This window comes from Hyperolius riggenbachi, chromosome 1 (assembly GCF_040937935.1).
Source record: "Hyperolius riggenbachi isolate aHypRig1 chromosome 1, aHypRig1.pri, whole genome shotgun sequence".
Lineage (NCBI taxonomy): Eukaryota > Metazoa > Chordata > Amphibia > Anura > Hyperoliidae > Hyperolius > Hyperolius riggenbachi.
In genome coordinates, this window is record NC_090646.1 from 166870081 (window position 1) to 167902116 (window position 1032036).

Here is a 1032036-nt window from a genome sequence, read left to right on the forward strand (position 1 = left end):
AATGTCTGTTTGTTGTATTATTTACTAAACAAACCAGATGGACAACACTGATACAAAATAAAAAAAAAAGAAAAAGAAAAAAAGAAAGAAAAAAAAATCTAGTATTGTAAACAGCAATGATGTTGAAAAGTGCACTTATCCGTAGCAACTAATTAAACTGTCTGCTTTTCATATTAGTAAAAAATCCAGTTTAATTGGTCTGGGCTTACAGTTACAACACTGCACATTATTCAAATCTCATATTTACAAAAGTAAAAAAAGGGAGGGGGGGTTGGAGGTGGAGGATAGCAAAGCAAAAACAGGAAATATGTGAAAAGACCAAGAGTTTGATTTGCTAAAGCTGCATCTATACATACAACAGTTTTGTTCTGTTTTAGTTGGGCGCTGCCTCGGCACAAAATCTAGTGTATGTATGTACAGCGATCCTGACCACGTGCCAGCAATTGTTCTGCCACTGTGGATTGACTCAGCCGAGGGCATTGTTCTCCCCATCTCTGTGCCTGTTCCATCATGAGCTGCTTAGTCCGCCCTCCTCCATAGCAACAAAACCTACAGGCAAGTGACTCGTCTGTACAGAACTCAGTACAAACTGTCGCCTGAGGGATTAAGTCCCATTCAATGCCAAGCAAAATGTATTGCATGTTTGTAGTCAGCTTAATATGCCAGTTGCAACCAAACTGGAGCGAATCTTTATCTTCCCATGATGCTTACTGATAAGCAATAGATTTCCCTGTTGCTTGAAAGTATTAAAGATGGCCCAGTTGAGCACCATATAGAGAATTAGTAATCACTATTATTAGAGAAGTGTGCTCTATCAATAACTGATAGTGTTAAAATGAACCCAAGCTGAAGCCCGGTTTCAAAACAAGTTCTCACCTTGCTTAGAGGGACGCCTCAGGATCCTATTGAGGTTTCCTTCTCTTGTCGGCAACCCCCCTAAAGAGCACCCCCCCCCCCCCCCGAACCAGGGCCACACAGCTTCACTTCAGTATTAACCCCCTTGGCGTTCTGATTTCTTCAGGATTTTAGGGTCTAAAAGCGGTGCAATTTTTTTGCATGCCTTTAAAGCCTAAAGCCTGGAAAAAAATCATACCAGCAGAGAGTCTGCAGCAGCCCAGCACTCACTCACCTCCCTGGGATCAGCAGTGCAGTTTTTCCTCCGTTCTCCGGGTGGCACTGGAACCCTATAGTGAGATTGCCGGCTGTCATGACGACAAACAGCGATCTCACCAGGGGGAAGCAGAGCCTCTGATGAGAGGAAGAAGAATGGCGGCCATTGTCGGGATCCCCCAGGAGGTGAGTAAAATGTCTGCATAGACCTCCCAGCGGCTACCACGAGTTCAGCTTGGGATAACTGCTCCTAGCTTGTGTTTTCCACCCCGAGCTAGGCTCGTGATAACCGCTAAGGAGGTTAATGGCCACGCTGTAGCCTCTCGAGCCTGCCTGTTCATGCGCAATAGCACGGAGCCTGCGGGCTCAGTCGGCTATTGCACGGCCATGTACAAGGAAGAGGCACACGCAGCGACCAGGGATGTTAGAATAGAGAAGGACGCCTCAACAGGATCCTTAGGCTTCCCTCTCTTTAGGTAAGTATGTGATTTTGTGTAAGAGAGGAGAGGAGGAGGTTAGGATTGGCGTGAGAGGTTAGTGTTAGGCATTACAAGAGGGGATGTATAGTGTTAGAATAGGAGACATAAAGAGGTTATATGATGAGAAGAAGGGAAGGGGGGGGGGCTGAAAAATAATGAGGGGCAATAAAAAAGTTTACAGATTAAAATGTTGGAAGATAGAAGTATACAGAAAAAATACATTACCACAAAATGTATATATCCAGATGAAGAAGGAAGGTTACAAATAAAAAGATAGAAGTATGCAGATATAAGCAAAAATGTTTTATTACATATTTTCCTGTCTACTTTTATTTCAAAAAGTCCTCTACATTTAACCCTATGTTATAAATAACTAGGTGGCAAAATAAACCCCTTTACCTATTTACCTGAGATGAGGCATACCTCTGGTAGCTATGGGCGGGGCCAGTCCTAGTAACAATGGGGCCCCCAGGCAAGATTAACCTGGGGGGAGCGACCAAAAAGTGGCATTAGTGGCCCTTTGTTGCTGCCAAATTCCCCCCTCCCCCATGGCCCCTCACCTGGCTATGCTCCTCCCCTGATCACAACCCAACTTAACTGTGCTCTTGGGGCCCCTGCAATGTCTTCGGCAGAATAGCATCTTGCCTTTCCAGGCAGGCGTGCACCTCTGTAAGTCCTTCATTGCTCCATTGTAGGGTCCCTGAAGAGCACATGTAAGTTGGGGGAAGACACCTTGGGGGCCCCTACAGGCTCTGGGGCCCTGAGGCAATTGCCCCCTTTGCATCTATGAAAGCACAGGCCCTGGCAATGGGTTTATTTACCCCCTCGTCCCCAGGTTTATTTACCCCCTCCTCCTCAGCAGCATCGAGATGGGAATGAGCCTCTGTCCTTGAAATAGACAAGGGGCTTTGCAAAATGGGAAATATTTCTGCAACTGACTGTTGCATCATAGTTATTGTTTCATAGATTTGATTTTTGTTGTAAATAAGATACTTTTCCCTATTATCATATTTCCAGAAATAGGATGACCCTTACAGACATTTTTGTAGCATCTCTGTATTATATCCATCAACTAAGTAACGATAGATTCCTCATTGTGAAAAAATGCCTTTAGTGATTTATACCATAGTTGTGCGGTGATGCTGTCAGAAGACTTTGGCTTCAGAAACTCCCTGTAAATCTCAGTGTCACTGCCTAAACATAACTCTGACAGCTTAACTGCAAGCTGACAGTTGGTTACCTTACATTAACCTGTCAGGTGGGTTGATAGTTAGAGGAAGTCATACCAAAAATATATTGATATTTATTTAGAGCTGGCCTGACTGTTGCAGATGCTACAGAAAGCAGAACACAAGATTTTTATTTTTTTTTAGAAATGTTAGCATTAGAGATGGCCCGAACCTCCGATTTTCTGTTCGTGAAACCTTCGCCAAACGATTTGCGCAAACTTTCGCAAACCGCAATAGACTCCAATGGGGAGGCGAACTTTAAAAACTAGAAACATTTATACTGGCCACAAAAGTGATGGAAAAGATGTTTTAAGGGGTCTAACATCTGTAGGGGGGCATGGCAGAGTGGGATAGACACCAAAAGTCCTGGGGAAAAATCTGGATTGGACGCAAAGCAGCGTTTTAGGGGCAGAAATCACATTGAATGCTAAATTGCAGGCCTAAAGTGCTTTAAAACATTTTGCATGTGTATATATCAATCAGTGAGTGTAATTAGAGTGCTGCTTCACACTGACACACCAAACTCCTTGTGTAACATACCGCAAAGAGCTGTTTGCGTAGTGACGGCCGTGCTGGACTGGTGCGCACCATGGTGAGATTGCTCTTCCTCACTCAGTGATGTCAGGTAATGTCTAACTCCCTTATCAACTTTGAATGGTTCTTTATCAACCATTGTTAAAGCTTACATCTATTTTTTGAAATACTTGTTCTGCTTGCTGTTCAGTCCCTGCAATGAGAATCTTTTATAGGGTGTAAGTCTACCACTGTGAGTGACCACTGGTAATGGCCAGGGAATCCTGGTTCGATTCCGGTCCGGAGTGGAAGCCTAAGAAATGGCTACCACCACTACACATCCAAGGAAGGCAGCAGGCACGCTGTGGGCAAAGGAGCAGGAACGGCTACCACACATCCAAGGAAGGCAGCAGGCATGGCATGCGAGTCCCGAGGTAGTGACCAAAAGAAGGACTTTCGAGGCCCTGCTGTAGATGACAATGATAGACTGTACTACCTGTAACAAGAATCTGCTATAGAGGGCAAGTCTGCCATCCATTCAAGTGAAAGGTATGCACTGACTGCCAGGTATAATACAATGTGCAGTCAAAGATGCAGTGAAAGCTATGCAGTGACTGCAAACAGCTGTTTGTGTTGTGACGGCCGTGCTGGACTGGTGCGCACCATGACAAGAGTGCAGGTGATGGCGGCTTTCCAGCCAATATGGTCGCCGGGCTGAGGTAGCTGAATGACAGAACATTGACTGTCCAGCTGATCAAATCTGGTCTGTCTACAATGAAGCAACTACCTTTTTATCTTTGGTGTGCCACACCCCCGAGACACTCATATAGCCGGCGGTCATTGCTTCATTGTGATACGCAAGCCCCTTCACCGTGGCAAGGTAATGATCACGAAGGGGAATGGGCATATGTACATGCCTTTTGTTTTGTTGTTGCAGCTGCACAGCAACTAGAAAAATTAGGCAGGCATGTACACGCACCAGAAAAATTATTATAGCGGCCGCTGCTAGCAGCAGACTTAAAAATTCAGGAATCTGCCTGGAGTCCTGGACCCTGTTGGTGGTGGCAGAGAAGGCAGTCAAGCGGCCTGTGGGCAGAGGTGCTGTGTGGGTGAGGTACACTACTGAACAGTTTTGTGACTTAGGCGACTTCTCTTCTCAGTGACAATGCCTCCAGCTGCGCTGAAGGTCCTTTCTGGCAGGACGCTTGAGGCAGGGCAAGACAGAAGTTGGATGGCAAATTGGGACAGCACTGGCCATAGGTCAAGCCTGTGCACCCAGTAGTCCAAGGGTTCATCGCTGCTCACAGTGTCTACATCCACACTTAAGGCCAGGTAGTCGGCTACCTGCTGGTCCAGGTGTTGGTGGAGGATGGATCCGGAAGCACTAAGTCGAGGCGTTGGACTAAAGAATGTCCGCATGCCCGGCATCACCATGACATCGCTGCAGCGTCCTGTCCTTGCCTGCGTGGACATGGGAGAAGGATTACTGGCAGTGGTACCTTTATTGCGTTGCGCTGTGACATCACCCTTAAACGCATTGTAAAGCATAGTTGCTAGCTTGTTCTCATGTGCTGCATCCTTTCTGCCTTCAGGTGAGTTGGTAACATGTCTGCCACTTTGTGCTATACCGAGGGTCTATTAGCGTGACAACCCAGTACAGCTCATTCCCAGGGCCGGATTTAGGCCAAGGCCACCTAGGCCATGGCATAGGGCACCACAGGAGCAGGGGCACAAAAGCAGCAGGCTAAACTGGAGCAGCATTTGCAAGCTTGCAAATGCTGCATTGCAGGGAGATCAGGTGAGCGCCTGACCGCGGTACTCTGCTGCAGGGCGGGACAAGGTTCCCCAGCACTAGAGACAGAGCTTCCAAAGTGCCCCCCCCCCCAGCAGGTCATTTGGGTGCCACTATAGGTGGCCATATCAAAATTCTAAAATTATTGGCCCCAGCCAGTAATTTGGGTGCTGAGTCAGCACAATAGCTCTGTGGCAGGTACCCATAGAAGTAGGAGTAGCTATGATGGTAGTGGCTGGCTAGCAGTGTTTGCTAATTGCTGTGTTATGTGTAGGTTGGAGGTAGGTTAGTATTAGGCACCTGGGGATTTTTCCAGCCCCCTGTAAGACAATCTGCTGTGCTCCTGTGAAGTCCGTGATACAGCTGAGATGTCAGAGACTGCGCACGCGCTGTTCCTGACTCCTTTATCACGGTCCCGTAGCTGGGAGCAGTCTGCACATGTGCAATTACGGTCTTAACGAATTGCGCATGTGCAGAATGCTTCCAGCTATGGGAGCAGAATCGCGGGGTGCAAGCGGTGGGACTGCACAGTTGTCAGCGACTCAGGCGTGTCAAAGACTTTACGGGGCTGACAGCGGCACATCTGGGGGTCCGGGAGGATGGGAAAGGAGCTAATGGAGTAAAGTCAGCTGGAAGAAGCTCCAGGTAAGTATTAATCATTATGCCTTGCTTTTTTTTCTTTTATCTCAGGCATGCTTTAAGTGTATGACCCCCAACCCCCTCAAAACACACAAATCACACCAAGATGATTAGATGTGTTCTTAGTACTGCAGTGTCCACAATCTATCTCAACCCCCACTTCACATAGGATGTATGTGAGGGGAGTTAAGAGCACTGCAGTACTGAGAACACATCTAGTAGTCACACTGACACACTGACAGCTATTTGATGTGATGTGTGTGATTGATGAATGTCTACCCCTTTCAAATCCCCTCCCCCCTTCCATACCTGTTCTGTTTCAGGCTGCAGGCATGGCTGGTTCCAGGCACCCATATAAAAACAACTAGGTCCCTGTCCCGTCATCCATGTACATAATGATGGTTCACTGCTGCCGGAGTGCTAAGTGAGATGAAAAAGGATTCCTCCCTCCCCCGGTCCAGTCCAGCCACTGTTCGCATACAGAATGTGTTCACAGTTCACACTTCACAGGCAACGCTGCAGGAAGCCACTTCCATTGGAGCAGAAGTCGGCTTCCTGCTGTTGCCTAGCAACACAATGCCTTAGCCGTGCCTGTCATCTCTCTGATGACAGCGCGGCTGTTTAATAATGCTGAGGACAAGCTGGTGCTCTGAATAGGACTGAGAGCGAGTGCAAATCCAGTCGGAAAGAGCGCTGAGGGATGCTGCAGAGAACTGGGAAGATCACACACACAGCAATGTGGCAGGCAAGGATAGTGCAGAGGATTGCGCCCTCTGGTGGCTTCGCTCAGAGGCTGTAGCCTGTTCTGCCTCTGCCTCGGCCCAGCCCTGCTCTGCTGCTAGCCACCTGTGCAGCGGCCACCTTGCTCTTTGTGCATGTTTGCATTGTGGCCAGCGGCTATGAACTTGGGCAGCATTAGAGTCGGAAAGGAAGAGGACGTTTCTGCACTGGAGAAAAGTGGAGAAATGAGTTGCGGTGTGAAGGTGAGCTGGCTACCTATACTAAAAGGTGGGTGTGTGGGAAAAGGAGGGATTAAGGGAGTCATCTGGCTACCTATACTGGAGTGAAAGGGGGAGGAATCATCTAGCTACCTATACTAGAGGGAAGGGGGAGGAGTCATCTGGCTACCTAAACTAGAGGGAAGGGGAGGAGTCATCTGGCTACCTATACTGGGGGGGTCATCGGGCTACCTATACTAGAGGGAAGGGGGAGGGGTCATCTCGCTACCTATACTGAAGGAGGGCGGCTGGTGAAAGTGGCCTAGGGCGGTAAAGAGTACAAATCCGGCCATGCTCATTCCCCTTGAGTTTTTTTATACGGGGTCCCTCAACAGGCTGGACAGCATGAAAGACGCCATCTGCACAAAGTTGGATCCAGACATACTATCCATCTCCTCTTGCTCTTCCTCAGTGACGTCAGGTAAGTCCTCCTCCTCCCCCCAGCCACGAACAATACCACGGGAACGTCGAGCAGCACAAGCCCCCTGCGACTCCTGCTGCTGTTGTTCTTCTGCCGCCGCCTGACTCCTCTTCCCCACATGACTCTTGCTCCTCCTCACCCCTCTATGCTGCCGCAGGTGTTGAGGAAACATCTGGTTCTGTTGAAAATTGCTTCCACAACTGTTCCTCCCAGGGCCGGGCCGAGGCATAGGCTGGAGAGGCTCCAGCCTCAGGGCGCAGTGTAGGAGGGGGCGCAGAATTCATTCAGCTGTCATTCCTAATTGTGTTTGAAGCAGAAAGAAATAAGAAAAGGGGATTCATGGCAGTGACTGCAAGCCATATAACTAGATATTAAGGTGTTGGGGAGGTTGTGGGCCCTGTGGCGCCTCTTAGTCTAATAGCAATCAGTGTGTGATGGCTGGGGTGGCAGGGATGGAGGGGCGCACTTTGGTGTCTCAGCCTTGGGTGCTGGAGGACCTTGTCCCGACTCTGGTTCCTCCCATAACTGTTCCTCTTCACGCTCCTCCACAGCTTGATCCACCACTCTACGCACGGCACGCTCCAGGAAGTAAGCACACGGGATCAAGTCGGTGATGGTGCCTTCACTGCGACTCACCGGGTTGGTCACCTCCTCAAACAGCCGCACGAGCCTGCATGCATTTCCCATCAGTGTCCAGTTGTTGGGCCAGCACATCCCCATCTCCCCAGATTGTGTCCTTATACTGTAATTGTACAGGTACTGGGTGACGGCTTTCTCCTGTTCTAGCAGCCGAGAGAACATGACCAGGGTCGAATTCCTGCGAGTCGGGCTATCACATATCAAGTGTTTCACCGGCAAGTTGTTTCTCCGCTGAATGTCCGCAAAGCGTGCGATGGCCGTGTAAGACTGCCTGAAATGCCCACACAACTTCCTGGCCTGCTTCAGGACGTCCTCTAAGCCTGGGTACTTTGACAAAAATCTTTGAATGACTAGATTCAGCACATGTGTCATGCAGGGTACATATGTCGGCTTTCCCAAATTCAAAGCGGAAAGAAGATTACTGCTGTTGTCACAAACCACGTTGCCGATCTCCAGCTGGTGCAGGGTCAGCCACTGATTCACCTGTTTGTTAAAAGCAGCCAGAAGAGCTGGTCCAGTGTGACTCTCCGCTTTAAGGCAAGACATGTCTAAGATGGTGTGACACCGTCGTACCTGGCATGCAGCATAGGCCCTGGGGAGATGGGGCTGTGTACCTGGGGAGGACATCGCAGCACCAGTAGAGTTGAACTGCCATTCAGCCAGGGAGGAGGAGGAGGATGATAGCGAAGAGGATGTAGCAGGAGGAGAAGGAGAGGAGGTGGCAGGAGGCCTGCCTGCAAACCGTGGAGGTGTCACAAGTTGGTCCGCTGCACAGCCACGTACTCCCTGCTTGCCATCGGTAACCAGGTTGACCCAATGGGCTGTGTAAGTAATGTAGCGGCCCTGACCGTGCTTGGCAGACCAGGCATCCGTGGTCAGGTGGACCCTTGACCCAATGCTGTGTGCCAGAGATGACACCACTTGCCTCTCCACTTCGCGGTACAGTTTGGGTATCGCTTTTTTAGAGAAATAATTGCGGCCTGGTATCTTCCACTGTGGTGTCCCAATGGCCACACATTTACGGAAGGCCTCAGAGTCCAACAGCTGGTATGGTAACAGCTGGTGAGCTAACAGTTCCACCACGCCAGCTGTCAGACGCCGGGCAAGGGGGTGACTGGCATAAATTGGCTTCTTCCGCTCAAAGATTTCCTTCATGGACACCTGGCTGCTGTGGGCAGAGGAGCAGGTACCGCCCAAGGGCAGAGGCAGAGTGGAGGAGGGTGGCTGTGAAGGTGCAAGGGAGAAAGCGGCTGAAGATGCTGCACCTGAAGGAGGAAGAGGAGAAGGAGGGTGGCTTTTCTTTTATGTGCTGCTTTTGCTCAGGTGCTCTTCCCATTGCAATTTGTGCCTTTTCTCCATGTGCCTTCGTAAGGTACTTGTCCCTACGTGGGTGTTGGCCTTTCCATGGCTCAATTTTTGGAGGCAGAGAGAGCAGATGGGATTGCTCCGATCTGAGGCAGACACTAAACAATTTCCAAACCGCTGAGCCCCCCTGGGGTGATGGCACTATGGTGGCATCAGCAGCTGACGTTGAAGGGCATGTTGGCTGGCTGTACATAGGTGACGATACATGGCGCCGGACACTGCCAACAGCTGTTTCTGATGACGAGCTCCCCCTGTTTCTTTAAGGAACTCGTCTCCTCTTACTCCTCTTTGACTCCCCCTCTGAAGTGTCCCCCTGTTCATCTCCTCTATTGGGAACATACGTGGGATCCGTATCATCATCATCATCATAATCATCCTGCCCAGCTCCGTTTGCCTCAGACACCTCCAAAACTGCACCAACAGCAGTTACTTCCTCATCCCCTCCGCACACGATACGTCCATAGTGTCTCCTAACTCAGACATATGAGGTGGCTTAACTTGCTTAGCACCTTCATCTGGTTGTAACAATAATGGCTGTGCATCACTGATTTCCCCACCAAATAACTCCTGCGAACTGTCAAATGTAGTGGATGTAATACTTGAAGTAGCGCTGGTGGCTGCGGAAAATGAGGGGCTTGATTCACAAAGCAGTGCTAATTGTTAGCATGCTTGTGAAAAGCCCCTTTTCACGCCTAAACTCAGTATAGGCATGATAAAATGAACTCGCACGCAAAGTCCCGCGAGCAAAACTTTGCGTGCGCAGAGCGAAAACGGCGCTTCCGATGCGCCTATAAGGTCGCATGGGGTGCGCCGTTTTTTAAGGCCGCTGCTAGCAGTGGCCGCTATAATAATTTTTCTGGTGCGTGTGCATGCCTGCCTGATTTTTCTGACTGCAGTGCAGCTGTAACAACAAAACAAAAGCATAGCTCCCAACTGTCCCTTTTTCGGAGGGACAGTCCCTTTTTGGGAGCCCTGTCCCTCTTTCCTCCTCATTTGTCCCTCTTTCAGGACTTTGTCCCTCTTTCTATATAAATATATATATTTCTCTACTAAAAATTGTGTTAAATGTCTCTAAACTTCATTCCCATCATTTAAATTGATACATATCTTATTTTCATATGTTAATATGAAGGGAAATGAACCAGGATTGAAAGGACCAGTGTGGTTTGCATTATAAAACAACATATTTTTCTTATGAAATCTTTATGGTATGCGTGACTAGGGGCATGGTGGGGCGTGGCCAGGGGTGTCATTTACAGAGAGATTTCTCCCACCCAGCATCTGTATGTGTAAAAATACACCACAAAACACATTATACTACTTCTCCTGAGTACGGCGATACCACATGTGTGACACTTTTTTGCAACCTAGGTGCGCTAAGGGGCCTAACGTCCTATTCACAGGTCATTTTAAGGCAATTGGATTCTAGACTACTCCTCACGGTTTAGGGCCCCTAAAATGCCAGGGCAGTATAGGAACCCTACAAGTGACCCCATTTTAGAAAGAAGACACCCCAAGGTATTCTGTTAGGAGTATGGTGAGTTCATAGAAGATTTTTTTTTGTCACAAGTTAGCGGAAAATGACACTTTGTGAAAAAAAAAACAATACAAATCAATTTCCGCTAACTTGTGACAAAAAATAAAATCTTCTATGAACTCATCATACACCTAACAGAATACCTTGGGGTGTCTTCTTTCTAAAATGGGGTCACTTGTGGGGTTCCTATACTGCCCTGGCATTTTAGGGGCCCAAAACCGTGAGGAGTAGTCTGTAAACCAAATGCCGCAAAATGACCCTTGAAATCCTAAAGGTACTCATTGGACTTTGGGCCCCTTAGCGCACTTAGGGTGCAAAAAAATGTCACACATGTGGTATCGCCGTACTCAGGAGAAGTAGTATAATGTGTTTTGTGGTATATTTTTACATATAACCATGCTGGGTGGGAGAAATATCTCTGTAAATGACACATTTTTGATTTTTTTTAAACACAATTGTCCATTTACAGGGAGATTTCTCCCACCCAGCATCTGTATGTGTAAGAATACACTACAAAACACATTATACTACTTCTCCTGAGTACGGCGATACCACATGTGTGACACTTTTTTGCAGCCTAGGTGCGCTAAGGGGCCCAACGTCCTATTCACAGGTCATTTTAAGGCATTTGTTTTCTAGACTACTCCTCACGGTTTAGGGCCCCTAAAATGCCAGGGCAGTATAGGAACCCCACAAGTGACCCCATTTTAGAAAGAAAACACCCCAAGGTATTCCGTTAGGTGTATGGTGAGTTCATAGAAGATTTTATTTTTTGTCACAAGTTAGTGAAAAATGACACTTTGTGAAAAAAACAATAAAAATCAATTTCCGCTAACTGTTGACAAAAAATAAAATCTTCTATGAACTCGTCATACACCTAACATAATACCTTGGGGTGTCTTTTTTCTAAAATGGGGTCACTTGTGGGGTTCCTATACTGCCCTGGCATTTTACGGGCCCAAAACCGTGAGTAGTCTGGAAACCAAATTTCTCAAAATGACTGTTCAGGGGTATAAGCATCTGCAAATTTTGATGACAGGTGGTCTATGAGGGGGCAAATTTTGTGGAACCGGTCATAAGCAGGGTGGCCTCTTAGATGACAGGTTGTATTGGGCCTGATCTGATGGATAGGAGTGCTAGGGGGGTGACAGGAGGTGACTGATGGGTGTCTCAGGGGGTGGTTAGAGGGGAAAATAGATGCAATCAATGCACTGGGGAGGTGATCGGAAGGGGTCTGAGGGGGGTCTGAGGGTTTGGCCGAGTGATCAAGAGCCCACACGGGGCAAATTAGGGCCTGATCTGATGGGTAGGTGTGCTAGGGGGTGACAGGTGGTGACAGGAGGTGATTGATGGGTGTCTCAAGGTGTGATTAGAGGGGGGAAATAGATGCAAGCAATGCACTGGCGAGGTGATCAGGGCTGGGGTCTGAGGGCGTTCTGATGGGTAGCAGTGACGGGGCTGATTGATGGGTGATCAGTGGGTGATTAGATGGCAGAACAGATGTAAACAATGCACTTTGGAGGTGATCTGATGGTAGGTCTGGGGCAATCTGATGGTGTGGGTGGGTGATCAGATTGCCCTCAAGGAGCAGGTTAGGGGCTGATTGATGGGTGGCAGTGACAGGGGGTGATTGATGGGTGGCAGTGACAGGGGGTGATTGATAGGTGATTGACAGGTGATTGACAGGTGATCAGTGGGTTATTACAGGGAAGAACAGATGTAAATATTGCACTAGCGAATTGATAAGGGGGGGTCTGAGGGCAATCTGAGCGTGTGGGGCGGGTGATTGGGTGCCCGCAAGGAGCAGATTAGGGTCTATTCTGATGGGTAACAGTGACAGGTGGTGATAGGGGGTGATTGATGGGTAATTAGTGGGTGTTTAGAGGAGAGAACAGATGTAAACATTGCACTTGGGAGGTGATCTGATGTCGGATCTGCAGGCGATCTATTGGTGTGGGTGAGTGATCAGATTGCCCGCAAGGGGCAGGTTAGGGGCTGATTGATGGGTGGCAGTGACAGGGGCTGATTGATGGGTGGCAGTGACAGGGGGTGATTGATGGGTGGCTGTGACAGGGGTGATTGATGGGTGATTGATAGGTGATTGACAGGTGATCAGTGGGTTATTACAGGGAAGAACAGTTGTAAATAATGCACTGGCGCATTGATAAGGGGGGTCTGAGGGCAATCTGAGCGTGTGGGCGGGTGATTGGGTGCCCACAAGGGGCAGATTAGGGTCTAATCTGATGGATAACAGTGACAGGTGGTGATAGGGGGTGATTGATGGGTAATTAGTGGGTGTTTAGAGTAGAGAACAGATGTAAACACTGCACTTGGGAGGTGATCTGATGTCGGATCTGCGGGCGATCTATTGGTGTGGGTGGGTAATCAGATTGCCCGCAAGGGGCAGGTTAGGGGCTGATTGATGGGTGGCAGTGACAGGGGCTGATTGATAGGTGATTGACAAGTGATTGGCAGGTCATTGGCAGGTGATCAGGGGAGATAGATGCATACAGTACACAGGGAGGGGGGGGGGTCTGGGGAGAATCTGAGGGGTGGGGGTGATTAGGAGGGAGCAGGGGGCAGTTTAGGGTTAAAAAAAATAGCAGTGACAGAAAGTGACAGGGAGTGATTGATGGGTGATTCGGGGGGTGACTAAGTGCAAACAGTGGTCTGGGGGGTGGGCAGTGGGTGTCTGAGGGGTGCTGTGGGCGATCAGGGGGCGGGGGGGGGGGAATCAGTGTGCTTGGGTGCAGACTAGGGTGGCTGCAGCCTGCCCTTGTGGTCCCTCGGACGCTGGGACCACCAGGGCAGGAGGCAGCCAGTATAATAGGCTTTGTATACATTACAAAGCCTATTATACTTCTTCCATTCGGCGATCCGGGTGCTAGTAACCCGCCAGCGCTTCCAAACGGCCGGCGGGTTACAGCGCGAGGGGGCGGAGCCAGTCGCCGGTGGCTGATCGTGTCACGAATTACGCGATCGCCGCATAACCACGCCTGCCGCCGCCTCCGCCGATGGGCGTATTGCGGTCGTTTAGGACCAGTCTTTGCCGCCGCCCATCAGCTGGGGGCGGTCGGCAAGTGGTTAAAGCACTTTAGGCCTGCAATTTAGCATTCAATGTGATTTCGGCCCTTAAAACGCTGCTTTGCGTCTAATTCAGATTCTCCCCCGAGACTTTTGGCGTGTATCCCACTCCGCCATGCCCCCCTCCAGGTGTTAGACCCCTTGAAACATCTTTTCCATCACTTTTGTGGCCAGCCATTTTTTAGTTTTCAGAGTTCGCCTCCCCATTGAAATCTATTGCGGTTTGGGAAAGTTCGTGCGAACCGAACTTTCGCGGAAGTGCGCAAACCCGGTTCGCGAACCGAATATCGGTGGTTCGGGCCATCTCTATTCTTGAACCACAGGATGAACTTGGTCACCGAAAATTCCTAAATAGTCTCGGCTGTTAAAGGGGCACTACAGCGAAAAACTGTAAAATTTAAAATATGTGCAAACATATATAAATAAGAAGTACATTTTTTCCAGAGTAAAATTTGCCATAAAAATTACTTTTCTCCTATGTTGCTGTCACTTACAATAGGCAGTGGAAATCTGACAGAAGTGACAGGTTTTGGACTAGTCCATCTCTTTATAGGGGATTCTCAGCAAGGCTTTTATACTTTATAAAGATATTCCCTAAAAAGGATTTAAACAATGATGCTGGCCAGCTTCCCTGCTCCCTACACAGTTTTTTGGCAGTTGGACAGAGCAACTGCTATTCACTAAGTGCTTTTGAAAATAAATATATCACTGAGAATCCCCTATAAAGAGATGGACTAGTCCAAAACCTGTCACTTCTGTCAGATTTCTACTGCCTACTGTAAGTGACAACAACATAGGAGAAAAGTAATTTATGGCTCATTTTACTCTGGAAAAATTTACTTCTTATTTGTATATGTTGGCACATATTTTAAATTTTAGAGTTTTTTGCTGTAGTGCCCCTTTAATTCTTCCATGAATGGAAATCATTGGCCCGGCGGATTTCCTAGAAAGAGCACCTCAGATCATCACAGAGCTCCCGCCATGTTTTACGGTTGGGAGAAGGCAGTCTGGATGAAATGCTTCTTTCGGCTGTCTCCAAACAACACTTGGCCGGAGGTCGGAAATAAGCTAAATGATGAATCATCAGAGAAAATCACATTTTTCCCCTGCTCGTGCTCGAGGGACCAATTCTGGTGGTTTCTACACCACTCTAAACGCTTTTAAACATTTGTATTTGAGAGCAGAGCTTTTCTAATTGCAGTTCTTCCGTTGAATCCCGCCAAACAGTTTTGTGGAAACTGGGTTCTGTAGGTGTTCATTCAGCTCTGCAGTGATTTTAGGAGCCGTAGTCTTGCGAGCTTTTCTAACAATTCGATTTAGAGTCTGACGGTCTCTCTCAGACAACTTCGACTTTCGGCCACAACGGTGCTTTGCTGAAGACGTTTTTCCTTCTCTTTCAAAGGCAGTCATTACTTTTGAGACAGTACCTCTTGAAATGCCAAGCATTCGGCAGTTTCTGTTACCGTAGCGCCTGCCATACGAGCACCAACAATTTGGCCTCTTTGACAGTCTGAGAGATCTGCTATTTTTATAAATTATAACCAACTTTGGTTTAAATATCTGTAAAAAAACAATTTTCATAAAACATATCAAATAACAAAAATAATAAACAAAACAAAAAATTAACATATGTCAAGTTTTGATTGCTTAAAACATGTTCAGAGATTATGATGTCAAAATGTTTGGCATCATAATCTTTGACAAGCGGATCGACAGATGTCCTCCCCAGGTGAAAAAGGTATAGGGGTATATAGTACCCCCTACCTATTTGCACAAAGAGTTAAATAAGAAATAAAAACACTACAATGAAAAAAGTCCTTTATTATTCTAAATTAACCAGGGATACTTACCTTGCGATAATCCCACGCCAGTATCCTCAGAAGTGGTCCCACGCCAGTATCCTCTTAGGAGGTCCCACGCACCCGCCCAACTCCCAGGGCTGAATGGCTGTAGACAGCCTCTGCAATCTGCATTGCATACGCTGGAAACACGAAAATTGTTTTCTGAAACAAGAATTTTTATCAAACAGTGCCACATACAAAATGGCTGCTGGGGAATCCCCGTTCCCCAGAGGCCACCTCAGAGTGCCAGTGTTATTTCACATAAATAGGTAGATCCAGGGGACCAGGGCACCTCCTGCTCTGGTCACCTGGACCCACCATCTACAGTGGCTTGCAAAAGTATTCGGCCCCCTTGAAGTTTCTCACATTTTGCCATATTACTGCTACAAACATGAATCATATTTATTGGAATTTTACGTGAAAGATCAATACAAAGTGATTGCAAAAGTAGTACAGAGGCGCCAACAGGGTAAAAACAATATTTCTTTAAAATGGATAAAATGAAGTACCGTATATACTTGGATACAAGTCGACCTCGTGTACAAGTCGATCCCAATATTTGAGCCTCTTAAACTGCATTTTTTTAGAGGCTCAAGTATAAGTCTACCCCTCAAAGTTAATGGCTTGCACTTGGGGACTAGGAGGGGTTAATGGCTGCACTGCATAAAGTATTGTGACCATTAATCCCTCCTGGTCCCCAAGTGCAGCCATGCATTGTCTCACCCACCATGCACACTCTATGGCACTTGTGACAGGGGACATTGATCCTCCTTCCCACCCACCATCACCCAAAGGGCAGCCACCTCGCTCTATCCCCCTCTCTCCATGTAATTGCATGTAGAGTAACACTGCCGCATAAGTGAAGTGGTTGCTGGGGACTTTAATCCTCCCTCTCTCCATAGTAGTCGTAAATTTAACAACTTATACCCCAAATAAGAGGGCACCTTTCTCTCTCTCCCTCCCTGCAGTGCGCTAGTGGCCGGGTAATTAGAGCTTCCGTAATCGCCGCAGAAGTGAAGTGGTTGCCGGAGACTTTTATCTCCCTCCATCACCTAAAGTGCAGACGCCTCTCACTAACCTCCCCATGTGTAACTGAATGCAGAGAAACATCGCAGCGGAAGCAAAGTAATTTCCCTTCCAGCGCCGGTTGCCATGCCCGCTCATCTTCCTCACTCGCACTGCGTCATGTGACTTTGGGAGGCGGCGGTACATGCATCGTACTGCCGGCACCCGAAGTCACATGACGCGGTGCGAGTGGGGAAGATAAGCGGGCATGGCAACCGGCGCTGGAAGGGAAATGACTTTGCTTCTGCTGCGATGTTTCTCTGCATTCAGTTGCACACGGGGAGGTTAGTGAGAGGCGGCTGCACTTTGGGTGATGGAGGGAGGGAGATAAAAGTCTCCGGCAACCACTTCACTTCTGCGGCGATTACGGAAGCTCTAATTACCCAGCCACTAGCGCACTGCAGGGAGGGAGAGAGAGAAAGGTGCCCTCTCATTTGGGGTATAAGTTGTTAAATTTAGGACTACTCATGTATAAGTCCACCCCCCCCCCCCCCCACTTTTATACTATGAGTTATGTCCTAAATTTCTCGACTTGTATCCGAGTATATATGGTAGGTAGCAGTGGAATTACCCCTCCAGAACAGACACAAAAATTGCTGTTTTAAGCAAAAATCAGTTTATTTACATACTCCGAACAAGGTGCAACGCGTTTCGCGGGTATATCCCACTTCCTCAGGCAATAAATAGGAGCATATCACCAATACGGTCCAGTACATAGCCTGGCGCCTCTGCGGACCGGACCGCATTGGTGATATGCTCCTATTTATTGCCTGAGGAAGTGGGATATACCCGCGAAACGCGTTGCACCTTGTTCGGAGTATGTAAATAAACTGATTTTTGCTTAAAACAGCAATTATTGAGTCTGTTTTGGAGGGGTAAGTCCACCGCTACCTACTTCATTTTATCCATTTTAAAGAAATATTGTTGTTACCCTGTTGACGCCTCTGTACTACTTTTGCAGTTGTTTCCACCCCTGGTGGAGGGGAATTCTTCCTTTTTCCTGATCTACAGAGAGCGACTTCTTAATCCTGAGTGGGGACAGGTCTAATCTCCTCACCTGCCTTCATAGTGGTTACCTGGACCGTAACCCTTGTTTGTGAGTATAACCTACCTATACTTACCTTCCATACCCAATTTACAGTACATACTACACTATACTGGGCTCTCGGCGTCTTCCCTTTATATTAATACAAAGTGATGTACAAGTGAGAAGTAGAATGAAAATCATACATGATTCCAAACATTTTTTTTTACAAATAAATAACTGCAAAGTGGGGTGTGCATTAGTATTCAGCCCCCTTTGGTCTGAGTGCAGTCAGTTGCCCATAGACATTGCCTGATGAGTGCTAATGACTAAATAGAGTGCACCTGTGTGTAATCTAATGTCAGTACAAATACAGCTGCTCTGTGATGGCCTCAGAGGTTGTCTAAGAGGATATTGGGAGCAACAACACCATGAAGTCCAAAGAACACACAAGACAGGTCAGGGATAAAGTTATTGAGAAATTTAAAGCAGGCTTAGGCTACAAAAAGATTTCCAAAGCCTTGAACATCCCACGGAGCACGGTTCAAGCGACCATTCAGAAATGGAAGGAGTATGGCACAACCTACCAGGACAAGGCCGTCCACCTAAACTCACAGGTCGAACAAGGAGAGCGCTGATCAGAAATACAGTCAAGAGGCCCATGGTGACTCTGGATGAGCTGCAGAGATCTACAGCTCAGGTGGGGGAATCTGTCCATAGGACAACTATTAGTCATGCACTGCACAAAGTTGGCCTTTATGGAAGAGTGGCAAGAAGAAAGCCATTTTTAACAGAAAAGTATAAGAAGTCCCGTTTGCAGTTTGCCAAAAGCCATGTGGGGGACACAGCAAACATGTGGAAGAAGGTGCTCTGGTCAGATGAGACCAAAATGGAACTGTTTAGCCAAAATGCAAAACGCTATGTGTGGCGTAAAACTAACACTGCACATCACTATGAACACACCATCCCCACTGTCAAATATGGTGGTGGTAGCAACATGCTCTGGGGGTGCTTCTTTTCAGCAGGGACAGGGAAGCTGTTCAGAGTTGATGGGAAGATGGATGGAGCCAAATACAGGGAAATCTTGGAAGAAAACCTCTTGGAGTCTTCAAAAGACTTGAGATTGGGGCGGAGGTTCACCTTCCAGCAGGACATCGACCCTTAGCATAAAGCCCGGGCAACAATAGAATGGTTTAAAACAAAACATATCCATGTGTTAGAATGGCCCAAAGTCCAGATCTAAATCCAATCGAGAATCTGTGGCAAGATCTGAAAACTGCTGTTCACAAACGCTGCCCATCTAATCTGACTGAGCTGGAGCTGTTTTGCAAAGAAGAATGGGCAAGGATTTCATTCTCTGGATGTGCAAAGCTGGTAGAGACACTAGATACCCTAAAAGACTGGCAGCTGTAATTGCATCAAAAGGTGGTTCTACAAAGTATTGACTCAGGGGGCTGAATAATTACGCACAACCCACTTTTCAGTTATATATTTGTAAAAAATGTTTGGAATCATGTATGATTTTCGTTCCACTTTTCATGTGTACACCACTTTGTATTGGTCTTTCATGTGGAATTCCAATAAAATTGATTTATGTTTGTGGCAGTAATACTGTATGACAACATGTGGAAAACTTCAAGGGGGCTGAATACTTTTGCAAACCACTGTATGTGAACAATGGCTGATTTCACCACTCTAGTGTGGCCTCCAGCAATCTGGGATTTCCCAGCGCCCATTTTGATTGCATTACTGTTTACCGAAATTTCTTGTTTCAAAGGCAAAATTTTCGTGTTCCCAGCCTCTGCTATACAGCTGTAGAGGCTCACTGTGACCATTCAGTGGCAGAAGTTCATCGGTGTGGGAGGGTGGTAGGATGTCCTAGAGCAGCCTTTCTCAACCTTTTTACCTTGGAGGAACCCTGTAAATAACTTTTGGAACCCAAGGAACCCCTGCAAACAATTTTTTGGTCTCGAGGGACCCCTACATTTATTTTTCAGGAGACATGGTCTTTAAATAGCTTAGGCTGCTAATTTCACTATCTCCTATTACACTGCCATTCATTATACTGTCTCCTGACCCCCCAATTTAGTGCTTCTTGTTACAGTACCACCTATTATAGTGTGCTTTATTATACTTCCCCCACGATGGGGCAAAATGCCAAGGAACCCCTGCAGAGTCCTCAAGGAACCCTGAGGTTGAGAAAGCCTGTCCTAGAGGATACTGGCATGGGACCACTCCTGAGGATACTGGTGTGGGATTATTGCAAGGTAAGTACCCCTGGTTAATCTAGAACAATAAAGGACTTTTTTCGTTGTCGTGTTTTTATTTCTTTTTTTTTAACTCTTTGTGGAAATGGGTAAGGGGTACTGTGTACCCCTATCCTCATTTCTCCTGGGGTAGGGGCGGCCTCCGGGGATCCACTTGTTAAAAGGGACTTCCGGATGCCACCATGAACCCCCCAGGACATCAGCGGCACCCACCTCCTCCTGGGGCACCAGAGGTGGGGAAGAGCCCCTTGTCCATGGATTAGACAAGGGTTCTAGGGGAGAGGGGGAGGCTTGGCCGCTCCTCTCCTCCAGAGCCCCCCCCATAACATGGACCATGCGGGCTGGTATAGCTCAGGGTGCGAAGCCCTACGTGGCCAGGACTCCGTATTCTGGCTATCCCAGCCTGCATGGGAGACAAGGGGTTAAGGAGTCTTGGTAGGGGGGACCCCAGGCTGTCTGTTTTCATGAAATGTATACAATATGTATACAGAACTCGGAATGCAGTAACCTGTACTGCAGCAGTGTCATTTTACACAGTTTAAAAAACATTTTTCCTTTGAAACTTTGAAATTGATTAGCTCTAAAACTATAAGGTCTTTTCACCATTTTTTTTTACCTTGTTCCTACTCATCTGGTTAATATACATGCCAAATTTGGTGATGATAGCATGTAAGGGGGCTTTACAATTAACAGCGGAATTTGGCACTATTGACTTCAATGGAGATCCGAATTCGATACTCGGAACTGCCGAATTTTCGAGTTTCGAATGTGTACTCGGAACTGCCAATTCCGATGCCAAACTCAAAATTCGGAATGCGAGAGCTCAGCCCTAGTTATCACGCAATCTGCCACACGCGGTGCTTTGTGTGTGAAACACGTGCGTGATCGTGCAAAAATTTTCATTTATCACGCAGAGTAATGCTTTGCACGTGCAAAGCGCTGCGCGCGGCAGATCGTGTGATAACTGCTGTGATAGCAGTTATCATGCTTTTGTGAATCAACCCCATAATGTGCTCTACTGCAACGAGGTAACAGCTATTAAAGAGGAACTCCAGTGAAAATAATGTAATAAAAATGTGCTTAATTTTTACAATAATTATGTATAAATGATTTATTCAGTGTTTGACCATTGTAAAGTCTTTCCTCTACCTGATTTACAGTCTGACATTTATCACATGGCGACATGTTTACTGCTGGCAGGTGATGTCAGTGGAAGGAGATGCTGCTTGCTTTTTTGGCAGTTGGAAACAGCTGTAAAGAGCTGTTATTTCCCACAATGCAACAAGGTTCACAGACAGGAAACTTTCAGGACCATGGTCCTGACATCACACTGTGGGAGGGGTTTCACCACAATATCAGCCATACAGAGCCCCCTGATGATCCGTTTTTGAAAAGGAAAAGATTTCTCATGGGAAAGGGAGTATCAGCTACTGATTGGGATTAAGTTCAATTCCTGGTTACGGTTTCTCTTTAAAACTTTGCCAGGTAGTTGAGATTGAATTAAGAGGGGGATTCCTGTCTCTGCAGTAGTTCTGCTGACAATGACCTCTCAAATTGTTTAAAAACTAGCATTTCTCAACATTTTTACACATATCCTGCTATTACGTGAATGACTTGAGGGGTAAAAGATGTCAAAGGTTTTCACTGTAGTAATCCATTAATGGACGTGATATTTAAACATAATAGTGACGTTTTATGCATATAAATTCTACTCCAGAAATCAATACTGACTCATTTCATTTCTCTTCACCTACTAAAGTAAATCATTCCCATTGAAGTGTTCGCTAATCGCTGGAGCATCTACATTGTGTCATCTGATGAATAATGCACTTCCCCACTTCTTGCTCGCCTTCCCTCTAATAAACTGTTCTCTCTATACTGCGAGCAGCCGTGGTGGGCTGTTTTTAGGAAGCGCTTTTTACTGCATCGGGAGCCCATGTCTGCACCACCCAGTGGCTGGCAGGGGCGAGCGAGGAGCTTGCACATCTAAAGGGAGGCCGAGGATGCCGTGTGTGATATAACACCGGTGCACTGGGCACATTGCGCTCTGCTCCAGACAAGCGGCAGCATCAGCAGCAGCTCCTGGTGGCTGGCAGTGCTGAAGAACGCAGCTCAGGCTGTGCATGCCCAGCAAGGTGACTAGACTGGAGGCTGCATGTGAAGGTGAGACAGCAGCCAGGCTCCGCTCTCATCACGCTTTTCCCCCCATTTGTGTCTCCAGCAGATGATGGAAAGGGTAGCCCTGCTATGTATCTTTGCAGCAGCCTGCAGTGGGGCTCTGGCAGCAGCCGCAGCAGCAGCAACGGGCAGGTCAGACAGAGGCAATTTTCTGGATGATAAACAATGGCTAACCACAATATCTCAGTATGACAAGGATGCCGGCCACTGGAATCGATTTCGCGATGTAAGTTCCCATTTCCCTCCCCTTATTCTTTCTGCTCTTGCAAGTTGTGGAAGAGGAGCCTGCTCTAGCCCTCCAAAATGTGGGTGGAGGTGTCTGTACGTGGATGGGGTGATCAGCTACTTACCTTGCCCTTCCCTTTGTAACTTTTATACTACCTTGAGTAGTTCTGATGCTTTTTTCCAATAGCTGATAAGAATCAATACCTTATAATACAATTAAAAACTTCTGTGCCAGGGATGCCACCCTATAACTCATCTGCCCATTATATTCTGTGTGTGTACCAGGTGAGAAAATAGAGCTAATTTGCTGATGGCTTTGATTGATGTATTGATTAGTGCTGTTGAGGGAGAGTGTACTTGCTGAAGGGTAAGAGGTATTAGCAGTGAATGCACTTTAATGATATACTTATTTGGCATCATTCCTCTAGAAAAGTGGTCATTTTTATCTTTGCTCCATAGCCCTGTTCATGATTAATCCTTATGGCTGAGTGGGGATTTCAGCACTATTTCCAGGACTGTTCTGCATGGCTACGTTTACAAGGCTTTTTTTCTTATTAAATACTTCTTGCCTGCCTGCCTCACTGAATCTGTGGCGGAGATGGCGATGCTGGCTGCACAGCAGAGCAAGGCTAAACAAATGGCTGATGCATATAATGGAAATATCCCCAGTAGGATGTTCGAGAGCTGTAGAATGCAGCATATAGGTGTTGTGAGACGATATTGCCGGCATGTGAGCATTCATTTACTTCCTGAGGGCTGCATTCACTTCACAGAGCTCAATGTGACTTCCAAGGAGTCAGGCCAAAGCTGCATGGTACCATTTACAATGTAGAGGCGGCAGAAAGGAATAAAAATGTGTCTTAAGAAACAGAAGCTGCTGGTAGCCCTCGTTTTGCCCAAATTAGGAGCGTGTGTTTACCAGATCATAAGGGATTTTGTGAAATTTCCTCTCCCGCTAATCTTTAGCATCTGTCGTACCTCACAGCAGTACCTTTGAAGGCTGAGGTGCTGGGCTGCTTAACGTAGCACAAAGGTGTGCGGTTGCACATAACAATACATTTACTTTCTATCCGACTGCACACTGCTAACTCTACCATTTACCAAACACACTTGATAAGATTATAGATTTTCCATCTTGGAGATAACAGTTTGCAGCCCATGCATGTTTTTAAACGCCTGAAAAAAATACGGTTTTGTTCCAAGTTTGAAATAAAAAAAAGACAAAATAGGGGAAAAAAAGGTGCAATTATAGTCAATTACGTTGTATTGATTGCACTCAAATACTGTAAATGACTGTGAGGAAATGCTGGATTGAGAGGAGATTGCACTCCAGGATTGCATAATAGATAAAAATGAGCGCCTTACTTTAGCATTTGACGAAAGTGTGGAAAAAAAAAGTTTTTAACTGAATTTTCTTGCTCATGAGCTAGTTTGATGCCAGTGATTAAAACCGTGAATTGCCTCGCTGGGTATTTTATTAGAAAGCAGAGATGGAGTCAGTTGAAAATGAATGCAGAAAAGTTTTCAATTTTAGTTCATGAAAATGGCATACAAATAGGATATGACAGCTAGGCAGTCTCTCTGTGATCGCGTTAGTCTTATGGTGTGGAGTGCAAAGGAAGCTTTGTCATGCGGCAGTTTGTACTTTCTATATTCTTTGCAGATACAGAATAATGCCATATGAGCATGAATTATATAACAGGCCCTTGTTTCAATTTGAATGTTGTTCTGCACTGTTGTTTTATTTATCTATTTAATTATTATTATTTTTTTAACTGAGATTATCAATGAACACAACATGGATCTTTTTATGACTTAATATTTCCTACTCAGAGCTTATTTATGAAATACAGAGCAAATGGTAAACTGTGGATAGCGCCTTCGCCTTGCAGCGCTGGGACCTCGGTTTGAAACCCAGCCAGGACACTACCTGCATGGAGTTTGTATGTTCTCCCAGTGTCTGCGTGGTTTTCCTCTGGTCACTCGGGTTTCCTCCCATATCTCAAAATCATACAGATAAGTTGATTGGCTTCCCCCTAAAATTAGTCCTAGATTATGATGGATGTCTGGCTATGGTAGGGATTAGATTGTGAGCTCCTCCGAGGGACAGTTAGTGACAAGACTATATATACTCTATACAGTGCTACAAAAGATGTCGTCGCTATATAAATACTGATTAATAATATATGTAGGAGCCAATCAGACTCCAACTTTATTTTTACTAGTGTAGGTTAAAAAATGAAAAGAGACCTCTGATTGGATGCTACAGACAACACACCATTTCCTTCCCACTGCCATGATAACAGATCTCAGGTTGCATCCTAATGTTTGAATAGCAAGTGTTGATTTAATGACTTTATTTTTATAAATAAGACTTGACAACAACACTTTTGCATCCTGCTTTTGTCTGCTCATCTGTTACAAGACAACATGCCCAAGTGAAGGAAACAAGAACAACAACAAAATAATAACTGCCTGGGAAAGATGGAGAGCACAAAAAAATGCTGTCATGTACTGGCTGTGAGCGAGTTCTCAGTGAAAATAACAGCAAACAATTAGACTAGACGGCATCGCTTGCTGTGATTGGTTGAATGTAATCAGACAGCCGCAATTCTGCACAGCAGTGGTCAGCCTTGGATCGCCCATATCTCTGCTATTACTGTGTTTTAAAACACCCTTTTTCGGATTATAACATTTTTACCAGTAATCTGGGATTTAATCACATCTGTATCCTGAACCTGCTTCCTCAGGTTAAGCTGCGCAGACCTGCCTAGCACAGCTGTAAAAGAAATTCAAGTACTTCACAGAACAAAATGAAAAATACTTCAAAACTGCTGTGCTTGAAACATAGAGTACATACTGGAGGAAAGGATGTGCTAAACAAGGACTTAAAGGGAAACCACAGAAAGAAACCCACAAAATGTAATCTTTTCTTTATTTTTGTTTCTAAAAAATGCAGTTTTATACACTGCAAGCTAGCATAAAAACATCAGTATGTTGTCATTTGGGTGGGTTTTAGGGGGTCCTGTGAGACCCCTTTAGCTTACCCAACCTCCTGTCCACCCAGTTAGAATAACTGTAATCCTGTGGGCCCAATCTTATCCTTTTCCTACTCTCATACCTAAAACTAATGGGTATCTCTTCTTAGGCGCTACCCTTAAGATTACCTTGAACTTACCTAACATCTAATGCTTACCCTGGCTGATGACTATCCAGAGCTGTAACTCCTCGTCAATGCCTAAACTTCATGTTCACCATAACATTTAACTCTTATATAGTGTTCACCTAAACCTAACCAAATACCGGTATACCAGAGATTAGAAGAAAGAACCACTCAACTTCTCCCACCCTGTCCAACGCTGCAGGAAACAAGGACAAGTTCAAACAGAATCAGCTCACTTTTGTTATGTAAGTTCTGCTGTTGCCTTTGATTGAGGCAACAGCAGAGTAGAAAAAACTGTTAAATTGACCAGCATGTTTTGGACCTCATGTCTTTAGTCATAGCGCTAAGAACATGTGATCCAAAACATGCTAGACATTTTAGCTGTTTTTTTACTCTGCTGTTGCCTCAATGAAAGTTGGATGTTTTGCCTTTCAAAAGTGTGCAGATCCCATTTGAACTTGTTAACCAAATATACCCACCACTGAGATCTCAAGCCCTTTAGATTAAATCCCTAAATCCTAAATTCCTGTGAACTTTCTAGCCCCTTAACACTACAATATATACATATTAGCAGAAAGAGGGATACAATATCTGGTATTGATTACCAAGATTAATTGTCAACTACGATGGACTGCAGTGTTCTCCCCAGAAATGTTTTCTAGCCGAGTGGAATGAAAAGTAGCTGTGTGGGGCACAACGGGAATACAGGGCCAGTGCCACACTGCTTACAGCATAGGAGGAGGCAAGCCAATGGCAGCCGGGTGCTCACCAAAATTAGCCGGGTGGAGCACCTGGCTAAATGAGCCTGGGGAGAACATAGGACTGGAAGTTGAAGGCCATTAGGCCAGCACTATGAGCCAGTCAGGGTACACACACACACACACACACACACACACACACACACACACACACACACACACACACACACACACACGTACACACACACACACACACACACACACACACACAGCCACTTGGGAGACAATCTCATGTCTATTTGTTCAACAAGCTAACTCCAGCGGACCAATATTTGAAGGAATGAACAACTGTGTAGATTAGAATACCTATTCTACTTGTTATTGTTAAATTTATGGTAAGCGCGGGCAGTAGCACTTCCTACTTCCTTCCTGAATTCTGGGAAGCTTATGACATTGCATGATTAGACTGTGAGGAACCCCTGATAACTACCAGTAGATGTCCCTTTGCTGACTTTGGACCAGTGTGCAGTTCACCATTTTACCCATGGGAGGTGTCTGGAGCTTGGATCATTGTGACTATATTGCTTCCATGTGCAGTTTTGTCTCGCTGTTCATGTATCACCTAAAAAGCTCTTTTATACAGACTGCCCTTTCCTCTCAAAAACTGTCAGAATATTCACTGACTACCTGGGAGTCCTGGTCCCTTTCTCTAATCGCTCTCCATTCTTGTGCTGGTCCTGCTGTATTGCATACGTATATTGGCCCAATATTTTCTCTCACCTGCCATCCGATGTCATATTTGTCTTGTTGTATATTTGTAAATATTGTTTAATTTTCTAGTTAGTCAGGATTGTGGTGTTTATTAGACTTGGTTATTGTGGAGTTTGTTGGGTATTTGCTGTTCCACTCATGTTTGTTTGTTTTTTCTGCAAACAGTACTTTTCACAATAAAAACATGTTCTTCATAGTATTTCAGGTCAGATCTTCAGAATGTACTGCAAGCAGTGAAAAGTGTGGTCAGTCGATAGTTGCATTTGCAACTCCTTAGAAAAACAGTTGGACACCCTGTAAAGTATGAACAGGGTGAAAAGAGTGAAATGAGGAGAGGATGACAATGTTTATCCCCTGTCAATGGCTCCTGTCACGCACGCCCTCCTGTACAGCACCACCGGTAAGCTTCTCCCTATCCTGGCTTCCACACCACTCGGACTTCCGTGATATTGGGCTTCTAGCCCTCTACACACCCTTTCTTCTGCACCCAGGCAGCCTGGCTCTGCCACTGCATACACGTCTCTCACTTCTTCCTGGCTCGTGTCCCCATCACTTGTTCACACACGCCGCTTGGCATTGGCACTCTGTGGGCACTCGTCTCACTGTCTTCACCATTGACAGGGGATAAACATTGTCATCCCCTCCTCATTTCACTCTTTTCACCCTGTTCATACTTTACAGGGTGTCCAACTGTTTTTCTTCAGCCTCTCCTCACCTCTTCACTTACAGCCATCCGGTGTGTCCAGTTGTACAGTCACGGATATGTATGTGTGTTATTGATTTACATTATTGTTCATTGAGGGCTGTATATTCTTAAAGTGCTCTTGTTTTGTTTTTATGGTTTTATTTACTGTATGGTACAATAAAGGCTTTTTGTATTTTTCTACAAAGTATATGTGGTGCGGTTCTTGCAGGGTCAGTCCTTTCTCTCTTTAGCGTTGTACAGCAACTATTGACCTTTCTGCACACATTGATCCATTGACATTATCATATATTTATTAGCCTACTTTATCATTTGATGGTGCTTGTCCATTTTCCTTTTTGATCTCTTGACACTACAGATGTATACAAAGCCCGCACAGCCCGGCTGTGATTTATGAGGGATTGTAGAGTGCAGGGGGACCATAGGGGGGTTTGGGATAGCAACAGAGGCTGGGCAATATAAGCAGACCCAGCCTCTGTATGCAGATAACATTCTTTAAACACACCTCGGGTTCTCTTTAACCTTTCAGGCCAATTATTTTAATGTTTGAAGTTACACTTCACATGGCATAGCAGGTGTTATTTTACAATTCACTTAGCCAGTAAACTGTATGTCATGCAGGAGTCCCTTTACTTGCATTAAGCAAGTTTTTCAACAGATGCAAATAAATCGGGCCCCAGACCGAATTGGACCAGATAACAGACTGAGATCCTGATCTCTGATAACTGTGTGCGATGGTGACTGATATGAGTTTCCCTTTTCCAGTTATGAGATGAACTCCCCCAGCCTTCCCCAGAGGATGTGCTTTCTATTATCGGAGGACCAGGTGCAGCTCAGCTCTTCCGCTACTGCTGATCAAACTCATATAGCTGGAAATAGTTGTGTTTTCTCAGAAGAATAGGATGTTTAATCCTATAACTTTTAATAAATGCACTTCAAAGGAGACTGGATGTTTTTATCGAAAATAGCCTGTGACGTTCACTAGCTCTATAGAATATGTTTTATTTAGACTAGATTATGAATCCTTACAAACAGGCAACTGGCATCGGCTCACTTTTGCTGCTAAATCCAGGCTTTTCTGTAATGAAACCTATTTAGAGGCCTTGATTTGTGTATTTCTTTGAAAACAAAGCCATATTAAAGGAGACAAAGCCATGGCAGATTATCTGCATAGTGATTACTGTTCAGCTTTCACAGCTGGAACTAGAGATGGCAGTGGCCCCAGCTGAGCTAAACCCAATAAAAAGAGAGAGGAAAACAAAACAAACTTGGGAGATGCTGGTAGCATCAGAATAGAGGTAGCAAGCAAATCTGTGGATAAAAGCTAACATAAACTCTTTAGTTAACCAATAGAATTACAAACACAGGCCTTAAAATGAGTCATTAAAACATAAAAGCTCTCCAGCTTCCTTTTGAAAGGTGTAATGACCCCTCTTACTGACCCCTCAATATAGCTGAGCACTAAAATGTGCTGTAAAAGTACAATGACTGATTGTGACCAAGCTGGAAGTACCGGTAAATTGTACCTTTTCTTTTAAGTTAGAACTCACTGAGAATAACATCAGTTTAAGAGTGACAGAGTTCACAAAGAAGCTGAAAATAAGGGATGAGTGTCTGTAGTCATTTTCACTTTATCAGTATAAAAATATACCATTTCAACACAGTAGAGTTTTTGTGAAACAGCATATAGCATTTCTGATGGACATTTTAACGGAGTTTTTTGCGCATATAACAATTTTCTTGTTATATCTTTTGAATATAACAATTTTCATGAACATTCTTACTACCTGAATATTTGGCGTGCTTTTGTTAAATTTTCTCCTTTGTTGAAAATGAAATTTTCACAGTGAAAAATATTTTTTGTTCATTTTACCAGCTTTTCCTGCTGACTAGGGTCCTTTACTAAAAGGGAAAAATATACTACGTTTATCCTGTCCTTTGCTTGATCAATGTAATAATATTGAATTAAAGGGACTCCGAGCTCTAACTAAAATCAATATCTGAACTTACCTGGGGCTTTCTCCAGCCCACCGTAGGTCGGGAGGTCCCTCGACATCCATCTGGCTCTTCTCCCAGGGCCTGGTCAGGAATGGCTCCCCGGCGGCTCCCGGGGACCCTGAGTCCGAGTGTCGGGCTGCTTCTTCCTGAAAGCTGATGTCAGTCGTCACCACTCCGGCCGCCTCGCGTCATCACGGCGGCCGACGTGACAGTACGGTGATTAAACCGTGCATGCGCAGTACTGTCACGCCAGCTGCCGTGATGAATCGAGGTGGCCAGCGTGGTGACGACTAACGTCAGCTTTCAGGAAGAAGGAGCCCAACACTCAGGCCCAGTGTCGCCGGGAGCCGCCGGGGAGCCATTTCTGATCAGGCCCTGGGAGAAGAGCCAGATGGACCTCGAGGGACCTCCTGACCTACGGTGGGCTGGAGAAAGCCCCAGGTAAGTTCAGATTTTGATTTTAGTTAGAGCTCGGAGTCCCTTTAAGCCTGCAGTAGGACAGATGGGTATTTATAGGGTACCAGAGCATAAATGAATATTAGAAACAGGGGGAGCAGGCATGCATGGTGAGCTGTCCTGATGCTCATCGCTCCCCCTGTTGTTCTTGCTGCCCTTTAGATAGTCCTAATTGCCCTCTGATCGCCTCTTCCTGGTCGGCCGGGTCGAGATTCAGTGCGCCTGCACTGGCTGGGCTGCTCGCGTCTTACAGCACATGACTGCGGCCCATAGCACTCTGTGCATGACATCATGATTATGTCAAATGCATGCACAGAGCACACAGGGCCGTGGTCGCGCACTGTAGGACGTGAGCAGCCCGGCCAGCGCAAGCGCACTGAATCTCGACCCGCCTGACAAGATTACTTCCTATTGCGTCTCTATAGTACGCTAAATAGGAAGTAATATGTGTATGGGTTCCGTCAGAAGTAAACAAATGATCGTGGCATCTCTTTGATGCCTGCGACCATTCATACGTTCCCATTCATTTGTCTCCTGTCTAACGATCGGCGGTGATAACGAGTTCAGGGGCAAGCGGGAGTGCGCAGTGGGAAGGGACATAGTAGCTACGTCCCTGCAAGGGGAAGAGGGAATAGACGTAGTTAATCATCCCAGGGGAGGGGAAGTGGTTGAAGTTGATTGTGTATAGTGATGATTTAACAAGCCATATGGTCATTGTTCAGGGGTCCTTAAAATAAACCAAAACTTGAACATCATTAGGGTTGGTATATGAATACAATGCATAGATGCAAGGTGGTAGACAGAATGGGGTCAGATGTGCATACCATTGCTCACAGCTGGCTTCCTCTTCTCTCTTGACTCAAACTAGTGGGCAAAGTAGGAAAAATAATGGATGCTGCACCACAGTATATTACCAAGAAAGAATCTGAGCATGGACGTAGAAAACATGTGCCCTCATCACTAGGGCAGACCTCAATCTAGTAAGAAGATGATAGCCAGGCAGTAGAGGTCTGATGCCTGTATTGAGAGATGCACAGCTGCAGGCAAACACAGCTAAACAATGGGCTTTTAACTGGTTCCGAACGGACACAGTACGAATCTACACCCAGCAAGTGGTGCTATGGCTCTGACTGGATGTAGATTCAACGTCGCAATAAATCGCGCGACCCTGCTGATACCACCGATCTTGACGCCCTGCACCCGCTGCAATTCGCTCACTCTGCCATCTATAGGACAGCAGAGCTCTGTAAGCAGGTCAGGCGACACTGAAGGCGGCTCCTGACCAGCTGTCAGCACTCTGCTGTCATAGAGATGGCAGAGAGAGGAGTCTGCAGCAATGTGGCAGCGTTGTGACCGGTGAGAGTGTGCAGTGATTCATCAGAATGAAGCGTTTTACCGTACCAGCAGTCTCTGGTCCTTAAGGGGGAAGTGGTTAAGTTGAAAACTCAGTTCCAGAGGTCGTGCTTATAGCGAACACTACATGATTATCATGAGAATATCCCTCATTCAATTGGCATTTTTTTTTAATTTACAGGTACTTAGGCAATTATCTTGACAATGTAAATATTGGAGGCAGTGACTGTATAATGCTTGTGCCTGGAACTGTCACCCTAGAGATTGGATCCCAATCACTGCGGGATATATTTATTGTGTATATATAAGCACCTTTTGTATGTTAAATCTGTGTAAGGCCTCTTGCACACTACATTCCGATTATTTATACAATCTGATTTTTTATTCCGATTAAAAAAACGACTGCATGCTGCTACGTCTTTTAATCGGGATCAAAAATCGAAGTGTATAAAAAAAATACAAGAGGCCTAATATGCACATATAACAAAAAGGCCATAAGCAAAGAATTATCTAATCATGTGCATAACACTTCCTATGCTCATGAATACTCATATTTGGCTCTGTGCATTGTGCAGAGGTTCTCTATGGTAGTGTTTTGTCTCTGAGACGGTATTGGCATTCAGCATGGCATTTTAACCTCTTAAAGATCGCGCGCCAATGCACATGCATCTCCGCTTAAATGAAGGAGCTCCACTCCGTCATCAGTCTCCCAGCGGCGATCTCGCCATCTATTTACATTGTACAGTGCTGCGATCTACAGCAGCGCTGTGCTGGGGACAGCCGTGTCACTCGGCTGTCCCCTAGGGAGGCACAGAAGCGATCGGCTCTCATAGGCTGATGCGGTGATTGGCTTCAGAGCCCAACAGAAAGCTGTGTTGGTAGGCAGAGAAGGGGAGGGATCACTTGTGTGCTGACTTGTATGGCTCTGCAGCGAGCACTTAAAGCTGCAGAGCTCTAATTAATAAAAAATAGCCTGGTCACTAGTGGGGTGTAAGTCTACAATCCTGAAGGGGTTAAACTTAATTTGACTGCAATAAATAATAGGAAAATTTAAGACTGGAAAGCTCTCACTTGCTTACAAGAAACAACCACTGTGTGAGGCACTGCCACTTTACAGCATTTTAGAAAGAGGCACCATAACAACATAGTAAGATGTACTACTTCATTCAGGATACCCCCGTTTATGTTAATCTTCTAGCATCTTTCAGCATCAGAAACACTTAATATATCTAGATTTTGTTGTTTATTGGTATGTAGCCCTGCCCTACCACTGAGACTTAGCCTAGGCTGTTTATTATTTGGATCCCCCCACCCCACACACTTCCTGAGCATTCTGAGAGACTAGGGGCTTGATTCACAAAACAGTGATAACTGAATTATCACGCCTAAAATCTTTGTGCGGGCAAGCCATTTTGCACGTGTAAAGTTTTAAACTTTTACCGCGCGTACAGTGTTACGCCGTACGTGCGATAAGTCCGTTTTGCACGTGAAAACGACGGCGCTTCGTGTGCTATCCTATTAGAGTTTATGCTTAGCAAGCCCGTGCTAGGCTGGTTTGCACACAATGTAATGCGCGCAAAACTTTACACGCGCAAACTATTGATTTCACGCGAAGTAATTAGTTTGCGCGTGTAAAAGCTGTACGTGCTGTACGTGCATGACATCACGTGCAAAGCAGCTTTGCACGGGCATGCTAAGTGTTAGTACTCTTTTGTGAATCAAGCCCTAGGTATCTTTTGTACTGGCTACAGAGCTCTGCATATCATCCTGTTGGCACACTCTGCCGCAGGGTCATATGAATGATGTTTTGTGCATTGTGATGCGATGGGGCAGAGAATCGCACCGCAAACGCATTGGCAAGGTGTAAAACCGGCCTTGAAGTCAACACCTTTTATAGAATTCTTTTTCCCAGGCTCTAAAATACACATTGCAGAGGAAACAAAATACTCCTGCACTCTCCACCACAGACACATCGTACCCCGGGTAAGACATTACAAGAAATAAACTAATGTCCAGCGCTGCGTAATATGTTGGCGCTTTATAAATAAAATAAATAATAATAATAACTGTAAATGAAAAAAATAAGAATGAAGAAGAAAAGCAAAAGGTCCTCAAAGAGGAGCTTTCAGCCATACTATCTCATAAAAAAACCCACATATATGAGTAGATAAATACTTGCTCTAATTACTTAACATATGTAGTGCACTGTCCATGTTTTGATTTTAGTAATTTTTCTACATTAAAAAAAGAGGAAATCCTACTTAGCATTTCCCATTTTAAGTGTGGCTATTTTTAAGTCAATCCTGATGTAATTTCCTCCCTTACTCTACTCTGCCTGATTGGCCCACCCTTCACTATAGAAAGTGCATTGTCTCAGCATGAGAAATATTGGCCAATCAGAGAGGAAAGAGGTGTGGGAGTGGAAAACAGGAGGGAAAGAGGCTTCAGCCAATCAGGCCGCATTAGTTAAGACTGAGGGCAAATATAGAGAAGCAAAAAAGGACAACCCAGCATGCCCTGTAACTTCCTTTATCTGTACCAAATTTTGTGTGTACCAAATAAGAGTCAGGTAAACTGGGGAATGATCATTTATCAACAATAAAAGTAATAGTGATTTTAACTTTTGGATTGCCTTGTTAGCAACCTTATTACTTGTTTACCAGATAAAAATAAATTGATTTTTGATTTTATGTCCGACAGTTACACTTTTAAAAGCAAGGATAATACCCAAATTCACATGTCTGTAGGCCTTCTCTGCTCTTACTTGCTTCAGAATATTGTTATTGTTTTCACAGGCCCCACTACTTTCACAAGTACACTAATCAACAACAGTCTACCTCTGGAAATATCATGTCAATCAGCTGCCTTAGGGTGGCCACTAATGATCCAATTTCTAGCGAAAAATTGTTTGAGCGATGTGAAATTCTGATCGGAAGTGAAATCGTTCACTACACCATCAACGAACCAATCTTTGCATCCTATCTATCACAAGAAAATTCAGATTTTGGTTCGTCGAAAATCCAATCGGACGACTGATTTTATAATCGTCTGTAATTGATTGTGCCCATCAACGGAGATTATTTACAACCAATCCGATCAGAATTTCTAATCGCTCGAACGAATTTTCGCTAGAAATTGGACCGTTAGTGGTCACCTTTAGGGCTTGATTCACAAAGCGGTGCTAACCTACTTAGCACGTCTAAAGTCTTTAGATGCGCTAACCAGGGTGCTAAGTAGGTTAGCACCGGATTTCTCAATCAGATCGCGCGCTAACTTTGCGCGCGCAAAGTTTTACGCGCACAAAGTTTTATGCTCGCTAAGTCCCATAGGCTTTAATGGGCACTTCGCGCGGAGCGCCCTGTGCTCTGTGCAGTGCGCGCGTAAAGTTTTACGCGCGTAAAGTTTTGCGCGCGTAAAGTTTTATGCGCGAAAAGCTTGTTTAGACGTGCTAAGGGGGTTTTCACAGGCGTGCTAACAGTTAGCACCGCTTTGTGAATCAAGCCCTTAGTCTCTTACAACTGTCACTAGTGATACATGCCTCAGCACACCTGCACAGAGCATCTTCCTACTCCTCAGTCACATACCTCCCAACTTTTTGAGATAAGAAAGAAAGACACTTTAAGACACACCCCGCCACACTTTAACCACGCCCCCACCAAACCCCTCTCCATGCATATCACAAAGAATTCAAAATCAAAAGATGCAAACCACACTGGTCCTTTCTATCGTCATTAGTTTTTCTTCATTTTAACATTTGAAGAAATATATCAATTGATGGGGATAAAGTTTAGAGTCAATTAAAAACATTTTACGTTGGAAAAAAATCATATATTTGTTGTTTGGGATTTAGTTTCCAAATAAGGACTTTCCCTCAAAAAAAGGTTGGGATCTATGCATTCAGTCAGTTGGCCCAAATCAGAATCTTGCTGCAGTTTCATGCTGTGACTTAATTTTTCTATGCCACCCAACCCATCTTGGCTCTGGAGGTCTTAAAGCGGTTTAACACCCAGCATTACAACTTTGCTTTAAAAGATTGCTTACAGCTTACAAACTATTATGCCAGATTTTTTTTTAAGCAGAAATTCACTGAATGGGTTAAACATGACATTTTAGTGTTGGATTTAACTAGGAATCTGCATCCGTTCTTCTCTTTAGTTACAAAATGTATCTTTATTTGGAATACAAATAGACCTTTGAAAAGCCTGCTGGGGAAGCACTCTTTGTTCTCTCAGAGCAGTGTTTGTTTGTTACATTGTAGATAGATACATTCGTAACTAAACAAGCAAGCACAGAGGAGAATTTCTAGCTAAATGCAGCACTAAAATGTCATGTTTAATCCATTCAGTGAATTTCTGCAAAAAAAAAAAATCTGGCATAATAGTTTATAAGCTGTAAGCAATCTTTTAAAGCAAAGTTGAAATTCTGGGTGTTAGACCACTTTAAGGGTGAGATCAACTGTCTGGTACTCACCCCTTGCTGAAGTAGCACAGCTCCCTGCAGGAAAGGGTAGCTGACACACTCCTGCTTCTCCTGCAAGATGCCTCCCACATGGCTATGTCTGGTTGTTCTGTTAAGTGTTGGCAGATGATGGTGATGGACAAAGGAAGAGAGAGGAAAGTGTACTGAATACAATAAACCCACAGATACAGAATCCCAGGGCTGCTGTTCTTGGGAAAGCTGGTGCAAAAACCACAGTCAGGTTGCTCTCACTGACCAACATTTAAATGAATGCGAATAAGTGGCAGCGCACCACTGGCTGTTTACTGTGAAAGCCTGTAATGCAATAGACAGTAGAGGCAGCAGAACAAGATCTGTGCATATCGTGCTACCTAGCTAATTTCCCTTGGTTTTTATGGACTGTCTATGAAATAACAGATGGTCGGCAATCCTGGATGGTGTTCAAATTTATGTTGGGGGGATTTATATCAGAATAATAGACCTTCTGTACAAGTTTTAAACTTCTAAAATTGAATTTTTCACATACCCTTGATCAAATATGCCATTCTAATTATGTGAATATATGCATATGAAGAAGTACATGTTTAATTAGCATATGCATATTTCATTACTGGGACAAGCGCTGATTGGTCAGTTAAGGAAAAGCCCTGATATGTCAATTCAGAAGTTCTACACAGGAAATGATATCAGTTGTGGCTCCAACACAAACTTAAGCACCATCACTAGCTGTGGATAAAGTCCCATACAGACCCCATTCATGTGCCATTCTGCTGAGCTGCTGGAGTTGGATAGCAGATGAGAAGTGGTGGGAAATGTAGAATGTTAACGCAAGGAAACAAGGGGTCATTTATTAAGTTTTTAGGAGTGGGTGGAGTTATTTTTGAAATGCTGCGCAAATCTGCTGTAGGACTTGCAGATGATCTGAGTACAGTGAATTAATGAGAGGTGTAAGGCTTGACAGGTTATGTCCTCACTCAGCCTCTATGCCCCAATCTATTACCACGGCTCTGAGCCCGGCTCACGTCTTTGCCTATAGACAAGCCCCCGTGTGAACAGGACACGTTATTTGTCTCCTGACTACAGTTATCCCCAGGTCTTAACGTGCAAAGCATACAGACTGAAGTAGAGAGGAATAACCTGTTAGAGCCCTAATGAGGCTAGTAACACAGTTCAACTGTTCAGTAGTATCACACAGGGTTATTACCTGGAGTCAAAGGAATGAAGCAATCAGCATTGTTTGCAGATATCCAATATCAAGAGAGGGGTCGAGCAATCCACAGGCAAAGTTCAGGTAATGAGTAAACCAGGTATGATACAGTTCAGACAAGTCTTCATGCAAAGTTATTCAACAAGTAATGTATGGTCAAGGTTATGAGATAGTTCAAGCCGGTCTGCATGCAGTGTTATACAACAGGTAATAGATGATGCAAGTTATGACACAGTTCCTATTAGTCTGCATGCAAAGTTATTCAACAGGTAACAGATGCTCTAGGTAGCATGTGATAGAGTTTATATGTGACTGCATGCAAACTGTTCAGATGACTGACAAGGATAGTAGGATTATACTTATCGTCCAGTTCAGGTAGCAGGCAAGAAGTATCCAGTAACAGGCAAAGGTCAGTCCAGGCAGCAAGCAAGGTGTTATCCAGTAACTAGCAGAGGTCGGTCCAGGCAGCAGGCAAGGGGTTATCCAGTAACTAGCAGAGGTCGGTCCAGGGCGCAGACAAGGGGTATCCAGTAGCTAGCAGAGGTCGGTCCAGGCGACAGGCAAGAGTGTCCAATAACAGGCAAGGTCAGTTCAGGCAGCAGAGAAGGATTTCCAGGGATCAAGCAGAGGTTAATCACAACAGACAAGAATAGTCACATACAAGACAAGGTCAACATCCAGCATATCAGTAACAAGTGAGTGCGCACCCAGCAACTAGCCAAAGCTATGCTTATCACGGGCGATGACTGGGAGCTCTCTGCAGGTTTAAATACAATACATTATCCAATCAGTGGCCGGCCACACTGCGCACATCCAATCACACAGCAAGGCCCTGCCTAGGTGTCAGCTGTTAAGTCAGCTGACACCGCTCTGTCAGCTGACCAGAGTCAGCTGACTATTGTTTACCTTTGCGGAGGCGTACTGGGAAAGCACACTCCACCTATCAGAATGTGCGGCCGGTGAGCCACTGGCAGCATCATCAGCGGGGAACAAGCGCAGAGACCCGGAAGCGGCGGATTCCGCCTGGGTCTTGGCGGAATCAACAACAGCAACAGGTAAATTCTTTATAAAAGGTCAAGACAAGACACAAAACATGTATATCACACTTTTCTCCTGTTGGACTCAAAGTGTTTCAGGGATGCAGCCACTTAGGACGCACTCCACGGGTGACCAGACTAATTAGGAAACCTTGCCCAAGGGCTCCTTACTGTTTTATGTACTGGCTTGAGCTGGGATTCAAAGGCTCAAATCTCAAATCAAAGGCAACAGCCTTACCAGTACGCTATCCAGCTGACCCAATTTTCAGTATGGACCCAAAGGCAGATTTGTGAATGTACCATTTATAAAAAGGAGGATGGGAAAGTATGGAGAGTTAATAGGGGAATATATTTACATTCATTTACCCTTTAGCAGCCAATGCATGTAGAGGATGTAGCACATCTTTATAGCACATTTTTTTATTTCTTATTTGTTACATTTTCTAGCTACCAATTGGTACTGCTGTAATGTGTGTTTATGGCCATTTGTCACTAGGGGGCAGTGTGAGCCAATGACAAATGACTTCTGCTTTCAGATTTTATATCCTCTGCTAGCAGAGAGAAACCAAAGCCTTCCAAAAATGTACAGCATGACAAGTTCTGCGGCTGAGGTCAAAAGCAGTGCACTTATCTCAAACAAGATCATTCCTTTAAAGCTGCAGATGAGTTAAGCAGTTGAGAGTTGAAGAGTAGACTGACTGGGTATTCCAAAATAATGTTTTGCATCTTAATGACACAATACAGCTGCAGGGTAATTATTATTATGCAGTGTGACACTTTTTAAATCCCATTTTAAAATGCATTACCAGAACAGCTTCGCCATCTTCAGGATAATAAAATATATTCATTTTACATTAAAAAGAGGCATGCTCGAGGATCTTGGATTAAGCATAAAGGGCAAGCCTTCCTAAACATTGGACTGCCATCCAGCAAGTTCTTGGTTGCATCAAGTTAGGGAAAGAGATACCATGTAATACAGACTGACAGAGACTGAATATTCTTCTAGATAGAAGTGCAATGAACTGAAAAGTGGCATTTGAAAACTCGTGTTGGGTTACTATCTATTGGTATCAAAAGCATCTGAAATACAACTAAAAGCAAACCTCAACTGAAAATACACTTTACAAAACAATAAACAAAAAATACGATATACCACTAAAACCATGGCATTGTTTTCTCAACCAGATAAAAGTGTTTTATCTTCTATTTACTTTTCTGGACATTGGGCTAAATTTCAGTCTCTGTTTTACTGTTTTACTTGCATAGATAACAGAACTAGTTTTTAACACTTGCTGTACAGAAATATATATATATATATATATATATATATATATATATATATATATATATATATATATATATATACCGTGTTTCCCCGAAAATAAGACACTGTCTTATATTAATTTTTGCTCCAAAGATGTGCTAGGGCTTATTTGGATGTCTTATTTTTTGGGGAAACACTGGTAGTTTTCCGATACAAAATGTATGTACTGCATGCCATGCTGAAACACAAGCAGCATGCACAGAGCTTGTGGTTTGCAGAGTCTATTTTTTGCAGCCAGAGAACTCAGTCAGGCTCCCCAGAGCTATGATAGGATAAGCTGTGTGTCCAGGGAAACGGTGAAGAGGTGAAGTGCTGCTGATGCTTATCACGACAGATCAGGAGGGCTGGCTCCAACAAAAACCACAAACTGCTGCTCTCCTTTGTATTGAGTGCGACTTGTCATGTGGGCTGCTGCTAGGGCTCACATTTGGGGGATGTCTTATATTTCAAGCATGCTAGAAATTCCTGCTAGGGCTTATTCTCAGGGGATGTCTTACTTTAGGGGAAACCTGGTGTGTATATATATACACACACACACACACATATAATACTTTATATATTTTCTTAGTGTGTACCTATGTTTATCTCATCATGTCACATGTCAGTTTAGGTAATAGCATACGTATGAAAAAAAGATAATCCTATTGACCTGGGTCCATTTTGGTAATTTGGGTGAGAGAACCTACTTTTATAAATCCAAGGAAAAAAACAGAAACACAATCATATGTTATTATTATTTTATATTTATATATTGGTATGCTGATGGAAATGTGTGTGTGTGTGTGTGTGTGTGTGTTGCAAAACCCACACAAACACAGGGAGAATAAACTATTTGAAATGCTTCACAGACAGAATTAACTACTGCTTAAAGAGAACCCGAGGTGGGGTTCTGACAATGCTATCTGCACACAGAGGCTGGGTCTGCCTATACAGCCCAGCCTCTGTTGCTATCCAGATCCCCCCTAAGTTCCCCCTGCACTCTGCTATCCCCAATAAATCACAGCCGCGCTGTGTGGGCTGTGTTTACATCTCTACTGTCAGTCTGCTGCTCCCTCTGCCTCCTGCATAGCTCTGGTCCCCGCCCGCGTCCCTTCCCTCCCCGCTGATTGGCGGGGACCGGAGCTATGCAGAAGGTGGAGGGAGCAGCAGACTGACACTATAGAGATAAACAGCCTGCTGCGACACGCTGCGTGTCGACAGCGTGGCCGTGATTTATGGGGGATAGCAGAGCACAGGAGGGGCTTAAGGGGGATCTAGATAGCAACAGAGGCTGGGCTGTATACACAGACCCAGCCTCTGTGTGCAGCTAGCATTGCCAGAACCCCACCTCGGGTTCTCTTTAAAATGTCATACTAAGCAAGTACCATTTAATAAAAGTCTCCCATTATGTATAGTCTTAACCTCAAGTCATTTCTAATTGATTATACTTTTATAACACTAACTCAAACCTTTAAAGTTCAGGCAGCCTGTTCACTATGACAGATGTCCAGCAGTTCTGTGGATCTAGCTCACAGTGCTATTCCGTGGTTAAGATGAGATGTAGTACCATTGATGTGCCAATTGCATCTTTATATAATAGCATTTTTATGTTAAAAAATGATACCTGACATCTTACATCCTTAAAGTTTTTTCCATAACTAGGTCCCCATGTTTCAGGATATGCTCAAACACTAGTGCTGATAACAGGCATATCCACAAACACACGCACCATCAAGAATATAAACATATCAAACACCCATCACATGTCCACCACAGTTTCCAGAAACCTCACTAGTAGAAGCGACTGTCTCCAATAGTGAAGGAAGGAGGGGGACTTCCTGAGTTCTCTTTTCGGCTTCAGCTATTGCTCCCCTTTTCAATCCTGTTAGAGTGCTGCTAATGTCAACAGTAATGGATAAATGCATGTCATCACAGCTAGGTAGATGACCAAAGCCCATGCCTACAAGCCCTATGACAAGTAATGACTCTGCTTTTGGCTTGCAGTTGAGTTGCATATGGAAAACCCTATACAATAGCGTTTACAATATATATATATATATGAATTGATTTAGATTCAAACACTGGTTAAGATAGATCCAAAAAAAGCTAAAAATTATTCTAATGCACGTATTTTAACTTGCTTCACAATTTCCAGGAAGGAAACTTAACTAGCCAATACAAATTCTGTCTTCTAGATAATTAACTGGCTGCAAGATAATTGATTTTCAGCTGCTATCGTTGACTGACTTAGTTTGGCTTTCTTCCCTTCTTGAATCAGTCTGAGTCGCTACACCTGCTATTGCCGAAATTCTGTTTTGTCCACACGTTTATTGTCTGATGAAGCGGGCTGGGCCTGCGAAACGCGTTGCACTGTTTTTGGGGTACCGTATAATAAATGTATTGATTTATATGAAGACAGGATCTCGTGTCTGCTTTTGGGAGGCAAGCCTACCACTTTCTCCAAGCAATTTTTTAAAAATGTATTGACTTTTATCCTGCTGGCGCCTCTGTTCTACATACAAATACTTCTTGAATCAGTGTAAGGGCGGGTGCACACGAATCGCAAATTTTTGTGCGCAATTGCATGTTTTTCGCTCATAAACGAGGCCAAAATTTAAAACTTGAAATTGCTCACAAAAATTTGCGGTTGTGCGAAAACGGCCATGATATGAGTTATCACAGTTTAGTGAATCAAGCCCCAAGAGCCGTTCTGGCCGTTTTTTATACTGCTTGCGGGGGGGAAACCGATTGGCTAATGAAAGTGAATAGGATGGTGCACACCAGAGTAGTTGTTTTTTCTCCAAATGCAAACTCAGGTCCAGCAGCATTTTGCATTTTCTGAGACGTTTCTGCCTCAATGTAAAGTATAGGAAAGTGGAGAATCGCTCTGAAAGCGCTAGATCAGAGCAATTTTCCAAGCGTTTTTCTTACAGAAGCTGTTCAGTAACTGCTTTACTGTACCAATATATGAAATCTGCTACACAAAAACGCGCCAAAAAAACGCCAGGCATATTTAGAAAATCTCTCTAAACATGCCTAGAATCACTTTGAAAAAGCTCTTCAAAAACCGCTAGCTTTTGTGGATCCGCTAGCGGTTTTTGGTGTGCACTGGTCCAAAATCTGTATGTTAGAACAATGTTTTACCTTTCACCAGTACTGAGGTTATAGGTAAACCTTAAATGGGACCTGAACTCTTGCACAGGACAGAAGGAAAACATAGAGAAATGCACCTTGTATGTATTTAGAGAGTTTAGTCTGTCTAATTCCTCCTCATCTGTGACTAAGCACAAGTTGTAATGTGATCTCCTAAGCTGTTTCAGCTGACTGCAAGGGCAGAGAGCTAATTGATAAACACAGGATGTTAACAATATGTCTGCCTCAGTGAAAGCAGGAAGTAGACAGACTGCAGATTTATTGCAACATTCGTATCAGCTGTAATAAAGAACTAATTTTCCTTGAAAGGTTCTTATGCTGTTGCGTATCTTTTTGAGCAGAGAGGAAGTTCTGAGTTCAGATCCACTTTAAAAGTAAAATTCTCTCACATATAATCATTGTACTTTTGTAGACTGTAGGAACGTTCTTCACGTTATCTGTACATATGGTTGTATCGCAGTGTAATGCAGGTGACTTGAGTCCGCTGAAGTACTGAACACAAGCACGTCATTATTATGTGGATGACAGGGTCACCTGAGCACACTAGGATTTACAGACAGCGTACAGCTATGTAGTACGAATGCCAGTAGCGCAGGATTAAGGCAAAACTCACAGCTGTGGCAAAGTTTTTGTTGCTGTCACCAGGGATTATGTAAATGATTGTTAATGAACATTTGTATATTAACTTTCAGCATACTTATCATGCATATCATTACCTTGAATTCAAATAAGCATTTATCTTCATTACATTGTCCAGATGGTATGTACTCAGCTCCAATCCAGCACAATAAGCAAATTGAAGCCATTCTTATTGTTTTATAATTTGAGCGGTGTAGAACGGACAGAATCTTAGGTATTAATGCTTTGCTTGGAATATTTTACAACTGATCTCTGTGATTAACTCTGGGGATAAAATTGAATAGGGGAAAAATCCCTAGCTTATAGAAACAGATGTGTGGAAGCAGTGGGACTTAGGAACAGAACCCTTTACAACATGCAGACATGAATGAATATACTTCATGGTGTTGTTGATTTTCTGCATATTATTTATGTACTGACAGTTGGTGTTATGTGGCTTGATTCACTAAAGCATGCTAAGTGTTAGCACGCCAGTGAAAAGCCGCTTAGCACATGCTAACTGGCTCTTCACGCTCTAATATGCGCGTAAGAGTTTGCGCGCGTAAAGTTTTGCGCACAGCGCTTCACGTGCAAAAACAGCCAATTTGCGTGCTAAGTAACGTAATAAGCAATGACTTCACATGCTAAGGATACATAGCATGCGAAGTGGCTGATTTTGCACACGAACGGAATGTAATGGCGTAGCACCGTTAGTGCGCACCGCGTAACATTGTATGTGCGCTAAAATAGCACGCGAACAGCAAAAGCTTTGCAGTGCAAACTACTGAGCACCCTAGTTTGCACATGCAAAGCCTTAACACGTGATAACTCAGTTATCACTGGTTAGTGAATCGAGCCCATGGTGTTTCACCCTTTTAGCCCAGCATTGTGTTTTCCTCACAGTTACAGAGTTGGCGCAGAATGCTGCCTCGCCATTATACCTTTGAAGCCTAATGCATACCGCCTAACTTTTTGAGATAAGAGGGACACCTTTAAGACACACCTCTTCCACACCTCTAATTAGGCCCTGACCTCGCGTACATTTAATAAAGGTGCCCCTTATAAAGGTTACAGGAAATAGCAGATACGTAATTCAAATAGTTAAATGTTGGTAGTATTTGCCTATATTTTACTATGACCTAAACCTAAATTCACAGAGAGCCCTCTCTCTACTGATGCCTACCCCTAAAACCGCCCTGGTGGTGCCTCACGCTAAAACACCATTGGTGGTGCCCAACCTTAACCCCACAATGCCCAACACTAAAGACGCCTCCACACCTCTGCAGACGCCTGACACCAACCTCCCCCCATCCCCTGATGCCTAACCCTATCCGCAGGCATCCTGTTGAAAAGAGCACCCGCCACAGTTTGCATTGCGGACGGCCTTTTACCAGGTCCAAAAAACTGCGCTGATATATAGCATACAGTAGGTGTATAAAATGGTGGTGTGCGTCTTTAAAAAAAAATTAAAAAAACAGTTTAAAGCATATATGAGATAGAGCTGCAATTCCAAGTACAAGTCCACAAGCAGCACATTTCTACAATGACAATCCTAATTGGATAGTAGCAGTCCTAAATTCCTTTCCAAGCCAGAAGGCATGAGCAACAGGATAGGATTTCGCAATAGATGAAAGCCTCCACCACACTCTCAGGTTAGGACACACAGATGTGGACCCCCAGCCAGATGGGTCACCCAACGCTCTGGGATGTTTACCTAGGCAATCCCCAGTCTGTCACAATCCTCCTGTATGCACTAATGCTGCTTGGTCTTCAAAGAATATTCACCTCAAACAGTACACATGCTTCCATAGCGTAAAACCATTTGAATGTTTTAGGGCCTGAGCCCACTAATGCAGTTGTGTCCACTTTTCAGTTACACATCAATGTCACAGATGCTGAAAAGCACACAGAAGCGGACTCAACTGCGTTAGTGGGCTCGGGCCCTAATGAAACTGTGCTTACATGCTTTTGCAGTATAAAAATCCCTCAGAGTTTTAATGAGCTGTACCTCGTGTGGTGGCCGGCTGGCTGGATGGTCTCCTCTCCTCATAGGCTTCCAGACGCCAGCTCACCCTGCAAGTCCAGGCTGGATTCACTTCCTCATTTGTGACCCCACCCTACAAGTTTCATCACACAATGACTTATCAGTGGCTTCCTTTTCTTTTTATCAGCTGCTCGTTTCAACTCTTTTCAAATGTTCCCACCACACCCCAAGTCATGCATACCACAAAGAATTAGCATATAACCTTAAGCAAAACACATACTTGTATAATTCCTACCATGCTAGCCCTTCCTATAACCATTCATTTTTCCTTTATATTAACATTTGAAAATTAGAAATATATTAGTACACAGCTTGGGAATCAAGAAAAGTCAATGAATCAGTATATATATATATATATATATATATATATATATATATATATATATATATATATATATATATATATATATATATATATATATATACAGTACACAGATCTGTACATCAGCCTGGAAAGATAGACACATAAAAAAGAGGAATATAGGCTGTATGGCTGTCCCTCTGAAAATGGTGCAATTGGGAGCTCAGATGAACCTTATCTGGTTTCATTTACCTTACTGATTCCTGTAGTGGGTTCTCAGATCATTCCGCTACTGAAGAACTGAAGACCTCTGCAGCTTCAGTAGTAGGAAGAACTCACTGCCTTTTCCACCTAGATTCCAATGGAAACAGTTATATGTTTTCAGTCAGTCACCAAACTGTCAAGTGCTGCAAACAGCAGTAGTATGAGATACGGATGTATTCCTGCTGCTGTTAATGATAACTATAGCATGTGTGCATTTCACATATAACCGACTTAAGGGGCTCTCGTGGAATACTTTGCCTTCTAATCATCTTCACAGACCATTTTCATCTTGTTGACTGATTACGCATGAAGCTGGATAGTAAACACCGCTAAGCAGACAGCGTTACAAATCTCAATGTCCATAATCAGAACATAACAGTGTATGAGAATCGTGCCTCATGATTGGGCAGGTCACATAGAAAGTAAGGTCAAATACAATGGAGTAGTACTGAAGGACTTTATTGTCCGCCTTTCTATTTTCCATGTGCCATCCAGTACTTTGCAAACATTCAAAAGCAGCCTTGAAGCTCAACCCTTCAGACAAGAATATACAAACAATTTGACCTAGAAAATGCTCTTCACTTTATTCATCACTGGTCTACCATTGCATATTTCTCTACTGTCTAATTCTGAGAGTGTCACCTTATATATTGTGTTCTCGCTTCCTTTCTGCTTATTTATAGCATTATTGCTGTGGATTGTATGCTTGTATGGGCAGAACACTCTCTCTTTGGGTTTAGTTTAAAGAGCAGCTTTCTTCTCAAGTGGTTTATTGCTGTAGACAACCCATTTAAACTCAGTAATATTTAAAAACACCTCCATTTTAGAGATGTAGCGAACTGTTCGCCGGCGAACTGTTGCAGGCGAACTTTGGGGGTTCGCGTTCGCCTGCACCAGGCGAACTTTTGCGGAAGTTCAATTTGCCCCATAATGCTGTATTGAGCAAAATTTTGACTCTCTACATCACAGTCAGCAGTCACATTATTGCCAAACACACTGCTCTCACTGCTGGAGGCCCTCCTCCTCCTCCTCCAAGCAAGGTCCTTATGCCATTTCACTCACTTGTCTGCATACACTAATTAGTTAAGGGACAGCTGCATCCCTTCTACCCTTCTACCTATTCCCTCCTCCCTCCTACTGGAGGGAGGAGGGTCTCATCTGCCAGGGAATTATACTATTTCAAAAAACAGTTTACATACCATGGCTGGGAATCAAACCCAGATATCACTGTGTGGTGGGCAAGTCACCCTAACCACTGTACCACAACAGTACTAACTGAAGCTGGCCTAGCATTTACTATTTATGCTCAATGCAATAGAAACATTAGGTTGCTTAAAGGGAACCTTAACTGAGAGTGATATGGATGTTTCCTGTAAACAATACCAGTTGCCTGGCAGTCCAGCTAATCTCTGTGACTGCAATAGTGGCTGAATCACACCCTGAAACAAGCATGCAGCTAATCCAGTCTGACTTCAGTCAGAGCTCCTGATCTGCATGCTTGTTCAGGGGCTGTGGCTAAAAGTATTAGAGACACAGGATCAGCAGGCGATTCAGGCAACTGGTATTATTTTAAAAGGAAAAATCCATATCCTTCACCGTTTAGGTTCCCTTTAAGGATTAGTAGCATAAAAGCCAACTCACATTGGCTGGGATTTGAACCCGGGTCGCACTGTGTGGTGGGCAAGCACCCTAACCGCTGTACCACAACAGTACTATCTGAAGCTGGCCTAGCATTTACCATTTATGATCAATACAAGAGAAAAAGTAGACAAGACAAATAACATTTATATCACGCTTTTCTCCTGGCGGACTCAAAGCACCAGAGCTGCAGCCACTAGGGCATGCTCTATAGGCAGTAGTAGTGTTAGGAAGACTTGCCTAAGGTCTCCTACTGAATAGGTGCTGGCTTGCTGAACAGACAGATCCAAGATTCAAACCCTGGTCTCCTGTGTCAGAGGCAGAGCACTTAAGCATTACACCATCCAGACATTACTTGCCAGGCCATTACCAGGCAACTGGTATTGTTTAGTTTACAGGAAACATCCATATCACTCTCAGTTAAGGTTCCCTTTAAGCAACCTAATGTTTCTATTGCATTGAGCATATATAGTAAATTCTAGGCCAGCTTCAGTTAGCACTGTTGTGGTACAGCAGTTAGGGTGCTTGTCCACCACACAGTGCGACCTGGGTTAGATTCCCAGTCAGTGTGAGTTGGATTTTATGCTACAAATCCTTAAAGGGAACCTAAACGGTGAAGGATATGGATTTTTCCTTTTAAAATAATACCAGTTGCCTGAATCGCCTGCTGATCCTGTGTCTCTAATACTTTTAGCCACAGCCCCTGAACAAGCATGCAGATCAGGTGCTCTGACTGAAGTTAGACTGGATTAGGTGCATGCTTGTTTCAGGGTGTGATTCAGCCACTATTGCAGTCACAGAGATCAGCTGGACTGCCAGGCAACTGGTATTGTTTACAGGAAACATCCATATCACTCTCAGTTAAGGTGCCCTTTAAGCAACCTAATGTTTCTATTGCATTGAGCATAAATAGTAAATGCTAGGCCAGCTTCAGTTAGTACTGTTGTGGTACAGCGGTTAGGGTGACTTGCCCACCATACAGTGAGATCTGGGTTCGATTCCCAGCCATGGTATGTAAACTGGTTTTTGAAATAGTATATTTCCCTGGCAGATGAGACCCTCCTCCCTCCAGTAGGAGGGCAGGGTGGAAGGGTGGAGGGAGCTCCAGGAATTAGAGCCCTTGAAACATGTTTTCTATCATTTTTGCAGCCGGTAGAATTTTTACAAATTTTTAAAGTTCACCTACCCATTGAAGTCTATTGCGGTTCGTGAACTTTTTTGCGAACCGAACCTTTCGCGGAGGTTCGCGAACCAAAAATTGGAGGTTCGCGACATCTCTACACCATTTATGCCTTATGCATTTGTGTTGGATACAATGGGCTCTATTCATAAAACCTTACCGCAAGTTTTCCGCTCAAAACAGCGGATTTTCCCGTCCATTTAGCAAAGTGGGCATTCATAAAAGCTGTTCCCGCATGAAAATCTACAATCCCCCAGCAGAGCGAGAAATTTCCGCCTTCTCCAGTGTTTTTCTAGATTTATCTAGAAAAAAGTAACAAAATGGCCATTCATAAAGATTAGAGGAAGCGGTATGTGGACGGGAAATACCGCTTCCTCTGATTTTGCGGATTATATACAAGTGAATGGGACAGACCTCCCAGAGAGAGCAGTGCACGGAGGGACTCTGCCGGCTGAAGTGTTTCCGCATGCCTTCCGACAGCTTACCGCCAGCTTTCAGCGGGAGATCTCCGCTCTTGCATCGCAGCTTTCAAGATTTCTTTGAATGACCACCCAGAAGTGTAAAATACCGCTGCGGTATTTTCTCTCCAGGAGTTTTCTCGCAACAACTTTTTTATGAATAGAGCCCAATGAGTTAGGGATATAAAACCCTCAGAGGTTTTTGTTCCCATCTGGATATTTGTTTGAGGGACTATCTCTCCCTTTCAGTGTAAAGGACACCTGGACGGAGAGAGATATGGAGGCTGCCACTTTATGGCGGTTTGACCCGCCTCCCATACTACATCATTAGGGTCAACTTTGACCCTGTACATCACAGTCAGCAGGCACATTGTAGCCAATCAGGCTACACTCCCTCCTGGAGGCCCTCCCCCCTTATAAAAGGCAGGCAGCGTCTGGCATTGGACTCACTCGTGTGCCTTCAGTAATTAGAGAAAGGAGAGCTGCTGCAGAGAGAGCTATAGGGAAAGCTTAGTTAGGCTCTTGTAGGGTTGTTAGCCTTGCTGATTCTTATTGCTAAGAAAAACACCCCTCAACAGCTGTTTTGAGAGCTAATCTTGTTCTTGTGACCTTTTTTTTTTTTTGTGTGTGTGGCCCACTTGCATTATATACAGCCCTGTCAGTCAGTCACAGCTGGCCTTTGGCCCCTTAATTCCTACGCTTCCACTGCCAGGCCCAGCACATTCAGTGACTACCTGTGTGTGTGACAGGCAGCTGCACATTTGTAATTCCATCCCAATTTCTGCACCTGTTCATTGTTCAGTGCACCTACCCTCCTACGTGAGCGCACACATTGTTAAAACCACCAGTCATTGCACTTGTTCACAGTACATGTGTGTGACAGGCGCACATTTGTAATACCCATCACTGCATATACCTACCTGTTGTTCAGTGCACCCACCTACCTACGTGAGCGCACAGTGTGATATACTACTCCGTGCATACCTGTTAACTGCACGCCGTGTGATTACCTGCCCCATGACTAAGTTGGTCCCCACACAGCATCTCTGCCTGCAGGCCGCTTGACTGCCTTCTCCGCCACCACATACAGGGTCCAGGACACCAGGCAGATTCCTGAATTTTCAAGCGGCCACTATAATAATTTTTCTGGTGGGTGTACAGCCCTGCCTAATTTTTCTGGCTGCACTGCAGCTGCAACAACAAAACAAAAGGCATGTACATGTGTCAATTCCCATTCATGATCATTACCTTGCCGTGGTGAAGGGGCTTGCGTATCGATGAAGCAATGACCGACGGCTATATGAGTGTCTAGGGGGGGGGGGGGGCACACCCAAGATAATAAGGTTGTTGCTTCATTGTGGACAGACCAAATTCAATTAGCTGGACAGTTACTGTTGTTCTATGATTGAGCTACCACAGCCCGGCGACCATATGGGCTTGAAAACCGCCATGGCCTGCACTCTCGCCATGGTGCGCACCACTCCAGCACAGCTGTCACTACACAAACAGCTGTTTGCGGTGCATTACACAGTGAGTTTGGTGTGTCAGTGTGAAGCAGTACTCTAATTACACTCCCTGATTGATGTATACACATGCCAAATGTTTTAAAGCACTTTAGGCCTCTAATTTAGCATGCAATGTGATTTCTGCCCTTAAAATGCTGCTTGCATCAAATCCAGATTTTTTCGAGGGACTTTTGGCATCTATCCCACTCATCCATGCCCCCCTCCAGGTGTTAGACCCCTTGAAACATCTTTTCCATCACTTTTGTTGCCATCATTAATGTTTCTAGTTTTCAAAGTTCGCATCCCCATTGAAGTATATTGCGGTTCGCGAAGGTTCGCGCGAACCGAACTTTTGCGGAAGTTCGTGTTCGAGGTTCGCAAACTGAAAATTGGAGGTTCAAGCCATCTCTAGTTCTATGATCATATAGGGCTTGATTCACAAAGCGGTGCTAACTGTTAGCACGCCTGTGAAAACCCCCTTAGCACGTCTAAACAAGCTTTTCGCGCATAAAAAACTTTACGCGCGTACTGCACAGAGCGCAGCGCATTTAAGCCTATGGGACTTAGCGCGCATAAAACTTTGCGCGCGTAAAACTTTGCGCGCGCAAAGTTAGCGCGCGATCTGATTGAGAAATCCGGTGCTAACCTACTTAGCACCCTGGTTAGCGCGTCTAAAGACTTTAGACGTGCTAAGTAGGTTAGCACCGCTTTGTGAATCAAGCCCATAGTGTTGTGCACCCACAGTGCTGTATTCAACTGTTTAGGAGCTGCTGGCGTTGAGTTTAGCAGCATGGTTGATTTGGTTCTGCTATACAGTTTTTTTAGTGATGAACGTTCAGTGCTTTTCCTTCCAGCTGCCAATTCATGTTTTGCACCTCATAGACCTAGCTAAATGTCCCTAGCAAAAACTGTCCCCTGCAGTTCAAAATGTAGCACAACCCCCCAAGGCAAAACCCTATTTCCTTCCCCAAAACTTCCCCATCAGGGCAGGTGATAGAGGTCTAGCATAACATCCAGTGGTAAATATTATTCCAGTGTTATTCCACTCTACAAGTATTATTCCCTCTTCCAAATCCTAACATAAACTCCTTGTTGCTAAATACTTTTCCTACTTCCTTAAACCTAGCAATACCCCATATCCCATTCCTAAATACTATTCTTTCTTTAATCCTTACATCGTTCCCAAAGTTGAGATAACACAACTATGTGTGAAATCTCAGTGCAGTCCTCTGGATCAGGGTTTCTCAACATTTTATTGGTATGCACCCCTTTTAAGACCCTGTACTCACCAAGTACCCCCTAGCATAGTAAACATTATCACAAGTACCCCTTGACAAATATATATTTAATCGTAATATTGTACTAATACATGATAATTAGTTCTAAACAATTCCCAAGACTTTACTATTGCTTGTAATTAGCTAAAACGCTAGTTTGGTGTTGTTGAAATAAGATTTATAATTTTCTAAAACTCTAAATTTATTATTCTTGGTGAAGTATATCAAGCTCGAGTACCCCCTGGAACCATCAGAAGTACCCCCTGGGGTACGCGTACCGCACGTTGAGAACCTAGGCTCTGGATGACACCTGTGGTCCTGCTGGGATCTCCTCTGTTTCAGTGTGTTTCAGTGGGACACTTCATTTGAATTGACCACTCCAGGTGAAAAATAAGGCCATGTGGAGCTGTGTCCAGTTTAGTGAGCATCATCCTCAAAGGAGGCCTTTTCACTTCTCAAAAGCCTCTTGGAAAACTAAGGATCATTTTGTGTGGATTGCCTTATATTCATTGATATGTTTACTTTATATTTTGTTATGGACTTGTATGCTTCTTAATTTTCAAATGCTTATCCTCAAATGTGATAATTTAATTTCAGCTGAATTCTTGGCTTTCCTGAGGACTCCATTAGTGAGACCTCCTTACCATAATTTATAACTGTTTTTAGCTTTTTAGAATGTTTTGCTGTTCTTTTCTACCCTGTTGTTGAATTCTCACTAATATAAAATCCAAAAGTTGTAGACCTCACAGATTTAAGAATTTCTTTAAAAAGAAAACAAAACTGGAAAGAGTTGTATGAATGAACGCTTAAAAAATGAGTTGCCACCTCTGTCAGCCCCAAATAAAACTACCTGGTATTTGTGAATTTGTCCATTAGATAGATGTTATAGGGGGGCATTGCACATTCAGTTATTGGATGAATCTAAACTGAAGTGAATTTACTGTGGCCCAACTCGCACAAAGACTCACACAAAGAGTTCTTTAATTCAAGTTGCTTTCTTCCAGGTGCAAGCCACTCAATTACTAAGCCACTTAATTACTAGGGCATCAGAACTAAATAACTACAAACATAGGACCAGAAACTTACTTAGAGGCCAATCAGGTTTGTGTGGTCCTGGCCTATGTCACCTCCATAAGTAACAGTAAGGGACACTACCTGGTCAGCTAGAGAATAGCCACAGAAGGCTGCAGCCAGCCACAGTGTGTAGGGCCTTAGTTCAATTAGCAGAGCATATAGTGTATGAGTATGGGTTCTAGTACTATACTGCACAGATCCACTTATCCACTGCTCATTTTCTTTTTTTCTCCCCCCCCCCCCCCCTTCTTTTTTTTCCCTTTTCTTTTTTTCACGGTTCATACTTTGTAAGCGAATAGATAGAGAATTTTAGAATCAGTTGACAGCAAGTTTGAGGAAAGATTTTTTTTTTAAATAGGCCCCATTACATAAAAGTAAGTGAAAATATTTTTGTCCTTTCACGTTTCATCTCTATTAAACAATAATTTTTTTGCAGAATGTAACAATCACTACTTATTTTGTATACTGAATTCAGTACCATTCATCATATTTATGAAGATCAAGAATGATTCCAGATGTTCATAAAGCTGTATGGAAGTGGTCAATGTGTCAATCGACTTCATAATAATTTGAATAATGATGGTAAATGTTCTTTGTAAATCAGAGGAATCCTGGCTTCATGGTACATCTAGAGTATTTGTTAGGTGAATCACACATTCAGCCTTTTACAGATCCTTACGTTTTAAACAGAATTATTCTGAAATGTATTTCCCTTGAAATATAAAAAACCCAATGATGAATTAAAAATAACTTATGCTTGTCAGCTGTGAAAAACAACATCTAAAGGGAAGAAAAAAACATTAAAATTAAACAGTAAGCGCCTATACTTGAATAAATAATTTTCGATTCACCCTGGGGGGTTTCAAATGAAACTATGTGGGAAGTATGGCAGGTACTAATTAAGAACTATAGCTGCTAAGTGGTAGTTGTGCTTCTCAACAAAGTAACTGTTTAAATATTACTTTTTTCGTCTTTGTGATTAGAATGTCCTAATTCTCGGAACAGCCTCGGTGTACAGTTCAGGATAATATAATTGCTTGCCATTGTTTTATTTTTATATGTGGAACAGAATCAGCGCTTTAGATTTTATGCCTCTGGCTTTCTTTTGTACAGCAGATATTTTCTTTTTATAAAGAAGATATGCTTCTACTGCTGTGATCATAGGGTACACCCGTAAGGGGGCAAAATTCTTTTTCTTTTAACAGGGTTTATTTATCTTAATGATTTTACTCATTTGACCTATTTATGACAGGGTTTTTTTTAGCCTGCTTCAACATTTCTGATTTAAAGTTCACACAATTTAACTTCAGTGTCTATTTCAAAGTATGCCCTAGTACAGTTCTCTCTCTCATTAAATAGATATAAAAATAACAATATATGTAAACCCTCCCTTGCTTTGCTGTCTTCTTTATATGTGCAGGTTCAATGGTGTAGGACTTTAGCACTCTGCTACTTTTATGATGTACAGACTAACCAGCAAGCTCATGGTGACCCAGAACTCATTGGAGTGTGTAAGGGACTACAATGGTCCTAAAAGCCCCCTTACTAAGATGTTAAGAAAAACAAAAATTTGCTTTCCTAAAACAGAAAGAATTTGCGATAATTCAGGTTGGAGTGAGCTCGAGATGTCTCCCAGAGCACCACTGCTGAATATATGCAAATTAACCATTGTACCCTTAGAAGCTAAACACACCTCCAGAACCGCTGGAATGCAATGATGTGTCAGCTTGTTAAATTGTACAGAGCCATAATAATCCAACATGCATACATACTTTTATGATGTATGCTAGACACTTTTGGGTAGCACTTCCAAATTTTTATTTATCTACTTTTTTATATATATTTCTTTTGATACCTTACAATAAAAATAGTCATCATTGGTATTTTTGTAGCAACAGGACTGCCATAGTGGCAACTTTTTTTTAATGAAAATATCAATCTATAGGCTTTCCATTCCTTTTAGAGCACAAGCCCCAATTTTTACTGTCCTTTGACAGGTGTAAAATGGAAAATATTAATGCCATTGTTCAGGTTCCTGTATTTTTTTATGTACTCTCTGTAGAATATATCATGATTTTCAATTTGCCTAATTGTGTGTATTCAACACATAACCTCTTTTGCACTATTTTTTGTTGACTGGCTTGCTGGGTTTGCAAGTCTGACTTCCTGTGTGAATGTCAAATGCAGCTTGGTTAGACAATCTATGAGTTGTGCAAGTGTCTTCCTCATCACATTGTTACCCACATGAAGTAGTTAGGAAGAAGCTGACAGAGTGCTAAAGTCTTCCTCTAAAAACCACGTATGTGCTCTCTATTGCCAGATTTGGCAGAGGGATATAAATATTAGTCTAGAGCACTGATATGAACAGTGCACATGCTAGCACATGCCTGTGCGCATCACCTAATGGTACAAATTTAGGCATAAAGATGATATATGTACCTGCTGTCTGAGCTTCCTTCCTCAGAACCCCACCTTCTACAGAGATAAATAGAAACACCTGATCACTGCTGCTTGGCCAGCAAGTGGATTTCCTCAGCTTTTCCACCAGAAACACACAATAAAGGATGCCAGTATCAGTGCAAGCCATGGGAGAGCTTCTAAAGTTGTTGGAACAGGAGAGAGTTGAGAGCATATTTACCGAGCATTGCTTTCTGCTTCCAGTCTCTGCAGGGTAGAGTGGGCCAATAGACTACCAGAGAGAGCTATAAGAAGAAAGTGGGACCACTTGACAATCAGAGAAAGCTAAAAGGGGGTTGCCTCTAGGCTACCAGGGAAATCTATGTAAATGGAAGAAGGGACCACAAGACTACAAAAGGACTACAGTAGTAGAATACATAGGAGGGTAACCAGTAGATCACCAGGGAAAGATATAAGATGAAGGGTGGACAACTAGACTGTAATGGGAAGTTACCATTAGACCCCCAGGGAAAGCTATAAAGCGGAAGAGGACCTCTAGACTACCAGGGAAAATAAGGGGGCACAGCACAGGGCTACCATAAGGGATGCATAGTAAAGAGGCCACAATAAATGAGCACACTATGTGATGTCATACACACACCATGTGCTATACAATGGTGGTGTGTATAGCACAAATGAAGCTGAATTCGGAAGATGGATGGGCACTGGTGGATTTAGCTGTTTCCTGAGAGATTTCGTGCTGAAATCAGCTTGCGGTGTATGGGTAGCCGCCATATCTCTCGCTAATCAGATTCGATCAGAGAGAGATCTGTCTCTTGGTCGAATCTGTCCATCATCACTAGATTTATGAGCATCTTAAAGGGTACCCGAAATGACATGTGACATGATGAGATAGTCATGTGTATGTACAGTGCCTAGCACACAAATAACTATGCTGTGTTCCTTTTTTTCTTTCTCTGTCTGAAAGAGTTAAATATCAGGTATGTAAGTGGCTGACTCAGTCCTGACTCAGACAGGAAGTGACTACAGTGTGACCCTCACTGATAAGAAATTCCAACTATAACACTTTCCTAGCAGATTATGGCTTCTGAGAGCAAGAAAGAGGTAAAAATGGGAATTTCTTATCAGTGAGGGTCACACTGTAGTCACTTCCTGATATTTAACTCTTTCAGGCAGAGAAAGAAAAAAAGGAACAGTGCTTGGCACTGTACATACACATGTCTATCTCATCATGTCACATGTCACTTCGGATATCCCCTTTTCTTGGGACTGGAGTTACACTTTAAGCTTTCTTACTTTCAGCCATTACATACAGAATCACAAGACCAGATAGGGCACCTGACTGCTATCATTTAGAAGACAGTTTCCGCAATGATTTTTAAAACAATTTTTTGCAGAACTTTAAAGTAGAACATTTTATAATCTTTGATAGCCTTGGAAAGGTTTCAACCTGTTGAGTTTTTATTGTTCCTTTTGTGTTGACTGAGCAGACAAAAAGTGTGGTGAATTCCCAAATATGATGTCTGGAATGGTTCTTGGAGATAATCCTCACAATGGGCAAACGTCTTCTGATGACAGTCATCTAATGCAGTTTTCATTTCAGCTTAGAATAATGTATTCTAATATAATGCAGCCAGATGTGACACTAAATCTCCCCAGTGGGACACAGACATCAATAAAGGTGGATCAGATGTTCTCACTATCTCCCACTGTGTCCAGTACTAAAAGAAAATATTTTGTCCTGGAGGTTTGCCGTAGGTCTAACAAAAAGCCGTAGGTATTAAGTACATAATAACAGCGGATTTGATTGCGGAGTGGGAGCAGATCAGAGGCATCACCGGAGGAACAGATTTTATCATATGCTTATCTTTTATGTAACATATTTCTTGCCATCTGCTGTCTTTAAAGTATTGTAGTACAGTATATGGTGTGTGTTTGAATTAAGTTGTTGTCATAATTCACAGTGACGTGCAGACGCCAAAGTCTTCCCCTCTCCGTTTGAGGTGTCCAGGAACTGCAGCAGATTTCATGCCCCATTGGGTGGCAAATCTTTGTAAAAATGTGTTCTTAGCTTGACAAAGAATAGAGAGAGAAAGAATAAACATTGTTAAACATTACAATAAAACATTTCCCAGATTGCCATTTATTTTATACAAAATTATGTTTTATGAGACAATTTATTTCATTTTGAAAGGTCCTTTAATATTATGGAGCTATTTACGCTGTGTGATAATCAGCACAGATGGCTACAGTCAATCCCAATAAGATTTAGGAGGTAAGACAAGATGAATGGTGGATTTCCATATGTGCTAAGTAACCTTTCTGCTAGTAAAACAAAGATTATTGCTCACAGAAAGGAGATCAAGGCAAGATGAAATAGCATTATCTTCTTTACAAAAGATTATGAGGCCAATCTTTTGAGAAGCGTATTACAGTTCACTTTACTTTTCTGCACAGTGAATACAGACTTCAATGAAAGTGTTATCCAAATATAATATTGCATTTCTTCTTAGAACACTGTTTTAAGATAGCATTACTAACGAGCAAAACAAAAGATACACATTATATTTAATGATTGTAAGTGTTGATTTATTATTAAATCATTAGTAGTCTATCTCTTCAATGTACATTTCATTTAAAATACAGAACATATCTATATATATAATAGAGTAAGTGCCTCAACCTTCAAGCAAGAAGAAGAAGTAGCGCCCTGCCCCCAGGGCCGGTCCAAGCAAGAAGAAGGGGCTGGTCCAAGCAAGAAGAAGAAGTAGTGTCATATCAAACCAAGGGCAAAGAGGGATAATTTGCATATTCAGTAGCAGTGCATTGTGGGTAACCACAAATGTTCACTTATAGCTGAATTATTGCAGATTTGCTTCTGTTTTAAGAAGGAAAATTACACCAAGCTTTTCTTTTTTCAGTAGGAGGGCTTTTTGGTCTCTTTTATCCTCCTATACATTCTTAATAGTTTGGGTCACCCTGAGCTGCTTGGTTACTCTGCTGTACTGGTCCAAGCCCTATCTCATACAGCCTTATCAATCTCTGCTATGTACTGATGAGGACCAAACATCTGAAATAGGCTGTCACATGTGGGTTTGATATGACTGTGTGAAACTTAAAGCTATAGGCTTGCTTGACTTACCAAAGGTGAAATGGAATAATTTGCATATTTAGTAGCGGTGCATTGTGGGTAATCACAAATGTTCACTTATAGCTGAATTATTGCAATTTTTTTCTGTTTTAAGAAGGCAAAGAAGACACCAAGCTTTGCTTTGTTTAGCAGAAGGTCTTTTTGGTCCCTTTTATCCACTTATACATTCCGAGTGGTTTGGGTCACCCTGAGCTGCTTGGTTACTCTGTTGTACTGGTCCAAGCACTATCTCATACATCCATATCAATCCTTGCCATGTACAGATGAGAACCAAAAGTCTGAAACAGGCTGTCACATGTGGGTTTGATATGGCTGTGTAAAATGTAAAGCTATAGGCTTGCTATACACCAGTGGTTCTGGATGCTTGCTTGGCTTACTAAGGGTGAAAAGGAATTATTTGCATATTTAGTAGCAGCGCATTGTGGGTAACCACAAATGTTCACTTATAGCTGATTTATTGCATATTTCCTTCTGTTTTAGGAAGGGAAATTACACCAAGCTTTGCTTTTTTTAGTAGGAGGTCTTTTTGGTCCCTTTTATCCCCCTATACATTCCGAGTGGTTTGGGTCACCCTGAGCTGCTTGGTTACTCTGTTGTACTGGTACAAGCCCTATCTCATACAGCATATCAATCCCTGCCATGTGCTGATGAGGACCAAAAGTCTGAAACAGGCTGTCTACATGTGGGTTTGATATGACTGTGTAAAATTTAAAGCTATATGCTTGCTATACACCAGCGGCTCTGGATGCTTGCTTGGCTTACCAAGGGGGAAAAGGGGTAACTTGCATATTTAGTAGCAGTGCATTGTGGGTAACCACAAATGTTCACTTATAGCTGAATTATTGCAGATTTCCTTCTGTTTTAAAAAGGCAAATTACACCAATCCAATACAGTGTGCGGCATTGCAGGAAGTGACGACAGCGGAACGCACGATGGAACACGGAAGAGGTGAGTCATCCCCGCCCGCTGCCTATTACTAATAGTGGCGGATTCTACTGTGCTTAAGCAGGAGGGGGAGCGCACATGGGGGACCCAGGTGAGGGGGTTCCTGCTGAGCTTAAGCTGGAGGGGGAGTGCACATGGGGGACCCAGGTGAGGGGGGGTTCCTGCTGAGCTTAAGCTGGAGGGGTAGTGCACATGGGGGACCCAGGTGAGGGGGGGGTTCCTGCTGAGCTTAAGCTGGAGGTAGAGCACACATGGGGGACCCAGTTGAGGGGGGGTCCAACCCCCCTCCCCGCCGCTGTGCCGAATTCCCCCTCCCTGCCCTCTACCCTCTTATGCGGTGTATGGTACGCCGCGGGACGGCTAGAATATACATATTAGTGATGGCCTACCTTTCGCGGCAGCAGACATTTCGGGGGCGAGCCATATTTTGACTTCTCCGCCATTCCATTGCAGGTGTTTTTGGACAGTGTTGACACCTTTAACCTCATGAGGACCAGAGGTTTATACCCCCCCCCCCCCCCCCCCCCCCAGTGACCAGGCCATTTTTTACAACTTGGCACTTCACAACTTTAACATTTGATTGTTATACAACTTAGCACCCAATTGAATTTTACTTCCTTTTCTTCTAACAAATGGAGCTTTCTTTTGGTAGTATTTGATTGCTTCTGCATATTTTTTTTTATTCATAAAAAAAGACGTACTTAATTTTTTAAAATTTTATTCCCCCCACCCCCCCTTCTAATTGGCCTTAGACTATGTTACGTACACTACAAAATACATAGGGATTAGATTGTAAACCCCTCCAAGGGACAGTTAAAGGACTACTGTAGGGGGTAGGGGGAAAAATAGTTGAACTTACCCAGGGCTTCTAATGGTCCCCCGCAGACGTCCTGTGCCCGCGCAGCCACTCACCGATGCTCCTGCCCCGCCGCCGGTTCACTTCTGGAATTTCTGACTTTATAGCCTGAAAACCACTGCAGCAGTGCCGCCATGTCCTCAATCCCGCTGATGTTACCAGGAGCATACTGCGCAGACCTAGACCGTAATGGGCCTGCGCAATAAACTCCTGGTGACGTCATCGGGAGTGAGGGCACGGCTGTGCAGGCGCAGTGGTTTTCCAACTTTAAAGTCTGAAATTCCAGAATTGAACCGGAGGCGAGGCCGGAGCATCAGTGAATGGCTGCGCAGGCACAGGACGTCTGCAGGGAACAATTAGAAGCCCTGAGTAAGTTCAACTCATTTCACCCGACCCCCCTACAGTATTCCTTTAAGTGACAAGGCAATACGCTGTGCATCGCTGCATTAGATGTCAGCGCTATATAAATACATTTTTGCATATAAGTAGAAAAACCAGTCTGCTAACGCTGATCAGCCGCTGACATGCTGATTGCTGTGCCCCGCTGTTTACAGTGACGGGAGCTCATGCTCATCGTGAGATGATGCCATATGGCAGGGCGGAGGAACAACAGAGCCACTCTGCTGCCACCATATGGTGTTAGGCGGTCGCAGAGTGGTTAAAAAGATATTGTCCTGCAAATATGCCCTGCCTGAAGGTTTTTGAAGTTTGCCTTCCATTAGTCAGTGGGGTCTGCCTTGAACGTCCGGTTTGCGAGCATTCGCAGAAAAATCCTAGATTATAATCTCCCTGTCTCTGCGTCCTCCTGTGTCCCTGCATTTGTGTTGCATGCACAGCAGGCGGGCATGGGAGGCCTTCGGGCAGCTGTCGTGTGGTCAGGTGAATGTGTGGCCATGGATGTGTGCATGTGCGGTCATATCCGTGGCTGGGGATGGTGCAGTTCTCTAGCGCCCATTATATATACAGGCTCACATCTCGTCCGGCACCTATGTATAGGTTTCTCTGTTCTTCCTTGCTTCCATTTCTTCCTCTTGCAATTAGTACCTCGGCCTCCTACAGCAACATATACACCATATGGAGACAACTGTAACGCAATCAATGAAGCAGAGAAAAGGAGCAATTGCTCTATCCCACCTAACCAAGCCTTACCACTAGGGTCTCACTTCCACTTTTCAAATATATTTCTTAAACAACATTTTTTTTATTAAATAGATAAGTAATACTTGAAGCAAACCTGAAATGGTTGCAGACAATGAGGCAACCACTTGGAGCAGCTAACTGCAGTCACTTATGTAAATCAGTGTTTCTTGATGGTGTCAACACTTTTTATGAAACCAAAATATAGAATCTACAAAAACACCACTGTTCCTTCTGCGTATCCAAGGTCAGTGACTTGATATACACTGAAGATTCAAAGTACCTGGGAGCATCTCACCATCATATAAAACTTCAAAACTTTAATTTCAATCTTATTAAAACATGTAGACACATCAGGCAGTAAAATGAGCGAGAAAAATCACAAATACTTATCAGTTCCAAGATAAGTGTAGCAGCTAGGTGGTAGGCATCAGACAGAGGTGCAGAGGAGATGTGGTCGACGATCGTTTCGCCCCCCCATCAGTGACTTGCCAGCCATTGTATGCATGTCTTTATATATGTTACGGCCAGAACCCGAAGTTTGGCCACTTCGCGTTGTGGCTGGCCACTTCGGGTTCTGGCCGGTCAATGTGCGAAGTGGCCGCGGCGCTGCGGCCAATGTCCGACATGAGTCGAATCCTGGCAGCTCAGATCATTTTCCCCGAGCTGGCTACGCCCCCTGCCTCCCTGCTATTGGCTTCTGACATCGGGGGGGACGCATCGGGGGACACATGCGTCCCCCCCAGAGTCGTTTGTGGCTGCAGGAAGGCAGAGGCAGGAAAGCAGGAATTTGTTCGTCCCTGCAGAGCGGGTGCTGACAGAAGCAATGTCTGCAGCGCTCCCCGCTCTGCTTTCCTGCAGCCATGAGCGACTCGGGGGAGGGGGGGACTCGTGTGTCTCTGGCTGACTGAAAGCCGATAGCAGGGAGGCAGGGGGTGGAGCCAGTGCCAGTGAAAATGATCGGAGCCGCCAGGATTCGGCTCATTTCGGACATTGGCCACAGCTCCGCGGCCACTTCACACATTGACCGGCCAGAACCTGAAGTGGCCAGCCACAACGCGAAGTGGCCAAACTTCAGGTTCTGGCCGTAACATATATAAAAACATGCATACAATGGCTGGCAAGCCACTGATGGGGGGGCGAAACGATCATCGACCACATCTCCTCCGCACCTCTGTCTGATGCCTACCACCTAGCTGCTACACTTATCTTGGAACTGACCGGCCAGAACTTGAAGTGGCCAGCCACAACGTGAAGTGGCCAAACTTCGGGTTCTGGATGTAACATATACAAAGAAGCATGCACATAGCTGAGCTGGCAATGCTATGATGTCAGTGGGAGACTTCAGTCAAAGCAGACAAATAGCACACATATTCATTTGGGTGCCACTATTAACCCAATGCAAATTAGAGGTTATGTGCTGCAGGATTATAGCATAGCTTAATGTCAGCTAGAAGCAGCGACATAAGAGCTAAACATAGGTGGCCAAACCAAGTACCCAGGAATAATATGAAAGGTGGGTATCATGGCTAGGTACTAATTTAGAAGAAGTGGGGGATAAGGTTAGGAAGAACTAAACTTGGTCTGGAAGGTTAGGGTTAGGCATTTAGAAAAAGTTATACCGGGAAGGATAGGAGTCAAGAAGAAATTTAATGTGAGGTGAAGGTGCTTGTGTTAAGGAAAGGGTCGGGTTAGGCTTTAGCAAGGGGAAGGCCATTGTCTAGAGATAGCAAATCAAGAGTGCTGAAAACCCAGATGGAAGTCTCCAAACAGCATTTGCAGTGATATCCTGTCAGCCTCACTAGGCACACAAATTAACAGGCATACTAATCAAATGTACAGGATTGCAGGAAGCTAAAAACATTGCATACAATGACCCAATGCAGAAGCCTCAGGTACACATAGTTTAAAGCCCATCTAAACCTGAAATTGAAGTACATTTATACAGCAGTCAGGATTCTACGTGGGTATAAAATCAAATTAATCGACAGACTTTCTTTTTCATGTGCTTGGAATTGCAATACAGCTTGGCTTCTTTCTCCCCTGGCTACAACTGCTGGATGGGTCAGTCAGGTGTGACCATTTGACCTACAAAATAGGAAGAACTATAGATGTCTGACTTCATTACACAGAATCCCAGCATTATTTTAGAAGCCATCTGCTCATATGGACTCCATCCTCAGAACATGAAATAACTGGCTCTAGAGGCCTTAAGACTGTAACAAGATCAAGAGGTGGATAGATGAAGACAGGCACAGGTTCACAAGACATTTTTCAATCAGAAATGTCTATTTCCAAAGGTAATACTTATGATAAATCATCCTGATTGCTTTCAGAATTTGTCTTTGTTCCTTTTTGAACCCATTTGGATTGTAAAACAACAATTTGTATAACACACATTACACATACTGGGCCTGATCCAATTCACTGTTTTTCCTAAGTTTTCCCCTAGGTCATAATTAGTGTTGGGCGAACATCTAGATGTTCGGGTTCGGGCCGAACATGGCCACGATGTTCGGGTGTTCGACCCGAACTCCGAACATAATGGAAGTCAATGGGGACCCGAACTTTTGTGGTTTATAAAGCCTCCTTACATGCTACATACCCCAAATTTACAGGGTATGTGCACCTTGGGAGTGGGTACAAGAGGGAAAAAAAATTAGCAAAAAGAGCTTATAGTTTTTGAGAAAATCGATTTTAAAGTTTCAAAGGGAAAACTGTCTTTTAAATGCGGGAAATGTCTGTTTTCTTTGCACAGGTAACATGTTTTTTTGTCGGCATGCAGTCATAAATGTAATACATATAAGAGGTTCCAGGAAAAGGGACCGGTAACGCTAACCCAGCAGCAGCACACGTGATGAAACAGGAGGAGGCGCAGGAGGAGAAGGCCACGCTTTGTGAGACACAACAACCCAGGCCTTGCATGAGGGCAAGAAGCGTGCGGATAGCATGCTTTGTACCGCCATGCAGTCATAAATGTAATAAAGATAAGTGGTTCAATAAACAGGGACCACGCGGCAACGCTAACCCAGCAGCAGCAGACGTGATGGAACAGGAGCAGGCGCAGGAGGAGAAGGCCACGCTTTGTGAGACACAACAACCCAGGCCTTGCATGAGGGCAAGAAGCGTGCGGATAGCATGCTTTGTACCGCCATGCAGTCATAAATGTAATAAAGATAAGTGGTTCAATAAACAGGGACCACGCGGCAACGCTAACCCAGCAGCAGCAGACGTGATGGAACAGGAGCAGGCGCAGGAGGAGAAGGCCACGGTTTTTGAGACACAACAACCTAGGCCTTGCATGAGGACAAAAAGCGTGCGGATATAGCAGCAATGCTTTTTGCCGCCATGCAGTCATAAATGTAATACAGATGAGAGGTTCAATAAACAGGGACCGGAAATGCTACACCATCCCAGATGTTCATTGGTCATGTTACTTGGTTGGGGTCCTGGAGTGTTGCGTAGTCATTTCCAATCCAGGATTGATTCATTTTAATTTGAGTCAGACGGTCTGCATTTTCTGTGGAGAGGCGGATACGCCGATCTGTGATGATGCCTCCGGCAGCACTGAAACAACGTTCCGACATAACGCTGGCTGCCGGGCAAGCCAGCACCTCTATTGCGTACATTGCCAGTTCGTGCCAGGTGTCTAGCTTCGATACCCAATAGTTGAAGGGTGCAGATGGATTGTTCGACACAGCTACGTCATCTGACATGTAGTCCTTGACCATCTTCTCCAGGCGATCGGTGTTGGAGGTGGATCTGCACGCTTGCTGTTCAGTGGGCTGCTGCTGCATGGGTGTCAGAAAATTTTCCCACTCCAAGGACACTGCCGATACCGTTCCCTTTTGGGCACTAGCTGCGGCTTGCGTTGTTTGCTGCCCTCCTGGTCGTCCTGGGTTTGCGGAAGTCAGTCTGTCTGCGTACAACTGGCTAGAGGAGGGGGAGGATGTCAATCTCCTCTCTAAAGTCTCCACAAGGGCCTGCTGGTATTCTTCCATTTTGACCTGTCTGACTCTTTCTTCAAGCAGTTTTGGAACATTGTGTTTGTACCGTGGATCCAGAAGGGTATAAACCCAGTAATTGGTGTTGTCCAGAATGCGCACAATGCGTGGGTCACGTTCAATGCAGTCTAGCATGAATTGAGCCATGTGTGCCAGAGTCCTACCAGAATCCTCATCATCCTCTTGTGAGCGTTGTGATAGTTGTTGTGATGCATCATAGTCGTCACCTTCCTCCTGGTCTGCTTCTGCTGACCATTCGCGTTGAATTGTGGAAGTCCAACGTGCACCGCTCTGGCCCTCGTCAGTGGTGGCATGAAATTCCTGCTCCAACTCCAGCTGTTCCTCCTCCTCTTCTTCGTCATAGCTGCTGGGGCCAGCGTTCCCTGAGGCGGATGGCCTGATGTTGGTACCATCACGCTGATCGTTTTCTCCTTCAGATTCCCCCAGTTGCATCATGACAGCTGTTTCCTTGATTTTAAACATTGACCTCTTCAGTAAACACAGCAGTGGTATGGTAATGCTGACTGAAGAGTTGTCACTGCTCACAAGCAACGTGGATTGCTCAAAATTTTGGAGGACTTGGCAGAGGTCCAACATGTTGGCCCAATCGGATCCACAGAAGCTTGGCAGCTGTCCGGATGCGCCTCGGTACTGCGCCGTCATGTACTGGACCACTGCACTCTTCTGCTCACAAAAGCGTGCTAGCATGTGCAGCGTAGAATTCCAGCGCGTAGGGACATCACACCGCAAGCGATGGTGGGGGAGATTGAAGCGCTCCTGCATCTTGGCGAGTGCCCCCGAAGCAGTACTGGAATTTCTACAATGTTTGGCCACTCGACGCACCTTCAACAGAAGATCGGCCACGCCTGGGTATGTCCTCAGGAACCGCTGAACTACTAGGTTCATCACGTGCGCCAGGCAAGGGATGTGTGTCAGCTTAGCCAACCTTAAAGCGCGAATGAGATTACTCCCATTATCACACACAACCATGCCCGGTTTCAAGTCCAGCGGTGCCAGCCACAAATCCGTCTGTTCCTTTATTCCCTTCCAAATTTTCTCCCCTGTGTGCTGCTTATCCCCAAGGCAGATCAGCTTCAGCAACGCTTGCTGACGCATGCCAACAGCTGTGCTGCACTGCTTCCACGATCCTACTGCTGCTGGGTTAGCGTTTCCGGATGAGGTACAGCTTTGAGATGCGTTGGAGGAGAAGGAGTCAGAGAGGTAGGTGCTGCTGTTGTTATCCAGTGGGAGGGACGGCGGTGCAGCTGTTTGCGGCGTGGGCAACACCCGCGCCGTAGCAGGTGAGGAATCGCTGCCAGGCTCCACAAGGTTCACCCAGTGCGCGGTAAGGGAGATGTATCGACCCTGGCCGAACGCACTCGTCCAAGTGTCAGTGGTGAGGTGAACCTTGCAGGCAACGGCATTCTTCAAGCTTCGGGTTATTTTGCTGACCACGTGCTCTTGCAACTCAGGCACTGCAGAGCGCGCAAAGTGGTAGCGGCTGGGAACCACGTAACGTGGGATGGCCACTGACATCATGCCCTTGAAGCTGTTTGTCTCCACCACTCGATATGGCAGCATTTCGCAGGCCAGAAGCTTGGCTATGCTGGCTGTTACTGCCACGGCCCGGGGGTCATTTGCTGGCAATTTCCTCTTGCGCTCAAACATCTCCGACACAGACAACTGAACCGTAGCGCTGCACACGGAAGGGCTGTTGGTTGTTGTGTTTGATGAACACTGGGAGACCTCAAGAGCACTACTCCGGAAAGTGACAGTGTCAGCGTCGTCTGATGTTTGTGAATGTTGTGAACCACGCAATGGCTGGGCTACTGCTGCTGCTGAGGCGGGTCTGGTGGTGAGTCTGGTGAACCCAAGGGAGGCAGTGTTGCTGGTACCCTGTCCTGCCGCGTTTGCCCACAGAGTGGGATGTTTGGATAGCATGTGGCGGCTCATGCTGGTGGTGGAGAGGTTGTTAATACTTTTCCCCCTGCTCAGGCGAGTCTTGCACACCTTGCAAATCGCCATGGTAACATCCTCAGTGCAGTCTTCAAAGAAAGCCCAGACTTTGGAGCACCTGCCTCCTTGCTGGCGATTTCTGTTTCCTCCTCTTTTGCCTCTCACTCTAACTTCCACGCTTGTGGTGCCTGAAATTGCGCGCCGCCTACCTTGTGGCACAAGGCGAACTCGTGCAGCAGTGGGTTCTTCAACAGACTCATCTGTGCTGCTGCTACGACGGCGATGTTCTCGTTCACAAATAAAATCTGGGTCTCTGTCCACATTGTCCATACCCTCCTCTTCCATCTCCTCAAACTCGTCATATGTCATTGTGGGGGGCCGCCGCCGTGGAGTAGAGCTCCCCAGAACAACCTCTGCGCAGCTCACTCCAACGTCGTCTTCCAGATCTTGTCGGCCGACCTCCTGCAATTGCAACCCCTCCTGCCCAACTTGCTCTGGGATTTGGGTTTCCGAGTCCTCCTCGGACTCGCCTTGTATTTCAGTGCGCGGTGCATTTCCCACAGTTAATGGTTGTAATGGTGTAATGGTCCGGGCACAACATTTCTGGCTGTTCCTCCATTGACCTTTCATAGGTGGAAGTTTGTTGGGCTGGGAATAGCTCCTGCGAATACCCCATTGTGTCCTGAGGTAATTCATAGGACTGGTTATCTGGCAGTTGTGTGCGTGGTGTCGCTGCCGGTTGTGTCAGCTTTGTGCCCACTGGCTCCTTGTAACTGGCTGAGGACTCGGACCTCGTGCGTGATGTGCTGGTGCTGCTTAACCCACTGCTGGACGCTTGAGAGGTCATCCAAGTAATTATCTGGTCCTGTTCTTTTGGATTTGTGAGGGTTGTTGTCCTGGACAACATGGGCGGTATTGAGTGGGTTTTCTTGGGTGCTCCCCTGTGGCCTGTACGTGAACCGTCAGGGGAAACACCTCTTCCCTTGCCCCTTCCTCTTTCACCGGATTTCTTCCTCATTTCACTTATCCTTACAGTACACGCTGACTGGCAGCAGTACAGTGGCAGTACAGAAATGCTATACAGTACCACTATTCCCAGCAGCGACACAGAGCACAATGCTATACAGTGGCGGGTGAGCGGTGTACTACTGTTCCCAGGCCCAGCAGACACAGAGTGGAAGTAAACACAATGCTATATAGTCTGGCTGAGCGGTGTACACAGAGTGGCAGTACACACAATGCTATATAGTCTGGCTAAGCCGTGTACACAGAGTGTCAGAAAACACAATGCTATATATAGCGTGGCTGAGCGAGGTGCACAGTGGCAGTACACACAATGCTATATTAGTCAGGCTAAGCCGTGTACACAGAGTGTCAGTAAACAATGGTATATAGTCTGGCTGAGCGGTGTACACAGAGTGTCAGTAAACAACGGTATATAGTCTGGCTGAGCGGTGTACACAGAGTGGCAGTAAACACAATGCTATATATAGCGTGGCTGAGCGAGGTGCACAGTGGCAGTACACACAATGCTATGTAGTCAGGCTAAGCCGTGTACACAGAGTGTCAGAAAACACAATGCTATATATAGCGTGGCTGAGCGAGGTGCACAGTGGCAGTACACACAATGCTTTATAGTCAGGCTGAGCCGTGTACACAGAGTGTCAGTAAACAATGGTATATAGTCTGGCTGAGCGGTGTACACAGAGTGTCAGTAAACAACGGTATATAGTCTGGCTGAGCGGTGTACACAGAGTGGCAGTAAACACAATGCTATATATAGCGTGGCTGAGCGAGGTGCACAGTGGCAGTACACACAATGCTATAGAGCCAGGCTAAGCCGTGTACACAGAGTGTCAGAAAACACAATGCTATATATATAGCGTGGCTGAGCGAGGTGCACAGTGGCAGTACACACAATGCTATATATAGCGTGGCTGAGCGAGGTGCACAGTGGCAGTACACACAATGCTATATATAGCGTGGCTGAGCGAGGTGCACAGTGGCAGTACACACAATGCTATATATAGCGTGGCTGAGCGAGGTGCACAGTGGCAGTACACACAATGCTATATTAGTCAGGCTAAGCCGTGTACACAGAGTGTCAGAAAACACAATGCTATATATATAGCGTGGCTGAGCGAGGTGCACAGTGGCAGTACACACAATGCTATATATAGCGTGGCTGAGCGAGGTGCACAGTGGCAGTACACACAATGCTATATATAGCGTGGCTGAGCGAGGTGCACAGTGGCAGTACACACAATGCTATATTAGTCAGGCTAAGCCGTGTACACAGAGTGTCAGAAAACACAATGCTATATATATAGCGTGGCTGAGCGAGGTACACAGTGGCAGTAAACAATGCTATATATAGTGTGGCTGAGTGAGCGGTGTACTACTGTTCCCAGCAGCGACACACAATGACTGGGGGGGACCCTGGCTAGCGTGGCTGGAGAGCGAACTACCCTGCCTGCCTACCCAAAGCTAAACCCACAGACAAATGGCGGAGATATGACGTGGTTCGGGTATTTATTTACCCGAACCACGTGACCGTTCGGCCAATCAGAGCGCGTTCGGGCCCGAACCACGTGACCCGTTCGGCCAATCACAGCGCTAGCCGAACGTTCGGGGAACGTTCGGCCATGCGCTCTTAGTTCGGCCATGTGGCCGAACGGTTTGGCCGAGCACCGTCAGGTGTTCGGCCGAACTCGAACATCACCCGAACAGGGTGATGTTCTGCAGAACCCGAACAGTGGCGAACACTGTTCGCCCAACACTAGTCATAATTCACTTCGTATCAATAAAATGCCCTTTAACCACTTCAGGACCATAGGCTTACACCCACCTAATGACCAGGCTATTTTTACAGTTTTGGGCTCTACAGCATTAAAAGCTTGCTGCAGAGCCATACCACGCAGCACACAAATGAATCCCCACTGTTGGTGGGCTCTGATCGCCTATGACAGCTAATCGCTCCTGAGCCTCCCAGGGGGACAGCCGAGTGACACGGCTGTCCCCAGTACATTGCTGCCGTAGATCTCAGCGCTGTACAGTGTAAATAGACGTCTTCTCTGCCGTCTAACAGTCTCCTAGCAGCGATCGCCGCTGGGAGACTGATGACGGAGCAGAGCTCCATCATTCAAGCGGGGATGCGCGTGCAACAGAGCGTGCAATCTCCTGCAAACCACGCCCCCAGGTCTTAACGCCAATTGGCATTACGAGGTCCTGGGGGAGCCGCCGTGTTCACACCAATTGGCATGAGGCGGTCGTATAGAGGTTAAGCCAGCAGATGGCAAGAAAATGCTCAGAATAATTGTAACAGTACTTTTTCAACCACTTTTTGGTACTTTTTTTAATTGGAGGATGCTAAAAAGTTATTTCAAATAGAGAATGAAAATTATCTCCCCGGAGAAAACCTAGGAGAGAAAGTGAATTGCATTTGGCTCACTGTGCGTATGTTTCTTGTATAATACAGATTACACAAGCAACATACCGATTGTGGGTCATATCCTTTTCTCATCAGTTTTCTCCAAGTACATTAGATTTTTTTCAAAACCTTATCAATAAAATACTTTTTAAGGTCCCCCCAAGCAAGACATTACTTAAAATTAGTTTCATACTACATTTTACCCACTTATTTTTTAGTACTTTTTCCATTTCTATGTACTGCATAATTACTTTTTTGTTACGACGAAAATGTATCTCCTTGGAAAAGTCTCAGGAGAAACATTAATACAACATGGCTCTGTGTGTCTAACAAAAGTTGTGTAAATGATGCAATGCAGGTTATGTAGTCTGCATAACTTTGCTAAAATGTATATCTGCTGCGTAAACACATACATTTTATTGATATTATGTGAATACACCCCATGGACATGCAGTTTGTTAATATACGCTTAGATACATCACCACAGCTTTTCTTATGAAACCGTCTGCAGTGCTTTTTGTCATGCACTCTGCGGTGGGGCCAGGGTTTTGATTGTGAGCTCTATAAACCATTGACAGGCTACATTCGCAGTGTTGCATGACGGGCGCATTGTAATGTGGACCATCGCACTGGGATGCAACATCTATGCAACATTCGCAGTTCGGATTACCGCTATGCAGCATCCCAACACACTGCATGCAGTATGTTACCACAAAACACACACATCAACAGTGACAGTAAAGCATATTTTTCATTGACTGTGTGTGATACAATGCCCAGATAATGTGCAGTATTACTTTTCCATTCCATTGCTTAGTGTTCCCTCATTTACAGGGAACAAAATGCCCACTGTGAACCTAGCCATATTCCTAGGTAGTTGGTCCCACACGTGGAAGTATTTTATTACTTTATAGAACAATATATGTTTTTAATAGGGAATCAGTGATATGTTTGGTTATTTTTTTATTTTTTTTTGTAATCTCACATGACATATGGATGAGACGGTACTTGGCAGAGTTCTTCTTAAAGTGGAATCTCAAAATGCATGTCACTGCAGCAGACTAGGTAATCAGGGCATAGATCTATAATGAGCAGGGCAAGGGCTTTCATAGGCGGCATGTTGTCATCGTTTGAGTTGTTAATCTGTAAATGCTCACAATATGTTGGAAGTGTGTGAGCATACTCAGTCAGGCCAGAAGAGGTTTTCTCTTCTAGATAGAGAATCTTATTTATATTGAGCAGTGAACAAACCCAGGAAGATTTTAGTCTTTAAAAGAGCAACTTGGCACCTGTTCTTGGTGACAGCTTATCAGTGCTGGAGTTGCAATCTGAGGATTTTCCAATAGACATTTCCTCTTCTATCCTAATCTATTGTGCCATTCTTATTTCTGCCAGTCTAATTCCTCCGGGATTGTTAAAGTTTTCATTCTCTATCCGTAACTAAATTTCATTTCGGCGGTGTCCATTATGTTGGCATTTTTCCAAGATCCCGGATGACTCACCTCTTCACCTCAATGAAATATGAAATGTGAAATATACGGGAACCTGTTTTCTGTATATACTTGTACTAATAATTCGTTATCCATGGTGTACCTGTGAAATTGCAAATGCATGAAAATACCCTGAATTTGTGGAGCATACAAAACACTTCTGTCTTCAGACCATTTAACCTTATCACTGCTCTAGTCCAGCTGCCACATTATTTGCTTATACGATTGAGGCAGTTGTTCCATGAAAAACGAATTGCTGACTTGAAATTTAAATATGTTTTCTGAATGCAGACACTTCTAGCGCTGACTAAAAAAAAAATGCAGCCTTCCCGTTTCTTAGGTAAGTATCTGATTTTTTTTTTTTATTTTCGCTTCAGACTCCCTTTAAAACAGTTGTACAAAATGTAAGCAAAAGCTTCTTGAAAAATTACTTTAGTTTTGGATAATTGAAAAAAGGATTTCAAACCTATTGCGTTATTATAGCAGTCAGGGTTAAAGAGGCCTCCCTGAGGAGCATTCCCATTGGTCAGTTAAGGGGCCAATGGGGAGCCCTGATGGCACATTTATAGATGCTTTGGGGCATGCTATATTTTAGGACATGATCATTGCACAGTAAACCAGCTTGCAGCAGTCCTGAATTAGGAATTAGCAACACCAGTCCTACAATGCCACATTTCCTGTCCCATGTGGGCATGTTCCCTCCCAACATCCTCTTTGTAGTCATAGCTAGAGTGTGAATCACTGAAGTGGTCCTCCTCCTCAAGACAACAGCATCTCATAAGGAATTGACCATGTGACATTAGCACTGCAGCTTTCTTACTGTAGGTACACCCATGCAATACCTCAGCCACTAATTTACTAACTGGTCAGCACCTCTTACTGTGGACCACTTATGACAATAAGTAGTCACTGGTTCAGAGGTCAATTTCTAAATCGCTCCAGAACAGTCTCTGCCCTCAAAAACGCTCTTCTATAATGCCGATTGAAGTGAATTGGGAAAACTGTGTTTCAGTTTAACATCAGCACCAGTTTTGCTGTAAAACTGATTTTGTGGGAAATGCGGGCTTACTATTAGCATCTCTGGTCAATAATAATTAGCTAATTTCACTTCATCTGTGTGTTCTACTGCATATTACTGTGTTAATTTTCATACTGCTTCTACTTTTGTAAGTCATCTCCATAGAAGGCTGTGGTTTGACCCTTATCAGAACACATTGACCCTTTTCAGATAGCATACCGCATGTTTGCTGGTTTAAACCCAGCTGGCCTAAAATGGTTTTTGCTTGGCAACAAGTAGATATCTAATGGTTGGCAAGCGAGGCTTTAAAAACACATCTATTGCCATATGTTATGACAGTGTGTGTTGTTGCTTTAGCTTGTACTAAATTGAAGGATGTATTGAATTCCACTTGAACTATTGCAGATGGGCTATACCTACACGACACAGGGAGGACATCAGTAGTTTCCTTTGTCAATTGTGAACTATAAAAGAAAAGAGTCCAAAAAGCCAAAGAAATCAATTTGCCAACTTCACAGTTAGACACACTATAATCAGAGTACATACTAATCACAGGAGCAAGTCCTGCTGGTTTTTGTAGTTTTCACATCCTCAGGAACACTGTTCTAACATAATGTTTACTTTAGAATGGCATAGTAATCAGTAAGCAATCAGATCTTAGTGTGCTGTATGTTGCTGTTGCTAATTGGGAAGTGGTTGGTGTAAGGACAGAGGGTGCAAATAGAACTTTTTTCTGCAGCCTTGTGTAAACAATAGGGGTTCTCCTGTCTTTTTATATCTCCTTCTAGGGCCAAATCACTAATACAGTACATTTGCATTAATGATCTTGGTTGCTCTTATAACAGATTGGGCTTATAAATTTAAAATTGTAAAATTCCTTAAAAATAAGCATTAAAATGGAATTTATGGCAAAAAGTTAAATATTCAGTTGAAGGATCAAATCCCAGCGGGTGACTGAAATTATGCATTTACGTACCTTTGCTGTGCTTTTTACAATTTACATACTTCAAAGCCTAAAACTGTAAATTACCTATAAGTAAACCTAAAGCATAAGTGCGCCTATCAATGTGCTTTCAAGGCTTAATTGCTTTCTAATCAATAATGCACTTATAATGCAGTGCTGATTTTAGCTCTCTGGAAACATATAATAATTCTGAGCTATTGATTACAAACACTTCCTGTTTACCAGTAGTCTGTAGACCAAATACAGCAGTACTAAGCCTCCTGCTTGCTGGTTTGACTGCTTCATCAAGCATGTTCTAGTTTATGGATCCATGCTGTCATGTCCTTCTTTCCTGTACTCATCCCTTCAGAAAATTCCTGATTTTAATCTCATACCTCTCTCTCATAACTATCATTGCCCCAAAGTCTTCTCAAGCCCCTTACCTCCCAAATGCCTAACCTTAACCTAATCTGTCACTAAAACTTAAAGGACAACTGTAGTAAGATGACTATGGAGGCTGCCATATTTATTTCCTTTTAAAGGGACTCCGAGAAGTAAATAAAAGCAAATCAGAACTTACCTGGGGCTTTCTCCAGCCCGCCGTAGGTTGGGAGGTCCCCCGGTATCTTCTTGGCTCCTCTCCTGCTCCCGCCACAGAAATCATGACCAGCGACACCGGGGCCGAGTGTCGGGCTGACTTACCTCCTTAAAGCAGACACAAAACTTTAGTTTTGTGTCTGCTTTAAAAATGTAAGTCCCCCGTTGCCTTCCATGTAATTCTAAATATTTTAGCCTATTTTATTCTTTTGGTGCCTCTGTTTACACTGAAAAATACTTGTATCCACCCCTGTTGGAGGGGTATACCCCCTTTCTCCTATCTACAGAGAGCGACATCTTAATCCTGAGTGGGGACAGGTCTAATCTCCTCACCTGCCTATACAGTGGTTGCCTAGGAGGTAACCCTGGTTTGTGAGTATAATTTGTACTCTTTAATTAACTCATCACCTGTCAGTACATACTACACTATATTGGGCTCTCGGTGTCATCTCTTTTGTAACATAGAGAAGCGCTGGCTGACGACATTGCTCTCCCCACTCACCTTACCCACTATGTGCACTCCGTCATGCACCACTCCATGGGCCCTCATCCCCCCTGAATTGCATTAGAATTCATCACTAGTCTAGATGATAATGATGCGTCCGTACAGTCCTGATCCATCTCTGGTGACAGACCTTGTATGTGTGTGTAAGGCTTTAGCTCCAAATCTGAACTCACACAGTGTGGTGACAGCAGTCTTACCATACTGCAGAGTATTCTTTCACAGAATTGTCATTCTTCTTTCCCAATCCAAGCCTCCATATCAGCATTCTACCCCACCCTTGATAATTGGGAAATGACGGAGCATCACCCCATTTGCTGTATTCAATCTGCTTTCCTCACGTTTTAGAAAACTGCCTATGTTGTAAAGTAATAAAACTTTACACTGCAGTGGAATCTGATTGGCTCGTGTTAGCCCAGCCTTCCCTTTCCCAAGTCCTGCTTTGCACATAGCTGAAATCTAAGATATAGCAGTACAGCTGCTTTAAAACTTTGTGAAAACCCTGTTCCTGGCACGATAAACAATTATTCCTACATGGTTCTCTGCAAACCCACCACAGGTCTCAAACTGGAAAACTTTTAAATGCCGTAGATGTTCCATAACTTGGTTATTTAAAAGTGTTCTTCCACTTCAGCATGTTAGGCTTGGTGTGGTCCCAGGGAAGGGATAGGGAGGAGTGCAGTATGGCTTTGTCAAACTCAAAAGCTTTTTAAATTAGGTGTTTATACTTACACAGTTGTCTCTGAGTGTAAGTGCATGTCATGCTTAATGTCTTATGGGGCTGTGTACTGCGAAAAGGATATGAGTAATTTGCTATATTATGCTCAGGATGACTTTAAGAATTTATTATAATAATTATCACAATTAATATCTAAATTACCATTTTCTGCAGTATTAAAATCTCTACAGAATGAATGCAATGGAAAAATAAACTACGGGATAAGGCAGAATAATTGATAGCTTCATGCAGTGTGTGTAAATCCAGGCTTCAAAGGAAAAACAAACACATGCTGGTGATTGTATGCACTGCACATGGAAAAGTAGTCTGCTTTACCCAAACTTTAGGATTGCCACAAATAATGATTATCTTTACATTAGCATTTTTTCTATTAACATTGATTCTGGTTTACTTAAAGCAAAACTGAAGTGAGGAAATGTACTTCAGGTTTTGATACTTACCTAAGTAGAGGAAAGGCTCAAGATAGCATAGAGCCTTCCCATTGCTCCATCCAGACCATTATTCCAGCTCCATCCCTGGATGTAGCTATTTTACCGAACAGCTCTTTGTGAGTGCTCAGGTAATCTTCAGAACTACTTCCATCCCCGAGAAGTTCCAAGGGGAAGCACATCTGAGCTGCACATGCAGGAGTCTGGATGTATTTCTCCTCTGAACTATTCAAGTGTGTACGCAAGTAATTCAGAAGATTACGTGAGTACTTACAAAGGGCTACTTGACCAAGCAGACAGAATAGCTACTTTGGGGGACGGCACTGGAACCACAGGCTGGATGGAGTAGCATGAAGTCTCTAGCCTATCTAGCCTCTAGTCTATCCAGAGCATTTGTTCTACTTAGGTAAGTATTAAATCTGAATTCAGTTTCCTCACCTCAGGTTTACTTTAAAGGAATTACTAAGAGACAACGGTGTGTGCGCAACAAATTGAATTAAGCAGAATTACATGCACCAAGTCTTACCTCAGGATGAATAGAGTGTAATGCCTTGCTTGCGTAATATTGCATGCGTTATATTGCATTCTGCTCTACTCATCATTTGTCAGGTCTTTACACATGTAATTTTGCTGCATACATTACAGGATGTTTTACCTAATGGATACTAAATTGAATCTGTTATCAAAATTGAAAAGTGGTCGGTTCCCTTTAGGTAGAAATCCACTGAGACATCTGAAGTGGAGAGGGGAAAAGAAACTGAGGGCCTGTGACTTGGTTAGGGATGGGAACTGGTAACCCCACAAGAGCTAGAGATAGAAAGAGAGAGGGGAAGATAGATAAATTGAGCCATATTCAGTTTAAGTTCTTCTTGAAGAGGTGTGGCACAAAAGAGGAACTGAGTAGCAAACTATCCCCATTTGAAGAATTATGCATGGGAAGGGGTCACTTTCAAGAATATATGCATTACTAAACGAGATATAAGACCCTAACGTACTAGTTAGGGCCAAATGGGAGAGAGACCTAGGAAGAACATTCTCAGTAGACCAATGGAAGAATGTAATGAAAATGGCAAGTAGATCATCTACATCCACCAGGGGACAAGAAGCAGGGTATAAGGTCTTCGCCAGATGGTATTACACACCTGACAGGTTGAGTAGGATGTACCCAGGCACTTCAGTGCTGTGCTGGAGGTGTGGGGAGGAAAAGGGAGATATGTTGCACATCTTTTGGGGGTGTAAGGAAATCAAGAAGTTTTGGATGGATGTCAGGGGTTATATAGGTTTAATAACTGGGATAAATCACCCGGAGGACCCTGCCTTCTTTTTGATACATTGCAATGATTTATAAAGAAATACGAGAAATCTTTGATGAGTTTTCTGGTTATTGCAGCTAGAATTCTTATAGCAAAGCATTGGAAATTGACTCAAAGCCCAATGGTCTGGGAATGGTTGAGGGAAGTAGAGTGGGTCTGAAATATAAAAGAATTGACCAACTATCTACATGGAAATGGGGAAAGACATAAAGAGAGGTGGAAGCAATGGCAAGAGTTTAAGACCTCGAGAGAGTATGAGGGGGGAAGTGGGAAGGCAGAATAATCTGGGCCTTTTGACATAATTACTTAGTAAAAGATAAGGGAAAAATAGATAGAGACTAGATTGACCCAAAAGTGAGCGAGGGTATGAGAGATGGGAGAATGGTAAAGGGTGAATGGTTATATGTATGTAAGAGGAGTAGGTTGGTTTAGATGATAATGGGAACTGATAAGTGTGTATAGTAGAGGGATATGTATTGGGAGTGTGGGTGGGTGTGTATATTATAAATGGGAAAGAAGTATGAAGTATGGTACGGAAAGAAGAGATGGAGTGGAATTAGCAGGTATACGTAATAATGCAATCACCCTTTCTTTATCACCCTTTCTTTTCTATTATTATTAATGAAGATTTTCTTCCTGTTCATGGATTAATTGTTTGTATTGCATTTTGTAAAATGCGAAAATAAAGATAATATAAAAGAAAAATTGAAAAGTGGTCGGGGGATCGAATATGCTATAGTCACTTTCCCTCTTGCAGAATTTTTGCTGCCCTGCTGGCAGATCCCTTAGGGCCCGTTTCCACTAGCGCGAATTCGCATGCAGACAACGCATGCGGATTCGCATAGGCAATACAAGTGGATGGGACTGTTTCCACTTGTCAGTTTTCATTTGCGTTTTTATGTGCAGGATTTTTCTGCACGGTAGACCCTGCAGAATTCGCCTGCGTGTGGAATGCAGGCGAATCGCAGGCAATGTATTTAATAGGGAAATCGCATTCGTTTTTTGCATGCGTTTTTTCCCGCGATTTCGCGTGCGATTTCGCATTGAAAGTAATGTAAATTGACACAGGCAGTGACATGGTTAAAATCGCATATACCCTGCCTATGCGAAATCGCATGCGAAATCGCGGCAAAAAACGCATGCGGAATCGCATCCGCATGCGATTTTGTCAGCGGTGATATGCGGCGATTCCGCACCGCACTAGTGGAAACAGGCCCCAAAAACAGATGCTTCTTCTGTATAGAAAGCATGGCTGCACCCTGTACCAAGTACAATGCAGAGTGCATTAGTGACCAGAAACAGCAATGCAATCTGTTCAAAAAAGATCACTGCTGTCTGCAATATGGGGCAGAGCCTCAAGAAATTTGGTAGTGTACTTTTTGTGAATCAAGTAAAAACAGTGCCGGAGTTTTCGGCGCAAATAGGGATTTTGGACGCCATCAAAAGGCACAAATTACTATACAACAGCGTAATTTGGCAACCAGCAATAGCTGGAAGCCGAATGATGTCTTGCCCAATTGTCCATGGCAACCTGGAGGCGGAATAGTAATTAACGCCGCTGGGACTTTTGTAGAAGCAGTGTTAGCCATTTATCAGCCCGGCAACCCTTGTTCCGTAAGTGTTTATTTTCTTCTCACTTTTTTTTAAGGAGACTGGGGGCCCGATCCAATTTACTTTTTCACCTAAGTTTTCTCCTAGGTGATATTTCCACACCTGATCAATAAAAATGCCTTTCAGTCATGTGCCCAATCACTCGTTGTATGTGTAGAATGCAGAGACATCCACCCTTAGCCTCGGGACCCCTCTAGGAGATTGGCCTTGATGCCAGCAGAAGGGCTTAACCCACATGCCTATTGGATATGTGGCACCAACATTCTTGGAGGAAAGGAAAACTCAGGAGAAAAAGTGAATTGTATATGGGCCTGTGTCAAAAAGGCCCCTTCAAACCTAAAGTTTGTTTAAAGAAATGCAAACCTATTATCTGAAAGCTACGGAATGTGTGGCCTCTTTTTCTTCCTATGCACACCCGTTTCTGTCCTTGGAGACAAAATCTCAGTATGGACAAAGGTTGCACTAATAGCTTTCTCAAAACCGGATGAATATGTGAATAATTTGATAATCATTCAACCATTTAAAATCCAAATGAGGTTTTAACATAAAGTACACTAACATAATTGACACTTACCACCACACTGGCCACCACATGATATGCCATTTAAAAATGTTGGGATAGATAGTGCTCTGTACATTGAAGTCAGATGATGCCTTATGTGCACACTATTAGATGGTTAAATTACCCCATAGATTCTATATGACTGCATAATAGTTTGAAATTATGTAATAGTGACATTGTATGACCCAAAAGACAATGTGTGGAGTGGCATTTGGAATTTGTGGATTAATATTTCACTTACTGGCTATAGTGGGTAATTATGTATATTGTATGATTATACTTAAATTCCCCTGGGTACTGAAATTAAACTCTGGCATTCTCCTTTAAATAGCATTTTGGGGCTTTTTCATTGACCTTCATACAATGACCTTCATTTGTGCAATGCAGAACTTAAAATATGACTGTAATCAACGCTCATTACTAAGAGGCTGTCTTCTTGCACAGCAGGTCCCATCTACATTTGTGTTTTACAAACCAGGTTTCCAATTTCACCTATCACAGAAAATCAGACTCCTGCTGTTTGATTACAGTGTATTATTACTATCCTAAAACCACTCGCTAGACGATTCCCAGATGAAAAGGGACGTTGTATTAAAATACATCACTTTGTTTAGATGACAAATAGCATAAAAATGTTGCTGCAGAAATATGCATTTTAATTAAACCCATCATGATCTAGTGCAAATAAACTGTATTTATGTGGCTTCCACTCTATTAACATAAAACTCCTTTTTTGTGCATTTCGTCTTTAACGCTTTCGCAGTTTAATTACTGTGGAAGGACACGCTCGAATGTTTCAGTGGCAGCATTGACCAGGCTGTTCTTTGCTTGAAGAAGCACATCAATGTAACTGGCAAAGCTAGGCAGTCTGAATCTTGCCATCCAACCAAGCATCTCCACTCCAAAGGCAATTAAAAGGTTGCTACAGTGTCTTCTGGAATTTAAAGTTTATGCATACTTTTAAAGTATTATTACCATGCCTTAAAATGCTTTAAACTTAGCCCTGATAAATAATAGAAATAGTTTTACTAATATGACTGTATGATTACTTTTCACAAGCAGTGGCAGAGTTATTGTTTATAAAGGACAAATACATTTGCAGCCATCCCCTCTGTTACCATTTTCTTTTCACTGCTGAAAAAGGTAGGAAAACCCAGAAAAAGAGCTGTTTATGTACTCACATGAACCCTTCTTCCTTCAAGGAAGTCTAAAACCCAACTCTTAAAGAGACTCTTGAAGTCTCATAAAATTCAGGTTTTTATTTTAAAAAAACTCTTTATCATCACTGCTCTAACTAAAACGCTGCATCCCCGCAGCTGAACACTAACTAAATCACCCCAAACTCCCCAGCACAAATCCACGACTTTCTTGGTCGTGTATTTTGCTGCTGGAGGAGGCAGTGGTTTCAGCTGAAGCTCTGCCTCCATGTGCGTCAATCCGCGCTGATCACCCCCTCTCCCCCGCCCCTCTCAGTGAAGGAACACTGAGGGGCAGGCGTAGGCGCCGATGCGCGCCGAAAGCTCTGCCTTTTTACGGAAGCGCTTCCCGAAATGTGCCCCGGGAGTTTGGGGGATTTAGTTAATGTGCAACCGCGGGGATGCTGCGTTTTAGTTAGGGCAATGATGATAAAGAGATTTTTAAAATAAAAATCTGAATTTTATGAGACTTCAGTCTCTTTAAAGTGAACATGAAGTGAAAATAAACTTCTTAGATAATTAATTATATGTGTGTTTCGGGTGATAAATAGAACATTAGTAACATGGACATGATTCTCATATGTTCAGAGACAGAGGATCAGCAGGGATGCCAGGCAACTGGTATTGCTTAAAAGGAAATACATATGGCAGCCTCCATATCCTTCTCTTACAGTTTATGAATATCTCTAAATATCTGTTATTTAAGAAAGCCAGAAGAAAGTTTGGAGGCTTTCGTAGAATCTTTTGGTTAATTATAATCTGCTGCACAAAATCTTATTGTTTCTCTCTAACCTTTTTCGTATGCTGGGAATACACTATGCAATGTAAGTGGCTGCACGTCATACAGCAACCTTTAGTTGGAGACATTGGGCTTGAGTCACAAAAGCATTTAGCACGCAATGTACCGCGAGTGAAGGCTTGCGCATACAGATTTATGTACGCGCTAACGCGGCAAAGTGCGCGCGACAACCTTCCTTACCGCACACACGTTAATCTGTACACGTGCAAACCTTCACGCGCGGTACATTGCAAACTCAACGCATAGCATGGTCGTGCTATGCTTTACCACGCTTTATTACTTACAAGCAATATTTGTCATCAGGAAAAATTATTGTTAATTGATCAGAAAGACAGTTTTGGTGATGATTGGTGTACAGCACCGCTGGCTGTAGCCTAGGCACCGTCTGCTAGAGATGCTTCAAATACCCATGTCAAGCACATTTTACTTTATGGAACCATCGTAGATAGCTGTTGAATTAATGATAGAAGGTAGAGAATGGAACCGTGGTCCAAGTTATGTGCAAAAACTTCACATAAGTTATTGATCCCTTATAAGTAGGAGAATAGCGATTTAATTTACAAGAATTGTTTTGGATATATCATTTTGTAATTGTTTCAACACAGTGGCGTAGTAGTCAGCACTCTAACCAGGCAGCCTTGAGTCCCTGGTTCGAATCCCAGCCAGAGCGCTCTCTGCAAGGAGTTTGTATGTTTTTCCCGTGTCTGTGTGGGTTTAATCCGGGCGCTCCGGTTTCCTCCCACATCCCAAAAATATATAGATAAGTTAATTGGCTTAAAGAGAGCATGAGGTGGGCTTAAAAAATGAAAAAAGTAGGCTACCTGATCGGCGGGGCTGAGCAGAATGGGTTGCTGCAAAAACTGCTGCTCTTGTGGGCCGCAATGGCCCACTTTGACTTTTCATGACCTCTGGGTCACAACGCTGCACTGAGAGACTGTGTGTCTGTCATAGCGTGCAGGAAGGCGGGGAAGTGGCAGGAGGCGTGGCCAGGGGGATAGAGCTGCCCAATGGCAGCTCAGGAAACCCTGCAGGGATGCCCCTGGCCAGCGTTTTGAACTGGGACTTCCTCTCCCCTGTGTTTACCTCAGAGTAAGTGACAAATTTTGTCGCTAAACTCGGGGGGTTATAGCACGGCGATGGGGGGAGAGAGCAGCGGTCGGGGGACACAGAGCCATGTCATGGGGCATAGAACATGCCTCTGTGTCCCATCTGCCCCCAAAGATTCCTAAACCCTAGGAGTGGAGGGGACGCTGACATAGATTGGCATGTGGTGGAACGGCAAGGAAGGGATTGGAGTATACAGCGCTACTTTGCGCACCGAGCGGCCCATGAGTGGGGGAGAGCCCGAAAAAACTCTATGGTCTTAAACTTCTGTATACTTGTAAGTGCGCATTTCTTTTATTGATAAATTTTACATACAGTTCTATGCTATGGAGGGTCTGGTCTATATTCTATTTGGAGGTGATGTGATATATGACATCCAGTTACGTGACGGATACAGAGGGAGGATCCAGTAAGGCAGAGGGCAGCCATATGACCCCACAAGAACTGTAGACCTACCTAACGGAAGGTCATCAAACAAGGGTGAGTTGCCACTGCTTGCGGTGTGGTGGAGGACAACTGCACTGTCAAGATTCTGTGCTGCCACTGCAGGATTCAGTCTCTGACTTATGAATGAATGCACAGAACCTTTTTTTGCAGTACAAATGGGACACTGTTTGGAATTGAGCGCTGACCTATTTGTGATAAGTCTAATTGTGTATTATTTAAAGAAAACCTGAACTGAAAGTTAAAAGTCAAAATAAACATACACAAGTCATACTTATCTCCCGTGTAGTCTACTCATCAATCTCTTTCTCCTCTCCTGCATCCTGTTTGTCTACTGTGATCGACGGAATTCTCCATCCTCCATTTTGAAAATGGCCATTACCTCATAACAGCTTTCTGGTCAGCACACTGTTAAACTGTAACATCGCCCACTTGAGCCATGGGGAAACATAGACATTACCGGGCACTTCAGTTGTCCACTCAGCTATAACTGACAGTAACTGATATATAACTGACAGCAACTGATATATTTCAGTTCTGACAAAATGTTGTCAGAACTGGAAGGGATCATTGTCAGAAGCAAATGGTAAGTTCCTGAGAAGGACTGAGGGCAAGGTAACTATTTAATGTTCATTTGAAGTTACCTCATGTGTTTATTTTAAATAATTTTACTCAGTACAGGTTCCCTTTAAGGAGCGCTCCACCATTTGGAAACACTCCATTTATATATATCTGCACAGTATATGTGTACTAGTTCTTAACCACCCTGGCGTTCTATTTCCCCAGGATTTCCGTGCACAAATTGGTACAATTAATTTTCATAACTTTTTTCCTGTAACTTACCAAGATGAGTCAAGCAAGAGTTTAGTATACAATAGGAGTATAATAAAAGTTCCAAACACAAATTCTTGTCAAAAATAAAATAAAATGTATTAATGACAAACAAATAGCTTGCATTTTTAATCAATGCAGTAATAAATAATAAGTCATACAAATAAATAAATGCAAAATAAAGGCAGAAATAAATGGAGGCAGAAAAACAAATGATATACCTCAAAATACCTCCTTCGTGTGGTATACCTTGAAACAAGGTACTGCACAAAGTGCAACGTCACATTCCGGGCAATAAGTGCGTGTCTCCTTGCGCACTTTTTTGCCATCGGGGCCTTTTTTAGCACAGCAGACCGCACACCTTTTTGTAGGTTGATTCTTTTGTGCGGTCGGGGGCAAGAAATCTGGAAAGTGGCGTCCAGTCAGTCTCTCCGGGTTTACCATGTATGAGGCTCTGCGCCCCACTCTACTGGACTCCGGTGGGGGGTGGTTCAGATACCTTTTTTCGCACAATTGCCAAATAAAGTCGTGGTGCGTAATGGCCCTTTCATTGTTCAGTTTGAACAGCACATAGGCATTCCACATGCACTGTTCCAGGAGGTGCCTGAAAATTGTTTTGTAGTATTTTTTTTGCTGCTTGTGGACAGCCGGATAAAAGGTCATGGCAGCATCAGCCCTGTCCACACCCCCCATTGTGTGGTTGTAATCCACTATAGCCTGAGGTTTGTCCACCTCCTTGCTACCTCTGGTGGTGGTGTGGACGGTAGCAGTGTTGTGCACGGTGCTGAGGAAGCACACGCCCCGCTTGTCCTTCCACTGCAGGGCCATCATTTTCCCCTTCTGCCAGGCAACGATTTCTCCCTTTTTCAAACACCTGGCAGAAAAGACCGGTGGAAGTTGGCGCCGGTTGGGTCTCATCGTGCCATAGCAATCCGTCTTGTGCTGGATCAGGTAGTCACAAAGTTCAGGGGAGGTATAAAAGTTGTCCGTCGTAAGACAGTACCCCTGACCCAGCAACGGCTCAATGAGAGTGAGCACGGATGAGGTAGCCAACCCATACTCACTGAACTGGGGACCAAATTTTGTGCCTTTGCCCGTGTAAACAATGGAATTCCAGATGTATCCGGACTTGGCCTCACAAAGCATATAGGACTTGATCCCAAAGCGGGCCCTTTTTGATGCGATAAACCGCACCCAGCTGAGTCTCCCCTTGTACGCCATGAGACTTTCATCAATGGTGATGACTCGATCTGGTGTGTAGGCATCCTGGAAATTGTCTACCATCATCTGGTAGATGTCCCAGATCTTCTTCAGCTTGGGTGCAGGATGGGTGGCCTCATCGAAGTCCTCGTTGTTGGCGAAGTGCAAGAACTTCATGATGAGGCTGAAGCGGTACTCCGGCATCACACAACCGAAGAACGGAGTGGCAATCATCCGGTTGGTGGACTAGTACCACTTCTGCAGCGGCTTACCGACCGGTCCCTGGAGGAAGATGAGGCCCAGGAACAACCAGATGTCATCCCTGGTGACAGGTTACCACTTCCTGCTCCTGGACAACCTGCTGAGAGGAGCACCCTGCTGCTGTGCTGCGTAGCGGTTGGTCTCCTCTACAATCCGCTGGATGACATCTTCAGTCAGGAAGAGCTCCAGGTAGGCCAGCAGGTTGTGGTTGCAGTCCGCTGGATGACATCTTCGGTCAGAAAGAGCTCCAGGTAGGCCAGCAGGTTGTGGTCGCAGTTGCGCTTCTGCCCCGGTCCTCGTTGTTGGCGAAGTGCAAGAACTTCATGATGAGGCTGAAGTGGTACTCCGGCATCACACAACCGAAGAACGGAGTGGCAATCATCCGGTTGGTGGACTAGTACCACTTCTGCAGCGGCTTACCAACCGGTCCCTGGAGGAAGATGAGGCCCAGGAACAACCAGATGTCATCCCTGGTGACAGGTTCCCACTTCCTGCTCCTGGACAACCTGCTGAGAGGAGCACCCTGCTGCTGTGCTGCATAGCGGTTGGTCTCCTCTACAATCCGCTGGATGACATCTTCGGTCAGGAAGAGCTCCAGGTAGGCCAGCAGGTTGTGGTCGCAGTTGCGCTTCTGCCCAGGTACCCCAGTGAAAGGGAACCTGGGTGGCGGAGCTTGGTCCAGGCTCTCCAGCTCACACCATGTGCGCACAACGACTGGCTCCTCAATGTCGCTGTCACTTGTGGGGTCACTCTCTGATGACAGATCCGCAGGAACGTCACTGTCGGTAGATTCCTCCGCCACAGACTCAACATCACTGCCGCTATCCTCAAAGACGTCCACCAGCCCCTGGTCACATAGATGCCTCCGGGAGGACGAAGCCATGGCTCCAAAAAAAAAGATACGGGGTCAGCAGCAAAAAAAAAAAAAAAAAACTCCAGCAAAAGCAATCACACAGAAATCACAGCGTCTTTAGAAAGACTAGCAAAACTGCAACACTGTATGAAGCAAAGGCAGGAAAATCACTCAAAGCACAGCAATCACCAAAAGTAGCTGACAAGCAGACAAGCAATGGGACACCAGTGACTCTGAAAGAGGAAGAATCAGTAACAGCCCACCCTTTTTATAGTGTGATCAGGTGTATTTACTAAACAACTTTGAAATAATGTATCATGATTGGGCTACATTGTATTTGTGTAATGATTCACCAAATTGATGTCATTCATGCGCCGGCCAGCAGGGGGCGCATGATCCGCATCACAGGGAGGAGGACGGAGGAAGAGGAAGGAGCTGGGGATCGCCATCTTGCCCCATCCATGCGATCAGGACGCATGGAGCCTGGGAGGAAGAAGGAGGCAGCCGGGGAGAGCCGACAGATGCAGCGGGAGCAGCGGACGCGCCGCCGATCGCGCTGGTGAGTCCCTGCTATTACATGACGAGCTCAGCTCATCATTACCGCTTACTGCATCGGCGGTATGGACGAGCTCAGCTCGTCCATACCACCAGGCTGGTTAATGTTACAAACATTGTTTGGATATTGGAGCTCCAGTTTTGAATGCAAATTGTAAATACGCAATATATTGAATATATTATCATTAATAATAGTAAAACCATATTCTCCTTAACGTACTATTTTAACAATAGGTGAAAAGGTAATTTTATGGTACAATAGGTCTGTTGAACCAAGGCTTTTATTTCAAGTTTGTAGCTTAAAAATAAAAATTGTAAAGTCATTTCATGCGCGAATTTTCATTTCATATAAAGATAGCTTTGGCATTGACTCTCATGCTTGAAAAAATGTTTGGGCAATCAGCTTACATCTCTTTAATTCAGCCATTTATATAAATGCACTTAAAGTTTGATTCAAGCAGAATAACCAAGGTTAGACTAACAATCCTCATGAAGTTATAAAACAATACAAGTACATGTACAAGAGTAGAACATATTGTCCTGAGGACATTTCATGCAGCAATAAATGAGTAACTGTAATACTGTAAATACATTCTTTTTTAAAATTGCATAAATAGTGTCATGGTTTCAAGCAGAGCAGTAGGCGTACATGTAAAAAAGGCACCACAGTAATTTGGTCACTGGGAATAACCACTAGTAGAATATAGGTAAATTACTGATATGCTATTGAGAAGTGGCTAATTCTAATAGTGGAATATTGGTAATTTTTACCAATAGTTAAATATCACCTAACCTAACACTCTTCTAACGCTCCCTCTACTGATGTCGAACACTAACACATTGTGGACTGGTATGGTGGCAGTAGCACAAATGCAGCTTTTATATATTTGTATTTTTTTTGTGTGAAAATGTCAATACAGGTAGAAAAGCTGGACCATCTGTAATCCTAGAGGCTCCATCCCAGAGCAATGGGTAAAAGTCATATCAAAACTGTTAGGGAGAACACAACATACTCAGCATTTTTGGAAGGTTCTTGCTGATTGTCTGTCCTTATTATATATACTTTGCATGGATTTTTTTCCTTTGCCACTACTTTACTGTAACATCATCCACCTGACATTCGGTTACATAGTTAGTTGGGTTGAAAAAAGACATGTGCTCATTGTGTTCAACTGGGACTACGGAAGAGTAAACAAGCAAAGAAGAGTATCCTATATACAGTATGTTTATGTTTATATATATATGTTTTTTCTAAAGGTACCCATTAATGGTACACTATTTTTCTTAGATGCGATCATTCAGTCAGATTTTTATGATCAAATTGTACAGAAAACAACACAGTGGGCTGCATTTCAATTCATTCATTCACAAAGCTAATACAGAAACAGCTGATTTTACCTATCATTTAGTGAAATGTCAATTCGTTAATGCATGGCTGTAATGAATAGCGGAGATGCCACCGCATGGGAGAGCGGCATGGCGGCTATCTCCGCGTCCCAGGCGGCGGCTGCTGCTGTGCAGCAGCGTGATGCTGCTTTGCCTGGTCCTTCTAGTGCACACAGATGGAGAACTACGCGCGCGCGCGCCAGGCGACAGGACCTTTATGCTGCTAGAAGAGGAGTCAGCTGATCATGCCGATCAGCTGACTCCAGCTATGCTCCGGATTGGCTGAGTGACTGGGGCGGTGCTGTGGAGCGCTGTTTAGTATATATAGGACCCGCTTGTCACTTGCAAGTTGTCTGCTGTTGCGAACATATACGTGTGAGCGCTCAGACCTGAGTCAGATCCCACAGTGTGTTAGAACCAGCCGGAGCTGGGAATTCACACTGAGTCAGATTCCATTAATAGCTTTAAAGTACTATTGTTTGCTACTGTTTATGTGTTAGACTAGTTCCCAGGTGTTGAGACCAAGGACCTCACACCTAAGACTAGGAGATTGCTATATTGTTACTTTCATCTGTTAGATTAGTTCCCAGGTGTTGAGACCAAGGACCTCACACCTAAGACTAGGATTGATATATATACTGTTACCTGTTATGACCTCTGGCTTTCCTGACTACTCTCCTGTTCTCTGATTCGGTACTTCCGCCCATCTGATTACCTGTTGTTAACATTGCCTGTACCTGGATACCGAATCAGTCTTCCGTTTCTGTACTTTGTCTCTCCGTGTGTTGCCGACCTGGCTTGTCTGACCTTTCTGGCTGTCACCTAGCCCCTGGGTGATCAGCCTTACTGTATACCTGTGACGCCTACTCTTCAGGTGGTTATTAGCTGCTATATCAAAATATCAGGCCTATGGTCACCAGCTCCACTGGAGACCATCGTGCCACACAGTCAGTGGGCCTCTACCTATCCAAGGTCCACTGGCTGCAGTACAGTCTGATTCCCTGCCTCTCAGGGAATCCTTGGCTGCAGTACAGTCTGATTCCCTGCACCTCAGGGAATCCATAGCTGCAGACCAATCATCATCAATACTACTCGAGCCAGTGATTCCTGCTCCTCAGGTATCCACCGGCTGCAGTACAGCCTGGTTCCCTGCCCCTCAGGGAATCCTTGGCTGCAGTAGTGTCTATATCTCCTGCCTCACGGGAGATAACTTCTCTGATTACTGTTGCACCAAACACTATATCACATTGGGTGTCCTGTGTCTAGCTATACTAGCATTATTAGTGATTCTGCAGATCACACATAATCAGGTATAGCATCTGTATTATTGGTGATACTGCAGATCACCAATAATCAGAAAAAATCTGTGTTGCTGACACCAATTGTTACAATGGCGAGCTGAAATTACCGAGCAGTGAGGAAAATTATGGTAAACACCTCAATAAATGCCATCAAATGTCAATTCACTAAGACCTGAGCATGCGGTAAAGCCAAGGGGGATGCTCTCTGATTATCAGAAGCTCTCAGGTGTCGAAAACCAGCCTCCACAATGCTTCAGAGTTGATATCCCTTTATTGTGGGCAGAGAGCCAATAATAACAGCCCCTGGGCTTGATTCACAAAGCGGTGCTAACTGTTAGCACGCCTGTGAAAACCCCCTTAGCACGTCTAAACAAGCTTTTCGCGCATAAAACTTTACGCGCGCAAAACTTTATGCGCGTAAAACTTTACGCGCGTACTGCACAGAGCGCAGGGCGCTCCGCGCGAAGTGCCCACTAAAGCCTATGGGACTTAGCGCGCGTAAAACTTTGCGCGCGCAAAGTTAGCGCGCGATCTGATTGAGAAATCCGGTGCTAACCTACTTAGCACCCTGGTTAGCGCGTCTAAAGACTTTAGACGTGCTAAGTAGGTTAGCACCGCTTTGTGAATCAAGCCCCCTGTCTCCTGCAAGCCCTTGTCTCTTTGCTGATAGGATTCAAAGTCTTCTCTGGAGGAACAATCTTTTTTTACCCCCAGGCAGTGGAGGAGAGAAAGCGGAACAAAAGAGGTTTCCCCTGAAGCCCTCCAAACGTTCAACCCTTTAGATTCCTGTTTGAAGATGCAGAGGAGCAAGTGGGGAAATCACCTAAGCATGGTGTGTTTAATGTTTCCTGAAGTTCATCTAAGCTGTGGCAATAAAACAAAATGTTAACAAAGACTAATGGACAGATTCAGAGGGAGCAGAGGAACTATAACAAAACATGTGCATTCTAAAGGGATGTTGGGGATGCCTTTTACTATTGAATTGCCGTCACTGCATGGAACAACATGTAACAAAACAGAGACAGCTCCACACCTTCTGCTGTCACTGAACATTTTTTTTGTGACTTGAAATCCATATTATCAGTAAATTACTGAACTTCTGCCGCCTCTGTGAAAATCTTTGTGAATTGTGAAACAACTCTAAAATATCAGATGAAGTATTTTCCTGTACTGATTGTTTTATTTTTAATTGATCAGCCCTTTGTGAATGCTGCCCCAGTATTTGGAGTAAAATCATTGCAAAACGATTCTATGGAATACAGGTAAAAATAATAGAGAAATCGAGAGCTCACTATAGTGTAGTATTGTTGTCCAATATGGTTAAAAGAAAACAATATAAGATATACTCACAAAGGTAGGTTGCTAACAAGCAACCAATTTCAAGGCGTTATAGGAACTTGACCTGTCCCCTTAGGGTAAGATGTTCTTCTCTGTAGGCAGGAAGAACGGGGGTAGACTCCCCCACCAAAGATGGACTAGTGATACTTGTATCAGAAAAACAGAGGCACCAAAAGGATAAAACAATGTTCGAATTCAAAAGGGTAAAACAATGTTCCGTGAGGAGGCACCAAGCTCGCTTAGATAATGGATCAGCTGCTCCTTTTCTACTGCCTGAGGAAGTGGGCTGCGTCCCACGAAACGCACCACAATTATTTGAGTACATTATTAAAAAATATTTTTGAAAAGTTTATCTTGTTGAATCTTCTATGGGGAGGTGTGTACCTCTTCACCTATTTTTAATTTTGAACAATGTTTTATCCTTTTGGCGCCTCTGTGTTTCTGATACAACTATGAAATACAGGATTTTGTCATCCGGTATGTTTTATTTTACAATATTTTATCAACAAAAATAGCCTGGGTGACATCAAGCATAGTTTTATGTAAATGTTTGGACTCTCTGTGGCAGATTACATATTTTGCTGATGTTGTAAGCGTAAAGTAGTAAAACATAGTAACTAATGAAGTAGATAATGTAATATTTTGAAAAGTCTGGGCACCTTTCCCTTCTCAAATAATGAAATGTATTTTTGAAGAATCCTGATCCCAATTACCTTGTTAGGGTTTAATAGTCATTAAGAAGTGTCATGTGTTGCCAACTGCAGAGCTTATACTCCATACTTTAGAAAATCTACAGCCATGAGCTACTTTAAGTAAATAAGTGAAAACCTGAATATGAAGCTATTGAATGCCTATAAAGACTACAAAAATAATGCAGAAAGTTTTGCGCTTGCAATTTTGCATATGTTGGCCAGAGGTACAGATGCGAACGCCCATATAACTGCCAAGCATCCACGGAGAGAGTGGTTATGGTGGTGGTGCATCATACCATAGTGCCAAACGTAGCTAGGACACTGGCAGCAACACTATAAAAAACTATTCTCTATTGAAAAAAGATTCAAAGAAGACTATGGCCCATATGCAATTCACTTTTTCTCTAAATCATCTCCTAGGAGATCATTTTTCATCTTCTGCTTAAAACGTCTTTTCAGTGCTCTTCAATGGAAAAAGTACCAAAAAGTAGGTGAAAAGGTAATGTCAAAATTTGTCTTGCATGCTGGTGGTTTAAAAATTATTTTATTGATAAGGTGGGAAATATCACCTAGGAGAAAATGTGAATTGCAAATGGCAATATTTAAATCACTTTTTCTCCTAAGTTTTCTCTTAGGTGATATTTCCATAACTTATCAATAAAATGCCCTTTAAACCATTAACAAGCAAAAAATACTCAACATTTTTTACAGCACTTTTTCACCTACATTTTGGTACTCAATTGCAGAGTGTGGAAAAGGTATTTAAAACAGAAGATGATAAATTATCTCCTAGGACATAACTTGGCTCATGGCCCATATGCAATTAATGATTTCTCCTTAGTTTTCTCCTAGCAGATAATTTTTAAACTTGCTTTTAAATTAACTTTTCAGCACTTTGCAAATTAAAAAGTACAAAAACGTTGATAAGAAAAGTACTATCAACATTATTTTGAGTATTTTCTTATTTGCTGCTGGACTAAAAGGTATCTTATTGACAAGGGCCCTTATGCAATTCACTTTTTCTCCTGAGTTTTCACCTAGATAATATTTTCACATTTTGCAAATAAAATGCCTTTTAAAGAGAATCTGTATTGTTAAAATCGCACAAAAGTAAACATACCAGTGCATTAGTCCTATTCCCCTCTGTCACAATTTTGCCGCTCCCCGCTGCATTAAAAGTAGTCAAAAACAGTTTTAAATAGTTTGTTTATAAACAAACAAAATGGCCACCGAAACCGGAAGTAGGTTGATGTACAGTATGTCCACACATAGAAAATACATCCATACACAAGCAGGCTGTATACAGCCTTCCTTTTGAATCTCAAGAGATCATTTGTGTGTTTACCTTATATCCCCTCTGCAGCTCTCATCCACTGAAGAGTGACAGGCTGATTGTATCTTCCTGCAGACAGCTCTGTGTCTGTAATTCCTCAGTATGTGACAGCCCAGCCAGCTCAGAGGATGATTTATCCAGCTTGTAAAAGGCAGCTCTCTTCTCTCACTGACAAGAGAGCAGTGACACTGCCTAATCTAAATAACACACACGGGAGTGTGCACAGAGGGGGCCTGGAGGGGAAGGGGGGTCAACAACACTGAAGAGTTGGCAGCCTTCTTGACACAGGGCGACAAATGCGACAGGGGAAAGATAAGTTGATTTATTACAGAGACAGCGATAGTAGAAAGTGCTGCAGTAAGCCAGAGCACATTAGAATAGGTTTAGGAACTTGTAGGATAGTAGAAAAAGGGATTACATTTTTGTTACAAAGTCTATTTAAGCCACCAGCAAGCAAGAAAATACTCAATATAATTTGGATAATACTTTTTCACCTACCTTTTGGTACTTTTTCAATTTGAGATTGCTGAAAAGTTTTCTTAAAGAGAAGATGAAAAATTAACTCTTGGGGGAAAACTCAGGTAAAAAAGTAAATTGCATATGGGTCATAAATCCAACAACAGCTCGATAGCGACAACATGCTGTTTCAGGCCAAAGTCCCAATTTCAAGCACCTTGAAAACAGGTGGTTGGCCTGAAACAGCGCACTTTCATCATCAAGTCATTGTTGAACCTGTAGTCCTCTTTTAATCTTTCTTTTAATAAAGAAAACTAGTATTGCCAGCCTCCTTGCTATGTTTGTCACTACTTTCGTCTCAGTGCAGAGATCATAGGCTTATGCACAACATCTCCTTGCTTGAGCATTACTCCATCTCCATAGTCTCCTGATACCATGCAGCCTTACTTGCAAAAATATAATCTTCATGAAAGAACCATGAGAGGTAAGGTTTGTCTGTCACCTCGTTATCACAAAAGTCAGTATGTGAGAAAAGTAAAACAGTATCCAGACAAGCTGAGAACCTTTTGGAAAGAAGTTCTGAGCTATTTGTGAGTGCTGTAACACATTCACCCTAGTTAATACCGTAATGCTGGGAATATTTACCAGTGGAGAAAACCCTATCTATTCGATACTGTAATAAAAATGTGGAATCTGAAAATGATAATGCACACATGTAGTATTTCAGAACTGACAGCTGGCCTTTCAGTTGCTTAATTTTAGATCTTTCTCAGTGAGGCAACTTGCTCATTAGACCAAGAAACCTGCCAAAAGCAGTGAGCCATGCTAAGGGAACAAAAGACATAGCAGTTTACTGTTGTGTGTTTGGCATCTGTCAGTATAATTTCTTAAGCAAAAAAAAAGTCTTATTCTTAGTGTTCTGTGAATTTCATGTTGAAGAAGGCATTTTTCTACCAATGTTAACATTGCATACTTATTTCTAATGGGAATGGAAAGTTTTGCCAAGTAAAAGGGACCAAGGCTACCCTAGTGCAATAGAATAATGTTATCATAGCAAAATGAAATTAAAGTGGACTTTTTTTTGGGGGGGGGGGGGGGGTTACTAAAAATAGGTAGAAGGGAACTGTTGTTACAAATGAAAAATCTGTTTCTTGTTTAGAGCTCCATTTGCTGGTTTGGTTGGTGAGCCTTGTAGTGGATCATTTTGTTGTAGTGTGTGTGTTGTAGTGTGCTTGAAGTGTACCTGAACTGAGAGGGATATGGGTGCTGTCATATTTATTTCTTTTTAAACAATATCATTTTCCTGGCTGTCCTCTTGATCTTTCTAGTGTCAGTAGTGCCTGAATCAAACACCTAAAACAAGCATGCGGCTAATCCAGTCTGAGCACCTGTATGCCTGTTCAGGTGCTATGGTTAAGAGTATTAGAAACAGACACATAGCAGGGCAGCCAAGCAATCTGCATTGTTTAAAAGGAAATAAATAAGTCAGCCTTTATATCCCTCTCAGTTCAGGTGTAATTTAAGGAAAGATAGCTTCATGGAAAAGAATAGGGCCTTGCTTTTATATGCAAGAGACTGCTTTACTCTTACTTTAAAGCAAAACACCCTTGTTCACGAAGCATTACTGCTTCCTGCTGCCATTATATGAATTCCCCTATGACTTTCATATGGAAAATTCCACTATATGATTTTTGTATTGAGACTTTATACTGCCTTTAAAAAATATTGTATTGTTAAAGCAGTAGGATCAGCCATACTATGCCAGGGAAAAAACACATATATAAGTAGATAAATACTTGACCTACATACCTACTTACATACCACATGTATTATACTGTCCACGTTTTGATTTCAGTGAATGTTATATAGTAAATGATGAGAATTCTGTTCCTGGTGGGGGCCATGTGTTTTGCCCACAGTTAAGGCTAACGTGTGATATCATTTCTGCCCTTTTTTGTCTCCTCCAATCGCTGAGTCGCCTCAGCCTTGCTTGTAAACACAAGTGAGTAGGGGATTAGGTTTCAGATAAGAAGCTGGCAGGGAAATAAAGGGAAGAGGAGGAATAGATTATAGATAAAAGGAACCCACAGCATGCAATTCTTTGGCACGACTACTAAAGGGCCAGTGTTCCTTAAGTATGTGATAACTCCAAATCATAACAGCAGAAAAAGTTTTGAAAGTTTTTAATGCAGGATTAGCATCTTTATCACTTAATACACTCAGATCAGTTGTTGTTGAAATTTGATTTTTATGGTGACGATACCGCTTTAAAGAGAAACTACGACCAAAAATTGAACTTTATCCCAATCAGTAGCTGATACCCCCTTTTACATGAGAAATCTATACCTTTTCACAAACAGACCATCAGGGGGTGCTGTATGACTGATATTGTGGTGAAACCCCTCCCACAAGAAACCCCTCCCACAAGAAAAGTACATACTTTTTTGGCAGTTTCCTGTCTGTGAACCTTGGTGCATTGTGGAAAATAGCTGTTGCAGCTGTTTCCAACTGTCAAAAACCATGCAGCAGCTACATCACCTGCCAACACTAAAATGTTCACTGGAGTTCCTCTTTAAGTTAATCTCTACTACTTTCCACTGTTAAAATATGTAAAAAATGCATTGGCCTCAATTCACTAAGCTTAACTCCTGTCTTTAATAACTCTTCTGAGCTGTTTTACAGTTATCACAATTGTATCACCATGGTGATAACTGTAAAACAGCTCAGAAGAGTTATTAAAGACAGAAGTTAAGCTTAGTGAATTGAGGTCACAGTTATGAACAGGGTTAAAGCCTGTGGTCCTCAAGAGGTTAAGTCATATAACTGACTCCCCAAATGTCGCAGGGTATGGTCATGTACTATGTACTGTAAATCATTATTACTAGATGTTATGCTTCATTCAAGTGTCATTAAAAATTATTTGACTAAAAAAAAAATATTGTGCACCCTTATTATATGGTGGGCACTGCAAAAGTGACTAATAACATTGAGCTCTGTGCAGCACGACTACTACTTTTAACCAGTTGCCGTATGCGCCCTTTTTAACTTGCTTTGGTCTGTTTTCATATTTTCATACTTGAATGTAGCATGTATAGGTTCAGGTGTACAGTTGCAAGCACGCACAGCTGAAACACAAATTTTAATTTTTAAAATGTAGAGCCAAAGTAATACTTATAATTTACACTGAACAATGTGTCTGCTTGAGAATTCAACCATTTTGATCTTTGGTTTGGTTAGGTTTTAAAAGTAGCTACAGTCAACAAATTATGTTCTGCAGTTGTTTGTGTGTTTTAGAATTGCACACATCTCACTGGAGGGACTGCATTTCATGTATAAGTTCAGGAATCCCTTAAAAAGGATTTTAAAGTGAACCTCCGGACTAAAAATCTACTCAGCAGAACTGAAAAGGCTTGGTGTTTCTTTAACAGTTTCACAGCATCAGAACTTTGTTTTTCTTACCAAAGCATCATTTTTAGCTGCATTTTTAGCTAAGCTCCTCCCATCAAAGAAAACTGCCCGGGCTTTTTTCCCCTGATGCTGTGCAAAGCATGATGGGATTTCCTATGTTGTTATTCACGCTGCCTAGCAACTGGGAGGGGTGATCAGCACACAAGACAGTTGGAACTGTGTCTCATGCTCCCTGTCACCTCCTTTCAACCAAAAATATGGCTGCCCTCATGAAATCAAACATTTGCCTGTTCTTTTAAAACAGGGTGGGTAAGAGATTATATTACCAATCTATGTTTGATTAACATAACTAATGTAACATAATGACAGTATGTTTGTTTAGGCTGACGTTCCACTTTAACTCTATATAAGTCAATAATATGGCATATTTTTACAATATTGATTTATAAATTATTTAGTCAATAGGGATATCACATGATCTCCCAGAATGCTTTGATGGAGAATGCTTCATGGCAAAATAGCCTAGGCCAAACCTCACTATGAAGATGGGGTTACTTACTAATAAACAGAAATTTATAGCTATAGAAAGCATTTCTAACAATTGAGGTAAAATGGGTATCCTGAATAATTTATAACATTTACTACAGTATATGTCATTATAGTTCCTTTTTCTTCAATTTGTTATGGGACTCAATCACACTTAGTTAAACCACCTCCTGATAGTTGGGAATATAATACTCATTTTTATGGTCACTTTTAACAATGATGATGATGTCTCAGTGTTCTCATAGCATTTCATAAAACCATGATTTTGTAAAAAGAAAAAAAATAGCGTACAAACAGCAGGACGATTGAAACAGCTTACAAAACAAACACTGTGTTTTTCTGGTGAAATGAAAAAAAATCAGCATGAGCAAGTCAGATACATTTGCAAAACCTTTGTTGTCGTGAAATAATGCAGCATGGTGATAAATTACTGAAAATGTTATGATATGAATATCAATCTGTGCAGGAACATAATAATGCAGCAATGACCTTGGGTTTAGGCCACTTGAAAACGTCTGCATTTCACTTGGTCTCTTAATAGTCTGACACAGTGTACACAACACAGAGAATCCATTACTGGCTATTTGTTAATGTGGATATTTCTTAGCCAGGGTAATGTTATTCTGAGCCTTGTGTCCATCGTTTTGCAAGTAAAATGCATTTAAAGTGGACCTGAACTCTTGCACAGGACAGAAGGAAAACATAGAGAAATGCACCCTGTGTGTATTTAGAGAGTTTAGCCTAATCCCCCCCCCCTCATCTGGCACTAATCACAAGTTGTGAATTGATCTCAGCTGTGTCAGCTGGCTGCCACTGCAGAGCAGGTAATTGGTAAACACAGGATGTTAACCATATGTCTGCTTCCATGAAAGAAGGAAGTAGACATACAGCAGATGTATTGAAGGAGTTGTATCTGCTGTAACAAACATGTTTTTTTTTTAAGTTACTATGTTGTTGCTTCTTTTTTAGAGCAGAGAGGAAGTTCTGAGTTCAGGTCGGCTTTAAATATTTTGATCAGAGTTTTAGGATCCTCTACAATTTTATAACGTGTATGAGAAAATATTACAATAGAGAAACATAACTTTTTACGGTCAAATAAAGTAAAGCATCAAATATGTTTTTTTTTATTGTCATTTGACCTCCATAGTGTTGCAATTATTGGTAGCCAACTCTCTAAAAGCCGCATTTAAACAAAAGTACTTTCGAAAGACTGAGTACTGACCCAAGTCTGCCATACTTTTAAAAACTATGCTTTTAACAAATCTGTCAGTATCATAAATTGATGGCCTGGAAAATCAGAGAAGGCGTTTGAAGATTCGGGGGAACAGAATAAGTATGTTGAAGAAAAGCCTATGCCATGAATGGGAGTGACAGCAAGCTGAAAGTAGGAAATTGCAGGCACTGAGGAGATTGCAGCTGGAAATACTGCTTTTAAAAACTATGATTAACTCCTTAAGGTCCATTAGTAGTAGATGCGGCTTTAGTGAAATGGACTTGTAAGTGTAACTATATTGACATGCTGTACAAGCAGACGCCAAATAGCCCACTTTCTCATTAGTGGTTAATGGGTTTTTTCAATAAATTGTTACCAGTTATGATCCCTTTCTCCCCTGCACATACTCCCTCTGAGAGTCTTTCGGCATAACATACCACTAAGCTCAGTGAGTATGTTTTTTTGTATACAAGATAAAGAAGAAAAAGATGTTCAAACACTCTTATCACCTGCTATTCCGTTTTCTGCCGGTCAGCCCTGTTAGTAGTGTTGGGCGAACAGTGTTCACCACTGTTCGGGTTCTGCAGAACATCACCCTGTTCGGGTGATGTTCGAGTTCGAACACCTCATGGTGTTCAGCCTTTTTAGTTCGGGTTCGCCCGAATAGCTCAATGCCCAGCCGAACAGGCCGAACAAGGCCCCTGTTCGGCCGAACAGGGCCCTGTTCGGCCGAATACTGCCCCCCTATGGGGTCGCAGGCATAAGGGGGGAGCATGCCCCGGTCGCGGGGGGGGGGGGGTCGGAAATTCCCCCCACCCCCTCCGCTAGCGCTCCCCCCTCTGCCCGCTTCCCCATAAAAAAGTTTGATGAAAGTACCGGTGGCTGGCCTGGCAGTAGAGTGAGTGAGGAGGAGGAGTCCGGAGAGTGACGCGTTGAGGTCGGGCAGCGGGCGGTTCAGCGGTAGTACCCTTGTGGTACTTCCGCCCTTTCTCTGACCTCACGTCCTCTGCATACGAGGGTACGCGTCACGTGTACCCTCGTATGCGTCATCACGTAGAGGACGTGAGGTCAGAGAAAGGGCAGAAGTACCACAAGGGTACAACCGCTGAACCGCCCGCTGCCCGGCCTCAACGCCTCACTCTCTGGACTCCTCCTCCTCCTCACTCACTCTACTGCCAGGCCAGCCACCGGTACTTTCATCAAACTTTTTTATGGGGAAGCGGGCAGAGGGGGGAGCGCTAGCGGAGGGGGTGGGGGGAATTTCCGACCCCCCCCCCGCGACCGGGGCATGCTCCCCCCTTATGCCTGCGACCCCATAGGGCCCGCAAAAGCTGGATGTTCGGGGAGTTCGGGGTGCGGGCCGAACATGCCGAACATCTGGCCCATGTTCGGCGAACGGACCCGAACCCGAACATCCAGGTGTTCGCCCAACACTACCTGTTAGCCTAAAAAAAAATATATTGATTGTTCTGGAATCTGCAAGCATTGTCTGAGTTATGCTGGGAATACACGGTTCATTTTTGAGCCAGATAGATGGCTGGATAGATAATGTACAATCTCCCACTCGATCGTTTTGCCGCTCGATTTGTTATAGCAGTGAATGGAAAAAGATAAGAAAAACGAGCAGAAGATAGGAAAAGATAGGAGAATCGACTGCAGAATCGAGCGGCGAAACAATCGAACGGGAGATTCGAGCGGCAGAAACGAGCCGCGTATGCCCAGCATAAAGCCTGCCATACCACTGAGCAGATTGTCACCCAACATGCCCAAAAGATAGATCCCTCTATGATCTGATAAGAGAAGGATCTATTACTACCACCCACTGCACTTCGATTTTTCATACACTTTAGCATGAAACACACACACTCAACACTAAACTGATATAAATATCTGTTCTGGCTGTGGAGCAGTCATGTGCTGTATAGCATGGCTTCCTACTGTACTTTCTTTCAGAGGTCTTCTTAAAAAACAAATCTCTTTTTATTCTTCATTTGCCCCTCTTTCAGGACTGAGGCATAGATCTATGTAAATGTAAATATATGCGGTGGTGTAGTTAAAGTGGAACTTCAGCCTAAACAAACATACTGTCATCAAGTTTCATTAGTTATGTTAATTAGAATAGATAGGTAATATAATCTCTTACCCACCCTGTTTTAAAAGAACAGGCAAATGTTTGTGATTTGGGGGGGCTGCCATCTTTGTCATGGGGGCAGCCATCTTTTTGGTTGAAAGGAGGTGACAGGAAGCATAAGAAACAGTTCCAACTGTCCTGTGTCCTGATTACCCCTCCCAGCTGCACACGCTAGGCTTCAAATGTCAAATTGAAAATGTAAAAACAAAAATTGCACCAAAACAGCAGAACGAGAACAACAACATCAGAAATCCCATCATGCTTTGCACAGCATCAGGGGAAAAAAGCCCGGGCAGTTTTCTTCTGTGCAGCTAAAAATGAGGCTTGTATAAGAGAAACAAAGTTCTGATGCTGTGAAACTGTTAAAGAAACACCAAGCCTTTTCAGTGCTGCTGAGTCGATTTTTAGTCCGGAGGTTCACTTTAAGGAGCTTTGGCCCCAGTGCAAGTTTTACATTGGTCCCCCCAAGTATGGTATTGTATGTTCTCTCCGTGTCTGCGTGGGTTTCCTCCGGGCGCTCCGGTTTCCTCCCACATTCCAAAAACATACAGATAAGTTAATTGGCTCCCCCTAAAATTGGCCCTAGACTACAGTACTTACACTACATAATATAGACATATGGCAATGGTAGGGATTAGATTGTGAGCTCCTTTGAGGGACAGTTAGTGACAAGATATATATATATATATATATATATATATATATATATATATATATATATATATATTGTGAGAGAAATGCTGGGTTAGAGGTAGAAGGTGTGTATATTTCTCCCAGATTTCTCTCTTATATATGTTAAAACTCCAGGGCAGCAAGCATTTCAGCAGTGAAAGGGTGTTCTTTCACTGCATTTGGCTTTTTGGAAAAGCCGGTAAAAGGGGCCCTGGAGTGAATGGAAGTGAGCGGGTGGGACTTCCATTCACCAGGCTATCCAGGCTTTTGAAGAAGCCTGGCTAATTAATTGCCTCATTAGGCTTCAGGGGAAACCCTTTAAATATGGTGTCTCCAGTGTTACTCTCTCTCTCTTCCTGGGATCTGCCTGCCTGCAGTAAGGAGAGAGCCAGACACAGTGAGTAACCAAACTTAAGCATACTGTTTGTAGAGCTGGATGCTAGATCCTCTCTATTGCATAGAGAGGGAATCTATGTATGTTAGTTAGAGCCGGACAGGCTAGGGTTTATTTTTATGTTTTGTTTTTTGTTGTACTCCTGTGTGTTGGATATGTAAATAAAGCTGATGCTATCAGCTTAAAACTTGGTCTGCTGACTGAACTGTTGTTTCTAAGACCAAACTGGTCCCTGCAATCTGCCTAAACCCCCTGAGACTACACAAATTGGACTCGTTCCCTTACATGTGGTGGAGGATGCAGGCATTAAAAAAAAAAAAAAAAAAAAAAAAAAAAAAAAAAATTTTTTTTTTTTGGTTTGGTTTTTTTTTTTTTTTTTTAAGGGGCTAGAAACCTAATTGCAATTCATCATTATAAAGTGTTTTGTTGCATGTCAATATGGATGACATTGTCAAGGCTCTGGTACAGGCTACGGCTGCCCAGCAAGAGGCCACCAGAGTCCAGCAACAACAGCTGATTGCAAACAGAGAGGAACAGCGTCAAGATCATGAGCTCCTCAAAGAGGTGGTGCAGCAGCTAGCTGCAAGGAGTGCAGCAGCACCGCCTACAGAAACCGCTAAGTCAAGTGCTATTCGTGCTAGCTACTATCTGCAAAAGTTGACTACAAATGATGATGTTGAAGCTTACCTTTCCACATTTGAGAGGATTGCAGAGCGTGAGGAGTGGCCTAGAGAGCAGTGGGCGGGTCTGGTGGCCCCCTTTCTATCTGGGGAACCCCAAAAAGCCTATTTTGATCTGGATCACGTAGCCGCTAAAGATTATGACAGACTAAAAGCTGAGATTCTGGCCCGACTGGGGGTCACGCTCTCAGTCCGCGCCCAGCGTGTTCATCAGTGGATGTTTATAACAGAAAAGCCTCCCCGCTCCCAGATGCATGATCTAATTCATCTAACTAAAAAATGGCTGCAACCGGAGACTCTAACCGGACCACAGATCGTGGAGAGGGTAGTGATGGACCGGTTCCTTAGGTCTCTACCGACACCTTTGCGCAAATGGGTAAGCCATGCAGAGCCAAAAACTGCTGATCAGCTTGTGGAAATGGTGGAGAGGTACGTTTCTGCTGAGGAGCTACTCAGCCTTCAACAAGTAGAGCGAACCCAGGTTCCCAAGGGAAAGCTTCCTGCTTGGAAAAAAGGATCTACAACTGATAAGAGCATGCTCCAACGTGGAGAATCTACTAGCGCTAGACTCAGAGAGTACCAAAATGTGTCAGGAGGGCCCCCTCCTTGCCGAGGACCTAATAAAGAGTTAGTGCGGTGTTTCAGGTGCAATATGCTGGGACACTTTGCTGCAGACTGCAGCCTAACTGATGAACCTATGCAGTGTGATATGGCCTTAACAAATAGACGTACGTCAATGTATGCTCAGATTGTGTGTACAGCCCTTCCACAGACAGGGAATGATAAGCACCTGTGTAATGTTGTTGTGGAAGGAAAACAAGTAAATGCATTGTTGGATTCTGGTAGTCAGGTTACCCTGATGAAATCTGTGTTGGTTGAAACTCCTCAATATGTGCATGATAAAGTAGGGGTTACATGTATACATGGGGATACTCGCGAGTATTCTATTGCGGAAGTGGAAATCAAAACTGCCTACGGGACATTAATGTACCCCGTAGGGTTGGTTCCCACTTTACCACACGATGTCATTTTGGGTAGAAACTTCCCACATTTTTGGAAATTGTGGGAGACAGACAAGGTTATGAACCAATCTTGCTCAAAGGGAAGCTCCCCTGATTCTGGTACTAATGTGTCTGAGGGTGTACCGGAGGCTGGGGCTACTAGAGATTTTCCGTTCTCTGTTTTAGCAGGGGAAGCTGATGAGGTAGACATGGAACCCCAGGTTGACCAGGTGATACCAGAGGGGGAAGTCCATGTAGACTCGGTTGAGGAAGAAAATGACATGCCTGATTTGGAGATTAGGAGGGATAATTTTGCTTCAGAACAGTTAAAGGATCCCACTTTATCTAGAGCAAGGGCTAATGTAAAAGTTATAGATGGGAAACCCGTAAACCCTGACTCCACGCTCTCTTGTCCCTACTTAGCCCTCCAAAATGACCTGTTATATCAGGTAGTAGAAAAGGGAAATGATCGGGTGGAGCAACTGGTTGTCCCGAAACCATACCGACGTATGGTACTTGACCTTGCACACAAACATGTGATGGGTGGACATTTAGGGGTAGAGAAGACAAAGGAGCGAATTTTGCAACGGTTTTTCTGGCCAGGACTACATTGTGAAGTCGAGGAATACTGTAGTTCCTGTCCAGACTGCCAGTATTCGGCTCCTAGGCCACATTTTCGTAGCCCTTTGGTCCCTCTCCCTGTGATAGAGACACCATTTGAGAGGATAGCAATGGATTTGGTAGGCCCGATAGTAAAATCTGCACGGGGACACCAACATATATTAGTAATAATGGATTATGCTACCCGATACCCCGAGGCCATTCCCCTACGTAATACCTCATCGAAATCCATTGCTAGAGAGTTGGTACAAGTCTTTAGCCGGGTGGGAATCCCAAAAGAAATACTTACTGACCAAGGTACCCCATTTATGTCCCGGGTCATGAAGGAGTTGTGCAGATTGTTCAAAGTGGACCAACTTCGCACTTCTGTATACCACCCCCAGACTGATGGGTTAGTGGAAAGGTTCAATAAAACCCTCAAAAATATGCTTAAGAAAGCGGTTGACAAGGACGGGAAAAATTGGGACTACTTATTACCCTATCTAATGTTTGCTATAAGGGAGGTTCCCCAATCCTCTACAGGATACACCCCTTTTGAATTGTTATATGGTAGACACCCTAGGGGCCTGTTGGACATAGCCAAGGAGACCTGGGAGGGTCAACCCACCCCCTTTAAAAGTGTCATTGAGCATATATGCCAAATGCAGGACAGGATAACTGCAGTGCTGCCCATAGTAAGAGAACACATGGAGCAGGCGCAGGAAGCCCAACGGAGGGTGTATAATAGGAGTGCTAAAATACGTAATTTTTCCCCTGGTGATCGAGTACTAGTTCTAATACCCACAGTAGAAAGCAAATTTTTGGCAAAGTGGCAAGGACCCTTTGAAATTCTTGAGAAGATTGGCGAGGTAAATTATAAGGTTCGCCAGCCAGGTAAAAGGAAACCTGAGCAGGTTTACCACGTCAATCTTATCAAACCTTGGAAAGAAAGGATGTCACTGTTCACCAAGCCTACTTCATTTCTAAGTGCAGAACCCTTAGTGCCAGAGGTTAAGGTGGCAGACTCCTTGTCCGACACTCAGAGGAAAGAAGTACAGGCCCTTGTAATGAAGAATAGGAATGTTTTTTCGGAGAAACCTGGTCGAACCTCTTTGGTAAAACATGACATCATAACTGAACCTGGGGTAAGGGTTAACATAAAACCTTATAGGGTGCCTGAAGCTCGACGAGAAGCCATATCTCAGGAAGTTAAAAAAATGCTGGAGTTGGGGGTCATTGAGGAGTCGCATAGCGATTGGTCCAGTCCAATTGTCTTAATTCCTAAACCGGATGGGAGCTGGCGCTTTTGCAATGACTTTCGAAAATTAAATGCTGTCTCCAAATTTGATGCCTACCCTATGCCTCGTGTGGACGAATTAATTGAGAGACTAGGAACAGCCAGATATCTGACGACCTTAGATTTGACCAAGGGCTATTGGCAGATCCCCCTGACAAACCAAGCCAAAGAGAAAACTGCTTTCAGCACTCCTGAAGGTCTGTTCCAGTATGTTGTGTTGCCATTTGGGTTACATGGGGCCCCTGCCACCTTCCAACGTACCATGGACCAAATCTTAAGGCCCCATAGACAGTATGCAGCAGCGTATCTGGATGACGTGGTTATCCATAGCGCGGATTGGCAATCCCATCTACCTAGGGTACAGGCCGTGCTGGACTCCATACGTATGGCCGGACTGACAGCCAACCCAAAGAAATGTAGCATAGGCCTGGAAGAAGCCAAATATTTGGGGTATAACATTGGCAGAGGGCTAGTTAAGCCTCAGCTTAACAAGGTGCAAGCAATTCAGGACTGGCCTAGACCATTGACAAAGAAACAGGTTCGAGCTTTTTTGGGAATCACTGGTTACTACAGACGGTTCATAGCTAATTTTGCCACTATAGCGGTCCCCCTGACTGACCTTACAAAAGGGACCAAGTCTATAATGATCAAGTGGAACTCTGAGGCAGAACAGGCCTTTCAGACCCTTAAAAAAGCTTTATGTAGCCAACCAGTGCTGATTACCCCAGACTTCACACAAAACTTTATTGTGCAGACGGACGCATCTGATGTGGGAGTGGGAGCAGTACTGTCCCAAATCAGAGAAGGTTCAGAGCATCCTGTGGTTTTCCTGAGTAAAAAGTTGAACATTCATGAAAGAAACTATGCTACAGTAGAGAAGGAATGCTTAGCAGTTAAATGGGCTCTGGAGGAGCTTAGATACTATCTGTTAGGCCGCCAGTTTACATTAATTACTGATCACGCCCCCCTAAAATGGATGTGTGAAAATCGGGAAAAGAATAGAAGGGTGACAAGATGGTTCCTGGCCCTTCAGAACTACAAGTTCACAGTGGAGCATAGACCCGGGTCCCAGCTGGGAAATGCAGATGCCTTGTCCCGGGTACACTGTCTTGAGGCTAGTTATGTTCCGACCCCTACGTCGAAACAGAGGGGGAGGGTGTGTGAGAGAAATGCTGGGTTAGAGGTAGAAGGTGTGTATATTTCTCCCAGATTTCTCTCTTATATATGTTAAAACTCCAGGGCAGCAAGCATTTCAGCAGTGAAAGGGTGTTCTTTCACTGCATTTGGCTTTTTGGAAAAGCCGGTAAAAGGGGCCCTGGAGTGAATGGAAGTGAGCGGGTGGGACTTCCATTCACCAGGCTATCCAGGCTTTTGAAGAAGCCTGGCTAATTAATTGCCTCATTAGGCTTCAGGGGAAACCCTTTAAATATGGTGTCTCCAGTGTTACTCTCTCTCTCTTCCTGGGATCTGCCTGCCTGCAGTAAGGAGAGAGCCAGACACAGTGAGTAACCAAACTTAAGCATACTGTTTGTAGAGCTGGATGCTAGATCCTCTCTATTGCATAGAGAGGGAATCTATGTATGTTAGTTAGAGCCGGACAGGCTAGGGTTTATTTTTATGTTTTGTTTTTTGTTGTACTCCTGTGTGTTGGATATGTAAATAAAGCTGATGCTATCAGCTTAAAACTTGGTCTGCTGACTGAACTGTTGTTTCTAAGACCAAACTGGTCCCTGCAATCTGCCTAAACCCCCTGAGACTACACAAATTGGACTCGTTCCCTTACAATATATATATATATATATATATATATATATATATATATATATATACACTGTACAGCGCTGCGTAATATGTCGGCGCTATATAAATACTAAATAATAATAATAATAAATGACTGGATAGTGTGCTGGTTAAGGGCTCTGCCTCTTACACCAGGGTCAAAATCTCTGTTCTTCTTGTTCATCTATTCAGTGAGGAGACCTTTTGCAAGACTGCTATTGCCTTGCGTGCTCCCTAGTGGCTGTAGCGCTGGCGCTTTGAGTACACCAGGAGTGAATGCGCAATATAAATGTTCTGTGTTTTGTCTTATCTCAAAATGTTGGGACATATGCAATAGCTATGCTCTTGTGCCACTGAGCCACCTGGCAGTCTTCCATGTGATCCAGGACCAGTGCAGTGTGGTCCATGCATCCTCACACAAGGCATTGCAAGAAAGTAAAAGACAGAAATGCCCCAGTTTGGGAGATGATAGTAACAAAAGTGCAGCATTTGTGTGACTGCTGCTGTTCAAAGCAAGCAGAGATACTTCTAGTGATTCTAATCAATTAATTGAATGCTATGGGTGGACTTTTTGGGGGAAACTGGGGATTGGCTTTCTACAAGCTATTTTACACAGATTCTGGAATTCGACCTTAGTGGACATTTTGAGTTGTTGATTGTAAATTTGCATGAAGTACATATTTGCTCTCAGAATTCACTTACATCTCTGTGCACATCATCCATGCCTTTCTTGAGGATTGGTACAATTTACTTGTACAAACAGTGAGTCAGTTTAGTAGCTGGTTGTCTTAAGGTGTTATTACCAATACACTTAATAGTGATCTATTTATGTCTTTAATCAACTGACAAGCTAAAGGTAGATTGCAATGTTGTCGTCCTTTTGCTTAACTTAATAACCACCCATTGACGTGACCTTTTCACATTCCATTTACTCAGCATAGATTGGCATAATTTACATAATGTCAGTGTGTGGACCTGATTATATTTATTCCAGTTCTGATCAAAGAAAACAACCTTTTTTTTATTAGTATTACGGGTATTTTCTTTTTGTTTTTAAGAGTTTGCAGTTCTTTGTCCTTCAGCAAAGCAAAACATGTATAAACTGACTTATCCTTACTGCATTATTGGGTAATAGGAAACGATAAATAACCTTAAATCGCCTTGACTTTGGAAATATAGTTATATAACTATATTTTTGTTGTTGCTCGGAGTCTCGTTGTATAAAGCATTTGTAGCAGATACCTCTGTACAGAGATAAAACATAACTCACAACTGTTCATGCTAAAGCTTTTCTGATTTTCACTTATAAACACAGTATGAAAAAAAAGTAAACCTGTCATAACATAAATCTGGAGGCTGCTATTCCTTACCTTTTAGTAGTTGTGTTTCACAATCTTCAGTGGAATTCAAATGTCACCTAACTATTATAATGTCTGTCTTTTTTGCCACCTTCTATTCTGGACACTGTCTTCTACAAGCAGGCCCAGGCCACCCATGACGCCAAGTAAGGCGTCTTCCTCGGGCGGCTGAAGTGTGGAGGCGGTGCCTGCCTGGCCGTGTGTGTGTGGGCCGGCAAGCTGGAGGGAGTAGCAGCCAGGAAGGGGGAGCAGCAAGTACAGCGGTGTGGAGGCAGGTCAGACCCCCCTCCCTCACCTGGGGCTCCCCGTCTGCGATCCCCCTCCAGCTATTTGTGCAGTATTTGTGTCAGACAGCGAGCAGGGAAGAAATTACTTACCTTCTTCCATTCCAGGCGCTGTGTTCCACCTCTCGCATCACTTCCTGCAATGACGTCCACTGTACTTCCACGGTACAGTGGCCGGCATTGCAGGAAGTGACACGAGCAAAGAGGAAAGGGCAAACATTGACTAAATCATTTATAAATAATTATTGTTAATATTAAGCACTTTTTTCATTACGTTATTTTCACTACAGTTCCTCTTTAATTAATTGGAGTTTAATTGGTATCAGAGAAACACAGTAAGGTCATCCACTCTCTGATGTTTAGAAAGCCAGCTCAAACAATTCCTCTTCAGAGCTGAACTTTAATTTTACGTCTGGAAAGATGATGATAAAAACTTAAGACAAAAAAGGTGAGAGGCACAGCCCACAGCCAGTTTAAATGCATCATCATTTGCTGATAAGTGCATAACTTGTTATCTCTTTCACTTGCCCCTGGAGTCTTGAGTTTGATTTCAAACAAGGATATTATCTTCTTGGAGTTTGGGGCTTTCTCCTTATTGATGGCTTCTCTGTATGTGATCTGGTTTCCTGCCAAGATCATTCTGGTGGGTTGTCCTACCTTGGCGTACATGTCTTTATGAGTACTGCAGCTTTATATGGCTTCAAAAGCAGGACCATTTGTGAAATCTGTCAACACTACATAAATGAGTAAAATAAAGATTTTTTTTTGTTTTACAATAACCTAAAGTTCTCTTTCAGGTTCCCTAACCTAGCCTAGATCTGTTATATTTCTCCATTTTCCCTTAAAGTTCACTGGAATCACTATCCAACTAACTGTTGTTGGCTGTCTTCAGATATATAATAAAAAATTGGCACACATAGCCAGATTCCCATTACTCTTGGCACCAAGGATTAGAGCCTCCTTATGTTACATAGACTACAGAAAGGAAATGTTTAACATTTATTGTAAGGGGAAAGCCATAGCACAAGTAAGATTTTTTTTCTCTATGATTTTGATTGACTGTTAATTGTTGCTAGCCAGAGAAAAATAGCTTGTGAGCTTGTACCTTAGGAGGCAGAGGAAATAAGCATTGCATTTTGTAATATGATCTATGTAACTGCCTGTTGTATCATCTCTGGCACTCTAACATTGTGGTTTTATTTTTGTTTCTTTCTGTGACAGTTTATACTTTTAACAAGAAAAGTAGTGCACCAGAAAATAATCAACCTGATATGGGAAAAAATACTAGATAGGAATTTATTTTGGCTTGGTACTTACAAAATTGTATACATTTCACTTTTCTACCCAAAAATAAAAATAATCCCCCTTTCCCCTTTAAATTTCCCATTTAATGGAATAGCACACCCAGTTAATACCCATGCAGATCCCTGCTGCTGTTTACAAATGTTCAGTGCACACCCTCATTGCTCCAACTCCATATGCTCCAATATACTGTCCATATTCTTATTCCAGCATTAATGCCTCCAAGGTCAGCAATACCTCCACCATAGACACCCACTAGTGATACACTCACCAGATGTCTTGGCCACTGTTAGACTGGCCAACCATGCTCAATTCCAGTGATCCCAGGCTCCTCAGGATCCCGGCACCAATTGCAGCTCTATTCCCTTGATCCTTCTATAAGTTGCAATACCTCAAAGGAAACAAATCCTCACATAGCATAATACTGTCTTCTTAAAATCAAGTTTATTATAAAATACACTCACATGTCCAGAAAGTTATATTGCGCACAGAGTTTTTTCCACGGGCTCTCCCCCGTTGCCAGGCTGGGCACACTTTATGGACTCCACTGTCGTCCGACCCTCGCTGGTTCTATTCCCAAGAGCTCCTCACTTGTCCTGGTATGTCCACCTCCACCCACCAGGACATACCAGGACAAGTGAGGAGCTCTTGGGAATAGAACCAGCGAGGGTCGGACGACAGTGGAGTCCATAAAGTGTGCCCAGCCTGGAAACGGGGGAGAGCCCGTGGAAAAAACTCTGTGCGCAATATAACTTTCTGGACATGTGAGTGTATTTTATAATAAACTTGATTTTAAGAAGACAGTATTATGCTATGTGAGGATTTGTTTCCTTTGAGGTATTGCAACTTATAGAAGGATCAAGGGAATAGAGCTGAAATTGGTGCCGGGATCCTGAGGAGCCTGGGATCACTGGAATTGAGCGTGGTTGGCCAGTCTAACAGTGGCCAAGACATCTGGTGAGTGTATCACTAGTGGGTGTCTATGGTGGAGGTATTGCTGACCTTGGAGGCATTAATGCTGGAATAAGAATATGGACAGTATATTGGAGCATATGGAGTTGGAGCAATGAGGGTGTGCACTGAACATTTGTAAACTGTTTAAAAAGGCTAACCTGAACCTGGTGATAGCGCACCCTATGTGATAAGATCGGCTATAGCGCTTTGACATTTGCGTTCAAGATCCCTGCTGCTGCTGCTGCTGAAGGGGAAGTAGTGTAGACATCATGACACTTTCTGCCCTGCAATCCACTGAAAGAAATCTGTCAAGTCAGAGAGGGTGGAAGTAAATTCACAGTGTGGGATCAATTGCCCTTCACATTTATGGCGGACATCAGAGGTGGTAATGATTACAATAAAAGGAATTTCTGCATAACTCCGGCAAGGCTGTTTTTTTAATTCTTGGTACAAACAATGTTCCAACTTGCTTTAAATGGTATCTAAAAATGTTGCAGGGAGGAAGAAACTTAGACAATATACTGTATACACATTGCAATAAGAGTACAGATATTACTGTGTGTCTTACCACTGTCCGTTATAGAGCTAGACAAGGGAGTCAACTATTGTATGAGAAAACTGAATTGCATAAGCAGATGATCTGAGTGGAGCTATCAGAATACTGTTTGTAAATTACCAGTTCAGTATTATAAAAATAAAAATTGAGTTAGCTCTTTACCTATCTTTTTCACCGATTCACATCTGCTGCTCCACTCTGCATATTTTTTAACTAACTTCAAGCTGCTATGCTTTGCTATTTATTCAGTCTACTGCTCCTATTCCCCTTACTTATCCAATGTTATACATAAATACATTTCTAGCCATCCTCTCTGCTCCTACTGTGAGTACTGATGACTTCTTCATTGGTAACATACACACTGTTCTGATACTTCTCTAGGACTGCCCTCAAATGAGTAATAGTAATAATAATAATAATGGCAACAATAATAATAGTAGCAACAGTTCCCATGATTGCTCTGCTGATAAAATAATTGCTGGGCACAAGCTAAAATGGAATAGATAATTTAACTTTAATTGTTTATTTGTTCTATGCCATCATTTCAGAGTACAATAAGACATTGAACTGCTTGAATTTATTAAATAAAAAAAAATGGTAAATAGAGTTTTTTAAGATAATGGCCAGTATGCATAGAAATTGCCCAGTATTACATAATAATAGTTGAGTTCACTTGGTAACCATTTCATTGGTATATTATGAAAGTTTATAAGGCCATACGTTTGAAAAATCTGCAAGCTGAAAAGGATAGTGGTAATAGAATATTGGTAGTGTTACCGATATTCTACTCATTGATATAGTAAAATATTGGTAATATTTACCGATATTTACCGACCTAACCCAGGCACGGGCAAACTTGGCCCTCCAGCTGTTAAGGAACTACAAGTCCCACAATGCATTGCAGGAGTCTTACAGCCACAGTCATGACTCATAAAGGCAAATGCATTGTGGGACTTGTAGTTCCTTAACAGCTGGAGGGCCAAGTTTGCCCGTGCCTGACCTAACCTCTCCCTACTTTCACACCAAGAGAGTAGTGTCTAAACCTTAACCTCCCTTGTTGGTGCCTAACCCTGAACTTCCCATTGGTGGTGCTTAACCCTTAACCCCCCTGGTGGTGCCTAACCCTTAGCGGCTACAAATTGTTGCTGCTATTATATCGGGAGCCAATTGAATACTGTGTTCACCAAGATTTTTGTACTGCTGCTAAAATCATTAGGGAAGATAGAACACCCTTTTAACCTGTTCTATACCAGCTGTCTCTGGCCCCTTAACCACTTGAGGACCGTGGGCTTTACCCCCCTTAAGGACCAGGCACTTTTTTTCCATTCAGACCACTGCAGCTTTCACGGTTTATTGCTCGCTCATACAACCTACCACCTAAATCGATTTTGGCTCCTTTTCTTGTCACTAATAAAGCTTTCTTTTGGTGCTATTTGATTGCTGCTGCGATTTTTACTTTTTATTATATTTATCAAAAAAGACATGAATTTTGTCAAAAAAAATGTTTTTTTTAACTTTCTGTGCTGACATTTTTCAAATAAAGTAAAATTTCTGTATACATGCAGCACGAAAAATGTGGACAAACATGTTTTTGATTAAAAAAAAACCCATTCAGCCTATATTTATTGGTTTGGGTATAAGTTATAGCGTTTACAAACTATGGTGCAAAAAGTGAATTTTCCCATTTTCCAGCATCTCTGACTTTTCTGACCACCTGACATGTTTCATGAGGGGCTAGAATTCCAGGATAGTATAAATACCCCCCAAATGACCCCATTTTGGAAAGAAGACATCCCAAAGTATTCACTGAGAGGCATAGTGAGTTCATTGAAGATATTTTTTTTTTGTCACAAGTAAGCGGAAAATGACACTTTGTGACAAAAAAAAATAAAATCTGCCACAAACTCACCATGCCCCTCTCTGAATACCTTGAAGTGTCTACTTTCCAAAATGGGGTCATTTGTGGGGTGTGTTTACTGTCCTGACATTTTGGGGGGTGCTAAATTGTAAGCACCCCTGTAAAGCCTAAAGGTGCTCATTGGACTTTGGGCCCCTTAGCGCAGTTAGGCTGCAAAAAAGTGCCACACATGTGGTATTGCTGTACTCAGGAGAAGTAGTATAATGTGTTTTGGGGTGTATTTTTACACATACCCATGCTGGGTGGGAGAAATATCTCTGTAAATGACAATTGTTTGATTTTTTTTTTACAGCCTAGGTGCGCTAAGGGGCCCAACGTCCTATTCACAGGTCATTTTGAGGCATTTGTTTTCTAGACTACTCCTCACGGTTTAGGGCCCCTAAAATTCCAGGGCAGTATAGGAACCCCACAAGTGACCCCATTTTAGAAAGAAGACACCCCAAGGTATTCCGTTAGGTGTATGGCGAGTTCATAGACGATTTGTTTTTTTGTCACAAGTTAGTGAAAAATGACACTTTGTGAAAAAAAAAACAATAAAAATCAATTTCCGCTAACTTTTGACAAAAAATAAAATCTTTCTACGAACTTGTCATACACCTAACAGAATACCTTGGGGTGTTTTTTCTCTAAAATGGGGTCACTTGTGGGGTTCCTATACCTCCCTGGCTTTTTACGGGCCCAAAACCGTGAGTAGTCTGGAAACCAAATGTCTCAAAATGACTGTTCAGGGGTATAAGCATCTGCAAATTTGGATGACAGGTGGTCTATGAGGGGGCAAATTTTGTGGAACCGGTCATAAGCAGGGTGGCCTTTTAGATGACAGGTTGTATTGGGCCTGATCTGATGGATAGGAGTGCTAGGGGGGTGACAGGAGGTGATTGATGGGTGTCTCAGGGGGTGGTTAGAGGGGAAAATAGATGCAATCAATGCACTGGGGAGGTGATCGGAAGGAGGTCTGAGGGTGATCTGAGGGTTTGGCCGAGTGATCAGGAGCCCACACGGGGCAAATTAGGGCCTGATCTGATGGGTAGGTGTGCTAGGGGGTGACAGGAGGTGATTGATGGGTGTCTCAAGGTGTGATTAGAGGAAGGAATAATGCAAGCAATGCACTGGCGAGGTAATCAGGGCTGGGGTCTGAGGGCGTTCTGAGGGTGTGGGCAGGTGATTGAGTGCCCTAGGGGCAGATAGGGGTCTAATCTGATGGGTAGCTGTGACAGGGGTGATTGATGGGTAATTAGTGGGTGTTTAGGGTAGAGAACAGATGTAAAAACTGCACTAGGAAGGTGATCTGATGTCGGATCTGCGGGTGATCTATTGGTGTGGGTGGGTGATCAGATTGCCCGCAAGGGGCAGGTTAGGGGCTGATCGATGGGTGGCAGTGACAGGGGGTGATTGATGGGTGGCAGTGACAGGGGGTGATTGATGGGTGATTGACAGGTGATCAGTGGGTTATTACAGGGAAGAACAGATGTAAATATTGCACTGGCGAATTGATAAGGGGGGGTCTGAGGGCAATCTGAGCGTGTAGGCGAGTGATTGGGTGCCTGCAAGGGGCAGATTAGGGTCTGATCTGATGGGTAACAGTGACAGGTGGTGATAGGGGGTGATTGATGGGTAATTAGTGGGTGTTTAGGGTAGATAACAGATGTAAACACTGCACTTGGGAGGTGATCTGATGTCGGATCTGCGGGCGATCTATTGGTGTGGGTGGGTGATCAGATTGCCCGCAAGGGGCAGGTTAGGGGCTGATTGATGGGTGGCAGTGACAGGGGGTGATTGTTGGGTGATTGACGGGTGATTGACAGGTGATCAGGGGGATAGATGCATACAGGTAACAGAGGGGGGGTCTGGGGGGGGGGTCTGGGGAGAATCTGAGGGGTGGGGGTGATCAGGAGGGAGCAGGGGGCAGTTTAGGGAATTTAAAAAAAAGTGTTGACAGATAGTGACAGGGAGTGATTGATGGGTGATTAGGGGGGTGATTGGGTGCAAACAGTGGTCTGGGGGGTGGGCAGGGGGGGGGGTCTGAGGGGTGCAGTGGGCGATCAGGGGGCAGGGGGGGGAATCAGTGTGTTTGGGTGCAGACTAGGGTGGCTGCAGCCTGCCCTGGTGGTCCCTCGGACCCTGGGACCACCAGGGCAGGAGCCAGCCTGTATAATACACTTTGTATACATTACAAAGTGTATTATACACTTTGTATGTGGTGATCCGGGTGCTAGTAACCTGCCGTCGCATCCGAACGGCCGGCGGTTTACAGCGCGAGGGGGGCGGAGCCAGTCGCGGGCGGCCGATCGCGTCACGAATAACGCGATCACACCGCCCATGCCCGTACAAGGACCGCCGCCATTTGTACATACGGCGGTCCGTGCGGGGTCCACTTCCCGGCCGCCAATTGCATATACGGCGGTCGGGAAGTGGTTAAGGACCAGAGACTGCTGGGTACAGCAAAGCAGCGCAAAACGATGCTTACCGATGAATCTCTGCGCAGTCCCGCCACTCTCGCCAGTCACACTGCTCGCCCATCACTGCAGGATTCTCTCTCTGTCGTCTCTATGACGGCAGAGCGCTATGCGCCGGTCAAGAGCCGCTTTCAATGGGATTGGCTTACAGTGATGACAGGGTCAGGACTCAATGAAAACAGCTCCTGACCGGCTCACGGAGCTCTTCCGTCATAGAGACGGCAGAGCGAGTGTATTGTAGCGAGGAGAGAATGACGTGATCGGTGGGAACAGCGTGACTGCGCGGCGATGATTGTTGAAATCTACGTCCTGTCAGATCTGGGCTGCCACATACAGGACATAGATTTTAACCAACTCGGTCTGGAAACGGTTACTTGCAGTGTTTTCAAATGATCCTTTATAAGGTACTTTCTCAAGGAATTAATTAGCAAGAAATTCATGTAGTTTTATATGACTTTTTGAGATGCTTGCTATTTGGAAAACTCATAACAATATCCTTACAGTAGTTAGTTTGCATTTTGGTTTGGTGGTACATCAAAGAGATGAAACAAGTTTTACCAGGGAAATTTTTTATGCATGTCATTATTCAAAAGCATGAAAGAAAAATGGTTTCAAAATAATTTGTCTAATTTACATTTATATCTAGTTTAGTAATAACAGAAAAAGTGCAGTACAGAATTAAAATGATTTAAGCTATTTAATCATTCTAGTAAAAGCATCTATTCAAGGTTGCATAATTGCAGTACGACACTGGCCATGTAAGAGTTACAAAGATATCACATTCTCAGTGACCAGATGGCATCCTTAGCCACTTAATCTTTAATGACTTTACTTCCTATTCCGAAGTAGCAAGGGATTAAAGAATAAAGAGGTTACAAAAAATGGTATAGAAACTTTAGACATGTAAACCTGACAGTAGAACCATGCCAGCTCAATAATGAATAATTGTTTTGAGTTTGTGTATTTATTTACTTTTGGTAGATTCAAAATTGTATCAGTTTTATGGAACATTTTATTTTCCTAAATAAAATTTCAGTAGAGATCGGCTAAAGTGTCCTGTCAGGAATTTTGCACTCAAGTGCAGTACTTCCATAATTGTTTAGTGCCATGCCATTACATGGGGAATTGTAAAATGCTGATGGATGTAATTTATTACATGTGAAGAAACGCGGAAGAGCCGCCGCTATAAGTCAGCGGGAGGCGGCTCTTTCCGCGCATGGCATGGCAGAACGTGGAAAAACCGCCGCGTCTGACGTGGGCCTGTTGCAAACAGTCTGACCCAGCGCGGGGAGGCCGCCGCCGGTGCGGATGGCGGTGCAACCAACCCCGCCCACAGGTCAGCGAGCACATTGCAAGACAGTACTGGTGTGGCTGGGACTGATAGTCCACCAAGGTTCAGAATGACGCGCGTGCGCGCAGAGAGGCAGAACTTATATGGCAGTCAGAAAAGAGTCAGCTGACCAAGCCGGTCAGCTGACAACCCTGCTTCGTTTCATTGGTCCAGCACTTAGGGAGGGGCTGGAGAGTGTTTTAGAATATATACTGCTGGCTGTTCAGTTGCTGGTTGTCTGGCGTTGCGATCACTATGTGGTAGCACTCAGACCTGAGTCAGATCCTAAAGTGTGCCGGGACCAGCTGGAGCTGTTATCCTACACTTAGCTAGATTCTGTTGATAGTCTAAAGTACTAGTTTGATTGTGATTATCTGTTATGACCTTTTGCTTGCCTGACTATTCTTCTGAACTCTGATCCTGTACCTTGCTATTCTGATACTCTGTTGCCGAACCCCGGCTCGCCCTAAGACTCCGCATCTGCCTCCTGATTCTGTACCTCGATATTTCTGATACCCTGTTGCCGAACCCTGCTTGTTTATTAGACCCCGCATCTGCCTTCTGAATCTGTACTGTATCTGTCTGTGTGGTTACGACCTGGTTTGTCCGACCTCGAGAACCGACCTTACTGTTAGAGGCTTTTCCCAGTCCTGGTAGTGACACTCCCTTCTGAGTGTCTCTCTCGGTTTGTCCTTCCTACTCTCAGCCTGACTCCTCCCCCCGGGAGAGTTCAGGTCTTTGGAAGGAATTTGTGCAGTACTCCTTACTGTTCTGAGGCCTAGTCCTCTAAGTATTACGGTTGCACCTAACACTCCTACTCTACTCAGGTGTCCAGAGGTTAGCTTATATATCTGATTATCGGTGATACTGCAGATCATCAATAATCTGGTATATATCTGTATTCCCAGTGATACTGCAGATCACCGGTAATCAGATCCTCTCTGTGTTACACCGATCGTTACATTACAGTGCTAGAAAGTGTGTTTCTCAAACATACCCCTACTGAGGGGGCGTGTCTGGGAAATATAGAGCCTATGGTAAACATTGAAATTATGCAGCATCCTTTCTTGTGTACACTTTTTATAGTATCCTGTGTTTTTGGCTCAGAATATTGCTGAAGTTACTTTTTTCGGAAATATCTTATTTCCTTGCTGTCTTCTATTTCAACACTAAGCCAAGTGCACCCTACATACATAAGTTAAGTAGCCATGTTCCCCAGATAACAGAATGAATCTGATCTGTGGTCTGAGTGACCAGGAGGCACGGGGACCGGCACGGTGGCGTGGCACAGGGGTAGGCATGAGGGTGCAGCACAGGTGCAGGCATAGCAGCACAGCACAGGAGCAGGTGTGGTGCCCATGGCACAAGCCATGCCTGCACCTCTCTAGATACGCCTCTGCTCCCCACTTTCAGTTGTTTGATTCAGTCAGTTCAGTCATTCATAAAACAGATTATAATCACCACTGGCCAAGAATCTTCAGGACTATTTTTGTTTAATTTATTTAATACAGGGATCAGTATGGTCATAATGTGTGGACATAATTACAAGCCTTATTATTTTTTATTTTAGTTTGAATGTATCGTGTGTTATGGTGAACAGCTCTTCTAGACGGCTTACCCACTTTCTGAATACACATTTCTCCCGCCCTGCCTACCTGTTGCTTTCATTAGCCTGGTACCCATCTACACACCAACATTAGGCAGACAGGCCCCTTATGATTGCAAGCCTATGTGGCAGGGCTCTCCTCCCCATGTGTTCTTCTCCACCACCATATGGACTCAGTGACTTTTCTGCTATGTTTATCCGTACATTGTTACATCACTTTATGCACTGCTGTAATGTCCTTGTGTAACATTGTTTAATGTTGTAATGTCTCCCCTATCCATTGTGCAGAGCTGTATCATATATAAGCACTTTATAAATACAATTTAATACTAATTTATTTTTAGAGAAAAAACACCTGTCTGATGCAGAATGGCATGCATGCAGGTTTCTACATGGTAGGTACCTTTGTGCTAATGAGCACTGTGCTATGATTATACCAGCCTACATGCATGTCACTGTGCCTAACTTACAGCTTTTGGGAAGGAAGTGAACATAATGTTACATTTAATATACCAGTCAAATCTGGTTTAGTTTTTGGATTTGTTATGCATTTAGAATTTATATAACACTTACATCTACTGTAGCACCATTACAGGGTATATAGCCTTGTATATAGCCTTGTCATTAACAGTCCCTTAGAGGGGCTTACTCCCTACCATAATCATTTCTCCATCAAGGTCTTAGACCAATTTTGGGGGCAGAAGCCAATTAAAGTGGAACTGAATATAGAAAAAACAAACAGTTTCACTTACCTGGGGCTTCTGCCAGCCCCTTGCAGCCGTTCTGTACAGCGCCGGTCCTCCACAATCCTCCATTCCCCCTCTGCCAGCTACTTTCAGTATCGCCGACATGGGCAACTGCACCTGTGCTCCCCGGGCCAGGCGTATCTTTCTCCGCAATAGTGGCCTGCGCTGTTAGCGCAGGGCACTATTGCGGGCGGGAATGCATAGAAAGATATGCGTGGCTGCCGTCGACTTGTAAGTCGACAGTAGGATAGTACTGAAAGCAGCTGGTGGCAGAAGAACGTAGAATTGTAGAGGATCGGCGCCGGACAGGACAGCTGCAAGGGGCTGGCAGAAGCCAGAGGTAAGTTAAACAGTTTTTTTTTCTATATTCAGTTCCGGTTTAAGCAAACAGGAGTGGTCAGAGAAAACCTTTGTAAACACAGAAACCATACAAACTCTATGCTGCAAGGTGAAAGTGCTATGGTGCTTTGTATGTGTTTTTTTTTCTATTTCCCATTAAATACATTTATACAGTAAATAAGAATGTAGATTTACAGTATGTCATACAGGGTGGCACACGAATAACTGGCCCATCTGCCTGCTATGAGTGCCAGTATACAGGCAAATGCTGTCTGTTCCGGCCCTGTGTGCCTCTTATTAGTTCCATGCCTTGTGTGTATTTATCGGGTTTATTGAAGCATGTGTCAACTGCATTGCTGTCATTTAAGACTGTAAGGCATCATTTCCATGGGCAGTTGAACTGTGTGCTCAACAAGCAGTGAACAGTTACCAGGCAGCAGCAAGTAGTTGTGAGAGTTTGAGGAGCATTCCACTGCCTATCACCTGCCTTCGAAAAAGAGGCCTTTCCCATACAACAGCAAATGCAGGCAGCACAGGCTTCAATTAACCGGAGAGCACAAACACAGCACGGATCGAGTAAGATGCACACAAGGACATGATATGCTGGCACTTGTGGCAGGCAGACAGGCCAGTTTTTTGTGCACCACCTGTATTTATCTTGTATGTTCGCTGCAAAATGAAATATTATTATCACAATAAATATAAACAATTGTGTCTTTCGTTAGAATAACTCCTGATTTCAACACTCCTTTTCTATTGACGTAATACTGAAATATGTGCATCACTAAAACAAATTTCAGATAATATTATTATAGAGAAAGTCTCCATTTTAAAGTCATTTTTTTCAAGTTTTCATTTAGAATTTTCCAAATTGCTTGAACACTGCGTAAACAATTTTGTGGCTTGCTGGCAAATGTTTTGACCTTTTAAAGTGGATTTAAATGCAAAGATTTGGTTCTGCTGTATGCACAGTGTGCTGGTCACGTTGTACATAATGGAGAGGTTACTGTAGGGAAAGAAAGAGAAAATAAAAATAGGGAAAAAAAAGGCATTTCTCTTTCAGCAACACCTGAATGCAGCACTCAGCGCAGTCTTTATCCATTTTCCTTAAAGATTTAACATTTTGCCACATCTGCTGGCTGCATGTAGATAAAGCTATGTTGGGCATTGAGGTTTACATGCTTCTTTTAAGTCTTTCTTTCACTAAAAGAATCTAAAGGCTCATACACATGCTTGACTAAAGTTGGCTAAGGAGGCCATTAAAGATCTCCTAAGCCAATAGTCAAGCGTGTGTACGGCAGCCTTAAACTTGCAAGCTATTCGCCCGGTGGATCGACCCATCCGACTGCCTTACATGTCCCTCTGCCCCCTTGCATAGCAACAGAATGTGTTGTCAGCTACATTGCTGACACGCTTCTGTACTGTCGATATTTGTATAGCAGTTGCGATCGCTTCTCAATTATCTTTCAATCCTGTATCCAAGATTGCCTTTATGAGAAAACGCCTTTAGAAAGGACAGAAAAAAATGTACATAGTATAGCCTGTTAACCTTATTCTATCACCCTTTAGTGACAGGCATGCAACTATTACACAACCCAGGGTGTGCGTACATAGATGGGTCCGCCACCTGTGGGCTCAGGCACCCCCCCCCCCCCATATGCCCCTGCTCACCAAATCACTGCTTTGCATCAACAGCCAAAGTTTGCCACCTGGGCTTTTTCCACACAGATATTTCTGCAAGTGAACTCAGAAAGAAGCCATATATGTGTAAAACCCTTATTGAATACTTAGATTAAAAACAGTATTGCCCGTACATTTTAAAACACATTAACAGCATTGTAACTAAAAAAAAACAAAGGTGAGATGAGTTTAGAGAATCAACCTCGTCTTTTGGTAACGAGAATGAAGATACACTGTTTACTTAATAGCCTCCTTAGGAATGTAGGGCTGCACTCTTGTATTATGGTGTGCTTCATCATATGCTTTATAATTCTGTAATTACCCTCTTCCCACAATGCTGGCACAGTTAAACATCCTGTTTGGGGCACTTTGCTGCAAACATGATGTATAAATGTGTCAACTTAATCCACTGTCCATGCGCCCACCATGCGCTCCCTCTGAGACTTGCTCTTTGGTGCACTGAAAGGTGAAAATTGCTTTTGGCGGGAAGGGTCTGCGAGGGAAAACACTTGCAGGGCCATTTTTCTCCGGGGGCAATTCGCCAGATCACGTTTTCCGAAAATGTTTTGTCACCTTCATTGCACGATTTTTCATTTGCGGCAGCTTTTACTGTAATTGCAAATGTGCGCGTAATGCAGGAAAAAGCAGAAAGCTGTGGGATTTCTAAATGTGCAGACAATTACGAACGTAAAATGTGAATGGTCAAGATGTACATTTCCCAAGCAAGGGTATTGATGTCAATAGCCTATGCAGTCGTCCATGATTTGACGTCCACGGCAAAACATGCACAATTGCACCAAGTGTGTTCCCTCCCTCAAACTGCCAGTGGAGCGAAGTGGTTAAATTGTTCTATATAAAAAAATACAATAAAAACTGCACGCAAGATAGGCAGTTATTACATAGCATTTTCCTTAAATATTTTAAGACCTAGAGTTGCAATTCCTGTTGATACATCTAGATGCATAGTGTATTTTTCAGTATGCAGTACATGAACTTGTGAACCAATGTAAGACATGTGCAAGAGAGCACGTCGTAATTATTTCTACTCGAGCTATCATTTGAAAGTCAGCCATAGCTGGTGATGTGCCCCTTGACACCACTTAAAGTAGAATCAAATATTAACAAACAAGCAAGAGAAATCCCATGGTACAAACAAGCACACTCACATATGGAGAAGTACAGTTACATTTGTCAGCAGGATAGAAGCTAAGAACATTTACACTGCTGCCTTACATAACCTCTTAGGGCAGATATATTAACAGGTCTATTCCCAGTGTATTCATTTTTATAAATCAATACACACACAGCACATTGTGGAAAATGATGATGGTGAAGTGACATCGTTTTTAGTAGGATCGTTGAATTACCCCATATCTGCCACTGAATAATAGCAATAATCTAAAGAACAAAACACAGTCCATGTAGACACACTACTTACCATGATGTATTTAGAATGCAAAAAAAGACAACCAATCAAAGAAAAGTACTAATATATTTACTGTTAATCATACAGTATATCTTTTAGTTACTTTTATTTTATCCAAACCTGTGTTTTCATTTATTTCATTTAGTAACTGCTAAGAAAGCTGCAGCTTTATAGTCAACATGTAGCACAATCAGGGTGTGTGTGAATGTGACCATATCTTTTTTAGCACTTATGTATGCTATTAGATCCTGGTCACACAATCAGCATTTTGCCACCAAACAATTATGTGGACCATACTGGAAAACAAAATATCTGGCTGCATTTTGAAGCAATGGACATGCATCTCTATTTAGCCACACTGAAAAGGATCCCACCACAAAGCCACTGGCTATTTGTGAGTTGCGAGCCCAGGTTTCTTTACATTGTGCTCAATTGTTCAGAAGCATATATATGCAGTTGGGGCTTCCATATTCGTGCAGTAGGAATGGTCAATGAGATGCAAATTGTTCTGAACTAATGCAAGATTATGCAAATTTGGAACACAAAGTTTGCACATAGGCCAGTCATACCCTGTAGAGGTGAAATTTGATTGGTTAATTTTCAAGCTGCATACATTTAACTACAAAATGTGCTTAATCCTCCATTAAAGTGTACCAGAGATGTCAGCATTAAAATAGTTGATACTTATGTGGGGCTTCTTCCAGCCCCATGAGCACCGATGCATCCCTCACTTTCCTCCCGAGTGCCTCCGTTCAACCTCAATCACTCCCGGAAATCTAGTTCAGGCACGCCAGTCCGCTGCACATGCGCAGAGAAGAGCCAACAGGCGTGACGGAGCTATATTACCGGGGCTGATTGCGGATGAATTGACTCTTGGGTGGGACACACTGGTGCTTATGGGGTCGGCTTAATGTCAACATCTCTGGTTTCCTTTAACTTGAGATTATTTGCATCTTATTGACCATCCATATAGGCCAGTCCTATACATGGATAGAGCTGGACCACTGTGACCTTATATCCAGTCACCCTCCACCTCTAGAATTAGCACTTAATACAACTGGTGTGATGTCTCTCTCACTTATTTTTTTCTTTTTTTCATGTTAATTAAAGCAGAGGTACTTTAACAAGAGTGATAGACGTTGAACGTCTCAAAAGTAAAACAGGCATGAATGCAGTTTTTAAAAAGTCTAGTAAGCATTTCTATGTGAATGAAAGTTATGGAAAGTAATGTTCTCCACAAGGAGCTGTGCAGATGGGATTTTACATTAGTCCAAATGTTACATTCATAATCCTATTTGATAGACTTATACTGGATTTTTTTTACTGAATCATAAGAGATAATCCAGTATCAGCATGGGCAATATGTCAATTCTCTTCGTTTCCAAATGAAGTTGTATTTCCAAGGGTTGCAAGCAGGGGAGGACTGGGACCTTTTGGCCTGGGGGGACAACACAAACTAGAGGCCCATTTCACGGCATCCCCAGCCCAAAGCCATATCTTGTGTACAAATCTTCAAATTGTGATAACAGCCCCAGACACACACACACACTGTACCTGATGCCTAACCCCATTTCTCCGCACAATCTACCTGTCTGATGCTTAACCTTAAAGGAGTTATCAGGTTTTTTTTTTTTATGAAAATAAGTGCTACTTACCCAGGGCTTGTCCATGCCCCAAGCTCCCAGCATGTCCCTCGCCGCAGCTCTGCAGTCAGCTGTTCGCGGCCGCTGCCTCCCAGCCCCCGGCGATGACGTCAGGCCGACTGCGCCTGTGCGAGTGGCATCGCCACATGGACCAGAGCGTACTGTGCAGACGCAGAACTACTGCGCCTGTGCAGTACACTCCGGTCCACGTGGCGGTGATTGACAGTGCTGCTCGCACAGGCGCAGTACAGGCCGACATCCAGGTCGGACTGGTGCCATCGCCGGGGACTGGGAGGCAGAGCTGTGGCGAGGGACATGCTTGGTAGCGTGGGGCTGGAGGAAGCCCCGGGTAAGTAGCACTTATTTCATTAAAAATGCCTGATAACTCCTTTAACCACCCTGGCGTTCTGATTAAATCGCCAGGGTGGTTGCGGGAGGGTTTTTTTTAAATAAAAAAAAAAACTATTTCATGCAGCCAACTGAAAGTTGGCTGCATGAAAGCCCACTAGAGGGCGCTCCGGAGGCGATCTTCCGATCGCCTCCGGCGCCCAGAATAAACAAGGAAGGCCGCAATGAGCGGCCTTCCTTGTTTTGCTTATATCGTCGCCATAGCGACGAGTGGAGTGACGTCATCGACGTCATCCGACGTCCTGACGTCAGCCGCCTCCGATCCAGCCCTTAGTGCTGGCCGGAACTTTTTGTTCCGGCTGCGCAGGGCTCAGGCGGCTAGGGGGGCCCTCTTTCGCCGCTGCTCGCGGCGAATCGCCGCAGAGCGGCGGCGATCAGGCAGCACACGCGGCTGGCAAAGTGCCGGCTGCGTGTGCTGCTTTTTATTTCATTAAAATCGGCCCAGCAGGGCCTGAGCGGCAGCCGCTGGCGGTGTTGGACGAGCTGAGCTCGTCCAGACCGCTCAGCTGGTTAAACAACCCCCCCCCCCCCCACACACACACACACACACACACACAAACCTACCTACCTGGTGATGCCTAACCCCACTCCTGCCCACCCACCATACAAACTACTTGTCTGACACCTACCCCCCCACCTCCAACTACCTGTTTGACAGTGCCTAACTGCCTGCCTCCCCCCTCCCCTGCCGCCAATCACACCACAAGAAGAAAAAACGTTCCCCCTCAAGCCAGGGTCAGAATGGGGATGATTATCACACACAAAAAAACTCAGAGGGCACTGGCCTGGGCAGAGAATTGAATTTGACAGCAGTAGCAGGCAGGCAGCAAAGTGTGAGTAACTCAGTGACAAGAAGGGAGAAGAAGTACAGAAACAAAATTTATAAAAACCACCTTCTCCTCTGGCGACCTGGACCCAACCTCCTCTATCCTCCTGTCTCCTCAGTCCTACACCTCCTCCTCCTCCACAGCAGCAAGCAGCTATAGGTGGCATCTCCGACTCCCAGCCCCTCGAGTGTCCGACTCCTCCAGCCAGGACAGCCAGCAGGCGCGGAGCTAGGGGGGGTCGGGGTAGGTCGAGTGCCCCCGGGCGCCGGGTCCCTAAGGGTGCCCAGCTGAGCTGTTTTTTTTTTTTTTTCTGCGGAGGGGAGCAGCGCAGAGAAGAGAAGAGGGAGAGCTATGCGGACGGTGGAGAAAGGGGCCATCTCCCCCCCTTCTCTCACCTTAGGGCTCTCCCTCCCTCCATCGCTGTCCCCTCCGTTATTGTCCGGGTGCTGGCGCAGCGGGCGGGACTCACCTCCGTCTCGCTCCAGCGCCGGCCGGAAGTTCGGATCCCGCAGCCGCTGCTCTGGTCTGGACTAGACCAGAGTAGCGGCAGATCCATCCGCGCTGCGACGAGACGGAGGTAAGTTCCGCCCGCCGCTGCCAGCACCCGGACATTAATGGAGGGGACAGCGAGGGAGAGAGAGCAGCTCTCTCCCTCTTCTCTGCGCTGCTCCCCTCCTGCTGGGGAGGCAGGAAGGGGGACACCTGGCTACCTACTCTGGGCATATATACCCCTGGCTACATCTACTGGGCATATATACCCCTGGCTACATCTACTGGGCATATATACCCCTGGCTACATCTACTGGGCATATATACCCCTGGCTACATCTACTGGGCATATATACCCCTGGCTACATCTACTGGGCACATATACCCCTGGCTACATCTACTGGGCACATATACCCCTGGCTACATCTACTGGGCATATATACCCCTGGCTACATCTACTGGGCATATATACCCCTGGCTACATCTACTGGGCATATATACCCCTGGCTACATATACTGGGCATATATACCCCCTGGCTACATCTACTGGGCATATATACCCCTGGCTACATCTACTGGGCATATATACCCCTGGCTACATCTACTGGGCATATATACCCCTGGCTACATCTACTGGGCATATATACCCCTGGCTACATCTACTGGGCATATATACCCCTGGCTACATCTACTGGGCATATATACCCCTGGCTACATCTACTGGGCATATATACCCCCTGGCTACATCTACTGGGCATATATACCCCCTGGCTACATCTACTGGGCATATATACCCCCTGGCTACATATACTGGGCATATATACCCCTGGCTACATATACTGGGCATATATACCCCCTGGCTACATATACTGGGCATATATACCCCCTGGCTACATGGACTGGGCATATATACCCCTGGCTACATATACTGGGCACATATACGCCTGACTATATATACTGGGCACATATTATTCTCCTGGCTACATATACTGGGCATATATACCCCTGGCTACATATACTGGGCACATATACCTCTGGCTACATATACTGGGCACACATATCCCTGCCTACATATACTGGGCACATATACCCCTGGCTACCTGTTCTGTGGACATCTCTACCCCTGGCTACCTGTTCTGGGGACATCTATACCGCTGGCCACCTATTCTGGGGACATCTATACCGCTGGCCACCTATTCTGGGGACATCTATACTGCTGGCCACCTATTCTGGGGACAACTATAGACCTGGGGCTACCTATTTTTGGGGAACCACGTCAGATTGAGTGTATTTTGGAGAACTGCTGCCAGGTGAGAGGTGTCTACCATATTAAGGGGGCATTCTACCTATTTATGTGAAATGCTGTCTATTTATGTGACTCATGACTGCTGAATTTGTCTTGTTGGGGGCCTCATGGTTACTGAATTTGTCTTGTTGGGGGCCTCATTTGTTGGGGGCCTCAAGATCGCTGAATTTGTCTTGTTGGGGGCCTCATGATTGCTGAATTTGTCTTGTTGGGGGCCTCATGATTGCTAAATTTGTCTTGTTGGGGGCCTCATGATTGCTGAGTTGGTTATGTTGGGGGTCTCATGATTGCTGAATTTGTCTTGATGGGGGGGGGGCTCATGATTGCTGAATTTGTCTTGGAACATGCTGGAAGGTACATACTGAGGGAGGGTGGGTGAGCGTGAGCCTGCTAACCTCCATATACATTTGGCTCCACCCATAACCGCGCCCACATTTATTATGTGACCACGCCCCTTTTTGGCGCGGCGCGCTACGCGCGCCGCAACCTTGACTTTGGGGGGCGCATTAATAGTCTTTGTCCCCGGGCGCTGAAAACCCTAGCTACGCCTCTGACAGCCAGCCACTCGTAGCCGCAGCTCCAGGCCCCCAGCCCCCCCCAGCACAGAAAGCTGAAGAGTGAGACAGCTCACTCCGATGACACCTCAGGCACAGCAGCACAGGGGAGGACTGTGTCCGACTCCTCCAGCCAGGCCAGCCAGCCACTCGTAGCTACAGCTCCAGGCCCCCAGCCCCCCCAGCACAGAAAGCTGAAGAGTGAGACAGCTCACTCCGATGACACCGCAGGCACAGCAGCACGTTGCGGGCGGCAATGGCTCCAGGCGGGGGGCGGAGTCAAGCAGGGTCAACCCACCAGGCCGGAGAGGACCTAAGCTATTTGTGTCCTTGTGCCGCTCACATCCACCGCAGGCGCAGCCACACACAAGGGCACACCACGGCCGGCCGCCTCAGCCCCTTCTCTGATTGGATACTTCAACTTGCCGGAAAATATCGTGCGAGGTTGCGATCCCCACTGCGAACCTGTCACCTGTGGTATGTCTGCGGCCGCTGCATATAGCAGTGGCTGGCCCTAATTACTTAAGATTTGGGCGGCCCGGGGGACAATTGCCCCCCGTCCCCCTGGGCCAGTCCTCCCCTGGTTGCAAGTGAGCTAAATTTATGTCTGTTTCATTTTCATTATAGGGACAGTCCAGAAATTATTAGGAAAAAAATGAAGCTTTACTAGTGAGATATCTAAACAGATTTGCTAAGACAAGGGATTGAAATGTGTGCTCCATGCCTTAGTGGGGCTGTATTGCTATATTGCTGTAGCAGGGTCAAGTGCATCCTGTTCAGCTGCAATGTGCAGAGAGTGTTTTTACCTGCAGTCTTCAGCACATCACGTGCTATGCACTTACATTTTGAAATGAGTGATGAAAACTGTGCACACATGTGCTTATTTACCCGTTTATTACATTATTTTTTGGGGATGTTAATCAAGTAAATGAGCAGCAGCCATGAAATGCAATATCCAGTCAAGTGTTATTTTATACACTGTGCACATGTACATGAAGTATAGAAGTGGGAACTAGAAAAAAAAGTAACACCCCCCCCTCCCCCCCCCCAAAAAAAAAATAAATAAAAAAAGTACATGCCTGCTAAACCTAATTAACCTTTTTTTTCTACTGAAGAATGGGGATGCTCAAGTAGGATGAGCTGGAAACCCTTAGTAATACTGGGCCAAGTGGGTGGGAGTTTCCTTGTTAAAGGTGGGAAGAAGGCTTTGCCACAAAGTCTTTTGCCCAACCATGTGAGGTACACATAGCAAGGGCATCTGTTCAATGGGATGCCACTTCATACCGAAAGGGAAATATTGGTAATATAATATTACAGATATTTAACTAATGACTTACATGGTCCCTTATTCCAACTCCCCCTCCTAATGCCTTGCCCTAACTATCCAGACTAGCAATATAGCAGCTAATTTGCTACTTAAAGCTGTTCGAACATCGTTAAGGGGCCTACACACTTATCCCTGTGATTGCCACTATTTGTCTGATATGTCTATAGTCTGACAATAGTTCTCGATTTGGTAACCTCCTACGTGGGGTTTGTTATGACACCTCATGGACAGGGAGGTTCACCAATGTGAATCTCAGGCAGATAGCAGAACCATTCCAGACCTCTGTATCTTGATAATCACATCTACTATTCTTAGAGCGACAATACAGATGTAATGTTGGGAGATACATACACCGGTGAAGGTTAAAATAGTGTTTTCCTCCCCAAACCTCTGCAAATAATTACCTTAGATATCTTTCCTATGGTGCCCATACATGGTACAATTTTTTTTTCATCCAATCTTACGATTTCGATGTAGTATAAGGGTAAATTCAAGTGAATATACTGAAAGGATAATTTAGGCAGTTCCCTTATATTACACAGAAATGGTGGATTGGATGAAAAAAAAATGTACCGTGTATGGGCACCACTAGAGTGCCCTGCTCAAGCAACTGCCAACAGAAAAAAGTTACATAATGGAAAAAGGGTGTTACAGAAAAGGTTACAGGATGTCAGTGCTGCATACTAACTGAACAACATACATGCTGTAGAGACATAACACTAGTCAGAATGGCAATGCAATATTAACGACTTCCGTACCAACAGTCTCTGCCCCCTTAAAGAGAACCTGAACTGAAAATAAAAAGTCAAAATAACCATACACATGTCATACTAACCTCCTGTGTAGTTTACTCCTCAATCTCTATCTCCTCTCCTGCATCCCATTCGTCCACTGTGATCAATAGAATTCTCTGTCCTCCATTTTAAAAATAGCCATTATCAATAACAGTTTCCTGGTCAGCACACTGTTAATCTGTATTATCACCCACTTGAGCCATAGGGAAACATGGACTTACTTTGCACATTCAGTTGTAACTGTCAGCTGCTGGTATATTTCAGTTCTGGCCAAATATTGTCAGAACTGGAAGGGATCATTGACAGCAGAAAATGGTGAGCTTCTGAGAGGAATTGATGGTTAGGTTAGTATGTAATATTCATTTGCAGCTACATTATGTGTCTATTTTAAATAATTGTACTCGTTTCAGGTTTTCTTTAAGGACCAGAGACTGCTGGTATGGTAAAACGTTGCTTCTCAATGAATTGCTACACATACCCGCCGCTCTCTCCAGTCATGACACTACCCCATTGCCTCAGGCTCCTCTTTCTGCCGTCTCTATGATGGCATAGTGTTGACAGCCTGTCAGGAGCCGCTTTCATTGGCTCCTGACGCTGCCTATCAATGGGAGCCAATTTGATTGGCTCTCCGTGATCACGAGGTGAGGAGCCAATGAATGCGGCTCCTGACCTGTTTACAGAGCTCTGCAGAGTGGCGAGATCGGCGGTAATGGCAAGGACGCGCAATTCAGTGTGACGTTGAATCTATGTCCAGTCAGGGCTGCAGCACCACCTGCTGGACGCAGATTCGTACTGCGTTGATCCAGAACCAGTTAAACCTCAGCTGAGGCAGAACAGTCTGCAATTTTTAGGTTCCATTTTTCTTTTGTGTGTGTGCATTTTAATGTGATTAATTTACATAACATTGTGTGTAATTCACTTGAAAATCTAATGCTATTTGCTCAAACAAAATGTTATTTTTCTGCATTTACATTGACATGAATTAAATGCAATTCACACATTCCACATTAAAAAAGCCAGCACTGCTGCACAATTTAAAAACGCAGTAAAATAAGATTCAAAAAATTGCACAAGTTCCCAAGTCAAATGTGATACCAATGACATGCATTATATGGGCTTGATTCACTAAACTGTGATAACTATTATCACGGTCGCGCTAGCGTGTTGCGCGCTTTATAACACTCATAAAAATTTTCGCAATTGATGCAATTTTGCGCGCAAATTCGAGTTTGTGTGCGTAAAACGGTATGCGTATTATTACTCGTGCAAAACTGTAGCGCGAACTTGATAATAGTTAACATGGTTTAGTGAATCAAGCCCCATGTGTGGCGATTGCGATTACACAAAATGGCAAACTGTTCACAAATTTGACTATATGTGAATGGCCCCATAGGACTCACCAAATTACTAGCCTATTAATAGCAAATGAGCTAGTATTGCAACCAGTATCAGAAGTACTAGTTGATTGGGTACAAATGGATGCCACAATCACCAAATCTGCACCTTAGCTTCGCAGTTTAGCATTGCACAGGTATTAAAAAGCTGACTGATGCTGAGTTTTCAGGAGTGTTCTCACAGAAGGAACTCATTTTATCCAACTGTGAGCAGCAGTCACTGCAATTCAAAAGATTATGTGACATAGCCTGCTCTTGTGAGAATGGCGCATGCTGTGCATTTAAGTTCCTGAGACTGGGAAGGAGGTTCCTCCACTGGTAGAAAATATTGGGGTTGAGTTTTTCTTGTACGATAACTCTTATATTTTAACCTCTTGACGACCAGCTAACGCCGATTGGCGTAAACTGGTCGTCTGCGGGTTACCATGGAAACGGCCGTCAGTTCACGGAGGGTGTCTCCGTGAACAGCCGGAGAGCCGCCGATAGCGGCTCGCCGGCAAAATGTAAACAGGCGGGGAAGAAATCCCCGCTGTTTACATGATACGGCGCTGCTGCGCAGCAGCGCCGTAAGGCAGATCGGCGATCCCCGGCCTCTGATTGGCCGGGGATCGCCGGCATATGATAGGCTGAAGCCTATCCCACAATGCGCAGGACGGATATCCGTCCTGCGCAGCCCAGGAAGGGAGAGGGAGGTAGGGGGAGGGAGGGAGCGCACAAAACGCTGCGGAGGGGGCTTTGAGGAACCCCCCCCCGCTACCCACTAATGGCCGGCGGCGATCAGACCCCCCCAGCAGGACATCCCCCTAGTGGGGAAAAAAGGGGGGTAGTCTGATCGCCCTGCTGCACTCCTGATCGGTGCTGCGGGCTGTAGAGCCCACGCAGCACCAATCAGTGAAAATTCCCCTGGTCGGCAAGTGGTTAAAACAGTTGTAAGTTATGGATTTAGTTATGAAGCCTGAGGAACCCAGATGAATTATCTGGAATGCAACTTTAAAAGTTTAATAAAGGTAGACAGCAAGGTGGTAAAAAGGTTTGCATTGAAGAATGAAGGTTCTAGACTAGAGTTGGGCCGAACGGTTCGCCTGCGAACGGTTCCATGCGAACTTCAGTGGTTCGCGTTCGCGTCCCGCAGGCGAACCTTTGCGGAAGTTCGGTTCGCCCCATAATGCACATGGAGGGTCAACTTTGACCCTCTACATCACAGTCAGCAGGCCCAGTGTAGCCTAATGCCCCTGGAGCCCCACCCCCCCTTATATAAGGCAGGCAGCGGCGGCCATTACGGTCACTCGTGTGCTGCCTGCGTTAGTGAGAGTAGGGCGAGCTGCTGCAGACTGTCTCTCAGGGAAAGATTAGTTAGGCTTAACTTGTTCCTGTCTGGCTGCATACCTGTTCTGTGAACCCACCACTGCATACCTGTGCTGTGAACCCACCACTGCATACCTGTGCTGTGAACCCACCACTGCATACCTGTGCTGTGAACCCACCACTGCATACCTGTGCTGTGAACCCACCACTGCATACCTGTTCTGTGAACCCACCACTGCATACCTGTTCAGTGAACCTGCCACTGCATACCTGTTCTGTTCAGTGGACCCGCCACTGTATACCTGTTCATTGAACCCACCACTGCATACCTGTTCTGTGAACCCACCACTGCATACCTGTGCTGTGAACCCACCACTGCATACCTGTTCAGTGAACCTGCCACTGCATACCTGTTCTGTTCAGTGGACCCGCCACTGTATACCTGTTCATTGAACCCACCACTGCATACCTGTGCTGTGAACCCACCACTGCATACCTGTTCTGTGAACCCACCACTGCATACCTGTTCAGTGAACCCGCCACTGCATACCTGTTCTGTTCAGTGGACCCGCCACTGCATACCTGTTCTGTTCAGTGGACCCGCCACTGTATACCTGTTCAGTGAACCCGCCACTGCATACCTGTTGTGTTCAGTGAACCTGCCACTGCATACCTGTTCTGTGAACCCGCCACTGTATACCTGTCCTGTTTAGTGAACCCTCCACTGTATACCTGTTCAGTGAACCCGCCACTGCATACCTGTTGTGTTCAGTGAACCTGCCACTGCATACCTGTTCTGTGAACCCGCCACTGTATACCTGTTCTGTTTAGTGAACCCGCCACTGCATACCTGTTCTGTTCAGTGGACCCGCCACTGTATACCTGTTCAGTGAACCCCCCACTGCATACCTGTTGTGTTCAGTGAACCTGCCACTGCATACCTGTTCTGTGAACCCGCCACTGTATACCTGTTCTGTTTAGTGAACCCGCCACTGCATACCTGTTCTGTTCAGTGGACCCGCCACTGTATACCTGTTCTGTTTAGTGAACCCTCCACTGTATACCTGTTCTGTTTAGTGAACCCGCCACTGCATACCTGTTCTGTTCAGTGGACCCGCCACTGTATACCTGTTCAGTGAACCCGCCACTGCATACCTGTTGTGTTCAGTGAACCAGCCACTGCATACCTGTTCTGTTCAGTGGACCCGCCACTGTATACCTGTTCAGTGAACCCGCCACTGCATACCTGTTGTGTTCAGTGAACCTGCCACTGCATACCTGTTCTGTGAACCCGCCACTGTATACCTGTTCTGTTTAGTGAACCCGCCACTGCATACCTGTTCTGTTCAGTGGACCCGCCACTGTATACCTGTTCAGTGAACCCGCCACTGCATACCTGTTGTGTTCAGTGAACCTGCCACTGCATACCTGTTCTGTGAACCCGCCACTGTATACCTGTTCTGTTTAGTGAACCCGCCACTGCATACCTGTTCTGTTCAGTGGACCCGCCACTGTATACCTGTTCAGTGAACCCGCCACTGCATACCTGTTGTGTTCAGTGAACCTGCCACTGCATACCTGTTCTGTGAACCCGCCACTGTATACCTGTTCTGTTTAGTGAACCCTCCACTGTATACCTGTTCAGTGAACCCGCCACTGCATACCTGTTGTGTTCAGTGAACCTGCCACTGCATACCTGTTCTGTGAACCCGCCACTGTATACCTGTTCTGTTTAGTGAACCCGCCACTGCATACCTGTTCTGTTCAGTGGACCCGCCACTGTATACCTGTTCAGTGAACCCCCCACTGCATACCTGTTGTGTTCAGTGAACCTGCCACTGCATACCTGTTCTGTGAACCCTCCACTGTATACCTGTTCTGTTTAGTGAACCCGCCACTGCATACCTGTTCTGTTCAGTGGACCCGCCACTGTATACCTGTTCAGTGAACCCGCCACTGCATACCTGTTGTGTTCAGTGAACCAGCCACTGCATACCTGTTCTGTTCAGTGGACCCGCCACTGTATACCTGTTCAGTGAACCCGCCACTGCATACCTGTTGTGTTCAGTGGACCCGCCACTGTATACCTGTTCAGTGAACCCGCCACTGCATACCTGTTGTGTTCAGTGAACCAGCCACTGCATACCTGTTCTGTTCAGTGGACCCGCCACTGTATACCTGTTCAGTGAACCCGCCACTGCATACCTGTTGTGTTCAGTGAACCTGCCACTGCATACCTGTTCTGTGAACCCGCCACTGTATACCTGTTCTGTTTAGTGAACCCACCGCATCAGTGCGCATACCTGTGCAGTTAAGTGAACCCACCTACCTACGTGAGTGCCCGCAGTGTGATATACCACTCCGTGCATACCCGATATGGACAAAACAGGTAGAGGAAGAGGTAGTGCCAGAGGCAGAGGAAGGCCACCCGGCAGGTCTGCGCGAGGTCGTGTAAATGTAATTTCATGTGGACCTGGCCCACAGTACAGTGCTAGGAAGAAGGCACGTCCCATCACCTCCCAAGATTGTCAGGACGTGGTTGAGTATTTAGCGACACAGAACACCTCATCTTGCTCAGCCACCAGCGCTACTACTAGCACCACTTCCGCTGCATTTGACACTTCGCAAGAATTATTTAGTGTTGAAATCACTGATGCACAGCCATTGTTGTTACAGCCAGATGAATTTTCACCAGCTCATATGTCTGCGTTACGCGGCAACACTATGGATGTAACGTGTCAGGAGGATGAAGGACCTACTGATGGTGCAAGTTTGGATTTGTCTGAGGCAAGCGAAGCTGGGCAGGATGACTACGATGATGACGGTAATAGGGATCCTCTGTATGTTCCCAATAGAGGAGATGAAGAGGGGGACAGTTCAGAGGGGGAGTCAGAGAGTAGTAGGAGGAGAGAAGTTGCTGAAAGAAGCTGGGGCAGCTCTTCGTCAGAAACAGCTGGTGGCAGAGTCCGGCACCATGTATCGCCACCTATGTACAGCCAGCCAACTTGCCCTTCAGCATCAGCTGCTGAGGTCCCCATAGTGCCCACATCCCAGGGTGGCTCAGCGGTGTGGAAATTTTTTAATGTGTGTACCTCAGATCGGACCAAAGCCATCTGTTCGCTCTGCCAACAAAAATTGAGCCGTGGAAAGGCCAACACTCACGTAGGGGCAAGTGCCTTACGAAGGCACCTGGAGAAAAGGCACAAACAGCAATGGGATGGCCACCTGAGCAAAAGCAGCAGCAGCACACAAAAGCAAAGCCACCCTCCTTCTCCTCTTCCTCCTCCATCAGGTGCATTATCTGCTTCTGCCGCTTTCTCCCTTCCACCTTCACAGGCACCCTCCTCCATTCCGCCTCTGCCCTTGAGCGGTTCCTGCTCCTCTGCCCACAGCAGCAGTCAGGTGTCCGTGAAGGAAATGTTTGAGCGGAAGAAGCCAATTTCGGCCAGTCACCCCCTTGCCCGGCGTCTGACAGCTGGCCTGGCGGAACTGTTAGCTCGGCAGCTGTTACCATACCGGCTGGTGGACTCTGAGGCCTTCCGTAAATTTGTGGCCATCGGAACACCGCAGTGGAAGATGCCAGGCCGCACTTATTTTTCGAGAAAGGCCATACCCCAACTGCACCGTGAAGTTGAGAGGCAAGTGGTGTCATCTCTTGCGAAGAGCGTTGGGTCAAGGGTACACCTGACCACGGATGCCTGGTCTGCCAAGCACGGGCAGGGCCGCTACATTACCTACACAGCCCATTGGGTGAACCTGGTGGTGAACGATGGCAAGCAGGGCGCAGCGGACCAAATTGTGACACCTCCACGACTTGCAGGCAGGCCTCCTGCCACCTCCTCTCCTCCTGCTACATGCTCTTCGCTGTCCTCCTCCTCCTTGGCTGAGTGGCAGTTCTCCTCTCCAGCTACACAGCCCCACCTCCGCCTATGCTGCATGCCAGGTAAGACGGTGTCACGCCATCTTAGACATGTCTTGTCTCAAAGCGGAGAGTCACACTGGAGCAGCTCTCCTGGCTGCTCTTAAGAAACAGGTGGATGAGTGGCTGACCCCGCACCACCTGGAGATAGGCAACGTGGTGTGCGACAACGGCAGCAATCTGCTTGCCGCTTTGCATATGGGGAAGCTGACACACATACCCTGCATGGCACATGTCATGAATCTAGTGGTTCAAAGATTTGTGGCAAAGTACCCTGGCTAGCGAATGTCCTGAAGCAGGCCAGGAAGTTCTGTGGGCATTTGAGGCGGTCTTACACAGCCATGGCACGCTTTGCGGAAATTCAGCGCAAAAACAACATGCCGGTGAGACGCCTCATTTGCGATAGCCCGACTCGCTGGAACTCGACCCTGCTCATGTTCTCCCGCCTGCTAGAACAGAAGAAAGCCGTGACCCACTACCTCTACAACTACAGTAGAATGAAACTGTCTGGGAAGATGGGGATGTTCTGGCCCGACAACTGGACACTGATGGAAAATGCATGCAGGCTCATGCGGCCGTTTGAGGAGGTGACCAACCTGGTGAGCCGCAGTGAGGGCACCATCAGCGACTTAATTCCCTACGCTTACTTCTTGGAGCGTGCTGTGCGTAGAGTGGCGGATGAAGCTGTGAATGAGCGTGACCAGGAACCGTTACGGCAGGAACAGGCATGGGACCAATTTTCATCAGACCCAGCTGTTTCCTCAACACCTGCGGCAGCACAGAGGGGGGAGGAGGAGGAAGAAGAGAAGTCGTGTGCAGAAGACGAGTCAGACTCAGAGGATGATGAGCAAGGTGTTTCTTTGGGGGAGGAGGAGGAGGAGGGGACAGCGGCAGGAGAACAACCTCAGCAGGCATCGCAAGGGGCTTGTGCTGCTCAACCTTCCCCTGGTATTGTTCGCGGCTGGGGGGAGGAGGTTGACTTACCTGACGTCACTGAGGAAGAGCAAGAGGAGATGGAGGGTACTGGATCCGACTTTGTGCAGATGTCGTCTTTTATGCTGTCCTGCCTGTTGAGGGACCCCCGTATAAAAAACCTCAAGGGGAATGACCTGTACTGGGTGGCCACACTACTAGACCCTCGGTACAGGCACAAAGTGGCGGACCTGTTACCAACTCACCGGAAGGCGGAAAGGATGCAGCACATGCAGAACCAGCTATCAACTATGCTTTACAATGCCTTTAAGGGTGATGTGACGGCACAACGCCCGCAAGGTACCACTGCCACTAATCCTCCTCCCGTGTCCACGCAGTCAAAGACAGGACGCTCCAGCGATCTCATGGTGATGTCGGACATGCGGACGTTCTTTAGTCCAACGCCTCGCCGTAGCCCTTCCGGATCCACCCTCCACCAACGCCTGGAACGGCAGGTAGCCGACTACCTGGCCTTAAGTGTGGATGTAGACACTGCTGTGAACAGCGATGAGGAACCCTTGAACTACTGGGTGCGCAGGCTTGACCTGTGGCCAGAGCTGTCCCAATTTGCCATCCAACTTCTCTCCTGCCCTGCCGCAAGCGTCCTGTCAGAAAGGACCTTCAGCGCAGCTGGAGGCATTGTCACAGAGAAGAGAAGTCGCCTAAGTCACAAAAGTGTTAAGTACCTCACCTTTATCAAAATGAATGAGGCATGGATCCCGAAGGGCCAGGGGCGTAGCAATAGGGGGTGCAGAGGTAGCGACCGCATCGGGGCCCTTGAGCCAGAGGGGCCCCAAAGGGCCCTTCCTCAACTACAGTATTAGCTTTGTATTGGTCCTGTGCTCATAATAATCACTTCTATAGATACTTTGAATAGTGGTAATCATTAACAAACTGTTCCCCATCCCCTTCTTGCACCTCTGACACTGTAGTTGCCATTGGCAGGTTTTGGTGTGCCATATAAATTGTTATGTATGGAGTGCTTGGGGGGGCCCCATTGTAAAACTTGCATCAGGGCCCACAGCTCCTTAGCTACGCCACTGCGAAGGGCTGCTGCCCGCCCCAAGACTAAGTCAGTCCCCGCACACACAGCATCTCTGCCACCACCAACAGGGTCCGGGACTCCAGGCGGATTGCTGAATTTTTTAGGCCGCTGCTAGCAGCGGCCGCTGTAATAATTTTTCTGGTGCGTGTACATGACTGCCTAATTTTTCTGGCTGCACTGCGGGCAGCTGCAACAACAAAAGAAAAGGCATGTACATGCGCCCATTCCCCTTCGTGATCATTACCTTGCCGTGGTGAAGGGGCTTGCGTATCACAATGAAGCAATGACCGGCGCCTAGATGAGTGTCTCGGGGGGCACACCCACGATAATAAGGTCGTTGTCTCATTGTGGTCAGACCAAATTTGATCAGCTGGACAGTCACTGTTCTGTCATTCAGCTACATCAGCCAGGCGACCATATGGGCTGTAAAGCCACCAAAACCTGCACTCTCGCCATGGTGCGCACCAGTCCAGCACGGCCGCCACTACACAAACAGCTGTTTGCGGTGCGTTACACAGTGAGTTTGGTGTGTCAGTGTGAAGCAGTACCTTAATTACACTACCTGATTGATGTATACACATGCAAGATGTTTGAAAGCACTTTAGGCCTGTCATTTAGCATTCAATGTGATTTCTGCCCTTAAAACGCTGCTTTGCGTCAAATCCAGATTTTTCCCCGGGACTTTTGGCATGTATCCCACTCCGCCATGCCCCCCTCCAGGTGTTAGACCCCTTGAAACATCTTTTCCATCACTTTTGTGGCCAGCATAATTATTTTTTTTTTTCAAAGTTCGCATCCCCATTGAAGTCTATTGCGGTTCGCGAACTTTAACGCGAACCGAACCTTCCGCGGAAGTTCACGAACCCGGTTCGCGAACCTAAAATCGGAGGTTCGGCCCAACTCTATTCTAGACTCCGCTGTCACAAAGCGCATGATTTCGTATGGAGTTTTGTTCTTGTTATGTGGGTGCTGGTCTGTTTTGTTTGTTGAACAAAATAGAATCTCATCAGTATACCTGATTGAGAAGTATTTATGAATGCCATACATTTTCTCCTATGTCAGTAAAATTCTCCCCGTGAGGAGATGGATTGGTCCAAAACAGGGATGGTCGGAATGCCAATTTCCGATTCCGCGGTAAATCCGCATTCCGTCATGTACCGATTACCGATTCCGCTTTCCGCTACCAATTTCCGCATTCCAATGCGGAATTTCCGCCGGAAATCGCGGAAATTCCGCCCGACTTTAACATCGATTTTCTCAAACACTATAAGGTCTTTTTGAAAACTTTTTTTTGCATCTTGTTCAGAAGATTCTGTTTAATAAACCCTGAAAATTTGGCGTTTCTAGGACTTACGGAGGCTTTGCTATTAACCGCTAAAGTCGGCGGATTTTTACTGTACTGTAAATGCAGAAAATAGGCAGATGCAGATTTTCTGCATTTTACATTACAGTAAAAATCCGCCGACTTTAGCGGTTAATAGCAAAGCCCCCTTAAGTCCTAGAAACACCCAATTTTCAGGGTTTATTAAACAGAATCTTCTGAACAAGATGCAAAAAAAAGTTTTCAAAAAGACCTTATAGTTTTTGAGAAAATCGATGTTAAAGTCGGGTGGAATTTCCGCGATTTCCGGCGGAAATTTCCGCGATTTCCGGCGGAAATCCGCCTACGACACTTGCATTACCGATTTCCGCATTCCGATGCGGAAATGCAATTTCCGATCGGAATTTCGGAAATTGCATTTCCGTGGAATCCGAATGAGCATCCCTAGTCCAAAATCTTTCAGATCTATCAGATTTTTACTGCTTGCTCTAAGCTACAGGAACATAGGAGAATAGGAGTTTAAAGTGCATTTTATTCTGGGACAAATGTAATTCTTGAACACATGTATTTTACATTTTGCAATTTTTTTCACGAGAGTGGTCCTTTAAATTTTGGTTTGATAGGTTAGTGGTACAGTTGTATGATATGTTTGGTTCCCAGAGGTTAATTACTAATTAGAAAGAAAAAGAAAATAAGTACAGATTATGCTCTTGGTTTTGTTACACTGGAAAGTATGAACAAGCCAGAATATTAGAACTTGTACTAGGTACATTTTTCTATTATGCTAGACCATCAGCAGGATTACTTGTGCTTTCCATTTGCCATTATCTTAATGCTGTGAGTTAAAGTGAGCCTATAGTCTGGCCAAAAAAATGAGATTAACTCACCTGGGGCTTCCCTCAGCCCCCTGCAGCCGATTGGTGCCCTCGCAGCCCTGCTCCAATGGTCCAGGACCCGCCGGCGAACACTAACGGTTTTGCCATCACCGGCCGACAGGCATGGGAACGCGAGTGATTGGGCATAGGGGGCGATATACAGGCTGGGAACGCGAACAATCACTCGACCGGAAGTGTTCGCCGGCGGGTTCTGGACCATTGGAGCGGGGCTGCGAGGGCACCAATCGGCTGCAGGGGGCTGAGGGAAGCCCCAGGTGAGTTAATCTCATTTTTTTGGCCAGACTTTAGGTTCAATTTAAGTCTTAATTTTCAATTTTTCAATTTAAGGGCTTAATTTTCAACTGGACAAAAGGAAATTAAATTCCCTTTCATTTACCACTTCTTACAATGTTGTTATGATTATTCATTTATACAGCACCAGCATCTTCAGTAACGCTGTACAACAGCATACAGGGTATAACAATGCAAAATAAATAATACAACAGTTAATACAAGACAAGGGTGGATTTCAGCTGATGCAGTGAATTAATCAACTGCATATTTTTACACTGGGGTGGGAGATATGCACATACATCACACAGCATTGTGAGACATAAGGGGAAAAGGGCCCTGGCAAGAAGGCCTTACAGTCTAAAGGTTTAAGGGATAGGACAATAGGTAAAGTGAAGCTGTGTACGAGGTGGTAGAGATGGTGGTCAGAGGGCGAAGTGTCCTAGGTAGGAGAGTATGGTTGCCTGAAGAGATGAGTTTTCAGATTGTGCGAGGAGGGAAGAGGATCAAGAGAAGTCTTGTAAGCGGGAATGAGAAGAGGTGACCAGAGAAGTAGACAGGAGAATATTGTTAGTAGACCAGAGATTGCGTGTAGCATGGTATCTGGAAATAAATGTATTTAGATAGGAAGGAGCTAAGTTGTGGAGAGCTTTGTAGGCGAGAGTAAGGATTTTATATTGTATCCTTTGTGTAACTGGCAGCCAGTGGTGGGACTGACAGAGGGGGATTGGGCTGGAGAAGCGGGAGGAGAGGTGGATGAGTCATGCAGCAGAGTTCATGATGGATTGTTGGTGGGGAGACTGCCGAGCAGAAAGTTGTAATAGTCTAGTCACGAAATAATCAGGGCATGCACCAGAAGTTAGGGAGTGTCTTGTGTGAGAAAAGGGCGGTTGCTTGAGATTTTTTTTAGGTGGAGGCAACAAGAGGAGGATAGTTTGTCAATGTGTGATTTGAATGAGAGACTTGAGTCTAGTATTACACCTAGGCAGTGAGCCTGGGGAACAGGTGCATTGTGGCATAATGAGTTGCGGTATGGTAGCGCACTGCATGCAGTGTGTTAAATGCATATGTTAACAGTGAAAGTCAAGCATACTTTTCCTTGACTGTATGCTTTACTGTACCCAGTGCAAAGCGAGCATAATGTGCAAACACAATGCAATGACCACGGGGAATGTGGCCTGTGGTATTAACTACTATTAATGTGATTGCATCTTGGACACCAAAAACCAAACAATGGTCTATGTACTGTGGTTCCTTATCGGGAAGTCAAGCTATATTTAGAGTTGGTGTTGTCAGGGACCAAATTCTCGCCAGTATTGGATTGTCTTGTGGTTCAAATTGATAATATATAACATGGTGTTATTTCTGATTCTACTGTTGCTTCTGTATTGATGTTCGGAATTTTTATGATATCTGTATATCTTTCCTTTTTGTGTGACCTCAATAAACTGAGTTGTGTTTGATCAAAAGAAAAAAAAAGGAGTTGATGTTGTCAGGACTTACTTTAAAGAGGAACTCCAGTAAAAATAATGTAATAAAAAAAGTGCTTCATTTTTACAATAATTATGTATAAATGATTTAGTCAGTGTTTGCTCATTGTAAAATCTTTCCTCTCCCAGATTCACATTCTGACATGGTGACATTGTTACTGTGGGCAGGTTATGTAGCTGCTTCTAGCTGTTCTGGCCGTTACAGACAGCTGTAAGCAGTTATTTCCTGTCTGTGAACATTGTTACATTGTGGCAGTTTACCCAGAGTACCGCGGTCCCAGAGCTTCTTGTGGGAGGGGTTTCACCACAATATCAGTCATACAGCGCCCCCGATGGTCTGTTTGTGAAATGCAATAGATTTGTCATGTAAAAGGGGGTATCAGCTACTGATTGGGATAAAGTTAAATTCTTGGTCGGAGTTTCTCTTTAAAGAACACCTGTAACAAAAGTTTCTGTAACTGCAGTTTCCTAATTAACCAACCCCTCTGTTGATGAAAAGGTATTTAACCTCGGCTAAACTTTAAATGTAAAAATAAATGGTAAAATGGAAGGTTTTTTTTTTAATAATGAGACATATTGTTTGCATGCATTTTTAATGTGTTATGTAGATGCACTGGGTGCTAAAACTGGTGCTCGGTTCACTTTAAAGTTAAGGATAAGTGGCTGAAACAGATATTCAAAAGATAGAATAATGGCAGAAGAAGAGACCGGTAGGTTCCAAAGCCGAAGGGAAGAGAGCAAATATTAAATAGCAAAAACTGCAGTTCAATTTACGGCTTTAGCAATGCTTGATATGGAACATTACTATATTTTATTCAATGTCTTTTACATCATTTACATTATGTTTTTTTTTCAGAAGTCATGGTTAATGAGTTTCTAATTATCTAAATTACAATATCCATATGAAGCTAAATATTTCCTTTGTTGACGTCCATAATGTATGGTTTCCTTAATGAACTCATTATTGATATTGAAAGCCCCTGTCAGGGCTGTGTTGATAGAGTGCACTCATCCAGTTTATTGTGAACGCTCATAATGAAATCTGTTGCATGAGCTATTAGGCTTAACAATGGGCATATCATATCACATAGCAGAATAGCAGAGTGATATATATATATATATATATATATATATATATATATATATATATATATATTCTCAAGTATGAATATTTATGCATTCAGAGCCTGCAGGTGGAGCTTTTCGTACGCAAAAAAAAGCTGCTTGCTGTCAGATTAGATTACTTGTAGGTAAACTAATAATTTGATGATTGATTCATTGATTAAAGCTTCACAATTCTGACTGTTGAATCTTGTAGTAAGACCACTAGTTTTAAATCCTTGAGTACTGCTCCTTGTTTTTAATTGCTGAGACGAATACCCCTCAGTTTGTTAGCAATTCACATAAATACATCCCAATGTTCAGGTTTATTTGGGAAATGAATTTGTATCCCAATAAAGTCAATTGAGATAAAAGTTTTGGTTTGTGCTTTGGTCACTGGAAAGCTCTTACCGCATCTAAATACAATGGGATGCGAAAGTTTGGGCAACATTGTTAATCTTCACGATTTTCCTGTATAAATCATTGGTTGTGACGATAAAAAATGTCAGTTAAATATATCATATAGGAGACGCACACAGTGATATTTGAGAAGTGAAATGAAGTTTATTGGATTTACAGAAAGTGTGCAATAATTGTTAAAACAAAATTAGGCAGGTGCATAAATGTGGGCACCACAAAAAGAAATGAATTCAATATTTAGTAGATCCTCCTTTTGCAGAAATTACAGCCTCTAAATGCTTCCTGTTGGTTCCAATGAGAGTCTGGATTCTGGTTGAAGGTATTTTGGATCATTCCTCTTTACAAAACATCTCTAGTTCATTTAGGTTTGATGGCTTCCAAGCATGGACAGCTCTCTTTAACTCACACCACACATTTTCAAATATATTCATGTCTGGGGACTGAGATGGCCATTCCAGAACATTGTACTTGTTTCTCTGCATGAATGCCTTAGTGGATTTTGAGCAGTGTTCAGGGTTGTTGTCTTGTTGAAAGATCCAGCCCCGACGCAGCTTCAGCTTTGTCACTGATTGCTTCAGCTTTGTCACTGATTCCTGGACATTGGTCTCCAGAATCTGTTGATACTGAGTGGAATCCATGCATCCCTCAACTTTGACAAGATTCCCAGTCCCTGCACTGGCCACACAGCCCCATAGCATGATGAAACCACCACCATATTTTACTGTAGGTAGCAGGTGTTTTTCTTGAAAAGTGGTGTTGTTTTTCCTCCATGCATAACGCCCCTTGTTATGCCCAAATAACTTTGTAATTTTACTTTACTTTCATCAGTCCACAGCACCTTATTCCACAATGAAGCTGGCTTGTCTAAATGTGCTTTAACATTCAGGCGGCTATGTTTGTGCTGTGGGTGGAGAAAAGGCTTCCTCTGCATCACCCTAGCATACAACATCTCCTTGTGTAGTGTGTAGTGCGCTGAATGGTTGAATGATGCACAGTGACTCCCATCTGCAGCAAGATGATGTTGTAGGTCTTTGCTGTGGTCTGTGGATTGACTCTGGCTGTTCTCACCATTCGTTGCTTCTGTTTATCCAAGATTTTTCTTGATCTGCCACTTTGAGCCTTATCTTGAACTGAGCCTGTGGTTTTCCATTTCCTCAGTATGTTCCTAACTGTGGAAACAGACAGCTGAAATTTCTGAGACAGCTTTCTGTATCCTTCCTCTAAACCATGATGGAGAGCAATCTTTGTCTTCAGGTCATTTGAGAGTGGTTTTGACACCCCCATGTTGCTATTTTTTACCGAAGGGTGCCGCTCAGGCCCTGGTGGGCCGATTTTCATCATTTTTTTTTTAAAACACGCAGCTAGCACTTTGCTAGCTGCATTTCTAACCTGATCGCCACCGCCGATGCGCCGCTACCCGCCGCGTTAGAGGGGCCCCCTGAGACCCCGTGCGCAGCCTGGCCAATCAGTGGCAGGCAACGCTGAGGGATGGATCGGGACTCCCGATGACGTCACGACGTCGATTCTGTTTAACCATATCCATTTTTAAGACCACACCCTCTACATAATAAAATCAATTATCCTTTACCTATTCTTACTAATTTTTAGCATAGTTAAAATGTTGAAACTGCTCTAGTGCACAAGGGGAACACAAGGTCTAAATGTGCATGTGAAGTGGTAAGGGCCCTTGCAAATTGTGCTAACATGGAAGCACTGTATTAAACATGTATTTGTTAAAAAAAGATTTTAGCACATATGGCAAAAAAATATAAAGCACCAGTCTATGAACTTATAAATATTTCAGAAATTGTATTTAAGGTTGTTTTAAAATGGACAAAAGTAGTGAATGTTACTCTAAAAGGAGCATGCAGGCTATTGTGTTTGCTGTTTCGCCCCCTAACACTAAGTGGTAATAAATTGGTAAAAATGTTCAATGTTTTGTTTGGCTTTGCATTCACAATTGTGGGCTAGCTTTGAAATTGGATTATTGATGAGCTTTATTTCAATGCCTTAAAAAGAATGAGGAATGAGGTGTGTCATTCAACTGCTACCCCATTTATTACAACCTGCCCTCTTTCTGCTTTTCAGCAGAGCAAAGAAATCTTAACCCAGCTTGTCCAAAATCAAAAAGTGCTTGAGATTTAACTACAATGGTAATTAAAAACTTCTTTACAAAGACTGCTGCAAAAGTAGCTAAAATAAATCAAGTTTTTGTACACTTCCAAGTAACATGTTCTGTTTTCTTGGTCAGCAGTGAGGCAACATTTCAGAATAAAATTTGAGTGGCACTTGTGTTTAGTCATTTTGTGCTCACTTTAAACTGTAATCTAATGGCTCTACTAATGTACCTGCTATAGCGTAAGCTGTATTTTGGCAGCTCTAAAATCATATGTACTACATTTGTTCCGCGTTTATAAAAGTGGCTTTATTTCGATTTCTGTTTACTTTTCTTTAAAGTACATCTTTCAGCAAAACAAAACTTTTTAAACAATCAGCAAGCTTGTTGTTATTGCTGAAAGTCTAGAGCTTGCTAGCTGTTCGGAACATACAGTCACTTAATGTTTACAGCAGTTTTGCCCTTTTCTCAAATGATGGAATTATTTTTCCATGCTTCACAAATAGTGGACTGATAAGAAAGAACACCTCTGTGACTAACCATTACTTCAGATAAAAAGCAATGATCAGTATGTTAAAGGAAACTTGAGGCAAACCTCAGATAAAAACATACATACTTTCCTGCATTAAGAAGAAAGAATCTTCTGGATCCTGTAGTGGCTTTCTTTCTCCTCCTCGCTGCTGCCACTGCTTACCTGGACTCTCCAGAACATCATGTTCTGGCACGTGTGCAGCCTTGCTACACCAACTCAAGTACGGCTGTGCCTGCGCTGTAGCATGAAGCCATTTGTGCACGAGCAGCACCTGGCTTACTGGGGCATGCATGGCCGTATTTGTGCAGGCACAGTACGGCCACACTCATGCCCGTAGAGGAGCGTAGTCTTGATCTTCTGTGTACATTTGATAAAGGCACCCGTTTAAAAGGGCGCAGGAAGAGTGGTAATAGAACATCAGTAAATTTACAGATATTCTACTACTTCATTCACCGATATTTTACCATGATCTTACCTCTTCCTACTCTCACACAGTACCCTCCCCTGGTGTTACCTAACCTTAAACCCCCCCCCCCCCCTGGTGGGCACCTTAAAGTGAACCTCCGGACTAAAAATCGACTCAGCAGCACTGAAAAGGCCTGGTGTTTCTTTAACAGTATCACAGCATCAGAACTTTGTTTCTCTTATCCAAGCCTCATTTTTAGCTGCACAGAAGAAAACTGCCCGGGCTTTTTTCCCCTGATGCTGTGCAAAGCATGATGGGATTTCTGATGTTATTGCTCTCGTTCTGCTGTTTTGGTGCAAATTTGTTTTTTTTACATTTTGAATTTGACATTTGAAGCCTAGCGTGTGCAGCTGGGAGGGGTTATCAGGACACAGGACAGTTGGAACTGTGTCTCCTGCTCCCTGTCACCTCCTTTCAACCAAAAAGATGGCTGCCCCCATGACAAAGATGGCAGCCCCCATGAATCACAAACATTTGCCTGTTCTTTTAAAACAGGGTGGGTAAAAAATTATATTACCTATCTATTCTAATTAACATAACTAATGTAACTTAATGACAGTATGTTTGTTTAGGCTGAAGTTCCCCTTTAACTCCCCTGATGGGCAACCAACCTTAACTCCCTCAAACCTAACCTTAACATCCACCCCTGCCTGAATTGTGACTACAAATAGTGGGCTTATTTGTAGCCGCAATTTGCATAGCGGGTGGCCATGGCGCCCCCTATTATAGTGGGAGTCCTTTTAAACAGGATGTGATTTGTGCCCTTTTTAATTGCTCCTGATCAGCATGTCTTTATAGGATCCAGAGGCTTCCCTCTTCTTAGGTAAATATGTGTTTTTCAACATGAGGTACACCCTAGGTACAGTTTAACAGAAAGAAAAAAAGTATTAGATCTTGCCAAGCTGTTGTACATAGTGCTGATATCACACACAAGATGGCAGCTCCTTCATAGGTAAAAAATAGACATGGTTTTGGATGCACACTGCAGCTTGGATGTACAAAGTCAAATGATCCTTTGACATTACCACTAACACAATAGAGTTCTTACAGACAAATGTTGTCTAGTTCCAGCATAATAAAAGCTAACATTTTTATTTCCAGACTTTTAAAAACATTTCCTAAAAATTAGTCGATCCATATTCAAAGTATTCACACCACTTGGTATCAATGTTGACAGTTACAGCATACACAGACTTTATATGATTTTTTTTTTTTTTTAGCAAACTATGAACTTCTTTACTAATATAGCTCTGTGAAATATAGATTCTCAATATCCATCACCAGTCAAACCTCACAGCCCTATCTATAAATACATGGCAAAGAGCAGAATGTTTCAGGATAATTCAAATAACGTTGCTACCCCAAACACTGGAGTCATGAATTTTGCTGCTAGGTGCTGGGAATGCATTAAATATAAATGAAATATTTTTGCTTTTTTTCACATTTTGAAATTAAAGATTTGAACGTTGATCAGGATGGTTTGAATCAAGATTTTTCTCTAAGGGCAAAAGTCTGGAAGCACACATTGTCAATGGGGAAGAAGTCTTAGCAGAAATATACTATGCTAAGTCTGTCTCTCTCACTTGAAAGATACAGACAATGCAACTTTTTTTATTCATATGTCAAGTGTAGATTTGTTTTAGTATAGCAATGTAAAAAAGTATGTGGACTTCTCGGTAAATGCCAGGGTTGTGTTTCTAGGAATGTACATGTAATTCAATGAATAAATACCCACTAAAAACAATGTAAGATGTTATGTTTGTTTTTAGCATATATAATTTTTGACCCAATAAAAGAGAATTATGGAATCTGCTAAAACAGTTTTGGCTGTGTCTACCAACATTGCAGATCTAAACTGCAGGTCTGATGTTTCAGGATTACAATCTCACAGAATCTCTGTATGGTACCAAACTGTAATGAATGACTTCAGGGTACCAAACCTGTCATAGAATCTGTATAGATCTGCACATTTCTAAGTAAAGCATAGTGCTAATCTTGCATGGGAGACAATATTTTCTGAGCGTTTGCGTTATGTCTCCCCTCATTCCAGGATTTACAATAAACTTACAAAACATGCTATTCTAAATAACTATTCAAATGCTAAATAAAATAGGCGATCTGTCAGATATATGAGAAATCATCGTATATTATTTTAATACTGATAAAAAATTATAATTGTCTGGGGGGAAAAAAGAACCATGGATAGAAAAAAATTAAATGAACCCCCCCCCCAATGAAGGTTCATAAATGGTGTGGGCTATTGGGATGGGGGCAGAAAGTTACTTTGTATGGTGTGTACCCAGCATTAGGCTATACTGCATTAAAAATAGGCCAGCCAGCTTAGCAACACAAGTCAGCACAGAACAAATGTTATCATCATTTTTGTTGCTGAGAAATAGCATGCTTGCAAGCTTATTGAGGTGCAAAAAGATTATAACTTGTTGGATTGTTTGCCAATGTCCACAATTAATAAAGTAATTTTACTTGTGCCTCCCTTATCTTTTATTTTTCAAGAACCTATACCTGGCAGCTTGGCCAGTCAATTCATAAAGGCCAGAGCAGGCAGTCAGTCTAGCAAGACCAAATCAGACAACTTATCCAGCAAGGTCTGCCAGACAGTCCAGTAATATCTACTTAGCTACCTCGTCACATCCAAACAGCTCCCCAATGATGTAAAAGCTCTTAAGGAGCCCATACACTGGTTGATTTCAGCCATCAAGCGATCAATTCTATGGAATCAATCAATCGACCTGAAATTGATTCTATCAAATCAGCCAATGGATCGGTTTGCGGCTTATTTTGAGCGAATTGATCTATCTGACTGGATGGAAAATCTAAGTCGATCTGCTGCTGGCAGCAGATCGATGGCCCATAGAGTTGCATTGGATCTAATGGCCCATTAATACATTTAGATCGATTTCTAATAGATTTCATTCTGAAATCTATTGGAAATCTGTTCCTAGTGTGTGGCACACATCAGATAGATTCCTGTCAGAATCGACTTGACAAGCATCTGACAGAAATCTATCTGATGGTCAAATCTGCTGCAAATCTATAAGTGTATGGCCACCTTTATTTTTTTAAAGTTTATATAATGTTATGATATTCATTTATGATGCATGATTATGTTTATCACAAACACTTTCATTTTCACTGGGGTGTATCTTAGTGTAGAAATGATAGGAAACCACTACCATAACTGATTCAAAAATTAAAAAGGTTTTTTATGTATCTTCTCTGTTATATGCAAAATTTCTGTGGGCAACCATCTATCTCTTTAAAAAAGCAATGCAATGCAACTTGCAGGTTCTCTGCATTACAAGAAGTAGACTAGCCAAAGGTGGAGGAAGGTAGTCCGGGGGATTCTTTGCCAGCATCATGACAGAGCAGAGGGAGAGTGTGGCATCCTCCTCTGAACCTGACCCCTGGCCTGCTGTGCCATGAGGTTTGCTACATGGTCCAAGAAACAAAAAAGCAGACCAAAGCTACAGACAGATGGCTTGATATGTTTGATGAACAATATATTTTTTTGATATTCATTGAACAATATCAGTAAAGTGAATTACTGCAAACTGTAATTTTCACAGAGTTAGCTAGTTAAGTCATTTCCAGGCACTTGTCTTTATAGTGGGATTATTCTCTAGAAACTAAAATCTCAGTAACTACTCTCAGTTACAGTACATACATGAACATTTGAAAGCGTTCCTAATTATTTCCTGTGTGTATTTTTTTATTTTCACTGCAGAAAGCAGTAAAGGCTTGCTTATCTCTTGTCATTGGCAAAGAAAATACTCTCCCTGTGCTTGTGTCTTTACTCTTCCCCCTCCTTCTGCTGAATAGACACATTGCCCTGGCAGAAAAGAGGGGGCAGAGTGAAGACACAAACACAATGAGATTCTTAACTTTGTTGATGACAAGGGATAAGAAAGCTTTGACTGCTTGGGAATGCTTTCAAATGTTCTTTTATGCATCTTAGAGTAGTTGTTGACATTTTAGTTTTAGTAATATAATCCCACTTTAAACATATCAGTAAATATATCCAAATGGCATAATGCTAATTTTGTTCATAAATACTATTTAAACCCTTCATAAATATGGCCCTCCGTTTTATAAGTTTCAAAAGCTTTAAGTAATGCTGCACTCTAATCTCTTCCTTCTTACAAAACATTATCGTTGATAATGCACTTATTCATCTTCAAAGCCAATCAAGACCAGTCAATGCATTTCAGTTTCAGCAAAGCAATTCAAGTCTATAAAAGCTTGTTAAAGGTTCATAGTAATAAAATGATGCACTGAATATATTATTTAGATTTTGTCACTAATTTATTTGAACGTGCAATAAATCATCAAGTGGAAATGTCACTTCCAAATGTCAACGGTGAATATTACAATGGGACTCCAGCAAAGCTGCCTTTTGGAAGATTTACTACATTTGACACATCAATCACATATTATCTGCTTGCTGCATGCAAGTAATCTCTCGCTTCCACATGTAGAACTAAGACATCTGAGAAGATATTACCGCAGCAGAAGAATCTGCTTTGGGAAAACTTAACAAGAAAATAATTCTGCTCAAATATTGCCAGAGGTTTTCTGCTACTAAATGCAAATTATATTTTTATTCAGTGCACACAATGGCTTTGAAATACAGAATTAATATAATTCCGGATTTTTACAACACTCTTTCTGCTCATAAAAATATAAATATGTTGATTACGGTTGAGGGGGAAAAAATGCAGATGCACTTGTGATCCTACGGGAATATAGAAAGTGTAATTGGAGGCTGAAGCATCTGCATGATGACTATCACTTAACACATAAATATCTTTTTTTAAATGAAGCAATTAAAAATGTATATCTAGATGCGCATTTAATAACTAGACACACAAGGTTATATGCTACGGTACCTTTTATTTAAAGCGTACTTGTGAGAAACTAGACAGCAATTTACTAAAGAAGATGTGCAGTGAAGACCAATGAACTTTCCTTTGAACCTTTTATTTAAAGCGTACGTGTGAGAAACTACAGGGTAATTTACTAAAGAACATTTGCAGTGAAGACAAACAAACTTTCCTTGAAATGTCCATTCATGCCAAAAAGTTATTATTTTTAGTGTTTTTTTGTTATTTTATAAGGAATTTATTTCAACTATTAACTCAAAATGGATATTTATATGCATCCAGTTTGAGTCTCACTAATACTATCAGGACGCAACTGGTACATCCTGTCAATCATTGATGTGTGCCCGCGCACCTGCCAGTGCCACTTGTTCACAACGGGATTTACACTTTGGAGTGCTGAGAGGAACATGTGTTCCCTGAGTCAATAAAAGTCCCTGTATATGAATGAACATGACTCCAATCAGGAGCTATGTTCATTGATAATAGTGAAAGTAAAAAGTAAAGTAAAAGAAAAGATTTTGAACACTTCCTGGATACCCACACTAGTGTTTGTATCGCCATCTTGTAGTCAAAATGTACAATTACAATTAAAGTACAAAAAATACAGTTTTTTTTATAATACTAAATATTGTGAAAATAACATAATTACAGATATCCTTTAATGTTTTATTCTTATAAAATAGATCTTCTTACTCTCAATATGCTTTGATGTAATAGATTGGTGCAAATCTAATTTCAAGGCATTTGGTTGATTTATCTGTGATAATGGGCAAGTCAACTAAACATCATGCATAATTATTTTGCTTTTGACTTACATGTGGTACCAAAGTTAAAATTGTTTAGTCTCTGAGATTCCAGGTCATGGTATACTTATTCTTGTGGCTGGGAAATTAAGTGAAGTCTTAAAAGGTGTGAGCAAAGGCAATAATGCCCGTAACAATGGGTTATATTCAGTACACATAGGCAACATTTCTATACACAGGCAATGGCAGGCTGAGTCCACTGGTTCACCAATCCAATCATCCCACCTGTTTGAAGCCATTCCAACATTTTCCATGCCCCCCCCATCCCCATCATGCATCAAGAGATGTTGCAGCAGTCGGGCTTAGACTGTCGTCCAAGGAATTGATTCCTGATCCCTGCGAGCAACAGTATTACATGTGTACACCTACAACAGGGGTCAGGAACCTTTTTGTCTGAGAGAGCCATAAATGCCACATATTTTAAAATGTATTTCCGTGAGAGCCATACAATATGTTTCAAACTGGGCATCAACATCAGCAATTTCCCTAAAAGCCAGACAGGAGAAATACCGACTAACAGCTTGTACAATTAGCTAGCTGACTTAGGGGTTGATTCACTTTGTAGGACGAGATCCCCAAACGTTGGCCCAATAGACTGCCTGGCAAGTGACAGGCAGCCTATTGGGCCAATCAAAGTGCAGGGATCTCATCCTAAAAAGTTACTAGACCTGACAGGATCCAGGGTGGGACAATGGGAGCAGCCGTTAGTTTTGGGGGGAGCGCGAGTAAGTAGTGCATGCTACAGAAGGAGCGTGCCTACTTTAAAAATTTTACTTGCGCTGTCACACTAAGCGGCGCAGCTTGAGCAGTGTAGCTTAGTGAATCAACTTCTAACTGTGAGCCAGATGTAGCCATCAAAAGAGCCACATCTGGCTCCTGAGCCATCGGTTCCCTACCCCTGACCTACAACTAATCTAATACTCTGTGCTAAGCATAAACATAAACATGCATGTTTTGCTATTTCATTTGATGCAACTACCTTTATATATGACACAGTGTTTTATATCATCCTAAACTAAACACTCATACATAGATATACTGTGCCACAGTTTTTTACAGAGGTGGATTCTGCAAGCAGCGAAGCTGAATCACAGGTGCCGCTGATGCGATTAAAAGATTTACTATGTTTGTAGTTTTTAAGGGTATGTCAAAAAATATGTTCTTTTTGAAATAAGTCTTTTAGGACTGTGATGTGTAGGTGTGAGCAGATTTTTCGTAACCTCATTGAAGAATGTAAGCTGCATGCCAGCTTTTTAGCTTTTGAAGTGCTTTAGAAGTAATGAAGTAAAGTTATATCAAAGCAACATTTCTTTATTTTATCTCAATAACTTGTAAAACTGTGTTATATTGCATATATATATATATATATATATATATATATAGAGAGAGAGAGAGAGAGAGAGAGAGAGAGAGAGAGAGAGAGAGAGAGAGAGAGAGAGAGAGAGAGAGAGAGAGAGAGAGAGAGAGAGAGAGAGAGAGAGAGAGAGAGAGAGGCACAAGGCCTCGGATTGGATGCGACCCCCACGCCCCTGCACTAATGCACGTGCTGGTTCGCCCTCCTGTGGCTGTCCTCCTCTGCTCTCTGAAGTCGGTACTTGTGCCGCGCATGCGTGCCAGGCACAACGCATGGACACAGTGACAAAGGAGGATGCAGGACAGGGGCTTTATTATATAGGGTGTGTGTGCGTGTGTGCGTGTGTGTGTGTGTGTGTGTGTGTGTGTGTGTGTGTGTTTCTTGTGTCAGCAATAGAACTAGTGATGAAAGCATTGAATTTCAGGATATTATGTAATAATTAAGTAATAGGACACAGAGGCCCATATGCAATATGCAATTGTCTTCTAGGTGATAATTTTTCATCTTGTATTTAAAATAACTTTGCAGTATTTTGCAATTAGAAAAGTACCAAAAAGTAACTGAAAAACTAATATCAAAATTATTTTTAGCATTTTCTTGCTTTCTGGTGATTTAAAATGCATTTTATTTGCAAGTATTAAAATTACACCTAGGAGAAAATCAGGTGAAACATTTAATTGTTTATGGGCCAAAGGCAATGCACTATTTCTTCTGAGTTTACTCCTAAGAGAGAATTTTTCTGCACTTTGCAATTGTAAAAGTACCAAAAAGTAGGCGAAAAGTACTAACAATTATTTTAGGCATTTTCTTGCTTGCCTGTGGCTTAAAACACACTTTACCGACAAATTGTGAAAATATCACTTCGTAGAAAACTCAGGAGAAAAAGTAAATTGCATATGGGCCAGAGAGTTTACTTCAGTTATGAAACGGTAGAAGTAGATGGCTAAACATTCCAGGCAATTAATAAAAATAATGTTATAAAACTGACCAAAAAAGGATAGAAACACCATATAAATTAGTGAAAAGGGGGCTACTTGTTGCACAGCAAAAATTGCTCAATGGAGGATTCATTATTTTGGAGTTTCCCAAGTTTAAAAACCAGTGTAATGAATGCCCAAAGCGACCCTTCCCTAGCAAATATGCCTGAAATATCTTTGGGGAGGTGTTGCTGTCTTAGTGCGTTCCAGTGGATTTATTGTACTAGTAAGCACTGGCACTGTTGAAATGTCAGTGAGGCTGCATAGGTTGCTATCTTACCATTAGTCTTTGACACTGTTTCATTTAGGCCCCTTTCACATTTGGATGCTGCGTCGCCCCGTGTTACTCTTCCATGTCGCATTCCCGCTGCAAGGGCAATGCAAGTCTATGGAGACTTGCACACTTCCCGTGAGGAAACGCAGTGTGCAGGAAGTATTCCCAGAATTCTCCTGGCTTCTATGCGTATCACGCCACGCATGCGGCCTATTGGAAACTCACTAGTGTGGCTCACTCAAGCTAGGAAGTGCACGCTAGTGAGTCTTGCAACGCATCCCATTTCACTTCTCAAATATCACTGTGTGTGTCTTCTATATGATATATTTAACTGCCATTTTTTATTGTAACAACCAATGATTTATACAGGAAAATCATGTCAATTAACAAGGTTGCCCAAACTTTCGCATCCCACCGTATATAATTAAATGTTGAACATCAAATACATTGTCTGACTGTCCCTGTGAATAAAGCTATGCTAAAGATTAAGTATTTATACCACATTGCTAGCAAGAACACCAACTAATGGAATCATTTTCCTGAAAATTATCCCAATCATTTACCTAACCGTATGAAACTTTCCAACAAAGAATTCTAGGTGGAAGCAAATGAACAAAATTACTCCATCAAATTAGGTTGTATAGGTATAAAATCTGTAATGAAACTACACTGGTCGCTGTAGCAAATACATTTCAGCTGCAATGCACATTACATTCATAAATATCACAGGGTGACACTTATGGGCAATCTTTAAACACTATAGAAATGTAAATAATGTTAGTTTAAACTCATTGTTCAACTTACGTGTCTAAAATGTGGTTTGAGGATTTTCTAGCATCAACCAGGCACAGCTCGAGTCACACTGCAGGGAACTCAAATCAAAGCACACAGCATCTCAAAAGCACTCTTGCTACTTTCACCTCACCAGGTGGGGACAGTTCCTTGCTGCATACTTGAGAGATCTTGGTTTTGAGAGGATTAGTAATGTTTATATAATAGAATTTGTTTTCCTTACCACATGAATGTCATAATAGTAATAAACATATTCAGTAAAGCCAGCACTTCCTGCTCAGTAAGCCAGCATCTATTCAGTGAAGAGACCTTGGACAAGGCTCCCCAACACTGCTTCTGCCTATAGAGCGCACCCTAGTGGCTGCGGCTCCAGCACTTTGAGTCCGCCAGGAGAAAAGTGCAAACCAAATGCTCTGTGCCTTGTAGGACATGAGTAATTTTACTTTCTGTATCATAGCATGGTGGATGAAAAGACCTGAGCCACCTCGAAAGCTTGAAATTGTAATTTACTTTGTTAACCAATAAAAGTCATCAGTTAATTCTGTGTTTTCTTACTACTGTTTTTTCTCAGTACACTAGACTGTAAAGATATCCAGCACACAAGAAACCAAGCTAACCTGGATTTATAGAATATTGGGTGGATTAAAGCACACCTGAACTTAGAGCAATATGGAGGCTGACGTATTTATTTATTTTTAGACAATGCAGATTGCCTGGCTGTTCTGCTGAGCCTTTGCTACTAATACTGTTAACCATAACCTTAAAGAGAACCTGAACTGAAAATAAAAAGTCAAAATAACCATACACAGATCATACTTACCTCCTGTGTAGTCTACTACTCATTCTCTTTCTCATCTCCTGTGTCCCTTTTGTCCACTGCGATCAATGGATTTCTCCATCTTCCATTTTAAAAATGGCCATAACCCCCAACAGCTTCCTGGTCAGCACACTGCATGTGCTCACTTAGGTAGGTGGGTGCACTGAACAATAGGTAGGTATATGCAGTGGATGGGTATTACAAATGTGCACCTGTCACACCCACGTACCATGAACAAGTGTAATGACTGGTGGTATTAACAATGCGTGCGCTCACGTAGGTAGGTAGGTAGGTGCACTGAACAGAGAACAGGTGCAGTGATTGGGATGGGATTACAAATGTGCAGCTGCCTATCACACACACAGGTAGTGCTGTTGAGGGGTGCTTTTTTAGCAATAAGAATCAGCAAGGAGCAAGCTAACAAGCCTACAAGAGCCTAACTAAGCTTTCCCTATAGCTCTCTCTGCAGCAGCTTTCCCTTCTCTAATTACTGCAGGCACAAGACACACGAGTGAGTCCAATGCCTGATGCTGCTTGCCTTTTATAAGGGGGGAGGGCCTCCAGGAGGGAGTGTAGCCCGATTGGCTACAAAGTACCTGCTGACTGTGATGTAGAGGGTCAAAGTTGACCCTAATGATGTAGTATAAGAGGTGGGTCGAATCACCATAAAGTTTGCATTTGTTCGCGAACGCGAACCACCGAAGTTTGCGCAAATAAGTTCGTGGTTGAACCGTTCGGGCCATCTCTAATTATTATTATTATTTTGCGTTTATATAGTGTTGACATCTTCTGCAGCACTTTACAAAGTACATAGTTATAATGAGAGATAGCCAAATAGGTGAAAATAACATGGAGGGAAAGACAGCTATATGAAAGGGAGTGACAGCTTCTGAACGGATTGGGTGCCGACACTTACATGAACCTGGAGAATAATCTGGCCCTGACTGGTGCAGCTGCATGGGCCCCAGAGGACATGTGCCCACTGTGCGGATGAACAGCCTGCATGAGCCTATGTCTTCCTTTGCTAGGAGCAATATTTTTGAGAAATTTTGGTCACTGCACTTTGTGATAATGTCTTTGCAGATGCTTTCATATGTCCACATCGCCATTTATACAGTATACACTGACAGAGAGAGGTTTTGTGTGCAGGATATACTGTATGTATCTGCACACTTTAGCACATTGCTAGAGATATTTTACATTTTTTTTTTATAATTCTGTGACTGATCATGCAGTTTTAAAAGACAGACGCTCCTTATCACTATTTCCTCTGAGTTATTCAGTACAATGATTTGTTTTATTGCATCGAGAAACAGGTCAAATCTGCAATAAAACTTGCTAAATCTCCTGAAATTTATAAAGTTGACTTTTTAGTACTTTTATTCTCAGCATAGCTAAAGTTAAACTTTAAAGTTAACTGGAATCAAAATGTTGGTGGTGATTGACTGCTCTGGAATGTGAACTAAATCTAAGCTCTGCGACAAACTTTTATTGAAGTCTAAAAGTGCTGGTAATAAAGAAAAAAATTGAATTTCCATCTGTTGTTCTCACATATTCCAGGAAGCTGATATGTAAGGAAACACTTTATTTTCCCCAAAGATGCACAAATGGCAAGGATGAACTGTTAAAAAAGGTATAAGCCACTAGGGGTGATCAATGAGAAACAAATATTTCCGAGTGTATGCAAATTTATGTAAATTGTTATGCAAATATATGCAGCTTGAAAATGGACCAATCAATTTAAACCTGGGTGGGCCTCGATTAGTCCATTTTCAAGCTGCATATATTTGCATAAAAAATGTACACAATCCTGCATAAACTTGGAAATCATCCCTATAAACCACTAAAAGTCTTTATAGTCTTGTTTTTTTTTTTCCAGTGCATCCATTTAGCGAAGTTATTTTTATTTAGTTTTTTTTGTTTTTTCTCCCTTTTTTTAATGGGCTTGTCCATATTTGTGTGTTTGTGTATGTTCAGCTTTTTCCAGTGCAGATAAAAAGTGTGCTTGGATGAGAAATTTATTAATTTTCAATAAGATCACACATACTAACTTACTCTATTGAGGTACTTTAGACCAAGGCCCTTGACATGCCATTTTTTACATACTTAAACATGCATTTTAAATTTCACTTCATTCTTTAAGACTAGGGATGAACCATAACAACTATTAAGGGGTATCAGGATCAAGAGAGAAAGTACACACCGGCAAACATAGCTGAACATAACAGAAGAGGTGTTAGGCATAATTTCCATCTGCACGTTGCTGATCGCATTTTCAGCAATGCATAGTGTAAGCGATTTGCAGGACATACATTATATGTATGAATGCTATATGCAGAAATATACAAGGCTTTTTAACTACCTGAAGACCAGCCCATGCCAAGGCGCATGGCTGCAGCGGCAGCCCCGGGACCGCCTATCGCCAAATGGCGTCAAGTCCTGGGGCCGACTAGTGCAGGAGATCGCGTGCAGGCTGCGTACGCATCTCCTGCTTGAGGGGCAAAGCTCCGCCCCGCCTTCAGCCTTCAGTCTCCGATCGGCAATTCGCCGTCTATTTACTGGGTACAATGCTGCAATCTGTAGCAGCACTGTACTAGGGACAGCCTGGGGACATGGCTGTCCCCTCCATAGGCTGGGGAGTGATTGGCTGTCATAGGCTGAAGCCTATGACAGCTGATCACGCTGATTGGCTGGCGGAAGGAGGGAGGGAGGGAGGGAGGGAGCCAAGGGAAAAATATACACATATTTTTTTCAAAAATAAACCAATAAATATTTATTAAAAAAAATAAAGAGAGCTCTGTTGGTAGGCTGAAAAGGGGGGGGGGGAGTCACTAGTGGGCTGTGTTATGCGGCCCTGCAGCTTGGCCTTAAAGGATACCCAAACTGAAATTTGACATAATGAGATAGACATGTGTATGTACACTGCCTAGCACACAAATAACTAGGCTGTGTTCCTTTTACTCTTTCTCTTCCTGAAAGAGTTAAATATAAGGTATGCAAGTGGCTGACTCAGCCCTGACTCAGACAGGAAGTGACTACAGTGTGACCCTCACTGATAAGAAATTCCAACTATAAAACACTTTCCTGGCAGAAAATGGCTTCTGAGAGCAAGAAAGAGGTAAAAAAAGGGGAATTTCTTATCAGTGAGGGTCACACTGTAGTCACTTCCTGTCTGAGTCAGGACTGAGTCAGCCACTTACATACCTGATATTTAACTCTTTCAGGCAGAGAAAGAAAAAAGGAACACAGCATAGTTATTTGTATGCTAGGCACTGTACATACACATGTCTATCTCATTATGTCACATTTCAGTTCGGGTATCCTTTAAAGCTGCAGTGGCCTATTTTAAAAGAAATAGCCTGGTCTTTAGGGGGGTTTAGCACTGTGGTCCTGAAGTGGTTAAAATATAAACAACCTTACAGTGTATGTCAGTGTTTGATTTTGGACCTCCCTCATTGACCAGCCTATGCTGAAATATGCAATGCGCTAAAAATAAGAATAAGAAAAGTTTAACAGACAATGATGTAAACAGTGCAATGATAACAGCTGGCATGCTTTGAATATTGCTTAGCAATTACAGTTTTATGCATTTAAGGACACATAAAGATGGAAAATTACCAATTTACTTTAAAATGTTCTTATGATTTTTTTAAGTGCGATTTGAGCTGTTACAGTAAAAATCTTATTCCTAATTCTGTAATTTTAGTGCTATTCTCTGTTTTTTTTGTTGGCAAGGATTCTATTATATCCGGTAAATGTGTGTTATATACATCTATGCAGAACATTAGACCATAATTTGTAATAGCACGAGGAGGGCTGCGGAAACTATTTCATTAAACGTAGTGTGCTCATTTTAAGCAAAAGTTCAGTGTTTTGCTATTATAAATTAGTTTAAGCCGTACGTGCCAAATCTTACTAGATTCTAGAACTGTGCATATGATTCATTAATTCTTAATATTATGTTGTTGCATACTTGTCAGTATACAATTTTGCTGCAAAGCTGCAGTATAAATATGAAGGAAAATTAACATATTTTAAATATTTAATTGCATTACTTACAATTTTACTGTTATTTGTCATAGCACATGAATACATTTAAAGAAATACTGCTCTCAATTAAATTATTTGGCACTGGATGCTTTGTCCACATAAGGCCCCGTTCACACTTGCGGTTTTGCAAAAACCGCACCGGATGTCCGGACCGCACCGGAGCCGGATCGGACCTGAACCGTACGGTTCCTTTCCGGATCCGGTCCGGATCCGGTCCGTTTGCATACGGTTTCCGTGCGGTATGAACACGGTTGCGGTCCGGATCCGGATTCTTAAAGAGATAACAACCTGTATAAATACCTGGGGTTCTGGGAGGTCAGCAGAAGCTCTGGGGTCATTGTTGGAGACAGCTGGACGTGTGGAGACCATCCTTGGATACAGAGACAGCAGTTGGGACCATGGATCCAGTCATTTTTTACGCTTATTACCTGGGAATTCTCTCCTTCCTGTTGTTTACCTACTACTATGTGGGGAGAAGGCGTGCTCCTCGCAGGAGATGGTGGGTGCACCCTCTACTAGCCAGGAGGCAGAGGAAGGGAGAGTTCCAGGCCCTCTACCGGGACCTCAGACGACACCCACAGAAGTTCTACAGCTACACTCGGATGTCTATTCCCCTGTAAGTATATAGGCCTAAATACACCAACCCCCACCATTCCTAAACACCCCACCCTCACCCCCACAACACCTCATCCCTGTATACCTAGCTAAACACACCACCCTGACCCCCACACCCCTGTATACCTAGCTATACACTACACCCCCACCCTCCACAACACTCCCAAACCTCTGTAAACACACCTCCCCCATCCTCCACCCAACACCTTGTCCCACAACATACTTTACAGCTTCTTCCTTTACATCTCCTGACAGGTTTGATACCCTTTTGGAGATGGTGAAGGATGACCTTAGGAAGAAGGATACCACGTTCAGGAGAGCAGTCACACCACAAGAACAACTACTCATCACACTGAGGTATGTAAAAACAATTTTTTTTATTGCAAAAACAACCACTTTCCAACATGGAAACATTCTTCCAACATGGAAGACAAAAAAATAACATATCTATGGTATAGCCCGGTCAGTTTTAAGGAACACCAACCACCAACTTTGTGCTGGAAGAGTTGTAGGGCATAGCTGCCCAAGTGTCTTTCGGGGACACCAGGCCCTAAAATTGAAGTGCTTCAAAAACCTAACCACTGGCACATGACCCTCTGAGCCATGGATGAAGGACACAGGGCAGTGAAAAGGCTAGGCCTCTCACCGACCAGTCAAGGTGTCCTTCATCCATGGCTCCAAGGGTCTTGTGCAAGTGGTTAGGAACAAGAACAAAGTGAGGAGCAAGAGGAACCGATGGCAGAGGTGCATGACTACAGGTGCAGTGCAACAGGCACAAGGTTGTGACCCAGGTAGTGTCTTTCGGGGACACCAGGCCCTAAAATTGAAGTGCTTCAAAAACCTAACCACTGGCACATGACCCTCTGAACCATGGATGAAGGACACAGGGCAGTGAAAAGGCTAGGCCTCTCACCGACCAGTCAAGGTGTCCTTCATCCATGGCTCCAAGGGTCTTGTGCAAGTGGTTAGGAACAAGAACAAAGTGAGGAGCAAGAGGAACCGATGGCAGAGGTGCATGACTACAGGTGCAGTGCAACAGGCACAAGGTTGTGACCCAGGTAGTGTCTTTCGGGGACACCAGGCCCTAAAATTGAAGTGCTTCAAAAACCTAACCACTGGCACATGACCCTCTGAGCCATGGATGAAGGACACAGGGCAGTGAAAAGGCTAGGCCTCTCACCGACCAGTCAAGGTGTCCTTCATCCATGGCTCCAAGGGTCTTGTGCAAGTGGTTAGGAACAAGAACAAAGTGAGGAGCAAGAGGAACCGATGGCAGAGGTGCATGACTACAGGTGCAGTGCAACAGGCACAAGGTTGTGACCCAGGTAGTGTCTTTCGGGGACACCAGGCCCTAAAATTGAAGTGCTTCAAAAACCTAACCACTGGCACATGACCCTCTGAGCCATGGATGAAGGACACAGGTCAGTGAAAAGGCTAGGCCTCTCACCGACCAGTCAAGGTGTCCTTCATCCATGGCTCCAAGGGTCTTGTGCAAGTGGTTAGGAACAAGAACAAAGTGAGGAGCAAGAGGAACCGATGGCAGAGGTGCATGACTACAGGTGCAGTGCAACAGGCACAAGGTTGTGACCCAGGTAGTGTCTTTCGGGGACACCAGGCCCTAAAATTGAAGTGCTTCAAAAACCTAACCACTGGCACATGACCCTCTGAGCCATGGATGAAGGACACAGGGCAGTGAAAAGGCTAGGCCTCTCACCGACCAGTCAAGGTGTCCTTCATCCATGGCTCCAAGGGTCTTGTGCAAGTGGTTAGGAACAAGAACAAAGTGAGGAGCAAGAGGAACCGATGGCAGAGGTGCATGACTACAGGTGCAGTGCAACAGGCACAAGGTTGTGACCCAGGTAGTGTCTTTCGGGGACACCAGGCCCTAAAATTGAAGTGCTTCAAAAACCTAACCACTGGCACATGACCCTCTGAGCCATGGATGAAGGACACAGGGCAGTGAAAAGGCTAGGCCTCTCACCGACCAGTCAAGGTGTCCTTCATCCATGGCTCCAAGGGTCTTGTGCAAGTGGTTAGGAACAAGAACAAAGTGAGGAGCAAGAGGAACCGATGGCAGAGGTGCATGACTACAGGTGCAGTGCAACAGGCACAAGGTTGTGACCCAGGTAGTGTCTTTCGGGGACACCAGGCCCTAAAGTTGAAGTGCTTCAAAAACCTAACCACTGGCACATGACCCTCTGAGCCATGGATGAAGGACACAGGGCAGTGAAAAGGCTAGGCCTCTCACCGACCAGTCAAGGTGTCCTTCATCCATGGCTCCAAGGGTCTTGTGCAAGTGGTTAGGATCAACAAAGTAAGGAACAAGAGGAATCAAAGGCACAGGTGCAGGACTACAGGTGCTGTGCAACAGGCACAAGGTTGTGACCCAGGTAGTGTCTTTCGGGGACACCAGGCCCTAAAATTGAAGTGCTTCAAAAACCTAACCACTGGCACATGACCCTCTGAGCCATGGATGAAGGACACAGGGCAGTGAAAAGGCTAGGCCTCTCACCGACCAGTCAAGGTGTCCTTCACCCATGGCTCCAAGGGTCTTGTGCAAGTGATTAGGATCAACAAAGTAAGGAACAAGAGGAATCAAAGGCACAGGTGCAGGACTACAGGTGCAGTGCAACAGGCACAAGGTTGTGACCCAGGTAGTGTCTTTCGGGGACACCAGGCCCTAAAGTTCAAGTCCAGCAAAACCAAAAGTTAAAAAGCCCTGTGATGGTATCCTTCCTCCGAGGATCGGAGGTATTCAGAGGAGCATGTCCAGGAACAATTTTACTTTTTTTTTCAAATTGTATCGGCACCACTACTAGAAAAGGTGGGAGTTGCTGCCTGGAAATCTGGACTCTCTTGGGTGCTGGTCGTGGATGAGCTGGACCCTGACAGCGGTGGCCCATATTGACTGCCTCTGTAGCCGGTGTACATCTGTGATGATTGCCAGGTGGGCACCGCTGTTGGTTGTGGGGGTCTAAAAATTGGTGGTTGCAATAATGGCGTGTCCATGTGCTGTTTAATCACCTCCAGCAAATTGGAATGGCACGCCATCAGGTTTTGTGAAGGCACCTTTTCTAGATATGGTATTAGAGACATCACAGTGTGAAAACACGGGTGTGCCTGCAATTTCAGTAGTTCCTTGCTTTGTTGATGCATTTGCTGCATCATGTTCTGCAGCTGGCCCACCGACTGATGATGCTGCGCACGCAGTTGGTCGATTTCTCCTCTGTGCATCTCATGCATCATTTTAAGCTCGTCCCTGTAGTGCCCATGTACAGCGTCGAGCTCACATTGCAGTGTAGTGATGTGGGACTTGTACTGCTCCATGATATGGCCCCTGTCCTCATCTTGCAACTGCCGGGTTATGAGAGTTTGGTGGCTCTGAAGAATCCCGAGAAGTCCGGAGACAGCCCCGGACATCTCGGACTCTGTCTCTCTCCTTGTTGGGGGGAGGGTACCTCGACGCCTCACTGGTGTGGTGGTCCTCACTGGTGGTGTGGCAGCATCTTCCCGTCCTCTGGCCTGTGTCGGGGTTGCCCTGCGCGCTGGTTGTGCTGCAGTCTCTCGGTGCTCCTCACTTTGTTCTTGTTCCCCTGGAGCTTCCATAGCGGTCGATTGTGGAGGTTCAGCTTCTTCCACACTCGGTCCTGCAACCTCAACATCCAAGCTCTCTTCTGCCAAGTCATCATCAAAGGACGGAGTTGTGATTAAGGACTCCCTCCTCCTACTCCTCGCCTCGGGGCAATAGGTTACATCGGCGACGTCATCATCCACCAAGCTCTCCTCACTGCTGAACCGTGCCTCCTGGGTCGGTTCCTCTTGCTCCAAATTGTCTTCAGTCCTGTAGATAAAAAAAATATTTATTGGTGTGCCAAACAGCATGTGGCGTCAATTCACAGAGCTAGCAAACACTAGCAATCACTTTATCACCCGTTTCTACCCAACATTTGATAAAGCTTGTGAGAAAAGTTCGCTAGCCATGGGAATTGAGGCCATAGCAATACATGGCCGAAGTCATGTGAGCTCTCAGTTCCTGCCCACAGTAGTGGTACTTACAGTCTAGGTTCCAGGCTTGCATTGATGAAAGACAATTGCTTGGCAAATTGGTAGTCTTTTTGTCGCCTTCCCCCGCCACTGCCACTTCGTTCGGCAAGTTTTTTCTTCCGTAGCCATTTCACATATGCATCCCGTATATTGCGCCACCTTGTCTTGTACCTTTCTCCTGTAACGACATGAAAAATTGATTTCGATTATTTCTCTTGTAGGTACATCGCAACTGGACAAACATATACATCGCTACATGTCACATTTCGTATTGGGAAGAGCACGGTGGCAGGCATCGTCGTGAGGACTTCGAGGATCCTTTGGACGCGACTGAGGGCCAGATACATGCCTGTGCCGGACACCACGAAATGGGAGGAGATCGCCCAGGGCTTCTGGACCGAGTGCAAGTTTCCTAATTGTGTTGGCGCACTGGATGGGAAACACATCCGGATTCAGAAACCCGTGGGGAGTGGCAGCCATTATTTCAACTATAAAAAATACTTCAGCATTGTTCTAATGGCAGTGGCAGATGCGGACTACAAGTTTGTGTACGTGGATGTGGGGTCGTACGGTAGTTCCAATGACTCTGGAATTTTCCAGCGTACGACCCTTTGCCGGCTGATGGAGGAAGGCAGACTGCGTCTCCCCCGTGACAGACCCTGGCCTGGGACAAGGGCACCGGCCTACCCCTATGTGTTTGTGGGGGACGAGGCCTTCGCCTTGTCCGACCATGTAATGCGTCCGTACCCAGACAGGGGACTTGATGCCAGCCAGCTACACTTCAATGCTCGGTTGAGCCGTGCAAGGAGAATGGTGGAGTGCACATTTGGGATCCTGGTGTCAAAGTGGAGGGTGTTCCACACGCCCATGCTGCTGAAACCGGGCAACGCAGTTGTCGTGGTGAAGGCAGCATGCATCCTCCACAACTTTGTGCGGCAGGAGGAAAGAGAGACTCCTGAACCCCCGAATGTGCTTCCACTAATGCCCCTGCGGAGGTATGCAACCAGGCCAAGGGTAGTGTCACTGCGGAACAGGGACCAACTGAGACTTTATTTTACCACACCACCTGGACGAGGGTGAATGTTTGGTTTTTAATATGTTTTGTTGAAATGTGTTTATTTTGGAGTTTCAAGTTTGAGTGATTTTAAATGTATTAATTTTTTACAATAAATTGATGTATAATAATTGGTCATTGTGTATGTTTTATGTGCACAGGTGGGGTACATCGCAGGTGGGTGGGATACATCACAGGTGGGATACATCACAGGTGGGGTAGAGGTGGGTGGGATACATCACAGGTGGGGTAGAGGTGGGTGGGATACATCACAGGTGGGGTAGAGGTGGGTGGGATACATCACAGGTGGGGTAGAGGTGGGTGGGATACATCACAGGTGGGGTAGAGGTGGGTGGGATACATCACAGGTGGGATACATCACAGGTGGGATACATCACAGGTGGGGTACAGGTGGGTGTGATACATCACAGGTGGGTGGGATACAGCACAGGTGGGGTACAGGTGGGTGGGATACATCACAGGTGGGATACATCACAGGTGGGGTACAGGTGGGTGGGATACATCACAGGTGGGGTAGAGGTGGGTGGGATACATCACAGGTGGGGTAGAGGTGGGTGGGATACATCACAGGTGGGATACATCACAGGTGGGATACATCACAGGTGGGGTACAGGTGGGTGTGATACATCACAGGTGGGTGGGATACAGCACAGGTGGGGTACAGGTGGGTGGGATACATCACAGGTGGGATACATCACAGGTGGGGTACAGGTGGGTGGGATACATCACAGGTGGGGTAGAGGTGGGTGGGATACATCACAGGTGGGGTAGAGGTGGGTGGGATACATCACAGGTGGGATACATCACAGGTGGGGTACATCACAGGTGGGGTACAGGTGGGTGTGATACATCACAGGTGGGTGGGATACAGCACAGGTGGGATACACCACAGGTGGGATACATCACAGGTGGGATACATCACAGGTGGGGTACAGGTGGGTGTGATACATCACAGGTGGGTGGGATACAGCACAGGTGGGGTACAGGTGGGTGGGATACATCACAGGTGGGATACATCACAGGTGGGGTACAGGTGGGTGGGATACATCACAGGTGGGGTAGAGGTGGGTGGGATACATCACAGGTGGGGTACTGGTGGGTGGGATAGATCACAGGTGGGATACATCACAGGTGGGGTACAGGTGGGTGGGATACATCACAGGTGGGTGGGAAACAGCACAGGTGGGGTACAGGTGGGTGGGATACATCACAGGTGGGATACATCACAGGTGGGGTACAGGTGGGTGGGATACATCACAGGTGGGATACATCACAGGTGGGGTACAGGTGGGTGGGATACATCACAGGTGGGGTACAGGTGGGTGGGGAACAGGTGGGTGGGCCACGGGTGGGTGGGCAACACGTGGGTGACACAAATCCATAGCTAAAGTTGAATACATCACAAGCTTAAACCACAAGCCCCCCCCAAAAAAACTTCTAGTCAACATACCCTCTGTGCCTTGCTGTCTCTTGCTCAAGTTCTCAAAGTCCTCCACATACAGCTTGGCAATTTTTTTCCACAGGCCTCTGCATTTTTTGATGTTGCTGTGGTCCGCATCCCCCTTGTCCCACAGGGCTGGTACCTGCTGCACCTGTAGGATGAGGTCTTCTGATGTGTAGGGCCTCACCCCCTCGCTATCAGACAGATCCTGCTCCATATTGCTGCCAAAGAGCTCCAGCATGAAGTCACTGCTGCTCCACTCTGTGAACGCTGGTGCCATGTGGTCCCCATCCAAAATGGCCACCATACCATAGAGTCTGCATAGGAAGTGTGGTACAACATCCGGTTTTTATAGCCAGTGTGTTGTGCGCTCTCCGGTTCTCATTGGTTTCCATTGGCCGGATGCAACATTCCGGCTCCGGTCCGGATACGTCAGCCGGACCAGCCGGACCAAAAAATAGCGCATGTTGGAACGGACGCCGGAGTCCGGATCCGGTCCGGCTCCGGTCCGGACGAAACGGACGCATGTGAACGGTCGCATAGACTTTCATTGCTATGCCGTGCGTCCGTTTCGTCCGGTCCGCATGCGGTCCGGCTCCGGCACGGCTCCGGCACGGCGATTCCGGATAGCAACCGCTAATGTGAACCGGGCCGTTAGGCCCCGTTCACACTTGCGGTTTTGCAAAAACCGCACCGGATGTCCGGACCGCACCGGAGCCGGATCGGACCTGAACCGTACGGTTCCTTTCCGGATCCGGTCCGGATCCGGTCCGTTTGCATACGGTTTCCGTGCGGTATGAACACGGTTGCGGTCCGGATCCGGATTCTTAAAGAGATAACAACCTGTATAAATACCTGGGGTTCTGGGAGGTCAGCAGAAGCTCTGGGGTCATTGTTGGAGACAGCTGGACGTGTGGAGACCATCCTTGGATACAGAGACAGCAGTTGGGACCATGGATCCAGTCATTTTTTACGCTTATTACCTGGGAATTCTCTCCTTCCTGTTGTTTACCTACTACTATGTGGGGAGAAGGCGTGCTCCTCGCAGGAGATGGTGGGTGCACCCTCTACTAGCCAGGAGGCAGAGGAAGGGAGAGTTCCAGGCCCTCTACCGGGACCTCAGACGACACCCACAGAAGTTCTACAGCTACACTCGGATGTCTATTCCCCTGTAAGTATATAGGCCTAAATACACCAACCCCCACCATTCCTAAACACCCCACCCTCACCCCCACAACACCTCATCCCTGTATACCTAGCTAAACACACCACCCTGACCCCCACACCCCTGTATACCTAGCTATACACTACACCCCCACCCTCCACAACACTCCCAAACCTCTGTAAACACACCTCCCCCATCCTCCACCCAACACCTTGTCCCACAACATACTTTACAGCTTCTTCCTTTACATCTCCTGACAGGTTTGATACCCTTTTGGAGATGGTGAAGGATGACCTTAGGAAGAAGGATACCACGTTCAGGAGAGCAGTCACACCACAAGAACAACTACTCATCACACTTGAGGTATGTAAAAACAAATTTTTTTATTGCAAAAACAACCACTTTCCAACATGGAAACATTCTTCCAACATGGAAGACAAAAAAATAACATATCTATGGTATAGCCCGGTCAGTTTTAAGGAACACCAACCACCAACTTTGTGCTGGAAGAGTTGTAGGGCATAGCTGCCCAAGTGTCTTTCGGGGACACCAGGCCCTAAAATTGAAGTGCTTCAAAAACCTAACCACTGGCACATGACCCTCTGAGCCATGGATGAAGGACACAGGGCAGTGAAAAGGCTAGGCCTCTCACCGACCAGTCAAGGTGTCCTTCATCCATGGCTCCAAGGGTCTTGTGCAAGTGGTTAGGAACAAGAACAAAGTGAGGAGCAAGAGGAACCGATGGCAGAGGTGCATGACTACAGGTGCAGTGCAACAGGCACAAGGTTGTGACCCAGGTAGTGTCTTTCGGGGACACCAGGCCCTAAAATTGAAGTGCTTCAAAAACCTAACCACTGGCACATGACCCTCTGAGCCATGGATGAAGGACACAGGGCAGTGAAAAGGCTAGGCCTCTCACCGACCAGTCAAGGTGTCCTTCATCCATGGCTCCAAGGGTCTTGTGCAAGTGGTTAGGAACAAGAACAAAGTGAGGAGCAAGAGGAACCGATGGCAGAGGTGCATGACTACAGGTGCAGTGCAACAGGCACAAGGTTGTGACCCAGGTAGTGTCTTTCGGGGACACCAGGCCCTAAAATTGAAGTGCTTCAAAAACCTAACCACTGGCACATGACCCTCTGAGCCATGGATGAAGGACACAGGGCAGTGAAAAGGCTAGGCCTCTCACCGACCAGTCAAGGTGTCCTTCATCCATGGCTCCAAGGGTCTTGTGCAAGTGGTTAGGAACAAGAACAAAGTGAGGAGCAAGAGGAACCGATGGCAGAGGTGCATGACTACAGGTGCAGTGCAACAGGCACAAGGTTGTGACCCAGGTAGTGTCTTTCGGGGACACCAGGCCCTAAAATTGAAGTGCTTCAAAAACCTAACCACTGGCACATGACCCTCTGAGCCATGGATGAAGGACACAGGGCAGTGAAAAGGCTAGGCCTCTCACCGACCAGTCAAGGTGTCCTTCATCCATGGCTCCAAGGGTCTTGTGCAAGTGGTTAGGAACAAGAACAAAGTGAGGAGCAAGAGGAACCGATGGCAGAGGTGCATGACTACAGGTGCAGTGCAACAGGCACAAGGTTGTGACCCAGGTAGTGTCTTTCGGGGACACCAGGCCCTAAAATTGAAGTGCTTCAAAAACCTAACCACTGGCACATGACCCTCTGAGCCATGGATGAAGGACACAGGTCAGTGAAAAGGCTAGGCCTCTCACCGACCAGTCAAGGTGTCCTTCATCCATGGCTCCAAGGGTCTTGTGCAAGTGGTTAGGAACAAGAACAAAGTGAGGAGCAAGAGGAACCGATGGCAGAGGTGCATGACTACAGGTGCAGTGCAACAGGCACAAGGTTGTGACCCAGGTAGTGTCTTTCGGGGACACCAGGCCCTAAAATTGAAGTGCTTCAAAAACCTAACCACTGGCACATGACCCTCTGAGCCATGGATGAAGGACACAGGGCAGTGAAAAGGCTAGGCCTCTCACCGACCAGTCAAGGTGTCCTTCATCCATGGCTCCAAGGGTCTTGTGCAAGTGGTTAGGAACAAGAACAAAGTGAGGAGCAAGAGGAACCGATGGCAGAGGTGCATGACTACAGGTGCAGTGCAACAGGCACAAGGTTGTGACCCAGGTAGTGTCTTTCGGGGACACCAGGCCCTAAAATTGAAGTGCTTCAAAAACCTAACCACTGGCACATGACCCTCTGAGCCATGGATGAAGGACACAGGGCAGTGAAAAGGCTAGGCCTCTCACCGACCAGTCAAGGTGTCCTTCATCCATGGCTCCAAGGGTCTTGTGCAAGTGGTTAGGAACAAGAACAAAGTGAGGAGCAAGAGGAACCGATGGCAGAGGTGCATGACTACAGGTGCAGTGCAACAGGCACAAGGTTGTGACCCAGGTAGTGTCTTTCGGGGACACCAAGCCCTAAAGTTGAAGTGCTTCAAAAACCTAACCACTGGCACATGACCCTCTGAGCCATGGATGAAGGACACAGGGCAGTGAAAAGGCTAGGCCTCTCACCGACCAGTCAAGGTGTCCTTCATCCATGGCTCCAAGGGTCTTGTGCAAGTGGTTAGGATCAACAAAGTAAGGAACAAGAGGAATCAAAGGCACAGGTGCAGGACTACAGGTGCTGTGCAACAGGCACAAGGTTGTGACCCAGGTAGTGTCTTTCGGGGACACCAGGCCCTAAAATTGAAGTGCTTCAAAAACCTAACCACTGGCACATGACCCTCTGAGCCATGGATGAAGGACACAGGGCAGTGAAAAGGCTAGGCCTCTCACCGACCAGTCAAGGTGTCCTTCACCCATGGCTCCAAGGGTCTTGTGCAAGTGATTAGGATCAACAAAGTAAGGAACAAGAGGAATCAAAGGCACAGGTGCAGGACTACAGGTGCAGTGCAACAGGCACAAGGTTGTGACCCAGGTAGTGTCTTTCGGGGACACCAGGCCCTAAAGTTCAAGTCCAGCAAAACCAAAAGTTAAAAAGCCCTGTGATGGTATCCTTCCTCCGAGGATCGGAGGTATTCAGAGGAGCATGTCCAGGAACAATTTTACTTTTTTTTTCAAATTGTATCGGCACCACTACTAGAAAAGGTGGGAGTTGCTGCCTGGAAATCTGGACTCTCTTGGGTGCTGGTCGTGGATGAGCTGGACCCTCACAGCGGTGGCCCATATTGACTGCCTCTGTAGCCGGTGTACATCTGTGATGATTGCCAGGTGGGCACCGCTGTTGGTTGTGGGGGTCTAAAAATTGGTGGTTGCAATAATGGCGTGTCCATGTGCTGTTTAATCACCTCCAGCAAATTGGAATGGCACGCCATCAGGTTTTGTGAAGGCACCTTTTCTAGATATGGTATTAGAGACATCACAGTGTGAAAACACGGGTGTGCCTGCAATTTCAGTAGTTCCTTGCTTTGTTGATGCATTTGCTGCATCATGTTCTGCAGCTGGCCCACCGACTGATGATGCTGCGCACGCAGTTGGTCGATTTCTCCTCTGTGCATCTCATGCATCATTTTAAGCTCGTCCCTGTAGTGCCCATGTACAGCGTCGAGCTCACATTGCAGTGTAGTGATGTGGGACTTGTACTGCTCCATGATATGGCCCCTGTCCTCATCTTGCAACTGCCGGGTTATGAGAGTTTGGTGGCTCTGAAGAATCCCGAGAAGTCCGGAGACAGCCCCGGACATCTCGGACTCTGTCTCTCTCCTTGTTGGGGGGAGGGTACCTCGACGCCTCACTGGTGTGGTGGTCCTCACTGGTGGTGTGGCAGCATCTTCCCGTCCTCTGGCCTGTGTCGGGGTTGCCCTGCGCGCTGGTTGTGCTGCAGTCTCTCGGTGCTCCTCACTTTGTTCTTGTTCCCCTGGAGCTTCCATAGCGGTCGATTGTGGAGGTTCAGCTTCTTCCACACTCGGTCCTGCAACCTCAACATCCAAGCTCTCTTCTGCCAAGTCATCATCAAAGGACGGAGTTGTGATTAAGGACTCCCTCCTCCTACTCCTCGCCTCGGGGCAATAGGTTACATCGGCGACGTCATCATCCACCAAGCTCTCCTCACTGCTGAACCGTGCCTCCTGGGTCGGTTCCTCTTGCTCCAAATTGTCTTCAGTCCTGTAGATAAAAAAAATATTTATTGGTGTGCCAAACAGCATGTGGCGTCAATTCACAGAGCTAGCAAACACTAGCAATCACTTTATCACCCGTTTCTACCCAACATTTGATAAAGCTTGTGAGAAAAGTTCGCTAGCCATGGGAATTGAGGCCATAGCAATACATGGCCGAAGTCATGTGAGCTCTCAGTTCCTGCCCACAGTAGTGGTACTTACAGTCTAGGTTCCAGGCTTGCATTGATGAAAGACAATTGCTTGGCAAATTGGTAGTCTTTTTGTCGCCTTCCCCCGCCACTGCCACTTCGTTCGGCAAGTTTTTTCTTCCGTAGCCATTTCACATATGCATCCCGTATATTGCGCCACCTTGTCTTGTACCTTTCTCCTGTAACGACATGAAAAATTGATTTCGATTATTTCTCTTGTAGGTACATCGCAACTGGACAAACATATACATCGCTACATGTCACATTTCGTATTGGGAAGAGCACGGTGGCAGGCATCGTCGTGAGGACTTCGAGGATCCTTTGGACGCGACTGAGGGCCAGATACATGCCTGTGCCGGACACCACGAAATGGGAGGAGATCGCCCAGGGCTTCTGGACCGAGTGCAAGTTTCCTAATTGTGTTGGCGCACTGGATGGGAAACACATCCGGATTCAGAAACCCGTGGGGAGTGGCAGCCATTATTTCAACTATAAAAAATACTTCAGCATTGTTCTAATGGCAGTGGCAGATGCGGACTACAAGTTTGTGTACGTGGATGTGGGGTCGTACGGTAGTTCCAATGACTCTGGAATTTTCCAGCGTACGACCCTTTGCCGGCTGATGGAGGAAGGCAGACTGCGTCTCCCCCGTGACAGACCCTGGCCTGGGACAAGGGCACCGGCCTACCCCTATGTGTTTGTGGGGGACGAGGCCTTCGCCTTGTCCGACCATGTAATGCGTCCGTACCCAGACAGGGGACTTGATGCCAGCCAGCTACACTTCAATGCTCGGTTGAGCCGTGCAAGGAGAATGGTGGAGTGCACATTTGGGATCCTGGTGTCAAAGTGGAGGGTGTTCCACACGCCCATGCTGCTGAAACCGGGCAACGCAGTTGTCGTGGTGAAGGCAGCATGCATCCTCCACAACTTTGTGCGGCAGGAGGAAAGAGAGACTCCTGAACCCCCGAATGTGCTTCCACTAATGCCCCTGCGGAGGTATGCAACCAGGCCAAGGGTAGTGTCACTGCGGAACAGGGACCAACTGAGACTTTATTTTACCACACCACCTGGACGAGGGTGAATGTTTGGTTTTTAATATGTTTTGTTGAAATGTGTTTATTTTGGAGTTTCAAGTTTGAGTGATTTTAAATGTATTAATTTTTTACAATAAATTGATGTATAATAATTGGTCATTGTGTATGTTTTATGTGCACAGGTGGGGTACATCGCAGGTGGGTGGGATACATCACAGGTGGGATACATCACAGGTGGGGTAGAGGTGGGTGGGATACATCACAGGTGGGGTAGAGGTGGGTGGGATACATCACAGGTGGGGTAGAGGTGGGTGGGATACATCACAGGTGGGGTAGAGGTGGGTGGGATACATCACAGGTGGGGTAGAGGTGGGTGGGATACATCACAGGTGGGATACATCACAGGTGGGATACATCACAGGTGGGGTACAGGTGGGTGTGATACATCACAGGTGGGTGGGATACAGCACAGGTGGGGTACAGGTGGGTGGGATACATCACAGGTGGGATACATCACAGGTGGGGTACAGGTGGGTGGGATACATCACAGGTGGGGTAGAGGTGGGTGGGATACATCACAGGTGGGGTAGAGGTGGGTGGGATACATCACAGGTGGGATACATCACAGGTGGGATACATCACAGGTGGGGTACAGGTGGGTGTGATACATCACAGGTGGGTGGGATACAGCACAGGTGGGGTACAGGTGGGTGGGATACATCACAGGTGGGATACATCACAGGTGGGGTACAGGTGGGTGGGATACATCACAGGTGGGGTAGAGGTGGGTGGGATACATCACAGGTGGGGTAGAGGTGGGTGGGATACATCACAGGTGGGATACATCACAGGTGGGGTACATCACAGGTGGGGTACAGGTGGGTGTGATACATCACAGGTGGGTGGGATACAGCACAGGTGGGATACACCACAGGTGGGATACATCACAGGTGGGATACATCACAGGTGGGGTACAGGTGGGTGTGATACATCACAGGTGGGTGGGATACAGCACAGGTGGGGTACAGGTGGGTGGGATACATCACAGGTGGGATACATCACAGGTGGGGTACAGGTGGGTGGGATACATCACAGGTGGGGTAGAGGTGGGTGGGATACATCACAGGTGGGGTACTGGTGGGTGGGATAGATCACAGGTGGGATACATCACAGGTGGGGTACAGGTGGGTGGGATACATCACAGGTGGGTGGGAAACAGCACAGGTGGGGTACAGGTGGGTGGGATACATCACAGGTGGGATACATCACAGGTGGGGTACAGGTGGGTGGGTTACATCACAGGTGGGATACATCACAGGTGGGGTACAGGTGGGTGGGATACATCACAGGTGGGGTACAGGTGGGTGGGGAACAGGTGGGTGGGCCACGGGTGGGTGGGCAACACGTGGGTGACACAAATCCATAGCAAAAGTTGAATACATCACAAGCTTAAACCACAAGCCCCCCCCCCAAAAAACTTCTAGTCAACATACCCTCTGTGCCTTGCTGTCTCTTGCTCAAGTTCTCAAAGTCCTCCACATACAGCTTGGCAATTTTTTTCCACAGGCCTCTGCATTTTTTTGATGTTGCTGTGGTCCGCATCCCCCTTGTCCCACAGGGCTGGTACCTGCTGCACCTGTAGGATGAGGTCTTCTGATGTGTAGGGCCTCACCCCCTCGCTATCAGACAGATCCTGCTCCATATTGCTGCCAAAGAGCTCCAGCATGAAGTCACTGCTGCTCCACTCTGTGAACGCTGGTGCCATGTGGTCCCCATCCAAAATGGCCACCATACCATAGAGTCTGCATAGGAAGTGTGGTACAACATCCGGTTTTTATAGCCAGTGTGTTGTGCGCTCTCCGGTTCTCATTGGTTTCCATTGGCCGGATGCAACATTCCGGCTCCGGTCCGGATACGTCAGCCGGACCAGCCGGACCAAAAAATAGCGCATGTTGGAACGGACGCCGGAGTCCGGATCCGGTCCGGCTCCGGTCCGGACGAAACGGACGCATGTGAACGGTCGCATAGACTTTCATTGCTATGCCGTGCGTCCGTTTCGTCCGGTCCGCATGCGGTCCGGCTCCGGCACGGCTCCGGCACGGCGATTCCGGATAGCAACCGCTAATGTGAACCGGGCCTAACCGCTGTAAAAATACCTGCTTTTGTATTTAGTGGTGTATCAGGACGCGTACACATGTCCAACAAGTGCACAGCAAGTGAACGACCAACCGCACGACCTGACAAATTGCATGACCTGACCAACTGCATGTCCACACGTATAAACAACTAAGCGACCGACTCATTTACGTACTGTGCGCACAAGCGGAATTATGGACTGCATGATATGGCCACATTCAAAACAAGAACAAGTCATTCAAACGGCTTGTACACACACAACCAGCTTCAGATATCAGCCCAATAGTTGTGTAAGTAGATCCGATGGTTGGATCGGGCTGCCTGTTATCAGTCTTTCGTCTAGTGGTTTGTTTGCGTACACATGCCTGATTATCATCCAACATACTATAGTCAAACAATCAGGCAGCAGGTTGGCCCCGTATGTACGATGCTTTAGTAACATGCTCATTAAAGTGGACCCAAACTAAAAATACAAGATTTCAGAAATAAAATCTATTTTCTAAATTATAATGATAAATAGCAGCCTTTTTTCAGCTGCATGATGACAAATATAAATTATTTTACATTTATTGGAGGAACCCCTCCCTTCCTTTCATATTGCCGAGATTTTTCCGGCAAACTGGTGGAGGAGATAAAAACCAAAAATAAAACACAGGCTGCTACTGATGATGTCACAGGGGAGGTGATCTCAGCTTGTGTGAGATTTCACATAGACGATGCCCCTGTGAGGGAGGGTAGCTGATGACAAACACACCCATGATCTAGAACCTCCTACTAAGCTCAGAAGTAATGGCTGCCACCTGTATAACCCTAGTTATGTAAAGAGAAGGGTGAAAAGCAGGCACTGAAATGCTCATAGGCTTAAAGGAGTGTTTATTTATCTATGTATGTGTCAGAGTGGTGCAACTAAATATTTTCAGTTAAAAAAATGTTTGGTTTGGGTCCACTTTAAAGGACAGCATACAAAGGCCACAGTGGGATTGATGCACAAAGCAACGGTAATATTGCTTTGTGCAGATAGCGCACAGCAATATTATCATTACTACTGCCCTCAGTGTACAATGAGTTATGCTATTACCGTGACCTGGGTTACTCGACTGCAGTGGGTCACACTTGTAGCGAATCTCGTGGAACACTGCTCTCGGTAGTCATGGTAATATTGCCATCACTGTCTGTACACAGCAATATTACTGCTGCTTCATGCATCAAACCCAATATACTTTATATAGACAGTTTTGGGGAACGTGATTTTCATTTTGCTTGTTTCAGATATCTGGAAGGCAGTGAAATCTGTAAATGTAATATGTTATTGTTAATCATCAAAGCAGTTTCTAGGCATAGACAACCTAGGGATCCCACTGTTAGTAAGTGTACAACACAACAATGTCAGTAATAAATTGCAACTGTACCATGCTCAAATTAATTCAGGAGGATCCAGTAGAACTTATAGTGACTTGAACACCTACACAACAATTCTTTATTCACATTTAATTCAAGCATAGCCATTAGAGATGGGCCGAACGGTTCCAGGCGAACATCGGGTGGTTCGCCTTCGCCGGCGAAGGCGAACTTTCCCGGAAGTTTGATTCGCCCCATAATGCTCTATGAGGGTCAACTTTGACCCTCTGCATCACAGTCAGCAGGCGCATTGTAGCCAATCCGGCTATACTAAGCCCTGGAGCCCCTACCCCCCCCCCCCTTATATAAGGCAGGCTCCGGCGTCCAGTATATTAAGACAGAGTATTTAACACAGAAGACCTCATCTCCTGCAGCCAGTGCTAACAGCGCTAGTACAAGCACCACATCCGCTGCATTTGACACTTCGCAGGAGTTATTTGGTGGTGGTGGTGGTGAAATCACTGATTCACAGCCACTACTGCAACAACAAGAAGAAGGCGCAGGTACACCACCTCATACGTCTGAGTTAGGTGGCGATAGTATGGACGTAATGTGTGAGGAGGGGCATGATGAACCACCTGAAGTTGGTGCAGTTGTGGAGTTGTCTGAGGAAAGCGAAGCTGGGCAGAAGGATTATGATGACGATTATACGGATGTCACGTATGTTCCCAATAGAGGGGATGACCAGGGGGACAGTTCAGAGAGGGAGCCAGAGAGGAGTAGGAGGAGACGACTCCATGATAGAAGCAGAGGGAGCTCATCCTCAGAAACAGCTGGGGGCAGTGTCCGGCGCCATGTATCGCCACCTATGGCCAGCCGCGGTGAAGGGGCTGGCGTATCACAATGAAGCAATGACCGCCGGCTATATGAGTGTCTCGGGTGGGGGTGGCACACCAAAGATAATAAGGTCGTTGTTTCATTGTGGTCAGACCAAATTTGATCAGCTGGACAGTCACTGTTCTGTCATTCAGCTACATCAGCCGGGCGACCATATGGGCTGAAAAGCCACCATCACCTGCACTCTCGTCATGGTGCGCACCAGTCCAGCACGCCCGTCACTACACAAACGGCTGTTTGCAGTCTCTGCATACCATTCACTGCATCTGTGACTGCACATTATACCTGGCAATCAGTGCATAACTTGCACTTGAATGGGTACAGTTTTAAACAATTGAAAAATACAACCATCTACATTTTCAAACAATTTAAAAATACAACCATCTACATTTTAAAACCATTTAAAAATACAACCATCTACATTTTAAAACAATTTAAAAATACAACCATCTACATTTTCAAACAATTTAAAAATACAACCATCTTCAGTTTCAAACAATTGAAAAAAAAGGCAAAAAACTTGCCCTCTGTAAAACATTCTTGGCAAATGCTTTCGACTTGGCTTGTCTTCCGCTGGGTCAAGGGTCCATCTGATCACAGATGCCTGGTCTGCAAAGCATGGTCAGGGCAGCTACAGCATGGGTCTCAGCAGGCTCCCACTTCGGGCTGGAATCCAACCTTCATTCCCCGCCCATTACCCATGGTGACAATGTCAGACTTGCCCGCCTCCATATGATTCTTGTGAAAGGAATGTGGTGTCATCTTTGCCCACCATAACTGGTTCTCGTTAAAGGATTTAAAGTATGCCCTCCTTGCCTGGATGTGTGGTGGGAGCCGTTTGTTAGGCTACAACTCTGGACCGGAATCACACCAGGAAGGGTTCCCCCGCCATTAGCCATGGTCAGTGGTCACGATGGCAGACTTGACCTCCATAACAGATTCTCGCCGGAGACCAATCTGGTGAATCACAGTGAAGGCGCCATCAGACTTGCCCTCCATAACGGATTCCCGTTAAAGGATTTAAAGTTGATTCATTACAATTAGGGCCTCAAAAGGTCCTCCTGAGTCCTTTATTGTTATTTTTGGTCACTACCTCGGGGCGGGCGTGCATGCCTGCCTGCCGCCCTCCTTGCCTGGATGTGTGGTGGTAGCCGTTTCTCAGGCTCCAACTCTGAAATGCAATACAACCATCTACATTTTCAAACAATTGAAAAATACAACCATCTACATTTTCAAACAATTGAAAAATACAACCATCTACATTTTCAAACAATTTAAAAATACAACCATATACATTTTCAAACAATTTAAAAATACAACCATCTACATTTTTAAACAATTTAAAAATACAACCATCTACAGTTTCAAACAATTGGAAAAAAAGGCAAAAAAGTTGCCCTCCGTAAAACATTCTTGGCAAATGCTTTCGACTTGGTTTGTCTTCCGCTGGGTCAAGGGTCCATCTGATCACAGATGCCTGGTCTGCAAAGCATGGTCAGGGCAGCTACAGCATGGGTCTCAGCAGGCTCCCACTTCGGGCCGGAATCCAACCTTCATTCCCCGCCCATTACCCTTGGTGACAATGTCAGACTTGCCCGCCTCCATATGATTCTCGTGAAAGGAATGTGGTGTCATCTTTGCCCACCATAACTGGTTCTCGTTAAAGGATTTAAAGTACATTCATTTCAAATACAGCAAGCCCTCGATAGTCCTCCTGTATTGTTATTTTTGGTCACTACCTCGGGGCGGGCATACCTGCCTGCTGCCCTCCTTGCCTGGATGTGTGGTGGGAGCCGTTTGTTAGGCTACAACTCTGGACCGGAATCACACCAGGTAGCGTTCCCCCGCCATTAGCCATGGTCAGTGGTCACAATGGCAGACTTGACCTCCATAACAGATTCTCGCCGGAGACCAACCTGGTGAATCGCAGTGAAGGCACCATCAGACTTGCCCTCCATAACGGATTCCCGTTAAAGGATTTAAAGTTGATTCATTACAATTAGGGCCTCAAAAGGTCCTCCTGAGTCCTGTATTGTTATTTTTGGTCACTACCTCGGGGCGGGCGTGCATGCCTGCCTGCTGCCCTCCTTGCCTGGATGTGTGGTGGTAGCCGTTTCTCAGGCTCCAACTCTGAAATGCAATACAACCATCTACATTTTCAAACAATTGAAAAATACAACCATCTACATTTTCAAACAATTGAAAAATACAACCATCTACATTTTCAAACAATTTAAAAATACAACCATCTACATTTTAAAACAATTTAAAAATACAACCATCTACAGTTTCAAACAATTGAAAAAAAAGGCAAAAAAGTTGCCCTCCGTAAAACATTCTTGGCAAATGCTTTCGACTTGGTTTGTCTTCCGCTGGGTCAAGGGTCCATCTGATCACAGATGCCTGGTCTGCAAAGCACGGTCAGGGCAGCTACAGCATGGGTCTCAGCAGGCTCCCACACGGGCTGGAATCCAACCTTCATTCCCCGCCCATTACCCTTGGTGACAATGTCAGACTTGCCCACCTCCATATGATTCTCGTGAAAGGAATGTGGTGTCATCTTTACCCGCCATAACTGGTTCTCGTTAAAGGATTTAAAGTACATTCATTTCAAATACAGCAAGCCCTCGATAGTCCTCCTGTATTGTTATTATTGGTCACTACCTCGGGGCGGGCATGCCTGCCTGCTGCCCTCCTTGGATGTGTAGTGGTAGCCGTTGCTCAGGCTCCACACCAGATTCCATCCCTCATTCCCCGGCCATTACCCGGGGTCACAATGCCAGACTTGCCCGCCTCCATAGGATTATTATTGTAGCGGTACTGAACAAGTACCGCTACAAGTAGAAAATGTAATTTAAAAACAAAACGTAAGCTTTTTAACAATGCCATGGAAAGTTGAGAAGGCAGTCACACATTACCTGACATCACTGAGTGAGGAAGAGCAATCTCGCCATGTTGCGCAGTAGTCCAGCATGGCCGTCACTACACAAACAGCTGGTAACTTGCGGTGCGTTACACAGTGAGTTTGGTGTGTCAGTGTGAAGCAGTACTCTAATTACACTACCTGATTGATGTATACACATGCAAGATGTTTGAAAGCACGTTAGGCCTGCAATTTAGCATTCAATGTGATTTCTGCTCTTAAAACGCTGTTTTGCCTTACATCCAGATTTTTCCCCGGGACTTTTGGCATGTATCCCACTCCGCCATGCCCCCCTCCAGGTGTTAGACCCCTTGAAACATCTTTTCCATCACTTTTGTGGCCAGCATAATTTTTTTTATTTTTCAAAGTTCGCCTCCCCATTGAAGTCTATTGTGGTTCGCAAACTTTTCTGCGAACCGAACCTTCCGTAGAGGTTCACGAACCTAAAATCGGTGGTTCGGCCCATCGCTAATAGCCATTGCTGAGTCCCACCTTTGACTCCCATCCAGGATTTGAGCATTATTATTATTTAGTATTTATATAGCGTTGACATTTTCCGCAGTGCTGTAAAGAGTATATATAGTCTTGCCACTAATTGTCCCTCAGAGGGTCTCACAGTCTAACCCTAATATAGTCATGTGTTCATCATAGACTAGGACCATTTTTAGGGGATGGTCAGTTAACTTATATTTAAGTTTTTTGGGTGTGGGAGGAAACTGAAGTGCCCGAAGGATGCCCACACAGACATGGGGAGAACATACAAACCAAACTCTGGGCAGATAGCACCCTAGCTGGGATCTAAACCAGGGATTCAGCACTACAAGGTGAGAGTGCTATCCACTATACCTCCATCCCTGCCCCCCTTGCCACCCCTTAGCATCCCCTATATTTGCTATGTTAAACGTACCAACATTTCCCCTCACTTGGGGGGGGGGGGGGGCTGCGTCTTATGGAGTGAAAAATATGGTAGTTTGTTCATCCACTTTAAATTTTTTGGGTTTAAAAAATAAGAGGACTACTGGAAATGTCGCTTGTTCTTTTATGATGCAGCAGTGCATGAATGTGAATCTACTGGCAAGTACTTTGTTGAAGAGGGTAATACTGCCTTTTTTGCCCAGAGAGTCACAGGAAATAGTCTTGCTAGTTAGTAATCCATTGCAATAGACAGAAAGTTATCTTTTAAAACAAAATTACACTTTTGTTGATAAAGATCCCCTAAGTTCAGATCTACGAGGTGCTTAAGTCTGTTCACTAGATTTGCACTGCACTTTTTTGAGTACTGTTAACCCAAGGAAGTGGGTGACGCCCATAAAACATGTTATGTTGTATGACCCTATTTCTGTACAAAAACCTTTTTGAACTTACTTAGAGGTAAGCCAGCCTCTCCTTTTTAAACACTTTTTGAATTTTTGTATTATTTTTGGGTGCACTCCCCCCCCCATCTCTGTTGGGAGGTTTGCTTTTTAGCCAAGTCCCCCTTTTGGGGACCCACCTAATCATCAGGTGCACGACCAGTGAGGACCCTCATAAACCCAAGCGATGGTGGGAAACCCTCTGCAGGCCTTATTGGGGGTCGCATCTTTATTGAAACCTGAAAAATGTGGGTAATCCTCTTTACCAAAAAATCTTTTGGTGTTTTGACATATTGTACTATTGGCCCCAGGAATTAGTTCCCTTTGGGTTTTTTCAGTCCTTGGACTCTCTGGGTCCGTCCTCCTCCAAGACAGGTGTGTGCACCTTTCTAGCTTAGGCCTACACTCCAGGACAGTTTTGCTTTTTGTGATACTGTTCTCGCCCATCCATAATCAGTATTTGTTTTTGTATTGAGCTTTCTGTTTTTATTCCTTCTGTGGAAATGACCTCTGTGTTTAGCCTGTTTTAGTTCCTGGACGTAGGAACTACGTACAGGAACCATGCGCGCTCCCGCGGCCGATCGCGCGCGTGCACTCCCGGCCTGCGGTTCGTTAGCCAGGCAGGCAATCAGTGAATTGGGCTATGGTGCCCGATCACTGATTCCTCTCCCCCGCTGAAAAAGCAACAGCTTCTCTCGGAAGCTGCGCCTTTTCTGGCTGTTACCTCCCCCATGCGTCTCTCTAAGCGTGTGTTACGCTTAGAGTGACGTCATGTAAACAAACTCATGGCCGCCATCTTGTGGCCAAAAAGTAATACTACAACTAAAAGTAAAAAAAAATAAAAATCAACACAGATTTACATTATAAACCAATTGTTTACATCCCACCCTCCCAAAACTACCCAAATAAAATGTTTAATATAAAAAAAAAACCATTACAATAAAAAAAACATGTAAATATTTACCTAAGGGTCTAAACTTTTTAAATATCAATGTAAAGATGAAATATTTCTATATATATAAATATTTCTATATTTTTTTATTTTAAACGGAAAAAATGCACCTTTATTTCCAAATAAAATATTGTCGCCATACATTGTGATAGGGACATCATTTTAACGGTGTAATAACCGGGACATATGGGCAAATACAATACGTGAGTTTTAATTATGGAGGCATGTATTATTTTAAAACTATAATAGCTGAAAACTGAGAAATAATGATTTTTTTCCGTTTTTTTTCTTATTCTTCCTGTTAAAATGCATTTACAGTAAAGTGGCTCTTAGCAAAATGTACCCCCCAAAGAAAGCCTAATTGGTGGCGGAAAAAACAAGATATAGATCAGTTCATTGTGATAAGTAGTGATAAAGTTGTAGGCTAATGAATGGGAGGTGAACATTTCTCAAGTGAAAACGACGGAATAGCGAATGGGTTAAAGAGAAAAGGTCATTTTTTTTTATCTTGCTCCACATTGGAGACGGAATGGTGAATTGCGGTGTCATAATTACTTTTCATCTTTGCCTAGGATTCCTTTTAAAAGAAACGCAATTAAACATTTACATTACTTACAAGTGGCTACTTCAAAACATTTCTGCAAAGAACAGTGTAAAAGTACAGAACTGCTCTGTTTCTAAACACGACAGCTTCTTATAATTGGTGATGGAAACTCCTACGCAGCTCTTTACTTCTACTGTTTTTGAAATTAGAAAACAGCTAGCCTGGAGGTGACTGTTGGGTTAACAGTACCTCAGCAAGATGTTACCCTTACAAAGTCACGGGGGAATAACTAAAGGATTAGTGCATTTTCATTTAAGAATGAAACCCATTTGTGAAATACAAGTTTTAAGTGAAATGTCATCCTGACAAGTTCTTTGTGCCAGTAGGTATGTTAAGTAAAGTGATGTATTTTTCACTTCAGCACGTGCTCTAAGCTTCAGGAATAGGCAGCTAAAAACAGTCCAAGTGGAATGCAGTGTGACCAAGCACCCTGTTGGTCACGAAACGGCCGTCGCCGACCCTCTTGCAGTCCAGAGAACCCACTTCCACCCCGCACCAGCCACCGCAACATGATCAGGTGATGTTTGTTTGACGATGCCCACATCTCGCATGTTTGTCACTTTGCAAAATAAATGAAGTTGAATGACGGAAGGTGCCCGTAGCTGCTTCTTCATAACAAAGATTCACTTGATGTTCTTCCTTCCCGTCCAATTTGTACGGAGCACACATCAGTGACTTATGTGATCGTATGTGTGAAGGTGAACGTCTTGTGGGGGTGTTTGACCCGACGGAGTATTTCCCACATATCCTCCATCTGTTACATTGGAGTGCCACAATTATCTGTTCTTTTGACATAATAAAAACAGTCCAAGTCCCAGAATTTCCTACAAGACAAAACAAATGCCGCTAATAAGATTGTAGGTTATCCTTGTAACAGCCGGCAGGGATACCACCGTGGCGGAGCGTGGCATGGACGCCGTCTCTCTGTGCCAGCCGGCGGCGGCCCCCGCCTCGCTGTTTCACACAGGTCCTTCGGCCGCAAACAGGGCACACATTACGCGTGCGTGCGCCCGGTGGCAGGACCTTTATGCAGCTAGACGGGGAGTCAGCTGACTTGCCGGTCAGCTGACTCCAGCTAGCTGTCGGATTGGCTGGGCGGCTGGGTGGCGCTGCAGATGCGCTCCCAGCATATGAGGAGCTAGATGTCAGTTGCTCCTCGTCTGCTGTCGTGAATACTTAGATGTAAACGCTCAGACCTTAGCTCAGTTCCTAGGTGTTGATACCAAGGACGTCACACCTCAGTTTAGGATTGTATTGTATATTTATTTACCTGTGTCTTGACTCTGGCTATCCCTGACTACTCTCTTCTCTTATCGATCTTGTACCTCTGCCTATCTGATTCAAAGTTGCCGACCCTGCCTGTTTACCGACTCTGAATCAGCCTTCCGTTCCTGTACTGTTGCCGTCTCTCTGTTGCCGAACCTCTGCTTGTCTGACCTTTCTCCCTCCAGTGGAATGTCTCCCACTGGTGGGCTATCTCTGAGGCATTCCTCTTTGAGACGCTTGCCCTAGCAGATTGTTACTGCTAGAGGCTGAGACTCCTCTTCCTGCCTTTTAGAGGATCTCACAAACGGGGTTCCCATTCAGAGGTAACCACACCTCTGAGGAATCGCTGTGTGGTGGATATTTCCACGATCTGGTGTTTTGACATTGTCATTATTGTTATCACTTTTGTAGGTGTCCAGAGGTTAGTCATACTTGTATTGTCGGTGATTCTGCAGATCATCAATAATCAGGTATATATCTGTATTCTTGGTGATACTGCAGATCACCAATAATCAGATTCTCTCTGTGTGTTGACACCGACCGTTACAATCCTGAATAAAGATAATATTGTTTCAGTAAATATAGACTGTCGTGTCTACTTCTGGGAGGTAAGTCCACCACTACCTACCCTTTTTAAGCATTTTTTAAACTTTTTATCCTATCCTCCTAATCCTAATCCCCAGTATTCTCCCCAGGGCTAATTAGGTGGGCTGGCCGCCTGGGTGTGTTGAAACCCTGCCCTGCTGCCAAAAGTTGGTGCTGTAACCTCATACTGCAGGCAGGAGCATTCCATTGCCTGCTGTCAATCAGCGGTCAGCTCTCGCACAAAAGCAAAAGCCGTCGCTGAACCCTGCAGGTGCGCTCCTCTGCCTGCAGTGATTAGCTGGCTGCGCACGGTATTATTGGGTGTCATTATCGGCGGGGGGCAGGGTGTCTCACAGTGAGGGGTAGGGGAAGCAAGAATGTCCGATCCGTGTAAAGAAGCTTCTATCCTGCACGTCGGGTGGTAGAAACAGCATCACTGTCTCTTGGCTCTCTCAGACACTAGAGCGCCAGCCAGCCGCCTGACGCTGTCTCCTCTGTCTGCAATGCCGCACATACTACCTCCTGTTTTAGTGTGCGCGACATTGCACAGAGGAGACAGCGTGGACCAGGCGGCTGGCGCTCTAGTGTCTGAGAGAGCCAGTGACGCTATATCTACCATGCGGGGGGCCACCAGGTAAGCTGCAAACCCTCCCCTCTAGCCCACCAATGGGCAGACTCCAGTTTGAGCCACCCTCCTCACTAGCCACCAGCTTCTGGACTGACCCACCACACTAGCCACCCACCCCACTAGCCACCAGCCTGACCACCTACCCACCCACCCCACTAGCCACCAGCCTGACCACCTACCCACCCACTTACCCCACTAGCTACCAGCCTAACCTACCTCACTAGCCACCAGCCTGACCACCTACTCATCCATCCCACCAGCCACCAGCCTGCCAACCTACCCACCCACCCCACTAGCCACCAGCCTGACCTACCCACCCACTTACCCCACTAGCCACCAACCTAACCTACCTCACTAGCCACCAACCTGACCTACTTACCCTCCCAGGCTCCCACCCCACTTCGGTGTAACCCTCCCTTTCCACCCAGCATGACCTTAAGGCCCTTTTCCACTAGCTGTCATCCGCTTCAGAAAGCGGATTGCAGCGGTTTTGCTGATCACAATGAGCGACGTGATAACATGTTAATTGCGGTGCTCATTGCCCACTAGCATGCGTCATTTTTTTCCAGATCACAGTAGTCGGGCTCCGTTCCCGGCAGCTATTTGGCGCAGTGGAAATTTTAGGTTGCGCGATCATAGCGTGATTGTCATTGCGATTCTTAGTGGAAAAGGGCCCCTACTTGCCCACCAGGCTCCTTTTTTCTGCCACCCAGCTGATAATGTTTTAGAGGGAGAACACCGATTCCTATTGGTCAATACGTGAAATAATCCTAATGGCAAAATAATAGAGACACAGTATAGGGCAATCCAATAGAGGGAAAGCTGGGGTAATGCAACATTAGGGTGATCAATATACTTATTTCTCCTGGAGTTATGTTATATGCAGGGTATGCTTTGTTAAGCCAACTGGTTTTGCTGGTTAAACTGACATTGTCAGGGCAAGCTGTGCATAAAATAATATTTACACCAAATGGATTAATTAAATAAACTGCAATAGTGAATTCTGGAAATCATTTCTCTATGAAAATGTAGCTATGCACTGTTTTAATAAATGCTATAATTATTAAAGTACATTAGGGCTGGAGATGGTTGAGTACACTCACCAAATCTGAGCTGTATTTATTAGGAAATTATCTGTAGTTATGTGATAAAGTGTTTTTCTTCATTTGGATGGTAGTAGACTATGACAAGGCATAAGGTTTACGGTTAGTGTTTGCACAGTTTCAGTTTGTAGTGCATGCATGAAACATCATTCACAAGTTCTCACAAGTTAACGGAAAATGATACTTTGTGAAAAAAAACAATTAAAATCAATTTCCGCTTACTTGTGACAAAAAATAAAATCTTCTATGAACTCACCATACTCCTAACGGTATACCTTGGGGTGTCTTCTTTCTAAAATGGGGTCATTTGTGGGGTTCCTATACTGCCCTGGCATTTTAGGGGCCCTAAACCGTGAGGAGTAGTCTTGAAACCAAATGTCGCAAAATGACCTGTGAAATCCTAAAGGTACTCATTGGACTTTGGGCCCCTTAGCGCAGTTAGGATGCAAAAAAGTGCCACACATGTGGTATCGCCGTACTCAGGAGAAGTAGTATAATGTGTTTTGGGGTGTATTTTTACACATACCCATGCTGAGTGGGAGAAAGATCTCTGTAAATGGACAATTGTGTGTAAAAAAAAAATCAAAAAATTCTCATTTATAGAGATAATTCTCCCACCCAGCATGGGTATGTGTAACAATACACCCCAAAACACATTATACTACTTCTCCTGAGTACGGCAATACCACATGTGTGGCACTTTTTTGCAGCCTAACTGTGCTAAGGGTCCCAAAGTCCAATGAGCACCTTTAGGCTTTACAGGGGTGCTTACAATTTAGCACCCCCAAAATGCCAGGACAGTAAACATACCCCACAAATGACCCCATTTTGGAAAGTAGACCCTTCAAGGTATTCAGAGAGGAGCATAGTGAGTCCATGGCAGATTTCATTTTTTTTTTTGTCGCAAGTTAGAAGAAATGGAAACTTTTTTTTTTTGTCTCAAAGTGTCATTTTCCGCTAACTTGTGACAAAAAATAAAATCTTCTATGAACTCACCATGCCTCTCAGTGAATACTTTGAGATGTCTTCTTTCCAAAATGGGGTCATGTGGGTAGTATTTATACTATCCTGGAATTTTAGCACCTCATGAAACATGACAGGTGGTCAGAAAAGTCAGAGATACTTAAAAATGGGAAAATTCACTTTTGGCACCATAGTTTGTAAACGCTATAACTTTTACCCAATCTAATAAATATACACTGAATTTTTTATTTTTTTTATCAAAGACATGTAGCGGAATAACTTTCGCGCTCAAATGTATAGGAAATTTTACTTTATTTGAAAAATGTCAGCACAGAAAGTTAAAAAAGTCATTTTTTTGACAAAATTCATGTCTTTTTTGATGAATATAATAAAAACTAAAACTCACAGTAGCAATCAAATAGCACCAAAAGAAAGCTGTATTAGTGATAAGAAAAGGAGGTAAAATTCATTTAGGTGGTGGGTTGTATGACCGAGCAATAAACCGTGAAAGCTGCAGTGGTCTGAATTGAGAAAAAGGCTCTGGTCCTTAAGGGGTAGAAAGACTGTGGTCCTCAAGTGGTTAAATCGCTAGGGTCGTTACTTTATCATAGAAATCACGAGAAGTATTTTCCACTACAGTGATTCGATTTGGAATTGCAATCGCTTTCTGGAGCAATTTTTACAATGATAATGCAATGCAAATGAAAATCGCAATCGCATAACAGAAATAACAATAAAAGAACAATCACTTTTGGAGTACATATACTACCCAACAATACCAGTTTCTTGTCTGTGTTGTAGGGGGGCTGGGCAATGCCGTCATCTTGAAAAGAGAAATTTGCTGTTATTTTTAAAATGAAAACAGCCCAAATCACAATTTTTGCAGCACAAAGGGGGACAAACATAACATTTATCAAACATGATGGAATTCTTACATGTGTTGATTGCAGGGGTCCAGCTAACACAGGACAGCGATGAAAAGAAATCACTGTTAGAATTGCTGCAGTATTTGAAGGTGCAACATGTGCTGATTTCAACAACATATTTATTTAAACAGAGCACATCCTGTAATTTAATCCAAAAAGTAATAATAACAGGCATTGACCCCCAAAAATATATACCATAAAACCTGAACACTGCAGGAATACATGGGGCTTGAATCACTAAAGCGTGCAAAGTGTTAGCACGCCAATGAAAAGCCACTTTGCAAGTGCCAACATGCTTTGCACGTGTTAACGTGGTAGTGGCTGGATAGTGTATTGGTTAAGGGCTCTGCCTCTGACACAGGAGACCTGGGTTCGAATCTCGGCTCTGCCTGTTCAGTAAGCCAGCACCTATTTAGTAGGAGACCTTTGGCAAGTCTCCCTAACACTGCTACTGCCTATAGAGCACGTCCTAGTGGCTGCTGCTCTGGCGCTTTGAGTCCGCCAGGAGAAAAGCGCAATATAAATGTTCTGTGTTTGTTTTGTTTGTTAACTAGGGTGCTAAGTAGTTTTCACATGCAAAGTTTGCATGTGCTAACTACAGTGCTAAGTAGTTTGCACGTGCAAACTACTTAGCACCCTAGTTTGCACATGCAAAGCTTTTAACTGAGTTACCACGCTTTTGGGAATCAAAAACAATTGAGGGTAGCAATTGGGTAACAATTTTGTTACCCAAAAACAATTGAGATGATGTGACAGGAGCCAAGCAAAATCTGCACGCAGATCACATATTGTGTAGATGCATTTTTAAAATAAATATTACCGCATTTGAGTGATTATGCCTCTTTGATATTTTGGTAAAGTATATGTCTTCCCATGTACTTTGCATTTTTAATGTGATTTTTTTTTTCAACATGGATCATAGTTTTTTTTTTTTTTTTTTTTTTTTTTAATACTTAGTGAAAGACCCCTTGTACCTTGACAAATGTTGACTTTTTCTTGAAGTTCTTAATCTTAAAGTCAAGGGTCAGGCCAATTATATAACCTGTGACTTTGAGTGGCCAATAAGAGGCACTTAACAATACGAATAGTGGCTTTTTTTCAGTTTCTGTATCTGCAGAGGTAAACAGTTGTTATGCGGTCTCTAGTCAGATGCGCTATTTTTAATAAACATTTGTGTGGCTAATGTTCCCTGGACCACATAAGGATGGATTGTAAGCAGTTTGTTTTTAAACCATATGCACAAAAGAACAATAAGAACCTATTACACATTCATGGTTTTATGTCTAAAAAAAGTTCCCTAAAGAAGAAAGGGATGAGCACTTTCAGATACAGTGGAATTGTGGCATGCTTTGGTTACTAGTGATAACTTAATTCCAGTATGCTGCTCATTCTTGGACACGTAATCACCAGTAGCCTGATCTTGGAGTACAAAAATTAGCTTTTTTTGCAGTATGCAGTGATCACTTGTGAGTACAAATATGCTTTGTTGTATCTTTTAACAAAAGATTGGGATGTTTTGAAGTTATTTTCTACTAAAAGTAGATTATACAAAAATAGTTTTTTTTGTTTTTTAAACAGTGACATGAAGGATAAAAAAATAGGATCGAGTTGGTTTTATGAGATTAGCTGACATCGAGGGTGCAGCAGAATCAGGAGGTGGCAGAATATTGGAGCTTATGATGGAAGAATAGTGAATGGATAAGGAGATTACGTAAGGATTAGAGCTTTGGCTAATATTTTATGAAATTACACAGTAAGTCACTGATGAGAAAAGATGTCAATACCCATTAGCACCACAGTGATATATATATATAAATCTTCTCACAGTGGATGTGAATATATACCTTGAGGTGGTCATAAAGCGGATCCGAGATGAAAAAACAACTATAACAAGCAACTTCAATCAGGTTCAAACGCGCTTAGGGCATAAATTACAGTCTCAATTAGCGGAGCGCAATGAAAAAAGTCACTCAAACTTCGAAAACTCAGTATAAAAAAGACAATCGCACTACAATCTCACAGTCCTCTTTAGATGAAAACGGCCACCAGGGATAGCCCAGATCTGTTTATCCAAATCCACTGCGTTATCACTTTAAGAGACAAAAAAGAGTTCCATAGTGTAATACTGTAAGGCTCAAAGGATCTCCTTCAACAACAATATACACCAGTTGGATTCCTCTCCCCGTTTACAATCACCAAGTGAGTACAAGGCTTCCTTCCAAACAGCCCGCACTCACCCAGTAAACCTCTTCACTAAGAGGTATATATAAATGCTTAGAGGGGGTCACAACATCTCCTTCAACAATCAGCTTTGCATACAGGAAGGGGGGTCTGTTACAGACCTCAATATCCAACCACTAGGACTCAAATAAATTAAAATAGTGAAGTACAGTTTAATAAGTATAAAGGCCAGTGGTATTGCACTTACAGAACGTCAGAAGTAATAAGCATGTAACAAGTAGTGTTCCCGGGACACCGCTCTCAATGACTCCACCTTCGCCCGTTCATAGCAATCCAAGCCGCGCTGCCACAGATGGATCCCTCTCCTCGCTCTTTTCAGGCTCCGCCCTACGCATTTAGACCCGGAAATCTCATCACTGGCTACTGATTGGCTGCGAGGTAGACCTTTTTAAACTCCCTTGCCCAACTTTATTAATTAAAATTTGTAAACAAACACTTGCAGTACCAGGAAAGACCTGTCTGCGCCTCCTTCCCATTCACCTACATAAAAGACTGCAATACTAAAATCGTCCATCTGCGCCTCCCCTATGGAGTCGGATGCAGTACCAGTTTTCACCCGTCTGCGCCTCCCTCAGGTTTATAGGGCTGCAGTACTAAATACTTCAGTCTGCACCCCCTCACCTTATCAAGCTGCAGTCTAAAGTTTAGGTAGTTTACACAGTAAATCTGGCTGCATACAGCTTCAACAGTTAATGATGATTTATTCCTGTGATACAATGAGAGCGGCCATGTTCTGTCATCATTACACAGGTAATCTGCAACTGCATCTCCACTCTGTGAAAAATTCACTCCCCCCTCCCCTCTGCCTCTGAAATCTCTGGCTAGTAACCTCCTTCTCCTGCCCAGACTGAGCTTCCATAAGCCCTTGCTACATGGGTCTGAGTGCCTTGGCGTTTTAGAGAAGCTATGGGCGAGGCTTGTTTAGTTTATAGGGAATTAGAGTATTAAAACAAAAACAAAAAAGTATTTGGCTTGAGGAATGCCCTATAAACTGTATGTAAGGAACACAATTATTCAATGAGTAAAAGTTCATCTCGGATCCACTTTAAACCAGGCAATAAAGGAAAGCAGAGTTCAGTCCAAGACCTTGGAGATATGCCTGTTGTGCATGAGATCTGTGTGTTATTTTATATTCTGCATCTTTCCTTCTCTAGCAAGGCTTACCTGAGAAGGCAGCTATGATGAACTACATTGTCCAGAAACATTCAGAACTTAAAGACGCCTGAACTGAGTGGATATGGAAGCTGCCATATTTGTTTCCTTTTAAAGCATAGCAATTGCCTGATGGTCCTGCTGATCTCTTTGGCTGCATTATTATCTGATTACACACCTGAAACAAGCATGCAGCTTGAAATTGAAGTCTGGCTAGATTAAGTCAGACTTCAGTCAGAATCCTCTAATCTGCATGCTTGTTCAGGATCTATGGCTAAAAATATTGGAGAGAGAGGATAAGCAGGACAGCCAGGCATCTGGTATTGTTTAAAATGAAATAAATATGGGAGCCTCCATATACCTCTCAGTCCAGATGTCCTTTAAGGATATTCTGTATTATACCCCTCAGCATGCTAATACTGCTAATAATTATGATAATACAACATTTGGTGCTATAAGTACCAAGGAGAGTTAAGCATCCTCAAGGGAAATTTTGAAAGTGTAGTTGCATTGTAACTTAAAAATAGGTTATATTAATAAAATAGGTCCTCTTGAATAAATTATAATTTATACCTCAAGAGACTTCCATTGTTGTCTTGTTTAAAATCACCTACTTCATACTTAAAAACCATGCATATTTTTTTTTCTTTGCCAATGTATCTATTGGCTTATCACGGCAACAGCTGTGATCTGACAGAAGGATAATGTGTGGGCAGTGACTCAATCTCTGGCAATACAAAGAGAGTAAAAGTGACTATTATTTATCTTCTCTACATAAAACCCACGCATGCCTGGCTCTTGTATTGTAAATATGTTAAAGACCCTTCTATCATGAATAGAAACCTACAATATAGATAGCTTTACTGCTGCAGATTGTTTTTTCTTGCCTTTAATAAAAGTCATGCTGGTAAGAGAAAATTGACTTTATACGCTACACAAATCAAATACATGCATAAATATGGGTAGTTATATGGGTTGGTTGACACTTGTATTAGCCTAGGCTTATTGAGCAAAAGACACATACATGTTACGGGTCACCTGACCCTTCCTCAAGTGACACTTGAGGAAGGGTCAGGTGACCCGTAACATGTATGTGTCTTTTGCTCAATAAACAAATGCAAGTTTGAAGCCTGTGGAGTGCCTTTCTCAAATTATTGGAGTTTACAGTTTGCAGGAGTGGTGGACCTGCTGGGAAAGAGCACCGGCTCTAGCTACCTAATCAGGTGAGCACTAACTGAACCCCAAGGATACGATTGTATTGTATTAGCCTAGGCTTAACCTGGATATCTTTTTTTTTTCGTCACTGTATGAAATCTAGATTACCTATTAAGAAGTAGTGATGTGATTAATTTCTTATGCAGTTTTTGAAATGTTATCCCCATTTGTTCTTTACATTTTTATAAAAGGCTTATTAACCTAAAGTGGTGATCCGAAGTTTCATAAACTTGATTGGAGTGATTCCCAGCTGCGACCATTCATTTTCAACAGAAAAGTGGTGATCTATGTCCCATTGATTTGATACTTATAGTGGCAGTTTACAGCAAACTGCCAAATGGAGGATGATCAAAGACAAGTGTTTTCCATTGTTCCCCAGGGTGCTCACCACAATGAATATGGTGAATTCCATTTAGTGATCAATAAAGTAGTGATCAAGCTGGTTGCCACTTTATAATTAGGGCAATCATTGAAATTTGTAGCTGAATTTCCATGAAAGTTGGGGACATGTAGAAACTGACAAACTTAACATTTTAAATAATTCCTGCTGATTACTACTTTTTTTTTCTGTTGAGCAAGATGTTTACCCGTTTATAATTAGGCCACTACAAATTTTGCAGATACTTTCAATGCTTCAATGCAGAATTAAAGCTATTGCATTTCCCCACCTCCCCAGAGATGAACATTTTTACGAAATACAATTTTTTTCTGCGAAGAAATGTTCACATGACCCCTGTGTCACGGACGGTTGTGGGGCCGCAGACGCGTCCTAGAACCACCCGTGAAGAAAATGCGATTGCACTCGATTCTCTGCATCGATTGCGATTCAGATTGATAGAGTCTGGATCTGAATTGGTTGTGTAGGGGCTACCTGTAGCAACCTGGAGTTTCCCTTTCTCCCAGCTGTCACGGAACAGCCGGGAGGAACGTAGGCGAATCTGAAAGATTCGCCGTCGGTTTCTCCGATTACTTGGTCAGATCTGCTAGTCATTGCAGCGAGCAGAACTGACATACCTGGTTTTTCTTTTTTTTAATAAAGACAGTCCTTTCCCTCCTTTCACCAAAAGGCACGAGCCTGCTGCAGAGTGTCCCTGGCTTCAAGCTGTGCTGATGGCCCATCCGTCAGATATAGTTGATAAGCAGGATGGCAGAAACAATTTAGTTGGGAAGAAGTCAGACATTCTGGCCCCCCTCCCAGCAGGGGAGCTGACACGTAGCTTCCTGCCCCAAACTTCAAAAGAGCCTTTGCCTGGGAATGACCTGCTGTAAATCCCAGATGTATCTCATATTCCATAAACTGCTATATGTGTCATATTTTCTGTGTTGCCAGGCTGGCAGACTCTCCAAACTAACAGAGCGTGCTTGGCCCTCTCTGGCGCTGGTTCTGAGGAAGTTTCAGAACATTTTGAGGTTGAGACTGCCAGTTAGGCAGTTTGAAAGTACCCTGACGATACCACAGGGGTCCCACCCCTCATATTTGGTATCAGGCTGCTGGGTAAATTGAGACAGACCTGAAAATGTTAGTAAATCTGCCCTGACCGGTACCGTTCTGTGAGATAGAGCCCATATATGGTTAGATATGATTTCTGGTCCCCAGGACAAGGGGAGGACTCATCTCATATTCTAAGGGGGTGTGTGGCTCCCACCCTCACTCCCTCCTACTGGATCAGGGGCGTAAGAATGGCAGAGGAGCCAAACTCAGTGTCCTCCACCCTGAAACATCATCTTGATCTCATCTGTGCCAGCTTGAGGATATGCTTGCATCCACATGTACTGAACTCTGAACTTTGATCTGAAACAAAGGATTTTACCAAGGACTTTATGATTCTTCCCACAAAAGGACATCTTTCCATGAAACTAAGTATTTTTTCTCCCTTTCTTTTATTTTTCATACTGGCTATTACTGTTTCAATAATTGTTTATTTTAATAATTGTCTGTATATATTAATTATTTATTTTGCCCGTGAATAAAATACTTTATCAAAATCATTCACTGTTCCGCTACCCTGCTTCTCAGCCGCACAACTGAACCAGACTTCTGAAGAGACGCTACTGTTGTTACTAGCCGGACAGAATAGAGTGTGTTTAACCGTTTTTATTTGCAGGTCGAGAAATAACCAGTTAGTGAGTTCATCTGTCTCAGAAAACAGAGGTGGTGGCAGTTATACCCTGAAATAGTGTGTGAAGTTGTAATTACCGTACATCACAGGCTCCCTTCTGGTCGAGCTGCTGCCCAAGTTCTGTCAATTTCTGTGCACCGAGTGCGACCACAGCTTGCATGATTGGTGTGCTGAAACCGATTGGAAGGCAATTTGCGATCTGACCAATAGGGCTCCTGTGACACCCTGTATCCAATCAAACTTTTTCCAATCTCTTCTCTCCTTCTTAGGAATGAGAAGCAGCATTGCTTCACAGCTTAGGCATGCAGCTTTGCAATACAATTAATAGCAGCACACCACACAATATTGGATATAACGGACACAACGGTCATATGACTGGGACTTTGTTGGGGGGGCTCTTTGAATGAGGATAATTGGAGTGATTATTATTTCTGCTTAAAACACACTGTCTGTTTTCACACAGTAAAGTATATTGTGTTATTCATAAATGAGACTTTAGCTTAGTGTGGCTGCACTCTTTTTTTAAATAAAAATGCCATTCTGTATATGTAGACACTTGCTGGTGAACTATGTTGGGGGTAATGCACAGAATGCTGAAAGCCTTGTTCCATCAGTAGATGGCTCTCAGCCGAGGTGGCCAGTCATGGCCATCTATGTTGAAAATGTAGCATGTGTAAGGTGGCCCCTGACAACTCCCTATGCATTGGTGAAAGATCAGAACTACCAGATGGTTTTGACTGAGCACTGGCCAAGGCCTTTGTTCTCCAGCTCACCTCGCTCACTCCATCTTGTGCTGTTGTGCACCTTCCTCATTCAAGGAGCCAAAAAAAAAACAAAACCCGAGTCATATGACCGCTGTGTTCATTATATCCAATACTGTGTGGTGTGTGGTGTACTGCTATTAACCACCCTGGCATTCTATCTATTTCGCCAGGGTGGCTGCGCAGCGGGGTTTTTTAATTTTTTAAAAAAAAATCATGTAGCTAGCCTAGCGCTAGCTACATGATTCCCCCCTTCCTGCTCCTTCCCTCCCACCCTTCCGATCGCCGCCGGCGATCAAGCCCATCCAGAAATCCCGTTCTGAACGGGATTTCCTGTAGGGCTTCCCCTGTCGCCATGGTGATGATCGTGATGACGTCATCGACCCACCCCTCAGCGCTGGCTGGCACTGATTGGTCAGGCTGCGAACGGGGTCTGCGGGGGGGCCTTCTTTTGTGTCGGGTAGCAGTGCATCGGCGGCGAGCGGCGGCGATCGTTAGAAACACGCAGCAAGCAAAGTGCTTGCTGCGTGTTTTAAAAGAAAAATTATCAAAATCGGCCCAGCGGGGCCTGAGCGGCGCCCTCCGGCGGTCATTGACAGCTGAGCTCGTCAATACCGCCAAGGAGGTTAAGGAAAATTCCACATTTGTATTATTATTTATATTGCACTGACATCCTCTGCAGTGCGGCACAAAGTATATTATCTTGTCACTTAACTGTCCCTCAGACGGGCTCACAATCTAATCTCTACCATAGTTATGTGTCTATGTATGTATCATGTACTGTATGAATCATAGTCTAGGGCCAATTTAGGGGTAAATCAATTAATGTATCTATATGTTTTTGGAATGTGTGAGGAAACCGGAGTGCCCAGATGAAACCCAGCCTGACACGGGGAGAACATACAAAATCTGTGCAGAAAGTGCCCTGGCTGGGATTCAAACTGGGGACCATGGCTACAAGGCGAGTATGCTAACCACCACAACACCGTGCTGCCCGTTTTCTAGCAAAAATATGGATTTCTAGCAGAAGAATGTTTTTTGCTGCAAGAACAACTTAACAAATTTCTTATGCTCATACCAAATACTAATTAATTTCAACTGTCAGCTCACTCCGTATCTAACCATATCATTGAGAGCACATCACCTTCAGAAACTGATGACAGTTATGTACATTAGTCGGGGAGAAAGTTGGATGATGCCATTGCTAAAGATCAAGGTTCCCGCAAACGAAAACACTTCTGTATTAAAATGTCATTGCTGTTAATAACAGTGCAGAAAGGAAAATATATAATTTGTTTCTCATTAGCTGTCAGTGTTTCTTAGTCCCTGCATCAAATGATGAAACAAGCCTGTCTTTTTTTATTTGAAATCGCTATTTATTGTTATCTTGGGATATAAAAGGAAAGCCATTAATGCACAACGGCACTGCGTGTATGATTGCGATGACTCTGTTTTCCTCCCAGTAACATGTCGCGATGTGTTTATTATCACTTTCCATTAAAAAAACATAATTTACAGTAAAGAGATAATTTCATTTCCTTGCGAGAATACCAAGAAAGTTGAAATTACTAATGCTCTGTTGTCCTTGTGTCACATGAAACAGATATCAGCAGGAGACAGATTTTACACTTGTGTTGAAATGTAATTATAATGCTTGAGACTGCAAAAAATGCTGTTTTCAAAGTTAAATAAATCATTCAGCCGTCTTAAAGGTACCATAACGCAAAGGAAATTGCTTCGAGTTTTAAGAGATCTCAGCCTAGTAATTAAAATATGGAAAACATTCATTTAAGCTTTCCATCCCTGTCGTCAGCCCTGAGCAATGTTTTTTCATGCTTTCCCATCCAGTCTGTAGCCCCCGATAACAGCACCTGCGTAGACTAGAGCAATATATCCTAACCTGGCGTGTAACTCTTTATTGAAGCCAAGGCTTCCCAAGTCCCCCAGGGGTACCACTCTGTTCTGTCATGATAGCTGAACCACCCAGTGATGTGTATATTTAAGCACAGCTACAAATACACATGTCTTTTTCCCATAACAGTTATTGTTCTATAAAACACTGATAGTGAATTTTGCTTTAACAAGCAGACATGTTTACTGTACTTACCTAAACCACCCCTTAGGGACAAGTGTCGGTACTAGTGGTTGAGAACTTATTACAGGTGTGTAGAAACTGAGGTCATTGTGTTCATTTTTCCAGCTATACTCCAGCAATTGCAGTAGCTGATAGAGATCAAAACTTTTTGATAACTGATAGCTTCCAGTTTAATGTTCACAAATAGGCATGCATGCACAAAGGGTGCTTGTAAATGTGGGCGCTTGAAATTAAAAAAATTACGGATATTCTACTATTATGAAGTGCAAATTATGATAGTAAAATATCTGTAAATGATACTAATATTTTGCTAGATCTAAACCTAACCCTCTTCTCACACAGAACCCACTCTCTACCTATGCAGAAACCTAACCACCCCTGCCTGTACCTAACCCTAACCACCCCCCCTGCCAATGCCTAACCCTAATAATCCCCCGATCTCTAACCCTAATCACCCTCTGATGCCTAACCTTAAAACACCCCCCCTCCCACGCCTTACCTTAACTCCTCCCCCACATGCCTAATTTTAAACACTTCCCAATCTCAGTTTTTTTCCTCTTAAAAACCAGAGCAATTTTCACATCATGCTCCTCCAATTAATTTGCCAATAACTTTATTGCTTCTTATCACACTGAAAAGATCTATATTTATTTATTTGCTACAAATTAGGCTTTCTTTGGGTGGTACTTTTTCTAAGAATTATTGTATTTTGTATGTATTTTAAAGAGAAAAATAATAAGAAAAAATGATTTCTTAGTTTTTTAGCCATTATAGTTTTTTTTTTAAATGTGCTATTGTAGATAAAACCCACACATTTTACTTGTCCTGGTTATTACAACATAAATTATGTCCCTAGTACAATGCATTGCGATAATATTTTTTTTGAAAATAAGAAAGGTATATTTTTTTCAATTTAGTGTTTGTTAGTGTTTTTATACTATATCAATAATTACAAAGCCCTATTTGCAAAAATAACAGTAATATACCCTTATCACATACATATTAAAAACAAATTCCCTCAGGTAACTATTTATGATTTTTTAGGAGTAAAAGGGATTAATAACCAATAAAATGATGTGTGTGTTTGTGTGTGTGTATGATTGTAATTTTACTTTTTGGCCAGAAGATGTCACCACACTTTATTCTTGTGTACTGTGAACAATACACAGGAAGTGTTATGTATGCTTTTTTTACTTTCACTTTGTAAATGAACCCCTGCATTTTGCTGATGCCTGCTTTCATTCAGTACAGGCACTTTGATCGGCTTTGGGAACACATGTTCCCATCCACCGATCACTGACCGACTGGATGGCAACGGAGGCAAATGGGTGCAGGCGCACGATCGTGAGCAGATGGGTAAATAAAGAAATACGCATAACTATGCACCTGGTGCACAAGTGAAGTTTTAAGGGGCTTAGTTATGCTTAGCAGCGGTGGGAAAGCAGTTACCCCCCCCCCCCCCCCATCATATATGAACAATATTTGTATGGTCAACTATATCGGCAACTTCCGTGGCTCTCAAATAGTGATCTGTGTCAAAGAGTGTATAGGATGAGAAACTGAGAAACTCGTTCTTAAAACAGTGCTTAAAACATGTCACCCTAGATATACGTGCGATTTCCAGCCTTCACGCATTATCTGCATGAAGAACAGCTGTGTTTGAAGCCTATAAAGCCACTGCTCTATTCTGAAAAGTACAGGAATGCCTGGAGGGGCTCCTCCAACCATCTACTGGTTACATTAGTCATACAAGGATGTCCCCTGGTCTGTGACTGATGTAGTATTCCCAGCTTCCCAGCTGTTAGGACATAATGAATTGCGATGCGAGGTTCCCCTCTAGTCAGTACTGACAGTCTGACAGTGACAAGTTGGCTAGCACTACAGTAAGCACAGAGAATACACCCTAGCTAAAAATTACTTGAACGCTTAAGCCAGTTAAACAACAAAAAATTGACTTCCTGGTTTTGTTACACCGCTTCCAACTTAATTCAATGGTAACAAAATTGTCTGCCATCTATACGTGGAGATATCTTCAGTCACCTCACTTTTAGTCCACTTTTAGTCCAAGTAGCTCTACCAGAATCTTGACAACCTCCCGTTGCTGGCTATCAAGAAAGTATCAAAGATGTGAAGTATCACCAGACTAAGATTTCTTTTGTAATAAATACCACAACTGTCTCTGTAAACCATGGTTGTACATCAATAAACATATTTGTTATCCTGATGCTGTATGCGATAGATTCTTTGCTTTTGAATATAATATTTGCATGGCAGTTTTGGGACAAAATTTAGCTATTCGCTACACCACTGTGTAAATTATTTTGATAATTGTTTTGTCATTTGAATTTTTTGCTTCTTTTGCAGAAATGTACACATTTTTATTTGCTAAGCTTCTCCTTTTTTGTTTTTACTTCACACATGATTTTTGTGGATTTTTGGTTATTTTCAATGATTTTCTGTATACGGTATTTTTCGCACCAGTCTGGCCATGTTCACACCATAAGAAAGGGAAAAAATTACCAGACTGTTCCCTCCTTATCTCCGTCTGATGAGTCTGCTATGTCCCAGGGTTCTCCCTACCCACCTTCCATGCACTGTTCAGTGCTGGAAGTATCTGTTTCAGCGTCCAGTGTTGGGGCCGGACTGTATTGGTAAGTTACTACTACAGTCCGGCCCACTTATGCATGCTTAGGAACCAGCCATTGGACTCTGCTTCCAGTATCCCCAAAGTGATGCCTCTCCGCTCTGCTACAAACATCCAATCATTTTCAGTGGGGATTTCTCCCTCTGACCAATCACGGCGTCCACACCACATAATGTCATTCAGAACAGGCATTCGCAGCATGCATATTTACAGATCATTATTGCTGCTGCTGGCATGTGCACATGCACAAAGTTTCCCTAGTGTATGTACCAGTATGTATAATGATGAAACGCTGTATATTTGGATGTTACGCTGCAAAGACTTTTTTTGTGTCTTGGCATATGGAGGCAACACTGTTGGAAAATATAGTGGAGTTTTACATGTACATGTATTTGATTGTGGCTGCACAGATATAACATTTTTCTGACCTTGGCTGCATGTCTGTTTTGGGCAGTTTCTGCATATAACCTGTACATTGCAATTTACTTGCAATGCTCACTTGCCTTTGAATTTGAAGGTTATTTGAGGAGTTTTCCGCATGAACATTGTATTTCTGGATGGTCCTCCCTTCTATTTATGTCATGGGTCTGCTTTGGTGCTTTGGTAAAGGATTACTTCAGCGTCTGATTGTATTTGGTTTAAGATCTCAGTTGAAACTCAGATTCATATTGTGGCATCATTAGAAGGCCAGAGACTGACAATAACTCAGGGTGTCACCATCAGATGTATGAATTCTTAGTCTAATGATGATGTGAAAAGTGTTCAACCCTATTTAATTGTAACACAATATAGCTTAACACGTCCCAGGGAGTCAAACCAGCATGGCCCAGATTCCTGGTGGACCAAGTATGAAGCACAATCAAATAAAGAACCGGGACTCCACCTAGATAACTTGCAGACTTAGCGTTTAATTCATATCACAGTGACAACAAGCATGATGTTTGGGTCATCCAGTCTTTCATGGAGTACGCTTGATGAAGGTCTAAATGACCAAAACATTGTGCTCGCTGTCACTGTCTGTGATATGAAACCAAAGTCTGCTTGTTAGTCATCCAGGTGGGTCCCTGGTTCTTTCTTTGACTGTCAGAATCAGAATCAGTTCATATTCTAATGAGCCATGGACAAATTATGTTAGAATCTCATGACTGTTACATTATTATCCTTTCAGCAACCCAAATATGTTTCAAAATGATCCAAGAGAGGGATGGAAACTTTTCTAATAGTAGCATTAGAAAAAATATATTACAGGTTTGCTGAATCTCTTGTGGTATCCCCACTGGTGGTGCGTGAAGATGCCTGCATGGCTGTGCTCATTGTGCATTTTGAAATGGGAAAAACTATCAAGCATACACAGGAACAGACTGTATTGGAGAAATCAATAGTTATTGCTAAGACAAACCAATCTAGCCAATTTCTTTTTAATCCGGTTCATTTTGGATGAGAACTCATCAGCATGGCTGTACTGACCATTAGGCTTGGTTCCCACTGTCCTGGATGAAAGACTGATCCTGTTAATGCTGATGCATTTTCCTTTAAAACAAATCAGTTTGAGGCATTGGGCATCAGTTTTTCATCCCGTTCCATTCCTTTGCACCCACTCAGTTCCTGCCGCTTTCCATCTGTCTGCCACCACCGTTCGGGTCCGCTGGACACTGGAATCTCTATTATACTGATCCCAGTGCTCTAGCAAAAGCATCAGGCTCCCATTTGCAAAAGACCAGTGGGAATCCTCCCTGATCATCAGGCAGGTTTTTCATTGGTTCATCACTCAGTGAACCAATGAGAATCCTCCTGGGTAGGGGCGATTCCCACTGGTCTATTGTAAACCAATGGCAGCTTGATGCTTCTGATAGGCCCTGGGATCGGTATACCTCCGTAACTTCAGTGCGAGGACTCAAATAGTCAGTGGGAGCAGCAGTGGAGTACCAGAATAGACCACCGTCCATTCTCATAGGCTAGAATTGATTCCATCAGCCTCTGTAGCTATCTGGTTCATCTGCTTGATGCGAAGAAATTGCTTAACACACAACCTTGTGTTCTGCTCCTTGGAACAGACTGGATGGACTGATTTGAATGGATCCTATTGCTTTGCACCCATTCAGATCTGTTCTATTCAGTTCGAATAATGGAACGTTTTTACTTGCGCTGTGAACCCAGCCTTAATATTGGACTTCACCACAGTCAAATCGGGTGATTTACATTTAGGGCAAGTTCACACTAGGTCCGGTAATGTATCCGTGGCTCCGTTTGTAAAACCTGATGAAAATCGGAACCACAGATAGCAATGTTAAAAATAGGAGCTGTCTTCACCCAAACAAAAACGGATCCATATGCATTTGCGAGGACCAGTTTTCAAAACCTGAATGGAAGGTCTGGATCTGCTGCATTTTCCCGCAACACATATGGTCACCCCCTCCCTCACTCGTCTCCCCCATCCCCGCTCCCCCTTCAGCTAGTTTCAATAATTCAAAGTGAATCTAATCAAATGTAGCAAGCGGTGAGTGGGGAACTTACTTCCTTGTCTCCCACCGCTGTTACGTCACTTCCTGTAATGCCATCCAATGAACAACCGAGGGTGGCATTACAGGAAGTGACGCGGCAGCGGTGGGGCACAAGGAAGTAAGTTTCCCACTCGCCGCCACTTGCTACATTTGATTAGATTTATTTTTAGCCAGAAATGTGTTGAGATTAGATAGGAGGTGGGTATGACCCGCTCGAGCACAAATAGGATAACAACTGTTTTTAATCAAAAGATAATTTATTCAATAATTAATCATATATCAAAAAAGGTACATTAAAAATATGTGTCACCCCGACCCCCCTACCACCACCCCAAGAGCACTCCCCGCAAACCCCCCAAACGGCCCCCACAATCCCACCAACCCAACCCGCCTAACAGCCGGCAAAAAAATGGCTATAGCACAAAAAATGTGTGATGGCAATGAAGCATGTATTGGAGCTTCGCTCAAAGAAGAATTTTGGTATATAGTCACAGTTCCATAAGCAAAGGTGGAGCATAAATGTAAATATGAAACAACAAAGCAAGATAGTTCCTTTGAGCAGCCAGAAAGCAGAAGCGGTGATGACTAACATCCACACATTAGCAGCACCAGCAACAGTGATTAATTTTTACTTCATGCAGCAGCCATGTAGCATAAACATAAGTGGTCATCCAATTTGGGTATGGATCTGCGAAGCAAACAATTCCTCTGAGCAGCCATAAAGCATAGCAGTGGTTAGTATGTGTCCACACATTGACAGCATCAGCATAAATGGTTAGCAATCACTCCAAGCAGGCAGCCATATAGCAACAGCATTAATGTTCATCAGCTCACCGGTAAACAACATCAGCATGAGGTATTAGCATAGGTAAGGCACATATCTTCCTTAGCCTTAAAGGGGAACTGAAGAGAGAGGTATATGGAGGCTGTCATGTTTATTTCCTTTTAATCAATACCAGTTGCCTGGCAGCCCTGCTGGTCTATTTCTCTGCAGTAGTATCTGATTAAAACCAGAAACAAGCATGCAGCTAGTCTTGTCAGATCAGACTTATAAGTCTGAACCACTGAAACACCTGATCTGCTGCATGCTTGTTCAGGGGCTATGGCTAATAGTATTAGAGGCAGAGGATCAGCAGGGCTGCCAGGCAACTGGTATTGTCTAAAAGGAAATAAACATGACAGCCTCCATATACCTCTCTCTTCAGTTCCCCTTTAAGCCACTGGAAGACCCATGTCCATAGCAGAAAACAGGCAAAGTCTTATTGTTATAGCTGCTAAGAATCTTGCCCTCATGAACAGGCTTACATGAGCTGTATCCGGCTGGATGAATCTGTGCAGGCTGGAGACACGTGGTGTAATGCCGTCCTGGCAGGCAAGCACGAGCGGTAGGGTCGCAGTGGCTCAGCCGGAGGTCAGGAGAGAGTCATGCAGCGTGGGAGGCAGGGTCGGGACGCAGCACATGCGTCCTCGACCGGTTTTGCCAGACTTCCGGCTTCCTCTGGAGGCAACTATCACTTCCTGTGTCCTCCGTAATTTATTCCCCTCTGGGCGGATGCACCCAGTGAACTAGCCACGCCCGCCCCCACCAGCGGCCAGGTGGGCGGGAGGGCGGAGCGGGGAGACGCAACGGGGCGAGGCAATAGCCATCACCCCGGCACGTCCCCCAAGCCCCGCCCACACGTCCAACCGCCGCCAGGAGAGGCGGGCGATGGCAGTCCCCACGGCAACCAACCACACCAGAGGAGAAGCAGCACGGCGGTAACTAAAACACCCAGACCATCACCTAAATGATAAAAAGATTGCCAGGCAAAAACCTCAAAATAACTCATTATTTAAGCACATAATGTGGTTAACACTAGTGGAATTATACAGTCATGATAATTAAAGAATGCATGGGAAACCGGTAATCGTCAGTCCCTTCACAAAAGTGGGTGGACGGAACCGGTATTAAGTGCAACCTTATGTCAAACCTAAGGTATATATGTATCATATCTATGCCCGGCGAAGAGCAGGAGGGACCCCCATAATGAAACAGGCAGAGCCAACATACCCAACAGAAAAACTAGAGAGAGAGGAACCATTACTTATCAATGTCAAATTGGCAGAAACGAAGCATAGCTTGTATGCTCGTTCAGCCCGGGATATTTGGTTGCTTGTAAATCAAAAAGCGCGACTCACGTTGTAATAGTAACCGGTCCATATCTCCGCCCCTGACGGAGGCATGGATCCGGTCAAGGCCCACAAAGCGCATATTGGTTGGATTACCAGCATGCGCCGTCTTGAAATATCTCGCCACCGGCGTGGGATTGGAAATATTCTTACCCCTAATGCTTGTAACATGATCAGAAATACGTGAACGAAATTCACGTTTAGTTTTTCCTATGTAAAAAGCCCCGCAGGGGCATAACAGAAGGTATACAACACATTATGGGCCAATTTCCAATCCCTACCATCTGGTAGCATCACAGATCTCCCTACACGTATGTAGCGGCACATAGTGCAACCCTCACACGTGTAGGTTCCTAAGGTTCTGCAGTGCTTGTGTGAAGTTGTGGGATCAGTAAAATGACTTTTAATCAATTTGTCGCGCAAAGATGGAGCTCGACGAAAAGAAAAACGAGGACTACGAGGACCATTTGTCATTATTCTCCATAAGTTCGCACGTTTCGCGTTCCTCCCCATGAAGATTGTCCACCGATGATCTGCGGCCTTTCAGTTTCAATAGATCCTTTTCAACTAAACTCATGAAGGTCTTTAAATTAGAATTTAGGCTAAAGGGAGAGAATTTTTTAGATTTATTCCGTAACCCAACGTCCTCAAGTCGAGGTAAAAAGAAGGAGGGGCCTCTACCGAAGTCAACCTTATCGACATCGTACGCCGGTGCATTTTCGGATGCCAGATCATGTAATGATTCTAGTGCAATCAGGTCCTGATCCGACCATAACTGGTCATCCCAGTTTGGTATCTGTTTACCTGTGAAATCCCCATATAAGGCCCGCAACAAAACCTTGCGGCCAAACATGTGTATATCCACAATGGTATCAAATATATCAACATTATAGGTGGGGCAAAAGCCCAAACCCTTAGCCAATAAGGATAGATACGAACTTGGGATGGGATCTCCTGTTAAATTAATGATCTGCAATGCATCCGAGCCTGCCATATCCTTTAATGCCCGGGGCCCATTTCCCCCCTTCCCCGCTTGTGTTGTTCCTAAAAAAACTGATTCAGATGATGAGGATGCCAAGACACTGGCACAGGAGCTTCCTGTATGGCTGGGGGCCTGAGGGCCCGCAGCCCACCCCTCCCCGTGTATGTCTAAATCCTCCATACATGATGACTCCTGTCTTTTGGGATTTTTAATTATTATTGAATTATTGAAATTATTGAAACTAGCTGGAGGGGAAGCGGGGATGGGGGACCCAGGTGAGGGGGGAGAACTACCCCCCTCCCCGCTGCCACCACCATCCTGCCTGATACCCCTCCATCTGTTTTTTGCCCCCCCCCCCCCAAAAAAAAAAAATACGCAAATGGATGAAAAACATATGCTGCAAAAGGGCAGCATGGATCCGTTTGCATACAGCTTTGCCAGGATCACGGACCACCAGGATCACGGACTGCAGGGTCCGTCTTGCAACCGTGCCTAGTGTGGATGCAGCCTAAATGTTCACACCCAGTTTAATTCCACTGGCCATGTGTTATGGCTATGATCACAAATTAACTATCAGAGTATCTATCAGCTGTTATGTTTTCAGATGTATTAGCGATTCATTAGAAACTTGGTAATCAGAATGCTCATATAGCTGTATTGACAGTATTAAACATGTGGTATAATTATATTCCAGTTGAAAATATACTAAAAAGAAAAACACAGTAAGCAAAGGATAAGCTACACCTTGCAGCAAATATTATCTCTGAAAAACAGTCTTTTAACATAAGCTGTGTTTCTATCAGTTTGCAACCATAATGAAACATGTCAGATTTATGTCAAAATAATGGCATTTAAGTAAATGATTTAGCGCTCACTAAAATGGCACTTTCAATTTATGGAAAAGTTAGCAAGATTTGAGAAATGTCTGTGATACAGCTTTATTAGAAGTGACAGCGATACGGAGGCAGCTCTGTTTGTGTTTTCATGCAGGCATAATTGCCAATCTACTATCTAAATATATTGCATGAAAAATGGAGCATATGCATGCTCAGTGATCTTGCATATGTTTGCTTCATCCTAGCATCTTTAGATCAGTTACACACAAGTGAGCTGAAGCCATTTATCATCTGCTGGGAAAATGCCAAAGCAGTGATCTGTGTAACGTTATAGATCAACACATCAAAGAAGAACTTAAACAACTACTATTTCCATCCTAAAGGACACCTGAAGTGAGAGGGCTTTGGAAACTGACATATTTATTTCCTCTTAAACAATGTAAATTGCCTGGCTGTCCTGCTGTGAAACAGTAAAAAAAAGGGTGCATGCGGCTAGTGGACTAATTGGGCTCCACCATAGGCACCAATACAAAATATCCAGATTTGAGCACCAGAGCGAAAATATATTGGGCACCGTAGGCACCCAAATGCTGATATTTTGCGGCAGATTTACATTCTTTTTTTCCTTGCGGATGTGATGTGATCATCGCATCACAGCTAGTGGGGGGTGGAGGGTCAGCAATAGGTAGTTAGTGTAGTTGTAGTTGTTTATTCACCACAAATGTGAACAGAACATCACCATGACATCCAGAAACTTCCAGAATGTAACTATAGCTCAGTTGTAGTAATATCTCCTTGCTGCATACAGATGGATGAAAGTCCCCTCAGACATAGGTTACGCATTCATTGCAGCCCAATCTGCCCACACAACGGACAGTCGCCATTTCGAACTGATCAACCGTTCTTTGTCAAGTTTAGGCATTAGATAGGTAGTGTGTGCTAGGGGGGGGGGGGGGGGGGAGTTTAGGCTTAGGCATCAGATAGGTAGTGTTTGCGGGGGGAGTTTAGGTTTAGGCATTAGATAGGTAGTGTGTGCGGGGGGAGTTTAGGCTTAGGCATTAGGTAGGTAGTGTGTGCGGGGGAGGAGAGGTTTATGCATTAGGTAGTTAGTGTATGTGCAGGCGGGGGGGGGGGGCAGTTTTTTTTAAGCAATAGGTAGGTATTGTGCGCAGGAGGGAGTTTAGGTTTTGGTATTAGGTAGTTAGTGTATGCGGGGGGAGGTGGAGTTTAGGTTTATGCATTAGGGAGGTAGTGTGTGCAGGGGATTCACGCATTAGGGAGGTAGATTTTGTGCTGGGGGTTAGGTATTAGACAGTAAGCTCAAGAGAAATATTAGTTGAGTAAGGGCCTCTAATGTTTCACTCTCACCCCCCCCCCCCCCCCCACCACCCTTTTATAGACAAACTCTGATATAGGGATCTTACAAAGGCAGAGATCACCCTTTATTTACTGGAGTAGCTTTCAGACTCTACCCAGAAAAATCAGCTCTGCAATATAGCATTTCCAGTTTTTAACCACTTGCCGACCGCACGCTTATACCGTGCGTCGGCAAAGTGGCAGCTGCAGGACCAGCGACGCAGTACTGCGTCGCCAGCTGCAGGCTAATTAATCAGGAAGCAGCCGCTCGCGCGAGCGGCTGCTTCCTGTCAATTCACGGCGGGGGGCTCCGTGAATAGCCTGCGGGCCGCCGATGGCGGCTCGCAGGCTAAATGTAAACACAAGCGGAAATAATCCGCTTTGTTTACATTGGTACGGCGCTGCTGCGCAGCAGCGCCGTAAGGCAGATCGGCGATCCCCGGCCAATCAGCGGCCGGGGATCGCCTCCATGTGACAGGGGACGTCCTGTCACTGGCTGCACAGGACGGATAGCGTCCTGTGCAGCCTCGATCGCCGGGGGGGCAGCAGGTAGGAGAGGGAGGGGGGAATTTCGCCGTGGAGGGGGGCTTTGAGGTGCCCCCCCCCCCGCAACACCCAGCCGGCAGAAGAGATCAGACCCCCCCAGCACATCATCCCCATAGGGGGGAAAAAAGGGGGGCAATCTGATCTCTCTGCCTGCTACCTGATCTGTGCTGGGGGCTGCAGAGCCCACCCAGCACAGATCAGTAAAAACAGCGCTGGTCCTTAAGGGGGGGTAAAGGGTGGGTCATCAAGTGGTTAAAGCATAAGATGGCAGACCGCATGAAACAGAGACAGAAGACTGTGTTGCTCTGCCAAGCACTTGTAAAGTCATGTTATTTAACTATTATTATTATTATTTATTTATGTATATCACGCCAACATATTCCGCAGCGCTTTACAAAACACAGTAAGACAACACAGGGAACATAGGTACAACCAAAAATATACAGCAGAGTCTCAAGCAGCACAAATATTGCAACAAAAACAGTAAACATGAGGAGGATGACCCTGCCCTTGTGAGCTTACAATCTAAAGGGTAGTGGGAGACACACTAGGTAAGGAGACGTGGGGGGGGGGATGGATGAGGCAGTGTGAGAGATAGCGGAGCCGCCGCCAGAACACACGTGGTGGCGGACTCCGCATCTCGGACAGGGGCCTCCACACTCCGGGTGGAGTAGGGCAGGTGGCGGAGTCCGTGAGCTCGGCGGACTCCGCCGCACAGTTGCTGTCTGGGGGGTCGCCGCTCTCTCGCCGGCTCGGAGTTTGCACATTACGCGCGCACGCGCGAGGAGACAGGAACTTTATTGTTCCAGAAGAAGAGTCAGCTGACCAGGCCGGTCAGCTGACTCCAGCAGAACTCTGGATTGGCTGGGGCTCTGGGGCGGCGCTGAGTAGCTCTCTGGCTACAAATAGGACTTGCTGGTCAGTAGCAAGTTGTCTGCTGTCGTGAATACTTGTGTGTAAACGCTCAGACCTTAGCTCAGCTCCTAGGTGTTGATACCAAGGACGTCACACCTCAGTTAGGATTATATTGTATATTTATCTGTGTTTTGACTCTGGCTATCCCTGACTACTCTCTTCTCTTGCCGATCCTGTACCTCTGCCTATCTGATTCAAAGTTGCCGACCCTGCCTGTTTACCGACTCTGAATCAGCCTTCCATTCCTGTACTGTTGCCACCTCTCTGTTGCCGAACCTCTGCTTGTCTGACCTTTCTCCCTCCAGTGGAACGTCTCCCACTGGTGGGCTATCTCTGAGGCTTGCCTCTCAGAGACGCCGTCCCTAACAGACGATTACTTCCAGGGGTTGAGAATCCTCTCTCTGCCAGCCTGAGGATCTCACACACGGGGTTCCCATTCAGAGGTAACCACACCTCCGAGGAATTACCGTGTGGTGGATATTTCCACATACGTGTGAATTATTATTATTGTTGTCTCATTGTCAATTGTTGTTTTGGGCGTCCAGAGGTTAGCTGCGCTTGTATTATTGGTGATTCTGCAGATCATCAATAATTGGGTGACATCTGTATTGTTGGTGATACTGCAGATCGCCAACAATCGGATTCTCTCTGGTTGCTTACACCGATCCTTACAGGCAGTGAGCCTTTGCCACTGATTACACTGTGAACAGGTAAGTAAACAGGGGCTAAAAAATGTTATAGGCTTGTCGGAAAAGGTGTGTTTTAAGAGTGCATTTGAAAATGTCCAGGTTTGGAGCATGACGTACAGGGAGGAGCGAAGGTTGCGGGAGGGACAATATCTAGAGATTAGTGAGGAGATGTATGGAGGGGACAACTCGTGAAGGGCTTTGTATGTTAGAGTCAGGAGTTTGAACTGAATCCTCTGGGTAATGGGTAGCCAGTGGGGCTGCATCAGAGGAGCGTGTGGAAAGGTGACTGAGGCGGGCAGCTGAATTTAGAAGGGATTGGAGAGGTGCTAGCCTGTTCTTTGGTAGACCACAGAGCAGGGTGTTGCAGTAGTCTAGACGGGACTGTGGAATATGGCAGAGATTGGATAAAATAGAGATAAGTCTTGTTAGGTTTGCTGTAAATCAAGTTAGGCATAGGCAAGACATTTATCAGGTACCTACATTTAGGAAATCAGCTTATCAAACAACAAGCACTTCAAGTTGCACTGTTACACAAGAAATAAAGGGTGGGGGACCAACACAATGGAGGTTTGCTAAGCTGTTCCAGATACCCCTAGCCTCAACATCTGCCAATCAGAAACAAATGTACTATGCTCTTGACCTCTAAGAGCACAGTCTTTTCGGTTATCTTCCACCCCATAAGGAAACAAACTCACCCAATAAAAGACTACCAAATGACAGCTGGTCAGAAATCACACTTGGTACACCCCCCCCTACCCCTAAGAGATAACCTGTTTGATCACAAATAGAGAGGCCTTTCTCAATTAAAGGGAACCTAAACTGAGCAGGATATGGATTTTTCCTTTTAAAATAATACCAGTTGCCTGACTCTTCAGTTGCTGATCCTGTGTGTCTAATACTTTTAGCCACAGCCCTTCAACACTCATGAATATCAAGTGCTCTGACTGAAGTCAGACTGGATTAGCTGCATGCTGGGTTCAGGTGTGTGATTCAGCCACTACTGCAGATAAAGAGATCAGCAGGACTGCCAAACAACTGTATTGTTTAAAAGGAAACATCAATAACTCTCTCAGTTAAGGTTCCCTTTAAGAAATAATCATATACAGGTAGTCCCCGCTTAATGAATGAGATAGGGACTGTAGGTTTATTTTTAACCTGAATCTGTTCTTAAGTTGGAACACTGTGCCATCTCTGTCCCCTGTACCTCCTCTGTGTCCCCCTGGGCCTCCAGTGTCCCCCTCTGTGTCACCTCTGTCCTCTGTACCTGCTTATACAAGTTTAAAAGCCATTTTTGAATTTTTTTTAATCGATTTTCTCAAAAACTCAAAGTCCAATTTAAAATAAAAAATTTTTGGACTTATTCCCATGGAAAAACAGAATCCATGCCGTTCATATCAGCGGGTCATTCGTAAATCGGGGATTACCTGTATAGATTAAGTGGGCCTTAGTTTTTAGTTGACTTATTTTATAAAATCTAACGTCTAATCCATTAAAAGTTTAGTACATTGCTATGTTAACTTTTTTTTTACATTTTAAGAGTACACAAGGAAATGTATCAATTATTATTTTTGATTAAATATTTGTCTTCTCTCTTCCAAAAGAACTTTGTTGTTGTAACGATCGGTGAAGCACAGAGAGGATCTGATTACCGGTGATCTGCAGTATCACTGGAAATACAGATGTATACCAGATTATAAGTGATCTGCAGTATCACCGATAATCCGATATACCAACTAACCCCTGTTCACCTGAGTAGAGTGTAGTGTTTTGGTGCAACAGTAACAATTTGAGGACAAGGCCTCAGTGCAGTCAGGAGTACTGCACGGATTCCTTCCGCAGACCTGAACTCTCCGAGACGGGAGGAGTCAGGCTGACAGTAGGAAGGAAGGTCTGAAAGTAACCCTTAGGAGGAAGTGTCACTAACAGAACGGGGAACCGCCTCTAACAGGAAGGTCGGTTCTCGAGGTCGGACAAGCCAGGTCGTACACACACGGACAGATAAAGTACAAGATCAGGAGGCAAAGGCGGAGTCTAAGTACAGGCAGGGTTCGGCAACAGACTATCAGATATATCGAGGTACAAGATCACGAGGCAGAGGCGGAGTCTAAGTACAGGCAGGGTTCGGCAACAGAGTATCAGATATATCGAGGTACAAGATCAGAGTTCTGGAGGATAGTCAGGCAGGCAAAGAGTCATAACAGATAAACACAATCAAACTAGTACTTTAAGCTATCAACAGAATCTAGCTAAGTGTAGGATTACAGCTCCAGCACTTGCGGATCTCACTACGGATCTGGGTGCTTCCACATATGTGATCACAACGCCAGACACCAGAGAAATGACCAGCCAGCAGTATATATACCCAGGCACCTCTCCAGCAACACCCTAAGTGCTGGACCAATGAGAAGTGGAGCCAGAGTCAGCTGACCAGCCTGGTCAGCTGACTCACTTCTGCCTGCCATATATTTCCTGCCTGAGTGCGCGCGCGTGTCACTCTAAGACTAGAGGGACTACGAGTCCCAGCCACAGCAGCCCCGCTCTGCGGAGTCTCCACAGCGGGGACATGCGCGCTAACCGCCGTGTCCAATGCGGCAGTTTCTCCGCGCTCCGCTGCACCCTGCACGGAGACAGCCGCCTTACACTGAGAGGAAGCGGCTGCCTCTCCGTGTGCAGCCACACTATATACGCTGACTCATGGCGGCGGCTCTTCCGCGCTTCTTCACAGTACCCCCCCCCCCGAGGAGTGGACTCCGGACAACTCCCACCAGGTTTCTCGGGATGTAAGGTGTGAAAATCCTTCCTTAACTCATCAGCATGCATGCGAGTCCCTGGTACCCATTGTCTCTCCTCAATGCCGTACCCTTTCCAATGCACTAAATATTGCACCGAGTTCTGTACAACCCGTGAGTCCAGTATCTTCTCTACCTCATACTCAGGTTGGTCCTCCACCATCACAGGAGGAGGAGGAGTAGGACCCACATGAACCGCAGATTTAAGTAGGGACACGTGAAACGACCTTACGCCCCGCATGCTGGCAGGAAGATCAATGGCGTAAGTGACGTTATTGATCCTTTTAGTCACGGAAAATGGACCCACAAACCTGGGGCCCAGTTTGGCAGATGGCTGCTTCAAGGTCAAGTGACGTGTGGACACCCAGACTAAATCCCCTGGCTGGAACTTCCATTCCACGGACCGTCTCTTGTCCGCTTGACCCTTCTGACACTGGAACGCCTTCTGCAGGTTCCCCTTAACAATTCCCCAATTGTACCTGAGTGACCTCTGCCAATCCTCCAGTGCTGGAAATGGAGAAGAGACAACTGGAAAAGGGGAGAATTTGGGTGACCTCCCTGTCACAATCTGGAATGGAGAGAAACCAGACGAAGAATTCTTCAAATTATTTTGTGCGAATTCCGCGAAGGGCAAAAATTTTACCCAGTCACTCTGTGCCTCCGCAACGTAACATCTTAGGAATTGCTCCAAAGACTGGTTAATTTGTTCAGTCTGCTCATTTGTCTGTGGGAGGTAGCCTGACGAGAAAGACAATTTCATGCCCATTTGGTGGCAAAATGCCCTCCAGAATCCAGACACAAATTGGACTCCCCTATCTGACACAATGTCTTCCGGAATGCCATGCAGCCGGAAGACGTGAATGATGAACAATTCGGCCAGTTCTTGAGCTGAGGGGAGTCCTTTCAGGGGCACAAAATGGGCCATTTTGCTAAAACGGTCGACTACCACCCAAATGACCGACATGCCTTCAGACCTGGGCAATTCCCCCACAAAATCCATGGACAAGTGGGTCCATGGCTCACTCGGGGTGGGCAAAGGCTGCAACCTTCCTACAGATGCCAACCGGGAGGGTTTACTCTTGGCACATACCGCACACTCCCTGACATACTCCTTGCAATCTGTTGCCAAAGAAGGCCACCAAGCACACCTGGCAATCAGATCCTGCGTTCTGGCAGCTCCAGGATGACCAGCATTCTTATGGGCGTGAAAGAGTTGCAGGACTTGTAAACGAAATGGCAGTGGGATAAACATGACCCCTGCAGGTTTTCCCTCAGGAACATCCTGCTGAAAGGGACCCAAAACCTCTGTCCAATCCTCTCAAGTCTCCGTGGTGGCTAACACTAGTCTCTGCGGGATGATGGACTCAGGAGCGGGGGGCTGTGCTGTCTCTGGTTCAAAACACCTGGAGAGGGCATCTGCCTTGATGTTTTTGCTGCCTGGAGTGTACGTGATTATAAACCTGAACCTCGTAAAAAATAAAGACCACCGGGCCTGACGGGGACTTAGTCTCTTAGCCCCCTCGATGTATTCCAAGTTCTTGTGGTCGGTGTAAACTGTGATCGTGTGTTCTGCCCCCTCTAACCAATGGCGTCATTCCTCAAACGCCAATTTAATGGCCAGAAGTTCCCGGTTGCCTATATCGTAATTTTTTTCTGCAGGTGAAAACCTACGGGAAAAGTAAGCGCACGGGTGTAATCTGCCCTGCAACCCAGATCGTTGAGACAGCACCGCCCCCACCCCAACCTCCGAGGCATCAACCTCCACGATAAAGGGAAAGGACGTGTCCACATGCCTCAAAATTGGTGCTGAGCAAAATAATTTCTTCAAATGAGAAAATGCTGCCACGGCCTCAGGGGACCAGTGGTTGGTATCTGCCCCCTTTTTCGTGAGACTGGTAAGGGGGGCAACTATCGTGGAGTACACCTTAATGAACCTCCTGTAATAGTTCGCAAAACCTAAAAATCTCTGTAGGGCCTTCAACCCCACTGGCTGTGGCCACTCCAACACAGCTGTGACCTTGGCAGGATCCATTGACAGGCCCGAGGTGGAAATTACGTACCCTAGGAACGTGACAGTGGTTACCTCGAAAATACACTTTTCCACCTTAGCATAGAGCATATTTTGTCTTAATTTGTTCAAGACAAACTTCACATGGACCCTGTGCTCGGAGAGGTTATTGGAATAGATTAGTATATCATCAAGGTATACCAACACGAATCTTCCCAATACCTCCTGGAATACCTCATTGATTAATTCTTGGAAGACGGCTGGCGCATTGCACAACCCGAAGGGCATCACTAAGTACTCGTAATGCCCGTCGGGTGTGTTGAAGGCCGTCTTCCATTCATCGCCCTTTCTAATGCGGATTAGGTTGTATGCCCCCCTCAGATCCAACTTAGAGAAGATCTTTGCGGTTGTGACCTGTGTGAATAAATCGTCTATCAATGGTAATGGATAGCGATTTTTCACCGTGGTTTTATTGAGACCCCGGTAATCGATACAAGGTCGAAGACCTCCGTCCTTCTTCTTAACAAAAAAGAAACCGGCCCCAGCAGGCGACCGGGAGGGCCGGATGAACTCCTTGGCCAAGTTGTCACGAATGTACTCCTGCATAGCCATCTTCTCTGGACCGGACAAGTTATACAGGTGACCCCTAGGGGGCATACAACCAGCACGGAGATAAATGGGGCAATCGAACGGGCGATGAGGAGGTAATTGATCAGCAGCCTTGGGACAAAATACATCTGAAAACTCAGAATATTCCTCGGGAACACCCTCCACGCAAATCTTGGTCTGACCTAATGTCACTTTCCCTAGACACTGCTGGGAACAAAAGTCCGACCAACTAGTTAATTGTCCTGTAGCCCAATTAATCTGTGGTGAATGGAGCTGCAGCCAGGGCATACCTAGGATAATGGTGGAGGTAGACACATGTGCAACACAAAAAAACTTAAATCCTCCTTGTGCAGGACCCCAATAATGACCTCCACCTCTGGTGTCTGAGACAGTGGACAGTCCCCTTGTAGTGGGGAGTCGTCCACAGCAGTAACTTGAATGGGTGGTTTTACTGGGGTAAGTGAAATGCCCAACTTCTCTGCAAACTCTAAACTCATAAAGTTAGCCGCGGAGCCTGAGTCAACAAAGGCTTCCGTGGCTTCAAATTTGTCCCCCCACGTAATCATACAAGGAAGGAGAAAACGTTTTTCTTTTAGGGGTGTGAGTTGGGCGCCCAGGGTGTCACCCCTTACAACTCCTAGGCGGTAGCGTTTCCCGGCTTATTCTTATCCGGCTTAATGGGACAGTCTCGTACCCTATGCCCCCCTTCACCACAGTACAAGCATAACTGTTCCGTCATTCTCCGTCTTCTCTCCACTTGGGTCAGTTTAGACCGACCGATCTGCATCGGTTCAGGTGGAGGCATGATTGGAGGTGATGAGCCTGAGGGAGACGGAGATACCAGGGGTGCTGCATAAGATGTCACCCTGACCCGATGACTGCCCCTAGTCTGTTTCTGATGCCGTAGCCTGCGGTCGATACGAATGGCCGATGAGATGGCCTCATTGACTGTTTTGGGCTCGGGTTGACTTAACATTAGGTCAGACACTTCATCCGACAGCCCAGACTGAAAATAATCCAGCAAAGCATATGTATCAAACCTGGCAGTAACTGACCACCGACGGAATTCTGCCGCATAATCTTCGACCGAGCCTCTGCCTTGCCGCAAAAGTTTGAGCTTCCGCTCAGAGGTCGCAGCAAGGTCAGGGTCGTCGTATATTACTGCCATGGCTTTAAAAAATTCCTCTACCGAGGTCAGAGCTGTATCTGTGGGACCTGGGGCCCCTGGGCTGTCATGTGGACCAGTGTTTGTGATTTTAAATTTATTTTTTGCAGCTTCTAGGATGCGGCTGACAGGTGAGTGGTTAGGGAGGGGACCGTGTGGGAGATGTGCCTACACGGGGCGTCCCTGTTAAACGACGCAATTCACGATTGCGTCCAACCGAAGCCTCCCACCTGAATGCTAATCTATGTAATTCCTGCTAGGTATGGTACAGCAGGCAAAGGGTGTATGACAGTGCACCTGATTGGCTGACTAGAGTCTGCTGGCCAGATAGAGGCAGGATATTGCTCTGACTGGAAGTTAGCAATTGTGTTTGTTGCTGTATCTGTGGGGGGCAGGTTGTACGCCCAGGACTGGGAGTCACCAGTTAACAAAGTTTTAATAAAAATGACCCGTTGGGTCTCTGTCCCCGAGGATCGGGGTCTCAACTCGAAATATGATAACACTCTACTCTTAAAATTCCGGAAGTCAGACTTGTGGCCGGAAAATTAATCAGGTACGGGCATACGTATGTCATCACTAGGAGGGGATCGCACTGAATCAACTGACGTCTGGAGGGTTCGCACAGAGCCTGATAGGGCATCAATTAAGGCTTTGTGCTGGCCCAGTGCTTGATGGATGCTATCCACCGAAGTGGCAAGCACAGTCAGAGGGTCAGCGCGTGTTTCCATCTGTTTTTTGGTCTGGCGTTCTGTAACGATCGGTGAAGCACAGAGAGGATCTGATTACCGGTGAACTGCAGTATCACTGGAAATACAGATGTATACCAGATTATAAGTGATCTGCAGTATCACCGATAATCTGATATACCAACTAACCTCTGTTCACCTGAGTAGAGTGTAGTGTTTTGGTGCAACAGTAACAATTTGAGGACAAGGCCTCAGTGCAGTCAGGAGTACTGCACGGATTCCTTCCGCAGACCTGAACTCTCCAAGATGGGAGGAGTCAGGCTGACAGTAGGAAGGAAGGTCTGAAAGTAACCCTTAGGAGGAAGTGTCACTAACAGAACAGGGAACCACCTCTAACAGGAAGGTCGGTTCTCAAGGTCGGACAAGCCAGGTCGTACACACACGGACAGATAAAGTACAAGATCAGGAGGCAAAGGCGGAGTCTAAGTACAGGCAGGGTTCGGCAACAGAGTATCAGATATATCGAGGTACAAGATCACGAGGCAGAGGCGGAGTCTAAGTACAGGCAGGGTTCGGCAACAGAGTATCAGATATATCGAGGTACAAGATCAGAGTTCTGGAGGATAGTCAGGCAGGCAAAGAGTCATAATAGATAAACACAATCAAACTAGTACTTTAAGCTATCAACAGAATCTAGCTAAATGTACGATTACAGCTCCAGCTGGTCCCGGCACACTTGCGGATCTGACTACGGATCTGGGTGCTTCCACATATGTGATCGCAACGCCAGACACCAGAGAAATGACCAGCCAGCAGTATATATTCCCAGGCACCTCTCCAGCAACACCCTAAGTGCTGGACCAATGAGGAGTGGAGCCAGAGTCAGCTGACCAGCCTGGTCAGCTGACTCACTTCTGCCTGCCATATATTTCCTGCCTGAGTGCGCGCGCGTCACTCTAAGACTAGAGGGACTACGAGTCCCAGCCACAGCAGCCCCGCTCTGCGGAGTCTCCGCAGCGGGGACATGCGCGCTAACCTCCGCGTCCAACGCGGCGGTTTCTCCGCGCTCCGCTGAACTCTGCACGGAGACAGCCGCCTTACACTGAGAGGAGGCGGCTGCCTCTCCGTGTGCAGCCACACTATGTGCGGAAAGAGCCGCCTGCCGCTGACTCATGGCGGCGGCTCTTCCGCGCTTCTTCACAGTTGTGACTTTTTTATTATAAATAGGCAGAGGTTTAATAAAAAAAACACACCCTTTACCTGTTTACCTGGGAGGATGTGAACATCTGTGGTCCAGATCCCACCATTACCAACCCCCCCTCCTGCCCCAATATGTCTAACTCAGGTAGGGATAAGCCCCTTGCCATTACTTGAAAAGTGTCGTTTGCAAAAAAAAAAAAGGCTTTTATCACATCCTTTTGCAGTTTGCCATCCAATGTTATGAGCCATGTGGGTTGCTATTGCTCAGGGCACTGCAGGGCCGGCGCTACCATTAAGGCAAAGGAGGCAGCTGCCCCAGGGCCCCAGAGCTTGTAGGGGCCCCCAGTGGCTACAAGAGGAAAAAAAAAATTCAAATCGGCCTTATAGTTTTTGAGAAAATTGATTTTAAAGTTTCAAAGGAAAAAAAAACACATTTAAAAACCTGCCGAATTTAATGGTTAATAGCAAATCCACCTTAAATGCTAGAAACCCTAAATTTGCAGGATATGTTAAGGAGATCATTAGGAATAAGAGGAAAAACTATTTTTCAAAAAGACCTTATAGTTTTTGAGAAAATCGATTTTAAAGTTTAGAAGGAAAAAAGTATAGTTTTAAATGCGGTAAATGTAATTTTTTTGTAGCAAACCTAACGGTAGTGTAATTTTACATGCATCAAACAAAAGCGCAATAAATTTCCTGACGGGGTTTCCAGGGGGTCCATACGCAGCCACAGCGCTTTGGCCAGGGATCGCTATACAGCCGCAATATGGCTGTATGAAGATCCCTGGCATTTTTTCCAATTTACCAATTTTTTTTTATGTTTAGAGTGTGGGAATTTTTTTTAAAAAAAATTATGTGGGGTTCCCCCCTCCTGAAACTTTTTAACCCCTTGTCACCCATGCAGGCTGGGATAGCCAGAATGTGGAGCTCTGACCAATTGGGACTTCACACCCTGACTATACCAGCTGCAAAAAAGGTCCCCTAATGCCGATTTTTGTTCCGGGGTATATGTTGGGGGGGCCCCCAGGTTTTTTTTGCCCTGGGGCCCCATTGTTGCTTAAACCGGCCCTGGGGCACTGAGTCCCACATGGGTGGGTTCCATAGGTTTTGGGATTATCCGACCATGATGTGGAACAAGGGGCTGACTGGGAAGGACATGTTTGTCTTTTTTCTATTGTAGCAAAAAGTCATACAGTCATCATCATGAAGCTCATCCATTATGGCATGCACAAATCTTTATGGCACATTTGGTATTCAACACTCCTCACACTCCATACAAGCAAGGGAAAAACAATATTATATGATTCATTGCAGCAACAGCAATAACCAGAGGGATGTATTTATCTAACATATCCTGGAGTTTTACTTGTATTTGCATCACTTTTGCTCTTTAAAGGAAATAGAGAAAAGCATAAGCAAAACAAAAGAGAAATATTTGAAAAACTTTGACTCTAAGAAAGTGACTTTGGATGGCTAAGACAAAACACTTTGACCATTACCTTTTCCAGATGGTTTATAGAGGCCCACAATTAATTACTATTCATCTCATCTCACTGTCCTTTCTATCTGTTTGTGTCTGACACAGACAAAGGTCTAGAGTTTCTTCTATGTCTCAAGCATCTATTCTACAGTCAGCAAGACATCTGTCACTATTAATAGCTGAGCTTATCAAGCAGAGAGCGCTCAGCAGTCTCTGTTCCCTTCCTTTTTTATGTTTCTAAAAAGCCTTCTGTGTTCAGCTTTTGCAGCTTATGTAGAGTGAAACTTATATTTAGGGGCAACACCCTTTGAAGCCCATTTGTTATCAAATCCATTCATCCCACATAAACTCTTCTACTGGTCAGATCCTGATGGGCATGATTATTTGACACAACATGCACCCTTTACTTTTACTTCTTGTTGATCAGGCGGACTTGATATATGTATCCAAATATAGATGTTAGAAGTCACATTCTTCATGCATTTAAAATGGAGAGCTTGTGCCGACAGTCTCACCGCGAAAGATGTCATTTCCTGAGGGCCATACAAAGTGGGTTCCTATTTGAGTGTGCTAATTTCCTAAGCATAAAGACATGAAAAGAGATAGGGCTTGATTCACAAAGCAGTGATATCTTTTATCACGCTGTGAAAAGTGCTTTGCGCAAAATTTAGCGTGAAGACGCGGAAAAATTCGTGTTGTCCTGCGACCGCAAATTTTTGCCACTTTTTCACAGCCGTGATAACAGTTATCACGGCTGTGTGAATCAAGCCCATAGAGTCAGAAGAAACAACAGAACTGTTTCTTCATCTAACCAGTAACTGAAGTTACTAAAATATCAATTTTAGTGCCAAATAGAAAAACAAAGCAGATGTTATTATTATTTTTACTATTAATATTTTGTAATATTTTGCAGCAGTCCTAATCACAGGAACAGACACGTTAAATGTGGAAATTATGCAAGTACCAAATATGTTTACTCACTAGGTGCACAAATCCTGAGAAACTCCTTAGGTCTGAGGAACTATTGTCTCTTCAGGCCTTAAAGGAAACCAGAGCTGTAAAAAAAAGAAGATTTGATACTAACTTGCAACTTCCTCCAGCTGCATATACACGTGTGAGTCCCACGCTGTCCTCCCACGGTCTGCGGATCAGCCGCAATCAGCTCTGGAAACTGTCTCAGTCGCATTAGTCTGGGTCTATTGCACAAGCGCGGGAGGTCCGCGCATACGCAGAAGACACAGACTGGACCGGCAGACCGCGGGAGGACGGCGTGAGACTTACACGTGTTTATGCAGCTGGATGAAGCCATGGGAGAGTATCATATCTTCTTTTTTTACAGCTCTGGTACATTTTAAAGTGGGGACTGGTGTGCCCAAGCCCAAAAGACCCTAGTACTCCAGGGTCCACGATCCAGAAAAAAGATGAAGGCTGGCACCACCAATAAGTATTTATGCTCTTTTTATTGCATTAGCAAGATGTCAAAAAGCTTTGCTGGGCTAATGGCGACCGGCTGAGCTGTTTCTGGCTCACGCCTGTTCTCAAGCCCGGTAGCCAGCCACAGCAGTCTGTCGCCATTAGCCCAGCAAAGATTTTTGACATCTTGCTAATGCCTTCATCTTTTTTTCTGACTCTTAAAAATGACTTTTTTAGATATCCCATGGTTTTATTTAATATTATTTAATATTTATTTGTGAGGGAGAGTAGCTGATGATAAACACACCCATGATCTAATACCTCCTACTAAGCTTAGAAGAAATGGCTGCCACCTGTATAACCCTAGTTATGAAAAGAGAAGGGTGAAAAGCATGCACTGAAATGCTCATAGGCTTAAAAGAGTGTTTATTTATCTTTGTATGTGTCCTAGTGGTGCAGCTAAATATTTTGAATAAAAAAAAAAATGTTTAGTTTGGGTCCGCTTTAAGCAATACTAGTTGCCTGGCATCCTGTTGATCTTTCATGCATCAGTAGTGTCTGAATCACACACCTGAAACAAGCAGGCAGCAAAAGCAGTCAAACTTAAAGGGAACCTGAAGCAAGAGGTATATGGAGGCTGCCACATTTATTTCCTTTTAAACAATGCCAGTTGCCTGGCAGCCCTGCTGATCTATTGGGCTGCTGTATTCTCTCAATCACACCAGTGGCAAGCTTGCAGCTAATATTGTCAGATTTGACAAAAATGTTACAAACACCTGATCTTGTTCAGTATCTATGGCTAAAAGTATTAAAGTAAGAGGATCAGCAGGATAGTCAGGCAAATTGCATTGTTTTAAAGTAAACAAATATGGCAACCTCCACATCCCTCTCATGTCGGTTGTCCTCTACAGCCTAGGCCAGGCATGGGAAAACTTGGCCCACCAGCTGTTAAGGAACTACAAGTCCCACAATGCATTGCAGGAGTCTTACAGCCACAGTCATGACTCATAAAGGCAAATGCATTGTGGGACTTGTAGTTCCTTAACAGGCCAAGTTTGCCCATGCCTGGCCTAGGTATATTCTTGGCTTACTGCAAGTGTTAATAATTTCCTCTTTCAGGTGATACATTAAATCCTTGGCAGTAATGTGCAGCTTGTCGCCTTGATAAGTGTGTACGAAGAAGTATTTAAACAGCAGTCTTTTGGATATTTTTGTCCTCAAAAGATTCCTTGTGAGTGACAGCACTGTAAGGAAAGCAGAAGCTGTAGGGAGTTAATGTGTGACAGATCTGTGAGTCACTGTGATGCATCTCTTTGCTGTCACAATAAGCCAACAGTGCCTCCACTGGATATCTTGAAGGCTGTACTAGAAATATATTGATTATGACAGGAGGATGAATTTATTGTCTGCGTTCCCGCAGTTTTATTCGTGTGACTTTTGATTTAGTAATATCAATGTGGGGATGTTTAAAATAAAGGTTTTTAGGTGCGGCTTTCTTTTGTGATTTTCTGCATTAGTGCCGAGCTTCGCGCGAGGAGGCTCAGTCAATACCTTATAAAAAGTGGAATGAAACTAATAAAAACAAAATGATGTTCAGTTTCTACTCCAGTAAAATTGGCAGTAAAGTCAGCTGAAACTGGATTGTGAGGCTAGTTATGCAGAGGCAGTTGCATGCCTGGCAGGCCCGGCTGGGAATGCGTATTGTTTCTCAGGAGATGGATTGCAGCAGGTCACATGTTGGGAGGTTGCACTCTGTGGTCCTGTCACATCAGATGAATGCGAATGTTACCTGTCCATGCTACAGGCTCACAGAGCTTGCCACTGACATTCACAGCTTTAGATGAACTAATCTGTAAGGCTGAATTTCACGCACACAGCTAAATACAGAACTGAAACATGGTTTATGTGCAGGTCTTATCTCCTAGCTATTTTTTTTTAATTCTGTCCAGCCAGCACTGTGATTTGGTTTGTTTTTATTAAAGCACAGAATTAGCAATTAAAGTGAATCATTTAAAAGCTGCTCAGATGGACAGTGCAAAGCTTTTTGTGCTGACATGGTTTACAGCTCTCTGGTGGTGGATTACACAGGTGATGGATTGCACCCAACAGTCCCTCACCCTAATGTTGCTCTTAAGTGACATCATTCAGGCAATAGTGCGACATTCACACTTTTGGAGCTGCCGCATATCTCCAATGAACTGACTATGAAATCTGTGTATGCACATGTACATTTTCCTACACATCAACAGCTACTGCATTAGGGGAGGTGTGTTTGCTTATTTATGACAAAAATGTGCAAAGGCCTAGCAGTGTGGGCTTGTGGGCATGAGCAATATGTCAGTGGTGGGACTTGAAAATATATTTTGTTTCATAACAAATGTAAAAAAAAAAAAACAGTGGTCCCTTCCCCTATGCCCATCGAATATATCTGCCCCTTGAGCAATACCAGCTCACATGGCCAATCAAATTTGGGGTAATTTGTGAACGGCAGCTCGGTTTAATAATTAGGAGACCTCCAGATGTCTGCATCCTCCTAGGTAAACAGGTAAAGGAGAATATTTTTGTTTAACCATTGCTTATAATTAAAGCAAACCTGTGAGCTTTGCAATGCAGTATTTTTGATATTTACCTCTGGAGTGGGAAGCCCCGGGATCCTAAAGAAGCTTACCACGTCCTCCTCAGCCAGGCTGATCCAGCGACAAGACCACCAAAGAGCAGCCTGCGCACTAGCACAGCCCCGCTCGGGCTCAGACAGAAAGGCCGAGCCTGATCAGGCCCATGCTACTGTGCAGGTGCAGGCGGCTAAAGCTTGCACAGTAGCATGGACCCGATTGGGCTTCACTTTTTTTAGCTGAAGTTCAAGCGGATCCTTGCTAGTGAGCATGTGCCAGCGTTCGGCAATCTCATTTTGGGGGGTCTCAGTGCTGGAACTGGCTTTTGGATGCAGAAGCTTCCCCCTCCCATAGTGAGTACCCCCTAGGGGCACTTTACCTTCAGGTACACTTTAACCTCCTTGCCGGTTATCCCGAGCTCAGCTCGGGGTAACCTGCGCAGGAGGATTTCTCAGGCCCCGCTGGGCCGATTTCTATCAAATAAAAAGGAGCACAAGCAGCCGGCACTTTACCAGCCGCGTGTGCTACCTGATCGCCGCCGCAGTGTGGCGATCTGCCGCGTGCAGCGGCGAAAGAGGGTCCCCCCAGCCGCCCGAGCCCAGCGCAGCCGGAACAAACAGTTCCGGCCAGCGCTAACATCGGCTGACGTCCATGACATCACTCCGCTTGTCGCCATGGCGACGAGGAAAGCGAAACAATCACAGTCCCTCTACATCACAGTCAGCAGACACATTATTGCCAAACACACTGCTCTCAATGCTGGAGGCCTGCCCCCTCTCCCTCCCTCCCTCCCTCCTCCTCCTCCATTTATTGATGAATAAAAAGGCTCCTTTCAGTATTTCTGCAATCTCATTGCGGCCTTCCTTGTTACTTCTGATCTCCTCCGGCGATCAGAAGTGCGCATACGGAGCGCCCTCTAGTGGGCTTTCATGCAGCCAACTTTCAGTTGGCTGCATGAAATAGTTTTTTTTTTATTTAGAAAAAACCCTCCCGCAGCCGCCCTGGCGATCTTAATAGAATGCCAGGGAGGTTAAATTGGTGTATGTAGAATTAAAAACATGAAAAAAGGCAATGGGTTTCAGGCATGCAATCACTGTAATCCGGAGAGGAAAGGATACAAGTGAGCAGTCCTTCTTTTCTGTACCATACTGACCAGATGCTTTTCCGCTTTTGGTGGGTATCCAATGGGGAGGGTGTGGGAAAGGGGGCAACAGTGTCCTAATGTTATGGCAAAAAAGCCAAGAAAACCATCCAGTGATGTAAATCTAGCATCCATCACAATGACTCATCTGCACCCTCTATTTAAACTTCGGTAGACAGTGCTCAATCTGTAATCCCAAAATATGTCTCTGGCCTGACCATTGCCACATCAATTAATTAAACCCTAACCTTGAAGAAAAAACCCTAGGTTAAGATTTAGTTAAATGGGATGAGTTGGGGGGCTCCATCCTGATCCACTTAGACCCACATTCTTATTAAACACTGCCACATCGCATTTGGCTTAGTGCAAACCCTAGGCCTAGCCACAAGTATAAGATTAGTTAAGGAGGTGGAAGTAATGCCAGCAATGTATTTCTATGAACACTGAGGCCAATATGCTAATACTTTTTTCTCCTGAGTTTTCTCCCAAGAGATAATTTTTCAACTTCTTTTTAAAATAACTTATCACCACTTTTCAATTGAATAAGTACTAAAAAGTAGAGTATAATTGTGAAAATATCACCTAGGATAAAACTCAGGAGAAAAAGTGAATTGCATATGGCCCTGAATCTCATGTTTAACCACTCGCACTCATACCGCGCGTCGGCAAAGTGGCAGCTGCAGGACCAGCGACGCAGTTCTGCATCGCCGGCTGCAGCCTAATTAATCAGGAAGCAGCCGCTCGCGCGAGCAGCTGCTTCCTGTCAATTCACGGCGGGGGGCTCCGTGAATAGCCTGCGGGCCGACGATCGCGGCTCGCAGGCTAAATGTAAACACAAGCGGAAATAATCCGCTTTGTTTACATTCGTACAACGCTGCTAACAGTAGCAGCGTTGTACCAGATCAGCGATCCCCGGCCAATCAGCGGCCGGGGATCGCTGTCACATGACAGGCAGGAGCCTGTTAGAGGCTGCACAGGACAGATCCGTTCCTGTGCAGCCTCGGATCTCCGGGGAAGGGAGGGAGTAGAGGGAGGGGGGGAATTTCGCCGCAGAGGGGGGCTTTGAGGTGCCCCCCCGCAACACACAGGCAGGCAGGAGCGATCAGACCCCCCCAGCACATCATCCCCCTAGTTGGGAAAAAAGGGGGGCGATCTGGTCACTCTGCCTGCACCCTGATCTGTGCTGTGGGCTGTACAGCCCACCCAGCACAGATCAGCTAAAACAGCGCTGGTCCTTAAGGGGGGGTAAAGGGTGGGTCCTCAAGTGGTTAAATTGTAGATCATATCATTCATTTAGGCTTCTTTCCCACTAAGATGTTGCGTTAGATGCTACGTTAAGGTTGCATAACGTGCGCCTAACGCAGCGCATAGTGGGGTAGAGGCTGGACATCAGATCGAGCCGAGTTAAGCGGCTCTTCACACGTCCTGTGATGCCGTGATGCGTACTCTTGGACGCATGCGGCATCACGTGGTCCCGACAGCCAATCGCCGCATAGAGCGGCGCTCCAGGAAGTAAACACTGCACGTCACACCGTGCAGTGAATATTAATTAGCCATGTGCCTGGCCGCGGAGGAGGAGGGGAGACCTCCTCCTCCAACACTACTGAGCATGTGCAAACAGTCTAACGCGGCTTAGCCGCTTATAACGCACAGCACGCAGCACTTTGTTTTTGCCTGCTGCGTTACAGTGTAACTCAATGTGGGCACTGTGAACAGCCCATTGATTTTTCATTGCTGTGCGGTGGGCTGCGTTACAGGCTGCACTAACGGGCGCCTGTAACATCTCACTGTGAAAGCAGCCTAATGGCTACCTGAACCCCTCTTGTGATATTTATTTAATACAGTTATGTGTATTTTAACTTGGAGTGTAATAAATAAACACATAAATAAGTCCCCTCAACAACCCCACAAACACCTCAAACATTGATTACAGGTTTGCAAGAACATTATTATGGAGCACAGGAAGAGTCTTTATTGATGAATAAAAAGGCTCCTTTCAGTATTGCTGCAATCAGAAAGGCCATATGTGATCCCTTCATCAAATTGCTATTTTGGCAAGGATCACAATGGAGTCATTTGAATTATTTTATATGCTTATAGCCTAAAGCAAGGGTCCACAAACATTTTGGGTCGAGGGCCGGGTCAACATACTTCAGACTGCTGGGGGGCCGGAGTATACATAGAAGTTTTTGCGGGCCAGACAGTGATGCATACTAAGGTGACAACCTTCAATCCAATTGGACAACAGTGTCACCTGATGTGGAATTTGATTGGAAACTAGTGAATTACTGCTTTCTGGCTTCATTGTATATGCGGACCACCAATATTTAAAGATGTAGCTGACCACATCTATAATACATTTTGGGGGGGGGGCGGTAAAAAAGCCTCAGGGGGGCACATTCGGCCCACGGGCCTTAGTTTGAGGACCACTGGCCTAAAGAGTACCTTTAGAGGTAAATTAAGCCTCTAATTGGCCATCTCATTTACAGATCCTGGCCAGTCAGTGGTTGAGCTGTGAATGAGGCAACTAGTTTATTTACCTTTGAAGGCCTACACCTATGGTTAAAAGACCGGAAAAAAATACACTGAATAGAGCTAATATGGCCACCCCTAAAAGCATGTAAGGATAGAGGTAGATTACTGGAGATATTTCTGATTGACAGAAGATAGTATAGAAGCCCCCTGGGTTGTAGCAGGTTTTTTGGCATGTTCAGCCAAGCTGCTGGTGAAATCAATATTCAAGTAACACAACATTTTAGTAGAATATGTTTTTTTCCTAAACCAGTTGCATTTCTCCTTTACATCATTTCTGGTTGTTTTTTCTTTATACATTGTCTTTGTGATTATTAACATCTGTTTGGTATAATTATTTAATAATGCACTGGACCATATGCCAGCTAAATCCATAGCAATCAGTGGGTGTACTTGGGAGAATAGATGTTTAATATAAAGGGCTGTCATGCTCGACATTGATATGAATTCGTTTTTTTCATGCACAAAAAAGGTGGTTAATGGGTAAATAAAAGCTATTCATTAAATCAAAACTAAAAAGTGAGTGCTCTTACTTTAGACTAACCTTCAAAATATCGGTGGGCTGTAAGATATAAGCAGTAGACCAGAAAAACACCAAATTGGATGAAAGCGCACCTGAACTCAGACTGTCTTCTCTGTTTTAAAAGATACACAACAGCATAATAACTTTTAAACTAAAAAAAACATGTATTTGTTACAGCTGATACAAATCCTAAAATAAATCTGCACTGTTTCTTCTTCCTGATTCATGGAAGCAGACATATTGTTAACAGCCTGTGCTTTCAAATGGGCTTATCTACCATAGGCAGTCATGTGACACAGGGGAAATATTAGATTACAATTTGTGATTAGACACAAATGAGAGGGTATTAAACAGGCTAAACTCTCTGACTACATACAGTGTGCATTTCTCTTTGTTTTCCTTCTGTCCTGTGCAAGAGTTCAGGTCCCCTTTAAGGCCATAGTAGGAAGTCTGCATATGTTAAAACAATAGAATCCAAAAATCTACTCACTTGTTGTTTGCTCCAGGTGTTTAGGTAATTACTTTGGAGGCAGAAGGTGATTTTTGTTTGAATGGGACAGACACCTCTCAGATCCTTATATCATTACTAGCTGTGAAAACACCCACATGCAGTGGCAACCAGTTAACATTGATGGAGGAGTGATAATACCGTATATACTCGGATACAAGTCGACCCCGTGTATAAGTCGACCCCAATATTTGACCCTCATTAGCTGGAATTTTTCAATTACTCAGGTATAAGTCTATCCAGCAAAGTTAATGGCTGCACTCGAGGACCAGGATGGGTAAATGGATGAATTTCATACAACATTGTAGTCATTATACCCTCCTGGCCCACAAGTACAGCCAATAACTCTTCAAGCACACATTCAGTCATTAACCTTCTGCCTGTAACTCCATATCCCACATGCATGCTGCCTGCAACTCCCCCATACCCATGCTGCCTGTAATTACCCCCTCTCTCCCACCCACCATCACCCATAGGGAGCACCTGTCTCCATTTCACCCCTCACCTCCCACCATCACCCAAACACTTGCTGCCCTTAATTCCCCCCTCCCTCCCACCATCACCACAACACTTGCTGCCTGTAATTTCCCCCTCCCTCCCACCCACCCACCATCACCCAAAGGGAGCAGTCTGTATCAAGTTCCTACTTGCGCTGTGTAATCCCTCCTCCCTCCCACCCACTATCATCCAAAATGAGCCGTTTGTATCCATTTCCTACTTGCGCTGTTTAATGCCGTGCAAAGTGATTCCCGCAGCAGAAGCCATCACCCCCATCACGTGTGCTGCTTTATCTCTTCTCCCTTCACTCGCGCTGACCTCCGTGCTTTAGCATAGCTTCCGTCTTCTGACATCGGGAGGCGGGGCTACGCTACAGCACGGAGGTCAGCGCGAGTGAAGGGAGAAGAGAGGACACAGCGCACGCTGATGGGGGTGACGGCTTCTGACACGGAAATCGCTTTGCACAGGTGCAAGTAGGAAATTGATACAGACGGCTCCCTCTGGATGATGGTGGGTGGGAGGGAGGGGGGAGTTAAAAAGACACTGGTATATTGGCTATAAGTTGGGAAATTTAGGACTACTCGTATATAAGTCCCCCCCCCCCACTTTTATACTTTGAGTCAGTCCTAAATTTCTCGACTTATAGCCGAGTATATACGGTAAGTAAAACAAGTAAGAGACACCCAGGGGTTTTAAGAAGTGAAAAGGTAAAACACCTTGTGAATGGGCAAAATTACTACCTTGGTTATAATCTACACAATAATAAGCATGCAAAATAAACACAGTATTCTGACAATGCATTTTGCCAAATTAAAATAGCTTCATCGAGTGCACAAGAGGTCTATAGGGAAAATCATTTTATGAAGCACTCAATATAAGAATCAAAATTGCAGTAAAATGAAATGAAAATGATGTAAAACATTAATTAATGGGAAATAAAATCACATTATCATAGATTGAACATGCGCATAAATCCCTATGGATTTCTGCATTTGACCTGTGGCTTGTTGTGTGTTCACGAGTTTGGCTTATTAAAATTAAATTCATCTTTTGGTAGGAATATATTTTGTTTAATTGAAGAATACAACAAAATTGAATAACAGTGGCTCTGTGGGTTTTATTAACTCAAATGTTTGTCATGAATATAAAAATAACATAACACCCAGGTGTTAATACTAATGATAGCAGTTTAATTCACATTATATTATACACGGTTACATACATAGCTTATGAGATTTCAATAATCTCCAGCAGCCGCTAGGTACATTGATGTTGTTTATAATTACGTGGCATCCATGCTGGTGCTGCAACAAGATGTATACATCTATTGCAGTATTTTTTATTTATAAAATAGAAGTACTGTATCAACTACCAACTTACTGCCATTTAAAGCTGGCCACTAACGATACAATCTTTTTCATCCAATCTTACCATTTCTATGTAATATAAGGTAACTGCCTAAATTGTCCTTTCAATATGTTCACTCAGTTTACCCTTATACTACATAGATTTGGTAAAATTGGATGAAAAAGATCGTATCATTAGTGGTCATCTTAAGGGCTTGGTTACTGCCCCGGATTTGTTGCTTGTGGGCATTTACATAAAGTATGTGTTTTTGTGCATGGCTAGCCTAATGGTTACAGTGACAGTGTGGAATGCACACATACCCAAAAGAACATTTTTTTCTGTCTTCCTCTTTCCTACAAATGCTAATCCATTTTATTTTCCTACTGCTATAAGAATTAAAACTCCTGCAATACACCACCAAGATGAATGAATCCACTCCCATGCAGGACATACACTCCTTCTATCAGCGGGCACTCAGGAGAACACACCATATCCTTGGGTACTTTACTGTACTATTATGTAGTTTATTATTAAGATAAATATCCCTTTCCCCAAGCTTTCATATATCTTAATATGTTTACATTCTTAAAACCAATTGCAATACTATAGCCGGGAACCCACTAGGGATAAAAGTGCCCTCCTAACCTTCTTACCTGCACCTGAACTCCGGGGTCCAAATTACATATTCGGCACTGCCATAGCTGCATGTTGCATTGTGGCCTATGGCAGCACCCAATTTACCAGGCAGGCCTGGCACCCATTTTTCCTGTCTCTGCTACATACACATGCTTTTGGCATCCAGTCTTAAGCTACGTACACACATACGACAACAACAACATACGACAACGATCGTTCGTTGTAAACGACAAACAAACTTTTAATTGACGAAAGAACGACCTAAATAAAGTTAGCTTTTAAAGGTGTGTAACAACCTGATCGTTAGAACGAACGTTACATCACGTAAAGCAACTATTGCGCTTGCGCATAAAAATGAAAAGTTCCATGGAGAAATAGCGAATGCGCATGTCAAGCCTTGTACGAACGACTGTTTTCCAATGATGTACTACTTTTGCAAACGATTGTCGTTGGAAAAAATCCGCCAAGCTAGATCGTTTGTTTTTAACGATCTAGCTCGTCCTTCGTTAGACTTAATGGTCATTGGCTGCTTTTTTTAAATGATCATCGTTTGAAATCATCGGGGAACGATCGTTTCAAATGAATATAGTCACATGTGTGTACACACCTTTAGACCTCGATTCAATGAGTTTCTCTGATTGGATGCTGCAGAAGCTCTAAGACTCGGGCTGTTATGCAACTTGGTTACAAATGCATATTAAAATCAAAACAAATTATCAGCGCAGCCAAACAATCATAAATTTGTGGAACAGTATATGTGTCGCAGCCAAAGTCCAACACTTCAGTACAGCGTTTGAGTCAGTATAGAATAAAACACTTCAGCGCGGGCTCACTTATGTCCACCACCGAGAACACCATAAAAACAGATGCGCTTACCAGATCCTTACAGACCTTAACTACAGGGTCTGTAATATGGCTTTATGAGGTCAGCAGCAGGTGTCTTCACAGCCGGCCTCCTCTCCAGTTTGGACAGAATAACTCAAATCCTCATATGCAGTGTTTCACCAAAATAGAAGCATGCAAAAAACAATGCACATCTAAGCGTATCTGTAGCAATTTTAATGTAGCGCAATAAAAACAGCATAAAAAGTTTTAAAAAGGGGTCACTCACATCAGGGTCCTTGTTACAGGGACCCACAGAGAAGACAACACATAGATCATAGGACGCCGTCCAGCCACACGTCCGCCTCACTCGACCGGTTTCACTATCAAAGTTTCATCAGGAGCTAAAGGACATGGTGGCTGGATGTACCTATATATAGTTTTTTACCTTAATTAGGCAAAGTTGTGCAGAGATAGCCGCACGGGAGAACGCCGTCAGTGCTTCCGGGAAGATGGTGGTGCGAAATTCGTAGTATATTTACTCATATGTCCATGTGGTCTTAAGTATGTGGGGAGGACAAAAAGGAAACTGAAAGAACATTTGGGGGAACATGTTAACAATATAAAGAACAGTTTCGAGGGACATTCAGTGTCTGACCATTTTAGAATAAAACATAACAAAGATCCCTCGGGACTGTTTTTTTGCGGTCGAGTGAGGCGGACGTGTGGCTGGACGGCGTCCTATGATCTATGTGCTGTCTTCTCTGTGGGTCCCTGTAACAAGGACCCTGATGTGAGTGACCCCTTTTAAAAACTTTTTATGCTGTTTTTATTGCGCTACATTAAAATTGCTACAGATACGCTTAGATGTGCATTGTTTTTTGCATACAAATGTATATACCAGCAGGGACAGTGGTAGGAATAGCAGAGAAGCTGTAGGACACAGACTTACATTCTTGCAGCACAAGGTACCTGATGCAGGAAAGTAGATTTAGGTTGCAGTGGTGTGAATGGGTTAAAAAGGAATTAAAGTGAAAAGAAAAAAAAATTAAGAAAACATATTGTAGACTTTTATGCAACTGATGAAACATGGTTTATGAGCATTACCTTGTCTGTGCTTTGTTCAGTAATGATACCCTGAAACCGTTCTGACAAATGCGCACAAAATGAAGCTTACTGCCAGAATCACAGGGAAAATATGCCGTACAATATATCAAAAACATCAAAAATAAATAAATCTGGCAAGTTACTCAGGCACACCTGTGCCGCGGTTTAATTAGTATAATAGTGCATATGTTCAAGGATACTGAATAGAAATGTAATTTTATTACTGGGATCATAATATCCCATCGCAATGGACTCAGTGACTGAACTTTGGAACGTAATCACTTTAATTTGTATGAATAATAAGAGGATTTGGAAGAACCTTGTGTATCTTGATTAGCATTATACATCATACGGAACTGAATCATAACAATCCCTCTGAACATAGATATGCTGCGTGTTACTGCTAGAGCGCTAATATTTATTCTTAGCCTGCTAAAGCTTAAGGCTATCCACACTACGTATAAAGGCAATTTCCCTACTTGTGACAGAAATGGACTGCCTTTTAGCAACATCTGAGCGACGTCAACTGTTAAACATCAAGGGAAATCCATAAGCAGTTTTCCAACTTGCAGGTCCAAAATATCACTTGTTAATTAATATATCTGTGCCAAGGTACCTACACAGTATGGGTCTGCATGTGCGAAGGGAAATCATTCAAGACCTTGTGAAAATTATCAGTCATATCGTATGCCACAGCTTCCAGGTTTCATTCCTTTTCGAGGGTGGTCCTAGAATTTAAAACCATTTCCCAAGATATTTTTTCCTATATCTTCTTTTTTTCAGTATTAACAACTTTATAATGAGATTTTTTTTTCTGTTTGAATTCATTATTTATTTTATACCTTTTAATTTTTCTTTGGACTTAAATAAGTCAAAATAGAAATAGAAAATGTCAATCTGCTGAACATGTTTAATATCCTGCCTTTGCCATTTGTAGGAGTGGCACACAAATTGGGATAATTTGAAAAAAATCCCAAATAAAAACTATGAGAATGACCCAATTTGCTGATCCCCAACCCTAACAACCCCCGTACCACTGCCTAATTCTAACTCCGCCCCCCCTCCCCCTGACTACCATGCCTATCCTTAACTTTAAAAAATAAACACTGATGCTTAACTGTAAGTGACTGCTGCTGATATACACACCACCGCCAAAAAATAAAAAATATTAGGTGCCACGGAAGTTTGGTTGCTGCTGTAGGTGCCCACACAGATTCTAGATATTAAGTGAAGATCGGGCTTTTATTAGGTGCCTCGCATGCCCATATTTCCTCGTACAGCTGTAACATGTAGGGGCGCTTTTGGCAGTGCCTAGATTTCCACACCTCCTCCACCACCCAAATTTCCTGCTTCCGGTAAATGTACCCAAATTTCCTGCTTCCGGTAAATGTACCATCAAATGTATCCATTTTAGCATGTGTCTTACTTGCATACTTGCACTAGTTTAGAGAAGTAACTGAAAAAGCATACTTAAAAACTGTAAAACCCTTTCTGTGGTGTCACATTTATCTGCAGACAGATGCAATTATTGTCTGAGACTAGAATAAGAATTTTTTTTTCAGACCTGAAGGGAGGGGCTCAGCATTCCACTTTAGTTTGTATTTGGTTATTTCATGTAAATCTTCATCTTGCTAAATAATGAATATTGTGAGGTGACATTACCTCTTGAAATATCAATTTAGTCCCATTGTAAAGGAAAAAAAAAACATTATGGCTACAGAGTACGGTAAGTGTAATTCTGTGTGGAATTTTGCTGTGCCTTGCTTTACCTGCTGGTGGCAGTGTGTTCCTGGACGGTAAATAACTTTCATTGCTAATCTGTAGGTAGCACTTTTTACGAAGGGCCTGTAATTTACTAACTGACCTGCAGGTGGTACCAGGAGCACAACTTTCTGAAAATTGTGTCCTGCCTCTTCCTTAATCTAGTTGCCAGAATATTGCAGTAACTTTCTGTTGTTACTGAACTTCTGGTCTTTCTCTTTACTTGCTCCCTGCCTTTGTGCATTGCTCTATTTTATAGATGGTTTGACTTGATTTCCGTACTTGACTTCCCCTTTGCCTTCTGATTACTTGTACCTTGCTCAATTGTATACATTATGTATTTGTATTAGTTGCCATCTAGATAGTTAGGGTTTTTGACATTGGTTATTTGTTGTCTGTGTTTTACTTGTTTATTGTTACCCATTCACATTGAATATCACTTTCTTTGTTATATTTTTTTTCCAGTATCAGTTTTTCTACAAAACTGGTCATCTGTGCGATCTGATAACAAATACACATGACACAAATATGTATTTTTATTTAGGGTCCAGTTTTGTAGAGATTGCGCCCCCTCTTCCATCAATGTATATACTGACCAGATAGTGCTTCTACATTGTGTCATTCCTTGCTATAGTCACAGTGATATGCCTATGCCTAATACTATTATGTTTGCACTGCATAAATGAATGCTACAATAATGTAAGAGCTTTCATCTCTTTGTCAGGTGTGGTCTTGCTTTTATCATAAAAATGGATAGACGTTAACAGCAACTACATGTTTCTTTTTATAGTGCACAATGCGTTAGATCTAGAAATACAGAGATAGACAGCAGGCTACCTTTATATCCTCATTTCCTATGTATCACCGAGCAGATTAACAGTCAGGGGTAAGACTCAGCCTTCACAGTAGCAATACAGGATTAAGAGATTACCAGAAGCCTACATTATGTCTGTGATTATCCCATTTATTGCACTTTGGCAAATACCACAGACTCACATTGGAGCGTGCTGTTTCAGGTCAACTGCCCCTTCTCAAATGCCCATTGCTCTGGTCGAACGAGAGTCTGCTTAGGCACGGAACACCAACAAGGTGGAGCAGAGAGGCCATCTACACTTAGGCATAAAATGTCACAACCAAAGGCTGTAGAGTGACTGGGCAGAAGCAGATATTGTGTCACAGCAGCATTTGATGGCACTGTGGTCGGTGAAGCTGAAGCATTACATTTATGTTTAGTTTTATTTCAGATAACTTTTTAAGAAAGTGAGTTATGAACCATTATTCCCTTCTTTGAGAAATATAGAAAGTGAATTGATTTATATGACCAGTTTTGTCAGAAGATGGCAGAAATTTGAAACGTTAATATGAAGTGAAACAATGGCAAACTCAAGGTTCCTCATAGTAGCTCACTGTACCGTTTCTCTCTCTATACACATCTAGCCCTGACCTGCTTTATACATTTCCTTTTTTTTTCAACACTGCTTTGTGTCTTTGTGTTCTCACTGCTTACAGCATCTCTTTATTAACTCTCTCCATAAACTTTTACCATTTCTAAGCAATAAAAAAGTATTTTTAAATTGCTTCTATTTTTCTTTGCTGTAGTTTAAAGTGATATTTATTAGTAGCTTGCATAGAGACCTCTATTTATTTGTGCCTCTGTCTGACCCATGCACTTGTTCTACCGCATATTCCATTATGTTTTGGAAATAAAAAATAAATGAAAAGTACTGCATTCACTCTTTATGCAAGGAAGCAACAGGAATGAGCTCATCATGGCTATTTCAATGACTGCAGAATTCATCATCTTTTTGTTCTCTGTTGTCATCCTCTTCCAGCTTAAAGGAGAATGTCAGGCAATTTATGAAAGAATAACCTGTAGGGAAAAAGATTGTACTCACCCTACACCCCCCCCTTCCCCTTAGGGCTTCTGCTGGTCCCCAAATCTTCCAGAAAAACACACTCCAATGCTGTAATGAGGACCATGAACCCTTCATCTTCTGGAAATGGGAGGAACTATTGTAGCCCCATCGGAGAGAAATTCTTTCACTTCCGGCCCATGTAAAACGTGTTACTATAACCAAATGAACAAAGATCGCATGGGTGCGATGTTTAGGTCGCATCCAATGCACCGTTTTGGCCGCATAGGTTGAGCCATTTTCCTCGCACCCGGTGCAACGTTCCGCGCGCACTGGGCAGCGCTAAACTTAGCGCGTGAACACGGAACTTAGCACGCAAGCGCTAATTAGCATGCGCAAAGTATGTTTAGGCGTGCTAAGGGGCTTTTCACAAGCGTGCTAACAGTTAGCACCGCTTTTGTGAATCAAGCCCTATGGGTTCATCATGTAATGTATTAAAGCCAAGAAGGTCCATACAGGTCCCGAGGACAAACAGGAAGGTAAAATCTCCCATAAGGTGCCAAACACAACAGAAAACCCAAAACCAGGGACATAACTGTAGGGGAAACCACCAATGATACTCCCTCCCTTCAGTCAGTGGTGTAATTATAATTCATGTCCCCTCAGCAAAACTTTGATATGCCCCCCCCCTCCCATGTACACACTCCTTCTCTTACCTTAGTGCCCTTTGTGGCCTGGGGGCCCATCTTGCAAGGGTCATAAAAATGTCTGGTCATTATGATCTTCACAGTCACAACAAGTGGAGCCACAAAAACGCCTCATCTGGAGGATGGTCCTCTGTATTAGATGAAGGGAAAGGTTAGTAGTTGGGGGCCCCATGTGGTTGCAGAGGCTGCACCCCTAACTTTAATCCCATGCCTCCAATACAGAGGTCAATTTTCCAGTTCAAGTGTTGTTGTGGCCCCACTTGTTATAGGATGGAGCATATTACTCCTGGGAAATGGGCCACCAGACTGTGGGAGACATCAAGGTAAGGAAGGGGGGGGGGGGGAGTGTAGGATTTGAACATTAAAGGCCCTGCAAGGTTTTGCTGGGGAGCCCCATGTTTTTTAGTTTAAGAGAAACTTTGACCAAGAATTGAACGTCATCCCAATCAGTAGCTGATACCTCCTTTTACATGAGAAATGTATTCCAGTTCACAAACGGATTGTAGTGAAACCCCTCCCACAAGAAACTATGAGGACCATGGTCCTGGAGGTTTCCTGTCCGTGAACCTTGTTGCATTGTGGGAAATAGCTGTGTACTGTACAGCTGTTTCCAACTGCCAAAAAAGCAAGCAGCAGCTACTTCCAGTGACATCCCCTGCCAGCAGTAAAAATGTCACCATGTGATAAATGTCAGAATGTAAATCAGGGTGAGGAATGCTTTTACAATGGGCAAACACTGACTAAATCATTTACACATAATTATTGTAAAAATGAAGCACTTTTTTATTACATTATTTTCATTGGAGATGCTCTTAAGCCCCTGCCCAAAAGACTTTTATAATTTTTTTCTGCACTGTCTAAATCTAAAAATGTTTTAGACTGCAGTTAACAATGTTCTGTATTGTGGCTGTTCTTCTGTAGCCATGAAATATTCCCAGATCTGTCATGTTTCTGAAAAGTTTACTTGCCCCCACGTAAATTATATGTGTGATGTAATGTACGAAGAGAGCTTGTGGCTACCAAACTGACCTGACTGAACTGCAAAGATGGAATACTGGATGGAAAATGATACAACATAATTAACAAATATTCAGTTGACCCTGGGGGCATATTTTATGAGCAATGAGGTTTAAGTTATGTTTATAGTGAGGCAATAATGTATACTTGGCAATGAGTCTACAGCGTAAACTGATAAGTAGCTGTACTTATTACTTGGCAGATTTGTAATTTAGGTCATTCTTCACATTAACAGATACTGTGTGATAGTGTAAATCTAGAGATAAATGTATCGTAAGGCTTGCAGTGGAGTACTGTATATAGGTCAAGACTAATTTTGCTTAGTCAGGACATACAGACGTAGGTGCTCTGGCTTTGATTTGTTCACTATTTTTAATTAAATACTCATGCAAATGTTCACAGCACTCTCAATAGTGTTCCTAGGGGATTGAAAAGAAATAAATGCTGCCTCTGCTCTCATGTCTGTCTACTCTAATTACTAAAATATATCTGTAATCTGTCTTTTTTAACAGTTTTATTGATTCCATGTATTGTGCTTATTAGACCACGATTACAAATACATTTGTTTGTATGAAGAGTCTCAATATTTTAAAGTAGATCCACCCAAACAGCGCAGTTTCACACAAGTCATGCTCCAAAGTACACTTGTAACAATCCTCTACCACACTGTCCATGAATCCTTGGTGTTCTAATATTGTTTATATGACTAAGTGCACTGATGATGTTTAACATAGGATCCATCAACATGTCTTTTAGTCCTGTATAGGCAATAAATTGTAAGGAATCAAGTTTCATTGAGGTCCTATTTACACTTACATGTTGGGTTGCCCACTCCTACCGCATCTTGCTGCAATGGCCAGTAAAAAGTCAATGGAACCTGCCAAGTTCCTGTGATGCGATGCCCTGGAAGTGGTCTGGCTAACGCAGAGGCTCTACTGCATTGTCGTGCACCACATGTGATACCAGAAGCAATGCTAGTCAATTGTAATGGTAAGATGAACATTTAGCATTTTCCTCGTGGTTTCGGTGTGGTGTGTATGCACAGTTACGTATTTTCAGGTGGCATATTGTCAGTTCGGCAGTATGCACGTGACTGAGGGGGTAAAGCTTTTTGGGTGGAGTTTCCTCCGGTTTCCCTGTAGCCCTAATCTGCCGCAGGTAACAAAGGGAGTGTAACATTGTAGTGCTTTGCGTTGTGGTAGCCATTTTGCTGAGTGCAAATACCACTAAAAGAACCCTGAATGTAATGCCAGACTCTTATTCCACTTAAATATGGATTAGTTAATAATAAATAAACTTATCCTTTAAATTGTATCCTCCCCTACTCCAAATACAATATTACGCAATATACCCTGTTCACAATAGTTTGGTAGTGTTGTTGTGTGTTCCCTGGGAGTATTCGGCTATTGTACCATCACTTATGCTGACAAAGTAACATGTGTTGCGCAATTAGTGCGACTCAACGTTTTATGCAAATACAGAGACTGGTTATCTGGTCACAAGGAAGGATAGTGTGGGTTTGGAGCACAGTTTATTTGAGATGAGTGGCCTCGATGCATTAAAAGTTGATACAGATTTTTTAATGTTTTGTTTATTTTTTCTCATAATTTTATTTGCTTTCTTACTGATATGTCATACTTTATGTTTTGCGCCCCTTTTTGACAACACTCCCTAACACTGTTACTGCCTACTGAGCATGCCCTAGTGGCTGCAGCTCTCAAGCACTTTAAGTCCGAAAGGAGAGAAGCGCTATACAAATGTTGGAATTATTATCTATTAGGTCAACCTGTGTACTCATGGATGGGGTTGGTGAGCAGTGGATTAGCAGTTTTACAGTGCACAGCTGCTTTGTAAGTACCGTATTTTTCGCAGTATAAGACGCACTTTTTCTCTCCAAAAAATGGGGAGAAAAAGTCTCTGCGTCTTATACGGCAAAGGCAGGGAATCCCCGACTTCCTAACACCCGCCGATAGAAACCGCCGACCAGCCGCTACCTCGGCGATTCCCTGCCTGTGTGCCTGCTCTGTCCCCCGCTACTAGCATCTGTCCCTGTGTGATGGTAAATGTGTAAAGTGTAGCTGATGCATCCCGCTATGTCCGCCGTGTCCCCGCTATGTCCGCCGTGTTCCCGCTATGTCCGCCGTGTCTCTGCTATGTTAGCCGTGTCCCCGCTATGTCTGCCGTGTCCCCGCTATGTCTGCCGTGTCCCCGCTATGTCCGCCATGTCCCCGCCATGCAAGCCGTGTCCCTGCTATGTCCGCTGTGTGGCTGTGTCCGCCATGTCCCCGATATGTCCGCCGTGCAAGCAGTCTCCCCTGACTTCTCGCTCTAGTGACCGCGGCTTGTACTGACGTCAGTACAAGCCGCGGTCACTAGAGCGAGAAGTCAGGCGGAGAAGAGGTCGGCAATCCCCGCGGGCGCTGCTGGAGAGGTAAGAGCCTGCAGCAGCACTACACTTTACACCTTTGCCATTATACAGGGACAAATTCTAGTAGCGGGGGACACGGCAGACATAGCGGGGAGACTGCTTGCATGGCAGGCATAGCGGGGACACGGCGGACATAGCAGGGACACGGCTTGCATGGCGGGGACATGGCGGACATAGCGGGGACACGGCTTGCATGCCAGTGACACGGCTAACATAGCAGAGACACGGCGGACATAGCAGGGACACGGCGGACATAGCAGAGACACGGCTTGCATGGCGGGGACATGGCGGACATAGCGGGGACACGGCAGACATAGCGGGGACACGGCAGACATAGCGGGGACACGGCTAACATAGCAGAGACACGGCGGATATAGCGGGGACACAGCGAACATAGCAGGGACACGGCTTGCATGGCGGGGACATGGCGGACAAAGCGGGGACACAGCTGACATAGCGGGGGACGCGGCTGACAACGGGAGGGGGGGACAGCAGGGATGCAGCAACGCTACACTATATAAACTTACCATCATGCAGGGACAAATGCTAGTAGTGGGGGACATAGCAGGGACATGGTGGAGATACAGCAGCACTACACTGTATTTATTCAAACATCGAGCAGGGACACGTGCAAGTAGCGGGGACATGGGGAGAAAAGCAGGGACATGGCCGAGACCGTAGGGACACGGGGAAGAAACAGACACATGGGACATAGCAGAAACACCTGGGGACATCTGGGAGGACAGAAGGACATAGGAGGATACCAACTGGGGGAGAACATCTTCAAGACGCTCCTGGAACATGGACGCACCAGGTTTAGTATATTTTTTTTCCCAGGTTTTTGCCCTCTAAACCTAGGTGCGTCTTATATTTCAGAGCGTCTTATACGGCGAAAAATACGGTAGATGTTCAAAGCCAATGATCCACACATAACTTTTCTCTCTCAGACTTTACATTGATATTAGGTTCAGATGCTATAGACTTAAATAACAGAGCTGTTCTCAAAAGGAAGGAAGAGTAGAGGAACGTAGTACTGTAGGAGAAACTGTTAAGCTCACCGTAATGACCTTTCTGATTCTAGCATTTACTTCAGCTGAATAAAGTTGTCATTTGTCAGCCTTGTTCTCTTACCTTAATACTAGCATTAGAAGGTGAAGACATGGTTGTGGTGTTACTGATAATATAAATAAATATACAGAGGGTTCAGCACCTGTAACTATATGTATGATTTCGTATATCAGTAGACAAAATATTTTGAAGTATGGAATAACAGCTACATAAAGGTGACATTTTCTCTTTTTTCCTGGTTAATGTCCTCTACCAACCCTGTCCTCAAGGCCCACCAACAGTGCATGTTTTTGCAGGAAACCTCACACAACCACAGGTGAGGTCATTAGTATATCAGTAGAGCTTATTAACTACCTGTGTGGATTGCCACAAAACATGCACTGTGGGCCTCGAAGACAAGGTTGGGGAACACTGCTCCGACAGACTACTTTGAAATAGTATTTTTTAATTTAGCCTAGTACTGTCTGGAAATACATACACAGTATATATATATATATATATATATATATATATATATATATATATATATATACTCAAAATCAAATCAAATATTGTATATACAGTGCAATTAAGGATATATTTGACTTATCAATGGGGCAACCTATTTTCTTAAATATTATTAAGCATAGAGCAGTTGACTTTATTAAGCCCATATAGATTAATGCAGGTAAGCATATTAGTGATGGTTATACCTACCTGTTATGTTGCAGGCTGTGCTCCCACTCCTATCTGCCTTGCTTTCCAGCAAGTTTTTCTCCAATCCACATCCAGCTCCCGTTGTCACTCAAGTGATGTCATGTAAACAGCAAAAGGAGTTGGACATATATAGGGAGCAATTGATGAGTGAGACGAGTGAGACACGTATATATACATTTCGGGTAACATGGCAATGTTTGGAGGGAGCAGGGCAATGCTGAATGTGTATGATCACTTTAGTCTGGAAGAGATGGCAATTTTCAATAGGTATACTTGGCTATACATAGGGGAGAGGGGGCATAGCTGTAGTTAGTTGTTAAGGGGCATAGAAATAAATACTTGGGGAACTTGGCAGAAGTTATGGGCAGAAGTTTAGAAACACAGTTGTATTTTTTATTGTTATGCTTTATTAAGACTTATACTTGAATCTGCAAATTTTCCTAGAACTTAGATTTCAATGTATCTTAATATCAAAACGATTATGACTATATATAGTAGGTGCAGTGAAATATACAAAACCAAAGCTGTAGCAAAAGCACCGGGCTGTGGGAGAAAAAAAAATCCACTGATAGATATAAAGCTTAATTTAAATTGTTTTAGCAATGTGCCCACGTTTTCTCATTAGCAAGCTTTACTGTGAAGGTTTTTTAGAAATAAGTTCCCAATTAAAGAAAAAAAAATCTGTGACAGAGAATAATCTGAACTAATATGACTTATGACTTGTCCTATTTAGGTTAGCGAGAATGGCCAGTTCAGTAGAATATAGAAACCCAAGGCATTTGCAGAAATCTTTATTCTAGCATCTCTTTCAGCAATATAAGCAGTCATTTTTTATACTCCACGGGTGTGAGAGCCTCTGTGGCTAAAATCATTAAAGTTGCACCAGTGAAATTACATACCTTGCTCATTTAATCACAGCCTCCTGCAGCTTGTTGGCTATACTGTTGCATGTGTTCTTGTACAGTTCCTTTGTTGCAAATTTTTCCTCTATGAAGCAAAGCATAATCAATGATATCTTATTTAAGTATGTTATTATGTGTTATTTTCTTTCTGTCCCCAACATATCAAAATAGAGATGAGAGCAGATTGAAATTCAATGTGGCTAATAGCACATTAACCACAGGAAAAAACAGAAATACTTTGTGATAAAGGTTATTTTCTATTTCATTGTTCTCACTGCCATTTACTTTCTTATTTATTTTGCTTGCTTGCCACTCAGGAAGTCGAGGTTTGTACCATCTTGATTTATATTTGTGTTGGTTGATGTAGTGCATGTTTTAAATCCTTTCTGTTATACTCCTTTTTATGTAAGTGTTTACTGCATACAAGTGTCTGACAAAGGGCATGTTCTATCTTCTTTAGTGTATACCGTTTGCTTTAAAAAGCTTGATAAAGGGAATGTGTGGGAAGTACAACAGCAACAGTGCTGCATGACAGCATATGTGGCCCTGACTTCCCTCGGTGCCTTCATTGTGCTTCTGTAGCTGTATGCTTTATTCTGGTGCCTCTAGTTTGTTCAGTTACTGTCTTTACAGTGCAGTTACAATACTAATATGTTGGCTTTGCCACAGTTGTAACTTTTGTTAGTTTTTCTAAGCTTCTCCCTTATCAGTCAGTTATCCGTAATGAATTCCCTTCTTCTTACTTATACTTAACCCTAATCTCCATTTCTAACATAAAACCTTTCCTGACTCCTAACTTTAACCACCCCCAAGTTCAAGTCAGTCATGTTGCTAAACCCTCAACTTCCCACATAAGGTACAGTTCTTCCTGATGCTTAGCTCTAAACTACCAACTCAATGTGCAATTTGATAAGCCCACAATGGGCTTATCAAATTGGCACATTGGTTTAGAGATGCATTTGGTTCCATCGTAAGAACTCGAGCTGAACTGTGTATCTTATGCCCACATTACGAATGAATGGTGACAAGGTACTGTGCATTGTGACGCGCTGCGCGCACATTATCAGAAGCTGCTGATTTTGAAATCTGTTGCCACCTGCTCATCACAACGAATTTAATGTGAACTTAAATATTGTCAGAAATCGGAGGCGCCCCAATGAAGTTTTACCATACTTTAGAAGGGAGTTATCACTGACCCTCTGCTGCCAACAGGTAGACGTATTCCTCAGACAATTTTATCAGATATGTATATGTAGCTGTGGCGCTGTGTATGCACTGTGAGTGATAGACCTTTCAGATCCTTTCCACTAGCAGAATGGATACCATATAGGGAGAGCTCACTTTAAGTGTTGCATCAACCTGTAGATTGCACTCAGATGTACAAGGATAGAAACAATAAGGAGGATTCTCCGATCAGTAGTATCTGGTGTCCAATGTAGGCTTTAATTTTAAAATGTACAAAGGGTACATTAAGATTCACTCACATAAAGAGGATCCCAGTACACTTAGAATAATCCCTGGCTAAATGCACTTCCCACTCCTGTGGTAGTAGTCTTTGAGTGTCCAACAAGTGTGTATACGGCCCCTCTTTTCCCAACTAGATTTGGCTCCCACTGTTATCAGAGGTAACATGAGCAGGTGGGAAAGTGACATTTAAATAGCTTTCCATAAGGTGTACCTGCTATCTCTCTTCCAGTAAGTGCTGATGTATTTCCGGTACTACAGATGTGGATCTGTGGGTACCACCATACGTTCCATGGTGCATACCGCACATCTAGAACTGCCTCCTGTGGTTGACCTCCTACCCATCAGAGCAAGCAATGCTCTGTTGGAGTGGGTGAATGAGCCCGGCCTCGTACATTTTCAATATTCCATATTGCTTGCATTTAAAGCAGTATACATTGAGCGGAATGGACTGAACACTTTGCATGTTAAAAGTATAAAGCATAAATTAAGTGCATAAAAGAAACATCTTAATGACATCAACTATTAAAATTACAAAAATAAACAGGCAAGATAAACTAAATTTAGTTCAAGCATTGCTAGCGCTGAAGGGTAGGAGGTCAGCCACAGTAGGCGCTTCTGGGTGTGTGCTACGCACCATGGAAAGCATGATGGTACGCACAGAAGTGCCTCAATAGTACATTTATTGCAGTACATCTGCACTCACCGGAAGTGAGCTGGCGATTCTTGGGACAGGCAGAATGGATGGAATACCGCCAAGATAGCAGGTAATCCTTAAGGAAAGCTATTTAAATGTCACTTGCCTGCCAGTTCTCATGACAGTGAGAGCCAAAACTAGTTGGGACCAGAGCGGGCAGTGATCGGTATACACACTTATTGGACACTTAACCACTTGCCGACCAAGTGATTTCCCATTGATCTGTGCTGGGTGGGCTCTTCAGCCCCCAGCACAGATCGTGTTGCAGGCAGGGCGATCAGACTTCCCCTCTTTTTTCCCCACTAGGGGGATGTCCTGCTGGGGGGGTCTGATCGCCGCCGCTCTGCTGTGCCTTGCGGGGGGGGGGGCTCCTCAAAGGCCCCCTCCGCAGCGCTATTCCCCCCTCTCTCTCCTTCCCTCCCTCTCCCTGGGGGCGGTACAGGATGACGATATGTCCTGTACTGCCTCTGATAGGCTTCAGCCTATCAGACGGCGGCGATCCCCGGCCTATCAGAGGCCGGGGATTGCCGATCTCCTTTACGGCGCAGCTGCAGCTGCAGCGCCGTACAGAGTAAACACCGGGGATTTCTTCCCCACGTGTTTACATTTCGCCTGCGAGCCGCGATCGGAGGCTCGCAGGCAGTTCACGGAAACACCCTCCGTGAACTGACATGGAATGGCCTTTTCCATGGAAACCCGCAGACAACCAGTTTACGCCAATCGGCGTTAGCTGGTCGTCAAGAGGTTAAAGACTAGTACCGCGGTAGTGGGAAGCGTATTTAGCCTGGGATGTTCCTAAGTGGATTGGGACCCTCTGTATGTGAGTGAATCTTAATCTATGTGTATCCATTGTTCATTTCAATATTAAAGCCTACATTGGGCACCAGATACTACTGAAAGGAGAATCCTCTTTTTTGTGAATGTACCCTTACACCTAAATGTTACCTCTAATCCTGACTGATACTGACCTTCCATTATCTTTTTTGTCAGTTGTATTAATTGGCCTGGTCATCTTTAATATACTACTTTCTAGTCGAATGCCAGTGACCAGTTAATGAGCTGTAGCCAAAAGCTGGTGCATAGCCATACAATAGCCATTAGCCAAGCATCAGCATTTAAATCTGCATCTAGCATCACTGAGCTGCTAGCTTACTTTGGCTCTATGTGAGCACTAAAATAACTGACACCCAGATCAACCGCTTTACCCCAAGCTGTCTAAGAAATGACTTTCTAGAAGTCTGTATGCAATAAAAACCCAACTTGCCTGCCAGATGAGAATGCATTGATCTGTTTATTGGCTATGTTGCCATTATGCCTTGCAAATAGAAGGTTTTACTTTATCATCAGCAAGTTTTAGTGCAAGAGAACATTAAAGTATGTTATGACACCTTTTGGCTTCTGCTGAATAAGCAGCACTGTGTAGTAAGAAGTCTGCTATATTTTAACTTTGTGTTTATTTTTGTATTGAATTATGGACTTTGTTGTTTGTATCTTAGGATGACTATTTCCGTTCTTGGAATCCAGGAAGGCCATTTGATCAAGGTAAGCTAATTTAACAATTTACTTCATTTTCATTTATTTCCAGTTCATGTGACTGTAAGTCACTGGTGGTGACTTGTGAAAAAATACATGTATTCCTAAGCTCCATTGTGTCTACTTTAACCACTTTAGGATCCTTGGTACGCATATCCACGCCCCTTTAAACTTCACGTGCGGATCAGGGTTGTAGATATGCGTACTGCTGCCTTACCGTCACGTTCACGATTCCCGCGCTGTTTTCCGCCGAGCCGATCCACCGTCGCAGCCATCTCCATCTGTGATCAGGATGTGAGAATCTTTTGATTCTCAATCCCGATCACCGTCCCCATGTCTTCGGAGAGCTTGTAAACGTCATACAAGCTCTGAGACTGGACACGGCTGTGTTCTATTAATAGAAACATGGTCTCAATAGCACCATCTTGTGGCCAAAAAGTAAAATACACCTATTTATGCCACTATACTGTTTTCCATAGAAAATGTATTATTATTTTTTTTTTATTACTTTTAACCCCTTCCATCCCTGCCGCACAGTTACAGAAATAAAACACTTGTTAAAAAAAATTACATCATTTAATTTTTTTTACATAAATAGTTACCTTAGTGACTTTTGTAATACGGATGTCATGAGAGTATATTTTTTCAAAAAAAGATCTTGTAATAAGTGAAAAAGTATTAAAAATCCCTAAATGGAAAAATGCTCCTTCATTTCCAGTTAAAATATTATTACCATACATCGTACTAGGGACAAAATTTAAACGTTGTAATAAACCGGACAAATAAGATGTGTGGGTTTTATGTACCAAAGCACATTTTATTTTAAAACTATAATGGCTGAAAACTGAGAAATAATCATTTTTTTTCCTTATTATTCCCTTTACAATGCATATAAAATAAAATAATTCAGAGCAAAAACTACCACCCAAAGAAAGCCTAATTTGTGGCGAAAAAAACAATATATAGATAATTTCAGTGTGATAAGTAACAATAAAGTTATCGCTGAATGAATGGGAGGAGCGCTGAAATGTGAAAGTTGTTTTGGTTTTTAAGGGGAAAAACCTGTGATCCTGAAGTGGTTAAACATGAAGTCAGAGGAGTCTGTCTTTCGAACTTAATGTGCACCTGGACATGTAATTTAAAGCCTCTTCACTGTGTATTGTTGTTGTGCTCTAGTAAAAAAAAATACTTTTTTTTAAATATTTGTACTCCTTCTCTAAATGGCAAACATGTTTTCTTTTACTTTTTACTGTGATATCTAGGGAGATTGTCTCCTTCCTCTCCATTAGTGAATGAATCATTGTCATCTTCACTGTGGCCGGTCATCATCATTTTTGGCTATCCTGCGTGATATGTAGTTATCTGCACACCGATCTTCCTTAGGGTTAGGGCAAGGTTAAACAAGCAGTTACAGACAGTTTCTGGGTTGACAATCACAGCATCTACAAGTCCTGCTGGCCTGGTAAACCTGTCATTAGCGCAGAATGAGTTTTTGAATGAATCACTCTTCTTACGTCACACCTGCATTGTAGTGAGGTTAAGCTCTTCAGAAACCACCACATGTGTAAATAAACCTGGACTCTTCAAGAACAAAGTTATTATGCTGTTCTGCAGACCTAGTTTTATAAAGACAAAACCATTTTATCATCCTCACATAGAAAGATGATTCATTAAGTTAATAACACACATGGAAAATCATGGAAAAGCTACATGCACTAAATTAATTTACCCTTGAAAAATGGAGATTAATGGGCTTGGGCCCTCTTGTATGAATATTATAATGGTCCTTTTCATAAAAAATAGCAAACTATCTTTATTTTAAGATCTTGAACACACTATTTAAGGATGGAGGAAAAAAGGTTTTAATCTGCAGCTGGGGAATGGTTTCTTTCCTGTAAGGGCTCTAAAAATGTAGAATGAATATTCCATCAGAACTGTTCTAGTGGATTCAGTAGATAACTTAAAAAGAATTGCATATTTTCTTGAAATATAAAGATCTGCTCATGGAGTGTTGATTTACAGTTTTTTTTTTTGATTCATGTTAAGAACTCTCTTAGATAAACGGCTAAGCAGCACAATAATTGTGCCATTTACCTGCTCCATTGCCTTTGCTATGCACCTTCTGGTTGCAAAATAATGTGATCGAATGAGAGCATTAGTAACCACAAGTGTGTCAGTGGTTGGCACGCAGTGCACTAGCTGTCCGGTAAAAACAATTGCAGCATTTAGCATGCAGGGCTGACTGCTGCTTGCTCAGATGCTCATGCAAAGATGACTCTTGCTGCAAGCGCCCAGCACATAAACAGGTAAATAAAGCCGTAAAAAAAAGTGGTCTGGGCGCTCCTCAATGTCACAGAACCTCTCCGGATTGAACGTCTAAGGCTGTTGGGAGGATCACTATACAATGGGGATAGCCCTTCCCCTATAAGATGTTGAAGAAAAAGTCTGTACAGCGCTCACTCCTCACAGTCATACATAAGTTTCATAAACCACAGAAATCCCACTGTCTGCAACTGCCTCCATTCTCTAGTAGAAATGAATACTCTCACCGGCGTTCAGAGGCTGATTTGCCACGTATTCAGCTGATCTGTGGCAAATCAGCCTCTGAACGCCGGTGAGAGTATTCATTTCTACTAGAGACTGGAGGCAGTTGCAGACAATGGGATTTCTGTGGTTTATGAAACTTATGTATGACTGTGAAGAGTGAGCGCTGTACAGACTTTTTCTTCAAGGTAAATAAAGCCTTTCCACTTTATAGGATCAAGTATGTGAACAGAAATTGCCCCACCAAATTTAACAACATTTAGGATGAGATTTGGGATTAAACACCTTGTGACTATACATCTATTCCCCATAGAGATGACAGACAGGTCCCCATCCCCCCCCCCCCTTTCTTCTTCTTCTTCACTCCCCTCCCTCTCTTTTTCCCTTTTTTTCCACTTCTTGGTCTCTTCCCCTCTCTCTCTCCTTTCTACTCTCTTCTCCTTCTCTTTTTTTCTCTCTCTTCCTTTTCCTCATATCTCTCTCTGCTTATGGATGCTTATCCTTATCACTCTTCTGTTTTTCATGCCTGAGCCATTAGGTTGGCTCTCGGTCACCATATGCTGGTTTGTATAATATACAGGTATGACGACCCATGTTGGGCCAGTTTTCTCCTGTAGAGGTCTTCCCGCTAATTAACCTCAGACACTATTGCTTATTTCTTAGTGTGTTATACTGACATGGGTTAATTACTTACTTTTTATACCTCCTTTACTTGTTGATATATATTGTATCTCAGGCATTGCTCAGACAGCGGACCAATGGGGAGCCTCGGCTGCAGATTCAAAGATGCTTTGCCCGGGCTCCTATGCGCACAGTAATTACAGTAGATAGCTACACTGTAATTACATGACAGAATTTGGGGCGAGAGGCAGTGGATAATTAGCGGCGGTATGTAGAATGACAGTGGTGCCCAGCGCAGCTACCTGGGGGACTTTAAAGATGTGCGGCAACCCGACGGGGAGCTCTGGGGGTCTCCTTATTAAAGACCCCCAGATGCTGCGGCGGATTGTCGGCGGGTTAGTGCGCATGTGTGGGAAGTGAGGCCGTGGTGCTGAAGGACAGCACCACAGCGTAAACCTCACTCCCCGTCTGCAAGCTACTTATCACCTTGAATGGGATATGGCCCTTAGAGTCATAAACATTACAGTTATTGTTACAAAAAGCCCCTGAATTGGAGTAAGAAACTGAAATACTACCGGCAAGTACAGTTTTTCTCTGTACCATTGTAGCTGTAAGTTCTGCACTACAGTACACGGCATGTTACATGTTACAGTACACGGCATGGGTTTTATTAAACAAAGCAAAATAGAAAAAAAAGTATTTTCTTTTAAAACAGTTAACCCCTCTGCTTGTAATCCAACATTTTATTCTGCTGGTCTTTCCTTTTTTAATGTCATGTGGCATTCAGCACAAGTCTGCATTGAACCTGTCATGCAAGAACAGATTTGGCGTAATTTAAAGATCTTTATCAATGTTACCGTGTGCCAGACATTTTCTTCATGAACAGCTTTCAAGCTATTACCTTTTGCCTATCTTCCCGTTAGTGCAAACATGAAGAGAGAAACAAGCATACCAATGCTGGTAGCCATATTATACTTACCATCTAATTCCTACTTGCATACCTTCTCTTAGCTACATCATTTTTTGTAAAAGATAAATGCTTCACTTACTTTTAGTAATTCTCACTTGTATTAGTGACAAAGGTCTTCTACAGCACAGAAAGATGTAGGTATCAGGCTCAAACTGCTTTATTTTTTTGCTTTGACTATAAATTCAGGCAATCACGTTGTGCTTGGGGTGCTATGTAGTCAATCTTATGATAAGATTTACGTAAAGAGATGAAACACACACTCTTAAAGGAACTTTTCAGCTTAGTATGGCCCCCGATCACTGCGCATGATACAATCACACCACTAAATAGGGATGATCGGAGATGTTGATTTTCGATTCCGCAGAAATTCTGATTTCCACCATTGGCGATTACTGATTTTTACGGATTTCTGAACGGTTTCCGATTTCCGAGTTCGGATTTCCGAGTAATTTTTTGGGGGTCATTTTTTGCATTCTCTGATTGGCCAAATACTTCCAAGTTGACTTTGCATTCTCTGATTGGTCCAATGTTTCCAAGTTCTGTGATTGGGCTAAAATTACCGAGTTGTGGTAATGCAGTAATCTACCGAATTCGGATTTCCAAGTAGTGTCTTTTCGTCATTTTGTGCATTCTCTGATTGGCCAAATACTTCCGAGTTGTTTCTGCATACTCTGATTGGTCCATTGGTTTTGAGTTCTGTAATTGTGCTAAAATTACCGAATTGCAGTAATGCAGTATTTCTGAAGAAATCCGATTTCTGACTTCCATTTTCTGAGTTCCGATCGGAACTCGGAAATTTCAATTCCGCAAAATCTGAATGAGCATCCCTACCACTAAACACTGATCGCAACCACAGTTTCCTGTAAATCAGGGGCTGTGATTGGTGTTTGGAGATGCATGCATGCAGGGGCACATTTCCTCATGGCCTTATTTCTAATGCAGGCACCATATTGCATTATGGGCATACAGTCTTATATTATTTTCATTTAATGTGCTGCAGCCACACAGTTTAATGGATGCCTGATGAGCAAATCAAATGTCCATGAATGCATATGCACCATGTCGAAATGTGGGACTTACAGAAAAAACAAACAAAACGTAGTCCCTAGAGGTGATATCTGTGACCTCTCTCCCACCAAACTGCTAAGCCAACTATTCCTATGGATGTCAACATTTAAGGGAAGTTACGTTGGGGATGCATAAAATGTTTCCCTTCTAGCAAACCAACCTCATCCCAATATTGAGAGACTAGAGTATTCTCACCATAGCCATATAACACCAACAGGAAATGGGTCCAAAGACTGGGGCTTGTATTGTTATTGGGTCTTTTCAGACTCCTTACATATTCACATAAATGTTCATCAGAAAAAAAAAACCCACACTGATTAAAATATGTTAATAAAATAAAATACACACATCTACTTTTAAAACATTTTATTGATATCCTCCCTAAATACATGCCAAAGTAGAGTATGTTAGCCATCAGTAAAATCAAGAAGTGTTGAATCAGGATGACACCATTTATTGGTTAATTTAGAAGAAACTTGACTTGATTTCTGTATATTGACTAGCTGTTAGACCAGGCAGCGTATATACACAGGACTTTAAAAGGAGATACATTGTTTTGAAAACTAAATGCCATTAGATGCCTTAATTACAACACCAGGATGGTGTCACAGGGATGCTAGCTAATTTATGACAAATAGATAAGACCATTTGTTTGCTTAAACATCACATACCACAGACTCAGGGGGATGAGGAGATATTGTAAAAAAAAAAAGCGGAGTTTAAAAGTTAACCTAGTCAGAGTACATACAATATTTGTTATATGCTAAAAAGAATTGTGGCATTTAAAACCCATCTTACCAGCACAAGAAGTAAGAAGAATTGCGGCATTTAAGAACTATCGTATCAGCACAAGAAAAACCTTGTTTAAACCTTCATCTACAGTTTTGAACTAATATATACATTTTGTCTCTTTTATTAGTCTTTCTTAAAGGGGCAATACAGCGAAAAACTGTAAAATTTAAAATATGTGCAAACATATACAAATAAGAAGTACATTTTTTTCCAGAGTAAAATGAGCCGTAAATAACTTTTCTCCTATGTTGCAGTCACTTACAGTAGGTAGTAGAAATCTAACAGAAGTGACAGGTTTTAGACTAGTACATCTCTTCATAGGGGATTTTCAGCAAGGCGTTTATTCTTTATAAAGATATTCCCTACAAAGGATTTAAACAACAATGCTTCCCTGCTCCCTACACAGTTTTTTGGCAGTTGGACAGAGCAATCACCATTCACTAAGTGCTTTTGAAGGTAAATACATCCCTGAGAATCCCCTATAAAGAGATGGACTAGTCCAAAACCTGTCACTTCTGTCAGATTTCTACTACCTACTGTAAGTGACAGCAACATAGGAGAAAAGTAATTTGTGGCTCATTTTACTCTGGAAAAAAATTACTTCTTATTTGTATATGTTTGCACATATTTAAAATTTTACAGTTTTTCGTTGTAGTGCCCCTTTAATGCAATTTAAATCCACCCATTATTATAGTGATGAGAAGAACATTTAAACGGTGTCCACATAAGTAGAAATGTGTTGGTACTGGGAGATCAGTATATTTATTTATTTATTTGTTTATTTATTTTTGCTGTTAATAGCAAGCCTTTGCTGGTTCATATGCTCACGTAGAGTTCCTCCCACATAAATTCCTTTAAGGAATCTTGCACTCATGATCAGATGTACCAGATTTGATGAACCATAGGAAAAGTGTCTTGTACTTTGTATTCCTGTTATGTACCTGGTATTGGTATCCTGTCAGTGGAATGTACCGTATTTTTCGGACTATAAGACGCACTTTTTCTCCCCCAAAAGTGGGGAGAAAAAGTTACTGCGTCTTATAGTCCGAATGTGGCAAGTCCTTACCTATCCAGGTGCTGATAATCACCCTAATGAGGTCCGTGGCGAGGTGCCGGCAGCAGCTGTGCGATCCGGAATTCCTCTGTGGCATCCAACATGTCCCTGGCAAAGGCAGCGGCAACAGCGCGATCGTAATTCCCATGCTGCATTTAGCTTGTCCCCGATAAAGGCAGCAGCGTGGTTTGAATTCCCAGTATTAGAAGCTGCAGCAGCGAGATCCGGAATTACCGTAGGGTATCTATCTTGTCCCCGCAGTGAGATTCAAAGACAGCAGCGCGATCCAAAATTTGCAAAACTCTGATCCCCGAGCGCATAGCAGCGTCGCTGTAAGTGTTGTATTGCTGGTCTCTTCTCATGGGCTCTCTGTGCCTGCATCAGCCGCGTGATCCGGGCAGAGCAGGACATCTTCAGCCACCATGTCCGCAGTGTCCACCTGAGGCCTCCGTACTGGCTTGTGGACTGGCGCCCTCTCATGACCTGCGGCGCACGTGCGCCGGGGTCATGGGGTCAACCAATGAACAAGCCAGTACGCTGAAGTGGTGGCTGAAGATGTCCTGCTCTGCCCGGATCACGCGGTCACGCGGCTGATGCAGGCACAGAGAGCCCATGAGAAGAGACCAGCAATACAACACTTACAGCGACGCTGCTATGCGCTCGGGGATCGGAGTTTTGCAAACTTTGGATCGCGCTGCTGTCTTTGAATCTCACTGCGGGGACAAGATAGATACCCTTCCGGATATCCGGATCTCGCTGCTACAGCTTCTAATACTGGGAATTCCAACCACGCTGCTGCCTTTACCGGGGACAAGCTAAATGCAGCATGGGAATTACGATCGCACTGCTGCCGCTGCCTTTGCCAGGGACATGTTGGATGCCACAGAGGAATTCCGGATCGCACAGCTGCTGCCTCAACGTAGGGACAAGCTAGATCTCACACTGGAACTCCGGAGAAGCTACCACCCAGGTTGGATAGGTGAGATCTTAATGTAATTGTAGTGGTTAGTTAGTGTAGCAAGGTTGGGGGGAACAGGGGTTTGTGTAGTGTAGTGCAGTGTAGCTGGGTTGAGAAAGGGGCACAAGGGGTTTGTTAAGTGTAGTTGGTGGAGGCAGAAGAGGTTAGCTGGGCAGTGTAACTTAGGTAGAGATATCTTGGGGTTGGTTAAAGGTCCATAGGACACTCCTGGACCATGGACGCACCTAGGTTTATTTTTTATTTTTTTCCTGGTTTTTGCCCTCTAAACCTAGGTGCGTCTTATAGTCCGGAGCGTCTTATAGTCCGAAAAATACGGTATGTGTTTACAGGTCACACACGTTTTCTTTTGGCAGGAGAATGTTCCATTCTGTTTTGGCCTATTCAAAGAACTGCTTACAGTCATCTGGTTAAGATCGGGTGGCTGTTGATATTCCAGGTTCCTGTTGACCTTGATTTAAAAAAAATTGCTTCCTACTCTTTTCTGTGTCACTAACTCAAAAAGAACTTGCAATCGAGTTGTTCTGACTTCACACTAGTGAACTGAGCCTACATTAGCTGCATCTTTGTTACAGGAATGTGACTCAAGCTTCTGAAGTTATGAGATAAGTAGAGTTGGGCCGAACCTCCGATTTTAGGTTCGCGAACCGGGTTCGCGAACTTTCGCGGAAGGTTCGGTTCGCGTTAAAGTTCGCGAACCGCAATAGACTTCAATGGGGATGCGAACTTTGAAAAAAAAAAAAATTATGCTGCCCACAAAAGTGATGGAAAAGATGTTTCAAGGGGTCTAACACCTGGAGGGGGGCATGGCGGAGTGGGATAGATGCCAAAAGTCCCCGGGAAAAATCTGGATTTGACGCAAAGCAGCGTTTTAAGGGCAGAAATCACATTGAATGCTAAATGACAGGCCTAAAGTGCTTTAAAACATCTTGCATGTGTATACATCAATCAGGTAGTGTAATTAAGGTACTGCTTCACACTGACACACCAAACTGTTCACTGAACAGAACAGGTATGCAGTGGCGGGTTCACTGAACAGGTATGCAGTGGCAGGATCAATGAACAGGTATGCAGTGGCAGGATCACTGAACAGGTACGCAGTGGCAGGATCACTGAACAGGTATGCAGTGGCAGGATCAATGAACAGGTATGCACTGGCAGGATCACTGAACAGGTATGCAGTGGCAGGATCAATGAACAGGTATGCAGTGGCAGGATCAATGAACAGGTATGCAGTGGCAGGATCAATGAACAGGTATGCACTGGCAGGATCACTGAACAGGTATGCAGTGGCAGGATCAATGAACAGGTATGCACTGGCAGGATCACTGAACAGGTATGCAGTGGCAGGATCAATGAACAGGTATGCACTGGCAGGATCACTGAACAGGTATGCAGTGGCAGGATCACTGAACAGGTATGCAGTGGCAGGATCACAGTACAGGTATGCAGTGGGCTGAGGGCTCACTGAACAGAACAGGTATGCAGCCAGGAAGAAGTTAAGCCTAACTAATCTTTCCCTATGAGAGACTGCAGCAGCTCGCCCTACTCTCACTAATGCAGGCACACGAGTGGCCATAACGGCCGCCGCTGCCTGCCTTATATAAGGGGGGGTGGGGCTCCAGGGGCTAGTGTAGCCTAATTGGCTACACTGGGCCTGCTGACTGTGATGTAGAGGGTCAAAGTTGACCCTCAGGTGCATTATGGGGCGAACCGATTTTTTGCGAACTTTTGCCGCAAAACGTTCGCGTGCGACACCCGCACGCGAACCACCTAAGTTCGCGCGAACCACGTTCGCCGGCGAACCGTTCGGCCCAACTCTAGAGATAAGTATATTTAGAGAGTTATTATATTTTACATTTTGGTCAGAAATTGCACCTTTCTAATCTGATAGTAAAGGTTCAGTTGAAAACCCCTTATTTAGTAAGTCCTAAACTCTGTTGCTTTATACAAAACCAGACCTTTGCCTCAGAGTACTTTTCCATCATTACAACAGCCTATTCTGTGTTCCTGGAACTTTGAGTATGCTGTGTGTATTTATTTTACTAGATTATTATTGATAGTAATAACTTTCTGAAAGTTTTATGCGTTGCTGAGAAGTAAACTGGCATCTAGAAGTTTATGTAAGACTTTTTAATCATGGGCTTCGAGTTGTGGTAGCAGTAATTAGTAAAGGAGCGAACAGAAGTGAGCAGGAGTGATACATAGACATAATCACATGGTTCTCAGATCTGTATCGCATAATTACTTCATCTGCATATAATACTGATCATGGACATCCTCTTCCAGAGCATATTATTGAGTGAATGATGCCCATCACAGCTGCTTGAACGATGAATACACAACCTACTTGATGGATTCAGATATTATGCATAGTCATGATCACAGATCAGAATACTGAACTTAATTTCTTGCTCCAAAACTAAACAGACATTTGAAGGCTGTTTTCAGCATTAATCACCTTGATGTTGTTGTTGGTTTTGTAAGCTTACTTGTTCATAGTCTACAGCTAATGTCTGATGATGCTAAGGGCCTGAATTACTAAGTGTCACAGGAGCCCTAGTGGCTGACCGCACTTAGCCCTCTAAACGGTGCCAGCGCACAGATCGTGCGAACTCTGGTCGCAGTCAATGCGCAGGAACCGTTAAGAATTAGCCGCAGACAACTCAGAAGGGAGCCTGTGAGACACGGGTGATTACAACTTCACCCACTGGTTCAGAGTAAACTGCCACCACCGCGGTTACCATGGGACCGTGGAGCCCACTAACTGACTGACTAGTCCTGCGAAAAAAACGGTTAAACACACGGTATTCTGTCTAGCCAACAACAAACAAACAGTAGCGTATCTTCAGAGACCCGGGATCAGTTCTGCGTGTGCTGATAAGCAGGGTAGCGGACAGTGAATGACTTGGAGAAAGTCGTTTATTCACGCAATATAAATAATTAATATATACAGACAATTATTAAAATCACAATTATTAAGACAGTAATAGCCAGTATAAAAAATAAAAGAAGGGAGAAAAATACTTAGTTCCTGGAAAGATGTCCTTTTTGTGGGAAAAACAGAGTTCTGGGTTTCAATCAGAGTTCAGAGTTCAGACCAGGTGGATGCCAGCATATCCTCAAGCTGGCACCTGATGAGTTCAAGATGTTTCAGTGTGGAGGACACTGAGTTTGGCTCCTCTGCCATTCTTATGCCCCTGATTCAGTAGGAGGGAGTGAGGGCAGGCCCACACCCCCCCTTAGAACATGAGATGAGTCCTCCCCTTGTCCTGGGGGCCAGAAATCATGCCGTAACCATATATGGGCTCTATCTCACAGAACCGTACAGTTCAGGGCAGATTTATTAATATTTTCAGGTCTGCCTCGATGTACCCAGCAGCCTGATACCAAACATGAGGGGTGAGACCCTTGTGGTATCAGCAGGGCAATTTCAAACTGCCTAACTGGCAGTCCTTACCTCAGAATGTTCTGAAACTTCCTCAGAACCAGCACCGGGGCTCATGCTACACTTCCCCCACGTTTGGCGAAGCTGCCATCTCAGGAACCCCAGAAATATGACAGATCTGGGAAGTTATGGATATGCTATGAGACTCAGGTTATTCCCAGGCAAAGGCTCTTTGAAGTTTGGAGCAGCCAGCTAGGTGTCACCTCCCCTGCTGGGAGGGAGCCAGTGGGTCTGGCTTCCCCCCAACTAGATTGCTTCTGCCATGGTGCTTGTCACCTTATACCTGATGGATGGGCCATCAGCACAGCTTGAAGCCAGGGACTCTCCGGGGCAGATTAGGCTCAGGCTCATTAGCATATCAAAAGAGCCATCCAGCCTTTAGGATGGTGCTCTCTCTCTGCTAAGAAAAGGACTTCAGCTGCCCCTACACACTCAACCCAGATTGTATCGATTTGAAGCGTAATCGATGCAGGGAATCGAGTGCGATCGCTTTTTCTTCACGGGCGGTTACAGGACGCGCCTGCGGCCCCGCAACCGTCCGTGACACTAAGGCATGTCCAGAGAGCTCTAAGCATCTCCAGTCAGGACATCTTACGGACAGTAGACCACCAGCTTGCAGGTCTGGGTGAGACTTATTTATCATTTATGTGTGTGGCGAATTGATGCATAATTATGAAAGGTGCACTGTGATGATTTGCTCAGCTGCCTGTGCAGGCAGGCAGCTTTTTGACCATTGTGTAGGTTTGCATGCTGCAGGACTCTGGAAAGAAGAGCTTCTGTCAGTTTTGCAGCTTGTGCTTGCTGAGGAATTTGCATACGTTGTCATGCAAATTGCCTGGCCACATTCATTGGAGGCGTGTACTATAAGTACTATGTGTGTCCCACAATGCTTGGCTGTTCATAAGGATTTCGTCCTATGTAACACTCCTGGTGGGGTGTCAGCCTTACTCTCTGTTTGAAGATCAGCTTAGAGTAATTCCTGAATCTGCGCTAGTCAGGTTTTTCCTAGTGCAGTTAGGATTGTTTATCTGTTGTTTGTTCTGTTGCCATTGTCTTGTCCCAACGGTGGTCAACAGGAAATGGTTCTGATCTCTGTTCTTGGAGTATAGCTGGTGCAGCGGTTGCTACCAGCTATCTCTGCTGATCTGTCTCCTGGGATCGCGCTAGCCACTTTTCGCTAGCGCTGTGGATCCTTCTGTTCTGTCTCCTGGGATCGCGCTAGCCACTTTTCGCTAGCGCTGTGGATCCTTCTGTTCTGTCTCCTGGGATCGCGCTAGCCAAATCGCTAGCGCTGTGGATCCTTCTGTTCTGTCTCCTGGGATCGCGCTAGCCACTTTTCGCTAGCGCTGTGGATCCTTCTGTTCTGTCTCCTGGGATCGCGCTAGCCACTTTTAGCTAGTGCTGTGGATCCTTCTGTTCTGCTACTCTGTACCTGGATCGCACTCGCTTCGCGCTAGTGCTGTAAATCCTTCTTTTCTGTCTTCCTGGATCACGCTAGCCACTTTCGCTAGTGCTGTGGATCCTATCTCTCGCTTGTCCCTGTTTTCGTGTGTCTGTCTTGTCTGCTACGACCGCTTGCTGGAGGCTCGGTGAGGTAACCGTTAAGCAAGCGTTCGCGTCCTCTGTTTCATGTTTGTCTGTCGATGGTTAGTTAGGCTTGCTTGTCTCTATTGTGCTTATCACGTGGAGACCGCGCATAACCGCGTGCACTGTTGCGAATGAGTGCGGTGTTCGCGGTTAGCTAGCGTTTGTTATTTTCCGCATCTCCTCATTGTATGATTTGCTGTGCCTTTGCTATCCTCGTATTCTGTCCTGATCTGCCTTGTGTCACGTCTGGCGATCGCGTTCCTGTTTCATATCTGCTGTTGTGTGTGCACTGTTGCGGGGTGGCGACTAGGTTGACGCACACACATACAACCTGTCCCTTTGCTCGTTCTCATTCGCAATCGCCTCTCTTGCGATTGCGTTCTGCGCTTCGTACAATTCCTGTCTGGCATTTGTGGAGGTACAGAGGATTGGTTCCTCTGCACTCCCCAGCGCCATCTGCCGACAGGAATTTTCCCTCTACGGGTGCGTAGCACCTTTTGCTGGGTGCCTGCAAATATATGTTTGTGAAGGATTTCCGCCGTGTCAGCGCACGCGTTGTGCGCTGATCACGGAGAAAGTTCCACAATCGTTACAGTGTGAACAGCCAAACCCAAAACCCCAGTGTAGACGGAATTTCGATTTGTACGATTTTGTCGAATATGGCTCTTGTACCTTTAAGAGATTTAAAAAACTTGAACCTGAATCAGCAGACGAATTTTTGTCTGAGTGTACGAAACTGTTAGCGAACCCTGAATTCCAATGCACCCCAGTGTCTACCTGGGCCCCCCAAATAGTCTACATTCTGTTGGGGGGCGAAATGTCAATGTGGGCTTATGATGTGTTATATCATACCACCCTGAGTCAAAGACCCCTGGAATTCTTGGCCTTTTTAATTCACAATTGGCTGAGATTACCTCAATTACCATACCCCCTTAATGAGTTGTTGTCAGCAGCTCAATCAGCTGTTCCATCTACTCTTTCATCCATAAAGCAGACATCCAAAGCCTCTAAGTCTAAACGTAAAAGATCTAGGAAGGCTTCCCAGCGGAAAGATCCGTTGCCCTTAGCAACCACAAATAAAGAGGTTATTTCTGTCAAGTCTGAAATGGGCAAAACCATGCAATATGATAATGATGTTTATAATGCATCTGCTGATCAGTTTCCAGGATTTTTGCCCCAATCCAAAGCTTATGTGGATCCTGCTATAGGTAGGATCGCACACTACATTAAAGCAGTTAAAAAATCTGTTCTTGTTCCTGAACTCCACCCCTATGGAGATTATCTGGATACTGGCCTGTTTGAACCCCCATTTGCTTCCTGGGATGTTGGGGCCTTGCTGGAGGAATTCGATTTTGATTGGAAAGCCTTTTGCGATTTTTACATCGTAAAAAGCGAAGATGTCTTGAATGCTTGTCTCGATTCTATGTACCTTCTGATTGATTCTGATGAATGTGACAAGGAGGATGTGGATCTGGTGATCTATGTATGGCAAACGATTTTGGATGAGTTGCACACACACCAACCAATTGATTCCAATGGAGAGACATCGTTGTCGGATGATTGTTCCTGTCTTTCTGGGGTAAAGCATGAGAGTCTTGACTTTGTGCAATCTGAAATGAATGAGTACGCTGCTGTGGTTGATTCCTGTGCGAATCCTGAAGGATTCTCTCCTGACAGTGTGCAGTTTGAATCTGTGCGATCTGATGCCTGTTTCTCGGATGTTCCTGCAGATTGTGATCGGCATGAGTCTGCCGGTTTCCTCAAGGATGTGTGGGATCCTTTGTCATTTAGAAACAGATCTTTGAGATCTTCCATCTGTGACCCTGCTATGGGGAAAGTTTCTCGACTGTGCAGCGTCAAAAGTAAAATTAATGTGCCTAATAAAGTTTATCCTGTTGATGTCGCTATTTCTTCTGCAAATGAGTCTCTGTCTCACCCTGTTCTCACCTGTAAGGGCCCGTTGCCTGGGGACAGTTGCTCCAGCGTTTCGGTCCTAGATGCCTTGCAGTCTGCTCCGCAGATCGCGGAGGTTTGCGCTATGGAAGCGTCAGTTTCACAACCTAAAGTGATTTTTGATTCGCAGGTTTTGCGTCCTGGCTCCTCAGATTTGACATTGTTGGCCGAATCTAAGAGTGAGACAGCGCTTCGGTTTTGCGAATCTGACTCTGAAACATTGTTGCTGGGTCCAGAGAGAGTTTCTCTGAGCCTGCCCTGTACCATGAATAACAATATGATGTCCAATCACACTGACATTTGTGAGTCCCTTTCTTGCTCTGAGGGAAGTGCTGATTCTGCACCCTGTACTCTGGATGAGTCAATGTGGCCTTGCTTAGAATCCCATGCAGTGTCCCTAGAGGCTCGTCTGGGTATTGCCACTATACTCACCTGTTTTTCTGCAGTTTTGGAGTTGCAAGCTAGTTTGACTGCTACGCAGAATTCTGGGTGCAGCGAGATTAAAGTTAGGGAGTCAGTGTGTGGTTCAGTGAATATTCCTGTACATTCCGCTCATGATGATGAAATTCAGTCTCAGTTTATGGTGGAACCTTCCCTTGGACATCTGCCCTGTTCACAAAATAAAGTTCCAGTTCTGCCCTGTAACATGGATAGTACAGAATCCTTCTTGGAAAACTTGAAAAATTATGTTCCTGAGGTCTTGTTTGATGTTCTGGAGGTCTCTGAGTTCCTCCCAAAGGGTGCAGAACTTGTAGGAGATGTCTCCTGCCCCCCAAGTCCTTCTGAGGTGTTGCCCTCTTCCGTAGGCATTGCTGCCTTGCTGGCTACCTTTTCAGCTCTGGTGGAGCTTCAGTCATGTGTAGTCAATGATGATATTGCAGTCACAGAAATTTCCGAATTTGAATCCGAGTCTTCTTTTGAAAGTCCAGTGCTTGAGACCATTGCTCGTGATGATTTTCTGCCCGGTCCTGGTTTTGGTTTCCTCATGTCGGATTCTAAGGTTGGCAGTTCCCCAACATGTCCTGAGGTTTCTCCTGTGCTGGTGTACCCCAATGTGCTCTGTGACCCAGAAAGCCCAAGTGTGCCTCGGTTACCAGCATACTCAGATGCTTCCTCGGTGGAGACATGTTCTGATTTAGCCTGCCTGCTTGCATGCCCAGAAGTGGTCCCTGAAAGTCTTGATCTTGATGGGTGCCCTCGTAATTCTGAGTCTGGAATTGTCATTGGTTCCATAGGGGTTCTTGATAGTTCTCCATGTGAGCCTGGTGATTGTTCTGCCCTCTTGGGATCTCTGTGGAGCTTCAAAAGGTTCTGGGAGATTCCGGGAGAAATTTTGCTTGGTACCTTGGATAAGATCAACGGTGGCTTTTGTGTTGTAAGGGACACTTCGAACAGGTTTTGTGGCAGATTTGGTATTTTTGGACGCTCCTTGGAAGGTGGTGGGTATTGTCTGGAGGGTTTCGGTGGCTTCTTCTCTGGTATCCACAGTGATGATGGGTGTTACGCTGAGACCTGTAGTGCTGATGGGCATGTTTCGGTGGCTTCTGTTTCCGATGAGGTCGGTTTCGGGTGGACTGACTCTGGAATTGGACGTTGTCGGGCTGTCCCGACCTTCATGAGTCTTCAGTTTGAGTCTGTTGCTAATAGCACTTTTGAGGGTCGTCTGGAATTCGACCCTGGAGGGGGGGGTACTGTGATGATTTGCTCAGCTGCCTGTGCAGGCAGGCAGCTTTTTGACCATTGTGTAGGTTTGCATGCTGCAGGACTCTGGAAAGAAGAGCTTCTGTCAGTTTTGCAGCTTGTGCTTGCTGAGGAATTTGCATACGTTGTCATGCAAATTGCCTGGCCACATTCATTGGAGGCGTGTACTATAAGTACTATGTGTGTCCCACAATGCTTGGCTGTTCATAAGGATTTCGTCCTATGTAACACTCCTGGTGGGGTGTCAGCCTTACTCTCTGTTTGAAGATCAGCTTAGAGTAATTCCTGAATCTGCGCTAGGCAGGTTTTCCCTAGTGCAGTTAGGATTGTTTATCTGTTGTTTGTTCTGTTGCCATTGTCCTGTCCCAACGGTGGTCGACAGGAAATGGTTCTGATCTCTGTTCTTGGAGTATAGCTGGTGCAGCGGTTGCTACCAGCTATCTCTTCTGATCTGTCTCCTGGGATCGCGCTAGCCACTTTTCGCTAGCGCTGTGGATCCTTCTGTTCTGTCTCCTGGGATCGCGCTAGCCACTTTTCGCTAGCGCTGTGGATCCTTCTGTTCTGTCTCCTGGGATCGCGCTAGCCACTTTTCGCTAGCGCTGTGGATCCTTCTGTTCTGTCTCCTGGGATCGCGCTAGCCACTTTTCGCTAGCGCTGTGGATCCTTCTGTTCTGTCTCCTGGGATCGCGCTAGCCACTTTTAGCTAGTGCTGTGGATCCTTCTGTTCTGCTACTCTGTACCTGGATCGCACTCGCTTCGCGCTAGTGCTGTGGATCCTTCTGTTCTGTCTTCCTGGATCACGCTAGCCACTTTCGCTAGTGCTGTGGATCCTATCTCTTGCTTGTCCCTGTTTTAGTGTGTCTATCTTGTCTGCTACGACCACTTGCTGGAGGCTCGTGAGGTAACCGTTAAGCAAGCGTTCGCGTCCTCTGTTTCATGTTTGTCTGTCGATGGTTAGTTAGGCTTGCTTGTCTCTATTGTGCTTATCACGTGGAGACCGCGCATAACCGCGTGCACTGTTGCAAATGAGTGCGGTGTTCGCGGTTAGCTAGCGTTTGTTATTTTCCGCATCTCCTCATTGTATGATTTGCTGTGCCTTTGCTATCCTCGTATTCTGTCCTGATCTGCCTTGTGTCACGTCTGGCGATCGCACCTCTCGCGATCGCGTTCCTGTTTCATATCTGCTGTTGTGTGTGCACTGTTGCGGGGTGGCGACTAGGTTGGCGCACACACATACAACCTGTCCCTTTGCTCGTTCTCATTCGCAATCGCCTCTCTTGCGATTGCGTTCTGCGCTTCATACAATTCCTGTCTGGCATTTGTGGAGGTACAGAGGATTGGTTCCTCTGCACTCCCCAGCGCCATCTGCCAACAGGAATTTTCCCTCTACGGGTGCGTAGCACCTTTTGCTGGGTGCCTGCAAATATACGCTTGTGGAGGATTTCCGCCGTGTCAGCGCACGTGTTGTGCGCTGATCACGGAGAAAGTTCCACAATCGTTATATGCACTATATGAGACATATGACATATGCAATGGTATTTTACCCACACTTACAGTGTAAACCTGTATTAGGATCAAATTTGTGGTTACTACTTGTCAGCCTGTGTGCTATGTTGTTTTAATTGATTTTAATTTTTAAAGGGATAAGTCCTTAACTTTGATACCAATTTTTCATTATATCATGGTGTTGGCGATTTGATTTATATTATTGATTGCCTAGATGGACACTTTTTCTTGTATTGAGGACATCTTATGTGATCAAGAAGATCTGGCCTAGAATTCCAATGCTTTCTTTTAAGTCGTAAAAGGTTTCAGCACTTTCCTGGGTCAAGGCAGAAAGATTTGTTAATTAGCACTTTATGTCCTCTCATGCATACATTTACCGTATATACTCACATATAAGCTGACCCGCGTATAAGCCGAGGTACCAACTTTTACCCCCAAAACCAGGCAAAACTGAATGACTCCCATATAAGCCCCCCCACCACCATTTTATGAGGCATCCCGATACCCAGTATAAATATCCAGAAGGGCCCCCAGTGTGAGGCAACACCCCTCCCCATAGCCAGATGTGCACCTGCTAATTGTCAGTGCTCCTCAAAACATTGCTTCAATGTTCAACAATCTAACCGACTTTTCTGCAGACACCAAGCAGAGCAAAATCACTTAAGCAAGCTTAACCACTTGAGGACCTAGGGCTTTCTACCCCTTAAGGACCGGCCACTTTTTTTCCATTCAGACCACTGCAGCTTTCACGGTTTATTGCTCGCTCATACAACCTACCACGTAAATGAATTTTGGCTCCTTTTCTTGTCACTAATAAAGCTTTCTTTTGATGCTATTTGATTGCTTCTGCGATTTTTACTTTTTATTATATTCATCAAAAAAGACATGAATTTTGGCAAAAAAATGATTTTTTTAACTTTCTGTGCTGACATTTTTCAAATAAAGTAAAATTTCTGTATACATGCAGCGCGAAAAATGTGGACAAACATGTTTTTGATAAAAAAAAACCCATTCAGTGTATATTTATTGGTTTGGGTAAAAGTTATAGCGTTTACAAACTATGGTGCAAAAAGTGAATTTTCCCATTTTCAAGCATCTCTGACTTTTCTGACCCCCTGTCATGTTTCATGAGGGGCTAGAATTCCAGGATAGTATAAATACCCCCCAAATGACCCCATTTTGGAAAGAAGACATCCCAAAGTATTCACTGAGAGGCATAGTGAGTTCATAGAAGATATTATTTTTTGTCACAAGTAAGCGGAAAATGACACTTTGTGAGAAAAAAAAAAAAAAAAAAAGTTTCCATTTCTTCTAACTTGCGACAAAAAAAAATGAAATCTGCCACGGACTCACCATGCCCCTCTCTGAATACCTTGAAGGGTCTACTTTCCAAAATGGGTCATTTGTGGGGTGTGTTTACTGTCCTGACATTTTGGGGGGTGCTAAATTGTAAGCACCCCTGTAAAGCCTAAAGGTGCTCATTGGACTTTGGACCCCTTAGCGCAGTTAGGCTGCAAAAAAGTGCCACACATGGGGTATTGCCGTCAGGAGAAGTAGTATAATGTGTTTTGGGGTGTATTTTTACACATACCCATGCTGGGTGGGAGAAATATCTCTGTAAATGACAATTTGTTAATTTTTTTTACACACAATTGTCCATTTACAGAGATCTTTCTCCCACTCAGCATGGGTATGTGTAAAAATACACCACAAAACACATTATACTACTTCTCCTGAGTACGGCGATACCACATGTGTGGCACTTTTTTGCACCCTAACTGCGCTAAAGGGTCCAAAGTCCAATGAGTACCTTTAGGATTTCACAGGTCATTTTGAGAAATTTCGTTTCAAGACTACTCCTCACGGTTTAGGGCCCCTAAAATGCCAGGGCAGTATAGGAACCCCACAAATGACCCTATTTTAGAAAGAAGACACCCCAAGGTATTCCGTTAGGAGTATGGTGAGTTCATAGAAGATTTTATTTTTTGTCAAAAGTTAGCGGAAAATGACACTTTGTGAAAAAACACAATTAAAATCAATTTCCGCTAACTTGTGACAAAAAATAAAATCTTCTATGAACTCGCCATACTACTAACGGAATACCTTGGGGTGTCTTCTTTCTAAAATGGGGTCATTTGTGGGGTTCCTATACTGCCCTGGCATTTTAGGGGCCCTAAACCGTGAGGAGTAGTCTTGAAACGAAATTTCTCAAAATGACCTGTAAAATCCTAAAGGTACTCATTGGACTTTGGGCCCTTTAGCGCAGTTAGGGTGCAAAAAAGTGCCACACATGTGGTATCGCCATACTCGGGAGAAGTAGTACAATGTGTTTTGGGGTGTATTTTTACACATACCCATGCTGGGTGGGAGAAATACCTCTGTAAATGGACAATTGTGTGTAAAAAAATCAAAAGATTGTCATTTACAGAGGTATTTCTCCCACTCAGCATGGGTATGTGTAAAAATACACCCCAAAACACATTATACTACTTCTCCCGAGTACGGCGATACCACATGTGTGGCACTTTTTTGCACCCTAACTGCACTAAGGGGCCCAAAGTCCAATGAGTACCTTTAGGATTTCACAGGTCATTTTTGTTTCAAGACTACTCCTCGCGGTTTAGGGCCCCTAAAATGCCAGGGCAGTATAGGAACCCCACTAATGACCCCATTTTAGAAAGAAGACACCCCAAGGTATTCCGTTAGGAGTATGGTGAGTTCATAGAAGTTTTTATTTTTTTGTCACAAGTTAGCGGAAATTGATTTTAATAGTTTTTTTTCACAAAGTGTCTTTTTCCGCTAACTTGTGACAAAAAATAAAATCTTCTATGAACTCACCATACTCCGTACGGAATACCTTGGGGTGTCTTCTTTCTAGAATGGTGTCATTTGTGGGGTTCCTATACTGCCCTGGCATTTTAGGGGCCCTAAACCGTGAGGAGTAGTCTTGAAACCAAATGTCGCAAAATGACCTGTGAAATCCTAAAGGTACTCATTGGACTTTGGGCCCCTTAGCGTACTTAGGGTGTAAAAAAGTGCCACACATGTGGTACCGCCGTACTCAGGAGAAGTAGTATAATGCGTTTTGGGGTGTATTTTTACACATACCCATGCTAAGTGGGAGAAATATCTCTGTAAATGACAATTGTTTGATTTTTTTACACACAATTGTCCATTTACATAGAAATTTCTCCCACCCAGCATGGGTATGTGTAAAAATACACCCCAAAACGCATTATACTACTTTTCCTGAGTACGGCGGTACCACATGTGTGACACTTTTTTGCAGCCTAGGTGCGCTAAGGGGCCCAACGTCCTATTCACAGGTCATTTTGAGGCATTTGTTTTCTAGACTACTCCTCGCGGTTTAGGGCCCCTAAAATGCCAGGGCAGTATAGGAACCCCACAAGTGACCCCATTTTAGAAAGAAGACACCCCAAGGTATTCTGTTAGGAGTATGGTGAGTTCATAGAAGATTTTATTTTTTGTCAAAAGTTAGCGGAAAGTGACACTTTGTGGAAAAAAACCAATAAAAATCAATTTCCGCTAACTTTTGACAAAAAATAAAATCTTTTATGAACTCGTCATACACCTAACAGAATACCTTGGGGTGTCTTTTTTTCTAAAATGGGGTCACTTGTGGGGTTCCTATACCGCCCTGGCATTTTACGGGCCCAAAACCGTGAGTAGTCTGGAAACCAAATGTCTCAAAATGACTGTTCAGGGGTATAAGCATCTGCAAATTTTGATGACAGGTGGTCTATGAGGGGGCGAATTTTGTGGAACCGGTCATAAGCAGGGTGGCCTTTTAGATGACAGATTGTATTGGGCCTGATCTGATGGATAGGAGTGCTAGGGGGGTGACAGGAGGTGATTGATGGGTGTCTCAGGGGGTGGTTAGAGGGGAAAATAGATGCAATCAATGCACTGGGGAGGTGATCGGAAGGGGGTCTGAGGGGGATCTGAGGGTTTGGCCGAGTGATCAGGAGCCCACACGGGGCAAATTAGGGCCTGATCTGATGGGTAGGTGTGCTAGGGGGTGACAGGAGGTGATTGATGGGTGTCTCAAGGTGTGATTAGAGGGGGGAATAGATGCAAGCAATGCACTGGCGAGGTGATCAGGGCTGGGGTCTGAGGGCATTCTGAGGGTGTGGGCGGGTGATTGAGTGCCCTAGGGGCAGATAGGGGTCTAATCTGATAGGTAGCAGTGACAGGGGGTGATTGATGGGTAATTAGTGGGTGTTTAGGGTAGAGAACAGATGTAAACACTGCACTTGGGAGGTGATCGGACGTCGGATCTGCGAGCGATCTATTGGTGTGGGTGGGTGATCAGATTGCCCGCAAGGGGCAGGTTAGGGGCTGATTGATGGGTGGCAGTGACAGCGGGTGATTGATGGGTGGCAGTGACAGGGGGTGATTGATGGGTGGCAGTGACAGGGGGTGATTGATGGGTGATTGATAGGTGATTGACAGGTAATCAGTGGGTTATTACAGGGGAGAACAGATGTAAATATTGCAATGGCGAATTGATAAGGGGGGGTCTGAGGGTAATCTGAGCGAGTAGGCGGGTGATTGGGTGCCTGCAAGGGGCAGATTAGGGTCTGATCTGATGGGTAACAGTGACAGGTGGTGATAGGGGGTGATTTATGGGTGATTGATGGGTAATTAGTGGGTGTTTAGAGGAGAGTAAACGCTGCGCTTGGGTGGTGATCTGATGTCGCATCTGCGGGCGATCTATTGGTGTGGGTGGGTAATCAGATTGCCCGCAAGGGGCAGGTTAGGGGCTGATTGTTGGGTGGCAGTGACAGGGGGTGACAGGGGGTGATTGATGGGTGATAGGTGATTGGCAGGTGATTGACAGGTGATCAGTGGGTTATTACAGGGAAGGATAGATGTAAATAATGCCCTGGCGAATTGATAAGGGGGGGTCTGAGGGTAATCTGAGCGTGTAGGCGGGTGATTGGGTGCCCGCAAGGGGCAGATTAGGGTCTGATCTGATAGGTAACAGTGATAGGGGGTGATTGATGGGTAATTAGTGGGTGTTTAGAGAAGATAACAGATGTAAACAATACATTTGGGAGGTAATCTGACGGCGGGTTTGCGGGCGATCTAATGGTGTGGGTGGGTGATCAGATTGCCCGCAAGGGGCAGGTTAGGGGCTGATTGATGGGTGGCAGTGACAGGGGGTGACAGGGGGTGATTGATGGGTGATAGGTGATTGGCAGGTGATTGACAGGTGATCAGTGGGTTATTACAGGGAAGAACAGATGTAATGAATGCACTGGTGAATTGATAAGGGGGGTCTGAGGGCAATCTGAGCGTGTGGGCGGGTGATTGGGTGCCCGCAAGGGGCAGATTAGGGTCTGATCTGATAGGTAAAAGTGACAGGTGGTGATAGGGGGTGATTGATGGGTGATTGATGGGTAATTAGTGTGTGTTTAGAGGAGAGAATAGATGTAAACAATGGATTTGGGAGGTGATCTGATGTCGGATCTGCGGGCGATCTATTGGTGTGGGGGGGGTGATCAGATTGCCCGCAAGGGGCAGGTTAGGGGCTGATTGATGGGTGGCAGTGACAGGGGGTGATTGATGGGTGATTGACGGGTGATTGACGGGTGATTGACAGGTGATTGACAGGTGATTGACAGGTGATCAGGGGGGATAGATGCATACAGTACATTGGGGGGGGGTGGTCTGGGGGGGGTCTGGGGAGAATCTGGGGGGTTGGGGGGTGATCAGGAGGGAGCAGGGGGCAGGGGGGGGGGTATTAAAAAAAATAGCATTGACAGATAGTGACAGGGAGTGATTGATGGGTGATTAGGGGGGTGATTGGGTGCAAACAGGGGTCTGGGGGGTGGGCAGGGGGGGGTCTGATGGGTGCTGTGGGCGATCTGGGGCGGGGGGGGGAGAAAATCAGTGTGCTTGGTGCAGACTAGGGTGGCTGCAGCCTGCCCTGGTGGTCCCTCGGACACTGGGACCACCAGGGCAGGAGGCAGCCTGTATAATACACTTTGTAAACATTACAAAGTGTATTATACACTTTGTATGCGGCGATCGTCGGGTTAACATCCCGCCGGCGCTTCCGTATGGCCGGCGGGATGTTGCGGCGAGTGAGCGGCGACAGGCGGAGGCGGAGGATCGCGTCACGGATGACGCGATCGCTCCGCCCATGCCCAAACAAGGACCGCCGCATTTTGTCAATACGGCGGTCCTTGCGGCGTCTGCTTCCCGGCCGCCATTTGTCTATACGGCGGTCGGGAAGTAGTTAAAAGTATATTTACCCATTTCTGTATCTGAGAAGGGTAGAATGATATACTTCATCACACCTATAATACTATACAACCAAGCCAAGTATACTCTCTACTTCCTAAAACAGAAGGTATATGCAAGACTTCAACTTTACACAAGCAAGAAGTAACCATCTTAAATCATCATTTTGGAGTAAAGAAACCATCTCCCATGTCCTATAAACAACAGTCATCAGTCATAAATTCACAAATGCTGCTTGATAACACACTTATGGACAGTTAACTTCACAGAGCAACATAACAAGAGAAAAACAATTAACTAAGCAGAAATTCTCAAAGATAATTCACTGCAAAGCATTTGCTTGATTTAATCAGGTGACTGAGTGATATCAGTGTGAGTCTCCTGAACATCTGTAATTAGACATCCAAATAAAGGATTTATCAGTGGACTCACCAGGGCACTATGTGCTTCCCCCGGGAACTGCAAAGTTGCAGGCAAGGAATGTGCCTGCTCACATAAATCACTTCCATGGGAGCCTTCTCTTCTGCACTTCATGTCTGTCTGCACGTGCTGCCCTCCTGTCATCTTGTGTCCTACTGCACATGTGGGGAAGACAGCAAAGCATGCATGGAGATGTAGTCTAGAAGACAGCTATGCCATCTGCTTGTAGTTTTAACTCTCTCTACCCCTTTCCCTCCCCCCGCGGCTGTTTAATGTCCACTTGTTTCTTCTTTGCTGCATCTCCCACAGAAAACTTGTGCTTTTATGTGCCTGGACATGAGTTGTGTGACAGGCAGCTATACACCGTTATTATGCTCAGAGCTGCATACGTCCGTGCCTGCAGCTCACTACCATGTCGGAAGCACTGGTCTGTGAGCTGCAGGCACGGATGTATGCAGCTCTGAGCATAATCAGTGTTCAGCCTCTTGTTTGTCACACAACTCATGTCCAGGAACATAACAGTACAGCCTTGTACGGGGATGTAGCAAAGAAGAAACGAGTGAACATTTAACAGCCGCGGGTAGGTCAAATGATTATGGAAGAGGCTGTATCTCTTTTCTGCACAGATCGGGGGCACATGGCTGCACGTGAGGGCATAAGGGCACAGTAACAGTGGGGGGCGCAATCAGATGACTCGCATATAAGCCGAGGGGGGGACTTTTCAGCACATTTTTTGTGCTGAAAAATTTGGCTTATATGCCAGTATATACGGCACTATAGATGCTAATGAGTTTGGCAAGATAAGTTGATAGTATTAATATTGGTAATTTTATATTACTAATATTATACTATTAAATGCTCACCCTAATCCCTTCTCTAACGCTATCCCTCCTACTCCTGCTAAACCTTACAGTAATCCTCCTGCTACACCTAATTCTCACCCTCCTACTACCGTTACTCACTGCCACTACACATACACTGCTACTAACACTAACCTTCCTTCCCTCATACACCCCTTCCTGCTCTTACATCCTTAAGGCTCGTACACATTACCAACTGATGTCGCCTCTTGGGGGACATTGCTTGCCTGGGCTGCACACATGCGTGTCGTGACGAATAACTGTGTTGTTTTAATGCGGCGGGTGGGGATCGTCGCGAACAATGAGATCGGTGGGGGATCAGCGTCAATGGGGTTGAGTAGATCCGTCCGGTAGATTGTTTGCAGGTTGGACGTTGGGTGTCATCGGGTGCTGTACACATGCCTGATTGTTGGCTGAGGTGGTCATTATCGGACAGCTCAGCCTACTTAAGTCAGGCGTGTGTACGAGGCTTTACTTACAGATGAAAGATGTACACTTGCCAATTATCTTACCACCACTTGCTGAGTTGCAATTATCCTATGGCTAAGTGCACTAAATATAAGCTCCCTGGCTTTCCATAGCTGCAATTAACGCTGAGCAGAGCGCTCGCTTTTGGCGCAGGTGGTAGGAGCCGTCCATGTCTTCGGCCGCTCATTTTGGTTCCTTCAGTGAAGGCTAGTGCACACCAAGAGCGGTTCTGAGCATTTTTTAAAACACTTTCTGGGGGAAAATCACTTGGCTAATGTTAGTCAATGGGCTGGTGCGCATGAGAGCGGCTCGTTTTCCCCCAATCGCAAACTCGGGTCCTGCAGCACTTTTGAGATTTCTGAGGTGTTTCTGCCTCAATGTAAAGTATAGGAAAGTAGAAAACCGCTCTGAAAAACGCTAGATCAGAGCGTTTTTCCAAGCGTTTTTGTTACAGTAGCTGTTCAGATACAGCTGTAATGTAACAAAATATAAAAAAACACTACACAAAAACTCTCCAAAAAATTCTAGGGATGTTTAGAAAATCTCTCTAAGCATGCCTAGAATCGCTCTGAAAAAACTCTTCAAAAACCGCTAGCGTTTGCGGATCCGCTAGCAGTTTTTGGTGTGCACTGGCCCTGAGAATGTTTTTAAATAAATTCCAGTTTTCCTGCATTAATCAGAGTGATAATCCTCTTGCTCTAGATGCTGCATGCAACTGTGATCACACAACAACTAATGGAATTAAATCTTTAATTTGATCTGATATAGCCCAGAAGGTCCACTGGTCTATCACATTCATTTTCACGAGCATTCAAAAACACAGTTTCGTTTACAGAATGTTCATGCTATACGAGCTTTAACATCTTGTGTGCTTACAGATGTTTATGACTCACATAGATATTATTGGATTTGGCACTTTTAATTTGCTGCAGTTTTAATAAATAATAAATGAACATCTCTTATTGGTGCTGCATTTGATTGCATTATTTTTTTTCTAATGGGAGCAGAACATTATGCAGCGCTGCATGATATGTTGGCGCTTTATAAATACAATAAATCAAATAAATAAATCCTACCACCCTTAATGGTCTTCATTAATATTTTGGACTGTGGTTAGGTAAATCTTTCTTTATTTTCTTAACTTTTTCAAAAAGAATAACCAATGCTTGGATTGCCTTTGTGACACCCCTGCCCATTGTAAAACGACATTTTTGAAGTAGCAATTGCGAAGTACTTTGCACTTAAAAGCTCAAGTTAAAGTTATTTTTAGAAGACTAATGTTCTTTAATATATTTATCATGATGAAAAAGTGTTAGGAAAGCAGGCTGGAACCCCTGGAGCAAGGAACATCTTAGTCATTGCAAAGCTTTGCTCCTCTATCACTCTTTAGAAGCGTGCATGAAGGATTCATCAGGCTTCCAGGCAGCAAACTATGATCCTAAACTTCACATATACAGCAAGCTTTGATGAGTGATGAAAATTGTCTGTAGGAAATCACCAGAAAGAGCCGAAGCAGCATTAGCAGTGAGTCAGAACACATGTAGATGAGAGCATTGACTTCTGCAGCTCTCAGAACGACCCCATGAGTGACTAAAACAACTTCTTCCAATTGTTTATTCAGACTTGTGTTTAAATTCCACATTTGTTGATAAAAAAGGAATGAATTCAGTTCATGACTATATACTGTACTAAAAAGATTTTGATACACAGGAACATTGGGAGACCAGTATAGATTAGTAAGCAATTACTAGGTGGGAGACATATGAATATGGTAGAATGAGTACTCACAAACAAAGGCTGATAACCAACAACCACCTTCAGCACGTGAGGCGAATGCCGGTCCCCACTTCGATATGTGGGTATCTCCCTGGTAACAACCCTCACGGGAGGACAAAATAATTAAAGACAGTGTCACAGGTAAGAGATTGCTTACCTATAAAGATAACAAAACCTGGACAGAGCAGCTCAGAGTTATTGATTGCTACCAAGGCTCTTTATTTGACCTGATGAAGTGGGAAGCGTTCATGATATGTGTCACTATTGTGCAATAAATAGTTTTTTGGACAATTGAGCAATTTTGTTCTTTTTTTAGGTTAACAATCTGCTACCTGTTTTTTACACTTTCTATTAAATTTCATCAAAGTTTTCCGCTGTCTTAACTGTTTCCTTACTAAACCCGCAGACTTCAAACACCAATATTTAAAGTGTCTCTGAAGGGAATGTAAAAGTAAACATTATTATTATTATTATTATTATTTTTATTATTTTTTATTTATATAGCGCCAACATCTTCCGTAGCGCTGTACATACAAAAGAAAACATTGAACATTTTCTTAGGGGGGGAGCCCCTGGTTAGTCCAGAGGCTTCTCATACCCCACCGTTCCAAGTTTAGTTAAACAGCTGTTATACATTTTATATTGTTAAATGTATAATATTACGTTTTGGTTCTGATAGTCTACCAAGCCTTGGATAATATTGAGTGGAAATGAGCAGGTCAAGCTGCTCTTGTATAGATTACTATTTGCGTATTTGTTGATTGAACTTGAAAAGGAGATCCTTTATAGCAGCCTTTCTCAACCTTTCTACCCTGGAGGAACCCTGCAAATAACTTTTGGATCTCAAGGAACCCCTGCAAACAATGTTTTGATCTCGAGGAACCCCTGCATTTATTTTGCATGAGGCATGGTCTTTAAAAGTATGTGTGGCTGTTTATTTCACTACCCCCATTACACTGCCACTCATTATAGTGTCTCCTGAGCCCCCAATTTAGTGCTTCTTGTTACAGTACCACCTATTATAGTGTGCTCTATTATACTTCCCCCACAGTGGGGAAAAATGCCAAGGAACCCCTGCAGAGTACTCAAGGAACCCTGGTTGAGAAAGCCTGCTTTATAGCAATAGTAATTTTTTTTCAGGATAATAAAGATGTAAATAAACAAAACATTGCATTCTGCCTGGGACTACTAGTTACTTTTCTCCCCATTGGTAGAGAGAGAGGCTTTTCCATTGTAAATCAAAATAAATAAAATGCATAAAAATAGAAATCTAAGCTGTCCTTTTCAATTGACCTCATATTCCTAACTTAAAACAATTTTATATTTTTCTTATTGAGTTATGTCCATACAAGCAGAAGGTGGTGGTCTTTATCGAAGATTTATGTGATCTACAGAAAATATCAAAGCCTTTATTTAGAATGGCCTTGTGCTTCTGCAGAAGGATTGATAAATGGCAATATGTAGAAGCAGGAAACCTTGCATGGAAGTAGTAGTGAGAAAAGGCATTAAGCTGAGGTCTACTAGGTGCAGAAATTACATTCTAAATGAATGGTGAAATATTTTCATACACAAAAAATGACATTTAGATTGAAAGTTAAGTTATTTTAAGTACTTTGTGAAGGTTATACACGGCCTATATATTTACAATTACTGCAGACATGCTTTGTTCACGGTAGCTTTTACAAATAAAAATAATCTAGTTCCACCTAAATGTTTCCTTTTCTTAGTATTTTTTAAAATATGTCCCACTACTAATTTTTCCTCATGGTTATTGCTTTATTCATATGCCCAATCATTATTTTGAGGAAGGTTTTCTATAAAAAATGATCAGAATTTTTGCACCTGATGCCACAAACACAAGGATTTATATTTTCTCCAGCCCCCTGTAGTGCATGGCCTCCCTCGATCTGTTCCCATCCATTTTCCCGCAGTCAGCCCCAGTAGTCCCTGACTACTGTACATGCATAGCCTTTGCCGTATTGCTCCTTGGTCACACTCCCATGCCCAGAAGGCCGGCACAGTTAGTTAAGGCCTGTGTGCAGGCGCTGATGCTCTCAGCCAATGGGAGTGCGACCAAGGAGGCACAAAGCTCATAGCAGGAGTATGGATCAGACTGGACACACATTGAGGGAGGCCACGGACTACAAGGGGCTGGAGGAAGCCCCAGGTAAGTATACATACTTGTGCTTGTAAAGTCTTAGACACATAAAGTGTTTCTGAGTTGAAGCTTGGGCACAAAATCACACACTTACCTAAGGAGACGGAATCCTAATGATGCTTCCCTCTCTTTCCTCTGGACCCCCATCACCAGGCGTGGACCCTCTAAAGATTACCTACAAGGACTCTTCAAGCACAAACCGCATCTGTGCACTATGGCTGCACCTGCAGTAAGCCAGAGCCACTTGTTCACAACTCACGAGTGGCTTTGTTCTACTGCACAGGCGTGGCTGTGCTTGCGCAGCTGCAGCACAGCCATTGACATGTCAGAAAAGGAGCGTGGACCCCATCAACTGGGAGGTCCTGGGCAGCGGCAGAGGATCCGAGGACAGCAAGGAAGCCTCGTTACAATCCAGGAACTTCCCTCTCCTTAGATAAGTATGTGTTGTCCAAACTGAGCTTTGACTCGGATTCTCTTTATAAAAAATAAGTAGTGCATACCTTCAAAATAAGAGACTTCTATATATTGTTCCTTTAGTTCCACCTCATGGAGAGCTACAGACTTATTTTGCTCATGTTGAAATTCTTTGGTGAGCCAGGAGATCCAAAGAATCCTTGAGTTTACTCATTTTGGCAACTGGATTATTAAACATTATCAGATGAAATCTCAGGTAAAGCTTTGGGACATATCTTCAGTTTGCTCCTTTCAGAGGCTGTGCAATTAAAATCTCAGGGAGCAGGCTATGTGTACGGCGGGGTTTATAGAACAATTGTAGGATTGTGATTCATACATTTTTGGCACTGAGCACAGTGCATTTTGGCATGGAAATTTGGACACCGTAGTTATTGGTGCACAATAAAATAAGAGCTTTGTACTTTTGAAACAACGCACTTGGGTAATATACCCAACTGGGTACAAACTTTTTCAAAGTAAAAACTGAAAACCTCTTGGTAAATAATATCAAGCGTGTTAATATTAACAGGTTATATAAATCTTAGTATATGTGACTATATTTGCGGTCTATTTAGAAAGGCACCAATCAGCACTATAGAAAAATAGTGGTATTTCAGTATAAATAACTACATTTTTTACTTATAAGTTTGCCGATTTTACTATTATTTCAATTATCATCAGTTTTGGACCTAATCCCATGTTTGTAAAGAGAACAGCGCAGTTTGCCAGGAACAATTGTGATAAAATCAGAGCAATTATTTCTCAACTTTAAAAACTGAAAAGAGCATAGGAAACTAGTAAATGTTTTTCAGTTTTGTTTTTGCGCTTCAAGGAACAGACTACATTGCCCATAATCACTGGCTTTATTGCTGAAATAAAAAACACATTACATGTGACATCTAGTCCCTCATTATTATAATTCTGTCCAATTTTCATTCTTCCTCCTTAAATTACCCCTACAATGTAATTTCCTATAAAATAGAGCCCCTATAAAAGTAGATTCCTAATTAGAAGTGTATTTACTGGATCACATGCAGTCTAGTTTTGAACAAAGGAACTACCAAGCAAATATAAATTATTTCAAAGTTCTACTGCATAATCCCAATAGGTACATTGAGTCGAAGCAGGTGGTTTCGGCACACGGCCCTCAGCCACCATAGCACTAATGCTATAGTGTGCGGGCACGTAAGGGAAATTCAGGGTTTGTGGGATCTTGAATTACATCTCCCTCCGAGTTGCTACAACTTGGAGGAGGAATAGTATTTAACCTGAGGACCGCAGTGCTAAACCCCCCTAGTGACCAGGCCATGTGAAGTAAAATAGGCCACTGCAGCTTTAAGACCAAGGTGCAGGGCCTCACAACTCAACACACAAGTGATTCCCCCCTCCTTTTCTCCCCACCAACAGAGCTCTCTGTTGGTGGGGTCTGATCGGCCCCCTTGTGTTTATTTTTTTTTTAATAAATATTTATGTTCGTGTTTTTGTACTTTTTTTTACTGTTTCTGTGTTTTTTTTCTTTTTACAAATCCCGTCCCTCCCCCCTTCCGGACAATCACGCGATCGGCTGTCATAGGCTTCTGCCTATGAGAGCCGATCGCTCTCTTGTCCCCCAGGGGGACAACCGTGTCACACGGCTGTCCCCAGTACAGCGCTGCTGCCGATCGCAGTGCTGTACTATGTAAATAGACGGCGATCACTCCGTCTAACAGTCTCCCGAGTTGCAATGGAGACTGAAGGTGGGGCGGAGCTCCACCCCCCAAGCAGGAGATGCGCACGCACCCTGTGCACGATCTCCTGCATTAGCTGGCCCCAGGACTTTACGCTGATCGGCGTTACGCGGTCCTGGGGCTGCCGCCGCGGCCATGCCCATTGGCGTGACGCGGTCGGCAGGAGGTTAATGCTGCTGCAGATTTGAGTGGCAGCAAGGAAAGCCACCATTCAGCTCACCCTGCGCCCAACTCACCAGCGGCACAACAACACATACTCTGCTGAGCGCCCACTGCTGTATAACATCACTAAAACCCTTTTCACTACACCAGCAGTCATAAGAGCAAGTCTTACAGGGTACATGCAAGCTCTATGTAGAAGCTTATTAGAAGAAGTGTTATTTCATATTTCTTTCTAGTTGTCTAGGGACAGAAGAAGGTCTGCTTATCCCTTTAGTTGGGTTGACATTTTAAAGTATGGTTAAGGTATTACTAAAAAAATGTGTAACAGAGACTTTGCTGGTACCTGCATCCAAATAAAAATGACTCCTCAGCAGGCCAATCACCCTCAGGATTAGCACTAAAAATTGACCCAAAAGGTCAAAGTTGATCCAAAAACTATAAATCAGCAGAAAACGGATATGCAACTGTGCCTTAACATTGTTAAAATATAGCTTTTCAATCTATGATGGTTTTTGCATTCCTCCTGTTTGGGCTCCTGTCCTCTTTAACATTTCATTGGCTTCTATTTTCCCCTGGTCATCTTCCATGGAGCTCATTATCATGGTTTTCTTTCGCTTTTGTAATGTGTTCCCCTGTTTCCTCTCTTTGCGATGAGTCTTTAGACACAACTGTCTTTATCAGTGTTTTTAAAAGGAGTTTAGATGTCAGCAAGTATCTCTATTGATCAGATAAAATAAATGCCTTACAGAACTTTAACTTTGCTCCTGGTCACTGTCCTACTCTCACTTGCTCCTGTGTGAACCGCTGTCTGTCATCCTACCTCTCTGATCATGTAGATTGAAGAAGTCCTGAGCCACGCTGCAGGACTTTTTTCATTAGAATCAGAATGAGGTTTAATAACCAGGTACAGAGGGTTTGTACATGGAATTATTCTTGGCACAGTCAAAGTCAATAGACAGATATATAGTAGTAATACAAAGGACAGTGAGAGTAAAAGATGTCAAGGTATACAGTGGTGTGGCCCTGGATCAAGGGGGGTGGGAGGGTTAGGGGAAATAGGTTAAGGAGTTGAAGGAGTTTCTGTGTCTAGTGGTCCTTGTGGGTAAGGACCTGTAGTGGTGACATGAGGGAAGAAGATCTAAAATAATGATTTCTGGGGTGAGAGGGGTCTTTTGCTGTTCTGATGGGCCCTGGAACTTAGTCTGGAGGAGTAGAGAAGATCAAGTGGTGGTAGGAGGGTGCTGTTGTGCAGTGCCTTCCTGAATAATGATTATAGTGGAGAGTATTGGGTACCTCATTACTTGGGGTGCAGTTGCTCAGTGCCTTCCTAAATAATGATTATAGGGGAGAGCCTTGGGTACCTCATTACTTGGGCTATAGATAGGCGTTGTTTCCTCGGCATCAACCTTATGTGCATGTGTCTTTTAGGGAATCAGTTCTTTTGTCATTGTACTCATTTGCACTGATATCCATTTTCCATGCACCTTTTTTTTCCCCTAAGATAAGATCAAAGGTATTCCTAAATATCATTAACCTTTTTTGCTTCTCTGTTTAATTAAAAGTTTAAAGAAAATCATAAGAGGCAAAAACAAATTACAGAGATGCCAACAACACCTTGTACTGAAAGCAGTGCAGCAAATATTGCAGTATTGCCTAGGGCTAAGGCAGAAGGACTGTGTCATAGCTCTTATGGTCATGCACTTACAGGCCCATACAGTCATAGCATGCAGTGTAAGGAGTGTGTACTGCAGGTATCCATGCAAGATCACAACTCTGTTTTAATTAACAACTTCCAATTGTCATTACATAAAAACATATATTGGATGGTTACCCTGCCCATCACACCATCTTATCTCTTAAGTTAATATGCCACTAGACTAAATTAAAAATCCTTCAACTCACAGAAGACTAGTTCTGCAGATAATATAATGGCAAATATTGGTCCTCTATTTAACCAGGAGTTCAAACACTAATTGTGCAGATAAATACATAAATAGTGCCAGATGGTATAATGATTGAGGTTTTTCATGGACAGAAAAGGTAGAAGGAGCATAAACCAGCCACCACTTAGGCTAGTACATAGCAAGGAAATGAACAGCGCTACTTAAAAACAGGCAAGTGCCTACCTGCAAAAGAGTGTAAGCCCCACTTGTGGGATATAATAGACACCGAGCATACACATGACCTGTCTACCACTGGAGGATGTTGGTTTCCGTAACAGCTTGCATGCAACCTATTAAGTACTCGTCCCTCCCACTGCGAAGAAGTCATATAAAACATATATTGGATGGTTTTCCTGCCCATCACACCATCTTATTCCTTAAGTTAATATGCCACTAGACTAAATTAAAAGTCCTCCAACTCACAGAAGACTAGTTCTGCAGATAATATAATGGCAAATATTGGTCCTCTATTTAACCAGGAGTTCAAACACTAATTGTGCAGATAAATACATAAATAAATACATAAATAGTGCCAGATGGTATAATGATTGAGGTTTTTTATGGACAGAAAAGGTAGAAGGAGCGTAAACCAGCCACCACTTAGGCTAGTCCAACTCAAACTGCTTCAAGACTTTAACAGCCCAATCTCTGTATGTAGAATAACTTAATATTAGAGGATAACCACGGTTAAAAATATCATCCAATATAGCTGTATCTCTGATGACAATGATAAACAGTGGATCTCGCTGTTCTTACACAAGTGACTTTAATTCAAAAGTTTTCCTGTTTGAGATTAATTGCACCTGAACAGTGTTCATAGTCTGCCTCCGTAGTAATAGGTATGCAGAGTGAATCAACAAAGTCACAATATCAAACGGCAAACAAACACTGGATCAGTCATTGAGCTGAGCAACAAACATTAAGTGGTATCACCCAACATGTTTCACTTTGTTCTCCTGGTTACCTCAGGAGGTGTGGCTTGGATAAAAGATAATTGTGTTGGTAACTATGTTCTCACAATAGCAAATCAAGGGATTGCTTCTGCCCGCCAACCTAAGCCCAACAACTAGCACAGAAGTACAGGTAGTAGTGGCATGAATTGTGCTCATCCTCTTTATTTCCAGTCATATAATTTGAATATTAGATAATAAAACATGCCCTGCGTAAAAACTCAGGGGAAAAGTTTATTGAATTAAGGCCATATATTAGTATCTTCTACAATAAGCACAGGTGTCTCTTGCTTTTTTTGCTTGCAGTTGCAATTAGCTTAAAATAAAATAAATTTAATGCAGTGCTTGGGGTAATTGAAGTCAATGGGCTACGCACCATGAGTAAATGACGAAGTGCAGTGCATTGTGGACTGACGGGAATCCCAGTGACGTACTTCCTGCCCAGCACAGAGTATGTCACTGAGCAGTGGGTGGCGCTATGCATATGACCCTCTTGGCACACTCTGCCACAGGGTCATATGGTTGTCATTTTTTATGTTGCAGTGGGATGCAGCAAGACCATCTCCTCCCCACCACAATGCAAAAAAATAGAAGTAAAACCGCCCTAAAAGGAAAGAAATATAACAGCCTCCATATCCCTCTCAGTTCAGGTTTTCTTAAATTCCTGTGTTCCAGGTTACCTCTTCATTTTAGATTCATTTTAAACCTGTCAGGGCAGAATCCTGTACCTTTTTTTTTAATTATTGTTCATCTTGTCATGTGTCATGTTATACAGCATTGTGTAATATGTTGCCACTTTATAATTGAACAGTAGTAATTATTTTTAATTGTATTTATATTGTGACAAACCTCTTCTTTCTTTAGTGGTGTACATAGTGCAAAACAAAAAGTGGGAAGCATAAATACTTGAGATGTTCAAAACTCTGTACAATCAGGGTATCCAGCAATACAAATACAAATGCATAGATAGATGATCGATGATAGATGATAATAATAATGTATACAATAATATGCAGATGCTCACGTCTTCTTATTACGATTTATGGGTCAGGAAAGCACTTATAAATGAGGTCACTTTTTAAAGTAATAATGAACGGCAAACATCCAGGTCAGATTCTGATCTATATGACTCTATGTTAATTCTTCCTGTTAGCATTTAATAATACTATTGGTAATTAGATACAAAATTGAATTGAAATGCAACACCAAAAACAAGCAATTGGCTTTCATCTGTCTGTTGCAATTTATGCCAATTAAACAAATGTCTCCTTGTTGAGGAAAAAAGGAAAACAAACAAGTATTGGCACAGATGGAAACCTAAATGCAATGTTCACACAAATGCAGATTAATAGCACTGGCTAGCTGAGCACCTCCTAGGGAAAGATATTATTAATAATCAGATTCCAGCCTTCTGCATTGCTTGGGGATCTTATAATGCTGGCAAGTGATGTAGAGAAAATTGTAAAATCTCTGATGCATGGGAATCATTGATGGCTGAATAGAATCATATATGGACTGCTGCGGGGTTTGGATCTCTGCATCATCTGGGAATCAGGTACACTACATGAGTGTAATGTTATTTCATGGCCTTTTGAAAAAGAAATGAAAGCATATAAGAGACATGTGCAGAGAATAAGTTATCTACAGTATATAGGCTAAGCTGCTAGAGAGTGCAGAGGACAATTCATGTAAAGTAAATGTATGCAGAGCTGACACATACAAATACACACACACCACACACACACACACATACACACACACACACACACACACACACAGCCCCCCTGTAGTGTGCCAGGTTCCTCGGAATCCTCTGTGTCCACGCCATTTCATTTCTGCCAGCCCCAAAATATTTGTGTCTGGAACTCCAGTCTTGGCTTCTGTGTGACCTATGGCTCATTCTTTAAAGGGAATCTAAACTGAGCAGGATATGGATTTTTCCTATTAAAATAATACCAGTTGCCTGACTCTCCTGCTGATCCTGTGTTTCTAATACTTTTAGCCACAGCCCCTCAACAAGCATGCAGATCAGGTGATCTGACTGAAGTCATACTGGATGAGCTGCATGTTTGTTTTAGGTGCGTGATTCAGCCAGTACTGCAGCCAAAGAAATCAGCAGGGCCGACCCATTTTCAGCCCTGAACACCCACCTCCACCCTGCACAGGTACCCTCACCTTGTTAAGGTGATGTCTGCTTGATGTCCTGTTGATGCACAAGTGTCTATCTGCACAATAAACAAGCTTAATGATGGATGGTGCCCATATCTGCTTCTTGTGACAAGAGAAAGAGATCAGTAGGGCTGACAGGCAACTGGTATTGTTTAAAAGGAAACATCCACATCCCTCTCAGTTAAGGTTCCCTTTAAAAACCACGTATGCACAGATCAAGGAGGTGCGCGGACAGGACCCTGCATGCGCAGTAGGTGCAGCTGGAGTTCCAGTCACAGATATTTAAGAGCTGGCAGCAGCACAATGGAGGAAACCCAGAAGGCGCAGGGCATGGACGGCTCAGGTGGTTAAGTGTCATCAAAGAGAAGGTAAACAAAACTCCATCTTTATAGGGTGCCTCTAATTGTCTAGCCAAACCACTTGCTACTGCCTCCTCAGGGGGCCATATGCTATTTGAGGTGAAAATGGGTCCCTGCATGCAATCACTTGGAAGTTATCAGCAAATTCAATTGCCGGTATCACCTGGGCAATGAGTGAGTGAGAAGAACCTCTTTTAGGCGAATAAAAATGAAAAAACCGAGAGCCCAATATAGTGTAGTATGTTAATAACAAGTGGAACATATGAATAGTGAGCTGTAGATACTCACAAACATGGGTTACCACATAGGCAACCACTGTATATGCAGGTGAGGAGATTAGACCTGTCCTCACTCAGGATTAAGATGTCGCTCTCTGTAGATCAGAAAGAAAGGGGTAGGTCACCCCTCCACTAGGGGTGGACGTAGTATCGTAATAGGAGAACAGAGGCACCAGCAGGATAAAAAAATGATAAAACTGTAAAAAATTGCTGGGAGGAAGCGGTGGACTTACCTCCGGAAAGCAGACATGAAAGACTGTCTGAATTTATACAAACACATTTATTATAGGTACCCCAAAGGATGCAACGCGTTTCGCAGGCACAGCCCGCTTCATCAGGCAATAAAGTGGGGACAAACTGTGGACAAGAGACAATAAACATTGCTATAACGATATCTGAAATACATTTCTTGCGGAATACATACAATATTTTAACTAAGACTGAAAACAAATTGATGTGTTATATAGTAGTGCTGTCAAAGGTAATGTGATAAAGTGTCGAACGCAATAGGTATGATTGTAACAGAAGTATATATTACTAAAATTACAGGTAAAAATAAAGTGCTGAGTGCGATAATAGATAACATCATCTCATTTCATTTAGGGGTGGAAGTCCCGCTAGTATAAAAATAGCGCCCTGCTATTTTACTATATGCACTTACACTTTGTTTTCCCTATATATTGCCATGTTATTTTTATACTATATACCTGCTATACACATCAATTTGCTTTCAGTCTTAATTAAAATATTGTATGTATTCCGCATACTCCCGAAGCATTTACCAAAACCAGTAGGTGATGGTACTCAAGAAAATACTCCTGAAGCATACTCCCGAAGCATGGTTATTTTATTTCCCCTCTATCCCCTATTTTCAGGTATCTGGGGTAGAGATGGCCCAAACCTCCGATTTTCGCTTCGCAAACCGGGTTCGCAAAAGTTCGGTTTGCGCGATAGACTTCAATGGGGTGGCGAACTTCTAAAACTAGAAAAATGTATGCTGGCCACAAAAGTGATGGAAAAGATGTTTCAAGGGGTCTAACACCTGGAGGGGGCATGGCGGAGTGGGATAGACGCCAAAAGTCTCGGGGGAAAATCTGGATTGGACGCAAAGCATCGTTTTAAGGGCAGAAATCACATTGAATGCTAAATTGCAGGCCTAAAGTGCTTTAAAACATCTTGCATGTGTATACATCAATCAGGGAGTGTAATTAGAGTACTGCTTCACACTGACACACCAAACTCACTGTGTAATGCACCGCAAACAGCTGTTTGCGTAGTGACGGCCATGCTGGACCGGTGCGCACCATGGCGAGAGTGCAGACCGTGGCGGTTTTCAAGCCCATATGGTCGCCGGGCTGTGGTAGCTGAATGACAGAACAGTGACTGTCCAGCTGATCAAATTTGGTCTGTCCACAGTAAAGCAACTTCTAATCCAAAAGATAGCTAGCGCTCAGTCCATGCATCCAGAGGTCCACACGTCTCTGTAGTCTTTCCCCTTGAGCATTGGGTACACCTCAAATATAAATACAAAGCAAAATGATAGTGCAGACTGTTTATTACAAACAGACACCCCTCTGGTGTGAACACGTCCACAGGCTTACTTTACTAGTGGAGGTTAGGGGGGCTGGGGATACCACCACCAACAAACTCATACTCTCCCCTCCAATGCCTATATCTTCCCTGCTCACCATCAGCCAAACTGGTTCAGGGCTGGCAGGGTCACCTCCAATCTACCTTCTTTTACTTCGAATCAATACTCCACGAGTTTAAGCCCACTCAATAGCATAGCCGTTTAACCTCAGGGCAAGCACAGACACTTTCAATGTGTAAAACCGTACATTTAATAAAACATTTAAAAGTATTATGCGTACATCAAAGATTCTTTAAAACACGTCACAGAATAAATACCGATCCCCAGTCTAGGGTCACGGCGGGACTCGTCTCTCGTCGTCTAGTCCGGCGTCTCCCGTATCCTCCTCGTTGCTCCAAGCCACGCCCTACCAGTTTCGTCACACCTTGTGTGCGCGCGGAGGATCATCTTATACCATCTCCCTTGTCCGGGCGGAAGTTTGCATGGGACACTGCCCCTGTTTCACTTCCGCCCACTTCCTTGCTGTAACTTCCTGGTTTGCGTCTGTCACGAGACCAACAGGTCATGGCGCAAACCAGTTTTCAAACTATATGTCCCCCTCTCTAGTTGCCTCCCCCCAATTATCATATCGTAACGTCCCACATCCCCATGGATACGCTGCGGACGCCTTCCCCTAAACGCCTCACAGCGCATAGTCCAACTATTGTATTATCCGCATCAGCCGCATCCTGTAACTAAACAGGCGATCGGTTTACATTCTCCGCGTGCATGCTCAACTAGCCCTTGATGAGTCACAAGGCGTGATGAAACCGGTAGGGCGTGACTTGGAGCAACGAGGAGGATACGGGAGACGCCGGACTAGACGACGAGAGACGAGTCCCGCCGTGACCCTAGACTGGGGATCGGTATTTATTCTGTGACATGTGTTTTAAAGAATCTATGATGTACGCGTAATACTTTTAAATGTTTTATTAAATGTACGGTTTTACACATTGAAAGTGTCTGTGCTTGCCCTGAGGTTAAACGGCTATGCTATTGAGTGGGCTTAAACTTGTAGAGTATTGAGTATTGATTTGAAGTAAAAGAAGGTAGATTGGAGGTGACCCTGCCAGCCCTGAACCAGTTTGGTTGACGGTGAGCAGGGAAGATATAGGCATTGGAGGGGAGAGTATGAGTTTGTTGGTGGTGGTATCCCCAGCCCCCCTAACCTCCACTAATAAAGTAAGCCTGTGGACGTGTTCACACCAGAGGGGTGTCTGTTTGTAATAAACAGTCTATCATTTTGCTTTGTGTTTATATTTGAGGTGTACCCATGCTCAAGGGGAAAGACTACAGAGACGTGTGGACCTCTGGATGCATGGACTGAGCGCTAGCTATCTTTTGGATTATAAGTTTACATGACGGATTGGTAACTGTATATAGTGCGCATCACATAAAGACATTATTTGATCCTTAGCGCTGTAATACTGTGTGTATCACAGTGAAGCAACGACCTTATTATCTTGGGTGTGCCCCCCCCCCCCGAGACACTCATATAGCCGGCGGTCATTGCTTCATTATGATACGCAAGCCCCTTCACCGCGGCAAGGTAATGATCATGAAGGGGAATTGTCACATGTACATGCCTTTTGTTTTGTTATTGCAGCTGCAGTGCAGCGGCCTTAAAAATTAAGGAATCCCCCTGGAGTCCAGGCATTGGTGGAGGGTGGATCCGGAAGCGCTAATTTGGACTAAAGAATGTCCGCATGTCCGACATCACCATGAGATTGCTGGAGCGTCCTGTCCCTTCCTGTGTGGACATGGGATAAGGATTACTGGTAGTGGTACCTGTATTGCGTTGTGCTGTGACATCACCCTTAAATGCATTGTAAAGCATAGTCGCCAGCTTGTTCTGCAAGTGCTGCATCCTTTCTGCCTTCAGGTGAGTTGGTAACATGTCCGCCACTTTGTGCTTATACCGAGGGTCTAGTAGCGTGGCCACCCAGTACAGCTCATTCCCCTTGAGTTTTTTTTATATGGGGTTCCCTCAACTGGCTGGACAGCATGAAAGACACCATCTGCACAAAGTTGTATGCAGACGTACTATCCATCTCCTCTTGCTCTTCCTCTGTGACGTCAGGTAAATCCTCCTCCTCCCCCAAGCCATGAACAATACCACGGGAACATTGAGCAGCACAAGCCCCCTGCGACGCCTGCTGCAGTTGTTCTTCTGCCGCTGCCTCCTCCTCCTCCAAAGTAACACCTTCCTCATCATCCGAGTCTGACTCCTCTTCCCCACACAACTCTTCCTCCTCCCCCCTCTGTGCTGCCGCAGGTGTTGAGGAAACATCTGGTTCTGATGAAAATTGCTCCCACAACTGTTCCTCCCATAACTGTTCCTGTTCACGCTCCTCTACAGCTTGATCCACCACTCTACGCACGGCACGCTCCAGGATGTAAGCGTACGGGATCAAGTCGCTGATGGTGCCTTCACTGCGAGTCACCAGGTTGGTCACCTCCTCAAACGGCTGCATGAGCCTGCATGCATTTCGCATGAGTGTCCAGTTGTTGGGCCAGAACATCCCCGTCTCCCCTGATTGTGTCCTTCTACAAAAAGTGTAGAGGTACTGGGTGACTGATTTCTCCTGTTCTAGCAGGTCGAGAGAACATAAGGAGCATTGAATTCCAGCAAGTTGGGCTATCGCAAATGAGGCGTCTCACCGGCAACTTGTTTCTCTGCTGAATCTTGGCAAAGTGTGCCATGGCCGTGTAAGACCGCCTGAAATGCTTACACAACTTCCTGGCCTGCTTCAGGGCATCCTCTAAGCCTGGGTACTTTGACACAAATCTTTAAATGACTAGATTCAGCACATGTGCCATTCAGGTTACATGTGTCAGCATTTCCAATTTCAACGCAGAAATGAGATTGCTGCCATTGTCACACACCACGTTGCCAATCTCCAGCTGGTTGCGGGGTCAGCCACTGATCCACCTGTTTGTTAAAAGCAGGCAGGAGAGCTGCTCCAGTGTTACTCTCCGCTTTGAGGCAAGACATGTCTAAGATGGCATGACACCGTCGTACCTGGCATGCAGCATAGGCCCTGGGGAGCTGGAGCTGTGTAGCTGGAGAGGAGATCACAGCACCAGTAGAGTTGAACTGCCACTCAGCCAAGGAGGAGGAGGATGACAACAGCGAAGAGGATGTAGCAGGAGGAGAGGAGGTGGCAGGAGGCATGCCTGCAAGCCGTGGAGGTGTCACAAGTTGGTCCGTTGCACAGCCACGTACTCCCTGCTTGCCATCGGTCACCAGGTTGACCCAATGGGCATGGCCGGATTTCCGCACAGGCCGAATAGGCCCGTTCCTAGGGCGGAAGAAAAGTAGCAAGAGAGCTGGGGCGGCTGTCACATACCGGCAGCAGATCAGCCGATGTTCGGCAATCAGCTGCCTGCTCCAGCTGCGCTGTAGTCTCTCCTGTGCATACACGCAGCACGAGAGCGCCCCCCTTCCTCTCCACTCTGATGACACTGATGGGAGGAGGGGCTAAGCACTCTGCTTCCCAGATAGCCGAGCCGGGAGATTCAAGAGAGGAAGAAAACTGGCACTGTAAGCAGCATGGAGAGGGCTGCGGGGAGGGGAAACAACGTGCATAGTAAGTGTGAAGTGTGTCTCTCAGAGTATAAATGTATTGCTGCTAACTCATGCAGTCACTCAGCCCTTACGGACTATGGAGTGAGTGTCCAGCTGGGAGCTCTCTGTCTCTCTCCCCCTCCTTCCAAGCCAGTGACTTGTAGAAAGTGAGGCTGCTGCGTGTTTGTGTGTGGGGCGAGCCCAGCAATCACTGCAGCCTCATCTATCATCAATGACGAGATAAGGAAACAGTCAGAGCTGCCTGGCTTTATGTGTGAAGAGGAGAGCACACAGGAAGTAATGAGAGCAAAGTCAGGCTGTGGTAATCCTTCAATGACTGAAACCTGTGTGACTGACAGTAGAAATGATTTTACATCTCTCTGCTCATTGACAGAATCCTGCTAGCCTGGCCATAATCTGCAGTGCTTCCTTCCTTTACTCCCAGCATGCTGTATTTCATGCCACCTCAACACTCATTATGCTGTCCTCTCCCATCTCCTGTCACTCTCACTGCTTCTCCCCTTTACCCCCCCCCCCCCCCCCCCCCTCTCCTTCCAGTCCTTAAACTTCATACTCTCATCCTATCTGTCTTTCCCTCTTTACATCTCCAAAAGCATCCCACCACTGTGGCATGTAATGCTTTTAACCCCTGCTATGGGACCACAGAAGTGCAGGGCAGATGATGGGAAAAATCTGGTTCCAAACGTGGGGTTTGTATAAACAATGGCACCGCCGCTGCCCATGTGAACCAGCTCTAAGTTTAATATAGTGCTCATGTCCTCCATACCACATTACAGAGTAAATTGTCATGTCAATGATTATCCTCAGAGGAGCTCACAATCCTACCATAGTCACAGTATAATGACCTACTTATTTATTTACATACTAAATTATTGTGTATTTATATAGCATTCGCATCTTCTGCAGCACTTAGTCATGTCACTGACTGTCCTAAGAGGAGATCACAATCCAATCTTACCATAGTCATAGTATGTCCTGCTATATTATTATTATGTATTTATATAGTAGTGACATCTTCTGCAGCGCTGCCTGGACAGAGTACATAGTAATGTCACTGACTGTCCCCAGAGGAGCTCACACTCTAATCCTACCATAGTCATAGTTTAATGTCCTACCATATTATTATTATTATGTATTTATATAGCACTGACATCTCCTGCAGCACATTACAGAGTACATAGTTATGTCACTCACTGCCCTCAGAGGAGCTCACAATCTAATCCTACCACGGTCATAGTCTAACGTCCTACCATACTATTATTATTATTATTATGTATTTATATAGCACTGGCATATTCAGCAGCACATTACAGAGTACATATTCATGTCACTGACTGTCCTCAGAGGAGCTCACAATCTAATCCTACCATAGTCATAGTATAATGTCCTACCATATTATTATTATGTATTTATATAGCACTGACATCTCCTGCAGCACATTACAGAGTACATAGTCATGTCACTGACTGTCCTCAGAGGAGCTCACAATCTAATCCTACCATAGTCATAGTCTAATGTCCTACCATATTATTATTATGTATTTATATAGCACTGACATCTCCTGCAGCACATTACAGAGTACATATTCATGTCACTGACTGTCCTCAGAGGAGCTCACAATCTAATCCTACCATAGTCATAGTCTAATGTCCTACCATATTACTATGTATTTATATAGCACTGACATCTTCTGCAGCACATTACAGAGTACATAGTCATGTCACTGACTGTCCTCAGAGGCGATCACAATCTAATCCTATCATAGTCATAGTCTAATGTCCTACCATATTATTATTATGTATTTATATAGCACTGACATCTTCTGCAGCACGTTACAGAGTACATAGTCATGTTACTGACTGTCCTCAGAGGAGCTCACACTCTAATCCTGCCATAGCCATAGTGTAATGTCCTACCATATTATTATTATGTATTTATATAGCACTGACATCTTCTGCAGCACATTACAGAGTACATAGTCATGTCACTGACTTCCTCAGAGGAGCTCACACTCTAATCCTACCATGGTCTAATGTCCTACCATATTATTATTATTATGTATTCGTATAGCACTGACATCTGCAGCAGCACTATATGCCTAGCCTCACCCTAAATTGACAAATTGCCTAACCACCTTTTTTTTTTTTTTTGTAAATTCCCAACCCTGACCTGATATCCTGATCTATCAGTATCCCTAACCCCCCTCCATCCAATAACACTATCCTAACCCTGCCAATGTCATGGGGCAGCTGGTGATAGTGGGCCTAGGGCGATAAAAAGTACAAATCCGGCCCTGCCAATGGGCTGTGTAAATAATGTACCTGCCCTGACCGTGCTTGGCAGACCAGGCATCCGTGGTCAGGTGGACCCTTGACCCAATGCTGTGTGCCAGAGATGACACCACTTGCCTCTCAACTTCACAGTACAGTTTGGGTATCCCCTTTTTAGAGAAATAATTGCGGCCTGGCAACTTCCACTGCAGTGTCCCAATGGCCACAAATTTACGGAAGGCCTCAGAGTCCACCAGCTGGTATGGTAATGGCTGGCGAGCTAACAGTTCCACCAAGCCAGCTGTCAGACGCCGGGCAAGGGGTGACTGGCAGAAATTGGCTTCTTCCGGTCAAAGATTTCCTTTACAGACACCTGGCTGCTGTGGGCATAGGAGCAGGAACCGCTCAAGGTCAGAGGCAGAGTGGAGGGTGGCTGTGAAGGTGCAAGGGAGAAAGCGGCTGAAGATGATGCACCTGAAGGGGGAAGATTAGAAGGAGGGTGGCTTTTCTTTTGTGTGCTGCTTTTGCTCAGGTGCTCTTCCCATTGCAGTTTGTGCCTTTTCGTCATGTGCCTTCGTAAGGCACTTGTCCCTATGTGGGTGTTGGCCTTTCCACTGCTCATTTTTGGAGGCACAGAGAACAGATGAAATTGCTCCGATCTGAGGCAGGTGATGGCACTATGGTGGCATGAGCAGCTGGCGTTGAAGGGCATGTTGGCTGGCTGTACATAGGTGGCGATACATGGCGCCGGACACTGCCACCAGCTGTTTCTGATGACGAGCTCCCCCTGCTTCTTTCAGGAACTCATCTCCTCCTACTCCTCTCTGACTCCCCCTCTGAACTGTTCCCTGTTCATCTCCTTTATTGGGAACATACGTGGGATCAGTATGATCGTCATCATCCTAATCATCCTGCCCAGCTTCACTTGCTTCAGAGACCTCCAAAACTGCACCAACAGCAGGTACTTCATCATCCCCCTCTGCACACGTTACGTCCATGGTGTCGCCTAACTCAGACATATGAGGTGGTGTAACTTGCTTAGTGCCTTCGTCTGGTTGTAACAATAATGGCTGTGCATCAGTGATTTCCCCACCAAATAACTCCTGCGAACTGTCATATGTAGTGGATGTGGTACTTGGAGTAGCGCTGGTGGCTGCGGAAGATGAGGTGTTCTGTGTTAAATAGTTAACCACGTCCTGACAATCTTGGGAGTTGATGGGACGTGCCTTCTTCTGAGCACTGTACTTTGGTCCAGGGCCGCACGAAATCACATCAGCACAACCTCACACAGACCTGTCAGGTGGCCTTTCTCTAGGTCTGCCTCTACCTCTGCCTCTATCTGTTTTTTTCCGTTTTGTCCATATCGGGGGGGGGGGGGGGGGGATGAAGTGAAAGGTATGCACTGACAAGAGTAATACAATGTGCAGTCACACAGGTGCAGTTAATAGGTATGCACGGAGTGGTATATCACACTGCGTGCACTCACGTAGGTAGGTGGGTGCACAGTGAACAACAGGTAGGTATATGCAGTGGGTATTACAATGTGCACCTGTCACACACTAACAGGTACAGGACAGGCACAGTGACACTGCGTGCGCTCACGTAGGTGGTTGGGTCCACTGAAGTGAACAACAGGTAGTAGTAGGTATATGCAGTGATGGGTATTACAATGTGCACCTGTCACACACAGACAGGTACCGGACAGGCACAGTGTCACTGCGTGCGCTCACGTAGGTGGGTGGGTGCACAGTGAACAACAGGTAGGTATAAGCAGTGGGTATTACAATGTGCACCTGTCACACACAACCAGGTACAGGACAGGCACAGTGACACTGCTTGCGCTTACGTAGGTAGGTGGGTGCACAGTGAACAACAGGTAGGTATATGCAGTGGGTATTACAATGTGCACCTGTCACACACACAGGTAGTAGTCACTGAATGTGCTGGGCCTGGCAGTGGCACACACAGTAGGAATTACCAAGACTGTCTATGCAACACAAGTGTCAGTGGGACACACACAAAAAAAAAACATCACAAGAACAAGATTAGCTCTCAAAAGAGCTGTTGTGGGGTGCTTTTTTAGCAATAAGAATCAGTGAGGAGCAAGCTAACAAGCCTACAATAGCCTAACTAAGCTTTCCCTATGAGAGTCTGCAGCAGCTATCCCTTCACCAATTACTGCAGGCACACGAGTGAGTGAAAAGCCTGAAGCTGCCTGCCTTTTATAAGGGGGGTGGGGCTCCAGGAGGGAGTGTAGCCTAATTGGCTGCAATGTGCCTGCTGTCTGTGATGTAGAGGGTCAAAGTTGACCCTCATGATGCACTATGGGTGCGAACCGAACTTCCGGAAAAGTTCATGGTTCTCCGCGATCGCAAACCGTTCTGGCCATCTGTAATCTGGTGCGAAACAGCAGGTCTGGCTCTCTGCATCTGTAGTTCTCTTCATGTGATTGTCAGGGGCTCTGGTATAGTGTAGCAGTGGATAAAATTTTCAAACTTTTTTTTTTATCCTGTATTTATTCGTATTGCTATATTTAAAATGCTTGTTTATTATACATCAATTAAGACCAAATACAGATTTGTACATTACTGTACTAGCAATAAATATAAATGTGTATTATAATTAAGTGCGGATCTAAGTGCTGATCTAATACTTCACATGAGTTGTAAAATGGGATAAAACATATTGTAATACTAAATTTCTAAAGCTATTAATAAAACAGAAAGCATTCTGTCATCTTACTCACATATTGTAAGATTTGAATTAACTCCTAGGAAAGTGCATTATACTTTGAATTGGTTGTGTTGTGTTAATTCATGATGACTATTAACTGCATTTGTTTTGGCTTCCTGTAAAACGAAAATACATTTACCATGATAGTGTTTTTAAAATGAGCAGTGACTGATTTGACCCATCACAGTTAAATATCCAAGGGAAAATGTGATGATGCTACTGTGCTGCCATTGGCTATGGTTAAAAAATAATAGATTAATCTGAAGAAAATTGGAAAAATATTAAAATAATATGTAAATAATAATTTATTTCTGAACTAAATATTACAGTAATCATGTTTTTAAAACTTTATTTACAGACTGCCTTAAGGCATCATTCAAACGTACCCATGCAAATTCCACATGCTTTTTTCCTATTGGATAGGAAAATTAATTGGGTTTATGGTACCAAATGGGTTGCACTAGTCAATCCCTATGCTGAGGCCCACAACCCCCCTGGCCCAATAAGGAAACCCTGCATTGGAGGTGAAAAAATGGAGGAGTTATTTTAGATTGCCTGAGTCTCAAGATAAATCACTGGCATAAGGATTGTTATTGTGTAAGGAGTTGTGGGGTCATGTCTTTAAAAAGGGGACTTGTTGTATGGGCATAAACCCTGGAAGTATATTTCTGATCTGTATTTCAGGGTGTCAGGGAGGCCACACTGCACGTATGGGAGACACACTTCCAGGGTTTATGCCCATGAGAAATATCTCAACAACGCCTTATGCAACAAAACTCCTTATGCCAGCAATTTCCCTTAGGAATCATGCAACCTAAAATAAATACTTCTTTTCCCCTTCAATGCATGTGCAGGGCTACCTTATTGCTCAAGGTGGATTGTGGACTTCATCATAGGGATTGCCTAGTGCAACCCAACTGGTACCATTTCCCTAGTTCTATTTTGTTATCCAGCAACATGTGCAGTGTAAATCCATTGCCGTATTGCCCTTGGGGCTAGATTCTTCTCCTGTAGCAGTGATTACTGTTCATGAAAAGCGTCAAGCTAAGTGCTCGGCCCTGTCTATCTATTGCCTCAACTCAGGGGCGCCTCTGGCCATTTTGTCACTCCAGGCAAGGAAACCTGTGGCGCCCCCTCCCCCTGAAAGTATTTGCAATGTGGCAGCCATTATACCACTGTGTCCAATTGTAAAAATGCACTGCTTGATTGTATTTTTGGTACATTTTTGCGATGGATTGATGATTGATCGATGTGGTGTTTGATAATCGCCATATTTGATCATTTTGAAAGAATCTGTCTGTAAAAATGAATGCATGTATTGACAGCTATAGGCTAGGGTTACTATTAACAAGATTGGGTGATTCAATTGTGAAGGTAAGATTGGGGGGGGGGGGTTGCAAAGTAGAGAGTAACAAGGAATATTTACAATTACATTTCTCCTGGCGGAATCAGTGCTGACTCGCTCAGTATACAGTAGCAGTGTTAGGGAGTCTTGCCCAAGGTCTCCTACTGAATAGGTGCTGGCTTACTGAGTAGAAAGAAGCAGATTTGAACCCAGGTTGCCTGTGCCAGAGGCAGAGCCCTTAACAATTACACTATCCAGAGAGAGGAAGAAAAGACAGCCAGCACTAGGGGAAGGGGGGAAACAAAGGTGAATGAGGGAGAGAGGAGGAGTGGAGAGAGACTGAGAATAGCCTGACATGGAGCAGAGAACTGATCTGTATTGCAGCCACATAACACAGAGGCGACTTGCCTGTAATGTGACTCCTGCCCTGCCTGTCTCTCATACAAGGCTGCAGCAGCCACATGGAGTCTAGGGACTGTCGAACACTTTTCAACCTGTGTAATACCTTATCTAGCTGACCACATGCAGTCTTTACAATGATGAGAAAGCAGACAGTTTTTTTCTAAGGACACTGTAGGAGGCAAGCCTCTCTTCTGCATCATGCTGTGTACATTTACCAGCTTGCCATCAAATTGTACATTTATTTCCCTCAACTAGCCTAGTGCTTCACATTGCCTTATACACTGTACCAGCAGCCTGGGGGAAAATCTCCCTCCTTCCTCCTGGCTACTCCGTTCTGGAATGCACACAAAGACACCATCCTCCCAGTGGCGTTGCTAAGGTTTGTGACACCTGGTGCAGTAACTCATGGTGTCACCCCCCCCCCCATTTCCTAAATAAGACTGCATCACATGGTACCTGTGTGCTGGCATACAAATGGTTTATGCTTCCTAAAAATGACCTTGGACTACATAAGAGATATTAAAGTATAGTCAATGAGTGACGTGATTATGTACTCTGTAATGTGCTGCAAAAGATGTCAGTGCTATATAAATACATAATAATAATAATATGGTAGAGTATTAGACTATGACTATGGCAGGATTATATTGTGAGCTCCTCTGAGGACAGTCAGTGACATGGCTATGTACTATCTAAAGTGCTGCAGAAGATGTCAGTGCTATATAAATTCATAATAATAATATGGTAAGACATTAGACTATGGCTATGGTAGGATTAGATTGTGAGCTCCTCTGATGACAGTCAGTGAGATGACTATGTACTCTGTAAAGTGCTGCAGGTCATGAAGGAGGAAGGAGACCATATTTCCACTCCGAATATGGGCCCGATACAACAATAACAGTAACATCTCTATAGCCTTTCTCTCCCATAGGACTCAAAGCGCAATACAAGAGGGGCGGGAAACGCTGCCCAGCTCACCTATGGTTTTGCAGTTCAGATTGCACCTGGATGGCATGCTGCAGCTTTATGCAGCACGCAGCCGAATCCCTATAGCCTTTTTTAGCGATTCAGGCTGCGGCTGCACAGCAGAACAGAAGCCGCAACCGAATCAGAAACGGCCATGGCTCCTAGTGGAAACTGTCCCTTAGCAAGAGATGAAGGAGGCTGGGAACACAAAGAGGAAAGAAAGAAAGAAAGAAAGAAAGAAAGAAAGAAAGAAAGAAAGAAAGAAAGAAAGAAAGAAAGAAAGAAAGAAAGAAAGAAAGAAAGAAAGAAAGAAAGAAAGAAAGAAAGCGAATGAGAAATAGAAAAGGAGGGAGAATGTAAGCAAGGAAGAGAGGGATGGAGAAAGGCCGGTACACATCATGCAATGCATGAATAGTTGATAGCAGATCAATTGGAAGGGGGAAAGCTGTACATAGATTGCCTGACATTGAACTAGGGAGCAGGAAGAGTGACAGAGGACACACAAGAGAGGAGGAGGGGGCAGGGGACAAGTAGAAAGTGAGACAAGATACAGGAAAGCATGCATTTTTGTTGTAAATGCTGTGCAGAGAATAGTCACTCCATACAAGAGCACTTCCTCCAGCCTGTAAAAGCTTTCAGCCAGCCTGATATGGGAGAGGGGGTAGGCTGGCATATGTGCAGTGTGTGTGTGTGCTGAGAGAGAGGCTGTGACAGCATGGCAGGGGGACTGGATGCTTACAGAGGCTTCATATCCAATCCATATATCCTGCTCTCTCCCTTCTCCATCCCCTCCAGTGGTGCATGGCTCACTCAGATCTCAGCTCCAGCTTCCCCCTCGCTCCATCAATCAGGGTTTTGACAGGAGCAGAGATAACGCAAGCACAGGCTAGGTTCAGTTCATAGCAATGCAGACGCTCCATAGCCTCAGTCACATGCTCTGGCAGCACAGCCTAATACAGCTCAGTCTACAGGGGGGTGTGTAAACAAAGATCGGCTCCATGAGCCAGCAGCTGCAGATCCAGCTAAAGAGGGGAGGCTGTTCCTCTCCCAGCCTCAGTGAATGAATGTTTAAAGCTAAAATAGCACGTTTTGGGGTGTTAAAATTCAGCTCTGTTGAAGTGGCATCTGCTGTCACCCCCTCTAATGGCAACATGGGAACACCCTGGTGGGGGTCGCACTCCACTCACCCGGTTACAATGCTAGTGCATCCTCCTCTTCTTTTCAAGTCATAAGGAGGGGCGGGCAGGACAGGAGTCACACAGTCACACTCTAGTTTCTGAGATAACACTAACATTAGGGAATGCCATACAAAGTGTTGTAGACAAAAGGTTTTCAGATTCCTTATTTGAGGGTGAGCAGTAGAGGCTTTCATTAGAACTTTTTATCTCCGTTCCCTAAGTATTCAGTCTCTAAGGACAGGAAAAATAAACTTTTTTTTCCCTCAAAGCCGTCCTGCAATAAATCTGGCGCTCTAGGCAATTAGCTGGTCCGCTGCTCTCTAGAAGCGCCTCTGCCTCAACTGTACATGATGTTTACACCACTTTAACTGTAACATAGGGGGATAGACAGTCTAATCTCCCCTATATAATAGAGGTTGGAGACTTACTATACTGTCCAAATAGCATGTGGGTATAATATCCAACGGCATGCTGCACTAAATGCATTACATCCAAACTGCTTAGCCAGATTCAAATGCATCTCGCATCACAGCTGTTCTGGCATCACATCTTGTGAGATGCATGCCGTGCAAAGTGGAAACAGGTCACTACCGGATTTAAAACTTTTATAGATAAAGTTTGCAGCAACCTTAAAATAGTTTTACTATACTGATGACATCATTATTCTAGCCCTGTTGCACTATCCCAGCAGAGGTATCCACTAAGGATCCAATTTTACCTTCCAATCGATCTTCCGATTTATTAGATTGGAGGCTGTTGATGATGCCAATCTGCAACAAATAAACGGATCATCGATCAAATTATCAAATTTATCTGAAATGAATAGTTTAGTTATAATTTTTTCCCCATTTATGTGCCTTATCGATGCTTTATTGCTTTCCAATAGTTTCCTTCCGATTGCTATTGTATTTGAAGGTCGATCCTTCCATAAAATTAGATCATTAGTGGACATCTATACTGCACCCAACTGCTAGCAAGACACAGGATCATACTTTCATTGAACCCCATCAGTGCTGTCCACCTTTTAACACAGTGCTGACAATGCTAAATCTGCTTGGCTGGTGCCAGTTTAAAGACCAAATTAAAAACATCAGCATAATTATAAAGGGCAATAACAAAATTACAAAGTATTCATTATAAATACTGGGATGAAAAAACGATGAAGGTAAAGTTGCGGCTCCTCTGAGGAAGTTGGCCACTGACCTCAAAATGAATTAACTTTCTGAAGATGGCATTACAGTGGAACCTTGGTTTGTGAGCATAATTTGTTCTGGAAACATGTTTGTAATCCAAAGCACTCTTATATCAAAGCGAATTTCACAATAACAATTAATGGAAAGTGGAAATCCAGTTGATTTGTTCCACAATCCAAAAGCAATTATAGTAAAATAATATATAATAAAAATGTAAACTAGACTTTCACTACGAATAACAGAATCATTGCCATCTGTTTGCTCGACCCAACCTTTTCTGTGTGTGTGGATTTAACAAGGAACTTATCCAATGACAGTTACTTTTTCATGGAAATGTAACTTTGCAGTCTCAACACTCAGATTAAGTACAAGTAAGTACAATCCTGCAGGGCCAAAGGGTGATGCACTATCAGCTCAGTTGTCATGATGTGATGCCTGCATACTTTTTTTTGCTTGTATATCAAGTCAAAATTTCACAAAAAAGTTTGCTTGTATTGCAAAACACTCTTAAACCAAGTTAATCTCAAGCCAAGGCTTTATTGTATTATGATATTATAGACCTACCCAGTACTTTCCGACAGACTGGATGACTCGTATCACAAAGATCTACTTACCTTTTTTGACCTTGTTTCTTGTCAGTTTTCATAACTTTTCGTTGGTCATTTTATTAGTTTCCTTTATGATTATCAGTCTTATGATATAGTAACCTGTACTGTTTTATGTTCAGTGTCTGTATTTTAAGATATAGGGCTTGATTCACAAAAGAGTGCTAACTGTTAGCGCGGTCGTTTTTGCGCGAATTTTCGCATTGCGCGCGATAGTGAATTTTTGTGCGAAACGATAACGGTTTTTGCGCACAAATGCGAATTTTCACGCAAAAACGATATCGTTTGCGTGCAAAAACCGTTATCATTTCGCACGAAAATTCACGATAGCGCGCAATGCGAAAATTCGGGCGAAAACGGCCGTGCTAACAGTTAGCACTCTTTTGTGAATCAAGCCCTAATTGTTTATAGGTGTTGAAGTGATTACTGTGTGATCCTTTTTTAATTATTAAGAATACAAAATTTGATTGTAACTGTTTTGAGCTGTATACTTTTTCTTTGACACAGACAAGACAAATAACATTTATATTCACTTTTCTCCTGGCGGACTCAAAGTGCTTGAGCTGCAGCTACTAGGGAACACTTAGTAGGCATTATCAGCGTTACCGGGTCTGGCCCAATCACTCCTTACTAAATAGGTGCTGGCTTACTGAACAGGAAGAGCCAAGACTCAAACCCAGCTCTCCCGTGTCAGAGGCAGAGCTCTTAACCAGTACATTATCCAGCCACACCACTTCTTCTGGAATATTAGATACTTGTATAATGCATACAGTACTTATTTTTATTTAGACTGAGGGATCTACCTTCTCAACGTAGTCTTCTTTTATTTCTTTGTGCCATGTAGGGTCTACATGAAAAGGGCGCCGGTAAAAAAGGGCGCCTGGTGGAGCCCATATATACTAACTTCGGCTCCAAAAAAAGGCGCCTGGTGTAGCCCATATAAACTTCGGCTACAAAAAAGGCACCTGGTGTAGCCCATATAAAAACTTCGGCTACAAAAAAGGCGCCTGGTGTAGCCCATATAAACTTCGGCTACAAAAAAGGCACCTGGTGTAGCCCATATAAACTTCGGCTACAAAAAAGGCACCTGGTGTAGCCCATATAAAAACTTCGGCTACAAAAAAGGTGCCTGGTGTAGCCCATATAAAAACTTCGGCTACAAAAAAACTCCGGGATGTGTTAATTACTATTCCCCCTCCAGGCCGCCATGGATAGTGGGGGAATGAAATAATTCGGCTTCCAGCACTTGTAGCCCATATAAAAACATAGGCTACAAAAAAACTCTGGGATGTGTAAATTACTATTCCCCCTCCAGGGCGCCATGGATAGTGGGGGAATGAAATAATTCGGCTTACAGTGCTTGTAGCCCATATAAAAACATAGGCTACAAAAAAATGCAATAATATGGGCTACAAAGGGGCGCCCTACTGTAGCCGAAAAAAATACGGGCTACAAAGGGGAGCCCGCTTGTAGCCGAAAACCTTGTAGCCGAAAAAATATGGGCTACAAAGGGGAGCCCGCTTGTAGCCTATATCAAAACTCGGGCGCCCTTTTCTACACCTTGTAGCCCATATTTCCAGAAATAACATTGATGTCTATGGCGGCGCCCTTTTCATACAGGCAGCTCGGGCGCCCTTTTCAACCGATCCCGCCATGTATTAGTTTGGAGAGTTATACTCACATTTCGTCTAGCCCAATTATTGCATATTTATGGGCATAACATCAGTCAGATCTGTTTTTCCTTTGAAGCTACATACCGCTTGTACATTTTATTTTGTGAGCCCAAACATACTGATTTGGGATTATTGTTTATATTCATTTATTTAAACAAAAGTAGAATTTATTCAAAACATGAATTTATCCATGGAGCAGAATTCATTTCCTTCAAGTTGAAGGCTTGCAGTAGGAGGCAGAGCAACGTAGCTACTAATTTGCGGAATCAGAACTGAGTTTGCCAGCCATCTCTCTGTAGATATCACGGCGATTAATGTAACATGATAATTCAGGGACACTTGAGAGGCATAAGGTCACCATGAATAGAGGAGGTCAGGAATGGAATGACATGTGAGATTATAAATCATGGCAGGATGTATGGGCCAGATATTCTTTATCTGCAGTTCAATCTGAAATTTTGATGTATACAGGAGCCACGATTTCCAGTTCAGTGACTCGTTCAATGCAGGAGGTGGAGAGTGTAACAAGAGAAGATGCAGGTTTATGTTAATCTAATTGTTAAGTCAGTCCCTATTCCTAACTACAATTTCAGGAATGAAATGAAGATTACAAAAGAATAGTAGCTGAGAACAATTATACTGTTTCTGCTGTAATGTGAAAGGGGCCTGTTGCAAATGGAATCTGACAAGCTTTTGGGAACAAGCTATAGCTATAATCACTAGAAAGGCTTTTGCTTATTGCCTCGTATTTCCCATTGTGCCTTTCTGATATAAATATTAATGCTTAAATGTACATGATGCATCCCAGTTTTAGAAGTTCATTTGATTTATATAACGGGGTGACAGTTAGGGCTGGAGGGCAGTGAAATGAAATACTAGCTGGTTTAACTGCAGACCTTACCACAGGAGACAATGTTCAGGTATAACGGTGGCAGCCAGAGAAGTATGAACTGTGGGTAAGGAGTCTTTAAAGACACAAGGGAACATTTATCAATGCCACACAGTATGGAGTTTGGAAACAGGAACGCTGTGTGATAGTGTTACTATAGCAGCACGGTGCAGCGCACCACAAGTATATCTGGATTTTGTCTCATATCTGTTACAAACGCTATCTAAGGTGTTTGTACTTTTTTTTTTTTTTGCAAAAGATGAAACTTTTTTAGTAGCAGAGAGAATTCACCTTAAATGTAATCATATACAATCAAAAACTTGACTTGTACTAGTAAAGTGGTTGATTCTGTAATCTCTGCTTGATGAATGTCTCCCCTAATCTTTCTTGTTGACAAGAATGCTTGTCAGTAATGCCTAGTTTATTGGAGTACGTATTGATGTACCCCCTGGTGAGTTGGGCTCTGGGTGATGCTGATAGTGAAAATATCGGTAAAGTAATATTACTGATATTTTATTATTGACTTACTTAACACCCTTTTCTCACACTAACACTTTCTCCTAAAGCCTAACACTAACCCCTCTCCTAATACCTAACCAGGGATGTAACAATAGACCCTGCAAGGGATGCATCTGCAGGGGGGACCAGAAGCCACAGGGTGCTCCATGGGAGGAGAAGTTTCTTTTCCCTGTCCTGAGAGACTGACAACTAAGACCATGGAGAGAGAAAAAACGCTATGCTCAATTGTTCTGAATCATGCAGAGTTTTGCAGACAAATATTTGTAGACAATTCCTACTCAATGTTCGGCAGGGTCTTGTGTACAACACCCTGCCCCCAGCCTCTCTTCCCCTCCCCAAGTGCTGTGTGCTGTAGTGATGCTGGAGGAATTTCCAGAGCCAGTTCTGCTCCATCAGAGAAGAAGAGAGTGAGTCTTCTGCATACCACGTGTGTCTGTATAGGTGAAAACATTTTATCACAAAAGCTAATGTAATTGATAAAGAAAATGCATGCAGTGCTTCACTCAGTTTTTATCTGCATGGGGGAAAACACATTCAAGTGTGCACTAGCCAATTGAATAACATTGGTTCTCAGTTTACCTGTGCAGAAAGCTGGGGGGCGCGCCATCCAAAGTTTTGTAGGGGACCAGTGATTTCTACTTACGCCCCTGTACCTAACACTGACCTCCCTGCCTGATGCCTAACACTAGCCTCCCCTCCTACTGCTTAACACTAACCCCCTTCCTAATGCCTAACACTGACCTCTCTGTCTGATGCTTTATACTAACCTCCCCTCCTAATGCTTAACACTAGCCCCACTTATAATGCCTAACTCTGACCTCCCTGCCTAATGCCTAACACTAACCTCCCCTCCTAATGCCTAACACTACCCCCTCCCACTTGTGCCTAACACTTAACCCTTTTCTAATGCCTAACACTAACCTCCCCTCATATCAAACGCTAATCCAGAAGTACTCGTCATTTGGACAGCCCTCTAGTGACACTCTGCATTCATTTACCAAAGAGAAAAATCTAACAGTTCCCAAACACAAATATGTTACATGTAATACAAGAGATGGAGTTCAACCTTCTCTGGATCCAATTCAAGGGCAGAGAGTATATATTAAAAGGGGTGTCTGCTTGTTTAGTATCAACTGTGCATTTTACTGGCGAAGCAACTAAAGGGAGTGCTTTGAAGTGCAAAAGAGTGGTTGGCCTCTAGCTCTTGTATTGCATGTAGCTTAAAGGGAACCAGAGAGGAATAAAATGTAAAAATAGAAAAAGGCTTTTATACATACCTGGGGCTTCTTCCAGCCCCATAAGCCTGGATCGCTCCCACACCGCTATCCTCCGCTTCCTCTATCGCCGCTACCGGGTCCCGTCACTTCCGACGGACGCGGCCAATTGTCCGCATCACAGGGGCTCCCTCCATACCCTTACGCATGCGGCTGTGCAGTAGGCAGCCGCAAGCGTAAGTGTATGGAGGGAGCCCCTGTGATGCGGAGAATTGGCCACGTCCGCCGGCCGACTGGCCGACTGGCAGTAATGACGGGACCGGTGGATCCAGGCAGCGGTGGATGGCGGCGTGGGAGTGATCCGTGCGTATGGGGCTAGAGGAAGCCCCAGGTATGTATAAAAGCTTTTTTTTAATCCTCTCTGGTTCTCTTTAACTGAATCTTGTATGACATAAAGCACCTAGCTGGATTGAAGATAAGTTGTTTGCAGTTGGTTGCTTTGTTTAAGAGGTGGTCACTATACTATTCCTGTTATTATTTGATATTGTCAATATTTATGTGAAAGTGCTGCAATGGGAGTTTCTAAGCCGCATAACTATATATATATATATATATATATATATATATATATATATATATATATATATATATATATATATATATATTTATATATTTTTATATATATATATATATATATATGGCCGGATTTACCATAAGGCACTGTAGGCACGTGCCTTCAGGTGCCTCATGATGGAAAGGCGGCTTTCTCCCCTCTGAGTGCCTCTGTACAGAGTCCTGATGAGAGTATACATGAGAGGTACTCACCCTGCTCTCCACTGACAAGATCTCTCTTTAGTCAAGGGAACTTCTAGCTACTTAATATTGAGGTTCCTTTAGCTAAGGGGCACCTGTAGGTTCGTATGAGGGGCAAGGAAAGTAAGGGCTGGGCTAGCCAGCACACTTGCGGTGCGGTTCGGGGGGGGGGGGAAGTTTGTAGGTTCATGGAGGGCGAAGTCTAGGGTGCCAGGACATCTGTGCCTATAGGCTCCTGAGAAGTAAATCCAGGCCTGTGTATATATATATATATATATATAGATAGATAGATAGATAGATAGATAGATAGATAGATAGATAGATAGATAGATAGATAGATATAGAGAGAGAGAGAGATGTATATATATATATATATAGATAGATAGATAGATAGATAGATAGATAGATAGATAGATAGATAGATAGATAGATAGATAGATAGATCGGTAGATAGATAGATAGATAGATAGATAGATAGATAGATAGATAGATAGATAGATAGATAGATAGATAGATAGATAGATAGATAGATAGATAGATAGATAGATACATTTTGCAGACAGTGGGAATTTTGTAGGCAGTTTGTGTGGCACATACAAGAGTAAGGCGACACTGCATATACAGTATATGGACTCAGTCTGCTCAGTTTGAGTTTTTCATTGCCTGAAATTCTAGGTGGGAGATCTGTCTATTAGTGAGCTGATTTACTATCACTGGGCATGAACAGATCGTTTATGAAACATGAGATACAATTAAGTTTTCTAGAGCATTTTATGATAAAAATTGTTAGCCTCTTTGCAAATGACCATAATCTTTCCACAAATGATACAGGAACTTATAATAAGGAGATTACATAAAATGAGATGAAAGCTATTGTCCGTTAGAGGCATTTAAATGATTCAAAGTTGAATAGCCGACTCTCTTACCCACTGAGTTAAGCTCCTCTCAGTCGTTTTTCGAGATGTACTTTAGCTACAAATTGAGATTTACTATTTATCTGTTACCGACATGTCATAGTTTTCACTGTACCTCTAGCTTATAAAATGTACAATGCATAACATTGCATAAAGGTGTCAGAATGCTTAAAACTCTTACAGCGCATGAAACAATCTAGCACTAAATTGTGATATTTTAAAGAAAGACAATGTTGTAATTGAAAGAACAGCGGTATAGAGTTTTAAAAATCAAGAAAAAGCAGAACACGATTAACAAGATGCAATTTAAGACAATTTAAGGAAGAACATTTACTTAGAAATGTTATCACATGCCAGCCTGATTCACACCAGGTCATGATGTGGTGTGCTAGCAATTATTTCAATTGACATCAATTTACAACATAATTGTAAGCTGCCTCTGAGGATAGATCTGTGCCTAACAGTGCAACTTATGCACTCATTGTTGGATGTGAATCGTCACTGTTTTGGATTCTTAACTCCAGCTTCTGTTTTGCCTGATGCTGCTATGGTTTTTAGCAGATATTGAGCAGATATTGACAACACGTTTGTTCCAAAGAAAACAACTTGGCAATGTAACGATATGTGTCAGCAAAAGCAGAGTTCTGATTATTAGGTGATCTGCAGTATCACCTATAATACAGATATATACCTGATTATTCGGTGATCTGCAGAATCACCTATAATACAGGTATACCAGACAGCTGATGTGACAGCAAATAGCAAGTATAGTGATTGGTGCAACAGTAGTACTGATAGGTTTAGCTATGCCTCACCAGAGGAGCTGGTGGGTACTAACAGTACAGCGCCCCTCACCAAAATTAAGGGCCCTCTGGTGAGAGTAAAGTGGTCAGACTAATCGGGTTGGCAACAGACAGACAGATGCAGTACAAAATCGGAAGGCAGAGACAGGAAGGTTATAACAGGCAGAGTCGGCAGCAAGATCAGATGGGCAGAGGTACAGAATCACTGAGCGAAAGAGTAGTCAGAACGAGCCAGAGTCATACACAGATAAAAACACAGTAATGAAGTATCTTTATAGCTATCAAACAATTTCTATCTTGTGTGAAATCCCCGGTTTCCTCCCGGATCAAAGCACACCGGAACTATCTAAGGTCTGAGCTCTAACACAAAGTATTCGCAACAGCAGACAAGTTGCGAGTGATTCAGCTAGGCTTATAAAGCAGAGGAGACCCCTCCAGCACGCCCCCTCCTATCAGCCAATGAGGAGCGGCGAGCGTCTCCTCTGACGTCAGCCGACCGGCCGGTCAGCTGACGCGCCTCCTCCCCGCATAAAGGTCCTGTCTGTGCCTGCGCGCACGTGACAATGCGACCTTATGTGCTGCTGACAGACCCGTCCTCGGCGTGCTAGACGCCTGAGGCATGGATAGATTGCTAGGCAGGGAGCTGGAGGCAGCTGCGGTGGTAGCGCTGTTCACCGCAGCTGCCTCTCCAACGTTTGTTACAGGCAAATGTTTTAAACATAAATGAAAAAAAAAAAAAAAAACAAAACCAAAAGCTTCACAATTTCTTTAAAATTTTGGTTCTGTTTTGCATTACTGAAGTTGGCTTGTTCAATCACATCTTAACAGTATAAGCATAGCCCTAACTATCCATAACATTAATTCTGATCTCCAACTAAAACCACAATAATATTGTTGTAATATACTGTACTGACACATACACTCCTGTTGTAACCTTCCCATTGGAAGTCGTTGCAATACTATTAAATTCTTTAAACTAAGAGCTGTGGAGATCACTTCTGGGTCAGGTAGCTGCAGGCCATGGAGATGAGCAAGCATGACAGTTAATGCTTGCTAATCTCCTCCTATTTTGGAACACAGCTCCAGCCATCCAGGTTCTGATAGTCAGTGGGGGAGTAGAGCAGCAGCGAGGTGGGCAGCAGTGATAACAGCAGTCATTGTAGGTGAGGGAGATAGCATCTGCAGCAATTCATAGGGGAGATCTGAGTTTGGGTTGGGCAAAATTGTCACTGGCATGTGCTCAAGATTTTCATTGAACTTCTGATGGTTCAGTGACATTGTAGCATATCCATTTTGTTAACTTGCACTGAAATAAATGACGCCAAGCTGCCGACTTTTGAGGGCAATTGCAAAGCCCTCGTATAAGCTGGCATCACCAATTTTGCTATGTCAGGGAAAATAGTGGGAATAGGCCAAAATCTTTCTTTCAAAAAAGACTTTGTAGTTTTTGAGAAAAAAGGGATTTTACAGTTAAGATAGGAAAAATGTTATTTAACCTCTTGAGGACCACAGGCTTACATTCTCCTAGTGACCAGATCATTTTTTACAATTCAGCACTGCGCAGCTTTAACGGTTTATTGTGTGGCCATACAACTTAGCACTCGAATATTGCCTCCTCTTCTTCCCACCAACAGAGCACTCTGTTGGTAGGATCAGATTGCTGCTGTGAGCTCGCTTTATTTTTCATAATAAATTTTATATTTATTAAGAAAAATATCTATTATTTTATATTTTCCTCCCTCCCCCCTTCCGTCCCTCCCCCCGAGATCCAGCAGTAGAAACACCTCTCATAGGCATCACCCTACAAGAGGGATACGATTGTGAGCCTCTCCTGGGGACAGCTCAGTGACAGAGCTGTCCCCTGTACATAGCTGCGCTAGATCGCAGTGCTGTACAACTAATAATAGCCGTTAGTTTTTTGTAAGAGCCTTCCAGCTCTGATCGCGGCTGGCAGGCGGTTTACGGATCCCCGCACTGTTTTGTTTATGGGCGCTCATGCGAGCGAGAGCTCCCATCAAATCTTTAGCAACGCAAGATAACGCACACGCGCATTGCAAGATGATGCACCCGCGCATCCAGGAAGGCACTCTGCCATAAACCTTAATACAATATGAAATTTTTTCTTATACTGGCAGAGCAGCTGATGCTGTTATGTAATGATTTTATTTGCCTTTAACATCTGATTTCTAAGCTTTTGATTTGCTGGTCAGTTATCTCTAGTAATGTTGAATCCATGATGATCTACTTTGCTAGGCCCCTACATGGACACCTTTGAGGTAATCATGATATTGTTTCCTTGCAAATTAGAAGAACAATTTCATTTTATAGGTTCTTGAATTGTTTCAATATATACATTTTTTGAATAGCACCGATTTATTTTCTTGCCATAGAATATGTGCTGTAGATGCCCATGTAATAATTATAGCTAGCGCTGGATCAAGCTCTGATTTATTACCTAATGCTAGAACTGCTGACATCACCAGATTACCTGTATGTAATCCATCTGAATGCCACAATTATGTATGGGGTAAGGGGAATGCATTTTATTTACATGCGGCTTGCACTTTGTTTCAGCACGCAATAATATATGCCTTCAGGTTCAACTTAGAGGGAAAAAATGACATTTTTATTCTTGTAATATAGTATCACCGGTCAGCACTTCTGGGTATTTTAAAATTTTATATCTCCAGGAATTACTAGAGAGTTACTTAACATAAAATTAATTATTTACATATGCAGAATACAGTTGATGTTTGCTTTTAATAATTCAAGCGCATTAACAGAATGTCTCCAAAGAAATTCAATGTATTTCTTATATGGAGTCGGTACTAGTACACACAAATAAAATAATCTCATTTCCCTGAGGAGACACCCCACTATCATTACATAACAGCATCAGCTGCTCTGCCAGTATAAGAAAAAATGTCATATTGTATTAAGGTTTATGGCTTTTCAGTAGCATATTTTCTGCCAGAGAATGAAATGGAATTCTGATGAGCAGTGGCAAAGGAACAAACCTTGTCTGAATAAGGAGTCAGCCCTTTGCTCTGCTACTAAATTTGGCCTCACGTGGCTTCTTCCCCTATTATGCACTTTGCAGAATGCAAGATTGTTCTTTCCTCCTTTTCTTTGCAGTGGATGAGAAGATAAGTCGTGATAAGTCACAATGCATGGCAGGATACTGAGTAGCTGTGAGAGACAGCTAATAGAGAACGTTAGACATGTTCTTGTCTATGTTTTCCATAGAAGGACTTGACAGAACATCAATTAATATTATGGGTAAGTGAACCGAAAGGATCCAAAAGGCCTTCAAGTTTCTGAAAAGTATAGGCTGGTTTTTATATAGAGCCATTTTTTACAGCTATTTTTTACTATTGCTTTTATGTAAGTTGTAAGCTCCACTGACCATGAGCAACGATTAGGAAAAATATATAAAAATCACTCTATTAGAAATACTGTTAAATATCTCATGGTGTAGATGTTTATCTATCATAGTCGTCTCACCAAGAAAGAAAATATACCTAAAAGGTGTTATAATTATGAAAGATTTTCATTCCTGGCAGAAACCAAGCTGTGCCCAAATCAAGCAAAGATGGGCACTGCCATCAATTTATTACCAAATATGACCAAGGGCTTGATTCACAAAGCCGTGCTAACTGTTTAGCACGGGTGTGTTAAACAGTTACCACGTGAAGTGGCGTTTGCGGACTTTTGCGCGTGCAAAGTGTCGCGATTCGCGGCAATTTGCGCATGCAAAAGTCCGCGATCGTGTGAATCACGGCACTTTGCGCGCTCAAAATTTCGTGAACAGCACTTCGCGTGCTAACTGTTTAGCACGCCCGTGCTAAACAGTTAGCACGGCTTTGTGAATCAAGCCCCAAATGTGCAAAGTACAAGTTACAAACTGTTCAGCTATGCAATCAGCAGCATCCAGGTGTACAGGACAGTGCAACAGGGTATGTGGAGAAGGTGAGTGTGGGGGCACAATCCAGAACCATCAAACCCAATGTCTGGCCATGTGTGGTTCAGATGTACGGGAGGTGCTGGAGCATCTAGTTGTGTGCATAACTTTGCTCATGCACCCCACTCCCATTTTCAAGGGAACCCTAATTGTGGTCCACATCAGGAAATGTGCACTAATGTGCCAAAAAAGGCATTGGAAGCAAGTGAAAGTGAAAGAAACAAAGCTGGCTTTGTCTTCTTTAGGTGATGGAGTCAGATAAGGACATATCAAAATTATTTAGGTAACATTACAGTGTTTCCTATTATAGTAGCATGTGTTATTGTTTCTTGTTATAGACCCCCATTATAGTGCTTCCCTATAATAGTACTCTTTATTAATTGTCCCTTATGATGGTGCCGCTCATTATAAGTCATCCCTATTCTACTGCTTTTTATTAACATGCTTCCTGAGGCATAGCAATAGCCATAGCAGCCATAGCAACTGCCGGTGGGCCCTGGAGCAGAGAGGGCCCAAGTGGTAATTGATGTGCTAACTATTTATTTTCATGTGCTTCTCCACCCTCTGACTTTATCTCAGTGCCCATAGACTGTTTGCATTGTACATTGCATAGGAATGTACATTGCCCAGTCAATTGACATACCATAGGCGGGGGCAGGTGGCATTGCTCAGAAGTACTAAGACCTGATGGCCCCATAAAAATTCTTCTATGCGACCCCATAGTCTCTAGCTATGCCTCTGCATGCTCCTTATTATTCTTAACTCTTATTTAGTACTTTCTTATACAGTACCCCTTATTATAGTGTGCTCTATTATACACCAGCCCCACCCCTACCTTATTTGGGGTGAGCATACGAGTGAAGAGGCCACAGAGGAGTCAAAGAGGTACTTTTAAAACTTTCTAAGCCCATCATTCTTATGGGGAGAAAAATGCCAGAAAACCCCTGCAAAGACCTAAAGGAACCCCAGGGTTCCAGGGAAACCTGGTTGAAAAATCCTGCTATAGCATATTGGGTGTGCGGAGCAACTTCTTGGGTTCCATTAACATCTTTAGTTTTGGTAACTTTTTTAGTTTTAATTTTAGTTTAGTTATCTCAGAAATCTATGTACACAGTATAGAGCTGACAACACAATAGAGATAGCTGCCCTTTAAAAGGAAATAAATATGTCAACCACCATGTACATCTCACATCTGGTTCCCTTTAAAGGACCACTACTACGAATCATTTAATTTTCAGCCATCGGACAGTAGATATAGCAAGTATGTAGAAGCCTTGCTGTCTCTTTTTTTATTTTTTTGTGATGGCTCTTTAATTTCCCATATATCACTGTAATCTGTGTCCGTCAGTCCCAGACATAACTCTGACGGACTTTTGTAACTAGCACTAACTGCGGGGGGATCCTTTCCAGGTTTTGGAAAAAAAAAACAGATGGTTTAGCCCTGCTTTCCCAACTGCCGAAATCTGTACTGCACGAGCTCACCTGCTGCCCGTCTTCCCCATCATCACCCGTTACAGCCAAAGGACCCCCCCACACACACACACACTCTGGCATTCCACAGGCTTTGAGGGAGGCAGCTGTCAGCGCAGACTCTGCTATGCAATGAGCTGCTCTCTCTCTCCATCCATTTACCGCGTGTCTGCCTGTCAGAAGAAACCAGTGATGGGCTGTGTAATGAGTAGCTCTGGCTTCAGTTGCCTTGGCTCTGCCTCTCATGATGTACTTGACTAATTATATAATATATATATATATATATATATATATATATATATATATATATATATATATATATATATATATATATGGATGGAGAGCAGCTCATTGCGTAGCAGAGTCTGCGCTGTCAGCTGCCTCCCTCAAAGCCTGTGGAATGCCAGAGTGCGGGGGGTGCTTTGGCTGTAACGGGTGATGATGGAAAAGACGGGCAGCAGATGAGCTCATGCAGTACAGTTTTCGGCAATTGGGAAAGCAGGGCTAAACTATCTGTTTTTTTTTTCCAAAACCTGGAAAGGCTCCCCCTGCTGTTACTGCTAGTTACAAACGTTTGTCAGCATTATGTCAGGGACTGACGGACACAGATTACAGTGATATATGGGAAATTAAAGAGTCATCACAAAAAATAAGAAAAGACACAGCAAGGCTTCTACATACTTGCTATATCTACTGTGGGATGGCTGAAAATTAAATGATTCGCAGTAGTGGTCCTTTAAGTAAAGTGAGCTTTTATGCTAAAAATACATAGGACCAGATCTAACTTTCTCCTAAGTTTTCTTCTTGGTGATGTTTCACATCTTATCAATAAAATGCCTTTTAAAGGATACATGAGGGGACCTAAAAGAGAAAAGTTGTACTCACCTGGATCTTCTATCTGCCCCAGGCTGCCTTTGTCCCCTTCATAAGATCGTGACCTGCAGCCGGGTTGTGGTCTTCTGTGCATGCATGGGCATGCCGTGCGACTCTGGTAATTGCACTTCAGTAGCCTGGAGTGTTCTGCTCTTGCATAGTTCAAGCCTCTGTGAACTGCACAAAGGCAGAGCACTCCTGGCCACGGGACCCCAATCACAAGAGGCACGCAGTGCACCCGCACATGTGCAGAAGAGCACAACCCACTGGAGGGTCGTGATCTTATGGAGGCGACAGCTGAACTTTGATGCAGGACCTGATAAACTTCTAGGGGCTGGAAGAAGTCCCAGGTGAGTAAAACGTTTCTTTTTGTTAGGTTTCCTCATGTATCCTTCAAGCCATCAGCAAGCAAGAAAATTCACAGTATAATTTATTTAACAATACAAAGTAAATTGGATCAGGCCCTTAATGGTATATTACTGTAAAGTTTTATATTGCTATTCCTAAGGAAAAACATGTCCCTGCATCCACTGAGCCTTTAGCAAAGGTTAAAGTCAAATGCTCAACATATTGTAAGAGAGGCCCTATTAGTAGGAATAGCTTAACTAAGGACAGTGGAGTTTGCTCCAGAATGCAGTACAGATCCAAAGCTAAAGAAAATGAAAGCAAAATAATGTCAAAATCTTACTCAGACAATGTTCTACAACACAGAAGTTGTGATTCTTCGTAAGATGCACAATTGTGTAATATAGTCTGTATTTTTTCTCCTTCATATTTTGACCAAGTATATAAATACCAGAGTGATGCAATTGATTTATTATGCAATACTCTGTCTTTTCAGCACTTGTATATTATGTATTTTATGACCTCACACTGTCTTTCTTGGTTTAGTCAGCAGTTCTTAAGACATAAAACCTTGTTGGTTAAAGATAAATAAATGTATGATTTAATTAATGTTAAAACCTGCAGTTAATGATTCTGCGTAATTCTTCTTAATTAATTGATCTTTTCCAAAGATGCACGCTTACAGAACTGAAACTTTAAACCTTAGAGCATACTGCTAGACAAAAATATTGGTTCTAACTGTTATAAATATTTTATCTATTTAAATTTATTGTTGAGTTTTGAAAGTTTTTTGCACAGCTGCAGAGCTAGGGTGTATATATTACCATCAGTTACATTAGTCTGACTTTTTATTACAGAATAGTTTTTCACTCAAAAGGATGTCAAAATCCAGTGTGTACACTAGCCCTATGTATCTTGTTGGAATACAGAACCTTTCCAAGAAATAAATATGAATTTTATCAAAATTCAGTTACAAAAATAATCAGTGTTGAGTAGATTATGTGACATTTTCTCTTTTATGGTATATAATGCTTATATCTTGCAAGCTGCTCATTGGCTGATATGGCAGCAAGATGAATTCTACTCTTCTGTGAAATGGTACATGTTCTCAGGAAAATACCATTTTTGATATTGCCAAGTCTGCTTTTCTTTCCAGCTTGTCACAATAAAAAAAATGTATTTCATGAAGGAAAGAAAAATGTATTGGCCATAAATTCCACCTGTTTCAGGGGTTTAATGGACACCTTACCATTTCAAAAAACTACTTCTGTAAACAGAATTAATAGTTACATGGAAAGCAAACCTCTTCCATTTCTAGACCACCTGAAGTGGTATGTTGGTTTATGATGTTATGCCTGTACTGTATTGACATTGTAAAAAAGGCCTGTAGACTTAGCTTTGGTTAATTGTGACTCATTCCATTTTTTTAAAGTGACTAGCATTTTATTTTTCCAAGCTGGGTGGTTTCTTGCACTTCTCCACTCTGTCTGCTGTCTCCTTAGGAAATAGTTAGCATGCTTCACAAGATCTTTGGTGCACCTTTGGTAGAAGTGTTGTACAAAGACAAATAACATTTATATTGTGTTTTTCTCCTGGTGGACTCGAAGTGCCAGAGCTGCAGCCACTAGGAGTGTTAGGGAGTATTGCCCAAGGTCACCTTCTGAATAAGTGCTGGCTTACTGAACAGGAAGTGCTGGCTTACTGAACAGGAAGAGCCAAGATCCAAATCCAGGACTCCTGTGTCAGAGGCAGTGCACCTAACCAGTGCACTATCCAGCCTCCGATGGGCCCACTTTTTCTCCCAAGTTTTCTCCTAGGTGATATTTTCATTTTTTTTTTCAATAAAATGCCTCTAAGCCACCAGCAAGCAAGAAAATACTCAGAATAATTTTTTGGTACTTTTTCAATTACAGTGCACTGAAAAGTTATGTTAAACAGAGGATGAATAATCATCTTCTGGGAGAAAACTTCGGAGAAAAAGTAAATTGGATCATGCTTGGTGTTTTCCCCTAGTATACTGTGTAATGTCATGTGCCAGACTTTACTCAGAGTATAACATCATAGTCCTTATCACTGGGAAAATAATGACTTTCCTTTAAGGAAACAGAAGATGAACTAACTGTGATAAAAAAAAAGCTGCAAAATCCAAATTAATCAGTGGAGATAATTCATGAACAACCTTTCCATGAATGTTTCCAACAAGTCCTATCTTTCATCCTGTGATAAATTTTCTTTGATTGAAAACTGATTGACAATAGCCTGTTTTGGTTAATGTCTCAGAATTACCCTGTGTTTAGTTCTTGACATTGAGGTCTGACGCCTGCAATTATGGCACAGCAATTTTCTTGAATGTCTCATTCTTTAAATTGGAGACTTTTGGCCTGGATGTAATGGATTCTGCTAAGCTGTGACATGTGTATATTTTAACATTCCAAAGATCACCTGTCTGTACTTTTATTTTACTTTTTTTATGTGTATGTTTTAATCCAAGATGCTGAATAAATACAGGGGAATGCCTTCACAGTAAGCGTGTTAAAATAATACATTACACAAGGATAATAAATGTTTAACTAACAAGATGTCTCATTGTTTATATGTTCATGTCACATGCATAGTCTATGGAAAATCTATAAATGGTGTAAATTGAGGCAATTGCTAATAAGCCATGCTAAAACTGTTTTTTTTTCTCTTCTTTTATGCTGGCTTAGAGCAAGCTTGATTTGGTCTCAAATTATTTCTAACATAATGTTAGTACTTACTTCACTTCAAACTTGTCTTATAAATTCAAAAATAAGTATAACATATTACCTGAATATAGAAATATGACAATGGATGAAGTGTTTACATTAAACCAATAAATGTATAAAACCTTATACATTCCATATATTTTGCTTCCTCCTTATCTAGGGTGTGTGTTATTTCCTTCTTAGGTTCACTGATTGTAGTACATTGGATTATACATTAAATGGCAGCACACAGTTACATGGTAGATTTGTGAAACAGCTCTGGCATTCAGTTACATGTCAAATAATTGACGTTCAGGTTCCATTGACAACGTGATGAAGGTAATATGCAACAAAGATTACTAGTGACCATAACCAAACCATGGGAGTTTCTTCAAACAATTATTTGAACTTCAGTGATAATTCAAGGCTACCATTATCCAGTTTATATCAGGGCCCAGCTATGTTGCTGCAGAGTGCCACTTTAATAATTGTGCAGCATATAGGCACCGTTCAGCTAGATACACACACACAGAGGATCTCGCCTATATAAAGACCATCCCCTTGTGCAGGAAAGGTGTGTCCAGGAGCTTATGTGGGTGCCTAGTAGTCACAGTTTTCACTAGACCAGGGGTCTGCAACCTTTAAGAATGAAAGAGCCACTTGGACCCGTTTCCGAAAAGAGAAAAAAAACTGGGAGCCGCAAAACCATTATAAAACAGATATGTCCCCAATATGCACAAATCGTTAGCAGATATGTCCCCAATATGCACAAATCGTTAGCAGATATGTCCCCAATATGCACAAATCGTTAGCAGATATGACCCCAATATGCACAAATCGTTAGCAGATATGTCCCCAATATGCACAAATCGTTAGCAGATATGTCCCCAATATGCACAAATCGTTAGCAGATATGACCCCAATATGCACAAATCGTTAGCAGATATGTCCCCAATATGCAGATATAACCCCAATAAGCACAAATCGTTAGCAGATATGTCCCCAATATGCACAAATTGTTATCAGATATGTCCCCAATATGCACAAATCGTTAGCAGATATGTCCCCAATATGCAGATATAACCCCAATAAGCACAAATCGTTAGCAGATATGTCCCCAATATGCACAAATCGTTATCAGATATGTCCCCAATATGCACAAATCGTTAGCAGATATGTCCCCAATATGCAGATATAACCCCAATAAGCACAAATCGTTAGCAGATATGTCCCCAATATGCACAAATCGTTATCAGATATGTCCCCAATATGCACAAATCGTTAGCAGATATGTCCCCAATATGCAGAAATGACCCCCAATATGCACAAATCGTTATCAGATATGTCCCCAATATGCACAAATCGTTATCAGATATGACCCCAATATGCACAAATCCTTCAGCAGAAATGACCCCAATATGCACAAATCCTTCAGCAGAAATGACCCCAATATGCACAAATCCTTCAGCAGAAATGACCCCAATATGCACAAATCCTTCAGCAGATCTGAAAAGAAAACCCCATTTACTCACCTAGTAAGAAGACCTCCTGTCACGATCTCCTCCTGTCCCGACCTCCGGTCCCGACCTCCTTGTGGCGCGCAACTCCGTCGGCTCCTCTTCCTTCCCGACGTCACGTCCTGCCTGCACTACACTGCAGGGCTACGGGAAAATGGCCGCCCGAAGCCCTGCACTGGTCTGGCGGCCTCTCTGATAGGCTGCCGGCCAGCGGCAGCACACGTGACGTCACACGCGCAAACGTCACACGCGCGCCGCAACCACTGACACCCACTACCGGTGTAGTGTCAGAATGGGCAGCCCTGCAGCACCGGAGCCGGGACTGAGCCGCGGCAAAGGGGATAAAGAGCCGCTTGCGGCTCCGGAGCCGCGGGTTGCCGACCCCTGCACTAGACCATCTGTCTGGCATCAGTGCATTAAGCTGCCAGCCTTCTCATGTGGTAAGTGCTCTTGTGCAGGTTTTCCCTTTTGAATAGGGCTGTTAAACCGATCAAACCATAACCATCACCATATTTTACCAGACTCCTCTTTTCTCAAGGTGATTGCATAAAATAATAAGGGAAGAGACGTGCATAGTTCACTCTCACTTAAAGAGGAACTCCAGTGAAAATAATGTAATAAAAAAGTGCTTCATTTTTACAATAATTATGTATAAATGATTTAGTCAGTGTTTGCCCATTGTAAAATCTTTTAAATCCCTGATTTATATTCTGACATTTATCACATGGTGACATTTTTACTGCTGGTAAGTGATGTAACTGCTGCATGCTGTTTTGGCAGTTGGAAACAGCTGTAAACAGCTATTTCCCACAAGGCAACAAGGTTCACAGAGAGGAAACTGCCAGAAGTACCTCGGTACTCAGAGCTTCTTGTGGGAGGGGTTTCAACACAATATCAGTCATACAGCGCCCCCTGATGGTCTGTTTGTGAAAAGGAATAGATTTCTCATGTAAAAGGGGGTATCAGCTACGAATTGGGATTAAGTTCAAGTCTTGGTCGGAGTTTCTCTTTAAAACTACATAGCTACTCACCTCATTAGATCATTATGAGCATTTAGTTTCTCCAGCTAATTTGGTGCCACCTAGAGTATAAAGAGGATATTTTTCAAGTTTTTATTGAGCCACTTCAAACTAATGGAGGCTATGAGTAGATCAACATTTTCATTGCTAGAACAAAGCATATCAGATATCTCTACACGAGAAGTTTGTTCTCTTTATTCATTCTTTCAATATTCACCCATCACACACCTTCTAGGCCTATAGCTAGAGCTCCATGCCGTTGCTCACCTCCTGCAGGTACTCCACTCCTGCAAAACTGCAGCACAATAGCACAAATGGAGACGGCACACAAATAGCTTCAGCAAAGAACTGTATTGGATAGCATGCAGAGGCACACATACAACATGTTTCGGGCAGAGCTATCCAATACAGTTCTTTATTGAAGTCATTTGTGTGCTGTCTCCATTTGTGCTCTTTATTCATACATGCGTACATTTAAAAGTGGCACATTTTAATTTGGGTGCAATATATTGCTAATAGTGGAATATTAGTAATGTTACCTATATTCTACTATCAGCTGTTATTAATAGTAGAATATCAGTAATGTTAACAATATACTACTATCGGCCTTATCGTATCCTCACACCAACCTCCCTCCATCTATGCCTAACACTGACATACCCTCTACCTACACCTAACACTTATCTACCCCTAGCTGCATATATCATTGTTGCGATATCTATAACCTCTGTGTTTCATTTATATAATATTAAACTTCTGTGGCAATGGATGTTGTTGTTATGGTATAGATAACTGTTATGATATACAACCATTAAATTATATTGTTGCACCCATTTATGTAGACTGCACTTATAATAATATTAAACCAGTAAAATGGTAGCAGGAAAAAAGGGCACCGACTGAGGGTGGACAAAATAGATTCTAATGCAATTATCATTAATATGGCAAAAAAAGCTGAAAAAAGGGCACCTGTGAGGATCTGTGCCTGTGTCATCCTGCTGGTGGCAGCACTGAGGTGGACTTCCGCTGTCTACCAGCAGATGGCTCTCATATTGCTGGGAGCGGGGCAATTTCTCGGCTCACCAGCAGATGGAACTGTGGGAGATTCTGGCCAGTCACCTGAGCAATGTGCTGCTTATTTAAGGCCGGACTTCCTAGCAGCACATGGCTAGGTCATTCCGTTTGTCTGCTTGCTGCAGTTGTGACTCTGGCCATCCAGTCCTGTGCTCCTGAACTCTGCTCTGATATTCTGTACTCCTGGTATTTGATCCTTGCTAGTCTGACTATTCTTTGTCTTCTGCCTTTGTACCTTGTATTCTCTGGTTATTGATCTTGGCTTGTACAACTATTCTTCCGTGTGCTGATTCTGCTGAGACGTGTCTGTATATATTGTATTATTGTATATATTCTCATATTGTGTGTGTCACTGTATATTTTGTGTGATCCAGATTCCTGTGTGCTGATATTTGGTATATGTATATATTGTGTGACCTGTGCCCTTGCATATTCACTGTAAATATTAGTTAGTTAGTTAGTTAGTTAGTCAGGGTGATATTGGGTCACAGTGGTCACCTTGTACAATTGCATGCATATTGGTTGTATGTGTATGTGCATTCTTGTAAATAAACACATTTATTATTCTACTCTGTTGTGCAGACGTCAGTATTTCAATTGTGATCTTCCAGTTTGTTTAAACCAAAACGATTGCCATGTAGAGATCGTGGATCTGCCAGTCTAGTTCCAGTCACGACCACGATCTGCATGGCCAATCGTTACAGCACCACTATAAATATTGTTAACAACATTAGAACATTAAAGTTTTTGAAGTATGTTATCGTTTTAGAAGCTTGCAACGTTATAATTTTTATCATATTATTTTGTTTATATTTTGTTTGTATGTACAGATTTTACGTTATCAAAGATATTATCGTTTCTATGTGTAAAAGGGTGTTTATGCAGAGGGAGTAGTTAGGGTTAGGCACCACCAGGGGGAGTGGTTAGGGTTAGGCACCACCCAGGCGGCGGTTAGTTTTAGGAAACTCCAGGGGGGTGGTTAGGGTTAGGCACCACCAGAGGGATGGCTGAGGGTTAGGCACCACCCGGGAGGTTAGGGTTAGGCACCACCAGGGGAGGGTTTTGTGTGAGAGTAGGAGTGGGTTAAGCTGTATTGTTGACTTACGTAACAATTTGTAATGTTTGTATCTTTTTGTTATTATTTCTCATCTGTTTTTACAATGGTATTTATTGTTAACCAAGTTTGACAACAATGTTTATCGTTATCAGATTTCATTATCCACCAGCACCATTTCGTTATCCAGCTGGGCCATTTTTTCATGACGCTCTTTTTTCATGCATGCAGTAAAACAACATTGAAAGGATAGCCTTATGATATTATTAACTGATTCTGGGGATGGGCAGGGGGCCCATAAATACTCCATGTGAAGTCCACCACCAGGGAGCTAGTAAGTGAAGTTTTATGTGTAATTGTAACTATACAATTTGGTTTTACACTATGTGCAATCCATATACTCTGTTGAGGTCTCTGGCTTAACTGCTGGAGTAGGAAGAAGGGGAACTGAGGCTTCAATCCTAGTGGTGGGGGGATGCCCTCATAAATGTCCCAAAACTGCTACTTCACTGTGACAGAAGAATACAGTCAGGTCCATAAATATTGGGACATCGACACAATTCTAAAATGTTTGGCTCCATACACAACCACAATGGATTTGAAGTGAAACAAACACAATGGGCTTGATTCATCAAGCTGTGCTAATGCATAATACGGCCGTGCTATGCATGTAACGCTCAACGTTTTACATGCGCACAGGTTTACACGCCCGTGCTAACAAAGCTCTTCAGATTATAAAGTGGCACAATGCGTGCTTGGTGACGCGTTAACACGCGAAGAGCTTTGTTAGCGCGCATGTGTAAAACATTGTGCGTATATAACTTTGCGCAAGTAACATTACACGCTACACGCATGGCTGTGCTATGCATTATTGATAAATCAAGCCCCATGTGCTTTAAGGGCTCAAATAGAGATGAGCGTAATGACCTAATTACGATTTCGCGAAATTTCGCGTAATTAGTGTAATTACGATTATGGCCGTAAGTACATAATCGTAATGAAGAAGGATTTTGCGAAATTTCGCGTAAGCGTAATTTTCGCGTAATTTTCGCATTACAATGGTTATTTGTTCATGCCGTAATTTCGCATTAAACGCTACCGTAATTTCGCGTTAAACCGTAACGCTCCGTATAATATAAAAAAGCCGCCGACTTTAAGGGTTAATAGCAAAGCCCCCTTAAATGCTAAGAGCCTCAAATTTGGAGAATATATTAAGGAGATCAGGAGAAATAAGAGGAAATTTTTTTTTTCAAAATTGTTACCTGTGCAAAAAAAAAACTGACATTTTCCGCATTTAAAAGACATTTTTGCCCTTGAAACTTAAAAATCGATTTTCTCAAAAACTATAAGGTCTTTTTGAAAAAAAAAATTTTCCTCTTATTCCCACTGATCCCCTTAATATACCCTAGGAATTTGGTGTTCCTAAACTTTAAGCAGGCTTTGCTATTAACCGTTAAAGTCGGCGGGTTTTTAAATGTATACATTTTTACTTTTAAACTTTAACATCGATTTTCTCAAAAACTATAAGGTCTTTTTGAAAAAAAAAAATTTCCTCTTATTCCTCCTGATCTCGTTAATATATTCTCCAAATTTGAGGCTCTTAGCATTTAAGGGGGCTTTGCTATTAACCCTTAAAGTCGGCGGCTTTTTTATATTATACGGAGCGTTACGGTTTAACGCGAAATTACGGTAGCGTTTAATGCGAAATTACGGCATGAACGAAACGCGAAATTTCGCGTTGAAAATTACGCTTACGGTATTTTCAATTACGATTTTAATGGCAATTTCGCTACGCTAATTTCGCATCGTAATCGCAAATTTCGCATGCGTAATTATAGTAATGCGAAATTACGAAAATTTCAGCTCAACTCTAGGCTCAAACCCACTAGCAGCTTTTTCTAAGTGCTAGTGATTTGAAAAGCCTCTTGCTAATGCAATGCTATGGGGGATTTTTTATAAAATCACATTGTTCAAGTGGGATCACACCAATGGCATTACATTAGCAAGAGCTTTTCAAATCACAAAGTGCTCAGAAAAGTGTTCCTAGTGGGTTCCAGGACTAACTGCAGACTGTCAACTTTAATTTGAGGGTATTTACTTCCAATCAGGTGAACGGTGCAAGAATTACAACAGCTTGCATATGTGCCTCCCACTTGTTAAGAGAACAAAGGTAATGGGACAGAATAATAATCATAAATTAAACTTTCACTTTTTAATACTTGATTTTGAATCTTTTGCAGTCAACTACAGCCTGAAGTCTGGAATGCATAGACATCACCAGACCCTGGTGATGCTCTGCCAGGCCTCTACTGCAACTGTCTTCAGTTCCTGCTTGGCCATTACATACCATTCCACTTCTTTTCCTTCAAAAACTCTTTGGTTGCTTTTGCAGTATGCTTTGACTCATTGTCCATCTGCACTGTGAAAGTCCAATGACTTCTGAAACACTTTTGAATTCATCCTGCTGCTTTTGTCAGCAGTCACATCATCAATAAATACAAGAGAACCAGTTCCATTGGCAGTCATACATGCCCACGCCATGACACTACCACCACCATGCATTACTCATTAGGTGGTATGCTCAGAATCATGAGCAGTTCCTATCCTTCTCCATGCTCTTCTCTTCCCAACACTCTGGTACGAGTTGATCTTGGTCTCATCTGTCCATAGGATGTTGTTCCAGAATAGTGAAGGCTTTCTAGATATTTTTTGGCAAACTCTAATCTGGCCTTCCTGTTTTTGAGGCTCACCAGTGGTTTACATTTTGTGGTGAACCCTCTGTATTCACTCTGGTGAAGTCTTCTCTTGATAGTTGACTTTGACTGCAAAAGCAGCCAAAGAGTTTTTGAAGGGACCGAAGTGGAATGGTATGTAATGGCCAAACAGTCAATCATAAAGTCAATCACCTGACCTGAATCCAATTAAGCATGCATTTAACTTGCTGAAGACAAAACTGAAGGGAAAATGCCCCAAGAACAAGCAGGAACTGAAGACAGTTGCAGTAGAAGCCTGGCAGAGCATCACCAGGGATGAAACCTAGCGCCTGGTGATGTCTATGCGTTCCAGACTTCAGGCTGAAATTGACTGTAAAGGACTTGCAACCAAGTATTAAAAAGTGAAAGTTTTATTTATGATTATTATTATGTCCCATTACTTTTGGTCCCTTAACAAGTGGGAGGCACATATGCAAACTGTTGTAATTCCTACACTGTTGACCTGATTTGAAAGTACTGTAAATACCTTCAAATTACAGTTGACAGTCTGCAGTTAAATCACATTGTGAATGTTTCATTTTAAATCCATTGTGGTTGCGCGCAAAGCCAAAAATGGTATAATTGTGTTGATGTCCCAATATTCATGGATCTGACTGTATCTTCTGTATGTCCAAACTTTTGCATTTTTAATCGAAGAACTACATTATTTTAAAACTAATATTAGATTAAGCTAAAATGACTTTAAGGGTCATTCCTTCTTTTATGCATGACTAAGCCTAGTGAATGTTTAATTGCATTCTGAAAGATAACCTTTTTCTTTGCGTTTGCCAAAATTAAAAGATTAATATTTAATCACATACTTATTTATATCTAAAACAAAAGTTTGCTTTCCTAAAACAGAAAGAATTTGCGATAATTCAGGTTGGAGTGAGCTTGAGATGTCTCCCAGAGCAACACTGCTGAATATATGCAAATTAACCATTGTATCTGAGTCAGTTTGCATGGGCAAATGTTATCTTGTATTCTTGTTGTCAAACCTGCACGTTTTTCACTTACAAATATATATGTTCACATAAGTGATTTTCCTGGAAAAAAAAATTACACTGATGCACAATTTAAAGGGAACCCGAGGTAAGAGGGATATGTAGGCTGCCATATTTATTTCCTTATAAACAATGCCAGTTGCCTGGCAGTCCCATTGATCTTTTGGCATACATGGTGTCTGAGTCAAAAACCTGAACAAGCATACGGCTAATCTAGTAAAACCTGATTCAGCTGAGTACCTGATCTGCTGCATGGTTGTCCAGGGTCTATGGCTAAAAGTATTAGAGACACAGGGTCAGGAGGACTGCCAGGCAACTGGTATTGTTTAAAAGGAAATATATATGGCAGACTCCATGTCATTCTTACCACAGGTTCTCTTTAAAGGGAACTTGAATGAGAGGTATATGCAGACTGCCATATTTATGCCCTTCTTAACATACTGTTACCTGGTACTCAAGATGATCTTTTGCTTCATTAATGTCTGAGTTATCCACTCGGAAAAAGTATGCAACTGCACAAGTATAGTCTGATTTATCCACTCAAAACAAGTATACAACTGCTCAAGTATATCTGTAATGCAAATACTTGAATACACAAAGTTAGTTTGGTAATAAATATTTTTATTTTAGGGTAAGTGATGATGCGCTTTAAAGGAGCAGCATTTTTAGAGGTGCAATATCTGATAAACCACCAGTGTTAAACAGACAATACTGTAAGGAAGAAACAAACAAAAGCACCACCAACTCTCCCATCTTACAGGCCCATGGTAGCTAATATTATAAATATGGCTAACCAAAGCCTAGTTTTCTCCTTTGTCTGCATCACTTATATTAAAGCAGTTTATATCACTATTCGGTGCTCAGCACTCTGTAGATAATCATATACCTTGCCATGTATTTCAGTTGTTTCAAGATACCACTGGTCTGCTTTGTTGTCCTAAAGCACTTATACTACTAAGTGAGAGTTCGGGTTAAAAATATAAATGCATTGGCACCAGAAATCAGTCTTCCATAGAGTCTCTCTTAAAACTGGTATTATATTACTCCCTGATAAAGCCTTTATACTAGACAGGTTAAATATGATGGGGTTTGCGTGATGTGTATCTTTTGACAATGGGGTGTATGCCAGTTACGTATGAACACTGCAACGTGACAGTGTAGGCTCTTTTTGATCTTAATACTGTGTATATTATATATATCCTAATATGCCCAGGTGGTCTAGTGTACAGTTTTTGATTGTAATGTTTTTGGTGTTATTATACCAATTCAGAGAGGGATTTATGGACTGGTTTCTGGTCCTAGTGCCTGCCTTGGTGACCAAGTTTTTGGAGCTATTTTTGTGTAAGTGTCTCGGATATACAGGAGTTGGACAAAATAATGGAAACACCTAACATTTTGGTATCATCATTTTTGAACATGTTTTAAGCAATCAAACTTGACATATAAGTTAATTTTTGTTTGTTTATCATTTTTGTTATTTGATATGTTTAATTCAAATAATTGTTTTTACAAATATTTAAAGGAAAGTTGGCTATATTTTATAAAAATGGCAGATCTCTCAGACTTTCAAAGAGGCCAATTTGTTGGTGCTCGTATGGCAGGCACTACTGTAACAGAAACTGCCCGAATGCTTGGCATTTCAAGAGATACTGTCTCAAAAGTAATGACTGCCTTTGAAAGAGAAGGAAAAATGTCCTCAGCAAAGCACAGTTGTGGCCGAAAGTTGTCTGAGAGAGACCATAGGACTCTAAATCGAATTGTTAGAAAAGCTTGCAAGACCACGGCTCCTAAAATCACTGCAGAGCTGAATGAGCAGCTACAGAACCCAGTTTCCACAAAAACTGTTTGTCAGGAACTGCACAAATCTGGATTCCACAGAAGAACTGCAATTAGAAAACCTCTGCTCTCAAAGACAAATGTTTCAAAGTGTTTAGATTGGTGTAGAAACCACCAGAATTGGTCCCTCGAGCAGTGGAAACATGTGATTTTCTCTGACGAATCATCGTTTACCTTATTTCCAACCTCCGGCAGAGTGTATGTTTGGAGACAGACGAAAAAAGCATTTCATCCAGACTGCTTTCTCCCAACCGTAAAACATGGCGGGGGTTCTGTGATGATCTGGGGTGCTATTTCTTGGAAATCCACCGGGCCAATGATTTCCCTTCATGGAAGAGTTAACAGCCAAGACTATTTAGGAATTTTGGGCGACCAAGTTCATCCTATGGTTCAAGAACTGTTTCCGGAGGGGAATGCCATCTTTGAAGTTGATAATGCCCCAACCCATACAGCTAGAATTGTTAAAGAACATGAACACGAACAAGAAAGGCACGAGGAACATTCTAATGAAGTTGAGCATCTCATCTGGCCACCACAATCCCCAGACCTCAACATTATTGAGCATTTATGGTCTTTATTAGAGATTCAAGTGAGAAGTCAATTTCCGCCGCCATCGTCTCTAAAAGAACTGGAGGGTGTTTTAACTGAAGAATGGGCTAAAATTCCTTTGGAAACAATTCACAATTTGTATGAATCAATACCTCAGAGAATTGAGGCTGTAATTGCCGCAAAAGGTGGACCTACACCATGTTAAAATATAGTTGGTTTATTTTCAAGGTGTTTCCATTATTTTGTCCAACCCCTGTACTTCATAACTGTAAACTAACTTTCAATCAGGAAATCTAGTGTAATCATGGATTATGAGAATATTTTTGTATTGCTGATAAACAGTTTCTGTGATTCCTTTGCTTTATGCTTCAACAGTGACCACATGCATATTTAATCTGCTATATGACATAATTGTTCCATAACACCTGTCAGAAAGTGTAAATTAAGCACATCTGAAACAAGTAAACACCTGGGACAGAAGAGAGTGCTAGACTGACCTAAAAGTGGATGTGTGCAGGACAGGGTAATGATGTGGTATGATGTTGCCAAGGTTACCAATGCATAGCTTTAATTAACAGTTGAACTGCACTGGCTGTATTGGATTATTTTAATTTTAACCGTACGCTCTGAGTATGTTTTTTAATTGAATAATAAATAATGATTGCAAAAGTCAACTAAAGTTACTTATAAATATATTCATCAGGAGAATAAATAAATACATAACTCAAACCCATCACAAACCAGTAATGTAGCTTTCCATTACATTCTACTCCAAAGTTACTGAAAGGGGATAGGGACACATTATTTCCATAGATGATAAACTGGACTGCTCTGTGTCCAAGTTATGAAATTCCCAGTAAGCTTAACACAAAGTTTACCTTTGAGCTTATCACTTTACAAAGAAAGAGGGGAAATGGCATGGTGTAATGATCTGCTCTGCTGTCTGCACAGGCAGACAGCTTTTTGACCATTTGTTAGGTCTAAGTGCTGCAGGTCCCTGGAAAAGAGACCTGTCTCTACTCTGCAAGCTGCAGAGTGGCTATTCTGGTGAGGAATTTGCATCTATTTGTCATGCAAATTGCTTAGCTGCTTCCTCTGATGGCTTGCAGTATAAATACCATTTCCTCCCAGAATTCCTTGCTGGTCATGATGGTTTGTTCCTGCTAACTTACCTGGAGTCTCAGCCCTTTGCTTACTGTTTGCTAATATTGCTATCTTAGAGTAGTTCCTTGGGAGTGCCCTAGCATTCCTGTTAGCATAGTCAGGTTGTTTGTTACCTGTATTGCTTTGTACTGTCTATCTGTTGCGATTGTCTTGTCGCCAGCGGCGGTCGACAAGAGATCGTTCTGTCTGTTTGGATCGCATTCGCCCTAGTGGCAGAGGTTCCTTCTGTATTCTGCCTTAGGAGTGTAGCCAGAGCAGCGGTTGCTACTGGCTGCTCCATCTGTTTGTCTGTCTGGAACGAACGCTTGCTGTTGTCTTGGTGAGGTAACCGTTTAGCAAGTGTTCGTGTTCTCTTCTCTTTTCGTGTTTCTTTGGTTATTCAGGGTTGGTACGCTTTGTCGCTATTGCGCTTACGTGTGGTGACCGCGTGTAGTTAGTCCTGTCTGCTCCTGTGTGTTGGATTACTGTTTGTTATCAGTTCTGTCTATATTCTGTTCCTTTGCTCTGTATTACTCAGTCTGGTGTCGCTATTGGCAATCGCCATTCTTGCGATTGCCTTCCCACTTGGTTTTCGCTGTTGTGTGTTTGCCGCCGCCGGGTGGCGACTAGATTGGTGGACACGCATACATTCTGTCGCTGTGCTCTCTCTCTCTCTCTCCAGGGGCTATCTTGCCCTATATTGCTTCACCTCGTACAATTCCCAACTGGCATCTGTGGCAGTGCAGAGGGCTTATTCTTCTGCACTCCACAGCTCCATCTGCCAGTGGGAATTTTCTTCTACAGGTGCATAGCTGGGTTCTGCTATTTTATACGCTTGTGGAGGATTTCCGCAGTGTCGGCGCGCATCTTGTGCGCTGACCATGGAAATAATTCCTCAATCATTACAGTATGACCAGCCAAACTAAAATTCCCAGTGTAGAAGGAATTTCCGATTTGTACGATTTTTCTCATGTTTCATTACCCCAAGCAAAAGCATATGTGGATCCTATGATAGGCAGAATTATACACTATATTAAAGCAGTAAGAAAATCTATGCATGTTCCTGATCCCAACCCATATGAGTGTTTCCTTGGTAGAGGGTTGTTTGAGCCTCCATTCGCTCCGTGGGAGATTGGGGCTTTGATTGAGGAGTTCGAGTTTGATTGGAAGGCGTTTTGCGATTTTTACATCGCAGAAAGTGAAGATATTCTTAATGCTTGTATCGATTCTGTGTACACTCTAATTGAATCTGATGAGTGTGACGAGTGTGTTGTGGATCTGGTGATTTATGTGTGGCAGATGATTTTGGATGAATTGCACACACATCAACGAATTGACTCCAATAAAGAGACACCGTTATCGTATGATTGTTCCTGCCTTTCTGGGGTAAAGCAAGTGAGTTTAGACACTGTGCGATCTGAAATGTATGAAACTATGATGTCCACTCGCACTGACATTTGTGAGTCCCTTTCTTGCTCTGAAGAAAGTACTGACTCCCCACCCTATACTCCGGATGAATCAATTTTGCCTTGCATAAAATCTCCTGCAGTAAACCTAGAGACTCGTTTGGGTATTGCAACTACTCTGACCTGTCCTTCTGCCAGTTTGGAATTGCAGTCTAGTTTAACTGCTCTGCATGATTTTGCGTGCAGTGAGATTAGAGTCAGGGAGTCAGTGTTTGTTCCTGTAGATATTCCTGTGCATCCTGTTCTTGATGATGAAATTCAGTCTCAGCATGTTATAGAACCAACCCTGGGACATTTTCCCAGTCCGCAAGATGTATTTGATGTTTTGCCCTGTATTATGGATAGTTCAGAATCCTCGATGACTTTGTCAGAGAACTTGGGAAATGATGCTCCTGAGGTTTTGTTTGATGTTCTGGAGGTCTCCAAGTTCCTCCCAAAGGGTGGAGAACTTCTGGGAGATGCCTCCTGCCCCCCGGGTTCTTCTGAGGTATTGCCCACTTCGGTGGGCATTGCTGTTGTGCTGACTACCTTTGCAGCTCTTGTGGAGCTTCAGTCATGCGTAGTAAATGATGAGTTTTTGGTATATACAATTACAGTCACAGAGACTTCTGAGTCTGAGTCCAAGTCTTCTTTTGAAAGACCAGTACTTGTGACCACTACTTGTGATGATCTTCTGCCCGGTCCTGCTTTTGGTCTTGTCGTGACGGACTCTGACGTTTGCAGTTCCTCGACATGTCTTGAGGTTTCTCTTGTGCTAGTGTACCCCAATGCGCTCTGTGAGCCAGAATACCCAAGTGTGTCTCGGTTACCAGCATGCTCATATGCTTCCTTGGTGGAGACATGTTCTGATATTGCCTGCCTGCCTGCATGCCCAGAAGTGGTCCCTGAAAGCCATGATCTTGATGCTTGTCCTGGTAATCCTGAATCCGGAATTGTCATGGGTTCCATAGGGGTTCTTGATAGTTCTCCATATGAGCCTAATGAGCATTCTGGCCTCTTGGGATCTCTGCGGAGCTTGAAAGTGTTCTGGGAGATTCTGGGAGAAATTTTTTTGGTACCTTGGATGGTATCAACAGTGGCTTCTGTCTTGATAGGGACACTTCGAATAGGTATTGTGGGAGGTTTGGTATTTTTGGACGGTCCCTGGAAGGTGGTGGGTAATGCTCGGAGAGTTTCGATGGGTTCTTCTCTGGCACTTGCAGTTCTGATGGGTGTTACGCTGAGGCTTGTAGTACTGATGGGCATGTTGCGGTGGCTTCTGCTTGCGATGAGTTCGGTTTCGGGAGGATTGACTCTGGAATTGGGCCTTGTCGGGCTGACCCGACCTTCATGAGTGTTCTGTCAGTCTGTTTTGTTGAAAATATCAGTTTTGAGGGACGTCTGGAAGCCATCCCTAGAGGGGGGGGGGGTATTGTAATGATCTGCTCTGCTGTCTGCACAGGCAGACAGCTTTTTGACCATTTGTTAGGTCTGAGTGCTGCAGGTCCCTGGAAAAGAGACCTGTCTCCACTTTGCAAGCTGCAGAGTGGCTATTCTGGTAAGGAATTTTCATCTACTTGTCATGCAAATTGCTTAGCTGCTTCCTCTGATGGCTTGCAGTATAAATACCATTTCCTCCCAGAATTCCTTGCTGGTCATGATGGTTTGTTCCTGCTAACTTACCTGGAGTCTCAGCCCTTTGCTTACTGTTTGCTAATATTGCTATCTTAGAGTAGTTCCTTGGGAGTGCCCTAGCATTCCTGTTAGCATAGTCAGGTTGTTTGTTACCTGTATTGCTTTGTACTGTCTATCTGTTGCGATTGTCTTGTTGCCAGCGGCGGTCGACAAGAGATCGTTCCGTCTGTTTGGATCGCATTCGCCCTAGCGGTAGAGGCGGTGGTTCCTTCTGTATTCTGCCTTAGGAGTGTAGCCAGAGCAGCAGTTGCTACTGGCTGCTCCATCTGTCTGTCTGTCTGGAACGAACGCTTGCTGTTGTCTCGGTGAGTTAACCGTTTAGCAAGCGTTCGCGTTCTCTTTTGTTTTCGTGCTTATTTGGTTAGTCAGGGTTGGTACACTTTGTCACTATTGCGCTTCTCGTGTGGCGACCGTGCAGCGCACGCGCCTTGTCGCTATTTCGCTTAAAGTGTGCTGACCGCGTGTAGTTAGTCCTATCTGCTTCTGTGTGTTGTATTACTGTTTGTTATCAGTTCTGTCTTTATTCTGCTGCTTTGCTCTGTATTACTCAGTCTGGTGTCGCTATTGGCAATCGCCATTCTTGCGATTGCCTTCCCACTTGGTTTTCATTGTTGTGTGTTTGCAGTCGCCGGGTGGCGACTAGATTGGTGGATACGCATACATTCTGTCTCTGTGCTCTCTCTCTCTCTCTCTCTCTCTCCATGGGCTATCTTGCCCTATATTGCTTCACCTCGTACAATTCCCAACTGGCATCTGTGGTAGTGCAGAGGGCTTATTCCTCTGCACTCCACAGCTCCATCTGCCAGTGGGAATTTTCCTCTACAGGTGCATAGCACCATAGCTGAGTTCTGTTATTTTATACACTTGTGGAGGATTTCCGCAGTGTCAGCGCGCATCTTGTGCGCTGACCACGAAAATAGTTCCTCAATCGTTACACATGGCCATTTACAAACAAGTATCCTACCTGAACACTGAGTCTATACCACCTAATAGCATTCTTTGGATTTTTTTTCTATCCTCAGTAATAGGTGCAGTACTAAAAAACTATTCTACTCTGAGAGCATTTAGTATAAAGCTGACACTGCCTCCTATTGCTCTCACCTTCAGTCACATGCCCTGCTATTATACACAGACTTCTGGAATTAGAGCTATGTTTAAAAAGATTTTTTTAAAAACACACAAACACACAACTTGTGCTTATTTTTTCAATACAGTCAATGGGATGTTTTCATTGATTTTGTTTCAGCAATGAACAATTAATACCTATGGAAAGTTTTTACACATAGTATCTATGATAAGAGTTAGAATTTTTTTGGACATCACTACATAGAAAGATGAAGCAAGCAATTTACAGATGAAAAATCTACTGCAAACCAATGAGGCTGCTGCATTGTACAACCCTGAGACTCAGTGTCTCGGTTTTGACAAAGCAGGGTGTTGCCCAGGGAAATGGTGGACTTGTTACTGATTCCCTCCTTGCTCCTGATCCACTCCTGGTCCCTATTACCTGAGAGAAGTATATACACTTTTATTGCAAATTTAAAGTATGCTACCCGCCAGCATCATATTTATAGAAATAGCACTTTTCCATTTTCACTTTATATTGCAGTTTGCTACCTTGCTGTAATGCTGTGGCATTGACAGACCTAGAGCCCGCTGCACCAGGTCTACTTATACAATTTGATTGATAAATTGCTATTTATTGGTTTATGTTTGGATCAGTGAATGAGGTTGTTTTTAACTGTGTAGTACTGTATTCATATGGAACGATATTTGGATATAATAAAATGTGTTAATTATTCTTGAATCCAGAGTGGTGCTATTTTCTGGGTAATGCCCCTTTTTTGCTTTTTTGATTAAACAGTTTCCTCTGCATACCTATAGCACACTCAACTGTTAGAATCAGTGTACTTTTAGTTTAGCGCAGATCCAGTGATTCCAAATCAAAACTCTGTGGTGGTTTTAGATCATACTGGTGTTCAGAATTACTGTAGCTTTATAGTGACATTTAGTGGAATGCCTTTATTATTTAATGAAATGATTATTTACACCTTCCTTATAGTCTATATGATTGTTTTTGTTGTATATTTGTTTTATCTACTACATTACAGTATAATTAAACATGATAGGGCAAGAGGATAGTTAAATAAAACTCATAACAGTTTTGTTCAAACGATTTATTAGATATCAATAAAAGTCATATTTAAATTATTAAGGATTTTATGGGCTTTCCTTTAAAGGGTACCTGAACTGTTATGTGACATAATGAAAGCATGTGTAAGTGCGGTAATATTCCTGCATATTACCAGTCTGCATTGATTTTTTGGTCACTGAAATGGTTAAACATTCAGGTATGTAAATTAATCTTTCTCTCTAGTTGGAACTTGGTCGGACCTCAGCATAACCCCCATTCATAACTAATTACAGCCTTTTGCCTGGTAAAGAACAGCTTCTGAGTGTAAGGATTCAATAGATATTAAAAAAATGTCTCATAGACTGAAGCTCTCAGACCCTAAAAAACAGTGTCATTCAACTGAAACAATAAAATATTAAACCTTCTTTTAACTTTTAAACAGAAAATAAAACTGTTATTTTCAGTTCAGGTTTGCTAAGTTGTGTAAGGCTATATCTAGGTTAGAAACCAGGCATTTCACATACACTGGTTGGCTGAGGGAGTGCAAATGTATGCTGGAAGGTATACCTATATTCAGCTTGTTTTAAGTAAAAGCTGTTGCAGTTTTAGTGGAGATGATTTTCTTCTATTAATATGTTATCAACAAATCTTGTTTTGCTACATCTGAACTATAAAAGTATAGTGCATAAGAATGAAAAAGAAGTTGTACTGTGCTGATCACCACACTATCCATCCACAATCATTAATAGACAGGAAAAGGAACTCCTCTGGGTGTATTTAGACTTTAAGCATAATTTGGTAGCAATAAGTCCAGGTGCAACAGACAAACTTAATTAAGTATTTAATCAAGACACCTCGGACTGCCATGCTCACCACTCATGTTCCAAACAGGAACATATGTGTTGTAATTATAGTGACTGGTGTGCCTATCACACTAGTTACAAATAGCAAAGTATGTATTGTAATTATAGCATGATAACAACAGTTTTTGTCAGATCTAACAACCCTTTATCGATCATTTTATGAGAAAAAGGGTACTGGTAGAGTGGTGAGACAGTGATGTAATGGTTGAGGAGCAACGGCTGAAAGATTATTTTTTTATGCTCGATAAACAGGCAATCAGTGCTGCTTGGATACCCCTTTTCAAAATCCGGATCCGGATACCCAGATATCCAATCCGGGTCGGATATCAGATTTCAAACATTTCTAATCCGAACCGGATATCTGACCCTGGTATCCGGGATATCCGGGCAAATTGGGATATCTGGATAGAAAAACCGGAAGTGGACTTTAAATTGCTTTAAAAACGTTTTTTAGGGTATATGAGGCATGTAGCATCATTATTTTGTGAAGAGGAACACTAATTGATGATGTGGGGACTTAAAATCCCCCCCCCCCCAAAAAAAAAATGGCTGTCAATTAACATTAGGCCTAGGTTCCAGACAGCGGTCGTGCAGCCCACATTGTGTCTAAAGTCCAACCGCACAACTGGGACATGACAGGAGCCAGGTGCCTTACACCTGCTCATACTGTCACTATTGGATTAATCAAGTGCAAGGACGGTGGCGGTTTCTCCCCACTGGATGTGTCCCTCCCTCCACTAATCACCAGAAGTGATTGGGGATTAGGTGATTCAGTTTTCATACAGAATACTTAGTTACAGAAGACACATTTCACACAAAAAGTGACATTTTAGCACTCTGATCACTAAGCTATTAAGTTGTTTATTTAGATGTTTGCCAGGAAATGAGCTTTCAGCATTCATCATTTTAATTTCAGTTGAATGAATATCCAGTACTTGAATATAAGCCAACGTTTTGGGGCCAAAAAAGTGTCCGAAAGTGTCCCAGGTGCAACAGCCAAGCTCAGTCAAGTATTCAAGACACCTTGGACTGAAATGCTCATCATTAAGGTTCCAAACAGGAACATATGTGTTGTAATTGTAGTGACTGGTGTGCCTAATGCACTTGTTCCAAATAGCAAATTTTGTATTCTACGTATATATATTTTCACAGTCTTCTCATTCTTTGCAACCATCTTCCCTGGACTCGCTACAAGTAGTTCAGGCTTCACTGTCATTGGTGACCTATAGCGACAAGGCATGGGAGGCAGGAACATGACTGTCCAGAAAGAAAATACAGTGTAGTCTGGACCACTAGCGGTGAGTACAGAGCTGCAAGGGGGATGGGAAGATGGTTGCTAGAAATGAGGAGAGGTAACTATAGATACCAGCACACTTCCAATGTGTACTCTTGCATACATGGGGGGAAGCTAGGGGAAGACATTTTGGGTCACTCATTACTAGGTTTTTGAAGGGTTGAAGGTTGAAAGTTGGCTTATACTTGGAACGGATTATACTTAATTATGTACGGTAATTCTAGTTGCTAGGAGTTATTAATGTTGTTTCACATGTTTGCATTATTGGCTGGTCAAACAATTCAGCATTCAGAGTTTCACAGAGAACTCTTGAATATACATATCTGAAAGCAGTCAAGATAATTTGTATTTCAGGTTTATTATCGTTTTAAAATAGTAAATATAGTAGTAAAAGATAATAAAATAGTAGTAAAAGACTGTTAGAGATACAAATTACAAAGACTGAAAACCTACAGGAAAGATATTATCTCTCATACTTACTAATGACATCATCCTTGCACTTGAAATAAACATTTAGTGCCATCTGTATCAAACAACACATTCCTAAAGGGTAATGAAGCTAAACTGCATGTGAAAGAAAGTGTGGCATTTGCTGTGTTAAAAAGCTGTTAGATGTTATGTGATATTATGTTTTGCATTGTACACAATATGTAAATTGCATTTCTAAATACTGCATTGATGATATTATAATTGGAAAAAACGTGTTATTTCCTTAGCTATAATTTAACAAGATATGTAATGATCGCATTCAGTCTTGCCCTCTTGTTGAATCGAGTTTCTTGGTATTTTAGCAATGTTTAATTTATGTATCAAACACATTTTTCATTCATGTGTGTGAAGTTTTTCCTTCCAAAATGTTGTTTTATTTTGTTTTAATAATTTGTATTTTTAAAAACTACAGTATTACAAAGGCATACTGTATAAAATATTTTCTAATCAAACACTCGGCCTTACAGAAAAAGAAAGCATTGTACTTTCTTCTGTTTTTCTTCTAAAAGCTATTCATCTGCATTTGTCCTTGGTCCTGGAATTATTCTAGTTTTATGCTTTATCATGAGTTGATATAGTTCTTGTGATGTGCTAAAGTATTGCAGGGTTAGTGAACAATGGCAATCATGAGCAGCTTTGCAAATCCTGCTGTTTAATAAAAAAAAGAAACTTTGTGCTGCAGGTGTATGTATGTATGTGAAATCATGCATCAGCCATATAACAACCCTTGTTGTCCCAATATAGGATACAAGTAAGGGGTTTTACATCAGTGATGTTTGAATTCATTTTATTGATCATAAAAACTCCTAGGGCTTGATTCACAAAGCAGTGCTAACTGTTAGCCCGCCTGTGAAAACCCCCTTAGCACGTCTAAACGAGTTTTGAACGCATAAAGCTTTACGCACGCAAAACTTTATGCGCGTAAAACTTTACGTGCGCACTGCACAGAGCGCAGGGCTCTCTGCGCGAAGTGCCCATTAAAGCCTATGGGACTTAGCGCGCATAAGACTTTGCGTGCGTAAAACTTTGCGCGCGCAAAGTTAGCGCGCGATCTGATTGAGAAATCCGGTGCTAACCTACTTAGCACCCTGGTTAGCATGTCTAAAGACTTTAGACGTACTAAGTAGGTTAGCACCTCTTTGTGAATCAAGCCCCTAATCTTCACGCCTCGTGCAGTCACACCCTCCACAGACATCTATGCCACTGTCAACGGCACAATCATCCTCCAAACTACACAAACCCGTTGCTTGGGTGTCACCCTGGTCTTGGCACTCTCCTTCACCCCCCCTCCAAACCATTGCTAGGGCCTGCAATTTCCATTAATGCAACATCTCCAAGACCCGTCCCTTCTCTGGACACTGCCAAACTCCTTTTCCATGCCCTCATCATCTTCAGTCTAGACAAATGCAACACCCTCCTGTCAGGCCTTCCTCAGAACCACATCGCCCCCCTACAATCCATCATGAACGCATCAACCAGACTAATTTACTCCTCCCACCATTCTGTCTCCACGACTCCCCTATCCAAATCCATTCAGTGGCTTCCAGTTCGCTTCAGAATCAGCTTCAAGATTCAGTCTGAGCCCATGTCTGACCTACAAATCTATACACAAGTCCTGCCCGACCTACATCTCTGACCTGGTCAGCAGATACACATCTAGTCGCCCACTTTGCTCCTCCAACAACCTTCTCCTAACCAGCCCACGCATCTCACACTCCCATGCACATGACTTTACTAGAGCTGCCCCTATCCTGTGGAACTCTCTCCCACTGCCCATCAGGCTTGCCCCTCCTTTAACACCTTCAAAAAAGCCATCAAAACTCACCTCTCCAAGGGGGCCTACCCCACCTCAATGCTGCCCTAACTCTTTCTGCCGAGAACCTCTTAATGCATCCCCCCACCTTTCATGTCACCACCCCCTCCTTCTAGATTGTAAGCCTTTGGCACGGTCCTCTTTCTTGTGTATCCTACTTCATTGTACACTCTACCCAGAATATGTGGCACTACCACTCCAGTGTATGATCTGGCATTGTATTGCTACCTGTATTGTGTTGTGTATCTTATTGCTTATTACCTGTATTGTGCTGTCGGTCACCCCTGGCAGGGCCGGCCTTAGGTTTCACAGTACCCCGAGCGAAACCTGATTTTTGTGCCCCCCCCCACCTTCATCCTCTTTGCGCATGCGCGCACACACACACACACACACACAGGCCCATTTGCAATTCACCTTTTCTCCTGAGATATCTCCTAGGACAGTGGTTCCCAACCCTTCTGATGTCATGACACATCATGGCAAATGTTAAGATCTCAGTGACATGTCACATATGTATAATAGAAAAAATACTATTAATAACCATGAATGGATGGATAGAGTGCATTATCCTGAATATACTTAAAAATAAAGGCTAGAATCTTACAGGAATATTATAAAAACAATCAGTGGGACAGTTAGCGCCCCCCCTCCCCCCCCATTTAAAATGATAGCACAGCACCGACAATTTTCACCACGCGTTATAGCTGCAGTGTGCCCCCCAAAACACGCCCTCAGACTCAGTATAGGTAGGTAGCCAGGTATAGGTGCCTCCAGTATAGGATCTCATGTGTAGGTGCCCTCAATATAGGTTGCCAAGCATTGGTGCCACAGTATAGGAAGTCAGTTGAAGATCTCCACCCCCCCCCATAGGTAGCCAGATATAGGGGCCTTTAGTATAGGTAGCCAGGTGTTGGTGCCCTTAGTAAAGATATCCAGCTATATGTGCCCCCAGTATAGGAAATCAGGTGTAAATGCTCTCAGTATAGGTAACCAGCTATAGGCGCCCCCTTGGAAGCTGGCGCCCTGAGCGACCGCTCCAGTCGCTCAGGTCAAAGGCCGGCTATGACCCCTGGTATCATTGCAAGTAATCCTATGTATTGTACAGCGCTGCGTAATATGTTGGAGCAATTTAATCCAATAAAAAATAATCATAATAAATAATAATTCTAATAAAACATAACTATGCTACTAAATGACTGCATTGTAAAAGAAGCTAAATCTCATGTCAACTTTTGAAATTTTGGAGTATACTATTAAAAATGTTTTGTCTATGTTGAATTGCACAGCTTCCTGTGTCTGCTTGAGGGAGGTAAGTCCACCACTGCCTCCTAAGCAATTTTTAACGTTTTAAACATTGTTTTTATCCTTTTGGCGCCTCTGTTCAGTCTATAACACATTATATATCCACCTTTGGGGGAGGGGGATACCCCTTCTTTTCACGTCTACAGAGAGCGACTTCTTAATCCTGAGTGGGGACAGGTCAATTTCCTCACCTGCTTATACAGTGGTTGCCTGGAGGTAACCCGTGTTTGTGAGTATACAATTTACTCCTTTCTCAAATATACCAATTGCATTGACATACTACACCATATTGGGCTCTCGGTTCTCCTTTCTTTATATATTCTTATTTACATTAAACAGCAAAAACATTTGTGCAGCACTGATACATGTTTATAGGAATTTTTTTCCAAGAATGGAATTACCAGTATTTATTTTGTGGTTGGCACAGTCTTACTGGCTGGCACCCTCATTTTGCGGTGTTAAGGTTCTGCAAGATAGCATTGCTATCTTTGTAAAAGCATCAGTTCCCATCCTGAAATCTAACACATTACTAGTAAATACACTAGTATTATTTCATACCAAAAGCACTTTTCAGGGATTTTCCAATCGCTAACATTTTGAAAAGTCAAATAAAAATAAAACAAAAATAAAACAAAAAAACAAACAAACAAAAAAAACCTAGTGACAAAAACTTGAAAATTCTGCATGCAGCATTTTTGCAGCAATTGTGGTTCTGTAGAAAGTAGAGAAAAGCAAAAGCGTTGTAAAAATCATTTCAACATTGCGTTAAAATCTCTTCTCAAAAATCACTAATTGCAAAGAGCTTTTTGGTGGGAAACAGCCCTTACCCTACTTGCAAGATCACTTTTGGCACCGCTGCATCTTGCAAATGGGATGGAAAGTTCATCACCTACATCCGATTATAAAATGTATGTCATGAACACAGCTACTAACATACCAAGAAATCATCGCTTGAAAAGAAAATGTGACTTAGCAGATCAAAGGGGACATGTGACAACTGGAGTACAACAGCGCGTTTTCCCGTAGGTATTAAGGTCATAATCTCTGTATCACGGAAAGGCTTGATAATGTCTTCCCAAAAGGTTAAATGATAACAGAGGACAAAAAGTAAAGATAATGCATGATCTCTCTGACTCTTATATTCAAAGCTTTCCTTTACATGTGTAGTACACCATAGGAATTCCCTTATTTTGAGAGACATCTTGTTAAAATATAGATACATTCAGCCACTTGATCATTCCATGTCCTTGCTTTGGAGATATGCTTAGCTTTTTATGTTAACTTTGTATGAACAGCATGTTTTACTGGCATTTTGCTGAAACACATGTATCAAGAAGACATAAGCCATGCCCAGATCACTTTAAGACCTTCAATCCAGTCACCAGGGAGTAAAAAATGGACCGTTATGGGGGAATGTTGAATCGGAAACAACCCTTTTCATTGGCTAAAGCTCTATGTAATTGGAGGTCACGTTGGGGGCCAGGCCCGTTTCTAGGGGCCGTGCAGCCATGCGGCAGCCCTGTACTTCCAAGTAGAAAAACTGCAGTGGTGGATTTATTTCCACTGCAGAGAAAGGGTTTGTATTTTCCAGAAAATATATACAAGTTCACATAGCTTTACATTTAACTTATGCCCTTTTTTTTCAAGATTTTCAAAGACTCACGTTTTCACTTTTTTTTTCAGCTCTGGATCCAGCAAAAGATCCCTGTTTAAAAATAAAATGTAATCGGCATAAGGTCTGCGTTGCCCAGGATCAGGAAACAGCAGTGTGTGTCAGTCACAGAAGACTTACCCACAGGTAGGACAAAATATGCTGTATTTTTCAAGTTATATAAAAGTTAAAAACTAAGAAAACCTTCCATCACTGTGTGTATTGTATCTAAATAACTTTAACAAAGAACAATGGAGGGGGCTCATGGTTACCGGATCAGTTCATTTCAGTGCAAGGGATATTTGGAGCTTCATTGTAACGATTGGTGTCAGCTAAACAGATTTTCTGATTATTGGTGATCTGCAGTATCACCAATAATACAGACGCTATACCTGATTATGTGGTGATCTGCAGAATCACCAATAATGCGAGTATAGCCAGACACAGGACAACCAATGTGAGATAGTGTTTGGTGCAACAGTAATGAGGAATAGGAAGTCTCCCGAGGAGCGGGTGATTCAGACAATGCTGCAGCCTATGACCACCTGAGGAGCAGGCGAGTCAGGCTGTACTGTAGTCGTGGCCACCTGTGGAGCAGGTATCACCAACTGAGCTACAGAGAATGATCACCTGAGGAGCGGGTGATTAAGACTATGCTGCAGCCAGTGGACACCTGAGGAGCAGGTGTTACAGACAGTGCTGCAAAGGATATTCACCTGAGGAGCAGGTGTTTAAGACTACACTGCAGCCAAGGGACACCTGAGGAGCAGGTGTTACAGACTGTGCTGCAGTTGGGCTTCACCTGAGGAGCAGGTGAAATGCCACAGATCCCTTGCCAGTGGCTAGGCCCACTGGTGAGGTAAGAAAGGTCAGACAAGCAGAGTAGGCAACGTACGGACAGATAAGGTACCAAGACAGAAGACTGATTCAGTGTTATTTTCAGGCAGTGTCGGCAACATGAATCAGATGAGCAGAGGTACAGAGTCAGTAAGCAGGAGAATAGTCAACGGAAGCAGAAGGTCATAACAGATAATACAATGAACTAGTACTTTAAGCTATCAACAGAATCTGGCTAAGTGTGAATTCCCAGCTCCGGCTGGTTCTAACACACTTTGGGATCTGACTAGGTCTGAGCGCTCACACATTAGCATTCGCAACAGCAGACATGGAGCAACTGACAGACTACCACTATATATACATAGCAGCTCCGCAGCGCCGCCCCAGTCACTCAGCCAATCCGAGATAACGTTTGGAGTCAGCTGACCTGGCAGATCAGCTGACTCCCCTTCTATTCGCATAAAGGTCCTGTCACCTGGCGCGCGCGTAGCCCTCAATCTATGTGCAATAGAAGGACCAGGCAGAGCACCAGCATGTAATTGCGCGGCCGAAGCCGCCGGCTGATACGCGGAGATAGCCGCCATGCCGCTTGTCTCCGCGGCGGCATCTCCACTATCCATTACATTCATGCAAAAAAATAGTCCATCTCCCGATATCGGGGGTAAGGTGGATAATTTTGGCACTGGCGTTTTGCTATTATATTGATGGAACACAATGCTCAATTACTGGGAAATGGTAATTAATGTTGCTGCTAGTCTTCAGCTGTTGTTTTGGTGAAAGATTTACCTGTGGTGGTGTGCTCCAACGGATAAGACTGGCACCATCAGGTAAGTATCAGCTCTTTTATTCAATTGACAGCCATAATAGCAACGTTTCAGGGCAACCGCCCCTTTGTCAAGCTAAGCTGTCTTGCAATAGAACATTGGTTCTATTGCAAGACAGCTTAGCTTGACAAAGGGGCGGTTGCCCTGAAACGTTGCTATTATGGCTGTCAATTGAATAAAAGAGCTGATACTTACCTGATGGTGCCAGTCTTATCCGTTGGAATTCCTATAGAGCTGGAGTGTGGCCGGCCTGACTGTGGCACATCATATTGGATTTATTAGAGGAGTGCTCCACTAAAACTACTAGGCCTGTGGTGGTGTGCTTAATTTTGGTGCCAGAGTTTGGCTTTTTTTGATAGCCAAAACATCCTTTATCGAAGATGACAAAAGGTGAGTATTGGTTAGTAAGGTCTCAAGATGGGGTTACCGTGGAGGAGAGGTAAGCCATATGTTGAAAAAAGAAGCAGTAATTTTGGCACCGGGTGAAGCCACTAGTAGAATATCTGTAAAATGATCAATATTCTACAATTGGGCACGAGCTAATACCAATAGTAGAATACTGGTAATTTTTACTGATATTCTATCACTATACCTATCCTTCTTATCACACTAACTCACCCTCTACCTACTCCTAACACTAAACTACCCCCCTCCCCTGCCAAATCCCTCTGCTGATATGTGCATCACCTTCCACCACTATTACTCACTGATCATGCAAAACCGAAGTCCGGCGCTGGGACTAAAATTATACACTAGGTGCCGATATTGCCAATTTTCCCAGACAGCTGCTGATGACCTAATTACCTGCTTTGGAGTTGAGGGTTAGGTGTCAGTAATGGCATTTTGTATTAGTAATATTAGTTGGAGTTAGACAAACTATGGAGAAGATACACCAAAATACTGACAAAAATCATAAAAAGACAGCAGACCATTATAGCGAAATGTTGGTAACTATATTTTACAGTTTTTTTGTTTTTGTTTTTTTTTTTATTTTACTCAGACTGTTAAGTTTTCCTTGTGATGAATCTGGATGGTGCCAGAAATACATGTATTGCCTGTGCAGGTTGTTTTCAAAACTAAAGTTACCTACATTAAATGTATACATTACTTAACATTGACTTACTATGTAACACACTTGGGTGCATGAAATGTATGTTAAAGCAAAGCATTATTGCTATTTATTGTAAATAATTTTCAGCTGTGATTTTTGGTATCTGAAATTAAAAGTGAGTTGAGTAATTTGAATTTTTACTATGGACAACAAGGATAAATCATATCTTCAAAATGTCAGTAGATGAAGTCTTTAGTTCATCAGTCCATTAAGCTATTTGAAAATGTAGGTGCACTGTTAAAGCAAAATTGCAGTCTAGCATCATTTACAATAAAAGCAGTGTTCTTACCCTATATTTGATCATATTGTTATCCTACCTGTTATGTAGCAAAGTAATGTAATCTGTATAACACTCACAAGGCCCTTCCAGATTACAGTGCAACAGTACTAGGGGCTGCAACAATTGCACAGGTATATTATATACACTTCTAAAAACCAATGACGCTTGCACAAAAACACCTGATCTAAAGTATGGTTCCCTGTATCAGAGGTAGGGAAGGTTAGTAGTTGGGTTCCCAAAACAGCAGGGGCTGCTCCACTCTAGTTACGCCCCTGTACACGAAGCCTGAAAGTGCTACTATGGCCTAAACATGTGATTGCAATTTTATTGGACTAACACCTGTGTTTTTAATGACAATTAGAGATGGAGGTTGTTGTAGCCAGCTGGGGGAGATCTGGAATGTTTGTTTGTGTTTGCAACATTACATTAACCAAGCATCATTACAGTTTCTGATTAAGGTCTGCTTTTCTTAGCTTTACTACACTAAAGTACACAAGACAGAGAACATTTATATTGTGCTTTTCTCCTAGCAGACTCAAAGTGATTCAGGGCTGCAACCACTTAGGCAGCCTAAATGGCTGCAGCTCCACAGGCGACCAAGCTGACCAAAATCATTAGGGAGCCTTGCCCAAAGACTCCTTACTGTTTTATGTACTGGCTTGAGCCAGAATTCAAGCCCTCATCAGAGGCTCAAATCCCACATCAAAGGCAGCAGCCTTACCAGTACCCTATCCAACAAGTATCTGTTGTAGTAACACACTTTGACAGTCACACAAGCAGAGGAAGCTTTGAAAAAATTAGCATATTAACCAAAGTAGTTTGGACATTTGCAGCATCTAGATACAAGGGGGGGGGGGGGGGGGGAGCTGTCACCCTAAATGAAAAAAACAGAGACAGACGTAGCCTAAATGGTGCAGTGCGTCACACTCAATAGATGAAATAAGAAATAGTATACAAAGGGAGGTTGCAATGGGGCAACCAACTACTGCAGGAAGGTGGAGATCAATAAACCCGACTCCACTCAGGGGTCCCAGTCAGCTGTAAATGGTTGCACCTTTAACTACTTAGCAAATTCTGCCACACTTTTCTACGTGCTTGTTTATAAACACCTGCAAACACATGTAAACACTTGGTTCTGTTTTCTGTTTTTAGAAAACGGAGTTAGTCTAGCACCATCTTGTAGCCAAAAAGTAAAACTACTTCCAAATCCACCATTATACACTGACCATAGAAAAAGTAAATACATTTTTATTATTTTTTCAACTCCTTCACCCCTAACCCAAAGTAAAATATTATCGCCATACATTGCACTAGAGACACAATTTAAACATTGTAATAACCAGGGCAAATTGGCAATTAAAATGTGTGTTTTATCTACAATGGCACATTTTATTTTTAAACTACAATGGCTGAAAGCTGAGATTTGGTGATTTTTTTTCATTTTTTTCTTCTTCCCTGTCAAATGCATATAAAATAATATAATTCTTAGCATAAAGTACTGCCCAAAGAAAGCCTTGTTTGTCCCGCAAAAAATAATGTATAGATAATTTCACTGTGATAATTAGCGATAAAGTTATTATCGAATGAATGGGAATTGCTTTTGAAGGGGAAAAAACCTGTGGTAGAGAAGTGGTTAAAGGCTCCTAGGGACCCGCCTCTAAGGCACTCTATTTCTGGCTCTGAACATAACGTGGCACTTGATTTGTCCTGAGGAAGTGGGCAGAGACCCACGAAACGCTTTTACAGTGTGTTTAAAGATTATTTATATTCATTTATATATGAATTTGTCTTCATTGAGGTAAGCCACCACAAACCTTATTTATTTTATAGATTTTAATAATTGTATTATCCTTTGGGCACCTTTTTATCGTGTATCTGCAGCATCTGCAAATGCACAAAAACCCCTAGCAGTTTCACTTAATGTTCTGTGTGCATTGAGGCTCTCCAGAAAAATGTGATCCCTTGTATGGCAACCTGTCACGTCTACTACTTATAGTGAAGTATTCTATTTGGATGCATAATGCTTTATATTTTATCCTTTTGATGATTTCTTCTATTTGTGAAGTAACTCACTTAAGAGAGTTCAAGATATAACAAATGTCATAAAGATGTGTCCTGTCAAACTACCTACCAAGTTTTATTGTAGTGAATAACAATGCAGCGGCAATATTAGAGGTCATACTGCTATAATGTGAAACTTGGGAAAGATGTGTCATTGATAGCTGCCAAGCTCACTGTATTCCCTAATTGGATAGCTGGCTGAGCAGTATTTGGTCTTGGTAGCTGGCCTTATTCTGTAACGGCACAACGCTGACTGGATTTATGGAATAAGAATGGTTTAAGGCTTAAAGAGGAACTACAGCCAAAACAAACATACTGTCATTAAGTTACATTAGTTATGTTATTTAAAATAAATAGGTAATATAATCTCTTACCCACCCTGTTTTAAAAGAACAGGCAAATGTTTGTGATTTCATGAGGGCAGCCATCTTTTTGGTTGAAAGGAGGTGACAGGGAGCATGAGACATGGGGAGATTTATCAACGCATTACCAACAGTGTTTTCTTCTTAATCTGTTCTAATTAGCAGGGAGTACAGTTTTGCGTGATAATAAGAACCTTCTTAAATCCTAGGTAATAGTGGCAATTTAGCATGAATTTCTATAGCTACACTACAGTTAAGAAAAGTGCAAATCCATCCCTAAACTGGCGCAGATTAAGAAGTGCTTGATAGCAGTTCTACAGATGTAGAACTGCAGGCAAGACATGATTGCAGAGTGCAGGCTAGACATGATTTGTGATTTGCTCCTCCCCCCTGCTCCTCTTCAGAGCCTGCTGCTATCAATACAGCTGTTGGTTACCTCAGCAACAGCAATTCCCCTCACATACTGCACTGTCTGAGAGACCTTCCTAACTCCTCATGTTCCTAACAGTTTAAGAAGGAATCTGCACTATCTAGTGATTTCTTAGGATGTCTGAGACAATTCTGCATGGATTTCTAAAAAGCTACTAATAATTTGTCTCAGACACTCTTGATAAATGTCCCCCACAGTTCCAACTGTCCTGTGCCCTGCTCACCCCTCCCAGTTGCTAGGCAACGAGAACAACAACATCAGAAATCCCATCATGCTTTGCACAGCATCAGGGTAAACATGCCTGGGCAGTTTTCTTTGATGGGGCGGAGCTTAGCTAAAAATGCAGCTAAAATGATGCTTTAGTAAGAAAAACAAAGTTCTGATGCTGTAAAACTGTTAAGGAAACACTAAGCCTTTTCAGTTCTTCTGAGTAGGTTTTTTAGTCTGGAGGTTCACTTTAACATAGTGGGGGTGGAGAATTTATCAGTTATATTGCACAGCTAAAAGTGCAGTGTGAGCAGTGAGTGACAGATTTACTACAACTCAGCATAAGCAGTGAGTGACAGATTCACTACAACTCAGCGTGAGCGGTGAGTGACAGATTCATTACAACTCAGTATGAGCAGTGAGTGACAGATTTACTACAACTCATCATGAGCAGTGACTGACAGATTCACTACAACTCAGCATGAGCAATGAGTGACCGATTCATTACAACTCTGCATGAGCAGTGGGTGACAGATTTACTACAACTCAGCATGAGCAGTGACTGACAGATTTACTGACACTCAGCAAGAGCAGTGACTGACAGATTTACTGCACCTCAGCATGAGCAATGAGTGACAGATTTACTGCAACTCAGCATGAGCAGTGAGTGACAGATTCACTACAACTCAGCATGAGCAGTGACTGATAGATTTACTACAACTCAGCTTGAGCAGTGACTGACAGATTTACTACAACTCAGCATGAGCAGTGAGTGACAGATTTACTACAACTCAGCATGAGCAGTGACTGACAGATTTACTACAACTTAGCATGAGCAATGAGTGACAGATTTACTACAACTCAGCATGAGCAATGAGTGATAGATTTACTACAACTCAACATGAGGAGTGACTGACAGATTTACTACAACTCAGCGTGAGCAGTGACTGACAGATTCACTACAACTCAGCATGAGCAGCGAGTGACAGATTTACTACAACTCAGCATGAGCAGTGAGTGACAGATTTATTACAACTAAGCATGAGCAGTAAGTGCACATTTATCTTTAAAACGGCCACAAATGGTTTGGTTCTTTTGCTCTGTCCAATTATTTATTTAGCCAATATTTCTTCAAATGAAATCAAGATTCATTGATCAACAATGTGTATTGTTTTACTGAATAAACCTACAAATCAAATGATTTGGTTGTACAGTGTGTGGCCACCTTTAGAGCTTGAATGCTAAATCTCTCTTTTCTGCTACTCTGAAAAATCAGTACAAAAAAATAAAACTCGTCGCAGACCACCTCTTACGGCCATGATGCTTTCTGCCTCAAAGTCTACCAGAAATCTGTCTCAGATGTACGCCGAATATTCCTGGTATACTGTAGCAGCTGGCAGATAAAGGGGTCCACAATAAATTACTTTTCCCATCACAAATGTGACCTATAACCTGTACAATTCAATTAGAAAAACAAACAGATATGTTCAAGGGATTCTTAAGCCTACAAAAAAAAATAAGTTTTACTTACCTGGGGCTTCTACCAGCCCCCTGCAGACCTCCCGTACCCTCGCAGTCACTTGTGGATCCTCCTGTCCCACACCGCCAGCTACATTTGTTTTCGGCCGACAGGCTTACTGCGTTTACGCAGGCCTAGCTTCCTGTGCAGGATGCGATTGCGGACGTGAAAGTGAAGAAGACTACTCATGGTCGGGCCTATCGGCAAAAGGAAAGTTGCTGGCGGCAGGGGACAGAAGAATCTGTGAGTGACTGCGAGGGCACGGGGCAGCTGCAGGGGGCTGGTAGAAGCCCTAAGTGAGCAAAACTGTTTTTCCAGGCTTAACTGCCTCTTTAAGGGATATACTATACAATATATATATATATATATATATATATATATATATATTATTTAGTATTTATATATAGCGCCGACGTATTACGCAGCGCTGTACAGTATATATATATATATATATATATATATATATATATATATATATATATATATATATATATATATATATATATATATACACACACACGCACACAGTTAGATAGATAGATAGATAGATAGATAGTGTGAAGTTTAGAGGGGTCGCAGCCAGCACGCAGTACACAGATGTGTAAACAAAGTCCGTTTATTGTGCAGCAGAACATAAACAGCTTAGCTTCAGCAGTAAAAAGGTGGAAAATAAACAGTAAGCTTACTTCAGCTTTGTAGTAAAGAAAAGTCCAGCTTATTCAAAATAAGTCCAGTATCATCCGGCCAAAACCACACTTCACAGCAGTCCACCGTGTGGTTTGGCTTCCAGCAATTTATCTCCAATACTTTTTGCCAGGAAATCCAGTAGCAGGCATGCTACTCCTCCAACAACTAGAGATGTAGCGAACTGTTCGCCGGCGAACGGTTCCAGGCGAACTTTGGGGGTTCGCGTTCGCCTGCACCAGGCGAACTTTTGCGGAAGTTCGATTCGCCCCATAATGCTCTATTGAGCAAAACTTTGACCCTCTACATCACAGTCAGCAGTCACATTATTGCCAAACACACTGCTCTCATTGCTGGAGGCCCGCCCCCCCTCCCTCCTCCAAGCAAGGTCCTTATGCCATTTCACTCACTTGTCTGCCTACACTAATTAGTTAAGGGACAGCTGCTTCCCTCCTCCCTTCTCTTACCTACAACCTAACCGCTGCATTTTTGCATTTTGTTGGACCATCATTTATTTCAACAGGACAATGACCCCAAACACACCTACAGGCTGTGTAAGGGCTATTTGACCAGGAAGGTGAGTGATGGGGTGCTGTGCCAGATGACCTTGCCTTCACACTCACCAGACCTGAACCCAATCGAGATGGTTTGGGGTGAGCTGGACCGCAGAGTGAAGGCAAAAGGGCCAACAAGTGCTAAGTATCTCTGATCTCTGGTAAATCCTTCAAGACTGTTGGAAGACCATTTCAGGTGACTACCCCTTGAAGCTCATCAAGAGAATGCCAAGAGTGTGCAGAGCAGTAATCAAAGCAAAAGGTGGCTACTTTGAAGAACCTAGAATATGACAGATTTTTTAGTTGTTTCACACTTTTTGGTTATGTACTATACTTCCACATGTGTTAATTCATAGTTGGGATGCCTTCAGTGTGAATCTATAGGTATATATATAAATATATAGGTATATATATATATATATATATATATATATATATATATATATATATATATATATTATTTATACTTATTTATTTTTAGTACAAACATATAAAATTTTCAGAGTGAGTAGAAAGCTGCCTTTTGTTGCATCAGGATTTTAGCATAAAAAGCCAAAATGTTACATTGAACTGATATTTATTTTACAGGCAAGTGGGATCAAAATTTTCACCGAAATAAAATCTTAGCAAAAGTAATGCAAAAAGAACATGCATGTAGAATCAGCAGTTCTCTAACATATCTTCAGACCATGATGCCATGTAGCATTAAAGGAAACTTGAAGTGAAAGGAATGTAAGGAATATAATGTTAGATGTCCTTGTTTAGCTCCATTTCATCTTACTGTACTTCAGATGTTATTCATACTCTTTGCAAATACATTGCTAATACAATATGGTTGGTACATGTTCAGGACATGTTTAGTCTTTGCCAGCCACCCACTGAATATAAACTAATCAGGAACTGACTCAAAATGCAGCAGACTTGGATAGGTTGTGTTTAGAAAAAAAACACCACAAGCCAAACAGAACTCAGAGTAGACTTCAACCACAGGTTAACATTATTCCATCAAATCTCATTCAAAATTAAAAAAAAACTCTTATTTAAGATAGATTTAAAGTGCTTTAGAAATGCTGCTCAAATGCAATAAAAAGTTGATGTACGGCAGCTCTTAAAATGCCACTTGACTGTTTTGCTGATACTCGTCTAATGCATTCTCAGCTTTCAACTCAGACTTAGTATGACGATTAGGTATTCTGATATCACTTCAACTCTACTCTCATAGCTGCAGAGTCATCAGTGCAATGATATTTCTTATACAGAGGAACCAGAAGTACAAAGAAGAAGAAATAAGAATATACATGAGCATAGCAGAGTATAGGTGAAAGAAGGCAAAAGATCTATTTTTATTTATTTTTTTATAAAAAAAAAATTCTTTGGATTTTTCAAATACAGATTTATGTTTAACCCTTCATCATATAAAAAATAAAGGGTCAAAATGACCTCCTTTATCTATTTATTGGGGAGGTGGTAATATCTGGTGGTCCCCTTATTAAGATGGCTCCCAGATTCCACCATAAGTCACCCACAAAGCCTGTCTCCATGTATGAGAGTAGTAACCCCACCTCTCCAAGCAGCTCCAAGCAACAATTGTATTCATTAAGATAATGCAAATCGGCCTCTAATTGTGCAACTGTTAAAATCAGAAATGTCACTCAATGTTGATGATCGGTTTTGTTTTTGTATGAATACCCACACAGACAGATTCAGTAGATTCATCACATATCTTCTGGTCAGGACTTTTGTTACATTATTTTTGATGATAAGATTTTTTCTCATGCTCTAGTGTGTATTGTTAAAGCTTAAAAAGTTACAGGGAGACCTTGGCATTAGAATCGTACAATAGTACAAAACACAAAATGGCTTCTTTGCCCAGAACAACCAATTGGAGTCCCTGTTATAGTTATACAAAGAAAACTGATTGATTGCTTTGGAAACTGTACCACTTTGCTCCTGTTTTTTTCTTCTTCTTGTTTTTACCTGCCTTGCTAAGTCAGCCCCACTGGCCTTTGTGGACCAACTCCACTATTTCCGGATATACCGCATGCAAGCCAGAAGGACGCCACATTCAATTTGTAAATGAACATGACACCCATTTTAAAAAAGCCCAAAGTGTATCGGCTTTCAATTCAAAAGAGAATATTGACTGATGCCTCTAGGGATTTAAAGAGGGAAGAGCCAAGTACAGAAGATGAATGTGAGGAGGGAAATTATAGCTATTCAGCAAGAGTCCGATTCATTTTACATATATAATTTTCATGTTTTGATAGAATGATACATTTATCCTTGCTGCACTCTGTGTTGTACTAGACAAGGTGTAAACAAAGCAAGTAAACTGTAGTGCTTCCAATGAAATAGTTCCACAAATTACAATGTTATGGAATATTCCAAGCAACATGTGATACCAAAAATATATTTTATTCATACAACCAGGAGCAATATGCTGCAAATGCATCCACTGCTCTACTCATTACCAGTTGGATGGGCTTTATAGTACAAATGATAGGCTCTATTCATCTGAATAAATGAATGAGTGTTTCATCTAGTAATATTGAGTAGGGCTGGATTTATACACCTGGGGCCTGATTCACAAAGCGGTGCTAACAGTTAGCACGCTGGTAAAAAACCCTTTATCATGCCTAAACTCAGTTTAGGCATGATAAGTTTAGGTGTGATAAGTTTAGGTGTGATAACTTTAGGCATGATAAGTTTAGGTGTGATAAGTTTAGGCATGATAAGTTTAAGCGCCAACTGGGTTAGCACCGCAGTGCACAGCTGATCAAAAGTTTTACGCTAGCAAAGTCTGGTGCACTTCGTATAAAGTTTAATGGCGCTGCTTTGCGTGCGGGACTTTGCAAGCGATCTAAACTTATCTAAACTTATCATGCCTGAACTTATCACACCTAAACTTATCATGCCTAAACTTATCACACCTAAACTGGCTTTTCACCAGAGTGGTGCAATGGTTATCATGCCTAAAGTCTCTAACTGGGTTAGCACCGCTTTGTGAATCGAGCCCCTGGAGTCTATAGTAACATAAAACATGGTGCCTTTACTCCCACCTCTCAACACATATCATACTCAAAGCCACAACTTTGTCACATTGGGCTCGATTCACAAAGCGGTGCTAACCCAGTTAGAGACTTTAGGCATGATAACCATTGCACCACGGTGGTGAAAAGCCAGTTTAGGCGTGATAAGTTTAGGTGTGATAAGTTTAGGTGTGATAAGTTTAGGCATGATAGGTTTAGATAAGTTTAGATCGCTTGCAAAGTCCCGCACGCAAAGCAGCACCATTAAACTTTATGCGAAGTGCACCAGACTTTGCTGGCGCAAAACTTTTGAGCAGCTGTGTACTGCGCTGCTAACCCAGTTGGCGCTTAACAAGTAGATGTACAGAGGCGCCAAAAGGATAAAATATGCTAAAATGTTTAAAATATTCGGGTGGCGGCGGTGGACCGGCCACTCAGAAATAGACTCGATGCTGTCGCTTAAGATAAAGGGCTCGATTCACAAAGCGGTGCTAACAGTTAGCACCCTGGTGAAAAGCCCTTTATCATGCCTAAACTCAGTTTAGGCATGATAAGTTTAGGTGTGATAAGTTTAGGTGTGATAAGTTTAGGCATGATAAGTTTAGGTGTGATAAGTTTAGGCATGCTAAGTTTAAGCGCCAACTGCGTTAGCACCGCAGTGCACAGCTGATCAAAAGTTTTACTCTAGCAAAGACTGGTGCACTTCGTATAAAGTTTAATGGCGCTGCTTTGCGTGCGGGACTTTGCAAGCGATCTAAACTTATCTAAACTTAGCATGCCTAAACTTATCACACCTAAACTTATCACACCTAAACTTATCACGCCTAAACTGGCTTTTCACCAGCATGGTGCAATGGTTATCATGCCTAAAGTCTTTTAGGCATGCTAACTGGGTTAGCACCGCTTTGTGAATCGAGCCCAAAGACAATTTATTCACATACTCCATGAACAGATTCATGGAGTATGTGAATAAATTGTCTTTATCTTAAGCGACAGCATCGAGTCTATTTCTGAGTGGCCGGGCCACCGCCGCCACCCGAATATTTTAAACATTTTAGCATATTTTATCCTTTTGGCGCCTCTGTACATCTACTTGTCAAGATATCCACCCTTTGTGGTTGGAAGGGTGACAAACCCTCCTTTCCTTCTTCAGAGAGCGACATCTTAATCCTGAGTGGGGACAGGTCTAATCTCCCCACCTGCCTATAAAGTGGTTGCCTAAACGGTAACCCATGTTTGTAAGTATAATACTTACTCCACACTAATTCTCCCTGATCCAATACATACTACACTATATTGGGCTCTCGGTTTCTCTGTTTTATCTTCCTTACAAGTTCGCTTGGCCTCTTCGTTCGACCAGTTGGCGCTTAAACTTATCACGCCTAAACTTATCACGCTTAAAGTTATCATGCCTAAACTTATCACACCTAAACTTATCACACCTAAACTTATCATGCCTAAACTGAGTTTAGGCATGATAAAGGGCTTTTCACCAGCGTGTTAACTGTTAGCACCGCTTTGTGAATCAGGCCCATAATGTTGGTTTTGCACTTTTTTTTACCAGCCACCTCCCACTTCTTATATCATCCTCCAAAAGACCTCCCAGGTATTTTACAAGGTGATACCAATGCTGTGTAGAGCGGCTTACCATATTGCACAATGTATTGGTATGCATGGCACAATGCATATCATGTGATGTATAGCAAGACTAGGGTTGCATATGTACCAAAGGACAGACCACACGTTCATTGCCAAGTCATTGATGACTCTGCTACCGTGACATGACTTAAAGAGAAACCCTGACCAAGAATTGATCTTCATCCTAATTAGTAGCTCATACCCCCTGGACCGGACCAGACCAGTAGAGTATGAACAAACAGCTACAAAGCAAGCACATGAGAAACAATCCATATACAAATGACTTTATTACCAGTAAGTATCTGTAAAGATCTAAAACATGATTTTAGGCACCCGGTGGTACTCGTGAAGGCAAATAGGGCCATATGCTTACATTTTTTTTCCTGAGTTTTCTCTTATGAGATAATTTTTCATCTTTTGTTTAAAATACCTTTTCAGCACTTTTCAATTAAAAAGTACCAAAAAGCAGGTGAAAAAGTACTGTGAAATTTATTCTAAGTATGTTCTTGCTTTATGGTGGTCTAAAAGGTATTTTATTGACAAGATATGAAAATATCACCTAGGAGAAAACTCAGGAGAAATGCTAACTGCATATGGGGCACAGTGTGCAACAGTTCGTGATAAGTAAAAACATAAAGAACTGGAAAGGAGAAGACATTTCATAACTGAGTCTACATGAATTTTTCTGGGGTCATTTAACCACTTGCCGACCGCACGCTTATACCGTGCGTCGGCAAAGTGGCAGCTGCAGGACTGATTAATCAGGAAGCAGCCGCTCGCGCGAGCGGCTGCTTCCTGTCAATTCACGGCGGGGGGCTCCGTGAATAGCCTGCGGGCCGCCGATGGCGGCTCGCAGGCTAAATGTAAACACAAGCGGAAATAATCCGCTTTGTTTACATTGTACAGCGCTGCTGCGCAGCAGCGCCGTAAGGCAGATCGGCGATCCCCGGCCAATCAGCAGCCGCCATGTGACAGGGGACGTCCTGTCACTGGCTGCACAGGACGGATAGCGTCCTGTGCAGCCCGGATCACCGGGGGGGAAAGGTAGGAGAGGGAGGGGGAGAATGTCGCCGCGGAGGGGGGCTTTGAGGTGCCAGCGATCAGACCCCCCCTGCACATCATCCCCATAGGGGGGAAAAAAGGGGGGCGATCTGATCACTCTGCGTGCACCCTGATCTGTGCTGGGGGCTGCAGAGCCCACCCAGCACAGATCACAACAAACAGCGCTGGTCCTTAAGGGGGGGGGGGGGGGGTAAAGGGTGGGTCCTCAAGTGGTTAAACAGCAATTTTGAGTTACAGAAAAACAGTGTTAAGCCTTTTTAATTTCTATCTCAACCAAGCTATATTTAGCTTTCATAGGGGAATCAAAGGTAAAAATAAAAAAAAAGTGATAAATGCCTTTTAAGCCACTAACAAGTCAGTACCTTTTCCCCTACTTTTTGGTACTTTTTAGTTGCTGAGTGCTGAAAAGTTATTTGAGAAAATGAAAATTATCTCCTTGGAGAAAACATAGGAGAAAAGGTGAATTTAATAAGGTCGTTGACACTAAAGATCTTGCAAATACTTCACTAACTGCAGTGAACAATCACACTGCCCTCAATGTATTCATGAATTTATCTCTGCAGGTTCATGCTTATGACTGTTACCACACAGCCATTTATTTAATTAACTTTCAACAACCATTGCTTATAGGGCAATTTGACCCAGTGAGAGTTGCAAACCCTTGCCCCCAAATAGCTGAAAAATATCCAAATTTAGAAAAAAACGTAATAGTCTCCCTTGTCTTCTAGCCCACAGGAGCCGTAATCCAACTCAGTTTCCAAAACAATTAGCTGAAATCTACATAGGATGTGATGATTTGCCACAAAGGATTGAATGATAATTAGACACCATATTTAAATGAAAATAGTATAAACACAACATAACAAGCGTCAAAGCTGAGGGATGCTATTGTTTCATGAAGAACTGATGCAAATCATTTTTATTTTCACTTTACATAGTATGCAACTTTGTAACAATAAGGTTATAAATCCAACGTTATGTGTTCTTGTGCTTTCCTTTGCCTTGTATGACAGCTTTGTTCCTTCAGTGAGCTCAAATGTGCTTCTCCTCAGTATGGCAAAGCTCATACAGCTGTGTTAAATGAAACCTCCAAAATTCAGCAAGTACCTAATAAAATGTCTTACATGAATAGGTTATTTTACTCAAGATATGCACACAGGATTACTCTATGATTGAATTTCATATGAAACAACAACCCTGTCATTTCAATTCAGTGTGTCACTGTTCATTTGCTGATTATCTTCTGCTAATTGACAATTGCTAAAGAAAATCTGTAATGAAAAAAACTCCCCTGGAGGGTACTCACCTCAGATGGGGAAGCCTCCGGATCCTATTTAGGCTTCCCCCGTCCTCCTCAGTCCCACGGCGGTGGAGAAAATCCTCCCGGAGCGTCAGCGGTGTAAATATTTACCTTTTGGCTCCAGCGCAGGCGCAGTATCCTGTTCCCACGGAGATAGGCGAAAATAGCCGATCTCGGGCCGCTCTACTGCGCAGGTGCAAGTCTCCTGCGCCTGTGCAGTAGAGCGGACCCGACAGAGATTGGCTATTTTCGCCTATCTTCATCAGAAGAGCCACAACAGCGCCCCCACTGGAGCCCGAAAAGGTAAATATTGCACAGGCTGTCGGATTTGTTGCCTGTGCGTTCCGGGGGCTGCAGCGGGACTGCCGTGGGACACAGGAGCATGGGGGAAGCCTCAATAGGGTCCAGAGGCTTCCTCCTGCTGAGGTGAGTACCCCCAGGGGAACTTTTTTCAGCACAGGTTTTCTGTAATAGAAATGTAAAGCCTAGCCAATCTTGTGATTTGTAGGACATTCATCACAAGGGGCAAAGCTACAGGGGCACAGCCCTGAGACTGCGGGGGGGGGGGGGGGGGGAGAACAGAGCTGTAAGAGGGCCGCAACTACTACCTCACTTCCTCTGATAAAGGGATCTATCCTTCAGATTAGGTGTTTTTGTGGCTACACTTGTTATGGGTTTGAAGATTATGATGTCCACACTTGTTTTAGGACCCTGCAAGATTGGTCACTAGGCTGTGAGGGTCGCAAGGTGTAGGCAAGGAAAAGGGTGTGGACATTGGGGGGGTCCCATCATGGTTTTGCTGGGGGGGCATGATTTATAGTGATGCCTGTTTGTCACTGTGACATCTGTTCATATGGCCAGTTCTGGCACTTATATGCTCTTGGAAATTACAGAACTTAACACATTTTATACATTTTTACTTTTATATAAATGAAACAAATATCTAAAATTGATGTTTGATCTGGAAACTTCATCTTAAGACTATGCAAAGCTCATATATGGCTTTTTAAGGATACCTGAAGCGAGAGGGATGGAGGCTGTCGTATTTATAACCTTCTAAACAATGCAAATCGCCTGGCTGTCCTGCTGATCCTCTGCCTCTAATACTTTTAGCTATAGACCCTGAACAAGCATGTACATCAGATGCTTGACTGAAATTTGACTGGATTTGCCCCATGCTTGTTTCAAGTGTGTGATTCAGACACTACTGCAGAGACACTACTGGATAGATCAGCTGGACATCAAGCAACAGGAAGTAAATACGGCAGCCTCCGTATCCTTTTCACTTCAGGTGTCCATTAAAAACATTACTGCGATAAATGGCAAATTGTAAATTCATATGCATACTGTACATATAAAATGTACATTTGTCCCAGAGTAAAATGTAGTGTAAACTGTAAAAATGAAGTAATTCATGTGGACCCCCATGAAGATGGGCTAGTCTAAAACCTATCAGAGCTGTCAGTGTTTAACTACCTACTGTAAGTTAAAGTGACAAAAAATGTAATTTATAGTGCAATAGAGGACTTCTGCTTTCAGTTTCTGTATTTTCTGTTAGCAGAGAGAGATCAAAGCATTACAAAGAATTTACAGCACAAGTTCTGCCAACTGAGGCCAGAAGCAGTGCACTTATCTCAAATGAGATAACGCTATTACAGCTGCTAATGAGTTTACTACACATACCATGAAGCCATCCTGTTTTTACTGTACCATAAGTCTGAAGTCCTGTTCACAGCTGCTTGTTTTTCTCACCGAGCCCAAGTGCATTTTTTCTCTGTCTCTCTCTGAAAAAAAAAGAAAAGTGTGGTGTTGACTTTTTGCCTATATCTCAAATTATTTCTATTTTCCTTTGCTGCAAAATATTTCAAATTATCATTCTAATGACAAGGAAACTTAAAATATACAATACAGGAAACAGAAATTATTATAGTGATATAAACTTATCTCCTTCCTGAATCCTGTATAAAAATACCACTACAGTTGGAGAATAGTAAATAATTAGTAAATAATTTGTCCATTGTGCAGTATGAAAACTTGGCTGCAGTAGTCTTATATAACGTTTTCATAAAACATAATTGAGCTGGATATTTGAATGCTGTGCTGTGCTCTGATGTGTTAGCAAGAGCGGACTGATTAGGCTAAGAAAAAAAAGCCAAACTGAAGCTACAATGTGACTTTTGTCATTTTTGCATTGGCATTTAATAATGAAAGGCACAAAAGATATGTCTAACCAGATGATAACCACAACTCAGAGATGAATATAGTATCATTCTTCGCGCCTACATAAATCACACAACTCAAAAGGCAAATCATGCAAAAACAACAAGATTTGCATATGTATGAAATCTTACATCACTCTGTAATTGTTTTGTAAATGATGCCAAGTTTTAGAAATTAGAATAAAAGAGCCGTGCTATTTTTCTCTAAAAAATTATGCCATCTTGTTAGGAAGCAGACAATGTGAAAATGTAGTCATTGTGATACACACAATGATAAATAAATTATTCTTTTTTGGGGGGCATAAAAAAAAAAGCAAATTGCCTATCCACCTTTTTTTTCCTTTCTTGAAGCTGTTGAAGTATGGAATTTGCCACCTGCTGTATTTATGATCAGTGAAAGCAACCTATTCATTAATGTGATACATACAGTATATTAGTACCGCAGGTTAACCAGTTGAAAGCTTAACTGGGCAGCTGTTATCATCATGAGTAGAATGCCTGCACTAAACAAAAGTATCTTCTTTTATTTTTGCTATAGGGAATCATATAGGAATCATACATGAAATACTTTTCCTATGGGTAATGTCATTGTCGGACACTGAGGCCTCTTTTCCACTCTCACAATTGCTTGCTGCTGCCTGGTAACTACTCACTGCTGCCTGGTAACTGCTTGCTGAGCACACAGCTCAAAAGAGGCCTTAGGGCCCTTTTCCACATGCAGTTGAAAAGGCAGTTAAAAGACTGTCAAATGCTCACAACTGCTTGCTGCTGCCTGGCAAGTGCTTGCTGCTGCTTGGTAACTGCTCACTAAGCACATAGCTGAGCCGCCTGTGGAAAAGGGCCCTCAGGCTGCATTAGAGTACTTAACCAGTCACTGCATGCCCCTGGTGGCTCAAAGTTGAATAATGGTTCTAATGCCTCTTTTCCATGGGCAGTTGATAGGCAGTGAAATGCCTCTCAAACTTCTTGCTGCTGCCTGTCAACTGTTTATGGCTGCCTCTTAAATGCTTACTGCTGCTTGGTAACTGCTTGTTGAGCACCCAGTTAAACTGCCCGTGGAAAAGAGGCCTAAAGCCATTCCTTCAATGCCCCTGTTGGTTCAGCTGGTGCTCCATGCCATAAAACTAGCACCTTGCTCATTAATTAGACAATAGAAAATTCTGTATTTAGATTAGTTGGCGATCCACTTTAATATCTGAATTGAATCGATAAAAAAAAAAGTTTTCATACCTGTACTTAGGAAGAATATAGGAACATGACAGGCATGCCATTTGGAAAGTCTGAACATAGGAACTCGTTTGTCGGCTCCCACATAAGCAAAGCTTAGGTCTGTCAGTAAAGGGGACAGTGGAGTAAAAATCAGATTCTTTGTATGCTTCCTTTTCCATAGAATTACTATTTGTTCCTTAAAGGGATGCTTAAGCCATAAAAAAAGAGTTTTACTCATCCTTACATCCTGTGCCCTCGCATTCTCGATCTGATCCTCCTGTCCCCTGCCGGTAACTACTTTCACTTTAAGCGACAGGCCCGACCACGTGTCTGCTTTTTTGCATTCCTGTCCGCAATAGCAGTATAGAGTATTGCAGACAGGAATGCGTAGAAGCAGACGAGTGGCCAGGCCTGTCAGGCCTGTCGCCGAAAATGGAAGTAGCTGATGGCAGTGAAAGGAGGATCCCATAGAGACTGCGAGGGAACAGGATAGCTGCAGGGGGCTGGTAGATGCCCCAGTTGAATAAAACTCATTTTTGTATGGCTGAAGTGTCCCTTTAAAGAGGATCTGTAAAAAAAAGTGCCCCTATAGGGTACTTACTTCGGTAGTGGGAAGCCTCCGGATCCTAATGAGGCTTCCCCTGTCGTCCTCCGTCCCTCCAATCCAGCTCTGTCAGCTGTCGAAGACCCACCGGGGCTCCAGGATCATAACAATCCTGTGTGAACCTCATGCAGGCACAGTAGCGGCTTTTCCTTCGGGCTCAGGCAGAAATAGCTGAGCCCAATCGGATCCCCTCTACTGTGCGGACGCAGACCCACACACCTGTGCAGTACAGTGGATCCGATTGGGCGCAGCTATTTCCGCCTGAGCCAGAAGGTAAGCTATTACTGCACCTGTGCAAGGCTTACATAGGATTGTTATGATCCTGGAGCCCCAGGGGATCTTCGGGAGCTGACAAGCGCTGGAACGGAGGAGGATGGGGAAGTCTCATTAGGATGCAGAGGCGACCCCCCCTCCTGAGGTAAGAACCCCCCAGTGACTTTTTTTTTCTTACAGATTCTCTTTAAGGTTAGAAAAGATGACAGGTAACAGTCTTATTCACACCTAATTGTTGGTCTATTTATATTTATTTATGATTAAAATGTCTCAAAATGGGTTCTGTTTAGTACAGTGCACATGCATTGCCGATTTTAACCCAGTTTTGAAATATTGAAATGTCACACCACATACTCTGAACTTATAATGTTAGTAAAGTATCTGTGTTGTTTGATAATCTGTGTTTGAATTTTGTCTTTTGCACATCTAAAACTTTCAAATCTTTTGTTAGAGTATAGCAGTTAAACTGTGTGCTCAACAAGCAGTTGCTAGGCAGCAGTGAGCAGTTACCAGGCAGCAGCACGCAGTTGTGATATTTTGAGAGGCATTTCAGTGTCTGTCAACTGTCTGTGGAAAAGAGATGGTTTGAATCTGTTGAGCTCCTGCTGATGAAGAGAGTGTTCTGACTCTATGAGTGTGAGTGCACAGTTGTTTTTCACCAGCAAGTGAGGAGTGCATCTTTAGAAAAAAACAATATTTACACTGTGCATAGTTTTGCATTTTAGGTTCTTAGGCCTCTTTTCCACGGCAGTTGATAGGCAGTGAAATGCCTCTCAAACTCTCACAACTGCTTGTTGCTGCCTGTGTGGAAAAGAGGCCTTGTAGGAGATACTGAGTGAAGAGCACAGCAAGGCTACAGTATTGGGAGCACTTATTCATTACTTGACCTTGATATGACTCTCTAGTGTAAACACAATCCTATCAAGGCAGCTTAGATGTAGAGACAACCCAGCATGCCCCCCGCCGTTCCTACAGGAACTCTGCCACCGCTATTTTTTGCACCACTGGTATTCACTATTTTTATCGGGCACCCACCCTCTTGAGCATGAATTTCCGGCTATAGCCGGTATTTCTGTATTGTAATATATGAGTTTATGGTGATGCGCAAATATCCCAGATGCCGCTCGCACCCCAATTGTCCATTTTGGTTAGTAAGCACAGGCTTTTATAAGAGGTACATAGTTTGGTTGAAAAAAACATAGATGCAGAAAATGTATGCTCTTTCTTTTGTTTTGGAAAAAAAAATCTATACTATCATAAAGTCTTTTTGAAAGATTTTTTCCCTTGTTGTCACTGTTCTCCTTAACATATCCTGCAAATTTGGTGATTCTAGCAAAGCTTTGCTACTAACTGCTAAAGTCTGCGGTACTGAAATCTCTTAAAATCCAACAAAAAATTATCTGCGTAAAATACTTATTTTGGGAGGAAAATTTTGGCATTTATCATCCTCTGCCATGCTACTTCCCATTTTCTTTGATAGTTTTGATACCTTTATAAAAGAAATTGTGGCTGCAACTATGCCCTAAAGGTTTTTGAATTTTGTCTGCCATTAAAGTCAATGGGGTCAGCCGTGAATGCAAATTTTTGCAATAAAATTTGCAAACAGTCCGCAACCATTCTTTCACAATGTTCGTGCATCACTCTTTATGACCTATGTGAATTGGGTCTTATGGTGGCCATAGACGGGTGTATCAACCCAATACAGCAAATGATCTCCTACTTTCTAAACAGTCTGATACTAGTGATCAATTTACCAACTTGCACCACTAAGGCTGATCAAGAATTGATCAAATCACTGTCCCTTAATCTTTTTTTTCCTGCTTGATGCTGTAAAAGATTATCTGACCACCAATTCAATGCTGTTAAAGCTTTTGATTAATAAGCTGTCCATAATTGAAAGCTTATGAGCCTTGCTTGCAAGTCAGTATATTACTGAAAGATTCAAAGGAATGAATTCTGTTTGAAATTTGGTACATATGCAATTATTTTTTCCTCCATAGTCTTCTCCTAAAAGATAATTTTTTCATCTTCTCTTCAAAATAACTTTTCAGCACAATAGAAAAAGTACCAAAAAGTAGGTGAAAAAGTACTATTAAAATTATTTTAAGTGCTTTCTTGCTTGTTGGTGGTTTAAAAGATATTTTATTGATAAGGTGTGAAAATATCACCTAGGAGAAGACTCGGAAGAAAAAGTGAATTGCATGACAACCATTGTCTTGTGTATGTTGACCTGTAAACGGACTGAAAGTTTCTCTACCAGCTTGTAAGGGATTATGCTATGCTGGTACCAATACTGAACTACACCAAAGCAGTCTTTATTGAGCACATTACAGGATTAACCTCCTGCCGACCGCGTCATGCCGATGGGCGTGGCCGCCGCGGCAGCCCCAGGACCGCCCAACGCCGATTGGCGTAAAGTCCTGGGGCCCTGGGGGACAAGAGAGCGATCGGCTCTCATAGGCAGAAGCCTATGACAGCCGATCGCCATGATTGGCCGGTTGGGGGGAGGGAGGGATTGTTAAAAAAAACAACAACTGGGGGGCAATCAGACCCCACCAACAGAGAGCTCTGTTGGTGGGGAGAAAGGGGGGGGGATCACTTGTGTGCTGTGTTGTGCGGCACTGCAGCTTGGCCTTAAAGCTGCAGTGGCCTAGTTTACTAAAATGGCCTAGTCACTAGGGGGTTTAGCACTGTGGTCCTCAAGAGGTTAATGGCTAGTGTGCACAAGCATTTATTTGATGCATCTAAAGGTGGCCACTAATGATCCAATCTTTTTCATACAATTTTACCAAATCTATGTAGTATAAGGGTAAATTGAGTGAATAGACTGAATGGTTAATTTAGGCAGTCCCTTATATTACATAGAAATGGTTAGATTGGATGAAAAGATTGGATCATTAGTGGCCACCTTAACATGTTTGTAGAGCTTTTTAAAGTCCACAACTGCAGTGTTTTAAATTTTCATGAAATAATGTGAAGCAGTTGAAGCAGTGCACACTTAAATTTGTAATTCCTTTAGGCATGCATGACATTATTGTGGGTTTATCTGGATGCCACAACTGCAGTGTTTTAAATGTTCATGAAATAATGTGAAGCAGTTGAAGCAGTGCACACTTGAATTTGTAATTCCTTTAGGCATGCATGACATTATTGTGGGTTTATCTGGATGCAGCTTGTCCTATTTGAAGCATTTTGCATTTGAATGGCTTTACTGATTATTTAAATAAATGGTTGGCTGACCAAACAGTTCAAACACAACTTTTTGCTATTCAAGCACACTCTGTATTTCAAAACACTAGCAATTACAAAGCTGCATTTCTCTTGCTTCTTTCACTGCCTCCTACACATATTTTAAATGGGGATTTTATACTTGCTTAAGCATCAGCATTCTAATGCTAAAACTAGCAAAGGCAATGTAAAGGTCTGCGAACATCAATCTTGACCTTTACATAAAACCTGACCTAGGAATCATTTTCACAAAATTGTGCAATTTTCTTAAATATATTGACAAAGCAAAAGCAGCCACATTCGCTAAAGGCTACATGATGGTTCACTAAGGGCTGGTTCACACTGCAAGAGCTTTTTCTAAGCACTTATGATTTTATAAGCTCTTGCCAATGTAATGCTATGAGTTTGTTTTCACTTAAACAATGTGATTTTATAAAAATCACCCATAGCATTGCATTAGGAAGAGCTTTTCAAATCACTAGCGCTCAAAAAGCTCTTATAGTGTGAACCAGGCCTAAAGGGAGTGAAAGTTAAAAACAATGTTGATTTTCACTTTAAATCATCTTGATTAATAATTAATAAAATCAAATGAGTGTTTTTACATAGCTATATATTAATCTTACCAATAAATAAAGCTGACAGTTAACTCTACAGCAGTGTAACTCTAATTATGAGAGGAATAGTACTCTTATAGTAACTGTGCCTAACGTGTAGGCTGGAAGCTTGGTGAATTATAATTTTACTAGCTAACCTAAGCCCGTTTAAAAATGGGCTCTAGGTCTATTCAGCGCCGCCAGTCAGTGAGCATGCCTGTCCGCCCAGCTCCCTGGCCCGTCCTCCTGTCCCAATGACTGTCATTGCTGCGCACATGCGCAGTAGCACAAAATACGGACACAGGGACAGTTGGACGCAGTGACACAGGGATTTTATTAGATAGGATGATAACCTGCTATGCCCTATACATCTATATGTTATCATACAAAATCTCACCATGTCAAAATATATGGTAGCATGTGGTGCATGCGGTCTACTCCTACAAAGGCTTTCAGCACACTAAGCTCCTGAGCCCATTAATGTATTTGTTATTTTGATTAAACTGATAAACTACGATCATTGACCTCTGAGCAGGTAGCCGCAGGACCGTGAAACGCGTGGCAGGGATATCAGACAATGCATTGGATGTTTTCTATATTTTACTCATGACCTTTAATATATTTGGGACTGCTTTTTAAGTGTAGGCAATACAAACTACTTTTTATCTTAAATCTTCCTTGTATCAATGTAAATTCTCAAATCTTGATCTTGTTGTTTACGTTAAATAACAGGGATCAGCAAGCACGGTTATGCGAAAAAGTGAAAAAGTATCCGTGTGTGTGCAAGGACGGGACTGTGGCAGAGAGAGTTAAAGTGGATCTCCGGACTGAAAATCTACTCAGCAGAACTGAAAAGGCTTGGTGTTTCTTTAACAGCTTCACAGCATCAGAACTTTGTTTTTCTTACCAAAGCATCAATTTTAGCTGCATTTTTACCTAAGATCCACCCATCAAAGAAAAAAAGCCCGGGCTTTTTTTCCCTGATGCTGTGCAAAGCATGATGGGAATTCCTATGTTGTTATTCACATTGCCTAGCAACTGGGAGAGGTGCTCAGGACACAGGACAGTTGGAACTGTGTCTCATGCTCCATGTCACCTCCTTTCAACCAAAAAGATGGCTGCCATCATGAAATCAAACATTTGTCTGTTCTTTTAAAACAGTGTTGGTAAGAGATTATATTACCTATCTATTTTAATTAACATAACTAATGTAACTTAATGACAGTATGTTTGTTTAGGCTTGAAGTTCCTCTTAACCTCCTTAGCGGTAACCCCGTGCCGGACACGGGGTAAGCCACTGCGGAGGTCCGATCGCCACCGCCCGCCGCCGATGTGCCGCTATTCGCCGCGATACAGGCCCTCCCCCCCGCATACCCTTTGCGCAACCTGGCCAATCGCCGCCAGGCTGCACTATCGATCGAGATTCCCTGTGACATCGATGACGTCACTCCATTTGTCGCCATGGCGATGGGGGAAGCCCTCAAGGAAATCCCCTTCAGAACAGGATTTCCTTATGGGCAAGCGGTGCCAGCGGCGATCGGACACTACGAGGGGACGCCGCAGAGAGGGGGGAAGCATGTAGCTAGCGCTAGGCTAGCTACATACTAAAAAAAAAAAAAAAAAAGGTGAAGAAAAAACCCTCCCATGGCCGCGCAGCCGCGGGAATCATACCGCCAGGGAGGTTAAGTTACCTGTATAACCACCTTTTGCCACTGTGCTCCAACTGTTCTGGCTCTGAAGGAAGAAATGTTGGGTGTATGGAGTACAACATGTCGCCCAGTAGCAAGAGAGGGCACTGGTGATAACGGTAATTTCATCCTCTTTGCAGTGTTTCCCTCCCCTTCTCGTCCACAAACTGGTACACTTTTGCTTCTCTCAAAACTGTGCCTACTCATCCCTATTAAAGAGGAACTTCAGCCCAAACAAACATACTGCCATTAAGTTACATTAGTTTTGTTAATTAAAATAGATAGGTAATATAATCTCGTACCCACCTTGTTTTAAAAGAACAAACAAATGTTTGATTTCATGAGGGCAGCCATCTTTTTGGTTGAAAGGAGGTGACAGGGAGCATGAGACACAGTTCCAACTGTCCTGTGCGCTGAACACCGCTCCCAGTTGCTAGGCAACGTGAATAACAACATAGGAAATCCCATCATGCTTTGCACAGCATCAGGGAAAAAAAGCCCGGGCAGTTTTCTCTGATGGTGCGGAGCTTAAGCTTTTGTGCAGCTAAAAATAAGGCTTATGTAAGAAAAACAAAGTTCTGATGCTGTGAAACTGTTAAAGAAACACCAAGCCTTTTCAGTGCTGCTGAGTAGATTTTTAGTCTGGAGGTTCACTTTAAATTGATCTGTCTGATGTGACATCTGCAAACATAATTTAGACAAGCGCTACCAAGATAGTTAGATATCCACTTGGAGATGTAGTGGTACAGCATAGCAGCACTGCCATCAAGCTGTGGTTAACAAACATAGGGCCTGATTCACAAAGTGGTGCTAACAGTTAGCACGCTGGTGAAAAGCCCTTTATCACGCCTAAACTCAGTTTAGGCATGATAAGTTTAGGTGTGATAAGTTTAGGCATGATAAGTTTAGGTGTGATAAGTTTAGGTGTGATAAGTTTAAGCACCAACTGGGTTAGCACCGCAGTGCACAGCTGATCAAACGTTTTGTGCTAGCAAAGTCTGGTGCACTTCGCATAGAGTTTAATGGCGCTGCTCTGCGTGCGGGACTTTGCGTGCGATCTAAACTTATGTAAACTTATCATGCCTAAACTTATCATGCTTAAACTTATCACGCCTAAACTGGCTTTTCACCAGCGTGGTGCAATGGTTATCATGCCTAAAGTCTCTAACTGGGTTAGCACCGCTTTGTGAATTGAGCCCATAGAATCAGAAGATTTGCAGGATCTTTTTGAGTCAACCCACCACTTGTCAGCAGTTTCTGTGCATTGGGCCTAAAACTGAGCTTAAAATGACAAAGCTTCTTAAAGCAGGTCTTTAAAGAAAGTAGCAAGGAATCAACTATTCTTCTCATCTTTACATGTCTACAAGGGGAAGATAAAAGGATCAAGCATGGATCAAACAGCTTTGTCACTACAATCTTTTTCCTTTCTTCTCTGGATTAACCTAGTAGAAATCACTACATTACAGTTGCATTCATTTTCTGCAATAAGGAGGTGGACTTATAGTTCACAAGAGGTATGTAGTGTTCTAACATGCTATTACTAAGGCACTGGAAGTCTTACCTGTGTGTAGATTAGGTTTTTAAAATTGAAGAGTTCAGATCTAGAAGTAGTAAACATTGTTTTGAGAATGTGACTTGTTAAATTTCAGGTTTAGTTGGTCTTTAGGATTTTGGCCTACTACAGAATGTCATTAGTAGAAACAAAGGCAACATGTTATGTCACTAAAATGGCAGATGTAAATTAAAAGAACAGGAGTCAGGATGAAATAGGGATGCTTTCACACTTCATTCACATGGAATTACTTCCAAATATCTTATGGACTTTACTGTTCTGTTCTTATGTGTCCTCACCTGACGTCTTAATGACTTCATTGTTCTGTACTTATGTCTCCTCACCTTAGACTCTGGGTCTTAGACTCTGTTATGTACTTCATTCTCCTCACCTAATGTCTTTATGACCTCCCTATTCTGTAGTTTAGTCTTCTCACCTAATGTCTTCCTGTAGTCTCTTTTCTGTACTTAATTCTCCTCACCTAATGTCTTCAGGTCTTCCCTGTTTTGTACTTACTTCTCCTTACCTAATCTTTTCATGACCTCCCTGTTCTGTACTTTACTCTCATCACCTAGTGTCTTCATGACCTCCTTGTTCTGTTCTTATGTCTCTTCACCTAATGTCTTCATAACCTCTCAAATCTGCTGTTATGTTTCTTCACCTGATGTCTTCATGACCTTCCTGTTCTGTACTTTAGTCTCTTCACCTGAGTTCCTCATGAGCTCACTATTCTGTACGTGTGTCTCTTCTCCTAAGGTCTTCTTGACCTCACTGTTCTGTACTTATGTCTTGTCACCTGATGTCTTTACGACCTCACTAGTCAGTGCTCATGTCTCTGTACCTAAGTTCCTCTTAATATCAGTGTTCTGTAATAATGTCTCCTCCTCATCTATTGTCTTCCTATGTAATGAACAGCTCTTCTTGTAATGTACACTATACCAGTATGTTAGTTTGTGATTTTTCTTTTATTGGTCTATACTATTGATGTGTTATTAATATAACACTAAGTCTGAGGTATAGTGGTAAGTATTCTTTAAAAAAAATATTAAGTTAAGTATTAAAAATGTGCCAACCTAAAGGTTTTGCTGTCTTTTAAAATCTATGGATGACCAGGTAATACTAACTCAGGTTTTCCCTGAAAGAAGCCATACTCTTCTGGCTGTCATGATCCCATCAGTATAGCAAGACACATTTCATGCATTTGACAGATGGCCAGTAGCAGAGATGATTGATATCCAGTAATATGCTGAAGCAGAAGAATTAAGTGTCTTACAAGTTATTACCAGTATTGAGTCATGATGCCCTCTCCTCTGTCCTCTTTCATTATGTCCATTAGTTCTCTGTGTCTGTATGTTACCAGCAATAGAAATGGAATGGCTCACAGTGTCCACAAAGCATAAAACCAATACAGGTGGTCGCCAACTTACAAACAGATTTCATCCTGGGAGTTTGTTTGTAATCCTGGGTTAAATATAGTGAAATGTGGATGAATGATTTCCTTTCAACAGCTTTGGATTTAGACATGTAGTATAAACAATGTTTATTGGTTGTTTAGAAAGTGCCTTTAATTCATTTTTAACTACTTACATCATTTTATGCAATACTATAACATGTGAAAACAAAAAATAAATAATAAGAAAAACAGTAAACTATATTTTGTACATGGAGACAATTTTATTTGTATGCATGTAAAAGTGTAACCCAAGTCATTTGTACAGTATGTAGGGGACTGTCTGAACAAGCCATAGCAACCCAACATGCATGTATTACATAATGGACTTGGTCTAAAAGAATGATAGCTGATATCTAGTTGTATTACAGAGGCTTCATTACTCACAGTTATTTTTCTCTACCTGGGAAATATTTATTATTATTAATATTTTGAATAGTACTTTTACAAAGCTGTTCACATCAATAATCTCACCTTATTTATTTATCACTTCATTGTTAACTGAAGATAAGTCATGATATAAACAGATAAGGAGAGATAAATCCCAATGAAGTCAGATAAGGAGAGAACATGAGTTATGTGAGTAAACCCCATAGTGCTGTTCTAAGTAGAAATACAAATATAGGTACTGACATAATACAGAAATGTTAATGTGACTATAACCAGTACTACGGAATAGGTTGGCACTTTATACATGAATAATAATAACAACAACTACAACCATCCTTTGTTAGATGACAGAAAACATACTGGAGTAACAAAAACAAAAAATAAGGAACTAAGTCCTCTCATTTTTAAGCAGTCTATAAATAATTCAGTAATATTACATAAGGCTAGTAGATCCAGATGACTGACCCTTGGTTATATATTTATATATTTTCTTCACATGCGTTAATAAAGTGTTACTCAGTGTTATTGTTAAACACAAAAAACGTATTTATACTATAGAACTATACATTTTAAATGTGCTTGTTGGATCATATGCCACCTGCTCCAAGCATCTATTCACCTAATTACCTCCAATTGGAAATCCTCTGACCCCATCCCCTTAGCACACCTGCTAGCACTGCTCAAGAGTAACCTAGACAAAGAACGCAATGTTAGGATTAGATACCTTAAGGCATTTGATCTATTCAATTTCCCACAAAATGGTCTCTCTGATGTATTGGTTCTGCCTCCCACTCCCAATTACACAATTATGCTTACAGCTCGCTACTTCTCATCCTACATCCCTTCTTCAGCTACTTTCTCCTTCAAATGAGTTGATCTTTCTTATATTGCATAGACACAACATTGTCAAGTATGCACATAACATGGGTCTAGAAGTTTCTTCAATTTAATGTCGGTCTTGATGTACCTTCCTTTGGTTATTGGTTTTCGGTTTTATTCTAGATACAATCCTCCTTTGTCCTCTCTCCCCTAAGTGGTCATAAAAATTGAGAGCCAAAGTTGGATCTCTCTATCTACTAATTATGTTTTGGTTGCTTACGCCATCATTCTGTATTAGAAGTTTACGACATACTTATTTTGATGTATTTTATCAGGTTTCATAGATATTCAAACCACAAAAAAAATGTGCTTCTTGGAAACAATGTCAGCAGTATACCATTTGTTGGAGTATACACATATAAAAATGCTCTAAAGATGTAATTTCACTTCCACAACCCTGGATTGGTCCTGAGCAAATTCTCGCAGTTAACACTTCCTCATACTAATTGATTACAGTCACCTGTCAAGAATTTCAAAGAGACACAAAAAAAGGTGAAATGATTTCCAAAATCATTGCAGTGTATATAGATACACTTTAATGAGCAATACGTTCTCTGTTCTAACAGGAGACTTAATCTTATTTCCTATTAAGATTTTTTTAAACGTAATCTGCCGTAATGATAGGATTTACAACACTTGATCTCTTAAGGATATATTTTGTTATTTTCAGGACATATTCTGAACTAGATGTGCTTTACTTGAACTAATATTTTAGGATTACTTTAGTATTTTTCTGCCTGTACAGACTGTTCTTTAGATTAGAGGAAATGACCTCTGCTAGTGCAGCTTGTGTAGATGTAAAAGGAAATAAATTCTTTCATTTAGATTCCAGTGCTCATTTGTCACTTTTCTTCGTACATGAGGAAGATTTGGCTTTACACTACACAGAAAAAGTCTCATCCCACTGCATTTTAGGATTATACTGACTGCAAAGATGATACACATAAAAGAAGTTATGTTACAAAATCATAACTGCAGCCAAAAAAGGCCATTATGATGCCGGAAATCTAATCTAAAATTAGTCAATTAACTTTTACTTGCAATGATGAGTATTGAACTGTGAGAGGAAAACAAAGCCATGAAAATAATGTACGGTACATATGGGCAGACTAGTCAAATTAAATAGAAATATGGCATTCTGGATTGTTTATATTATGATAAAAGTGAGAAGTTTTTTGGCATTAACTGTAATATGGAAGTTTTCTACTCGGCCATACAAAACCATTTTGTGGTAATTGAGCAATTGCAATGCTTGCTTCGGTTTTATATAAAATGAATGACATGACTGTACAGTAATTATATCTAGTGCCTATGGAAAGGATACTGGTGACTTAGCAAGAGGAGTGACAGCTGATTCAGACATCAAAACTGACGCATTTATCCTGCGTTCTTATTTTGGGCCTCATTAGTGTACTTGGCTGACAATCAACAATCTATTCAGTGAACATTTTTTTAACCAGCCATGTTGTTACCAAACTAATAGTAGCGAAGCCGATTGTATTTTGTCCGAAACCCCTGCTTAAAATTGAAGTTAACTTGATGTACATCAGCATATTCCCTATTATTATATCCAGCGTTCCTATAGCCCCAAGATATGACAGAGTTATACTGGACAATTCATCGTAATCAGCTTCCCTCAGCAGGGCTCACAATTTAAAGTACCCACTAGCTATAAGCAAAAAATTCACTGATTTTGCAAAACTTGGTACTTACATATTAGCTTATCATGCTACCAGCTTATTTGGCAGAGGCTGCTATTGGCATTAGAGAGTGAAATTCATTGGAAGAGCACTAACCTTCCTTCTACCTAACAGTAAACTGCCCTCTCCGATGTCTAACACCAACCTCTCTCCTCATCTGCCTAACACTAACCTTCCCTCTACAATGCCTAACTTTAGTCTCTCTATTTACACTGCTTGCATCCATACGGGTTACTTATCACATTAATCAAATATTGAAGAGATTCTTTCTGATTTTTATAATGTGCTCCATCAATTGGACTCCCCCATCTTGTTTTATTCCCCTTCCTGGATTGGTTGTCAGGAATTTTGACTAACTTATTTATTCAGTATTTGGCTTTTAGGACTGTTTGCCCACTGTGGACTGGTGCCCCATCCATACAAGGGGCTTGATTCACAAAAGCGTGATAACTCAGATATATCACGCCTAAAAGCTTTGCACGTGCAAACTAGGGTGCTATGTAGTTAGCACGTGCAAACTACTTAGCACTGAAGTTAGCACGTGGAAACTACTTAGCACCCTACTTTGCACGCTTTAGTGAATAAAGCCCAATGAATTAAGCCATCTCTACTGTTTTCATAAGTCTTAACTGTTTGTAACATATTAAAATACTGTATATCAGGAATTGGAATTTAATTGAAATTAATTTAGTTTTTGTATTTGTTGTAAGTGCTGTTTGATTGCAGACACCCCCACCCCCAATCCCAAGAAATCTGGACCCGCAGTAACAAGTCATAGTATAAGAGACATCCAATAACGATCTCAAGAGAAAATGGCATAGTGTGACAATTATTAGCACAGATCATAGCCAGAAATGTAATTTTCTCAATTCCTCAAACAGGGTTAACGAACATCATTACTGCAAAAATATATCTGACACGCTAATATTAATGTCTAAATTAGGGACTGCAGAACTAGCATTCTCAACCCATAATGTCCATACTTTCTCAAATTTTGATGGGTAGCATCTGACCTTATATGTTAATTTGTACAGTGGCAAACCTTGGTTCACAAGAGTTTTTCACTCACCCAAAGTGGGTACCTGTTGGGGTTTCCACTTGAAGAGCAAGCACTTTCTGGCATAATAGTAAATAATCCTTGGTAGCATTTTCTTGTATTTGTCACACTCCACATTGTCAATGACAATGTCAATGAGCTTTAAATGATGCTGTAACAGGTAGTGTTGGGCGAACAGTGTTCGCCACTGTTCGGGTTCTGCAGAACATCACCCTGTTCGGGTGATGTTCGAGTTCGGCCGAACACCTGACGGTGCTCGGCCAAACCGTTCGGCCATATGGCCGAACTAAGAGCGCATGGCCGAACGTTCCCCGAACGTTCGGCTAGCGCTGTGATTGGCCGAACGGGTCACGTGGTTCGGACCCGAACGCGCTCTGATTGGCCGAACGGTCACGTGGTTCGGGTAAATAAATACCCGAACCACGTCATATCTCCGCCATTTGTCTGTGGGTTTAGCTTTGGGTAGGCAGGCAGGGTAGTTCGCGCTCCAGCCACGCTAGCCAGGGTCCCCCCTGTCATTGTGTCACTGCTGGGAACAGTAGTACACCGCTTGCTCAGCCACACTATATAGCATTCTGTTTACTGCCACTCTGTGTACCTCGCTCAGCCACACTATATAGCATTCTGTTTACTGCCACTCTGTGTCTGCTGGGAATAGTAGTACACCGCTTGCTCAGCCACACTATATAGCATTCTGTTTACTGCCACTCTGTGTACCTCGCTCAGCCACACTATATAGCATTCTGTTTACTGCCACTCTGTGTCTGCTGGGAATAGTGGTACACCGCTCGCTCAGCCACACTATATAGCATTCTGTTCACTGTTCTGTGTCTGCTTGGAATAGTGGTACACCGCTCGCTCAGCCACACTATATAGCATTCTGTTTACTGTTCTGTGTCTGCTGGGAATAGTGGTACACCGCTCGCTCAGCCACACTATATAGCATTCTGTTTACTGTTCTGTGTCTGCTGGGAATAGTGGTACACCGCTCGCTCAGCCACACTATATAGCATTCTGTGCACTGTTCTGTGTCTGCTGGGAATAGTGGTACACCGCTCGCTCAGCCACACTATATAGCATTCTGTTCACTGTTCTGTGTCTGCTGGGAATAGTGGTACACCGCTCGCTCAGCCACACTATATAGCATTCTGTTTACTGTTCTGTGTCTGCTGGGAATAGTGGTACACCGCTCGCTCATCCACACTATATAGCATTCTGTTCACTGTTCTGTGTCTGCTGGGAATAGTGGTACACCGCCCGCTCAGCCACACTATATAGCATTCTGTTCACTGTTCTGTGTCTGCTGGGAATAGTGGTACACCGCTCGCTCAGCCACACTATATAGCATTCTGTTCACTGTTCTGTGTCTGCTGGGAACAGTAGTACACCGCTCGCTCAGCCAGAGTATATAGCATTGTGTTTACTGCCACTCTGTGTACACCGCTCAGCCAGACTATATACCATTGTTTACTGACACTCTGTGTACACCGCTCAGCCAGACTATATACCATTGTTTACTGACACTCTGTGTACACCGCTCAGCCAGACTATATACCATTGTTTACTGCCACTCTGATTCTGCTGGGAACAGTAGTACACCGCTCGCTCAGCCAGACTATATAGCATTGTGTTTACTGCCACTCTGTGTACACCGCTCAGCCAGACTATATACCATTGTTTACTGACACTCTGTGTACACCGCTCAGCCAGACTATATACCATTGTGTTTACTTCCACTCTGTGTCTGCTGGGAACAGTAGTACACCGCTCACCCGCCACTGTATAGCATTGTGCTCTGTGTCACTGCTGACAATAGTGGTACACCGCTCACCCACCACTGTATAGCATTTCTGTACTGCCACTGTACTGCTGCCAGTCAGCGTGTACTTTAAGGATAAGTGAAATGAGGAAGAAATCCGGTGAAAGAGGGAGGGGCAAGGGAAGAGGTGTTTCCCCTGACGGTTCACGTACAGGCCACAGGGGAGCACCCAAGAAAACCCACTCAATACTGCCCATGTTGTCCAGGACAACAACCCTCACAGATCCAAAAGAACAGGACCAGATAATTACTTGGATGACCTCTCAAGCGTCCAGCAGTGGGTTAAGCAGCACCAGCACATCACGCACGAGGTCCGAGTCCTCAGCCAGTTAAAGTCTGGGCTTTCTTTGAAGACTGCACTGAGGATGTTACCATGGCGATTTGCAAGGTGTGCAAGACCCGCCTGAGCAGGGGGAAAAGTATTAACAACCTCTCCACCACCAGCATGAGCCGCCACATTCTATCCAAACATCCCACTCTGTGGGCAAACGCGGCAGGACAGGGTACCACCAGCAACACTGCCTCCCTTGGGTTCACCAGACTCACCACCAGACCCGCCTCAGCAGCAGCAGTAGCCCAGCCATTGCGTGGTTCACAACATTCACAAACATCAGACGATGCTGACACTGTCACTTTCCGGACTAGTGCTCTTGAGGTCTCCCAGTGTTCATCAAACACAACAACCAACAGCCCTTCGGTGTGCAGCGCTACGGTTGAGTTGTCTGTCTCTGAGATGTTTGAGCACAAGAGGAAATTGCCAGCAAATGACCCCCGGGCCGTGGCAGTAACAGCCAGCCAGCATAGCCAAGCTTCTGGCCTGCGAAATGCTGCCATATCGAGTGGTGGAGACAAACAGCTTCAAGGGCATGATGTCAGTGGCCATCCCACGTTACGTTGTTCCCAGCCGCTACCACTTTGCGCGCTCTGCAGTGCCTGAGTTGCATGAGCACGTGGTCAGCTAAATAACCCGAAGCTTGAAGAATGCCGTTGCCTGCAAGGTTCACCTCACCACTGACACCTGGACGAGTGCGTTCGGCCAGGGTCGATACATCTCCCTTACCGCGCACTGGGTGAACCTTGTGGAGCCTGGCAGCGATTCCTCACCTGCTACGGCGCGGGTGTTGCCCACGCCGCAAACAGCTGGATAACAACAGCAGCACCTACCTCTCTGACTCCTTCTCCTCCAACGCATCTCAAAGCTGTACCTCATCCGGAAATGCTAACCCAGCACCAGCAGCAGTAGGATCGTGGAAGCAGTGCAGCACAGCTGTTGGCATGCGTCAGCAAGCGTTGCTGAAGCTGATCTGCCTTGGGGATAAGCAGCACACAGGGGAGGAAATTTGGAGGGGAATAAAGGAACAGACGGATTTGTGGCTGGCACCGCTGGACCTGAAACCGGGCATGAAGCTAGACACCTGGCACGAACTGGCAATGTACGCAATAGAGGTGCTGGCTTGCCCGGCAGCCAGCGTTATGTCGGAACGCTGTTTCAGTGCTGCCGGAGGCATCATCACAGATCGGCGTATCCGCCTCTCCACAGAAAATGCAGACCGTCTGACTCAAATTAAAATGAATCAATCCTGGATTGGAAACGACTACGCAACACTCCTGGACCCCAACCAAGTAACATGACCGATGAACATCTGGGATGGTTTAGCGTTTCCGGTCCCTGTTTATTGAACCTCTCATCTGTATTACATTTATGACTGCATGGCGGCAAAAAGCATTGCTGCTATATCCGCACGCTTTTTGTCCTCATGCAAGGCCTGGGTTGTTGTGTCTCACAAAGCGTGGCCTTCTCCTCCTGCGCCTCCTCCTGTTCCATCACGTGTGCTGCTGCTGCTGCTGCTGCTGCTGGGTTACCGTTGCCGCGTGGTCCCTGTTTATGGAACCTCTTATCTTTATTACATTTATGACTACATGGCGGTACAAAGCATGCTATCCGCACGCTTTTTGTCCTCATGCAAGGCCTGGGTTGTTGTGTCTCACAAAGCGTGGCCTTCTCCTCCTGCGCCTCCTCCTGTTCCATCACGTGTGCTGCTGCTGCTGCTGCTGCTGGGTTAGCGTTGCCGGTCCCTGTTTATGGAACCTCTTATCTTTATTACATTTATGACTACATGGCGGTACAAAGCATGCTATCCGCACGCTTTTTGTCCTCATGCAAGGCCTGGGTTGTTGTGTCTCACAAAGCGTGGCCTTCTCCTCCTGCGCCTCCTCCTGTTCCATCACGTGTGCTGCTGCTGCTGCTGCTGCTGGGTTAGCGTTGCCGCGTGGTCCCTGTTTATTGAACCTCTTATCTTTATTACATTTATGACTACATGGCGGTACAAAGCATGCTCTCCGCACGCTTTTTGTCCTCATGCAAGGCCTGGGTTGTTGTGTCTCACAAAGCGTGGCCTTCTCCTCCTGCGCCTCCTCCTGTTCCATCACGTGTGCTGCTGCTGGGTTAGCGTTGCCGCGTGGTCCCTGTTTATTGAACCACTTATCTTTATTACATTTATGACTGCATGGTGGTACAAAGCATGCTATCCGCACGCTTCTTGTCCTCATGCAAGGCCTGGGTTGTTGTGTCTCAAAGCGTGGCCTTCTCCTCCTGCGCCACCCTCCTCCTGTTCCATCACGTGTGCTGCTGCTGGGTTAGCATTACCGGTCCCTTTTCCTGGAACCTCTTATATGTATTACATTTATGACTGCATGCCGACAAAAAGCATGTTACCTGTGCAAAGAAAACAGACATTTCCCGCATTTAAAAGACAGTTTTCCCTTTGAAACTTTAAAATCGATTTTCTCAAAAACTATAAGCTCTTTTTGCTAAATTTTTTTTTCCTCTTGTACCCACTCCCAAGGTGCACATACCCTGTAAATTTGGGGTATGTAGCATGTAAGGAGGCTTTACAAAGCACAAAAGTTCGGGTCCCCATTGACTTCCATTATGTTCGGAGTTCGGGTCGAACACCCGAACATCGCGGACATGTTCGGCCTGTTCGGCCCGAACCCGAACATCTAGATGTTCGCCCAACACTAGTAACAGGGCGATAATGTGCAATTTCCAATAGTCTTGGACTAGCATGCACTCCCACACACAATGCATAAACTTAACATCAGATTGTTTAACCACTTTACCCCCGCGCGTACGGATTTCTCCGCCCCTTTTTCCATCCTTTCACCCCCAGGGACGGAGAAATCCGTACTCTGCGCACTCCCGCCGCTTTCCGCGCTCCCGCTTGTAAACACGCCGCCCGCCGCTAGTAAACACGCCGCCGCCCGCTCGCCCAGAGATCAACGAACGGGAAAATCCATTCCCGTTCGTTGATCTCAGCCCCGCAATGATCTGCTGACGCTTGCAGGTCGCCTGAAACTAATTTGTAATGTTGCCATCTTGTGGCCAAATAGTAAAACTACACCCTAACCATTTTTTACACACAAATAAACTTGTTTTACACAAAAAATTAACTCCTTACCTCCCACACTCCCCAATTTTTTTTTTTTTTGTAATTAAAAAAAAAAAAAAAATTTACAATTTAAAAAAAATACATAAATAGTTACCCTAGGGACTGAACTTTTTAAATATTTATGTCAAGAGGGTATAACACTGTTACTTTATAAACTGAGGGCTTGTAATTAGGGATGGACGCAAAACTGAAAAAAATGCACCTTTATTTCCAACTAAAATATTGGCGGCAAACATTGTGATAGGGACATAATTTAAACGGTTTTATAACCGGGATAAATAGGCATATATATTTAATGGGTTTTAATTACAGTAGCATGCATTATTTAAAAACTATAAAGGCCGAAAACTGAAAAATAATAAATTTTTTCCCACATTTTTTCCTATTTTCCCATTAAAACACATTTAGAATAAAATTATTCTTGGCATAATGTCCCACCTAAAGAAAGCCTAATTGGTGGCGAAAAAAACAAGATATAGTTCATTTCATTGCGATAAGTAATGATAAAATTATAGACGAATGAATGGAAGGAGCGCTGAAAGGTGAAAATTGCTCTGGTGGTCAGGGGGTAAAACCCCTCAGTTGGGAAGTGGTTAAATTTACAGAATTCTGAGCAGGAATTATTGCCTATTTTTTGCCAGTCTGGCAGGGGTAAGATAGGACTGGTAAAACCATTTGACTTGGATTAATTTGTCATTGGCACTGATCACCGTTTGCATGTATGTCTGACTAAATTCCTCCCAATCTAAAACCTACATACCGTCACAATGCAGTTTTGGTTTGGCGCTATCATATTTTTTTAAAGACAATGTGCCCCAATAAGATGGTATAACATTTAGAAATTAATTTGGAGGGATCCAATTGTAATAGCAAGAGTTCTAGTTTGAGACAAGCATTTTTTCATGTATTGCTACAATGTCTGTCCTGATATTAACCTAATTAAAATTCTGTGCCATTAACAACAGACAATGTTTTGCATGACACGTCCCAAAAATATCATGTCGAGGCAACTTGTGTTAATGTTGTGCCAAAATACCTGTAAGTTGAGAAAAAAACAGCAGGTTGTAGAAACAGCAGATGTAATTGCTGCTAAAACAGTTTCACCAGCGTTATATCCTTTATTGTAGATACGTCTTCCTTTCATACTTAGATGTAATATTACATTCATTCAAAAAAGAGTTTGAGTTGAGAATCATTTTTTGCACAAATGTTTTTTATGTACTTTTCCACATTGTATAGCCCTCTTTCTTCTCAGCTGTTCTATGCTATTCAATGGAAATAATAACAAAATCTAAAAGACTGGTGAAAGAAAGAAAGGTGTGGATTCTAAGGAGATTCGTATCATCAACTTTGCTTCTCTGCAAAAGCATCTTCTGTGGAACAGATCAATACATTTCTGTGATATTGAATCTCACAATTTTTGTGTGTCCTTAAAGGAGGTAAGTCAACCACTGCCTCCTCAGCAATTTTTAACTATTTCAGCTACTTTTATCCTTTTGGCACCTCTGTTTTTTCTTTATACAAAATGCCAGAGTCCACCCTTGGTGGAGTGGTGTTACCCCTTTCTTCTGATCTACGGTTAGCGGCCGACTTCTTAATCCGGAGTACCCCACCGGCATCTACAGTGGTTGCCTATTTGTAACCCTAATTTGTGAGTATTTATTACTTACTTTTTCATTACATACCCCTATATTAGTACATATTACACTATTGTTGGCTCTCATTGTCCACTGCAAGCCCCTCCATGCAAAAGGAGCTGTATTTTGCTACATAGCTTCTCCCAGGGTTGGGTCCTTGCATATACCTCACTAGTAAGGCATGAAAAGAAATAGGTAAAAAAAACAGGGGTGGAATTAAACTCGGCATGGGTTCACCAATGGTGAACTTCCATCCCTTAATTCCCAGCATGGCCTGAAGTCAGCAGGCCAATAGGGATAGGGCTTAATGCAGTGAACACATTTGTGAATGTGGGTTCAAGTCGGGACACGCTTGTGTGCAAATGTGAATGGGTAGCTGACCTCAGGTTAGAGGTCATGTTGGGCATCATGGGATGAAAGTTTCTTACTGGATACCAAGTATGTTGATGGATAATTCCATCCCTACACATAAATACTAAAGTAATACAACAGTTACGGTATATGGAAAAAGGACCCCACAGATCCTCTCAGTTCTCTATTTTATAGAAATGATCCCGCACTCTCCCGTATCACTAAATTCCATGAAGTGTCTATATCTACCACTCAGTAACCAAAGCAGCTTGGGGTGACCCAAAACCCCAAGGAAAGTATAGGAGACTTAAAGAGACCGAAAAAGCCCTCCTACTTAAAAGCAATGCTAAGTATGGTTTGCCTTCTTAAAGCATAAGGAATTTGCGATAATTCAGCTTAAAGTGAACATCTGTGGTTACCCACAATGCACTGTTACTGAATATGCAAATTATTTCTTTATGCCTCAGAAGCCAACTTTGCTTTTATATCTGCCACTAAAAGCTATTGGTTGAACAAGCTTTTCCCAGTACTTGAGTGGTAAGATGCTATATGGGCAGTAAAATTAGCATCTATGATTCTAATTGTATTTACTAGGAGAATCTATAAATGCAATTTGACAGCAAAAATCACAGGAACGAGCATGATTAGCAAAAATTTAATTGTTCAAGCACTTTCTCAATACACTGTGCAGAATTTAAAATATTAACCTATTAACAATGTCAGAAAGAAACCGAGAGCTTATTAGAAATTAAGGATTGAAAGATAGGATTACTTTTTATTATTAACCCTCCTGGCGGTCTATTAAAAACCGCCATGGGGCAGCGCAGCCGTTTTTTTTATTTTTTTTTTTTTAAATCATGTAGCGAGCCTAGGGCTCGCTACATGATAGCAGTCAGACTGCCGGGGTCCTCACCCACTCAGGCTTCACACAATCTTTGTTACTCGCTACATGATAGCCGCTGTGCAGCGGCATCCCCCTACCCTCTTCGATCGCCTCCGGCGATCAGGAAATCCCGTTCAAAGCTATGGCGACGGGGCCGGATGACGTCACCGACGTCATGGACGTCGTGACGTCTAAGGGAGTCCTGATCCACCCCTCAGCGCTGCCTGGCGCTGATAGGCCAGGCAGTGCAGGGGTCTAGGGGGGGGCTCTGCGGCGACGCGGATAGCGGCGAATCGGCGTGGGCGGCGGTGATTGGTGAGCTCACGCAGCTAGCAAAGTGCTAGCTGCTTGCAGCAAAAAAAATTGCGCAAATTGGCCCAGCAGGGCATGAGAAAACCTCCTGCGTGGCATACCGCCAGGAAGGTTTAGTATTTATATAGCCCCAACATCTTCTGCAGCGCTGTACAAAGTATATATTGTCTTGTCACTTTAAGTCCTTCTGCTGGGTTGCGTAACTTTACAACTTTTACTTTTAAAAATAGTATTAGCTGCAAAACCCTCCTGTAATGCAAAAAGTAACATCTGCTTGCATCAGATGGTATATTTAGATCTGTGCCTGGAATTCGGCTTTTTAAGTGGTACTCTAATGGACCACTGTAAATGATTAAAGGACAACTGTAGTGAGAGGAATATGGAGGCTGCCATATTTGTTCCCTTTTTAATAATACCAGTTACCTGGCAGCCCTGCTGATATATTTGGCTGCAGTAGTATCTGATTAACACCAGAAACAAGCATGCAGCTAATCTTGTCAGATCTGACAATAGTGTCAGACACACCTTGTCTGCTGCATTCTTGTTCAGGGTCTATGGTTGAAAGTGTTAGAGGCAGAGGATCATCAGGGTTGCCAGGCAACTGGTATTGCTTAAAAGGAATTAAATATGGCAGTCTCCATATGCCTCTTGCTTCAGTTGTCCTTTAAGGTGGTAAGGCAGCATACTACGCAGCCTTACCACCTCATCAGTGCTTTTTATTGTCAATAATAGAGCTCATCTAATCAGGCTCCACCCAACGCCTGATGAACGCCTGACACCAGCCATGTCTTCTAGCCTGTCTGTTACTCCATGCATTGGTGATAAGACTGTTCTGTATTGCTGGGGTGTATGGCAGGGGTGTGACCAAGGAGAAAGGGGTGTGATGGACAGGAGGAGGCGTGGCCAATGGTAATACCAGAAAGACAATCCACATTTGGAGACCAAAGTCTAGGGCAGAGTAGAGCCTGGTTAGTGAAAGAAGGAACATTACTGTGGTGCTAAAGCTGTATACTAATCCACTGCAGGATCCCTTATAAGTATTCATACAGATTTCTACACTTGAATTTAATTTCCTTACATTAACATCTAAATGTGTGTTTTAATAGCACTTAATTCGGCAATGTAGATGGTGCTCTGAAAACATAGCATTGTTTTTAAAAACAAAATGTTTTTAAAAAATATTAATTACCACATATACATTTTAAATAAAACATGCATTCATTTCTTGGAAACAAAATTAGTTGGAAGTAATGGAATGTGTGCATTAGGCGCTGAGTATGTAAATACAAGGAATTAAGCATAATTTCTATTTCACATTAGAAAAAAAAATCCTTGCTGAGAGCAGTAATTGAATTTGAATTGAATGTCTTAAACAACCTAATTTTCAATGGGTTTTTAAAGGATTTGTCTTTAACTGAAATGCAAGGTGGTCTACGCAGCATAAAACAATATAAAAGCCTTGAGAGTTGTACACTAATGAAAGCATTAAGCTGCAGGAGATTCCACAGGAACAAATTACAATTTCTCCTCCTTACATCACGCTGTCATTGGCGGTAAATTCTCAGCCATTTGAATATTCTGTATAAAAGGTACATTTTTGTTTAAATGTTATAATGACTATAATGTCAATTACAGAAGTGAAGTCGGTGACATGTAAAGTGACAAACGAAATCTAGTAATTTTTTGTAGGTCTCTGCATTAAATACATATCTCTATACCTCCTTAAACGCTTCCGGACTGCGGTAATTGAAATCTACATCCTGGTTATGGCTGCTTATTTCTGCCAGGGCATAAATTTTAATTACTGCACCACATGGATTTCATTAGCTCCTGACCCTGTGATCATTGTCAATCTCATTGGCTCACAGTGATCACAAGGTCTGGAGCCAATGAAATTGGCTCCTGAAAGGCTTGCAGAGCTTTTCCGTCATGGCCTGGGCAGCAATGCGTTGGTAGGCCCCGTTTTGTGGTACCAGCAGCCTCTGGTCCTTAAGGGGCCAGAGACTGCTGGTACACAAGTGGTTAAATAAATCTAGTAGTGTTGTAATCAAAGCATTCATATGTGGTGGCCGACACAGTTATTGGGAAGATAAACATGAAGGCCATGTCTGACCATTTGCATTCCTCTTCCACCCTTAAGCCTGGGACCCACTAGAGCAATTTTTAGAGCGTTTATTGGAGCTCCGACACTTGCTGGTGCTTTCAAAGATGCTTTGCTAATGTAAGTCGATGGTGTTGAGCCTACTGGATTGATTATGATTTTGGAAATCGCAATCGCAGGACATGCAGCATTTTGTGAGCGTTTGGGCTCAATATAATCCCTAAATCACCAGGAAATACACCTGAAATCCCTTTCAAAATGCTCACATAAATCACTGGTGATTAGGATAATGTTTTGCAATTTGTAGTGGGAAAGACCAGAAAGCAATGAGTTTCAACTAGTTGTCGTTCATCCACACCTGTAGCTCAGCTAAGCAAGAGTTTATTTTTCAGTAGGGTCTGTTCCACCAGGGTGAAGGACAATTATAGCTGAGTGTCATCCTCCTCCCTCCCTCTGTTCCTTCCCTCTGCTCCCTCCTATGGGCAGGGTCAGCAGTGTGTTCTCAGGAAAACCAAATAAAAGAGGCGGCAGTGGGAGCAGTCCGACTGAGGCTTTTGCACTGGCAGAAGCCCAGGGAAGCCACACCCAGGGCCCACTGTATCTATGGATTCCATGTGTATTTGTGTTCGTGAGAAAAGACCGGCTGGTCCTCCCTCCTAGCTCATCTCTGATTGGCTTTTCTCGGTGATGATGAAATTGAAGCAAGAGAGTGGACAGTTCATAGACCACTGTTAAGCCTGTATGTCATTAGCACAGAAAGTTAGCATCACAAACCAAGACAGCTGGGCAATAAAAAATGTATAATGCACAAATTGTTTATGTGCAATCTAGAAAAGATTGTGCATTGCAAATTCTAATAAATTCCACACAATATGCCTTAAAGCTAGGGCTTTACAATAATTATTTTTTTACACATACTTTAAGTTTACCTGAACTGTACTGAGAAATGCAGAAAAGCATATGGAACACTTCTGGACAAACCCTAAACTATATGTTCTAGCCAAACCACTGCTATTATGTGTCTGTCAAGCTAACAAAGGGTGGTCTTTTCCCTTCAGTCTCCTTCACCATTTTGTTGGTTTTCTTGTGAAAAGAGAGTTATCAAAGCAGGGATAAGAACAGCAAGTTGGCTGTCTGAATAATTGTATTATTAAAGCCTTCAGGGGAATTGTATTATCATGAAAAGACTGAGTCGATGGAAAGTTAAAAACTCCATGATATCATTTTAGTGTTACATAGAAAAATAGAACATTATTTGTTGTCTTCTTATCAATGGACCTGTCACTTATAATCCACCAATAAACAACAATGGGAGGACCGACATCCAGCTCTTGCTTCATCACTTGGTGGCCTGTCATCTTACTGGCAAATTATAGTTGTTCTCATACAAAACAATTTCCCTCGAAAATCAATGAAAGATTATATGAAAAAACATGCACTGAATTTCTTACTACACCTGGGCAGAAAAAGCACAAGGTGAAGGTGGACAGGGGAGTCAGGGTGCGAGTGCTTCAGATATTGGGACACAATCTGAAAGCGAGTCCAGCATAGTTGCAGGACCAACTCGACCGAAAAGTAAAAACAAAAAGTATACCCCCAAACATCCTAAGAAAACCCCCAGAGGGGAAATCCACTGGGTGTTTTTTAGACATATCTCTGAGGACACCAGATCCACAATGTGTAGACATAACAAATTCAGAACCACAGATGAAACAAGGCCTAAGAGATCGAAAGAGATGGGGTTATACGGGCAAAAAAAGAGGGCAGGACATACCTCCAATGGTAACTGACATATGTCTCGCAAATGATACTGCAAATGCTATGTGTGTTGTTAATCTGTCTGCATTTCCCCTATCCACTGTCCAAATATCACTTCTCTCCAAGGGACTATCGTATGTACCTATGGCTAGATACAATGCCTTTGAATGGGTGAAGGACATGAATTTATTTGCAAGAAAACTGGAATTGGTGAAAATGTATGAATCAAAGGAAGCAAAAGAGAACAAAAGCTCAAAAAATGAAAGGGAAGCTTTGGAGGCATTACATGACCTCCTGAGAGAAAATGTTGAAGGCACTACAGACTGGATAGTGGGGGGTTAGATGCAGAAGATTTTGAGATCCTGGAAAAATCCATGGAACACCCAGTAATGGCAGTATTTTATGCCCTTCCTAAAATACACAAAGATAAATTTCCACCACCAGGACGACCGATTGTATCAGGACGTGAGAGCCTGACCGATCGGGTGAGCCAATACGTGGACACATATCTTCGTCCTTTTGTTGAATCTCTCCCATCATATCTTAAAGATACGAAGGATGTTTTGACGCGACTATAAGGTATAACAGTAACGCCAAACACCTTGCTGGCCAGTATTGACGTGGAATTGTTGTACTGTATAGCAACATACAACATGATTTGGGACTCAAAGCGGTACAATATTTCTTGTCAACAAGGGGTAATCACCTTGAACAACACAATGTCACTCTGCTCCAATTATTACAATTTATTTTGACACACAATATCTTTTGGTTTGGAGGGAGGACGTACCACCAGCTCAGGGGCAGTGCTATGTGGACGGCTTGTGCCCCTTCATATGCCAATCTGTTCCTGGGCTGGTGGGAGGACACCATCATCTTCTCCAACGATCTTGAATTTTATACAGCACATCGCATATTGGGGGAGATTTATCGATGATATTGTAATCCTTTGGGAGGGCACACGAGAACAGTTTGTTGATTTTGTAACTATATTAAATATGAATGAGATCGGAAAGAAATTTACATATGAAGTGAGCAATACACACATCAATTTCCTTGATCTCACAATCAAGATTGGCAAACAGGGCGAAATAGAAACAGAAATATTTCGCAAACCTACTGCAACAAACTCATTACTAAAATGGGATAGTTCACATCCGAGAACGCTGCGCAGGAGCATACCGATAGGACAGCGGTGGCGAACCTATGGCAGGCGTGCCGGGCCCGGCACGCGTAGCCTAATCTGCTGGCACGCCACCGCTGCTTATGAACTGGCCGCAGCGTCTACTAGACGCCGCCGCACCAGTTCATATCCCGCAGCCCCGCAGTCTCCCGGGAGGCAGACCAGGGCTACGGCAAGATGGCTGCCGAAGCCCTGTACTGGAGACTATTTGTGTCTCCAGTACAGGGCTTCGGGCGCCAGCTTCCCGTAGCCCTGCACTCTGCCTGTCAGCGGCAGCACGGGAGACTGCAGGAGGAACGTCCGGGGGAGATGCGCGCCAGAGCCCAGCCGAGAGAGAAGACTTCTGTCAGGTGAGTACATTACTTTTTTTTTCAGGTAAAATGCGGCCCACTGTGTTATTTTCTGGTAAAATGTTTTGTCACATTGTGTTTATGTCCTGTGACATGCTGCCCACTGTGTTTGTTTTCTGGTGAAATGTGGCCCACTGCGTTTTTCTGGTGAAATGTGGCCCACTGCGTTTGTTTTCTGGTGAAATGCTGCCCGCTGCGTTTGTTTTCTGGTGAAATGCTGCCCGCTGCGTTTGTTTTCTGGTGAAATGTGGCCCACTGCGTTTGTTTTCTGGTGAAATGCTGCTTGCTGCGTTTGTTTTCTGGTGAAATGTGGCCCACTGCGTTTGTTTGCTGGTGAAATGTAGCCCACTGTTTGTTTTCTGGTGAAATGCTGCCCACTGTGTTTATTTTCTGGTGCAATGTGGCCCACTACGTTTGTTTTCTGGTGCAATGTGGCCCACTGCGTTTGTTTTCTGGTGAAATGTGGCCCACTGCGTTTGTTTGCTGGTGAAATGTGGCCCACTGCGTTTGTTTGCTGGTGAAATGCTACCCTCTGCGTTTGTTTTCTGGTGAAATGTGGCCCACTGCGTTTGTTTGCTGGTGAAATGTGGCCCACTGTGTTTGTTTGCCGGTGAAATGCTACCCTCTGCGTTTGTTTTCTGGTGAAATGTGGCCCACTGCATTTGTTTGCTGGTGAAATGTGGCCCACTGTTTGTTTTCTGGTGAAATGCTGCCCACTGCGTTTATTTTCTGGTGCAATGTGGCCCACTGCGTTTGTTTTCTGGTGCAATGTGGCCCACATTGCATTATTTTCTGCTGAAATGTTGCACACATTGCGTTTATTTTCTGGTGTCTGGGGTAACTTGCTGCATTTATTATTAAGGGCTCATTCACACAACAGAACGTATGCGATTTCATGCATGCGCTGCCAACGCACAGTGATCGCACGGAATGCACGTTGTGGTGCGCTAAAGCGGGGACGTCCGCAGCTGTACCCATCGGGGAAACGTATGCGTTGTGCGTTAAAATGTTCCCAGATGCGTTACAACGTAACGCATGTGAACGCACACCTGTAGTGTGAATAGTAACATGGAAGTCTATTGACTTTCATGTTACCATATGAATCTTACATTATGTGCGTTGCGTCAAAACTGACAGTGCATCAAATAGTGTGAACGAGCCCTTAATGGTCATAGTTGGCTATATTTGCTGCTTTGGGGTTACGGCGGGTATAAATAGCATCATACAGTTTCTGCACACCCATGATGCGAATCCTCGTTTCACCACATCATGGCGGAAAACACTGCTTTCTTATGCCTCGCTGTTACATCATTATGTTAGCTCCGCCCATACAATATCATGGCCACGCCCATTTTTCGGCGCGGCGCACCCCCCCTCCCCCCCCCCCCCCCCCCCCCCCCAGTGGCACTCGGAGATAAATATGTCGATGTTAGGTCGCAGTTTGCGCACTTGGCCTCTAAAAGATTAGCCATCACTGCGATAGGACAATTCCTCAGAGCCGGGAGGAATTGCTCGAGTGAAGATTTAGATTTAGACACAGAGGCTTCCCAGATGAAGTTATACAAAAGGAATATCTGCAGGCTAAACATACCCCGCATCAACAAACACTGGCTAATACCTCAATGGAAGCCACAGATATGGCTAACAATCATGACGCACAGACATCCAAAAGTATGCCACCACGATTGGTGGGCACATTCACTGAACAGTCCCATGCAGTCTTTCAAATTGTCGAGCATTACTGGCCAATACTGAAAAAAGACAAAGATCTAGCTAGTATTTTACCCCCAAGACCCTCAATAACATATAGAAGGGCATCCAACCTGAGGGACATTCTTGTCCACAGCGTGTTTTCCAAGAAGCCAGAACAACAAAAAAATACCTGGTTACCTACTAAACCATAAGGATCGTTCGACACACCAATTGCACGACACTTGAATCAGGTAAACCCAAAATCCAGGTTTGACATCATGTTCTGGGGGATTCAGGAATGGAAAAGAAGTATTAGGTGGGAGTAACCTCGACACAAAATTAACTCAAATCGAGTCGAGGTGGATTTTTCGTCTGGACTCGATTGCTCCAATCGGACTGAATGAGGATTTCAATCTGGCTTGTTTCGTCTGATTGTTTCACACTACCTACTTACAGTTTTATATTGGGCAATTGTGCAATTATTAATTCAATCCATGAGCAACTGAGATCTCCATGTATAGATTGATCGATGAGAGATGGAGATTGGCATTGTATGGGAGTTAGGGAGGGAGAATGATTGATGCAACTGGATGCACATGCTGAGATGCTAGTCCCTTTAATGCACCTATCAGATTCACATAATGCACAGAGGCTGCGACTCTTGATACTCCTTACATACCCATCTGGCAATCGATATACTGTATACCACTTGAGGTGATGTGTTTCAACTTTGTCAGTCACAATGGGATCTTTATCCCAATGTGCATGGTGCAATAGCACAAATGTAAATGCCATTTATTTAGCCATTTATTTATGTGAAGGCTTTGATGCCAAGTTTCCTGAGTATATGCAGTGCATGGATGTAATCGATCGAATGATGGAGATTGGAAGTCTATGGGAACAAGGGAGGCAGATTGATAGATACAATCGTATGCATATGCTGAGATGCTAATCCCCTAATGCACCTATCAAATTGACATAATGCACATTGGTTGAGACTCTAGATACACCCTATACACACACCTGGCAATCGATATATGCCACTCGAGATTATGTGTTACAATGTTATGTCAGTCACAATGTGATTTCTACCCTAACGTGCAAGGTGCAATTGTATAAATACGACTGCCATCCATCTGTGTGGAGGCTCTGATGCTGAATTTCCTAAGTGCATATAATGCATGAATGCAACGCCAGCATTGCAGTGCTCAGATGAGCAATCAAATATACGTTTGACACATATCATACGTTTATCTGTCACTTTGCATACGGATTGAAGCGTCATCTTATACGGATTAGCAGCGCTATGCCTAATAACATGGGGATGTTGTAATCCCCCCCTCCTTTTTGTATGTCTATACAGCCGACTTTAACACAGCACAGTAGTGAGCGATCAGCGCGATTGGGTACTATGCCAACCCGCTGACCGCAAGTGATGTTGTGGCCACCGGAGGTGATGTGCCGCTAGTGCAGTCGACATTCATAGCTTATAAGCTCGCCGGCTGCAGGGCGCATAGATATGCATCACTTCACACACATCAGAACCCTGATGTGTACCTGAACAGATATGGTTAATGCATGTAGCCACGCCCTGTGGGTGTGCTTGTCCTCTCTCTCAGTCTATTTAAACCTGCACTGCAAACAGTGCCTCAGCTCTGACTTTGGCTATTTGCTGGGGGACATTTTGCTGGTGGGGGCACACTATGCTCATTGTATATATGTATAGCACTTTTTGAAAAAGCCGTAGGGTGAAACATGTTAAAGAACATTATACAATCACTTTGTAAAAAGCACTACTACTCCTCCATATGTCCTCCTGATATGTATATGTAGGTGATGATTTGTACTGGTTACAGGCAGCATCTGCTAGCAGTCTACATGACAGCTCATTGAATGCTAGTGGCTACAACGTCTCCTATACCAGCAGGATTCTAAACCTCTATGTGGAATAGCTACACCACATTATATGTCTAATTGTGGGGCATAAGCCAAGACCTCCACACTAGAGGTTTTATACATTAACTTGTGAATCTTGTTAGGCACGATTAAAGTTGTGCTTCCTTCACTGACCACTAGGTCCAATTATGTGGAACTAAATACTCCTATATTTGTACTCAAAGGGCTGGTCAATAGTGACCCTGTGTTTAACTTTTTTTCCTGGTATATTTTCTCGGTTGTGTGCATGAATTTCTTATAGCCCAGAGGTTCTATTTTCATCTTGCCACCCTTCTTGCCATGTCAGGGTTGTAATCCTGGCTGCTCTACCACTTTCACAGCTCCCCAAAGATTAACACCAGGTAGAACACACGTGTACACCATCTAGGACTAGAACATCTTACTCAGCGGCATTATTATTATTTTTTTCTGTACTAGTTCTTGTCCTTTTTTGTTCTTGTTAACAGTGCTTGTGTCACTGTTTGCTAATTGCCTTATGGTAAAAAGAAGCAGAAAACTATCCAAAGAGACCAACAAGTAAATAGAAAATGAATAGGAAATGTTTATGTACACTTGGGCTTGGTATTCTTTTATTAAACCTGCCTGGCGGTATGATTCCTTCCTGATTTTACGGTCTAAAAACAAAACAAAGCAAAACAAAAAAACCAAAAAAAACACATGAGAGAACCTGGAGCCGCTCCTGCACTTACGCACCTCCCTGGGATCCAGCGCTGCACTTCTTCCTCCGTCCTCCGGGTGGCGCTGTAACCCTATAGTGAGATTGCTGGCTTTCGTCATAACATGTAGATTTCCATTTCACCAGGTCATGTTGTTAAACAATTAAATCTAATTAATGTATACAGCCATTTTCTGTTCATATTCTGACTTTTGTCATCGGAGGAAAATGATATCTACAAACAAGGGTCAAGGGATGACAAACAACTTTTATGTGCCTGGCAGTTGCTTCGGGGAACTAAATTACCTTGTCTAAGACATGGAGAATTCATGGATTTTTTCAAAGTACTGTGCACAGTGCTGAAATCAAACACAAAATGGCAGCTCCCATGTAGGCAGAATCCCAAACAACAAGAGTGAGCTGTGAGACAGAGATAACACTGAAGCATTCCATGATTAGTATGTCTTTTCCTTCAAGGTGCAGACTGTAGTTTTAATTGATGCCCATATTAAGAGGCATAATTAGCTGCTACAGAAGGAATTTTGGATGCCAGAGATGCACAAAAAATACCAACCACTATAAAAATAGCAGCTACAAATAGCTACTACAAAAAATACAAAAAGCCACTACAGAAAAATGGTTGCACAATTAGTCACTACAAAAAAGTAATCACTGCAGAAAAAAAATAGTGACTACAAATAATGGAAGCTCGTGGTACCTAAAAAATATATTGGGCACACTGGGTTTGGGGTTAGGACAAAGTGTGGGGTGGTTAATGTTAAGCATGGATAGATCATTCAAGATTCAAGCACTTTATTGTCATTTTGTGACACAACAAAATTACTTTTCATGACAGCCCCATGGTAAATATATGGAACCTAGTGACAAAGGTAGAAAGTGAAGAATTTATACAAGCATGCCAGGTATTTCAAATATTTCAACAATTTGTACACAGTTAATTATTTCAGAGAAGAGCTAGAGTTTAACAAGTTTATGGCAGATAGAAAAAAGTTTGTTTTTCAGCCTGTTTGTGTTTATGTAAACTGATCTAAAACTTCTACCTGACGGTAGGATATCAAACAAGGGGCTCGATTCACAAAGCGGTGCTAACCCAGTTAGAGACTTTAGGCGTGATAACCATTGCACCATGCTGGCGAAAAGCCAGTTTAGGTGTGATAAGTTTAGGTGTGATAAGTTTAGGCATGCTAAGTTTAGATAAGTGTAGATAGCGTGCAAAGTCCCGCACGCAAAGCAGCGCCATTAAACTTTATGCGAAGTGCACCAGACTTTGCTAGCGCAAAACTTTTGATCAGCTGTGCACTGCGGTGCTAACGCAGTTGGTGCTTAACCACTTCCCGACCGCCTAACGCACAGGGGCGGCCGGGAAGTGGAGCCCTCAAGGACCGGCTCACCCACAGAGGCGGCGGTCCCTCTAAGGGCATGGGCGGAGCGATCGCGTCATCCGTGATGCGATCCTCCGCCGGCTACTGTCACCGTTCGCCAGCCGCAACATCCCGCCGGCTATACGGAAGCGCCGGCGGGATGTTAACCCCGCAATCGCCGCATACAAAGTGTATAATACACTTTGTAATGTTTACAAACTGTATTATACAGGCTGCCTCCTGCCCTGGTGGTCCCAGTGTCCGAGGGACCACCAGGGCAGGCTGCAGCCACCCTAGTCTGCACCCAAGCACACTGATTTCTCCCCCCCTGCCCCAGATCGCCCACAGCACCCATCAGACCCCCCCCCCTGCCCACCCCCCAGACCCCTGTTTGCACCCAATCACCCCCCTAATCACCCATCAATCACTCCCTGTCACTATCTGTCAACGCTATTTTTTTTTATCCCCCCCCTGCTCCCTGCCCCCTCCTGATCACCCCCACCCCTCAGATTCTCCCCAGACCCCCCCAGACTACCCCCCCTGTTTACTGTATGCATCTATCCCCCTGATCACCTGTCAATCACCTGTCAATCACCTGTCAATCACCCGTCAATCACCCCCTGTCACTGCCACCCATCAATCAGCCCCTAACCTGCCCCTTGCGGGCAATCTGATCACCCACCCACACCAATAGATCGCCCGCAGATCCGACATCAGATCACCTCCCAAATCCATTGTTTACATCTATTCTCTCCTCTAAACACCCGCTAATTACCCATCAATCACCCATCAATCACCCCCTATAACCACCTGTCACTTTTACCTATCAGATCAGACCCTAATCTGCCCCTTGCGGGCACCCAATCACCCGCCCACACGCTCAGATTGCCCTCTGACCCCCCCTTATCAATTCACCAGTGCATTAATTACATCTGTTCTTCCCTGTAATAACCCACTGATCACCTATCAATCACCTGCCAATCACCTATCACCCATCAATCACCCCCTGTCACCCCCTGTCACTGCCACCCATCAATCAGCCCCTAACCTGCCCCTTGCGGGCAATCTGATCACCCACCCACACCATTAGATCGCCCGCAAACCCGCCGTCAGATTACCTCCCAAATGTATCGTTTACATCTGTTATCTTCTCTAAACACCCACTAATTACCCATCAATCACCCATCAATCACCCCCTATCACCACCTGTCACTGTTACCTATCAGATCAGACCCTAATCTGCCCCTTGCGGGCACCCAATCACCCGCCCACACGCTCAGATTGCCCTCAGACCCCCCCCCCCCTTTATCAATTCGCCAGTGCATTAATTACATCTGTCCTTCCCTGTAATAACCCACTGATCACCTGTCAATCACCTGCCAATCACCTATCACCCATCAATCACCCCCTGTCACTGCCACCCAACAATCAGCCCCTAACCTGCCCCTTGCGGGCAATCTGATCACCAACCCACACCAATAGATCGCCCGCAGATCCGACATCAGATCACCACCCAAGCGCAGCATTTACATCTATTCTCTCCTCTAAACACCCACTAATTACCCATCAATCACCCCCTATCACCACCTGTCACTGTTGCCTATCAGATCAAACCCTAATCTGCCCCTTGCGGGCACCCAATCACCCGCCTACACGCTCAGATTGCCCTCAGACCCCCCCTTATCAATTCGCCAGTGCAATATTTACATCTGTTCTCCCCTGTAATAACCCACTGATTACCTGTCAATCACCTGTCAATCACCTATCAATCACCCATCAATCACCCCCTGTCACTGCCACCCATCAATCACCCCCTGTCACTGCCACCCATCAATCACCCGCTGTCACTGCCACCCATCAATCAGCCCCTAACCTGCCCCTTGCGGGCAAACTGATCACCCACCCACACCAATAGATCGCCCGCAGATCCGACATCAGATCACCACCCAAGCGCAGTGTTTCCATCTATTCTCTACCCTAAACACCCACTAATTACCCATCAATCACCTCCTGTCACTGCTACCTATCAGATTAGACCCCTATCTGCCCCTAGGGCACTCAATCACCCGCCCACACCCTCAGAATGCCCTCAGACCCCAGCCCTGATCACCTCGCCAGTGCATTGCTTGCATCTATTCCCCCCTCTAATCACACCTTGAGACACCCATCAATCACCTCCTGTCACCCCCTAGCACACCTACCCATCAGATCAGGCCCCAATTTGCCCCGTGTGGGCTCCTGATCACTCGGCCAAACCCTCAGATCCCCCTCAGACCTCCTTCCGATCACCTCCCCAGTGCATTGATTGCATCTATTTTCCCCTCTAACCACCCCCTGAGACACCCATCAATCACCTCCTGTCCCCCCCCTAGCACTCCTATCCATCAGATCAGGCCCAATACAACCTTTCATCTAAAAGGCCACCCTGCTTATGACCGGTTCCACAAAATTCGCCCCCTCATAGACCACCTGTCATCAAAATTTGCAGATGCTTATACCCCTGAACAGTCATTTTGAGACATTTGGTTTCCAGACTACTCACGGTTTTGGGCCTGTAAAATGCCAGGGCGGTATAGGAACCCCACAAGTGACCCCATTTTAGAAAAAAAGACACCCCAAGGTATTCTGTTAGGTGTATGACAAGTTCATAGAAGATTTTATTTTTTGTCAAAAGTTAGCGGAAATTCATTTTTATTGTTTTTTTTTCACAAAGTGTCATTTTTCACTAACTTGTGACAAAAAATAAAATCTTCTATGAACTCGCCATACACCTAACGGAATACCTTGGGGTGTCTTCTTTCTAAAATGGGGTCACTTGTGGGGTTCCTATACTGCCCTGGCATTTTAGGGGCCCTAAACCGCGAGGAGTAGTCTAGAAAACAAATGCTTCAAAATGACCTGTAAATAGGACGTTGGGCCCCTTAGCGCACCTAGGCTGCAAAAAAGTGTCACACATGTGGTACCGCCGTACTCAGGAAAAGTAGTATAATGTGTTTTGGGGTGTATTTTTACACATACCCATGCTGGGTGGGAGAAATTTCTATGTAAATGGACAATTGTGTGTAAAAAAATCAAACAATTGTCATTTACAGAGATATTTCTCCCACTTAGCATGGGTATGTGTAAAAATACACCCCAAAACGCATTATACTACTTCTCCTGAGTACGGCGGTACCACATGTGTGGCACTTTTTACTAGTGGTGCTCAAATACCCCTTTTAAAAATTCGAATTTGGTCGAATTCGAATAGTAAATTATTCGAGGTCAGTCGAATATTCGAGTCGAATATTTTTTACTATTCGATTCGACCTCGGACTTCGAGCTCACTATTCGAGTCGGTATTCGAGCTCACTATTCGAGCTGACTATTCGAATTGGCCCAAAATAGCTTCCAACACTTGTTTTGAGGGTGAATGATGCAAGAAACATCTTTTTTTCCAAGTAACAACAGCAAGTGATTATGTGGGGATGTTCCTTTAAAAAAAAATGTGGAAAGAGAAGTTGTGTCCTTAATTTGGTTCAGTAGTGTAGTGTTACTGTATATACTTGTTCTTCTTCTTCTTTATCTTTCTTAATCTTCTTCTAGATCTTCTTCTTCTTCTTCTTCTTCTTCTTCATCATCTTCTTCTTCTTCTTCATCTTCATCTTCTTCATCTTCTTCTTCATCTTCTTCTTCTTCTTCTTCATCTTCTTCTTCTTCTTCATCTTCTTCATCTTCTTCATCTTCATCTTCTTCATCTTCATCTTCTTCATCTTCATCTTCTTCTTCATCTTCTTCATCTTCTTCATCTTCTTCATCTTCTTCTTCTTCTTCTTCATCTTCTTCTTCTTCTTCTTCATCTTCTTCATCTTCTTCTTCTTCTTCTTCATCTTCTTCATCATCTTCTTCTTCTTCTTCATCTTCATCTTCTTCATCTTCTTCTTCATCTTCTTCATCTTCTTCTTCATCTTCTTCTTCTTCATCTTCTTCTTCTTCATCTTCTTCTTCTTCTTCTTCATCTTCTTCATCATCTTCTTCTTCTTCTTCATCTTCATCTTCTTCATCTTCTTCTTCATCTTCTTCTTCTTCATCTTCTTCTTCTTCTTCATCTTCATCTTCTTCATCTTCATCTTCTTCTTCTTCATCTTCTTCTTCATCTTCTTCTTCATCTTCTCCTTCTCCTTCTTTTTCAATATCGTCTTCTTCTTCTTCTTCACGTATTTCTCTTTTCAAATTTTTTTTTAAAGAAATGCAGCTATTTTTGAGCGTAACAAATAGCTGGTGGGCGCACGCATGTTGGAAGCGCCATTGTATGTGCTCCCTGGCAGTGGAAACACAAAGACAGCAGGAGGTAAATTCAGCAGCAGGAGGAGGAGGATGAGTGTGTGGCAGCAGGCAGTCAATGAGGCAGGCAGCTCGCCGTGACATAATAGCCCTGGTACCTAGCGGTGATACCAGGGCTGTAAATAAACACAACAGGAGGTCCCAGACAGCGGTCGTGCAGCCCACATTGTGTCCAATACACAACTGGGACAACACAGTTTTCAACCCGGGCACCTCAGAAAAATTAAACCTTTTTTTTTTTTTATTGGTTTTTTTTGGTTTTGGTTTTACAACCAATATAGCTATTGTTTTGACGTAATAGCTGGTGGCAGAGTGGCAGCAGAAGGTAATTCTGTGTACCCTGGCAGTGGGAAACACAGACAGACAGCAGCAGCAGGAGGAATGGAGGAGCAGTGTGAGCAGCTATTGTTGTGACGTAATAGCTGGTGGCAGAGTGGCAGCAGACGGTAATTCTGTGTACCATGGCAGTGGGAAACACAGACAGACAGCAGCAGCAGGAGGAATGGAGGAGCAGTGTGAGTGTGGCAGCAGGTAGGCAGCGTGACATAATAGCCCTGGTACCTAGCGGTGATACCAGGGCTGTAAATAAACACAACAGGAGGTCCCAGACAGCGGTCGTGCAGCCCACATTGTGTCCAATACACAACTGGGACAACACAGTTTTCAACCCGGGCACCTCAGAAAAATTAAACCTTTTTTTTTTTTTATTGGTTTTTTTTGGTTTTGGTTTTACAACCAATATAGCTATTGTTTTGACGTAATAGCTGGTGGCAGAGTGGCAGCAGAAGGTAATTCTGTGTACCCTGGCAGTGGGAAACACAGACAGACAGCAGCAGCAGGAGGAATGGAGGAGCAGTGTGAGCAGCTATTGTTGTGACGTAATAGCTGGTGGCAGAGTGGCAGCAGACGGTAATTCAGTGTACCCTGGCAGTGGGAAACACAGACAGACAGCAGCAGCAGGAGGAATGGAGGAGCAGTGTGAGTGTGGCAGCAGGTAGGCAGCGTGACATAATAGCCCTGGTACCTAGCGGTGATACCAGGGCTGTAAATAAACACAACAGGAGGTCCCAGACAGCGGTCGTGCAGCCCACATTGTGTCCAATACACAACTGGGACAACACAGTTTTCAACCCGGGCACCTCAGAAAAATTAAACCTTTTTTTTTTTTTATTGGTTTTTTTTGGTTTTGGTTTTACAACCAATATAGCTATTGTTTTGACGTAATAGCTGGTGGCAGAGTGGCAGCAGAAGGTAATTCTGTGTACCCTGGCAGTGGGAAACACAGACAGACAGCAGAAGGGCAGTACACAGCAGCAGCCCACTGTAGGTGTGAAATGTGTGGCTGCAGGCGACGTAATAGTCAAAGTGAACCAGGCTGGCTTAGTGAGCAGGAGCCAGGAGGTGGTAAAGGGTGGTAAGGCACATTAACGATGGTACTAAGTTCCGGCAGCCAGTTCATGTCCCCCTCTCGCCGACAACAGGGGCCAGGAACTCGCCTTCCACCCACGCCTGGTTCATCTTGAGAAACGTCAGTCTGTCCACAGACTTGTGAGACAGACGTGAGCGTTTCTCGGTGACCACGCCACCAGCTGCACTGAAGCAGCGCTCGGACAGCACGCTGGAAGGGGGGCAGGACAGCACTTCCAGGGCGTACTGCGCCAGCTCGCTCCAGATCTCCATGCGCTTGACCCAATACTCCATGGGATCAACAGGGGCATCGCTGTCAAGCCCGCTGTAGGACCCCATGTAGTCAGCCACCATGCGGGTCAGGCGCTGGCTGTGACCGGAGGAGGATGCTGCTGCATGCATCTCCTCTCTAGTCACTGCTGCCGGAGCCTCTACAGTCCTGTAGAGCTCGTGGCTGAGAGACAGCAGGTCTGTGGGGCGCTTGCTGCTGCTGGATGCAGGCACCTGCTGCTGCCTCTGTGCTGGCTGCTGGACAGTGGGGGTGGAAGGCTGGGGGAAGGCTTCCTCCAAGCGCTCAACAAGGGCCTGCTGCAAGCTCCTTATTTGTTGCGCTGGGTCTCCTCCTGCAGGCGGCAGGAACTGGCTCAACTTCCCCTTGAGGCGTGGGTCCAACATCATGCTGATCCAGATGTCCTCCCTCTGCTTCATCTGGATCACCCTGGGGTCCCTGCGCAGGCACGTCAGCATGTGCGCTGCCATTGGGAAGAGGCGGGCCACGTCTGCTGGCACATCGACGTCAGTGCTGTCCTCCTCATCCTCCTCCTCTGCTGCCTCATCCTCTCTCCACCCCCGCACCAACTCAGCTGCACTGCGCTGATCCCCCTCATCAGCAGCCAGGTCAGGGACCTCCACCAAGTCCTCCTCCTCCTCCCCCTCAGAGGTGGACTGTGCAGCTGCTTGCCGCTCCTGCTGGTCCAAGGCTGCCGCTCCCTGTGCCAGCAAAGCATCGAGTGCCCTGTTCAGCAGAGAAACCAGGGGCACCCACTCGCAGACCATAGCATGGTCCCTGCTCACCATGTTTGTGGCCTGCAGGAAGGGAGCCAGCACTAAGCACACCTGCTGCATGTGCCTCCAGTCATCATCGGGGACGATGGACGGGATGTTGCTGGTCTTGTCCCTTCTCTGAGCTGCGGAAACAGTGGCCAGGGCAAGGTAGTGGTTGACAGCGTGCTTCTGTTCAACCAGACGCTCCAACATCGCCAGGGTGGAGTTCCAGCGAGTCGGAACGTCAATGATCAGCCGATGGCGTGGCAGATCCAGCTCCTTTTGCACGTCTTCCAGGCTCGCACAGGCTGCAGCCGAGCGCCGGAAGTGACGCACAACGTTCCTTGCCGTTTCCAGCAGCTCGTCCATCCCCTGGTAGGTGCGCAGGAACTTCTGCACCACCAGGTTCAGCACGTGGGCAAGACAGGGGATGTGGGTCAGGTTTCCCCTGTCTATGGCAGCAACCAGATTGGCCCCATTGTCGGACACCACCTCTCCGACTCTGAGGCCTCTGGGGGTCAGCCAAATCCGCTCCTGCTCCTGGAGTTTGGCCAACACGTGGGCTGCCGTCAGCTTGGTCTTGCCAAGGCTGACCAAGTGCAGCAGCGCTTGGCAGTGGCGGGCCTTCACACTGCTGCTGAGGCGGGGGGTTTGGCCAGGTGTGGCGGAGGATGGCAGAGGATCGGAGGAACCCGCTGCAGTTCCCCTGACCCTGCGGGGTGGCACCACCCACTGTGTTGCTGCTGCTGCTGTGCCCGCTGCTGCTCTCCCATCCTCACCCCCTTCCACCAAGCTGACCCAGTGGACAGTGAAGGACAGGTAGCGGCCTGTCCCGAAGCGGCTGCTCCAGGAGTCCATGGTGACGTGGACCCTTTCACCAACCGCGTGCTCCAGCCCTCGCTCCACATTGGCCATCACAAAGCGGTGCAGTGCAGGAATGGCCTTGCGGGCGAAGAAGTGTCTGCTGGGGAGCTGCCAGTCTGGGGCTGCACAAGCAAGCAGCGCCCGCATGTCGCTCCCCTCCTGCACGAGCGTGTACGGCAGGAGTTGGGAGCACATGGCCCGTGCCAGCAAGCCGTTCAGCTGCCGCACGCGACGGCTGCTGGGAGGCAGAGCCCTAACCACCCCCTGGAAGGACTCGCTCAAAAGGCTCTGGCGTGCCTTTTTGCTGGCACGGGAATCAGCAGACGGAGCAGAGGAGGCCACTGAGGACTGGCTGCCAGAACAGGCCTCAGTGTCGGCGGCAGGAGTTGCAGAGGGGGGAGGAGCAGGGCGTTTCCGCACTCCTGCTGGTGCTGCTGGAGGAGCAGGAGGGCGGGTGGCTGCTGTTGCTGCTGCTGCTGCTGAAGGCTGTGCAGTGATGGGATTGGTGCCACTGCCAGCACCAGATGCCTTCAGCCTCTGGAACTCCTCATGCTGGTGGAAGTGTTTCGCAGAAAGGTGGTTGATCAGCGAGCTGGTGCTGAACTTCAAGGGGTCTGCACCTCTGCTCAACTTCCGCTGACAGTGGTTGCAAGTGGCGTACTTGCTGTACACTGTGGGCATGGTGAAAAACCGCCAGATTGGTGACAAAAACATCCCCCTACGGCATGGAAGCGCTGCTGCCTGTTTCCCTGTGGTGGTTGGGGGGGGGGGGGGGGTCTTGGGTGCGGCTGGTGGTGGTACTGGCTGATGCTGCTGCTGCTGCTGCTGAGCCTGAGACACCAGCAGGCTGTGGGACGCTGCCAATGCTTGCAATGATGCGCCTCCTTGCAAGGCCCACAACCGCATCCTCCTCCTCCTCCTCAGAGCTGCTGAGGACGACATCCTCTGGATGTGTTGGCACCCAGTCTCTGTCTGTCACCGGGTCATCATCATCATGCCCCTCCTGAAACATGTCCTGCTCTGATGATGACCCCCCAAACTCCTCTGCTGATGCATGGATGGGACGCTTGACTGTCGCCACAGTCTTGCTGTCCAATCCCTCCTCCCCCAAAGTGCCCATCAGCATCTCCTCCTCCAAATCGCCAACAACAGCATTCAATTGACTCATCATGCCTGGGGTCAAAAGAGTGCTGAGTGACAGGTCGGCGACTGACGGTGAACTGGCCTCCTCCCCAGGCCCTGCTGGGCGGCTGCTGCGAACAGGGGTGGTGGTGGTGAGGGTGGAGGCCTCGGATGCAGAGCTGATGGCGGGCTGCTCATCCTCCGTCATGAGTTGCACCACAGTGTCTGCATCCTTTTCCTCAATGGGACGTTTCCGACCCGGCTGGAGGAAAATGGGAGCAGGTGCTACACGCTGCTGCTGCTGTGTCTCTGCAGCGTGAGTTGCAGATGCTCCTCCTGGGCGGCGCCCAAGGCGTCCACGGCCAGTGGCTATGGGAGGAATGTTAGCCACTGACGCTGCTGCTGCTGCTGCGGAACTGTGCATGGTGGCGCGCCCGCGGCCGCGGCTTGCCACAATGCTGCTCCCTCTCTTCCTGATTCCCTTGCTGCCCTTCCCCTTGCCCAAACCGCGCTGGCTGCCACTTCCAGACATCTTCAATGTTTTGGGCGTATAGACAAAAGTTTTGTAAAAGGGCGGGTGAAAAGTGGGGTACTTTAATGGAGTGGGTTGGTTGGTGAGGTGACTGAGTGAGTGTCCCCTAGTACAGTAAGTAAGTATTAACAGTCAGGAAGTACAACTAGCAGTTACAATAATCAGTAGTAGTAATCACAAGTAAATTTAGTGTGTGTACACTCAGACAGTGAGTGCACGCACGCAGGAGCTAGTAGCCTATGGACACAGTGACTGAGTGTCCTAGACTCCTAGTACGGTAAGAGTAAGTAAGTAGTAACAGTAAGTAGAACTAACTAATAACAATAATCAATCAGCGATCAGAAGGAAATGGAGTGTGGGTGGTGTGTGTGTACACTCAGACAGTGAGTGCACGCACGCAGGAGCTAGTAGCCTATGGACACAGTGACTGAGTGTCCTAGACTCCTAGTACAGTAAGAGTAAGTAAGTAGTAACAGTAAGTAGAACTAACTAATAACAATAATCAATCAGCGATCAGAAGGAAATGGAGTGTGGGTGGTGTGTGTACACTCAGACAGTGAGTGCACGCACGCAGGAGCTAGTAGCCTATGGACACAGTGACTGGGTGTCCTAGACTCCTAGTACAGTAAGAGTAAGTAAGTAGTAACAGTAAGTAGTAGAACTAACTAATAACAATAATCAATCAGCGATCAGAAGGAAATGGAGTGTGGGTGGTGTGTGTACACTCAGACAGTGAGTGCACGCACGCAGGAGCTAGTAGCCTATGGACACAGTGACTGAGTGTCCTAGACTCCTAGTACAGTAAGTAGTAACAGTAAGTAGTAGAACTAACTAATAACAATAATCAATCAGCGATCAGAAGGAAATGGAGTGTGGGTGGTGTGTGTACACTCAGACAGTGAGTGCACGCACGCAGGAGCTAGTAGCCTATGGACACAGTGACTGAGTGTCCTAGACTCCTAGTACAGTAAGTAGTAACAGTAAGTAGTAGAACTAACTAATAACAATAATCAATCAGCGATCAGAAGGAAATGGAGTGTGGGTGGTGTGTGTACACTCAGACAGTGAGTGCACGCACGCAGGAGCTAGTAGCCTATGGACACAGTGACTGAGTGTCCTAGACTCCTAGTACAGTAAGAGTAAGTAAGTAGTAACAGTAAGTAGAACTAACTAATAACAATAATCAATCAGCGATCAGAAGGAAATGGAGTGTGGGTGGTGTGTGTACACTCAGACAGTGAGTGCACGCACGCAGGAGCTAGTAGCCTATGGACACAGTGACTGGGTGTCCTAGACTCCTAGTACAGTAAGAGTAAGTAAGTAGTAACAGTAAGTAGTAGAACTAACTAATAACAATAATCAATCAGCGATCAGAAGGAAATGGAGTGTGGGTGGTGTGTGTACACTCAGACAGTGAGTGCACGCACGCAGGAGCTAGTAGCCTATGGACACAGTGACTGAGTGTCCTAGACTCCTAGTACAGTAAGTAGTAACAGTAAGTAGTAGAACTAACTAATAACAATAATCAATCAGCGATCAGAAGGAAATGGAGTGTGGGTGGTGTGTGTACACTCAGACAGTGAGTGCACGCACGCAGGAGCTAGTAGCCTATGGACACAGTGACTGAGTGTCCTAGACTCCTAGTACAGTAAGAGTAAGTAAGTAGTAACAGTAAGTAGAACTAACTAATAACAATAATCAATCAGCGATCAGAAGGAAATGGAGTGTGGGTGGTGTGTGTACACTCAGACAGTGAGTGCACGCACGCAGGAGCTAGTAGCCTATGGACACAGTGACTGGGTGTCCTAGACTCCTAGTACAGTAAGAGTAAGTAAGTAGTAACAGTAAGTAGTAGAACTAACTAATAACAATAATCAATCAGCGATCAGAAGGAAATGGAGTGTGGGTGGTGTGTGTACACTCAGACAGTGAGTGCACGCACGCAGGAGCTAGTAGCCTATGGACACAGTGACTGAGTGTCCTAGACTCCTAGTACAGTAAGTAGTAACAGTAAGTAGTAGAACTAACTAATAACAATAATCAATCAGCGATCAGAAGGAAATGGAGTGTGGGTGGTGTGTGTACACTCAGACAGTGAGTGCACGCACGCAGGAGCTAGTAGCCTATGGACACAGTGACTGAGTGTCCTAGACTCCTAGTACAGTAAGAGTAAGTAAGTAGTAACAGTAAGTAGAACTAACTAATAACAATAATCAATCAGCGATCAGAAGGAAATGGAGTGTGGGTGGTGTGTGTACACTCAGACAGTGAGTGCACGCACGCAGGAGCTAGTAGCCTATGGACACAGTGACTGGGTGTCCTAGACTCCTAGTACAGTAAGAGTAAGTAAGTAGTAACAGTAAGTAGTAGAACTAACTAATAACAATAATCAATCAGCGATCAGAAGGAAATGGAGTGTGGGTGGTGTGTGTACACTCAGACAGTGAGTGCACGCACGCAGGAGCTAGTAGCCTATGGACACAGTGACTGAGTGTCCTAGACTCCTAGTACAGTAAGTAGTAACAGTAAGTAGTAGAACTAACTAATAACAATAATCAATCAGCGATCAGAAGGAAATGGAGTGTGGGTGGTGTGTGTACACTCAGACAGTGAGTGCACGCACGCAGGAGCTAGTAGCCTATGGACACAGTGACTGAGTGTCCTAGACTCCTAGTACAGTAAGAGTAAGTAAGTAGTAACAGTAAGTAGAACTAACTAATAACAATAATCAATCAGCGATCAGAAGGAAATGGAGTGTGGGTGTGTGTACACTCAGACAGTGAGTGCACGCACGCAGGAGCTAGTAGCCTATGAACACAGTGACTGAGTGTCCTAGACTCCTAGTACAGTAAGAGTAAGTAGTAACAGTAAGTAGAACTAACTAATTACAATAATCAATCAGCGATCAGAAGGAAATAGAGTGTGTGTTGTGTGTGTACACTCAGACAGTGAGTGCGCACACGCAGGAGCTAGTAGCCTATATGAACAGTGACAGTGAGTGTCCCTACGGGTACAGTAAGAGTAAGTAGTAAGTAAGTACAACTAACAATAATCAATCAGTAATCAGAAGGAAATAGAGTGTGTGTACACACAGACAGTGAGTGAGTGCACACACGCAGGAGCTAGCTAGTAGCCTATAAACAGTGACAGTCAGTGAGTGTCCTACTCCTAGTACAGTATAACTACAATACTATTAGTAAAGGACAGCAGAAATACTGGTATAGATGATGAGAGAAATAAACAGAGGACAGCTGCCCACAGAGGCAAGGCCCCCCTGAGGCCTAAACCTGTAAGCTTGCAGCAGCTGCCTGTCTCTAATGTAACACACAAGCTACTAACTAAAATACAATGTCTATCTAAATAACAACAATACAGGTGTATATGGCAGGTGTAGGTGAGCAAAAACGCTAGGTAAATGAACACAATAGAGCACTTGCTAAGCCAAAGCACAAAGGAGCAGATCTCTCTCTGTACAAGTCTCAGGCAAGCATGGAAAACCCGAACATGGCGGCCGCTATTTATAGGGTAGGGGCTGGCCAGGGTCCCCCTCTGTGATTGGCTGCCGTCAGAGGGCCTGGGAGCCCTCTGATTGGCTCTAAGCACATCAATCTGGGCTATGACGCTATTCGAGCTCGGTACCGAGCTCGAATAGCGCCGGTTTGCTCGAATAGCTCGAATAGTGAATGGGCTATTCGAGTGTTCTCGAATAGCCCATTCGAATAGCTACAGCTATTCGGAGCTCGAATACCGAGCTCGAATAGCTGAAAAAGAGCTCGAATATTCGAGCTACTCGAATATTCGAGCTCTGCTGAGCACCACTACTTTTTACACCCTAAGTACGCTAAGGGGCCCAAAGTCCAATGAGTACCTTTAGGATTTCACAGGTCATTTTGCGACATTTGGTTTCAAGACTACTCCTCACGGTTTAGGGCCCCTAAAATGCCAGGGCAGTATAGGAACCCCACAAATGACCCCATTCTAGAAAGAAGACACCCAAAGGTATTCCGTACGGAGTATGGTGAGTTCATAGAAGATTTTATTTTTTGTCACAAGTTAGCGGAAAATGACACTTTGTGAAAAAAAACAATTAAAATCAATTTCCGCTAACTTGTGACAAAAAAATAAAAACTTCTATGAACTCACCATACTCCTAACGGAATACCTTGGGGTGTCTTCTTTCTAAAATGGGGTCATTAGTGGGGTTCCTATACTGCCCTGGCCTTTTAGGGGCCCTAAACCGTGAGGAGTAGTCTTGAAACAAAAATGACCTGTGAAATCCTAAAGGTACTCATTGGACTTTGGGCCCCTTAGTGCAGTTAGGGTGCAAAAAAGTGCCACACATGTGGTATCGCCGTACTCGGGAGAAGTAGTATAATGTGTTTTGGGGTGTATTTTTACACATACCCATGCTGGGTGGGAGAAATACCTCTGTAAATGACAATCTTTTGATTTTTTTACACACAATTGTCCATTTACAGAGGTATTTCTCCCACCCAGCATGGGTATGTGTAAAAATACACCCCAAAACACATTGTACTACTTCTCCCGAGTATGGCGATACCACATGTGTGGCACTTTTTTGCACCCTAACTGCACCCAAAGTCCAATGAGTACCTTTAGGATTTCACAGGTCATTTTGAGAAATTTCGTTTCAAGACTACTCCTCACGGTTTAGGGCCCCTAAAATGCCAGGGCAGTATAGGAACCCCACAAATGACCCCATTTTAGAAAGAAGACACCCCAAGGTATTCCGTTAGGAGTATGGTGAGTTCATAGAAGATTTTATTTTTTGTCAAAAGTTAGCGGAAATTGATTTTAATTGTGTTTTTTCACAAAGTGTCATTTTCCGCTAACTTTTGACAAAAAATAAAATCTTCTATGAACTCACCATACTCCTAACAGAATACCTTGGGGTGTCTTCTTTCTAAAATGGGGTCATTTGTGGGGTTCCTATACTGCCCTGGCATTTTAGGGGCCCTAAACCGTGAGGAGTAGTCTTGAAACGAAATTTCTCAAAATGACCTGTGAAATCCTAAAGGTACTCATTGGACTTTGGGCCCTTTAGCGCAGTTAGGGTGCAAAAAAGTGCCACACATGTGGTATCGCCGTACTCAGGAGAAGTAGTATAATGTGTTTTGGGGTGTATTTTTACACATACCCATGCTGAGTGGGAGAAAGATCTCTGTAAATGGACAATTGTGTGTAAAAAAAATTAACAAATTGTCATTTACAGAGATATTTCTCCCACCCAGCATGGGTATGTGTAAAAATACACCCCAAAACACATTATACTACTTTTCCTGAGTACGGCAATACCACATGTGTGGCACTTTTTTGCAGCCTAACTGCGCTAAGGGGTCCAAAGTCCAATGAGCACCTTTAGGCTTTACAGGGGTACTTACAATTTAGCACCCCCCAAAATGTCAGGACAGTAAACACACCCCACAAATGACCCCATTTTGGAAAGTAGACCCTTCAAGGTATTCAGAGAGGGGCATGGTGAGTCCGTGGCAGATTTCATTTTTTTTTTTTGTCGCAAGTTAGAAGAAATGGAAATTTTTTTTTTTTTCTCACAAAGTGTTATTTTCCGCTTACTTGTGACAAAAAATAATATCTTCTATGAACTCACTATGCCTCTCAGTGAATACTTTGGGATGTCTTCTTTCCAAAATGGGGTCATTTGGGGGGTATTTATACTATCCTGGAATTCTAGCCCCTCATGAAACATGACAGGGGGTCAGAAAAGTCAGAGATGCTTGAAAATTGGAAAATTCACTTTTTGCACCATAGTTTGTAAACGCTATAACTTTTACCCAAACCAATAAATATACACTGAATGGGTTTTTTTTAATCAAAAACATGTTTGTCCACATTTTTCGCGCTGCATGTATACAGAAATTTTACTTTATTTGAAAAATGTCAGCACAGAAAGTTAAAAAAATCATTTTTTTGCCAAAATTCATGTCTTTTTTGATGAATATAATAAAAAGTAAAAATCGCAGGAGCAATCAAATAGCACCAAAAGAAAGCTTTATTAGTGACAAGAAAAGGAGCCAAAACTCATTTAGGTGGTAGGTTGTATGAGCGAGCAATAAACCGTGAAAGCTGCAGTGGTCTGAATGGAAAAAAAGTGGCCGGTCCTTAAGGGGTAGAAAGCCCTAGGTCCTCAAGTGGTTAAACTTATCATGCCTAAACTTATCACACCTAAACTTATCATGCCTAAACTTATCACACCTAAACTTATCACACCTAAACTTATCATGCCTAAACTGAGTTTAGGCGTGATAAAGGGCTTTTCACCAGCGTGCTAACTGTTAGCACCGCTTTGTGAATCAGGCCCCTGGTGTTTCTAGGGTGAGTATTATCCTTGATAATGTTTTTAGCCCTTCTCATACAGCAAGTCTTATACAAGAGTTCAAGTGATGGTACTTCAATGCCGATAATGACCTCTGCTGTTTTTACAACTTACTGCAGGGCTTTTCTAGTGCAGCTGTTGTACCAGGCCATCATGCAGTTGGTCAAAACAATTCCTATAGTGCATCTGTATAAATTAACCAGCAGGAAGGTTAGCACTCCTTGGCTTTCTCATAAGGTAGAGGCATTGTTGTGCTTTGCCAATTACAGGTAAAGCATTGTCAGGCCAGGACATGTCCTCTGCGATGGTGAATCCGCCAATAGGAGGGGTGGTTAGTGTTAGGAGTTAGTGGGGGGAGGTTAGCAGTGGTGGACATAGAAGGGAGGTTTAGAGTGAGAATTAGGGTATGGAAGGTTAGTAAAATATAAAATATTGTGCCTTTTTTCCATGTACGGGTATGCAGAAAGAGCCAGTTGCTTTAACAATTAGGGAATATGTAAACATACAGTAGTGTGCAAAAGTTTTAGGCAGGTGTGAAAAAATGCTGTAAACCAAGAATTCTTTCAAAAATAGAAGTGTTAATAGAAGTGTTAATAATTTATTTTCATCAAGCAACAAAATACATTCTTTGAGGTGCACTTACACACAGTTTTTGAAGGAACTCAGTTGGTAGGTTGTTCCAAACATCTTGGAGAATTAACCACAGATCTTCTTTGGATGTAGGCTTCCTCACATCATCACTCTTCATGTACGGTAATCCCAGACACACTCAATGATGTTGAGATCAGGGCTCCGTGGAGGCCATCCCATCACTTCCAAGATGACTTTTTCTTAATGCTGAAGATCATTCTTAATGTATGTTTGGGGTTGTCAAATAAATTTGGGGCCAATCATATGCTTCCCTGATGGTATTGCATGATGGATAAGTATCTGCCTGTATTTCTCAGCATTGAGAACCATTAATCTTGACCAAATCTCCAACTCCATTTGCAGAAATGCAGCCAAACATTCAAGGTTCCTCAACCATGTTTCACTGTTGCCTGTAGACACTTATTAATATGCTGCTCTCCAGCCCTTCAATGCACAAACATCCTTCTGCTACAGCCAAATATTTCAAATTTTGACTTATCAGTCCAGAATACCTGCTGCCATTTTTCTGCACCCCAGTTCCTGTGTTTTCATGCATACTTGAGTCGCTTGGCCTTGTTTCCAAAGTCAACATTTTTATGGCTTTTTGGCTGCAACTCTTACATGAAGACCACATCTGGCCAGACTTCTCTGGACAGTAGATGGGTGTACCTGGGTCCCACTGGTTTCTGACATTACGGAGCTGATGGTACTGCTGGAAATCCTCTGATTTCGAAGGGTAATAAGCTTGATTTGTCTTTCATCGGCTGAGCACTAAGTTTCCATGATTGGCCACTGCGTCTATGATCCTCAGCCTTTTCCATTTCTTTGTGCTTCCTCAAAAAATAAACACCTGTAAGAGTTGATGCTGGTCTGAAGGCAAACGTTAGTAACACCAAATACTGATTTGAATTAGATTTTACTTTTGTACGGTTTCTTTGCATTTTTAAATTGAAAACAATAAACAATCATTATTAAGATTTCTGAAAGCATTCTTTGTTTACAGCATTTTTTCACACCTGCCTAAAACTTTTGCACAGTACTGTATATCGTGAAATGTGCTTTTTAGAGAAAAAAGCAATGGAGTACTGTATTACTGGCAAAGGTACAGAATATAAATTATAGAATATAATTCTAAGTAAACTCTTATCTTCCTTCTGTATAGGTATTCACCAGCTTAGAGAGCCTCCTGTGTAAAGTTTTTATTAGCTATTGTATAATGCTCCAATAAGAATGCCAAGATGCTGTGAAAGCTTTTCTCTTGGATTTGCTCGTACCTGTGAGAGGTCCCGGAGGATGCAGGGAAAATGATAGCCACACTGCTTTCTATTGTATTATTACATGTGCTGGGAATTCTAATTGCTACAGAAACTAATGAGCGCTGTGCCACTTAATGATTTACCTTTGTTGTGCGGGAGAACGGAAGTCCATCATAGGAGAATTGCACTATTTTGTGACATATGGTGTGTAATTATGACTGATATAACAATATTCTTAATGGGAAATAGGCCTATAGGTTGACAAATGAGATGTTTGCAAAACATAATCAAGAATCCAATGTTTATTCTAAAGGGAATCTTACAATCACTAATTCTGTTTGGTAACACATAAATATACTATAGTTTTAAAACCAGACAAACCGCTATTACTAGTGCTTGATTTTTTTTCCTTTTGTACAGCATGTACGTGATGTGTTAAGGTCACACACACACGTTTTGCATGAAGCAAGAAGGCTTTCTTTATCCAGCTCTGTGTTCAGGTCACTGCAGGCACACTTCTGACATATTTGACGTGAATGGCTGTCAGGTCAAACTGACACTTTTCCATTCATAGGTAAAAAGGGTGTCTGTGGCAAAAGCTTTAGCAGATTTCAGTCAGAGTTCTTGCAGGCAGCTTAAAGGATCTGAAAGAGCAGATGCAGATTGGGCTGTGGGAGATTACATTTATGACTAGCCTGATGCATGCATTTTGTTGCTTATGCTATCAAGGGTGCCTAAGCCTGAATTTATTTCATTAGCAAAACCTTTAAAATTTGCTGTCAAGGTCTGGTGTGTAACCACAAATCACAGGTCCTACAGTGGAATTTCAGACAGACAGATGCATTCTTAAAGTGTAACTGTCGGTCGGGCATAAAATCAAAAATCAATTCTTTATTTTTATCTGGTAAACAAGTAATAAGGTTGCTAACCAGGCAATTCAAAAGTTAAAATCTCTATTACTTTTCTTGTTTATAAATGATCATTCCCCAGTTTACCTGACTCTTATTTGGTACGTTGCTGCACAAAGCAAGTTGCAGGGCATGCTGGGTTGTCCTTTTTTGCTTCTGTACATTGGTTAAGTCTGAGGGCAAATAAAGAAGCAAAAAAAGATAACCCAGCATGCCCTGCAACTTCCTTTGTGCGGCAACGTACCAAATAAGAATCAGGTAAACTGGGGAATGATCATTTACAAACAAGAAAAGTAATAGAGATTTTAACTTTTGGATTGCCTGATTAGCATCCTTCTTTACCAGATGAAAATAAAGAATTGATATTTGTTTTTATGCCCGACAGTTACACTTTAATGCAGCATAGTACACCTTATTGGGAAGTGTATGGTTTGTCTCTGCTTTGATTGGTAGCTAGTTAGAGAATGACACTGCACTTCCCAGAAAAAAAGCAGTTATGGAGTACATTGTGTACATAATTGTAACCCATTCTTGTCACTGCATGATTTTTTGCTGAATGAGGTTATGGTCAGGCATATATTTTAGCGATCATATGGATAGACACTAGCAGCGTGTTAGGGAGGTGGCCACCCAAATCATCTATGCTATAATGTGTCTCTGACATCAAATCTTTCATAGAGAGAAGAGACACAAAGGGGTTTATATCAGTGGCATTACTAACAGGGCAGCAGGCTCTGAGGCTTTTGAAGGGCATACGAATGAAATTCACTGCCGGGAGACTTGGGAGCAGGATGCAGCCGATATACAGCTTACCCTGCTCCTGCACAAGTCCCGGCGGCATTAATTACCATTCCCCCTCCAGGTCCACGTGAATGGAGAGGAATGATGTAATTTGGCTTCCAGCTATTGCTGGTGGCCGAATTACAGTGTTTTAAAAGTAACTTCAGCTCTGTCTTCTGACAGTGTCAAAGTTACTCACTGTGCGCTGCTATAGCCATAGTTCCTATTACGGTCTATGGTGGATGCCAGCTATGCCCTAATCTCCTGCACTGCAATCCACATGTTCGTTTTGGAGAGCCCAGGGCAAAATGGGGTTATTAGGCCTCCACATCAATAGTTCCGCAGTAGCCACCATGTTAGCACATTTTAAAATCAGAGAACATATTTACATAGTTGGAATTTGTAAGAAAAATAATACATACCGGTAACCTATTATTTAGAAAATATGAATTATGCAAATCTGCATAACATATAAAGTCCTCTGCTGTCCTAGAATCAGCCCTCTCCATCCACACCAGGCTTGTATCTTGGAAAGAAGATACTCCTGAATTCCACATTATCTGCTGCCCCTTTAGACAGGCAGCTTGTTCTTTGTTTGTATCTACTAAATTAAAATAGTGGGTCCCTGCAGATACTTAGTTTATCATTAGGTGTATACACACTGGTGTCCAAATTTAAATATGTTAGGTCTACAAGTGTCTTGTTGACCTCCCATACTGAAGTGAGGGTCTCCCAGAGTGTAGACTCTAAGTGACCACGGGTGTTCACCAGAATGCCCCACAAGGGACTTAGCTGCCTAGTGCCCACCAGGTTGTACTCCAGGAGCACCCCAACAGTGGTTTGGAGAACAAGTAAACACCATGTTACAGAGTTCATAGCCAGAAACAGACAAAAGGTTACGGACAGACCGCAGATGATCAAAGTCGGGTTACAAGCCAAAGGACTAAGCAGGCAATTCAAAGGGAGGGAACAAGCCTTCCCTACCACCAAATAGTAATTAAAAAATCTTGATTAGGGTTAAAAATTTGTGGATTAACTGTGGGCATCTTATTTTGGAGGTATTCACGTGCTTGTGTGGCCTCAAATTGATATTTCTGGGGTATAAATATTAAGCTTAATTTTTATGTAACTAACAGAATCCTTCAGGATAATCATTTAAACATACTTAATGTTTAATAAATCTGTAAAGATGGAATTTATCTTAATGAACCACACAATGTGTAACAAACACAGTAACACAATGGCCTCAATTCACTAAGATCACGCTAGAGATAATAAGGCAAGAGAAAACTTACCTCTGCACAGTGAGAGAGTTATCGCTTCATTCCTTAAGTTATCTGCTCTGTAGTTAAGATTCCTCCTATGTAGTTAAGTTACCTCCTCTGTAGTTGTTACCTCCTCTGTAGTTATTTTCACACGCAGTTAATTAACAGCCTGTTTTAAATGTAGAATTCTGGAGTTATTGTAAGGATTGAAGAGTTAACTTAAAGACAGAAGAGTTAACTTTAGGTTTGCCTGAGGTAAAATGTTTCCTGAATACTGCATGCCTCATCACCATGGTGATAACTCTATAAACGTTATTAAAGACAGGAGATAAGGTTAGTGAATTGAGGCCATTATGTAAATATGATTCTGGATAAAATAAATGTATGAACCACTTTGAATCCCTTGCTACGCTTATCTACTCCCCACAAAACTTCATCTGAAGCTCAGGGGAGTAGATAGGCGTACTTGTGGTAAACAGTGTGCTGTATGCCCAATAAGCTATCTGATTATGTATATAGGGTATCATTTTAACTGTGACAAGTGAGAGAATAGATTTTGTGTTGTTTGACAACTGAGGGCTAAGTCATGTGATTTTTTTTTACTGGAAAACTGAATGAAAAGCAATAAAACTGTTGTTTTCATATACTCTATACCCCTAAATAAATACTTGTAAAAAAAAAAACCAAAAGTGACAGCATTGAAAAGAGAATACATAGTTACCCTAGGGACTTAGCTTTTAAAATATGTATGCCATGAGAGTGTATTACTGTTAATCATGAAGATAAGGGCTTTTAATTACTGATAGAGTACAATGAGAAAACAAAAAACACAAACCAGAAACTAATATATTATCGCCATACATTGTACTAGGAGCATTATTTAAATGTTGAGATAACCAGGACAAATTAGCAAATACAATGTGTGGGTTTTACCTATGGTAACATTGTTTATTTGAAAACTATAGTGGATGGAAATGGAGAAATAGTGTATTTTTTCTTTTTTTTCTCATTTTTCCCTTTAAAATGCACAGATAATAACATAATTACTAAAAGCAAATATCACCCTCACAAAGCATAATTTGTGGCAAAAAAACAAGATATAGATCATTTACATCTGATGAGTAGCAATAAAGTTATTGGTGAATGAATGGGAGGAGCACTGAAATGTGAAAATTGCTCTGGTTTTTAAGCAAAAAAACCTGTGGTGCTGAAGTGGTTAATACAGAATGTGCATTTAAAAATGTCATTTAATTTATATTTCTTTATTTAAGCTTAACTAACAGGTTTCCTTTTATTTCAGCATGAAAGAAGCAGGATTGAACTATAAGTATTGGAGAGGGGTTCCGCTCGCTTCCAGCTGTAAGCAGTGTCCAGCTGCTTACACAAGTCCCGTGTGTGGATCTGATGGACATTCGTATTCCTCTCAGGTTGGTCTTCAGTTAAACATATTTTGAGCTGCGATAATCCCAAACTGATCCTACAAGACTACACAATGTTGTGTGCAATGTTGTTTTGCAGCACTGGAGCCTGTGTTAATGTTTGGGTAGGAGAAATGTGATTGAGTAAGTCTGTACAGTACTCAGCCCCAAACTGTTGCTCAAGTGATTGAGTTCCAGTTCCTGCAGAAGACATTTTACATTGTGGTCTATGGAGGCACCCAATTCATCAGTCAGGTTTTGCATACTATCTATATGCATTGTCAGCAGGGATTATTACAAAGATAGCCATGTATAGTAGCTTGCCAGAAATCAATTGCAATGTATTTGTTTCTTTTATTTTTTTTTATTTTGCAATTTTATTACACTGACATCTTCTGCAGCACTTTACAGGATTTAGTCTTGTCACTAACTAGCCCTCAGAGGAGCTCACAATGTAATCCGTACTATAGTTATATGCCCTTCATAGTTAATTTGTTGGTGAAGGCAGTTATTTATCTGTAGGTTTGTGGGATGTGGAAAGAACCAGAGAACATGGAGGAAACCCACACAAACACCATACAGATAGTGTTCTGGCCCAGACTGAAAATAGGGATAAAGCACTGCAAGACAAGAGTGCTGCCCACTACACCACCATGCTGCCACCAAATAAAAAACATAATTCTTCTAATCATACAAGGTCAGAATTTTAAGCAACTTCCACATGCATAAATATAAAAATAAAACCAAGAAAAAAACATTAACCAAGTATATGTGTAAAGCTGTAAGAGGATCTCAACAAAATTGGGGGGTATCCTGAACAATATATTACATTCTACTATATGTTTTTATGGAACCTTTTTAAGACACTGCATATAAATGACGCTGAGGAAGTACAATTACTACAGCAAACTGAAGAAACCACTCTAGTAAAACTCAGACTTCTATAAACACTACAGAACAGTTACTTAAGCTAACAGGGACATGCTCTGCTTGATTTGTTATTTTGAATAGATTAGCATTTCAAAGTATTTTATTAGCAGTACACATAAATACAGCCAAAAAGTATGCTAAGAATAGCAACATTTTTATACAAAACATAACATTTGATTGTCATAACAATAGACAATCAATAAAACAATAACCGATAGATTTTGAATAGATTAGATGGCATGTAAAATTACAGTTATACACCTCTAAAACATTCTTTTGTGCTCAGGTAACATACAAGTAGACAGAGGCACCAGAAGGATAAAAATGTTAAAAAATCAGAGGAGGCAGCGGTGGACTTACTTCCCCTAAGCAGACACAAGATCTTCTTATTCAAAAAATATTTATTTACATACTTCAAAGTGCTGTGCAATGCGTTTTGCAGGTATATTTTGCTTCATCAGGCTATAAATGGATACGCATATAACTAATGCAGGTCTGGTTAAAGCAAAGAGCCTCTGTCACCCCAGCTATCCTGCCACTGCCCAAAGTGGTTTATTTGAACTAAGCGGAAATCAGGCCGTGGTGATAACTATTTATTGAGTAACTTAAACTTGAAAAAAAATCAGTGATGCACAAACCATTTTATGTTTTGTAATTATTAAAATGACCTTTGCATTTCACTATGCACTAGCTACAGCTTTTTAAATGACTGTACAAAATAACCTTGATTGAAACTATAGCAACAGTCTCAAGTCTCATACCTCTGTTTGTACCATTGGTTCATGCATGATTGACTTCAGTTCAGGAAATAACATTTTAAGGCATTGCAATATCTAGGTTCAATGTAATAACTAATTCATTACATTAATCGTCCCCTCTCTCTTACTTTTATCTGCCAGGAATTGCAGTGCATTGCATGATAAGCACCAGTTGTCAAATGAGTATGTCTGTGTAACACAGCTTGTGGAAATACTTGCAATGTACAGTACAGTGTATAATAGATCTCATGAGCATAGGTTTTTTCTATCATGTAGCTAGCCTAGCGCTAGCTACATGATTCCCCCCTCCCTGCGGCGTCCGCCCAGCCCCTCCGATCGCCGCCGACGCGTCTTCCCATAAGGAAATCCTGTTCTGGTGGTGAGAAAAAAACAAGATATAGATCATTTCATTGTGATAAGTAGTGGTAAATGTATTGGCGAATGAATGGGAGGAGTGTTGAAAGGTGAAAATTGCTCTGGTCCATTAGTGGAAAAAAAACCCTCAGTGGTGAACTTGTTAAATGATAAGTCTACTTGTAATATTAAGTCTGCTTATCCATGACCTCCATGAAGGACCTAAAAACTGCAAATGGCATTCCCTACATGGGAATGCCTTTCTTTAGTTGGAGTGGCAGCGTCCCCTTGTAACCAATGCAGCATTCATAATGTAACTATTGCATACACTGCTGCTAATAGCAGTCACAGATACAATTGTACTTATGTTGTAGAGCATCCATATAACCAACAGAGTGGCCATTCCTGTGAGGAATAGCGGGAATGCCGCCGCGCAGGGCAGCATGGCGGCGGCCTCCGCTTCCCAGCCGGCAGCTTCCGACTCGCATACGGAGCCGCCGGCACAGAGCAGGGCAGTCGCCGCCGCGCCTGACGATATGGCGGCGGGCCCCGCAATCCAGCCGGTGGACTTCCGTGCGTGAGCGTGCGCTGACCGGGGACCTGGCCTCACTGATGTGCAGAGGCAAAGGGTCATACGCACGTGTGCAAGGCGGCAGGACATTTACCTTCTCCGTAGACGTGTCAGCTGATCCGGTGATCAGCTGACCTCAGCCAACCAATCACAGGCTGACCTTGGTTCCAGCCCCCTGGGCGGACTGGTGGAACAGGTCTTCTGCATTTAAGCCCATAGATGTCATTTGCTCACTGTCTACTGTCGTGAATACATTCTGTGTTAGCGCTCAGACCTTAGTGCAGTTCCCTGGTGTTGATACTAAGGATTTCACACCTTAGCTTAGGAATATTGTTGTATATTGATCTGTGTTTTGACTCTTGCTATCCCTGACTACTCTTTCTCTTGCTGATCTTGTACCTTTGCCTATCTGATCCTTGTTGCCGACCTCTGCCTGTTTACCGATTACTCTTCTCCCTTCCGCTCCTGTACTGCCGCCGTCATCTCTGTTGCCGAACCCTTGCCTGTCTGACCTTCTCCCTTCAGTGGAACGTCTCCCACTGGAGGGTTATCTCTGAGGCTTGCCTCTCCGAGACGCCTGCCCCAAGCAGTCGATTACTGCTGGGGGTCGAGATTCCTCACTCTGCCTGGTTAGAGGATCTCACTCACGGGGTTCCCATTCAGAGGTAACCACACCTCTGAGGAATTGCCGTGTGGTGGACATTTCCACACTTTTTGATATATTACTGTCTTTATTGTGTTCTTTTGCTGGTGTCCAGAGGTTAGCAATATATCGGATTATCGTGATACTGCAGATCATCAATAATCGGGTATACATCTGCATTCTTGGTGATACTGCAGATCGCCAATAATCAGATTCTCTCTGCGTGCTGACACCGATCATGACAATTCCTGCCTGTTTGCATTGTGATCACTGCACTGGAAATCAGGGGCCACTGCCAGGATATGGGTATTTTGGATTCCAGTTTTGGCATGAGGGAAGGTGATCAGAGTATTGGTAAATTTAAAAAACGTATTGATATGCTACTCTTTCAACTTTGTGATACTATTGTTGATTATTCTAGTGCTTGTCCTCTGAAGACTGCGGAACCTTAACTAATACTCTTATCAGTAAATTACATTCCTGATGCTTGCCTCCTAATGTTAATCTCTCCCTGGTGTCCATCTCTCGCTCCTTAGTGTTAACTTCCTCCTAAAACTAACCTCCCCTTCTCCTATTCACATCCTTTTGAGTCTTTGTCTAACCCTAAACATTTACTCTAACTCACCTTCCATAATCTTTAGTGCCCAATGTTTTGGCTTTATAATCCACCCTACAGACACTAACCAACTGTATACTATCTTTCATGTTGTGTGATCCCTTACACCTAAATGAACTGGTCCCCGCTGCTGTCCAATCAGATGTAGACCAATCCCCATACAGTGAGCAAATTCGCTTTTATCTTATCCCCACCCCACCCATGAAGGAGGTGGCAGAACATAAGTGCACCTTATAAGTTCACATATCCTTTAAAAGTGGGGATTCAGATGAATTAACGCCTGCTTATTGCAGAGTATTTTTTTTCGACATTTGAATGTCTTCATGCTGTACCACATTAGTGGTTTTAACAGCAAGAATGTACTACAGTATATAATACATTGCTTTTAATGCATGCATTGCTTTAGGGTTCCTTAGTATGGTACACACATAAAAATAAAAATATATATATACAATTTTTTAACTTTATGTAAATGTAAGGCATAAATAGAAAATCGCTAGGCACATACCGGGAATGGCTACAAAAAAGCACTAAAGATTTGCGATTTTGCTTAACGATGTTTAGTGTGAACTAGCCCTTGTTTAGGATAGGTGGATTTCAAATACAGAGACACAAAGTGGTAGATTTATCTTCATAACCGAATAAATATTATCGTGATTAAATTCACAATATTTACTTTTGCTTGCTTCTTGCCTTACAAACAACCATCCGAGCATTCAAGATGTCCATTTGTTTTCACCACTAACCCTCCATATGCTGCTTTCACAAGGAAGCAATATTAATGAGTTCACGCTTTACCATCCTACAGAAATGCAAAATGAAACAACTGCATTTAAATACAATTCAATGCCAAGCCAAACAATACATTTAAATATTAACAGGATTGTAATCTAAACAGAGCAGGGCTGTAACATTGTGGCAGAGGAGTTATACACTAATAGTCATTTTATAAGTCTGAAGCTGAGAAACATTTTGCTGGGGAGCGAAAGCTTCTGTGGCGGAATGTGCAGTAGATTGTGAACACTTTGACGGCTGGGAGATAGGCATCCCATATGGCTGTTTTTGATACACTGTGATCCTGCAGCTGTGCCGTTATTCTTATTTAGAAAACATTCAATGCTTTTATTTATAACAGTTGCTTCAAAGAAAGTTTTCTTCTCACTTGTTATGCGAAGTCACAAAGTAAAAGTGATTTCTGTTTAAGGCTAGATTTTAACAAACAGTTTCAAAGGCTTCAAAATACAGATGGTTTTGAAAAAAATAGAAAAAAAATAAGCTTAGTGTTGTTACTGTGAAACTGACATTTAAAATGCTTTCTTTGACTAATAAGCAGCATCTGTGGCTGTATGTTTATAAATCATTGCAGGTATGATGTCAAAAGATATTCTGGAAAAGAAAAGAAAGGAATGATAATAATGTATAGCTCCATTCTTGGTTTAATGTCATACATACTGACATTTTTTCTTTAGATTTAGGGAACGGTTTCCTATTATGCATCTATGGTAGGCTTGGAATATGTATTGCAAATGAATAAAGCATATACATCCCTTAAAGGACCACTATCGCAAAACACTTTGTTTTAAGTACCCCCACAGTAGTTACTGCATGAATCCCGAACAATCACTATGTATTCCTTTTTAATTGTTAGTAGGGGTTTTTTAGCATCCATGTGAGCCCTGCATGCTGGAATACAAGACTCAGTGCAGAGATCCTGACAAACTCTGCAAGCTCTCTAAATAAAGTCTTTTTTTTCATCACCCTCCATAAGCCCGCAGCTTGATCAGGATTTAGCCAGGGCGATCAGACTTGCCTCCTTTTTTCCCAACTAGGGGGATGTCCTGCTGGGGGGGTCTGATCGCCGCCGGCTTGCTGCGCTTTGCGGGGGGGCTCTTCAAAGCCCCCCTCCGCAGCATTTTTGGCGCTCCCTGCCTTCCCGTCCCTCCCTCTCCATCCATGGGCTGCGCAGGACGGATCGGTGGCTCTCCGGCTGTTCACGGAGACACACTGATGACACGCAGTTCAAAGCCGGTCACTAGAGCGAGAAGTGCCTGGAAGACGGATGTCTGCAGTCATCGCGGGTGCACTGTGGAGGTAAGCTACCGATACTTATTCCTACACCCGGGGGGGGGGGGGCAGATAAGCAGGGGGGAGGCAGAGGAGGCTATCAGGAAGCAGCACAATGATCTAGGATCAGCGCGGGAGCCTGCCAAAGGTAAGTTGCCGCCGCTATTGACACTCCACAAGGGGGGCCAGGAGCCTCGGGCAGGCATGGAGAAGGCAGGCAGGTAATCCCCAACATGGCGGCGGGTCGGTTGTTAGTATCGACAGGCGTTATTAAGTCGGGGATTCCCTGCCTTTGCCGTATAAGACGCAGGGACTTTTTCTCCCCATTTTTGGGGGAGAAAAAGTGCGTCTTATACGGCGACAAATTCGGTAAGTAGAACAAGTATTTATCTACTTATACATGTGTTTTTTTCTGAGATAGTATGTCTGACAGCTCCTCTTTAAACATACATGTAGAGATGTCGCGAACCTCCGATTGTGTTCGCGAACCTCCGCGAAAGGTTTGGTTCGCGAAAAAGTTCGCGAACCGCAATAGACTTCAATGGGGAGGCGAACTTTGAAAATTTGAAAAAATTCTATTGGCTGGAAAAATGATAGAAAACATGTTTCAAGGGCTCTAATACCTGGAGGCCCACCCTCCACCATTCTACCTATTCCCTCCTCCCTCCTACCAGAGGGAGGAGGGTCTCATCTGCCAGGGAATTATGCTATTTCAAAAAACAGTTTACATACCATAGCTGGGAATCGAACCCAGGTCTAACTGTGTGGTGGGCAAGCACCCTAACCGCTGTAGCAGAACATTACTAACTGAAGCTGGCCTAGCATTTACTATTTATGCTCAATGCAATAGAAACATTAGGTTGCTTAAAGGGAATCTTAACTGAGAGTGATATGGATGTTTCCTGTAAACAATACCAGTTGCCTGGCAGTCCAGCTGATCTCTGTGACTGCAATAGTGGCTGAATCACACCCTGAAACAAGCATGCAGCTAATCCAGTCTGAATTCAGTCAGAGCACCTGATCTGCATGCTTGTTCAGGGGCTGTGGCTAAAAGTATTAGAGACACAGGATCAGCAGGCGATTCAGGCAACTGGTATTATTTTAAAAGGAAAAATCCATATTCTTCTTCGTTTAGGTTCCCTTTAATGATTTGTAGCATAAAAGCCAACTCACATTGGCTGGGATTTGAACCCGGGTCTCACTGTGTGGTGGGCAAGCACCCTAACCACTGTACCACAACAGTACTAACTAAAGCTGGCCTAGCATTTACCATTTATGCTCAATACAAAAGAAAAAGTAAACAGTAAGCCAGCACCTATTCAGTAGGAGACCTTAGGCAAGTCTTCCTAACACTGCTACTGCCTGTAGAGCATGCCCTAGTGGCTGCAGCCCTGTGCTTTGAGTCTGCCAGGAGAAAAGCGTGATATAAATGTTATTTGTCTTGTCTACTTTTTCTCTTGTATTGAGCATAAATGGTAAATGCTAGGCCAGCTTCAGTTAGTACTGTTGTGGTACAGCGGTTAGGGTGCTTGCCTACCACACAGTAAGACCCAGGTTAAAATCCCAGCCAATGTGAGTTGGCTTTTATGCTACAAATGCTTAAAGGGAACCTAAACGAAGAAGAATATGGATTTTTCCTTTTAAAATAATACCAGTTGCCTGAATCGCCTGCTGATCCTGTGTCTCTAATACTTTTAGCCACAGCCCCTGAACAAGCATGCAGATCAGGTGCTCTGACTGAAGTCAGACTGGATTAGCTGCATGCTTGTTTCAGGGTGTGATTCAGCCACTATTGCAGTCACAGAGATCAGCTGGACTGCCAGGCAACTGGTATTGTTTACAGGAAACATCCATATCACTCTCAGTTAAGGTTCCCTTTAAGCAACCTAATGTTTCTATTGCATTGAGCATAAATAGTAAATGCTAGGCCAGCTTCAGTAAGTACTGTTGTGGTACAGCAGTTAGGGTGCTTGCCCACCACACAGTTAGACCTGGGTTCGATTCCCAGCTATAGTATGTAAACTGGTTTTTGAAATAGTATAATTCCCTGGCAGATGAGACCCTCCTCCCTCAGGGAGGAGGGGATAGGCAGAAGGGGAGGTGGAAGGTGGGAAGCAGCTGTCCCTTAACTAATTAGTGTAGGCAGACAAGTGAGTGAAATGGCATAAGGACCTTGCTTGGAGGAGGAGGGAGGGGCAGGCTGACCTCGAGCAGTGTGTTTGGCAATAATGTGACTGCTGACTGTGATGTAGAGGGTCAAAGTTTTGCTCAATAGAGTATTATGGGGCGAATCGAACTTCCGTAAAAGTTCGCCTGGTGCAGGCGAACGCGAACCCCCAAAGTTCGCCTGGAACCGTTCGCCGGCGAACAGTTCGCTACATCTCTACATACATGGAGCAAGTATACATATTTTCTTTTGGTATAGCCAATCAATAAAACAATTGTTCAAATTCAATTTTCAAATAATTTTCAAGTCATTTTAGGTAAGAAATTAAAATACGCTTCAGTTATTTTATGCAAGTGAAGACTCCCCACCAACTAGCCCTGAATGTTTATTAATGGCGTGATTCAGGACACCAAAGCCAGCTTTCCAAGGACAGCCACCATGAGAGAGAGGCATGAGCAGAAGAAAAGGAATGTTTTGTTAATGATTACCACAATTCAAAGCACATGCAGAGGTAGCGACTGTCGCTATGCAACTTCACCACCAATAAAGAAAAACTAATTCAGCCACTACTGCCAATATGATGAACTAATTTGGGATGAGCGAGAAAGCCTTTCCTAGTCACAAGAGAATTTACTCTAACTTCAAGGGTTTGTGGAAATTCACACAAATCCCCCCTATCTATGCTTAACAGGAACCCTCCCCATCAATTCCTAATAAGAACCCTCCACTATCTATGTGTAACAAGAACTCTCCACTATCTTTACCTAGCACTAAACACCCACCTACTCCTAACACTGACCACCTCTAACCAATGTTATACTGCATCTCTTGTGTGCTGCTATTCCCACCATGCCCATTTCCCACTGCTCTTACAGTGAAGTTCAAATACAGTGAATCCAACTATTTGACTATGGGTGCCTATGTTGGCACCGACATTTCCCATGTGTCGCTCATGTCTAAATTGTCACAGAATACTGCTGTAAAAGGATTCCTGGGAAATTAAAGTACTATTTACAGTGCATAAAAAAATCAAGAAATTATGTAGGGTTCCCCCTCCCAAACCTTTTTAACCCCTTGTCACCCATGCAGGCTAGTATAGCCAGAATTCAGAGCCCAGACTGTTAAACTATGACAGTTAAATAAAAAACTGACAATTAAAACAGTCCTTTATTGTTGTTAATTAACTATAAATACTTTAAATTAATGATCTCATGCCAATAGCCTCGAAAATGATTCCATGCCAATATTGTTTGGATGTTAATTAAAGATCTTCAACAAAGTTGCACACACACTGCATATGTTGCTCCCCACCAGCACTTGATATACTAATGTGAGTTCATTATTAAGGGAACAATGGGGAGCCCCTGCGGTACTTTTCACCTCCTTAGCGGTATGCCCGACACTGTGTCGGGCATACCGCTCTGTGGCCCCAGGAGTCCCCCATGCTTGATTAATTTGATCTATTTCCTCCAAAATGTCTAGCTAGCACTAGGCTAGTTAGTTCACATGGTCGGCACCCCCTGATTGCCCGCGATCCCCCGATCCAGCCAGTTAATACGTTACCCCCCCCCCTCCCCCTGGCTCCAGCGATCGGCGCAGCCTTCCTTCACAGCTCCGGTCTCTCTATGGGGAGGATCGGGTCTGGGCATGACGTCATGATGTCGGCGACGTCATGTTCGATCCTCCCCATAGTGAAGAGCGGAGCTGTCCGGGGAGGCTGCGCCGATCGCTGGATCCAGGCTGTGTAATGTATAAACGGTGGAGCGGCGGGGATCGAAGGGTGCTGAACATGTGAACTAGCTAGCCTAGTGCTAGTTAGATTGTTCCAATGCTTCTGAGTTCTGTGATTGGGCTAAAATGACCGAATTGTGGTAAATCAGATTTCTGCGTAATTCTATCTTCATTTTCCAATTTCTGAATTCTGATCGAAAATGCCAGTTTACGATCAGAAATTCGAAAATTTCAATCGGAATCCTGATGAGCATCCCTACCCTGCAGTTAATTACACATGTGATTGGAAAAAAGTGCAGTCTGTTTACTGTCAATTTTGAAATTTTGTAGCTGACTACAAGTTGAAATTAGAAAGAATTACATTTAAAAGAAAAAAATAATGTACAGCTTTGATTTATGTTTATGAAGCTCTGACCAGTGATGTAACCAACACATCCATAATATTAAATGGTTGCCTCATTTTTTATAAGTCTTAAGACAATAAATGTTTCAGTGCTACTTAATGTTAGTGATTGCTATGCCTTACCCTGTTTTGCATACTATAACCATTTGCACTGTCTTATTAAATAAACCTAATGGTACACTAAAAAAGAACTGTAACAAGACTATGATCATCACTGAGCATTACATCCTAACTATTACTTATGTCTGTGACAGTCCATAAAAAAAGCTCATGCTATGATGAGTAAGATTTACATCAGATATTAGTAATGCATGCAATGATTGCATTAAAGCAGACATACAGTCACAATTCCCCCTGTGCTCCGATTGATTATACATACTATACACTCTAAAGGCCCATACACTTGTCGGATTTTCGCAAACGACCCATCGTTTGGACGTTTGAATGACCGGTCGTTTGGATGTCAAATTGGGGGTGTGTTTTGTCTGTCGTTCAGCTGATAAGACTGGATTTGAACGATCCACCAGGCGGATCGCTCAAGTCCGGTCTTATCAGCTAAATGACGGACTGTACACACGCCCGATTTGACATCCTAACGACCGGTCGTTCTAACGTCCAAACGACGGGTCGTTTGCGAAAATCCAACGTATGTATGTACCTTTACAATTCAGAAAAGGAAAGAAATGGTTAATATGTTTGGTTTTATTCCCTCCTGGGAGCTTTATCAGCCACACAAGTGCGGGAGACTGCCAGAGATTGTTAGATATAGTTCCTTTGTCTTAAAATACCTCTTAACTGGGGAAGAATCTATTACATGAAGCCCATGGTGGGCGAGATTGATTATTAGGAGTGTCCTGGCACTGCTTGTTGTTGCCCCTCCCCCCCCTCCTGTTCCAGTCTAGTAGCTCCTGCACTTCCTGGAAGTTATTCTGAGAGGCGCAGATCTATTATGAAGTGTGCAGGCATTTAGTTGTCCACCACACAGGGGAGAGTACATTATTTATTCTCAGTAGGCTTGGTCTTACATCTTTCTCCGGATGATATGTGCTCAGCACATCTTTCAGAGTGCATAGCTTACTGGAGCTATGGCTTGTCCACAAAGTCATGTAAGATATACCATGAGCTCCATTGCGTATGCAAAGGTAACTATTGAAAGCTCTTGAGCAAATGTTGCAAATATATAATGCTTCCGTGCAAAATTCTGTTTATATCGGGTACTGTGATATTAAATTCATTTATGTTTGTAGACTTGGAAGATAACTAAGTGGTATGGTGTAAAGAAATCCTGTTGTGGTTCACTGTAAATACACATTTTGGAATGTTGCTCAATATGCAGTCTCACTGCAACCGGCAATACTTTCCATTAATAATGTTGGGTCTCTATAAATTCAGAATGATGTCCTGGTATGGAATTCCAATCCCTTTTCTTTCACCTTGTTTATACCCACAGGACATGCTCCCTTGCCATTGCTCATACTGCACAAATGAAGACTGATAATAGTCACATGGGATGGGCTAAGAGTCAGGCCTGCTGTATCATTTTTAACCAACCTCAAGGACACACAGGAAAGCTGCATTAATGACAGGACACCTTAGCCATTATAACCAATACAGTGACCAACTGCAACAGAATGACATATGGTCTTCATACAAGATTCAACAGTCTCTTGTTTCTCCTGATTTCTGGGAGAGCAAACGTAGGAGTTTCTGCAGATTAGTAAATGTATATTTTTCCCCCCAAATCAATGAATCAACGGTTTTTGAAAAAGTAGTATTAATACCACTAATTGTGCATGACTTACAACACAAGGCATTCAGGTGCATTTATTGGCTAATGGATTCAACCACTTCCCTACTAAGGCCTCATTTCCATCTTTGCGCTTCTGTCCGCTTTTTAGCAACATGTATCAGTCTGTAACATTAATTTGCTGATAAAAAGCAGACAGAATCGGACGAAGTAGAAATGAGGCCTTAGGGTTTTTCCCCTTCTGTACCAGAGCAATTTTCCCCTGTCATCGCTCCTCCCATTAATTTGCCTATAACTATATACCTACCGATACTTACTACAAAGAAATGATCTAGAGCTTGTTTTTTTCGCCATTAATTAGGCTTTCTTTTGGTGGTACATTTTGCTTAGAATTATTTTATTCTAAATGCATTTTATCGTGAATAATAAGAAAAAAAATGGAAAATGCATTATCTCTCAATTTTCAACCACTATAGTTTTAAAATTAAATGTTCTACTGGATAAAACCAACATATTTAATTTTCCCAGTTATTGCAACGTTTAAAATATTTCCCTAGTACAAAAATAAAGGTGTGCTTTTTCTGTTTTGTCTCCATCACTAATTACAAGCCCATAAATACAAAAATAACAGTAATATACCCCATGATATACATATTAAAAAAAAGTTCAGTCCCTAAGGTAACTAGTATTTTTTTAATTGTCATTTTTTTTATATGCAAATGTTTTATTTGGGTAACTATTGGAGAGTGGGGTAGGTAAGGGTTTAATTTTTGTGGTATATGTGTGTATGTTTATACAAAAAAAGACATGTAGGTGTAATGTTACTATTTGGCCACACATTTTCTTCCTGTGTGTACTGTTAGCACAGGAACAGGAAGTAACGCACGCATGTGTTACATGTTTACATGTGTTACTGTTTTTGTTACAATGAGCACAGGCATCTCATTGATGCCGGCGATCATTGACACGGGGACTTAGATCAATGAATGGGAACTGCATTGCCATTCACTGACCTCCCCTCTAAGGGGCAGCAATGAGAATAGTAAAATTACACCTACATTTTTAACATTCTAAAACTGATTTGATTTTAATCAAGGTGTGTAAGGGACTACAATGGTCCTAAAAGCCCCCTTACTAAGATGTTAAGAAAAACAAAAGTTTGCTTTCCTAAAACAGAAAGAATTTGCGATAATTCAGGTTGGAGTGAGCTCGAGATGTCTCCCAGGCACCACTGCTGAATATATGCAAATTAACCATTGTACCCTTAGAAGCTAAACACACCTCCAGAACCGCTGGAATGCAATGATGTGTCAGCTTGTTAATATGTACAGAGCCATAATAATCCAACATGCATACAGACTGTTTCGGATTGTTTGATCCTCATCAGTGCATGGCATGGATTAATTTGGCTCTATGGAGTAGGGCTTGTAAATCCGAGAGGCACAGACTAACCAGCAAGCTCATGGTGACCCAGAACTCATTGGGGTGTGTAAGGGACTACAATGGTCCTAAAAGCCCCCTTACTAAGATGTTAAGAAAAACAAAAGTTTGCTTTCCTAAAACAGAAAGAATTTGCGATAATTCAGGTTGGAGTGAGCTCGAGATGTCTCCCAGGCACCACTGCTGAATATATGCAAATTAACCATTGTACCCTTAGAAGCTAAACACACCTCCAGAACCGCTGGAATGCAATGATGTGTCAGCTTGTTAATATGTACAGAGCCATAATAATCCAACATGCATATAGACTGTTTCAGATTGTTTGATCCTCATCAGTGCATGGCATGGATTAATTTGGCTCTATGGAGTAGGGCTTGTAAATCCGAGAGGCACAGACTAACCAGCAAGCTCATGGTGACCCAGAACTCATTGGGGTGTGTAAGGGACTACAATGGTCCTAAAAGCCCCCTTACTAAGATGTTAAGAAAAACAAAAGTTTGCTTTCCTAAAACAGAAAGAATTTGCGATAATTCAGGCTTGAGTGAGCTCGAGATGTCTCCCAGGCACCACTGCTGAATATATGCAAATTAACCATTGTACCCTTAGAAGCTAAACACATGAGCTTGCTGGTTAGTCTGTGCCTCTCGGATTTACAAGCCCATAAATACAAAAATAACAGTAATATACCCCATGATATACATATTAAAAAAAAGTTCAGTCCCTAAGGTAACTAGTATTTTTTTAATTGTCATTTTTTTTATATGCAAATGTTTTATTTGGGTAACTATTGGAGAGTGGGGTAGGTAAGGGTTTAATTTTTGTGGTATATGTGTGTATGTTTATACAAAAAAAGACATGTAGGTGTAATGTTACTATTTGGCCACACATTTTCTTCCTGTGTGTACTGTTAGCACAGGAACAGGAAGTAACGCACGCATGTGTTACATGTTTACATGTGTTACTGTTTTTGTTACAATGAGCACAGGCATCTCATTGATGCCGGCGATCATTGGCACGGGGACTTAGATCAATGAATGGGAACTGCATTGCCATTCACTGACCTCCCCTCTAAGGGGCAGCAATGAGAATAGTAAAATTACACCTACATTTTTAACATTCTAAAACTGATTTGATTTTAACCTCCTTGGCGGTAATCCCGAGCTGAGCTCGGGGTATGCCGCCGGAGGTCGCTGGTTAGTCTGTGCCTCTCGGATTTACAAGCCCTACTCCATAGAGCCAAATTAATCCATGCCATGCACTGATGAGGATCAAACAATCCGAAACAGTCTGTATGCATGTTGGATTATTATGGCTCTGTACATATTAACAAGCTGACACATCATTGCATTCCAGCGGTTCTGGAGGTGTGTTTAGCTTCTAAGGGTACAATGGTTAATTTGCATATATTCAGCAGTGGTGCCTGGGAGACATCTCGAGCTCACTCCAACCTGAATTATCGCAAATTCTTTCTGTTTTAGGAAAACAAACTTTTGTTTTAGATTTTAATCAACACATACTACCCCTTTCTACTCTCAGATCAAGCAGAAAATGGTAAATGCTCAATATAAAAGCCTGCATTTGCACCTTGTCAATAAAATGTAAAATATAGAAAAACATTTTGATAGTACTTTTTCTGCTACTTTTGGTACTTTTGTTAAATTGCAAAATGCTGCAAATGTATTTAAAAGAGAATATGAAAAATTATCACCTAGGAAAAAACTTAGAAGAAAAAGTAAATTTCATATGGGCCTTAGTGTTAAAGGAGCTTCAGGCCGCAATAGCAACTAGATCTCAGCAATTTCAGAGTGGAAAATTAAACAATAGTAAAAAATGTTATTTTATAGCTCCCTCTAAACCCTGGAAGCTAGTATGGTTCTAGGCTATGCCACTCAATAGTTGATAACAGTAATACGGTCTAACTAAGAGTGGCAACTGAAGCATTACCTCGATTACATAGCCGACTGCTGCTCTGAGTCATGTCTGTATGATCTACTGTAGTTTAGCTCCCATTCACTGCATTAGGGTGCTTGTTAATCCCAGTATAAGTGTGGGAGATACAGATGATTGCAAGTTGGGTCTCAGTGCAATAGCTTATTATGCATCTGTACTGGCATTTACACTGTTGCTGGCTGCTGCTCAATAGAGATGGCCCAAACAGTTCGCCGGAGAGAAGTATTCTGCGAAGATCTGCTGTTCGCGGAAAACTGCGAACGTTTGGCGTGTTCGATTCACCCCCTATACATCATCATTACATCATCATTAAGCTAAACTTTCACCCCTTGCTGAACCCTCTACCCCCCTATCAAAAAGCAGTTGCAGTGCCCATATTGGGTCAGTTTCCTTGCTGCTGACTGTTAGTGAAAGCAGGGTCAGACTTGCTGCAGGTAGGTAGGGAAAGCATTAGCTAGGCCTGTGTTCTTGTTCCTCACTAGCTGTTAAAGCACCCAAACAGCCCTTTTGGAATGCTAGCACATCGGTCTCCTGTGGTTTTTTTTCGTGTGTGACACTCCACAGTCCACTGACACCCAGAGCTGTGTGCACACTACTGCTGTTGCCTCATTAAGTTGCAGGCACAGAACCACTCCAGTGCATTATTTCACGGTATTCTGATAGTACTATTGCATTTTTCTGTGTGAGACACTACACAGCCCACTGACACCCATAGCTGTGCATAATGTGATTTCTGCCCTTAAGGGCTTAAAACCCGACTTTGGCCTCAATTCTGGTAGGAGTTTACGTTAAATACATAACAGTAGGGAAAATACCGCATTCGTTATTTATTAATTTATTTTTAAATTCTGGCACATTTTTCCGCATGAGAATGTAATTTGTTAAATTACCGACAGAGGGAGAAAGCATGCGGTAATCATGCGGAATCTGTGCGGTATTTTCCCTACTGTTAGATAGCGCACCCCAGCTCCATCCCACAACCTCCCATTGCCCCCTCTCAATCCCCCGCTACTCTGTGAGAAATGAGCGCACTACCCTGACACTCCCCGCTCCTGTCCCCGCTACCTCCAGTTGCCCCCTTTCTATCCCCCACTAAGAGATATGAGCGCACCCCCAACACCCCCCCCCCCCCCTGCACGCTACCTCCAGTTGCCCCCTTTCTATCTCCCGCTAAGAGATATGAGCGCACCCCCCTCTGTTCCGCAACCTTCCCAGCTACCGCCCGTTGCCCCCCTCCGAAAGCCCCGGCACCTCTGTAGAAATGAGCAGTAGTATTACTTGATGACGTCATTAAGTCGCATCCCCCGGTATTGTGAACGGCAGCCTGGAACTGATCAGCAGAGGAGGGGATGGGGTTCTGCGATCATCGCTGGATAGAGAGAGAGCCACGTGAGTAATACTACTCCTCATTTCTACAGAGGTGGCGGGGCTTTCGGTGGGGGGCAACGGGTGGAAGCGGGAGGTAGCGGGAAGGTTGGGGAACGGAGGGGGGGTGCACTCTTATGTCTCAGCTGGGAATATAGGGAGGGCAACCGGAGGTAGCTGGACAGGGGGGGGGGGGGGTCGGGGATGAGATTGTCAGCAGATTTCATCTAAATGCAATGATATTGGCAGCAGATTTCATCACAAATGCAATGAGATTGGCAGCAGATTTCCCCACAAATTTCTCCCCAGCCTCTCATGGTAGTGATCCCCCTCCCGATCCCCAGCCTCTCATGGTGCTGAATTCCCCCTCCCGACCCCCAGTCTCTCATGGTGCTGCAATCCCCCTCCCGACCCCCAGCCTTTCATGGTGCTGCGATCCTCCTCCCGACCCTCAGCCTCTCATGGTGCTGCGATCCCCCTCCTGATCCCAGCCTCTCATGGTACTGGGATTCCCCTCCCGATCCCCAGCCTCTGGAGCTGTGATCCCCCTCCCGACCCCCATCCTCTCATGGTGCTGCGTTCCCCCTCGCGACCCCCATCCTCTCATGGTGCTGCAATCCCCCTCCCGACCCCCAGCCTCTCATGGTGCTGTGATCCCCCTCCCGACCCCTAGCCTCTCATGGTGCTGAGATCCCCCTCCCGGCCCCCAGCCTCTCATGATGCTGCGACCCCCCTCTCGACCCCAGCCTCTCATGAGACTTTTGGCATGGATCACCTTTGGAATTCATAGTCCAGCTGTTAGACCCCTTGAATTAACTTTTTCATCACTTTTATGACCAGAAAGGTTTAGGTTTTAAAATTAGCCTGCCCATTGAAGTCTATGGCGGTTCACAAGATTCGCCTGTTCACGAACATTTGTGGAAGTTTGCAGCATCTCTACTGCTCAACATTCTGGAGGATTTTACTTGAAAGGGAAAATGTTACAGGTAAAACTTACATTACTATGATCAATATTCAGTAATGGTATATTCTTACAGTAGTAGTTATGGCTCCCTTAAAAAAAAATGTAGAAAATATTGGATTATAACACCATTCAGATTAAGAAACTTCCAATTTCTCCATATTGTGTTTTGATAAGATGATGACTATAATTAAGCAAATGAGAGAGAAAGGTGACTTTAAAATCGGGGAAGGATGAGTTTCTACCATTTTTAAGCAAACAGTAAGTAGCCCACACTGCAGCCAGGTTACACTTCTTAAAGAAAACCTGTAGCTAAAAAAAGTTCCCCTGGTAGGTACTCACCTCAGGTGGGGGAAGCCTCTGGATCCTATCAAGGCTTCCCCCATCCTCCTGTGTCCCACGGTGTCAGCGATAAAGCTCCCCGAATGGCGGGGATGTAAATATTTCCGCAGTATTGGCTCTCCACTTGAAGATAGGCGGAAATAGTCGATCTCTGTTGGTCCGCTCTACTGCGCAGGCACAGTTCTTCTTCTCCTGCGTAGTAGAGCTGACCCGACAAAGATCAGCTATTTCCGCCTATTTTCGAGCGGGGAGCTGCAACAGCGCCCCCGCTGGAGCCAGAAAAGGTAAATATTTCACGGCCTGACAAATTGTCGGCTGTGTGTTCCGTGGGCTGCAGTGAGACCGCTGTGAGTCACAGAAGGACGGGGAAGCCTCGATAGGATCCAGAGGCTTTCCCCTACTGAGGTGAGTACCCCCCAGAGGCCAGTTTTTATTTACAGAGTCTTTTTAAACCATGCAGGCCAGGCTGAGAGAAATGAGGAGCCAGTGAGCTTGAGGCTGTGCCCCTGACAAATACCAATTCACTTGGCTATAAACTTTGGAGGAACCATTTAAAGGGAGAAGCAAGAAAACTTACCCCCTCCACAAAGCTCTTATGCCCTGAAGTTCAATATAAAGGAATATTCCTTTGGTGCCCAGGAGTAGGGATAATACAGTGAAGGTACAGTGAGGGTACTTAGTATGTCATCTGGCCATACCCTTAATGAAGCTGTAACTAACCAAACAGAAAGCCAAACTAAATATTTAAAAGGTGTTATCTCCTACCCGACCCTACTGAAAAATATATTTTAAAGACATAAAACACACTGGTTATTAAAGCGCACTTGTAATGACTCATAACAGAACCCATTTTTACATTAACCACTTTATGCACAAGTCAGTAGATGTAAGTCCTCTGTGACTTCATCTAAGCCACAAGTCAGTAGATATACGCCTTGTAGCAGAAGCAGTGCTGTGCAGGATCTTTCTTGCTCCTGTGCACATTTCTGGCACTATCTGATGCAGCACTAATTTGTGAATGGGAATATATGTATTCTGAGCTAATAGGATTGATTTTTACTATTAAAAAAGCTTTTATTTTCTCATTTCATAGTGAAAAAAAGCATTATTTCAGAATCAAATATCTTCACCATAAATTGTGACCAGAACATAATCTAAGTTTTGTGATAAGCAGTAAGAATAGCCAAACAAAATTTGTGTTTTTTATCTACAGTAGCACTTTTTATTTTTAAACTAGAATTGGTAAAACTGAGAAATAAATGTTTTTTCTATTTTTTTTCTTTGTTTTCCCATTAAAATTCATAGAAAACAAAATTGTTCGAGGGAAAAAAATGACTTACAATGAAAGCCTAATTTGTCTTGAAAAAAACAATATATATTTCATTTCTGTGCCGTAAGTAGGGATAAAGTTATTTCTGATTAAATAAGGAAATAGCTAAACTGTCAAAACAGCTCTGGTCCATAAGTGGGAAACAAGGTCTGGATGCGAAGGTGTTAATTATCCTGGTGTCATCATTATAAATGCACCTTTGAACTATATATTGCTGTGTATTAGTGTGAAGCCCCACCCTCTCATGGTGGGCTATCTTTCAGACATGGGGTATGGCTGAAAGGTAAGCCACTATAAGAATGTACAGTAGGTGAAACTGTGTCAGATGCAGTCAGCCAGGTTACACTGAACTCAAAGAAAGTAAAGATCTCAGTAATAAAAATATTCTAGATATGACAATGTTTGCTGCAGGAAGAGCAAGATTTCTAACGTGCATAATATATAGGTGGTGAAAGGGGAGCAAGTTATGAAAGGCATGGTGATGGATCTTCTGTTCTCTGAATATTTTTCCCTTTAACCTCCTGAGCGTTACTCCGCTAATTTTTTATATTATATTTTGCTTTAGTGTCTCTTTAAGCCACTTGCTTGTGAACTTTTTCTCTCTCTGCCATGTTTTGAAAACCCCACTATCCACTTTTTCTGCCTCCTATCAGTAAGTTGCTGTTATCTATTGACTAGTTATAGTCATGTCTGGGGGAACTCATGTGATTTGTTTGACCAGCTGATAGATTTGCAAAGCTTTGATTTGCTGTGATCATATCCTGATATTTGCACATGATCATGACTAGCAAATCAGAGACTTACATATCTATCACCTGACATGCTTCTCCATGAGTACTCCTAGACATGACCATCACTACTATTGACCTACTGGTCCCACTTTTCATTTTGTGGATCGTTTCTCTGCATGGCTTTCCACTCCAGTCCCTGGCTATTGACAATCCTGTTCTCTTTATGAGATACTAGCTCATGGCCCGGCATTGCTCGGGTATGTATTTGGCTGGTGTTGGCTCCACCCACTTTTTCTAACCCTAACACACAATTACTCAATGACCACGTTTGTGAGCTTTGCGGTCTTTGGCATCAATAATTTGCATTGAAATGAAACAAATCTGATTGGCTGTTTGTGGCTCCACACCCTTTTCTGAATTTGAACCCCAGTCACCCAATGACCAACTGTACTACTTTTGGGGCTTGTGCCATACCAGTGCAAGAATGGCAGCAATTACATAGTCCCCTTGAAAAGCAATAGGTGAATTTTGATTGGTTTTTGTAGGCCCCACCTACTTTTCTGAAAATGAATCCCAGTGACCAACTGTGCAAAGTTTGAGAACCCTACCATAAACAGTGTAAGAATGGATGCCGTTTACATTTTCCCAGTGAAATTTGTATCTGTCTCTGCCCACTGATGACCCAGCATTGGCCAGGTAGGTATTTGGCTGGTGTTGGCTGCGCCCACTTTTTCTAACCCTAACACACAATTACTCAGTTACTCAATTACCAAGTTTGTGAGCTTTGTGGTCTTTGGCATTAATATTTTGCATTGAAATGGAACAACTCTGATTGGCTGTTTGTGACTCCACCCCCTTTTCTGAATTTGAACCTCAGTCACCCAGTGGCCAACTGTACCAGGTTTGATGCTTGTGCCATTAACAGTGCAAGAATGGCAGCAATTAAATATTCCCCTTAACCACTTGAGGACCGCAGTGTTAAACCCCCCTAAAGACCAGGCCTTTTTATTGTTAATTGTCCACTGCAGCTTTAAGGCCAAGCTGCAGGGCTGCACAACACAGCACACAAGTGATTCCCCCCCCCCCTTTTCTTCCCACCAACAGAACTCTCTGTTGGTGGGGTCTGATTGCCCCCACCTGTGTTTATTTTTTTTTATAAATATTTATGTTGTGTATTTTTGTTTTTTAATATATAAAAATATGTTTTTTTTTCCTAAACTCCTCCCTCCCCCCCAGCCAGCCAATCCTGGCGATCGGCTGTCATAGGCTTCTGCCTATGACAGCCGATCGCACTATTTCGTACTAACTGTAAAGATGGCGGTTTCGCCATCTCACAGTTTCCCAAGCAGCAATCGCTGCTTGGAGACTGAAGGTGGGGCGGAGCTACGCCCCCCGAGCAGGAGATGCGCACGATCTCCTGCAAAATGCAGCCCCAGGACTTGACGCCAATTGGCGTTATGGCGGTCCTGGGGCTGCTGCTGTGACCATGCCCATTGGAGTAGGGTGATCTTCAAATAGTTAAAAAGCAATAGCTGAATTTTGATTGGCTTTTGTAGGCCCCACCTATTTTTCTGAATATGAATCCCAGTCACCCAGTGACTAACTGTGCAAAGTTTGAGAACCCTACCATTAACAGTATAAGAATGGCTGCCGTTTACATTTTCCAAGTGAAATTTGTATTTGTCTCTGCCCATGTTTTGGTTATGGGAATAAAAAGTATCCTACACTGTATGTTATTCCCGGTAATGTACTATGTATGTGCCAAATTTCATTCAATTCCGTTCAGCCATTTTTTGCGTGATTGAGTAACAAACATCCAAACATCCAAACATCCGAACTTTCCCATTTATAATATTAGTAGGATTTTAACTTCTCTATTAACACTAACAGTTATTTGAGAAAAAGGAAAAAAAAAACTTCACAGCTTATACAGTATTTAGAAAAATAAATCATTTAGAAAAATGTGCTTGTTTTTATTTTTCATTATTGAATTCTATAATTATGCTTACATGTGTTAATGATTTAATGCTTACTTTAGCGTTATATAAATTATAATTATTATAATTTGTGTAATTATTGCTGTTAAAATTATTTTGTGAGTAATTTTTGCGTGGACATCGTCCAACATGTAACAATAAAGCCTCCATAATAAATAATAAAAAAAAAACTATTAGAGTGACAATGGCCTGAAAAATAATAACTGGAAGCATGGACTAATGCCAGCACTGAAATGTATGCATTTACATATTTGAAACAAAACAGCATAAATTCAGATGACATGCCAACTGCATCTATGCCATGCTATTGATCATTTCAGTTGGTGAAGCCCAACAGACTGGCTTTAGAAAAGATAATGCTTTGCCAACATGCTTCAAGAATCTTTTTCTTTGTCTGGTTATTTCGGATAAAATGACAATTCTAATTATTAATTTATGAAGTAGAGTGTGCCTCAATCATTGTCATATTTGAAACAAACATAGCTTACCATTTCATAACTGTTTATAGGACCACTATCGCTAAAAATTGTAAAATGTAAAATACATGTAAACACATTGATAAGAAGTACATTTGTTCCAGATTAACCTCTTGAGGACCCACCCTTTACCCCCCCTTAAGGACCAGCGCTGTTTTAGCTGATCTGTGCTGGGTGGGCTCTACAGCCCCCAGCACAGATCAGGGTGCAGGCAGAGCGACCAGATCGCCCCCCTTTTTTCCCCACTAGGGGGATAATGTGCTGGGGGGGTCTGATCGCTCCTGCCTGATGGGTGTTGCGGGCGAGATTCCCCCCCTTCCCTCCCTGTCCCCCTGGTGATCTGGGCTGCACAGGACGCTATCCGTCCTGTGCAGCCAGTGACAGGCTGTCCCCTGTCACATGGCGGCGATCCCCGGCCGCTGATTGGCCGGGGATCGCCGATCTGCCTTACGGCGCTGCTGCGCAGCAGCGCCGTACAATGTAAACAAAGCGGATTATTTCCGCTTGTGTTTACATTTAGCCTGCGAGCCGCGATCGGCGGCCCGCAGGCTATTCACGGAGCCCCCCGCCGTGAATTCACAGGAAGCAGCCGCTCGCGCGAGCGTCTGCTTCCTGATTAATTAGCCTGCAGCCGGCGACGCAGAACTGCGTTGCTGATCCTGCAGCTGCCACTTTGCCGACGCACGGTATAAGCGTGCGGTCGGCAAGTGGTTAAAATGAGCCATAAATTACTGTTTTCCCATCTTGCTGTCACTTACAGTAGGTAGCAGAAATCTGATAGAACTGACAGATGTTGGACTAGCCCATCTCCTCATGGGGGATTCTCAGGGTTTTCTTTATTTTCACAAGTACGTAGTAAATGGCAGTTGCTCCGTCCAACTGCTAAAAAAGTTTGCATTGAGTAGGGAGGCTGGCCAGCATCTTTATATCAATCCTTCTCAAGTAGTGTCTTTATAAAGGATAAAGGCCTTCCCCCAAGAAAAGATAGACTAGACCAAACCTGTCGGTTCTGTCAGATTTCTACTACCTACTGTAAGTGACAGAAACATAGAAGAAAAGTAATGTATGGCTCATTTTATTCTGGAAGAAATGTACTTATTTGTATGTGTTTACATGTATTTAAAATTTTACAATTTTCACAATAGTGGACATTTAAACACAGAACATTTTTATATCGCGTTTTTCTCCTGGCGGACTCAAAGCGCCAGAGCTGCAACCACTAGGATGCGCTCTATAGGCAGTAGCAGTGTTAGGGAGTCTTGCCCAAGGTCTCCTACTAAATAGGTGCTGGCTTACTGAACAGGCAGAGCCGAGATTCGAACCCTGGTCTCCCGTGTCAGAGGCAGAGCCCTTAACCATTACACTATCAAGCCACACACTTACACTATCCAGCCACACACATTTAAAACGATTCCATAATGCTATTTGAGTGAGTATAAAGTTTGATTTATGTACTGTAACCTCTCTTTGAGCAACTCAATAATTCAAATTATATGCAAGGTAGCTAAATGGATATTCTTGCATTTTAGCACTTGCTTCCCAAGTTTAAATTTTGTTCAGCATACTAGCTGTATGTAGATTGTATGGTCTCTTCTCCTTGCTCATGTTTCCTGTCACATCCTATTAACATTCTGGTAACTTAATTGTTTTCACCCAAGTTGACTTTGGACTGTGTTAGCAACAATATAGTATGACTACTCTGCTGAAAATGCTAGTTCTGTATAAATTATAATTATATAAATCTATTATAACAACAGCAATAATCATCTCCATTCCATGAACAAAGGCATATTGGGTTAATGCAATTCTTGAACTCGCCAGCGCTTTCAATATCGAAAATCAGGTGACACAACCGTGGTTTGCACCCAGCAGGTAATAAATAAAATTTCCTTGGACAATTTTTTCGCCAAGTGAGTTCTGCTCCACCTATGTAATTGCCATTTTTATGCCACTGGGAAGTGACGCTTTCTGCCAAACATGAAGGCAAATGAGTGAGAACTTTTCACCTGCTCAGAGCCCTATCGCTCATCTGCTGCCACCTTCTCTTGGCACCTGGGAGCCTTTTAATAAGGAGACCTCAGATGTTCATCCTGTAAATGGGTAAAGGGGGTCATTTTTGACCCTACCTATTTAGTGTAAAACAACAACAACAACATATCAATTAAAAAATATATCTTCTGTATTCTTTTTGTATCTGTCACTTCTTTCTTCTCACCGTAACTCTGCCGAGCACCCTTGGCACTAGTGTTGGGCGAACAGTGTTCGCCACTGTTCGGGTTCTGCAGAACATCACCCTGTTCGGGTGATGTTCGAGTTCGGCCGAACACCTGACGGTGCTCGGCCAAACCGTTCGGCCATATGGCCGAACTAAGAGCGCATGGCCGAACGTTCCCCGAACGTTCGGCTAGCGCTGTGATTGGCCGAACGGGTCACGTGGTTCGGACCCGAACGCGCTCTGATTGGCCGAACGGTCACGTGGTTCGGGTAAATAAATACCCGAACCACGTCATATCTCCGCCATTTGTCTGTGGGTTTAGCTTTGGGTAGGCAGGCAGGGTAGTTCGCGCTCCAGCCACGCTAGCCAGGGTCCCCCCTGTCATTGTGTCACTGCTGGGAACAGTAGTACACCGCTTGCTCAGCCACACTATATAGCATTCTGTTTACTGCCACTCTGTGTACCTCGCTCAGCCACACTATATAGCATTCTGTTTACTGCCACTCTGTGTCTGCTGGGAATAGTAGTACACCGCTTGCTCAGCCACACTATATAGCATTCTGTTTACTGCCACTCTGTGTACCTCGCTCAGCCACACTATATAGCATTCTGTTTACTGCCACTCTGTGTCTGCTGGGAATAGTGGTACACCGCTCGCTCAGCCACACTATATAGCATTCTGTTCACTGTTCTGTGTCTGCTTGGAATAGTGGTACACCGCTCGCTCAGCCACACTATATAGCATTCTGTTTACTGTTCTGTGTCTGCTGGGAATAGTGGTACACCGCTCGCTCAGCCACACTATATAGCATTCTGTTTACTGTTCTGTGTCTGCTGGGAATAGTGGTACACCGCTCGCTCAGCCACACTATATAGCATTCTGTTCACTGTTCTGTGTCTGCTGGGAATAGTGGTACACCGCTCGCTCAGCCACACTATATAGCATTCTGTTCACTGTTCTGTGTCTGCTGGGAATAGTGGTACACCGCTCGCTCAGCCACACTATATAGCATTCTGTTTACTGTTCTGTGTCTGCTGGGAATAGTGGTACACCGCTCGCTCATCCACACTATATAGCATTCTGTTCACTGTTCTGTGTCTGCTGGGAATAGTGGTACACCGCTCGCTCAGCCACACTATATAGCATTCTGTTCACTGTTCTGTGTCTGCTGGGAATAGTGGTACACCGCTCGCTCAGCCACACTATATAGCATTCTGTTCACTGTTCTGTGTCTGCTGGGAATAGTGGTACACCGCTCGCTCAGCCACACTATATAGCATTCTGTTTACTGTTCTGTGTCTGCTGGGAATAGTGGTACACCGCTCGCTCAGCCACACTATATAGCATTCTGTTTACTGTTCTGTGTCTGCTGGGAATAGTGGTACACCGCTCGCTCAGCCACACTATATAGCATTCTGTTTACTGTTCTGTGTCTGCTGGGAACAGTAGTACACCGCTCGCTCAGCCAGAGTATATAGCATTGTGTTTACTGCCACTCTGTGTACACCGCTCAGCCAGACTATATACCATTGTTTACTGACACTCTGTGTACACCGCTCAGCCAGACTATATACCATTGTTTACTGACACTCTGTGTACACCGCTCAGCCAGACTATATACCATTGTTTACTGCCACTCTGATTCTGCTGGGAACAGTAGTACACCGCTCGCTCAGCCAGACTATATAGCATTGTGTTTACTGCCACTCTGTGTACACCGCTCAGCCAGACTATATACCATTGTTTACTGACACTCTGTGTACACCGCTCAGCCAGACTATATACCATTGTTTACTGAAACTCTGTGTACACCGCTCAGCCAGACTATATACCATTGTTTACTGCCACTCTGATTCTGCTGGGAACAGTAGTACACCGCTCGCTCAGCCAGACTATATACCATTGTTTACTGACACTATATAGCAGACTATATAGCATTGTGTGTACACCGCTCAGCCAGACTATATACCATTGTTTACTGACACTCTGTGTACACCGCTCAGCCAGACTATATACCATTGTTTACTGCCACTCTGATTCTGCTGGGAACAGTAGTACACCGCTCGCTCAGCCAGACTATATACCATTGTTTACTGACACTCTGTGTACACCGCTCAGCCAGACTATATACCATTGTTTACTGCCACTCTGATTCTGCTGGGAACAGTAGTACACCGCTCGCTCAGCCAGACTATATACCATTGTTTACTGACACTATATAGCAGACTATATAGCATTGTGTGTACACCGCTCAGCCAGACTATATACCATTGTTTACTGACACTCTGTGTACACCGCTCAGCCAGACTATATACCATTGTTTACTGCCACTCTGATTCTGCTGGGAACAGTAGTACACCGCTCGCTCAGCCAGACTATATACCATTGTTTACTGACACTCTGTGTACACCGCTCAGCCAGACTATATACCATTGTTTACTGCCACTCTGATTCTGCTGGGAACAGTAGTACACCGCTCGCTCAGCCAGACTATATAGCATTGTGTTTACTGCCACTCTGTGTACACCGCTCAGCCACACTATATAGCATTGCGTACTCTGCCAGTCAGTGTGTATATTGCTGGGATCAGTAATACTCCACTCACCGTCAACCACTATATGAGCTCAACATGAGTTCCCCAGAGACCTCCGCTGTGAGCAGCACTCCCAACAACAGCAACAGCCAACGCCCCACGCAAGCTATAACATCCACCCCAGCAGCCAGTGGTCAGCAGCAGCCCTCCCCGGAGGAGAACGTTGTGTCCATCAGTCCGTCGCCAGAGCGATTAATGAGGGCTGCCATTGAGGAGATGATGGGGCCTGATGTGGAGGAGGAGGTCTGGCTCAGGCCAGCATCCCAAGTTAATGTTGAGGACGATGAGGGGTCTGTGTCTGGGGATGTTGGGGTGGCAGAGGTGGTGGGTGGGTCAGACTCAGGAGAAGAGTTGTATGATGAGGATGATGATCGGGACCATCTGTATGTGCCTCAGAGTCCGACCCCGGAAAACATGTTGTATCGTGTGTTTAGGTACTAAAATCTGCGTTCCCTCCCAGTAGTGTTGGGCGAACAGTGTTTGCCACTGTTCGGGTTCTGCAGAACATCACCCTGTTCGGGGTGACTATATAGCAGACTATATAGCATTGTGTTTAATGCCACTCTGTGTACACGGCTCAGCCACACTATATAGCATTGTGTTTACTTCCACTCTGTGTCTGCTGGGAACAGTAGTACACCGCTCACCCGCCACTGTATAGCATTGTGCTCTGTGTCACTGCTGACAATAGTGGTACACCGCTCACCCACCACTGTATAGCATTTCTGTACTGCCACTGTACTGCTGCCAGTCAGCGTGTACTTTAAGGATAAGTGAAATGAGGAAGAAATCCGGTGAAAGAGGGAGGGGCAAGGGAAGAGGTGTTTCCCCTGACGGTTCACGTACAGGCCACAGGGGAGCACCCAAGAAAACCCACTCAATACTACCCGTGTTGTCCAGGACAACAACCCTCACAGATCCAAAAGAACAGGACCAGATAATTACTTGGATGACCTCTCAAGCGTCCAGCAGTGGGTTAAGCAGCACCAGCACATCACGCACGAGGTCCGAGTCCTCAGCCAGTTAAAGTCTGGGCTTTCTTTGAAGACTGCACTGAGGATGTTACCATGGCGATTTGCAAGGTGTGCAAGACCCGCCTGAGCAGGGGGAAAAGTATTAACAACCTCTCCACCACCAGCATGAGCCACCACATTCTATCCAAACATCCCACTCTGTGGGCAAACGCGGCAGGACAGGGTACCACCAGCAACACTGCCTCCCTTGGGTTCACCAGACTCACCACCAGACCCGCCTCAGCAGCAGCAGTAGCCCAGCCATTGCGTGGTTCACAACATTCACAAACATCAGACGATGCTGACACTGTCACTTTCCGGACTAGTGCTCTTGAGGTCTCCCAGTGTTCATCAAACACAACGCCCAACAGCCCTTCGGTGTGCAGCGCTACGGTTGAGTTGTCTGTCTCTGAGATGTTTGAGCACAAGAGGAAATTGCCAGCAAATGACCCCCGGGCCGTGGCAGTAACAGCCAGCCAGCATAGCCAAGCTTCTGGCCTGCGAAATGCTGCCATATCGAGTGGTGGAGACAAACAGCTTCAAGGGCATGATGTCAGTGGCCATCCCACGTTACGTGGTTCCCAGCCGCTACCACTTTGCGCGCTCTGCAGTGCCTGAGTTGCATGAGCACGTGGTCAGCTAAATAACCCGAAGCTTGAAGAATGCCGTTGCCTGCAAGGTTCACCTCACCACTGACACCTGGACGAGTGCGTTCGGCCAGGGTCGATACATCTCCCTTACCGCGCACTGGGTGAACCTTGTGGAGCCTGGCAGCGATTCCTCACCTGCTACGGCGCGGGTGTTGCCCACGCCGCAAACAGCTGGATAACAACAGCAGCACCTACCTCTCTGACTCCTTCTCCTCCAACGCATCTAAAAGCTGTACCTCATCCGGAAATGCTAACCCAGCACCAGCAGCAGTAGGATCGTGGAAGCAGTGCAGCACAGCTGTTGGCATGCGTCAGCAAGCGTTGCTGAAGCTGATCTGCCTTGGGGATAAGCAGCACACAGGGGAGGAAATTTGGAGGGGAATAAAGGAACAGACGGATTTGTGGCTGGCACCGCTGGACCTGAAACCGGGCATGAAGCTAGACACCTGGCACGAACTGGCAATGTACGCAATAGAGGTGCTGGCTTGCCCAGCAGCCAGCGTTATGTCGGAACGCTGTTTCAGTGCTGCCGGAGGCATCATCACAGATCGGCGTATCCGCCTCTCCACAGAAAATGCAGACCGTCTGACTCAAATTAAAATGAATCAATCCTGGATTGGAAACGACTACGCAACACTCCTGGACCCCAACCAAGTAACATGACCGATGAACATCTGGGATGGTTTAGCGTTTCCGGTCCCTGTTTATTGAACCTCTCATCTGTATTACATTTATGACTGCATGGCGGCAAAAAGCATTGCTGCTATATCCGCACGCTTTTTGTCCTCATGCAAGGCCTGGGTTGTTGTGTCTCACAAAGCGTGGCCTTCTCCTCCTGCGCCTCCTCCTGTTCCATCACGTGTGCTGCTGCTGCTGCTGCTGCTGCTGGGTTACCGTTGCCGGTCCCTGTTTATGGAACCTCTTATCTTTATTACATTTATGACTACATGGCGGTACAAAGCATGCTATCCGCACGCTTTTTGTCCTCATGCAAGGCCTGGGTTGTTGTGTCTCACAAAGCGTGGCCTTCTCCTCCTGCGCCTCCTCCTGTTCCATCACGTGTGCTGCTGCTGCTGCTGGGTTAGCGTTGCCGCGTGGTCCCTGTTTATTGAACCTCTTATCTTTATTACATTTATGACTACATGGCGGTACAAAGCATGCTATCCGCACGCTTTTTGTCCTCATGCAAGGCCTGGGTTGTTGTGTCTCACAAAGCGTGGCCTTCTCCTCCTGCGCCTCCTCCTGTTCCATCACGTGTGCTGCTGCTGGGTTAGCGTTGCCGCGTGGTCCCTGTTTATTGAACCACTTATCTTTATTACATTTATGACTGCATGGTGGTACAAAGCATGCTATCCGCACGCTTCTTGTCCTCATGCAAGGCCTGGGTTGTTGTGTCTCAAAGCGTGGCCTTCTCCTCCTGCGCCACCCTCCTCCTGTTCCATCACGTGTGCTGCTGCTGGGTTAGCATTACCGGTCCCTTTTCCTGGAACCTCTTATATGTATTACATTTATGACTGCATGCCGACAAAAAGCATGTTACCTGTGCAAAGAAAACAGACATTTCCCGCATTTAAAAGACAGTTTTCCCTTTGAAACTTTAAAATCGATTTTCTCAAAAACTATAAGCTCTTTTTGCTAAAAAATTTTTTCCTCTTGTACCCACTCCCAAGGTGCACATACCCTGTAAATTTGGGGTATGTAGCATATAAGGAGGCTTTACAAACCACAAAAGTTCGGGTCCCCATTGACTTCCATTATGTTCGGAGTTCGGGTCGAACACCCGAACATCGCGGCCATGTTCGGCCTGTTCGGCCCGAACCCGAACATCTAGATGTTCGCCCAACACTACTTGGCACCATCAATATTTGTTCCCGCTGCATTCACATTCCAGGACCACTGCTGGATTGATAGCTTCTTTGATAGGTCTCCAATGTAATAATATGCAGGGCACCCTGGCACAGCATCTTTAAACCTCCCATTGAGGAGGATTCCCATTGGTCTGTATTAAGATGGTTCACGGAAGCAGGGGCTGTTGTTGCGGGGAGCAATAATGCCATGGTAGCCTGGCTTGTAGGCATATAGTTGTGGGCATATGGTAAGCACCTGGGTCCCCGGAGCTGAAGTGGTGATGAGCAGGGGGTGTCGGTAGCACAAAACTTTGATTTTCATCGTAATGCTCAGCTAATCACTGTTATTTGCCTCTGCAAGGCATTTCTTGTTCAGACATTGTTCAAGTGAATCCAGAAATTTAATTTGCTGGTAGATCTTGAACAGTGTCAGGTGATAAGAAAATAGCACACTCAGAGCTTTGTATCTCCTTGAAATGCTTACGGCCCCTTGACTCTGTGTTTCGGTGCTATCCATCGTTTAGCACCTCTGTACCCAGTCCCAAGTATTTTCTGCATGTTCAGCATTCACATTCTTTTGTTCTGCATAAGAGTTTCTTATTTTCAGATTTCCGTTTGTGGCATACAATGGAAATAATAATCGCACTTCTAAGTAAAATTTGGTTTCTGTATTGCAGCTGTGAGTACAGGTTATGGATGGATAGTCTCCCTGTCCATGTATAATATTGAAATCCATGCCTTATTTATTTACTGCTCCATACTTTGGTAATAATAATAATTACTGTTTATAATTAGACACAGCACATTAACATGCATGAATGTTCTTTTCATCACGGTTTTGGAAGTTAACTTCTCATGTATCCTGAGCGTTTTTTTTTTGTTTTTGTTTTTACTCAATGATGTGGCACTGAAACTTTTTGGTAGTGTTGGACCATGGTCTTTTCCAGAAACAACAAAGTAGACAATGTATATGACACTTAGGAGCCAGACTAGCAGATCTAAAACGTCTTCAGGCTTCACCAATGAGTCGGAATTGTATTTTTTATAGATCTTCATGCACAAAATAATCTACCTACTTAGTTTGATCAGTGATTAACCAACCTGTAATGCATATGGAAGCACAAATATACAGATTCTCTCATTTTTTTGCAAAAACCTCTCTGCCTTATTTTATCTTGACACTAACAATGGCCACAGCTGAAACAGTCAAACATACAAGTCCTTTGGAGGCTGTGATCAAACCATTATTAGAATTATCAGTGCCGTCCAAACTCATTTTTAGAGTCTGTCTTCCTCCTCTGGCAGACCTACCTCTTGTTCCCGCTTGGCTCATCCAAAAGCATCCCCCCCCCACCCCGAAGCCATGATGTTGAAGCTCCACCCCCTCCAGACAAAACTCCTGGTGCTTGCCATGCCCATGCTTGAGAAGTTGGACAGCACTGATTATTTTATCACCAAAGCCGGTTATTTGGGCACCGGCAGCAGCTTGTAAAATGGGTACTGCATAGACCACAAATAAATTACAGCTATAGATATAACCTGGTATATAATTTAGCCACAGAACTTTGGTTTTTAACAATCAGCTGTGGCAATGAGTGATTGTTGCAGCGAAATGGGCGCAGTTGTATCGGAAATAGGTGCTCGACTAGTGTCCAGTGTATAATTTGGGCTCCGGCACGGGAGTTTGGTTATTAGCGATTGGCTGTGGTGGCAAGTGTTCAGCTGCAATGACGAGCGATAGGCAGTGCCTGGGTTCAGTTATAATCAATTAGCTGTGTTGGTTAATGATCGACTGTGGCGAAATAGGCACGGTGTATCTATTCCATAGTTGAATATTATAATAATTACCTATATTCTACTATCGGTGTTACCACCTGCCTATTTTACCGAGCACCATATCACACGATACTCAACAATAAATAGGAGATGCAAGTGACAAACCTACATGCATGTCAAGTACAAACTATGACATACAGTAGGTCACATTACTATTTGAAGCCATTCTTGCCATTTTGTCTCCCTCTGATTTTTTTATGTCTTTTATATTTTTTTTTCTGCCTCGACTTGCGTGTTTTTTAATTTGCTAAATAAATAAACTAATTAATGTAAGATGATTGCCATCTAAGTGACACAATTTATTAACACCAATAAATAGGAAAAATGATAATATGGTGCATTTTTTAATAATAAATGATTTGTTTCAAATATAAGCAAATACATTAAATGTTTTAAGAATAATTAATAAGTTAAAACTGGCAGTTTAAATCATCGCTAATAGGGAAATTCTGAGGCGCTGGGAAAGAAATGGATAATTCTCGACAAAGCTGTTTTATACAACTATAGACAGTTGAAATAAAACTCTATCTGAACATTTGTTCACCTGAATGTAGCTTTTTAAGTGGACCTGAACTCTTGCACAGGTCAGAAGGAACTTTTAATTCAAAGAGGCAGTTGTAGTGTGGCAGTCCCTACAATGTTGAGTTCAGTATGTGGGAAAGTACTTGAGAAGCTACTAACCACTCTTCGCTACCACAACCCCTGCAATGGGATCCGAGGAATATTAGGACATGTGATCCGCCAGTAGTCTTGGAAGGAAGATGATAATAAATAGCAGAGAATAAAGAAGTTGGAGCGTGCACCAACTATCCTTTATCAAATCTTGCTTTTAATCCTCTAAATCAGTTCCATACAACGAGGGGTGAACATCAGTGTATACATAAGAAATGTAACTGTACATACATACTGATGGTGATGACGGTGGTCCGGTGGGTGCCTAGGGTGTGAAAAGGTCGGCGATGGCCATTTCGCGTCCAACAGGACGCTTGGTCACGCTGTGTTCCAGGTCAGAAGGAAAACATAAATAAATGCTCCCTGTGTGTATTTAGAGAGTTTAACCTGTCTAATTCCCTCTCATCTGTGACTAATCACCACTGTAATGTGATCTCTTCAGCTGTGTCAGCTCAGGAATCTCCTCTGCCATTGCAGAGCCACTAATTTGTAAACACAGAATGTTAACCCTATGTCTGTTTCCATGAAAGCAGGAATTAGATACACTGCAGATTTACTGCAGGAATTTATCAGCTGTAAAAAAGAAATGTGTTTCTTTGAGGCTGGTGTCACACTGCTAACCTGCAGCTGCGATGCGATCAGCTGATCTCAACACCAAAAAAAGCCTTTGCAGATTCCTGCAGCAGTGCCTGGTAATATCCATTCTGGCTGCAGGCCAAGCAGGAAGTAAAGCTCTCTAGCGCTCACTTCCTGTGGCAGAAATAAGAATTGCGCAAAAGTGTATTGAAAGAATACGCTTCTGCACATGCGTGCCACAACGCGAATGCAAACCTTTTTTTTAAAAAACTGTGTCACCATAGACTTGCATGACTTCCAGTTCACTACACGTCGCTGCACAAGTTGCCTGTATGCGCTGTTGCTCTTGTGTTTAAATGGCCACTTCCGGCAGAACACATCGCACTGCACTAGGTATGAAATGCCCCATAGACTTAGATTGGCCTAGCGTTGGTCTGCTGCTAAATTGGCCAGCGCAACACACCAGTGCGAAAGGGGCCTAAAGGTTATTATGCTGTTGCTTATCTTTTAGAGCAGAGAGGAAGTTCTGAGTTCAGGTCCGCTTTAAGAATTTGCGCTCCTCTGTCCTTGCTTATCTAGGCAAGGGCATTCTGCTTTGACATGTAAATTACAAGCAAACTAGACAAAAAAAAAATATTGACAATGTGTCAGAAAAATAAAAGCTCCATTTTAGTAACAATTTAAAAACAAGTAATCATTTGTGATGACATATATTTTACTCTGGTATGGCCATTCTGAAAGCTCGGCATTCTGGGATATTTTAAGGATTATTCCTGTTGTAACTATAATATGCCACTTCCTACTGCATTTAGGCTACTTACACACTAAGACGTTGCGTTTTAGGGGACGTTATGGTCGCATGGTGGTGCGGGAGTGGACGTTAGAGTGAGCCGCATTAGGCGGCTCTAACCGCATAAGGTCTCCCAGAGTGGCGCTGATTGGCCGGCAGGACCACGTGATGTGGAGGGAGACACTCCGCATCACGTAGTCCCGACGGCCAATCAGCGGCCGCCAGTGCAGTGCATATTAAGTAGCCATGTACGCGGCTACTGTAGCGGCATCTCCCCGCCCCCTCTCCACCCCCCACTGAGCATGTGCAAACAGTCTAATGCGGCTAAAGCCGCGTAGAACGCACAGCATGCTGCACTTTCACTACAACGTGCAGCGTTACATGTACCGCAACGTGAGCACTGTGAACAGCCCACTTGTGTTACATTGCTGTGCGTTGGGGGAGCGTTACAGGCTGCACTAACATGCACCTGTAAAGTCCCACTGTGAAAGCAGCCTTAGTCCTTGCCATGAGTCTTGAGAGTCACTGCTAATTTGTTTATAAAAATATAAGATTAAACAACTGCAAAAGGAAAATTCCTTAAATATCTTGTCCTTTGTCAAGTATTTCCCAGCACTTATGCTTTACAAATGGCAACAGGTTTTCTGTAATTACAGAAATTAAACTTGATTAATAATCAGAAATGTAATCAGTGAATGTCAGCATTCAAGTCTTCTAGCGTGGAAGTGTGTATTCTGATACGCGCACGTGCTTGGCAGTCTTATTAAGCCTGATGTCTTATTTCCACTTAAATGAGCCCATTATAAAAGTAACCTTTGCTGATTCTAATCAGAAACACTAAGACAAGAGGGTATAGCTGCATAGCTGCAATACAAAAGAAAAACTTACAGCAGGATAGAAGGGTTTGGAAATAATTACGAACACAAAAAAAATCATTTTTAACCACTTGCCGACCGCCCACTGCACATTGGTGGCGGCAAAGTGGCAGCCCCAGGACCACGTAACGCACATTGGCATTGGGTCCTGGGACTCTTCCGGGCTGGGGATCGTGCACATTGATGCGCGTGCATCCGCCGGCATTAGGCTCCGCCCACCCGCGACAACATCCCACCGGCCATACGGAAGCTACGGCGGGATGTTAACCCCCGATCTGCCGCATACAAAGCGTATAATACACTTTGTATTGTATACCACCCTAAATCTTCATAGAAGATTTTATTTTTTGTCACAAGTTAGCGGAAAATGACACTTTGTGAAAAAAAAACAATTAAAATCAATTTCCGCTTACTTGTGACAAAAAATAAAATCTTCTATGAACTCACCATACTCCTAACGGAATACCTTGGGGTGTCTTCTTTCTAAAATGGGGTCATTTGTGGGGTTCCTATACTGCCCTGGCATTTTAGGGGCCCTAAACCGTGAGGAGTAGTCTTGAAACCAAATGTCGCAAAATGACCTGTGAAATCCTAAAGGAACTCATTGGACTTTGGGCCCCTTAGCGTACTTAGGGTGTAAAAAAGTGCCACATATGTGGTATCGCCGTACTCAGGAGAAGTAGTATAATGTGTTTTGGGGTGTATTTTTACACATACCCATGCTGAGTGGGAGAAATATCTCTGACAATAGACAATTGTGTGTAAAAAAAAAAAAAATGTCATTTACACCCAGCATGGGTATGTGTAAAAATACACCCCAAAACACATTATACTACTTCTCTTGAGTACAGCAATACCACATGTGTGATACTTTTGTGCAGCCTAACTGCACGAAGGGGCCCTAAGTCCAATGAGCACCTTTAGGCTTTACAGGGGTGCTTACAATTTCGCACCCCCCAAAATGCCAGGACAGTAAACACACCCCACAAATGACCCCATTTTGGAAAGTAGACACTTCAAGGTATTCAGAGAGGAGCATAGTGAGTCCGTGGCAGATTTCATTTTTTTGTCGCAAGTTAGAAGAAATGGAAACTTTTTTCTTTCTTTTTTTTTGTCACAAAGTGTCATTTTCCGCTAACTTGTGCCAAAAAATAAAATCTTCTATGAACTCACCATGCCTCTCAGTGAATACTTTGGGATGTCTTCTTTGCAAAATGGGGTCATTTGGGGGGTATTTATAACATCCTGGAATTTTAGCACCTCATAAAACATGACAGGTGGTCAGAAAAGTCAGAGATGCTTCAAAATGGGAAAAATCACTTTTGGCACCATAGTTTGTAAACGCTATAACTTTTACCCAAACCAATAAATATAGGCTGAATGGGTTTTTTTTTTATCAAAAACATGTTAGGCCACATTTTTTGTGCTGCATGTATACAGAAATTTTACTTTATTTGAAAAATGTCAGCACAGAAAGTAAAAAAAATATTTTTTGGGACAAAATTCATGTCTTTTTTGATGAATATAATAAAAAGTAAAAATTGCAGCAGCAATCAAATAGCACCAAAAGAAAGCTGTATTAGTGACAAGAAAAGGAGGTAAAATTCATTTAGATGGTAGGTTGTATGACCGAGCAATAAACCATTAAAGCTGCAGTGGTTTGAATGGAAAAATAAGGCTCTGGTTCTTAAGGGGTTTTATGACTGCAGTCCTTAAGTGGTTAACCACTTGAGGACCCACCCTTTACCCCCCCTTAAGGACCAGCGCTGTATTATGTGATCTGTGCTGGGTGGGCTCTGCAGCCCCCAGCACAGATCAGGGTGCATGTAGAGCGATCAGATCGCCCCCCTTTTTTCCCCCCTATGGGGATGATGTGCAGGGGGGGTCTGATCGCGTCTGCGTGCAGGCATGTTGCGGGGGGGGGGCACCTCAAAGCCCCCCTCTGCGGCGACATTCTCCCCCTCCCTCTCCTACCTCCCTTCCCCGGAGATCCGGGCTGCACAGGACGCTATCCGTCCTGTGCAGCCAGTGACAGGACGTCCCCTGTCACATGGCGGCGATCCCCGGCCGCTGATTGGCCGGGGATCGCCGATCTGCCTTACGGCGCTGCTGCGCAGCAGCGCCGTACAATGTAAACAAAGCGGATTATTTCCGCTTGTGTTTACATTTAGCCTGCGAGCCGCGATCGGCGGCCCGCAGGCTATTCACGGAGCCCCCCGCCGTAATTTGACAGGAAGCAGCCGCTCGCGCGAGCGGCTGCTTCCTGATTAATCAGCCTGCAGCTGGCGACGCAGTACTGCGTCGCTGGTCCTGCAGCTGCCACTTTGCCGACGCACGGTATAAGCGTGCGGTCGGCAAGTGGTTAAAGGATACCCGAACTGACATGTGACATAATGAGATAGACATGTGTATGTACAGTGCTTAGCACACAAATAATTATGCCGTGTTCCTTTTTTTCTTTCTCTGCCTGAAAGAGTTAAATATCAGGTATGTGAGTGGCTGACTCAGTCCTGACTCAGACAGAAAGTGACTACAGTGTGACCCTCACCAATAAGAGATTCCAACTATAAAACACTTTCCTAGCAGAAAATGGCCTCTGAGAGAAAGAAAGAGATAAAAAGGGGAATTTCTTATCAGTGAGGGTCACACTGTAGTCACTTCCTGTCTGAGTCAGGACTGAGTCAGCCACTTACATACCTGATATTTAACTCTTTCAGGCAGAGAAAGAAAAGAAGGAATAGTTATTTGTGTGCTAAGCACTGTACATACACATGTCTATCTCCTTATGTCACATGTCAGTTCGGGTATCCTTTAAAGTCAAAATAATATTCTGTAATATTCCTATACTACCATTTCCAAATGATCATTATATGTTTTTCAGCTTTTTCTTCTAAAAGGATACCAAGGGAAAAAAAGTAACATAGGGCTTGATTCGAGCTAAAAACAAAGTATGCGCGCTGTGCACAGTACACGGCACTTCACTAGCGCAGCCACTACTATGTTAATTAACATAGTCACTACTATGTTAATTAACATAGTAGTTACCATGTTAACTTAAACACTGTGTTAACATAGTAACTACGTTAATTAATGATATTTAACATAATGGCGGCAGCACTAGTGAAGTATCGTGGTCGCGGGTTCACAGCGGGTGGCAGTTGAAGGCGCACTCACTGCTGTGTAAATAACGTGCATAACAAAAGGGAAGGCACGCTATGCAGCACGACCGTGCATAGCGTGTGCACTTTTTTTTTTATCTTGCATGCTGTATAGTGATTAAAGTCCATAAATACTCACCTAATATAAGTTAAGGCTCTGGATCCCTTAGAGCCTTCCTGTTCCACTTAACCTCCCCTCGTTCCATTGCTGGGCTCCCGATTCCAGGGTCCAACTTGGAAGACCACTGAAGTACTTAGTCCCTGCGTTCTTCCGAAGACAAATGCCTCCAAAGTGCACACACGCGTGTCCGAGCTTGCGTATGCACAGCAAAGAGCTGCTCGTCTCTTGAAGTAATTGGAAACCCAAGTACTTCCATAGCCTTCTGAGGAGACCTGAAGACAGAGCTGCAATGACATTTGAATGGAGGCCTGGCGGTGGAATGAGGGGATGGGGAGAGGACCAGGAAGGCTCTTAGGAATCCAGAGCCTTGTCTCTTCTTAGGTGAGTATGTAACATTTTCCTCCTGATGGTTACAGGTATCCTTTAATGCAGTGTTCCCCAACCCTGTCCTCAAGGCCCACTAACAGTGCATGTTTTGTAGAAATCCACAGAGGTAGTTAATCAGCTCTGCTGAGACACTAATTACCTTACCTGTGAATGCTTGTGGTTTCCTGCAAAACTTGTACTGTTGGTGGGCCTTGATGACAGGGTTGGAGGTTACTTTAATGCATAACATGCATACAACATATATATTTTGACAGAAGGTGAATCCCAACAAATGGAATATACAGTCTGTAGTAAAGGAATGATGCAGATGTAAGGTTAGGCTAACTATTTTTTTTCTTAATTTAAATATGCACTGACAATAAAAAATGTGAACTTAGATAAGGGAAACATCTGGGATAAAATAACTTTGCAGGGAAGTATCAGCTAAAAAAAAACCCTACTGTGATCCCATGATCATGACATGATTATCTAAGGTTCTGCTAAGGATAGCAATAGAAACTCTAAAACCAGCTGGTGTAGGAGGTTGTAAAAGTAAAAAGGTCCAGCCTGTCACTCTCTTCCCGGTCTTGCCTAGGATAGGCAGGTGTGGCCTAGGAATCAGGCTGATACCTAGAAGCCAATGAGGAGGAAGATTTGGTCCATTTGGAAGTGGAAGTCGAGTGGAAAAAAATATTTGTATACATAGACACAATTCTTCAACCAATAGTGAATCAACCCTCTCATTACTGAAAGCACATTAGAGGAATGTGATTTTTTTTTTCTTTACAACTGATTTAAAAATGGGATGTTCTGAAATCTGTCCAAAAACTGTGATTACAACTAATTTTTTTCTTTATTATTTCAGTGCAAATTAGAATACCAAGCCTGCATCCTGGGTAAACAAATCACCATGAAATGTGAAGGGCATTGTCCGTGTTCTGCAAGTAATTCAAGAACTGTAAATAAAAGTAAAAAAAGAGGTAAGAGGCTATGAATGTTTTGTGTGGTTAAATTGCTGTAATGAAAAGAGGATCCTACATTTAACTCCTTTCTAAATATACAGCTTAAAATTTGTGTGTAGTGATAATATGTTGAAACATTATGCCGAAGCAGGGTGTCGTCATAGCAGCAATGCTGCTCGCCCCACATTTCGGTAATTTGGGGCTCTGGCGGCTGCCAGACACCGAATCACACCTCTCTTTTGAGTTGCGGCAACTCGGAGGGGTAACAGTATTTACTCCGCCTTGGAGTTTAGCGACAGTAGGGAGAGCCGTCATTCTGCTCGACCTGCGCCGAACTGACTGGCGCCGAGACGCCATGTACTCATATAATGCTAGAATTTATGTCTAGAGATCCCTTTGGAAAACCCACACAGAGAATTGACATATTTTTTGGGCCGTAGTTGTCCTTCAAGGTCATGAAAAAAGCCAAAAAGGGAATTGGTCCATGCAAAAAGAAATACTGTACATAAAGTATATCTCAAACAGGCAGAACTCTTAACAAGGGATTTTCTTTTGTGCTGTACTGTATGGGAGGAAATCTGGCTTCAAATACTGCAATTGCACCTCAGGGGCCCTGCTGCAGACCCCCTTATCGCCAATGGCCACTCACCTTGGGTCTCCCTTGGCTACTGGCCCCATAGTAGCTGCTATAACTGCTATGGTTATCCCTACACTAGTGTACATAAACATAATAGATAATTCACACTTCTACATGCTTCCTCTACAGGTTGATACACATTTTTTGTCCACTCGATTCTTCTTTATTCCTTAGAAGCATTTTGGCTTCTCTTGAATCAAGGTCTGCTATATTTCCTTACTTTTATCATCATAAGAGGTTAATTTGGATCCGCTAAAGGTCTCTTTAAGTAGACCAAACATGATAATCATATGATGCTAGTTGTAAGGAAAGTATGGGAAATGCTCAAAGTGAATCTGTTGCATTGTCTCCACTGCTGTGGCTGCTGCATGGGGACATGCTTGTCAATTTCAGGTTTCAATTTATCCTCATCATCAGTTTCACTCCCTTTGACCAAAGAAACCTCACTGAAGTACGCTGCTTAACAGTAGTGCAATTCCGCAGCAGAATAGCCATGTATGTTTCACTTTAGCTTCAACCTGACAAATGATGGAACTCTGCACTGTGCATGTTTGAGCTGCCTATACACGTTTGTGAAGGTTTAGCATGGCGTCAGCCACTATCCATTGGGGTTAGCTTATGCATTTCAAACCGCTTCCACTTTTTGATTTACCGTATATACTCGCATACAAGCCGAATTTTTGACCCCCAAAAAGGGGGTCAAAAGTTGGGGGGTCGGCTTGTATGCGAGTCTTCCCTGGTGGTCTAGTGGTGGGTGGTCGGGTGGTCCCCCTCCTCCCCGCTCCCCCCGCGGCCGCTGCTGCTATTACCTTGTTAGACAGCGGCCGCTTCCTAATCCGCGTTCCTCTTCTTCCTCAGAGTGCATCACAGCAGCGCGCCCGGCGCTGCTGCTGTGACGATGCAGGGGGCAGGAAAGAGCGGTTCCCTTGGTAACAGCGATACAGATCGCCGCTATAGGGAGCCGCGCTCTTTCCTGCCCCCTGCATCGTCACAGCAGCAGCGCCGGGCGCGCTGCTGTGATGCACTCTGAGGAAGAAGAGGAACGCGGATTAGGAAGCGGCCGCTGTCTAACAAGGTAATAGTAGCAGCGGCGGCCGCGGGGGGAGCGGGGGGGAGCACTACCCACCTATGCTGGGCACTATACTGGCTAAACTGGGCACAATACTGGCTAAACTGGGCACTATACTGGCTAAACTGGGCACTATACTGGCTAAACTGGGCACTATACTAGCCATACTTGGGTACTATACTAGCTAAACTGGGCACTATACTGGCTAAACTGGGCACTATACTGGCTAAACTGGGCACTATACTAGCCATACTTGGGTACTATACTGGCTAAACTGGGCACTATACTGGCTAAACTGGGCACTATACTGGCTAAACTGGGCACTATACTGGCTAAACTGGGCACTATACTAGCCATACTTGGGTACTATACTAGCTAAACTGGGCACTATACTGGCTAAACTGGGCACTATACTGGCTAAACTGGGCACTTTACTAGCCATACTGGGGCACTATACTAGCTAAACTGGGCACTATACTAGCTAAACTGGGCACTATACTGGCTAAACTGGGCACTATACTGGCTAAACTGGGCACTATACTGGCTAAACTGGGCACTATACTGGCTAAACTGAGGCACTACCTACCCATACTGGGCACTATACTGGCTATACTGGGCACTTTACTAGCTATACTGGGCACTATACTAGCTATACTGGACACTACCTACCTATACTGGGCACTATACTAGCTATATTGGGACACACTGGGGGGCTGCACCAATCCAGCATTTCCTACCCCCGGCTTATATGGGGGTCAATCATTTTTCCCTGTTTTTTCAGGGAAAAGTTGGGGGGTCGGCTTATATGCGGGTCGGCTTATATGCGAGTATATACGGTACCTTTAGATACGTCAGTTTATTCTTACTTTGTGTTAGCACATGATGAAGGTCAGTAATGCAGGTTTTCGTATGATTTTTTTTCATATGAATTAGTTGGTTTCAAAACATAAGGTTAAATCTCTGGTAATGTTGTTGTCTTTACCTTGATTATATGCCTGCAATGTATCTGTGTGCGCTTGGCTGATTTCATGTTAAAGTCCTAATGGACTTGTAGCTTGGGTGTTGATCTTACTGAAGTATACAACTTTATAAACAGCATCTTGGATGCCATTCGAATGTGCTTTTCTCCAATACCACATGCTGAAGATAGAAAATGTGATATTCACAAGATAGCAGTAATATTGCCGTATGCAGGCAGCTACAATCTAAGGTTGACAGGATTTCATTTTGGAACAAAGGTTTATTTTTCTGAATTATGTCCTTTTGTTTCCAGTACTGCTAATAAAATAAAAACGTCTAAAGATAAATGGTGGATAAAATACTTAGATAAAACATAATTAGTTGCTTTATTAGGCAGGTTGTGTGGTTTCAAAAGTTGATAAGGATATAGGAGGTGGCTCAATAGTATTTTCATAGTAGCCACCCCTCTTTTTTATAGATTGCCTTGGTGATCTACTGATTCTCCCCTTTATTTACTTCTTTCCCTGGGTGTCTAGTGGAGCTTTCTCTGGGGTCTAGTGCTCACTTTTCCTTTCATATATATTTCCCTGGTAGTCTAGTGGTCCCCTCTCCCCCTCTATAGCATTTCCTTGTAGCCTAGTGAACCCCTCCTTCCCTTATAGCTTGCTCTTGTAGTCTATGGTTCAGTCCCCCCTCCCCCCCCCAAGAAAGCATGAAGTGGATCTTACTACTGAGGTTTGTGTCTTGCGCATAGCTCTGAGGTAAGGAGGTTGGTCAGCACACCAGCTTCTTCAATAAACGAAGTTTAATCAATCACATGTCAACACGTAAGTTGCGCATAACGACCTATTTGCGCATGGCTCTGTGACAGGTGAATGTTATCTCTTGGGGTGGTGACGTGAAGAAGTACAAAAGAATAGTAAGTAATTCGAGGCAGATTTATCAAAATCAGTTACCAAGGTCACCTCTGATGTGAGGTGTAACAAAAGTGAGAGGGGATAAAATTTTCACTAGGACCCCATGGTTTGTAGCTAGGGCCATGTATAAAAGGTCTGCTATGAAATTTAAATAGGGAGGGAACTCTGCTTGCAAAATGTGTTATTTTTAATCTGCACTTACCATATGGCATTTGTCAGAAAGAAGAGTTGGGCTTTAACAAGACTCAGTAGAAAAGCTTGTGCCTTCTAAAACTGGGAGTCTCTTCAGAGGCTGCTATATATTCATTATAGGGCGATTTATTCATATTGGCGTGAAACATTACAGCAGTAGCAATTTTTTTTATCGCAGCTTAGGGTTATATAAAATTTATATAAACCAAGCAAAGGCGGTTTCTAAGCTGATAAATTTCTGACAGTTTTATCCCTAAGTTAAAAGGGATGGCCAGAGGGACCGGATAGAAAAATGTAATATTATGTTACACTTGTGTTACAGATGGTCTGCTGCAGCAAGGCAGAATCCATGGCCGTATTGTTTACTCTTGACATGAATGAATCCCCCGGAGACATAACTGTAAATTAGTTAGCAACACACAAACAGGCCCAAAGCAGAAATTAATGTGTCAGCTCTGGTGATCCCTCACCTTGATTCGATTATGCTCTTTTTACTCTTTCTTGTTTTCATATTATCTGCTCAGTTGAGTGCAGTTATGAGATGTAAAGTACTAGCAAATACATAATTGTAGGAGTTATAATAATAAGCATTTCTGTAGCTAAACTCTTCATGACCAAGGAAGGGGTGGACAAGAGGTTATGTTCTGCTTCAAAACACAAATAATAATACTAGTAGAGGTAGTATAATAGTAATAATAATAATTGTTTGTACAATCATTGTATGCATTAGTTCAAGCTTCTGTCTGGTGCTAATAATCATATTACACTATCAACAATTTATAAAAGCATAATTGAAAAATATTTAGAAAATATTCAGACCCTTCACTTCTGATATGCTGCAGACTTGGGTTAGACTTATTTAAATTAGTTTTTTCTGTACTAGAGTTGGGCAGAGGTTGCATTCAAACGTCTTATCGGCGCTTTAATTATTAGCCAAATATGGCGCCTGTCCTAATCTGGTGCCTCCATAGATCGCAATGCTAATTAGTGGCTATGGGAGCACTGGGTGGATGTTTTATGGGCGCTTGGCAACAGATGCTCAGCAAAGAGATGGTTCAAGCACATGGAACTTTGGCTCAGGTGACACTGGGTGATTCTTTTTGGTGCAGATAAATATTGAGATAGCTGAGCGCATGGAGCAGCGGGGATGGCCAAATGGATTGGTATTTGTTATTATAATTTATTGGATTTATATAGTGCCATCATAATATGCAGTGCTGTGCAATAAATAAGATTACATTGATAATAGGGGTGACAAAAAGCACAATACAGGTAATAAGCACTTAGACACACAATGCCAGTCCCAGCAATTCAAATGTACGTTGTTCTGTGAGCAGGGTGCACAATCAGGTAGGATACACAAGGAGGGAGGGTCCTATCAAAGGCTTACAATCTAAAGGAAGGCATTGATATTCAGTTTGATGGCACTGAAGGTTCGTGTGAGGGAATAGGATCAGGGCTCAGCTATGATATAGCCAAGCCCCAAGGGCTGCTCCTAGATGATAAGGTAGTGGGGAGGGAAGTTAGTGTTAAGTGTGGAGAGGAGGGGGGAGGTTAGTGTTAGGAGTGCAGAGTGAGGTGCAATCAAGGTGGAGATTAGTGTTAGAAGTACAGAAGGTGGTTACTTTTAGGCATGGAGAGGGGGGAAGTTAGTGTTGGGAGTAAAGGAGGAAGTTAATGTTAAGCATGGAGAGGAGGTTAGCATTAGGAGTACAGATGGAGGTTCATGCTAGGTACCATGAGGGGGAGGTTAGTGTAAGGAGTGCAGAGGGAGGTTAATGTTAGACGTGGAGAGGAGGGAGGTTAGGGTCAGCAGGGCAGAGGAAGGATAATGTTAGGTGAGAGAGGGAGGAATTAGGACAGGATACAGTAGTTTGGCTACATAGTACCAATACTGTAAATATCTTGCGCCAAACTTGAAATTGTTTGTATGAATCCAGGGGAGATGAGTAATGTGCAGGACTGCTGCAGATCTCTCTGTGGTATGATCTTTTTTTCTGTTTTTAGGGTCTAAAAGCTTGTGAAAAAATTGCACTTCTTTTTAGATAGTGATGTCGCGAACCTCCGAAGTTCGCGAACCGCAATAGACTTCAATGGGGAAGCAAACTTCAAAATTTAGAAAAATTTCTGCTGGCTGGAAAAATGATAGAAATCATGTTTCAAGGGTTCTAATACACCCTCCACCCTTCTATCTATTCCCTCCTCCCTCCTACTGGCGGGAGGAGGGTCTCATCTGCCAGGGAATTCCAGTATTTCAAAAGCCAGCTTATATATCGTGGCTGGGGATTGAACCCAGGTCTCAGTGTATGGTAGGTAACTAACATATCCATTATACCATCAACACTACTAGCTGAAACTAGCTGAAACTAGCCTAGCATGTACCATTTATGCTCAATCCAAGAGAAAAATTAGACAAGACAAATAACATTTATATCACACTTTTCTCCTGGTGGACTCAAAGCTCCAGAGCTGCAGCCACTAAGGCACGCTCTATAGGCAGTGTTAGGAAGACTTGCCTAAGGTCTCCTACTGAATAGGTGCTGGCTTACTGAGCAGACAAAGCGGAGATTTGAACCCTGGTCTCCTGTGTCAGAGGCAGAGCCCTTAACCATTACACCATCCAGCCACTGCTTAAGGATTTGTAGCCAGGCATGGCCTTGCCTTTTGTGTTCAACAGTTGTCCAAAGAGAACCCCAGATAGCCAGGTAGATTCATATCTCTCTCTCTCTCTCTCTCTAGTAGGGATGGTCACCGCTTTCCGTGGAATTGTATTTTTGAGCACAAATAGGTTGAGCATAAATGGTACATGCTAGGCTGGCTTCAGCATGTAGTACAGTGCCACTGTACCACCAACACTACATGCTGAAGCCAGCCTAGCATGTACCATTTATGCTCAATCCATTTATGCGCAAAAATACAATTCCGCGGAAAAAGCGGTGACCATCCCTACTAGAGAGAGAGAGAGAGAGAGATGAATCTACCTGGCTATCTGGGGTTCTCTTTGGACAACTGTTGAACACAAAAGGCAAGGCCATGCCTGGCTACATATCCTTAAGCAGTGGCTGGATGGTGTAATGGTTAAGGGCTCTGCCTCTGACACAGGAGACCAGGGTTCGAATCTCGGCTCTGCCTGTTCAGTAAGCCAGCGTCTATTCAGTAGGAGACCTTACACTGCTAGTCCCAACACTGCTACTGCCTATAGAGTGTGCCCTACTGGCTGCAGCTCTGGCGCTTTGAGTCTGCCAGGAGAAAAGCCCGATATAAATGTTATTTGTCTTGTCTAATTTTTCTTTTGGATTGAGCATAAATGGTACATGCTAGGCTAGCTTCAGCTAGTAGTGTTGGTGGTATAATGGATATGTTAGTTACCTACCATACACTGAGACCTAGGTTCAATCCCCAGCCACGGTATGTAAGCTGGCTTTTGAAATACTGGAATTCCTGGCAGAAGAAACCCTCCTCCCTCCGGTAGGAGGGAATATGTAGAAGGGGAGGAGGGAGGAGAAGCCTACTAGAGACTAATTAAACTCTCTCTAGCAGAGTGTGTGTAGCAGCTGTCCCTTAACTAATTAGTATAGGCAGACGAGTGTGTCCAATGGCTCAAGGACCTTTTTATTATTATTATTATTTATTGTATTTATATAGCGCCAACATATTACGCAGCGCTGCACAATAGATAAAAGGGTTAACATACAAGGTAGGACATACAGGAAACTCACAACAAAACAAGATCATGCAAATGATTTGATAATACAGTGTCATAGGTCAAAATAGAGACTGTTCTAGTCCACAAGAGGGGTGATTGTCAGTAAGATTGCATAATCAAGCTGGAAACACTAAGGGAGATAGCCCTGCCAGAGGCTTACAATCTAAAGGGTGGGGGTGGAGACAATAGGTGTATCTGTTGAGAGGGTGTCTAACAGAACATATTATGGTGCTGGTGTAGGGGGGTATGCAAGCATGAAAGGGTGAGTCTTGAGAGCTTGTGTGAAGGTATTAAAGGTGGGAGCGAGTCCGGTGGCTGGAGGGAGCGAGTTCCAGAGAGCAGCTTATTGCGGGTGGACCTGGCATTCCAGAGGTCACAGGAAACACGGAGCGAATGCCTAGGGGTAGGATGGATAGGAATAAGGTTATGCCGAGGGGGTGTGTGGGTAGAGTTCGGGGGGAGGGAAGGGAGGTGCATGGGGGTTAAGGGCCAAAAGGGAGTCTAAGGACAAAAGGGGAGAGGGTGCGGGGAAACAGAAGGGGGACAAGGTGTAGAAGGAGGTGGAGGTAGAGCATGTGGTGATGGGGGAGAGCGAGATGGGGAGGGAGATAGCTTGGAAATGGTGGAGGGGTAAGGGAGTGAATAGGAGGGAACATTTTGTACTGATGGGATAAGGTAGGATGGGGTGTGGAGAGTGGAAGCATAGACAGGGGGACAGCAGTTAGACCAAGATGAGATAAATGTCACCAATGATGTGGCTGAAGGGGTTCAGCAAAGTTGCATCAGTAATCAATCTGGTAAGGAGTAGTCCACAGGAGATCAGCAGTGAAGTTGGCAGAACATCAATGATGGCAAAAAAAAAAATAAAAAAAAAAATCCAGCTGTGTGTGATTGGTAGATGGGGTGTCTGGTAGGTAATGACGTAGCTTGTCTGGAGGTCAGCGATGGATCAGCTGATAGGGACTTCAGCAGTGGAGCAGTTAGCGAAGATCAGCAGTAGTGTGGTTGGTGAGGCACGGTGAAACAATCAGTAGTTTGGTAAGCGGGTGTGCAGTGCTTAAATTTAGCCGGTGTATATTCAATATGGTATTGAAGGTACTTCTATGCAGGGTGTAGAAAATCAGCAGATGAACAACAGCCCAGAGTTCTGTGCTAGTTCACTTCTGTTCCCTTCTGGCTCAATTCTGGTATAATTCGGTTTGTCTAGAGTACCCTTAAAATTAATACCCTTTAAATTTATACCCTGCTGACCAAGGTCATGCTGACTATATGATCTACTAATATATCCCTGACTAGATTGATGCTAACAAGCAGACTGCTTGCAGCTGTGAATATACTAGACACTAGACTCTAGCCACACAGAGGCAGGGCCAGTCTAAAGATATGCAAATTGTGACTAATGAAATGAAGTAGGCAAATGGTAACACAGGAAGAAGCCCCAATTAATAACACTTATAATTAAGCAGATTGATGCAGATTTTAGATTTTAAGCATACAGCCAGGAAATTCAATCAGTTGCATACCAATAAAGCATATTGATGCAGAATTTAGATTTTAAGCATACAGCCAGGAAATTCAATCAGTTGCATACCTGGAAGAGAAGAGTGTCATGAGGTCAGTACAGATGAGCATGGAGATTTCCAAGTGTAGATTAATAATTCTGGTATAATTCGGTTTGTCTAGAGTACCCTTAAAATTAATACCCTTTAAATTTATACCCTGCTGACCAAGGTCATGCTGACTATATGATCTACTAATATATCCCTGACTAGATTGATGCTAACAAGCAGACTGCTTGCAGCTGTGAATATACTAGACACTAGACTCTAGCCACACAGAGGCAGGGCCAGTCTAAAGATATGCAAATTGTGACTAATGAAATGAAGTAGGCAAATGGTAACACAGGAAGAAGCCCCAATTAATAACACTTATAATTAAGCAGATTGATGCAGATTTTAGATTTTAAGCATACAGCCAGGAAATTCAATCAGTTGCATACCAATAAAGCATATTGATGCAGAATTTAGATTTTAAGCATACAGCCAGGAAATTCAATCAGTTGCATACCTGGAAGAGAAGAGTGTCATGAGGTCAGTACAGATGAGCATGGAGATTTCCAAGTGTAGATTAATAATTCTGGTATAATTCGGTTTGTCTAGAGTACCCTTAAAATTAATACCCTTTAAATTTATACCCTGCTGACCAAGGTCATGCTGACTATATGATCTACTAATATATCCCTGACTAGATTGATGCTAACAAGCAGACTGCTTGCAGCTGTGAATATACTAGACACTAGACTCTAGCCACACAGGGGCAGGGCCAGTCTAAAGATATGCAAATTGTGACTAATGAAATGAAGTAGGCAAATGGTAACACAGGAAGAAGCCCCAATTAATAACACTTATAATTAAGCAGATTGATGCAGATTTTAGATTTTAAGCATACAGCCAGGAAATTCAATCAGTTGCATACCAATAAAGCAGATTGATGCAGAATTTAGATTTTAAGCATACAGCCAGGAAATTCAATCAGTTGCATATCTGGAAGAGAAGAGTGTCATGAGGTCAGTACAGATGAGCATGGAGATTTCCAAGTGTAGATTAATAATTCTGGTATAATTCGGTTTGTCTAAAGTACCTTTAAAATTAATACCCTTTAAATTTATACCCTGCTGACCAAGGTCATGCTGACTATATGATCTACTAATATATCCCTGACTAGATTGATGCTAACAAGCCTTGTATAAGGGGGGGGAGGGGCTCCACCAGTGAGTACAGTCTGATTGGTAACAATGTGCCTGCTGACTGTGATGTAGAGGGTCAAAGTTTTGCTCAATAGAGCATTATGGGGTGAATCGAACTTCCGGGAAAGTTCGCCTTTGGCAGGCGAACGCAAACCACCGAAGTTCGCCGGGAACCGTTCGGGACATCTCTACTTTTAGACACTAAAATCCGGGAGTAATCATACCACCAGGGAGGTTAATATATATTAAAAATACTTGGTTCCTCTGGTGAAGTACTGTTAAAAGTGCAACTTCACTTTTCCTAAGAAAAAAGCTGTATCCAAAAGGGACTGTAAGTCTAGTTAACCACTGAGCACTATGTTGCACAGCAGGATCACAATGCAGCAGAGGAGATATTGTGCATTACGTCTTGCAATATTTCTTCAGATTTTGCCGCACAGCACTGCTAACACGCTTACAATGTAATCACTTCTGCTATGCGAGTATAGTGTGTGATGCAACATAACATGTCAGTATGAAAGTAGCTGAAGGATTTTACCAATGGTTATTGCTAAATCTTAATTGGGTTTCTTTTTGAAATGGGGAGGCAAATAACTGCAGTAAATGGCTGGCAAGAAAGTAGCAGTAGAAGGATGCTCCTGCTTGGATCAGGTAATCAGTTCTAGGTTGTGGAACATAGAGGTACTGCCTCCGTAAAATTCTATTGGTATGCAGATTCTTTCATTATTTGAATGACAGCGACAGCCTCACTACAGAAAATCTAAGGATCATGCCTTGAGGTTATTGACATTGTGCTGCATGCTCTCAGTAGATTTCAAGGAAAAGCAAAAAGTTAATCACATGAGCAGAGAGGTGTAAACTTTAAGAAATCCTGCACTATACTGTTGCCATGGTTGCAAGAAAGCCTAATCCATTAAACCTTCTCCTGTGCACCAGACACTGATTAGATAAAGTAATTTTTCTACCGAGTTTGTCAGCATGCGTATGAATTTAATATCATAATATTACAATTATTTGGGAGCAGCTTTTCTGTGTAATTATCTCCAGGCATAGATCCGTGTTCAGAGCTCTTGACTCTTTGCAAATCTCTTTTCCAGAGAAAGAGATTTAAATGGAAGAAGCCAAAACTTCTGATATTGAACTGATTAATACTGGCATACATGTAATGAATAAAATCAATATTTGCAGTGCTTTGTTCTGTTCTGTAGCACTGTCAGCTTGCTTTATGTGTAATTGGTGCATGTTGAAGTCAAACTCCTCTTTTGTTGATTAAAGAGACCTGTTTCTACGCATTTGTTCTTTATATTTTGGCAATGTGTATTACAGATCCTTTCTTTTTTCTGATGTTCATATACTTATTGAAGATTAACTGGCTTTTCAGACACAGTCAATTTCATTGTCAAACTAGCTTTTTGCTTTCCTGATAAGAAAATTCTACACCAGAACAGAGGCCAAGATTCCTCTTTCCGATGCGTGACAACTAGCTCATGACAAAAACTGGGAATGAGTGTCAAAATATGTTACATAATTTGTGTCTACTCTAAGATGGAGCTCTTAAAATTTGGAGGCGAAAATTCTGAAAGTTGTGAAATTACATTCCTGTAAGGCAGGGTTCACACTTATTAAAATTCCCATGCAAATTGTGGATGTGGGAAAACAAGTTTGTCTCGCATTTAGTGAAAGTCAATGGAGAATTGCACTTCTTCTAGAATTAGCAAAATTGCATTTGCATTTTTGCATGTGTGCAAAAAAAAAAAAAAGCTTTCATTACCTGCAGTAAAAGCCAAGTACAAAAATCTGCTTAACAATGTGAATTTTAACATGAAAAACCTTAATTTTTTCACAGTAATACGTGCCCTGCTTAAAGGGAAGGTTCAGGGAGGGAGGTAAAAAAATAAAAATCAATATCCACTTACCTGGGGCTTCCTCCAGGCCGTGGCAGGCAGGAGGTGCCCTCGCCGCCGCTCCGCAGGCTCCCGGTGGTCTCCGGTGGCCGACCCGACCTGGCCAGGCCGGCTGCCAGGTCAGGCTCTTCTGCGCTCCAAGGCCTGGCACTTCTGCGTCCCACGCGGGCACACTGACGTCATCGGACGTCCGCCGGGCTCTACTGCGCAGGTGCAGAACTACTGCGCCTGCGCAGTAGAGCCTGGCGGACGTCTGATGACGTCAGCTTTCAAGCTGTGAGGAATCTTTTAGAGCAGGGGTCCCCAACCTGTGGGCCGCGGCCCACTAGTGGTCCGCAGGACATTTCATGGTGGGCCGCGGCTGCAGACTCACTTTCACGCAGATTAACATTTCACTTCTAATTCTAAGGGCAGCCGCGGCAGGAGGGCGGGCGCATCATACGTCTCCAGTCTCCAGGCCCGCCCCCCTCACTCTGTGCAACCGAAGCAGTGGGCGTGGGCGTACGCGTAATGCGTTTCAAGTCCCGCCCCCTCACTATGTGTGGCCAATCACCCCCTGGCGGCGGCGACGCTATTATCGGAGGCGCCAGTCCCGCCTCCTGCATCAGTGGGGATTCCTCTCGGAGGCCTGTCATGCCTCCATGTTGCCAATCACCCCCTTCTGAAGCGGCGGCCAATAGCAGCATATCGGAGGTGCCAGTCCCGCCTCCTCCATCAGTGCCCCAATCATCATTCCCCCCTTCAGCCTACAGTCCCGCACCCAGGCCAATCAATGAATGGCTGCATGTATTTCATCACTGCGACACAGTCGCAGTGTATACGAGTGCAGCGTCTGGGCGCCATTAGAGAGAGGAGGTCAGACAGAGCCTGCCGCTGTGAGCCTGCCGCTGAGAGCCCACTCAGAGCCTGCACGAGCCTGACATCAAGTAAGCCTTACTTACTTAGTAAGGATCACACACATATACATATATGTGTGTATATATATATTTCTCTGCTGGGCACTATACTAGTTATAGCTGGGCACCATACTAGCCATGCTGGGCACTATACTAGCTATAGCTGGGCACTATACTAGCCATGCTGGGCACTATACTAGCTATAGCTGGGCACTATACTAGCCATGCTGGGCACTATACTAGCTATAGCTGGGCACTATACTAGCTATAGCTGGGCACTATACTAGCTATAGCTGGGCACTATACTAGCTATAGCTGGGCACTATACTAGCTATAGCTGGGCACTATACTAGCCATGCTGGGCACTATACTAGCCATGCTGGGCACTATACTAGCTATAGCTGGGCACTATACTAGCCATGCTGGGCACTATACTAGCCATGCTGGGCACTATACTAGCCATAGCTGGGCACTATACTAGCCATGCTGGGCACTATACTAGCTATAGCTGGGCACTATACTAGCTATAGCTGGGCACTATACTAGCTATAGCTGGGCACTATTCTAGCTATAGCTGGGCACTATACTAGCTATAGCTGGGCACTATACTAGCCATGCTGGGGCACTATACTAGCCATGCTGGGGCACTATACTAGCCATGCTGGGGCACTATACTAGCCATGCTGGGCACTACCGACCCATACTGGGACTATACTAGCTATACTGGTCACAATACTAGCTATACTGGGGCACTATACTAGCTACACTGGGGTAACTATACTAGCCATACTCGGGCAACTAAACTCCCTATACTGAGGCAACTATGCTAGCTATGCTGCCGCACCCCAGCCCCTCCCCCCGTAACCCGCTGCGCACGACACTGTCCACTAGGTCGCGCGCGCAATAACCCGCGCCCCCCCTTCCGGGCCTCGGAGAAAAATTTGGTCAGTAAGTGGTCCCCGGGCCGGAAAAGGTTGGGGACCCCTGTTTTAGAGCAAAGTAGAAATGCTGGCTTTCAGACCACTTTAAAGGGACACTTAAGTCAGGAATAAAAAAAATCAGTTTACTCTCCTGGGGCTTCTACCAGCCCCCTGCAGCCATCCTGTGCCCTTGCAGTCACTGAAGGAGCCCTTGCTCCCCTGCGGCCAGCTAGTTTGGTTTTCGCTGACAGGGAGTTGGCAGGCTTTCTACACCTGCGCAGGCCTGGCCACACGTATTCCTCTTCATGTTCCCGTCCTCAATAGCGTCCTGCACAGGTGCAGGATGCTATTGCGGACGGGAACGCAAAGAAAAATACGCGTGGTCAGGCCTGTCGGTCCTGTCAGTGAAAACAAAATTAGCTGGCGGCGGGGGACCGGAGGCTTAATGAGTGACTGCAAGGGCACGGGACGCCTGCAGGGGGCTGCTAGAAGTACCAGGAAAGTAAAACTTATTTTTTATTCAAGGCTTAAGTGTTCCTTTAAGGAGCTGATCTCTTTGGTTAAGTATTTCAAAACCTTAACTTTTGTCCAGGTTTACAGTAAAAAAAAATTTAAATACATTTTATCATTAGGTTTACCTCAATCCATACATAATATCTGTGGCTTAAATACGTTAAATTCCTGCTTTGTGCAAGATGGGAATGGAAGAGCCATCTTTACACCAGTACACCCTCATAAAGCCTTCAAAAAAGTGAAATTTAAAAAAAAACTTCAGTCAGCTAAATATATGTGTATAAAGGGCAATTTTTTGATTCCCTTTTGAACACAAAATAACTTGTGTACCACTGATTGAAGTTATATCAATCTGTGAAAGAAAATGGAGCTATACTTCAATTTGTTTTCAAGCAGGGGTTAGACTTAACCATAACAGCAGTGAAATTAGACTTTTGGCTTAGATTCACATAATTATTATTTATTGGATTTATATAGCGCCAACATATTACGTAGAGCTGTACAATACATAAGATTACCGACAATGATAACAGGGGTGACCGACAGCACAATACAGGTAATAGGCAATAGATACAACAATACTGGTAATAATACAATGACAGATCATACATTGGAATGGTAGTCCCAGTAATACAAGTTCACAATAGGTAGAGTGTACAATCAATTACACAAGGAGAGAGGGCCCTGCCAAAGGCTTACAATCTAGGGGGAGGTGTTGGTGACACACACATTCTTATTGCTTGTATGTTTTGAAATAACAATTAAAATCAATGGCACAGCAATAACTTCATCTCCTCATGTCCACTGCTAATGAATGACTCTTGATTCCTCTCTTTCAATCCTCACATTATTACACCGGCTACCTCCTATTGCCTCCAATTAAACAAACACCTTTTATATCTGCCCTTACAATGGAAACAACAAAACTGCATTGTCTACTGTAACCCTCTTGCTTCAGTCTACCAGAAAACAGACCGACTCCTCTCCAATCCTTCCCAAACTCAATGGCATGAATACATCCACCTTTCTTGCTGCTCATCTAATGCTGTTTCACTCTCCAATTCCCTCAACTAGCTGCCTATTGCACAAATAATCCAACTCAAACCTAGCACTAGCCTACAAAGCTCTTAATAATGCACCTTCTTTGATATTACTGGACTAATCCTTAGATACCTTTTGTCACGATCTGCTCTGCTGGCCTTGTTTCCCTGTCCATTTGGATAGTTTCTTATGCAGCTTGCATAATGCAAGTCCGGGGGAAACAGGCCTTTTCTGTCAGCTCGCTGCTGTGGATGGATTTGCATCCACTTGTCATGCAAATTGCTTGCTGGCTTCCTTGGAGGGGTTTGAGTATAAATGTCACTTCCTCCCAGAATTCCTTGCTCGACATAGTTCCTCTGTAGGAAAACTTACCTTAGAGCCTCAGCACCTTGTTACTCTATTCTAGTGTTGTTAATTCTTGGCGAGTGCTCCTTGCACTCCTATTTAGTGCAGTCAAGTTTGTGTTATAATTTGTACTGCCTATTTTGTCTTGTCTTGTCTTGTCTGTGCGATTATACTATTGCCAGCGGTGGCTGATAGTAAATCGTTCTGTCCTGTTCTTAGATCGCATTCGCCCTAGCGTTAGAGGCGGTGGATCTTTCTTGTCTGAACCTTGGAGTATAACCTTAGCTGCGGTTGCTACTGGTTACTCCTTCTGTCGGTCTGTTTGGATTGCATTTGCCCTAGCGGTAGAGGCGGTGGATCCTTCTGTACTCTGTCTTGGAGTATAACCTCGGCTACGGTTGCTACTGGTTACTCCTTCTGTCTGTCTTGTTTTGCGGATCGCACTCGCTCTTGCAGAAGAGCAGTGGATCCTTCAGTCCTGTTTTTGTGTGCGGATCGCACTCGCTCTTGCGGAAGAGTAGTGGATCTTATCTGACCTGTTCCTGTTGTCTGTTTGTCTGTCAGTCTGAAGCAAACGCTTGCTGTTGCCTGAGGTAAGGCAACCGATTAGCAAGCGTTTCTGTTATTTGTTTGTTTGTGTTTTCTGTGTTCATTTTTTAGTCAGGGTTGGCGCATTTTTGTCTCTGTTACGCTTATCGTGCGGAGTCCGCGCCATTAACGTGTTTTGTCGCTTTTGCGCTTCTCGTGCGGTGACCGTGTTTAGCTAGTGCGTTTGTTATTTTCCTTGGCGTTCTGAGTGTAATGGTTTGCTGTGTCTTTCTTACTACACCTATGTTCTGTCTTTACTCAGTCTTGTGTCTCTGTTACAATCGCCTCTCCTGCGATTGGTGTCCTCACTCTGGCCTGTTCTGATGTGAAGTGTCTACCGTCGCTGGGCGGCGACTAGATTGGTAGACATTCACATAGTCTCGTTCTGTTCCAGTTCTCTTCTGTCTTGCTGTCTTGTTTCTGTTTGCTCTGTTCTGTCTCAAGTCCTACAATTCCAATCTGACATCTGTGGATGTGCAGAGACTTTGTTTCTCTGTGCTCCACAGCACCACCTGCTGGTTGGAATTCCTCTCCACAAATATATACATCTATCTACTGGGTACTCTGCTTCCGTGATTGTGGAGATTCTCCTCTGCTCAGCGCACACGGCGTGCGCTGACTCTGAAAATCTACCCGGGATCATTACACCTTCCAAATCTTAATCTCCCCTGTAAAAACAAAACCCTCTTCTCTACATGTGTTAATTCCTTCAATAGGTGAATTCAGGACTTTTCAAAAGCTTCTTCTAACCCAACAAACTCTCTTCCACAATCCATGTATCACTTGCTATTACTCATGTTCTTTAAACGTAACTATGGAAATCATTTCTTCAGGCATGCATTTAATTTGATCTAGGACGTACCATCCACCCAATGCCCCAGTTCAGTCTCATTCTTTCCAACGTTGAGAGGACTTCACAACTTATAATTACCCTTCACCTTTTGTTCCTTTGCCCTATTCCCTTAGGGCTCTTTCACATCAGAGCTTGCGTTGGAGAACGCCTAAAGCATACGTTTTGTTGTATGCGTTTTAATGCGTTTTGATATGCGTTGCACTGCAGTGAGTGTGCGTTTTCAATGCGTTACAGCACATAGAAAAACGCAGGTAATTTTTTTTCTTTAGTTTTCAACTTTCTACATTGTTCCTCTGTTGCATTCTGGGACTGATTGCCTGCATTAACGGATTAAAAACGCGCATCGTGTGCGTTTTACATTGACTAACATTGTAACGCATAAAGCTAGCGTCGGCCATAAAACTGCGCCTGGGTGCAGTGTAACGCAACGCACAAAAAGGCTGCGTTATATGTGAAAGCTAAAATGAAAGTCTATGGACTTTCATTTCACCTTGGGTAACGCAAACTTTACCCTTTGCGTTAAAACGCAGAAAATCTGCCCTAATGTGAAAGAGCCCTTAGGCGGCAAGTTCATTTGGGCAGGGCCACCCCACCAATTGTGTGACAACATTGCTGTAATTTGCCCTGCCATCTTTGCTATGTACCTAGGGTTGCCAGGTGTCCGGTTTTAGACCGGACAGTCCGGTTTTTGGCCGCTGTGTCCTGTCCAAAAAGGCATGTTAAACCGGACAATTAAGATGTCCGGTTTTATGCCTTTTGCCCATGCCCGTTTCTAGCCCCAGCAGCCAGGGAGGGAGCGCTGTATACAACATACCTCCCTGGCTCCAAGCGCTGCTCTCTCGCCGCCGGTCTTCTCCTCTCTGCATACACGCTTATACACACGCTGCTTCCTGTTTAGCCGGAAGCAGCGTATGTATACGCGTGTAGGCAGATGGGAGAAGACCGGCGACGAGAGAGCAGCGCTTGGAGCCAGGGAGGTATGTTGTATACAGCGCTCCCTCCCTGGCTGCTGCTGCTCACTATACATCTGAGGGGGGAGCACGGAGGGCGGCCCGGGAGAGGTCGGGTTGCCCTCCCCGCGGCTCCGGCTCCCCCCTCCATTATGGGGGACAGCTACCTATCTAACCTATCCTGGGGGCACCTACCTAATCTAACCTACGCTGGGGGGCAGCTACCTAATCTAACCTATCCTGGGGGGCACCTACCTAATCTAACCTACGCTGGGGGGCAGCTACCTATCTAACCTATCCTGGGGGGCACCTACCTAATCTAACCTACGCTGGGGGGCAGCTACCTATCTAACCTATCCTGGGGGGCACCTACCTAATCTAACCTACGCTGGGGGGCAGCTACCTATCTAACCTATCCTGGGGGGCACCTACCTATCTAACGTATACTGAGGGGCACCTACCTATCTAAGCTATACTGGGGTGCAGCTACCTATCTAACCTATACTGGGGGGCACCTACCTATCTAACGTATACTGAGGGGCACCTACCTATCTAAGCTATACTGGGGTGCAGCTACCTATCTAACCTATACTGGGGGGGGCATCTATTTATCTAACCTATACTGGGGGCACTTATCTAACCTGTATTGGGGGCACCTACCTACCTAGCTAGCCTATAATACAGGTGACAACTATACTGGCTACCTATATTGGAGACACCTACCTAAATGACCTATACTGGGGGCACCTACCTATCTAACCTATGCTGGGGGCAACTATTGCATTATTTGCATAGTTTTCCAGTTTTGTAATAGTTTTCTGCTCTGTCTCTTATTATGTGCATTTACTGGTGAAAAGTGGTCTCTTATTATGTGCATTTACTGGTGAAAAGTGGTCTCTTATGTGCATGTACTGGTGAGGACAGTTAGTGACATGGCTATGTACTCTGTAATGTGCTGCAGAAGATGTCAGTGCGATATAAATACTGTAAAAAACATTTTTTAAAAAGCCCATTGCTTAGCCCCACTCTACATAAAAGTGCGCTTCTGACTCCGCCCCTAACTCCACCCCCTGTCCGGTTTTCTCCATCAGCCGACCTGGCAACCCTATATGTACCTACTACCATGTATGCAGTATAACTATTTAGTCTCTGTACTACACAAGTGTGTATAATCTAATTGTATGTATAGTTTTTTGGGTTTTACTGAAACTGTAAATAGCAACAGAATATGTTGACAATACATAAATATATAGTAATTATCTGCAATAATGGCATTCTCATAAAATGTATGTTTTTGATTAGATTAATTGTTTTGTTTCGTTTTCTTTATATTCTTTTGTAAATTATATTTACATGATTGCAATTGGCATTAAAGGAGTAATATTATGAAAATGGTGCTGTGCTGCTTATAATATATGGTGGGCACTACTGCTAATGCCACACCGCAACTTTACTGCCAAGTAGAACTGAGAGGTTTCAGGTAGCAAAAGCTATTCAATTATTATTATTATTTATTGTATTTATAAAGTGCCAACATATTAAGCACTGCTGCACATAAGATGCATGCAGAGCCGGTTCTAGATTATTTGCAGCCTGGGGCAAACTTATATTGGAATGATCGCACAGCACCCAACAATTTGCACCACATGTCATAACTGCAGTGAGCCCACCCCCAAAAAAACATCCTCAGTATAGGTAGGTAGCCAGTTATAAGTGCCCCCAGTGTTGGTAGCTAGGTACAGTTGCCCCCAGTATAGGTTAGCCAAGTACAGTTTCCCCCACTATAGGTTGGCCAGGCCCTCTCTACACTTCCTGTTTCTGCCTGGTGCTGCCTACAGACTTCTGCCGCATGAGGAAGTCACCTCACTTGGCATCATGGGTGAACCGGGCCTGGATACATGGGTTAACATACAAGGTAGGACATACAAGGAGCTCACAACAAAACAACATCATGAAAATGTCTCTGATAACAGTAATTCAATGTCTTTGGTAAAAATAGATGGCGTCTGTACTAATCTGCGCGAAGGCTGTCAGACAGTGAGAATGCATAATGAAGCTGGAAACACTAGGGGGGGGGCTTACAATCTAAATCAATGATATACAAGAGCTTGTGCATGGCTTTGAACTCAAGCCCTGCCTATTAGGAGATCTGACTCCAATCAGTGTCTCAATATGAGAGTAGAATTTTTCTGAGTCTTATTGGTCAGCCAGTTCACATGATATATTAAACATGATATGGGAAAATCAGAAAGAAGAAGGAAAATAATGCTGCAAATGTCAGTGGTGTTTTGATGCAGTAAAACTCCAGACTTAATAGTCCTAAGTCTATATTGCACAAAGCTGCAGTATGCAGTGGTGTGTGCAGCTTTGAAAGCAGCCATCCTCCCCACTTTATAGAAAAGCCCTCATGACTACTTTACGATACCTGTGACTGTCTATCTCTCTATCTGCCTTCCTAAATATTGTCCTGTCTGCCTATCTGCCTGTCAGTATGTGTGCCTATCATGCCATGGCCTAAATTAAATAGCTTGTGTTGATGCTTTTCTCTTTTAGAATGTCCTAATTCACCTTATCATTAATGAAAATAATCACACATCTGGATCTTATCCATCCAGATCATATATACATATGCAAAGCTGAAGCCTGTCTCTGTCATTTAGTGCTTCAGTGGATTAGAAATGCTCTTGCATGCGTGAGCAGCATAACCGATAAGAAAATTGGAAATGCATGATATTTTTTAACAAGCGTTTCATTTCATTTAGCCTAGGTACAGAATGTCGATTGGCAAAAACGAGATATCCCTCAACATTAAAGAATGATAGAAAAAGGTTCATTCAACTCTAATACACTAATGTGAAAATTGGGGGGGGAAAATGGAAAAAAAGGAAACGACCACCAATTTCAAAGTGCAGCTGTCAATCATATGGCCCTAATGGTAATTAACAAGCTTACACGGGGGAAGCCGAGACCCACATAGGAGCTGAGGGATGGCTGGAAGTGTTTGCCTGAATTATTCACTGAGGATATGTTAATCATGGTGTCATACTGGAGACATGCTAATGTTAATACAGTGGTGATGATGCTATTTTTAGGATTAGGAGGTAAAAATGGCAAAATGGAGCAAGGCTGTTTTCATATTTAGTCTCTTGAGATATCATGACAGTGTAAAAGAGTCTATACATATTCAAGATCCACTTCAGTGTATTGGCTTCTATGCAAGCCGGCTTAAATGCATCAGTACTTGTGAACTTTGTTCTCTCTCTATTGTAAGTTTACTGTTCCCTTATATCTCAGTATATTATTTTTACACAGCCGCTTCTAAAATGAATAAACACTTTTATTCATGAGCTTTCTTTTTACGCAGGATGTGTTTGTCTTTTATGGGTACTCAGAGCAGGAAAATAAAGAAAATGTGAAAATCTCATTACAGGCTCAGAAACGTTTTCTCTCTTTTAAATAGCTCGAATAATACAAATCAGAATGCTTTTTCTAAAACTCGTTTTTTTTTCTGTTTCTCTCAATGGAGGTCCTTCGGTTGGGCATCAAAATCTCAAGATGGCAATTTGTAGCTATCAGATAATACTTTCTGCAACTACCGTGACAAAACAATCTGTAAAACTTTGTGTTTATCCTTTCCTAGCTTATCTAGTTTAAGTTCTAATGCTGGCCATGCACTGGTCGATGTGACCCAACAGATAGGACCCTCTCAGATCATTATCTGATCATAGAGGGAGCTATATGATCAAATCCCTTCATACTTAACAGATTTTCAAATGATTTCAGTCTGAAACTGCTGAAAATCTGTGCACACTGCCTGCTGGGTCCCTAGGTCTCCCCACCCCCACCATGGGCAGTGCACAGTAGTCAGCTGTATGCCATGCATCTTCTATCCACCGCCAAGCTCTCCTGGGGGCCTGTCCATGTGCAGGGTGGGATTTCTGGAAAGGACACAAAGGCCCGGGCCTTGGGTGACTGTAGTTCAAGAGGGGACCTGGAAGTGAAATAGGGGCTGCTACATATGAAAGAGAAGGCTGCAAATGGGGAGCAGCACATGAAAAGGGAAGCTGATGTCCAAGGGAGCTGTTCATGAAAGAAAAGGTCTGCCACTCTAGGAATGTTACACATGAATTTGGGGCTACTTGCAGAATGGGAGTGGCACTGTTGCACATGGACAGGGAACCCCGACATACATGGCCTTGGCCATGTGTTAAATACTAGAGGCCAAACACTACAGGCGCTGTGGTGCGTGCCCTACATAACCACTAGAGGACTGTATTGGTTAACCTCTAGCATTTGTAATGTGACACAGGTGCCCAGGAGAAAAGAGACAGGAAGGAGAGAGTGTTGGTGGAGAGAAGAGGCGTGGCATACGGATGACAATAGCTCCCCTGCTGCATCTGTCGTCATGATATCGAACGCCACTAGCAACGCACTCTTGACCCACCGAAGATTGAGTGAAATCTTCCATCCATTGCAGTCAACCCAATTGATTGATTGTGAACAGAAATCTTTCGGTATTCATTTGCTGCATCAATTTCTGCCAGATTCAATTAAATGACCTAATTGGCCTAGTATTGATGCAAAAAATTGTCTTGTGCATTGGCATCTTTAGTATATTATATAATTATCAACAACATTAGAGAAAGACAAGACATGGCTTGACTTTATTGGAGCCAGTGTCTCTCCAATAAAGTGAGAAGGTATCCTACATCGTTTTTTAGAAGTACAGCCCCAGTCTCCACCATTTACATTTTTCCTACAATTCTCTTATTTTTCCGACAGTTTTAACTTTGAACTGATTTATGTTCACCTCTTAGGTTTGACATTTGATTTGCTGTGGGACTCTTATTGTACTCAGTATTTATTTTCTTTGTTATTTCAGTCTGCAGAGGGCCTTAGAATTAACAGGTACAAATAATTCAGCATTTGACTCTTTTGGTATAGTTAGAGGAAAAACCACAAATCATGCCCCTACAACAGCAGAACCTTTTAGGGGCTCTTCAACGTTCACACCCATTCACTTGCTTCCCATTGCGAGTCTCAATGCCCTGGGGCCCATCTTGAAATGTTCATAAAACAAGTGTTACCACGAAAAAGGATTGCCCCAGAGTTTCAACCACTGACAGTCGTAGCACCAGGGAGTCAACCAGCAGACACCCGGATCCCACAGGGGTGTACAGTCAGAAGCAAAGAGTAGCATTTGACAAAGGCCTGTGTGCCGAAACGTTGTGCTTTTTGTGGCTATGTTACCACTAATAAATTAAGCTAATATTGCAAAATCCAGGTGGAGACCCAGCTTTTTCTACTCTTTGCATAAAACAAGCATAGGCACCATGCCACTCCTATGTCAAGTAGGTGGAACCCTGTATTGGAGGAAGGGGAGGTGATTGGGCTCCCTCACAGCTCAGGTGCTGCTTCCCTATGTATATAGCCATGTATAGTTGAATTCACCATCAGAACGTAAATGAATATCATCTTATAAAATTCATACAGTCAGTGCCGTAAGATGAATAATCCAAAAGGCTATGCCATAAGGTAAATAATGCAGATAATTGAGGTCAAGCATGTTCTAACTATCTTATATAATACAAAACAATTCGCACAGAACTTGAGCACAGTTACTGTATATGTCTAGTCTATCCAACAGAGGTTCCATAGGAACACCTACTGCAAGCGAAAAATATTTCACTTTTGGCTAACCTATTCTCGCTTATCTTTAATTATTCCTATTACTATGCATTATAGTGATAGGAATATAGCTTATCTTATATGTGTATAAGTATAATAAGCATACAATTAACAATAATTGGAAACATATAGTTTTGGGGTAAGCTACCCCTAAATATATTGTTAACACATCACATAATATAACCAAAACATATGCCCAGGTATAAATATAGTCACTTGATTAAGTCTCTACCATAATCTAAGACCAATATAGGGAAAGTTTAAAGGGGAAACTGGGATGAAGTTCAATTCTTGGTCACAATCAGTAGCTGATACACCCTTTCCCACCATGAGAAATCTATTCCTTTTCTCAAACGGATCATCAGGGGGCTCTGTATGGCAGATATCATGGTTAAACACCTCCCACAGGAAAATGCCAGGACCATGGTCCTGGCAGTTTCCTGTCTGTGAACCTCATTGCATTGTGGGAAATAGCTGTTTCCAACTGCCAAAAAAGCAAGCAGCAGCTACTTCCAGTGATATCACCTGCCAGCAGTAAAAATGTCATCATGTGATGAATGTCAGAATGTGACTAAATCATTTATACATAATTATTGTAAAAATGAAGCACTTTTTTATTACATTATTTTCACTGGCGTTCCTCTTTAACCACTTGATGACCCACCCTTTACCCCCCTTAAGGACCAGCGCTGTTTTTAGTGATCTGTGCTGGGTGGGCTCTGCAGCCCCCAGAACAGATCAGGTAGCAGGCAGAGAGATCAGATGGCCCCCCTTTTTTCCCCCTATGGGGATGATGTGCAGGGGGGGGTCTGATCTCTTCTGCCTGCCTGGGTGTTGCAGGGGGGGCACCTCAAAGCCCCCCTCCGCTGTGAAATTCCCCCCTCCCTCTCCTACCTGCTCCCCCCCGGAGATCGGGGCTGCACAGGACGCTATCCATCCTGTGCAGCCAGTGACAGGCTGTCCCCTGTCACATGGCGGCGATCCCCAGCCGCTGATTGGCCGGGGATCGCCGATCTGCCTTACGGCGCTGCTGCGCAGCAGCGCCGTACAATGTAAACAAAGCGGATTATTTCCGCTTGTGTTTACATTTAGCCTGCGAGCCGCGATCGGCGGCCCGCAGGCTATTCACGGAGCCCCCCGTCGTGAATTGACAGGAAGCAGCCACTCGCGCGAGCGGCTGCTTCCTGATTAATTAGCCTGCAGCCGGCGACGCAGTACTGCGTCGCTGGTCCTGCAGCTGCCACTTTACCGACGTGCAGTATGAGTGCGCGGTCGGCAAGTGGTTAAGTATGTTCATAGGATGTAGTAAGAAATCAGAGTGCTTGGCAGAAACCCACAAAAAAATGAGCAGAACATACAAACTATATGCACATAGTGTCTTGGTTAACACTTAAATCTGGGACACTAGCGTTGCTAGGTAACAGCACTATCTATTTAGCCAGGTTACTTCTGTATGCACATTTACTTACAGTTCTTTACTTGGCAGCAGATAATGTAATTGTAATTTATTTCCTAAAAACACAGATTTAGGGGCGTAACTAGGTGGGGGCAGCCCCTGTGACTGTAGGGGGAGGGCAGAGGTGAGGGAGGGTCCCAACTACTAACCTTCTCTTTCTACAATACTCAAGATAACTTTTTGGTGGCTACACGTTATGGGTGTGAAGATCCTAATGGCCAAACTTGTTTTATGGCCCTTGTATGATAAACCGCCATGTTGTGCGGGTCACCAAGTGAGGCAAGGGAAGGGTTGTAAACTTTGGGGGACCCCATCAAAGTTTTGCTGGGGGGGGGGGGGCATGGTTAGTAGTTACGCCCCTGCACAGATGCCAACATTAGATCCAGCTAAAGGGTCAGATGGCCAATAACTTCCTTGAAGAGGGGCGAGCACCAACGTTTCCATATAATATATAAAATATATATCAAGTCTAGGTGTGCAGACTTCAGTAAATGGACTTATGCATATCAGTAGTGGGTCTGCATAAAGAGGCTTCATTGTGAATCAGCAATGTTTGAAACAGACCATTTACATCAATGAATTTAAAACAGGCAGAAGTCTTGAGAACTTCTTGACCATCAATAGCAATTTCCGTGTTCAACTTCGATTCCCCAGTGTGACAGGTGCCATCCTGTACAATAACACCGTCTATTGCTTCATACTGCTTATCCCAGAATAAATAATACTCCTTGCTGGGGTAATCTAAATAATTCAACCACATTGATTAATCTTTCAACTCCAAGAGAAGGATATACTAATGAAAAAAAAATCTGCAGTAACTGTCAAACCTGAAAAATAAAAAGATATATTGACTATTCCCTGGTGTGTTTCCATGAATTTATTTCAAGCCATGGCCCAGCACAAAACGAAAAGATGATCCATTTGTTATTTATTTTCTTAAGGCACAAGCTGCAGACAATATAGTTTCAGACTGAAGAACCGCTGATGTCATCATGACACAGTAATCAGTCTCTGTTTCACAGATCTAGCAAGCACTATAGACTGGCAATGCAGTTACAGGGCTTAATACGCTCATTGTGGGAGTACTGGCATGGAGCTAAGAAAAAGCCCACGGCTGATAGAATATGACAGATCTTTTGAGCTGAAAGCAATCGAGCTGATAATCAACACATCCAGTTAGTTCAAATAATGTCCATGCTTTGTGATTAACAAGCACATTTATGGCGAGATAGATTTTCCTCTTTAATTCTACATTGTGTAACTCTTTCTTAGAATTGTGCCTCTACACTGAGGCCCAAGCGGTTAGTTGAGTAGAAAATAAACAATCATTAACCATCTGCATTTAAACCACACTCAAAGCAAGCTGGAACTCTAGTAGCAATAAAAACACCTCGGTTGTAAAATTGTATTTGGTTGCAAAAATGGAGAATATAAGCTTCCTAAATAAATGGATTGCATGCAACAATATTCTTTACTGTACCATTCACTAGCATTGAGGTCCCCTCTATTGAAGGGTCCCTACTCTACCTATACCAGTCAAAAAGCAATTTTTCAACCTAGGCGTTTTTATTGCTACTAGAGGTCTAGCTTGCTGTGAGTGTGGTTAGTGTGTAGAGGGTTAATGATTGTATTAAAATTGATAACTTCCCTCAGCACCTGCCTCCCCCATTATGATGAGTAATGCTACCCTCACTTGTGTGTATGTTTAACCTCCCTGGTGGTACCCCGAGCTGAAACCGGTGTAGGAAAAAATAGGCAGGAGCGGTTATCCCGAGCTCAGCTCAGGGTAGGAAAATACCTTGTTTCCTGGGCTTTTCTGAGTCCCGTGCGCGATCAGCACTGCGGACTCAAGCCTTCTCCCCACGGCCTCCGGGATCCCCATGTCCCCTGCTCTTCTTCCGGGATCCAGCAGACAATCAGGGCGGCAATGCGGCGTTACGCGTACGTCGTGACGTCATCGGGGGCTGTGGTTAAATTTAAAAAGTCTACTTGAACTTTTGCGCAGGACAGAAGGAAAATGTTGAGAAATGCACCTGGGATGTATGTAGAGAGTTTACCCTGTCTGAACCCCCATCTGCACCCGATCTCAGGACAGGAGGTAAACAGAGAGAAAGGCAGCCTGCATGTATGTACAGTGTTTAGCCTGTCGAATCCCCCATCTGGACCTGAATTCTTACACAGGACAAAAGGTAAAAATAGAAAATGCAGGCTGTATGTATTTAAAGAGTTTAGCCTGTCTAATTCATCCTCATTTGTCTCTAATCACAAGTTGCATTTGATCTCTCTCCTTTGTCACATGACTGCAATGGCAGATAAGCTCATTTGAAAGGACAGGATGTTAACAATATAGCCATTTGCTTCCCAACTGTCTCTGAGCTAAGGCTAGGTCCACACTAGACACAGTTGCAGGACGGACACTGCAGTCCGGATCAGGGGAAGATTAGGGGAAGTACCACCGTACTGCAAACTGATGAAAGTTAATCAGTTTTGCATCAGTTTACGTTAAGTTTTTCCCTGACAGAAAGCATCTCCATCATTAGGAAGGAGTGGGAGGATTTTTTTTGGGCCAATCATAAAGCTCAGGCTATCCGTTTTCACATCAGTTTTTTGCCTGTGGAGCTGGAGATGCGTTTTCTCATTGCTTTTCACTACCCCTGCGTGTATCCGTGGTCCTGATCTGTTGTTGAAAATGCAGCAGATCCGGACCTTCCGTTCAGGTTTTGAAAACGGGTCCCCGCAAACGCAGACGGATCCGTTTTTTACTTGGGTGAGGCTGGCTGCTATTTTGAACATTAGTATCCGGGACTCCGTTTTTCATCAGGTTTGAAAAACGCAGCCACGGATACGTTTCCGGACCTAGTGTGGACTACTCTCTGCCTGCTGCCTGCACTGACCTCTGCCTGGATTTTGACTACTCTCTGGCTCTGACTGCCGCCTGTACTTACCTCTGCCTGGATTTTGACTATTCTCTGCCTGCCACCTGCACCAACCTCTGCTTGGTGACTACTCTCTGCCTGCCACCTAAGACTAATAGCAAAGGGAAAAAAAGTCTGAAAGGAATCACGCTTCTACTGCCCCCGATTGTGATGTCGTCCTCTGTGCCATTCCCCATATATATAATGTATAGTCTGGTACCTTATTTGTACAGTTCCACTATTTTTTACATCTATTCATAAATTAAATTATTTCAACAATTTTGTGTTCTAGTCTTTTATTATATGTGGCATGTCTTTAAGACCTTTATGCTAAAATATTTTGGTGAGGTATGACTTAAGAATTGGAGTCCTAAAATTCTTGAAAAAAGTGTACTGCTTTTAGACCCATAAATCCAGACAGAAATGAACCACCAGGGAGGATAAGCAGCCATTATAGTCTGGCTGCAGGCTGTAGCTCTCTTGCCCCTATGCCAGTACAGCCCATCTATTTAATGGTGTGAGAATAACAGTTTGTCACTCTCTGGACATAGAAGACTGATTTATGCATGTACAAGTGTTCTTTTTATTGGTAGAACCTGACCTGAAGGTGCATCAGCATGAATTCTAGGTTCATGAGCATGCAGTGTTTGCTTGCTTGTTGACCAGTATCAGTAGAGTAGGGACCATTTCCATGGAGTTACCTTAATACTGGTAACTGGTCTAGTACAAAATGTTGTTGTGTGCAGTCCATTTTGGAATCTAATGTACTCCATTTTCAACCAAGTACAATTTTGCAACCAAGTTACCAACCTCATCCTGTTTCTCAAGAGTAAAAGTATGTGTGGCACTCCCCTTATTCAACTGTCTGTGTAAAGTGGTACGTAGAGGTAAATACATTTTCTCACCAACTTAGCTGTGGTCCCGGTTACCGATGCTGCTGAACGTGTGCTCTACAACTTGACAAGAAGGAAGAATCATAAATCACTGTTGAACTGAGAAATAAAGCTCCGGGCACCATCCGTCCTGTGCTGTGCATTTATTGCATTATCGTAGTCTTATTGTAACAAACATAGGGATCAAACCTTAGGGTGTATGGTGTACAGGGCCATTGGCAGCTGTGGGAGTGGAGGTGGGGTGTCGGGCACCAGTGTGGGACCTGCTGACCAACCTCATCCAACTTTAAAAAAACAAACTAGTTTGAGTGTCTTTTTATTCTGATTTTGTGTTCTTCTGATAGAGTTAGTGAATTGATGTACACCCAGAAGCATAGTTTAATGTAATAAATGGGCATAATAGGGTTTCATTCATCCCCTGCTGTTCTTCACCATTTGTTTATTGATTTAGACTACTGGGAATCCAGAGGATTCCTATTGTTCAGTTCACTGGACCAATTAGAATCCCAGGTTGTAAAATGCATAGATTTTTGTGATGTGGGACTGCAATGCACATAATCGTCATGATTTTCCTGTATAAATCGTTGGTTGTTATGATAAAGAATGTCAGTTAAATATATCATATAGGAGACACACACAGTGATATTTGAGAAGTAAAATGAAGTTTATTGGATTTACAGAAAGTGTGCAATAATTGTTTAAACAAAATTAGGCAGGTGCATAAATTTGGGCACCACAAAAAAGAAATGAAATCAATATTTAGTAGATCCTCCTTTTGCTAAAATGACAGCCTCTAAACGCTTCCTGTAGGTTCCAATGAGAGTCTGGATTCTGGTTGAAGGTATTTTGGACCATTCCTCTTTACAAAATATCTCTAGTTCATTCAGGTTTGATGGCTTCTGAGTATGGACAGCTCTCTTTAACTCACACCACAGATTTTCAATTATATTCAGGTCTGGGGACTGAGATGGCCATTCCAGAAGGTTGTACTTGTTACACTGCATGAAAGCCTTAGTGGATTTTGAGCAGTGTTTAGGGTCGTTGTCTTGTTGAAAGATCCAGCCCTGGTGCAGCTACAGCTTTGTCACTGATTCCTGGACATGGGTCTCCAGAATCTGCTGATACTGAGTGGAATCCATGCATCCCTCAACTTTGACAAGATTCCTAGTCCCTGCACTGGCCACGCAGCCCCACAGCATGATGGAACCACCACCATATTTTACTGTAGGTAGCAAGTGTTTTTCTTGGAATACTGTGTTGTTTTTCCTCCATGCATAACGCCCCTTGTTATGCCCAAATAACTCAATTTTAGTTTCATCAGTCCACAGCACCTTTTTCCAAAATGAAGCTGGCTTGTCCAAATGTGATTTAGAATACGTCAAGCAGCCTGTTTGTGCTGTGGGCTGAGAAAAGGCTTCCTCTGCATCACTCTCACATACAGCATCTCCTTGTGTAAAATGATGCACAGTGACTCCATCTGCAGCAAGATGATGTTGTACGTCTTTGGTGCTGGTCTGTGGGTTAACTCTCACTGTTCTCACCATTTGTCGCTTCTCTTTATCCGAGATTTTTGTTGGTCTGCCACTTCGAGCCTTAACTTGAACTGAGCATGTGGGTCTTCCATTTCCTCAATACGTTTCTAACTGTGGAAACAGACAGCTGAAATCTCTGAGACATCTTTCTGTATCCTTCACCTAAACCATGATGCTGAACAATCTTTGTCTTCAGGTCATTTGAGAGTTGTTTTGAGACCCCCATGCTGCTACTCTTCAGAGAAAATTAAAAGAGGAGGAAAACTTTCAATTGACCCCTTTAAATACTCTTTCTCATAATTGGATTGATCTGTGTATGTAAGTCAGGGGTCACTGAGGTTACCAAGCCAATTTAAGTTCCAATTATTAGTTCTATAGGTTTTGGAATAAAAAAAATGACAACAGTGCCCAAATTTATGCACCTAATTTTAACCCATTCGCATTCCGTCGTTTTCACTTGAGAAATGTTCACCTCCCATTCATTAGCCTATAACTTTATCACTATTTATCACAATGAACTGATCCATATCTTGTTTTTTTCGCCACCAATTAGGCTTTCTTTGGGGGGTACATTTTGCTAAGAGCCACTTTACTGTAAATGCATTTTAACAGGAAGAATAAGAAAAAAACAGAAAAATTCATTATTTCTCAGTTTTCAGCCATTATAGTTTTAAAATAATACATGCCTCCATAATTAAAACTCACGTATTGTATTTCCCCATATGTCCCAGTTATTACACCGTTAAAATTATGTCCCTATCACAATGTATGGCGACAATATTTTATTTGGAAATAAAGGTGCATTTTTTCCGTTTTGCATCTATCACTATTTACAAATTTAACCCATTCGCGTTCCGTCGTTTTCACTTGAGCAATGTTCACCTCCCATTGATTAGCCTATAACTTTATCACTACTTATCACAATGAACTGATCTATATCTTGTTTTTTCTGCCACCAATTAGGCTTTCTTTGGGGGGTACATTTTGCTAAGAGCCACTTTACTGTAAATGCATTTTAACAGGAAGAATAAGAAAAAAACTGAAAAAATTCATTATTTCTCAGTTTTCAGCCATTATAGTTTTAAAATAATACATGCCTCCATAATTAAAACTCACGTATTGTATTTGCTCATATGTCCCGGTTATTACACCGTTAAAATTATGTCCCTATCACAATGTATGGCGACAATATTTTATTTGGAAATAAAGGTGCATTTTTTCCGTTTTGCATCTATCACTATTTACAAATTTAACCCATTCGCGTTCCGTCGTTTTCACTTGAGCAATGTTCACCTCCCATTGATTAGCCTATAACTTTATCACTACTTATCACAATGAACTGATCTAGATCTTGTTTTTTTCTGCCACCAATTAGGCTTTCTTTGGGGTGTACATTTTGCTAAGAGCCACTTTACTGTAAATGCATTTTAACAGGAAGAATAGGAAAAAAACGGAAAAAATTCATTATTTCTCAGTTTTCAGCCATTATAGTTTTAAAATAATACATGCCTCCATAATTAAAACTCACGTATTGTATTTGCCCATATGTCCCGGTTATTACACCATTAAATGCCCCTATTACAATGTATGGCGACAATATTACATTTGGAAATAAAGGTGCATTTTTTCCGTTTTGCATCTATCACTATTTACAAGTTTGAAATAGAAAAAAATATAGAAATATTTCATCTTTACATTGATATTTAGACCCTTAGGTAAATATTTACATGTTTGTTTGTTTTTTATTGTAATGTTTTTTTATATTAAACATTTTATTTGGGTATTTTTGGGAGGGTGGGATGTAAACAATAGTTTTATAATTTAAATGTGTCTTGAGTTTTATTTTTTTTACTTTTAGTTGTAGTTTTACTTTTTGACCACAAGATGGCAGCCATGAGTTTGTTTACATGACGTCACTCTAAGCGTAACATACGCTTAGAGAGACGCATGGGGGAGGCAACAGCCAGAAAAAGCTAAGCTTCCGAGAGAAGCTGTCGCTTTTTCAGCGGGGGAGAGGAATCAGTGATCGGGCACCATAGCCCGATTCACTGATTGCCTGGCTAACGAACCGCGGCCGGGAGCGCGCGTGCACACGCACGATCGGCCGTGGGAGCGCGCATGGTTCCTGGACGTAGTTTCTACGTCCAGGAACTAAAATAGGTTAAACAATTATTGCGCGCCTTCTGTATATCCAATAAACTTAATTTCTCTTCTCAAATATCACTGTGTGTATCGCCTACATGATATAATTAACTGACATTTTTATCGTAACAACCAACGATTTATACAAGAAAATCAGGATGATTAACAAAAACAGAAGTTGGAGGAGCACTCATCCATAGGAAGGAACTGTTGTGTGCCCAAGCCTTGGATCCCTGTATCCTCAGAATCCTCAGTAGTCAAGTGTAGAAAGGAGGCTGGCACCACCAAATGTAGAAAAGTAAAAAATTAGCTTTTTATTGATCAGTCTTTAAAATGACAGCATGGTCAAAAATAAGGCTTTGGCGGCGACAGCCCGCTGTTTTGAGCTGTTATAGCTCTTTCTCAAGCCGAACAGCCCATAAAATGTTAGCAACAATGACCACACACTTATATACTGGTCTATGCATCAATTAGCCAATCATTTCAAAATCAGAAACACCAATCAGAGTGCAAGGGCGTGTGGATGGACCTGATGGGGAACAGGCAGTGTGTGATGTCATCAGAACTTACCTCCCAGTCAGCTGACCAAGGACAGCCCATCGCAGCATGGTAGAGAAAGTTCCACATGTAAAAGCAGAGTGTGCAATGTAAACAAAGATCACATGCACCAATAGGAACAGGCTCCAACAGCCCACCCATCAAAATATGGCATGGTATACGCGTACAAATGTCCGCATAGTAGGCGTCCCATAGACGCGATATCAATGCATAATAGCCACCGTAACTCGCCATCCAAACACATTATCAAAAAGGATGCGTACAAAAAGACGCATAATGCGTAATAATGGACGCAAGATAGCCGCATACCGCTCATAATGCCAACGCCATACTAATGCGTACAAACCGACGTAAAAACGCCCCCTGGCCGCAAAACCATATAATGGACGCGTACAAAAAGACGCATAACGCGTGGTACTGGACGCAACATAGTAGCATACTGCTCATACCAATGCCATGTCAATGCATAAAAACCGACGCAAAAATGCCGTCCGGGCGCATAAGAAAATAGATGCACAAAAAGAGGATATACTGCATAGCATCATGGCGGGACTCAAATCAAGTCACACCATGAACCAATGCACAACATTATACACGTAGAAGTCGCATAGCTAAAAAGAACAATTCTCACCAGGCCACAAAGTTCTTCCCTCCATCAGCTCACAGGGACCAAAGAAAAAGAAAAAGAAAAAACACATCACTGCAAGAAGTATCAAAGTGTTCAAAAATATTATAATGCTCCCAACCTTTTTTTCCGTTTTGCATCTATCACTATTTACAAGTTTAAAATAGAAAAAAATATAGAAATATTTCATCTTTACATTGATATTTAGACCCTTAGGTAAATATTTACATGTTTGTTTGTTTTTTATTGTAATGTTTTTTTTATATTAAACATTTTATTTGGGTATTTTTGGGAGGGTGGGATGTAAACAATAGTTTTATAATGTAAATGTGTCTTGAGTTTAATTTTTTTTACTTTTAGTTGTATTTTTACTTTTTGGCCACAAGATGGCAGCCATGAATTTGTTTACATGACGTCACTCTAAGCGTAACATACGCTTAGAGAGACGCATGGGGGAGGCAACAGCCAGAAAAAGCTAAGCTTCCGAGAGAAGCTGTCGCTTTTTCAGCGGGGGAGAGGAATCAGTGATAGCCCGATTCACTGTTGCCTGGCTAACGAACCGCGGCCGGGAGCGCGCTTGCACGCGCATGACCGGCCGCGGGAGCGCGCATGGTTCCTGGACGTAGTTTCTACGTCCATGAACTAAAATAGGTTAAACAATTATTGCGCGCTTTCTGTATATCCAATAAACTTAATTTCTCTTCTCAAATATCACTGTGTGTATCTCCTACATGATATATTTAACTGACATTTTTATCGTAACAACCAACGATTTATACAAGAAAATCAGGATGGTTAACAAGGTTGCCCAAACTTTCGCATCCCACTGTATATTCAATATACAAGCAACCCAGGCAAATTATTGTTCCATTGAATTAGTCTATTCTCTGGTGGTTTTTCCTGGGTTACTGGTTGGTACTAACAAGGAATTCTCATTGACCTGCTTATCCCACTCACTGAACCAACGGACCTATATATTCACTATAGTTATGCTATACAGAGAAACAGCCACCATAAAGCATATTCTCATTGGTCTACTGTTCTGATCAATGAGAATCCCTCATTAGTACCAACAGGAGATTTAAAGGTACTTATGTCAGGGCTCTATTTTAGTATTCGAGCATTACTTCCTTTCAGTTTTGCAGCAGGGAGAGATTCTTCAGTCAAGACTTTAGGAAGACCCCTAAGGATTACAACATTGATGAACGCTTGTTAGACATGGATTATAACATGGAACAGTAAGAAATTACTTGCAAAACATTTATTTACAGTATTTATTAAGTGCTTTATAGAATGATTCTCCCCTTACTTTTAACTCTTTATAAAAAAAAAAAACGGATAAGGATACCGTGCTTGGCATATGTATCTATTTACTCATATATTCAAAACACCAGGGAAGGTATCAGGAAGCCTCATTTATAAAGGAAGATTCCATATTTCATCACAAGTGCAACACGTGAGGCAAAGATATGCCCTTTGTCCTTCACATGGAAATCTTGCTTCTAACGGGGGCAATGGATGGTTCTGTTCACCAATAGCTGCATATAACATGAAGTTCCACTTCGCATGGAGTAATCTGTTTATAAAAATCTAAGACAGGAGTCTGCAAAGGCTTACAACAGTTACATATTGTACCGACATATGGAAGAAAGCCCAAAATATTTTTTTTAACTAATGGTTGACTTTGTCTAAATGGCTGGTTTGAATTATTACAGTTCTGCGTGTTTAATGTTTAAGAAGTGATGCCCTTTAGATATTAATCTATAATGCATTCTTTCTGAAAACAGACTTAATTTGTTACAGCAAAATATAATCTCCATGACTACAATACAAACTCAATGCATGACTAAACCTTAACAAAAGCCATTCGTAAGGCTTTGGCTGAAATCCCTTTCTATAGAATGGCTTTAGAAAGATTAGTGTGCTACACATAATGTCAGAATTGAAGGAAAGCAGAGTTCAGGCCTTTCATAAGGTGTGAAATATCTTTGTCAATGCAGTCATCAATGTGTGCATGCTTTGTGCTTTTTCCATTAAATAGGGACGTGAAAAGCCTCACCTGAGCTATATTTCACTGAATGAGACCTTTAACATCTAACTGGAATATATAGATTTTGAACATGGCATAAATGTTGAAACCACCTAAATCCACTTCTTAACTTGTAAAATATATTCCTTTTAATGCATAATCTGTACCGAAGAACACAATCTATACTCATATAGTTTTACTTAGAAAGTATGTATTTTTCTTCACTGCAATGACTTTATTGACTTTGTAAAGTAAACAAGAGATTTCCCCAGAGATGTTTGTACCTCAATAGTTGTCCCAGTAGGAGGGAGGAGTACTAGTCTGGACCATCTTATTTATCTCTTTACACCAACTACAAATTCTCCTCTTTACCATATGAATAGCTGAGCTACTGAGAGGCTTCACACTGACATCTTAGAACTTCACAAAGATAGGCTATGTAGAACATACTATTTAGTAATAAAGGATTTCCAAACATTATAATTTTGCATTCGCAAGTGTGTTTGAGAATTGGACCGCGAATCTTTGCGGACCGAATGTTTGCAGTGAGCCCCACTGACTTTAATGCCAGGCAAGCTTCTGAAACCTTCAGGGCATCTTTAGAGCTGCAATTTCTTAAAAAAAGGTGTGCAAAGTGTACAAAACCCAGACAGTGGCATAGCGGAGTGGGATCAAGGGTGAAACGTTCCCTAAAAAATATGTATTTTACGCAGAGGCTTTTTTTCCATGCATAAATGCAAGATTTATATATTACATTTTGAAACTTTTTGTGACCTAAAATTTAAATGTTTCAAATATTTCAACTATTCAAAATAGGCCTGAAAGAATGATCACAACTTGAAGAGTACCTGATATTTCCACTAAGGGCAATTTACAGCCGAGGTCAGCTAAGCTCAGCTTCTCTCATTTACATGGAGACTAGTGTCATCTGAAAATTACAACATTAATTATTGTAACCTTTTTATGTGTCAAACAATAATCACTGCAATCACTGATGTGTCAAACAATAATCATAAAGTAAGGAGAAAAACAAAACAAATGTGTACAAATTACCTCTTTTGGATGGCAGTGATTGAATTCTATGCCCTGTTTGTGTGCTGTTATTACTGCCAGAGCATACATGTCACTAATCACAGACACAATGCCGGCTCCCTCTCGCCTTACCTACCACTGTTCGTATCGCTGCACCTGCTCGCTCTGCTGTCATGCTGGCAGCAGAGGATCTGTATATCGGGCAGGAGCCAATTTTATTGGCTCCTGACCCTGTGATTGCTGTAAGCCAATCACAGCAATCACACTGCTCAAAAAGGCACAGAGGGCTCTGGTCTTAAATCTATCTATTCTGCAAGTACTTAAACAAAATATCATTAAATTATAATCAAGCATCGCACATGGTTTTGTTTCTTGCAAAACAAAATAAGTAATGCATCCCTTGCTGGATTATAGAGGAACACTAAGTTTTACACACAAAAAATAAAAAAATGCAAAGTTAAGTGAAGGTACTAATCGGGTGTACACCTGAGAGGTAATCATGTCTTGTGAGTCAGCCGTCCATTGTCTCTACTCCTCTTGCATCCTGTTGACACAGGCGGCATCCTGCTGCATCATGGGAGATTACAGGGATACCGTCCTTGTAATCAATTATGTCCATAACTCTGTATGTATTTATTTAAAGGACACACTGTCTGATATCATTTTTTTGTTCTCTAAATCAGTACCACTTTTTATTCTTTCTCAGCTTGGCACATTTATGTAGTTGCCAGGCAAAGCAGACAGCATGTAATGAAGAATTTATGTGCAAGCCTTTTTGGTAGGGCCATTTTCCCAGTGTGCTCTTCTCCACCACCATATGGACCCAGTAATTTGTCTTCTATATGCATGTGTATGTATCCCTATCTTGCAATCTGCGCACCATTGTTTCACTATTTTGTTTACCATAATTTAACACTGTAATGTCCCGTTAACTTTATTTTGTTTGATACCCCTATCTACTATAAAGTATTCAGCAATATGTTAGTGCTTTATAAATATTAAATCGTATTTTAATGCTATGGACAACTGATGTACACTGGACATGCTGAGCAAGCCCATTCAGTTGCACTCCACACATTTCCACTGTACATGCAACAGACTCACATCAAAAACACGTACACATTGTGGGTAAAGCATATGTTAGCATAACATGTACTTGTAAACTAGCCCAAAATTCTGACATCAATCAAATCATACAGATCATGGGAGTAGCAACAGAACCAAATACTGTGTGCCTACAAGGAAAAAAAACTAGCTATAATTGTATGCACCATCACGGTTAATACAGATTAAATGACTGCTAACAGAATATTGATTAGCTGCAGCCTATTCTATATTAGACACGGTTTCAATTCTTACAGATTCATTAAAACTGTTCCCTAACAGAAACCCTAACAGAGACTCATTTGAGTAACATATTACAGAATCATATTCATTATGTGTCATTTTAACACTGATTTTGTTACTTAAAGACATTTATACGAAAATCGGTTCTTGTTCAGACTTTTCATTATACTTTGTGTTTCGTGTTTAGTGTTTAACTGTGCAGAAAAGATTACAATATTTTAGTTTTGGTTCTGAGAAAATGGTTAGATTTGAGTTTTGGAATCCACCAGGGAGAATTTTATTTCATCCTTGCAGGAAGAGAGCACATCAGTCACACAGGGACATTGACAGCAAAAAAAAAAAAAGAAAGAAAGAAAGGGAAAAAAAAAGAAGAGAAAACATTTCAGAAGCATTAGAACCCCTGGCAGATTTTTATTTTTGTTCCTCATTTCCCAGATCAGTATCAAAGCCTTGGAAGTAAATGAACTGCTGAGGGAAGCTCTCCTTAATAGGGACATAGATAGTATAAAAAACTTTTTGCCTCTTAGCACTATCCAAAAAAAGTCTTTGGAAAGTTAAGCAATAGCTCCTAACTCACAGAGAAATTCTATTTTATTAGACTATTATATATGTGGCTTTATTGATCACTGTGGAGTATTCTTAGCACCATCTTGACTGTCACAAACGGGTTGTCAAGTAAGAGTGTCATTTCTAACTACAGTTCAGTCTGTTGGAAGCTCATACAGGAATGTCTTGAAGGAAATCATTGGAAAGGGGAATGTTGGAGGAAGCCAAGAGCCAATATATAGTGTAGAAAGTTTCTAACATAGGGACTAAGACAACATGAATCATTATACTCACATTTGTTTTCCACAGCAGTGGCACAACAGCAGGCTGGTGGGGGAAATACCATATTTTTCATAATGTAAGACACGATTTCCCCCCAAAAGTGGGTAGTTTGGTTTGGCTTTTCTTGAATGTTATGATGCTCCAGGGGCTTTGCTAAGAAAGAATGACTATTGCTTTTAGTGGGAAAAAAATGGCCTTGAAAAAGTAATTCATGCTACTTGTGGTTAACAGTCTGCTGTGTGACCAAAAAGCTATTTAAATACGTATATGGTGTATCATTTTAACCATGACCAGCAAGAGAATAGAATTAAAAGGGAATCAGAACTCTAACATTAAAAATATGTTATACATACCTGGGGCTTCCTCCAGCCCCATCCGCTCTGATCGTGTTGCACTCCGCTGCCCGCAGCTTTGGGAACCGGGTCCCGTTACTGATGTCAGTTGTGGCCAGCTACACAGGAGAAGTGCACTCTTTCCCTATCTCTCCAGCAGCTGCTGGAGAGATATGTAGAGGGCGCACTTCTCTTACGCCAGACTGGCTCCGACTGACTAAAGTGCGGAAACCCAGTTCCCGAAGCTGCGGGCAGCAGAGTTCAGCGGCATGGGAGCGATCGAAGCGGATGGGGCTGGAGAAAGCCCCATGTATGTATAAAATCTTTTTAATCTGGTACACTTTAAGGTGTTAGGCGGAGGCCTATGTCACATGAATTTATTTTAGTGACAAACTGAATCAAAAGCAATACAATTGTTATTTTCATATACTCTGTAACCTCAAAAAAACTTGTTAAAAAAACACACCAAAGTGCCTGGATTGAAAAAAAATACATAAATTGTTACCTTAAAAGCTTTTAAAAAATGTATGCCATGACAGTGTACAACTGTTATTTTTGCAAATAAGGGATTTCAATTACTGTTAGAGTACAGTGAGAAAACCAAAATACATCTTTATTCCCAAATAATATATATTGTCACCACACATTGTACTAGGAACATAATTTAAATGTTGTAATAACCAGGATGCTATAATGGCTGAAAATAAAGACGTTTTTCTTTTTTTTTCTCATTATTGCTTTTAAAATGCATAAAAAATAAAATAATTCTTAGCAAAATTTACCACCTAAAGAAAGCTTAATTGGTGTTGAAAAAAACTAGGTATAAATTATTTATAAGGCATAGATAATTTAGGTGTGATAAGTAGTAGGCTAATAAATGGGAGGAGTGTGAAATGTAGAAAATCACTTTGGTTGTTAAGGGGAAATAACTTACGGTATAGAAGTGGTTAAAGGGGAACTTCAGACTAAACAAACATACTGTCATTAAGTTACATTAGTTATGTTAATTAAAATAGATAGGTAATATAGGTCCATATGCAATTTACTTTTTCTCCTGAGTTTGCTCCTAGGTGATATTTCCACACTTTGCTAATAAAATGCCTTCAAATCACCAAGAAGATACACAAAATTATTTTTAAAGCACTTGGGGCTTGATTCACAAAGCCGTGCTAACTGTTTAGCATGGGTGTGCTAAACAGCTAGCATGTGAAGTGCCGTTTGCGCGAATCGCGGCACTTTTCGCACAAACGGCACTTCACGTGCTAACTGTTTAGCACACCCGTGCTAAACAGTTAGCACGGCTTTGTGAATTAAGCCCTTCTTCAGCTACTTTTTGTTACTTTTTTTTAAAGTGCTGAAAAGTTATGTTAAAAAGAGGTTGACAATTTATCTTCTAGGAGAAAAATCAGGAGAAAAAGTTAATTGTATATGGGCCATAATCTCTTACCCACACTGTTTGAAAAGAACAGGCAAATGTTTGTGATTTCATGGGACAGCCATCATTTTGGTTGATAGGAGGTGACAGGGAGCATGAGACACAGTTCCAACTGTCCTGTGTCCTGATCACCCCTCCCAGCTGCATGCGCTAGGCTTCAAATCTCAAATTCAAAATAAAAAAAATTAAAAAATTACGCCAAAACAGCAGAAGGAGAACAACAACATCAGAAATCCCATCATGCTTTGCACAGCATCAGGGGAAAAATGCCCAGGCAGTTTTCTTCTGTGCAGCTAAAATGAGACTTGGGTAAGAAAAACAAAGTTCTGATGCTGTGAAACTGCTAAAGAAACACCAAGCCTTTTCAGTTCTGCTGAGTAGATTTTTAGCCTGGAGGGTCACTTTAAAGTGACCCTCAACACAACGAAAAAAATGTCATACTGAACTTACCAGGAGCTTCCTCCAGCCCAAGCCCCCCCCCCACCCCACCCAGAGTCCGTGAGGCCCCTTGGCATGCTTTGGGCTCCCGCTAGTAGCTCCATTAGCTGCGTGACTTGGCCGAGAATCATGAGTAACTGTGCATGTGCATGAGAACAAAGGGAGCCCAGAAGACACCGAGGCACCTCACAGACTATGGGGAGCTGGAGGAAGCCCCAGGTAAGTGCAGTATGGCATTTTTTCATTATATACTCAGAGCTGTGAGATACTCCGTTCGTTTATTGCCTGATGAAGCGGGATGTTTGCCCGTGAAACGCGTTGCACTTTTATGTAGGAGTATGTGAATAAATTGTGAATTTTTTTTCTACAATCAACAGCGATTTTTGTCTGTTTGTGTGTGGACGGTCCACCACCGCCACCTAAACCGTTTTAAACCTTTTATCTTGTTTTATCCTACTGGCGCCTCTGTATCCTTGCATTTTTTCATTATGTTCAGGGTAACTTAAATATCTGTTTCTCTTGCAGTCTACACTGCTGCCCATAAACAAGCTAGTTTATAATAGAGTTCCTATTAAGCTGATAATCAGGAAGCATAAATCACATGCTATTGTCAATTTTTCAATTTCAGGTTGTAAAAAAAAAAAAAGTCTTATTTTATAGAGCAACATGGCTATACAAATATATCAGTGGACTATGCAGCCATATCTTTACCTTTGACCCTAAAATGCATCTTTAAACCCCAAAACTGTACATTGAAACCTTCTGTGTGGTCCAGTTTGTATCTATTGCCTCTAGTAAATAGTCAACAGGAGGGTCCACAATGTTACTTTGTATTGGATAAACAGCTGTTAGTAGTTGTAAACAGAGAGAATACTGGAAAAAGTACCGTTCAGCTTTTTAAGAATGATTTAATTAAAACTGCAAGAAAAAAATATACATAAGTAAAACTTAACGCGAACAGTTCAATATCTCCTGCTGGTAAGATGAAAAAGACAAAGTTCTGAAACAAATCAAAGCATAATGCAAAATCAGTGGAGGCTTAGAGGAAGAGTGAGGCAAATGAGATATAATTATCATTCAACATGTAAAGCACATGATGAGCAGAATATTTTAGTTGTATTAGTTTGATGGAAGGAAAACATTCTTCATGTTCTGCTGTAAGCCATTCATTCTCTCTCAGTCTATTATGCTAGGCACCTATAGTTCATTATTTTGTACAAAATGTTAATCACATATTATCAGTGTTTGCAGTTGGAAATCAAAGTCTTTACATGGAGTATTAAACAATGCTCATAGTTCTTTGCAAATATGGTTGAGGCTTGTATCTAACATTCATTGAGTCACTTTATTTTATTGTGTTTTTTTTTTTTTTTAAACTGGTTTAGCAAAAACAAATGACTATATTTCCCACCAATGAAGAGTATCTGCATATGGACAATAAAAACAAGTTCTACAAACTCTGGTGCTAAAAAAAAAATAGGGAAAGCCATTTAGGCGTTCATGAAAACGTGTAGCATTCAAACCTTGTCTCTTAACACAGTGAGACACTTGATTTGGCCTGAGGAAGTGACGGGCCCACAAAACGCATTGCCAGTGCTATTAAAGTTCATTTCTATATGAATTTGTCTCCATTGAGGTAAGCCACCTCAAACTTTATTTATTGTATTGTTTTTAATTCATTTTATTATTTTCTGGGTGCCTTTTCATCGTTCTGCACATTGTATAACTCCCCCCCCCCCCCCCCCGAGCTCAGGGGATACCTTGTTGTGCATTGTATACCACCCCCACTCAGGGTAGGGGATACCCTTGGACCCCAATTACGGGCTCCTAGGGTCTTTTTCTTGAAAAGTGCAAACATCTACCTGCTAGCTTAGACCCCCGAGTGAAGTTGTGTTTATTGATCTCCGCCTGGTTGGTTGCCCCTTTGCAACCTCCCTATGTGAGTACCCTCTATTCACTTATTTTTTTTCTTCTTCTATCATTTGTGACATACTGCACCATTTGGGCTCCCAGTGTCTGTGTTTTTTCGTTTCAGTTCACCCTCTACTTTGTCAACTGGGGCACAAAGCTATTACATTGTACCTCATGAACATGCTGCAAAAGTGCTGCTTAGTGTGGCAGCGCATGTAACATTTTCAAAGTAGGCACTCTATTGCTGTAGCATACACCACTAACTTACTCGTGGCGCCCCCCCCCCCCAAAAAAAACTAACAGCTGCTCAAATTGTCCCACTCTGGACCCTGTCAGGTCCAGTGTCTTTGTAGGACGAGATTCTGCACTTTGATTGGCCCAATAAGCTGCCTGTTACTTGATCAGAGTGCAGGGATCTTGTCCTAGAAAGTGAATCAACCCCAAGTCAGCTAGCTAATTGTACAAGCTGATAGTCAGTATTTCTCCTGTCTGGCTCTCGGGGAAATTGTGGATGTTGCTGAAACTCAAGAGAAGCTGAAGACGTATCAGAAACTTTCGCTGCCAGGCGGATCGACTGTATACACATCACCATGGCAACAGAGACGTGAGCCCTACTGTCCTAGTTTAAAACATATTGTACAGCTCTCATGGAATTACATTTTAAAATATGTGGGGTTTATGAATCTCTCAGGCAAAAAGGTTCCTGACTCTGGAGCTAGCTTATCACAGATGGCACCACTTTTTGATGGCTCATAGGGTCTTTTTCAATTCATTTTTTCTCCTAAATTTACTTGGAGACTATTTTTCATTTTTTGTTTAAAATTACTTTTAAGCATTTTGCAATTGAAAAAGTAACAAAAAGCAGATGAAAGCACTGTCACAATTATTCCTGCTTAGCGGTGGATTAAAAGGCATTGTATTGATAAGGTGTAAAAATATCACCTAGGAGAAAACTCAATAGTGAATTGAATAAGGGCCATAATCTATGTATAACTTTTCTCCTGCGTTTTCTCTAAGGAGATATTTTCAAACATTAGCCATAAAATACTTTTAAAGCCCCCATCAAGCAAGAATGTACAAAAATATGTTTGATATTGCTCTTTTACCTACTTTGTAGTACTTTTGCAAGTTTTCAAAGATTTTTTTATTTTTAAAAAGAGGAAAAATGATCTCCTTTAAGAAACGCAGGAGAAAAGTTAATAGGATATAGCCCATAGACTTTTATTGCTGGTGCTTTTAAATAAGTTTATATACGTACTATGGGTTAATGTTTTAACCACTTCCTACCCCATACCGTGAAAATAAGTCTCTGCACTCTCCTCCCTACAAAATCTCAGAAAACACTGTTTATTTATCTCTGACCTGATAACATCACTACAGAGTTGCAAAGGAATTACAGCAAACCCCTCTCCTCCTCCCAGGGAATTCAATGGCAAAGTGTAATGATCGGTGTCAGCAATAACAGTTATCTGGTTATTAGGTGATCTGCAGTATCACCAATAACCCAGACACTATACCTGATTATGTGGTGTTCTTCAGAATCACCAATAATACAAGTATAGCAGGCAACAGAAGTGATAGCTAATAGCAACGTATAGTGATCGGTGCAACAGTAGTACTGATAGGTTTAGCTATACCTCACCAGAGGAGCTGATGGGTACTAACAGTACAGAGCCCCTCACCAGAGTCAGGGGCCCTCTGGTGAGAGTAGAGTGGTCAGACTAATTGAGTTGGCAACAGACAGGCAGATGCAGTACAAAATCGGAAGGCAGAGACAAGAAGGTTAAACAGGCAGAGTCGGCAGCAAGATCAGATGGGCAGAAGTACAGAATCACTGAGCGGAAGAGTACACAGATAATATACAGTCTTTCAAGTTATATAATTAAACTATCAAGGTCTGAGTGCTAACATGAAGTATTCACAACAGCAGACGAGGACCTACTGAATCCTCCGGGCTTAAGAACCCGAGGAGACCCTGAGGCACGCCCCCCTGCGCTCGGCCAATCAGCGGCGGCGGGCGCATGGAGTGATGTCAGCCGACCCGCAGGTCAGCTGAGACGCCTCTTTGCCGCATGAGGGTCGCGACGGTGTGCGCGTGCACGCATCACTACAACCTTATGGGCAGCAGACAAACCCGTCCTCGGCGTGCTAGATGCCCAAGGTATGGGTGATTGGCCAGGAGGGAAGACGGAGGCAGCTGCGGTGATGGCGCTGTTCGCCGCAGCTGCCCCGCTATCTGTTACACAAAGTTAATTAGTAAACAAGTTTAAAATACACATTCCAGGAGCAGACAGTAGCAGACTGTATACATTACTTGTTACATCTAATACATTATCAAAACAAATTAACTATTTAAATAAACAGGAGGCGGGATAGACAAATAAAATGTGGGGGTTTAATGTACAACAGAACTGTCTACCTTTAACTTATAAAGTATGAAAGTGGATATATTGTGTATTTTTTTCACTTTTTTCCTTTTAAAATGCATGGAAAATAAGGTAATTATTAAAACAAATATCAGCCACAAAAAGCCTAATTCGTCCTGAAAAAAAAGAATATATAGATCATTTAGTTGTGATAATTATTGATAAAGTTATTGCCAAAGTAATCAGAGCTGAGCTGAATGGGGAAAAGGACCATGGTAGGGAAGTGGTTAAAGTTGTACTCCTCTGTGTTTACAGTTGTTAAAAAAATGAAATAGTGTGTTAAAGAAACACTAAAGTGAAAAACAAAAATATGATTTAATGATTTGTATGTGTAGAACAACTAAGACATAAAACATTAGGAGCAGAGACAGATGTCTAATAGTGTTTCCAGTACAGCAAGAGTTAAGAAACTCCAGTTATCTATGCAAAAGAGCCATTGAGCTCCACGACTTTCAAAGTCGCAGAGAGCTCTGTCTTCTGAAGCTTGTTATCTCAACTGTCAGTCACTGTGTTCTCTTTTTCTCTCTAGAGCACACGTCAACAGTTCACTGGCCTGCTCTGTAAAATCGTTTAGAATGCTGAGTAGTGTGTAAACTGCAAATATTAGAGAATGATGCAATGTTATAAAAAACACTATATATTTTGAAAATAAAAAATATGAGAATATTTTCTTTGCTACTAATGTTCTAGTAATTGTCCGTACTATAAAAACAATTCATTAGATCATAATTTTTTTTTCGATTCAGTGTCTCTTTAAGCCCTTTGGAAGAATTGTGGAATCAGGAAGTATTTTACATTTTCAGAGTCTAGGCATGGGCTGCCTTCTATACATTGTACTACCATAAGTGTAAGTTACAGTAAACCTGTCTCCAAGTACGATGAAGTTAAGCAAACCTGTGCAACCATTACACATTTTGTAATTTTTACTACACGTCTGGCTTCAATATTTTTTTCACTCTGCTGAGCTCTGATATTTGTTTTTGTTGTGCATGAAATGAGACTTCAACTTGATTTGTAAATGTAACAAAACCCTCCATCTCTCTGTATGCTTTTCTTATTGGTCTCTCATTTCTAGCTTTGTACAATTAATTATATGCTTAATTGGAACTGGTCTTACGATAGCTCTTCTTCAGATATAAAGCTGAACATGAAGTTCAGCAGGGCTGCATATGTGGAAAATATTTGTGTTTCCTGCCCATAGCAACTGGTTATATCTCTTGTTTTCATTGCTAGTCATCATTATGAAAATGACAGGTGGAAGTATGACACATATTTCAGGGACTGTTTCTGGCCAGAAAAGTGGTGGAAAAGTTGTTTCAAGAGGCCTAGCACCTGGACCGTGGCATGCCGAAGGGGGATCCGTGGCAAAAGTCCCACAAAAAATTACGTAGTTGAGGCAGTCATGATTTCATCTCTAAAGGGCAGAAATTACATTACATTACTGAATTTGTGGAATAAAGTGCTTTAAAACGTCCGGCGTGTGCACACGTCGATCACTGTGATTTCCACATCACAAACAATCGCAAAGAGCATTAGTGATAACCTCAGGTGAGCCAATCATTGTTTTTACTAGTTGACACCTTTAGGACATAAATGTTAGTCCTCTCAGTGGCAATCTCTGTGTAGTGGTGTGTAGTGGTTGCCGTGGTTGTGCGCACATTCGCGGGAATGCATGCAACACCGGTTTTCAAGCCCCTATGGTTGGGCTGAGGTACTTCAATTACAGCAAAGTGGCCACAAAAACACTGATTCAGGAGTGTGGGCCCAGTGTTGGCCTAGCAGGCTTTATTGGTCACCTGAGGTGACTATAAAAAAATTGTTTTGCCAAAACTTATCCAACAGACAACCTTATCATCTTGGGTGTGCCAGCACACTAATATAGGTAAATGCTTCATTGAGATATGCAAGCCCCTTCATCACGACGCAGGTCAGGTGACAGATGAGTTTATATTATCTGCAACAATCATGTTACTATATAAGCCCTGCCTGTGATGCCTTATACAGAGGTTAGTAGTGGATACTAGATGATGCCAGTAGTCGGGGGAAACTGAATGTCACTTAACACAGGTCAGGTGACTGATGGCGGGTTTATACTATCTGTAACAATCACTTCACAATATAGGTCCTATACAGGGGCAGTAGTGGATACTAGATAGTGGTGTTGAAGGATCATTAGGTTATCTAGTCAGTGCACTACTAGGACCAGCAGACCAGTCTCCAGTTGCCAACATGTGCACTGGACACAGGGGACTGCAATATAACAATAGCAAGAAAAACAATAAAACAGCACTTATGAGGGCTATTTTGCAAGGTAATGTACCACTAGCAGCAGTGTTCACACCTGTGTCTAACAGCCAAAATCAGTGCACTGGACAGTCAGTAGACACACAGAACTGCAATATACCAATAGCAAGAAAACCAATGTTCCAACCCTTATAAGGGCTCTTAGATGTTCAGGAAGCTGTACTAGCAGCAGGTAACTCCACTGGGGACATAGAACATAGGCCTAACAAACACTTTCCCTGTCACACAGCACAGCTCTCTCGCTACACTACTTTACAGCAGCCACAGACAGGGTGTAAAATGGCTGCTGTGCTGGCCTTTTAATGGGGGGAGGGGGTCCATGAGGGAGAGATATCTGATCGGCTGCCATGTGCCTGCTGACTCAGGGGTGAGGGGTCAAAGTTTGGCTCCATGATGATGTATAGGGTGGTCAAACGCGCCATATGTTTACCTGATGACACGAACCCGAGTTGTTTGTCAGGGAAAGTGTCCGCCAGCAAACAGTTTGGGCCACCTCTATTCAATAGGTCCAACAGTAAAGCTACCCATACATCTACTGATTATGTAGCCTGATCAACCATCCAAATCAATAAATTTATGTCCCAAGCAAGTGCGTGGCATCACACACTTGCCTCGTCGTACATGTTCCACCACGTGGTGGGCAGGGTGCTATGGCAGGCAGCGGGGTGATGGCGGTGGAGGCCAGATGTCATGCTGGTGGACAGTTGAGATTTTACAAGCACCAGGGGGGACAGTTAAATTTGGGAGGTGGCCTGGAAGGTGGTGGAGGTGACATCACTAAGCAAATTCCAGATAGATTTCATGCTAAAAGCTATTGGGAATCAGCATCCAGTATATGGGCAGGCAACAGATCTCTGTCTTGGTTGATCTGCCCATAAATCGCTATATGTATAGGCAGCTTAATTTTCTCATACACTGAGAAGACAAATGTAGATGGCAGATTTCTGGGGCCATATGCAATTCACTTTTTCTCCAAAGTTTTCTCCTAGGTGATAATTTCACACCTTAGCAATAAAATGCCTTTTAAAGTGGAATGAAACCCAGCATTTCTTCTTTGCTCTAATAGATTATTTACAGCATATTATATACAACCAGCATTTTTTTTTTTACTAGAACAGTATTCAAAGGGTTAAACACAGGCCTTAGAAACTCCCCTGCAGGGAAAGCTGGACGAATCCGAACTAGAGATAATGTTATCTTATGTTTAACCTCCCTGGCGGTATGAATCGTGCGGCTGCGCGGCCGCGGGAGGGTTTTTCCTCACTTTTTTTTTTTAGCATGTAGCTAGCCTAGCGCTAGCTACATGCTTCCCCCCTCCCCGCGGCGTCCGCCCGTCCCCTCCGATCGCCGCGATGCTTGCCCATAAGGAAATCCCGTTCTGAAGGGGAATTCCTTGAGGGCTTCCCCCGTCGCTATGGCGACGAACGGAGTGATGTCATATCCGTCGCCGACGTCGTGACATCACAGGGAATCCCGATCCACCCCATAGCGCAGTCTGACACTGATTGGCCAAGCTGCGCAAGGGGTATGCGGGGGGGGCATGTATCGCGGCGGGTAGCGGCGGCGATCGCAACAAACATGCAGCTAGCAAAGTGCTAGCTGCGTGTTTGAAAAAAAAATGATGCAAATCGGCCCAGCAGGGCCTGAGCGGCACCCTCCGGCGGCTTACCCCGTGTCCAGCACGGGGTTACCGCGAAGGAGGTTAATTGCATCAAGTGAGAAATGTAAACAAACCCTTCTCTGACACTGCAAACTCTCCTGAAGACATTGAAACAATCAGAAAGCATTTCTGCTTACGTTAGAAGATGAATAAAGCAGTTATGAATAAAATGCAAAGTCAGCTTTCAGAGAAAAAAAAGTGTACTTTGGGAATATATAATTTCTAAATGAATAATAATACTTATGCACAAAAGCAAATATGATAACTGTATGTCATATAAAAAGTAGGAAAACATGTTTTATTGAATATTATGTAAGGGTTTTATACCGCTTTAAGCCACCAGCAAGCAAGAAAATACTCAGAATAATTTTGACAGAAATTAATGCAGAGTGCTAAAAAGTTGTTTTAATCAAAAGATGAAAAATTATCTTCTAGGGGAAAATTTTGGCGAAAAGTGTAATTGCATAAGGACATATTTCCTATATGTGCTAAAGCCACCCCTCAACTTCCCCCGTTGAAGGGGTACAAGCATTAGCCACTGTGTTTTTACACAAGCCTAGTGCTTTTTTTGACCAAGGAAAGCAACCAGCCGAGGTCCTGATGGACCACCCCGAGTGGAGTCTGGTTCACTGTCTCCACCTGCTGCCAGTGGTCGGTTTCCCCTAGCAACCCACCTTAGTGAGTAGACCTTTTGCTTAATTATTTCCACAAATTGTGTTACTTTGACATACTGCACCATTGGGCTCCCATTTTCTCTCTTGTATCTTTTGCTCCAGGGTGCTCACACACCCCATCCACTTTGAATTGCATATGGAGGAAGTTCCCAAAGCATGGTGCCTAGGGGTAATATTTGATTATTCTCTCATTTATTCCTCACAGTAACTCCCTAACCAGCTCCTGTCATCTCCAACGCAAAAACATATCCCGCATCCGACCTTTTCTCACTCAGGACACTACTAAAATGTTAGTACATGCTCTCATTATATCTTACTTGGACTACTGTAATATATTGCTTGGTGGACTACCAATGAACCAACTGGCACCCCTCCAATCTGTACTGAACTCGGCTGCTCATCTCATCCAGCTCTCTTCTCGGTCTTCCTCTGCTGCTCCTCTCTGTCAAGCTCTTCATTGGCTGCCAATTACCAAGAGGATTAAATTTAAACTCTTAACCCTAACCTACAAAGCTCTCCACAATCTCTCTCCCCCATGCATCTTGTCACTAGTTTTCAGATACCAACCCAACTGCAATCTCCGATCGACACAGGAGCTTCTCTTGTCCTCCTCTAGCATTACCTCCTCGCACTCACATATACAGGACTTCTCACATGCCACACCCCTCCTCTGGAATGCCCTTCCACAGCACATGCGTCACTCTCCAACCTTGGAAAACTTTAAACGCTCACTCAAAACTCACTTTTTCTGAAAAGCATACGCTCTAACTTAGACCATTCCACTTCACCCTCTAAAGTTTTACTCCTCACTAGAAAACCTTAACAGGCACTTTGCTTTTATGCATACCACAGACCTTCCCAATTCTTGTTTCTCCCCATTCCTTTAGATTGTAAGCTTGCAAGAGCAGAGCTCACCCCTTATGTGTCTTGGATTTTGTTGTTCATTTCATAGCTCAAACTCTGTTATACATTTTATACATCATGTTACATCTGTCATTGTAACCACCAGTTCAGTATTTTGTACCAGTGTCCATATTTGATGTATATCATTGTCTGTATCATTATGTACCCCTTGTTTGTTTACCTACTTTGTACAGTGCCACAGAATATGCTGCCGCTTTATAAAATAATAATAATAATATTCATAATAATGTGGACCCCGGAGTCCATATATATCACTTACAGATCTAAAATATTTATTACTGTAACGGTCTTGTGTTGTAGCTCAGATGTCTGATTATGTGGTGATCTGCACAATCACCAATAATGCAGACGCTATACCTGATTATGTGTGATCTGCAGAATCACCAATAATACCAGTATAGCAGACAAGGAGCTAAGTGTGTAGTGATTAGGTGCAACCGCAACTTTAATAGTTTAATGAGACCTCACCAGAGGGGCTGGTGAGGTATATCAGTACACTGACCGTGCACTAAGATACAAGCTCCAGCAAGCTGGAGAAACAATACTGAAAAGGCTGAATCTCCCGAGGAGCGAGTGATTCAGAATGTACTGCAGCCAAGTGAACACCCGAGGAGCGGGTGACTCAGACTGTACTGCAGCCTAGGAGAACCGCTTCATCAGAGGAGCTGGTGGAGCTAACACCTCACCAGTGGCGAGGGCCCACTGGTGAGTAGAATGGTCAGGCAGGCAAGGTACGGCAACAGAGAGGTAAGTATCGGTACAGAATCGTGAAGCAGGAGAGTAAACGGTAATCAGGCAGAGGTTCAGCAACAGGAAGGTATGTATCGATACAGAATCGTGAGACAAGAGAGTAGTCGGTAATCAGGCAGAGGTTCAGCAACTAGAAAGGTACGTATCGATACAGAATCATGAGACAAGAGAGTAGTCCGTAATCAGGTGTGAAGTCCTTGGCATCAACACCTCGGAACTAGTCTAACAAATAAACAGTAGCAAAGTAGCAATATCCTAGACTAGGTGTGAAATCCTTAGCATCAACACCTGGGATCTAGTCTAAGGTCTGAGCGCTAACACGCAAGTATTCACGACAACAGACAGCGTGTGAATGAAGCCCGGAGGCTTAAGAAGCAGAGGAGACCTCACTGGCACGCCCCCCTCCATCAGCCAATCCTGGGTGCCGTGGGACTCCTCTGACATCAGCCGACCAGCAGGTCAGCTGACGGGCTTCCTTCCCGCATAAAGGTCCTGTCTGTGCGCGCGCCCGTGCGAGGCAGCGACCCCCTGCACAGATGAATGCCCCGTTCCCGGCGTCCCAGACGCCGGACGGATGGCCACATGGAGGCAGCTGCGGCGGCGGTGCTGTTCGCCACAGCTGCCTCGTGTCTTACAATTACAAACCCTACACACCACAGACAGCAGACAAGTCCTTGTTTTTTGTTTTATTAGTACACACATTTTAGTTACTATGCAAATTTTTACACAGGCTTGAATTAAATACTATGAATTTGATTTGCAAAGGTTAGAGAATAGTGGTAACCCCTGGAGAACATAAATCATCCAGCAACCTTGGACTTGTTCTAAAGTAACAAATGTTTTGCATCATTTCAAAAAACTGAAAAGATAGTATATAACTACAGTCATATGCATATATTTACAGTTAGAACTTTAAAAAAAAAATGTGGGTTGACCTGGATTCATTAAAGTGAACCTCCAGACTAAAAATTGACTCAGCAGCACTGAAAAGGCTTGGTGTTTCTTTAACAGTTTCACAACATCAGAACTTTGTTTCTCTTATACAAGCCTCATTTTTAGCTGCACAGGAGAAAACTGCCCGGGCATTTTTCCCCTGATGCTGTGCAAAGCATGATGGGATTTCTGATGTTGTTGTTCTCGTTCTGCTGTTTTGGTGCAATTTTTTTTTTTAGATTCTTAATTTGACATTTGAAGCCTAGCGTGTGCAGCTGGGAGGGGTAATCAGGATGCAGGGCAGTTGGAACTGTGTCTTATGCTCTCTGTCACCTCCTTTCAACCAAAAAGATGGCTGCCCCCATGACAAAGATGGTAGCCCCCATGAATCACAAACATTTGCCTGTTCTTTTAAAACGGGGTGGGCAAAAAATTATATTACCTATCTATTCTAATTAACATAACTAATGTAACTTAATGACAGTATGTTTGTTTAGGCTGAAGTTCCCCTTTAACTGTTTCACAGCATCAGAACATTTTTTCTCTTATACAAGCCTCATTTTTAGCTGCACAGAAAAAAACTGCCCTGGCATTTTTCCCCTAATGCTGTGCAAAGCATGATGGGATTTCTGATGATGTTGTTCTCATTCTGCTGTGACAGTATGTTTGTTTAGGCTGAAGTTCCCCTTTAACTACTTCGGCCTCGTGGACGTACTAGCTACGCCCAGGAGGCCATGTGCGCGTCCGTGTGCTCCCGCGGCCGATCACGCACATGCACCGGTGTTCCCGGCCCGCAGTTCGTTAGCCAGGTGCCCGATCACTGATGCTATGGTGCCCGATCACTGATTCCTCTCCTCCGCAGAAAAACCGACAGCTTCTCTCGGGAAGCTTCACTTTTTCTGGCTGTTGCGTCCCCCATGCGTCTCTCTAAGCGTATGCTACGCTTTGAGTGACGTCATGTAAACAAACTCATGGCTGCCATCTTGTGGCCAAAAAGTAAAACTACAACTAAAAGTAAAAAAAATAAAACCCAACACACATTTACATTAGAAATCTACTGTTTACATCCCACCCTCCCAAAAATACCCAAATAAAATGTTTAATATAAAAAAAACATTACAATAAAAAAAACATGTAAATATTTACCTAAGGGTCTAAACTTTTTAAATATCAATGTAAAGATGAAATATTTCTATATATTTTTATTTTAAACTTGTAAATAGTGATAGATGCAAAATGGAAAAAATGCACCTTTATTTCCAAATAAAATATTGTCGCCATACATTGTGATAGGGACATTATTTTAATGGTGTAATAACCGGGACATATGGGCAAATACAATACGTGAGTTTTAATTATGGAGGCATGTATTATTTTAAAACTATAATGGCTGAAAACTGAGAAATAATGAATTTTTTCCGTTTTTTTCTTATTCTTCCTGTTAAAATGCATTTACAGTAAAGTGGCTCTTAGCAAAATGTACCCCCCAAAGAAAGCCTAATTGGTGGCAGAAAAAACAAGATATAGATCAGTTCATTGTGATAAGTAGTGATAAAGTTATAGGCTATTGAATGGGAGGTGAACATTGCTCGGATGCATAAAGTGAAAACGACTGAAGGCTGAAGTGGTAAAGGGTACCTAAACTGAGAGGGATATAGATGTTTCATTTTAAACAATACCAGTTGCCTGGCAGTCCTGATCTCTTTGGATGCAGTAGTGGCTGAATCACAGACCTGAAACAAGCATGCAGCTAATCCAGTCTGACTTCAGTCAGAGCACCTGATCTGTCAGGCAACTGGAACTATTTTAAAAGGTAAAATCCATATCCTTCTCAGTTTAGGTTCCCTTTAAAGTTAAGTCCCTACTGTGACTGTAGGCATGTAACTACAAAAGCAAAACTCTAATTAAAAAACTTTTCTGCAATCCATGCTTTGTTGATATAACCCAGACAAGAATTGCAAATTGTACTGCCAAACAGCAGACACATTTTAGTATGTTTTCACCGCTAATCTCCAACCTTAGTTAAGCAAACTTTATCTACAGACATTTTTTTTTATAAAATGTGTCTGAGTATAAGCCTATAAGCCTTTTGTTTCCTTAAGTTTTGTCTGTAACAACGATGATTTAATAGTTTAAAAAATTGGTTTGAGTAACCAGAATGCCTTCAGTTCATGTTAAGGGCTGCTTGACTGTTTTGAAGAGGAATGTACCTAATTAAGTATGCATTTCTGATTACTGCATAACCTACTGCAACCTTTGGTTCTTGTCTTCTGTCATTAAGTATTCATTTGTCAGTCTATCAAGTAAAATTACAGTTTTAATAGATCTAAATTACTGTTAATGATTTTAAGAATGGAAATTAAAGGTTAAAGGAGCCCTATCTGTTAAACTTTTTTTAAATCATAAAACCTAATATTATTTAGCTATGTGTTTATCTTAAAAGCTAAGCTTGTTCGCTGGGTACAGACATAACATGCAGGAACCGTTCAATCACCCTCAAGAGGTCCCATCCACCAGATGCACTGCAAAGAAGAGTACTCAGCTTGGTTAGACAATCCCCCTTGTACTAAGGGGTGAAGTGGTAGGGACTAAACAGATGCACAATGAGCACTGAAATTAGTCTATATTATTATCCATTAAGTCTCTTGAAATGCCAGGGAAACGGTGTATGGGTGGGATGGAAAAATGTCAAGCTTCATAATTATGATCCGGTGGATCTCTTGATTTTTTGTAAATATAGGATGTTGTAGGAAAGACTGGCCCAGTTGCAGGTTTACTCCAGGTTTGAAAAAGCACACAGGTTGTCCATAACTGCACTATTCTTTACTATGGGTGGATTGGTTAAACTATAATTTCTTATACAAGTGCTGTTATTCCACTATTGCATTAGGTTTTCCTTGGAAGATTTGAGATGATGTTTAACCACTTGCTTACTGACTGCTAAGCCCCTTAAGGACCAGAAAATTTTTTTCTACAAAACGAGGAGTGACACTGTGATTGGCTAACAGTGATCATGGGTCCTGACCAAGATTCGGAGCTCTGCTGTCAAAGTGAATGCAGAGCAAGCGGGCTGCAGTGTAGCAGTATCAGTGAGAATGGGGTACACAAGTTGAAATCTATGCCCTGGTAGTTCAGAAGCAGTCAATAAAGATTAGCTTTTTTACATATAGAACTAGTGTGAATTGTCACATTTAGGGTGTTTTTTCATGCATAGTCACTATTCAACGAAAAGCCAATGATGATTCCTGTAACAAACACTGCTTGTGTGCTCTGAGCTCTGTAAGAGACTAAAAGTCGGTATCGAGGAGTCGGAGCAATCTTGGGTACCTGGAATCGGAGTTGGTGGTTTCATAAACTGAGGAATTGGAGTCGGATGAATTTTGTATCGACTCCATAACCTTACGCTTGCTTGAGGTGTGTGATTCAGATTCTACTGTAGTCAAAAAGATCAGCAGGACTGTCAAGCAACTGGTATTGTTTAAAAGGAAATAAATATGGCAGCCTCCATATAACTTTTGCTTCAGGTTCCCTTTAAGCTAGGAATGCATGGGTCAGGACAACTGTAGTGAGAGGTATATGGAGGCTGCCATATTTATTTCCTTTTAATCAATACCAGTTGCCTGGCATCCTTGCTGGTCTAATTGGCAACAGTAGTGTCTGAACAACATCAGAAACAAGCATGCAGCTAATCTTGCCAGATCTGACAATAATGTCAGAAACACCTGATCTGCTGCATGCTTGTGTAGAGTCTATGGCTAAAAGTATTAAAGGCAGATGATCAGCAGGATAGCCAGGTAACTGGTATGGCATAAAAGGAAATACATTTGGCAGCCTCCATATTCCTCTCAGTACAGTTGTCCTTTAACCAGACCATTCAGACATTAGCTAGCTATGACTAAAGAGTGAGTGTATGCTGATACCCATGAGCAGATATGCCTTTGTCCGGAACTGTTTGATAATAAAGATTGGACTTTTTGAATCTCACAGTTAAGCAGACTTCCTTTCCATTGTTACTATTGGCTTGGCTGAAGCTAGTCCTTCTCCTGTCTGATTGGTGGTGTGGTGGGCGGCGTTTCCCCTCCGTTTCTTACATTCAGACATTTTACTGAATCAGACCTGAATCAATTTTAGGGCCCATTCACACTTACAAATGCAAAACGCTAGTGATTAGCGTTAGCATTTTGTGCCAGCGATGTTTATGCAATCATAGCCTACAGATCACATTTTTGTGTTTTTTGAGTGATCTTGATTAGCGATTCAAATACATTGCAATCGCAATTGCTCAAGATATGCTAAAAATGCTGCATGTAACGCACTTTGTGTCTAGCACGAAACGTGAATCACCGATGACTGCAGCAGTGAGATCACAGCCATAAAGTTAAAATTGCACTAGCACTTTAAAATCCACTTGATGTCGATTTGATGATTAGCGGTAAACGCCCGCTAATTGCCTGAGTGTGAATGGGCCCTTAAAGTTCTGGATTCGATTGACCAACTGCATTGTTTTCTTGTTTTGCTAATTGCCTCTATAGAATTAAAGTCAATGGGAAACATTATAAAAAAGACTAAAAGCCAGATACTTACCTAAGGAGAGGGAAGGCTCTGGGTCCTATAGAACCTTCCTTCTCCTCTCCTGGTCCCCGTTACAGCGCAGGATCCCCTGTACCAGTATTCAACCAATTCAATCCAACACTGCTGTGTCCACTCCCGAAGGGAGGCTTCAAAAGTCTTCAGGAGCCCAAGTGCACCCATACCGAGTATGCCCTCTCTTGCACATTTGCGAGTGCGCAGTATGGCGCCACCTGTGTTCAGGAGGACTCAGCTCCTGAAGGCTTCTGAAGTCCCCCACAGCGGGGGATTCAAGCGGAGGAGCTGCCGCCGCAACAAGGGCACAGGGAGAGGAGAGGGAACGCTATATAGAACTCAGAGCCTTCCATCTACTTAGGTAAGTATCTGGCTTTTTTTTTTTAGAACGATTCCCATTTACTTTAACTGTGCACTAATTGACATGTGTGATAATGCAATAGATTGCTTTTCTATTGGCAGTTTCATTGAACAAAAAAAAGCAAGCCTAAATATATTCCCATTCCAATAGGACTAGCTTTTGTGTTTTTTGTTCCACAATAATTTAAGTGAAAAAATAAACTGTGCCAAATTATAAGATAAACCTTGGAAATAACTAGGTATGAAGCAACATATCCTTTGTAAAATGGTACAGTTTTTCATTTTTTTTCTTTCCTAAGGGAAAAGCTAGGCTTAATATATTTTTAAACTCTACCAAGACTGTGTTTTTTTTTAATCAAGCTGACTCCTTCTAAAATGAATTTGACAGGCTATGTACTATAATTCATTTTATTTGTTCTCTATATCACAAAACTGTGTGTAAGAATTTGACAGTATGTCAAGCAAAGTTGAATAACAGAATTCATGTGCACCAACTGGAGAAAGAAAACAGTTTTTATTGGGTGAACAAGTGAAAGCCTGAGGGTTGAAATTCCGTTGTTCTTAAAATACCACGAAAATTGAGACGACACTCTTATACAGCCAGTAACATACTGTTTTGTAATATTTATTGTATTATTTTGAAAATAAATTGATTGTGTATTAAAACCTTGACATTTAATTAGTTACACTTCATTGCTCAATGTCTTGTGAAACTAAAAAATGTTTTTTATTCTACTTTCCCTAAATACTAATACTAAAGTGAAGATAGTAAAAGGAAAGAAATGTATTTTTTAACTTTGTATTTTGGATTTTAACACAATGTGAAGTGCTTACAGTGCTTTATTTTTAATTTTTTTTCTTGAGTTTATACAATTCAATAAAATATGAAATATTGTTGACATTTTTAAAGGGGCTTTTTTTGGGGTGGAAAGCAAGGAATATTGCAGTAGATGTATCAAAACCTGTTCAAGTAATATTTGTGCAAATCTGTTGCAGAACTTTAGCATGTGCCCAGATCAAGGATTCTGATTTAGTAATCTGAGCAAATGCTCCATATTGTACATGTTTTGCAACAGTTTAGCTCTGATTGTCCTTGCTCTGGTTTTGGAAAAATAGAACCCCATTGCTCTTCGATGACTAAAAGGGACTAGATGTAAATAGTGAAAACTTTGCTGATTGATTTGTATCCATACAATAATTTTTTCTAAGCTTTTCAATAATAATTTAATGTAAATAATATGACTGTTGTGTGTAAATAACACTTTATTCTAAGTTTATTCAAGTGCAAGAAGGAAATAAGGCAAGAAGAATGTTTTGGACATGAAAGTGCAGTTTTGCTAACATTTTCTTGCATGAAAAACAAAGATTGTCAGTGATGGGAAATTTGGGCGCCCCAGGCACGCAGTAAATTTCAGGCACTGGGGCTGTCCACAATGTCAGTATTTCAATGGGTGTCTATGGTGGCGCCTGGAAAACTGCATTTCATGAGGTTGAGTGGTTACATTAACCATGGAGGGTGAGTGGTTATGGTTAGGCATGGGGAGGTGGTTAAGGTTAGGTATTGGTAGTGGGAGGATTCAGTGTGTGAATAGGGTTATGTATAACTATAGAAATATATCAGTATGTGTCACTAATATTTTTCTATCCCCATTTTCACTTTATTAGTAGCGTATAGGTAAATTGACTGGTATTCTACTCTCGCATTTGCTGGGCACTCAAATTTCCCTGGCACCCCTTTTTTTCATGTGTGCCAATTAGGCCAGTTATTAAACTAATTCGCTGTTGTGTGTTCACGTGTGAAGCAAGTATGTATAATATGTAGCTGTTGTTGAATTTTTCTGTTTAGCTCCTTTTTTATCACCTTTGCAACTGACTTTTGCAACGGTTTCAAGTTTGTTAAAACTGGTGTTTCAAAACCTAATTTCTACACTTTTTTTTATTAAATAAGTAAAGATAATGGAAGAAAAATTGTTATATTTAAAACTGATTAAAATTTAAAAAATAACATTTCTTTAAGTACGTTTTATATGCAGGTTTGCACAAACAGTGTAGTTAATTCATGTTAGCAACTATGGCAAACCATTTACTGTGTTATATATTACTTTCTTTTTCTGTTCTGGTGTATAAAACCTCAGAATGTCAATGTTTCTCTCCCTTAGTGTGCACTGATCAAGAGTTCAGAGAAATAGCAAACCGACTAAGAGATTGGTTTAAAGCACTTCATGAAAGTGGATTCCAGAAAAAGAAGACAAAATCAACCTCAAGACCAGAAAGAAGTAGTAAGTATTTTTGGCCTAGCACATGTATAAAAAATGAATTGATTGTGGTAATAGAAGAGCTAGAATAAAAAGCCATGTCCTGGAACACCCTCGGTGTAAAGGTGGTTTAGGATTACATGCTAGCTTATTGCAAAACAGCTCAGCTGGCCTAATTATCGAATTGGAATAAGTCTCCATTTAGTAGAAGTAGAAAAGCAAATTAAGCCGATCTCTTTGGCAAATCTTTTATGAACTCCTCTTTCACTAGTAACTCCAACAAACGTCATACGTTTTTCATTAAAACTTAAGCATAGAAGTAGAGAAAAAGGTTTATTTTGTCTCCAAATTTCCCTTTTTGGATGGAAATCCAAGATAACTTTCATTTTTGAATCTGCCCTGGGAAATGTGGCATTTACTGTTTGGTACGGTAGAAAATTAAGAACAGTTGGTGATCTCGGTTGGAAATTAAAACATTTCAAGGCATCAATTTCTTTTTTATAAAATGTTTTGAATCACATCTCCAGAGCATAGTGAACCAGGGTTATTACAAGCTTGGGACTAGCATTTTTTTCTGCTGTAAAGAAATGAGAGACTGAAAACCTGTTAGAGACTTAGCACATAAACTGACAATACAGGTAAGAAGCAGTAAGACACACAATGCCAAGATCATAGTCCAAGTAATAGAAGTTCATGTGATTCTGTGAGCAGGATGCATGATCAGGTAGAATACACAACGAGGGTTGGCCCTGCCAAAGGCTTACAATCGAAAGGGAGGGGTGGTGGCATTATAGGGGGAGAGGGACAGGACACAATATAATAAAATATTTACAGAAATGTGAGAGGTGTATACTCACTTTTGTGAGATACCGTATGTACACTTCTAGGCGGCAATTCTAATGTGGTCCACCCACCTCATGCTACCATCTAGCAATACAGAAACACACTCCATCTTGGGGGGAAAGGCTACAATATTGGAAGCTAAAGTTCCTCCTAGTTTAATAAATGTTAGCCCCCCACCTTTTCTTAACTTTGTAACTATACAGTGGTGTGAAAAACTATTTGCCCCCTTCCTGATTTCTTATTCTTTTGCATGTTTGTCACACTTAAATGTTTCTGCTCATCAAAAACCGTTAACTATTAGTCAAAGATAACATAATTGAACACAAAATGCAGTTTTTTTTTTTTTTTTAACCAGAAAAAAGTTTATTCAAACAAAACAAAAAGGACACATATCGTACAGTGAAACCAGAGGTTACATTTGAGAAGCAGTCTTCTTATGGGGGTACAAATGTGGTAAAGTTGGGTCTATGCAGTTACATGCATAACAGATTGTGTTATAAAGGGAGGCACACATTGCTCCAGAGGAGCACTTATTTAAAGAATAATCACATAGGTTAAATAATATAAGAGATGGAACATTCAAAGGGGAACAAACCATTGCTCATATTGTACCACATCGCCACTGTCTAGGTGCGTGTATAAACCAACAATTAAGAATAAAAAGAGAGGGTACATACGAGCTTATATAGTGTAATTTTAGGCTTGTATAAAGGTTTCATATTTGGAGCTCATTTTCTATCTTTCCAGACATCCCAGATTAAGTGGAATTGCTTTATTCTGTTTCTGTGTGTATAAACCAATTTTTTGAAGGGAAGGCCTTTATCTAGACGTTGAATCCAGCAAGAGAGCAGGGGGGGGTTAGGTGACAGCCAGTGCAAAGCAATTTCTTGCCGAGCGGCAAATAGCGTCTCTCTCATTAACATTTTGGTACATGCTCTTATTTCTTCCTCATCGATTATACCCAAGATGCATAAAAGGGGGTTGAGGGTAGTTGGGCAGCCCATACGGTCATGTAGGAAATTTACAGTTTGGGTCCAAAAATCTGCCACCGGGGGGCATTCCCAAATAAGGTGGTAAAATGTAGGAGCACTATATCCGCACTTTGGGCAGACGTTTGTTGCTAAGGGGTTGTATTTTATCATTCTACTAGGGGTCAAGTAGGCCTGATGGAGTATATAGAGTTGAGTGGCCCGGTCTTTAACATTGAGAGATACTCTCTTAACTGCTTCCAGAGCGTCTACCCAGTCCTCCGTATCTAGAGTCATACCTGTGGCCTCCCATTTTTCTTTAGAGCCTAAGGTTCTGTCGTAGGCAGAGCGCTCTATCATTTCTTTATATAGAGTTCCTATTAAGTGTTTTTTAGGCCCATCTGCTATTGTGTTAAGTACTGAGTCTGGCTCAATATGTACTGGGTCCTTCTTAAACTGACTGTAAAATGCGTGCTTCAATTGCAGAAAACGGAAATAGTAAGGTGAAAGTGCAGGGCATTGGTCCACCAGTTTAGCGAAGGGGATAAGTTTCCCGTGTTCTACTATTTGGCCTAAGTAGATTATACCCATTTTAGCCCATAGGTGAGGGTCCGGTACAGAGGTAAATTCCTTCAGGTGTTGGTTATGCCAAAGGGGCGTGTGAGCATCAAAGCTAAAGGATTTATATAGGCCTCCGGCACGGCGCCAAATCATTAGTGCCTGCGTAAGAATTGTATTAGGCATCTTACTAGCAGGTATCTCCTCTCTGAGGAGATCGTGGGCAACACAATCTTTAAACAGATCAGAGCTATATCCCAGTGCTTCAGGGTTATATAGGTTCCCCGTGGAGAACCAGGATGAGATGTGTTGCATTTGGGATGCTAAGTAATAATGCTGCAAAGAGGGCAGCGCCAGACCTCCCTGACCATTTGGGTTTATAAGTATAGTGTATTTAATTTTGGCCCGTTTGTAATTCCAAATAAAAGAAATTATTATAGTTCTAAGCCGTTTAAAAAAGGACATGGGAATGTATACCGGCGAATGATGCAGAACATATAACATCTTAGGTAAAAGTATCATTTTGACCAAGTTAACGCGGCCGACGACCGTTAAGTATAATTTGGACCAGGCCCTGCACTTTGCCTGTACAAAGGGTATAAGTGGATAGACCTCAGCTTGTAGATATAACCTAGGGTCTGAATGGATCTGAACACCAAGGTATTTGAAGGACTGAACGGCGAGCAGCGGGAGGTCCGACAACTGGGACGTAGCTGGAGGGGAATCTAAGTATAGGAGTACTGACTTGGCCTTATTCAGTAGAAGACCTGAATAATGCCCTGATTCTGTAATGGTGTCTAGAGCGTTGTGCAACGATTCAGCAGAGTCTGCTAAATAAAGAATGGTATCATCCGCATAGAGGCTAATTTTCTCTTCTGTGTGCGGTGTACAGAAGCCATGTATTGAAGGGTGTGCTCTTATGCGGCAGGCGAGGGGTTCCACTGCTAAAGCATATAGTAAGGGGGAGAGCGGGCAGCCCTGTCTAGTACCCCTGCCCAGAGAAAAAGACTCGGAGATCCATCCATTCGTACATACCCTTGCCTTGGGGTGATGGTAGAGAATTTGAACCCACTTGCAAAAAGTGTCTCCAAAGCCAAACCTGGCAAGGACCGCATTGAGATATGGCCACTCGACAGTGTCGAAGGCTTTTGCCATATCGAGTGAAGCTACCACTCTTTTCCCCATATTGATGTGTCTAGCTTGGATGTTTATCAATAAGCGGCGAATATTCATAGCAGTATTTTTCCCAGGCATGAAGCCCGTTTGATCGGGGTGTATCAGTGAAAGAATAACTGTGTTGAGTCTGTTGGCGAGTATTTTTGCTAATATTTTAATATCCGCAGTCAAAAGAGAGATCGGACGGTACGAGTCGCATAGCAGCGGGTCCTTGCCAGATTTAGGGAGTATAATAATTAACGCCTCCATCAGTGATGGTGGTAGTTCGCCCGTTTCAAATGCGGAGTTGTACATTTCTAAAAGGAGGGGTGTAATGTTATCCATATATTTTTTGTAGACTTCAATGGGGAGACCATCCAGACCAGATGCTTTTTTAGATGGGAAACCAGCAATGGCCATACAGATCTCATCTAGTGAAATTGGGGCGTCTAGGGCATTAGCTTGGTCAGGAGTAAGCCTAAGTAATGTAATTTCCGATAGAAAGATCTCCGAGTCTGTCTGGTTTGTAGTGGTATGGCTGGCATACAGGGCTGAATAGTATTCATAAAAGGTTTTGTTTATATCTTCACAACCTGTTACTTGAGTACCGTTCAGGTCTTTTATGTGAGTAATAACAGGTGGGGAGGTGTATACTTTGCTTATTTTGGCAAGGAGCGTGCCCGCCTTCTCCCCCTGTTCGTAAAAGTTTTGCTTGTTAAAAAACAATTTGCTTTGAGTTATTTCCTCTATTAACTGTTTATGTTTTCTCTCAGCTACTCGCCATTCATCCAGCAATTCAGTCGAGGGGTTGGTGATATAGTGCTTTCTAGCTGTTTCAGCCAATGTTATAAGCTCTCTTTCTTTGTATTTAGAGTCTGATAGTGGTGCTCAGCAGAGCTCGAATATTCGAGTAGCTCGAATATTCGAGCTCTTTTTCAGCTATCCGAGCTCGGTATTCGAGCTCCGAATAGCTGTAGCTATTCGAATGGGCTATCCGAGTACACTCGAATAGCCCATTCACTATTCGAGCTATTCGAGCAAACGGCGCTATTCGAGCTCGGTACCGAGCTCGAATAGCGTCATAGCCCAGATTGATGTCCTTAGAGCCAATCAGAGGGCTCCCAGGCCCTCTGACGGCAGCCAATCACAGAGGGGGACCCTGGCCAGCCCCTACCCTATAAATAGCGGCCGCCATGTTCCGTTTCTCCATGCTTGCCTGAGACTTGTACAGAGAGAGAGTTGCTCCTTTGTGCTTTGGCTTAGCAAGTGCTCTATTGTGATCATTTACCTAGCGTTTTTGCTCACCTACACCTGCCATATACACCTATATTGTTGTTAGTTAGATAGACATTGTATTTTAGTTAGTAGCTTGTGTGTTACATTAGAGACAGGCAGCTGCTGCAAGCTTACAGGTTTAGGCCTCAGGGGGGCCTTGCCTCTGTGGGCAGCTGTCCTCTGTTTATTTCTCTCATCTATACCAGTATTTCTGCTGTCCTTTACTAATAGTATTGTAGTTATACTGTACTAGGAGTAGGACACTCACTGACTGTCACTGTTTATAGGCTACTAGCTAGCTCCTGCGTGTGTGCACTCACTCACTGTGTGTACATACTACACACACTCTATTTCCTTCTGATTACTGATAGATTATTGTTAGTTAGTTGTACTTACTGTTACTACTTACTCTTACTGTACTAGGAGTCTAGGACACTCAGTCAGACAGTCACTGTGTTCATAGGCTACTAGCTCCTGCGTGCGGTCACTCACTGTCTGAGTGTACACACACCACCCACACTCTATTTCCTTCTGATCGCTGATTGATTATTGTAATTAGTTAGTTCTACTTACTGTTACTACTTACTCTTACTGTACTAGGAGTCTAGGACACTCAGTCACTGTGTGTTCATAGGCTACTAGCTCCTGCGTGCGGTCACTCACTGTCTGAGTGTACACACACCACCCACACTCCATTTCCTTCTGATCGCTGATTGATTATTGTAATTAGTTAGTTCTACTTACTGTTACTACTTACTCTTACTGTACTAGGAGTCTAGGACACTCAGTCACTGTGTTCATAGGCTACTAGCTCCTGCGTGCGGGCACTCACTGTCTGAGTGTACACACACCACCCACACTCCATTTCCTTCTGATCGCTGATTGATTATTGTAATTAGTTAGTTCTACTTACTGTTACTACTTACTCTTACTGTACTAGGAGTCTAGGACACTCAGTCACTGTGTGTTCATAGGCTACTAGCTCCTGCGTGCGGTCACTCACTGTCTGAGTGTACACACACCACCCACACTCCATTTCCTTCTGATCGCTGATTGATTATTGTAATTAGTTAGTTCTACTTACTGTTACTACTTACTCTTACTGTACTAGGAGTCTAGGACACTCAGTCACTGTGTGTTCATAGGCTACTAGCTCCTGCGTGCGGTCACTCACTGTCTGAGTGTACACACACCACCCACACTCCATTTCCTTCTGATCGCTGATTGATTATTGTAATTAGTTAGTTCTACTTACTGTTACTACTTACTCTTACTGTACTAGGAGTCTAGGACACTCAGTCACTGTGTTCATAAGCTACTAGCTCCTGCGTGCGGGCACTCACTGTCTGAGTGTACACACACCACCCACACTCCATTTCCTTCTGATCGCTGATTGATTATTGTAATTAGTTAGTTCTACTTACTGTTACTACTTACTCTTACTGTACTAGGAGTCTAGGACACTCAGTCACTGTGTGTTCATAGGCTACTAGCTCCTGCGTGCGGTCACTCACTGTCTGAGTGTACACACACCACCCACACTCCATTTCCTTCTGATCGCTGATTGATTATTGTAATTAGTTAGTTCTACTTACTGTTACTACTTACTCTTACTGTACTAGGAGTCTAGGACACTCAGTCACTGTGTGTTCATAGGCTACTAGCTCCTGCGTGCGGTCACTCACTGTCTGAGTGTACACACACCACCCACACTCCATTTCCTTCTGATCGCTGATTGATTATTGTAATTAGTTAGTTCTACTTACTGTTACTACTTACTCTTACTGTACTAGGAGTCTAGGACACTCAGTCACTGTGTGTTCATAGGCTACTAGCTCCTGCGTGCGGTCACTCACTGTCTGAGTGTACACACACCACCCACACTCCATTTCCTTCTGATCGCTGATTGATTATTGTAATTAGTTAGTTCTACTTACTGTTACTACTTACTCTTACTGTACTAGGAGTCTAGGACACTCAGTCACTGTGTGTTCATAGGCTACTAGCTCCTGCGTGCGGTCACTCACTGTCTGAGTGTACACACACCACCCACACTCCATTTCCTTCTGATCGCTGATTGATTATTGTAATTAGTTAGTTCTACTTACTGTTACTACTTACTCTTACTGTACTAGGAGTCTAGGACACTCAGTCACTGTGTGTTCATAGGCTACTAGCTCCTGCGTGCGGTCACTCACTGTCTGAGTGTACACACACCACCCACACTCCATTTCCTTCTTATCGCTGATTGATTATTGTAATTAGTTAGTTCTACTTACTGTTACTACTTACTCTTACTGTACTAGGAGTCTAGGACACTCAGTCACTGTGTGTTCATAGGCTACTAGCTCCTGCGTGCGGTCACTCACTGTCTGAGTGTACACACACCACCCACACTCCATTTCCTTCTGATCGCTGATTGATTATTGTAATTAGTTAGTTCTACTTACTGTTACTACTTACTCTTACTGTACTAGGAGTCTAGGACACTCAGTCACTGTGTTCATAGGCTACTAGCTCCTGCGTGCGGGCACTCACTGTCTGAGTGTACACACACCACCCACACTCCATTTCCTTCTGATCGCTGATTGATTATTGTAATTAGTTAGTTCTACTTACTGTTACTACTTACTCTTACTGTACTAGGAGTCTAGGACACTCAGTCACTGTGTGTTCATAGGCTACTAGCTCCTGCGTGCGGTCACTCACTGTCTGAGTGTACACACACCACCCACACTCCATTTCCTTCTGATCGCTGATTGATTATTGTAATTAGTTAGTTCTACTTACTGTTACTACTTACTCTTACTGTACTAGGAGTCTAGGACACTCAGTCACTGTGTGTTCATAGGCTACTAGCTCCTGCGTGCGGGCACTCACTGTCTGAGTGTACACACACCACCCACACTCCATTTCCTTCTGATCGCTGATTGATTATTGTAATTAGTTAGTTCTACTTACTGTTACTACTTACTCTTACTGTACTAGGAGTCTAGGACACTCAGTCACTGTGTGTTCATAGGCTACTAGCTCCTGCGTGCGGTCACTCACTGTCTGAGTGTACACACACCACCCACACTCCATTTCCTTCTGATCGCTGATTGATTATTGTAATTAGTTAGTTCTACTTACTGTTAATACTTACTCTTACTGTACTAGGAGTCTAGGACACTCAGTCACTGTGTGTTCATAGGCTACTAGCTCCTGCGTGCGGTCACTCACTGTCTGAGTGTACACACACCACCCACACTCCATTTCCTTCTGATCGCTGATTGATTATTGTAATTAGTTAGTTCTACTTACTGTTACTACTTACTCTTACTGTACTAGGAGTCTAGGACACTCAGTCACTGTGTTCATAGGCTACTAGCTCCTGCGTGCGGGCACTCACTGTCTGAGTGTACACACACCACCCACACTCCATTTCCTTCTGATCGCTGATTGATTATTGTAATTAGTTAGTTCTACTTACTGTTACTACTTACTCTTACTGTACTAGGAGTCTAGGACACTCAGTCACTGTGTTCATAGGCTACTAGCTCCTGCGTGCGGGCACTCACTGTCTGAGTGTACACACACTAAATTTACTTGTGATTACTACTGATTATTGTAACTGCTAGTTGTACTTCCTGACTGTTACTACTTACTTACTGTACTAGGGGACACTCACTCAGTCACCTCACCAACCAACCCACTCCATTAAAGTACCCCACTTTTCACCCGCCCTTTTAAAAAACTTTTGTCTATACGCCCAAAACATTGAAGATGTCTGGAAGTGGCAGCCAGCGCGGTTTGGGCAAGGGGAAGGGCAGCAAGGGAATCAGGAGGAGAGGGAGCAGCATTGTGGCAAGCCGCGGCCGCGGGCGCGCCACCATGCACAGTTCCGCAGCAGCAGCGTCAGTGGCTAACATTCCTCCCATAGCCACTGGCCGTGGACGCCTTGGGCGCCGCCCAGCAGGAGCATCTGCAACTCACGCTGCAGAGACACAGCAGCAGCAGCGTGTAGCACCTGCTCCCATTTTCCTCCAGCCGGGTCGGAAACGTCCCATTGAGGAAAAGGATGCAGACACTGTGGTGCAACTCATGACGGAGGATGAGCAGCCCGCCATCAGCTCTGCATCCGAGGCCTCCACCCTCACCACCACCACCACCCCTGTTCGCAGCAGCCGCCCAGCAGGGTCTGGGGAGGAGGCCAGTTCACCGTCACTCGCCGACCTGTCATTCAGCAGTCTTTTGACCCCAGGCATCATGAGTAAATTGTCTGCTGTTGTTGGCGATCTTGAGGAGGAGATGCTGATGGGCACTTTGGGGGATGAGGGATTGGACAGCAAGACTGTGGCGACAGTCAAGCAGCCCATCCATGCATCAGGAGAGGAGTTTGGGGGGTCCTCATCCCAGCAGGACATGTTTCAGGAGGGGGAGGATGATGATGACCCGGTGACAGACAGAGACTGGGTGCCACCACCTCCAGGGGATGTCGTCCTCAGCAGCTCTGAGGAGGAGGAGGAGGATGCGCTTGTGGGCCTTGCAAGGAGGCGCAACATTGCAAGCATTGGCAGCGTCCCACACCCTGCTGGTGTCTCAGGCTCAGCAGCAGCAGCATCAGCCAGTACCACCACCAGCCGCACCCAAGCCCCCCCCCCCAACCACCACAGGGAGACAGGCAGCAGCGCTTCCATGCCGTAGGGGGATGTTTAAGTCACCAATCTGGCGATATTTCACCATGCCCACTGTGTACAGCAAGTACGCCACTTGCAACCACTGTCAGCAGAAGTTGAGCAGAGGTGCAGACCCCTTAAAGTTCTGCACCAGCTCGCTCATCAACCACCTTGCGGCTAAACATTTCCACCAGCATGAGGAGTTCCAGAGGCTGAAGGCATCTGGTGCTGGCAGTGGCACCACACCCATCACTGCACAGCCTTCAGCAGCAGCAGCAGCAACAGCAGCCACCCGCCCTCCTGCTCCTCCAGCAGCACCAGCAGGAGTGCGGAAACGCACTGCTCCTCCCCCCTCTGCAACTCCTGCCGCCGACACTGAGGCCTGTTCTGGCAGCCAGTCCTCAGTGGCCTCCTCTGCTGTGTCTGCTGATTCCCGTGTCAGCAAAAGGCCACGCCAGAGCCTTTTGAGCGAGTCCTTCCAGGGGGTGGTTAGGGCTCTGCCTCCCAGCAGCCGTCGCGTGCGGCAGCTGAACGGCTTGCTGGCACGGGCCATGTGCTCCCAACTCCTGCCGTACACGCTCGTGCAGGAGGGGAGCGACATTCGTGCGCTGCTTGCTTGCGCAGCCCCAGACTGGCAGCTCCCCAGCAGACACTTTTTCTCCCGCAAGGCCATTCCTGCACTGCACCGCTTTGTGATGGCCAATGTGGAGCGAGGGCTGGAGCACACGGTTGGTGAAAGGGTCCACGTCACCATGGACTCCTGGAGCAGCCGCTTCGGGACAGGCCGCTATCTGTCCTTCACTGTCCACTGGGTCAGCTTGGTGGAAGGGGGTGAGGATGGGAGAGCAGCAGCGGGCACAGCAGCAGCAGCAACACAGTGGGTGGTGCCACCCCGCAGGCTCAGGGGAACTGCAGCAGGTTCCTCCGATCCTCTGCCATCCTCCGGCACACCTGGCCAAACCCCCCGCCTCAGCAGCAGCGTGAAGGCCCGCCACTGCCAAGCGCTGCTGCACTTGGTCAGCCTTGGGAAGACCAAGCTGACGGCAACCCATGTGTTGGCCAAACTCCAGGAGCAGGAGAGGATTTGGCTGACCCCCAGAGGCCTCAGAGTCGGAGAGGTGGTGGCCGACAATGGGGCCAATCTGGTTGCCGCAATACACAGGGGAAACCTGACCCACATCCCCTGTCTTGCCCACGTGCTGAACCTGGTGGTGCAGAAGTTCCTGCGCACCTACCAGGGGATGGGCGAACTGCTGGAAACGGCAAGGAATGTTGTGCGTCACTTCCGGCGCTCGGCTGCAGCCTGTGCGAGCCTGGAAGACGTGCAAAAGGAGCTGGATCTGCCACGCCATCGGCTGATCCTTGACGTTCCGACTCGCTGGAACTCCACCCTGGCGATGTTGGAGCGTCTGGTTGAACAGAGGCACGCTGTCAAACAGTACCTTGCCCTGGCCACTGTTTCCGCAGCTCTGAGAAGGGACAAGACCAGCAACTTCCCGTCCATCGTCCCCGATGATGACTGGAGGCACATGCAGCAGGTGTGCTTAGTGCTGGCTCCCTTCCTGCAGGCCACAAACATGGTGAGCAGGGACCATGCTATGGTCTGCGAGTGGGTGCCCCTGGTTTCTCTGCTGAACAGGGCCCTCGATGCTTTGCTGGAACAGGGAGCGGCAGCCTTGGACCAGCAGGAGCGGCAACCAGCTGCGCAGTCCACCTCTGAGGGGGAGGAGGAGGAGGACTTGGTGGAGGTCCCTGACCTGGCTGCTGATGAGGGGGATCAGCACAGCGCAGCTGAGTTGGTGCGGGGGTGGAGAGAGGATGAGGCGGCAGAGGAGGAGGATGAGGACAGCACTGACGTCGATGTGCCAGCAGACGTGGCCCGCCTCTTCCCAATGGCAGCGCACATGCTGACGTGCCTGCGCAGGGACCCCAGGGTGATCCAGATGAAGCAGAGGGAGGACATCTGGATCAGCATGATGTTGGACCCACGCCTCAAGGGGAAGTTGAGCCAGTTCCTGCCGCCTGCAGGAGGAGACCCAGCGCAACAAATAAGGAGCTTGCAGCAGGCCCTTGTTGAGCGCTTGGAGGAAGCCTTCCCCCAGCCTTCCACCCCCACTGTCCAGCAGCCAGCACAGAGGCAGCAGCAGGTGCCTGCATCCAGCAGCAGCAAGCGCCCCACAGACCTGCTGTCTCTCAGCCACGAGCTCTACAGGACTGTAGAGGCTCCGGCAGCAGTGACTAGAGAGGAGATGCATGCAGCAGCATCCTCCTCCGGTCACAGCCAGCGCCTGACCCGCATGGTGGCTGACTACATGGGGTCGTACAGCGGGCTTGACAGCGATGCCCCTGTTGATCCCATGGAGTATTGGGTCAAGCGCATGGAGATCTGGAGCGAGCTGGCGCAGTACGCCCTGGAAGTGCTGTCCTGCCCCCCTTCCAGCGTGCTGTCCGAGCGCTGCTTCAGTGCAGCTGGTGGCGTGGTCACCGAGAAACGCTCACGTCTGTCTCACAAGTCTGTGGACAGACTGACGTTTCTCAAGATGAACCAGGCGTGGGTGGAAGGCGAGTTCCTGGCCCCTGTTGTCGGCGAGAGGGGGACATGAACTGGCTGCCGGAACCATCGTTAATGTGCCTTACCACCCTTTACCACCTCCTGGCTCCTGCTCACTAAGCCAGCCTGGTTCACTTTGACTATTACGTCGCCTGCAGCCACACATTTTACACCTACAGTGGGCTGCTGTGTACTGCCCTTCTGCTGTCTGTCTGTGTTTCCCACTGCCAGGGTACACAGATGATTTACCTTCTGCTGCCACTCTGCCACCAGCTATTACGTCAAACAATAGCTATATTGGTTGCAAAACCAAAAACCAAAAAACCATAAAAAAAAAAAAAAGGTTTAATTTTTCTGAGGTGCCCGGGTTGAAAACTGTGTTGTCCCAGTTGTGTATTGGACACAATGTGGGCTGCACAACCGCTGTCTGGGACCTCCTGTTGTGTTTATTTACAGCCCTGGTATCACCGCTAGGTACCAGGGCTATTATGTCACGCTGCCTACCTGCTGCCACACTCACACTGCTCCTCCATACCTCCTCCTGCTGCTGCTGCTGCTGTCTGTCTGTGTTTCCCACTGCCAGGGTACACAGATGATTTACCTTCTGTTGCCACTCTGCCACCAGCTATTACGTCAAACAATAGCTGCTCGCCTACTCCTCCATTCCTCCTCCTGCTGCTGCTGTCTGTCTGTGTTTCCCACTGCCAGGGTACACAGATGATTTACCTTCTGCTGCCACTCTGCCACCAGCTATTACGTCAAACAATAGCTATATTGGTTGCAAAACCAAAAACCAAAAAAACATAAAAAAAAAAAAAGGTTTAATTTTTCTGAGGTGCCCGGGTTGAAAACTGTGTTGTCCCAGTTGTGTATTGGACACAATGTGGGCTGCACGACCGCTGTCTGGGACCTCCTGTTGTGTTTATTTACAGCCCTGGTATCACCGCTAGGTACCAGGGCTATTATGTCACGGCGAGCTGCCTGCCTCATTGACTGCCTGCTGCCACACACTCATCCTCCTCCTCCTGCTGCTGAATTTACCTCCTGCTGTCTTTGTGTTTCCACTGCCAGGGAGCACATACAATGGCGCTTCCAACATGCGTGCGCCCACCAGCTATTTGTTACGCTCAAAAATAGATGCATTTCTTTAAAAAAAAATTGAAAAGAGAAATACGTGAAGAAGAATAAGACTATATTGAAAAGGAAGGAGAAGAAGAAGAAGAAGAAGAAGAAGAAGAAGAAGAAGAAGAAGAAGAAGAAGAAGAAGAAGAAGAAGAAGAAGCTATTTAAGGCCAATTCGAATAGTCAGCTCGAATAGTTAGCTCGAATACCGACTCGAATAGTGAGCTCGAAGTCCGAGGTCGAATCGAATAGTAAAAATTATTCGACTCGAATATTCGAATGACCTCGAATAATTTACTATTCGAATTCGACCAAACTCGAATTTTAAAAAGGGGTATTTGAGCACCACTGGAGTCTGATTTACAGTTGGAGATTGCACTAATAAGTTCCCCTCTGAGGAAAGCCTTGAAGGCTTCCCATTTTAGAAGTTGATTGTCTTCATCCCTGTGGTCAAATTTAAAGTTTTCAATATGATTAGCGATGTGGTCTTGGTCAGTGACCAGATCTAGCCAAAAAGCATTAAGTTTCCAGAACTGAAATGGTGGTTTATTACCCCACGCAATCGCCATAGTAATGGGGGAATGGTCCGACACTAGGCGCGGCAGGGCCCCAATATCAGAGACATATTTAAGGAGATCAGGCGACGTAAAAAAAAGGTCTATGCGAGAGGCTGCTTTAAAAGAGGCAGAGTAGCATGTAAATAGTTGCTGCGAGGGATTAAAATGGCGCCAAACGTCCGTTAGGTGGACTTCAGCCATAAGGTTTGCAAAAGAGGTAGTGTTTCCTGACTTGGAGGGGTGTTTATCTAGTGAGGGGTTACATACAGCGTTGAAGTCGCCCATCCATACTGTATATTTACAGAAAAATTTAGCTGCATACTGCAACCCCTCCTTAATTACAACAGCACTGTAGGGTGGGGGAATATAAATATTCATTATTAACAGAGGCTCACCATTTATCCTGCAGCAAATAAATACATACCTGCCATAATGGTCTGTTTTAGCATTAAGGAGTTGAAATTGTAAGGACTTTTTAAACAAAAGAGACACCCCTCTGGAGTACTGAGAGTATGTTGAATGATATGACCATCCAATCCAGCCTCTGCGCAGAGCCATCACTTTATCTCCTGAAAGATGAGTCTCCTGCAATGCTATCACATCTGGTTTGTGCTTGGCTATGTAGTTAAGAACTATGTGGCGCTTCCTGGAATCATTCAAGCCTCTAACATTCCAGCTCATAAACCTAAGCGATTGTACCTGTGTTGTGCTATGTGACATCTAGACTGAACTCACTATGTGCCTGTACGTCTGCATTGAAATCCCCTTGTCTATGTAAGTTTATTGACTGTAAACCTCGGTTTTGAACGGTGAGAGTTATCATAAATAACCTATGAGTATGTACGTGTAACAGTAAAAAGTAACATACCCCAAGAACCCGAGACCCACCCTGACTTACCATTTAACTCGGCTAGTCCTTGTACCCGAACAACGAACACTCATACACAGCAGGACGACAAACTGCCACTATCTGCTGAGGGTGACCCAGAAAAGCCCTTAGTGGGGCGAAAACAAGTAGTTACGATCTGGCCGATCGCTCAACCGGCGAGCAGCCTAGATCAATCTATACGCTTTGGCTTTGAGACGGCAGGGAGAAGGGAGATAGCAAAACCTCCAGCCAGCTCCGATCTCCGTGCCATCCCGCTCCTAACGAGAGTTACGTATACACAGTTTTATATTGCATCCCAGTTCCGTTATATTTTAGTAAAATCAGAGAACATTTCTTACTTTACTTTATAAAGTTGTATGTGAGACAGGTATATAACAGTAATGAGCGGATAAGGAGGCAGAGTGAGAGGGATGGAGGAGGAAAAGAGCAGGGCAAAGGACAAAAGTGTAAGTATAAAAGCTGTGTAGATCCTGAAATCTAACCCATAGTCTTTATGCGCCAGAGTCCTCACTTATAGCGCCACTGAATCTCTGCAAACATAGCGTTCTGCAGCCAGTGGTGCAGTTTATAATTCGCTTGGTTAGTATCAGTCAGGCACAACAGGCACAATTAAAGTGGATTGCAAGGTATATTGTTTAGCATGTGCTAGGGAAGAGAGGGTAAATCGAAGCTAATTCCTTGCCTGCTGCATTCCTGCTGTCCTCAGAAATCCAATAACGCTGGAGGCTCCGGTGGTTGCGTTTGCATGGATAATGTCCAGTTCTAAGCAGCAATAAACGCCCAGTGCTCACTCATCCTTGTCACCCTCTTGCCGAGATGGAGATTTACGGGCTTTTGAGCGCGCTTCCAGCCAGCTCATCACAGCTTCGGGTTTAGTGAAAAAATGTGTTTGGTCATCTGCAATTACCCGGAGTTTAGAGGGGTAGAGCATAGCATATGTAAAACCAGCATCTTTACGTTTCTTTTTAGCATTGAAGAAGGTTGCACGCTGTTTCTGCAGATCTATGGAAAAATCCGGATAAAATGACAATCTGGCATTTTCATATTTTACATCTCCCATTGCTCTAGCAGCCCTCAATACCGCGTCTCTGTCCCTGTAGTTCAGAAGCTTTAGTATAAATGTACGCGGAGCAGCTCCGGGGATTGAGATTTTGGGAGAGACCCTGTGCGCCCTTTCTACAATGAAGGCTGTGGAGAACGTGGCTCTGTCAAATAACTGTATTAATAGTTTCTCCGCAAAGTTCTCGGGTGAAGAACCCTCCGCTTTCTCTGGCAAGCCCACTATACGGATATTTGACCGGCGGTTACGATTTTCCAAGTCTTCGTGCCGCTCTTTAAGTGATCTTACCTCATGCTGGGTCTGCACAGTATCTTTTTTCAAAGGCCCCATCTGATCCTCCAACCGGCTTATACGGCCCTCTGTTTCTGTGACTCTGCCCCGGAGAGACTGCATGTCTGCCCGGAGGAGGGAGACATCCGATCTCACCTCCTCAAGTTTGGTCGTAATGCTGGTAAGGCTTTGCTGACAGGCAGATATCCCTTGCATAATCTGCTTGAGCGTAGGAGGTGCTGTCTCATCTTCTGAGGGGTCGTCGCCATCTTGTTCTTCCTCGTGGCGAAACTTGCGGAGCTTAGCCGCCGCTTCCGAGCCCCTTCTGGTCATGGTGAATGGATCTGAACTGATCCCAAGGGTTCACGGAGCTGAGGCGAACCGGTCCGGTTGTTAATTCTCACGGATTACTGCGGCAGGATAGAATAGTGCGGATGTAGGAGCGGGAGCTGATCTCTAGCACGTCCTCACCCCATGAGCCTCCGGCCACGCCCCCACAAAATGCAGTTTTAAATGATGGTTTTCATTATTTAGTGAGAAAAAAAAAATCCAAATCTACATGGCCCTGTGTGAAAAAGTGATTGCCCCCCCTTGTTAAAAAAATAACTTAACTGTGGTTTATCACACCTGAGTTCAATTTCTGTAGTCACCCCCAGGCCTGATTACTGCCACACCTGTTTCAATCAAGAAATCACTTAAAGGACTTACGAGGCCAGATTTGTAAAAAATACATTAAAAAAGTTAGATACCTGTGTGTGTTTGCAAGGTACGGAGGACGCCGTCCGCGCCCTCCGTGCCATTCCGCCTGGTCCCCGCTGCTTAATATGCCCCCGAACGGTCCCCGACCGCGTGGCCCGGGTCGTGCTCCCCAGCCTGTACCAAGATGGCCGCCGGAGCTGGCCGTGGCTGCGCAGTCCGCATAGCCGCGAGTGCGGCTGCGCAGCTCTAAGGCCAACCCTCCGATCCACGTAACAGTAGCGTGGATCGGGGAGTTGGCCTTAGAGCTGCGCAGCCGCACTCGCGGCTATGCAGACTGCGCAGCCGCGGCCAGCTCCGGCGGCCATCTTTGTGAAGGCTGGAGAGCCCGACCTGGGCCGTGCGGTCGGGGGTCGTTCGGGGGCATATTAAGCAGCGGGGACCAGGCGGAACAGCACGGAGGGCGCGGATGGCGTCCTCTGTGCCTTGCAAACACACACAGGTATCTAACTTTTTCAATGTATTTTTTACAAATCTGGCCTCGTAAGTCCTTTAAATAGGAGCTATCTGACACAGAGAAGTAGACCAAAAGCACCTCAAAAGCTAGACACCATGCCAAGATCCAAAGAAATTCAGGAACAAATGAAAACATAAGTACTGTAATTGAGATCTATCAGTCTGGTAAAGGTTATAAAGCCATTTCTAAAGCTTTGGGACTCCAGCGAACCACAGTGAGAGCCATTATCCACAAATGGCAAACACATGGAACAGTGATGAACCTTCCCAGGAGTGGCCGGCCGACCAAAATTACTCCAAGAGCGCAGAGAAAACTCATTCGAGAGGCCACAAAAGACCCCAGGACAACATCTAAAGAACTGCAGGCCTCACTTGCCTCAATTGAGGTCAGTGTTCACGACTCCACCATAAGAAAGAGACTGGGCAAAAACGGCCTGCATGGCAGATATCCAAGGCGCAAACCACTTTTAAGCAAAAGAACATTAAGGCTCGTCTCAATTTTGCTAAAAAAAAACATCTCCATGATTGCAAAGACTTTTGGCAAAATACCTTGTGGACAGACGAGACAAAAGTTGAACTTTTTGGAAGGTACGTGTCCCGTTACATCTGGCGTAGAAGTAACACAGCGTTTCAGCAAAAGAACATCATACCAACAGTAAAATATGGTGGTGGTAGTGTGATGGTCTGGGGTTGTTTTGCTGCTTCAGGACCTGGAAGACTTGCTGTGATAGATGGAACCATGAATTCTACTGTCTACCAAAAAATCCTGAAGGAGAATGTCCGGCCACCTGTTCGTCAATTCAAGCTGAAGCGATTTTGGGTGCTGCAGCAGGACAATGACCCAAAACACACCAGCAAATCCACCTCTGAATGGCTGAAGAAAAACAAAATGAAGACTTTGGAGTGGCCTAGTCAAAGTCCTGACCTGAATCCTATTGAGATGTTGTGGCATGACCTTAAAAATGCGGTTCATGCTAGAAAACCCTCAAATAAAGCTGAATTACAACAATTATGCAAAGATGAGTGGGCCAAAATTCCTCCAGAGCGCTGTAAAAGACTCGTTGCAAGTTATCGCAAACGCTTGATTGCAGTTATTGCTGCTAAGGGTGGCCCAACCAGTTATTAGGTTCAGGGGCAATCACTTTTTCACACAGGGCCATGTAGGTTTTGAGTTTTTTTTCTCACTAAATAATAAAAACCATCATTTAAAACTGCATTTTGTGTTCAATTATGTTATCTTTGACTAATAGTTAATGGTTTTTGATGAGCAGAAACATTTAAGTGTGACAAACATGCAAAAGAATAAGAAATCAGGAAGGGGGCAAATAGTTTTTCACACCACTGTATAACTATCAGGTTAGCTGCTCCCAGCCCCTCCTCCTGAGTTTCCTATTTGCATGATAAGTAGTAGCAGATTTGCATATGATTTGCATCTGAATTGAATGCGAAGTGTGCAGAAAGTCTATTTAGGTGCTGCACACTGAGCTGGTGGTCATTTCAGATGCAGCCTTAGTGGAATGCGCTGGAGTTCTCTTCACACTCCATCTTGGGGCCATCTGCCTACGTCTCCTGATTCTGCTGCCCATTTCAGTAATCCAACTTTTATTTTCACTTCTGGGTTACATTGCCGATGCATTTCACCCAGCTCCCGCAGCCAACTAGCAATGGGACCTCCCTGACAATAGCTGATCAGAAGCCACAGATTGCTACCTCTCTCACTGACCCACACTTCAGTCTGGTCCTCCATCCTTGGGCCTTATGTCACTGCGGTACTTCTAGAAACCTTTATGGGGAGCATTCATTCCAGATGTCATTCAGTTCATGATGTCAGCTAGCAATGCAGTTTACAGCTGTTTTGACAGCAGAGACTTCTGCTAGTGGGCTGAGCTGACAAGTAGCATCACAGTTTCTCAACCTATAGTCCCGCTTCCATGGCTGGCCTAATGTTTCAACTGGCTTCTGTATGTTCTCCATCACACAAAATTTCTATTTAGCTGCTCTCAGTTTAACTGTAATTTTCTGAAAACCACAAGGTTCTTTGAAACATGTTTTTCCCTTGTTGCTACTGTTCTCCTACACATACCTAGCTTATGTGGTGGAGTTCAAGGAAATTACAAGTTCGAGAATCCCAGCCAGGTCAACATCTGCAAGGAATTTGTATGTTCTCCCTGTGTCTACGTGGGTTTCCTCTGGGCACTCTGGTTTCCTCCCACATCCCCAAAACATACAGATAAGTTAATTGGTCCCCCCTAAATTGGCCCTAGACTATGATACATACATACCGTAGATATTGGACTATGGTAAGGACTAGATTGTGAGCCCCTCTGAGGGACAGTTATTGACAAGACTATATATTCTGCACAGTGCTGCATAATATGTCAGCACTATATAAATTCTTAAATTAAAAAAATATGCAATTCCTGTATCCTGATTTCCAAAACAGTTCACAAAATAATGTACATATGGAAAGATAGATATGTGAAATGAGATTTAGCTTTGAAAAATAATTTCTTCCTTACGGATTTCAGTTTTTTATATTACTCTTATGTATGACAACAGGCCTGCTGCGTACATACTGTACATTCATTCAAACTGCAGATCAGAGCTTATCTGTTACCATATCCGAGAGAAAAACAAAGCCCATCTTTCTGAGAGACATAAATGGTGGGAAATAGATTTCCCCTTCTGAGTAACATTTTTCAAAGCAGCATGACATGTTCAATTTAGCGCATGTTTAAGAGTGTTCAGACAGTTATTCTGTCTTTCTCGTCCCCAGAACCTCATAGATATGTATGTACAATAGAGTCTGTTGCTGTTCTCTGTATATGTTTATATGAAAAGCACATTTTCAAGGTTATTGGCAAGCTGCTTGGCGCATCCTGTATTGTAGACAACTGTCAGCGACACACAATTACATTTAGAGTGTTTTTTCATTGTTTTCTTGCATAACACTGAAAATAAACAGGTATTATGCATTCAAGGTTCAGGCTTAATGTTCAGTCAACCTAAAAACTATTAGTCAAATTTGTGATGGTTGGATTCACCTTTAGATAATTTGAGATGTTTGTGTGCTGGCCTGATGTTCCTCCGCTCTGTCTACATTTATGACACGTCTTGTCTGGCATTATGGTGAAAAAGAGTTGAGCTGGCCCGGTTAGATTCTCTATAGCAGCCAGCTTATTAATACTAAATTACAAGGTCCAAATACCCTCACACACCCCCACCTCTCAAAATCGGATACCATCTGCCAAAATAATCTTCTCCATCTTAGTCTTTGAGTATAAAATCGGATGTTTGTGTGAGTTCCTGGCTGATGTCAACGAAACTTGGTATGCAGATCCTTTACCTGGGATGATATGTTCTGGAGGTCTGGCTTCCCCCCCCCCTGCACACCTGCAGAACCACAAACAGCCAGTCAGATTTCACCCATTCACGGCAATGGAAAAATGTTAAAAGGCTGCAATTCTCGCAGTAAGAAAGCCAGATTCCCCAAACGTGCCACAGTTCGTCACTTGATGGCCTAGGTTAAAAATTCAGGGGAAGTGGGCGATTTTATAGATAGAAATTTTTACAACAACTAATTAACAAATCAAACTATCTGTATCATTATACATCTATGGATCCATGTCTGGTGAGTTAAGTAAACAGATGTATTTTATTTCGGTGGCAAGGATATGTTAAACAACTAAACCCTAGTTATATATCTTAATGTAACACTGTTTTCCTTTACATCTAGTATGCTTTGAAATATTACAGGGGGAAAAAAACACTTCTGCGATTGAAAAAAGCATAATGCTGGAGTGAGATTAACAGGGGGGGGGGGGGGTTTACAGATTCTTGGCATTAAAATGGATAAGCTGTTTCTCCCAGGCACCCACATGTGTTCAGAAATAGCCATTCTGTGCTTGGAACTGTAATGGCAATAATCTGTTTTTTTTGGGTAGATTCCTTTTTTTTAGCTGATAACTTTTGAAAGAAAGTTTGCTTATTTCTTTAAAAAGTATACATAGTAAATATAGTAAATGTCAGTAGGAGGTAGAGGAGATGGAACTCCAGCACTCTCAAGATTGCAGCAGGGGACTGGACTTGACCTTCCTTAGCATATGACTGAAGCAGTGTAATCCCCTTTAAGAGCGTGCATAGGCTGTGTGGCAATAGACAAACTTGTGTTGGAGGGAGAGACGAGGTGGAGCCAGCACTGCAGATAGGGTAATTTATTGAGTCAAATATAGCAGAGACACTTACAGTCAGCGAGATCAGATGCAAATGCGGGGAGGTGGGCGCCAGGTCTATGCCCCCCTGCGGACGTCCGTTTCGCGCAGCAAGCGCTTGTTCACCGCAATGGGGAAAGAGTTGGGGGCGGGCAGTTTCAGCGTGGGTTACATACCCACGTAGCGGCGGCACTTCCGCCTACGTCAGCCTGCCACGCCCCCTGGTTTCTAGAGCAACCACTGACGCCCACCTCCTCCGTAAGGAGGACGGAGAGCGTCCATGTAACTAGGCAATGGGAGACCTATGCAGCGGCGCCACCCACCACACCAATCAGGGCCCAGCTCACGCGTCTAAAATGTAAACAAAACGTAGAAGCAATCAGTGCTGCGTTCACGTTTATAAATATTAGCTAACTGTATTAGAGGCATGTAGGACGCAAGAGCGCGGGCAGTGACAGGACGTGCTAGGGCACCGCAGCACAGGAACTCCATCCCAATGTTTTAGCACATTAAAACCAGCTGAACTGAAGCTAAAGGAGGGAGAGGGAAAAGGGAGAGAAAGGAAAGAGGGGGGGAGGGAAGGAAAGAAGGGGGGTGTGTGGAAACGGGGGGGAAAGAAAGAAAAGGGAAAAGGGGAAAAAGGAAAAGGTATAAGGGTGGGGGGGGGGGGGCGAAAGGGAAATGGAGAGAAGGGGAAAGGGAAGGAAGTGGGGAAGAAAGGGAGGGAGGGGGAGGGAGATGAAGGGACGGGGAGAGCAAGAGGAGCAGGGTAGGGAGGACAAGGAGCGGACGGAGGGAGATGCCTGAGGCATAAAGGAGGCGCAAGGAACAGCAAAAAGCCCAAAATAGTCCCCAAAGGAGGTAAGAAAAGTGCAGGGTCAAGTAGAACTGCACATGCATGCGCAGCAAAGACATGGGGGGCTGCGCAGGCATGTGCAACTACGAAGAGGAGGCTGGGGCATATAGAGGCCGAAGACCCAAAAAGCCGGAGATCAAGATACCCCAAAGGGTGTAGGTAAAAGGTCTCACATGAGTCCCACCTGATATTTCATATTCTGGGACCCAGGTGAGGAAGTGGAGAGAGCAAAGAAAGCATAACAAACATAAAGAGCGTTCAGGAATTATTTCTCCAAGAAACAGGCTAGCTCATTTTTGTCATTAAATCCAAGCGGTCCAAGAGCATTTGTTCGCATGATCCAGCGGGCCTCATGCTGTAATAAAGTACGTTCTCTGTCACCACCTCTGGTTGTAAAGGATATGGTTTCTAAAGCAAAAAAGTGTAAGCAGTCGGGATCCCTCCTGTGACACTCAGCCATATGCTCTATCAGTCTTGTATGCTTATCTTTGGACTTAAGGGAACGGAAGTGTTCCTTAATCCTAGTCTGCAGTTCTCGGGTAGTTTGGCCGATATAGAATCTCTTGCATGGACATAGTAGACAGTAGACTACAAATTTAGATCAAATTTAGATCTACATGAGAGGACATCTTTGATCTTAACTGGTATGCCTCCCAACGTCTGTGGTCCATATTTGAGGATCTGGTTACAGATGCCACATGTGCCGCAGCGATAATTCCCTGGCTGTTTAAGAGTATTCAGCCAATTGGCTGGTTGTGATCTCTTATACTCACTGCTGGTCAACATGTCACCTAACGTGGGGGCTCTTCTGAAGGTTACCAGGGGAGGCATCATGGTAACATCTGCAAGGAGTGGGTCTCCCTGTAAAACATGCCAATTCTTACGAATGGTTTTTTTGATAATATTCGCCATTGGCGAGTATTCAAACACGAACACCTGCTTTGTATTGGTGCCCGGATGATTCTTTGGGGCCCCAGATTGGCGTTTTCTTTTGACCAGCTCACTCCTGGATCTTTTAAAGGCTCTTTCTTTAGCTTCCTCTAGTAGTGAGGGATCGTAACCTCTAGATTGTAGTCGTGACTTCAATTCTCCGGCCTGTCTTAGATATTCCAGATCTTCACTATTATTTCTCCTGAGCCGCAAGAATTGCCTCCTTTATGCCTCAGGCATCTCCCTCCGTCCGCTCCTTGTCCTCCCTACCCTGCTCCTCTTGCTCTCCCCGTCCCTTCATCTCCCTCCCCCTCCCTCCCTTTCTTCCCCACTTCCTTCCCTTTCCCCTTCTCTCCATTTCCCTTTCGCCCCCCCCCCCCACCCTTATACCTTTTCCTTTTTCCCCTTTTCCCTTTTCTTTCTTTCCCCCCCGTTTCCACACACCCCCCTTCTTTCCTTCCCTCCCCCCCTCTTTCCTTTCTCTCCCTTTTCCCTCTCCCTCCTTTAGCTTCAGTTCAGCTGGTTTTAATGTGCTAAAACATTGGGATGGAGTTCCTGTGCTGCGGTGCCCTAGCACGTCCTGTCACTGCCCGCGCTCTTGCGTCCTACATGCCTCTAATACAGTTAGCTAATATTTATAAACGTGAACGCAGCACTGATTGCTTCTACGTTTTGTTTACATTTTAGACGCGTGAGCTGGGCCCTGATTGGTGTGGTGGGTGGCGCCGCTGCATAGGTCTCCCATTGCCTAGTTACATGGACGCTCTCCGTCCTCCTTACGGAGGAGGTGGGCGTCAGTGGTTGCTCTAGAAACCAGGGGGCGTGGCAGGCTGACGTAGGCGGAAGTGCCGCCGCTACGTGGGTATGTAACCCACGCTGAAACTGCCCGCCCCCAACTCTTTCCCCATTGCGGTGAACAAGCGCTTGCTGCGCGAAACGGACGTCCGCAGGGGGGCATAGACCTGGCGCCCACCTCCCCGCATTTGCATCTGATCTCGCTGACTGTAAGTGTCTCTGCTATATTTGACTCAATAAATTACCCTATCTGCAGTGCTGGCTCCACCTCGTCTCTCCCTCCAACATAAATATAGTAAATACCTGTATAGTTTGAATATCCTATACTATAAAACCCCTGTGTCCCTGCGTACTCTCCTGTCCCTGCGTCCGTGCTTCTGCGCTACTGCGCATATGTAGCATGGGCAGCCATTGGGACTGGAGGAGGACATGGCAAGGGGGCCGCGCGCATGCGCACTGATGTGGCCGGCGGCGGTCATGGGCGTGCGCACTGATGTGGCCGGCGGCGGTCATGGGCGTGAAGTCCTGGGGCGGGGTTTTGCAGGAGATTGTGCTCTGTCATCAGTCTCCCAGCAGCGATCACTGCTAGGAAACTGTTAGATGGCGAAACCGCCGTCTATTTACACTGTACATCACTGTGATCTATAGCAGCGCTGTCCTGGGGACAGCCGTGTGACATGGCTGTCCCCCTGGGAGGCTCAAGAGCAATCGGCTGTCATAGGCTGATGACATCTGACCTGCTGCATGCTTGTTCAGGGTTTATGGCTGAAAGTATTTGAGGCAAAGGATCAGCAGGATAGCCAGGCAACTAGTATTGCTTCAAAGGAAATAAATATGGCATCCTCCATATCCCTCTCACCTCGAGTTCACTTTAATAATATAAGTAGGCTTGGTTCAAGTAAAAATGTACTACTTATAAGGATGACAGCCAGGCCTTAATTGCACATAATGGACTTGATTCACTAAAGCGTGATAACTCAGTTATCACGTGTAAAGGCTTTGCACGTGCAACGCATGTGTAAAGGCTTTGCACGTGCTAAGTATCATTATCACGTGCTATGTATCATTATCACGTGACGTCACTGCAGATCATGCGAATTGAATGTAGATCATGAATTATACTTTGTATGTGATAATGATACTTAGCACATGATATCACGTGCAAAGCGGCTTATCACTGTCGTGCTTAGTGTTAGCATGCTTTAGTGAATCGAGCCCTGTCTGCAAGTATTAACTTTTGTAGTCCGTGTGTAAGGCTGCCAAGTGCTGTTATGTGCTAGATTCCTTGTTAATGATAACAAAAAGTTTAATTCTACCTCTGCTTTCCAAGGTAGGGAATTCTGTTTAGCCAATCAAAATCTTGGTGGGTAAAGGTAGCCATACATCTAGCGATTCTGATTCAATCGACAAATCGATCGACTTTATTGGGAAATCGACTTCAGTATGGTTGATGGAACGTCGATCAACTAGTGACCCACACACTATAAGTGATATACTATGCGATTTACCTTCACTAATCTATCTGACCAATGTTGTGCCTCTATGCTCTGAATACAAAATAAATTCAGATTCGATTTAATTTAGGGTTCCAACTGCCAGCCAATTGGTCTGTAGTTGCTCACTTTGTTCATTGTGTTTTCTATCTCTTCCTGAGTCAATGGAAAATTAGGTCTCAGGAGTTTGTATTTTTTTCTCACCCCTATTAGCTGGTAAAGGAGATCCCTTTTATACAAGAGAAGAAGAGGAGCACAATAAATCCTGGGTTAGGTAGAAGGTGCTCAGCCTGATGACACAAATTAGGCACAGAAAATTTACTGCAAGCACAATTATACTACAATTAACCCATATCAGGCAGAACACTCACATCCCAGAAATTGGAAGAAGCAGAAGAAACTGATTGACAGTAACTTGTAAAAGGAATTACAATTTTCTGGATAATAAGGATAATCTAAATCTCATTTTTAGAATGTGTTAATGCAAGCTTTGTCTGTCTCTGGAAAACTAGTGCAAAATTTGCACTAATACACAACATAGTTAAAAAGTAACAAGCTTTTGAATGTACAGTATATACTGCAAAAATGACAATATTTCCTATCACCTAGGTATTAAAGCAGACTGAAAATAAACGTATGAGATAGTTATATATGTAACAGCAATAGCATATGGGACCCCCTGTAGTCTCATATTTATATATTCAATTTAAGTGGCTAAATATGATCTCTGAAGTTTATACATCAGCCATCTTAGTGTGATGTACAATCTGGTTAATTCAGGTGCCAAAAAAAAAAAAAAAACACGTACAGGTCAGTGAGATGCAAATAATTCTGAGTTGAAGCCAAGATATGAAAAATTTGCATTAAAAAGTATGCAGTATGAAAATATACCAATCAAATCCTTCCAAAGTGGAATTTGATTGGTTCAAGATGCATAAATCTGCATGCAAAATTTGCATAACCCCGTATTAACTAGAAATTGTTGGTATCTCACTGACCATCCCTACTTACAGAGCAAGGAAATCTCCACACTGTGATTAGTCAGTTGCATCATGTGATTCAGAGTGTCCAGTGGAAGAACAGCAAATTCACCACTCTGTCCTTACGAACGGAAGTGGTGTGAGGTAATCCAATATTTAAGAGAAGCTTGTGGAGTATGTTACCACTTACTTACTTCAGCCATGGTTAGGGATTGATTTTTCACACTGAAATTTTAACTCAATACTTTCACATAAATAAAATGGATTTTCCCAAGATACACACTTATATACAAAGCTGACATTTTTGAAAAAAAAATATGTTGAAGCAAAAATCATCATATTAACTTATTACTACCCAAAGTGATAGTTGTACATGTTGTGTTAATAAACCAAAGGAGAACGTGTGAACACCGAAACTTCATTTGATTATTCAATTATAAAGAAACCTCTAGGATGATTTGGATGAGGACATATTGTTGCAAATTTCCTTAATGGCCCCATGCATAATAAGCACTCCGTGAAATAGAAATAGAAGATCCGTGTGGTAAATTAATATGATGTACTGTAAATGCGGTAATCATCTTTTGCATCACATTAACTTTCTATTAACTAATCAGTTAAAAACCGATGTTAGCCTTAATATGGATCATTTGAAAAAAGAGGCTACTGGTAACAATTGAATTTATTGCGCTATGATCGCAAACAGTATATGAATGTAAATTAAAAGTCGTTCCTAGACATGTTTCCTAACAGACAAAGATGAGGCATTTATTTGTGTGAATAGTAGGGTATTAAAGAGCACCCTGTGTTTGTTCAAAGTTAATGTCAGGACTGTTTAGATCAGGCATGGGCAAACTTGGCCCTCCAGTTGTTAAGGAACTACAAGTCCCACAATGCATTGCAGGATTCTGACAGCCACAGTCATGACTCATAAAGGCAAATGCATTGTGGAACTTGTAGTTCCGTAACAGGTGCAGGGCGGCCGAATTTGCCCATGCCTGGTCTAGATGGTGTAATGGTTAAGGGCACTGTCCTTAGCTGACATAGGTGACTCGGGGTCAAATCTCAGTGCTTCCTATTCAGTAAGCCAGTATCTATTCAGTAAGGAGTCATTGGGCAAGACTCTATCAATGCTTCTGCCTACTGAGCACGCCCTAGTGGCTGCCTCTCAAGTGCTTTGACCCTGACAGAAGAAAAGGGGTATACAAATGTTGGAATTATTATTGATATCAAATGGTGTGAGGTTCCTCATTGGAGAGAGAGTGGAACTCTTGCTTGATTACTCCATGGTCACAGAGTGTGTGGGGGGGGGGAGACCACAGAGCTGGAGGCTAGGCTGTCACAGAGAGTCCTAGCCTCCCGGCAAAGTGCTAAGGCGCTTTTTCCAAGGATGGGGGGGCGGGATTTTACCTTTGTATAAAAAAAGTAGGTAAACAGATGAGAAAATGTCATTTTTATTTTACAGATTTGTTATACTGTCTTTCTGACATCAAATTTTGCGCACACTAATTGTCCGCTTCCATTAGCTCCCAATTAGCAGTGTTTCATTGCATGCAAGCCGGATGGAGAAACGCTGCTTATTCAGACAACAGGCTTGCCATCCAAATCATATGTCAGTACGATTCTGGATGTCATGCTGCAGTTGTTCACAGCACTTATCCAAATCCCTGTAACCGTGCACGGCACAACAATAACGATTTGACTGTGGCTTTGCAGCAGCACCAATGTTGTGTACGATACAGAAACGAATGCGGCACCCAGTGGAAATAAGCCCTAAGGGTGCTCTTTATGGAGAGTTGTACCATTTAAACAGAGATAAAACCTTGAGCCCTGCTTTGAATAGGAATAAAACAAACTGTAAACCTAGCCCATATGCAATTAACTTTTTCTCCTAGATGATATTTCCCACCTTGGCATAAAATGCATTTTAATCCACCAGGAAGCAATAAAATACTCAACATAATTCTGATACTGCTTTTTCACCACCATTTGGGTACTTTTTCCAATTGTAAAATGCTGAAAAGTTATTTTAAAGAAAAAAATGAAAATTATCTCCCAGGAGAAAACTCAGGAGAAAATGTTAATTGCATATGGGCCCTAGTTTCTTAAAACTCTCCTGACTCTGAGCCTAGATTTGTATAGGTCAGAGAATTCCGTCCCTAAACCGGCCCATCTGAAATTCCAGGAGTGGTATCATGAGTTAAAAGTCTTGTCCTGCCTGGTAGGGCGCCAATTTCACTTCTCTCCGTGGAAGTTGTAGTCATAAAGCTATTTTGTTTGCAAAGACTGCTCCCAAGTTCTCTGCCCTCTGCTCTTCTCATATTAAAGGCATTCTGGCAGGTAAATTGACTTAAGCATATGTGCACAGATACCTCCTGCTTGCAGAGACTGAAACTCAATTTGGAGCTTCAGTCCTCGTATAGCAGATATAGCCAATTAGATGACTTGCCTGAAGTGACAGACACATCCTCACAAACACACCTACTGCTGTTTCAATGTCTACGTACGTTGTTTATGCTGTAGGAAAGTTATCTTTGATGGCTTATAATGGACCTCACATGCACAGCAGTGATTGAAACAGCAAGATCTTTATTACATTAAACAATATTTTAACTTTTACTTCTTGACTGTTAAATGATCATGGTGGGCCATTAGAAACTGTTTACCACATCTGTACCCTCCTTTGCAGGATTCGATACCAGCATTCTTCCAATCTGCAGGGATTCTCTTGGATGGATGTTTAACAGACTTGATAGAAACTATGACCTGCTATTGGATCAGTCGGAGCTGGGAAGCATTTATATTGACAAGAATGAACAATGTACCAAGGCTTTCTTCAATACATGTGACACGTACAAGGACAGCTTAATTTCTAACAATGAGTGGTGTTACTGCTTTCAGCGGCAGCAAGGTAAGTACACAAACAACCAAGCTGTATACAAACACAGTCATTTTACAGTGGAAGAAATGGTTAGCATTGTCTGCTAATGGAAGGTGCAGTATGAGCAGTAAAACAAGTACACTTTTAAAAAAATTGTTTTGATCATAACTACATGGCTGTCATTTGTCAGTTCTCAGCAGCAGTTGTGGCTGAACAAACCTTTAACCCCCTTGGCGGTATGAAAAATCCCGCCAGGGGGCAGCGCAGCAATGTTTTTTATTTTTTTTTTTTTTAAATCATGTAGCGAGCCCAGGGCTCGCTACATGATAGCCGCTGCTGAACGGCATCCCCCCGCTTCGATCGCCTTCGGCGATCTCCGATCAGGAAATCCCGTTCATAGAACGGGATTTCCTGGAGGGCTTCCCCCGTCGCCATGACGACGGGGCGGGATGACGTCACCGACGTCACTGACGTCGGGACGTCATTGGGAGTCCCGGGCCACCCCTCGGCGCTGCCTGGCACTGATTGGCCAGGCAGGTCTGGGGGGGGGGGGCCGCGCGCCGCAGCAGATAGCGGCGATCGGGCGGGGGCCGGCGGCGATCAGAGTGCTGGCGCAGCTAGCAAAGTGCTAGCTGCATCCAGCAAAAAAAAATTATGAAAATCGGCCCAGCAGGGCCTGAGCGGCACCCTCCGGCGGCTTACCCCGTGTCCAGCACGGGGTTACCGCTAAGGAGGTTAAAGAGGAACTGTAACTGAAATATTTAGCTTTTCTCAAATAGCTCATCAGGGCATCTGAATGGCTGACATTGTGGTGAAACCCCTCCCACAGTGTGATGTCAGGACCTAGGTCCTGACAGTTTCCTTTCTGTGAGCCTTGTTGTATTGTGGGAAGTACCGTCTTTTTCCAACTGCCATGCAACCAGCATCTCCCTCTGTGCATATGTATATCTATAAAAATAAAAAATAAAAAAAAACAACAACAACCTTTTAGCCTATCGCATTGTTAGCCAATGTGGTTATAGATAATGGCAGTTGGTGTTATCTGTTCTTTTTTATGTCTACAAATAGTAAAGATGATGATGTGCAGGCTGATTGTGTATCAAACAATATGAACAAACTAGTTGACCTAAACACGTTGAAAAACAGGCTCTAGGTCTGTCACGCCACAGCCGCATTTCAGTGTGCATGCGCGCACACCCATCCGCCCGTGCACATGCCCACCCGGCTCTATGGCCCTGTCTTCCTTTCCCGATGGCTGTCCGTGCTGTACATGGGCAGTAGCACAAATGCACGGACACAGGGACAGGATGACGCAGGGACACTTAGGTTTTATTATATAGGATTACATGGTGAATATCAATCATTTCTTATGTTATAAACTGAACAGAGGCGCCAAAAGGATAAAAGCAATATTTAAAATATTTAAAAATGCTTAGGAGGCAGTGGTGGACTTACCTCCCTCAAGCAGACACAAAAAAAGTGTAGTAGAAAAAACAGTACATTTATTGGCACACTCCGGGATTTTTATACAACGCGTTTCGCAGGTCTATACCCGCTTCATCAGGCAATGGAGGTAGGAGTACACAGCAGAATGTCTGAAACACACCTGGCGCCTTTCAATCATTTCTTGATCTCTACTATTTTTTATCTTCTCACTTTGCAATGTATTAATTTAATTTTTCCCCCTTTTTGCTAAAGCTTCTCTTTAACATACCCTGCCACTGGCTTAATGGACTAAATTCCAGATCTCTGCCTTGCAGTGAAAACACAGCAGCCTGGAACTCTCCAAACTTTGTACATGTTATGCTGAAGGACAACTGTAAAAGGAGGGATATGGAGGCTACCATATTTATTTCCTTTTAATCAATGCCAGTTACCTGGCTATCCTGCTGATCCTCTGCTTCTAATACCCTGAACAAGTATACACAGATCAGGCGTTTCTGACATTCTGGTCATATCTGACAAGTTTAGCCACATGCTTCTTTCTGGTGTTATTCAAACACTACTGCAGCAAAATAGACCAGCAGGATAGCCAGGCAACTGGCATTGTTTAAAAGGAAATGTTCCATCTTCTTCTCATTTGTCCTTAAAGGACAGTAAAGTATAGGAAAGTGGAAAATCACTCTAAAAAGTGCTAGAACAGTGTGATTTTCCAAGTGTTTTTTTTTTTTTTTTTTACAAAAGCTGTACACTTCCAGCTCTACTGTACCAAAAAATAACTGCTACACCGAAACCCTCCAAAAATCGCTAGGCATAACAAGAACATCGCTAGGCACATGCCTAGAATCACTAAAATCACTTCTAAAAACGCTTAGCGTTTGCGATTATGCTAGTGTTTTTAGGTGTGCACCAGCTCTAAGGAAGTATTGTACTTATCTGATAAAGTTGTTTGAATGGTTCCTTTGCTGTTAATAGAAAAAGTAATATCAAGAGAGACTAGGGTCAAATATAACATTATGCAGCAACTATGCATCAATCATTCCTCAATCATAATAAATTAATTTCCTACCTTGCACCAATATCAGATTTCAGTGGAAACGGGATTCAATATTAATCAAATTGTTTCAATTCTCTCCTAACATTTTTCTGTTAAATAAAAAGTAGGGATGGGACGAATCCACAATTTCTTCGAATCCGAATCCGGATCCGAATCTAAAAAGGTTCTCGAATATCTCGAACCTTTCGAATCCCGAATCTAACGAATCCTGCACATACGAATTGTGCGATCCGTGGTATAGTTGCCCGCAGTATAGGTAGCGAGGTAAAGGTGCCTTCAGTATAGCTAGCTAGGTATGGGTGCCTTCAATATTGGTAGCTTTCAGTATAGGTAGCAAGGTATATGGGCCTTCAGTATAGGTAGCAGGGTATATAGGCCTTCAGTATAGGTAGCAGGGTATATGTGCCTTCAGTATAGGTAGCAGGGTATATGTGCCTTCAGTATAGGTAGCAGGGTATATGTGCCTTCAGTATAGGTAGCAGGGTATATGGGCCTTCAGTATAGGTAGCAGGGTATATGGGTCTTCAGTATAGGTAGCAGGGTATAGGGGCCTTCAGTATAGATAGCAGGGTATATGTGCCTTCAGTATAGGTAGCAGGGTATATAGGCCTTCAGTATAGGTAGCAAGGTATATGTGCCTTCAGTATAGGTAGCAGGGCCGGGCCGAGGCATAGGCTGGAGAGGCTCCAGCCTCAGGGCGCAGTGTAGGAGGGGGCGCACAATTCATTTAGCTGTCATTCCTAATTGTGTTTGAAGCAGAAAGAAATAAGACAAGGGGATACATAGCAGTGACTGCAAGCCAGATAACTAGATATTAAGGTGTTGGGGAGGTTGTGGGCCCTGTGGCACCTCTTAGTCTAATAGCAATCAGTGTGTGATGGCTGGGGGGGAGGGATGGAGGGGCGCACTTTGGTGTCTCAGCCTTGGGTGCTGGAGGACCTTGTCCCGCCTCTGATAGGTAGCAGGGTATATGGGCCTTCAGTATAGGTAGCAGGGTATATGGGCCTTCAGTATAGGTAGCAGGGTATATGGGCCTTCAGTATAGGTAGCAGGGTATATGGGCTTTCAGTATAGGTAGCAGGGTATATAGGCCTTCAGTATAGGTAGCAGGGTATAGGGGCCTTCAGTATAGGTAGCAGGGTATATGGGCCTTCAGTATAGGTAGCAGGGTATATAGAGGCCTTAAGTATAGGTAGGTATGTAGGTAGGTATAGGGGCCTTTAGGTAGGTAAAGGGACCTTCAGTATAGGTAGCAGGGTATAGGGCCTTCAGTATAGTTAACAGGGTATATAGAGGCCTTAAGTATAGGTAGGTATGTAGGTAGGTATAGGGGCCTTTAGGTAGGTAAAGGGACCTTCAGTATAGGTAGCAGGGTATAGGGCCTTAAGTATAGGTAGGTATGTAGGTAGGTAGGTATAGGGGCCTTTAGGTAGGTAGGTATAGGGGCCTTTAGGTAGGTAGGTAGGTACGTATAGGGGGCCTTTAGGTAGGTATAGTGGCCTGTAGGTAGGTAGGTAAGTATAGTGGCCGGTAGGTAGGTAGGTATAGTGTCCTGTAGGTAGGTAGGTAGTTAAAGGGACCTTCAGTATATGTAGCAGGGTATAGGGCCTTAAGTATAGGTAGGTATGTAGGTAGGTAGGTATAGGGGCCTTTAGGTAGGTAGGTATAGGGGCCTTTAGGTAGGTAGGCACGTATAGGGGGCCTTTAAGTAGGTAGGTAGGTATAGAGGCCTGTAGGTAGGTATAGGGGCCTTTAGGTAGGTAGGTAGGTAAGTATAGGGGCCTTTAGGTAGGAAGGTAGGTATAGGGGCCTTTAGGTAGGTAGGTAGGTAGGTACGTATAGGGGGCCTTTAGGTAGGTATAGTGGCCTGTAGGTAGGTAGGTAGGTATAGTGGCCGGTAGGTAGGTAGGTATAGTGTCCTGTAGGTAGGTAGGTAAAGGGACCTTCAGTATAGGTAGCAGGGTATAAGGCCTTAAGTATAGGTAGGTAAATAGGTAGGTAGGTATAGGGGCCTTTAGGTAGGTAGGTATAGGGGCCTTTAGGTAGGTAGGCACGTATAGGGGGCCTTTAGGTAGGTAGGTATAGAGGCCTTTAGGTAGGTATAGGGGCCTTTAGGTAGGTAGGTACATATAGGGGGCCTTTAGGTAGGTATAGGGGCCTGTAGGTAGGTAGGTATAGTGGTAGGTAGGTAGTATAGGGGGCCTTTAGGTAGGTATAGGGGCCTGTAGGTAGGTAGGTATAGTGCCCGGTAGGTAGGTAGGTAGGTACGTATAGGGGGCCTTTAGGTAGGTATAGTGGCAGGTAGGTAGGTAAAGTGGTAGGTAGGTAGGTAGGTAGGTAGGTAGGTGTCGCTCACCCCCATGGCCTCCTCCGTCCCCTGTGCCTCCTCGCTCACCCCTGCATAAGTATCAACTTACATGTCCAGTGGAGCGCAGACAGAGCGGCAGACCTCTTCCTTCCTTCTCGGTTCCCTCTAGTGGCCGGACCGGCTTTTACTGATGACGTCATTGTAAAAGCCGTCACTAGAGGGAACCAGGAAGTCAGCGAGAGGTCTGCCGCTCTGTCTGCGCTCCACTGGACGGGTGAGTTGATACAAAGTATGCGGGCGGCCGGGCGGAGGAGGCGCGGGGCGGTCGGAGGAGGCGCGGGTCGGAGGAGGACGAGTGCGAGCGGCGGATGCGCGGCGATGCAGCGTCGGGATTCGGCGGATTCGTAAAGTGGAAAATGGCGTCGGGATTCGAATCCACGAATCTCGAATATTTCCCAATATTCGAGGGATTCGTGGATTCGCCGGATTCGTCGTCCCATCTCTAATAAAAAGTCACTGATCACCACCATTCCTACCCCAATTTGTTTAATATAAATTATACTTTGGACTAGGGATGGTCAATAACTTGCAATACGTTTTAATAATCTATTTGCAATAATTTTGTTTACTTAATTTTCTTATATCTTCTTATATCTATTACAGATCCTCCTTGTCAAACAGAGCTCAATAATGTTCAAAAGCAGCAAGGATTAAAGAAGCTTCTTGGTGAGTTAATTTACATTTTTAAGTTAGAGTAGGTTCACGTTTGTTTTAAAAACATATCGGTTGCTCTGTTTTTTGGCTCGGATCAGAAATGGAGCTATGGATACCAATGTTAAAAATAGCAGCCTTCTTTACTCAATTTCAAAATGGATCTGTGTGCATTCAGGGGGATCTGTTTTCAAAAACTGAACGGACTGTCCAGATATGCATGATTTTCACAGATACACAGAGGGGTAGTGAAAATCAATAGTAAAACGGATCCCCCTCTACACAGGCAGCTTTGGACACAGAAACTGATCCATTTTCTGTGTCCCAGCCTATGGGTGAGGAGGGGCCCGCCATGCTGGAGAAGGGAAGCCAGGATGGAGTGACAGCGGTCGGCAGGGAGGGGGGTTGCCCTTTTGGTCCCCCCCCCCAAAAGATGTTAAAATGTAATGTCTGCAGCGAGCGGGGAAGTCTACCTTCTTTCCTTACTTCCTCCGTTCACCGCGTCAATTCCTGCAATGCCGCCGTCCCAAGTATAGAGGGTGACATTGCAGGAAGTCAAGCGGCGAGCTGTGGAATGCAAGGAAAGAAGGTAAGCATCCCCGCTTACGGCCAGCATTAACAAGTTTTGCGCAAATAGCTGGAGGGGAGCGGGGACGGGGGATCCAAGTGGGGCGAGCCAATAAAACACATAGGTATTGTAATACATCATTTTCCTTAACCACTTAAGAACCACAGGCTTACACCCCCTGCTCCTTAGTGACTATTTTTTACAATTCAGTGCTCTGCAGCTTTAACAGCTCGCTGCAGAGCCATACAACTTAGCACACAAATTAATTTTTCCTCCTTTTGTTGCCACCAACCCGTCGCTGCTTCAGGCTTTGTTTTTTTTTATTTATTCATGTATTTGTTCTTTTATTTTAAATAAATGTTACTATTTTTTTCAGCCTATAAGAGGGGATTTTAAATGGAAAGGTTGCCCACAAATGCGCTCCTCGTTCTAATATCAAATTACTAATCACCTTACTACACTTTAGCTCTTTTGGATCTCTCCTGCATAAAAAGTGGGTGTATCACTTAATATATAATAATCAATGAAGTTAGGGTAATATGCATGAAATCCCTAGAATGTTCTCATAGGATCAATATATAAAAATATATAAAAAAAACAATAAAAGCTTTTATGTTTTTTTTGTATATTGATCCTATGAGGACATTCTAGGGATTGCATGCATATATGGAAACTGAGTTTAAAGTAGATATGAGATATTGTTGAGCGCTCTGCATATTACCCCAACTTCATATATAAAAGGGGATTGTGTAGTGAGGCGATCTAGAGGCGCCGAGTGACAGGGCTGTCTCCAGTACAGCGCTGCGCTGTTCTTTACAATGTAAATAAGTGGCCATTTCTTTTTTTTTTTCTCGATCACCGCTGGCAGACTGTTGATGGCACGGAGTGCCGTCACGCAAGCGGGGATGCTCGCACCACGCAAATCTCCTTCCCAGATGGTCCTGGGGGGGGGGGAACTCTGCGGCCACCGATTGGCGTTAGGCGGTTTGCAGAGTGGTTAATGCTTTTAGAGGTTAGTTGAGTTGTTCTACAAGATCCAATCTTGATCCATCCACACATTGCTAAAACTCTTTTGTACTTGCTAGAAACCTCCTTCTACTTTTTCGAAAAATCTTCTCATCTGCTTGTAGCCAAGATCCTTGTTTCTTCAAGTTTTGTCAGTTGCTTGAAAGGATATTACTGTCAGCGTTCATCCTCTTTTAGCTCCAGCACTTAACCAATGTAATCCCAGTGGCCATGCTTTCATCTGTACATGCAGCCAGGTAATGTGGCACACTTATATCAGAGGTGGCAGAAGACTCAAATAATCTCTGCCAATTCTCATTTGAATTTTCTGCCACCACTTACCGTACATGAGGCAGCTGCATCACCCTGCAGCACGTTTAAAAATAGACGCAGCTGGTGGGATCACATTAGTGTCAAAGCTGGAAAAGGACGCCGGAGAGACTGTTTCTTCAAGCAAGCTGATAAGACTTTAAGCAACACATGGGTTTCTGGCTGAAAGTGTGATGAGACCATTCTTCAAGAAAGATAAAAGAAGACTTCTAGCAGTTAGGAGAGGGCTTGAGATGGAACCTGAAGATTCATATCAGGGCACAGCGCAAAACATATTAGGAAAAAAAATGAATCTTTGGGTGTTTTTTGGGGGGTTTTTGTTAGTCGCTTTGTTATTAGGGACATGGAAGCTGCCATATATACTTCCATTTAGAACAATATCAGTTTCCTGGCATCCATAGAGCCCCCATAGACCACTTTTGTATTCCAACCAGGCGTGTGGATGAGCAGAGAATTTGCTTCAACCAGAAAGTGGAAGTGGCAGCTAGGAAATTAAAGCTGCTGACAGCTGTATTGATTTATCAGCTTCAATCTACGGTAATTCTTCACTGACTGGTGCCTTTGATTTGATAACTGCTACATTCTTTTTAGTGCCGATTTGCATATCAGATGGATTTCTCTCTACCACATTTCAGAATCTTTAAAACTAGGTTATTAAAAAAAAGAAGACTTTAAAATAGTGTGATCCAAAGTTGCAGTTAGCCATTGCATCTTTCTTGGGGACGTTTTGCATGCAAGCTGACTGATTTGCTTGTTCTAGTCTAAAAAATAAATTAGAACTAAACTCAGAACTTCCCCTCTGCTCTGAAACATTAGCCACAGCATAATAACCTTTAAGTAAAATACATTCTTCATTACAATTTATGAAAATCCTAAAAAAAAAAAAGCTGACGTTTTACTTGGTTTTTACTCCTTCAGAAGGCAATGAAAGGGTTAAGCCTCAGTTCTCACTAAATGGAGAACTGGCAGAGCTCTCCTCCAATATATTCACAGTTGCAAATAACAATTAATTACACAGGTTTATCTGCTTAAGCAAACACAGGACAGAGAAGTTAATTTTTTCCAGCAACTATGTGTGGAAAAAGACTTGTCATTGTGTGCTGTGCAAGAGTTCGGGTCCACTTTATGTAAGTAATATATTTAGATGGGCATAACTACTTGCAGTTTAACACAATTCTATAAAGCTTTTAACCGCAGTTGTGCCCTTCTCTTTTCACCAGACATGCATAAGTGCTTCAGCACAGTAGGGTAAGCGTGTAGGCTATACAGGATTACTTTAAACTGCTATTACTGCTTAGAAAAGAATGGAGAAAAAAAACATTTATAAGGAATGTTGTTTACAATCCAAGGTGAAATACCAGCTGTTGGTGTTTGAAATAACAAACAACCCATTCCTATGATAAAACACAAGTGCATCAATTATGTCCTGCTGTACAGTGTCAATATATATCATAACTATGAAAAGGTTATTTTAGAGAATGCCTCTCAGTCCCTTATGCCAGCAAAATATTGTCAATGCAATCAGTCAAATATTAATAATGCTTCCTGTTTCCAAAGGACACTACATTCCATCATGTGATGAAGACGGCTATTATAAAGCAGCACAGTGTCACGGAAGCATCGGTCAGTGCTGGTGTGTTGACAGATATGGAAATGAAGTCACTGGCTCCAGAAAAGTTGGCGCAGTGGAATGTGGTAATCATCTGTTATCTCTTAACTAATCAAATTATAAACACAGTCATGGATCCTGTATTACAAAAAGGCTAGACAGTATTTTGCCTTTGATATCGGTGCTTGGACCTTGTATTAATATTTGAACAAAATAGTGATTGACTTACTCTGACCTTTTACAGAAACGTATATGTTAATTATTGTTAGCTCATATTTTTCTAATAAAAAAAATGTCTTATGCAGATCAACTATATAAACTGCATCTTAGCAAATTACATTGCTAATCTTTACCCCACTGTATTATGTAAATATTGGGACGGGATGGTCCATATAAAAATAAAAAAGGCAACTAGGATTGTCTGCCTGTTCCAATAAAATGATCAGTTCCACTTAATTTTCAGTAAGAAAAAACTGCACCCCTATAGACATATAGCACACTTGGCAAAGGCATAATGATAAAATAGTCACTGTTGTACACCCAAAAGCCATTGGTGGTAATGGATTCTCAAATCTTGACTCGTTTCGATATTTAGGAAAAATTGCTGAAAAACTATATTATGTCAGAAATACAATTTTAACCACTTCACACCAAAGGGGTTTTTACCCTAACGGACAAGAGCGATTTTCACCTTTCAGTGCTCATCCCTTTCATTTGCCAATAGGTTAATCACTACTAATCACAATGAAATGATCTATATCTTGTTTTTTTCACCACCAAAAACACCATTTTTTCTATGGTGTTTTTTTTTTCACTAATCTCACATACACGCACGCGGGAATGCACGTGCGCATGCAGGAGTGTGCATGTGCACAGCGACAGCAGCGCTGTTTGACTTATAAAAATGTCCTGGAGCCGTTAAGAGGCTCTAGCAGGACGTTTTAATAAGTCTGCTTGTCATTAAGTGGTTAAAGCATTTTACAATTGATTGCATATATAAGTATGTGCACTAACCACCGCAAGATATGTTTGCACTTACATACACACATCAAGCTAGAACAGGGAGGGGAGGTTAAGCAAAAGTTATTTTAAGGTCTTCACTGCCTATAAAGGCACAGACCCTATTACTCTTATTTCCATCCACATGAAGAATACAACCTATGAGGTGCTTTACTGCAGTAAAGGGGAAGGATAGATGGTACTTTTGCCTTATGGAGATGTGAAGATTGCAGAGCCCGATTGGAGTCTCCTGTCCAGATTTTAGTTTTGTTAAAGGTCCGGTTCACATTGGACTAAAAAACGGTCCGTTTAGCAGACCGTAATGGAGCGGACCCTTAAAGAGGCGAACAGATCCTATGTTATTCAATAGGATCCATTGACATTGTTATTTGAAGGAATCTATTCACCCCATTCTGCCAAACAGACTGCAAGTTTGAGTCTGCATCGATTTTTCCAGATAGATACTTCTGTCACATTGACCATGCTCTAACGGAACAGAGGGTCAAGGATGTTTTTCATCCTTGCAAGTGTGAACTGGGCCTTAGTCACTAAAGTGGTAAAAGTTAGATACTGTCATCAAATTCAGAGACTAACTATGTCTTATGAGTCTCAAAGGAAAAATGTTGATGGGGCCCTCTACCCTTCACACTCTTGGACATCTTCCCTTCCCCTACTCCCTGAGGAGGAAAGTTTATAATCCCCTCCACCGATAAAATGCCTAACAATTAATGTTGGACAGTTGGTCTCTTAAAACATAGTACTAGAAATAGTTTAGGCCATTATGGCTATTGCAGCTGTTGCAAGGTCCTTGCCCAAATTTTCTTCATAGGCAAAAATAGTACCGAACCTTAAAAAAAAAAAAATTGTTGAAAGTTATCCTTGTATTACTATTGATAAATACATTTAAAATGGAATAGATTTGTATGTGAATGATGGGTTTCGAACGGACAGAGGCCTTTTTTATAGTGATGTAGTCTTTTTTGAAAGAATATGTTTATTGAATTTTACATTTTAAAACAATAACAACAATAGTGTCAGATAACTGACTGACACTGTAAAAATCAAACAGTCTTGTCTATTATTAATACAATGCATGACTTGTAAGGGTTTCCGATTACAGCGGATATTAGGCAAAGTGTGTAGAGTCATAGAGTTCAAATCAGGAACCCAGATTTAGAAAAGCAGTATATAGCAGTTAATTAGTACACATCAAAGTTTATAGTTCCAACTCGGTTATCACCCCCCTCAGAGAAGCTCAAGGTTACTGAGAACACACTGACCACAGCACTCAGTCATCAAACTGAAGTTTGAAGCGTGAGATCCAGCTAGACCAGACCTTCCGGAACTTTTTGGGGCATTTACGCTTAATATACACTTTTCGAAGTAGCACCAGTTCTCTATGTACATAAGCGACCCAGTCCTTTTTTCTTAGGGCCTATAGGTTGTTTCCATTTAATGGCTATTAGTTTCCTGGCATAGGAAATGAGAGATCTGAAGGCTAGCGCTTTGGGCACTGATAGCAAGTCATCTGGTATATTCCCTAGCAGCATTTGTTCTGGAGTTAACTCAATTACAACCCCTAGTATCCGTTGTAGCTCTGCATGGATCTGGTGCCAGTAAGAAAGAACATGTGGGCAGAGCCAGACCATATGAAAGAAGTCAGCGTCGGGTTGCTGGCATCTGTCACACCCCCCATTAGCAGCCGGATCAATTTTTTGCAATCTCTTTGGAGTTAGATAGCTTCTATGCAGAAATTTCAAGGCAACTAACCTATCACATGCTGCAACATTAGTAGTAACAAAGTAGCTCAGTATCGAGGACCAGGCCTCCGGGGTTAGACCTGGGATATCTGCTTGCCATGCCAAGAAGACTTTATTCATTTTTGGTTGACCCTTTGCAGGAAGTGTCTTATATAGGACTGAAATGACATGCTCCACATCGTTTTTGATTATTTCTCCCTCGGTGGCATGCGACCGCACCAGTACTGGTCTGTTCCTAGATAGGAACTGCGCCTTAAAAGCATGATTCACCTGCATGTACCTAAAGAACATGTGATTGGGGAGGTTATATTCCCGTTTAAGAGATGCATATGATTTAAGTTTATCCCCCTCAATTATATCCCTTAATTTGAAGATTCCACAGCCTGCCCAAGCCTTTGGATCTGGGATCGTTAGAAATTCAGGCAGAGAGGGGTTCATCCAGAGTGGTGTGTGTGGGGAGATTTGGCCTGGTTGGCACAGGGCTGAGTTAACTTTCTCCCAAACCTGGGTGGGCATTAACATGTTTGGTGTAGCTCTAGGGATATTTTTGCTACCTCTAAATGGGAGGCTGGACAGAGCAACCAGAGAGCCCATAATTTCTGCCTCTAGTGCCGTTGCCGGGTTATACAGTGACTGGTCAAACCACCACCGTACCGTGACCAGGGCGGATGCCCAGTAGTAGTGTTCAAAGTCCGGCAGACCTATACCTCCACTGTACTGATCAAGCTGTAAAGTTGTAAGTGCAATGCGTGGGCTTTTAGGGTACCATAACAGCGAGGTAATGGCCTTGTTTATTTCTTTAAAATATTTAGTTGGGATGAGCATAGGACTGTTTCTGAAATAGTATAGGAATTTAGGTAACATGTTCATTTTAATAGCATTGGCGCGCCCCATTAGAGATAGTGGGAGAGTCTGCCACACCTTACATTTTTGCTTAAGTTTATAAAGTATCGGTTCTAGGTTTAGGTTGTAATAATCTTTGATGTCTTTTGTAATCCTAACGCCCAGGTAGGTGAATTCCGACACCCATTGCAATGGGGTTGGTGCTGGGAGCACAGGCACCTGTGCGTCCAGGGGGAGGATGATTGATTTGTCCCAGTTTACTTTGAACCCGGAATACTTTCCATAATCCTAGATAAGGGCTAATGCTGTTACTAAGGAGGGGCCTGAGTCTGACAGGTACAAGAGGAGGTCGTCTGCGTATAATGATACTTTTTCCTCCCTTGTACCATATCGTAACCCTTTGATTAAGTTATTATTGCGTAGCAATATGGCCAGGGGTTCCACCGCCAGCGCGAATAGAGTTGGGGAGAGGGGACGTCCCTGCCGAGTTCCCCTTGAAAGAGCAAATGGCTCGGACACGGATAGGCATGTGCGCACCCTTGCCCTCGGAGCCGTATACAGAGTTCTGAGCCAGCCCACAAATCTATTGCCTAGCCCAAAACGCAGCAACGTCTCCCATAAGAAGTTCCTGTCTACCACGTCAAAAGCCTTCTCGGCATCTAATCACACTATTATTCGGTCCCCCATCTGAGTATGCGTAATAGATAGATTAGTCATTAATCTCCGCAGATTTATATCCGTCCCTTTTCCTGGGATAAATCCCGATTGTTCCGGATGAATAATTTTAGTTAGCAATGTGTTAAGTCTGATAGACAAAATTTTAGCTAGTATTTTGTAGTCCTGGTTGAGCAGTGAAATCGGTCTGTAAGATTTGCATAGTGCAAGATCTTTTCCCTTTTTGGGGAGAACCGTAATCAGTGCTTCGCCCATAGACTCTGGTAATTTGTTGTTGTCTAGCGCAAATTTGTAAGTACGTCGCAATCATGGGACCAGGATCTTACATAGTGATGTAGTCTTAACAATTAGACATACTGCACAGGAATACTTTTGTATGAATATATTTTAATTACCATTAACTAAAGCTGTATTCTTATCCGAGTTACTACCATCTATCAATTTATTCTTATGAAAAATACTTTAAAGGCTAATTAAACTTATTTTTATTATGGCAGGTGGTGACACAGATACATCTGGTGATTTTGGCAGTGGGGACTTTCATGACTGGTCTGATGATGAAAATGATGATGCTGAAATGATGAACGACGAAGACGAGATTGAAGATGATGATGAAGACGAAGGAGGTGACGATGATGAAGAAGATGAAGATGGATATATTTGACATAAAGTAATGCAAGATAATTCTATTTTTCATGTCGACAAAGAAAAAGACATCCCTTAGGAAATACCTTTTGCTCACTTTGCCACCAAGAAAAAAGGATTTGAAATAAAAACAAAACATGTATATTTTGTATGATCATACCAGTTATTAAAACTGGAGTCATAGACTTATGTTTCAGAGTCATTTATGTGCTTTTGAGCTTTTATATGCTTTTGAAAAGAAGAAAAATGCATTGGAAGTATAACCTGAAGGAAGTCATACAACCTGCACATGTCAGCTAAAGACAAAATAATTCAATCAAGTGTAAAAGCACAGACCAATGACTAGACATCTGTGCATCCCCCAAGCGGAAGATGAGATGTACTGAAAAAAAAAGTGAGAACTTATGTTAGTGACAAACTTTGACAATGAAAACTCTCCTTGTTTTGTTTACATTTATTTCCTCAGAATATGCAGAAATGTGTTTATTTGTTTAGTGGGCTTTTAGACCTGTTGTCTTATTATGTAGTTTTTTTTTCCTTGATACTTTATTTAAAAGCATAGTATGACTATTAGTCAACCAGCATGATGATACGTATGCTCTAGATAATCCAGTTTTCACAGAATCGTGTTCTACCTGAGCAGATAATCAGAACTGCTCTGCTGAAAAGTATGTTGTAAGCAGAACTGGTACAAAACAGATGAGACCCCTCCTCTGCAGAAAATTACACATTCAACATCATAAGCAAGATAACGTTTAGTGTTCTTCCATATCATCGTTAAAGTGAATCCACGGTAAAAAAAATTAAACAAAAAGAGTTGTTGTTATTAGAGAATGGGTTTTTTTTCTTGATTTTTTTATCTCGCTTTGTATTTTACTATTTGTAATTTCTATGAAAGTTACAAAATTGTTTCTATATTGTTGGATAGGTAAATCATACACAGATCTAAAGGCAAGTTGGGTACAGTGGACCCAACTGAAAAAACTTGCTGCTTGCTAAAGATCTGAAGTTTTTTTTTGTTTTTCCACTTTTTCACTATAAGTTTTGATTTCTTTTGGTGAACGGAGTTACCTTTCATGTTGGGAACACAGTAGCATACAGCGCCAGTTGATTGCACATCATGTACAATTAAGTACAGCTGCATGGTGCTGTGTGCCTTAGACCACAGGGAGCCCATATTCCATCTGGTAGCAAATTCCTGCTGTTAATCTCACTCAAATCTTAGCAATATTTTAAGTTGACCACAAATCACCCATGTCCGTGGCAAAACACAACATTTTTACAACTATTTGGTTTATCCAATGAAACCAGACTATTGCATGTTACAGCTAATGGAATCTGCAAAAATGAGTATGAGGCTCTATTTTTGTACTTTAAATGTATTTGTGTAATACTCAAGTCATTCAAAGTTTAGCACCCTTTAATCAAAACACAACGCAGCCTTAGCAATTATCAAAATTATTTTTATATCTAGCCACTTAACCTAAATAAAACTAGCCACCACTTTATACTAGAGATTATAGTTGCTAAATAAGCTTTCAAAGTGATTCACATTGAAAGCTCGCACTGTTGTTAAAGATTGCTGGCAACATTTGATGGGAAGGTGAGGAAGAAAAGCATTCTAGGAAATGTAGGTCTCTCAGGCTTTTCAAGAATCAAAAGCATTGTCTCTTTGATAAATGAGTTGGTATAAGGAAGCAAAAATTATATCTGTGCTTTAATGCCAGTTATAGAGTTCTAAATTGTTTCCAATACCATTTTATTTTACAGTCGGTATTTTATTTTTCTAAGATAGTATCATATTATCCAATAGCTTGGTTTTTTTTTCTACACATTCTATATATTTATTCATATTATTTTACACTGCCATTGCAGCAGGAGTGGCAGTGTTAGTGATTTTAGTTAGTGATTGTGTACATGAATGTGTACTTATTCACTTGCAAAGGCTTCTGGGAGGAGAAGCTGGTTCTGAAAAACTGTAGTAAGCGGATACATCTTTTCCACTAATACCACATCGCACCTTGGCCATGCTTACACAAGACACATATTCATACATATACAGTATACAGTAACTTGCACAAGTCCCTTCTTTGAATTCTTCAATGTTTTATTCTGCAGTACCCCTAATAAGGTAGAATGGGCAGAAATTGCAGGATGCAGATTTGAAAAGCTGGTAGAGTCTTTCCTAAAATGATCTACAGCTGTGATTGCAGCCAAAGATGGCACTACCAAGTACTGACCTCCTATGCACAATAAAAAGTTTAAACCTTTAGTGCCTATGAACATGAACCATGCAAATGCACTACTACTGCAATATATAGCATCTGTACTGCATTTGTACCGTAGGCTTTTATGCATTTTAATTTTCTGAGTGTAGTAAGACGCAACCTGCTACATTTGCAAAATGTAATGCATTGGCAATTAAAATATGGCAAAAGTGATAAACAGAAAAAACGGTTGTGTACACTAGCCTGTAAAGAACTCTTTAAATCAAATGGGGATAATACATCTTAATTTCATGTCGTAAAGAAATATTTTAAAGCCCAAGGGCCTAAGTTACCTAGATGGGTCATAGCAACGCACATGGCTCACTGAAGAAGATAGGCGCTACGACAACTACTTCTCTTCTAACACAACAGGATCAGACCTTTTGCACTATGTCATGAGACCTGGTCAAAAAATAAAAGTGGCACGCACAATTCAGCAGTTCCTTTTCAATGGAAAACAACAAGGATCAGTGCCTGTCATGCAGATATTTTACAGCATGTTATACCTAGTAGGGTATGCAAAGCAGTACTAGTCACACAGTTATTACATTGTGTTTAGTCAGTTTAGAATAATAGCCATACATGACTATCCTGAGAAATGACCTGTGCGGTTTTTATTTTTATATATAGATTTCTGTAGTTTTACCAGAATGCAATGAGGGATTATGGTAAAGCAGTGGGCATCTGTATATAAAAAATAAACGCATAAACACACACAATCACACACAGAATTATTGACACTGCTAACTAACCCTACATGTATTTATTGGTTGACTTATTCATGCATGACTCTCTAACAGCCATGAATGATGTTCAGAATTCAGAAGTTGGTGACTCCTTACTCAGTAAACTAATTACTTGTTGAACAAGTTAATGAAAATGTAGTTGGTGTGATGATTTTGAATACCATATTAGTGTTATAAGGTTAGCTTATTACTTTATCCTCTTTAGTTGGTGAACAAGAAGCATTTTTAAGGAGCCTTCATCACCAATGAAATTATTTGGCATGATTTTAAAATAAAACATCAGAACGATTTGCAACAGAGCTGAAGAAATAAAGGAATGTTTTATTTTTTATTATTTTTTTTTATTGTTATGTATCTACCATGTGAAATGGATAATGCTTATGATTAATGTGTATGTTTGCATTTAATCCGTAACAGTATAAAAGCTTACTTTAAACACTATATTTATGTTGGCATGTTGTTTCATTGTGAAGACCTTTAACAAAAACTCCACTACCTTCTTGTATTCCAGTAAGATACCCCACATGATTGTGGGAATAACGGTGCATTTCTGCACAGTTTACTTTCAGAGTTGGTCCCTTGGAAATTCTTATTTTCCTTTCCACTTTACTGCAAAGAATAGTTGATTTGATTCTTGTCTAAATTTAATGTTTATCTTATGTATAATGGAGAAAAATACAATGCATTTTCTTTTATACAGTTTATGTATAGTTTGCAAAATAAAGACTCTTGTAACCATTTTGTCTCCTTGTGATAACCTCCAGTGTGTGTAACTTCAAAGTATTTATTCAAAAATATTTGGGTACCCTAAGAGTTTTTCATAGGGAGGTCAACAGGCACACAAAGGGCTTAATTCATTAAACCTACCGCGCACAAACAGCACAGGTTAATATTAGCTGCGCACGGTCCTATCAGCGTAATGTGTGCTCTTTACTTATACATGATGCTCCTAACTGCCGTGTAATGTGCTTGTAGTGCAGCTGCAATACTCCACTAGTGCGGCTGCTACTACATTAATTAACAAAGTAGTGGGTGCACTAGTGAAGTACTGTGGTCACGCTATGAGCACATCTCGTGGCAGTTCGGAGCATTGTGGGTAAGTTAAGAGCACACTCTACGCTATTGTGTGTGGTAAGTTTAATGAGTCAAGCGTAAAGAGAGATAAGTCCTTGTGATTATTATCTTGCACTGTGGTCCCTTGCTCTTAAAGGAATACTGTAGGGGGGTCGAGGGAAAATGAGTTAAACTTACCCGGGGCTTCTAATGGTCCCCTGCAGACATCCTGTGCCCGCGCAGCCACTCACCGATGCTCCGACCCCACCTCTGGTTCATTTCTGGAATTTCAGACTTTTAACTGCATTGTCGTGTTCTCGCTCCCACTGATGTCACTATGAACGTACTGCACAGGCACAGACCATACTGGGCCTGCGCAGTACGCTCTTGGTGACAAGTAAGTTCAACTCATTTTCCCCCGACCCCCCTACAGTATTCCTTTAAACATATATTACTGGATTACCTGTTAATATTCTCCCTCCTTTTTCTTTCCTTTTCTTTTCTTTTTGGTACTGTGCATCACGTGTCCATGGTTAGAAAATTGTTAGTAGCCTATCTGGTGTTCAATGTCTCCAGGATTTCTGTGAAAAAAAGTGGTTCAATTAATTTCAAATAATTTTCAAGCATTTTTTTTGTAATCATTTTTTTAATATTGAATTCAATACATATTATTGTATTAAATTCAATAAAAAAAAATAGTTTTCCGCCAGATGTTGATGAAGCAGCCTCATCACCAACAGTTGCCGGGGAACATGTAATCACAGAGGGACAAGCAAATCCACAGAGGGACACGGAAGAAGACACCGGGGAAGCTATCAGAGGTACACAACGAGGGATCAGCACACCAATGGTGAGCATAGGTTAGCTAAGCATAGTTACCCCAGTATAGGTTAGCCCAGGCATGGGCAAACTTGGCCCTCCAGCTGTTAAGGAACTACAAGTCCCACAATGCATTGCAGGAGTATTACAGCCACAGTCATGACTCATAAAGGCAAATGCATTGTGTGACTTGTAGTTCCTTAACAGCTGGAGGGCCAAGTTTGCCCATGCCTGGGTTAGCCACATATAGGTGCTACAGTATAGGTAGCCAGGTATAGGTGCCAGCGCTGTGGAGTTGGAGTCAAGGAGTCCTAGACATTATGGGTACCTGGAGTCGGAGTTGAGTCGGTGGTTTCATAAAATGAGAAGTCGGTTTTGGATGATTTTTATACCTACTACACAGCCCTGATAGGTGCCGCAGTATAGGTAGCCAGGTTTAAATGTCCCTAGTATAGTTGGCCAGCTATAGGTGTAACAGTATAGGTTACAGCAAGGAATAATTGTCCCCAGTATCAGGCGCTGTAGGTGATACAGTATAAGTTAGCCAGGAATATGTGTCCCCAGTATTAGGCAGCTGTAGGTGATACAGTATAAGTTTGCCAGGAATATTTGTCCCCAGTATTATGCAGCTGCAGGGGCTCACTCCCCCCCCTCCTGTTTCATTCCTTATGCCCCCTCCCTCCACTGATCATCCATCCCACCCCATCCCTCCTGATCACCGGGCGCAACATTTGTGATCCCCCTTCCTCCACCGATCACCCCCCTCCTCCTGATCCCCTGGCAGTGCTGTGAATGTTTTATTTCTTATCCCCCTTCCTCCACTGATCATTCATCCCACCCCCATCCCTCCTGATCCCTGGGCGCAACATTCATGATCCCCCTCCCTCCACCGATCAACCCCCTCCTCCTGATCCCCTGGCAGCGCTGTGAATAGAGCACAGGGAGTTTTACTCATCGAGGCTCTTTCCAGCAATACAGTACCCAGGACGCGGCTGATGACGTCATGAGCACATAAGATACATTTCATCTGCTCTCTGAAGACAGCTCTCTGAGAGCTTTTTTTCTCTCTCAGGGTTAACAGATATATTGTGAGGGAATCCCCCTCCCCTCATGGTTCATGCAGCATCAGTTTTGGCTACACTGAAGTGTGAAAGGGATTAGATAACAGTAAACAAATAAGATAAGCATTCAAATGTATACACCAGTACTTAGCAGCACTTTCCAAAAGCTTCCTTTTGCAGTTAAAAAAACATGTTAATCGATAATGTTCCTTTAATCCTGTAAAATGTGATTATGTGAATCTAGCCAGGTTTGGAGACAGGAAGCAATCAGGAAATCTTCCTAAATGTAAGAGCCATAGAAACACATTTCTTAAAGAATGGGGAATGTTTTAAGATTCCTCCACAGATAAAATAGGATACCTTGTTGTGTTCTCGAAGAACACTTACACAGAAACAATAGCTCAACTGCGAATGTTGGGCTATTCATTTTACCACAGCCTGCAAATAATGGCATAGTAAGATAAACAGAGGAAAGTTTTTGTGAACAGCCCATTCTCGAGTTTTCTGTGCATATAAGTGTGTGGTTATTTAGTTTAGTTCAAATTAAATGTACCTCTGCAGAAATGAAGATGCTGACCAAAAAGTAATCTTCTAAAACACAGTAGTTGAAGCCCCCTTACACTTTCTTTGGATATATCATGGCCTGCATAATAAGCACCCTCACAGGATAGAACTTCTGGCTTGATCCAACACTTCATACCCTCAGGTCTTAGATAGAGCCATGTAACAAGCGCACATTCTCAGGTTTAACAAGCTAGTTTTCAAACTCAGCTCAGATAGAATACACCACACTGATTATAATGAGTTTAATTGCACCCTCTTTCAATGGGTTTTAGTTTATATCATACTTAAAAAAACAGAAACCAGAAAATAAACAGGGATGGGAGAACTTTTGTACTGCTACTGGAAATCTAGCCCAAGTTACAGCAGGGCATCCTGAGTTCACTCCTTGAAAAAGGAGGCAGGCTTGCTGAAATGTTCTCCTCCTATCACCCTCTCTTTGCCACCTACAACCCCATTCACTACCCTTAGAAGTAAGGAGTGTGAGAGGAGGGAGCATTGCTGCAAGCCTGCTTCTTCCTGTTTGAACATTTGACTTTGGCCAAAAGTCTTATTTTTGAAGTAGTGATTTTGTAGATGGGGGGGGGGGGGAGGGGTGGAAATGAGGAAAGGAATGGACTATGCACAGAGATAAGTGAATCAAGCATGAACATACTTCTGCACATACCCTATGTAGCTTTGGTGTGGGTCAGGTGTTCTTTAATGAATATCATAAATTGATATGAAACTTACTACAATGCTTCAATACTGTTATCCTCAAACTCATGGCATGGGTCAGGCATGTTTTCCCACTGCTTGATCAAAAACTTTCTTTCAAAGTATGAAAATTAACTTTAGGTAATACCTTTTAATAATTACGGGTAACTGCAGAGAGTTTTCTTGCTGGCTATTATTGTTCAGATTGTCTTTATCAGGAAATAATACAGAGAAATTACAGAAAAAAAATTACTTTTCAACAATTTCTGCTTCAAAATGCAAACAACATACTAAGGGAAGTAGAGAATGTGTGTATTGTACACATAAAACACAGAAGAAGGTGCAAACAACTGTAGCATAAATTAGATGGATTAGTATGCATGGAGATAGTAATTACATGTGATGTGTGAAAAGGCTTATAAGGCCATCTTATGATGAATAATCTAAACAATGGTTATTCGGTAGGGACTGGGGGTAGGTGACTCGGTAGTCAGGATTTTAAAATAAAAGAATGCAGAAAAATAGAAGAAAAAAAATAGCAGAAGACTAGAAGAAGTTAAGTTTAAAGGAGAAGGTGCAAGTTAAAATGTCAGGAGGAAAACAAACGTATACAGAAGTAGATGATGTCACAGGATGCTGGTATACAATAGCATAAAGAAGGTTACAGCTGTGAAGTAGAAATATACAATAAAAGAAGGAAAGGTTTTTTTTACTATTATATTTAACTTATCTTTTATACTACATTTAACCTTAACGTTTTCTTGTTTTTTGTTAATTGGAGGCAGGGCTGCTGCAGCTGGCTGTGCTTAGGCTGTCTCCATAGACCTAACGCAGAGCAGCGCAGGGAGCTCTTGATATTTACCTGATCCAGACTCTACTCTTTCACCAGGGAGCAACGCTTTGATCTGACATCAGTCTCTGGGTGCCGATCACATGATATGACGTGGTTTAAATAGAAAAAGCATCCATGGTCAACAAATCAAGCGACAAAAACCTCCATATGATAATATATAAATTTATTGAAAGGACGTATCCTAATTAAAAACAAACACTTCACCAGTGTAGCTGAGGGGGATGGTCAATAATAGCACAATAATTGCGTAGTAATCATGCAGTGTAACAAGAGGGGTATAGTATGCACAAGGCATGACACATAACCACTTGCGTCCAATGATCGTGTCCTAGCAGCACAAATTACCAATCAAAATCACCACATATATACATATGAATATATAGCTGCTGGTGCAAAGCGCATACATCTAATAAAAAATGCTCGTAACCTCACCTCTCAGATGCACTGCCCCTCTCAGCCTCCGCCGGCTACTGGTGACCTCACATGTATCGCACCTCCTAGCGATCTCCGAAGAAGCACCGCTAGGAGGTGCGATACATGTGAGGTCACCAGTAGCCGGCGGAGGCTGAGAGGGGCAGTGCATCTGAGAGGTGAGGTTACGAGCATTTTTTTATTAGATGTATGCGCTTTGCACCAGCAGCTATATATTCATATGTATATATGTGGTGATTTTGATTGGTAATTTGTGCTGCTAGGACACGATCATTGGACGCAAGTGGTTATGTGTCATGCCTTGTGCATACTATACCCCTCTTGTTACACTGCATGATTACTACGCAATTATTGTGCTATTATTGACCATCCCCCTCAGCTACACTGGTGAAGTGTTTGTTTTTAATTAGGATACGTCCTTTCAATAAATTTATATATTATCATATGGAGGTTTTTGTCGCTTGATTTGTTGACCATGGATGCTTTTTCTATTTAAACTGTGTCAGGTTAGTCCATGGATATGGATGTGTCTATATTGCTCTGTTTTTTGATATTGTGTTTCAGTAATTGTGAAATCTCTTTGATTTCTTCTAGAGCTTGTGATTCTTTCACGATGGATCTTAATCTTTTAGATTCATTGGAGGCTAATTGGGAGACTAATCTGCATAGCATATTTGCACATAAGGAGAGTGTCATTTTAGGGAGTGGCATCTCAAAGGAATTGAAACAGTTGTGCCTGGAACTTAAGGATATTCATGTCAGCTACATCAAGGTATGGTGGAATGTGAGCAGTCTTGAGAACTATGACAGGCAGGGTATTTATCCCAGGGGCTTACGAGTCCAAATCTTCCCCTCATGGTATTTAAACGAGGATGGAAAGAAACTATGGGAGACAGGGCTGTCCAAATGTTCTCATATCATTGTGGACATGCTTTTGCAGCATGATAGAGAACTATTGACTCAATATAAGCGTAAGATCAGTGACCTAAAAGCACAGATTGGACAGATGGGTCCCACGGAAAAAATAGAGTCGTTTATGACTGATCTTAAAAATGAATTGGACAAAATTGAGGCAGAAATCATCTCCAATAAAACGAAAAAACTATCGAGAGATCGGTTGGATTACAGTCTCAAAAGAGCTTATATGTGGCACCATTCCGGTAACCCCAAAGGCAGAAAAGCATGGACCAATAATAACAAATTTAAGACTAAAAAAAAACCCAGTGGTCATTTGGGGGGTGCGCAAGTCAATGTTACTTCCTCTTATATCTCTGATTCAAGCGATGCCTTTGAATCAGACGGAACATCACAATCAATCGCACAGAGAGTGGCAACACCATACGCCCCTAACCAGACCAAGAAAAGCGTCATTAAGAGACGCAGAACGGATAGGAGTTCGCCTGACCAATCAGCCCTTCAGGTAATAAATTTATCTTCGACACCTCTAACAAATGGTGAAATGAATGTGTTATCTAGAGGATTGTCGTTTTCTCCTAATAATCATTTTGATGAATTTGAAATACTAAAAGATCTGTATTTTTTCTGCAGACGATTAACCCTTAAAAAAATATATGACCCTCGTTCTGTGCAAGATCAGGACATACTGGATCAAGGATTTGACCTCAATGACCAACAAGTTTTTGATGACTTATTAAGTCTCCTAAACGAAAATGAAGAACAGGTGAGTGAGGTCACCTTTAAACCTCCATCTAAATTTTTACCATACTTCAGTACTGAGATAAAAACTTTTTTTGATCTAGTGTGTAGGGATCTGCATAATCTAGGGAGTAAACGAGCCATTTTTGCTGACAATTTGCTACCTGAGGAAAGACAAGCTATTAGCTCTTTGAAAGCTAGGAGAGACATCCTCATCAAGGAGGCTGACAAAGGGGGGAACGTGGTCATCTGGCCTCTTGAACTGTACTTAAACGAGGCATTTAGACAGCTCAATGACCAATCGTTTTATTGTAAATTACGAGGTAATCCCATGGATATGTTCAAACATGAGTTTCGGAGTCTTTTAGATACAGCTAAATGTGAAGGGGTGATTACTGATAAAGAATTTAGATTTTTGTGGCGAGATAAACCGGTGATGGCAACATTTTATATGTTGCCAAAAGTACACAAAGACCCCCTCAAGCCTCCAGGTAGACCCATAATATCGGGGATTGGCAGCATGACTGAACGTGCTTGCCAATTTATCGATTATTATCTGCAGCCTTATGTAACATCTTTAGACTCGTATATACGTGATACGGGGGATTTATTGAGTCATCTTGAATGCATCAATGTACCTGAAGATTCCCTCCTTGTTACATGTGATGTGGAATCTCTTTACTCAAATGTAGGCCATGATGAAGGTCTGCGAGCTGTCAATTATTTTTTAAGCATGGGCAAGATCCCTGATTCTCGGAGATCATTCTTGTTATCGTTGTTGGAATTTGTGCTGAGGCACAATGTCTTTGTGTTTGACTCGCGCTTCTACCTCCAGGTCAGGGGGGTAGCCATGGGGGCAAAGTGTGCTCCTTCGGTTGCCAACCTGTTCCTTGGGTGGTGGGAGCGCGAGTATGTCTGGTCAGAATCGATGAGCCTGTTCCACCCCCATATTTTGGGGTGGTTCAGGTTCATCGATGACTTATTCATCATATGGCAAGGACCACGACACTTATGCATCGAATTCATCGAGGCATTGAATCACAATGATTTGAATATCCTCCTGACCCATAATATTAGTGATCAGGAGGTTGAATTTTTGGATCTAAGAATCAAAAAGAATCAGCAGGGAGAACTCACCACGACGGTATTTCGCAAACCAACTGCAGTGAACAGTATTCTACAATATGAATCTCACCATATGGAATCAGTGAAACGTAATATTCCAGTAGGGCAGTTCATACGGTTGCGTAGGAACTGTTCAGACAATGAAGATTTTGAATCAGCAGTCATTGATTTGAGAGAGAGATTAAAAGCTAGGGGGTACCCTAGAAAGTCCATAGAGACAGCTATCAGGAGGGCAAGAGCAATACCCCGTACGGAGCTCTTACGACCTAAGAGAAGACGACGTGATTCTAAAATAAGAATAGCCACGCCATATAATAACCGGTGGCAGGATTTGCGGAGAATAGTAGATAAACATTGGGATATATTAAAATTAGACCCTGACATTAGACCATTCCTCACGGATCGTCCGAGTCTCACAGCCAAGAGAGCACCAACTCTAAAAACTATATTGTGCCACAGCCACTTTCAGCAATCTAACACAAGTAGATCAACCAGGGGAAGTTTTCCCTGTGGTTCATGCAGTGTTTGTCCCAACATGAGAAGTACGAGGACGGTTAGGAATCGCCATAATGGAAAAAATTTCCACATAAATAACTTTATTAACTGTAAAACTCGAGCTGTCGTCTACATGTTACAGTGTCCATGTGGATGGCAGTATGTTGGGCAAACGAAGAATGCGTTGAAGATTCGGTTACAGAAGCACCAATCGGTGGTCAAATTGGCTGGTAGGGATAGGGCACGAGGTAAAACACTTACAATATTGGCTACCCATGCACTTAATGTACATCAAGGTTCTCTTAGGGATTGGTTATTCTGTGGACTTGAAACCATCAGAACTGATATTAGGGGTGGCGACGTAGTTAATAAACTCCTGCGTGCTGAGCTTCGTTGGATATTTAGATTACAAACAAGAAGTCCTAAGGGGTTGAACGAGGATGCCAGCTTTTCATGTTTTTTGCCCCAATAAACCATTTTTTTTTTTTTTCCCCTGGTGTTTGATCCCTGTTGTGTAAAACAGCTCATGTTAACCAAAGATTTTTTGTTATTGACAGGCACCATACAATATTCACTCTGTTGACATGATATTATAAACTGAATTGTGAATCGAGATGTCGATTTTCCTTTATTTCGATATGTGCACATTGTTGCAAGTGAGTATATTATAATTAAATTAAGTATGAATTATTTTGATGTATTAGAATTGTACTGGGTTTCCAGGGTTTGTGTGGTTGGTACTATATAATGGAGAGACATGTTCATATGTTTATTTTTTATTTTACATTACACTTTTTGCACTTTCGCATGCGTAATTTTTCTCGTCCTTGTCGTTGTGAGTACGACAATGGACGATCACTATGTGGTTTGTCACTGTTTTGTATTGGCACTTTATTATCCAGTTGTCAGAGTGAGTACTGACACTGGACAGCACTGTTTATTGTTCCAGTTATGTCGGTGGTAAGTACCGACTTTCTGGTGTATTGCTATTTGCACAACCATTGCACGGCTTCACTTTGTTTTTAGGTCCATGTGCACCGAATGTGTTTTATTGATGAGCAATATTGTTGCACAGCCACACATTTTGAGTGGCCGTCTCACAATTAGAGTATTGGGAATTTTTATTCATTGGTCTTTGTTTTGTTTTTTTCGTAGTTTTATACATATTGCATATTATCACTGGCACTAGATGGGGTTGACCTATCCGTCTTCACTTTTGAATCTTCAATCAAATCTCAAGGCACAAGACACTTTATGTTGATTATATGTATGTGCATGCATGTACAATAGTGTGTGCATGCATTGACATATGTAAATATATATATATATATATATATATAATCATTGGATTATTAAACTTATTATTATTTTTATTGGTACACTTTATGTATAACAGAAAATTTTCTATGTATACTCTTTTCATGTCTTCACTCTGTAGAGTAGCATATTCACTTTGGACCACTGGAGGCCCTCAGTACTCCTTTAGCAATGTATGTCTTAATTCATTATGTTTTCTATGTGCAATATGTTCTTTAGCCACAAGATGGCAGTCATTACGACATTCATATGCAGATTATCAAATTGCTTCTATTATTACAAATATTTTCATGTTATGATTATTTATATTTATTCAGCGACCTTTACCATCCATTTGGTTGATGGTTTATTTATTATTCTACCACCGCTCTATGCACTGACCCTCAGCATACAGCATCATCGGGTGTGCGCCGCTCAGTCTATGCGACCGTGAGGTCCGCGTAGCGGAGCGGCGCACAGGGGGCGTGGCCACGCCTCCTGCATCGTTCTAGCGGCGGTATTAAAGGCGGCTCCATGTTTTTAACATTATCTCCGAAGAAGCACCGCTAGGAGGTGCGAGAAAAAAAAAAAAATCTCCGAAGAAGCACCGCTAGGAGGTGCGATACATGTGAGGTCACCAGTAGCCGGCGGAGGCTGAGAGGGGCAGTGCATCTGAGAGGTGAGGTTACGAGCATTTTTTATTAGATGTATGCGCTTTGCACCAGCAGCTATATATTCATATGTATATATGTGGTGATTTTGATTGGTAATTTGTGCTGCTAGGACACGATCATTGGACGCAAGTGGTTATGTGTCATGCCTTGTGCATACTATACCCCTCTTGTTACACTGCATGATTACTACGCAATTATTGTGCTATTATTGACCATCCCCCTCAGCTACACTGGTGAAGTGTTTGTTTTTAATTAGGATACGTCCTTTCAATAAATTTATATATTATCATATGGAGGTTTTTGTCGCTTGATTTGTTGACCATGGATGCTTTTTCTATTTAAACTGTGTCAGGATAGTCCATGGATATGGATGTGTCTATATTGCTCTGTTTATTGATATTATGTTTCACATGATATGACGTGATCTGGACCTGAAAGAGGATGTCAGTATTACAGGGTCAGCTCTCCTTTTCCACCACCAAGTCATGCTGTAATGCTGACATCCTCCTTTGGGTCCCTATGACTTGTTATATCGTAATCGGGATCCAAAAGATGATGTCAGCATTACAGCACCTCTTGGTGGTGGAATAGAAGAGCTGACCCTGCAAAAAGAGAGCCGACTCTGCATCCGGATTGGAACAGGTAAAAACAAGCGCTCCCTGCATTAGGGTGGGGAAGGCAAAGAATTAAGTGGTGCAGCAGTGCACATTTAAAATAAAATAAGAAAAAACATGGCATTTAAAAAGTTGATAAACATTGTGTCGGCTTCTAATTCAGTCAAAATTGTAAGTTTAACTATTTACTATAGATATGTAGTAGTTCAAAAATGCCCATTACCTATTTACCTGCTGAGGTCTCTGTATTATTTTAGAGGACTCCCAGATTTCACCATAACACCACAATCCCTTGCTTACTCCCACTCACCCAAGCACCGTGAGGTTAGGATGGGCCTCTTGACATGCATAGAATGACCTTGCAAGAGGAAGAAATGCTTCTACCTTGTAATAGCAGTCTGCATGGAGAACAAGAGGTTAAAAGAGTCGAAAGGGAGCAATATGTTGATGTTTCTACATGGTGATGAAGACAACTCAGCTAAAGCAATTAAAATTGTCCTTCAGTTCACCGAAAGCTACATTTCTATCACTCGAGTTGATCAGATTAAAGCGATTGTAAAAAAAAACAAAAAAACAAAAAAAAAACCCACATTTTTAGTAACAGAAAAAAATGGATTACTTATGTGACAAAAATGTGAAATAAGTGAAAAATGGACCTCCCATTGCCTACTCAGTGATTAAGCTGCAGACCAGCTCACTCGCTTGCAGGGGACAAGATGCACCAGCTGCTGGTTGTGCTCATAATCAGTGTCTGACTGGGAGCTGGAAAAACTGAAGAAATCCACTTGCTGGCCAAGCAGCAGTAATCAAGTGTTGCTGCTCACAGTGAAGACTTGCTGCAGGTTTCTATTAGGAGTGATAACACAGGGTTACTGCTGCTTGGCCAGCAGCTGGATTTCCTCAGTTTTTCCACCTCCCAGCCCGACACTGCTCATAATGCATTTCCTCTGGCATATGTGGTAGGAACGTTGGTACATTCCTACCTTCCATGGCTCCCTCATGCTGCAGTTGAGCCGTTTTTCCCCGCAAGCTACATTGCTCTCACTGCAGTATAGCACCTGTGAGGCCCCTGTATTTTCTGCAAGCTGCGTCCATTTCGTCTTCCACTGCACTGCACAGCACAGGTCTGTCATTTTTTTTTTACTTATTTCACACTTCTGGCACATAATTCATTTATTTTTTCTGTTACTGAAAATTAGGTTTGTTTGCAATAGTCCCTCTTTAATGTGCCAACTGCACTCTCCTGAAAGGAATTTAAGTCTATTGCCTTTTCTAAGAATAGGTTGCAGCTCGACTCCCCATTAGGGATGGTCAATGAGAAGCAAACACTTTGATTTCGTTCAAGATTATGCAAATTTTATATGCAAATGTATGATTTTTAAAAATTAACCCATCCTCCCAAATGAAAATTAATTTGGCTCATTTTTAAGCTGCATAAATTTACATACACAACTTGCATAATTCTGGATCAGCTCAGAATTATTTGCATCTCGTCATTTACCATTCCTACTCTCCATGTACCCTAATGGCATATTTTACGGTACCGTGTCTGACCTAATTCTGATTTAGACAGTAGTGAGAATATCAAAAGGTTTTACATACAGTAGCTTGTTATTTTTACAGAAAGTATGCTTCTAACCCCTTTTGTAAAAAAAAAAAGTAGATCCCCCTCAATTTTCTCTCTCTCTACTAAACAAATAAAGTAGGGTATGGGGCTAGGTAGGTTAGGTTAGTATTTTGGATAGGGTTAGGAAGTTAGTGTTAAACATTAGAAAGGGGTTGCCATTAGGGAATGGGTTTTCATTAGAGAGAGGTTATGGATTGCTATCTCCCCTGTTGATTTTAGCAGCTTTCCAGAAATCTTGGCTAATACAGTATTAGCCTTTTTTATTTTGATTTTAAAGTGTTTTATATACATTGGGCGCCTCTTTACCCTCTACAGTTTAATACTGTGTTCGCCAAGATTTTGGGTGCCTCTTTACCCTCTACTGTACCTTACTCCCCCCACCCTTCTGGGAGGGGAGCCTTGCGCACCTATCCAAGGGGCGCAGGTTTTTTGCTAAGAGAGCGACTGAGTCCAGGGCTGCTGGTAGACCTGAGTGGAGTCAGGTTTAAAACACTCCACCTGCCTGAAGTGGTCGGTTGCCCCCTTTGCAACCCACCTTTGTGAGTACCCTTCTATAGAAGTATTTTTTATACCCAATACTTGTGACATACTGCACCATTTGGGCTCCCGTTTGTCTTTTTTTTCCCCCTCCAGTACTGTACAGTATTAAACTGGTGCCCGCTGTTTTCAGCTACAATTTGTAGCCGTTATTTGTAGCTGCTATTCAGGTGCTCTTTTAATCAAGATGTTGGAGTTAAGGTAAGATGGGTGGGTTAAGATTAGTTGCCCACCTGGGGGGGCGGTCAAGGGTCAGGCTCCACTAGGGTGGGGTTAAGGGTTAGGCACCACCAACTGGGATAAGGGCTAGGCACCACCGTGGGTGGAGTTAAGGGTTAGGCACCCATGGGTGGTTAAGGGTTAGGCACCACCAGGAGAGGGTTCTGTGTGAGAGTAGGGAAAGGTTAGGTCATAGTAAAATATCTGTAAATATTACCGATATTTGACTATATGAATGTAGTAGAATATTGGTAAAACTACCGATATTCTACTACTGTTATCCTGCGCCCTTTTAACCATGCATTTTTTTTTCAAATGTATGTCTCACAGGTGCTACACTGCTGTGAAAGCAGTGTGGTTTGGGGTGTAGGGAGAATGCAGCACTCATACACAAAATTTAAGTGACCGTTTAGATCTCACAGTGTTTTGGCATCTGCTAATGGGACCTCCACGGCGGATGTGATCCATCCTAAGAAGGAAGTCATTAATTGTAAATTCGTTTGGGCCTGACTACAACGTGATCAAGTGCTCTCACTGACGTGAAAAGGTTGTCGTTTGGTCCACCTAGTGCCCCCGCACCCACCTTCTCTCCCGCGCCTGTTTGCACTCACCAGCTGCACAGATATTATGCACTAATGTCTGTAAAATAATATGTGACTCATTGAAGTGGCACAATAAAGCAACACTTTGCAGTGTATGGTGGCTGTCTTCTATTTCTCCTGGTAAGTTTAAGTGTCAGGATGGTATCTGTATGTTCAGGAACAGTTGGGATTAGTCAAATGATGGATGGAAAAATGTGAAAACCACAAATGAAAGCAGTGCTAGCCACAACTCAGATCAATACTAAACCAAATAGGAGAACCTTGGTCCAAAGCCACACATTCAGTGGAAACGATGCTGGCCGTCAATACTTCTAGACTTGGAAGAAAATCACATCAGTAGGAATGGTGACCATTTATTATATCATGTTTGTAAAGTACATTTTCTCCAGAATTTAGCAGTGAACCACATACATCTCTTCTATCAATAACAACAACGTATATATTTCAAGACTTTTGTTTACTTGTTTAGCATTGACCATCTGATACCAATGAAGGATAAAAAAGAAAGTAATGGTATAATTAAATACATTACGGTAAGCAGAATTATATTGGTAAGGTCAGGCATAAAAGGATCAATCTCATACAATCATTATAATGTCTTGTGTTTGGTTTCCCATCAGATTTCAAAAGTTCAAAATATTTTTGTTAGCTGGTATCTATCATGCGTATGCAACTGTTTGAGCAAGATCTGTCAGGGCACCAGGCTATAACAATCACAATATAAGAATAACCCCTTTCATAGACGGATGTAAATGTTTCTATGGCCTCTATGGAAGACAGCCTCCTGTATATTTTAGTGAACAAAATGAAAAAGTACACTTGTTGGACTCAACTTAAGGAAACTAAAATATCCATTAGGTATTTAAAAAAAAAGCTGATTAGGTCTAGAAATACAAAAATAAGCCACTTAGTTTTGTAGACTCGGTATACTGTAGTAGGAGCCTCCACAGTACTGGGGTTTGGCTACCATCTTCTTCTTGACGAACCATACTTCATTACTTCCTTCTAACTGCTGATTTCCCAAGTTACAAATTACAGCACAGCTCCTGCGATATAAACCTTGAAAAGTTACCCAAAGGAAAGTGTAGGATTCCTTCTAATGATAAAATCTACTGTTCGTTGTCAAAAGAATATTGTGAGTATACAATATCATAAAGGAAGAACACTTCAAAGGAAATGTCCATAAAGTGTCATGGCATTGGGCATTCAAAAGGAATAACAATTGTAATTTATACTTCCTTTTCCTTCAAACGTTATTAGGTTGTAAACACTTTCTGTAGCTGGCAGATTCACCCATTTGAAGGAGTCGTGGGATAAGCAGAGTAACAGATTACCTATTTTATACAGATAAAAGAATATCTATGGTCGGACTGAGAGTTTCCACTCATGGTTTCCACTGCAGGGGCATCAATACCAAAAAAACCTGTAAATTAATTTGAACTCACTCTATGATACCCAGTGGCATTTTTCAGCAATGATACATGCAAGCAATTACCATTTTTGCTATTAAATAGCAGACAATTAAGAAAACGGCAGTCCAAGTTTGGTGGGTCACACAGGCTTTCCCACATTAATAAAGTAGTGCCAGTGGTTTCAATAGCAGAAATGCAATTTTCAGCGATATGCCAAAGAGTACCATAAGCAAGAGTAAAACCTATACCGAAAAAGAGCAATTATTATTATTTTATAATATTATAATCAGATAGTGCCATCATCATCAGTAGTACCTATTGCACAGATGGCATCCTATCACAGTACCACTCTGGAATTCACTGAGCTCCTGTGGGCGATCTAAGTTCAATGATTTGAAGGAGTGCTCCAATAATTTTCAGTATAGTGTATAGTATAGTATCCCCTCCCAGAGGTACAAAAGCTGTAATAAGCTTGAGCTGAAAAGTGTGCCTCGCAAGAAATACCTGTAGAAACTTCCAGAATGTTTTCTGCAGGACCTAATCAGAGTGACGGCATAACAATAGCCTCGATGACCCCCATGACCAGTGGCTATGGGGACCCCTGTTCTTCCCCCTTATGCAGAATAGCGCACCAGAGCATTATATTTATCTGCTCCAGAACTGCATTAGGTATCCTCAGTTCTTTCCAAAAGCTGCACACTTGAGGCTGCGTATCTCTGGCTCCAGATTATGTGGCATGCATTGGTGCCAGATGTATGCAAACAGATGGCGTGCGGTTGCTGATGAGAAAGAGAAAGCCAACACTGCAGTGGAGAAAGTAATTATAATGCTCTGTTGTGCTATTCTGCAATGTGTGGAGAGGGTTCTGTGGGGGGAGATTCTGATTCGTAGGATGGGGAGTGTTTTACTGGCCACACTTGGGGGGAGGATGGGATTGAGTGCAAGGGAGAAGGCTCCATGGTATTTTTCCTTGGGATTCCAGTGGGTTTTCATTATGCCGCTGATCAGTGGTTTCTCTTCCTCTAGGGGAGCAACTCCATATCATTTAATCAAAACATTTAAGAGTGCTGTAATGCTCAGTGCAGTTTGTTAATGTCTCTGCACGTGTGTGTATTTAAATATTTCCATGATGCCGTCACACTGATTGCATCCAATAACCCTAAGCTCCCCAAGCACAACGCTCAGTATAATTACAAGTATCTGGTGGTCACGGGACCGAGTAACAACAAAAATGAAAAAGGAACAGGGACAAATGTGCCCCTCTCCCCACGCTGCCACTGGACCCCATCAAAGGCCTTGCTATGCTCCTAGGTGTCAGTTTTACAGCACGGGCGATCATATATATATTCAGTTTTCTGGCACGTTCTGGTTAATTTTCTTCAGCTAGTTTTAGATTTAAGTGAAATTTCCTTTTGCCGTTACAATATGAATGAGAAAGCACATGGGAGTGTGTCCACTCTGAGGTGGCTTATCAGCACAATGAATGTAATTAATCAAGTAATGAGAAATTCTCTTCTGGGGAAATCCAAATGTTACTTCTTCATCAATGTCATGAATCACTTACACTGAATGATTCTTACAGAACCTTTCTAAGAGGCTTTCACACCTGTCTAGATGTTTCAGGTCAGCAAATAGAGGATCAGACTAGCTTGTGTGAAACATCTACTGCTTTGGCAGCAAAGTCAATGTGCGTATTGTTCGCGTCTGTCTGAAGAGCGGAGAGAGCAATTATCCTTCACAGAGGGCCAGGGTTGATGGCAGCTTAATCTATTAATGGAGATGAGAGAGACTCTATGCCGTTTATGGGACAATCTCTGCGTTCTAACATTCATGCATAATTTGCTTTACAATATTACCTTCTGAGAAAACTGTGATTCAGTTTGCAACTGGATTTCAGGTATTAAAGACATCATATGCTAGATGCAGGAATGCAATCACCTTTCATTCAAAATTTTATTAAATTCTCACGCACCAGAATTATTGTATTATGTAACATTTGGACAGGAAAGACAAGTGTTCTCACAACTGAAAACTCTCCATCCTTGTGCTCAATTTGCTCCTAGCTCCTTAGCAGTGAAGGAGACTTGAATGAGCCAGTCAGTTCCCCGTCCCAAAATAAATAGCCAAATTAGAGTGCCCCAGGTTTTTTTGGAAAGCATGCTGAGCAGAGAGAAGCAGGAAAGGCTTTAAAGGATCCCTATCATGAAAAATTGTGAAGTTTAAAATACATGTGTTCAAGAAGTACATTTCTCCAAGTTAGTCCAAGTCCATCCCCTCATGGGGGGGTCTAAGAGATTTCTTTATTTTTAAAAGCACTTACTGAATGGCAGTTGCTCAATCCAACTGCCAAATAGGGTGTAAATTAGTAGGCGGGCTGTACGACATCTTTGTATAGATCCTTTCCAAAGTATTTTTCATAAAGAATAAGAGGTACTGGGAATTACCCATGGGCTATGCCAAAACCTGTCAGATCGGTGAGAATGTTATTGCCCAGTAATATTATAGTAATAATAATACAGCTCTCTCCGTTCTTCAGACAGGCGTGAACAATACGCACATTGACTTTGCTGCCAAAGCAGTAGAAGTTTTTCACAAACTAGTCTGATCCTCTATTTGCTGACCTGAACCATCTAGACAGGTGTGAAAGCCTCTTAGAAAGGTCCTGTAAATCATTCAGTGTAAGAGATCACAACACAGGAAAAAAGTAATTTATTGTGCATTTTACTGTGGGAGAATTGTACTTATTATCACTATGTGTATACGTGGTTTTTACATTTAGGTGTATATTATTCCTTTAAACAGGGAGTTTGGAGACCGAACTGTATTATGCGGGCAATCTCAGTAGTGGGGGTCACTGATGTGCAATTTATTAGATGTCTTCACTGCTATTGTTTCATCTGTTTAACAATTTTCCAATTGGTGTTTTTTTGCAGACTTGATGTACGGAAGCTAGAGTAACCCTTTGTGTTTCGATTATTTGACTGCCCTACTCTTGCAGCTCATTCAGACACAACTGGCAGGTAAATTGCTATATTTTTAAAGTTCAGTCATTTTTTAGTAATGTGAAAATGTAAACTTGCCACTGCAGTGGGTCACAGGTTCCAATCAGGGATCCGAAGGGGATAGGAGGCGCCCGTGTAGTGTATTTAGTGTTCCCTTTGTATAAAGAGACTCCACTTGGTGAAGGGTTAAGAAGGTTTATTAGCACGATAGACAACGCGTTTCGCAGTCCAAGCCACTTCCTCAGGTCAATTACAGGTGCTTTTAAAACAAATAAACAAGATCAATAAAAAGCGCTCAGAGTTATGAAACATAAATGTTGACATATGGTAATATATTCTTAAAATAATAAAATAGGTTACAAAAACAAACCATTAGAATCTATAGGATCCAGCACTTTGTCAAGGTAGTATGCATATAAAGAAAGAACAAGTAATAACAATAACGAGTCAGAGGTTAATTAGTAAAAATCAATTAGACTGCTATCGGATGAAGTAGTGGATGGTAGTATGAGAGGGTATGTGTATCCGTTCTTGGTAGTGGTAGGATGTATATCTTAAATTAGAGCTCTGAATTATGATTTAATGAGCTTAAGGTTTGAAGGTCTGGATGGACCCGGTGGGGGGGGGGGACGATGGATGAAGAAGGCAGAGGAAAAACGTTACAGCTAAGAACAATATATAGGAAGAATGGTGGTAGGCTATGCCTATATGCCAGTTTAATAACCTGGGGGAATCCATTCCCAGTGTAAAAATGTCTTTAGGATGTCAGTCCGACCTACGTGGGGACCACGTGCAGGTATGTATCTTACCTTAAAACGGAGCCTGGAGAGCCTGAGCGCCAAGCCGATGGCTCTACTGATGAAAGTTTAAACCGTATGGGCTCCGGAAGTGGGAATGGCTAGGCGGGGGGCGTGTGTGGAGAGAGGGCCTATCGGGAATGGGAGGAGACGTGGTGTACGTCCAAGCCTCAGGCCGAATGGTAGGGCGGCTAGAGACTGGAGCGCTGATCCAGAATCAAAACAACTTCATCACAAAGTTCTGCAACAACCACACATCTGTGAGAAAAATACTAAAGAAACATTGGCCACTATTAAAAGATGATCCATATCTGAAGAAAGAAAGAAATGAAGAACCACACTGCATCTTTAGAAGGGCCAAGACCCTGAAAAATGAACTGGCCCCAAGCAAACTGAAAAACACCAAATTAAAAGTGACCCCTAAACAACAAGAGGATCCCAGAGTCCAAAAATGTAAACAGAAGCTGTGCCTTTGCTGTCAGATGATACACAACCACCAAAAGACCTTTGAATCCACAGTAGAGACATCGGCTTGGCGCTCAGGCTCTCCAAGCTCCGTTTTAAGGTAAGATACATACCTGCACGTGGTCCCCACGTAGGTCGGACTGCACCCTAGAGGATAGACCTATATAACCGGGTTGACTCCCACATAGAGACCCATACAGGGACCCACATATAGTGGATATATTGCTCTGGTCCTGGGCGACCCTCCCAACCTACCCCACTACACTCCTGGCCCCCCTACATAATCCATCTGGACCAGACTACCCCTAACATCCTTACATACCTTACAGACATCCTAAAGACATTTTTACACTGGGAATGGATTCCCCCAGGTTATTAAACTGGCATATAGGCATAGCCTACCACCATTCTTCCTATATATTGTTCTTAGCTGTAACGTTTTTCCTCTGCCTTCTTCATCCATCGTCCTTCCCCACCCCACCGGGTCCATCCAGACCTTCAAACCTTAAGCTCATTAAATCATAATTCAGAGCTCTAATTTAAGATATACATCCTACCACTACCAAGAACGGATACACATACCCTCTCATACTACCATCCACTACTTCATCCGATAGCAGTCTAATTGATTTTTACTAATTAACCTCTGACTCGTTATTGTTATTACTTGTTCTTTCTTTATATGCATACTACCTTGACAAAGTGCTGGATCCTATAGATTCTAATGGTTTGTTTTTGTAACCTATTTTATTATTTTAAGAATATATTACCATATGTCAACATTTATGTTTCATAACTCTGAGTGCTTTTTATTGATCTTGTTTATTTGTTTTAAAAGCACCTGTAATTGACCTGAGGAAGCGGCTTGGACCGCGAAACGCGTTGTCTATCGCGCTAATAAACCTTCTTAACCCTTCACCAAGTGGAGTCTCTTTATATAAAGGGAACACTAAATACACTACACGGGCGCCTCCTATCCCCTTCGGAACACAATCTCGTATTACCCCAAATGAGCAAGGAAGGATCCGCAAACCAAGACAGGTTGAAGTGAAAAAAGGCTGAATAATTTATTCGAAATAATCCACAGAAAATGCAATAAAATCACAGGATCAACTCACACGTATCGGGCCTACAATCTGCCCTTAGTCGTAGTTAAAAGTGAACCTGTACAGGAGGAAATTTATATGGAACCAGGGAGAGAAAACTCCACCCCCGGAGACACACAAACTGCCTCTTAAAGAAACATACATCCACAAAAAGTACAATAGAAAAATACAATAATAGCATTGAGAATATCATATAAAAGATGTAAAAAGTTATCACTGAAAGACTGCTGAAGTAATTATATGCGTAATTATAAGCAAAAAGGGAGAGGGCAGCAATAGTAATACATGTAATGGTAGTACATGCAAATGGCTAGGTACACACAATATGTCTAATCAAATGGTAAAGAAAAAACTTCAATATGTATAAACTAGACTCAAGTCCCATCGTTTATTTAGACCATGTGGTGTACGAGTGCCCAGCCTATGAATCCAGAAAGCTTCACGTTTCAGCAGCAATCTTTGCATGTCACAACCCCTAACTGGACACACTACCCGCTCCACCCCCTGGAAAACAAAAGAGGATAAATCCTTCTCATGTATTGTCTCAAAGTGCTTGGAGACCGCAGATTTACGGAACGTATTCCAATTAGTGCCACAATAATGTTCCGCTATGCGGGCTCTAAGATGACGAGTGGTACACCCCACATGTTGTACACGACATGTCATGCCAGAAATGACATAAATCGTGTTCTTGGTGTTGCAGTTCACATACTGCTTGATTGGAAAACTTTTGTTATGTGCAAAAGAAAAAATACAATTGTTAGTTCTATGGCACTGGCAATAGTTGCATGTGGAAAACCCACAGGGGTAAGAACCCACTGTCGCCAACCATGTGGGAGTGCGGGAAAGGGAGGGAGACCGGAAAAGGCTAGGTGAAAGAATGGACCCTAAAGTGCGGGCCCTTCTAGCAGAAAAACGACACCCTCTGTCAAGGATAGTTTTGAGTTTTGTGTCCGGGTACAACACAGGGATCTTTTTTTTAATAATGTTTGTAATTTTATTGAACTCAAGGCTGTAACTGGTAACAAAAGTAACCTGGTCCTCTCCGGCCTCGCCACCCAACCCGCTTTTCAATAAGTCCAAACGTGGTCTCCTGGTCCCCTTTTGGCGCCCCACTGCGAGCTGTCTTGCAGTATATCCTCTTTAATACTGACAAATAAAAAGTAGTAATATGGTTCCACCCCTATCAATTATATTAAACAGTTCAATATTCACACGAAGGCGGGGTTTTTTGTGAACCCAAAAGTTCTCTTTTATTCTCCACTTTTCTCTTCAGAACGCAAGTGATAAATGTAGATACGACATCAGACCTTCACATACAAATGCCTGACACGTGTTTCGCAGCCATAAGCCGCTTCCTCAGAGGCACATTGCAACAACACATCCAAAGTCTAGGTCATAGAACACACCGGATCGATCTGAAGGTAGGTGCAGAGAAATATCCTCCAAGACGTTTCCCCAGGTGAACAGGCTATGGATCTCCATAGCCTGTTCACCTGGGGAAACGTCTTGGAGGATATTTCTCTGCACCTACCTTCAGATCGATCCGGTGTGTTCTATGACCTAGACTTTGGATGTGTTGTTGCAATGTGCCTCTGAGGAAGCGGCTTATGGCTGCGAAACACGTGTCAGGCATTTGTATGTGAAGGTCTGATGTCGTATCTACATTTATCACTTGCGTTCTGAAGAGAAAAGTGGAGAATAAAAGAGAACTTTTGAGTATATCCTCTTTGTTTGAGTCTAGTCTCCACTAAATTACATTCCTGCTCAAGATCAATCGGATCTGAGCAGTTACGCGTTGCCCTAATAAATTCCCCCGTGGGAATAGCGTTTATAGTGTGTCTAGGGTGGCACGAGTTGGCAAGTAAGATAGAATTGCCTGCTGTGGGCTTTCGAAAAGTACGAGTGGAGACTAAGTGAGATGAAGGGTCCCCTTTGAGGGTAAGATCCAAATAGTCAATTTTGACCGGATCTGTACTCATTGTAAATTTTAAATTAAGATCATTGTTGTTAACATAAATCAGAAATTCCTCCAGGACGGCAAGAGGACCTCCCCACACCAAAAGTAAATCATCAATAAATCTGCCATACCAAATGATATGGGAGGCAAAGGGGTTATCATCCCCAAAGATGCGGAGCTCCTCCCACCACCCCATATAGAGGTTGGCAAGGTAGGGGGAAAATTTAGCCCCCATGGAAGCTCCGCATCTCTGGAGATAAAACCCCAAATCAAACATAAAATAATTATGCGTGAGGAGGTACCTCACAGCCCTCCCGAGGAAAGCCTGTAGGGACACATCAAAGGAGGAATATTTGCAAAGATGGAAATCCATAGCCTCCAAGGCCAGATCGTGTGGAATAGAAGAGTAAAGTGATGTGACATCCATAGTCACCCACAGGAACCCGTCCTCCCAAATGAAACCATCAAAACTTGAGAGAACATGACGGGTATCCTGCAGGTAGCCAGGAAGTCTAGTGACCAGGGGCTGTAGATGCGCATCGACCCACTCACCCAGACGCTCACCCACGGAGCCAATCCCGGCCACAATTGGTCGGCCCCGTGGGGGAACGTCCGGTTTATGGATCTTCGGGAGATGGTGGAAAACGGGCACAACCGGGTGCAATGAACATAAAAATTCGGACATACGTTTAGTTAGAACACCCGTGCTGTGCCCAAAGTCCAGCAGCACCCGAAGGTCCTGAAGGAAAACCTGCGTAGGGTCCCGAAGTAAGGGCCGATACACATCCCCATCCCCCAGCTGTCTAAGAGCCTCCGCTCGATAGTCCAGGGCATCCTGGACCACGACCGAGCCCCCTTTATCAGCCGAGCGTATAACAATATCATTATTGCTCTCAAGAGCAGCTAAAGCTTGTTGCTCGGATGCTGAGAGGTCAGAGGGAGCCCTGGATGCCCTGGACAGCACGGTTAGCTCCTTTTCAATGAGATCCTGGAATGAATCTATCTCTGGAGACCTGGCATTTACGGGGTAAAAGGATGGATTGGAAATACTAACAGGAACAACCCGCTGTAAATCTGTCCCGTCAGATGTATGTTCATCGAGGTGCCGCAATGCACAAAGGGCCCTAATGTCCCAAAATGAGGAAACATCCTCAATGTGATTCTGGAACAAAGGCCGTGCATCACGTGACTCCGCAGAGCCAGAGTCATCCGACAAAAAATGCTTTTTCACCACCAAGTTTCTCACAAATTTATTGAGGTCCAAGATGGTGTGAAACAGGTTGAAATGGCATGAGGGAGCAAAGGATAAACCCCTGGACAAAAGATTGATCTGGTCAGGAGAGAGAGTGCAACTGGAAAGATTGACAACATTCTGGATAGGAGGGTCTGAAGTCCCTAACGATAATTTGGATTTATTGTATTTACGCCCCGCTCGGCGGGTGCGTTTCTTTTTTGTTTCCGTTTTTTTGGTTTGGTGGTTCTCTTGGGTGTTCGGTACTAGTAAGATGTAGGAGGAATGGGGACACCTGATGTCTGGAGTATTGGGGGGACCCCTGGTGTATGAGAATCAGTGGGGAAAACAGTTTGTAAATTAGTACGATGTGTATCAGACACCTCCAAGGTGTCGGAAAGGGATCCTAGATTGTCCGATGAGCTGAAACTCACATTCTTTTTCGGGGTAAATTTTTTAAGGATGGATTTAGGTGACCTATAAAAAGACTCCCATCTACCCCATTCATATACTACATTTTTGTTGTAATCATTTGGGTCTCTGAGAAATTTCACACGTTTTGTCTCCATGATGATTGTCTCCAATTTATTGATGTTCATCTTCAACTTGAAATTCAATTCATCATAAAGAGACAAAGTGTAAAAGTGTCAAATGCCCTCAGATCTTGATTCGTTTTGTCTATTTGTAACTTCAGATCTATGAGTTTTTGCTCCTCATATGTGACTATAAGTCTCATAAAATCTCGTATTACCCCACTTGTGGGGTTCTTCACGACTAACAAGAAGTGAAGCCTTTTTCTAAGGAGCAGCGACCAACTATCACAAAGACCGAGTGGGGACGGGACTTCCATAGACGCCTGTACAAGTGGTTGCCTTAAAGCAACCTACACTTGTGAGTATATTTACTCTTAATTTTAATTCCTTTATCTGAAGATAATACACCATAAGGGCACCTGGTACCCCTGCGGGTTTTTTTTTTTTTCCTTTTCTTTTTCCCTATACTGACCAGTCCAATCAGGGATGGTCGTAGTCAGCCAACTTATCTACGCTGGAACGACGCGTAGTTTTACGCAATTACGCTTCATCAAACTACGGCTTTGAAATCAAATATTTGCTCTGTATGCATTTCATAGACTACACATTAAAATACGCAATTACACGTAGTGCAAATCGTAGTGTATGCGGATGCTTATGCTCGCATGCAGAAAATTGTACGCATTCATTCTTCATTAAATGCTTATACCGGTAACTCTTCTATGCATACATTCCCCTTTCCAATGCGTAAATTTGTAAGAATGCAACAGCACGTGGAAAATTAGACGCGAGTAACGCATTTGTAGTGCACTACGCAATACACATGTTAATTACGCATAGTGTGTGTAAGCTGCACATAGCGGTACTTCGCTACGCGTAAATTCTTAAGCGTAGTTTGGAACTTCACTTACGAACTACGATGCATAAATTTGCACTGGCGTAGTTTCTGCTCATCCCTGGTTCCAATATCTTACTGGAATTGGCATTTCTCTGCAGACGCTGCACACTGCTGGGTTCCACGGATGCAGTGCAAGGAGGATGCCACTGCTCCAGATAAGGCACACAATAGCTTGATTAGCCTTTGCAAATGCTCATCTGGACAAAGAAGAAGATTTCTGGTGTTCTGTGTTATGGTCAGATGAACAAAAATTGAATTGTTTGGTCACAATGATGTTTACTTCATTTGGCATAAAAAAGGGAGAAGCCTTCAGCCCAAAAAACACCATCTCCACTGTCAAAAAGGGTGATGGGAACCTAATGCTTTGGGGGTGTTTTTTAGCGAATGGACCAGGGAGCCTAATCACAGTAAATGGCACCATGAGAAAAGACCAATACATGAGGATTCTCAACGACAACATCAGGCAGTCTGCAGAGAAACTTGGCCTCGGGCACCAGTGGACATTTCAGCATGAAAATGATCCAAAACACAAAGCAAAAAGCGGTAAAGAAATGGTTAGCAGACAACATCATTAAGGTTTTGGAGTGGCCCAGCCAGAGTTCTGACTCGAATCCAACTGAGAATCTGTGGAGGGAGGTAAAAATCAGAGTGATAGCAAGAAGAACCTTCAACCTGAAAGATTTGGTGCTCATTGCTAAAGGTGAATGGGAAAAAATACCTTTGGAGACATGCAAAAAGTTAGTCTGCAATTATAGGAAGCGTTTGATTGCTGTAATAGCCAATAAAGGCGTTACTATTGATTATTGAGAAGGGTATGAATAATTTTGGACTGGACACTTTTTTCTCAAATATAAATAAAAGCTGAGAAATGTTTTTTCCCCACAATGTACATCGTCTTATCTTTTGGGAGACATGTAATTTCCCGTCTAAAAATTACCTGCTGGATGAATAAAAGTAACTTTAAGTCAAAATTTGCAAGGGGTATGAATAATTATGAGCAGCACTGTATATATATATATATATATATATATATATATATATATATATATATATATATATATATATATATATATATATACTGTATATATTCCCCTCATAAAACACATTTGCAGCTTGCGTCACAGTTTGTTCAGGGCTCCTAAAAGTAAGCAGGGTTTAGTTACTTGTGATATGCTTGGTGCAAGCCTTAGGCCTTAGTACAGAAGCCAAATATTAGATAATTTCCTGATATGTTGATTTTTATACAAACCTTATCAAGCCATGATGTCTGCAGAGAGAACAGGCTGACCTGCACATCTCCGAAGCAAGTTGAATAGGACTAAAGTAATGGACTATATTCTGATGTTTAACAAACCTGGCAGGTAATCATTTTGAAAATGAACTGTTCGAACGGAATGAAAGACTTCAGCAGGCGAGCTTACTGAAGATTTACCAAGTACCAATTACAGAATATTAGGGGTGTATATCTTCTAATGCAGAATATAATGTAACATGATGAAATAATGATAGTGTAAGAGTTTGCCCGTTGTTTGTCTAGAACTTGAACAAATTTAAATGCACTGCTGATTTTCAAGGTAAAGTTTTGATGTTATCCATGTGTTTTGCTTAGCTACAACTCTTGTTTGGCTAGTAAAACTTTTTTTATGTTAGACCTGCCAGAGGCAATCTTTATTTTGTCATCAATTTTGCCATCTTCTGGACTTGGAGGGAGAAAGAACGACAGAGACACCGGGAACACAATCTGGTGACGTATATTTGAAGCTAGTAAAAGAGGGGTAAAGAAAGGTGTATACTCACAAGGCTGGGTTGTGATGCCATGCAAAAATTGAAATAAAGCATTTGATGAATCATAAACAAACACCCCCCCCTCCCCAACAGGGGTGGCTAAACACTGATAAAAATCACTGGAAACTCCTGTATATTGAAGCAGGTGGTTTCAGCGCATGGAGCTCACATCTGGGCGCCAAAACCAGGCGCCCCATAGCAACAATATAATGCTGTGCGGGGCACATAACAGTAATTAGGGGCTCTGGCAGTTGCAGGACACCAAATTACACATCCCTCTAAGTTGCGATAACCCAGCCTGGGGAATAGTATTTAGCGCCGCCGGGAAGTTTTGCGTTAGCAGGGAGAGGCGTAATTCACCTCTCCCGGCGTCCCGGCGCCCAACTCATGTGCAGTGTACCAATACGTACGCCCTGTATAGAACATTAAAAATCGTGGTTTGGACATATAGACATTGTTAAGATGAATATCTTACCTAGATTACAGTAGTGTTTTATATGTCCATGCTTCCGGTTTGTGCGTCTGCAACTTTTTTTCAGATCCCTTAAATCTATTCTTATTAGATTTGGTTGGCAGAATAAGATCTCGAGGTTGGCTTATGGGATTTTGACTCATCCTAAAGAGAAGAGTGGGTTGGGACTTCCTGATCCAAAAGTGTATTATAGAGCTTGTGTATTGGTTAGACTTTTTGACTGGACATATGCGGGAGGTGTGAAATATTGGGTTAATATTGAAAAGGAACTAGTAGGAATTGAATTGGCAAAAGCTTCCTGGAATTTATAGAGATTTACCAAAATAGACTCCTTTTTGGATAAAAAATATGTTTAAGGTATGGAATTTAGTTAATAAAAAATGTGGTTAGTTTGTGGGGGTTTCTCCATTGTCTCCTCTTGAGGGATTCTCTTTTTTTCTGCCAGGCAGGGAGAAGGCTTTTTTTTTTGGATTGTGGGAAGTTGGAGGTGGAGTAACTTTTGGGGACATTCTGATTAATAATAATTTTAAATCATTGCATAGATTGCATGAGGAATTTGGTCAGTTTCCATTTGACTTTTGGAGACGTGGACAGTTGGGGCATTTCTTGGCGGAGAAGAAGATAATTTTTCGATCTAGTATGGATTTATCTGATTTTGAAAAACTTTTTGTGTTGGAGGCCTCTCCTATGCATCTTATATCATTCTTGTATAAAAATGTGTCCTTGTTGAGTGGTGGGGATTTCCCAGAGTATCTTAATAGGTGGGAGGAGGATTCTGGCATCTCTCTGAGTAACAGTCAAAAAAGGAAAGTATGTATTTTGGCTCATGCTACTTCTGTCAGTTCTAGAATTAAGGATGTTAATTTTAAATTATTGACTAGATGGTATAGGACGCTGGATAGGTTGGGTGCGCGCGGAGACAGGACCTTTATGCTGGGAGAAGGGGCGTCAGCTGACCTGCTGGTCAGCTGACGTCAGAGGTGACACTCGCCGCTCGGATTGGCTGTTCCGAGATGGGCACGGCTGAGAGTCTTCCTCGGCTTCATAAAGCCTTCGTTCACCATTCGTAAACTGTCTTCTGTCGTGAATACTTTGTGTTAGCGCTTAGATCTTAGACTAGTTCCCAGGTGTTGAAACCAAGGACCTCACACCAGACTAGGAATTGTGATATTGTTATTGATTACTTGTGTATGATTCTGGCTATACTTTGACCTCGCATTTGCTTACTGATTTGGTACTTCCGCCTATCTGATCCCTGTTGCTAAACTTCTGCCTGATTACCTACTATTCTCTTGCCTATCGCTCTGTACTGATATTACCTCTCTGTTGCCGAACCGTGCCTGTCTGACCACTCCTCTCACCAGTGGGCCCTTGCCACTGGTGGGGTGTTTATATATACCCACCAGCTCCTCTGGTGAGGTGACACTTGTTTCTGATAGTCCCTTGCCAGCTCCTCTGGTAAGGGTTTGTTAAACTATAAAGTTACCGTGTCTGATAGTACTTTACCAGCTCCTCTGGTAAAGTCTTGTTAATTAATACTGTCTTATCACTGATAGTACCTTGCCAGCTCCACTGGTAAGGTGTTGCCAAACTATCTCGTTCTGTTGTAGCTAGGACCCACCAGATCCACTGGTGAGGACTAGCGTTGATTCCAGTTAGTACCCACCAGTTACTCTGGTGAGGTTCAGAGTTAGCATATAGCTCCAGTGACTGATAGTACCTTGCCAGCTCCTCTGGTAAGGGCTGGCTTAACTACTCAGTCACTTGTGCTGTTAGTACCTTACCAGCTCCTCTAGTAAGGTTTAGCCAAACTGCTTTGACTCTCTCTTTTGCTTATACTTTACCAGCTCCTCTGGTAAAGGTCTATTGTTTATATTTGTGTTGTTAGACTCTCCAGCTCCACTGGAGAAGTCTATACTGTTGCACCAAACAGCACACCTTACTCTCAGCTAGCAATACTTATATTATTGGTGATACTGCAGATCACCACATAATCAGGTATAGCGTCTGTATTATTTGTGGTTCTGCAGAGCACAAATAATCAGACGTCTGAGTTGCAGCACCCAATCATTACAGAAGGATCTGGAGAACCAGATTGCTCTTCAGCAGGATAAAGTTGGGGTCTTTAATAATAAATGGGAAAAATGGTTATGTATCAAAACACGGTGGAATATGGGAGTATGGTGGATATGTAGGGGAGAGGTCTTATGTTAGGTAAATGGTGATTTATATTGGAAGATGGGCATATGCTGCATTGTGTAGGATGGATATCCTTTTTCTTGTATTATATTATGGGTGGGATATGTTCAGGACCGGCCCTAGACTTTTTGCCGCCTGAGGCAAATTTTTAAAAAATTGTCACCGCCGCCCCTCCCCCCCCCTCGGGGGGGGGGCGCTCTGGGGGCCGCCGAGCTGGAGGGGTAGCTGGCAGGACGGGGGTATTGGGCCAGCGGCGGGGAGGGGGGTCAGACCCCCCCTCCCTCGCCTGGGTCCCCCGTCCTCCGCACCTCTCCAGCCTAAATAGAAGCAGCCGTATGTGTAAGAGGCACGGGCGGGGAGGACACTCACCTCTTCCCAGCGTGCGCTCCACTGACGTCACTTCCTGCAGGAAGTGATGTCAGTGGAGCGCACGCTGGAGCGAGGAGGAGGTGAGTGTCTCCCCGCCCGTGCCTCTTACATATACGGCTGCTTCTATTTAGGCTGGAGGGGAGCGGAGGACGGGGGACCCAGGCGAGGGAGGGGGGGGGTCCGACCCCCCTCCCCCTGCTGGCCCAATACCCCCGTCCTGCCAGCTACCCCTCCAGCTCGGCGGGCCGGCTCCCCGCACCCACGGACGGGCGGGTGCCGCCCCTGGAAATTTGCCGCCTGAGGCAAAAGTTTCACCCCGCCTCATGAGCGGGCCGGCCCTGGATATGTTGAGGAATATATTGTATAGATTGGGTGGATGAGGAGGGGAGGGAATGTTTGTTTTGTTTCTTATTTGGGGTTTTACTTTATATGGAAAATTGAAGAAATGGGGGAAGAGATAGTATGATTGTTGTTGGAAGTTTGATGCTGCTTTCCTCCAATAAATTATATATATAAAAAAGAGAACATTAAAAAATTCAAAACCATTTAAAATTGAAGGTAACTGTTGATCTACCTATAGAAGGTTGACTCACATATATTCCAAAATAAACTTTCTTCAGCACCAAGGACTACATGTTTTGCAGCTTTAGGACACTTCATAAGGTCAGTGCCAGAGAGGTAGCGTGGTGGCATTTGGAGCACTCCAAGTTCCACCATGCTACCTATCTGACACTTTACTGATCTGATCAGTTGGACTGAGTCCTGGTCCTTGCGGGCTACACTAATTGAATGTCTTTACATTATATTGCCTATTCATGGGTAGACGCACAAACACACAAAGACATGAAAGAAAACCTGTATGTTTAAAAGGAGAAAAAAATCAAATACTTACCTCAGTAGATCCTCCAGACCCCCTGAAACTTCATAGCTATGCTCCGGTCTGAGAATGAGCATGGCCACACTGCTCAGGTGCTACTTTGGCTGTGCTCATTCATGGACAGAAGCAAGGCCATACCCATTCTTCAACAGGGCCCTTGTTGAAGAGGTTCAGGAGGTTCCAATCGTTGGTCCAGTGGAGGTGAGGGCGACTGGAAGCCTCTGGATTATCCAGACGCTTTCCTCTACTGAGGTAAGTACCCATTTTTGCCACTTGTTTCCCTACAGGTTTCCTTTAACACACAGACGTGCATACACACATAGACAGACACACACATAAAACGAGAACACTATAAAAAAATAAAAAAAAACTAAATTTAAGACTTCCAAAAGGATAAAAGTTATTTATGTTTAATAAAAAAAATATCCATTTTAAGTATGCAAGAGATTATGTGGCAAGTATATATCTATCAGTATGACAGCTTTTTTTTTCTTTAAATCTATTTTCGAGTTCCTTAGTCATTTATTTTGCACTCATCCCTACAATTCTATTTGAGACAGGAACGGCTTCAGAGAGAAATTGGTAGACTCCTGCAGATTTCATGACAGCAGCTGAACTTCTCATTCATCACAGAGCCCAGGTAACATGTGCAACCCATCTGCTCCAGGGTCACTCTTTCTGTGTTCAGACTTGATGGTATGTGATTTTGCCCTTGGAGAAATGTAATGACCTTTCCCTCAAAATAGACTTTTTATTTCCCATTGTGTTTTCTTAAGTAAAATTGAAAAATACAGCCTTTGAGCCATATTTTATCTCACACGGCATCTTGTATTTTCTAATCCTTTCTAGCATGTCTTTACATGAGTTATTAATACAGGCTTAATCCTGCTTACAATAAAAATAGCAATTTTACACAGTATGTATTTAAGTGTTGCTGCCTCTGTCAATTGTGTTTTTTCAAACCAGTCTAATTGTAATTTGATGCCACGGCATGGAAATTATTGATTACATCCATTTGTAACACATATTAATGTTAGAAGCAGTCCCCCACTGAGCAATATATAGACAAAATTACATAGTTAAAGTGAACTCTTGGCAAACTCTTGCAATAAAAAACTGAATAAGGCAATAATTGACATTATAATAACAACAACACCAACAGTAATCAGTGAGAACGACAGGTAAAAAGAATAGCTAGTTAAAAGATAAATACAAATGCATGAATATACAAACTGTTCCAGTAGGAGAGGAGTTCGACCCCCATTACCTCCAGTCCACAGTCTCTGGTTGTGATCGGAGGTTTTTTTTACTATTAAGGGGGTTTAGAAGCATAGCTTGATTTCAATTTTGGTTGCTAATAGTACAGTTACTTGCATCTATGTTATCTAAGCCCTAATAAGTGTCATGCTAGCGTTAAAGCAAATTTGTATGTTAGTCCCAGATTACCCTTAAAGCGGGATTAAACTCTGACATAATATTCAATAAAAACATGTTTTCCTACTGTTATTACCAATACAGTTATATTTGCTTTTATGCCCAAGTATTATTGTCGGTTGACAAATTACAAGATCCCAACGTACAGTTTATCTGCTCTGAAAGCTGCCATTGCATTTCATTGCATAGCTCTGGTATTCATAGGTTATAATGTATCTAGTGAGATTTCTTTACTGTTTTTTTACCTTCTGCTAACTGTGAGAGCTGAAACACTGCCAGCAATGTTTACTTATTGTGGCTGATAAGGACACAAACACAATAATGTAGTCACTTGAGTACAATGGTCACCAAAGCTGGAAGGAGTGGAAGGGGCGTGTCGCCTGAGCCAATCTGTGCCTGCATACTGAGAATGATTGCTGTTACAGTCAGTAACAGCAATCATTCTCTAAAAATGCATACAGGAAGTATGTGACCTCCAGTAACAATCGTGCACATGTGCATGTGACCCCCCCCCCCCACCACTGTAGCAGTGATTGGTCAAATAGATCATGTGACCCCTTGACCCCTGTGGCTACAGTGATTGGCCCAAGGGATTATGTGATACCTTGGCCGATCAGTGTCCTCCCAGTCCCTCAATGATCACTATTACAGCTAGAAACAATGATAATTCAATACGAAAAAATTGTAAAAAAAAAAAAAAAAAAGTATTTACAAGTGCCTCCATGCACCCTCCCACTTTCCTGTTAAGGGATCATGGGGTCCGTGAACCAATCAGTGTGCCTGAAGGTCCATACACACAACAAAATATTTGTGGTGACTTTTTGTGATGGGTGATTTATTTGCAACTGCTGAATGTTTTCATGATATCGTGTAACATTGTTTAATGAAAATTAGTTAAATGATGACCATCATGATATTTTTACCATGATCATTTAAACAATCATTTAAATAATTGTTTGACCAATTGTCATTGTGGTAGTTTTCCACAGACACAGTAGCAGTTGTTTGTTACCTCAGAGCTGTGTCCTGAGGTGAGAGGAGGAGCTGTGAGTGGTCACATAAATTTGAGTGCAGTGCACACTAATAAATTTGGGTGCCGCTATAGGCGTCCATGTAAAGCATCACTAATATCGGCTGTAAACAGTAAATTTGGGCGCCAAGTCACCCAATTAAATAGCAGGCAATGGGACTGCCCACTCTACAAACTGAAGCTATTAAAAATAGTGTTACACATATTAAAAAAAATAGAGGGTGCCACAGCACCTGCTTTTTATAGCCGCAATTTCCATAGTGGGCGATCCTGGTGCCTATTATTTTATTGCGAGTCTTTGGCACACAAATTTACTGTTATGGATGTTTTACATGGGCACCTATGTCAGTCCCCATTAGTGTAAGGTATAGATTGAGGAGAATTAGTGTTAGGAGTCTGTGTGGGGTGGGTAGGGTTAGGCATAGCTAAAAGCTAGAGTGTTAGTATTAGAAATTAAAAAAACATAGGCACACCTTGAGAACAATGGATTGTTGTGCATCCAGTTTGTCATCAAATGACCTATGTGACCTCATTTTAATCATAATGAGTCGTAGAATAAATTGTGATGTGTCTCGTAGCTTGGGCACCTGTCACATAAAAAATAGGTATGGCCATTGGCCAAACTCGATAAATCATTCAAAAGAAATGTTATTTTCAAAATTATGATCAAACTTGGGAAAGTTTCAGCAAAACTACATGACTTGGTAGCATAAAAATTACATCCTTTTAAATAGTCCAGGTTGTTAGCATTTCCTAATTATTTTTAGTGACAAACTGTGACAAAATGAATCAAAATGAATAAAATGTTTAATGTATAAAAAGTACAAAAATAAAATGAATGAATTTAAAGTAGAATATAAAAATTGTTATCTTAAAGAGAACCCGAGGCGGGGTTCTTACAACACAATCCCCATACAGAGGCTGGGTCTGTCTATAGAGCCCAGCCTCTGTTGCTATTTAGCTTCACCCAAAGCCCCCCCTGCGCGCTGTGAGACCCCATTAATCATAGCCGCGCTGTCGACACGCAGTGTGTCGCAGCGGGCTGTGTTTCTCTCTCTAATGTCAGTCTCCGCTCTCCCCCGCCTTCTGAATCGCTCCGGTCCCCGCCCACGTCCCTTCCCTCCCCGCTGATTGGAGGGAAGGAACGCGGGTGGGGACCGGAGGGATTCAGGAGGCGGTGGAGAGCGGAGACTGACATTAGTGAGGTAAACACAGCCGCACAGCGTGGCTGTGATTAATGGGGTCTCATAGTGCGCAGGGGGGGCTTTGGGGGAAGCTAAATAGCAACAGAGGCTGGGCTCTATAGACAGACCCAGCCTCTGTATGGGGATTGCATTGTAAGAACCCCACCTTGGGTTCTCTTTAAGGACCTCGTTTTTAAATATGTATGCCAAGAGGGTATATTACTGTTATTTTTGCAAATAAGGGCTTACAATTATTGCTAGGTACCCAATGAGAAAATGTGCCTCTATTTCCAAATAATATATTATCCCATACATTTCACTAGGGGCATAATTAAAAAGTTGGGATAATCTGAATTAATGGTAGCATTGTTTATTTTAAAATTATAGTGGATGGAAATGTAGAAATAGTGTATTTTGTCTTGTCTTTTCCTTTTAAAATGCTTAGAGAATAAAATAATTGCCCACACAGAAAAATCAAATGCCCCCCCCCCCCCCCCCAAGAAAGCAAATCTCGATCATTTAGGTGTGATAAGTATTGATAAAGTTATTGATGAATGAATGGGACAAGCACTGGAGTGTGAAAACTCCAATTTAAATGCTGTTTTCTGGTAGTAGGTTTTAGACTGTAAATAATCTTTTTAGACCAAACAAGAAATGCAGAGTTTCCTACCACATTAAATAAACTTTACCATATACAGTACTCTTCTGATAACAGAGTGTTTCTCCATTATACTTTGATAATGTACCCAGCTTGAGTGGGTATCTGTTCCAGTGCATGGAAACAGCGGCATATTTCATTATTCAGAAAACAAGTTAGCAAAGAGTTAACTCTCTGAGGAGTTTAAGATACTGCAAATACTGCAGTAGTAGTTTGTACCACAGGAAGTTGTTGAGGGAGGTACTTTACAAGCTGGGGTCTTCACTAGGATTTTTAATCAGTCCCTGTCTCAATCAATTGTACCAACTTGTTTGAAATCCTCTATTATATTTCCTCTGGCCAAAAAATAGACCATCACTAGTCTTAATGACTACAGCCCAGTCAGACTGACCCTTGTGATTATGAAGTGTTTTGAGACGCTCATCAGGGACTATATCATGTCTTTTATTCCTCCCATGTTCGATCAACATCAGTTTGCCTATAGGTCAAATAGGTCTACGGAGGATGCAGTGGCCATTGTCCTCCATGCTCTACTGTCCCATCTAGAGCAGCGAGGGAGTTATGCACAATTGTTTTTTATTGATTTTAGTTCTGCTTTTAATACTGTTATACCCCATAGACTGGTGACCAAATTGTCAGACATAGGGCTTCCATATTTAACTTGCCTATGGATTAAGAACTTTTTGAGCAATCGTCCTCAGAGGGTTAGAGTGGGTACACATTTTTCTACATCTATCAGTCCCAGCACTGACTCTCCTCGGGGCTGTGTGCTGAGCTTACTGCTCTATAACCTCTACACTCTTGATTGTGTTCCTGCCCACCATAGTAACACCATCGTTAAGTTTGCGTATGATACTACAGTGGTGGGGCTCATATCAGGGGAATATGAGTCCGCCTACAGGGAGGATATAGAAAGGCTGGAAATGTGATGTTGAGACAACATTCTGCTCCTAAACATAGCTAAGACCAAGGAGCTTATAGTGGAAGAAGGCAGATGACATTCAGCCATTTATTATAAACAGAAATATTGTAGAGAGGATCACAGGCTTTCGGGTTTTGGGACTATTGAAAAGGCCCAGACTTGAGGATCACATATTGTTGAAGTAGTGAAAAAAGCACAGAAGAGGCTATTGTGATGATTTGCTCAGCTGCCTGTGCAGGCAGGCAGCTTTTTGACCATTGTGTAGGTTTGCATGCTGCAGGACTCTGGAAAGAAGAGCTTCTGTCAGTTTTGCAGCTTGTGCTTGCTGAGGAATTTGCATACGTTGTCATGCAAATTGCCTGGCCACATTCATTGGAGGCGTGTACTATAAGTACTATGTGTGTCCCACAATGCTTTGCTGTTCATAAGGAGTCTTCCTGTGAAACACTCTGGAGAGTGTCAGCCATGCTCTTGGTTTGAAGATCAGCTTAGAGTAATTCCTGGAAACTGTGCTAGGCAGATTCCATAGTGCAGTTAGGATTGTTTATCTGTTTGTTTGTTCTGTTGCTGTTGTCCTGTCCCAGCGGTGGTCGACAGGAAATGGTTCTGATCTCTGTTCTTGGAGTATAGCTGGTGCAGCGGTTGCTACTAGCTATCTCTTCTGTTCTGTCTCCTGGGATCGTGCTAGCCACTTTTCGCTAGCGCTGTGGATCCTTCTGTTCTGTCTCCTGGGATCGCGCTAGCCACTTTCCGCTAGTGCTGTGGATCCTTCTGTTCTGCTACTCTGTACCTGGATCGCGCTAGCCACTTTTCGCTAGTGCTGTGGATCCTATCTCTCGCTTGTCCCTGTTTTCGTGTGTCTGTCTTGTCTGCTACGACCGCTTGCTGGAGGCTCGGTGAGGTAACCGTTAAGCAAGCGTTCGCGTCCTCTGTTTCATGTTTGTCTGTCGATGGTTAGTTAGGCGTGCTTGTCTCTATTGTGCTTATCACGTGGAGACCGCGCATAACCGCGTGCACTGTTGCGAATGAGTGCGGTGTTCGCGGTTAGCTAGCGTTTATTATTTTCCGCATCTTCTCATTGTATTATTTGCTGTGCCTTTGCTACCCTCGTATTCTGTTCTGATCTGCCTTGTGTCACGTCTGGCGATCGCACCTCTCGCGATCGCGTTCCTATTTCGTATCTGCTGTTGTGTGTGTCGTGGGGTGGCGACTGGATTGGCGCACACACATACAACCTGTCCCTTTGCTCGTTCTTATTCGCAATCGCCTCTCTTGCGATTGCGTTCTGCGCTTCGTACAATTCCTGTCTGGCATTTGTGGAGGTACAGAGGATTGGTTCCTCTGCACTCCCCAGCGCCATCTGCCGACAGGAATTTCCCTCTACAGGTGCGTAGCACCTTTTGCTGGGTGCCTGCAATTACACGCTTGTGGAGGATTTCTGCCGTGTCAGCACACACGTTGTGCGCTGATCACGGAGAAAGTTCCACATTCGTTACAGTATGAACAGCCCAACCCAAAACATCAGTGTAGACGGAATTTCCGATTTGTACGATTTTGTCGAATATGGCTTTTGTACCTTTAAGAGAATTAAAAAACTTGAACCTGAATCAGCAGACGAATTTTTGTCTGGTGTACGAAACTGTTAGCGAACCCTGAATTCCAATGCACCCCAGTGTCTACCTGGGCCCCCCAAATGGTCTACATTCTGTTGGGGGGCAAAATGTCAATGTGGGCTTATGATGTGTTAGATCATACCACCCTGAGTCAAAGACACCTGGAATTCTTGGCCTTTTTAATTCACAATTGGCTGAGATTACCTCAATTACCATACCCCCTTAATGAGTTGTTGTCAGCAGCTCAATCAGCTGTTCCATCTACTCTTTCATCCATAAAGCAGCCATCCAAAGCCTCTAAGTCTAAACGTAAAAGATCTAGGAAGGCTTCCCAGTGGAAAGATCTGTTGCCCATAGCAACCACAAATAAAGAGGTTATTTCTGTCAAGTCTGAAATGGGCAAAACCATGCAGTATGATAATGATGTTTATAATGCATCTGCTGATCAGTTTCCAGGTTTTTTGCCCCAATCCAAAGCTTATGTGGATCCTGCTATAGGTAGGATCGCACACTACATTAAAGCAGTTAAAAAATCTGTTCTTGTTCCTGAACTCCACCCATATGGAGATTATCTAGATACTGGCCTGTTTGAACCCCCATTTGCTTCCTGGGATGTTGGGGCCTTGCTGGAAAAATTCGATTTTGATTGGAAAGCCTTTTGCGATTTTTACATCGCAAAAAGCGAAGATGTCTTGAATGCTTGTCTCGATTCTATGTACCTTCTGATTGATTCCGATGAATGTGACAAGGATGATGTGGATCTGGGGATCTATGTATGGCAAACGATTTTGGATGAGTTGCACACACACCAACCAATTGATTCCAATAAAGAGACATTGTTGTCGGATGATTGTTCCTGCCTTTCTGGGGTAAAGCATGAGAATCTTGACTTTGTGCAATCTGAAATGAATGAGTATGCCGCTGTGGTTGATTCCTGTGCGAATCCTAAAGGATTCTCTCCTGACAGTATGCAGTTTGAATCTGTGCGATCTGACGCCTGTTTCTCGGATGTTCCTGCAGATTGTGATCGGCATGAGTCTGCCGGTTTCCTCAAGGATGTGTGGGATCCTTTGACATTTAGAAACAGATCTTTGAGATCTTCCGTCTGTGACCCTGCTATGGGGAAAATTTCTCGACTATGCAGCGTCAAAAGTAAAATTATTATGCCTAATAAAGTTTATCCTGTTGATGTCGCTATTTCTTCTGCAAATGAGTCTCTGTCTCACCCTGTTCACACCTGTAAGGGCCCGTTGCCTGGGGACAGTTGCTCCAGCGTTTCGGTCCGGGATGCTTTGCAGTCTGCTCCGCAGATCGAGGAGGTTTGCGCTATGGAAGCATCAGTTTCACAACCTAAAGTGAATTTTGATTCGCAGGTTTTGCGTTCTGATTCCTCGGATTCGACATTGTTAGCCGAATCTAAGAGCGAGACAGCGCTTCGGTTTTGCGAATCTGATGATGAACCTTCTTTGCCTTATTCAGGGACACTTTCTTTGAACCTGCCCTGTACCATGAATAACAAAATGTCCAATCACACTGACATTTGGGAGTCCCTTTCATGCTTTGAAGAAAGTTCTGATTCTCCACCCTTTACTCTGGATGAGTCAATATTGCCTTGTACAATATCTCCTGCCCTTCCCCTAGAGGCTCGTCTAGGTATTGCTGCTATTTTTACCTGTTTTTCTGCAGTTTTGGAGTTGCAAGCTAGTTTGACTGCTATGCAGAATTCTGGGTGCAGTGAGATTGAAGTTAGGAAGTCAGTGTGTGTTCCAGTAAATATACCTGTACATTCCCCTCATGATGATAAAATTCAGTCTCAGTTTATGGTGGAACCTTCCCTGGGACATCTGCCCTGTTCACAAAATAAAGTTCCAGTTTTGCCCTGTAACATGGATAGTACAGAATCCTTCTTAGAAAACTTGAAAAATGATGTTCCTGAGGTCTTGTTTGATGTTCTGGAGGTCTCCGAGTTCCTCCCAAAGGGTGCAGAACTTGTAGGAGATGTCTCCTGCCCCCCAAGTCCTTCTGAGGTGTTGCCCTCTTCCATAGGCATTGCTGCCTTGCTGGCTACCTTTTCAGCTCTGGTGGAGCTTCAGTCATGTGTAGTCAATGATGATTTTCTGCCCGGTCCTGGTTTTGGTCTGGTCGTGCCGAACTCTGAGTTCCCCGACATGTCCTGAGGTTTCTCCTGTGCTGGTGTACCCCAATGTGCTCTGTGACCCAGAAAGCACAAGTGTGCCTCGGTTACCAGCGTACTCAGATGCTTCCTCGGTTGGAGATATGTTCTGAATTAGCCTGCCTGCTTGCATGCCCAGAAGTGGTCCCTGAAAGTCTTGATCTTGATGGGTGTCCTCATAATTCTGAGTCTGGAATTGTCATTGGTTCCATAGGGGTTCTTGATAGTTCTCCATGTGAGCCTGGTGATTGTTCTGCCCTCTTGGGATCTCTGTGGAGCTTCAAAAGGTTCTGGGAGATTCCGGGAGAAATTTTGCTTGGTACCCTGGATAAGATCAACGGTGGCTTTTGTGTTGTAAGGGACACTTCGAACAGGTTTTGTGGCAGATTTGGTATTTTCGGACGCTCTTTGGAAGGTGGTGGGTTTTGTCTGGAGGGTTTCGGTGGCTTCTTCTCTGGTATCCACAGTCCTGATGGGTGTTACGCTGAGACTTGTAGTGCTGATGGGCATGTTTCAGTGGCTTCTGTTTCCGATGAGGTTGGTTTCGGGTGGACTGACTCTGGAATTGGACTTTGTCGGGCTGTCCCGACCTTCATGAGTCTTCAGTTTGAGTCTGTTGCTAATAGCACTTTTGAGGGTCGTCTGGAATTCGACCCTGGAGGGGGGGGGGGGGGTACTGTGATGATTTGCTCAGCTGCCTGTGCAGGCAGGCAACTTTTTGACCATTGTGTAGGTTTGCATGCTGCAGGACTCTGGAAAGAAGAGCTTCTGTCAGTTTTGCAGCTTGTGCTTGCTGAGGAATTTGCATGCGTTGTCATGCAAATTGCCTGGCCACATTCATTGGAGGCATGTACTATAAGTACTATGTGTGTCCCACAATGCTTTGCTGTTCATAAGGAGTCTTCCTGTGAAACACTCTGGAGAGTGTCAGCCATGCTCTTGGTTTGAAGATCAGCTTAGAGTAATTCCTGGAAACTGTGCTAGGCAGATTCCATAGTGCAGTTAGGATTGTTTATCTGTTTGTTTGTTCTGTTGCTGTTGTCCTGTCCCAGCGGTGGTCGACAGGAAATGGTTCTGATCTCTGTTCTTGGAGAATAGCTGGTGCAGCGGTTGCTACCAGCTATCTCTTCTGTTCTGTCTCCTGGGATCGCGCTAGCCACTTTTCGCTAGCGCTGTGGATCCTTCTGTTCTGTCTCCTGGGATCGCGCTAGCCACTTTCCGCTAGTGCTGTGGATCCTTCTGTTCTGCTACTCTGTACCTGGATCGCGCTAGCCACTTTTCGCTAGTGCTGTGGATCCTATCTCTCGCTTGTCCCTGTTTTCGTGTGTCTGTCCTGTCTGCTACGACCGCTTGCTGGAGGCTCGGTGAGGTAACCGTTAAGCAAGCGTTCGCGTCCTCTGTTTCATGTTTGTCTGTCGATGGTTAGTTAGGCGTGCTTGTCTCTATTGTGCTTATCACGTGGAGGCCGCGCATAACCGCGTGCACTGTTGCGAATGAGTGCGGTGTTCGCGGTTAGCTAGCGTTTGTTATTTTCCGCATCTTCTCATTGTATTATTTGCTGTGCCTTTGCTACCCTCGTATTCTGTTCTGATCTGCCTTGTGTCACGTCTGGCGATCGCACCTCTCGCGATCGCATTCCTATTTCGTATCTGCTATTGTGTGTGCGCGGTCGCGGGGTGGCGACTGGATTGGCGCACACACATACAACCTGTCCCTTTGCTCGTTCTCATTCACAATCGCCTCTCTTGCGATTGCGTTCTGCGCTTCGTACAATTCCTGTCTGGCATTTGTGGAGGTACAGAGGATTGGTTCCTCTGCACTCCCCAGCGCCATCTGCCGACAGTAATTTCCCTCTACAGGTGCGTAGCACCTTTTGCTGGGTGCCTGCAATTACACGCTTGTGGAGGATTTCCGCCGTGTCAGCACACGCGTTGTGCGCTGATCACGGAGAAAGTTCCACAATCGTTACAGCTATATTTTTTAAGGGTGCTTAGGAAGAATAATATTCCGGAGAAATTGTTTGTGTCTTTTTACCACAGTACAGTGGAGAGTGTCCTAGTCAACTGTCTCTGTGCGTGGTTTTTAAACTGCACAGTAGCACAGAAAAAGCAGCTTCATAGGGTAGTTAAAGTTGCCCAGAGGATAGTTGACTGTCCTCGTCTTCCATTAGAAGAATTATATACTTTTTATTGTTTCAGGAATATTAAGAAAATTTTAAGAGATACCTCACATCCAGGACATGTGTGCCTTCTGGAAAACGTTCTAGACTTATAAAAACTAAGACAAATAGATTAAAGAACAGTTTTTATCCTTCGGCCATTACGATGTAAAATGCTGCTAAGTGGCCTTGTTGATAAGGGGTGTGTGCAATGTAATGTACAGTATGTAGGAATGGAATGTTATGTGGTTTGCAAGTGTTGTAAACTGCACTTTAGAATTGTGTTGTACAATTTCGGTTCTTACAATGACAATAAATATTTCTAATATATATATATATATATACATATATATATATATACACACACACACACACATATACAGTGTATATATATATATATATATATATATATATATATATATATATATATATATTTATTTCCCTTCACTTCTACTTTCAATTTCCTACCAGGATATGAGGTGATCTATGGTTGCAAGGTGCTGAGATTTATAACTGTGAAGCCAGAGTTGGAAATAAGGCCCAGTATGTAGTAATGTGTAAGTCATTAATTTCAGGAAAGTCAACCGTTCTAGCTGTGATCATATTTTATTTTCTTCCAATGTTGTTTGGAAACTCTGTTGAATCTCTGCTCAATGTGTTCAGTCTGATAGCATAGTGCAAACTGCTGCTGTTAGATGAAATATTGCAGCCAATGGACATTATATACTGTACTGAAATTCAGAGCAGAAGCACAGAAGAAATGGCAGGCCAGTACCTTACACTGCGATAGAAAACATATTGGCTCTGATTTTCTATGTATGTATGCAGAATTACATAAGAAATACACACATGCCTTTTCTTCTTCAGCTGCTCAAATAGAACACCTTTCTGCATACAGCCACCTATTGCAAGTAAATAACTCTAATATGTGGCTACTGATGGATGAAGTGGAGCTCACTGCAGTGCAATCATTTCTTTTCCTTTCACTGAAGCCATCAGGAGATCGGCTTTAAAAATTCAATAGGCTCCAGTAAAGTGATGGACATAAGAGAGGGAAGTGTAGATTATTGCATTATACTTATGCTCCCCAATACAAAACCTCTGATTATAATTGTTGTTTGAATGATCTGTCTGCTAAAATGGTCCCAGTTAGATTTTTGTAATTCTTTTGACTAACATATTCTCTCTTTGCATTTCCTTGGAGTTCTTCAGCACTTCAGATATCTGGGGGAAGATCTATGAGGCTCTAGAGTGCTTTGCAGCATACATTTCTATACTATTGACTATTCCTTGACAGTTTTGGTGTTCCTCTTATTTATGAAAGCATGATCAACGGTGAAATCCTGCCCAATTGGTCTAATATTTGTGCTTATTTCTTTTTTTTCCTTCAGAAAATTGTGTATTTAAGTCCTTACTTTCTTGCCCCCCTCCTCCCCCTCCCTATCACTAGGAAGGGCTACTCCCCCCCCCCCTTCCCCCAAAAAGCAACAACTACAACAACATTATGCCATGCATCCAATCCCTTTACCATTGATAGGAGGGGAGTTGCTGATGTTACAGCCACAGTCCTCCCACCAGTAGACCAAGCAGTAGTGATTCTAGCTTTGAGAAGGAGTTGAAAGATAGTTACCTCGAAAAATTTAACACAGAGTCAGCTGAAGATCAGATTGTGTAGTATTTTCTGTAAAGTGGAATATAGGTGTAGTGAAAGGGGGAACTCACAAGATAAGCTTTTAGGAGAATAACAATCTCCACTCGGGTACAGGTTCACCACTGTACTTTGGTCGCCCTCTACACAATGAACACAATAAGGGAGAGAGGCAACCAGGGAGGATAAAATACCTTAAATTCCTCAAAGTGAAAATATAAGAGGTGGCTTACCTCCAGTATGACACGGATAATGAAGTAAAAGTGAAAACTTTTTTTGTACTAAGGCAATGTGTTTGGTGAGTATACACAACTAACTTCATCAGGCCAAGTATCAGTGCCAATAATGCTTCTGAGCAATCTATGCCCAGCTATTTTGGTTACCGGCACTGATACTTAGCCTTTTATATTTTACCTTATATCTGTGTCATCCTTGAGATAAGCCGTCTCTTGCTGAATATTTTCAACCTGCAACTTTGTATAGATCCTTTCCAGGGAGTGCTTTTGGTAAGAACAAAAGAAATGCTGAGGATATGAGGATATGGAGTAGTGTAGAACCTGTCAGAGTTGACAGATTTTACTACCTACTATATGTGACAGCAACATAGGAGAGAAGTAGTTTATTGTTCATTTAAATCTGGGAAGAAATGTACTGTACTTATTTGTATGTAACAAAATTGAATTGTGCAAAGGCAGCGCAATAATAAGACAAGCTGCTCAAAGTTCTCAGGGCCAGTCCACAATGCCCCCTGAAGTAGATAGTCAAATAAACGGAGAAGAACCGAGTGCTAAATGATGTACACTATTCAGCTGAAAATGTGATGAAAAAAGTACCTGATCCATCACGAAAAGGCTTATATTTCAACTACTCATGTCCTGTAAACAAATAATAGGCAGATATCCTGAATACGGGGGCAAGCGAAAGATAATCCAATAGTGCAGGAGTGCGCCTATAGTTGAAAGACTGCGTATACACGTATGCACTTACTAAAGCTTTTTGGTTTAATAGCATATAACAATACAAAATTCCCAATTCGGATTTCGTCAACCGCCTCATCAAAGCAACCGCCTTCATCCTTATTTGTATGTATTTTAAATTTTACAATTTTTCATACTAGCAGTCCCGTACCCATACACATTTGGTGGTAAGCCATGTGGGACTTGAGGTAGAATCTATAACACCCATTTAACAATGAGGGGGCCTGCAGATGTGCACTCTCTCCCAGGTAAATAGGCTGAAGAGATCTTCTTTGACCTTCAACCTATTTATAACAAATAGTTAAGGGGTGGTGGAGCTAAGCATGGCCGTGTGAGGACGTGAAGAAGAAGAGCTCCCGGCCACAGCCCACATGTAGCTTTTCCTTAGCTTTTACCCCGACTATCTTAGCCTCTTCCCACCCGGAATGGTATGGCAAGTCGTTCTCGTCGTAAAGTATCTCGTTCCAAGACTCCAAGGCGTGCTAAAGAGATGCTAGACAAGAACTTCTCCACATCTGCCACCCGCAGCAAGACATCTAAGATGGCTGACACACCGGCCTCGGGCACCTCCCCTGCAAGTTCTCCTGGCTCCTCAGGGAAAGCGCGAGCAATGGAAGAACTATGGGCCTACCTGAGAGAAATGCCCATGAAAGCTGATATGCAACAGCAGACAGAACAAATAGTCAGCTCCACAAAGGAGGAAATTGCTGCTCTGAAGGCAGATATAACGGCTGCGACACAGATGGTGAGTAGCCTAGAGGCGGACGTGGCAACACTCAAAGCTGAATTTGCAGCACTAAGTCAGAGCTCCGGCAAAGTCAGATGCGCTCCCAAATGGAGGATCTACAAAATAGGAGCCGGAGGAATAATGTTTGGGTACGCGGCCTCCCTGAAGCTACCAGGGCAGAAGACCTTCCAGATACCTTATGTAACGAATGGTTGTCAGCACACAGAGAGAATCTGATTATTGGGGATCTGCAGTGTGCAGTATCACCAATAATACAGATGTCACCTGATTATTGATGATCTGCAGAATCACCAATAATACAAGTGCGACTAACCTCCGGACACCTAACACAGTGAATAAACAATAGCAACAGCAATAATATCGCAAGATCGTGGAAATGTCCACCACACGGCGATTCCTCAGAGGTGTGGTTACCTCTGAATGGGAACCCCGTCTGTGAGATCCTCAGTCCAGGCAAAGAGAGGAATCTCGGCCTCTAGCAGTAATCGTCTGCTAGGGCAGGCGTCTCGGAGAGGCAAGCCTCAGAGATAGCCCTACAGTGGGAGACATTCCACTGAAGGGAGAAAGGTCAGGCGAGCAAAGGTTCGGCAACAGAGAAGGCGGCAACAGTACAGAAACAGAAGGCTGATTCAGAGTCGTTTAAACAGGCAGGGTCGGCAACTTGAATCAGATAGGCAGAAGTACAAGAGCGTTTAGAGTAAAGAGTAGTCAGGGATAGCCAGAGTCAAAACACAGGTAAATATACAATACAATCCTAATCTAAGGTGTGACGTCCTTGGTGACAACACCTGGGAAACTGAGCTAAGGTCTGAGCGCTAATACAGAGTGTATTCACGACAGCAGACAGTGAGCAAATGACATCTGTGGGCTTAAATGCAGAAGCCCTGTTCCACCAGCCCGCCCAGGGGGCTGGAACTGAAGTCAGCATGTGATCGGCTGGCTGAGGTCAGCTGATCGCCGCATCAGCTGACCCGTCTTCTTAAGAGATAAATGTCCTGCCGCCTCGCGCGCGTGCGCCTGACCCTCTGCCTCTGAACATCAGAGAGGCCAGGTCCCCGGTCAGCGTACGCCCGCGCACCGAAGTCCGCCAGCTGGATTGCGGGACGCGCCGCCATATTGTCAGCCGCGGCGGTGACCGCCTTGCTCTGCGCCAGCGGCTCCGTATGAGAGTCGCAAACCGCCGGCTGGGAAGCAGAGGCCGCCGCCATGCTGCCCTGCTCAGCGGCGGCGGCTCCGCTATTCCTCACACCTTACAGGCCATATTCAATGGGTTGCTTAACAGGCCAGAGGGTACAGTAGTCAAGATGGACAGAGCCCACCGCGTGCTGCGCGCAATGCCTAAAGGAGCAGAGCCCCAGCAGGATGTAATTTGCAGAATCCGTGATTTCCCCCTTAAAGAGGCTATCATGACCGCAGCTAGGGCAGCCCGATCCTATGATTTTGATGGTGCCACTATCACTTTCTACCAGGACCTCGCCCCTTCCACCTTGGCACAGAGGTGGGCATTGAAACCCATCCTGCTGGCGCTACACCAGGCTGGAGCGGAATATAAGTGGGGCTTTTCGTTCCAACTGTTTGCAACACTGGGCTGTAAATCAGCCACTCTTAAGCACCCGAGAGACCTTTTGGATTTTTTCAACACCATAGGAATCTCTGCAGTCGCAGTACCGTAATGGGACCAGGACTCTTTGGAGTTTGCGCGCCCTCAGCATGAACGAAGAGCGAGAAGTTCTACCTCCAGGGACACATAAGTGAATTATCTTTAATATCTTTTTTAGCTTACTTGTAATGTCATGTTATTACCTCGAAGGCGATCCTTGGGAGTGCCCCCTTCCTCCCTTATTTTAACTACCGCCTGTGCCCCCCTTACCACCCCCCCCCCCTCGATCCTTATGACTTTACAGATACTCTGAAGCAGTCACTTGAAAAGGCTTGCTTCTGATTGTCTGATGGTCCTACCACATAGCTTACCACTGGGATACTTCTCTCCTCTACGCAGTGGTTTATAAGGGATCATTGAAGCATTGCCACTTTGACATTATCCCTGTGCAAAGCAATCTAAAGTGCTCTTTGAGTATAGACTTCAACTCTACTGTGATGGGATTTTTTATCTCCACATGGCAACTATATGATAATTTTGAACTAATCGATCTCGCCTGAGGTCTAGAGGAGTGGGAATAATTTGCAACGGTTTTGTGGGGGGTGGGGGGTGAGGATAACCAGGGTGGTTGGGCGGGAGGGAGGTTTATTTGCCTTAAAATAATGTCTGGTACCACTCAGCACAGATCATAAAAAACAGCGCTGGTCCTTAAGGGGGGGTAAAGGCTGAGTCCTCAAGTGGTTAATGAGCTGGATGCTTTTGCAGAAGAGTCCTTAATTCTCAGTGGGGACCTAAATGTGGCACTAGAGCCTTACCTTGATACCTCCACAGGCAGATCCGCCATGCCCCACAGAATCCTTTTAAAATGTAAACTAGCATTGAGAGCCAGGCAACTTGTAGATATCTGGAGGTTACGGGCAGGGAGTACACATATTACTCCGCTTTACATGGGACTTACTCCCGCATTGACCATATTCTTGTTTCTCACAATTTGATATCACGTACTTCAAAGGCTGAGATACTCCCAGGGGTGCTTTCAGATCACTCGGCAGTCGTGGCATCCCTGGAAGTATTAGAGGGCAGACAAGGCCCTTTTACATGGTGGTTAAATAACTCCCTTTTGAAGGATAAGGTAGTGGAGGGGAGGGTGAAAAGGGGCCTGGAAAACTACTTTGAGGTTAATGCGGTGGAGGGGATGTCTCCGATGTCTGTTTGGGCTGCTCATAAGTGCGTCATCCGGGGGGTCCTGATCAAGGAAGGTAGCAGAATCAAACGGGAAAGGAATGAAGCCATTGAAAACTCACTCAGGGAAATACATAGACTGCAATTATTGCACAAAGGCTCTCTGCTGGATTCAGATCTTGCGGCACTTACTACTGAAAGTGAATATCTCAAAGCTCTCCTGTTTTTCAAAGCACGCTATGCAGCATCCAGATGCCAGTGCCACTATTATGAATTTGGTAATAAATGTGGTCGCCTCCTGGCACGAGCACTCAGAATCCAACAGGCGACAAACTACATTCCACATATAAATGATACCAGTTCTAGGAAGCATTATAAAACTCAATCAATAGCACGTATATTCAAAGGTTTTTATGAAAAGCTGTATGATATACACAACCACTCGTATAGAAAGAGTGACATCTCCCTGCAGCAGCGAATCCGGGAGTATATTAAAAAATCAGGGATGCCCTCTGTGCCTGAAACAGAGTTGGAGGAGTTGGGGGAGCCCATTTCACTGACAGAATTGCAACTAGCCTTTTCGCAGATCCCCTCTAGTAAGGCCCCAGGGCCTGATGGCTTCTCCATTGATTATTATAAACTATATCTGCAGATTCAACAAGCCCCCCTACTTAAAGCTTTAAACTCCTTAGCAGACCCAGACAATCCCACGACTTTCCCGGGCGATATGTTGGCTTCCCATATCACCGTAATTCAAAAACCTGGTAAGGATCCCTCTTCTTGTGCAAACTATAGGCCCATTTCATTGCTTAATATTGACCTCAAGGCATACGCAAAAATTTTAGCGAATCGCTTATCCCCCTTCATATCTCAATTAATACACTTTGACCAAGTGGGTTTCATTCCAACAAGAGAGGCCAGGGACAATACCCTTAGAACATTGTCGGCACTCCATTGGGCACGGTCGAGGGCCACACCAATTATGCTATTATCCACTGACGCGGAGAAGGCTTTCGATCGTGTCCGATGGGAATTTATAGAGGGCACTTTACGCCACGTTGGACTCCCTCAGCACCTATTGACACATATTATGGCTCTATACAAAGTACCATCAGCCAGGATTAAAAATAATGGAGAGCTCTCTGAGCTTCTAAGCATATATAATGGCACACGTCAGGGGTGCCCTTTGTCCCCCTTTATTTTTGCCCTTTCTTTAGAGCCACTCTTATGCACTATTAGGGCCAATCCTGACATCTCGGGCCTACAGCTCCCTTCCTCGCAGCATAAGGTTGCAGCCTATGCTGACGATCTCCTTTTCTTTATTACTAACCCCCATATCGCAGTCCCTAATCTAATACAGGAATTTTCATCATTGGGCAATTTGGCGGGCCTTAAGATTAATTATGACAAATGTGAAGCTCTGAATGTGGGCCTGAGTCCACTCCAACAATCCCAACTAGAAAATAATTTCCCATTTAGATGGGCCCCTAAGGCCATTACATATCTAGGTACCAAAATTTCGAGCAATCCTTTGGAACTTTTCTCCCTTAACTATGCCCCTCTACTATCTAAGATTAAAATGGATCTAAAGAGATGGGACGTGGCCAAATTTACAGCAAACAATGTAAACCTGACCCAAACAATGCATAAAAGGGACGAACAGTTCAGCCGTACCTGGGCGCCTTGGCATGAGTTTGAGGAGTCTGACGAGTTTAAGAAACTGATGGCCTAGTACCCCGAATATGTGTAAGGTAATCATCACCCTCCTCCTGATGTGAGTGTAATGAAGGTATAATCTCCAGCACCATGGAGAGGATGTCTGTTCTCTCCATGCATTGAATGCCTCTGTGCTCAGTTTCCTAATTGTCGGTACCTATTCTCCTCTTCTTCCTCTATACTCTCCTTACCTACTTTCTTTCTTTCTAAACTGTCCTACCATTCCCTTTTTCTCATTTCTCCTAACCCTTCTTGGGTGAGATATCTATATGTTGTATCTGGGGTATTAGTGGTTAATACTGTATTGGGTATCCTGTACCCATCTCAGATTAGATCAGATACACCTGCCCCCAGACTGTAATATAATTCTTTTTTTTTAGTTGGGGTGGAATTCAGGGAAATGATCCCTTTGGGCCCTGAGTCCTCCACCTCTATCACTATTCACATGAGTCACAGTCAGGCTTATAGAATAAAGGTTTAGCACGATTACTTAAAGTAAACCTTAAGCGAGAAAAAAAAAGAGTTTTACTCACCTGGGGCTTATACCAGCCCCCTGCAGCAGTCCTGTGCCCTCGCAGTCACTCACTAATCCTCTGGTCCCCCGTTGCCAGCTAGTTTCGTTTTTGCCGACAGGCCCGTCAGGACTGGCCAGGCGTAGCTTTTTCCGCATTCTCGACTTTAACTAGCGCTATTGCGGGCCGCAACGCGTACAAAAATACGCGTTGCCGCATATCTATGCGTGCGTAATGCGGCAATGCGTATAATTTCGAGATAATGCATCATTATGCAAATTTTGTATGCAAATGTATGCGGCTTGAAAACGGACCAAATTTTACCTCAGCAGGATTTGATTCATTTTCAAGTTGCATAAATATTTGAAGTTAAAATTTGCATAATGTTGTCTCAACTTCAAAATGATTTGCATCTCATTGACCATCCCTAATCAGTGTGAATAAAAAACAAAATAATGTTGAAGTACAGAGTACGAAATATCTTTTCACAGATAATACATTAGCACCCTTTCAGACAAAAATATTTTTAAACCTATTGAATGATTTAATTTTATATGCTAATGAGGACAATGGCGCTGCTTTGCAAAGACAGGTGCAAAGTGGAGCAGGTGTCATCAGTTGAATGAAACACTTATAAACTGGCTACCTGGGGCAACTGCTCCATTTTATTTACACCACATTTATTTGCACCTGCCTTTATAAATGATCACAATTGTGCTCTTTACTTGTAGGAAATGATAGTGAAAAGCAAGAAACAAATGACATGCATATTGAACTGCCCAGAGTGCTAAAAATCTGTTTAATCTGTACACAATTTGCAGCTAACACTGCACTGTTTGTAGTGAGCTTGTTGTAAATCAGCCTCTGAGTATCTTTGTGTTCATTACAGCACATCATCAACATAAAACAAAACTTACTGCAGACAGCTCCAGCAAAATAATTAGCATACAGCCATGAGCAAAATAAATTACAACAACATGTTTCTTTTAAAAAAGAACTCCTTTGAATACAAAATATAGATCTATCTACAATATTCAGCTTTTTGAAGAGAAACTCTTTAGTATAAATATGATGCTTTCTCTGAAATTGTTGAATACTCAACTAGCACAGCAATGTTTGCTCCAAGGCACTCCTAGCAATGCTTAAGGCAAAGAGTTTAAGTTCCACATTTATGAATAATATTGTATAGGGGGCTCTTTGTATTTAGATGTAACAATTGTAGACACCTTTATTACTCAGATACCTTATCCTTTTTTCATGTACGCTTTGCTCTAGGCATTTCTTGTCCTTATATTAATCTATAGATATACTTATAGAATAATGTCTTCATAACAACTATGTGGCCAATATGTGCAGTATGCCCGTAAATGTTTTAGTATTTATTAAGATGGAAATAGAGTTATAAATTTTAATGTCAAGGAGATCCGATGGATATTGTTGGTTACTGTGAGCTACCACATGAATAATTAATCTATTAGCATGTATTTGTAATTTATTACTGGTGAACATTTAATTGCTTTTTTGAACTTTTTAGAAAATCATGCCAATAATATTTTTTTCCTCTTAGGCACATAATCCTAATGCTGGGAGCTACAGTTATAGAAAATATTTTTTTTCTGGTCTAGAGTAGACATTTTGTCACATTAGCTTTTGTCATTCCGTCACTTCTGAACTAAAGGACGTGCAAGCCGGTCAGCCCATTATCTTTGTAGAGGAACATCTGCTGTAACTGACTTAGCTGGATTTAATGCAGTTTACAGCCTTATGAGCATAGAGGGAGCTAACATAAACATGACCAGTAGATAGATCAGAGAAACAAGTCAGTTACAGCAGACGTCCCCCTACAAGATAATTAGTCATTTAGTTCAGAAGTGGCACAATGGCAAAAGATAATGTGAGTGAAGAAAGAGCTCTGCTTGTTTTCTTTAAATCAACTCATTTTAATCGCAGGTATTGTGACATGCTTGCTTAATTTTATCCAGCACTTGTATAAACACTAATTCACCATAGTGCCCTTTAAAATCATTTGAAGGGACCCTGAGCAGTAAAAAAAAAATGAAACTGGTACTTACCTGGGGCTTCCTTCAGCCCACCGTAGGCTGCAAGGTCCCCCGGCGTCCTCCTGGCTCCTCTCCCAGTCTCGCTGGCATCTCCATTACCAGTGACTTTTGGGCTGAAGGTCGGTCGGTTCTTTCTAAATGGGGATGATCCACATCACGAATCATGATGCCGGCCACTACACATCATCCCGCCGGCTGGCAAGACAGTCCTGCACATGCACAGTTCAGAGTTAGAAAAACGTACATGCGCAAGACTGTCACGTCGGCCGGCGACATGACGCGGAGTGTCCTTATTCAGGAAGAACCAGATGACCTTCAGCCCAAAAGTTGCCGGTAACTGAGCCGCCATCGGGACCGGGAGAGGAGCAAGGAGGATGCCGGGGAACTTGCGGCCTACAATGGGCTGGAGGAAGCCCCAGGTATGCACCAGTTTCATTTGTGTTTTATTGCTCACCCTGAGCAGTAAAAAAAAAAAAAAAAGAAACTGGTACTTACCTGGGGCTCCTTTAAGGGGGAACAATTAAATGTGTTGGAATGGCTTAGTCTAAGTCCAGACCTCAATCCAATAAAGAATCTGTGGTTAGACCTTATGATTGCTGTTCACAAGTGAAAACCATCCAACATGAAGGAACTAGAGCAGTTTTGCCTTGAAGAATTGGCAAAAATCCCAGGGCAGGATGTGTCAGACTCATATAAACGTATCCAAAGCTGTACTTGCCACAAAAGGTGACCTCACAAAGTATGGTCTTTAGGGGGTGAATAGTTACTGTATGCACACTGAAGTTTTCAGTTATTTTCTCCTATATGTTTGCTTCACAATAAACCAAAAAAAAAAAATCTTTAATGTTGCAGGTATGCTCTGTCAATGAAATGGTGCAAACTCACAAACAATCTGCCGGTATTTTAAATTCCAAGTTGTGAGGCAACAAAACATGAAAAATGCCAAGGTGAGGGTGTTGAATACTTTTACACAACCTATATATGCTTTAAATGTATAAGCATACTTTAAGATGGAGAGTTACTTCCAAAAGAAAGTGAAATGTGGTTAGCGTTTTTTAAGTTAGTATGAATTAACTAATAATATCTGAACATATTTGTACTAAACTTATCAGTGGGTCTCAGAGGGCGTTTACTGGTGTGTTATTGTTGGACGTTTCCTAATTGCCTTATTTACACTATATAAAAGGATTACGCCACATAATGTTTCAATGGTAATTGTAGGTTACACGCAGTGTTTTTATGTTATTTAGCTTTCTCTTACTAGCAATATTGTTGACATGACCTTCTCCGCTTTGAACATAAGTTAAATTTGATTTTCTCTAAATGTCACATTTGAAAATTGGCTTAATATATCTTAAACTGCCATGGCAGAAAATTACTTGATTCACTTCCAAATTAAAGTGCTAAAAATTGAAGCTCTAGTAATTTTAAATTGCTCTATCCTGAACACAGCAATTAAAAATAATTGCAACATTTCTAATGTTTTTAAAACTGCTCAAGTCTCTAAATGAAAAGGTTTTGGCCTGCTGCAGAGGCAACGACTTCCAATTATTATAGTGCTTCTAATTTATATAAATGCTCTAATCTAAAGCAGATAGGTTTCTGATGTTTGCAGAATAGAGCAATGTAAAATTATTGGAGTGTATCAAAATAACTGTTAGAAATAAATTGTGCTTGTATAAACCCTTTTAACTGCTTTAAAACAAACACAACACTTGTGTACATTTTTTGTAGATGGTTTTATATTAAGTGATAGGAATCATCCTGCATCACATTTGTTAGTAGTTAATTATTAGTGTGATAAACACAGTGTATGGCAATCTTAGCAATATGTACAAAAGTAACATGTATAAGCATGCATTGCTGGTATAACTGGTGTTACACATGTGGCTTAACGTGAGTTACAGAAGAAGTGCATACACAAACAATCGAACCCGGACTCAACCCTTAAAAGAATAATCTTCTGAGTTTATTGTTATATATGTGCGGTTGTACAGCAAACAGAAAGCACAATGTTTCTGGCTACTTGCCCTTTCTCAAGTGCTTAACCATCTGAACACACTTAGACCTTCATATAGACACACAGACATTGACACACCCCTCCAAAGCATTCACAAAACTTTTCCAGAACATTAACCCTTATTCCTGAAAGGACAACCAATTATCATAAGAAGCACTTTAAACTGAAGTCCTCGTTAAGGTCACCAAGGGACTGCATCCCCAACCTGTCCATCCACCAAGCCTCACGCCGAAGTAGCGCCCTTCTCAATTCTCTACCTTCATGGTGCTAAACAACCTCGAGTACCTGCCATCAAAGCTGGCCCACACCATGATTAAACTCAGCAAAATTACATGCAAGGGGATATTCCCGTTTCTTCTCCTCATTCTTTTTCTTTTTACATGTTCAGAGTGGCGTATATTGCTTTTATGCTCGTTGAGTCTAGTTTTAATGTCTCTTGAGGTCTGGCCAACATAGGAGAGACCGCAAGGGCATTTAATAAGGTACACGACACCCGTCAAATCGCATGTGGCGATGTCTCTGATGGGAATCGGCTTAACCGATGTGGTACTTTGCGCATTGGGCCCCCTTAAAATGCCATTACAGTGCTGACAATTAAGACATGGAAAGGTCCCTTTCCTGGGGGTACCCAAGAACAATTGGCGGGGTAATTTAGATCTCCCGATGTCCGCCCTAACCAATTGATCTTTAATGGACTTACCCTTGCGATAAACGAACCTGGGCGGTGTTTGGCAAATCTGGGCAAGCTGAGGATCTGCCTCCATCAATGGCCAAAACTGTTTGACAATGTCCCACAGAATCCAGGACTCCCTGCAAAACGTAGTAATAAAATATACATTAGTGTCATTATCATCCTTATGTACACTATAAGTTCTCAGTGCTTCTCTATCAATAGCTCCCACCTCCACCGCAAGGGTAAGTCCATTAAAGATCAATTGGTTAGGGCGAACATCGGGAGATCTAAATTACCCTGCCAATTGTTCTTGGGTACCCCCAGGAAAGGGTCCTTTCCATGTCTTAATTGTCAGCACTGTAATGGCATTATAAGGGGGCCCAATGCGCAAAGTACCATATCGGTTAAGGAGATTCCCATCAGAGACTTCACCACATGCGATTCAACGAGTGTCGTGTACCTTATTAAATGCCCTTGTGGTCTCTCCTCTGTTGGCCAGACCTCAAGGGACATTAAAACTAGACTCAACGAGCATAAAAGCAATATATGCCACCCTGAAACATGTAAAAAGAAAAAGGATGAGGAGAAGAAACAGGAATATCCCCTTTCACGTCATTTTGCTGAGTTTAATCATGGTGTGAGCCAGCTTCGATGGCAGGTACTCGAGATTGTTGGGGATGCAGTCCCCCGGTGGCCTTAACGAGGAATTCAATTTAAAGTGCTTCTTATGATAATTGGTTATCCTTTCAGGATTAAGGGTTAATGTTCTGGAAAAGTTTGTGCCCGCCCCCCCCAATGCTTTGGAGGGGTGTGTCAATGTTTGTGTGTCTATATAAAGGTCTAAGTGTGTTCAGATGGTTAAGCACTTGAGAAAGGGCATGTAGCCCAAAACGTTGTGCTTTCTGTTTGCTGTACAGCCGCACATATATAACAATAAACTCAGAAGATTATTCTTTTAAAGTTTGAGTCCGGATTCGATTGTGTATGGACTGGATTTGCATTGGAGGCTTGATGGACCTCCTACGGTGATCTGTGACTCCCCGAGATAAATGAAATAAGACCTGAGGCCTGTGAACAACTCTGTGTGTCTATAGAATAAGTGCACATGTTGTGTACATAACGCAAGTTGCTCTACATGCCCAACATGTGCTACTTTATTTGCTGTCTGCACATGGTAATCAAATCACAGATAGTTTTATTGGCATGACCAAGATTCATACACCTATAGCAAAAGTAGGGGGGAATGGGATAGGGGTATAGTGGATTAGCAGTTTGTGGGCATTTTTAGGTTTACAGTTCATTTATGCGCCTCTCAGTCTGTGACATTATGTGACAGTGTGCAGTGATTGTCATTGTGGATTCCTCTTCTCTTAGTAGAATGTAGAGTTTTCTCTCATCCTTAAAGAGACACTGAAGCGAGAATAAATCTTGCTTCAGTGCTTATATTCAGCAGGGGCATGTGTGCCCCTGCTAAAACGCCGCTATCCCGCAGCTAAACGGGGGTCCCTTACCCCCCAAATCCCCCCTGCAAAATCAACGACCAACTTGGTCGTAGATTTTGCTACTGTTGAGGCAGGGCTAACGGCTGCAGCCCTGCCTCTCAGCGCCATCTATCAGCGGCGCATCGCCGCCTCTCCCCCGCCCCTCTCAGCGAAGGAAGACTGAGAGGGGCGGGGGAGAGGCGGAGATACGCGCTGACAGACGCGCATGAGGCAGGGCTGCAGCGGTTAGCCCTGCCTCAATCAGGAAGATATCCCCGGTCACCACGGAGGGGATTTGGGAGGTAAGGGACCCCCGTTTAGCCACGTGATAGCGGCGTTTTAGCAGGGGCACACATAGAATCTCTTTAAATGTGTGAAAGTCTAGAAATAGTTCCATCAGTTTCTTAAAGAAGGTATCCCTGGTTGCAGTATATTTGGGGCAGTGCAGCAGGAAGGGATTCTCATCCTTGAGGGTCTTCTAGTCACAGTGTTGGCATAGTCTTAATTTTATCTGGGTTTAGTAAATCAACCGTAATATGTAAACTTAGCTGGAAGTCAGTAAAAATGTAGCATTTTACTAACCTAAGCATATTACTAACCGCAATGGCAAAATTATTGTGGAATTAGAAAGCTTCTATAAATTGCAGTAGCTGTCCCTTCTTTCCTTTTCTTATATGGTGTTTTTACAAAGTAAGAGCCACACAGCAATAGCAGAGTGTTAGTGGGCATCAAAAGAAATCTATAAAAATCTGTGTCAGCCCCCTCCCTGTTTTTCCAGATGTGGTCTGAATGCAGTCATAAGCTTTACACAGCAATAGCACAGGGATAATGAATATTGAAATGATCTACTATAGTCTGTATTTGCAGCTGGCTGAGCCCACACATCAATAAGGGTGGGCATTAAAAAAAAATCTATGAAATACTGAAGCAGTCTCTCCTGATATGTTCTAAAATATTTTTTTTACAGATTTTCTATATCAATTCGGCTACAAGTAGGACATCTTTTTTGGCTATAAAAATGGCGTGGGATACAGCCAAGATTTTTTTAAGGTTATATAAATTTGACTACAAGGATACATGGATCCGCTGGTTTATTGACAGCCAATGAAAAGCTTGTCATAGAGGAGCAGCAGTGGAAGAACGAGAAGAAAGTTGAATAAGTCGAGCAGCTGAGTTCAGTATAGATTGGAGCGGTGTCAGTACATTGCTTGGTAGTCCACAAAGCAGTATATTACAAAAGTCCAACGAGATATTATGAGAATATACTAATATTTTAGTAGTGTCCTGAGTGAGAAAAGGTCAGATGTGAGATATGTTTTTTGAGAGGGAGATGACAGGAGCTGGTTATGGGGTGAATGTGAGGAATCAAAGAGAGAGGAGTCAAATATTACCCATAAGCACCATGCTTTGGGAACTGAAGTTATGGGGGTGTTAACATTTATTGTTATATCAGGCAAAGACAGTGGAAAAATGATTAGTTAGGTTTTACTCATATTAAGTTTTAAAAAGTGTGAGGTCATGAAAGAGGATATAGCACAGACAGGCAGTCACGAACCTGTGTGAGGGAGGGGGGGGGGGGGGGGGGGAAGTTAAAGTCTACGTTCTAGGTGTTGAAAAAGTAACTCTGCTGGGAAAAATCTTAAAAGTAAAAGTTAATTTAATCAGAGCCTCCAGAATTATCCACTTTGTGTTTTTACCAGAGTCATTAGCTCATAGGTGAAAGTTCTTAATTATATATGTAAATAAAAAAAAAGTTCAAAGTTCCCAATCATGAGCACATTTGCTAGTCACTTCCACTCCATTAGCTGTCATTGCTAAAGGCTGCCACCTGTCCACTTGCAGAAAAGTAATATGATGCAATTCAGCAGCAGCCCCACCCACTATTGCTACTAACTCCTTAAACTCAGCTGCTTATAGTCATGTGATTAAATTTTTAAGTAAAGAGTTTTAGCATAAAAATATATATATATTTCCTGCAAAACAAGGTTTGAGAATACCAAACTATTATATTTATGTATTTATTTGTCTGTATGAAGATGGGAATTCATTTTACATGCTCTATGTTATTTTATTAATATTCAGTGTAACATTCTGTATAGTCTAAGTATTATTAACAATAAGGAAATGTCTTGGAGCCCTGACTTAACTTCAGGATTCCGAGCAGATAGGCAAGGTTTAATCTACATTGAGTGACATTAATATTATCAAATTATAACATTCAACTATGGATCTATTGTTCTACTCCTATTAAGATACGTCAGCTTACTCAGCACTGCAACATCTACCCAGAAAGTAGCATTGTGAAATCTACAAAGTGAATATTGCCTAATGAACTGCAACACTTGGTTGAGTTTCACGCATTCATTATCAGTACTGCTGGCATAGAAAGAAACAGATGTTTCATTTAGTAGGTTTAGTAATTAACCCATAGGCAATCATTTTCAAAGGACTTTAACATCTAATTCACTCTATACACAGAGGTAGGTGAGTTAATTGTCAGATTTTAACAGTCAATAAAGGCAGATTGCTCAGCAGTGTATTTTTTTTTACTCAACAAGTACTTCTCCAGGGCATTAAAGACAGCAGGACGTAATGAAAAGAATTTGTCATGCTCCTGCTTTCCCTTTTATATTAGAAGCTTTTAGGTCACTGGTGTAAACTATTAAGACTCACTTTGGAAAACTTTGTATAATAATTGACAATAATTAGGCTCTAAGTGTTTCTCTATTGTAAAACGGACATGCTTTTCTCGTCATGTTGTCGCTGAATTAACAGCAGAATAGGTGAATTGTTGCCAAAAATGTTTTTGTCCATCTTCACAAATGGCTGTCTCTGTTAATGCCTCACTTATTTATTTTGTTGCAAACACTTTCAGCTTAACACATTCTACTGTACATAAAATGACAAAGTTATTAACATATTCACTAGTAAAATAAAGAACAATGGATATGCACCTATCAGTACGGAAAAATATGAGGACTATTAAAATAACTTTTTTTTTTTGTTAAAGGACCACTATCATGAAAAATAGTAAAATGTAAAATTCATGAAAACACAAATAAAAAGTTCATTACATTACAGAGTTAAATGTGCTATAAATTACTTTTCTCCCATGTTGCAGTAGGTAGTAGAAATCTGACAGAACTGACAGTTTTTTACCGGTTTTGGACTAGCCCATCTCCTCATGGGGATTGTCAGGATTTTCTTTATTTTCAAAAGAACGTAGTGAATGGCAGTTGCTCAGTCCAACTGCAAGAATAGTGTGCAAACAGGTAGGGATGTCCACTGGCCTGTATAGATTGTTTCCAGGGAGTGCTTTTGTGAAGAATAAATGAAATACTGAGAATCCCCCATGATGAGACAGTAGAGTCAAAAACTTGTCAGTTTCCATAAGATTTCTACTAACTACTGTAAGGGTTTGTTCACACTAGAGGCGCTTTTGGACCTTTTGGACTTTAAAGGGAACCTGAACTGAGTAAAATTATTTAAAATAAACACGAGGTAACATCAAATGAATATTACATAGTTACCTCGCCATCAGTTCCTCTCAGAAGCTCATCATTTTCTTCTGACAATGATCCCTTCCAGTTCTGACAACATTTTGTCAGAACTGAAATAGATCAGTAATATATCAGTTGCTGTCAGATATAGCTGAGAGGACAACTGATGTGCCAGGTAATGTCCATGTTTCCCTATGGCTCGAGTGGGCAATGTTACAGTTTAACAGTGTGCTGAAAAAAAAACGGTTATGTCGTAATGGCCATTTTCAAAATGGAGGATGGAGAATTCCATTGATCACAGTGGACAAATGGGACAAAGGAGAGGAGAAAGAGATTTATGAGTAGACTATGCAGGAGTTAAGTATGAACTGTGTATGTTTATTTTGACTTTTCACTTTCAGTTCATGTTTTCTTTAAGCACTGACGATTTTTCAAAAGAACCCTAAAAGCGGCTACACCACGCTTTCCTATGGTGTAGTTCAGATTGGGGCATTTCAGTTTCAGTTGACAGTTGCCCTGAATGGAAGGTATAGAAATAAAGCAAAACGCTCACAAAATCGCTTTGTGCAGCGATTGCGTTCGCGTTTTTAAGAATAAATAAATTTAACTCAATTTACTAAGTTTTATCAAACACTTTATCGAACGTTTGATAATTTACCTCATGGGTAGAATCTAATTTTGAATCCACTAAGGTGTCATACGTTTATTGAATGTTTTATCGATAAAACGTTCAATAAACATATGACACCTTAGTGTCATATGAGGTAAATTATCAAACGTTCGATAAAGTGTTTGATAAAGCTTAGTGAATTGAGGCCATTGTATTTATTATTTTATGGATCAAAGAGTTCACTTCCTGACTTGCATCAGGTAGTGAATTAAAAAACCTCTCCGCTCTTAGAAAAGCGCTTTTCTTAAAAGTGCATTGCCCACCAAAGCGCAGGGAAAGGAAAAACTATGCCTAAAAAAACTGCCAACGCGAACGGACACGCTATCAGAATGCAATGGGAACAACAAGACCTGAGTTATAGCAACATAGGAGAACAGTAAATTATAGCACATTTTACTCTGGAAGAAACATACCTCTTTTATATATATATATATATGTGTTAACATGCATTTTAAAATTAGTATTTTTTGTGATAGTTGTCCTTTAAGAATGATGAGCTTAAAATAGCATTAGGCGATTTCTGATCTTATTGTGGCACCTCTGTGTTTCAGTTGCTAAGTAAGCCCATCACTCTTATCACACATATTGACAGAACTAAAACTACAGAAACACATTAGTACATGATGAAATCATTACATGACTGAAGCAGCTGCTGCTTAATTTAAATAAGTTTAAATCAATCAAGTGACAATTTATGGGAAATCTCATCCAAACTAACTCTGTCAAAGCATCAGCATCTTACCCTCTTCCTAGCACATCGCTAAACACTCCCTGAATCAAAGTTCCAATTAACGCTTGAGATGACAGTATTGATGTTCTTGCTTACCCAATTCTTTGGTGAAGACCCAGATATTTTTGATAAGTAAGTGGTTTTAATGAAAGCTGAAAAGTCTCTCTAATGAAGTACAAAATGGGAGTTGACCCATGTTAAAAACTCCTGTATACCCTTGGCATAAAGCTTTTTTTATTACAAATCCCTTAATCCAAACAGTATAATTTTCTTCATCTTGATGGATCCAGGCTGTTTACACTCAGAGGTACACAAACTCAAAGATTATTCTCTACCGATGAAACCATTGATGCTCATTAGCCAGAGCTACCGGCCAATCAGGATCAAGTTTGTCTGTAGTTTTTTTATGGGGAACACTCAGGTAAACCCCAAGCTACTTTGCCCACTCAATACACTTTATAACACATGTCTGGCACAGGTAAGAGTAATGTTTGTTTTTAGCAAAATAGCAAAAAAAATGGCAGAGCTCCTAAATCAGGCTGCAAACGAAATGAAACCAACAGGTGTGCCCTCAGAGACAAATACACACCTTGAATTAAAAAAAGCTGCAAACTATAAACTAAACACTAAACTAGATACATGTAATGCAAACTGATACACATGAATGCAGCTAGCCTCAAGTAGACTTACATTTTGTTACAACAGGAGGAAATGGCAGCGCTTACAAATGCAGGCTGCACCCAAATTGACCAGCTGCAAAGATGTGCAAAGCCCAATACCCGGGTATTTAACACAACTTGCATTCAAAACAGATGCTGAGAATAGAGGGCGTTACCTTCCAAAAACAGTTTGCATGCAGATTGTTCAGTACTAGGTTCTTCCACCACAATGAGAGGTCCCCATGGAAGCGATCTTACCTCTAACTAATAATTAAAAACATAGTGTAAACCTGGCGCAGCTAGCCATAAAATGGAGAACAGCTACCAAAAATTGGTAGCACTCTTAATCAGGCTGCAACTGAAATGAAACCAACAGAGGTGTTCAGCACTCTCTGGGGACTTAAATACACACATTGAATACAAATCAGATGCAAACTATGCACTAAAACCTAAACTAGATACATTGAATGCAAACTAATACACATGAATGCAGCTAGCCACAAGTGTTTTTTTTAAGTTCATGCCATTGGTGGATGCAAATTATTAATGCTGGACCAACAGTGAAGCAAGTTTTCATGTATTCTCCGAACACAACTGACTTTTGTACGTCCCTAGAAGACTCTTGCTTACCCCATTCTTTGGTGAAGACCCAGATATTTTTTGATAAGTAAGTGGTTTTAATGAAAGCTGAAAAGTCTCTCTAATGAAGTACAAAATGGGAGTTGACCCATGTTAAAAACTCCTGTATACCCTTGGCATAAAGATTTTTATTACAAATCCCTTAATACAAACAGTATAATTTCCTTCATCTTGATGGATCCAGGCTGTTTACACTCAGAGGTACACAAACTCAAAGATTATTCTCTACCGATGAAACCATTGATGCTCATTAGCCAGAGCTACTGGCCAATCAGGATCAAGTTTGTCTGTAGTTTTTTTATGGGGAACACTCAGGTAAACCCCAAGCTACTTTGCCCACTCAATACACTTTATAACACATGTCTGGCACAGGTAAGAGTAATGTTTGTTTTTAGCGAAATAGCAAAAAAACTAAACTAGATACATGTAATGCAAACTGATACACATGAATGCAGCTAGCCTCAAGTAGACTTACATTTTTGTACAACAGGAGGAAATGGCAGCGCTTACAAATGCAGGCTGCACCCAAATTGACCAGCTGCATAGATGTGCAAAGCCCAATACCCGGGCATTTAACACAACTTGCATTCAAAATAGATGCTGAGAATAGAGGGTGTTACCTTCCAAAAACAGTTTGCATGCAGATTGTTCAGTACTAGGTTCTTCCACCATAATGAGAGGTCCCCATGGAAGAGATCTTACCTCTAACTAACAATTAAAAACATAGTGTAAACCTGGCGCAGCTAGCCATAAAATAGAGAACAGCTACCAAAAATTGGTAGCACTCCTAATCAAGCTGCAACTGAAATGAAACCAACAGAGGTGTTCAGCACTCTCTGGGGACTTAAATACACACATCGAATTCAAATCAGATGCAAACTATGCACTAACCCCTAAACTAGATACATTGGGCTTGATTCACAAAAGAGTGCTAACTGTTAGCACGGCCGTTTTCGCGTGAATTTTCGCATTGCGCGCGATCGCAAATTTTTCACGTGCAAACGCGAATTTTCCCGTGAAAACGTTATCGTTTCGCGCGCAATGCGAAAATTCGCGGGAAAACGGCCGTGCTAACAGTTAGCACTCTTTCGTGAATCAAGCCCATTGAATGCAAGCTAATACACATAAATGCAGCTAGCCACAAGTGTTTTTTTTAAGTTCATGCCATTGGTGGATGCAAATTATTAATGCTGGACCAACAGTGAAGCAAGTTTTCATGTATTCTCCGAACACAACTGACTTTTGTACGTCCCTAGAAGACTCTGACGAGGTTTCCTTGCAGTAGCCTATGTTTTGCTGTGGAAGGTTTTTAATAGCACATTCATAACCATGTTTAATACCGAATTAGATTTGATATAAACCAGCACTTATTTTGTGAAAAAAAATGTAACTCCCATTTACTTTGCTTTTCTATAGTAAAACCGTTTTATCTGAGTTCTTATATCATGGTTATGGAAATATTAAAAAGCAATTAAAACCTGCAATCTGTTTTTCTTCATTTCAGGCATGACGCGGAGCAACCACAAATCCAAGTGACCCTTACTTCTAACAGAGAACTCCTCAAGTATGACAAACGGTTTGTATCCCTGAAGGTGTAATCAATCACACATGTCATGTAACAATGGCCACTTGGCAGCCGCACCTGCTATCGTCCAGACACTTTTATTAAAACAATCAAGCAATTAACATGGAGATAAAACTCCACTTACTTTGCTGTCACTGAGAGATGACTTTCTGCAGGGATATGTCCACTGATGAGTGAAATGACTGCAATACATTTATACCGGAGTTAAAGAGAGTACAAACAGGTGTTTGCACAGTTTATCCGATGCAGCAGGACCCCCCAGTTTACTGCCCAGTTCTAAAGTTTTATTTCAGGCCTGGGCTTCTGAGGTGAAGACTTATTAGGTCTGATTTACTGAAGCATCTCCTGTGATCAAAAGATTCCTAAAGGTGGCCATTGACGGTACAATTTTTCTTTCAGATTTGACCTAAACTCTTTCTTTTATGATTGAATCGGAATGTAAAACCTTCTTAAATTGTTCTGTTAATGGAAACAATCGATAATTGTCTAATTTGTTTCAATTGTTCAAATCACATCGAAAGATTGAATCCAAAGAAATTTTTTTTACCATTAATGGCCACCTAAATGTGAATATTCGAAGCGGTTCAGCAAATCTTGATTGGATTTTTTTTTTCACAATTACAATTTATTGTGAGATAAGTTTGATCATATACAGATAGATTCCCTTGCAAGGGCAATTACAATTCTTCATACATTTATCAATTAAAATCAGACTAAAATGCACTCAAAAAAAGTGAAACATCAATCTATCAAGCATCAGGAAGTAATACATTATAACCATAGGGAGTAAACTATAATAATGCATCTGTGGACTATATATAATATCTGAAATTATATATATATGGGCCTGTCCCCTCCCCATGCCAGGAAAGAAGGACCAGAAAGAGGAGAAAGGTAAAGAACCAATACAAAGGATGTAGATGGAGGCATCTGTAGGTGAGGCTAATAACTATCCAGCACAGATTGGCCCTGACTGGATGACTTACCAGGGCCAGCTGCAGACAAATGAGGAGGCAGAGGAGGATGGCATGGGAACAATAGGCCTGGGGGGGGGGGTGCCTGGAGTAAGCCCCAGGTATGTATATTTTTTTGTTTGTTTAATTGCCCATCTCAAGTACACTTTAAAGAGACTCCGTAACAAAAATTTCATCCGGTTTTCTTCCATCCTACAAGTTTCAAAATCTATTCTAATGTGCTCTGGCTTACTGCAGCACGTTCTACTATCACCATCTCTGTAATAAATCAACTTATCTCTCTCTTGTCAGACTTGTCAGCCTGTGTCTGGAAGGCTGCCAAGTTCTTCAGTGTTGTGGTTCTGTGATGCATCTCCCCCCTCCAGGCCCCTCTCTGCACACTGCCTGTGTGTTATTTAGATTAGTGCAGCTTCTCTCTGCTCTATTATCTTTTACAAGCTGGATAAATCCTCCTCTGAGCTGGCTGGGCTTTCACATACTGAAGAATTACATACAGGCAGAGCTGTCTGCACTCTGCAGGAAGAAACAGCCTGACACTTCAGTGGAAGATAGCTGCAGGGGGAAAGAAACACACAAATGATCTCTTGAGATTAAAAAGAAAGGCTGTATACAGCCTGCTTGTGTATGGATGTATTTTCTATGTGTACATCAACCTACTTCCTGTTTTGGTGGCCATTTTGTTTGTTTACAAACAAACTTTTTAAAACTGTTTTTAACCACTTTTAATGCGGCGGGGAGCGGCGAAATTGTGACAGAGGGTAATAGGAGATGTCCCCTAACGCACTGGTATGTTAACTTTTGTGCGATTTTAACAATACAGATTCTCTTTAAGTGAGTTATTCCCCTCTGCATGGCTCACAGCACCTGCATGCCCAGGACAATTTTGCTTTTTGGGCTTTTTTGTGAAGTTGATCTTGCTCATCCATAGTCCACCGAATGAGTTTCTGTTCTCAGAGCAATAACTGGTAAAAAGAAACAACCAATGAGAGCTATGATTCCTGTCTATTTGCTGCCCTGGGAAATCTGATAATGCAATAAAAACAATTTTTACATGCTTGGATTACTGGTCAGGAGTACTTTGCGAGTACTTAAAAATTATTAATTCTGCACATTGGATTGTATATTAAACTTTTGTCTTTAACAGCAGCTGTTCAGCCTCAAAAGGTGGTTATAATAATGATAATAATAATAATAATAATAATAATAATAATAATGCACCCTCCGCTTTCTCCAAGGCAACAAAGAGTTTATCCAGCTGGCACTCAGCAAGCAGGTGTTTATTGCTTAGGTTGCTTTGCTGAAAGAGTGTATTGACCTCAAAACAATATAACAGCATACTTTTGTTATTGATAAATGGTATCAAAGGCATCACTAGCACCTGGACCAACATAAAAGGGCTAAAACTATAGATCAGGACTAGCCAGTCTACCTACAACTCAAAGAGAAAGGACTTTTATTTAAAAATTGCAAAGTGCACCTTTTGAAGTAGTAAACTAGTTCATAAAAGACGTGAAAGGGTCTATTGTTTTCAAACTGAAGCAACTATTCCTAAACATAAGTAGGGTTTTTTTTTACACTTTTTATTACACAAAGCTGTTTTATCAACTTAATTCAGGTGTTTTAAAGACAATACACACCTTCAGTCAGGAAATTCTTAAGCAGTTAATTTCTACATAATGAGTGTCAATTAACTAGGCCTTTTGTTGCCTTGGAATTTATTATCTTTACATAAAAGCATTGGAGTATTTTTCCTCCCTTTGTCAGAAAATATCATATGAATGCAGAGAAATAATCCCCATCTTGCTTTAACCACTTTACCCCCGCCCGTACGAATTTCTCCGTCCCTTTTTCCATCCTTTCACCCCCAGGGACGGAGAAATCCGTACTTTCCACGCTCCCGCTGCTGCCCGCGCTCCCGCTCGCTCTAGCGTGCACTCCCGCAGGTAAACACGCCGCACGCCGCTCGCCCGGAGATCAAGGAATGGGAAAATCCATTCTCGTTCATTGATCTAAGCCCCGCAATGATCCGCTGCTTTGCCGATAAGCAGCGCGATCATTGTGAAAAAAAAACTTACCCAGCCTCCAAGTACTTTCTCCAAGCATCTGGAAGCATGCTAAAGCATTTTTCACATACAAATTCATTACTTATTACACACAAAATTAACTCATTACCTCCCACACTCCCCATTTTTTTTGTAATTAAAAAAAATTAAAAAAATTTACAATTAAAAAAAATACATAAATAGTTACCTTAGGGACTGAACTTTTTAAATTTTTATGTCAGGAGGGTACAACACTGTTACTTTATAAACTATGGGCTTGTAATTAGGGATGGACGCAAAACTGAAAAAAATGCACCTTTATTTCCAAATAAAACATTGGCACCAAACATTGTGATAGGGACATAATTTAAACAGTTTTATAACCGGGACTAATGGGCAAATACATTTCATGGGTTTTAATTACAGTAGCATGCATTATTTAAAAACACATTTTTCCTTTTTTACCATTAAAACACATTTAGAATAAAATAATTCTTTGCATAATCTCCCACCTAAAGAAAGCCTAATTGCTGGCGGAAAAACAAGATATAGTTCATTTAATTGTGATAAGTAATGATAAAGTTATAGACGAATGAATGGAAGGAGCACTGAAAGGTGAAAATTGCTCTGGTGCTCAAGGGTTAAAACCCCTCAGTGGTGAAGTGGTTAAACTGATTATATATGTGTTAAAATGTTTTGCAGATTATTTGAGTGAATTTCATGATTTTATGATTGTAAGCAGACATCAGATATATATACCGCAAAAGCTAAGCCTGCTATACGCGGATATATTAATCATGTATAGAGATCATGTATAGTGATCATAGATTTATTAATTAATGAGTTGATCAATGATAGACTTACATAATAATGTAAAGAAGTTTGTTTTCTATATATTTTAGCAAGTATTAAAACAGATGGCTGTTTGTTATGAATACCAAACTAAAACAATAAGCCATGTGATCAAGGTAGTACAACCTGTGACCACAGGAAATCCCCATTAATTAATGATGTACCAAAGAACATGCCAAGTTCCTAGATTAAGTTAAGAACATATGCATATATCTTGGCGTCCATCAGATCCAGAAAGATGCCATAAAGACAAGTGGTCTGTCACCACCCCTCAGACACTATGTGTGTGGGGGTAAACTAAGCAAAATAGGAGTAAAGAGGCGCCCTAGTTGAATAAAAGCATCTAAAAACAGCTTAAAAACGAAAAGAGAATATGAGGTGGCTTACCTCAATGACGAAATCCTTGTATATCATAAAAGATAAAAATCTTTTGTTATATACAAGGATTTCGTCATTGAGGTAAGCCACCTGATATTCTCTTTTCGTTTTTAAGCTGTTTTTAGACGATTTTATTCAACCAGGGTGCCTCTTTACTCCTATTGTGCTCAGTTAAAAATAAGTTTAAGTTTTGTGTGTCAATGTAAAATCCCCTAACCAATGCCATCTTAGAAGTTGTGAAGAATCGTGGGGAAGCAGCCGCCTCTACTCAGCGTGAGGCGGCTGCTTCCGTGAAGGGGATGGCGGAGAGCGGAGAAACCGCCGCATCTGACGCGGCGGTTAGAGTGCATGGCCCTGTTGCAGATACACCGCAGAGCGGTGCTGACATAGCTGGGACTCATAGTCCTTCTAGGTTTAGAATGACGCGCGCCCGCGCGGAAAGGCAGAACGTATATGGCAGCCAGAAAAGGGTCAGCTGACCAAGCTGGTCAGCTGACAATTTTGCCTCTTTTCATTGGTCCAGCACTTAGGGAGGTGCTGGAGAGTGCATCTGTATATATATTGCTGGTAGTTCATTTGTTCCTTGTCTGGCGTTGCGATCACAAAGTGGTAGCACTCAGACCTGAGTCAGATCCGAAAGTGTGCCGGGACCAGATGGAGCTGTAATCCTACACTTAGCTAGATTCTATTTGATAGTCTAAAGTACTAGTTTGATTGTGATTATCTGTTTTGACCCTTTGCTTGCCTGACTACTCTTCTGAACTCTGATTCTGTACCTTGTCATTCTGATACTCTGTTGCCGAACCTCGGCTCGTCCTTAGACCCTGCATCTGTCTCTTGATTCTGTACCCCGATATATCTGATACCCTGTTGCCGAACCCTGCCTGTTTTCTGGACTCCGCTTCTGCCTTCTGTATCTGTACTGTATCTGTCTGTGCGGTAACGACTTGGCTTGTCCGACCTCGAGGACCGACCTTACTGTTAGAGGCGGTTCCCAGACCTGTTAGTGACACCCTCTCACTGGTGTGACTCACACTCTGTCCTTCCTACTTTCAGCCTAGCTCCTCCCCCGGGAGAGTCTAGGCATACGGAAGGAACATACTTCTGAGCAGTACTCCTTACTGCTTCTGTACCTTCTCCTAAGGTGCAATACTCTAAGTATTACTGTTGCACCAAACACTCTTACTCTACTCAGGTGTCCAGAGGTTAGCTAGTATATCGGATTATCGGTGACACTGCAGATCATCTATAATCTGGTATATACTTGTATTCCCAGTGATACTGCAGATCACCGGTAATCAGATTCTCTCTGAGTTACACCGATCGTTACAGAAGTATTACAATAAAAAGCCCTGGCAGGCTGGTATATTTTATCATTGAGCCTGAAACTCTACTGAGATCAACTGAGGCCTAGAGACTCAACCTTCCACTGTGATTCTAGAACACAAGAGAGGTAATATGCATTATTCTTGGTGAATTTATTGACAATAGCTCATATAAATGTTAAAGACTTGTCATTTCAAACGTCAGCAGTTTTTTAAGTTTTTTAGATAACTTTTTTATGCTATACTTCATAAACAATCAGTAAGCATTACTATTTAAATGCAATTGCAAGCTTAGGGACAACTACCTAGCTTTGATTGATTAAGATATATCTACTTAAAGTTCTTTATACAAGAATAGAACTCTATATATCATTTTTAAGGACAAAGCTATATTTGTGTGTACACTGTACAATCGAGATAACAATTATCGATGGAAGTTAAAATCTACAGAAGAATTGCTATATTGATATGGACTTGTTTCACTAAAGGAACTTTGAAAATGTATATTGGATGATGGACAACAACTGGAGAGATGTATATTCCTGTACATATGCATTATCTATATTTTTTATTTCAATATAATTTTATAAAACTCAACAGATGAGTGTTGCATATTTTTTTCCAGAGATAAACCTGTTAACCTATAAATATTCTGTTTATAGTGAGCTACGCACTCACTACTGACTAATATTGATTATGACGACTTTTTAGGCTTGCCAATTAAGTAGTTTATCATCATTTAAGGCAGATATCACTAAGATATTTGACACCTTGAACAAAATAAAAAAAGAGCCTTGTTATAGTCATGAAACTTCTTCTGAAACACAAGTGGTGCCCAGGTGAAAGTACTTATACTGTTAATTAACATGAAGGCTTCTGTACGCGGCTTTTACTTTGTATCAGACCAATACTTAAAGCTGAATCATAACCATCTTCTGACTTCAGGCACTAGAGCCACACACCTGGAAGAAGCATTAATGTAGCTCAGGTGGATTGGAGTCACCTCTAGAATAAGCCAGTAAGATGCAATTTTCTTGACTTGTGGGAAAATGTCATGCAAATTGTATGTAGCTTGGAGTTGAGCCTACCCAAATCAGCAGGGAGTGCATATTGGCAGAGTAGGCTATTTTTACATCCATTATATGGCTCTGCATAGGCTTTGGGTGTTGTGAATTGAATGGCAGATCATATGGAAGAGACTTTGTTAGACAAGAAGTGGGCAAATTTCTCGCACAGTTTTTGTGAAAGTCTGATGCTGGATTTCCGGCAAGATGGAGTCACTCCATTCACTCTAACATTAATTCTGGTTCAGAGATTTAGAACATTAAAGGCAGAGTCTCAGCATTACTCCTGCGTCTGTCACTTTTTCAAAATAAGGTCAGCTATGGCAACTATTATAAGCTCTCACTTTAAGTCCTTGACAAACAAATACAAAAGTAAAATTAAATTAAAACAACTTAGGAATGCTGGTTGCTTTTTGCTAACATTTGACAATTTGTGTTACAATCAATATGAAGTTGGCATTGACCTTAAATTTAACATGTCCAAACCATTTACCTACATATCTAACCTCTAGGGTTTATTGGCAGAATGACCATCAATAAACGGATGACTTGTCTATTTATATTAGCTCCTTTTCCAGTATTCACACTCAGAGTAGATAACGATGTTTCCTAACACTTGCTGTATAGACTGTTAAGACTGTTATGGATTAGCTACTTCCCACTGTTGTAGAAAGTCACTTTCTTGGTTCTTGTTGTTGCTGTTTAGCCTTGTCATTTATTATTAATGCTACCAATGCAATCTTAAACAAAAGAAGTATCCCGCAGTGCATGAGATACAATCCTCCTTGATTTAGAGAGGGAAAGGCAGAAGTTTTTCCTTGCCAAAGTTTTCACAGCAAAGAACTTCTTGTGAATCTCAAGCATTTCACCATGCTGCTGTGATACATAGCAAATTTTGCCAGTGCAAAGAAAGCTTAGGATTTTAATTTAACCTCGGTATCTCCAACATCCTTATGACAAAGGCAGACATTGTTGCTATATAGATGGCATATTTGCTATACACATGACAACATCTAATGAAGCAGGAGGGGGGAGTACATAGAGCAATATTTGAAAAAAAAAAACCCTTCATCTCTCAGCAACTTGGTGTAACCCCCTTTTCTTGTGGCACATTGTACGGTCCACACTCTGTGTGGACACTGACATGGCCGGCCCTGCAGAGATGCAGCATTCAAAATTTGCACAAAGCCCAAAGGGAACATGAGTATTTGTTTATGGAAAAGAACCAGGCTACTACTTTTTGTGGTAGGCAAGAGAACAGGCAGTCTGTCAGCTAGGCTCACCTCTGTGATCGCCTTTATATATGCTGATAGCCATGGATTGGTGACAGCCTTAACCACTTGATGACCCACCCTTTACCCCCCCTTAAGGACCAGCGCTGTTTTGAGTGATCTGTGCTGGGTGGGCTGTGCAGCCCCCAGCACAGATCAGGTTGCAGGCAGAGAGATCAGATTGCCCCCCTTTTTTCCCCCCTATGGGGATGATGTGCAGGGGGGGTCTGATCTCTCCTGCCTGCCTGGGTGTTGCGGGGGGGGCACCTCAAAGCCCCCCTCCGCGGCGAAATCCTCCCCCTCCCTCTCCTACCTGGCCCCCCCGGCAATCGAGGCTGCACAGGACGCTATCGGTCCTGTGCAGCCAGTGACGGGACGTCCCCTGTCACATGGCGGCGATCCCCGGCCGCTGATTGGCCGGGGATCGCCGATCTGCCTTACGGCGCTGCTGCGCAGCAGCGCCGTACAATGTAAACAAAGCGGATTATTTCCGCTTGTGTTTACATTTAGCCTGCGAGCCGCCATCGGCGGCCCGCAGGCTATTCACGGAGCCCCCCGCCGTGATTTGACAGGAAGCAGCCGCTCGCGCGAGCGGCTGCTTCCTAATTAATCAGCCTGCAGCTGGCGACGCAGTACTGCGTCGCTGGTCCTGCAGCTGCCACTTTGCCGACGCACGGTATAAGCGTGCGGTCGGCAAGTGGTTAAATAGGTTAATTCAATCTTTAGAGAACATCACTTTGAGCTCTTTACTATGAAGTCACTTGGATTGTTAAATTACCCCTTAACTGAATATCCCCAGAAAAAGGGGAACCTTTGGAGAACCCAATGATCCAGAGGGGAAGTAATCTAACAAATAAACAGTCCCCCTAATAAAAATGCTCACAGCTTGGACATTGAATCCAACTAATTTGTCTTTTGTCTGTGAATTTTACGATGCTTGCTGAAATTCTGGCAGGGTGGACAGGGTGATTCTGTTCTACATCCAGGCCAAATATCAGCTGATTAATGCAAAATGTACAATGTCAACACAAAAATCAAGATATGTGTCTATATTGTAACATGCCGCTAAGCTGTTTGATGCAGTTGAATGTTTTACGATAATCCTTTCCCCACTTATATGCTATGTTAACAGAACCTCTAGTTCTATGGACTGATAAGCCTCTGTATGTCACTGGCCTGATTATTGAAGACTCTTGAGGAAAAACTGTAGATATATTAATAATACCCAGAAGATTAAGATGCACCCTGGCTTGTGGCATAAAAGATAATTGAAGGATCCAGATTTCTCTCAGTTTTGAGAGTTCACTGGTGTAAGTTTGTTATCCTCAAACTGAGAATGTTTACCTTGGCCGACTTGCCATCTGAATCCTCTTTGCAGTGAGTAGCCTCATTTGAATTTTCCTTTGTGTCATTGGTTGAGGGGTCTAGGAGGAGCATCCAGAGACTTCCCTCTACTAATATATTAAGGTTTGTTTGTTTAGGGTTTTCTTCCAATTACTACGGTTTTGCTCTAAGTCGTGTCTGGAATAAATCCAATACTGAGATCAAGTATACGATATTACAAAATCCACCCAACAAACTAACAAGGCAAATAGACTCTACTCTCCTTTCATAAATATGTTATTTCCTGGCTATGTAAGCAAGACTTTTGAATTGACTTTCAGCACTACACATCAGCTTAGTCTCACAGAGGAAGAGAAGCATTCGGGAATTGCTTGTGCACCAAAGGAGGGAAAGACATGAACTCAGTGAGGGTGCCATGGTTGAATAGAATTGAAATTTGTACAGACTGACAATATTTGAATCATAGCTTGCTGCAAATTAAAATAAAAATGTGATTTTTTATTTTTTTTATTTTAGAAATGCAAAATGGCTTATACAGAACTGACAAACGTTATATAATTTAATAAAAAATTGTGTTTTCCTTAAAAATAAAAAATAAAGATGGTAGCCTCCATATTCCTCTTATGCCAGGTTTCTCTTCGGAGCTTTTACACAGAGAAGCCTGCTGCAGTGGGGTTTTGTTAAAGTTATAAATAGTGCTATCTAGAATTCTATAAAAATATGAGTTCAATATAGAGTTTTATTACCAACCATTTAGTTATATATGTTTGAAATGTTTTATCTGATGAAGAGCATTGCTAAGCTCACTAGCTCAACTGATTTTTTTTTCTTTCACTGTAGCTCTAAGTAAGTGCTTACACCGAAGATAGACAGAAAATAATCTGCTCTTCTATAGCGCATTAAATGAATTTTAAAGATTTTGGAGTGATTCCAGCAGTCCCCATGGACATAGTATGGAGACGCATGTTCGGCTTAATGCTTTCATTGAGTGAAAAAAGGAGACACTCTCGGAATTCTATCAAGAGCTACTAAATGCCTGGAGTGGATTTTCATTTTACAACATGCCACAAGGCAAGATACTACACAAATAGTGCTTTTCACAATGATATTTTCTTACTTTGCTTCTCCGGATAGCAATTTATGGCATATTGTCAAGAGAAAACTAATCTATTGGCCTAACTTCTCAAAAACGAATTTATTGTTCAAATAACGTTCAGCCAGCTGAAAAAGTGGGGATATAATATAATACGATGTAAAAGACATCTATCTTGATTGCTGTAGGTTACAATATGATAAATCAACATCAGTGGTTTTTTAAAACGTTAACAACACCATTCATGTGTTCGTTTTACCTTGTTGAAATGATGCTACTATGTTGACTATCAGAGTGAATATTGAAAAGGAAATATTGCTTTTTAATTCAATGCAGGTGAACACACATATGAATGAGACTTGAATGAATAATGACACACCTGTCATCCAGTGCAGTAAAGATAAATAACAAAAAACAAATAGATTAAAAAAAGAATGTTAATTAAATATTTGCTTTGTTACTCTTATTTAAGAAAAAAACCCACACACATTTATTTCCACATTTTTTCATTCTTTTAAAAACTGTGTAAGTAAAGTAGTAACAAGAAGCAGATGGTTTCAGGAATGATGATTTGGCTAAATGATTTACTTTGGCAGTGTGGATGAGGATTGTGCACCCAGAGATATGTAGTTGGGAACCAGACTATGAGGAGATCATGACAAGTAGGCAGTGTATTAGCCAAAGCTGAGGGCATGATCAAAAATAAAAAAGAGGTAAGTAGCAGACTTGGGTGACCTCACTTTATTTAAAGTGATGTAAATGTTCCAAGACCCCATACCCTCAAATGATCCCATCTATAAAACCAGATCCCTACACCCCTTCCTCAATGCCTTTCTTCACATTTGATAAAGAAAAATGTAAAATGTGATAAAAATGTAATTTAATTTTTTCTATTACATGATAGTTGAAAAGCATATAATTCACAAATAATCAATGAAGACCAAAAATACATCCAAAATAAAGTTTATATTTATAACTTCCCTTTTTTTATACTTGTCTGCATTTTCTGTGCATGAAGAAACCAAAGAACGGTACTTTGGTTACATTCTAACAAAATGTTGGGATCCAAAATAAAAGGATTGTATTGTGGATTTCAGATCTAATTATTAAATCATTTAGTTAAGTATGAGTATGGCGTTTCCCTTTGTGATTATCATCTATGATTCAAGTGTATATTGTTGGGTAAGTGGAAAGATTTTATTACTTCCTAGTAAGGGGAGGGGAGGAGTAAGATGAATGATGCAATTCTGCAAGACGTGTTTTGTTTTAAAGAGAGCGCGCTAAGCAAATTGTGGCTACTCATAGAGTGCGCAAAGCACCTGCTATTCGTAGCCGAATTTGCATAGCTGGTGGCCCCAGAACCCACTATTATAGTGGGTGCTCTTTTAACCAAGACATTATGAGTTAAGATTAGGCACGAGGGGTAGAGTGTTAATATTAGGTGCGAGGGTAAAGCTTAGTTGCCCACGGTGAGGGGGGGGGATTTAAGGTTAGGCGTGCACTGGGGTAAGGAGGTTAAGAGTTAGGGCCCGTTCAGATCAGAAATGCGGATGGCCATGCGTGCGGAACGCGTGCGGACCGCAACGCGTACGAACGCATGGCCATCCGCGTTTGTGTGCGTTGCGTGGCTGATCCCATCACTGAAAAGTGAATGGGACAGCCACGCGTTTTTGCAAAATCTGCGTGCAGCATGCGTTCCCGGACCGCACAGGTCCGGAACGCATGCAGTGTGAACATCAGACATTGCACTCTATGCAATGTCTGATGTCGTGCGTTTTGGCCACCTGCACGCGTTTCCAAAACGCGTCTGGAAACGCGTGCAGTGTGAACGGGCCCTTAGGCACCACCAGGGGAGAGGTTAAGGATTAGGCACCAACGGAGGGTAAAGGTTTAGGCACCACCAGCAGAGGACTCTGTGTGAGTGTAGGGAGAGTAAAATACAGTAGTGGTAAACATTACAGATACAGTATTTTACTATATCAATGTGGTAGAATATCAGTAGAGATTCTAGATTAGTGCCAGGATCTTGCTTGCAGGCTACTGATGGGGTGTCCCTTTGGCCTTTTATTTTTTATTACTAAATATTTTACCACAGCTTTCAGACATTTAAAATAACCACCTCTGTTTCCTGCTTGTTTATATATCATATAAGAATTAACAGCTAGAAAAATGAATTAAATAAATTACAGCTTTCATGTACCATGTTTTGGAGGTTTTTTATGACCAGGTGTTTCTTTTTCTAGTCCATTCAACACATTATTTGCAAGTAAATATTTGAAAACAGAGATATTGATGTATATCTGTCTATGTACAGGTGATATCCTTGATTTAGTAGGGGGTTTAGTAAATTGCATGTGTTTCTATCCATGCTCACACAAGATGCTCCCCCTGGGCATCTAAATCTTAGCCCTTGTCTTTATACTTCCAAACATCTATAGATACTGTATATCTTATGCCACTTTCACACAGTTTATGTAGTTTGAGACAATACCAGCATGTTTAAAAATGGTTAATAAGATACTAATGGTTTTGAGCCGATTCAAATTTCTGTTAATTTTATGCACCTTGAACTTGCACTTTACTTATCAGTATAATAAGCAGAACATAATCTGAATAATAATAATAATAATAATAATAGGAACATTTGTATAGCGCTTTTCTCTTATCGGACTCAAAGCGCTTAAGATCTGCAGTCACTTGGACACACTCAAGAGGCCAGCTTGCAGTGTTAGGGAGTCTTGCATTGAACTCCTTACTGAATAGGTACTGACTAGAGATGGCCCGAACGGTTCGCCGGCGAACGGTTCCCCGCGAACTTCGGTGGTTCGCATTCGTGGAGAACCGCAAACTTTTCTGGAAGTACAATTAGCCCCCATAGTGCATCATTAGGGTCAACTTTGACCCTCTACATCACAGTCAGCAGGCACATTGTAGCCAATCAGGCTACACTCCCTCCTGGAGCCCAACCCCCTTATAAAAGGCAGGCAGCATCAGGCATTGGACTAACTTGTGTGCCTGCAGTAATTAAAGAAGGGAGAGCTGCTGTGCAGAGACCTATAGGGAAAGCTTACTTAGGCTCTTGTAGGCTTCTTAGCTTGCTCCTTGCTGATTCTTATTGCTAAAAAAACACCCCTCAACAGCTCTTTTGAGAGCTAATCTTGTTCTTGTGATCTATTTTTTTTGTGCAGCCCACTTGCATTATATACAGCCCTGTCAGTCAGTCACAGCTGGCCTTTGGCCCCTTGGTGGTATAATTACTACTGTGCCAGGTGCACATTGTAATACCCATCACTGCATATACCTACCTGTTGTTCACTTCAGTGCACCCACCTACCTACGTGAGTGCACGCAGTGTCACTGTGCCTGTCCGGTACCTGTCTGTGTGTGACAGGTGCACATTATAATACCCATCACTGCATATACCTACCTGTTGTTCCCTTCAGTACACCCACCTACCTACGTGAGCGCACGCAGTGTCACTGGGCCTGTCTGTGTGACAGGTGCACATTGTAATACCCATCACTGCATATACCTACCTGTTGTGTTCAGTGCACCCACCTACGTACGTGAGTGCACGCAGTGTGATATACCACTCTGTGCATACCCGTTAACTGCACCTGTGTGACTGCACATTGTATTACTCAAGTCAGTGCATACCTTTCACTTCATCCCCCCGATATGGACAAAATGGACGAAACAGGTAGAGGCAGAGGTAGAGGCAGACCCAGAGAAAGGCCACCTGGTAGGTCTGTGCGAGGTCGTGCTGATGTGATTTCGTGTGGCCCTGGACCAAAGTACAGTGCTCAGAAGAAGGCACGTCCCATCAACTTCCAAGATTGTCAGGATGTGGTTGACTATTTAACACAGAATACCTCATCTTCCGCAGCCACCAGCGCTACTACAAGCACCACATCCGCTGCATTTGACAGTTCTCAGGAGTTATTTGGTAGGGAACTCACTGATGCACAGCCATTATTGTTACAACCAGATGAAGGCGCTAAGCAAATTACACCACCTCATATGTCTGAGTTAAGCGACATTATAGACGTAACGTGTGAGGAGGAGGATGATGATGTTGGTGCAGTTTTGGAGGTGTCTGAGGCGAGCGAAGCTGGGCAGGATGATTATGATGATGACGATGATACGGATGCAACGTGTGTTCCCAATAGAGGAGATGAACAGGGGGACAGTTCAGAGGGGGAGTCAGAGAGGAGTTGAAGGAGACGAGTTCCTGAAAGAAGCAGGTTGAGCTCGTCATCAGAAATAGCTGGTGGCAGTGTCTGGCACCATGTATCGCCACCTAAGGACAGCCAGCCAACATGCCCTTCAACGTCAGCTGTTGATGCCACCATAGTGCCATCACCCCAGGGAGGCTTAGCGGTTTGGAAATTTTTTAATGTGTCTGCCTCAGATCAGAGCAATGCCATCTGTTCTCTCTGCCTTCAAAAATTGAGCCGTGGAAAGGCCAACACCCACGTAGGGACAACTGCCTTACGAAGGCACATGCAGAAAAGGCACAAACTGCAATGGGAAGAGCACTTGAGCAAAAGCAGCACACAAAAGAAAAGCCACCCTTCTTCTCCTCTTCCTCCTTCAGGTGCAGCATCTTCAGCCGCTTTCTCCCTATCACCTTCACAGCCACCCTCCTCCACTCCGCCTCTGACCTTGAGCGGTTCCTGCTCCTCTGCCCACAGCAGCCAGGTGTCTGTGAAGGAAATCTTTGAGCAGAAGAAGCCAATTTCTGCCAGTCACCCCCTTGCCCGGCGTCTGACAGCTGGCTTGGCAGAACTGTTAGCTCGCCAGCTGTTACCATACCAGCTGGTGGACTGAGGCCTTCTGTAAATGTGTGGCCATTGGGACACTGCAGTGGAAGATACCAGGGCGAAATTATTTCTCTAAAAAGGCGATACCAAAACTGTACCGTGAAGTTGAGAGGCAAGTGGTGTCATCTCTGGCACACAGCGTTGGGTCAAGGGTCCACCTGACCATGGATGCCTGATCTGCCAAGCAAGGTCAGGGGAGGTACATTACTTACACAGCCCATTGGGTCAACCTGGTGACAGATGGCAAGCAGGGAGTACGTGGCTCTACAGCGGGCCAACTTGTGACACCTCCATGGCTTGCAGGCAGCCTGCTGCCACCTCTTCTCCTCCTGCTACATCCTCTTCACTGTCATCCTCCTCCTTGGCTGAGTGGCAGTTCAACTCTACTGGTGCTGCGATCTCCTCTCCAGCTACACAGCCCCAGCTCTCCAGGGCCTATACTGCATGCCAGGTACGACGGTGTCACGCCATCTTAGACATGTCTTGCCTCAAAGCAGAGAGTCACACTGTAGCAGCTCTCCGGGCTTCTCTTAACAAACAGGTGGATCAGTGGCTGACCCCGCACCAGCTGGAGATCGGCAAAGTGGTGTGTGACAATGGCAGAAGTCTCATTTCTGCTTTGAATTTGGGAAAGCTGACACTTTTGTGTCAAAGTACCCAGGCTTAGAGGATGTCCTGAAGCAGGCCAGGAAGTTGTGTGGGCATTTCAGGCGGTCTTACACAGCCATGGCATGCTTTGCCGATATTCAGTGGAGAAACAAGTTGCCGGTGAGACGCCTGATTTGCGATAGCCCGACTCGCTGGAATTCGACCCTCCCTATGTTCTCTTGCCTGCTAGAACAGGAGAAAACTGTCACCCAGTACCAGTGATGCTCGGATACCCCTTTTTATTATTCGAGTTTGGTCGAATTCGAATAGTAAATTATTCGAATTCGGTCGAATATTCGAGTCGAATATTTTTTGCTATTCGATTCGACCTCGGACTTCGAGCTCACTATTCGAGTAGGTATTCGAGCTCATTATTCGAGCTGACTATTCGAATTGGCCTTAAATAGCTTCCAACACTTGTTTTGAGGGTGAATGATGCAAGAAACATCTTTTTTCCCAAGTAACAACAGCAAGTGATTATGTGGGGATGTTCCTTTAAAAAAAAGGTGGAAAGAGAAGAGAAGTTGTGTCCAAAATTCTGTTAAGTAGTGTATATACTTCTTCTTCTTCTTCTTCTTCTTCTTTATCTTCTATATCTTCTTCTTCTTCTTCTTCTTCTTCTATATCTTCTTCTTCTTCTTCTTCTTCTATATCTTCTTCTTCTTCTTCATTTTCTTCTTCTTCTTCTATATCTTCTTCTTCTTCTATATCTTCTTCTTCTTCTTTTTCTTCTTCTTCTTTTTCTTCTTCTTCTTCTTCATCTTCTTCTTCATCTTCTTCTTCTTCATCTTCTTCATCTTCTTCATCTTCTTCATCATCTTCTTCTTCATCATCTTCTTCTTCTTCTTCTTCTTCTTCTTCATCTTCTTCATCTTCTTCTTCTTCATCTTCATCTTCATCTTCTTCATCATCTTCTTCTTCATCGTCTTCTTCTTCTTCATCATCTTCATCTTCTTCATCTTCTTCTTCATCTTCTTCATCTTCATCTTCTTCTTCATCTTCTTCATCTTCTTCATCTTCTTCTTCTTCATCTTCTTCTTCTATATCTTCTTTTTCTATATCTTCTTTTTCTATATCCTCTTCTTATTATTATTTTTCTATTTCGTCTTCTTCTTTTTCTATATCTTCTTCTTCTTCTATATCGTCTTCTTCTTCTTCACTTATTTCTCTTTTATATATTTTTTTTTAAAGAAATGCAGCTATTTTTGAGCGTAATAAATAGCTGGTGGCGCACGCATGTTGGAAGCGCCATTGTATGTGCTCCCTGGCAGTGGAAACACACAGACAGCATGAGGTAAATTCAGCAGCAGCAGCAGGAGGAGGAGGATGATTGTGTGGCAGCAGGCAGTCAATGAGGCAGGCAGCGAGACATAATAGGCTGTGTGGTACCTAGCGGTGGTACCAGGCCGTAAATACACAGCATGAGGTTCCAGACAGCGGTCGTGAAGCCCACATCATGTCCAATACACAACTGGGACAACACAGTTTTCAACCCGGACACCTCTAAAAATAATATCACAAAGTATTAATAAAAAGAATATATATTTTTTTGTTTTTTTAAAGAAATGCCGCTATTTTTGAGCGTAATAAATAGCTGGTGGCGCACGCATGTTGGAAGCGCCATTGTATGTGCTCCCTGGCAGTGGAAACACACAGACAGCAGGAGGTAAATTCAGCAGCAGGAGGAGGAGGATGAGTGTGTGGCAGCAGGCAGTCAGGTAGGTAGGCAGCGTGACATAATAGCCCTGGTACCTAGCGTTGATACCAGGGCTGTAAATAAACACAACAGGAGGTCCCAGACAGCGGTCGCGCAGCCCACATCGTGTCCAATACACAACTGGGACAACACAGTTTTCAACCCGGGCACCTCAGAAAAATTAAACCTTTTTTTTTTTTTTTTTAATGGTTTACTGTTTGTTTGTTTTTTACAGCAAATTACACAGATATAGCTATTGTTGGACGTAATAGCTGGTGGCAGAGTGGCAGCAGCAGAAGGTAAAATCTGTGTACCCTTGGCAGTGGGAAACACAGACAGGCAGCAGCAGCAGCAGGAGGAATGGAGGAGTAGTGTGAGTGTGGCAGCAGGTAGGTAGGCAGCGTGACATAATAGCCCTAGTATCTAGCGTTGATACCAGGGCTGTAAATAAACACAACAGGAGGTCCCAGACAGCGGTCGTGCAGCCCACATCGTGTCCAATACACAACTGGGACAACACAGTTTTCAACCCGGGCACCTCAGAAAAATTAAACCTTTTTTTTTTTTAATGGTTTACTTTTTTTTTTTTTTACAGCAAATTACACAGATATAGCTATTGTTGGACGTAATAGCTGGTGGCAGATTGGCAGAAGAAGGTAATTCTGTGTACCCTGGCAGTGGGAAACACAGACAGACAGCAGCAGCAGCAGCAGGAGGAATGGAGGAGTAGTGAGAGTAGCTATTGTTGGACGTAATAGCTGGTGGCAGAGTGGCAGCAGAAGGTAATTCTGTGTACCCTGGCAGTGGGAAACACAGACAGACAGCAGCAGCAGCAGGAGGAATGGAGGAGTAATGAGAGTAGCTATTGTTGGACGTAATAGCTGGTGGCAGAGTGGCAGCAGCAGAAGGTAAAATCTGTGTACCCTTGGCAGTGGGAAACACAGACAGAGACAGGCAGCAGCAGCAGCAGGAGGAATGGAGGAGTAGTGTGAGTGTGGCAGCAGGTAGGTAGGCAGCGTGACATAATAGCCCTGGTACCTAGCGTTGATACCAGGGCTGTAAATAAACACAACAGGAGGTCCCAGACAGCGGACGTGCAGCCCACATCGTGTCCAATACACAACTGGGACAACACAGTTTTCAACCCGGGCACCTCAGAAAAATTAAACCTTTTTTTTTTTTTAATGGTTTACTTTTTTTTTTTTTTTACAGCAAATTACACAGATATAGCTATTGTTGGACGTAATAGCTGGTGGCAGAGTGGCAGCAGCAGAAGGTAAAATCTGTGTACCCTTGGCAGTGGGAAACACAGACAGGCAGCAGCAGCAGCAGGAGGAATGGAGGAGAGTAGTGTGAGTGTGGCAGCAGGTAGGTAGGCAGCGTGACATAATAGCCCTGGTACCTAGCGTTGATACCAGGGCTGTAAATAAACACAACAGGCAGGGCCGGATTTACAGCTCAGGAGCCTATAGGCACATAAGCTCTGGTGCCCTAAGCCCCGCCCCTAAACACAGGCCACACCCCCTCACATCACGCTCTCTTTTCTTATTAAATAAATCCACACAAGGTAATGTAGATATTACCAGAGGCAAGTATAAAATACTATCAATGTGCATTTATTACCAACGACGTGTAGTTATCAAATATGAGTGAGAGATAGAGGGGGAGTGGGAGTAATGCCTGGTACACACCATGCAATTTCCCATCAGATAGACAGGTCAAATCGATTATTTCTGACAGGTCCAATCTGATTTCTGATCATTACTCTGATCGATTTTGTATGGAAGTGATCGGAAAATCGATCAGAAAATCAGATCAGACCTGTCGGACAAAATCTATTCAAAACGTCTACCTGAGGGGAAAAATTGCATGGTCTGTACCAGGCATAAGAGACTGAGTGCGAGTGAGAGACAAAGGCAGAGCCGAAGTGAGAAACAAAGGGAGAGTGGGGGTGAGAGACGGCGGAAGAGTGCTAGTAAGCGATGGCGGAAAAGTGCGAGTGAGAGACAAAGGCAGAGTCTAAGTGAGAGAGGCGTGTGAGTGAGATATGGCGGGAGAGTGTGAGTGAGAGATGGAGGGAGAGTGTGAGTGACAGAGGAGGGAGAGTGTGACTGAGAGATGGAGGGAGAGTGTGAGTGACAGAGGAGGGAGAGTGTGAGTGAGAGAGGGAGGAGAGTGTGAGTGACAGAGGAGGGAGAGTGTGAGTGAGAGAGGAAGGAGAGTGTGAGTGGGAGAGAAAGGAGAATGTGAGTGAGATAGGAAGGAGAGTGTGAGTGAGAGAAGAAGGAGAGTGTGAGTGAGAGAGGAAGGAGAGTGTGAGTGAGAGGAAGGAGACTGAGTGAGAGAGGAGGGAGAGTGTGACTGAGAGAAGAAGGAAAGTGCAAGGGAGAGAGGAAGGAGAGTGTGAGTGAGAAAGGAGGGAGATTGTGAGTGAGAGAGAGAGGAGGGAGAGTGTGAGTGAGAGAGGAAGGAGAGTGTGAGTGAGAGAGGAAGGAGAGTGTGAGTGAGAGAGGAAGGAGAGTGTGAGTGAGAGAGGAAGGATAGTGTGAGTGAGAGGAAGGAGACTGAGTGAGAGAGGAGGGAGAGTGTGACTGAGAGAAGAAGGAAAGTGCAAGGGAGAGAGGAAGGAGAGTGTGAGTGAGAAAGGAGGGAGAGTGTGTGTGAGTGAGAGAGAGAGGAGGGAGAGTAGGAGTGAGAGAGGAAGGAGAGTGTGAGTGAGAGAGGAAGGAGACTGTGAGTGAGAGAGGAGGAAGAGTGTGAGTGAGAGAGGAAGGAGAGTGTGAGTGAGAGAGGAAGGAGAGTGTGAGTGAGAGAGGAGGGAGAGTGAGAGAGGAGGGAAAGTGTGAGTGCAAGTGAAAGATGGACTGTACATAGAAGAGAATGTATATGTAAGTGGATTAAACACGGAGAGGGAGGGGGAGAGAATGTATGAGACAGGCAGAAAAAAAGAGAGTTTGTGTGTGAGAGAGGAGACGGAGTATTGCAAGTTGGAAGAGCATTACTCACAGTGCAAGCATAATGAATACAGCACTCTCACATAGTGACAGCCAGGAAATCTCCCGTCCCCACAGCTCCTGTGACCTGCACAGTGCCCTGCAAGAGGTCCAATAGATAGCCAGGTACAACAAAGAAACTTCTCTCCAGCCGAGCAGTGGGGGAAGGGAAGCATTGCAATAGCGGCTGTAAAGTAGCCTGCTTCCCGTCTTATCTCCCCTGCTCTCCTGCCGGCAGACTGTGAGTCAGACAGCAGTGTGCAAGTAAGGCTACATTAGGCAAAACACTCGGCAGCCCTTACCCACATGCTCTGTAATTCTGTTCCCGCTCTCCTCAGCCGCTGCTACACCATGCAAGGAGAGGGTGGAGCTTCTCCAGATGCCTGCGGCCAGACACACTGTGAGCCGCTGAAGACATTTGTGGCTGTTACGAATATCCCGCTGAGAGCCACACGCAGGGCGGTGAAAGTTGAGAGGGGGACATTTGGGGGGTGCCGCCTGTGCCTTATAAGGCGCCTATAGGCACGTGCCTAGTGTGCCTTATGGTAAATCCGGCCCTGACAACAGGAGGTCCCAGACAGCGGTCGTGCAGCCCACATCGTGTCCAATACACAACTGGGACAACACAGTTTTCAACCTGGGCACCTCAGAAAAATTAAACCTTTTTTTTTTTTTTAATGGTTTACTTTTTTTTTTTTTTACAGCAAATTACACAGATATAGCTATTGTTGGACGTAATAGCTGGTGGCAGAGTGGCAGCAGCAGAAGGTAAAATCTGTGTACCCTTGGCAGTGGGAAACACAGACAGGCAGCAGCAGCAGCAGGAGGAATGGAGGAGTAGTGTGAGTGTGGCAGCAGGTAGGTAGGCAGCGTGACATAATAGCCCTGGTACCTAGCGTTGATACCAGGGCTGTAAATAAACACAACAGGAGGTCCCAGACAGCGGTCGTGCAGCCCACATCGTGTCCAATACACAACTGGGACAACACAGTTTTCAACCCGGGCACCTCAGAAAAATTAAACCTTTTTTTTTTTTTTTTTTAATGGTTTTCTTTTTTTTTTTTTTTTACAGCAAATTACACAGATATAGCTATTGTTGGACGTAATAGCTGGTGGCAGAGCGGCAGCAGAAGGTAAATCTGTGTACCCTGGCAGTGGGAAACACAGACATACAGACAGCAGAAGGGCAGTACACAGCAGCCCACTGTAGATGTAAAATGTGTGGCTGCAGGCGACGTAATAGTCAAAGTGAACCAGGCTGGCTTAGTGAGCAGGAGCCAGGAGGTGGTAAAGGGTGGTAAGGCACATTAACGATGGTTCTTCCGGCAGCCAGTTCATGTCCCCCTCTCGCCGACAACAGGGGCCAGGAACTCGCCTTCCACCCACGCCTGGTTCATCTTGAGAAACGTCAGTCTGTCCACAGACTTGTGAGACAGACGTGAGCGTTTCTCGGTGACCACGCCACCAGCTGCACTGAAGCAGCGCTCGGACAGCACGCTGGAAGGGGGGCAGGACAGCACTTCCAGGGCGTACTGCGCCAGCTCGCTCCAGATCTCCAGGCGCTTGACCCAATACTCCATGGGATCAACAGGGGCATCGCTGTCAAGCCCACTGTAAGACCCCATGTAGTCAGCCACCATTCGGGTCAGGCGCTGGCTGTGACCGGAGGAGGATGCTGCTGCATGCACCTCCTCTCTAGTCACTGCTGCCGGAGCCTCTACAGTCCTGTAGAGCTCGTTGCTGAGAGACAGCAGGTCTGTGGGGCGCTTGCTGCTGGATGCAGGCACCTGCTGCTGCCTCTGTGCTGGCTGGACAGTGGGGGTGGAAGGCTGGGGGAAGGCTTCCTCCAAGCGCTCAACAAGGGCCTGCTGCAAGCTCCTTATTTGTTGCGCTGGGTCTCCTCCTGCAGGCGGCAGGAACTGGCTCAACTTCCCCTTGAGGCGTGGGTCCAACATCATGCTGATCCAGATGTCCTCCCTCTGCTTCATCTGGATCACCCTGGGGTCCTTGCGCAGGCACGTCAGCATGTGCGCTGCCATTGGGAAGAGGCGGGCCACGTGTGCTGGCACATTGACGGCAGTGCTGTCCTCATCCTCCTCCTCTGCCTCCTCAGCCTCATCCTCTCTCCACCCCCGCACCAACTCAGCTGCGCTGTGCTGATCCCCCTCATCAGCAGCAAGGTCAGGGACCTCCACCAAGTCCTCCTCCTCCTCCCCCTCAGAGGTGGACTGTGCAGCTGCTTGCCGCTCCTGCTGGTCCAAGGCTGCCGCTCCCTGTTCCAGCAAAGCATCGAGGGCCCTGTTCAGCAGACAAACCAGGGGCACCCACTCGCAGACCATAGCATGGTCTCTGCTCACCATGTTAGTGGCCTGCAGAAAGGGAGCCAGCACTAAGCACACCTGCTGCATGTGCCTCCAGTCATCATCGGGGACGATGGACGGGATGTTGCTGGTCTTGTCCCTTCTCTGAGCGGCGGAAACAGTGGCCTGGGCAAGGTACTGGTTGACAGCGTGCTTCTGTTCAACCAGACGCTCCAACATCGCCAGGGTGGAGTTCCAGCGAGTTGGAAGTGGAACGTCAAGGATCAGCCGATGGCGTGGCAGCTCCAGCTCCTTTTGCATGTCTTCCAGGCTCGCACAGGCTGCAGCCGAGCGCCGGAAGTGACGCACAATGTTCCTTGCCGTTTCCAGCAGTTCGCCCATCCCCTGGTAGGTGCGCAAGAACTTCTGCACCACCAGGTTCAGCACGTGGGCAAGACAGGGGATGTGGGTCAGGTTTCCCCTGTCAATTGCGGCAACCAGATTGGCCCCATTGTCGGCCACAACCTCTCCGACTCTGAGGCCTCTGGGGGTCAGCCAAATCCTCTCCTGCTCCTGGAGTTTGGCCAACACATGGGTTGCCGTCAGTTTGGTCTTCCCAAGGCTGACCAACTGCAGCAGCGCTTGGCAGTGGCGGGTCTTCACGCTGCTGCTGAGGTGGGGGGTTTGGCCAGGTGTGCCGGAGGATGGCAGAGGATCGGAGGAACCTGCTGCAGTTCCCCTGACCCTGCGGGGTGGCACCACCCACTGTGTTGCTGCTGCTGCTGTGCCCGCTGCTGCTCTCCCATCCTCACCCCCTTCCACCAAGCTGACCCAGTGGACAGTGAAGGACAGGTAGCGGCCTGTCCCGAAGCGGCTGCTCCAGGAGTCCATGGTGACGTGGACCCTTTCACCAACCGCGTGCTCCAGCCCTCGCTCCACATTGGCCATCACAAAGCGGTGCAGTGCAGGAATGGCCTTGCGGGCGAAAAAGTGTCTGCTGGGGAGCTGCCAGTCTGGGGCTGCACAAGCAAGCAGCGCACGCATGTCGCTCCCCTCCTGCACGAGCGTGTACGGCAGGAGTTGGGAGCACATGGCCCGTGCCAGCAAGCCGTTCAGCTGACGCACGCGACGGCTGCTGGGAGGCAGAGCCCTAACCACCCCCTGGAAGGACTCGCTCAAAAGGCTCTGGCGTGGCCTTTTGCTGGCACGGGAATCAGCGGACACAGCAGAGGAGGCCACTGAGGACTGGCTGCCAGAACAGGCCTCAGTGTCGGCGGCAGGAGTTGCAGAGGGGGGAGGAGCAGTGCGTTTCCGCACTCCTGCTGGTGCTGCTGGAGGAGCAGGAGGTGGCTGCTGCTGCTGCTGCTGCTGAAGGCTGTGCAGTGATGGATGTGGTGCCACTGCCAGCACCAGATGCCTTCAGCCTCTGGAACTCCTCATGCTGGTGGAAATGTTTCGCAGCAAGGTGGTTGATGAGCGAGCTGGTGCTGAACTTTAAGGGGTCTGCACCTCTGCTCAACTTCCGCTGACAGTGGTTGCAAGTGGCGTACTTGCTGTACACTGTGGGCATGGTGAAAAATCGCCAGATTGGTGACAAAAACAACCCCCTACGGCCTGGAGCCGCTGCTGCCTGTCTCCCTGTTAGGGATGCTCGGAAAATTCCGCGGAATTATAAATTCCGTGATTCCGGTAGTCAAATCGGAATTCCTATACCTCTCAAACGTAATTCCGCGGAAATTTTATAATTCCGTCGGAATTTTCCGGAATAGCACAAACAATCTCTCTCTCTCCCTCCTCATCCTCCTCCTCCTCCTCCCATCCATATCATGCAGTAGGGAATTGCAGATTTTCAAAACAGCTTATATACCATAGCTGGGATTTGAACCCAGAACCTAGTGTGTAGTAGGTATCTGTCTTAACCTCTAGACCATGACCCACACTACATGCTAAAGCTGGCGGTAGCATAAACCATACTTCCATTATGATCAATTCGATAGAAAAAGTAGCATGATTAAGGATTTGTACTTTTTGAAAAGCATGCTTATATACCATAGCTGGGATTTGAACCCAGAACCTAGTGTGTAGTAGGTATCTGTCTTAACCTCTAGACCATGACCCACACTACATGCTAAAGCTGGCGGTAGCATAAACCATACTTCCATTATGATCAATTCGATAGAAAAAGTAGCATGATTAAGGATTTGTACTTTTTGAAAAGCATGCTTATATACCATAGCTGGGATTTGAACCCAGAACCTAGTGTGTAGCAGGTATCTGTCTTACGCTCTAGACCATGACCCACACTACATGCTAAAGCTGGCGGTAGCATAAACCATACTTCCATTATGATCAATTCGATAGAAAAAGTAGCATGATTAAGGATTTGTACTTTTTGAAAAGCATGCTTATATACCATAGCTGGGATTTGAACCCAGAACCTAGTGTGTAGTAGGTATCTGTCTTAACCTCTAGACCATGACCCACACTACATGCTAAAGCTGGCGGTAGCATAAACCATACTTCCATTAAGATCAATTCGATAGAAAAAGTAGCATGATTAAGGATTTGTACTTTTTGAAAAGCATGCTTATATACCATAGCTGGGATTTGAACCCAGAACCTAGTGTGTAGTAGGTATCTGTCTTAACCTCTAGACCATGACCCACACTACATGCTAAAGCTGGCGGTAGCATAAACCATACTTCCATTATGATCAATTCGATAGAAAAAGTAGCATGATTAAGGATTTGTACTTTTTGAAAAGCATGCTTATATACCATAGCTGGGATTTGAACCCAGAACCTAGTGTGTAGTAGGTATCTGTCTTAACCTCTAGACCATGACCCACACTACATGCTAAAGCTGGCGGTAGCATAAACCATACTTCCATTATGATCAATTCGATAGAAAAAGTAGCATGATTAAGGATTTGTACTTTTTGAAAAGCATGCTTATATACCATAGCTGGGATTTGAACCCAGAACCTAGTGTGTAGTAGGTATCTGTCTTAACTCTAGACCATGACCCACACTACGTGCTAAAGGAAAAAGAAGCATGATTAAGGATTTGTACTTTTTGAAAAGCATGCTTATATACCATAGCCGGGATTTGAACCCAGGACCTAGTGTGTAGTAGGTATCTGTCTTAACCTCTAGACCATGACCCACACTACATGCTAAATCTGGCGGTAGCATAAACCATACTTCCATTATGATCAATTCGATAGAAAAAGTAGCATGATTAAGGATTTGTACTTTTTGAAAAGCATGCTTATATACCATAGCTGGGATTTAAACCCAGAACCTAGTGTGTAGTAGGTATCTGTCTTAACCTCTAGACCATGACCCACACTACATGCTAAGGCTGGCGGTAGCATAAACCATACTTCCATTATGATCAATTCGATAGAAAAAGTAGCATGATTAAGGATTTGTACTTTTTGAAAAGCATGCTTATATACCATAGCTGGGATTTGAACCCAGAACCTAGTGTGTAGTAGGTATCTGTCTTAACCTCTAGACCATGACCCACACTACATGCTAAAGCTGGCGGTAGCATAAACCATACTTCCATTATGATCAATTCGATAGAAAAAGTAGCATGATTAAGGATTTGTACTTTTTGAAAAGCATGCTTATATACCATAGCTGGGATTTGAACCCAGAACCTAGTGTGTAGTAGGTATCTGTCTTAACCTCTAGACCATGACCCACACTACATGCTAAAGCTGGCGGTAGCATAAACCATACTTCCATTATGATCAATTCGATAGAAAAAGTAGCATGATTAAGGATTTGTACTTTTTGAAAAGCATGCTTATATACCATAGCTGGGATTTGAACCCAGAACCTAGTGTGTAGCAGGTATCTGTCTTACGCTCTAGACCATGACCCACACTACATGCTAAAGCTGGCGGTAGCATAAACCATACTTCCATTATGATCAATTCGATAGAAAAAGTAGCATGATTAAGGATTTGTACTTTTTGAAAAGCATGCTTATATACCATAGCTGGGATTTGAACCCAGGACCTAGTGTGTAGTAGGTATCTGTCTTAACCTCTAGACCATGACCCACACTACATGCTAAAGCTGGCGGTAGCATAAACCATACTTCCATTAAGATCAATTCGATAGAAAAAGTAGCATGATTAAGGATTTGTACTTTTTGAAAAGCATGCTTATATACCATAGCTGGGATTTGAACCCAGAACCTAGTGTGTAGTAGGTATCTGTCTTAACCTCTAGACCATGACCCACACTACATGCTAAAGCTGGCGGTAGCATAAACCATACTTCCATTATGATCAATTCGATAGAAAAAGTAGCATGATTAAGGATTTGTACTTTTTGAAAAGCATGCTTATATACCATAGCTGGGATTTGAACCCAGAACCTAGTGTGTAGTAGGTATCTGTCTTAACCTCTAGACCATGACCCACACTACATGCTAAAGTTGGCGGTAGCATAAACCATACTTCCATTATGATCAATTCGATAGAAAAAGTAGCATGATTAAGGATTTGTACTTTTTGAAAAGCATGCTTATATACCATAGCTGGGATTTGACCCAGAACCTAGTGTGTAGCAGGTATCTGTCTTAAGCTCTAGACCATGACCCACACTACATGCTAAAGCTGGCGGTAGCATAAACCATAATTCCATTATGATCAATTCGATAGAAAAAGTAGCATGATTAAGGATTTGTACTTTTTGAAAAGCATGCTTATATACCATAGCTGGGATTTGAACCCAGAACCTAGTGTGTAGTAGGTATCTGTCTTAACCTCTAGACCATGACCCACACTACATGCTAAAGCTGGCGGTAGCATAAACCATACTTCCATTAAGATCAATTCGATAGAAAAAGTAGCATGATTAAGGATTTGTACTTTTGAAAAGCATGCTTATATACCATAGCTGGGATTTGAACCCAGAACCTAGTGTGTAGTAGATATCTGTCTTAACATCTAGACCATGACCCACACTACATGCTAAAGCTGGCGGTAGCATAAACCATACTTCCATTATGATCAATTCGATAGAAAAAGTAGCATGATTAAGGATTTGTACTTTTGAAAAGCATGCTTATATACCATAGCTGGGATTTGAACCCAGAACCTAGTGTGTAGTAGATATCTGTCTTAACATCTAGACCATGACCCACACTACATGCTAAAGCTGGCGGTAGCATAAACCATACTTCCATTATGATCAATTCGATAGAAAAAGTAGCATGATTAAGGATTTGTACTTTTTGAAAAGCATGCTTATATACCATAGCTGGGATTTGAACCCAGAACCTAGTGTGTAGCAGGTATCTGTCTTAACCTCTAGACCATGACCCACACTACATGCTAAAGCTGGCGGTAGCATAAACCATACTTCCATTATGATCAATTCGATAGAAAAAGTAGCATGATTAAGGATTTGTACTTTTTGAAAAGCATGCTTATATACCATAGCTGGGATTTGAACCCAGAACCTAGTGTGTAGTAGGTATCTGTCTTAACCTCTAGACCATGACCCACACTACATGCTAAAGCTGGCGGTAGCATAAACCATACTTCCATTAAGATCAATTCGATAGAAAAAGTAGCATGATTAAGGATTTGTACTTTTTGAAAAGCATGCTTATATACCATAGCTGGGATTTGAACCCAGGACCTAGTGTGTAGTAGGTATCTGTCTTAACCTCTAGACCATGACCCACACTACATGCTAAAGCTGGCGGTAGCATAAACCATACTTCCATTATGATCAATTCGATAGAAAAAGTAGCATGATTAAGGATTTGTACTTTTTGAAAAGCATGCTTATATACCATAGCTGGGATTTGAACCCAGGACCTAGTGTGTAGTAGGTATCTGTCTTAACCTCTAGACCATGACCCACACTACATGCTAAAGCTGGCGGTAGCATAAACCATACTTCTATTATGATCAATTCTATAGAAAACGAAGCATGATTAAGGATTTGTACTTTTTGAAAAGCATGCTTATATACCATAGCTGGGATTTGAACCCAGGACCTAGTGTGTAGTAGGTATCTGTCTTAACCTCTAGACCATGACCCACACTACATGCTAAAGCTGGCGGTAGCATAAACCATACTTCCATTATGATCAATTCGATAGAAAAAGTAGCATGATTAAGGATTTGTACTTTTTGAAAAGCATGCTTATATACCATAGCTGGGATTTGAACCCAGAACCTAGTGTGTAGTAGGTATCTGTCTTAACCTCTAGACCATGACCCACACTACATGCTAAAGCTGGCGGTAGCATAAACCATACTTCCATTATGATCAATTCGATAGAAAAAGTAGCATGATTAAGGATTTGTACTTTTTGAAAAGCATGCTTATATACCATAGCTGGGATTTGAACCCAGACCCTAGTGTGTAGTAGGTATCTGTCTTAACCTCTAGACCATGACCCACACTACATGCAAAAGCTGGCGGTAGCATAAACCATACTTCCATTATGATCAATTCGATAGAAAAAGTAGCATGATTAAGGATTTGTACTTTTTGAAAAGCATGCTTATATACCATAGCTGGGATTTGAACCCAGAACCTAGTGTGTAGTTGGTATCTGTCTTAACCTCTAGACCATGACCCACACTACATGCTAAAGCTGGCGGTAGCATAAACCATACTTCCATTAAGATCAATTCGATAGAAAAAGTAGCATGATTAAGGATTTGTACTTTTTGAAAAGCATGCTTATATACCATAGCTGGGATTTGAACCCAGGACCTAGTGTGTAGTAGGTATCTGTCTTAACCTCTAGACCATGACCCACACTACATGCTAAAGCTGGCGGTAGCATAAACCATACTTCCATTATGATCAATTCGATAGAAAAAGTAGCATGATTAAGGATTTGTACTTTTTGAAAAGCATGCTTATATACCATAGCTGGGATTTGAACCAAGGACCTAGTGTGTAGTAGGTATCTGTCTTAACCTCTAGACCATGACCCACACTACATGCTAAAGCTGGCGGTAGCATAAACCATACTTCCATTATGATCAATTCAATAGAAAAAGTAGCATGATTAAGGATTTGTACTTTTTGAAAAGCATGCTTATATACCATAGCTGGGATTTGAACCCAGAACCTAGTGTGTAGTAGGTATCTGTCTTAACCTCTAGACCATGACCCACACTACATGCTAAAGCTGGCGGTAGCATAAACCATACTTCCATTATGATCAATTCGATAGAAAAAGTAGCATGATTAAGGATTTGTACTTTTTGAAAAGCATGCTTACATACCATAGCTGGGATTTGAACCCAGAACCTAGTGTGTAGTAGGTATCTGTCTTAACCTCTAGACCATGACCCACACTACATGCTAAAACTGGCGGTAGCATAAACCATACTTCCATTATGATCAATTCGATAGAAAAAGTAGCATGATTAAGGATTTGTACTTTTTGAAAAGCATGCTTATATACCATAGCTGGAATTTGAACCCAGGACCTAGTGTGTAGTAGGTATCTGTCTTAACCTCTAGACCATGACCCACACTACATGCTAAAGCTGGCGGTAGCATAAACCATACTTCCATTATGATCAATTTGATAGAAAAAGTAGCATGATTAAGGATTTGTACTTTTTGAAAAGCATGCTTATATACCATAGCTGGGATTTGAACCCAGGACCTAGTGTGTAGTAGGTATCTGTCTTAACCTCTAGACCATGACCCACACTACATGCTAAATCTGGCGGTAGCATAAACCATACTTCCATTATGATCAATTCGATAGAAAAAGTAGCATGATTAAGGATTTGTACTTTTTGAAAAGCATGCTTATATACCATAGCTGGGATTTGAACCCAGAACCTAGTGTGCAGTAGGTATCTGTCTTAACCTCTAGACCATGACCCACACTACATGCTAAAGCTGGCGGTAGCATAAACCATACTTCCATTATGATCAATTCGATAGAAAAAGTAGCATGATTAAGGATTTGTACTTTTTGAAAAGCATGCTTATATACCATAGCTGGGATTTGAACCCAGGACCTAGTGTGTAGGAGGTATCTGTCTTAACCTCTAGACCATGACCCACAATACATGCTAAAGCTGGCGGTAGCATAAACCATACTTCCATTATGATCAATTCGATAGAAAAAGTAGCATGATTAAGGATTTGTACTTTTTGAAAAGCATGCTTATATACCATAGCTGGGATTTGAACCCAGGACCTAGTGTGTAGTCGGTATCTGTCTTAACCTCTAGACCATGACCCACACTACATGCTAAAGCTGGCGGTAGCATAAACCATACTTCCATTATGATCAATTCGATAGAAAAAGTAGCATGATTAAGGATTTGTACTTTTTTGAAAAGCATGCTTATATACCATAGCTGGAATTTGAACCCAGGACCTAGTGTGTAGGAGGTATCTGTCTTAACCTCTAGACCATGACCCACACTACATGCTAAAGCTGGCGGTAGCATAAACCATACTTCCATTATGATCAATTCGATAGAAAAAGTAGCACGATTAAGGATTTGTACTTTTTGAAAAGCATGCTTATATACCATAGCTGGGATTTGAACCCAGAACCTAGTGTGTAGTAGGTATCTGTCTTAACCTCTAGACCATGACCCACACTACGTGCTAAAGGAAAAAGAAGCATGATTAAGGATTTGTACTTTTTGAAAAGCATGCTTATATACCATAGCTGGGATTTGAACCCAGGACCTAGTGTGTAGTAGGTATCTGTCTTAACCTCAAAACCATGACCCACACTACATGCTAAATCTGGCGGTAGCATAAACCATACTTCCATTATGATCAATTCGATAGAAAAAGTAGCATGATTAAGGATTTGTACTTTTTGAAAAGCATGCTTATATACCATAGCTGGGATTTGAACCCAGAACCTAGTGTGTAGTAGGTATCTGTCTTAACCTCTAGACCATGACCCACACTACATGCTAAAGCTGGCGGTAGCATAAACCATACTTCCATTATGATCAATTCGATAGAAAAAGTAGCATGATTAAGGATTTGTACTTTTTGAAAAGCATGCTTATATACCATAGCTGGGATTTGAACCCAGAACCTAGTGTGTAGTAGGTATCTGTCTTAACCTCTAGACCATGACCCACACTACATGCTAAAGCTGGCGGTAGCATAAACCATACTTCCATTATGATCAATTCGATAGAAAAAGTAGCATGATTAAGGATTTGTACTTTTTGAAAAGCATGCTTATATACCATAGCTGGGATTTGAACCCAGGACCTAGTGTGTAGAAGGTATTTGTCTTAACCTCTAGACCATGACCCACAGTACATGCTAAAGCTGGCGGTATCATAAACCATACTTCCATTATGATCAATTCGATAGAAAAAGTAGCATGATTAAGGATTTGTACTTTTTGAAAAGCATGCTTATATACCATAGCTGGAATTTGAACCCAGGACCTAGTGTGTAGGAGGTACCTGTCTTAACCTCTAGACCATGACCCACACTACATGCTAAAGCTGGCGGTAGCATAAACCATACTTCCATTATGATCAATTCGATAGAAAAAGTAGCACGATTAAGGATTTGTACTTTTTGAAAAGCATGCTTATATACCATAGCTGGGATTTGAACCCAGAACCTAGTGTGTAGTAGGTATCTGTCTTAACTCTAGACCATGACCCACACTACGTGCTAAAGGAAAAAGAAGCATGATTAAGGATTTGTACTTTTTGAAAAGCATGCTTATATACCATAGCCGGGATTTGAACCCAGGACCTAGTGTGTAGTAGGTATCTGTCTTAACCTCTAGACCATGACCCACACTACATGCTAAATCTGGCGGTAGCATAAACCATACTTCCATTATGATCAATTCGATAGAAAAAGTAGCATGATTAAGGATTTGTACTTTTTGAAAAGCATGCTTATATACCATAGCTGGGATTTAAACCCAGAACCTAGTGTGTAGTAGGTATCTGTCTTAACCTCTAGACCATGACCCACACTACATGCTAAAGCTGGCGGTAGCATAAACCATACTTCCATTATGATCAATTCGATAGAAAAAGTAGCATGATTAAGGATTTGTACTTTTTGAAAAGCATGCTTATATACCATAGCTGGGATTTGAACCCAGACCCTAGTGTGTAGTAGGTATCTGTCTTAACCTCTAGACCATGACCCACACTACATGCTAAAGCTGGCGGTAGCATAAACCATACTTCCATTATGATCAATTCGATAGAAAAAGTAGCATGATTAAGGATTTGTACTTTTTGAAAAGCATGCTTATATACCATAGCTGGGATTTGAACCCAGGACCTAGTGTGTAGAAGGTATTTGTCTTAACCTCTAGACCATGACCCACAGTACATGCTAAAGCTGGCGGTATCATAAACCATACTTCCATTATGATCAATTCGATAGAAAAAGTAGCACGATTAAGGATTTGTACTTTTTGAAAAGCATGCTTATATACCATAGCTGGAATTTGAACCCAGGACCTAGTGTGTAGGAGGTATCTGTCTTAACCTCTAGACCATGACCCACACTACATGCTAAAGCTGGCGGTAGCATAAACCATACTTCCATTATGATCAATTCGATAGAAAAAGTAGCACGATTAAGGATTTGTACTTTTTGAAAAGCATGCTTATATACCATAGCTGGGATTTGAACCCAGAACCTAGTGTGTAGTAGGTATCTGTCTTAACCTCTAGACCATGACCCACACTACGTGCTAAAGCTGGCGGTAGCATAAACCATACTTCCATTATGATCAATTCGATAGAAAAAGTAGCATGATTAAGGATTTGTACTTTTTTGAAAAGCATGCTTATATACCATAGCTGGAATTTGAACCCAGGACCTAGTGTGTAGGAGGTATCTGTCTTAACCTCTAGACCATGACCCACACTACATGCTAAAGCTGGCGGTAGCATAAACCATACTTCCATTATGATCAATTCGATAGAAAAAGTAGCATGATTAAGGATTTGTACTTTTTGAAAAGCATGCTTATATACCATAGCTGGGATTTGAACCCAGGACCTAGTGTGTAGTAGGTATCTGTCTTAACCTTTAGACCATGACCCACACTGCATGCTAAAGCAGGCGGTAGCATAAACCATACTTCCATTATGATCAATTCGATAGAAAAAGTAGCATGATTAAGGATTTGTACTTTTTGAAAAGCATGCTTATATACCATAGCTGGGATTTGAACCCAGGACCTAGTGTGTAGTAGGTATCTGTCTTAACCTTTAGACCATGACCCACACTGCATGCTAAAGCAGGCGGTAGCATAAACCATACTTCCATTATGATCAATTCGATAGAAAAAGTAGCATGATTAAGGATTTGTACTTTTTGAAAAGCATGCTTATATACCATAGCTGGGATTTGAACCCATGACCAAGTGTGTAGTAGGTATCTGTCTTAACCTCTAGACCATGACCCACACTACATGCTAAAGCTGGCGGTAGCATAAACCATACTTCCATTATGATCAATTCGATAGAAAAAGTAGCATGATTAAGGATTTGTACTTTTTGAAAAGCATGCTTATATACCATAGCTGGGATTTGAACCCAGGACCTAGTGTGTAGTAGGTATCTGTCTTAACCTCTAGACCATGACCCACACAACATGCTAAAGCTGGCGGTAGCATAAACCATACTTCCATTATGATCAATTCGATAGAAAAAGTAGCATGATTAAGGATTTGTACTTTTTGAAAAGCATGCTTATATACCATAGCTGGGATTTGAACCCAGGCCCTAGTGTGTAGTAGGTATCTGTCTTAACCTCTAGACCATGACCCACAATACATGCTAAAGCTGGCGGTAGCATAAACCATACTTCCATTATGATCAATTTGATAGAAAAAGTAGCATGATTAAGGATTTGTACTTTTTGAAAAGCATGCTTATATACCATAGCTGGGATTTGAACCCAGGACCTAGTGTGTAGTAGGTATTTGTCTTAACCTCTAGACCATGACCCAGAGTACATGCTAAAGCTGGCGGTAGCATAAACCATACTTCCATTATGATCAAGTCGATAGAAAAAGTAGCATGATTAAGGGTTTGTACTTTTTGAAAAGCATGCTTATATACCATAGCTGGGATTTGAACCCAGGACCTAGTGTGTAGTAGGTATCTGTCTTAACCTCTAGACCATGACCCACAGTACATGCTAAAGCTGGCGGTATCATAAACCATACTTCCATTATGATCAATTCGATAGAAAAAGTAGCATGATTAAGGATTTGTACTTTTTGAAAAGCATGCTTATATACCATAGCTGGAATTTGAACCCAGGACCTAGTGTGTAGGAGGTATCTGTCTTAACCTCTAGACCATGACCCACACTACGTGCTAAAGCTGGCGGTAGCATAAACCATACTTCCATTATGATCAATTCGATAGAAAAAGTAGCATGATTAAGGATTTGTACTTTTTTGAAAAGCATGCTTATATACCATAGCTGGAATTTGAACCCAGGACCTAGTGTGTAGGAGGTATCTGTCTTAACCTCTAGACCATGACCCACACTACATGCTAAAGCTGGCGGTAGCATAAACCATACTTCCATTATGATCAATTCGATAGAAAAAGTAGCATGATTAAGGATTTGTACTTTTTGAAAAGCATGCTTATATACCATAGCTGGGATTTGAACCCAGGACCTAGTGTGTAGTAGGTATCTGTCTTAACCTTTAGACCATGACCCACACTGCATGCTAAAGCAGGCGGTAGCATAAACCATACTTCCATTATGATCAATTCGATAGAAAAAGTAGCATGATTAAGGATTTGTACTTTTTGAAAAGCATGCTTATATACCATAGCTGGGATTTGAACCCAGGACCTAGTGTGTAGTAGGTATCTGTCTTAACCTCTAGACCATGACCCACACTACATGCTAAATCTGGCGGTAGCATAAACCATACTTCCATTATGATCAATTCGATAGAAAAAGTAGCATGATTAAGGATTTGTACTTTTTGAAAAGCATGCTTATATACCATAGCTGGGATTTGAACCCAGGCCCTAGTGTGTAGTAGGTATCTGTCTTAACCTCTAGACCATGACCCACAATACATCCTAAAGCTGGCGGTAGCATAAACCATACTTCCATTATGATCAATTCGATAGAAAAAGTAGCATGATTAAGGATTTGTACTTTTTGAAAAGCATGCTTATATACCATAGCTGGGATTTGAACCCAGGACCTAGTGTGTAGTAGGTATTTGTCTTAACCTCTAGACCATGACCCAGAGTACATGCTAAAGCTGGCGGTAGCATAAACCATACTTCCATTATGATCAAGTCGATAGAAAAAGGTTAAGGGTTTGTACTTTTTGAAAAGCGTGCTTATATACCATAGCTGGGATTTGAACCCAGGACCTAGTGTGTAGTAGGTATCTGTCTTAACCTCTAGACCATGACCCACACTACATGCTAAAGCTGGCGGTAGCATAAACCATACTTCCATTATGATCAATTCGATAGAAAAAGTAGCATGATTAAGGATTTGTACTTTTTGAAAAGCATGCTTATATACCATAGCTGGGATTTGAACCCAGGACCTAGTGTGTAGTAGGTATCTGTCTTAACCTCTAGACCATGACCCACACTACATGCTAAATCTGGCGGTAGCATAAACCATACTTCCATTATGATCAATTCGATAGAAAAAGTAGCATGATTAAGGATTTGTACTTTTTGAAAAGCATGCTTATATACCATAGCTGGGATTTGAACCCAGGCCCTAGTGTGTAGTAGGTATCTGTCTTAACCTCTAGACATGACCCACAATACATGCTAAAGCTGGCGGTAGCATAAACCATACTTCCATTATGATCAATTCGATAGAAAAAGTAGCATGATTAAGGATTTGTACTTTTTGAAAAGCATGCTTATATACCATAGCTGGGATTTGAACCCAGGACCTAGTGTGTAGTAGGTATTTGTCTTAACCTCTAGACCATGACCCAGAGTACATGCTAAAGCTGGCGGTAGCATAAACCATACTTCCATTATGATCAAGTCGATAGAAAAAGGTTAAGGGTTTGTACTTTTTGAAAAGCGTGCTTATATACCATAGCTGGGATTTGAACCCAGGACCTAGTGTGTAGTAGGTATCTGTCTTAACCTCTAGACCATGACCCACACTACATGCTAAAGCTGGCGGTAGCATAAACCATACTTCCATTATGATCAATTCGATAGAAAAAGTAGCATGATTATGGATTTGTACTTTTTGAAAAGCATGCTTATATACCATAGCTGGGATTTGAACCCAGGACCTAGTGTGTAGTAGGTATCTGTCTTAACCTCTAGACCATGACCCACACTACATGCTAAATCTGGCGGTAGCATAAACCATACTTCCATTATGATCAATTCGATAGAAAAAGTAGCATGATTAAGGATTTGTACTTTTTGAAAAGCATGCTTATATACCATAGCTGGGATTTGAACCCAGAACCTAGTGTGTAGTAGGTATCTGTCTTAACCTCTAGACCATGACCCACACTACATGCTAAAGCTGGCGGTAGCATAAACCATACTTCCATTATGATCAATTCGATAGAAAAAGTAGCATGATTAAGGATTTGTACTTTTTGAAAAGCATGCTTATATACCATAGCTGGGATTTGAACCCAGAACCTAGTGTGTAGGAGGTATCTGTCTTAACCTCTAGACCATGACCCACAATACATGCTAAAGCTGGCGGTAGCATAAACCATACTTCCATTATGATCAATTCGATAGAAAAAGTAGCACGATTAAGGATTTGTACTTTTTGAAAAGCATGCTTATATACCATAGCTGGGATTTGAACCCAGAACCTAGTGTGCAGTGGTGCTCAGCAGAGCTCGAATATTCGAGTAGCTCGAATATTCGAGCTCTTTTTCAGCTATTCGAGCTCGGTATTCGAGCTCCGAATAGCTGGAGCTATTCGAATGGGCTATCCGAGTACACTCGAATAGCCCATTCACTATTCGAGCTATTCGAGCAACTCTGCGCTATTCGAGCTCGGTACCGAGCTCGAATCGCGTCATAGCCCAGATTGATGTCCTTAGAGCCAATCAGAGGGCTCCCAGGCCCTCTGACGGCAGCCAATCACAGAGGGGGACCCTGGCCAGCCCCTACCCTATAAATAGCGGCCGCCATGTTCCGTTTCTCCATGCTTGCCTGAGACTTGTACAGAGAGAGAGTTGCTCCTTTGTGCTTTGGCTTAGCAAGTGCTCTATTGTGATCATTTACCTAGCGTTTTTGCTCACCTACACCTGCCATATACACCTATATTGTTGTTAGTTAGATAGACATTGTATTTTAGTTAGTAGCTTGTGTGTTACATTAGAGACAGGCAGCTGCTGCAAGCTTACAGGTTTAGGCCTCAGGGGGGCCTTGCCTCTGTGGGCAGCTGTCCTCTGTTTATTTCTCTCATCTATACCAGTATTTCTGCTGTCCTTTACTAATAGTATTGTAGTTATACTGTACTAGGAGTAGGACACTCACTGACTGTCACTGTTTATAGGCTACTAGCTAGCTCCTGCGTGTGTGCACTCACTCACTGTCTGTGTGTACACACACTCTATTTCCTTCTGATTACTGATAGATTATTGTTAGTTAGTTGTACTTACTGTTACTACTTACTCTTACTGTACTAGGAGTCTAGGACACTCAGTCAGACAGTCACTGTGTTCATAGGCTACTAGCTCCTGCGTGCGGTCACTCACTGTCTGAGTGTACACACACCACCCACACTCCATTTCCTTCTGATCGCTGATTGATTATTGTAATTAGTTAGTTCTACTTACTGTTACTACTTACTCTTACTGTACTAGGAGTCTAGGACACTCAGTCACTGTGTTCATAGGCTACTAGCTCCTGCGTGCGGTCACTCACTGTCTGAGTGTACACACACCACCCACACTCCATTTCCTTCTGATCGCTGATTGATTATTGTAATTAGTTAGTTCTACTTACTGTTACTACTTACTCTTACTGTACTAGGAGTCTAGGACACTCAGTCACTGTGTTCATAGGCTACTAGCTCCTGCGTGCGGTCACTCACTGTCTGAGTGTACACACACCACCCACACTCCATTTCCTTCTGATCGCTGATTGATTATTGTAATTAGTTAGTTGTACTTACTGTTACTACTTACTCTTACTGTACTAGGAGTCTAGGACACTCAGTCACTGTGTTCATAGGCTACTAGCTCCTGCGTGCGGTCACTCACTGTCTGAGTGTACACACACCACCCACACTCCATTTCCTTCTGATCGCTGATTGATTATTGTAATTAGTTAGTTCTACTTACTGTTACTACTTACTCTTACTGTACTAGGAGTCTAGGACACTCAGTCACTGTGTTCATAGGCTACTAGCTCCTGCGTGCGGTCACTCACTGTCTGAGTGTACACACACCACCCACACTCCATTTCCTTCTGATCGCTGATTGATTATTGTAATTAGTTAGTTCTACTTACTGTTACTACTTACTCTTACTGTACTAGGAGTCTAGGACACTCAGTCACTGTGTGTTCATAGGCTACTAGCTCCTGCGTGCGGTCACTCACTGTCTGAGTGTACACACACCACCCACACTCCATTTCCTTCTGATCGCTGATTGATTATTGTAATTAGTTAGTTGTACTTACTGTTACTACTTACTCTTACTGTACTAGGAGTCTAGGACACTCAGTCACTGTGTTCATAGGCTACTAGCTCCTGCGTGCGGTCACTCACTGTCTGAGTGTACACACACCACCCACACTCCATTTCCTTCTGATCGCTGATTGATTATTGTAATTAGTTAGTTCTACTTACTGTTACTACTTACTCTTACTGTACTAGGAGTCTAGGACACTCAGTCACTGTGTTCATAGGCTACTAGCTCCTGCGTGCGGTCACTCACTGTCTGAGTGTACACACACCACCCACACTCCATTTCCTTCTGATCGCTGATTGATTATTGTAATTAGTTAGTTCTACTTACTGTTACTACTTACTCTTACTGTACTAGGAGTCTAGGACACTCAGTCACTGTGTTCATAGGCTACTAGCTCCTGCGTGCGGTCACTCACTGTCTGAGTGTACACACACCACCCACACTCCATTTCCTTCTGATCGCTGATTGATTATTGTAATTAGTTAGTTCTACTTACTGTTACTACTTACTCTTACTGTACTAGGAGTCTAGGACACTCAGTCACTGTGTTCATAGGCTACTAGCTCCTGCGTGCGGTCACTCACTGTCTGAGTGTACACACACCACCCACACTCCATTTCCTTCTGATCGCTGATTGATTATTGTAATTAGTTAGTTCTACTTACTGTTACTACTTACTCTTACTGTACTAGGAGTCTAGGACACTCAGTCACTGTGTTCATAGGCTACTAGCTCCTGCGTGCGTGCACTCACTGTCTGAGTGTACACACACTAAATTTACTTGTGATTACTACTGATTATTGTAACTGCTAGTTGTACTTCCTGACTGTTACTACTTACTTACTGTACTAGGGGACACTCACTCAGTCACCTCACCAACCAACCCACTCCATTAAAGTACCCCACTTTTCACCCGCCCTTTTACAAAACTTTTGTCTATACGCCCAAAACATTTAAGATGTCTGGAAGTGGCAGCCAGCGCGGTTTGGGCAAGGGGAAGGGCAGCAAGGGAATCAGGAGGAGAGGGAGCAGCATTGTGGCAAGCCGCGGCCGCGGGCGCGCCACCATGCACAGTTCCGCAGCAGCAGCAGCAGCGTCAGTGGCTAACATTCCTCCCATAGCCACTGGCCGTGGACGCCTTGGGCGCCGCCCAGCAGGAGCATCTGCAACTCACGCTGCAGAGACACAGCAGCAGCAGCGTGTAGCACCTGCTCCGATTTTCCTCCAGCCGGGTCGGAAACGTCCCATTGAGGAAAAGGATGCAGACACTGTGGTGCAACTCATGACGGAGGATGAGCAGCCCGCCATCAGCTCTGCATCCGAGGCCTCCACCCTCACCACCACCACCCCTGTTTGCAGCAGCCGCCCAGCAGGGTCTGGGGAGGAGGCCAGTTCACCGTCAGTCGCCGACCTCTCATTCAGCACTCTTTTGACCCCAGGCATGATGAGTCAATTGTCTGCTGTTGTTGGCGATTTTGAGGAGGAGATGCTGATGGGCACTTTGGGGGATGAGGGATTGGACAGCAAGACTGTGGCGACAGTCAAGCAGCCCATCCATGCATCAGGAGAGGAGTTTGGGGGGTCATCATCCCAGCAGGACATGTTTGAGGAGGGGGAGGATGATGTTGATGACCCGGTGACAGACAGAGACTGGGTGCCACCACCTCCAGGGGATGTCGTCCTCAGCAGCTCGGAGGAGGAGGAGGATGCGCTTGTGGGCCTTGCAAGGAGGCGCATCATTGCAAGCATTGGCAGCGACCCACAGCCTGCTGGTGTCTCAGGCTCAGCAGCAGCAGCAGCAGCATCAGCCAGTACCACCACCAGCCGCACCCAAGCCCCCCCCCAACCACCACAGGGAGACAGGCAGCAGCGCTTCCATGCCGTAGGGGGATGTTTCTGTCACCAATCTGGCGCTTTTTCACCATGCCCACTGTGTACAGCAAGTACGCCACTTGCAACCACTGTCAGCGGAAGTTGAGCAGAGGTGCAGACCCCTTAAAGTTCAGCACCAGCTCGCTGATCAACCACCTTGCGGCTAAACATTTCCACCAGCATGAGGAGTTCCAGAGGCTGAAGGCATCTGGTGCTGGCAGTGGCACCACACCCATCACTGCACAGCCTTCAGCAGCAGCAACAGCAGCCACCCGCCCTCCTGCTCCTCCAGCAGCACCAGCAGGAGTGCGGAAACGCACTGCTCCTCCCCCCTCTGCAACTCCTGCCGCCGACACTGAGGCCTGTTCTGGCAGCCAGTCCTCAGTGGCCTCCTCCGCTGTGTCTGGTGATTCCCGTGTCAGCAAAAGGCCACGCCAGAGCCTTTTGAGCGAGTCCTTCCAGGGGGTGGTTAGGGCTCTGCCTCCCAGCAGCCGTCGCGTGCGGCAGCTGAACGGCTTGCTGGCACGGGCCATGTGCTCCCAACTCCTGCCGTACACGCTCGTGCAGGAGGGGAGCGACATGCGGGCGCTGCTTGCTTGTGCAGCCCCAGACTGGCAGCTCCCCAGCAGACACTTTTTCTCCCGCAAGGCCATTCCAGCACTGCACCGCTTTGTGATGGCCAATGTGGAGCGAGGGCTGGAGCACGCGGTTGGTGAAAGGGTCCACGTCACCATGGACTCCTGGAGCAGCCGCTTCGGGACAGGCCGCTACCTGTCCTTCACTGTCCACTGGGTCAGCTTGGTGGAAGGGGGTGAGGATGGGAGAGCAGCAGCGGGCACAGCAGCAGCAGCAGCAGCAACACAGTGGGTGGTGCCACCCCGCAGGGTCAGGGGAACTGCAGCGGGTTCCTCCGATCCTCTGCCATCCTCCGCCACACCTGGCCAAACCCCCCGCCTCAGCAGCAGCGTGAAGGCCCGCCACTGCCAAGCGCTGCTGCACTTGGTCAGCCTTGGCAAGACCAAGCTGACGGCAGCCCACGTGTTGGCCAAACTCCAGGAGCAGGAGAGGATTTGGCTGACCCCCAGAGGCCTCAGAGTCGGAGAGGTGGTGTCCGACAATGGGGCCAATCTGGTTGCTGCCATAGACAGGGGAAACCTGACCCACATCCCCTGTCTTGCCCACGTGCTGAACCTGGTGGTGCAGAAGTTCCTGCGCACCTACCAGGGGATGGGCGAACTGCTGGAAACGGCAAGGAATGTTGTGCGTCACTTCCGGCGCTCGGCTGCAGCCTGTGCGAGCCTGGAAGACGTGCAAAAGGAGCTGGATCTGCCACGCCATCGGCTGATCATTGACGTTCCGACTCGCTGGAACTCCACCCTGGCGATGTTGGAGCGTATGGTTGAACAGAGGCACGCTGTCAACCAGTACCTTGCCCTGGCCACTGTTTCCGCAGCTCGGAGAAGGGACAAGACCAGCAACATCCCGTCCATCGTCCCCGATGATGACTGGAGGCACATGCAGCAGGTGTGCTTTGTGCTGGCTCCCTTCCTGCAGGCCACAAACATGGTGAGCAGGGACCATGCTATGGTCTGCGAGTGGGTGCCCCTGGTTTCTCTGCTGAACAGGGCCCTCGATGGTTTGCTGGAACAGGGAGCGGCAGCCTTGGACCAGCAGGAGCGGCAACCAGCTGCGCAGTCCACCTCTGAGGGGGAGGAGGAGGAGGACTTGGTGGAGGTCCCTGACCTGGCTGCTGATGAGGGGGATCAGCACAGCGCAGCTGAGTTGGTGCGGGGGTGGAGAGAGGATGAGGCGGCAGAGGAGGAGGATGAGGACAGCACTGACGTCGATGTGCCAGCAGACGTGGCCCGCCTCTTCCCAATGGCAGCGCACATGCTGGCGTGCCTGCGCAGGGACCCCAGGGTGATCCAGATGAAGCAGAGGGAGGACATCTGGATCAGCATGATGTTGGACCCACGCCTCAAGGGGAAGTTGAGCCAGTTCCTGCCGCCTGCAGGAGGAGACCCAGCGCAACAAATAAGGAGCTTGCAGCAGGCCCTTGTTGAGCGCTTGGAGGAAGCCTTCCCCCAGCCTTCCACCCCCACTGTCCAGCAGCCAGCACAGAGGCAGCAGCAGGTGCCTGCATCCAGCAGCAGCAAGCGCCCCACAGACCTGCTGTCTCTCAGCCACGAGCTCTACAGGACTGTAGAGGCTCCGGCAGCAGTGACTAGAGAGGAGATGCATGCAGCAGCATCCTCCTCCGGTCACAGCCAGCGCCTGACCCGCATGGTGGCTGACTACATGGGGTCGTACAGCGGGCTTGACAGCGATGCCCCTGTTGATCCCATGGAGTATTGGGTCAAGCGCATGGAGATCTGGAGCGAGCTAGCGCAGTACGCCCTGGAAGTGCTGTCCTGCCCCCCTTCCAGCGTGCTGTCCGAGCGCTGCTTCAGTGCAGCTGGTGGCGTGGTCACCGAGAAACGCTCACGTCTGTCTCACAAGTCTGTGGACAGACTGACGTTTCTCAAGATGAACCAGGCGTGGGTGGAAGGCGAGTTCCTGGCCCCTGTTGTCGGCGAGAGGGGGACATGAACTGGCTGCCGGAACCATCGTTAATGTGCCTTACCACCCTTTACCACCTCCTGGCTCCTGCTCACTAAGCCAGCCTGGTTCACTTTGACTATTACGTCGCCTGCAGCCACACATTTTACACCTACAGTGGGCTGCTGTGTACTGCCCTTCTGCTGTCTGTCTGTGTTTCCCACTGCCAGGGTACACAAAATTACCTTCTTCTGCTGCCACTCTGCCACCAGCTATTACGTCCAAAAATAGCTAAATTGGTTGTAAAACCAAAAACCAAAAAACCATTAAAAAAAAAAAAAGGTTTAATTTTTCTGAGGTGCCCGGGTTGAAAACTGTGTTGTCCCAGTTGTGTATTGGACACAATGTGGGCTGCACGACCGCTGTCTGGGACCTCCTGTTGTGTTTATTTACGGCCCTGGTATCACCGCTAGGTACCAGGGCTATTATGTCACGCTGCCTACCTGCTGCCACACTCACACTACTCCTCCATTCCTCCTGCTGCTGCTGTCTGTCTGTGTTTCCCACTGCCAGGGTACACAGAATTACCTTCTGCTGCCACACTGCCACCAGCTATTACGTCAAACAATAGCTGCTCACATAATTACTCTCCTCCATTCCTCCTCCTGCTGCTGCTGCTGTCTGTCTGTGTTTCCCACCGCCAGGGTACACAGATTTACCTTCTGCTGCCACTCTGCCACCAGCTATTACGTCAAAAAATAGCTATATATCTGTGTAATTGGTTGTAAAACCAAAACTACAAAACCATTACAAAAAAAGGTTTAATTTTTCTGAGGTGCCCGGGTTGAAAACTGTGTTGTCCCAGTTGTGTATTGGACACAATGTGGGCTGCACGACCGCTGTCTGGGACCTCCTGTTGTGTTTATTTACGGCCCTGGTATCACCGCTAGGTACCAGGGCTATTATGTCACGCTGCCTACCTGCTGCCACACTCACACTGCTCCTCCATACCTCCTCCTGCTGCTGCTGCTGCTGTCTGTCTGTGTTTCCCACTGCCAGGGTACACAGATGATTTACCTTCTGCTGCCACTCTGCCACCAGCTATTACGTCAAACAATAGCTGCTCGCCTACTCCTCCATTCCTCCTCCTGCTGCTGCTGTCTGTCTGTGTTTCCCACTGCCAGGGTACACAAAATTACCTTCTTCTGCTGCCACTCTGCCACCAGCTATTACGTCCAAAAATAGCTAAATTGGTTGTAAAACCAAAAACCAAAAAACCATTAAAAAAAAAAAAGGTTTAATTTTTCTGAGGTGCCCGGGTTGAAAACTGTGTTGTCCCAGTTGTGTATTGGACACAATGTGGGCTGCACGACCGCTGTCTGGGACCTCCTGTTGTGTTTATTTACGGCCCTGGTATCACCGCTAGGTACCAGGGCTATTATGTCACGCTGCCTACCTGCTGCCACACTCACACTACTCCTCCATTCCTCCTGCTGCTGCTGTCTGTCTGTGTTTCCCACTGCCAGGGTACACAGAATTACCTTCTGCTGCCACACTGCCACCAGCTATTACGTCAAACAATAGCTGCTCACATAATTACTCTCCTCCATTCCTCCTCCTGCTGCTGCTGCTGTCTGTCTGTGTTTCCCACCGCCAGGGTACACAGATTTACCTTCTGCTGCCACTCTGCCACCAGCTATTACGTCAAAAAATAGCTATATATCTGTGTAATTGGTTGTAAAACCAAAACTACAAAACCATTACAAAAAAAGGTTTAATTTTTCTGAGGTGCCCGGGTTGAAAACTGTGTTGTCCCAGTTGTGTATTGGACACAATGTGGGCTGCACGACCGCTGTCTGGGACCTCCTGTTGTGTTTATTTACAGCCATGGTATCACCGCTAGGTACCAGGGCTATTATGTCACGCTGCCTGCCTCATTGACTGCATGCTGCCACACACTCATCCTCCTCCTCCTGCTGCTAAATTTACCTCCTGCTGTCTGTGTGTTTCCACTGCCAGGGAGCACATACAATGGCGCTTCCAACATGCGTGCGCCACCAGCTATTTGTTGTTACGCTCAAAAATAGCTGCATTTCTTTAAAAAAAAAAAATGAAAAGAGAAATAAGTGACGAAGAAGACGATATAGAAGAAGATGAAGAAGAAGAAGAAGATGAAGAAGATGAAGAAGAAGATGAAGAAGATGAAGAAGAAGATGAAGAAGATGAAGAAGAAGATGAAGAAGAAGATGAAGAAGATGAAGAAGAAGATGAAGAAGAAGAAGAAGAAGAAGAAGAAGAAGAAGATGAAGAAGATGAAGATGAAGAAGATGAAGAAGAAGATGAAGAAGATGAAGATGAAGAAGATGAAGAAGATGAAGAAGAAGATGAAGAAGATGAAGATGAAGATGAAGATGAAGAAGATGAAGAAGAAGATGAAGAAGATGAAGAAGAAGATGAAGAAGAAGAAGAAGAAGAAGAAGAAGAAGATGAAGAAGAAGATGAAGAAGATGAAGATGAAGATGAAGAAGATGAAGATGAAGAAGATGAAGAAGAAGATGAAGAAGATGAAGAAGAAGATGAAGAAGAAGAAGAAGAAGAAGAAGAAGATGAAGAAGATGAAGATGAAGAAGATGAAGAAGATGAAGAAGAAGATGAAGAAGATGAAGATGAAGAAGATGAAGAAGATGAAGAAGAAGATGAAGAAGATGAAGATGAAGAAGATGAAGAAGAAGATGAAGAAGATGAAGAAGAAGATGAAGAAGAAGAAGAAGAAGAAGAAGAAGATGAAGAAGATGAAGATGAAGAAGATGAAGAAGAAGATGAAGAAGATGAAGATGAAGAAGATGAAGAAGATGAAGAAGAAGATGAAGAAGATGAAGATGAAGAAGATGAAGAAGAAGATGAAGAAGATGAAGAAGAAGATGAAGAAGAAGAAGAAGAAGAAGATGAAGAAGATGAAGATGAAGAAGATGAAGAAGAAGATGAAGAAGATGAAGATGAAGAAGATGAAGAAGATGAAGAAGAAGATGAAGAAGATGAAGATGAAGAAGATGAAGAAGATGAAGATGAAGAAGATGAAGATGAAGAAGATGAAGAAGAAGAAGAAGAAGATGAAGAAGAAGAAGAAGATATAGAAGAAGAAGAAGAAGAAGATATAGAAGATAAAGAAGAAGAAGAAGAAGAAGTATATACAGTACTGAACAAAATTCTGGACACAACTTCTCTTTTCACCTTTTTTTTTTTTTAAAGGAACATCCCCACATAATCACTTGCTGTTGTCACTTGGAAAAAAATATGTTTCTTGCATCATTAACCCTCAAAACAAGTGTTGGGAAGCTATTTAAGGCCAATTCGAATAGTCAGCTCGAATAGTTAGCTCGAATACCGACTCAAATAGTGAGCTCGAAGTCCGAGGTCGAATCGAATAGTAAAAATTATTCGACTCGAATATTCGACTGACCTCGAATAATTTACTATTCGAATTCGACCAAACTCGAATTTTAAAAAGGGGTATTTGAGCATCACTACTAGTGTGTAGTAGGTATCTGTCTTAACCTCTAGACCATGACCCACACTACGTGCTAAAGGAAAAAGAAGCATGATTAAGGATTTGTACTTTTTGAAAAGCATGCTTATATACCATAGCTGGGATTTGAACCCAGGACCTAGTGTGTAGTAGGTATCTGTCTTAACCTTTAGACCATGACCCACACTGCATGCTAAAGCAGGCGGTAGCATAAACCATACTTCCATTATGATCAATTCGATAGAAAAAGTAGCACGATTAAGGATTTGTACTTTTTGAAAAGCATGCTTATATACCATAGCTGGGATTTGAACCCAGAACCTAGTGTGTAGTAGGTATCTGTCTTAACCTCTAGACCATGACCCACACTACGTGCTAAAGGAAAAAGAAGCATGATTAAGGATTTGTACTTTTTGAAAAAAAGCATGCTTATATACCATAGCTGGGATTTGAACCCAGGACCTAGTGTGTAGTAGGTATCTGTCTTAACCTTTAGACCATGTTCCACACTGCATGCTAAAGCAGGCGGTAGCATAAACCATACTTCCATTATGATCAATTCGATAGAAAAAGTAGCATGATTAAGGATTTGTACTTTTTGAAAAGCATGCTTATATACCATAGCTGGGATTTGAACCCAGGACCAAGTGTGTAGTAGGTATCTGTCTTAACCTCTAGACCATGACCCACACTGCATGCTAAAGCAGGCGGTAGCATAAACCATACTTCCATTATGATCAATTCGATAGAAAAAGTAGCATGATTAAGGATTTGTACTTTTTGAAAAGCATGCTTATATGCCATAGCTGGGATTTGAACCCAGGACCAAGTGTGTAGTAGGTATCTGTCTTAACCTCTAGACCATGACCCACAATACATGCTAAAGCTGGCGGTAGCATAAACCATACTTCCATTATGATCAATTCGATAGAAAAAGTAGCATGATTAAGGATTTGTACTTTTTGAAAAGCATGCTTATATACCATAGCTGGGATTTGAACCCAGGATCTAGTGTGTAGTAGGTATTTGTCTTAACCTCTAGACCATGACCCAGAGTACATGCTAAAGCTGGCGGTAGCATAAACCATACTTCCATTATGATCAAGTCGATAGAAAAAGTAGCATGATTAAGGGTTTGTACTTTTTGAAAAGCATGCTTATATACCATAGCTGGGATTTGAACCCAGGACCTAGTGTGTAGTAGGTATCTGTCTTAACCTCTAGACCATGACCCACACTCCATGCTAAAGCTGGCGGTAGCATAAACCATACTTCCATTATGATCAATTCGATAGAAAAAGTAGCATGATTAAGGATTTGTACTTTTTGAAAAGCATGCTTATATACCATAGCTGGGATTTGAACCCAGGACCTAGTGTGTAGTAGGTATCTGTCTTAACCTCTAGACCATGACCCACACTACATGCTTAAGCTGGCGGTAGCATAAACCATACTTCCATTATGATCAATTCGATAGAAAAAGTAGCATGATTAAGGATTTGTACTTTTTGAAAAGCATGCTTATATACCATAGCTGGGATTTAAACCCAGGACCTAGTGTGTAGTAGGTATCTGTCTTAACCTCTGGACCATGACCCACACTACATGCTAAAGCTGGCGGTAGCATAAACCATACTTCCATTATGATCAATTCGATAGAAAAAGTAGCATGATTAAGGATTTGTACTTTTTGAAAAGCATGCTTATATACCATAGCTGGGATTTGAACCCAGGACCTAGTGTGTAGTAGGTATCTGTCTTAACCTCTAGACCATGACCCACACTACATGCTAAAGCTGGCGGTAGCATAAACCATACTTCCATTATGATCAATTCGATAGAAAAAGTAGCATGATTAAGGATTTGTACTTTTTGAAAAGCATGCTTATATACCATAGCTGGGATTTGAACCCAGGACCTAGTGTGTAGTAGGTATCTGTCTTAACCTCTAGATCATGACCCACACTACATGCTAAAGCTGGCGGTAGCATAAACCATACTTCCATTATGATCAATTTGATAGAAAAAGTAGCATGATTAAGGATTTGTACTTTTTGAAAAGCATGCTTAAATACCATAGCTGGGATTTGAACCCAGAACCTAGTGTGTAGGAGGTATCTGTCTTAACCTCTAGCCCATGACCCACACTACATGCTGAAGCTGGCGGTAGCATAAACCATACTTCCATTATGATCAATTCGATAGAAAAAGTAGCATGATTAAGGATTTGTACTTTTTGAAAAGCATGCTTATATACCATAGCTGGGATTTGAACCCAGAACATAGTGTGTAGTAGGTATCTGTCTTAACCTCTAGACCATGACCCACACTACGTGCTAAAGCTGGCGGTAGCATAAACCATACTTCCATTATGATCAATTCGATAGAAAAAGTAGCATGATTAAGGATTTGTACTTTTTGAAAAGCATGCTTATATACCATAGCTGGGATTTGAACCCAGAAACTAGTGTGTAGTAGGTATCTGTCTTAACCTCTAGACCATGACCCACACTACATGCTAAAGCTGGCGGTAGCATAAACCATACTTCCACTATGATCAATTCGATAGAAAAAGTAGCATGATTAAGGATTTGTACTTTTTGAAAAGCATGCTTATATACCATAGCTGGGATTTGAACCCAGAACCTAGTGTGTAGTAGGTACCTGTCTTAACCTCTAGACCATGACCCACACTGCATGTTAAAGCTGGCGGTAGCATAAACCATACTTCCATTATGATCAATTCGATAGAAAAAGTAGCATGATTAAGGATTTGTACTTTTTAAAAAGCATGCTTATATACCATAGCTGGGATTTAAACCCAGGACCTAGTGTGTAGTAGGTATCTGTCTTAACCTCTAGACCATGACCCACACTACATGCTAAATCTGGCGGTAGCATAAACCATACTTCCATTATGATCAATTCGATAGAAAAAGTAGCATGATTAAGGATTTGTACTTTTTGAAAAGCATGCTTATATACCATAGCTGGGATTTGAACCCAGACCCTAGTGTGTAGTAGGTATCTGTCTTAACCTCTAGACCATGACCCACACTACATGCTAAAGCTGGCGGTAGCATAAACCATACTTCCATTATGATCAATTCGATAGAAAAAGTAGCATGATTAAGGATTTGTACTTTTTGAAAAGCATGCTTATATACCATAGCTGGGATTTGAACCCAGGACCTAGTGTGTAGAAGGTATTTATCTTAACCTCTAGACCATGACCCATGGTACATGCTAAAGCTGGCGGTATCATAAACCATACTTCCATTATGATCAATTCGATAGAAAAAGTAGCATGATTAAGGATTTGTACTTTTTGAAAAGCATGCTTATATACCATAGCTGGGATTTGAACCCAGGACCTAGTGTGTAGTAGGTATCTGTCTTAACCTCTAGACCATGACCCACACTACATGCTAAAGCTGGCGGTAGCATAAACCATACTTCCATTATGATCAATTCGATAGAAAAAGTAGCATGATTAAGGATTTGTACTTTTTGAAAAGCATGCTTATATACCATAGCTGGGATTTGAACCCAGGACCTAGTGTGTAGTAGGTATCTGTCTTAACCTCTAGACCATGACCCACACTACATGCTAAACCTGGCGGTAGCATAAACCATACTTCCATTATGATCAATTCGATAGAAAAAGTAGCATGATTAAGGATTTGTACTTTTTGAAAAGCATGCTTATATACCATAGCTGGGATTTGAACCCAGGACCTAGTGTGTAGTAGGTATCTGTCTTAACCTCTAGACCATGACCCACACTACATGCTAAAGCTGGCGGTAGCATAAACCATACTTCCATTATGATCAATTCGATAGAAAAAGTAGCGTGATTAAGGATTTGTACTTTTTGAAAAGCATGCTTATATACCATAGCTGGGATTTGAACCCAGAACCTAGTGTGTAGTAGGTATCTGTCTTAACCTCTAGACCATGACCCACACTACATGCTAAAGCTGGCGGTAGCATAAACCATACTTCCATTATGATCAATTCGATAGAAAAAGTAGCATGATTAAGGATTTGTACTTTTTGAAAAGCATGCTTACATACCATAGCTGGGATTTGAACCCAGAACCTAGTGTGTAGTAGGTATCTGTCTTAACCTCTAGACCATGACCCACACTACATGCTAAAACTGGCGGTAGCATAAACCATAATTCCATTATGATCAATTCGATAGAAAAAGTAGCATGATTAAGGATTTGTACTTTTTGAAAAGCATGCTTATATACCATAGCTGGGATTTGAACCCAGGACCTAGTGTGTAGTAGGTATCTGTCTTAACCTCTAGACCATGACCCACACTACATGCTAAAGCTGGCGGTAGCATAAACCATACTTCCATTATGATCAATTCGATAGAAAAAGTAGCATGATTAAGGATTTGTACTTTTTGAAAAGCATGCTTATATACCATAGCTGGGATTTGAACCCAGGACCTAGTGAGTAGTAGGTATCTGTCTTAACCTCTAGACCATGACCCATACTACATGCTAAAGCTGGCGGTAGCATAAACCATACTTCCATTATGATCAATTCGATAGAAAAAGTAGCATGATTAAGGTTTTGTACTTTTTGAAAAGCATGATTATATACCATAGCTGGGATTTGAACCCAGAACCTAGTGTGTAGTAGGTATCTGTCTTAACCTCTAGACCATGACCCACACTACATGCTAAAGCTGGCGGTAGCATAAACCATACTTCCATTATGATCAATTCGATAGAAAAAGTAGCATGATTAAGGATTTGTACTTTTTGAAAAGCATGCTTATATACCATAGCTGGGATTTGAACCCAGAACCTAGTGTGTAGTAGGTATCTGTCTTAACCTCTAGACCATGACCCACACTACATGCTAAAGCTGGCGGTATCATAAACCATACTTCCATTATGATCAATTCGATAGAAAAAGTAGCATGATTAAGGATTTGTACTTTTTGAAAAGCATGCTTATATACCATAGCTGGGATTTGAACCCAGGACCTAGTGTGTAGTAGGTATCTGTCTTAACCTCTAGACCATGACCCACACTACATGCTAAAGCTGGCGGTAGCATAAACCATACTTCCATTATGATCAATTCGATAGAAAAGTAGCATGATTAAGGATTTGTACTTTTTGAAAAGCTTGCTTATATACCATAGCTGGGATTTGAACCCAGAACCTAGTGTGTAGTAGGTATCTGTCTTAACCTCTAGACCATGACCCACACTACATGCTAAAGCTGGCGGTAGCATAAACCATACTTCCATTATGATCAATTCGATAGAAAAAGTAGCATGATTAAGGATTTGTACTTTTTGAAAAGCATGCTTATATACCATAGCTGGGATTTGAACCCAGAACCTAGCGTGTAGTAGGTATCTGTCTTAACCTCTAGACCATGACCCACACTACATGCTAAAGCTGCCGGTAGCATAAACCATACTTCCATTATGATCAATTCGATAGAAAAAGTAGCATGATTAAGGATTTGTACTTTTTGAAAAGCATGCTTATATACCATAGCTGGGATTTGAACCCAGGACCTAGTGTGTAGTAGGTATCTGTCTTAACCTCTAGACAATGACCCACACTACATGCTAAAGCTGGCGGTAGCATAAACCATACTTCCATTATGATCAATTCGATAGAAAAAGTAGCATGATTAAGGATTTGTACTTTTTGAAAAGCATGCTTATATACCATAGCTGGGATTTGAACCCAGAACCTAGTGTGTAGTAGGTATCTGTCTTAACCTCTAGACCATGACCCACACTGCATGCTAAAGCTGGCGGTAGCATAAACCATACTTCCATTATGATCAATTCGATAGAAAAAGTAGCATGATTAAGGATTTGTACTTTTTGAAAAGCATGCTTATACACCATAGCTGGGATTTGAACCCAGAACCTAGTGTAGTAGATATCTGTCTTAACCTCTAGACCATGACCCACACTACATGCTAAAGCTGGCGGTAGCATAAACCATACTTCCATTAAGATCAATTCGATAGAAAAAGTAGCATGATTAAGGATTTGTACTTTTTGAAAAGCATGCTTATATACCATAGCTGGGATTTGAACCCAGGACCTAGTGTGTAGTAGGTATCTGTCTTAACCTCTAGACCATGACCCACACTACATGCTAAAGCTGGCGGTAGCATAAACCATACTTCCATTATGATCAATTCGATAGAAAAAGTAGCATGATTAAGGATTTGTACTTTTTGAAAAGCATGCTTATATACCATAGCTGGGATTTGAACCCAGGACCTAGTGTGTAGTAGGTATCTGTCTTAACCTCTAGACCATGACCCACACTACATGCTAAAGCTGGCGGTAGCATAAACCATACTTCCATTATGATAAATTCGATAGAAAAAGTAGTATGATTAAGGATTTGTACTTTTTGAAAAGCATGCTTATATACCATAGCTGGGATTTGAACCCAGGACCTAGTGTGTAGTAGGTATCTGTCTTAACCTCTAGACCATGACCCACACTACATGCTAAAGCTGGCGGTAGCATAAACCATACTTCCATTATGATCAATTCGATAGAAAAAGTAGCATGATTAAGGATTTGTACTTTTTGAAAAGCATGCTTATATACCATAGCTGGGATTTGAACCCAGGACCTAGTGTGTAGTAGGTATCTGTCTTAACCTCTAGACCATGACCCACACTACATGCTAAAGCTGGCGGTAGCATAAACCATACTTCCATTATGATCAATTCGATAGAAAAAGTAGCATGATTAAGGATTTGTACTTTTTGAAAAGCATGCTTATATACCATAGCTGGGATTTGAACCCAGGACCTAGTGAGTAGTAGGTATCTGTCTTAACCTCTAGACCATGACCCATACTACATGCTAAAGCTGGCGGTAGCATAAACCATACTTCCATTATGATCAATTCGATAGAAAAAGTAGCATGATTAAGGTTTTGTACTTTTTGAAAAGCATGATTATATACCATAGCTGGGATTTGAACCCAGAACCTAGTGTGTAGTAGGTATCTGTCTTAACCTCTAGACCATGACCCACACTACATGCTAAAGCTGGCAGTAGCATAAACCATACTTCCATTATGATCAATTCGATAGAAAAAGTAGCATGATTAAGGATTTGTACTTTTTGAAAAGCATGCTTATATACCATAGCTGGGATTTGAACCCAGAACCTAGTGTGTAGTAGGTATCTGTCTTAACCTCTAGACCATGACCCACACTACATGCTAAAGCTGGCGGTATCATAAACCATACTTCCATTATGATCAATTCGATAGAAAAAGTAGCATGATTAAGGATTTGTACTTTTTGAAAAGCATGCTTATATACCATAGCTGGGATTTGAACCCAGGACCTAGTGTGTAGTAGGTATCTGTCTTAACCTCTAGACCATGACCCACACTACATGCTAAAGCTGGCGGTAGCATAAACCATACTTCCATTATGATCAATTCGATAGAAAAAGTAGCATGATTAAGGATTTGTACTTTTTGAAAAGCATGCTTATATACCATAGCTGGGATTTGAACCCAGAACCTAGTGTGTAGTAGGTATCTGTCTTAACCTCTAGACCATGACCCACACTACATGCTAAAGCTGGCGGTAGCATAAACCATACTTCCATTATGATCAATTCGATAGAAAAAGTAGCATGATTAAGGATTTGTACTTTTTGAAAAGCATGCTTATATACCATAGCTGGGATTTGAACCCAGGACCTAGTGTGTAGTAGGTATCTGTCTTAACCTCTAGACAATGACCCACACTACATGCTAAAGCTGGCAGTAGCATAAACCATACTTCCATTATGATCAATTCGATAGAAAAAGTAGCATGATTAAGGATTTGTACTTTTTGAAAAGCATGCTTATATACCATAGCTGGGATTTGAACCCAGAACCTAGTGTGTAGTAGGTATCTGTCTTAACCTCTAGACCATGACCCAACACTGCATGCTAAAGCTGGCGGTAGCATAAACCATACTTCCATTATGATCAATTCGATAGAAAAAGTAGCATGATTAAGGATTTGTACTTTTTGAAAAGCATGCTTATATACCATAGCTGGGATTTGAACCCAGAACCTAGTGTGTAGTAGATATCTGTCTTAACCTCTAGACCATGACCCACACTACATGCTAAAGCTGGCGGTAGCATAAACCATACTTCCATTAAGATCAATTCGATAGAAAAAGTAGCATGATTAAGGATTTGTACTTTTTGAAAAGCATGCTTATATACCATAGCTGGGATTTGAACCCAGAACCTAGTGTGTAGTAGGTATCTGTCTTAACCTCTAGACCATGACCCACACTACATGCTAAAGCTGGCGGTAGCATAAACCATACTTCCATTATGATCAATTCGATAGAAAAAGTAGCATGATTAAGGATTTGTACTTTTTGAAAAGCATGCTTATATACCATAGCTGGGATTTGAACCCAGGACCTAGTGGGTAGTAGGTATCTGTCTTAACCTCTAGACCATGACCCACACTACATGCTAAAGCTGGCGGTAGCATAAACCATACTTCCATTATGATCAATTCGATAGAAAAAGTAGCATGATTAAGGATTTGTACTTTTTGAAAAGCATGCTTATATACCATAGCTGGGATTTGAACCCAGGACCTAGTGTGTAGTAGGTATCTGTCTTAACCTCTAGACCATGACCCACACTACATGCTAAAGCTGGCGGTAGCATAAACCATACTTCCATTATGATAAATTCGATAGAAAAAGTAGCATGATTAAGGATTTGTACTTTTTGAAAAGCATGCTTATATACCATAGCTGGGATTTGAACCCAGGACCTAGTGTGTAGTAGGTATCTGTCTTAACCTCTAGACCATGACCCACACTACATGCTAAAGCTGGCGGTAGCATAAACCATACTTCCATTATGATCAATTCGATAGAAAAAGTAGCATGATTAAGGATTTGTACTTTTTGAAAAGCATGCTTATATACCATAGCTGGGATTTGAACCCAGAACCTAGTGTGTAGTAGGTATCTGTCTTAACCTCTAGACCATGACCCACACTACATGCTAAAGCTGGCGGTAGCATAAACCATACTTCCATTATGATCAATTCGATAGAAAAAGTAGCATGATTAAGGATTTGTACTTTTTTGAAAAGCATGCTTATATACCACAGCTGGAATTTGAACCCAGGACCTAGTGTGTAGTAGGTATCTGTCTTAACCTCTAGACCATGACCCACACTACATGCTCAAGCTGGCGGTAGCATAAACCATACTTCCATTATGATCAATTTGATAGAAAAAGTAGCATGATTAAGGATTTGTACTTTTTGAAAAGCATGCTTATATACCATAGCTGGGATTTGAACCCAGGACCTAGTGTGTAGTAGGTATCTGTCTTAACCTCTAGGCCATGACCCACACTACATGCTAAAGCTGGCGGTAGCATAAACCATACTTCCATTATGATCAATTCGATAGAAAAAGTAGCATGATAAAGGATTTGTACTTTTTGAAAAGCATGCTTATATACCATAGCTGGGATTTGAACCCAGAACCTAGTGAGTAGGAGGTATCTGTCTCAACCTCTAGACCATGACCCACACTACATGCTAAAGCTGGCGGTAGCATAAACCATACTTCCATTATGATCAATTCGATAGAAAAAGTAGCATGATTAAGGATTTGTACTTTTTGAAAAGCATGCTTATATACCATAGCTGGGATTTGAACCCAGAACCAAGTGTGTAGTAGGTATCTGTCTTAACCTCTAGACCATGACCCACACTACGTGCTAAAGCTGGCGGTAGCATAAACCATACTTCCATTATGATCAATTCGATAGAAAAAGTAGCATGATTAAGGATTTGTACTTTTTGAAAAGCATGCTTATATACCATAGCTGGGATTTGAACCCAGAACCTAGTGTGTAGTAGGTATCTGTCTTAATCTCTAGACCATGACCCACACTACATGCTAAAGCTGGCGGTAGCATAAACCATACTTCTATTATGATCAATTCGATAGAAAAAGTAGCATGATCAAGGATTTGTACTTTTTGAAAAGCATGCTTATATACCATAGCTGGGATTTGAACCCAGAACCTAGTGTGTAGTAGGTACCTGTCTTAACCTCTAGACCATGACCCACACTACATGCTATAGCTGGCGGTAGCATAAACCATACTTCCATTATGATCAATTCGATAGAAAAAGTAGCATGATTAAGGATTTGTACTTTTTGAAAAGCATGCTTATATACCATAGCTGGGATTTGAACCCAGAACCTAGTGTGTAGTAGGTATCTGTCTTAACCTCTAGTCCAAGACCCACACTACATGCTAAAGCTGGCGGTAGCATAAACCATACTTCCATTATGATCAATTCGATAGAAAAAGTAGCATGATTAAGGATTTGTACTTTTTGAAAAGCATGCTTATATACCATAGCTGGGATTTGAACCCAGAACCTAGTGTGTAGTAGGTATCTGTCTTAACCTCTAGACCATGACCCACACTACGTGCTAAAGCTGGCGGTAGCATAAACCATACTTCCATTATGATCAATTCGATAGAAAAAGTAGCATGATTAAGGATTTGTACTTTTTGAAAAGCATGCTTATATACCATAGCTGGGATTTGAACCCAGAACCTAGTGTGTAGTAGGTATCTGTCTTAACCTCTAGACCATGACCCACACTACATGCTAAAGCTGGTGGTAGCATAAACCATACTTCCATTATGATCAATTCGATAGAAAAAGTAGCATGATTAAGGATTTGTACTTTTTGAAAAGCATGCTTATATACCATAGCTGGGATTTGAACCCAGGACCTAGTGTGTAGTAGGTATCTGTCTTAACCTCTAGACCATGACCCACACTACATGCTAAAGCTGGCGGTAGCATAAACCATACTTCCATTATGATCAATTCGATAGAAAAAGTAGCATGATTAAGGATTTGTACTTTTTGAAAAGCATGCTTATATACCATAGCTGGGATTTGAACCCAGGACCTAGTGTGTAGTAGGTATCCGTCTTAACCTCTAGACAATGACCCACACTACATGCTAAATTTGGCGGTAGCATAAACCATACTTCCATTATGATCAATTCGATAGAAAAAGTAGCATGATTAAGGATTTGTACTTTTTGAAAAGCATGCTTATATACCATAGCTGGGATTTGAACCCAGGCCCTAGTGTGTAGTAGGTATCTGTCTTAACCTCTAGACCATGACCCACACTACATGCTAAAGCTGGCGGTAGCATAAACCATACTTCCATTATGATCAATTCGATAGAAAAAGTAGCATGATTAAGGATTTGTACTTTTTGAAAAGCATGCTTATACACCATAGCTGGGATTTGAACCCAGGACCTAGTGTGTAGTAGGTATCTGTCTTAACCTCTAGACCATGACCCACACTACGTGCTAAAGCCGGCGGTAGCATAAACCATACTTCCATTATGATCAATTCGATAGAAAAAGTAGCATGATTAAGGATTTGTACTTTTTGAAAAGCATGCTTATATTCCATAGCTGGGACTTGAACCCAGGACCTAGTGTGTAGTAGGTATCTGTCTTAACCTCTAGACCATGACCCACACTACATGCTAAAGCTGGCAGTAGCATAAACCATACTTCCATTATGATCAATTCGATAGAAAAAGTAGCATGATTAAGGATTTGTACTTTTTGAAAAGCATGCTTATATACCATAGCTGGGATTTGAACCCAGGACCTAGTGTGTAGTAGGTATCTGTCTTAACCTCTAGACCATGACCCACACTACGTGCTAAAGCTGGCGGTAGCATAAACCATACTTCCATTATGATCAATTCGATAGAAAAAGTAGCATGATTAAGGATTTGTACTTTTTGAAAAGCATGCTTATATACCATAGCTGGGATTTGAACCCAGGACCTAGTGTGTAGTAGGTATCTGTCTTAACCTCTAGACCATGACCCACACTACATGCAAAATCTGGCGGTAGCATAAACCATACTTCCATTATGATCAATTCGATAGAAAAAGTAGCATGATTAAGGATTTGTACTTTTTGAAAAGCATGCTTATATACCATAGCTGGGATTTGAACCCAGAACCTAGTGTGTAGTAGGTATCTGTCTTAACCTCTAGACCATGACCCACACTACATGCTAAAGCTGGCGGTAGCATAAACCATACTTCCATTATGATCAATTCGATAGAAAAAGAAGCATGATTAAGGATTTGTACTTTTTGAAAAGCATGCTTATATACCATAGCTGGGATTTGAACCCAGGACCTAGTGTGTAGTAGGTATCTGTCTTAACCTTTAGACCATGACCCACACTGCATGCTAAAGCAGGCGGTAGCATAAACCATACTTCCATTATGATCAATTCGATAGAAAAAGTAGCATGATTAAGGATTTGTACTTTTTGAAAAGCATGCTTATATACCATAGCTGGGATTTGAACCCAGGACCTAGTGTGTAGTAGGTATCTGTCTTAACCTCTAGACCATGACCCACACTACATGCAAAATCTGGCGGTAGCATAAACCATACTTCCATTATGATCAATTCGATAGAAAAAGTAGCATGATTAAGGATTTGTACTTTTTGAAAAGCATGCTTATATACCATAGCTGGGATTTGAACCCAGAACCTAGAGTGTAGTAGGTATCTGTCTTAACCTCTAGACCATGACCCACACTACATGCTAAAGCTGGCGGTAGCATAAACCATACTTCCATTATGATCAATTCGATAGAAAAAGAAGCATGATTAAGGATTTGTACTTTTTGAAAAGCATGCTTATATACCATAGCTGGGATTTGAACCCAGGACCTAGTGTGTAGTAGGTATCTGTCTTAACCTTTAGACCATGACCCACACTGCATGCTAAAGCAGGCGGTAGCATAAACCATACTTCCATTATGATCAATTCGATAGAAAAAGTAGCATGATTAAGGATTTGTACTTTTTGAAAAGCATGCTTATATACCATAGCTGGGATTTGAAACCAGGACCTAGTGTGTAGTAGGTATCTGTCTTAACCTTTAGACCATGACCCACACTGCATGCTAAAGCAGGCGGTAGCATAAACCATACTTCCATTATGATCAATTCGATAGAAAAAGTAGCATGATTAAGGATTTGTACTTTTTGAAAAGCATGCTTATATACCATAGCTGGGATTTGAACCCAGGACCAAGTGTGTAGTAGGTATCTGTCTTAACCTCTAGACCATGACCCACACTACATGCTAAAGCTGGCGGTAGCATAAACCATACTTCCATTATGATCAATTCGATAGAAAAAGTAGCATGATTAAGGATTTGTACTTTTTGAAAAGCATGCTTATATACCATAGCTGGGATTTGAACCCAGGACCTACTGTGTAGTAGGTATCTGTCTTAACCTCTAGACCATGACCCACACTACATGCTAAAGCTGGCGGTAGCATAAACCATACTTCCATTTTGATCAATTCGATAGAAAAAGTAGCATGATTAAGGATTTGTACTTTTTGAAAAGCATGCTTATATACCATAGCTGGGATTTGAACCCAGGCCCTAGTGTGTAGTAGGTATCTGTCTTAACCTCTAGACCATGACCCACAATACATGCTAAAGCTGGCGGTAGCATAAACCATACTTCCATTATGATCAATTCGATAGAAAAAGTAGCATGATTAAGGATTTGTACTTTTTGAAAAGCATGCTTATATACCATAGCTGGGATTTGAACCCAGGACCTAGTGTGTAGTAGGTATTTGTCTTAACCTCTAGACCATGACCCAGAGTACATGCTAAAGCTGGCGGTAGCATAAACCATACTTCCATTATGATCAAGTCGATAGAAAAAGGTTAAGGGTTTGTACTTTTTGAAAAGCGTGCTTATATACCATAGCTGGGATTTGAACCCAGGACCTAGTGTGTAGTAGGTATCTGTCTTAACCTCTAGACCATGACCCACACTACATGCTAAACCTGGCGGTAGCATAAACCATACTTCCATTATGATCAATTCGATAGAAAAAGTAGCATGATTAAGGATTTGTACTTTTTGAAAAGCATGCTTATATACCATAGCTGGGATTTGAACCCAGGACCTAGTGTGTAGTAGGTATCTGTCTTAACCTCTAGACCATGACCCACACTACATGCAAAATCTGGCGGTAGCATAAACCATACTTCCATTATGATCAATTCGATAGAAAAAGTAGCATGATTAAGGATTTGTACTTTTTGAAAAGCATGCTTATATACCATAGCTGGGATTTGAACCCAGAACCTAGAGTGTAGTAGGTATCTGTCTTAACCTCTAGACCATGACCCACACTACATGCTAAAGCTGGCGGTAGCATAAACCATACTTCCATTATGATCAATTCGATAGAAAAAGAAGCATGATTAAGGATTTGTACTTTTTGAAAAGCATGCTTATATACCATAGCTGGGATTTGAACCCAGGACCTAGTGTGTAGTAGGTATCTGTCTTAACCTTTAGACCATGACCCACACTGCATGCTAAAGCAGGCGGTAGCATAAACCATACTTCCATTATGATCAATTCGATAGAAAAAGTAGCATGATTAAGGATTTGTACTTTTTGAAAAGCATGCTTATATACCATAGCTGGGATTTGAAACCAGGACCTAGTGTGTAGTAGGTATCTGTCTTAACCTTTAGACCATGACCCACACTGCATGCTAAAGCAGGCGGTAGCATAAACCATACTTCCATTATGATCAATTCGATAGAAAAAGTAGCATGATTAAGGATTTGTACTTTTTGAAAAGCATGCTTATATACCATAGCTGGGATTTGAACCCAGGACCAAGTGTGTAGTAGGTATCTGTCTTAACCTCTAGACCATGACCCACACTACATGCTAAAGCTGGCGGTAGCATAAACCATACTTCCATTATGATCAATTCGATAGAAAAAGTAGCATGATTAAGGATTTGTACTTTTTGAAAAGCATGCTTATATACCATAGCTGGGATTTGAACCCAGGACCTACTGTGTAGTAGGTATCTGTCTTAACCTCTAGACCATGACCCACACTACATGCTAAAGCTGGCGGTAGCATAAACCATACTTCCATTTTGATCAATTCGATAGAAAAAGTAGCATGATTAAGGATTTGTACTTTTTGAAAAGCATGCTTATATACCATAGCTGGGATTTGAACCCAGGCCCTAGTGTGTAGTAGGTATCTGTCTTAACCTCTAGACCATGACCCACAATACATGCTAAAGCTGGCGGTAGCATAAACCATACTTCCATTATGATCAATTCGATAGAAAAAGTAGCATGATTAAGGATTTGTACTTTTTGAAAAGCATGCTTATATACCATAGCTGGGATTTGAACCCAGGACCTAGTGTGTAGTAGGTATTTGTCTTAACCTCTAGACCATGACCCAGAGTACATGCTAAAGCTGGCGGTAGCATAAACCATACTTCCATTATGATCAAGTCGATAGAAAAAGGTTAAGGGTTTGTACTTTTTGAAAAGCGTGCTTATATACCATAGCTGGGATTTGAACCCAGGACCTAGTGTGTAGTAGGTATCTGTCTTAACCTCTAGACCATGACCCACACTACATGCTAAACCTGGCGGTAGCATAAACCATACTTCCATTATGATCAATTCGATAGAAAAAGTAGCATGATTAAGGATTTGTACTTTTTGAAAAGCATGCTTATATACCATAGCTGGGATTTGAACCCAGGACCTAGTGTGTAGTAGGTATCTGTCTTAACCTCTAGACCATGACCCACACTACATGCAAAATCTGGCGGTAGCATAAACCATACTTCCATTATGATCAATTCGATAGAAAAAGTAGCATGATTAAGGATTTGTACTTTTTGAAAAGCATGCTTATATACCATAGCTGGGATTTGAACCCAGAACCTAGTGTGTAGTAGGTATCTGTCTTAACCTCTAGACCATGACCCACACTACATGCTAAAGCTGGCGGTAGCATAAACCATACTTCCATTATGATCAATTCGATAGAAAAAGAAGCATGATTAAGGATTTGTACTTTTTGAAAAGCATGCTTATATACCATAGCTGGGATTTGAACCCAGGACCTAGTGTGTAGTAGGTATCTGTCTTAACCTTTAGACCATGACCCACACTGCATGCTAAAGCAGGCGGTAGCATAAACCATACTTCCATTATGATCAATTCGATAGAAAAAGTAGCATGATTAAGGATTTGTACTTTTTGAAAAGCATGCTTATATACCATAGCTGGGATTTGAAACCAGGACCTAGTGTGTAGTAGGTATCTGTCTTAACCTTTAGACCATGACCCACACTGCATGCTAAAACAGGCGGTAGCATAAACCATACTTCCATTATGATCAATTCGATAGAAAAAGTAGCATGATTAAGGATTTGTACTTTTTGAAAAGCATGCTTATATACCATAGCTGGGATTTGAACCCAGGACCAAGTGTGTAGTAGGTATCTGTCTTAACCTCTAGACCATGACCCACACTACATGCTAAAGCTGGCGGTAGCATAAACCATACTTCCATTATGATCAATTCGATAGAAAAAGTAGCATGATTAAGGATTTGTACTTTTTGAAAAGCATGCTTATATACCATAGCTGGGATTTGAACCCAGGACCTACTGTGTAGTAGGTATCTGTCTTAACCTCTAGACCATGACCCACACTACATGCTAAAGCTGGCGGTAGCATAAACCATACTTCCATTATGATCAATTCGATAGAAAAAGTAGCATGATTAAGGATTTGTACTTTTTGAAAAGCATGCTTATATACCATAGCTGGGATTTGAACCCAGGACCTAGTGTGTAGTAGGTATTTGTCTTAACCTCTAGACCATGACCCAAAGTACATGCTAAAGCTGGCAGTAGCATAAACCATACTTCCATTATGATCAAGTCGATAGAAAAAGTTTAAGGGTTTGTACTTTTTGAAAAGCGTGCTTATATACCATAGCTGGGATTTGAACCCAGGACCTAGTGTGTAGTAGGTATCTGTCTTAACCTCTAGACCATGACCCACACTACATGCTAAACCTGGCGGTAGCATAAACCATACTTCCATTATGATCAATTCGATAGAAAAAGTAGCATGATTAAGGATTTGTACTTTTTGAAAAGCATGCTTATATACCATAGCTGGGATTTGAACCCAGGACCTAGTGTGTAGTAGGTATCTGTCTTAACCTCTAGACCATGACCCACACTACATGCTAAATCTGGCGGTAGCATAAACCATACTTCCATTATGATCAATTCGATAGAAAAAGTAGCATGATTAAGGATTTGTACTTTTTGAAAAGCATGCTTATATACCATAGCTGGGATTTGAACCCAGAACCTAGTGTGTAGTAGGTATCTGTCTTAACCTCTAGACCATGACCCACACTACATGCTAAAGCTGGCGGTAGCATAAACCATACTTCCATTATGATCAATTCGATAGAAAAAGTAGCATGATTAAGGATTTGTACTTTTTGAAAAGCATGCTTATATACCATAGCTGGGATTTGAACCCAGTGTGTAGTAGGTATCTGTCTTAACCTCTAGACCATGACCCACACTACATGCTAAAGCTGGCGGTAGCATAAACCATACTTCCATTATGATCAATTCGATAGAAAAAGTAGCATGATTAAATATTTGTACTTTTTGAAAAGCATGCTTATATACCATAGCTGGGATTTGAACCCAGGACCTAGTGTGTAGGAGGTATCTGTCTTAACCTCTAGACCATGACCCACAATACATGCTAAAGCTGGCGGTAGCATAAACCATACTTCCATTATGATCAATTCGATAGAAAAAGTAGCACGATTAAGGATTTGTACTTTTTGAAAAGCATGCTTATATACCATAGCTGGGATTTGAACCCAGAACCTAGTGTGTAGTAGGTATCTGTCTTAACCTCTAGACCATGACCCACACTACGTGCTAAAGGAAAAAGAAGCATGATTAAGGATTTGTACTTTTTGAAAAGCATGCTTATATACCATAGCTGGGTTTTGAACCCAGGACCTAGTGTGTAGTAGGTATCTGTCTTAACCTTTAGACCATGACCCACACTGCATGCTAAAGCAGGCGGTAGCATAAACCATACTTCCATTATGATCAATTCGATAGAAAAAGTAGCACGATTAAGGATTTGTACTTTTTGAAAAGCATGCTTATATACCATAGCTGGGATTTGAACCCAGAACCTAGTGTGTAGTAGGTATCTGTCTTAACCTCTAGACCATGACCCACACTACGTGCTAAAGGAAAAAGAAGCATGATTAAGGATTTGTACTTTTTGAAAAGCATGCTTATATACCATAGCTGGGATTTGAACCCAGAACCTAGTGTGTAGTAGGTATCTGTCTTAACCTCTAGACCATGACCCACACTACATGCTAAAGCTGGCGGTAGCATAAACCATACTTCCATTATGATCAATTCGATAGAAAAAGTAGCATGATTAAGGATTTGTACTTTTTGAAAAGCATGCTTATATACCATAGCTGGGATTTGAACCCAGTGTGTAGTAGGTATCTGTCTTAACCTCTAGACCATGACCCACACTACATGCTAAAGCTGGCGGTAGCATAAACCATACTTCCATTATGATCAATTCGATAGAAAAAGTAGCATGATTAAGGATTTGTACTTTTTGAAAAGCATGCTTATATACCATAGCTGGGATTTGAACCCAGGACCTAGTGTGTAGGAGGTATCTGTCTTAACCTCTAGACCATGACCCACAATACATGCTAAAGCTGGCGGTAGCATAAACCATACTTCCATTATGATCAATTCGATAGAAAAAGTAGCACGATTAAGGATTTGTACTTTTTGAAAAGCATGCTTATATACCATAGCTGGGATTTGAACCCAGAACCTAGTGTGTAGTAGGTATCTGTCTTAACCTCTAGACCATGACCCACACTACGTGCTAAAGGAAAAAGAAGCATGATTAAGGATTTGTACTTTTTGAAAAGCATGCTTATATACCATAGCTGGGATTTGAACCCAGGACCTAGTGTGTAGTAGGTATCTGTCTTAACCTTTAGACCATGACCCACACTGCATGCTAAAGCAGGCGGTAGCATAAACCATACTTCCATTATGATCAATTCGATAGAAAAAGTAGCACGATTAAGGATTTGTACTTTTTGAAAAGCATGCTTATATACCATAGCTGGGATTTGAACCCAGAACCTAGTGTGAAGTAGGTATCTGTCTTAACCTCTAGACCATGACCCACACTACGTGCTAAAGGAAAAAGAAGCATGATTAAGGATTTGTACTTTTTGAAAAGCATGCTTATATACCATAGCTGGGATTTGAACCCAGGACCTAGTGTGTAGTAGGTATCTGTCTTAACCTTTAGACCATGACCCACACTGCATGCTAAAGCAGGCGGTAGCATAAACCATACTTCCATTATAATCAATTCGATAGAAAAAGTAGCATGATTAAGGATTTGTACTTTTTGAAAAGCATGCTTATATACCATAGCTGGGATTTGAACTCAGGACCAAGTGTGTAGTAGGTATCTGTCTTAACCTCTAGACCATGACCCACACTGCATGCTTAAGCTGGCGGTAGCATAAACCATACTTCCATTATGATCAATTCGATAGAAAAAGTAGCATGATTAAGGATTTGTACTTTTTGAAAAGCATGCTTATATACCATAGCTGGGATTTAAACCCAGGACCTAGTGTGTAGTAGGTATCTGTCTTAACCTCTGGACCATGACCCACACTACATGCTAAAGCTGGCGGTAGCATAAACCATACTTCCATTATGATCAATTCGATAGAAAAAGTAGCATGATTAAGGATTTGTACTTTTTGAAAAGCATGCTTATATACCATAGCTGGGATTTGAACCCAGGACCTAGTGTGTAGTAGGTATCTGTCTTAACCTCTAGACCATGACCCACACTACATGCTAAAGCTGGCGGTAGCATAAACCATACTTCCATTATGATCAATTCGATAGAAAAAGTAGCATGATTAAGGATTTGTACTTTTTGAAAAGCATGCTTATATACCATAGCTGGGATTTGAACCCAGGACCTTGTGTGTAGTAGGTATCTGTCTTAACCTCTAGATCATGACCCACACTACATGCTAAAGCTGGCGGTAGCATAAACCATACTTCCATTATGATCAATTTGATAGAAAAAGTAGCATGATTAAGGATTTGTACTTTTTGAAAAGCATGCTTATATACCATAGCTGGGATTTGAACCCAGAACCTAGTGTGTAGGAGGTATCTGTCTTAATCTCTAGCCCATGACCCACACTACATGCTGAAGCTGGCGGTAGCATAAACCATACTTCCATTATGATCAATTCGATAGAAAAAGTAGCATGATTAAGGATTTGTACTTTTTGAAAAGCATGCTTATATATCATACCTGGGATTTGAACCCAGAACCTAGTGTGTAGTAGGTATCTGTCTTAACCTCTAGACCATGACCCACACTACGTGCTAAAGCTGGCGGTAGCATAAACCATACTTCCATTATGATCAATTCGATAGAAAAAGTAGCATGATTAAGGATTTGTACTTTTTGAAAAGCATGCTTATATACCATAGCTGGGATTTGAACCCAGAATCTAGTGTGTAGTAGGTATCTGTCTTAACCTCTAGACCATGACCCACACTACATGCTAAAGCTGGCGGTAGCATAAACCATACTTCCACTATGATCAATTCGATAGAAAAAGTAGCATGATTAAGGATTTGTACTTTTTGAAAAGCATGCTTATATACCATAGCTGGGATTTGAACCCAGAACCTAGTGTGTAGTAGGTACCTGTCTTAACCTCTAGACCATGACCCACACTACATGTTAAAGCTGGCGGTAGCATAAACCATACTTCCATTATGATCAATTCGATAGAAAAAGTAGCATGATTAAGGATTTGTACTTTTTAAAAAGCATGCTTATATACCATAGCTGGGATTTGAACCCAGGACCTAGTGTGTAGTAGGTATCTGTCTTAACCTCTAGACCATGACCCACACTACATGCTAAATCTGGCGGTAGCATAAACCATACTTCCATTATGATCAATTCGATAGAAAAAGTAGCATGATTAAGGATTTGTACTTTTTGAAAAGCATGCTTATATACCATAGCTGGGATTTGAACCCAGACCCTAGTGTGTAGTAGGTATCTGTCTTAACCTCTAGACCATGACCCACACTACATGCTAAAGCTGGCGGTAGCATAAACCATACTTCCATTATGATCAATTCGATAGAAAAAGTAGCATGATTAAGGATTTGTACTTTTTGAAAAGCATGCTTATATACCATAGCTGGGATTTGAACCCAGGACCTAGTGTGTAGAAGGTATTTATCTCAACCTCTAGACCATGACCCACGGTACATGCTAAAGCTGGCGGTATCATAAACCATACTTCCATTATGATCAATTCGATAGAAAAAGTAGCATGATTAAGGATTTGTACTTTTTGAAAAGCATGCTTATATACCATAGCTGGGATTTGAACCCAGGACCTAGTGTGTAGTAGGTATCTGTCTTAACCTCTAGACCATGACCCACACTACATGCTAAAGCTGGCGGTAGCATAAACCATACTTCCATTATGATCAATTCGATAGAAAAAGTAGCATGATTAAGGATTTGTACTTTTTGAAAAGCATGCTTATATACCATAGCTGGGATTTGAACCCAGGACCTAGTGTGTAGTAGGTATCTGTCTTAACCTCTAGACCATGACCCACACTACATGCTAAAGCTGGCGGTAGCATAAACCATACTTCCATTATGATCAATTCGATAGAAAAAGTAGCATGATTAAGGATTTGTACTTTTTGAAAAGCATGCTTATATACCATAGCTGGGATTTGAACCCAGGACCTAGTGTGTAGTAGGTATCTGTCTTAACCTCTAGACCATGACCCACACTACATGCTAAAGCTGGCGGTAGCATAAACCATACTTCCATTATGATCAATTCGATAGAAAAAGTAGCATGATTAAGGATTTGTACTTTTTGAAAAGCATGCTTATATACCATAGCTGGGATTTGAACCCAGAACCTAGTGTGTAGTAGGTATCTGTCTTAACCTCTAGACCATGACCCACACTACATGCTAAAGCTGGCGGTAGCATAAACCATACTTCCATTATGATCAATTCGATAGAAAAAGTAGCATGATTAAGGATTTGTACTTTTTGAAAAGCATGCTTACATACCATAGCTGGGATTTGAACCCAGAACCTAGTGTGTAGTAGGTATCTGTCTTAACCTCTAGACCATGACCCACACTACATGCTAAAACTGGCGGTAGCATAAACCATACTTCCATTATGATCAATTCGATAGAAAAAGTAGCATGATTAAGGATTTGTACTTTTTGAAAAGCATGCTTATATACCATAGCTGGGATTTGAACCCAGGACCTAGTGTGTAGTAGGTATCTGTCTTAACCTCTAGACCATGACCCACACTACATGCTAAAGCTGGCGGTAGCATAAACCATACTTCCATTATGATCAATTCGATAGAAAAAGTAGCATGATTAAGGATTTGTACTTTTTGAAAAGCATGCTTATATACCATAGCTGGGATTTGAACCCAGGACCTAGTGAGTAGTAGGTATCTGTCTTAACCTCTAGACCATGACCCATACTACATGCTAAAGCTGGCGGTAGCATAAACCATACTTCCATTATGATCAATTCGATAGAAAAAGTAGCATGATTAAGGTTTTGTACTTTTTGAAAAGCATGATTATATACCATAGCTGGGATTTGAACCCAGGACCTAGTGTGTAGTAGGTATCTGTCTTAACCTCTAGACCATGACCCTCACTACATGCTAAATCTGGCGGTAGCATAAACCATACTTCCATTATGATCAATTCGATAGAAAAAGTAGCATGATTAAGGATTTGTACTTTTTGAAAAGCATGCTTATATACCATAGCTGGGATTTGAACCCAGTGTGTAGTAGGTATCTGTCTTAACCTCTAGACCATGACCCACACTACATGCTAAAGCTGGCGGTAGCATAAACCATACTTCCATTATGATCAATTCGATAGAAAAAGTAGCATGATTAAATATTTGTACTTTTTGAAAAGCATGCTTATATACCATAGCTGGGATTTGAACCCAGGACCTAGTGTGTAGGAGGTATCTGTCTTAACCTCTAGACCATGACCCACAATACATGCTAAAGCTGGCGGTAGCATAAACCATACTTCCATTATGATCAATTCGATAGAAAAAGTAGCACGATTAAGGATTTGTACTTTTTGAAAAGCATGCTTATATACCATAGCTGGGATTTGAACCCAGAACCTAGTGTGTAGTAGGTATCTGTCTTAACCTCTAGACCATGACCCACACTACGCGCTAAAGGAAAAAGAAGCATGATTAAGGATTTGTACTTTTTGTAAAGCATGCTTATATACCATAGCTGGGTTTTGAACCCAGGACCTAGTGTGTAGTAGGTATCTGTCTTAACCTTTAGACCATGACCCACACTGCATGCTAAAGCAGGCGGTAGCATAAACCATACTTCCATTATGATCAATTCGATAGAAAAAGTAGCACGATTAAGGATTTGTACTTTTTTAAAAGCATGCTTATATACCATAGCTGGGATTTGAACCCAGAACCTAGTGTGTAGTAGGTATCTGTCTTAACCTCTAGACCATGACCCACACTACGTGCTAAAGGAAAAAGAAGCATGATTAAGGATTTGTACTTTTTGAAAAGCATGCTTATATACCATAGCTGGGATTTGAACCCAGAACCTAGTGTGTAGTAGGTATCTGTCTTAACCTCTAGACCATGACCCACACTACATGCTAAAGCTGGCGGTAGCATAAACCATACTTCCATTATGATCAATTCGATAGAAAAAGTAGCATGATTAAGGATTTGTACTTTTTGAAAAGCATGCTTATATACCATAGCTGGGATTTGATCCCAGTGTGTAGTAGGTATCTGTCTTAACCTCTAGACCATGACCCACACTACATGCTAAAGCTGGCGGTAGCATAAACCATACTTCCATTATGATCAATTCGATAGAAAAAGTAGCATGATTAAGGATTTGTACTTTTTGAAAAGCATGCTTATATACCATAGCTGGGATTTGAACCCAGGACCTAGTGTGTAGGAGGTATCTGTCTTAACCTCTAGACCATGACCCACAATACATGCTAAAGCTGGCGGTAGCATAAACCATACTTCCATTATGATCAATTCGATAGAAAAAGTAGCACGATTAAGGATTTGTACTTTTTTAAAAGCATGCTTATATACCATAGCTGGGATTTGAACCCAGAACCTAGTGTGTAGTAGGTATCTGTCTTAACCTCTAGACCATGACCCACACTACGTGCTAAAGGAAAAAGAAGCATGATTAAGGATTTGTACTTTTTGAAAAGCATGCTTATATACCATAGCTGGGATTTGAACCCAGGACCTAGTGTGTAGTAGGTATCTGTCTTAACCTTTAGACCATGACCCACACTGCATGCTAAAGCAGGCGGTAGCATAAACCATACTTCCATTATGATCAATTCGATAGAAAAAGTAGCATGATTAAGGATTTGTACTTTTTGAAAAGCATGCTTATATACCATAGCTGGGATTTGAACCCAGGACCAAGTGTGTAGTAGGTATCTGTCTTAACCTCTAGACCATGACCCACACTGCATGCTTAAGCTGGCGGTAGCATAAACCATACTTCCATTATGATCAATTCGATAGAAAAAGTAGCATGATTAAGGATTTGTACTTTTTGAAAAGCATGCTTATATACCATAGCTGGGATTTAAACCCAGGACCTAGTGTGTAGTAGGTATCTGTCTTAACCTCTGGACCATGACCCACACTACATGCTAAAGCTGGCGGTAGCATAAACCATACTTCCATTATGATCAATTCGATAGAAAAAGTAGCATGATTAAGGATTTGTACTTTTTGAAAAGCATGCTTATATACCATAGCTGGGATTTGAACCCAGGACCTAGTGTGTAGTAGGTATCTGTCTTAACCTCTAGACCATGACCCACACTACATGCTAAAGCTGGCGGTAGCATAAACCATACTTCCATTATGATCAATTCGATAGAAAAAGTAGCATGATTAAGGATTTGTACTTTTTGAAAAGCATGCTTATATACCATAGCTGGGATTTGAACCCAGGACCTAGTGTGTAGTAGGTATCTGTCTTAACCTCTAGATCATGACCCACACTACATGCTAAAGCTGGCGGTAGCATAAACCATACTTCCATTATGATCAATTTGATAGAAAAAGTAGCATGATTAAGGATTTGTACTTTTTGAAAAGCATGCTTATATACCATAGCTGGGATTTGAACCCAGAACCTAGTGTGTAGGAGGTATCTGTCTTAACCTCTAGCCCATGACCCACACTACATGCTGAAGCTGGCGGTAGCATAAACCATACTTCCATTATGATCAATTCGATAGAAAAAGTAGCATGATTAAGGATTTGTACTTTTTGAAAAGCATGCTTATATACCATACCTGGGATTTGAACCCAGAACCTAGTGTGTAGTAGGTATCTGTCTTAACCTCTAGACCATGACCCACACTACGTGCTAAAGCTGGCGGTAGCATAAACCATACTTCCATTATGATCAATTCGATAGAAAAAGTAGCATGATTAAGGATTTGTACTTTTTGAAAAGCATGCTTATATACCATACCTGGGATTTGAACCCAGAACCTAGTGTGTAGTAGGTATCTGTCTTAACCTCTAGACCATGACCCACACTACGTGCTAAAGCTGGCGGTAGCATAAACCATACTTCCATTATGATCAATTCGATAGAAAAAGTAGCATGATTAAGGATTTGTACTTTTTGAAAAGCATGCTTATATACCATAGCTGGGATTTGAACCCAGAATCTAGTGTGTAGTAGGTATCTGTCTTAACCTCTAGACCATGACCCACACTACATGCTAAAGCTGGCGGTAGCATAAACCATACTTCCACTATGATCAATTCGATAGAAAAAGTAGCATGATTAAGGATTTGTACTTTTTGAAAAGCATGCTTATATACCATAGCTGGGATTTGAACCCAGAACCTAGTGTGTAGTAGGTACCTGTCTTAACCTCTAGACCATGACCCACACTACGTGTTAAAGCTGGCGGTAGCATAAACCATACTTCCATTATGATCAATTCGATAGAAAAAGTAGCATGATTAAGGATTTGTACTTTTTAAAAAGCATGCTTATATACCATAGCTGGGATTTGAACCCAGGACCTAGTGTGTAGTAGGTATCTGTCTTAACCTCTAGACCATGACCCACACTACATGCTAAATCTGGCGGTAGCATAAACCATACTTCCATTATGATCAATTCGATAGAAAAAGTAGCATGATTAAGGATTTGTACTTTTTGAAAAGCATGCTTATATACCATAGCTGGGATTTGAACCCAGACCCTAGTGTGTAGTAGGTATCTGTCTTAACCTCTAGACCATGACCCACACTACATGCTAAAGCTGGCGGTAGCATAAACCATACTTCCATTATGATCAATTCGATAGAAAAAGTAGCATGATTAAGGATTTGTACTTTTTGAAAAGCATGCTTATATACCATAGCTGGGATTTGAACCCAGGACCTAGTGTGTAGAAGGTATTTATCTCAACCTCTAGACCATGACCCACGGTACATGCTAAAGCTGGCGGTATCATAAACCATACTTCCATTATGATCAATTCGATAGAAAAAGTAGCATGATTAAGGATTTGTACTTTTTGAAAAGCATGCTTATATACCATAGCTGGGATTTGAACCCAGGACCTAGTGTGTAGTAGGTATCTGTCTTAACCTCTAGACCATGACCCACACTACATGCTAAAGCTGGCGGTAGCATAAACCATACTTCCATTATGATCAATTCGATAGAAAAAGTAGCATGATTAAGGATTTGTACTTTTTGAAAAGCATGCTTATATACCATAGCTGGGATTTGAACCCAGGACCTAGTGTGTAGTAGGTATCTGTCTTAACCTCTAGACCATGACCCACACTACATGCTAAAGCTGGCGGTAGCATAAACCATACTTCCATTATGATCAATTCGATAGAAAAAGTAGCATGATTAAGGATTTGTACTTTTTGAAAAGCATGCTTATATACCATAGCTGGGATTTGAACCCAGGACCTAGTGTGTAGTAGGTATCTGTCTTAACCTCTAGACCATGACCCACACTACATGCTAAAGCTGGCGGTAGCATAAACCATACTTCCATTATGATCAATTCGATAGAAAAAGTAGCATGATTAAGGATTTGTACTTTTTGAAAAGCATGCTTATATACCATAGCTGGGATTTGAACCCAGAACCTAGTGTGTAGTAGGTATCTGTCTTAACCTCTAGACCATGACCCACACTACATGCTAAAGCTGGCGGTAGCATAAACCATACTTCCATTATGATCAATTCGATAGAAAAAGTAGCATGATTAAGGATTTGTACTTTTTGAAAAGCATGCTTACATACCATAGCTGGGATTTGAACCCAGAACCTAGTGTGTAGTAGGTATCTGTCTTAACCTCTAGACCATGACCCACACTACATGCTAAAACTGGCGGTAGCATAAACCATACTTCCATTATGATCAATTCGATAGAAAAAGTAGCATGATTAAGGATTTGTACTTTTTGAAAAGCATGCTTATATACCATAGCTGGGATTTGAACCCAGGACCTAGTGTGTAGTAGGTATCTGTCTTAACCTCTAGACCATGACCCACACTACATGCTAAAGCTGGCGGTAGCATAAACCATACTTCCATTATGATCAATTCGATAGAAAAAGTAGCATGATTAAGGATTTGTACTTTTTGAAAAGCATGCTTATATACCATAGCTGGGATTTGAACCCAGGACCTAGTGAGTAGTAGGTATCTGTCTTAACCTCTAGACCATGACCCATACCACATGCTAAAGCTGGCGGTAGCATAAACCATACTTCCATTATGATCAATTCGATAGAAAAAGTAGCATGATTAAGGTTTTGTACTTTTTGAAAAGCATGATTATATACCATAGCTGGGATTTGAACCCAGGACCTAGTGTGTAGTAGGTATCTGTCTTAACCTCTAGACCATGACCCACACTACATGCTAAATCTGGCGGTAGCATAAACCATACTTCCATTATGATCAATTCGATAGAAAAAGTAGCATGATTAAGGATTTGTACTTTTTGAAAAGCATGCTTATATACCATAGCTGGGATTTGAACCCAGAACCTAGTGTGTAGTAGGTATCTGTCTTAACCTCTAGACCATGACCCACACTACATGCTAAAGCTGGCGGTAGCATAAACCATACTTCCATTATGATCAATTCGATAGAAAAAGTAGCATGATTAAGGATTTGTACTTTTTGAAAAGCATGCTTATATACCATAGCTGGGATTTGAACCCAGTGTGTAGTAGGTATCTGTCTTAACCTCTAGACCATGACCCACACTACATGCTAAAGCTGGCGGTAGCATAAACCATACTTCCATTATGATCAATTCGATAGAAAAAGTAGCATGATTAAATATTTGTACTTTTTGAAAAGCATGCTTATATACCATAGCTGGGATTTGAACCCAGGACCTAGTGTGTAGGAGGTATCTGTCTTAACCTCTAGACCATGACCCACAATACATGCTAAAGCTGGCGGTAGCATAAACCATACTTCCATTATGATCAATTCGATAGAAAAAGTAGCACGATTAAGGATTTGTACTTTTTGAAAAGCATGCTTATATACCATAGCTGGGATTTGAACCCAGAACCTAGTGTGTAGTAGGTATCTGTCTTAACCTCTAGACCATGACCCACACTACGTGCTAAAGGAAAAAGAAGCATGATTAAGGATTTGTACTTTTTGAAAAGCATGCTTATATACCATAGCTGGGTTTTGAACCCAGGACCTAGTGTGTAGTAGGTATCTGTCTTAACCTTTAGACCATGACCCACACTGCATGCTAAAGCAGGCGGTAGCATAAACCATACTTCCATTATGATCAATTCGATAGAAAAAGTAGCACGATTAAGGATTTGTACTTTTTGAAAAGCATGCTTATATACCATAGCTGGGATTTGAACCCAGAACCTAGTGTGTAGTAGGTATCTGTCTTAACCTCTAGACCATGACCCACACTACGTGCTAAAGGAAAAAGAAGCATGATTAAGGATTTGTACTTTTTGAAAAGCATGCTTATATACCATAGCTGGGATTTGAACCCAGAACCTAGTGTGTAGTAGGTATCTGTCTTAACCTCTAGACCATGACCCACACTACATGCTAAAGCTGGCGGTAGCATAAACCATACTTCCATTATGATCAATTCGATAGAAAAAGTAGCATGATTAAGGATTTGTACTTTTTGAAAAGCATGCTTATATACCATAGCTGGGATTTGAACCCAGTGTGTAGTAGGTATCTGTCTTAACCTCTAGACCATGACCCACACTACATGCTAAAGCTGGCGGTAGCATAAACCATACTTCCATTATGATCAATTCGATAGAAAAAGTAGCATGATTAAGGATTTGTACTTTTTGAAAAGCATGCTTATATACCATAGCTGGGATTTGAACCCAGGACCTAGTGTGTAGAAGGTATCTGTCTTAACCTCTAGACCATGACCCACAATACATGCTAAAGCTGGCGGTAGCATAAACCATACTTCCATTATGATCAATTCGATAGAAAAAGTAGCACGATTAAGGATTTGTACTTTTTGAAAAGCATGCTTATATACCATAGCTGGGATTTGAACCCAGAACCTATTGTGTAGTAGGTATCTGTCTTAACCTCTAGACCATGACCCACACTACGTGCTAAAGGAAAAAGAAGCATGATTAAGGATTTGTACTTTTTGAAAAGCATGCTTATATACCATAGCTGGGATTTGAACCCAGGACCTAGTGTGTAGTAGGTATCTGTCTTAACCTTTAGACCATGACCCACACTGCATGCTAAAGCAGGCGGTAGCATAAACCATACTTCCATTATGATCAATTCGATAGAAAAAGTAGCATGATTAAGGATTTGTACTTTTTGAAAAGCATGCTTATATACCATAGCTGAGATTTGAACCCAGGACCAAGTGTGTAGTAGGTATCTGTCTTAACCTCTAGACCATGACCCACACTGCATGCTTAAGCTGGCGGTAGCATAAACCATACTTCCATTATGATCAATTCGATAGAAAAAGTAGCATGATTAAGGATTTGTACTTTTTGAAAAGCATGCTTATATACCATAGCTGGGATTTAAACCCAGGACCTAGTGTGTAGTAGGTATCTGTCTTAACCTCTGGACCATGACCCACACTACATGCTAAAGCTGGCGGTAGCATAAACCATACTTCCATTATGATCAATTCGATAGAAAAAGTAGCATGATTAAGGATTTGTACTTTTTGAAAAGCATGCTTATATACCATAGCTGGGATTTGAACCCAGGACCTAGTGTGTAGTAGGTATCTGTCTTAACCTCTAGACCATGACCCACACTACATGCTAAAGCTGGCGGTAGCATAAACCATACTTCCATTATGATCAATTCGATAGAAAAAGTAGCATGATTAAGGATTTGTACTTTTTGAAAAGCATGCTTATATACCATAGCTGGGATTTGAACCCAGGACCTAGTGTGTAGTAGGAGGTATCTGTCTTAACCTCTAGATCATGACCCACACTACATGCTAAAGCTGGCGGTAGCATAAACCATACTTCCATTATGATCAATTTGATAGAAAAAGTAGCATGATTAAGGATTTGTACTTTTTGAAAAGCATGCTTATATACCATAGCTGGGATTTGAACCCAGAACCTAGTGTGTAGGAGGTATCTGTCTTAACCTCTAGCCCATGACCCACACTACATGCTGAAGCTGGCGGTAGCATAAACCATACTTCCATTATGATCAATTCGATAGAAAAAGTAGCATGATTAAGGATTTGTACTTTTTGAAAAGCATGCTTATATACCATACCTGGGATTTGAACCCAGAACCTAGTGTGTAGTAGGTATCTGTCTTAACCTCTAGACCATGACCCACACTACGTGCTAAAGCTGGCGGTAGCATAAACCATACTTCCATTATGATCAATTCGATAGAAAAAGTAGCATGATTAAGGATTTGTACTTTTTGAAAAGCATGCTTATATACCATAGCTGGGATTTGAACCCAGAATCTAGTGTGTAGTAGGTATCTGTCTTAACCTCTAGACCATGACCCACACTACATGCTAAAGCTGGCGGTAGCATAAACCATACTTCCACTATGATCAATTCGATAGAAAAAGTAGCATGATTAAGGATTTGTACTTTTTGAAAAGCATGCTTATTTACCATAGCTGGGATTTGAACCCAGGACCTAGTGTGTAGTAGGTATCTGTCTTAACCTCTAGACCATGACCCACACTACATGCTAAAGCTGGCGGTAGCATAAACCATACTTCCATTATGATCAATTCGATAGAAAAAGTAGCATGATTAAGGATTTGTACTTTTTGAAAAGCATGCTTACATACCATAGCTGGGATTTGAACCCAGAACCTAGTGTGTAGTAGGTATCTGTCTTAACCTCTAGACCATGACCCACACTACATGCTAAAACTGGCGGTAGCATAAACCATACTTCCATTATGATCAATTCGATAGAAAAAGTAGCATGATTAAGGATTTGTACTTTTTGAAAAGCATGCTTATATACCATAGCTGGGATTTGAACCCAGGACCTAGTGTGTAGTAGGTATCTGTCTTAACCTCTAGACCATGACCCACACTACATGCTAAAGCTGGCGGTAGCATAAACCATACTTCCATTATGATCAATTCGATAGAAAAAGTAGCATGATTAAGGATTTGTACTTTTTGAAAAGCATGCTTATATACCATAGCTGGGATTTGAACCCAGGACCTAGTGAGTAGTAGGTATCTGTCTTAACCTCTAGACCATGACCCATACCACATGCTAAAGCTGGCGGTAGCATAAACCATACTTCCATTATGATCAATTCGATAGAAAAAGTAGCATGATTAAGGTTTTGTACTTTTTGAAAAGCATGATTATATACCATAGCTGGGATTTGAACCCAGGACCTAGTGTGTAGTAGGTATCTGTCTTAACCTCTAGACCATGACCCACACTACATGCTAAATCTGGCGGTAGCATAAACCATACTTCCATTATGATCAATTCGATAGAAAAAGTAGCATGATTAAGGATTTGTACTTTTTGAAAAGCATGCTTATATACCATAGCTGGGATTTGAACCCAGAACCTAGTGTGTAGTAGGTATCTGTCTTAACCTCTAGACCATGACCCACACTACATGCTAAAGCTGGCGGTAGCATAAACCATACTTCCATTATGATCAATTCGATAGAAAAAGTAGCATGATTAAGGATTTGTACTTTTTGAAAAGCATGCTTATATACCATAGCTGGGATTTGAACCCAGTGTGTAGTAGGTATCTGTCTTAACCTCTAGACCATGACCCACACTACATGCTAAAGCTGGCGGTAGCATAAACCATACTTCCATTATGATCAATTCGATAGAAAAAGTAGCATGATTAAATATTTGTACTTTTTGAAAAGCATGCTTATATACCATAGCTGGGATTTGAACCCAGGACCTAGTGTGTAGGAGGTATCTGTCTTAACCTCTAGACCATGACCCACAATACACGCTAAAGCTGGCGGTAGCATAAACCATACTTCCATTATGATCAATTCGATAGAAAAAGTAGCACGATTAAGGATTTGTACTTTTTGAAAAGCATGCTTATATACCATAGCTGGGATTTGAACCCAGAACCTAGTGTGTAGTAGGTATCTGTCTTAACCTCTAGACCATGACCCACACTACGTGCTAAAGGAAAAAGAAGCATGATTAAGGATTTGTACTTTTTGAAAAGCATGCTTATATACCATAGCTGGGTTTTGAACCCAGGACCTAGTGTGTAGTAGGTATCTGTCTTAACCTTTAGACCATGACCCACACTGCATGCTAAAGCAGGCGGTAGCATAAACCATACTTCCATTATGATCAATTCGATAGAAAAAGTAGCACGATTAAGGATTTGTACTTTTTGAAAAGCATGCTTATATACCATAGCTGGGATTTGAACCCAGAACCTAGTGTGTAGTAGGTATCTGTCTTAACCTCTAGACCATGACCCACACTACGTGCTAAAGGAAAAAGAAGCATGATTAAGGATTTGTACTTTTTGAAAAGCATGCTTATATACCATAGCTGGGATTTGAACCCAGAACCTAGTGTGTAGTAGGTATCTGTCTTAACCTCTAGACCATGACCCACACTACATGCTAAAGCTGGCGGTAGCATAAACCATACTTCCATTATGATCAATTCGATAGAAAAAGTAGCATGATTAAGGATTTGTACTTTTTGAAAAGCATGCTTATATACCATAGCTGGGATTTGAACCCAGTGTGTAGTAGGTATCTGTCTTAACCTCTAGACCATGACCCACACTACATGCTAAAGCTGGCGGTAGCATAAACCATACTTCCATTATGATCAATTCGATAGAAAAAGTAGCATGATTAAGGATTTGTACTTTTTGAAAAGCATGCTTATATACCATAGCTGGGATTTGAACCCAGGACCTAGTGTGTAGAAGGTATCTGTCTTAACCTCTAGACCATGACCCACAATACATGCTAAAGCTGGCGGTAGCATAAACCATACTTCCATTATGATCAATTCGATAGAAAAAGTAGCACGATTAAGGATTTGTACTTTTTGAAAAGCATGCTTATATACCATAGCTGGGATTTGAACCCAGAACCTAGTGTGTAGTAGGTATCTGTCTTAACCTCTAGACCATGACCCACACTACGTGCTAAAGGAAAAAGAAGCATGATTAAGGATTTGTACTTTTTGAAAAGCATGCTTATATACCATAGCTGGGATTTGAACCCAGGACCTAGTGTGTAGTAGGTATCTGTCTTAACCTTTAGACCATGACCCACACTGCATGCTAAAGCAGGCGGTAGCATAAACCATACTTCCATTATGATCAATTCGATAGAAAAAGTAGCATGATTAAGGATTTGTACTTTTTGAAAAGCATGCTTATATACCATAGCTGGGATTTGAACCCAGGACCAAGTGTGTAGTAGGTATCTGTCTTAACCTCTAGACCATGACCCACACTGCATGCTTAAGCTGGCGGTAGCATAAACCATACTTCCATTATGATCAATTCGATAGAAAAAGTAGCATGATTAAGGATTTGTACTTTTTGAAAAGCATGCTTATATACCATAGCTGGGATTTAAACCCAGGACCTAGTGTGTAGTAGGTATCTGTCTTAACCTCTGGACCATGACCCACACTACATGCTAAAGCTGGCGGTAGCATAAACCATACTTCCATTATGATCAATTCGATAGAAAAAGTAGCATGATTAAGGATTTGTACTTTTTGAAAAGCATGCTTATATACCATAGCTGGGATTTGAACCCAGGACCTAGTGTGTAGTAGGTATCTGTCTTAACCTCTAGACCATGACCCACACTACATGCTAAAGCTGGCGGTAGCATAAACCATACTTCCATTATGATCAATTCGATAGAAAAAGTAGCATGATTAAGGATTTGTACTTTTTGAAAAGCATGCTTATATACCATAGCTGGGATTTGAACCCAGGACCTAGTGTGTAGTAGGAGGTATCTGTCTTAACCTCTAGATCATGACCCACACTACATGCTAAAGCTGGCGGTAGCATAAACCATACTTCCATTATGATCAATTTGATAGAAAAAGTAGCATGATTAAGGATTTGTACTTTTTGAAAAGCATGCTTATATACCATAGCTGGGATTTGAACCCAGAACCTAGTGTGCAGGAGGTATCTGTCTTAACCTCTAGCCCATGACCCACACTACATGCTGAAGCTGGCGGTAGCATAAACCATACTTCCATTATGATCAATTCGATAGAAAAAGTAGCATGATTAAGGATTTGTACTTTTTGAAAAGCATGCTTATATACCATACCTGGGATTTGAACCCAGAACCTAGTGTGTAGTAGGTATCTGTCTTAACCTCTAGACCATGACCCACACTACGTGCTAAAGCTGGCGGTAGCATAAACCATACTTCCATTATGATCAATTCGATAGAAAAAGTAGCATGATTAAGGATTTGTACTTTTTGAAAAGCATGCTTATATACCATAGCTGGGATTTGAACCCAGAATCTAGTGTGTAGTAGGTATCTGTCTTAACCTCTAGACCATGACCCACACTACATGCTAAAGCTGGCGGTAGCATAAACCATACTTCCACTATGATCAATTCGATAGAAAAAGTAGCATGATTAAGGATTTGTACTTTTTGAAAAGCATGCTTATTTACCATAGCTGGGATTTGAACCCAGAACCTAGTGTGTAGTAGATATCTGTCTTAACCTCTAGACCATGACCCACACTACATGCTAAAGCTGGCGGTAGCATAAACCATACTTCCATTATGATCAATTCGATAGAAAAAGTAGCATGATTAAGGATTTGTACTTTTTGAAAAGCATGCTTACATACCATAGCTGGGATTTGAACCCAGAACCTAGTGTGTAGTAGGTATCTGTCTTAACCTCTAGACCATGACCCACACTACATGCTAAAACTGGCGGTAGCATAAACCATACTTCCATTATGATCAATTCGATAGAAAAAGTAGCATGATTAAGGATTTGTACTTTTTGAAAAGCATGCTTATATACCATAGCTGGGATTTGAACCCAGGACCTAGTGTGTAGTAGGTATCTGTCTTAACCTCTAGACCATGACCCACACTACATGCTAAAGCTGGCGGTAGCATAAACCATACTTCCATTATGATCAATTCGATAGAAAAAGTAGCACGATTAAGGATTTGTACTTTTTGAAAAGCATGCTTATATACCATAGCTGGGATTTGAACCCAGAACCTAGTGTGTAGTAGGTATCTGTCTTAACCTCTAGACCATGACCCACACTACGTGCTAAAGGAAAAAGAAGCATGATTAAGGATTTGTACTTTTTGAAAAGCATGCTTATATACCATAGCTGGGATTTGAACCCAGGACCTAGTGTGTAGTAGGTATCTGTCTTAACCTTTAGACCATGACCCACACTGCATGCTAAAGCAGGCGGTAGCATAAACCATACTTCCATTATGATCAATTCGATAGAAAAAGTAGCATGATTAAGGATTTGTACTTTTTGAAAAGCATGCTTATATACCATAGCTGGGATTTGAACCCAGGACCAAGTGTGTAGTAGGTATCTGTCTTAACCTCTAGACCATGACCCACACTGCATGCTTAAGCTGGCGGTAGCATAAACCATACTTCCATTATGATCAATTCGATAGAAAAAGTAGCATGATTAAGGATTTGTACTTTTTGAAAAGCATGCTTATATACCATAGCTGGGATTTAAACCCAGGACCTAGTGTGTAGTAGGTATCTGTCTTAACCTCTGGACCATGACCCACACTACATGCTAAACCTGGCGGTAGCATAAACCATACTTCCATTATGATCAATTCGATAGAAAAAGTAGCATGATTAAGGATTTGTACTTTTTGAAAAGCATGCTTATATACCATAGCTGGGATTTGAACCCAGGACCTAGTGTGTAGTAGGTATCTGTCTTAACCTCTAGACCATGACCCACACTACATGCTAAAGCTGGCGGTAGCATAAACCATACTTCCATTATGATCAATACGATAGAAAAAGTAGCATGATTAAGGATTTGTACTTTTTGAAAAGCATGCTTATATACCATAGCTGGGATTTGAACCCAGGACCTAGTGTGTAGTAGGTATCTGTCTTAACCTCTAGATCATGACCCACACTACATGCTAAAGCTGGCGGTAGCATAAACCATACTTCCATTATGATCAATTTGATAGAAAAAGTAGCATGATTAAGGATTTGTACTTTTTGAAAAGCATGCTTATATACCATAGCTGGGATTTGAACCCAGAACCTAGTGTGTAGGAGGTATCTGTCTTAACCTCTAGCCCATGACCCACACTACATGCTGAAGCTGGCGGTAGCATAAACCATACTTCCATTATGATCAATTCGATAGAAAAAGTAGCATGATTAAGGATTTGTACTTTTTGAAAAGCATGCTTATATACCATACCTGGGATTTGAACCCAGAACCTAGTGTGTAGTAGGTATCTGTCTTAACCTCTAGACCATGACCCACACTACGTGCTAAAGCTGGCGGTAGCATAAACCATACTTCCATTATGATCAATTCGATAGAAAAAGTAGCATGATTAAGGATTTGTACTTTTTGAAAAGCATGCTTATATACCATAGCTGGGATTTGAACCCAGAATCTAGTGTGTAGTAGGTATCTGTCTTAACCTCTAGACCATGACCCACACTACATGCTAAAGCTGGCGGTAGCATAAACCATACTTCCACTATGATCAATTCGATAGAAAAAGTATCATGATTAAGGATTTGTACTTTTTGAAAAGCATGCTTATATACCATAGCTGGGATTTGAACCCAGAACCTAGTGTGTAGTAGGTACCTGTCTTAACCTCTAGACCATGACCCACACTACATGTTAAAGCTGGCGGTAGCATAAACCATACTTCCATTATGATCAATTCGATAGAAAAAGTAGCATGATTAAGGATTTGTACTTTTTAAAAAGCATGCTTATATACCATAGCTGGGATTTGAACCCAGGACCTAGTGTGTAGTAGGTATCTGTCTTAACCTCTAGACCATGACCCACACTACATGCTAAATCTGGCGGTAGCATAAACCATACTTCCATTATGATCAATTCGATAGAAAAAGTAGCATGATTAAGGATTTGTACTTTTTGAAAAGCATGCTTATATACCATAGCTGGGATTTGAACCCAGACCCTAGTGTGTAGTAGATATCTGTCTTAACCTCTAGACCATGACCCACACTACATGCTAAAGCTGGCGGTAGCATAAACCATACTTCCATTATGATCAATTCGATAGAAAAAGTAGCATGATTAAGGATTTGTACTTTTTGAAAAGCATGCTTATATACCATAGCTGGGATTTGAACCCAGGACCTAGTGTGTAGAAGGTATTTATCTCAACCTCTAGACCATGACCCACGGTACATGCTAAAGCTGGCGGTATCATAAACCATACTTCCATTATGATCAATTCGATAGAAAAAGTAGCATGATTAAGGATTTGTACTTTTTGAAAAGCATGCTTATATACCATAGCTGGGATTTGAACCCAGGACCTAGTGTGTAGTAGGTATCTGTCTTAACCTCTAGACCATGACCCACACTACATGCTAAAGCTGGCGGTAGCATAAACCATACTTCCATTATGATCAATTCGATAGAAAAAGTAGCATGATTAAGGATTTGTACTTTTTGAAAAGCATGCTTATATACCATAGCTGGGATTTGAACCCAGGACCTAGTGTGTAGTAGGTATCTGTCTTAACCTCTAGACCATGACCCACACTACATGCTAAAGCTGGCGGTAGCATAAACCATACTTCCATTATGATCAATTCGATAGAAAAAGTAGCATGATTAAGGATTTGTACTTTTTGAAAAGCATGCTTATATACCATAGCTGGGATTTGAACCCAGGACCTAGTGTGTAGTAGGTATCTGTCTTAACCTCTAGACCATGACCCACACTACATGCTAAAGCTGGCGGTAGCATAAACCATACTTCCATTATGATCAATTCGATAGAAAAAGTAGCATGATTAAGGATTTGTACTTTTTGAAAAGCATGCTTATATACCATAGCTGGGATTTGAACCCAGAACCTAGTGTGTAGTAGGTATCTGTCTTAACCTCTAGACCATGACCCACACTACATGCTAAAGCTGGCGGTAGCATAAACCATACTTCCATTATGATCAATTCGATAGAAAAAGTAGCATGATTAAGGATTTGTACTTTTTGAAAAGCATGCTTACATACCATAGCTGGGATTTGAACCCAGAACCTAGTGTGTAGTAGGTATCTGTCTTAACCTCTAGACCATGACCCACACTACATGTTAAAACTGGCGGTAGCATAAACCATACTTTCATTATGATCAATTCGATAGAAAAAGTAGCATGATTAAGGATTTGTACTTTTTGAAAAGCATGCTTATATACCATAGCTGGGATTTGAACCCAGGACCTTGTGTGTAGTAGGTATCTGTCTTAACCTCTAGACCATGACCCACACTACATGCTAAAGCTGGCGGTAGAATAAACCATACTTCCATTATGATCAATTCGATAGAAAAAGTAGCATGATTAAGGATTTGTACTTTTTGAAAAGCATGCTTATATACCATAGCTGGGATTTGAACCCAGGACCTAGTGAGTAGTAGGTATCTGTCTTAACCTCTAGACCATGACCCATACTACATGCTAAAGCTGGCGGTAGCATAAACCATACTTCCATTATGATCAATTCGATAGAAAAAGTAGCATGATTAAGGTTTTGTACTTTTTGAAAAGCATGATTATATACCATAGCTGGGATTTGAACCCAGAACCTAGTGTGTAGTAGGTATCTGTCTTAACCTCTAGACCATGACCCACACTACATGCTAAAGCTGGCGGTAGCATAAACCATACTTCCATTATGATCAATTCGATAGAAAAAGTAGCATGATTAAGGATTTGTACTTTTTGAAAAGCATGCTTATATACCATAGCTGGGATTTGAACCCAGAACCTAGTGTGTAGTAGGTATCTGTCTTAACCTCTAGACCATGACCCACACTACATGCTAAAGCTGGCGGTATCATAAACCATACTTCCATTATGATCAATTCGATAGAAAAAGTAGCATGATTAAGGATTTGTACTTTTTGAAAAGCATGCTTATATACCATAGCTGGGATTTGAACCCAGGACCTAGTGTGTAGTAGGTATCTGTCTTAACCTCTAGACCATGACCCACACTACATGCTAAAGCTGGCGGTAGCATAAACCATACTTCCATTATGATCAATTCGATAGAAAAAGTAGCATGATTAAGGATTTGTACTTTTTGAAAAGCGTGCTTATATACCATAGCTGGGATTTGAACCCAGAACCTAGTGTGTAGTAGGTATCTGTCTTAACCTCTAGACCATGACCCACACTACATGCTAAAGCTGGCGGTAGCATAAACCATACTTCCATTATGATCAATTCGATAGAAAAAGTAGCATGATTAAGGATTTGTACTTTTTGAAAAGCATGCTTATATACCATAGTTGGGATTTGAACCCAGGACCTAGTGTGTAGTAGGTATCTGTCTTAACCTCTAGACAATGACCCACACTACATGCTAAAGCTGGCGGTAGCATAAACCATACTTCCATTATGATCAATTCGATAGAAAAAGTAGCATGATTAAGGATTTGTACTTTTTGAAAAGCATGGTTATATACCATAGCTGGGATTTGAACCCAGAACCTAGTGTGTAGTAGGTATCTGTCTTAACCTCTAGACCATGACCCACACTGCATGCTAAAGCTGGCGGTAGCATAAACCATACTTCCATTATGATCAATTCGATAGAAAAAGTAGCATGATTAAGGATTTGTACTTTTTGAAAAGCATGCTTATATACCATAGCTGGGATTTGAACCCAGAACCTAGTGTAGTAGATATCTGTCTTAACCTCTAGACCATGACCCACACTACATGCTAAAGCTGGCGGTAGCATAAACCATACTTCCATTAAGATCAATTCGATAGAAAAAGTAGCATGATTAAGGATTTGTACTTTTTGAAAAGCATGCTTATATACCATAGCTGGGATTTGAACCCAGGACCTAGTGTGTAGTAGGTATCTGTCTTAACCTCTAGACCATGACCCACACTACATGCTAAAGCTGGCGGTAGCATAAACCATACTTCCATTATGATCAATTCGATAGAAAAAGTAGCATGATTAAGGATTTGTACTTTTTGAAAAGCGTGCTTATATACCATAGCTGGGATTTGAACCCAGAACCTAGTGTGTAGTAGGTATCTGTCTTAACCTCTAGACCATGACCCACACTACATGCTAAAGCTGGCGGTAGCATAAACCATACTTCCATTATGATCAATTCGATAGAAAAAGTAGCATGATTAAGGATTTGTACTTTTTGAAAAGCATGCTTATATACCATAGTTGGGATTTGAACCCAGGACCTAGTGTGTAGTAGGTATCTGTCTTAACCTCTAGACAATGACCCACACTACATGCTAAAGCTGGCGGTAGCATAAACCATACTTCCATTATGATCAATTCGATAGAAAAAGTAGCATGATTAAGGATTTGTACTTTTTGAAAAGCATGGTTATATACCATAGCTGGGATTTGAACCCAGAACCTAGTGTGTAGTAGGTATCTGTCTTAACCTCTAGACCATGACCCACACTGCATGCTAAAGCTGGCGGTAGCATAAACCATACTTCCATTATGATCAATTCGATAGAAAAAGTAGCATGATTAAGGATTTGTACTTTTTGAAAAGCATGCTTATATACCATAGCTGGGATTTGAACCCAGAACCTAGTGTAGTAGATATCTGTCTTAACCTCTAGACCATGACCCACACTACATGCTAAAGCTGGCAGTAGCATAAACCATACTTCCATTAAGATCAATTCGATAGAAAAAGTAGCATGATTAAGGATTTGTACTTTTTGAAAAGCATGCTTATATACCATAGCTGGGATTTGAACCCAGGACCTAGTGTGTAGTAGGTATCTGTCTTAACCTCTAGACCATGACCCACACTACATGCTAAAGCTGGCGGTAGCATAAACCATACTTCCATTATGATCAATTCGATAGAAAAAGTAGCATGATTAAGGATTTGTACTTTTTGAAAAGCATGCTTATATACCATAGCTGGGATTTGAACCCAGGACCTAGTGTGTAGTAGGTATCTGTCTTAACCTCTAGACCATGACCCACACTACATGCTAAAGCTGGCGGTAGCATAAACCATACTTCCATTATGATCAATTCGATAGAAAAAGTAGCATGATTAAGGATTTGTACTTTTTGAAAAGCATGCTTATATACCATAGCTGGGATTTGAACCCAGGACCTAGTGTGTAGTAGGTATCTGTCTTAACCTCTAGACCATGACCCACACTACATGCTAAAGCTGGCGGTAGCATAAACCATACTTCCATTATGATAAATTCGATAGAAAAAGTAGCATGATTAAGGATTTGTACTTTTTGAAAAGCATGCTTATATACCATAGCTGGGATTTGAACCCAGGACCTAGTGTGTAGTAGGTACCTGTCTTAACCTCTAGACCATGACCCACACTACATGCTAAAGCTGCCGGTAGCATAAACCATACTTCCATTATGATCAATTCGATAGAAAAAGTAGCATGATTAAGGATTTGTACTTTTTGAAAAGCATGCTTATATACCATAGCTGGGATTTGAACCCAGGACCTAGTGTGTAGTAGGTATCTGTCTTAACCTCTAGACAATGACCCACACTACATTCTAAAGCTGGCGGTAGCATAAACCATACTTCCATTATGATCAATTCGATAGAAAAAGTAGCATGACTAAGGATTTGTACTTTTTTGAAAAGCATGCTTATATACCATAGCTGGAATTTGAACCCAGGACCTAGTGTGTAGTCGGTATCTGTCTTAACCTCTAGACCTTGACCCACACTACATGCTCAAGCTGGCGGTAGCATAAACCATACTTCCATTATGATCAATTTGATAGAAAAAGTAGCATGATTAAGGATTTGTACTTTTTGAAAAGCATGCTTATATACCATAGCTGGGATTTGAACCCAGGACCTAGTGTGTAGTAGGTATCTGTCTTAACCTCTAGGCCATGACCCACACTACATGCTAAAGCTGGCGGTAGCATAAACCATACTTCCATTATGATCAATTCGATAGAAAAAGTAGCATGATTAAGGATTTGTACTTTTTGAAAAGCATGCTTATATACCATAGCTGGGATTTGAACCCAGAACCTAGTGAGTAAGAGGTATCTGTCTCAACCTCTAGACCATGACCCACACTACATGCTAAAGCTGGCGGTAGCATAAACCATACTTCCATTATGATCAATTCGATAGAAAAAGTAGCATGATTAAGGATTTGTACTTTTTGAAAAGCATGCTTATATACCATAGCTGGGATTTGAACCCAGAACCTAGTGTGTAGTAGGTATCTGTCTTAACCTCTAGACCATGACCCACACTATGTGCTAAAGCTGGTGGTAGCATAAACCATACTTCCATTATGATCAATTCGATAGAAAAAGTAGCATGATTAAGGATTTGTACTTTTTGAAAAGCATGCTTATATACCATAGCTGGGATTTGAACCCAGAACCTAGTGTGTAGTAGGTATCTGTCTTAACCTCTAGACCATGACCCACACTACATGCTAAAGCTGGCGGTAGCATAAACCATACTTCTATTATGATCAATTCGATAGAAAAAGTAGCATGATCAAGGATTTGTACTTTTTGAAAAGCATGCTTATATACCATAGCTGGGATTTGAACCCAGAACCTAGTGTGTAGTAGGTACCTGTCTTAACCTCTAGACCATGACCCACACTACATGCTAAAGCTGGCGGTAGCATAAACCATACTTCCATTATGATCAATTCGATAGAAAAAGTAGCATGATTAAGGATTTGTACTTTTTGAAAAGCATGCTTATATACCATAGCTGGGATTTGAACCCAGAACCTAGTGTGTAGTAGGTATCTGTCTTAACCTCTAGACCATGACCCACACTACATGCTAAAGCTGGCGGTAGCATAAACCATACTTCCATTATGATCAATTCGATAGAAAAAGTAGCATGATTAAGGATTTGTACTTTTTGAAAAGCATGCTTATATACCATAGCTGGGATTTGAACCCAGGACCTAGTGTGTAGTAGGTATCTGTCTTAACCTCTAGACCATGACCCACACTACATGCTAAAGCTGGCGGTAGCATAAACCATACTTCCATTATGATCAATTCGATAGAAAAAGTAGCATGATTAAGGATTTGTACTTTTTGAAAAGCATGCTTATATACCATAGCTGGGATTTGAACCCAGGACCTAGTGTGTAGTAGGTATCTGTCTTAACCTCTAGACAATGACCCACACTACATGCTAAATCTGGCGGTAGCATAAACCATACTTCCATTATGATCAATTCGATAGAAAAAGTAGCATGATTAAGGATTTGTACTTTTTGAAAAGCATGCTTATATACCATAGCTGGGATTTGAACCCAGGCCCTAGTGTGTAGTAGGTATCTGTCTTAACCTCTAGACCATGACCCACACTACATGCTAAAGCTGGCGGTAGCATAAACCATACTTTCATTATGATCAATTCGATAGAAAAAGTAGCATGATTAAGGATTTGTACTTTTTGAAAAGCATGCTTATACACCATAGCTGGGATTTGAACCCAGGACCTAGTGTGTAGTAGGTATCTGTCTTAACCTCTAGACCATGACCCACACTACGTGCTAAAGCCGGCGGTAGCATAAACCATACTTCCATTATGATCAATTCGATAGAAAAAGTAGCATGATTAAGGATTTGTACTTTTTGAAAAGCATGCTTATATTCCATAGCTGGGACTTGAACCCAGGACCTAGTGTGTAGTAGGTATCTGTCTTAACCTCTAGACCATGACCCACACTACATGCTAAAGCTGGCAGTAGCATAAACCATACTTCCATTATGATCAATTCGATAGAAAAAGTAGCATGATTAAGGATTTGTACTTTTTGAAAAGCATGCTTATATACCATAGCTGGGATTTGAACCCAGGACCTAGTGTGTAGTAGGTATCTGTCTTAACCTCTAGACCATGACCCACACTACGTGCTAAAGCTGGCGGTAGCATAAACCATACTTCCATTATGATCAATTCGATAGAAAAAGTAGCATGATTAAGGATTTGTACTTTTTGAAAAGCATGCTTATATACCATAGCTGGGATTTGAACCCAGGACCTAGTGTGTAGTAGGTATCTGTCTTAACCTCTAGACCATGACCCACACTACATGCTAGAGCTGGCGGTAGCATAAACCATACTTCCATTATGATCAATTCGATAGAAAAAGTAGCATGATTAAGGATTTGTACTTTTTGAAAAGCATGCTTATATACCATAGCTGGGATTTGAACCCAGAACCTAGTGTGTATTAGGTATCTGTCTTAACCTCTAGACCATGACCCACACTACATGCTAAAGCTGGCGGTAGCATAAACCATACTTCCATTATGATCAATTCGATAGAAAAAGTAGCATGATTAAGGATTTGTACTTTTTGAAAAGCATGCTTATATACCATAGCTGGGATTTGAACCCAGGCCCTTGTGTGTAGTAGGTATCTGTCTTAACCTCTAGACCATGACCCACACTACATGCTGAAGCTGGCGGTAGCATAAACCATACTTCCATTATGATCAATTCGATAGAAAAAGTAGCATGATTAAGGATTTGTACTTTTTGAAAAGCATGCTTATATACCATAGCTGGGATTTGAACCCAGGACATAGTGTGTAGTAGGTATTTGTCTTAACCTCTAGACCATGACCCACAGTACATGCTAAAGCTGGCGGTATCATAAACCATACTTCCATTATGATCAATTCGATAGAAAAAGTAGCATGATTAAGGGTTTGTACTTTTTGAAAAGCATGCTTATATACCATAGCTGGGATTTGAACCCAGGACCTAGTGTGTAGTAGGTATCTGTCTTAACCTCTAGACCATGACCCACACTACATGCTAAAGCTGGCGGTAGCATAAACCATACTTCCATTATGATCAATTCGATAGAAAAAGTAGCATGATTAAGGATTTGTACTTTTTGAAAAGCATGCTTATATACCATAGCTGGGATTTGAACCCAGGACCTAGTGTGTAGTAGGTATCTGTCTTAACCTCTAGACCATGACCCACACTACATGCTAAAGCTGGCGGTAGCATAAACCATACTTCCATTATGATCAATTCGATAGAAAAAGTAGCATGATTAAGGATTTGTACTTTTTGAAAAGCATGCTTATATACCATAGCTGGGATTTGAACCCAGGACCTAGTGTGTAGTAGGTATCTGTCTTAACCTCTAGACAATGACCCACACTACATGCTAAATCTGGCGGTAGCATAAACCATACTTCCATTATGATCAATTCGATAGAAAAAGTAGCATGATTAAGGATTTGTACTTTTTGAAAAGCATGCTTATATACCATAGCTGGGATTTGAACCCAGGCCCTAGTGTGTAGTAGGTATCTGTCTTAACCTCTAGACCATGACCCACACTACATGCTAAAGCTGGCGGTAGCATAAACCATACTTTCATTATGATCAATTCGATAGAAAAAGTAGCATGATTAAGGATTTGTACTTTTTGAAAAGCATGCTTATACACCATAGCTGGGATTTGAACCCAGGACCTAGTGTGTAGTAGGTATCTGTCTTAACCTCTAGACCATGACCCACACTACGTGCTAAAGCCGGCGGTAGCATAAACCATACTTCCATTATGATCAATTCGATAGAAAAAGTAGCATGATTAAGGATTTGTACTTTTTGAAAAGCATGCTTATATTCCATAGCTGGGACTTGAACCCAGGACCTAGTGTGTAGTAGGTATCTGTCTTAACCTCTAGACCATGACCCACACTACATGCTAAAGCTGGCAGTAGCATAAACCATACTTCCATTATGATCAATTCGATAGAAAAAGTAGCATGATTAAGGATTTGTACTTTTTGAAAAGCATGCTTATATACCATAGCTGGGATTTGAACCCAGGACCTAGTGTGTAGTAGGTATCTGTCTTAACCTCTAGACCATGACCCACACTACGTGCTAAAGCTGGCGGTAGCATAAACCATACTTCCATTATGATCAATTCGATAGAAAAAGTAGCATGATTAAGGATTTGTACTTTTTGAAAAGCATGCTTATATACCATAGCTGGGATTTGAACCCAGGACCTAGTGTGTAGTAGGTATCTGTCTTAACCTCTAGACCATGACCCACACTACATGCTAGAGCTGGCGGTAGCATAAACCATACTTCCATTATGATCAATTCGATAGAAAAAGTAGCATGATTAAGGATTTGTACTTTTTGAAAAGCATGCTTATATACCATAGCTGGGATTTGAACCCAGAACCTAGTGTGTATTAGGTATCTGTCTTAACCTCTAGACCATGACCCACACTACATGCTAAAGCTGGCGGTAGCATAAACCATACTTCCATTATGATCAATTCGATAGAAAAAGTAGCATGATTAAGGATTTGTACTTTTTGAAAAGCATGCTTATATACCATAGCTGGGATTTGAACCCAGGCCCTTGTGTGTAGTAGGTATCTGTCTTAACCTCTAGACCATGACCCACACTACATGCTGAAGCTGGCGGTAGCATAAACCATACTTCCATTATGATCAATTCGATAGAAAAAGTAGCATGATTAAGGATTTGTACTTTTTGAAAAGCATGCTTATATACCATAGCTGGGATTTGAACCCAGGACATAGTGTGTAGTAGGTATTTGTCTTAACCTCTATACCATGACCCACAGTACATGCTAAAGCTGGCGGTATCATAAACCATACTTCCATTATGATCAATTCGATAGAAAAAGTAGCATGATTAAGGGTTTGTACTTTTTGAAAAGCATGCTTATATACCATAGCTGGGATTTGAACCCAGGACCTAGTGTGTAGTAGGTATCTGTCTTAACCTCTAGACCATGACCCACACTACATGCTAAAGCTGGCGGTAGCATAAACCATACTTCCATTATGATCAATTCGATAGAAAAAGTAGCATGATTAAGGATTTGTACTTTTTGAAAAGCATGCTTATATACCATAGCTGGGATTTGAACCCAGGACCTAGTGTGTAGTAGGTATCTGTCTTAACCTCTAGACCATGACCCACACTACATGCTAAAGCTGGCGGTAGCATAAACCATACTTCCATTATGATCAATTCGATAGAAAAAGTAGCATGATTAAGGATTTGTACTTTTTGAAAAGCATGCTTATATACCATAGCTGGGATTTGAACCCAGGACCTAGTGTGTAGTAGGTATCTGTCTTAACCTCTAGACCATGACCCACACTACATGCTAAAGCTGGCGGTAGCATAAACCATACTTCCATTATGATCAATTCGATAGAAAAAGTAGCATGATTACGGATTTGTACTTTTTGAAAAGCAAGCTATATACCATAGCTGGGATTTGAACCCAGGACCTAGTGTGTAGTAGGTATCTGTCTTAACCTCAAGACCATGACCCACACTACATGCTAAAGCTGGCGGTAGCATAAACCATACTTCCATTATGATCAATTCGATAGAAAAAGTAGCATGATTAAGGATTTGTACTTTTTGAAAAGCATGCTTGTTTACCATAGCTGGGATTTGAACCCAGGACCTAGTGTGTAGTAGGTATCTGTCTTAACCTCTAGACCATGACCCACACTACATGCTTTAGCTGGCGGTAGCATAAACCATACTTCCATTATGATCAATTCGATAGAAAAAGTAGCATGATTAAGGATTTGTACTTTTTGAAAAGCATGCTTATATACCATAGCTGGGATTTGAACCCAAGACCTAGTGTGTAGTAGGAATCTGTCTTAACCTCTAGACCATGACCCACACTACATGCTAAAGCTGGCGGTAGCATAAACCATACTTCCATTATGATCAATTCGATAGAAAAAGTAGCATGATTAAGGATTTGTACTTTTTGAAAAGCATGCTTACATACCATAGCTGGGATTTGAACCCAGGACCTAGAGTGTAGTAGGTATCTGTTTTAACCTCTAGACCATGACCACACTACATGCTAAAGCTGGCGGTAGCATAAACCATACTTCCATTATGATCAATTCGATAGAAAAAGTAGCATGATTAAGGATTTGTACTTTTTGAAAAGCATGCTTATATACCATAGCTGGGATTTGAACCCAGGACCTGGTGTGTAGTAGGTATCTGTCTTAACCTCTAGACCATGACCCACACTACATGCTAAAGCTGGCGGTAGCATAAACCATACTTCCATTATGATCAATTCGCTAGAAAAAGTAGCATGATTAAGGATTTGTACTTTTTGAAAAGCATGCTTATATACCATAGCTGGGATTTGAACCCAGGACCTAGTGTGTAGAAGGTATCTGTCTTAACCTCTAGACCATGACCCACACTACATGCTAAAGCTGGCGGTAGCATAAACCATACTTCCATTATGATCAATTCGATAGAAAAAGTAGCATGATTAAGGATTTGTACTTTTTGAAAAGCATGCTTATATACCATAGCTGGGATTTGAACCCAGGACCTAGTGTGTAGTAGGTATCTGTCTTAACCTCTAGACCATGACCCACACTACATGCTAAAGCTGGCGGTAGCATAAACCATACTTCCATTATGATCAATTCGATAGAAAAAGTAGCATGATTAAGGATTTGTACTTTTTGAAAAGCATGCTTATATACCATAGCTGGGATTTGAACCCAGGACCTAGTGTGTAGTAGGTATCTGTCTTAACCTCTAGACCATGACCCACACTACATGCTAAAGCTGGCGGTAGCATAAACCATACTTCCATTATGATCAATTCGATAGAAAAAGTAGCATGATTAAGGATTTGTACTTTTTGAAAAGCATGCTTATATACCATAGCTGGGATTTGAACCCAGGACCTAGTGTGTAGTAGGTATCTGTCTTAACCTCTAGACCATGACCCACACTACATGCTAAAGCTGGCGGTAGCATAAACCATACTTCCATTATGATCAATTCGATAGAAAAAGTAGCATGATTAAGGATTTGTACTTTTTGAAAAGCATGCTATATACCATAGCTGGGATTTGCACCCAGGACCTAGTGTGTAGTAGGTATCTGTCTTAACCTCAAGACCATGACCCACACTACATGCTAAAGCTGGCGGTAGCATAAACCATACTTCCATTATGATCAATTCGATAGAAAAAGTAGCATGATTAAGGATTTGTACTTTTTGAAAAGCATGCTTATTTACCATAGCTGGGATTTGAACCAAGGACCTAGTGTGTAGTAGGTATCTGTCTTAACCTCTAGACCATGACCCACACTACATGCTAAAGCTGGCGGTAGCATAAACCATACTTTCATTATGATCAATTCGATAGAAAAAGTAGCATGATTAAGGATTTGTACTTTTTGAAAAGCATGCTTATACACCATAGCTGGGATTTGAACCCAGGACCTAGTGTGTAGTAGGTATCTGTCTTAACCTCTAGACCATGACCCACACTACGTGCTAAAGCCGGCGGTAGCATAAACCATACTTCCATTATGATCAATTCGATAGAAAAAGTAGCATGATTAAGGATTTGTACTTTTTGAAAAGCATGCTTATATTCCATAGCTGGGACTTGAACCCAGGACCTAGTGTGTAGTAGGTATCTGTCTTAACCTCTAGACCATGACCCACACTACATGCTAAAGCTGGCAGTAGCATAAACCATACTTCCATTATGATCAATTCGATAGAAAAAGTAGCATGATTAAGGATTTGTACTTTTTGAAAAGCATGCTTATATACCATAGCTGGGATTTGAACCCAGGACCTAGTGTGTAGTAGGTATCTGTCTTAACCTCTAGACCATGACCCACACTACGTGCTAAAGCTGGCGGTAGCATAAACCATACTTCCATTATGATCAATTCGATAGAAAAAGTAGCATGATTAAGGATTTGTACTTTTTGAAAAGCATGCTTATATACCATAGCTGGGATTTGAACCCAGGACCTAGTGTGTAGTAGGTATCTGTCTTAACCTCTAGACCATGACCCACACTACATGCTAGAGCTGGCGGTAGCATAAACCATACTTCCATTATGATCAATTCGATAGAAAAAGTAGCATGATTAAGGATTTGTACTTTTTGAAAAGCATGCTTATATACCATAGCTGGGATTTGAACCCAGAACCTAGTGTGTATTAGGTATCTGTCTTAACCTCTAGACCATGACCCACACTACATGCTAAAGCTGGCGGTAGCATAAACCATACTTCCATTATGATCAATTCGATAGAAAAAGTAGCATGATTAAGGATTTGTACTTTTTGAAAAGCATGCTTATATACCATAGCTGGGATTTGAACCCAGGCCCTTGTGTGTAGTAGGTATCTGTCTTAACCTCTAGACCATGACCCACACTACATGCTGAAGCTGGCGGTAGCATAAACCATACTTCCATTATGATCAATTCGATAGAAAAAGTAGCATGATTAAGGATTTGTACTTTTTGAAAAGCATGCTTATATACCATAGCTGGGATTTGAACCCAGGACATAGTGTGTAGTAGGTATTTGTCTTAACCTCTATACCATGACCCACAGTACATGCTAAAGCTGGCGGTATCATAAACCATACTTCCATTATGATCAATTCGATAGAAAAAGTAGCATGATTAAGGGTTTGTACTTTTTGAAAAGCATGCTTATATACCATAGCTGGGATTTGAACCCAGGACCTAGTGTGTAGTAGGTATCTGTCTTAACCTCTAGACCATGACCCACACTACATGCTAAAGCTGGCGGTAGCATAAACCATACTTCCATTATGATCAATTCGATAGAAAAAGTAGCATGATTAAGGATTTGTACTTTTTGAAAAGCATGCTTATATACCATAGCTGGGATTTGAACCCAGGACCTAGTGTGTAGTAGGTATCTGTCTTAACCTCTAGACCATGACCCACACTACATGCTAAAGCTGGCGGTAGCATAAACCATACTTCCATTATGATCAATTCGATAGAAAAAGTAGCATGATTAAGGATTTGTACTTTTTGAAAAGCATGCTTATATACCATAGCTGGGATTTGAACCCAGGACCTAGTGTGTAGTAGGTATCTGTCTTAACCTCTAGACCATGACCCACACTACATGCTAAAGCTGGCGGTAGCATAAACCATACTTCCATTATGATCAATTCGATAGAAAAAGTAGCATGATTACGGATTTGTACTTTTTGAAAAGCAAGCTATATACCATAGCTGGGATTTGAACCCAGGACCTAGTGTGTAGTAGGTATCTGTCTTAACCTCAAGACCATGACCCACACTACATGCTAAAGCTGGCGGTAGCATAAACCATACTTCCATTATGATCAATTCGATAGAAAAAGTAGCATGATTAAGGATTTGTACTTTTTGAAAAGCATGCTTGTTTACCATAGCTGGGATTTGAACCCAGGACCTAGTGTGTAGTAGGTATCTGTCTTAACCTCTAGACCATGACCCACACTACATGCTTTAGCTGGCGGTAGCATAAACCATACTTCCATTATGATCAATTCGATAGAAAAAGTAGCATGATTAAGGATTTGTACTTTTTGAAAAGCATGCTTATATACCATAGCTGGGATTTGAACCCAAGACCTAGTGTGTAGTAGGAATCTGTCTTAACCTCTAGACCATGACCCACACTACATGCTAAAGCTGGCGGTAGCATAAACCATACTTCCATTATGATCAATTCGATAGAAAAAGTAGCATGATTAAGGATTTGTACTTTTTGAAAAGCATGCTTACATACCATAGCTGGGATTTGAACCCAGGACCTAGAGTGTAGTAGGTATCTGTCTTAACCTCTAGACCATGACCACACTACATGCTAAAGCTGGCGGTAGCATAAACCATACTTCCATTATGATCAATTCGATAGAAAAAGTAGCATGATTAAGGATTTGTACTTTTTGAAAAGCATGCTTATATACCATAGCTGGGATTTGAACCCAGGACCTGGTGTGTAGTAGGTATCTGTCTTAACCTCTAGACCATGACCCACACTACATGCTAAAGCTGGCGGTAGCATAAACCATACTTCCATTATGATCAATTCGCTAGAAAAAGTAGCATGATTAAGGATTTGTACTTTTTGAAAAGCATGCTTATATACCATAGCTGGGATTTGAACCCAGGACCTAGTGTGTAGAAGGTATCTGTCTTAACCTCTAGACCATGACCCACACTACATGCTAAAGCTGGCGGTAGCATAAACCATACTTCCATTATGATCAATTCGATAGAAAAAGTAGCATGATTAAGGATTTGTACTTTTTGAAAAGCATGCTTATATACCATAGCTGGGATTTGAACCCAGGACCTAGTGTGTAGTAGGTATCTGTCTTAACCTCTAGACCATGACCCACACTACATGCTAAAGCTGGCGGTAGCATAAACCATACTTCCATTATGATCAATTCGATAGAAAAAGTAGCATGATTAAGGATTTGTACTTTTTGAAAAGCATGCTTATATACCATAGCTGGGATTTGAACCCAGGACCTAGTGTGTAGTAGGTATCTGTCTTAACCTCTAGACCATGACCCACACTACATGCTAAAGCTGGCGGTAGCATAAACCATACTTCCATTATGATCAATTCGATAGAAAAAGTAGCATGATTAAGGATTTGTACTTTTTGAAAAGCATGCTTATATACCATAGCTGGGATTTGAACCCAGGACCTAGTGTGTAGTAGGTATCTGTCTTAACCTCTAGACCATGACCCACACTACATGCTAAAGCTGGCGGTAGCATAAACCATACTTCCATTATGATCAATTCGATAGAAAAAGTAGCATGATTAAGGATTTGTACTTTTTGAAAAGCATGCTATATACCATAGCTGGGATTTGCACCCAGGACCTAGTGTGTAGTAGGTATCTGTCTTAACCTCAAGACCATGACCCACACTACATGCTAAAGCTGGCGGTAGCATAAACCATACTTCCATTATGATTAATTCGATAGAAAAAGTAGCATGATTAAGGATTTGTACTTTTTGAAAAGCATGCTTATTTACCATAGCTGGGATTTGAACCAAGGACCTAGTGTGTAGTAGGTATCTGTCTTAACCTCTAGACCATGACCCACACTACATGCTATAGCTGGCGGTAGCATAAACCATACTTCCATTATGATCAATTCGATAGAAAAAGTAGCATGATTAAGGATTTGTACTTTTTGAAAAGCATGCTTATATACCATAGCTGGGATTTGAACCCAGGACCTAGTGTGTAGTAGGTATCTGTTTTAACCTCTAGACCATGACTCACACTACAGGCTAAAGCTGGCGGTAGCATAAACCATACTTCCATTATGATCAATTCGATAGAAAAAGTAGCATGATTAAGGATTTGTACTTTTTGAAAAGCATGCTTATATATCATAGCTGGGATTTGAACCCAGAACCTAGTGTGTAGTAGGTATCTGTCTTAACCTCTAGACCATGACCCACACTACATGCTAAAGCTGGCGGTAGCATAAACCATACTTCCATTATGATCAATTCGATAGAAAAAGTAGCATGATTAAGGATTTGTACTTTTTGAATAGCATGCTTATACACCATAGCTGGGATTTGAACCCAGAACCTAGTGTAGTAGATATCTGTCTTAACCTCTAGACCATGACCCACACTACATGCTAAAGCTGGCGGTAGCATAAACCATACTTCCATTAAGATCAATTCGATAGAAAAAGTAGCATGATTAAGGATTTGTACTTTTTGAAAAGCATGCTTATATACCATAGCTGGGATTTGAACCCAGGACCTAGTGTGTAGTAGGTATCTGTCTTAACCTCTAGACCATGACCCACACTACATGCTAAAGCTGGCGGTAGCATAAACCATACTTCCATTATGATCAATTCGATAGAAAAAGTAGCATGATTAAGGATTTGTTCTTTTTGAAAAGCATGCTTATATACCATAGCTGGGATTTAAACCCAGGACCTAGTGTGTTGTAGGTATCTGTCTTAACCTCTAGACCATGACCCACACTACATGCTAAAGCTGGCGGTAGCATAAACCATACTTCCATTATGATCAATTCGATAGAAAAAGTAGCATGATTAAGGATTTGTACTTTTTGAAAAGCATGCTTATATACCATAGCTGGGATTTGAACCCAGGACCTAGTGCGTAGTAGGTATCTGTCTTAACCTCTAGACCATGACCCACACTACATGCTAAAGCTGGCGGTAGCATAAACCATACTTCCATTATGATAAATTCGATAGAAAAAGTAGCATGATTAAGGATTTGTACTTTTTGAAAAGCATGCTTATATACCATAGCTGGGATTTGAACCCAGGACCTAGTGTGTAGTAGGTATCTGTCTTAACCTCTAGACCATGACCCACACTACATGCTAAAGCTGGCGGTAGCATAAACCATACTTCCATTATGATCAATTCGATAGAAAAAGTAGCATGATTAAGGATTTGTACTTTTTGAAAAGCATGCTTATATACCATAGCTGGGATTTGAACCCAGAACCTAGTGTGTAGTAGGTATCTGTCTTAACCTCTAGACCATGACCCACACTACATGCTAAAGCTGCCGGTAGCATAAACCATACTTCCATTATGATCAATTCGATAGAAAAAGTAGCATGATTAAGGATTTGTACTTTTTGAAAAGCATGCTTATATACCATAGCTGGGATTTGAACCCAGGACCTAGTGTGTAGTAGGTATCTGTCTTAACCTCTAGACAATGACCCACACTACATGCTAAAGCTGGCGGTAGCATAAACCATACTTCCATTATGATCAATTTGATAGAAAAAGTAGCATGATTAAGGATTTGTACTTTTTTGAAAAGCATGCTTATATACCATACCTGGAATTTGAACCCAGGACCTAGTGTGTAGTAGGTATCTGTCTTAACCTCTAGACCATGACCCACACTACATGCTCAAGCTGGCGGTAGCATAAACCATACTTCCATTATGATCAATTTGATAGAAAAAGTAGCATGATTAAGGATTTGTACTTTTTGAAATTCATGCTTATATACCATAGCTGGGATTTGAACGCAGGACCTAGTGTGTAGTAGGTATCTGTCTTAACCTCTAGGCCATGACCCACACTACATGCTAAAGCTGGCGGTAGCATAAACCATACTTCCATTATGATCAATTCGATAGAAAAAGTAGCATGATTAAGGATTTGTACTTTTTGAAAAGCATGCTTATATACCATAGCTGGGATTGGAACCCAGAACCTAGTGAGTAGGAGGTATCTGTCTCAACCTCTAGACCATGACCCACACTACATGCTAAAGCTGGCGGTAGCATAAACCATACTTCCATTATGATCAATTCGATAGAAAAAGTAGCATGATTAAGGATTTGTACTTTTTGAAAAGCATGCTTATATACCATAGCTGGGATTTGAACCCAGAACCTAGTGTGTAGTAGGTATCTGTCTTAACCTCTAGACCATGACCCACACTACGTGCTAAAGCTGGCGGTAGCATAAACCATACTTCCATTATGATCAATTCGATAGAAAAAGTAGCATGATTAAGGATTTGTACTTTTTGAAAAGCATGCTTATATACCATAGCTGGGATTTGAACCCAGAACCTAGTGTGTAGTAGGTATCTGTCTTAACCTCTAGACCATGACCCACACTACATGCTAAAGCTGGCGGTAGCATAAACCATACTTCTATTATGATCAATTCGATAGAAAAAGTAGCATGATCAAGGATTTGTACTTTTTGAAAAGCATGCTTTTATACCATAGCTGGGATTTGAACCCAGAACCTAGTGTGTAGTAGGTACCTGTCTTAACCTCTAGACCATGACCCACACTACATGCTAAAGCTGGCGGTAGCATAAACCATACTTCCATTATGATCAATTCGATAGAAAAAGTAGCATGATTAAGGATTTGTACTTTTTGAAAAGCATGCTTATATACCATAGCTGGGATTTGAACCCAGAACCGAGTGTGTAGTAGGTATCTGTCTTAACCTCTAGTCCATGACCCACACTACATGCTAAAGCTGGCGGTAGCATAAACCATACTTCCATTATGATCAATTCGATAGAAAAAGTAGCATGATTAAGGATTTGTACTTTTTGAAAAGCATGCTTATATACCATAGCTGGGATTTGAACCCAGAACCTAGTGTGTAGTAGGTATCTGTCTTAACCTCTAGACCATGACCCACACTACGTGCTAAAGCTGGCGGTAGCATAAACCATACTTCCATTATGATCAATTCGATAGAAAAAGTAGCATGATTAAGGATTTGTACTTTTTGAAAAGCATGCTTATATACCATAGCTGGGATTTGAACCCAGAACCTAGTGTGTAGTAGGTATCTGTCTTAACCTCTAGACCATGACCCACACTACATGCTAAAGCTGGCGGTAGCATAAACCATACTTCCATTATGATCAATTCGATAGAAAAAGTAGCATGATTAAGGATTTGTACTTTTTGAAAAGCATGCTTAAATACCATAGCTGGGATTTGAACCCAGGACCTAGTGTGTAGTAGGCATCTGTCTTAACCTCTAGACCATGACCCACACTACATGCTAAAGCTGGCGGTAGCATAAACCATACTTCCATTATGATCAATTCGATAGAAAAAGTAGCATGATTAAGGATTTGTACTTTTTGAAAAGCATGCTTATATACCATAGCTGGGATTTGAACCCAGGACCTAGTGTGTAGTAGGTATCTGTCTTAACCTCTAGACCATGACCCACACTACATGCTAAATCTGGCGGTAGCATAAACCATACTTCCATTATGATCAATTCGATAGAAAAAGTAGCATGATTAAGGATTTGTACTTTTTGAAAAGCATGCTTATATACCATAGCTGGGATTTGAACCCAGGCCCTAGTGTGTAGTAGGTATCTGTCTTAACCTCTAGACCATGACCCACACTACATGCTAAAGCTGGCGGTAGCATAAACCATACTTCCATTATGATCAATTCGATAGAAAAAGTAGCATGATTAAGGATTTGTACTTTTTGAAAAGCATGCTTATACACCATAGCTGGGATTTGAACCCAGGACCTAGTGTGTAGTAGGTATCTGTCTTAACCTCTAGACCATGACCCACACTACGTGCTAAAGCCGGCGGTAGCATAAACCATACTTCCATTATGATCAATTCGATAGAAAAAGTAGCATGATTAAGGATTTGTACTTTTTGAAAAGCATGCTTATATACCATAGCTGGGACTTGAACCCAGGACCTAGTGTGTAGTAGGTATCTGTCTTAACCTCTAGACCATGACCCACACTACATGCTAAAGCTGGCAGTAGCATAAACCATACTTCCATTATGATCAATTCGATAGAAAAAGTAGCATGATTAAGGATTTGTACTTTTTGAAAAGCATGCTTATATACCATAGCTGGGATTTGAACCCAGGACCTAGTGTGTAGTAGGTATCTGTCTTAACCTCTAGACCATGACCCACACTACGTGCTAAAGCTGGCGGTAGCATAAACCATACTTCCATTATGATCAATTCGATAGAAAAAGTAGCATGATTAAGGATTTGTACTTTTTGAAAAGCATGCTTATATACCATAGCTGGGATTTGAACCCAGGACCTAGTAGGTAGTAGGTATCTGTCTTAACCTCTAGACCATGACCCACACTACATGCTAAAGCTGGCGGTAGCATAAACCATACTTCCATTATGATCAATTCGATAGAAAAAGTAGCATGATTAAGGATTTGTACTTTTTGAAAAGCATGCTTATATACCATAGCTGGGATTTGAACCCAGGACCTAGTGTGTATTAGGTATCTGTCTTAACCTCTAGACCATGACCCACACTACATGCTAAAGCTGGCGGTAGCATAAACCATACTTCCATTATGATCAATTCGATAGAAAAAGTAGCATGATTAAGGATTTGTACTTTTTGAAAAGCATGCTTATATACCATAGCTGGGATTTGAACCCAGGACCTAGTGTGTAGTAGGTATTTGTCTTAACCTCTAGACCATGACCCACAGTACATGCTAAAGCTGGCGGTATCATAAACCATACTTCCATTATGATCAATTCGATAGAAAAAGTAGCATGATTAAGGATTTGTACTTTTTGAAAAGCATGCTTATATACCATAGCTGGGATTTGAACCCAGAACCTAGTGTGTAGTAGGTATCTGTCTTAACCTCTAGACCATGACCCACACTACGTGCTAAAGCTGGCGGTAGCATAAACCATACTTCCATTATGATCAATTTGATAGAAAAAGTAGCATGATTAAGGATTTGTACTTTTTGAAAAGCATGCTTATATACCATAGCTGGGATTTGAACCCAGAACCTAGTGTGTAGTAGGTATCTGTCTTAACCTCTAGACCAGGGGTCTCAAACTCGCGGCCCGCGGGCCATTTGCGGCCCGCGATACAATATTTTGTGGCCCCAGGGCCCCAGAGCTTGTAGGGGCCCCCAGTGGCTACAAGAGGAAAAAAAAAATTTTCAAATCGGCCTTATAGTTTTTGAGAAAATCGATTTTAAAGTTGCAAAGGAAAAAAATACACATTTAAAAACCCGCCGACTTTAATGGTTAATAGCAAATCCACCTGAAATGCTAGAAACCCTAAATTTGCAGGATATGTTAAGGAGATCATTAGGAATAAGAGGAAAAAACAATTTTTCAAAAAGACCTTATAGTTCTTGAGAAAATCGATTTTAAAGTTTCGAAGGAAAATAGTATACTTTTAAATGCGGTAAATGTCACTTTTAGTAGCAAGCCTAACGGTAGTGTAATTTTACATGTATCAAAAGAAAGAGCAATACATTTCCTGACAGAGTTTCCAGGGGGTCCATACGCAGCCGCAGCGCTTTGGCCAGGGATCGCTATACAGCCGTAATATGGCTGTATGAAGATTCCGGGCAATTTTTCCTATTTTCCCAATTTTTTTTTTTATGTTTAGAGTGGGCGGGCAGAGGCGGCGATCCGCCGCGATTGACGTCAGGAGGGGCAGAGCTGAAGCTGAAAGCTCTGCCCCTTCCAGGAAATGCCGGCGGATTGCCCCCGGGGCGATTTCTGGGCTCTGCAGCCCTCGTTTTGCGGCGGGGACACGTGAACTCCCTTATGCGGCCCAGCCTCATCCTGACTTTGCCTTCTGCGGCCCCCGGGTAAATTGAGTTTGAGACCCCTGCTCTAGACCATGACCCACACTACATGCTAAAGCTGGCGGTAGCATAAACCATACTTCTATTATGATCAATTCGATAGAAAAAGTAGCATGATCAAGGATTTGTACTTTTTGAAAAGCATGCTTTTATACCATAGCTGGGATTTGAACCCAGAACCTAGTGTGTAGTAGGTACCTGTCTTAACCTCTAGACCATGACCCACACTACATGCTAAAGCTGGCGGTAGCATAAACCATACTTCCATTATGATCAATTCGATAGAAAAAGTAGCATGATTAAGGATTTGTACTTTTTGAAAAGCATGCTTATATACCATAGCTGGGATTTGAACCCAGAACCGAGTGTGTAGTAGGTATCTGTCTTAACCTCTAGTCCATGACCCACACTACATGCTAAAGCTGGCGGTAGCATAAACCATACTTCCATTATGATCAATTCGATAGAAAAAGTAGCATGATTAAGGATTTGTACTTTTTGAAAAGCATGCTTATATACCATAGCTGGGATTTGAACCCAGAACCTAGTGTGTAGTAGGTATCTGTCTTAACCTCTAGACCATGACCCACACTACGTGCTAAAGCTGGCGGTAGCATAAACCATACTTCCATTATGATCAATTCGATAGAAAAAGTAGCATGATTAAGGATTTGTACTTTTTGAAAAGCATGCTTATATACCATAGCTGGGATTTGAACCCAGAACCTAGTGTGTAGTAGGTATCTGTCTTAACCTCTAGACCATGACCCACACTACATGCTAAAGCTGGCGGTAGCATAAACCATACTTCCATTATGATCAATTCGATAGAAAAAGTAGCATGATAAAGGATTTGTACTTTTTGAAAAGCATGCTTAAATACCATAGCTGGGATTTGAACCCAGGACCTAGTGTGTAGTAGGCATCTGTCTTAACCTCTAGACCATGACCCACACTACATGCTAAAGCTGGCGGTAGCATAAACCATACTTCCATTATGATCAATTCGATAGAAAAAGTAGCATGATTAAGGATTTGTACTTTTTGAAAAGCATGCTTATATACCATAGCTGGGATTTGAACCCAGGACCTAGTGTGTAGTAGGTATCTGTCTTAACCTCTAGACCATGACCCACACTACATGCTAAATCTGGCGGTAGCATAAACCATACTTCCATTATGATCAATTCGATAGAAAAAGTAGCATGATTAAGGATTTGTACTTTTTGAAAAGCATGCTTATATACCATAGCTGGGATTTGAACCCAGGCCCTAGTGTGTAGTAGGTATCTGTCTTAACCTCTAGACCATGACCCACACTACATGCTAAAGCTGGCGGTAGCATAAACCATACTTCCATTATGATCAATTCGATAGAAAAAGTAGCATGATTAAGGATTTGTACTTTTTGAAAAGCATGCTTATACACCATAGCTGGGATTTGAACCCAGGACCTAGTGTGTAGTAGGTATCTGTCTTAACCTCTAGACCATGACCCACACTACGTGCTAAAGCCGGCGGTAGCATAAACCATACTTCCATTATGATCAATTCGATAGAAAAAGTAGCATGATTAAGGATTTGTACTTTTTGAAAAGCATGCTTATATACCATAGCTGGGACTTGAACCCAGGACCTAGTGTGTAGTAGGTATCTGTCTTAACCTCTAGACCATGACCCACACTACATGCTAAAGCTGGCAGTAGCATAAACCATACTTCCATTATGATCAATTCGATAGAAAAAGTAGCATGATTAAGGATTTGTACTTTTTGAAAAGCATGCTTATATACCATAGCTGGGATTTGAACCCAGGACCTAGTGTGTAGTAGGTATCTGTCTTAACCTCTAGACCATGACCCACACTACGTGCTAAAGCTGGCGGTAGCATAAACCATACTTCCATTATGATCAATTCGATAGAAAAAGTAGCATGATTAAGGATTTGTACTTTTTGAAAAGCATGCTTATATACCATAGCTGGGATTTGAACCCAGGACCTAGTAGGTAGTAGGTATCTGTCTTAACCTCTAGACCATGACCCACACTACATGCTAAAGCTGGCGGTAGCATAAACCATACTTCCATTATGATCAATTCGATAGAAAAAGTAGCATGATTAAGGATTTGTACTTTTTGAAAAGCATGCTTATATACCATAGCTGGGATTTGAACCCAGGACCTAGTGTGTATTAGGTATCTGTCTTAACCTCTAGACCATGACCCACACTACATGCTAAAGCTGGCGGTAGCATAAACCATACTTCCATTATGATCAATTCGATAGAAAAAGTAGCATGATTAAGGATTTGTACTTTTTGAAAAGCATGCTTATATACCATAGCTGGGATTTGAACCCAGGACCTAGTGTGTAGTAGGTATTTGTCTTAACCTCTAGACCATGACCCACAGTACATGCTAAAGCTGGCGGTATCATAAACCATACTTCCATTATGATCAATTCGATAGAAAAAGTAGCATGATTAAGGGTTTGTACTTTTTGAAAAGCATGCTTATATACCATAGCTGGGATTTGAACCCAGGACCTAGTGTGTAGTAGGTATCTGTCTTAACCTCTAGACCATGACCCACACTACATGCTAAAGCTGGCGGTAGCATAAACCATACTTCCATTATGATCAATTCGATAGAAAAAGTAGCATGATTAAGGATTTGTACTTTTTGAAAAGCATGCTTATATACCATAGCTGGGATTTGAACCCAGGACCTAGTGTGTAGTAGGTATCTGTCTTAACCTCTAGGCCATGACCCACACTACATGCTAAAGCTGGCGGTAGCATAAACCATACTTCCATTATGATCAATTCGATAGAAAAAGTAGCATGATTAAGGATTTGTACTTTTTGAAAAGCATGCTTATATACCATAGCTGGGATTGGAACCCAGAACCTAGTGAGTAGGAGGTATCTGTCTCAACCTCTAGACCATGACCCACACTACATGCTAAAGCTGGCGGTAGCATAAACCATACTTCCATTATGATCAATTCGATAGAAAAAGTAGCATGATTAAGGATTTGTACTTTTTGAAAAGCATGCTTATATACCATAGCTGGGATTTGAACCCAGAACCTAGTGTGTAGTAGGTATCTGTCTTAACCTCTAGACCATGACCCACACTACATGCTAAAGCTGGCGGTAGCATAAACCATACTTCCATTATGATCAATTCGATAGAAAAAGTAGCATGATTAAGGATTTGTACTTTTTGAAAAGCATGCTTATATACCATAGCTGGGATTTGAACCCAGAACCAAGTGTGTAGTAGGTATCTGTCTTAACCTCTAGACCATGACCCACACTACATGCTAAAGCTGGCGGTAGCATAAACCATACTTCTATTATGATCAATTCGATAGAAAAAGTAGCATGATCAAGGATTTGTACTTTTTGAAAAGCATGCTTTTATACCATAGCTGGGATTTGAACCCAGAACCTAGTGTGTAGTAGGTACCTGTCTTAACCTCTAGACCATGACCCACACTACATGCTAAAGCTGGCGGTAGCATAAACCATACTTCCATTATGATCAATTCGATAGAAAAAGTAGCATGATTAAGGATTTGTACTTTTTGAAAAGCATGCTTATATACCATAGCTGGGATTTGAACCCAGAACCGAGTGTGTAGTAGGTATCTGTCTTAACCTCTAGTCCATGACCCACACTACATGCTAAAGCTGGCGGTAGCATAAACCATACTTCCATTATGATCAATTCGATAGAAAAAGTAGCATGATTAAGGATTTGTACTTTTTGAAAAGCATGCTTATATACCATAGCTGGGATTTGAACCCAGAACCTAGTGTGTAGTAGGTATCTGTCTTAACCTCTAGACCATGACCCACACTACGTGCTAAAGCTGGCGGTAGCATAAACCATACTTCCATTATGATCAATTCGATAGAAAAAGTAGCATGATTAAGGATTTGTACTTTTTGAAAAGCATGCTTATATACCATAGCTGGGATTTGAACCCAGAACCTAGTGTGTAGTAGGTATCTGTCTTAACCTCTAGACCATGACCCACACTACATGCTAAAGCTGGCGGTAGCATAAACCATACTTCCATTATGATCAATTCGATAGAAAAAGTAGCATGATTAAGGATTTGTACTTTTTGAAAAGCATGCTTATATACCATAGCTGGGATTTGAACCCAGGATCTAGTGTGTAGTAGGTATCTGTCTTAACCTCTAGACCATGACCCACACTACATGCTAAAGCTGGCGGTATCATAAACCATACTTCCATTATGATCAATTCGATAGAAAAAGTAGCATGATTAAGGGTTTGTACTTTTTGAAAAGCATGCTTATATACCATAGCTGGGATTTGAACCCAGGACCTAGTGTGTAGTAGGTATCTGTCTTAACCTCTAGACCATGACCCACACTACATGCTAAAGCTGGCGGTAGCATAAACCATACTTCCATTATGATCAATTCGATAGAAAAAGTAGCATGATTAAGGATTTGTACTTTTTGAAAAGCATGCTTATATACCATAGCTGGGATTTGAACCCAGGACCTAGTGTGTAGTAGGTATCTGTCTTAACCTCTAGGCCATGACCCACACTACATGCTAAAGCTGGCGGTAGCATAAACCATACTTCCATTATGATCAATTCGATAGAAAAAGTAGCATGATTAAGGATTTGTACTTTTTGAAAAGCATGCTTATATACCATAGCTGGGATTGGAACCCAGAACCTAGTGAGTAGGAGGTATCTGTCTCAACCTCTAGACCATGACCCACACTACATGCTAAAGCTGGCGGTAGCATAAACCATACTTCCATTATGATCAATTCGATAGAAAAAGTAGCATGATTAAGGATTTGTACTTTTTGAAAAGCATGCTTATATACCATAGCTGGGATTTGAACCCAGAACCTAGTGTGTAGTAGGTATCTGTCTTAACCTCTAGACCATGACCCACACTACATGCTAAAGCTGGCGGTAGCATAAACCATACTTCCATTATGATCAATTCGATAGAAAAAGTAGCATGATTAAGGATTTGTACTTTTTGAAAAGCATGCTTATATACCATAGCTGGGATTTGAACCCAGGACCTAGAGTGTAGAAGGTATCTGTCTTAACCTCTAGACCATGACCCACACTACATGCTAAAGCTGGCGGTAGCATAAACCATACTTCCATTATGATCAATTCGATAGAAAAAGTAGCATGATTAAGGATTTGTACTTTTTGAAAAGCATGCTTATATACCATAGCTGGGATTTGAACCCAGAACCTAGTGTGTAGTAGGTATCTGTCTTAACCTCTAGACCATGACCCACACTACATGCTAAAGCTGGCGGTAGCATAAACCATACTTCCATTATGATCAATTCGATAGAAAAAGTAGCATGATTAAGGATTTGTACTTTTTGAAAAGCATGCTTATATACCATAGCTGGGATTTGAACCCAGGATCTAGTGTGTAGTAGGTATCTGTCTTAACCTCTAGACCATGACCCACACTACATGCTAAAGCTGGCGGTAGCATAAACCATACTTCCATTATGATCAATTCGATAGAAAAAGTAGCATGATTAAGGATTTGTACTTTTTGAAAAGCATGCTTATATACCATAGCTGGGATTTGAACCCAGGACCTAGTGTGTAGTAGGTATCTGTCTTAACCTCTAGACCATGACCCACACTACATGCTAAATCTGCCGGTAGCATAAACCATACTTCCATTATGATCAATTCGATAGAAAAAGTAGCATGATTAAGGATTTGTACTTTTTGAAAAGCATGCTTATATACCATAGCTGGGATTTGAACCCAGGACCTAGTGTGTAGTAGGTATTTGTCTTAACCTCTAGACCATGACCCACAGTACATGCTAAAGCTGGCGGTATCATAAACCATACTTCCATTATGATCAATTCGATAGAAAAAGTAGCATGATTAAGGGTTTGTACTTTTTGAAAAGCATGCTTATATACCATAGCTGGGATTTGAACCCAGGACCTAGTGTGTAGTAGGTATCTGTCTTAACCTCTAGACCATGACCCACACTACATGCTAAAGCTGGCGGTAGCATAAACCATACTTCCATTATGATCAATTCGATAGAAAAAGTAGCATGATTAAGGATTTGTACTTTTTGAAAAGCATGCTTATATACCATAGCTGGGATTTGAACCCAGGACCTAGTGTGTAGTAGGTATCTGTCTTAACCTCTAGGCCATGACCCACACTACATGCTAAAGCTGGCGGTAGCATAAACCATACTTCCATTATGATCAATTCGATAGAAAAAGTAGCATGATTAAGGATTTGTACTTTTTGAAAAGCATGCTTATATACCATAGCTGGGATTGGAACCCAGAACCTAGTGAGTAGGAGGTATCTGTCTCAACCTCTAGACCATGACCCACACTACATGCTAAAGCTGGCGGTAGCATAAACCATACTTCCATTATGATCAATTCGATAGAAAAAGTAGCATGATTAAGGATTTGTACTTTTTGAAAAGCATGCTTATATACCATAGCTGGGATTTGAACCCAGAACCTAGTGTGTAGTAGGTATCTGTCTTAACCTCTAGACCATGACCCACACTACGTGCTAAAGCTGGCGGTAGCATAAACCATACTTCCATTATGATCAATTCGATAGAAAAAGTAGCATGATTAAGGATTTGTACTTTTTGAAAAGCATGCTTATATACCATAGCTGGGATTTGAACCCAGAACCTAGTGTGTAGTAGGTATCTGTCTTAACCTCTAGACCATGACCCACACTACATGCTAAAGCTGGCGGTAGCATAAACCATACTTCTATTATGATCAATTCGATAGAAAAAGTAGCATGATCAAGGATTTGTACTTTTTGAAAAGCATGCTTTTATACCATAGCTGGGATTTGAACCCAGAACCTAGTGTGTAGTAGGTACCTGTCTTAACCTCTAGACCATGACCCACACTACATGCTAAAGCTGGCGGTAGCATAAACCATACTTCCATTATGATCAATTCGATAGAAAAAGTAGCATGATTAAGGATTTGTACTTTTTGAAAAGCATGCTTATATACCATAGCTGGGATTTGAACCCAGAACCGAGTGTGTAGTAGGTATCTGTCTTAACCTCTAGTCCATGACCCACACTACATGCTAAAGCTGGCGGTAGCATAAACCATACTTCCATTATGATCAATTCGATAGAAAAAGTAGCATGATTAAGGATTTGTACTTTTTTAAAAGCATGCTTATATACCATAGCTGGGATTTGAACCCAGAACCTAGTGTGTAGTAGGTATCTGTCTTAACCTCTAGACCATGACCCACACTACGTGCTAAAGCTGGCGGTAGCATAAACCATACTTCCATTATGATCAATTCAATAGAAAAAGTAGCATGATTAAGGATTTGTACTTTTTGAAAAGCATGCTTATATACCATAGCTGGGATTTGAACCCAGAACCTAGTGTGTAGTAGGTATCTGTCTTAACCTCTAGACCATGACCCACACTACATGCTAAAGCTGGCGGTAGCATAAACCATACTTCCATTATGATCAATTCGATAGAAAAAGTAGCATGATTAAGGATTTGTACTTTTTGAAAAGCATGCTTATATACCATAGCTGGGATTTGAACCCAGGACCTAGTGTGTAGTAGGTATCTGTCTTATCCTCTAGACCATGACCCACACTACATGCTAAAGCTGGCGGTAGCATAAACCATACTTCCATTATGATCAATTCGATAGAAAAAGTAGCATGATTAAGGATTTGTACTTTTTGAAAAGCATGCTTATATACCATAGCTGGGATTTGAACCCAGGACCTAGTGTGTAGTAGGTATCTGTCTTAACCTCTAGACCATGACCCACACTACATGCTAAATCTGGCGGTAGCATAAACCATACTTCCATTATGATCAATTCGATAGAAAAAGTAGCATGATTAAGGATTTGTACTTTTTGAAAAGCATGCTTATATACCATAGCTGGGATTTGAACCCAGGCCCTAGTGTGTAGTAGGTATCTGTCTTAACCTCTAGACCATGACCCACACTACATGCTAAAGCTGGCGGTAGCATAAACCATACTTCCATTATGATCAATTCGATAGAAAAAGTAGCATGATTAAGGATTTGTACTTTTTGAAAAGCATGCTTATACACCATAGTTGGGATTTGAACCCAGGACCTAGTGTGTAGTAGGTATCTGTCTTAACCTCTAGACCATGACCCACACTACGTGCTAAAGCCGGCGGTAGCATAAACCATACTTCCATTATGATCAATTCGATAGAAAAAGTAGCATGATTAAGGATTTGTACTTTTTGAAAAGCATGCTTATATACCATAGCTGGGACTTGAACCCAGGACCTAGTGTGTAGTAGGTATCTGTCTTAACCTCTAGACCATGACCCACACTACATGCTAAAGCTGGCAGTAGCATAAACCATACTTCCATTATGAACAATTCGATAGAAAAAGTAGCATGATTAAGGATTTGTACTTTTTGAAAAGCATGCTTATATACCATAGCTGGGATTTGAACCCAGGCCCTAGTAGGTAGTAGGTATCTGTCTTAACCTCTAGACCATGACCCACACTACATGCTAAAGCTGGCGGTAGCATAAACCATACTTCCATTATGATCAATTCGATAGAAAAAGTAGCATGATTAAGGATTTGTACTTTTTGAAAAGCATGCTTATATACCATAGCTGGGATTTGAACCCAGGACCTAGTGTGTATTAGGTATCTGTCTTAACCTCTAGACCATGACCCACACTACATGCTAAAGCTGGCGGTAGCATAAACCATACTTCCATTATGATCAATTCGATAGAAAAAGTAGCATGATTAAGGATTTGTACTTTTTGAAAAGCATGCTTATATACCATAGCTGGGATTTGAACCCAGGACCTAGTGTGTAGTAGGTATTTGTCTTAACCTCTAGACCATGACCCACAGTACATGCTAAAGCTGGCGGTATCATAAACCATACTTCCATTATGATCAATTCGATAGAAAAAGTAGCATGATTAAGGGTTTGTACTTTTTGAAAAGCATGCTTATATACCATAGCTGGGATTTGAACACAGGACCTAGTGTGTAGTAGGTATCTGTCTTAACCTCTAGACCATGACCCACACTACATGCTAAAGCTGGCGGTAGCATAAACCATACTTCCATTATGATCAATTCGATAGAAAAAGTAGCATGATTAAGGATTTGTACTTTTTGAAAAGCATGCTTATATACTATAGCTGGGATTTGAACCCAGGACCTAGTGTGTAGTAGGTATCTGTCTTAACCTCTAGACCATGACCCACACTACATGCTATCGCTGGCGGTAGCATAAACCATACTTCCATTATGATCAATTCGATAGAAAAAGTAGCATGATTAAGGATTTGTACTTTTTGAAAAGCATGCTTATATACCATAGCTGGGATTTGAACCCAGGACCTAGTGTGTAGTAGGTATCTGTCTTAACCTCTAGACCATGACCCACACTACATGCTAAAGCTGGCGGTAGCATAAACCATACTTCCATTATGATCAATTCGATAGTAAAAGTAGCATGATTAAGGATTTGTACTTTTTGAAAAGCATGCTTATATACCATAGCTGGGATTTGAACCCAGGACCTAGTGTGTAGTAGGTATCTGTCTTAACCTCTAGACCATGACCCACACTACAAGCTAAAGCTGGCGGTAGCATAAACCATACTTCCATTATGATCAATTCGATAGAAAAAGTAGCATGATTAAGGATTTGTACTTTTTGAAAAGTATGCTTATATACCATAGCTGGGATTTGAACCCAGGACCTGGTGTGTAGTAGGTATCTGTCTTAACCTCTAGACCATGACCCACACTACATGCTAAAGCTGGCGGTAGCATAAACCATACTTCCATTATGATCAATTCGATAGAAAAAGTAGCATGATTAAGGATTTGTACTTTTTGAAAAGCATGCTTATATACCATAGCTGGGATTTGAACCCAGGACCTAGTGTGTAGTAGGTATCTGTTTTAACCTCTAGACCATGACCTACACTACATGCTAAAGCTGGCGGTAGCATAAACCATACTTCCATTATGATCAATTCGATAGAAAAAGTAGCATGATTAAGAATTTGTACTTTTTGAAAAGCATGCTTATATACCATAGCTGGGATTTGAACCCAGGACCTAGTGTGTAGTAGGTATCTGTCTTAACCTCTAGACCATGACCCACACTACATGCTAAAGCTGGCGGTAGCATAAACCATACTTCCATTATGATCAATTCGATAGAAAAAGTAGCATGATTAAGGATTTGTACTTTTTGAAAAGCATGCTTATATACCATAGCTGGGATTTGAACCCAGGACCTAGTGTGTAGTAGGTATCTGTCTTAACCTCTAGACCATGACCCACACTACATGCTAAAGCTGGCGGTAGCATAAACCATACTTCCATTATGATCAATTCGATAGAAAAAGTAGCATGATTACAGATTTTTACTTTTTGAAAAGCAAGCTATATACCATAGCTGGGATTTGAACCCAGGACCTAGTGTGTAGTAGGTATCTGTCTTAACCTCAAGACCATGACCCACACTACATGCTAAAGCTGGCGGTAGCATAAACCATACTTCCATTATGATCAATTCGATAGAAAAAGTAGCATGATTAAGGATTTGTACTTTTTGAAAAGCATGCTTGTTTACCATAGCTGGGATTTGAACCCAGGACCTAGTGTGTAGTAGGTATCTGTCTTAACCTCTAGACCATGACCCACACTACAGGCTTTAGCTGGCGGTAGCATAAACCATACTTCCATTATGATCAATTCGATAGAAAAAGTAGCATGATTAAGGATTTGTACTTTTTGAAAAGCATGCTTGTTTACCATAGCTGGGATTTGAACCCAGGACCTAGTGTGTAGTAGGTATCTGTCTTAACCTCTAGACCATGACCCACACTACATGCTAAAGCTGGCGGTAGCATAAACCATACTTCCATTATGATCAATTCGATAGAAAAAGTAGCATGATTAAGGATTTGTACTTTTTGAAAAGCATGCTTACATACCATAGCTGGGATTTGAACCCAGGACCTAGTGTGTAGTAGGTATCTGTCTTAACCTCTAGACCATGACCCACACTACATGCTAAAGCTGGCGGTAGCATAAACCATACTTCCATTATGATCAATTCGATAGAAAAAGTAGCATGATTAAGGATTTGTACTTTTTGAAAAGCATGCTTATATACCATAGCTGGGATTTGAACCCAGGACCTGGTGTGTAGTAGGTATCTGTCTTAACCTCTAGACCATGACCCACGCTACATGCTAAAGCTGGCGGTAGCATAAACCATACTTCCATTATGATCAATTCGATAGAAAAAGTAGCATGATTAAGGATTTGTACTTTTTGAAAAGCATGCTTATATACCATAGCTGGGATTTGAACCCAGGACCTAGAGTGTAGAAGGTATCTGTCTTAACCTCTAGACCATGACCCACACTACATGCTAAAGCTGCCGGTAGCATAAACCATACTTCCATTATGATCAATTCGATAGAAAAAGTAGCATGATTAAGGATTTGTACTTTTTGAAAAGCATGCTTATATACCATAGCTGGGATTTGAACCCAGGACCTAGTGTGTAGTAGGTATCTGTCTTAACCTCTAGACAATGACCCACACTACATGCTAAAACTGGCGGTAGCATAAACCATACTTCCATTATGATCAATTTGATAGAAAAAGTAGCATGATTAAGGATTTGTACTTTTTTGAAAAGCATGCTTATATACCATAGCTGGAATTTGAACCCAGGACCATGTGTGTAGTAGGTATCTGTCTTAACCTCTAGACCATGACCCACACTACATGCTCAAGCTGGCGGTAGCATAAACCATACTTCCATTATGATCAATTTGATAGAAAAAGTAGCATGATTAAGGATTTGTACTTTTTGAAAATCATGCTTATATACCATAGCTGGGATTTGAACCCAGGACCTAGTGTGTAGTAGGTATCTGTCTTAACCTCTAGGCCATGACCCACACTACATGCTAAAGCTGGCGGTAGCATAAACCATACTTCCATTATGATCAATTCGATAGAAAAAGTAGCATGATTAAGGATTTGTACTTTTTGAAAAGCATGCTTATATACCATAGCTGGGATTGGAACCCAGAACCTAGTGAGTAGGAGGTATCTGTCTCAACCTCTAGACCATGACCCACACTACATGCTAAAGCTGGCGGTAGCATAAACCATACTTCCATTATGATCAATTCGATAGAAAAAGTAGCATGATTAAGGATTTGTACTTTTTGAAAAGCATGCTTATATACCATAGCTGGGATTTGAACCCAGGACCTAGTGTGTAGTAGGTATCTGTCTTAACCTCTAGACCATGACCCACACTACATGCTAAAGCTGGCGGTAGCATAAACCATACTTCCATTATGATCAATTCGATAGAAAAAGTAGCATGATTAAGGATTTGTACTTTTTGAAAAGCATGCTTATATACCATAGCTGGGATTTGAACCCAGGACCTAGTGTGTAGTAGGTATCTGTCTTAACCTCTAGACCATGACCCACACTACATGCTGAAGCTGGCGGTAGCATAAACCATACTTCCATTATGATCAATTCGATAGTAAAAGTAGCATGATTAAGGATTTGTACTTTTTGAAAAGCATGCTTATATACCATAGCTGGGATTTGAACCCAGGACCTAGTGTGTAGTAGGTATCTGTCTTAACCTCTAGACCATGACCCACACTACAAGCTAAAGCTCGCGATAGCATAAACCATACTTCCATTATGATCAATTCGATAGAAAAAGTAGCATGATTAAGGATTTGTACTTTTTGAAAAGTATGCTTATATACCATAGCTGGGATTTGAACCCAGGACCTGGTGTGTAGTAGGTATCTGTCTTAACCTCTAGACCATGACCCACACTACATGCTAAAGCTGGCGGTAGCATAAACCATACTTCCATTATGATCAATTCGATAGAAAAAGTAGCATGATTAAGGATTTGTACTTTTTGAAAAGCATGCTTATATACCATAGCTGGGATTTGAACCCAGGACCTAGTGTGTAGTAGGTATCTGTCTTAACCTCTAGACCATGACCCGCACTACATGCTAAAGCTGGCGGTAGCATAAACCATACTTCCATTATGATCAATTCGATAGAAAAAGTAGCATGATTAAGAATTTGTACTTTTTGAAAAGCATGCTTATATACCATAGCTGGGATTTGAACCCAGGACCTAGTGTGTAGTAGGTATCTGTCTTAACCTCTAGACCATGACCCACACTACATGCTAAAGCTGGCGGTAGCATAAACCATACTTCCATTATGATCAATTCGATAGAAAAAGTAGCATGATTAAGGATTTGTACTTTTTGAAAAGCATGCTTATATACCATAGCTGGGATTTGAACCCAGGACCTAGTGTGTAGTAGGTATCTGTCTTAACCTCTAGACCATGACCCACACTACATGCTAAAGCTGGCGGTAGCATAAACCATACTTCCATTATGATCAATTCGATAGAAAAAGTAGCATGATTACGGATTTGTACTTTTTGAAAAGCAAGCTATATACCATAGCTGGGATTTGAACCCAGGACCTAGTGTGTAGTAGGTATCTGTCTTAACCTCAAGACCATGACCCACACTACATGCTAAAGCTGGCGGTAGCATAAACCATACTTCCATTATGATCAATTCGATAGAAAAAGTAGCATGATTAAGGATTTGTACTTTTTGAAAAGCATGCTTATATACCATAGCTGGGATTTGAACCCAGGACCTAGTGTGTAGTAGGTATCTGTCTTAACCTCTAGACCATGACCCACACTACATGCTAAAGCTGGCGGTAGCATAAACCATACTTCCATTATGATCAATTCGATAGAAAAAGTAGCATGATTACGGATTTGTACTTTTTGAAAAGCAAGCTATATACCATAGCTGGGATTTGAACCCAGGACCTAGTGTGTAGTAGGTATCTGTCTTAACCTCAAGACCATGACCCACACTACATGCTAAAGCTGGCGGTAGCATAAACCATACTTCCATTATGATCAATTCGATAGAAAAAGTAGCATGATTAAGGATTTGTACTTTTTGAAAAGCATGCTTGTTTACCATAGCTGGGATTTGAACCCAGGACCTAGTGTGTAGTAGGTATCTGTCTTAACCTCTAGACCATGACCCACACTACAGGCTTTAGCTGGCGGTAGCATAAACCATACTTCCATTATGATCAATTCGATAGAAAAAGTAGCATGATTAAGGATTTGTACTTTTTGAAAAGCATGCTTGTTCACCATAGCTGGGATTTGAACCCAGGACCTAGTGTGTAGTAGGTATCTGTCTTAACCTCTAGACCATGACCCACACTACGTGCTAAAGCCGGCGGTAGCATAAACCATACTTCCATTATGATCAATTCGATAGAAAAAGTAGCATGATTAAGGATTTGTACTTTTTGAAAAGCATGCTTATATACCATAGCTGGGATTTGAACCCAGGACCTAGAGTGTAGAAGGTATCTGTCTTAACCTCTAGACCATGACCCACACTACATGCTAAAGCTGCCGGTAGCATAAACCATACTTCCATTATGATCAATTCGATAGAAAAAGTAGCATGATTAAGGATTTGTACTTTTTGAAAAGCATGCTTATATACCATAGCTGGGATTTGAACCCAGGACCTAGTGTGTAGTAGGTATCTGTCTTAACCTCTAGACAATGACCCACACTACATGCTAAAACTGGCGGTAGCATAAACCATACTTCCATTATGATCAATTTGATAGAAAAAGTAGCATGATTAAGGATTTGTACTTTTTTGAAAAGCATGCTTATATACCATAGCTGGAATTTGAACCCAGGACCATGTGTGTAGTAGGTATCTGTCTTAACCTCTAGACCATGACCCACACTACATGCTCAAGCTGGCGGTAGCATAAACCATACTTCCATTATGATCAATTTGATAGAAAAAGTAGCATGATTAAGGATTTGTACTTTTTGAAAATCATGCTTATATACCATAGCTGGGATTTGAACCCAGGACCTAGTGTGTAGTAGGTATCTGTCTTAACCTCTAGGCCATGACCCACACTACATGCTAAAGCTGGCGGTAGCATAAACCATACTTCCATTATGATCAATTCGATAGAAAAAGTAGCATGATTAAGGATTTGTACTTTTTGAAAAGCATGCTTATATACCATAGCTGGGATTGGAACCCAGAACCTAGTGAGTAGGAGGTATCTGTCTCAACCTCTAGACCATGACCCACACTACATGCTAAAGCTGGCGGTAGCATAAACCATACTTCCATTATGATCAATTCGATAGAAAAAGTAGCATGATTAAGGATTTGTACTTTTTGAAAAGCATGCTTATATACCATAGCTGGGATTTGAACCCAGGACCTAGTGTGTAGTAGGTATCTGTCTTAACCTCTAGACCATGACCCACACTACATGCTAAAGCTGGCGGTAGCATAAACCATACTTCCATTATGATCAATTCGATAGAAAAAGTAGCATGATTAAGGATTTGTACTTTTTGAAAAGCATGCTTATATACCATAGCTGGGATTTGAACCCAGGACCTAGTGTGTAGTAGGTATCTGTCTTAACCTCTAGACCATGACCCACACTACATGCTGAAGCTGGCGGTAGCATAAACCATACTTCCATTATGATCAATTCGATAGTAAAAGTAGCATGATTAAGGATTTGTACTTTTTGAAAAGCATGCTTATATACCATAGCTGGGATTTGAACCCAGGACCTAGTGTGTAGTAGGTATCTGTCTTAACCTCTAGACCATGACCCACACTACAAGCTAAAGCTCGCGATAGCATAAACCATACTTCCATTATGATCAATTCGATAGAAAAAGTAGCATGATTAAGGATTTGTACTTTTTGAAAAGTATGCTTATATACCATAGCTGGGATTTGAACCCAGGACCTGGTGTGTAGTAGGTATCTGTCTTAACCTCTAGACCATGACCCACACTACATGCTAAAGCTGGCGGTAGCATAAACCATACTTCCATTATGATCAATTCGATAGAAAAAGTAGCATGATTAAGGATTTGTACTTTTTGAAAAGCATGCTTATATACCATAGCTGGGATTTGAACCCAGGACCTAGTGTGTAGTAGGTATCTGTCTTAACCTCTAGGCCATGACCCACACTACATGCTAAAGCTGGCGGTAGCATAAACCATACTTCCATTATGATCAATTCGATAGAAAAAGTAGCATGATTAAGAATTTGTACTTTTTGAAAAGCATGCTTATATACCATAGCTGGGATTTGAACCCAGGACCTAGTGTGTAGTAGGTATCTGTCTTAACCTCTAGACCATGACCCACACTACATGCTAAAGCTGGCGGTAGCATAAACCATACTTCCATTATGATCAATTCGATAGAAAAAGTAGCATGATTAAGGATTTGTACTTTTTGAAAAGCATGCTTATATACCATAGCTGGGATTTGAACCCAGGACCTAGTGTGTAGTAGGTATCTGTCTTAACCTCTAGACCATGACCCACACTACATGCTAAAGCTGGCGGTAGCATAAACCATACTTCCATTATGATCAATTCGATAGAAAAAGTAGCATGATTACGGATTTGTACTTTTTGAAAAGCAAGCTATATACCATAGCTGGGATTTGAACCCAGGACCTAGTGTGTAGTAGGTATCTGTCTTAACCTCAAGACCATGACCCACACTACATGCTAAAGCTGGCGGTAGCATAAACCATACTTCCATTATGATCAATTCGATAGAAAAAGTAGCATGATTAAGGATTTGTACTTTTTGAAAAGCATGCTTGTTTACCATAGCTGGGATTTGAACCCAGGACCTAGTGTGTAGTAGGTATCTGTCTTAACCTCTAGACCATGACCCACACTACAGGCTTTAGCTGGCGGTAGCATAAACCATACTTCCATTATGATCAATTCGATAGAAAAAGTAGCATGATTAAGGATTTGTACTTTTTGAAAAGCATGCTTGTTCACCATAGCTGGGATTTGAACCCAGGACCTAGTGTGTAGTAGGTATCTGTCTTAACCTCTAGACCATGACCCACACTACATGCTAAAGCTGGCGGTAGCATAAACCATACTTCCATTATGATCAATTCGATAGAAAAAGTAGCATGATTAAGGATTTGTACTTTTTGAAAAGCATGCTTACATACCATAGCTGGGATTTGAACCCAGGACCTAGTGTGTAGTAGGTATCTGTCTTAACCTCTAGACCATGACCCACACTACATGCTAAAGCTGGCGGTAGCATAAACCATACTTCCATTATGATCAATTCGATAGAAAAAGTAGCATGATTAAGGATTTGTACTTTTTGAAAAGCATGCTTATATACCATAGCTGGGATTTGAACCCAGGACCTGGTGTGTAGTAGGTATCTGTCTTAACCTCTAGACCATGACCCACGCTACATGCTAAAGCTGGCGGTAGCATAAACCATACTTCCATTATGATCAATTCGATAGAAAAAGTAGCATGATTAAGGATTTGTACTTTTTGAAAAGCATGCTTATATACCATAGCTGGGATTTGAACCCAGGACCTAGAGTGTAGAAGGTATCTGTCTTAACCTCTAGACCATGACCCACACTACATGCTAAAGCTGCCGGTAGCATAAACCATACTTCCATTATGATCAATTCGATAGAAAAAGTAGCATGATTAAGGATTTGTACTTTTTGAAAAGCATGCTTATATACCATAGCTGGGATTTGAACCCAGGACCTAGTGTGTAGTAGGTATCTGTCTTAACCTCTAGACAATGACCCACACTACATGCTAAAGCTGGCGGTAGCATAAACCATACTTCCATTATAATCAATTTGATAGAAAAAGTAGCATGATTAAGGATTTGTACTTTTTTGAAAAGCATGCTTATATACCATAGCTGGAATTTGAACCCAGGACCTAGTGTGTAGTAGGTATCTGTCTTAACCTCTAGACCATGACCCACACTACATGCTCAAGCTGGCGGTAGCATAAACCATACTTCCATTATGATCAATTTGATAGAAAAAGTAGCATGATTAAGGATTTGTACTTTTTGAAAATCATGCTTATATACCATAGCTGGGATTTGAACCCAGGACCTAGTGTGTAGTAGGTATCTGTCTTAACCTCTAGGCCATGACCCACACTACATGCTAAAGCTGGCGGTAGCATAAACCATACTTCCATTATGATCAATTCGATAGAAAAAGTAGCATGATTAAGGATTTGTACTTTTTGAAAAGCATGCTTATATACCATAGCTGGGATTGGAACCCAGAACCTAGTGAGTAGGAGGTATCTGTCTCAACCTCTAGACCATGACCCACACTACATGCTAAAGCTGGCGGTAGCATAAACCATACTTCCATTATGATCAATTCGATAGAAAAAGTAGCATGATTAAGGATTTGTACTTTTTGAAAAGCATGCTTATATACCATAGCTGGGATTTGAACCCAGAACCTAGTGTGTAGTAGGTATCTGTCTTAACCTCTAGACCATGACCCACACTACGTGCTAAAGCTGGCGGTAGCATAAACCATACTTCCATTATGATCAATTCGATAGAAAAAGTAGCATGATTAAGGATTTGTACTTTTTGAAAAGCATGCTTATATACCATAGCTGGGATTTGAACCCAGAACCTAGTGTGTAGTAGGTATCTGTCTTAACCTCTAGACCATGACCCACACTACATGCTAAAGCTGGCGGTAGCATAAACCATACTTCTATTATGATCAATTCGATAGAAAAAGTAGCATGATCAAGGATTTGTACTTTTTGAAAAGCATGCTTTTATACCATAGCTGGGATTTGAACCCAGAACCTAGTGTGTAGTAGGTACCTGTCTTAACCTCTAGACCATGACCCACACTACATGCTAAAGCTGGCGGTAGCATAAACCATACTTCCATTATGATCAATTCGATAGAAAAAGTAGCATGATTAAGGATTTGTACTTTTTGAAAAGCATGCTTATATACCATAGCTGGGATTTGAACCCAGAACCGAGTGTGTAGTAGGTATCTGTCTTAACCTCTAGTCCATGACCCACACTACATGCTAAAGCTGGCGGTAGCATAAACCATACTTCCATTATGATCAATTCGATAGAAAAAGTAGCATGATTAAGGATTTGTACTTTTTGAAAAGCATGCTTATACACCATAGCTGGGATTTGAACCCAGAACCTAGTGTGTAGTAGGTATCTGTCTTAACCTCTAGACCATGACCCACACTACGTGCTAAAGCTGGCGGTAGCATAAACCATACTTCCATTATGATCAATTCGATAGAAAAAGTAGCATGATTAAGGATTTGTACTTTTTGAAAAGCATGCTTATATACCATAGCTGGGATTTGAACCCAGAACCTAGTGTGTAGTAGGTATCTGTCTTAACCTCTAGACCATGACCCACACTACATGCTAAAGCTGGCGGTAGCATAAACCATACTTCCATTATGATCAATTCGATAGAAAAAGTAGCATGATTAAGGATTTGTACTTTTTGAAAAGCATGCTTATATACCATAGCTGGGATTTGAACCCAGGACCTAGTGTGTAGTAGGTATCTGTCTTAACCTCTAGACCATGACCCACACTACATGCTAAATCTGGCGGTAGCATAAACCATACTTCCATTATGATCAATTCGATAGAAAAAGTAGCATGATTAAGGATTTGTACTTTTTGAAAAGCATGCTTATATACCATAGCTGGGATTTGAACCCAGGCCCTAGTGTGTAGTAGGTATCTGTCTTAACCTCTAGACCATGACCCACACTACATGCTAAAGCTGGCGGTAGCATAAACCATACTTCCATTATGATCAATTCGATAGAAAAAGTAGCATGATTAAGGATTTGTACTTTTTGAAAAGCATGCTTATACACCATAGCTGGGATTTGAACCCAGGACCTAGTGTGTAGTAGGTATCTGTCTTAACCTCTAGACCATGACCCACACTACGTGCTAAAGCCGGCGGTAGCATAAACCATACTTCCATTATGATCAATTCGATAGAAAAAGTAGCATGATTAAGGATTTGTACTTTTTGAAAAGCATGCTTATATACCATAGCTGGGACTTGAACCCAGGACCTAGTGTGTAGTAGGTATCTGTCTTAACCTCTAGACCATGACCCACACTACGTGCTAAAGCTGGCGGTAGCATAAACCATACTTCCATTATGATCAATTCGATAGAAAAAGTAGCATGATTAAGGATTTGTACTTTTTGAAAAGCATGCTTATATACCATAGCTGGGATTTGAACCCAGGACCTAGTAGGTAGTAGGTATCTGTCTTAACCTCTAGACCATGACCCACACTACATGCTAAAGCTGGCGGTAGCATAAACCATACTTCTATTATGATCAATTCGATAGAAAAAGTAGCATGATTAAGGATTTGTACTTTTTGAAAAGCATGCTTATATACCATAGCTGGGATTTGAACCCAGGACCTAGTGTGTATTAGGTATCTGTCTTAACCTCTAGACCATGACCCACACTACATGCTAAAGCTGGCGGTATCATAAACCATACTTCCATTATGATCAATTCGATAGAAAAAGTAGCATGATTAAGGGTTTGTACTTTTTGAAAAGCATGCTTATATACCATAGCTGGGATTTGAACCCAGGACCTAGTGTGTAGTAGGTATCTGTCTTAACCTCTAGACCATGACCCACACTACATGCTAAAGCTGGCGGTAGCATAAACCATACTTCCATTATGATCAATTCGATAGAAAAAGTAGCATGATTAAGGATTTGTACTTTTTGAAAAGCATGCTTATATACCATAGCTGGGATTTGAACCCAGGACCTAGTGTGTAGTAGGTATCTGTCTTAACCTCTAGACCATGACCCACACTACATGCTATAGCTGGCGGTAGCATAAACCATACTTCCATTATGATCAATTCGATAGAAAAAGTAGCATGATTAAGGATTTGTACTTTTTGAAAAGCATGCTTATATACCATAGCTGGGATTTGAACCCAGGACCTAGTGTGTAGTAGGTATCTGTCTTAACCTCTAGACCATGACCCACACTACATGCTAAAGCTGGCGGTAGCATAAACCATACTTCCATTATGATCAATTCGATAGTAAAAGTAGCATGATTAAGGATTTGTACTTTTTGAAAAGCATGCTTATATACCATAGCTGGGATTTGAACCCAGGACCTAGTGTGTAGTAGGTATCTGTCTTAACCTCTAGACCATGACCCACACTACATGCTAAAGCTGGCGGTAGCATAAACCATACTTCCATTATGATCAATTCGATAGAAAAAGTAGCATGATTAAGGATTTGTACTTTTTGAAAAGTATGCTTATATACCATAGCTGGGATTTGAACCCAGGACCTGGTGTGTAGTAGGTATCTGTCTTAACCTCTAGACCATGACCCACACTACATGCTAAAGCTGGCGGTAGCATAAACCATACTTCCATTATGATCAATTCGATAGAAAAAGTAGCATGATTAAGGATTTGTACTTTTTGAAAAGCATGCTTATATACCATAGCTGGGATTTGAACCCAGGACCTAGTGTGTAGTAGGTATCTGTCTTAACCTCTAGACCATGACCCACACTACATGCTAAAGCTGGCGGTAGCATAAACCATACTTCCATTATGATCAATTCGATAGAAAAAGTAGCATGATTAAGAATTTGTACTTTTTGAAAAGCATGCTTATATACCATAGCTGGGATTTGAACCCAGGACCTAGTGTGTAGTAGGTATCTGTCTTAACCTGTAGACCATGACCCACACTACATGCTAAAGCTGGCGGTAGCATAAACCATACTTCCATTATGATCAATTCGATAGAAAAAGTAGCATTATTAAGGATTTGTACTTTTTGAAAAGCATGCTTATATACCATAGCTGGGATTTGAACCCAGGACCTAGTGTGTAGTAGGTATCTGTCTTAACCTCTAGACCATGACCCACACTACATGCTAAAGCTGGCGGTAGCATAAACCATACTTCCATTATGATCAATTCGATAGAAAAAGTAGCATGATTACGGATTTGTACTTTTTGAAAAGCAAGCTATATACCATAGCTGGGATTTGAACCCAGGACCTAGTGTGTAGTAGGTATCTGTCTTAACCTCAAGTCCATGACCCACACTACATGCTAAAGCTGGCGGTAGCATAAACCATACTTCCATTATGATCAATTCGATAGAAAAAGTAGCATGATTAAGGATTTGTACTTTTTGAAAAGCATGCTTGTTTACCATAGCTGGGATTTGAACCCAGGACCTAGTGTGTAGTAGGTATCTGTCTTAACCTATAGACCATGACCCACACTACAGGCTTTAGCTGGCGGTAGCATAAACCATACTTCCATTATGATCAATTCGATAGAAAAAGTAGCGTGATTAAGGATTTGTACTTTTTGAAAAGCATGCTTATATACCATAGCTGGGATTTGAACCCAAGACCTAGTGTGTAGTAGGTATCTGTCTTAACCTCTAGACCATGACCCACACTACATGCTAAAGCTGGCGGTAGCATAAACCATACTTCCATTATGATCAATTCGATAGAAAAAGTAGCATGATTAAGGATTTGTACTTTTTGAAAAGCATGCTTACATACCATAGCTGGGATTTGAACCCAGGACCTAGTGTGTAGTAGGTATCTGTCTTAACCTCTAGACCATGACCCACACTACATGCTAAAGCTGGCGGTAGCATAAACCATACTTCCATTATGATCAATTCGATAGAAAAAGTAGCATGATTAAGGATTTGTACTTTTTGAAAAGCATGCTTATATACCATAGCTGGGATTTGAACCCAGGACCTGGTGTGTAGTAGGTATCTGTCTTAACCTCTAGACCATGACCCACGCTACATGCTAAAGCTGGCGGTAGCATAAACCATACTTCCATTATGATCAATTCGATAGAAAAAGTAGCATGATTAAGGATTTGTACTTTTTGAAAAGCATGCTTATATACCATAGCTGGGATTTGAACCCAGGACCTAGTGTGTAGAAGGTATCTGTCTTAACCTCTAGACCATGACCCACACTACATGCTAAAGCTGGCGGTAGCATAAACCATACTTCCATTATGATCAATTCGATAGAAAAAGTAGCATGATTAAGGATTTGTACTTTTTGAAAAGCATGCTTATATACCATAGCTGGGATTTGAACCCAGGACCTAGTGTGTAGTAGGTATCTGTCTTAACCTCTAGACCATGACCCACACTACATGCTAAAGCTGGCGGTAGCATAAACCATACTTCCATTATGATCAATTCGATAGAAAAAGTAGCATGATTAAGGATTTGTACTTTTTGAAAAGCATGCTTGTTTACCATAGCTGGGATTTGAACCCAGGACCTAGTGTGTAGTAGGTATCTGTCTTAACCTCTAGACCATGACCCACACTACAGGCTTTAGCTGGCGGTAGCATAAACCATACTTCCATTATGATCAATTCGATAGAAAAAGTAGCATGATTAAGGATTTGTACTTTTTGAAAAGCATGCTTATATACCATAGCTGGGATTTGAACCCAAGACCTAGTGTGTAGTAGGTATCTGTCTTAACCTCTAGACCATGACCCACACTACATGCTAAAGCTGGCGGTAGCATAAACCATACTTCCATTATGATCAATTCGATAGAAAAAGTAGCATGATTAAGGATTTGTACTTTTTGAAAAGCATGCTTACATACCATAGCTGGGATTTGAACCCAGAACCTAGTGTGTAGTAGGTATCTGTCTTAACCTCTAGACCATGACCCACACTACATGCTAAAGCTGGCGGTAGCATAAACCATACTTCCATTATGATCAATTCGATAGAAAAAGTAGCATGATTAAGGATTTGTACTTTTTGAAAAGCATGCTTATATACCATAGCTGGGATTTGAACCCAGGACCTGGTGTGTAGTAGGTATCTGTCTTAACCTCTAGACCATGACCCACGCTACATGCTAAAGCTGGCGGTAGCATAAACCATACTTCCATTATGATCAATTCGATAGAAAAAGTAGCATGATTAAGGATTTGTACTTTTTGAAAAGCATGCTTATATACCATAGCTGGGATTTGAACCCAGGACCTAGTGTGTAGTAGGTATCTGTCTTAACCTCTAGACCATGACCCACACTACATGCTAAAGCTGGCGGTAGCATAAACCATACTTCCATTATGATCAATTCGATAGAAAAAGTAGCATGATTAAGGATTTGTACTTTTTGAAAAGCATGCTTATATACCATAGCTGGGATTTGAACCCAGGACCTAGTGTGTAGTAGGTATCTGTCTTAACCTCTAGACCATGACCCACACTACATGCTAAAGCTGGCGGTAGCATAAACCATACTTCCATTATGATCAATTCGATAGAAAAAGTAGCATGATTAAGGATTTGTACTTTTTGAAAAGCATGCTACATACCATAGCTGGGATTTGCACCCAGGACCTAGTGTGTAGTAGGTATCTGTCTTAACCTCAAGACCATGACCCACACTACATGCTAAAGCTGGCGGTAGCATAAACCATACTTCCATTATGATCAATTCGATAGAAAAAGTAGCGTGATTAAGGATTTGTACTTTTTGAAAAGCATGCTTATTTACCATAGCTGGGATATGAACCCAGGACCTAGTGTGCAGTAGGTATCTGTCTTACCCTCTAGACCATGACCCACACTACATGCTATAGCTGGCGGTAGCATAAACCATACTTCCATTATGATCAATTCGATAGAAAAAGTAGCATGATTAAGGATTTGTACTTTTTGAAAAGCATGCTTATATACCATAGCTGGGATTTGAACCAAGGACCTAGTGTGTAGTAGGTATCTGTCTTAACCTCTAGACCATGACCCACACTACAGGCTAAAGCTGGTGGTAGCATAAACCATACTTCCATTATGATCAATTCGATAGAAAAAGTAGCTTGATTAAGGATTTGTACTTTTTGAAAAGCATGCTTATATACCATAGCTGGGATTTGAACCCAGAACCTAGTGTGTAGTAGGTATCTGTCTTAACCTCTAGACCATGACCCACACTACATGCTAAAGCTGGCGGTAGCATAAACCATACTTCCATTATGATCAATTCGATAGAAAAAGTAGCATGATTAAGGATTTGTACTTTTTGAAAAGCATGCTTATACACCATAGCTGGGATTTGAACCCAGGACCTAGTGTGTAGTGGGTATCTGTCTTACCCTAGTCTAGACCATCAACCACACTCAGGGCCAGGCTTTAGCATGTAGTGTGGTCAGAGGTGGGACAAGGTCCTTCAGCACCCAAGGCTGAGACAGCAAAGTGCGCCCCCCCATCCCTCCCACCCCAGCTGTCAAAGTGCGCCCCCCCATCCCTTCCCCCCCCAACACCTTAATCTCTACTTATCTGGCTTGCAGTCGCTGCCATGTATCACCTTTTCTTATTTCTTTCTGCTTCAAACACAATTGGGAATGACAGCTGAATGAATTGTGCACCCCCTCCTACTACACACTACTACACACTAGGTCCTGGGTTCAAATCCCAGCTATGGTATATAAGCTGTTTTGAAAATCTGCAATTCCCTACTGCATGATATGGATGGATGAGGAGGAAGGAGGAAGGAGAGAGAGAGAGATTAAAATTTTTCCGACGGAATTCCGTGGAACTGCCCTGGTATACCGTCGGAATGGAACGGTAACGGAATTTCTATATGACGGAATGCGGAATTGTGCCGGAAGCGGAAATGGGCTATTCCGACCATGCCTGCTCCCTGTGGTGGTTGGGACAGGGGCTTGGGTGCGGCTGGTGGTGGTACTGGCAGATGCTGCTGCTGCTGCTGAGCCTGAGACACCAGCAGGCTGTGGGACCTGCCTACTGCTGCCAATGCTTGCAATGATGCGCCTCCTTGCAAGGCCCACAAGCGCATCCTCCTCCTCAGAGCTGCTGATGATGACATCCCCAGGTGCCGGTGGTGGCGGCACCCAGTCTTTGTCTGTCACCACGTCATCATCATCATCATCATCCTCCCCCTCCTGAAACATGTCCTGCTGGGATAATGACCCCCCAAACTCCTCTCCTGATGCATGGATGGGCTGCTTGACTGTCGCCACAGTCTTGCTGTCCAATCCCTCCTCCCCCAAAGTGCCCATCAGCATCTCCTCCTCAAGATCGCCAACAACAGCAGACAATTTACTCATGATGCCTGGGGTCAAAAGACTGCTGAATGACAGGTCGGCGACTGACGGTGAACTGGCCTCCTCCCCAGGCCCTGCTGGGCGGCTGCTGCGAACAGGGGTGGTGGTGGTGGTGGTGAGGGTGGAGGCCTCGGATGCAGAGCTGATGGCGGGCTGCTCATCCTCCGTCATCAGTTGCACCACAGTGTCTGCATCCTTTTTCTCAATGGGACATTTCCGACCCGGCTGGAGGAAAATAGGAGCAGGTACTACACGCTGCTGCTGCTGCAGCTGTGTCTCTGCAGCGTGAGTTGCTCCTGCTGGGCGGCGCCCAAGGCGTCCACGGCCAGTGGCTATAGGAGGAATGTTAGCCACTGACGCAGCTGCTGCTGCTGCGGAACTGTGCATGGTGGCGCGGCCGCGGCTTGCCACAATGCTGCTCCCTCTCCTCTTGATTCCCTTGCTGCCCTTCCCCTTGCCCAAACCGCGCTGGCTGCCACTTCCAGACATCTTTGATGTTTTGGGCGTAAACAAAAAAGTTTTTTAAAAGGGCGGGTGAAAAAGTGGGGTACTTTAATGGAGTGGGTTGGTGGGTGAGGTGACACTAATCACTAAGTGATTAGATCGCTAAGTGATTACTAGTACAGTACTAATACAAAATACAATAATTCAGTAATCAGTATAAGTGTGAACAGTGAGCAGTGAGTGTGTCCCCTAGTACACTAACTAGAAAATACAATAATCAGTAGTAATCAAATTAAGTAGAAGGAAATAGAGTGTGTGTGTGTGTACTGAGTGCACGCACACACACACGCAGGAGCTAGCCTATGAACAGTGACTGAGTGTCCCTAATAGTAAGTAGTAAGTAAGTGTACAACTAGAAATTACAATAATCAGTAGTAATCAGAAGGAAATAGAGTGTGTGTACTGACAGTGCACGCACACACACACGCAGCGCAGGAGCTAGCCTATGAACAGTGACTGAGTGTCCCTAGTAGTAAGTAGTTACTAGTAAGTACAACTAGAAATTACAATAATCAATAGTAATCAGAAGGAAATAGAGTGTGTGTACTGTACAGACAGTGCACGCACACACACACGCAGGAGCTAGCCTATGAACAGTGACTGAGTGTCCCTAGTAGTAAGTAGTAGTAAGTAAGTGTACAACTAGAAATTACAATAATCAATAGTAATCAGAAGGAAATAGAGTGTGTGTACTGAGTGCACGCACACACACACGCAGGAGCTAGCCTATGAACAGTGACTGAGTGTCCCTAGTACTAGTAAGTAGTAAGTAAGTGTACAACTAGAAATTACAATAATCAGTAGTAATCAGAAGGAAATAGAGTGTGTGTACTGACAGTGCACGCGCACACACACGCAGCGCAGGAGCTAGCCTATGAACAGTGACTGAGTGTCCCTAGTAGTAAGTAGTTAGTAATTCTAAAAGAAAGGAAGCGCTCTATAGTGCATTACCCAAGGATATGTTTTAATTGCAAATTAAAATTATACTCACAAGATGTGAATGATAATATCGCTCATCAGCGGTACAGTCCACCGCTACACTCTCAGGCAGATGGGCAACAACACGCTGTGGCCGGCAGCGCATTCTCCGATACTCGGGGAAGCCGTCTCGTGGTGGGAGTGGGCGTGACTGTGGATTCAGAAGGAAATAGAGTGTGTGTACTGTGCACGCACACACGCAGGAGCTATGAACAAACAGTGACAGTGAGTGTCCTAGTACAGTTACTACAAAATACAATCACTCAGTAGTAAAGGTAGGACAGCAGCAACACTGGTATAATAAACTAACAGAGGACAGTCACAGGAGGACAGCTGCCCACACAGGCAAGGCCCTGAGGCCTAAAGCAGTGTAAGCTTGCCTGCAGCAGCTGTGTCTGTCTCTATGCAACACACAAACTACTAACTAAAATACAATGTCTATCTAACTAACAACAATATAGGTGTGTATAGGAGGTGTATGTGAGCAAAAACGCTAGGTAGTTGACCACAATAAAGCTCTTGCTAAGCCAAATCACAAAGGAGCAGATCTCTCTCTGTACAAAGTCAGGCAAGGACGGAAAAACGGAACATGGCGGCCGCTATTTATAGGGTAGGGGCTGGCCAGGGTCCCCCTCTGTGATTGGCTGCCGTCAGAGGGCCTGGGAGCCCTCTGATTGGCTCTAAGGACATCAATCTGGGCTATGACGCTATTCGAGCTCGGTATTCGAGCTCGAATAGCGCTGTTAGCTCGAATAGCTCGAATAGTGAATGGGCTATTCGAGTTCACTCGAATAGCCCATTCGAGTAGCTGCAGCTATTCGAGCTTGGTATTCGAGCTCGAATAGCTGAAAAAAGAGCTCGAATATTTGAGCTACTCGAATATTCGAGCTCTGCTGAGCACCACTGCCCAGTACCTCTACAACTACAGTAGAAGGACACACTCTGGGGGGATGGGGATGTTCTGGCCCAACAACTGGACACTCATGCGAAATGCATGCAGGCTCATGCGCCCATTTAAGGAGGTGACCAACCTGGTGAGTCGCAGCGAAGGCACCATCAGCGACTTGATCCCGTACTCTTACTTCCTGGAGCTTGCCGTGCGTAGAGTGGTGGATCAATCTGTGGAGGAGCGTGAGCAGGAACAGTTACAGGAGGAAGCGTTGTGGGATCAATTCTCATCAGAACCAGATGTTTTCTCAACACCTGCGGCAGCACAGAGGGGGGAGGAGGAGGAAGAGTTGTGTGGGGAAGAGGAGTCAGACTTGGATGATGAGGAAGGCGTTTCTTTGAAGGAGGAGGAGGACGGCGGCGGCAGAAGAACAACCGTCACAGAGGGCTTGTGCTGCTCAACGTTCCCGTGTTATTGTACGTGGATCACAGAAAGGTGAAGTTCCGCTCATTGCTCCAAATGTATCAAAATCTTTATTAAATACAGGTTACATAGCTTGAAGATTCGCTAACATGTTTCGGACACACTCTGGTCCTTAATCATAGCATGAATCTGAATTAAAACATGGAGTTTAAATACCTACTACCACACCCTTGCCTCACCCAATCAAATCTAGGGGAACGCCCACAGGAGGTCCACTCTATTGAGGGGAGGTCATAATGCTTAAAAACAATGATTAAAGAAAGGGCACTTCATACAATCGAGGAAAAAGGGGTTATTGTACGTGGCTGGGGGAGGAGGAGGACTTACCCAACATCACTGAGGAAGAGCAAGAGGAGATGGATAGTACGTCTGGATCCAACTTTGTGCAGATGGCATCTTTCATGCTGTCCAGCCTGTTGAGGGACCCCCGTATAAAAAAACTCAAGGGGAATGACAATTACTGGGTGGCCACTCTACTAGACCCTCGGTATAGGCACAAAGTGGCGGAGATGTTTCCAAATCACCAGAAGGCAGAAAGGATGCAGCACTTGCAGAACAAGCTGGCAACTATGCTTTGCAATGCATTTAAGGGTGATGTCACAGCACAACGCAATAAAGATACCACTGCCAGTAATCCTTCTCCGGTGTCCACGCAGTCAAGGACAGGACACTCCAGCGATCTCATGGTGATGTCGGACATGCGGACATCCTTTAGTCCAACGTCTGGCCTTAGCCCTTCTGGATCCACCCTCCACCAATGCCTGGACCAGCAGGTAGTCAACTACCTGGCCTTAAGTGTGGATGTAGACACTGTGAGCAGCGATGAACCCTTGGACTACTGGGTGCGCAGGCTTGACCTGTGGCCAGAGCTGTCACAATTTGCCATCCAACTTCGGTCTTGCCTTGCTTCAAGCGTCCTGTCAGAAAGGACCTTCAGTGCAGCTGGAGGCATTGTCACTGAGAAGAGAAGTCGCCTAAGTCACAAAAGTGTTCAGTACCTCACCTTTGTCAAAATCAATGAGGCATGGATCCCGGAGTGCTACTGCCCACCCGAAGACTAAGTCAGTCCCCACACACAGCATCTCTGCCTGCATGCCCTGTGACTACCTGCCCCAAGACTAAGTCGCTCCCCACAAAGCACCTCTGCCCACAGGCCACTTGACTGCCTTCTCTGCCACCACCAACAGGGTCCAAGACTCCAGGTGGAATCCTGAATTTTTAAGGCCACTGCTAGCAGCGGCCGCTATACTACCTTTCCTGGTGTGCAGTAGCAGTGTCAGGGAGACTTGCCTAAGGTCTCCTACTGAATAGGTGCTGGATTACTGAACAGGCAGAGCCGAGATTCGAACCCAGGTCTCCTGTGTCAGAGGCAGAGCCCTTAACCATTACACCATCAAGCCACTCCCATACACATGCAAGATGTTTTAAAGCACTTTAGGCCTGCAATTTAGCATTCACTGTGATTTCTGCCCTTAAAACGCTGCTTTGTGTCAAATCCAGATTTTTCCCCGGGACTTTTGGCGTCTATCCCACTCATCCATACAAAAACTCAGATGTTAGACCCCTTGAAACATCTTTTCCATCACTTTTTTGGGCCAGCATAAGTGTTTCTAGTTTTCAAAGTTTACCTCCCCATTGAAGTCTATTGTGGTTCGCAAAAGTTCGCGTGAACCGAACTTTTGCGGAAGCTCGCGGACTGAAAATCGGAGGTTCGGGCCATCTCTAGTACTGACCCTAGCCAGGTTTCGAAACCTGGTCTCCCATGTCAAAAATGCTACCTGTATCATATCTTCCATCCATTTTCCCTGCAATACTAAATTAAATTCTGCATTATTCCTTGAAATACCAAATTAAATGAAACACTGCATAAGGTAAAAATCTTTGTGAATTGTCATGCAGTTTTTCAATAAATAACCAAAATATTACTGCATGTGTGAATGTGATAAAAATGTCTACAATACCACATGAGGTTAAATACATGAACATTCATTTTTTTGCCAAACGTGTCTTAGTAACACCAGCAGGCACAGAACCTAACAAACAATGACTATAAAATAAGACTATATAAATTAAGTTTGTGTGATATGTATACCAGTAATAAATACCACATACACCTAAATAGATGCACAATACATTAGACATACTCAACATTGCCTACTTACGGTTTTATATGGCTTTATGTGTATACTGTTATATGACTAAAACTATATGATAAATTACATCATGCTATTTAAAGTTAAATCACACTATGCTATACCCTGTGTATACTTATGTACTACTCACTATGTCATCTACCCCTGTGTATTACTAGCTGAATACCCGTACAGCTGAATTCCCAATGCTGTTTCAGAAAATAAAAAAAAGATTGTTATTTAAGAAGTTTAAGTATTTTAACTAATACAAGTTACTAGTCCAGAGGTTAACGATGTGTCTCTTTGCTATTGAGTGAGAAGGAGGGATGATACATGGTGCATGTCAGAATTGTGGGCAGGAAGAGTAGTAGCACAATGTGCTCAGGGTCACCTGTACATACATTATTTACTTGACTGAGGTTGTCCTTATTTGGCCCTTATGGTCACTACTTACCACCCACTCTGCAAAACCGCTTAGCTTCGGAGGACAACTACATTGTTCTGAAATTGCAGCAGGACCAATACATGTTCATATAACCACCTGTCAGAAGCTGCGTCTACCATCTGCCTACTGCTTGCTAACTGCCCTCCATAGCAAGCATTGAGGATAACTGAAGTCAATGCATACCATTAATAATTCCAGTTTGATGCAAATGCTATGCTACTTTTAAGCAAATTTGAAAATGGACAAAATTAAGAGCCTCGGTTGCTGCATACATTTTCATAACGTTTGCATCAACTTGGAATTATTCGTATTTCATTGACTATCTCTAGTCATAAGCCTTAAACAGGAAAAACAGTAACCTTCCTACTTAATGAATATGAACACAAACACACGTTTGTCTAAAGTCTCAAAGGGAACCTGAAGTGAGAGATATATGGAGCCTGCCATATAAACAATACAAGTTGCCTGGATGTCCTGTTGATCATCTGCCTCTAATACTTTTAGCCATGGGCCCTGAACAAGCATGCAGATCAGGCGTTTCTGACTGAAGTCTGACTGGATTAGCTGCATGCTTGTTTTAGGTGTGTGATTCGGACACTACTGCTTCCAGAGATGAGCAGGGTGGCCAGGCCACTGGTATTGTTTAAAAGGAAATAAATAGGTCAGCCTCCATATACCTCTCACTTTAAGTTCCCTTTAACCTCTTAAGGACCGCAATCTTAAACCCCCTTAGTGACCAGGCCATTTTTTCACTAATCAGGCCACTGCAGCTTTAAGGCCTAGCTGCAGGGCCGCACAACTCAGCACACAAGTGATTCCCCCCCTCTTTTCTGCCCACCAACAGAGATTTCTGTTGGTGGGCTATGATCACTCCCAGGGTGTTTATTTTTTATAAATATTTGTTTTTGTTTTTTTAAATAAATAAAAGCATTTTATTATTAATTATATCAGGGCTGTGGAGTCGGGACAAAAATCATCCGACTCCAACTCCGACTCCCCAGTTTATGAAACCACGACTCCGACTCCAACTCTGACTCCGGGTATCCAAAATGGCTCCGACTCTGACTCCTCGACTCTGACTCCTTAGTCTAATACTTAACAGGGCTGTGGATTTTGTACAAAAATCATCCGACCCTGACTCCTGACTCTGACTCCTCAGTTTATGAAATCAACGACTCCGACTCCAACTCTGACTCCGGGTGCCTAAAATTGCCCCGACTCCGACTCCTCGACTCCAACTCCAAAGCCCTGAATTATATAACCCACTCTCCCTCCCTCCCGCCAGCAGGCAATGACAGCGATTGGCTGTTATAGGTTTCAGCCTATGACATTGGATCACTACTTTCTCCCCCAGGGGGATAGCCATGTCACACGGCTGTCCCCAGTACAGCGCTGCCTTAGTTTGCAGCACTGTACAGTGTTGTTAGACGATGGTTTTGCCGTCTAACAATCTTCTAGCGGAGATTGCCGCCGGGAGACTGATGGCGGAGCAGAGCTCCGTCATTCATGTAGAGATGTGTGTGCCAATGCGCGATCTCCTGCAAAACCCCGCCCCAGGACTTCACAACAATTGGTGTGGAATGGTCCCGGGGCTGCCGCTCTGCTTACGCCGATTGAACATTCGTTAAGCGGTTAAAATTACCATAGCTTTCCTGACTCGCTACTGAGAATTTCCTTAGAAAAACAGGGACAAAACGGAATCAGAGTAGTAATATGAATAATGATGTATGTGAGTACAAAGCATGGGAAAGTCACAAGTGCATGACAATCCATTTATTTCCAATTGCAAAAACAGATATGAGTTTAATAATTACCTAACTACGCTAAGATCAATTTTGTTTTAAAAAATGTAATACAAAAAAAAATAGAGAACAACCAATAATGCTTCAAAATAAAATGAAAATAGCAAATGTTTTATTTTGCCATAATAAAGAGGTGAGGATGCAGATTGCTTTTTCTAAGCCTGGGGCTCTAGCAGGTAGAAATACACATGGCTGCAATCAAACAATTCACAGAGCATCACTATTATATTCTGTGAAGCTTAAGAATGCAGAGCTTGTGCATTATGTTCCTCAATGACTAGTTTATTGAAATAGAAGAATTCAGTGACAGACATAATAATAGAAATTTTTCATATAGTGCATCTGTCAAAACCTCTAAAAGACATATCACTTGCTGTTAATGAATCTGACGCTAATGTGAAAGAAATATCATGATTACTGTCAAATATGAAAACAAAGAAAGATGGTGCAATCATTAGGTGTAATCTAAAGACATAAAGCAGCACGACTAGCTTCTGATAATGTACATATTATGAGCCACTATAGCTCCTCTGTTTAGATGGTAAAATATTGCGTGACCAGCCTAAAATCAATTTTATCAATAGACGGTTCTAATTCTATGACTGAATCATCATACTTATCATAGCAGAAGGAAAGCATTTGGAAAGGAAATAACATGTTTAACCATGTCAGCCCTCAGTGTATTTTCTCCTTATGGACCAGAGCAATTTTCACATTTCCGCGCTCCTACCATTCATTTGCCAATAACTTTACCACTACTTATCACAACAAAATGATCTGTATCTTGTTTTTCCCGCCACCAATTAGGCTTTCTCTGGGTGGTACCTTTTGCTAAGATTTATTTTTTTCCAAATGCATTTTAACAGGGGAGGTGATATTCTCACCTCCCCTACCCTGTGTAATGATCCGCTCAGCTGGATGCACTGGCAGACAGCTGTTTGACCATTCCTCTAGTCTGTGGGCTGCAGGTCTCTGGAAGAGAGACCTGTCTTTCCATTACAAGTTTCTGGTCTGTTCTGCTACTGAGGAATTTGCATACACTCGTTATGCAAATCTCCTACCTGCCTCCTTTGATGACTGGCAGTATAAAGAGCTATGTTTCCCAGAGTCCTTTGCTGGTCATAAGAGTTAGTCCTGTGGAACACTCCTGAGTGTCAGCCTTGCTCATTGTTTGAAGATTAGCTTAGAGTAATTCCTGGAACTGCACTAGGCAGTTTCCCTAGTGCAGTTAGGATTGCATATCTGTTTTGTTTGTCTGTTGCGATTGTCCTGTCCCAGCGGTGGTCGACAGGAAGTCGTTCTGATCTGTTGTTCTTGGAGTATAGCTGGAGCAGCGGTTGCTACCAGCTATCTCATCTGATCTGTCTTGCCAGGATCGCACTCGCCTTGCGCTAGTGCTGTGGATCCTTCTGGTCTGCTACTCTCTTGCTGTACTTGGATCGCACTCGCCTTGCGCTAGTGCTGTGGATCCTTCTGTTCTGTCTTCCTGGATCGCACTAGCCTCTTGCGCTAGTGCTGTGGATCCTGTCCCTCACTTATTCCTGTTTCTGTGTAGCTGTCTTGTCTGCTACGAACGCTTGCTGGAGGCTTGGTGAGGTAACCGTTAAGCAAGCGCTCGCATCCTCTGTTTCATGTTTGTCTGTCGGTGGTTAGTTAGGCGTGCTTGTCTCTGTTGTGCTTATCACGCGGAGACCGCGCATAAACGCGTGCACTGTTGCGAATGAGTGCAGTGTTCGCGTTTAGCTAGCGTTTGTTATTTTCCGTATCTTCTCATTGTATGATTTGCTGTGCCTTTGCTACTCTCGTGCTCTGCCTTGCTGTAGCTTTGTGTCACCTCTGGCAATCGCCTCTCTCGCGATTGCGTTCCTACTTCATATCTGCTGTTGTGTATGCACCGTCGCGGGTTGGTGACTAGTTTGGTGCACACACATACAATCTGTCCCTTTGCTCAATCTCATTCAGGGCTATCTTGCCCTGCGTTTCTTCCCTTCGAGCAATTCCTGTCTGGCGTGTGTGGTAGGGCAGAGGAGCGGTTCCTCTGCACTCCACAGCTCCACCTGCTGACAGGAATTTCCCTCTACAGGTGCATTGCACCTTTTGCTGGGTTCCCTCAAATTACACGCTTGTGGAGGATTTCTGCAGTGTCAGCGCACATCTTGTTCGCTGATCACGGAGAGAATTCCACAATCATTACACCCTGCTCGTGTGATTTGCTTTCTGCTTTTCCAGAAGTCTGCACAAAGACTTGGGTAAGCATTCAGTCATGACTGTTCTGCTACAGCAGATTGATCCTTTTTTCTTTCCACATTTGGGATTTTTAGGTCTGTCAACATCCAGTGGCAGCTCCAGCTTCAAATTTTGGGGGGAGCACAACGGGGGCATGATGGCTGGCTGTTAGGGCCCATTTGGGTGATCAAAATGAATGTTTCAATGTTTATAGATATTTTTTTTCAAAATTTGCCTAACTCAAGTTATAAAATTAAGGCTAACTAGTTCAACAATGATAGGAAACAAATTTAAGCATCACAGAAAGAACTCAGAGGCATTTGAGCAGAGCAGATTGTCCAAATGATGGTGCTATTATTGAAGAAAAGTGACCTACAGGTGTACTTGGCTAGCTTGCTGGCATGTTTTTATCCTTACTTTCTAACAAGCTGCTCCTCTGTGGACAGATCACATACAAATCATCCCAGTCCTAGCCTATGTCTCACATCTCTACAAGCAAGGGCAGTGGGAAGAGGCATGAGAAAGAGAAACAGTGTGTGTAATTCTTTATCTTTGTAGTTAAGCATTGCTGGAGACATATTTTACAGACAGGAAGTTTTAGTACATACAATCAGAAGGGGGTAGAGTTTTTTTTTTTGCAACATACAAGTTTCATCTAGATACTCTACAGGGGATTTTGCAAGGATTGTGAAGCATTTATGGCAAATAGATAAGATCCTTGGTTTACCTAACGCCTGCATAGACTCAGACATGGAGAGTTAACTTAAAATTAACTGTATGTCACTGAGCAGGGGAGGCACAGTGATTCCGGGGGGGGGGGAGCAGTGCCCCAGCATGGCCCAGTGTAGCCCACCCATCCCAGCATCAAAACAACAGATGTTGATTCAGGTAATGACTTTAATAACCAATTATACATGTCGTGGTTTTACTGCTATCATTTCAGAACGTTAAGTTTCGTTTTTCAGGCATGATACAGAATGTGATTTTAGCAGTTGGACTGTTCCAAGCAAGCCTGGTTCAGATGTTAGATGGAGTTCATACAAGCAAATCACAATGCTACCTCTGTGTTCATGTCTTGCCAGCAATGTACTGAGAGGGATGCTCAGTTCATCCTGGTATGCTTTGTCATTTACTAGGTAAATGTGAGTGAGAAGAGGAGCACAAGTACACACAAAGCAATACAATAACTATAAGATAACAAAAGCAATGCAGCCAACCGTTATTCCACACACACGTAAAAAAACAACCTTGAATGCAGCAACTCAAAACCCCTCTAAAAACAACCACATTATTGGAACTTTGGAACAACAGGTCTATTTAAACAAATTCTTATGCATTGGAGACACCCACATTGGAGACAAGTTTCGTACAGTACACTCCACTTTAAATAATGGGGAACATGTGCAGGGGCGTTTCTAGGGTCCTTGGAGATTGGGGGCACCTGTGGGCACCAGGTGGGGAGGTATATGCGGCGCAAAAAATGGGTGTGGCCATGAGGTGAGTGGGCATGGCCATGGGTGGGGCCAAATGTACATGAACTTAGCAGCGGTGTAAGCTACAGATAACGGGCCTGCCCATCGAAATATTGGATGGAGCCCCCTGTCCTTTATTTAGATAATTTACAATCAGTATAGGCATAGATCAAAGATGTATACGCACATACAATTTTGATTGGTCAATCACTGACCCCCAATTTTACCACCCTCGTGCAGTAAGTGGGCCAACAGACAATGAATTTTAAGAACAGAGCTAAAATTGGCTAATCAAAATTGTATGTGTGTACCAGGCTTTACAGCTAATACTGTACATACTGAAAGTAGCAGGGATCAGCATACAATATAGCTGGTTTACAATCAGTAAAGGCACATAGTAAAACCTTACACTGTACACACTGGAGGTAAATAAGCACACAGTGCAGGCACTAGAGAACAGTGTATACTGTACATACTGTAGGCAGCAGAATTCAGCACACTGCAGCTAGCGTGCCAAAAATATGAGGATCACGTTGTTTGGCGTGCTTATCGCGCCGCACCAAAAAATGGGTGGGCCATGGACCAGAATATAGGTGTGGTAACGGGTGGAGACAAATTTACATGAACCTAGCAATGGTGGGACATTAGATTATGACAGTGGTGGTGAACCTTTTGGAGGCCGAGTGCCCAAACTGCAACCCAAAAGTCACTTATCTATCGCAAAGTGGCAACAGCAATTTAAACTAAATACTGTACAAACGTTTTAACTCATACATGAACATTATGGAAAATCCAAGTTGAAAATAAACTGTGAAGATAAACAATTTCATCCATCTGTAATGATCTGCTCAGCTGCCTGTGCAGGCAGGCAGCTTTTTGACCATTGTTTAGGTTTGCATGCTGCAGGACTCTGGAAAGAAGAGCTTCTGTCAGTTTTGCAGCTTGTGCTTGCTGAGGAATTTGCATACGTTGTTATGCAAATTGCCTGGCCACATTCATTGGAGGCGTGTACTATAAGTACTATGAGTTTCCCACAATGCTTGGCTGGTCATAAGGATTTAGTCCTGTGTAACACTCCTGGATGAGTGTCAGCCTTACTCTCTGTTTGAAGATCAGCTTAGAGTAATTCCTGGAAAACTGCACTAGGCAGGTTTCCTTAGTGCAGTTAGGATTGCTTATCTGTTTGTTTGTTCTGTTGCGATTGTCCTGTCCCAGCGGTGGTCGACAGGAAATGGTTCTGATCTCTGTTCTTGGAGTATAGCTGGTGCAGCGGTTGCTACCAGCTATCTCTTCTGTTCTGTCTCCTTGGATCGCGCTGGCCACTTTCCGCTAGTGCTGTGGATCCTTCTGTTCTGCTACTCTGTACCTGGATCGCGCTAGCCACTTTCACTAGTGCTGTGGATCCTTCTGTTCTGCTCCTCTGTCTGCCTGGATCGCACTCGCCAAGCGCTAGTGCTGTGGATCCTTCTGTTCTGCTACTCTGTACCTGGATCGTACTAGCATCCTGCGCTAGTACTGTGGATCCTTCTGTTCTGTCTTCCTGAATTGCGCTAGCCACTTTCGCTAGTGCTGTGGATCCTATCTCTCGTTTGTCCCTGTTTTCGTGTGTCTGTCTTGTCTGCTACGAACGCTTGCTGGAGGCTCGGTGAGGTAACTGTTAAGCAAGCGCTCGCGTCCTCTGTTACATGTTTGTCTGTCGATGGTTAGTTAGGCGTGCTTGTCTCTATTGTGCTTATCACGTGGAGACCGCGCATGAATGCGTGCACTGTTGCGAATGAGTGCGGTGTTCGCGTTCAGTTAGCGTTTGTTATTTTCCGTATCTCCTCATTGTATGATTTGCTGTGCCTTTGCTATCCTCATATTCTGTTCTGATCCGCCTTGTGTCACTTCTTTTTTCTGTTTCGTATCTGCTGTTGTGTGTGCGCTGTCGCGGGGTGGCGACTAGATTGGCACACACACATACAACCTGTCCCTTTGCTCGTTCTCATTCACAATCGCTTCTCTTGCGATTGCGTTCTGCTCTTCGTACAATTCCTGTCTGGCATCTGTGGAGGTACAGAGGATTGGTTCCTTTGCACTCCTCAGCGCCATCTGCCAACAGGAATTTCCCTCTACGGGTGCGTAGCACCTTTTGCTGGGTTCCTGCAATTATACGCCTGTGGAGGATTTCTGCCTCATCAGCGCACGCGTTGTGCGCCGATCACGGAGAAAGTTCCACAATCGTTACACCATCCTACTCCTGAAAAATGTATTCAATTTTTTAGAACCTCCCAGTTTTATTTTCTGTTTTAAAAAGCTAAAAAAGTAGGTTTAATGCTATTGTCTCATATGATAAGGATTCAGCTTTTCCCATAGTCTCGCAGTTAGCAATTATGTGACCAACAAGACAAATTCAGCAATCATGAGGCCCCCAACAAATCATGAGGCCCCCAACAAGACAAATTCAGCAATCATGAGGCCTCCAACAAATCATGAGGCCCCCAACAAGACAAATTCAGCAATCATGAGGCCTCCAACAAATCATGAGGCCCCCAACAAGACAAATTCAGCAATCTTGAGGCCCCCAACAAATCATAAGGCTCCCAACAAGACAAATTCAGCAGTCATGAGGCACATAAATAGACAGCATTTCACATAAATAGGCAGAATGTCCCCTTAATATGGTAGCCCCCCAAGTTAGGTAGTGAGTGACAGGGACCCCCAGGTTAGCTAGTGAGTGACAGGCACATCCAGTTAGGTAGTGAGTGAAAGGGACCCCGATAGTGAGTGACAGGGAGCCCCTTTAGGTAGTCAGTGAGTGCCAGGGAGCCCCTTTAGGCAGTGAGTGAATGCCAGGGAGCCCCTTTAGGCAGTGAATGAGTGCCAGGGAGCCCCTTTAGGTAGTGAGTGAGTGACAGGGAGGCCCTTTAGGTAGTGAGTGAGTGACAGGGAGTCCCTTTAGGTAGTGAGTGAGTTACAGGGAGCCCCTTTAGGAAGTGAGTGAGTGACAGGGAGCCCCATTAGGGAGTGAGTGAGTGACAGGGAGGCCCTTTAGGTAGTGAGTGAGTGCCAGGGAGCCCCTTTAGGCAGTGAGTGAGTGACAGGGAGCCCCTTTAGGTAGTGAGTGAGTGACAGGGAGTCCCTTTAGGTAGTGAGTGAGTGACAGGGAGTCCCTTTAGGTAGTGAGTGAGTGAAAGGGAGTCCCTTTAGGTAGTGAGTGAGTCACAGGGAGCCCCTTTAAGAAGTGAGTGAGTGACAGGGAGCCCCATTAGGCAGTGAGTGAGTGCCAGGGAGCCCCTCTAGGTAGTGAGTGAGTGCCAGGGAGCCCCTTTAGGTAGTGAGTGAGTGACAGGGAGCCCATTAGGTAGTGAGTGAGTGACAGGGAGCCCCATTAGGGAGTGAGTGAGTGACAGGGAGTCCCTTTAGGTAGTGAGTGAGTGACAGGGAGTCCCTTTAGGTAGTGAGTGAGTCACAGGGAGCCCCTTTAGGAAGTGAGTGAGTGACAGGGAGCCCCATTAGGCAGTGAGTGAGTGCCAGGGAACCCCTTTAGGTAGTGAGTGAGTGCCAGGGAGGCCCTTTAGGCAGTGAGTGAGTGACAGGGAGGCCCTTTAGGATGTGAGTGAGTGACAGGGAGTCCCTTTAGGTAGTGAGTGAGTCACAGGGAGCCCCTTTAGGAAGAGAGTGAGTGACAGGGAGCCCCATTAGGTAGTGAGTGAGTGACAGGGAGCCCCATTAGGGAGTGAGTGACAGGGAGTCCCTTTAGGTAGTGAGTGAGTGACAGGGAGTCCCTTTAGGTAGTGAGTGAGTCACAGGGAGCCCCTTTAGGAAGTGAGTGAGTGACAGGGAGCCCCATTAGGGAGTGAGTGAGTGACAGGGAGGTCCTTTAGGTAGTGAGTGAGTGCCAGGGAGCCCCTTTAGGCAGTGAGTGAGTGACAGGGAGCCCCTTTAGGTAGTGAGTGAGTGACAGGGAGTCCCTTTAGGTAGTGAGTGAGTGAAAGGGAGTCCCTTTAGGTGGGGAGTGAGTCACAGGGAGCCCCTTTAAGAAGTGAGTGAGTGACAGGGAGCCCCATTAGGCAGTGAGTGAGTGCCAGGGAGCCCCTTTAGGTAGTGAGTGAGTGCCAGGGAGCCCCTTTAGGTAGTGAGTGAGTGACAGGGAGCCCATTAGGTAGTGAGTGAGTGACAGGGAGCCCCATTAGGGAGTGAGTGAGTGACAGGGAGTCCCTTTAGGTAGTGAGTGAGTGACAGGGAGTCCCTTTAGGTAGTGAGTGAGTCACAGGGAGCCCCTTTAGGAAGTGAGTGAGTCACAGGGAGCCCCTTTAGGAAGTGAGTGAGTGACAGGGAGCCCCATTAGGGAGTGAGTGAGTGACAGGGAGGCCCTTTAGGTAGTGAGTGAGTGACAGGGAGCCCCTTTAGGCAGTGAGTGAGTGCCAGGGAGCCCCTTTAGGTAGTGAGTGAGTGACAGTGAGTCCCTTTTAAGTAGTGAGTGAGTGAAAGGGAGTCCCTTTAGGTAGTGAGTGAGTCACAGGGAGCCCCTTTAAGAAGTGAGTGAGTGACAGGGAGCCCCATTAGGCAGTGAGTGAGTGCCAGGGAGCCCCTTTAGGTAGTGAGTGAGTGCCAGGCAGCCCCTTTAGGTAGTGAGTGAGTGACAGGGAGCCCATTAGGTAGTGAGTGAGTGACAGGGAGCCCCATTAGGGAGTGAGTGAGTGACAGGGAGTCCCTTTAGGTAGTGAGTGAGTGACAGGGAGTAGTTTTGGGCGAACAGTGTTCGCCACTGTTCGGGTTCTGCAGAACATCACCCTGTTCGGGTGATGTTCGAGTTCGGCCGAACACCTGATGGTGTTCGGCCAAACCATTCGGCCACATGGCCGAACTAAGAGCGCATGGCCGAACGTTCCCCGAACGTTCGGCTAGCGCTGTGATTGGCCGAACGGGTCACGTGGTTCGGACCCGAACGCGCGCTGATTGGCCGAACTGTCACGTGGTTCGGGTAAATAAATACCCGAACCACTTCATATCTCCGCCATTTGTCTGTGGGTTTAGCTTTGGGTAGGCAGGCAGGGTAGTTCGCGCTCCAGCCACGCTAGCCAGGGTCCCCCCAGTCATTGTGTCGCTGCTGGGAATAGTAGTACACCGCTCGCTCAGCCACACTATATAGCATTGTGTTTACTGCCACTCTGTGTACCTCGCTCAGCCACACTATATAGCATTCTGTTTACTGCCACTCTGTGTCTGCTGGGAATAGTAGTACACCGCTCGCTCAGCCACACTATATAGCATTGTGTTTACTGCCACTCTGTGTACCTCACTCAGCCACACTATATAGCATTCTGTTTACTGCCACTCTGTGTCTGCTGGGAATAGTAGTACACCGCTCGCTCAGCCACACTATATAGCATTGTGTTTACTGCCACTCTGTGTACCTCGCTCAGCCACACTATATAGCATTCTGTTTACTGCCACTCTGTGTCTGCTGGGAATAGTAGTACACCGCTCGCTCAGCCACACTATATAGCATTCTGTTTACTGCCACTCTGTGTACCTCGCTCAGCCACACTATATAGCATTCTGTTTACTGCCACTCTGTGTCTGCTGGGAATAGTAGTACACCGCTCGCTCAGCCACACTATATAGCATTGTGTTTACTGCCACTCTGTGTACCTCGCTCAGCCACACTATATAGCATTGTGTTTACTGCCACTCTGTGTCTGCTGGGAATAGTAGTACACCGCTCGCTCAGCCACACTATATAGCATTCTGTTTACTGCCACTCTGTGTACCTCGCTCAGCCACACTATATAGCATTGTGTTTACTGCCACTCTGTGTACCTTGCTCAGCCACACTATATAGCATTGTGTTTACTGCCACTTTGTGTCTGCTGGGAACAGTAGTACACCGCTCGCTCAGCCACACTATATAGCATTGTGTTTACTGCCACCCTGTGTACCTTGCTCAGCCACACTATATAGCATTGTGTTTACTGCCACTCTGTGTCTGCTGGGAACAGTAGTACACCGCTCGCTCAGCCACACTATATAGCATTGTGTTTACTGCCACTCTGTGTCTGCTGGGAACAGTAGTACACTGCCGCTCACTCAGTCACCCCATTACTATATAGCATTGCTGGGATCTGTAGTACTCTGCTCACCCACCCATACCATTGTACTGCCAGTCACTGTGTATATTGCTGGGATCTGTAGTACTTCACTCACCGTCAACCACTATATAGCATTGCGTACTCTGCCAGTCAGTGTGTATATTGCTGGGATCAGTAATACTCCACTCAACGTCAACCACTATATGAGCTCACCATGAGTTCCTCAGAGACCTCCGCTGTGAGCAGCACTCCCAACAACAGCAACAGCCAACGCCCCATGCAAGCTATAACATCCACCCCAGCAGCCAGTGGTCAGCAGCAGCCCTCCCCGGAGGAGAACGTTGTGTCCATCGGTCCGGCGCCAGAGCGATTATTGAGGGATGACATTGAGGAGATGATGGGGCCTGATGTGGAGGAGGAGGTCGGGCTCAGGCCAGCATCCCAAGTTAATGTTGAGGACGATGAGGGGTCTGTGTCTGGGGATGTTGGGGTGGCAGAGGTGGTGGGTGGGTCAGACTCAGGAGAAGAGTTGTATGATGAGGATGATGATCGGGACCATCTGTATGTGCCTCAGAGTCCGACCCCAGAAAACATGTTGTATCGTGTGTTTAGGTACTAAAATCTGCGTTCCCACTTCCCAGTACTGCCCGGGTCCACGGATCTATATAATTTTTTGGGCAGCACTATCAAACTGTGGTACTATGAGTGAGTTGCCATGGTCCTTCTGTGCTGTCACACTCACCGTCTGTCTGCAGATGGATTGTTCAACACAGCTACGCCATCTGACATGTAGTCCTTGACCATCTTCTCCAGGCGATTGGTGTTGGAGGACGTGGAACTGCCCGATTGCTGTTCTGTGGGCTGCTGCATGGGTGTCAGAAAATGTTCCCACTCCAAGGACACTGCCAATACCATTCCCTTTTGGGCACTAGCAGCAGCTTGTGTTCTTTGCTGCCCTCCTGGTCCTCCTGGGTTTGCTGAAGTCAGTCTGTCGGCGTACAACTGGCTAGAGAAGGAGGAGGATGTCAAACTCCTCTCTAAAGTCTCCATCCTCAAGGGCCTGCTGGAATTGTTCCATTTTTGACCTGTCTGACACTTTCTTCAATCAGTTTTTTAACATTGTGTTTGTATAAACTGGGTATAAACCCAGTAATTGGTGTTGTCCAGAATAATGAATAATAATGAATAGTGAATAATGCGCGGACCGCGTTCAATGCAGTCTAGCATGAATTGAGCCATGTGTGCCAGAGAATCCTGCCAGACTCCTCTGTCTATATGTTCTTGTGAGCGTTGTGATTGTTGTGATGCACCATATTCGTCACCAGCATCACTTTCTTCCTCTTCTGCTGTCCATTCCCGCTAAATTGTGGAAGTCCAACGTGCACCGCTCTGTCCCTCGGCAGTGGGGGCATCCAATTCCTGCTCCAACTCCAGCTGTTCCTCGTCCTGTTCTTTGTCATAGCTGGGACCAGCGTTTCCTGAGGCAGGTTGCCTGATGTTGGTATCATCACGCTGATCGTTTTCATCTTCAGATTCCCCCACGTTGGAGTGAGGAGGACGCCGCCGACCCCGACACCAAGCTGAACCCCGGCGAACTCCAAGCAGAGGATCTTCAGGAACCCTCAAGGCTTTGAGCAAGCTGAGGAGGATCAGCAGTCCCGACGAGACCTCTCCTCATATGTGACTGTGTGCAGTGGAGTAGAGCTCCCCAGAACAACCTCTCACTTGTCAGTTTGTCACTGGTCACTTTGTCACTTTGTCATTTTGTCACTTTGTCACTTTGTCACTTGTCACTTTGTCACTTGTCACTTGTCACTTTGTCACTTTGTCATTTTGTCACTTTGTCATTTTGTCACTTTGTCAGTCACTTTGTCACTTTGTCACTTTGTCACTGGTCACTTTGTCACTTTTCACTTTGTCACTTGTCACTTGGTCACTTGTCACTTGGTCACTTGGTCACTTGTCCAGATGATCTCGGTACACCTCCTGCGATTCAAATTCCTGCACACATTGCTCTGGGATTTGGGTGTGATGAATGATGCATCTAACTGGCCACCGGAGGCAATTAAGGCCTTCAAAACATTGAAAGCAGCTTTCTGTTCCGCCCCCATTTTGCGTCATGTTGAGTTGTTGACGTCATGTTCATCCTCGGCCTCGCCTTGCATTTCAGTGCGAGGTGCATTTTCCACAGAAAAAGGTTGTGAATCCGGGCACAACATTTGTGGCTGTTCCATTGACCTTTCACAGGTAGAAGATTGTGGGGGTGGGAATAGCTCCTCCGAATAGCCCATTGTGTCCTGACAACTACTCATTGCATTGCTTTGCGCACGCATTTTTTTGTCCTCATGCAAGGCCTGAGTTGCGCCTGAAAGCGTGGCCTTCTCCTCCTGCGCCTCCTCCTGTTCCATCAAGTCTGCTGCTGCTGGGTTAGCGTTGCCGCCCGGTCCCTGTTTATTGAACCTCTTATCTTTATTACATTTATGACTGCATGGCGGTACAAAGCATGCTATCCGCACGCTTCTTGTCCTCATGCAAGGCCTGGGTTGTTGTGTCTCAAAGCGTGGCCTTCTCCTCCTGCGCCTCCTCCTGTTCCATCACGTGTGCTGCTGCTGCTGCTGGGTTAGTGTTGCCGGTCCCTGTTTATGGAACCTCTCATCTTTATTACATTTATGACTGCATGGCGGTAAAAAGCATGCTATCCGCACGCTTCTTGTCCTCCTGCAAGGCCTGGGTTGTTGTGTCTCAAAGCGTGGCCTTCTCCTCCTGCGCCTCCTCCTGTTCCATCACGTGTGCTGCTGCTGCTGCTGGGTTAGCGTTGCCGGTCCCTGTTTATGGAACCTCTCATCTTTATTACATTTATGACTGCATGGCGGTAAAAAGCATGCTATCCGCACGCTTCTTGTCCTCATGCAAGGCCTGGGTTGTTGTGTCTCAAAAAGCGTGGCCTTCTCCTCCTGTGCCTCCTCCTCCTGTTCCATCACGTGTGCTGCTGCTGGTGCTGGGTTAGCGTTGCCGGTCCCTTTTCCTGGAACATCTTCTCTGTATTACATTTATGACTGCATGGCGACAAAAAGCATGTTACCTGTGCAAAGAAACATGACATTTTCCACATTTAAAAGACAGTTTTTCCTTTGAAACTTTACAATCAATTTTCTCAAAAACTATAAGCTCTTTTTCAAATATTTTTTTTCCTCTTGTACCCACTCCCAAGGTGCACATACCCTGCAAATTTGGGGTATGTAGCATGTAAGGAAGCTTTACAAAGCACGAAAGTTCGGGTCCCCATTGACTTCCATTATGTTCGGAGTTCGGCGCGAACACCTGAACATTGCGGCGATGTTCGGCGAACGTTCGCGAACCCGAACATCTAGGTGTTCGCCCAACACTAACAGGGAGTCCCTTTAGGTAGTGAGTGAGTGACAGGGTGCCCCATTAGGCAGTGAGTGAGTGACAGGTAGTCCCTTTAGGTAGTGAGTGAGTGCCAGGGAGCCCCTTTAGGCAGTGAGTGAGTGACAGGGTGCCCCATTAGGCAGTGAGTGAGTGCCAGGGAGCCCCTTTAGGTAGTGAGTGAGTGCCAGGGAGGCCCTTTAGGCAGTGAGTGAGTGACAGGGAGGCCCTTTAGGCAGTGAGTGAGTGACAGGTAGTCCCTTTAGGTAGTGAGTGAGTGCCAGGGAGCCCCTTTAGGCAGTGAGTGAGTGACAGGGAGCCCATTTAGGTAGTGAGTGAGTGCCAGGGAGCCCCTTTAGGTAGTGAGTGAGTCACAGGGAGCCCCTTTAGGAAGTGAGTGAGTGACAGGGAGTCCCTTTAGGTAGTGAGTGAGTGACAGGGAGTCCCTTTATGTAGTGAGTGAGTCACAGGGAGCCCCTTTAGGGAGTGAGTGAGTGCCAGGGAGCCCCTTTAGGTAGTGAGTGAGTGACAGGGAGGACCCCCCCCCTCTAGCCGCCGCCGCTCCCCCCTTACCTTGCAGACAGTGTGTCACTCAGACCTCAGGATCAGCGGCGACCCGACCAGTATGAGCGGGCGCCGGACACACCCGCTCTATATGCGGAAGTGATGTCACTTCCGCATATCAGTGCGGGCGCTGGGTCCTAGCGCCCGCACGATTGGTCGCCGGCTGGCCGCCTGATCGAGGTCTGAGTGACGCGGCGGCGGCTGGAGGGAGCCGTTGACAGAGGGGGTGGTGGCTGGGGAAGAGATCCGTGGCACCCCAGGACAGATTGGGGGCACGTGCCCCCCCAAAATAGGGCTAACAACGCCCCTGAACATGTGTCAGACTGGGTTGCACTGTTAATCAAAAAGTCCAAAATTGAACACGCAGTATCTGCCTTGTACCAGTGTTTGCTGGAACAGGACAGTCAAATATACGGTAGAAAAAGAAAACCCTTTAAAGAATAGCACCTCCCACAGCAAATTTTATTTATTGAGCCCAACAGGGGGACAACCCGGGTTCAGTATACACAACCTAGTGTGATAAAAGACCAATAAACAACACCTGTGCAATAAAATCTTAAGGAAAAAAACACATGAATAACTGTGACATATATAAAAATAAAGTGCACAATTGCTATCCAGATATACAGTATTAATAGGGATAAGAGGATGCCTGGTAGAAAATGGAGGCAAAAGAGCAGCCCATAGGAAAAGAGAGCATAAAGTGGAGTAGTGCAAAAAAATAGGAGATACTTAACCCATAATGATAAGGTCAATCTCAGCAGCACAGCAGTGAACAAGGAAATCCCTCAGAGGACAAGATCCCACTAGTTCTGCAGGAGTCACCCTGCTTTATCAAGGAGAGAGGATCCTCTCCTTGATAAAGCGAGGTGACGCCCACGGAACTAGTGGGATCTTGTCCTCTGAGGGGATTCCTGGTTCCCTGCTGTGCTGCTGAGATTGACCTTAACATTTATGGGCTAAGTATCTCCTATTTTTTTGCACTACTCCACTTTATGCTCTCTTTTCCTATGGGCTGCTTTTTTGCCTCCATTTTCTACCAGGCATTAGAGATGGCCCGAACGGTTCGGCGGTGAACGGTTCCTGGCGAACTTCCGTGGTTTGCATTCGCGGAGAACCGCGAACTTTTCTGGAAGTTCGATTCGCCCCCATAGTGCATCATTAGTATCAACTTTGACCCTCTACATCACAGTCAGCAGGCACATTGTAGCCAATCAGGCTACACTCCCTCCTGGAGCCCCCCCCCCCCCTTATAAAAGGCATGCAGCATCAGGCATTGGACTCACTCATGTGCCTGCAGTAATTAAAGGGAGAGCTGGTGTGCAGAGACCTATAGGGAAAGCTTAGTTAGGCTCTTGTAGGCTTGTTAGCTTGCTCCTTGCTATATAAATACTAAATAATAATAATAATAATAATAATAATAATTCTTATTGCTAAAAAAGCACCCCTCAACAGCTTTTTTGAGAGCTAATCGTGTGTGTGTGTGTGTGTGTGTGTGTGTGTGTGTGTGTGTGTGTGTGTATGTGTCCCTCTTGCATTATATACAGCCCTGTCAGTCAGTCGCAGCTGGCCTTTGGCCCCTTTGTGTATAATTACTACTGTTCCAGGTGCACATTATAATACTCATCACTGCATATACCTACCTGTTGTTCACTTCAGTGCACCCACCTATCTACATGAGCGCACGCAGTGTCACTGTGCCTGTCCAGTACCTGTCTGTGTGTGACAGGTGCACATTAAAATACCCATCAGTGCAAATACCTACCTGTTCTTCATAGTGCACCCACCTACCTACATGAGCGCACGCAGTGTCACTGTGCTTGTCCAGTATCTGTCTGTGTGTGACAGGCGCACATTGTAATACCCATCACTGCATATACCTACCTGTTGTTCACTTCAGTGCACCCACCTACCTACGTGAGCGCACACAGTGTGAAATGTAATACCACCAGTCACTGTACCTGTTCACGGTACTTGTGTGTGACAGGTGCACATTTGTAATACCCATCACTGCATATACCTATCTGTTGTGTTCAGTGCACCCACCTACCTATGTGAGTGCACGCAGTGTGATATACCACTCCGTGCATACCTGTTAACTGCACCTGTGTGATTGCACATTGTATTAGTCAAGTCAGTGCATACCTTTCACTTCATCCCCCCCGATATGGACAAAATGGACAAAACTGGTAGAGGCAGAGGCAGACCCAGAGGAAGGCCACCCGGCAGATCTTTGCGAGGTCGTGCTGATTTGATTTTGTGCGGCCCTGGACCAAAGTACAGTGCTCAGAAGAAGGCACGTCCCATCAACTCCCAAGATTGTCAGGACGTGGTTGACTATTTAACACAGAACACCCCATCTTCTGCAGCCACCAGCACTACTACAAGCACTACATCCACTGCATTTGAGAGTTCGCAGGAGTTATTTGGTGGGGAAATCACTGATGCACAGCCATTATTGTTACAACCAGATGAAGGCGCTAAGCAAGTTACACCACCTCATATGTCTGAATTAGGCGACACAATGGACGTAACGTGTGAGGAGGAGGAGGATGAAGTACCTGCTATTGGTGCAGTTTTGGAGGTGTCTGAGGCAAGAGAAGCTGGGCAGGATGATGATTATGATGACGACGATGATACGAATGCCACGTATGTTCACAATAGAGGAGATGAACAGGGGGACAGTTCAAAGGGGGAGTCAGAGAGGAGTAGGAGGAGACTAGTTCCTGAAAGAAGCAGGTGGAGCTCGTCGTCAGAAACAGCTGGTGGCAGTGTCCGGGCGCCATTTATCACCACCTATGGACAGCCAGCCAACATGCCCTTCAACGTCAGCTGCTGATGCCACCATAGTGCCATCACCCCAGGGGGGCTCAGCGGTTTGGAAATTCTTTAATGTGTCTGCCTCAGATCAGAGCAATGCCATCTGTTCTCTCTGCCTCCAAAAATTGAGCCGTGGAAAGACCAACACTCACGTAGGGACAAGTGCCTTATGAAGGCACATGGAGAAAAGGCACAAACTGCAATGGGAAGAGCACCTGAGCAAAAGCAGCACACAAAAGAAACGCCACCCTCCTCCTCTTCCTCCTTCAGGTGCCGCACCTTCACAGCCACCCTCCTCCACTCCGCCTCTGCCCTTGAGCAGCTCCTGCTCCTCTGCCCACAGCAGCCAGGTGTCCGTGAAGGAAATATTTGAGCGGAAGAAGCAAATTTCTGCCAGTCACCTCCTTGCCTGGCATCTGACAGCTGGTGTGGCGGAACTGTTAGCTCGCCAGGTGTTACCATACAAGCTGGTGGATTAAAAGGCCTTCCGTAAATTTGTGGCTATTGGGACACCGCAGTGGAAGATACCAGGCCGCAATTATTTCTCTAAGAAGGCGATACCCAAACTGTACCGTGAAGTTTAGAGGCAAGTGGTGTCATCTTTGGCACACAGCGTTGGGTCAAGGGTCCACCTGACTAGGGATGCCTGGTCTGCCAAGCACGGTCAGGGCCGATACATTACTTACACAGCCCATTGGGTCAACCTGGTGACCGATGGCAAGCAGAGAGTACGTGGCTGTGCAGCAGACCAACTTGTGACACCTCCACGGCTTGCAGGCAGCCTGCAGCCATCTCCTCTCCTCCTGCTACATCCTTCGCTGTCGTCATCCTCCTCCTCCTTGGCTGAGTGGCAGTTCAACTCTACTGGTGCTGCGATCTCCTCTCCAGCTACACAGCCCCAGCTCCCCAGGGCCTATGCTGCATGCCAGGTACGACGGTGTCACACCATCTTAGACATGTCTTGCCTCAAAGAGGAGAGACACACTGGACCAGCTCTCCTGGCTGCTCTTAACAAACAGGTGGATCAGTGGCTGACCCCGCACCAGCTGGAGATCGGCAACGTGGTGTGTGACAATGGCAGCAATCTCCTTTCTGCTTTGAATTTGGGAAAGCTGACATATGTACCCTACATGGCAGATGTGCTGAATCTAGTCATTCAAAGATTTGTGTCAAAGTACCCAGGCTTAGAGGACGTCCTGAAGCAGGCCAGGAAGTTGTGTGGGCATTTCAGGCGGTCTTACACGGCCATGGCACGCTTTGCGGACATTCAGTGGAGAAAGGACTCGCTGGAATTCGACCCTGGTCATGTTCTCTCGCCTGCTAGAACAGGAGAAAGCCGTTACCCAGTACCTCTACAATTTCAGTAGCAGGACACAATCTGGGGAGATGGGGATGTTCTGGCCCCCGAACTGGACACTGATGCGAAATGCATGCAGGCTCATGCGGCCGTTTGAGGAGGTGACCAACCTGGTGAGTCGCAGTGAAGGCACCATCAGCGACTTGATCCCGTACCCTTGCTTCCTGGAGCGTGCCGTGCGTAGAGTGGTGGATCAAGCTGTGGAGGAGCGTGAACAGGAACAGTTATGGGAGGAACAATTGTGGGAGCAATTTTCATCAGAATCAGATGTTTCCTCAACGCCTGCAGCAGCACAGAGGGGGGAGGAGGAGGAAGAGGAGTCAGACTCAGATGATGAGGAAGGTGTTTCTTTGGAGGAGGAGGTAGCGGCAGAAGAACAACCACAGCAGGCGTTGCAGGGGGCTTGTGCTGCTTGACGTTCCCGTGGTATTGTTCGTGGCTGGGGGGAGGAGGAGGACTTACCTGACGTCACTGAGGAAGAGCAAGAGGAAATGGACAGTACGCCTTGATCCAACGTTGTGCAGATGGCATCTTTCATGCTGTCCAGCCCGTTGAGGGACCCCCGTATAAAAAATCTCAAGGGGAATGAGCTGTACTGGGTGGACACACTACTAGACTCTCGATATAGGCACAAAGTGGCGGACAGGTTACACACTCACCAGAAGGCAGAAAGGATACAGCACATGCAGAACAAGCTGGCAACTATGCTTTACAATGCATTTAAGGGTGATGTCACAGCACAACACAATAAAGGTACCACTGCCAGTAATCCTCCTCCCATGTCCACGCAGGCAAGGACAGGATGCTCCAGCGATCTCATGGTGATGTCGGACATGCAGACATTCTTTAGTCCAACGCCTTGACTTAGCGCCTCCGGATCCACCCTCCACCAACGCCTGGACCGGCAGGTAGCCGACTACCTGGCCTTAAGTGTGGATGTAGACACTGTGAGCAACAATTAACCCTTGGACTACTGGGTGCGCAGCTTGACCTGTGGCCAGAGCTGTCCCAATTTGCCATCCAACTTCTGTCTTGCCCTGCCTTAAGCGTCCTGTCTGAAAGGACCTTCAGCGCAGCTGGAGGCATTGTCACTGAGAAGAGAAGTCGCCTAAGTCACAAAAGTGTTCAGTACCTCACCTTTATCAAAATGAATGAGGCATAGATCCCGGAGGGCTACTGCCTGCTTCATCAGCAAACAAAATGGGGACAACAGCTGGAGGCATTGTCACTGAGAAGAGAAGTCGCCTAAGTCACAAAAGTGTTCAGTACCTCACCTTTATCAAAATGAATGAGGCATAGATCCCGGAGGGCTACTGTCTGCTTCATCAGGCAAACAAAATGGGGACAACAGGGATTCTGCAGTAGTGGGTTTAGCACCTGAGGCCTGAGGCGCTAAACCCACTACTGCAGAATCTCTGTCGTTTCCATTTTGTTTGCCTGATGAAGTGGGTTTGACCTGCAAAACGCGTTGCACTGTCTTTTTGGGGTACCATATAATAAATGTATTGATTCATATGAAGACACACACTCTCCGAGACAGTATACCAGGGAAAATTTAAAGCACACACTCAGTCCGTCAGGACAAATCCTCTGGGTATATCAACAGAGTTAGTCACTCCTTGGATTAAAACTGTAGTAGGTCATAGAGTTGGGCCGAACGGTTCGCCTGCGAACGGTTCCATGCGAACTTCAGTGGTTCGTTCGCATCCCGCAGGCGAACTTTTGCGGAAGTTCGGTTCGCCCCATAATGCACCATGAGAGTCAACTTTGACCCTCTACATCACAGTCAGCAGGCCCAGTGTAGCCAATTAGGCTACACTAGCCCCTGGAGCCACTCCTCCCCTAATACAAGGCAGGCAGCGGCGGCCATTACGCTCACTCGTGTGCCTGCGTTAGTGAGAGTAGGGCGAGCTGCTGCAGACTGTCTCTCATAGGGAAAGATTAGTTAGGCTTAGCTTGTTCCTGGCTGCATACATGTTCTGTTCAGTACCTGCATACCTTTTCAGTGAACCTGTTCAGTGAACCTGCCACTGCATACCTGTTCTGTGAACCCACCACTGCATACATGTTCTGTGAACCCACCACTGCATCCCTGTACTGTGAACTCACCACTGCATACCTGTTCAGTGAACCCACCACTGCATACCTGTTCAGTGAACCCGCCACTGCATACCTGTTCAGTGAACCCGCCACTGCATACCTGTTCTGTGAACCCACCACTGCATACCTGTTCTGTGAACCCACCACTGCATACCTGTTCTGTGAACCCACCACTGCATACCTGTACTGTGAACTCACCACTGCATACCTGGTCAGTGAACCCACCACTGCATACCTGTTCAGTGAACCCACCACTGCATACCTGTTCAGTGAACCCGCCACTGCATACCTGTTCAGTGAACCCGCCACTGCATACCTGTTCTGTGAACCCACCACTGCATACCTGTTCTGTGAACCCACCACTGCATACCTGTTCAGTGAACCCACCACTGCATACCTGTTCAGTGAACCCGCCACTGCATACCTGTTCTGTGAACCCACCACTGCATACCTTTTCTGTGAACCCACCACTGCATACCTGTTCTGTGAACCCACCACTGCATACTTGTACTGTGAACTAACCACTGCATACCTGTTCAGTGAACCCACCACTGCATACCTGTTCAGTGAACCCACCACTGCATACCTGTTCAGTGAACCCGCCACTGCATACCTGTTCTGTGAACCCACCACTGCATACCTGTTCTGTGAACCCACCACTGCATACCTGTTCTGTGAACCCACCACTGCATACCTGTACTGTGAACCCACCACTGCATACCTGTTCTGTGAACCCACCACTGCATACCTGTACTGTGAACTCACCACTGCATACCTGTTCAGTGAACCCACCACTGCATACCTGTTCAGTGAACCCGCCACTGCATACCTGTTCTGTTAACCCGCCACTGTATACCTGTTCTGTTCAGTGAACCCACCACTGCATACCTGTTCTCGTCATGGTGCGCACCAGTCCAGCACGGCCGTCACTACACAAACAGCTGTTTGCGGTGCGTTACACGGTGAGTTTGGTGTGTCAGTGTGAAGCAGTACCTTAATTACACTACCTGATTGATGTATACACATGCAAGATGTTTTAAAGCACTTTAGGCCTGTCATTTAGCATTCAATTTGATTTCTGCCCTTAAAACGCTGCTTTGCGTCAAATCCAGATTTTTCCCGGGGACTTTTGGCATGTATCCCACTCCTCCACCTGGGGGTCCAGGTGTTAGACCCCTTGAAACATCTTTTCCATCACTTTTGTGGCCTGCATAATTTTTTTTTTCAAAGTTCGCATCCCCATTGAAGTCTATGGCGGTTCGCGAACTTTTACGCGAACCGAACCTTACGCGGAAGTTCGCGAACCTAAAATCGGAGGTTCGGCCCCACTCTAGTATGTCAATGAAAGTACACAGATAAGTGATACTTGATTCAAGGCGCAATACATCAATAAGTATGTGAATTAAAGCTTTAAGTGGAGGTCTTTGCTTATCCCCCAGCACTGTGATGCCCACAGAGTGGTGTAGCTATTCCACTTGAAAATTGTCACCTTGAAATCAAATAGGCGACCCTTGTGCCACTTGCAATTGGTCTCTGCCTGTTTGTGCAAATGACCATGCAAGTAAAAATGGAGGCACGTGCTGTCGCCTAATGGAGCTGGGGATACAATTCAGTGCAAGTGCTATTTACATGGTGCTTGTAATATGAAAACTGACATGTTTCACCCAACGGCTTTATCAAAGTTGCTGTACATATTTACAATGAAGATACAAAGTGCACCCCCCACCAGCAAAGTTTCCCCCAGCCAATAGCCCAAGTCAGAGCTGTAGCACCCTGTTCGGTGCGGAATTAAATACTGGTGGATGATGCACAGTCACACCCGTGGGTGTGTCAGACACGTATGGGCATACCTGTTCCGTGGTAAAGGACCCCCAGGTGCCTTCCCCACTGCGGATCATGTCTATGCCCCGTAATCTGCTTCCAAACCGCCGCTCTGGCGATGAGGTGTGTGACGTCACAATACTTCCAGTTTAGCGCTACGCAACATCCGGCCATCACGTTGTCATAGTGATGGGACGCTCCGGCTGCGCTGGCATACGCCCATGTAGGATGCTTGTAAACAACTATTACATTGTCGCGTTAAGCATGTGCCAGCGTACGCATTGTACCATTTACCGCATCCCTCACCATGGGGAGGTGCCCCGCTCGTTCGGGGAGTACATACATAAGGAGAGGAGACATAGGGAGCATGCATAACATTATACGCCATAAAGCACACTCCGCATAAAGGTCATACCCACTTGTCACATAGGGAAGTTTCCATGTGTAATTCTCCATGTACTAACGTATCTAGGCGGCAATCTGATGTGACCAAACAGTCACATAGTATAGTGATGAGACACAACGGTAACGTCAATCAGAACACATGAGATGAATGCAATGCTGGTACAAAGTGTGTAAACATTATTGGTGCTGGTAGTCTGTGTATTGTAACCCCTGTATTGGTGACCACATCTTAAAAATATGCCGCATCCGGCGGAGAGTCGATCCCAATAGATCAGGTTAATTGATCCCTAGTCATAGGTACACATGAGTCTATATGTTTGAGGTTGGTCAGCGGGATGGTGGTTATAGAACTGGTCCTTTACCATGGAACAGGTACGCCCATACGTGTCTGACACACCCACGGGTGTGACTGTGCATCATCCACCAGTATTTAATTCCGCACCGAACAGGGTGCTACAGCTCTGACTTGGGCTATTGGCTGGGGGAAACTTTGCTAGTGGGGGGTGCACTTTGTATCTTCATTGTAAATATGTACAGCAACTTTGATAAAACCGTTGGGTGAAACATGTCAGTTTTCATATTACAAGCACCATGTAAATAGCACTTGCACTGAATTGTATCCCCAGCTCCATTAGGCGACAGCACGTGCCTCCATTTTTACTTGCATGGTCATTTGCACAAACAGGCAGAGACCAATTGCAAGTGGCACAAGGGTCGCCTATTTGATTTCAAGGTGACAATTTTCAAGTGGAATAGCTACACCACTCTGTGGGCATCACAGTGCTGGGGGATAAGCAAAGACCTCCACTTAAAGCTTTAATTTACATACTTATTGATGTATTGCGCCTTGAATCAAGTATCATTTATCTGTGTACTTTCATTGACCTACTACAGTTTTAATCCAAGGAGTGACTAACTCTGTTGATATACCCAGAGGGTTTGTCCTGACGGACTGAGTGTGTGCATTGATTAATATGAAGACAGGATCTTGTGTCTGCTTTTGGGAGGCAAGCCCACCATTTAATTTTTATCCTGCTGGTGCCTCTGATCCGTATACAAATACACTGTGTCCACTCCTGGTGGAGGGGAGTGCTACCCCCTTTTTCTTTACTACAGAGAGCGACTTCTTAATCCTGAGTGTGGACAGGTCTAAACTCCTCACCTGCCTATACAGTGGTTGCCTAAGTGGTAACCCATGTTTATGAGTATATATTTTCTCACTAAAACTACTTACCCATTGTCTTAACATACTACACTATATTGGGCTCTCGGTTCTCCTTCTTATATTTCCTACAAGTTAGGTCACGATTGTTTTCCTGGTATCCGCTGTCTGTGAGTAATGCCGGGTCCAGGCATCTTTAAATGCTCTGTGTTGGTAGGGTACATTTGGTTCACACTAATTGTTTTCACTCACTTCACCTAGTTATATGAGATATGGACAGTTTTTATTTATTTATTAACCACTTGCCGACCGCACACTCATAACGTGCGTCGGCAAAGTGGCAGCTGCAGGACCAGCGACGCAGTACTGCGTCGCCAGCTGCAGCCTAATTAATCAGGAAGCAGCCGCTCGTACGAGCGGCTGCTTCCTGTCAAATCACGGCGGGGGGCTCCGTGAATAGCCTGCGGGCCGCCGATGGCGGCTCGCAGGCTAGATGTAAACACAAGCGGAAATAATCCGCTTTGTTTACATTTGTACGGCGCTGCTGCGCAGCAGCGCCGTAAGGCAGATCGGCGATCCCCGGCCAATCAGCGGCCGGGGATCGCCGCCATGTGACAGGGGACGTCCTGTCACTGGCTGCACAGGACGGATAGCCGTCCTGTGCAGCCCCGATCACCGGGGGAGGCAGCAGGTAGGAGAGGGAGGGGGGAATTTCGCCGCGGAGGGGGGCTTTGAGGTGCCCCCCCCGCCACCCACAGCAGGCAGGAGAGATCAGACCCCCCCAGCACATCATCCCCATAGGGGGGAAAAAAGGGGGGCAATCTGATCTCCCTGCCTGCACCCTGATCTGTGCTGGGGGCTGCAGAGCCCACCCAGCACAGATCAATCAAACCAGCGCTGGTCCTTAAGGGGGGGTAAAGGGTGGGTCCTCAAGTGGTTAATTGCCCCTTTTTCTTCTCTTTTTTATATATTTGTAGTACTGTGGTCACATATTTTGATCATGGTTCCTGGCACGGTCTTTTCCAATGCATAACACATTTGGGAACTCCAATTCGATGAAGAATCTCCAACATCAGCACTATTGCACTTTCATTGTTCCCCACATATGGACTTTTTTGCAATATTTGCACATTTTGTTTTTTTAATATTGTCTTTTCCACGTTTTGTACTATTGGCACCTTAACTGCAATTTTGCTCGCGATTATGAGGATTGTCAACAATCATTCTTTATTTATGTGATGCACATGTCAGATTATAGCTCTCTATTCACTTATCCATCTTATATATATATATTCAATAAAATTCTGTATTGTCACATGTATACACATATATGCACCTTCTGCCATAGGAGTCATTAGGGTATGATAGACAAACAAAAATGACAGCGCTCACAGGCTGCAACTGGCTTATAAACCATCAAGGGCGTGTACAGACCCCCAAGGGCTAAATACACGCCTTGAATCCAAATCAGATGCAAAATTATGCAAATTTAAGTGCTAATTTATGTGCTAGTCTAATCTAATCTAATCTAATCTAAAATTTGAATGCAGATTGGATGCAGGCTACCACAAGTATACTTAGAACATTTCCATTGCTGTACCTGTTTGAATGCATGTTGTGTAATATGGTCCATTGGAGCTCTGCACTTCTCTGCAGCTTAATCAATTCAGGTGCAGCCTTTTATATTTGGAAGCGCTGCCTACACCCTTTTCTCTATGTAAAATGTTCTAAGTATACTTGTGGTAGCCTGCATCCAATCTGCATTCAAATTTTAGATTAGGGACTAGCACTCCTTCCGGGTGGTGGTTGATACTATAGTGAGGCTTGGCTCCGGGGGTGCGCAGGATTGGGTGTGCGTGCCTATGGCGCGCGGCTCAGTCCTGTGGTGGGCATGGCCATGCCCACCTGATCGTGGAAGTTCTCAGCTTCTTAAGGAATCTCGTTCAATGGTTGCACTATCTCCGACAAAGGACAGAGGTCCGACACGCGTAAGATAGACGCAGAGCTGGGCCTCACTGTGCGGACGTTTACATCCCCGGGGTGAGTGGTTATTTCAGCATACACTGACTTGTGCACATCGGTGTATGGAATGATAGGTGTTGAGTGATTTATTACATATCACCAGGGTCTGCTTTATAGCATATGCACATATCTTTGGTTGGTACTATGAATTGTTAAGGATCCCCCTTTATTCCCCGAGGACGGATTGTGTATTTTTACATTTGGTGTGCCATATGATAGATTATCCCACAGTCTGGGTTTCCCAGCGACTGTGTTTGTTTTGAATTGTTTTTATTGCATTTTCCTTAAAGATTATTATTATTATTCATACAATTGAGTTGGGTTGAAAATCTTTCGACTTTATATGTCATGGACGTCTTTTGTTTATTGTTGGTGTTGTTTATAATACAAGCAGACTAATCATACAGTAATTTTGAACATATGAAGAAGTGCCGGAGTGGAACTTTAGACAAATCCGGCGGTCCACCACCTTGCATACCTACCGTAGATTTATTATGATACATCTGTTTAGAGTCCTCCAGTCCTCTATAAGTGGACAGGTTTTGTAATAATTTGCTTGTCCAGACCTTATCAGGTGACAAGTATACCCGTTTGGGTAATTTTTCATGCCGTTGACAAAAATGTGATATCTCATGTACTTTGTCTGCAAATAAAAGTATTATGTTAAAAAAAAAGTGTAACATCAATAGTGTTGGGCAAATTCGGGTTTCTGAATTTCAACAACCCGAATTTGAACACTATCACCACACTTTACCACCCAAACCTGTGAAGAGGGTCACGGGGAGTTCACTTATTTGCACTTTACGTTTCTCGTTTGAAGTGCAAATAAGTGAACTCCTGCTAACCCTGCCCACTTATTTGGGTGCTGAAGTGTAGTGATGGGCAAATTTGGTTTTAAGAGTTTCAACAACCTGAATTTAAACACCGACACCAGTTATTCATCTAAAAAAAATCATTACACAACATTCAGTGTTATAGTGTCAATTTGCTGAAAGTAAAAAAACAAATGATAGCCTTTGAAACTAAGAGTTTGTATATGTTGATGTAATACAGATATCAGAAAACTTTACACTGGTTTTTAAAGATTTGCATTTGCAGATGTACTTCCAAAGGTGAACGTTAACCCCGGGCAAGAATAACAGATATCCAGATATGGTTTTCTTCTGTCTGATCTTCTGTGTGACACCTTTTACAAAACCCGGTTATAAAATAAATTACATTAATACATTCACATTGTGTTCCAAGTTCCTTCACCGGTTTCAGTAAGTCTGTACATTCTTATTTGTCAATGTATTCCACACCGGGAATACAGCTTGCATTTTCATGGCTCACTAAAAAAATATTTTTTTGAATGCACAAACATTCACACATGTTCCTTACCATTAGAAGCAGATTTTTACCTTTATTTGTTCAGTGTTAATTTGAAAATGCTTTGTAAAGATGAAATATTTCTATATTTTTTTTATTTTAAACTTGTTAATAGTGATAGATGCAAAATGGAAAAAATGCACCTTTATTTCCAAATAAAATATTGTCGCCATACATTGTGATAGGGACATAATTTTAATGGTGTAATAACCGGGACATATGGGCAAATACAATACGTGAGTTTTAATTATGGAGGCATGTATTATTTTAACACTATAATGGCTGAAAACTGAGAAATAATGAATTTTTCCATTTTTTTCTTATTCTTCCTGTTAAAATGCGTTTACAGTAAAGTGGCTCTTATCAAAATGTACCCCCCAAGGAAAGCCTAATTGGTGGCGGAAAAAACAAGATATAGATCAGTTCATTGTGATAAGTAGTGATAAAGTTATAGGCTAATGAATGGGAGGTGAACATTTCTCAAGTGAAAACCACGGAACCTGAATGGGTTAAGTATCATTCAAAATGGCAATTTTTATGTTACTTATCTTGCTTTCAGCATCAGAAGCACCTCTTATAAATGTATTTTTCTGTGTATTGGTATGTAGCCCCATCCTCCCATTGGTGTTTAGCCTAGGCTACGATGCCATGCAGCATTCTGCCCCAAAAGCACTGTGAGAGATCTGGTGAAGATTCATGGGGGGGAGGCTTTTTCTGTAACTCAGTCATTAATGATCTCAGTTAAATAGTTGAATATGAAAAATGACTACACAGTAATTGAGGTGAACATTCATTATTGTTTTGTGACTCACTGTTGCCATTAGCTAGATAAACAAACCTTTCCCAAACACTTTAATTTCATTTTACCAGCAATTAAGATTCATATTGTAATTAGAAATAAAAATATACATTGATAGCATGTCAGAATGCTTATTATGTAGCTCAGACTGACCTTGGAAACCCTGTGAAGCCTAAAAGATGAAAGTACGACAGGAAAATATATCCCCCTTAGAACTGCTTACATGTTTCTAACAAATCTACAATTACTTACATTGTCAGTCAGAATATTATACTGGGGAAGCATTAAATAGCAATTATAAAAGTTGTTGTTTTTTTCACACATTTCCAGCCTAGTTTAAAATCTTCTGAAGCAGTTGACCTTATTCACACTGATTTATAGCTATCCGTAAACATTTGTTCATTCATGGAAAGAGTTGCACAATTCACAATTGCTAGTGAGCTCTTATGCTGTCCTGCATGCCCTCCCATCTTCCCATCCTCATGCCCCCCATCCTTCTATGTGCCTGCTATTGTTTACAATAGTATCACTGTTCAGGAGTCTTCATAATGTAATCATTCCTCACAAGAGTACACTAAATTCAATACCAACTGAATACTGATTAAAGAGAATCTGTACTCTAAAATTCTTACAATAAAAAGCATACCATTCTATTCATTATGTTCTCCTGGGCCCCTCTGTGCTGTTTCTGCCACTCCCTGCTGCAATCCTGGCTTATAATTGTCAGTTTTAGGCAGTGTTTACAAACAAAAGACATGGCTGCTAACCAGAGTGTGATAGGCTGAGAGGAGAGCTTGGAGAGGGTGTGTAAAGCTTCTGTCGATCACAAGCAGTGCTGCACATTCCACACATTCCAGCCTGAGCCCGACAGAGCCGACAGAGGAAAGAAGATAAGATTTATTACAGAGACAGTGCAACTAGAAAAGGCTGCAGAGCACGTTAGAACAGGTATAGGAACTTAAAGGATAGAAGAAATAAGGCTCACAATTTTGTTACAGAGTCTCTTTAAAGCAGAACTGAACTCAGAACTCCTCTCTGCTCTAAAAGATAAACAACAACATAATAACCTTTTAACAAAAAACATGTATTTGTTGCAGCTAATACAAATCCTAAAATAAATTTGCACAATTTCTACTTCTACCTTGTGTAAAGCCTTGAGTGATCTGCTGTGTTTGCTACAGCTGTTGGCTGCTCTTCTGTTATTACTTTCTGTAGTCATTGGGGCACCCAGATGCGAAGCAGGTGGTTTCTGCGCATAGCCTGATACACACTAATCCCTGGTACACACGATACAATTTTCCATCAGATTGATAGTCAAATTGATTATCTCCGCAAGGTCCAATGTGATTTCTGATCATTTTCCTGATCGACGTCTTATAGAAGTGTACACAAAACAAAAACTAGAGACAACACTGCCCAAAAGCATTAGGGCTAAAGCCATGGACCTGTAACATACCACATTGAAAACAAAAGTGTCCATCTAGGCATTAAGTTAAATGATTAAAGAATCGCCAAACCATAATAAGTTATAAATGATCTCAAATTTATTGAGGGATTTATCCCTTGAAGCTAAAATCAATTAAAAACGATAGTACGCAGGCTGACAGATAGACATCTCAATGAAAGCTAATACAGGTAACACTGTCTGTGTGGGTGTAAGACCATATCATATGCCATATACAATATACCTCCTATAGTGCAGCAATCTATTCCGCATACATCAATGGTGCATTAGTAAGTAAATAGTTCTCACCCAAGCCTGCAAGCTGATAGCCTACTGTCAGTCCGCGCCCCTCACGCGTTCCGTGACGACTGTCACTTCTCCAGAGATGTCTATCTGTCAGCCTGTGTACTATCGTTTTTAATTGATTTTAGCTTCAAGGGATAAGTCCTTCAATAAATTTGAGATCATTTATAACTTATTATGGTTTGGCGATTCTTTGATCATTTACCTTAATGCCTAGATGGACACTTTTGTTTTCAATGTGGTCTTATAGAAGTAATCGGAAAATCGATCAGAAACCTTATCGGAAATAAAAAATCGGACCTAATGGAAATATTAGACCGTCAATCTATCCTACAGGGCCTACACATTTACCACTGCGTCACTCCTGAGTCATGTTACACTTGATTGAAAACTCTGCTGACACCAGCACTCTGCTGTCATCCTGGGACCACAGTCCTGAACTTTGGTCCTTTGTAAAAGAAATCTGAACTTTGGTAAAAAGCAGTCCCCACCAAGACAACTAGATACTGCAATGATATCGAGAAACATAACAGCACTCTCTTGTTATGGGGATAGTAATGCCAGACAACTACTCTGTGATACAGATGTAGGGTTAGTTCTGAGTGAAATGGGCCCTGGGGCAAAAAGGAACAAGGGTTCCCCTACATAACCCCCTTCCCAGTAAATTAATGTCAGACAGCTCTCCCTCCGACTAATGTAATGTTTTAATGGCAGCAGGCCACTCTCCACCCCCATATATTAATGGTAGCCAGCTCTCTTTCCGCCTCAGTAGTTTAATGGAAGGCAATCTGCATCTTTTAAAAATGCCCTCCCCAGCACAAACTTTGCCATCATTCACTTTATTTTATTTTACAATGCAGAGTGTGCTCAGAGGAAGAGCTTGTTGATGAACATTTTGCCTAGTAGATGCTCATTCTTTCTGCAGAATGCGCGGTCCAGGACTCTTCCTCCTGTTCTCCCCCTGGTGGCAACATGATGTCTCTACCTTCCTGGCAGGCATTAAAGTATTGGCATTAATTAACATGCTTGCACCATGGTAATAGCCGCTCTGGCCGTCTGGTGAGTCATGACAACGGGTGTGCGGCATCACACTGGATGGAGGAGCCAATGGAATTGTGGGTGTGCTATTCATCAAACAGTGTTTGGTTGTCATGGTTGCAAGTAAAAAATGTTTTGAATTCTTTGCTATGTCTGAAAAGTTGTAGCTTACATCATACTGAAATATGAAGGTCATTAAAAAAGGACAAATTACAAAATGCTTATTTAGCATTGATACATATTGTATTAATTTTTCAAAGTACGTTGAGCTAGCCTTTAAGGAACAGAAAAGAATAGTTGTCAGCATCACTGAAAGAGCTCAGTAAAGCTATGCAAAGAAATGTAATGATTTATTCCAACTCCATAATTACATCATGCAATGTAGTTTGTCAATGGAAGTGTATTGCACTAGGCAAGGTGTCCATCCACAAGACAGTTACTGGGCAGGATATTAATCTAATGATAATCATACCGTCAGACCTGTTCAATACACAGTGCCAGAAACAAAAGATAAAGTGCCGTAACAAAGGCGACTAATCCGAATGGATCCTGTACTGGCCTGGCTCCTCTGGATTGTTTATGACTAGCTTTTATGGTTTACTGCATGTTGGATTTTTTCCTTGCAGTATTTTTTTTTAACAAGCCCATATGTATGGCCAGTGCTTAAATAACTATTCATTTCAGTAGCAAATAGCTGTAGAAAATGAGGCCAAATGAGGATAATGTGCATGTGACAGCAAGTGCTATTATATGTCATTGGTCACCTTAATTATCCCAAGTAATATAGAAACCATCCTGGATAGTGAATGTTAATGCCATCTACTAGAGTCTAAAACTGAATGACTCCGTGATAACCACTGATGCCACACAGGAAATCTATATACGTATTTTGGACAAATGCCTCCCAAAATAATGTTTTGTGATTACTTCTGGTGACAGTTTCCTGGTGTTAAAGGACACCCGAGGTGAAAATAAACTGATGAGAAAAACAATTGTATCCATCCTCCTCCTCCTCCTAACAATGACTGTTTTAGATATCCCACAGTTTTATTTTATATTTCAATCTAGTTTTTACTGTTCATTGACACCTTCATTAACTACTGAGCCTGCGCAGTACAGCCTGGAGGACGTCCGATGATGTCAGCGCGCACCAGTGACATGCAGATTGGAGCTCAGAAGAAGCCCGACCTGGCAGCCGGCCTGGCCAGGTCGGGCGCGCCACCGGTGACCACCGAGAGCCTGCGGAGCGGCGCCGAGGGCACGTCCTGCCTTCCACGGACTGGAAGAAGCCCCAGGTAAGAGGATTTGGATTTTTATTTTTTTGGGAGACTCCCTGAACCTTCCCTTTAACTTTTTGGCACCTAACCAAGCTATATTTGTATTTGTTTTTTTTAAACAAATTCTTTTTCATTAGTTTTGTTAAAAGGGTTTAGGGAAAAAAATAAAATAAAAAAACACTGTCAAAACACTCTGCCATTGTTTAAACATGGCAAATGTTTTCAAACTGCAGTCGGGAAGAGGACAAAAAATACATTATTTCCTCTACAGTTTAAGCTTGATAATGTATGACAGTTTATTTTATGTAAACAGTATTATGCAATTATAGGTCTTCAAGTCCCTGTAATGACACAAAGGTACATCTGGTAAAGTTCTTAAAGAGAATCTGTACTCTAATATTCTTACAATAAAAAGCATACCATTCTATTCATTATGTTCTCCTGGGCCCCTCTGTGCTGTTTCTGCCACTCCCTGCTGTGATCCTGGCTTGTAATTGCCAGTTTTAGGCAGTGTTTACAAACAAAAGACATGGCTGCTAACCAGCTTGTGATAGGCTGAGAGGAGCTCAGTCTGTGACTCACACAGAGCCTGCAGGGGGCATGGAGAGGGTGTGTTTAGCTTCTATCCTATCACAAGCAGAGCAGCACATTCCTGTCCGAGTGCCTGAGCTTGACAAAGTCGTCAGAGGAAAGAAGATTAGATTATATAACAGAGATAATACAGCCACTGTGCAACTAGGAAAGGCTGCAGTAAGAAAGACCCCATTAGAACAGGTATAGGAACTTATAGGATAGAAGAAATAAGGCTGAACTTTGTTTCAGAGTCTTTTTAAAGGCCCAATAAAACCAAAACTTAGTTAAGTGACCAAACTGATCACATGATTCTCCATGACTTCTGCTAGACACGACCATCACTAGTCTGTACCTGTTGCTCCTTTCTGCCTGATGAAGCGGGTGAATGCCCAGGAAACGCATTGAATTGTTTGGCGTGTTCGATTAAAGAAATTTTCGACTTACTGACAATCTATTTGGGGAGCTTCCTTTTAGAAGATTTTTCTAGTTGTTTTTTGATTGGCAGCAGATTTCCTCCTCCACACGATTCAACTTAACAACACCAGGAGCCTTCCGACGTTCACCTGATATACTGGCATGGGACTGGTAACTATGTGGCACGCTTGATATCATCAATTGTCTCATCTGCTGACCACATGGCCTCACTCTCCTTGGATGGAGGGATATACATCCTGTGATTGCTGCCTGCGCTCAACCTTGATGTATATGCTACCTGTGCATGGTCTGAGCACCAAGAGTGTGCTGCTAGATGCCTTTAGACCCTGCGATTGAGGGATATGAACTGTAGTGCATGCTGCTTCTGCTACTGCCTGTATATGCCTCACTGCCCTGCGATTGAGGGACATGAACTATAGTGCATATCATCTGTGCTTATCCTGCTTGCATTTACTAACAAGCCACCTTGCTTTGTGTCTGGAGGGTCTGTGGACCATGTTCACATCCATTTCTCCGTGGTCGTGCTAAAGCTACATGCTGCTTGTTGCTTTTTTGATTTTTTTGCACATTGATACGTATCCATCACAACTGCTACTTGTACATCAATCAATAGTAAGCCAGTCATGCCATTTGGGGCCCCACAGCTTGGATTCTTCTGACGATTATTATTGTTGAACCTTGGAATTGGACTCCGCATCTACAACATTTTTTCTGGGGACTGCAGCCCCCATAGATGCAAATTGTGTTGAGGAGGAATACACTTTTATCTTCATGGGCTTGAATGTATTTTAGGGGGATTTGTATGTAACGTTTGATACATGTGATTTATATAATAAAGCAATTTTTTAGTCTTTTCCATGCACCAAAGAGCCAATCCTCATTCTTTTTGCTTTTCTATTTGGTTAAGAAGAACTGTATTAGCAATAGGGTAATACGTGACTACAGTGCATAGAAGGAATGTAGTTGACAGCATATCTTTTTAACAGGTCAAATGTGTTTCCTCCTACAGTATAGTGTGCTTTTTATCCTCTCTGGTTGCAGCATGCTACACAAGCCATGAAGGCATGGCATTTATAATATGAGTCATGCTAATTGCTTACAAACTTTATGAAAAACGCAGTAAACATTGTGTGCTGTGTACGGTGTAATGTTTAATAGAGTGTAGTGAAGGGGGCGTGTCTGCAGCTTGTCCATGCCAGGCATGTAGCTGCAGAGCTCCGTATCCAGACCTCTAAAAACCGCATCCACTGCAACCTTAATCCACTCTAAACTTAACACGGAGATGGAGGAAACCCAGATGGTCCTGGAGACCACAAACAAGCGCAAGATGGGGAAGACAAAACTCCAAAAACTGCCGGAACTCTTTGCGGGCATACAGGCTCGCTCTAAAAACAAAGATGGCGCCGGTCCACACTCTCACTCAGTCTCCGGAGCAGAAAACTCAGGCACCGCTGCATCTGAAGCTCCGATCACCCGACACTGCCTCTCCTTCATCCTGCAGCCCAGTTAAGTCTCGCCAGAGGACTGAAACAGCTGACGATCAGATAAGGGAGATCCTTATCACAGAGCCACTTACAGCAGCAGCAGCACGCATAGAAATGTTCCCGACCACTGATCAAGCGCTGACACAGTCTTACATGAAAGAGATGCTGCTCTCCTTCAAAGCTTCCTTAACGCTTGAATTCACTGCAATAAAAAATCACCTTCAACAATCTTTCTCTGCACTTGGAGACAGAATCGCCCTAAATGAAGATAATATCGCTGCTCTTACTTCTGAGCATAACAAAACAGTAGACTGCCTAGATGAAACACAAAGACATAACCTGGCTAAAAACAAAGGCTGCTGATCTTGAAGATCGCAATCGCCATTGCAATCTAAAGTTTAGAGGCATTGATGAAGCTGTAACTCCTCCCCAGCTCAGCGAGTATGTCACCAAGCTCACTAAATCTGCTCTACCCCAACTAGCAGAGATTGAATGAGCAATAGAAAGGGTACCCAAACTACCGAAACCAGCAAATCTGCCAAGCTATACTCTCAGAGACGTGATCTGCTGCACTCAATTTTACACCACTAAAGAAAGTCTACTACAAGTCATCCGATCCAAAGGCTCCCTTCCTGATCCTTTCAGCCACATCAGCCTATACTCTGACCTTTCCCAAGCCACACTAGCTAAGCGCAAGGAACTTCTACCCATCACCAAAACCCTTTGTGAGCATAACTCAATCTCTACGCTCCCAACTCAGGCCAGCATAAGTTCATCAAAAAATTGATCCTCAAAGCTAAAGCAAAGCTAAAGCAGTCCAAAAAGGAACTCTCATTATAGGTGGAGACTTCAATGCAATTTCTGACCATCTACTAGATACCTCCAATGGACGTTTCAAACCACCCTTTCCAAGCTATTTCATAAAGAGGACCTTTATGACCCTTGGAGATCCCTCCACAGTTCAGAAAGAGACTACACATTTTTTTCCCCATGTGCACAAGAGTTATACGAGAATTGATTTTTTCCTAACTGACAGATATACTTTACAAAATGTCCAACAATCAAAAATTCATACCATAACTTGGTCCGACCATGCCCCAATTACTCTGGTAGCTCAACTTACCCCATATATAAAGAAACCCTCCTGGTGGAGACTAAACACCTCCATTCTCCTCCCGGTTAATAATGTAAAATTAAATGCTGAACATATCAAAGAATTTTACAACTTTAATGATACGGGGGATGTTAAAGGGAGCACTGTGTGGCAGGCACATAAAGCCTATATCAGAGGCCTTCTTATAAAATTAGGATCAGCCGTAAAATGGGCCAAATCTGCTAAGATAACTGATCTCCTATTCAAAAGTAGTACCTTAGAGAGACAGAAAACAAGCAAAATCCATCCTCAACGCATAACAAAGACCTATTTCTTTTACGTTACCAACTCAGATTAGCCCTATCTGAAGATTATGAATTCCACTTATCCACTAAGTGGAATTCCACTAAGACTCAAACTCAACTATTATCATCAGCACAACAAAGCTAGTCCATTACTCGCCAAACTAATCAAAAACAGACAAGCAAAAACAAAAATACATAAATTAATACATCCTTTCACCAAAAAATGCCTCTCTAATCCTCAAGATATAGCGAATTTCTTTTAGCGACTTTTATAGCTCTCTGTACAATCTGAAAGATGACCCCATGACACCTCAACCAAATCCTCTGATCATTGATAACATTTCTCGGTCAAATTAACCTTCCATCTATCACTACCCAACAAGGAAACACTCTTGACTCACCAATTTCTGCCTCAGAGGTTCTAAACACTATGAATAAATTGAAGACTCAAAAAGCCCCTGGCCCCGACGGCTTCTTAAGCAAACATTAGCCCCAAAATTGACCACCGTATTGAATGATTTTATCTCACTAGGCCAAATACCCCAAGAATTTACAAAAGCAATTATCTCCGTAATCCCAAAACCAGGAAAAGATGCCACAGCTCCCTCAAACTACCGCCCGATACCACTCTTAAATTGTGATCTAAAACTATGCTAAAATAATAGCAAACCGTCTAATTGTGATCCTCCCAGAGTTACTTACTTTAGACCAAGTAGGGTTCACACAAGGCAGACAATCAGTCGATGGTACTCGCAAAGTTATCAACATCCTACACACCGTGGGGCCCAGATGAGGGCCTTCTCTGCTCCTAGCTTTGGACGCAGAGAAGGCCTTCGACAGGGTCCATTGGGGATTTCTGAAACAAATCCTTACCAAATTTGGTTTTAAAGGACCATTTCTAAATGCAATCTTAGCACTATACCATAACCCTTCTGCACAAATAAATGTCTCAGGCTTCTTTAATAATTTAAAATCTCCAACGGCACAAGACAAGGCTGTCCCCTATCCCCTCTAATATTAGTCCTGGTGATGGAATCCCTGACGGAGCATATAAGGATAAACCCCAATATACGGGGCATTCCTTCCTCTCACTCAGAACAAAAAAATCTTTTCGCAGATGACGTTCTACTCTCAATTACAGAATCCCTGACATCTATCCCCCATATCAGCAAAGTGCTCAAAGACTTTTCAGAAGCCTCATTCTACAAAGTAAATGAAAATAAATCATTACTTATGGGAATTAATATTCCTCCCCAACTTAAAAATGAAATCACTAAAATATCCCCCTTCCCATGGACTAAACACATGATCCCTTACCTAGGAATTAATTTTCCTCCAAAAACGGCTGACTTATACTCCTCCAATTTCCCGCCACTGCTTAAAACAGACCTACACCACCTGGCAACATTTGAATTCTCCCTCTCAGGGAAAATCGCAGCCTACAAAATGGCCATCTTTCCAAAGATCTTATGTTACTTTAGAACACTCCCCATCCCAATTCACTACAAGTTTTTCCACAATCTATGTAAATTAATCTTGCAATACCTATGTAAAAATAAAAAAGCACAGAATATCATATAAAACCTTAACCGCCCCTCCCCATAAAGGAGGTTGCGGTCTCCCTGACCCATATATTTACTATACTGCCTCAATCCTAGATATGTCCAAATTCTGGTCACTAAACTCCCCTGAAAAGATTTGGGTGTCCCTAGAAAAAGAGCACTCCAGCATCCCACTCCTAGACCACCATACCTTGTCTGGGCGTCACTACCAACGCCTAAAACTACACACCCAACCATCTTGGCAACCACCACAGCTTGGAAAACCCTAACCAAAATACAACCGAATGATATGGATACCTTACCAGCGAATATTCCTTTACTAACTTTAAAATCTATTGCCCCTCAAATTAACCTCCAATCCTGGATAAAGGCGGGCATCCACTTTCTTAATGACCTCTTTTCTCAGTCTTAGTCCCCTTTTCATTTTTAAAATGGAAATATAAACTTAATGATCGAGAAATTTTTACATACTTCCAAATAGCTCACTTGCACAAATTCTCGCCCATCAAATTTAAATCTCACACTAAAAGACAGGGAGTTACTACTTCCCCAATCCCCCCCTCTCAAAACTCAAGGACAAATCTCCCCATGGTATAAATATATCAACTCTTCTCCTAACCGGTTCGAACCCCTAATAGAAACATGGAATTTAGACCCACAATCCTCACTGACAGTAGAAAAAATACAGAAAGCACTGAAGGATCTAAAACAATACTCAAAATGTATTACTCCCCTAGAAACCACAAAAAAAAAAAAATCTTATTTAGCTGGTATCTAACACCATCAGTAATTTCCAAATTCTCCTCCCAACACTCCTCGTTATGTTGAAGATCATGCAACCTTCAAGGTTCCCTAACTCACATCTTATGGGATTGTCCTTATATAAAACCCTTCTGGACGCTAATTTTCAAAATAATTTCCCTATTAACGGGCCAGAATCTATCTCCAAATCCTCTTTTAGGGCTTCTCCTTATTGGGCTAGACCAATTTCAAAATCCTTATAAACCTAGTGTGACCCACATTATTTGTGCAGCCCAACAAATCATCTTATCCAACTGGAAGACTAATCTGATACCTACCTTTATCCAGCTGCCTAACCTAGTTGACCATAACCTCAATATGGAATCCCTATTCCTCAGGCGATCCTCCCCAGGAAGGTCCCTAAACCACCTCCAAATTCAGTGGGAAACAATCACCCCCCATATTCACCATTTAACAAACTAACCCCCCGATTCTATAACGAAATAGGCCTCCATAGGAAAGGTATTATCTAAACTCTGGTTTCTGGCTCACCCCCCACCTCCCTCCCCTTTTGCTTTCCATACCCCGCTCTCTCTGACATGGTAGACCCTATGAATAGCTGCCGATTGTGTCATAATATAAAAGACACAATATGGATCAGCCTCCGGTTCAAATTATATAGTTAAATTGCTTCAGCTAGCTCTTACGTTACAACTCTTACTCTTACTCTCTAACTTAGATTCATTGTATGGATTTGTTTATTTGTTGTCTTGGTTTCTGCATTCTCCACAAAACTTACCATTGTATAAGCCTCTAGTCGATAATGTTCTTTTGTCACTCAGATGTTACCTACTCTATAGTACTGTAACAACACAAAACCCAGTTATGTAATTATTACCAATGCTTGTTTCTACCTGTCTGTTTTGAAACCCAATAAAAATGTATTGAAAATAATTGAGTGTTGTGAGTATAGCCCCATGTGTCTCCATAAAGAGGTGACACTTGCAGTCACAGGAAGTAGGTGTTGTGCAGTTATAAGACCACAGTTTAGTAACAGGAAGACAGATGCAGGAGAGGCATTGAGGCTGCATGGGTAAGTGCACAGCTGCAGGCATCTAGGGTTTCTCAATCTAAAATGTTAGTGAATACTTACAAATGTACATAGCTGATGATTGCTTTGAGATTTTGCCTTGTCCAGTTTAGGGTTTTTTGGGGGTTTTAACAAAAGAACTGCTGTCAGTCTACACAAATATCTCTTTTTACAAATGTTAGGTTGGGACATTATGTAGGGGAAAATTAAAGGGTCAGGATGAACTTTCAACAGGCAGCTAAAAGTACAGATGAATTATCATGTTAGTGAAATATTTGGAATTCTGTTCAAGCCGCCCTGTGGTTTGGATAGCTTTGCAGTACACAAGATCCAATAGCACTGATTGATTAGACTTTTGTCCTGAGTTTTCTCTCAGGAGATGCTTTCACAGCTTTTCAATAAAAAGTCTTTTCAATCTCCAGCAGAAAAAAAGTTCCCAAAATATGCTGTCCCAAATTAACTTAAGTTTGATATTAAAGTGGCCATATATCAGGTGACTTTGCGCCGATCAACCATCTGATTCGATTATAATCAAATCGGATGAAAATCTGTACTGCCAAGTGCATTAATTGGTACAAATTAATCGGTCGGACATGCTGCAAGATGTTGGGCCATCATGGTCGGTTGAGTGTACGGCAGTAACAGCAAGCAATATTGGTACAAGCAATGAATGCGGCAAAACCCCTGATGCTGTCCACCCTAATAGTCAATGTGCCCCTCCCCCCGGTGCCCAGTGCACTATACATTTCCTGTCTGCATACACCGCTTGTCCGCCGTTGGCTCTGGATCCACCCTTTGTCTATACACATGGTTGCCGTAGGCATGTGACATCACACATGTGCTCGTTATTCCGGCAACCACATGGGGCGCATGTATGGATGAAGGACCCAGTCAGTGGGCAGCGGTGGACAAGCGGCAGACGCTGATAGGATATGTATAGTGCACTGGGCACATTGACCAATGGAGGGACAGCGTTGGGCCAGCAAGGCACAAATGTGGCATTGCAAGGTTGATTCCAGATTAATTTTAGCATTAAATTGATTGGGAATTCGGCCTGTGGTGTATGGGCAGGCAACAGATTCTCTGGCCAATCAGATTCCATCAGAGAGAGATCTGTATCTCTTGTGATTGTAACAAGTTACATGTGGAGCAGACTGGTAATCATTTAAGGAAAAGGGTACAACAACAACATGTGTCTAATATTACTTTAGCCAATAGGGATTGCCAAGCTTCCAAAAACTCACCAGTGTTGCCTCCCACTTTTTGTCGTGTCACCAGGGAAAACCTAATGGACTTAGGGTAATGGCCCTGGAGCGGGTCTCAGTTGGGTAATGTAACCAGACTATTATTACAAAGAGAATTAACTTGGATATGCCAGCTGAGTAGTCATGTACCGGTTGGTCTGCCTAAGGACTTTTCCTTCAATCCATTTTTAGGGTAATTTGATAAGTATTATAATTTATATTGTAGCATATACTCACATATTTATCACTTTCTTCACTACTGGGGGTGATGGCAAAAGGTGAACACGATTCACTGTATGTGTCACACACAATTTGCAGTGCTCTCTGGTTAAGTTTCACTTCACCTTTGTTACTGCTGTCACACAGGTATGTGCAAATGCATGTCACTATTGTGTATTTGCCTTTTCTCTCAGGATTTCTCATTCTTGGATCAGCTTTAGTTGTTAGTTTGATACTGCGGTTTGCACAACTTATACCATTTTTGGAGAGCAGATATATGCAGTTGTGGAAGGATGACTCTGGGTGGTTAACTAATAACCTCAGAGACTCTGAAAAACAGAGAGAGCAGGAACTTAATGGTGCAATATCACTGGTACAAGTTTGTGAATATAAAAGATAAAGAATTATACTTACAAATGTGGGCTACAACACTTGCAACCGCCGTCAAAGCATACAGGAAATAAACATCCCCGTTTGGTGTTCCAGGTCTGCTGTGCAGGTGCTGGTTGGTTGCTCTCTGAGTTTTTATTTTATGCTTGCCGACCGCGTCACGCCGATGGGCGTGGCGGCAGCCCCAGGACCGCCTAATGCCGATCGTAAAGTCCTGGGGCTTCAGTTTGCAGGAGATCGTGCACAGGCTGCGGAGTGGAGCTGCTCAGAGACTGTTAGACGGTGAAACTGCCGTCTAAATATCTTGTACATCGCTGTACTTGGGACAGCCGTGTGACATGGCTGTCCCCCTGGGACGCTAAAGAGGGATCGGCTCTCATAGGCTGAAGCCTATGACAGCCGATAGCCGTGATTGGCCAGCTGGGGGGAGGGTGGGCTTTTGTAAAAAAGAAGAAAAAAAAAGAAAAAAAAATTGGCAAATTTAATAAAAAATTGAAAGAAATATTACAAAAGAATAAAAACAAACAGTGGGGGGTGATCAGACAAGGGGGGGGGGAATCATGTTTGTGCTGTGTTGTGCGGCCCTGCAGCTTGGACTTAGAGTTGCAGTGGCCAGTTTAGTAAAAAAATGTCTTTGTCTTTAGGGGGGTTTAACACTGCGGTCCTCAAGAGGTTAAAACAATAAACTCCTTATAGGGCTATGACTATATAGAAAACACTGGTAGAGGCACCCTGAGAATAATAATAATTGTTGCGAACGACAACTATAATGGTAATTGAGAGGTGATGTGCTTAATTCTCTTGAAGAACAATTCAATATTATTGGAAAAAAATGTATTGATCCAAGCACATAAGGACAAACGCATTTCACAGGTGCTTGCCAGGTTCCTCAGGGCAATAAAGTGTCTTACTGGCAAAGAGATCTGAACACTGGAGGCACTGATGCTCTGATCTCATTGCCAGTAAGGTACTGTATTGACCAGAGGAAGCAAGCCAGCACCTGTGAAGTGAGGCGTTCTTTCAATGGAAAGTATGCCTCACTGGTTTTGTTGCATTGAGGCTGTAACTCGCGGTGCAACTTCTCGGGCGAGGTGCAATTGTTAAAGATTGCCATATCTTGGTTCACCTAGTGTAAACGCAGCCGAAATCTACTCTGGGTTATCGTTCACTCATTCCATCTGCTTCATTGGCTATATTTAGCATAAACATTTAATCAAAGAGAGGGAAAAGAAAAAAAAAGCCGGCACTACAATGTAAAAGCACTCTATTTGAGATGGCTTTCCAAGTAACACAGCCTTCATTATTTCCAGCAGTGATGCTCATCCGAGCTAGGATATCCGAGATACTCAGATATCCTAGCTCTTTTTTCACTATTCGAGCTCGAATACCGAACTCGAATAGTATTAGCTATCCGGGCTGTGCTATCCGAGCGCACTCGGATAGCAAGCAGCTATCCGGACATATCCTAGCTATCCGAGCTCGGATAGCGTCACGAGCTCGGATAGCGTCATGTCAGACGTCACCTCAAGTCCTCACAAGCGAATCAGAGGGCTCCCAGCCCTCTGACTGCAGCCAATCACAGAGGGGGAGCCTGGCCAGGCCCCCCTCTATAAATAGCGGGCGCCATGTTGCCTCACTCGTCCTGCTTGCGACTTACTGACTGACTGTACTGAGAGACTGCTCCAGTGCTTTTTGTCTGTGCAAGTGCATTTATTGTTCAATACACCAAGCGTTTTTACACTCCAACACTTGATATTCACCTGTATTGCTTTGTATTGTAGATAGATTGTATTTTAGGCAGTTTAGTTTGTGTGATTAGGGACTAGGGAGGGAGACTGTCACTGCTGCAGCTGCAGCCAGCAGCTAGGCCCTGTGCCTAGGCAAGGCAGCCTGCCCTGCTCTGTGCTCTAGTCTCTAGTTACCTGTGCTCTCACCTGTCCTACTCTACTGTACTACTTCTGTGTTAGATAGATTATTGTACTATTTTGTAGTTAGCAAGGAACCAGCTTTACTGCTATACCTGTCCTGTATCTGCTCTCTGTAATCTAGTCACACCTGTTCTATTGTTTAGCTAGATTCTTCTATTGTTTAGTTAGTACTGTAGTGTACTCTAGTCTGTGTATAGGGACCGTCCGTCACCGCGTTACCTAAGGCCTTTGTGTGCGCAGTGCACGTCTGCGCTGTCTGCACCCTCTCGTTAGTGCTACACCCGTCCTATTGTTCATATTACTTGTATTGTGTATTCGCTGACTTGTACTGTAGTCTGTGTATAGGGACACCGTCAGTCAGCGTCAGCTAGGGTCTTTGTGTGCGCACTGCGCACTCTCTCGTTAGCGCTACACCGATCTCTGCTGTAGAGTACACCTGTCCATCACCTCACACACCCACCACCACCACCAGTCCCACCCCATTAAAGTACCCCACTTGTCCCACCCGCCTATACATAACTTTTTTTTTTCATTTGTAAAATATTAAAAATATACGATGTCTGGCACTGGCAGCCGCTGTTTGGGCAGGGGCAGCAAGGGCAGCAAGGGCATCGGCAAGAGAGGAGATCGTGGGCGTGGCAGCCGCATTACCACCACCACCATGCGCAGTTCTGCGTCTGCACCAGTGGCTATTCCGCCATTAGCCACTGGCCGTGGACGCCTTGGCTGCCCAACAGCTGGGAATCACGCTGCAGAGACACAGCAGCAGCAGCAGCAGCAGCATGTGGCGCAGATGTTCCTCCCACCGCCAGGTCGTGCCGTCTTATTGAGGAGAAGGACGCAGACTCTGTGGTGGAACTGATGGTGGATGAGCAGGCCACCATTAGCTCTGGAACCGAGTCCTCCACCCCCGCCACCACTCCTGTTCGCAAGAGCAGCAGCAGCCGCCCAGCACTGCCTGGGGAGGAGGAGGAGGAGTGCAGTTCTCCAGCCCCAGCGGGCAACACCAGCATCCTGTCACTCAGCACCTTCTTATCCCCAAGCACAGTGGGGCTATGGAGTGCTGTTGCGGCAGAATTGGAGGAGGAAGAAATGCTGATGGGCACTTTGGGGGATGATGCTTTGGACAGTCAGACAGTGGTGACTGTCCCTCAGCCCATGCATGCAGAAGGGGAGTTTGTGGGGTCATCCCAGCAGGACATGTTTGCGGAGGGGAAGGATGATGATGACAGGGTGAAGGACAGAGACTGGGTGGCAGATCCTGGGGATGTCATCAGCTCTGAGGAGGAGGATGCGTCTGCGGGCCTTGCTAGAAGGATCATCATCGCAGACATAGGCAGGATCAGAAGTGGGCGTGGTATGCAAGCCACACAGCGTGCTGATCCGGAGGCGGAGAGTTCTGCCAGTGCCACCAGCCGCACCAAGAACCCCCCCAACCACCACAGGGAGACCAGCGGCAGCAGCACCTTCCAGCCGAAGGGGCAACTTCACCTCCCCAATTTGGAATTTTTTCACCCTGCCACGTGTGGAGTGCAAGTATGCCACCTGCAACCAGTGCTGCCAGCAGCTCAGCACAGGAAAGGAGCCCTCTGCGTACGGCACCACTTCTATGGTGAACCATCTGGCAGGAAAACACTTTCATGAGCATGAGGAGTTCATGAAGTTAAAGGAAGCTGGCAGTGGCAGACCCGCCACCACTGCGAAGCCGTCGGCAGCAGCCACCCGCCCTCCTCCACCTCCTCCAGCAGCACCAGCAGGATTGCGTCAGAAACGCACTGCTCCTCCTCCCTCTGCAACTCTTGCCGCTGACACTAAGGCCTGTTCTGGCAGCTAGTCCTCAGTGGCATCCTCTGCTCCCTCCAGTGATGCCCGTGCCAGCAAAAGGCGTCGCCAGACCCTGCTCAGCGACACCTTCCAGGGGGTGGGCAGGGTTCTGCCTCCCAGCAGCCGTCGCGTGCGTCAGCTGAACGGCTTGCTGGCACGGGCCATGTGCTCCCAACTCCTGCCTTATTCCCTTGTGCAGGAGGGGAGCAGCATGCGTGCGCTCCTGATGTGTGCAGCCTCCGATTGGCCAATCCCCAGCCGACATTTTTTCGCACGCACGGCCATCCCTGCACTTCACCGCTCTGTGATGGCCAATGTCGGGAGAGGGCTGGATCACGCGGTGGGTCAAAGGGTCCACATCACCATGGACTCGTGGAGCAGCCGGTTTGGGGCAGGCCGCTATCTGTCCTTCACCGCACATTGGGTCAGCTTGGTGGAAGGGGGTGAGGAGGGGGGAGCAGCATTGCACTGTCAGAGCAGCAGCTGCAGCAACAACGCAGTGGGTGGTGCCACCATGCAGGGTCAGCGGAATTGCAGCAGGTTCCTCTGATCCGCTTCCATCCTAGGGCACACCAGCTGAAACCCCCCGCCTCAGCGTGAAGCCCCGCCACTGCCAAGCGCTGCTGGAATTGGTCAGCCTGGGGAAGACTAAACTGACGGCGAATCATGTCCTGGCCAAACTCCGAGAGCAGGAGAGGAATTGGCTGACCCCCAGAGGCCTCAGAGTCGGAGAGGTGGTGTCCGACAATGGGGCAAACCTGGTTGCTGCAATCAGCAGGGGAGATCTGACCCACATCCCCTGCCTGGCGCACGTCCTGAACCTGGTAGTCCAAAAGTTCCTGCGGACCTACCAGGGGATGGACCGACTCCTTGAGGTGACAAGGAAGGTTGTGCGTCATTTCCGGCACTCGGCTGCAGCCGTAGCGAGCCTGGAAGAGGTGCAGAAGGAGCTGCACCTGCCACAGCACCGGCTCATGATCGATGTTCCAACTCGCTGAAACTCCACCCTGGCGATGTTGGAGTGTCTGGTTGAACAGAGGCAGGCTGTCAGCCAGTACGTTGCACGAGCAACAGTTGCCGCCATCACTGCAACTGGGCGTGCCGCCACCAACCTCCCGTCCATCATCTCCACGGTGAACTGGGGGCTCATGCAGCAGGTGTGCTCAGTGCTGGCACCCTTCCTGCAGGCCACCAACATGGTAAGCAGGGACCATGCAATGGTGTGCGAGTGGGTCCCCTTGGTGTGTGTGCTGGACAGGGCCCTATTTGCAGCTGTCCCTTGTTGAGCGCTTGGAGGAAGCCTTCCCTCAGCTATCCACCCCCACTGTCCAGCCAGCACAGAGGCAGCAGCAGGTGCCTGCATCCACCAGCAACAAGCGCACGCGCACCACAGACCTGCTGTCTCTGACCAACTAGCTCTACATGAGTGTAGAGCTGCCAGGGACTAGAGAGGAGGTGCCTGCAGCAGCATCCTTCTCCAGTCACAGACAGAGCTTGACCCGCATGGTGGCTGACTACATGGGGTCCTTCAGCGGGCTTGACAGCATTGCCCCTATTGATCCCATGGAGTATTGGGTCAAGCACCTGCCGATCTGGAGCGAGCTTGCGCAGTACGCCCTGGAAGTGCTCTCCTGCCCCCCTTCCAGCATACTGTCAGAGCGTTGCTTCAGTGCAGCCGGTGGAGTCGTCACTGAGAAGCGATCTCGTCTGTCTCACAAGTCTGTGGACAGACTGACGTTTCTCAAAATGAACCAGGCTTGGGTGGAAGGCGAATTCCTGGCTCCTGTTGTTGGCGAGAGGGGGACATGAAGTGGCACACACACATTACACCTGCTGCTGCTGCTGTATTTCTTCCTGCTGTCTGTGTCTCCACTGCCAGGGAACACATTAAAAGGTGCTGCTGCCCATGCGCCACCAGCTATTTACGCTCAAAAATAGCTGCATTTCTAAAAAAAAAATGTAATAATTTTTTGTTATTATTTTAGAGGTGTCCGGGTTGAAAACTGTGCTGTCCCAATTGTGTATTGGACAAAATGTGGGCTTCACGACCGCTGTCTGGAACCTCATGGTGTTTATTTATGGCCCTGGTCCACCGCTACGAACCAGGGCCTATTATGTCTCGCTGCCTGCCCTCCTGCCTGCCTGCTGCCAGTCTGCCACACACTCATCCTTCTCACGCTGTCTGCTGTTGTATTTCCTCCTGCTGTCTGTGTCTCCACTGCCAGGGAACACATTACAAGGTGCTGCTGCCCATGCGCCACCAGCTATTTAAGCTAAAAAATAGCTGCATTATTTTGAAAAAAATTTTTTTATTATTTTAAAGGTGTCCGGGTTGAAAACTGTGCTGTCCCAATTGTGTATTGGACACAATGTGGGCTTCACGACCGCTGTCTGGAACCTCATGATGTTCATTTACGACCCTGGTACCACCACTAGGAACCAGGGCCTATTAGGTCAGTAGCAGTCACATCACACTGCCTGACACACACTACTCCTCCTCCTGTAGCTGCATTGAGCTTCTGCTGTCTGTGTGCTGCTACCACTGCCAGGGAGAACAGAAGAAGAACTATTTTCTGCTGCCACCCACTCTCCTACCAGCTATTACCACACTACAATAGCTGCAACTACTTCCTCCTCCTGCTGATGTCTGTGTTTTACCACCGCCAGGGTACACAGAAAAAGGCGCTGTGGCTTGCGATGTGCCACTACCTATTATGCCATCAACACAAATATAACTATGGTGTTGTTATTAAAATAAAATATTTCCACAAATGAAGTAAAAAAAAAATATTACAAAAGAGAGGAAAACCAAGGCACATAATATAATGATAGAGAAGAAGAGGAAGAAGAAGATATAGAAGAAGAAGAAGATATAGAAGAAGAAGAAGATATAGAAGAAGAAGATGAAGAAGATATAGAAGATATAGAAGAAGAAGATGAAGAAGATATAGAAGAAGAAGATGAAGAAGATATAGAAGAAGAAGAAGATATAGAAGAAGAAGAAGAAGAAGAAGAAGAAGAAGATGAAGACGAAGAAGAAGAAGATATAGAAGAAAAAGACGAAGAAGAAGAAGATATAGAAGAAGAAGACAAAGAAGAAGAAGATGGGGAAGAAGAAGAAGAAGAAGAAGATATAGAAGAAGAAAAAGATAATTGAAGAAGATACAAGAAGTAGAAGATGAAGAAGATTTGAGTAGAAGAAGATATAGAAGAAGAAGAAAAAGAAGAAAATATAAAAGAAGAAGAAGATATAGAAGAAGAAGATGAAGACGACGTAAATGAAGACTTCCAACTTACAACCATTTTGGACACACCTTCTCATGCAAACATTTTTCATGAAGTTAATTTACTATTTTTGATACCTTTTTTAAAACTACTACATCACCACATAATCGTGCAAAAGGTGGATCAGCGCAACACCAGGCCGCCTCCGAATGGCCTCCAATCAGAGGTGCGCTGAGCCCCCCCAGAAACTACAAATGCACCTTGAACCCAAACAGAAGCTTTGCATATACACCAAAAGCATGGTTGTTAAGTGGGAGCAGCTGACCAAAAACGAAATAAATTAGTAAATAGCAAGGAAATGAACAGTGCTACTTAAAAACAGGCAAGTGCCTACCTGCAAAAGAGTGAAAGCCCCACTTGTGGAGTCGAATACACACCGAGCATACACATGACCTGTCTACCACTGGAGGAGGATGTTAGTTTCCTGTAACAGCTTGCATGCAACCTATTAAGTACTCGTCCCTCTCACTGCGAAGAAGTCGATCCTCCATGGGAGGGGCCTAACACTAACTAAATCCTAACCTATGTATATGCATAGCCTGGGTGCGGCTAATCAAATAAAATCGAAAATTAACAGTTTTATTGTACCAACCAAGCCCCATATTCATTCAATGATTTTGTGACAGAGGTGATGGTGTAACGATGACATTCTGTAGTATACAGTGACGCTATCTCATCTTAAACAAAACAAAAAAATGTAAAACAAGAAGAAAGTTTGTACTTGGTAAAATTTACAGTCCAACCAGAGGATGGAACTGTTACATTTTAAAGGTTATGGAATGAAAAAAAAATATGAAAATGTTATATCTTTAAATAAAACAAATAAATAAAAACTACATTTTCTGTTTACATGTATAAGATAATCTTCCTAGATGTCCCTATACACATCAGCAAGATTCCAGCACCCTATTCTTGCCAGAAAAATTTACATTTCTCCTATATTCACTTTTTGGAGGATCCTACTGTATACAACTACTCTTGGCAGATGACAGGTGCCTACATGATGTCCTTTGTTCATCCGATGTTACCTCAGAGGAAATGGCCCTTATGTAGGCCAGGAAACGTGCGTTAGGCTGTTGTCTGTATCCTACCTGAATACTCGAGACTGTACTCCTGTTTTTACAAAGTTTTTAAAAGTTACGCCTTATCCTAGTATACGCTTTACCTTTAAATCGCCCCCCCCCCCCCCCATCTCTTTTTTGCTCATTGTATTGTCTGAGAACGTATTGTTCTTGAAGGTACAAACAGCTCCTACTCTACATATTTACATAATTAGATATCCTTAGCAAGTCTACTGCTCAGATTGTCTGGCCAGACTGTAGGTTTCGGGACACTTTTATAATTACTAGAGCAGAAAACAATTTAAGATGTTTTAGAATCACTTGGATAAGCCTCTTATCCAACCTATTGATTATTTAAACACACTCCAATTTCATTATTTCAAAGGCATCTCTCATAGCGCTTACTTGCATTGCATCAGTGGCCATGTGAACAGGCCATGCAGACATGAAAGGAATGAATGATCTCTTCTTACAGGCCCATTTCGGCTGGGCTGTGCTCCATTAGGTGTCTGATGAAAAGAATACAAGTCAGTCACTGAGAGAGAAGACATTATTGATGATTTCACACAACTGTCAGGTTTAAGCACCTACATGTATGTACCCTAATTACGCTCAGATCTTTGCCTAAGCGCACGTGCCAGCAATGCATGATAAAGCAAAGTCATATACAGGTATGCAAACTTAGTAGCATTTATTCATATTTCTATTCATAGGATTGCTTTTTTTTATCTGAAGTGGTTTCAAGTGAACCCAAGGTAAAACATAAATTGACGAGATAAACAATTATATTTATCCTTCTACTCCTAAAAATGACATTTTTAAGTATCCCGGGGTTTTTATTTATATTTTTAAACATTTACAAAGTAGGTTGAAGGTCTTACTGTCTCTAATCAGTGGCAGCCTATTAAAGCGGAATATAACCCAGCATTTCATCTTTGCTCTAAAACATAATTTACAGCATATTAAATGCAACTAGCATTTTTTTTTTTACTAGACCAGCATTCGAAAGATTACACACAGAGCTTGAAAGTTCAGTGCAGTGAAATGTGGACGCATCCAAAGTTGTAGGTTATGTTATCTTGTGTTTACTTAAATGTATCAAGTGAGGAATGTGACACATTCTCTGACTGTGGAGAAGCAGCTCCACACAGACAGAGTCAAAGCATGTCTGCCTTCACTACATAATGAATAAAAACAGTTATTAGAATGCAAAGTCAGCTCACAAAGCAAAAAAAATTTACTTTTGGGAACCTATAAAATCTAAATGAATAATAATACTTATGCACAAATGCAATTATGATAACCGTATGGCATATAAAAAGTAGGAAATCATGTTTTTATTTAATATTATGTCAGGGTTTTCAACCGCTTTAAGTGTCCATGAGTTAGAAAAAGGTCAATAGCTCATATATGTTATCTCAATCTGCTCTCAGAAGTTGAATTCTGCCAGGAAAACTTTTATGGCTGTAGTTTACTTACCAGTGATGTTTGCTATACTCCCGACAAGACAGAAGCTGATACTTCCAAGCCTAGAAATTAACTTTCAGGCAGAAAATAAAAAGTCTGGTTATTAAAATGTTTTGTACTATACATACACATGTTTATCTCATCATGTTACCTCGGGTACACTTTAAGTATTCTCTTTATATATCCTTTAGAAAAACAAAGCTATGCTTACACCAGAAGGAGGGTGTTTTCTAAACGAACACAAGATCATTGAGTCTGTCCTAGCCTTACAGAAAGTTTAAATGAGCAAAACAGAAACTTCAGCAACTAAAAATGTTGATGCAGCATTGTTAAAGAGAAAACTTGCAAGACTAATTAGAACGTACTTTAACAAGATCTAGGTTGATATCTTTTATCAAAGCTTTTTTGCCAAAGTTAAAGAGACTCTGAAGCGAGATTAAAAATGGCTTTTTACCCTATATTCAACATTGGCATGTTTGCCCCTGCTAAAATGCCGCTATCCCGCGGCAGAACAAGAGGATTTTACCCCACAAATCCCCCCCCCCTCCCTGCAAAATCCACTACTTTCTTGGTCGTGGATTTTGCTGCTGTTGGAGGCAGAGCTATGAGCCACAGCTCTGACTCCATGGGCGTCTATCAGCCGGCGGATCTCCGCCTCTCCCCTCTATGTGAAGGCAGACTGAGAGGGGCGGGGAGAGGCGGCGATCAGCGCTGATAGACACGCTGAGAGGCAGAGCTACAGCCATTAGCTCTGCCTCAACAGGAAGCGTTCTCCGGGCACCACAGAGGGGATTTGGGGGATAAAGACCCCTCATTCTGCCGTGGGATAGCAGCGTTTTAGCAGGGGCACACATGCCCCTGTTGAATATAAGGTAAAAAGCAATTTTTAATCTCGCTTCAGAGTCTATTTAAAGCATGAATAGCTTTCTTTTAAATCTATTATTAAATATAATAACTGTTTTACTTTGATATTTCCTGCAGATTTGCATCATGTTCCGTGACTCCTCCTCAGCAGTATTTCCTTTAGTTTGGTAGCTGCCGTATATACTCGCAAGCAAGCCGAATTTTTGACTCCCAAAAAGTGGGCCAAAAGTTGAGGGGGAGGGGGGTCGGCTAGCTTGCGAGTCATGTTGGTCCGCGATAGCCCCCCCCCCCCCCCCCGCTGCTATTAGCTTACCCAGCGGCTTCCTCTATTCCCCTCTCCGTCTCCTGCTCGCCCTGTGTAAATAATTCACACTTTCACAGCAACTCGCCCCACGGCGGCTGCTGTGTGATGAGGGAGGAAGCCGTAGAGAGTGGTTCGCATTGTAACGGCGATACACATCACCGCTACAGCAAGCTGCTCTCTACGGCTTCCTCCCTCATCACACAGCAGCCACCGTGGGGCGAGCTGCTGTGAAAGTGTGATTTACACGGGGCAAGCAGGAGGAGGAGAGAGGAAGCTGCTGGGTAAGGTAATAGCAGCGGCGGCTGTGGGGGAGGGGGGGCACTCCCTACCCATACTGGGGCGCTATACTGAGCACTATACTGGGGCACTATACTAGCTCTACTGGGGCACTATACTAGCTATACTGGGGCACTATACTAGCTATACTGGGGCACTATACTAGCCATACTGGGGCACTATACTAGCTATACTGGGGCACTTTACTAGCTATACTGGGCACTTTACTAGCTATACTGGGCACTTTACTAGCTATACTGGGCACTATACTAGCTATAATGGGCACTTTACTAGCTATACTGAGGCACTACCTACCCATACTGGGCACTATACTAGCTATATGAAACCATAAAGATACAGAGACCGGGCACCGTCCTGTTACTGCATTTATTCACTGTCCGCAGCCAAATGACATATGGTATTGAATATAAGCATCAAACCTGTCAGCAGTCTTGCATCAAATATCTTGGATACATCCAGTGAGGCCTGCAGGGAGGTGTGGTGACCAGGGGGTGATGGATGTGCACAACAGCCGTTTCGCGCTCTGTAGCGCTTGCTCACGTGCGTATCCGGGCAAATGACGGCGCTTCTGAGTCTCGGATATCTTGACCCGAGACTCCGCCCACAGCGCACGTCATTGGTCCGTGAGTGGAGGTCATGTGAAGTGCTTCCTGTTGGAGTGCGGGAGGACTACAGTACTGGCGGAAGTGACCCGTCAGGGAGTCCATGCATGCGCCATTACTGGCAAATGTGCATAAAAGAAAGGATAAATTACCTGGGATGGAATAGATGTGCATGGGGTGATAGGAGGAAACTTATCCCAATATGTAAAACATGTGGGGGTGTTAGGTAATAGGTCATACATCATTAATCACTCTATTAAAACGTGAAACCACACACGACTGCTACAGTCTAAACGTCATATAACATGCTGGTGAGTAAACATAAATGTAAATTAAAACCATTCCGTTTTATTGTTAAATTACCGATTCCTAAACTAAAAACACTTCGGGGAGTCTCTATTCCAGGAGATAAAAATCGAGAAAAATATCTCGATATGGCGCCTGACCATTGTCACTGCGGCATATTCTTCAAGAGAGTACACTAGTAGGACCGGGGCCACAGTGCTATCTGTACAAGGAGGTGTTATGACCTAACTAAATTGTCGCCCTGGGTCAGCCACCCAGGGCGACACTCGCCACCAGCTCGGCTGGATGGATATATGGCTCCTGCACATACATACCATGTGCCTTTGCCACATTCTGTCACGAGGGGAAAGGAGGGCACCACGCCATGGGTCCCAGGGGTATGGCGGGAGATATGGGGTGTGCAATAAAGCGTGGGGCAGCGATGATGATGATTACACCCCAATGTCTAATAAGATCAAACAGATTGTGAGGAAAAATTGGGCCATGATCACCAGAGATCCTATGTTACAGCAGATTTTCCCCAAACCCCCACGAGTAGCGTTCCGCCGAGCACCCACATTGGGAGACAGCTTAGTCCAGAGCGAGTATCGAACACCCTCCCCCTCCAATTGGTTATCTGCCAGACGCCCTAAAGGGAACCGTCACTGCGGCCACTGTAAGTTCTGCCCATACATGGTGGAGGGCACGAGCTACCAGTTGGGCGCAGTGAATTGGGAAGTAAAGACTCTCATAACCTGTCAGACTAAATTTGTTGCCTATGTTATGTTCTGCCCGTGCTCATTTTTTTACGTGGGCAAGACAACTAGGCCCCTAAAGGAGAGGGTGGGCGAGCACCATGGCTCCATAAAGAGTGGTAAGGGATGCCAACGTCTGATCGAGCATGTTCGTAGCGCGCATGGAGGCAGGTCCTCCAGTTTGAGGTTTGCGGGCCTTTTTCACGTCGCACCTTTGAGACGAGGAGGCGATCGAGATCGCGAACTAACTAGACGCGAGTCGCGAATCATTTTACAGACGGATGCCATGGGGCCTTTAGGCCTCAATGACAGACTGGAATTGGCATGCTTTCTTGACCCTTAAGGCATGACGGCCAATCTCTTTTGGGGAGGTCTACGCCCGCCCACCATCCTCCTTATCCTTGCCATATGAGAACCCCTCCCCCGTTCCCCTCACTCCCCCTTCTCTCTTCATAATCCCCCCCCCCCCACTCCCTGATTCCCTCAGTCCCCGCTAATACTCATTATCCAGTCCTGGTCTGTTTTCCCCATTAGTGAGATCATAGGAGTTTTCTCTCCGTTCCCACCATGCTCACATTCCCCTTGGTATTTTAAGACATCCCACCATATTAGGCTGGATATTTATGTTAAAATGAGCCAAACGGGGCACCCCATAGTAGCAGTGCAATTCGCACTGGGATTCGCCAATAGGCATTCCCTGTCCCAAGAATTTTTCACGGTGTGGTGTGGGACCAGGGGTGGTGCATATACGTGGGACAGTCCTGCCCTGACCTAACACACTTGGGAACGTGGTGGCACAATGCCCCCCTCCCTGTAGTCAATGCAACATGGTCCCATGTTCTATCTTAAGACATGGGCGGGTCGGTGCATCATCGCTGCCCCACGCTTTATTGCACACCCCATATCTCCCGCCATACCCCTGGGACCCATGGCGTGGTGCCCTCCTTTCCCCTCGTGACAGAATGTGGCAAAGGCACATGGTATGTATGTGCAGGAGCCATATATCCATCCAGCCGAGCTGGTGGCAAGTGTCGCCCTGGGTGGCTGACCCAGGGCGACAATTTAGTTAGGTCATAACACCTCCTTGTACAGATAGCACTGTGGCCCCGGTCCTACTAGTGTACTCTCTTGAAGAATATGCCGCAGTGACAATGGTCAGGCGCCATATCGAGATATTTTTCTCGATTTTTATCTCCTGGAATAGAGACTCCCCGAAGTGTTTTTAGTTTAGGAATAGGTAATTTAACAATAAAACGGAATGGTTTTAATTTACATTTATGTTTACTCACCAGCATGTTATATGACGTTTAGACTGTAGCAGTCGTGTGTGGTTTCACGTTTTAATAGAGTGATTAATGATGTATGACCTATTACCTAACACCCCCACATGTTTTACATATTGGGATAAGTTCCCTCCTATCACCCCATGCACATCTATTCCATCCCAGGTAATTTATCCTTTCTTTTATGCACATTTGCCAGTAATGGCGCATGCATGGACTCCCTGACGGGTCACTTCCGCCAGTACTGTAGTCCTCCCGCACTCCAACAGGAAGCACTTCACATGACCTCCACTCACGGACCAATGACGTGCGCTGTGGGCGGAGTCTCGGGTCAAGATATCCGAGACTCAGAAGCGCCGTCATTTGCCCGGATACGCACGTGAGCAAGCGCTACAGAGCGCGAAACGGCTGTTGTGCACATCCATCACCCCCTGGTCACCACACCTCCCTGCAGGCCTCACTGGATGTATCCAAGATATTTGATGCAAGACTGCTGACAGGTTTGATGCTTATATTCAATACCATATGTCATTTGGCTGCGGACAGTGAATAAATGCAGTAACAGGACGGTGCCCGGTCTCTGTATCTTTATGGTTTCATGTAACATTGGGAACTTTCTTCCTTTCTTTCCACTGGTAGCACGTCACTGTGCATGTCATGTTGCGGCCATAGAAGTGAGGACCTGCATATGCCACACTAGAGCAGGCGTTGCTCACCCTCATTACTGCCGGGTGCCCAGCTCCCACCCCTCATTTTTCCCTACTATACTAGCTATACTGGGACACACTGGGGGGATCACGCGGCCAGCATTTTCTACCCCCGGCTTATATGAGAGTCAATCGTTTTTTTTTCTTGTTTTTTTCCAGGTAAAAGTTAGGGGTCGGCTTATATGCGGGTCGGCTTGCTTGCGAGTATATACGGTATACTTCTTTACAGTAGGTTTACAGTGGTAAAGCCCATGTTAATGCAAAATAAAAACACTGTGCACTAAGTTAGAGCTAATGAGTTCAAAGCTGCCACACATTTATCGCTCTCTGAAGCTACTGGTTTATGTAGGTAGGGAAGGGTGTGACTTAAAATACCCCTAAACTGAGAGGGGGGTTGATTGATATAGGTGCCATTTGTGAATGGTGCTGTGACATTTGTCACAGCACCATTTTCTCAGTCTAGTGTTCCCAAGGGTCCCCGTCCTAGTCAAAAGCCAAAATCTTTAACTGACTAGATAGTCGAATATAGGCAGGGAGGAAATGGCTGTGTTCCTTGCTAGGAAGTAACGCCCCTTTGTACCACCATACTTTTAAGACCTGTAATAATAAAATAAATAAATAAAAAATCCAGCGTCACCACACACACCTCACTTACTCCTGCATCCATTCGCTGTTTTTTCTACCCTGTCAGCTCTTCCGTCCTGCAACCGTGTCCTCTCGTATCTGTCGACATCTTCACCGCTATGGTGCAGATCTGGAAGTACTTTCGTGTTTCTTCCGGGTCAGCGCCATAGTGGTGAAGATGCCAGCAGATATGGGAGGACACTGTGACAGAACAGGAGAGCTGACAGGGCTAAAAGGACAGTAAAGGGATCCAGGAGTAGGTGAGTTGTGCGATATGGGGTTTTTTGTGTGTTTTTGTACAGGAGTACTTTGTGCAAAGTATACACATGCGATTATTGTCTCCCAGCAGGGATTAGGAAATGGTGCTTTGGGTGACAAATGGGGGCCCAATGCTGTACAGACACATCCTGAGGCTTGAGAATAATGATGCGTTCTGTTGCAGTGGAGGGAGGGAGGGTTAAGCCGGGATGATGAGTGGTGTACAATGAACTGGATTCCTGTGGGTGGAAAAACAATGCGACCAGGGCTGATCATGCATTGGGTGTCATTACAGATCAAACACGCCAAATCCTTAAGTGATGTCAGCCCGACCAGTGTACATACACTAAATGAGAAAACGATTGTCAGCCAAAGTGGTTATTGTCGGCTGTTTTGACTTTTACCTATTATGTGTATGTACCTTAAATCTGGCTTATCCTTAGCACTGCTTTTATTTTTATCAGTGCTGTCTCCCATAGGAGGAGTCTTAGTCTGTATATAGTAAAAGAGACAGAGTTCAGTAAACCTTTCAGGATAACCTTTTTTTACAGTAATATTCCTGGTCTCGCTCTCTCTCGCTCTCTCTCTCGCTCTTGCTCTCTCTCTCATATCATCCAGTAGGGAATTGCAGATTTTCAAAACAGCTTATATACCATAGCTGGGATTTGAACCCAGGATGCAGAGTGTAGTAGGTATCTGGCTTAACCTCTAGACCATGAACCACACTACATGGTAAAGCTATCCTAGCATAAACCATACTACCATTATGATCAATGCAATAGAAAAAGTAGTATGATTAAAGAGAATCTGTATTGTTAAAATCACACAAAAGTAAACATACCAGTGCGTTAGGGAACATCTCCTATTACCCTCTGTCACAATTTCGCCGCTCCCCGCCGCATTAAAAGTGGTTAAAAACAGTTTTAAAAAGTTTGTTTATAAACAAACAAAATGGCCACCAAAACAGGAAGTAGGTTGATGTACAGTATGTCCACACATAGAAAATACATCCATACACAAGCAGGCTGTATACAGCCTTCCTTTTGAATCTCAAGAGATCATTTGTGTGTTTCTTTCCCCCATGCACTGAAGTTTCAGGCTGCTCTTTTCTTCCTGCAAACAGCTTTGTCCTTGTCTGTAATTCCTCAGTATGTGAAAGCCCAGCCAGCTCAGAGGACGATTTATCCAGCTTGTAAAAGATAAGAGAGAAGAGAGAAGCTGCTCTAATCTAAATAATACACAGGCAGTGTGCATACAGGGGCCTGGAAGGGGGAGTTCATAGCAGAACCACAACACTGAAGAACTTGGCAGCCTTCCAGACACAGGCTGACAAGTCTGACAAGAGAGAGATAAGTTGATTTATTACAGAGACTGTGATAGTACAAAGTGCTGCAGTAAGCCAGAACACATTAGAATAGCTTTTGGAACTTGTAGGATGATAAAAAACAGGATGCAATTTTTGTTACAGAGTCTCTTTAAGGATCAGTACTTTTTGAAAAGCATGCTTATATAGCATAGCTGGGATTTGAACCCAGTATGCAGTGTGTAGTAGGTATCTGTCTTAACCTCTAGACCATGAACCACACTACATGGTAAAGCTATCCTAGCATAAACCATACTACCATTATGATCAATGCAATAGAAAAAGTAGTATGATTAAGGATCAGTACTTTTTGAAAAGCATGCTTATATACCATATCTGGGATTTGAACACAGGATGCAGTGTGTAGTAGCTAGTAGGTATCTGTCTTAACCTCTAGACAATGAACCACACTACATGGTAAAGCTATCCTAGCATAAACCATACTACCATTATGATCAATGCAATAGAAAAAGTAGTATGATTAAGGATCAGTACTTTTTGAAAAGCATGCTTATATACCATAGCTGGGATTTGAACCCAGTATGCAGTGTGCAGGAGGTATCTGTCTTAACCTCTAGACCATGAACCACACTACATGGTAAAGCTGTCCTAGCATAAACCATACTACCATTATGATCAATTCAATAGAAAAAGTAGCATGATTAAGGATTGGTACTTTTTGAAAAGCATGCTTATATACCATAGCATATCTATTGAATTGATCATAATGGTAGTATGGTACATGCTAGGCCAGCTTTAGCATGTAGAACAAGGTCCTTCAGCACCCAAGGCTGAGACAGCAAAGTGTGCCCCCCATGCCTCCCACCCCAGCCATCACACACTGATTGCTATTACACTAAGAGGTGCCCCAGGGCCCCCAACCCCCCCAACACCTTAATATCTACTTATCTGGCTTGCAGTCGCTGCCATGTATCACCTTTTCTTATTTCTTTCTGCTTCAAACACAATTGGGAATGACAGCTGAATGAATTGTGCACCCCCTCCTACACTGCGCCCTGAGGCTGGAGCCTCTCCAGCCTCTGCCTCGGCCCGGCCCTGAGTGTGGTTGATGGTCTAGGGGGTAAGACAGATACCTACTACCATTTAGTGTGGTTCATGGTCTAGAGGGTAACACAGATACCTACTACACACTGTGTCCTGGGTTCAAATCCCAGCTATGGTATATAAGCATGCTTTTCAAAAAGTACTGATCCTTAATCATACTACTTTTTCTATTGCATTGATCATAATAGTAGTATGGTTTATGCTAGGATAGCTTTACCATGTAGTGTGGTTCATGGTCTAGAGGTTAAGACAGATACCTACTACACAGTGCATCCTGGGTTCAAATCCCAGCTATGGTATATAAGCATGCTTTTCAAAAAGTACTGATCCTTAATCATACTACTTTTTCTATTGCATTGATCATAATGGTAGTATGGTTTATGCTAGGATAGCTTTACCATGTAGTGTGGTTCATGGTCTAGAGGTTAAGACAGATACCTACTAAACACTGCATACTGGGTTCAAATCCCAGCTATGGTATATAAGCATGCGTTTCAAAAAGTACTGATCCTTAATCATACTACTTTTTCTATTGCATTGATCATAATGGTAGTATGGTTTATGCTAGGATAGCTTTACCATGTAGTGTGGTTCATGGTCTAGAGGTTAAGACAGATACCTACTACACACTGCATACTGGGTTCAAATCCCAGCTATGGTATATAAGCATGCTTTTCAAAAAGTACTGATCCTTAATCATACTACTTTTTCTATTGCATTGATCATAATGGTAGTATGGTTTATGCTAGGATAGCTTTACCATGTAGTGTGGTTCATGGTCTAGAGGTTAAGACAGATACCTACTAGCTACTACACACTGCATCCTGGGTTCAAATCCCAGCTATGGTATATAAGCATGCTTTTCAAAAAGTACCGATCCTTAATCATACTACTTTTTCTATTGCATTGATCATAATGGTAGTATGGTTTATGCTAGGATAGCTTTACCATGTAGTGTGGTTCATGGTCTAGAGGTTAAGACAGATACCTACTACACACTGCATACTGGGTTCAAATACCAGCTATGGTATATAAGCATGCTTTTCAAAAAGTACTTATCCTTAATCATACTACTTTTTCTATTGCATTGATCATAATGGTAGTATGGTTTATGCTAGGATAGCTTTACCATGTAGTGTGGTTCATGGTCTAGAGGTTAAGACAGATACCTACTAGCTACTACACACTGCATCCTGGGTTCAAATCCCAGCTATGGTATATAAGCATGCTTTTCAAAAAGTACCGATCCTTAATCATACTACTTCTTCTATTGCATTGATCATAATGGTAGTATGGTTTATGCTAGGATAGCTTTACCATGTAGTGTGGTTCATAGTCTAGAGGTTAAGACAGATACCTACTACACACTGCATACTGGGATCAAATCCCAGCTATGATATATAAGCATGCTTTTCAAAACGTACTGATCCTTAATCATACTACTTTTTCTATTGCATTGATCATAATGGTAGTATGGTTTATGCTAGGATAGCTTTACCATGTAGTGTGGTTCATTGTCTAGAGGTTAAGACAGATACCTACTACACACTGCATACTGGGTTCAAATCCCAGCTATGGTATATAAGCATGCTTTTCAAAAAGGACCGATCCTTAATCATACTTCTTTTTCTATTGCATTGATCATAATGGTAGTATGGTTTATGCTAGGATAGCTTTACCATGTAGTGTGGTTCATGGTCTAGAGGTTAAGACAGATACCTACTAGCTACTCCACACTGCATCCTGGGTTCAAATCCCAGCTATGGTATATAAGCATGCTTTTCAAAAAGTACCGATCCTTAATCATACTACTTTTTCTATTGCATTGATCATAATGGTAGTATGGTTTATGTTAGGATAGCTTTACCATGTAGTGTGGTTCATGGTCTAGAGGTTAAGACTGATACCTACTACACACTGCATACTGGGTTCAAATCCCAGCTATGGTATATAAGCATGCTTTTCAAAAAGTACTGATCCTTAATAATACTACTTTTTCTATTGCATTGATCATAATGGTAGTATGGTTTATGCTAGGATAGCTTTACCATGTAGTGTGGTTCATGATCTAGAGGTTAAGACAGATACCTACTATACACTGCATACTGGGTTCAAATCTCAGCTATGGTATACAAGCATGCTTTTCAAAAAGTACTGATCCTTAATCATACTACTTTTTCTATTGTATTGATCATAATGGTAGTATGGTTTATGCTAGGATAGCTTTACCATGTAGTGTGGTTCATGGTCTAGAGGTTAAGACAGATACCTACTGCATACTGGGTTCAAATCCCAGCTATGGTATATAAGCATGCTTTTCAAAAAGTACTGATCCTTAATAATACTACTTTTTCTATTGCATTGATCATAATGGTAGTATGGTTTATGCTAGGATAGCTTTACCATGTAGTGTGGTTCATGGTCTAGAGGTTAAGACAGATACCTACTACACACTGCATACTGGGTTCAAATCCCAGATATGGTATATAAGCATGCTTTTTAAAAAGTACTGATCCTTAATCATACTACTTTTTCTATTGCATTGATCATAATGGTAGTATGGTTTATGCTAGGATAGCTTTACCATGTAGTGTGGTTCATGGTCTAGAGGTTAAGACAGATACCTACTACACACTGCATACTGGGTTCAAATCCCAGCTATGGTATATAAGCATGTTTTTCAAAAAGTACTGATCCTTAATCATACTACTTTTTCTATTGCATTGATCATAATGGTAGTATGGTTTATGCTAGGATAGCTTTACCATGTAGTGTGGTTCATGGTCTAGAGGTTAAGACAGATACCTACTAGCTACTACACACTGCATCCTGGGTTCAAATCCCAGCTATGGTATATAAGCATGCTTTTCAAAAAGTACCGATCCTTAATCATACTACTTTTTCTATTGCATTGATCATAATGGTAGTATGGTTTATGCTAGGATAGCTTTACCATGTAGTGTGGTTCATGGTCTAGAGGTTAAGACAGATACCTACTAGCTACTACACACTGCATACTGGGTTCAAATCCCAGCTATGGTATATAAGCATGCTTTTCAAAAATTACTGATCCTTAATCATACTACTTTTTCTATTGCATTGATCATAATGGTAGTATGGTTTATGCTAGGATAGCTTTACCATGTAGTGTGGTTCATGGTCTAGAGGTTAAGACAGATACCTACTAGCTACTACACACTGCATCCTGGGTTCAAATCCCAGCTATGGTATATAAGCATGCTTTTCAAAAAGTACCGATCCTTAATCATACTACTTTTTCTATTGCATTGATCATAATGGTAGTATGGTTTATGCTAGGATAGCTTTACCATGTAGTGTGGTTCATGGTCTAGAGGTTAAGACAGATACCTACTACACACTGCATACTGGGTTCAAATCCCAGCTATGGTATATAAGCATGCTTTTCAAAAAGTACTGATCCTTAATCATACTACTTTTTCTATTGCATTGATCATAATGGTAGTATGGTTTATGCTAGGATAGCTTTACCATGTAGTGTGGTTCATGGTCTAGAGGTTAAGACAGATACCTACTAGCTACTACACACTGCATACTGGGTTCAAATCCCAGCTATGGTATATAAGCATGCTTTTCAAAAAGTACCGATCCTTAATCATACTACTTTTTCTATTGCATTGATCATAATGGTAGTATGGTTTATGCTAGGATAGCTTTACCATGTAGTGTGGTTCATGGTCTAGAGGTTAAGACAGATACCTACTACACACTGCATACTGGGTTCAAATCCCAGCTATGGTATATAAGCATGCTTTTCAAAAAGTACTGATCCTTAATCATGCTACTTTTTCTATTGCATTGATATAATGGTAGTATGGTTTATGCTAGGATAGCTTTACCATATAGTGTGGTTCATGGTCTAGAGGTTAAGACAGATACCTACTACACACTGCATACTGGGTTCAAATCCCAGCTATGGTATATAAGCATGCTTTTCAAAAAGTACTGATCCTTAATCATACTACTTTTTCTATTGCATTGATCATAATGGTAGTATGGTTTATGCTAGGATAGCTTTACCATGTAGTGTGGTTCATGGTCTAGAGGTTAAGACAAATACCTACTAGCTACTACACACTGCATCCTGGGTTCAAATCCCAGCTATGGTATATAAGCATGCTTTTCAAAAAGTACCGATCCTTAATCATACTACTTTTTCTATTGCATTGATCATAATGGTAGTATGGTTTATGCTAGGATAGCTTTACCATGTAGTGTGGTTCATGGTCTAGAGGTTAAGACAGATACCTACTACACACTGCATACTGGGTTCAAATCCCAGCTATGGTATATAAGCATGCTTTTCAAAAAGTACCGATCCTTAATCATACTACTTTTTCTATTGCATTGATCATAATGGTAGTATGGTTTATGCTAGGATAGCTTTACCATGTAGTGTGGTTCATGGTCTAGATGTTAAGCCAGATACCTACTAGCTACTACACACTGCATCCTGGGTTCAAATCCCAGCTATGGTATATAAGCATGCTTTTCAAAAAATACCGATCCTTAATCATACTACTTTTTCTATTGCATTGATCATAATGGTAGTATGGTTTATGCTAGGATAGCTTTACCATGTAGTGTGGTTCATGGTCTAGAGGTTAAGACAGATACCTACTACACACTGCATACTGGGTTCAAATCCCAGCTATGGTATATAAGCATGCTTTTCAAAAAGTACTGATCCTTAATAATACTACTTTTTCTATTGCATTGATCATAATGGTAGTATGGTTTATGCTAGGATAGCTTTACCATGTAGTGTGGTTCATGGTCTAGAGGTTAAGACAGATACCTACTAGCTACTACACACTGCATCCTGGGTTCAAATCCCAGCTATGGTATATAAGCATGCTTTTCAAAAAGTACTGATCCTTAATCATACTACTTTTTCTATTGCATTGATCATAATGGTAGTATGGTTTATGCTAGGATAGCTTTACCATGTAGTGTGGTTCATGGTCTAGAAGTTAAGACAGATACCTACTAGCTACTACACACTGCATCCTGGGTTCAAATCCCAGCTATGGTATATAAGCATGCTTTTCAAAAAGTACCGATCCTTAATCATACTACTTTTTCTATTGCATTGATCATAATGGTAGTATGGTTTATGCTAGGATAGCTTTACCATGTAGTGTGGTTCATGGTCTAGAGGTTAAGACAGATACCTACTACACACTGCATACTGGGTTCAAATCCCAGCTATGGTATATAAGCATGCTTTTCAAAAAGTACTGATCCTTAATCATACTACTTTTTCTATTGCATTGATCATAATGGTAGTATGGTTTATGCTAGGATAGCTTTACCATGTAGTGTGGTTCATGGTCTAGAGGTTAAGACAGATACCTACTACACACTGCATACTGGGTTCAAATCCCAGCTATGGTATATAAGCATGCTTTTCAAAAAGTACCGATCCTTAATCATACTACTTCTTCTATTGCATTGATCATAATGGTAGTATGGTTTATGCTAGGATAGCTTTACCATGTAGTGTGGTTCATGGTCTAGAGGTTAAGACAGATACCTACTGCATACTGGGTTCAAATCCCAGCTATGGTATATAAGCATGCTTTTCAAAAAGTACCGATCCTTAATCATACTACTGTTTCTATTGCATTGATCATAATGGTAGTATGGTTTATGCTAGGATAGCTTTACCATGTACTGTGGTTCATGGTCTAGAGGTTAAGACAGATACCTACTGCATACTGGGTTCAAATCCCAGCTATGGTATATAAGCATGCTTTTCAAAAAGTACTGATCCTTAATAATACTACTTTTTCTATTGCATTGATCATAATGGTAGTATGGTTTATGCTAGGATAGCTTTACCATGTAGTGTGGTTCATGGTCTAGAGGTTAAGACTAGTGATGCTCAAATACCCCTTTTTAAAATTCGAGTTTGGTCGAATTCGAATAGTAAATTATTCGAGGTCAGTCGAATATTCGAGTCGAATAATTTTTACTATTCGATTCGACCTCGGACTTCGAGCTCACTATTCGAGTCGGTATTCGAGCTAACTATTCGAGCTGACTATTCGAATTGGCCTTAAATAGCTTCCAACACTTGTTTTGAGGGTGAATGATGCAAGAAACATCTTTTTTTCCAAGTAACAACAGCAAGTGATTATGTGGGGATGTTCCTTTAAAAAAAAATGTGGAAAGAGAAGTTGTGTCCTTAATTTTGTTCAGTAGTGTTACTGTATATACTTGTTCTTCTTCTTTATCTTTCTTCTTCTTCTTCTCGATCTTCTTCTTCTATATCTTCTTCTTCTTCTTCTTCTATATTGTCTTCTTCATCATCTTCTTCTTCTTCATCTTCTTCTTCTTCTTCTTCTTCTTCATCTTCTTCTTCTTCATCTTCATCTTCTTCTTCTTCTTCATCTTCATCTTCTTCATCTTCTTCTTCTTCATCTTCTTCTTCTTCATCTTCATCTTCTTCTTCTTCTTCTTCTTCTTCTTCTTCTTCTTCTTCTTCTTCTTCTTCTTCTTCTTCTTCTTCTTCTTCTTCTTCTTCTTCTTCTTCTTCTTCTTCATCATCTTCTTCTTCTTCTTCTTCTTCTTCTTCTTCATCTTCTTCATCTTCTTCATCATCTTCTTCATCTTCTTCTTCTTCTTCTTCATCTTCTTCTTCTTCTTCATCTTCTTCTTCTTCATCTTCTTCATCTTCTTCATCTTCTTCTTCTTTTTCATCTTCTTCTTCATCATCTTCTTCATCTTCTTCTTCATCTTCTTCTTCATCTTCATCTTCTCCTTCTCCTTCTTTTTCAATATCGTCTTCTTCTTCTTCACGTATTTCTCTTTTCAATTTTTTTTTTAAAGAAATGCAGCTATTTTTGAGCGTAACAAATAGCTGGTGGGCGCACGCATGTTGGAAGCGCCATTGTATGTGCTCCCTGGCAGTGGAAACACAAAGACAGCAGGAGGTAAATTCAGCAGCAGGAGGAGGAGGATGAGTGTGTGGCAGCAGGCAGTCAATGAGGCAGGCAGCTCGCCGTGACATAATAGCCCTGGTACCTAGCGGTGATACCAGGGCTGTAAATAAACACAACAGGAGGTCCCAGACAGCGGTCGTGCAGCCCACATTGTGTCCAATACACAACTGGGACAACACAGTTTTCAACCCGAGCACCTCAGAAAAATTAAACCTTTTTTTTTTTTTTAATGGTTTGTTTGGTTTTGGTTTTGCAACCAATATAGCTATTGTTTGACGTAATAGCTGGTGGCAGAGTGGCAGCAGAAGGTAATTCTGTGTACCCTGGCAGTGGGAAACACAGACAGACAGCAGCAGCAGGAGGAGGAATGGAGGAGTAGGCGAGCAGCTATTGTTTGACGTAATAGCTGGTGGCAGAGTGGCAGCAGAAGGTAAATCATCTGTGTACCCTGGCAGTGGGAAACACAGACAGACAGCAGCAGCAGGAGGAGGAATGGAGGAGTAGGCGAGCAGCTATTGTTTGACGTAATAGCTGGTGGCAGAGTGGCAGCAGAAGGTAAATCATCTGTGTACCCTGGCAGTGGGAAACACAGACAGACAGCAGCAGCAGCAGCAGGAGGAGGTATGGAGGAGCAGTGTGAGTGTGGCAGCAGGTAGGCAGCGTGACATAATAGCCCTGGTACCTAGCGGTGATACCAGGGCTGTAAATAAACACAACAGGAGGTCCCAGACAGCGGTCGTGCAGCCCACATTGTGTCCAATACACAACTGGGACAACACAGTTTTCAACCCGGGCACCTCAGAAAAATTAAACCTTTTTTTTTTTTTTTAATGGTTTGTTTGGTTTTGGTTTTGCAACCAATATAGCTATTGTTTGACGTAATAGCTGGTGGCAGAGTGGCAGCAGAAGGTAATTCTGTGTACCCTGGCAGTGGGAAACACAGACAGACAGCAGCAGCAGGAGGAGGAATGGAGGAGTAGGCGAGCAGCTATTGTTTGACGTAATAGCTGGTGGCAGAGTGGCAGCAGAAGGTAATTCTGTGTACCCTGGCAGTGGGAAACACAGACAGACAGCAGCAGCAGGAGGAGGAATGGAGGAGTAGGCGAGCAGCTATTGTTTGACGTAATAGCTGGTGGCAGAGTGGCAGCAGAAGGTAAATCATCTGTGTACCCTGGCAGTGGGAAACACAGACAGACAGCAGCAGCAGCAGCAGGAGGAGGTATGGAGGAGTAGTGTGAGTGTGGCAGCAGGTAGGCAGCGTGACATAATAGCCCTGGTACCTAGCGGTGATACCAGGGCTGTAAATAAACACAACAGGAGGTCCCAGACAGCGGTCGTGCAGCCCACATTGTGTCCAATACACAACTGGGACAACACAGTTTTCAACCCGGACACCTCAGAAAAATTAAACCTTTTTTTTTTTTTTTTAATGGTTTGTTTGGTTTTGGTTTTGCAACCAATATAGCTATTGTTTGACGTAATAGCTGGTGGCAGAGTGGCAGCAGAAGAAGGTAATTCTGTGTACCCTGGCAGTGGGAAACACAGACAGACAGCAACAGCAGCAGGAGGAATGGAGGAGTAATGTGAGCAGCTATTGTTTGACGTAATAGCTGGTGGCAGAGTGGCAGCAGAAGGTAAATCATCTGTGTAGTGTACCCTGGCAGTGGGAAACACAGACAGACAGCAGCAGCAGCAGCAGGAGGAGGTATGGAGGAGTAGTGTGAGTGTGGCAGCAGGTAGGCAGCGTGACATAATAGCCCTGGTACCTAGCGGTGATACCAGGGCTGTAAATAAACACAACAGGAGGTCCCAGACAGCGGTCGTGCAGCCCACATTGTGTCCAATACACAACTGGGACAACACAGTTTTCAACCCGGGCACCTCAGAAAAATTAAACCTTTTTTTTTTTTTATGGTTTTTTGGTTTTTGGTTTTGCAACCAATATAGCTATTGTTTGACGTAATAGCTGGTGGCAGAGTGGCAGCAGAAGAAGGTAATTCTGTGTACCCTGGCAGTGGGAAACACAGACAGACAGCAGAAGGGCAGTACACAGCAGCCCACTGTAGATGTAAAATGTGTGGCTGCAGGCGACGTAATAGTCAAAGTGAACCAGGCTGGCTTAGTGAGCAGGAGCCAGGAGGTGGTAAAGGGTGGTAAGGCACATTAACGATGGTTCCGGCAGCCAGTTCATGTCCCCCTCTCGCCGACAACAGGGGCCAGGAACTCGCCTTCCACCCACGCCTGGTTCATCTTGAGAAACGTCAGTCTGTCCACAGACTTGTGAGACAGACGTGAGCGTTTCTCGGTGACCACGCCACCAGCTGCACTGAAGCAGCGCTCGGACAGCACGCTGGAAGGGGGGCAGGACAGCACTTCCAGGGCGTACTGCGCCAGCTCGCTCCAGATCTCCATGCGCTTGACCCAATACTCCATGGGATCAACAGGGGCATCGCTGTCAAGCCCGCTGTACGACCCCATGTAGTCAGCCACCATGCGGGTCAGGCGCTGGCTGTGACCGGAGGAGGATGCTGCTGCATGCATCTCCTCTCTAGTCACTGCTGCCGGAGCCTCTACAGTCCTGTAGAGCTCGTGGCTGAGAGACAGCAGGTCTGTGGGGCGCTTGCTGCTGCTGGATGCAGGCACCTGCTGCTGCCTCTGTGCTGGCTGCTGGACAGTGGGGGTGGAAGGCTGGGGGAAGGCTTCCTCCAAGCGCTCAACAAGGGCCTGCTGCAAGCTCCTTATTTGTTGCGCTGGGTCTCCTCCTGCAGGCGGCAGGAACTGGCTCAACTTCCCCTTGAGGCGTGGGTCCAACATCATGCTGATCCAGATGTCCTCCCTCTGCTTCATCTCGATCACCCTGGGGTCCCTGCGCAGGCACGTCAGCATGTGCGCTGCCATTGGGAAGAGGCGGGCCACGTCTGCTGGCACATCGACGTCAGTGCTGTCCTCATCCTCCTCCTCTGCCGCCTCATCCTCTCTCCACCCCCGCACCAACTCAGCTGCGCTGTGCTGATCCCCCTCATCAGCAGCCAGGTCAGGGACCTCCACCAAGTCCTCCTCCTCCTCCCCCTCAGAGGTGGACTGCGCAGCTGGTTGCCGCTCCTGCTGGTCCAAGGCTGCCGCTCCCTGTTCCAGCAAAGCATCGAGGGCCCTGTTCAGCAGAGAAACCAGGGGCACCCACTCGCAGACCATAGCATGGTCCCTGCTCACCATGTTTGTGGCCTGCAGGAAGGGAGCCAGCACTAAGCACACCTGCTGCATGTGCCTCCAGTCATCATCGGGGACGATGGACGGGATGTTGCTGGTCTTGTCCCTTCTCTGAGCTGCGGAAACAGTGGCCAGGGCAAGGTACTGTTTGACAGCGTGCCTCTGTTCAACCAGACGCTCCAACATCGCCAGGGTGGAGTTCCAGCGAGTCGGAACGTCAAGGATCAGCCGATGGCGTGGCAGATCCAGCTCCTTTTGCACGTCTTCCAGGCTCGCACAGGCTGCAGCCGAGCGCCGGAAGTGACGCACAACATTCCTTGCCGTTTCCAGCAGTTCGCCCATCCCCTGGTAGGTGCGCAGGAACTTCTGCACCACCAGGTTCAGCACGTGGGCAAGACAGGGGATGTGGGTCAGGTTTCCCCTGTCTATTGCGGCAACCAGATTGGCCCCATTGTCGGCCACCACCTCTCCGACTCTGAGGCCTCTGGGGGTCAGCCAAATCCTCTCCTGCTCCTGGAGTTTGGCCAACACATGGGTTGCCGTCAGCTTGGTCTTCCCAAGGCTGACCAAGTGCAGCAGCGCTTGGCAGTGGCGGGCCTTCACGCTGCTGCTGAGGCAGGGGGTTTGGCCAGGTGTGCCGGAGGATGGCAGAGGATCGGAGGAACCTGCTGCAGTTCCCCTGAGCCTGCGGGGTGGCACCACCCACTGTGTTGCTGCTGCTGCTGTGCCCGCTGCTGCTCTCCCATCCTCACCCCCTTCCACCAAGCTGACCCAGTGGACAGTGAAGGACAGGTAGCGGCCTGTCCCGAAGCGGCTGCTCCAGGAGTCCATGGTGACGTGGACCCTTTCACCAACCGCGTGCTCCAGCCCTCGCTCCACATTGGCCATCACAAAGCGGTGCAGTGCAGGAATGGCCTTGCGGGCAAAGAAGTGTCTGCTGGGGAGCTGCCAGTCTGGGGCTGCGCAAGCAAGCAGCGCACGAATGTCGCTCCCCTCCTGCACGAGCGTGTACGGCAGGAGTTGGGAGCACATGGCCCGTGCCAGCAAGCCGTTCAGCTGCCGCACGCGACGGCTGCTGGGAGGCAGAGCCCTAACCACCCCCTGGAAGGACTCGCTCAAAAGGCTCTGGCGTGGCCTTTTGCTGACACGGGAATCAGCAGACACAGCAGAGGAGGCCACTGAGGACTGGCTGCCAGAACAGGCCTCAGTGTCGGCGGCAGGAGTTGCAGAGGGGGGAGGAGCAGTGCGTTTCCGCACTCCTGCTGGTGCTGCTGGAGGAGCAGGAGGGCGGGTGGCTGCTGTTGCTGCTGCTGCTGCTGAAGGCTGTGCAGTGATGGGTGTGGTGCCACTGCCAGCAGCAGATGCCTTCAGCCTCTGGAACTCCTCATGCTGGTGGAAATGTTTAGCCGCAAGGTGGTTGATGAGCGAGCTGGTGCTGAACTTTAAGGGGTCTGCACCTCTGCTCAACTTCCGCTGACAGTGGTTGCAAGTGGCGTACTTGCTGTACACAGTGGGCATGGTGAAAAACCGCCAGATTGGTGACAGAAACTTCCCCCTACGGCATGGAAGCGCTGCTGCCTGTCTCCCTGTGGTGGTTGGGGGGGGGCTTGGGTGCGGCTGGTGGTGGTACTGGCTGATGCTGCTGCTGCTGCTGCTGAGCCTGAGACACCAGCAGGCTGTGGGACGCTGCCAATGCTTGCAATGATGCGCCTCCTTGCAAGGCCCACAAGCGCATCCTCCTCCTCCTCCTCAGAGCTGCTGAGGACGACATCCCCTGGAGGTGGTGGCACCCAGTCTCTGTCTGTCACCGGGTCATCATCATCCTCCCCCTCCTGAAACATGTCCTGCTGGGATGAGGACCCCCCAAACTCCTCTCCTGATGCATGGATGGGCTGCTTGACTGTCGCCACAGTCTTGCTGTCCAATCCCTCATCCCCCAAAGTGCCCATCAGCATCTCCTCCTCAAGATCGCCAACAACAGCAGACAATTTACTCATGATGCCTGGGGTCAAAAGACTGCTGAATGACAGGTCGGCGAGTGACGGTGAACTGGCCTCCTCCCCAGACCCTGCTGGGCGGCTGCTGCGAACAGGGGTGGTGGTGGTGGTGGTGGTGGTGGTGAGGGTGGAGGCCTCGGATGCAGAGCTGATGGCGGGCTGCTCATCCTCCGTCATGAGTTGCACCACAGTGTCTGCATCCTTTTCCTCAATGGGACGTTTCCGACCCGGCTGGAGGAAAATGGGAGCAGGTGCTACACGCTGCTGCTGCTGTGTCTCTGCAGCGTGAGTTGCAGATGCTCCTGCTGAGCGGCGCCCAAGGCGTCCACGGCCAGTGGCTATGGGAGGAATGTTAGCCACTGACGCTGCTGCTGCTGCTGCGGAACTGTGCATGGTGGATCGCCCGCGGCCGCGGCTTGCCACAATGCTGCTCCCTCTCCTCCTGATTCCCTTGCTGCCCTTCCCCTTGCCCAAACCGCGCTGGCTGCCACTTCCAGACATCTTAAATGTTTTGGGCGTATAGACAAAAGTTTTGTAAAAGGGCGGGTGAAAAGTGGGGTACTTTAATGGAGTGGGTTGGTTGGTGAGGTGACTGAGTGAGTGTCCCCTAGTACAGTAAGTAAGTAGTAACAGTCAGGAAGTACAACTAGCAGTTACAATAATCAGTAGTAATCACAAGTAAATTTAGTGTGTGTACACTCAGACAGTGAGTGCACGCACGCAGGAGCTAGTAGCCTATGGACAGTGACTGAGTGTCCTAGACTCCTAGTACAGTAAGAGTAAGTAGTAACAGTAAGTAGAACTAACTAATTACGATAATCAATCAGCGATCAGAAGGAAATAGAGTGTGTGTTGTGTGTGTACACTCAGACAGTGAGTGCACGCACGCAGGAGCTAGTAGCCTATGAACACAGTGACTGAGTGTCCTAGACTCCTAGTACAGTAAGAGTAAGTAGTAACAGTAAGTAGAACTAACTAATTACAATAATCAATCAGCGATCAGAAGGAAATGGAGTGTGGGTGTGTGTACACTCAGACAGTGAGTGCACGCACGCAGGAGCTAGTAGCCTATGAACACAGTGACTGAGTGTCCTAGACTCCTAGTACAGTAAGAGTAAGTAGTAACAGTAAGTAGAACTAACTAATTACAATAATCAATCAGCGATCAGAAGGAAATGGAGTGTGGGTGTGTGTACACTCAGACAGTGAGTGCACGCACGCAGGAGCTAGTAGCCTATGAACACAGTGACTGAGTGTCCTAGACTCCTAGTACAGTAAGAGTAAGTAGTAACAGTAAGTAGAACTAACTAATTACAATAATCAATCAGCGATCAGAAGGAAATGGAGTGTGGGTGTGTGTACACTCAGACAGTGAGTGCACGCACGCAGAAGCTAGTAGCCTATGAACACAGTGACTGAGTGTCCTAGACTCCTAGTACAGTAAAAGTAAGTAGTAACAGTAAGTACAACTAACTAATTACGATAATCAATCAGCGATCAGAAGGAAATGGAGTGTGGGTGTGTGTACACTCAGACAGTGAGTGCACGCACGCAGGAGCTAGTAGCCTATGGACAGTGACTGAGTGTCCTAGACTCCTAGTACAGTAAGAGTAAGTAGTAACAGTAAGTAGAACTAACTAATTACAATAATCAATCAGCGATCAGAAGGAAATAGAGTGTGGGTGGTGTGTGTACACTCAGACAGTGAGTGCACGCACGCAGGAGCTAGTAGCCTATGAACACAGTGACTGAGTGTCCTAGACTCCTAGTACAGTAAGAGTAAGTAGTAACAGTAAGTAGAACTAACTAATTACGATAATCAATCAGCGATCAGAAGGAAATAGAGTGTGTGTTGTGTGTGTACACTCAGACAGTGAGTGCACGCACGCAGGAGCTAGTAGCCTATGAACACAGTGACTGAGTGTCCTAGACTCCTAGTACAGTAAGAGTAAGTAGTAACAGTAAGTAGAACTAACTAATTACAATAATCAATCAGCGATCAGAAGGAAATGGAGTGTGGGTGTGTGTACACTCAGACAGTGAGTGCACGCACGCAGGAGCTAGTAGCCTATGAACACAGTGACTGAGTGTCCTAGACTCCTAGTACAGTAAGAGTAAGTAGTAACAGTAAGTAGAACTAACTAATTACAATAATCAATCAGCGATCAGAAGGAAATAGAGTGTGGGTGGTGTGTGTACACTCAGACAGTGAGTGACCGCACGCAGGAGCTAGTAGCCTATGGACAGTGACTGAGTGTCCTAGACTCCTAGTACAGTAAGAGTAAGTAGTAACAGTAAGTACAACTAACTAATTACAATAATCAATCAGCGATCAGAAGGAAATGGAGTGTGGGTGTGTGTACACTCAGACAGTGAGTGCACGCACGCAGGAGCTAGTAGCCTATGAACACAGTGACTGAGTGTCCTTGACTCCTAGTACAGTAAGAGTAAGTAGTAACAGTAAGTAGAACTAACTAATTACAATAATCAATCAGCGATCAGAAGGAAATAGAGTGTGGGTGGTGTGTGTACACTCAGACAGTGAGTGACCGCACGCAGGAGCTAGTAGCCTATGGACAGTGACTGAGTGTCCTAGACTCCTAGTACAGTAAGAGTAAGTAGTAACAGTAAGTACAACTAACTAATTACGATAATCAATCAGCGATCAGAAGGAAATGGAGTGTGGGTGTGTGTACACTCAGACAGTGAGTGCACGCACGCAGGAGCTAGTAGCCTATGGACAGTGACTGAGTGTCCTAGACTCCTAGTACAGTAAGAGTAAGTAGTAACAGTAAGTAGAACTAACTAATTACGATAATCAATCAGCGATCAGAAGGAAATGGAGTGTGTGTTGTGTGTGTACACTCAGACAGTGAGTGCAGTGCGCACACGCAGGAGCTAGTAGCCTATATGAACAGTGACAGTGAGTGTCCCTACGGGTACAGTAAGAGTAAGTAGTAAGTAAGTACAACTAACTAACAATAATCTATCAGTAATCAGAAGGAAATAGAGTGTGTGTACACACAGACAGTGAGTGAGTGCACACACGCAGGAGCTAGCTAGTAGCCTATAAACAGTGACAGTCAGTGAGTGTCCTACTCCTAGTACAGTATAACTACAATACTATTAGTAAAGGACAGCAGAAATACTGGTATAGATGAGAGAAATAAACAGAGGACAGCTGCCCACAGAGGCAAGGCCCCCCTGAGGCCTAAACCTGTAAGCTTGCAGCAGCTGCCTGTCTCTAATGTAACACACAAGCTACTAACTAAAATACAATGTCTATCTAACTAACAACAATATAGGTGTATATGGCAGGTGTAGGTGAGCAAAAACGCTAGGTAAATGATCACAATAGAGCACTTGCTAAGCCAAAGCACAAAGGAGCAACTCTCTCTCTGTACAAGTCTCAGGCAAGCATGGAGAAACGGAACATGGCGGCCGCTATTTATAGGGTAGGGGCTGGCCAGGGTCCCCCTCTGTGATTGGCTGCCGTCAGAGGGCCTGGGAGCCCTCTGATTGGCTCTAAGGACATCAATCTGGGCTATGACGCTATTCGAGCTCGGTACCGAGCTCGAATAGCGCCGGGTTGCTCGAATAGCTCGAATAGTGAATGGGCTATTCGAGTGTACTCGGATAGCCCATTCGAATAGCTCCAGCTATTCGGAGCTCGAATACCGAGCTCGAATAGCTGAAAAAGAGCTCGAATATTCGAGCTACTCGAATATTCGAGCTCTGCTGAGCACCACTGGTTAAGACAGATACCTACTACACACTGCATACTGGGTTCAAATCCCAGCTATGGTATATAAGCATGCTTTTCAAAAAGTACTGATCCTTAATCATACTACTTTTTCTATTGCATTGATCATAATGGTAGTATGGTTTATGCTAGGATAGCTTTACCATGTAGTGTGGTTCATGGTCTAGAGGTTAAGACAGATACCTACTAGCTACTACACACTGCATCCTGGGTTCAAATCCCAGCTATGGTATATAAGCATGCTTTTCAAAAAGTACTGATCCTTAATCATACTACTTTTTCTATTGCATTGATCATAATGGTAGTATGGTTTATGCTAGGATAGCTTTACCATGTAGTGTGGTTCATGGTCTAGAGGTTAAGACAGATACCTACTAGCTACTACACACTGCATCCTGGGTTCAAATCCCAGCTATGGTATATAAGCATGCTTTTCAAAAAGTACCGATCCTTAATCATACTACTTTTTCTATTGCATTGATCATAATGGTAGTATGGTTTCATGCTAGGATAGCTTTACCATGTATTGTGGTTCATGGTCTAGAGGTTAAGACAGATACCTACTACACACTGCATACTGGGTTCAAATCCCAGCTATGGTATATAAGCATGCTTTTCAAAAAGTACTGATCCTTAATCATACTACTTTTTCTATTGCATTGATCATAATGGTAGTATGGTTTATGCTAGGATAGCTTTACCATGTAGTGTGGTTCATGGTCTAGAGGTTAAGACAGATACCTACTACACACTGCATACTGGGTTCAAATCCCAGCTATGGTATATAAGCATGCTTTTCAAAAAGTACCGATCCTTAATCATACTACTTCTTCTATTGCATTGATCATAATGGTAGTATGGTTTATGCTAGGATAGCTTTACCATGTAGTGTGGTTCATGGTCTAGAGGTTAAGACAGATACCTACTGCATACTGGGTTCAAATCCCAGCTATGGTATATAAGCATGCTTTTCAAAAAGTACCGATCCTTAATCATACTACTGTTTCTATTGCATTGATCATAATGGTAGTATGGTTTATGCTAGGATAGCTTTACCATGTACTGTGGTTCATGGTCTAGAGGTTAAGACAGATACCTACTGCATACTGGGTTCAAATCCCAGCTATGGTATATAAGCATGCTTTTCAAAAAGTACTGATCCTTAATAATACTACTTTTTCTATTGCATTGATCATAATGGTAGTATGGTTTATGCTAGGATAGCTTTACCATGTAGTGTGGTTCATGGTCTAGAGGTTAAGACAGATACCTACTACACACTGCATACTGGGTTCAAATCCCAGCTATGGTATATAAGCATGCTTTTCAAAAAGTACTGATCCTTAATCATACTACTTTTTCTATTGCATTGATCATAATGGTAGTATGGTTTATGCTAGGATAGCTTTACCATGTAGTGTGGTTCATGGTCTAGAGGTTAAGACAGATACCTACTAGCTACTACACACTGCATCCTGGGTTCAAATCTCAGCTATGGTATATAAGCATGCTTTTCAAAAAGTACTGATCCTTAATCATACTACTTTTTCTATTGCATTGATCATAATGGTAGTATGGTTTATGCTAGGATAGCTTTACCATGTAGTGTGGTTCATGGTCTAGAGGTTAAGACAGATACCTACTAGCTGCTACACACTGCATCCTGGGTTCAAATCCCAGCTATGGTATATAAGCATGCTTTTCAAAAAGTACCGATCCTTAATCATACTACTTTTTCTATTGCATTGATCATAATGGTAGTATGGTTTATGCTAGGATAGCTTTACCATGTAGTGTGGTTCATGGTCTAGAGGTTAAGACAGATACCTACTACACACTGCATACTGGGTTCAAATCCCAGCTATGGTATATAAGCATGCTTTTCAAAAAGTACTGATCCTTAATCATACTACTTTTTCTATTGCATTGATCATAATGGTAGTATGGTTTATGCTAGGATAGCTTTACCATGTAGTGTGGTTCATGGTCTAGAGGTTAAGACAGATACCTACTGCATACTGGGTTCAAATCCCAGCTATGGTATATAAGCATGCTTTTCAAAAAGTACCGATCCTTAATCATACTACTGTTTCTATTGCATTGATCATAATGGTAGTATGGTTTATGCTAGGATAGCTTTACCATGTACTGTGGTTCATGGTCTAGAGGTTAAGACAGATACCTACTGCATACTGGGTTCAAATCCCAGCTATGGTATATAAGCATGCTTTTCAAAAAGTACTGATCCTTAATCATACTACTTTTTCTATTGCATTGATCATAATGGTAGTATGGTTTATGCTAGGATAGCTTTACCATGTAGTGTAGTTCATGGTCTAGAGGTTAAGACAGATACCTACTACACACTGCATCCTGGGTTCAAATCCCAGCTATGGTATATAAGCATGCTTTTCAAAAAGTACTGATCCTTAATCATACTACTTTTTCTATTGCATTGATCATAATGGTAGTATGGTTTATGCTAGGATAGTTTTATCATGTAGTGTGGTTCATGGTCTAGAGGTTAAGACAGATACCTACTAGCTACTACACACTGCATCCTGGGTTCAAATCCCAGCTATGGTATATAAGCATGCTTTTCAAAAAGTACCGATCCTTAATCATACTACTTTTTCTATTGCATTGATCATAATGGTAGTATGGTTTATGCTAGGATAGCTTTACCATGTAGTGTGGTTCATGGTCTAGAGGTTAAGACAGATACCTACTACACACTGCATACTGGGTTCAAATCCCAGCTATGGTATATAAGCATGCTTTTCAAAAAGTACTGATCCTTAATCATACTACTTTTTCTATTGCATTGATCATAATGGTAGTATGGTTTATGCTAGGATAGCTTTACCATGTAGTGTGGTTCATGGTCTAGAGGTTAAGACAGATACCTACTACACACTGCATACTGGGTTCAAATCCCAGCTATGGTATATAAGCATGCTTTTCAAAAAGTACTGATCCTTAATCATACTACTTTTTCTATTGCATTGATCATAATGGTAGTATGGTTTATGCTAGGATAGCTTTACCATGTAGTGTGGTTCATGGTCTAGAGGTTAAGACAGATACCTACTAGCTACTACACACTGCATCCTGGGTTCAAATCCCAGCTATGGTATATAAGCATGCTTTTCAAAAAGTACCGATCCTTAATCATACTACTTCTTCTATTGCATTGATCATAATGGTAGTATGGTTTATGCTAGGATAGCTTTACCATGTAGTGTGGTTCATAGTCTAGAGGTTAAGACAGATACCTACTACACACTGCATACTGGGATCAAATCCCAGCTATGATATATAAGCATGCTTTTCAAAAAGTACTGATCCTTAATCATACTACTTTTTCTATTGCATTGATCATAATGGTAGTATGGTTTATGCTAAGATAGCTTTACCATGTAGTGTGGTTCATTGTCTAGAGGTTAAGACAGATACCTACTACACACTGCATACTGGGTTCAAATCCCAGCTATGGTATATAAGCATGCTTTTCAAAAAGTACCGATCCTTAATCATACTACTTTTTCTATTGCATTGATCATAATGGTAGTATGGTTTATGCTAGGATAGCTTTACCATGTAGTGTGGTTCATGGTCTAGAGGTTAAGACAGATACCTACTAGCTACTACACACTGCATCCTGGGTTCAAATCCCAGCTATGGTATATAAGCATGCATTTCAAAAAGTACCGATCCTTAATCATACTACTTTTTCTATTGCATTGATCATAATGGTAGTATGGTTTATGCTAGGATAGCTTTACCATGTAGTGTGGTTCATGGTCTAGAGGTTAAGACTGATACCTACTACACACTGCATACTGGGTTCAAATCCCAGCTATGGTATATAAGCATGCTTTTCAAAAAGTACTGATCCTTAATAATACTACTTTTTCTATTGCATTGATCATAATGGTAGTATGGTTTATGCTAGGATAGCTTTACCATGTAGTGTGGTTCATGGTCTAGAGGTTAAGACAGATACCTACTATACACTGCATACTGGGTTCAAATCTCAGCTATGGTATACAAGCATGCTTTTCAAAAAGTACTGATCCTTAATCATACTACTTTTTCTATTGTATTGATCATAATGGTAGTATGGTTTATGCTAGGATAGCTTTACCATGTAGTGTGGTTCATGGTCTAGAGGTTAAGACAGATACCTACTGCATACTGGGTTCAAATCCCAGCTATGGTATATAAGCATGCTTTTCAAAAAGTACTGATCCTTAATAATACTACTTTTTCTATTGCATTGATCATAATGGTAGTATGGTTTATGCTAGGATAGCTTTACCATGTAGTGTGGTTCATGGTCTAGAGGTTAAGACAGATACCTACTACACACTGCATACTGGGTTCAAATCCCAGCTATGGTATATAAGCATGCTTTTCAAAAAGTACTGATCCTTAATCATACTACTTTTTCTATTGCATTGATCATAATGGTAGTATGGTTTATGCTAGGATAGCTTTACCATGTAGTGTGGTTCATGGTCTAGAGGTTAAGACAGATACCTACTACACACTGCATACTGGGTTCAAATCCCAGCTATGGTATATAAGCATGTTTTTCAAAAAGTACTGATCCTTAATCATACTACTTTTTCTATTGCATTGATCATAATGGTAGTATGGTTTATGCTAGGATAGCTTTACCATGTAGTGTGGTTCATGGTCTAGAGGTTAAGACAGATACCTACTAGCTACTACACACTGCATCCTGGGTTCAAATCCCAGCTATGGTATATAAGCATGCTTTTCAAAAAGTACTGATCCTTAATCATACTACTTTTTCTATTGCATTGATCATAATGGTAGTATGGTTTATGCTAGGATAGCTTTACCATGTAGTGTGGTTCATGGTCTAGAGGTTAAGACTGATACCTACTACACACTGCATACTGGGTTCAAATCCCAGCTATGGTATATAAGCATGCTTTTCAAAAAGTACTGATCCTTAATAATACTACTTTTTCAATTGCATTGATCATAATGGTAGTATGGTTTATGCTAGGATAGCTTTACCATGTAGTGTGGTTCATGGTCTAGAGGTTAAGACAGATACCTACTGCATACTGGGTTCAAATCCCAGCTATGGTATATAAGCATGCTTTTCAAAAAGTACTGATCCTTAATAATACTACTTTTTCTATTGCATTGATCATAATGGTAGTATGGTTTATGCTAGGATAGCTTTACCATGTAGTGTGGTTCATGGTCTAGAGGTTAAGACAGATACCTACTACACACTGCATACTGGGTTCAAATCCCAGCTATGGTATATAAGCATGCTTTTCAAAAAGTACTGATCCTTAATCATACTACTTTTTCTATTGCATTGATCATAATGGTAGTATGGTTTATGCTAGGATAGCTTTAGCATGTAGTGTGGTTCATGGTCTAGAGGTTAAGACAGATACCTACTACACACTGCATACTGGGTTCAACTCCCAGCTATGGTATATAAGCATGCTTTTCAAAAAGTACTGATCCTTAATAATACTACTTTTTCTATTGCATTGATCATAATGGTAGTATGGTTTATGCTAGGATAGCTTTACCATGTAGTGTGGTTCATGGTCTAGAGGTTAAGACAGATACCTACTACACACTGCATACTGGGTTCAAATCCCAGATATGGTATATAAGCAGGCTTTTCAAAAAGTACTGATCCTTAATCATACTACTTTTTCTATTGCATTGATCATAATGGTAGTATGGTTTATGCTAGGATAGCTTTACCATGTAGTGTGGTTCATGGTCTAGAGGTTAACACAGATACCTACTAGCTACTACACACTGCATACTGGGTTCAAATCCCAGCTATGGTATATAAGCATGCTTTTCAAAAAGTACCGATCCTTAATCATACTACTTTTTCTATTGCATTGATCATAATGGTAGTATGGTTTATGCTAGGATAGCTTTACCATGTAGTGTGGTTCATGGTCTAGAGGTTAAGACAGATACCTACTACACACTGCATACTGGGTTCAAATCCCAGCTATGGTATATAAGCATGCTTTTCAAAAAGTACTGATCCTTAATCATACTACTTTTTCTATTGCATTGATCATAATGGTAGTATGGTTTATGCTAGGATAGCTTTACCATGTAGTGTGGTTCATGGTCTAGAGGTTAAGACAGATACCTACTACACACTGCATACTGGGTTCAAATCCCAGCTATGGTATATAAGCGTGCTTTTCAAAAAGTACCGATCCTTAATCATACTACTTCTTCTATTGCATTGATCATAATGGTAGTATGGTTTATGCTAGGATAGCTTTACCATGTAGTGTGGTTCATGGTCTAGAGGTTAAGACAGATACCTACTGCATACTGGGTTCAAATCCCAGCTATGGTATATAAGCATGCTTTTCAAAAAGTACCGATCCTTAATCATACTACTTTTTCTATTGCATTGATCATAATGGTAGTATGGTTTATGCTAGGATAGCTTTACCATGTACTGTGGTTCATGGTCTAGAGGTTAAGACAGATACCTACTGCATACTGGGTTCAAATCCCAGCTATGGTATATAAGCATGCTTTTCAAAAAGTACTGATCCTTAATCATACTACTTTTTCTATTGCATTGATCATAATGGTAGTATGGTTTATGCTAGGATAGCTTTACCATGTAGTGTGGTTCATGGTCTAGAAGTTAAGACAGATACCTACTACACACTGCATCCTGGGTTCAAATCCCAGCTATGGTATATAAGCATGCTTTTCAAAAAGTACTGATCCTTAATCATACTACTTTTTCTATTGCATTGATCATAATGGTAGTATGGTTTATGCTAGGATAGCTTTATCATGTAGTGTGGTTCATGGTCTAAAGGTTAAGACAGATACCTACTAGCTACTACACACTGCATCCTGGGTGCAAATCCCAGCAATGGTATATAAGCATGCTTTTCAAAAAGTACCGATCCTTAATCATACTACTTTTTCTATTGCATTGATCATAATGGTAGTATGGTTTATGCTAGGATAGCTTTACCATGTAGTGTGGTTCATGGTCTAGAGGTTAAGACAGATACCTACTACACACTGCATACTGGTTTCAAATCCCAGCTATGGTATATAAGCATGCTTTTCAAAAAGTACTGATCCTTAATCATACTACTTTATCTATTGCATTGATCATAATGGTAGTATGGTTTATGCTAGGATAGCTTTACTATGTAGTGTGGTTCATGGTCTAGAGGTTAACACAGATACCTACTACACACTGCATACTGGGTTCAAATCCCAGCTATGGTATATAAGCATGCTTTTCAAAAAGTACTGATCCTTAATCATACTACTTTTTCTATTGCATTGATCATAATGGTAGTATGGTTTATGCTAGGATAGCTTTACCATGTAGTGTGGTTCATGGTCTAGAGGTTAAGACAGATACCTACTAGCTACTACACACTGCATCCTGGGTTCAAATCCCAGCTATGGTATATAAGCATGCTTTTCAAAAAGTACCGATCCTTAATCATACTACTTCTTCTATTGCATTGATCATAATGGTAGTATGGTTTATGCTAGGATAGCTTTACCATGTAGTGTGGTTCATAGTCTAGAGGTTAAGACAGATACCTACTACACACTGCATACTGGGATCAAATCCCAGCTATGATATATAAGCATGCTTTTCAAAAAGTACTGATCCTTAATCATACTACTTTTTCTATTGCATTGATCATAATGGTAGTATGGTTTATGCTAGGATAGCTTTACCATGTAGTGTGGTTCATTGTCTAGAGGTTAAGACAGATACCTACTACACACTGCATACTGGGTTCAAATCCCAGCTATGGTATATAAGCATGCTTTTCAAAAAGTACTGATCCTTAATAATACTACTTTTTCTATTGCATTGATCATAATGGTAGTATGGTTTATGCAAGGATAGCTTTACCATGTAGTGTGGTTCATGGTCTAGAGGTTAAGACAGATACCTACTGCATACTGGGTTCAAATCCCAGCTATGGTATATAAGCATGTTTTTCAAAAAGTACCGATCCTTAATCATACTACTTTTTCTATTGCATTGATCATAATGGTAGTATGGTTTATGCTAGGATAGCTTTACCATGTAGTGTGGTTCATGGTCTAGAGGTTAAGACAGATACCTACTACACACTGCATACTGGGTTCAAATCCCAGCTATGGTATATAAGCATGCTTTTCAAAAAGTACTGATCCTTAATCATACTACTTTTTCTATTGCATTGATCATAATGGTAGTATGGTTTATGCTAGGATAGCTTTACCATGTAGTGTGGTTCAAGGTCTAGAGGTTAAGACAGATACCTACTAGCTACTACACACTGCATCCTGGGTTCAAATCCCAGCTATGGTATATAAGCATGCTTTTCAAAAAGTACCGATCCTTAATCATACTACTTCTTCTATTGCATTGATCATAATGGTAGTATGGTTTATGCTAGGATAGCTTTACCATGTAGTGTGGTTCATAGTCTAGAGGTTAAGACAGATACCTACTACACACTGCATACTGGGATCAAATCCCAGCTATGATATATAAGCATGCTTTTCAAAAAGTACTGATCCTTAATCATACTACTTTTTCTATTGCATTGATCATAATGGTAGTATGGTTTATGCTAGGATAGCTTTACCATGTAGTGTGGTTCATTGTCTAGAGGACATAAACAGAAGAGAGGGAGCACCGTTTCCAAAAAAGAGTATGCAGCGTGCCCAAGGTCTCTCCCCAGTGCCTCCTGGGAAGTGCAGTCCAGATAAAACAGAAAGGACCGGCACCGCTGTCTTGTATCAAAGCTCTTTTAATAGCACCAAAGTGGCAGCAGCGACAGACTGCTGTTTCGGTTTACACCTTTATCAAACTGCTCAAAGCCAACTTTGACCTGGCTTTGAGCAGTTTGATAAAGGTGTAAACCGAAACAGCAGTCTGTCGCTGCTGCCACTTTGGTGCTATTAAAAGAGCTTTGATACAAGACAGCGGTGCCGGTCCTTTCTGTTTTATCTGTTCATTGTCTAGAGGTTAAGACAGATACCTACTACACACTGCATACTGGGTTCAAATCCCAGCTATGGTATATAAGCATGCTTTTCAAAAAGTACTGATCCTTAATAATACTACTTTTTCTATTGCATTGATCATAATGGTAGTATGGTTTATGCAAGGATAGCTTTACCATGTAGTGTGGTTCATGGTCTAGAGGTTAAGACAGATACCTACTACACACTGCATACTGGGTTCAAATCCCAGCTATGGTATATAAGCATGTTTTTCAAAAAGTACCGATCCTTAATCATACTACTTTTTCTATTGCATTGATCATAATGGTAGTATGGTTTATGCTAGGATAGCTTTACCATGTAGTGTGGTTCATGGTCTAGAGGTTAAGACAGATACCTACTAGCTACTACACACTGCATCCTGAGTTCAAATCCCAGCTATGGTATATAAGCATGCTTTTCAAAAAGTACCGATCCTTAATCATACTACTTTTTCTATTGCATTGATCATAATGGTAGTATGGTTTATGCTAGGATAGCTTTACCATGTAGTGTGGTTCATGGTCTAGAGGTTAAGACAGATACCTACTATACACTGCATACTGGGTTCAAATCTCAGCTATGGTATACAAGCATGCTTTTCAAAAAGTACTGATCCTTAATCATACTACTTTTTCTATTGTATTGATCATAATGGTAGTATGGTTTATGCTAGGATAGCTTTACCATGTAGTGTGGTTCATGGTCTAGAGGTTAAGACAGATACCTACTGCATACTGGGTTCAAATCCCAGCTATGGTATATAAGCATGCTTTTCAAAAAGTACTGATCCTTAATAATACTACTTTTTCTATTGCATTGATCATAATGGTAGTATGGTTTATGCTAGGATAGCTTTACCATGTAGTGTGGTTCATGGTCTAGAGGTTAAGACAGATACCTTCTACACACTGCATACTGGGTTCAAATCCCAGCTATGGTATATAAGCATGCTTTTCAAAAAGTACCGATCCTTAATCATACTACTTTTTCTATTGCATTGATCATAATGGTAGTATGGTTTATGCTAGGATAGCTTTACCATGTAGTGTGGTTCATGGTCAAGAGGTTAAGACTGATACCTACTACACACTGCATACTGGGTTCAAATCCCAGCTATGGTATATAAGCATGCTTTTCAAAAAGTACTGATCCTTAATAATACTACTTTTTCTATTGCATTGATCATAATGGTAGTATGGTTTATGCTAGGATAGCTTTACCATGTTGTGTGGTTCATGGTCTAGAGGTTAAGACAGATACCTACTATACACTGCATACTGGGTTCAAATCTCAGCTATGGTATACAAGCATGCTTTTCAAAAAGTACTGATCCTTAATCATACTACTTTTTCTATTGTATTGATCATAATGGTAGTATGGTTTATGCTAGGATAGCTTTACCATGTAGTGTGGTTCATGGTCTAGAGGTTAAGACAGATACCTACTACACACTGCATACTGGGTTCAAATCTCAGCTATGGTATATAAGCATGCTTTTCAAAAAGTACTGATCCTTAATCATACTACTTTTTCTATTGCATTGATCATAATGGTAGTATGGTTTATGCTAGGATAGCTTTAGCATGTAGTGTGGTTCATGGTCTAGAGGTTAAGACAGATACCTACTACACACTGCATACTGGGTTCAACTCCCAGCTATGGTATATAAGCATGCTTTTAAAAAAGTACTGATCCTTAATAATACTACTTTTTCTATTGCATTGATCATAATGGTAGTATGGTTTATGCTAGGATAGCTTTACCATGTAGTGTGGTTCATGGTTTAGAGGTTAAGACAGATACCTACTACACACTGCATACTGGGTTCAAATCCCAGCTATGGTATATAAGCAGGCTTTTCAAAAAGTACTGATCCTTAATCATACTACTTTTTCTATTGCATTGATCATAATGGTAGTATGGTTTATGCTAGGATAGCTTTACCATGTAGTGTGGTTCATGGTCTAGAGGTTAACACAGATACCTACTAGCTACTACACACTGCATACTGGGTTCAAATCCCAGCTATGGTATATAAGCATGCTTTTCAAAAAGTACCGATCCTTAATCATACTACTTTTTCTATTGCATTGATCATAATGGTAGTATGGTTTATGCTAGGATAGCTTTACCATGTAGTGTGGTTCATGGTCTAGAGGTTAAGACAGATACCTACTACACACTGCATACTGGGTTCAAATCCCAGCTATGGTATACAAGCATGCTTTTCAAAAAGTACTGATCCTTAATCATACTACTTTTTCTATTGCATTGATCATAATGGTAGTATGGTTTATGCTAGGATAGCTTTACCATGTAGTGTGGTTCATGGTCTAGAGGGTAAGACAGATACCTACTAGCTACTACACACTGCATCCTGGGTTCAAATCCCAGCTATGGTATATAAGCATGCTTTTCAAAAAGTACTGATCCTTAATCATACTACTTTTTCTATTGCATTGATCATAATGGTAGTATGGTTGATGCTAGGATAGCTTTACCATGTAGTGTGGTTCATGGTCTAGAGGTTAAGACTGATATCTACTACACACTGCATACTGGGTTCAAATCCCAGCTATGGTATATAAGCATGCTTTGCAAAAAGTACTGATCCTTAATAATACTACTTTTTCTATTGCATTGATCATAATGGTAGTATGGTTTATGCTAGGATAGCTTTACCATGTAGTGTGGTTCATGGTCTAGAGGTTAAGACAGATACCTACTATACACTGCATACTGGGTTCAAATCTCAGCTATGGTATACAAGCATGCTTTTCAAAAAGTACTGATCCTTAATCATACTACTTTTTCTATTGTATTGATCATAATGGTAGTATGGTTTATGCTAGGATAGTTTTATCATGTAGTGTGGTTCATGGTCTAGAGGTTAAGACAGATACCTACTGCATACTGGGTTCAAATCCCAGCTATGGTATATAAGCATGCTTTTCAAAAAGTACTGATCCTTAATAATACTACTTTTTCTATTGCATTGATCATAATGGTAGTATGGTTTATGCTAGGATAGCTTTACCATGTAGTGTGGTTCATGGTCTAGAGGTTAAGACAGATACCTACTACACACTGCATACTGGGTTCAACTCCCAGCTATGGTATATAAGCATGCTTTTCAAAAAGTACTGATCCTTAATCATACTACTTTTTCTATTGCATTGATCATAATGGTAGTATGGTTTATGCTAGGATAGCTTTACCATGTAGTGTGGTTCATGGTCTAGAGGTTAAGACAGATACCTACTAGCTACTACACACTGCATCCTGGGTTCAAATCCCAGCTATGGTATATAAGCATGCTTTTCAAAAAGTACTGATCCTTAATAATACTACTTTTTCTATTGCATTGATCATAATGGTAGTATGGTTTATGCTAGGATAACTTTACCATGTAGTGTGGTTCATGGTCTAGAGGTTAAGACAGATACCTACTACACACTGCATACTGGGTTCAAATCCCAGCTATGGTATATAAGCATGCTTTTCAAAAAGTACTGATCCTTAATCATGCTACTTTTTCTATTGCATTGATCATAATGGTAGTATGGTTTATGCTAGGATAGCTTTACCATGTAGTGTGGTTCATGGTCTAGAGGTTAAGACAGATACCTACTACACACTGCATACTGGGTTCAAATCCCAGCTATGGTATATAAGCATGTTTTTCAAAAAGTACTGATCCTTAATCATACTACTTTTTCTATTGCATTGATCATAATGGTAGTATGGTTTATGCTAGGATAGCTTTACCATGTAGTGTGGTTCATGGTCTAGAGGTTAAGACAGATACCTACTAGCTACTACACACTGCATCCTGGGTTCAAATCCCAGCTATGGTATGTAAGCATGCTTTTCAAAAAATACCGATCCTTAATCATACTACTTTTTCTATTGCATTGATCATAATGGTAGTATGGTTTATGCTAGGATAGCTTTACCATGTAGTGTGGTTCATGGTCTAGAGGTTAAGACAGATACCTACTATACACTGCATACTGGGTTCAAATCTCAGCTATGGTATACAAGCATGCTTTTCAAAAAGTACTTATCCTTAATCATACTACTTTTTCTATTGTAATGATCATAATGGTAGTATGGTTTATGCTAGGATAGCTTTACCATGTAGTGTGGTTCATGGTCTAGAGGTTAAGACAGATACCTACTGCATACTGGGTTCAAATCCCAGCTATGGTATATAAGCATGCTTTTCAAAAAGTACTGATCCTTAATAATACTACTTTTTCTATTGCATTGATCATAATGGTAGTATGGTTTATGCTAGGATAGCTTTACCATGTAGTGTGGTTCATGGTCTAGAGGTTAAGACAGATACCTACTACACACTGCATACTGGGTTCAAATCCCAGCTATGGTATATAAGCATGCTTTTCAAAAAGTACTGATCCTTAATCATACTACTTTTTCTATTGCATTGATCATAATGGTAGTATGGTTTATGCTAGGATAGCTTTAGCATGTAGTGTGGTTCATGGTCTAGAGGTTAAGACAGATACCTACTACACACTGCATACTGGGTTCAACTCCCAGCTATGGTATATAAGCATGCTTTTAAAAAAGTACTGATCCTTAATAATACTACTGTTTCTATTGCATTGATCATAATGGTAGTATGGTTTATGCTAGGATAGCTTTACCATGTAGTGTGGTTCATGGTCTAGAGGTTAAGACAGATACCTACTACACACTGCATACTGGGTTCAAATCCCAGCTATGGTATATAAGCATGTTTTTCAAAAAGTACCGATCCTTAATCATACTACTTTTTCTATTGCATTGATCATAATGGTAGTATGGTTTATGCTAGGATAGCTTTACCATGTAGTGTGGTTCATGGTCTAGAGGTTAAGACAGATACCTACTAGCTACTACACACTGCATCCTGGGTTCAAATCCCAGCTATGGTATATAAGCATGCTTTTCAAAAAGTACCGATCCTTAATCATACTACTTTTTCTATTGCATTGATCATAATGGTAGTATGGTTTATGCTAGGATAGCTTTCCCATGTAGTGTGGTTCATGGTCTAGAGGTTAAGACAGATACCTACTATACACTGCATACTGGGTTCAAATCTCAGCTATGGTATACAAGCATGCTTTTCAAAAAGTACTGATCCTTAATCATACTACTTTTTCTATTGTATTGATCATAATGGTAGTATGGTTTATGCTAGGATAGCTTTACCATGTAGTGTGGTTCATGGTCTAGAGGTTAAGACAGATACCTACTGCATACTGGGTTCAAATCCCAGCTATGGTATATAAGCATGCTTTTCAAAAAGTACTGATCCTTAATAATACTACTTTTTCTATTGCATTGATCATAATGGTAGTATGGTTTATGCTAGGATAGCTTTACCATGTAGTGTGGTTCATGGTCTAGAGGTTAAGACAGATACCTACTATACACTGCATACTGGGTTCAAATCTCAGCTATGGTATACAAGCATGCTTTTCAAAAAGTACTGATCCTTAATCATACTACTTTTTCTATTGTATTGATCATAATGGTAGTATGGTTTATGCTAGGATAGCTTTAGCATGTAGTGTGGTTCATGGTCTAGAGGTTAAGACAGATACCTACTACACACTGCATACTGGGTTCAACTCCCAGCTATGGTATATAAGCATGCTTTTAAAAAAGTACTGATCCTTAATAATACTACTTTTTCTATTGCATTGATCATAATGGTAGTATGGTTTATGCTAGGATAGCTTTACCATGTAGTGTGGTTCATGGTTTAGAGGTTAAGACAGATACCTACTACACACTGCATACTGGGTTCAAATCCCAGCTATGGTATATAAGCAGGCTTTTCAAAAAGTACTGATCCTTAATCATACTACTTTTTCTATTGCATTGATCATAATGGTAGTATGGTTTATGCTAGGATAGCTTTACCATGTAGTGTGGTTCATGGTCTAGAGGTTAACACAGATACCTACTAGCTACTACACACTGCATACTGGGTTCAAATCCCAGCTATGGTATATAAGCATGCTTTTCAAAAAGTACCGATCCTTAATCATACTACTTTTTCTATTGCATTGATCATAATGGTAGTATGGTTTATGCTAGGATAGCTTTACCATGTAGTGTGGTTCATGGTCTAGAGGTTAAGACAGATACCTACTACACACTGCATACTGGGTTCAAATCCCAGCTATGGTATATAAGCATGCTTTTCAAAAAGTACTGATCCTTAATCATACTACTTTTTCTATTGCATTGATATAATGGTAGTATGGTTTATGCTAGGATAGCTTTACCATGTAGTGTGGTTCATGGTCTAGAGGTTAAGACAGATACCTACTACACACTGCATACTGGGTTCAAATCCCAGCTATGGTATATAAGCATGCTTTTCAAAAAGTACTGATCCTTAATCATACTACTTTTTCTATTGCATTGATCATAATGGTAGTATGGTTTATGCTAGGATAGCTTTACCATGTAGTGTGGTTCATGGTCTAGAGGGTAAGACAGATACCTACTAGCTACTACACACTGCATCCTGGGTTCAAATCCCAGCTATGGTATATAAGCATGCTTTTCAAAAAGTACTGATCCTTAATCATACTACTTTTTCTATTGCATTGATCATAATGGTAGTATGGTTGATGCTAGGATAGCTTTACCATGTAGTGTGGTTCATGGTCTAGAGGTTAAGACTGATATCTACTACACACTGCATACTGGGTTCAAATCCCAGCTATGGTATACAAGCATGCTTTTCAAAAAGTACTGATCCTAAATCATACTACTTTTTCTATTGTATTGATCATAATGGTAGTATGGTTTATGCTAGGATAGTTTTACCATGTAGTGTGGTTCATGGTCTAGAGGTTAAGACAGATACCTACTGCATACTGGGTTCAAATCCCAGCTATGGTATATAAGCATGCTTTTCAAAAAGTACTGATCCTTAATAATACTACTTTTTTTATTGCATTGATCATAATGGTAGTATGGTTTATGCTAGGATAGCTTTACCATGTAGTGTGGTTCATGGTCTAGAGGTTAAGACAGATACCTACTACACACTGCATACTGGGTTCAACTCCCAGCTATGGTATATAAGCATGCTTTTCAAAAAGTACTGATCCTTAATCATACTACTTTTTCTATTGCATTGATCATAATGGTAGTATGGTTTATGCTAGGATAGCTTTACCATGTAGTGTGGTTCATGGTCTAGAGGTTAAGACAGATACCTACTAGCTACTACACACTGCATCCTGGGTTCAAATCCCAGCTATGGTATATAAGCATGCTTTTCAAAAAGTACTGATCCTTAATAATACTACTTTTTCTATTGCATTGATCATAATGGTAGTATGGTTTATGCTAGGATAACTTTACCATGTAGTGTGGTTCATGGTCTAGAGGTTAAGACAGATACCTACTACACACTGCATACTGGGTTCAAATCCCAGCTATGGTATATAAGCATGCTTTTCAAAAAGTACTGATCCTTAATCATACTACTTTTTCTATTGCATTGATCATAATGGTAGTATGGTTTATGCTAGGATAGCTTTACCATGTAGTGTGGTTCATGGTCTAGAGGTTAAGACAGATACCTACTACACACTGCATACTGGGTTCAAATCCCAGCTATGGTATATAAGCATGTTTTTCAAAAAGTACTGATCCTTAATCATACTACTTTTTCTATTGCATTGATCATAATGGTAGTATGGTTTATGCTAGGATAGCTTTACCATGTAGTGTGGTTCATGGTCTAGAGGTTAAGACAGATACCTACTAGCTACTACACACTGCATCCTGGGTTCAAATCCCAGCTATGGTATGTAAGCATGCTTTTCAAAAAATACCGATCCTTAATCATACTACTTTTTCTATTGCATTGATCATAATGGTAGTATGGTTTATGCTAGGATAGCTTTACCATGTAGTGTGGTTCATGGTCTAGAGGTTAAGACAGATACCTACTATACACTGCATACTGGGTTCAAATCTCAGCTATGGTATACAAGCATGCTTTTCAAAAAGTACTGATCCTTAATCATACTACTTTTTCTATTGTATTGATCATAATGGTAGTATGGTTTATGCTAGGATAGCTTTACCATGTAGTGTGGTTCATGGTCTAGAGGTTAAGACAGATACCTACTGCATACTGGGTTCAAATCCCAGCTATGGTATATAAGCATGCTTTTCAAAAAGTACTGATCCTTAATAATACTACTTTTTCTATTGCATTGATCATAATGGTAGTATGGTTTATGCTAGGATAGCTTTACCATGTAGTGTGGTTCATGGTCTAGAGGTTAAGACAGATACCTACTACACACTGCATACTGGGTTCAAATCCCAGCTATGGTATATAAGCATGCTTTTCAAAAAGTACTGATCCTTAATCATACTACTTTTTCTATTGCATTGATCATAATGGTAGTATGGTTTATGCTAGGATAGCTTTAGCATGTAGTGTGGTTCATGGTCTAGAGGTTAAGACAGATACCTACTACACACTGCATACTGGGTTCAACTCCCAGCTATGGTATATAAGCATGCTTTTAAAAAAGTACTGATCCTTAATAATACTACTTTTTCTATTGCATTGATCATAATGGTAGTATGGTTTATGCTAGGATAGCTTTACCATGTAGTGTGGTTCATGGTCTAGAGGTTAAGACAGATACCTACTACACACTGCATACTGGGTTCAAATCCCAGCTATGGTATATAAGCATGTTTTTCAAAAAGTACCGATCCTTAATCATACTACTTTTTCTATTGCATTGATCATAATGGTAGTATGGTTTATGCTAGGATAGCTTTACCATGTAGTGTGGTTCATGGTCTAGAGGTTAAGACAGATACCTACTAGCTACTACACACTGCATCCTGGGTTCAAATCCCAGCTATGGTATATAAGCATGCTTTTCAAAAAGTACCGATCCTTAATCATACTACTTTTTCTATTGCATTGATCATAATGGTAGTATGGTTTATGCTAGGATAGCTTTACCATGTAGTGTGGTTCATGGTCTAGAGGTTAAGACAGATACCTACTATACACTGCATACTGGGTTCAAATCTCAGCTATGGTATACAAGCATGCTTTTCAAAAAGTACTGATCCTTAATCATACTACTTTTTCTATTGTATTGATCATAATGGTAGTATGGTTTATGCTAGGATAGCTTTACCATGTAGTGTGGTTCATGGTCTAGAGGTTAAGACAGATACCTACTGCATACTGGGTTCAAATCCCAGCTATGGTATATAAGCATGCTTTTCAAAAAGTACTGATCCTTAATCATACTACTTTTTCTATTGCATTGATCATAATGGTAGTATGGTTTATGCTAGGATAGCTTTACCATGTAGTGTGGTTCATGGTCTAGAGGTTAAGACAGATACCTTCTACACACTGCATACTGGGTTCAAATCCCAGCTATGGTATATAAGCATGCTTTTCAAAAAGTACTGATCCTTAATCATACTACTTTTTCTATTGCATTGATCATAATGGTAGTATGGTTTATGCTAGGATAGCTTTACCATGTAGTGTGGTTCATGGTCTAGAGGTTAAGACAGATACCTACTACACACTGCATACTGGGTTCAAATCCCAGCTATGGTATATAAGCATGTTTTTCAAAAAGTACTGATCCTTAATCATACTACTTTTTCTATTGCATTGATCATAATGGTAGTATGGTTTATGCTAGGATAGCTTTACCATGTAGTGTGGTTCATGGTCTAGAGGTTAAGACAGATACCTACTAGCTACTACGCACTGCATCCTGGGTTCAAATCCCAGCTATGGTATATAAGCATGCTTTTCAAAAAGTACCGATCCTTAATCATACTACTTTTTCTATTGCATTGATCATAATGGTAGTATGGTTTATGCTAGGATAGCTTTACCATGTAGTGTGGTTCATGGTCAAGAGGTTAAGACTGATACCTACTACACACTGCATACTGGGTTCAAATCCCAGCTATGGTATATAAGCATGCTTTTCAAAAAGTACTGATCCTTAATAATACTACTTTTTCTATTGCATTGATCATAATGGTAGTATGATTTATGCTAGGATAGCTTTAGCATGTAGTGTGGTTCATGGTCTAGAGGTTAAGACAGATACCTACTACACACTGCATACTGGGTTCAACTCCCAGCTATGGTATATAAGCATGCTTTTAAAAAAGTACTGATCCTTAATAATACTACTTTTTCTATTGCATTGATCATAATGGTAGTATGGTTTATGGTAGGATAGCTTTACCATGTAGTGTGGTTCATGGTCTAGAGGTTAAGACAGATACCTACTACACACTGCATACTGGGTTCAAATCCCAGCTATGGTATATAAGCATGTTTTTCAAAAAGTACCGATCCTTAATCATACTACTTTTTCTATTGCATTGATCATAATGGTAGTATGGTTTATGCTAGGATAGCTTTACCATGTAGTGTGGTTCATGGTCTAGATGTTAAGACAGATACCTACTAGCTACTACACACTGCATCCTGGGTTCAAATCCCAGCTATGGTATATAAGCATGCTTTTCAAAAAGTACCGATCCTTAATCATACTACTTTTTCTATTGCATTGATCATAATGGTAGTATGGTTTATGCTAGGATAGCTTTAGCATGTAGTGTGGTTCATGGTCTAGAGGTTAAGACAGATACCTACTATACACTGCATACTGGGTTCAAATCTCAGCTATGGTATACAAGCATGCTTTTCAAAAAGTACTGATCCTTAATCATACTACTTTTTCTATTGTATTGATCATAATGGTAGTATGGTTTATGCTAGGATAGCTTTACCATGTAGTGTGGTTCATGGTCTAGAGGTTAAGACAGATACCTACTGCATACTGGGTTCAAATCCCAGCTATGGTATATAAGCATGCTTTTCAAAAAGTACTGATCCTTAATAATACTACTTTTTCTATTGCATTGATCATAATGGTAGTATGGTTTATGCTAGGATAGCTTTACCATGTAGTGTGGTTCATGGTCTAGAGGTTAAGACAGATACCTTCTACACACTGCATACTGGGTTCAAATCCCAGCTATGGTATATAAGCATGCTTTTCAAAAAGTACTGATCCTTAATCATACTACTTTTTCTATTGCATTGATCATAATGGTAGTATGGTTTATGCTAGGATAGCTTTACCATGTAGTGTGGTTCATGGTCTAGAGGTTAAGACAGATACCTACTACACACTGCATACTGGGTTCAAATCCCAGCTATGGTATATAAGCATGTTTTTCAAAAAGTACTGATCCTTAATCATACTACTTTTTCTATTGCATTGATCATAATGGTAGTATGGTTTATGCTAGGATAGCTTTACCATGTAGTGTGGTTCATGGTCTAGAGGTTAAGACAGATACCTACTAGCTACTACACACTGCATCCTGGGTTCAAATCCCAGCTATGGTATATAAGCATGCTTTTCAAAAAGTACCGATCCTTAATCATACTACTTTTTCTATTGCATTGATCATAATGGTAGTATGGTTTATGCTAGGATAGCTTTACCATGTAGTGTGGTTCATGGTCAAGAGGTTAAGACTGATACCTACTACACACTGCATACTGGGTTCAAATCCCAGCTATGGTATATAAGCATGCTTTTCAAAAAGTACTGATCCTTAATAATACTACTTTTTCTATTGCATTGATCATAATGGTAGTATGGTTTATGCTAGGATAGCTTTACCATGTAGTGTGGTTCATGGTCTAGAGGTTAAGACAGATACCTACTATACACTGCATACTGGGTTCAAATCTCAGCTATGGTATACAAGCATGCTTTTCAAAAAGTACTGATCCTTAATCATACTACTTTTTCTATTGTATTGATCATAATGGTAGTATGGTTTATGCTAGGATAGCTTTACCATGTAGTGTGGTTCATGGTCTAGAGGTTAAGACAGATACCTACTACACACTGCATACTGGGTTCAAATCCCAGCTATGGTATATAAGCATGTTTTTCAAAAAGTACCGATCCTTAATCATACTACTTTTTCTATTGCATTGATCATAATGGTAGTATGGTTTATGCTAGGATAGCTTTACCATGTAGTGTGGTTCATGGTCTAGAGGTTAAGACAGATACCTACTAGCTACTACACACTGCATCCTGGGTTCAAATCCCAGCTATGGTATATAAGCATGCTTTTCAAAAAGTACCGATCCTTAATCATACTACTTTTTCTATTGCATTGATCATAATGGTAGTATTGTTTATGCTAGGATAGCTTTACCATGTAGTGTGGTTCATGGTCTAGAGGTTAAGACAGATACCTACTATACACTGCATACTGGGTTCAAATCTCAGCTATGGTATACAAGCATGCTTTTCAAAAAGTACTGATCCTTAATCATACTACTTTTTCTATTGTATTGATCATAATGGTAGTATGGTTTATGCTAGGATAGCTTTACCATGTAGTGTGGTTCATGGTCTAGAGGTTAAGACAGATACCTACTGCATACTGGGTTCAAATCCCAGCTATGGTATATAAGCATGCTTTTCAAAAAGTACTGATCCTTAATAATACTACTTTTTCTATTGCATTGATCATAATGGTAGTATGGTTTATGCTAGGATAGCTTTACCATGTAGTGTGGTTCATGGTCTAGAGGTTAAGACAGATACCTTCTACACACTGCATACTGGGTTCAAATCCCAGCTATGGTATATAAGCATGCTTTTCAAAAAGTACTGATCCTTAATCATACTACTTTTTCTATTGCATTGATCATAATGGTAGTATGGTTTATGCTAGGATAGCTTTACCATGTAGTGTGGTTCATGGTCTAGAGGTTAAGACAGATACCTACTACACACTGCATACTGGGTTCAAATCCCAGCTATGGTATATAAGCATGTTTTTCAAAAAGTACTGATCCTTAATCATACTACTTTTTCTATTGCATTGATCATAATGGTAGTATGGTTTATGCTAGGATAGCTTTACCATGTAGTGTGGTTCATGGTCTAGAGGTTAAGACAGATACCTACTAGCTACTACACACTGCATCCTGGGTTCAAATCCCAGCTATGGTATATAAGCATGCTTTTCAAAAAGTACCGATCCTTAATCATACTACTTTTTCTATTGCATTGATCATAATGGTAGTATGGTTTATGCTAGGATAGCTTTACCATGTAGTGTGGTTCATGGTCAAGAGGTTAAGACTGATACCTACTACACACTGCATACTGGGTTCAAATCCCAGCTATGATATATAAGCATGCTTTTCAAAAAGTACTGATCCTTAATAATACTACTTTTTCTATTGCATTGATCATAATGGTAGTATGGTTTATGCTAGGATAGCTTTACCATGTAGTGTGGTTCATGGTCTAGAGGTTAAGACAGATACCTACTATACACTGCATACTGGGTTCAAATCTCAGCTATGGTATACAAGCATGCTTTTCAAAAAGTACTGATCCTTAATCATACTACTTTTTCTATTGTATTGATCATAATGGTAGTATGGTTTATGCTAGGATAGCTTTACCATGTAGTGTGGTTCATGGTCTAGAGGTTAAGACAGATACCTACTACACACTGCATACTGGGTTCAAATCCCAGCTATGGTATATAAGCATGCTTTTCAAAAAGTACTGATCCTTAATCATACTACTTTTTCTATTGCATTGATCATAATGGTAGTATGGTTTATGCTAGGATAGCTTTAGCATGTAGTGTGGTTCATGGTCTAGAGGTTAAGACAGATACCTACTACACACTGCATACTGGGTTCAACTCCCAGCTATGGTATATAAGCATGCTTTTAAAAAAGTACTGATCCTTAATAATACTACTTTTTCTATTGCATTGATCATAATGGTAGTATGGTTTATGCTAGGATAGCTTTACCATGTAGTGTGGTTCATGGTTTAGAGGTTAAGACAGATACCTACTACACACTGCATACTGGGTTCAAATCCCAGCTATGGTATATAAACAGGCTTTTCAAAAAGTACTGATCCTTAATCATACTACTTTTTCTATTGCATTGATCATAATGGTAGTATGGTTTATGCTAGGATAGCTTTACCATGTAGTGTGGTTCATGGTCTAGAGGTTAACACAGATACCTACTAGCTACTACACACTGCATACTGGGTTCAAATCCCAGCTATGGTATATAAGCATGCTTTTCAAAAAGTACCGATCCTTAATCATACTACTTTTTCTATTGCATTGATCATAATGGTAGTATGGTTTATGCTAGGATAGCTTTACCATGTAGTGTGGTTCATGGTCTAGAGGTTAAGACAGATACCTACTACACACTGCATACTGGGTTCAAATCCCAGCTATGGTATATAAGCATGCTTTTCAAAAAGTACTGATCCTTAATCATACTACTTTTTCTATTGCATTGATCATAATGGTAGTATGGTTTATGCTAGAATAGCTTTACCATGTAGTGTGGTTCATGGTTTAGAGGTTAAGGCAGATACCTACTACACACTGCATACTTGGTTCAAATCCCAGCTATGGTATATAAGCAGGCTTTTCAAAAAGTACTGATCCTTAATCATACTACTTTTTCTATTGCATTGATCATAATGGTAGTATGGTTTATGCTAGGATAGCTTTACCATGTAGTGTGGTTCATGGTCTAGAGGTTAACACAGATACCTACTAGCTACTACACACTGCATACTGGGTTCAAATCCCAGCTATGGTATATAAGCATGCTTTTCAAAAAGTACCGATCCTTAATCATACTACTTTTTCTATTGCATTGATCATATTGGTAGTATGGTTTATGCTAGGATAGCTTTACCATGTAGTGTGGTTCATGGTCTAGAGGTTAAGACAGATACCTACTACACACTGCATACTGGGTTCAAATCCCAGCTATGGTATATAAGCATGCTTTTCAAAAAGTACTGATCCTTAATCATACTACTTTTTCTATTGCATTGATATAATGGTAGTATGGTTTATGCTAGGATAGCTTTACCATGTAGTGTGGTTCATGGTCTAGAGGTTAAGACAGATACCTACTACACACTGCATACTGGGTTCAAATCCCAGCTATGGTATATAAGCATGCTTTTCAAAAAGTACTGATCCTTAATCATACTACTTTTTCTATTGCATTGATCATAATGGTAGTATGGTTTATGCTAGGATAGCTTTACCATGTAGTGTGGTTCATGGTCAAGAGGGTAAGACAGATACCTACTAGCTACTACACACTGCATCCTGGGTTCAAATCCCAGCTATGGTATATAAGCATGCTTTGCAAAAAGTACTGATCCTTAATAATACTACTTTTTCTATTGCATTGATCATAATGGTAGTATGGTTTATGCTAGGATAGCTTTACCATGTAGTGTGGTTCATGGTCTAGAGGTTAAGACAGATACCTACTATACACTGCATACTGGGTTCAAATCTCAGCTATGGTATACAAGCATGCTTTTCAAAAAGTACTGATCCTTAATCATACTACTTTTTCTATTGTATTGATCATAATGGTAGTATGGTTTATGCTAGGATAGTTTTACCATGTAGTGTGGTTCATGGTCTAGAGGTTAAGACAGATACCTACTGCATACTGGGTTCAAATCCCAGCTATGGTATATAAGCATGCTTTTCAAAAAGTACTGATCCTTAATAATACTACTTTTTCTATTGCATTGATCATAATGGTAGTATGGTTTATGCTAGGATAGCTTTACCATGTAGTGTGGTTCATGGTCTAGAGTTTAAGACAGATACCTACTACACACTGCATACTGGGTTCAACTCCCAGCTATGGTATATAAGCATGCTTTTCAAAAAGTACTGATCCTTAATCATACTACTTTTTCTATTGCATTGATCATAATGGTAGTATGGTTTATGCTAGGATAGCTTTACCATGTAGTGTGGTTCATGGTCTAGAGGTTAACACAGATACCTACTAGCTACTACACACTGCATACTGGGTTCAAATCCCAGCTATGGTATATAAGCATGCTTTTCAAAAAGTACCGATCCTTAATCATACTACTTTTTCTATTGCATTGATCATAATGGTAGTATGGTTTATGCTAGGATAGCTTTACCATGTAGTGTGGTTCATGGTCTAGAGGTTAAGACAGATACCTACTACACACTGCATACTGGGTTCAAATCCCAGCTATGGTATATAAGCATGCTTTTCAAAAAGTACTGATCCTTAATCATACTACTTTTTCTATTGCATTGATATAATGGTAGTATGGTTTATGCTAGGATAGCTTTACCATGTAGTGTGGTTCATGGTCTAGAGGTTAAGACAAATACCTACTACACACTGCATACTGGGTTCAAATCCCAGCTATGGTATATAAGCATGCTTTTCAAAAAGTACTGATCCTTAATCATACTACTTTTTCTATTGCATTGATCATAATGGTAGTATGGTTTATGCTAGGATAGCTTTACCATGTAGTGTGGTTCATGGTCTAGAGGGTAAGACAGATACCTACTAGCTACTACACACTGCATCCTGGGTTCAAATCCCAGCTATGGTATATAAGCATGCTTTTCAAAAAGTACTGATCCTTAATCATACTACTTTTTCTATTGCATTGATCATAATGGTAGTATGGTTGATGCTAGGATAGCTTTACCATGTAGTGTGGTTCATGGTCTAGAGGTTAAGACTGATATCTACTACACACTGCATACTGGGTTCAAATCCCAGCTATGGTATATAAGCATGCTTTGCAAAAAGTACTGATCCTTAATAATACTACTTTTTCTATTGCATTGATCATAATGGTAGTATGGTTTATGCTAGGATAGCTTTACCATGTAGTGTGGTTCATGGTCTAGAGGTTAAGACAGATACCTACTGCATACTGGGTTCAAATCCCAGCTATGGTATATAAGCATGCTTTTCAAAAAGTACTGATCCTTAATAATACTACTTTTTCTATTGCATTGATCATAATGGTAGTATGGTTTATGCTAGGATAGCTTTACCATGTAGTGTGGTTCATGGTCTAGAGGTTAAGACAGATACCTACTACACACTGCATACTGGGTTCAACTCCCAGCTATGGTATATAAGCATGCTTTTCAAAAAGTACTGATCCTTAATCATACTACTTTTTCTATTGCATTGATCATAATGGTAGTATGGTTTATGCTAGGATAGCTTTACCATGTAGTGTGGTTCATGGTCTAGAGGTTAAGACAGATACCTACTAGCTACTACACACTGCATCCTGGGTTCAAATCCCAGCTATGGTATATAAGCATGCTTTTCAAAAAGTACTGATCCTTAATCATACTACTTTTTCTATTGCATTGATCATAATGGTAGTATGGTTTATGCTAGGATAACTTTACCATGTAGTGTGGTTCATGGTCTAGAGGTTAAGACAGATACCTACTACACACTGCATACTGTGTTCAAATCCCAGCTATGGTATATAAGCATGCTTTTCAAAAAGTACTGATCTTTAATCATACTACTTTTTCTATTGCATTGATCATAATGGTAGTATGGTTTATGCTAGGATAGCTTTACCATGTAGTGTGGTTCATGGTCTAGAGGTTAAGACAGATACCTACTACACACTGCATACTGGGTTCAAATCCCAGCTATGGTATATAAGCATGTTTTTCAAAAAGTACTGATCCTTAATCATACTACTTTTTCTATTGCATTGATCATAATGGTAGTATGGTTTATGCTAGGATAGCTTTACCATGTAGTGTGGTTCATGGTCTAGAGGTTAAGACAGATACCTACTAGCTACTACACACTGCATCCTGGGTTCAAATCCCAGCTATGGTATGTAAGCATGCTTTTCAAAAAATACCGATCCTTAATCATACTACTTTTTCTATTGCATTGATCATAATGGTAGTATGGTTTATGCTAGGATAGCTTTACCATGTAGTGTGGTTCATGGTCTAGAGGTTAAGACAGATACCTACTATACACTGCATACTGGGTTCAAATCTCAGCTATGGTATACAAGCATGCTTTTCAAAAAGTACTGATCCTTAATCATACTACTTTTTCTATTGTATTGATCATAATGGTAGTATGGTTTATGCTAGGATAGCTTTACCATGTAGTGTGGTTCATGGTCTAGAGGTTAAGACAGATACCTACTGCATACTGGGTTCAAATCCCAGCTATGGTATATAAGCATGCTTTTCAAAAAGTACTGATCCTTAATAATACTACTTTTTCTATTGCATTGATCATAATGGTAGTATAGTTTATGCTAGGATAGCTTTACCATGTAGTGTGGTTCATGGTCTAGAGGTTAAGACAGATACCTACTACACACTGCATACTGGGTTCAAATCCCAGCTATGGTATATAAGCATGCTTTTCAAAAAGTACTGATCCTTAATCATACTACTTTTTCTATTGCATTGATCATAATGGTAGTATGGTTTATGCTAGGATAGCTTTAGCATGTAGTGTGGTTCATGGTCTAGAGGTTAAGACAGATACCTACTACACACTGCATACTGGGTTCAACTCCCAGCTATAGTATATAAGCATGCTTTTAAAAAAGTACTGATCCTTAATAATACTACTTTTTCTATTGCATTGATCATAATGGTAGTATGGTTTATGCTAGGATAGCTTTACCATGTAGTGTGGTTCATGGTCTAGAGGTTAAGACAGATACCTACTGCATACTGGGTTCAAATCCCAGCTATGGTATATAAGCATGCTTTTCAAAAAGTACTGATCCTTAATAATACTACTTTTTCTATTGCATTGATCATAATGGTAGTATGGTTTATGCTAGGATAGCTTTACCATGTAGTGTGGTTCATGGTCTAGAGGTTAAGACAGATACCTACTACACACTGCATACTGGGTTCAAATCCCAGCTATGGTATATAAGAATGCTTTTCAAAAAGTACTGATCCTTAATCATACTACTTTTTCTATTGCATTGATCATAATGGTAGTATGGTTTATGCTAGGATAGCTTTAGCATGTAGTGTGGTTCATGGTCTAGAGGTTAAGACAGATACCTACTACACACTGCGTACTGGGTTCAACTCCCAGCTATGGTATATAAGCATGCTTTTAAAAAAGTACTGATCCTTAATAATACTACTTTTTCTATTGCATTGATCATAATGGTAGTATGGTTTATGCTAGGATAGCTTTATCATGTAGTGTGGTTCATGGTTTAGAGGTTAAGACAGATACCTACTACACACTGCATACTGGGTTCAAATCCCAGCTATGGTATATAAGCAGGCTTTTCAAAAAGTACTGATCCTTAATCATACTACTTTTTCTATTGCATTGATCATAATGGTAGTATGGTTTATGCTAGGATAGCTTTACCATGTAGTGTGGTTCATGGTCTAGAGGTTAACACAAATACCTACTAGCTACTACACACTGCATACTGGGTTCAAATCCCAGCTATGGTATATAAGCATGCTTTTCAAAAAGTACCGATCCTTAATCATACTACTTTTTCTATTGCATTGATCATAATGGTAGTATGGTTTATGCTAGGATAGCTTTACCATGTAGTGTGGTTCATGGTCTAGAGGTTAAGACAGATACCTACTACACACTGCATACTGGGTTCAAATCCCAGCTATGGTTTATAAGCATGCTTTTCAAAAAGTACTGATCCTTAATCATACTACTTTTTCTATTGCATTGATCATAATGGTAGTATGGTTTATGCTAGGATAGCTTTACCATGTAGTGTGGTTCATGGTTTAGAGGTTAAGACAGATACCTACTACACACTGCATACTGGGTTCAAATCCCAGCTATGGTATATAAGCAGGCTTTTCAAAAAGTACTGATCCTTAATCATACTACTTTTTCTATTGCATTGATCATAATGGTAGTATGGTTTATGCTAGGATAGCTTTACCATGTAGTGTGGTTCATGGTCTAGAGGTTAACACAAATACCTACTAGCTACTACACACTGCATACTGGGTTCAAATCCCAGCTATGGTATATAAGCATGCTTTTCAAAAAGTACCGATCCTTAATCATACTACTTTTTCTATTGCATTGATCATAATGGTAGTATGGTTTATGCTAGGATAGCTTTACCATGTAGTGTGGTTCATGGTCTAGAGGTTAAGACAGATACCTACTACACACTGCATACTGGGTTCAAATCCCAGCTATGGTTTATAAGCATGCTTTTCAAAAAGTACTGATCCTTAATCATACTACTTTTTCTATTGCATTGATCATAATGGTAGTATGGTTTATGCTAGGATAGCTTTACCATGTAGTGTGGTTCATGGTCTAGAGGGTAAGACAGATACCTACTAGCTACTACACACTGCATCCTGGGTTCAAATCCCAGCTATGGTATATAAGCATGCTTTTCAAAAAGTACTGATCCTTAATCATACTACTTTTTCTATTGCATTGATCATAATGGTAGTATGGTTGATGCTAGGATAGCTTTACCATGTAGTGTGGTTCATGGTCTAGAGGTTAAGACTGATATCTACTACACACTGCATACTGGGTTCAAATCCCAGCTATGGTATATAAGCATGCTTTGCAAAAAGTACTGATCCTTAATAATACTACTTTTTCTATTGCATTGATCATAATGGTAGTATGGTTTATGCTAGGATAGCTTTACCATGTAGTGTGGTTCATGGTCTAGAGGTTAAGACAGATACCTACTATACACTGCATACTGGGTTCAAATCTCAGCTATGGTATACAAGCATGCTTTTCAAAAAGTACTGATCCTTAATCATGCTACTTTTTCTATTGTATTGATCATAATGGTAGTATGGTTTATGCTAGGATAGTTTTACCATGTAGTGTGGTTCATGGTCTAGAGGTTAAGACAGATACCTACTGCATACTGGGTTCAAATCCCAGCTATGGTATATAAGCATGCTTTTCAAAAAGTACTGATCCTTAATAATACTACTTTTTCTATTGCATTGATCATAATGGTAGTATGGTTTATGCTAGGATAGCTTTACCATGTAGTGTGGTTCATGGTCTAGAGGTTAAGACAGATACCTACTACACACTGCATACTGGGTTCAACTCCCAGCTATGGTATATAAGCATGCTTTTCAAAAAGTACTGATCCTTAATCATACTACTTTTTCTATTGCATTGATCATAATGGTAGTATGGTTTATGCTAGGATAGCTTTACCATGTAGTGTGGTTCATGGTCTAGAGGTTAAGACAGATACCTACTAGCTACTACACACTGCATCCTGGGTTCAAATCCCAGCTATGGTATATAAGCATGCTTTTCAAAAAGTACTGATCCTTAATAATAATACTTTTTCTATTGCATTGATCATAATGGTAGTATGGTTTATGCTAGGATAACTTTACCATGTAGTGTGGTTCATGGTCTAGAGGTTAAGACAGATACCTACTACACACTGCATACTGGGTTCAAATCCCAGCTATGGTATATAAGCATGCTTTTCAAAAAGTACTGATCCTTAATCATACTACTTTTTCTATTGCATTGATCATAATGGTAGTATGGTTTATGCTAGGATAGCTTTACCATGTAGTGTGGTTCATGGTCTAGAGGTTAAGACAGATACCTACTACACACTGCATACTGGGTTCAAATCCCAGCTATGGTATATAAGCATGTTTTTCAAAAAGTACTGATCCTTAATCATACTACTTTTTCTATTGCATTGATCATAATGGTAGTATGGTTTATGCTAGGATAGCTTTACCATGTAGTGTGGTTCATGGTCTAGAGGTTAAGACAGATACCTACTAGCTACTACACACTGCATCCTGGGTTCAAATCCCAGCTATGGTATGTAAGCATGCTTTTCAAAAAATACCGATCCTTAATCATACTACTTTTTCTATTGCATTGATCATAATGGTAGTATGGTTTATGCTAGGATAGCTTTACCATGTAGTGTGGTTCATGGTCTAGAGGTTAAGACTGATACCTACTACACACTGCATACTGGGTTCAAATCCCAGCTATGGTATATAAGCATGCTTTTCAAAAAGTACTGATCCTTAATAATACTACTTTTTCTATTGCATTGATCATAATGGTAGTATGGTTTATGCTAGGATAGCTTTACCATGTAGTGTGGTTCATGGTCTAGAGGTTAAGACAGATACCTACTATACACTGCATACTGGGTTCAAATCTCAGCTATGGTATACAAGCATGCTTTTCAAAAAGTACTGATCCTTAATCATACTACTTTTTCTATTGTATTGATCATAATGGTAGTATGGTTTATGCTAGGATAGCTTTACCATGTAGTGTGGTTCATGGTCTAGAGGTTAAGACAGATACCTACTGCATACTGGGTTCAAATCCCAGCTATGGTATATAAGCATGCTTTTCAAAAAGTACTGATCCTTAATAATACTACTTTTTCTATTGCATTGATCATAATGGTAGTATGGTTTATGCTAGGATAGCTTTACCATGTAGTGTGGTTCATGGTCTAGAGGTTAAGACAGATCCCTTCTACACACTGCATACTGGGTTCAAATCCCAGCTATGGTATATAAGCATGCTTTTCAAAAAGTACTGATCCTTAATCATACTACTTTTTCTATTGCATTGTTCATAATGGTAGTATGGTTTATGCTAGGATAGCTTTACCATGTAGTGTGGTTCATGGTCTAGAGGTTAAGACAGATACCTACTACACACTGCATACTGGGTTCAAATCCCAGCTATGGTATATAAGCATGTTTTTCAAAAAGTACTGATCCTTAATCATACTACTTTTTCTATTGCATTGATCATAATGGTAGTATGGTTTATGCTAGGATAGCTTTACCATGTAGTGTGGTTCATGGTCTAGAGGTTAAGACAGATACCTACTAGCTACTACACACTGCATCCTGGGTTCAAATCCCAGCTATGGTATATAAGCATGCTTTTCAAAAAGTACCGATCCTTAATCATACTACTTTTTCTATTGCATTGATCATAATGGTAGTATGGTTTATGCTAGGATAGCTTTACCATGTAGTGTGGTTCATGGTCAAGAGGTTAAGACTGATACCTACTACACACTGCATACTGGGTTCAAATCCCAGCTATTGTATATAAGCATGCTTTTCAAAAAGTACTGATCCTTAATAATACTACTTTTTCTATTGCATTGATCATAATGGTAGTATGGTTTATGCTAGGATAACTTTACCATGTAGTGTGGTTCATGGTCTAGAGGTTAAGACACATACCTACTATACACTGCATACTGGGTTCAAATCTCAGCTATGGTATACAAGCATGCTTTTCAAAAAGTACTGATCCTTAATCATACTACTTTTTCTATTGTATTGATCATAATGGTAGTATGGTTTATGCTAGGATAGCTTTACCATGTAGTGTGGTTCATGGTCTAGAGGTTAAGACAGATACCTACTGCATACTGGGTTCAAATCCCAGCTATGGTATATAAGCATGCTTTTCAAAAAGTACTGATCCTTAATAATACTACTTTTTCTATTGCATTGATCATAATGGTAGTATGGTTTATGCTAGGATAGCTTTACCATGTAGTGTGGTTCATGGTCTAGAGGTTAAGACAGATACCTACTACACACTGCATACTGGGTTCAAATCCCAGCTATGGTATATAAGCATGCTTTTCAAAAAGTACTGATCCTTAATCATACTACTTTTTCTATTGCATTGATCATAATGGTAGTATGGTTTATGCTAGGATAGCTTTAGCATGTAGTGTGGTTCATGGTCTAGAGGTTAAGACAGATACCTACTACACACTGCATACTGGGTTCAACTCCCAGCTATGGTATATAAGCATGCTTTTAAAAAAGTACTGATCCTTAATAATACTACTTTTTCTATTGCATTGATCATAATGGTAGTATGGTTTATGCTAGGATAGCTTTACCATGTAGTGTGGTTCATGGTTTAGAGGTTAAGACAGATACCTACTACACACTGCATACTGGGTTCAAATCCCAACTATGGTATATAAGCAGGCTTTTCAAAAAGTACTGATCCTTAATCATACTACTTTTTCTATTGCATTGATCATAATGGTAGTATGGTTTATGCTAGGATAGCTTTACCATGTAGTGTGGTTCATGGTCTAGAGGTTAACACAGATACCTACTAGCTACTACACACTGCATACTGGGTTCAAATCCCAGCTATGGTATATAAGCATTCTTTTCAAAAAGTACCGATCCTTAATCATACTACTTTTTCTATTGCATTGATCATAATGGTAGTATGGTTTATGCTAGGATAGCTTTACCATGTAGTGTGGTTCATGGTCTAGAGGTTAAGACAGATACCTACTACACACTGCATACTGGGTTCAAATCCCAGCTATGCTATATAAACATGCTTTTCAAAAAGTACTGATCCTTAATCATACTACTTTTTCTATTGCATTGATATAATGGTAGTATGGTTTATGCTAGGATAGCTTTACCATGTAGTGTGGTTCATGGTCTAGAGGTTAAGACAGATACCTACTATACACTGCATACTGGGTTCAAATCCCAGCTATGGTATATAAGCATGCTTTTCAAAAAGTACTGATCCTTAATCATACTACTTTTTCTATTGCATTGATCATAATGGTAGTATGGTTTATGCTAGGATAGCTTTACCATGTAGTGTGGTTCATGGTCTAGAGGTTAAGACAGATACCTACTACACACTGCATACTGGGTTCAAATCCCAGCTATGGTATATAAGCATGCTTTTCAAAAAGTACTGATCCTTAATCATACTACTTTTTCTATTGCATTGATCATAATGGTAGTATGGTTTATGCTAGGATAGCTTTAGCATGTAGTGTGGTTCATGGTCTAGAGGTTAAGACAGATACCTACTACACACTGCATACTGGGTTCAACTCCCAGCTATGGTATATAAGCATGCTTTTAAAAAAGTACTGATCCTTAATAATACTACTTTTTCTATTGCATTGATCATAATGGTAGTATGGTTTATGCTAGGATAGCTTTACCATGTAGTGTGGTTCATGGTTTAGAGGTTAAGACAGATACCTACTACACACTGCATACTGGGTTCAAATCCCAGCTATGGTATATAAGCAGGCTTTTCAAAAAGTACTGATCCTTAATCATACTACTTTTTCTATTGCATTGATCATAATGGTAGTATGGTTTATGCTAGGATAGCTTTACCATGTAGTGTGGTTCATGGTCTAGAGGTTAACACAAATACCTACTAGCTACTACACACTGCATACTGGGTTCAAATCCCAGCTATGGTATATAAGCATGCTTTTCAAAAAGTACCGATCCTTAATCATACTACTTTTTCTATTGCATTGATCATAATGGTAGTATGGTTTATGCTAGGATAGCTTTACCATGTAGTGTGGTTCATGGTCTAGAGGTTAAGACAGATACCTACTACACACTGCATACTGGGTTCAAATCCCAGCTATGGTTTATAAGCATGCTTTTCAAAAAGTACTGATCCTTAATCATACTACTTTTTCTATTGCATTGATCATAATGGTAGTATGGTTTATGCTAGGATAGCTTTACCATGTAGTGTGGTTCATGGTCTAGAGGGTAAGACAGATACCTACTAGCTACTACACACTGCATCCTGGGTTCAAATCCCAGCTATGGTATATAAGCATGCTTTTCAAAAAGTACTGATCCTTAATCATACTACTTTTTCTATTGCATTGATCATAATGGTAGTATGGTTGATGCTAGGATAGCTTTACCATGTAGTGTGGTTCATGGTCTAGAGGTTAAGACTGATATCTACTACACACTGCATACTGGGTTCAAATCCCAGCTATGGTATATAAGCATGCTTTGCAAAAAGTACTGATCCTTAATAATACTACTTTTTCTATTGCATTGATCATAATGGTAGTATGGTTTATGCTAGGATAGCTTTACCATGTAGTGTGGTTCATGGTCTAGAGGTTAAGACAGATACCTACTATACACTGCATACTGGGTTCAAATCTCAGCTATGGTATACAAGCATGCTTTTCAAAAAGTACTGATCCTTAATCATGCTACTTTTTCTATTGTATTGATCATAATGGTAGTATGGTTTATGCTAGGATAGTTTTACCATGTAGTGTGGTTCATGGTCTAGAGGTTAAGACAGATACCTACTGCATACTGGGTTCAAATCCCAGCTATGGTATATAAGCATGCTTTTCAAAAAGTACTGATCCTTAATAATACTACTTTTTCTATTGCATTGATCATAATGGTAGTATGGTTTATGCTAGGATAGCTTTACCATGTAGTGTGGTTCATGGTCTAGAGGTTAAGACAGATACCTACTACACACTGCCTACTGGGTTCAACTCCCAGCTATGGTATATAAGCATGCTTTTCAAAAAGTACTGATCCTTAATCATACTACTTTTTCTATTGCATTGATCATAATGGTAGTATGGTTTATGCTAGGATAGCTTTACCACGTAGTGTGGTTCATGGTCTAGAGGTTAAGACAGATACCTACTAGCTACTACACACTGCATCCTGGGTTGAAATCCCAGCTATGGTATATAAGCATGCTTTTCAAAAAGTACTGATCCTTAATAATAATACTTTTTCTATTGCATTAATCATAATGGTAGTATGGTTTATGCTAGGATAACTTTACCATGTAGTGTGGTTCATGGTCTAGAGGTTAAGACAGATACCTACTACACACTGCATACTGGGTTCAAATCCCAGCTATGGTATATAAGCATGCTTTTCAAAAAGTACTGATCCTTAATCATACTACTTTTTCTATTGCATTGATCATAATGGTAGTATGGTTTATGCTAGGATAGCTTTACCATGTAGTGTGGTTCATGGTCTAGAGGTTAAGACAGATACCTACTACACACTGCATACTGGGTTCAAATCCCAGCTATGGTATATAAGCATGTTTTTCAAAAAGTACTGATCCTTAATCATACTACTTTTTCTATTGCATTGATCATAATGGTAGTATGGTTTATGCTAGGATAGCTTTACCATGTAGTGTGGTTCATGGTCTAGAGGTTAAGACAGATACCTACTAGCTACTACACACTGCATCCTGGGTTCAAATCCCAGCTATGGTATGTAAGCATGCTTTTCAAAAAATACCGATCCTTAATCATACTACTTTTTCTATTGCATTGATCATAATGGTAGTATGGTTTATGCTAGGATAGCTTTACCATGTAGTGTGGTTCATGGTCTAGAGGTTAAGACTGATACCTACTACACACTGCATACTGGGTTCAAATCCCAGCTATGGTATATAAGCATGCTTTTCAAAAAGTACTGATCCTTAATAATACTACTTTTTCTATTGCATTGATCATAATGGTAGTATGGTTTATGCTAGGATAGCTTTACCATGTAGTGTGGTTCATGGTCTAGAGGTTAAGACAGATACCTACTATACACTGCATACTGGGTTCAAATCTCAGCTATGGTATACAAGCATGCTTTTCAAAAAGTACTGATCCTTAATCATACTACTTTTTCTATTGTATTGATCATAATGGTAGTATGGTTTATGCTAGGATAGCTTTACCATGTAGTGTGGTTCATGGTCTAGAGGTTAAGACAGATACCTACTGCATACTGGGTTCAAATCCCAGCTATGGTATATAAGCATGCTTTTCAAAAAGTACTGATCCTTAATAATACTACTTTTTCTATTGCATTGATCATAATGGTAGTATGGTTTATGCTAGGATAGCTTTACCATGTAGTGTGGTTCATGGTCTAGAGGTTAAGACAGATACCTTCTACACACTGCATACTGGGTTCAAATCCCAGCTATGGTATATAAGCATGCTTTTCAAAAAGTACTGATCCTTAATCATACTACTTTTTCTATTGCATTGTTCATAATGGTAGTATGGTTTATGCTAGGATAGCTTTACCATGTAGTGTGGTTCATGGTCTAGAGGTTAAGACAGATACCTACTACACACTGCATACTGGGTTCTAATCCCAGCTATGGTATATAAGCATGTTTTTCAAAAAGTACTGATCCTTAATCATACTACTTTTTCTATTGCATTGATCATAATGGTAGTATGGTTTATGCTAGGATAGCTTTACCATGTAGTGTGGTTCATGGTCTAGAGGTTAAGACAGATACCTACTAGCTACTACACACTGCATCCTGGGTTCAAATCCCAGCTATGGTATATAAGCATGCTTTTCAAAAAGTACCGATCCTTAATCATACTACTTTTTCTATTGCATTGATCATAATGGTAGTATGGTTTATGCTAGGATAGCTTTACCATGTAGTGTGGTTCATGGTCAAGAGGTTAAGACTGATACCTACTACACACTGCATACTGGGTTCAAATCCCAGCTATTGTATATAAGCATGCTTTTCAAAAAGTACTGATCCTTAATAATACTACTTTTTCTATTGCATTGATCATAATGGTAGTATGGTTTATGCTAGGATAACTTTACCATGTAGTGTGGTTCATGGTCTAGAGGTTAAGACACATACCTACTATACACTGCATACTGGGTTCAAATCTCAGCTATGGTATACAAGCATGCTTTTCAAAAAGTACTGATCCTTAATCATACTACTTTTTCTATTGTATTGATCATAATGGTAGTATGGTTTATGCTAGGATAGCTTTACCATGTAGTGTGGTTCATGGTCTAGAGGTTAAGACAGATACCTACTGCATACTGGGTTCAAATCCCAGCTATGGTATATAAGCATGCTTTTCAAAAAGTACTGATCCTTAATAATACTACTTTTTCTATTGCATTGATCATAATGGTAGTATGGTTTATGCTAGGATAGCTTTACCATGTAGTGTGGTTCATGGTCTAGAGGTTAAGACAGATACCTACTACACACTGCATACTGGGTTCAAATCCCAGCTATGGTATATAAGCATGCTTTTCAAAAAGTACTGATCCTTAATCATACTACTTTTTCTATTGCATTGATCATAATGGTAGTATGGTTTATGCTAGGATAGCTTTAGCATGTAGTGTGGTTCATGGTCTAGAGGTTAGGACAGAAACCTACTACACACTGCATACTGGGTTCAACTCCCAGCTATGGTATATAAGCATGCTTTTAAAAAAGTACTGATCCTTAATAATACTACTTTTTCTATTGCATTGATCATAATGGTAGTATGGTTTATGCTAGGATAGCTTTACCATGTAGTGTGGTTCATGGTTTAGAGGTTAAGACAGATACCTACTACACACTGCATACTGGGTTCAAATCCCAGCTATGGTATATAAGCAGGCTTTTCAAAAAGTACTGATCCTTAATCATACTACTTTTTCTATTGCATTGATCATAATGGTAGTATGGTTTATGCTAGGATAGCTTTACCATGTAGTGTGGTTCATGGTCTAGAGGTTAACACAGATACCTACTAGCTACTACACACTGCATACTGGGTTCAAATCCCAGCTATGGTATATAAGCATGCTTTTCAAAAAGTACCGATCCTTAATCATACTACTTTTTCTATTGCATTGATCATAATGGTAGTATGGTTTATGCTAGGATAGCTTTACCATGTAGTGTGGTTCATGGTCTAGAGGTTAAGACAGATACCTACTGCATACTGGGTTCAAATCCCAGCTATGGTATATAAGCATGCTTTTCAAAAAGTACTGATCCTTAATCATACTACTTTTTCTATTGCATTGATATAATGGTAGTATGGTTTATGCTAGGATAGCTTTACCATGTAGTGTGGTTCATGGTCTAGAGGTTAAGACAGATACCTACTATACACTGCATACTGGGTTCAAATCCCAGCTATGGTATATAAGCATGCTTTTCAAAAAGTACTGATCCTTAATCATACTACTTTTTCTATTGCATTGATCATAATGGTAGTATGGTTTATGCTAGGATAGCTTTACCATGTAGTGTGGTTCATGGTCTAGAGGGTAAGACAGATACCTACTAGCTACTACACACTGCATCCTGGGTTCAAATCCCAGCTATGGTATATAAGCATGCTTTTCAAAAAGTACTGATCCTTAATCATACTACTTTTTCTATTGCATTGATCATAATGGTAGTATGGTTGATGCTAGGATAGCTTTACCATGTAGTGTGGTTCATGGTCTAGAGGTTAAGACTGATATCTACTACACACTGCATACTGGGTTCAAATCCCAGCTATGGTATATAAGCATGCTTTGCAAAAACTACTGATCCTTAATAATACTACTTTTTCTATTGCATTGACCATAATGGTAGTATGGTTTATGCTAGGATAGCTTTACCATGTAGTGTGGTTCATGGTCTAGAGGTTAAGACAGATACCTACTATACACTGCATACTGGGTTCAAATCTCAGCTATGGTATACAAGCATGCTTTTCAAAAAGTACTGATCCTTAATCATACTACTTTTTCTATTGTATTGATCATAATGGTAGTATGGTTTATGCTAGGATAGTTTTACCATGTAGTGTGGTTCATGGTCTAGAGGTTAAGACAGATACCTACTGCATACTGGGTTCAAATCCCAGCTATGGTATATAAGCATGCTTTTCAAAAAGTACTGATCCTTAATAATACTACTTTTTCTATTGCATTGATCATAATGGTAGTATGGTTTATGCTAGGATAGCTTTACCATGTAGTGTGGTTCATGGTCTAGAGGTTAAGACAGATACCTACTACACACTGCATACTGGGTTCAACTCCCAGCTATGGTATATAAGCATGCTTTTCAAAAAGTACTGATCCTTAATCATACTACTTTTTCTATTGCATTGATCATAATGGTAGTATGGTTTATGCTAGGATAACTTTACCATGTAGTGTGGTTCATGGTCTAGAGGTTAAGACAGATACCTACTACACACTGCATACTGGGTTCAAATCCCAGCTATGGTATATAAGCATGCTTTTCAAAAAGTACTGATCCTTAATCATACTACTTTTTCTATTGCATTGATCATAATGGTAGTATGGTTTATGCTAGGATAGCTTTACCATGTAGTGTGGTTCATGGTCTAGAGGTTAAGACAGATACCTACTGCATACTGGGTTCAAATCCCAGCTATGGTATATAAGCATGCTTTTCAAAAAGTACCGATCCTTAATCATACTACTTCTTCTATTGCATTGATCATAATGGTAGTATGGTTTATGCTAGGATAGCTTTACCATGTAGTGTGGTTCATGGTCTAGAGGTTAAGACAGATACCTACTGCATACTGGGTTTAAATCCCAGCTATGGTATATAAGCATGCTTTTCAAAAAGTACCGATCCTTAATCATACTACTGTTTCTATTGCATTGATCATAATGGTGGTATGGTTTATGCTAGGATAGCTTTACCATGTACTGTGGTTCATGGTCTAGAGGTTAAGACAGATACCTACTGCATACTGGGTTCAAATCCCAGCTATGGTATATAAGCATGCTTTTCAAAAAGTACTGATCCTTAATCATACTACTTTTTCTATTGCATTGATCATAATGGTAGTATGGTTTATGCTAGGATAGCTTTACCATGTAGTGTGGTTCATGGTCTAGAGGTTAAGACAGATACCTACTACACACTGCATCCTGGCTTCAAATCCCAGCTATGGTATATAAGCATGCTTTTCAAAAAGTACTGATCCTTAATCATACTACTTTTTCTATTGCATTGATCATAATGGTAGTATGGTTTATGCTAGGATAGCTTTACCATGTAGTGTGGTTCATGGTCTAGAGGTTAAGACAGATACCTACTAGCTACTACACACTGCATCCTGGGTTCAAATCCCAGCTATGGTATATAAGCATGCTTTTCAAAAAGTACCGATCCTTAATCATACTACTTTTTCTATTGCATTGATCATAATGGTAGTATGGTTTATGCTAGGATAGCTTTACCATGTAGTGTGGTTCATGGTCTAGAGGTTAAGACAGATACCTACTACACACTGCATACTGGGTTCAAATCCCAGCTATGGTATATAAGCATGCTTTTCAAAAAGTACTGATCCTTAATCATACTACTTTTTCTATTGCATTGATCATAATGGTAGTATGGTTTATGCTAGGATAGCTTTACCATGTAGTGTGGTTCATGGTCTAGAGGTTAAGACAGATACCTACTACACACTGCATACTGGGTTCAACTCCCAGCTATGGTATATAAGCATGCTTTTCAAAAAGTACCGATCCTTAATCATACTACTTCTTCTATTGCATTGATCATAATGGTAGTATGGTTTATGCTAGGATAGCTTTACCATGTAGTGTGGTTCATGGTCTAGAGGTTAAGACAGATACCTACTGCATACTGGGTTTAAATCCCAGCTATGGTATATAAGCATGCTTTTCAAAAAGTACCGATCCTTAATCATACTACTGTTTCTATTGCATTGATCATAATGGTGGTATGGTTTATGCTAGGATAGCTTTACCATGTACTGTGGTTCATGGTCTAGAGGTTAAGACAGATACCTACTGCATACTGGGTTCAAATCCCAGCTATGGTATATAAGCATGCTTTTCAAAAAGTACTGATCCTTAATCATACTACTTTTTCTATTGCATTGATCATAATGGTAGTATGGTTTATGCTAGGATAGCTTTACCATGTAGTGTGGTTCATGGTCTAGAGGTTAAGACAGATACCTACTACACACTGCATCCTGGCTTCAAATCCCAGCTATGGTATATAAGCATGCTTTTCAAAAAGTACTGATCCTTAATCATACTACTTTTTCTATTGCATTGATCATAATGGTAGTATGGTTTATGCTAGGATAGCTTTATCATGTAGTGTGATTCATGGTCTAGAGGTTAAGACAGATACCTACTAGCTACTACACACTGCATCCTGGGTTCAAATCCCAGCTATGGTATATAAGCATGCTTTTCAAAAAGTACCGATCCTTAATCATACTACTTTTTCTATTGCATTGATCATAATGGTAGTATGGTTTATGCTAGGATAGTTTTACCATGTAGTGTGGTTCATGGTCTAGAGGTTAAGACAGATACCTACTACACACTGCATACTGGGTTCAAATCCCAGCTATGGTATATAAGCATGCTTTTCAAAAAGTACTGATCCTTAATCATACTACTTTTTCTATTGCATTGATCATAATGGTAGTATGGTTTATGCTAGGATAGCTTTACCATGTAGTGTGGTTCATGGTCTAGAGGTTAAGACAGATACCTACTACACACTGCATACTGGGTTCAAATCCCAGCTATTGTATATAAGCATGCTTTTCAAAAAGTACTGATCCTTAATCATACTACTTTTTCTATTGCATTGATCATAATGGTAGTATGGTTTATGCTAGGATAGCTTTACCATGTAGTGTGGTTCATGGTCTAGAGGTTAAGACAGATACCTACTAGCTACTACACACTGCATCCTGGGTTCAAATCCCAGCTATGGTATATAAGCATGCTTTTCAAAAAGTACCGATCCTAAATCATACTACTTCTTCTATTGCATTGATCATAATGGTAGTATGGTTTATGCTAGGATAGCTTTACCATGTAGTGTGGTTCATGGTCTAGAGGTTAAGACAGATACCTACTACACACTGCATACTGGGATCAAATCCCAGCTATGATATATAAGCATGCTTTTCAAAAAGTACTGATCCTTAATCATACTACTTTTTCTATTGCATTGATCATAATGGTAGTATGGTTTATGCTAGGATAGCTTTACCATGTAGTGTGGTTCATTGTCTAGAGGTTAAGACAGATACCTACTACACACTGCATACTGGGTTCAAATCCCAGCTATGGTATATAAGCATGCTTTTCAAAAAGTACCGATCCTTAATCATACTACTTTTTCTATTGCATTGATCATAATGGTAGTATGGTTTATGCAAGGATAGCTTTACCATGTAGTGTGGTTCATGGTCTAGAGGTTAAGACAGATACCTACTACACACTGCATACTGGGTTCAAATCCCAGCTATGGTATATAAGCATGTTTTTCAAAAAGTACCGATCCTTAATCATACTACTTTTTCTATTGCATTGATCATAATGGTAGTATGGTTTATGCTAGGATAGCTTTACCATGTAGTGTGGTTCATGGTCTAGAGGTTAAGACAGATACCTACTAGCTACTACACACTGCATCCTGGGTTCAAATCCCAGCTATGGTATATAAGCATGCTTTTCAAAAAGTACCGATCCTTAATCATACTACTTTTTCTATTGCATTGATCATAATGGTAGTATGGTTTATGCTAGGATAGCTTTACCACGTAGTGTGGTTCATGGTCTAGAGGTTAAGACTGATACCTACTACACACTGCATACTGGGTTCAAATCCCAGCTATGGTATATAAGCATGCTTTTCAAAAAGTACTGATCCTTAATAATACTACTTTTTCTATTGCATTGATCATAATGGTAGTATGGTTTATGCTAGGATAGCTTTACCATGTAGTGTGGTTCATGGTCTAGAGGTTAAGACAGATACCTACTATACACTGCATACTGGGTTCAAATCTCAGCTATGGTATACAAGCATGCTTTTCAAAAAGTACTGATCCTTAATCATACTACTTTTTCTATTGTATTGATCATAATGGTAGTATGGTTTATGCTAGGATAGCTTTACCATGTAGTGTGGTTCATGGTCTAGAGGTTAAGACAGATACGTACTGCATACTGGGTTCAAATCCCAGCTATGGTATATAAGCATGCTTTTCAAAAAGTACTGATCCTTAATAATACTACTTTTTCTATTGCATTGATCATAATGGTAGTATGGTTTATGCTAGGATAGCTTTACCATGTAGTGTGGTTCATGGTCTAGAGGTTAAGACAGATACCTACTGCATACTGGGTTCAAATCCCAGCTATGGTATATAAGCATGCTTTTCAAAAAGTACTGATCCTTAATCATACTACTTTTTCTATTGCATTGATCATAATGGTAGTATGGTTTATGCTAGGATAGCTTTACCATGTAGTGTGGTTCATGGTCCAGAGGTTAAGACAGATACCTACTACACACTGCATACTGGGTTCAAATCCCAGCTATGGTATATAAGCATGTTTTTCAAAAAGTACTGATCCTTAATCATACTACTTTTTCTATTGCATTGATCATGATGGTAGTATGGTTTATGCTGGGATAGCTTTACCATGTAGTGTGGTTCATGGTCTAGAGGTTAAGTCAGATACCTACTAGCTACTACACACTGCATCCTGGGTTCAAATCCCAGCTATGGTATATAAGCATGCTTTTCAAAAAGTACCGATCCTTAATCATACTACTTTTTCTATTGCATTGATCATAATGGTAGTATGGTTTATGCTAGGATAGCTTTACCATGTAGTGTGGTTCATGGTCTAGAGGTTAAGACTGATACCTACTACACACTGCATACTGGGTTCAAATCCCAGCTATGGTATATAAGCATGCTTTTCAAAAAGTACTGATCCTTAATAATACTACTTTTTCTATTGCATTGATCATAATGGTAGTATGGTTTATGCTAGGATAGCTTTACCATGTAGTGTCGTTCATGGTCTAGAGGTTAAGACAGATACCTACTATACACTGCATACTGGGTTCAAATCTCAGCTATGGTATACAAGCATGCTTTTCAAAAAGTACTGATCCTTAATCATACTACTTTTTCTATTGTATTGATCATAATGGTAGTATGGTTTATGCTAGGATAGCTTTACCATGTAGTGTGGTTCATGGTCTAGAGGTTAAGACAGATACCTACTGCATACTGGGTTCAAATCCCAGCTATGGTATATAAGCATGCTTTTCAAAAAGTACTGATACTTAATAATACTACTTTTTCTATTGCATTGATCATAATGGTAGTATGGTTTATGCTAGGATAGCTTTACCATGTAGTGTGGTTCATGGTCTAGAGGTTAAGACAGATACCTACTACACACTGCATACTGGGTTCAAATCCCAGCTATGGTATATAAGCATGCTTTTCAAAAAGTACTGATCCTTAATCATACTACTTTTTCTATTGCATTGATCATAATGGTAGTATGGTTTATGCTAGGATAGCTTTAGCATGTAGTGTGGTTCATGGTCTAGAGGTTAAGACAGATACCTACTACACACTGCATACTGGGTTCAACTCCCAGCTATGGTATATAAGCATGCTTTTCAAAAAGTACTGATCCTTAATAATACTACTTTTTCTATTGCATTGATCAAAATGGTAGTATGGTTTATGCTAGGATAACTTTACCATGTAGTGTGGTTCATGGTCTAGAGGTTAAGACAGATACCTACTACACACTGCATACTGGGTTCAAATCCCAGCTATGGTATATAAGCATGCTTTTCAAAAAGTACTGATCCTTAATCATACTACTTTTTCTATTGCATTGATCATAATGGTAGTATGGTTTATGCTAGGATAGCTTTACCATGTAGTGTGGTTCATGGTCTAGAGGTTAACACAGATACCTACTAGCTACTACACACTGCATGCTGGGTTCAAATCCCAGCTATGGTATATAAGCATGCTTTTCAAAAAGTACCGATCCTTAATCATACTACTTTTTCTATTGCATTGATCATAATGGTAGTATGGTTTATGCTAGGATAGCTTTACCATGTAGTGTGGTTCATGGTCTAGAGGTTAAGACAGATACCTACTACACACTGCATACTGGGTTCAAATCCCAGCTATGGTATATAAGCATGCTTTTCAAAAAGTACTGATCCTTAATCATACTACTTTTTCTATTGCATTGATATAATGGTAGTATGGTTTATGCTAGGATAGCTTTACCATGTAGTGTGGTTCATGGTCTAGAGGTTAAGAGAGATACCTACTACACACTGCATACTGGGTTCAAATCCCAGCTATGGTATATAAGCATGCTTTTCAAAAAGTACTGATCCTTAATCATACTACTTTTTCTATTGCATTGATCATAATGGTAGTATGGTTTATGCTAGGATAGCTTTACCATGTAGTGTGGTTCATGGTCTAGAGGTTAAGACAGATACCTACTAGCTACTACACACTGCATCCTGGGTTCAAATCCCAGCTATGGTATATAAGCATGCTTTTCAAAAAGTACCGATCCTTAATCATACTACTTTTTCTATTGCATTGATCATAATGGTAGTATGGTTTATGCTAGGATAGCTTTACCATGTAGTGTGGTTCATGGTCTAGAGGTTAAGACTGATACCTACTACACACTGCATACTGGGTTCAAATCCCAGCTATGGTATATAAGCATGCTTTTCAAAAAGTACTGATCCTTAATAATACTACTTTTTCTATTGCATTGATCATAATGGTAGTATGGTTTATGCTAGGATAGCTTTACCATGTAGTGTGGTTCATGGTCTAGAGGTTAAGACAAATACCTACTATACACTGCATACTGGGTTCAAATCTCAGCTATGGTATACAAGCATGCTTTTCAAAAAGTACTGATCCTTAATCATACTACTTTTTCTATTGTATTGATCATAATGGTAGTATGGTTTATGCTAGGATAGTTTTACCATGTAGTGTGGTTCATGGTCTAGAGGTTAAGACAGATACCTACTGCATACTGGGTTCAAATCCCAGCTATGGTATATAAGCATGCTTTTCAAAAAGTACTGATCCTTAATAATAATACTTTTTCTATTGCATTGATCATAATGGTAGTATGGTTTATGCTAGGATAGCTTTACCATGTAGTGTGGTTCATGGTCTAGAGGTTAAGACAGATACCTACTACACACTGCATACTGGGTTCAAATCCCAGCTATGGTATATAAGCATGCTTTTCAAAAAGTACTGATCCTTAATCATACTACTTTTTCTATTGCATTGATCATAATGGTAGTATGGTTTATGCTAGGATAGCTTTACCATGTAGTGTGGTTCATGGTCTAGAGGTTAAGACAGATACCTACTACACACTGCATACTGGGTTCAAATCCCAGCTATGGTATATAAGCATGTTTTTCAAAAAGTACTGATCCTTAATCATACTACTTTTTCTATTGCATTGATCATAATGGTAGTATGGTTTATGCTAGGATAGCTTTACCATGTAGTGTGGTTCATGGTCTAGAGGTTAAGACAGATACCAACTAGCTACTACACACTGCATCCTGGGTTCAAATCCCAGCTATGGTATATAAGCATGCTTTTCAAAAAGTACTGATCCTTAATAATACTACTTTTTCTATTGCATTGATCATAATGGTAGTATGGTTTATGCTAGGATAGCTTTACCATGTAGTGTGGTTCATGGTCTAGAGGTTAAGACAGATACCTACTACACACTGCATACTGGGTTCAAATCCCAGCTATGGTATATAAGCATGCTTTTCAAAAAGTACTGATCCTTAATCATTCTACTTTTTCTATTGCATTGATCATAATGGTAGTATGGTTTATGCTAGGATAGCTTTACCATGTAGTGTGGTTCATGGTCTAGAGGTTAAGACAGATACCTACTACACACTGCATACTGGGTTCAAATCCCAGCTATGGTATATAAGCATGTTTTTCAAAAAGTACTGATCCTTAATCATACTACTTTTTCTATTGCATTGATCATAATGGTAGTATGGTTTATGCTAGGATAGCTTTACCATGTAGTGTGGTTCATGGTCTAGAGGTTAAGACAGATACCTACTAGCTACTACACACTGCATCCTGGGTTCAAATCCCAGCTATGGTATATAAGCATGCTTTTCAAAAAGTACCGATCCTTAATCATACTACTTTTTCTATTGCATTGATCATAATGGTAGTATGGTTTATGCTAGGATAGCTTTACCATGTAGTGTGGTTCATGGTCTAGAGGTTAAGACTGATACCTACTACACACTGCATACTGGGTTCAAATCCCAGCTATGGTATATAAGCATGCTTTTCAAAAAGTACTGATCCTTAATAATACTACTTTTTCTATTGCATTGATCATAATGGTAGTATGGTTTATGCTAGGATAGCTTTACCATGTAGTGTGGTTCATGGTCTAGAGGTTAAGACAGATACCTACTATACACTGCATACTGGGTTCAAATCTCAGCTATGGTATACAAGCATGCTTTTCAAAAAGTACTGATCCTTAATCATACTACTTTTTCTATTGTATTGATCATAATGGTAGTATGGTTTATGCTAGGATAGCTTTACCATGTAGTGTGGTTCATGGTCTAGAGGTTAAGACAGATACCTACTGCATACTGGGTTCAAATCCCAGCTATGGTATATAAGCATGCTTTTCAAAAAGTACTGATCCTTAATAATACTACTTTTTCTATTGCATTGATCATAATGGTAGTATGGTTTATGCTAGGATAGCTTTACCATGTAGTGTGGTTCATGGTCTAGAGGTTAAGACAGATACCTACTACACACTGCATCCTGGGTTCAAATCCCAGCTATGGTATATAAGCATGCTTTTCAAAAAGTACTGATCCTTAATCATACTACTTTTTCTATTGCATTGATCATAATGGTAGTATGGTTTATGCTAGGATAGCTTTAGCATGTAGTGTGGTTCATGGTCTAGAGGTTAAGACAGATACCTACTACACACTGCATACTGGGTTCAACTCCCAGCTATGGTATATAAGCATGCTTTTCAAAAAGTACTGATCCTTAATAATACTACTTTTTCTATTGCATTGATCATAATGGTAGTATGGTTTATGCTAGGATAGCTTTACCATGTAGTGTGGTTCATGGTCTAGAGGTTAAGACAGATACCTACTACACACTGCATACTGGGTTCAAATCCCAGCTATGGTATATAAGCATGCTTTTCAAAAAGTACTGATCCTTAATCATACTACTTTTTCTATTGCATTGATCATAATGGTAGTATGGTTTATGCTAGGCTAGCTTTACCATGTAGTGTGGTTCATGGTCTAGAGGTTAAGACAGATACCTACTAGCTACTACACACTGCATACTGGGTTCAAATCCCAGCTATGGTATATAAGCATGCTTTTCAAAAAGTACCGATCCTTAATCATACTACTTTTTCTATTGCATTGATCATAATGGTAGTATGGTTTATGCTAGGATAGCTTTACCATGTAGTGTGGTTCATGGTCTAGAGGTTAAGACAGATACCTACTACACACTGCATACTGGGTTCAAATCCCAGCTATGGTATATAAGCATGCTTTTCAAAAAGTACTGATCCTTAATCATACTACTTTTTCTATTGCATTGATCATAATGGTAGTATGGTTTATGCTAGGATAGCTTTACCATGTAGTGTGGTTCATGGTCTAGAGGTTAAGACAGATACCTACTAGCTACTACACACTGCATCCTGGGTTCAAATCCCAGCTATGGTATATAAGCATGCTTTTCAAAAAGTACTGATCCTTAATCATACTACTTTTTCTATTGCATTGATCATAATGGTAGTATGGTTTATGCTAGGATAGCTTTACCATGTAGTGTGGTTCATGGTCTAGAGGTTAAGACAGATACCTACTAGCTACTACACACTGCATCCTGGGTTCAAATCCCAGCTATGGTATATAAGCATGCTTTTCAAAAAGTACCGATCCTTAATCATACTACTTTTTCTATTGCATTGATCATAATGGTAGTATGGTTTATGCTAGGATAGCTTTACCATGTAGTGTGGTTCATGGTCTAGAGGTTAAGACAGATACCTACTACACACTGCATACTGGGTTCAAATCCCAGCTATGGTATATAAGCATGCTTTTCAAAAGGTACTGATCCTTTATCATACTACTTTTTCTATTGCATTGATCATAATGGTAGTATGGTTTAGCTAGGATAGCTTTACCATGTAGTGTGGTTCATGGTCTAGAGGTTAAGACAGATACCTACTACACACTGCATACTGGGTTCAAATCCCAGCTATGGTATATAAGCATGCTTTTCAAAAAGTACCGATCCTTAATCATACTACTTCTTCTCTTGCATTGATCATAATGGTAGTATGGTTTATGCTAGGATAGCTTTACCATGTAGTGTGGTTCATGGTCTAGAGGTTAAGACAGATACCTACTGCATACTGGGTTCAAATCCCAGCTATGGTATATAAGCATGCTTTTCAAAAAGTACCGATCCTTAATCATACTACTGTTTCTATTGCATTGATCATAATGGTAGTATGGTTTATGCTAGGATAGCTTTACCATGTACTGTGGTTCATGGTCTAGAGGTTAAGACAGATACCTACTGCATACTGGGTTCAAATCCCAGCTATGGTATATAAGCATGCTTTTCAAAAAGTACTGATCCTTAATCATACTACTTTTTCTATTGCATTGATCATAATGGTAGTATGGTTTATGCTAGGATAGCTTTACCATGTAGTGTGGTTCATGGTCTAGAGGTTAAGACAGATACCTACTACACACTGCATACTGGGTTCAAATCCCAGCTATGGCATATAAGCATGCTTTTCAAAAAGTACTGATCCTTAATCATACTACTTTTCGTATTGCATTGATCATAATGGTAGTATGGTTTATGCTAGGATAGCTTTACCATGTAGTGTGGTTCATGGTCTAGAGGTTAAGACAGATACCTACTACACACTGCATACTGGGTTCAAATCCCAGCTATGGTATATAAGCATGCTTTTCAAAAAGTACTGATCCTTAATCATACTACTTTTTCTATTGCATTGATCATAATGGTAGTATGGTTTATGCTAGGATAGCTTTACCATGTAGTGTGGTTCATGGTCTAGAGCTTAAGACAGATACCTACTAGCTACTACACACTGCATCCTGGGTTCAAATCCCAGCTATGGTATATAAGCATGCTTTTCAAAAAGTACCGATCCTTAATCATGCTACTTTTTCTATTGCATTGATCATAATGGTAGTATGGTTTATGCTAGGATAGCTTTACCATGTAGAGTGGTTCATGGTCTAGAGGTTAAGACAGATACCTACTACATACTGCATACTGGGTTCAAATCCCAGCTATGGTATATAAGCATGCTTTTCAAAAAGTACTGATCCTTAATCATACTACTTTTTCTATTGCATTGATCATAATGGTAGTATGGTTTATGCTAGGATAGCTTTACCATGTAGTGTGGTTCATGGTCTAGAGGTTAAGACAGATACCTACTAGCTACTACACACTGCATCCTGGGTTCAAATCCCAGCTATGGTATATAAGCATGCTTTTCAAAAAGTACTGATCCTTAATCATACTACTTTTTCTATTGCATTGATCATAATGGTAGTATGGTTTATGCTAGGATAGCTTTACCATGTAGTGTGGTTCATGGTCTAGAGGTTAAGACAGATACCTACTAGCTACTACACACTGCATCCTGGGTTTAAAACCCAGCTATGGTATTTAAGCATGCTTTTCAAAAAGTACCGATCCTTAATCATACTACTTTTTCTATTGCATTGATCATAATGGTAGTATGGTTTATGCTAGGATAGCTTTACCATGTAGTGTGGTTCATGGTCTAGAGGTTAAGACAGATACCTACTAGCTACTACACACTGCATCCTGGGTTCAAATCCCAGCTATGGTATATAAGCATGCTTTTCAAAAAGTACCGATCCTTAATCATACTACTTTTTCTATTGCATTGATCATAATGGTAGTATGGTTTATGCTAGGATAGCTGTACCATGTAGTGTGGTTCATGGTCTAGAGGTTAAGACAGATACCTACTACACACTGCATACTGGGTTCAAATCCCAGCTATGGTATATAAGCATGCTTTTCAAAAAGTACTGATCCTTAATCATACTACTTTTTCTATTGCATTGATCATAATGGTAGTATGGTTTATGCTAGGATAGCTTTACCATGTAGTGTGGTTCATGGTCTAGAGGTTAAGACAGATACCTACTAGCTACTACACACTGCATCCTGGGTTCAAATCCCAGCTATGGTATATAAGCATGCTTTTCAAAAAGTACTGATACTTAATCATACTACTTTTTCTATTGCATTGATCATAATGGTAGTATGGTTTATGCTAGGATAGCTTTACCGTGTAGTGTGGTTCATGGTCTAGAGGTTAAGACAGATACCTACTAGCTACTACACATTGCATCCTGGGTTCAAATCCCAGCTATGGTATATAAGCATGCTTTTCAAAAAGTACCGATCCTTAATCATACTACTTTTTCTATTGCATTGATCATAATGGTAGTATGGTTTATGCTAGGATAGCTGTACCATGTAGTGTGGTTCATGGTCTAGAGGTTAAGACAGATACCTACTACACACTGCATACTGGGTTCAAATCCCAGCTATGGTATATAAGCATGCTTTTCAAAAAGTACTGATCCTTAATCATACTACTTTTTCTATTGCATTGATCATAATGGTAGTATGGTTTATGCTAGGATAGCTTTACCATGTAGTGTGGTTCATGGTCTAGAGGTTAAGACAGATACCTACTAGCTACTACACACTGCATCCTGGGTTCAAATCCCAGCTATGGTATATAAGCATGCTTTTCAAAAAGTACTGATCCTTAATCATACTACTTTTTCTATTGCATTGATCATAATGGTAGTATGGTTTATGCTAGGATAGCTTTACCATGTAGTGTGGTTCATGGTCTAGAGGTTAAGACAGATACCTACTAGCTACTACACATCGCATCCTGGGTTCAAATCCCAGCTATGGTATATAAGCATGCTTTTCAAAAAGTACCGATCCTTAATCATACTACTTTTTCTATTGCATTGATCATAATGGTAGTATGGTTTATGCTAGGATAGCTTTACCATGTAGTGTGGTTCATGGTCTAGAGGTTAAGACAGATACCTACTACACACTGCATACTGGGTTCAAATCCCAGCTATGGTATATAAGCATGCTTTTCAAAAAGTACTGATCCTTAATCATACTACTTTTTCTATTGCATTGATCATAATGGTAGTATGGTTTATGCTAGGATAGCTTTACCATGTAGTGTGGTTCATGGTCTAGAGGTTAAGACCGATACCTACTGCATACTGGGTTCAAATCCCAGCTATGGTATATAAGCATGCTTTTCAAAAAGTACTGATCCTTTATCATACTATTTTTTCTATTGCATTGATCATAATGGTAGTATGGTTTATGCTAGGATAGCTTTACCATGTAGTGTGGTTCATGGTCTAGAGGTTAAGACAGATACCTACTAGCTACTACACACTGCATCCTGGGTTCAAATCCCAGCTATGGTATATAAGCATGCTTTTCAAAAAGTACCGATCCTTAATCATACTACTTTTTCTATTGCATTGATCATAATGGTAGTATGGTTTATGCTAGGATAGCTTTACCATGTAGAGTGGTTCATGGTCTAGAGGTTAAGACAGATACCTACTACACACTGCATACTGGGTTCAAATCCCAGCTATGGTATATAAGCATGCTTTTCAAAAAGTACCGATCCTTAATCATACTACTTTTTCTATTGCATTGATCATAATGGTAGTATGGTTTATGCTAGGATAGCTTTACCATGTAGTGTGGTTCATGGTCTAGAGGTTAAGACAGATACCTACTAGCTACTACACACTGCATCCTGGGTTCAAATCCCAGCTATGGTATATAAGCATGCTTTTCAAAAAGTACTGATCGTTAATCATACTACTTTTTCTATTGCATTGATCATAATGGTAGTATGGTTTATGCTAGGATAGCTTTACCATGTAGTGTGGTTCATGGTCTAGAGGTTAAGACAGATACCTACTACACACTGCATACTGGGTTCAAATCCCAGCTATGGTATATAAGCATGCTTTTCAAAAAGTACTGATCCTTAATCATACTACTTTTTCTATTGCATTGATCATAATGGTAGTATGGTTTATGCTAGGATCGCTTTACCATGTAGTGTGGTTCATGGTCTAGAGGTTAAGACAGATACCTACTAGCTACTACACACTGCATCCTGGGTTCAAATCCCAGCTATGGTATATAAGCATGCTTTTCAAAAAGTACCGATCCTTAATCATACTACTTTTTCTATTGCATTGATCATAATGGTAGTATGGTTTATGCTAGGATAGCTGTACCATGTAGTGTGGTTCATGGTCTAGAGGTTAAGACAGATACCTACTACACACTGCATACTGGGTTCAAATCCCAGCTATGGTATATAAGCATGCTTTTCAAAAAGTACTGATCCTTAATCATACTATTTTTTCTATTGCATTGATCATAATGGTAGTATGGTTTATGCTAGGATAGCTTTACCATGTAGTGTGGTTCATGGTCTAGAGGTTAAGACAGATACCTACTAGCTACTACACACTGCATCCTGGGTTCAAATCCCAGCTATGGTATATAAGCATGCTTTTCAAAAAGTACTGATCCTTAATCATACTACTTTTTCTATTGCATTGATCATAATGGTAGTATGGTTTATGCTAGGATAGCTTTACCATGTAGTGTGGTTCATGGTCTAGAGGTTAAGACAGATACCTACTAGCTACTACACATTGCATCCTGGGTTCAAATCCCAGCTATGGTATATAAGCATGCTTTTCAAAAAGTACCGATCCTTAATCATACTACTTTTTCTATTGCATTGATCATAATGGTAGTATGGTTTATGCTAGGATAGCTTTACCATGTAGTGTGGTTCATGGTCTAGAGGTTAAGACAGATACCTACTACACACTGCATACTGGGTTCAAATCCCAGCTATGGTATATAAGCATGCTTTTCAAAAAGTACTGATCCTTAATCATACTACTTTTTCTATTGCATTGATCATAATGGTAGTATGGTTTATGCTAGGATAGCTTTACCATGTAGTGTGGTTCATGGTCTAGAGGTTAAGACAGATACCTACTAGCTACTACACACTGCATACTGGGTTCAAATCCCAGCTATGGTATATAAGCATGCTTTTCAAAAAGTACTGATCCTTAATCATACTACTTTTTCTATTGCATTGATCATAATGGTAGTATGGTTTATGCTAGGATAGTTTTACCATGTAGTGTGGTTCATGGTCTAGAAGTTAAGACAGATACCTACTACACACTGCATACTGGGTTCAAATCCCAGCTATGGTATATAAGCATGCTTTTCAAAAAGTACTGATCCTTAATCATACTATTTTTTCTATTGCATTGATCATAATGGTAGTATGGTTTATGCTAGGATAGCTTTACCATGTAGTGTGGTTCATGGTCTAGAGGTTAAGACAGATACCTACTAGCTACTACACACTGCATCCTGGGTTCAAATCCCAGCTATGGTATATAAGCATGCTTTTCAAAAAGTACCGATCCTTAATCATACTACTTTTTCTATTGCATTGATCATAATGGTAGTATGGTTTATGCTAGGATAGCTTTACCATGTAGAGTGGTTCATGGTCTAGAGGTTAAGACAGATACCTACTACACACTGTATACTGGGTTCAAAACCCAGTTATGGTATTTAAGCATGCTTTTCAAAAAGTACCGATCCTTAATCATACTACTTTTTCTATTGCATTGATCATAATGGTAGTATGGTTTATGCTAGGATAGCTTTACCATGTAGTGTGGTTCATGGTCTAGAGGTTAAGACAGATACCTACTAGCTACTACACACTGCATCCTGGGTTCAAATCCCAGCTATGGTATATAAGCATGCTTTTCAAAAAGTACCGATCCTTAATCATACTACTTTTTCTATTGCATTGATCATAATGGTAGTATGGTTTATGCTAGGATAGCTGTACCATGTAGTGTGGTTCATGGTCTAGAGGTTAAGACAGATACCTACTACACACTGCATACTGGGTTTAAATCCCAGCTATGGTATATAAGCATGCTTTTCAAAAAGTACTGATCCTTAATCATACTACTTTTTCTATTGCATTGATCATAATGGTAGTATGGTTTATGCTAGGATAGCTTTACCATGTAGTGTGGTTCATGGTCTAGAGGTTAAGACAGATACCTACTAGCTACTACACACTGCATCCTGGGTTCAAATCCCAGCTATGGTATATAAGCATGCTTTTCAAAAAGTACTGATCCTTAATCATACTACTTTTTCTATTGCATTGATCATAATGGTAGTATGGTTTATGCTAGGATAGCTTTACCATGTAGTGTGGTTCATGGTCTAGAGGTTAAGACAGATACCTACTAGCTACTACACATTGCATCCTGGGTTCAAATCCCAGCTATGGTATATAAGCATGCTTTTCAAAAAGTACCGATCCTTAATCATACTACTTTTTCTATTGCATTGATCATAATGGTAGTATGGTTTATGCTAGGATAGCTTTACCATGTAGTGTGGTTCATGGTCTAGAGGTTAAGACAGATACCTACTACACACTGCATACTGGGTTCAAATCCCAGCTATGGTATATAAGCATGCTTTTCAAAAAGTACTGATCCTTAATCATACTACTTTTTCTATTGCATTGATCATAATGGTAGTATGGTTTATGCTAGGATAGCTTTACCATGTAGTGTGGTTCATGGTCTAGAGGTTAAGACAGATACCTACTAGCTACTACACACTGCATACTGGGTTCAAATCCCAGCTATGGTATATAAGCATGCTTTTCAAAAAGTACTGATCCTTAATCATACTACTTTTTCTATTGCATTGATCATAATGGTAGTATGGTTTATGCTAGGATAGTTTTACCATGTAGTGTGGTTCATGGTCTAGAAGTTAAGACAGATACCTACTACACACTGCATACTGGGTTCAAATCCCAGCTATGGTATATAAGCATGCTTTTCAAAAAGTACTGATCCTTAATCATACTATTTTTTCTATTGCATTGATCATAATGGTAGTATGGTTTATGCTAGGATAGCTTTACCATGTAGTGTGGTTCATGGTCTAGAGGTTAAGACAGATACCTACTAGCTACTACACACTGCATCCTGGGTTCAAATCCCAGCTATGGTATATAAGCATGCTTTTCAAAAAGTACCGATCCTTAATCATACTACTTTTTCTATTGCATTGATCATAATGGTAGTATGGTTTATGCTAGGATAGCTTTACCATGTAGAGTGGTTCATGGTCTAGAGGTTAAGACAGATACCTACTACACACTGTATACTGGGTTCAAATCCCAGCTATGGTATATAAGCATGCTTTTCAAAAAGTACTGATCCTTAATCATACTACTTTTTCTATTGCATTGATCATAATGGTAGTATGGTTTATGCTAGGATAGCTTTACCATGTAGTGTGGTTCATGGTCTAGAGGTTAAGACAGATACCTACTAGCTACTACACACTGCATACTGGGTTCAAATCCCAGCTATGGTATATAAGCATGCTTTTCAAAAAGTACTGATCCTTAATCATACTACTTTTTCTATTGCATTGATCATAATGGTAGTATGGTTTATGCTAGGATAGTTTTACCATGTAGTGTGGTTCATGGTCTAGAAGTTAAGACAGATACCTACTACACACTGCATACTGGGTTCAAATCCCAGGTATGGTATATAAGCATGCTTTTCAAAAAGTACTGATCCTTAATCATACTATTTTTTCTATTGCATTGATCATAATGGTAGTATGGTTTATGCTAGGATAGCTTTACCATGTAGTGTGGTTCATGGTCTAGAGGTTAAGACAGATACCTACTAGTTACTACACACTGCATCCTGGGTTCAAATCCCAGCTATGGTATATAAGCATGCTTTTCAAAAAGTACCGATCCTTAATCATACTACTTTTTCTATTGCATTGATCATAATGGTAGTATGGTTTATGCTAGGATAGCTTTACCATGTAGTGTGGTTCATGGTCTAGAGGTTAAGACAGATACCTACTAGCTACTACACACTGCATCCTGGGTTCAAATCCCAGCTATGGTATATAAGCATGCTTTTCAAAAAGTACTGATCCTTAATCATACTACTTTTTCTATTGCATTGATCATAATGGTAGTATGGTTTATGCTAGGATAGCTTTACCATGTAGTGTGGTTCATGGTCTAGAGGTTAAGACAGATACCTACTAGCTACTACACACTGCATCCTGGGTTCAAATCCCAGCTATGGTATATAAGCATGCTTTTCAAAAAGTACCGATCCTTAATCATACTACTTTTTCTATTGCATTGATCATAATGGTAGTATGGTTTATGCTAGGATAGCTGTACCATGTAGTGTGGTTCATGGTCTAGAGGTTAAGACAGATACCTACTACACTCTGCATACTGGGTTTAAATCCCAGCTATGGTATATAAGCATGCTTTTCAAAAAGTACTGATCCTTAATCATACTACTTTTTCTATTGCATTGATCATAATGGTAGTATGGTTTATGCTAGGATAGCTTTACCATGTAGTGTGGTTCATGGTCTAGAGGTTAAGACAGATACCTACTAGCTACTACACACTGCATCCTGGGTTCAAATCCCAGCTATGGTATATAAGCATGCTTTTCAAAAAGTACTGATCCTTAATCATACTACTTTTTCTATTGCATTGATCATAATGGTAGTATGGTTTATGCTAGGATAGCTTTACCATGTAGTGTGGTTCATGGTCTAGAGGTTAAGACAGATACCTACTAGCTACTACACATTGCATCCTGGGTTCAAATCCCAGCTATGGTATATAAGCATGCTTTTCAAAAAGTACCGATCCTTAATCATACTACTTTTTCTATTGCATTGATCATAATGGTAGTATGGTTTATGCTAGGATAGCTTTACCATGTAGTGTGGTTCATGGTCTAGAGGTTAAGACAGATACCTACTACACACTGCATACTGGGTTCAAATCCCAGCTATGGTATATAAGCATGCTTTTCAAAAAGTACTGATCCTTAATCATACTACTTTTTCTATTGCATTGATCATAATGGTAGTATGGTTTATGCTAGGATAGCTTTACCATGTAGTGTGGTTCATGGTCTAGAGGTTAAGACAGATACCTACTAGCTACTACACACTGCATACTGGGTTCAAATCCCAGCTATGGTATATAAGCATGCTTTTCAAAAAGTACTGATCCTTAATCATACTACTTTTTCTATTGCATTGATCATAATGGTAGTATGGTTTATGCTAGGATAGTTTTACCATGTAGTGTGGTTCATGGTCTAGAAGTTAAGACAGATACCTACTACACACTGCATACTGGGTTCAAATCCCAGCTATGGTATATAAGCATGCTTTTCAAAAAGTACTGATCCTTAATCATACTATTTTTTCTATTGCATTGATCATAATGGTAGTATGGTTTATGCTAGGATAGCTTTACCATGTAGTGTGGTTCATGGTCTAGAGGTTAAGACAGATACCTACTAGCTACTACACACTGCATCCTGGGTTCAAATCCCAGCTATGGTATATAAGCATGCTTTTCAAAAAGTACCGATCCTTAATCATACTACTTTTTCTATTGCATTGATCATAATGGTAGTATGGTTTATGCTAGGATAGCTTTACCATGTAGAGTGGTTCATGGTCTAGAGGTTAAGACAGATACCTACTACACACTGTATACTGGGTTCAAATCCCAGCTATGGTATATAAGCATGCTTTTCAAAAAGTACTGATCCTTAATCATACTACTTTTTCTATTGCATTGATCATAATGGTAGTATGGTTTATGCTAGGATAGCTTTACCATGTAGTGTGGTTCATGGTCTAGAGGTTAAGACAGATACCTACTAGCTACTACACACTGCATACTGGGTTCAAATCCCAGCTATGGTATATAAGCATGCTTTTCAAAAAGTACTGATCCTTAATCATACTACTTTTTCTATTGCATTGATCATAATGGTAGTATGGTTTATGCTAGGATAGTTTTACCATGTAGTGTGGTTCATGGTCTAGAAGTTAAGACAGATACCTACTACACACTGCATACTGGGTTCAAATCCCAGCTATGGTATATAAGCATGCTTTTCAAAAAGTACTGATCCTTAATCATACTATTTTTTCTATTGCATTGATCATAATGGTAGTATGGTTTATGCTAGGATAGCTTTACCATGTAGTGTGGTTCATGGTCTAGAGGTTAAGACAGATACCTACTAGCTACTACACACTGCATCCTGGGTTCAAATCCCAGCTATGGTATATAAGCATGCTTTTCAAAAAGTACCGATCCTTAATCATACTACTTTTTCTATTGCATTGATCATAATGGTAGTATGGTTTATGCTAGGATAGCTTTACCATGTAGTGTGGTTCATGGTCTAGAGGTTAAGACAGATACCTACTAGCTACTACACACTGCATCCTGGGTTCAAATCCCAGCTATGGTATATAAGCATGCTTTTCAAAAAGTACTGATCCTTAATCATACTACTTTTTCTATTGCATTGATCATAATGGTAGTATGGTTTATGCTAGGATAGCTTTACCATGTAGTGTGGTTCATGGTCTAGAGGTTAAGACAGATACCTACTAGCTACTACACACTGCATCCTGGGTTCAAAACCCAGCTATGGTATTTAAGCATGCTTTTCAAAAAGTACCGATCCTTAATCATACTACTTTTTCTATTGCATTGATCATAATGGTAGTATGGTTTATGCTAGGATAGCTTTACCATGTAGTGTGGTTCATGGTCTAGAGGTTAAGACAGATACCTACTACACACTGCATACTGGGTTCAAATCCCAGCTATGGTATGTAAGCATGCTTTTCAAAAAGTACTGATGCTTAATCATACTACTTTTTCTATTGCATTGATCATAATGGTAGTATGGTTTATGCTAGGATAGCTTTACCATGTAGTGTGGTTCATGGTCTAGAGGTTAAGACAGATACCTACTACACACTGCATACTGGGTTCAAATCCCAGCTATGGTATATAAGCATGCTTTTCAAAAAGTACTGATCCTTAATCATACTACTTTTTCTATTGCATTGATCATAATGGTAGTATGGTTTATGCTAGGATAGCTGTACCATGTAGTGTGGTTCATGGTCTAGAGGTTAAGACAGATACCTACTACACACTGCATACTGGGTTCAAATCCCAGCTATGGTATATAAGCATGCTTTTCAAAAAGTACTGATCCTTAATCATACTACTTTTTCTATTGCATTGATCATAATGGTAGTATGGTTTATGCTAGGATAGCTTTACCATGTAGTGTGGTTCATGGTCTAGAGGTTAAGACAGATACCTACTATACACTGCATACTGGGTTCAAATCTCAGCTATGGTATACAAGCATGCTTTTCAAAAAGTACTGATCCTTAATCATACTACTTTTTCTATTGCATTGATCATAATGGTAGTATGGTTTATGCTAGGATAGCTTTACCATGTAGTGTGGTTCATGGTCTAAAGGTTAAGACAGATACCTACTACACACTGCATACTGGGTTCAAATCCCAGCTATGGTATATAAGCATGCTTTTCAAAAAGTACTGATCCTTAATCATACTACTTTTTCTATTGCATTGATCATAATGGTAGTATGGTTTATGCTAGGATAGCTTTAGCATGTAGTGTGGTTCATGGTCTAGAGGTTAAGACAGATACCTACTACACACTGCATACTGGGTTCAACTCCCAGCTATGGTATATAAGCATGCTTTTCAAAAAGTACTGATCCTTAATAATACTACTTTTTCTATTGCATTGATCATAATGGTAGTATGGTTTATGCTAGGATAGCTTTACCATGTAGTGTGGTTCATGGTCTAGAGGTTAAGACAGATACCTACTACACACTGCATACTGGGTTCAAATCCCAGCTATGGTATATAAGCATGCTTTTCAAAAAGTACTGATCCTTAATCATACTACTTTTTCTATTGCATTGATCATAATGGTAGTATGGTTTATGCTAGGATAGCTTTTCCATGTAGTGTGGTTCATGGTCTAGAGGTTAAGACAGATACCTACTAGCTACTACACACTGCATACTGGGTTCAAATCCCAGCTATGGTATATAAGCATGCTTTTCAAAAAGTACCGATCCTTAATCATACTACTTTTTCTATTGCATTGATCATAATGGTAGTATGGTTTATGCTAGGATAGCTTTACCATGTAGTGTGGTTCATGGTCTAGAGGTTAAGACAGATACCTACTACACACTGCATACTGGGTTCAAATCCCAGCTATGGTATATAAGCATGCTTTTCAAAAAGTACTGATCCTTAATCATACTACTTTTTCTATTGCATTGATCATAATGGTAGTATGGTTTATGCTAGGATAGCTTTACCATGTAGTGTGGTTCATGGTCTAGAGGTTAAGACAAATACCTACTAGCTACTACACACTGCATCCTGGGTTCAAATCCCAGCTATGGTATATAAGCATGCTTTTCAAAAAGTACCGATCCTTAATCATACTACTTTTTCTATTGCATTGATCATAATGGTAGTATGGTTTATGCTAGGATAGCTTTACCATGTAGTGTGGTTCATGGTCTAGAGGTTAAGACAGATACCTACTACACACTGCATACTGGGTTCAAATCCCAGCTATGGTATATAAGCATGCTTTTCAAAAAGTACTGATCCTTAATCATACTACTTTTTCTATTGCATTGATCATAATGGTAGTATGGTTTATGCTAGGATAGCTTTACCATGTAGTGTGGTTCATGGTCTAGAGGTTAAGACAGATACCTACTAGCTACTACACATTGCATCCTGGGTTCAAATCCCAGCTATGGTATATAAGCATGCTTTTCAAAAAGTACCGATCCTTAATCATACTACTTTTTCTATTGCATTGATCATAATGGTAGTATGGTTTATGCTAGGATAGCTTTACCATGTAGTGTGGTTCATGGTCTAGAGGTTAAGACAGATACCTACTACACACTGCATACTGGGTTCAAATCCCAGCTATGGTATATAAGCATGCTTTTCAAAAAGTACTGATCCTTAATCATACTACTTTTTCTATTGCATTGATCATAATGGTAGTATGGTTTATGCTAGGATAGCTTTACCATGTAGTGTGGTTCATGGTCTAGAGGTTAAGACAGATACCTGCTAGCTACTACACACTGCATCCTGGGTTCAAATCCCAGCTATGGTATATAAGCATGCTTTTCAAAAAGTACTGATCCTTAATCATACTACTTTTTCTATTGCATTGATCATAATGGTAGTATGGTTTATGCTAGGATAGCTTTACCATGTAGTGTGGTTCATGGTCTAGAGGTTAAGACAGATACCTACTAGCTACTACACACTGCATCCTGGGTTCAAAACCCAGCTATGGTATTTAAGCATGCTTTTCAAAAAGTACCGATCCTTAATCATACTACTTTTTCTATTGCATTGATCATAATGGTAGTATGGTTTATGCTAGGATAGCTTTACCATGTAGTGTGGTTCATGGTCTAGAGGTTAAGACAGATACCTACTAGCTACTACACACTGCATCCTGGTTCAAATCCCAGCTATGGTATATAAGCATGCTTTTCAAAAAGTACCGATCCTTAATCATACTACTTTTTCTATTGCATTGATCATAATGGTAGTATGGTTTATGCTAGGATAGCTTTACCATGTAGAGTGGTTCATGGTCTAGAGGTTAAGACAGATACCTACTACACACTGCATACTGGGTTCAAATCCCAGCTATGGTATATAAGCATGCTTTTCAAAAAGTACTGATCCTTAATCATACTACTTTTTCTATTGCATTGATCATAATGGTAGTATGGTTTATGCTAGGATAGCTTTACCATGTAGTGTGGTTCATGGTCTAGAGGTTAAGACAGATACCTACTAACTACTACACACTGCATCCTGGGTTCAAATCCCAGCTATGGTATATAAGCATGCTTTTCAAAAAGTACTGATCCTTAATCATACTACTTTTTCTATTGCATTGATCATAATGGTAGTATGGTTTATGCTAGGATAGCTTTACCATGTAGTGTGGTTCATGGTCTAGAGGTTAAGACAGATACCTACTAGCTACTACACACTGCATCCTGGGTTCAAAACCCAGCTATGGTATTTAAGCATGCTTTTCAAAAAGTACCGATCCTTAATCATACTACTTTTTCTATTGCATTGATCATAATGGTAGTATGGTTTATGCTAGGATAGCTTTACCATGTAGTGTGGTTCATGGTCTAGAGGTTAAGACAGATACCTACTACACACTGCATACTGGGTTCAAATCCCAGCTATGGTATGTAAGCATGCTTTTCAAAAAGTACTGATGCTTAATCATACTACTTTTTCTATTGCATTGATCATAATGGTAGTATGGTTTATGCTAGGATAGCTTTACCATGTAGTGTGGTTCATGGTCTAGAGGTTAAGACAGATACCTACTACACACTGCATACTGGGTTCAAATCCCAGCTATGGTATATAAGCATGCTTTTCAAAAAGTACTGATCCTTAATCATACTACTTTTTCTATTGCATTGATCATAATGGTAGTATGGTTTATGCTAGGATAGCTGTACCATGTAGTGTGGTTCATGGTCTAGAGGTTAAGACAGATACCTACTACACACTGCATACTGGGTTCAAATCCCAGCTATGGTATATAAGCATGCTTTTCAAAAAGTACTGATCCTTAATCATACTACTTTTTCTATTGCATTGATCATAATGGTAGTATGGTTTATGCTAGGATAGCTTTACCATGTAGTGTGGTTCATGGTCTAGAGGTTAAGACAGATACCTACTATACACTGCATACTGGGTTCAAATCTCAGCTATGGTATACAAGCATGCTTTTCAAAAAGTACTGATCCTTAATCATACTACTTTTTCTATTGCATTGATCATAATGGTAGTATGGTTTATGCTAGGATAGCTTTACCATGTAGTGTGGTTCATGGTCTAAAGGTTAAGACAGATACCTACTACACACTGCATACTGGGTTCAAATCCCAGCTATGGTATATAAGCATGCTTTTCAAAAAGTACTGATCCTTAATCATACTACTTTTTCTATTGCATTGATCATAATGGTAGTATGGTTTATGCTAGGATAGCTTTAGCATGTAGTGTGGTTCATGGTCTAGAGGTTAAGACAGATACCTACTACACACTGCATACTGGGTTCAACTCCCAGCTATGGTATATAAGCATGCTTTTCAAAAAGTACTGATCCTTAATAATACTACTTTTTCTATTGCATTGATCATAATGGTAGTATGGTTTATGCTAGGATAGCTTTACCATGTAGTGTGGTTCATGGTCTAGAGGTTAAGACAGATACCTACTACACACTGCATACTGGGTTCAAATCCCAGCTATGGTATATAAGCATGCTTTTCAAAAAGTACTGATCCTTAATCATACTACTTTTTCTATTGCATTGATCATAATGGTAGTATGGTTTATGCTAGGATAGCTTTTCCATGTAGTGTGGTTCATGGTCTAGAGGTTAAGACAGATACCTACTAGCTACTACACACTGCATACTGGGTTCAAATCCCAGCTATGGTATATAAGCATGCTTTTCAAAAAGTACCGATCCTTAATCATACTACTTTTTCTATTGCATTGATCATAATGGTAGTATGGTTTATGCTAGGATAGCTTTACCATGTAGTGTGGTTCATGGTCTAGAGGTTAAGACAGATACCTACTACACACTGCATACTGGGTTCAAATCCCAGCTATGGTATATAAGCATGCTTTTCAAAAAGTACTGATCCTTAATCATACTACTTTTTCTATTGCATTGATCATAATGGTAGTATGGTTTATGCTAGGATAGCTTTACCATGTAGTGTGGTTCATGGTCTAGAGGTTAAGACAAATACCTACTAGCTACTACACACTGCATCCTGGGTTCAAATCCCAGCTATGGTATATAAGCATGCTTTTCAAAAAGTACCGATCCTTAATCATACTACTTTTTCTATTGCATTGATCATAATGGTAGTATGGTTTATGCTAGGATAGCTTTACCATGTAGTGTGGTTCATGGTCTAGAGGTTAAGACAGATACCTACTACACACTGCATACTGGGTTCAAATCCCAGCTATGGTATATAAGCATGCTTTTCAAAAAGTACTGATCCTTAATCATACTACTTTTTCTATTGCATTGATCATAATGGTAGTATGGTTTATGCTAGGATAGCTTTACCATGTAGTGTGGTTCATGGTCTAGAGGTTAAGACAGATACCTACTAGCTACTACACATTGCATCCTGGGTTCAAATCCCAGCTATGGTATATAAGCATGCTTTTCAAAAAGTACCGATCCTTAATCATACTACTTTTTCTATTGCATTGATCATAATGGTAGTATGGTTTATGCTAGGATAGCTTTACCATGTAGTGTGGTTCATGGTCTAGAGGTTAAGACAGATACCTACTACACACTGCATACTGGGTTCAAATCCCAGCTATGGTATATAAGCATGCTTTTCAAAAAGTACTGATCCTTAATCATACTACTTTTTCTATTGCATTGATCATAATGGTAGTATGGTTTATGCTAGGATAGCTTTACCATGTAGTGTGGTTCATGGTCTAGAGGTTAAGACAGATACCTGCTAGCTACTACACACTGCATCCTGGGTTCAAATCCCAGCTATGGTATATAAGCATGCTTTTCAAAAAGTACTGATCCTTAATCATACTACTTTTTCTATTGCATTGATCATAATGGTAGTATGGTTTATGCTAGGATAGCTTTACCATGTAGTGTGGTTCATGGTCTAGAGGTTAAGACAGATACCTACTAGCTACTACACACTGCATCCTGGGTTCAAAACCCAGCTATGGTATTTAAGCATGCTTTTCAAAAAGTACCGATCCTTAATCATACTACTTTTTCTATTGCATTGATCATAATGGTAGTATGGTTTATGCTAGGATAGCTTTACCATGTAGTGTGGTTCATGGTCTAGAGGTTAAGACAGATACCTACTAGCTACTACACACTGCATCCTGGTTCAAATCCCAGCTATGGTATATAAGCATGCTTTTCAAAAAGTACCGATCCTTAATCATACTACTTTTTCTATTGCATTGATCATAATGGTAGTATGGTTTATGCTAGGATAGCTTTACCATGTAGAGTGGTTCATGGTCTAGAGGTTAAGACAGATACCTACTACACACTGCATACTGGGTTCAAATCCCAGCTATGGTATATAAGCATGCTTTTCAAAAAGTACTGATCCTTAATCATACTACTTTTTCTATTGCATTGATCATAATGGTAGTATGGTTTATGCTAGGATAGCTTTACCATGTAGTGTGGTTCATGGTCTAGAGGTTAAGACAGATACCTACTAACTACTACACACTGCATCCTGGGTTCAAATCCCAGCTATGGTATATAAGCATGCTTTTCAAAAAGTACTGATCCTTAATCATACTACTTTTTCTATTGCATTGATCATAATGGTAGTATGGTTTATGCTAGGATAGCTTTACCATGTAGTGTGGTTCATGGTCTAGAAGTTAAGACAGATACCTACTAGCTATTACACACTGCATCCTGGGTTCAAAACCCAGCTATGGTATTTAAGCATGCTTTTCAAAAAGTACCGATCCTTAATTATACTACTTTTTCTATTGCATTGATCATAATGGTAGTATGGTTTATGCTAGGATAGCTTTACCATGTAGTGTGGTTCATGGTCTAGATGTTAAGACAGATACCTACTACACACTGCATCCTGGGTTCAAATCCCAGCTATGGTATATAAGCATGCTTTTCAAAAAGTACTGATCCTTAATCATACTACTTTTTCTATTGCATTGATCATAATGGTAGTATGGTTTATGCTAGGATAGCTTTACCATGTAGTGTGGTTCATGGTCTAGAGGTTAAGACAGATACCTACTAGCTACTACACACTGCATCCTGGGTTCAAATCCCAGCTATGGTATATAAGCATGCTTTTCAAAAAGTACCGATCCTTAATCATACTACTTTTTCTATTGCATTGATCATAATGGTAGTATGGTTTATGCTAGGATAGCTGTACCATGTAGTGTGGTTCATGTTCTAGAGGTTAAGACAGATACCTACTACACACTGCATCCTGGGTTCAAATCCCAGCTATGGTATATAAGCATGCTTTTCAAAAAGTACTGATCCTTAATCATACTACTTTTTCTATTGCATTGATCATAATGGTAGTATGGTTTATGCTAGGATAGCTTTACCATGTAGTGTGGTTCATGGTCTAGAGGTTAAGACAGATACCTACTAGCTACTACACATTGCATCCTGGGTTCAAATCCCAGCTATGGTATATAAGCATGCTTTTCAAAAAGTACCGATCCTTAATCATACTACTTTTTCTATTGCATTGATCATAATGGTAGTATGGTTTATGCTAGGATAGCTGTACCATGTAGTGTGGTTCATGGTCTAGAGGTTAAGACAGATACCTACTACACACTGCATACTGGGTTCAAATCCCAGCTATGGTATATAAGCATGCTTTTCAAAAAGTACTGATCCTTAATCATACTACTTTTTCTATTGCATTGATCATAATGGTAGTATGGTTTATGCTAGGATAGCTTTACCATGTAGTGTGGTTCATGGTCTAGAGGTTAAGACAGATACCTACTAGCTACTACACACTGCATCCTGGGTTCAAATCCCAGCTATGGTATATAAGCATGCTTTTCAAAAAGTACTGATACTTAATCATACTACTTTTTCTATTGCATTGATCATAATGGTAGTATGGTTTATGCTAGGATAGCTTTACCGTGTAGTGTGGTTCATGGTCTAGAGGTTAAGACAGATACCTACTAGCTACTACACATTGCATCCTGGGTTCAAATCCCAGCTATGGTATATAAGCATGCTTTTCAAAAAGTACCGATCCTTAATCATACTACTTTTTCTATTGCATTGATCATAATGGTAGTATGGTTTATGCTAGGATAGCTTTACCATGTAGTGTGGTTCATGGTCTAGAGGTTAAGACAGATACCTACTACACACTGCATACTGGGTTCAAATCCCAGGTATGGTATATAAGCATGCTTTTCAAAAAGTACTGATCCTTAATCATACTACTTTTTCTATTGCATTGATCATAATGGTAGTATGGATTATGCTAGGATAGCTTTACCATGTAGTGTGGTTCATGGTCTAGAGGTTAAGACAGATACCTACTAGCTACTACACACTGCATCCTGGGTTCAAATCCCAGCTATGGTATATAAGCATGCTTTTCAAAAAGTACTGATCCTTAATCATACTACTTTTTCTATTGCATTGATCATAATGGTAGTATGGTTTATGCTAGGATAGCTTTACCATGTAGTGTGGTTTAAGGTCTAGAGGTTAAGACAGATACCTATTAGCTACTACACACTGCATCCTGGGTTCAAAACCCAGCTATGGTATTTAAGCATGCTTTTCAAAAAGTACCGATCCTTAATCATACTACTTTTTCTATTGCATTGATCATAATGGTAGTATGGTTTATGCTAGGATAGCTTTACCATGTAGTGTGGTTCATGGTCTAGAGGTTAAGACAGATACCTACTACACACTGCATACTGGGTTCAAATCCCAGCTATGGTATATAAGCATGCTTTTCAAAAAGTACTGATCCTTAATCATACTACTTTTTCTATTGCATTGATCATAATGGTAGTATGGTTTATGCTAGGATAGCTTTACCATGTAGTGTGGTTCATGGTCTAGAGGTTAAGACAGATACCTACTAGCTACTACACACTGCATCCTGGGTTCAAATCCCAGCTATGGTATATAAGCATGCTTTTCAAAAAGTACCGATCCTTAATCATACTACTTTTTCTATTGCATTGATCATAATGGTAGTATGGTTTATGCTAGGATAGCTGTACCATGTAGTGTGGTTCATGGTCTAGAGGTTAAGACAGATACCTACTACACACTGCATACTGGGTTCAAATCCCAGCTATGGTGTATAAGCATGCTTTTCAAAAAGTACTGATCCTTAATCATACTACTTTTTCTATTGCATTGATCATAATGGTAGTATGGTTTATGCTAGGATAGCTTTACCATGTAGTGTGGTTCATGGTCTAGAGGTTAAGACAGATACCTACTAGCTACTACACACTGCATCCTGGGTTCAAATCCCAGCTATGGTATATAAGCATGCTTTTCAAAAAGTACTGATCCTTAATCATACTACTTTTTCTATTGCATTGATCATAATGGTAGTATGGTTTATGCTAGGATAGCTTTACCATGTAGTGTGGTTCATGGTCTAGAGGTTAAGACAGATACCTACTAACTACTACACATTGCATCCTGGGTTAAAATCCCAGCTATGGTATATAAGCATGCTTTTCAAAAAGTACCGATCCTTAATCATACTACTTTTTCTATTGCATTGATCATAATGGTAGTATGGTTTATGCTAGGATAGCTTTACCATGTAGTGTGGTTCATGGTCTAGAGGTTAAGACAGATACCTACTACACACTGCATACTGGGTTCAAATCCCAGCTACGGTATATAAGCATGCTTTTCAAAAAGTACTGATCCTTAATCATACTACTTTTTCTATTGCATTGATCATAATGGTAGTATGGTTTATGCTAGGATAGCTTTACCATGTAGTGTGGTTCATGGTCTAGAGGTTAAGACCGATACCTACTGCATACTGGGTTCAAATCCCAGCTATGGTATATAAGCATGCTTTTCAAAAAGTACTGATCCTTTATCATACTATTTTTTCTATTGCATTGATCATAATGGTAGTATGGTTTATGCTAGGATAGCTTTACCATGTAGTGTGGTTCATGGTCTAGAGGTTAAGACAGATACCTACTAGCTACTACACACTGCATCCTGGGTTCAAATCCCAGCTATGGTATATAAGCATGCTTTTCAAAAAGTACCGATCCTTAATCATACTACTTTTTCTATTGCATTGATCATAATGGTAGTATGGTTTATGCTAGGATAGCTTTACCATGTAGAGTGGTTCATGGTCTAGAGGTTAAGACAGATACCTACTACACACTGCATACTGGGTTCAAATCCCAGCTATGGTATATAAGCATGCTTTTCAAAAAGTACCGATCCTTAATCATACTACTTTTTCTATTGCATTGATCATAATGGTAGTATGGTTTATGCTAGGATAGCTTTACCATGTAGTGTGGTTCATGGTCTAGAGGTTAAGACAGATACCTACTAGCTACTACACACTGCATCCTGGGTTCAAATCCCAGCTATGGTATATAAGCATGCTTTTCAAAAAGTACTGATCGTTAATCATACTACTTTTTCTATTGCATTGATCATAATGGTAGTATGGTTTATGCTAGGATAGCTTTACCATGTAGTGTGGTTCATGGTCTAGAGGTTAAGACAGATACCTACTACACACTGCATACTGGGTTCGAATCCCAGCTATGGTATATAAGCATGCTTTTCAAAAAGTACTGATCCTTAATCATACTACTTTTTCTATTGCATTGATCATAATGGTAGTATGGTTTATGCTAGGATAGCTTTACCATGTAGTGTGGTTCATGGTCTAGAGGTTAAGACAGATACCTACTAGCTACTACACACTGCATCCTGGGTTCAAATCCCAGCTATGGTATATAAGCATGCTTTTCAAAAAGTACCGATCCTTAATCATACTACTTTTTCTATTGCATTGATCATAATGGTAGTATGGTTTATGCTAGGATAGCTGTACCATGTAGTGTGGTTCATGGTCTAGAGGTTAAGACAGATACCTACTACACACTGCATACTGGGTTCAAATCCCAGCTATGGTATATAAGCATGCTTTTCAAAAAGTACTGATCCTTAATCATACTACTTTTTCTATTGCATTGATCATAATGGTAGTATGGTTTATGCTAGGATAGCTTTACCATGTAGTGTGGTTCATGGTCTAGAGGTTAAGACAGATACCTACTAGCTACTACACACTGCATCCTGGGTTCAAATCCCAGCTATGGTATATAAGCATGCTTTTCAAAAAGTACTGATCCTTAATCATACTACTTTTTCTATTGCATTGATCATAATGGTAGTATGGTTTATGCTAGGATAGCTTTACCATGTAGTGTGGTTCATGGTCTAGAGGTTAAGACAGATACCTACTAGCTACTACACATTGCATCCTGGGTTCAAATCCCAGCTATGGTATATAAGCATGCTTTTCAAAAAGTACCGATCCTTAATCATACTACTTTTTCTATTGCATTGATCATAATGGTAGTATGGTTTATGCTAGGATAGCTTTACCATGTAGTGTGGTTCATGGTCTAGAGGTTAAGACAGATACCTACTACACACTGCATACTGGGTTCAAATCCCAGCTATGGTATATAAGCATGCTTTTCAAAAAGTACTGATCCTTAATCATACTACTTTTTCTATTGCATTGATCATAATGGTAGTATGGTTTATGCTAGGATAGCTTTACCATGTAGTGTGGTTCATGGTCTAGAGGTTAAGACAGATACCTACTAGCTACTACACACTGCATACTGGGTTCAAATCCCAGCTATGGTATATAAGCATGCTTTTCAAAAAGTACTGATCCTTAATCATACTACTTTTTCTATTGCATTGATCATAATGGTAGTATGGTTTATGCTAGGATAGTATTACCATGTAGTGTGGTTCATGGTCTAGAAGTTAAGACAGATACCTACTACACACTGCATACTGGGTTCAAATCCCAGCTATGGTATATAAGCATGCTTTTCAAAAAGTACTGATCCTTAATCATACTATTTTTTCTATTGCATTGATCATAATGGTAGTATGGTTTATGCTAGGATAGCTTTACCATGTAGTGTGGTTCATGGTCTAGAGGTTAAGACAGATACCTACTAGCTACTACACACTGCATCCTGGGTTCAAATCCCAGCTATGGTATATAAGCATGCTTTTCAAAAAGTACCGATCCTTAATCATACTACTTTTTCTATTGCATTGATCATAATGGTAGTATGGTTTATGCTAGGATAGCTTTACCATGTAGAGTGGTTCATGGTCTAGAGGTTAAGACAGATACCTACTACACACTGTATACTGGGTTCAAAACCCAGTTATGGTATTTAAGCATGCTTTTCAAAAAGTACCGATCCTTAATCATACTACTTTTTCTATTGCATTGATCATAATGGTAGTATGGTTTATGCTAGGATAGCTTTACCATGTAGTGTGGTTCATGGTCTAGAGGTTAAGACAGATACCTACTACACGCTGCATACTGGGTTCAAATCCCAGCTATGGTATATAAGCATGCTTTTCAAAAAGTACTGATCCTTAATCATACTACTTTTTCTATTGCATTGATCATAATGGTAGTATGGTTTATGCTAGGATAGCTTTACCATGTAGTGTGGTTCATGGTCTAGAGGTTAAGACAGATACCTACTAGCTACTACACACTGCATCCTGGGTTCAAATCCCAGCTATGGTATATAAGCATGCTTTTCAAAAAGTACCGATCCTTAATCATACTACTTTTTCTATTGCATTGATCATAATGGTAGTATGGTTTATGCTAGGATAGCTGTACCATGTAGTGTGGTTCATGGTCTAGAGGTTAAGACAGATACCTACTACACACTGCATACTGGGTTTAAATCCCAGCTATGGTATATAAGCATGCTTTTCAAAAAGTACTGATCCTTAATCATACTACTTTTTCTATTGCATTGATCATAATGGTAGTATGGTTTATGCTAGGATAGCTTTACCATGTAGTGTGGTTCATGGTCTAGAGGTTAAGACAGATACCTACTAGCTACTACACACTGCATCCTGGGTTCAAATCCCAGCTATGGTATATAAGCATGCTTTTCAAAAAGTACTGATCCTTAATCATACTACTTTTTCTATTGCATTGATCATAATGGTAGTATGGTTTATGCTAGGATAGCTTTACCATGTAGTGTGGTTCATGGTCTAGAGGTTAAGACAGATACCTACTAGCTACTACACATTGCATCCTGGGTTCAAATCCCAGCTATGGTATATAAGCATGCTTTTCAAAAAGTACCGATCCTTAATCATACTACTTTTTCTATTGCATTGATCATAATGGTAGTATGGTTTATGCTAGGATAGCTTTACCATGTAGTGTGGTTCATGGTCTAGAGGTTAAGACAGATACCTACTACACACTGCATACTGGGTTCAAATCCCAGCTATGGTATATAAGCATGCTTTTCAAAAAGTACTGATCCTTAATCATACTACTTTTTCTATTGCATTGATCATAATGGTAGTATGGTTTATGCTAGGATAGCTTTACCATGTAGTGTGGTTCATGGTCTAGAGGATAAGACAGATACCTACTAGCTACTACACACTGCATACTGGGTTCAAATCCCAGCTATGGTATATAAGCATGCTTTTCAAAAAGTACTGATCCTTAATCATACTACTTTTTCTATTGCATTGATCATAATGGTAGTATGGTTTATGCTAGGATAGTTTTACCATGTAGTGTGGTTCATGGTCTAGAAGTTAAGACAGATACCTACTACACACTGCATACTGGGTTCAAATCCCAGCTATGGTATATAAGCATGCTTTTCAAAAAGTACTGATCCTTAATCATACTATTTTTTCTATTGCATTGATCATAATGGTAGTATGGTTTATGCTAGGATAGCTTTACCATGTAGTGTGGTTCATGGTCTAGAGGTTAAGACAGATACCTACTAGCTACTACACACTGCATCCTGGGTTCAAATCCCAGCTATGGTATATAAGCATGCTTTTCAAAAAGTACCGATCCTTAATCATACTACTTTTTCTATTGCATTGATCATAATGGTAGTATGGTTTATGCTAGGATAGCTTTACCATGTAGAGTGGTTCATGGTCTAGAGGTTAAGACAGATACCTACTACACACTGTATACTGGGTTCAAATCCCAGCTATGGTGTCACGGACGATTGCGGGGACGCAGGCGCGTCCTGGAACCGCCCGTGAAGAAAAGAACGATCGCACTCGATTCCTGCGTCGATTGCGCTTCAAATCGGTACAATCTGGATTTATTGTGTAGGAGGTCTGCAGTCCCTTCTTAGCAGAGGAATAGCATCACCTTAACTGCAGGATGGCTCTTTTGATATGCTAATGAGCCTAATCTGCCCTGGAGGGCCCTGGCTTCAAGCTGTGCTGATGGCCATCCATCAGGTACAAGGTGACAAGCATCCTGGCAGAAGCAATCTAGCTGGGGGGAAAGCCAGACCCACTGGCTCCCTCACTGCAGGGGAGATGACACCTAGCTGGCTGCCCCAAACTTCAAAGAAGCCTTTGCCTGGGAATAACCTCTGTCTCATAGCCATATCTATAACTTCCCAGATCTGTCATATTTCTGGGGTTCCTAAGGTGGCAGCAGTGCCAAACGTGGGGGAAGGGTAGCATGAGCCCCGGTGCTGGTTCTGAGGAAGTTTCAGAACATTCTGAGGTAAGGACTACCAGTTAGGCAGTCTCAAAATGCCCTGATGATACCGCAGGGGTCCCACCCCTCATGTCTGGTATCAGGGCGCTGGGTAAATCGAGACAGACCTGAAAATGTTAATAAATCTGCCCTGACCTGTACGGTTCTGTGAGATAGAGCCCATATATGGGTAGATATGATTTCTAGCCCCAGTACAAGGGGAGGGCTCATCTCATCTTTGAAGGGGGTGTATGGCTCCCCGCCCTCACTCCCTCCTACTGAAGCAGGGGCATAAGAATGGCTGAGGACCCAAACTCAGTGTCCTCCATTCTGAAACATCTTGAACTCATTTATGCCAGCTTGAGGATATGCTGGCATCTGCCTGGTCTGAACTCTGGACTTTGATTGAAACCAAGGACTTTACAAGTTTTCCCACTAAAGGACCTCTTTCCACCTACTAAGTATTTTTCTCCCTTCTTTTATTTTCTTACTGGTTATTACTGTCTTAACGATTGTTGATTTTAATAATTGTCTGTATATATTAATTATTTATATTGCGTGAATAAACGACTTTCTCCAAGTCATTCACTTTCCGCTACCCTACTTATCAGCACACACACAGAAGTGATCCCGTGTCTCTGAAGATACGCTACTGTTTGTTGTTGGCTAGACAGAATATCGTGTGTTTAACCGTTTTATTCGCAGGATTAGTCAGTCAGTAAATCGGGTCCACTGGCCCATACCAGTGGTGGTGGCAAATCCCATGAACCAGTGGGTGACGTTGTAATCACCCATATCTCACAGGCTCCCTTCTGGTCGGGCTGCTGCCCAAATTCCTGTCTGTTTCTGCGCAAAGATCGCGACCAAAGCTTGCATGGTCTGTGTGCAGAAACCGATTGGAAGGCAATCTGTGGTCTGACCACTAGGGCTCCTGTGACAGTGTTAGGCAGCGGTTGGGACCTGTGTTGTGCTGAAAGTATCTACGATAGCGCTAGCGCTATCGAGAAACGAACTAATTCGTTGGTGTAGCTGGAAGGCAATATATTTTTTATATATACAGAGAGACTGTGTAGCCAGTACCCCTCCCCAAAAGTTTTATTTTATTTGGCATGGAAATGTCCGGGAACTACAAGAAAATGGGCCTGGCGGACCTGCAAAATCTTTGCCAAGAGAGAGGCATTGATGTCGGCCGCAAGAAACAACAGGACCTGGTAACGGAATTGTTTCAATGGGATACCCAGCAACTGCGGGAGCCGGGAGTGTCCGCTGAAGTGGATACCAGCCCATCTGACAATCGAGGGGAACCAGAGACTGAGACTCCTGACCGTACAGAGGTTGTGCATCCTGAGGGCCCTGCATCAACAGTTACGCCGGAGAATGTCAGTGTGGACCCCAATCCCAGAGTTTCTGACAGTACTCGCCCGGAACTGGCCAGTACTGGACTGTCCGTTTGTACTGATCCGCTAATGCAGCAGGCGTTACAAAAGCTGATGGACACTGACCTGGACAAGTACCTGCAGTACATGCGTGAGGAGCGCCAATCTGCAGAAGCGCGGACAGAGCGCCAAATGCGGGAGGAACGGGAGCGGCAAGCGGCTGCTACGGAACGGGAGCTCCAACGACAGCATGAGCTAAACATGGCAAAAGTGCAACAGGCCAGCCGGAGTTCACCGCCCAGCCTCCCTGCTGAAGGAGCTGCAGCACCCGTAAGTGCAAAATTTAAATTTGCTAATATTGAAAAAGACACTGACATTGACTTGTTTTTGCGGTCTTTTGAAAAAGCATGCCGTCAGTATCGTCTGTCCCCAGACCAGTGGGCCAGACATCTGACACCTTTGCTGCGCTACAAAGCGCTTGATGCTTTCGCAGAATTGCCTGCGGAAAAGGATAATGATTATGCTGCTATAAAAGACGCTATCATTACTAAGTACCAGCTGACGCCAGAAGCCTATCGGAAAAAGTTTAGGGCCTGGCAGAAAAAGTCTTCTGATTCGTACCGAGATGTGGCCAGCAGCTTGCTCACCACACTCCGCCAGTGGACGCTAGGCCTCACCAAAGGGTCTTATGGCGTCCTGGAGGACTTGATAGTCCTCGAACAATTTCTGAACATTTGCCCTGCTGATGTACGACAGTTTGTGTTAGAACGCAGGCCGGCTTCAGCCACTGTCGCTGCAGACCTTGCTGAGACTTTTGCAACTACCCGGGTGGCTGATACCCGCAGAACTGTCCCATCCAGCTGGAGAGGAGGTCAGCCCAATACCTCGGCAGACCCTCCTGCCCCTGTGAGCCGTCCGCCACAGAGGCCACCCAGCGCAGCTGCTGCACCCAGGCCTGCAGCGCCTGGAGAGGTCATCTGTCACTACTGCCGCCAGCCCGGACACATGAAATTCGACTGTCCGGAGCGGAGACAGACACCACCAGCACCTGGATCATCTGCATCACCTGCACCTCACCCACAGCAGAGGCAACCCGCCAGCGAACCACAGCCTGGATCATCAGATTTTGTCCTGTTTGCCCGCGGAAAGGAAATCCGCGACCGAACCGACCAGCAGCAACTTGTTAGAGTGAACGGCAAAGTTGTCACCGGATTCCGAGACACCGGAGCTGACATCACGTTAGTTCACTCACACCTTGTGCCAAAGGAGAGCATCAGCTCCAGCCGATCCCTTGCCCTTACTGGAGTAGAAGGCACCCTTTTTCACATAGCCCACGCCAGAGTGAAGCTGGATTGGGGAGTGGGAGGGGTCCAAGAAAGGGTTGTTGGGGTTATGAAGGATCTCCCAGTCCCTGTGTTGCTAGGGACTGATTTGGGCAAGCTTGTGTCCTACTATGAACCTGCCACGACCGCCTTGTCGCTCACGGAAGGAGACGGACTCTCCACCCACCACCAGGTACTTTATACACTTGGGGGAGCACCAGGGGGAGGCGGGTTGAATGTGCCCAGTTCAAGGGTACCAGGTTCAATAGTGCCTGCTTCAAAGGCACCTGAGTTTGATGTACAGACTGTCTGTTGTGAGGATGCTGTAACTGTACCTGAGTTTACTGTACAAACTGTCCGTGATGAAAATGTTCCTGTTACTGTTATAAATGCTTGTGACAATGATGTAGGTAATGCCAATATGTGCCATTCTGACAGTGTACCTGTGCTAGCCATACCGCACAGCTGCACTGCTCGGAACCCGAGCTCAGAACAGGTGGAGGGGGTTCCGGCCTCCTCCCCCTCCTCTGACCGCAGGGATGAGACCTTTCAGCCGCTGGCCTCGTGTGACATGAGCCAGTTGGCTGAAACTGACAGCGCCATATTCTCAGCCGCACTACAAAGTGACCCAAGCCTGGAGGTGCTCAGGCAGCGAGCCGCTGAGCCCCTCGCAGACGGGGCCGCTTTCAAGGTGTACTGGGAAGGTGGGAGACTGTACAGTGAGTCTGCACAGCCCCCTACAGGTAGATCCCACGCGAATACCAAATGGCTTGTGGTCCCGAGTGCGTTCAGGGGACATGTGCTGAAATCCGCACATGGTAATCCTCTGACCGGGCACTCGGGTGTCCGCAAGACACTCGCCGGTATTCGGAAACAGTTTTATTGGCCCCGGATGAACAGGGATGTAGCCAACTACTGCAGGGCATGTGCCGTCTGTCAGGAGCTGGGAAGGTCCAGGGATTCCCGCGGGGTTCCCTTAGGTCCACAGCCACTCAGCAGGGGAACCCTGCGTGGGCTGGCTGTTGACCTAACCAACCCACTGCCCGTTGTCCGCAGTCCCGGCAGACACCACGTCCGACTGCAGTGGCGCAAACGCCCTGTCCAGAACGGTCCATGTTGGGTCAACCCTGAGGGTAGCCGACCGCGACCGGTCCAGGGGAACCGAGCCACAGGCTCCAATAGGTTTTCCCGCCGTACCGGCAACTCGAGACCCGTCAGCCAGGCTAGCGGCGCCGCCACACATCTTGCGGATGAGTGGCTAAGCCACGGACAAGGGGGGGGGCTGTCACGGACGATTGCGGGGACGCAGGCGCGTCCTGGAACCGCCCGTGAAGAAAAGAACGATCGCACTCGATTCCTGCGTCGATTGCGCTTCAAATCGGTACAATCTGGATTTATTGTGTAGGAGGTCTGCAGTCCCTTCTTAGCAGAGGAATAGCATCACCTTAACTGCAGGATGGCTCTTTTGATATGCTAATGAGCCTAATCTGCCCTGGAGGGCCCTGGCTTCAAGCTGTGCTGATGGCCATCCATCAGGTACAAGGTGACAAGCATCCTGGCAGAAGCAATCTAGCTGGGGGGAAAGCCAGACCCACTGGCTCCCTCACTGCAGGGGAGATGACACCTAGCTGGCTGCCCCAAACTTCAAAGAAGCCTTTGCCTGGGAATAACCTCTGTCTCATAGCCATATCTATAACTTCCCAGATCTGTCATATTTCTGGGGTTCCTAAGGTGGCAGCAGTGCCAAACGTGGGGGAAGGGTAGCATGAGCCCCGGTGCTGGTTCTGAGGAAGTTTCAGAACATTCTGAGGTAAGGACTACCAGTTAGGCAGTCTCAAAATGCCCTGATGATACCGCAGGGGTCCCACCCCTCATGTCTGGTATCAGGGCGCTGGGTAAATCGAGACAGACCTGAAAATGTTAATAAATCTGCCCTGACCTGTACGGTTCTGTGAGATAGAGCCCATATATGGGTAGATATGATTTCTAGCCCCAGTACAAGGGGAGGGCTCATCTCATCTTTGAAGGGGGTGTATGGCTCCCCGCCCTCACTCCCTCCTACTGAAGCAGGGGCATAAGAATGGCTGAGGACCCAAACTCAGTGTCCTCCATTCTGAAACATCTTGAACTCATTTATGCCAGCTTGAGGATATGCTGGCATCTGCCTGGTCTGAACTCTGGACTTTGATTGAAACCAAGGACTTTACAAGTTTTCCCACTAAAGGACCTCTTTCCACCTACTAAGTATTTTTCTCCCTTCTTTTATTTTCTTACTGGTTATTACTGTCTTAACGATTGTTGATTTTAATAATTGTCTGTATATATTAATTATTTATATTGCGTGAATAAACGACTTTCTCCAAGTCATTCACTTTCCGCTACCCTACTTATCAGCACACACACAGAAGTGATCCCGTGTCTCTGAAGATACGCTACTGTTTGTTGTTGGCTAGACAGAATATCGTGTGTTTAACCGTTTTATTCGCAGGATTAGTCAGTCAGTAAATCGGGTCCACTGGCCCATACCAGTGGTGGTGGCAAATCCCATGAACCAGTGGGTGACGTTGTAATCACCCATATCTCACAGGCTCCCTTCTGGTCGGGCTGCTGCCCAAATTCCTGTCTGTTTCTGCGCAAAGATCGCGACCAAAGCTTGCATGGTCTGTGTGCAGAAACCGATTGGAAGGCAATCTGTGGTCTGACCACTAGGGCTCCTGTGACATATGGTATATAAGCATGCTTTTCAAAAAGTACTGATCCTTAATCATACTACTTTTTCTATTGCATTGATCATAATGGTAGTATGGTTTATGCTAGGATAGCTTTACCATGTAGTGTGGTTCATGGTCTAGAGGTTAAGACAGATACCTACTAGCTACTACACACTGCATCCTGGGTTCAAATCCCAGCTATGGTATATAAGCATGCTTTTCAAAAAGTACTGATCCTTAATCATACTACTTTTTCTATTGCATTGATCATAATGGTAGTATGGTTTATGCTAGGATAGATTTACCATGTAGTGTGGTTCATGGTCTAGAGGTTAAGACAGATACCTACTAGCTACTACACACTGCATCCTGGGTTCAAAACCCAGCTATGGTATTTAAGCATGCTTTTCAAAAAGTACCGATCCTTAATCATACTACTTTTTCTATTGCATTGATCATAATGGTAGTATGGTTTATGCTAGGATAGCTTTACCATGTAGTGTGGTTCATGGTCTAGAGGTTAAGACAGATACCTACTACACACTGCATACTGGGTTCAAATCCCAGCTATGGTATGTAAGCATGCTTTTCAAAAAGTACTGATGCTTAATCATACTACTTTTTCTATTGCATTGATCATAATGGTAGTATGGTTTATGCTAGGATAGCTTTACCATGTAGTGTGGTTCATGGTCTAGAGGTTAAGACAGATACCTACTACACACTGCATACTGGGTTCAAATCCCAGCTATGGTATATAAGCATGCTTTTCAAAAAGTACTGATCCTTAATCATACTACTTTTTCTATTGCATTGATCATAATGGTAGTATGGTTTATGCTAGGATAGCTGTACCATGTAGTGTGGTTCATGGTCTAGAGGTTAAGACAGATACCTACTACACACTGCATACTGGGTTCAAATCCCAGCTATGGTATATAAGCATGCTTTTCAAAAAGTACTGATCCTTAATCATACTACTTTTTCTATTGCATTGATCATAATGGTAGTATGGTTTATGCTAGGATAGCTTTACCATGTAGTGTGGTTCATGGTCTAGAGGTTAAGACAGATACCTACTATACACTGCATACTGGGTTCAAATCTCAGCTATGGTATACAAGCATGCTTTTCAAAAAGTACTGATCCTTAATCATACTACTTTTTCTATTGCATTGATCATAATGGTAGTATGGTTTATGCTAGGATAGCTTTACCATGTAGTGTGGTTCATGGTCTAAAGGTTAAGACAGATACCTACTACGCACTGCATACTGGGTTCAAATCCCAGCTATGGTATATAAGCATGCTTTTCAAAAAGTACTGATCCTTAATCATACTACTTTTTCTATTGCATTGATCATAATGGTAGTATGGTTTATGCTAGGATAGCTTTAGCATGTAGTGTGGTTCATGGTCTAGAGGTTAAGACAGATACCTACTACACACTGCATACTGGGTTCAACTCCCAGCTATGGTATATAAGCATGCTTTTCAAAAAGTACTGATCCTTAATAATACTACTTTTTCTATTGCATTGATCATAATGGTAGTATGGTTTATGCTAGGATAGCTTTACCATGTAGTGTGGTTCATGGTCTAGAGGTTAAGACAGATACCTACTACACACTGCATACTGGGTTCAAATCCCAGCTATGGTATATAAGCATGCTTTTCAAAAAGTACTGATCCTTAATCATACTACTTTTTCTATTGCATTGATCATAATGGTAGTATGGTTTATGCTAGGATAGCTTTACCATGTAGTGTGGTTCATGGTCTAGAGGTTAAGACAGATACCTACTAGCTACTACACACTGCATACTGGGTTCAAATCCCAGCTATGGTATATAAGCATGCTTTTCAAAAAGTACCGATCCTTAATCATACTACTTTTTCTATTGCATTATCATAATGGTAGTATGGTTTATGCTAGGATAGCTTTACCATGTAGTGTGGTTCATGGTCTAGAGGTTAAGACAGATACCTACTACACACTGCATACTGGGTTCAAATCCCAGCTATGGTATATAAGCATGCTTTTCAAAAAGTACTGATCCTTAATCATACTACTTTTTCTATTGCATTGATCATAATGGTAGTATGGTTTATGCTAGGATAGCTTTACCATGTAGTGTGGTTCATGGTCTAGAGGATAAGACAAATACCTACTAGCTACTACACACTGCATCCTGGGTTCAAATCCCAGCTATGGTATATAAGCATGCTTTTCAAAAAGTACCGATCCTTAATCATACTACTTTTTCTATTGCATTGATCATAATGGTAGTATGGTTTATGCTAGGATAGCTTTACCATGTAGTGTGGTTCATGGTCTAGAGGTTAAGACAGATACCTACTACACACTGCATACTGGGTTCAAATCCCAGCTATGGTATATAAGCATGCTTTTCAAAAAGTACCGATCCTTAATCATACTATTTTTTCTATTGCATTGATCATAATGGTAGTATGGTTTATGCTAGGATAGCTTTATTATGTAGTGTGGTTCATGGTCTAGATGTTAAGACAGATACCTACTAGCTACTACACACTGCATCCTGGGTTCAAATCCCAGCTATGGTATATAAGCATGCTTTTCAAAAAGTACCGATCCTTAATCATACTACTTTTTCTATTGCATTGATCATAATGGTAGTATGGTTTATGCTAGGATAGCTTTACCATGTAGTGTGGTTCATGGTCTAGAGGTTAAGACAGATACCTACTACACACTGCATACTGGGTTCAAATCCCAGCTATGGTATATAAGCATGCTTTTCAAAAAGTACTGATCCTTTATCATACTACTTTTTCTATTGCATTGATCATAATGGTAGTATGGTTTATGCTAGGATAGCTTTACCATGTAGTGTGGTTCATGGTCTAGAGGTTGAGACAGATACCTACTGCATACTGGGTTCAAATCCCAGCTATGGTATATAAGCATGCTTTTCAAAAAGTACCGATCCTTAATCATACTACTGTTTCTATTGCATTGATCATAATGGTAGTATGGTTTATGCTAGGATAGCTTTACCATGTACTGTGGTTCATGGTCTAGAGGTTAAGACAGATACCTACTGCACACTGCATACTGGGTTCAAATCCCAGCTATGGTATATAAGCATGCTTTTCAAAAAGTACTGATCCTTAATCATACTACTTTTTCTATTGCATTGATCATAATGGTAGTATGGTTTATGCTAGGATAGCTTTACCATGTAGTGAGGTTCATGGTCTAGAGGTTAAGACAGATACCTACTAGCTACTACACACTGCATCCTGGGTTCAAATCCCAGCTATGGTATATAAGCATGCTTTTCAAAAAGTACCGATCCTTAATCATACTACTTTTTCTATTGCATTGATCATAATGGTAGTATGGTTTATGCTAGGATAGCTTTACCATGTAGAGTGGTTCATGGTCTAGAGGTTAAGACAGATACCTACTACACACTGCATACTGGGTTCAAATCCCAGCTATGGTATATAAGCATGCTTTTCAATAAGTACTGATCCTTAATCATACTACTTTTTCTATTGCATTGATCATAATGGTAGTATGGTTTATGCTAGGATAGCTTTACCATGTAGTGTGGTTCATGGTCTAGAGGTTAAGACAGATACCTACTAGCTACTACACACTGCATCCTGGGTTCAAATCCCAGCTATGGTATATAAGCATGCTTTTCAAAAAGTACTGATCCTTAATCATACTACTTTTTCTATTGCATTGATCATAATGGTAGTATGGTTTATGCTAGGATAGCTTTACCATGTGGTGTGGTTCATGGTCTAGAGGTTAAGACAGACACCTACTAGCTACTACACACTGCATCCTGGGTTCAAAACCCAGCTATGGTATTTAAGCATGCTTTCAAAAAGTACCGATCCTTAATCATACTACTTTTTCTATTGCATTGATCATAATGGTAGTATGGTTTATGCTAGGATAGCTTTACCATGTAGTGTGGTTCATGGTCTAGAGGTTAAGACAGATACCTACTACACACTGCATACTGGGTTCAAATCCCAGCTATGGTATATAAGCATGCTTTTCAAAAAGTACTGATCCTTAATCATACTACTTTTTCTATTGCATTGATCATAATGGTAGTATGGTTTATGCTAGGATAGCTTTACCATGTAGTGTGGTTCATGGTCTAGAGGTTAAGACAGATACCTACTAGCTACTACACACTGCATCCTGGGTTCAAATCCCAGCTATGGTATATAAGCATGCTTTTCAAAAAGTACCGATCCTTAATCATACTACTTTTTCTATTGCATTGATCATAATGGTAGTATGGTTTATGCTAGGATAGCTGTACCATGTAGTGTGGTTCATGGTCTAGAGGTTAAGACAGATACCTACTACACACTGCATCCTGGGTTCAAATCCCAGCTATGGTATATAAGCATGCTTTTCAAAAAGTACTGATCCTTAATCATACTACTTTTTCTATTGCATTGATCATAATGGTAGTATGGTTTATGCTAGGATAGCTTTACCATGTAGTGTGGTTCATGGTCTAGAGGTTAAGACAGATACCTACTTGCTACTACACATTGCATCCTGGGTTCAAATCCCAGCTATGGTATATAAGCATGCTTTTCAAAAAGTACCGATCCTTAATCATACTACTTTTTCTATTGCATTGATCATAATGGTAGTATGGTTTATGCTAGGATAGCTTTACCATGTAGTGTGGTTCATGGTCTAGAGGTTAAGACAGATACCTACTACACACTGCATACTGGGTTCAAATCCCAGCTATGGTATATAAGCATGCTTTTCAAAAAGTACTGATCCTTAATCATACTACTTTTTCTATTGCATTGATCATAATGGTAGTATGGTTTATGCTAGGATAGCTTTACCATGTAGTGTGGTTCATGGTCTAGAGGTTAAGACAGATACCTGCTAGCTACTACACACTGCATCCTGGGTTCAAATCCCAGCTATGGTATATAAGCATGCTTTTCAAAAAGTACTGATCCTTAATCATACTACTTTTTCTATTGCATTGATCATAATGGTAGTATGGTTTATTCTAGGATAGCTTTACCATGTAGTGTGGTTCATGGTCTAGAGGTTAAGACAGATACCTACTAGCTACTACACACTGCATCCTGGGTTCAAAACCCAGCTATGGTATTTAAGCATGCTTTTCAAAAAGTACCGATCCTTAATCATACTACTTTTTCTATTGCATTGATCATAATGGTAGTATGGTTTATGCTAGGATAGCTTTACCATGTAGTGTGGTTCATGGTCTAGAGGTTAAGACAGATACCTACTAGCTACTACACACTGCATCCTGGTTCAAATCCCAGCTATGGTATATAAGCATGCTTTTCAAAAAGTACTGATCCTTAATCATACTACTTTTTCTATTGCATTGATCATAATGGTAGTATGGTTTATGCTAGGATAGCTTTACCATGTAGAGTGGTTCATGGTCTAGAGGTTAAGACAGATACCTACTACACACTGCATACTGGGTTCAAATCCCAGCTATGGTATATAAGCATGCTTTTCAAAAAGTACTGATCCTTAATCATACTACTTTTTCTATTGCATTGATCATAATGGTAGTATGGTTTATGCTAGGATAGCTTTACCATGTAGTGTGGTTCATGGTCTAGAGGTTAAGACAGATACCTACTAGCTACTACACACTGCATCCTGGGTTCAAATCCCAGCTATGGTATATAAGCATGCTTTTCAAAAAGTACTGATCCTTAATCATACTACTTTTTCTATTGCATTGATCATAATGGTAGTATGGTTTATGCTAGGATAGCTTTACCATGTAGTGTGGTTCATGGTCTAGAGGTTAAGACAGATACCTACTAGCTACTACACACTGCATCCTGGGTTCAAATCCCAGCTATGGTATATAAGCATGCTTTTCAAAAAGTACCGATCCTTAATCATACTACTTTTTCTATTGCATTGATCATAATGGTAGTATGGTTTATGCTAGGATAGCTGTACCATGTAGTGTGGTTCATGGTCTAGAGGTTAAGACAGATACCTACTACACACTGCATCCTGGGTTCAAATCCCAGCTATGGTATATAAGCATGCTTTTCAAAAAGTACTGATCCTTAATCATACTACTTTTTCTATTGCATTGATCATAATGGTAGTATGGTTTATGCTAGGATAGCTTTACCATGTAGTGTGGTTCATGGTCTAGAGGTTAAGACAGATACCTACTAGCTACTACACATTGCATCCTGGGTTCAAATCCCAGCTATGGTATATAAGCATGCTTTTCAAAAAGTACCGATCCTTAATCATACTACTTTTTCTATTGCATTGATCATAATGGTAGTATGGTTTATGCTAGGATAGCTTTACCATGTAGTGTGGTTCATGGTCTAGAGGTTAAGACAGATACCTACTACACACTGCATACTGGGTTCAAATCCCAGCTATGGTATTTAAGCATGCTTTTCAAAAAGTACTGATCCTTAATCATACTACTTTTTCTATTGCATTGATCATAATGGTAGTATGGTTTATGCTAGGATAGCTTTACCATGTAGTGTGGTTCATGGTCTAGAGGTTAAGACAGATAGCTACTACACACTGCATCCTGGGTTCAAATCCCAGCTATGGTATATAAGCATGCTTTTCAAAAAGTACTGATCCTTAATCATACTACTTTTTCTATTGCATTGATCATAATGGTAGTATGGTTTATGCTAGGATAGCTTTACCATGTAGTGTGGTTCATGGTCTAGAGGTTAAGACAGATACCTACTAGCTACTACACACTGCATCCTGGGTTCAAAACCCAGCTATGGTATTTAAGCATGCTTTTCAAAAAGTACCGATCCTTAATCATACTACTTTTTCTATTGCATTGATCATAATGGTAGTATGGTTTATGCTAGGATAGCTTTACCATGTAGTGTGGTTCATGGTCTAGAGGTTAAGACAGATACCTACTACACACTGCATACTGGGTTCAAATCCCAGCTATGGTATATAAGCATGCTTTTCAAAAAGTACTGATCCTTAATCATACTACTTTTTCTATTGCATTGATCATAATGGTAGTATGGTTTATGCTAGGATAGCTTTACCATGTAGTGTGGTTCATGGTCTAGAGGTTAAGACAGATACCTACTAGCTACTACACACTGCATCCTGGGTTCAAAACCCAGCTATGGTATTTAAGCATGTTTTTCAAAAAGTACCGATCCTTAATCATACTACTTTTTCTATTGCATTGATCATAATGGTAGTATGGTTTATGCTAGGATAGCTTTACCATGTAGTGTGGTTCATGGTCTAGAGGTTAAGACAGATACCTACTACACACTGCATACTGGGTTCAAATCCCAGCTATGGTATATAAGCATGCTTTTCAAAAAGTACTGATCCTTAATCATACTACTTTTTCTATTGCATTGATCATAATGGTAGTATGGTTTATGCTAGGATAGCTTTACCATGTAGTGTGGTTCATGGTCTAGAGGTTAAGACAGATACCTACTAGCTACTACACACTGCATACTGGGTTCAAATCCCAGCTATGGTATATAAGCATGCTTTTCAAAAAGTACTGATCCTTAATCATACTACTTTTTCTATTGCATTGATCATAATGGTAGTATGGTTTATGCTAGGATAGCATTACCATGTAGTGTGGTTCATGGTCTAGAGGTTAAGACAGATACCTACTAACTACTACACACTGCATCCTGGGTTCAAATCCCAGCTATGGTATATAAGCATGCTTTTCAAAAAGTACTGATCCTTAATCATACTACTTTTTCTATTGCATTGATCATAATGGTAGTATGGTTTATGCTAGGATAGCTTTACCATGTAGTGTGGTTCATGGTCTAGAGGTTAAGACAGATACCTACTAGCTACTACACACTGCATCCTGGGTTCAAATCCCAGCTATGGTATATAAGCATGCTTTTCAAAAAGTACTGATCCTTAATCATACTACTTTTTCTATTGCATTGATCATAATGGTAGTATGGTTTATGCTAGGATAGCTTTACCATGTAGTGTGGTTCATGGTCTAGAGGTTAAGACAGATACCTACTATACACTGCATACTGGGTTCAAATCTCAGCTATGGTATACAAGCATGCTTTTCAAAAAGTACTGATCCTTAATCATACTACTTTTTCTATTGTATTGATCATAATGGTAGTATGGTTTATGCTAGGATAGCTTTACCATGTAGTGTGGTTCATGGTCTAGAGGTTAAGACAGATACCTACTACACACTGCATACTGGGTTCAAATCCCAGCTATGGTATATAAGCATGCTTTTCAAAAAGTACTGATCCTTAATCATACTACTTTTTCTATTGCATTGATCATAATGGTAGTATGGTTTATGCTAGGATAGCTTTAGCATGTAGTGTGGTTCATGGTCTAGAGGTTAAGACAGATACCTACCACACACTGCATACTGGGTTCAACTCCCAGCTATGGTATATAAGCATGCTTTTCAAAAAGTACTGATCCTTAATAATACTACTTTTTCTATTGCATTGATCATAATGGTAGTATGGTTTATGCTAGGATAGCTTTACCATGTAGTGTGGTTCATGGTCTAGAGGTTAAGACAGATACCTACTACACACTGCATACTGGGTTCAAATCCCAGCTATGGTATATAAGCATGCTTTTCAAAAAGTACTGATCCTTAATCATACTACTTTTTCTATTGCATTGATCATAATGGTAGTATGGTTTATGCTAGGATAGCTTTACCATGTAGTGTGGTTCATGGTCTAGAGGTTAAGACAGATACCTACTACCTACTACACACTGCATACTGGGTTCAAATCCCAGCTATGGTATATAAGCATGCTTTTCAAAAAGTACCGATCCTTAATCATACTACTTTTTCTATTGCATTGATCATAATGGTAGTATGGTTTATGCTAGGATAGCTTTACCATGTAGTGTGGTTCATGGTCTAGAGGTTAAGACAGATACCTACTACACACTGCATACTGGGTTCAAATCCCAGCTATGGTATATAAGCATGCTTTTCAAAAAGTACTGATCCTTAATCATACTACTTTTTCTATTGCATTGATCATAATGGTAGTATGGTTTATGCTAGGATAGCTTTACCATGTAGTGTGGTTCATGGTCTAGAGGTTAAGACAGATACCTACTAGCTACTACACACTGCATACTGGGTTCAAATCCCAGCTATGGTATATAAGCATGCTTTTCAAAAAGTACTGATCCTTAATCATACTACTTTTTCTATTGCATTGATCATAATGGTAGTATGGTTTATGCTAGGATAGCATTACCATGTAGTGTGGTTCATGGTCTAGAGGTTAAGACAGATACCTACTAACTACTACACACTGCATCCTGGGTTCAAATCCCAGCTATGGTATATAAGCATGCTTTTCAAAAAGTACTGATCCTTAATCATACTACTTTTTCTATTGCATTGATCATAATGGTAGTATGGTTTATGCTAGGATAGCTTTACCATGTAGTGTGGTTCATGGTCTAGAGGTTAAGACAGATACCTACTAGCTACTACACACTGCATCCTGGGTTCAAATCCCAGCTATGGTATATAAGCATGCTTTTCAAAAAGTACTGATCCTTAATCATACTACTTTTTCTATTGCATTGATCATAATGGTAGTATGGTTTATGCTAGGATAGCTTTACCATGTAGTGTGGTTCATGGTCTAGAGGTTAAGACAGATACCTACTATACACTGCATACTGGGTTCAAATCTCAGCTATGGTATACAAGCATGCTTTTCAAAAAGTACTGATCCTTAATCATACTACTTTTTCTATTGTATTGATCATAATGGTAGTATGGTTTATGCTAGGATAGCTTTACCATGTAGTGTGGTTCATGGTCTAGAGGTTAAGACAGATACCTACTACACACTGCATACTGGGTTCAAATCCCAGCTATGGTATATAAGCATGCTTTTCAAAAAGTACTGATCCTTAATCATACTACTTTTTCTATTGCATTGATCATAATGGTAGTATGGTTTATGCTAGGATAGCTTTAGCATGTAGTGTGGTTCATGGTCTAGAGGTTAAGACAGATACCTACCACACACTGCATACTGGGTTCAACTCCCAGCTATGGTATATAAGCATGCTTTTCAAAAAGTACTGATCCTTAATAATACTACTTTTTCTATTGCATTGATCATAATGGTAGTATGGTTTATGCTAGGATAGCTTTACCATGTAGTGTGGTTCATGGTCTAGAGGTTAAGACAGATACCTACTACACACTGCATACTGGGTTCAAATCCCAGCTATGGTATATAAGCATGCTTTTCAAAAAGTACTGATCCTTAATCATACTACTTTTTCTATTGCATTGATCATAATGGTAGTATGGTTTATGCTAGGATAGCTTTACCATGTAGTGTGGTTCATGGTCTAGAGGTTAAGACAGATACCTACTACCTACTACCTACTACACACTGCATACTGGGTTCAAATCCCAGCTATGGTATATAAGCATGCTTTTCAAAAAGTACCGATCCTTAATCATACTACTTTTTCTATTGCATTGATCATAATGGTAGTATGGTTTATGCTAGGATAGCTTTACCATGTAGTGTGGTTCATGGTCTAGAGGTTAAGACAGATACCTACTACACACTGCATACTGGGTTCAAATCCCAGCTATGGTATATAAGCATGCTTTTCAAAAAGTACTGATCCTTAATCATACTACTTTTTCTATTGCATTGATCATAATGGTAGTATGGTTTATGCTAGGATAGCTTTACCATGTAGTGTGGTTCATGGTCTAGAGGTTAAGACAAATACCTACTAGCTACTACACACTGCATCCTGGGTTCAAATCCCAGCTATGGTATATAAGCATGCTTTTCAAAAAGTACCGATCCTTAATCATACTACTTTTTCTATTGCATTGATCATAATGGTAGTATGGTTTATGCTAGGATAGCTTTACCATGTAGTGTGGTTCATGGTCTAGAGGTTAAGACAGATACCTACTACACACTGCATACTGGGTTCAAATCCCAGCTATGGTATATAAGCATGCTTTTCAAAAAGTACCGATCCTTAATCATACTACTTTTTCTATTGCATTGATCATAATGGTAGTATGGTTTATGCTAGGATAGCTTTACCATGTAGTGTGGTTCATGGTCTAGATGTTAAGACAGATACCTACTAGCTACTACACACTGCATCCTGAGTTCAAATCCCAGCTATGGTATATAAGCATGCTTTTCAAAAAATACCGATCCTTAATCATACTACTTTTTCTATTGCATTGATCATAATGGTAGTATGGTTTATGCTAGGATAGCTGTACCATGTAGTGTGGTTCATGGTCTAGAGGTTAAGACAGATACCTACTACACACTGCATACTGGGTTCAAATCCCAGCTATGGTATATAAGCATGCTTTTCAAAAAGTACTGATCCTTAATCATACTACTTTTTCTATTGCATTGATCATAATGGTAGTATGGTTTATGCTAGGATAGCTTTACCATGTAGTGTGGTTCATGGTCTAGAGGTTAAGACAGATACCTACTAGCTACTACACACTGCATCCTGGGTTCAAATCCCAGCTATGGTATATAAGCATGCTTTTCAAAAAGTACTGATCCTTAATCATACTACTTTTTCTATTGCATTGATCATAATGGTAGTATGGTTTATGCTAGGATAGCTTTACCATGTAGTGTGGTTCATGGTCTAGAGGTTAAGACAGATACCTACTACACACTGCATACTGGGTTCAAATCCCAGCTATGGCATATAAGCATGCTTTTCAAAAAGTACTGATCCTTAATCATACTACTTTTTCTATTGCATTGATCATAATGGTAGTATGGTTTATGCTAGGATAGCTTTACCATGTAGTGTGGTTCATGGTCTAGAGGTTAAGACAGATACTTACTACACACTGCATACTGGGTTCAAATCCCAGCTATGGTATATAAGCATGCTTTTCAAAAAGTACTGATCCTTAATCATACTACTTTTTCTATTGCATTGATCATAATGGTAGTATGGTTTATGCTAGGATAGCTTTACCATGTAGTGTGGTTCATGGTCTAGAGGTTAAGACAGATACCTACTAGCTACTACACACTGCATCCTGGGTTCAAATCCCAGCTATGGTATATAAGCATGCTTTTCAAAAAGTACCGATCCTTAATCATACTACTTTTTCTATTGCATTGATCATAATGGTAGTATGGTTTATGCTAGGATAGCTTTACCATGTAGAGTGGTTCATGGTCTAGAGGTTAAGACAGATACCTACTACACACTGCATACTGGGTTCAAATCCCAGCTATGGTATATAAGCATGCTTTTCAAAAAGTACTGATCCTTAATCATACTACTTTTTCTATTGCATTGATCATAATGGTAGTATGGTTTATGCTAGGATAGCTTTACCATGTAGTGTGGTTCATGGTCTAGAGGTTAAGACAGATACCTACTAGCTACTACACACTGCATCCTGGGTTCAAATCCCAGCTATGGTATATAAGCATGCTTTTCAAAAAGTACTGATCCTTAATCATACTACTTTTTCTATTGCATTGATCATAATGGTAGTATGGTTTATGCTAGGATAGCTTTACCATGTAGTGTGGTTCATGGTCTAGAGGTTAAGACAGATACCTACTAGCTACTACACATTGCATCCTGGGTTCAAAACCCAGCTATGGTATTTAAGCATGCTTTTCAAAAAGTACCGATCCTTAATCATACTACTTTTTCTATTGCATTGATCATAATGGTAGTATGGTTTATGCTAGGATAGCTTTACCATTGTTAAGCTTGGGGGTGTAATCTCCACAGTCAGCATACAACACATAAGCTGACGTGAAGGAGGTACACACACCAGCACAAGGGATCAGGATATCCCCAGTTTAGTGGAGGAGAGGACTGACTCTAATAGGAGATTGTGGTGCACAGAGCCGGTGCAGATCTGAACAGCCACAAACACTTTCGTAATAACGTCTCAGCGCAAAGTAGCGCTGAGCGCATAAACCAGGACTGAGGAGATCAGGACAGGTAGACAGAATGAACACTTGCTAGCTAGCGATTACTTAGCGACAGCAAGCGTCCAAAACCAGACAGACTGGAATGAGGCAGCCAATGCGTTGCGGCGATGGCGTGCCTCACAAAGACAGGACAGGAGAGACAAGAAACAGCAGGATCGAGATAGATGAACGCAACACAGATAAATATACAACAAGTATGTTTTCCTAGCGTATTACAATTACAGCTATCAATGAAACTATTCGTAACGTCTGACTAACATATGTATATATTGGCAATGAACCGATATATGACATAAGCCGGAACTCTGACTAAGACTGAAGTAATACAGGGAACAGGACTCAGAAGGATTCGCTATCTCTTCGCAGAGATGAACGCAATCCACAAACAGGACCAGGAACAGGATAACTAGCTCAGCACGGGTGTTCACGATACGCGCAAACTACCAAAACGTGCTGGAAAACTGACTAACTGAACACAGGAAATAAACAGTTCGTGTACGTATATATCAGCGACACTGATATATTAACGTAACACGAATACAAGGAAAATAACAAAATGCGCAAGTATGCATATATATTGGCGATGAACCAATATATGACACAAGACAAGCAAGTAGCAACTTCTAGAACAAGAGCAGAACTAGGAGGACTCGCTGACCCCTTCGCAGGAGTCAGCGCAGTCCACACGGACCAGGAACGAGGTGGGGCACGAGCAGAGTAACAGATAGAGTCTGAAACTATGATAGCCCATGAGGCATTGCAGGAAGCAGTTCTTTATACTGAGGTCATCCAATGGGAGCAGACCTGCAGACTCCCACACAAGTGAATGGTAATTAATCACAGGCTGATAGCAGGAAAAGGCAGACAATGATATGCAGCCTGCAGGAAAGGGACTGCCCCTCCACTGCAGCAGACAATGTTTGTTTACACAAAAGCATATTAAACTGTCATTAACTTCAGAGCGACTGCAGATGGAATCAGCAACTAGTTTAAGTGCAAACCAAACTATGCAAGCAAATGCATGTAATGACATCAGAACTGTTTGGTTTGCAATACCACTGCAGTCAGCAGCAAACGCTGCAGAAGCGATCATAACAGTACCCCCTCCCTTAAACGCGGCCTCTGGACGCCTATGAAAACTGACATATTTCTCCTGAACCACCCAAACCAAAAAATCAGAAGTGGGAAATCCAGCAAACTGATCTGACTGAAAATTCATGAAGGTCGGATCCGTCCGACAAAACCAAATTCCCAAATCAGTCTCACCAAAACTAGACCAATTGGAACCAGAACCTACCGAACCATGCCCGTCAGCACTACAAGCCTCAGTGTGATACCCATCAGAACCACGACTTCCAGAGAAAAGCCCCCAGAAACTCTCTGAGCGATACCCACCGCCTTCCCGGGACTGTCCAAAAACGCCAAAGCCTTTGCAATGCCCACCGGAACTGTCCCCACCAACACAAAACCCACCGTTGAACCAGTCCAAGGTACCAGGACAAGTTTCCTTAGAGATCTCCCAGAACACTTGGAAGCTCCAAAGAGATCCCCACAGGTCAGAACGCCCCTTAGGCTCACATGGAGAACTATCAAGAACCCCTATGGAACCCAGGGCAACTCTAGAGTCAGGGTCACAAGGACAAACATCAAGATCAGGGTTTTTAGGGACCAGAACCATCTCTGGGCATGCAGGCCAACCGGCAACATCAGAACATGTCTCCACTAGGGAAGCGTGTGAGCACGCCAACACAGACACACTTGGGCACTCTGGCATACGAAGCAAATCTGGGCACACCGGCACAAGAGAGACTTCTGGGCATGTCAAGGAACTGCAAACCTCAAAGTCAGTCAAGGTAAGACCGAAACCAGGACTGGGCAAAAAAAAATCATCATGACTAGACTTCACAGTTACTGGATTCTCACTAAAAAATGCAGGATCAGACTTAGATGTCTCTGATTCCAGCAAAGTTATTAACAAATCATGTTCAGGGGCATTTACAAGACAGGACAAATCTTCTGATGTATGCACCGAACTAGACAGGGTTCCCATAACTTCTTCTGGACTAGACAGAGACTCATCAAATACACTGGATTGGAGCTCATGAAGGGCTGCAAAACAAGTCAGTAGTGCAGCAATCCCCACTGAACTAGGCAAAACTGAGTAACTCACTGGACAGGAAGGGGACTCAGGAACTTCTGCCACACCGGCCAGAGAACCAGAATTTTCCAGGATACAGGGCTGGGTTTCAGAAACACTCATTAACCCGGACTGAAATTCTGAGATTTCTATTATTTTTTCCAGCGAGTCAGAATTATCCATGTTACAGGGCAAGACTTTTGAAACATTCAGAGGACAGGGCTGGAGTTCCTCGGCTGTTACAACACTGGAGAGGGACTCAACAACATTGGTTAAATCAGACTGTGTACAGGGCAAGGTATCTAACACACTTGCTGACGAGGACAATATTTCAATGGCTTCTGCTTCGCTGGGCAGAAATTCATCAAGTTTTATTAGAGCAGACTGTAATTCCAAAACAGCTGCTAGACAAGTGAATATTACTGCAACACCAACTGAGGTAAGCAGTGCTTCAGCCTCCTCTGCTAGAGGGTTTAAAGTATCCAAAGTACTGGGTGAAGCATAAGACTCTGCGACCACAGCTTCACTGGACAGGATCACTGAACAGTCCATATTGCAGGGCAAAACCATGGAAGCACCTGCTGGACAGCATAATGATTCTGTGACCTGAGTTTCATTGGAGAGATCTACTGCACAATTCATGGTACAGGGCAAATTTATTGGAAAATTTTCTGAACAAGGTAATAATTCTGCGATTTCAGGTTCACATAGCAGATGCTCTGAGCTATTCACGAAACTAGAGCGAGGTGTAGAAACAGGAAGATCAAGACACAATGTTTGCGCATCTGAATCACCATTCATTTGTAAAATTGGAAAATTCAGATGCTGGGGTTCTGAGTTTACTAGACAGGATTGCTGGGACTCGGAAACTGATGTAGTGCATCTATTGGCATCTGCTGGATCAGACAGGAGTTGAACTTTATTAACAAAGGTAATTTCTGCAGAAGTGTTTGCAGAGACAGGCAAGATTTTTCTGGTGTCTGTTTCACTAAACAAAGAGTCATGAGTACTGGCTAGGCTGGACTCGAAAGTCAGCAGGACCTCTGGGTCCTCTGCTGAGAAATTTGTGCAGGGCAAGATTAAGGAGGTATTAGTAATTTCTGTCTTACTGGGAAGTAACACTGAGTTATCCATGGTACAGGGTGGAATTACAGGAACTTCAATTTCACACAAAAGGAGCTCTGAATCACTCGCTGAATCAGCCAAAGGTGCTGAAGCAGGCGAGTCCTCAGGAACTGAGGAAGTGGAACAATCTCCACTTGACAGTGTGTCTTCCCTGGTATCAACTGATTGAATTGCATAAAAATCGTCCAGAATCATTCTCCACACATCGATCAATGGAGCCACAAAGTCATACCCACACACACCAGTTTTTATTAGGTTATAGGCAGACTTAATGCATGCATTCAATACTAATTCACTTTTTGCACTGTAAAACTGACAAAATGAACTTGCATCTTTCTTCCATTCATAGACCAGAGCTTCCATCTCTCCTTTCTCAAATGGAGGATCCCATGCATATTTAACAGCTGAGCATTCCGGCTGATCATAGTTTGCAAATGTGTTAGTGGCAGAAACATACATTGGGTTATTTAGCAAGTGATTGGCCGATTTCTTATTCCTAAGGATCTCCAATACCTGTAGCAAGTATTGAACTGTAGTGTATGCAAATTTCCCTTGCTGCACGAATAAATTGATCTGTTCAATACTATGTAATATATCTTCATAATCATATTCAGATAATTCATTTAAACAAGAACTTTTATTTTCCCTGGCTAGCAATGAAAGTTCATTAGTAGTTTCATAGGTCCATTTGACTCCCCTGAGTGGTGACTGAATTTCATTATCTACTACTGGCGGAGTCTCATTACAGATCTGATGCGCAGTCGCCAAGGGCAACGACTCCGCTGATTGTAACGCTTTTCTTTTGGAGCGTTTACGTTTGGCTTTAGACCCTGCTGCCTTAGCAGAAGAAAAGTTATCAGAACAATTATCTGCTTGCTGATTATTTTTGTAGGCAGTAGAAGGAGCAGCTGATTGACAAGCTGCCAGGAGCTTATCAAAAGGGCTAGGCAAATCGGTTTTGCGCAGCCAGTTATGGATCACAAACGCTAGAAATTCCAGTGGTCTTTCTTTTAAATTGGTATGATCCAAGACATCGTAGGCCCACTGAAACAATCTTCCCTTAAATAAAACATAAACTAGCTGGGGGGCCCACGTTGAAACAGGAGTAGCCTGGAGCTCAGGATTGGCCAGGAACCTGGCACATTCAGAAAAAAACTCATTTTCTGTTTCAGAATTGAGCTTCTCAAATTTCTTAAAGGAACAGGAACCATAACAAACAGTGTCATTTTTGCTGGGAACCCCCCCCACAATGGGGATTGGTAATGGGGCTATCATAATGTTAAGCTTGGGGGTGTAATCTCCACAGTCAGCATACAACACATAAGCTGACGTGAAGGAGGTACACACACCAGCACAAGGGATCAGGATATCCCCAGTTTAGTGGAGGAGAGGACTGACTCCAATAGGAGGTTGTGGTGCACAGAGCCGGTGCAGATCTGAACAGCCACAAACACTTTCGTAATAACGTCTCAGCGCAAAGTAGCGCTGAGCGCATAAACCAGGACTGAGGAGATCAGGACAGGTAGACAGAATGAACACTTGCTAGCTAGCGATTACTTAGCGACAGCAAGCGTCCAAAACCAGACAGACTGGAATGAGGCAGCCAATGCGTTGCGGCGATGGCGTGCCTCACAAAGACAGGACAGGAGAGACAAGAAACAGCAGGATCGAGATAGATGAACGCAACACAGATAAATATACAACAAGTATGTTTTCCTAGCGTATTACAATTACAGCTATCAATGAAACTATTCGTAACGTCTGACTAACATATGTATATATTGGCAATGAACCGATATATGACATAAGCCGGAACTCTGACTAAGACTGAAGTAATACAGGGAACAGGACTCAGAAGGATTCGCTATCTCTTCGCAGAGATGAACGCAATCCACAAACAGGACCAGGAACAGGATTCAGAAGGATTCGTTATCTCTTCGCAGAGATGAACGCAATCCACAAACAGGACCAGGAACAGGATAACTAGCTCAGCACGGGTGTTCACGATACGCGCAAACTACCAAAACGTGCTGGAAAACTGACTAACTGAACACAGGAAATAAACAGTTCGTGTACGTATATATCAGCGACACTGATATATTAACGTAACACGAATACAAGGAAAATAACAAAATGCGCAAGTATGCGTATATATTGGCGATGAACCAATATATGACACAAGACAAGCAAGTAGCAACTTCTAGAACAAGAGCAGAACTAGGAGGACTCGCTGACCCCTTCGCAGGAGTCAGCGCAGTCCACACGGACCAGGAACGAGGTGGGGCACGAGCAGAGTAACAGATAGAGTCTGAAACTATGATAGCCCAAGAGGCATTGCAGGAAGCAGTTCTTTATACTGAGGTCATCCAATGGGAGCAGACCTGCAGACTCCCACACAAGTGAATGGTAATTAATCACAGGCTGATAGCAGGAAAAGGCAGACAATGATATGCAGCCTGCAGGAAAGGGACTGCCCCTCCACTGCAGCAGACAATGTTTGTTTACACAAAAGCATATTAAACTGTCATTAACTTCAGAGCGACTGCAGATGGAATCAGCAACTAGTTTAAGTGCAAACCAAACTATGCAAGCAAATGCATGTAATGACATCAGAACTGTTTGGTTTGCAATACCACTGCAGTCAGCAGCAAACGCTGCAGAAGCGATCATAACAACCATGTAGTGTGGTTCATGGTCTAGAGGTTAAGACAGATACCTACTACACACTGCATACTGGGTTCAAATCCCAGCTATGGTATATAAGCATGCTTTTCAAAAAGTATTGATCCTTAATCATACTACTTTTTCTATTGCATTGATCATAATGGTAGTATGGTTTATGCTAGGATAGCTTTACCATGTAGTGTGGTTCATGGTCTAGAGGTTAAGACAGATACCTACTAGCTACTACACACTGCATCCTGGGTTCAAATCCCAGCTATGGTATATAAGCATGCTTTTCAAAAAGTACCGATCCTTAATCATACTACTTTTTCTATTGCATTGATCATAATGGTAGTATGGTTTATGCTAGGATAGCTGTACCATGTAGTGTGGTTCATGGTCTAGAGGTTAAGACAGATACCTACTACACACTGCATACTGGGTTCAAATCCCAGCTATGGTATATAAGCATGCTTTTCAAAAAGTACTGATCCTTAATCATACTACTTTTTCTATTGCATTGATCATAATGGTAGTATGGTTTATGCTAGGATAGCTTTACCATGTAGTGTGGTTCATGGTCTAGAAGTTAAGACAGATACCTACTAGCTACTACACACTGCATCCTGGGTTCAAATCCCAGCTATGGTATATAAGCATGCTTTTCAAAAAGTACCGATCCTTAATCATACTACTTTTTCTATTGCATTGATCATAATGGTAGTATGGTTTATGCTAGGATAGCTTTACCATGCAGTGTGGTTCATGGTCTAGAGGTTAAGACAGATACCTACTACACACTGCATACTGGGTTCAAATCCCAGCTATGGTATATAAGCATGCTTTTCAAAAAGTACTGATCCTTAATCATACTACTTTTTCTATTGCATTGATCATAATGGTAGTATGGTTTATGCTAGGATAGCTGTACCATGTAGTGTGGTTCATGGTCTAGAGGTTAAGACAGATACCTACTACACACTGCATACTGGGTTCAAATCCCAGCTATGGTATATAAGCATGCTTTTCAAAAAGTACTGATCCTTAATCATACTACTTTTTCTATTGCATTGATCATAATGGTAGTATGGTTTATGCTAGGATAGCTTTACCATGTAGTGTGGTTCATGGTCTAGAGGTTAAGACAGATACCTACTAGCTACTACACACTGCATCCTGGGTTCAAATCCCAGCTATGGTATATAAGCATGCTTTTCAAAAAGTACTGATCCTTAATCATACTACTTTTTCTATTGCATTGATCATAATGGTAGTATGGTTTATGCTAGGATAGCTTTACCATGTAGTGTGGTTCATGGTCTAGAGGTTAAGACAGATACCTACTACACACTGCATACTGGGTTCAAATCCCAGCTATGGTATATAAGCATGCTTTTCAAAAAGTACTGATCCTTAATCATACTACTTTTTCTATTGCATTGATCATAATGGTAGTATGGTTTATGCTAGGATAGCTTTACCATGTAGTGTGGTTCATGGTCTAGAGGTTAAGACAGATACCTACTGCATAGTGGGTTCAAATCCCAGCTATGGTATATAAGCATGCTTTTCAAAAAGTACTGATCCTTAATCATACTATTTTTTCTATTGCATTGATCATAATGGTAGTATGGTTTATGCTAGGATAGCTTTACCATGTAGTGTGGTTCATGGTCTAGAGGTTAAGACAGATACCTACTAGCTACTACACACTGCATCCTGGGTTCAAATCCCAGCTATGGTATATAAGCATGCTTTTCAAAAAGTACTGATCCTTAATCATACTACTTTTTCTATTGCATTGATCATAATGGTAGTATGGTTTATGCTAGGATAGCTTTACCATGTAGTGTGGTTCATGGTCTAGAGGTTAAGACAGATACCTACTAGCTACTACACACTGCATCCTGGGTTCAAAACCCAGCTATGGTATTTAAGCATGCTTTTCAAAAAGTACCGATCCTTAATCATACTACTTTTTCTATTGCATTGATCATAATGGTAGTATGGTTTATGCTAGGATAGCGTTACCATGTAGAGTGGTTCATGGTCTAGAGGTTAAGACAGATACCTACTACACACTGCATACTGGGTTCAAATCCCAGCTATGGTATATAAGCATGCTTTTCAAAAAGTACCGATCCTTAATCATACTACTTTTTCTATTGCATTGATCATAATGGTAGTATGGTTTATGCTAGGATAGCTTTACCATGTAGTGTGGTTCATGGTCTAGAGGTTAAGACAGATACCTACTAGCTACTACACACTGCATCCTGGGTTCAAATCCCAGCTATGGTATATAAGCATGCTTTTCAAAAAGTACTGATCCTTAATCATACTACTTTTTCTATTGCATTGATCATAATGGTAGTATGGTTTATGCTAGGATGGCTTTACCATGTAGTGTGGTTCATGGTCTAGAGGTTAAGACAGATACCTACTAGCTACTACACACTGCATCCTGGGTTCAAAACCCAGCTATGGTATTTAAGCATGCTTTTCAAAAAGTACCGATCCTTAATCATACTACTTTTTCTATTGCATTGATCATAATGGTAGTATGGTTTATGCTAGGATAGCTTTACCATGTAGTGTGGTTCATGGTCTAGAGGTTAAGACAGATACCTACTACACACTGCATACTGGGTTCAAATCCCAGCTATGGTATATAAGCATGCTTTTCAAAAAGTACTGATCCTTAATCATACTACTTTTTCTATTGCATTGATCATAATGGTAGTATGGTTTATGCTAGGATAGCTTTACCATGTAGTGTGGTTCATGGTCTAGAGGTTAAGACAGATACCTACTAGCTACTACACACTGCATCCTGGGTTCAAATCCCAGCTATGGTATATAAGCATGCTTTTCAAAAAGTACCGATCCTTAATCATACTACTTTTTCTATTGCATTGATCATAATGGTAGTATGGTTTATGCTAGGATAGCTGTACCATGTAGTGTGGTTCATGGTCTAGAGGTTAAGACAGATACCTACTACACACTGCATACTGGGTTCAAATCCCAGCTATGGTATATAAGCATGCTTTTCAAAAAGTACTGATCCTTAATCATACTACTTTTTCTATTGCATTGATCATAATGGTAGTATGGTTTATGCTAGGATAGCTTTACCATGTAGTGTGGTTCATGGTCTAGAGGTTAAGACAGATACCTACTAGCTACTACACACTGCATTCTGGGTTCAAATCCCAGCTATGGTATATAAGCATGCTTTTCAAAAAGTACTGATCCTTAATCATACTACTTTTTCTATTGCATTGATCATAATGGTAGTATGGTTTATGCTAGGATAGCTTTACCATGTAGTGTGGTTCATGGTCTAGAGGTTAAGACAGATACCTACTAGCTACTACACATTGCATCCTGGGTTCAAATCCCAGCTATGGTATATAAGCATGCTTTTCAAAAAGTACCGATCCTTAATCATACTACTTTTTCTATTGCATTGATCATAATGGTAGTATGGTTTATGCTAGGATAGCTTTACCATGTAGTGTGGTTCATGGTCTAGAGGTTAAGACAGATACCTACTACACACTGCATACTGGGTTCAAATCCCAGCTATGGTATATAAGCATGCTTTTCAAAAAGTACTGATCCTTAATCATACTACTTTTTCTATTGCATTGATCATAATGGTAGTATGGTTTATGCTAGGATAGCTTTACCATGTAGTGTGGTTCATGGTCTAGAGGTTAAGACAGATACCTACTGCATACTGGGTTCAAATCCCAGCTATGGTATATAAGCATGCTTTTCAAAAAGTACTGATCCTTAATCATACTATTTTTTCTATTGCATTGATCATAATGGTAGTATGGTTTATGCTAGGATAGCTTTACCATGTAGTGTGGTTCATGGTCTAGAGGTTAAGACAGATACCTACTAGCTACTACACACTGCATACTGGGTTCAAATCCCAGCTATGGTATATAAGCATGCTTTTCAAAAAGTACTGATCCTTAATCATACTACTTTTTCTATTGCATTGATCATAATGGTAGTATGGTTTATGCTAGGATAGCTTTACCATGTAGTGTGGTTCATGGTCTAGAGGTTAAGACAGATACCTACTACACACTGCATACTGGGTTCAAATCCCAGCTATGGTATATAAGCATGCTTTTCAAAAAGTACTGATCCTTAATCATACTATTTTTTCTATTGCATTGATCATAATGGTAGTATGGTTTATGCTAGGATAGCTTTACCATGTAGTGTGGTTCATGGTCTAGAGGTTAAGACAGATACCTACTAGCTACTACACACTGCATCCTGGGTTCAATTCCCAGCTATGGTATATAAGCATGCTTTTCAAAAAGTACCGATCCTTAATCATACTACTTTTTCTATTGCATTGATCATAATGGTAGTATGGTTTATGCTAGGATAGCTTTACCATGTAGAGTGGTTCATGGTCTAGAGGTTAAGACAGATACCTACTACACACTGCATACTGGGTTCAAATCCCAGCTATGGTATATAAGCATGCTTTTCAAAAAGTACTGATCCTTAATCATACTACTTTTTCTATTGCATTGATCATAATGGTAGTATGGTTTATGCTAGGATAGCTTTACCATGTAGTGTGGTTCATGGTCTAGAGGTTAAGACAGATACCTACTAGCTACTACACACTGCATCCTGGGTTCAAATCCCAGCTATGGTATATAAGCATGCTTTTCAAAAAGTACTGATCCTTAATCATACTACTTTTTCTATTGCATTGATCATAATGGTAGTATGGTTTATGCTAGGATAGCTTTACCATGTAGTGTGGTTCATGGTCTAGAGGTTAAGACAGATACCTACTAGCTACTACACACTGCATCCTGGGTTCAAATCCCAGCTATGGTATATAAGCATGCTTTTCAAAAAGTACCGATCCTTAATCATACTACTTTTTCTATTGCATTGATCATAATGGTAGTATGGTTTATGCTAGGATAGCTGTACCATGTAGTGTGGTTCATGGTCTAGAGGTTAAGACAGATACCTACTACACACTGCATACTGGGTTCAAATCCCAGCTATGGTATATAAGCATGCTTTTCAAAAAGTACTGATCCTTAATCATACTACTTTTTCTATTGCATTGATCATAATGGTAGTATGGTTTATGCTAGGATAGCTTTACCATGTAGTGTGGTTCACGGTCTAGAGGTTAAGACAGATAGCTACTACACATTGCATCCTGGGTTCAAATCCCAGCTATGGTATATAAGCATGCTTTTCAAAAAGTACCGATCCTTAATCATACTACTTTTTCTATTGCATTGATCATAATGGTAGTATGGTTTATGCTAGGATAGCTTTACCATGTAGTGTGGTTCATGGTCTAGAGGTTAAGACAGATACCTACTACACACTGCATACTGGGTTCAAATCCCAGCTATGGTATATAAGCATGCTTTTCAAAAAGTACTGATCCTTAATCATACTACTTTTTCTATTGCATTGATCATAATGGTAGTATGGTTTATGCTAGGATAGCTTTACCATGTAGTGTGGTTCATGGTCTAGAGGTTAAGACAGATACCTACTACACACTGCATACTGGGTTCAAATCCCAGCTATGGTATATAAGCATGCTTTTCAAAAAGTACTGATCCTTAATCATACTACTTTTTCTATTGCATTGATCATAATGGTAGTATGGTTTATGCTAGGATAGCTTTACCATGTAGTGTGGTTCATGGTCTAGAGGTTAAGACAGATACCTACTAGCTACTACACACTGCATCCTGGGTTCAAATCCCAGCTATGGTATATAAGCATGCTTTTCAAAAAGTACCGATCCTTAATCATACTACTTTTTCTATTGCATTGATCATAATGGTAGTATGGTTTATGCTAGGATAGCTTTACCATGTAGAGTGGTTCATGGTCTAGAGGTTAAGACAGATACCTACTACACACTGCATACTGGGTTCAAATCCCAGCTATGGTATATAAGCATGCTTTTCAAAAAGTACTGATCCTTAATCATACTACTTTTTCTATTGCATTGATCATAATGGTAGTATGGTTTATGCTAGGATAGCTTTACCATGTAGTGTGGTTCATGGTCTAGAGGTTAAGACAGATACCTACTAGCTACTACACACTGCATCCTGGGTTCAAATCCCAGCTATGGTATATAAGCATGCTTTTCAAAAAGTACTGATCCTTAATCATACTACTTTTTCTATTGCATTGATCATAATGGTAGTATGGTTTATGCTAGGATAGCTTTACCATGTAGTGTGGTTCATGGTCTAGAGGTTAAGACAGATACCTACTAGCTACTACACACTGCATCCTGGGTTCAAAGCCCAGCTATGGTATTTAAGCATGCTTTTCAAAAAGTACCGATCCTTAATCATACTACTTTTTCTATTGCATTGATCATAATGGTAGTATGGTTTATGCTAGGATAGCTTTACCATGTAGTGTGGTTCATGGTCTAGAGGTTAAGACAGATACCTACTACACACTGCATACTGGGTTCAAATCCCAGCTATGGTATATAAGCATGCTTTTCAAAAAGTACTGATCCTTAATCATACTACTTTTTCTATTGCATTGATCATAATGGTAGTATGGTTTATGCTAGGATAGCTTTACCATGTAGTGTGGTTCATGGTCTAGAGGTTAAGACAGATACCTACTAGCTACTACACACTGCATCCTGGGTTCAAATCCCAGCTATGGTATATAAGCATGCTTTTCAAAAAGTACCGATCCTTAATCATACTACTTTTTCTATTGCATTGATCATAATGGTAGTATGGTTTATGCTAGGATAGCTGTACCATGTAGTGTGGTTCATGGTCTAGAGGTTAAGACAGATACCTACTACACACTGCATACTGGGTTCAAATCCCAGCTATGGTATATAAGCATGCTTTTCAAAAAGTACCGATCCTTAATCATACTACTTTTTCTATTGCATTGATCATAATGGTAGTATGGTTTATGCTAGGATAGCTGTACCATGTAGTGTGGTTCATGGTCTAGAGGTTAAGACAGATACCTACTACACACTGCATACTGGGTTCAAATCCCAGCTATGGTATATAAGCATGCTTTTCAAAAAGTACTGATCCTTAATCATACTACTTTTTCTATTGCATTGATCATAATGGTAGTATGGTTTATGCTAGGATAGCTTTACCATGTAGTGTGGTTCATGGTCTAGAGGTTAAGACAGATACCTACTACACACTGCATACTGGGTTCAAATCCCAGCTATGGTATATAAGCATGCTTTTCAAAAAGTACTGATCCTTAATCATACTATTTTTTCTATTGCATTGATCATAATGGTAGTATGGTTTATGCTAGGATAGCTTTACCATGTAGTGTGGTTCATGGTCTAGAGGTTAAGACAGATACCTACTAGCTACTACACACTGCATCCTGGGTTCAATTCCCAGCTATGGTATATAAGCATGCTTTTCAAAAAGTACCGATCCTTAATCATACTACTTTTTCTATTGCATTGATCATAATGGTAGTATGGTTTATGCTAGGATAGCTTTACCATGTAGAGTGGTTCATGGTCTAGAGGTTAAGACAGATACCTACTACACACTGCATACTGGGTTCAAATCCCAGCTATGGTATATAAGCATGCTTTTCAAAAAGTACTGATCCTTAATCATACTACTTTTTCTATTGCATTGATCATAATGGTAGTATGGTTTATGCTAGGATAGCTTTACCATGTAGTGTGGTTCATGGTCTAGAGGTTAAGACAGATACCTACTAGCTACTACACACTGCATCCTGGGTTCAAATCCCAGCTATGGTATATAAGCATGCTTTTCAAAAAGTACTGATCCTTAATCATACTACTTTTTCTATTGCATTGATCATAATGGTAGTATGGTTTATGCTAGGATAGCTTTACCATGTAGTGTGGTTCATGGTCTAGAGGTTAAGACAGATACCTACTAGCTACTACACACTGCATCCTGGGTTCAAATCCCAGCTATGGTATATAAGCATGCTTTTCAAAAAGTACTGATCCTTAATCATACTACTTTTTCTATTGCATTGATCATAATGGTAGTATGGTTTATGCTAGGATAGCTTTACCATGTAGTGTGGTTCATGGTCTAGAGGTTAAGACAGATACCTACTAGCTACTACACACTGCATCCTGGGTTCAAAGCCCAGCTATGGTATTTAAGCATGCTTTTCAAAAAGTACCGATCCTTAATCATACTACTTTTTCTATTGCATTGATCATAATGGTAGTATGGTTTATGCTAGGATAGCTTTACCATGTAGTGTGGTTCATGGTCTAGAGGTTAAGACAGATACCTACTAGCTACTACACACTGCATCCTGGGTTCAAATCCCAGCTATGGTATATAAGCATGCTTTTCAAAAAGTACCGATCCTTAATCATACTACTTTTTCTATTGCATTGATCATAATGGTAGTATGGTTTATGCTAGGATAGCTGTACCATGTAGTGTGGTTCATGGTCTAGAGGTTAAGACAGATACCTACTACACACTGCATACTGGGTTCAAATCCCAGCTATGGTATATAAGCATGCTTTTCAAAAAGTACTGATCCTTAATCATACTACTTTTTCTATTGCATTGATCATAATGGTAGTATGGTTTATGCTAGGATAGCTTTACCATGTAGTGTGGTTCATGGTCTAGAGGTTAAGACAGATACCTACTAGCTACTACACATTGCATCCTGGGTTCAAATCCCAGCTATGGTATATAAGCATGCTTTTCAAAAAGTACCGATCCTTAATCATACTACTTTTTCTATTGCATTGATCATAATGGTAGTATGGTTTATGCTAGGATAGCTTTACCATGTAGTGTGGTTCATGGTCTAGAGGTTAAGACAGATACCTACTACACACTGCATACTGGGTTCAAATCCCAGCTATGGTATATAAGCATGCTTTTCAAAAAGTACTGATCCTTAATCATACTACTTTTTCTATTGCATTGATCATAATGGTAGTATGGTTTATGCTAGGATAGCTTTACCATGTAGTGTGGTTCATGGTCTAGAGGTTAAGACAGATACCTACTACACACTGCATACTGGGTTCAAATCCCAGCTATGGTATATAAGCATGCTTTTCAAAAAGTACTGATCCTTAATCATACTACTTTTTCTATTGCATTGATCATAATGGTAGTATGGTTTATGCTAGGATAGCTTTACCATGTAGTGTGGTTCATGGTCTAGAGGTTAAGACAGATACCTACTAGCTACTACACACTGCATCCTGGGTTCAAATCCCAGCTATGGTATATAAGCATGCTTTTCAAAAAGTACCGATCCTTAATCATACTACTTTTTCTATTGCATTGATCATAATGGTAGTATGGTTTATGCTAGGATAGCTTTACCATGTAGAGTGGTTCATGGTCTAGAGGTTAAGACAGATACCTACTACACACTGCATACTGGGTTCAAATCCCAGCTATGGTATATGAGCATGCTTTTCAAAAAGTACTGATCCTTAATCATACTACTTTTTCTATTGCATTGATCATAATGGTAGTATGGTTTATGCTAGGATAGCTTTACCATGTAGTGTGGTTCATGGTCTAGAGGTTAAGACAGATACCTACTAGCTACTACACACTGCATCCTGGGTTCAAATCCCAGCTATGGTATATAAGCATGCTTTTCAAAAAGTACTGATCCTTAATCATACTACTTTTTCTATTGCATTGATCATAATGGTAGTATGGTTTATGCTAGGATAGCTTTACCATGTAGTGTGGTTCATGGTCTAGAGGTTAAGACAGATACCTACTAGCTACTACACACTGCATCCTGGGTTCAAAGCCCAGCTATGGTATTTAAGCATGCTTTTCAAAAAGTACCGATCCTTAATCATACTACTTTTTCTATTGCATTGATCATAATGGTAGTATGGTTTATGCTAGGATAGCTTTACCATGTAGTGTGGTTCATGGTCTAGAGGTTAAGACAGATACCTACTACACACTGCATACTGGGTTCAAATCCCAGCTATGGTATATAAGCATGCTTTTCAAAAAGTACTGATCCTTAATTATACTACTTTTTCTATTGCATTGATCATAATGGTAGTATGGTTTATGCTAGGATAGCTTTACCATGTAGTGTGGTTCATGGTCTAGAGGTTAAGACAGATACCTACTAGCTACTACACACTGCATCCTGGGTTCAAATCCCAGCTATGGTATATAAGCATGCTTTTCAAAAAGTACCGATCCTTAATCATACTACTTTTTCTATTGCATTGATCATAATGGTAGTATGGTTTATGCTAGGATAGCTGTACCATGTAGTGTGGTTCATGGTCTAGAGGTTAAGACAGATACCTACTACACACTGCATACTGGGTTCAAATCCCAGCTATGGTATATAAGCATGCTTTTCAAAAAGTACCGATCCTTAATCATACTACTTTTTCTATTGCATTGATCATAATGGTAGTATGGTTTATGCTAGGATAGCTGTACCATGTAGTGTGGTTCATGGTCTAGAGGTTAAGACAGATACCTACTACACACTGCATACTGGGTTCAAATCCCAGCAATGGTATATAAGCATGCTTTTCAAAAAGTACTGATCCTTAATCATACTACTTTTTCTATTGCATTGATCATAATGGTAGTATGGTTTATGCTAGGATAGCTTTACCATGTAGTGTGGTTCATGGTCTAGAGGTTAAGACAGATACCTACTACACACTGCATACTGGGTTCAAATCCCAGCTATGGTATATAAGCATGCTTTTCAAAAAGTACTGATCCTTAATCATACTATTTTTTCTATTGCATTGATCATAATGGTAGTATGGTTTATGCTAGGATAGCTTTACCATGTAGTGTGGTTCATGGTCTAGAGGTTAAGACAGATACCTACTAGCTACTACACACTGCATCCTGGGTTCAATTCCCAGCTATGGTATATAAGCATGCTTTTCAAAAAGTACCGATCCTTAATCATACTACTTTTTCTATTGCATTGATCATAATGGTAGTATGGTTTATGCTAGGATAGCTTTACCATGTAGAGTGGTTCATGGTCTAGAGGTTAAGACAGATACCTACTACACACTGCATACTGGGTTCAAATCCCAGCTATGGTATATAAGCATGCTTTTCAAAAAGTACTGATCCTTAATCATACTACTTTTTCTATTGCATTGATCATAATGGTAGTATGGTTTATGCTAGGATAGCTTTACCATGTAGTGTGGTTCATGGTCTAGAGGTTAAGACAGATACCTACTAGCTACTACACACTGCATCCTGGGTTCAAATCCCAGCTATGGTATATAAGCATGCTTTTCAAAAAGTACTGATCCTTAATCATACTACTTTTTCTATTGCATTGATCATAATGGTAGTATGGTTTATGCTAGGATAGCTTTACCATGTAGTGTGGTTCATGGTCTAGAGGTTAAGACAGATACCTACTAGCTACTACACACTGCATCCTGGGTTCAAATCCCAGCTATGGTATATAAGCATGCTTTTCAAAAAGTACCGATCCTTAATCATACTACTTTTTCTATTGCATTGATCATAATGGTAGTATGGTTTATGCTAGGATAGCTGTACCATGTAGTGTGGTTCATGGTCTAGAGGTTAAGACAGATACCTACTACACACTGCATACTGGGTTCAAATCCCAGCTATGGTATATAAGCATGCTTTTCAAAAAGTACTGATCCTTAATCATACTACTTTTTCTATTGCATTGATCATAATGGTAGTATGGTTTATGCTAGGATAGCTTTACCATGTAGTGTGGTTCATGGTCTAGAGGTTAAGACAGATACCTACTAGCTACTACACATTGCATCCTGGGTTCAAATCCCAGCTATGGTATATAAGCATGCTTTTCAAAAAGTACCGATCCTTAATCATACTACTTTTTCTATTGCATTGATCATAATGGTAGTATGGTTTATGCTAGGATAGCTTTACCATGTAGTGTGGTTCATGGTCTAGAGGTTAAGACAGATACCTACTACACACTGCATACTGGGTTCAAATCCCAGCTATGGTATATAAGCATGCTTTTCAAAAAGTACTGATCCTTAATCATACTACTTTTTCTATTGCATTGATCATAATGGTAGTATGGTTTATGCTAGGATAGCTTTACCATGTAGTGTGGTTCATGGTCTAGAGGTTAAGACAGATACCTACTACACACTGCATACTGGGTTCAAATCCCAGCTATGGTATATAAGCATGCTTTTCAAAAAGTACTGATCCTTAATCATACTACTTTTTCTATTGCATTGATCATAATGGTAGTATGGTTTATGCTAGGATAGCTTTACCATGTAGTGTGGTTCATGGTCTAGAGGTTAAGACAGATACCTACTAGCTACTACACACTGCATCCTGGGTTCAAATCCCAGCTATGGTATATAAGCATGCTTTTCAAAAAGTACCGATCCTTAATCATACTACTTTTTCTATTGCATTGATCATAATGGTAGTATGGTTTATGCTAGGATAGCTTTACCATGTAGAGTGGTTCATGGTCTAGAGGTTAAGACAGATACCTACTACACACTGCATACTGGGTTCAAATCCCAGCTATGGTATATAAGCATGCTTTTCAAAAAGTACTGATCCTTAATCATACTACTTTTTCTATTGCATTGATCATAATGGTAGTATGGTTTATGCTAGGATAGCTTTACCATGTAGTGTGGTTCATGGTCTAGAGGTTAAGACAGATACCTACTAGCTACTACACACTGCATCCTGGGTTCAAATTCCAGCTATGGTATATAAGCATGCTTTTCAAAAAGTACTGATCCTTAATCATACTACTTTTTCTATTGCATTGATCATAATGGTAGTATGGTTTATGCTAGGATAGCTTTACCATGTAGTGTGGTTCATGGTCTAGAGGTTAAGACAGATACCTACTAGCTACTACACACTGCATCCTGGGTTCAAAGCCCAGCTATGGTATTTAAGCATGCTTTTCAAAAAGTACTGATCCTTAATCATACTACTTTTTCTATTGCATTGATCATAATGGTAGTATGGTTTATGCTAGGATAGCTTTACCATGTAGTGTGGTTCATGGTCTAGAGGTTAAGACAGATACCTACTACACACTGCATACTGGGTTCAAATCCCAGCTATGGTATATAAGCATGCTTTTCAAAAAGTACTGATCCTTAATCATACTACTTTTTCTATTGCATTGATCATAATGGTAGTATGGTTTATGCTAGGATAGCTTTACCATGTAGTGTGGTTCATGGTCTAGAGGTTAAGACAGATACCTACTAGCTACTACACACTGCATCCTGGGTTCAAATCCCAGCTATGGTATATAAGCATGCTTTTCAAAAAGTACCGATCCTTAATCATACTACTTTTTCTATTGCATTTATCATAATGGTAGTATGGTTTATGCTAGGATAGCTGTACCATGTAGTGTGGTTCATGGTCTAGAGGTTAAGACAGATACCTACTACACACTGCATACTGGGTTCAAATCCCAGCTATGGTATATAAGCATGCTTTTCAAAAAGTACTGATCCTTAATCATACTACTTTTTCTATTGCATTGATCATAATGGTAGTATGGTTTATGCTAGGATAGCTTTACCATGTATTGTGGTTCATGGTCTAGAGGTTAAGACAGATACCTACTAGCTACTACACACTGCATCCTGGGTTCAAATCCCAGCTATGGTATATAAGCATGCTTTTCAAAAAGTACTGATCCTTAATCATACTACTTTTTCTATTGCATTGATCATAATGGTAGTATGGTTTATGCTAGGATAGCTTTACCATGTAGTGTGGTTCATGGTCTAGAGGTTAAGACAGATACCTACTAGCTACTACACATTGCATCCTGGGTTCAAATCCCAGCTATGGTATATAAGCATGCTTTTCAAAAAGTACCGATCCTTAATCATACTACTTTTTCTATTGCATTGATCATAATGGTAGTATGGTTTATGCTAGGATAGCTTTACCATGTAGTGTGGTTCATGGTCTAGAGGTTAAGACAGATACCTACTACACACTGCATACTGGGTTCAAATCCCAGCTATGGTATATAAGCATGCTTTTCAAAAAGTACTGATCCTTAATCATACTACTTTTTCTATTGCATTGATCATAATGGTAGTATGGTTTATGCGAGGATAGCTTTACCATGTAGTGTGGTTCATGGTCTAGAGGTTAAGACAGATACCTACTGCATACTGGGTTCAAATCCCAGCTATGGTATATAAGCATGCTTTTCAAAAAGTACTGATCCTTAATCATACTATTTTTTCTATTGCATTGATCATAATGGTAGTATGGTTTATGCTAGGATAGCTTTACCATGTAGTGTGGTTCATGGTCTAGAGGTTAAGACAGATACCTACTAGCTACTACACACTGCATCCTGGGTTCAAATCCCAGCTATGGTATATAAGCATGCTTTTCAAAAAGTACCGATCCTTAATCATACTACTTTTTCTATTGCATTGATCATAATGGTAGTATGGTTTATGCTAGGATAGCTTTACCATGTAGTGTGGTTCATGGTCTAGAGGTTAAGACAGATACCTACTACACACTGCATACTGGGTTCAAATCCCAGCTATGGTATATAAGCATGCTTTTCAAAAAGTACTGATCCTTAATCATACTACTTTTTCTATTGCATTGATCATAATGGTAGTATGGTTTATTCTAGGATAGCTTTACCATGTAGTGTGGTTCATGGTCTAGAGGTTAAGACAGATACCTACTAGCTACTACACACTGCATCCTGGGTTCAAATCCCAGCTATGGTATATAAGCATGCTTTTCAAAAAGTACCGATCCTTAATCATACTACTTTTTCTATTGCATTGATCATAATGGTAGTATGGTTTATGCTAGGATAGCTTTACCATGTAGTGTGGTTCATGGTCTAGAGGTTAAGACAGATACCTACTACACACTGCATCCTAGGTTCAAATCCCAGCTATGGTATATAAGCTGTTTTGAAAATCTGCAATTCCCTACTGGATGATATAAGAGGATGGATGGAGGGAGAAAGAGAGAGAGAATATTTTGATGTGATTCCGGAAAATTCCGTCGGAATTATAAATTTCCGCGGAATTCCGTTTGAGAAATTCCGTTCCGACTAACAAAATCGGAATTATTAATTCCGACCGGAATCTCGGAATTAATAATTCCGCGGAATTTTCCGACCATGCCTGCCTATATCTCTTTATTGCTGTATATTGAATGAAGCCCTGCCTCCAAGTGATGTTTAGCTCAGGCTCCCTCTCCCCCTCCAGTGCATACTGAGTATATACCTGGTATATTTTGTACTGGATTCAAAACTCTCAGAAACCAAACATTGCGCAGAGCTGCACCTGACAGAACTAAAGATGTTGCCAACTGTGATACATTTTAGAATGTATATCAGGGTTGGGAACGATTTGACAATGTACAAACACTGACTAATTAATGACTACTGTTAAAAAAAAAAAAAAAAAAAGCAATTTTATGGAACAATTTTAGGAACTTTAACCCAGTATTGAACCTCATGGCAAGATCAGTAGTTTATACCCCCTTTCCCACAAAAAACCTTTACTTTTTCATGAATAGATCATCAGGGACATTAGTATGGTTATTATGGTGAATCCCCTCCCACAGTGTGATGTCAGGGCTATGGCCCTGACGGTTTCCTCTCTGTGAATCTCATTGCATTGTGGTAAATGACAACGGTTTCCTTCTGTCAAGCAAGAAGTGTCAGAAGACTGAAGCAACCATTTAGCCTATTACATTGTTAGTGGGAGTGTTTATACATAATGGGAATTGGTGTGGTCTGTTTTTTTTTTCTTGTCTGCCAGCAGTAAAAGTGGATCAAACAATAACACGGCAAGCATAAATCTTTCCTTAATCTTCTATTTTTTAACTTTTTACTTTGCAATGTATTGATTTCCCCTACCATCTTTCGATAAAGTTCCTCTTTAAGGTGAGGTATCAAGCTTTTCATTTGGGAAATTAGCACAGCGTTGGCACTGCTGAATATACTGTAGGTGCAAATGACTGCAGTTATTCAATTGCTAATTCACTAACTTGTTACAACACAGCTTGAAGTGAAGTTCCACCTTTGCTGAGAAATACGCAACCCCTTCAATTCAGTTTTACAAGTTGCTTGGATTGATGTCACATGTTATTTCAAGCTGGGCACCTTTACTCCGAGCACACAATCACTCCGTCCCTCCATATCTCCTATATCAGGTGTCGACTAACACAATCGCCCATATCTTATTAACTTTTCTCCTTAGTTTTCTCCAAGGAGAGCCCTTACCAATATACCAAACCCTTACCAAATACACATGAAGCTCCCAGCATGCAAGCAAATACTCAAAATAAGTTTGAAATTACTTTCTTTATCCAGGTTTTTTTTTTTAATTGCCAAGTGCTAAAAAGTTTTTTTAAGATAAGATGAAAAAAAAACACATCCTGGTAGAGAACTCAGTTCATTGGTTAAAGGCCAATTTGTCAATGTGAGGGTGTACAGGTTGATGCCAGTCAATCAAATCATGCAAGTCAGAAAAACAACTAACTAAAAAGAACTGCTTTTCCAGCTGATAACTTTTGCAGGAAGAGGAAATGGCTGGTTCATTTGTACTGAAATAAGAGTACAAATTCCAGGCTCAAAAAAAATAAGTACAGGTTGTCCTTACAATTCGTTTTGTTAATTTATATTGGTAAAACAAAGGTATTTTTTTAATAACATAACATTAAGCTGTTAAAACATCTGTTCAGCAGTGATACATATTTATAGCAAGCTCCTAACAGCCATGGGATTTTACTTTAACTAGCATTGCACATTTTTACAAAATAAAACGCAATCAAAATGAGAAAAATAAGGTATTCAGTCGGCACAATTCTAAAATTATGGGTTAGAATTTTACTATTTAGTTTTAACAGGTCCACTTAGCAGGAATACTACTACTATCTAGGCATTATAAATTGAAGTAATACGACATACGAATATGTTGCACATCAAAAGTAGCATAAATAACATTTCATGCTTCTAAAATGTAAAAGTTCTGGTGCTCAGTCTCACATTTCCTCTACATCTGCTAGCACGAATATTTAACAGAGTCTACAAGGCTCCAGACTTCATTCATTAATAATGTATCGATGAACATACTGAACCATCACATCAGCACTACTGCAATGACTTTCTCAAGACATTTCTAACTGAACAGCTATACTAGGAGATGAAAAGGTTCTTTGATACAAGACCGCATGCATACATGGCTCAGAATTTATCATCAAAGACGTAAATTTATATGTGTGTAATATATATATATATATATATATATATATATATATATATATATATATATATATATATATATATATATATATATATATATATATATATATATATACACACACACACACACACACACACACACACACACACACACACACATATATACAGGGAATGCAGAATTATTAGGCAAATGAGTATTTTGACCACATCATCCTCTTTATGCATGTTGTCTTACTCCAAGCTGTATAGGCTCGAAAGCCTACTACCAATTAAGCATATTAGGTGATGTGCATCTCTGTAATGAGATGGGGTGTGGTCTAATGACATCAACACCCTATATCAGGTGTGCATAATTATTAGGCAACTTCCTTTCCTTTGGCAAAATGGGTCAAAAGAAGGACTTGTCAGGCTCAGAAAAGTCAAAAATAGTGAGATATCTTGCAAAGGGATGCAGCACTCTTAAAATTGCAAAGCTTCTGAAGCGTGATCATCGAACAATTAAGCGTTTCATTCAAAATAGTCAACAGGGTCGCAAAAACGTGTGGAAAAAAACCAAGGCGCAAAATAACTGCCCATGAACTGAGAAATGTCAAGCGTGCAGCTGCCAAGATGCCACTTGCCACTAGTTTGGCCATATTTAAGAGCTGCAACATCACTGGAGTGCCCAAAAGCACAAGGTGTGCAATACTCAGAGACATGGCCAAGGTAAGAAAGGCTGAAAGACGACCACCACTGAACAAGACACACAAGCTGAAACATCAAGACTGGGCCAAGAAATATCTCAAGACTGATTTTTCTAAGGTTTTATGGACTGATGAAATGTGAGTGAGTCTTGATGGGCCAGATGGATGGGCCCGTGGCTGGATTGGTAAAGGGCAGAGAGCTCCAGTCCGACTCAGACGCCAGCAAGGTGGAGGTGGAGTACTGGTTTGGGCTGGTATCATCAAAGAGGAGCTTGTGGGGCCTTTCGGGTTGAGGATGGAGTCAAGCTCAACTCCCAGTCCTACTGCCAGTTTCTGGAAGACACCTTCTTCAAGCAGTGGTACAGGAAGAAGTCTGCATCCTTCAAGAAAAATATGATTTTCATGCAGGACAATTCTCCATCACACGCGTCCAAGTACTCCACAGCGTGGCTGGCAAGAAAGGGTATAAAAGAAGAAAAACTAATGACATGGCCTCCTTGTTCACCTAATCAGAACCCCATTGAGAACCTATGGTCCATCATAAAATGTGAGATTTACAAGGAGGGAAAACAGTACACCTCGCTGAACAGTGTCTGGGAGGCTGTGGTTGCTGCTGCACGCAATGTTGATGGTGAACAGATAAAAACACTGACAGAATCCATGGATGGTAGGCTTTTGAGTTTCCTTGCAAAGAAAGGTGGCTATATTGGTCACTGATTTGTTTTTGTTTTGCTTTTGAATGTCAGAAATGTATATTTGTGAATGTTGAGATGTTATATTGGTTTCACTGGTAAAAATAAATAATTGAAATGGGTATATATTTGTTTTTTGTTAAGTTACCTTATAATTATGCACAGTAATAGTCACCTGCACACACAGATATCCCCCTAAAATAGCTAAAACTAAAAACAAACTAAAAACTACTTTCAAAAATATTCAGCTTTGATATTACTGAGTTTTTTTGGGTTCATTGAGAACATGGTTGTTGTTCAATAATAAAATTATTCCTCAAAAATACCACTTGCCTAATAATTCTGCACTCCCTGTATGTATGTATATATATATTGTGAGAGGGGGAATATGTACCGGGTGCTAAGCTCCCTGGGGTGAGCAACCTTTTCAGGTATAGAGACCAGTCCAGTGGCTTTGCCTTCAAACAGTGGTGTGTTTATTTACAGCTATATACACAGGTGCATAAACAAAGTAAATTCAAAAACAAAACCCTAGCTGTGTCTCGGCTCTAACTATACAATATATACAGATCTAACTATAGACTGAACAAGCCTTATGCTTTGTTAGTCACACTGCAACAAATGACAGTTTTTAAACCAACCTTTTAGCTCCAGCCAGACCAACCTGTCTGCTCCCCAGGTTACAGAGCCATGAATGAGAGCAGGGCTTAGCTATTTAACATAATCCACCTCCTGAATACTAATTAATGAATCCGTTGGATTCCTGGAGTGGATCACAGCTCCCTGTATGCAAAGGTTAGAAGTCTGGGTGATATATAAACTCCTGACAGGACTTTTCCAGGCTCTCTGTTAGCCATCCTGCTACATACCCTCCCCCCTTGTTTCAACCCCAAGGTTGGAACACCCACAGAAAAACATGAGTGTACTCGGGATAGGGCGTCTGCATTTCCCATCTTTGCTCCTGGTCTATGTTTTATAGTAAAACTATAATCTTGCAAAGTAAGAAACCAGCGATTTACCCTTCTATTTGTCTCTTTCTTCTGTGCCATCCATTTGAGAGGAGCATGATCAGTTATTAAATCAAAGTGACGACCCAACAAGTAATATCTCAATGCCTCTAGGGCCCACTTTATAGCCATACATTCCTTTTCTATCACTGCATATTTTCTCTCATGTTCATTTAGTTTTCTACTTAAATACACAATAGGGTGTTCTTCCCCATTCTGTACTTGTGACAATACTGCTCCCAGACCTACATCCGATGCGTCTGTCTGAACTACAAAGTCCTTGGAAAAGTCTGGGGAGTACAAGACTGGCTGTTCACAAAGGGCCTTCTTCAAGACCAGAAATGACTGTTCTGCCTCAGGAGACCACTTTATCATCACTGAGTCTTTTCCTTTTGTAAGGTCAGTCAAGGGTGCTGCAAGAGTTGCAAAATTTGGGATAAATCGTCTATAATACCCAGTAATGCCAAGAAAAGCTCTGACCTGTTTTTTGTTTGTAGGGCGTGGCCACTCCTGTATGGCTGCAGTTTTCACTAATTGTGGTTTTATTACCCCACGACCGATAGTGTACCCAAGATATTTGGCTTCCTCCAACCCAATGGCACATTTTTTTGGATTGGCAGTGAGGCCTGCTTTGCGGATAGCTGTAAGAACGGCTTGAACACGTGTAAGGTGGGACTCCCAGTCAGTGCTATGTACAACTACGTCATCTAGGTAGGCTGCAGAATATTGTTGGTGGGGTCTTAAAATTCTGTCCATGGCTCTCTGGAAGGTAGCAGGGGCATTTTGTAACCCAAATGGCATCACTGTATATTGAAATGACCCCTCAGGAGTTACAAAAGCTGTTTTTTCCTTGGCATTTTCTGTCAGGGGTATCTGCCAGTAACCTTTAGTCAAGTCTAAGGTGGTCAAATATCTAGCTGATCCCAGTCTGTCAATGAGCTCATCCACCCGGGGCATGGGATATGTGTCAAACTTGGTCACTGAATTTAATTTCCTGAAATCGTTACAAAATCTCCAACTACCGTCTGGTTTTGGGACTAAGACGATGGGACTGGACCAGTCACTATTGGATTCCTCAATTACCCCTAAACCCAGCATTTTTTTTACTTCATCTGTGACAGCTTGTCTCCGTGCTTCCGGTATTCTATAGGGCTTAAGTTTTACACGAACTCCCGGTTCGGTAACAATGTCATGTTGTGTTACTGTAGTCTGGCCAGGTAAGTCTGAAAACACGTCTCTATTTCTCTGCAGGAATTCTCTTACCTCCTGTTGTTGAGAACTAGATAACGTGTTGGCAATTGTCACTTCAGGAATTTTAGGGGCTTCAGTACACCTCTGAGAGGCCACCAGGGTGGTCTCTGCTACTAAAGAGACCCGTCTTTCCACGGTTTCAACAAATTTATGTGATAGATCTGTTCAGTTTTCCTTTTATCAGGTTGATAAATTTTGTAGTTTACCTCCCCAACTTTTCCAATGACTTCATAGGGCCCCTGCCACTTAGCCAAGAACTTGCTCTCAGCAGTTGGGACTAACACCAGTACTCTGTCCCCAGGTGAAAAAGTGCGGACTTGAGCACTACGATTGTAAATTCTACTTTGGGCTTCCTGGGCTTGGGCTAAATGTCTTTTCACAATGGGCATAACTGTTGCAATTCTATCTTGCATCTGAGAAATGTGATCAATAACACTTCTGTGAGGTGTTTTTTCCCCTTCCCAGGTCTCTCTTGCTATGTCCAGTAGCCCCCTAGGATGTCTCCCATATAATAATTCAAAAGGGGAATAACCTGTGGAAGACTGAGGAACTTCCCTAATAGCAAACATCAGGTAGGGAAGAAGACAGTCCCAATTATTTCCATCCTTATCAATGACCTTTCTTAACATGCTTTTCAGGGTTTTATTAAACCGTTCCACCAAGCCATCAGTTTGAGGATGGTACACAGAAGTTCGCAACTGAGTCACCTTAAACAATTTACACAGCTCTTTAGTTACTCGAGACATAAAAGGGGTTCCTTGATCTGTTAGAATTTCCTTAGGGACACCAACTTTGCTAAACACATGGAGCAATTCACGAGCAATATTTTTGGCAGATGTATTGCGTAGGGGTATGGCCTCAGGATAACGTGTAGCGTAGTCTAGAATCACTAGAATATGCTGATGGCCCCTTGCGGACTTGGGAAGGGGTCCAACAAGGTCCATAGCTATTCTTTCAAATGGCACTTCAATAATTGGCAGTGGCACTAATGGACTTCTAAAGTGAGGCATAGGTGCAGACTTCTGGCAAACAGGGCAGGATTTACAAAAACTTTCAATTTCTTTCTGTACCCCAGGCCAGTAAAACCTTTGCAAGACTCTCTCAGTGGTTTTTTCAATACCCAAGTGACCACCCAACAAGTGCCCATGAGCAAGCTCCATTACCAGTTTTCTGTGTGATTTTGGTACCAGCAACTGTTCAACAATTTCATCATTTTTTTTACATACTCTGTAGATTAAGTCATCATTACTAATGAAATAAGGAAAACACAACCTATCCTCTGGTTGGACAGGTTTACCATCAATCATCACAACATTTTCCCATGCTCTGACAAGGGTAGGATCTTTTCGCTGTTCTGTACCAAAGTTTTCTTTATGCACATTAAGATCAACCAGCTCCAAACCAACCTCTTGGTTAGAGGAGGTCTGCCTATCTTCGCTGGCCGTAGGGACTTCCCCAGACTCCTCCAGTTCTCCTGCCATAACAGAGAAAGGAAAAACTGGAAGTTCCTGGGAGGAGTCGTCTCTACATAACTGCTCTGCAGACCTCAGAGGTACTGATTCAGAAATGGGGATCAGATCTGGACAGTCCCACAGTCCCCAAAATTTTGGAAAGTCCCTTCCAATAATTGCATCATGTAATAAATGAGGTACTACTCCAACTACATGATTCACAGTCCCCAATGCAGTTCCAAATGCAACCGTTGCTATGGGATACTCTCGGGTATCCCCATGAATGCACACTACAGCCACTTTCCCAGACTGGACGTTCTCAGGGCCAATCACATCAGCATTGATCAATGTTATCAAGCTCCCCGAGTCCAGCAAAGCAGTGACATGCTTACTATTCACAGATACAGTACACATGTGTTTTCCGATTGCTGACATGGCTGTACATGAAGCAGAAGCAAACAAGGACTGCCTCCTATCTCCGAAAGAGAAATCACACTGCATTGGTTCATCAGTTAAAGGACAGTTTGCAGCCACATGTCCAAATTCATGGCAACGAAAACATTTAACAGTTTCCAAGTTAGGCCTTCGGAGAGGCCCGCGATTCCCAGGTGTGGGACGCCAATCTCTAGGCTTATTATCAACATTCCTTCCCCCTGAGTCTTTACCATGCTTACCACCCACTTCCCCCAGAACAGTCTTACCGGTTGCCAGGGGATACCGTGGCTTTGGGTGGAAAGTCCGTGAGCTTGCAGGGGAGGAAGTCAAGTCCTCAGCCGCAAAGTACCTCTCAACTAATTCCACCAGATGATCTGCAGTTGTTGGATCTCCCTGGCTCACCCATCTTTGCAGAGAAACAGGTAGAGCTCTTAAATAGCGATCCATGACCACTCTTTCCACTATCTGGGGCCCAGACAGAGTCTCTGGTTGCAGCCACTTTCGAACTAAATGGATAAGATCAAACATTTGTGACCGTGGAGGTCTCCCAACTTGGTAGGACCAGCTGCTAACCCGCTGTGCCTGTACAGCCAGAGTAACACCCAGCCGGGCTAAAATTTCCTGTTTCAACTTTTTGTAATCCGCAGCATTCGCAGGTTCCAAGTCGTAGTAGGCTTTCTGCGCTTCCCCTGTAAGCAAGGGGGCCACCAGTCCAGCCCACTGAGTCTGAGGCCAGTTTTCCCTTTCAGCTGTCCTCTCAAAGGTAACCAGAAAGGCTTCTGCATCATCCTCTGCAGTCATCTTGGACAGGAAACGACCCACATGGATAGCTGAGTGGTTACCACCACCACCTGTAGCTGTATCAGGAGACCGCTGTGCAAGTCCCTGCACCACCTCTGTGAGAGTTTTCCGATCCTTTTCTGCATCACTTGCTAATTTCAAAAACAGTTCCTGTGTCTGCTCCTGCACAGCCTTGATTTGCTGCGCAGTTTGTGTCTGCACCACATTTATCATGTCCCGATACTGGGCATTTGCTTGCTGCTGTGCAGCGTTTGCTTGTTGCAAGGCTGCATTAGACAACACCAACTGTTTCACCAGTTCGTCCATTATTTTTGCAATTCAGGTACTGGCTCTTTAAATAGCACTTATCCAGCTGCCCCTCGCATCCTCCACCATATGTGAGAGGGGGAATATGTACTGGGTGCTAAGCTCCCTGGGGTGAGCAACCTTTTCAGGTATAGAGACCAGTCCAGTGGCTTTGCCTTCAAACAGTGGTGTGTTTATTTACAGCTATATACACAGGTGCATAAACAAAGTAAATTCAAAAACAAAACCCTAGCTGTGTCTCGGCTCTAACTATACAATATATACAGATCTAACTATAGACTGAACAAGCCTTATGCTTTGTTAGTCACACTGCAACAAATGACAGTTTTTAAACCAACCTTTTAGCTCCAGCCAGACCAACCTGTCTGCTCCCCAGGTTACAGAGCCATGAATGAGAGCAGGGCTTAGCTATTTAACATAATCCACCTCCTGAATACTAATTAATGAATCCGTTGGATTCCTGGAGTGGATCACAGCTCCCTGTATGCAAAGGTTAGAAGTCTGGGTGATATATAAACTCCTGACAGGACTTTTCCAGGCTCTCTGTTAGCCATCCTGCTACAATATATATACACACACACACACACACACACACACACACACACACACACACACACACACACACACACACACATATATATACATACACACATTATATTATATATATATATATACACATATATATATATATACATACATATATATATACACATATATATATATACATACATATAATATACATACACACACACACACACACATATATATATATATATATATATATATATATATATATATATATATATATATATATAACACACACACGCACACACATATATACATACATATATATATATATATATATATATATATATATATATATACATACATGCATACACACAGTATATTATTTTATATAAGTATATTTATTTATATATATTCTCCTGATATGTATGCTTGCTCCACCACACAGTTTCCCTGCATTTAAGTTTTGAGGTCAAAACAAGATAGTGGAGGTTTAGATGTGCATAAGGCCCCTTTCACACTGGTACATTTTTATTGTTACCCTTTTTTACCTGCAGGGTAATGCTAAAGCAGTGAAAACCCATAGGTTATTTCAGATCGGATGCGGTGCAATGCACTGCGTCGGAAGCATCCAAACTGTCATGACGGCAACACGTGTTATTGGTGAGCATCCACGGTGACCATAAGTCGTGTCATTCAATGACGGCGCAGACATTTAAAACTGTTTTGCGCTCCCGTTGCGCATGCATGGAAGCCTATTTTTTCAATACACTTCCGCGCAATTCCTTTTTCCACAACAGGAAGTGAGCGCTAGGGAGCCTCACTTAAATTGTGATTGGCTGTCAACATTGAAATGAAGGCTCATTATCGCGGATTACTGCAGGTAATTGCAAAGCCTTATTTTTGCGGTGCGATCATCCGATCGCACTGCAATAAAAACACTGGTTTCTATTGTGAAACCGGCCTAAAGGTAAACAAAAGGTTTTCTTTACCAACCTGCCAAGTTCCCTGAGTATTCTACTTGGTCATATCACATTTTCTTATGGCTACTTACAGATGTTAGAGTATTCTTGGTTCCAGGTGAAACTCGAAAAATTACAACATTGTGCAAAAGTCCATTCAGTTCAGTAATTCAACTTAAAAAGGTGAAACTAATATAATAAATAGACTCATTACATGCAAAGCCAGATATTTCATGCCTTTATTTGTTATAAGTTTAATGATTATGGCTTAAAGCTTATGACAACCCAAAATCAAAAATTAGAATATTGTGAAATAAATGGACTTTTGCATGATATTCAAATTTTTTGAGTTTCACCTGTATATCTATTTTTTGTTGTTGCTTTGGCTGATATTCCTCTTGCGATCCCTGTACCAACATCCGAGTAGTCTTTTCTGTCCTATGGAGATGGGAAGAACAGGAGGCACCCCATGTAACCATTACAATAACAGCCAGAGAGAGAATTCAATGCAGTGGATCACTCCGCTCCTTAGATATAGCAGCACCTCCCAGAGCCCAAAGCTCTGCCTCTACAAAGAAGGAGTCTCGCAATGTGCCCCAGGGAGTATGAGGTGATTTATAGAGTTTTCAGCCGCGGGATTCGGCGTTTCAGGTAGGGCATCTATGTTAAACAGGTTTTTAAAGTAAAAACCTGTTTTTTTCTAGGCTTCAGAGTTTCTTTAAATGGAACCTAAACTAAGAGGGATATGAATGTTTCCTTTTAAAGAACAACTGAGCTAAGAAGAATATGGACTAAGTAGAGGGTGAACAGTCATCCTGAAACGAAAAAACACAGAGACACCAGGAGCCCAAATGTTGCAGTACGTCACAAATGATAGAAGGAACAAAAAATATGAACAGAGGGTACTCACAAAGGGAGGTTGCAAGGGGGCAACCAACCACTGCAGGCAGGTGCATAGCATTTTAGTAAAAGGGCTTTTTGGTCCTTTTTAGCTCCTTACACACTCCTAGGCATTTTGGATCACAATGAGCTTGCTAGGTACTCTGTAACTCTGGTTGTTTCAAGACCTACTCCATAGAGCTACATTAATCATTAGTCCATGCCATGCACTGATGAGGATCAACCAACCTGAAACAGTCTGTATGCATGTTGGATTATTGTGGCTCTGTACAATTAACACACCGACACATGACTGCAATCCAGAGGCTCTATTTACAGCAGATGGGAGTGGCAATGGGTTCACGATTTGCACCACAGTATGCAAATTTCTTCATGGCAAAAATCGAAGAGGAATACCCCAATGCATGTTGCATAAAACCCATGGACTACTTCCGCTCCATTGATGATATTTTAATCCTCTGGTCCGCAAGTGAGGATGATCTTCTCCAGTTCCACAGGAACTTCAATGCCTTCCATCCTACAATCAAATTGGAACTTACCTACTCTCACACAGAGATTAACTTTCCGGACACCAGAATATACATCAGGGGTATCAACCTACAAACGTCTGTGTATCGCAAACCTACAGACCGTCCCACATATCTAAAATATGACAGTTTCCATCCCAAGCACATTAAGAACTCTATAATTTACAGCCAAGCTATAAGGTACAATGGGATTTGTTCTGACAGGATGGACAGAGACAAACACCCGGATCGCCTTAAAGAGGAACTCCAGTGAAAATAATGTAATAAAAAAGTGCTTCATTTTTACAATAATTATGTATAAATTATTTAGTCAGTGTTTGCCCATTGTAAAATCTTTTCAATCCCTGATTTACTTTCTGACATTTATCACATGGTGACATTTTTACTGTTGGCAAGTGATGTAGCTGCTGCATGCTTTTTTGGCAGTTGGAAACCGCTGTAAACAGCTATTTCCTACAATGCAACAAGGTTCACAGACAGAAAACTGCCAGAAGTACTACGGTCCTCAGAGCTTCTTGTGGGAGGAGTTTCACCACAATATCAGTCATACAGCTCCCCGATGGTCTGTTTGTGAAAAGGAATAGATTTCTCATGTAAAAGGGGGTATCAGCTGATTGGGATAAAGTTAAATTCTTGGTTGGAGTTTCTCTTTAAAAACACTTTCATTAAACAAGGTTACAGTTCTATGACTGAGGCCCAAATCAGGAAAGCCCTCATTATCCCCAGGACTGCACTCCTGAAGTATAAGCAAAACCAGAAAGAGGACCGTGTCCCTTTGGTTGTCACCTACAACCCACACCTGGAAATCTTAAGGTGGACTGCTAAGGAACTTAATCCCATTTTACACAAGGATCACAGACTGAGAAAAATTTTCCCTAAACCTCCCCTCTTGTCATATCGGCAACCACCCAATCTAAACCAGATGATTGTCAGGAGTTCTTTGAATAGGCAACAACAAAACAGAACATCACCCTGCTGACAAAAAAGGTGTGGGACCTGCAGACATTTACTCCACTGACAGGTTAACGAAACCAGGTTCACAACTGGAGTACAGAGTACAAGGCACATTTTCCTGTGTATCCACCAATCTGGTATATCTGATCATGTGTGCTAAATGCCCCAATGTTATGTACGTGGGAGAAACTGGACAAACTGCACAACGTATGAATGGACAAAGGCACACTATTAACGATACCAAATCTGTACTCCCAGTTGCTACACACTTTCGTTCCAACGGACACAGCATGAATGATCTTCGTGTCACTGCTCTGAAGCTTCCAAGACGTCAAATGTTCGATAAATAGCAGAAACAAAATGTATACATTGGTTAAAAGCAGTGGACAAAGGCTTGAATAAGGACAAAAACTTCTTATATTGGTATGAGGCGGATGATATTTAATGCCAAAACTCTTTCTCGGCCTATATAGCTAAAATTGTAAACTCAGAATTTACGATGCCTCTGTGACAGTCCAATTCCCAGGTCTGTGAGCATTGTATAAACAAGGATTCTTATCTCAGCTAGCAACTTCCCACCCCATTCAGATGTTCTATTTTACTTAACGCATCTTAATAACATATATTTATCCTTGGAAAAAAAATCTATGTATCCCCTTTTGATGTTGAGTGTATAAAGCTGCCTGTACCATCAACCTGCAAGCAAACAGGATTGAAGCCAGACGAAGGCTGCAAAGCTGAAAACGTGCTTATTCTTATTCTTTCTAGTTAGCCAATAAACGGTATCATCCAGATTTAAAACTTCTTGCAGGGACAACAAAGGCATGGTTAGCATATTCAGCAGTGATGCACTATGGGACACCTCATATACTCACTCCAACATGAATAATCGCAAATACATTCTCTTTTAAGAAGGCAAAATTCTGCTTTACAAGGTGCAGTGTTTGATGTAATTAATACATAGAATATTGCTTGTTACCTTTCAAATGTTTATTGCATAAGGCCCTATCCCTGCACAAAGTCATTTGACTCATGCAAACAGAAAAACAAAATTCTTACTGTTACTGGTGAGTCATAGGTCAATAAAACTGTATAGATACAAATGCAGATATTTGTGTAAATTAAAGAAGAACTTTAGTGAAAATAACTAATACAATAACTTTTTTTTCTAAACTATTTAGTCCGTGTTTGCCCATTGTAAAATCTTTCCTCTCCCTGATTTACATTCTGAAATGTTTCATTGGTGGTGAGATCTTTAGTTCTGCCAGGTGATCTGTATGGAATGTTCATTAGTGAGAGTTCTATGCACAGAGGGAGATAGAGCTTGCTTGGCTGGTGGAAAAAAGCTATTTCCCACAATACAACAAGATTCAAAAACTGCACACTATCAGGGCCATGGTCATGACATCACACTGTGGGAGGGGTTTCACCACAATACCAGCCATACAGACCCCCCTGATGATCTATTAGAGACAAAGGTAAAGATTTCTTGTGGAAAAAGGGGGTATCAGGTTGGAATGAAGTTCAATCCTTGGTTAAAAGTTCCTCTTCAAATATGAGATATTCATTAGCGTATTACTTCTTATGGTTTTTGTGATATTGCTGAGTATAACTTCTGCAAAGTTACACTTTCATAGAATACTGAATCATTATTTTAAAAATGTAGCAGCTATGTAGCTGGAAGAAAATAGTCAACATCTGACCAAATTATTTATTAATAGATGTACCGTCAATAAAGTATCTGAAAAGTTTCTTACAAGAAATGAGGAAAAATAATATTACCTCTTCCTCTTGCTGTGCAGCAAATTAACATTTTAGCAACTTCAAGTACATAAATGTACTGAGCCCCTTTAGGTGCCCACGTGTACAGCCATTACTAGGGGTAATGTTGCCCCTCACAGCATTGGCACCTGGAGAGTAAGTGGAGGACCAATCAGTGTGGTCACTAATCATCACTAGAACCCTTGACTGTGTAATAAAGCTCTCTGTCAAAGTTCGGAAATAACTTTGTGAACCCCCAGTGTGCCATCATAGATGCCACATTTGGGCACGCATCAAGAACAGCAGCAGTGTCCGCAGGCCATCAGCAATTTAGATTCACTGCCAGGTGAAACAGGGCCATACCTCCTGCCTTGAGAACCAACCCAATACAACTCCACCAATTGGGGCGTACTTCCTTTTTTTTTTTTTTCCATGCAAAATTTGCGGTCAGTAGGATACACATCAGTAACTGGCACAATGTTTTGGGGTCCTGCCCTTTATCAAGTTGCTTTGCAGGACAATAGTGCCTAGCTCAGCAGATGGTAACTGTTTAAAGGAAACCTAAAGTGACACTAAGGTGCCTAGTTTATGTTACCTAGGGCTACTTTTTGGATTTTGATTGGAATAATGGGGTAAAATAAAAAAACAAAACATTTTTTCTGCAAAGATGCTACTTTGAAAGCACATAATGCACACGTTTGCAGGCCACAGATGTCTCTCTCTTCATGCATCACCTGACACTACCACATGCTCCGTCCATCTGCACATAGCTACTGCTTCATCCTCCCACAATTCACACTTACTAATTATGTATTCATGCTTTCTCCAACTGAGCAGATCATGTGTTTTGCCTAAGCCAATAAATTCGCCACCATTTTAGGCCTCTTTCACACCAAGACGTTGCGTTTTAGGGGACGTTAAGGTCGCATGACGTGCCCCTAACGCAACGCCTGGTGGTGTTGAAGTTGGACGTCAGATTGAGCCGCGTTATGTGGCTCTCAAAGCAGCCGCTCCAGGATAGTGATGGGAAGTCCAGATCTTTTTAAGGATTCGGATCATTCGAATCGGATCATTGAAAAGATCCAGATCTCTGAACCGAATCATTTGAATCATTTTACTACGGAAGCAGAGTGGGGGTGAAATGACTAGCAGGACACGACTTTCCCTGCACTGTACATTCTGTATGGCCTGGTGCACACCAGAGGAGTTTTTCTGAGCGTTTTGAGTTTTTAAATCTGCTGCTAATGTTATCCTATGTGTCTGTGCACACTGGAGCAATGAGGTTTTGTAAAAAACCCCATAGCATTACATAGGGAAGAGCTTTTTAAACCTCTAAAAGCTCTTCCCAATGTAATGCTATGGGGTTTTTACAAAACCTCATTGCTCCAGTGTGCACAGACACATAGGATAACATTAGCAGCAGATTTAAAAACTCAAAACGCTCAGAAAAACTCCTCTGGTGTGCACCAGGCCTAAGTTCCTGTTTCTTCCAGACAGACATCCACTGTGAACCCAACATTGTGATGATCCGGATGATTCGACTCACAAAAAAGATCCGGATCAAATGAACGATTCGTTCATGATTCGGACAACACTACAGTCCCACCACGAGTCACCACAGTGCAGTGAATATTAATTAGCCATGTGGCTGGCCGCGGAGGAGGAGGGGAGACCTCCTCCTCCAACATTACGGAGCATGTGCAAACAGGCTAACGCTGCTTAGCTGAGTATACCGTACAGCATGCAGCACTTTGTATACCGTACAGCATGCAGCACTTTGTTTAAACATGCTGCGTTAGAATGTAATGTAACGTATTCACTGTGAACAGCACATTGATTTTACAGTGCTGTGAGTTAGGCTGCGTTACTGGCTGCTGTAACGTGGGACTTTGATGTCCCACTGTGAAACCAGCTTTAGTGTTTATTCTCTGTCCTCTATGTCTAACATGCTGCATGGCAGTTGTATGCACATGTGACCATTGCAGAAGCAGTGGATGTTGTGTAAGGGCTGGTTCACATTGGGGCAATTCTTCTGCGCTTTGCTGATCACCGGCGATCAGCAAAGCGCTGCCACAATGTATCCCTATGGATACATTCACACTACAGCGGTTGCAATTTTCGATTAATCGCAATGGTGATTGTGCTGTGATTCCCGTTCTATTGAATGGGAATCAAAAACGCAAAGAATGCAAGAATCGCAAGACTTTTTGTTAAAATCGCAATCGCGAGCCGATCGCGGGCTAGCGGCGCTCTGGGCAGCCGAAAGTGAACTAGCCCTAATAGAGGCAGGCTTGCTAATTGGGATTATTAATGAGATGCAAATTCTTCCAAGTTGATGCAAATATGTGCACATTTTATGCAAATATATGCAGTTTGAAAATGGACCAATCAATTGGTCCTTTATTAAGCTGCATATATTTGCATATAAATTTGCATTAACTCAGAAGCATTTGCATCTCTTTGATCATTCCTACTTGCTAGTAAGGCCTCCTTTCCACGGACTGTTACCAGGCAGCAGTGAGAAGTTGTGAGAGGCATTTCTATCAACAGTCCATGGAAAAGAGCCCTAATGCTATGCACACACTATGGCTTGGAACCCACTGAAATCAGCAAACGCAAAACGCAACCGCTAGCGTTTTGTCTGAGCGGTTTGCAAGCGGATTCATGTGCGTTTTTGGTCATGTTTTGCAACATTGTATTTTTTTGCCCAGCGGGTGCGTAGCGTTTTGCATTTTGCGTTTTTATCCTGATTGGTCCTGTGAATTATTTTTGGTACTTATCCATTAGCCGGGCGCATCCTCTAGGTGACGACAAAACTCCACCAGAGTTACATCTTTCCCTACTATCCATGTCGGCCTGGAGGGGGAATAGTAATTAGCGCCACCTGCCGGATGCGCCCGGCTAACGGATAAGTACCTTATTTTTCATTTTGTTACAGTGTGCTGAACCGCAAAACGCTAGCAAAACCGCTCAGTTTAGGTTTTGCTGAGCGTTTCCGCTAGCGGTTCAATACTTTACATTGAAGCGCTAACGCTCCCAAAATGCTGCAGGTCCTGCGTTTGCGTTTCTGAGAAACGCAAACGCTCCTGTGGAAGTTGCCCCATCCATTAACATTAGCCCAGCGTTTTGGCAAACAGCTAGCGTATCGCAGTGCTGCCAAAACGCTGCCAAAAGCGCTCCTGTGGGTTCCAGCCCTACGAGATTTTCTGGCCGTTTCACTGTCATATTGATTATTTCCAACATGTCCGATCTGCTTTCCGAGCATTTTCCGATCGATTTCCGTGCACTTTAATAGGCAATCGATCGGAAAATGCTCGGAAATCGATGGGAAAGTAAATCGGACATGTTGGAAATAATCGATCTGACAGTAAATCGGACATAAAATCTCATAGTGTGTACCCAGCATAAGACAGGTGCTAAGCAAAGTGCTCAATTAACATGCAGACAATTATTATCCCCTTGCCCTCAAACATGCATGCAACAAGCTGGAACACTGAGGCCTCTTTTCCACGGACAGTTGAACTGTGTGCTCAGCAGTCATGAGCTACAGATGAAATCTGAATCTGGATGAAACTGTTTGCTGCTGCCTGATAACTGCTCACTGCTGCCTGGTAACTGCTTGCTGAGCTCTGGATGAAATCCGAATGAGTTTCATTCCGCTTTCATCCAGATAATTAGTGCAACTGAGCAGATGGGTGAGGGGGGGGGGGGTGGAGTTAAACTTACCCAGCAGCCATTGTTAACCTATCCCACGTCGCGTCTCACGCTGCGTTCCAATTCGCGGTCACATGATTACCACTGCTTCCGCCTTCCAGGTAAAAGGAGGGAGTGTAGTAGTCACGTGACGCAGCTTGAGACGCGACGTGGGACGGGTTAAAGAACATGGCTTCTGGGTAAGTTTACCCCCCACCCCCTCACCCATCTGTTCAGCTGCACTAATTATCTGGATGAAATCGGAATGAAACTAATTCGGATTTCATCCGGAGCTCAGCAAACAGTTACCAGGCAGCAGTAAGGGTGAAACCCACAAGGGCAATTTTTTGAGCGTTTAGGGAGCGTTTGAAAACGCTAGCGTTTTGTAAAAACGCTCAGCTAATGTAAATGATGGGGCAACTTCCACTGGAGCGATTGCGATTAGAAACGCACAGACGCATTAGATCACAAACGCAGGACAGGCAGCATTTTGGGAGCGCTAGCACTTTAATGTTAAGTATGTAATCACTGGCGTAATCGCTCATCAAAACCTGCATGGAGCGATTTTGCAAGCGTTTTGAAGTTACTGCACACTGTAACAAAATTAAAATTAATTGAAAGGACCAATCAGACTTTAAAACGCTAATTTCTAATCGCTACACAATGGCAAATTGATACACTTTTTAAAATCGCTCCCTAAAACGCTCATGAAATCGCTTACAAACTGCTCATACAAAACGCTAGCGATTGCGATTAGCGATAGCGTTTTGTAGTGGGTTCCAGGATCGAGCGGTTATCAGGCAGCAGCAAACAGTTGCAGAAATCAGAATTATTTGCATCTTACTGACCATCCTTAAAGGGAAGGATGTGATTTTTTTTTTAAATAATACCAGTTGCCTGACCCTCCCTAAGGGCCCGTTTCCACTTGTGCGGTGCGAATCGCCGCAGTAAAAATTCACATGCAGATGTGAATTTCACATGCGGGTGTATGCTTATTCGCCTGGATGACGATGTATGCGAATTTAACCATGGCAGTGCTGGTGTGATTTTCCATTGTTTCTATGCGAATTCGCATGAAAATTTGCATACTCACACCGCATGCAAATTTCCTATTAAATATATTGTATGCGATTCGCATAGCGGTATGCGAATTCTGATGGCTCTGCCATGCAAATTTTTTCTGCACAAAAAACAGCAAAGGAATCCTGACAAGTGGAAACAGTCCCATTCACTTGTATTGCTATGCAAATTTGCATGCGAAAAACGCATGCAAATTCGTGATAGTGGAAATGGGCCCTAATACTTTTAGCCACAGCCCCTCAAAAAGCATGCAGATCAGGAGCTCTGACTGAAGTCAGACTGGATTAGCTGCATGCTTGTTTCAGGTGTGTGGTTCAGCCACTACTGCAGCCAAATAGATCAGCAGGACTGCCAGGCAACTGGTATTGTTTAAAAGGAAACAACCATTCCATATCCCTCTCAGTTAAGTTTTCCTTTAAGCCTGGTACACACTGTTAATTATGATCGGCCAATCACTGACCAGTTTTACCACTTCCATATAGTATGAAGGTCAACAGATAATGGGCTTGATTTACTAACCGGCGCTAAGTGATAGCGCCAGAGTGAACAGCCACTTAGTGCCCCATAAGTAGCTTTGCGGGCACTAATAGTCCCGCAAACCTACATCGCACACAGCCCAGGGCAGTGCATGCGCAGCCGGTAATAGTGCGCGGTGCAACGATAACATCGCACCCGCTGCCCTGTAAACGTCACACCCCATAAAACGGTGCATCGGGTGCTCCCCAAAGCGGAGCACTGATGCGCCGTTTCATGGGCACCCGATGCATTTACAGGGCAGCGGGTGCAACCCGGTGGACCTTGAGGATAGGGTTGGGGAACTATGGTTTAGGTTTACCATTGCTGCAAACAATTTACATGCAAGCGTAGCCTATTTAGTCGCTCACCTTGGGACCGGAGTGCGGACGGCAGCGAGCCGCCTCTCTCCCGGAGCGCATCGCATGTTCTTTGGGAACCCGGTGCTAAATGATTAGGAGATGACCTGTATCCTGCACAGCAGAGCAGCTACCTCACTGCGATCCATTGAAAGTCATCCCTTACATTGAAATACACATCGCAAACGAAATGTATGCAGGCATGCCAAGCAATTTTAAAATACGGAAGATTTGTAAAATTGCCATCTCACTTTTTCCTGCAAAAAGTGCCTTGCCATTGAAATATATTACAAGGCAGAGACTGCATCTTTGCAAAAACGCCAACCACATGCAAATTTTAACTTTTAAGTGTGGCCCCTGTCTCAGAGAGGGTTCTCACCTGAACATGCAGAAACACATGCTTTTTTTTAATCTTGCGTTTAAGCATTTTCCGTAAAGCTCTTCACATACATTTTGCATGTCCAGGAAGAAGAAAAACATCATCATGAATAAATTGACAGAAAACACACAAAACTACATCACTATGTGTTCCCATTGAAATACATTACATGCAAATCGCATGCATTCTGTGAAAAAGTAGTGCAGGTACTTTTTTTTTCTTCATGCAATGCGGAAACGCAGAGGCCTCCGGAAATCGCACCATCACTACAGTGTACTGCCGGGTCCCATGGGACACTTGCAGCAGCGGAAACGGTGGCTGGCAGTTAAAGGGCAACTGAAGTGAGGAGAATAGGGAGGCTGCCATATTTTTTTCTTTTTAAACAATACCAGTTGCCTTTCTATCCTGCAGATGTATTTGGCTGCAGTAGCGTCTGAATCACACCAGGAACAAGCATGCAATTAATCTTGTCAGATCTGACAATAATGTCAGAACCACCTGATCTGCTGCTTGTTTGTTCAGGGTCTATGGATAAAAGTATTACAGGCAGAGGATCAACAGGTCTGCCAGGCAACTGGTATTGTTTAAATGGAAATAAATATGGCAGCCTCTGTATCCCTCTCACTGCAGTTCTCCTTTACGTTTTAAAGACCATGGGGTACTTTTTAAAGGGACCCCGAGCACCTCTCATGGGCATGCCTTTAAGACTCAGACCATTACTGCAAAGTACTTAAAGATGCATACCTTTCTGTAGCTTGTGCTCTCCTCTTTCATTTGATGCCTAAATCGCCGTTGTACACCAAATAGTTTTCGTTCGATTTCAATTTAAAAATTGCGGCTGCCATCTTGGCTATATTATAACTTCCGGGTCACCCTGTCTTCTCTGTTAGAGAAGTGCATCACTGAATGAAGCAGGAAGAGGAAGTGACACGCATGGCCATTGCAAGAGGCTCCTCCAGAGGGGTCATAGCACGACTTTGTTGGAAGTCGTCTGGCTTAAAGGCATACCCATGAGAGGTTCTCGGAGTTAATACAGCATTTTTCTGCAGAAGTATTTAGAGGAATATGTGTGCAATTACTGGGTTATAATAATATTACAATTTTAAATAAGAATAGAGGGACATTGTCTGTGCAGTTCATGTATGAAAGTCTAGTTGAAGCCAGAAATAGAATAAACTATAGATTAAAATTCATTATTACAATGCATGTAAAAAATGATTACTCCGTGTCACAATACAGGCAAACTGTACTACCCAGTGGCTCATGTAATTGTCACTGGGACACAATGAAAAAATTAATCACACATAAATGTGCTTCTTTTAGATAACTAGCTCAATTGACAGCTGAAAATGAAACTGATATCTACAAAAAGCACATTTCATTGTTAATCTTGTCACTCTCTGAAATATTACTTAAATATTAAAATTTAATCCATCAGGAACAGTTTTGTTTTACAATCAGTGGCAAAATGCATTGAATTGTTTATTTAATCTAGATAACTAAGTAAAACATAATTGAAGTGTTTTCAAATATATTTAAGTTCTCCAGAGATTTTATTGCTTAGGAAAGCAATGCATGAAATAAATACAAAACAGCATGCCTATTGCCTAATACGGAAAAGCAAGGCTTTCTACTGAAGACTAGATTGGCTCAACATGATGAATTGCCACAAAGTAAAATCAAAACCAAGACAGTTTTCCTTTGTGATCAACAGTTCTCGTTTATTTCAAAAGGACTGAAGTAGCAAAAACATGAAGCAAACATGGCAGATTTGATCTCTTTGAATCAGTGATTTTTGGCCCCTGATATAACCAGTTGGTTAACTTTCAAGCGATTAAAGGGTTACTTAAAGCAGTAGGATAATCCATACTATACCAGGGAAAAAACACATATGTAAGTAGATAAATACTTGATCTACTTACGTAACAGATGTATTGTACTGTCCACGTTTTGATTTCAGTGAATCTTGTATAGTAAATGAAGAGAATTCTGTTCACGGGGGAAACTAAATGGAAGAGGAGGAATATATTATAGATAAAAAGAACCCCCAGCATGCAACTGTTTGGCACTTACTATTAAAGGGCCAGTGTTCTTTAAGTATGTGATAACTCCAAACCATAACAGAAGAAAACGTTTTGAAAATTTTGAATGCAGGATTAGCATCTTTATCATTTAACCTCCTGAGCGGTATGGACGAGCTCGTCCATTACCGCCGGAGGTCGCCGCTCAGGCCCTGCTGGGCCGATTTTCTTCAAATAAAGTGCAGCACACGCAGCCGACACTTTGCCAGCCGCGTGTGCTGCCTGATCGCCGCCGCTCTGCGGCGATTCGCCGCGAGCAGCGGCGAAAGAGGGTCCCCCCAGCCGCCTGAGCCCAGCGTAGCCGGAACAAAAAGTTCCGGCCAGCGCTAAGGGCTGGATCGGAGGCGGCTGACGTCAGGACGTCGGCTGACGTCCATGACGTCACTCCGCTCGTCGCTATGGCGACGATCTAAGCAAAACAAGGAAGGCCGCTCATTGCGGCCTTCCTTGTTTATTCTGGGCGCCGGAGGCGATCGGAAGAACGCCTCCGGAGCGCCCTCTAGTGGGCTTTCATGCAGCCAACTTTCAGTTGGCTGCATGAAATAGTTTTTTTTTAATTAAAAAAAAAACCCTCCCGCAGCCTCCCTGGCGATCTCAATAGAACGCCGGGGAGGTTAATACACTCAAACCAGTTGCTGTTAAAACTTGATTTTTATGGTGACAATCCCGCTTTAAAGGACCAATGTCGCAAAAATCAAAACATTTAAAATACATGTAAACACATAGAAATAAGAAGTATGTTTATCCAGAGTAAAATGAGCCATACATTTCTTTTCTCCTATGTTGTTGTCACTTACAGTAGGTAGTAGAAATCTGACAGGCTTTGGACTAGCCCATCTCCTCATGGGGGATTCTCAGGGTTTTGTTTATTTGCAAAAGCACTTAGTAGTGAATGGCAGTTGCTCAGTCCAACTGCCAAAAGAGTGTGCAGTGACCAGGGAGGCTGGCTAGCATCTTTGTATTAATCTTTTTTTTTTAAGGCGTGTCTTTGTAAAGAATAAAAGCCATGCTGAAAATCCCCCATAAAGAGATGGACAAGTTAAAAACCAGTCAGCTCTGTTATATTTCTACTACCTACTGTAAGTGAGAGCAACATAGTAGAAAAGTAATTTATGGCTCATTTTCTTCTGGAAGAAACATACTTCTTACTTGTATATGTTTACATGTATTTTAAATGTTATGATTTTCGTGACAGTGGTCCTTTACGTCTAATTAAAATTGAGTTTAACTTACCTGGGTCTTCTGGCAGCCCCCTGGAGATGTCCGTTGCCCCCTGGAGTCCCTCTGAATAGCAGCAGCGAACCTCACAAAGCTGGTCGGTTATGCCCTTGAGCGCTCAATGCATGTGCAGTAGCAATTTTCGAGTATTGTGCATGCACAGAACTCTCCCGCCACAGAAGTGCGGTGAGGAGGCGCATGGCTGGCCAGATTTTCAGGGGTTTGGCGCTGCTGGCCGGAGGGACTCGGACAGAAGTCGTGAGCACAGGACAACTCCAGGGGGCTGCAAGAAGCCCCAGGTAATTAAACTCATTTTTTTAATTAGATTTCCTTTAGCTACTTTCACACTGGGACGTTACGTTTTGATGCAACGTTAACCACTTAACGACCAACGTCAGCCGATAGGTGGACGCAGGTCGCAGTGGTGTTTCCGTTCCATGTCAGTTCACGGAGGGTGTCTCCGTGAACAGCCTGCAAGCCTCCGATCATGGCTCGCAGGCTAAATGTAAACACGCGGGGAAGAAATCCCTGCTGTTTACATCATATGGCGCTGCTGCTTAGCAGCGCCGTAAAGGAGATCGGCGATCCCTGGCCTCTGATTGGCCGGGGATCGCCGGCATCTGATAGGCTAAAGCCTATCAGAGGCGGTGCAGGATGGATCGCCGTCCTGTGCCGCCCGTAGGAAGGAGGGGAGGGAGGGAAGAAGAAGGAAGTGGAAAATCGATGCGGAGGGTGGCTTTGAGGAGCCCCCCCGCTGAACGAAAATAGCCGGCGGCGATCAGACCCATCCAGCAGGACATTCCCCTAGTGGGGAAAAAAGGGGGGATGTCTGGTCAGCCTGGCTGCTTGCTGATCTGTGCTGTGGGCTGGAGAGTCCACGCATCACAGATCTGCGCAAACAAGCCTGGTCCTTAAGTGGTTAAAGTTGCAACGCAAAATAACAACGCAACGTCCCAAAAATGTCGAAACGCAACTCTATGCCCTGTTATCGTCACATACAGTAGGCATACAGGCAATGAAAAGTATGCTTCCAGGTCATTACTGAGCATGTGCAAACAGTTCAACCGCAGTTAATAACGTGTATAACGCACAGCATGCAGCACTTTCTAATAATGCTACACGTTACACACAAACGCAACGTGTGCACTGTAAATGTTGCACAGACTTAGTATTGCTGTGTGCTAGTCCACGTTTAAACTTTTTGTAATGTGCGACTTTAACGTCGCACTGTGAAAGAGACCTAAAGGAAGATTTCTCAATTTGGAGGAGGTGTGGGAGCTGCAACAGGGCATCGCCATTCAGGCTAGGTTCACGTCACGTGGTCATTTGCATAATGCACACGTTATAATGATTGTGAACTGCTATGAAGACTGGACTGTAAAAGAGGAACTTTAGCAAAAAGGGGGAAAAAAAATAAATCAATACATTGCAAAGTGAGAAGTTAAAAAATAGAGGAGAGAACAAGAAATGATTGATATTCACCATGTTACTTGTTCATGTTTGATGGACAATCAGCCTGCATGTAAGAATCTTTACTACTGGCAGACATGAAAAAAAAAACAGACAGCAACAACTGCCACTATCTATAACCACACCCCCTAACAATGTGATAGGCTAAAAGGTTTTTTTTTTTTTTTATAAATCTACATATACACAGAGCGAGAAACTGGTTGCATGGTAACTGGAAAAATATAATTAATTTATAAATTCTAGCTAATAATTCCCCTGTGTCTCTGCATCCCTGTGTGTGTGTGTGTGTGTGTGTGTGGATCCATGCTTTGCGCTACTTCGCATGTGCACGGACAGCCTTTGCACAGGGAGCAGGACCGGCCAGGAGGCCGAGCGAGAGGGCAGGCGTGGGTGCGCACTGGGGGATACGCGTGCTCGTCGGGCGGGTGCGTGCGCATCGGGAGGATGCACTCGTGGCATATGCACGTGGTGGGCGGGTGTGCTCATGCGTGCTGATAACCAGAACTGGCCATTATTACCAGATAATAGTTGTTCTCAGGTGTTTTCAATCTTAAAGCGAAACTGAAGATTCCTTAAAGTGAACTTGTACTAAGTAAAATTATTTAAAATAAAAACATGCGGTAACTTCAAATGAACATTACATAGTTATCTTGCCATTAGTTCCACTCAGAAGCTCACCATTTTCTTCTTACAGTGATCCCTTTCAGTTCTGACAACATTTTGTCAGAACTGAAATATATCAGTTGCTGTCAGTTGTATACAGTATCAGTTGCTGTCAGTTATAGCTGAGAGGACAACTGATGTGCCAGTTAATGTCCATGTTTCCCTATGGCTCACGTGGGCAATGTTACAGTTTTACAGTGTGCTGACCTGAAAGCTGTTATGGGGTAATGGCTATTTTCAAAATGGAGGACAGAGAGTTCCCTTGATCACAGTGGACAAACAGAACGCAGCAGAGGAGAAAGAGATTGAGATGTAGACTACATGGGAGGTAAGTATGACAAGCGTATATTTATTTTGATTAATTTTCAGTTCAGGTTTTCTTTAAAGAGAGTCTGAAGCCATTTCAATCTACCAGGAAGCAAAATTCTGCGATCGCAAAATTTTGCCCTGGGGATTTCAGTGGAATAAATACCTCTTTCTGCCATGGGAATGCGGTGAATCAGCTTTGATCTTAATGCTTAAAATAACTGCGTGATAAAAAGAGGTAATTGAAATGGCTTCAGACTCTCTTTAAAAACAGTTTCACTTACCTGGGGCTTCCCCAAGCCCCCTTCAGCCGCCCTGTCCCATGCTGGTCCTCTATGATCCTCAGTTCTCCCGCAGCAGTGCAGTTTTGTTATCGACAACTTGTAAGTCGACGGCAACTGCGCCTGCGCAGCCCTGGCCACGTTCAACCTGCAGTGGACAGTAACACAAAGAAGGATACCCGTGGCCAGGGCTGTGCAGGCACAGTTGCTGTTGACTTACAAGTCAGCGGTAACTAAACTGCACCTCGGCGGGAGAATGGAGGATCATAGAGGACCGTCGCAGGACAGGGCGGCTGCAGGGGCTAGGTGAAGCCCCAGGTAAGTGAAACTGTTTTTAAGGAATCTTCAGTTCCATTTTAAAGAGAACCTGAGGTGGGTTCTGACAATGTCATCAGCATACAGAGGCTGGGTCTGCTTATACTGCCCAGCCTCTGTCGACCCCCCCTAAGTTCCCCCTGTGCTATGCTATGCCCCCATAAATCATTAGCCGAGCTAACGACACACAGCGTGTCGCAGCCGGCTGTTTACAACTGCAGCTGTCAGGCTCGGCGCTCCTCCGCCTCCTCCATAGCTCCAGTCCCCCCCCCCCCCCCGCATCACTTCCCTCCAATCAGCGGGAAGGGAAGGGACGCGGGCGGGGACCAGAGCTATGGAGGAGGCAGGGGAGCGCCGAGACTGACAGCTGCAATTGTAAACAGCCGGCTGCGACACGCTGTGCGTCAACAGCTCGGCTGATGATTTATGGGGGCATAGCAGAGCGCAGGGGGAACTTAGGGGGGATCGAGATAGCAACAGAGGCTGGGCAGTATAAGCAGACCCAGCCTCTGTATGCTGATAGCATTGTCAGAACCCACCTCGGGTTCTCTTTAAGATTTTTTTTGAAAAGCAGGAGAACAGGAAAAAGGGTGCAGGAATCTTTACAGAAAAAATGGAGCTGCCATAGGGGCCTATAATAAAAGCCGAAATATGCGGAAACGCATGGCGGCAGCTGCTAGCAGGCATCAAATTTTAACTTCTTTGCTGCAAATTGCTGCTGCTATGAAGGTAAATTTGGGCACGATTAGACGATTAGCTGCAAGAGGGGGAAATATTTGTGGACAGCCTTGCGGATATCAAAATTGGCTTGTGGATAACAAAATTGTGGCATTGCAGAGCTGTCCGCAAATATTTCCGCCTCTTGCTGCTATTTATGTGCCTCCGGGTGCCCAAATTTGCCTTCATAGCGGCATAGCATGGCTTTGCAGAAGGGGGAGGCGGTACCTTTAGGAGGGATATTTAGGGTCATTCATCCCCAGGGGGTTCTTAGGTTTAGGCACCACCAGGGGGGTCTTTGGGTTAGACACAACCAGGGGAATTCTTACGGTTAGGCACCACCAGGGAAGGGTTCTGTGTGAGAGCAGTGTTAGGTTTAGCCATAGTAAAATATTGCTAAATCTTCCCAATATTTTACTATAAAAATTCAGCAGTAAATTATCACTAACTTTTTTTTGTAATCAAACAAGATTTATTGATAAATTCAAGGCACAAATATATAGATATACATCCTTACAAATTATTACAAGAAAAAGGATAATGTAAGTGTGAAACATATGGAGCATTCAATTTACAAACATAGAATAGGCTGGCAGAAAGAAACGTACAGTTAAAAGAAAAAACACACAACCATTCCTCATCCAAAAAGTCTACTCCTGATTAAATCCAAATTGACAACGTCAGGAGTATCCAACCATTTGTTCCAAATATTTTCAAACCGAGCCACATTACCCCAATGTATATGCATAATACTCATTAAGTTGTTCAACCCACTAATTTTAGTGATATTTTACTAGCGGCAATCCTCTGTGTGCGCCCTTTTTTCAAAGCACTTTTATTTCATGTGTGTGCTTTTTTTTTTGGGGGGGGGGGGGGGGGGTTAGTCAAATATGTACTACCATTTTGTAGAGGATTTAAAAATGCAGAAAATAGTGTTTGTTATTGTGGCTTCCCTACTAACAGTTTTTGATCCATGAATATTTAAAATGAAATAAGAGGATGGGAAGTGCATCTAAGTTTAAGTATGCTAATAACAAACGGCATGCATAATGCAGATATGCTCAACACACTTGATAGAATAAAATACATATTATAAATGCTGTCTTACAGTAACATAAATTGCCCCCCCCCCCCCCCCCCAAAAAAAAAGTTTGGTACCCTTCATGAAGCTACAGTATATATAATCTGATGTCTGTTTTCTCTGAGTCTTTGCTTGCAAGCAGACCAGGGCCCCATACTCAATTCTCCTGAGTTTTCTCCTAAGTGATATTTTCACATCTTGTCAATAAAATGCCTTTAAACCACTAACAAGAAATTACTCAATATATTTGTTATAGTACTTATTCGCCTACATTTTGGTACGTTTTCAATCACAGAGAGCTGAAAAGTTATTTTGAACAGAAGATAGAAAATTAGCTTCTAGGCGAAATCTCAGGTGAAAAAAATGAATTGCGTATGGGCTCAGGTGTCAACAGAGTGATGTTTATAAGTGATGTTAGAGTGATGTTTATAAATTGAAGCCAGACTGCATTTTGTTGTACCACACATGAGAGGAGTGCCATCCTGAGCCCTTAGACTAACCCTAACCCACCCACTCTAATGATGCAGGAAACTGCACCCCCACCAAGGAAAAAAAAACATAATTAGGCAGTTTCTCCTCAACCAGTCAAATGTAACTAGTCACCGTGCCCCTTCAATTCCCCCAATATATGTAGGCATGGTGCCTAATTATATTTGAGGGGGACTGAGCCTATTTATGTATGGGGATTTAAGAAAGGGTTCTCCTAACAGCAGGTTAGTAAGTGGCTAACATTTTCCAGAACACATGTCCTTAATCATATCCCCAAGATGCATATATCCAAGAAGGTAAGTAACACAAAGACACACATCCTCAGGGTGTGCCCCACCGGTGAGCTCGTCAATGTCTTAAGCCTCAGTCAGGTGTGTGTACGGCACCCAATGACCCCCGACACCCAACCCATGAGCGACCCACCGGACAGATCTACCCTATCCCAATCAGCTGTTCCTCCTGCCGAGCCCACTGTTTGCACTGCTCCCCAATTCGCCATGTAATGTCACACCTGTGCCGCTTGTTGTCCCTCTGTCGTCCCTTTGCCCCCTCCCCCCCGCATAGCAACACAGTATGTCGTCCACTACACAGCGGATACATGTGCAGCAGCGCTCAGCGATGATGCCCAAGGAGATCAGGTCCTGATCCCCGGTGGGCGCCATAAGTTGTGAATGTGTACGTGCCCTTAAAGGGAACTCTTCTATACTATGCTCTAAGATACAAGCAAAGTTTAATAATGAATTAAAAGGATATCTACTTATAAGGTTCAGGTCCCACCTGTCATTCACACCCTCGGGAGTACGTGTCCCTAATTGTAGGATCCAAAAAGCCTCCCACTAAAGTAATTTACAATAGGTATGAAACATGTTAGCCATTTTACTTGTTACTAATCTGCTGTTGCCTCAATTAAAGTTTTGGACATTTATCCTCCAGAGTGTGCGGACTCCATCTGAACATACTATTGTGCTCAAACAGGATGAAAAGGCGCCCAAAGGATAATAAAATGAATTAAAATCTGTAAAATAAAAAGGCTTGAAGTGGCTTACCTCAATGAGGACAAATTCATATATAAATCTATCATCTTTAATAGCACTGACAATACATTTTGGGGGTCTCTGCCCACTTCCTCAGGGCGTTCCTTTGTGCATTTAATACCCCCCCATCTCAGAGTAGGGGATCCCCCTGGACCCCAGCTATGGGTCCCTAGGACCCTTTCGTCCTGGAAAGGTGCAACCATTTCTGGGTGATCGGGACCCCCGAGTGGAGTCAGGTTTATTGATCTCCACCAGCCTACAGTGGTTGGTTGCCCCATTGCAACCTCCCTTTGTGACTACCCTCTGTATTCTATTTCTTATTTCATCTATTGAGTGTGACATGCTGCACCATTTGGGTTCCCTTTGTCTCTGTGTTTTCCTTTAGGGTGACCACTCCCCCCCCCCTTTTATCTATACCATTGTGCTTTCAAGTTTCCTGCACCACTGTAGTGGGTGAGGGAGGAAGAGCTGTTCTCTTCCATACACATACATTGTGGCATACTTTTAAATCGGGCGCCTGTTAAAATGGGGTTTAGATGTTGCTGAAAATAGAATATTGGTAATGTTACTGATATTCTACTATAGCTTTCTCTAACCTAAACCTCACATTAACCATCCCCTACATATGCCTATCACTAACCTCCCCTACAAACACCTACAATAACACTAACCTTCCCCCTACCTATGCCTAACACTAAGCTCTTCCTACACCTAAGGCTAACTAGTAACACCCGCTATAAAATAAAGCTTGGCACCTGCTGTATCCGAACCCTGGCAGTCAAACTAACCTTAGTGGATAAAAAGTGAACCTGAACCGAGTGCAATTATTTAAAATAAAAACATGATGTAGCTGCAAATGAATATTACATACTTACCTCACTTTCAGTTTCTCTCAGAAGCTCACCATTTTCTTCTTACAACGATTCCTTTTATTTCTGACAAGATTTTGACAGGAAGTCGCGTCAGAAGCTAGAGAGAGGAACATTGGTGGAACACAAGGAAGGTATGTACTGTATCTGCTGCTGCCCGCTGCCTAGACACACATACTATTCAATGCTGGAGGGGAGCACAGAGGGGAGAGCCCGTCGGTGGGGAGGGGGGATGGTCCCCCCTCCCTCGCCTCAGGCTCTCCTCTCTGCGCAAATGTGTTAGATATACCAGGCAGTGCGCAAAAATTATAAAAATTCACACAAAAAAAGTTCAATATTATAGCGCCACACAATCCTGCTGTTCCTAGGAGACACAGTCTCTCGTTCTCAAACAATTTCTTCTCTGTAGTTTCTGGACCTTGATTATCACCACCACCACACCAAATATTGGAAAGGGACTCACCCTCTTCCAAGACCTCCAATTAGGTCTTAATCACGCCTTGGGGTTATTCCCAGGTCACCCCCGACCTTATCGATCTGTATCTTTAGTGTTCCCACCAGGGGCTGCATCAATTCTCAGGAGATTCACAGCTGCTGATATTTGACCTCCAAATAAAAAAACCTCTCATAGCGTAAAACCGTTTTAGCTTAAAACACTTTAAAATTTATTGCACTTACAAAATTCTCCACATCATAACAGCATGAGTTTTTCCAACGGGCTCTCCCCCGTATTGGTGGCCTCCAAAGGGCTCCCCAAGTGTTGCGTAGCTATCCGGTATGACTGCCGCGCGGTCAGCCGTCCGTGTTGCTTCCGCGTTGCCCCGCTTGTCTCCACAAACTCGAGTGTGGAGTGTGTGGAGACGAGCGGGGCAACGCGGAAGCAACACGGACGGCTGACCGCGCGGCAGTCATACCGGATAGCTACGCAACACTTGGGGAGCCCTTCGGAGGCCACCAATACGGGGGAGAGCCCGTTGGAAAAACTCATGCTGTTATGATGTGGAGAATTTTGTAAGTGCAATAAATTTTAAAGTGTTTTAAGCTAAAACGGTTTTATGCTATGAGAGGTTTTTTTATTTGGAGGTAAAATATCAGCAGCTGTGAATCTCCTGAGAATTGATGTAGCCCCTGGTGGGAACACTAAATATATTAAAAAATACTATAAAAATTGACTCAGCCAGGTTCAGCTATCCCCATAACCCAAATGAAGTATCCCTGGAGTATACATACCACATATTGGGAAGTAAGGCCCTAAATGACCTTAGTAAAATAATTACATATAATGTGAATCAATTACAAAGAATGTGACATGAGCACATGTCCAAAATGATTCCCTCAATTCTAACTACATCATTATCCACTATTACATTTTACCTAATTATAAGCAAAACAGCTTCTGCTTGGAATCCCTACTGCAGTGGTAAGTTCAGTGCATTCTTTGTGATGCTAAAGCATAAATCAGCAGGCTCTCTGTAGGCAGACACATACAGTGCTTATTTTTGTGGTTTATTGTTTTATGTTGCCTGAGCCAGGAGAAGTCTCTGGGGCAAGACCATTGCCTTCTGATCGACATGAAAGTTTTTTGTCCTTTTTTTTCCCCCGTGTGCAAATTACACGGCAAACTTAAATCTAACGGCCATTGTATTCCCAACAATGGGGCAATTTGTCAAGTCCTTTGCCCCATACTAGAGTGCAGCAAGGTCCGGTAAACATCTCAGCATTTCATCATTTGCAAATGAACCTGTATGTGTGTGCGCTTCTTCTCTGAGCTTGTTAAGAAGTGAACTCTACAAAGTTTTGCCAAGTTGCTGCAGATCATAAATAATAGATGACAAACTTGCACGGCTTTCCAAATATATGCACTGTTTATTTTCTGTTTTGCGTTCTGTGCTTTAGATTTTTTTTTTTTTTTACAAAAATACATTTAAATGCAAGAGGCACTTATCACCTTGAAAACTTTCTCCAACTGTATAAGCAGCCTTGAATAAGTGAAAGATAATTAGATCTGCATGCATTAAAGGCTGCACTCGATTCTCGCTTTTGAAACATATAATAAGAAAGCTCATGTGAAGCCTGAGATATAATGTAACGTATAAACGCAAATGCAGATTTGTTAAATAATGATAGTTAAGAAGGATGTAGGATTATATCAGTATTAGAATGCAAGTAGTGTTGGCTTAGGTGCAAATTACAGTAGGCTTGTGACTTCCTTGTAGGGGGATTTACTCCTAAAGGGAAATATGCAAAGACTGCTTTTTGTGCTAAACCTTAATTAATTAGTATCAACACATTTGTTGTTGTTGTTTTTTTCTTTCCAATATCCTATTGAATGTACTATGCCTGCTTGTCATGGAATTAGGCTTGCAGTTTACATGTATAAGTGCATCATTGTGCAGCAGCTTAGCACAACATTTCTAAGTATTGCAATTACTTTGCCAGTCAATTCACTGGTAAGCTCTGTATTCCTGCTGAGATGCACTAACATATTCCTTCAATCTGTTCATGACAGCACTAGAGATCTGCAATCATAGAAATTCCCATCCAGGACTCAACCCACAGACGGATGTGATATAAATCACTGGTGTTTATTCCATTATAGCAGTTTTATATTGTCTCAACATTTCTCTGGTCATCCCTGACACCTCCAATGCTAACTCCTCACATCGCTTTCTGTTATACCCCCTACTCACAAAATTCTCAGTGAGGAGTTGCGCCTGTTTGTGATATAAATTATCAGTGGAGGTAATCCTCCTTGCCCTAATATATTGGCTCTTGGCGAGCCCATTCACCAATGGCCTAGGGTGACAGCTGCTGGCCAAAAGAAAGCCATTCTTATCAGTCTCTTTTCTGTATAGATCGGTTTCAAAACCATGTTCTCCCTTCCTGATCTCAACGTCAAGGAAGTGTAAGCTGCTGTCACTATACTCCATTTTAAATAAGGTACTATGTTTCTGATTTAAGGCATCAAAAAACACGCGCGTGGTCAGGGATGACCAGAGAAATGTTGAGACAATATAAAACTGTTGAATGTGATCAAGTAGACGAAGTAAATTTTGTCACCACATATTGCAGAGAATCTGCAATATTGAGAGACGTAATGTTGAAATTCTGGCCGGTGATTGAGATGGATCCACAAATTGCTCCAATCTGTAGAGCTCCACCTAGATTTGTGTATAGAAAAGCAAAGTCACTGAGAGACCATTTGGTAAGGGCTGACATTGGTAGGACAGGGGGTGTAGTCCAGAGATTTCTGGGCCCCCCTAAGACAGGGACATTCCCGTGCCTCCACTGCCAGCATTGTAACAACATCAATAAGGGCCCAGAGGTACATCACCCCCGCACAGGAGCAGCTGTCACACTTAGAGATTTTGCCACATGCGACACAAAGGGGTTGGTTTATTACATCAAGTGCCCCTGCGGCCTGGGGTACGTGGGTCAGTCCACAAGGGAAATCAAGATTAGGCTCAACGAACACAAAAGTAACATCCAGGTCCTGAAAAAAGCCAGGGATAGGGGAGAGGACATAAACACAGTGTCCCCCCTGGCACGACATTTTGTTGAGTCAAGACATAGCGTGAGCCAATTAAGATGGCAGATATTGGAAGTTGTATCCTCTCAGGAGGGCAAGCCCCACAGAAACACGCTCCTTAGACGTGAGGCCTACTGGATGGAGTGTTTGGGGACTCAATCACCTGGTGGCTTGAATGAAGACTTTAGTCTCAGATGTTTTCTTTAACAGGTAGCAGCTCTTTACCCTGGAAAGGGTTAACTAGTAACTAAGCATGTGCCCGCCCCCCAATTGTTGGGTGTGGTGTGTTAAGGTGTGTCTATATATGTTGCACTGTCATATCACAAGTTTGAGCACTTGATAAAGGGCCGATGCCCGAAACGTCGTGCTGTTTTATTGTACTGTATACATTTCTGCTATAATGGAATAAACACCAGTGATTTATATCACATCCGTCTGTGGGTCGAGTCCTGGATGGGAATTTCTATGATTGTGGACTTTGAAATTGAGAGGTGTGATGGACCCCTCATCCCAATAGGACTCCCCGTGATCTGCATGATAATATCCTGAGGCTGGTGAACTATCTTGCATTGTTGATGCACTAGAGATCTGTTCACGTGTATGGGGATTGCAGTCTCTGGATGTAGGCTGCCTCAAATTCTTCTGCGTCTTCATGTAATCCCAGACGCACTTAATGATGTTGAGATGTTGAGGACTCTATATGGACCACACTATCACTTCCAGGAATCCTTATTCATATTTACAGTGAGAGAAAGAAGTATTTGATCCCCTTTGCTTGTTTGCCTTCTGACCAAAAAATAACCCGTCTATAATTGTAATGACTAAGCAAAAAATAAATTTTGTCTGTAAAAATGAACCCGATTAACCCCTGTAGGTGCCAGCACTGGTATAAAACATACTAGAAGAAAGTAAGAACCATAACCAGTCTAGCAGCACTCAAAACAGGTGAAATTTAATAGGAAAAATATACTTCACTGTTAATCATGCGAACAAAAACCCGAAAAATACGGCTATGGTTGCATACATATCACAATACATGTTAGACCTGATAAGCCTCACTCTTATCTAGTGCAAAATATAAGCCCCTACTGTATATCACCCCACAACATACACATTATTGTTGACATAAATAGGCCACCTCATCCTAGAAAATCAAGGCAGCCTGTAGCATAATAAAGGACCTCATAACTTCAAAGGTGGAAAAAAAATCAACATGTCCATAGGACACATTATAAAACTGCACAGCAATCAAATGTATGCAGTTCCTAAAACAGAATGAGAGAGGCCACTCCGTAGGAGGAATTTAAAGTGCGTGGGCATGCACTCATAGGAATGACATTCTGTTGCAACAGTAAATCGTTGGTTAAGGCCTTAGCATGTAAGAAAGAAACACCATACGACCTGATCCAGTAGTATCTCTCCTGGGTGGCAGTTTCCACGTGCAACTCAGCCACTTAGCTGGACTAGTAAGTCATACAGTCCAACTGCATTATTCATCAAATTCAACAGCGCTGGTTGCGGCGGTAACAACGCTTCATTTGACAGAGTTCCTAGGGAGCAATCCTCAACACTCTGATATCACTTTCCATCCAGCAAAGCAAACTCCATGCTGCCATATTCAAGTATATCTGGACCCTGAAAATGGCCATAAGCCGCAGCGTCTACATCACCACCACGTGGAGTCACACCCAATTTTTCAGGAGATCACAGGTCGCATAGTCACAGCGGTATCATTAATGCATTTCATTCCTACCAACTTGGGACTTCATCAGAACGTGCTGCATAATAACTGTCAGAAACACTGTTGCTTCCTGCTTCACCTGCTGGTGCCATCACAAGTCACCAGCAGGTGGCTCTGTTTGCTTTTCATGGTTGCCTGCAGTTAACAGGCTCACCACTAGATGGAGTATCATGGGTTACACATGTGTCTATTCCACAGGTGTCCGGGCAGGCTGCCAGCTCCTATTTAAGCTGGCCACTCCCTTCACACTTCGCAGATCCTCGTGTCAGTGTGACTACTGCTTGTTGGTCCAATCTCTTGCTCTGCATTTCCCCTTTGTCTGACTGCCTGTGTAAGCCTTTGGCTTACAACCTATCCTGCCTTGCTCTGTGTTTCTGTCTGTCTGCCTGTGTGAGCCTTTCTGCTTGCAACCTGTTCTGCCCTGCTCTATTGCTCCTCTGTGTCCCAGATCAGCTAGGGTGTAGTAGGTATTCCTGTTTAAACATACATAGGCTAGTTTAGTTGCAGCTCTGTGTATGTGTGTGTGTAAACCATTGGGGTTTCTGATTCTAGCGTGTATTGACCCTGGACTGTGTTTGATGTCGATTCTGCTTTATGATTATGTACTGCGATTGTTATATTTGTATATATGTATATAGCACTGTTCATATTAAACACTAATTCATTGCATATCTGTGTCCTGACCTTTTTTATATGCTACTAAATGTGATCAGCAAATACCCTGCTAGCAGGAGTCGTGACAATAACATCATGTGTTTCATCTCTATTATACTCATGGATATGCAGCCATCCACACACTGCCATACTGATTCTTCTTTAGCTCCATCTGGTGGATCTTTAATGCATTCTTCTTATCCACAGATCTAGCACCATCTTGTGGACGATATATTAATTACCCCATTATCACTCAGCATGGCACAATATAATATTGCGGCACTCATACTCATTCTAATTTCTCTCCATGTTGCATATGTCCAAAATATAAGTGAAAAGGGAACAGGTAGGGCAGACAGAGATGAGAAACAACCATCATTTCGAAAAAATCACAAGAAAACCTTCAAATTCATGTCTGAGTTTAACCTCCTTGCCGGTTTTCCCGACCTGAGCTCGGGGTAGAAAAAAGCAGCTGCTATCGGTGATCCCGAGCTCAGGTCGGGGTAGGCATTGCAGAGCTTTACTTGTGGTTGTGGAGTCCCGCGCGCGATCTCGCTGTGCAGCGGGACTCCAGCCTCTCTCCCCGGCAGTGTGGGGTCTTTCCCTGGCCGCCGGGATCCCCCATGTCCCCGCTATTCTTCCGGGGACCCGGCAGCCAGTTGGAGCAGCGCAGCCGTGGTGGTGGCAGCAGAGCGGTGGTGGCAGCGTGACGTCATCAGGGGCGGGGCTAACATTGAAAACGAACTTCTCTATATTAGAGAAATATAGAGAAGTTCGTTTATATGTATATTAGCGCCATCTTGTGGGCAAAGAGAAAACTGCAGCCCAGGAGCCCAGGAAGGTAATTTTTTTTTTTATTTTGCTGCAGATCTCCCTGCCAGAATGATTTTTTTCAGGTTTTAGGGTCTGAAAGAGTGAAAAAAAATTGCACCGCTTTTAGACCCTAAAATCTGGAAAGAATCAGACCGCCAAGGAGGTTAAGCCTGCCAGACCCAGAACATTCAGGGCATAAATCCAATAACTCTCTTTTTTAGTTATTTGTGTATCCAAATCAAAATGTCTCAAATCCGGTATCAGTCTATATATGCCTCTGCATCTCACCCCATGAAACTTCTCAAAATGTTTGGACACTGGAGTGGCTTTCATTTTCCTTTTCTCCCTCGGATTTTTCATATCCAGTATACTCCGCACATGTTCTTGTATGTACTCTTTTAAAGCTCTAGTAGTTTTTCCAACATAGTGCTTCATACAGGGGCATGTGAGCTGCTATATTACATACTCACTATTGCAATCTATATGCAATCTGATCTCATATTCCTTGCTATTATCTGCATTCATAAAACATTTATCTTGACTCACATATTTGCATTTTGAGCATTTTTGGCATTTGTACAATGCCCCATCCCTGTTTCAGCCATGTAGTACTTGACTTTCTTTTTAACCTCTCTGGCGGAATGATTATTTCCAAAAAATGTTCACAAGCTTTCAGACCCTAAAAATCATATTGCTTGATAGATCTGCAGCAGCCCTGCACATTCCACACCTCTAATGGATCCAACTCGGGATTACTGCTCTGAGCTGTGGATTTCCATCCCGAGCCTGACTCAGGATTACCACTAAGGAAGTTAATTCTGACCGTACCAAGGAATTGGCCACATTTTTATTTCGTTTAGCAGTAATCACTGTCCTTGGACCCACAACAGCTGAAATTATTTCATCTCTTGTTAGGACATGCTAATACTTATTCATAGTCTCCACCAATCAAGACCAATGTGGTCCGAAGGGGGTTATAAGACGAGGATACCCAGGATTCCTTTTGTCCTCTCGTGATTTTACTGGCAGTAAACTACCCCTATCAGTGTTCAATGCTCGATGATATGCCTTTTTCAATACACCATTTGTATAGCCTCTCTCTTTTTTTTATTTTTTTGAGATGGGGCACACTGATGTGGATCATTTTGAATTTATAGACGGGTCTGAGGAAGAGGAGCTGGGTTTACCAGATTCCCTACCATTACATACTAAAATGAAACAAAAGTCAGAATGTATTCCCCCCATTCAACAAAATAGAGCTATGTCCCTATTTAATGAATTAGTAAAGGATTAAATTAAACAGTGGAGGGGTGAAATACAGATGCCAAATAATTTAACTTACGCTGAAAAAAAATCTTTAAATATATTGAATGGTAATGAGGACATTGTGATAAACAAAAAAAATAAGTGATAAGGGGGGAACACACCTGTCCCCCTGGGAGGCAGGAGCACAATCTACAGTCATAGGCTGGCTAGGGAAGGGAGGGAGGGTGGTTAAAAAAGAAATTAAATATATGGAGAAATGTATTTAAAAACATAAATATTTATTAAAAAATAAACAAACACCCCAGCACCAATCAGAGCCCACCAACAGAAAGCTCTGTTGGTGGGCAGAAAATGGGGGGTATCACTTGTGTGCTAAGTGGATAGTGTACTGGTTAAGGGCTCTGCATTTGACATGGGAGACCAGGGTTCGAATCCTGGCTAGGTCAAGTATCTATTCAGTAAGGAGTTCAAGGCAAGACTCCCTAACACTGCAGGGTGGCCTCTTGAGCGTGTCCCAGTGACTGCAGCTCTTGAGCGCTTTGAGCCTGACAGAAGAAAAGCGCTATACAAATGTTCAGATTATTATTATATATTATTATTATTATATTATATATTATTATTATTATTATTATTATAAGTTGTATGGCCCTGCAGCGAGGCCTTAAAGCTGCAGTGGCCTAATTTGAAAAAATAGCCTGGTCACTAGGGGGGTGTAAGCCTACGGTTCTCAAGTGGTTAAATGTTATTTGGGTGCTGATGATCCTGAATTACTTCTCCCTCCGAGTTGCTATGACTTGGAGGGGAAATAGTATTTAACAACCGGTATTTCAGCAGCAGCAGGGTGAGCCATCATTCGGCTCACCCTGAACCCAACTGACCGGGCAACTAAACAACACTCATGCAACCACTAGTCTATGATCCTCAACTTTATCTTTTCTCTTTGCAATTTTTTAAAAGGGTTTTTATTATCGTCATTATTATTATTAATGATTTATTATGGGTTTAATCCGTGGCACTGTACAGAGGAAGAAATAAACATGGAGTACATAATAATACAGACAATGGTATACACAGAATATAGACATCGATACAGAGTACAGGATTGGAATACATAGCAGTAATTACAGTGATTAATGCAACACAATGACCAAAATGTATAGCAACTTCAAAAACACAAAAGGATGAGAGAACCCTGTCCTTGCGAGCTTACAATTTAAAGGTATATGGAGGAAACAAGAGGTGGGGTAATATATAATGTGTGTACCTAGACTAGAGGCTGTGTAATTTTAGGTTATATTTAGTAAGGTGCAGAACTTGGCCAGAGGTTGAAGGGGAATGACCTAAATTAAAATGTATGTTTGTTTGAAAAAGTTTTGTGAGAGCGCTTATAAATTTCAAAGGTTGGAAGGTGATGGGTGTATTTTGGAAGAAAATTCCAAAGGAGGGGTTCGGCTCCTCATCCAGTTTTAAGCTTCCTACACTGCTGTTTGTGTATCAACAAACATATGAAAATGATGGTCCTTAGCACCTGTTTGGTATGAATGGCTATCTATACTATACACAAGTGACTATGGGCCTGATGCACTAAATTACGGTAAAGTTGCCATGTGGAGGGAGTACACAACAATTTTACTGTGACTAGCATAGGGGGAGCATGGATGTTAACCCATTCACTGCATGTGCTTTACCATGGATACACACATACCGCTAATGGGTTAACAGCCAGTGCTGCCCCTGTGCTAGTTTTGGTGAAACTGTTGTGCACTTCTTCAGCACGGCAACTTCACTGTACTTTGGTGAATCAGGCCCTCTAATCCTTCAAAATCCTTGACTTTGTATACCTGTGTACCTACCTATAAGAATGTCTGAAGAAAAAGGGTAATATCCCTAAATGCTGATTAAATTTAGATTTTTCATCTGCTAGCTAACTTTGCGTTTTTGTAAATTAATAAGAATAAATAATTAGAACTCATACTTGTGAAAGCATTCTTACTTACTTACAGCATTTTTCACACCTAAAACTACAGTACTTTATATATACCCTAGACTAGTTTTTTTTTCGTTCAAAATGTTTACCCTTTAATTTTTGAAAAAAAAGTGTCCTTTGATATGAGGCTCAGATCCACCACAGAGACTTTAGCCCTGATAAGGACTGACTCAAGGTCTGTGTTATACTTCCAGGGGTGCTATTGACTCAGCTACTTGTGGTTGTCATGAGCTCTCTGAAGGCATGGGGTCCATAGCATCCTGCAGGGGTCAATGGGACAAAACCCCTGGTGGCTTTGATGCAAAATCTGAGATTGCCCTGCAGTGACAGGAAAGAACAGGAGAAACTGAAATGTGGAGAAGACAAAGCAAGGTGAAAGACTAGCTAGGACAGGAGAGGCTGCATTAAGGGTGTATTTGGAGTCACAAAGCAGGGTCTAGACAGGCAGCAGACAAATGTAATTGGATTCACAAACCAGGGTTAGGACAGGCAGCAGGCAACCCTTGTTAATGTCACATACTAAATTCAATAATGAGAAGAACTGATTAAGGAGTAGTCAGATAACCGACAGCAGAACTGCAATTAGAGATGGCCCGAACCTCCGATTTTCAGTTCGCGGTAACTTCTGCGAAAGTTTGATTTGTGTGAACTTTCGCAAACCGCAACAGAGTTCAATGGGGAGGCAAACTTTGAGAACTAGAAACACCTATGCTGGCCACAAAAGTGATGGAAAAGATGTTTCAAGGGGTCTAACATCTGAGTTTTTGCATGGATGAGTGGGATAGACGCCAAAAGTCCCAGGGAAAAATCTGGATTTGACGCAAAGCAGCGTTTTAAGGGCAGAAATCACATTGCATGCTAAATTGCAGCCCTAAAGTGCTTTAAAACATCTTAAGTCTATACATCAATCAGGAAGTGTAATTAGAGCACTGCTTCACACTGACACACCAAACTCACTGTGTAACACACCACAAACAGCTGTTTGCGTAGTGACGGCCGTGCTGGACTGGTGCGCACCATGGCCAGAGTGCAGGCCGTGGCGGTTTTCAAGCCCATATGGTCGCCGGGCTGTGGTAGCTCAATGATAGAACAACAGTGACTGTCAGGTAGGTATATGCAGTGATGGGTATTATAATGTGCACCTGTCACACACAGACAGGCACCAGACAGGCACAGTGACACGGCGTGCGCTCACGTAGGTAGGTGGGTGCACTGAAGTCAACAACAGGTAGTAGGTATATGCAGTGATGGGTATTACAATGTACATCTGTCACACACAGACAGGTACCAGACAGGCACAGTGACACTGTGCGCGCTCACGTAGGTAGGTGGGTGCACTGACTGAAGTGAACAACAGGTAGGTATATGCAGTGATGGGTATTACAATGTGCACCTGTCACACACAGACAGGTACCGGACAGGCACAGTGACACTGCGTGCACTCACATAGGTAGGTGGGTGCACTGTGAACAACAGGTAGGTATATGCAGTGATGGGTATTACAATGAGCACCTGTCACACACACAGGTAGTCACTGAATGTGCTGGGCCTGGCAGTGGCACACACAGTAGGAATTACCAAGGCTGTCTATGCAACACAAGTGTCAGTGGGACACACACACGCACACAAAAAAAAATTGGATCACAAGAACAAGATTAGCTCTCACAAGAGCTGTTGAGGGGTGCTTTTTTAGCAATAAGAATCAGCAAGGAGCAAGCTAAGAAGCCTACAAGAGCCTAACTAAGCTTTCCCTATGAGATTCTGCAGCAGCTCTCACTTCTCTAATCAATGCAGGCACACGAGTGAGTCCAATGCCTGACGCTGCCTGCCTTTTATAAGGGGGGGGGGAGTGGCTCCAGGAGGGAGTGTAGTCTGACTGGCTACAATGTGCCTTCTGACTGTAATGGTTCATACTCACGAGGCACATTTGTGGCCTGTCGCTAGCACACGTGAGCGTGTGCGCGACAGGCCGGCGACAGCTCGTCGCCAGGTCCCTCTGCATACACACGGCGGAGGGACCTGGCAACTGATGCGGTGGAAGCTGTCGCTGTTGCTCCTCCCCCGCCAGAAGCCCAATGTATCCCTATCTTGTTGCTGTCGCTAGTCCGCGTACTCACGCGGACTAGCGACAGTTGCGGCGGAGTTGCGGCGGCGACTGTCGCCAGGCGATTGAGCGGTTCAATCGCCTGGCGACATCAGCGATGAGCGACAGTTTGGGGTGTGCGCCCGTGCAACGCCGCATACTCACGGGCGACCTGTCGCCGCAACACGCGCGCCCCACGTGTTGCGGCGACAATTGTAGCCCGTGAGTATGGGCCATAAGTTGACCCTAATGATGTAGTATAGGAGGCGAATCAAACCGCCAGTTTTGCGTTTGATCGCGAACCACTGAAGTTCCCGTTCACTGACGAACCATTCGGGCCATCTCTAACTGCAATTGGCTAACTGAGCTCATGGCACAATATAGACTGGTGCACCAAAGCTGACAGATCAATCAGTGCTGGGACATGGTGGCCTTTTATAGGCAGAGATTTGGTACAATTGTCATGCCTGCATCTGAATTTGCACATGCATGCATAAAACCTCTTTTCTCTGTGCATGTGATCAATGGCATAAAGGTGGCCACTAACGGTCCAATTTCTAGCGAAAAATCGTTCGAGCGATCAGAAATTCTGATCGGACGAAAAATCGTTCACTACACCATCAACTAACCAATCATTGCTTCCTATCTATCATGACCACCAAGAAAATCCAAATTTTCGTTCAACGAAAATTCATTCAGGCGACATTTTTTTCACTCGTTCATAATCGATTGTGTCCACCAATGTAGATTATTTACAACCAATCCGATCAGAATTTCTGATCGCTCGAACGATTTTTCGCTAGAAATTGGACCGTTAGTGGCCAGCCTAAGACTGCTGGCAGAAGCAAGTATGACAGGTGGTTTGATCTCCACAGAGTTCAAATCTTTGCACATCTCCGTACTATGGTCAGCATACACCAAGTTGCTTAGCTTTCATATAGGTGTTGGATCCTTAACCTTTTCGGGACCACGTGCATTAGATTCTACGCCGCACTTGTTGCTGTTCTAGCCTGATGCGGCGTAGAATCTACGCCGGCCCGCAATTTCCGCTCCTGACGCGATCGTGCGCACCCGGAGGGGGAGATTAAGCTGTCATATGACAGCCGACATCTCCCCCGAGTGATCAGCAGCCATCGCGTATGGCTGCTGATCACATGATCACTACGATCGCCGTCGGATCGTAGTGATCAGTTTGACAGCTGCGGCGGCAAGGGGGGAAAGAAGAGGATCCACTCACCTCCCTGCCGTTCCAGTGACGATCGGCACCCCCCTCCGCTCTGGCCGGCATCTCCGCTCCATCTGACGTCAGCGCCGGGTCCCGGCTTGATGACGTCATCAAGCCGCGACCCGGAATTGATCGTCAGACAGAACGGAGATGCCGGTCGGAGAAGAGGGTCCCGTGTGGCTCATCGCTGGAGCCTGGAAGGTAAGTGAAGGCTGCTGGCAGAAGGGGGGGCCCAGGCCACCAAGGGGGGACACACATCCAGGCAGCCACAGACGGGATCCGGCCGCCTGACCCCCCCAAACGCGCGCACCCCCTTCCCGCGCAAAATGCCTGGTCCTTAAGGGGGGGGGTAGGTGGCCGGTCCCGAAAAGGTTAAGATGTATAGGTGTTTGTCTCACTGTGTTGCTAAGTCAGACAAAAACAGGAATTTAATTTTTATTTAAAATAGTCGACAATCCTAAGTATGTATTTTCTGAAACTCTCCTCCGGTCTTTGATTTGGCATTTTCAATTTATATTAACTATCCAGTGGTGGCTGGATAGTGTAATGACGTAGGAGACCTGAGTTCAAATCTGGGCTCCTCCTATTCAGTAAGCCAGCACCTATTCAGTAAGGAGTTATTTGGGCAAGACTTCTTAAAGGTAGGGATGCTCATTCGGACTCCGCGGAAATGCAAATTCCGAAATTCCGATCGGAAATTGCATTTCCGCATCGGAATGCGGAAATCGGTAATGCAAGTGCGTTAGGCGGATTTCCGCCGGAAATCGCGGAAATTCCGCCCGACTTTAACATTGATTTTCTCAAAAACTATAAGGTCTTTTTGAAAACTTTGTTTTGCATCTTGTTCAGAAGATTCTGTTTAACCTTTTCGGGACCGGCCGCCTACCCCCCCTTAAGGACCAAGGCATTTTGCGCGGGAGGGGGGTGCGCGCGTTTGGGGGGGGTCAGGCGGCCGGATCCCATGTGTGGCTGGCTGGATTGGTTTCCCCCCATGGTGGCCTGTGCCCCCCTTCTGCCAGCAGCCTTCACTTACCTTCCAGGCTCCAGCGATGAGCCGCACGGGACCCTCTTCTCCGGCCGGCATCTCCGTTCTGTCTGACGATCAGTTCCGGCTCACGCTTGATGACGTCATCAAGCCGGGACCCGGCGCTGATGTCAGATCGAGCAGAGGTGCCGGCCAGAGCGGAGGGGGGCGCCGATCATCGCTGGAACGGCAGGTAGGTGAGTGGATCCTCTTCTTCCCCCCCCCTGCCGCCGCAGCTGTCAAACTGATCACTACAATCCGACGGTGATCGTAGTGATCATGTGATCAGCAGCCATACGCGATGGCTGCTGATCACTCGGGGAAGATGCCGGCTGTCATATGACAGCTTAATCTCCCCCTCCGGGTGCGCACGATCGCGTCGGGAGTGGAAACTGCGGGCCGGCATAGATCCTACGCCGCATCAGGCTAGAACAGCCACAAGTGCGGAGTAGGATCTCATAGAGGCGGTCCTGAAAAGGTTAATAAACCCTGAAAATTTGGTGTTTCTAGGACTTACGGGGGCTTTGCTATTAACCGCTAAAGTCGGCGGATTTTTACTGTAATGTAAAATGCAGAAAATCTGCTTCTGCCTATTTTCTGCATTTACATTACAGGAAAAATCCACCGACTTTAACGGTTAATAGCAAAGCCCCCGTACGTCTTAGAAACACCAAATTTTCAGGGTTTATAAAACAGAATCTTCTGAACAAGATGCAAAAAAAGATTTCAAAAAGACTTTATAGTTTTTGGGAAAATTGATGTTAAAGTCGGGCAGAATTTCCGCGATTTCCGGAGGAAATTCCGCATTGGAATGCGGAAATTGGTAGCGGAAAGCGGAATCGGTATTTGGCAATGGCGGAATGCGGAATTACCGTGGAATCGGAAATTGGCATTTCCGACCATCCCTGCATAAAGGGGTTCTGTGGGGGTTTCTGAGGAGAAAAACTGCCACTTACCTGGGGCTTCTATCAGCCCCCGCAGCGGTAATGTCCCACGCCGTCCTGCTCCCATCCGCCGTTCCCTGCAGCCGGCACCGGGTTATTATTCGTCTGTCACACAGACGAACAATGCGCACTGCCAAGCCTCCACTCGCGTCATCTGAGGCTTACTGCACAGGCGCAGTACAACGTTTTCTTGTACTGCGCTTGCGCAGTAAGCTTCCCATGACGCAGGCGGAAGCGTGCGGGTGCGCGGCCACTGTAGCGCAGCCGCAGTTGGATCCCATGCCGCGCTAGACCGGGGCCGGCAGCGGAGAATGCCAGATGGGAGGAGTATTGCGTGGGACATTACCGCTGCAGGGGGCTGATAGAAGCCCAAGGTAAGTGTCTGTTTTTCTCCTCAGAAACCCCCCACAGAACTCCTTTAACACTGCTACGGCCTACTGAGTGCGGTCTAGTGGCTGCCTCACAAGCGCTTTGAGTCCTACAGGAGAAAAGTGCTATACAAAAAAAAGGAATTATTATAATTATTTATAGTAGCAAAAAAAGTTTCTTTACTGTGTTAGCCAAACAAATGATGTAGGTAGAAAAATGTTTTGTAAAAGTAATACCTTTTAATGGCTAAATGATAAATTTCAAATATGAAAGCTTTCAGGGATTTAGTCCCCTTCTCCAGGCATTATTTCAGATGTTAGCTGAAGTAAACACTGATGCAGGTAAATGGTAAACACAAGGATCCTCCTGTTTACTTTACCTACATGAATGTTTTGCTTCAGCTAAGATCTGCAAATATGCCTGAAGAAGGGGACTTAATCCTTGAAAGCGTTCATAATTGAATTTTATCAGTTGTTTGAGTTTTATCAGATGTAAGCTGAAGTAAACACTGATGTAGGTAAATAGGAAACACAAGTATTCTCCTGTTTACTTTACCTGCATCAGTCTTTTACTTCAGCTAAGAGCTGGAAATATGCCTAAAGAAGGGGACTAAATCCCTTAAAAGCTTTCATAATTGAATTTTATCAGTTAGCCATTAAAATGTATTACTTTTACAAAACTTTGTTTTTTTCTATTATCTTTATAATAAAAAGTAGTCTGGAAAGTCATAAATAAATAAAGATTTTCAGGTGTATTTACAGTGGCTTGCAAAAGTATTCGGCCCCCTTGAAGTTTTCCACATTTTGTCACATTACTGCCACAAATATGCATCAATTTTATTGGAATTCCACATGAAAGACCAATACAAAGTGGTGCACACGTGAGAAGTGGATCGAAAATCATACATGTTTCCAAACATTTTTTACAAATAAATAACTGCAAAGTGGGGTGTGCGTAATTCGGCCCCCTCAGTCAATACTTTGTAGAACCACCTTTTGCTGCAATTACAGCTGCCAGTCTTTTTTAGGGTATGTCTCTACATCTAGAGACTGAAAGCCTTGCCCATTCTTCTTAGCAAAACAGCTCCAGCTCAGTCAGATTAGATGGACAGCGTTTGTGAACAGCAGTTTTCAGATCTTGCCACAGATTCTCGATTGGATTTAGATCTGGACTTTGACTGGGCCATTCTAACACATAGATATGTTTTGTTTTAAACCATTCCATTGTTGCCCTGGCTTTATGTTTAGAGTCGTTGTCCTGCTGGAAGGAGAACCTCCGCCCCAGTCTCAAGTCTTTTGCAGTCTCCAAGAGGTTTTCTTCCAAGTTTGCCCTGTATTTGGCTTCATCCATCTTCTCATCAACTCTGACCAGCATCCCTGTCCCTGCTGAAGAGATGCACCCCCGAGCATGATGCTGTCAACACCATATTTGACAGTGAGGATGGTGTGTTCAGAGTGATGTGCAGTGTTAGTTTTCCGCCACACATAGCGTTTTGCATTTTGGCCAAAAAGTTCCATTTTGGTCTCATCTGACCAGAGCACTTTCTTCCACATGGTTGCTGTGTCCCCCACATGGCTTGTGGCAAACTGCAAACGGGACTTCTTATGCTTTTCTGTTAACAATGGCTTTCTTCTTGCCACTCTTCCATAATGGCCAACTTTGTGCAGTGCATGACTAATAGTTGTCCTATGGACAGAGTCTCCCACCTGAGCTGTAGATCTCTGCAGCTCGTCCAGAGTTACCATGAGCCTCTTGACTGCATTTCTGATCAGCGCTCTCCTTGTTCGGCCTGTGAGTTTAGGTGGATGGCCTTGTCTTGGTAGGTTTACAGTTGTGCCATCCTCCTTCCATTTCTGAATGATCGCTTGAACAGTGCTCCGTGGGATGTTCAAGGCTTTGGAAAACTTTTTGTAGTCTAAGCCTGCTTTAAATTTCTCAATAACTTTATCCCTGACCTGTCTTGTGTGTTCTTTGGACTTCATGGTGTTGTTGCTCCCAATATTCTCTTAGACAACCTCGGAGGCCCTCACAGAGCAGCTGTATTTGTACTGACATTAGATTACACACAGGTGCACTCTATTTAGTCATTAGCACTCATCAGGCAATGTCTATAGGCAACTGACTGCACTCAGATCAAAGGGGGCCGAATAATTACGCACACACCACTTTGCAGTTATTTATTTGTAAAAAATGTTTGGAATCGTGTATGATTTTCGTTCCACTTCTCACGTGTACACCACTTTGTATTGGTCTTTCATGTGGAATTCCAATAAAATTGCTTCATGTTTGTGGCAGTAATGTGACAAAATGTGGAAAACTTCAAGGGGGCCGAATACTTTTGCAAGCCACTGTACATTCCGTACAGTCTCAGATAAAGTTTCTACAGTAATAACTCCAGTAGTTCAATTTAAACATTATTCTTTTTAAAGAATAAACTCTTCTATGGAGGAGACATACCCTTGCAACAGTTTGCCTGAACCCAATTCAAGTATGCTAATTCAATTCATTTTTTAATCAAAATTGGCCAGATTTGGTACAAAACTAACTTCAGAAGAAATGTTCCATGTAACAGTAATGAACACTATTAATTACATTTATCGTGCACAGTCCATGCCGGTGCCCATTTTTACTTTACTGCTCAAGCTGCTGCCAAAACCCGGTCTATTAAATTTCAAGGTACAGCACAGCAATATATCATTAAGAATAGTCTTTCTTTAAATATATTCTACTTTTCACAATGTTATCCACTGTTGAAGACAAACTGTGAGAGTTATATTTGGACACATTATAAATTAAAGAGAAGCATATTTTATTTTTGTGCCAATTGGTTAATTATTCCGTCAGAAACACTTCATAGCTCATCACTAAGTGATGCCGTTGATTGTGCGAGTAAAACCGTTCGGCGGTGCTGTTGAACTTTGATAAGAGGCATGGGGAAAATCTTATGACGCACTACATCTCTTTTTAATTAAGCCTTCAATCATTGTGAATTACCATGTGTTCTTGGTATTTAGTTATTGGCAGCTCAAATAGTCCTTGTATGAAATCTAGACTATAAACTATCCCCATCACCAAGAAAAACAGACAGAATAGATGACAGAATTGTTATGCTATGTCAGATTTTTTTTTCTCCTAAAAATGAAATGAGTAACAAAGCACCAGGACAGCACAACAATCCCTATACATAGGCAAGAGATGTATTCTTTTTCATTCCAATTCTTAAAAGAGATAAATAGTGATTTTTTTTAAAAAAATTGAGTAATTTATTTATTAGCTTCAGGGCTAGAAATGCATGTGTAAAGGTATATTTTTTTTTTTTTTTTTTTAGGAAAACATGAAGTATTACAAATGAATATTTTATGTGTGTTCCTTATGCTGATTGGTCTTGCAAGTTTAGTAAGTAGAAAATATTGTTGCATTGTTTCTGTGAATTATCTACATGACCTAGGCCCTGGATACCCGAAGGATTTGTTGCAACAGCATCACACCTCCCATAACTTCAGATCAAAAGGATCCAATAGCTTGACCACCCCCAGAGATCCACTAAAAATCTTTGTAGCCAGAGCTTTTTGTCATGCTGCTCTTACCCTGTGGAATGTCTTGCCAAAGCTAATCAAGACCGCTTCAACCCTGGACATGTTTAAATCAAAACTGAAAAGCCACCTGTTTAGTTTGGCATTTATGATCATAAAACATTTCCCCCTGTACACATTAGAGATGGCCTGACCCTCCGATTTTCGGTTTGCGAACCTTCGGCGAAAGTTCGGTTCTTGCGAACTTTCGCAAACCGCAATAGAATTCAATGGGGAGGCGAACTTTAAAAACTTGAAAAATTCATGCTGGCCACAAAAGTGATGGAAAAGATGTTTCAAGGGGTCTAACACCTGGAGGGGGGCATGGCGGAGTGGGATAGATGGCCAAAAGTCTCGGGGAAAAATCCAGATTGGACGCAAAGCAGCGTTTTAAGGGCAGAAATCACATTGAATGCTAAATTGCAGCCCTAAAGTGCTTTAAAACATCCTGCATGTGTATGCATCAATCAGGGAGTGTAATTAGAGTACTGCTTCACACTGACACACCAAACTCACTGTGTAACGCACTGCAAATAGCTGTTTTTGCGTAGTGACAGCCGTGCTGGACTGGTGCGCACCATGGCCAGAGTGCAGGCGATAGCGGTTTTCAAGCCCATATGGTCGCCGGGCTGTGGTAGCTCAATGATAGAACAACCGTGACTGTCCAGCTGATCAAATTTAGTCTGTTCACAATGAAGCAACAACCTTATTATCTTTGGTGTGCAACCCCCCCGAGACACTCATATAGCCGGCAGTCATTGCTTCATTGTGATACGCAAGCCCCTTCACCGCAGCAAGGTAATGATCATGAAGGGGAATGGGCACATGCACATGCCTTTTGTTTTGTTGTTGCAGCTGCACTGCAGCCAGAAAAATGTAGGCAGGCATGTACACGCACTAGAAATATTATAATAAAGCGCAGCGGCCTTAAAAATTCATAAATCCGCCTGGAGTCCTGGACCCTGTTGGTGGTGGCGGTCTGGCGGAGAAAGCAGTCAAGCGGCCTGCGGGTAGATATGCTGTGTGGGGAGCGGCTTAGTCTTGGGGCAGGCAGTCACATGGCGTGCAGGCAGAGATGCTGTGTGTGGGGACTGACTTAGTCTTCAGGCAGGCTTGATCGTGCTTGGCAGAACACGTGGTCAGATGGACCCTTGACCCAACGCTGTGTGCCAGAGATGTCACCACTTGCCTTATAACATCATGGTGCAGTTTAGGTATTGCCTTTTTTGAGAAAAAATTGCGGCCTGGTATCTTCAACTGTGGTGTGTGGCTTTGCTTTTGTGTGCTGCTTTTCCTCAGGTGGTCATCCCATTGCAGTTTGTGCTTGTAATCATGTGCCTTCATAAGGAAGTTGTCCCTGTCTTGGTCTTTCCACGGCTCAATTTTCGGTGGCAGAGAGTACAGATGGCATTGCTCTTATCTGAGGCAGACACACAAAAAAATTTCCACACCGCTGAGGCCTGGGGTGATGGCACTTTGGTGGTGGGGGCCGGCTGAGTGTTAAGTGGGGTGCCAGAATCAGAGCAGGAGGAAGATATGTCATGCTTCCGTGCGGAAGCTGAGAAAGATGAGGTGTTCTGTGTTGAATAGTCAACTACGTCCTGACAATATTGGGGGTTGATGGCACGTGCCTTCTTCTGAACACTGTACTTTGGTCGAGGGCCCGCACGACACCACGACCTCGAACAGACCTGCCAGGTGGCCTGCCTCTGCCTTTTGTTTTGTCCATATTGGGGGGGATGAAGTGAAAGGTATGCACTGATTTGACTAATACAATGTGCAGTCACACAGGTGCAGTTAACAGGTATGCACGGAGTGGTATACCACACTGCGTGCACTCACGTAGGTAGGTGGGTGCACTGAACACAACAGATAGGTATATGCAGTGATGAGGTGGGTGCACTGAACACAACAGGTAGGTATAGGCAGTGATGGGTATTACAATGTGCACCTGTCACACACAGACAGGTAGCGGATAGGCACAGTGACACTGCATGCGCTCAACTCAGGTAGGTAGGTGGGTGCACTGTGAACAACAGGTAGGTAAGTATATGCAGTAATGGGTATTACAATGTGCACCTGTCACACACAGACAGGTAGCGGACAGGCACGGTGACACTGCATGGGCTCAGCTCACGTAGGTAGGTGGGTGCACTGTGAACAACAGGTAGGTAGGTATATGCAGTACTGGGTATTACAATGCGCACCTGTCACACACACAGGTAGTCACTGTATGTGCTGGGCCTGGCAGTGGCACACACACAGTATGAATTATCAAGGCTGTCTATGCAACACAAGTGTCAGTGGGACACACAGAAAAAAAAATAGATCACAAGAACAACATTAGCTCTCAAAAGAGCTGTTGTGGGGTGCTATTTTAGCATTAAGAATCAGCAAGGAGCAAGCTAAAAAGCCTACAATAGCCTAACTAATCTTTCCCTATGAGAGTCTGCAGCAGCAGCTGTCCCTTCTCTAGTTAATGCAGGCACACGAGTGAGTAAAATGGCCAGCACTGCCTGCCTTTTATAAGGGGGAGAGTGGCTCCAGGAGGGAGTGTAGCCTGATTGGCTACAATGTGCCTGCTGACTGTGATGTAGAGGGTCAAAATTGACCCTAATGGTGCATTACGGGGGCGAACCAAACTTTCGGTAAAGTTCGCGGTTCTCCGCGATCGTGAACCCTCAGAAGTTCGCCGGGAACCGTTCACCGGCAAACCGTTCGGGCCATCTCTAGTACACATCAATATGTACTGATCTCAGAGAAGCTTATACACTTTGGGTCCTACGGGAGAAAAGCAATTTACAAGTGTTTTATTGTTGTTGTTGTGAATTAAATATAAGAAAAATATACAATGCAAAATAGAACTGAATCATCATTTCTCCCTGCCCAGCTTACTTAATGGGTCATGGGACTTATATTGTAATAATAAAGTTTTTATTTATTACAGTAGAAAAGTACAGTGGGATGTGAAAGTTTAGGCAACCTTGTTAATCATCATGATTTTCCTGTATAAATCGTTGGTTGTTACGATACAAAAATGTCAGTTAAATATATCATATAGGAGACACACACAGTGATATTTGAGAAGTGAAATGAAGTTTAGTGGATTTATAGAAAGTGCAAAATAATTGTTTAAATAAAATTAGGCAGGTGCATACATTTGTCATTTTATTGATGCCAAAACCTTTAGAACTAATTATTGGAAATCAAATTAGCTTGGTAAGCTCAGTGACCCCTGACCTACATACACATGTGAATCCAATTATGAGAAAGAGTATTTAAGGGGATCAATTGCAAGTTTCCCTCCTCTTTAAATTTTCTCTGAAAAGTAGCAACATGGGGGTCTCAAAACAATTCTCAAATGTCCTGAAGACAAAGATTGTTCACCGTCATGGTTTAGGGGAAGGATACAGAAAGCTGTCTCAGAGATTTCCGCTGTCTGTTTCCACAGTTAGGAACATATTGAGGAAATGAAAGACCACAGGCTCAGTTCCAGTTAAGGCTCGAAGTGGCAGACCAAGGAAAATCTTGGATAAACAGAAGCGACGAATGGTGAGAACAGTCAGTCAACCCACAGACCAGCACCAAAGACCTACAACATCATCTTGCTGCAGATGAAGTCACTGTGCATCGTTCAACCATTCGGCACACTTTACACAAGGAGATGCTGTATGCGAGAGCAATGCAGAGGAAGCCTTTTCTCTGCCCACGACACAAACAGAGCTGCTTGAGGTATGCTAAAGCACATTTAGACAAGCCAGCTTCATGTTGGAATAAGGTGCTGTGGACTGATGAAACCAAAATTGAGTTATTTGGGCATAACAATGGACGTTATGAATGGAGGAAAAACAACACAGCTTTCCAAGAAAAACAACGGCTACCTACAGTAAAATATGGTGGTGGTTCCATCATGGTGTGGGGCTGTGTGGCCAGTGCAGGGACTGGGAATCTTGTCAAAGTTGAGGGAGGCATGGATTCCACTCAGTATCAGCAGATTGTGGAGACCAATGTCCAGGAATCAGTGACAAAACTGAAGCTGCTCCAGGGCTGGATCTTTCAATAAGACAACGACCCTAAATACTGCTCAAAATCCACTAAGGCATTCATGCAGAGGAACAAGTACAACGTTCTGGAATGGCCATCTCAGTCCCCAGTCCTGAATATAATTGAAAATCTGTGGTGTGAGTTAAAGAGAGGTGTCCATGCTCGGAAACCATTAGACAAACCTGGATTAACTACAGATGTTTTGTAAAGAGGAATGATCCAAAATACCTTCAAACAGAATCCAGACTCTTATTGGAACCTACAGGTAGCGTTTAGAGGCTATAATTTCTGCAAAAGGAGAATCTACTAAATATTGATTTCATTTCTTTTTTGTGGTGTCCAAATTTACGAACCTGCCTAATTTTGTTTAAAGTAGATACAAGATAAACTTTTACCGATTGCATAATTGTGTTCCTTCCATATAGTTTATAGGGCATTCCTCTACTTTTTTTTTTGGTTTAATACTCTAATTCCCTATAAACTAAACAACCCTCACCCACAGCTTTTCAGAGAGCCTTGGTACTCAGTCCCAGGTAGCAAGGGCTTATGGGAGCTCAGTCTGAGCAGGAGGAGGAGAAGGTTACTAGCCATTGATTTCAGAGGCAGAGGGGAGGAGGGAGGATCAGAGGGGATTGAATTTACACAGCTCTCAGGCATGTGACAATGTGACAAACATAACATGGCTGCCCTCATTGTATCACAGCAATAAATAATCATAAACTTTAAAAGCTGTTTGCAGCTAGATTTGCTGTATAAACTATCTAAACTTTAGATAAGATATATAGGCCTCAATTCACTAAACTTATCTCCTGTCTTTAATAACTTTTCTAGAGTTGTTACCATGGTGATAAGGCATGTAGTATTCAGGAAACATTTTACCTCAGGCAAGCCTAAAGTTAACTCTTCTGTCTTTAAATTAACTCTCCAATCCTTAAAATAACTCCAGAGTTAAAGACAGGCTGTTAATTAGCTGCAAGTGAAAATAACTACAGAGGAGGTAAATTAACTACAGAGGAGGTAAATTAACTACAGAGGAGGTAAATTAACTACAGGAGAGGTAACTTAAGGAATGAAGAGGTAAGATAACTCTCTCACGTGTGGAGGTAAGTTTTCTCTTGCCTTATTATCTCTAGCATGATCTTAGTGAATTGAGGCCATTGACAAGTTATTTGTTATAGTTACTTTTTCATCTCGGATCCGCTTTACACAATTATTGTGCACTTTCTGTAAATCCAATAAACTTAATTTCACTTCTCAAATATCACTGTGTGTGTCTCCTATATATTTAACTGACATTTTTTATCGTAACAACCAACGATTTATACAGGAAAATCATGACGATTAACAAGGTTGCCCAAACGTTCGCATCCCACTGTATGCAACTTATGAAAACTTTTCAAAACTGGCCCATCCCACCAGAAGGTGGCACTACACACACATAAGTTCAGTTGTTATTAATTCACAGAAATTGCATGCCGGAGGCGCTCATGGGTGGCTGACAGGAGCCTGAACTTGTAAGGATGGAGGCGCCTAAGTGTAAAAATACATATAAACTTCTAATAGATAAAATAAGAATGAGAGGCTATCCATTACCTCTCCTGATGACAAAAACACCAGTAATACTGGAAAAGTACTTATTTAAAACACAAAATAGACAATGCGTTTAAAGGGTACTAGCCCGCTTCCTCAGGTTGATACACAGTGCCTTGCTGCAAGGTGAATAGGATATAGGCACCCAGATAAACCTCCTTTTGGAGGTTATAGTGTTTTTTTCCCCTAAAAACTACATTCCCACTTCCCAGTAAAGCAACCATCCAGCTTCCGGCAGGAACTGGAAAACCGAGCAGTAACAGTTAATTTTCCGCTGGCTTATACGGTGGTGGCAGCCTGGCAGGGACCTGCAACCCATTTTTGTGAGTATAGCTGTATATACTTACAACTTCCCATTTATAAACAATACTACACCTTTGGGCTCCTGTTTACCTCTCTGTTTACTTAGGTATTCTAGGGTAAAAGGTCACTACAAGGCTCACCGAAACCCTCCTATAAGGAGTCTGTCCTGCCTGACAAGTGCTAAGTTCAACCGTCTGTGGAAAAGTAATTAGTGCCCCTTTATTTAAATTTAAATACTTCTTCAAACTCTTCTCCTCATCCTAACTCTTCATTATAATTTAACCAAATTGATGCTTATTACATACAAATTCTCTTTTTCTTAAAAATTAATCTCAATTGGGCAGGGTCCTCTTCTCTCCTGGTGTCATAATTTGTACTTAGCATAACTGATTAATATATTAGCACTTTGCAAATACTATTACTACTATTACTCCTACTAATACTACTACCACTACCAAGAAGAAGAATAACAATAATAATAATCAGGTATGAGGAAGAATGATGTTCCGAAAAGTGAAATTGTCCTGGAGCATGTGTGTGTGTGTGTGTGTGTGTGGGGGGGGGGGGGGGGGGGGTCTCAGGTTGTGTAAGCAGGGGTTAACTCACCTAAGGGCCTGTTTCCACTTGCGAAGGGATGCGAGTGCGGCTTCCTTGCCGCATCACTACCTCTTGCAGTTGCATCACTTTTGCTTCTAACGATGCTGAAGTGACTGGAGAAGACGGGATGCGGATAGGGGGTGCGGCCGTGCGAGAATCTGCAGCATGCTGCAGATTCTCGGATTGCTCCGCATAACCAGCACGGAAAGAAAACTGTTCCATTGCTGTGCATTGGTTACAATTCAGCCGTGGTGTGATGCGGCTATGTAGCCGCATCACACCGCGTGTAGTGGAAACTAGCCCTAAACTGCTGGCTTCCCATAAGCTCCATGCCACTTTTTGTCTTTTGACACTTCCTCATTCACAGTGGAAGTTCCGGTTTCGAAGTATCAGAGGATGGAGCATAGCGTGAAACACCTTAAAAGGGAGGTGGCGGCCTAAGTGAGTTGACCCCTGCTTACATAGCAGTACCAATAAAACTAATATGAGTAATAATGTTCTAAAATCCAGAACTCATGATATTTAAATAGATAATTAGCGTTACCGAATTTGACAAAGACCATACATTAATAAATGTAAATATATTTCAGATATCAACTGTGTATTATTGTATTTTGACCAGTAACCAAACAAAAACTCAGAATGTAAGTACCCCACATTTGAGGAAAAATTTCACCAATAAGGAAGCTCACCAAACAGATCTATGCTGGAAGCTTGCGAATGACCAACACAGATCGCTTTGCATAATATTTCAAAGTTCATAAAATACTGGCATCTGAAATGCTCACAACGTTTTGCAGCTAGCTAAGAGCCATTTATTTCCCTCTGTGGCATTTAGGGTTGAACTACATGAGCAATTTTAATCTCACACGACTGAGTGATTTAACCTCTTGTTGGCAGTCACCTCATTTGAAACACATTAAGTTAATGTGCTGTAGATAAGGTGATTGCCAAAGAGCAGTTAAATTGGTCAGTGGCAACAAGATTAAAATCACCCATGTAGTTTATCCTCTCGCATTCTCAGCCCCATTCATTCTTTCCATCTGGTATTAAATTGCTCAACAATTTCAGACACTATGATCACATGTAGGCTTGCTAAAGGGGTTCTGTGAGCTCTTTGTGATGTTAATGACAGCATTGTTATAACATAAAACTTGCCTTGCTTTTCTTTTTCTGTAAGTCTTAGCCTTTACAAGATCTACAGTCTTTACTAACTTTACATGGAAGACAGAACTTTTGTGTTAGAGAAAACTGCAATGTTTTTTCTATTTGCATTAAATATATGTACAGTTTCTGAAAGTAGTCTACCTTGCATAAACCAAATATGTGTACACTCATAATAATAGAGCTCAGACACATTTTTTGCCCAATAACTGCAGTCTGGTGACCAGTGTCCAATGTTGTAATTGAATTGATGCTGGCGAGTATCGACTGTGGTTCTACACCCTGGAGAGCTACTGTGTTATCAGTTCACCTCTGTGGGCGTTTCTGTGTGTGGGAGGGGCTAGATGAAGTGAAAGCATGTTAAATCTTAGCCCTATTGAAAAGGGATAATGAAAACTAACTCAAAAGAGGTCTCAGGTAGCGTACATTTGATAGAGGCGCTAGTTGAAAAGATTGCATGAACAGCAGTAGTAGACTATATGCAAATATACTAATATTCTACTACTTCATTCATATAGTAAAATATTGGTAATATGTACTGATATTTTACTATGGCCTAGCCTCTCCCTACCATTTCCGCGGGGGAGCTTAACCTTAATCCCCTCACCCAGGAGCCTAACCTTAACCCCCCACCCACAGCATACTGTTGAAAAGGGTGCCCGCTATAATAACGGCTAATGCCATTTTTAACTGCTACTCTCAGGTAATGCTATAGCAGCATTCTTCTGACACAACAAATTCAAAAGTTTCACATGCAAGACTTAGGTACAGAAGGCAAAGGACAGGTCATTTCTGGAGCAATTTGCGAACAACAGTTTCAGGATCTTATAAAAACAGTGTCAGGTAATGACGTTCCATCACAGCAGCACCTTGTATATAAATGGCTGCAGGGAAAGCCTCTTAGCAAATTTAAAGGCACAGGATGTGCAATTGCGTCTGCAGTAACAGAAATAGCAAGGGCTGAAACCCACTACACTATCTCTTCTATCATACTGTATAAAGAGACATTGTTGCCAGAAGAGAAGCATGGTCCAGAAGTGATTACCAACAAGGCCATTGATTAGTAATTCTTGGGAGGGTCTGCCCTCAGCGATAGAGGATGGGAAAATAGATGTGAATCTGATACAAGACCTCTGGTACACCCTCCACCTCCTATGACTTTTGTATGGATTCTGCATTGGGGCAGGAGGGGGCAAGACTATGCTTTCACACCATAAAGTCTAGCTACATTCACCCACTGGGATCCAGTCCACCATGACACAGAGGAGTGCTGTGTTTAGAAGCAGTATGTTACCATTCTCACTTAACAGGATGTGTGAACAATGCTGGGGGAGGGAAGGGGGGGAGCATTGGGCACACAGAAGTCCATATGAGAAAATTATAGCCCAAACCTCTGGAAGTCTCTGGATGAAAAAGGAACCATGACTAGGTACTTTAAAGTAAACCAGAGATCACAGCCTTCAAAGAATCAATACGTACCTGGGGCTTCCTCCAACCCCATAAGCATGTTTGAATCTCTGCTATACTCCCGCAGTCTGCCATTCAGCTGAGATCAGCCCCGGAAACTGGCTCAGTCACGTCAGTCCGGGTCTACTGCGCTTGTGCGGGAGGTCCGCGTATGCGCAAAAGACCCAGACAGGACCTGACTGAGTCTTTTACCAGGGCTAATCGCAGCTGAATGGCAGACTGCGGGAGGATAGCGAGAGACTCACGTGCTTATGAGGCTGGAGGAAGCCCCGGGAAAGTATGGTAAGTATCGATTCTTTTAAGGCTGTGATCTCTGACTGGTACACTTTAAGGTGCATTTAATGGCAGCTGATCAATTATTAGTTTATATATATAGAGAAACAAGTCGTGTCACTAAGATCTAGGACAACATTTGCGCATGAAGCTTTTCGACAGCAAGTTGACTGACAGTCTCCCATGACTACTAAAGAATACAGAACTTATAACAGTAAAAAGTACAATGAGTAGTCAAAATAAATTCACACTTTCTCAGAAAATATACAGTAAACATGTATCAGTGTCAAACATTCTTAATTTTGTTTGTTTCGCTGTTTAAACAAGAGTAACTGTTTAACAAGAACAAATAAGGTAAACTTGTTGAAAAGCACAGCATTAAACGTTTAGCAATGCTACATCGATGAGATAATAGCAGACCCTTTACATTTATAAAATGTAATAATAGGCATAGACAACAAAAGAAAAAGGAAGAACAAAAATAAACACTATCGAAGCATTGTAGTGCTGTGGTGTCACTTAATTAAGTACCATTATAGATTAAAATCTCTGTCGCATATGACGAATGAAATGAAGATTAATTACAATCTGGGGAGGCTCTGGCCCAGGATCATATTTCAGGTTAGCTGTTGGTTCTCATGTAGTGTTTAATTGAATTCTATTTTTAGTTGTAAGGGATCACATACAGGGTAAGCTGTCATATAAGAAAACATTTGTGTGATTTCTTTGGTATAAAACCTCCACTGTTGGAGTAGTGCTGCTGTTCAGATTTGCACCCTGAATGTTGCCAGTTCTGATCAGTTTGCCCTGTCCAGAATGTTGAGGACATTCATCCCAGACTTGAGAAGATGAAGGAAATGGAAAGGGGGGGGGGGGGGGGGTGCTTGATGGGCTTGACCATAATGCCAGCAGCCAGGGAGAAGCAGGAAACCTTTCCCACCATCTTGGAGGTGGCAGACATCCTACTAAACACTTGCAACACTTGGCATTTGGACCCACCTAGAGTATAAATGAGGGAAGCCGGAGCAGGAGCACTTATTGAGTGCTTAGCTATTTAGGTATCAGTGCTGCAAGGGAGATCATTGGATTGGTGGTTTTGGATAAGAAAGTTATTGTACTGTACCTCTATATGACTTTAGTGCAGCATTTGCAGGGAACCACTTAGTGCTGGTAGGGTCTGTGTAAAGGTGCCCCCTAACTTTTTTGTCCAGTCTTACCATTTCTATGTAATATGAGGGACTACCTAAATATGATTTGCTATATTCAGTGATGCTCTTCAGTGATGCTCTTCCGATCAGCTACTAAGCCGGAAAGAGGAAGTGCAGTAGTGAGTCGTGGAAGTCGCATGTGAAGGAAATGGAATGCAGAGAATCCCTCGGACTTATGGGTAAATTAACCTACCGTTCACCCGTGGTCACAGCTGATTAATCAGCTCTTCATTAACATTTATATTCCAAGTAGCTACAGCTGCTGGGAAGAGCATCACTGGTATAATCATTCAGTTTACCCTTGTACTACATGGATTTGGTAAGATTGTACAAAAAAATATTGTATCATTAGTGGGCAGCTTTAATCAGGCAGGCAAGAAAAGGGTATAGTGCTAGTTTGCTAAGTAGACTTGTATTCGCAATCATCACGATGTCACTTTACTTTTTTTTGTGTCAGAAGTGCTTATAAATTTTCCATAACCCTTTGTTCTGCGATATTTAGAAAAAGTATTGTTCTGTGGCAAAGGAGAGAGAAGATGGAGGCTTAAATATGGACACAGGGCACAAAGGGCTACAGACCCCTCCCCCCATTTCTAAGTTCTCAGACCAACTTTGGAGAAACTCACTAGCTTTTAAAAATCCTCCACCAATATTACTTGTGCTGTAGCTGAAATTACAGTTTATTGCATTAAGGGGTCTGGATTTGCTTGTAAAGCATCTAATTTCCAAGACATAAAGACCAACAGTGACTGCACAGTTACAGGTTTTGATGAAGCTGAAGTCACACTTTATTGCATCCATTTTTATTAGGGGATGTGTGATTTGCTTTTAAAGCATCTTATTTCTAAGTTTCGAGCAATACTGACTGCCTCTTCTAAAAGAAAAAGAAAGATAGTCCTGTGCAGTTACATATTCAGATGTAAAAGAAGTCACAGTTTGTTGCACACTGTTATATCAAGGGGTGTGAGATTTCCTATTAACCTCTTGAGGACCACAGGTTTACACTCCCCTGGTGACCAGGTGATTTTTTACAATTCAGCACTTCCCAACTTTAACAGTTGATTGCACGGCCATACAACTTACCACCTAAATGAATTTTACACCCTTTTTTTGCCACCAACAGAGCTTTCTGTTGTTCTTGTAATTTTTTTTTATTAAAAAAAAAAAAAAGAGCATTTTTTTTTTCAATTTCTACTACTATCCCCAGGTCAACCCCCAACTTAACTGTGCATTCTGGGGGCCCTGCAATGTCTTTGGCAGAGTAGCATCTCATCCTTCTCAACGGGTGCATTCCTCTGTAAGTCCCTAGTTCCATGTACTCCTATCTTCATGCTCACAGGGGCGACTCTACTCCATGACCTGGCAAATGTTATAATGTAATAACATGTCACACAGATGATGCAGCCAGCGATGTACGAAGAGGGGGAGTACATGGAGTTACGGACTGACAATGGAGTGTGCCCAACAGGACTGGTGAGGCGCTACTCTGATACTTTGCAGGGGCCCCAGGAAGCACAATTAAGCTGGAGGTGTTCTGGAGGGGAGATGGCAGCCAGTTCAGAGATCCTTTGTTTGCAACAAAGGTCTCCTGATTCTGTTTTTTAATTTGGGAAAGCCTGTCTGGGGTAGCAGGTTCAATTGACTGAGGGTCCCATTGTTATTAGAACCGCCCTGGTCTTAATTTGCCAATCCTGTTAGATTAGGCAGAGCAGTGTGCTTTGTATACTGATGCATGCTGGCAATTTGTATTGGGTCACAGAAGCCCTTAGTAAGTAAGTGTTATAGCCATCTTAGCCAAACCAGATTCCTCTTTAGAATTGAATGTTTGTAAAATGTTTTTCCAATTGGCAAGTGCATAAAATGGCGCAGTTCACATTTTTTTTATGATATAATTTTTTATTTATTAAATCCTTTTTTTTTTTAAATTACAACCCTATTTCAATTTATAGCCAGCCATGAATTTCCGGCTTGCCCAGGTAAAGTACTCTTCTAGCATGAGAAATTAGCTGCACAGGAACAACTGTTACCTATTTTTCAAACAAGCATTTATTAAATGGGGATTGTCAGCCACAAAATCAAATTCCATGTACCCACTGCCATGTGTTTATTATGCAGTCTATGCCGACACTACATTGAAAACATTCCAATATAATCATAAATGTGTCTGCTGTAATGAATTTTATCTCAGCCTGGCTCTATTCTGGTACATTGCTGGGGAGAAGGAAGCTTGTTATCTCCCCTCCCACATTCCTGCTCCTCAGTGATTGGCTGAGGGCAGGTCAGTGGGACAGGCTGAGACTGAGACACCTACCCCTCTGCAGAAGCTGCTGAAATACTATCTACGCCATGCTCACACGTGTTTCCAAAGCAAGCTAGATATGACAGTGCAGTTTCTAGAAGGAAAAAAGTAAGGGAGGAAATTACATCAAGATTGGCTTTAGTCAAAGGCAGTAAAGATGGAAAATGCCTGGAGTGTTCTCTTTATTATATAAAATTAACTGAAATCAAAACGTGGAGAGTAAAATACATATGTTATGTAAATGTAAAAAAGTATTTATCTACTTATATATGGTTTTTTTCCTGGGATATTATGGCTTTCCCTGCTGCTTTAAGTGACTAGCAGAAACTTCAACAATCCCAATCTGATCTCTGTTAGGTTTGGTGGAAAGTAACTTTATGTTTATATGCACAAAAATAAGAAAAGTAAGTGAAAGTATTGTTTGCTATTAAACCTGGCACTTTGTACAACTATACAAAAGAGATTGCTCATTCCGTACAAAAGTGGTAGTTTACTTTCACTTGTAATTAATTTAAAGTGCTGTAAACCATATTTAAGTTTCATTATAAATCAGTTCATTAATACCATAAACGCTTCTGCAGAAATACAGTACATGTGTTGTTTATTATAGTATGAATGGAGTACCTTTCCAAAGGAAAGTGTTCCTTTTTTCAGGGTCGAAATTGACGTTCCTTGACTCATATCAAATAACAACACCACCATCTAGTGGTCCTGTGTGGTATTTTGCAAGTAGGTGCTTGAATCAAATGATGCTAATTTGTGTCTTGCTAAATGTGTGCCTAACTATTAAAGTATGCATTGATAATTATGTGGAAGAGAAGTGGCATCAGAAGAAATCCAGCGCTTGACCAACTTACCACATCGTTTATATGCATGAAAATCGACTGTGAAGAAATGGCATGATTAATACAGTTTGTTTAAAAAAAACAAAACTAACATTGGCAATTTCAATAAAAGCCAGTGCTCAGTAATCACCAGTGACAATGCTCTAGTATCTGTTTGCATTTATTACAGAAATGTCACATCAGCAGCCCATTCTAGTTTCACAGGCTAATTGCGAATTACCTGGATTTTCAAATGAAGCAGAAGCTTCTCATTGCTCAGCTGATCACGGTTTCATATTCTGAATGCAATTATACTTTTTGGTTTGCATGCACAGTAAATGTATAAAGCGTGAGAATAGGGTCTTTCACAGGAAGCTGAGCTTGGCGGTTGTTGGGCAGTTCAGCCTCCCAGTAGTTGTCCGCGAGAATAACAGCGTTTGTAAGCCTTATGTGTCATCGTTTAACATGCAATGATGTTACCTGGCTGGCGGCAAAAAGGTAAAATGTAGCACCTGATCACGTCTGCAACCACACTCAAATATGACTCCCCAGGGGTGCCGCCTCTTTATAGTCTTCAGTCTCCCATGTGAAAGAGGTGCAAGGCCTCATTTACACTTGGACGCTTTCTGCCCACGATTCGTGCTTTGTTGACTGCTGGCGATCAGATAAGCACTGCTGCACAAGTAACCCTTTGGGATTACTCACACTTCGGTGATTGTGGTGCATTCGCCATTTCCGGCAAAAATTGCAAAACACTATTGCCAAAAAATTGGGGAACACAGCAGTGCAAAATTGCATTTGCAATCTCTAGATGACTGCGATTGTGATTTGCGGTTCCGAGTGTGAATGGGACCTTAAGGTCAAATTTTACAGCAGGAACCCATAAAAAATATTTTGTTGTATTTATCCTGTAGAGATGTTATATGGTCCATATTGCAAAAGCTGCAGTGTTTTATTGTGGACTGCTGTGGTCCTATAGATCAGTGTTCCCCAACCCTGTCCTCAAGGCCCACCAACAGGGCAAGTTTTGTGGAAATCCACAGAGGTAGTTAACCAGCTCTGCTGAGACACTAATTACCTTACCTGTGATTGTGTGCAGTTTCCTGCCAAACATGCACTGTTGGTGGGCCTTGAGGACAGGGTTGGGGAACTGTGCAGATGACATGTAGACTGTACTGCTGCAATTGCTTACCTGTAATCTCTATGTCTTTGTGTGCTGTAGAAATCTTATGTGTGCACCGTATGTGTTACGTGTTATGGATGCCCAGCTGGCCATGTAATTAGCCTTTTTGGATCATAAGTGTACCCTTACTGGCCACTTTATTAAAGTGGACTTAAACTCTTGCACAGGACAGAAGGAAAATACAGAGAAATGCACACTCTATGTATTTAGAGAGTTTAGCCGGTTTAATTCCCCCTCATTTATGTCTAATCGCAAGTTGTAATTTGATCTCTCCCCTGTGTCACATGACTGCCACGGCAGAGATGGCAGATCAGGCCATTTGAAAGAACAGGATGTTAATATGTCTGGTTCCATGAATAAGGAAGTAGAAACAGTGCAGAGTTAGTGTAGGATTTGTATCAGCTGTAACAAAGAAATGTTTTTTGTTTAAAGGTTATTATGCTGTTGCGTATCTTTTAGAGCAGAGAGGAGTTCTGAGTTCAAGTCTGATTTAAAGAGACTCTGTAACAAAATGTTCAGCCTTATTTCTTCTATCCTATAAGTTCCTATACTTGTTCTAATGTGGTCTGTCTTACTGCAGCCTTTCCTAGTTGCACAGTCGCTGTAATATCTCTGTTATCTAATCTAATCTTCTTTCCTTTGTCAGCTTTGTCGGCTCAGGCAGGAATGTGCTGCTCTGCTTGTGATAGGGAGAAGCTATACACACCCTCTCCACACCCCCTGCATGCTCTGTATGAGTCACAGACTGAGCTTCTCTGAGCTTATCACAAGCTGGTTAGCAGCCATGTCTTTTATTTGTAAACACTGCCTAAAACTGGCAATTTCAAACCAGGATTGCAGCAGGGAGTGGCAGAAACAGCCAGGGCCGAGGCATAGGCTGGAGAGGCTCCAGCCTTAGGGCGCAGTGTAGGAGGGGGTGCACAATTCATTCAGTTGTCATTCCTAATTGTGTACGAAGCAGGAAAAAATAAGAAAAGGGGATACATAGCAGTGACTGCAAGCCAGATAACTAGATATTAAGGTGTTGGGGAGGTTGGGGGCCCTGTGGCCCTCTTAGTCTAATAGCAATCAGTGTGTGAGGGCTGGGGTGGGAGGGATGGAGGGGCGCACTTTGGTGTCTCAGCCTTGGGTGCTGGAGGACCTTGTCCTTGCTCTGGAAACAGCACAGAGGGGCCCAGGAGAACATAATGATATGCTTTTTATTCTCTTTAAGCACATCTTGTTATTTCTGTGTTGCACCCCTTTTGCCTTCAGAGGACTTCAATAAGTTGGTGGAAACATTCCAAATAGATTCTGGTCCATATTAACATGATATTATCACACACAGTTGCTGCAGATTTGATGGCTGCAGATCCAAATCTCTTGTTAGAATACATCTCAAAAGTGCTCTATTAGATTGTGATCTGGTGACTGTGGAGGATAGTGGAGTACAGAGAACGCATTGTCATGTTCAAGGAACCAGCTTCAGATGATGAGAGCTATGTGACATAGTGCTTTATCCTGCTGGGAGTAGCCATCAGAAGACAGGTACTGTGGTTATAAAGGGAAGGACGTGGTCAGCAACAATAGTCAGCTAGGCTGGGGCATTTAAACAATGCTCAGTTGGTAATAAAGGGTTCAAAGTGCGCCAATATAGTGTCCCTCACACCATTATAGTATCATCACCAACCTCAACTGTTGACACATGGCAGGATGGTTCCATGCTTTCATGTTCTTCATAATAAGTTATGACACTTTCATCTGAATGTCACAGCTGCAATCGAGACATTTCAGACCAGGCAACATTTTTTCAATCTTATATTGTCCAATTTTGGTGAGCCTGTGCAAACTGTTGCCTCCATTCCCTGTTCTTAGCTGACAGGAGTGGCACCCAGTGTGGTATAATGCTGCTGTAGCCATCTGCTTCAAGGTTCAAAGTGTTGTGTTAATAGTGTACACTGCATACCCCTGGTTAACTGAGCTACTGCTGTTTTTCAATTTTCTCATACCAGGCTGCATATTCTCCTCTAACCTTTGGCATCAACAAGGCATGTTTGTCCATACAACTGGCGCTCACTGGATATTTTCTATTTTTCAGACCATTTTCTGAAAAACCTAGAGACAGTTTTGTGCAAAGCCAGGTAAATATGATGGGCCAACTTCACAATTGCCCATTGAACCACGCTGCAAGTCTTTGCCCAGCACTGTGTAGTCTCCCATTCCCTGTCCTTCACCCATCAGCATTTCCTCCAACAACAACAAACAACATATGTAAAGCGCTTTTCTCCCATAGGATTTACCCACTTCCGGATTCTCGGAGCGTATATACACGCCCCTGAATCCTGAAGTGTATTCCATGGAAACGTTCCATGTCAGTTCCCGGAGGGTGTCTCCGTGAACACCCTGCGAGCCGATCGGCGGCTCGCAGGGTAAATGTAAACACACGGGGAAGACCTTCCCCGGTGTTTACATGTATACGGCGCGCCGTAGAGGAGATCGGTGATCCCCGGCCTCTGATTGGCCGTGGATCACCGGCATCTGATAGGCTAAAGCCTATCCCATCAGGCGCAGGACGGAAATCCGTCCTGCGCCGCTCACAGGGGGAGGGAGAGGGAGGGAAGGGGAAGGAGGCCAGGAAGCGCTGTGGAGGGGGGCTTTGAAGACCCCCCCCCCGCAAGCGCAAGCAGCCAGCGGCGATCAGACCCCCCCAGCAGGACATCCCCCTAGTGGGGAAAAAAGGGGGGAAGTCTGATCGGCCTGGCTGCTAGCTGATCGGTGCTGCGGGCTGGAGAGCCCACGCAGCACCGATCAGCACAAAATAGCGTGGTAGGGAAGTGGTTAAAATGCAGTATGTCTCAGACCAATAATTGGTTGATTGGTAAATTGTGGTACAGAGGGAGAACTCTGTTAGTCCGTAAATGCCAGCCTAAACAGGTGGCTTTTCAGTCTGGATTTGAATAACTCCAGGGAAGGTACTGTCTTTACTGGGTGTGGTAGGGACTTCCAAAGGGTAGGGGCTGCATGACAGAAAGCTCTGGCTCCAAAGGTTTTGAGGTGCACTCTGGGAATGACCAAGTTTATGGAACCTGCTGATCTGAGGTTGTGAGAGGTGTGGTGCAGCTTCAGCAAGTCCTTCATGTATCAGATGGCGCCGCACCGGTAGCCACAGCCACAGGGCTCCGGCCTCTTCTTTTCTTTACTATCTCTTTTCTCTCCCTGGTCCCCCCTGGTCTACAGGGGAGGATGCGGAGACACGGGAGAGGACACGCGGAGACATGCAGAGACTTGGGCTGGTTCGGGGCGCCCGGTCTCGGATGCTGGCTGCGGGCCGACTGCTGATCGGCTGTTCGGGACCTCGTGCTCGCCCCACCTTCAGCACTGCCCAGCTGTTGCCACGATCCAGCCCTGCCCACCACCGTGCAAGGGAGCCATCACTGCTGGTTGCCACATCACCTTTCGACCAGCAAGATAGGAGGAATGACCCGCAGGATCCCACGTGGTGCAGCCGCGGCTGTGCTGCCGGGGCAACCAGACGCAGCCTAGGAAATGCAGCTGCTCTGCGGCGATCCGAGGACTGAGTGGATCCCTGGAACTACTGAGCGTCATATCTGTGTACCCACACTGGCTCAGCGGATCGATCTCCAGCGGCAGCTGCCAGCCGGCCTCGGAGCCTTCCAGTCACCTGCGATGCGGTTTAGGCTATGACTGCGTGCACTTACAGTCAAAGTTTAACATCCACGAGTTTCGCCGCTGGTTTCCTCGAATTGCAGCCCGTGTGCTCGGCTCCCACACACTCACACCAGCTTATCAGTCTCAGCTTGATAAGCTTAACAGTCCGCGTCTATTCCGCTTGTTTTGCTGTGGAATATCTTGAAAACTACTTCGGCCCCGGCCCCGTCTGCCTGTTTTGCTAGGCAGGGAAGGATTTCAGCACCACTGTTATAAACTGTTCTATATCATCTTGCTTCGACACCACCGTCTCACAGACTGTGAGATCACTTGACTCTCCACACCGCAAACAGGAGATAGACTTTCTCAGGCTTCTTCAATGTTTACGTTATTTATTCAGGTAACAGAAATACAGATAGATACAGTTTATCATCTCCTGGCAAAGCAGACTTCCATGTTGCGTTACAGCGGCGTGAGTATCTTCCTACTGAAGATACCCAGGTCTTCTTGTATCTACTCTGTTACATCTAGACTACCTATGTACAGCAGACATTATATCAGATTACAGAAAGGAAGAGCATACTTAGAGGTCCCAGTCGGCCTTGCGAGCTAGTGCGGAAGGAAGAAGCAGAATGCCCTCTCCATCGCTCCCTCCGGATTTAATACCGACTAGGAAAGAGTTAAATATGACATCATCTTCGCCACCTCCTAGATCAGATTATTGGTGGACCCACTCGTGGTGTCATCATACCCACCTACTTGATTAATAATCAATGAGGCATTTGGCCTATATGCAGGAATGT

The 1032036-nt window shown here is 42.6% G+C and overlaps 1 protein-coding gene across 2 annotated transcripts; it reads left to right on the forward strand.

Annotated features, from left to right (window-relative positions):
- The first annotated feature begins 21994 nt into the window (after positions 1–21994).
- On the forward strand, positions 21995–567558 carry SPOCK3 (SPARC (osteonectin), cwcv and kazal like domains proteoglycan 3). Of its 2 annotated transcripts, none has more exons than XM_068278829.1 (11): positions 21995–22138; positions 22225–22407; positions 250904–250949; positions 345932–346046; positions 419957–420083; positions 460229–460343; positions 520498–520617; positions 549666–549887; positions 555326–555388; positions 558834–558971; positions 563660–567558. In XM_068278829.1, the coding sequence occupies exons 1-11, from the start codon at positions 22127–22129 to the stop codon at positions 563824–563826; spliced, it is 1308 nt and encodes a 435-aa protein (XP_068134930.1). In that variant the 5' UTR covers positions 21995–22126; the 3' UTR covers positions 563827–567558. The 2 variants fall into 2 exon arrangements, with proteins under 2 accessions (XP_068134930.1, XP_068134931.1); XM_068278830.1 differs by having other exon boundaries at positions 22228–22407.
- Positions 567559–1032036: the final 464478 nt, after the last annotated feature.

Bases quoted from the DNA above. Each gene is read 5' to 3' on its own strand.
- SPOCK3 (XM_068278829.1), top strand. The intron at 250,950-345,931 runs GTAAGCTAATTT...TTTTTTTTTCAG, and splicing joins AGGAAGGCCATTTGATCAAG to CTCTGGATCCAGCAAAAGAT. The intron at 420,084-460,228 runs GTTGGTCTTCAG...TTATTATTTCAG, and splicing joins GACATTCGTATTCCTCTCAG to TGCAAATTAGAATACCAAGC.